Source organism: Falco punctatus (genome assembly GCF_963210335.1).
Source record: "Falco punctatus genome assembly, chromosome: 7".
In the NCBI taxonomy this organism is placed as follows: domain Eukaryota; kingdom Metazoa; phylum Chordata; class Aves; order Falconiformes; family Falconidae; genus Falco; species Falco punctatus.
Window position 1 is genome coordinate 17,900,039 of NC_137587.1, and position 1,041,712 is coordinate 18,941,750.

The window sequence follows — 1,041,712 nt, forward strand, 5'->3', positions numbered from 1 at the left end:
GAAAGGCATCTGAAGTCACTCGATACCTAGTCTGTCATGAGTGAAGCTATACTGTCTGTTGGACAGACATACAGATAAATCAAGTTGCAACCATATCAAACAGCTAGCTGCTGGGCAGCTCCGGAGCTCTGCCAGGATTCACAAAACAGAGGTTCCTCATCCTTTTTTACCCATGATTCTTGATTTACAACCTAAATCTGGAGTACAAATTCTCCAGTAGAACAGGCATGTGAGGTGGTTCCAATAGTTTGGCCTGCCAGAGTAACCCCTTGGGCTGTGGGTCCCAGGCTTGGTCCCCATCAGTGCTGCTAGCCGATTGCTGCATCCAGCAGGTACTCTGATAAATTTCTTTAGTGGAGTTTGCTTTCTACAAAACACATACTGGCTGTACCAAAAAGGTGCGTTTTCAAGGCATGCAGCTGGGCAGAGGAGAACTGGGTTCTAGAAATTTCTCTGTGAAACCAGTTTGTTTATAACTGATGATCTCCAGGAATAGGACTTGCCTGAGAAAGCCTCAGCCTATCGGCTACACAGTAGAGTCTTGAATTTGGATCTCCCAAAATACACAAAATGCTGGAATAGTGAGTTGAAATGTGCCACATCCAACCCTCCTTTCTTAGCTATTAAAAACCCAATTTGACTGTTGCTTAGAGAAGAACAGTGACACTTAAACCCTCGCCCGCCCCTTGATGTCTTTTACTGGATAACCAAGCTATCTCCTGCTCAGATCACTCCGTTTCATGAACCTCACCCTTTGACATCTAAGTCTTTTCATGCTTTATGGAGTATAGGCTGGGAATTTACATCAGGGCATTCATTACAGCTGGTAGCATGCAGAAGCTGAAGATTTGAGCACCTCCATTAACTTGACTGCAAGAAGACTGACCTGGAAACTCTGCTCCAGCATGTTGCCTTCGTTCCTCTCTTCTGTCTGCCGTATTTTTCTTCCTGAAATACATTTCAGTGGAATCACAAACTAAACCTTTTTTTTTTTTTTTTCAATCTAGAAATACTTTCTTACTACCTTTATTTTATCTTTATGTCTAGAAAGAGAGCAAGGAGCACCAACCCTGTGTGAGAAAGGAGTGGTTAAAAGATCCTCCGGTGCCCACATGATATACTCAATTTGTCTTAGATTAAAGGAGCTTTTCTGCTGACACTGTGGGACTAGAGGGGGCCATTGCCAACTTGTATACTTTATACATGCTGTGATCTGTAAACTGCTCCCAAACAAAGAGCTTCCTGTTTTGCAAGATGCTGAACTCTTCATCTTAGTAAAGCCAGTAGGAAGCAGCATGCCTCAAGGTTCAGTCATGTCTCAACACTACTCTTTTTAATTTGTATTTATGATTGGAAATTTTCTAGGTAGTCCGGTGTCTGAATGGATGTCTATATTGTAAAAAATAAAACAAGGATGAGCAAAAGTTCCTACAAGAGAACTCTTAAATAGTACTAACATATGTATAGAAGTCACCTAATGATGGGAACAAATAAGGGGAATGATAATTTGTGAAGATCGGCATCAAGAGCTAACATAAAATGTATTAAAAGTAAGTTTATTGCTAAAATGGGGGGCTTGAAAGACTATTAAGGAATATCGTTCTCGGATAAGCACCTAAATGTATCTACTACATGAGGAGCTACGTGTAGCTGTGTGTATGGGGGTTATGATGAAAATCAGTTAAGTTGTGAAGACAAAAAAGACAAACTTACTTGTCTATTTTTATTTATTATCTTACATGTTGATGCAGAAGCTAGAAGACCTACTGAAGCAAAAACCTAAGAACACACCTAAAGAGAAAGAGGAGTTAGAAAGAAAAAAAGGTCAAAAAGTATATTTTTAAGTTAATATAACTAAAGTTATAAATAACTTCAATTGAATATACTTCTTCTCCCCAGAAGTCCTTTCCATTTCACTAAGGCAAGGCTACATAATAATCATCGTCTATAAAACTACTCTGTGCATATATGTTGTGTATATAGACAGTATACAGAGCACCATCTACTGACATACGAAGAGCATGAAATATTCTTCCTTCCTAAATCACCTTCACTGCAGCTCATAACTATTAGTGATTTTAGTTTTGTTACATGCCACAATCTGTCCTTCATTTAGCTATGTCTTCCAACTCTAATCCACACTGTATCTATGAGGCAAATAAAAATATGTTGGGAAGTAATCAGGCTAAGGACTTGCTCTTCCTATGTCTACAGCCAGCATATGTCCTGAATGCAATGATTTCTGTGATCAATCACATCATGTATATAGTAATAAGAATGTGAATTAAAATAAAAAAAAAGTCTTCTTGATACGGCAGAGTAAAGCATACCTTTGCATAATCTCTCATTCATGTGCTCATTCTGCATTATTTACACCAAAACCCAGCTTGGATGAATTAATCTTTCATGACAGTACTCTTAACTTCGCTTGCTTGTGGGAAGAAACAGTAGAAAGTAATATATTACAGGTATCACCGTATCAGCCTCTCCTGTTAAGCCGAGTTTAAAAATTTTAGTAGATTTGAGAGCTGCTGATTAAGTGCAGCTGTCCTTACTTCCCTCAAACAAGAGGAAGCGGTGTATTTTGCCCTTCCTACTCCTCTGGCTTCCACCAGACGCACTGAAGTTCAAATTTCAAGACTGCCCATAGCAGTTTTACTGCTGTCACCCTCCAGATATGAGCCTGTGTCCCCGAAGCTCAGGTAACACAGTTTGCTGATACAAGACAGTGCAGCAATGTGAGAGCTGTACAGGGCTCTGCGGGCTAAATGTTTCTAATGTAATTTCCCACCCCCCACCCCCCCTCAGTTTTATAGAAATGAAATGCAGCTCCACAGAAAGAAGATATGAATGACAAAAGGTGTCTTAGAAATAAAAAGAAAGTTGAGTCTTCCTTACTTCTCTGTTCCATAGCATATTAATTTTTTAAAGTATATAAAAAGCCAATAAAGTAAGCAAGAAATCCAGATACTTTTCCCTGTGTAGTTTAGCCACTAGTTACTTGGTGTATGGATTAGCAATGCAAATAGTGAGAGGGAGAAGAGTATTTACAGAGTAGCTGGAGGATTTGTGGAAGCTGTCATGCACGCATGATGACAGTGTCTTGGTTTCACCCACATTACTCCTTCTCAGTTACAGAGCCCCCAATTCTTTGAGGAGCTACCATATGGTTAGGGAGAGGGGAACTGATGCTGCACAGACATGATCTGGGGTTTTTTACCGTGCTCTCAGAGAGAGATCTCCTTAGGGACAAGCTGGGCTTCGCTGGTTGCATAATTTTGCTCTATTTCCTAATATTTTTTTTGCAAAATCCTTTTCAAAGGCTTGCACAATTCTGCTTTTCTTAGTTTATAATCTTATCTTAGTTTATAATCTTATCTTTTGGTTTCTGTCTTAATAACTCATGTGGCTCTATGCTATTGGCAAAAATCTGTCATTTAACAAAGGCAGTCCTTCACAGCATAGCAAATATTTTAAATAAAGGACTACACTAATATTCAGAAGATGCACAAAAATCCTGCCAGATTCTTTCTGAAAGAATTGAAAAAATTCTCAGCTTCCTGAGTATTCCCCAAAGGTTTTTTTTTTAAAAAGTCATTTGTGGATGACCCTTCTGATTTCATCTTACCAACAGTATGTTGAGGTCATCTGAGATTTGTGCAATGCAGACATCTGGGGAAAGGGATACAATTCTTAAAGAGCTTCAAGTGTGCTAACAATTATTGTCGTTATATGTTACCAGTAAGGTCAGAAATGTATTAGAAGCCTTCTAAGAGCATCAGCCATGATGTTATCATTTGAAATTGGACCCCCCAAAAGGAAAGCATAAGCAATAAATATGCTGGAAGGTCAGAGGAAGAATTTGGCACTGCCAGAATGGACTGGGTCTAAGCGTTTTTCCTGATGGGGAAAAATAGCCATTAGAAAAATGATTGTTGCTATTTATGAACATCAGGTTGCTAAGTGACATCATGTGATGTTCACTGCTTCATTTGGCCACCCACAGTTCTCAAGGAATAGAAACAGAGGGGGTGAAAGGGGTGAAAGAAAGCCAAAAGGCTGAGTTACTATTAAAAAAAAAGCCTACAGTTCAAGGCAAAGCTAAATAAGCTTTCTAAAAATGTCTTCTTTCTTTTTCTTGGAGAATGTAATAGAATTAGGTTAAGAACTTTTCACAAAAGCAGTACATAGGTGAATCATTTGAAAGAGAGAGCCTAAGAACCAAAACCTACCCCCGACCTCAAATATAAGTTAGTCACCTGGCTTTATATATACATATGTATATGTATGTATGTGTGCACGTATGCATGTTTGTATTAAATTTTCCATGAAAGACTCTACACATTAAAGGCCACGTCATAGATTTTTTAATTGCTTCTAATGTTGTCAGACTTCAATCATTTGCACTCAAATGCTTCTTGCTCCTTTAATTTACTCAATTTTTTATTACTTTATCCATGTCGGCTCAGCTGCTTCATGTAGATTAGACTATTTGAGCAACCATTTCACTGAAGCTTTAGCACTTCCTGTGCTTTGCAATCTCTTGAAATTAGGAGCAGGAGGAGAAGAACAGGGATAAGGACAAGATTGAGATGGAGAGGAGAAAAAGCCTGGATCAAATACCCCAGGAAAGAATGCATGAGCAACTGATGAGCTTGGATGTAGAAACAGAGAAGATGGAAAAGAGACAACAGACTGGACAATATTTTTTTCTTTTCCTGTAGTCTTATAAGAAAACCTCTAATGGTATGGGTTGGAGGCCAGCATCCAAATCCTTACCACTTCCTATTTTGGATACTCCGCACACTCAGGACTTGAGAGGCACGAGGCATAAAGCAAGCATGCTCAGCCTTTCTAGCCAGTGTATCTTTTTAGCTGTTAATAATTAGTAACTTTCTTAATCACCTCTCCCATTATGATTTCTTTTTGATGGCTTTTTGAATACTTTACTCTGGACCACAAGCATTCATATTAACTTTATTGATGCTTTGCTTTAACCTTTAATACAAATATATAAAATGATCAAAAATATACACACACACCCTAGATGTCCCTTCTCCTACCCTCTCACAGCCTCTTGTTGCCTCTCTCCAGATTCTTTTAGTCGTGTTATCCACAGACTCTGGCAGTTTTCATTTTTAATGAGCATTAAGTACAACAGGTTATTAATTTGATGTCTGTTGTCCAGAGAAAACCGTTTAGAATATTGAATTAATTTTCTCTTTTCGCACACACAGTGATTAGAAAGGAAAGGCAATTTAGTGAGTGCTGGGATAAATGTGTTAGCCAGGTGAGTTAGGAGGAATGCTTGTTGTTTTTTCCCTCACAATGTGATCATCAGTAAGTACCCATTATTGATACATCATTATTAACTCTCTGAGTTAGAACACACAGAGGTGAGTAGCTTGTTTAAAGTTCCAGAATCACAAATTTATGGGATTTACATTCAGGTCACACTTTGATTTGGAGTTTAATTCCCTACCTAGAAGGGAATTTCTGTCAGAGAATGCAAAATGTCGGGTTCTAATCTTGCTTCTTGAAGCCTTTCTACTGCCAGGCTTCCTGAAAACTGCTTGTGTAGCTACTGAAGACTTCAAATTAGAAGTGTGTCTTCTTTTAGAGAAGGAAAAGCAAGAATTTCATTTTATGCACACTTCTTTGTTGACATTTTCATTTGTGCTTTAAAAAAAACAACCAACCAACCAACAAAAAGACCAATGTGCCCTCAGTTAATTTTCCCATGCTAACAAAGTAGCTCTTTTTCCTGTGGCAAACACACCTTCCAGACAGGGAGTTGCTTTCGGACTTTAGTGGTTCACTCCCTTCCTGTTTGAGACCAATTAAGTCTCATTTGCAAAACCATTAGTCAAGGAAGTGGCTATCCTGAGGTCACTTCTCAGCCCACCCTTCCTAAATGGCACTGGTATGCCTTTCTTCCAAGCCACCAGGCCGTGAGGTTGGGCCCTCTTTGTGGTGTAGGCTTCTCCAAACGTACAAGCAATGTAAACCTTTCAGGACTGGCCACAGCTAGTGCAAGTTGAAATCCTCCAAGCTAATTTGAAAGCTGTGGTTTGAAAAATGATGCTGGCTGTTTATTAAAACAGCAAGCATGATCAGACCAAGCCAACTTGCTGGTTTAACAGATGGAAGCTTGTTAAAAATCTTTATTCCAATATGTTAAGAATCCAGTTTTGCTACAAATTGTGAAGTATGACTTGTGAGTCAAGCCCCAGTGGAATGGATGTCTCATACTTTGAAAGTCTCAGCTTTACATTCAAGACCCAACATTTGCCACTTTATGATGTTTTGATTCAGGGTTGTTTTTTTTTCAGAAGTAAACTATTCCCATCATTTAATAATATTCCATGTTTCCCGTCTTTTATTTTAACTAGGACAGATATTCCGATACTTTAGTTGAGGAGAGTATGATGATGATTATTATTTATTAAATATATGAGGTTCTGGTCTACCATCTTTACTACCCGGATAACATTGGTTTTTACACCTGAGGCACATAGAGTTCTAAGTAATTTCCCAAGGTCACGCTGTGTACATGACTATCAGAGAAATAATTTTGTCTTACCCTTTGCAAAAGATCTTCCTTTCTCCAGTTTTTGTTCTCCTCCTCAGAAAGAATCTAATGGGGGAAACAAACCACAGAAAATTCACTTAACTGTGGCAAATCCATGGAATAAAGAAACAGGTGGTGATTAAAAAAAAAAAAAAAAAGAGTTGTAAGCTGAGAGAGCTTTGCAAATCTATATGCCTGGTTTCCCTATGGAGGCAGCACAGCACCTGTGGTGCCCTCGTGCACACACTCTTCTGGAGAACTCCTCTGCAGCCTTTCAGTGTTGCTGACATAGGTTATGGGCACTCAGCAGCAGGTTTCTGACCTCAGAGAATCCCTCTCAGGTAACTTATACACCTGGTCACTTACCTTCTTCACTATTTAAATACTCAGCATATCTTAATTAAACTGGTATTTGCATAAGAACTATCATAAGGCTTTTCTCTGTTGGACTTTCTTAAAACGTAAACAAGTTTCAAACAGGCACCTATGACTACATCATACATGAGTATAAAAGAGTAAAATTAAAGTTTTTGTTCATTTATGAGGACATTAATTTTCAACCAGAAAACCTAAAAGCAGGAGCAGTTTCTGCTTGGTTTTTTACTCCTGTAACTCTAGTTTTGAGCTGAGATGAATAAGGTTACCTTTCAGTGAAAGAAGTGAAAGAGAACAGAGGATGGCTGTAATACATGAAGCTCCTCACAGTGAAGCCCCAACACTTAACTTCTAAGAAATAATGTCAGTGTAAATCATGATGTGATGAATGCTTCACTGAAATGATTCATGCCATATGGTCTGAAGAGCAAAACGGGCACAGTTTATTTTTAAAAGAATGAGAAATATGAACTTGGAATATTCATTGCTTTGTCCTGCCAGGCTGAACATTTGCTGTAGCAGGGGCCAGACTTACTGCAGGTCTGTCTTTTTTTGCTCACTTAATATGTTGCACTAGTTTGAGGCTTCAGTCTCATTCATAATGGAATCATGTCTGCAAAATTATGACCAGTACTTAGCAGCCTCTTCTGCAAGCTAAATGTTCACTGGGGACCTACAGACTAAATCGTCTTCTCACTTTCTCTTTTAAAAAATCCATGAAAAATTTCAGAAACAAGTAGTCCTCACAGTGCAATGGCTATCTTGGTCATGAGAAGACAATCAAATTGAGTCCCCTTGACAGAGGTGAAAGGTTCTGGCAATTCCATGAGTCACTCAGCTTTTCCTTTTATAAAGCTGCTTATGGTCAGCACCTTTCTTGCTACATTGCTGTGTATTAATATATTCAATGTGAGACTCCACTTAAGCAGAAAGAAATCTAGGCTCTTTCAATAGTCATAACGTTTCTCTTGTAATGCACTAATAGAAAGAAATAGAAGCAAATAAATGTAGATGCCTGATCTGCAAGGAATTATTTATTTTTATTAGTGATGCTAAAAGGTGTGAGCACATCTCACTGAAATATTTAGGCCCCACACCTACTCCTTCTAAAATAAATGACAAAAATGTTAGTGTCTTCAACTACGTGCAGTTAAGTCTGTAACATTACAAAGCTAGACTGTGCCTTACTCATTTTATTCCAACTCAAGGACAATGAAGAGCCACTGTCTCCTTAGACCAGTACTAGAAAAAGAGGACTAGTCAGTATGCTGCAGTCATTGTGCAAGGTGTTGATGACTACCTGGTTCTGACCTCTCCCCCACCATCTGTGCAGAGACATGTGCCCCAAGAAAGCAGTTTGAGAGCAGTCCATTTTCAAGAAACTGAAATTTTCATTGCCCTGAATTTATCACTGTCCATAATTTCTAGAAAGAATTCTTTTTGGATTGAAAACTTTGATGTCACTACTTCAGGTGGCTTGGTTTAGTCCGGGAGATGTTAGAAGGGTAATTTCTAAACCAAATGTTTATGATGGGAGGTCAGCTTCAGTTTCAGTAAGCTGGTCTTTAAATTGGTGGGCAGGAATCTTGTAGCTAGTGTAAATCCATTCAGGTTCAGTGAAGTTAGTATACCCATCGTTCACACCTACTTTATTTGCAAGACTGATGTAATTTATATATAGATCAATTCTAACTTGCAGCTCAGTTCCACAATGTGTAATTAATTTGATACTGCCTGGGGTGGGTACCCAAATCATCCTTAAAGATAAGAAGGAGTTTATCGAAAGATTAAAAGCAATTTAACATTAGTTTTTAAACAAGCATGATACACTTGTTTAAATGTCAGCAAGTCTGAAGAACAGTACTTATTATTGTAATAGGTTAAAATAGCTAGTAAGTTTTTTTACACATGAAAGTTGAACAGGTTTAAGATCTATTAGTTTGATGAAAAAGATATGTGCAAAGAAGTTACTTCATTTTAACAATTAAACCTGTTATTGATCTGTTTTAAACTCAATTGATAAAAATTTCTTACCTTGCGTAAGCATGCAAGAAGTGCTGTCTTTTCTCGTTTGTAAACTATGCACATGCAGTACAACATCGCATGCAGGCAAGCTTGTGTTAGAAGAAAGCATTTGTTACGCAGTGTATTCCATTCCTTCTCCACTCCTACGATCCCCTCTAGTGGCCGGTAATTGTCTGCTAAATGTTTCTTAGTATTCTAAATTATTTGTACCTCTTTTGCATTAAAACAGAGTGTCTCCTCTCACTTGAATTCAAGCGATCTGTTGTTTATTCCTGTGCTGCACATGAGAAGGACAAAGCAAATGAATCTTTTGAAATGTGCAGCTAGCTTGTCTGCAGGCGGTTTTACTTTCCCTACTAGAAGCAGACAGATTGTACACAGCACATACAACTAAAAGCCTGCTTTGTTGGCAGTGTAGACCAGGAGGGGACCACTCTGTTGCAGCGGTAAGCAGGACCCTTCCATCTCGCCCTTGCCACTAAGCAGTATTAGAATGCCCAGTGCCCATTTGCAAGCCTGGCAGTAGGAACACTCCCTGAGCAGTTTTGAACAGCGTAACATGTAACTTGTTATATTCATAGTAGTTTGGTAAGTGGTTGAGATTTACCTTAGTTTAACATCTATAGAAAACTGAGTTACGTATTTTGGTTTTTTAGTAAGATTACAGGGAACTTGTAATTGTGGATATTTGGTATGAATTGGCAGAAGACCTGTCCCCCAAGTTCCTATCTTCACCTTGCTTTCAACTCAGGGTACTTCCCAATATATTTAAGAGAGATGGAGACAGCTGCAGCTGCATGCTCAGTTAAGATGCCATTTCATATCAATTGAAGTTGACTCAAGTCAGTGATCCAGTGCTATCTTCATTTTCTAACCTTGGCTGTGCATTTCTACTCAGCCCTTGTGCTAACACCAGGACTTATCTGACTGCTGAGGGAGATGACTAACTGGTAGACTAGTGAAGAAGAAATCCTGACAAAACCCAAAAAGCTCTAGGGTGCTGATGGCCTAGTTGAAGCCACATACACCTTTCATGTGAAAATAATAGCTGCATGCTGAGACCTCTTCCTTTGGTGGTGGTGTTTGTGTATTACAAACGCCATGAGGCAAAGGCAAAGTCCACTCCCATGGGAGCAGGCTGCTACAAAATATTTTTTAGCCAGCTTTATCATGATATTTTTTCCTCCCTCAGGGAAGAGAAACTCAGGAATGGACATGGAGAAAGTTGTGGACTGAATGACGAAGTTGTGAGAAGGTGTTAGGCAACCTAAGTAGATGATCACAACCAAAAATGTGTTTCACTTGTGGGTCTCAAGACACAATTTGTGAAATTCAAACTTGTATTTCCTCATATACATAAATATCTCTGCTATACAGAAAAGTTGGGATTTTTTAAAAAAATCTTGTGGAATTAAAACACTGATTGATGCATGTGCTTGTCTATCATATATGTGCAACATTATCAAAAGACAGTAGGAGAAATTACTAGTTTATGAATTGTCCTGTAACATAAATTAGCAAAATACATTTATGGCATGTAGGAAAATTTACAGGAAGACCCAGGAAATGATGCTGCCACCTATTTATACCACACAGTATCTCTTAAATTACGGGATTACTTTTTAGTTTTGATAGATTATGTTGTACTTGTTTCACTTCCAGTTGTTCCCAGTTATGGGAACATTCAGTGTTGGGCGGTATGAAAACTACCTGGTTTCTCAGAACGACCATACAGTGGTGATTCATGGCAGGTAGCATAAAGATACAACTTTAGAAAAGAAAGGGAAAGAAAACTGGCTGTTTCTGTCTGCGTATCTTGTTCTCTCTCTCTATTAATTGGACATTAATGTTGTTTAAACAGGAGTAAAGATTTCTTATTTTCAGAATCTCTGCTCTCAGATGTATGCACCTTCATTTAGAGAAATTGTGTTAACCCATTTGAAACAAAAGTCCTTTTAAAGCTCAGTCATATGCAGTGAGACACAGTTGAGAGTTGTCAAAGAGACCGCCGAGCTACTGGCACCAATGTACATCATACAGTCAACATAAGCCTATCAAACTTTAATATGCTCATCTTTCCACTGACTGCCATGAATAATGTTTTTAATTTCTAGATTTCTGTCTGTGTTTGTGGGAGGATGTCATGGCTATCCTCATCCCCATTTTTTAAAAAGCTTAGTACTAAATAAAACCACACCTCCTAAATGGAAATAATTCAAAATAGTTGCTTCAAAAACTGTGGAGATTTCACTCATTAAGAATATCTATGTTGTAATTACTTCAGTCTGATTGCACATCTTTATAGGTCTTTATCACAGATTCAGCCACTGGATTTTCTGAAGGTCCACATGAGACAACACTGGTAAAAAAAATTAAAAAAGAAAGCAGAACATTCCTGCTAGTTAATAGGAAAGATAGGAGTCTCCGGCTGAGCTAGATGAAATCAAAAACTCTGAGAAGCTAATGTTGCAATATTGTTTTAGAGGGAATTTGGGGGATGCTTCACCAGAAGCAGCTGTGCGTGAGGGATAAAACAGGGATAGTTTGGGATAAAACAGACAAAAAATGCTGATAATAGTCTATGCTTCTCTCTCAAAATTGCTGTCACTGAGGAGAGTTTGGAAATGAGAACCCAGACCTCTTAAAATAGAAGACAAAAGAACATCAAAGAAAGTCACTTGTTTTGGGAGACCTGCCTTCTACTTTTCCAAGTAATAGGTCTAATGGCACTGGATCTGGAAATCCCTGCAGGTCACAGGACTGGAGGGTGATGTGCTCAGAGATGTGCTCAGAGAGACACAGCAGGTCACACAGACACAGACACACACTACATGCAGTACGCAGTCCCACCCAGGCTACACAGCTCCCACGGCAATGGCCACATCCAGTGGGAAACTGCATTCCTGGGCAGCTGCTGGTCATGCTCATAGCAGGCACCATCACGTGTATCAGCACAGCACAACCCACCTATTCCACATTCCCTTTGTAATTTATTAAAAATACCATGAACAGCCTGGATTTTTGGCTCAACCAGGCTCCGGGAGCAGGTACCCTCCAGGCGCACACCCCTGGGGCAGGGCTGAGGGCTACCACTGTGCAAAATGAGGGCGACGGAGCCCTGCAGTCATGGCCTACGCCACCTCAGGTGGATTTTCACAGTCTGGAATACAGTGAGGTCCCAGAAACACTGCAGAGGTCCAGGCCTAAAAACCTGCTTTTTTAAACCGTGTCGCAGAGGAGGCGTGAGGCAGGCCGCAAGGGCGGGCGGCGGGGCTCGCTCCCCAGGCACAAGCTGTGTCTGGAGCCCCAGGGGCGGCCATGGGCTCTCCCGGCCCTGTATTTCTCCAGGCGGCCGGTACCTGACGGCGGGTGAGGCGCCTGCAGCGGACTGTGGTCTGGGGCCAAACGCGGGGCAGGGCAGCAGGGGCAGCCGCAGCGCCGGCACTCGAGCCCCGCCGGGGAGGGGTGAGGCAGCCTGGCCACCCCTGGCTAAGGGAGGAAAGCTGCCGGCCTGTGTGGCAGGTTACGGGTGGCGCAGGGCCGCCCCACAGCCCCTCCGAGCGGCGGAGGCAGCTGCCGGGAGTGGGCGGGGGCAGCCCAGGGCCTCCCGCGGGGCGCGGAGCCGGCGGCGGCGGAACGTAGCGGCGGGCGCAGGTTGCGGCGGGCCGGTTTGAGCAGGGCACAGCGCGGCGCGGCGGGCCGCGGTGCCAGCATGAGGGAGCTGGCGCCCGGCGCGAAGATGGAGTGCGACATCTTGGACGCGCTGGAGGCCTTGGGGTAATCGGGGAGCTGCAGTGGCTCCCCCTTGGCGGGCCGAGGGGCCGAGGGAAGCCCGCCGCCGCGCCACGCGGCCGTGCGCCGACAGGGGCCCCTTCGCTGCGGGCGTGAGGCCGGGCCGGAGGCGGCGGGGGGACGGGCCTCGCGTTCCGGCGGGTGCTGGGGGAGGCCCGGCGGCGGCCCTGGCTGGGCCTTCTGCCTCGCCCGGGAGGCCGGGTCGCCCGGGCTGTGATGGAGGGAGGCAAAGGACGCGCGGCTGCGTGGGCGTTGCTTGGGGTCCGCGGGGTGTGAGAGCGCTGGGGCGAGCGCTGGGGCCGGGGCTGCCACCGGCCGGACTGCCCGCCCCCTCCGTTCGTGCCTGCCTGCCTCCCGTGAGGGTGCTTCAGCTGCAACAGAGCAGAAAAAATGTAAAATTTGCTTTAATTTTCAGTTATCTTATTGCTAGTACTCTAGGGCAGTGAGTTGTTAATGTTGGAAGGAAATCTCTTTGACTAAACACTTGAATTAATACTTGAATTCTTGCTTGTTTGACACCTATTGAGGCGTGAAACTGTTTTCCTGTACATGTGATATGTGAAAATGCCAGCCTCCTATTTGCTGACAAATTTGCCTGCAAATTACCACTTTTTTTTTTGTTGTTGCGTTTAAAAAAGATCTGAATTATTTCTCGACAAAAGTAACTTACAAAGATTAATTTCTTTCAGAGTAGTTGCTTACCAGCTTATAGTAAAATTATTTTTAAAATGGGTACGTTTTATGTTAAACTTGCTTCTTATCATGATGTTTTTCTTTGCGCAGGTACACGGGTCCACTGTTGGAGGAGGAAGCCCTGAACAAAGCAGCAGAAAATGGATTATCTTCCCCAGAATTTTTTGAGCTTTGTGTTTGGTTAGGTTCCCAAATAAAGTCACTTTGTAATATGGAAGAAAGCATCACTTCAACAGATGGTATATGAATGTTAATTTATTAAAGCAATTTAGTATATGTTCAAGTGGATTTAGACCCATACTGTTCAACACTGTAGTCTCACTATTAGCTGAAATTTAGAAGATAGCTGGAAGATAGCCAAACTGAGACTGATAATATTTCTGTGCATGTGGCTCTTAGATTAAAGTCTTGTCCTTAAAGGCAAGAAAGAAAAGAGAGAAAAAAAAAATATGCTTTTGAGTTGGTTTTCTATCTACATAAATATAAAAAGTACATTCATACATCCCCTGAGTGGTAGTTATATATAATCGTATTTTGATGGCTTAAATTGCAGTGTCTGATATTTTCAGCTAGTTGATCCAGTGCAGTGTGCCATTCAGCACTGTGTGTAGATACGCAAGTTGCTTGTTAGTGCTACCTGATTTTTTCTGTTGAGTGTTGGAACTTCAGTGAGATTTTATATTGCTTGTGTTTTCACAAAAAAAGTAGTAAAACGAAAAATGACCATTGAAAATAATGGGCTCATGACTCCTGTAACTTGTTCATCAGAAAATTAATTACATTGATACGCTGTTTTGTGACATAAGCTGTTGAGCTCCTAGTGATGTTCATTTGCATTCATGTCTTCAAAGACTGCTGTAGCATCGCCGCCTTGTTCAAAGCATGGGTGCAGTATTGCTGTAGCTATTAAAAGGCTTGTCTGCTTGTATGTAGGACTTCCTTAAGCATAAGAAAATATTACTAGGGTGGTAAGTGGGAAATCTTTCTCTGGGCTATTGAAACCTGCAATTGAATTGTATAAATTAAGAAAATTACATTCGGATTTTATGTTTCTGTAAAAAGCCATTAGCTTTGCGTTTATTTATTCCCATAGGTGATAAAGATATAGAGAGCTTCCAGCTTGAGATTAGTGGCTTTCTGAGAGAAATGGCTTGTCCATATATGTCACTTACATCTGGAGACATCAAGGACAGATTAAGAGAGAAAGAAGATTGTCTTAAACTCCTTTGTAAGTTATAATTTACATTTTTCCCGTTTATAATACAGGTTTTTTATATACATCCTCCACTGTTACTGTATAATTTACATTGAATAGGTCTTTATGTATATTTGAGTATATATGTACAACCATTACAACCTAGTTGAGCATGCATCGGCTGCTCAGTGGTGCAGAAATGGAAAATAGAAAACTATTTTAGTAGAAACTAAAACTTCTTTGTGAAGTTTGGGTCAGCCTCCTGAGGCCTCCTGATCGCTTTCTTGATCTACTTCCAGCTCAGCTGAAACTGAGACCTTGCTTGCCATGTTTCTGAGAGATTTCTGAGCAGCTTAAAAGAAAATGCTACATGGTTTGAAGGTGCTGAAAGCAGGATTAAGAGAAGCAAAATCTGCGCTTAAGCTGGACTTGGTCAAAGGTGTAGCAGCAGGAACCAGTGTGATAATATGAAACTAGCCAAAGAACTAGGGGTCTGGTGGCAGAAGTGGGTTAAGCAGTTAAATATGATGTGTAGGCTAAAGGTAGGAAGTCAGGTGAGAATTAGTTCAGAGAGAGTGGGAAACTGATACTAACCTGTCCAGGAGAGAACTGAGAAAGAGTCTCCCTTTTATCATTGTTGTCTTATAAATGTGTATATTGTATTTGTATATAAGAAGGGATGCAGAAAGATTTGAGTGTCTCTAAATCTGCCATTATTACACTTTTCTCTCTAGTATTTCTAAGTACAGAACTTCAGGCTTTAAAGATACTGCACAGCAAGAAAATTAAAGGTTCTCATTTGGAAAAGCACAATGAAATTCATCAGGAAGTGCAAGCTATTTGCGATGCACTGGGCCTGCCAAACTCCTCGACTTCTGATATTCCTCCCTTGTTAACCAATGTGGAACAAAAGGTATGGGCTTTTATGTGTTCTCTCTGTTGTTAAACTGTAAGCATAATCTCTGTAAGCATATATCTTAGAGTTAAGGGGCCAACAGCCTGATCTATAAAAGCCCTATCTGACAAGTGCACAGAATTTTTTATTCTGAAAGCCAGCTTAGTGTTTGAATTGTTTCAGTTATGAGGTGAAGTATTTCAGGTATGTCACATCCGCAGGGAAATGCTGATGAGGCGTACTTTGCCATGCAAAAGGTATGAGTTGAAGTAACTTAGTTTTCCTGTTACCCATTCAGGTGTGCTGCAGCAAGGAGAAGACTTTGGGTAATAACTGATTGAGTGTTTATGTACCTGTAGTCATTTCTGGCATGTATTTAAATTTAATAGCCAAAACCTAAATTTTTGCTTTTCAGTTTATGAATTTCTAAATTGCAAGTATTGATTTGTTAGTGCCATTTCCTTAGTTGTAGAAGAGGATGAAAATGTCTGAATTACCAGTGAATAAGCCAATTTAAACCATACTCAACAGGATAGCTCTTTCAGTTGTGTCCCACCAGTTTCTAACTGATGTGATCTTTAGTCTGACTTCCTCACTGCAGAATGTAAATAGGCTCTTGGGGTGGAATTTATCTTCTGTCAGGCAGCTAGAAGTTCTGCTCTTTATTTCTCCCTAGTATTTGGAGAAAGAGTGGGTGACCAATCTCTAAGAATTACAGGAGATATGTGGAATGAATCTGTCTGCTGCTGAGTCTTTGAGTTTAGTAATTTTACGTGATTATGCTTCTTTATTTTTCTTCCTCCTCATCAGCCAGCAGGCAGTTGAACATTCAGTGGTTTCGGGGAGAGGGCTTGTTACTTGCATGTTTTTCTTACATCTGTATAACTTTAGCGTGACAAGATGAAACCTTTCAATACATTCATTTATAAAAAGCAGCATCCAGGTGGCTGAAGGCCTGTTCCTGCACCATTAACTGTGCTTGATCTATTTAATTCTAATGAAATCTTTATATCCAGTCTTTCCGTTAAATATTTTTGAAAGGATAAAGATACAATCCTAGCACTGTGTTCTCAGGATTAAAAAGTCAGTTTTACAAGTAATAACTAATTGATTGAAACTTGCCTAGTACTGTTGCTCTCCCTCTGGGTGTTAGCTGTGTTTATATTCATGGGGGTTTGTGGGCTGCAGCCATGGGTAGTGGCCTTCCTTGCTCACTTCCTTGCTTCAGTTGAGTACAGCTTAAGTTTCATCCTGTGTTAAAGGGGTAGGACTCTAGTTCTGCAGCTGCAAGGCAGCAAAACCAGATCTGATGGGCCAATTCCTTCACACACACATAGAGAGTCTAGAAAGTTTTCTTTGAGTTACTAGACTCCTGCCACCTTTTGCAAAGTCCAGGATTTCTTTTCATAAGGGATCAGCGTCTTGAGTTGGTGTGTAGGGTATTACTGTTACAGTTTATGTAAACTGTTACAGCTTTGTAAGTACTAAAATGAGCTGAATCTTTAAAGCATGTTATCTTTTTTCAGGTCTGTCAGTTCCACAGTAGTTATACAACTTGTACTCACTTCATACTGTAGAAAGGCGGCAAGACTAGTTTGTTCCTCTTCTGCAACTCCAGATTAATAGTGTAATCTGTTCTCTGCATGTTTCATCCCTTACAAACAGAGGATTTATTTTTTTCCTACTTCTCAAGAGATTTTTGTAGAATTTCTACCATATGTTTCCTTGGCCTTCATCCCTCCCTTTAATATCGGACAGGCTCAGAGTTACTCTGATAAAATACAGAGTTAGACACATTCGTAGCTGTAGCTGTGTTAGATCAGTGATACCACCAATTGGAATTCCTTTGCTTTGTAAACATTTTTTTCAGTGCTATTTGTTGCTCTTTTTAGATTCTCACAAAAATTCACTTGAAATTATTGATTTCCTTTTCTAAATATTTTGTTGCTTTTGATTTAATTAGGTTCCATGTGAAATTGCACTGTGGGTTTTTAGTATTATACTATATCATTTGTAATAGACACTTACATACCTATCTAGTATTTTTGTTGAATTTGCAAATGTATCTGCAGCATTTCAACATGTCTACTCTTTGTCTCTGTCTAGCATCTTCAACATTGTCAGTAGCTGTGGGAATAGTTCTGAGAATAGTTGGGCTGTGCAGCAGCAATCTACCAAAGGGACAGATCACACATTGTATTTTGGTATGGAACATTAGCACATTGATTGTTTTTAATAATTTGTCAGTTTATTTAAAAGACTAGTATAAAATCAGGATTTCTTTCTTCATTCAGACTATGAGTTTTATAGTAGCACTGACTTTCAATATGCAGTCACGGGAAGTACCTTTGGAATTTACATCTCCTGTAATAAACTGGGGTGGTGGTTGTCAACATACTTAAGAAAATGTGAGAGATGAAATGACAGTGTTACAGCCTCTTATCACTAAATATATTTTATTCTATAGCATTGAAAAACTAATAGTAATTTTGTAGTTATTTGGTGGGGTTTTTTTAATGTTGTTCCCTTGTAAAGTATGTTTACAAAGGGTAACTCTGGGAGGCATTCTGGAATTCAGTACCAAAATCCCCATAAATTCTAAATGACCATTCATCAGAGATTCAGAAAGGTTTATGCCGGTATTGTGCTCATGCTCACATCTGGCTTTTTTCCTGTCAAGATAGTGTGCATTTCACACCTAATTACAAAGTGACATTCTAATAGTGTTTATTTGAAAGACTTCTTAATGTATTTTTCAAAAGACCAACAAAAGGTGCATATTAGTTTTCTAGAACATTTTAATTTGTAGAGAATGAAAAGAAACTATAAAGGGCTAGCAAAGAAACTAAATCAGAACTAAGCTAAAAGAAAATTTAAGTGAAATACTTTAAAAATATTTGGGAATACTTCCTAGAATTTATTCATATTTGGTGTGTGCTTTTAACTGTTGGTGTTTAAAAATTTTGCAGACATAATTAGGCCTGTACGTGAAATATCAATGGAGTTACAGGGAGCAAGATGAAAGAGTTGTTCTGTTCACCAGGCGTAAAGGTCAAACAGAAATGTCTTTGAAGTTAGTTAAATATTGAAATTAAAATGATCTGCAGGTAAATGGAAGAGAGGTAGAGGGTGGCTTAAAAATATTTTGTGGTTAAGATTTTAGGTGATCTTTCTGCAGTTGTGCAGTATGCCTCATGACTAATCAAGACAGTGTTCCTTCCTTAAAGTGTTGATAGTTTAACTTAAATTAATAACATGCCACCTCTCTCCAGGTAAGGTTTTTTCAAAATCTTGGAAACCCTGGAGGTGCGTGCGTGTATGATGTTTATCTGTGCAAATGGTGTTAAGCATAAAATTACTACTCGCTTTTGACAGAGGGTAAAGATAATAAATATATGGAACGCAATAGTGAAACGTGAGCTATAATTTTTTTAAGTAGTATAGACTTATAAAACAGATGAGAAATTTCATGTTCAATACATAAAGATATGCTGTATTTGGTAACAACAGAATAACTATATTTTTATACAGCAGATTTTGAAGTCAATATTTTTGGCTCAAACAAATCCAATAACTGATTCATTCTCAAACTATTTTTAGAGGGTGTGTGAACTTCCAAAGCAGTCCTTTAAATGTTTAACGTTACCAAGGTCAGTGACACAGTATGTCCAGTAGTGAAGTATATTTATCTCCATCTAGCTTTTAATTAGTTGGTTTGCTTTTTACAGCTGAGGGTGTGAGAACTTTGTGATGATTTGGCTGTTGCAGTTTGTTTTACATTTCTATGAGTATGTTTTCACTGCTTTTTCTATCTGGGCACTGCTTTTAGTGTTGTTCACACTTACACATACGGACTTCTTTCTGGGTTTTGGTTGTAGTGGTGATTTTTCTTAAAACTCCTGCTTATCCTTTTTAACCTAGGGCAACTGTTATGTTTAAGAATGTGGGTTATAGCATAGATTCTTGCATCAGTTATTTTCTTGTCTTCTGGTGGAAGATGCTTATGTCAAAGCTCTTGTGCTCCTAGCTCTGTCATCAGTCAAGGCTGGACAATGTGTTCTGCAGCGGTAAGGCAGCTCAGCTCATGTCACCATTATAGCTGCAGGATATGCACTCGGAGCCCGGCTGATGGCAGTGAGGGAGTAAAGTGGAGATGCAGTCGTTTGGGCATGACTACAGTATGTCACAAACATGAACGTAGACCAGTTCTTCAGTGACAAGATTCTTCCTTAAGTGTTAACTTGATTAATAAACCTGTCACTGGATAAAATTACATAGGTATTCTCTAACCTGGAAATAAAAGGTTGCAGAAATTTGGGAGCAGTTTCCCAGTCAGTAAAGGATTGTTTCATTTAGCTGCTCTTGTTTCATCTAGTTCTGATTTTCACTGATTCTCTTAATTGTTCTCTCTAAACTTCCTTTCATTTTTCAGTTTATGGAAATCAGGAATATGTAGTGCTGGGTTAGGTCTTTTAATTGTGATTGACTTGTGGCAGAATGTGTGGCTTTTGTATGTGAAGCCCAGTGTTGTATTAACCACTTAGCTGCCCTTGCAGCTGCAAACTTGCTGTAATTCTAATCTCTAGATAGTATTTAGCATCACTGGTTTCCAGATTTTCTTCCACTCTGTAGCTATAAATGACATTGAGAATTTTTTTTGGTTTTCTTGTGTTTCAGCAGCCAGTCTCTTTTGATAGATTCTCTTCCTTTCAACTTGTTAGAACCTTTGAGGTTGTATTTCTGACCTTAGTGGTATACAGATAGACACCTCTTACCTAACAGAATTTTTAATTCATCTGCTGTTTATTCTTTCTTCTATACTAATTAGTGATTTCTCCATCTCTTGCTGTCATGCTGATTTTATTATATTTTTCATTGTTACCTTTATTTTTTCATTCTTCAGACATTTGTTTAAATTCAAGCGTACTTTGTGCTTAGGTACATCTGAATTGTGAAGTAGATTATGAGAAGCATTGTGTACATGCTTCACTAAAATCAGCACAAGTTGGCTATGTTTAGAAGACAGACAAATTGGACAGCCCTGGAGGGCTTTTTGGAAAGAAAATAAAGGTTCTAAAGAAGCAAGAACTAGCAAAGAGGAGCATAGAGATCAGTAGGCTACATGGAACTGAACTTCACCTCTTACTGTAAACTTTTTTTTTTTATATGGATGGAGTATAACAGCAGGGAATATTACAGCAACTAGATGGCCACTTTTCAGAAACTACTAGGCTGTCTTTTCTGCTGGAGTCAAAATACTGGTTTTGCGTAATTTGCTTACTGCACAGTATTTTTTACTTCAGACTTTTCCTGGGGGTTTTGCATTTTTAACTTGCCACAGTGCTGTCCAAAGGTGATGTAAAAAGAACAAAATATACACCCTGGCTTTCACACAAAATTTGAGATCAGATTTTTTCCTTAGTATATGCAAAAAAGGGAAAAAGAGATAAATATGAAATCCCTGAAATACGAGAGTTGATTTATCAAGTATTCCTTTTCAAGTAGCTTTCTTTAATCAATTAACTAAGTGCTCTAGAATTTTATTTCTGTCTCTGAGTTGTTTTTTTTCATAGCGATCACAGAAAATGATACTTCTATAATACGTGGAACTCAAAACTCTGACAAGATGAACTAAGATAATACTGGAAGAGTGAGCTTTGAACCATATCTTTATGATAAATTTATTGTAAACACCTGTGTGACTAATGAAATCTTATAATCCTTGCAAATGTATCTAATGGCTGTCCTCAGCTACAGGTTGTAATGTAGATTGTGCACTACCTTAATCCTTCTCTGTGATATGTAAAAGAAAATTAACTCTTGGTTTTAGTCGTTTGACTTGGTTCCCCATAATTATTTATAAAAGCAAATGAAGATTTAGGTCAGGGGTCCTCAAACTTTTTAAACAGGGGCCGGTGTGCGGATGAAGTGGCAAGCAGCCATCTGCGGGGCCGGGGGGGGGTGGGTGTCTGTAAGTACCGGGGGGCGGGGGGGCGTATCCAGCCCGCAGGCCATAGTTTGAGGACCCCTGATTTAGGTCTTCTGCGCATCAGAGTGTGTGCAAAGCTTGCAGGATCAGTGATACGCATGCATTCTACTCCAGCTGAAAAATCAGTTGGCTGGAAAGTTATGTACAGGTGTTGTGGGTATTCATGATGAGTTTTAGAAGAACTGTGCCAAAGGAGGTTCCTTCAAGAGGAGGAGGTGGAGGTTTCTTGTAGTGAGAGAAGAGAATGCAGTGGAGTCCAGAAAGCAGAGAGAGACCATAATGATCAGGGATGAAATTAGGGCAAAAACTAATGGAAGAAGTATAAGCAAGGCAGATTTGGAGTGAATGCAAGTGTTAGACATAATGTTAAATGCCAGCAATTACAGGAATAGAAGACAATTAGTGAAAGTGGTTGCATACCCATCATATCTCCTGCCTTTCTTACTAGGACCCATCATCAGATTTTTGTAGCCGAGTCTAGCATTTGGGAACAGAACTCATAGTAGCTTCCAATTTTTACACTTCCTTAGTTGTAGTTACAGCACTTAGTAATAAATAAAATGAGTAATTTAACTAGTCCTACTCCCTCTATGCACTTGATAAATTTGCTACATAGATAGTGTTCTGTTATAATTGGGAGGAGAAGTGGTGTACCGTAAAATATTTTTGTGTAGAGGTTGGTCACATAGTGAAAGTATTCAGGCAATCTTTGTAATGGATAAGTCAGATGTGTATCTGTGCTATACTTGTAAGATCAAATAGCAAATTGTGATTGCAGAAAATTGTGCTGAAATAAATGTAAATATAATTTGTATTCTGAGAAGTATGTGTTTTGTTTCAGATAAAGGACATTCTCTCAAAAGTTCAAAATAACCACGTGGGGAAATCACTGCTAACAAAACCTCTGAATTCCGACCAAGTGGTAAAAAAAGTCTCTCTTTTTCTTTTCTGCATTTAACAGGATGGTCAAAATTAATGCATACAGCTTCATCTAACTTTGTCCATTTCACAGTCACTGTTCTATTGCTACATATTAATACTAAAATTTAGTTGCTAAATATTAACAATGCTAATCAGATGCTTCCAGAATTAATGTTATAAAACAGACTTTGGGTTGATTCATCCACTTACTAATTTCACAAATATTTTGTATATACATACTACTGTAGCACTACACAGATGCACCCCTAATTCTATACAGTTTATAGTGGTGACCTGGGGATAGACATCTTATTTGCTGAATGCGGTTAGCTTTAAATTGACTTCTATAACTCTATAGATGTGAACATTTGGACTTTTTATTGTAACACTGCAGGAAAGATTGGAAAAAATCAATGATGCGCTTCGCAGTGAGTATGAATGCCGCCGACGTATGTTAATGAAGAGGCTAGATGTGACAGTACAGTCTTTTGGCTGGTCTGATAGAGCAAAGGTAAGCTTGATGCTTTTTTTTTTGCTTCCTGTAGTGGGAATCTGCTACAGTTCCATGGGTCTTGCTACCAAACATACATACTATGTAAATACACTTCAGTTTTGTTTATAACTTCTCCAAGAAGGTTTTGGGGATTGAAAATGTTTTGGCATTTATATAATTTAGATGAATTTTTTTTTTAAGCCAAGAGGCAAATTGTTGTCTTTTTTTAATTTATTTTTTAGCTTGCCTTTTTTCCCCACTGTTGAGTAGGTTTAGATACCTTTCTCTACTTCAGATGCTGTGGCATTTTTTTGTGGTTTTTTTTAACGTGTTCAGTCCCCAAGACAGGTAAGTGTGCAGACTGAAATGGATCCATAAATGGTGTAGTAACTGCCTAGCAAAACAGTCATGTAAAGAAACAATACCTGTTGTCTGGTCCATCCAAGATCAATTTTTTTTTTTTACTCTGAATGGCGATCATTCTTGATGTTCCCAGAAAGTATATTTGTTTTTCTTTTTTGTTAAAAAAATGAAACATCAAGGTGTGTTTGGAAAAAATCTTTTCTCTCCCTTTCATGACTTGCAGAAGTGTTTTGCTCCATCGATACATTTAAATTTTTTTCCACAAATTACTGTACTTTGAAGCTGCTCTGTTTTAATTACATTTAGAAGTAATTTGTTAAATACGGCTATGTAAAGTTTTTGAGAGAGCAGGCTGGACTCCTAAATTTAGATCTTTAAATATGCTGGAAAACATCAAAGAATCTGTTTGATGCCAGTGGATAGGAGAATTTCTTTTGTAATGGTGCTAAGTTTCAACATCAGTTAAAACATAATCAACATTTTTGTATAGTAGCTCCTCAGCATGAAGAGAATTGGTAACAGCTGGCATTGTATTTTGTAAGGTAACTTAAATTTTCAGACAGTGCGTGTTCAAATTGAAACTTACAGAGACCAATGCATGGCTTATGGTAAGTGTGTTTGTGTGTTTTATGCCTAGCAAATAAGTTGCATTTGATTTTTATCATTTAGGTAAAAACAGATGACATAGCACGAATCTATCAGCCCAAGCGCTACGCGTTATCTCCAAAGTCAACTATTACATTAGCTCACCTTCTTGCTGCTCGGGAAGATTTATCAAAGATCATAAGAACAAGTAGTGGATCAACACGGGAAAATACAGTCTGTGCAATCAACAAGGTATACCTTTTCTTTCTGGGATGCAATAAAAGGACATGGGGATTTACAGACCTATCAAAAGTAATTCTGGAATTATACTCCTTAATACTTTCATTTCTTTTTGCAAGATACCTGGTGCTTCAAGAAAGGAAGGTTTGCAGCATTCCAGTAGGCATTGCAGCAACTTCTTTTTTTATCTTATTACACAGTCATTCTTGCAACAGGATGAAACAGTAGTGGGGGCTGTATGTGTGCATGTGTGTATATGACCTCTTGAGTTCAGTGGAACTGCACGCCTCAAGTTGAGTCTTTCTGGTATCATTTCCTGGGCTACCTGTTTCCAGGATTATGTTGTTCAGTTTGTAAACGAGTGTCTTTAGTTAATCAGTATATTTAAAATTTATGTTTAAAAATTATAAAAGTTGTTTTGCTGCAAAGTAGATTTATTTGGTTTGGCTAGAGTAATTAATCAACATTGTACTGCTTTCTTGATGGTAAAAGCTGGAGTTACTAGTTTCACCACTGTAATGGTGACTAAGCCCATTTTATTTACAGATTTTTCTAAAGTTTTGTGCTTCATTTAGATACACTTTAATATGTTCTGATCCCAAAGATTCTGAAATTTCTTAATTATTGTAGGATCTCAGAGAAAGGGTTTTTTCTTTCTTGAGAGGACTTTTAATTGGAGTGCCTGGGACTGACCAGAGTATGTTAACATTCATCACACAGGGATTTTAGGAAATACAAAAGCAGTAGCAAAAAGACCTACTACATTTTTTTTTAAACTCAAAACAACCTATTTTTCCATACAGGTTCTGATGGGGAGAGTACCTGACCGTGGAGGCAGGCCAACAGAGATTGAACCACCTCCTCCCGAAATGCCTCCTTGGCAAAAAAGACAAGAAGGTGGTGGAAGGGGTGGCTGGGGAGGTGGTGGTGGTGGAAGGGGTGGCTGGGGGGGTGGAGGGGGTAGAGGAGGAGGAGGAGGAGGAGGAGGTGGTGGTGGTGGGTTTGGAGGTGGGGGTTTCAGAGGTGGTGGAAGAGGTGGAGGTGGCTTCCAGGGTGGCAGGGGAGGTTATGGGGGCAGGGGAGGTTATGGTGATAGGGGAGGTTATGGTGATCCATATGGTGGAAGAGGAGGGGGAGGATACCGAAGATACTAAAACACTGTAAATATTAAGAGAGTAATTGGCAAAATATAGTGGTGGTGTTTACTGGTATGAGAAATTTAGATATGTTAACTCGGGTTTAGGTTAGAATTAAGTATGACCGTATGAATCATTGCATTAGACCAACTGATGTGGTCATTGAATTCTTTTAGTTAACTGAACAGAACTTTTATACTAAAATGTGATGACTAAAGTCCTTGTTTTTCGTACTGCTCATAGGGTGGTTTTTATGTCATTTTATTTAAAATAAGCCTCAGAAAAATGAATAAAACCCTTTCTAAACAAACAAAAAATATATTATGTAACGTTCAAGCCTCTCCAATTATTGCATGTTGCATGTCCACTCCTCTGCTCCAAAATGCTGTGTAGAAAACAAAATAGGCCTAAGAACCAGATGGAAACACTTGCAGGAGACTAAAGTGCTGCTTTCAGGCTTTTTCTCTTCCACCTAGTTTTCATATGGGACGTGTAAACAAATTTTCATGTCAAATGTTAAAATCCTTAAGGCTTTCATCAAAATTATTCAATTGGATTTCTTATTCTTCCAGAATTTCACATAAAAGTAGCATTCTGAACTAATACTCTACAGAAACTAATAAAATTAAGGTTGTTTTGTGTGTTCGTAAATATATCGTAGACTACTTGAAAGTCAGAGCATATACCGTAAACTCACAATCCTGGTGAGTTTTGATAGCGTCTATTTTCATTTTACCTGTTCTCCATTTTATTTGTGTTTCATAGAAACATTTTAAGTAAGATCAGATTGGGCAGAAAACTTACGCAGCCATCGTGTCTCATAAGAGTTCATTTATGTATTTCTTCTGAGTCAGGCTTGAGACATAAAGGTTGAATAAGCTGAGCTTCTTAAGAAAGAACATACCAGTTCTTTCCCCCTGCGTGCCACCCTCCCTCCCTTTTTTTTTTTTTTGTCCCCGCCTGCTCTGTGTTCAAGAATGGCCAGCTGCCCAGCTAGTAAGGTGTCTCACACAGCAGTTGTCCTTCCTCCGTGACTTGTCTCTCTCTTACTCTGCTAACCCATTGGTCTGGTAACCTGAAAGCAGCCATCTTGTTATGGTGTGGGTGCCTTCTCCTTCATAAACAGTATTACTCTAGATGAAGGAGTTAGCTTTCGTACAATTGTGGCTGTAAATACATGTAGACAAGAATTTAATTTTAGAGCTGTCAATTAAAGACGGCAGTTTCTGTTGTCCAGCATCCTTTAGATCTCCCCTGTTGTGAGGCTGCTCGTGAGTACAGAGGTGGAACAGGAAGGTGATGCCCCAGTATATACTCATGACAGTATTTATCAGGGTCAGGTTACTGCAGAGAGACTTGGCGGTGTCTGTTGATTGCATAGCACAGAAGCCATGAAGCATTTTAATTGAGCATGTAACTGCAGGCTTAACTGTGTGTTGAACTTTAGGATTTGATTTTGGGTTTATGTTCCACAGTTAACGAGTTCTTTCTGCACAGATTTCCTATTGGTGTCCTTGTTTGGTATGCTTTAAAGGTGTTACTTTACCTTCAGGAACACATGCATCATGTGTTTCATAGGCAGCTTTATGCATGAGTGTAAAGCTGTTCGAAATCAGATTATTATCTCTTCCAAAAGCCTATGGCAGATTTTAATTAGCCATCACCAGCCTTCCTTCTCATTTGAAATTTTAATCCAGATAAACTTCAGAAGTTTCTCTTCTGTTGTTTCCTCTCTGATCATAGGGTGCTTGAGAATGCTGCTTGTGATGCGGTAGATACAGCCTTGTGCAAACTTTAAGGTCCCAGCAGCTGCCTAACAAAAAGGGGCAGAAGTTTTTCTTGTTTGAACGTGTTAGCTTGGATGTGAACTCATGAAATAACGGCTTAACTTCACCCAGCTGCTAGCAGTACAGTTCCTTTGCCAATTTTTTTTCTACATTCCATGCTGGCCTAAGCTGTTGCCAGCTTCTGCATTCAGTATGGAGAGCCCCTCATGGATCCTGTGGGAGCACAGTACTGGGTTTCTTGCTGTTGAGCTTGGGTTTTGCCTAATGCTCTGGAATAGTTGCAAATTGATGACGTAGCAAGTGAGACTGCTGGCCTTGGAGGTGAAGTGTTGGTCAGCAAAGCAATGGAGAGAGCAGTTTTTGACAACCAAAGCCTTGATATAAAATTCTGCTTGCTCATCCCAGTGTTGTGTTTTGGTAGAAGTAATTTACAAACAGCAGGCAAGGATTTAGCTTTACCAAGGAAATATGCTAGGAAAATCAAATGGCTTATCTATACTTAAAGATTTCATCAGTCTTAAGGTGTGCAGTTGTACTGGTTTAGTTGAACTGTTGTAACTGTGCGTTTACACTCATCAATTTATCCTGTGTGTAGCAGGCAGGATGGTTCTGAATGAAACCCTGACGTGAACTAGCTGTGTTGCCCACATGTAATTCTGACAGTTACATTATTTCAGTACCATACTTAAATTATATTTATGTAGACCATGTAAAAGATGAGACATCCAAATAGGTTGGAGGTTTGTTTTTTTTAATCTGGCCATTCCACTTTTTCTTGAATAATTCCAAAATGTGAAGCCAGTAGTGGAAAACTAAAGTAAGCACCACCACGTTTCAGAGGTATCCTTTTCTGTCCTGTTGTCATAATGTATGCTTTTAATTTATCAAAAGATGCAATAATACCATAGAAATAATTGATTTAAACCTTTTCTCAAATTTTGTATGTTCGTCTTGAAAAAGTATTTTCAAAAATTCTGTTGCAAGTAAAATATTTTCATATACATGTTTGTGAGATTTTTATGTTTATTCACACATAGTGAACATCTATCTGAATATTGTTTTGTTTGATTAAGAATTGGAAAGATAGGTTGGGTTTTTCTTTTTTCAGGATTTGAGAGTCACTTTTGTTAACAGCTGTAAACACTGAGGAATAAAGTACTGTATTTGAAGTTACTTGCATCACTTGTGTAGTGTGATTTGGCTCCACTATCACATGTTCCTCCTATGTTTGTAAGGAATAATTCCTGCTGGTGACTTACAATAGTGATGGAACTTAATGTTTTATGATAAGGAAAAAGAACAGATATATTTATACCAGCATTGAGAAAGCTGGAGATAACAATATAGGAAAAATTCAACAGGCAGGACATGTCACAAATATATCCCTATTACATTGTCTGTGATTACTAAGGAATCTCAATTAAATTTTTCTTAGTAAAAAACCCCAATGTTATAGATCTGTACAATAATTACTTTTGTCTCTCCATAAAGGAAATATCCTCTAATTACTTCTGAAGTTTCCTTTTCTTAATTTCTATAATTATGTTGTAAAACACAACTTCTTTTGTGTGTGCAAGACTGTAGGGTAGATCTGCCCATATAAATAGGAATTCTGGTTTTGGTGGTTAGTCAGCACTCTACGTCTTCATCCCTTGCCTCCCTCAGATGATTGAAGATAACTGAATAAATGTTCATTAGCCCATATAAGAACACATTTGAGGTGAGGTATTCTGAGGTTTACTACATGGACAAGAATAGCAAGTCTTTAGGGTTATATAGTGCTGCCTGTATAATAGCCAGCAGTGGCAGATGCTTACAGAAGCCCTGTTAAAACTTGGCTGTCAGGCTGTGAAATCTTTTCAGAATTAGAATTTTTAACAAAAGTGAGAGATTCTGCTAATGAAGCGTTGTGCTTTCTGCTAATGAAGAACTGTGCTTTGTAATACTTGGAATAGTGAGTAGCAAAACAGTGTACTGTGTCAACCATTAAAATAGCAAAAGAACAATGCGCAAATACCTAACTTCCCGAGTTTTCTCAAAGCAATGTTCCAAGGATTTCAGAAGGTGGAGCTAGACTGGGGACTCGGGTAACTAGGTTAATTCTGCAGCAGTGTCTCATATGACTGAGTCAAGGAAGATGAATACAGGTGGTTTAGATTTCTTTGAGATACAAACTCTGAGGCATGAACTGTGATTTTATTTTTTTTCTATTATAAATAGTTAACAGTAATCTTACAATTTATATAAAATCTTTACAATCTGTACACTTTTTCAATCTTCTCAAACAGCATCAGACCAAAAATTTTTCAAGTTGCCACAGAGATCAGTTACAACAAAATAACAGATTGCTACTGTAACAAAAATGTATTTCCAAAAACATATATGCTATTTAAAGGTAGTTGTGTTTAATCTGAATATGAACAGTAGCCCTGCCTTAATTAATTGTGATTGTTAATTGTGATTATGACTCCATCTATTTTTATCTTAAATTTAGAAATTAAAAAGAATTAAATATCTAATTATCAGAATTCACACTTGAAAATAAACTGTACTTGGTAGGGGGTAGGCACTTGGTTTTTCTTCCTTCCTGTATGTACATGAAACACAGCTGAGCCTGGAGAAGGAATACAGGTGAGTGCTTTTCATTTAAATTTCATTTATATGAAATTCATTTAAATTTCAGTATCAGTGTTTGCTAACATTACTTTTAAACAGCACTTAGTACTTTAATTGTATTTTTTTTCCTAGCATGAAGCAGCTTGGGAGATTAATACAGATATGATTTTTGTTCAGTAGCTCTGTCAGTATCCCTGTAGTCAGTTTCTGCTATTAGTCTTTCATGCAGCAAAAAGGAAGTCCCCAAAGAAAGAAGGGGCTCCCATCATAAACAAGCAAACAAAACCCCAACTGTAAGGAGCTTTGGGCAAACAGAGAACCTGAAGGTACTTTGAGAGCTCAGAGATTCCCCAGGTACCAACTGACTTCGAAGAAGGAAGTTTTCAGCTTATGTCAAGCACCACATACTTATTCTGTAAGGCATTCCTGCAAACAGATCCCTTCTAAGGCATTCAGATTGTAGGAGCAAGAAGAAAACACAGAGAAATGTTAAGTTAGCAGTTAAGGCTGTACAAATCTTTGATTGTAACTCAATTTTGAGTATTAAGTACTCAACCTAGTAACACAGTAGCCTATAGGCCAGCTATTGATGTTAAGAAAATTCCCTAAGTAACAGCTTTTGTTCATGATCTCCACCCCCCAGCACAAAGTGTATGCATACACACAAATTCTGTCAGAATCCAGAGTTTAGACCACAAGCAAACAGTTGTCTTAGCTGCACAAGATTCATAAGTCTTTGCTGCTCTTTTTGGGGTATTTTCGAAGTACATAAACAAGATAAAAGTTGAATGTTTTATTTCAATTGTTGCAGAAACAGACTTAATTGCTAAATGCCTATTAGGAATATGCCTTGCTGTAGTTCCTTGAGTAGAGGACGAAATCAAGAAGCTTGCAGAAAATGGGCAAAGCAGGTTTGCAGTCATGACCTGAAAGCCATTCTGACTGCTTCATTGATCAAAGTGCAATTCCATGTTAATTGTTAGTAATTCAGGTTTAGTGTATGAGGAAAAAAAGCTGCACAATCGTCACAGCTGCTGGTTTTTGTCCTATGCGTTTCAGTTATTTACAGTAAGGTAACAAAATCTATTATTACTACAGTTTCCCTCCATTTGTTTTTACTTATACATGGGGATGCAAGCACAAACAGAGTTCAAACCAAGAATTTAGAATCACTTAAACTTAGCTTCAAATGGACTTTGTTATAAATAAAGCATTCATATACTTGATAATGACTGTAAATTGCAGATGGAACATACATTTATACCACTTTCAACAAAGCACGCATGCTATTGTAATGGGTTGACTAAATTTCAGCCTATAACGGACTTGGAACTTACAAGTTTTGAAAAGCATTGAATGGACTTTGTAGATAAACATCAAAGTCATAAGGTTCTGATGTTTAAATGTGTGATGATGAATCCCTCTGAGAAATGCAAGCAAGTTTTATGCAGCTGTCAGTGTACAGACTGTCTTGCAATGCAAATGCAATTTTAAAGTTGGCTATTCTGATAAGCAGATTTACCAGGAACTTGAAAGACTGTTTTGTCGTCTTTTACAATATGTACACTTTGTAGCTTTAAGAGAATTAAGTTACCTCCCTAGGACCTTTTACTATACAAAATTTACACACATAAGAGCACACTCATCTTGACTCTTTACCTAAAGTGCATGTGAAATATAGAAGACAAACCCATGGAGAAACCCTAGTAGTTAGAATCATAAGTTAGGAGCTCTGGAATACAGTAACTGTGACACTGGGATTACTGTACAGATTCCCTCATCACATGGCCCTTGAGGTTCTACTCAACAACGCCATCCACTCTGACATGACAGAAAAATAATCAGCCTTGTCCTGCATCTACGGTATGTGGACAACAAGTTATCCTTTAAGCCAAATAAGTAGGGCTAAGTGTTCCAAGCTGTGGCGTGGAACACAAAAACAGGAGCAGTATTCAATGTAAACTCTCTCTAGTTTCATCTGTTTTACCTCAACAAAGGTAAGTGTTTGAGCAGCAGGACTTCTAAAGCTCTGAAAGAGGTTTAAAAAAATTGTCAGTTTATCTTAAAGTCTAAGAATCAAGTATCATTAGCTTAACCACTTACTTTAATATTCTTGCTAAACTTTGGAAAGATGACAGTTCGCTTCATAATTTTAATTGGTTTCAGCCACAATAAAGAACTGTTCCTCTTAATGGAATATTTCTACAGTTTTACTTAAATACTCTGATTTTTTGAACATTTGTTTCTACAAACCTGAATTTGGGGAAAATCTGAGACGACAGTGTCTTATGAATACCTACTTTGTAAGAACTTGTAGAGTAAGGTGTGCTGCTGCCAGACAAGTCACTGGGGAATCCACATGGTCTTCATCATTAACAGAAATTTAAGCAACAACGTCACTCCTTTTAAAAGCAATCCCAGAAGATAGTATTTTCATTGCACAGATAATGCTAAATGACCTTAAAAAGTCAGGAATGGATTTATACATTTGGGAGTGTATGTTTAATCTGGAAATGTGTTGAGTAAAGAGTATTTCTGTTTAACATCCTTCAGACTCTCTCTCATTCACTTGATAAATGTGCCTTACCACAGCTCCGCCTTCAGTCTTACGTTCTTCCGTAGGAGATTTCCTCTCTTGTCTGCTAGGAGCAGTCTCTGTATTGTAGGTTATTGACTACATGGTTTCTTCTCTGGATCGTGAGAGACTCGATTGTTTTATGTGCCTGTTCCAGCTGGATCTTTAAACCTTCATTGTCTGCCTTTAGAATATTTCTTTCCTAAACAAAACCAAACCACACACGCAAAAAAAAGAGAATGGTATTATATTTTGAATTTGCTTCAGGACTGTCTGATTGTATGTTTAGGTTGACTGGCATAAACGTTAAGTTGGTGTAGCTCTTATCAGAACAGAACCAGTAACTTGCTTGAATGTTTCCGTAGTCACTGGTCTGTCCTTTGTGTATACTCCCCAGCAGCTGGCGTCTGACACCCTGTCCACAACCTGCCTTTATCCACCCTCCACTGTTCCTCTCATAACAGCAGCAGTCTAGGGGAAACAAGAACACAGCTCACACTTTACTGCTCTACTAATGCAAAATTTGTTGTCCAATAATCTGAGACGTTAACTTACAACATCAGCTGCTGTTCAGTAATTGAGGTCAGGATCTGCTGAGGAAGCAAGGTAAACTATGGGACTCAGATGAATGGGACATTTTAAAGAACCAGTTCTTACTAGTACATCCATGCTTCACACCCTTGTCTATATTGAATGCATTGTGTTGACTGAAAGTGGTCTACACTGAAGATTCTTGCTAATTGTCTTAATCTCTGTCTTAATAAGCCAACCATCTTTCATTAACTTTATCAACAGCAAAGGATACTTCGAAAGTTATACTGATCATTCAAAGATCAGGCTGTGGTCTTGTTGTTGGACTGTTTCCATGTTGTTCTGTCTCAGAATAGCAACAGTAATTAAGGAAAGTAAGTTTGCCTTTGCTCCTCATAATCACATCTGGATCTACCCACCAGTTGCATTGTTGATACTATGACTGTCTCTTTAATCTGTCTCAAAAGGTGGTGTTTCTACAAACCTGAATGTGGGCCAAATCTGGGGTGACACTGTCTTACAAATAGCTTATTGTCAAAACATTCACAGAGTAAGGTGAGCCACAGTGGGGCTGATGCAGGTGAAATCTAGCAAGAGGCGTCATGTCTGTTCACAAAACAAAACTTCTTGGTGACTTAAAGTTATCCAGAAAAGAAAAAGGGACTGTCAGTTGAACAAAAGCAGAGCTCCCCACTCTGTGTGTTCTGTCACTTAGGGGAACAGAAGCCACCTGAAGAGTCCTGAATTTCTTCCTATGTTGCTTGTTTTATGGAGTAACATCCTGTCCTAAGATCATAACAAGGGCTTCAAAATTTGTGCCCTACACTAGTATTAAAATTTCTACTTAAAGCAAAGCATTGCTGGAGTTAAAGTGGCTAAGAATTTATGATGTCACTCATGGATTGTTCTGGCAATTAATGATACAGGAGTAAGGTGACACCTTCCCACCCAGCCACTCCTCCATACCCTACAACCACTTTATGGTACTGTTGTGTCAAACAGAAGTCGTGTCACCATGTATATACCTGCTCAAGTTCCTGATATGAAGGTTTACAGCTGTGATGCTCCTCCTTCGTTTTCTGGCTGGAGTCCTTGTTTTCCCATTTAACATACGCCTTTTTGCGGCCTAGAATTGGGCTTGGACATAGGGGTGGTGCAGCTGCCTGGAGATAAGGATTTTCTGGCATCCTGTGTTCTTTCTTCTCTGTCTGCCTACGAGATGCATCACCAGCCGGCGTGGCAGAATCAGTCTGTGTACCTTTATGAACCACAGCTGGTTTCAGTCTCACTGAGATTTTCTGAGCTGAGGAACCCATGAGCATAATGGTTCGGTCCTTGCTGTCTTCACTGTGTTCCACTAATTCTCCATTAGGAAACGTGAACAGCCCTTCCTCTTGTCCTGGAGAATATATGCAGTAAATTGACTCAAGATCTTATCCCAGGAAAGGAGAAACAGGAGGCAAGTGGAGGCAAGTGCAGGGTCCTGCACCTGGGGAGGAACAACCCCACACATCAGTACGGGCTGGGGGTGACCTGCTGGGGGGCAGCCCTGTGGAGAAGGACCTGGGAGTTCTGGTGGGCAGCAAGATGCCCACGAGCCAGCAGTGTGCCCTGTGGCCAAGATGGGGCATTAGGGGCAGTGTGGCCAGCAGGTCGAGGGAGGTGATCCTGCCGCTCTGCTCTGCCCTGGGGAGGTGCATCTGGAGTGCTGGGCCCAGTGCTGGGCTCCCAGTTCAAGAGGGACGGGGAACTGCTGCGGAGGGTCCAGCAGAGGGCTATGAAGACTATGAGGGGAGGGGAGCATCTCCCTGATGAGGGAAGGCTGAGGGAGCTGGGCCTGTGTGGCCTGGAGAAGGCTGAGAAGGGATCTTACCAATGGCTACAAATATCTTGAGGGCAAATGTCAAGGGGATGGGGCCAGGCTCTTTTTGGTGGCACCCAGCAACAGGACAAGGGGCAACAGGCACAAACTGCCACACAGGAACTTCCATCTGAATGTGAGGAAAAACTTCTTTACTTCGAGGGGGACAGAGCACTGGGACAGGCTGCCCAGAGAGGCTGTGGGGTCTCCTGCTCTGGGGACATTCAAAACCCGCCTGCACACAATCCTGTGCAACCAGCTCTAGGTGAACCTGCCTTAGCACAGGGGGTTGCACTAGATAATCTCCAGAGGTCCCTTCCAACCCTGACCAGCCTGTGAGTCTTTGAGAAAGTTAAGGGAACCTGTCAACTGTTCAGTTCATGGCAACTAGTTCTCAAGACAGTCCGGCAGATTTAGACAGGTTTTGTGGAATTTGTACACTGTACATTGTGTACTGTGCCAAGAGTCCTCCCAGAAAGGGTGTCCTTACTTATTCAAACTAGAACTGAAACAGTGTTACTTGGTACAGGCTCACTTACGCCTGGTTCTAGTTTATTTGTGGATAAAACACTGCAGTTAACTAACAAAACCTAAAACAATGCTGCACAACTCGGCTTTAGAAGAAAAAGGAGTAAATGAAAGATTAAAAAGATCAAAAGATCTAAATAATATAATCTTTTCTCACCATGGAATTGCTCTTTGACTCCTACTGGGCAGAGGCTGGAAGCAAGAGCAGATGTTGGGCTGCTGTCTGCAACTGAAGTTTTGGGTCTTCTCTTGCACTCTATCACAACCAGATCTTTGCATTGCTTGTGACAGTTCATTCCGCAGTCTGTAAACAAAACAAAGTTTACATGATTCAGTGGCTCTGTTATAGCATCTAAAATCAGCTCTAACACTGCACCTATAATAACATACATCTGGTAAACAGACCAACAACATCCCTTTGCTATATAAGTCTAAAACTCCTTTTCATTGTGAAAATGCAAAATAGCAACATGGCAACAGTGTTCTGATGGTAGGAGTTACAGAGAAAGACACCTGTACAAGCAAGAAAATTCTGTTAACATACATGTTGTGAATGTGCTGCACAGTTTTCACAGTGTTGGTGTTTGCACCCACTGGACTAGAAGGGTCTGTTCCCAAACACTCTGAATTCAGTGACGTTTTGCAGAGGGTTACAGCTGTCAGTTATGAGTTCCTTCATTGCATTTCTTCTGGACCATCTACCTGTCACACTATTCTGGCATCAGTCTTCTCCTCCCTGACAGGTCAGATTAATTAGGTCCATAGACACAGCAATGGATCTTAGGACGATCAGGGTTTTTTTGTCATTCACCATCAATTACAGAGTAAAATTAACGGTACCTTTGCATCTGTATCCTTGTTTAATGACTCCCCATAGCTGAAATTCAAACAAACAGAAAGACTATATATTAATACATTTCCCTGTACATGAGATACCTCCAGATATAAAAATCCATTAACAGCTCCACTCATTTCTAAGATCTGAGAACCTGAAGAACATCTTGGTTTTCTACCCTTTTAATTGAAAGGTCAAAATATGAACTATTTACCTCTTTAGCATACGGTAAACAGAACATTTTGTGTGTGACCTTCAATCACAAACAAAATACCTTAGAGCAGTCTCCAATGAATAATACATCACCAGATCTGACAGCCCCCAGAGCAGCTATGGAGCTGGAGTAGACTGAGAACTCCATCTCAGCATCCTTGTTTGATCTCAGGTAAACTGGGGACTGGTAGGACAGTCAGTTTTACTAAATCTTTCGATAACACAGGCAGGGGGCATGTTATGTCTGTACCAGAACATGAGTTCTAACAGCCTCACAGAGTGGAAGACTCTGGATTTGGAAGTCTTTCCTGTGAGATTGTGTTTGGTGACACAGCCAAACACCACAAGAAAGGAGCCATGTTTAAACAGGTAACAGTACTTCCCAGAGGGGTGTAAAGGCTACCTTAAACAGCTACACAGGCAGAAGCCTGATGTTCTGTATAGCTTCACTGCTGTTCTATATAGATCCATTTCTGTATATGACACATGGTGATTATGAGATAAAACCCAGTATTATTAAAAACAACATTAACATAATCTACTAAAAAGTAAGCTTACAAATCCAGCACAGTTGTCGCAGAAAGTAGGCCTTAAGTAAGTGGTCTCTTGGAAGTTGTGAGCAAAGCCAAGTCCTAATTTGGAATAGATTGAGCTAGCCCTCATAAAGTAAGCTGTTATTTCATCCCTGCTAATCAGACCTTCCCTGAAAATAAACAAGAAAGTTGTTTGTGAGGCACACATTTTCTTAAAAGCCTAAGAATTAAATATATCTTTCTTCCAGTTTATAATGGCAATAGTTTCATAGGCCAAAAACTACAGCGATCTCAGTAATCTTGTCAACTGCTCCCAAAGTCTACAGAAGCTTATCTAAACATTTAAAATGCAGCCTGTAAGGATAAATGAAGTATCTACCTATGTGATGCAACTTCAAAACTACTTCACATAACACCTCTGAATAACCACTACTGTATTTTTCCATGCTTTTAATAGGTTAAGAAAAAATGTTCTTAATTTGACTACAGTACACAATTGCCAATTTTCTATTTTTGAAGGACAAGTTCATCGTAGGGAAGTTCTTTAGTAGTATATACTGAATATAATTTGAAAAAATATTTTTCTTTTATCTGTTCTTCCTCCTACATCAGCCTGGTTACCAATGATAGAAGCTCATGAAGACATCATTCACAACAAATTTAGAAGATGCTTTTGTCTGTTATGTTTTCACTTCTATTTGTGGATGAAAAAGATGATTTTACCACCCTCATGATAGAAATAAAATCTAAACACAAAAAACCCAGACCCCCTCCCAAACAGATGCTATGAAGTTGATAAGCAGAATTAGGTACTCACCAGTCCTTAGCCATTACACAAAATGAGAATGGAAAACTGGCAGCTATCTTTTCAAATTCTTCCTGGGAAATGTATCCATCCTGATCATGGTCATAATTTTTGAAGACAGACTGTTCAAGGTAATAGTAGAGTAGTTTACAGTGAGGATGGGCTGAATTACCACTTTAAAAATTCTCCACAATATTTATGGATTTCCCCTCTCACTTTCTCCCAGTATCTATTACACAACAGTCTAACTGCTTCTTTTGCTTGAGACCAAAGAAGCATTATGATTTCTCGATTTGTGGCAAAGCGCGGATAAGTCAACATAGACTGGACTAAATACTTCACTACACAATGACAGCTCTTTTTTAGTTTCGTTTTAAGACCATCATGTCTGGGCATACATATACAACTTGTACTAATGCTCTCAATTAGTGCTCTCAGTGATTACCTCGGTAGCTAAATCAGTGTAGCTGCCTGGCTTGTTTCATCAGGTCAATGTTATGTGAAAAGTAGTTATGTGACAGAATTGTCATGTAGACACCTGTTTCCAGTTGTGGAATGACATTACTGTTTGTCTCTGGCCCTAAGGCAAGGAGCACATCTAGGCCAAATTTAGAAATATATTCCAAAACAGCATGTATCAAATGATACCTAGCAATAATAGAAGTGTTTAGAAGGAAAAGAGATGAAGCAGAGATGCAAAGACAAACTCTTTATCTCTCTCTCAGTTCTGGAACCAATCAACTGATAACTTGACGATTTCAAGTAAAGTGGGTGACCCAGAAGAGAGAGAAAAAGCAATGGCTGCTAGTAACAAAGCTGCTGAGAGGTCCACCTTCAGACTCCACCAATACCATGATGTTGGAGGCCCTGGCAGAAACGGGCTGCCTGGCTCCTTGGAAGAATGACTCTGGAAGCATACCGCCCAGCGTTCACACTCCCCACTGCCTCCATAGCCATTTAAGGCACTTGTTCCACACCTCACGGGCTGCTGCTGCTATTTACAGCTAGGCAGAAGTATATTTGTGAGGACAGAAGTGCTTATAAACTCAGCACAGCTTTGAACGTGTTCAGTGTCTTTCCCTTTCTTTTTATCTTCTCACACCTGGAGACTAAGAGACTGATGCACAAAGTAAATGGGCTTAACCATACTTACATCTACCATCCTCTGAACGTGTTTGCTAATGGTTTTTGGATCAGGTTTTGGGGCGACTCCTGAGGCCCAGTCTGCAACTACCGGTGGTCTGGAAGGTGTCAAAGGCTAGAATAAATTGAATGGAACTTTATTTTAATAAATTAGTACCACACGGAGATTTTCAGTATTACATTTCTTTCATTTGTGACAATGGGCTACGTGATACAGGACTGCAGAAACGGGCCAGTTGGACCCTACATCATACTTCTGATAATTACATGATACTTCAGGGAAGTTCTTCCCTGAACTGTCCAAAACAGTGGTTGTTCCTTAAATTGTCACCGTTCACTGACAGCCCTGTAAATTCACTGTCTTTTCCATATTTGTAAAACAGGAGCAAAAACTATAATGTAATACTCATGGGTTTCATCATTTGAATCACGTAAGAATTATTCTTTTAAAAGAATCAGTATCAATTGTCAAAATTGAGCCTGATGTCCTGTCTCTACACAAATAACTTTGCTTGTGGGCATATTATAAAACCTGATATGGTGTCAACTCTCCTATATATTCCAGCTTAGGCTTCATCATCAACCAATGTATGCTTCAACAGATTTTGCTCAGTGTATAAAGGTAAAATGTTTTCAATTAAGCATAAAATAAAATACAATGAATGCAAGGGATCAAAGTTACGTTACTAAAAAAATGCTTTTGTTAAGAATCTGTAAAGGCCCTTACAGCAGCTCGGTGACTTCGTGGCTCTCGTGCATATGAAAGCTCATAAATTTCATCTTCAGTGTAGTAAAGATCAAGGGAGAGCTGAAAAAAACACAACTTTAGTTTAATCTTGAAACAGCCTGTTTGATAAACTTGCTTCTGGTGTGCATTAGTATTTTTTCATGGATTAATTTTCAATTTAGGTTGCAGCTATAAAAATGCACTGGAGCTGCATAGGGATTCAGTGATTTGAAAGAGGTACATTTCTAAATTCCAGACTGTTATTGCCATTATCTGAGAATCTGTAACATTACACAGCTACAGTCATCAGCACAGCAAGTGACTGTAGGGATAATTAGCAGTCAATTAATAAGTAACCTGAAAAAAACTGTTACTCCCATAATATTAAAAAAAGTCTACCGTGCAACTAAGCATAAAAGCACCACTCCAATGAAACTGTCCAACAACTCAAATTCTCAGAAAATTCTTGTTTAAACATGTCATATTTATCCTATCCAGCTGTGACCATGATGAACTAAGAACTATATGATGAGGATAGAAGATGGACTTGCAGGTATTTACTGAGAACATTTAGCTGCCAACAGCAGTTATGTAAAGCAAGAAACTTTACACCTGGGTAAATAAAGGAATTTGAAAAAACAATCAGATTTATACCTTTGCTTTTGCATGTGTCTATGAAAATAGTACAGCAAATATTTTAATCACTGGAAAGAAATTTCAAGCTAAGATTGAAGACTGATAACATGAAACTTCTTGAATATTTATATGAAAATATTCACACTAGACATGCAATTGAATAGAAAAGCCAGGCTTAAATGTGTTATAAGCCTCAATCTATTGCAAGTCCAAAGAAAATATAAACTTGTTCGAGAGTCAAGACTGCTGCAGTCATATGCATATAAACTAGAAAACCAAAATATGCTATTTTATTCAATGAAAAATTTACTCAAATTGCAGATATGCATCAATTTTCTTGTGAACAACTGCAAGAATTACTGTTGTAGTCGTAATAATGAATAATGTTAGATTCTTGGCAAAATTTTAAAGGAGCCTCTGACACTCAAAAAGAAGTGCAAATGTTATGATACTTCTATGAATTATTGAGTTTTGTATGTAATTACAAATACCTCTTCAAACTGATTTGCCCGCTACTGGAAAAGTAAATGACTAAAGGAAACAGAAGGAGAAAGACTGTTGGAAAAATTGGGGAATAAACAGGAAAATTTATGTGCCCTGGAATTATAACAGATTAGAAGCTGCTGCTTTGAAATGAAGTACTTCTTTTAATTTATGTCTTGTCATATATAACGGCATGAAATTGTAGCCAAAGTTATATATATTTGTGATAGTAATTTTTATAAAACATTATTATTAAAAAAACAGGGAAAAAAAGGAACTTACAATAATTTGAGACAAAACATTTAAAACGTTTAGCAGAAAGAAATTCACCACCTCATGTTATCTCTATTCCAGGCCCTGGGCATATGTGCTTAATTTCACACATGAGTGCTCCCAGACAGAATAAATAATCTCAAGCACATAAGCACTTTTATCTATTAGCTTTTTGCTGAAACAGGGTTTGTAACCAGAAACTGGAAGCAGGCCATCTATTTTTTCCAAGCTGAGGTACTTGTTAAGGCTAAACAAAACTGAGAAAAGGTAGTTTTGCCATTTTAATAAAAGGTAGTATTTTAACTTACTAGAAGCTAAAATCATTGTTGTGACATATGTCCTATGTAGTATTAATCTAGTTAGTAACATGGCACTAACTAGATATGACTGGAAGAGTAATACTACAACTATATTTGATTAATGTTTGTGTCAAGACAGTTTTTTCAGTACCAGAAGAAACTTGGCTAGAAACATGGTATGTTTAACCCTACACATCGTGAGGGACTAACTTCTACGTGAAAGTTTGTGTGTTCAACACAAAGAAGTTTTTTAAGCAATCTGCCTCCAAGGTGCATCTAAGGAAGCTTTGTACCTTTCTGCCTATTTAAGCAGAAGATTCAGAGTGCTTCCTTAGTGAAAGTACAGAAAGAATGCATACTACTATAGTGAAGCAGAAATAAACATTTCCTTCCCTTGTAGGAATAACTGGAAGCATACTGCTGAACTGGCACCTCTACCCTTGCTGCCAGATAAATCAGTATCACTAACTTTTTGTCTTCTTCTGTTATTGTATGTTTCCTTAAGGAAAAAAAATCTTACAATATTATGTATTTATAATTAATGGAATTCTCTACTTAATTTCATATACCTTTTGAACAACTATTTTTTAAATGGAGGTATTTATCTCATCTAATGGACTTACTGTAAGCAAATGAACAAGGTCCATATTAGCCTCCAGGGGAAGTGGCATTTCCTGGAGTTGTACCAGCTCATTTATGTGGTTATACAGAGAGTACAGTTTGTATATGTTAATTTTTTTGTCCTCTAAGTAGTCCGGCATGCCCTCATAAAGTGATATCAAGTCTTTCAAGTGGACCCCAAGGATTGGGATCTTAAAGTTACTGCACTCGTTATAGGCACGTCGGTAACTATCATAATTTCTGTAAGATGAAAGCAGTTCTGTCATTTCATTAAACACCTAAAAATAAAAAGAGAACAAAAATCAAAATTGGTTACTGTTTTTGTTCTGGTCATCCAGCACATCAACTTCCCACTTTATTGTTAAGGAGTTTACTCACAATGACTCTTGAAAAGGATTTTAAAACTTTAGGCTTCAAATGAAATCTAGGTATTCACTTCACCTAATTTAACTATCTATAATACATAATTCTAGACAGTTAACCTATAGTCTAAACTACAATGCTGGTATTCCTACATTCCTATTTAGTCAATGACAAGAAATAGCATCCTCTCAAATCAAGAAGTCGTGCGTGCAATTAATGCATAAGCACAGCACAAGCTGTCTGGCCTTCATAAAACCAACCACCTCCACCTTAAAATGTGTAAGGCACTTATCTGGCTTCCAGGTCACCAGCTGGAATTGCTGGAACTGGAAAGTCCTGGCAGAGAAACCCTAGACTGTGCTACAGTCCCGTCACAGTGTGACCAGAACTCCTACTATAGTTGAAGGTGGCACATCTGTGTCTTTAAGAAAACTTTTGTTCCACAGAAATGAAGAAGAAACAATATATTGGACTTGTAAAGGCCAAATGAATCTCAAGTCTAGCAGTATAAGTATTTCCCTTGTTTAAAACAACACAGGTACAAAGTTGACTCAGTGTTACAAAATCAATGGACCAATGTTTTCATGTGGAAGTTCCTGTCTAACTCCTTGATTTTTAACCCTCACGAACTTGATGCAAAAAGTTATTCATATGATTGACACATATGCAGTTCACTTTTCATAATAACAAAATTTTTCAAAACCCCATGCTTATTCTAAAATAAGCTTGCTAACTGGTTTTGCAGATCATGAAAGCTGCAGCCATTGTCAGTGGGAGGTCATACTCCAGGTATGTACAGTTCATTCAAGCTGATCACACTGTGATCAAAACAGGTCCATTAGATACCTACATGAAATATTTATGGTCCCAAATAAGATAAAACAATAAAGCATATTAGTCTCTTAAGAAGCCACTTCACTGCTGAAAAGTATGCGTTTCTTCACAGATTTAGTAGCTGCAATCTCAGCAATATGAGCATCTGTATTTCACAAGAATTTAATCGGAAATTTTAACTGATTCCTAAACGTTCCACTGTATTCTAATGTGTGTGTATTATGGCTCAGTTTGTTCAAGACTGAACGAGACAAAATCTGTCATAAGGAAAGATCAGATGAACAAAACCAGTCCTTTCAGTTTTAAACTCGAAGTACAGAGCTCTGTGCTAGCATTTCATAAATTCAGTTTGGTCAGTGTTGCTATGGATGACAACAGCTTTGCTTTCAAATGTTCTAGGATCCCATTCTGTGCCACCATGTTTGAATGCTATTCTGTACTACTGCATGTAAATGAAAATGCAGCTTGTCACATCTGAATATTAAAGAGAAACTTCAGAGAAGCTATACAAATCTTGAAGAAAGGTGGGGTTGGAAGTGTAGGAGTTACTGGTGACGTAGAGATGAAATGACAAAGAAAACCCCTCCAAAACAAACGGAAGTCTTAGTTTTTCTCCCCCACCCCCACATCCCGTCTTTCTCTCCATCTTATCCAATGAAGTAAGCTTCTTTTTTGTGGGGGCAATTACAAAAAAGTTAAAGGTTATCTTATTTGTAAAACTTAGAGGAGAAATACCAACCTTAATTACATCATGAGGAACACATGAGCTTGTTTCCTTGAGTCTGGAAATGGAACTGTGACAGAGACCTCCTATCACTGCCATTAATGTATTGAAATTCTGCAGCTGGTGGAGCTTCTGTGTTGGCATACAAAAAAAAAAATCAGTATTTATTATTTAAAGGTTCAAATTCTGTATTTCCTCTAAAGTCTTAGAGGTTTTGTGCCACTATCCACTGGACTTCATTAATTTTGGTAATGAATTGTGATTTTACTGTGTGTAACACATACTTATTCTGCTGTTATTATATCAGATAACAATTCTGCAGATTCAGTAAATCTTCAAAGGACTTCCTCAGTCCTTCTCCCCCTTCCTACAGTCTGCCACAACTAGGAAATGCTGCCTATTATGTTGGTTACGACTGCAGTTGAATTAGCATGCAAAGAATACCAACAGGACCATAGCTCTGCTTCTATCCAGTAAGGTCTATCTGGTAGAAATGCTTTTAATTAGAGCCAAAGGCAGGACAGTGGTTCAAGCTTTGGAAAGGTATGAGGTCACAGCTTGGAATCTCACCAGCTGCTTCAAAAGCAAGTCTAGTTTCTCAGTGAAAACAGTTTCTTCAGAACGGATAGGAGAAAGTCATGGTGCCATGACACAGTAGTATCTAAATACTTGGTATGAAGCCACAGCACACACAAATATGCATGCTGTATGTACGAACCAGGAGGCCAGTGCCACCACTCCCAGCTGACCCTACAGTAGTAGCATGGGAATAGCAATTAAGGGGCTCTATCAGAGAAAGACAAAATAAATAGAACACATGTCAAAATTTAACTGACCTGTGCAACATGAATAAACTTGACGAACACTTCAGCCCGAAGCTGTGGCGTTGGTCTGCTGAGAACCATTAGCTGCACCCACTGAGAGATACCATTGCAAAGAGCAATTGATCGTTCCATTGTTGGATTCTCCTTCACACAACTATTCACAATGTAGTTCTGATAATCTGAGAACTTTAAAAAAAGTTAATTGTAAATGAAAACTCATCTACAGTTTTATATACCTCGTGATCTGTGTGCAGATACAGCTCTGCTGTTTAAATGAAATATACAAGATATATTTTACACCTTAAATATCTGTAAGACTGAAATCTCTCCTTTGTCAAAGCAGAAGGCTTTAACTAATTGGATCAACTGAAAGTATCTTTTTACTTTAATTTGTATCACATCATTTGCATCATGTGTATCTCAGTAGCCTTGGCTCTTATAAACCCTAGGACAAGTAGAACTGGGGCTTTCCTCCCAGCCTCAGTGGCTCCATCGATTCATTGAATGTAGGCTTCTACAGGGAAGGTTAAATGGAATTTAAAGTAACTAAGTAATCTAGTAACTAAGTGATAGTTTAAGGAAGTATAAGGAATTTCAGTGTTCGGATTACACAGTTAGGGCACACTTCTGAATTATACTACGCTAATACAGAAAGCAAGTTCAATAAAATTAATATACCTGAGACAAGACCTTCAAGAATGAGGGCTACAGATTCCTTAATATTTTTAATACAGCTTGTGAGATTCTCTTATTTAACCAAAGCAATCTAAAATTGTTCAGTTGACACCTGTACATGATAATGGGAAGAATGGCTTAAAAAAATCTGTTTAATATCAAAAAGAAGTAATCATTTGTTTTTGTTGATGCAATGTTTATCCATTCTTCTGATTTATCCATTAACAAGAACACACAAGAATTTGAATCATCAGAAAATGTGACATGGGATTTATACATCCATTCTTACTATGACCATCTATGAGCATCTTACCAAAAACATTCACTGCTCTATTAGACACCTAATCCTTTCTTAAGGCCACAGGAATATGCTGAATGGCATTGAAACTTAAGAAAAAGTTATAAATTGTGAGCTGCTGTTTGTTTCTTGCTCTCCCTCTCTAATTTTCTCTCCACTTTTTAACCTTTTTCAATCCACGTAATAACTACTGAAACTTTAAAAACAAGACATGACAGCAGACATCTCTGGATTTGTCCTCTTATTAAATAAAAAATGGAAGAAACATAAACATTAATAAGTAAAGCTGCCTCTGAGTTTACATAGTACTCACAATTATTCTTTGAATTTTGAACCCCAGCCAGATTCGGCAGGATCTTGACATTTAAGCAACTAGTCTAATACAGAGAGATAAGTTTTCAATTCTATATTTTGTTCTCAGCAGCTCTCTTCTTCAGAATTTTTTTTTTAAATGCTGAACAAATTTATATCTAACATACTACTGAAATTTTCAAAATAATTTTGGTAAAAGAATTTATTAACGAGGTTAGCTGTAACAGGATTGTTAGTTGCAGATAAGGTAAAGAAATCCAGGTACTTCAATAATGCAACAGTCTGATATTGCAATGACTAACATGAGCCTCAACAGAAAAGCAGAATCCAGATTCTTACAAAACAGTGTAGCCTCCATGTTTTTTATAACCATAAATTAAAATGGTTTCCAAACACCAGCATACCTGCAGTCATTACCCTGTGAACACCACTCTGCATTTCTCTTTGCTGTAAGATACATGGTATCTTGTGGAAGATTTTGCTAGTGCTCTATGTGTTCAGGGGATCAACTGTTCCTTTCTGACTTTCAAATGACTGAACCTATGAATAGTTATTCTAGTGACTAATAACACTGCAGGTCATTTGCAGCCTTCTCGCAGTATATTTTAACATGTTTCTATAACAAAAGGAATCTGTGGCTTAGCATATCATGAACACATTCTGCAAAGAGTTAACAAATATAGCTATTTATTAACATTATTTTCTGGTCTGAGTTCTCAGTAAACTCAATTTATCCCAAAACATATGCAGGGGACCCTGCATAAAAAAACGTATACAAGTATGTAACTGTTGGAATTCTATGACACATCTGATACTGTGACTGCAATCATCCTTGTTATGTTCATTAGTCATTAATTACTTTATGTCTGCACAGAGCTTGAAAATGTTAACTTATATAAGCTTTGCATATTATTACTGCCTACAGACAGCAATCTGTGCATGACTTTGGTTCTATGGCTTTTTGAATTTAACCCAAAACACGAAGAGTCATGTATCGTCAGCTCAAGATAAACTACACTAACACATGACTCTGAAACCTTCCACAATCTATTGAGAGCCTCTTTCCTTACAAGACTTCATCTGCAAATTGTAGTGTTTCAAAAAAACCCACTAAATAACCAAAACAAACAAAAAAACCTAAAAAAAAAACCACTTTGCTTTCACTGTTATCATCACACTGACTTCGCAACCATCTTAGATTTTAGCCTCTAATATTCGCTTTTCTTTTCCGTGTGTGAACTGTATCAGGTTTGAATAAAAGTAATGTTGTAGCACATAAGGATGCAAGTGAAGCCAAGGTGCACAGGGAAGTTAGCATCTTATTGGTTACCAACATAGCTAAGAAAACAAATCAAATGAAAGAAAACATAAATAAGAGAAATCCTTAAGAGCTGTTTGTGTACTTGAAAGCTTGCCTGTTAACATATTTTAAATCCTTTTTACATTAAAAAAGGCATTTTCTCAAGTGCTTTCCCAACCCTAGTCTTTGTTATGAACACTCAAAAATGGCAAGCGGAGTCCAGTGGACATCTTCTACACAGACAGTCCATTAGTCACTGCATAAGAATGTTGCAGTTTCCTACAATCACAGGAGGTTAGCACTCTAAGAGAATATTCCAAGTATCCTTCATCCCATTTCAGCCTGATTACTGATTTCAAAGACAGCTGTTTGTTCCTGTGCCCAATGACACCATTTGTTCTAACAAAAAGATTACTTGGAAGATCAAATGGTTTACTCCTCTTCCTTCCAACTGACCTTTCCCCAACTCTGTTCTACAGTTGCTTAAAAGGTTCACTCTCCCTCAAATGACTGCAGGAAAAGGGTAATGTATTCAGAATTTTTAAGTACCGCTGGCCACCTTCAACACTAATAAAACAAAGTGTCTGGACACAGACTCAGCTTGGCCAACGGCTTCCAATGCAAGGTTGATCTTTTAATAATATCCCTCTCCCATCTTTTCTACATCCTTTCCATCTTTGTTTAAGATAAATAAATAAATAAATGTCACTTACTGATATTCTTCTGAAAGACTTAAATTCAAGATATGTAAGGTGGTCTGACAGCTCCTCTGGCTCAAGATGATCAAAAAGAAGCGAGACTTTCCGTTTCTTACTGGTGTTGACCTTCACACGCTGTGTCAGCTTTCTAGACCAATCCCTAGAATTTCTTTTTGACAAATTTTAAAAGAGAGTTACCTTGAGTTAACTTCCGAAGAGCAAACTTTTCCTCTGTCCCTAATACAAAAGTAACACTGTTTTCATGCCTTACTGCAATAGAAAGTGAATTATTCTAATTTCTAAACAAGCTCCTTTCATGCATTAGAGATTATACAACAAAAACATTACTTTTAATCTTTATTATATTGATGTAGCACATAAGTACATAAACAGCATGAGATTATATATCACACTTCCAGAACCACTGTAACTTTGTCTTCATTGAACACACCCAGTGCTCCTCCATTTAATAATTCTTACAGATTTCCTTGACCAGCCTCTGAGTATGAACTGTCCCCCTATGCTATTTGCCCATGGAGTAATGAAATTTAATTCTGGATGTGAAAAACTAAATACCCTCTTTCATAATCAGATATAAAATCTATGCAAAATTCTGCTCTGCTTTTACCTGTACATTTCCAACCAAAGTACAATTTGACACTATTATAGAGTTCCACAGAACTATCATACTCTCATAGTACAAGGAAGGTTCTCTTCCCAAAAAAGAACTATGTGATGTACAGCTGTAGGATTTATTCTTGACAGGATAAGTAATTTTATAACTAAAATCACATAAAATAGTATCAAGAGTTTGACAACATAATAAACTGTATCTTCTCACTTACCTTTGGTGTTAAAAATACAAACACACTTTTTGTACCTCATCCGTTATCCAATCAAAATGTATTCTCCTTTCTCATTGACTTCAAGTGATCTTTCAAAATCATTAGACCTTTACAGATTTTCTAAGTTCCCTGGATGGAGTAAGTTATCTAGCATAGAAAATCAGCACAAAGCCTACACAGCAGTTAAATTATGTAGAGGAACAGAATGCCTTTCAAGAATGGCTTAGGTTGAATTTTAATCTATAACGATGTATAAACTCTTCTAAGGATAGATAACATGACTTATTAAAGCTAACACACTATAGGACCATTATCCTGCTACACTGGAGAGACATTATATTTGAATAAAGGAAATTCAGAGCACAGGTTTGTTTTCCGAGACTTTGGCACTCACATTTGAGTTGTGTCGATCAGACGACAGTGTAACTCCTCACCATTAGCTTTAACCAGTTCCTGAAATTCCTCCATAGTTGTGGATAGTTTAGAGTCCATTTTGAACATAACCCAGAACTCTGTAATCCAATACCTATTGCACATTGAAAATACAGAAAGACAAAAAATAAAGGTTTTGCTCTAACATCAGCAAGGTTGAAATTTATGCTCCTTTTTATGAGTTGTATTTCCTCTTGACCAACTTCAGGGAATAAATCTTGCTTTTAGGTGCTTTTGCTAGGCTACCTTGATTTTATCAGCAATCAGAATTGCAAGATTAAAAACAAATTAGGAACCACCTGGCTTAATGCCATATACTACATATATGTCTGCAATAAATTCAATATTAAAATTTTTAGTTTCACATTAAATCTGCAAAAAAAAATGCATGCTGGTTTTCTCTTCATGAACTTCCAGATAATTTTATATATTCCTTTAAAACTTGAACTTATTCGGTCTGGACATAAAAAAAACAAACAAAAAAAGCACAAACAATGCACTGTGCTAGTCAGAATTTTATCTATAAACTGAAAAAAATTTACTAATTAAATATATTTAATAGTATACAGTGATTCAGTCTCACATGCACAAAATATTTTCAGAGAACTACACTCTTCTACAAACTGTTTCAGCCACACATTTTGTATTTTAATTCCTCTACGTGACTTGTCACCCACTGTGGTGGGTTGACCCTGGCCAGCAACTGAGTACCCACCCAGGTGCTTGCTCACTCCTCCCCCCTGCAGTGGGATGGGGGAGCAAATAGGAACGGCAAAAGTGGTAAAAATACATGGGCCAAGATAAAGACAGTTTAATAACTGAATGAAAGAAAAAAGCCAATCAAACAAGTGATACAAAGGCAATCACCATCTCTCGCAAGATGCTCAGCCGGTATCCAACCAACAGCTGCTTTGGAATGACAAGCCCCCAAGTTTTTATTGCTAAGCATGATGCTGTATGGCATGGAACACCCCTTGGGTCAATTCAGGTCAGCTGCCCTTCCCAACCGCAAGCTCATCCCCAGCCTACAAGCTGGGGGCGGGGGGGGTGGGGCAGTGTAATCACTTTTCATCAACAGCTAAAACATTAATGTGTTTTACTCACAGATGCAAAGCGCAGCATCACAGGGGCTGCCCTGAAGAAAGTTAACTCCTTCTCAGCCAGACCCAGTACACCCATGCATGTAAAAGTCTGTGCTTGTTGGAAAAACGGAAATGCACATTCTCTTGGATGCATGTATATATGAATTTGCCAAGAAGCAAAATGTTCCCAGACCACATATAATACCAAAGCATTCTGACCTAACCAATAATTTACTTCGAGATAATAAAATCATCATTTAAAATAAATTTTACTTTCCTAACTGTTACTACTTATATCCCACTTTGTGTAAAAAAGAGATATTATATGCTAATCTATTACCAGAGTTGCATCTTTATTCCCCCTCTTCTGTTTTCTCTAAAGTGAGATATCAAACTTTACTAACCTTAATTAAAAAAAAAAAAAAAAAAAAAAAGCAATCCGGGATCATTGCAAGTGACTAAGTAGAATTACTAAGAATTACCTACCAAATACAACAGTTTTGCTTAATATTAGCTGCACCATCCCACTTCATTTTCTTAACAGACCAATATAATAAGAGACACTATGCTATCAATTCCTGAGCACTGTCAATTTTCACTGATGTTTAAGATACAGATTCATACAGACTGCTGTCCAAAATTGTGACGTGCACTGACTTCAATGGATCTGCACAAAGCCGGTTGGGCCTTTTTTTGTGTAAAGATGCTAAAGTGAACTTAGAAAAGCTGAAACAGTATAGCTGTTTCTCTTTTTAATGTCAGCTTAAGATGTAGAAGTGTTCTTATGTATGATACATGGATAGCTGCAGACTAATAGCTACCAAGAATATTCTTACCTCACAAAATAGCATATCTTTACACACAGCATTGAAGACTTATTTTCTAAAGCATTAAGATAGGTAGAAAACTGTTAAGGAAAACCACATCTATTCACATGATATGAAACATAACATGCTTGACACTTCCGTACCTGTAAGCAACAGGAATCATTCTAGTGATGGCATATAAGACAAGACCAGGGTTTTACACAAGTGTATACAAAGTATATCCCAAGATTGTTAGCAAAAGTTTATTGTAAATATGACTACTATGAGTAATACTGATGTGGCCGCCCAAGTGCTGAGTAGTGTTGAGTAGCAAAATGATTCTGCTTTCTGCATGTGTTTCTTTGCAACATGCCTCACAGTTTCTAATAAAAATCATGCACTAGCACATCTCACTAAAATTTGAAACCGTAATAGCAAATTTATCAACTACTACTTCTATGAAAAACTCCCATTCAGTTAATTACGATTCACTGGAGTTTTTTAAAAAAAGATGCTATTTTCTTTTAAACATAACTAGTGGCATACAATGGTAGAAAAAAATGTGAAACATGTCTCCTTGCTTGCTGAGAAAAACCTCACCTTTCTAACTACACAACAGTTTTCACTTGACTTGCTGTGACAACTGAAAAGAAACACCCATATTTTTAGTCTCTTAGCTCTATAAAACATGTTTTGATATTGTAGCCATTGTCTTTTAAAGACATGTAAAATCAATTTGGGAAAATTATTATGCATATCTTGATTCTTCTGCTGTAGATTACGTACGTATTATCAGTACTAAAAAATATAACTTAATGAAAAACCTTGTGGATCCTCCTACAATCTGACTGAAATTAACTGCAGCCTAAATCTACTGCAACTGAGGGGACACACCATCCACAATTTAAGCACTCACATTACGGTCAGCCTAATTTAAGCACTTAGAACTAGCGAGGTCTGAGTTAAGTTCCCAAATCCTTTGAAGGGTCCTGAACTGAATGTCTGAAGTTAGATGGCTTACAAATCATCCATAACCATCTAAAATCATTCACATAATTTAGGGCATGAAAAATAGTGAAACTGGGACATTTGCAAGGATTTTGGAAATACAAGAGCCCAGACTACCTGAAACATTCAAAACTGTCTTCACCTTTCAGTGTCTTTACAGGGAGCTATACACAGACTCAAAAACCAAGCTTGCAAAATATGCAAATTTGATAAAAGTTTGAATCACTTCTCTGACTGTAGAAAACACTACTTCTCAGAAACATGCAATTACTTTCTTCCATTTTCGAAGAGCATATGAGCCAAAGTTAAACGCAACGCTACACCATAGTTGTAGCTTAGCACACTTGGCTAACACTTGTGGTTAGATAAAGAGCAGGACAGTCAAAATACAACACTAGAGTAAAGCTCTGTTGTAAATGATGCTGCTTTTAAAAGCCAGTAAGATACAGAGTTTGGGAGAAGAAAGGAAAGGATTATCTAAATTAAATTTCACCAAAATTGGCTGGACATTCTTAGCATGTCAGGTCTGCTTCCTGTACTGCACTCATCTAATTAGGAGTAAACATTCCATAAAGCTAAGAAGTCAGGTAACATATTCCACAATCAAAAATTCCTAAGAAAGGCTGATATTGCCAATATGACCCAGTAGCTTTGTAGTGAAAAATCTAATGAGCCGGAAACACACATGTATGAGTCCAGGCAGTCACCTCAAAACAGGAACAAATAGGAAGGAAAAGCTTATGATTTATTTCAGTGCATTGGAATGTTGAGTATGTGAGTTAGAAATCATATCTGCTGAAAATTTCCTTTCTAGATGATACAATCAGAATATTTTCAAAAATTGCACTTTTGTTCTTTGCTCTGCTACTTGTACGGAGGACAGAAAGAAAGAAATCTGAAATGTAGGCCCAGGTTCACAGTACCTAACTGAGGAAATACATTTATCTAACACCTGCTAGATATTCCCTCCACAGCCAATGGAGGGTCATTCAATCTTACTTTAAATTGGAGTTTCATCACTTTCTCTGTGGATGATAAGCTAAACCAAAAAAAACAAAAAACCTCAACCCTAAACCAAACAAAACTGCACGATACAACCAAAAACTGTATTGAACAAGTATATTGTTTTAATCAGTGGAACAGTAATACACCCATAGATTAAATATTCTCTACTTACGCATTTCAAAGTTGTAAAGCTATCTAATATTACCTTAACAGCAGCTGAATATTACAAAGGATATAGATCAATGAGTTTCTGGAGCATGTCTGCAGAAGAGATGATAAGTTGATGCATGGCCAGAATTATCTTTAGCAGCTGGTTGTTCTGACAGGCATTTCCTTCTAAATCTGAAAAAAAGGAGCACTCATATTGAAATCTTGGTATACCTTGGTAAACAACTTGCAAGAGGCTTTTTCAGAATACTAATCAGGCCTGCTCACTTACGCTATTTCAAAGACAGCAGTAACTTACTAACTTAGGAGCGCATCATTTTTCTTATGAAAGCTATATAAGAACTGTATTTTACTACCAGGATTTTGAAGACCTTTACCCACCCCACCTCCACCCACCCCACCCCCCCAAAAAAAAAAAAAAAAAAAACCACAAAAAGGCAAGCAAAACAGTAGCTGTCTCAAAAGTACTCAAAATATGCAGGCAATTATACATAACGATACAGCAACGCACTTAAATGCTTAGCTTTACGCAGATAAGCATAACCTTTGAAACAAATTAATGAATTGCAGAGAAAAAGAATTCAGTTGCTGACCCATAGAGTCAGTCAGTGGCATGACTGAACTTACCAAACAGAATGGCAATATTCTTAAGTGTTCGAGAGGCTTTTTGTACTGCTGACACGCATAACACCAAAGTACATGCACAGATTAGGATCTACACCTAGATGTGCATGGAAGGAGCTACAATGTCTGCAGAAGTCCTGAGATTAATCTGTGCAGACTCCCAGTGGTGAACCTAAATGTCCTAACACATTTTCTTGAACTACGCATTACAAGGATTTCACTTGAAGACTGTTCTTAGACTACATCTATCTTCTGGGTCTTGTGAGGTTTTTTTCCATATTCAGAAAAGATCAAGGACATCAAATGTAGCAGAACGTTTCAAAGTTTCCATTTCTGTAACACAGTAGTGAAAGTGTGTCTAAGTATTAACAGATTATGTTTTTCTACAGCATGCTGCGAGAACCTAAGTAGCTTGAATTGGAATTAGACATCCTTTCAAACACAAAAGAAAATTCACCTTTTTGAATAATTTTAAATACACTGTCCTCTCTGAGGATAAATATAGTTATCACTTAAAATAGTAGTAACTAGAACAATATACAGAAGCAATGTGCAATAAGGAAAAAATGGAAGAGGTAGGTGAAACAGCAGATTTGCAGCGTATGAAATGGCATCTATTACTAGAGGGGAAAAAAAAACCCATTTTTAAATTGCACAAAGCCAAAAACGTTCGTTAAACTTAGATGACTTACAAAACAAGATAACTGATGTTAGCCATTGAGCAAAAGTTTCCATGCTTTTCTACAGCAAGGTACCAAATGTGAAGAAAGAAACCCAGAGCCTAGGTGGTTCCTTTTGAACAATACATTGGATCTTTGGTAGAATGAGTAAAAGCTGATTTCCTCTAGATCTGTCTTCTGTATTCTTCGCCCCCATGATAGTCCTATTCATGCCCTTTATTACTATACTCTCCCCTGAAAGTCTTTTCTTTCTCTTCCCAACAACAATGCCACAACTCCTTACTGACGCTTAAAGCGATCAGCTACGCCAAGCAATACATGCTGTGGCTGAATGCAGGCTGACTGGCCAGACAGCAGATCAAACCAAACCAATGCTGGGCTCACACAGCTGCCCCTACACCAATGTGAGCACTGATCTGGACGTCACTCTTCTACACAAGCAATTCTTTGAGATTCCTGTCTTTCCATCGAATTTAGTTTAAGCTGACAGCCTGCAGAGTAGATGTCATTTAGTAGGAAGGTGACTCAGAATGGCCTAGATCTGTAGTTTACAAGTGAAGCTATTGTTTCAGCTGACTGTTTGAAGCCCTGAAAGCAGAGTATGTGCAGGGTATCATATACCTGGTGTGGGTAACTTCATTCTTCTAGCAAAAGCACAGTCAGTTTGGAGGAAACTCAATACAATAAATAGTATTGAAATATCCTACTACAGCCAGCCTCTCAGGCAAGGCAAGCAGAGAAGTCCTGATCAGTAAATTCTGCCAGACCTATCGGAACATGCAGCAAGCCACTCAGCACTGTCAAACCCAGAATAAGAACTTTCTGCATCTGGCGATCTTCAACACAGAACATGAGGGACCATTTTCCGTACCTACAATTTAAGTTTAACTACAGAAGGTAAGTAGTAATTCTACCTACAGCAATATGGGCAGGGGGAAAGTCTGCCCATTCTACAGCCCCATAAATGGTAGCAGTATAGACCCCATGTAACTAAAAGTTCTTGATCTGCCTTTTGACTTACTACAGGTTCTCAGTTTTATAGCATGAATCAAAGTTTATGCATTCCTTGTTCATGTTCTCACATAATTTCATTCGTTACCTAAAAATAATCTTTCTGGGATGTAAACTGCCTAGGTATCACAGCAGGTGCACTGAGGGCAAAACAGCAAAGCATCCAGCCAGAGAAGTGGGAAATTTGCAGAGAAAGGCTGGGCCAACAGGGATCAATACTTATTCATGCCTTTAGTATTTGGCATTTTGTACTCTTCCGTTTCTTCAGGAAGAGTAAAATTGTTTTAGGCCTTGCATACAGACACCTGTATCAATTCTCATCCATTTTACAACACTTGGCTTTCTGCCAGAGCCTCCATCCAACAGCTCTTGTTTAACCAGAAAAGTTCAACATATGCTTAACTTGGAAGCCAAATTGTTACATGCACACATACTATTAAGTATATATAGCTGTAATTAAATCACCAGCTTTTCAGAAGTGCTCAGTATAGATATCTCCAGCTGCCAAAGACAGCAAATAACTCTCCTAGCAGTTTCTCCTCTGTACATTCCAAACTCCTCTGCGATGACACAACACAGGTACCATTTGGCACCAGGTTCCAGACTGAATACCTGTTCTCTAGAAAGTCTCTTTTCCATTTCACAAAGATGCAGAGAAAAACAGTATGCTCTCCTTACTATTAGTGATTAGGTCAACACATTTATGGTATTTTCTTGCATAATAAAAGTGCGTTTATGCTTCACAACATCCAGACCTCATTATCTCACAACAGAGACAGATAGACTTCATTGCGATGACATGCAATTATTTTGCACGCATCAAAGTAGTACTCAGTTTTGTGCTATCCATTATCTCGCCCAACTAAAAGGCTCATCTCCACAAAAAAAGCATTGTATTTGTGATAGCTTAAAGACCAAAATAAACCCTCTGCAGCAAAAACACCTTAAGGTCCCCAGTACACTTCAGCACTGAGCAGCAAGCCTGCATGGAATTGCAGCAGCACACAATTTTACAAACACACGCAGTATCAAACATTTAATGTCGTCTTCCTGCCCAGTTTTAAAATGAAGTACTTTTCAAGTGCATACACCATGATACAGCAAACGTTACTAAAAAGAAAAATACTGATTCTGACTCCTCGTCTATTTGTATTTCACAAATTTGCAATTCATAAAAAATCCATGGCGTCAAACAGGTAAAAAGGGGCCTTAGGTGAGAAGAGACTCCAGCTCAGGTTTGGTTTCAGAACTGTCATTGGGTCTTTCACATCTTGATGACCACCAGGTCACATCTTTTCAGAAAGCTAACCTGCCAAACGTAGTCATGTATAAGGAAGTAACAAAAGTTATGGTAAACTATCTTTGTGCAAACGGCGGAGCCAGTAAGAGGGCTTTCCTGACTGTGTTGCAAGAGTGTCTCTGAATGCCTCTGCAGCATTCTCTTGAACCTCCAGCAGCTTGTTTTAAAACTTTGAGACTCATTTTCATTTCCGTTCATATACCTGTTTCTAACCACACACTCTGCTGAGCAAAAACCACTAAGTGAATACTAAATAAAGTGGAAAGGGTGTGTTTCAGTTAGTCAATTTAAAGCAAGCTGCAAAAAATTGCATAAGCCTCTGCTTTGTTTCACTGCAGCAAAATACAAATAACCCACAGGTTACGGTTACAAGCTTATCCTCCTGTATATGCCCTTATTGTACTAAGATGTTTTAATATATATTATCTGAAACAAACAAGGAAGCAGGAGTTGAATATAATTTTCTAGTATTTAGAAATGCAGACATTTAGGGATAAATATTTTATTATCTAGGTAGTTACACTAAAAACTACAATTACAAAAGTTCCATTGCATATGTGACCCTCAGAACACACAGGGGAAAGAACATCCTAACCTAGGCCCATTAGTCACTCTATCGCTCAATCCAATCGGTGGCACCCTGTAATTCGTAATGTAGAAACAACTGAAGTATCACTTGTTCCTAGAACAGCTGAAAGAATCAAACTACTCAAAAGCCAATATGCAAGGCTTCAAGAGCAAACTGCCTGCTTTTCACCAGGTACTGATGGCCATGAAGCCTGTGGTAAATATACTTAGCAGAAAGAGTACATTCAATAGACAAGATTGTTGTACTGAGACTTTCCTACTCGGGTGCATTGGTAAGGCAACTGGAAGAATACCAAAGATGTCTTAACTGATCTGAATTTTGCAAGAATGAAAAGTTAGCTTTTCTAGGTCTAAAAGGCCTTTATTTTATAAGCATTGTTTTTATTTCATAAGCAGGTTCCAACTCTATCACCTAGTGCACAATTTGAAATGAATCAGAAGTGAATCACAGAGCACGGACATCACGTGATCAGTGACTAAGCTACTAAGAACATCTTGTAAACTCCCTGAAGTGTTCCAGTGGTTATCAAAAAGAAGCACAAAAAAACCAATGCAATGCAAGGAAGCATCAGAAATTGGCAGGTGGTCTTATTAAGTGCAAAGCTGAAACTTGTGGGTTGCTATACTGATAAGCTACATAGAATTCTTCAAGATTTCTACAAAGTTTCTTTCTGGTAGCTTAAAGAGGATGGTGTGGGGATGGTGTTATAAATCTTTGCAAAGATTACTAAAGCAGCATGGGATTTGAAAATCAGGGTAACTGATATTCTTGAGATCTCAAAGACTTTCACAAAACACAGATACATGTATGAAATATGGAGGTACATGTGGGAGTACACGGTAGGGTTTAGTGACTGAACAGAAACAGCCATAAGTCAATGTCTCTGCCCCACGTGCGAAGTGCAGTACTAACAAGAACTGTAGAATGGCCAGAAGCAATCAAAATTGAATGAAATATTTCATGAGTATTTCACTGATACTTCCTGGAACATACTTTCACAAACAGGAAACACTCTGTTCCCCTTCAGCTTAAAACTTATGCAACACATAGTAGTCTTCCTACTATAGGCTTATTATTGCCGCATTGGAATTTGGTACCCTGTAACAGAGAGGTAGTCATTTAACTCTCCTCATTAAATTGATCACACTTGGTCAGAATCAGATTCATAAATTATGACACCTGCTCATCAGTTATGACACCGTCATTGAGGGTCAGCAATCAAATTCAACTTAAACTAGGGCGTTCACTTACTGAGTTGGAAATAGCCTTTATTTTTTAATGACACCTGAAAGCTCAGTTGATGGCAGAAATCAGGGCTAGGAGCTAGTGGACTCTATTGCCTTGCCCCAGAGCAGAATCAGCTTTCTCAAAGCAGGTATGCTTCAGTGCCAGTATGCTTCACAGCCAGTTTAATTTGTTGTTAAAATTCTACAGTGATGAGGATTTCACAGCCTCTGTAGGTGACTTGTTCTAGTACTTGAGCATCTCTGTCATTAAAGCGTTCTCCTTACTGTCTAATCAAAGACTTCAGGCAACTTGGACAGCTTAAGCCTGTTTTGCCTGGCCCCCAGCAGACAGAAAAAACATTCTCTTTCTCTTATCAATATGTTTCTAGATCTCTGGTCAACACTGACATCCTTTTCTGAACCCTCTGCAGCTTCCACATTTATGAAGCAAACCTGAATGTAGTACTCCAGAGGAGGTCTTAGCATCAGAGTTAGATTATTTTTAATACCCTGTACATAATACCTTTATATACATATGCATTTTTATACATGCAAGTGTACTTAAATAATATGTATATATACTTTAAAAAAGACACACACACACATCCATGCATATACTCATCTCCTTGAAGTTTCTGCAGTGCTACATCAAACCATTTGCCATTTTAAAATCCATCTTCACATTAAGATTCTTCTCTGCAGAAATGCTGTGTATCAAAGACTTTACCATACTGTTTTTACAACCTGTTACCCTAAGCGTAGAACTTTGTACTTTTCCTTAATGAGCATTTCTGTTTCAGATCATTACTTTAAGTGCTTAATATCTTTCAGAAGTAACACCATTCAACATCCTTACAAAGATGATGTACTAATTAGGTAAAAGAATGATTGTTTTAATTTAGCTGCAGCAGAAAGCAGGTGGAGTCTTGAGCTCTCCCCCTTGCCTTTAATTCTAGACAGGATGGTGGTGTTCCCCCTCATGCAACAAGAATGTTTAGCAGACAGCACCAAAACACTTAGGGAATTGAGCTAAAGCTTTTCTTTCTGTCTTTTTTTTTTTTTTTTTTTTTAATTGGCTTATTGTCCATACATGCTTGCTTGCAACCATTGAGTCATACAGAAATTCATTTACACAAGTAATTGGTCTTAGGAGGAAAACCTCCAAAATTAAAATGAGAACAAATCAGTATTTTTCCAGAGAGGAAAGAATCATGCTATGTGATCAATCCTGCACCAACACAACTCTAAAGAAGCCAAGTAAATACAGATGTTGGAAGAAACCCTATAAACTTGACGTTTCTTCAAGTCTACTTCTCCCTTCAAACTCTCTACAGGAGTAGAGGCGGGGGGGCACTGCTGCTTCTCCAAATACTCATTAACAATACAGATATATCCAAGACACAAGTGAGTCAAATATGCTTCCAAAAAGGATAAGAAGACTGTTCTTTGTGAGGGTAAGGAACATTAGGGGTAAAAAACCTCAAGGGAAAGCCATTACCCTTTCTCAGAAACAGCTTTTGGAAAGCTACATCTTGCAAAAAGAGCTCTGGGTGGGTAATTCTTTGAAATGAAAACAAGATAAAAGCTCTTGTCAAGGGGAAATGGGATGATTTTGAGAAATTAAAATGTACTTTGAGAGAAACCAAATGAAATGTGGGTGGAAAGCATTCCATTAGCCTTGGAAATTCAGATCAAGTACACAGAACAAGTTAACATATACCCCATACACTATTCTACAGCATATTTAAAATACTGATTTTAGCAAATTTAGATGAGAACTTTTTAACCAAATAGTCTTTCTCTCTAAAGCCTGCAAAACATAATTTGTGCGTTCAAGACTTTTTTCAAAGGTCTAAATCATGATACCAGAGCCAAGTGCAGCTTCTGAGCTGCAGGCAGCTCTTGAATAGTTCAGGTGTAATGCCTGACAACACAACTGTCCTGGCATAAGCACTGATGGTCAGGACAACGGAGACTCCCAGAACAAAATCAAGAACTTCTGAAGCCAGTATCACTATTTGACCACTGAACCCAGACACATGCTTAGCACTTACCCATCCTACAACTGCAGTGTGCTATAATAAGCTTCTAACTGCATGATTGATCCTGGGGCAGCCAGTCGTCAGTCCATGGAAGCACAGAGGTTCAAATTTTAACAGACTAGCACAGACCAAGCTGCTTTCCTCCCAGGGACTTGAAGATGTTGCAGATCACTTAGATCCCAGTTCTGAGCCTTGATTTTCATTACTGATGCACACTCCAGCTCTACTCCTGCTCTAGTATATCTGACTGTTTCAGGTTTCCCTCCCTTATATACCTAAGCTTCCTAGTCTTTTCTCTAACTTGCAGGTATGTTTCTGGAACCAGTGTTTACAGACTCTCCGGAAAACTAGTTTCTAACCCAGCAGCTGGGGCATGCCTTCTCACACAGCCCCACCAGTGAGTAGGCTACAGGTGGACAAGAAGCTAGGAGGCGATACAGGCAGGGCAGCTGACTCCAACTGACCAAAGGGATATTCCATACTGCTCCATGCTGTGCTCAGCAACAGAAACTGGGTGGCAGTTTGCCAGGGCTGCCTTTGCTCAGGGACTGGATGGCCATCAGTTGACTCGTGATGGGCAATTAGATTTTTTCACATCACATGTTTTTCTTGGTTTTGTTTGGGTTTTTTTGGTTGTTGGGTTTGTGGGTTTTTTTAAACTTATTAAACTGTCTTCAACTCAACTCACATATTTTCTCACTTTTACCCTTCCAGTTCTCTCCCCCATTCCACTGAGGGGGCGGGTGGAGGGGTGTGTGTAAACAAACAGCTGTGTGATGGCTGATGGCTGGGGGTTAAACCACAACAGATCACCCTTAAACTGAAACATCTCTTGTTCACCATGGACCAAAAGAACCAGTTAAAAAAAAAAACAACCCGCAGCTTCACTCTAAATCTAAAACATACCTAATCCCAGGTAGCACTATCAAATATCTGCATACAGAAGAAACTGCCCAATTGCTGATTCAAGCTAGGGGCAGTATGGCAAATTTTCATCTGAGAAACATTTTTACATGTGTTTAAATGTAAGCTTTGTTGGCCCCACTGTATCACCTGGTCTAGCACTGAACAAGAGTATTATGCCTACTAAGTATTGCTGCAGGGCATTTCTTAACATCACTAACAAAGGTATCTGATCATTTTCTATGATATTCAACCTAAACAAGTACTCTTTTTTTTTTTAAAGTATACTTTTAAAAGAGTAACACTACGTAGTGGAGATTGTCTTCTTTCCTCCAGGAGAACCAGTTATGTTTAATGTCAATCTCACTCATACCCAATGTGAGTATTCTTTTAAAAAAATGTAAAGGTTAAAAAAGAAAAGAAGCTCTTGACATCTCACACTGGTTCTCTGTCAGAGAGGTTCCGTATTTTGTATTTTGAAAGAAGAATATTATGGCATACCTCTAAATGATCTTTCATCACAACATAGGTGGCACAAGGCACTGAATTTTGTTTAACATGACCTCTATGTACATTTGAGTATTAAAACTGCAGTGTCCCTAAAGTCATCTCCAATGCAAGTGTAATCTTAATATGTCCCAGCTGTAGCTCTCTCTTATCTTTGCCTTTTGCCTGTTGCATTTGCACCTTCTTACCTCAGTAATATGGGGAAAAAAAGTGGTATCATGTTTAAAAAGATATTTGAGCTTTTAATCTGCAGACTGTCCTGCATAAAAGAAAGATATATATAACAGCCTAAGGGAAGCCCTTTCTTTTTCAAACTTTTAAAAAAGCAATGCAAAAGTACGTCTTCACACTTGGTGATATGCAGCAAAACACTGAAAGACTTCACACTAAAGCACACACAAACCAAACCAAATAACATAAAGTAAAATGCAGAAGCCTGAAGAACAAGTGACTGACTTCTTGCTTTAACTTCATACACTGATTGAGGAGAAGAAAGAATTAAAGTCATACTACATTCTCAGAAGAATGAATTATTTTCTATTGCTGTGTAAGTTTTTTTGCATTGCTAAACAACAGTTTGGGTTTTTTTTTTCTGAAGTCATGTTTAGAGGCATGAAGGTAGAATTTTCTGTCATATCCCTTTAGTAACTATACGTAAATGGGAGACTCCTTTATAAAGCAAGAAGCCTGAGTTCTGTTCTTTTTTAAAAAAAAAAAAAAAAAAAACTTGTTTCTTGACTTTGGAAAATTATATTGAAAAGACTGGAGTCAAATTAGCTAAATAGAACTTTTAGTGTATATATATATATAAAGATATCTAAAGTTTCTTTTCTTTGGGAAAACTTTTTCCACAGACATCAAGTTACAAAAGAAATCTATTTTCGTTTTGGCACAATCACAATTAACTTTAATAGTTAGCTGAACAGCACTTAGTATTCTCCAGAGCAGTAACTACTCTTCTGTTCCCACAATGTCATGCATTCTACAGAGCAGTAATGACTCTTCTGTTCCCACAATGTCATTAATTAATCATTAACATAGTTTCTGTTGCCAAGCAATACTAAAGTTTCTGCACTGTATTTGACCAAGTTGTACCCAGATTACTTAACACACAATGATCAACAACATTTTAACACAGAACAATACCATGAACAAATTTTTAACTACTTTGGGGGGACTGGAGACCTCAACATTCAGCCTAGGCTTCAGTGGTGCGGGGTGGAACCCTGCAAGTTTGTGGAGCATGAGATTAAAACAAATGACTGCTCAGGCAAACCTAACAGAAAAATGTAAATGACCAAAGTTGCCTTCTGTGCGTATGCATATGCCTTGAAAACTGTAACTGCTTTTGAGTCGGTATTCTATGTTAGAATTTGGTATATGGTAAATGGTAAAAGGACAGAGATAAACTTGAAACTTGAACTGTGGTTCTTTTACTAGTTATTGTACGCTTTAACTAGACTGGAAGAATGTACTTTTGTTAAGAGTAGAGTGGGTTTTTCTTGATAACTGAAAAGTGAAAAACTGTATAAAACTTCCAAATTTTCTGTACTTTAGAGAAGATGGCTATGGCTCTCCTAATGACTGAACTCTAATTTGCCTGTTTCATTACTTGTAAACTGGATGCAATACTTCCCCAGCTCTCAAAGAATTCCTGAGACTCAATATATTTTTGCATGATGTTTATACAAAAGCGAAATATACAAGTATTATCAATTCACAGAAGTGTACAGTTCTGCTAATGCAGTTATTCTTTGTTCTACAAAATGTTAACTACAATTAACTTGTACAGTTTTAGGCAGCTAGCACCTAAGAGGCAACCAGCACCTTTGCCAGATTTCTGATTTCTATCAAAACAATTCCACGGCATCTTTCATTCAGATCAGTCTGGAAGTGGTTTCCAGAATTTCTAGGGTTTGTTTGACCTGAGGTTTGTTTGATCCCACTTGATCATACATTGGTGCAACAAGCTAGTTTACCACTGATCAGACACTGCAGAGCAATTTACATCAGAACCTACTCTTAGACCTAGCTGTCTATGAGTATTATGACCATTAGAAGCTGCAAATTGCACTAGGTTCACATAATTCTATTAAGAATATTGCTAATCCTTAAGATTATGATTTTAAACTTCTTTGGAAAATAGTAGCCATGGTTTAAATCTTTTTAATTTTTCATACTGAAGATCGACATACCAGTAAAAACAACTAACTCCACTGCAAACAATTTACCAAAGCTGAGCTTCCACGTAAAATTATGCTACATGCTCTAGGAAATACTTCAGTTGCTTTCCTGAAGACTTCTACTTACATTTCCCAAGAAACCAGACACAGGGACATTGCATGGTGACACGCATTCAAAGATGATGTTTTGTGATTTCTTTTTTCCATTGACACACTCATTGTGTCTAGCAGTAAATGGAGTGCCTGAATTGCAGGATAAGCCTATCTTTTGTGTGATACACTAAACCTGCTTCTAGTACTTAAAAATGTAAGAGACAAATGAGTTAGATCTCACACTCAAAGGTTAAGGAGACAAATACCTCCATAATACTAAAATTTTGAGATCTTAGGGATTTCTCATCTCTTAAATGACCCTCAGATGTTTCTAGGAAGACACAAGTGTTTGTATAAGTTATGATTTTCAAGCACTCCTGGAATTGTTTCTTAGCTAGTACTGCAGACAAAGCAGGGAGATAGGAAATTGACACTATACTGAAGATACATTTTGTCCCAGCTGCAACACAGTTTTTGAACACTTGCAAAAACAATGTAAACAAAAGTTTTGTGAAGGCAAGGAAAAGGCCTTCTGACCCTACATGGTCTATAAGCTTGAATGCGTGTTAAAATATTTCATTGACTCTTTGAAAGGTGTATTTGTTTTAGAAAATAAGGACATTTAAACCTTACTCAAAATTAAAAAAAAAAGTAAATTTATAAAGATAGATGCTTACAGTCAAAGGAAAGAAACAGGGACCTCTTACCATGCACAAACATATAGTGAAGATACAAATAGGAAAAAAAACATAATCTTCCAGAATAGAAGCTGACTTGATAACACATAGTCAGAACATTGAACTCACAGTAGCATGAAGATAGCCTAGAGTGAAAATTATTATGAACAATTATTATTTCATTTCTATAGTTAGCAGTTAACAAATTAAGATATCCAGTGAAGTGAACACTGCTAATATATTTCCTCTCTGACCTGTAACACTTTCTGGACTAAAAATATGTTAACGTGCATTTACACAGTCTCACAGAGATTACTATAAGAACTAGCAAAAAGTAGGGCTGTGCTACTAAACATATGCTTCCTGTGTTCTACTGAACTGTCAGCACGAAATAGTCAATATGGCCGTGGACCAGCAAACTAGACCCTACTCTGTCAGTTTCAACAACAAAGCTGATAGTGTGTCTTTACAACTAGCAATAAAGTAGGAGACAAAGCCATACTGGGTTTCAGAGAACTGTCTGCCAGTCAGAAGTACATTCTTTTCCAGGCATTTTATATACTACAAAATGGAAAAACATGGATGCAGGGGGTTAAAGTCACTGTTCTACTTACAATTCCACTCCAGAATCACAGTCACTAATGAAGATTTCCTCCAGAATAAATTATCTCCCTCCTGAAGCTGTCATATCCAAGCCAAGATCTATTAATTCTTTCTTTGCTTCCCTCAACTCACAGCCTCAGCCATCTTACTGCCAGCTGAACATCTACCTTTAATTTTCTCTTTATGACCTTTCTATCCAGAATTAACCTCTCTGATGGAGAGCTTTCACCGAATCTAACCTTGCTACAGCCTCTGTGTTTTCTCGCCTTTTCAATAATCTTACCCTACCTCCTGCTCCTCCTCTTCATGCACTCTCCTCCTTCGACTTCTCTTTTCCTCCACTTCCCTATTATGACTCTTCTTTCTTTCCACACAATCACTTTTTAATCTTTAAAAGATACTGTGAGTTCCAGTTATACACCACACTTCGCCTTCTTTTCTAAGGCAATCACGTGTGATGCATTCACCTGAGCTCTACAGCTTTTCTTGTCAATCCAGATCGTAGCAGTAACAGCACCTTGTAGCTACTTATAAAGTTGAGACACCTTCCAAGTCATATAGAACATGTTTTAAATCACTGTCTTGTACAACCACATCTCTTATTTTTAAACTGATGACAGCCAGTTTCAAGTCTCTACAAACCTCCTAATCTCAGGATCAATATTCCTTTCTAAGTCACTTCCTGCCTTCGATCTCTTATCATGCTATTTTTCCTGAACTCTTGCCCTAACTTACAACCTGGCTTTTCTGCCTTTACTTTTCACAATTCATTTGCAGGATGATTCATCTTACTTATTCTGATGCAACCTTTGATGAGACTTGAAGAAACCTCTACTTTCAGCATCTCCTACTCATCATGTTACTGAATAAACACTGATGTAATGTTGATCTCTCAAATGTAGTGATCGCCTACATGACTTCACCCTACCTCATATGGTCCTCGCTGTTTCTGTCTCTAAAGCATGTCTATCATTCATCAGTTCAAGCTAAAGATGACAAAATTTGAGAGGTGAAAGAGCACATACTAATTATCCCAAAGAAGGTATTGAAGTTAATTACACTGAATATGCTTTTGGTCTTTCCTGAAAGATGAAAAGCCTCCTACCTCTTTACTTTTTGAAATTAGCAAGTACACCACCACCATTGTAATTTACCCTATTCTGCCCACATTCTAGCATCACCTTCTGCCCAGCACTGTTGTAGACCCAGAGATAATATCACTAATGCCAAGATCCAATCTTTGCTCCTCGCCTCCTTTGCGTAAGTTTTGGATTAAGTTGGCTCTCTGGACAAAACCTGTCTGTCTACAAAACATCCTGGAATCAGTTTACAACACTGTGGCAAAGCTTAGCCTTTTCACCCCAACTTTAACTTTGCATACCCACCTTTCTCATTTTTCCCCCTTATCCATAATTAGGATAAGTAACTTACACTAGTGTTCTTCACAGCTGTGTGTATTAATTCTTAATACCTTCTTGTGATATTCAACTGCATATATGGCAAAAGGCTGCTAACTTCCCCTTATGCACCATTGTTGACAGCAGCCTCTCTTACACATTATTTGCTTTTTCCAAACTTACATATTGAGTCCAGGAACATAAGTTCAGCTGCATACTTTATATAGGAATTGTATTTGTAATTGTATACATAATATTAAACTGCTATTTGCTAATACTAACATGATACAGTATCTATTCTGAAATGTGACACACCATCATCTCTGTCTACTACCTATTGTTCTCCTTAACTCTAGACAGCAAATTAATCAAGAGGGTTTTTTTCCAGAAAGCAAACTTAGAATATACAAAGGAAATCTGTGCTTATGTCTTGAGGGTTTCTGTATTTTTAGTATTGAAATAAAACTTGCTCAGATCACATTAATGAATTCCTAGAATAATATACAAAATATTATAGGTCAGCATATCTGAGACTGAAGAGATAACCTCCGTCTGAATAGAACTATTAGAGTACAGGGTGATAGCTTTACTTGAGTACTGCGCACAGGAACAAACACATTCAGTCACTCAATTTACTTGTAATTATTCAGCAACTACACTCTTTTTCCACCATTTTTCTCTCTACCCCCACCCCTTCTCAAACTCCCTGATAAACACTTTGCTAGACCTACGCACCACTTGTCAAAGTTCAAGAAAACCCTATTTAGCAGACTATCGTATATTTTCTAACTGAAGTATGAAACTTTTTGCAAAGATTCACATGCATGTACAGCTGAACTGGACAGGTACAGTAGCTTTTCATTGTCACCTTAGTCCTTACAACATATGGATGCCCAGGAATCTGAGAACATGTGTATGCTGTTATATGCATGAAGTATTAAAATAATCAAGCTGACAATAATCCCCCATTCAGGGCTTCACCTATACTACTTGAGATTAATCACCATAATTTTTTCATGAAAATGTGGACACATTAATATTAGTCAAGTAGTCACAGTATTAAAACTGTATGAAGGTCTTACACATGCTTTAGATGTCTTATCTCATTCACAATGAACCAAAACTTATAAAAATATGAATCACCATTTGTTTAGGAATTAGGGCTTTATAGCTGTTCAGTGGATATGTTCTCCACAATAATTAAATGAAGGAGAAAAGAAACCAAAAAGAAACAAAGCATTACTGACACGTTTCATCAACTTTACTCAGACATGCATTTCACTGCATGTTCTGATTATAAAGCATTTCCAGTGAATGTGAAAGATTCCACTGTTTATACAGTATCTCCTGCGTAACTAGATCAGCACTATGTGTTACTATTTAACTATACAGATTAATTATTAGTGGGTGTTCAAGTACATTTATTTTCTAAGGACTACTCTGCAACTAAGACTTTACCACATAAGCTTTGGGAATATCTCATAACACTGGAAGACACAGCATTAACAAACAGATGCACTACTTACAAGCAAAGTATTCAGAATCATTTTGAGTGCCTTCAGTACCAATGTATTTTAAAAATATAAAAAATAAACATATTTACTAAAGAAAAAGTTGGAAAAGGAAACTACGGATGTAGGGCTTGGGCAACGGTCATGCTTGTCTGTATATTACAGTTCTTATTGTAAAAAGACAAATGGATAACTGACAGGCTCAAAAAGGTATACGGTTGTGATTTTTATTTGGATTCTTTCTCTTTTGTAGAGAAGCAACTTTAAGTCTATACTGATGATGCAAGAAGCAATCTAATGTTATTTCACTTAATTTAAAAATAGCCCTGCTCGTTTCAAAATGTTTAATATAAACACAATGTTTACACACATTATAAGAATATTCTGCAATATGCAAAATATAATTATTATTTGCTAAAGTTTACCAAACCAGTACTTGAAGGAATGACAAAAACCACACATAGTATAAATGATTGGCATTTGTCTTACTCTCAAGAAAAAGCAGTAGTCACACTAATATCTTGGAATGTATTACATACATATGCATAAACAGATCCACAAACCTATAAATATGCAGTCCCCTACAGCACAGAAAATTCTCAGTTACATCTTTCTACCCCACTGATAATTCAATGTCATTCACTAGTAAGCGACCTAAACAAAGCCAGGATAGAAATAAATTAGTATGATTATAAAAACCTCCAGACACTCACCAAAAGACTGAATGCAGGTTTCAAGAAGATCTTCCAAAGTGGCCCCTTTGGCTAAATGCCCCAATGGCACCATCGTGACCTGGGTAAGATTTGAGAGGCTGGGACAATGACTGATCTGCTTCAGCTCAAGTGCTGATTGAGGGGCAGTGCTGCATGCTTGGGCAGGTTGCCTAAAAGAAAGCACAATAGTGAAGTAAATACAAGAAGATCGAGTGGCAAATTCTACGCTGCATGGAAAAGGAGGAGAGATTTAAAAGGCAATTAATTCCTTGTAGCTACGGTGCCGAAAGACATAACCCTCCCACTTAATACGTACACCAGAGACTGCTCAGAAGTGACTTCTCTTTTTTCTGCTAAATGTGGATTGTAAAGCACACTGTTATAAAGCTCCTTGAACGATCTGTCAAAATTACCAGAAGCCTCGTTTCTTTTTTGGGGAGTTATGTTTACATTACTATTTCAGCACAAGCATTAAACCCCCTCGAACTACATAACAGTAATCAGCAGTAACCTACCACCACACATTTGTGTGCTCATCAAAAGTAAAGGAGAAAAAAAAAAAAAAAAACTATAATCAAATATTATGCACACTGAAAAATGCAAGACTAGCTTTATTAACTTAATTTGGAAAAACACTATTAAGTAAACAAAATATCAGTGCAAGCTTACAGTGAAGTATTTCACAATTTAAAAAACAGGCTAATATGCATCTGTTCTATACTATTATTTCCTACTAGGTTGTTTTAAAATTGCATACATGACTAAATTAATGTCTTTGATAATAAAGGTAAAAGAGCCCCAAATAAAGCACGTATCTAGTTTTAGGCTTGTGTTTTGATCATGTAATATCTCAGATTTCAAGAACATGTTTGTTTACAAATAGCATTAAAGGCAGCTCATTGTTTTCATACAAATTCATAATTCTGTATAAAATAGTAAACAGGCACAATATTATATCCATGAGAAGTGCTGAAACATTACTCCCTACAAATAACAATGATCACTTCAGACTCTGACTTGAGAGTATAACCATACAGTTCACAGAAGGGCAACAACCACTCCTGTATCCATAAAACTTGAGTTTATCTCAGGGACAATTTACACTCCACAGTCTTCCTAAAAAAGTGACTCCAGCATCTTTAAGGTACTATCTTAAGCTTTCATGCAACTTTTCTTGGAACACCATGCAAGACTTTATCAATAAACTGACAGTCCTGGGAAGAAAAGGCATAGAAATGTATCCAGTGTGTATATTACATACAGATGGGAAGGTAAAGACACAAACATCCTCGTATGGGCACTCCTGGATGAAGCTGGAGGTATGCACACCTTATGAGGACAGACTAGACCCTACATAATCCCAATGAATGTCAAGCCTTACATTAAATCTGCCTCATTTGAAGGCTGGGATAGCCACAAAACTGCACATGATGTCACTCACAGCCCAACGCTGACCCCAGGCCTTCCCGGTTCCCACGCTGACCCCAGGCCTCCCCGGTTCCCAGGTCAGGAGAGTGCAGGGCTGACCCCGCCGGGCCGGCCACCGCTCAGCCCCCCGCTCAGCCCCCGGCCGCTGTGCTGACAGTGGCTACGCCAAGAATGTTTTCTTCCCTTCCCCCTTTCTCTAAATTTCCCTCAGCTTTGTGATGTGACTTCCTGTTCCCATACAAAAAGCGCAAGGGCCTGATCAGCTTTCAGGGGTTTCTTTCCACAAGCTTAAACCCCTCTCCTAACTTCATGCCAGAGCCCCTCCAGCACAAGGCTGAGGAGCCGAAACAATGCAGTAGCAACTAAGTAGAAGTTACGGCAGAAGACGTTTTTGGTCTTCATAACTGAGCATAGAGAACCTTCAGTGTCCGTACCCCAAAAAAAGTCTACAGTAACGCTGTGGCCGACTAGGCAACGCTGGAGAGGCAACGCACCGCCGCCGCCACGTCTGAAACCGTTCTTCGAACCAAGCCCGCTGCAGCAGCTACTTGAGGCGAAGATCGGACTGAAGCTGCGCCGGGGCGGCGGCGAGGGGGGGACGCGCACCCCACGCTGCCAGGCACGCTGCGGGCCCGCGGGGAAGCAACCGCGAACCAACGCGAGCCGACACCCCAGCGGGGGGGGCAGGCCGGCACCCCGGCCCAGCGCCCCCCGGCACCCCGCTGCCGCGGGTAACCGGAGCCCGGCAGGGGCCGGGCCGCTCCCCCCCGGGCCGTAACGCGGGGCTCTTCCCAGCCCGTGCGGGCCGGCCCGGCGCCCACCTCCGCTCCCCAGGGTGACACGAAATCCTCCCCCTTACGCCCCCCGCCCGGCGCTCCTGGGCCCAGCTCTCTCCCACCGGGAGGGCCTCGGCCGGCCCCCGCGGAGCCTGTCCGCCCGCACCGCCGCCCCCGCGCCCCCCGGGAGCCCTCGCCAGCCCCAGCGCCCCGGGGGCGCGCCTCACGCTCTCGGGCGCGGCGCCGTGCGACCCACCGCAGCCTGCCCCGCGGCTGAGCACCGTCCCGCCGCGGCGGGAGAACACGACGGCAACGGCGGACTCACCGGTTCTCTCTCCGTTTCCCTAGAGTTCCCATGTCGGCGCCCGCAGCGGCTCCGCCGCCCGGCCGGCTCCGCCAGCAGCGCAGGGAGCGGGGCTGCGCGGGGCGGGGGAGGCCGGGGGGAGCGGCGCGGCCCCGCGCATCGCCTCCTCCCGCCTGGCCGCGCTCCCGCTCCCCGTCTCGCCTCGGGAGGAGCCTGAAACCTGCTCAAGTGGGGCAGCGGCAGCCGCCACCCGTGACGAGCGCAGGCGAAGATCTTATCGGCAGAAGGAAGTTCTGAGCAGCTGGGCTGCTCTTCTCTGAAGCCACCGGATTTACCAGGTACCGACACGCGCTCTCCTGCGCGCGCCGCCGGGCTCCAAAGCCGCCGAAACTTTTTTTTTTCACGGCACAACTGCAGCGCCACAGGGCCGGCCCTCCCCTCCGGCAGGCCCCCCGCGGCGGGCTGCGCTGCGGGGCTCGGCACGCCGCCGGGGCTCGCTACGCCGCCGGGACTCGGCCCTGCTGGCCGGGGACGGCCGCTGCGAGGGCACCTGGGAAGGCTGTGCCGGGGCGGGGCGGGGGTACGTGCGCAGCGGAGCCGCGGCCGCGCTGGCCTGTAACGGCACCGGCCGCTGCCGGACACCTGTGTGTGTGTCCCCCCGGGGTGACGATGTGACTGCCGGTGGGGTGGCCCCACGCGCGCGCTGACGGGCCGGCTGGCCAACGGCCGGCGCGGGGGGGCGGGCGCGGCCCTCCCACCGTACCTGCCGGCGGCTGCGGCGCGGGGCATGAGGGGCGGCCCGGGGCCCGGGCACCGCAGCGTCCGCGCCGGCTTGGGCCGGGGCACAGAGTCGGGGCGGTCGCACCGACGGGTGTTGTTTGAAAGCCTCTGGCCTTATTGGGCACCTTACGTTGTCCCTCCGGGTTGATCGCGGGGCAAGGCATGCGGACCGCGCCGTTTCATGGTCCCGGTATCATAATTCGGAGTCTCAGAGAGCTCTTCCAACGCAACGCTGGCAGCTCCTCCGCTCCGGAGAAGTGACCAGGCAGAAAATCTGAAAGGGCAAACTCACCCCACATCCTGCGACTTTCAGTTTAACCAAACGGCTCTTTGCCGAGAGGTACGCTCAAGGGGTCAGGACAAGAGGGGTGCGTCACGGGGCGCCGCTGCTGCGGTGTCAACAGCTTGTTTTGAGAGCTCAGTTTATGTTCTTAAAAATGACTTCGGCATCATAAAGCCATTGTGCCCCACACCAAGATCCAGGCAGTTTTGATAAACTGCTTTTTTGATATTAAGACTAGCTGGTAACGTTCAGGTACTCTGAGTAATTCTCTGCCGAGCGCCGCGGCACATTTCTCTTCAGGTCTCCAAAATGATCCAAGGACAGACACGGCTCACTGGCAGTTTCTCCAAGGCAGTGGAAACTACCATTATCACAACAGGAGCTGTTCAGACCTGGCTTTTTCTTTGCCAAAGACCTCCAGGTAAAAGGAAAAACCCCACATACTCCTGGAAATCACATTGGTGATTCAGCAGGTCACATTCTTATGAGTAAGTTTAAAGCTCATTCCTAGCATAGAAGTCACAGATACACAAATACATTAATATGTATCCAAGACCACAGGTCACACGGTCTGTAATACTGATCTGTAGCTATTATGTTAAGCCAGTCTCCTGGCTGAATTCTACTTCAGAGAAGTTCATCCCAGCTATCTTTGCTTTTTCTTTAACACATTTTCCTTGAGAAGTTCATGTGCATACATATAAACACAAATAACTCAAGGGTTGCCGGGAAGAATACTCTCTAACTTTGTGGTCAGAAGGTAATCCATATGTAAATCTTACAGTACACAGTCTCATAAAAAAACTTACATGCCTACACAGCAATCTGACATACTGATCCTTGAATGTGACATTCTTCAGATGAAATGGTCTCCTACTGTAAAGTAGATTCATGCCTGTTTTGTGTCCACAGAGGATCAGAGATTTGCTCTGTGGAAAGGCAAGATATTTCTACTGTTCTCAGAGCTTCAGTCAGTAGATGATTACTTTAAAATTATGATTCAAAGGAGCCATGCTATCAAAGTTGCAAGATGATGAAGGCAAGAATGGGCCATATTGCTCTTGAGGGAACATGACCAGCCAGATGTTTTTATACTGCTGTGCTCAGATTTCTGGAAGATCTTGCAACAATAGTAACTTATAAATTAGATTTTACTATAGGAACCAAGTGAAGACACCAACTGCCTCAGTGCAAGCTGGATCTTTGAAGTTCTGTTGTACTTCAGGATATGCCTTTCTCCCTACAAATTAGTGCAAGTCCACAAATGTAGCTTGGCCTTGAAGAGAGTGAAAATAATTTCTGTGCTTTTGTATCTACTTTAAGTTCATGTAATTTGCCATCTTTCCTGGGTCCATATTCGTGCCCCTTACAATGGGCCAACTAGAGGAGCTTGTACAACCACAGAGTGAATTGCATACAAAGATTAATCAAGGCAAAAAACTCCACCCAACTAAAAATACATGTTCTGCCATACAGTTTTAATTATTTATTTCACCACCCAATTATATAATCTCAACTGCTGCCACAATCAAACAATGGCAAGAGTGTAAGACCACACATTATTCCAGTAGCTTTCACTTAGATCTATTTTACATAGACTATGTAAAATCACAGCCTGATTCTGAAAACTTTATGGTGTCCTTGTGGAATCATGAATGAGAAGTTTCTTTGGCACTTACATGGTGGGGTCAGCAGACAACATTAGAAAGGCAAGCAAGACAATCTAGTGTAGGAAGCGATTCAGAAAAGGAGAAAAGCTTGCTAACATAATTGGAAAGAAGGAAAGCAAATTAAAAGCTATGAAGTCACGTATGAAAATTGAACTTACATTACAGCAAACTAGGTAGTAATCCGAATCATTTGGTTTAACAAGTTGACATCAGTGAGGGCCTGCTAGCCACTGCATATGAAAAAACTTCTTTCATCTGAGCTGTGATATTCCAAAGGTTATCCTGTCGGATCAGCTAGTAGGAACAGCAGCCCTATTTAAGACATCATCTAGATGTACTTCCCTGTTCTATTTAAAGTCCGTAACTATTAGAACAGTTTTTGTTGGTGTGAGTGTTAATTTCTATTACAGCTAGTAGAGCATTTCTGTTGTCTTGTTCCAAGCCTGGGTCATAAATTTTTGATCATAGGCTTTGGGTGCTTTCACTAATCTATGAAATATTTCTATCTTTAGGAAGTTGTAGTGATAATGAAGGTTTTGGTCTGATAACCCCATCAAACTTATCAGATCATGGTAATGCTCTTGCAGTTTTTCTCTTGACATACCTTTGCCATAGTGCCCAGGAATGGAATGTTCTACTTTCTGAAGCAATGTGACCTATAACTGTGTTAGTTTTTGTGACTTTATCACAAGTATCTTCCTTCAGTGTGCATGTTGTAAGGTGATTTTTTGGACAACTACAGCTTTCATTTGTAGGTGGGAAGCAATAAAACTCGATTACAGAATGAGACGTGAAAGTGTAAGACTGTAAGATTGAGAGAGTGGATAGTAAATTAGGTAAATCTCTTTTTAAACATGATTTTCAAGTCAGGTTGAAGAAGACTCGACTAATCTTGAGTGCTTTGGGTTGTCAGTAAGGTACCTCTGAGACTCCAGCTTTTCTGCAAGAATAGCAAGAATTGAGAGCACCCAGCACCAACTGCCTCCTTAACATTTAAGGATCAACATTAAGGATAAGTTATGTGCAAGACATCTTACGTAGTAGCTATGCTGCTAACAGGTCTACCTATCCAATCTACCTCTATACTAACGTTTCTTCTATAAAGGCTGTTTCTGTTAAACCTTTTAATGTCTGTCAGCCTTGAGCTTATAAAGGTAGAAAAGAAACAAGACTAGAATTCATGAAAGAGGAAAAGGAAAAGCTCAGGAAAATTGTCAAAACCTAGAGCAGAGCATGGAGTCTCACTGGTTTTAGATTTTGCCAGAGCATTTCTTAGGTTATTTGCCAGCCATGGGTTCCCCACCGCTCTCAGTGAACACTCAGGCAGAGCATTACAGCTACTGAGTCATTTTGTCAGTTCAAATGCCAAAGGTCTGTGGGATGGGTTGAATGAGTCCAGTCCTAGTAACGATCCATGTAGGTGTAAATGTGCTGCCACTTGATGGAACATCTGTGGGTTTTAGTCTTGGAAATTATAGGCAAAACATAGTTTGTAGGTAAAGGCAGTATCTTTTATCAGACCAACTGGCAGTTAGAAAAAGGCAAGGTTTTGAGTAGACTTGAAGAAGGTTTCTGCAGAGAATCACAGAATCAAAAAATGACCGAGTTTGGAAGGGACCTCTGGTCCAGGCTCCTGCTTAAAGCATGGCCAGCTGTGGGACTAGACCTGGTTGCTCAGGTCTTTATCCAGTCGGATCTTGAAAGCCTTCAAGTCTGAAGACTGCACAGCTTCTCTGAGCAACCTGTTGCAATGTTTGACTGCTGTCATGGATAAAAAAATATATTTCCTTATATCCAATCAGTATCTTCTCTTGTTTCAGTTTATTGTCTCTCGTACTCCTGTCATACGCTGCTGTGAAGAACCTGGCTCCTTCTCAATGACCTTCTCAGAAGCACAGTCAGCCTGCTATTACACCCCTGCTGAGACCATCTCTTCTCCAGGGTGAAAAGGCCCAGTTCCCTCAGTATCTCCTCACAGGGGAAGTGCTCCAGCCTGCAACAATCTCAGTGGCCCTCTGGTGAACTCACTCCAGTTTGTCAATGTTGTTCTTGTACCGGGAAGCACAGAACTGGACTCAGTCTGAAGTGCTGACTCAAGGTGGTAAAATAATTTCGCTCGATCTGCTGGCTCTGTGCCTGTAAATACAACCCAGGGTGCTGGTGGCCTTCTCTGCTGCCAGGGCGTGCTGCTGGCTCATGTGCTGCTTGCTGCCTTGCAAGACGTCCACATCCTTCTCCGCAGCACTGCTCCCCAGTTGGTCAGTCCCCAGACTACATTGGTACAAGGGTCTCTTCCTTCCCCGGTGCAGGACTGTGCATTTGTCCTTGCTGAATTTCATGGAAGTTCCTGTCAGCCCATTACTGCAGCCTGTCTAGGTCCCTCTGGATGGCAGCCCTGCTCTCAAGTGTACTGCATTGTTGTCCCAATTTGAGGCTGGGTGCAGCTTGAGGAGAGCACACTGCATCGCCTCCCCCAGACTGTTGGGAACTGTTAAAATGGGCAGGTCCCATGACAGACCCCTGCGCTACTGAGCCTAAGCATTCAAGCAGCTTTTTACTAGATGGGTATCTAGTTGTCCACCTATCCAGACCTCAATGTCCCAAACTGAATGCAATAATTTTGTAGGAAATTATGTTGAAATCTTTAGTGAACTTAAAAAAATAGCAACATCAGGAAATCTGTGTACTTTTACCTATATTATAGTAGTTGGTCTAATAAAAGGCATTATCTCTACCTACAGATCTTGTCTTGACAGTGTCTTTAAGCCATTGCAGTTATGACAGTGTTACCGTGTAGAGATGCCCCTTGAAGAATTGTTAGTCCAAAATTAGGGCATTCATGTCTCATTGTGTGTATGGATTGCCTTCAAGTATAAAACAAGATACAACTTCTTTCATAGCACCTCTGCTTCCATTCAGATCATAGTATGGATATGTAGTAGGGGCAAATAAGGAGGCATACTGATGGGAGTTGTCATTTCCAACTGCTTTGGTTACAAATGGTAGATGGCTTGTAGTCATTAAAGTAAGTGTACTGTATAAGTAAGATTGTGGTCTGATGGCTGAGATAACTGCAGAACTGCTTGTACATCTTCTATAGACTCTCCTAGAGTTCCTTGCCCTTCAAGTAATGATGCTGAAAAGAGCTTTCTACTATTGACTGTATTCCTTGGGTTTTAGTGCTTAGTGGGCATTCTTTTACCTGAAGAAATTGCAGAAATCAGAGCATCCACTAATGAAAACTAAATAAAAACATGTGCTTTGGTCATGCAAAGTAGTAAGTAATGCTGATCAGTATTTTGGAAAAAAGGTCTTCATTGTCTCATTTTGAATACTACAACTTCTGTGGCCTTTGCCTTGTGTGTCTGCTCTCCCTTTCTAAATTGGAAAAACAATCTCACTGTATTTCACAAAGTTGATTGATAGTCTTTTCTTGACTTACAGCTGTGTTGGTGAGAATTTATCCAATTGCTTAGTAATGCTCTGAAATAATTGCATTTATGCTTGTGAAAGTGCTCATATATTCCAATGATGCACAGTATACATGAGTGCATGATTTTACGACCCAAATTAGAAGTTTCACATTTGGTCCAGGAAATCTGACACTGATAGATGGATATAAGCATCAGGCAGTGCATACAGTGCACCAGTGCCTGAGTTTCACGATTGGGATTCTGAGCAGAGACAAATCCCCCCAAAATGGTCAAATTCCTCTTTTCTTTTCAGACAAATCTTACAAGATGAAGTGAGCCAGTCTGGGAAAAATTAGGTATTTCCTAGTTATTAATAGCATAATTTCTCCTTCTATTTTCACCCTGGAGTCCCTAAGGGACTCCCTAAAGTCATCAGAGAGTCCAAAATTTACTTTAAGTACTATGTCTAAGTTTATCATTAGTTGTTTGTACAGATAATTTGCAAGCTGCTGCTTGGCAACAGTCTTGCACTGTCAGCTATGTGTAACAGAAACTGTTAGATTTTTGTTGGGTTTAATCTGGAAGACTTTAAGTAACAGTAGAATAAAATTAATTGTTCCAGTAAGAAAAGCATGAACATATATCTTGATAGTATATGAAAATATCAAGTCTGGTAAGTCAGAAAATATTACTAGCTGGTGGCATTCTTCTAAGTATAGTACACTGATTTGTGTGGCTTCAAGGCTTGGTCCTACAATACCTCAGCCTTTCTATTGATTAAAGATTTTGATGTTTTCCTTTTTAGGTGAATGCTGAAATACAGTAAGCACTGGTCATCTGCCTATAAGCATCATCTGCCTACCTTGCACTGATGTCCAGCAGTTTCAGAAGTACCACACAGTGGGTCTATTATGATATTGCAATATGCAGTGAAAGGTAATGGTATTGCTAACTGAAATCTGTGTTCTGTATCTGTAAAACAAAAGCCACATTTAATTCTGGAATCATGGAAAGATAAAAACTTTTACTTACCATAACTGAGTTTAAGGGCATTGTCACCATAACTTCTATTTACCCCCAGTAGTCCATAGTGAAATAGTTTTTTTCCTTTATGGTCCAAGAAGAACAAGCATAAACAGAGCCACGCTGAGGATCCCATCCCCCCAGAAACCTGCTCAGAATCCAACCACAAGAAGAAAAAGAAGAAAAAAGAGGAGGATCCAGAACAGAAGAGGAAGAAGAAAGAAAAGAGTTAACATACTTGATCAGTTTTGATGCAGGTCATCAGTATGTTTATGTGTACATACAAATTACCAATGGATTTTTAAAAAAAATGCAAAAAAATTAATCTCCTTCCCTTCCTCCTCCCACTCTCCCCAAAACCCCAACCATGCTGCAACACCTTGTTTCTTAAAATGCATGTGTGTAAAGTATGGATAGATAAGGTGAAAAACAGCTGGTACCCTTGAAATAGCATAGCTACTGTCCAGAAACAGTGAGACTCAAGATACAGAAAGGAAAAGTGTAACAATGCTACTAAGAATGCTTCTTTTCAGTTCAGCATCTCATTTAAAACAACAAAACAGCTACTTAAACAGGATGTAGATAACATCATCCCAGACGTCCCTTTGTAAACATTTTCCAAGGAGGCAGTGATTAGCTACTTCCTCCACAGGATATCTGTTTGTCAGCAGCAAGAGGCAAGACACCACTCACTAGAAAATTAAGTGTATGGTTTAAACCTTTTAAAAGTAGTTTTGCAGATAAATTTTTGTAGATATAACAGTCCCTTTGAAGTATTGCAGGATGAAAGTTGGGCTCACAGAAGTGGTTTACTTTTTCTGTTTAATGTAATATTTACTTAGATTTTTTCTGTTTAGCACATAGCAGCTAAATATTACAGCGCTCCTTCGAGCTGGTAGGAAATGTAGATGTGATTTGGATGTGGTTTGTTTCTGACAGAGCTGCTTCAAAATTTCCAAACTGAGAGGGCAAAATTTAATTTTACTGCTGCAGTGTTCAAGGCCAGTATTAATGATTTTGCCCTTGTTATTTGCAGTGACTGTCAGTGGTAGGGATTGTGTGAAGGAGCAGGAGTGGCAGGTGAGGTGAGATGAGGAGTAATCACAGGGGTTTCACAGGAGGTGGGTGTGTAGGAAGTAGAGTTTCTCTGCCCTTTCTGATCTCATCTGCAGGAGAGGAAACTTTTCCAAGGGGATTTCACCCTGAATTGCAGGTTTGGGCTGATTTGAACTGAACACTGGATTGAGTGCTGAAAATGTAGGTGGACATGATGTGCCACAGAGAAAAGGCCTGTGCTCCTCCTCTGCTGAGGAGCTGTCCTTTTGCATTGTTTTAAGGGAAATGCTCTTTTCCCTTCTCAACAGGTTTTGCTTCCCCTCTCTCTGTTTCTTTCAGTATGCTCAGTATGTGAGTCAGCTGGGGAAGAGAGGAAGTGGGAGAAGAGGGGAGGAAGAGCATCTTCTCTCAAACCCATTCCAGCAACTCACTGGAGCCCTTGGTGCTGGGGGGTCAGAAAGAAGTAGAACAGGGCTGAGAATAAAGGCAGTGTAGCTGCAGATAATAGCAGTGCCTTCCAAGGGCTTTCTGCCTTCTGTTGTTATTGATACAAGAATTAACAGTAAGTCGATCAGTATTTAAAAGGAAAAAAAATAGTCTTAGTTGTGAGCTGAAAATGGTAAGTTTACCAGCCACACATACGTATGAAGGGAAATATTAATCTTTCTGGGATTCTGTTTGCCTCTCGTGTGCCCTCTCATTCTCAATTAGTCTGTAGACTTATGGCTTGACCTGGAGGCTATCTGCTCCACATGTACTGCAGAAGAAAGAGTGGTTGACTGAAGAATTTATCTGATGCCTTTTCAGTTGAACTGAACTGGTATTTCTTAACATATTTGGAGCTAGTTAGAAAAAAATCACTTTTTTACCAAGCTGTTTACAACAATTGTTACACACAACAGTCCTTTGTTGAATTTCTACTTTGTCCCTGAAAAATATCATCAGGATAGGTCAATGCACTGGTCAGTCTTCATAGTTCTTAGAGTTATTAAGAATGAATGCAGAAAATACCTTCAAAAGATGGGTGACCAAAGCACCAGCAAAACTATGCTCAGACTCTGTAGGAGAATACGTAATACTCCTGTGTTGATACCGTCGGGCTTCTACTTAGATGAAAGGAATGTAAAACCCGTTCCTCAGTCTGGTGGATTTGATAGACACTATGCAATAAATTGTGTTGGGAACAGGATCAGGCAGGTGAATGCAATCAAGAAAATTTTAAGTGAGACAATGGGCCATCTTCATCTGTGGTCCATTGTGACTAGGTGTCAGATGAATACAGGGAAGTGTCAATTACTCAGACCTAAAATGATGCAAGTTTTCCTGAACTTCTAAGATCTTTTCCTTCTCCTAGTTTTATACCTCCTTATCTTCCCAGCTTTAAAACAATGTGTATTGTTTCCTGTTTTAAAGGACCACTCAGAATAGCAATATTGTCAAGCATTACCATCCCTTTTCTGGATTAGAAGCATTATCTAATGCCAGCTTCAGTTTTAATCAGGGACAGTAGCTATAGCAGTACTGAACAGAATGTAATTGCTAATATATACCAAAACCAATGTTCAGTACCATATCAGCAATGACATCATTTGAAGGTATTTACGCACCAATTCAGCATCATTTAAACCCACTCTTATTTTAAAATGCCAAACAGGGACAGGCTGAAGATTGATGTGCTGAAAATTAATATGGTTTAAATTAGGAGCTCCTCAAGGGGCAGTGTTAAAGGGTTCTTGCAAAGCCCTAGCCCAAGTTCATTCAGTTAGGTTCAGTTACTTATTATAGGTGTCTCTGTGAACATCTAATTTAGAAAACAATGCACAGTTGTCAAGATATGCCGAGAGCCTTTAGTGCTAAGATTTCTTGTAGTCAGGCTACAAGAGGGTTAGGTAAAGTATCCAGACTTTTTGTAGCCTCAGTGGGAAGGTTCTTTTTCAATATTTTTAGTTTGCAGCTTTTTATTTTGCCCCTTCAATCATCTGTAAAAAAAACAGTCACAGTACTTTTCTTTAACACTTCTAAAAGCCTCTAAAATCCTGTGGTATAAACATGAACAGTGAAGTCTTATGGCAACCTGAAAATAATGCAGTAGTGAAAGTCAGAAATTCTATTTCTGTCTGAAAAGTGGTTGTTTTAGGTGTGTTTTGTCTCTCCTATCTACCTGTCCTATTTTATCACACCCATGGAATTTTGAAAGGAAGGGTAGTCAATGTTTGTTCAGGGTGACTCACAGGTTAAAAAACCCCAAACTGTTGAGTGCTATTTTTTTGTCAAATACAAACACATTTTAAAATTTGGGTTTAATCTTAGTGGTATCTATCTTAAAAAGGTCAGAAAGTGAAGAGGAGGAGGGAAAAATATTGTCAATGAATTGTGTGATTAATGAGTCAGAGTAACTTAACTAGTATTCTTAATGCAGATTGTTTTACATCGCTTTTAATAACATGCCAAATGCTATTATTCTCACCATCAGTTACAGAATATTATTTAATATCTGTTTTATTATTGTTTTGTTATGTATTAATCTGTTGTATTATGACAAAAAAGTTTAATGCTTGTTTCCATAGTAGAGAGAAATGACAATAAAGAAGGAAAACTGTGCTTAAATGGACATGTCAGATTCTACCAATATTCAATCACTATTTTAACAAGGTGCGAACTGTGTTCAAACAGACAAGTTGTTAAAAGTGCTTTTGTCCAGTCTGTAGTTGCAGCAATGAAAAAATAATTCAAACTCTTACAGAAAATAGGTTTGTAGATCCCTCAGCTTTTTGGCAGGATAGATGGCAAAAAACAGACAGTAGCACCCTGTAGAAGCAATTGCTGGTTGAGATTCAGAACCTTAAACCTCTTTTACTTAGCTTTCATGATTTCTCCAACAGCCAGTGTATTTATGCACTAGTTACTGAAGATTCAGTTTAACCCACCAGTGGGAAGCATTCCTGTGCTATGCTGACTACAACATTGTTCATTATCATTAGAAGCTGGGCAAGCATGTAGATGTGCTACGCTAATAGTTGTGGTGACGATGCTGTGATAAACAGATACAATTTTAATGTTTAACATGCCTCTGTAGGAAGTTGTTCCCTTGGAGCTGTGTATATTACAAAACATGCTTAGGTATACTGCACAGGACTGAAAGAGTTATTTCATTTATTTTTAATTCTGTTTTTCTCTGTTATTTTCACTGCCTGTATTTACGTAGATACAGTTCAAGTTAATAGGTAACCACCTTTTCAAGCATTGTTTGCCTCCCTCATCACTACTTCCATCATTTACCTCATTCTCCTGTTCCTTGAACTGTAATCTCAGTGTTTTTGGAAACATCAGGCGTAAGAGGAAATTCAGTAGGTCACCCCAGCTATTTAACAAGCCTCTCTCAATCACATGCCTTCTCTGTTTCTTTTTTCTGCCATTTATGTATAGACCAAAACATGCCGGTTTTGTAAAAAATTTCATTCTATCTGTTGTGTAGGTATCTACTTTTCCTTCTTTATTTCTTTGTATCTCATCTGTCTCTTTACTCTCACAAGGCAAATTATTTAACAAGACAGTTATTTAAAGTGTTCTGCAATTATTTTATGGAAAATGTTTTGAAAAGCAACAAAACCTTCCCACTATAAGAAGTCTTTGTGCTCTCTTTTAAATGCTTAAATACTATGCTTTTTGCAAGCTTAATTCTTTTAATCTTTTTGATACTTTGAAAAATTGCTTAAAGGAATCTTTTAATTTGAAGCTGTTTAACTTTGTTAAATATTTGTCTGTTGTGTTTTTTTCTTCTATAACCATATGGTGGTTATTTCTGATTTTCTCACAGTTTTGATGTAGTTAATCACACAGAACCTGGGGCACGTAGGGAACTACCAACATTGTCGTTTCACTAATGGACAACTGTTCAGCAAGATTGATATCTCAGTCCATAGAGTATTTTGTATTCCAAATTCTTTAGATCCAAGTTAAAATTCTTAATACCTCAACACAGCTGCTTCCTCAATCTGGTGGCATCTAAAGCTCTTTTTCAGGACAGGCTAGTAAGCCCCCAGCAATCAAAATCTGTAGGCTGTTTGCTCCTCTGTCTATGTTGCTTGAAAAGCTTGATCCAAGGACTACTTAGTATTAAATATAACAGAAACTGAACCTGATTTCTTCCCTTCCCAAGAAAGTGTTCTGGTAGTTGGCTGTGTTATTGTTTCTTGTGTGCATTTCCTGTATACATAAGGTTCTTTCATTATTGAACAGGAGAGAGTGAGAGCACCCTTCCCTTTTACATGTCCTACAGCCTGGCATTTAAGACATTTTTCCACTGAGATGTGGGGGGTAAGATGTTAATTTCCAGACAGTGGAAGGAATTGAACCTAGGTGTCTCATATAATGATATAACGAGTGAGAGCATGTCTATGAGGGCTCCTAGCATCTGAGCCATTGAATTTAAATACAATACAAAACCAGAGTGTTGACTTCCTTGCCCTTTGAAGGGAATATATCTTGAGGAGAGATTCCAGAACCTCAAGTAGAATAAGTGCCTCCTCTCAGCAAAGACCACTTATGCACCTCAGATGATATAATTTAAGATATGATCTCTCAGAAGCAATTACTGTTAACTGTGTTCAGCTACTCACAGTTCAGAATGCAGCCTGTTGTCAGTCTGAGTAACTTAAGGTTCTGGATTCTGCTCCATGGCCAAGAACCTAAAATTGCTTGTTACTGCTCATAACTTTTAGTTAACACTGTGTTTCACTGGATCTGAACTGCATGACATGGTCAAGGTCACAAAAGCAAGCTGTGGAAGAGCAAAATACTGAATTGAAATGTCAAAGATCTGATGCTAGCATCTTAACCAAGAGTCAACCTTCCTCTCTCAAATAGGTCATCATAATCCAATAAACATGTCATAAGCATGCTGTTGAGTTATGCTTCCTTCTTTCCTTGATAGCATCACTTTCTCGCATTGCAGTTGTATAGCTACCATTTGAAAGTACCAACCTCTTTATATGTGTGATTGCAGCGATTGCGCAATCAGCTGTATTCATTACTATAGCAACCAGAATAAAAACATTCTGTAGCACATCCCATGTAAAAAGATCTTAGAGTTTCAGCTGCTTTCCTTCCATTTTATGCTTACGCTGAGTAAGGTGTATGACGCAGTGGAAATTGTGTGCTTTGGTTTGGTTGAAGGCTGCTCACACTAGTGAGGGTGGAAAATTGAATGATACTGGAACCCTTGTTTTAAAAAGGGAAATAAAATTTCTGACCTGCTCAGCAGTACTCAAATGAAACATATATACCCTTTCTCCAGCTTCCTTTGCACACTCTTGGCAGGGTGTCTCACCAGCTAGGAAGAAGAACAGTTCTTGTAAAGGAGTAAATAACTTCCAACATGAGACAGATACTCAAACTGCATATCCTAATGTTAGAAGTTCAATCATTGCCTTCTCTGAGCCTCGATGAGGCCTTGCCAACACTTATGTTTTTTAATAGACCTTGCCTAATTATAATGTCTGAAATCAATAACATAAATATTCTCAATCTTGAACATAACTTCACCCCACTTTTCATCTCTGTTTCCTACTTCTTCCTTTAAATCCAGCAGCAGGGCTTTCTGCTGCTACCAGTTTTACCCTCTGAAGCACAGAGGAAATCTGGATGTGGCTCAAAAAGACATGATACCCGCAGGCTGAAATGAGAGATCCACGTGCCATCCATGCTTGAGCAGTTGTTCTAGTTCATTATTTTATTATGAATAGTACAGTATTTGGCTTTCACCCTTTAAGCTCCAGTTCCTAATATTGCATTGTTTCAGGAAATTGCATTTGTTGTTGGGTTTTTAATTAATAAATTTCCTAATATGGAGGAAAACTCTGAAACCTAATTAAAGAGGTCAGTGAGTGGTTCTGTTAACACCAAAACTAAAGTAGTATGATTTCTATCACATTAGTTTTCTTGCCGCCAGGCTACAGTCTGGTATCTACAGTTGTCCCCCTATTTTCACATTTGTGTTACGTTACCTTTGGGACCAATACCTTTGAATTACATTACCAGTACTTTGTGTCCAAGTTTGCTACAATTTGCCAGGAGGTTCAAAAGTGACATGTGAACACGCGGGCCAGGCGCCCCTACACACCCACGATTGCACAAGTTTCATTTCCTTAGGAAACCAGGCTGAAAATGAGAGGCAAACCCAGGGAACTTGAAACTGTCTCCTAATCCAATACGGTATCCACATTCTAGCAAGAGAAAAAGTGCAGTGTTTAGTTTTCCCTGTAAGTTTTACAGGGCAAAAAGCAGCCTGATCCACTGCTTACTGGGCTTAAATGCAGGAAATCTTGTTTCTTTTGTTTGCTATTAGTCAGTTGCGTAATTTTGGTCAAATTCTCTCTCATTTCCCTTTTTGCCTGTTTAGACACAGTTCAGTCAGGCAGGAGCAAGCACTTTGTCCCTGTCTTTACAGTGCTTAGCACGCTGATGCCCATGAAAGACTCTAAAAATCAATTAATACATAGTGCAGCATTCCTCTTGTTGATTACGGTATAATTAATCAGAGTAGGAATAACATCTGAGGACTTCAGTCACCAATACACCAGAAATAGAGCTGTTCACAGATAACTTTTTGAAAACTTCCTGCAGATTAGAGGGGATTTGTTTATTGACTCTAAACAATTTTAATCTGGTACATCTTTTTTCTGAATCCTTTAAAAGCAGAAAAAAAATTAAAATCAATTACTCATTATGAAGAATTAATCCAATTTACTAGTTTCTTTTACTCTTAAGCAATCTTCTGAAGGATTCTTCTCTAAAGTACTTGTTTCTTTGGCTATTCAGAAAATGCAAGGATCCCGAGAGTGAATAATGGTCTTTCTTACTGTCTCCTTTTTCTAAATTGACAATGAAAGCTACATTGAGAAATTCTGTCTAGTTTTGATGTTGCTGGTGGTGCAAGTGCTGATAACTGTAGCAGATTTTTTTAAGTGAGTTCAAAAGGCTGTGAAAGCCTGGCTTGCTCAGTACCTTACTGTAAACAGACCAAGGGATGGGTTCTACGATAAGATAGTAAGTGTGCACCACACCCTAGATTCAGTTACATCAGAAAAAGTGCCAGGTTTTCATTCACATCACCTCTCTTGCTGTTAACCTCTGCTTTTCTTTCAGCACAGACTAAAATAATGGATTTGTACCTCAAGTTTAATATCATAAATAAGGGTTCTGAACTATAAAAAAGCTATCCTTGGCTTAATTGTAACTGACGTCTCACTTTGAATGAACAAATGAGTGCTGTGCTTTGGGCTAATGCAAGTGATCCCACAAAGCCTGTGCAAATCATATGAAACACTGAGTGAAACTTGAGTTTAGTTTGGATTAGATGTCCATCATTATCAGTTTATGTTAAATCAGTAACAAGTTTTATATTGACAAAGCCACCTCCTTCCTCCAATTACTTTCAGGTTTCCTTCTTATGTACAGTGTGTTTACAAAGGCCTATTTCTCTTTCATGAACTTACAATGTTTAGAAACTTTTGATTAATTTTCCTACCTGATTGATAACTAGCCAGAATGTGTTCCTGATTCATCAAAGGAATTTGAACATAAAATCTTTGACAAGATATGACTAGTATACACATCATCAATTAACGGCCAATTACTAAAAAAAAACCTCTAAGCTGCCATTAACTGATGCTCTATGCAAATTAGCATGAAACAGTAGCAATGAGTACAGTTAAGCTGATGAGTAGAGGTCAGAATAGTAAGGAGAAGCAAATATATTGTCTGTGGTAGGAATGTAAGAACTATCATTCTAAAATACATCAATGCTCTTTCCTTTCAGCCTCAAACCTTGCATTTATATAATACATCGGGTACTTCAAGCAAGACTTAAAAAAAAAAAAGTGTGGTTTTACTTTTTACTTAAGCAAACATTTCCATCATGTGTTGCTGAAGACTATAATAGATTATTTTGTACTTAGACTGCTGCTTAGGAAAGAATCCCAAGTAGCTGGGATTCAACCTTGTAATGAATGCAACAGTACTATCATGAAATAGGACCTTTTCTGATCCCCCTAGGTGGAAAGAAATTTTACTTTCGGGCTTAATTCTATTTCCGGGGGGGGGGTCCCCAAATGCCTTGTGATGATCTTTGAAGCAGCACGTTGTGCAAACTGTGCTACAGAACACATATTTAAAAAAAACGGTAATGCCTCTGTATATGGAAGGCCAGAGCTGAAGCATCAGGAAACTAGTGTCAGGGAAGGTGTATAAAATATACTGCCTGCATCTTTTCTGTGACTTAGACGTGACACTTGAACCCACACAGCTGTATGTGGAGCAGAGAAGACTCTTTTTGTTTTGGGCAGGGTGAGAGAGATAGAACGTATGCTTTTAGAACAAATCCTTACAACTGAGGTAAGTGAATTTCCTGTGTAAAAAGCTTCAGATTATAAATATGGGAAATAACTTGAGAACAAAGAAAATGTTAATGTTGTTTAAAAAAAAATTGCACCGATATTCATCCTTTCAGCATCTTTATGAACAAAATTAACTTACCAAGCTTTGCACATCTATAAAATGTAGCTCATAGCTTACTGATTCTACCATTCATTAAACATCCATTATTAGACTTACTACATCTCTTAAAATGACTCATGCACTTGTATGTAGAATTTCAATAACATCCTGGTTGCTAGGGTACATGGGATCACTCTGACATATAAAGTATCTGTTAGAAACAGATTTTTTTTAAGTATATAATGAACAAATCTGTATGGTTTTTTGTTCAATAGATGTTTCTGCCAGCAGTTAATCATGCAAAACAACATGACATCTTATGCCTTCAAATAAATATTGATCTATATTGTACACAATCCATAACTGACACATACAACATGTATTTTTCCATTTCATTGAACAGCTTTTTATTCCTGACATATGTATGTGTTAGAATAGTTTCTGGGGTAATTTTCCTTGACTTATTTTTTTCCCCACTGGCCCACTCTGTCAGCATTGTTCCTTGCCTATAATCGGGTTTTATCTTTGTTTCAAGCTTCTCCCAGCTTTCTCTGGGGGTCAGTACAAAAGCATTAGCCATGGTATGGCTTTTGACATATGCTTCTGTGTCCTCATCTTAGAACTACAGGCTTGTTTATGCACATGGGACTGTGTTTGTTTCTACATTAAATGCATTCTTGCAGAGACTGGGGACATTTTAGGCATTATCACTCCTCCATTAGTCCAAGCTTTTCCAGAATTTATGCTTGTGCATAGTGTGACACAATCTGAACTTTAAGACCAGAGTTTTCTCTGCCACACCGGTATTTAATTTTAAATAGTGTCCTGAAAAAAACTGTGTTAAGAGAACAATAAACCTGCAAAGTGATGGGGCTGGCATATGAGGAGACCAGAATTCATGCTGCCTAAAAACTAGAGGTGGATTAAATAAATTATTTTTTTCAGTTCCATTGCAAAATCAAAACAATCAGAAAGTACATTAATTTTATGTCAATCCAAAAGACCTTTTCTTTTTTTATTATTTTTTTTATTTTTTACTCAAGATATGTTTTTCTTGGTTTGGATTCACCAAAAATCATTCATTGTGAGACACTAAGAATTTCATTCATTATTCTAGGTAACATTTGGGTCTTTTCAATTGTTTTTAATTTAGCTCAGTAATGAAACAGGGTATGATTTTTCAAAATGAAACATCAAAAATATTCCATCATGTATGAAACAAAACCTTTTGCCTTAATAATAGCAAAAATCTTGATTTTAATACTCCATACCTCTTAGTATTATGTATCAGATTCAACTAGTGTTTGCAAATAGTGTCAGTACAGTAGAAAAGGACATTTTTGATTATTAAAAAAAATCCCTAGATTTATATAAATCCTCACTTTAGTCTGTAGGTAAATATGCATCATTAGACAGTCCTTACCTAAATATGAACATATTATTTCTGCAGGACTCCTGCCTAATGACTGTGCATTCAGTGCACATGATAATCAATGCTTACTAATTACTGAAAACACTATTTTGCAAGAGAGGAAGATAACAAGTGTCATTGAAAGGGAAAGTGCTGTTGTAAGATTATGAATAGTGGAGCTTATCAAGGGTCAGTTTTAAACAGTTCTTACTTAATAACTTCATTAATAAGCTTATATGGAGATACGAGAGTGTGATGATTGAGTTTGCCAACATCAAAAAATACATCTACCATTAACGCAGAAGGCGGCTGCAATATCCAGGAAGACCCAGATGACTGTAAGGACTAGAATAATATACAAGGGATGAAATTTAATAGTATGAAGTACAAGACCTCTTTGGGACTAATACTGAGAGTTTCTGTTAATTTGTGAGCTCACTGACTGGAAACGGCTGTGGTGGGGACAACTGCAGTGAGTGGCTGATCACAGAATGATTTATGAGTCACCAGTGTGATATGGCTGTGAAAGAGGCAAGTGCACTAGATGACATTGGTTACAATAGTGTTGGAAAGCTGTTGTGTTATCTGATGTGCAGGAGCTATTTCATCTATGAAAGTTCTTGGCATCCAAGCTCAAGAAAGATTAATTTAGCATGAAACAAATGTTATGGAAGGAGATGCTCCATTTCTCTGCTGTGTTTCAATCTGTCATAAAATCTCTGTTCATTTAGATGACTATATGAAACTTCATTCTAAAGGAAAACATAAGCACAAGTACAGATAGAAACTTCGATGAATAAATCCAGATTCAGCATTAGAAGTTTCTGGCAAAATGGTCAGTAAAATCCAGAGGTGGCTGGGTTATGGCTTCTCCTATTATGGGCAAGTAATTCAATAATCCTTGAAACCAATTTGGAACATTCAGGAAAAGGATTAGATTATGTGGTTGCCTGCAATTGCAGGAAATTAGATTTAGTGATCCGTAGCATATAGTTGTATAGTCCTATGAAAAGTTTGCTATTTTCTGCAGTATACCTCTCCATGAATTAGTTTATTGCAGTCTGCACTGAATACATACTTAGCTTCCATTTTACAATTTCTGTTACTATTACTTCATTAATTTTTCTAGATTGAAAGAAAAACTGTTCATGTTGTATATATGGAATACCAAAGTACTAAGAGTAAAATCCAAACAATTACATCAAGTAATGTTTGGTGTCCCATCTAAGATACCTATAATCTGGTTTTCCAAGTATTTAGAAATTCGTATTGAAATCATACTTAGCACTCTAACTTCTGCTGAGGAGACTCAGCTCTGCTGCGAGTCAGACCACAGGTGCCTTTTTTTTTTTCAGTCTTGAATGATACTTAGATTGAGGAACCGTATGGAAAAGACAATTCAATAGAAAATCCTCCATCATGTTCTATAACACTAAGTTAAGATGTAGCAAAAGACTGTATTTCTTTTCACCTGATCTGTCCCTAACAAGTAGAGATGTTCATCCAAGCAATGTTTTATCTGAAGGTGACTTAACGTTTCAAACTGAAATGGTGCCAATATTGAACTTTGGCAAAGGACTTAACTAGACAACTTGGTTGAATTAGTATCATTTGTTAGCTGGTCCACCAGTCACTGTTATTAACCCCCTGAGTTTTGGTTTAGAGGATAGCCCCCACAGGCTCTAATTCCACTATACGGTGGTAATGCCAGCCTAAGGCATTGCCATCTTTCCCATGCCTGGACGTTCGTTACCCCAGCGCTGCAGTTCATGTCCCCTGCCTACCTTGTACCTGTGCAGCTGACTGTGGGACTATGTTGTGAACTGTCAGCCAACTGATCTGCCTTATGTGTGCGTGTTTTCTTTCTCACTTAAATCAGTTAAGCCCTCCAGTTCACAGGATGACTCACAAGCTGTTGCTCTGGCTTAACCTAGAAGGAGGACATGTACTACCACATGAGCCCAGGAACAATCAGCCTGAACAGCTCCTCAAGCCACAGTATCATAGAACAATGACTCTGGGTATGTCTGTGCTGGACACTAGGTGTGTGACCATTGCTTGGATAGACAAAAGAGTTCACCTGCGAATTGCTGTTTGCTAGAAGTGGCTGTAGTCATTACACAATTATCGGACGCAACAATTTTTAATCAGGGCAGGCAAATCCACACCATCATCTTGGTGAATTTAACAAAGCATGAAAAGATTGATTATATCCAGTGGTACTGTGCATAGGTTGATCCTATTACTTGATCTCTTGTCTACTGAAATCTAGAAGGTAATTTAACACAGACAATACAATGTTTTTTCTCTTGATTTTACTCTCAGAGCTGGTTCCATTGTGGTAGCTGAAACTTACAGAAATACCCAGCTAGTGGCAGTGGCATGAAGAATTTCAGCCCACATAGTTACAGTTTGCTAGTTAGAAACAAGAAAAACTAAGTTCTTATTATGGAAAATTATAGGCCTTATAACACTTAAAAAATGCTAATCCTGTAAGCCTTGCACTTTACTGCCCTACTTAAAAATGAAAGGCAGGAACATTGTTTTTAAGCTGTGGTTTTACTCTGTCCTTACGTGCTCTGCTTTGATTTTGACACTGCCTGTATAAGCGCTTCTAAAAACTGTGATATGATAGGTGTTTAATTTAAAGTGTGCTTCTGGGAAATCTTTGTGCCTGTCAGGTAGTGATTTTTTAAAATCTGACAAAAAAAGAGAGCATTAATCTCATGACCAGATACCAGTTTCTTCTTTAACTTTCTTTCTCAGTCTTAATGCAAGTACTTTCTCTTTAGTCAGAATTCCTGAACAGTCAGACCTAAACTTTTCTCACACTATAAGGTGCTGCAGGTTGCACAGGTGCATTTGAGAAGTGTTTTCTCTCAGATGGTTATTGAAGTCTCAGATTTAAGATAGAATCTGTATGTTCATGAACTTCTTATTACAGTGTTCTATCAAGCTCACCTGCCATAATGCTTTAACCAAGGGGGTCATTCTGCTTTTGGTACCATTTATTTCAAAGAGAAGCTAAACCCTGGAAATTTTAACAGATGAGTTAATTATAGTAAAGCAGTTATCTTCTTTTTTGCATATGCTTCTCATAGGTATCATGTAAGGCAAGTGTCCATGTTTTCATTTTACCTAGTGTTGAGCTGTGAGTGGTAAGTTGAAGGATAGCCTTTCAAGTTACTTTAATTATGGAAACTAGGAAAGACAGCTTAACAGTGAATCTGTGTTGCAAAATTTTTGTATTTTGTCTATTCAAATTTTGCTTACCAACTAACTTGCTACCTCAGCTGTGGTGTTACACTGAGTCTGAGAAAGGCACGTGACAGATTTCAAATGAGTTAATTAACTAAACTAACATAATTTGAATTTTGATCTCCTAACTTTGAATTTTGATCTACTTTCAGCCTGACAAGAAAAATGTAATGTATACATATGTCACAGAAAAAAGTCATTTTAGTGAGAGCCTAAGTTGCCTTGCATTCCATATGTAATTACATATTCAAGAGACAATCTCCATTACATACCTTTCAGCAGCAGTGCAAAGGAGCAATGACTTGGAAGAAACAGTTTTGAGAGATTACTGTAGATAAGTATGTCAAGTTTCAGAGGTTATCAGCAGTTTTTCTGAGTTTTGTAATTGTTGATTAAAGAAGCTGCTGTGTCAGTCAGCACTGACCCAAAGAAGAATACATATCCTAATACATACCCTTAGGCTCTGAAGAGATCTTATATACATGTTCCCTTTACAGCCTGAGTATGTGTTGGAACTAGAATGGAAAAAGAGGAAAAGAACAAAAGCTCTGTAAGGAAATATCAAAGGCCATTAGAGAAAGAGCTTTTAAAAAGGAGACAACGTAGCAAAATTATCAGGCACTGCTATATAGAGAAGAAGAATATTCAGCTGTTAAATGGAACTGACTGGCTATATTGTGAAAGCAAATAGAACATTCAAAATGTGTAAAACTTGCCTGTGAGGTGTTCTTTCCCTAGTTAAAAGTTGGTTTTAATTTTTTTAAAAGGTTTATCAACGGTTAAAAATTTATTACTTCTCTGAATTATTATTTTTAATGGAAATTAATATTTATTGTTCATATATTTCATATAGGTAATGTCTGGTTGTCCTATGCTGAAAAAATATATAGATAAAAATTGTTTAGCAGGTCTACCATTTTAATGCATTTGAATAAAGCCACCAGAAACTCCACATGGCTTAGAACATTTTAATTAAATGGAAACACTGGTTGACAAAAGAATGACCACTTCTAGCCATATCACTTTAATATGGTCATTTTACATTTCATAACTCAGACCATTTGACACTGAGATTGATAATTTTTTTTGTAAAGTTATTGCTAAACAATATTCTTCTCCATTGAACCTACTTAAATCTTTCAATATATATTATTGTATCTCTATGCTAAAAATGGCCTCTCTGAGAACATACTGACTACGTGGCAAATTTTTAAGTATTGAAAACTTAAAACTGGCCTAAAATGCAAAGTGTCATTCTGAACCTAGATTCAAACTCTTTAAAATTGTAACATTATTTGAAATCTGGACTCATTTTGAGATGTACATCCATTTTAGAAATGCTTTCTCTGGTAAGCAGGCAAGAGCACAATGTTATCCCGTCATCCAGTATTGCAATACAGTAAGAGAGAATTTGGCGTGCCAGTTCCTCTTAACTGAAATAATCTTAGCATTGCAAAAGGTAAACAGTGGGGCACATTTCAAAAGGAAGTAAAGGGCCCATTAGGCTTTTCATTCCTGTAGGGTGTTCAGAAAATTTAGTAACAAAGAATATCTAGTTAGGCATATGATGTTTTATATATAACATACCATAATTTGTTGGGTTTTGATCTAGTTCTTAATTTCCTATATCATGAGCCTGATGTGTTAAAATTAGGCTAACGTATAGCTACAATTAATTGCATTAGTAATTAAGGAATAAATTCAAATTTTGGACTTGGGAAGTGTGTAATCCCGAGTAGGTCTGGTTGTAAATCAGAAGATTAATAACTCAAATGTTGGTAGATACATTCTCAATTAACTGCTAGGAAAACAAAAACAAAAAACCACCCACAACCCAGCCTAAATGTCTAAGGAATACTTTTGGGGAAATGAAAGGAAAATCAATTGAGGAAAAAAATCAAGAAAAGAGATCTTCCCTAGCCTAGCTAACTAAAAAGCCCAAGTACAGCTACATGAGTTAGGAAATAATGGTAATGCCAACACTGAAGCTTTGTAGAAGCAACCCACCCTTTATCCTTAGTGCAATGCATGAGGGGTGAAGAAATGCGTAAAAACTTTCCAAGCTTTTGCCTGTGAGGAGCGACACACCCACAGCAGAATGATCCCTTGGCTAGAACAGAGGTTGCACTGTGCTGACACAGAATGATTAACTTTCAACTCAAAAAACAGGTAAGCTTTCTGGGTTAAGAGTTTGCAGAACAAGAACTCTCATACTGTAAATTTCTCAGATGTGACCTGAAATGAACATATTTCTGAGAGTAGGCTGGTTTACTTTGACAATGCTGGGTGGCATTATGCAATATGTAACAATATAAAGTAATAGAATATGCATGCAGAGTTTTTTTAAAGTTTATCATCTTCTACCCTTCCAGCCCTCAGACTGTAAAAATACTAGGAGGAACTCACAGCTACCTTGGGTACACATACTTGTGCTGCAGTTTTAGCTCCTGAACACACAGAGGGACATGATGTCTTTATTGCTGCCTCTCCAAGGAAGTATTCATGCCTTTGTATATTAGTTACACTGTGAAGCCCTGAGAAGAAAGAGGCTTGGTTACCTTGTTAGACATGTGGTCTAACTAGACAGTGGGAGGGGGTGGGGGAGGCAGTGAGGTAGAGGAGAGGGTTTCACGCTTAGTCATGAGCGGTGCTGGAGGCAACTCAAATCATTAGTATAGACTGGCTGTGTGTGGGATTCCATTACCAGCACAGAAAGAGAGATTCACAACCTGAGAGTGGTTTCAGAAAAATGCTGCAGAGTGGAAATTCCATTCCCTCCTGAGCTCCAGACCTAGGGGCTCATTTCCCATTAGGGAACAAGAAAGAAGAAGAAAAATAAAATTCCTGCTCAGAGAAAAACCACCCATGCATCAGGCGACACAACTAGACACAGATGTGAATGACATTTCTGGTGATGAGTGAAATTTGTTTTCATTTCAGTTATTTGGTATTTTGTAGTACCTAGCATGTAAACTTTGGCATGAAATGCTACTGAAGAGGCACATAAGCAAATTCAGCATAAACACTTACCTATATTTAAAGAAATAATTGAGTTAGTATCTAGATAGATTGAAAAACAAATTAGAAACAAAATTAGATTACTTACCTATCTTTTACTGTTATCTCTGTGGGTTTACCTCATGTAATTTTAAAATTTGTTTCTCCTTTGTTGTCATGTAAAGTACAACATAATTGGTAAGACCCACGTGACTAAATTGAGTCCAATCAGACTAGATACATCTGAATTTTCAGCAAGTAATAAACAGCAAAACAAAGAAAACCTTTTCATCTTACTGTTTCAGTGGTAGTTGGCTAAAAATAAAGACAAACAGCTATTTTTAATAGCATGCTATTTCTTAGGAAATGGAGCTTAAAAATCTTTTTTAATTAAAGAAGGAGTAAAGAATATTAATAACCTAGAGTTCTGGCCCTGTAACAGTAATGTGCATTAGTTGCTTTATTTGCATTATTTGACTACACACAGAATCGGCAATTGTAAGAGCACATAAAACTACATCTCCACCTCAAAAAATATGTGCGACTACATCTTCACTCCATCACAAGTATGTATGTAATGATGATACAAAGATACTTGCACAAAAGTGTTTTATTTTAATACTGTGCAGGTTTAATTGATTTGAAAAGGTGTAATGTGAGCCATGCTGGAAATGGCTAACTTCCCATAAAGTAGCAAAATGTTTGAAATGCTCTGCCTTGTCATAAGATCCTCAGGGCAGGGGCTTTCCTTATTCTTTCTTGTTTGTACTTATTTTATTTAGGAAAATGAAGCAGAATTATTTCCACTCTCAATTTTAAGCCCCCAGTTTGAAGACTAAACTAGTTTCCTACAGCCAATGACAGAAGGAAGGCACTTCTATGACCATCTGTGTCAGAAGTCAAACTGCAGCCCCATTTTCTGTGGTCTGAATCACCTTACAGAAAATTACTATCTTTCCCCATGAATACACAAAATTTAGGAAGCCTGCTCACCTGTACAGAAACCTAATGTGGCTGTATATATATTGGACAGTACTATCAAAATTTCTTTTTACAAGACCAGTATAGGTATTGCTGTGGTTTAACCCCAGCCGGCAACTAAGCCCCACGCAGCCACTTGCTCACTCCCACTGGGGGATGGGGGGAGAACAGGCAGCTTAAAAGTGAGAAAACTTGTGGGTTGAGATAAAGACAGTTCAATAGGTAAAGAAAAAGCCGCATATGTGAGCAAAGCAAAACAAGGAATTCATTCACCACTTCCCATCAGCAGGCTCAGCCATCTCCAGGAAGGCCGGGCTCCAGCACATGTAACGGTTACTTGGGCAGACAAACACCATCACTCCGAATGTCACCCACTTCTTCCCCCAGTTTATATACTCAGCATGACGTTCTGTGGTATGGAGCATCCCTTTGGCTAGTTTGAGTCAGCTGTCCTGGCTGTGTCCCATCCCAATTTCTTGTGCCCCTCCAGCCTTCTTGCTGGCAGGGCCCAAGAAACTGAGAAGTCCTTGACTTGGTATAAACATCACTCAGCAACAACTAACATCATCAGTGTGTTATCAACATGATTCTCACACGAAATCCAAAACAGAGCACTGCACCAGCTACTAAGAAGAAAATTAACTCCACCTCAGCTGAAACCAGGACAAGTATGCACTTCACAGGCATGAAATAATAAAGGCCACTGTATCATTTTTACTCTACTATATTTATTTGCAATTTAAACTAGTCTTGTACATTCTCTTACTGTTCTCCTCTGTATTTGTTTAGATGGATGAGAATATAGACACATCACCTTATTTCTCCTTTTAACAACTGACATGACATTAATGATGCACTTTTTCACATAAACCCTTCTCTGTCCCAACCCCCACCCAAACAAAGAAGTGGAATTTGGAACCATAGGATTAGAAGTTACTTTTTGAGTCACTCAGTCTAGTTCCCTTTTATAGGAAACCATGAAATCTCTTTTGTAAAGTAACAAGGTACCATCCTAAAGCCAGTGAGTTATTTACCCCATTACTCCTATTGTAGGGCTATTTTGGAACCTTACATTCATGATGGGTGGAAATTTTTGTATAATTTACAATCTAAATGTGTTCATATTACATATACCTACTTGTGTCTTTACTATCATTAGCCTTTATCTAAATAATATCTTACTTTACCTCTGAAGGGTTTCTCTAGCTAATGACTTTCCAGACAATTGAATTTGTTGTTTTTTTCCACACAAGCCTCTGTGCGTCTTTCAGTCTCCCCTTGCATACATGCTCTTTATTCCTTTCATCATCCTAGGAGCTCTTTGGATTGTCCTGTCAGCAAAGTATAAATAATTGCCAATGGTAGCGAGATTCAAAGGGTAAGAAGGGAAGCCAGGCTTTTTAATGTCTAAAAAAACCCCAACAAAATATTTACAGCAGTCAGGCTGCCGACCCTTAGTTTTGTAGAAGGATGGATTTTCACGAGAGTGGCACATGTCATTTGTGTGTTATTTTAAACTTTTAGAAGAAAAGCTGCTATGCAAACAGTATATTAAGGGATTTACTTATTATAGTGAAACGTCCATGATGAGAAAACATTTGCAATAGAACGGATTGAAGAACCTAATTTATCTCTGCTTATTTACAATGTCCAGATTGTACATCACTTGACAGAGAACTTCATCAAAAAGCTCTATTTTTCCAGGCCAATAAGGACTATAGTGAAGTTTTGCTCCTAGCTGGTTAATATAAACCAACTTCCTTGATTTTACTGATAACAGGTGTCTGTTGCAGATGCATGTGAACAAGCACATTAGTTCCATAGCAGAAGTTGTATAGGTATCAATAGTTATAACTTCTATAAAATTACGGTTGTACAATATTAATGTCTACAGTTATTTCATGAAGATTTTATGAGTTCTGTTCAGCTTAAATTGAAATGCTTATATGTGTGTATGCATATAAATATATATTTATATAAAATTAAAGAAATACATTTATACAGTATTTTGTTTTATCTTAGACCACTTAGAACGCTACAAAGCCAGAAGGATTTTAATGGAGTTGCTGTTGATTTACAATTAGGCTCATAATCAATAAGAACCAGGAAAAACGAGAGTGCTGATAATAAGGGATGAGAAGCGGTTTCATATCCATACCCTCCAGTCCCGAAAATCTTTAAATGGATGAAATCAGAGCATTTAAAACCTTAACTCTACGTCTGGAATTTGTTTTCAAAAGTGCAGTCACTCTGGATATTTCAGTTTTCTCTGCACTTGATTGGCAAATCCAGGTCTTTGGGGTGACTACCCCGGTTATTCTTAGTGCTGACTATTGCTGTGCATCAGGTCCTAGATATTTTAAGATAATCAGTCAAAATTGCATTTAAATTCAAACAGCTCCTAAAAATCTACGGCCCTTTAATTATTATTTACTATTCCAGCCAACTTTATGAAATCCATTTAACTCAAGGGCCCAGATCTTGGTGGTAGAGGTTAAACTGTAACATGCTGACGACGCTAACTGTTGGTGAGATGATTTTCAGCCCCTGAAGCCCCTGTAAACCCTTTTCTTCCCTCCTGCGTGCACCTTGTCTTTCTACCCTGCCCCTCGCCTGGCCGTGTAATACTGATACAGCTGCCCCATGAAGCAGTCATGTCCCTCCATCACGGAACTGTATTTCGAAGGTGCAGCCAGCGAAGCGCAGATGGATGGGAAGCCAGCACAGCAAGCCACGGAGTTGCTTCTACTTGGCTTCCTGTGCTTAAGCCCTTCACAGAGACAGGATTCAAACACCTCGTGGGGAGGAGAGAGGGGCAGCTTGGCAGAGCCACATGACTGCCTTCAGGCCCTGGAATGAAGCAAAATTCCTGGGGATTAGATTAAGAGACCTTTAATGTGGATGGTTAGAAGGTCTGGGTTTAAGTGCATCCTATCGTATTTCAGAAATTAAACTCATCAATGTCACACAGGCCTAGCAGCACTCATTGTAGTATTGCCTGAATAGTTTTAGAAGCTGAATACCTGAGACAATGAAACTGTTTTCTGAAAATGTAGTTTTTAAGATGTTAAAATCTAGAGCTATTTTCATTAATTAATCATAATAGTTTTAGTTATGGTAAAACTTGAGTTTAAATTGGACATTAAATGCACCAAACATTTGGCTTTGAAAAATGAGTAGAAAAGTAGGTGCCATCATCACCAGGCAATAAATAAATAATAAATATTGATGAATATATTTTAATTAAAAAACCCACCACCACACACAAAACCAGTCTTCTAAGTACCACAGGTGACCTGTTGCTCTCTTCCTGTTGTTCTTTTTATTGTCAGTCATGTAACAGACATTATCCTGGCACCATGGGTTTGAATCTTGGTAACTGACTTGAAGAGAGTGGGAAGGATTTTAATTTTTCAAAAAAGCAGCAGGTGGAAAGTGACTTGGTAAAGATGACAGTTGACTGAAAAAAACACAGCTGCCTACTCTTTACCCAAATACATGCTCTTTGGAGCAGCTGAAACTGAAAATTTTGAGACTAAAGGATGCAGCTTGCTTGGTTCATGCTATAGCATCACATCCAGCAGTATTAACAGTGTACATCAACAAGAATGTCTTCTTCATAGAACATGGAAAGCATCTACAAGCTATTCCACATCAGACACACTTTAACACAGTAACTGCTGAAAGTGGAGGAGCTCTCAAAATGTACCTTTTGTTCTGCAATTAGCTTATGGTTTCTTAAGCAGGAAATCAGCTTCAGCGGTGGTGGTTTTTCTGCAGCTAACATAACCAACATAGGAATTGTTTGATCTTTGCAGGTTTTTAAATAGATAGTTTTGTGCAGAGTCAATGGAGAGAATTAAGTATCTCTGTAGCTACCTGAAAATATCTCATAAAGCTATAAATAAATGGATGCAGAAATTACTGAAATGAGAATTTCTTCACATTAAGATTTTTTTTAGTTCTACATTTAGCTGTCTTGAGAGCTTGTATATTTATGAAAAATTGAAACCAAATGGAAGAAATAATAATGCTTATGCAGTAGTATACTAATTACTTTGTTTCCTCTAAAACATGAACAAAGGAAGTTTTGCTTGTTTGAGGATTACGTGATGCAGATCTGACTGGTGAAAGGAAAACTAACTGATTTGGAAAGGGGAAGAGCAGTCCTGCAGCTCTGACACTGGAACTGGTGGATACCACCAGTCTTCCACTCCTAGCAAAATTTCCTCCAAGACCATGTGCAATTCATAGTCTGTTTCTGTTGGAAATGTCTCATTTTCACTTTTCCTTCTGCCAAAACCAGTTACAAATACCACAATCTGAAAAGTGCAGTATTTCTTTATTTTGCTGTATTTCTGTATTTTTTTTTTTAGTTTCGAAAGAAACATGGATTATAAACATTCACTTGTTAGAATACAGTACTCACAAGACACTGTGGCAATTTAAGAGTAAATTAAAATTGGATGTAGCGTGGGAAGCTAGGATGACATGTAGCGTTTTCACCTTGACAGCCTTTCACTGGAAGTGGCACAGCAAAAGATCTTGACAGATCTTGATGCCAGTGTAAATGCCTTCAGCTGGAAGGCAGGTAATTTTTTTCAGATGCAATAAGAATCTAAACTTAAAGGTAATCACAAGACAAAAAAAAAAAAAAGACCAACTTCTGCATTTCCTAAATGAGTGCTGATCTTACATCTATTTTTGGGAGCAAAAGTAACTAAAAACAAAATAAATTTTAAAATAACATACAAATAACATATATGTAAAAAATAGCTATATATGCATAGTTAGAACTAGTTTGCCTAGTAGAGTAAAGCTATAGGAAAAGTCCGATATGGCAATTTAGAAAACGGAGATGTTTGGAAATGTCATGTTAAAACCAAAGCAAAATTCCAGAGATCACAAAGAACGGAGGAAATTTAAGTATACAGTGGTAGGTTCTTATTTGCCTCTTTTGTTTGCTGTCTCAAGAAACCTTCCTGTTTTTTCTTCTTAGTTGCTGCCTTCTTTAAATTCTCATTCTTGATGTATTTAGTGTCTTTCTATCATCTTTTTTCTTCTAAAATAATTGAAAATAATAGATAAGCAGACATTTAATTCTAATCCTGTATAATAAACAGTTGTACTACATGAAATTGAAGTTTGTTTTAATAGGATTGCTGATTATGTTAGCATTAAATAAGGTCAGTTTTTGTTTATCTAAGGTGATGAGGAATGAGATAACACAGTGAAACCACACATAATACAACACTTAGGTAATAAGGCTAGAAAAATATACAATGAGATGTAATAAAGAGATTAACCATTGAACAACGGTTCAAAAGCTGCAAAAAAAAAACTGGTTCGAAAGCTTGCAAGCTCACACAATGAGGCAAGCCACATCCATGTGTATCAGTGAGGGAAGCTGCGGAGCTCTGATCATGTGGTGCCACTCCCAAGTGACAAACCCCATCCCTCGAGGCTGGGTCACTGCACCAGATATACCTACACTGCAGAGATCCAGTTCCCAGTCATACACAGATAGCTGACCTGAGCTTCTCTGCACTCACAACATGCTGAGTCTGTGAAATGGATTAAGATCCACCCACAAATAATAGAAAGGTATCTATATGTGTAAGAGGTTTCAGGATTGTGGCTTTGTAGGTAACAAGGCTGTTTCTAACTACATTCACATATAAACCTTATAGCAGTGAGATGTCAGTGCTGTTTGTATAAGTAACTGTAATGAAAACAGTAATAAATTTGACCTTACTACTGCCACCTACAATAACGCTGCATGTTTGCATGTTTGTGTCTGGATTTCTCTATAAACATTTGTCAGTACACTATTCAGATCTGAAAAAGGGTAATAAAGTTATACTGTGGGCTCTTGAAACAGTCATCATTGTCTAAATCGAGGTCTGTTTGATTTTGCTGCATCATATTTACTAACCAGTCCCAACTTGTGAAAATGTAGTCAGTGCATTGGTTGAACTGTTTGCATAAGCCTATTTGAAGGCATGTTCCCTTCACTGAGTTGCTCTTCAATATGAGCTGGACTCAATAGCCATTAGAAGTATTTGTATTTAATACAAACAGCAGCAGGCTGTATAGGAGAAGTGTATAAGTCACACAGTACCACTGTTTCTACCCAGTTAGAATTATGCTTTATGAAAGAAGTTGAGTAGGTCAGTTGGTGGTTACTTGGACTGAACTTCAAGAGACCTGGACTCTGTATTTGGCTTAGCCATTGACCTTCCTAGACTAGCTGTATCATCGATCTGTGCCTCTCCTACCTAATAATATGTGCTGCCATGTTTATTTGTATTCCAAGCTTTTCCTAATAGGTCCTGTCTCTTACTGGACTTACGTAGCATCTAGCATAGGGAGACTAAAATGCTAGCTAAGTCCAGCAAGCACATCTGTAATATAAATGTGTAAAAAGAAAGGGAAGGGGGGGAAAAGAAGTAATAAAAGTAACAGTGAAAATTCTTGTTCATAAACAATTATCTTTTCTACTGGAGGAAAAAAAAAGTGAATTTGTATAAAGAAATTAGATTAAAGCAACTTCAAAGATTAAAAGAATGGAAGAAGAATTGAGGGAATATATTAAACAAACCCATAAAATAATTATCTACTCTCCTTTAAACGTTCAGTAGACAGAGAGCCTTTTATAGATGGAGGTTCAAGAGGAGTCTGGGACCGCACAGCAGGAGAAAGACGGAGTTAGAAACAGGGGCGAGATTTCCCATCCCAAGCACTGGGGTATCATAACAACTTCTCAACCTACAACTGTGTAACTGATGAGTATAGAATGACTAGTGGGAAAACTGAGGAAAGAAAGCCTGTGTGTGCTCCTCAAAATAAGTTTGCTTAAAACCACACATCAGGTTGTTGTTCCTAGGCCAAAGTGTGCTTTGATTACAGATATGCACAGCAGAGCCCTCCAGTGACGTGTACGTCACTATGTAGTCTATGAAACTAAACAACACCACCATCATGAATATTATCTACAGATTATATTTCTTCAAACACTCTCACTGTTCATGTGTTAAAACATCTTTTTTTTTTTTTTTTTTTTTTTTTGCCTCACTACACACAGGAAAAGCCCATTCTATAAAAGAAACAGAGAATGGAGTTAAAAAGGGGAATCTGTGGCTTCTGTTCTCTACTGAATTCCAGTAAAGTTCTCCTTTGAATTGGCAGATGAAATTGAGTTACTGCTTGTTTTTGTCCAGCCCCAACTCCAGCCCTAGATACAGCAGCACAACTCTCAAGCCTGCACTGAGCTCCTAAAACTACATACATTCCATTGCAAAATGATCTAGTGATCATCGTATCTAACAATGCATCACATTCATAAATTGTTTAACTTATAAGGCTATTGTGAAAGTAGTTTGAGACAGCTTATCTGTAGAAACGAAAATTACTTCTATAACATTCAAATCCTTTAGCACGCTTCAAACATTCCAAAAACCAAAGGACACTAATTGTGTTGGCATAGCTTTAAGCCTAAAAGCCTTTTTATGCAAGAAATTAAGTCTTCATCAAGAAAATAACTCTTGAAATCTTAATATCTTTCAATGACAGCCACATTTGAAGAGCAATTTTATATCATAATGATCCTTGTTGCATAATTTGGACAGGCTTTTATTCTCATTTTGATTTCCCAAACACAGCTTGCTTTTCCAGCTCTCCTTCCCACACTGATTGAAAAGGAGAGATCAAAAGTCAAGAGAGAAAACATCAAGATTTGGGTCTGGGGTTAAACTTCTAAAGATTTCAGAACAGCTCCTACTTCAGACATGCTATGGCATATCTGACTAAAGCCTTGGATGCCTCATATAAGACTTGGACAGGTGCATTCCACCCGGGATCCCACTGTAGGCACAAGTCCAAAACAGCAACTTTAAAACCCCCACTCTTGTGACCACTTGTGATATACAAGAGGTCAGACTAGACAACCTAAGAGTAATTACTGGCTTTAAATTCTATGATAATCTCTGAAAATTAACGTGCTGCCATAAATAAATAAGGCATTTTGCCTTTGAGTCATTACTTTCACAACATGGTAACAATATGCTAAAGCAACAGAGAAAAATTAAAACCCATAATATTTGTGACAAGTTCTGTGCCACAAGACATGATGCCTAGTGTCCCATCTAACTTTTGCCTTGGGGTCTGCCCAGCCTTTGCACTTCCAACGGACTGAGAGTTTCAGCCCGTGAGCTGAGTCCTATATATAGTTTGTGAAACTATTCTGTAAATGAGGAATAATATAAGAGGAATCTTAATTTCCTTTCCATGTGCAGAATTATACCAGTCTGAAGCTTCTACTTCCTTCCAAGGAAGTTTTATTAACCCTTACACCCTAGAAACATAGGTCTTCAGAATGAAGGCATTGTCTCAGTAATGGGTTCTCAGCATGATTTCTTCAGTGGATCAAAACTGTATCTCTTCAGAGAAGAAACCTGTACTGGGCTGGTGTGGCAAAGTTTTGGTAGCGGGGGGGAGAAGGGGTGGCTTCTGTGAGAAGCTTCCCCTGTGTCTGATGGAGCTGATGCCAGCCGGCCCCAAGATGGACCTGCTGATGGCCAAGGCCGAGCCCGTCAGCAACGGTGGTGGTGCTGCTGTCATAAGGGGGAAAAAGTGCTGCAGAGCAGCAGCTGGGGAGAGGGTGAGACTGTGAGAGCAGCAGCCCTGCCGGCACCCAGGGCAGGAGGAGGCCGGGGGGCTCCAGGCGCCGGAGCAGAGACCCCCCGGCAGCCCGAGGTGCAGCCCCCGGTGCGGCAGGCTGTGCCCCCAGCCCACGGAGCCCACGGGGGAGCAGACACCCCCCCGCAGCCCGCGGAGGGCCCCACGCCGGGGCAGGGGGTGCCCGAGGGAGGCTGTGACCCGTGGGCAGCCCACGCTGGGGCAGCTCCTGGCAGGGCCCGTGGCCCCGCGGGGAGAGGAGCCCGGGCTGGGGCCGGGCTGCGGGCAGGGCTGGGGACCCCGCGGGGACCCCCGGGGAGCAGCCTGGGCCTGAGGGGCTGCAAGCCGTGGGAGGGAGCCATGCTGACGCAGTACGTGAAGAAGTGTAGCCCGTGGGAAGGACTCACCCTGGAGAAGTTCACGGAGGACTTTCTCCTGTGGGGGGGACCCCACGCTGGAGCAGGGGAAGCGTGTGAGGAGGAAGGAGCGGCAGAGACAACTTGAGGAACTGACCACAACCCCCATTGCCTGTCTGCCTGCACCGCTCAGGGGGAGGAGATAGACAAAATCAGGCCTGACTTTGAGCCTGCCAAGAAGGGAGAGTGGGGGAAGGTGTTATAAGATTTGGTTTCATTTCTCATTACCCTACTCTTATTTGATTGGTAATAATTTAAATTAATTTTCCTGAGTTGAGCCTGTTTTGCCCATGACAGTGATCACAGAGTGATCTCCCTGTCCTTATCTCGACCCACGAGCCTTTTGTTATATTTTCTCTCCGGGCTGGTTGAGGAGGGGAGTGACAGAGTGGCTTTCGTGGGCACCCAGCATCCAGCCAGGGTCACCCACTGCAAAACTGTACTGCCCTTTCAAGCTAACTAGGCAATGCGTCCATATCTTTCCAACTGAAGTAGGAACCGGGAAGATAAATCTCTTGTATTATGGTTACATACAAAACAGATGTGAGACACTTGAAAGTCTTAGACAAGAGCAGAAAAATACACAACCCATCACTCATTCCTGAGAGTGGTTGGGAAATCATTTCTCCACATAGCAGATACCAACAATATTGTTCAGTGTCTTGACTCCATTGATAACCTCACAAAGCCTAGCATCTGCCTCCCTTACACCTTGGGTCAGTGTCACACAATTGTATTCTAAAATAGTGGTCGCCCAAATAAACTGTATCCTTGACACAGAGAATTTTTAAAAACTTAGATTTTGCCTTGGATATAAAATTTCCAATCCTTTAATGAATTTAACTATTTATTATTTCAAAATTAAAATGTCCTACCAAAAACATTTAATAATCCTCTAAATGCAGTCTCTACTTACATGGAGTTGAGAAAAGGAAATTGAAATTCCTATTACCTGAGTATTATCTCTAAGCTGTAGGATACGCAAGATATTCAGAGGAGCCGGTTGATGAAAAACATCAGTTTCTCCTTTACCCATCAGGGAGTTTATGAAAGGGATGTGCTGAAAAAAGAGCTCATATTAAGTAGAATTTTAAAAGAATATAGAGGGTGAGAAGTGAGAGGAAGAGATTTTTTTTTTCTTCTAAGATCCTTGATTCAAACTTGGTTAGAGGAAACTGTTATGGTTTGAGGGAGTTGTCTGATAGCAGCATGAAATCTATGGTACTGCAACTTTCTTCCACTTTTTCTTTTTTATTTTATTATTTTTTCTCTCTGAAAGAGAAATAATTATCATTTTGCTCTGCCCTGAAGACCTTGCTTGAGATTGAATAAGCTATTGCTGTCCCTGAATTCAGAGAACAAGCAGATTTGCAAGAGATGCCTTCAGAACTTGCTGGGGAAGTCTGCAATCTTTGCTGATGCGGGAAGAGGTGCAGCAGCAGCTAAGACCCAGATTTCCAAATAAGCTTGTATCTCTGCAATATATGAACAAACAAAAGCATTTTTCTACACTAGTGGCAGGGTAACTGTCATTATTCTATCTATATTCTTAGGTCAGGTTTGTAAATAATAGCTCTTGTAACACCAACTGGTGTAGGTGGCAAAAAAAACAGATAAGCCTTTAGGTATGCAGGATCTTTTTCAAGCCTAAAATAAAAATACTGGGTATAAAATCTACACCACCCCCACCTCCAAAAAATAAAACAAAACAACAAAGAAACAAAAAAACCCAACCCAACAAACCACAATCAAACCCAAATCAAAACCCCAATTCAAAACAAAAGTTAGAAACTACCTTAAGTTATTATTAAATAAATCTATCACACCAGAATTTTAAACTGGTTTTGCTTTGTATATCTTGAAAGTAAAAATCTAAACATAGACTTGCTATCCTGAATAGAAATGAAAGACTGCTTTGAGTATCTTCTCCGAGAAATGAAGCACTCTAGGAAAACTGAATGGGTGTAAAAGATTATTCACCCAGAGGCTACTTATCCTGAATTATCAATATTGCCTAAGACATCAACAAAGCACTGACTGTTTTTTCCATCTACTGTAGGCTACTATTCATGGAACTACTAAAACATTTAAGTTTCTTTTCTAGTATTGTTAAACAAAAGCATGCTTTCCAGGATAGTGGCTTGAATTCTGGGAAGTCTTTCCTGGGTTTTTGGATGTACTTAGCTACTTGGGTTCTCCTCCAGATTCCCAGTTGTCACACACATATGTTAAGGTGGAAATATACATCAACTTATGTGTTAGCTTTAGCCTCCTTTTACCTTTCAGGTTTATTGAATAAACCTTATTTAAACTGAAGAATGCAACTTTCCATTTTTACTCTTTTCTTTCTGGGTACCTCTGTTCTTTTTCATGTTACTACTAAGGTAGGATGCAAACCAATTGCTTCTTGTATCTTTAACTTCTAATGCAATATTTGCAAGCTGCTGAGGTGAATGTTAGTCTTCATTTCTTATTTCCATCTTGAGCAGACCATCAGTTGCTTAAGACCATCAGCCTTGCTTACATGTTGCTTAAACTGTCCCAGTCTATGATGTCAATAAAATATAAATCTATAACTATGCTAAGTATGGTATGGTTATATCAATCTGTATTTTAACTATGAAGTCAGCTGTGGTTTAAGCAGCAGATGTGAAAGTCTGTGTCTGTTAGATGGCTTGTTCAGCTCTGCTTTCATTTTAAAGGTACATCCTGCAGCATGATGCACAGATCAATGTTTTGATTTTACCAGAGAGCATTCTGCAGTGAGGAACATCTTAAAACATTTTTCTTGTTAGAAGTATCTTAACACCTTTTATTTTAAATTCTGTGCTTTAGGGTTAAAACATTGGGTGAAGATTGCACATCTAGCTGTTAAATCATTCTTTCTCAGGTAAATTGCCAGTTTCAGACCATTTAACCACTCAAGCACAAGAACTAAAAGTGAGAGAAAAACAGACAAGAGATAACTGTCTTCCTACTAGTGTTGATAAAATGAAGTGTATTATAAGTGCAAAATGTCATGCACAGTGTCAAGTATAAACTCTTAGCTTCAGCCATGCTTGCAAGCATCAAAACACAACAGAAAGTGTCTGCAAACTCAAACATTGAGTTGAGTTGACCAGTGTGGTATTATCAGTAGCTACACTGCTTTAAATCAGAATCACTCTAAATTTCACAGGCTGATTTCCAAGATAGTATGTGGCATCAAAAAATTTGACATTCTTAGTGTGGTAAAAGGAATTTTTCACATTTCTCAATGTACTCACAAATCCTGTTACTTTCAGTCATTTTCTGATTCTTTATTTTCTAGCAGAGTTCCAGGTGGTATGGTGAACTTGAAGCCGGCTCAGTCGATTGATTTATTCTAATTAGTATTTGAAGGTATCAGAAGTACATTATCCAGCCCAAACAACAATCGGTAAAATGCTTCCTCAGTGCACTAAGTATGGCAGTTTAGTCACTGATTGAAGATCCTAGCATTACATTTGTTAGAATCTGCCTATGAAATCTTTAGGCCTTTCCAAAGTTTCACCTACATAAATTAGAGATGCAGGTATCTTTTCCCTCACATGGTGATTCCTTTGTTCCTTCAAATGTGGTCTTGCAGAGTAAATGAAGGAAGGTACATTGTATACTGCTGTTCTCTGAGAGCTATCCTAAAACTTCATTAGAAAAATTTATTTGACTACAGCACTAGTGAATGTAAAAAACAAATTCAATTTCTACTTTTCACAAAATCACGTTTTAGAATATTTCATACAAAATACTGATGGTGTTTAGTGTGGAACATTCAGACTTGAATGAGTTAGCTTTGATAATCTGTCCTCAAGAAATGTGTATGTGGAGGAAGCTCAGACACAGAGTTAACAATTTATACAACTGATACTAAGGTTTTAAGATTGTTGTATCTAATTTTCTGCAATAGTGTCCTCAAAAACCTGAAGTGATAAGATGGTAAATCGAGACCAAACTCATAATCCAAATGAAAATTATTCTGTCCTCAAACCATGGTTCAGAGGAAATTAATGTTGAATGTCAGTTTGGAAGACGCTTTCTAACCTTATTTTCTTACTTCAAATACACTTTAAATCCTCTTGCTTATCATTTTCTTGATCTGGAGTTAGTTTTCATCAAGCTTATCACAGAGGTAGGGGATATATTTAACCTTAAATGTTGAAGGTATTCAGAGTATCCAGATTGTTTTGCTTCTGACATAATTCTGAATGGTTGCAAGTAGGAATACCATTGCATGAGACTGATCCTCCACATCACTTTCAGCCCTGGGCAAAATTGTTTATTGAAGACAAGACAAAGCAGCAGAGGGAGTGGGAGATGGAAAAGGGACATAACTAACATAAATGCAGGCTGAACAGCACAGAGAGATGACAACTGGCAACTGGAGTAAATAATTCCTCGCTGAGAGAAAGCCAGAAACAGACATGAATGAGTAAGGATGTTCAAAATAAACTGCACTACTAGTCAGACTTTAAGGACATCAATGGGTAAACATCCCCCATGCAGCTACTTTTCCCAGTGGTCTGGCTTTGTGCCCTCATGATCTTTCTTTTTTATGATCTATTCTTATGGTCTTTCTGTCTCCAGCTTGTTTGGTTGAAGAAGTAAGGCAAAACTAGCCCTTGCATTGCTAGAATGAGGAATGCTTACACTCTTTCCCAACAACTTCTGAGTTTGTTCAGGGAGGGGTACTTTGGAGTAAGGTCTGTTTTCCATATTCCTCGTGATGTTACTCTGCTTGTTGAAGTAGCTTGTTTCTTCCTCTGGCTGAGTTTCTGGTGGGTTTGACCACTGACTGTTCTGAGTGGTTACTGAAATGAGACTGCTGGTAAACATTTGACTCGTTTTTTAAAGCTCTCATTTCTGTAATAACTTCCAAAATTCACAAAATGCCACGGTAGATGGAGGTGCTCATGTTTTTTTTTTTTCCTCCCTAAATGTCAACATATACCTATATAGGAATAGTGCAAAAGAGCATCTGTGTGTGTGTGTATACAAATAAATACATTTGTGTATTACATGCTGGATGCAAAAGGAGTGTAAGCCTGGCCTTCCTGATGACAAAAGTTATGCCATTTACTTCATTCAGGACAGGATAGCTCTCTGAAACTTAGAATTATTTAAAATGCCAGAAGCTTGGGATGTCAATTCTTAGACTATTCTGTGGGGGAAAAAAAGGTAGCCAAATAGCTGTTTATTTTTTCTAACTCAGTTTTGAAAGAGTGTAATAGATTTGAGATGTGATGCTACAACTGTTTCCAAAATTAGATGCCTCGTTCTTATTTGCCAAGTAATTTTCCTGCTCCAGTCTCTACTATAAATAAAACAAAAAAATGTTAAAATAGTCACCTAAAGGATATTAAAGTATTTGACAAATGGTTTTGACAAAATTACAAGACACTACTGTGGCTTTAAATATCTTTTGTAAAATGTAAAGATTACTTCCATCACTTTTTTTGGAAAAAAACACAGCACATACTACATCGTCTGTTTTTTCTTATGTGACTGCTGAACGGAAAATCCTAGACACGAAAAGTTTCAATACATTTATCAGATCACAGCTCCCTCTTCTGTAATTCATCATTACTACAGAAAACTAAGTTGGACAGAGATTGCTTAAACTAAATTCTATGTTTGATTGATCTATGAATGATACCTATTCATTTTATTCCTTTATTTTCTCATCAGTGATACTTCAGGGTTTGAAATTTCATATTTTCCTGCAATTTCAATGCCAGGACAGATAATACAACTTACAGTACAGCTGCATTAAAGCTACTTTTAGAGGAATATTACTTTTGCTCAGTGACATGATTTTGATGTCCATAATCGAAATCCTGGGGTTTTACTGAAGAAAATTCATGTCTAATCTGCTATTTATTATTGCTGCTAGGTCTTCCTTCCACACAACTTTCTAGGGTTGGTTTTTTTTCTGTTTTTATTTTGGCAACTTTTGAAAAAATTTCAGCTATTCTCCTTTTCTTTTATTCTCTAATTTTTGTGTTCATGGGTGTTCAGAGCACCGCAACATGGTTATCACCATTCTGTGTCTAAACTTTGTGTCCTTCTCTTTCTCTCAGTGAAGTAAGACTCACTTTAGAACTAGTACCAGAGTATGTACAGGGGAAAGGCTGGAAAGTTCGTTTTTTCTACAGCACTTGTTTCCTGTGTTTCATTAATGTGGCGGTTAACACTTGAAGAGTTACCTTTGGAACAGAAATTTTGGAAAAATAAAAAAATTACAGTTTTTCCTGTAACAGCATAGTGCAAAGCCCCGAAGGAGCCTCCTGGAGGTCTGGAGCACAGCACGGGGCAGGTAAGCAAACCCAGAGTACACCCAACTCGGTGCTGATGGATTAACGGCCACTAAAACTGGGAAATTTGGTCCACAGAAAACGATGTATCATCTTGGACGGACCCGCACAGCCCAAAGCTAAGGCAGGCAAAGGCAGCATCACTGACTGAGGTAGATGCGAAGGGCCTTAACTTTTTCCCCACCCCAGCACACACCGCCATTACCACCAGGTAAGGCTGACAGCCTGTGCCCCGTTCCTCTGTTTAGTTCACAAAACCGCGGCGGGTTACTTCTTTAAATCGAAACTTCTTTCCAAAGAAACATGCAAGCGTTTATTCTCAGGTAAACAACCAACCAAACCAACCCCAAGCTTGGCAGCACTGCCCTGAAACTTGCTGGTGCGGGGAAGGAGAGGTGGCGGCTCACAGCGAGCGAGACCCCCCCTGCCGGCTGCCCCGGCGCTACGCCGGCCCCGGGCCGCAGACAGCCCCGGCGACTCGCGGTGCACCCCAGCCGCTGGCGCTGCCGGGGCCGCTACCGGGGCCGCTACCGGGGCCGCTACCGGGGCCGCTACCGGGGCCGCTACCGGGGCCGCTACCGGGGCCGCTGCCCGCCCCACGGCGAGGCCGGCGAGGCCCCCGAGGCACCCAGCGTGCTGCCCGCAGGCGGCGCGGCGAGCAGGCGGCGCGGGGCAGCCCCTGCCGGCCGTTGGGCGGCGGGGGCCTCATTTCGAACGGCGAGCGGGCCAATCAGCGGCGCGGGCGGGGTAGGGCGCTGGGTTTGAGCCAGGCGGTAACTGGCGGCGTGGGAGCAGGGGTCTGGCCAGGTGGCAGCAGCGATGGTGCAGAGCAGGGTCTGAGGGGCGGCGGGGGAGGCGGCGGGCGCTGGGATGGCGGAGCAGAGGCGAAGGCTGGTGCGGCTGGCCGTGCTGGAGGAGCTCCGGGCCTCTTACGGGATTAAGGTGAAGAGTGGGAGCTGTCTGGCAGCGGCCAAGCAGCCGGGAGCGGCGGCCGTGGCGGAGGTAAGCGGGGCGGTGACGCTGCGGCGCTCAGGGAGGGTGCCCGGCGCCCCGCCGCGGCGGGGTGGCCGAGCGCGGCGGCTGCTGTTACTGCCGGACCGCGACTCACGCAGGCCTGGGGGCTGCTCTGTCCCCGCTGCGGCCGCCGGGCCTGGCAGCAGCGATGCTGTTGCTCCTGCTGGCCCCTGGCCGGGCATAACCTCCTCCCGTGGGGAAACGGCTTCATCCCTGCAGGGGGAAAGTCTTCCTCGTTTTCCTCCCCTCTCCCTTTTCCTCAGCAAGTGCCCCCGGGCATCGTCAGGTGTGGTAGGGTAACGGTCTGGCGATGCCGAGCTCTCCCTGCCCGTTTAGGACGCGGGCTGCGGGGCAGACCGGGCGGTGAGCGAGCCGTGTCCCTCTCGGTAACGGCGCTGATGGTCTCAAGCACACACGCGCGCCTCTCGTCTGTGCTACATCTTTTTACGCTTTACTGTGCTTAATGTCGCTCACTATGGATCGTAAGTCTTAGTCACTGTATTATTTCTTGGAATACGTAGCTACTGTGTAGCTTCTGGAAGTTTTATGTCTTCTTATTTTGTTTGAATACTTAGACTTTTTGTTTGAACGGCTTTATTTGCTTGGTTTCTTAGTATAACACGTGACTATAGGTGTTTAGGTACAGACAGATCTGGCCTTGATTTGCCTGTGTTCTGCGGAATGAAATCCACCCTCTTGCCGTAAAATACCTACTTTGAATCTGCTGAAGGAAAAAAAAAGTGTTTTCTATCTCGGGACTCCTATTTAAAACTAAAGTATCAGAACAGATGCCAGTTTAGACGGCACTGAAGTCCATTTAAGAATACCGATCTTCTGGTAGATTGTAATTTATAAAGCATGGACCACTCTCATGTCCTAAATAAGACTGCCACACAACTGATATAGGGCAGACCTGATAGTTCTCAGAATGAGCTTTCTGTAAGGCTGAGAGGGTATTACAAAATGCAGCATCATTAACCCTTGCTCAACATAAGGCCAAAGAAGTTGTGAAAACACATGCTTGAGTTGGGTTGTTTGGAAAGGGAGAGGGCAACAGTAAAATTTCAGTTAGTTTCCTTCCCCCTTGTTGATATCAATGTTATGGTTGTACTTTTTTTCCCTGTTTGAAGGGAGAGTAATGGAAACCGTGAATAACATGTATGTTGTAATAAAAGCTGTCTATGTAGCTGTCTGTAGTGCTTAAATTTTATATGAGGAAGAAAATGTGTATTTAAATAACAACTGGGCAATGTAGGAAAAGGAAAAATAGAAGAACGTTTGTTTTGCCAGAGGCATTCCATTTCTATTATATGGGAACCGACATAACTTTAAGAACTTTAATCACAACTTTTGGTATTTCAAACAAGACCTAATAAAGTGGAGGATATCAGTTATTAATTTTAAATGTTGAATTACAAGCCACTGGAATTCTCTACTATATGATCTTGTAAATACAGAAAAACATTGTCTATTGGAGTTGGTTTTCTTCATGTACCTTTTGGAACCTGGAATACAATGACAAATGCTTCTTTCCTTATCATGTTATGCTTGTTTTCTGTAGTACAGATAGGCCCAGGGTGGCCTAATGGGTTAGTTATTGATTAACTATTTTCTCAACATAGTCAGCACTTTGAATTTCAGGTGTAAATGACCAAGAGTTTGCATTCATCCCTGATAGTAGGTTGGGCATGATCCCACTCTTCTGATTGAGGGAGGGGCTGGCTTGCATGCTCTGTAAATATAAATAGCACAGGTGGAGCGAAGCAATAAAAGTACAATTGTTACATTGAAATGCAGGTTTTCTATACCTGGAACAACTGTGTAGTGACCTTGGATAAACATTTTAAAAAAATGCTGTAGGTGAGCATCAGTAGTAATGACTGAAGAAATTGCTTGTTTTCTGAAATGCAACAGGTACTCTGATGCCTTGCTATAAGGCAGTAGAGTTGTAAGAGGTTTTTAAATACAAATACTAAACACAGGAGTTCAGAACAGTTTTCTAGACTATTCTGTTGAGTTTAATCCTTCCTAGGACAGCAATCTTGAGTACCTCAAATGCAGAAAAAATTACTTGAAAGTTATTTCAAATGTGTTTTGTTGATTTTTAAGAAAAATAGGATTTAGTCAATTTGAGATTGTCAAGGTGAGACTCCAGAACAGTCTGTTTAATATCCTTACCGATTTGGAGGCCTTATAGAAAAACTGACTCCTTGTAAAATAAAAAGTGCAAAACATAGTGTGGAAAACCATTCTATTCTTTCACAGTAATCTAGGGCATTACCTGTAACTAGAGTCAGCATAGGCTCAGATATCAGGAGATGATAGTGTTTTTCCTGACAATACCTCTTATCTGAAAACCTCGGGGTTCTGTTTTAACTGCCCTTCTGTTTGTACCCTGTGGAATACGTAGTTAATCCCATCAACTCTTGAATAACGTTAATTTAATTTTGTATTTTAGGGTAAAATCTTTGGAGTATCTTTTCATGCGTTACCGCAATCACTTGTGCCAGAATATGGTTATATTCCAAGGTAAATTAATACTATATTTAGATTTATGCTTACTTTGCTCTCTTTATAGTATTGAACTTTTGTCAGAGGGAACAAAATGTTTATTCCAGACCTGCTAAATCTTATGGGGAATATGAGAATAGTTTCAGTTTGGGAAGGGGAAGGATGCAGGAGTTAGATGGGGAATTCTGAGCCACAGCTATCATCAAGTTTTATTTCTTTATGCTTCTTTTCATTGAGGAAAACTAGCTTATGTATTAAGTTTTACCTATTTATCTTTAAATATTTTTTTCTGGGAAAAAAACAAGCTTTATTCTGAGTGACAGAAGTATGTTACTTTTTCCTCAGCTTTCTTGTTGATACTTGTGAATATTTGGAAGAACACGTTCACACTGAGGGACTCTTCAGAAAGTCTGGCTCTCTTGTTCGTTTAAAAGCTTTAAAGGTATTCTCTAAAGCCTTGGTTGGTTTGAGTTTTTTTTGTTTGAAGTGTTTGGGTTTTTTTTTAAATAAGCTGCATTTCACTTGATCATCTGCATGTTTCAGGTTTTGGACTCTTTCAGTAGTATTCAAGTTTTAACATTGGAAGTAGACTGGTAACACTACTCACTTTAGGAATGAGAGGCAATCTAGTCCAGAAACTGACAAACCTCACTTCCCTGCCCCCCCGCCCCTCACCTGCACCCTCTGGAATTTTCTGGCTTTCCAGATGGCAAGAATACAGTCATGACTGAACAAACTTGTTAGTAGTTAAGCACGCTGGATGCTGTGAGGATATTTCTTTAGCAGTGTTTTCCCAGAAGGATGCATACAAGGATGCATACATGGTGTAAAGCTATGAATTAACGCACGTGGTCTGACAATATCATCAGTGCTTTTGTAGATAATGTAGTTGGGTAAAATGTGACAAAGCTGAAAGTAAAAATGGGGAAGATGTAACTTTTCTGATATGGGCTAGAGCATTAATGCCTAAACTTAGAAATCTGACAGTATGTTGAAGACTTCAAATTGTGTTTCTGATAAACGATTTCAGAGTAAACTGGATCAAGGTGAAAACTGCCTCTCAGCTGCGCTGCCATGTGATGTTGCAGGGCTTCTTAAACAGTTCTTTAGAGAGTTGCCAGAACCCATCCTTCCACCTCACCTGCAGGAAGGGCTTTTCAAAGCTCAGCAGCTAGGAAATGAGAAGAAAACTGCGACTGTGTTGCTGTCATGTTTGATGGCTGATGGAACAATTGAAGCTTTGAGATACTTTTTCAACTTTCTGAGAACTGTGTCCCTAAGGTCAGTGTAAAGTCAGTGCTTTTAAACAGCTCCCAGTTCCTTTAAGGAATTCTCTTTCCAGCAACTGCTGTAACTTTCTGCGAGTGGTTTGTGACTTTAAACTTTCTTATCTGCAGTCATTCACTAGAATTCAGTCATGGTCTCTTCTCTCATAAATCCAAAGTGTTTTCTTTATGAAACTTTATTTTGCTGGAGACTTGACTTTATTCCATTCTTTCATAGTTGTATTCCTTATTCTTCTTTGGAAAGCAAAAGGAGAGACTGATAAAGTTAACATAATCTAACAGATACCTTGCATTCCTCAAAACTGACTGGGGTCTAACACCTCTTGATTTCAGTAGCATAGTCACACAGCCTGAGGTGCATAAGTCTATGCATTAATCTTAGTATGTAAGGACTCAGGTGAATGACTGTGTATTTATTTTTTTTCATCTATGTTTGTGTTATTTGGTCTTTTCTCTCTCTACTGTTTATGTCCTGATAATGTGTGAAAAAACAAACAAAACAAAAAAGCAAAAACAAACAACCAAAAAACCTTTTCTTTTTAAGATCCAATGAAAACAGAATGGATAGCAGTAATCTGGCAGTGATTTTTGCTCCCAATCTCTTGCACTCAAATGAAAATGAGAAGATGTCTGCCAGTACAGAAAAAAAAATTCGCTTGCAAGCAGCTGTTGTGCAAACACTTATTGACCATGCAGCAGAAATCGGTAAGATGATAATAAATGTTTATTGAAATGTACATACTGGTATACAGTTTTTCTCTTAATTTTTTAAATAACTAAAATATATATATTCGTCAACTATTTCAGGACAAGTACCAGATTTTATCTTGGAAAAAATTCCTGCAATGTTAGGTGTTGATGCCTTTCAGTCTACTCCCTCACTGTGGGGCCACGAAGACAGTGAGAATGAATCTCTCGGTGAATCTAAGAAGAGGAGGCACCGAAGTGTTGGGGGTAGGTATATTGTGTGAAAGTTTCAGCAACTAAAATAGAATTACTTTGAGACTTCAAGTATGTTGACCCTAAGCACTTCCTTCTTCCACAAGCAGAATAGATGCCTGTGAAATTTGTTGGATTTGACTTGCAAAATCTGTATAAGACTTCACTAATCACATCACTTTATTGTATATTTACTCTGAGTTTATTCTAGTGTCTGTTGACTATACCATATATGTGTTTGGATTTGTGAAGCCAGATTAATGTTCCACTTTTTGTTGAGTTAACTTCAGATCCTGTTGCAGAATGCTGATAAAGATTTTTTGTTTGGTTGGTTTTTGTTTGCTAGTTTTGAAGTTATACTTCAACACTCAAAGGTAGTACATAATTTAAATCAGGTCATCAGAAAGCAAGGATATAAATAGCATGTGTGTTTTGAATTATTTACTAATACTTGTTTTGAAGTGTAACTCTGAATTGGACTGTGTGCTCTGATATCGTGGTTTGTTTTCTCTTTTTTTTTTTTTCTTTCTGCATTTTAGCTATTCAGTAGGGTTTGGTTCTTCTTGTTTGTGGTTGTTTTGTTTTGCCAAGTATAGATAATCAAATGGTATCTTTTCTGTTCTGCATTCTCTTTGAGGAAATACCGTGGAATACATATGCTTGACTTGAGTCAAATCCACTATAACACTGATTGCTATAAAACTATCGTATGTGTTTAGCATATGTGCCTGGAATATTAAACCAGACAGCAATTAAATTAAGGTTTTATTATTGTGTATCTTCAGCCAAGGCATGGGGTTTTTGGGTTTGTTTTTTTGTTGTTTTTTTTTTTTTAGTAATATGCTTTTCCACTCTGAAGGATAGAGATAATCCTGTGCTTGTAAAGTGATAAATGTTTTGGAATGTTAACATTTTGAGAAGTAGTTAGCTAGAATTCGTTAATTCTGAGGAATGGGTTCTGGTAGTAGGCTGTTTCTACTCTTTCTCCAGATGTAGTAAAACATAGTATTACTAAACTTCATCTATTTTCAAAGATTTATTTTTTTAAAAAAAACTGCCTGATCTACCAAACACCATAAAAGTATTACCACAGGTGTGTAGTTTGCTAAACTTTGCTGTGAGCACATGGAAATACAACTGTAGGTTGCAACAGCATTTAAATACACTTCCATTTTACACATTTAAAAGCAGGAAAACCAGTAAAATTTCATGCATATATTCTTTTGGGTTTAATTTTGTATTTAAGAAAAAACAGTACACAGTACCCCAAAACAAACAAACAAAAAAAACATAGCTCACAGAAAAGTTGTACATTATTTCTTTGCAAGACCAAAAATTTCATGTTTCTGTTCGGGCCTGACTTCAAAGCTCTAAGAGCTTTTCAGCTTTGCGATGACTTCCAGTAAAGAGAGAAAGACTTCTTCCTGTGAGAAAGACTTCAATGGATGCCTTCTAGGTTTGCTAAGAAATTAGAAGGCATATGATTTTACAATGAACAGTAGAATTTTCTACAAGAAACTTCTGTTGTCTGTGCATGATTTTTTTTTTTTTTTTTTTTTTCCCTCAAGGAAAGTAGAACTTTTCAGCTGTTGTGGAAGCAACAAAAACTATGTTGGATGGTAGTTTTCTTTACATAAAGCAAATCAGTTTAAACAATTGTTTTATTTCTGTCTGAAAGAATCCAAGTTAAACTTGAGTTGAAAATAGAGCAAGACAAACTTCATATTTAAATTTGATTGCTCGGTGTGTCTTGCATTTCAGATATTGTTAGTGGAGCATTGAATAAATTTAAATCTAACAGAACACCCTCCACTACACCTCAGCAAGACAGAAGCGGTAGGTATTGGTGTATTTGTACTACATAAAGCCCATGCAGTATCTTCTGGATTTGTCAACTATATTCCCCAAACTTTTTTAACTGAAGAACTAAACTTAGTTGAAGATAACGTGACTATGTTTAAATTGTTTAAAACTTTGAATATAGCTACGTATTTACTGAAGATACTGCATTTACATTAGTTCTTTGAGCAGCTACGATCACTGCAGCAGTGGGCTGTGTGGTTCTAGGATTACACAACTGAACTTGTGCTTTTTTATCTAATGCACACTAAGGCTTCAGTGCAGTAGGTGCAGCATTTTATCATCTTGGGAATGAATTTCCAGGACTGAAATTCTTTTAATCTTATTCTGTCTCTTAAACCTCCAGAATATGACTATAGCTCTTTTGTTTTCTCTTCTAATACCTATATTATTTTATTCATGTGTGGTTTTGGATTTTCCTTTCTGGTACTCAAAATAAAGAAAACAAACCTTAAGCTGTACAAATTGCTTTGCCTGTTCAAAATGCATGCACTTTAGCTAAACTTTTACAACAATTTTCTTTTGGAGTTTAAAAAACCAAACTACTGTTTATATTCCAGTAAACTCTTAACCTTTTAAGCTGCTGATTTCAAATTTGTGTTTGGTTGTTTTGTTTGTTTTTTTTTTTAAATTTCAGTCCTTTCATCGATGACTCCAATTGTTCTTACTCCAAGTACCAAGCGTAAACTTCCAACTGATTGCTCTCAGGGCTTGTCCAGCAAGAAAAGACGATCTTTTAAGCATAGTTTTGCTTTTGAGTTGTTACCAAGTGCCATTTTTAACAGCAGCTCAACACCAGCTTCAGGTACAGTGCCTTCATTTTTTTCCCTGCTGCTTGAAGTTGTTGTTTATGGCTTTTCATTTATATGTGCAGTCTTTTGGTCTTGTTAGACAGTCATTGATAATCTTCACTTTGTAACAGTGTGTCTTGCACTACTTTCCCATCTTAGTAAATAGTCTGTGGTCATCAGTGACGATAATGTTACATGGATTGAGCAAAGGCAAAATTGTTTCTTGTTTTCTGTTATATTAACCTCTCAAATCTGCAGTCCTGACGTCCTTTTATCTTTTTCAGACCCTCTATATCACCTAGGTTATACTCACATTTCTGTCTTAGCACACAAATCCATGAAAACTACCTGTGCTTCCAATGTTTTGAAAGTTGTAGCCTCCTTCAGTCTCCTAAATACTTGAATGACTGGTCTTAACTCTGTGAAATGTAATTGTTGCTATTATAAAGGCTCTTTCTTGAGAAAACAAGAGGTGATTGGATTCTAGATGCTAAATAATCTCAAAATTCTATAGAAAAAGTTCTACTGTAGTTTGACAATACTTTAATACCACTTCATTCTGTTAGTGCTTCCAACTGTCAGGCTCTTTTGGAAATCCTGCTTGAGTTTTGTTTGGTTCCTTAATGTGCTGTCAACTGAAGTTAGAGTAAAAAGAAATTTCTAGATTGGCTATGTTTGTTTTGCCTGAAGATCAATTTTTTTTTCCCCCCTCAAAACTGAGTGGTGTAAAACTTCATGGATTTTTTTCTTAAATCATTTCATGCACACCATGAAATTCTTGTTCTACAGATAAACAAAGCAATGGCATTTTCTGAAGACGGTAGTAATGCATCTATTTTATAAAAAAATTTAGTAGAGTAGCAGCTCTTCATTTATTGTTGTTTTAACTGTTCTGGCTAGGTATGTAAAAAAGCACACTGCTAAAAATATTAAGATTGAATCTAATTTTTCTTATTAAGTTCTGAAATCTGAAGAACTGATCTGATGATAGCAGTGTGGAAACTTAATTGAGGTAGTGATACTGGTAGCATGCAATTAATTGCAATCCAGCCACTTCAATGGGTGCTACAAGCAATAGCTTCATATACTATTAAATAAAAGTGGAAGTCAAAGTGATTTCAAGCCAGCACTCCACAAAAAGAGCAAACAAACCTGTGCTGTTTAAAAAACTATTTTTTATTGTATTAACTGTGAACTCTTCATCTGAAAAAATGTGACTGTTTTAAGGTCATGTAAATGTTACGTTGTTCCTGTAGTTCAGTTTGAAGCAAGTCCTTGTGTGTCTCTCGAGTCATCACAGACTTCACTGTCTCCTTCAACTGGTGGTGAAAATCTTCTGTCTAGTACAGGGAACAGAAGAAGTAAAAGACATACAAGGAAAAAATTACACAGGTAATTTGCCTTAACTGTCAGAAACTACCTTTCCAATTTATCTTTAGGTCTCGACCCCTTGACTAACGATGTGTAAAATCTCAGTCTGTCTTTTAAAATCACCTTTTTTGGTGTTCAAAACATACCATATTTTTATAGTAAACTTCCAATGTGGAAAAAATGGAGCTCAAAATAAAATAAGATCTGGTATAGTAGCCTCCTGTGCCTATTAAAAAAGCTTGGCAAGAAGGCAATAGAAGAAGTAACCATGAATGAGTATCAGTATGTTCTCATTTCCCTCCTAAATAGTTTTTTGTGTGGCACTTCTTCCCCTGTGTTCTCCCAGGGCTGAATCAGGAAAGACAGGTTGTTTTTCTCCAAAGATTAGCCGAAAAGAAATGGTTCGTAGATCATTACGCTTGAAGTTTGGTTTGGGGAAAAGCAACAGAGAAATGGTAAGTATTCTGCTTCCAGTCTCCTTGTTACTGTGCAAAGTTTCGGGCACCACTTTTCAGTCGCAGGAGGGACTTCCTTGGTAATAGAGGGATCACAGCATAACTGGACCTGCTATCAAGTACAAGAAGCCCTAGGTTTATTTTCATAACAGTAACTGATCAGCTTGTACTGGGTTCAGCTGAGATTGGGCCAAGAGGCTGGAGGAGGGGACAGCTGACCTGAATTGACCAAGGAATTATTCCATGCCATTATATGGCATGCTCACCAGTAAAACTGTGTTGGGAGGACTTTTTGTAAAGTAGACACTGTTCAGGGGCTGGCTGGGCCTCTGCTCACTTGTCATGAGTGATTGCTTTGGCTTGCGGGTGATTCTTATGTCATCAGTCCTCATCCCCTCCCTACTCCTTTTGCCTTTCCCATTTTCTTCTTCATCCTGCTGGGGACTTGGGGGGAGTGAGCAAGCAGCTGGAGGGGAGCTTACCTGCCAGCTGGGGTCAACCCACTACACTTGTGATCTGTAGGTCTCTCAGCTCCTGAAATTTTGATATTACCAAGTCTATGCACAGAAGCCTTATGTTCAGTGTGGTTAAGCTACCTTATTGCAGGTGGGTTGTTCCCTACCTAGATCTACAGAGAATCAAGGGAAAATAATGTATGGTCAAGAAAAGGCTGCTGTGGCTGATTTGCATAGCCTTTTCCTGGAGGTTCCTTTGTAAATGAGATTCCATATCACAGGTCTAAATGAAAGTAACCTCTTTTGTTTGTTCAAGAATGTTGTATCAGGATGTACGGTTGGTAATAGATCTGAAAATATTGGAAGGCGTCTTGCAAGTCAACAAGGTTTGGAAAGCAGAACTGAATGTGCAAATAGAGATGTATTCTTCAGCCCATGTGTCAATGAAAAACTCAGCAAGAAAGGTAGGTATCTAACAGAATATATTAGATGGGGAAAACTTTTGCTTTTGTAAAGTAAAAGTAACTTTACGGATAAAGGTATAAAAGCAATCAGATTAAAAGTGCTCCTAGCTAGTAGGACAAAAGTTACTTGACTGTGACTTCTGGGGAAAAAAATTATTTAGGACAGGCTTGTGTTTCTAGTGTATTTTAGTCATTCTGTTAGTTACGCATGATGAGATACATGAATTCAGTTCTTAATATTACAACCTTTCCTCACATCTCTGAAACTTAAGGGAGTAATGGCATCTTTAAATTCAGTGCTGCTTCGGTAATTGGGGGTTTTTAGCAAGAATTTTGCCTAAATGATCATGAAAATTGCAAGACATTATTTCTAAACACTGTGTGGTATTTATTTTAAGGTTCAAAAAAAGTGAGCAAGTCAGAAGAAAACTTGCTAACACCAAAGTATCACAATAAAGTAGTTCACCGAATGTCATGGAATAGTCCTACTGTTAGAGATTCTCAGGTGATCAGCGGGAACGAGGGAATTCTGCCAGGACATCCTGAAACAGGAATAGCTTCTTCAGAGTCTGTTTTGGTATTTGGAAAGCCAACGAATGTTACAGATGAATTCAAATCCACAACTGTAAGCAAACAAGACAACAGCTTAGAACTTTTGCTTTGTGAAGAGGAAAATAATTCAACTGCAGAAACATTGCTGAAAGTTAAGCAAGCCTTCTCTGCATCTGGAAGTAATCTTCACAATTTGATAGGTGATACGGTATCTTCCTTCTCAGGCGTAGCAGGTAGAAGGTTAAATGAAACTCTGTGTCTCACAGGGCTTAGTCCAGAGAAAGAATTGTTAGCTGAAGAAGTTTCTGAAGATCTAGCAAATACAAAATCCAGAGAGCTGCTGTACCAATGTAATCAATCTTATGCTATTGATAAACAGCAATCAAAAAAAGATGAAATTAAAGTTTTAGAGAAAAACTTCAAAACTTCTATTGAGATTGAACTTCAGGTCTCAAAACCAGATATAAAAAATGTAACTGAACTTCATGTGCCTGAAGTACTGGCCAGGGAAGACAAGCTGACTGTTCAGAATGGTTCATCAACAGATGACTTCAACAAATTAGATTCCTTTGGAAGAAAAGAGGAAGTAGAACTAACACACTCACAAACAGCTGAAAACTGTATGGTAAAATGCTGTAATTTGGAAGAAGATGTGGCTAAACTTTCTGTGGCAGGACAGCTTTCTATTTTGCAGTTGCCTAAATCACAAAACGAAGGTGGCAACCAATACTTGCAAAGTGAAAATTCTCATGAAACTTTAACTAAAACATCAACTGTTTCAGACCATGGAAAGGTTTCTGACCACATACAGTGGTTCAACAAGCTTTCATTAAATGATCCAAGTTGTTCTGCAAGCAAAACTAAACCACCTCTTAAGTTTCAACGTACTCCTGTTAGACAGTCTGTAAAAAGAATGAATTCCTTACTGGAGGCTAACAGACGATGTGTAAAATCTCAGCTGCTTAAAGCAAGTGATGGTTCATCACTTGTTAAATCTTTGAGCTATGATTCTGCACTATTCTCCTGCACAGAAAAGCCCTCGAATAATTCTGTGGCTTTACTGCTAAGGAGTGAAAGTATGTATGACCAAGTTTCTGTATCTCATAAGCAGCTAGACATAACATCCAAATCATGCTGCAGGCCATTAAGTCCATCAGACAAGCCTGATGCTTCTGTTGGAACCGCTGGAATTCATGAGCAGAAAGTGACTGTTCATTCATCAAAATCTGTTCTAGAAGATCTAACCAATCATGAAATGGTGAAATCCAGTTTAAAAGTTAATGCAAACATAAATATTTTAGGGGCTGGCCTAGAAAAATCTACAATCACAAGAAATGCTCTGGGAAAAGAAAGAATTCGTTATAGAGGCTCTCCAAAGAATCCAATATCTAAAGTGAAACTGCTACCAGCTGCAAAACCAGTAGACTTGTAAGATTAAATATGATTGCTAAATGGGCTTATTGTAACTTGGTTAACATTTGGAAAATCTAAATTTGTATGATTATTTTTTTTAGCTCTAATTTGGTATTTTTGATTTATTTTTGTAACTGAGTCATGGACTTGTACAAATAACAATTTGTTTTATGTCGGTTGTCTTCATTTACTCTGAAACTCTTATAAATGATAGTTCATCCAAATTAATTTGACTTCTAAAACAAAAAAAACCCCTGTCTTTACAAATGTTGTGTTAGAGCTCATTTAGTTATCTCAGCTTCTAAAAACATGCTGAATTGCCCAAAATTTTTGCAGTATTTGGACTAAGTACCAAGTTTTTTTTAAAAAAATTCTCAGACGCTTAAAACAATTGTGAAAGAAATTTGTTTGGTTTTTTTTCTTTCACATTTGTGAAAGAAAATGTGTTGATGTGGAGTACTGGTAGTTAAATTTATTTACTTGTTAGTTTTAAGTGTATTGCAGGACTACTTTGATATTTAAATTGGACCTTACACCAGCTCTACTTCTGAGACAATTTTTTTTTTATTTCTGTTGAAGTAAGTTGGGAGCATATTTTTCTTGTTGAATAGGTAAATTTTGACGTATGTACACACACTGGAGAATTATTAGAACACATGGAAAATAAAATACGCAGTTCATTCAAGAAGTGAAAAGTCTTAAAAATTCATCCAGCAATGTGTTCTGCAATAGGTACAAAGTAATTTGTAAGCAGTAAATTGTTTTATCTTAATATGTAAGGAAGGTTTTAACTTATTTTAAAGCAATAGCATAGTGTTAACTAGGTGGTGCAGAAGCAGGTTTTAGATGTTGATAGTGTTGCAAGAGACATGTAAGAAGCCATAGTATGTTTAAAAGTTGATTTGCACAAGCAAATGTTTACATCTCTTGGAATTAAAACTGTCTGTCATCAGTTGTAAATTTATTTAAGAGTAAACACTTGAAACTGTTCTTTAGCTTTCTGTATGTGCAAATTGCTTGTTGGCAAAATGTAAGAGCTGAAAGCACTGGATACTTTTGGTTTTAATAAAACCATGGGTTTTCTCCTTTTTCTGAGCCTGTTCTTAGAAACTTAGATTGTTATGTGCAGACTATGCACATCAAAATGAGTAAGTGTGAAAATACTTAAGTCAGAAGAGATTCTATTCTGGCTCTCTTTTTTTGTTCATCTTAGGTAAGTGTTGGTGATGCTCACAACTAGCAAAAGGCAAGGTGCAACCTAATTTAGCAGAAGTAGGCTTCTGATTTTCTTGGATGATATGTTAACAAAAGAAGTAGTTCTGCTTGCTTTCTGTTCCCTGCCTCCTTCTCCACCTATAGAACAGTTTGGCTTGGAAAAGACCTTTAAAGATCATCTACTTCCACCCCCCCTGTCATGGGCAGGAACACCTACCACTAGTCCAGGTTGCTCACAGCCCCATCCAGCCTGGCCTTGAACACTGCCAGGGATGGGGCATCCACAGCTGCTCTGGGCAACCTGTGCCAGTGCCTCACAACTCTCATAGTGAAGAATTTCTCCCTAATACCAAATCTACCCTCTTTCAGTTTAAAGTCATTCCCCCTTGTCCTGTCACTACAGGCCCTTGTAAAAAGTCCCTCTCAAGCTTTCTTGTAGGCCCCTATAGGTACAGGAAGGCTGCTCTAAGGTCTTTCCAGAGCCTTCTCTTCTTCAGGCTGAACAACCCCAACTTTCTCAGCTTGTCTTCGTAGGAGAGATCCTCCAGCCCTCTGATCATCCTTCCCTTTCATGGTCCTCCTCTGGAGTTGGTCTAACATGTCCATGTCCTTCTTGGGTTGGGGGCTCTGGAAATGAACGCAGTGCTGCAGGTGGTGTCTTGCAAAAGCAGCGTAGATGGGAAAGTTGCCTCCCTTGGCCTGCTGGCCATGCTTCTTTTGATGCAGCCCAGGATTTGGTTGGCCTTCTGGGCTACAAATGCACATTGCTGGGTCCTGTTGAGCTTCTCATCAACCAATACCCTCAAGTCTTTCTTGTCAGGGCTGCTCTCAATCCATTCTCTGTCCAGCCTTTATTTGTGCTTGGGATTGCCCAAACTCATGTGCAGGGCCTTGCACCTGGTGGTGTTGAACTTCATGAGGTGTGCACAGGCCTGCCTCCTAAGGTTGTCCAGGACCACTGCACTAGTTCCACTCAGTGATTTGGCGGAAACCTCCCACCTGGGTCAGCCCAGCTGAGCTGCTTCACTGTTGCTACATTATTAAGATCTAGCACTAGGGACACAGCCAGGAGAGGGTCTTAACAGGATTGTTTGGTGTTGTGGTTAAATATGGGAAGCCTTGGTTCCATGAAATAAGGGAGCCAATGTGATGGGTCACTACCATCTGAAGAGGAAGCTGCTTCTCCCTGCTTAGCAACATGCTCCTACCCCCTGCCTTCAGCTGGTGCTGGCAGATGGCTGGATGTGGGCACCACAGCACCACGATTTGCATCACTTCACTAAGGTAAACAAGGCTCAGCAAAGTGCCAGCTGCTGCAGCTGGTACAAGGAGGTGGGAGATGGAAATAGGGCAGAAGAAAATAAAGGCAACGTCATGAGGAAGAAAAAGGGATCTGACTCTGTCTGTAATAGTGAGCTGTCACATCAGTTCCTCCTTGAAAGAGCAAGACTTGAGATTTTTTCTGTTAATGTGTACCTAGGTTTTGAACTCTAATGTAGCTTTGGCGATGTGTCACAGATATTTTTGATCGTCATTGTAAATTGCTCTTGAACCAGTGGGCTTCATCATCAGAAAGGGAGATTTTGGTAGAGGCCTGACAAACCAACCCTTAAACACTAGGAAAGGTGGTCAAAGAAAGCTGTAGGCTGTTGGTAGAGGCTTTACAGAACATTTAGGCACACATCTGTTTACATAAAGTCGATCGTATTTTGGAGAAAGATTAGAAGCACCAGATTCTCGATGGAGATCCCAATTGCTTAATCCTGCAAGGTACAGATGTGTAAAATGTACTAGAGGCCAGAAACATGAGGGACTACTCTAGACGTGAGAGTGTAGCTCAGGGATCTGTTGTAGTTTATGGGGTATAATCTCAAGAGCTTTTCTGGTGGTAGTTCTCCTAAAATGGAACATGTCACGTTCACCTCAGTAGCAGTGAAGATGTGTTACATAAAACAGCCTTTAGAAATTAGCGTTTTGCCAAGCGCTATTAAATGACAGGCTTCATTTGGCAAGATCCTTTTATGGTTGTCTTTTTGTTAACCTCTGCTACGGGTGATGTAGATAGATCTGCTTAACCTGCAGACCTTTACCTCCGAGCGCTTGGAGATGGTTGCCATGTTGTTACCCTGTAAACCTGCAGTCAGGTAACACAATCATACCGTAAGTAAATCATTGATGATGTTATTCTGGGGAAAGAAACTGCAGTGGGAAGCCGGACACAATCCTAGGGATACCTAATATTTCTGTAACCGTTAATCCATCAACGACGTTCCGTTTGTTTTTCAGCTGCTGTGTTCAGCTGAAAAGGGAGATCCTGACTATCCCCCCCCCCCCCCCTCCCCCCCCCCCCGCACCCCGCACAGGGAGCCGTGGCAGGTGCCCGGGCGGCGGGCGGGGCGCGGGGCCGTGGCTGCGCACGGCGGATGCGCACGGCGGATGCGCGGGCGCGGAGGGCCGCACCCGCAGAGCCGCGCCGGGAGCGGGAGGTGAGTGCGGCGCGGCGCGGCGCGGGGGCGGCCCGGCCCGGCGCTGGGGGGCTCCGTGCCGCCGCTGGGCTGCCCCGGGGGGAGGCGAGGGGTTACGGTCCGGCTTCCCACGGGCGCGGTGCGGGGGCAGCCCTGCTCGCCTGCACGCTGAGGGGGACTATTCTGTGGGAAGCGGGCTTGCGTGCCCCGCAGGCAGCGGGAGGCGGCTGCCCCCCCTGCAGCCCCCCTGCAGCCGGCCGGCGGCGGGGCCGGGGTGATTGCGGCGCGGAGGCAAAAATGGCTGAAGAACGCGGAGGGGCACGCACGTGCCTTGCGGGGGGCGGCCGGAGCTGGGGGGGGCGGCCTTGAACGTCTGGCGTGGAGAAACCGGGCGGCTGCGTGTGCAAGGGCGACAGCAGGGACTCGAGGGCTTTGTGTTCGGTTTTTTGTTTTGTTTTGTGGGGTTTTTTTGTTTGTTTGTTTTTGTTTTCCCAAGGGATTGGAAGCATTGTAATTATTCTCGGATGTGAGGGGAGAAGGAGCTTTAAGGCACAAGCATTCTGATTAACATTCATCCTCTCAAAGAGGGCAGTAAGTGGTGCTTGGTTGGTTTGATACCGGTTGGGTGGCTTTTTTATTTGTTGGTTTGGGGTGGTGGTTTTGTGTGTGTGTGTATGTGTGTGCCCCTAAACCATACTGTGCAGCCATTCAGTGAAAAAGATTCAAGGAAACACATTAAACTTACTTGCTTCAGGGGGGAAGATGGTGCATGTGAAGTGGGGAGCCTCTTGTCTTAATGTACAAATAAAATATAGTCCAGGACGTTCAGCAATTTCTGGGGATTCATTTTTCAGGCAATATAAGAACAGGGCTTGGAAAACATGTTTCCTGGCTTAAGACTTCTTTGCCTTGAGCCCAGAGGTCTATAAAACAGCATAATAAATGGCGGCGGGGGGGGTGGGGGGACGGGATATTGCCGTTATGTGAAACAGCGGACCCATTTTGTTTGCAGTGACCGTTAATGAATGTTATGGGCAAATGCAAATCAGAAAATTGATTTCTGCAGTTTGCTACTTAATGTTATGTTATAGGAGAAGAACCTATCCCCACTCTTTGCCCCACTCCTTCCTCCCGCCCCCTAGTTTCCAGCTGGCTAGATTCCTAGCTGCCCCTAGAAGCCGTAGTAGTAACCTGTGGCGTGCAGGAGTAAGATAGGAGTTACTTCCAGCATGTGTTAACTGGACTTTTTTCCTCACTGTCATTTATAATCAAATTCCTTTCTTTTTCACAGGATAAAAGTGGCTTCCACCATGACAACTGCTTTGCTTTGTAACATGATGTTTCTGCTGGTGTTTGGGTTGGCTTCAGCTTTTAGCCATAGCCCCAGGACCCCGGACAGGGTGTCTGAAGCAGATATACAGAGACTCCTCCATGGGGTTATGGAGCAACTGGGCATCGCCAGACCGCGGGTAGAATATCCAGCACACCAGGCTATGAATCTAGTTGGTCCACAGAGCATTGAAGGTAGCTAGTTTCTACTTTGAATTATGATTGATTTATTTATTAGTATCCTTTGGTAATAATCGTTGTTTTGCGTGTAGATGCAGAATATTCTGAGTTTAAAATCATGGATGACTTCACCATGTTGTTTCCTGATCTTTGTTTTAATATCATCATTCATCTTTTTACCTTCATTAATGTAACGATTTTGGCAGAAGAAGTAGTGGGTTTTTTTAATGTACAGACTTTGTGGAAAAAGTCATGTTGTTTTAGAAGTCTCTGGTCTGTAGTACCTCAGAACAATGGGTTTACTAAATTCTTCCTCAATAGTGCATATAAATACATCGCATACATGTTTCATGTGAAACAAATGTGAGCTGTAGAGCCCAAATCTCATGGATTTTTAGAAACATTTGCAGACCAGAAGAGATCAAATGTTTGTGGTGTCATGTGAGGTAAAGGGAGAAACCTTATACAGGGGGTTCTTCCTACATGCTGCAGAATGTTGTGCGGCCCTCTGCGGGACAGGACCCGTGCTGGAGCGTGCAGGGCTGCAGCTGCAAGAGGTGCAAGGACACAGGTGCTCCTCTCCGTGTCCACAAGTAGCACCTCCATACTGTGTCGCTGTGATGAATACTCTGGGCTCAGGTTCGTGGTTTTTTGGCCAGTGCTTCTGGTCGTTGGAATCAATCTTGGAACTATGCAAACAATCTGAAATATCTGGCTCAAATGTTAGGGGATTAGGATAATGCTGCAATGTATTGCTATCTGAATTGTAATAAACTGGCTTTTGTTTTGGGATTACAGCAAAAGGTTGAAGGTGTGCAACTTCAAATACTATAGTTTGTGTGCACATCAAAACAGAGCAGAAACTCTCAACCCTTCTCTCAGAATTAAACTGATTTGACACAGCATAGAACGTCTCCACAGCTGATAAGTCTGTGCCCTTTATTTTGTCTCCATTCAGATCAAGACTGCCCTAGCTAAAGAGACACAGTTGCCTTAATGGAGGCTAAGGAGAGGATTAAAGCTGAATAGGCATTTCTATGAAATAAGTGCAGGCCTAAGTTTATGTATTTTCTAAAGAAACTTCAATGGACATATGCTTTTCTGCAAACTTAGATGGCAGAGATTAGTTTTAAGGAGTAAAACTTGGTCTGTGCCCTTTTCTTCTCCTTCATGAGTGTCTGTGTGTAACGAAGTTGGGACAGACTGGCAGAAGTGAGTAATTTTACTCTCCACCTCCCCCCCCTTTTTTCCCCCAGACTTTTTTTTTTAAACTATAGAAAAGATAAGCAAATCTGGATCTCTGACAAATAGTTTTTCAGCTGTTTGCCATTACTTTCCAATTACAGCGTTAGCAAAACCAGATTAAGGATCTGTTCTTTTAAGTGTCAAAACTTTCTGGTGCTTGTGAGACTTGAAGAATACTCGTTTTCTAGTCATCCATGCAGTCTTCCACAAAAAGCAGGTTGGACAAACCTCTTTTTAATTATTTTACTCTGCCCCCCTTCCCCTTCTTTTTTTTTCTCCTGTTTTAAAAATAAAAATACCTTCTGTGTATGTAAGAGAGTAAAACTGAAAGGTGATAAATCTAGTTTATTTATCATATTTAACGTTTGCTTCTTGATCAGATGAGGACTCTTCTGTATTTTCAAGTCCATCTAGATTTTTAACAGCCTACTGAGAAATTTCTTCAAAAGCAAAAAAGCCTTGTGAGGTGAATGCTGTCAATCAGTGTAGAAATAGACATGCAAATCACAGCTTTACGTCAAACATTTAAGAAAGTGTTGGTTCCAGTTACAAGATGAATATGGTGTGACATCATTCTACACAATATTTTCCTCATACTGCTTTTTAAAAAAGTACAGATAATTCAGTAAATTTTCACCATGAGTTCATCTTTTAAGTATAGACCATGAATTACAGGATAGCTAATCCAAAAAATTTTGCATTTCACGCTGTACCAATGATTTTAATTATTACATTCTGAAAGACTTCAGAATTTAAAATATGAATTACTAATCAGTTAACAAGGCTCTGTTTTATCCTCTTTGGATATTTATTTGTGTGTGATTTGGGGAAAAAACCTGCATAATGGGTTTGATTTTCTATTAGATGTCTACTTTGGAAACCGAACTGCTAAAATGGCATAGTAAGATATTTATTAAAAACCATCTAGTTCTGTAAGAGGTTCCCATACATAATGCTTCCACAGATGGCATCCGCTTGAAAAACTGCAGGTTTTACCATTTTCCCCACAGTCTGCCCACTACTTGCTTATTGCCAGGGGACTGACACTCCTGACCTCCCAGTGGCTCTAGTCAAACTGTTTTCTGAGCAAGACATAGTAGAAACTGGATTCAGGCAAGGACCATGTCCTCTGGTGAGGAATGAGGACAGGAGGCATTTGCACGAGGCCAGTGAGGCTTTGACCCATTACAGGCAGATGAAGTGTCATGCTCAGTGTAGTAAAAAACACTGTGACCTTTCCGTACTGGTTTTTTTTTTTTTTGTGGTTTGGGGGAGGGGGCAGGCTGGCTCTTAGACACATATTTTGTGAAATTCTGTCACGTGATGTAGAAAGAGAATTTCCTCAGAGGAGAAAGCTCCAGTCTCTGCTCTGCTAAACAGACCTGCAGGACTTTCTGGAAGAATGTTTCTGGTGGTGGTGAGCTCTTACAGCTTGCTGGTGTCTCGGATACTTCTTGGCCAGTGCTCAAGGAGGTGAACCGAGCAGCACAAGAAATGGTGTTGTGGGTTGTGATGTTTAAGCAAACAACCCAGTGCCTGTAGTACAGATGGCTGACAGGACTGTTGAGAGGGATTGAGAGAGGACTTGTGACTGGTGTTCCCAGTGGTATCCATGTGGATTGTAAGTAATTTATGGTTGAGCTATAGAAAAACCAACTGCATGTGTTTTTAGAGTACATCAGTACAAGGTTTCGGATTCTGAAGGATTCAGCAATAGTTTTTCCACCACACAGCTACACTTATCACTGGCTAACAATTTTGTGTGCCAGTGCTTAAAAAGAATCTACAAGATAATAGAAAACTAAGGGGGAAAGGAAGAAAGAGGTTTAATGATAATTAGAATATGTCACAGCAAAACAGGGTTTTCATCCTAAATACCATCACAGCAAAGTGGTAATTCACTAAGTGCTCTCCTGAGGAACTGTCTTTGCTGGGAAATTTCGCCTGACAATAGCACAGGGTAGAATTGGGTATGGAACTTCTATTATTTATGAGAAGTTCTGAGCAGCCAGAGGGTTGACTTCCAGCCATTTTTCAGACTGTAGGTTGCAGTGACCAGTGCAGACAGTTGAAAGCCTGGTTCATCCCATGCCACCATCTTCATCATCAACCCCCTGACGGTTCTGGAGTGCGTCTGTTTCTCATTCTGACCAGATACTGCATCTCAGCAGAAAAAGCTTTATCAATTGGAGCTTAGTAACTTTAATATTTTCCTGCAGAAAATTGTCTGTCTTAACGAAATGTTTTTGTCAGAACTGCCCTAGCGGTGCAGACCTGCAGCAGTGTTGATAGCTGTGGATGCCATCAGCTTCAGCCGAGCCAGGATTCCAGAAGTACCCATGATTTTCAAAAGGCCAAGTTTTCACCCATTATATGTGTACACTTGCAAATGAGGTGTTGTCAGGAAAAATTAATTTCTGTGGTTTTGGAATTTGGAAAAAAAAATTAGACTGCCATAATATAGACAAGTTTATACTAGCAGTGTGATTGTAATGAAGTGTTTGCGAATTTGACTGATTATTATAATAAACTTTTCCAGCTGAATTAAGATCTCAATAATGTTATGTGTAACTGAAAGACTATTGAGGCTAGTTCATAAGTAGATTTCCTAATTATGCCCATTTTCCATCTCTGCTATCTACATTTTTTCTGGTGTTAATTGTCATATTTTGACTTAAAAATGCTAAAAACCAGAAGGTGGATGTGTCGCAAGGAACTATACGTGGTCTCTCCCCACCTGCTCCCCCGCCCCCCCCCCCCCCCCCCCCCCCCCCGGCCAAAAAAAGCAGCATGAAGCTGCCTTGGCTGTAGTACATGAACTCATAAACTTGCTCTGTACCAAAGACAACTAAGAGGTGGACACTTCAGAAAATACATTCAGCAACATGTTTTCTCTTTCTTAAGTGACCCAATGGTTTTCTTGTTGGTGGACAGAAAAAAAAGTATAGTTTGTTAATTCGAAGAAGTTAATGCCTTTTCTTATGTTGAAATCTATAAATGCATGGGTTGATTTTTTTGCTTTTCTTTGCATTTGTCAATTTACCTGTTACCTCAGATCAAGCTGCTAAAATAGGAGAAGAGTCTGGAAAATGCCTGATAAAGGGTTTAGTCTACCAAGAAATTACAATGGTGTTCATGCTGTGTGTAATCCAAGGACAGCTCAGGGATCCAGAGGACTGTGGGAGCTGTGGCTTTTCTCTCTCAGTGGCAGAGCTGCCTGGAGGGATGGCTTCCCTGCCCCAAGCCCGCAGGGAGGTGCAGAGGCAGTGTGAGTATGCTAGGGTTCTGTTAGCGGGGTGGAAGCAGTTCACAGGATAAATATGTCACAAAAATGGGAATTTGCTGGCTGATTCCCTGTACTTGTGTACCGCAGCTGGCAGATGGTGCATGGCATGTCAGCAAGGCAGAAGCCAAACAGATCCTATGTGATGAGTGTCAAGCAAAGATGTTTTTAACACCCAAGGTAGTATCTTAGGAGCAGCTGGTTTTTGCTGACCACTTAATAGATTTTCTTTCTGCACCCCCCACCCCGATTCCTAAAAGTAATAAACCCATATTAACTACTTTAATTCCTCTAATAATATTCACTCTCCTTTTTAATTTATCATTTCAGAAAACTATATTGAAGTCACTTAGCAGTATCTACATAAAGAGGGGAAAAAACCATATAAAAGCAAAAGAGGAATTTTTAATGAGTGGCTGTGTCTCAGTAGTTACTATTTAGGTTTATCACTAAAATACTGTACAAACACAACTGGGTTTTGTTCAGGTTTTCTTTAGACAAGAAGGAGGCTGTAGCTATGTTAATATAAAGCAAAAGAATAAAATAAATAAATACCTTTAACATTTCAAAAACATAGAAGTTATTTTTCCTGCCTGGCAGGGAGTTTACAAAGTAAGAGACCACATGTGGGATTTGGGTTGTTTTTTTTTTCTTTCCTTGCATGTTTATAGGTTTGTTCCAATATTTAAGTTTTTTTGGGGGGGAGGGGAAGGCAATATGTGTATAATGCAGATTTCAGGACTGTTGTACCATGCATCAGAGAACAGTAAAATCTCACTTAAACACACGGGGGCACCAGTAGCTCAGCTCGGGCCGTTTATAGCGATTCGTAATGGGAAGTGTGAAGTCCTTTTTTCGTTTTGCAAATACAATCTCCTTACATTTTCATTGCCTCCTGTGCAATTCAATACGAAAGAAAGCCTCTTGAGTGGTTGGTTTGTTTGTGTTTGATTTGGTTGGGTTTTTTTCATTTCTTAAAAACACTTCAGAAAAGATGATGGTTGATAAAGGTGCTGGCATGACAGCCCAGAGTCTGAAGTTTTCAAATTGCAAAAAAGCTGTAATGCTGTCAGCCTCAGTGACAACATTAAATGATGTCTCTTAAATCCTGATCGTTTGTAGGAATAAGAAAATACAATGCCTCTTTGGGAGGCTTTTGACTCTCCTGCAAGAGACTGCTTATAGCTACTGAGAAAAAGCTGGGTTGTTTTTTTTTTTATTATTTTGAAAGGAAATAAATACCTGGTTATTGTTTTGGAAAAAGGTATTTACTGTTTTCCTGATTGAGATGATGAAACTCAAAAGTCTTGAATATTATGCTAATATTTCTATCAACAACTGGTAGTTAATAACTTGTCAGCACAGACTGTACAAATAGCATTTTGCATGAAACCTGCTGTCTGTAAAATTATGCAGGTTACTCATGCATATTAACGATGTCTATTTTGTTCACATTTTCCTGATAAGAAAACCAAGACAGGCAGTGCTGGATTACCTTGCTGTCTGGCTTGTAACATACCTGCAAGACTACTACTTGTTTCCTACAAGGACAGTGAGATCTTCTTATTAGAAAGTTGCCAAAACTTTTGCTTCTGAACGCACTCAGTGAAACCAGGAATGACCTTTGCACTCGTTTGCTTTTGGGCTGGTGTGTGCTATGCTTATAGCTGAATATATTTGGACTTCCTTGGGTGATTAGAAGTAATAACCATTGACACGTTGGGGTATGGTATCTGGGGGTCAGCAAATGTGGCGATGTGATGGCTGTGTCCTCTTTGCTCTAGTTTCCATCCTCTGTGGCTGCATCCCGGGGCAGCAGTGCAGGAGTCCCTGGGCTGGCAGTGCGCTGCTGGGCTGGGGCAGACCTCCCGCGGCCAATTCTGGCGCTCTGTGGTGTCAATTTACTGCAGAGACCCCACAATCACCTGGGATTATTGTACCTGTTCCATTGAGAAAGTCCCGCTGCAGTTAAGACATGAAGTTGTATTCACATTAGGACTGCTTTTGCTGAAGCACACGTGACTTTAATCAAACACTGTGTTATGGGCCTGACATTTAACAAACCAAATCAAACCCTAGCATCACTGTACTAGTTTCTGCTTTCAGGGTGGGTTTTTTTTGCAAATTACTGAAATAGCCCAGGAAATAAGATTTCAAAATTTAATATAGACATCTCAAATTTGTAACATAAAATGAAAATGGTAAAGCTATGGGGTTTTTATGTATTAATATGGTAGGTATCTGGATTTGTAGGGATCGGACTAAAAATACCTGTCACTTTCTTTGTGTTTTATTCCCCAAATTTTAATGCCAAACGTAACTAGAACTTGAGTATCAGGCAGTGGTGCATGTCATAAGAGAGGCAATTTAGGATGTTAGTTTCTGAACTTAAAAGGTAATAACACTGCCAAATGACAGCAGTGGTTTACAGCAGATTTTCTGTATCTAAGTGATACGGCATAGTTCTGTGAAGAAATGTCATGTAAAATGACTATAATGAGGTGTGGTATGACTTTATTTGTTCTTTAATGAAGACAAGTGTTTGAAAATTTGGCCCATACTATCCTTGCTTCCACATGAATTCATAAGCCATGACAAGCAGTGAATAATAAGAAAGCAAAGTTGTTGTTTGCATTGCGATGTGGAGGTACTATCCCATTATCTCAATGTGTTTGACACCTTTCCCTCTTGAGAAGGAACGGCAGGATCCAGCGAGGCTGTGGGTGTTGTCACTGTAGGCTCTGCGACTTCGGAATTTCGGGAGCTGCCCTTCCTGGACGCCCCAGTGCAGCAGGAGGTGTGCAGGCACCATCCCTGTCTCCTCAGCGTGTCTGGGGAGAGGGGGGGAAAATTCTCAAGAGTGTGCTCCTCAAGAGAAGTCAGTCATTGGGGAACACAAGAAGAGAAGTGTATTAATCACTGTTTCGTTTCTCTCTAAGATCTGTGTTATTTGCATGTTGGTCTGACTATGGGACCTATTTAGATTTGCAGCTTTGAACCTTTTCTTGAAACAGTGGGCATATAGCAGTTGTCTTGTGGCTGTGGGAGGGAGTGCAGGTGGCACTTCTGTCTTCTGAGGAACCAAGAAGATAAAGTGACTGGTTCTTAAGACCTCCCAATCACCACTGTTATATGGTATAGACTACTACCGCTGTTCACAAAGTCATCTTTAAAAGATGCCACCAAAGGAGAAAGCAGTTTGAGATGGGACTCTTCCAGGGAAGAAGGGTGGCAGGCCTGTGGAGATCAAGAATTAAGTTGATTCTTATGTACCTAAAGGTAGGTAATTAATTAGAATGGAACTGATAACTACAACTATTTTTTGTACATGTTGTTAGAAGGGAGTAATTCAATAAGAGAAGTAAGAAACCTGAGGAGGAGAGGGAATATGATAGCTTCTGTATTTCTGGTGCTTTGTAGTACTTCTGTTTTATAGTGTTGGCAGATGGTATATAGTAATTTAATATGAAACTGTAGAATTTTATCTAGCAATGGAATATGGTCCATAAGTATTTAAAAATCTGTCAGTGAAGATCAGCCAAATTATGATGAGCTCTTGTTTTCAAAGATTTTTTTCCCCTGCTTCTTTCACATGCATAAAATAAATCCTTGGCCACATTAGTTAGGTTTTATACCTTTTTGTAATTGTTCTCAAAATCACGTGCATTTCTCCTGCTCCCATCTGAATTTTAAATTAACTGCAGTAAGAAAAGATTTTTTAATTTATTTGGTTCTATGAAAAGATATTTTTGAAGTCTAGACAAAGAGATTCTTGCTTCTCTTGATTGTGGTGTTGCGTGCAGGAGATGGGATCTCTGGCATGCTCCAGAGGTTTCCAGAGCTATGCTCTTCATGCTTTCCTTTGTGCATGCTCTCAACAGTGCCCTCACAACTGCTGCAGGGACGAATGAGAACAGCAATGTTCTCAGCTGCTGAACATGAGGGAAGAAGCAGCTGGTTTCTCCCCTGGAGATGCTTTAGTACATCAGGTTAGCTGGCCCGAGTCCCTCTTGCAGTGCCAGAGAGCAGCACCAGGCCTGGTCTTGCCTGGTAGGCTCTTCATCTCACTGCTGTCTTGCATCTTCATTATGTGCCAGCGCTTTCATTCAAGTGTAGAAGAAACCTCGTCTTGAATCGGGCCATGGCTGGCAAAAGTTTTGAATAGGAAGACCTCTGCTGTTGGACTTGTGAGGTTTTACCAGCTCACCAAAGCAGAGACTTGGGAGTCTTGTGGCCCCATGCTGGGATTGTTCACCAGGTCATTTGGGGAGTTAGAAAATCTGCCCTGGTGGCAGCTGTCAGACGGGCATGCGTCTGTTGAAGGACCAGATGGGACTTTGAGCCATCTGAGGGGGAAAATGGAGTTGAATGAATACAAACGGGGAAAGGAACATCAAAACTTTGTGAAGTTCAGTGAAGCAGTAGGCAGAAAACACGGTCCCATTCTGCACAATTCTGGTGCTTCCATGGTTTGCATTACAGGAGTATTTTACTATGAGTGTGTTGACACTGGTGGAGCACCTTGGCTCCTCATGCAGCTGGTGTCGCTGCCAGTAAATAAAGTGCTCCAGTCTTTCATTGGCACGTTTACATTTATAGGATTTATATAATGTTCCATCCCTTGTGGGATGAAGTAGGTCACTGTCAAAGGAGAAGACAAGTTGACTCTGGAATATAGGATGCTTGAGTATGTATCGATGTAGTTTTCTTGGGGTTCCTGAGGTATGCTCTTGAATGGTTAAGGAAGTTGGCTAGGTTTCAGTTTTTCTGTTTGTGGTTCTCCTATGCTCTTTCTCCTTCTCTGTTCTCTTATTTAGCAGCTTCTGTGGAATAGAAGCTCTTTTCCTGATACTACCCAGTCTCAGCAACCAGGATAAGACTCTCTAGGATGAAGCTAGCTGTAGATGCATGGGGGGAAATGGCATTGGGACTATGAAGCTTTTAGTGATCTGGGAGAAGGGGCAAGCAAAATGAAAATGCATTGTTTGCATTCTGGATTTTTCGGACAGTTTGAATTAATTGGATTACATGGTGAGGAGTCTTGCAGATAATAAAGGAAAGTAAAAAGGAAGTTGGTGGATGGTGTCCCGTTTTAAGATACAAGAACACCAAAAAGCATTCTGCCGAACTTGCCTTTGATTAGACATCACTTTTGATTATGACAATGACACAGCAAAGGTAGGTACGGCGAGATGACTGGGGATGGAAGTGCAGCATAGTGTGGAGAGCTGTCATGGTGAAAGGAAAAAGAGCTATGTCTGTATCAGAGAGGGCACGCTGGAAATGATTTTGAGGATTTTTCCCAGTGATAAAAACTAATAGTCTAGATTAACGAAAGATTTCACAAAATAGCAAAGATGGTGTTGCTTCTCTGCATAATATCTAATTACTCCCTTGGGAATCTTTCCACAAATGGGATAAGGTGTACCAGGCTTCTCTTGCAACTGATATTTGCTTGGAGTTTGTACAGATCCAAGATGGTAAGTAGTGCAATTCTTACCTAGGTGGAGTATTCCTCTGTGTGTCTGGGAAGGGCTGGGACACTTTAAGAATCTGCTTCATGATGTTAAGAATCTGCTTCATGTTGTTTAAGAGTAAAAATATGAAAGCTAGGGCATCTGGCATGACTCTCAAATAAAGGACTTTAATTTGGGATCTGGGATTTATTTACTCACAGCAGATACTCATGTTCAGTTCTATTTTGTATCTCCTTGCTAAGATTGGCCAAACCGCTTCTTTTTCTGGAAGTGGGGTAACCCTACCTGCACTGTGATGTGGGAAACTGTTCCAATGAGACTGAAAAGCAAATTTGTCCCCTTTTTTGTCTTTAAATGATCTGCAATCATTTTATACCTTTGAAAATCCATTCTCACTGACTTTTCTTGAAATGAATCTTCCATGGGGTAGCGTTGCCTCTTTGTAGTTGATGTGGAAGATTGCTTCTGAGAGCAGATTTGTTTCAGTTGTGCGTTACACTGCCAATAGCTGGGTAGCAGTGACTAGACTTCAGTGGGCTAATAGCATTTCCATTGGATGTGTTTGACCAGGGGAATATTCAATACTGGCAAGAAACTAGTTGCTCTTTGTGTTTTCCTTTCCTTTTCCTTTTTTTTTTGTTTTCCCTCCTCCAAGAATGGAGTCATCATGTTGTCCCCTCACCTGCAGAGATATTATTACTCGTACAAAGAAATGAGCTAAAATGTGTGTACTTAAAATTTTTAGTCATTCCAGGTGTCTCTAATTGAGATGTTACCAGCAGTTGGTGAGATGATTAAAGGACAGGCTGGACTCATGGGCCGAGGCCGGTTGTACCAGGTTCAACAAGGCTCAGTGCCGGGTCCTGCACGTGGGTCACAGCAGCCCCACACAGCGCTACGGGCTGGGGGCAGAGCGGCTGGAAAGTGCCTGGGGGAAAAGGGCCTGGGGGTGCTGGCTGACGGCCGGCTGAGCGTGGGCCAGCAGTGTGCCCAGGTGGTCCAGAAGACCAACAGCATCCTGGCTTGTATCCAAAACAGTGTGGCCAGCAGGAAAGTGCAGTGATCGTCCCCCTGTACTGGGCACTGGTGAGGCCGCACCTCGAATCCTGTGTTCAGTTCTGGGCCCCTCACTTCAGGAGGGACATTGAGGGGCTGGAGCTTGTCTGGAGGTAAGCAACGGAGCTGGTGAAGAGTCTGGAGTACAAGTCTTATGAGGAGCAACTAAGGGTTGTTTAGCCTGGAGAGGAGGGTCAGGGGGGACCTTACTGCTCTGTACAACTACCTGACAGGAGGCTGTAGGCAGCTGGGTGTCAGTCTCTTCTCCCAGATAACAAGCAACAGGACAAGAGGAAATGGCCTCAAGTTTAGTTTGGATAATAGGAAAAAATTCTTCACTGAAAAGGTGGTCAGGCAATGGAACAGGCTGACCAGGGAGGTGGTGGAATCACCATCCCTGCAGGTGTTTAAAAAACGCATAGATGTAGTGCTTAGGGACATGGTTTAGTGATGGACTTGGCAATGCTGGGTTCATGGTTAGATCTGGTGTTCTTAAAGGTCTTTTCCAACCTAAATGATTCAATGACTTTTCCAGAATTATAGGAAGGGTGAAAGGTATTGTTCCATTTTTGTTTTCCATCATGCAACAGTTCAAGACCAGTGCCAGAAGATGGTTACATATATGCATACTTTTAAAATGAAATCCAAAGCTTACTTATGACAATACTGACCTCAGTCCAAAAGACCTAAATTTCTAGTTTATCCTGTAGGGATGTAAAATAACTATATGCTTACACAGAAATTATGCACGTGAAGAGGGAGGTGATTGTTCTAGAGGTGGGTTTTTTTGCTAGTATGTGGCCCACAAACACCAGTTTATACAACAAATAAGGAGAGATGGGAAAAACAGATTTGTGTAGTCCATCCTTTCTCAGTACAAAGGTGTTCTCTGTACTATTCTTCTGGATTTTTGCTAGTCCAGTTACAAATACTTTTAACAGTGTTTCTCATGCTTCCCTTGGATAGGAAATTACAAAAAATTTCTTGATATTTAGTAGTCTCATCTTTTTTTTTTCTTTCAGTCTCTACCTCAAGGTTCAGGAGACCCATATTGTGCTATTTTTGTAGCTGACTGTATATGTTTGTATCAATATCCTGACTTGGTAGCTGCAGTGTATTTAATCCTAATATGTTTCTTCAAATCAGTAACGTTACAATAACAAAACTAACACAGCTTGTGAATTGCTGTACATAATACCTCTGTCTGGTATATTCATAGCATTTCATTTTTATTATTGCAGTCTTTACTGAGTGCACTGTTTATCAGAGTTTATAAGGAATGAGCTTTGCTGACATTATTAAATCACTCAAGTGTGCTAAATTATGGCACCAGAGCAGGTGCTATTGTCTCCAGCTATTTTGGAAAGAAAGGAAAAACCCTTAAATGATCCTGGACATTTATACTTAAAGGAAACAACCCTTTATATTAATATAAAAAGATGGTACTCAGTCAAGCAAATTCTTGGCAGTCAGTTTAAACTTACATGTATATATAGCACACTGGAGCCTGCTAAGTACCTCTGTTTTCTTTATGGATGGAGCTTTGGTGCCAAGTGGTCTGCACCACGTACAGGTGTAGATATGCTTCTATCTGATGGATTGTTCCATAGTGAGCCACACTGTATACAGGATGTTCAAACACGTATTGATTATATGGTTCTGTAGTTTACAGCAGCATCATAACCTGATGCTTTTAAATACATATATGCAATCAATCTTCATGTGATGGAGATCAGTACAAAAGAAGTATTTAATGCTATACATTAGATGTTAGATTAAGTGACATTAGATTAAATGTATGTTACATGTTTTTTAACCTCATCACCATAGCATTATTGTGAATCTGTACAGTTCTTACAAGCATCGTCCTTGCTTTGGCTATGGACTGTAAACGTATAATAGTGTATATAACACTATTCTGGTTTTAGTACCAGGTTTCGTGCTCAGCTGCAAGGGAAAACCTCATATAGCACAGATGCAAATTTTGTTGTAGGGCTACTTTTATGTTTGTTACATATCTGTAAAATTTTCCTTCAACATTGTATTACAGAATAAGAAACTTGTACTTAAGAGAGGAAATTGTCATATTGATTAGATTTTAGTCCATTGTGCAAATAAAATTGAAATATTTGTGCTTATAGACTACTTGTTTCTGGTACTATAACACCAGCTTCCAACTGATTATTTGCAAAATATAGACATTTGACTCAACTACCACTTCTAAATGTAGAAATGTATACAAAATTTGTCAAGACTGTCTTAAGTTAGCAATTTTTGAAAGTGATTGTGTTAGCTTACAATGCCTAGCTGTATAAAAGATTATTTAGGCTGGTAGTATTTATTGTAAGGTGGGACAGGAGTACTTGAATGATTCTTCTGGAGCAACTTTCATGTCAGAAGCTTTATTCCAATCTTTCGGATCTATGAAAATGATAGAAATGGAAAATAAGACCATTTGGTGATAATATGGTGCTATTTACCTGAACAGTCATATCTGCGTTCGCTTTTTAATCGGCATTTTCCAATCATTCAAATTCCTTTTCCTCTCATTCATTGTAAGTGGAATTCGTACACTGACTATATGTTGTTATCCCTTATTATATAGGTTTTTTAAAAAATATTGCTCTGCTGTTGCACAACCATCTTGGTACTCAATAACTACATAAGCTGTTGCTGCAGTGTGTGTGGTGGCTGTCTTATGGCAGTGAAAAAGAGCATGCTTGAAATTAAGATTTTATTTGTCTGAAATTCAGAAGTGTGCTGTACAATAGTATTTACAAAACTCCACAAGCAGCAGGATTTTATCCTGTAGATGCATTTGGCCAGTAACAGATGCAGAAAAGATCAGGAGCAGATAAATATTTGTAGAGAGGCATATAGAGAATGGCCTGAGCTTCATTCCCAAACTTTTAGCAGAAGACCCTACTTGTCAAAGGCAAGGCACACAAGCTGAGATGCTGTGGCACACCACTTCTCTGTGCATTTGCCCAAGAAGAGGAAGCCCATCATCGTGTCCTCCGCCACCGAGTTATAAAACCTGCTGCACACTGCTGTTGTAACCCTGTGGTGGTGGTGCTCCAGCCCACAGGGCAATATGAAAGCCTGCATCTAGAACTGATCTATTAAGTAAAAAGTCACTGAATGTGATGTTTCATACTCTGATGACTGCTGTGTAGGTGTACACGCACAGGAATTCCAATCAACAATATGGACTCCTCATCGCTTTTCACCATTACCGTAGGAAATTTTAAAATAATTTTCCTAGCTGTATACAACAAAATTTTCTATGATATCTTGGGTCCCTTCACATGATTTGATTTATTAATGTATTTCTGGGCTGTGCAGATAGTATTATTTCTTTGTATAGTGTCATTAACTTTGTCTTATTGCCATGATGCTGTCTTGGCATATCTTTTTCAATTATTAGTTGCTACAATGAACAGTAATAGTATCAGTGACTGAAGGCGATTGTGCAGTAAATGTGTTAAGTTCCATTACTGTATCATGCTTTTTCTTTGCATTTTCTTACCTATAATGTACATAGTTCAGGAAAAAAACAACCCTGAGGTTAATAATAAGTGGCTGATTTTGTTTCCTTTTTCGTTACCCAAGTTACCTGATTTAGGTCACAGGGTTATGTTCCTAAAGGAGATGTTTGGAATCTAAACTTGGATCTGTCTCTATAGCAATTATATATTTTTTAAAATCTGAGTCTGGATTACTTGAAGCAACAAAAGGACTTATACTTTTAGCCTTGTAAATAGACTGTGTGTGTAAATCGTCTTTGCTAGGTGGTGCGCATGAGGGTCTCCAGCACTTGGGTCCTTATGGCAATATCCCAAACATCGTGGCTGAGCTGACAGGAGATAACGTGCCAAAGGATTTCAGTGAAGATCAAGGATATCCTGACCCTCCAAATCCCTGCCCGATTGGAAAAACAGGTAATTCTGCTGTAGCCTTTGCACCTCTGTCTTCACTGTACATCTTTCAGTGCTGCAATGGGTGTGTTCTTGCATTCTGTACTCCAAGAGCAGAACTGTTGAGCAATCAGGTGGTTTAGATGAGCTTTTTTATTTTTAATATGTGTACCTTCTGTATTGCTGTATGACTGCTAGAGAAGGTCAGGTGGAAGAAATCATCCTGACCTCGGAGTAGAAGACAGTGAGATTTATGATAGCCTCTTGTTCCTGAGGGAGTTCATTTTTAGGCTGGCCCCTGAAAAAAGTTATCATTCTGTGCAGATGAGATTTACCCTTATTTTAGAGACTTTCATTGTGCCAAGAGGAATGAAACTGTCTGCCCTGATCTCCAACCCAGACCATGAGTCAATATTTAAGATACCTTGGCTCCAATCCATGTGGCTTTATAGCTCACTGAGGGTGCATCTGTGCCAAGAAATGGAGAACGATGTGGACGTACCCCAGCGCGCTGCATGCAGGCTCACGCCGGCTGAGGCACGGAGCAGCCGGAGTGGTGCAGCCCCCAGACAGCGGGTGCCCCCTCGGCTCGTGGCTGCCCGTGTACCAAGCTGGGGGACGGACGGATGGGGACACGACTGGTGCTGAGGGATCTCTAAAGCAGCGCTGCGTGCGGATGATGTAGACGTATCCTAAGAGAATTGATCTTTTTCCTGTTATTTGAGCCAAGGAATGGCTTCCAGTACTGAAAGTAGTAGTAAAACCCCCATTGGCTGCCTTGGGAGCTGGAACTAGGAATGAGCACTCTATTTTTCTCTCATTTTTCATTTGTGAGCTAAGAGATCTTTTCAAAAATCTTTTCTGTTTAGTCTTCTTTTATGTTATTTGGATAATGCAAAACAGTTGTCTGTATTCTTACTAAAAAATGTTCTAACTAGCTTAGAATTGATCAAAAAATAAATATTTGTCATGAGAAGTTTTGCAAACAGTGTTTTTACATTTCATTCAAGAATATGACAAAATTTCAAATAGTCCTCCCTTACTGTTTTCCATTATAGCTCATTTGGTGTTGATGCCTGCATCTCTTCTGAAATAATTTCTAATTTTCCATTTTGTTCAATATAGCTGTTGCCTGACAGGTTGCAAATCATGGATTTAGGTTTTCTCACACACACAGACTTCCTATCTTCTGTGCTTCCCCATTAGACTTCTGTTAGTGATTAGATTAATACATTTAAAACCTGGCATCCAGAGAAATGCCTTTGAAAATCTCTTCAATTTTTCTTTCTCAGGTGAAATAGAAGTTGTTAGCTAAGCTAATAATACAGTCAGATCTGAACACAGGGGGAATTCTTTGGGAAGCGCTGCCCGCTCAGATAAATGGCTCTTGTCGTAGGTACGCTGTGAGTGAAGATAGTATCTACTAGGATTAAAGTAAAATGTTTTTCAGAGCCTTAAATGGAAATTCAAGTGGTGACTGTATTATGCATACAAATTACCAGAGGCCTTCCTCAATCAGGTCTGTGGATTTGCTTAATGGAAAACAATTTTTCCAGTCACTGTCTACATATGCACATTCCACAGCAGGAATACATAAGCCTGGAGCACTTGAGCTTGAAGACTTCTGGATTAGCGGTTGCAGAGGGTACTCCTGTGTCCCAGCTGCCTTTTGTGTTTTCTGCCAAAAGCAGAGACATTTGGAGATGGTCTACCCCATTTCTGTTGTCACCTGCTTCTCTCTTGAGATGACCCTGTCCCTGCTGAGACTAAAATAATTTTTAAGTGCTTGTAGTTAACTTCAGTGGTTTCTGAGTTAGCCAGTATGGTTAGTTTTCCCCTGTTCCTTATTGGTAACTTTATTTTTTCCCTCGTTTGAAGGAGAAAAGCGAGAAAGCAGCATCTTTTCAACTTGGAATAACCTCTTCAGGTCACTGAATCTACTCATTTAAAGTCAAATCTTTACTGTTTCCTGCATGTTAGGGAAAAATATAATCCATCTGCAAATCTTTTTACATGATGATCAAACAAGGACAGAAGGGAGGGTCTACAGGTGTGTCCTCTGGAGTTGCCTGTGTTGTGGCAGAGGTGGCTGCTTGGATGCCCAGCATCACGTCCAGGGTGGTAGGGTCTCCTTGGGTATGTCTGAGAAGAACTTGCAAGCTCCCCATGCTGACAGAGCAGAGGGAGCTCCAGGAGCAGACTATCGAAAGAGCTACTCTGGCCTCAAGCTGCTGAATCTTTGTTTAATGTAAAGATGTCTTATTTTGGTAAAAAATCCATAACCTGATTTTTTAAAAGGGTATTATCCTTGATAACGACGCTGTCTGCAAAACCATCCATTGTGATTAGATGATGTTTCGGGACCTATCAGGACCCATCAGATTAGTTACCAATCTGCAGAAATGTCTTCAGCATAAAACTTCTGCCACATTGCATTTTTATGAGATCTGATGTGTAAATGATTTTTAGCCATTTTGAACAAAGTAGCAAACCAGAAATGGAGTTCCATGAATAGCTACTCAGTGAAGGAAATCCTGTCCTTGCTCACAGCATCATTTTACCATGAGCTTCAAAAGTATTGCCTAAACAACTTCTGCACTTTCCTGGGGGCATTTAAAAATGAAAGAGGATCCTTCTGAAACAGAGTAACATGCAGTTCTATGTAAAACCAAGCTCAATCACTAATCTAAAAGGAAAACGAAAAAGAGGGGGAGAGCTTGGAAAATAATTCTGTTTTGAAGTTTCATTAAGTTGTGTTTTGTTTTTTTTTTTTAAAAATTTAAATATATCCTGGCACACTCCTTTCAAACAAAAAAATACCTGATATTTTCCAGTCAGCCAGTTCTTTAAATGTCTTTTGGTTTTTTTTAAATGGCATAATTGCATTTAAGAAGTTTGCTGATTAATGTGGCACTGACTGTGTGTTTAAAAGCTACTAAGCACTCAGGACTTTCTGACATACTTTTGCAGTTGATGATGGGTGTCTAGAAAACACCCCAGACACAGCAGAATTCAGCAGGGAGTACCAGCTGCACCAACACCTTTTTGATCCAGAGCATGACTATCCCAACACAGGCAAGTGGGTGAGTACATGCTTCTTGCTTATTTTTGTTGCACGTGAAACTGGCTATTGTCTGCTGTGTGGGGTACTGTGAAACCACAAGGAGAATGTTGTGCTTGTTGCCAGAATAATTATCACCCGAAGGGAAACTTCTCAAAAAGGTGAAATTGCTCTTGAAAACATGGAAATAATGCCTGTGATTGATAAAAAGCACATAAAAACAGAAATTAGAAATCCTTGTCTTATTATCTGTCCCAAAGCATGACTATGTGCGCACTTGATAAATGCACACACCACATTTCAAACCACAATGAACATGTAACCACATATTAGTGCAGATTTTAGCACGACAGTTCAAAACGTAACAAGGCCCTAATCTGAAAGTTTATCCAGGTTTGGTGACTACTCATCTATATAGATGTTGAAAAAAAAAAATAATGGAGTGCAGCAGTGCCTAAATACCTTAAAAATCTGGGTACAGATAGCTTGCTCGAAGGAATTCTCTCTGGTTTAAGGATTTTGGAGGACTTGATGCTACTTCTTTCTCTGTTCAGGTTGTGCACTATATTACGTTGAAAACCTGTTTCAGACGTTGCATATAATAAACACAGTGAGCTACATTATGGGCAAAAATCTTGCTCTGAGTGTACAAGGACTTTAATAACTCCAGCTAGACGATTTCTGCAAGTTAGAGGCTCCAAAAAGAGCTCTGCTGCTTAATCTTAGATTACATCAGTTAAATGTCCAATCCCAAATCCATCTTCAGGCGCCAGGAAAACAATAACAATGATCGTAATTTATGCTTCTAGAGCAAATCATGAAATCTCCTTTTACATTGTTTTAACACTACTTAAGATTGCCCTAAACCAGTGATCTGTAAGTATATATCGATAAATGGACATGTCTGGCAGCCTCTTCTCCTGCTGTAATTGTGAGACAATGATTCATCGTTCATAATCAAACCAGTGTAAGATTTATAGTCTTAATTACTTATGTGAGTGCTAAATTTCTAGAGAGCGTCATGCCAAAAATCCGAATTTTGGGAACTCTTGTTGCATTCTAAGTAATTACCATCAAAGGTTTTAATTTTAAAACCACCAGATGGTGAACTTTCTTATTTATGCCAGATAATGCTGTTAGTTTTCTTATTATTCATAAGTAATTTAGTCCCATAATACCATTCTGAAGTCTATAAAAGCACTTCTGTAAATCTTTGGCCTATAGCAATATTTCAGAATCAAGCATACATACTGCATTGTCATCAGCAACATACGTACTTAACAAATGGTAGGTAATCATTAGTGAATACTGGCCTTTTTTCATTTCTCCATCCATCACCACTAATTCAGGGGAAAAAACTGCTCACACATGGATTAAAACAGACTGTTAGGTACTAAACAGTAATCATATCTAGCTGCAGCGTAGCCAACTCCAGATCTTTTTAATGAGAGATGAAACAGCTGGTAATGTGCATGAGCAAATGTTCTGCCGAGATCCAGGAGAAATGCCCCGATTGCCTCCTCATTGTCTATTACTACACATTAAAAAGATAAATACAATAGTATCTGATTTGATGGCTGGTTTTGTTATTTTTATCTCTCTGGAAAAATAAAGGCAGGAAAGCGCTCTAAAAATTAGCTATTTGAGATCTTGTAAAGCAGAGATAAAAGTAGAGCAGCTCTTTTAGGTCACTTGCTGTCATCTGGACTAGGTTGTAAATGACCAATGCAGCCAACTGTGGACTGCCCAGTGGGTGACTGTGCATCCTTATCCTGCCACTGCCCCCAGCTGCCAAAATCCCCGCTGCCCGCCAGCAGCCCATTCCTGCTTCTCCTGTGGAAGAGCCTAGGACCAAATGCCCCAGGAGCTGTAACGGCTGTCTATTTACAGATGGCGTTTCCACAGGCTCCTGCGTGCTGTGAAGACGCTAGGCTGTCACCACCGTCTGAAGCCCTCGGAGCCAGTGTGTCTCCTGGACCCGCGCAAGCTGGCGTGTGCTTGCAGCTCTCGGGGGAGCTTCCCCCCTGCCTTTTCCTGCCATGGAGCAGTTGAGGCGGTGTTACAGTTCCCACTGACTTGTCCTTCCAGGGAGCCAGCATGCATTCCTTAGCGTAACCACAGTAAAACCCAAATTGCATTAGCAGGTCAGGAAAAAAAAAAAAAGAGACCTGCCTGTTCATGAACAGTGGGAAAGAAACAGGTTGGTTGGTTTGGTGGCAGATCCTCGTGCTTGCAAAGCTGTGGAGCCTCTGCAGTACCCTGTGAGTATCAGACACGTTCTATACGGGTAGAACAAGTCTAGAAGCTGTCTCACACAGCAAAGTGTGTGATTCCATGTAGATGCTCAATATTATGTGTAAATACTAATACATATGAATATACAAATAGATAAATTATGATAAATGTATACTGGGTTACAGGAGAGGGAAGAAAGAGGAAAAATTTTCCTGTCTTTGGGACAGCTCTTCCTTATATCCGTACACTGAGCTGTGGGAGATCTCGGGAACAGACCCTGTTTATAGGGTGAGATGCCAGCTTATACTCCACTCCCCAGCCCCAAAGACTCTCTTTCTCCTCATATGTGTAAAACATAGAGGGGACAGTGGAAGTGTAAGATGAGGGACTTTCGGAAGTTTCTACCCTGGTGTGCAACTGTAGTTTCTAAGATGTCTGGGGGCTTTTTTCCCCTGTCAGTTTGGACTTTTCCTTGCAGGAGACTGGTACTTTCCATTTCAGTCTGCCTTTTCCACATCTTGCAACTTGACTCTAGATGGTCTGAAGAAGTGTTGTTGGCATCCAGAAAGACTTGCAAGAAGATGGTTTACAATATACAATTTTCAATACAAATCTGAAAACCACTCACATAGAAGTTATTTATTTAAACCCAAAGTGTTAACCACTACCATGTGTAGGGGTTAAAAGGAGGAGGGAAGTTCAGCTGTGTTTTCTGACACCAGTATCAATAAAAATAGAAAATTAAAAGCAACTATGTTTTTCAGCAACGCTTACTTTTACTGAGGCAATGGATAACATTTCACTCTAAGGGTAGAAGTAATGCCAGTTTTGCTTATCAGGTAGTGTGTGGATCCAAGACAGTACAAAGAAAGGATAGGAAGGAGGGGTAAAAAAAATATTTGATGAAATTGAAGTTTGTTAAAGAAGTCGCCATCTCTGCCTTCCTAATTTTAATGGAAATCTGAAACTAGTCACTCTGATTTTATTTTATTCCAACTCTAATTATAGTGAGCCACATGAAGCGAATCTTTCTTTACCAGCTGATGTTGTTAACTACTGGAATGGCACTGGTGATTATTAGATGGGTTATGGTAGGTCTGGTCCCCCTCTTCAATTTCAGACAGTGCAAATTGTTTAATTTAGTATAGTATGCTTGGTGTAATAGAAATTGTCATGCTTTGTAGTCCTGATAAGGCTGTAAATTGACTGGGGGAAAAAAGCCCTCCCGTGAAAGGGTGCAGCCTTGCTAATGTATTTGCCTTTTCAGTTTTGCTTAGTAATTGTGCAGGTCCAGATTACAGAGCTGCTGATTATTACTGACTTAAAGAAGTTTTAGTGAAGACTTGAAAGGTCTAAGGGTAAATCTCTCCGGCATTGGTTGTAAGCATTCTAACTTCTGTGTTTTTCCCACCCAAATCCCAACCTGTGGGTATCCTAATCCAGGTAGCTGAGAGGGTGCAAAGGAAGCTCCCGGAGTGGGAGGGAAATCACAAGTTATGTGCAGCACACCTCTATATGAGGTGTATCTTTAATTGGAGAAACTCTGTGCCTTCATTCCTAACAACTCCTAGGTGAGGGATGAGAATGGTAAGCACTTCACGGGCAAATTTTGGTGGCTGATGAGCTCAGCCCCTTACGCAGTACAACATATTTTCAGGATTGCTGTTACCATGCAAGAACACTCTTGGCTCATGCTCCATAACGTCACTTGCTTTGTACTCCACGTAACGCTGAAGTAGTAGTTACAGTCTTAAAACATTCCCAAACAAACTAAATAAAATATGATCTTCCTGAGCAGGAACAGTTCAATTGTGAGGATTTTTCCTGAGTGACAGAAATGTTAGCTTCAGTAGTCATGAAATTATTTTTATTTCAGAAATACCATTTTTCCTGTCATGAAAAGTATAAGGTCAAATAGTTCACCAATAGAGGCTTTGGTGATGCTTTGTTTCCTAAAGAGAGTAATTTGTGCATCTGTGGGTTTCTTTAAAATGTTAAATTTAAGTTTTCCCAAAGTGAGTTTGCATAAATGACTAGCCAAGAATGTCTCCCCTGGCCAGCTTCATCTCTGTTCCTTTTTGGCACAGCTCACACAAAATAACTGAGGTTGGGCAAGAGATAGGCCTTGTGAATTTGGGGTTTAATGAACATGAGAAGTGAAAAACAGACAATTTTGGCAGATTTCAGTGTAACACTTGAAAATGTTTGTTTTTTCTCATATCAAGGCTGCAGAGAGGGTAGAAGTGTTTGGTGAATTTGTCTTGCACTAGGATCACACTTTCTATTTATATAATCAATGTTAGGTCAGTTGTTTATAGCAGAATTAATGGCCTTGTTTATACAGTGTTCTGCTTTTTATACATGTAATTATTCTCTCCTTCCATTTTCAGGTTAGGGTTTGGTTTTGTTTTTCTTCATAATACACAATTGAAACAAAATGTGTTGAGCATGTGTGTGTTATTCCAGACTTTATTAGAATTCACTACTTGTATGAAATACAACAATATGTGGATGCACTTATGTAAACTATGGTCAGAGGGTTTTTTTTGTGTTGTTTTTTTTTTTCTTTTCTCATCATCATAACTTTCTCTTCTGCCAAGATGTTTTTGGCAGTTTTTAAAAGGTTTGCCATTAAAAAAATGTTATAGACCAAATGGTTTTTAGAAACTTTATTGAGGGCACTACTTAAACAAAGGAAGAGTTGGCGCTGAACTCCTTTCAACAGAACTTTGCACTGGGAAGTGTTGATATCTGGAAGGGAATAAGCAAAGACAACAAAACAGCAGGAATGACGCTGATTGCAGTTTTTAAAAGGAATTAGAAAATCCCTCATAAAGCAAGTATATTTTGCTCCTGTTCTTGTGTCACCTCAGACATATAGAAAGATGTACCAGAGGCAGGGTTTCTGTTCCTCTCCCTTCCACTCATTTTTCTTTTTTTCCTTCTCTTTATTTTTTTTAATATATATTTATTTATACTATGTATCACACGATGGGGAACATCCAGTCTACATCATTACACCAATGTACTTGAAGCGCTTATTGCCTGAACAGGGATGATAACATGGTACAACATAGTGGAAAATTACTGGCTTTTTAATTGCTGATAAGACTGTGGCTGCTCATGAAGAACTGCAAAATGTTAGCAGGAATATCCAAATACATGTTTGTGGTTTATCCTTCCCGTAAATCTACACACCCCTCTAAACTTGCTAATATTTAACAGCAAAAATAACATTTTAAAAGAAGAGTATAATTAATTTGATGGCTGCATTTTTTCCCCTTCCAGAGCAAGAATTTACTCTTTGAGAAGATTAATGGTGGTCCAAAAAGAAGGAAGAGGGTAACTATCAAAATACTTTAAAGCCCGTGTATCATCTAGAGAGCTAAGAAGAATTAAAATCATAGTGTTGAAATGAACAGTTAGTCTAACACATCTGCATTGTACCTTAGATAATGTGTCAAGTCAGGGAACCTCTGTGATAAACTACTACAGCAGGCTTCAAGACTCTCCGCCGAGTACAAGACATATTTCTCTAAATAGCCTGTTTCTTTCAGAAGATGCACTTCAATGTAGAGCATTAATTAAAAAACCCTTTATATTATCTGTCTTTTTAAATTGATCCTATTTGCATAAACCCATTTAAAATTATTGAAATGTCTTTAAAACACAATTTTAAAGTTTCCTACTAAAATACTGGCTACATTAATTACCACTATCCATGCATGTGAATATGTTTTTGAGTGTAAATGACAGAACTGTTTCTTTAGCTGATGTAATTTGATTCACTTACTTAGATTTACATCAGATTGCACTCCTATCTCTGTGTCCCGCCTGCTTGAAAGGCAAAGATGAATGGGTTTTCATTTTTCTGCCCCTGAAACGAGGCAGGCAGTCCACATATCACAGAGAACCTCTGCATAGCCCATCTCACTATTGCCTCTCTCTTTTTCAGTAGTGTCAGCCTTTCTTTTACCAAAAAATCACTTTCTGGCAGTTCAAAGTCTTTAGCTTTGGTGCTGGTGTATTTTTTTAGAAGAAGAAAAAGTCTAGCTGTCTGTCAGAAAGTAGATTTTCAAAATACGACAGGAGAGTTTATATTGAAAATGTGAAGTACATTTGGTTTAAAGTAACTGACGCGTAAGTGAAGATGATTATTTATTTACTTGACTCTCAAACCAGAAGTCTTTGCTGGAAGCAGAGGAGGTGAGTTAATTTCTTACGGATTCACACATCACTGGTGATAAACACTGTTCAACCATAAGTTAATAATCCGTCTTGAGCTTAGTATCTGCCTCCCCGCTTATGTTTGATTTTCGAGTTTGTTAGCAAAAGAGGAAAGAGGTTAGACACTTGATTTTAACTGTAAAATAAGTAGAATTTACTCTGGAAATAGTTATGTGGAATATTTATTAAGAGCTAGAACAGCATGTTAAAATAGGATTAGTGTAATATATACATGAGGGAAAAAAAAAGAAAAAAGAAATTAATTTTCTGTCCACGTGCTGATTGACTTAATTGGATACAAAAGGAGTGATGGCTGGAGAGATGTGACAGCCACATGGCCAGCAGTAGCTCAGAATTTTGGAGGTGAAGCTTCAGTTTTTTGGTTTGCAGCAGATCCATTTTTCTTAGCACAGGCATGTCACTTAATGATAAATTCATTATCATTTAAATTATTTTACTGTTTTGAGAGTAAGACTAATGATTACTATTCCTTTAACGAACAATTCAGGATTTTCACTTTATCAGCAGAAGGGTAACCTAGAGCTGTCAACAGCCGAGTGCATTTTTCCAGAAACCGAAAAGCCCACTGGATTCCCCTCCTGCCTTCTGCGGTCCCTGCCACTCCTCCATGCCCTTCTGCACAGACAGCGTGTTTAGGGAGGACAGCTTCTGGCAACAGATTCATCTTTTGGGTCAGAATGTCCCAATTTGAGTTTAAAGCAAGTCCTGCGTAACTGTGTGCATAGCAACTGTGTGGTGTCTATATGATGTTACAGTCACAGAGGCACTTACTGGAGTCTACCAAACTACATTTTAAGTATGTGTGTATATTAATATATTTTTATATATATATATGTATATAAACACACATATAAACATATATGCATATAATCAGTTTACATAGCAAAGGTGTGTATTTGCTATTTACTACTGTGTTATTCTTTTGCAGCATTTGCAGTGCAGGACAAGGAAGCCTACAGTGATCTCTAATTTAACTAGCAGTTCTCCCCTTTTTAAAATTTCTGTGCATGAGCATAGCCCTGTCCAGAATCTAATAACCTGAACGTGACAGGAGTGCATCTGTAATCACTGAGTCACGTTGCTGTGGGCTCAGAGCTGTGCACAAAGGTACTCGGGAACCGCATTACTTTGAATTCAGCACAGCTGTATAGGATTAAACATGTTTCAGTCAAATCAGCCAAAAATGTTGCATTATATTTTGTGTTTTCTTTTGTCAGTTGAGAAGGACTCAAATTTTTATGTATTCTCATTCTCTTCTACTTTATTTCAAAAAGTAGCAAGCAAGTACCATTCCAAAAAAAAGACCAATTAATCTTCCTAAGAATCTTCAAATAGTTCCTAGAAGTTTATGCAACAGCTGAATTTCACTAAATTAACATTAAACAGAACTTCTTTAAACAAACACAAACAAATCATTTACATTTGTCTTATTTTTAACAATTTAAAGCATTAAAATAGTTTAGTTTTATTTTCAAATATTTTTCCACATTCATTTCTGGTTCTTAGTATTTTTATGGTTTCACTTGCAGCAAGCAAAACACTCAAAAAACAGAAGCAAAAGGGCTGCTCTGTACTATGATTAAATATTAATGATAGCCTCTACAAATCTGGGGAAACCCAAGGGCTTAAACTTGAAGACAGACAAACCCCAAATCTTTTCCAGAGATCTGAAAAATACTTGAGTTATGTGAAAATAAGTATTTCATGTCTGTTTTAAAAGCTGGGGTTTTTTTTGCGTAGCTTTGAATTCCTACATTTTGGTGAAAGAAGGACATAAATATCTCCAGAAAACTAATTTCTGTGATACAGCCAGCCTGACAAGAATCAGGAGATAGCAGCAAATTTGCATTCCTCCAAAGTTTGTTCTTTAGGCAAACAATTTTAATTGGCATAAGAAACTGCCACACTAAAACTTTTGTCTCTGTCTGTGAAGGAGGAAGTATATACTTGAATTTTGTTTACACTGACACCGTTAACAGGTCAGAAAGTGGGTGTAAAAAATACTCAAGTTAATTCCAAAGCTCCACTTAACTGCTTGATACTTGCAAATACAGTAAATATGGTTTATTCCATTGGTATAGGAAAAATTCAAGCATAGGCTTTCTGCATTACTGTGATCTCTAGTTCTGAGACAGGATCTGTTCATCTTCAGTCTCACTTTGTGCTGCTCGCATGGCGCAAAGTGAAGTTAAACCCTCTCCAGAGATCTCCTCTCCAGCATTCCCTTGTTCTGGCAGTGGTATGAGAACCATTCCCTATGCCAAAACCTTGCTTGGCTCTGCTTCTGTGCCAGCAGTTTTTTATCTCAGCATCAGGAGAGGAAGCAAGGAGGGGTTTCCTGGAGAGGAGCTGGGCTGAAGAAGAGACTTTGGTCAAAAATGGTATTGTGATACCTAACTTGTCTCACAGCATAAGGTCCATCAAAGCCTACTGATTTAAGCTAAAGCTTACCTGTCTGTACTTCTCTGACAAGTTCTGTCCTGCCTCAGAAATTAGGGAGTTAGGTCTGCTGCTGCCTCTTTGTTGAACTGAGGAAAGGAGGAGTGGAGCAAAAAGACAAGTGTTTAATTCAGACTATCCTATATTCTTGATAGCCCTCCTTCACTTGTATTCTTTTTAGTGGATTAGATTAAACTCTTGCACATAAAAAAATATTAGAAAACAAAACACTGATTGACTTTTAGATTTACTCCCTAGGAGCATTTTCTTTTTTCTTCAGTCTGCAAATATTTGATAAATAAGAAATCATAAATATATATACTTATTCTAGTTACCTTTTATATGTTTCCCTGTTTCTAGTAGGTATAAATAATTTAAAACTTTTTCAGAGTGTGAACCCGTATCTGCAAGGACAGCGACTGGACAACGTTGTAGCAAAGAAGTCTGTTCCACAGTTCTCAGATGAAGACAAGGGTCCTGAATAAGTACAGTAAAAATTAATGATGAAAACTCATGCCATCCTCTGCTAGATCGTAATATTGCTTATGTATGATCATCTATTAAAATCCTTGTGAATGACAGCATGTTTATTATTTATATAATTGTAGATGAAAAACATCTGTATTTATAAACAGTATGTTCTCCTAGATAACAAAAATATGGTTCTGCTTTTTGTTAAGTTATGGTAAAAGGACATTTCTGTTGTTTTTATTTTAGTAATGGAGAAAACTTTAAAAATGTTAGTCATTTTAATAGCTAATATGAAGTAAATGGTCTTAATGAGCAGCTTGTAAATAGGAAGATGTTAAAAAAATGGCCAGTTTGAATCCAACATTTAATCTTAAATGTTACTATGTTTGACACATGAAAATTATAGTTTTATGTTTTGTTCACAAATACCGTTACTTAGCAAAGACAAAGTATTTATTTTACCCAGAGAATTTTGGCTTTTGGTCCATTTTAATAAACATTTAAGCAATCTAAAACGTTTGCAAAATTATGTTTTCCAAAATATTTCAGAGACTTATTTGTCTCTGTTATTGCTGTGCAAATTTTAAAATTAAAGACCTGCTTTTTGACTCTATCCACTGGAATATTTTTTTGTTAGTTTTAATCATTCCATGTCCACAGCTTTCCTGAACACTTGCACATCTTTCTTCTTTATCAGCGGTACTGTTGTGTGGAAATTAAATCTCCCCTGCTGCTCTTTGCTTTAGTAACAGCAGCATTTGTGCATTATTATAACGTTCTTAAATTATGTGTCCCTGGGATGTTGTAAGTGAAGATGGAGACATTTGTCTGTGTTAATAAGGTTGTGTCAACATCCTCTGAATCTAAATCCAGGATGTGAAGGTCATTACAGTTGATGATCTGAAAAACTATGATTCTGTAGTAACACTGGTAGCTGTCACTGCTCTTGAAGTTGCTTTGGGAAGCTTAAATTGCCTTTTTGTCCCCTAGGAGACTGAAGAACTTTTTATTCCAGAAAGCAGAGTTCTGCCTTTCTGAAAGATGAGAATATGAAATTACATAAAATTTTGTAATTGTCAGGGTGCATCTGAAATATTTCAAGCTATGTGCATGGGCTGTTGGAATTCCAGAAAACAGAATTAGCTTACAGCTTTGAACTTCAAATCTATGGGAGAAAAATGTTGCTTCCTTCCCCGCCCTATAGAAAGACACAGTAAAATAACGATGACCCCTTAGAAAAAGCAGAAACTAAAGGTTCTAGCTACTAGCTACGTAAGATTAAAGTTAACAGCATGGCACAAATACTGCTGCGTATGGCATTTGCTAGTTCTGTCCCAGCACTTAGTGATTTGTAATAAATTACGTATGCAGAGAGTCAGTCCTCTCACGTCATTCATCCCTAGGTTGCAAATCTCGGTAACATTCTAGGCTGAACTATCATGTGTTTCATCCTGTTTCCTCTAAAAAAATTCTGGAAGAGAAAACTAGTGTGTAATGCAGTGGGGTTTATGCGCACACATGACATGAAATGGAGTTTGTGTGAATTGCAGAGCTTCTTTCACTTCTGGCACCTGGAATGGGATGGGAGTGATCCAGCTGTTCATGCGAGACAACTTTTATTCTCTGCTTATTAAGCTTACTCTTTTTATCTGCACTCCTGCTTAGCCTTCACATGGGTATTGAGAGTTGGAGAGGTTGTCTCTAAAAGCAGGAAAAACTGCATATCACAGCATGAATCTGAGATCAGAACCCACTGATGCTCAGCAGCCCAGAGGATGTGAAATGGTTGTTCGTTCCACCTAACCCCACCGCCAGCCGCTGGCGCTGCCACAAGGCTTCCAGTTGGTCAGAGGCTAATTTCCATTCCTCAGAAACTGGTGTTTCTTCAGATTCTCAACTGTCTTATTGATGCTTTTAAAGTCATCTGAGATACATTCTGTCCTTGCTAGCTCCAGTAAAATTCATTTTAATCACAAAAATGAAGCAACCATGAAGGCAATTTATTTCATTTTTTAAGTTCTTAGTAAGAACCAGCACATAATAAAAAGTGGTGTGTACAGTAAATGGGGGGCTTAAAAAGGGATGGGCAAAGAAGTATTGCTTGCTTAATGGTATCAGAAATGCCACATCTGATTTCTTGAGGCATGTTAGGTTACTACCCCCCCTGAGTGGAGATACAATAATCTGGCACTGCAAACTGACCAGAAGAGGGATCTGGACAGAGCAGGCAAAGGAAAAATTACACAATTTAGAGATGTTTTGTCTTTAAATGCAAGCAAAAAATCCCCTTTACACTGCACAATACCATGATGTGTCTTACAGGAACTGTCTGCTGGAAGGAATCAAACGCGTGGTGGTGAGCAGCCATCTGCTGAGTCCATCAGGCAGCTTGAGTGTTTCACCAGGAAGACTCAAAAGCACTGTTGTGAAATATTAATAAAATATAGTTATTATGCTGTAATAATGACATTAATTATTCTAATTTCAATTCCATAGTAGAGCTGCCTTTCTGTACTGGGACTGGTAGCCCATATAAAAAAAACCCAAAGGCCAAGCAAGAAAAAGTTGTCCCTCCTACTGCTCCGACAACAGTCCTAACATAGATATCTAGGTTTTTTATAAAGAGTCATCACAGTGCTGGTCTTTCAGAATCGATGAACAAAGATACCAGCTGCCCCCCTCACTAAGAGCTCATTCCACCAAAACAGTATTTAGAAGAATGTCAATAGCTGCTCAGCTCTTACAAGTGTAGTCACCCTTTTACATTTACAACGCATGTGAATTAAGGAGCACGTATATTGCTATTGTTTAGAATTTTCATTATATTAAAACCTTTTTAGATTATTTTAAAATCTGCAAGTGTGTTAATTGCCTCTAACGTATCTGAGACACAATGTGCTTAAAAGAAGCTATACAGAATAAAGTATATTGCCATGCAACATTGGTTTTGTCTGGTAAAGAAATATTTATGACCCTAGTTCAAAAAAGCCCTGCGTAACCGAACAGATTATAGTATTTCATTTGCGATACAAAACTTCCTCTGGGAGTCCATCCCCGTGTGCACGCGCATGCATACACTAACATACACTTTTTAAAAGATGATTCAGTCATATAATAAACTCGGTAGTAAAGAATATAAAGATGTCAACCCACAGAAGAAAGTAATATAAAAGTGCTTAGTGAATTATTTAGAAGGGGAAATAGTGATACGCTTCTTTTTATTGGCACATTTGCATTCACCTAACAAAACCATGCTGCTAATCTATTCAGCAAGTCACGAGCAAACCAAAGAAACTTGGAACTAGTTCTGGGAACCTGATGTCAGAGTCCTGAGAGTCACCTACAGGACTGTAAGTAAAGCTGATCTGAAGCTTATTTTATCAAAATACGATGAAGCATATCTTCATCTGTTAAACTGATGAAGGACACAGGCAGAAAGATGACTACCAAGTCAGTTAAGTTTTTGGCTTCGTTAAGGGCAAAGTACACTCAAGACCCTCTGTTTCCAAATGTAAGAAGTTGGGGATGAAGACAAGTATTTTTTTGATGATGAAGAGGAGACTTGAGTCCATGCCCTCAAATCAGGCTTCTAAGCAGTAGCTGTGTGCAAGTGTTGAAAGTCTTCATTTTCATTTTCATGCTGTACAATAACTATTTTTTGAACACTTAAATTTGTTGGGAAAAGCCTACAAAAACACCAACCCAAAACAAACTTGGAATCTTCTGGCCTTTTTGCTGGTAAGCTCACTAAACCAATTCTAACCTCAGCTATAATGCTGTAATGCTTCTTCTGTGAAATAATTTTTATGCAAGTGCTTCTTTTTTTACATGCAAGTCTGGAATGCTGGATCTTTAGGCTAGAGAGTTCAAAGATACTTTTTCAGTCAAGGTTGTAAGACTTAGATTTATGGAAAGAGAAGGGGAAGGCAGGCAGATTCAGAAGATGCTACCATGACCGCAGAAAAACTTACAATATACAAGGAAAGTACAGTTTCACATGACCCATATGGGAGAAGAGTGTGTTCACTGTTTTATTAGCTAAGTACACTATAGGTAAGATTTGAGGTACCTGTCCGTGCAAGTCAGAAGCTATCAAGGCTATCAGGGAATCAGAAGACGTTATCTTCCAATTTTGAAACACCCGAATCCAAGGTTTCAGGCTACTGAAGCTGACAATTAAGATTGATTTACATTTCTTCTGTGCTTGATACAAATAGATTGGCAATCTGGTATGCCTTAAAGAAAAGACAGATGCAAAAAAACCAGAACATATCAAATCCATTGCCACATGTACACTTAAAAATTTGGGTTTGTCTGAAGTCATGCAATTACCTTCAATGCTCTTAAATAAGTATAATGTTCAAGAATTAACTCAAATAAGAAGTCTTCTTTTTATATAAAGAATGACTGTGTCCCTTAAAAGGTTTACTTATTTGTGGTACCTAGAGCCAAAGGCAGACTCCAACCAGGAGCAAAGACTACAAGCTCCCTTAAAGTGGGCAGCCACTGACAATAAGATACTTACACGCAAACTAAATAAAAGCTAAAAGGAAATGTAGAAGAAGAAAGGAATTGCCATCATGAAGAGCCCCATGAATCACAAATACGGCTGACTGGCACAGGATAGGGTCCCAAGACAAGATTTTCAAATATGAGACAACAATAGGGTCAAACAAATCGTTTTCCAAGTACTTGCATGTCCAAGTCTACCACGCTCAAGCCTTTTGCTGTTAGGTGAAGAATGGCATTGAACTCCAGTTCATCATCTTAATTCACCATGAGAAGGAAGTATGTAGTACCAGTTCGTATTTGCTTTATTTATGATGCTAACTGCTTTGCTGTGATTACAGGGATCCTGACGGCTGGAAGAGCTGCTAGCCATGTGTGCAACACATGGGCGCATAACAAACTTTAAATGATGTGAGTGTCATGACAGCAGCATTTCCAATTGGAACTAAAAGAGCTTAAAAAAATTTCCTGTTTGACTAACAAGGTCTATTTTTCTGTGTGGGGCAGAGGTGGAGAAGGGATCAGAAACGGTAGGAATTGAGAATGGCTTCAGACTTCAAAGATTAGGTAGACCTGAGTCACCTCTTTTTATTTTTTCCTATGGTTCTTGTTACCAAAACACGTGGAATCCAGCTCCTATTGCAATGCATGGGTGTCTTTTACATTTAATCACTGTGTTTCTTCATCCTGCTCTGCTCTCCAAGAAAAACAGTGGTGGGAGTTGGTGGCTAAATTTCATTGTAAACTGAGTGAGGCAAAGGAGAAAGCACAAAGAAAAATAATGTGCTATTTGCCACTAGCCTCAAACTCTCCCTCGTTCCCTAACCGGTGTCACTCATTTACAGACCATTAAACCCTGATTTTAAATGTATAAACACTGACTACTTTTATTGCAGATATTTGTTTTGAACCTAACCACAATATGACAGTTCTAACTTTCCTGGGAGCCACCAAAGATCTCCGTTATAGATGATAGGGGGTTTTAGGTCTAGGCATATGACTGTTTCGTAGATCACAGAACATCCATACAGCTTTGATGCTGAATTGAGTTTTAGCCTCTTTTAATTAATTCTTTATCCTGAGAAACAAAACAATATAACCCTAGCAGTTCTTCAGTGCATTATCTACATTTGAATGCCCCAAAGTCCTTTAAAAGTGGCTGAAATTCAAGTGGGATAGCCCCTATGGGGAAATGTGGGCCTGACTCCTCATCCTAACATAGAACACCTTTCTACATTGGGAAATAAAATACCACACTGTGGCATTTTATATTTCAAAATGGAGAAAACAGATTCATGAAAGAACAAGTCAGGTCATCCAGAGAAACAGTCATAATTCACCATTGGTTAATTTTTTTTTAACAATGCTGCAAACACTGACTAACTCAATTGCAAAACTTTAAGTGACTCCGATGGGTAGTGCAATGGCTGTAAGATTTATGGGCTTTAAAGCTGTGTTACTGCAATCCAAGTAAGAAACTTATTTTTAACGCTGCATAAACTATTTATCACTTTAAAAAATAGTCATAACTGATTTAAGTAAGTTTTTAAAAAGTTGTTGTTGTAACAGATAAGTTCTGCTGTCATAGTTTATGCGCAGACCTGGCTATTGGTTGAATTCCCAAACAACCCTAGGACTCAGGTGCCTCAGGGGTCTGCGCATGCACAGGTTACATTGTGTGCACACAGTTAAAAAAAGCAAGGTTTTTTATCAGTTATCTTCTGCTTTAGTAGTTTAGTAATTTCTAACTATATCAGCTATTTCCTGCTGTGCTTTCATGTTCCCGGAAGCAACCTATGAGCTGTTAAAAGGACAAGCATTATCCACATATTTGAAGATCAGGCCTTCATGGTCTGCCCCTAAAATACCGGTTGCTTGTTAAAAATCCTTCGTGTCTGTTTTGTTGTATGTCTGGACCAGGTTTTTAATCTGGCGGTTTACAAAGCTGGGACTTATTTCCAATTAATAGGTGGGCAAACAGTTGCAAACAGGTCGAGGACCAGCTCCGCTATGGCTTCAGCGCCCACAGCTGGATTTGTGTGCAATACAAACACCAAAGTCCAAGCACGTGATCCTCAAACCCTGCCTCCCTTGCCTGATCCTTAGGTAGCTCAACTCTATGCACAGCTACATTTTCTTATCAATGACATACCTCAGGCACCGAAACTTCTACTCCTGTGCACACCTAGGACTGTTTGAAACTTGGTGAATGCACGGCTCTGTATCTATCTCAGTCCTGAACACAACCTGAATCCACAAACTTGCCAATTCCTCCCCTATATTCCCTGGGGGAACGAGCCTGGTAAAGGACCGACCTCACAGATGCCTACAGGACCAGGCATTGCTCAAAATAGCACCACAGGAGTAGACGGTTTAAATAAAAAAAAAAAAAAAAAAAAGAAAAAAAAAAAGAGTCTGGATGAGGTATGGCAAAAGAATCAAGGCTCTAATGGCACCAGCGAAGGGGATCGAGAACAAACACAGATTTGTCATCTAGTGGTTAGTAGGGCAGGGTGAACATGAGGAATGTCAGGGTTACACCTGGGCTCTAGCTAACCCTCAAGGAGTGCCTGGGTACTAGCCAGCACTGGATCAAAACACAAAGTAGACTTAGAGCATGGCGAAAACAATCCAAGCACCCTCCCCCATCCTCCCTAGCAGATGGCTTGATTTGGCTGTGTGTCGATGCAATCGGTTCCGAGCTGTCACAGCCTCGGCGGGGAGGTGCAGAGTCCTCTCACACAGGCAGGCTCCTGCCTCGCGGCGGAGTGGCTGCACCTCTGGAGGTGCAGGAGACACAGGTTTGAACATCCCCAGTGAGCAGACAGGCACCACAACCTTTTCTTTTATGATTCCTGAAACAATGCAAGCTGCCTTTCACTCATTGTTAATGTATTATTCTTTCAAGAAAATTACATGTATCTGGCTGCTACCGAAATAATTGGAAGTATGTTGCATTTAGCAAGACTCGTAAATGAGCAATTAATTTATGTGACACTACATTCTTTCTTCTAATAATGTAAAGAATACCTTTAGATCATTTTGCATCAGTTGAAAAAGAAGCATTTAAAGCCCCCGCTTTCTTAGCACTTCGCTATTAGCACTACAGTGACAAATTTGATCTTGCAGTCATTGTCATGTGTAAGTTTGCTGACCAAGAGCTCCAGCGATCCTGAGGGATGCTGTCAGTGTTGCTAACACAGCATCTCCTTATAGCAAGACATGTCTCGTTATAAGCATTTTCAGCACTGAAGCCAAGACAGAGTCTTTGTCTCCACACCAGCAGGAATAATTCTCAAGGTGATTTCAGGTGGAGTTCTCCCTATTAAAAAATGCAGGGGCAAATACTGAAGGGGTTTTCAAGGCTTTTCGAGAACCTGGTGGTAGTATATGGAAAGCAAGAGGGATCTGGACCCCAGATAAAACAAACAATTTGATTTGAGATACTAAAACCTCAAAGTACTTGGTCTTACAAAGTACTTCTCTACATTAGAGACAAAGAAGTCACATTTGGTTATGGTGGTTTTCCTATATCTAGGAAGGTTTTGTTTTTTTTTTATATATATATATATATATATACACACACAAACAAATATAGTGTAACACCTGGTTATAGCTGTCACCTCCCCCTTAATGTGCAGAGGTTTCTAAACAAATTGTCCTGCCTCTGGTGGATAAAAAAGTGCCTTCTGCCTCCAGATAACTCATGCCCTTGTCTGGATTTCTCTCAACTAATTATATCAAGGTAAAACCACTGTAACTTGTCGCTAGTACATTTTTACATCACAATAACTGTCTCAATGTAAAAAATTCAGCCTGAAGGAGAGGCATAGCCAAAAGAAGTCAAACTCTGAATCCAAGAATTTACTACATTAATAAGGAGAATTTCTTCTTTGCCTCACATTGCAGGAAAATATCCTGTTAATTCCTTCTTGGTCAGAAATAGCTACAATGATTTTTTTTTTTTAATCTGTCTGATAGCTTTTGGTGATGCCAGCTCCCAAGGATTCTTTGCTCTAAGTGCTGTGAATTCACTGTGAATTTTTTACTGTGAATTCACTTTGAAACCCTGACAAGAAATAATAATACCTCCTTCACAAGGAGTCTAGTTCCATCTGGTTGAGAACCAAAAAGCCCTGCCACAGTCTGATCTGAAGTGTAATTGACTTGATCACTTGCAATTTAAGTTCTTCGCTTATGTCTTTAGTGCATTAAGACTTCCTGGGGAGGGAAAAGAAAACTGTTTACATTTTTAGAGTTTTTAAAAGTGCATCCAAATGCTCCAAGTGTTTGGTGCCTGATTAATTACAAACACCTAGAGGATTGCTCCGGAACCTATTTACAGAACCTCTCCTAACATCAAGTGATTTTACACTTTTCCAGGCACTTTGAATTGCATGTTATTTGTGTGGGTGGGTGGGAAATATATATAAAAGATTATTTTATCAAACTGTCAATGAAAGCGGCTAATGGAGAATTGCTGGGCAGTGTGGTTAGTCCCAGAACATACGATGACAGCTCTTCCATGACTCTGAACAGCTCTGCAGAGGGAAAGGGTGATGTCTGTTGTAGCTATGTTTGGAGAATAAAGTAAAAGGACTTGAGAAACACTAATTAGAATTCAAGATACTGTAAGAAAGGGAAAGATCAATGAATAAATATCCAGCTACCCTTAGCCAAACAGGCTAAACAGGATACTTTTGACAAGGAAACAGGAGAAGCAAAACAGAGCAGTTGGAAATATCAAGACAAGAGATTTGGCCCTAGGCTTGCCTGTGTAGTTTCCCAGAAGTGATTTTCTTTGGCAATTTTTGAAAGAGTAAATTTTTGGTAACCATACAGATAAAAAAATAGACTATTCTTGTATTTTATTATTATTGTATTGTACTTTTAATTCTTAAGTTCGTAGAGTTTAACATTCTAATATGCACATCAACTAGAATGCCCTTCAACAGGGGAAAGATGTATATATAAATTATTTTTGGGTCTTTTAGAAAGGGTCGCCTGACTCAAGCCTCTTGGATTGTTGTGCGTGCCTCATTTTATACACTCCAACAGCCCCACTGAAAACAAAGTCAAGCATCTGGCAAGTCCCTGCAGGATTCGGGACCGAATCAAAGTTTAGCAAAAAACTGAAGTATGAGCCCAAGTCCACCTCTCTTACCAAAGTACTTAACTGTCTGTTTGCACTTCTGTATATAGTTAAAATGCTATGCAAATGAGCAGACTGCTAAATTGGAGCCTTATTTTAGCAGTTCTTTTAGATAACCACAACTGGTCAAACACGTCTTCGTCTGCCTTTAGATTTTTTTTGTCCACAACAGTGAAAACTTGGCTTATTCACTGGAAACACCTTTTTTTCTTTTTTTATTGGGGAGAATTACAGAAATTGAAAGACCTTCTTCCCCATTAAAACCATTTAGACATTTCAAAACTGATGCATTCAAGCACACAGACATAAAACAGGTGAAAATTAAAAAAATATTACTTATTTTCCCAGATTAAGTCAAACTCTCACCTCTTATAAATAAATTACTTCGTGGGAAGTCTGATACCAAGCCAGCTTTAAGGATTTAGGCCAAAATTATTCTGTCTCCTTTGAACAGCCTGTTCCCTATGGCAGTTTTATAGGTGGGGAAATGGCGTCAAGAGAAAATCGGTGGGAATGAAAAGGGTAAAGGATGAAGGAGGGTGTACGGGGTGCACTCATGGCTCTTACACCTCTTCTTGACATGGAGACCACCTAAATAAAAAATGGCAGTGAGGAAGAGTTCTGTTTCTTCCCACCTGCATTAGTATGAACTCTGAGGAGCACTAACCAGTGCTGGAGCAGTACAACTTCACAGAGCAACTTCCTTCCCGTAACACAGCAGCTGCTTTTGGAACACTGGATTTCAGATACAAAATGCAGAAGTTCTGCACAATCTAAATAAGTTGTTGTCTAGGCAAAAAAAAAGGGCTTCAGCTCTTTCATTCCTGCAAAGCTACTTTTTTAATCTGGTATTCCATTTTCACCTGGATATTGCCAGGAAAAACAAACAGAACAGATAAGATTTCAATTTTGAAAAAAGGGCAATGGAATAAAAAAACCCAAAACAAACCAAACCAAAAGCCTTGCACATCTCCTTTCATAATAAAATAGTCACCTTGCCTCTCTTACTCCTTTTGCTACAAGCAGTCAGGAAACAAGCCTAGACTTCTTAGCTTCCAGCTACCTACCCGACCTGCTAGGCTGCCATGGTACGCCCTAGAGGTGCTGTGCAGAAGCCCCCACACCGCAAGGAGGAGAAAGCACTCCTCTTCCAGGGAGCATATCTATACATGCCTTAAAAGTGTATGTAATCTGCCCAAGATGTTGGGAAGCAGTAAGGTGTGGGAAGGGAGTATTTTAGTTTTGCAGCATAACTGGAAACAGTATTTCACAGCTGTCATATCCCTGGAGTGAAATATGTAAGCAAATAACACACTGAGCTCCTAAGATGCCTCCTTTCATAATTCCTGGTTAAGACTTCAGACTGTAAGGGCTTCTTATACTCACACAAACTCAGTTTGCTTAGCTGAGTCACTTCTTGTATCACATTGCTTCAGAGCTGCCCTGAAAGCAAAGCATGTCAGCGAACACCTCCGACAGCTTCACGAGACAGAAGGAAAAGAAAAGCAAATGCATGAGGGCAGCGGAATTTTTCATGGGTATTCTGTGGCTTTCATTTTCTTGGCAAATTCTTCTATAGTCATCAAATGCATAGAATGCATCAAAAAAAATTGTGAAAAGAGTTTTAAAAAGGTTAGCTTGACAAATGATATTTCCTCATTTGGCATGAAAGTTTGTATTTGTCCCGCAAACTTCATCCTATAAAATAAGCTTCTCTAAATCACTTTTGAAAAATAGTCACATATGGATTGTATTATATGTGTAGGTGTTTTGAGGCCAGAAAACATATTTTTTGTTCTATATCTGCAGCACATAGCAGAGTGGAATGCTGGTGGGTGACCACGGCTCCTAGGTGTGGAGATCATTACAAGTCCACAACCTGACTCTGCATGTAATATATGCTAAACAAGAAAGCTTTTCAGACATACCAGGACCCCATACTTTTCAGAGAGGGATCCCAGTCTTTTAAAGTATTAGATGCTTAAAGCTTTTATCTCAAACACATTTATTCTTTTGATTTCCAATGTCCTGTTTCTGAATGTTCGCAAATTATTCCTAGATGAAGCAATATTTTTAAATTAAAAAAATTAAATATATTCAATTTTCCAAAACACCCCAAACGCCCAAATAAACATTTTTCCTTACATAATTTCCTCTCATACAGCTAATGGAAATCTATATATTAAAATGTTGACATTCTGCCAACTTAAATCTAAAATACTGCTTTTCAATATGTACCACATTATCCAAATCTTCCTCTTCAGTCTGTGGGGTGGACCCTCCACCACGTGGACATTAATTCTACAATTCAAATAAAAGAAATATTTATATTCTTTAATTAAACCAAATTTTGGTAAAGTGAAACACAGTCTTAAGCTTGATTTTCTAGTAGATTTTATGAGAAATTTAACTCAATTCAGACTAACCTCAGCCTTTTCTGGTATCACTTTATACAGCTTGATATGAAGTGCAGTGCTATTTAAATGAGGGTGGGTTTTTTTCCATACAATCATCTGTAACAGAACAAGCTGTGGAGTACCTGAACAAGAACCTTAGGACTGGTGTATTAATAGAGTATCTCGAAACTAAAGCCCATAGTATCTCTTTCCCTCATCTTATCACATTTATTACTGTGTACTTACTTAGGTTTGGAACAAAAAGTGAAAAATCCTTTTCCCTGTTCATTTATCATAAGGCTTTTTGTCCATTAGTTTTGGATATATCTAAAACCCACAGGGAACTGGATTCTTTGAGTATCACTTCTTTTCTGTGAGAAAACATGGGGTTTTTTTCCCTGTAAAGCAAAGAAGCTCCCACATCTGGGCAAGAATGTAGCAATGGATCATTTCCACGCACAGCCCATCCAACACACACTACATATGCTCTTGCTTATGCTCCAAGTCGTGGATTACTTCTGTGACACTGCCCATCTTGCCCATCAAGTCAGGACGATCACCAGTGTGCACCACCTGAAGCTCGACAATCCCCGTAGCATGAAGACAGCCCTCATTTCTAAGAGCATGTCCTACAAAAGTCACTTCTGAGAGCAGACATCTCTGCAACACACACATCTTCTGTCACATCAGATAACAACCGTGCCAAACTTCATCGCCTCATGGCTCCACTGGACAGCTTCAAATCCCCCCTAGGATGGCAGGTGGCAAGCAGCAGACCGTAGTGAAGCCAGAACTTGCTTCCAGCCTTGTTACAAACTCAATAAGAAAAGTTACGGTTGCGTTGGTGAGACAAATTCTTAACACTTCACTCACTCCCTTATTTTCACAAGTTTTTCATGAGCACCACTAGAATTTTAAAAGGCAAAAAGCACAAAGCATCAGTACCTCTGTATTAACAAGACGTTGAGGCACGCTGGTAGGTAGGTATGTAGGTGTGTACATTCGTATTTTCTGCTTTAAAATACATGAATGAAGTGCTTTGCCGTTACGCTTCTTGAATGTTACCAACAGAAAGGCAACATCTCAAGCTGCTGCCGTACAAAAAGCACTGAAAACATTAGAGATTTTGTCATCAATGGCTGAATTTTATGTACCCTTTCAGTTTTTCCTCTGTAAATTAGTGCCAGATTCATAGCCCTGTAAACCAAGCTCCTTTCTCTCCTTAGCAGAACAGTTCAAAATACCAAGTAAAGCAGTTCAGATGTGCCCTGTCTCTCCTGGCCAGCTTGCCTTCTGATCTGGAGGAACATGTCCAGGAGTGAGAGATGTGGGGTTTCTAGGTATATTAGGGCCAGATTCTCAGCTGGCATAAATCAGTTACATCTCCCTGAAGTTATTATAAGCTATTTCAATTTACTCAAGAAGAGGATCTGGCCCCTGTGAGTCTTTGGCTTCTCTGCAAAGGCTTTTAACGAGGCGCCAACTGTCCTGGCAGTGAGGATATATTGAGTAGCGCTCAAAGTTAGCAGTAGCAGACAGGAGCTCAGCCCAATAATATTTTTCTCTGCAAGAATTAAGTACAGCACTTCTTTTAAGCTTAAAACAATTCTTACTGTTCCACTAAAACAAAGAACAACTCACACAGTGAATACCCGCAAGAAATGGGAGAGGAAATTTAAAAAAAAAACACCCCAAAATAAGAAAGCCGAACAACACAATAGCGAGTGGGTAGTTGAATCCAGCCAGGTTCATAGTACATGCCACTACCGCCCCATGACACTGAAGTTCTTCATCTCAAACCCATATGCCACAAAAACGTGCAGATTGCCATAGGCCTCTTTTATACTAAATTACACAAAATTTCCCCATCAGTATTCCATATACAATTTGCAGCATTAGTGAGCATCAACAGAATTTCAAGTCTGGGTAAGGTGGGAGGAAGGGGAGTATATTTCTTTTTAAGTAGTAGGAAGGTTTTTTTTAAGTCAGAAGGTAGCAGAACCTTGTCTTTGGTTGGAATCTGACCAGCACAGCTGAATCTTTGGAGTAAACTTGGGGAACGTCCTGTTAAAGAATCCAGCAGTAAAAGAAATACAAACTTCCAAGCTAGAAATCATCTGGATACCTGATATTAAAAGAACAAAGAGGAAAAAGACATCTTTTCCCCACCTCCCTCACCCACAAATAAACAAAAATAGACATGTTTCTTCCTTTTTGCCAAGCCTTTTTTATATACCTTTTTTATTTATTTATTTCTACCTTCATTCAGTCCAAGGAAGCAGATACAGCTACAATTATTTACCCTGTTGGTACCTGACTGGTTTATTTTTCTGAATGAACAGGCAAATGCTTGCAGGAATAATTCTACTTTCCAACCATCAGAGAAATCTGAAAAATTGTCTTGCTGCACCCAAGATTCTAGTGCCTACTTGAAACACTCTGTGAATTGAAGCGAGTGAAAGAAAACAGATGGGAAAATATGGTGCAAAACATTCAACTGCAAGAAATGAAGACAGATCTTGAAAGGGGAACATACCTTCCACACCAGGAAATGCTTCCTAAAGGGTTTCTTAGTTTGCTTTAAGTCAGAGTGAGATCTACTCCAGATTAGCCACTCTGGCTAGAGCACAGCAAGGCATTAAGTGGAGATACCTGCTCTGCAATAGATGCCCAAAAGTATCATCATCTAGGAGAGTCAGTGCCAGAGTGGCATGTAAGCTACATTCTAAAAAAATACAGCAGAGCAGCAGCTTGCCTGCAGCAATGCCTGGAAGAGCATGCGGTGCCAATGCCAGCACCAGGCACCACCAGGAAGGTGCACAGAGCCACCACAGAAAACGTTTCCCCCAGCACCAGTGAGATGGCTGGCCATGGCCCTGGGGAAGGGGCCGCGTGAGGCAGCGCCCAGCCCCCCAGCCCAGCTCTAGGGCAGGTAATCGGAGAGAGAGACAGAGAGCAGAAGAGAAGTGAACAGACCCCCTCCTCACACATCAGTACAACTATTTAAGAAAAAGAAAAGGAACATAAAAGTCTGTCAACATACTGATGGGTGGGAATTGTGACTTTTTCTTTGAATTCACAAAGGAAGGACCCCAATTAATGAAAAACTATTGATTTTAATAGCACTTTTAAAAATAAAATAACAAAAAATCCTAAAAATTCCCTAGGCCGCTCCTTCCATCCATCTAGATGTCATTTGCTGTGATTCTTTGCCAGTAATCCTTCCCCTTTTCATTGTATTCGAATTTCAGTGGCCCCTGAGCACCAACACATTTTCTCTCTCATGCTGCCACCTACCACTACAGTACAGTTGCTTGCCCTGTGATTGAAGTGATTATTTTTTAACAAGTTATTGCTAAATGTGTGCTTGAGTTACAGCAACCAGCCTAATTTACTACCTTGCTGAGCACTCACCTATGTCACCGGCACCAAGTGGAGCTGTGCTTTGACCTTAGCAAAGAGCAAGCTGCTGCCAAGTGATTGTGAAAAGTCAGCAGCCTGGCATCCTGCTTGGCCCCTGGCATCCCTAATGCAGCAGGGATTTCATTTTAATTCTTCTTGCCCATCTGCAAAACCAGGGACGATAAAAATCTCTGTTTTTCAGACAAGATGTGGGCCTCCCTGAGGCCCAGAGTGGGTGCTGACTGCCAGGGCTGGGCCACCGAGGTGCAGGGCTGGTTTGGTCCCCAGGCACTAATTCACACCGGACAGCGAGGAGAAAACAAGGCAGTGCTGGCAGCACCACCTGCACGGCCCGGGTCCCGTGCGGGGCGCTTCACTGTGCTTCGTGCTGGGCGATGCCCACTGCAGCTGACAAACATCTCGGTGTAATTAGCAAGCCCAAAGGTCAACGCTTACTGCAGAGCCTGCTCCCGCTCCCTGCGACTGCCGGTAGCGCTGCAGCCCTCCGCGGTGACGAGCCCGTGGGAGGCGAGCGCCGGGGCCGCAGCGCCGGGAGGTCGGGGCGGCCGGGTGGCACCGAGGGAGGGGCGGGCTGCGGCCCCTCGATGCCCCCGGCCCCACGCTGGCTGCAGACCCGGGGTAAGCTTCGGGCAGCCCCCGCGCGGAGCGGCGCCCCCGCTTACGGCTGCGAAGGGCTCGCTCCACAGAGACGCTCAGCCCCCGCTGGTTTTTGCCTAATTCCGAGCGACTCCTGGGACCCCGCGGGGGCCGCCCCGAGCATCGCGGCCCCCTCGCCGAGGGGCTCCGGCGAGGCAGCCTGCGGGGCGGCCACGGGTGCGGAGCGGCGCTGCCCCGGCAGCCGCCCCGACGGTCGGGCGGCCCCGGCCCTCCCCGCACTCAGCCCAGCGGGGCGCGCCGCTCCTTCGCCGCCCCAGCCCTTCGCGGGATGCCTGAGGAGCCCGCAGCCCCCTGAGAGCCGCTGTGACAGGAGGGGAGAGGCCACCCGAGGGGTCCCGCCTCTTGAGAGACAAATAAATAAAAAAATACCAATTTTAAAAAAATCTCATTCCTAAAGAGCTATGAGCGCAGCTGCGGACCGTAAGCCACGGTTTAATGGCCCCCTGCCCGCCCCCGCACGACTTACACACAGGGTGGGGTTGTTTTTTGCCAAAGCTGCCCAATTCCCGGCGTATTTGCAGAAGGCAAATCTCAGCGAAGGTAATTTGTAACGGGGAGGGCGGGGAAGGTGACTGCCGCCCTCCTGGCCGGGGCCGGCCGGGAAGGGGCTCCCCGCGGCGGCTGCGCTGGCCCGGCCGGCCCTCGGGCAGCGGAGCACCCCGGCAGCCCAGCCCGCGGCCCCGGGCAGCGTGCACGGAAGGGCGGGGGGGTTAACTCTTCTTAAATGTCGTACTTTAATGGGGATGGAAAATGTGAATTTTCTGTGCATTCCAGGAACAATTCCTTGGGGTGGTGACCTTTAGCACCGATTCTCTTAAGAGAGGAAAGTAGTCGAGTGTTTATCTGGATGACTGAAAGCTTTCCCTGGTGGAAGTTTATGGAAGTGTTAAAGGGGGCGGATAACACGGGCTTTGGAGGCGCTTGTCCAATGATCTGGAGGGGCTTGGAGAGCAGATCTCAGCTGGCAGACATTTAAATGGGAGACAGCTCGGCGCTGCTGCAATTTGTAGGCAGGATCCGAGACTCACTCTCTATGGCCTCCCGGGCAGCTCCGGGCTCCCACGCCACCCGCTCCGCCGAGTGACCCGCCGGGCAGCACCCCGCCGAGCCCCGCGCCCCGCCGAGGAGCCGCCGCCGCCGCCGCGCAGGTGAGCCGGGCCGCGCTGCGCGCACTCACGACAGGGGCGCAAACGGGTCCGGCAGCTGCCGAGTTCGGCAGGTCCCTGTGGGAGGCAAAATTTTAATCGCTCTATCCTACCTTCGGGGAGGGGGAAGGGGAGGAGTCGTTCATCGGTGTCTAGCAAAACTCCGGGGCGCCTCGGTTTTGCGGAGGGTGTCACGCGTCCCTCCCGTCGGCGGGAGCGAGGGGGACACCGACATTTCCGCTGCAGCGCTGCAGATCAGGGCACCGTTACATCTCTCTCCCCTGACAAGCGCGGAGACTGCAAAACCACCGTTAGCTCTGCCTCTCATCTCCGCCTACAGCATCACTCCCGACAAATTGGATTCGGCGCCCATCCGACACCCAGCAAAATCCCGGCCCGGCCTCTGCGCGGAGCGGGGCGGGGGCAGATCCCCAGGTGCCGGCTCCGTCCCCTCCCGTCCCGCTGAGCTGCCCTTTACGAGACCACTCAGCCCCCGGCTCTGCTCCCGGCCCGCCTTTGCGAACCTCTGCTGCCCCGTCGAACATGCGCCTCCTCCGCCCCCCCCCCCCCCCACCCCGGGGCGGGCACCGTCCTGCCCGGGACACCCGGTGTGTGCCGCCGGGGCCGGGGGTCTGCACCGGCAGCGCGCCCGGGGGCAGCGCCGCGCGTCCTCGGGCTCCCTCGGGGTGACGGGCCGCGGCTCCACCACTGCGCCCGGCGCCCCTCCGCCTTCCCCTGCGCCGCCTCCCCGCTCTGCCCTCCCACCTGATTCGGAGCCAGGGGCGTTTTGCCGGCCCGACGGCTCCGTGCATCTGTCGGCTAGCGCGGCCCCTCCCCGCGCCGCCAGCCCCCAGGCGCCCCGCGGCCCGGCCGGACTCCCCCAACCCCCCCTGCTGCGCGCCGGCGCGGGGCGACCCCGCGGGCGCGGCCTGTCCGCGCTCCTCTCGGCCCCGGGCGCGACCTGGCGCCGGGCTCTTCCCTCCGGGAGGGCGCTTGTTTGCTCGCCCCGTCCGTTTTAATGCTGTCTCCCGGGCGCTCGGGAGTCACTTCTAGGGAGCTCGTCTTCCGCGGGGTAAGCCTAGACGGCGGCCGCCCCCCGCAGGGGAGGCCCGGGCGGTGTCGCCAGTCGCCGCGAGGAGCGTCCGCGCCCGCGGGGAGCCGGGCCGGGCCGCGCCGCTCCCGGCCCCGCCGGCCGCCGGCCATCCCCGCGGCGCGCCCAGGCCGCGCTCGGCCGCAGCCCCGTCTTACCTCGGCGGGCTGGGCGGTGCGGCGGCAGCTCCTGGCCCGGGCGGGGCCGGCCTGGCCGGTGCGGGACCCCCGCATACCGCCGGCCTGCGCTGCGCGGCCCGCTGCTCTGAGCCGCAGCTTCCCTCCCCGAGCGCTCCTGGTGTCCCGCCCGTGGCTCCGCTCGGCGGCAGGATCGCGGGTGAAGCCCGTTTCTCTCCTCGGGGCCGAGATCCAGCGCTGGGGAAACCTCTTTTTGCGCAGACGGGGGCTGTGACACACCAGCCCGCCTTTGCCTCGGCTGCCCGCTGGAACGACGCGGGGTTTGGTCACGCGTTGCGTGAGATGCGCAGGGAGCCCTGGGCGCAGCGACAGTCACGTCCGAGCCACCGCCGCCTCTGAGCCAGGCCCGGTGGCTCCGGGCGGGGACAGCCCTGCGCCCCAGCGCCCCAGCCCCCTGCGCCTCCCTGCGCCGGAAGAGCCTGGGGGTAACGCGCCGGCGTGCGGCGGGGCTGTGCGTGACAACGGGGGCAGTGCCCGCAGCTTTCCGCTCCTCTTTAGGTTTCAGCCCCAATCGGAGCTGCACCATTTATTTTTTCCTCTCGGCGATGTCGCGCAGCAGCGCGCGGCTGCTCCCGCGGACGCTGCTCCCCGCTGTGCGCGGCTGCGCGCGAGAGCCGAGCCGTGCGGGTGGGCTGGGGGCTGCGGGGGCAAACCGGGTGCGGGGCTGCGGAGCTGTCCGGCTGCAGGGGCGGCTCCAGGCAAGGCCAGTTCGGGCTTGGACCAGCCGTGCCCACCATGATGTTCAGCTTCCCTGTCGTCCCGCACGATGCCCAGTGCTTTCTTACAGGGGGAATTCTCCAAGTGTCAAAAGTTCGGGTTTTTTTTTTTCTTTTTTTTTGGGTTTTTTTCCCCGTCATTATGTGTCTCAAAGCCATCTCCGTGACGTGCAAAAAGAATTACCTGAAATGTAAACCGTATCCAAATTCTACCACACAGAGATGTTAGTTTTGCTGTCTTCATCTCAGAAAAAAAATTTAAAAATAAAAAATTGTGGTTCTCTGGGAACTGCCATTGCTATGTCTTTTTGTATATTTAAAAATACAGACCTATGAACTATGAAAACATTACATAAGACTGTTTCTGTAATTCATATATAATAAGCCAGGCATAAAATTATTCTGATCCTTTGGGACATAAACCACTTCAGTTTTCTCAGTAGTCAAAGGGCTGTGTTTTGCCTCTTCCTTTGGCTGGTATTTGAAGCCCACCAAATGCATGTATTTTTTTTTTGTAGGTCTTCATCAGATTATTTTTCATGTTTTCTGTGAAGCACATGAGTTCATGGCTCATCATAATATTTTCCTAGTAAATATGGTTCACAGATGAAATTATGGGCCTGCTGAGGTCTGTGAGGATTCTGCTGTATGTTTCAACAGAATCAGGATCCCATCCAGTTCTTTTAAACAAGTTGCTTTGTGCTGAAAATTTCAGTAATAACTTTCTGACTCTGCTTGGGAACACATAGGGAAATTCTGTTTATGAACTGACATGTGGAGATCCTTAGTTTATAGCAGAAAATATATACACGAAAAAATTACAGCTTAATTGTATGAAATAATAAACCTGAAAGCATTTACAGTTCTCTGTGAATGGTTGCTAGTGTTAATCCACAAGATTTCTAATCTGTTTTAGATGATGAGATCCCGGGCTCTAGATAAACCACATATGAGGTGATATGAATGTTAGGGCCCAATTCTGCTCCTGTTTGAAGTCAGCAATAAAACTCTTGGCTTTAGGACTAAGAGCTTACAGATGATGAAAAGAAGAACTCAGCAATGAAATATGGAAATAACAGATTTTTGAAGTATTTTATCACTTTAAAAAAGAAATTATTAATTCCATCAGATCTCTCTAGATCTGAACAAAGTAAGTGGGAGATGACCATTTTTGTTATAGTAATCTGTTCAAAGGATTCTTGAAGGGATCTCAAAAGGATTTCTGGTTATGCCAGTGTAAGAGCCAATATCAACTACTGGAAATTTTGCAGAAATTTGGAATTTAAACTTTTAGACTCTGATTCCTCACAGCTCCTACCCAAGCTCTGGAGTTACTACTTCTGCAGAGTTATGCCTGTGACAAAGAAAACCACATTTACTTCAGGAGAGATTTCTGTTTGGTAAAACTTGGGTATGGTAACACTGATTTAGCTACTTGTACTCTTTTGTGTTCTGGGTTTTTTTCAGTAATAAACACTCCCACCCCCCCCACCCCCCCACCTGTTAAGGAAACATCCATGAAGAGTAATTCATAGACGGATGAACCACCCTAGTTCCTAAAGTAAGCAAACAGAGGTGTCCTCTGCTCTCATAAGCAGATGCGTTGCATTGAGACCAGAGGTGGTGCAGAGCGCCCGGACTGCATTTTGGCTGCAGAACTTCTGTACTGAGCCATACCGCTTAATTTTCCTTTGTGTTTTGCATTTTTAAAAGATAATTTATTTTTTTTATAAATGTTTAATGAGTTGCTATTAAAAGAAGGTCCTGCTAGAGCTGTTGCGGGGGTCATGAAGTTCACACAGCCTCTTCTGTGGGTCTGTGTTTAAATTGTATTTATGCCTAAATGATTGGATTGCTTTTACTTTTAGACGTGTGTTTTGGAAGTGACCGTAAAAATGTTTTTGCCGAGTTGCTGATTTTCATTTGAATCACAATTTCTTTTATGAGCATGTAATATAGCTTCCACTTTCAAGGCTGGAAACCAACTCAGTGAAAAATTACCTTTCCTCCCCCAGTTTAGGATTATATTGAGACACGTGCTTACATTTCCTTAGGGTTAAACACATACTTAACAAAGATGCATGAATCTGGGACACAGACCTTACAATAGTAAACATTACCATCAAATTTTCCCCAAATTCCCATCCCAAAGTACACCTCGTTTTTACATGACTATACCTTACTGTGTCATCAATCGCACATTTCTGGGAGGGGAAAAAAAAAAGAAAAGGTGAAGTAATGTGGAGGTCATCAATTTTAGAAATAAAAGTAGTCCAGGAATATGGTGGTGGAACTTCAACTCGGTTATGGGACACTAAACAAACACCTGAAGTTTCCTGGCACTGCTTATAAACTATCAATTTATTTTCAATTGCATGCAATGACTTTTTTTTTCCCCCCCCTTTTTTTTTTTTAAATTTCTTTTAAGGCTCTGGCACCATGTTGAGTAAATAAAGTGCATATTAAAGTACTGTCTAAATACAGCATGGGTATACAGTTGCGGGAGAAATAGAAATAGTTTTGGAAGAAGTCATTCTGGTCTCTTGAGGAAATAATCAGTGGTTTGTAACTCTTGTAAAAAAGATATTTTAAAAACAAATTTTAAAAGAAACATGTTTAAATAACATTCAGGTTGGAATAGAAATGGGGAAAAAAACAGCAAATGTCCAAGCTGACACCTGAAATTATGCTGCTGTAGTCTCCAATTAGAATTCCCAACTTTTTTTGTTTGTTCTGTGTCAGAGCCTTAAGTTATTAAAATTGCATGTTCTGTACTACGTTTCATTGAGATATTAAAAGCAGCCCTTCCAAGCTGTGCACTGGAGTTGGCAATAGCGTCATTCTTAACACCCCTTGCTTGAAGCCTGAAGCTTCTGCCAAACATAAGACATACTGGTACATAAACATAAATGAATAAAAGCGAATGCATATATTTATCATGCATATTATAAACTCTAGGTGTTCTAATTATCTGTAGACAAACCCTTAAAACACTGGATCGGCAAAGCAAATCCCTGAACTTTCCCACTCCAGTAATTTGTTTCCCAGTCTGTTCAGTGAGAAACACTTTTTGAACAGCATAATGTAACATTTATTTCCTTTGTGTGACTGAAAAGACCTAGTAACTGAGAAATTAACAGTTATCTTTTATAGCAAGTGGTACTTACCCTGAGCCTCTGCTGAGTCTCTAGGTGGCCCTTAAAGTGTTGGTGTTTGGCTGCTTTCCTCCTAGCTGTGTGGTCCCAGGCAGAAGGATTGAGCCGTCCAGGATTGTGCCCTTGGTTTCACATGTTTCTTGGGTAGTAACACAAGCAGGACTCTTCAGTTGAAACACAAATTTGTCCCTTACTGATGAAATGAGTCAAATAAGGGATACAACCGCAACCCTTCAAACAAGCAGAAGATGCTGGCTTCCTCAGGTGTTTAATGCACGTGCCTCTTCACAGTTCTCTTGTTTCACAGTTTTTTTGCAAGCAGTTGCTCATTTCTGGTGGCTTCTTCCAAGCTGCCACAGGGAGGGTCCCCTGAGGGCCTTGTTGCCGATCTGTCTGTCTTGCTGCCACTGCTACATCACTGGCTTTCCAGAACAGCATGGAGACCACAGTACTTCAGGGAGGGGGGAAAAGTGTAACAGCTGAGTTTCTTCCTGGCTGGTTGGTGTATTGATCTGACTGAGCAGCCAAAAGAACTCAGAGATTTGGGAAGCAGCAGAGATGGTGGAAAAAGGGAGGCAGCAAAGGCTGTTCCTACACTATGAATTAGGTTTGGAGCAGGGATGCAGTTCTGAAGAACCTGATGGTCTCCACTTACTGCACTTCTTGAAGTGGTTATTTTTTTTGTGTGTGCACAAACTACATGATACTTAATGTTGTATATGAAACGCTGCTGTCCTCATATGTCCTTTCAATATCATGCTGTATATAATGAATAAAATTCAGGGATCTGGAAAGTTCTGACCACTGTGACTGCATTTGTATAACCTCTGTCAAGGATTCAGAGTAATGTGTAAGAAAGTGTAATTTGAAATTACAGACACATCTCTTTTAATGTATACCTAAATATTCTTTTATGTTAGTTGCCTGTCTTTTGCGTCTCTTACCTTAAGTATCATTACATTGAGATGGGTTGGACCACTTTAGAGGTGCAGTGTGATAGAGCTTGGGATGCTGTAATTCAGACAACAGGTGGATATAGCATGTACATTATATTCTGGATGTATATTATGCAAGAAGCTGTACAGAGCTTCTGAATCTGAATAAGGAACACATAGCTAGACTACGGCTCCTGAGTCAAAATGTTTAGTGCTTTGGTATTGTAGGTAGCTATATCCTATAAATCCTTGTGCAGCATAAAATCTGTTCTTCTATAAGTGTAAGTCAGGAGCAACCTTCCTAATGTCAGTAAGCTATAAGAAAGGAATAAGAACTCTTAACTAGGGTAATATACATGGGGAAAGGAGCTGGAAAAAGATGTGTGCTACACAAAATAAAATTCTGTTTGGACTTACTTTAGCTGTATGTGAAAGCTTTTATCACCTGCTAATTTGGAAACGGCTTTCCAGCTGGTAAGGCTAAATGCTTATCTTTTTTAAGTGTGTGCGTGCACACACACACACATTTGTTTCATGGAACTGAATATTTACTGCATACCTGGCTTCTGTTGAGATTTGAAATCCACAACTGTGCTTTATTCCCTCAACTTTCTCCATATAGGATGGTCCGCACACTGTATGCCATTGGTGCTGTGTGTCTGCTGATGGGATTTCTGCTACCAACAGCAGAAGGGAGAAAGAGGAATCGTGGATCTCAAGGTGCTATCCCTCCTCCTGACAAAGATCAGCCCAATGATTCAGAGCAAATGCAAACACAGCAGCAGTCAGGCTCTAGGCATCGAGAACGGGGAAAAGGCACTTCAATGCCTGCTGAGGAGGTGCTGGAGTCTAGTCAGGAGGCATTGCACATCACTGAGCGCAAATACCTAAAGCGGGATTGGTGTAAAACTCAACCGCTCAAACAAACTATCCACGAAGAAGGCTGCAACAGTCGTACCATTATCAACAGGTTCTGCTACGGCCAGTGCAATTCCTTCTACATCCCCAGGCATGTCCGTAAAGAAGAAGGCTCCTTCCAGTCTTGTTCCTTCTGCAAGCCCAAGAAGTTCACCACCATGACTGTTACACTCAATTGCCCTGAGCTTCAGCCCCCAAGAAAGAAGAAAAGGATCACCCGGGTTAAGGAATGCCGGTGTATATCTATTGACTTGGACTAAACGGAGACAAACATAGTGATTGCACTCTGACTGTATGCAGCCATTGCCAGCATGAGAGTGAGTGGCATGAACTAGCATACCTTGGGGGCTGGACAAAACTGAAAGGAACCTAGTGAATTACCTAAAACAAGCAACATCCCCCCCCCCCCCAACACCCTCCCCCCCCCCCGGCCACCCAAGAAAAAAATCGATGTAAGGGAAGGCCACGCATGTGTGTGTTTGTGTGCAAGGGAGAAAACAGAAGTGTACAAGCAAATATATGAATGTTCACTACGACAAAAAAATTTAACAGGTATGAAATAAGAAAAAACTCTATTTACCTGCAGTCATGAATTAGGTTTCCTAGTGTATATTCACATTTTTGCTGCTTGCTGGGAAACTGGAGCTGTGGCTTCTGCTAATGTTCACCTGCTATGCTATTAGCTTTTACTGTATTAAGAGAAACATCAAAGTGAGAGGACAATATATTTGGAAGCATGAATGTATTCTTAAATATGAAGTAGGCAAAAAGCAGTTTAAAGCATAGCAAAACCATCACTGAAATAGCAGCTGTATCAAGAGTTTGTAACATGCTTCGTCAAAAAAAACCAACCATAACTGCAATCCAAAAGCCATGTCTGGAGAACAATGCGGGGACATGGGAGTGCTGAAAAGCCACTATAGGTGGATGGAAAACAGAGCTACAGCGAGTTAGAAAGCAAAAGGCTAAAGTACGTAGATGGAGAGTACAAAAGGAAGTAGAAAAAGGAAAGATACATAAATAGGAAGACACAGAGGAAGAGATACTGTCTTCTGTTTATGTTTTGCTTTAATTTATATACCTAGTCATATATTACATAAATTAAAGAGAAACTATATACAAGGCTATAAATATACTTCTGAATTCTAATGGCTCTCTCAGTCAGTCAAAACCCATTCTTGTGCCACTAGAACATTTCATGTCTTGTATTTCTGCTATCAGTTATTCTTCATATCCACATATATATGTATATGCAGTACCTTATAGTCATTGGTATCTATATGTGCATACAATGAGTATGCATACTTCATTGTGTGTATCTGAACTCTTTCCTCTTTTTCACACACATACATAAAAACCATACATAACCACAGCACAAAAATCTTGCTAACCAAGATCAAGTACAGAATGGCAGTAATTTAGTACATAAAGAGCAAAGCAAAAATTAAAACAAGCATCATGTGACTGCAAATGCAATAACCACACAAGAGACAAAAGACACGACATTCATGACTAGTAAACATTGCATTGTTATTGTTATTTTAGCTTTGCCACAGGCATGCAGTTTGTTGAAAAAGAGATGCAGAACTTTGCCAGCAATAATCCTCTTTTTATATCTTTTACCACAGACTTGCATTTAAAATGGATTTGGACTAAGTAAAGAGAATTTCCTGAAAATTAAGGGCTAACTGCCCCTCTCATCTGGGGGGAAAAAACATAAAAGGGGACATGCTACTTCCAACAGGTCGATGAATCTCACCTGTGAGGTTATCCTGCCTTCAGGATTAGGAGCTTAAACTTGGTCAGGGCTGTAGGGTTTGGCAGGAGCACGAGAGGTCCTGCCAAGGATTTGGTCTGTGGAGGGGGACCCTGGGCTGTGGGAGGCAGCCCTTCCATGCGTGTTGCCCGTGCTTTCCTGGGTTCTGGATGGGAAGCCTGGGGTTGTCTGGCTGGCAGCACCTTGTACCACATGGTGTGCAGCTTGCTCGTGCCGGTGCTGAAGAGCTCACCAGGTGCTGCGGACCTTCCCGCCTGTGCCTGTGGGACCCCAGCCCGCCCTGTTCGGGGGGTGTGGGTGGGTGCCAAAGGAAAGGCGTGTTCCTGTGCCAGAGTCAGTACCGGGCCTGAAAGCAACCCTGACATCACTGGTGTGAGTGAAATGGGAGTTAGGTCTGCATTAATTGTATGATGAAGCTTGGATAGTCCAGGACTCGGTTTCCCCATTCAGCAGCAATACCCTCTAGTACCTGCTCTCGGTGTAACTGTTCTCTCTAACACCAGATGCCTCTCTCAGCCACAAAGTGATTATCTTGACAGCACTTCTGCCCATTGAACGCCGAGGAAGACAATTGTGCTCTTACTAACACGTCCAAAGAGAAAAATACACAGTGAGCGGCATGTCACAGATGCATCCTGCGTGTCCTCATTATAGGAGATGCCCCAGCTGTTGCACAATGCACCACATAGTTATTGGTGATATCCTGCATCTCTGCAATTAATATATTTTTGCTGTAAAATCCACTGCTGTGAGGTCTGCATTTGTAAGATTAAGAGATCGCAACTCGTTGGTTGATATTATTAAAATGCGTTTCATCTGGGGTAGTCTGACTCAGCAGGTTTGACACATTTCTTCATGGATTTTAAAATCCAGTTTTAAAATCTGGAATTACAGGAGGTAGATTTCCACTGTGTGGAACATGAATAGTTAAACAGAAAGATAAGGATATTTAATGTTATTATTAATACAAATACACTTTCACTGGTCATAGGCAGGGGTTGTTTTCCTTTAAATTACTTTTCTGAGTTGGTTTGCAGGGGAAAGGGCCAATCTCAGCCATTGCTGAAAGTTTTGTACTAGCTAGGGTTTCTGCTCAAGAAATGGGAACACCTTAAGAATGATTTTTTTTTTCTTCATGTGAAGTTGACAGCAAAACTCCCTTTGTTTTTTACAGCGACTGCTATGTCCCCAAACCCTTAGCCATTAAGCAAACCTTCAAACATTACTGACTGCTTTATTTGAGATTAGGCTAGCATTCTGAAGGAAAATTGATAAAAGTTTTACAAATCTTTATGTTCCAAACCAGCCTGTGCACAGATCATGATGGAACTCCCCTTGAGGCAGATTGCCCCCCAATATGTAAATTTTATACAAAGAACTTTTATGAATTGCTAGTTATTGCCTGAGAGTAAGAAAGTTCTGCTAACTTACAATTATACGAGATATTTAATATCAACCACAATATGTATTTAAATGTCTGCTTTATTCTAAAAACAATGGACTATATAACCTAAGGCTGCAGTATTTTCATGCTCGGTCTCACAAAGCAAAACTTGGTTTAAAATGAAGTTTTAATTATTTTGTAGCTGAATAGAATTGGAGTTTCTTCTTCCCAGCATTTTGTACGTCATTTTAACTACTAGTAACAAATAAATAAAATATTTTCTCCAGCCCATGTCTATTGTTGGATTTTTTTTTAATTTCTTCCTTAAGTTTCCAGCTCTTTCTGGATCTGTTGTACTTTACTCTGACTTCTGTGGTTTCTTCTAATTATAAAAGGGCTTACATTATGACAGTGAGACACAGAGACAAGCAATGGCACCATCATTCAACACGGCTACTTCAATAAGGTTTTTAAATGAGATCTGTCACTTCCCCCTCACCCTTCCACAATTTATAGAAGGAAAAATCTCAATCTTTACTCACACTTTTCCCCTTGTAAACCATATAGTGACAGTTCAAAATATAAATCAGCCTTGAATTGTTGTACAGTTAAAGCTGGAGCCAGCGTGCCTGCCTTACACCTTCTCTCAGTTTTGTGTCTAGTCAGCAGTTCGCTCCCACTTTTAGAAAAAAAGAGTAAGGAACACCTTTACAATACAGCATGTCACAAGCTGTAAATAGGGGCAGAGGAGGTGACAAATAATTAGAAAAGAGGACAGGAGGATTTGACCCCGCTGGCAGCACTTGGGCATGGCCAGGGTTGAGGAAGGATGGCAACCACGTTGAGAACGGGTTCCCTCAGGCTTCCCTCCCTGCCAGTGGGAGATAGGCAAGGGGTGATGCAAATTTTACCTTTCCAACCTGCCACCTTGTCCCATGTGTGAGGGAGTGGGTCAGTCGTTACAGACCCCTGTACAGCCCTGCTGTCCGCAGCAGCGGTGGCATTGCCGGCCTTGGTGCAGAAAGCTGCTAGGCCAGGGACCGCCACCTCACTGAGCCGCTCCGAGAACAGCCTCTGATCCACGTAAACCTCTCGGCAATGACAGAAGCCCAGCAATTTCCAGATGTACACCTCTTAGTTCCAAGAACTGAATGACACACGTCAGATATACAGTCGTATGAGGGACCACCATGTGGTGTTTTCCTCTGGCATACACAGATAACCAGAGAAAAGGGTCAGGTGTCCCGCTTCCAGCCCTGAGAAGCTGGGTGCTGGTAAGATCTGGTGTGTTCTTCCTTCACAGAATCATAGAACGGTTTAGGATGGAAAAGATCTCTAAGGTCATCAAGTCCAGCACAGTAATGGAGCTGAACAGTCTAGTAGCCCTGGTTGTTTGAGGTCTTTTAAAGCTGTTTTGGTTTAGTTTTCTTTCTCTTCTAGCTTTTTTGTGCTTCTGAAACTTACTGAAAGGCTAACAACATTAAAATCACTGTTTTTAGAAGGTAATTGACTTTTTCCGGTCTGAGATATGGGCACAGCTGGGCGGAATAAATTTCCTTGAAAAAGATGTGCATATATATCTTCATTTGAATATTTAAAACAGAAAGAAAAAACTCCTGGGCTTACCTTTCTAGTACTCTGTAGTACCATGGTCTTACTATTTATATGCTAAGAAGCTCAGACATTCATTATAATTTGCATTTGGCCTACATACCAGCTTTGAACTGGAGATACGTTCACTGCAAAGTCCTGTGTACTTTATAGAGAATTACACTGATCAAAAGAAGATAACAGGGAGGGAATTCACACACCTTAATCAGCTTTTGGTCGGGGCCACAGAGAATAAGACTTCTTTTTTCTCGCTCCCCAGTGATGCAGGCTAGATTTCTGTTTGGGGTTTCTCTGTGTGCTCTGCCACCCATGTGCTGCGCAGTTGATTCACACACACGTTATAGGACCGAGGCATCAAGAGCATGTCAGATTTGCCGAGCATGTGCAAGACATCTGAGCAACACATGCGCACAGTAGGTACGGTGCGCCTTGGATGGGTCAGTGGAACAGACAGCGCCATGGCTCCGCTCCAGCTGCCTGTCAGCGGCGGTGCCTGGCTGGGAAAGGGGACCCACCAAAAGGGTCCCAAAGGGACTCCATCAAAAATGAGGCGGTGGTTTAACCTTGTAGTTTACCTTCTCCTGAGGTGGGGGGGGGCGGGGGGGGGGCGGGGGAGTGGGGGACGGGACAGGACAAAAAAACCCAAAACAAAACAAAAAAAAAAAGGAGCAGTAGATAACTGTACTGTAGGGGACTGGTGTTTCTTTGTGCTATCCAGTGTACAGGAATAAACCTAAAACTGTTAGTTCCAAAAGGTTTCTTAAAGGAGAAGCACTGAGACACTAGTAGAAGACTGAGACAAGAATGCTGATTTGCTTAACCCAATGATCCCCTTACACACTCTGCCTTTGCTTTTTAAAAAGCATGCATCTTATTTGCTCCAAATAACTCAAACCTGCCTTAGAAACCACTTTCTTAATTAGTGAAATACAACAGTCAGTATCAGCAGAAGAAGGTCCAAAATTTTTTTCTGAGTCATTCTGCTTGGTTGGATGATTGCACTAAACAACAGCTTCTGAAGGGAAGAGCTGCATAATTTAAAATTTCAGGGAGAAGAAAAATCTGTATTTGGATTTAGTCAAAACACTGGAGGTATCACTGGTACATATTTTTAATAATCATCAGATCTTGGCCTTAAGGTATCAAAAAGATTAACTGTAATAAGATTCAGACACCTTGCTTTATTTTTTTCTTTTTTTTATCAGCTGAGACTGAAACCAGAAATACACAGCAATGCACAGGTATCATAACGAATCCCAGTGCAGATTTTTGGTGCTACCTTGTAACGCAGCTTCATAAAAACATCTGAAGCCTGTCTGCACTGCCTGCCTGGGAATGTAGCTGATGACTTTAAGGTGCCCTTTGACAATGTGTGGCTTCTGGCTGCCTGAATTTCTCCTCTAGCTTTTATGGGTCTGGGGGAAGAAATTTTAACTGTCACTTTCTCCCTTTCTTATTATTTTCTAAAAATATTGAAAATAAAATTCACGATCTGCCTTTTTTGAATGATCAAGGAGCAAGATATGAGGATCAAATTATATACTGACATAAAAGAAGAACGTTTGGGTTTGCATTAAAAAAACCCCAAACTTCTAAGTTGTGATAAGCAATAACTCCTACTTGCTGTGATACAGATGTAAATCACATAGCTTGGGCATGAATCAAATGGAGGAGTTACATTGACTCCCAGTAAAAGTTCTGCAAATAAAATTTGAAATCGCCATGTTTGCCTTTCTTTTTTAAAGAATGCCTTATGGAAACAGCCATATTCCAATTCATATTACAAGAGATCAAAAGAAAAAAGGTTAAAATAACATCTCCATCTCTCTCTAGAATAATTGAGAGCTATATCTTATCCTTCTGTCTAGTATATCAGTATGGATTCCAGCAAGAAAGCAATTGGAAAGAATTAATGTGTGTCAGTTACAGCTCATCTGGGACAGCAACACTCAAATTCATTCATCATATTTTTATAGTTATTGCATGGCACCACTACAGAGCACTGTTAAGTTTGTTTGATTTATTTAATGACGAATTTGCAGACCTTGATATTGTTTTTCCTTTAAATTAAACTTTACTGATTCTCTATGTTTTGTAATTAGTTTCTTGAGATATAAAGGCACAGTCTTTTCTGTAGGTAAGAAAAGAGACTTATTGTCAATCCCAGTTCTGTATTAGTGTATTCTTTTATTCCGATAATTAAAAAATTATGCTCTATAGATGTAACATACATGTATTTATTTCTCTAAACAAAGGTACCAAAAGCCTAGGAATGCATCAGTATATTTAGACATCTGAAAAATGTACATTTGATATGTTTACCCATAAAAGTTTAGGCCAGTGTGCCAAGCTTCTTAACAACACACTTTATGAGTGATTAGTATAGAATAAAGCCAACAATGACAATAATTGCAACAGTAGGCATGAAGAACTTATTTTTTGGGGGGACACACACACCCGGTTGTGCGTACTCAGTAAAGTTTGTTTCTAGACAATTACACTTCATGGCAAAGTTGAAGGCTAGCTGAACCTCTCTCCTTAGGATCTGAAGGACCTTGAATGCTCCTTAGGAAACAGATGTTCATGAGGAACATAGATTTGTATTTTTGTTGTTAATTTATTTCAACTCCAAATGAGTGAAGAGCTAGCATTTGGGCGTTAAGTTAGGTCTAGCAAATAAAAAGGAGAAGAAAACTATGTGTACAATGGAAAGAACTTACTGAATGGATCTAAATCCTATGGTAGGTAATTTGATCTAATTTTTGCAGAAAGGCAAATGCCAGATGTTTGCTCCACTTTGATCTTAATAACACTTTAGGCTGCAGACAATAAGATTGGTTTAAAATTTATTGTCTCTTTGATTTCTCCATTCTAATGCTTTTTAAATTCTTTACACAAGACAGATCTATATATAGGCAACCGGGGTGGCATCAGAAGCGTTGTATACTTAAGACATTCTTGAAAACCTCAGTGTGGAACAGTGTTTGCTGTTTTATGCATCAAAACAAAGCCAGATTTTATACAAGCAACATTCAATTTTCTTTTTATTATAATGTCTCTTTTTATTTTGCATATGAAGTTCTGACTGTCGCATCTGTGGCACAGCTCCTTATATGCTTTTATCTTTCAATAACCTTATTAAAAGTCAAGACAATATATTAAATCAAAATTAAGCAGCAGGAGTTGAAAGTTAAGTTAATCCATTCCCTTGCATTGAGAGTGTAATATACGTAGATCTTCGATTTCACCATTAAGTTGCTTTTAGGATACTTTTTGTGCAGAATATGCCTTAAAAGGAGACCTGCCACTGAACGGACACCAGTGATAGCCTCTGAGAAACCGTAACATCCAAGAGGCATCCAGCTTGCCTGCAGTTTCAGTCTTCACATTCAAGGAGGCTATTGCTCTGCAAATGTGTGTTGAACTCAGCTTATGGCTGCTTATTAAGCGGCCTCAGGTTTTTAGCAGAATATCTCATATATTCACTGTTACTGAGAAACAATGAAAAGCAAGTGAAACTGAGAACAAACTGTAGAGCAAGATCAATGATTAAAAAGAAACAAACAGAAAAAAATCCTGGTATGCAGCCTGAATGTCTTATCATAATTCTTTGGCATAGTTCACAGCCATCTGTCCCTTAGATCCATGCATGATGTCTCTCAACAATTGTTTTCACTCTGCTCAGCCCAGTAGTCTGAAAGTTCAAAAAGTCGGAGTCAGCTTTCCTCGGAAAGACATTTGCAACTTTGCTGATGAAACTGCCACTGCTCAGCCAGCTGAGACAACTGCCACCCTGCCAGGTCTTCTTAAACTGGCAGTGTCCGTGGGCTATCAGGAGTCGGCCGCCTCCCTACTCCCCTACCACCCAGTTTAATCCTTGCAAGAAACTCCTTTGTAAAGCAGAACAAAAATTCTTCCTTCAGAACCAAATATTTCGGTTCATTACCGAGAACAAAATGTTATACACAGATACATGGTAACAAATACTCTTCCTGCCACATAACCATGACAAGTGAGAAGAATTCCCATGACCTCACCCCAAGACAGGAGCTGGGTAAAGCAAAAAACTCTTCCAATGAGAATTGCCTTAAGTTCAAATGCATCTTTGTGTCTTTTCTTCCTTATCTTTGCTACATTTCCAGAGCTAAAACATCTTTAATGTAGTCTACTATATTTATCACATTGACATTGAAATACTGTTTGCATCATTCCAGGGCGTGTTTTGCCAATCCTCTCCTTGACATAATATACCACCTGTACCATTAGAGAAAGGTCTGATTGAAAAGACAGGACAACCAAGTCACAAAACATAGGGAGGTTTAAATGCCATTTGATTTCAATTAAAAGGCGTGCAGAAGCACTGGTTTCCTAAAAAGGCATGGTGTTATGAGACTCCAAAAATCTTTTGCAACACTAGCCCTTGTGCATCATGGTTAAAAGGTGTGCAAATGCTACCCAATGAAATTTAATGGAAGCCACACAAGGAAAGATTTTAGCCTCGACATTTATCTTTACCAACACATGGAACCACCTTGATCTGTTTTACTGTTGGTGAAAAAAGAAGGTAGTGTCTATTTCACAGGAGAGGATAGGAAGTAAGAGTCAGTGTGATGGATGGTGGAAAGAAACAGAGGGCAAGAGGGAAGAAATACGAGCGTCAGGTACTACTCTCAAAGATGAGGTCTAGGCTGCTGTCAGAACGTGTATAAATAGCTTATTAATAACAGGAGAGATGTATTGGCGTTAGTGTGAAAGGAGGAGCATACTCAGTTTGTATTGTGTTGTCAGAAATAAGCCGTCTAGGTAGAGTACAGTTATATTTGTTAGGTATGAATAGACTACGCCAGTACAAGTCAAGTACTGATCAATTTCTGTGAAAATATTCACTCACCTCAAGGCATTTATCCAGCAGATTACACTGCAGTAACCTCTGCCACCTCTATCAAATCTGTCACATTCACTTGCTGGGGGCATAGCTGCACTTCAGGGTAGCACAGAAATCCCAGATAAGTTTTAACCTCATGAACATGGTTACCAGCAATAATTTAATTGCAAAAGCATGAGGTTTATTTAATTAGCATCATTCAATGGGTGAGACAAACCCTGCTTTCTGTCCCAGCATAGGGAAAAAAAAAAGGGTTATCAGGGAAATGTTCTTTTAATCTTCTATAATGATTACATCAGATCGTTGCTGAGCACACTGACATTTAGGAATGACACCCTGGTTCTCTTCCCACTTAACCCGCCTGTCCCAAACGCAGCTTGGCTTCCACCTGGGGCTGACACATGGGGAAAAGAAAGACCAGAATCACCTGGTGAGGTGACGCTGAGGAGGGGGTTCATGCTGAGGGGAAACCCTGCAAAGTGGGGTTTGGTGCTATTTCCATCTTGTCCTTGCTGGCAAAGGAATGAATTCAGGGAGGAGTGCACTATACACCTGCAGGGCACCCTTGACACAAGCTCAGCAGCTTGCTGCTGCAGTTTCACTGGCAGTGCTGGTACAACTAACATCGCCTGGGAAGCAATCTGGTTTATTGCTCTACGCCCAGATTTTTTGAGATATTTAGGAAATGCTCCATTTGGTGTTGTTGCAGGTCTTGCTTGATTTAGGCACCTAGGTCTCATTTCCAGTGACCTGCAATACGGTAAGTTGTTCTTTGATCTATTATTTCTTTTCCAAATAAAATTACTATTGGGCAATATGTTTTGGTTCTGGGTTTTTAAGATTTCAGAGGCTTAATTAATTCAGTTTCCTGCTGAACAATGTACTGCCTGATAGCTGTGGAAATAGGTTCTCCAGACTCTGGATTGTGCTTCTAAGCATAAACTAAGCGTAGAGGCTATTCACGTGAAACATTACAAAGGAGCTACAGACTGTAGCCTTTCCTCAGGGCTCATTGTTGGTACAACAACGTGAAATATATACATAGTTTTCATTCGGGTCAAAAGAAGCTGGAAGCTGGGGTGGCAGCTCCGTTTTTTCCAGCTTCAGCCTCAGTCTGTTTGGCTTTGCATAAAACCCTAACCTTACACACAGCCTTGGACAGGACTTGTTTTAGGCAGATGGTGCAAGCTCCCAAAGCTTCTATGTAGGGCTGTGTTTGGGGAAGGACCTCGGCAATGTAAGGCCTGGAGTGCTTATTACCCTCCGAGCTGGAATCGGATGTTGCTCCCTGAGGCACAGGTCAGCACGGCTGTCATGCATAGATGAGACCGTCTGCTCCTCTCAGTCGGAGAGGGATGTTATTTTCTTAAAGAGCAGGATGTTATTCCTAGAGGTCTGCCCCTTGGTAGGGTCAAGGGTAATATTTTATGGTTAATGTTTATGATTAATTTTGTCTGTGGCCTTTCCTTTCAGAATTTGTATGGTGTCGGTTCAAGCTGGTAAGGGGGAAGCTTGACAAGGTTGAGGCGTGAACCGTATGCTCACTTTTCCTTCCTAAGTAAATACTACAACAACAATGCACATGGGAACCAAGCAGCACATTCCTAAATCAAACCAGAAGATTCACACAAGGAACTTAAACAGTAGGGTCCAAGAGGGTGGGTTTTGCCTTTTTTTTTTCCCCTCTTCCAAAGGATATATTTTCAGAAGGATGCCTTGGGAATTGGCTCAACACAATCCCAGGAGCAAAAAAGGGCAGTTGGGCATCAGATTTCTTGTGCTCACATCGCTTAAAAATTAATATCGCCTTTGCCCCTTTTCTCTCAGAAAATGTCTGTTTAAAGTAAGGTGAATGATTCTCAGCTGTTCAGTGCTGCTCAAAGGAAAGGACATGCTAACATCACAGTGTGCAGCGAGTTTATATTGAATCTTGCTTTTGGAACATATCCAGATTTTTTGCCTGGCTTTGAATAGGATCTTTAGATTCATATGCAAGTTATTCTCTTTGTAAGAATCTTAACTCTTCTCTCAGCTTCTGGAAACTGTGATTTCCCTTCACATTTTTTATTAATGTAATAGTTTCACAATAGGCTTGCAGATGGATTTGGTTTGATATTCTAGAAGACGCTTAAGACTAAAAGAGGTGAGAAACTTATTTTAAAATCACAAGGCATTCTTTTTGTTGTCAGGACATGGTGTACGGTCCTGTAACTTGCTTTCTGTGGCAGTATCACCAGAGAGCAACGAGTAGAAAGAAGACATATTCTTGTGGTATTGTGAAAATTTCAAAAATATGCTATTGTCTGCAAGCAATAAAGATGGCAGCTTCAGAAGTGGGTGCATGAAGCAGTCTCAGAAACCCATCTTGGATCTACATTGTCATTTTGGAGTTTTGGAATGCATCATCCGATGGGGGTGGGGGAGACCATTATATAAGGGCTTCTGATGATGATTTTAAATCAGGAAAAAAGAGAGCAAAATTCACATGGTGAAACACCTTCTCTCTCTCTTTCTTTCGACTCTTGTCTCTTATTCATCCTCTAGGAACTAATTTCTGTAGTCAGAGAATACACCTCACATTGTGCTTTCCTTTCGAATTCTCAGATCTTTAAAAATCTTTCAAATCTTTAAAATTGCTGAACTTCAGACCCTAAGGGTAACAAAGTTTTGGTAATGTATACACCTCAAACATCTGAAAGCATTTTGTGATCTATAATTAAATCCCTATTATCCCACATCATGAAGGCACAGCCTCCTCGGGACATTTGCATCGTACCTTACGCGTCTCAAAGACAGGGTCATTACAACTGCTCTGAATCACATATAAAACTAGCACAGTCAGTCCTCATCAATACTTCAGTCGAAATCAAAGTTGCTCAAGGTTAAAAAAAAATAAAATGGGCACAGCACACTTCTGTCTGATTCATAACCAGTCACCAGCCCAACATACTGCTACAGATGCTGCAAGTGAGATTGGCAAAGAGCACTTTCAAACATCATCGTTGCCATTTTTTGAGATTAGTAAGAGAAGGGAAAGATAAAAAATATAGACATCAAAACTTAAAAATGTTTCCCTGAACTATCATATGTGGTCCTTTGGAGATCACTTTATGTGGCCATTTGTGGGGTCAAGCTTTTCATAACAAGTTAATTTAAAATTTTACTGCTCAGCTAATTACATAATTGTAAAATTCTCAATGGTTGATTGGCACTATCTTGATTAGCTATGAATTGTGTGATAGGTTTTTATGCCTGACTGCAACTAATAGAGTCTGAAATAAAAATTTGTAAGTATTAGTACAAATACTTACAAGTATGACCAATAATCTGGCTGAGAAATTTGGAGATCAATTAATGGAGCCATTTCAAACGGCTTAATCGTTACAGTCTTGGAATTTACAGTTTGAATAAATTTCATTATTAGCAATGAACAAATGTTGGAGCTGGATAAATGCACATGAAACTAGCAATGGTTTCTTAAATGGAGGGAGAAAGAGGAGGACAGAAAAATTTACAAAGAGGAAACAATGCAGAAGAAAAAAAAAGCAAGAAGTCTTATAACACACTGTGACTGAAAAAATTATTCCTCACTCACCCCTCACATTCTTTTTCAGAAGCTGCAGAGGGTTTTCATGAAGGCCCAGCATGCCTAAACAAGTTTCACTCAGAAAGAATAAGTTGTAAAAGTTAAATCACCACTCATTTCTTTTGAGCCTGTCTTCAGCTGTGATCTGTGGAGCTTCGGTTTCTCTTGTCAAGGATAGATAAAACAGTACTGTAAGCCCCAATTAAAAAAAACCCCAACTTTTCTTAAGTGTCTGGGAATTACCTGTATAAGAGCAGTACTTCTTCCATCAGTAGCCAATACAGTAGATTGCCTATATGGAAGCCAGAAACTTCTGAAGCCCATACACCTGTTCATCTACCATCTTACAGAAGGCATTTGGTACATACATGAATGTGTCAATGTCAAAGATTGTAAGATGCCAAACCCCTACAGCAAATAGACACAATGAAATGCAATGATTATGTAGAAGGCAAAACCAAGGCTTGCAAACTCTTTTGAACATTTTTTCATCCTTCCTAAAAAGACAGCACAGAGCGAAAGGCAGATACTCTATTTGGCTGGCTTTGTGGCTTATGCTATTTTTTGCACCTGGAATCCCTTGGTTTGTTGACTTATGGTAGTGGCACTCTCAAGACCAAGGACTGCTTTGTTTGACCTAGTGTATTCATCAATATTTGCATTGTTAATTTAATTATTTTGCAAAGCACCTTGGGATGTGCCTTTATGAAAGAGGTTACACATAGAAATCCCCTGTCTGCTTTGATTAAAGTTTTGTGACAAGCACATCTCAAATGCTAGTCATAAGCTCATTAGCTTTTAAATTATTTTAATAACTACAGTATTCCAGCTTTTAATATTGATTTTGTGCTAACTGTATTTTCCTGAACTAATGGATGTATGAAAATTTAATTATATAATACTGAAATATAGATATTAGATCTATGAATGGATCAATTTCTTTTGCCTTATAAGTAGCATAGCCTGTATTAGAGATGTGTGTATAATATAATATAAATATACATATTAAACCCATTATACATATGCATAGAAATGTATCTGCATATTCATAAATAAAATAACTGGTATTTCCTGCTTTTATCTCCAACTTTAACCCTTGTAATATTTACAGATATGAAACAATGCATCTCTGAAATTATTGAATTGTATGAATCTAAATTAGAAGCAATTTGTATTCTAGTACTTAACAGCAATCTATCATAGATCAACTTTGTGCTTATGAAGTAACACTTTTAAATAACCCTAGAGCTGAAATACACTAACAATTAAATAATGAATTCTACAGCATAGAAAACATGGTTTATGTCTGATGAGAGCTTTGTACTTTCAGAAAAGTAGCATTTATTTTAGAACTTTAGGATTGGTCTCACTAATTTGGATTTCTGTTCATCTTTGGTTCAACTTTTATTATGTAGGTTTATTCTTGAAAATAAATTCACTTTATCTGATGTATTTGCTTCCCTGCATGTGGCATTTCTCCCCCGGAATAACTGGCACAGCACTATGGCAAATACTGCGCCTTGGCTAGAGCTTGGGAGTTGTTGAAAAAATCCTGTGTTCCAAGAAGCACAAAGACAGTTCAAGAACTTCAGGACTCCAACACTTCTTTCCGACCCGAGGGTCAAATTTAGGTCTTTAATGAACACTAAATCACTTGTTCATGTGGATAAAGAAAAATAATGTCATCTGACATCTTGGCATGTCAGCAGGATTCCAAGCAAAAAAGCTTATAACATCCGTCTCTTCAGCAGTACACCATCTTATTGTCTTAAAGGATCAAGAAACTAGGCAATACATAGTAAGAGGAGGAAAAGACAGCAACTGTCTCTAACTTGGATTGCTTTGGCTTAGCTAATTGTAATTAGGATGACCTAACCCGTTACATACTTAACTGTTCAGTACCTATATTGATATTTCTTACATGCTCATTGTGTGGTATGTAAGCATCTAGCATGGTCTTCCCAGTACCTGTGTCCCCCCTTCTCTTCTATAGAAAATCGACTGCAAACAGTTCTTCATATTTGGTTAATGTCTACACCTTGGTGATTATTTCTAATCTGGCTTCTCAAATTCATCTATGCAGCTGAAATCCTTGCTCAGGTTCTTGTCTTCTCCAGTCTCAGTGTGGTAGTCTCTTCTGTGATGAGAAATGCAACTTTTCAAACCAAAACCCACTGGTTTGACCCTGCTGCTGTAGATCTGTTGAGTATCTCCACTGGCTCTGTCTTTTAACCCGAGTAGTTTGATAGGATTTTCAAGGTCCTTTGTAGCATATCTCTGCTCTTACTCTCTGTTGACACGATCACTCCAACCTCTGATAGGCTAAGGATAATGATTTTCAAACAAACACAGTAAGCTATTCTCAGAAACATCTAAAACCAAATCACATTTTTTCTATTTTAAACTTGTGTGATGTGTGCTGCGAAAAAAAAACCACCTCAAAACTGGCTAAAATAACCAGTCTTTGGAGAATTGCTGAGCATCCTGGTGAAGATGCTTCCAATTTCTGTACTCCCTCAATGGTCAGCTGCTGGATGAAATTACTGCATCATTTTATACTTAAATTGTAATTGTTTTCTATTCTGTCTGTTGAGAAACTGGAATCTCTGATGATCTATAGTAAGGTTTCCTATGCTAACAGTCTAGAGAAATACAAGTAACAGTAAAATATAGATAAAACTGTAATTTATACTTTTTTCCCTTTAGATAATGGATCTCAAATATTAGTGTCTGGAGACATGAATGATACATACCTTTGAGACACTATTTTAATATAATTTTGTGAGCAGTGTGCTCTGAGTTACTGAAAAGCATTAAAGAGCTTTTCAATATTATATATTTGGAAATGTGACAAGTTGTCAGAAGTGGCATGAGAACTAAAGGAAATCCACATCCCCAGATGTGTGTGCAACCCTTCCCAACATTTATTAAAATACCTTCACAAAATTTATATCAGTAAGCTACATATTTGAATTCTTTGCAGATCCCCAAAATATTGTGTATCTTTTTAACAAGCACACTGAACCTGGAATATTAACTGGATCAGTAAAGTAAACAATAGCAAGTTATTTAGACTTAGAATTATTCCAACAGAGAAACCTACAGTATCTCAACAATATATTTTGCATACAAAAATACAATTGATAAAATGAACAAAAATACTGAGAAGGAAAATACAGTCTTTTATTTACAGTCAAGGGTTCCTTAAGAATTTAGTTTAAAAATAAATACTCCATTCCACTACAATAACTTTTACAAAGTTAATCATGTGCACATCTTGTTTTTTGAGAAAATTAAACTTTCAGATACATAGTAGAAACACACACACACATATAATTACAATGCAAAGGAGAAGCACCTGAATCTATTTAGCTTTTTTTTTAAAGATGTTTATAACATATTTAGTTAAGAACTACCCAAAATAGTTTGATTCCTGAAAAATAAAAAAAACCTAAACTGTACTAATATTCCATTATTTTTGCTGTATATTTTGTGGGATGAAAAATACAAAGTTGAGATCAACTCAAATGACAACAAATATATGACTGCTGAGTTTATGTGTGAACATGCAAGCAAAACTATGATTTTACTAAAGAAAATCCCATATGGACACGAGAGACTTAAACCCTGTTACATCTGTGAAGCTTGCTAGGTACACAGAGAACATTAATAGCATTGCGAGAGAACTTGCCCTTTTGCTACATCTTCAGAGAGAAGTTAACCTGCCAAAGAGACCTGTATTTTGATGGCTTTGAGTCATATGGAGAGAAGAGGGGGAACAGTACCAACAACAACATTCAGAAGTGCAAGTATTCAACTCAAAATGATTGCAAAAGAAACCAAAAAAATTTTCAAAATAATTAAAGTTGAAAATCATACTATAATCCTACTAAAAACAGTTTCCAGAAGCCAGCTCTGATTCTTCCCCAGATTTTTCCTTCTATAACTTCTGAATATGGCAAAGCTTTCAGCTTGTACAGAGAGTTTAGCTTGTACAGCTGAGTGCAATGACAGGGGCAGCTTTTCTTTTTGAGGGTGATATGCCCCAAAAATTAAAGTGTCATTAAAATAAATGCATATTATTTTTTTTTTTAAATCTGTTTCTCCTGGGCAACCTATTGTCAGTCATCAGATGGGCATTCAGAACTTTGCTGAGAGCTCCTACAAGTATATTTACCAACTCTCCATAATGTCTTTATGCAATCCCATCTGACATGGAACATGAGTTTTCTCTTCCTTTGCAACAGGTATCATTGATATTTCAAAACCAGTGCAATATGACAAGAACGCGTTTCATTTGATGTAGCTTTTCTGAACTTGGCACCTAAAAATCCATTAAATTTCCCTCTCAGGTCTCTCCCTTTTCTGAGCTATATGCAGGCGAAACAGTGTTGTTCAGGCTACAGTAGTGGTAAGTGGAGCTGTTGTGCATGCACAGATTATTTGACTTGACTAATGCTCCAGCCCCTACAGAAGGTTGCCCAAAACAAGCTGAATTGATCATCTAATATAATATAATATAATCTTTTAATTAAAACCAACAAACAAACCCAAACACATTGATAGAAAGTTACATGAGGATGGACTTAATCAAATGAAAATCCACTAGAAAGAAACAGTGAACTTTATATTTCAATGGCACTTTTAACCAACATCTTCATTTTAGGTACATTACTGAGTCTTTTTACTTGGCCTCTGGATAAGTGATGGAAAAGATGTATAAAACATAATGCCAGAACACTCGGATACATCTCCCGTATCACACATAATTCTGGTCTGGAATCGAGCAGAAGTTGATTATGGAACTAAATGCTCAAGTTCTGCCTCCTACTCAGAGACACAGGTTTTCTTGACATAAAATAAGAGAAATGCATGAAAGCACTGTATTGATTGTCTAACTCTTTGAAAGGGAGTTGTGTTCAGCTTAGGTGAATTGTGAAGGTTCAACTCGCGTGCAGTAAAGCCATGTAAGTCTCTATTGTGGTTTAGAAGTTAATCGACCTCTCTGCACCTGATAGTTGAGTTTTCCTTGGATCTTTAGCAGCCAGTTTGGTAACTACATGACCGCTTTTAATAAAAGAAGGAGAGTGGGGAATTATATGAATTGCTGAGGAAAACCGGTGATAGAGGAGAAGTTCCCCATGCCAGTTTGCTAAATTTGAACACTACAGGGAAACTTTAAGGAGTGAGATTCATATGTCTGAACCTTCTAATTTCTTCACAGCCCTTCTGAAACACACTGGACTGTAACACAAAATGAATAACTGAATGAAAAAGAATCAGAAAAAAAGTATCATTTTTATGTGAAATTTAAAGACATCAGTTTTATTCCTTCAACTTTCTGTCAGATATGAAAGAAGTCTAGACTAGAGCTGTGACCTTGTTTCATTTTGATTCGTTACAGAACGGTATCTTCCCCCCTAAAATCTAGAAGATACCCACACCACAAAAACCCATTCTAATAAAGAGAAAGAAACAAGAATTATAAGACGATGACCATGGCTTTTATCCAGGTTATAGTCATTAGCTGCTAATGGCAATATATTCCTTAAACTACTTTACAACTAAGAAATAAGCACCAGGTGCTATACTATATATATATATATATACACATATATATATATATCTATATGTTAATTTCCTGACTATTGATGCTCCAAGCAGTAGGAAATAGTGCTGTATTCTTTAATCTCTACACAGTTTCTGCAGTTTCTGTAACATACTGTCTGTGGATAGTTGCTCAGGATGAACATTTGCCCAGCTACAATGGGATGTATTTACAGCATGCCACATGAGAAAGTAAAAATACTGAACTACAAGCTCGGTCCCCCTGGGAGAAGCCAGAGAGAAAATGTACCATTTAAAGTTTTTGAATGCATAATTCACAGACTGACAAAAATCAGCTTGTTGAAGATTCAGAAAAAGATCAACCAGTGAACAGATAGTACAGCTCCCCTTTCTAAAGCCACTTGAGCGTAACCTATGAGGATGCTGTGTGTTAGAGTCAATATAGTGCATGTATCTCAGACTGTGTCAGTACTCTTTAGAACCTGGAGCTTACCAGATACATTACAGTTGAATAGGTATCACAAGAACATCCCACCTGCCATCTTGAGGATTATTTTATGCCCCAGTTAACTTCTAATTGTGGTGAAGACAATAGTTATCAGTGATGACAGAATTTGGCCCCATTATTTAGCCCCAGGCTACAACTGCTAGTTTCTGATTAGGAAAGCCTGAGAACTCGGATGGCACGGCAGCTAAACTCTTCTTACCTCTGGGAAAACGTGAAGGTTCCTGGCAGGACAGCACTAGGAAACCTGGAATTCAACTGCCTGTTGGGACTCTCTTAATGGACCTCTCGTTCAACAGTGTTTGTAGTCAACATTTTAGTAGTTGCAGCACAATAAAAGAGTAAGAATGTATAAGTGATTCTGTTCATATTAAATAAATACAAGAACACAGGCGCAGAATGAAGTTCACATATGAATGCAGAATTTCTGAAATCTGTAGAACCTAATTAAAGAATACATAAAACTATATAAATTTTCTGCTATTTTGGAAGAGTCTACCAGCTTTTACTTTAATCTGGAAATATAAAGATGATCTCTTTCCCTTTTGAAAATGTATGGCTGTTGCCAGTATTTTCCAGTCTCCCTTCCAGGAGTCCCTGGGGCAATGGTGGCTCAGGCAACTCAACTGCAGTGTAACTCCAGAGAATCCGTACTTTTAGGAATTGATGGCTAAAGCAAAGGTGCTGTGCCAACAGCCTCATTCTCCATCCTCCAAAAGCTCCCAGAGTTCCAAAACCTTTTGAGGCTGCTCCTACCACAGAAAAGAAATCCATGTCCCATACTGGGATATTTCAGGAGAATTTTCATAACAGGATTCTAAAAGAGATTTTATTCAGTCCCATGACCTCATAATGTCCTCTACAGGTATTTTTTACTGTGTGAGCCAGAGGAATACTTACCTAAATAAAACTACTTGCATATATAAGCACTATTAGCCTCTATAAAAAGCTTTGTATTACCTCAAGACTGTTGAAGACAAAATTGAGGTGACAAAGTATGAAATGAAATTTACAAGACATATCTAATGAAAATAAAATAAAATTGGTGCCTTTAATTTACTCTAAGATGACAACTGGCAAAAACAAACCACAGGAAACACAATGCTGTTCTACATTATGGGAAAACTTACGCTACTTGATAACGTACTCCCAGGAAGGTGGTGCATTCTGGGTTTAAGTTATCAGTTCAGCTTTTTCACTTCATTGCTTCTTAAAACAAATGTTCTCTTTTACCCAGTGCTTACAGTTTACACAGAGGCCCTAATTTAAAGCTTGAATTCTATGAGGTATCGCATTAAGATCATTTAAAGCCAGTTGAAGCTTGCCAAATTTACTGAAAACATAGAGTTTAGGTGTACATTTTCAAGTGGAAAAAAACTAACATCCATTTTAGTAATGTTTCTAAGAATATTTTTTGAATTGAAAATAATTGTAAAAAAAACCAAACCAACAAACCAAGAAAGGAAAGTTCTTGCAGGCATTTTGAAAAAAAATAATTTGCAAACCCAACTATTATTGAAAAGTTACACCAATTTTGCTTGCACAACTTTTGAACTTTAGATCTCTAAAAAAATTGCATAAAATTGTTACGGTTCAAACACCAAAACATCAAAAGCAGTGGAAATATTTCGTAATAATATTAACAGGTCATATCTAATATTTCACTAAAAGGAGAGACCATTATTTAAATTTTGCATCACATTACCTGGACCCAAGAGAAATTCCCTTGCATATGCTCAAACCTTTGACAAATACTAAGGAACTTGGATTTCTGTGATTCTGTGACTTCACATTGTGCAATCTAAAACACCAATTTTCTCAGACCTAGCTTAGGAATCTCTAAAACAATGTTGAATTTCACAGCATATAAATTTGCTACCTTTTAAATACCACAAAATGCATCAGACAGATACTAATTACTTAATCATTTGTAATACAAGTGTTTATAATTTGACAATGGTTTCCTGCATTATGTTGTTCTACACCACACTGTTTGTGATATTTTAAATTTAAAACCACAACAAAGAGCTCTTCTAGCTTGGATAAGAATATTCCAATAGAGCTGAAGAAAAAAATACTTTATTAGGTCTTTTGACATTCCTACATTTTTCTGTCTAGAGGAACTATTTGAACTGGTGAGCCAATGGATACAGGACACCACTTAGGTACATCTGAACTGAATCCAATAAGCTGTATTAGACTACACAAACCTTCCAGAAAGATGTTGCATCCCGACTTGAATGTGTCAGAAAATGAAGAAACCACAACTATCTTTGCTAACGTCTTCCAGTGGTTAACTAACCTCATTACTAACAGTTTGGAATTTATTGCTAATTTTAATTTATCTGGTTCTAATTTTTATACTGTATTTATTATATTTTCTTATGCTGGCTCAAGGAATCATTTAGTTCCTAGTATTTTCTCTCTTTGGAAGAACTTATTGAATATAATCAAGTTACCTCTTAACTTTCTTTTTTATTTTCTTTACATTTATGTGCAAACACATAGGCTTATCTTCAAAAGAAGAATGCCAAAGAGAACTCTCCAGACTGCAAATCCTGAAATTCACTAACTGGCATTGATAAATTCTAAAGGTGTTGAAAAAGGAAAGGGGAAAAGGGAAAGGAGTGAGATCCATAACAATATTGAACAAGATTAGACAAGGCCAAGAATGAGCAAAACCTGGGTGGATATGATTTTCTGAAGTTATAAACTTAGACTGGTGCCTAAACACATATTAAGGAGGTAGATTTTCAAATCTATGTCAATGCTGTAATGAGATGAATATTTCTAACTTGTCTGGGTCTTTCTGAAATTCCACATCCACACAAGATTAAGGCATCCATTCTTAAGATATTGACCTGAAGCAATGAAGAAATAGTATTACTAAATAAATAAAGACAGTCTTCCACTGTGCCATATTCATATGCTAAGAAAGAAATTGTTAACAATTAACAGGAAAATAAGGGCAATAAGTACCCTGTACATCATATGGAAAATGAAATATTTTATCATGTGTCATGTAGTAAAAAATTAGACTGGTCAGAGATAACCTGGCTGTTTGTATCTGGTTGGAGGAAATATCCTCAGTAATTCAGAAAGGTTGAAATCCTGTGTAAACTTTATCCTTCCTAGAACCGCTTAATGTATTAAATTATTTTTTTCTTTGCTTTCTGAATATTCCATCCATTCTACTTTGTTTTTCTATATGTACAGAAACTGAATATCATACAGTTTCTATTTTTCTACAAAAAAATTCCTAAGTTAAATATGAAAGAATAATATTAAATCATACATTTACAATCCTATAATAAAACACATAATAAAACATTTACATGGGTTAGTCATGGCAAAACACCTGGGTAGTTTTCATAGATTAATAAAAACACAATGAAAATATAATTTATATTGTCAAAATATCTCAAAGACACTAAAAGGTCTTCCATTTTAAAATCATTAAGTGGTAACATAAATAAGGTAAAGAGCACTTCACAAATTATTGATATTTACTAATCTAAACTGAATTTTTCCTAATAATTTGATTTATAAATCAGTAATGTATATTATTTTCCTGGGTAATAAGCACCTACTGAGTAATACACATTTTAATAGTGCTTTACTTTACAGACTTTGAGAAGCTTGGCAATAAAATTGTTGAAAACAAAATGAAAACCATGAAAAAAACCTCTTACGCCACATCTACTTTGTGGTCACAGAAGTGATTTCTGTGTGGCGTAGAAGCATTTTAAATTATATATCCCAGAAAGTTTTAACTGTCTAGCTATTGCTGCTTGGCTTAATTTAGTCCACTCTTTACTTTTACTTCCTTGACAGCAATATAGACATGTACCAGAGACTTCTCTCCATTTCATCTTTTTATTTTTTTTCTTTTCTCTTCTCCTATTTTTCCCCCCAAACTAGAAAGCTCAGGGTAAAGTCAGGCACCAAAGTTAACGTAAGCTTAAAAGATAATTTTTGTTGACACTTGGTGACCCCAAGATGAATGCTGGTTGATGCCCACTTGTTAGGTCTGTAGTGTCTAAACACTTCATAACTAAACAGCTTACATAGATATGTTGTATCTGTTAATATAACATTTTAGTGAAGGTCAGCAGGTGCACAATTGCCACTTCAATTACTGTCTGAAGACATTTCTGGGTATTACTATGGGTGTAAGTGTGATATTTAGCTGGTGAAATCCATCTAAGAGTCTTAAAGTCTTGATTAAGAGAGTGAATCAAATAGTCTGGGTGAATTTTTTTTTTTTTTTAACTTAAAAATAGTTTAACTAGTAGTAGAGGATTTAAGTCACGGGTGAAGCTGGAATCAGAATCTCTGTCTTGAGAGGAAGATCACTACAACTGAAAGTGAGGAAGAAACAATGTCTCTGTGCTATATAAGTTTTTGAATCTTCTGAAAAAATAGCCCAAATTCTTAAAACTTTGGCAAATTGATAATCTGAAAAAAGAATTACAAATCTGATGAAGGAATGGTTTACATTATTAATTTTAATTTTAATCCCTTTTTATATACATTTTTCATCATGTGAAAATGAAAAGTGAACTTGAACTGAAAACTCAAAACTTCACATTTAGAAAATTTGAAACAGGGTATTTCAATAATGGAAAAACTTTTTTCCATAATAGGTTTCTAATGAGAATTTTCAAGACTAATCCTTTTTCACAAACAGTGCTACTCTTGTTGATTAATATTTCAAGTAAAACATTTCATTGAAAAACTCCTGATCAAGTCAAATGGCAATATACACTATCTTCATGAAAATCGTATCAAAACTCAACACTTGTTTGCTTAAACACTCATCAGAATTGCCCTGCTTGCTGTTGTTCTTTGGCTTTTATAAACATTATTGCTCCTTTTGTTCATCACTAATAATATTGGAAACAAATGTACTTTACCTATTTGGTGGAAGACAGAAAACTTACATCTTTGGAATTTACTTCTCTGCAATGGGAATAGTCAAACAACAAATCAGATTATTTTTGCTGGTATATTACTGACTGTTTTCATAAGAATTATGCTTACAAATCTTCAGTGAATCTGCAGCAGCTAGAAACTAAAACATACAAGGGAGTCTTGATTCCCTTGTTTTTATCTATGAGAGAATGAGAGAGAGATTCGTTTAAGAAACCTACAATATATGAAATCTTCAAGTAAATTCATGAATGGGGGTCTCCACAACCGCTGTTTTCCTTAATAAGTGTACATTTCCAGGGGTGACCTTGCCTTAGGTTTCATCACAATTTCTCTATCTAAGTTGCTGTATGGATGTCTGTCTCACATATTCTTTCCAGCTTCTAAGCAAAGCACTAATACCTTGCCCCTATTACCTTTTCCTACTTTTTTGCTTCACCTAATTTCTATTATTTCTGAATTTCCTGCACCTAATTTCTCTTTGTAACCAACTTCAGACACTGTTGGCAGAAAGAAGGGGATTTCTCTCTTACAGACAGCAAGCAGAAGCGTATTTTCTTGTTTGTTGTTCCTATTTATAGGCTGTTACCTACTTGTATTTAAAAATCACTTTTCTGTTTTACCTTATATTAACTTCTGCTTCAAGATCTCTTCTTCTCAGAATCTAAATCCCTAAAATGCAGCAAGGTAATGGTGGGTATTCTGTAGTTTTTTTTCAAGCTCTGCTACTTTACGGGCAATGGTTATAATGTTACAGGAGGACAGTGAGACTCTCTTATTTCTTCCTCAAGTTTTACTTATTAGATTTTATATCTACCTATACCTATATCGATACTGATATAGATATGTAAGTTAGACATTCTTCATACAAATATAGGGGGACAAGAGCAGATTGCATAATGTATTTTAGAGTGAGATATTCACTCTTAAAAGAAAGTTTTCAATAGAATTGAAAGCCAGAGATTTAATGGCAAATGTTTAAGTTCATGGGAACATATTGTATTTCAGTTCAATGAATAATGACTAATAATACCATCATTTCATGGAATTGATATTTTCAATATATACTGAAATAAAAATATACATTTTTATAATTTTTTTTTAAGCTCAAAATTTAGGAAATGTTAGGTTAAAACCATAAAAATAATGAATCAGTTATGCCATCAATCACAAAACTAAAGAATTAGAAGCTATTAATTTTCATGTGCAAAATATTGTTTCCATTTCAATGTATGGCATAAGCTGAAGCTTCTATAAAAATATTTATAGTAAAATACAGCATAAATCTATACTTACATTTAATCAGTTTTAGAAAGATGCATCCAATAGTTAGACACTGTAAAATTATGTAGAATCAGTCAATTTTGCCTCAGTTACTGCTGGAGTAACAAAAATTACGATGTAGTAAGTCTTTTATGAGCTGAATAGCATATTTGCTCTCATCTACACAAAGCCCTGTAAATAACCTACAGGTTGTTAGTCATTACTTAACTCAGCATCCTAAATGCTCATTTTAGCTCTTCCGTATTAATGCGTTACGCACAGAGTACTTTGAAGAACCATTAACAACCAGATGCATTTTAAGCAATGTAAGGAAGAGTTACAGAAAATAACTTTGACTTCCCATGTAAAAACCTTCTTAGAATTCCCTCCAATAAATGTACAAACCCCTCTGAAGGAACTCAGAAGTCTTTAGTGGATTGTCTTGGAACACATCAGCAAAGCAGAATTCAGTATCTAACATAAGGTGCTCCCTGGGCCATGTCTGTAGTAAAGCATCATGCAAGGTACAAAGTCACACTATCATTTTCGTTTTTTTTTTTCTTTCAGTTGGTAGTCACATTGGCTTCCTTCTGACGCAGTCTTTCTTTCTGTTAAGGAAAAAGAAAGAGTTTCACTATCATTCTTGTGTATAATTTTCCATCTCCTCTCAAGTTGCTCTAAGCATTTGGTCTAGAAGACTGAGAAGTACTAAACAAGTCACAGTAGAGTTTTCTTTAATTAAAAAAAAAAATAATCATGTCTGGAGCCCTCAAGGAAGGCTCAAAACCAGTTCATTACTTACTGTGTAAAAACTGAGCTTGCTTTAGCTATGCACTTGCCAAATACTGTGTATCTTTAAAAATACGCAGCTCTGTGAAGACCAGTACAGCTAGAGAAAACCAGATACATTTCAAATTCATGTGAATCTGATACCTTCTCTTGCCTGGAATGGTTTCTGCTGACTTAAAGGCTCTAATTTAGCATTAGCTAAACTATGTTGTTTAAAGACCTCTTCCCAAGCAAGTGTAGTCATTCATACCTCTGCCGCCTGTCCTGCAACTGATATGCTCTGCTGGGAATGGAAATAATATACTGATTCCTTCATGTACACTTCCTTCCTTAGTCTCTTGCTTCCTACAGTTTGAGAAATGCTGATCTAACCTACGTGCCTTGCACACAGACAAAAAAGGTTTTATCTATAGTGTAAATTATTAGTCCTCTTTTTGTGTTGTTATCACAATACCTGGGAAACAGCAAGGAACAAAATGGGGATTTAATCCCTTTTACCATTATTCCACAGAGCAAAAAAGATTTTGTAAGGTTTTGAAAAAAACGACACTCAGCCGTTGGACAAATATATATGCAGTAAGCCTCAATGCACTATGGAGCATGGAAGAAAAGACAAGAAACTTCAGTGGAAGGGGGAAGAAACCAGAAAAGCAGCTCTTATCACATTTTGTTATCTAAAATAGTGCTTAGGTACAAGTAAACAAAGTTTTAAACTTAACTGTTGGACTACCATAGGGCACAAGATTAAAGATTTCTCCTTGAGAAGAAAATCACTCCGCTACATTCAAACTAAGCATATACTATGTCACCCTTCAACAGCAGCACAAACCCACCATCATTCTGAGCAAAAACAGTGTCACAGAAACTCTTCTGAATGTCACACTGAGAAATACTCATACCAGGCTAGCTGTAGGATTGATTTTCTTTGTTTCAACTTTCTTCTCTGCTGTTAACTTGCTTACTGATTGCTGAGCCACTTTAATTCTGAAACAAAATACACAGAAAATACATTGTTAAATTCAAAGAAATTAAACATGTTCTGATCCTGCTTGGTATATACTCTATCTTTGAGAACCATCACCACTAACTTTTTAGGCATATTAGCCCAACAAACTGCTATTACTATTCAAAGACACTTAATAAAATATCAAAAGCAGATCAAAGTACATTTTATATAGAGAAAATCAAAAGCAAAAGGACAGACTGCCTGTATTGTTCACTGAAATTGTCACCAGGCAAACAATTTCTCTGCTCTTGCAGGATCTGGGTTTTATGGAGTATCAGGGTTTTACGGTGTCTCCTTCCCACCAAAAAAGCTGCAGTATCAAGGCAAGAAGATACTCTTCTGAAAAAAACAAAAGCTAGCTGGCTCACTCTGTTGTATATACAGAACGTGCTATTTTATTAGGCCATCTGCCAGTCTACACTTGATATTTCCTCAGAAAACCTTGAGATGAAAGCACCTGCCAGTTATTCCTTAATGTTTTCCCTGTTGCTTTACATGGAATTGACTGACCAACCTGACTGATGTGGTAATAGCTGGAGAGGCAAACTAGAAGGGGTTCTTGTCTAGGGGTAGTTAAACCTGTCTTGTCTGCAGCTACAGACCAGTCTACTGAAAGCACTATTGAGATAAGGAGAAAGAAGAACACAGATCTGATTCCCCTGTTTCTTGCCTTTTGCTCTTAGGATTGTGCATAGGGAACCCCAGTTTCTGAGGGAGGAGTTCAACACAAAGAACCCAATCAAGAAGTTTAATCAGGAGAAAAATCAGAAACAGAATTTAATGAAAAGGACTTGATTCTCCTCTTCCAGAGAGAGGAAAGGGCAGGGGAAATTATGTGCTAAACAGCGATGAAAAGGAAAGAATTTTTTGGCACTCCTAAGAAAGGATCTGCCCAGCTATCAGTGCCTTTAAAATGCTGATGCTATAAACACCTACTTTACAATACTATATGAAAAATGCAGAGGGAAAGAAGTTGCGAGTGACTTTTTACAAGCAAGGAGAACTCAGCAAACCAATTTTCACTAATGCACACCAAATCAGTCTTTTACTAGAAACAACACATTTCTTGGCACTCTTCAACTGAAAAATTCTATTTTCTTCTCTTATTTAATTTTTTCAGCTGCCAGATATAAGTGCTATGGCTAGTCAAGAAGTATTTAAAATACCATGTCCAGTTCAAACCACTTTAGACACACTCAATTTTTGAGGAATTCTGGAAGAAAAGCAAAAAGGAAAGTGGATTATAGCTGCACTTACTGATGTGTACTTCCTTACTCAACACTATCAGCAAAATAGATTCTTTTAAAAATATAGAACATGTTATTGTGTTTATCAACGCTCAGTGTTGGAAACTAAAATTCCTTCTGTGAGCTATGCATTTTAGAAGCATCTACTGGGTAGTTATTGGTGGTGCTTAAGAAACTCACTTTCTAGTGCTTAAGAACAGGAGGAAACTGTTACAGTACTTTCAACTGAACTTACTTTCAACACAGTTTAGCTACAACATTGATGGAAAGTGTAAGTATACCCTCAAATACATAAATATAGAATTATTATTCTGTACATTTTAAAATATATCTGAAGTCTTTTAAAAACTTAATTAGTATTCTACATTTCTGCAGGTAAACTAAGAGGCAACGTACTATTCTATCTTTTTACAATTTTGTTAATCAGTACTTTAATACTTAATGATGGATGATAGCACGCACTGGACAGCAAGCTATTCCTCACAGCTACAAAGTTCATGCAAAGATGATGATGTATTTCAACTGATGGTATTCAGGTTCAGCAGAAACACACCAAGGTATCAGCTTCTAAATTCTTCCCTATTTTGAGCACATTTTCATCCCACTCACATTCTCTTTGGCCTTAGGAGTATTTCCCAAACACTTGAAAAATGTTTTTATTATTAAAAATCATGGCATGTAAATATATATATATATAAATAGTTATAAATATAAATAATTGTAAATTATGGGATTATAAATGTTTAGACTTAAAAAGAAAATTATGCCTGTAACTGGTTTAGGCCTAGTTCTGTGTATTTTATTCTATATTTGCACAATTTCCAGGAAACCTGGATTTTTAAAAATAGAATGCATAATTTGGAAAACAAAATAAAAATAAACCAACTCACTAACATTATTTGAATTGTGATATTTGGCTCATAAAAATGACAGACTAATTACATGTCACACTTTGGTCTCCTAGGGAAAAAAAATCATCACTCTGCTAACATATGAGTGGTAAGATTAGCAGACATTACCAGAAAATCAAGTGCATAATTTAAAAGGAATGTAATTCTTTGGGATTTTTAAAAATCAGATGGCTCAATTTTAAGAAAGCAGTTAGCTCAATAATTACATCAGTAAAGCACCCATGCTGTAAAGGTGCCTTACAAACAAAAATAATTAGTTGTTAAACATGGTCAGGATACGAGAACTGGCTATTGCGTTTGGAAGCACTATCCTTGAAACTGAGAAAAATGAAATAGCATGAAAGCTATCATATTCAAAATAATAAAATTGGCTAACAGCAGAAGTCTAATCCTCATATTTCCATTATTTTACTCTCACTAAAAAAACCCTAGATACGAACACATAACTTTAACTGTCCATTAAAAGCTATAACAACCTTCCATCAAAAGCTGCAAACACACACAATATTCTTTATTCATGTCCAGCTCTGGAGTCATCAGCACAGGAAAGCCATGGACCTGTTGGAGCAAGTCCAGAGGAAACCACAAAAATGATCAGAGGGCTGCAGCACCTCTCCTGTGGGGACAGGCTGATAGACTTGGGGTTGTCCAGCCTGGAGAAGACTCCAGGGAAGACCTTATTGCGATCCTCCAATACTTAGGGAGGCTTATAAGAAAGAAGGGGACAACATTTTCGTAGGGCCTGTTGTGAAAGGACAAAGGGTAATGGTTTTAAACTAAAAGAAGATAGATTCAGACTAGATATAAGGAAGAAATTTTTTACAATGACTGAAACAGGCTGCCCAGAGAGGTGGTAGATGCCCCATTCCTGGAAACATTCAAGGTCAGGCTGGATGGGGTTCTGAGCAACCTGATCTAGTGAAGATGTCCCTGCTCATTGCAAGGTTGGAACAGATGACCTTTAAAGGTCCATTCCAACCCAAACTATTCTATGATTGTATGTTCTAAAGTTGAATGTATGCACAACATTTGACCAAGTCTGTAATTGAAATGGTAAGTAAAAACAAACACAATACATACTCAAAGAATGATTAGCTAGTGACTAGACAAACTCAGTTAACTCAACTTAGTTGAGTTCTCTGTTCACTCTATTTTTTTCTACCACCCTTCCTTAGCACAAATAGAAATAATTTCTCATTTGTATAAACCATATAATAGCATAACTTAATTTGAAAAGCTTTTCATTAAAATACCAAATATTAGAAGTAAAATTAGACATGAATAAGGTACAGAAAGAACAAAATTACGAAGTATATTCAAAAGGACAGAACTAAATGAATAATTTTCTGATCTTTTCTTAGACCCATATGCTACGTTATTAATCAATTTGCAGATACACCACACAACATCCTATTATTTTTAGTTAACTTAAACTATCAAACATATTATAAAGTTGTTTAAGGCATTACTTGTAGTTTATGATAATTTATATAGATGTAAATTGTTTAACTTTTTGTAAAAGTATAAACTTGCTTAACTATCAATTGTTTGGCAATTATGTGTTCAAAATCTATTTGAAGTAAAACAAAAGCTATGTCAAAATGCACGGGAAATAAATATTCTCTTAAATCTCTCTTCTTCCTTGTGAGTAACAGCACTTCTATTAAATGGTAACAAAGGTGGCCAATTTTAACATTTATACCTTACAGAAACGAGGTGGAATAGAAAATAAGTTGAGGGAATATGGGAAATCCACTGAAGTCTTGTGTTCAGCGTAAGGGCCAACAAAACTCTGAAGAGGACTTTGAAATACATTGCTAAAACATATACTGTAGATGTGCTAGAGTAAGTAGTGTCTTAGTGACACTGATTAGGGGGCAAGATTTAAAAAGTAGGAGCTTAAAATACTTACTCACTTCATCTTGTTATGTAAACTTGTTCATTCCTTAAGTGTTACACGAGACACCAAACAGAAGTCTACGTGTCTTTTAAACACCTCCAGGGATGGTGACAGCCACTTCCCTGGGCAGCTTGTTCCAATGCTTGACCACCCTTGCAGTGAACAATTTTTCTCAATATCTAACCTAAACCTCCCCTGGGACAACTTGATGCCATTTCCTCTCATCCTAACACTGGTTCCTTTGGAAAAGAGACTAACACCCACGTGCCTACAACCCCCTTTCAGGCAGCTGTAGAGTGATAAGGTCTCCCCTCAGCCTCCTTTTCTCCAGGCTAAACAACCCCAGTTCCCAGCTGGAAAGATAATAGGGACTGATAAGTTCAGTTTAGGGAAGTTCAATTAATATGTATTCTGAAAAGAATCTCCTCAGGACCCTTATCCTGGAGAAACAGTGGCAGAAATCCAGCCCTGAGGTAGAGCTCCATGATTGCAACTCACAGGCGCAGGCTTAACAACATGAACGAAGCATCCCATCAACCACTCTATACCCCTTCTGAGGTTTTGTCACGTGAATTAATGTACAGGGAAGCAGCTCACATGAACTGGACATTAGAGAGGCATGACCATGAAGGGGAGTTTGGAGATGTGCAAAGGAATGGACTCAGTTAAAAGATTTGTTTTTTTCTTCCTGTATCAGTATAAAATAGCATGGATGGGCACACTAGTCTAGCTATGTTTTAGAGATTTAATGGAAGAGAAATTGGGACTGAATCTAATAGATGTGAAATCAAGGAGAAAGAAAGGGAAATAGAAAAGTCAGCAGAGGTATATCTAAAAAAGAAAAGCAAGAGGGGATAGAAGCGTGTGGTAAAACACGCTAGAAAAATAGTGACAAGAACACTTTTGAACAGAGAGCACTGCAGAGGACAAAGAGATCATAAAGGACGGTGGAACAGGTGGATCAAAACACAGAGACAAAACGTGTGCAGGTGCTAATTTAGCAAGCAGTAACATGAGGCCAAAAAATTAAGGAATGGGATTGCAGGTTGGTTACACCTTGAAACCTGACCAGCTGCAACATAGGTGTGTTCAAAAGAAAAGTTACTCTCCTTCAACAGCGTGAGCAAAAGAGGGTTTTAGTTTTAGTGAATTATTTAGTGAATAAAGGTGTGGTGTCAGCTGTAATAGTGAGCAGTATTGCACGTTACCACACAACATGGAAAACAAAATTGAATGAAATTATCAGAACAATGTGTTTTTAAATAGGAGACTCATGACTCTCATATTGCATATGGATCTTTACTATAAGCAACAGGAATACAGCTGGCTTTTTCCTGCCTTTATGTGGCAGGTGTTGTCTTCCCCTGTAAATTGGATGTAAGCCACAACTCTTACATTAGAAGTTATTAGTGAAAAATAAAGACATTATTTTTATTCAAAATTATTATTTTTATTTTGTAACTAGGGGAACTAAATCTAAACATAAGCCTGTATTTATTAAAAGGTTCCTTCATAAGCTTGGGAAAATACTTTTCCTCCTTACAGGAAAAGATACTATCCAGCCAGGGACTAACCAGATAAACTCATAATTTTCACCCCTGCTTCCCATTCAAGTCAGACAGAAGAGGGTGTGAGTTTAGAATCCCTTCTAAACAACTCAGTTGCTACTCATATATGTTCAGGCTCTGCTACTGTGCAAATACAGAGACCAAATTATCTGGTTCTCTCAACCTCTTGATATTCTGGAATAATCCATTCTCTTTGCTTCTGCAGCTCCTTCTGTGCAGCTGATGGGTTATGTGGATAGTTGTGGGTTATGAAAATAGCTTGGAATGACAATTCTGTGCCACCTGAGCTTTCCATGACTTGAAGTTCAAACTTCTCCCATAAGACTGTGCTGGCATAGGAATTGTGCAACCCAAATTTTCAGATGTGGGTGGAGATGAACAAGCAGAGGTAGCTACAGTCAATATCAACGGTTTAACCTAGAGCTATGCTACATACCCAGCCTAGATCCTTAATGACTCCCCTTGAGAGATTAAGACATATCCCCATAGCTCAAATTCCTTTCATGTGTTACATGCCTTACTGCTCTCAGCCATATGATAATTTCTGTATGCAGCCCATACAGAAATTACTTAATCCTTAAGTAACAGCACCATTTCCTGAAAACACTGTTAGACCACGCAATACAACAGGCTACATTTCAATCTCAAAATTTTAGAAAACAGATGCCTATGTACTACCTGGACTGGCAGATGATTTTACAGAGTTCTTGGTTAGCCTCACAGTTAGGAGCCATATCCATCTGAATAGGAGAATAACTTAACTTTGAGGGTGACAGAGCGCTGGGACAGGCTGCTCAGAGAGGCTGTGGGGTCTCCTGCTCTGGGGACATTCAAAACCCGCCTGAATGTGATTCTGTGCAACCTGCTGGAGGTGACCCTGCTTTAGCAGGGGCTTGGACTAGATGCTCTCCAGAGGCCCCTACCACCCCTGACCAGTCTGTGAGTCTGATTCTGTGATAACAAATTACGAAGTTTGAACATTGTCCACTTCTACTACCGTGTTGTACAATACAATAGCCTGACCAAACCTTCAGGCTTAAATCTTCTGGAGAGAACTAGGTCATTATTGATCAACTCCTTAAATTGCATTTAGAATAAATGCCTGCTAACTAAAGTGGTACAAATACAGTAAAAGTTTTTGTCAGCGGAATTTGTCTCCAAACCTCAAATTGCTAATATGCTTGATATGTTTGTATTTTTTCTGGATCTACTGACAGTGTTTTGATTATAAAGTGGGTGAGAAATTTTAACTCTGTATTCACAAGAAAAAAACCCCTATTTTTATGTCTTTAGGAACGCTGGTGTTTAAGAAAAAATAGGAAGAAAAAGGCTACACAAATTCAGATTAAAAATATGCTTCAGTATGCCTGAAATGGCTGCTAGCAGATACCTAGGAGCGTATAAGGACGGCCAAAGCACACAGTGATAATCCCCAGAATACTTTCACAGCTGGAAGCTGTCTTCATGTATCACAGGCCTTCATGGATTTTGCTAATATGAATTTGTACTGTCACCATTTGGAAGCAATGGAAGCTTTTGGCACCTGTGACATCTTGTGGCAGAGCGTTCAACAGATTAAGTATGGCTACTGTAAAGAGGCATTGCTGTGTTTGGCTTGTACCAGCCACTTGCTGACTTCATTTGATGCTCTTCAGCTGCTGTATTAGATGAGGTATGTAATGACTATTTCCCATTTACTCTTCAGGCTTGTAGAGATTCCTACCGTATCCTTTTCAGTAGGGTCCTTTCCAAGCCAAAGAATTCCCCTTTATTTAAATGGTTCCTTATGCAGAAGCTGTTCTGTACCCAGTTGTTCTCATTCTTACCTCTCCTAGCTCTACCAGACCCTGCTGGAGAGAAAGGGAGAACCACCGCATCTGGATAACTGTAGATTCATATAATGATTCAGTGATGTTTTCTGTTCTGCTGTATAGTACTTTCCTAATAACACCTAAAAAACACTGTTTTTCTTTCCAAGAGCAAGAGCCTTGATGCAGCACTTTGCCAGATCTGTTGTATGCTCTATGGAAAATGCCCATTTCTGATTTGCAGCACAGGCCTGTTATTTGTAATTATCTCCTCAATTTGTCCCATAGCTACATCTTAACCTCAGAAACATATAAAAACCCTCCCCTTTTTCTTTGTCTTCATTGCTCAACAATCTGATACAATTCTTCATTAATTCATGTACCAGCTACTTCAAACCTTTCTGGTATAGATAAAGGCTACACTGGCCATCTAAAATCTACTCAAAATGCATGTGGAGTGTAGAAATGTAGAATGTCACCTTATTCTCTTTCTTCACTCAAGCACAATTAACTTCAACTCACTCCAAAAGCTTTTATATGACAACGAGCCATTAGCCTCCAGCCTGGCAATGCTGTAGGACCCTTTGATCAAATTTCCTCACAAATATGTTGTCTTTTCCTGATGCTGCAACTATGTGTACAAGGAACTTCCAGCATAAATCAATAAAGTTACCTAATGATCCTAATGATCATATCTGAAATATTTTCTTGTTCTTTCCTTATTTCTCTTCCATGAAAACTCATTTACGTTATGATGTCAATTTGCCTTAACAGACCATTAGTTTAATATTAAGTGAAACAAACAACATCTGTTGGTTTTTTTCATACAGACAGATTATCTGATACCTGGATGATGTCCTATTTTGGAGTGTTGACTAATGCTCAGGACAGAGTGTTCTACCATAGTACAAATTGATTAAAATGGCTGTGAATCTAGACCCTCATGGACTCTCCTTGTCTTAAGTTACATATACATGACATACATTAGATGAAAGATAAATGAATTTTTAAAATAAAACTATAAAATAAATCTGGTCTTCTAAAATAGATACAATGTCTTGAACCAAAGCATATTTATCTTCATTGCTCACTGTGATATTGCAAATGAAAATATAATCCACTAGTTCCTCTGTGGCAAGTGTTTCTGTCAAATGTCAGTCATTTGTTAGGTATAAGATAGTGTCATAATTAGCTTAATCAATGGTTAAAAATATTATATATTGTATTGGCCAGCACTGCTGAGAGATTTTGCAATTTACATGTTATCTCTTACGACCATGTGGTCTTACAAAGACTCCCCAGACTTACTTTTCCTGTGCAGAAATAGAGGGCAATGAATATAATTTATTCTGTATTTAATAAATAGAAGAATTGGGTAGAAAGCTATAGCCAACTCTAATTTACTATAATAAACAAAAATTACATGGGCACTGCTGAGTGCTTTTTGTTTTGTTAGGACATTTTCATCTTTACTATTAGCTATTTACACTGGTACATTCAAAGCTTATGCTTTTGAAAGCTGTTACAGCCTTTGTGGCAAAAAAACCACTGTGTTTTTTTTCACAAGATGAAGCTGAAACCATCAACATGCTTTGGGCTAGAGATGAAATTCAAGAACAAAGAAAGCATTATAAAAGGTACCATTAAAAATAGGACTTTCCCCGCTATTTTTAAGATGAAGTACACAGTTCTGTTCACTAAATAATGATTATCTTCTCCAGCTATTGAAACACACTTAGATTCTCTTTTTCTTGTCTACATTTTGACCTATACAATTTGCATGTATGCTCAATCTGAAAGAGATGGCTTAATCCAGTTTAGTAACAACTGTAGCAATCTTAACTTTGCAGTTTAAGCAGTGGGTCGAATTAACAGCAATAATTCCTTTCATATCTAATTATTTCATATTTAAAGTGTAACACCCATAATTACATAATGATAATCCTTGTCATATTTCTTTTGCAAAACATACAATCACAGTTTGTGATGAAAACACTCACTAAAAACTATTAGTATTTTTTCTATTTTTACTTTTTCCCCATATTCAGACTTGGCTAGGATATCCTCTTGAAATATACTTTACAGATCCTAAATGCTTTAGTAGACTTAGAGGTAGGCATTCATATATATGTATAATGTATTTCAGTTGTTATAAACCAATATTTGTTTTGATTCTGAATTCATAGACATGCCCAATACAAATAAAATTAGTAGTCTAAGAAAAGGAAGTGAGAGTGGAATTATATGCAATCTACCATGGTGTAAGTGCCTTGTTGCCAAAACCCCCTGACCTTTGTTTTAGTCTTCAATTCAGTTATCATTAAAAATTTTATAAACAGAAGAAAGCATAAAAGCATTTGATGTACCTGGATGCACTGACATAGCAAATTAGAAAGCTGTCAGCAACAAAACTAGGTTTTGATGCAAAACAAAACAAAAACAAGTCTCCAACATTTGGTGAGTATTATGGTGCATTCAAATTAAACTGTCAGAGATGAAAAGGTGATCGTCAAAGCAATTCTTATAGTAATTGCATTCTGGTATTGACCCTACTGTCTGAAAGAAAACTGCCATCATATTCCTATCAGAAATATGGTTTTGAAAATTTTCTTCATTTTGTCATTTATTTAACATATCATATCACATCACATCATACCAAATCATAATCTATCTAGGCTCGTTATCTATCTGTAACTCTGTCTTGCATTCCTAAATGCTGTGCAAATTTTGCCCAGGAAAGAGACAATGATTCAACTATATTTTGCAGGCAGCTAATTTGTTTTCACGGTAGGTTAAAAACAGGGCAGCTCAGTCAAAGTGTTTCCTTTACTTTAAGAAAAAGTCTCATAGAAATCTAATTAGATTTCTACAGTTGTGTTACATTTGGGAGCCAAGTAGTTTTTAGACAAAACAGGCTCTTGCAGCTGAGGCTGTCATTTAGTTCAAGGCAGTATTCTTTTTTTTCCTGAAATTCTGAGCTTTTAAGGTTGTCTTGTTATACAACACAAATTAGTTCTGAGTATAAACTTTAATTTTGGAATCTTAGATCTTTTGACCTATTTTTACTTCTGTCAATTTTAACCTAATATGTTTTTTGTTATACCTTTGCATAATGATATTTCTGCATATTATAATTAAATTTTGACTTTTCTGAGCTATAGTAATTGAGAGAAAAACTATAATTCAATATTAACATTCCTATATAAATGTAAACAATGAAATCCATTTTTAGGTATCTGTGTGACTACCTAATTCAGACACATTTTACACTGAGTTTTTGCAGCTCCTCCTGAACTTTGAAGGGTAATCCAATTGTAAATGTTTTCACATAAAGATATCAATGCCTCAGTTTAAGAATCCAGGTTTGAAAATGTTGATTTACACTGCCAATTCTTCCTCTTTAAAATTTTCTTCAAAACAAAATAATTGGTTTGCGATAAACAGATTTTTTTTAATTAAATTACAATCTCTAAAAATGCAAAACAAATAGTGCATCCAATTAATTAGGCAGTTAAGGAAGACAGCTGTCCATTCCTGTCATACTCAGGATTTTAGTTACCGATATGCACAATGACCCTTAGCTTGCCTGCAAACTTTTTTGGACAGCAGCTCATCAACTGTTAGTCTCATACTTTGTAAAACAGAAACCTTAAATGGTCATGACTTTATGGGACATTTTCAGGTAATGAAAACAGCTTTTCCATCATTCTAATCTACCAATTTCATGACTTCTTCTCAATAGCACATTACAAAACAATTTAGGATGATGAAAAAAGTTCTTCTGTTATTCTAGTTTACTTATTACACAAGGATCCTCATTTCATCAACTCATTGTCTTGAAGAATCATCTAAATTTTGAATGTAAAGAACAATGTATTGTCCTTTTTAGATTAATGAAACTGTAAAAACAACTTGAAGTGAACCCTGAAAAACATTCTGTATAATCCAGAAAGTGTCAGCACTTTTAAGTATTGTAGCAACTGGTGGTCTCCATCCTGCTAGCATTAGTTTACATTTACGAATAGGAATAAAGGTATCCATCAAAGAAGCTGATGACATATTTGCACTGTGGTTTTATTTTTAGATTTTATTTATATAATTATTAAACCCTAACAAATTCTTATGTCATCCCAGTAGGAAAGCACAGAATTTAGCAGTTTACTTGCAAACAAAGATTTCTTGAATATTGTGTTAAGAAAGTTAAGAAGTTATGTAGTGTTAAAACATTTACAAGGCATTTTAAATCAATTTCTTTGAAGGGATCATTGTATGCCATCAGCAAGGTGCTAATTACATAAAATGGAATGGATGTATGGTCTGGTGTTTTTTTTTTTTTTTTTGTTTGTTTGTTTGTGGTTTTTTTTGGTAGTTAATTCCTATTCCTCTGCCTGCTTTTGGAACAAAAACAAGTAATGATTCAGCAGAAAATATATTCCCGAGAAAAGCCTTATCATGATTATAGCAATCTGCTAGCGACTGTTTATTTTACACAGTTTTTAACATGTAAAACAAATAAGCATATTGATTTGGACACAAGGAAATAAAAGATTCTTTGTAAATGTTTGCAGTTGTCAGCTTCCAAAATCCATCTAATCATTACATAGACAATACAGAAAACAACTTTCAAGTGTGTAAAACGTATAGTATCTGTAAAACAATGCTGATAAGGTTGATAATCAGGAACTTATAATTTCTATATCTTGTCCTTTAAAAATCTACGTGAACTGAACCTAAAAGCCCCACTGATTTTGAGCAAACTGGGAAATGTAACTGTAAATGAGTTTACTACTTTTGCTGATACTTTTAAAGACATTTTTCTCTAAATCTGTGTCAGTTTGGAATAAGCACCTGGGTTTATATTTCATGCTGAAAGTGATTAATCCATTCTTTTCCAAAGCATGACCGCATTATCACTTTGTGGGCCTATGTAAATGAATTGAGATATGGTAAGCATGGTGAGCTTGTAGTGGAACTGTTTTTTCTTTGTAAAAGATTATAAGCTTCTTTAAGAAAATCAAGAAAATAATTGAAGGTTTTCTCCTTTTTTTTTTTTTTTTTTTTTTTTACTCTAACTAATAAAATCAGGAGACTGCGGTGAGATCTAGCGGCAAGTAGTTTGATGTCCTCAGCAGGACACCAAAAGTCAGAAGTAGTGCTGTAAATTCAGTGTGGGGCTTCGACACTGTGCTAAGTGTGGCCTGAATCTCTGGGGCTTCCCTTTGATGCAAGTGCAGTATATTAACTGGAAAAGCATTCACTTTTATTTGTCTGTACTGTCTGCGACAGCAATATCGCCTCATTTAGGCTAGTTCAACATGAAAATGCACAGAGAAGCAATCTGTTACAAATTAGCACAGCTCCCCTTTCATTTTACTAGCTAGTAATTGGAAGGGGTTACAAAAGTGTAATTTATCAGATTATATGTGTTTATCTTTTTGTGGGGACAGCATGCCTTTGGTGAATTTTCCTACGCACCCTGAGGGAATAATCTTTCCTTGATGTCCATTAGATCTGAAAGAAAACAATGACGCCTGTGAAATATAGGAGTATAATTTGTTGGGTTTGAGAAGGAACAGTTTCCCAGACATCTAAAATGGTATTAATGACTTTATTAGAACCTTACCGTTCCTTGGAAATGCTTTTGCTCTCTCGTTTCCAAATGGTCTTGAAGTCACTGCAGAATTCGTACCACACCGTGAAAACGTAGTTTGGTGTAATCTCCTTCTCGCCAGGCTTTGGCTTTATCCCAAAGTATCCCACTGTTTCTTCAAAGCTACGAGGGAGGGGGGAAAATAACTGTCAACACATAAGCCCACTGGGGAAACAGTTTCTCTGAGGGCTAGTTCCAGATTCAGTAGTCAAGGCTGGTAATTACCATAACTTCTCCTTGGAAATCATAGCAGCAGTTCATGCCAAGTATATCTAACCTTCCAACACCTACCTCATTCCCAGGAGGATAACTTAGATGCACAAGCCATCATAGAGACATGTCACACAAGCAAATCATGGGCATTCAATTTTAATAAGAAAAACTTAACTTCTTGCTTTTCAGGAAATCTATATTATATCTATTTATTTTATTTTTTTTCTGCAACACTCCATGAAGATATTTTTTATCTTTATTGAAGGACTGTGGAAGAGTAGTCATCAAAAATCTCCAGGCTTGTTTAAAAATAATCTCAAGTACCCAGGGAGAATTGGGAGTAGCAACAAAAAAGCCACACAAAGTGCCAATAGTCAGTTTGCAAAGTTTTTACTGAAAATAAATCATCTTCCAGATGTGTCAATAAGCCAATAATTTATTTTATGAAAATACACTGCCAATATTTTTTCATTTTATAATGTGGCTACTGAATTCCTATAGAGCTCATTATTTTCAATGCAGTCTTTTATTACGGATGATATTTGTGATTGCATTTTAACTGATTGTGCATTTTAAACCTTTGTAATACTGCTTTGTATAGATATAATGGAATGATTCACATGACTAGGTACTTATCTAAACAAAATAAAATAAAACTATATTCACTTTTCTAAAGCTTGAATCAGTTTTCTCTGCAAAGTAGATGTAACAATTCTGAAAGATTTGGTGATACTTACTAAAAAGAATGCTATAATTTAGAAAGAAAGGTAACAACTTATTTGAAAATAACTCATTTTTCTTGGAATACTGGTCTTATTTAAGCAAAAGTTAAATTCTTCTTTACAGTTGCCAATAGGTCCTAAATCTAGAAGACAGGAAGTATAAATCCAGAAAATAACATAAATAAGAGGTATGTTAAAGACTTGCAAGGACTCCCCAACTATTCAACAGATGTTACTTGAGCAACAGATGCAGCTTCAGCAAATATTTCTGTCTTAATTTATACTTGCACTTGTATAGTTTACATTGCAAGTCTTCACATGGAATTGCCAAGGTTAGGGTCTGGGTTTTTTGCCTTATGTTGAGATTCAAGCTTCTAGCTAGGCTTGAAGAATTTAAAGCAACCATCAAAAAATACAGAGGTTACCCCCCAAAATAAAGGAACATTGTACTCCAGCTGATTCACAAAGTAAAGAAGTTTGGATTTTAGCCACACAAACCAATATGTGCTGGGTTTTTTTGATACTTTAAAGATGGATACAGCTTTTAGGACATGCTGAAGAGTATCACATATTGCTCAAGGTGAGTTATTAAAGATTTTTAAATCCTTATATATGATAACTGTAAGCTTTATGATATGATATGATAACTTTAAATTCCTTACATCGGTTTTGTATGAAACGTAACTATTTCAAGTTAATTGGTGATCCATGGTAAAGGAATCACAATGAAGTAAATATGAATAAGCACATAATAACTCAGAGTTTAAGGGTCCTACAGTGACACTACAAGGAGAAAATATTAAATAAAAAAATTAAAAACTAATACAGCTTTAAATATTCGTGTAAACCATTCTGGGATTTAAACCCCTAAAAATACCAATATACCTTAGTCATAATCACGTGGTTAAAACAGTTTACATTTATTGGGCAATGTCATTTCCATTACGTTTGCTTGGGCCGAATCTTCCTCAGCTGCTCATACCCCTTGACGAGGACAGCCAGGCTAAGCCAGGAACAGTAGGACCAGAAACTCTCTGCTCAGATTTGCTTCGTGTAACAGCAGCCCTGGTAAAATCGTGTTCTCTTCCTAACAGGAGCCTTCTCCATCCCAGCTGTAGCTGATAACAGTTGTCTCTGCACACCTCAGGATTCTGAATTCCTGCAAACTCGCTCTGCCTCCATCCTGACACTTACTCCTCACCCGCTCTTTGTGCTTCAGCCTCAGCCCTTCCCCCAGCACTGTTTTGCTTTCACCCAGCTTGATCTACCTTCCTGGGCTGCTTTCTGACTTTCAAAAGTAACAGATCTTTTTAGCAGTAATTTAAAATACTGAATGATTAGTTAGCAATTGAAAAACCCAAATTCTGCATCACACAACTAATTCCTGAAGTCAACTGCAAGGGTACCCCCGTACCCCAGAGAGTCTACCCTGCTCCAGAAAGGCTACAAAACAGGTAGAATATGAAAGAGCCCTGGCCACAAGAGGTAGGATTGTAGCCAGGTGGAGAGGAAACAAGCCAGCCAGCCACCCTTGACAAATGAAATGGAGAGGTGAAGCCCCAGCTGATGTCAGCCAACAGTTCAGCTAATTCAGGCACCTTCTGCAAGCAAATGGGAACAGCTCACCTAAGACCTGAACCACATTTGGAAGGTGGCCCTCTCTCTTTTCCTGTCTAGGAAGACTAACCTAGGTGCCTCAGTCAGGTGGAGTGACTCGGGGCTCAGAAAAGTAACATAAAAATGCAAATTACCACAGATCTGCCTTTAGTGACCGCGAAGAAAAAATATTGAACAAAATGTTAAAGATTAATTCACCCCAGCTGATTTATAGCAGTTCCACAGTTAAACCAAACAAGGTTAAACGCAGATCCTTCACTCTCACCAAACTGCAATTTGCTAAACAAAGTTTATCAGAAATACCCACTTATTAAATGTTTTACTGGCTATAAATCAATTTATCTCCCTTTTCTCCCTGTTTTGCCTTCTTTGGCCTAAGTAAGGCACAGATACTCAGGCAATAAAAACATTAGGATATCACTGGTTTCGTAGCAAACTGCATTCAATAGCCTAAGTGCTGAAAATGTTCAGTGACGATGAAACACATTTTAACTACACTAAGTAGTTAATCAGTTATTACAATATTCTGTACAACTCTTGATTCAGTTCAATGTTGACAGTAGTTAAAACCTCAAACACAGTACACTGTTTGGCTAAAAAAATCAACTGAACTTTTTCCTGGAAGACTACATAAGAATTTTTCAGAAAGCATATTACTACTTTGAAGTACAGATCTTTTTTCCTTTTTAATGTAATTCCTAAGATCAATAACATCTTTGACCAAAGTAAACTGTTACAAAACACTAGCAAAACCCTTACCATTTTTGTGCATTTTCCAAACTGCTCTCTTCTTTTTTACGTTCTTCTTTAGCTGCCAATTAAAAACATTTCAAAGATATAAATTACTGCCTTACTTTTTTAGGGATCCCACAGATGAAACATCTCTTACATTCAAAATTCGATAGGTTGCATGCTAAAGATAATAAAAGTGATAAACATTTGCTAACTTTCAATTTTTATTTATGTCTGGTACCTAAATGAATGCTTCTAATGTACCAATAAAGTGTATTGGGTTTAAAAAGTCATTTAAAATCCTTACTATAAGATAGGGGGGTAGACATTAAGCTGAATAAAAAGCAAATAATTAAACCTGACTTTCAGATTATAAAAAAGAACATTAAGTTGTGTACATTTCTTTATTGTTGCAGACCAGAACTTACAAATTTAAACCTGTTTTTGCAGTAGAAATAATTGGAAGTTCAATTGGATTTGAACAGGTACCAAACATAGTTAACACCAACTGTTCCATATAGCTATCACATTTTGTTCAGGAAGCTGGAAAGTGAAAACATATGTACTAAGTTTTAAATGTATGGTATGTACATGATTTTTTTGAAAAAGCAGCCAAGAGTTTGAAATATGGTTAGTGAATCTGAGCCCCTCTGTTACAGAATGCTCACATGAACTACTTAAAAGGATTTGATTTTCAAAGGATGGGCATTTGCTACTTTTGAAAGTGTTTCCTGAGCTGGATACTCAAGCAAAAGCACTAGCTTTTTCCACAAAATTTTGACCTATGCTTTTAATACAGTGGAGCAACTTTAGCTGTGCAGAACACCACATATGTAAAACAATACTTATGTGGAAAAGTTATTCCTACTCCACCCTAGAGTAATCGTGTAAGTGCAAATGTTATTATAGACAGAATTCAGGCACTTTATACAAAGATAAAGAACTGTATCTTTTTGCTGCTTGGTCTATAGGAGTGCATTGGATGCCTGAAACACTGTTCCAAACTTGAGTTCACAGACCAGCCCACTGAGAAATTGATCCTAAATGATTCCATTTTATTATAAGCCTAATGACACACATGTTTGTACTAAGACAGTTAAAACAATTTAACAACCTGATTACTTCAGAACATTTAATGTTAACATAACAGATCAATTTTAACTCATATGTTTACCTATATTGGCCAAGTGTGTGGGAGATACCTACTCAGATTATTTCAGTATGGCAAAAGCCAGAAACAATGTTGTGTGCCCTTTGCAAGGAAAAAATTAATTCTGTACCATCAAATACTCCACCTCAAACCTTGGTGGCAAGACAGCTGCAATTGAAAGAGGTAGGGCATCTCAGATTTATTGTGTTCATCTCAAGCTCCTGAGAAATTCAGCTAAAGTTAACCTACTATACTTAATTCATTATTTCCACAGCTTTTCTGTTTTATATTATTAAAAGCAGAAAACATAGGCTGGAATTCTGATGGCTCATCATGATACAAAATTAACTACATATAGAGAACCAAAGATGGTTAAAAGCTGAACTGTGTATAAAATTATATGCTTTATGATTACATTAATAATTTTTTTCTGGTTGTTAAAGAGATAAAAAATTGTGAAGTAAGGAAAATTTCCCAACATTGCTACATTCACAGCTACCACAGAAACGGAATGTCCTCAGGTCCGTCCCTGCAGGTGAACAAGAACACGATAATTTAACAAGGACAACACACTTAGATGTTTATAGTTTGGTGGTAAGACTTGATGTAGTGATTTCTAACCTTGTAAGAACAGAATAAGGGAAGATAGAGGAAAGAATTTTTAATTTTTTATAGAAAGCAGAAAAAAAGGTGTGACTTCTAGGAGGGAACGCACAAAGTTTACATTAATAGAACATTGTGTGTGTTTGTGTACCAATGTAAGGGAAAAGAGGAAGGAAGAAAATAATTGTATTATATGACAAACAGTATTTGTCATATTTTAAACTATAAGCATGTCTATCAAGGAACTATTTAAAAGCATTTATTTGAAATTTAGACGTTTAGACTTGTTAAGAAAACAAATGAACAATTCCATGCAACAAATTCTAAGTAAACAGGAGTCACAAATACTACATAATGTTAAGACAAGACACCAGATCAATTTGCAAATTTTCCATACAATTTCTAAGTAATCTTCTACTCAGAGTTTGTAATATCCTACTCTTTCACCCCCTCCACAGCCTGCAATAACTAACACTATCAATGCTGTCAGTAAAGGTTTTCACAAAACATTGTATTTTACTCAGCAGGGTCCTCAGAGCCCCATAAGTCAAGATATCAATCCTCATCTTAATTCATGGAATTACTGAAGGCAATGAAAATGAATTATATAAATGAAAGAACTTCTTTCTTTTTATTTATCTGGCAACACCACATTTGCTTGCATGGAATGTCCTTTTTGCTGAAGTGGTATCATGTGATTCTTTCACCCTCAGACCACATGCTTGATTTCAGTTTCCTCAGTTTGCTTCAGTTAAGAATGTAGTAAAAGCCACATCAAACTGGCACAGAGATTCATCCAGCTTAACAGCCTGCCTCTGGCAGGCACTGAAACAGGTGCTCAGAGTTAAGGATCAGGACAAAGACACGATCCTTCCCCTGAGTGCTCTCTGCCTCTGAGGTTCTGTAGCTCCTGCACTGGATGTAATTTCAATGTATTTTCAGATTTCTCAGTGGATTCTCTCCCAAGAACTCGCCCATTCTCTGCTTAAGCTTTTAGAAACTTTTTAGCTTCCACAGACTGCTGTGGCAAGTGTTCTACAGTCTAACTACATGTAGCACATTTTGTTTTGAAATGGACTCCTGATGTCACACTCTATTTCTTGCATTGGAGAAAAGCATGGCTGCAGTGAACACTGAAATACAGTGACTATTGGCATTAGCATTTTGATTAGGATGCTTTTGAAGTGAATTTCCTCGCTGTCCCCATTTATTGAGCATGGATTTGGTTTGCAGATAACTTTAGGTGCTTGTGAAGTAATTTCCATTAGGAGGAAACTAATAGGAAGCTCCCCAGCAAATATGCTCCAACACTTAATAGGGACAAAAGGACAAAAATAATGCTTGAGCCTTCAGACACCTTTGAAAAACATGAGGTAGAGATGTTCACCTCAGATGAAATCTAACTCAGAGCTTAAATCTCTGCTGTAAACACACTGGTATTAGCCACTGCTGCTTCAATCTGCTGTTTCAATCCTACTGCACCAAACTGATCCATAATGTGGCCATAGATGGTTCTACATTACATGTATACAGACTACATAGACGTCCGTCAGAAAGATTTCCCATAAGCTGCATTTGGTATGGAGACATGCTTCTGACTGGTCTTGGAGTCATTACGCTTGACCAGCTTTGAAAATGACAGAGCACTGTCAAACGTAAAGTTTGCTGTCTGGTCTCACACCTAAATGCAAGTTCTTAATATGCTGTACTGTTTGGATTACTCCATATCTTGAATAAAATATCAGATCCTGTCTTATGACAAGCAGACAATCTTCATCAATGTATCTTCTTTGAATATAGATATGAAAGCTAGGATCAATTAAGAATTTCTGTGTTTTTCTACAGACAAGATATCTTGGAAAGGGAAGCAGGTATTTACAAAACATGCAGTTCCAGTTTGCTGTAAGAACAGTCTTCTGTAACACAGACAGCTACAGACTCTGAAGACCAGCCATCAGTCTTATTCATCTTGCTATCTGTATCTAGCTCAAAAAATGAGAGAATAAATGGACTATGATCTTATTAATTTGCCTTATGAACCTGAGGTATCTCTGGTGACTTCCTTTTACTGAAATGCAGAAGGAAGCAAGCATGAACCTTTAACAGTCCTAAGTTCACTGTAAGAGTCAAACAGTAATAGAGTGAAATGGTACACAACAACATACATAGCTTATTGCTTCTATATATTCTACTTGCTGAGGATGAAACAGCATGCCAAAGACTAGTCTGGGAATGAGAAATTACCAGAAAATACATATTTTTTAGATGAGTCTAATACACGCATAGCAGCTTCCAGTTACAACAGAACCAAGAGCTCTTCATGTATCAGGCCACTATGAAATAGTTCCCCAAGGAACAAAGGACAGAAAATATTGCATAATGGCACAGACTGGAAGTTGCTCAGTAACTAACAGAGGCAAGCACAGAATGATGAAACTACTTACTCCAAGAGGGGAGTACAAAGAAAAACAGGCAGACACAACTGCACAAAAATCTCAAAGTTACTTCTTCCCCTCTAGTGAAAATTTTTAAGTTACTGAGTCTGACTGGATGAATTTTCTGGTATTTCTCTCTGACCTTAAATATATGAATGCATGTAAGAAAGATAATTCACACAAGTCTACTGATCTAGTTGTACCCATTACAGCTTTTTTATTTTTCAGTATCTTACTATTTTCAGAAATGAAAGGTTTGATGCATAATTTTTTATAACTTTTTTAAGCATTCTGGAGCAATGACAATCTTCAAAATTATGCAGATTCTCAGACAACTAGCAGTTAGGATAGACACATCAGAACTCTTAGTTTTATATTCCAAGGCTGAGTTCATGTGGTTTAAAAATGTATGCTTCATGAACTTTTAGGGACCAGTAAATTATAAGTTTTTCTGCAGAGGAAAAAAAACCCACCCTAAAACAAGGTATTTGATTTTTTTTTCTCTAAGGAAAGAAATATGTCTTTTCTGACTCATGTCTTCCAACCAACCAGTTAAGATTAAGACAGACTCGAGGATAAGACACACACACACACAAACAAACCCTAAAACCAAACCACAAAACCAACAAACAAACCAAAAACCTAAACTGAAATAAAACATGCAAAACCAGAACAAAACCCCTAATGACATTACTCTGAACTTTTTAGAGCCTGGGCAGAGGCAGTTGACCCCGACCAGTAGCTGTGCACCACAGAGCCACTCGCTCACTTGTCCCCCTTCCCTCGCAGTGTGATGGGGGAGAGAACAGGAAGAGCATCCTGTAAGTAAGACAATCCTATAGATCAAGATAAAGACAGTTCAGTAAGTGAAGAAAAGAGGAAGCAAATTACGACGTTTCAGAAATTCTAGAGGAGGTGTGTATTGTATCCTGTTCTAGGAAGAGATATACTGAGGAAAAATCTGTCTCTCTAGAGCTGTACATAAACCCTGAATTCTGTGCTATTTTTACATTATTATATCAAGTTATTTGTAATACAAGTCTATCTTTTGAGAAATACAACTTTTAAGTTAGTTCTATACAAAATGGTTCTTACTACTTAAGAATTGACTTCATAGCAGAGAAGACAATAGGAGAGTGTACAATATCTTCCATTTTATTTTGGTTTTTACTGTATTGTATTTAATTTCAATTTAATTTCAAATGTGAAAAATACATATTTAATATGACTGCAAATTATTTCATGTGGCTACAGTCCACCATTCTCATGCAAGAGATTTTTTTATCTTATAAAAATGTTATATTTCAGAAATAATAAAAAATCTTGTGTTCTATGCACAGATTCCTAGCAACTAACCCTTCTAATATGTATTACTTGATTAACTTTCTTTAGCTAGTTACTAACTTCTAATTGGTAGGCTTTATGAGCTCATGGAATTCAAGAGAGCCTGGAAATTACATGTAAATGTTTCATTATATGCCTAACGTAGTTTTCTATTCCAGTATATTAGAATGCAAAAAGTCCCCAAAACAAATGATCCTGTGCCCACCAAGAGATCTTTCTTCTATGGTATCAGTTAAGCAAGGAGGTCTGGGAGCAATGGAATCAATGAAACCTGGCCTGCTGCTGATCTGTATTTTAGGGGTAGTTCCCAGATGGATTCGTTAATGTTCAATTAAGGGCTGAGTTCATGATACAGCCTTTCTCTCCCTGGAAGGCTAATAAGGTCACTCTTGTCTATTTAGCCACATATTTTTATTGAGATTTTAGGAGCTTATATCTTAGGATCTCTAACTGTCACATTTAGTCAAAATTGGCCAACGCATTAAAAATTATTGGCAGGGGAACAATCAGCAGGCACTATGATCACATAAGCCTTGTTTCCTTTACCTCTTCTCTAAATTAGAAAATACCACATTTTTAACATGGGATTTGGCTATGCAATTTTTTTTAGATGGTTTAAATACTGGTATAGACATCTTAACTCTTTTCAAAACAATCTTCAGAACACTTGCTGCCATGAGGTCTTAATCATGCTTCCCTGAAACAGTCCTTACAAGTTTATTTTCCTTTGCAGTGGTACAAAAATTGTTTTTAACTAAGAAACCCACATCCAATGATGAGAATGTACAAATGTTTCCATCATACAAAGAGTCTCTGTGAGTCTTGGAAAGCTGCTTAACAAACAAATTTCCCCACAAGTAATCTGGAACATTAGTTACCAACTTGTATGTTAGGTGCTGGGCAAGGACTACTTAATCAACATTTCCCATCCAGAAATAGTTAAAACATTGTAAAAGACTCAGGATTTTTTAATGTTACCAAATCATAACAATTTGTAGACATTTCTACACACACAGAGGCACGCAACACCAGCAGAACACACTCAAACAACACATTCAAGAAAGTGTTTATTATCATAGGTAATAAAAAACCTAGGAAACTATGTTTTCCTTTAAAAGTGATAATGCTGTCTATAAACGTGCCACAAAGTGTTGAAGGTAATTATACCAGAACGTTAGAACTAACTAGGAAGAAAAAAAAAATATTTGTTTTCACAAAGTCTTGTATGTCTTAAAATGTATGTTTCTTAGTATGATGCTTCTATTGTATTTTCTATTGTACTGTATATTCTTAAATTAAAGCTTCTTTTTCAGTTAGCTTCTACACAAAAAAGTAATTGTTTCATTAAAATTAGCACTAACATTGGTCTTACTTGCCTGTGTTCTTGAATTATTAATTAAAAAACAAGAATGATCATTACTTTTTTCAGTTTATTCCAATGAAATTATTTGAAACTGCATTCTGTTAAAATGCAATCAAGCCATTAATGTCTCATTCTCCCACACTTGTGGCTCCAGAGAATAAATATTTTTTAAAGCCTATTAGTACTTATACCCTATAGAAATATATTCTAATCCTAATTTTTTTTTCAATAAACTCTTATAATGTCGTGGTCTAATTGCAAGGTTAATCTTTGAGATGCTAAATGTATCTAAACAGTTTATGGAAATGAGAAATTAGTTCTAATCCTTTCAAACAGAACAAGGTTAAAGCCAATCTGTTCTGTGTTTGGGAAAACTAACTAGCCAGATTATCTGTAACTACAATCTCCTCTTGTAAGCAGAAGTAAAAATTTTAAGGATCAGCACATTTTTATACCAAGGACAATACTTTTAAATAGTTGAATGATTATTAAAACCAGTAAGAAGCGGGAGGTCTTCTCAAAAGCATTAAGATATATTAAAAAAAGTCAATTCAATGGTGAACCAACAGCTAATCTGGTGGGTAAAGAATGAATAATTATACAAATACAATTAAATTACACTAATTTCAGAAAAGCTTGTGAAATTTGTGGCCTGAAAACTTTTAGGAGGCAAAAGCCATAGTATTGCCTCCTCCTGTGGAATGATAACAATGATTTATGAAGCTACAGTCATTTCTGCTGATTGAGCTCACTCAAGATTGGTTTCACATGATCAGCCCAAGTACAGCAATACGTGACATGTAGTGGCCCCACATGTCTGAACACACTAGGACATGCTCTTCTAGGTGATCCAAAGGATGGGGGTGGGGGCTTAAAAGCTGCTGCTTTGTTTTCCATACGTTTTCCCCTCATTAGGATACACTCCTCCTGCAAAGTAAGCCACTTCTGGTGGTCGGGAGCAAAGTCTCATTGTAAATGCACAGCAGGATAGTGGCAAAGCTGAGATTAATTCTCCATAGATTTATATAGACCTTTCTCACTGTTGATTGCTTGTACTGTTTCAAAGGTGTGTATGTTGCCTTTTTTTATTGCTGGTTACTGACTTTATTCCAGCATATGGTGGTTGGCGCCATGACACAAAGTGAACATTTTATACTAGAATTAAAGTGGATATTTGACAGTTTCTGTCAGAAAGTTCAGAGCAAAGAATTTGTGAGACAAGATTTATTGCATATTTTATATGGGACACATCTGTTTCTTTGCTACGTTTCTGTTTAAATAAAAAAAGCAATGAAGGTTCTTTAAGAAACAAAGACTGTCAATAAAAAGCATGAACAGAAGAACTACATTATTGAGAATGAATTTAATCATTCTGACCTTCTAAAAATGTGCTGCTTGGAAGTATGACAGTCACCTTCCCCTTATTGTTCGCCTGTATAGACAGGATGGGGGAGGAGAATTTCAAGCCCAAACTGATTCTCAAATACACAGCTAACCATATTTAAGTGTAAATCAAATACAAATAAAATTAAATATAAGTATTGATATAAGATTTTCACATTTAAAAGTAAGGTGAAATATTAAGGTAGCTTTTGCCTACTTTGTTTTTTTAGTATCCATAACTGCATTTTAGTGATGTGAAATGTGCCAGAGGAACAGTCCTTGATCTGAAATTTTCTTATAAAACTACAGTTGAAGTATATCAAGGCATACAGCAAACTTCTCCACATTTATCTATTAACATCACTGAACCTGAATGATCTATTAACATCACTGAACTGAATATAGTTTGGCTTCTAAAGTTCAATGTTTTAGTCTTCATCATAACAGAATCAAGCTCAATTTGGAGAACACCTAGCATGGTCTTGTTTAAGAAAAAAAAAGTATGCCCTATACAAGAGAGAAAAAATCTTTCAATAAAACTCTGAATTTTTAACCACAACCTTCCTGTTTACATAAGATTCATTTTTAATATGAAAACCTAAGATTCAGCTTCAGAAATAAGAAATTTAAATAGACAGAATTAAACAAGAAGGAACAAGTACAAAATAAAATTATATTGCTCAAAAATCACATCTTTACGAAAAAGCCAGCGTGTTATATTTAACTTCTAATTAAAGAACACATCAATAGAAAAATCACCTCTGTTGGACTACATACATTCTACACAAACAGTTACAAAAGGTTGTTAAAAAAATAAATATGACAATTTCCCAAACAAAAATGCAGCAATTTCCTCTACAAAACCACAAATATTTCTCAAATGATTTCATACTACCAATGTATTTAATTCTCGTTTTTAACTTAAAAGTTCTTCTACAACTTGGCTTTATGCAGGAAAAATCATCTAGCTACTAGTTTGAGAGGTCTGTAATTTGAAACAAAATGTAAACAAGAGGCAAACTTGGACATGCAATATTTCTCCTTCTTGCCACAAATAAAATACAGGACGTTATCTTTAAAAAGGATTTTATTAGGATTCTTTTAATCAATGGTTTTATAAGAAACACCAAACTGCATTCAATTACAAGGCATACATTTTTTTCTAAGCTTGTCATCTTTGTGATAAACTCAGAGAAAAATGTATTTTTAAAAAGCATCTCTCAATTTCTAAATTAAAAACCTACTATTCTTATGGGGAAAGGATGATACGAAAAGTAAAGCATGTGTGACACATTAGTCAGGCCATTTAATTCACTCCTAGAAAGCACTCTGTTACTACCATGATGAGAGAAATGAGTGTATTAAAAAAAAAAAAAAAAAGTCTCATCTTAGCTTAATTTAAGACAGGCAAAATAACAAGAATTATTACTGTATCTACCTAATCTATTGTTTTTTACAGCTTGCTTATTTTCTGTTGAACTCTGTGCTGGGAGTATCCAGATAATTTTTTCCCCCACAGTGAATATAAACATTTTTACATGTTTATATTCATCCTCATGTAAGAGTATGATTGTTACATAACAGGACCAGGGAAGGTGAGTGCAGCAGCCAAGGCCATGACTGCAGACTTTCTGCTCACTGTACCTCTGTGCCTTAATTATTACCATTATTTTTTTTTTATGAGGTTTATTTATGTTTATGAGGTAACTCCTATCTTTTGGAAATGGTTTTTACTCAGTAGCAACAGCAGGTCCACGCCAAAGGCAGAGAGAAGAACAGAAATACACGATAATGATAATTTAAATGAAATCCTAAAAAACGGAGGCAATTCCAACTGACCTATTTGTAGAAGATTTAAATATAATTATAGTCATAGTGAAAGTTTTGACTACCATTTTGATTTTATCTTATGTATTAAAAACCACAAAACCTATTTCTCAGAATGATAATTAACCCAAACCATAGCAATACCATTTGTATCTAAATTCATTCTGCTTTAATGACCCAGTCATAATGAGCTTAATTCCTCTCCATTTTTTTCTCCATTAGAACAAGTAAATCTTGAATAGTCTTAAAAAATCCTATGCAGAGTAAAAGTAATAATATGCTTCAGAATGTGATGCGCCTGCATCTACAATGGTAGAATATTCTTTAAATAAAATATTTAATAGGACAACTTGCTTTACAGCATTTTTGGAAATGTTATAAAATATTTGGCATTATTTTTTAAAATTTGAAAGGAAATTTTAAATCTTGGGGCAATTTACTTTATTCAGATCAAAACGAAACCACTATCAAATTACACTGAAATGAAAAAAAGACTGTAATTTAAAACGCAGGAAAGCCAAAGTTCCCCCACCATTATTTAAAACAGAAATGCAGAATCATTGCTCCTAATTAAGCTTGGGGATTCTCTGTCCTAGAAACTGCCCAACTACATGGAAGGAAAGAGTCCCTGATGTGGAAACCTTAAATAATCTTAAACATAAATATGCCTTATCCAACTTCCATTCAATTCTAAGTCAATGCTGGGTCATCGTGTGCAAAACTTTGTGCAAACTTTTGCCCTTTGTGCAAAACTCAATGTCAGGAAACACATTACAAACATCTACTGACAAAAATGTACCAATAACTCTACAGAGAATCAAACAAAATACATTTTATAGAGCAGCTTTTCCTTTTAGCATTATATTCTTTAATATTCAAAGTTTTCTGCTTGGCCACAGATGCTACACTGTTGTGCCTAGTGAGGTATCCCTGCCTGTTCTAGGGCACCAGGACCCTTTCTGATACCACATGCCATTCCCAAGATGGCAACAGTTTGTGGAGGGAATTTTCAGATTGTAAGACGTTCTCAAGATGCAAGACTTCGTACACATGCTTTGTACAAATAATTACACCCTAAAATACGCTATACAGTAGCTGAAAAGAAGTAGTTTAAGAAATATTTTTATACACTTTGAAAATAGCTGAATTGGGACAAAGTTTTGATGGCTGAAAAATCCTGACACTAAGAAGTTGAATTGATTTACATGCCATGAAAGAAATATTGTTCCAATCAATTCTGTACATAAATCTCTAAAGAGAAATAAACCTACTGATTTCTCCACCTCTGTCAAGGTGCTCACTAAGCAGGACTATAAGGACTCTTCGCAGCCCAAAGGTGCATTTTTAAATATCTTGCTCTGGCATCGGACATATTTAGGGGCAAAGATATCACAGAAGTTGCAGGAGAGGTTGACTGATGACCAGAAATCAGACTTTTCTTACGTTTACAAGTCTGTCCTTTATCACAGCTGTAATCTTACAACACTGTATCATCCATATGTTTTTACTCTGTCATTCTCCAATTTTGAGAGCTTAGTAGCAAGCTGGTGATTTGTCTTTTAACTAGCTTCAAATTTCTGAGAATCGCTATATGAACATTGTGATTGTTCTTTTTGTTCTCAGAACAAATGATCCTGCTACGTCCTCTTTGACAAGTCTGGGTGTCAAACTTTTTTTTTTCTTAGAAAGAAGCTTCCTTCTGATGGCTGTTTCCTGCCTGGCCTACAGGTTTTACCTATCATTGCTTAAGGAAAACAACAGCAGAACCTAATCCAGATTGCTCCAATTTCATGCTGAAATTTTCAGCATCTAGTATTTTAATCAATCATGCTCAAAAGCATTAGAAGAGGATATTCATCTGTTTGCACGGGTACAAAATATAATTAAAAATTATCAACATACCAAAATTATGGAAGCCTGCAGAGAAACTCTACATAAATGCCTATCAGATTAAGCATGTTATTGTCATAATCAGTTTGTATTATGGTAGCAGTGAAGAATATTTCCAAGATTAATCTGAAGAGCGTGGTGTGAAATTACAGAGTACAGGGGACAAACATAAGGTCAGAGTGACCACTGTAATGGTAGGTATAAAGTCTTTTGATAAAAAATGCATTTGGGCCTTTCATTATTTATGAAGTGCATTAATCTTTCTACCCAATCCTTTCCAATCCTTGACTCTGCTCTTTCCTTGCAGTAGTATCTTCCATGTAATGTAACCACTTGCACACAGGATATATCATTTAAAGTAAACAAACAGTGAGCATCCTGATTTCTTGCCAAGGAAAGCTTTGACAGGGATTTAAATTGTATTAGTTCACTGACCCCAAATATCAGCACAAATAGGGTAAGACAAGGATGCCAACAGCAGAGCAGATCCAGATAAACTGCCCGCTAGTGCAGTTGACTGCAGTACACAGAATAATGACACAAGAAGATAAGTAGGCAAATAGGAAATCATGCAGGAAATTCATGAGGATACAGTAAAGAAGAAAGCAGCTGGACTGAAAGAATAGCCTAACAGGATCCCTGTGAAAAACCAAAACATATAATCTATGGTTCTGCTTACCTATAAGGCTATGATATAGGCACTGGAAGAAATCTAGTGGAATGGAACAGAAAATAAAGGTTTCAATGAGAATTTAGAGACTGTTAGACTCCAGACAGCAGATAGTGGTTATACTAAAGGTATCAGTAATTCTATGTATAGATTTTATAACTATTATATATATCAGATGTTTACTCAGTTGTTATTAATAGGAAACCCTTCTCAATCATGCATTGCCAGTGACTTTGCAGAAGCAAATTCCGTATAACACAAATTGAAAAGAAGCTGGAAGGAACTGGTATCTCTAATAAGATTCTACCCTTGTCTTCTAAGGGAGAACATTGTATTTTTAATTACAAGCCCTTCTAAATTACATTCATATTACACATTCTAATGGAGTATAACCCTCCAATTTTTTATATTAAGTCACAATACAGTGGAACTGATTACAGTAATTTGATGCATATATGTTTCAAAAATAATAAATGGAAAGTTTCCCAAAAAGTCATAGTTCTAATCAGCATCAATTTTCAGGACTTTGATGCTGGTAATTCTTTTGGTAGTGTAGGAGGAAACATTCATTTCAGAGCAAATTCTTGTTCTTGGAATCAGATCACTGTCAATACTGCATTAGTTAGAGGCATATGGATGCAATCACATTCTAGGACACCTTATTTGGTGTCTTATGGACTTAGGCTATCGTCTAACTACAGAATCTCAGAGTACCAAAGCAACAAGGTTCTGTGCTTTGCAGACTCATGCCAATTTATGTAAATCACTCCTTCATCTGTTTAAATACAACAATCTTTGAGTGATGAAAACAGTTATGACTGTCACAAACAGTTTGAAAGATTAAAGTAATTCTGCTGCTGGCATATAAAACAGCGTTCCAGATCTAAACACAAACTTTCCCTGGTCTGTAATGTCATTGCTGGGAAGGATAAAAAGTTTTAAGCAAACATTATCACTGCAAGGAAGTATGACATATTTTTCATGTTTGACACTGGACATAAATATCCTCCCACACTGTTTAATGTGAGAACTGCATATGTGTGGCAGAGATAATAAAACATTTCAGCAGAAACAAATGAAGGGAGGAAAAAAAAAAGAGTTATGATAAGTAGACCAGAAAATAAAGCTTTGAAGTTAAAAGTCTTCATATTTGTACAGTTTATTCAGAAAAAGAAGAATCGGTATTTGTTAAGCAGACTGGATAGTCACAGAATCTGTAAGAAAGTCTGGTGCTTTGTAGAACCAGTTATCTTTACAGAGAGATGTTTTTTGGTCGACAGAAGCAGCTTCATAATTGCAGGTAACAAAATCAGGACAACTGCAAGATCCTTGTAAGTGCCATTGCTCTCCTGCTGTTGTTTACACACCATTTTTTAAAGGGCAGCTGGTAGTGAAATTTGATGCCCTTAAAAATTATTCTTGATTTTCTTGCTTTACTTATTCAGCAATAAAATGTTCAAGAGCTTTACAAATAAAATGGAATACAAGTACCATAATCTGACATGTAGATTAAGGTAGAGAAGTACTTACTGGGAAGACAAGTATGGGACTTAGTTTCACATACAGTTTTAGAATATTTTTCTTTTTCCTCTTAATATCTTCTTGTGGAGAAAAGCTATATTTTTATTGTAGAGAAGCAAGAATTTTAAATATTTCTGAGGGGTTTCTGGTATTTTGGGAAGTCATTACAGGCAAGCTCTACCGAACTGCTATGAATGAAGACTTAAAACATAATCTCTGTATCTGTTTCAAAAAAACCCAATAGAATATTCTCCAAGTATTAAAGGCAATAAGTGCTGGTTTAAATTTCTTCCTGATCTGTGACTGTATTAAAATTTATAAAGGTATGTCCTGTTGACAGTAAGAGAGAACTATTGTTGTATTGTGAAAATGGTGCTGATAATAGTGTCTTGGGAGTATGCTTGACATCTGATTCACTACTACTAAATGACATTAGCATTTTGCTTTATACTTCATAGACTGCTTTGACTGAAAAGCAGTACAGTTTTGAGTGGAAAGACTCTTTTTGCTGTAATGTAAGACATACTGTCAGCCTCCTATACTCAAAATGTGTACAGGGCTATAAATTAAGAAAGGAAGGTTATTTTCCCTGGGTTAATACAACAGGTGCTACTAGATGAGGAGAAGAAATCACCAAGTATGAGCACATAGCACAAGAACAACATTCTAAGATGGAATACTTATATACCCAGGAACAAGTAGAAAATAACAGGAAATGGAAAGTCTGCCAGCTGAAGTATACTACAGTGGAGTTAAAGAAAAGTTAGTGGCATAAATTTCTTACATGAAAGCTATTATAAGATGGTATTTTACGTACTGTCAATGAAGAAAATAGAAAGAAAGTTAGGTGCATATAAATTTAAGATAGTAACAAGTAATGTGCTAATAACATTATTTGAGTAGGTATATTAGGAATGAAAACCAACAGTAATAAAAATATCCTCCTGGATGCTAGCGTGGAATCAAGACCTAAATGATTTATGGTTTCAATTATTTGGTTAAAAGTCGTCAAATAAAATTCAACAAGGTTTCATTTTAAGCTCTGTGACCTAAAAAACAGTGATTCCCAATAAAGAATCAGTATTTAATTTTCTTACTGCTGAACAAATTTGTAAGAAAATACAGAATCGCAGTATTCAATGAGAATTTGTTAAACAGAAGAAAACATTTTTTCTGGAAATCAAAGGTGGAACTGATAGAGAAGCATGAAGGCATGCAGACATGCATGAGAAAGGAAGCAATAATTCTCTATGTAGTTACAGTAATCTAGATCAAACAATTCATGTGAAATTGCTTCACACATTTGAAAAGGCCAGGAGCTTGCTCTCTGCTTTTTTAGGCAGCCAGGTATGTTACAGAATCACACAAGTCTCCCTGTTTATCCCCCCCGTTCTCATGTTAGAGAGTGCAGCAGTTTGATCACAGTTTCTGGCCAGTACACCTGGATGTTATTTTATCATGGCATTTCTTAGTTTCTTGGTATAGTGTCCGTCCCCCCCCCCCCCCAATAATATAATACAGAAAGTAGTTAATTACCAAGTGAAGGGGCCTAGCCTTAATAGAATTTTTTTCTTATTTTCATTCCCACTGGGCTACCTCAATAATCCTCCATGGTGCATTCCAACAGGCAAATGAAGAAATGTGGATCAAAGCTCCTGTTCTGCACCAGAAATACATTAGAAAAGGCAACAGACTGGACACATGCCCAGGTAGCTACTGCAGCTCAGCAAAAATGATTAATCACTCAGCAGTAAAAATCAGATTTACTGACATTTTCCATGTGGTTGCCAACCTTGTCTGAAAAATGCACTACCTCCTGACATAATGCTGTGCTTAGTAGCTTGGTCTAGGACTTTTTCTCTATTGTACAGTCCCATGACTGCACAGTGTTAATCTTTTATGTAGTATAAGACATATAGCAGTTATATCAAGGCAATGACTTAACCAAGTGCTAGGTGAGAATTCTAAACACAGGACAATTTCTTCTACTATGGGATTAATCTGGATTATTCTCAACATATCTATTCTATTTGACAAATCTCTCCCTCTACATTTTGCTTTTTTACCTTGGACACCTCACTGTATCATGGGCCTTTCCCAAATAACGTGGCTTTCCACTATTAATGATTTTCAAAAACCGTTGTGTCTTGACATCAGACTACTTGCTTCCCAGACTCTGCTGTAAACTGAATGAATTTCTTTAATAGCACAATCTTCATCATCAAGATGATTTATTCTTAGACATGAAAAGGCAGCTATGCTCTTACTATGCTATCTGCTATGGAGCATACAGACTTTTTGATTTGCACATTCCAGTATATGAGGGAGGAAATTGGGCTCAGATTTAAAGTTTTTACATACTTTCTGACCTGGAAGCAATGAAGGGGAATTTGGGACCAGATTTTGCAAGATCCTGCATGAATCTGTGTCATGCATTTCCGTATTTATTAAAATGGACAAACAATAAGAAATAGTCAAGTGGCAAAATAAGAAATGAATTTTAGTAGGCTAGTTGCATACTCTGTCATTTACTATCTGGTTTGTATTATTCTTGAAAGAATGCACAAGGAGAATAAAAAATGTTATGAAAAACTAACACCAATGGCCACTGGCCAGCACCCCTTCCAGTGAGCTTCACAGCTGCAGCAAAAAAATACTTTCTTTTCTCCTTTTCAAAATAGAGTATTTTGCATCTTTCTCATATTCATCTAAGTATTTTGATTTTTTTGTGTGAGATAGTTTCATACTAAAAGAGGAGTTTTCTTCAAAGCAATTCTAAGCGAGAATTTCATAAATTAAGGAGCATTCCAAACCAACCAATAATTTCATGATTTCAAAGTATTTTTTAATATCATGGAAATTTAAATGGAAAATGTTATGAACATATTTCTGAAAAAAAAACCCCATACAGTAATTCCACTGGAAATACAGTAGGTGTATATTAATTTATAGCAATTCTTAGGTCTCCATATTACAATAAAACTACTATAGTTTGTTGCATATAATGTAATTAAATCTACTAAAGATTATTTCCACCTTGAGATTGATCTAAACCCTTTTAAAAAAGCATGGACATATCAAATACAGTGAATGAAGTATTAACATGGTTTATACATGATGTCTTTCATGTGGGAATCGCAAAGTACTTGACAAAGATTATCTTTCACTACAAAAATAGCAAGAATCATTATTTAACATTCTGTGTATCAGAAAAGTGAAGTGCTCTCTTCAAAAGAGAAAAAGAATAAAAATAAGAAAAAGAGCTTAAGCAACTATTCTAGCATCACATGTCAAGTAGCTAAACTGGGAATAGAACCTAAAGGTTTTGGCACCTAATTCCCCGTTGAAGGCACTAGGATACATTACATTCAGCTACACAAAACAGCACTGACATCAGCAGAAGTACAGTTTATCCCCTCTAGCATTTTAGAATGTCAGTCTCCACAACACTCTCAGTGTTTTTTGCTACAACAGAGCAAGTATTAGATTTTAATTGGTATTAATTGTAATTAGGAAATGTAAACAGTTCAGTTTAAGCAAATCAGTATGGTTTTTTTCTTACAGTATTTCCAATTTAGCATTGACTAGAAATGATGGGAAATTGTGTGTGTGAGAAAAACCTGAATTTCTATGAGTTCCAGCCCTATTTTCAAGCCAGAAGTTTCAGAAAAGCCTCTCAGCTTTGGATACTTGCTGTGAGCTGGCAGAAAGATAACAGACAAATTTTTCTTACATTTGCTTAAACCAGCCACAACTCTTCTTTCAAACAAACAAAACTGAAAGCACATGCTTAACGGGTGCTCAGTATTATCAGTTAACTCTTAATTTCAGAGAAGCAGCTGAGTTTGCAGACACTTATCTAAAGTGAACCTCTGAGTTTGACATTTGTTCAATGCTTATTCTAGTACCATAAATCAAAATGGGTTTCTGCGTTATTTTTACCAATCTTTGATCTTCAGTGTAGAATTTTGTAAGATTTCTGTTCTAACGCCACAGAAAGTATCACCCACCAATTATAAAGATTCAAATAAATCAGGTGACTGAAAGAGAAATATGGTTAATAATTGTAGGCTCTGACAACCTACTGACATCTCAAAAAAAGGTAGAGGACAGAAGTGTCAAAAGACGAGAAGTTAAATTAGTAAAAATTAAATGTGTATAACTAGATACCATCAAACATAATATTATAAAGCAAAAGGAGCAAAAGCGGACAAGTAATCCATGTGTTTTTTCTCCTTCTAGAATACAAAAAGCCTGAAACACTAAAAAGTGTCCAATAAATTTAATAATTTATATGAAGAACTCATTGTCCCAGGACACTGTGCAAAAATGTATCCTCTTTTTTTTTTTTTTTTTTTTTTTAAATATATACATTATTTACAGACATAAGGGCAAAATTTTCTGTTAGGCTGACAGATATCTCAATTTCAACATCAACAGGCATAAACAGGTCAAAAATATGGAAGAATATGTTTTTCTATTTGAAATGATAACATGCAATTAAATTGCAATTTCTCTAAAGCAGAACTGATCTTCTTCCAAGATCAACTGGGTATTTTTATCATATTCTACTCATCAGAAATTAGGTAGCTCAGCTTTGCAGGAGAAACTAGGGTACTGTGTTGCCTTTATTTTTTGGGACTGTGGTGGTATGCATTTGCTAATCCTGCTGCCGCTTTTAGTCGGGGTGGAGTTTTTTCATAGCAGCTTGTATGGTACTGTGTATTGGATTTGTGACCAAAACAGTAAATTGTTAAACTGTTCACAGTTTCTGTGACAAATACTAGTTCTTTGGTAATATTTAATTCTTAACAGTTCTTAATATAGTCATCAGAAATGCAACACTCTACTCTGATTACCCAAGTAGTCTGTACTCCTACAATTTGGCAGAGGGCGGGGAAATAATCTATTCCCTCATTTATTTTTGCACAGCTCCAGAGATACGCTTCTGGCAGAAGCAGGTAACAGGGAACACATAATCTGGGAAACAGGAGGGAGCAGGACTGTCTTTTCAACAGAAACCTGTGTTTACATTGTCTTGAACTGATGATCAAATGGGACCTTGGATCTCACCCCTGTTGTCTCTGTACTCTGTCCTGGTAAATCACTTCCTTATGCCTATTTCTGTTGCACACAAGACAAAAATCTTTAAATCTGAATTAGTTACTTCATAAGACCACACTATGACAAAAGATACCATTACTTCACGTATATATGCGGGCTTTCTCTAGAAGGGTATTTTTCGTTCTAGTCTTTTATAAACCTGTGGGTTTATATTCTCTCTGATAAATTTGGTCTATGATGAATATCTTTTTCATTTTGATTACAAAAAATGATAAAGAAAAAAGCAGAAAATAACAAATAGGAATTGAGTGAGATTAATTATATTTGACAAGTGATGTCCAAGATCTACATAAATATTATTCATATTCTTAGTATATATTAGGCACATCAGGAACATAATCCATAACAGATGATAGATATTTTCAGCGGCAACAGATATTTAATGCAGCTTATGTTATGCACAACCTTCAAACCACTACATTATTTAGCAATATTTTTTTCTTTCAACTGTGATTACCTTTCTGGAAGAACTCCTCTAATTTCTCCTTGAAGGGCTGGAGATGCTCTTCAGAAGACTCTTTGCAAACTAACTTCATCTGCTTTTCAGAGGCTACAAAAAGAAGTTGAAAGATGTTTGTGACATAATTTGCCTACCACAAGTAGATATCAACACTGTAGAAGCCTACACCTAAATTAGTCACCAAGACTTTAAAGGAAATGGAAATAAATAAGCATTAAGGAACCCAGCAATTATGTTAAAATAAAAAATACCACACTAGTCTAGCATACCAAATAGAAAATTCTATACGTGTTTAAAGAGTGGAATTCGTCTTTAGTAATGACTTTGTCCTAAAAGTCCAGGTATTTGCTGAGACTTGCCACTAACACAGACTGCCTCACACACAAACTCTAGCTCAGGGGTCCTCCAACTACGGCCCGCTGGCTGGATACGTCCTCCCAGGGTCCTCAATCCGGCCCCCGGTATTTACAGACCCCCCCTGCCGGGGGGTGGGGGGGGAAACCAAGCAGCCGCAGATGGCTGCCTGCCACTTCATCTGCGTGCCAGCCCCCTGGTTAAAATGTTTGAGGACCCCCTGCTCTAGATGGTATTTAAAAGACTAAACTTTGTTTCTGTGGTGAGTAGAGGATGCCTTCTATCTGGACTGATTTCAGTCAGTCAGTGCCAGGCATCCTATCCTCAACCATGTTTCCTAACACAGATGCAGGAATTCAGCTTTACTTAGGTATTCAAATTCCAGGCCGTGATATGAAATAGTAGAAGTCTGTAAAAAAGTTAACTTACATCTAACTGCAATTTGTTTACTATTTAAGCTATCTGTTATTTTAAGACCTGATGCCATGTCACTTTCTAAAACCTCCTGGTTAGTTACCAATGAATTTTGACATTCCTAGAACTTCTAGTAAACTTTGCAGATTCCAGCATTCCACATTAAAGATGAACTGAGACTGTTAGAAATCAAAATGCAATTGCCTTCCATTTAGCAACTGAATTTATGAACTACTGTAAGATTTTTATTTTTTCCGTAACTCTTCATTCCCAAGAAGCTAAATTTAGATGGAAATTTAATTTGGAGTTAAACCTGAGAGTTACAGTTTGGCTGCATGAACCATATTTTACATCATATTGCTACCACCATTATATAATTCAATTTATTGCAGCAAAAATTAATGCACAACCATGAAAACAGAAGTTGAGGATTTGTAATTAAAATGTCATGTTAGTTTGCAGCACCATGAAAAAAGTCAATGGGATGCATACAATTTATTGTACGACTAGTAGTGTACCTAAAATATCCTTAGACCACCAGGACTTACTAAAAAAGACAGCTTTTCAACTAATTGAGACCAGAAATATTTTTGGGCAGTTGTTACAGAAAAATGCTGAAAAGATACTTGTTCCCATCTAAGTGTTTATTTTAATTTAGCATCCCTCCACAACTCATGTAGGTTGTGGACCATGACATTATTGTGGAGCTCCAGAGCTTAAGTAAAATGACTCGGGCTACGCTATAAAGTTTATCTTTAATCTCTAGTCTTTCAACCTGTAGCATAACATGGACCTTTGAAACTGTTCAGAGAAAAGTTAATGGATATTTATTTGTATGCCAGACAGTAGGCAGAATGGAGCATTGACTTGAACGTACCAGATGGAGAAACGAAGTCTTTTACAAGCTGCTCAGTTCTGTGTCATTAATAAATTAAATAAAGCAAAACAAATCAGGGAGTTCATGCAACTTTTAAAGATTATTTTTTCATGATACATGCCTCTTCACCAGTAAAAATTTGAACTTTCCATGACTGTTATGATACACTGAATGAAATGAATGTATACTTAACATTTATGTTTGTAGAGTTAGAAGATTTCTACAGCTATTCAAGCAAATTGTAACACTTTATTTTCGAAGAAGACAGACATATTAGAATTGTATAGGGGAAAAAATCTAACAAAATAACCGAGACAGTATTGTCAAGTTTCTGACTGGAAGTTTTAACAAAGCAGAAGCTACAGATTTGTGCATTTTCTTTGTGTTTAAACAAATCTACAGAAAATCATATAAGGCAATACCTAGAAATTATTTTAGATAAGTATAAAATGACTAAAGCGTAAAAGTGTTAGTACACATAATGTTCAGGCAATTGGCACACTGTAACTATAGAATGCACATGATTATTACAATCATTTAAGGTTGCAGCAATTGCAAGCCAATAATTATTTTATAATGATTTTATATAACTAGATTTTTATAAATCCATATAAATGTAGATTTCTGTGAATATGTATCATAATATGATGAGTTGTAGCTACAGTAGTATCTAAACATACTCTTAACATATTCTAGAAAGGCATTTTCCCAAACATATAGTGTTGCTAATACATGGTCTGGAGTATTGAAATCTTCCTAGATGCTTCCTACAAGCTGTAATAACGCAAGATTTGGAAAGGTTACTCACGTAAATCCCATGTAAATATTTAAATGACCAAGATTAAAATGAATTGCTTCTAAATTAAAAAGAAATTTAATAGACTTTTTTATTAATAAAGATGACTAACATTAACCTCAATCAGATGACAAAAGCTACAGGAAAATATGGACAAGAAGTACCAGTGTATAGAGAAAAAGCTGTTTTGGATAGTGAATTCTTAAGAAGAATCCTAACATCCTTAACAAGAAGATCAACATTTGGCATGAGAGAAGAGGAAGAGCAAGAAGGCAGGTACAGAAGAGCAAATGAGGTAGAAGGAACAGAATAAGTGAATCAAGGGTCTTGATTAAAACTCTAGAAGTTTGAAATGAGATGAGATGAGGTAAAATGTGACAGCAGTTTACATTGCTTAAGTCATCTTGAAACAATGAAACTGAAAGAGACAAAAGAAGTCAAATAAATGCTGGCAGACTCTGGAAAGCCTTAAAAAGAGACCTTTGTACGATTCTGTCTGCTGATGATGTTTATCCAGATGATATTTATCTAAAACTAAAATCTATCCCCTTACTTCCTGAAGTTCTTTCAGGTAAGTGTCACACTAGACTGAAGAGCTCCGAGAAAGTTTTAGCTTTGAGCTAAAGGAATCAAGGACAAGGGTTATGATGTGAAAATCTGTTAATCACAAAAGCAACATGTTTGCCCTACAGCGCTTAATCCTTTAACTTGTTATACTTCACTCAATAACCTTTACTTTTGGTCTACAAACAAACAAAAAATTATCTGGGCAACTGGAGGTTAACTAATTCCATTTAAAGTTAACTGCAGTGAAATATCTGAATAAAACTTGAATTTATTTACTTGCTAATGTTAAAAATAAGACACATCACATAGGTATGGAGTCACTGGCAGAAGGCAGTCATGAACTTCAGCTTGAACTGCAGTGTCAAAAATTTTGCATTCCTGCTGAAATCTCGCCAGTCTCAGTATTCCCTTCAATAATGAAATGTCCGATGCAGAATAATGATTCCTTGTCCAATACCTATAAGAAAACGAAGGCTAGGACCACCAACTAAATGTAGCTTTTAGGCTGAAGAAATCTGGAACATCACCACATTTGCCTGGGGATAGATATAGCAAAGAATGCTGGAAGTCTGTTCAAAGGAATCACAAATCAGATACAAATAAAGACACATATGACAAAAGAGAAAGATTTTCATGACAGGGCTAAATCAAAGGTTTTGATTAAAATGGCAGTTGTAATTTGTAATACTGGTGAAAGGCTATCATACAACTGTATGACCTGACTCAGTTCTGCACAACGTAATATAAAGGTTTCTGATAACAAACATTCACTGAATTTCCTGTTATGTAAGTTATTTTTTGTTTGTTTGTTTACTCAGAAATTTACCTGAAAAATTTTCATTTAAAAAAACATAAAGTTATCAAGTCATGCCAAAAATTACATAAAAAATTACAACTGAGAAGTCCTGTTCCATCAGTTGCCCTGATCATCTTTGCTAAAAATGCTATATAACACGTGTGAGGGACCATTGCATGATTTTTTTATATTTTGTTCTCATATTCACTACAATATAAACCCTTTCTTTTTTTAAAAAGAAAATTATTTTAGCAAGGCTTTTATTAGAATGATTCTGTGGTAAAGCATCCTATTATGCATTCCTTCTTCAAAATAAATTCTGAAAAAATTTCTGAAAAAAATTCTTTCTGAAGTTCTGAGGAATCTGAAGGAATTCTGAGGAATCTGACAGCACATGCACACTTCTTCTCTCACCATCTCATTCCAAATTAATAATTTGAGAAAACAAACAGCCTGTTTCAGCATTACCGGGTTTAAAAAGAGGCAAATTCTCCATTAATGTAATAAACTTTTGGTTCATTTTCTTGGTATGCATTTTATATTAGTGAAATTAAATGTAATAAGCTACTTCAAACATTGTTTATTTCTAAATGAGCTACTGCAAAAAAAAAAAAAAAGAAAAAAAGAAAAAAGAAAAAGCAAGTGTGCAATAGTACTTGAAAAGCCCTTAGAAATTGTTGGATGTACATCATGCTTCACCGACGGCAAATCTTGGCCACAGAAATGGAAACCATTAGCAAAACATTAAAACAAAGCTGGAAACTGCTGATTATCAGTTTGCCACTGTCTTCAGTTTTAATGCAGTACTTGGCTCAAAAGTTCTTTAAAAATCCCCAATATAAGTGAAAATATTTACAAAATAGAATGTCTCTCACTTAATGCCTATTGGGCAATAGTCTTTTAAAACTCCACAGACACTTGTAAATCTGTCAAAAGAATCACTGCCCATAAACAAACTTCCACGTAAAGGGTATTTCAGTGTCAATCAGACAGGACTTGGAATTTTTTAAGCACCATTTTTAAAGCAAATGCAAAACCAGAAATAGTTTAACGTTGATAACAGTAAATTACTAACTACTTACTCACCAGAACATACCAGTAGCATTTAAAGGAATCATCCTGACAGTGAAACCAAGTATCAACACCATGAATTCCTATAAACCTGTCACTGACACTATCCCCCATGAGTTATGCCACTGTGCAAGCTGCTGAGCATGCCCCCACCCCTCGCCTGCTCCCAGCCTGGCAGGTTACACTGCCAAGCTTGCTATTTCATTTTCCTGTTATAATGCAGGCTTTGACAGGAGGGTTACTATTTGAGCAGGTTTTTTTAGAACCCTTATCTTTTCCATTTCAAAGAGGATTTGAACCCATACCACAAATGAATTCGATGTAGCACTAAATAACCACAAATTTCTGTATGAGAGGATCCATTTTTTTTACAGCGCAGAAGTCTGCTACACTCCTTGGGCCTATATACTGCAATAAAATCTAATAAACTTCAGATAAAAAGCATAAATTTAAATCACTCAGCAAGTGCTACATAAGTTCCTCATTATTTAGTTAGTTTGGTTTTGCTTTATTACATTTTCTTACTCACAAACAACTTGGCAAGTTAAGAAGTTAGAGGAGATGCTTCCGTGTCCCCGTTAGACACTGTTGCAGGACTTGGTTATACTCTCTTGTTATTACATGCAACTTAGTTACGTATTTACTGCAGGTACCTTTACCACCTTCATTATATCAGTGCCGTCTACAGCTATTGTGCTTATTACAACCTTGCAAGTAAATGGATCTTTTCAATGACAGCAACACAATAAAGGTTCAAGCCCTAAAACCCTAGACAAAGCTGGGTTGACTCATACAAAAGCCTTTGCATCAAGTAGAGAGGGAAATGCCACGAAATGGGGTGGGAGGCTTTTTGAGACAAAAGTATCTCAGAAAAATGTAGAAGAGGATCAAATTGTGGTGGTACTCTATTCTCCAGCTTTGTTTTTATTGTCTTAAATAAAGGTCAAGAATTTAATGCAAAAGAAGCGCTAGCACATATAATACTAACTGCAACATTCTAACCTAGTAATCACTTGCATAGTTACTGTTCTGTAACGTTTTCAGCTAATTTAGAAAAAGAAATGTGCTTCTATGTACAATTATTCGCTCATTAGTATTTTGTTTTTCTTAAAAAAAACATTTCAGAGGATAGACACCAATAAGTGCAACTTCAAACAGTCTGATCCTTCCCTGTTTGAAATATATTTCCCTGCTACCACAGAGAAACATGTATCTGTTTAGGTGCTCAAGCTCTCACATATAAATGAGACAGAAAAACATTTCCATAGTAAGTCCTAAGCTGTGTAACGTGAAATAATAGAATTGGTGGCATACAAAACACCCTCTAAAGCTCACCTGTTCTAATGGAGTTTTAACGGAAGCGGGGAGTCAGACATCTTGACAATTTTCCCAAGTTTGATCAGGTATTCTGGCTTTGTCTTTCAGGTTTAAGATTTGTGAGGGGTTTTTGCCTGTTTCTTTTAAGTTCATTTTGAACTTTTCCAGTATGTGATGGCACGCAGAGGAACTGTCAGGCCTCTATTAGTTTCAACTAATCTAAAAGAAAATTTTTTGCTCCTTGGTTTGTCAAAGGGTATCAACATTTTATACAAATAATTTAAAAACCTTTCTGTTAAGATTGTTTCCTAAGAACACATTTAACAAAATGAACAAAGATTGCTAGTAAAACTAAATATTTTTCACACCATAGCAACATATCTGAGTCTCTGGTTAATGTATTCCCTCTGACATAGTAGTTTACATTCAGCGCGCCCTTCAGTGGATAAGCATACTGCAAGGGACTGAACAGCACATATAAATGAATATATGACTAAACCCTCAAAATTTTCTAGTCAAGTCTTTGTAAGATCTCTTAAGTGATTCCAGCACATGTTATGAGTAGAAAGTTTTGGTTAGCATCAAGATCCAAATATACAGACGTCCGCACATCATTAAGATCTGCTGTGAGTGCAGAAATGTGTGCTAGCAGAACCTGCTGAGAAACCCGAACATTTACCTTCTGTGTGAACAGAAGAAACAAATGAGTATTTTGAAATTGAAGAGTCTTGTCTGGCTTATTTAGAGGAAGTAAAAATTTTTAAGCAGTAATAATAATATTTTTAATTGGATGACCCAAGATTTTTACAGTGCTAGGGAAAAAAAAGACCTTTCAAACACACAAACATGTTACTTAGCGTACTGAACAAGGGGTCAGATAGAAAAGAATTGCTGGGCAATGGTTGAAAGACTATGTTTATAAGCTGAAATTGTGGAGGCCAGAGAAGTGATCTCCTGTTTCCCTCTGGATCTCTGGATCTCTGATTTTCTGTGCAAGACAGATTATAAAGTTCCACCTAATGAATTCTTCTACTGAGTTTGTGGCTTTGGTTTAGCTAAAGCATGGTGCTTGGATTTAAAATCATGCAAATTCATAAATTAACTCTACCCTAGTCAAAACCAGCACAAATAGTAGCAGGAACACTTCCTGAAGTGCTAATTAGCCTCACTACACCAATTTGTATCCCACTGTCTGAATTAATGTACTTTCAGTGTTTGATCATTGGCAGTAAATATGTGACTGCCTCAATTCTAGCAGAAATCTGCCTTGCCTTTTACTGCATACTCCCTCGAAGAGCAAAAGCTGATGAGGTCCCTACATATGAAGCCACTGTTCCTCCCAGTGCTAGCATTACCATTCAATACCATTCAGTATCCATCACACACATTGACAGGGGCAATATTCCTTCTGTTCCCAGACGTATGCTACCTGCTCCCAGATGTATGCCACATAGTTATATACCTAATGCTCAGCACGCGCACACATTTATTTACATGGAAGGGCACAGAGAAAAGTGCACAGAAACTCATAACTATGGTATTTCCAAGATTTGTTTGAGAATCTTAACATTTGCAGAACGATTTTTAACAAGAAGTTTCCTAGGATTCTTCAGTCAAAGAAAAAAAAAAAAAAAGAAAAAATTAACAGCATGCCATTGTTTAACCAACAGAGAGCTTTCTCCCTCGCCTTTGTGTACACATGCAGACATCTGCTCCCAGGGATAAACTCTACTTTCCTCTATTATATTTCTAAATCTTATTACAGCCATTTTGTATTATTCTCTATTATCACAAACTAGAAAATCTAATGGAATTTTAAGAAATGGTGTACTTAGGAAAATTTCCACTTAATGTATCCGCATATGAACATTACCAGTGGAACACTGGCAAAATGTTAGTTTCATTGTAAAATAGGATCCAATGCGCACATACAAAAAGTTTTTTTTAATGCCTGTGTTGTATCTTTGCCAAATCAAAACAAACTGAAATATATCTCACCCTGCTGAGGCAAGAGACTATTCAAAAAGTAGTCAGAAAAATCTGAGAAGGAAGAAAGTATAATTTTGTCAACTCTTTTAAACAAAATAACTTTTCCTGTACGAAGCTGTCCTTTGATCTTTTCCTTACATCATTCTGCATTGCCTCAAAATACACCACGTAAATGCTGGACAGTGCAAAAATATAGCGATACTCACCAGGTACAAAACAACAGGCTCCATTTATGCTAATGTCTAAAGACATAACACATGCACCTATTTGGCTCCTCATGTTCCAACACAGTTCAAATTTCTATTTGCTTGCACTTCCAAAATTTTAAGTTTAATTTTAAAATGTAAAAGTATAATTAATATGAAGAAAATTAAAGTGACTAGTTCCTGGAAAGTTATCATACAACTTCTCTGCTCCTGCTGGGAAAATTTTTCTAGAACATTTAATGTGACTCAGATGTCTAAACCCTACTTACAAGTTGACTTAAAACATTTCATTTAAATTTGACTAAGGCTTCAACTCGTTGAAAATATTTTAGAAAAAGACCTTTGATACTTTTTTGAATACTGTACTCCTGTAATGAATAATCGATCACCTTCTACTGGGAAATATCTATTGATTCAACAAACTATTTAGAAAGTTAACACTCAAACAGATAGGTTTAAATTGTCATGATGTGATCCGGTAGCCTTACTGTCTACAAAGCAAATCACACAACGGTTAAAACCTCTCAACATCACAATTGTTGCCCTATTGATAATTATTGTATCATGATTATGCTAAAACTCTATTCCATATAACAGACTTTATCTAAGGCTGTATTATATATGAACTAAGCATAGAATTCCATCTGTATAAATAATAACACATTCAATTAAGTTCTCCATCTGTGCTTACATAGAAATCCAACAAAAGCTGAAAATGAGTCCATTAATTGACAACATCAATTAATCTCTGTAACAAAAATGGTTTACAGTTAATTAGTGGGCATTTTGTTGCAAAAACCTTTAACTCCGTTTAAGGACTCTGATAGGAACACACATTTAAGAAATTTAAATTAACTTCTTTAATCAATAATATTGATTAAACTTTTTCTGGTGTTGTATATTTTCCTATTGGTAAATATATTACCTTATAATCCTTGTTTAAAACAAATGTTGTTCAGTATTTTAAATCTGGAAAATCAGAGAGTTTTAGTCTTAAATGAGCATGAATCAATTATTTCTTCTTTTTGCAGCTTCCTCCTTGTCTCTATTTACAGTGATAGTGGTTGCAAGAATAGCGAATGAGTGACGCTTTTCAATTGCCACCTATTTATCATTTCTAAAATCTCTTCCATTCTTGTCTAAATTTTGTAACACACATCCACTTTGCAATATAACATGGTACCGAGCTCCCTGAAGAGGCACTCAATGAAAGCAATGTCTGGTCTAGTCAGCAATGCAAAGAGACAGGGTTAATTAGCTATGATGCTGATATCGGTATGGCAACACCATGCTAGTCACATCCAGCGCACTGGATCTGTTTCTATGAAAAAGAATATCTATATACACACATAGACACACACACATATTCATATCTGAAAAAGAATATACATATTGTCATGCCATTTGAGAATGAAAATAAAATGAAACACTTGAAGAAGAGGCAGAGGAAGCCAGGCATTTTCAGCCTGGTGAAGAGAAAGCTAACTGGGGATCTAGTTTTTCATTTCAACTATCTAGCGAATAGCTATAGAGAAGATGAAGCCACACTTTTCTCAGAAATGCACATCTAAAGAAAAAGAAGCCATAGTCACCAGTTGCAGCACAGGAAATTCTCACACAGGATAAGGAAAAAACAGTGATTCAGCACTGGAACAGGTGGCCAGAGAGGTATTGGAATGTCTATCCTTAGATTCAAAATTGAGCTGGCTAAGGCACTGCACAACCCAATCTAAATATGAAATTAGTCCTGCTCAAAGGCTTTGGACCACAGGACCTCCAGAGGCTCCTTCCAACCAACCAGCCTGCATTTCTGTATGATTTTAAAATACTTGTAATGCTTCTGTATGAAAACAGCCAATGTAACATTGTCATTGCTCAGCTTTTCACACATAGCTTTTACCTGCTTCCCTTTAAATATTTTTTATAAGGATTACACAACTTTATAAGATGGGGTTGCCATAAACTAAAGTTTTGATGAAGTTCCACTACTTAAATGTGGGAAAGTTGGGGGTAACATTTATGCGAGATACAGATCTGTCAACAACTAGGTTAAGAGGCCCTCAGTTTGAGAACGTGTCTCCTGGAATACTGAAATCCAGCTGACTATTACAGGTAGCTGATCCATGAAGTCTTGTTTCTATTTTAGATTAAATTATTTCCTTTCAGTCGTGTGTGTGTAAACACTTACATATACAGTCACTCACACTCAGTTAGTAAAAATTTAAAACATATACAGTACTGAAAAAATACCAGTAAGCAAATGGCAACTAGTATTTCTACTGGTAGCCATGGAAAAAGGTGAAAGCAAAAGGATGTGGATTTTCAACGGAATTTGAACATTACAGTCTCGTAGGAAATGTAATTAATTATGAGAAATAAAGGTGTGACTCTTGAAAGTATTCGGAGTGGACCTACCTTGGTTTCCATCTTTAACCATTCAATAAATATCTTTGCTCTTTCAGTTGTTAAGGTCAAGAATACTAAAAAGTTATAATGAACATTACAGTAAATGATACAATGAATCTAATATTGCTTTCTTTTGACCAATGGAACAGCATTTTAAAATTTCACAAATTTGCTCTTGTATTGCAGTAAAGAACAATGTGTATTTTGTATGTACAGAAACAATCTATAGTGCAACTGATTTTGAATAATTAAGATGGTTCAACTTTGGAGAGAGATGAATAAAAGGTTCACAGTAAAACTCATACAAGTCTATTATACTTTGGTAAAGTGGCTTTCTTTCTAAAGATCTTCTTATGATTACACACTTCAAGTGTTATATACTTACTGCACAAGAACAGCAATCAAGTGGTATTGTCCAGACTAAAAAGGAGATAATTTTTCATCATAGGGAAAGGAAAAAGTGGAAATCATTGCTCTAGACAAGGAATAAGATATCTTACAATCTTAAAATACTGATGCAAAGCAAACCCTTTTTTTAAAAAAATAAATATAAATATTAACTGGAAAGCTAACACTTGTTAAATGAATCAATGTATCTGCTTATGCTACTATGTAGAATTTGAAAACCTTGGAAATATACAGGCTATACAGACCTGGAATGAAAAAATGAGTTTACAGAAAAAAAATTCTTTTTCCTGTGACTTCAAAGTGGAACCAGCTTTCACTCTAAAATTTTTATCTAGCTATTTAATATTACATTCATTTGCATGTCTTTTCCCTTAAAAACCTATATTAAATGCAAGCATTATTTTTAATGTAAGAATGCTCACTATTATAAAGTTTGTTCAGGAATATGTTTTAAAAAACTGTTGAATTAAGGTTGTCCAGAAATTTGCTTGAATTTTTTGAGCAAAACTTTAGCTTAATCCCTTTTGACTGAAGTTAGCCTGTCCCTTCAAAGTCTAATCTAAAAGACTTCAAAATACCAAGTTGTATGGAACTCAATCTGTTTATCTGAAAAGGATGAAAGGGTTTGTGCTCCATCTAGATTTGAACTTTTGGTTCCACAGCGTCTAGGTATTTAAAACCAGAGGTTTACACCATTAAGACATGCCATTCATGATAACTCAATCTTTCCTATGTTAATAACCATGACAGAAAGATAATTAATGCCTTGGTAAACTAGTCAAAAAATGTTTTAAATACTAATGACAGCTATTATGAAAAGTGTCTATGAAAATTGCCATTTCGGGTGCAAGAGGTGATTTTTTGTTTTTTTTAATTATTCTGTACAAATCTCAGAAAAAAAGTAAATCACTAACAGAAACATTAGTTCGCTCCCTAATGACACAGAAGAAAACCCCTCTTTGGTTTATTACCTTTGTCTCATCCAACTTCCAAGGTAATCTGCTTAAGACTACCTTAGCCAACCAAACTGTGAAATAAATCCAATGTACCCTATAACACTGGCAGCCCCAGTTAATATTGTTCAAATTATTTACATCTGAAGGGCCGCGCCTGTCTGGATAGCTGGGCCCGACGCTTCTCTGGACTTGGTTTCTGCTACTCACATCTGTTTCAGCTTTAGACTTTCACTGGTATTCTGCCAGCACCCACAACTTTTTAATGGCTACAATAAACTACAGAGACTCATCAAATCTTTGTTGTACGTGTTAAAATTATAACCTCTTCAATTAAAATTTTGATTTAAAAATAAACTTCAGCATTATCTGAAGAAAAAAAAATTTGAAAGGGAATGTTTGAAAGAGATACAATATTTTTATATGAGTTATTATTTCTTTGTTTAAACATAAGAGAATAATCACAGGAATGCTTGTTAGAATTCTGCTGCATATTTCTGAGTGATAAAGTACCAACACTGGAAAACATTTCCACAACCTTCTTTGTTTCAAACCTTTGCTGTCATTAACTTTATATGTTAATTGGCTTGGCTGGGTTTCAAATACATCTTTACACAGAAGAATTATGAAAAAAACCTCAACATAATGATTTTTCAAATTTCCTATAAATAAACAAGAAAATTTGTTTTAGAAACTAGAAGTCAGTGATTACAAGAAAGCTGAAGTTTTTATTTTAAGAGTTAAAGTGTTTAGCTTTTCCTGCTTGCTGTCTGTGCCTTTGCAATGTAGAACAAATATGATGTGAATGTCACAGCCTCAACGCAGATCCTGCAAGCCCAAGACACATGACAGCAGGACTACATGCCGAAAAAGTACACGATCAAACACAGATCAAGTTTCTGCACAAATGAGCCCAAAAGAGGGCAGGGCAAGGGGTTTACAGGGCCAAGCGATGAGAGGAGATAGAGCACTCACTTATGCCCGGGTCGAACAAACAACAACTGATACTTTCCTACCACTGTTAACCTTTGAAACTATCCTAAAGATGGCAGTGACCTAATCCAGCAATTTCTAACTGTAAGGATAAATTATTTTGCAATGGTTTTCATTGCCTTATATTGAAAAAAATCTAAAACAATCATCTTGTCCAACTCTGATTCTAAAACAACTCGTCCATTTTGATGCAGCTATATAAATGTAAACAGAAGTTTTTATAGAAAGGGTTTTATGCAGACTCTCTCCCTGAACTCCACTTTCTACACCAAACTGCTTCAGCAAAAGTAGCAACTTTTCCTTAAGAAACAAGACAGGCTTAAAATATTCAGTCATCATTTGCTGGACTTATTTTAGAAAGTTAAATGAAGCACAAAATAAAAATGAAACTGCTTGGAATATTTAGAGAGCAACCCTTCCTACTTTATTTCCACTCAGTACCTTGATTGATAGATGAGTTGGGTTTCCGAGCCCCTCTTTATAATAAACATTTTAAAATGTTTATTTTATGTCCCAGGGTGAAAATATTTTGAACTGGAGCTTTCCATTTCCCTTTGCTGTGCCTTGGCAAGCTGTGTTTTATTTCTACATTAATAGTATTCAACTCTTTCTTGTAGCTGTTAAATTGTTGTTAGACAAGTACTGAAGAAAGTATTTATGTTATGGAACTAACAGATATCTACAGTTAAACACACAGTTCTGGAGAAGCCAGAGGAAAATTCACACATAACTAAAGAAAATTTCAGAAAAATTTCTTTAGGGACCTCTTGATTGTAAAAGGGAAAATTACTTTTCAGTATCTTTACTTTCATTTTTATTAAGTCATGAGTTTGATTTTTTCTTTCTAATTTATGTGAGTAATTTGTGCCACAGTGTAAAAACTCTAAATGAATCAACACTATAAACCTAATTAGCAATAAGAAAACCTCATAAAGGTCACATTTTAAATGGCACTTTGTTGTTAGCAGAAAAAATGTGAAAGTTCCCAGTTACCTTCTAGATCTCTCTTCAGTTTCCTTAAGTCTTTTATTAGGTCTTCAAACTTAACTTGGGAGGCCTGGAAAAAATCCTGTGGTTCTGGTAAAGGAAAAATACTCTTGTCTGTTCCTGCTTCCTAAACAAACAAACAAACAAACAGGCCACTATGAAAGCTGAATGCATTTGCAGTGATATAAATTACTTTTTTTGAAACGTCATCTATGAAACGCTACTATAGAAATGCAAAAAGAATATATTTTTAATCATTCTTGATAAAACAACATATATATCATTCATGATGAAATCCTGACCATTCTGAGTGTTGAAACTTCCTTTTCGATTTTGTTAAGCAAACTGTGCTCACTTTAAATTACAAAGCAACACTTAGCTCAAGAAATTTCAGTTCATTTTATATCAATAAAGGTTTAGATAAAGGATTAGAAATTTCTTAAAAACAGACAACATGCCAAAAGTTTGTGATTTCATTCTCTCTTAACTCATTAAATGACACACACTGTGTAAGAATAAATTGAAAACAATATTTATATATTGCTTGAAGTATTTTGTACTGATTAAAAATACACAGTTGAAGGTTTATGTGGCTAAATACATTACATGGGTTAATGTCTGTATGGAATTCCTAAGTATATACCTTATTTTTAGCATAGTAAGAAAAAAATATCAGAAGTAAACCAAACCAACCAAAAAACCCCTTACAATGTTTAAAGCAGTACCTCCAGTGAAAATTTAACCAGTATATAAACGGTATTAATATGACATCGCTGTGCATAACCATATCCTAGTGAGTTTAAAATATTACCTGTGCACAAAATTCAATGTATAATAAAGGAAAACTCATAGGTTAGAGAACTAATTGTTTTGTGAGCAGGGAAAAAATATTTTTATAAAGATATGAACATTCAGGGGAAAAAAGTACAATGGATGACATTTGTACTGTGTCCATTTCCTCCCAAGGAAGATAAACTGTTTTGTTTTACAAAACTCCCTGAAGTAAAATTATAGTGCAGTAGAAAGTTTGCAGAAAAAATTAAATATTTAAATAAATTAATCAGAAAGCATTAGCTTCAGCAGTATTAAAAAAGGAGAGAAGAATACATATGCCAATACCCAGAGAATTGAGACACACTACAGGTAAGACAAAGTTGCTTTCGTTATAAGGCTTTTTACAAGACGGATACTTAAGTTAAGGTAATAACACTTTATTTACTTCCCTGCCCTCCCCATCCCCCTAGCACCAGCCTCCACCCCCATTAAAAAAAAAAAAAAAAAAAAAAAAAAAAAAAAAAAAGGAAAATGAATACAAGCACAGATCTATGTATTTGCTACTGCTTTTTATCCTCTGCAGCTCAGCCCCAGGAGCTGTTCCACAGGCTCTTGACACACAGACCCTCCAGCATCAGAGATCATTAAATCATTGAATTGTTTGTATTGGAAAGGGACCTTTAAAAATCACCTAGTCCAACCCCCCCTTCCATGGGCAGGGAAATGTCTTCACTTACTTTAGTCCTACTCTGGGAAAAATACTTATGGTTACTAACTCATCAGTTCAACATCCTTATGTAAGAGTTAAAAAGAAAAAGACAAAAATGAAAAAGAAAAAAATATTTGTATTCAACCAGACATAGGGCCATGAAAAATTACACTAGTCTTAGATTCAAAGATTAGATAAAGCCATCTTCTTAATCTCAAAAATAAGCAACTACATACTTTAAATCAATTAAAAGTGACATTTTCATTTGAAAGACAATAATTCAAATTTTCCACTCAAAAACTCTGGGCACTGCTGATACCTATCAAAAAGCCTCATAAATGTAACTCACTTAAAGCAGCAGCCACACCTCTTCCCACATTAACTTCATCCCCATCAACTGACTCACCCATATTAAAATACCAACCTGTCCTTGCTTTCTGTCATGAGAGAGAGAAATCATGCTCCTGTCTTCCATTATTACCACATCAGAACAAGATTTACAACACCACAGTAACCAGGATGTAAGAAAACAGGAGCGGAACGACCACCTGCCCAGTCCCCAACAGTCGCAGGCAACTGCCTGCAGTGGTTAGTTCAACTGTTAATGTGTAAAATTTTCTAAAGCCTCATCTTAAAACCTATAGCAAATTTCAGACCTATTGAGGTCCACAACTATTATAGGAGAGCAAAAGAAATGGATTTTATTTTTCTGTCAAAGCTACTGTGTTCAGATTTTTAAAAGGCTAATAGCAACCCTTTGTCAGGCTCTTACAGAAACTAACTTTTGGAGAGGCTGATACAACAAATAAATCTTTTACCTTATCACAGTGGCGTAGGTAATATATGACGACATAATCCACGAGATTAATACCACTATCCTAGGAAAAATAAACACATTATTAAAAATGTGTGAGATTAAGACTGTTTCAGGTGACGGAAAACTTACTCTATTTCAAAATAAATGTATTATTATTTCATATAGCTGTGAGAAATAGGACTCACAATATCTTCAGTCCTAGTATTATTGATGAAAAAAATCAATCTTTTGTAACATAGGTTTGAATGTACCACCACACGACCTAGAGCTGCCTTTGGTTCTAAATACCAGGTAAGAAACCATGCACTGGGAGAAGCTGTCCCCATATATTTTTTTAGTAATACAAGGAATTACTGAATAACAATATTAATTTAAATAAAAATATTAAGAAATAATATTATTCTTGACTATAACATTAACTAAATATTACAGTCACCTAAGATATATTAAGGTGAATTGAATTAATTTCTTGACTCCTCTAGTCTCAATTCATCTACAATGAAGATCTGAAAGAGGCATGGATATTTTTCATATTTGATTCCAAATATAAAACCAGACAGCATTTACCTAACAATTAGTGTATTTCATGCCCTTTTGCCTTATAAATATGAATTTTAATACACTCTTTGTGGAATCACCATTTCCACGGTCCTCCATACAACTGTACACAACATCATTCTATGTTGTTACATGTTATTGGGTTAGCATAGGCCAGACAAACTAAAGGAAAAGTGTAAAACTGCGCCTTATACATTAGAGGGTATTGTTTAACAACATAAAGAATCATAACATAGGGAATTAGATCTGGAATGTCTTTGAAGGTTTTCTGGATGTGTTTTCATATTGTATATTGACAGGTATCAGGACTAGTATTTGTATGTGAACAATGTCTGACTTCCTGTACAGAGCTGCCTCGCTTGTAGTAGCAGCACATTATATTTTATTAAGATCATATACCAGCAAAATTCTTAACTAAGCAAGTCACTGCTGTCATGCAGACAAAGCCACTCTACTGGTGTAATGGTTTTAGAAGACATTGCTGGCAGGTCATGTGACAAAAAAAACCCTGAAGTGACTCATGAACATTTGATTGCCCTTTTAGAATAAAATATACCCGTTACTTTATTTTCTACATGTTAAACTATCAAACCTATTAATTTGGTTTAAAGAGCATTTGCAGATGACAAAACACAGATTTTGAAGTAGTGAGCTACCTTTAAAAAAAAAAAATCTCTATACCGAGTAACATACTAGGCTCATGTGACAAAAAATAACTTTCATGTGAAATAAGAGATATTTAACATTGACACTTTACCTTTGCTCCTGGAATACAGCTTACCTAGATGTAATAGTGCTTGCTGGCAATTCCCAAGAACGGAAAAATGGGACACAGGAAGAATACCTCAGTGTTCAAAAATACAAGACCCTGCATTCATCTTCCTTGCAGATACAGTCTAACAATTATCTCTGGGGTTCCACGTCTGCCTGTAGCAGCTGGTCCCTTTGAGTTTTTCTGCATTTTGGAGACTAGTCCAAACTAATAATATATTTATTTTGGCTACCAGGAAACTGTAAATAATGTAATTTTTTAGCTTGTTTTGCTGAGGAACAAGTCTTATGCAATTACACTGTGCAACTGCCACTCCTTTTCATAACCTGTTATTTTGGAACGTGCTGGCTAAATTCGGCCAAATTATCCCAGGGATTATTACATTCTTACAAGTTTATGGCTAGATAGAAGGCTAAAATTAGTGCTTCTGCTGAGAAAAGTCAGGCAAAGCTGAGCTGGTTTACATTTTTCTCCATGGCAGCTGGCCAACCAGTGAACACCTGAGTACTGGGAAACTTGGCCTAGTTCTAGTTTAGCTGCAGCTTGTACCGTGCTTTGTCCATAGAGTAGGATTGGAAGAAAAGTGGTCATAGGGATCAGCTGAACTCATTGCAGTGAAGAGGAAAGTAAGAACTAGAATCACAGAATCATTTAGGTTGGGAAAGACCTTTAAGACCATAGAGTCCGACTGTAAACCTAACACTGTCAAGTCCACCACCAAACCATGTCCTTAAGTACCACATCTACACCTCTTCTAAACACCTCCAGGGATGGTGACTCAACGACCTCCCTAGGCAGCCTGTTCCAATGCTTGGCCACCCTTTCAGTGAAGAATTTTTCTTAATATTCAATCTAAACCTCCCCTGGCACAACCTGAGCCTGTTTCCTCTCATCCTAACACTGGTTCCTTGGGAGAAGAGACCGACACCTCCCTCGCTACAGCCTCCTTTCAGGTAGTTGTAGAGAGTGACAAGGTCCCCCCTGAGCCTCCTTTTCTCCAGGCTAGACAACCCCAGTTCCCCCAGCTGTTCCTCATACAACTTGTTCTCTAGACCCTCCACTATCCTTGTTGCTCTTTGGACACACTCCAGCATCTTAATGTCTTTAGGAGACAAAGGACTCAAATCCATCGGAAAAACTCTATTAATAGAGTTGCTCACTGAACAATTCAACAAACATGTTTTTACATTTCATTAATGATGGTATTCACAAGTAAAATAAAAAGCTCCCTAGACATACTGCTTCCCTGACATTGCCTGTCTCACAAGCATGTTCCTACATACATGAAGCATATACAGGAACAAAAGCTTTAAATCTACCATACTAGTTCAAGACAGCACTTCATGCAGGAAAAGAGGAAGAACATGAAAGAGCAGGTTTTTTTCTCACCCTTCAAATCTGTACCAGCATCAGCAGAAAATACCTCCTATTCCTTGCTGCTTCATATATCCATGTGATGTCTAGGTATGTTCTTTGGCAAAGAATGACTCTGAGCAGTGTTTCCATTGCCTACATTATTTAGCACCTCCTCCTCCACCCTACTGAAATAAGGAACAAAGTAACCTCATCTCAAAAGGTGCCAAGAGTTTGTTTGAGCCTGACTTTGATCCCAGCATGACTAACCAAAAACGTGCAAGTGGTTCTCAGTTTTTGACAAAATAATTTACTGCCATCTATGAGCATTTTCTTGTCCATGCTGTTCATAACTCATGCCTCACATCCGTTACACTGCCAATTCAAAAAGACTGAAAATATCTTGTTGGATCTGACAAACCTCTTTGAAGAGGATTAAAACCTGTATATTATATATTTATATCCATTACATATAATTCCTTAGTGTATATGGTACACTGAACCGTTAGTGATACTTTGGTCCTAAACCTGATTTTTAAAATGTTTTTACTCACACAGAACTACCTTAAGTTAAGAGCAAGAAAAAAGAATGAGGACATTCGCTGGAGAAGACTTCATCCATGCTCTCTCACTTCTCTGTCCCCTACTGTAATTAAGTCCCTTCTAGCAGAGACACACAGAAGTTCTCACGTAAGACAACTAATTTAGTAGTACTGAATGAGAAATTGGAGATTAAGGAAATATGCACGTGTATAGGAGGAGGTGAAAAGTTGGGAGAAAATAAGCAAGAAAATGGTACAAAGTGCCTTGCTAATAGCAAGAAGAAAATACTAATTTTTGACAAACGATGGAACAAAAAAAGAACACTTAAGAAAAATTATCTTTAATTAAAGATGAGTACTTACCCTGCTTTTGACATCCTTTAGTTTGGGGAGTATTTCCAAACCAAATCCATCAGCTTGACCTCGTGTCCTATTCCCACCATTCATGTAATTTCCAAAAGCCAGAATCAAACCTAAAATTTCCTTTACACTTGTCATGTTCAGCAAAGCCTGGAAAATGGATACTAGTCTGTAACTTCTATTGCACAAAAATTATGATAGCTAAAAAGTTTTTTTAAAAATTCTATTTTTGCTAGGGTTTTTGTTTCTTGTATGTTTTTACCCCTGTAGGGAAAGGAAGCTGAAATTGGTACAACAATCAAATATTTAGGAGAAGCATTTATTAAGACTGCATCTGCCTAAGATACTATGTTTAACTCAATCCATATGAAGCAAATTATGTGGCACCATATACTATGTACATGACAAAAAGTTTAATGGAAGATTACTAAACATTCTTAATAGGCTTTAAAAGTCTTACAGATGAGGCGATTATCATGAGTTTGCATAATGCACAGCCAAATGGAGATGTGGGGGTTTTGCTGCCACTAAGTTCAACTGGGACTGTCACCTTCAGTCTGCTTCTCGATGGTCCTGGACTTTGGAAATTCACATTTCTGGATCTATACTTAACACAGATATACCAGGGCTAAGGACTAAAGTACTATGCCTCAAAACAGAAATCTGGAAACAGTGGAGAATTAATAAATTATTTTAATTTACATATAAAGATATCTATATTGTCAATCAAGAATCTGAGGCCACAGGCCTAATTCTTAACTGTGTAGCCTTATACTACACATTAGGTAAATCAATTGCAGTGTGAGCTCCTCATGAGTAAACAGAGGGAAATACCAATTTCCCTATCTTATACAAAACTGATTTCCTTTGGAAAGGAAACATTAAGTAACTATTTTTGTTGTTAGAACATGCAAAGAAATGCAAGGGGTAGAGTATGGGTACTTTGTGGCAGTAAAGCTAATCAAAAGCTAATCTTCAAATTGGAAAAAAAATTAAATACCCTTAGGTCACTATTTAATTTCTCTTTTAATTCTCACCTCATTCTACTTTTCATGTTTTATTTATTATAATTTAGAAAAACTTGTCTTTAGTCACTCATAATATAGAAGTCTTAGGTAAAGCTTTGTCAGGTACTAAAAAATCTGCTGTATTAGTATAGATACCAGAGGAAAGTAATAAGTTAATGAACATGATAGGCATCTATTGCTGATGGCATGAACAGTGATATGCCAAAAAAAGTAAGTTTGCAAGGCCCTGTACTAAGCTACTCTGATATTTCTATTTTATGGAGAGTATTACTCTACTTACTGTGCAAAGTAATAAAAATCTGCCATTCAAATAAAAATACATTTTCTATGTAGAGCATAGGCCATGAGGCACAACTCGCCTTCCCTCTTTCATCCTCTTTTCATTCTTAAAAAGCAGCTAAAAAAATCAATATATTTATTTTCTTGAAAAGCCAATAACCAGGCTTATGTTTCATCACTTATGGTTAAAAAACAAACAAACAAAAAACCCAAAACAAACAAAAAAAACCACAAAAGAAAGAAGCATGAATACTCTAAAATAAATTTATGTTTTTATTTAGCTTTCATTATCACTTACCTTGGAAACACGAGTTATGATGTCAACTTTCCGGTGCACTGATGTTATCCCTTCAGAAAAAACTGACTGGAAGATAATACACTGAGCTCGTTCTGTGAAGTTTGGGATCTGAGATAACTCATATAAAAATCTGAGGAAAATAAAGAGTATTAATGAATCTCTGTATTTCTTACCTGTGGGATACATAATGGATCAAAGCTGTAGTATCATGAAATATACATGCAGTCTTTCCTATTCTAATCAAATCTGACAGAATCTATAATTGTTATATTCTTTATTTTCAAGAAAATAAATGTTAAGAAATCGTATTGGTATCAAGAAAAAGGCAAGGCATTAATCAGTATCACATTAATCCATTAACCCACTATCACAGCTGCATACTAGTAAACAGAAGAATCATAAACCTAGACCATAGGTTAAAAAAAAAAAGCAAGAAAAAGAAATGGCAAGAGCTAGAGAAACACTATCTATTTACTGTTTTCACTCATGTGTTTTTGCTTCCCTTAAAAATGTGCCCGGCAATACAGAACTCAACATATTCCTACAGGGTTATTTCATAATATAAAACGTCTGTCAAGAAATTTCTTCTGATGTTTACCCTCAGTTTTCTTTTACTAATTTGCATCACACTTCCAATTATACAGCAGCATGGCTTATGGTAATGCACCTAGCCATGTATTTAGTTCTAAAATACTTGCAGATTATATCCCTCTTCAGTCACTGGTCAGCAAAGTTACTGATTCTTTATCTGCCCTTGTATATACACTTCCCTCATGAGTCTATTAAAGCTTTCTTCCTTTAACTCTTCGGTAAATAAAAATAAATAGAAGCATATTCAACAACTCCAGTTTGGATATCACAAAATGAAAGCATCCCAAAGGCATGAGTAATTCCTCGCTTTTCTTCAATTTAAAATTTAAGAGCTTGGCTGAATAATACAAGAAGCTTTTACATTTCTTCTAATAACAGGGTTTGCATAATTTGCTTTGTGCATTTTGAGTCTAGGATTTCAGTGATACAAATGCTTTCTTAAAAACCAGAAACAAGCTGTATTCTGCTCCAATATCACTCAGAAACATTCTTCTTCTAATCTCCTGTCTACAGATTCCTTAGATCCCCCTTAACGCAACACCATAAAGATATTTCTACCTCACTGAATTATGGGAAATTCTGTGAACAATTATTAGCTTGAATTCTTATTAAATTCATTTTAATTATTTAATGCCAATACATCTGATTTCTCCAAATTATTTTTTTCATAATAAATATCAGCATCTTCAAATTAGCTTTATAAATTTCTCATGCATGCAATGCTTTGCTGAATACATAGTGACTGTCTAAAAAAATCAGCTAAATCCACCTGTGGCTGGTGTTAAATACTACATTTTAATTGGAATATCATTTTTTTCCTTCTTTTGCTTTCTTTCCTGATGAAAAAAACTTACTGTGAGAGAAAGATTGGGAAGGCCTGGTTTGGCTCTTACACTTAAGCAGTGGGAAAAAAAGAAATGCCAAGCTGGTATTAATAAAAATGCTTCCTATTGGGAATGAATGGTATTGCCAGGAAAAAAAAGAGGATACTTTGCACTTTGTGTGAGAGAAACAAAAGAAAGAAAATCCCAAACTTCTTCACTACAGTTCTAACATACATGTGTTTTAAAAGTTTAAATTTACAAAGTCAAATAATACATATTCTTGCTCTCTGAGAAGGGAACTATCTCCTACACTGCTGGTCATTGTATTACAGTATAATTGTGCGAGAGTTAAAAAAGCATCAGCATAAAAAGAAAATGTATCTCCAAATTTTTTAATTCAAAGTATTCAATGTAAATATCCAGACAGAACATTTATAACTGAAATCTGTCACAAAAAGGATTCTTAGTGACTACAAATGTAGTTACTAAACACAATGTCATGACATGAATCTGTAGCTATCAAAGATAAACCACCAATTGAAGTGGACAAAACTTATGCAGACAACAGAATATTCCTACTTCCGTCATTTTTGCAATTTTAGTCTGAGAAAAGTATGATTTTGACCTAAAGTAATAATGACATGACTGTGGCATAGCTTTTTGATGGGTTTCTCACTACTACACTTCTTATGGCCTAAAGTAAACATAGAAAATTTCATCTCTGTGAGGTCCATTTTACTTCTCTCCTGCAGAAACTGTAAATAAAAAAAATGCTTTTACTTGAGAACTCCTTTATCATACCAGAATTTTGTAGTAAAGGGCTTGAAAGTACTTTCAAGGCATATACCATGTTAGTGTAACAGAACATTCTTCTAGAAGATAGACAAAGAAGGCTGGTTCTATGGAGATAAACTATTTAACATTTCACCTCTATCCACACTCGAGGAATATAAAATTTAGAAATAATTTTTTGCGGAAAAAGGTGTATCCAATCCTGCAACCTTCTGAGTAAACCAGCAAGATTTAAATTGGAGTCAAAGGAAAGCAGTCTTCAAAGAAAAGCAAATGGCATTACTTGGACAGCAATTATCAATAGCTTACTACTTCCTGAATTCAAACTACATACAAACCAGGAAGGCTCGGTACCATATTTTGCTACTATTTCCTTCGTTAGTATTTCTTTCACAGTAGAGAGGGCTTCACAGAGATTATATTCCAGCTAAAGCATCTGTATCCTGCTAGCAAAGCCCCAAATTGTGGCCAATTGTGCATATAAATCCTTATCATGTTAATTAATATTAGCATTTTAACACCTATTATCATGAAGCATAATTTAGGGGAGTGCTGTCATACTTACAGTTTGTGCCAGCAATAGCAAATTTAACATGCTAAATCAAAATCACATGTGCAGGAGAGCATCAGTGATACCACTTAAAGCCTTCTATTTGTCTGGCAAAAGTTTTAAAAGGTTTTAAAGGTTTTAAAGATGGCAAAGGTTTCCTTTAGACTTCAGTGAATTCATGCCAGTGATTTCATTATATGAATGCCTACTGCTAGTATCTGCACTTGATAAATGGTTTGGTTTGCACTTTTGTTCTGATCTTCACTGAAGAAAATACATAAGGCTTATGGCCTGTAACAAATACTTTCATTTGCACATACAAATTCAGTACTTTTCTGTCTTTAACCTTTTATGGAATTAATATGCATGGTACAGTACCAGCAGATCTCCAGTTCTGCATTCAGGTTGACTTAGAGGCTGACAGACAACAAAACCAGCAGCACCTGATCTACTGAGTTTTCAGTAAGGATGTTATTTTGAAGGTCCCATAAAATTTACATAACTGCATCATCAGCAAATTGTTTCCCCCTAGAGGCAACATTTTAAAAAGCTAGTTTTCTTAACCTATATAGTTTAATAATAGGGGAAAATTAGGATAATTAAGACTTGCAGAGAGAACACAAAGAGTAATAATTGATAAAAAGTAGCTTTTGCCTTTGCCACTACTATTCCACTCTGAATGATCAGGCGTGACTGCTTAATTCACAGTTCTTTACTTATAATTATGGAACAATGATAGCATGAATCCAACTTCGTGTTTAATTTAGATCAACCTCTCTCCATTATAATTTACAAAACCAGACAACCTTTCATAACTCCAGTGGCTCTACAAGATTCATATTCCCCAGAACACAAAACACATTAATATTTATTTCACTCAGACATACAGCAAGCAGATTGCCAAAGATTCAAGCTCTGGAAAACATCAACTACTCACAATGTATTCTTATGCCTCAAGCCAATGCAATGAAAGCCATGGATATGGGATGCAAGAACAGACTAGTATATACACTTTAGAGATATTTGTCTTCTTAATCTTATTGAAGAATGATAGCCACTCTTAATCAAGAACAAGCATGATAGTCTCATCTCCCAACACTAACCTATTCCCTAGTGGACAGTCAGAAATGAGTATTTTGCTGTCTTGTGTTAGAAGAAAGAGAAAAAAAAATAATCCTGCCCTTCACCAATAACATTTTAATGGAAAAAAAAAAAGGCAAGAAAAATTTAATACTTCTGACATCAATCAATTACATATTATCTCTGGTGTTTCAGCTCTCCCTCACCATACCCTTTCTTACGTGAAAGAGAGCAGAAAAAAAAACAAAAAAAAGAGAAGACGGAAAAGGAAGCAAGATGGCAGAGAGGCCTCAGGGCAGGAAACTATGCTATGATTAGAAGAGGATGGAAGTACAAAGAGAAAAGTAGCGTAAGACAAACACCACTGGTAGGCTAAAATCTGAAATCAAATGTATACACTGAAACGAATTTCAGAATTTCAGGATCAGACTAAGAAATCTGATCTTGTGATTTTCACATTGGTCTAAGGTTCTTCTGCAGCAGAAGGAGCAACACTTTTTAATCCTTACATTTGTTGCTGCCCACAACAGTTGCAGGATATGAACTGTGGAATCAGCCTTGTAGGGCTTCAAACAGCATGACCAGAGTGTGCAGGTCACAGGACTCACCAAAAGCCTCTGTGCAGCTCTTTCAAATAATCAACAACCAAAATCAGTCTGGCCCTGCTTTATGTCACATTAATTTAGCCCTAAAAGCTCCAAGGGAAGGGTAAGTGTTTTACAAATGTGAGAATGGAAACAGAAATTTTTATTGATTCAAGGCTATGTATTTTACCAGTTCTGGTGGTCCAAGTTGATGCAGTAAAATCTGTCATGTCTGAAAAAAGTTATGTGATAAAGGCAAACTACATCATCCCTTGAAATACACAGAAACTCTAAAAATTAGCAACCAAAAATTATGTCTCAAGATACCTTTAATATATCAGCAAAGGACCATACCATATAATGATAAAATATTACAAAACCATAATCTTACTGTTCTGGTTTATCCAGAAGCTTCAGTTCCTCTTCTTTTGAAGTCTGATAATATTGCTTGATTTTCTCCAGTTCATCCTGTTGTGCTCTCTAAGTGAATTATGAAGTAATTAATAACAAATTAATAAATTATAAATTTACCTGTTTGTCTGCAAGTAACAATTATATTTTTTATTGAGAAACATTTAGACTATGCAAAAGACTAAGGCTTAAAAATCCAGGATACATTTCTTCAGTACCTTGCAGTGCGATTTACTGCCAATGGCCACAAAGCAGAGCATCCTTGTAGAACACAGCACTGCAAAACTTGATATAGGATCCTTCACAGTTTAGGTCTGAGAGGTAGCTCTGATATCTCTACAGCCAAGTGTAAATGCATTCTTTCATGCAACTTCAGAGTTACACAGTTCATGAATGCTACATACTTAGGCTGCAGAACAATTTGGGTAATGACAGCAAAGCACTAGCCATACTTAACTGTTTCAGCCACATACAACTTGAATGAGAAAACATTCAGCATGTTAGCACAAACCAGGCCTTAAGTAAGAACAGTTATTTTTTAGGTAGTCCAGGAGAGAACACTGCTAGATGTTATGCTTTTTGTTACACTTTAACCTGATTCCAAAGGCACTCCACCGATTTATAATTTCTGACATTTAAGCCAGTAAGAGAAATAAGCATGTCAGAAGATATTTTTTTGTTACCTGTTTTATTGTATTTACATTCCCTAAAGACTTTTTCTATATAATGTCTCTTGTATAAAATGACAACAGAAAATAAAACTTCACTTATTCTGTGTCTGAAAGACTACAGTGATTAACTACAGCTTTGCCCCAGCCTACTTACATTTTCATATAGTGCTTCCAGTGTCTCCAGATCTACTACGGAGTCATCAACACACAGGATAGCTGTATAGAATACAATCACAAATTAGATGCTAAAAAACATACTTCAGAATTCAATTCTGTTTCCTGAGAAATGTACTAAAGAGAGCTGACCTAGCTAAAGGACATATTTGTATACAGTTAGTATTTTCTTATTGTCAGCATCTTATTTTTGTTCTGACTTCAAGTCACAGCACTCACACAAGAATTTACTATAAATGCAGAAGAACAGAGCTTTACTTTTCCCCTTCACTATATTCAGCAGACAAAGCTATGACCTGCCAGGTACCCAGCTGATTGCGTAGCTGGCCAGGCAGGAGAATGTGACAACAATTGATAAAAGGCAATGAGCAGCACAGATTTCATGGTAGTTCATAAGGCTGGATAGGAAGGAATTGAGAGTTAGGGTGTTCAGGTCTCCCTATGTGCATGGGAGATCAGGGAGGTACAAACCCAGGGAGATCTGCTTGTCTTGGGGCTAGCAATCTTGGGAAGTAGACAGATAGACACACTTGTAAGATTTGCAAGTTGCAAATTTGCAAGCACAAAAGACTGTGCTATAGATTTTTAAGGTATTTTCACAGAGCACTCACGTTTGAGTTATCTTTATCCACTAGAAGACTACTCACATGACAATTTCCAGGTAAATACTTTTAACGTCACACAGAGACGCCTAAAGTATACTCTTCAATGATTAATTATGCCTCATTACCAAAAATGAAAAGTCTCAAAATGTTTCCTACCTTAGTTCCAAATGTTACTACATATGGAATATATGGCATTAGGTGTTTCCAACATTTGCAAATCTGTTAAAATTTAGGCAATTACAATTACAATTTAGGCAATGTATTTTTCTTTTGAAAACTAAATAGGATTGGTCCACAGCCCGCTCTAATTGCTCTCCAACGTTAAATTCCAGCAAGCTGAGATGCGCAAAGGAATATAAATAACTTTGGATGCCTAATTTTTCTGAAACTACTTTTTCATCAAGATTCATAATAGGACTGAGCACAATTTCTGAAATCTTGACTTCTGTTTAAATGTTACTGGGAACATTAAACCCAAAAATGTTACTGGGAACATTAAACCCAAAAGAATCAAGCTTAAGGTCTGTACCAATTTTCCACATAATCAGTGACTCATCATTATTTCATACCTGATAACTTTTGATTTCAACTGTATTATATTTCTTCAAAGGAAACTTGACTGCTTGTGAATTTAGAAGATTGTAAAAGCTCTTGCTGCATTTTCAATCCATGTTTGAAAGGGGCAAGGTACACATCTTTAAATAATTATTTAAAAGTAATAAGCTTTCGCCTGCTCTTCCACCTACCCCATGATTTTACATTGTGAAACTAACCAGCAGTCTAGTAAATTTTCTCTGTGGCAAGCTAATTAATTTTATTAAAAGGTCCAATGACATCTAGAAAGCTTTAACATTTTTCCTGTCAATTATGATTCCATCTGTTGACATTACCTTGGTTAGAAGTAAAGAATTATACAGAAGAAGACAGTATCAGTGAAAAAAGGCAGTTTCTCCAACTATTAATCTTTACAGTAGGACAAAAATAAAAAGCTCAAGAGTGTAACCAAATATAAAGCCCCAACAACAGAGCTTGAAAAAAAACTTTGTTTAAGGAAAAATCATCAGGGATGGAACCTATGAGATCATCTGGTGGATCTTACAAGATGGTTCCATGAGTTGCATTATAGTCTGTATTATGCAATGAAATTTCAAAAGAACCTAAGAGATTGGAAAATCTATTGGAAAATTTGTTTTACAGTCCAATAGATTTAACTGTTAAGATTTTAAAGTATGCATATCGAGGTAAAAAGCTTCCTTTTGTGGTTTCATTTTCATCCTATTTTGAAATATTCCAAAATCTGCTTAGAAGGAGAAATCTTTTTTCGGAGTTGTCTAGAAAAGCAACTTATTTGAGGTAATTTGAAGTTGTAATAGAAATGTAAAACATGTAAATAATTGTACATTTTTAAAGATACAGAACTATTACAATGAGAGGAAACAGTTTGCAAAAAAGAACACTTTAATAAGAATATCAAGATTTGTACATCTAACTAATTATCAGGCAGAGATTCATCACAAAACCTGCTCCAAAATCACAAAGTGGATTTTAATCCTTTATTTCCTTATCCATGTTTCTGTACTCAACACCAGCTCTAAGTAGTCAGCATTGTTTTGAAGTGACATGATAAAGGAAAAAAAAATCGAGTTTAAACTAATAAAATACAATCTGATAAATGAATACATTTTTAACAGAATAAATAATAACCAGTGTTAGAAGACATTAACATGGATTAGTTTCTCTTTCAGACAAGTACATGATTGTATAAAAGTACCAAGAAAATATTTTCTGATTTATTTGTTATACAACCTGTCCTGCTGTCATTGGCAATGTCCATGCAGACAGGCTGCAGTTAAAAATCCAGCCATACTACTCAATTCAATGATAGCTGGACATCTTAGGATGTAGAGACACACTCTGAAAAAGCCAGAAGTACGGCCAAAATCCACACAGGCTCTTTTACATGTAATTTAATATCTTTATCTTTGCCCTTATATCTTTTTTTGATTCAAACTGATAAAACTTAATGCCATACACATTTGGTACAGAAGACAAAAACCCAAAACATGTAAAAATATGAAGATCGGTCCATTTCATGAAAAAAAGAAGCATTGATTTTGAAAAGCTGGAAGAAATCGCCAAATTCACAGGTGTCTTAGTATTCTTCATATTCTTAAAATACAGCATGTGAAATACCTTCACAGTATGTTGTGTAAATTGAATTGGGGCAGCTGAAAAAACCCATTACACTAGATCAAAGAAACTAATTATTTTCCTTTTCACTTAAAGAGTTACAAAGAACTAAAGCTTCTTAATTTTTCTGTGAAAAACAAACTCCAGTTTCAAATGTATGTATATTAATGTTATTAAAATGAATAAAACCTTGGCATGTTTTTCAAAATGCTCTTCCTGATACAGTGAATCTAACCGTGACACTTTACTGCATTAAATCTTACTATATTAAGACTCACATAAGTGTAAGTAATAATGGTGAAGTATCATAAATCTACAAAAGAGGCTCCAAAACAATTAATAGCTATTACAATATCAATCATCATTGGTGGTTTTTACTTTTATCTTGCTTTCTGGTTAGCTGTCTTCCTTACACTGTCAGTTCAGTTAGAATATTTCACCTACACCTCACAATATGTCGAAAGGAAGTAGACCCATGCTGTGAAAAGCTGGTAATTTTATTGGGTTCCTCTACCTTTAAAAAAATCTGTTACTTGGCCAAGTCTGGTTTCTGAGATCCTTTTTTGCAGGGAAATTGAGGCAAACATTTTTATGTGGCCTATGGTGTCTGCTCACAACAAGAAGAATTTATATACACAAGGATCATTAGTGCAGGGTTGCACCCATTAGGATATAATAACCGTCAGCTAGGACAAAAAACAGATCAGCATCATGCATTCAAACTAACAGGCACACATAAAAATACTTGCCAACTACATTTCACATAGTAAGAGGATTTCTTGGAATATAAACTTGTACCAAAGGTTTTTAATAGACTCACGTTTTAAAAATTAATCTAACTGTAAAAAACAGATTCCCTACTGCACAGATTTTTCACATACTCTGTTTTATCACTTCAAAAAAAACCAAAACAAACAACCCAAAGAAAAGCTGAGAATTTAAAGCATACTGTGTGCAGTCTACATACGACTATAGAACTTACATGTTAAATACGAAAGAGATACTTCTCTTGTCTTGACCAGCTTAAATACCAACAGTCTTAAGGCTGACTGATATACAGCCTCCCTCCTACTAAACACATTTTGGTTAAATCAGGATTTAAGTCCTGCTGACAGAGCTTACATATACTCAGCGTATCAAACCACTTAATGTGACAATTAAACTATGAAATACGAAGAAATCACCTTAACTGCTCCCTAATGATAAAACAGAAATTTGTTATTTAAATAAAAAGAGCTTGCCAAAGGTACATTTATTTGACCTGGAAGTACTTCATTGTTTTATGTAGTACATTCTGCTGAGTAAGGCTTGATTTCATGGGAACATGAAGCCCGTCACTGGGAAGTTTAAATTAAATTGTGACTGATCTAGTCAATTAGAAGCAATTGTTAAATACAAATCCCTACTTGACAAAACTGCCTAAATTATCCAAATCACTCTGGTTTACTTCTGACAAATTGATACGTAAACTTATTTAAAGGTTTTCTCCAGTATTTAACTATCACACAACACAAAAAACCATAAAAAATACATTACAAATATGCACCACAGGCAAAATGTATGTTTAGAAGACTAAGCTCGCTCAACTCCTGCAAGAAGTCATGAGCAAAAGACTCTGGCACTAATGTTAACCTACCCACATCAGGCTGGATGCCCAAGACAGATTCATAAAAACATATGTTGTGAATTTTCCAGAACAAAGAAAGTATTTTTTTTAAGAAAATTGTTTCCCAACTTCTGAGATGGGTATGCAGCTATCTCTACAATTCATGCATAGCATACAGTATATATAGAATGCATACATGTAATAGTCTGTGTAGGTGGAAAAGTCACACAGCTTTGGAATGACAGTTTTTAAACCTTTATGATATACACATATATCCTGCAAAATAGTTTAGTTGAAACCCCAATAAACATCTTTTCACATAGTGCAAGTAAGAAATATTCCAAAGCATCTATCTTTATCCAGAAGTATTTCCAAATTATAACAGAGAAAGGAACTGTGAAACTATTTGTGCTGCATGATATGGTTAAAACCCAAACTGGGATTCAGAAATTCTGAGCACACTAAGGTCTGCAGCTTAGAGTTGCTTTAGAATAGTTTGCCTTCTACATATAAAACTTAATCTGTCAGATGCTAAGGAAAGTGCCTGGTTAACAACGATATGTTCTCTAAAGTTTAGATGTGCCATAAACCACAACCTGCACTAAGAGAATGCAACCTATTTATAGAACTTCTATGGCCTCTCCTTAGAGGAAGACCACACAGAAATCCCAGGATGATTAGAAACATAATACAGAATTAGAATGATTATTGGACTGATCATCAGTCTGGGTGAGTTGACCTGCTGCTCACATTTTTCCATTTACTCCAAGGTGCTGATAATGGAGGGTATATCACAAAGTTGGAGAAGACTGGGCAAGCACTTTCCAACTGGTTGACTGACATCGTACAATAGTATAACTGTGTTCTTTCTAGAAAGTTGGTTGGTCTGCTCCTACAGTGTCATGCAAAAAAATTGACGCAGAGCGGCATGATAGTTATTTGCGTTGCTCACCATCAGAATATCATTATTGTGACATTATAATAAAAATATATTCCACATTTGAGGAACAACCAAAAGAACTCCCCAGTAATGACGGCGAATCTACAAAAGCAGATAGCATGACCTAGGCTTTTTAACAAAATCCGTTCTAACTCAGCCCCGTCTAAGTGTGATCAAATACATTTCTCTAATATTTTCAAAGCTTAATGTGCCTCTGCATAGATAATTTACATTGTTGGTGAACACAAGAATGTTCAAAATGCATAACATACCAGGTCCCCATATGTGCTATTACGGGTTGGCCAGTGCTACTCTGATTTAATAAATGGAGTCTCAGACATTATATTTAATTGCTTAAAATCTAGGAAAGAAAAAAAACCACCAAATTAGCATTAGAAATAGTCTCAATGCCAAGGATCAGCATTAAATTCTCCCCTTTGCCATATAGGCTAAGCTCTGTCAGCATTGCAGCGTTACAGCATTAAAACTCTTGCCAGGGTAAATGTACTAGAAAAGCCTGCAGCTGTTCTGCATGGAGTAATACGGTACTTTATTGACATAAAGAGGGCAATAAGCTATACAGTGTGCAGCTAGTGTGATCTACCATGCCTCATAGACTGGGACCCGCCAGCATGTGGGACCATCTAGTTAATACATCCTGATGGAAACTGGGATATTAATACAGTGAACTGTTTCCAGAAACCTACAGCAGCAGAGCATCTGATGCCCCACAATTTTAAGTGAGAAAATGCACATACTATGGAGGTAGGGAAGGATTTGGAAGACTCACTCTTTTGGGCACAGGCACCTACATTTTATCTACATCCCTTTTTATGTATTTCATCTGGGCTGCCCCATAGTTTTGCCAGTTTACTCTTGAACAAAGATCTCTGTAGCTCATGGGAAGCCGACACGGAAGACATATGGTGCAGGAAAGAGTATTACTATGTGTTTTCCAGTATACGGTTATTGCTAGCTACTATATTGGGAACTGCCTGAGTGACTGGAATGTAGCCCTGTAAAAAGCTGGGACCACTGCCCACAGAGGGTCTTCACATATAGTTATAATCAGCATTTCCCACTAGAAACAGAACTGATACACCTCATTGTGGAGAGTTGTAATATTTCAACAGCAAAGCCACACAAGTAGTCTTGAGCCACAAGTTTTTCTCTGGAGCTGTAATATTTCAGCTGAGAAATGATAGGAAAAGTAAGACAGAAGTGCACTGAGAAGAAATGGAGATTACTTCTCTAAGTGTGTAGTGTTAAAGCATGTTCCTTACCTAACAGCTGATCTCCACTATTCCTCATCTCTACTTTATAAAGGCTTTAAAAAAACGCAGAGAGGCAGCTTTGAACATAATCTCAAACCTATGTACAATTTGATTATTGCTATTTGATTTTTAAATATAAATAAAGATCCTATATAACACACTGTGACAGATTTTCTGGCTGCTTCTTCTGCTTAGGAAGTGAGTATTATTAATAGTGGTCTAATCAGAAACTATAATACTCTCTTCAGTACCAGATTCACAATAAAACTTGTTAGTGTTCTCAGAACATTACAGCACCAAGGATCTCCTCCTCGCTCACCTATCACAAATCTGACTCTTAGGACAGGTGCAGCATGACAACGTTAACTCTCCCTCTGCCAACATTAGCCAAAATAATTATTCAATTTTACATTGTCTTCTTCCTAGACTGTACTCAGATATAACAAGAATTTAAACTTATCTGTGAAGGATGAACTTCTTTCTCTCAAACAAACATGTGTGGGAGATTCCCTTCCTGAAGTGTGGCAGCTGACTCATTATCAAATGTAAACTGAAACATCTGGGTGCCAGATATGGTCACTTGCTTGTTTTGCACTGCTGAGCTATCTACGGAATATGTTATGAAGCTCTTTAATTTGAGAAAGTAATCCTATAGATGCAGAAATCTCACAGTATTTCGAAGGATGATTTATTTTTTCTTGTGATAACTCTTGCTTTGTCTTCTTTACAATTTTGCATGCATTTGGATGCATAGGGGAGTTCATCTGAGGACAGTTTTTGTTTATATGTATTTCCATAACTGCTACTTATGGCAGAGTAACCAGTACGCTATACATAGACAGTGAATTCATTTGTACATTGCTTTTCAACAAGCCTGGCCAGAAAAACTTGAAATAAAATTAGATAGCCTTTTTTTTTTTATTATTTCAACTTTATTTTGCTTCAAGTTTCTTCATTCTCTGTTGCAAGCTCCAAAGACTGTTAACTTTTCTCTTCCCTGTCTTTTACATACTGAATTATGCAATGGAAATTGGCTTGAAAAATGGATGAGTGCTTAATTTTCGTGTTTCTTACAGGTAACTTTGTAACTTCACTGTGTAAAAAGAACTTTTGACATTCATCACCCAATGATCCTATGCGCTTTTGATTAGGTGTTGTCATGAGCTACTTAGCCTATTATGGTCTCTTTTCATCCAGTACGTTGACTACAGCAGTCTTCAAAGAATTTGTCTGCTGATAGGCAGGACTGCACACAGGTTTCAATTAAACAAAATACTAGGGGATAAACACACACTAGAAGAGAAACAAGCATAATTCTACTTGTATCTTCATTGTAGTATGTATTACTAAAGGTTCTCTCTACAGAAGTTTTCTCCGAATCTGATGAACTGTTTTTTTTTCCCTCCCCTAGATAGCCTTTGCACATAGACCTTGATTACAGTCACTCATCCTGCTTTGTTAATATATTTTTTTTTAAAAGTTCCACTAACTATTCCTAAATCCCATTGGTATCTCCTAGCTGTTTCCATAAGCAAGAGGCAGCACACCCCACTGCTGCCTTGAGCAATGCATGTGGTGACAGGCCAGCTATTTGCTACCTCAGAACAGAGAGGGTGATGAGTTATAAACTTCCCTTCAGTGACACCATTTGTTTTGGTGTCTCTCTTCTACCAACCCTTAAATTTTCATTAAATTTGTAGGACTACATTAGCTTTGTCTACAACTGCAAATAATGTAGTCTTTAAAAATGGATTTGTGGACAGCAACAGCTGGCACTGAGGATCCAGTGTTCACACTACACATGTTTCAGGGAGTTTTAACTATCTCTCATGTGTTTCTGTGGAATTTAAAGCCTGCCATAGGTGGAGACTGCTGGCGTACTCCTAGAGCACATCTCATTTAATTCTGAAGGATGTTTCTGCACTTTGAGACTGCTCTGCCTTGCTCTGCAATGCAAACGCTGCAAAAGGGACAACTGGTAGATTTGATGCAAAAGTGCACAGCCCATTCAAGCTCAAATGCTAGTGTATAAATACCTAAATGTTTGACTTACTATTTTCTCTTAAATTAGGTATAAACAGGCCAGAGAGTTTCAAAAGCTACAGAAGTACAGCAAATGACTGATAGATAGAGAGATGGGTAGACAGACAGAGAGATGTTCTATTTTAGTAGAACATCATGGCAAGGAAAATAAGAAGTCATGAAAACGTCTCTGAAGATACTTAAGAATACTACCCAGTTCTTTTAACACAGCTGCTATCCTATCCTACGCTGCTGCAATTTCTGCCAGCAAATTATTCAGACTTTTAGTAACAGCAGTTTTTTCCATCTCATTCTGATACCTTTCACACAATACTGGCAGGCACAAAGTTATTCCCTCTTCTCGTTGTTCCCTCCATCCCAAGAGACATGTGTAAGCCCTTGTGCTTTTAAAGTGCTAGATGCTCAAAGGCTCTTCTGAAATTAATAATAATCAATGCCAGCAGCATCTCAACACCCTACCCAGTATTTGCATGTGATGGAATGGAAAACAATAGCAAAAAGGAGACATCAACTTAAATTCTTCCAGCAGTTGTTTTAAATGGTGAATATTTTCCTTTTTCTAATGTGAAAAAGAAATAAACAATATTCTTAAACAATATCTTTTTAAATCCGGAACATAAGCAGAATCTGAATTACCCCAGAAAAATCTGTATTTCTCTACAGTTGTATTGGCAAACTCAGAGAATTTCTACCAGTACTGGAATTTATACACTGAGTAGCCTTATGCTTTGAAAAATGCCATCCAGTGATCATCTTTGTGATTGCTAAGTGGTAGCTGTATCAGTTTGGGATGTGCTTTTTATACTGCTAATGAAGCAAAATTTAAACATTCAACAAATACCGACTGCATGTTTCAAGCTCAAAAGATGTCTATATAAGCTCTCCGTTTATTTTTTTTTCAGTGGAGGACTTGCTTAAAAAAAAAAAGGAGGGAACTGTAGGGGAGGAATATGAAGCGGTTTTGAGAAAACACTGTACTGAAAGTGATAATACACTGAAACAGTACAGAAGGAGTTGTACCTAAACTGATTTCTGATTATTTAGGTGAAACTTTTACATATACTGGAATATAGTGGAAGAATGATTCTTCTGGCATCTTAAAGATGACTATATTCAAGGCACATTCTGTAATCTAAGACATTATCTGAAGGCTGAAGGGGGCTATGAGAAAATATCCATGAAAATATGATTGATTAAGTGTAAGATACACTTACCTTGTTGAATGTCCTTCATCTCCAGGTGCAAACTGGATATTAGAATTCCTACAGTTTGAGACCGTTTTCCATCCAACAATTTGATAATCTAGAAAGATGATCTGAGATCAAATAACCACTCTACAAGGGATTAATTCACATTAATGACAAGCTAATTAGTGAATTGAATTCAGCGTCTCTCTAAACATCAAACATTTTTATAAACTACATGCAGTATTAAGACCTTCATCTTATCTCTGTGCTCTGCACCCTAACAAATAGCTGATAAATATCAGCTTGAATTCTCACCAGGTCTAATAAAGAACATCACCTCTTACTTGTAGGATGCTATTAAGAAGCAAAAAAAGGCACATCAAATATTCTGCAACATACATTTCTTCCCTTCTCCTTAAGGTGATCAGGGCAGAACTATTTAGGGCACTCTGAGGACATCACAAGTCCCTTAGTTTGTCTGCTAGTTTATAGTTCAGTGTGAACACATTTAAGTCTCTTTTGACAAAGGATCAATTCCTACCAAAAGGAACTGAAGAACAGTCTTATTATGCCCTGTCAAAGCTACTTCTGGAACACTAGGGGCTACTGAATGGATTCTTTCACTCTTGTCTGAACGTGCTTCTCCCACACTCTTGACACTTCACAAGGATTTGAGGATTTTGTTCACATTTTGGGTAACAGACACTTGTTGGTAAAATATACTGACATTCAGACTGCAATCTTTTAAGATGTCATGTCGAGGTGGGGTATAAGAAAAAGGGGGAAGGAAGAAAACCTTGGGGAAGCTGTTCTGGCTGGTTGAATCTAGTGATATTGATGTGGATAAATAAGTAAATTAAGTAATTAAAAGTAAGCAATCACAACTATAGAAGTGTTGTTCAGATGTTAGAAATGTCAAATCCAAACTTCCCACAATGTTTGGACTGTTTGTATTTGTGATTTTGATCTATGTCATAAGGAAGATATGACAGCAGCACATCTCAAAATGCAATACAGACATAAGTTCTTCAAAATAAGAAATATTCAGATCCAAGCAGCTGGCTTACTTCATAGTGTTGATGAAAAAATACTATTACTAATACCAACTCATATGTAAAATTAAAACTACTAGCTAAATTTCCCCTACATTTATATTCCTAGTATCTGAACAATGTTTAATTGGGTGATACTATTATTTGGATTTTTAATACTATTAAAAACTTCAAGTAATTGTTATTCCTTATCCCTGTAATATTCTCAATCTCATCTGTAAGAGATGCTCAAACTAGAGACAGTTACCTGACAAAATTTATACTAACTCATACAAATGTTTCTTACCTAAGTTTTATGGGATTTAGGAATATTTAACCATGCAACTACTTAGTCATTCATCTATATATCAAGGATATTTGAAGTTGAAAAATACACGAAAAGGAGAAATGATAGTGACATTTTCACCTGAAAATGCAAAGTTAGTTGTTACTTGTAGAGTACTGAAAACAGACAATAGATGAACAAGTTGGAATACATGCTGCCTTCAACAAAGATCTGACAGATTTTATGTCCTGGTTGTAGGGACTCAGCATTTAATAAACTTATGTTAAAGTAGATGTTGCATATTTTCTGCCAAAATTGGAAATGAAATCTATCCTGAGAGTTTTTTTCAGCCTGTATGTACAGTACGTATGCTCAAAAGTAAGAAAGTAATACTACTGAAAGTGGTTTCTTTAAATGAGAAGGAATTCAGGCTCTTTATCTCCTGATTACATAAGCAGACAAGATGATTTGGCTCCAGGTTACCATAAATGAATACTCTGTAAGCATCACATCCTGTTGACTTTGATTTTTTAGAGCAAATGTAAATAACTGCCCAGTTTATCCTGGCCATTTCTAAAGCTTTACGTGAAATTTGCTGAACTCCGCAGCACATTAACTTCTTACAGGGATAATTACAGGTTGAGTAGTATGCAATTTGTATAGCATTCACTGACCTCCAAGTTGACCTTGTTCAGGGGCAAATTCATAGGTTGTCATAAACCCCATTAGACATGCCTAGTTTGAGGCAAAACCTTTCCAGACTATAGCCGTTGTAGACAATATGACATTTGAAATCATTCTAATTTTAAGTGCTAATATATTCTCTAGATATGACCAGACTAGCTCCCATTGCTAAGCAAGACTTCCTCCTTAAAAGATTAATGAAAAGAAAAATTAAAGACGACCCTCTATAATTTTAACAGCTAAAACAGAGATTCATGTTTTAAAATGGCCAACTAACTGTATGTTCACATGCATTCTAGACAAATGTACACATGGTCACAATTACCAGGCATCAAACTAGACCCAGACTACCTGAAATAGCTTCAACCAACTGAAATCTGTAACTGAAGGCTAATACTTTATTCATTAGGGAGCAAACACAGAGCAACAAGACAACGGAATAGCTTAAATTGGGCATAAAACTATTCCAAAAACAAAGTCATAATGCTAAGATTTTTGTCATAGATTTTTAGAACCAATGTGTAACTTGAAAGATTTTGCAACAAAAACATAATCAGTAGTAAAACAGAGAACATATTTTGCCCCAAAGTACGGTTATTCTGGGGAAGTCACTGTCAGGGAATTAAATATGTGTGTGAATTCCAAAGGAGTTGAATGAAAGGAGACACGAAAAAATCAGCACTTTTCCAGGTCACAAAAACCATAAGGCAAATAAAATGAAAGTTTGTAAAGACTGCACTGAACTATTTAGTCTATGCTTTTAAAAGAAAAATCACTGATCGCCTCTCAGCGTGTTGAGACTTGCTTGTAGCTGGCAGTGACAGGTAAGCAGCTAAAACCCAGTGCCGCCAGCTGACATTGCTATGCCAGCTGCCAGGGCTCGCCAGCTGCCTGCCACCCCTCCAGACTGTGAGCGTATCGTAATTGCAGCATCTCCTGGCTCACTGACAAAACTGCGACTGGTGGTGCCAATTCATTTAATTCACTGATCCATAACTTTATTTGCTCTATGTGGTGTTCCCCAACTATTTTTTAATGTTGTTAGTTGACTTGCTGTACACAAGTGCCCCTTCTACATCTTTCAAATATTTATCATCCAATTTAAAAGTGGAGACATACTGAATCTTGAGTACATCCATCAATTATTCTGCCCTTCCTATTAAAAGGTGTTTCTCTAATGTAGCCAGAAATATATTTCACTAAATATTATATGACAGACTTCACTGTTTTGTCTAACTGTAATGTCTACATTTCATCCAGGACACTTACTGGTGCTGAAATCTGAACAGATTCAGTTTACTTTAGCGATTAAAAGCTAAATCCTTCCTCCTGCTGGTGCATGGATTATTTCCATAATATTTAAATTTATTGAGAGAAACCATAAGCTAAAAAAGCTGTTCTGCATATCACAGTGTTTCCCTCCATTCCCACTCATTAACTTTTATGGTGAAGTCGACAGCCTGGACCCGTAAGTAGTCTGCTGAAACCCTGTTCAAATAGAGGAAGAATATCCTGCACAAGACATCAGTAGTGGATGCCCCTGAAGCCACTCCACATAAACACCCGAAGAAGTTACCAATGACATTTCAGAAGCTTAACACTAGACATTATCTCTTCTATTTCTACTCAGAGGAAAGAAAAGTTGAACTATTTTTTGTTTAACATGGATGAACCATAGATTGATATTTTTTTAATATTTAAAAAATATTTTAGGAGGCATGTAATTCTATTGGATGAAAAAAACCCCACTATTTGTAGCCTTTTGCTAAAGTACAAGCAAATGGCAACTACTCAGGATAAAGCAGGAGGTAAGAAACTTATGTTAATATCTTTATTCCTATCCAAACTCTAAAAACAAGACAAAGCCACAAAATATTTACCCTTTATAGATATTTCCAAATCCTACATGACTGCAGAGCTTTGTGATAAACAAGCAAATGCCATATTCATTCTTCCTAGTACAGCACAAAAAATAAAAAGAAAGTGAGAGTGCCTCGGAAGAACACGCACTAGCATTTTACTACTTCTACTCAAGTTTGAACACTGTTTATTATCTTATGCAGACAGCTGAAGACAGTCATTGTGTTTCAACCCTGCAAAGCTTCCAACGTTTTTTGCAAAATCTGCCCTTCTTGCGGAAACACAAAATTCATTAATTGTAATTCCTCATTTAGTTAGATGGACAAAAAACTTGCTGACAGACATATCCCTTTCAGTAAAAAAAATGCCATTCACTCAAAATATTGACACTCTTCTTAAATGAGAACACATGTTAATAATTATGTGAAGTCTGTTAGAGATAATAGACAACAGAAAAGCCATTATCTTTAATGTCCTCCTGTGTCTTTGAAATGATAATCATTGCACTAAAGGGCCAAAAATGATTGATGGACTTTCATTTGGAGCATACACCTGACACAAATTACTTGACATTTACTCTTTTTTTTTTTTTCTAAGATGAAGACAGAGTGGCATCACAAACATTCAACTATCCTGTTTCTTGAAAAAGTATAGAAATTTCTTGAGTTTTTGAGGGTAAGTTACTAACAAGTGCTCAAATATATTGGAAAAACTAATGCAACTTCAAAATATGTGCAAGTCCAGCAATAAGCTACAGAATGCACACAGAATAAATCCCAGCAAAGGAATGTTCTTTTCTGAACTACCTCTTTTTCAGGCTTACAGGGTATCATAGCTTAACACATAATGAATGATGTTTTTGATTTCATTCCAAAATATACGTCCTAATTCTGCCTTTCTTCTACTTGGCACTAAAAGAACAATTTTCGTTCTTGAAATTTAACAGGAAAGGGAGAACTTATGGCTTGAAAACATATTACGTGTGCCTACCAGCTATAAAATCTGCATGAATATGTACAGACAAGAAATGTTAACAGTTTAGAATAAATGAAAGCAAAACTGTTTGCATGTAAAACTTCAGTCCTTCATCTGACATGAAAACTTCTATGGAAGACTTTCAGGGTCCGAGAAAGATGTTAGATCCTTCAAATTATATTCAAATCTATTCAAAGCCGAGTTCTTTCAAAAACAACCAATGGTGAGGGTTTCTTTTGTTGTTTTTTTTTTTTTGTTTGTTTGGTTGGTTGGTTGGTTTGGTGGTTGTTTTTTTTTCCAGAAAAATAAGTTAAGAGTTTTAATATGCTAATTGTTTTCAATTTTCGTTGTTTTCATGAATAGCTATGGCCCGTACGGTACTGAATCTACTTACAGTTGAACATTTTTTAGTTGAAGTCCATTTATGATTTCAAAAATTTTTTATACATAAATCATACATTCATAAAGAAATGCTTTAACGTGAATGTTAGTGGATAATACAGTAGGTGCAGAAATCATATGTCCACAATGCTACAACTGAAATCTAAGCATAAGAAAACAGTCTAGATTAACAGTTCACAAGCGTATCAATGATACTTCAAATGTAGGAGTTAAAAATAGGAGTCATATTCCAAAGGCGTTTAAAGTCTAAATGTCCATTAGAATCAATACCTAAATTGACATTATGTACTAAAATAACCTGGTGGATCTAGCCCCTTCTCTTCTTGATTTTAAGAAGCTGTAACTTCTAAGTAATTTTGAAAGTGGGACCAACTATATACATTTGAAAAAGCTTAATTAAAGACCACAACACCTCACCTGGTGTAAATACATTTAGATCCAATATATATCGCAGAGCTGCATCATACCAGTAACTTATGTATTTAGATTAAACTGAATCAAGCAAAACCAGAGAGAAATTTGATTCATATTCAAGTGCAAATAAACTTATTTTTCTCCAGTAACTTCAACTTCCCTGCTGCAATTAAACTACTTCAGGACTATTCTAGGAAATAAATCCCACTCCTGTACATTGCTTACCCATCTACAGTTTCTGGGAAAGTCAGGATACAAGCAATAGTCTTTTTCCCATTTCATAGATAACACATCCAAAAAATGTCATTACCTACATAATACTGTAGAACTTTTATTTACAAGATTGCACATATGCAGACCAGATAAGTGCACATGAGTAAGGGTTTCCTAAAATATTTCAGAGGTTGTAGAGTTGGAAAAAAGAAGAGGTTCCTCCAAAGCTGCTAGATTTTCCAAAGGAGTGCATGATTGAAGAAGCATGAGCAGCCACACACTTTGCAGTTTCTAAGTCCAGATAAGCACTACCATAACAAACATCAAGAATACATAAGTGTACCAAAAAAGGTACATCTGACCTTCATTTAAACTATATTATTTTTACATTGTATTACTATCAAGTGAATGTAGTACATTTTTCCAAACTAAGTTAATATATGCCTAAAAATCAATAAAATCACCCTCTATGTAGTCCTTTAAGAAGTTGTATTGCCATTGTTGCTGGAAGGTTAACTTCCCTTCCTTTTTTCCCCCACATACCTGTTAGGATACCTTATTTCTCAATGACCGCATTTTAAATTCTGCTAATTTCATCCTCACGTCAGGATGACAGCCTCCAGAAACTAGTGTAAATTAATAAGCCATTTTATGACAGGCACGAAAGCAACGCATTTGGGAATCATTAAAGTGGTTCCACTCTGGAAAAAGGGGATAGCCAGCTGTTTCCATCCATAGGACAACGGACAGAAAGTGGACTTTATGCCTTTTAAGTAACAGAATCATCATGTTGGAAAGGCACTCAAAATGTCATCCAAAGCATTTCTGCATACAGAAATACAAAGCATTTCCCAATACAGAAACACAATTTTCCAACACAAAATTTTCTCGATTCCTTTGTTATCCTTCCTCTTAGAAAGCTTTTCATATTTTTAATTCGCAGCAGCTGCATGCACTTGACACTTACTGTGTGTCCCAATCAACCTTCTCTTTCCTAGACTACACAGTCATAATAATTCAATTCTTTCTCAGAAACTGCTTTTACACTTTTTATCATTCTCACTCTTCTTGACTCTTTGCAGTTAGTAAACATTTTTCATGACGGGTTATAGTGCCTAAATCTAGATGCAGTTCTTCAACTGTGACATGGCTGAGTAGGTTGTCTTGCAAGTAATACTTCTATTGATCTATCAGAATTCTGTTTTCCCTTTTTAGTAGTACCACAATTTGTCAGTTCATGTTCTTCTGAGTTGTTATAATCCCAATATCCTGTCTGCTAAACAATTACCTAGGTCAGCCAGTTGTACCCCATCTTATTTTTAGATAGCTGAATATCCTTAACTGTATTAACCTTGTGGTTAACTGTACTAGCTTTTTGTTTATCCCTGTCTTTCAGACCATCTCTCTTGACACATGAAAGCTTTCTAAAGTGTCTACTCCAGTACATTTGGAGCCTCTCACAACTAGGCTGAAGAGTAATATTTCATTATCAAGCTCGTAAGTGAAAATACCAAGCTAGCCACACCCAGCATAGATGTCCACAGAATCCTCAGTGTAGTCTCCTTTTACAACACTGAGTGTATGTATGAGTATAAACATAGTCTATATTATAAATATTTTATAATCGACATATTCTATTGTAAGTACATTATATATATGAGTATAAATATATATATATAAATAAATATATACTCAGAAATTTCCCTTCTGAGCATAACTTGCCAAATGGTACTGGAAAACAGACCACCCATTCCATTTATGTATGAAAAGATTTAGATATTTCTGGCTGAAAATGGTAGACGTCTATCAGCTGTAAGTAACAGAAGGACAGCATACAGTGAATATTTTAATTTGCGTTGCCATAATGCATCTACTATGTGGACAAATGGGTAAGAACAGAACAAAATGAAATTTCTAGAGGCTTAATGTGATGCTTTCCACAGCAGTCATTTCACAGACTAAGCATACAGACTATTCTGACTAGTTTCACAAAAATAAAAATTCTGAGAATAAATTGAATAACATTATTTTATTTGGAACTGCAAAAGAAATGTAAATAGATGGTAAAGAAATCAGAATTCAACAGACCACTAATTGTTAAAGTCTCCTTCGTTTCATAAAGATCCAGTTAAATGAGAAATAATTCCCCTCTTATCTGAAAGATAGAATCTTACTTCCAGCTGCATAAGGAACTTGATTGTGAGGCACTGATGTAATTCTCATTCGAGGAGAAAAGTATTAAGCAATCATGTTTTAATAAGCAATCCTGCACCACCTATTGGTCTGTCATTTAAATACTAAGAAGGCTGAACTTTGTGTAAGATGGTAAGAAATAGGATAAAGTTTGTGCAGAGGAGAAGAGATTTAATGCAGTAAGTCAGCACTAACATGTATTATTAAATAAAATAGCTTACCTATTCCAAACACAAACTACTACTCCAGATTCTATCACTGTACCTATATCTTGCCTTGGAAGGCTTTTCTACAGAACATGAGAAAGGAATTTACAAAGAAATACAAAATGACACATCATCAGCTAAAAAACATAAGATGAACCTCATAAAATTTGTATGTTTTTCTTAAAGTTTGGAGAAAGCATCTTTAACCAGACTATACAATTCCATACACCATGACACTTGCAGCATTCTTAAGACCAGACCAAGCACACATTTCTGTACTAAAGCAAAGAAAAAGATTGTTAAAACCCTACTAGATAGCTGTAATTGATAGAAAAAAGGCATGAAAAGTTGAGTGCCAAGAAGCATGAGAAAGCACAAATGAAGTCAGCAGAACTGATAGTTTTACATTGATCTACAAGAGCTTTCTGTTACTATCTACTAATAAACCCTCCTGTAACTTAATAAAATGCCTCTCTACCACTGTATCACTTGCATCCCACCAAGGCTGATCCATTTGAGCCAGCCTGCAGACATCTGGGCTTTCAGAGAGATGAAGAAAAACACAGGATCATCTAAGAGGACCAACTGTCTGTAAAAATATTCAGCTGCTACTGTGAGTCATTTTAGAGAAAGGTGGAAAGACAGGATATACAATAAGAAAATGTTTCTATATTCAGTTAAATTCAAATTTCATTTGAATTCTAAAAGCTGATTAATCTTTAATTCTTAAATTGACCAAATGAGGGAAAGTTTAATATAGTTGACCAAAAATTTTTGAAATTTTCACAGAAAGCGCTACAGTTCCTATGGTTTGTTACACCATGATCAAAATCCCATGAATTTTACCAAAGTAAAGACATAGAAATAGATATGACTCTTAATTTATCTCTTAGGGGATTTATTTTGGTATTTTCCCACAGTACTTTAACGGTACTTTATTGATTTCATTAATTTCAGTAAATATATCCCTAGACAAAAAAAATATTATATTTAATAACAAAACAAAGTAATTCAAACAATGGTATAAATAAAGAAGATACCTTTGTAAGAACATACATTCATTTCTCACAAGAAATAGTACTTGTTATTATACCATTATTTCCTATATTGTACAGAACAACCATTATCCAATTTGATTTTGGGTCAAGAGAGATCATTGAAGACTTGTGCTGCTGTAGCACAAAGCAGCAAGGAAAGAGAATAATGCAATTTCATCTTTCAGAATAGTGGCCTAATTCTCTGCCTGGTTTGCTGTCATACACCTGGAGAAATAGGTACATTCACTGAATTGCTGAGATTTTGAAATACAAAGGTAACTATTCGCACATATTATTTTTTCATTCAAGTTACACTGGTTACATTCTCCTTCAAAGTACTTTAGAAACCTATACTTCCTATTAAATAATTATTTCTGAAAGAGTAAATTAGTGAAACATAAAAATAAATTGTAGAAAGAGGGCATCAGAAATAAATTTACAGATACAGCTGAGTACTGCATGCCATATGCACTTGAAGCATTTCTCAAGTAAAATATGTCAAAATGTTTTTCACAGAGATATTCATCTCCAACTTTAATCTAACATTTGAAGGACTACAACAATTAATAATTTCTTTAGGGTGTATTTACAAAAGCCAGCATGCCCCCATCCTGGACCCCTTTTTCATTTTTACCATTTTGCATCACATTAGTTTGAATTTTATAAATTCTCTAGCCTTATTTACACTTCTCATTAACTACTGTGCTAAGAGACAATACAGGAAGTTTACGATCAAAGCTGTTTTGAAAGATCTGACTGCACTGATATGTATCTATATAGGTATAGTTCACATTATATGTATTATAAAACTGCATGTAGATAACACAGCTTACATGCAAAGTGCCCTCTTGTGGTTCCAAGCAGGTAAGTTTAAAGGGATTTACGATATAGTATACATTTAAGTGGCTTTCTAATATATAACCACATTGTTTTAGGAAAAGAGTATCCATTATTATTCAGCCTAGAACTTTTCCAGCAACAAATACTACTAATTTAATTTCTTTGTCCTACCTGTGCACAGTAATTGACAAGTACAAGCTCTCTCTGTAACGGATCATGTCTGAGGCAGACAATATCTGCACTATGGTAATGACATAGCTACTGCATTTTTTGGCCATTAAATTAATTTTTAATTTTGGCCATTAAAGACATGATTGTCCTCTCCCTTCCTGACACAGCTCTTTAGCTGTACTGAAAAAAGCTTTTTGGCATTCCGTATTTAAAATGTCTAACAGTCTTACCTTGCTTTATGCTTTATTTTTCCAATAAAATGAGTATTAATGGAAGAGAGGTTTGCTATAGTAACTTAATGACAGTCTTTAATTATAAATCAGTTCAAGAGCAGACATGGCCTGAAATATTGGCACTTTTAGATATGCATTAGAACTTTCATTCAGTTCTTCTACACAGTATTTTTTCTACCTCACTGGGATGCGGATAATTTTCAAAGGCAAGAAATCTTCCAAGGTAAAGAATAAACCTGCATTCTCAAGCAAGAGTTGAATCGGCAATCCATCTATTTTGCTTTAAAATCAGATTTACAAACCCATCCATTATCTGTTCATTCAAAAATAAATAAAAAGTGAGTTATCTTATAATGTAAAACTAAGTGGTGACACAAAAAAAAAGCAAATAAAAAGAAACAATAAATACCTTTTTGGCCTTGGTTTTTTTTTCATAAGTCTCTGATAATGGTTTTCTTTTTTCCTGAGCAGTGTCTTTGGAGAATAAATATTCAAACTCAGTAGTATCAAGTATATCAGGTTCTTCTAGTGATTCCCATAATGTTGGTATAGCAGTTTTCCTATAAAGGGAAAGGTAATAATAAAATTTACGATAAACATTTATGAAAAACCATAACAGACCAAGTCATAATAGATGAAAATGCATATTGGATTTAAAACTCAAAGCAACATGCACTGCTGCTATACAAACAGCATTACTTCCCTAAACCTTGCTCTTGTAAGGAGTCAAAATGTTTCGCAGAAGGCTGTACCAAAAGTTTAGCTATTTTCTATTCATGCCTGCTAGATTGTCAAAATGCATTATCTGTATTGTACAACCACCAAATACTACAATACTACATCTCGAGAGATTTCTGGCACTTTAACTAGGATAGGGAGTATTTCAGCAGCAGCTTTTTTGAGAAAGTCCCTGTAATTTATTTAGACCTATAAAAATAAAAAATATCAACGAAGAGTGATTCAAACACATTTTAAGAACATTTGGGGTCATTTGTATAGTACTTGATTCGCTTCATGTTAGCTGCAGATGTTGTGTGCTCATATTTTTTGTTGCAGTTCTCAGAAAGTAATTATGTGGCCTGTATTGTGGGAGACTAACCAGTATTCTGCTCCCTTCAACCAACTCTAAGTTTTAAATGTGGATTATCTTTCCTTGGTTATTTTGTCTTCTAAGACCAGATTTAGTTTTGGAACACTTTGGAACCTGTTTACACGATGCTCTAGTTTTATCTGGATTTGGGGAAAATACTATGTAGTGCTACTAACACACCACTGCAATCCTAGAAGAGCTTTGCTTCAATATTTCATTACTTCAGCAAAGTATGTGGGACATGACTTTTAAGTGCTTTTCTTGTCTGTTCATCACAAGTTGGCTCACTCCTTCCAGCAGATGTCACTAAAAGGCAGTGAAATTATTCCCAATTAAAAAAAAAAAAAAGTGATGAAACCCCCCATAAAATACAAATGGACTTTTATTAGATGTAATATACAATAAAATGCAATACCTAACAATTTAAGTGGATCTAAAATTATTATTTTTTTAATTTAGGGTTTTTTTCTAATTTATATTCAACTGTGCATCTGCTAACATGAATGTTTAAGGAACTCTAAATTTTCCATTAGCATCCACTGATGTAGCCTATTCTGTGTCATAGGACATGCTTACAGTTCCACAGCTTCACTCTCCCTGATATTAGCCACAGTATTGGCCACACTGAAGAATGAAGGATTCTTTCTGGCTCTGTAACAAGAACTTCGAAGTCCTGGAGAACTGCTGATTTGAGCAGCAGACCCTTAGAGAAATTTCCAGTTCTAGTGCATGCCATGAAAATGCTGGACCACTACAGCTGGTGACCAGAAAGCTATGACTTAGACCTAGTCTTGCATTCAGGAAAAGGAACAAGCAATATTTCAGAACAAACATTTTGATTTCAGTGAATCAACAGGAATAATTACAATAATGTTTATTTATAGACCAACTATTTATTCACTATGACAAATTTTTCACTAGTAATTTTGGGAAAGTAAAACCAAAATGCTCAAACTTCCTGCTTCGAAATATTTCAAAGCCTTTAATTCTGAATACTTGAAAGAACAGAACTGAGATTTCATTAACTGTTTGTTCCTGTCAAACATTTTATATAAAAGATTTTTCACAATACTTTATAATACCAAAATATTTTTTCTCATCAAAATAAATTCAGACAAAAGATTCTAAAATAAAAATCCTATCTAAAAACATTTAAATGCAGATATTTAAGTGTTTAAATATAACTCTAAAAATAACTTAAAGATTAAGAATAATTGTAATTGTAAATAATTTATATAAATTTATAGTGCCTTATTATAACATAACTAATATATAATAATCTTTAATATAATTCATAATATATATAATATAGTCACAGTATATAATATATAGTGTGCAATATATAGTATACTATATTATGTTATGGCTATAGGTCATATATATAGAATCATAGAATCATTTAGGTTGGAAAAGACCTTTGAGATCATCAAGTCCAACTTATATAATGTAATTTATTTCAATTTTTAAAATTAACTCAGCATCTTTGTAACTGTACTTAACGCTAAAATAATTCTGAACACGGATAATAATGATGTGAATGTTAAGACCTGAATAATCATGTCATTTCATTACTTGGATAACACAGGACCTGAATTTTATTTCATGATTCTAGGAACTTCGTTAAACTAGAAATAGTCTGTGTTGCTTAAGCATCCCGAAGAAACACTTTCTTATATTAATAAACAGCTGAAGCAAAATTAGAATCAGCCAAAGTCCAAAAGAGTAGCTGAGCGGCACTGAAACCACATACTGCTCTGTCAGTAAGTTACAAGCTGGCCCAGAAAGTGTAAAAGGGAGTACTTTCGTTCAGCCAGCTGAATAAATGGATTGCATAAACAAAAGTCATGTTATCATTTCAAAAAGGCTGTCCAAAAATTGTTTATTTATGCCTGTTCAGAAAATGATCCCTTACAAGCAAATCAATAAAACAATATGTTTAACAGTAACTTTAGATTCACAATGGTATATACTATTAGATTACTTTCATAGAACCACAGAATGGTTTGGGTCAGAAGGGACATTTGAAGATCATCCAGTCCTGCCCCGCGCCCCACCGCCCCCCCCCCCCCCCCCCCCCCCCCCCCGCCATGAGCAGGGACATCTTTCACTTGATCAGGTTGCTCAACATCCCATCCAACCTATCTTGAAGACTTTCAATGATGAGCCATCCACAGCTTCTCTGGGTAACGTGTTCCAGTGTCTCACCAGCCTTGCTTGAAAAGTTTCTTCCATATACGCAATCTAAAGCTACCTCCTTTCAGTTTAAATCCAATGCCCTTTGTCCTTTCACTACAGGCATCAATAAAATGTTTCTCCATCTGTATGATAAGCCCCCTTTATACGCTGAAAGGCCACAATAAGGTGTTCCCCCTAAGCCTCCTCTTCTCCAAGCTGAATAACCCCAACTCTCTCAGTCTTTCTTCATAGAAGAGGTGCTCCAGCCCTCTGATCATTTTCATGGCCCTCCTCTGGACCCACTCTACGAGTCCATGTCTGTCTTGTACTGGGAGCCCCAGAAGTGGATGCAGTATTCCAAGTGAGGTCTCACAAGAGCAGAGTAGAGGGGCAGAATCACCTCCCTCAACCTGCTGGCCATGCTTCTTTTAGCGCAGGCCAAGATATGCTTGGCGTTTTGGTCTTCAAGCTCACTTTGCCAGCTCATGTTCAATTTTTTATCCACAGGTATCCCCGAGTTCTTCTCTGCAGGGCTGCTCTAAATCCATTCATACCTTAGTCTGCCTCAACTCAGGTGCTTGACCTGGCACTTGGCCTTGTTGAACTTCATGAGATTTGCACTCCACATGAGGGCCCACTCCTCAAGCCTGTCAGGGTTCCCTCTGGATGGCATATCCTCTCTCAAGTGTATTTAGCGGTTTATCCCAGCACTAAATCACAGTAAGATTAGTAATTTTAATTTTTTTTAATATTTATTTTATTACACCATAGAGGTCTCTATCAGTACTGAAACTCCTCCATAACGGATGCTTCATGCTACAGGTTCCTAAGCTGCATATATTTTTATATATGCTTTACTTTTCCTGCTCTGACAGAATTATACAGAGAGGTTAGGTTCCAGTTTAACTGTTTCTAGAGCTGGAATCATAGAGGATGACAGAACATAGTACTCTGAAGATGGCATCACCTGAAGTGACGGGAAAGCAAAAATGAAACTCTACATTCTCACCTGAACAAATTTTAACAATTCAATTCTAATTGAGATTTTTTTAAAATAAATCTTTCTAATCTCTTGGCTACCTTTTTACTCTTTAGGGCTACACCTAGGAACCACCATGTTGCTATAGTTGTCTATGGAGTACTTGGATTTTTGGGAAAAAAACAACAAAATTTCTTTTTGTTATAATGCAAAATAATTTTCATTTATAATGCATATAGTTGTCATTTATATTTAATATTTTAAAATAATTTTTGATCTTTTTAAGATTTTTTTTAGATTTTTTTTCTTAAAACTTGTAAATTCCATGCATCTACACTCATTTTGTTATACATTCCTAGACCATTAACTTTTTGTTATTAAGTCTTAAATAGTATACGTACCCATGTATCACGGTCTATGAATAACAACACTAAGTTCAATTAAATATATTTTACCTGCTACCTTGTAATTGTATCCGTGTCCAATACAAAGGCTTCATAGGACGACTAGGTTCAATGGCAGGTTTTCGAGGACCTTGGTTTGAAGATAAAGTGCTATTAAAAAAGAACCCAGGCCCAGGAGGTGGAGGGGGTGGAGGTAACCCAGGTCCAGGCAGTGGAGGAGGAACAGGAGGTCCCAACCCTGGAAGCGGTGGTGGTGGTGGTAGCGCTTGAAAATTCCTACAGCCTTCAGAAAGTGGAGGTGGCAATGGTGGACCAGATCCAAACTGAGGTGTCAGTGAGGTCAGACCCATTGGCAAAGGTGGTGGTGGAGGAACTACACCCGGTAGTGAAGATTCAGGAAGGGGAGGAGGAGGAGGAGGTGGTGGTGGCGGAGGCAGCATTTGTTTTGGTTGACAACATAAGACACTTTCTGAAGACTGCACATTGTAATTGTCCTTATTTTCACTTTGGGCAGAAATACTATGTGACAAAGAAGAAATATTAAGCTTTTTGGGTATTATTTGGTTATTTTTGACAGCTCTGTTTTCTTCTTCACTAGGCTTTATGAAAGTTTCTCTGTCAGTCTGTATACATACATTTCGGTATGTCTTTGGTGGGTTATCTTCAGTAGAAACACCAATATCCTTTGCTTTTTCATTTCTCCTGTTTAATTTATTATCAAGTTCATTCTTCAGATGTGCAATGGTTTCCTCAAGCTGAGCAGTTGATACAGCATGTTCTCCACGAATATGGAATACCCTGAGTTCAAACTGAGACTGCAGAACAACAACAAAAAATCCCTTAGTGCAAATATTTTCTGAAGAGTTTATTTTCACATGTTTTAACTTTAAACAAGGACAGAAATACTTCACTTTCCCAGTTCTAAATGGCTTTATTGTAAGTTATTATGTAACTGGACAATTACTAATCTTTAAAGTCATGTAAGCAGCGTGTGTTTCAAGAAAACATATTTCATGAGTAAATATACAGAACATCAATTTAGCACATTCTAATTTGTACCTTGTCTTTAAGCAGACTTACTGTTTTTTAAATGCTGAACACAATAATTAATAGTTCATTATGGAAAAAAGGTACCTCTTTGGAATGGCGTTGTACTTAACGACATGATTTTACTGACTATTCCATTTCATAAATATGCCATGTATATAGCGAATACGTTAGGAACTAAAATATAGATTAAACACAACAGTAGCTGAGATTCCTCCCAGCTAAAACATTAAATAGACAAATTAAAAGACTTTATCAATCTATTAAAAGTGTTGTCATCAATGAAATTCACAGAGGTACACATAAATTCTTCTTCAAATTTATCTTTACTATTAGATAAAAATGACATTTCTACCAGATCTATTTTAAACTACGACTCAGGAAAATAAATCTTAGAACAAAGATAATCAACAGGCTTTAACTGAGGTGGAAGGAAATAACAATCTCTCAAGAATATATGTAATTATGGAAAAAAACCCAACATTTTTCTTACCATATATCAGAGACATACAAAACATTTGACACTGAAATATCTCCTTTAAATAATCCAGTCCAATACTGCTATTCCAGATGATTCAAGTCCCTACAAGCTATTTTCTGTCACGCCATGATCCTATCAGGCAGCTGACCAGTGTTACCTTGTTTCTTTGCAAGGCAATGCTTCCTGAAAGAGCATTTTCCATGATTCTTTCAGGATCTCTGTACGAAGGAAAGCCAACATTTCAACAGAAGCAGCTAATGAGCTGTGATTTTCCCAAATTCCTGCAAGCACAGCAATTTACACTTAAAATATTCCCACACAGTGCTGGTACACAGTGTTGGTCAGAAGTGGCAACATAGCACACCGTACCTATCATTACAACTTGAGTATTAGGTCAGAGTTAATAGCTTATGGCATTAATTAATATGCATCCAAGTCATGCATGTGTAGCTTAGTATGGCAAATACAGTAGTGTAATATACTGTAATTTTATATTGTGCAAAGAAGCTTGAATAGATATGAAAACAATACATGTTATTCCTTACAGCAGTATGATCAGCTTCTAATCAATTTGTTAAGATAAAGTCCAAAGTAAACAATCTGAAAATATTGCACACAAAATGTTCCTTTTCTTAACTGGCAAGTGAAGGTGGGAAATCAAGTTTAAAGCCTTGCAAAGATAAACAAACTGAGATTTGAACGGGAAACCACCCAATTTCTATTAGTTTTATAGAAGAACTAGGACTAATACATACAACAAATAGAAGATTTTTACTTAGAGATTTTTATTTTCCTACTGTTACTCTATCAAAGTTTGTTGTTGTTGCTCAGCCTAATTATTAGTTCAGTTCAACTATCACAAGATTTTCTGCCATCTGAATTGCTCCAGAGCAACCACCTTTCTTTTTAAACTCTGCATACTAATCCATAAATGAAGTAATGAAGTAAGTTTGCCTTAGGGAATTTAGCTATTTTGTTTATCATAGTATTTTGCCCCTACTGGACATCAAAAACTCCCTGATAGAACAATTTACTTTGAATGCTAAAAATTTTCCCAGCAGTAAATCTGAAGTCACCTTAAAAACACACTGTAAAACAAGCACAGTATTTAACAGAACTACTTATTACATTTAACTGGGCATGAAAGCAACGGTGTTAGCACCATGTACCTTTTCAACTACAGATCTTCAGTCCTTAATTTACAATATAAAAATTGGTGGTTTAAACTCAAGATTATATTTGAGGTGATTGTTTTGTTCTTTGTTTTCTTTTTTACTTTTTCACATTTTCAAAATTATTTTCTGTTAATAAAAATAATAAAATTTTGAATATAAACAAGAATTAAAGCTAAAATTACTAAGCACATAAAAGGAAAGCAGGCTTAGCAAAAATGACACATTGGGAATAACCTGTGTTGAACATGTCATCAATGGCAAAGACCATCTTTAATTGGATAAGATGCAATCTTATCCCACTGACTGCAATACAAAAGAGCAGTAAGTAATAAAACAAGTTTTTTAATCACTTTACATCTCAAGTTAAAACACTGTTTTCAACTAAATGGGAACCAAATCTTTTTTTAGTACAGTATGTATCTCTCTAAGCTTACAGTTTTATTTTCAGGCATCTGTCAACATTGATCTAAAATATTTATGATGGCTAGCTAAATTCAGATCTACAGGGATTTGAACAGATACTGTTCAAATTATTCAGTTGGATAGCTAGAGTTCAAATTATTCAGTATGTCGGTATGTTGTTACTGAACCATGTCAGCAATTATTACTATCAATATTGGCAATATACTGAGTCTGTTTCCATGGCACATCATGCACCAGGCTCCTAGAGTCTCTGGGAACTGCTGTTAAGATGAACAATGACCAAAGGCCATCATCGGAATATAATAGTTTGGTCAGAGCTATTTTATGCAAAATGAGACAAAAAATTTCAGCATGATACAAGATGTCCGAGGCAGGGAATGTGTGGGAAGAATGCTGGAGGGACAGAAGATACGGGAAGAAGGCTGGAAACTAAAGCTTAGAAAGCCACCTTATGCAGCGTGAATTAACATGATTTATTCCTGAAGAAGGTTAGATGACTTAGAAACCTATTAGAGTAAAATGTCTGTATAAATTTCTGTGTAAAAGGAAAGCAATACATTATGAATAACAATTTGGGAGATGTTCATCAGCATGTTTTAGCTATAACAATATATAATAAATATATTATATGATTATATAACTATATTTATGTATCTATATAAGCTTTTTTTCCACTTGAAAAATGCATTTGCAACTCTGCTGACTTGTTTAGAAGCCTGGTTGCCTGTTTCTCAACAACATTCATATAAGAAATCGGGATTGCATATGTAGATTTAACACCCAACAAACTAGCACAAGGAACACATTTTTCTGCTCCCTTTACCTTTTCGCGTTCTTGCGGCATTAATCCACTCTTTCAGGAATTAAGCCCTCAGGCCTTGGCATGTAGGGGATTTCTGGCTTCTCACTACAGCAATGGCTCTTGCCAGTCAGTGAGTGACATTATCCAGTTTTTGTTACCTATTCTTCCCCCCTGCCCCTCCCCCCCTCAAAAAAAAACCCCAAAACCCACCAAAAAGCCCAACAAACACATGGATACTTGTGGCTGCCTAGGTTTCCATGAAAGCAGGGGTATATTTTCCCCAGATTACTTTTACAAATGCCAGATTAGAGACAAGTACACTTCAATAAAACCTTATTGCTATTTCCTCTTCATATTGCCAGCTCAAAAGAAAATGTAAGTATATAAATAAATGTACTCTAAAAGCCTTAATATCTAAAATATCTAAAAGCCTGAAATCAGATTTCAATCATAAATTAGAAAGCATATCCTCAGTATCTTAAGCCTAATCCACACAGCAATATGCTACTGAAAAATTGCCTTAGCTTGGTACAGTCTTTCTTGCATTCAATGTCAATATTAAATATTCAAACAACGCTGTGCTAGTATGCTGGAGAGCCTGTTAAGAATTCAGAAATTCAGAATCCTTAATAGCTTTATCAGATAAGGAAGCGGTCTGAAAATACATGCTACAATTCAAAAAAGAGAACCACTGAACGGACCCATCAGTAGTACAGCAGCTCTAGGGGAAAAGGACCTGTGAAAGACATAGATCACAAACTGATCGCAAGTCAACAACTCTGTATTACAATATATAAATAGAAACGTCACATGCAAAAAAAGATCCAGCTACAAAAAGCCATCTGTACATTCAGTTTAAGAAAAATGCCACCCCTGTGTTCCTGATCACTGCTATTGAAATCTGGGCAGCTCATTTGATACTAATTTTCTAGGTTCAATCTGCATTGCCTTTTATCTCCACCTCACCTTTACTGGATAATGCCTCCCCCTTGATTCCTTAGTTTCTTTCCGTTTCTGAAGAATACTTCTACTGTACCCTTAAATTTGCTTTGGAAGATGTAATTCAGCTTGAGTGTTGCCAACTGTCTTTTTAAGCCTATGCTTTTCTGACTTCTAAAACTAGCCTTCCTGGCTGATGTACCTGTTCTTCCATTCTCCCATAGGCTCTCTGCTTCCACATAATATCCATTTTGAGGAGGCTGAAGAGATGGTTTGGTCTATCCCTCTCCTTGAGAAGTCTTTTTTTGCTTCCAAAAGTATTTTTTTCAGAGTTTCTGCACCTCTGATTCTGACTAAATAAGGTCCATGCCTATTTGCAATTCAAGCTCACCAGTACAGCTGTAAACAGAAAATAGTTTCTTTAATTTCTCAGTGTTTGTCTGATACCTGCCACTGGAATGGGCTGAGTCCTTGAACAGGACATATTCCTTGAGCAAAATCACCTCACAGGAGCAAATGATTCCAGCTGATTCTCAGTTCCCTTAAACACAAATATTTATATATAAGCTTAGAAGACCTGTACTACCTGCTTTGTAAAAACACTGAAACACTACTCTTACTGGGTGAAATAAAAAAACTTATTAAAAAAAAAAAAAAGAAAGAAAGAAAGCAAGAAAGATCACCCCTGTTACTAAAATGCATGATATTGCCACAATACAAAGATGACTATGCAAATATCCCAAATACTGATGCACAGTAACCTGGAAAACAAGAAGCTTTTGGTATGGCTTTCCAATGTCTTCCTCTTTTTCCCCCTTACACCCAGCCCTCTGCCATATGACTACAGTCACTGCCTTTTTGTGCCTGCTAGGTGACTTGACACAACACAGAGAAAAAAGGCAAGATATATTTTCTGAAATAATGCAGACAGCTCAGCCTTGGTCCCGTGGCACTCAGGAACATAGGAAGCATATGGTCAAATGAAGAAAAAGCCCCAAAATTGAATCAGGGTACCACACTTCCATTAACCGTCACAGTCTCAGATGGTAAAACATGTAATTAATCAGAAAAGGACTAATTCCTCTCGTTCAGAATGTAACCTAAAGGTTGTCTAAATGTCTTTGAAAAAACAACGTGGATGGACACAGACACATCTCAATACCAACGCGGCAGCTTTCCCCTCTGCTCTGAGAGGATTACAGTCTCATTTAATACAGTCAATTACAGTCTGTATAGTCAATGAAATGCAATGAACAAGTATAGTTGTTGTGTTACTGATTTATATAATTTGATTTTATAGGGACAAAGACTTTCTAACCATCACTTCGAATTTCTCTGATATGAAATTTCTAGAACAATTTGTATGTATGAATATGAGGAAATCATAAATCTCTACAGCAATCTACCTGCAAAAATTAGTTGTTAGCTTCTTATTAGTCAAGACTTATTTGCACTATGTTTTAAAAACTTCTGAGAACTGTGAGACATAAAAAAAAGTTCTCTAAAACACTCTAAAGCAAGAAATATGCAGAACTTTTGCTTTGAAACTAGCAAGTTAATGCTTCACTGTTAATGCAAAAATATTTTTTCACTAGCGTTTACAGTGCAATTCTACTCTGAAAAGCAACTGTGTAAAAATGGCACGTCTTTAATGAACAAAGCTCTTCTATGTATGTCAGAGACAGACCTCTTCTTTAACTGAGAAACACACACTTTTAATAGTTTTTAGTCTAATTAGCCTAGAAAAACAACATAGTAGAAAGTGAGCTCCATTTTATTCCTTTCTCTAACTTTATACACTGATTGTTACATCTAATTAGTTACTTATGCCAAGCCATGAAAATTAAAAAAAAAAAAGTGAACAAAGGCAACACAAAGTATCTAAGGAGTTTAAAAGAAAAGGAGAAAGGAAAAAAAAATTTAAACAAATTATAGATGTTACAGCTTTTTTTTTTTTTTTCTCCCCTGTAACAGTATTTTGGCCATCAAAGTCCTGTGCATAGAAAAGAGAGGAAACCTAAATTTTTCACAGCTTCTGACTTCTTGGTTTTGTTCATTCTAAGTAATTTCATCTTCAGTTTTTGGAAGAGCTCACTTTTTATTCTTGTATTGTGTTGACAAGAAAAGAAAAGAAGTCCTTTTTTGTTAAACCTCCGTCTTTGAAAAAACATACATTTGTTTTAAATTTTAACAACAAATGAGATTTGAGAAAGGATTTCTCAATGAAAAAAGTATTAAGCCTGTGCCAGTTTGAATAAAAATGAGAACTCCTCTCTAACATATATAGTCAGTTGCATAGGGTACACCACCATTTTTAAGAGCACAAAGTAAGAATTATTCTTACACCTCATAGTAAAAAAGTAAGCTAAATGATTGACCATTATAAAACATTCCCAGAACTCTAAACATTTGCATAGGCTATGTATACAGGGCCCAATCATCTTTCTAATCTAAAAATATTAAATACATAGTTTTATAGAGTAAATGTAGCAGAAATATTTAGGAGGAAATCTGACAATAGGGGGTATACAGGTCATTGTTTTTCTATCTATTTTTGGATATTTAGTTATTTAACAATTAGTAGCACAGCACATCATTAAAACATATCCAGTTATGCTGCAACATACAGTTGTTTTTTTTTTTCTAAATATCACATGCATGGTTAGTTGCATATAGGACCACAGACGGCTTAAAATTCACATAACATTTTAAGCACTAATTCACTTCAAGTTTGATAATTTAAATATTTACTGTGGAAATATATATCATGTATGATGTGTTAGGAGATACAACTTCTGATTTAACAACACCTACAATTACTTGTAAGGATTGATTTGTGATTCTTTGGACAATTATCATTTCTACAAGGACATATATAAAGAGGTCCTCAATCTCAGGTTACTACACTTAAGTAAAAGCTACAAATAGGAACCAAGCACGTAGCTAGTTGATTACACATTAAAAAAAAATAAGATATTATTCTTCCAATAGCTAAGTTGCACTGTAATTAAATTGAATTTTGAGATGTGAAATATCATGAAACATCCAAAAACCAAAGCAGATCTTTAAGAGCTTTACTATTTCAAATAGAGTAGTAAAACCCTTTACTTATGAAAATGAAACCTAGATAATCAAGTTGTATATCCTATATGAAGGCTCTTAATATTTAAGTATTTTAGTATATCAGTTACACATTTAGAATGGCTCAGAATGCATCTTCCATAACTTCTTCCTTACTTAGTATTTTATCACCATATGTAACAGATGGATTACTATATTTAAACAATGCATACTCACACAACAAATGAGGTTGTTAAAAGCTCTGTTTCATTATAAAAAGCGTATTTCTGTGAGCTTAAGGGAGTTGTTACAGAAAGTATAACAGAATACAGAAAGCTTGACACAGTTAACATGTCTAGCCTTTATAAGACTTGTATTTATACTGTCTGAAGGTCTGACTAATGTAAAAAAGAACGGTCAGTACAACTTCACAAGTTGTGTGTATTACCTAACAGAAAGTAAAAAGCAATGACATTAACCTGGAATTTTGAATTCACTCATTAATTTATCCTTCCTATGCCACCAATCTAGATGAGTACAAAGAAAATAGATGGTAAAGAATTTTTACTACTACTTCCTTCTCTTTTTCCTTGTCCTGTCTGGATGAAACACAATCTAACCAAGATCAGCTTCAAAAAAACAAGGAGGTAAACAAACAGCTGAACAAATACATGAGAAAGTAATACAGGCAATGCAAGTAGGTATTTAAAGGCAACCTAAGGAAAAATATTTTGAGAAATTAATTATGTTTTGAACTCCATCTGTTGTTATTTCTGGTAGTTTATTATTCTTTGTTAGAAATACTTCAAAACAAACAATCTGCACTTCTCAGAATACAGAAAATCAATGAGAAACTGAAGTTATTAACATAATATCTACTCTCTCTACTGCAGAAACATTCAAATCAAGCATGCCATTTTTATAGTATTTAAATTAACATATTCTTACATTTTCTTGTGTGCTTGTGTTTCTAATAGCCTTCCAATTCATTGTCCCAGTTTCAGTCAGAACTATTCTTGATGTAGCCAGTAACATGTTCTTCATGACACTTCAGAATTAGTTTGCATTTATAGCACATTTTGAATCTTTATTTTCTATAGATTTAGTTATGCATACAAAATTAAGGAACATTTATTAACATCTATACTTACTCTTCGCTCTCCTCCCTCTATATAGTATGTCAGCTGTATTACTCCTTTGCTTTCCTCCCTGAACTAATTTCCTAGCAATTCCCACTGCTGGTTTTCTCTGTTTTTCCTATTTCACCTTCTATGCATATTCAACTGTATACTACATCGGAAATGTGTCACTGAAATTACTGTAATCGTTATAGGCTTATTGTCACCCTTCACTTTTATTATATCACTGTAAAAAGATTCTTATAAGTTAAATTTCATTCTTCAGCAATTTGATTCTTTATAGATGCTTTCTGTCTTCTCTTCCTCCCCTTTACCATTTTCCAGGACCCAGAATCACTGACAGCCAGGCTACCACCCTTCCAATTGCAAAGCCTGTGTGCCTGTTTCCAACAACAAATGTCCAGCAAAAGACACGCATGCTTTTGGCCAGTGCGTTTGTGCACACTGAGTCTAGTGGCTCTACAAAGACAATAAATAAGAAATAGTTGGGTTTTTTTAAAAAATATATACATACTATAAGTTTTAAAAATAGACATACTGTAAGTAAAAAAAAAAAAAAAAAAAAAAAAAAGAAAAATCCTGAACTGGAACTTACTAAGTCTGCTGACAATGGAATATAGTGGGAGTGGGAAGCTTTCACTGACCCTGTAAGTCTAAGGTAACAAACACACCTCCATTTTTGTCACTGTAGAAAGGGTATGAACAGCCATGCAAAACAGATCTACACACAAGGACCCTGTAGCTGTTTGCTGACCAGGACCACATATTTCAAGGGACTATTTCATACAAGGTACAAACCACCCCTGGCATTATGGACTGCATGCAGTCCTGGTTTCTTCTACACTTCATCGTTTCCTCTTCCAGCTGTTTGTGGACCTTTCATTCTGTCTTAATATTTTGTTCTCTTTTCCATGCTCTTCACAGAGTGATTTCCAGGTTGCCTTAAAGTCTGCTTTCCTCATCCCAATTGCCTTGTGTCTGCTCTGTAAATGTTTCTGTAAAATTACATTCATCTAGGTTTTGTTTTCTGCACATATACATATGCTCCCCTCAGCCCTTTCCCTGTTAATAACTACCATCCAACCATTTTACAGTACACAAATTAACTTGCTTGGAGAATTTTGTTATACAAGACATAGCTCACAACAGCTCATCTCCAGTCCTTGCTTTTCTATGTGAAACTTTACTCAGATGAACCTTCTTATTAAGGGTAAATCCCTCGCCCTTCTCCATAACTTCTAATCAAACACCCAGATAGAACCCTTGATGTGTGTCCTTGAAATTTTTTGGTAATCATCAAAATCCTGCAAACGTTATGAATTCACTATATAGAAAAACATCTCTGATAATGTTCATTGTACTCCACAGCATACTCCACATTTATGGATCCTATTATGTCAACTTTAGCACCTGGGAAGCTATGTACTCTACTGTGGCATCTCTGTGCCCACAGAGAAATCCCACTGGAATCTAAATCCTTCTTGAATCTGATACATATGAGGAGCAGAAAACTATTCATGCCTTGGATTCATGAACTTCCTGCCACAGGCGCATTTGTTAAACAATGTCATCCCTTGAGATAAATGATAGCACCTCTAAAAAACTAGACTAAATATCACTTAATAATGCCAACTGTCAATAATGTGCTTAAAGGGGTAAATTTCAGGTTATTAACAGAGAAATATTAACAGTAGATAATTTAGCATTTTATGAAATTTTATATGGTTTATAACATAAAATTAATGTTACTAGATGTAATACTAAAGTTTCTGTTCATTTGAATGTTTGTTTTTAAAAAGAATAAAACCATAAAAATATTCAAATGACTAAACCCAATATAAGTCTGCATGTATCTCAGGTAGCAGTGAGAAGGAATACCACACCCACTAGAATTCTGCAAATTAATTGTGTACAGCAGCTACAAGAGGCCATGTAACATCCAATACATGTAATGCCATGCAGAAAGGGAGTCATTCTTGCAGGAAGTGACCATATGTTGATTTTTCCTAAATATGTTGGCTTATGCTAGGAAAGATGAATCTTACATATTTTCTAAAAAAGGGGTAGCCAGCTAAATTGAGACCGACCTTTAAATTTCAAGGAAAACTGGTATTTTCTTGGATGATTTCACTGGTAATATCTCTACATAATGTTAAACTCTTAAAGATTTAAATTCTACAGAATGGAATGAGGCAATTCAGCATGCAACACATTAATAAATGTAAATGATACATTGCACGCAACTTCTCTGAGACCAAGGTAATTAAAGAATGAAACCACACTTACATGTTAAAATTTCATTTCAAAGTTTCATTGAACTAAGACCATGAACAATTAACATGCAGATACCAACAGCCCTTCCTAACACAAAAAACATGGTTACTTCCCTATTTGTTACTCACTTGCAGCTACTACCTTAGTTTTAGGACAGCCTAGGTTACTACATCTGTATTGATACAGAAAATACGAATAACTATGCTTTGCAGTAGTGTTCAAAAGATTATATCCAAGGAGAAAAAAATATTATTGCTATTCAAATATTTTAAAATACAATAGATAAAAATATAGACCTGTATTCAAAAATCTATTTTAGTTAATCACGTGTTTTGATGACAATTTACTTTAAAGAAGTTTTTCTCATTTGCCAGGGAAATTACATGAATCATTACTTTTACTGATACATATAATGATTTGGCATGTAAAATGTGAAAATAGTGCAAAAAATGGTTGAAAACCAGTTGGAAGGTGAAGTTTCAGTGACAAAAACTACAGAGGCAGTATGGATCCAATAAGAAAACTGATTGTAGTAGAGAGCAAGTTGTCTCTGATCTTGGGAGAATGTTTTTGGACACCTAACAGCTTTTTTATTACTGTGGCTGATTAAAATGAAAAGCCTTACTACTAAAATGTTCTTTTTGATGAGTTTTTTTGCCATGAACTATAGACCTTGCAGTCCAGTGGGATACAAATCCTTTGATCCTGTGCAGTCACATAAATTCAAAGTCGTAAAACAACATTGAATTTGATTTTATTAGTGTGGCTGATGTTGCCAGAATTGTAATGCAACCTTGTTTTTCTTCTCTTTTCTTCCTTTTCTTTTGGGGAGGGGGTGGAGAGGAAAGGAGCGTTTACTGTCAACATTGCTTCACAGTATAAAGAACTAATTTCTTTGGCAACCAGACTCCAAGATTAAGCCATTATAACAGAGCTTTGTAACTACATAGGAAAGTAATGATATATATCACATTCCAATCACAACCAACGATCTGGTTGAAGAAAAAGTCAAAGCAAAAAGCAGTGTAAGTATAGCACATAGAAAACAGTAACCAAGGATAAAATTAGAGATCTATAGAAGGATAATGGGCGGTAACGAATACTACTTTTCAAAAGGAAATATTCAACCAAATAGTGCTATGAGTTTGCTATGACAAAAAAATAAAGTAACTACACTTTCAGAAATTGAAGATGTTCATTGTGTATTAACATATTTTTTTGTCTAGAAATTCTAAGAATATCTACACTGAGGAGGTGACTAGCCTCTCCACCAATATATAGAGAGTTCACATGTGCAATGAAAACAACTAGAAGACTTTGAGGTGTAACAAGCCATTGAGTTCCTAGCTATGGAGGGAAATTAATTTTCTAGGGCCTTTTTGACACCAGTTATCAAAGTAACACCAGAGGTTCAATTTTTCTTTCAGGAACTTAGTCACCTAAAAGAGTAATTTTCTGATGCTTACAATTAACACATTTCTCACATGTTAGAGGGACCTCAATAAGTCAAAACAAACGGATTGCTTGGTGAAACAGCCTACCTCTTTCTCTATAGCAAAGGAAATGAATGCAGAGGTTCATTTCACATTCAGCTTCACATTCAGAAAACAACAGTTTTCATTAAATTACACACTTTCTGTAAGAAAAAAATATATCTCCTTTCCTCACAACTTCATTATAGAAAAGATCTTTTCATGTTGACAGTACAATACTCGCCTCAATTACAATGATTAAAGAGGAAATTCAAGCTGCAGATATCCTTGTCAAGACAAAAGTATATGAGATCCTACACACTCAAGGTTAATCTTTCATGACTTCTATCTTAGTTTAACTATGAAGCTTCCAATTCTGCAGATACTATCATAAACTTTAGCGGTAAAACCAGAAGACGGTCTTTAAATATTCACCAATTATGTAACATTTACAAGAAAACCCAACAGTGTGTTTGAAATTGGTCTTTTTTAACACTGGAGAGATGTTTACGCTACACTTAGCGGATAAAGGTGCCAGTACTCTTAGCTAAGATACAGCTTATGTACTTCTGAGATTCTACGTGGATAAGCAGAAGTATAACATCAGTTACAACAGTTACTCTGTAAATGTGTAAAAGGCATATCTACTTTGAAGTAATGTATTCTACATGCTAATTATGCATCATCACATTATTCTAGATGTTCCCATTACGGACAAGCGTGGTTGCCAGAGCAACCTTCATTTCCTCCCTCTCCTTCAATGTTTCCATGTAGCACAGCTATGCAGAAACTTCTTCTCTGACAGAGCCAGTATCTCATTCAGTGAACACGATGGGAGTTATTCCAGACAATAATTGAAAACTGTATTATCAAAAAGCTGCAAGCTTTTAAGACTTCTGCATTATGTGTGCTGCAGTTGAAAAGTATATAATGAACAAAGAATGGAACCTCACGAAGAGGCACAACAGTATTACAGTACAGGCATGATAATGTTGACCTGGAAAAGCAGATTCTATACTCGCTCAAACTGAAAGTCCCTGCAAGATGAGCCACAAGTCACTTGGGTCAGTGTTTCTCAGGTGGTACCCAATGATACAACTTATTTTCTATGCAACTATCTTGAGATTCTGGGATCCAATGTATAATTGCAAGGTAAGTTAAAATTGAACTGTAATGTGTCTCTGTGCATAAAATACAAATAATAATACATGTCTATCTGAATACATATTGTGAAATGCAACTTATAAGCATGAAACATCCTGAAAATCAAAACTTGTAACACCAGAAAGTCCATAATGAAACTATATTTAGATCACACTTTGATTAACAAACAAGGGAGGGTATTATGCACAGACCAACAAAAATAAAATCAAACATTGAATAGACTGCATTCATTCTAGGATACATATTCCGGGAGAAACTGTCCACTTACAAGCAAAGGCTTTATCGTAACGCCCAGATCCAATTCTCTTACCTATCACCTACGATTTTCTGTCTTAACTTCCAGGCAGCCTCTTTACCCTTCCAGCTTGTCAGTCTCATCCTAGCATCTCTAGTCACCATTTTCTGCCTAAAGCTCCACCTCTCACATCTCCGTATATGTTTCCAGATCTTTCACGTTGCCTCATCATCAAAACAGGTGTCAGGAGACAGACTCCTAGCTTTCAGTTTCAAAGCATCCTTGGAAGGGTGATCCCCACCTAACTAACAGTAACTTGAGGCACCCATCAATCAGTGTAACTTAGTTTTGCCACAGTGTTATAACAACTTTGGTGGCTTCGTTATCTTTGGCAGCTTTGTGGAAAAGGCGTATTAAAAATTTGGTGAGCACCAGAAGATACAATAAGCACAATGGACATTGGATTTGCAAAGTCAGAAGCTGCTAAAATCTGACGTCCTTACTAAATGTGAGAAAGAATTTTTTTTTTCAAAAGTTTTAACAGGTTTTCACTTTAGCAGCAAAATGCCCATCCTTGCCAAATTTGACCTTGTTCTAAAACCCAGGAATATTAGAGCCAGAATTTTTAAACAACATAAAATTACATATTTCATTCAGAGAAATGGCTTACAATTATTCAATTCAAACAAAATCTGGTGTAGTAAATTTCAAAAAGCAGGTGATTTCGACAATGAGGCATGGGGTACATGTTTTCAAAATCAAAATGGTAAGATAACATTGTTACTACTTAATTTTTAGTGGGTTTTACACTCCTATGATCACATTTCACTTCATTTCTCTTGTTGACAATTGTTTCCTATGTTACAGGGGTCTTCCAAATCTGTCAAAATAAAACGTCATCACGTTCACAGTATGTGTTCTACTTTATTCTCCTGAGTCTGTGGTAACTTCTTAAATAAACAGGAGAATTCTTGGATCAACATGTGGAATTAACAGCATTCTGCAGCCGACATGAAGTTTAAACAATCCAAGTTCTTACAGTGAAATTGTATCGATGAAAATAATAGAGTGGCAATATAAGACATAGCAAGTTGCAGTGAAAAACCCAACACAATAAAAGAAGTCTTCCTGGATATTCAAGCTATCTGATAAGAAAACGATCGCAACATAAACATATGATTAAAGGAACATAAGGATGCAAAACACCCATTGCATCAAAAATATGGAAAATATGAAGTCAATGGAGGAGAAGAAGGGGGGGGGGTGAGATTTTGTTCAATGTAAGTATCAGAGCATAGCAGAGATACTTAAAATTTCATCAAGATTTTTATTATAGAGTTGCATTATACAGTGCAAGTTTTTAAAACTTCATTAAGCACTGAACTGGGGAATATCTACATATACCATGGAGAACTGTTCCAAGCTTCTGTTCTTGAATGAAGATGCAATTGTCAACAAGTAGTTCCAAAGAGATTCAAGTACTTCTTGCTAGCTTTTTTGTGTGCTTCTATGCACCCTGTAGGAAGTTATTGTTTTATTTCTCGTGTCCTTTGCTATCATTCCCCAGTCTGCTATGCCACCTTCTCTAGCACTGGCCATGCAAATTTTTCATTACAGGGTGATTTTCTCCTGCTGGGATTTTTCTATTTCAGGACATACATACTTAGAAGATAATCTTGCTCCTGTTGTCTGGTAATCTTAGGAGACTGAAATTGATAGTTTAATACTATTTTCATAGGATTTCAGTCTCTTTCTCATAGTATCTATGCTTTTCGCAATCTTTATATTTTCACTGTCTTGCACTGCAGAGACGTTCCATGCTGAACAGGGAGAACTCCTTCATAGGACAGAGTATCCAAGAAGAAGATTTATAAAGACACACAGTACACACACAGTGGTGAAACCATAAATTCAGCAGCTCAGCACAAAAGAGTGAAACATTTCAAGTTAGGCAAGAGTTGTATCAATAATTAACCACAAGCTGGGAGACCTTCATCAGTAACACCACATGGAAATGCTGAAAAACCTGAACAGCTCATTAGGAAAGATTGACTAATAAACCCTTGCTGACCTTGGCTGCTCCTTTGAGCTGCAATTCCACTTCCCCAGACAAAAGCATACATGACATAGATTTTCTTCTATTTGTGTAAGCTGGGACGTGAAAATCCAGTGAGGAACACCAAAGCAGCTAGCCACCTTACAGATGCATTTCATCTTGTAAAGGTTAAAAACAATCTCAGCATCCTGAAGACAAATTTTATTACCAGAAGTCTGCATATTATCCAGTTCTTAAATGTTGTTTTGTTAAGTACTATGGCATATCAAAGCTTTCAACACTATTTGTCATTAGCTCCCGTATTTTAATAGATTTCAAAACGTTGAGACTTCTGACAAATTGTGAAATCCCTATCCTATGCAAAAATTCACATATGCACACACAAAACTGAAGGAAAACAAAAATTAAAATTTCTTTTTTCCAGAATGGAATGATAAAGATCCCTACCTAAAAGCAGACAGGTCAATTAAATCTGTTACACAAAACTCCACTTTGTTGTAGCAGACTATCTATAAAAGAGGAGATTTAGACAAGTTGAAATATTTTAAAATGTTTTGATTTGGTGTTAAAGCATATAATTTCTAATGTTCTTTCTGAAGCTGAAATGAAATTTCACTTTTACACATAAATAAAAGGCATTTTGAATTGTTAAAACAGAAATGAAATCTCCCACTTGTATAAAAGAGTTTTTTTGATAAGTATTCTAGCATACAGCAGCTTTCAACACTATCCAACACTGCCTCTCACAGTCAAATTACAAATTTCAAAATGCAGCTCAGAGAAGCCATACCTTTTGTTATCCACATTATAATTAAAGAGCAATGGATGCATCCATAAATGGAAGCACACTGACCATGATGGAAAATGAATGGAAGGAAAGTGAAAAGGCAAAGGTCCAGGGAAGGACTTGTGAAGCACAAGAGATGTAAACACAGATTTGCAAAAGAATGAAAAGGTCATCACATAGGTAAAGTTTTATAACTTCACTCAGTAACTCAGAAAATTTTGATATGCCTTTCTGGTCTCAGTACAAAATAAAAATGAATCATTTTGAAATTATCAGACAATTCTGACTTTCCCTTTCATGTTCTTTTTTCTCCCACATCTTTCAACCTTTTTCTGTGGCACTTTGGGGCACTGGTCTTTAATCTCAGTTTATGATATAAAATTGTTTTGAAAGTTAAGCAAGTTCTTCTGTCAAAAGGAAATTACTTTCTACCCACTTCTACATTTCAGGTCTTGAAACCTTCACGAAAATGCAAAAATTACTAAGGAGACCACAAAGGTCACTATGAACACCCCATGATACATTCTTCTCTAAATGAGGCCAGCCTGTTCTTTAATATCATGGGCAGTCATACAAACTGCATTACCACTTATTATTTCTTAAGTTTCAATAATATGTTCATAACTGTGTTAGATGCAACTGCAGGTATTTCCTTCTAAAATTTGCAATTAAATACTTTGAGAGATGTAGAAATATTATTTTATCATATAATAATTATTGTGTCATTTACAACCGATCCATAGTTTATATTTTATTGTTACCAAAATCTGTTATTATTTCTTACAGAGTATATTATATAATGTGCATCATATAATATATATTAATATGATTAGAAAAACCTGTGATTAATGGTTAAAGACATTATTATTCTCAATTTGGGAAAAGATGTAGTGAGTTGGTGGAAGCCTAATAACCCATATTAGAGAGAAAGATCCATGCATAGGGTAGAGTCATTGAACAGCTTAGGACTTTGATTCCATCTTCCAAAAGCAATATTAAACTTCCACGTAACTGAAGATGTAGGAATATTTGGTACCCTTATGTTAAAGGAAAGAAGGAGAAATTAGGGTAAAAGCTTAACTTTTTTACTCATTTTGTCAAACGAACTTACAGAAACAAGAAGAAAAAAAAAAGTATATTGCAACCCTGTGCAGCTGTGTGTTGGATTAGCCATTAAGCACTGCAATCAGAATATTCCCTTCAAGTTAATTCCTCCCTTTTGGAAGTCACTAGTCTATTTACAATATTTTGATTCAATGTTAAGTCGTTGTCATCTACTTGGTTATTAGATACTGTAGACTTGGTTATATAGGGAAAATACTACTACTACGGTGATGACAGCAACTACTTATTTATTGAGCAACTTCAATTCTACTCCCGCGATGTGCAAGCTAATTTCTGACCTAAAACTAAGACTATGCCAAATCCACAAATAGTAGGCAGGATGTCACCACCACACACATTCTCACAGTTCAGAGGGAACTATGAAATTTGCACCCACACCGAGAAGCCGTGACAGGCCTTGGGAACTTATTCTGAAAGACTTCGCTGACATCTAGTGGTAGGAGCAGGGAAAGCAAAAAATTCAACGGAGAATAGAAACAAGTTTAATGTCTTAAAAATATGTAATTCGATTGTTGGTAAATAATAGGTGCAAAATTCAAGAAATGCTTTGAACGCAGCAACTAGTAAATGTACCCTAAAGGTGAATGGGTAAAAAAAAAGTATTTCTCTACTATATTATCCTTTCTAAAGATTATATTCATGTGGATGGTTCAGTTGAATTATGTATGTTAATGAGCACATTAAGAGATGTTATGAGTTATTCTAATGGTTATGCAATATAATATGGTACAGATTTATCAATAGTTGGTGTAATAGATGTTGTAATCTTAATTAATATGCATGCTACATGACTGGAATTAATTTCAAGTGACATCAAAAAACAGAACAAAGCTTCAAGTTACTGTGATAGCATAAAGCTGGCAATATCAAAACACAAAATACCAGCATTTACCCTCCCTACGCAGTGACTGCTTTACATCCTTCAAGACTGCTACATCTGCTGCAACTTCAACTGTTCGCTGCTGAATCAGCACCAACCCTTTTAAACTGGTGTTAAGGGTAAAGCTCTGGTGGTACTCAGGGTATCCCATATGAAGTTTATAGGAAATGAACACAGTAATAACAAATCTTAAAGAATAAAAATCCATTAGGAATTTCATTCACATAGTCAAGGAAAAAAATAACTTCCAAAAGTAAAAGTACACAAGTATAGGACACTTTCTGTTGCTAAAGAGTAAAAAATCTCTCACTTATAAGCCATGATATACCAGTTTCAAAGGACAGACTGTGGATAACTTACTTTATTTCACCTTCAGAGAACAGTTTAATAATTTTTTGAGAACTTTACCCTACACATACCTTTAAGGGCTCCCTAAGATTTTTCTAGGCATCTTAGGAATAACAAAAAGGATCTCCTAATCTTTTACAGAGAAGATATGATGGATCAACCTTCTCCATAAATATAAGATATGGGATTTGGATCAGTTTGAAAAAAAGCTGGTTCAGAGAAATTTCTGTCTGTAGGTGCCTTCAGTGCATAGTACAAAATCACATTTAACTCAAGCATTTCCAATAGTCAAGATACCTACCACCATATTTTTCTGTTATATCCTTAAAGAATAAAATGCAAGAAGTTATTACATTGTATCATGACACAATTTTACTTCTCTGTATTTTCCAATATGGAATTTTATAACAAAGTTCCATACATACAGCAGTATGTAGAAATTAATTCTTTTTACATCTTAAAATATATCTTTCCCTTTCTTCAAATACTGAAAAGCCACAAGAAAGATAGAAAGCATACGAAGTTTGGCCTTCTCTAATGCATTCCATTTAGATGCTCTTTATATTCCATATAGATGATCTTTAAGGTCCCTTCTCTGAAACCATTCTATGATTTTATGATTCTATGATATAGAAATTTTCACATGGCATTCTACACATTCCAGAGAAATAAAAAGCTCCAAAACAACTGTACAAACAAAAAGCATTCATCTATGATGGGTCACATTCTAGTACAAGGAACTAATCGCCAAGGACACGCAGAAAAAGAATGGGAACACTACTCAGATGGTGTAGCATTCAGAAGTCACGGAAGTATGTGATACTATAATTTATTCATCAGTACTGTATACCATAACCTGTGTGCAGACTCTGTTTCAGGAAATCCTTAAAACACTAATTGCTGAGAATGGTACACTAAGGCAACATTTCTCAGTAATTTAGTCACTATGCATCTTTTATGAACCTGATACTTCATACCAGGCTGGGCTGAGGTCCAAAAATGAAGGAGCACACTGTTAAGGAAGGGGCACAGAGGCAGTGGTAGTAGAAGCAACAAGAAAGAGATAATGAAGACACTCAGACTTGCAAAAAAAAAAAAAAAAAAAAAAAAAAAAAAACCCAGATCAAAACAAAAAGCACCACACAGGAAGAAGGCATCACTCTTACACTCTATTTACGTGTTTTCTAAGCACCCACTGCTGGTCACTGCTGCAGACAGGATACTTGTTTCAACTGGCCTTTGGTATAGTAAGTTTTTATGTCCTTCAGTATCATAAAATGAAAAATCATATTATATCTCAGGAATCATCAGTCTTACAAATGGAACTGCAAGGTCTCCAGTGACTTAACTCCAAAATGGAAAGCCAAAAATCCTGTGTGAATTATGCCTTGCATACAATAAACACAGGTGTTATTTTTCTGAATCACCGTGATGCAGACATTACACCTCACTGCCATTACCTGAAAGGCCTACAAAATATTCATATCACCTTTTGTGGTTTGCCTTTGGAACTACAGGGTGTAAGATAAAACAGTAACAAACATGAAAATAATCACCAAATGCATGCAATATAAGAAAACATGATCTTTAGGACATTGCTGCTAAGAGTGCAAAAGTCTTCTACTAATCATGGACAACAAATATTTGCATTTTAGCTCATTCTCATTATATTTACATACATATATAAAATGGTGAGATTTTATGATGCTGAAAGTTACATCACAATGTCACTTTTCTGGAAATAAACCAATTCACAATTTCCTTACAACTAAACAAGATAACATACAAACACAACTAATCATTAAGAAGTGATGATATTTGAGGAAAACCCAAATAACCCATACAAAAGCACTAAGCTGATTTAAAACAGAATGTTTCTATTATTCAAAGTTATGAGCAGCAAATAAATTAATCTCAGATGTACTCTTATGGGAAAAAAATGTGCAAGACGAACATTCTTTTAATGAAAAATTAGATCGGAGAGATGCGTGATTTTTCATGGATGCTTGCCAGTACCTGTGTGTCCTCTGCCTCTACTGTTTCCAGGGTTGCTAGAGATGCACACACACATTGTTCTCTCACTGAGACTACGTATTCTCTGAAATACCCTCTCAATATTAATAGATCCCCCTTGCATCCATCTACTGTTCTTGTGTGGGAGAGTTATGCTATTCTTCGTACGAGTAATGTACATTACTGTTGTATTTAGTGCTAGCTTGCATTTCCCTGTGCTGAATTTTAAGAGATGCTGCACACACCAGACACTCTGCCCATCCTGTCCACTCCACAAGCTGCTAACATCATTCCAACCTGTCTACTCAAAGACCTCGCTAAGTTTTTTCAAATACATAGGTTTTATGTCCATTATGTCCATGCATTTGTGCAGACACAAAGACATAAATACTCTTGTGTAATACAAATACTGTACTTGTACTAGTCTGATGATTGCTGTACGTGATCTGCCTAATCACATGGTCAATGTATTAATATACTGGATTATCAGAATCCCTTTGTTAGTAGATTTGTTTTTTCCATTCTATTTGCTTTAATGATGACAAAGAAAATACGGAACATTTTGTACTTGATGACTTTTATACTAAAGACTTAGCATACGGATCTGTATTACAACACAGTGCAGCTATGGTTAAGAATGTATCACAATTGGTGAGAAAATGAAGATGCTGTTAATTTTTCCTTAAACTAGGACTGCTCAACAAATTAAAAGTTATGCTACCATTTAAGTTCCTGCTTTTACGATAAAAACACTTCCTTGTAATATTCCACTGTGCTTAGCAGTCAATCATGCCAAGGGAAAGTGAGTTCTAATATTAAACTTTGTTATTTCTGATTTTGATGATTAGACGGTTGGTCAAGTTTACACTTACAAAACCAGACATCAATAAAGAGTGTTCAATATAATATTTCACTCTCACAAATGGAATTTCCACACTTATTTTTCCATTTAAAATTACAGAAAACTTCTGTAAAAAGCTACAGAAAAGCTATAGAAGTATATTTCACTGAGAAAGAGTGAGTAGTTAAAAGCCAGTGCCTTAATATAATAAGCAAATTTAAAAGTACTCCACTGCTGAGTTAAAGGGAAGAATTTAAAAGTACAACAATAAGCAAAACTACAAAGAGGAAACATGCAAAACTGCTTTTTGCCATCATATATGACTACATGTATATGGGTTTTAACTAGATTAATTTTAACTGAGTTGGCAGTGAATGGAAAACTACTTTTAGGAGAAAAAATTCTTAACATTTGATGGAAAGTATATGCTTGCACTTCTTTAATCTGTAAAACGCACTAGAGTCAGGGAAAGAAAGAACATTACAAAAGTATACCTTTAATGTTTCAATTTCTTCTTTATGTTCCCTCTTTAAATGCAAAATGGCAGCTTGGTACTCTGTAAAAATAAAAAAAGTACATTCCATTAGAGTCAGAAAACAACGTGCCATCTTCAGCATAGTATATTTCATACAATACCAATGGGTCCAGGATACAGACGTAGGCTCTCAAATAACACCTTTTACATTGCAATGGAAAAGAAAATCTGAACACACTAATTAGCTTATTTTCTAAGACCACATGATCAGGTTTTCTGTGATGTTTCTGAGAGCAGAGGATAAAGCAAAGAGGTCTTCCATGCTGAGAGGGGAAAATAGAAGGAAGATACATCAGACTGAAATAACAAAAGGAAACCAGTTTTGCAGATAAATGTAGAGCTGACAGGATGTTATGACATGCACACACACACACCTGAATTCTAAAAAAAAACATGCATTAAATGCAACGATTTAGACTGAACTGTAAACATACAATCACTATACATAGGCAAATTGGATAAAAGAGCAATCACAAGTATAAATGAAGACCTGGAGAAGTACCCACCAGGATGAAATAGAAAGAATTCATTCTTTGTCTTAATTCTATCAGATAAAGATTAATTACAGGGTTTAAATACCTTCACAGGGTACTATATAGTTCTGCTGTTTAGCAGGAACACAACAAAATCCAAAGGTATAACAAAATTGAAAGCATGAGACTTAAAGCCAGAGAAATTTAAAATAGCAATGAAAAAATGAGGAGGTTGGGCATCAGTTACACAGGTTTAGTGATGGCTGTAATGTCAAGGTATAGATTTACCAAATAGACCTCTAAAACCTGGGTCTCATACTATGGTTTCTCTCAATCCACACCATGGCTACATTTGGCCAGATGAAGAAAGAGAAGACCTTTCATTACAGCTGTGTAATGATTTAAGAGAATCCTGTCTTCTGTAAGACATTGGCCCAGAAGCTACAGCCCTCCTCAACAAGCAACGGGAATTCATTCCTAGACCATCAAAGCCCCACTTCTATCTGCTTCCAAACCAAAAGTCATCCAAAAGCACTTAGTTCCTTGGTTTGGCTTCTGCTTCCTTGACTAAAAGAAGGAATTAAATCCTAATTTAAACAAGGACTGAAAATAGTCCAAAGACTTCAAATTTTACTACCAATGTTCTCTAACACTAAGGGATTTCTATGGTCCCTGAAACAGTATAATCAATAAAACAGCACCAGAACGCCAAAGCATGAACCAAAGCACCAGATCAGTAAAATATTCCAGTCCTTAGGTGCTTTTTTCTTTTTTTTTTTTTAATTCTTTTTTTCTTTTTTCTCTTGAGAGCACGTGGAAGAAAGAGCAAAGGAAAAATAACCTGGTCATCAAACGTCTGTATGACATGGAAGCTTTTAATGCAATGTTATTTTCTTCAAAGGCAGGTGAAGCTATACGCAAGCAGCTGAACGGATATACAAAATCCAAAGGAAAAGGGCTTGATATTTTACAAGCCACAAATAAAAAACTCCGGTGATTCCAACTAGTAACAGTATCTATCTAAACTCTTCCTTCCTGTCTAATGGGCCTCTACTTAGACCATTCCAGTACAGGAAAATTGCCTGACTGCTCTGCTGGAATCACAACCAGTTTGTTCTATGGACTTTTAAATTTTCTGCTGTTAATTCCTTTGACTGGTTGATATTCCCCCTGGACACAGACTCTGCTTACTCATTCACCTAAACAGGACTTAACAAAACAGCTGCCTCAGGTCCCCGGAAAAAATAGTGACCCTTCTGGCACCTCAGCTGGTTAAGCACTGGCTGTTTGCAGGGCATGAACTTTATGAACATCCTGACTTGAAGTTTAGCTACTTAAGGTCACACAACAACTGAAGCAAACAACAGGCTTTGAAAATGCTGCTAACAATCAGTTCTTAGTTTGGCTAAAAGAAGGATACAGATCTACCTTAACAAAAGATTTACTTTCTACGTGGGATTACTCAATGCTTAACATTCTTTGGGGTTTGGGTAAGACAGTCATAGTTCACATATGCTGACATAGTTCACATATGCGCTGGCACCAAAGCCAAATTTTTCACTTTGTCTACCCATTCCCAACCTTCTGTTGCAAAATTTGTGCAGAGAATAATGAAAGAACACCCATGGATGAAACCTAACACAACATAATAAGTTAAAATTTTTTTTCAAGACACCATCTTTTTAAGTTATTTAAGTTGGCACATTTTTCATTAGTTCTCCTAGCTGAAAGCTCCAAAGTTTTAGAGATTCTTTGTTTAATCTTTGTTCTAAAACAGAGGTAAAATAGAGAGTAACAATTTTATGGTTTACTTATTCCTTAAGAATATGCTTAGAAAGTACTAGGTTTTAAGAACTAATAAACCTAATTATTTACTTAAAACACTGCTACTGCATAAAAGCAAGTTTATTATAAATTGATATATTGTCTACTATACAATAAACTGACGTTCTACAGCATAAGCTTCTTCCTACCATTATATTTCTTTTTTAACTAGAAGAAACTTATCTATTGGATAGAAGCTGATACTGGCAAAGTACCTTTTAAATTCTTAAGCAAAACAAAACAAACAAAAAAATCACATCACAATTACAGTTTTGTATAATATAAAGTAACTCGTGTTCATTCCTTTCATGTTTTTTGTGAAATCACAATAATTTAGTATAATTCTACATGGATAGTTAACATCCCAAGAAAATACCCTGCACACAGATACAGCAATCTGAATCATTAAAACAGTGAAGAATTTGACTAGAAAGAATAATCACATCCATGTAATTCCAAAAATCAGTTTCTGAACACATTGGCAACAGAATAATAAAGTTTAATTATGCAGTGATGTTGGGATGCTGCTTAGAATGGTAAAATCACAACAGCAAAGTAAACAATAATGACATGTTAATGGAAGGAACTGGTATTGCAAACAAAATATAGGTCAGGCTTTATAAACTCCTGAGTTCTTAAATTCCATTTAACTTAAAAATAGATTCACCTAGACTACAGAAACAAACCAGAAATACTATAAACCCTAAACTATCAATGAGTGATTTGTCTAGTTACAAATTAACTATGCTAGAATTCAAGAAACCTGATACAGCTCTGTGTGTAGCCATCCTGATTCTCACATAATCACTGTAACTCACCCAGCCTTATTAATTAAGGCACACAAACATACGTATATAGTCCTCAGAACCAGCTAAGATATAAGGTTGCAATTGAACTGTATGACCTCCAACTTCTTCGGGCTGCAATACCTTAAGGACCTTTGAGACCCACCCAGAAACAAAGCTCCTAATCACAGAACCACAGAACAGCTGAGGTTGGGAGGGACCTCTGGAGGTCATCTGGTCTAACCCCAGCCACAGCTGGTTACTTAGGGCCATGTCCAGGCAGCTTTTGGATGCTTCCTCAAATCTCCATCCTCCTCATCCTCTCTGGGCAACCTGTGCCAGTGCTCAGTCACCCTGGCAGTGAGAAAGTGTTTCCTGACACTTAGCTAGACCCTTCTGCATTTCAATGTGTGCTCACACTGGTCCTGTCACTGGCCACCACTGAAAAGTGCCTGGCTCCCTCTTTGTTACACCCTAATTTATATATGTAACCTGATCTTGTGTCACAAGGTGACTGTATTCCATGCCAGCACATCCTCTAGTTTATGTGATGTCACGGGGGCTGTATTTTTGGCGGTTTTAAGTCTTTCATTACACTGGATAGCAGAAGGCTGACTGTGTGAACATCCTGTTGTACTTGCCTGGTCTCCAAACAGCCTGGGAAGACGGTGGCTGAAGAGCATGAATAAGTTAGCTAAACCTAATGCAGATACTACTCTGAAGGGCTTTTGAAACAAACAAAAAATCAGATACAAATTAGATAGCAAATGCTCCTATCCTGAAAAATGACCACAAGCAAATTAGGATTTCATTACTGAGAAAATTAAAAATGTTAGTCCTTTACACAAGGCAAAGAAGCAAAAAAAAGTAAACAGTCTCACTGCATAGATTCAGCTCCAGCCAGCTCTAATTCTTAATTTGCATTTACTAGTACTAATTTACTAATTTTCCCTTTGTTTTGAGAGGACTCCCTCCCAAGAAAAATTTCAGAAATGATGGAATTTGTTGCCCATTCGGGCATACTCTTTACTTAGGCAACTTGATGCTTTCTTCAGTCAATAATTATAATCCACTGCAGCTAAAGCTTTCATAAAACTCGATGTTTTTTCTAAGACACTGAGATAAAGCAGATATACATTATAAAGTCTGAAATAAATACAAATATTTGTTACATCTGCTGGCAGTCAGCAATGTATTTTAAAATACTAGTTTAATGAAATACGTTTAATTGAAATACTTTTTTTAAAGTAACACGAAAGTTGGCAAAGTAAATGGGAAGCTGGATAGAGGCCTTGATAAAACCTAAAGAGATAAAGTGACACAACAGTGCAAGTTTTCCCTTTCTATGGTGTTGTTGGAAAAATAAATCAGTAACTGTAAAAAAAAAATCCTTACTGTGAAACTTAAATTTCCATTTACTCCCATGTTTTGCCATACTTGGTAAATAAGAGTGGTATCTAACGCAGTCTTGCTAATCATATGGGTTTATCAGCTAGAGCAAAACTCTACTTGGACCTCATTATCATGACAAAATGAACCTTCCCTTCACCACCACTATCACTTTTCTGCACTTTCATCCTCTAGGACTTGCCATACATATTTTGTATCCAACGTGCAACTTATGCCAACATTAAACTGCAAGGATCCTCTCTTCACATAGAAACAGCACAAAGAGATGCCTGTCATCTAGATCAAATCACTTTTACACGTTTTGAGTTCTAGCCAGATCTTTTGAGGGGAACAGTTTTTACCCAATGAAGGTACCTGGGGGTAATTAATTCGATCACATTTTACAGTGAAGCTGCACTAATCCATAATAGGGGGAAAAACAGCTACGTAAGTAAAGGAAAATATCTAGTTTTGGAAGATAAGCTCATTGTAGACCATTAAAGCAACAGAATGATGGAAAAATGCTTGGAAAGAGTAGCTGGAAAGCTAGCTGGTGGAAAAGGGAATGGGGGTGCTAGCTGACAGCCAGCTGAACATGAGCCAGCAGTGTGCCCAGGTGGTCTTTTTGGCTTCCTGGCTTTTATTGAAAACAGTGTGGCCAGCAGGACAAGAGCAGTGATTGTCCTCCTGTACTGGGTGCTGGTGAGGCTGCACCTTGAATCCTGGGTATAGTTTTGGACCCCTCACTTCAGGAGACATTGAGGTGTTGGACACTGTCCAGCAAAGGGCAGTGAGGCTGGTAAAGGGTCTGGAGAAGTCATCTTATGAGGAGCAGCTGAGGGAACTGGGGTTGTTTAGCCTGAAGAAAAGGAGGCTGAGGGGAGACCTTATCACTCTACAGCTGCCTGAAATGAGGTGGTAGTGAGGTGGGGGTCGGTCTCTTTTCCCAGGTAACAAGCGATGAGAAGAAATGGCCTCAAATTGCACCAGGGAAGGTTTAGTGTAGATATTAGGAAAAATTTCTTCACCAAAAGTGTTGCCAAGCATTGGAACAGGCTGCCCAGGGAAGTGGTTGAGTCAATGTGTTTAAGAGATGTGTAGATGTGGTACTTAGTGATGGACTTGTCAGTAATAGGTTAACAGTTGGACTCGATGACCCTAAAGGTCTTTTCCAACTAAACAATTCCATCATTTCATGATTCTAAAAATTTTTGAAAACTGAAAAGATTCAGTTTCCAGAAGATACTCTGAATTACAGTTAATTAAGGAAAAACATCTTATTTTGGGATTACTCATGTCATATATTCCCATTTTACAAAGGTTTGGGGGCACAAGTCAAAGGCTATTTTTTTTTAGTATTTCTATAGGCCCCTGAAGAGGTAAACTGAGGACTGCCACAACACAGAAAATAAAAATCATTCAGTTTCATAGTAAACAAAATTGTATCTGTATTGAGACAAGCAAAAAGTCTATTTTGCCTAGTATCCTGTCTGAGTGGCTAAAAAACAAGTGATGTAAAAAACTTAAAAACTGGCAAAAAGGTAGTAGTACTTTTCCAGTACACCCTTCCAGCAACCTGATTTGCAATTCAGGAACTTTCTAAACAAGAGCTGTTTGCATATTTAATAATTTGCAAATGGATTTCTCTTCAATGAATGTGCATTGCTGATTTTAAAGCTCCTGCAAGCAGACAAGAATTAATTGCACATGAGGTAGAGACCCTTTTGTTTATTTTGAATCTGCACCTGTTAAGTTGATTTGATGCCTGCAGTCCCTGTGCTGGAAGAAACAGTGCACAACTGTTCACCATTTAGCCATTTGCTGTTTCTTATGATTTTAGAGATCTCCATCATATGTCCCCTGGACTGATTTTTCTTCAGTTGAAAGAATATTACACTACATAGGCTTTCCTCATAAGGAACATGTTCCATACCGTTGATCAGAGTTGCCATCTTTCCCTGAACCTTTTACAGTTGTACTGCACTCTCTCTGAGCTGACAAAACTACAGTTTCCCATGAAAATCAAAATGTGGACATTCATATAGTGGCATTATGATGATCTAGAAGATTTTATCTTCTATTTCTTTCCTAATTCCTAAAACTTCAGCTGCTTTTTGATCACTAATGAGCACTGAACTAACATTTCCAAAGACCTACTTTAACATCAAGGTCTCATTTTCAAAGAGTAATGATCAGATCAGAGTTAATTATTCTCTGTATGGATTTAGGATTTTTTTTCCTCAAGCATACCTCTTAATAGTTCTGTATTTTGGATTTCCTTTGCCATTTTACTGCATAGTCCCTCAATCTTAGATATTTTTTTTTTTTGCTTTTTTTCATCTTTTTTTTCCCCTAATTCTCATGAAAAAAATTTGCATACTGATGAGAGAATGCTAAATTTGCATTCAGGTCTTACCTTCACTATTCTTACAAACTTCATATCAGCTGCAAGCTTCCCCTTCTCATGTCTCACTTTTCCAGTTCATTAATGAATATGTGCAGAGTGGCAGAGCGTTTGCACCTGCAGCAAGCTTGTTGACAACACAAAACTGGGAGGAGTGGCTCATAAGCTGGAGTGTTGCTGCCCTCCAGAAGGACCTCAACAGGCTGGAGAAATGGGCTGACAGGAACTTCATGTTCAACAAGGGGAAGTGCAAAGTCCTGCACCTGAGGAGGAACAACCCCAGGCACAAGTACGTGCTGGGGGCCAACCGGCTGGAGAGCAGCTTTTCAGAAAAGGACCTGGGGGACACCTAGCTGAATATGAGCCAGCAATTTGTCCTTGCAGCCAAGGTGGCCAGCAGCACCCTGGGTTGTTAGGAGTCTTGCCAGCAGCTTGAAGGAGGTAATCCTTCCCCTCTACCCAGCACTGGTAAGGTAACACCTGGAGTGCTGTGTTCAGTGCTGGGCTCTCCAGTACAAGAAAGACAAGGACCTTTTAAAATCTATCTGCATATATGCATTCCAATATTCCCTGTGCACTGTAAAACTGTGCTCTTGTAAAATCATAATTTTCCTATTTTGTATTGTTTGTTTGAAACATTATTCTCTACTGTAGATAAATATAATTATGATCAAAAAAACCGGGAATAATTTCCATAAGTTAATGTATTATATGTTCCAGTGACACAAAAATAGATCTCTGATTTCTTGAAAATCTGGAGATTGAGAAAATGTAAAATTAGCAACTTCCACTAGGTGGCAGTTTTGTACTCCATTAATAACCTTTTCAGGTTTTTTTCTGATGTCAGACTATAAATTCACCAATTTATGGATGTAGATATACTGTTCTTTTATTCTGGGTGTGAACTTGTTATATCATTAGTTTTTCATCTAGATTTTTATTTTAATACAGGAGGGTTTTTTTGTCTTATTTTTTCCCTAATGATTAGCTTGTTAAATCTTATTTGATAGTAACATATACATTTGAAATTTCCTTGTTCAACTGTATATTTTCAGAAGGTGCTTGGGAAAAAACCCACCATGATTTCTGGAGCGATCAACTAGCCTAATGTCATGATCCTGTTCTGCCATTCATAGTCAATATTAGAAAGTATCATAACTTTATTTCCAGTTATACTATATTTGGTTCTGCCTACACACAACTGCAGGAAAAATGAATTATAATTAGTGTTTTATCTGATTTTAAACAAATATTTTAGCAGTGAACACTGCAAGGACAGAACCAGTGCAAATCTGATAACATTCTTCCTCAGCTAATTTCCAGTTTTGGTATCAGTCTGCTTCATGGTTTAAAGTATGTTGGCAATATGGATCATATAAAGATAACATTGACAAAAAAAGCTATCAGTGTATCAGGAAAAGAAATCTAGATCTAAAAGCAAAGATTTTTCAATAACATTTTCTTTATCATAAGGTACTACAGTATTTTAAATGCTTCAATTAAAAGCATGGAATAAAAACCTACAACAAAGTAAAGGGTTGCAAAAAGGGTAGGAGATTGTGTTTTAACTGAATACCCACTGCAAGGAGGAAGCAACCCTGTCCTGTAATTGCATCAAACATAGTATATAAACAGATTAGAGAATTATTGTGGAAGCATGATGGAAAAGCTGAAGCAGCAAAGCCAAACAATTAAAAAAGAGTGAATAATTAAGATGGACAAGAGGTCAACAAAGGGCTTTACTCTAAAGGCAGCAGAAACTGAACTTGTTATAGAATCACAGACATTAATTGTGTGAAAACAACAGAGTATCACGTATTGTGAAACAGTAGAAAAATGCCTACAAGCATTTATACATCACATCTGCCAGAGCAAAGAGTCTAAAATACATTAAAGGATGTTAGGGGTGTACAGGTGTGACAGCAGAAGATTTTATTTGTGTTCTTTTGAGCAGCAGTTCAAAAAAGGAAGTACCTGGAACCCAAGAAGTTGACAGATTCAAAAAGTTACAGATGGGGAAAAAAGGTAAGGCAATAAAGGCTGCTTATCCTGATGTAAGTTATACAAAAACTATATACTTTTTAATAGTTTTTGCATTTTATAACCACAGATTTTAAACTTAACACAGAATAATCTGAAACGAAGACATATTCAATATATTAGACTGATTTTTACAGCACTGTGTTTTCTAAAATTTGTCCCTCAAAGCTAATCTTGCAAATAAAATGTGCAACACAGACTGCTCAAATCAACCATTAAGATTCAGAAAACCCAAGTATCTAAAATAGGAGCATATTCTAGTATTACTAGGCCTTTATCTGAATATGAATGAGTCCATCCATATTTACTGCCCCAACTGTTCAGCTTTAGCATTTATCTGCACCTTCTAGGATCAACATGATCTCCAGGCAATAGACCCATAACTTCTGTGGGACTGACTGGGTCTATGGTTTCTACGGAGAAAGTTGAGCTTTGATATCAAGGTGTTATAGGTACTGAATGGAAGGTTCAGTTTGAGCTGGCTTCTTTAAAACACACAGAATTCCCAAATAATTACACCCCTAGTCTTTTTAGTTACAAATTCAGAAGACCTTCAAAATCTGAACTGCGTATCTATATGACCAGTAAATATTGTTTAGTGTGTCCAAGAAGATGCGTAGGCCAGAATTCCTTCACCTCAGAACCCCAGCTTTTAGGGTAGAGATGAGTGGTAGGATTTTCTTTTTCTGTTCCACAAACAATTCTAAGATGTTTTTACACTGTTCGTTACATTGGAAAGGAAGGAAAAAGTAAGAGATTTTTATGGGATCAGTAAACATAGTATGTTGCTCGTTTGCCCAGTCTCCAAGCAAGCAGTAAACCATGAGTGGCCTGTAATTCTTAATACCTAAGTGTTTCTAGGACCTCCACACCATCACCACTCTTGTAAGGTCAGGCCTGCTTTGAGTGAGGGAAATGGGAAATGCTAGCAATGGAATTGTCAGGGAGAGATGAGTGTGTCAGACCAGCCTTTTCAGAAGTCCACTTAATGACCATTTGTATAGACAACATAACTTCCCTACCCTAAGATCATTTGCAGGAAAGTTCTAACAAATTCCAAAATAAGCTACTTTAATTAATGCAAATATCTGAACACTGTCTTATTTCCTAAGTAGTATTCAGCAGCTGTAACAAGCGTGAATGAACTTCTATTATGAAACTTCAAAGGGAATAGAACAGGCCTTCAAAGTCTTTTGGAGGTATTTCTTCTAATATGATGTCCACTTGCATCATCATCTAAATGGTGTTTCATGGTAGAATTAAGGACTAACTTGTTCTTCAGTGATATAATACATTAAGAGTTTATCCTGGTCATCAGGGTTGTTTTCAAGTCTTGTAAAATAATCAGGATTGAATATTCAACAACAACTAGTATTCCGAACTCAACTACAAAAAAAGATTTTAATAAAAGTTCAAACTCAGCAGATTGCTATACTGTAATTGCTTGAAAAGCATGAGAACTTTTCAAAAAAATCTTGAAAAGCAGGAAACTGCTTAATGAATAAACAAATAATGATCATCCATACACAGTATAATGAAAGTTTCGTAACTTAAGAAATAAAGAAGACAGGCTAGAGATACTGAGGCAAAACATTACACTAAAAGGAAGACTCAGAAACAACATCTTCCTCTTCAGAAAGGGTGTTTTAATCACTAGAGAGTTGGTATTTCATAATCTGAGAATGTCTTTAGGAAGCTTTTATTCAAATATTTACTTTAGAAAAAAAGGCAGACCAAAATTTCATAGTACTTTATGTTATGGATTATATAAATTCAATATCAACAGAAGTAGCACCTTTACAAAAAGTACACAGGTTCACCACCTTCGTGACACCAGAATGAAACTAGTGTTCACCTAAAATACTACAAAAAAACCCCTGCAATCTCAGTTGCCACAGAAGGATCCTCCAAAAGATGTTGTTTTCTCTCATTTCCACATTCATGGAAAAATATAAATGCATTGAAACATGCCTTATTCAGTTATGTCAGTTACTTCAACAAGCAACTGCAGAAGTGACATCTCATTGTAGAAAAAAGAACAATACTATCAGAAAATCCTCTTTTAAAATAAAATTAATTCCAGCTCAGCGTCAGCTAGTTATCACAAAATCAATAATAATTCAATAATTGGAAAGAGCTGCTTAAAAGGAGTTTCCAGGCCACAAGAGTTTGTACAATGTAAGTGCCTTAAACTCCATTTGAAATCAAACAATGGCTAGGGCTGTACGTGTCCTGCTCTTGGTGAGATAGAAAACTTAGCTAGAAAATGCAGAAAGACACAGCAGGGGCTATATCTGAAATAAACTTCTATAAATCAGGTTAATATCATTCACTCCCTTTCTCAAAGCACAATTAAAGCTCCTTTTCCTTCAAAAGACATCCCTACTAATTCACTGCTAATGGTGTTATCAGTTAGTATCTAATTAGCCCTCACACAGTTTCAGTGGGATTTTATTGTATTTCTTTGGCAGTGTTAAAAATGCTCTTGTTTTAAATAAAGACCAGGGTGTGTCCAAATACACCAAGGTTAGGGAAAAATAAAAAGCTATCATCCCTTTAAACCTTTCAAACTGACTAGTACTAAATGAGTAAACAGGGTAAACTTAGTTCTTGTACAAAAAGCTTCACTTCCCATCTTTAATAGGCAATATTTATCCAAATCAGTAAAAGTATGCTGCTACAATATTTCTGATCATTTATTAATTCAATTCACCTTGTCTTTTTGCTTAAAAATTCAGCTGTTGCCTCAGTTTTAGGTAAGATACACCTCACGATGGTGGACCATAGCCCACCAGCTCAGAAAGCATTTTCACTATACTGAAGTCTTTGCTTCAAAGATTTTTAAAACAAGCACTACCATATTATAACAAGCACAATTATTAGGCGTATTAGATTGTCTCTAAAATGGGTTACATTCACCTGGAGTTTGCTCACAGACAAAAGAAATGGGGGTGGGGGGTGGGGGTGGGGCGGGCGGGGAGAAGAAGGAGAAGAGAAGGAAATACACCAGTTCTCAATTGTGAAGTTATTCCAATCAGATTTCAAATCTTTGCAAGATTTCACACTCTACATTGTGGGATGGATCTGAAAGTCAAAGAAATCAACCTAAGTTCCACTCAGTGGGATGGTGCCCACTGAAACCGAAGTATCACGGGCTTGAATTCTGGAAACAGTGCCTCATCTATATTAAAGAACTTTTGTAGTCTTTTTCAAGTTTTTAGTGCTAAATAGTGGTAGGTACTGCAGGCTCTGCCCTTACCATTTTTATTCCATCAGGGAAAGGTAAATACTGCCTTTACAGTAGTAGAAGAGACCAAAGACTAGACACAGACGGACAACATTACAACTGTTCCACCCACCTGGTGGTCCCTCCTTGCAAAGCTTTAGGTGAGCTAGAGACAAAAGCATAAGTAAGATTGTATTTAAGCGTCACACAGGGAATTTATGTTTTTACACGCATTAAATACACATCCTAGCAGGGAGTCTGCCAGAAACCCTGCTTTTTATTCATTACTGCAAACATATACCTCAATCGGTGTTTTCAGCTTCCATTTATGTAATTTTGTCTTGCAAAAAATTATCAAGTGTTTATGAATTGCTTAATTTTTAAGTGTTCCTAGATATTAGCGCTGTCCATCGAATCGAATCAAATCAAAATCAAATAGTAAGCATTTAAATTTCTACCATGTAAAAAAATCCCATGGACATTCCTTAGTTAATCATAGGTCACATATAATAACACTTACATGAAAACAAACTTGCAAATATCTCTATAAAGCTCTTGGCTCAATACATACACAGAATTGTGTACCACACACTGTAGAATGATTAAATTGCTTATTTTATTCATGCCTTAAGACTTTAAATTCAAAATAACAGTGGTGCTCACTCATACTGTCTTTTCGCGTGGCTTGGTAAGGCAAGGAAAGTAATGCAGGTGAGAAAGCTTAGCCTTCTCTGACAGATTCATTCCACACAATCCAATTAGAAGACAGAAGTCTGGCATGGGAACACTTTCAAGAATTCCTTCACTTGCTTTTTAAGTTATTTCTAAAACATGCACTTAAAAAAAAATTAAAATTATAGACTGTGCAATGGCAGTGGCCAATGTATGACATATGCCACAAGGTGGTAGAAATAGAACATGTAAGATATTACTATTAGTAAAGTATAAGGCATGCTTCATTGTTTTGCAAAGAAAATACACACTATAGCATGCATGTTTTTCTTCAATGCATAGAAAACCAAACATCAAATAAAATCTGGATGTTTTGGCCAACCTATGTAATTTATGCAAATGCTTAATGTATGTCCAGCTGTATAATCACACAGAAATTAATCTGAATACAGAGCAGCAATACACAATACATCCTCATGTAAATCTTTGCAAATCTGAGCAAGCTTCACTGTTCAATCACCCATTTCTTAAAGAAAAGATATAAGCTCTCACTGGTAAACCTTGTGACCCGAAAATTTAACCTACAACTTTGTGACCTACCGTACCCAGTATTCCCAGTGTTTCAAATGGCAACTTTGATTCTCCAAAACTGTTGCAAAAAGCAACTATACATACTCAAATATTATTCAGTATTATGCTAATTGTGTTCAAAACTGTACTGTGCAAAAACTACCTTTTCTTCTTTGATAATAAAACAAATTACCTACTTGAATAATTCTAAATAAAATCTTGTATGAAAACCTTTCCCACAGAAATCTCCATAACTTGCATTTCAAACAGATGTGTTACTCCTCAAACTTTACATAAGCAATTTAGGAATCTTCTCTGCCATGATCTCAAAATTTAAGTAGAAGGTAGAAGCTTTGAAGATAAATGAACTATATAGTCACTTCTGATCAGAACATTCATTTTTTAAAAAAAATCTTACATATTAAACTCAGTATGTGGAAATAATATTAACACAATTTAAAAGCAATTAAAGAACAAAAGCTGGGAAACTTGAGTGCAATCTCCTTCTCTTGAGATGTACCACACCGTGTAGCATAGAGGAAATAATTAACTTTTAATTGAGCCGTTTCATTAAATTTCAGAATAGTGAAGGTTTCTTAATCTTTCCTCCCTCCCTAGTAACCTTGGTCCCACAATTTTCAGTATTCCCTTTTACTAAATAGTTCCTCCTCCATTACTTCCCCGCGTAGTTTCCCCTCTAACCACCAGGCGTCAGAAGGGAAGGCATTCACCACAGTTCCACCTTTTCTATTATTTGTTTATGTATTTTTACAGAAGCATTGATGCAACCTTCCAGGCTTTTCCCAGGCTACAGTCCTAAAAAGCAGCAAATGTTCAGGCTTTTCTTCCAATAAACAGAGTCATGAACAACTTCCAAAATATGTTGTTTGTTCAGTCTTGGAATGGTACTTACAAAGCATAATTTTCACACTTGTATGGGTATTACACCAGATGTAATACTGGGAGAAATACAGACATTTATTTGAAACACTACATGAATGCAACATTTTAAGAGGGAAAATTGCATTTTTTACATGATGACTGGTCAGTTGAAGCCCAAAGCTTAGGTTTATAAAAAGCTGACAGACAGACTTCCCCAAACTTTCTGAACACCAATTTGAAAAAGTTTTGTACTTATGCATCCTTTCAGAACTAGGAAGTTAAAATTGATTGTACTTAAAGAAATTCTTAGAATTACCCCTTTTTTAGGGATAGGGGATTTGCTAAAACAATACTGAATGTGGTTTCGACACATAATTATAATCCTCCTTCCCTCACCCCATTCCACCTACTCCTATCTGTCCTCCTTTCTTTACTTCCCATGGAACCCGAACTCTTTTACAGCCCTGTAATTCAATACATATAAGGATGTCAGTTCCCCAGCCTGCAAAATGAAGAGACATCCTTCACTGCAACTTAATTTTTATTATTTAAGACTTTTAAGGGAAGGAAAAATCCCCCAGGCTTAAAGTTTTAGCACCTTAAAGATTCTGGTACAATGAAAATACGGAAGATGTGAGGAAAGGAAACAGATGAACAAGGACATGTGGAAAATAAACAGTCCTAAACAAGCCATCAGTGCAGTATCTAAATACTATCTGAGATAACACCAAAGATACGAGTTAACTTACTACAGAAAATTAAATAAAATCACAATACTCATTGGATTCCCTGAGAACAACATAACAAGGCCCACAGAAAAGCAGCCTCCTGAAGGAAAAAACAGCAACCCCTTGATTGTCTGATACAGAAATGAAGAAAATAGTTCTTACTCTTTCCGACTGCAAAGCAGTATAAAGCACTATTCAGAAGCAGTCACCTGAGTACCTTACCTACTTGATTGTTTGTTCGCTGTGAGAGGTTACAGCTACAGTTCATTTACCTGATAGCAGAAATGAATAGTTTTGCTTGTCATTTTCACTCACCCAGGCAGGCAATGTTATATGTACTGCTGCTGGGGACATTAAACATGACTTCTTTCTCAATAAATGTCCTACTTCAGACTTACAAAGTCAATCTATTACAGAATCACATTCACCAACGCAATACGGTAAACAAATAACACCTTTTTAGCAAACATGAGGAAGAAATTTATTACAGAATTTCTTTGATGAGTTACAGACTACCTACTTCATCTAGCACAAATTTAAAATACAAAGGACTTATTCTAAATCTATAACACCTTCGCAATCACTAATATAGTAAGCATACGTTGAGAATGCATGTATACTATACATGCAGTCTAAGCACACAATTATTCAAAAGTGGGCGGATATGTGGTTGAGTGTTGGCTTACTACATATCCATACGCACAGGCACACCACCTCCCCCAATATATTCTCAGCAATTCTCAATAGAACTGTTGACAAACTTAAAACTTGGATTATACAAAACTAAGAAATGTACAATCAGTAGGGTTGGGTTTTTTACAGGTACGAGTACGTGTCTGTGCTGTAGCAGAGGGGGCAAACTTGGCAGAGATGATATCAAATTTAACTAAAAAGAAACACAAAAAGCAGTTCTAAATCTAGGTGCAAATTTTCAGAAAGTGTCAGGGTTTCATTTAGACTATTATCTAAATATCTCATGTTCAAATGCTGGGCCAAACAGAACTTCACATCACATGAACAGTGCGGCTGGAGAACAGGAAAGTGAACTCAATGAAACTCAGAAGCATTCCTGTTGTATAAAGGGCCTTATGTATTTTGAAATAGAACCATGGAAATAAAATACAAAATCATTCTTCTTGTGCTGTACACAATTGCCTTTTCACTGTGTTTCAACTATTTAACAAGAATCATCTCACAAAACCCTGTGACTGTTTTGGGCCTCTGCAACATCACTTTGGTAGGACCCATAGTGGTGCCGGTATTTCAAACTAAAAACTACAGTAAAAGAAATAATTCACAGAACTTGCCTTCATTATATTTGGATAATAGATTAACCTTCTCACTAGGAAAAATGTAGTTTAAAAATCAAGTTTCTACTTTGAGTTGACCAAAGCTGTTCTGTATGTGAATTGTTCAGCACAGCGGTATCTATGGCTACACAGATGCATGCATCCAGATATGGCTTTGTATACTGCAAAACATTCAGGCATCTACTGCAACAGATTTATCCAAACTAAAAAACAATAGGTCTCCTAAAATGACTACATTTCTATAAAGTTATGGACAATGGAAATAAAGCAGGGATTCTTCAAAAAGTGGAGCACAACTCTTCTTCCCCCTTATTTTATAATAATATAATCCTCAGTGTATAGGAAGGCATGAACATGTTATGACATGACCTTAGGCACAGTTACCATACTCTAAATGCTAATTTTTTTTTTTTTTTTTTTTTTGCAGATTTAAGTTTAGGAAGTCAGTATTCTTTTCCATTCTGCATCTCTAGCTAATGCTAATGGCCTACAAACAGAAAAGGAATTGAAATACGCTTGACAAATACGTCAGGATTCTTATTCCAATTTTACGGATGGGTAAACTAAAGCTTGGAAAAGTCTCACAACTTTCCTGAAGTCATTCCAGGAGGTAGCAGAAGGGCTGGAAACAGAACACAAGTATCACAACAAATTTTCAGCATTAACATGTGTTTATCTTTTTCCTCCTGTCTCAAGAGTCACAGTATGAATGACAATATCAGCTCAGGTGGGGAGAGAAAAGCAAAGGAAATGTTTGTTACTTGGTTTGAGTTGTTTTGGTTTTTTTTTTAATATTTTCAAAGTAAATCTTAGCAGACAGGGCTGCAAGATATCTGGAAAAGTGGCTGCTGCATTGATCAGCACATGCACAACCCATTTGTCTGAGAAAGTAGAGATTTCCAAGCAGCACTATGTCCAATACTTTAAAAATCCATAAAATTATAGCTTTAGTTGCCACAAGTAAGAGGAGAAAATGTCATTGTTACTCTAGAGAAATATAATACGGTTACAACAATCTGGCTTGTAGTAAGAAACTCAGTTTCTCAATAACGAGCTAGTGTATTTGTCAGAATATGAAACGCTGACATAACATGGCCAAATATGCTTGTCATGCTGCAAAATACGTAATAAAATAATTTAAAAAACCTTCATGCAGCCCACCTGAACTCTGAGGTCACATTAAATTGATCAGTGACCATTAAATCACAGAAACACTACCTTCAACCAGTGAGCAATACCCTGTTTGCTGTAGTCCTGCTTTATCTAATTCATTACAATAACATTTATAATAGAATCCCAGAACTAAACCCCAAATACCACATTGAAATCAAATGAATTGAAATTATGGAAAAAAAAAAGTCAACTTTTTTATTTTAACATGAAACCAACTGTTAGCAGCCACTGTTACAACAGCTTCCTTCAGGGCACTAACAACATGAAGCATTATGTCTTTTTTTGGAGACAAACACAAATTGTTCAAGGCCACAAAGGAAGTTTATGTTAAAGAAAGATAAGAAATCATGTTCTTATCCCTCATCTCTTTGTTCAGACCATTATGCCTCTCTTTCTCTCACATAAGCTGGTTGTTCTCTGCATTTACATCATGACCATAAAAACATTTTCTTGCTGGGAACCCAGAGGATAGGGGACTAAGGCTTTAATATATTTAAGACTTTGCAATAAATATCTGCCATTATTTTGTGTTTCATTCGCCACTTACATAGACACTCTTTAATAAGAGCTTTCTCAGTCACCTTCTGATTTTCTTATTTACCCTGAACATTGTGCTTACAGCATCACAGTCTGTTGTTATAGAAATTGTGGCACCATAGAGACAGCATTACCTCACTGCGGATTTAAGGATGATGAATAGACAGGCTATATGAGAACAGGATTTTTTAATGTTGAATACAGAAATTTGAGTTAACAAGAAAACATATAATGAAAAAAAGCCCTAAATTTATTTATGTTAGAACTTGGGTTTTGGTTTTGTTTTTTTGGTTTTTGTTTTTTTTTTAATTTTCTCTAGCAGGAATGTCAAATACTTCTCTCATATCTTTTTTTATTTGTTTTGCTTTAGCAAAAGACTAAACTCTGTTTTAATACAAGATAACTACTTTGATCCTAAAGGCTAAAAATTAATTTTTAATAGGAAACACAGGATCTGTGTATGTATACCACCTTAATGTGGAAACTGTTCTTCAAACGTAAGTAGGTTTATGAGCAGCAAAAAGCATGTTTAAACTCTCAAGTCTTCTTGGACATGAGAGGCTGCAGGTGCTGATCTAGTCACATGCAGCAGCTGAGACATTCATTATATGTGGATTCTATGTGATCTAGTATCACAGATGAGTTCACTCAGTACAGACATGGATTTGTCTCCTCTACCTCGTTAGACACTTTCACCATATGTAACAGCTGACACATCTACCTTTCCATCAGATTTCATGTTTAAAAAATGGGAGAAATCTCTCCAAGAATTATGCAGGAAACAAAACTTTATAATGAAAACAGAATAGAACTTTAGGACCAGAGAAATATACACAGAAATGTCTTTGATTACACAGGAAAGATTTCCATGGAATAAATCTATAACTATAAATTAATATACCCTTTTTCTAGTCTTCCACGATATAAATCGTGTAATGTAGTACAGACTTTCTGGACTTCAGACTTTAGACTGACACACTTCAAAGAAGTTCCAGTTTCTCTAGACAACCGTGTAAGCAGCTTGTGCTAATTATAGAGCACCAGTTGACAACACAGTCACTTGCTCTATGGAAACAGAAGAATTAAAGGATTAAGAAAACATAAAATATGCCAAAATATCATACATCATCCTTTTAATTCAAAATTTACAACTCAAGATTCAGGTGCTGGGGGTGACCACACTATGACTATGCAAGACGTTATCAAAGGCATGAAAAAAACCCCATTGCAGAGTTATACTTGTTCACTAACTTCTTTCACTTCTAATATCCTAACAGGCCTAGTCAGCCCCACACACGTGTTCCTTGTTATGTCCATTTGCTTTGCAGTTGGTTTCCCACACATCAAGCCAGACTACAAGCCTCAGGAGGGAGTTAGCTACTCCTCCAAGCTGCTATGAGTCACTGTGATGTCTGCTGCGTAGGCCAAATTAAGCCTGAATTTCTTGCTTCCACTAAGCAACACGAACAATGAGAAAAAACATGGCAAGGAGGTGAGAAAAGATCAAAAAGCCAGGAATCCTCTCCCTCAATATCCCTACCTTCCTGTCATAGTTGCCATTGTGCATAGTAATGAAGGAAGTAAATCAAAGACTTGGTGCAGAATTGTAAGAAAGATTACAGTATTCCAACTTCCAAATTTGCAGTGTTACTTTAAATACTGATTTCTCATGACAAATGAAAAGAAGTATCTATGCTACTTCATAAAATAAATACATATACTTCTACCCTGTTAGAAGTACAAAGACATGTCCACATATTTATCCTTAGATGTAACCAATTTGTGACAGATGTATTTTGTTTAAACCTAAAATAAAGCTCTGCTAAATGGATATTTACCTAATTATTCAGCCTATTATTATTGTTTTGTATATAGCTTCCTATTGTTTTGGTAGATAAAACTCAATCACAGAAATTAAAATACTAACATAATCACTTCAGCATTTTTTATGTTACAGATAATCACCTACTCAGGAACATCACTGAGGAAGATTGGACTCACAGGCATCCCTACCACATAATTTTTGAACTCTATTCTGAAATCAAGGATTTTTCATTCATCCTGACTTAGCTGTCAGGGCAAGACACTGGGGTAAGAAATAGGGTTTCAGGCTGAGACCAGTCAGTCTAGTGGTGATCATTAACCTGTTCTACATCATAATTTTAAGAAGTCCAATTTGTGGACACTAAGTTCCTATGGTACAGGTGGCTGGGAGTGAATTTTGGATGGGAAGGGGCACAAAGGCAAATGCCAGTATACACATGCATTTTGAAGGTACCAATCACTGTCAGCAACAAGATACTGAGTTTAGAAGTAATGCTGTATTGCCACTTCCATGTTCATTTAAAAAACCACAAACCTGCCCCCCCAGCAATAAGACCGGCATTGAATTTTTAAAAATTCTATTAGCACTACGCATGAAAGGTACCTTCCTTCACTTGCAGAAGACTGCATAACTTCATTCCTGTATATAGTGCTTTAAAACAGTCACCCCAGTACTCAGAAAAGCAGATGTAACTAATCCATCCCCGGCAACTTACAATGCTCAGAGTGTCATTGCTGCCACAACTGCTTTCTGGGTATCCGTGACCAGCTGAAAGAAACACAAACCTGCTAATCACTGAGGCACACCTGCAACTCTACTGCAGTCTCAACATATGTTGCAAGTACATCCTTTGCCTATTTCCTTTAAAAGCGCCGCTTCCGTCTCATCCTAGCTGAATCACCAGCAGTTTGCTTTCATTCAAATCCCTCCCTCTGCCAGACACTGGAGTGACTAATGAACTGCAGAATCTGGTCCGTATAAAAATTTGACTTAGTAAACTAACCATCAGCATGTTGATGACACTGCCACACAAAATATCACAGTAACAAAAGAGCAACAATTTACATGGGCTCTAAGCCAGTCTGTCCTTCTTATTGACATTTCAGGAAAACATGACCTAATTTCTTCACAAGTAGTAGAATCTGGAGCTTTTGTTAATTCAGTTTCCTTTCCTTTATTTCAGCATATGCTTTTGCCACAGATGATTACAGTCATAAGGAAAAAAAAATATTTGAGTAAAATTAAAAACTGCAAGCATATAGCCTATAATAACAATCTAAGAGTAACAGAAAGCCTGTAGCACTCCTTTTCAACAACTGAATACCTGTCCTGGTCAACTAGTAATAGACTCCACACCTCAGACTGATCAGATGCGCTGTAAATTCAATAATGTCTGTACTGGAAACATGTTGTTCCTGTCAAAACCAAGTTTTCTGAATCCTCCAGCAGCTTTTACACTTCCAGTATCATGCCCACTTTAAAAAAAAAGATTAAGGCAGAGAAAACTAAGGAAAGAAGGAGAAAGGAGTAATACACTAAGCAATACAAAGCAGTAGACCCGCCTATTTATCCTTTCTTATATACAAAGCCAAACAGATATCCACTGGAGTTTGAAAGAACCGTACAGCACTACCCTCTACAATTTCTCACAGCAAGGTAGTATAAAAGCTTGGTTTGTAATTCCACCACACATGGCTACCTATAAAAGTGATCTCAGCAGGTATGAGTATTCCTCTGTTTATACACAAGTTGTAATAATGGTATTTGTTACTTTTATTCTGGACACCACCTGAAGAACATCTGCAGCCAGACTAGAGTCCAGCAGGTCACTGCCCCCCCCCCCCCGCCCCGCGTTCTAAGGCAATTGAAAAGGCATTCAGGTTTCCATTTGTTCACTATTCTGTTGCTCATTTGAACAGAATCCCATTGGAAATGAATAGCCTAATTTAGCAAAAAACCACTCCTTTCCTCATGAATTTGTACAGGCAAACATTTAGACTTCCACACAGACTTCGCCATTTACATTTAAAAATCAGATGCTTAACAGGTAGCAGGTATCCAAAATATAAGATCTATTTTTCCAGAAAAGAAAATACTGTGACTTATCACCATTTCTGTATTAAACAAGATTAAAAATGTCAGAAACTAATTTCTGCAAATGCTTCACCTCTTTGTTTTACCTGCTTCTGTGTACTTTAATCCTACTTTTACTTCTTCGTGCTTTGCTTTTGGTGGTGGCCAGACAGTCTGGAGTCTCCCTGGAGTCTTGTCATCTTGCTCTGAGGGACTCAGGTCAGGCTGTCAAAATTACGCAAGAAAAAATTAAAGTCTGCATTATCAACTGATTCCAAAACAGCAACTACCATGCCTCATTCTACTGATTGAGACATTGCTTGGCTGGCTGAAAGGGATAGAAAGAAATCAGTGTACAAAAATAATTTTGAGGAGGAAGATGACATAATGCATGCAACATAACAATGATTTGTGGAAACTGTTCACATCAACGTGGAAAGCTGTCTATCCTTTGGTGTTCTTGACCACTGTGGTTCACTAGGGTTTTTTCCCCTGTATCTTTTCTCCAGAGTGCAAAGACCCATCTGTGCTCCTCTTACAAGTAAACATTAGTGCAATTCACCGAAGACATCATTTGACAATATAATTTTGTGGAAGCAGAGCTAGTTTATGAAATTCCTGCCCCACCTCCAGCAGCTTGCTCAGTCCACACACCACATAATACTGCCACATCAAAGTGGCTGTTAATGGAACTGCACTGTCAACTGGAATGCTAAAATAACCCTTTAAATGTGGGGAAAAAAACCCACTAAACAAGCATTCTTTTAGAGGATTACATTTTGGGTTTTTTTTATATCTCTAACATTTCTGCAATCTGATTGACAACTTGCTACTACGAGTAACTGCATAGACAGAACTGCAGCAACAGCAAAACCCTATATGAAAGTGGCCCCATAAATGGCCCAGATGAGCAAGGAAAAAGGAAAGTCCAGACCTTTTTACTCTGCCTTTGCCCTGAGAAAATGCACATTTGCACTAGACCGAACGTTAAGCAGACATTTATAAAGCCACTCCTGCTGACTCGTGTGCTTCCTCCCTTGCTGCTGTGATGACAGCTTCCCAGATAGGTTTGCTGTGAGCCACACAAATGCTTATGCCAGCACAGCGCAGGGAATGGTGTAACCAGGAAGAATCAAGCCAGGAATGGGAAGGGCACACACAGACTGCAATTGTCATACATGCCATGGCCAATGAGTATCTCCTCTCTCCTCCCCACAGGTAATTTGCTACAAACCGGTATTATCGGTCTGCCCAGGTGTCAGTCAAGACTTTTTAAAAAAGTTTAAATTTTATGTAAGAATAAGAATTTGAAACAGAGTACAACTGACACAGCAAATTAACTTAAGTAGCTTCATGTTTAGGGTCTAGTCTTGCAAATTTCATCATTCAGATAATTCCCCCTTCATAAGAACAATCTTCCGGACCGATTATATCTGCCGTAGACGTAGCTGTAAGAATTTCGGGTTGGGGTTTCCCCAACCCAAGGGCTGCTCATTTAATTAGAGTTCATTTGTCATTATGGTTCTATGAAAACAGCGTAGATTTTAATTTCTTAAAAATATACTAAGTAAATCTCCATATGCCTAAGAATATTAACCTTGCAAATGGTTAATTAATCCATAACTTGTCTAATTGAAATCACTAAGGTATACTTGGATAAGGTTAAATGCTTATCAATATTTGCAAAGCCAGACTTACACACATAAATAGGAGAAAAAATTGCTTTAAATTATATGTCTTGGACAAATCAAGATGAAAATAATCCATAAATTCATGTATCAGTTTTATCATTGAATTATTCCTAAGGGTAAAATGAAATTTTACTTTTAAAGATAAAAAACTAAATGAAAGAAAAGAGTGAGATTGAGAAACTATTAAATAATACAACAGTAAATATTTGCACCACCAAACTGATTTAAAGCCATATGTAACACATGGGCAACTGTTTTGTAGTGGTCTTTTAAAACCAGAAACTGATTTTTTAGTTCTTACTTGTAACAGTAAGGCTGTGACCATCATCAGTTCTCACTGAATTCTGCAGATGATCATGAATTTTGACAAATTAGCCTCACGATTTCTTCAGTTGGGAATCCAAACTGGAGATTGCCAAAAGAAGAGGACAATGCTGACATTTCGACCTAAAATCCCCACCAATAATATTTAAACAAGAAATTATTTTTTCTCCATCTATTTCCAGATATTAGGAATAAAAAGTAATTCAACCTACAGATTTGTCTGATGATCCATCCCCAGGTTTTGATTTTGACCTTTCAAATACAGCTTTTAAGAACTCTTTTTCAGTTCTCATTTTGCGCTTTATGGCTTCCAGCTCTGAAGGATCTGCAGTTGTTTCTTTTTTGGGAGGCCGCGTGAATAAAGCTTTGAAGACATCAAGTGCAGATTCAGCAGGGCTTGATTTTATTTCCTCAGAGGAAAATCGTGGTTCTGTTTTGCTGGAGGCCTTGTTCTCTTGAGCTTCATCACTGTCCTCGGTCTCCCCAGATCCGTCACCAGAGTCCTCAGCTCTATCTTCATTCTTGGAGACATCTATGTTTAACAAGTGCGAGAGCTGTTCCAGGAAAGTAGGGCTTGCTTTAGGTTCAGCTGATTTTTTTTTAGTGGTCAAACCTGACGTAATGCTGGATTTCTTAACAGGCTGTCGTAATTTAAGCAGAGCTAAATCATTCTCCCTCGGTTTAATTTCTGTAACAGTTTCCCCATCCTCTGTGGTTAGTCCCTTTTTCCTCACACGTAGTCCACTAAAGAAAGCAGGCAGCTGGAAAGTCTTTTCAGCCAGTGTTGTTTTTTGGAGCGATACATTATCAGTTGAAGGTCTTTGTTCTTCATCTGGAAGTTCTTGAGGGCATTCCCCTGTAGCAAGCAAGCCACTGAACTGCTCATCCATTAAGATTTTGTCTTTTCCATTGGAGTCGTGCTCCAGAAAACCACCCAGCTTTTTGGGGAGCCGCTTAGAAATTGGTGGGTGTAACTCAATGTCATCTGTATCCACAGTGTCATCACTGTTGCTGTGCCCTTCTGATTCTGACTCTTCCTTACTTTGATTGTTATTGTCCAAAGCCTCAGCAGACAAAGCAGCATTATTTAGCCCAGATTCCCTTGTATTGTTTTCATTGGCATCTAGGTCCTTACTCTCTGTGTCCGACTCTGTATCACTTGTTGTATGAACCAAAGTGCCTTGCACGAGAATAGCATCCTTGTCATCATTGTCAGATTCAGACAAAGAAGTCTGTACAAACCTTAAACGGTGAAGAAGTAATTTGTTTTGTTCTGCTAACGCCAGATCCAGGTCAGTTTCCCTGCCAGACACTGGGTCAGCTTGGCCACTGGTACTATTCATGCCGTGCTGATTTTCTGAGTCGTCATTACAATCATTATCATTCCTCTCATGCCGGGTGTTAGCATGAGTATTTATATTGGTGTGCAAAGGTTGAAATGTTTTAAGCCCTGTTGCTTCTTTGGAAGCCGTAGATTCAAGTTTAGTTGTAAATCCCAGAAGTGTTTTCGCAGAAGACGCAGTGAAAAGATCAGGTTCGCTTTCTGCTGCGTTCTCCAGGTCTGAAAGCTCACTACAATCAGGCACTGCATTTCCTTCTTCCATGTCGCGTGAAGTACAGAACAGGTTTGCTTCCAGCAGCGCTACTCACCGCCGGACGAGTAGTTACTACGTGCAGCAGGCAGGCGGGAGGCGCCCCGGCCCCGCAGCAGGCAGCGCTCCTGCCCCGCCGCGGCGGCCAGCCCGAGCCTGGCTCCCCGGCCCCGCCCGCCGCCCCGGGGCCGCCCGGCCCCCGAACTACCTCGGGAGCAGCAAAAACACCCACCGTCAAAAATTGTGAAGAAATGAAAAAGTTGGCAGCAGCGCCGGTAACTTCCTCCGGTGCACAAAGCGCTGTTTGTCACGGCCGATCTGCCCGCGCACTAATCTCGGTCGGAACTTCGGGCAATGGCCGGGGCCGGGGAGGCCGCGACCCAGCGGCTACGGGGCCCTGGCGCCGGGCCGGGGCCACTTCCTCGTCCCCGCGCGCCGCGGGGCTGGGCACAGCGTTCCCGACGGGCCCTTCCGCACAGTCCTTCCACTTCGGTAAAGGCCGTTTCTAAATCCATAACCAACAAAACGTATCAGCTCCCTAAGTGACGAATCCGAAGCTTCCCGTGCCACCGCCCGCAGCCTGGGACGCGCCCCCAGCTCCCGGCCGGCCCGAGCCGACTCGGGTGAGCGCCCTTGAAAGTTGGTGGAGGGGGGTGGAACGGCGAAAAAAAGTAACGAGGCTCTCTTCCGATTTGCTGCAGGTTTCATCTGGAATGCAGATTTCAGCCTGCGGGGCCATGCACAAAACCCAACAGGCCTGGTTTCGCGTTACCAGTGCCCTAACCCCGCACAGCTGCTCCTGCGGGCGGCGCCCAGGTACTTACCGCAGCCCCCGGGCGCGGCCGGCGCTGGGGAGCGCAGCCCACCCCCCCTTCCCCCAGGACCCCCCCTTCCCCCGGCCGTCTGGGCTGCACCAAGCCTGGGTTGTTTCAAACCAGAACAATCTCTGCTGAGTGTATCCTTTGATAATTATCTTCAATAGGTAGGTATTGCCACAGTAATGCTGTATGTGCAAGATTTGTTTTAGTTAATGCTGGCAAAAGCCCATGGAGAAAATCTTCAAGACTGTATGGCTCAGTATTAACAGAAGCTGTCAGGGATGATTTTTTTTTTTTTTGTAACATATAAAGGAAGTACAAAATACTCAAGCACCTTTGATATTCAGAAAGTCAGCAACATTTAGGTCAGGTTCCTATCAAGTGTCTTCACTTTTATTCCTTTTCTTATTTTTGGAACTATAGAGACTGTGCATCTGCAGGAATTTATATCCTTCTTATTCCCTGGCCTATAAGAAGTTTGTTTAGTCAAATTTCCACATTGGTACCTTTGAAAGTCAAAGATACTGGGTTTTTTTTGCACCTGAGTTCAGGGCCATTCTTCAGTCAGCCATTTACCTGCGGTGAGTAATCTTAAACAAGCATACATGGGGAAAGCCGTCCTTCACATGGAATGCGGCGGCACACCACACCATGTGTCAAATTACTGAAAAGCTGAGTATTACTGACAACAAGCAGCAACAAAGTATCCCAACTTTAAAAATGTAGGGTACAAAAAGCATATGTTTACCTTTTCAATACATCATAAAAGATTGTGAAGTCCACAACAGAAGCCATTGGTATCTACTGTAGGAAGAAAGTTTCCTGAAAATCAGATTGCAATATCAAGGGCTTAGATGAAGTTTACAGACACCTTTTGAATTACAGGGCTGCATGTATGCCCATAGACAAGGGAACTGGAACCTGGAATCATTCCCATCTTTATCTGTGATCTAACATCGAGCAATGTCTCCTGCCTTACTGCCTTGCTGTTTCCTGTAGCAAACTCCGGTCTTGCTTGTCCACTAAACTTCATCACCAGGTGCTAAGGGCAGAAACGACTGACAGGTCCCCTGATTTTCTAGGTTTAATACAGATTATTATCACAAAAGGAAGCTCTAAATAAGGAAAGCGATACAGAGCCTTTATCACTCCCTGGGCCAATACACTCTTATAATCCCAGTGTTAATAAACCAAGTGGAAGGCAGCGACCTTAGCACTAGCGATTTCCACTATGATAAGATTTCTTGAAGGCAAATCTACAGCAATTCTAAATTTCATTCTATGACAAAAAAACTGGGGCAAAGTGACCACAGTGAATTGACCACACTGAATCAGTTTTCTATATTTAAATTTACAACTGTTTTCATGTTTGACCACAGGACTAATTGTTCATTGTCCTTATAATTTATACAGTTATGCTTTTCTTATTTGTTTATGTACGTATTTATCTGGGGTTTAGTTAACTTCTGATGGATAAATATTAAATCGTACTTTTCAAGAACAGTTTTGTTGGTCAGTAACAAAAAATATACCTATATGAACAACTTCACGGTACCTTTTAAACTAAACACACTTACGTAAAAATATTTATTTATCTGTTTATATCAATGACAACCCACTCTTGGAATAAAACTTCTCTGTAATAATCTAGGGTCACCAAGCTGTAACAGTCCTATGAATATTGTACATAGGCAGGTTACTGAAAATAGCCGCTATCTAGTTCAGATTTTATTAGTATGTATGAAAAGTTTAGTTTATAAGTGGACTTAAAAGCAGGAAAACTGTATTTTACATCTAAACAACATCCCCCAAAAAACTTATGAGACAATGAAGAAATTAGTAGTGAGAAGGATGGCACTTTTGAGTGTCAGGCCATAGTTATGCCATGTATTGAGATGCTAGAAAACCCAGAGTTGAAATATACCTTCTAAACTCCAGAAGCAGAAATATACCTTCTAAAACCAGAGGTAATCTCACAAGCCTGCAGAAACTGATGCTGTCTTATATATACCTCTAGAGTAACAAACTCTAGGAAGCGAGACGATACTTTCAGGCTTTTTGAGCACTAGGATGAACAAAGGAACTTGTCTCTATATCTACCTCTGCAGAAATGACCAAAATCTGGAAGCCAGCCAGTCTTTTAAATTCACCACGCGGTCTGTAAACCCTCAGCCTCATATAGCACTTTTGTAAGGACTTGTTTCTCACAGTCTGATAATCATCCCAGTGCACAGTCCCCTGTTGAGAGACTGGATAACTGATAATGATTGGTACCTACTCAATAGAGAGTTTCTGGGTAAAATACATACATCAATATGTGCTCTTAATATTTCTACACAAGAAGGAGATCATCATGTTGTGATGCGCAAATGACATGGAGGCAATTTGTTGGCAGAGATGTTTTAATGCTGGGTGGATCTATCTCATAAGGAAAGTCGCCCTGAACAGGCTGTAATACTGCATCTGAGGGAAGAAACATCTTGTAGAAACAATCTCTAGAAAAATCAGTTACGATAAGGTTACAAGTCTATTTACTTAATAAAACTGACAGCTCTCTGGTGACTCAGAGAAGCCCCTAAAACCTGTCATAGCAACTTTCAGGGCAGTCAATGCACTAATTATACAAAAGCACAATCATTCCTTACAGTTTAAAGCACATTGGATAATCCACACCCTTTCTGACCTACATTTCATCACAGACAGAAGTCACACCTACAACTCACTCTAGTTCTATTCTTGAGGTGTCTAAGAGCTTCCCTGAAGTAGCTTTTAAAACTAGCTTTGAAGAAAACGCAGAATAAGCCAGAATAAAGTAATCTAATTTCTATCACAATCATACCACTGGGCTTGAGGCTTCCTGGCCCCGTATCTATTCAGATTGCCTTTTTAGATCACTGTAACAGCAAAATAGAGAAACATGAACAGTGCATGATGACACATTCTGCCAAAGAAGTCAACTGGCTAAACTGTATAGAAAACAAACTTTCTACTGTTTTTTCAACATGAAGAGCCTCAAACCAAGAATTTTTTGCATAAGTTCTTGAAAATAATCATAGAATCAAATACGCACAAATTGTGTCAGGCTTCAGAAGAGCCACGTGAAGCAGTGGGCTGTAGTTGTGGCTCAGGCTGTTTGAACTGATCTGAAGCTCAGCTGACACAGCCCTGCCCTCTGCTCTGTCCCCAGCCCAGCACTTACTGTACTGACTGATAATGATCTTAACATTCTCCTGCCCTCCTGTCTCTCTCTCCTGCTGTTTATTTCATTTTACAATTAGTATTTTAACTCTTTAAATGCTTTAAAATAGAAAAGGCAGAGAAGATGGAAGAAAACCTGTAAGTCCTGGATTTTCATCATTATTCTCAGCCTTGTTACCTCACTATGGAACATTACATGAGCAATTTTCCTGAGGTTTGAGGATCTGGGTATCACCAACATAATCACTTTAAATGTAAGTAATTAAATTTAGATGTAGCAACAGAAACATAGATATGATAATTCTTATCAAAATGAAGAATTACATGATGTTAACAGCATAAGTGGACATGGACACCAGATACATTTGGTGTAGGGGGCTGTAGAAATGCAATGTGGTTTTTCATGTCTTCATCAAAATTCAGCTTGACACTGAGATATGAACTATTTCAGAGAATTTGACAAAAGGTCATAATAGTTACTGGTTATAAAACCAGAAAGCACATTAAGACAGCCAGTTTACTATTTTGAAGGAGTGCCTATTATAACAATAAATGTATGGAACAGTTTGCCTGTAAAACCCAACATATTAAAAAAACCAATGGTAATTCTGAGGCAGAACTTGTAGAAGAAAAGTGTCGGCTGATCTCCTGGTTAAAACAAGCAGACATACAAGTTACAAAGACAGGATACAGAAGACCACTGTACACTGTGTAAGTAAACTGAGTAAGATCTTTGTGCATTAAGGCACAAAGGCTGGCACTTAGTGTAACAAAGAATGGAGAGGAATTTTTAATCTTTTCCCCTTTGTGCTTTCTTTTTCTACTTGCTCTCTTTTCACCTTCTTTTAATTTCAACAGGCCTTTTGACCCCATCTACAGTATGATATCAGTTTAAATATTTAAGAAAACACTTCATAAAATAAAACTCAGGCAGTCACGTCAGTTTGCCAGAATATCTTACTAGCTATTAATAGTTATTTTTGCTGCATTCTCACATCTTGTTTATGTGGGGTTTTTTATATGAGATGAAATGCTATATAAAGAATAGGGTGGAGTTGCATTTCTATTTTGCTTCATTATCTTCCATATCTCTGTATCTTCTCCATGCTGGATTGTGAATAAGAATGCAGCATGCTTCAACTAAGTTTTAGAATCTAATACATGATTTTTTCCAGGCTTCTGATATAGATCGTGCATTTGAAATTCCTGTCAGAGCAGAATTCATTCACTCTCCCTCATCTACTTTATCTACCTCATTCCAACTAATAGACACATAGAAACATCTTTTCAATAACATAAGCAAACACTAGTGTATCTATAGATGCACATATAGAAATATAATTTAGATAAGGATTTACAGAAAGCAGAGCTATTCAGTAAGAAGCTTTGTTTTTCATAATTGCTATTACGAATATAACTGCATTTTAAAATGTTAGTGCCTAACTTTTTGATCAGTTAGGCTCAAGTTTTCTTCCAACAGCAGGAAAGCGCCATAGATCACATGACTGGATCTAATGTGACTATAAGTAAATTGCTCCACTTCAGTTGCTATTTCCTGGAAACACCATCTTTGTTTCGGAGTTGCTCTTCAGACACAGGCACAAACTTTTACCAGAGTTGTCTTGCTGTCCAGTTGGAGTGCACAGGGAAGGAACCCTGTATCTGGAAATAGGTGGTTGTCACCAAAATAACTCATGCAGCCTATTTTTGGCCATTATCTTTCTTATAGGCTGCTTATAGTAGTGCTGCAGTCCAAACAGATTCTGATGGCAGCACCAGCAGTAGCCTTCTCACTACCATTCTTTTGGCAGCTCCTCCTCCAAAACCTCATCACACAACTGGACATGGACTCACCTTGAAGCAGAAAAATGGCCTTTGAGATGCAAGGGCACAGCAAGTAATTCAGCCCAGAGTTCTGTTCTGAAAGACTTTCAAGAAAGAGTCACAGGGAGTGAGCTGCAGGATACAGCGTCCTGGTGGGTCACTAACAGCCCATTAGCGCATGCTGAGCACCCCTTTTTTATAGAAATTGAGACTTTTGTTCTGAATCTCTTACAAATCGTGGAATAAATATTCTTCCTTGTTAACTACAAGAAACTGAAATAATTCCTTTTTTCATAATGTGATTAATTAGATTTTAGACAGAAAATGCTGCTTAAAAAAAAGAGTAAGAAAAATGGAAACAAAGTGCTTACTAATCTTAGATGTGGGGTTTTTTTACTCAGATTTTTGTTCTTAAATGTTTCTTTTTTTTTTTTTTTTAATTTGGAACTCCTCTTGCTCTGTACAAGGACTTTGAAAATCCAGACAAAACATCCTCATGGACTGGATACTTCCTGTTGTAGCATATATATGTAGCAATTATAAGAATTACATCATAGTTCTTTTCAGTCCAGTTATTTGTTTTAATCTCAACATTTTATTAAAAGAATAGCCCTGCACCTTCACAGTACTACAACTTTCTAATGAATTATTTTAAGAAAAGGAGGTTAGGAGAAGAAATCAATTTTATAACAAGCTCAAGAGAATAGCAACAGCGAGTGTAAGTATCATTAAAAGCATATAAAATGTACTTCTAAGTCAATCCTGGTATTTCTACCAAAAGATGTCACTGTTACACAAATTCATGTTAGTGTTTCTTTGCACAGACTGTATTAAGTAGTCATTTTATTTAAAGCATTTTTTTCAACCATTCCATCCTTTTCTCTTCTACTATATTCTGTTCCCTTCTCCCTCCAATTTGAAAACTACTGTTAAAATGTGTCTATCTGTAGGCTGGTTACTGCTCATCCCAGGAGCATATGAGTATTTCCAGCTAGATTAGGCTGGGCCACGTTGAGCAAGAGTCTCACACTGTGATTAACTCGGGTTGCCATCTGGAGCTTCAGTGTTTTGTATCCTAGGAAGTTTAAAAACTTCCTGTGACATTCATGGCCAGTCTGACTCCAGTGCCAGTTCAGCTGCTCCAAAACTCTGAGAAGCACAGCATGGCTCCCAGCAGTCTTGAGCTGTGCGCATGTGTGCGGGCATGCACACATACACATGTGCATGGGCACACACACTCACACACATGCGCACATACACTGCTTGCTGACTTGAATCCTCCTGGTAACTGTTCTTGTCCTTGTTGTCTCCTGGTTGCTAGCTCTTGTAATCCATTTCCAAGAAACACTCATCATGATTTTAGAAATGACACATCATGTATCTTAACCTATTTAAATAGTTATAAATATTTTCTGTATGTATCGCTCTCAGGCTTAGCCACCTATAGGCATATAGACTCACAGACCATCTGGGAAACTGTATACTGTCTGATGCTTTGCAGCTTGTCAGATATTTTGGAACATGGTTTTAGACATAACCAGAAATAAATGCATACCAGAAACGTAATTGTATATAATAAATGCTTGTCCAAACCCAACATAGCAGAATAGAGTCCTACTCACATTCAGTTCCAGGCTCAAATGCAACACATTTCTGCTGATCTTCTCTTTGTCACTTGAATGAGCAAATGGGCTTGAGTGCCCCAATCTGCAATCCAAAACCCAGGTATCTTCATCTTTGTTTCCCACATCCAAATTAGTCAGCCGTTCAGTGAAGTCATCCTTTAAGGCAGACTCTGCTGAAATGCCGAAGTAAAATGAAATGAAATGAAATGAAGTGAAATGAAGTGAAATAAAATAACTGTATGCAACTGCAGATAATCTCTGAGTATAGCAAGTTCTATATCTTTTTAAACTTCTGATACATGCTACCAACGCATACGCTTACAATCCTCCTGTTTGTTTAAAGCAAAACAGGATGGCATAAATGGGGTACATACTTCATCTTCACTAAGAAAAACAATGTTTTTGTACTTAAATTTTGTGGGACAGATCTAGCAAAAAAAGTGGGCTGCTTGTCTTTCCCCCATACACAGACACACACTGTATGTAAGGTGCTTGAGTTTTCACCTCCTTTGCCAAGGCACTCTTATTTGCCCACCCTTACTTGCTTACACAAATATTTCAGAGGTGGCTGTGAAGTATAAAGCTAAGCTAAGGAAGCTCAGCAGACTGATAAAACAAACTTCTTGACACTGACTAAACACAGCCTTAGTGGGGACTATGCCAATCCACATTAGTCCCTTACAATGACTGCATAAAAAGCAGTTTTTCCATCAGAAGTAATACTTAACACTTCACATTGCTCTAGTATCAACCTAGTTTTGGAACGGTTTAGTTATAAACAAACGGGTGTGAATTTACCGGGAGAAGTAAGAGCAAAACCTGACAGCCAAAAGTGCACACCTCTGTCATGCACGACAACCACCCAGCACTTTCCCTCCCGATTGCAGCATTGCTGGTTTATTGGTCCCCCAAAAGAGTAATGTCTTTTTTCTGAATGATAGCCTTTAACTTAGCAATGAGAAAACCAATGAATTCCGCTAAGTCAGTGTGTTCTCTGAAGTGTAATGTCTGATGTGATATAGGATATATACACATCTGTTTATGCTCCATAGGATATATACCCTCTTTCATATACACAGACACATCCATCTTGGAACATTCTAGTGAAAAATTCAGATACTAGCACAATTCCTGGCTGCTACATATCGTAGCTTAGCATTATACAAGCAACCACACTTACAATTTTGTAATTAATTTTTTACTTTTTGCATTTTCCCTGATTTTAAAAGACCATATTAAAAAAGAGGCATTAGGATCAGAACCTGTAAGCCTGTTCACTTAAATACAGGCTAATACACTCTATCAATAAGCATAGTAAAGTGAAATACTTGGTAAAATGGCCAAAAATCCAAAGTACAAATCAGTTATGAAACTGATGTTTTATAACTGAGTATGAGTAAACTTGTCTTTCTTCTTATTCACATGAAATCTCAAAAAGAGATCCTATCAAGACACAGCATTCCTGCACAAAGAGTATTACACATCCTTACACTTTTTGAAATTACACACTGCACATGATATAGAACTATATCAAGGTATTCAAACACAAGACAGCATATATTAGGACACTTTCAAGTCCAGATGTGACATATTTAAGATCAGGTATCTAATGAAAGAATTGCTTTCTGACTTTCTGAATCACTGCTTTTCCGTGTATTTTTACACATTTGCTAGACTTTTTCTTGTTGGCCCTTACATCATTATATAAGTCATTCTGATATTTAGAAAACTTTAAGTTCAGGGATACAAACATTATGCTTTGTAGTATAATAAGCTGAATACAATTTATCAGTTGAACTTTGACCTCATCTTTATTGTTCTATACAATTAGCCCAGTTGCCTCTGGTCACTCTACTTACATGATTAAAACATGTGGAAAATATAGAGAAAGCTCCAGGTGACTGGAGAATAAAAAGTACAAATCACCATTTTTAAAGTAATTGGACATATGTGCACAATGCCAGCAAATCTATCATGCCCGTTTTTAGCATTTATCCCAATTTTGGTGACATACCAGTGCTACAGTTTTTGTGGGTATTTACTGACTTTACATTGCAAAAAACCTGGAATCTTGTCATATAACCTATAAAAACCACACCTGCTTCATAAAGTATGTATCTACTTTATATGATACTACATAAAGTGTAATATCAAAACAGCATTAAAATGCAAATATACATATTAAAGCCCAGTAAATACTATCATCTTTCATTCAGAGCTCTTTGTGAATTCATTTTGGTGTTGTAATTACCTATTCACTGGTTGCTCACCCCGCTCAGCATTACTACCAATACTTCAAAGCCTTACTACAGTTGCATTCTGCAGTCCATTTGAATTGATTATTTTTATCTATGTTCCCCTCTGTTTCGAGATGTCTATTCTAGGTCAGCTACTGCTGAAGAGAAAATTCCTATGTGGCAGTGAATTTTACCCATAATGTATTAGTCTAATAGTTTTCATTGATTCATAAGCAATACAGAGCTGTAGCAAGAGGCCACATTTGGAATTCCTTCTTGTAGCAGCTGGTATTTCCCATAATTAACTATGGCATAGCTAAGAATACTCAGCCCAGCAAATGTTTTTTTGGTTACCAGAAAAATTAGTACCTCCCTCAGCTACAGAGATTCAGTTTTGTCCAAATTTAATTTTATGCAACACCATATTGATTTATGGTATTTTTGCTGTTGGCAGACAGCTCCCAAGTCTGTTACCAAGCCTCTATTCTCCACCCTTTATTCCAATAATTACTTAATGTTCTGTTATCTATGGGTTTACCCTGCTGGCTGATGACCCCATTCTTCCCTGCAACAGTTCTCACCTGTACACACCATTAGCATACAACCACTTCTGTGCTGAGACCCATCCACCAACAGCAGACAGTGGAATATGAAAGGAGAACTTTAACCATCTCTCTAACTATTCTGTTTTAAGCTAATTCTTAAATACTTGGCCATATTCTTCCCTCAGGTTCACCATTCTGTCAGCTCCAACAGATGGATTTTACTTCTACATACCATTATCCAGGAAACAATTATTTCTTTATTGAATCGGCAACCCACTCTAATCCACAAAGAGGAAATGTAGATTGTTTCTATAATTTCAGACTGTGGTTGAATTAGGTTTATTTGATACATAAATTTGTTAAGAATGTTTTAAAATATCTGAGTGTGTGTTTAAAAAAAAGTCACATATTTTATGCCTGTATATACAAACACATGTATATATCTATTCAATCATAGGCTAAATTTAGGAAGTTTTAAAATGCATATGTTTATACTTTAGCCAAATTAACTGATTTGAAAACATCTATTATATTTTTTTGCTTCTGAAAAAAAGGCTTCCAAGGCAGTCCAATTGCTACTCAAACTGTCTTCCAGGTTTTACAGTTATACCGGTTAGTTACTGCCTCCTATGAACACTGAATGTAGAAGGAAGACTGCCCAAACAGAGATTTGCTGCCATCTATTGTCCCAAGGGAATGGAAGACAGAGCAAAGTAAATGAAGGAAGGCAGAGTAATTAATGCTTCCTTGGCAACTTTTACCACACAGCCTTTGTGAGTTTAGTAAAGAACTCCTTTACCTTGTCAAATTTACAGGTAAGACAAATGAGGCACTAAAACCTCAGGGATACGGACATGGTCATATCATCAGACTGAAAATAAATAGTATATCCAAAATTACAGATTCATAAAATCATTTAGGCTGGAAATAACCTTTAAGAACAACAACTCCAACTATCAACCCAGGACTGCCAAGCCCACCGCTAAACCATGTCCCTAAGCACCACATCAACACGTTTTTTAAACACCTCCAGGGATGGTGATTCCACCACCTCCCTGGGAAGCCTGTTCCAGTGCTTGACCACCCCTTCGTTGAAGAAATTTTTCCTAACATCCAATCTAAACCTCCCCTGGTGCAACATGAGGCCATTCCCTCTTCTCCTCTTGCTATTATCTGGGAGAAGAGACCAACAGCCTCCTCGCTACAGCCTCCTTTCAGGTAGTTGTAGAGAGCAGTAAGGTCCCCGCTGAGTCTCCCTGTTTCCAGACAATGCCACCCCAGTTCCCTCAGCTGCTCCACATAAGAGTTGCTCTACAGACCCTTCACCAGCCTCGCTGCCCTTCTCTGGACACGCTTCAGCATGAACTGAGGGGCCCAAAACCGAATACGGTATTTGAGGTGCGGCCTCACCAGTGCCCAGTACAGGGGGACGATCACTGCCCTTGCCCTGCTGGCCACACTGTTTTGGACACAAGCCAGGATGCTGTTGGCTTTCCTGGGCACCTGGGCACGCTGCTGGCCCACGTTCAGCTGGCCATCAACCAGCACCCCCAGGGCCTTTCCCACCAGACACTTTCCAGCCGCTCTGCCCCCAGCCTGTAGCGTCACGTGAGGCTGTTGTGACCCAGGTGCAGGGCCCGGCACTTCTCCTTGCTGAACCTCATACAGTTGCCCTTGTCCCATCAGTACAGCCTGTCCAGATCCCTCTGTAGACACTTACTACCCTCCAGCAGATCAAAACTCTGCCCCCCCAACTTGGTGTTGCCTGCAAACTGACTGAGGGTGCACTCAATCCCCTCGTCCAGACCATCGATAAAGATACTAAACGGGACTGGCCCCAATACTGAGCCCTGGGGAACACCACTTGTGACTGGGTGCCAGTTGCGTGTATCTCCATTTAGTGCCACTCTTTGGGCTCAGCTGTCCAGCCAGCTCTTAACCCAGCGCAGAGTGCACCCATCCAGGCCATGAGCAGCCAGTGTCTCCAGGAGAATGCTCTGGGAGATGGTGCCAAAGGCTTTACTAAGGTCTGGGTAGACAACATCCACAGCCTTTCCCTAATCCACTCGGTGGGTCATATTGTGGTAGAAGGAGATCAGGTTATCAGGCAGGACCTGCCTTTCCTAATCCCACGCTGGCCGGGCCTGATCCCCTGGTTGTCTTGCACATGCTGTGTGATGGTGCTCAGGCTGATCTGCTCCATAACCTTCCCCAGCACTGAGGTCAGGCTGAAGGCCTGTAGCTCCCCAGATCCTCCTTCCTGCCCTTCTTGTAGATGGGCATCACATTGGGTGACCTCCAGTCTGCTGGGACCTCCCCAGTTTGCCAGGACTGTTGATAAATGATGGAAAGTGGCTTGGCAAGCTCATCCGCCAGCTCCCTCAGTACCTTCAGTGTATCCCACCTGGCCCCAGAGACCTGTGTGTGTCTAAGTGAAGCAGCAGGTCCCCAGCTGTTTCCTCCTGGCTGTGGGGACTTCATTGTGCTCCTTGTCCCCGTTTATATCTCCTAAATTCTCTAGTCCTATGCTGAACCTACCTAATTATAAGGTAATCATACCTGTCTTTTTCTGTACAGATGACACATTTTTGTCATACAAAGTGTTTTAAACACAATCTCTTACATTAACAAACAGACGTATTAGATACCATGTAATAATACATTTCTATTAAGTTACCATTGTAGAATCCAGAGTTCTACAGTTTTCACAGGACACTGTTTTCTCTGGGAAGTCTCTCTCTATAGACAGCCTGTGTGTACTTTCTCAACTATCTTGGATAAAGAACTTGTGGAAAAAAAATCAGCTTCTCAAACATTATTTTTTTTGTTAGTCCAAGGAATTAGGATGAGTCATAATATCCATTCCCTGTGGAAACATGGTTTGCTTAACCACGACACATTTAGGTCTGAGACTAATGTTTACACTGTCTTTTTAGCTTTTGTTTCCTGATCATTGTTCATCCTATGTATTACTCACTTAATCACACTTTATTCTTTCTAGATTGCATTATATGACACATGATAAAAATATGGTTACTCTTTTTGTATAGTGATTCCTATGTAATGTACAATTCTACTGCTTATGTGAGTAAATGTTATAAACACTCTTATTTGTGAAGCATGAATAAAATGCTCTTATGTTAATTAGATACTTGCATTCACTGCTTGCCTCTTGGAAGGAGTGAAAAGAAGGTAAATAAAATAAAATTTAAGGTTTTGTACATCATTTGAGAATGAGTCTTCGAATGCCAAGTTCTGTGGACCTTTTAGGTTTTGGGGGTCTTAAAATAAAAAAAATCACCAAGTAGATTTATTCAGCAAATGGACCACAAAATGAAACAGTCTAAGTGGCAAAGTTGCTTATTTAAAGGCAGTTGCTTATTTTGACAGCAGAGCTGAACACTGAACCTGAGAACTACAATTAGAGCACTTAGGTATTACTAACTGACGACAATGATACTACTGTAGGGATTTAGCTGTTGCAAGATCTTACATCAGCAAGTCACAACATGTTAAACAATCTTTGGTGTATTTCCTTACTTAAATAGAGTAAGCTTGACCAATGTTATTGAGATCATTGGTGGAATGTCAGGGTAACCTTAGCTGAAAAGTCAACATATTTTTTAAAAATATGGCAATCTAAAATATGCAGGTCCTACCAAAACTATTTTTTTTGCTTTGTGCACCTCAAATGTCATGATCCATCCCTCTTGCCTGACCTTGTTCTTTCTAAATCAGGCAGTAAATGGTTCCTGATTTTTCCTGTTTAAAATTTCTCTCTTCTCTTTGTTGCTACAGACACCAATTTAATAAATCTCAAATTAAAAATAGCATTGGAAGTAGTCTCAGCAGTTTCAGATTCTGTAGGTAGGTGATACTGCACAGTTCCATGCACATGCCATCTGTGGTATGTTAGTACATAAAAACAGAAATTCAGTATAAACATATAAATTCTGCACCAAATGTTCCCAGGTATGTAGCTGACACAGAGGTCAAGAAGATTTCCTCTTCTGGAGCTAAACACTGCTTTGAAGTTAGAGAAATATGAATAACTAGGGAGAAAAATAAGAAAAGCTAAAAGGGAATTAAAAAATCCAGATGGAGCTCTCCTTTCCTTTTAATTTTCCAGATTTCCTTTATGGGAAGGAAGCACATAGTAGGAAGCTGTTTGCTGTGCTACAGACTTGAGAATAAACTGAAAAGAATTCTTAGTATCAATAGAGTTCTTTGTATTGTATTTGATAGAATATATAGCAGTATGTACCTTTCTATGCAGAAAAGTGAACATTGCACACTAGGTAGACTAATAAATTAAGAAAATCTGTGGTTAAGTACAAGACTAGAGAAACTGGGAAAAGAAGCTAAATGCTGTCTTTGGGAATGAAGACATATATGACTTTTTGTCATCTTTCTCCCTATTTCCTGTATTTCTATTTAATCTGTAGTGGAGGATGAGGTGTTTTGTACTATAAGCAGTTTAGCAAAATCCTTGCTGAAGATTGCGTGTGTTTCCACAGTACATTTAAGGAACCATTCTTGCATGATGACTATGAAAAGCAAATGTTAGGCCTGCTGCTTGCTAGACTGCTCTAACAAAGGAGCCTGCATGGCACAGTACTGAGTACAAATTTTAAATCAACCCCCTGAATGCAGTGAGTGTAGGAACAAAGCCCTGGAGCAGCAACACCCTGCAGTGGTGGCAGTTGAGGATTGGTGTCCCCATAATAAAGCTAGAAGCTAGAAGCTCCTGAAGTATCAATATCCAAAACAATCATCAATTTACTGTCTTTTGTGTTCTTTTTCTCCCAGCAGTTAATACAATTTAAAACTGCAAATAATGGAGAAAATGTTTAAGTGGCTTCAAATCCATCCAATTGTTAACAGAGAAATCTATTAGCAAGTAAAATAAAGTTAAACCTCCCTCTCCAGCTAGCAAATAAAGATGAATGTGTTCTGAAGTGCAAACTCAAAGTAGGCTATCCACCCACAGGAGGAGATAAATTGTACATAGCCTTGACATGAACCTCTAACATTAAAACAAGAACAACAAAGAACAGTGAAGATAAAGCTCTCTGGCCTAGAAAATTGGAGTGTGCAACTACTAAACATAAGAATGTGGAGGAAATCCAAAGTATTTTCTTGTGAAAGACACTTGTGCAACTTCTTAATGCAGAATGTATCAACTGCAAGAGTATGTGATACAACTCAAAGCTTTTAAAAAAATTCTTTGGAATGGTCCCAAACCTAGCAACATCTATCAAATCCTATCAAATCCTTGTATAAATTTCATGGGTTTGTATTAAAATAACTTTCCATTTAGACTGTTGACATTTAATTTGATTTATTTTTTTGTATTAAGGGTTTACATTTACAGTAATTTATATACTTTATACCGCTTTTTTCTTCCACCTCAATCTATACTAGACAAAAAAACCCCTATCTCTAATAGAGCAAACCCTAATAGCTACAAGAATAAAAGAACTAGTACAATTTGGATGAGGAAAAAGAACAAGAAAAAGAACAAGAAAAAGAACAAGAAAAAGAACAAGAAAAAGAACAAGAACAAGAACAAGAACAAGAAAAAGAAAAAGAAAAAGAGAAAAAGAAAGATCATGAGCAGAAAGATGACAGAACCATACTGAAGTTTCAATGCTGTGTAAACCATCCAACAGGTGCTCAAGAATCCTGAGGAACAGAAACTCTAGTTACAAGTACAGAACGTATTTGCTGAATTAGGATACAGTCCTGCAAGTTACTGTTTGACCCCATTCAGTACAGTGCTTTATCATGTACTCAAATTTAACAAATTTAGTTACACTGAGCAAATAATAAGCAGGACCTGCCTTGCCACTTTCCAGCCAAATCTTGTTTTCAGATGCAGGCGGGGATGCTCTCCAAGTGTTCACAACTGGCATTTTAAGCAAAGTAACAAAAATACAAAAAACCCAAAGATGACATAACACAGGAAACAGTTGGCACTTTGGTGCAAATTCTGAATCTCTTACTATTCCCAAAGGTGTTTCACGTGTCCTCGGCCAAATCCCACAATCAGTGTTCAGGCCAAGGTTCTGAGCTGCAATGCCAGGAACTTTTAGTAAAAGACTCATTTTTAACGCCAAAGAATTTCAGTGCTCACAGTAACTTCCAGATTTGAATAATACCCAAATTGATCTAGTTAAATATCCAATCAACATATATTAATTATACAATATTTCCCAAGTTAGCAGTTTATAGACATACAAAAATTCCATACAAGGTTTTGAAATATCTGACAATTCACATATGCTTTTGGCATTAAGCATATATTAAATGTCTTGTGGTATTCTAAACAGATAATGATAATTTCACAAACCCAGTTTACAACTGCTTGTTTCATTACTTGAAGTCACTTCTATACAATCATAGTACATACCATATTTGTTACAGACTACACTCAAAGCCACTACCAAAACCTGAAGCATTCGTAATACCATCATTACTGTCTACTACCTGGGGAGTGTTTCACTGTGGTTTTTTACAATTGGTTTTCTGATTTGGGGCCTCAGCCAGTGAGATAAAATAATGTGGAGGTGGAGACTGATGTTTAAATTCTTTACGCCTTATTTTGTTTAGCGAGATTTGACCTTGCAAGCAGTAGTCGGAAATTCAAGATTACAAAGCTGTGCCTAGTGCAATAAGGAGAATAAAGAGGTATATAGAAAATCCAAACAGAAAGCTATACATTTGGAAGCTAACAGTTTTTAGGCAGCAAGCTAGGAATGGAGGCTACAAGAGTCCTTGACCATAATGTCAGCAGGTTAAGTAAATTTCATAAGCTATTTAATGAATTAAAATGTTTACATTACTTTTGTCATGTGCTTTTTAGACTATTTCTCCTTACTTGCTGGCTCTCACTCTTCTGTTGACTACCAGAAAGTCAAAGTCACCACCAGCAAGACTTAGTTTGGGCATTATGTAAATGAAAAAACATGACATATGTAATAAGATCGATTGTAAATGGTCTACATCTTTTACAATACACTTTAAAATGTTGAAAACTGCTAGAATAAGCTCTAACACTGCTGAACCTATTTGCAAAGGTCACTTAGGTCACCACTACATTGCACAAATGTTATATTAAAATATTTAGTACAAGTATTAAGATTTGTATTAATGAAGTACAGGCAGAAATGTGCAAAAGCACCAGAAGCAACAACAGAAAGAATAGCCTGTATAGATAACCAGGGACACTACTGACAGCAACAAAACTGATTAACACTGTGTTATTTATATCTAGACCATGGTGCATATGATTCATCAGTGAAAAACTGCACTCTGATATCAGTTGGAGGATGGCAAGAGAGTTACACCACATGGCCTGTGCTGTTCCTCCTCCTCATTCTGGAATAACACTGCATTGGATGTGACATTCTTTTGCCTGTTACCCAACAGGAAGAAACATGACTGTCTGAAAGACACTGAAAAACAGGAAACAATGGGCAGCAACATGGCTTAATATCCATGACAGACAAAATACACAAGATTCTGTGGAAAAAGGATCATACCATACTAACTGTTGATTCTTAGGGGTAAAAGAAAAACTTTTTTTTTATGTTTAGGTTATCTTTTCTATCCTTACAGGGTAAAAAACCTGTTTTGGCACCAGTCTAGAAGAACCCAAGAGATGCAGTAAGGTTTTGACAGCTGGTGTCTCTTGTTCTCTATAACCTTGTTAGCAATGCTGGCCAGATTCCTCTAACATACGCATAATCTTGAGTGAGAGTGACTACAACATGTTGTGAATGAGCAGAATCAACTTGAGAATCCACTTAACATAGAGATCTGCCAGATCATTTTCTTCTGTAAGGTCCCACAAAAAGCTTTGTTACACTAATTTTCTACATCCAACTGGAAGGACGTCTGAAGCAGTGGCATCAAAGATACTAACCTAATAGCTAATAGTACTACTAGTACAGCCCTACATTCTTTTTAATGAGCCCTGCAGAGCTCTGCTATTGTACATAGCTATAGAGTACATATATGAATATATATATATGTGTGAAACTATACGAGTTTCAGACATAAATTAGTATCTCTTCCTGATTCTGAGCTACGTCATGCAGACATACCAGTTGAACTCCACATCAGCTGGATATTTCTGCAGTTACATGGTGTCAATCTATCCTCTGGGAGTTAACCGCCAAGCTGTTAATTCAAGAATGACCTTAAGCACTGGCTCCTTTTCTTGGTTGCCTTTCCTTCCTTCTATTCCAGCTCTTGTCTTTCATTTAAAGAAAGGTCACAACTTCTTGTACACTGCCTAGGGCTCTGGTAGTGGGAAGAAACAGCACAGGCTGGATGGAGCATGGCCCCTGCAGATGTAATATTTTTCAAAAAATGCTAAGAATAAGACTCAACGACATGTGCAAATGATTTTTCTTTTTTGAGGTTGTGTTACTTAGCCACTTTGACAGAAAGATAAAAATATATTCCTGACAAAAAATATCCTCCAGAAAAATTTAATAGCTTCCTTCAAATATTTTAATATAAGGTTCTTTTTGTTGCAAAACAAAATTTTTCTCCAGCCTGTTTTTCACAAGCCGGTAAGTAATTTCAGCTGACATTTTAAAAACCTCAATTTAAGCTAAGCACACAAGATGTATAATTTTATCAGAAATTATTGAAATTTGATGAATTCATATGAACTGAAAGCACAAGTGACAGGCAGCAGTAACAGCTCCAACTGTAATTCGTAACAATACACTAACACCTATTAAATAACAAAATACCATCTTACATGCCTTCACCCCAATATGAAATCTGTCCTATCCCTACTACAGACAGTCCCAAATTCCTATCTGCAGGAATGCTATCTATTAAGTTACAGATGCAGCCCTTGGTACATATATCCATACGCAATGATTAATATATAATAATCTAGAAGAAATGAAAACACATTTTAGCTTGATATTTTCCTGGAAAGTGGTTACAGATACTGTCCAATGAAGAAAGATATAGAATTAATTAAAATAATTAAATGCTTCTGTTCAATATTTTTGCAGGATTTAAGCATTGTTGTTTTTCTGTGGGGTTTTATTTTATACATCCATCATTTATCAACAGTCCTGGCAAACTGGGGAGGTCCCAGCAGACTGGAGGTCACCCAATGTGATGCCCATCTACAAGAAGGGCAGGAAGGAGGATCTGGGGAGCTACAGGCCTGTCAGCCTGACCTCAGTGCTGGGGAAGGTTATGGAGCAGATCAGCCTGAGCACCATCACACAGCATGTGCAAGACAACCAGGGGATCAGGCCCGGCCAGCGTGGGATTAGGAAAGGCAGGTCCTGCCTGATAACCTGATCTCCTTCTACCACAATATGACCCACCGAGTGGATTAGGGAAAGGCTGTGGATGTTGTCTGCCCAGACCTTAGTAAAGCCTTTGGCACCATCTCCCAGAGCATTCTCCTGGAGACACTGGCTGCTCATGGCCTGGATGGGTGCACTCTGCGCTGGGTTAAGAGCTGGCTGGACAGCTGAGCCCAAAGAGTGGCACTAAATGGAGATACACGCAACTGGCACCCAGTCACAAGTGGTGTTCCCCAGGGCTCAGTATTGGGGCCAGTCCCGTTTAGTATCTTTATCGATGGTCTGGACGAGGGGATTGAGTGCACCCTCAGTCAGTTTGCAGGCAACACCAAGTTGGGGGGGCAGAGTTTTGATCTGCTGGAGGGTAGTAAGTGTCTACAGAGGGATCTGGACAGGCTGTACTGATGGGACAAGGGCAACTGTATGAGGTTCAGCAAGGAGAAGTGCCGGGCCCTGCACCTGGGTCACAACAGCCTCACGTGACGCTACAGGCTGGGGGCAGAGCGGCTGGAAAGTGTCTGGTGGGAAAGGCCCTGGGGGTGCTGGTTGATGGCCAGCTGAACGTGGGCCAGCAGCGTGCCCAGGTGCCCAGGAAAGCCAACAGCATCCTGGCTTGTGTCCAAAACAGTGTGGCCAGCAGGGCAAGGGCAGTGATCGTCCCCCTGTACTGGGCACTGGTGAGGCCGCACCTCAAATACCGTATTCGGTTTTGGGCCCCTCAGTTCATGCTGAAGCGTGTCCAGAGAAGGGCAGCGAGGCTGGTGAAGGGTCTGTAGAGCAACTCTTATGTGGAGCAGCTGAGGGAACTGGGGTGGCATTGTCTGGAAACAGGGAGACTCAGCGGGGACCTTACTGCTCTCTACAACTACCTGAAAGGAGGCTGTAGCGAGGAGGCTGTTGGTCTCTTCTCCCAGATAATAGCAAGAGGAGAAGAGGGAATGGCCTCATGTTGCACCAGGGGAGGTTTAGATTGGATGTTAGGAAAAATTTCTTCAACGAAGGGGTGGTCAAGCACTGGAATAGGCTTCCCAGGGAGGTGGTGGAATCACCATCCCTGGAGGTGTTTAAAAAGCGTGTTGATGTGGTGCTTAGGGACATGGTTTAGCGGTGGGCTTGGCAGTCCTGGGTTAACAATTGGACTTGATGAATCCAAAGGTCTTTTGCAACCTAAATGATCCTATGATTCTATGATTCTGTGTTGTAATCCTCTAACTTAGCACATACAGCTGTGCCAGACTCTTACAGCTGGAAGGACTTAACGTATAGTATCAACTACAATTTTATGCTTAACTCTGCACTTAATACTAAACAAACAAAATATCACAGGACACGATATTTGACAGCTTAAAAAAAGAAAGGCAACATATTTCAAACAACGTAACACAGGGTAGGTTCAGCTATTGACTGAAAGAGATGGAGAACAATAATCTATTTTTAATGGAAAAGGACCTACATTATTTGTCTTCAAACAAATACTGAAATTTCTCAAAATATCTGAGGTATAAGGAGTGAGAGATTTTAGTGAACAGAAGGCAGAAAAAATGGGGCAGTGACAGTGTTTGAGCCAGTCAAAATGCCAAACAGAGAGACAAAGCAGAGGAAGTAATAAATGGAGGAGTTGGCTGAAAGTTGCCCAGGGTCAAGGATTAAGATGAGAGGAAGAAAGAGAGGGAGAGCTACAAGACAAAAGATAGTGAGAGAAAGGTGATGGAGATTTGCAAGAAACAGACCGTGAAAGGATTCCAATTAAGATTTTAGTATACTGTAACCACTGTTACAGGAGCAGCTGAGGGAACTGGGGTTGTTTAGCCTGGTAAAAAGGAGGAGGGAAGACCTTATTGCTCTCTGCAACTGCCTGAAAGGAGGCTGAGGGGAGGAGGGTTTTGTTCTCTTCTCCCAGGTAACAAGCAATAAGACAAAAGGGAATGCCCTCAAGTTACACCAGGGGAGGTTTAGATAGGATATTAGGAAAAATTTCTTCACTGAAAGAGTGGTCAAGCATTGGAACAGGCTTCCCAGGGAAGTGACTGAGTCACCATCCCTGGAGGTATTTAAAAGACACACAGATGTGGTACTTAGGGACATGGTTTAGTGGTGGAATTGGCAGTGCTAGGTGAATGGCTGGATTCATTGATCTTAAAGGTCTTTTCCATGATTCTATTATTCTAAATTAATAAGTAAAAATTCATGCTCAAAACTAGTAAAAATGCATTCCTGTAGCTGTAGGATCACTCTGTTCAGAGTCATTAAGGAATCTCCATCCTCTCCTGCAAAACCAGCCACATTAATATTTACATCTAATTATAACAGAAGCAAACATGCCAGTCTGACACCTTAAATTATTTACTTCACCTCCTAAAGACCTACAGCTATGCTATGTCACATATCCAGTGACAACTGATACTTACTTTTTCTGCTTAACCAAGGCAGGAACAGAAAGCAAGCACTGAACACCTCTCTGCAATGGTCAGATATTCAGTAGTGACATCTCAGCATGAGGGCTGCAGCTAGTAGAAAGAGATTACTTTGGTTCACACTCTTGTAAGACTGGCATCAGTACACTCAGTGTCACTACTGAGTCATGAGGAACCTAAGTTGCTCTGCATCACACAACCTTTCAAAAGATGCAGCTGACTTTTTTTTTTTTAATGCAGGTATCTATGAATGACTGTTCAGTGCATCATGAGCCTAGAGAAACTCCAAAGCCATGTTATGCTTTTATCAATTAAATGTTAAACGTTATCATTGTGATCTTTGAAACACTACCATATAAACTTAGAGGCACAGACAGACCTACATTGACTTTTGCAGTCTTAGGAAAATTGGATAACTAGGCAAAGGGAATTGATCACCAAATCCTGCAAATCCTCTGAACTAAGTTTTCACATATGTTCAAGTCCCACCACCAATGAAAAAGATTCTCCAAAGGATGCAATTTTTAGATATGCTTGCAGTCAAGTCTCAATTAAACACATGGATTACCTTTACTTTGGCACATGATGATTCACAAATGGGCTTTTATTTATCAAAAATGTCAGCAAAGCAGTATTGTCATATTTACGGAGCACTGAGATGTGTTTTTCTCAGTTCCTGTCAGCACTTGTATGAGAATCTGAGCTGTGTCACTGACACTGCCTTGCATTCTTTTTTCCACTAAACTTAAACGGTAATACTGAATGGCCTATTTTACAGTATTTTATTATTATCCATGCTTCTATTTCATCTAAGGTGTTCCAAAGCCCCACTTGCCTCAGCTAATCATGAGCTGGCTGTATTAAACATGGGACAATGAAGCAGTTAAAAAACAGTCTGTAGGCTGTCTTCTTTCTCTATTAATTTCCTGAAAAATAATTTATTTTATTTCTTTTCTTTGGTACAATTTCTGACTTAATCATTACATACAACCACTGGACACTTTTTCCCATTTTCATAGCTGTTGAATATTCCCCCTGCTTTCATAGATTTCTCAAGAAGCTAGAGGTGAACAGTACTTCGGAAAATAAATTATGCCGCGTATTTAGATACCTTCCTTTGTGAAAATGCAGGTGTGTGGAAGTGATAATAGATTGCTAAAATCTTTTAGCTTTCTTTGAGTAAAGATTCAAACTATTTCCTTTACATTTAAGCTTCTCCTGGCATCCTGTTTTTTTTTTTTAATAACGTGTAATGACATATATGCTACATGAATAACATCTGTGACCTAAAGATTAATTTATAGTGGCATCCATGAGTGGCTTCTCCTCAACTGTTAAAAATGGTTGCCAACTGAAACTACTGCATTCAGACAAGATGCTGTTCAGTTACCACATTCATTCTACCGTCAACATTTTGATGCATATGAGTGACCTATCAGGTTGATTCAGTGCCAGGATACAGCAGTCATATATATTTAGCCAAAGTAAACATACATTTTACTACAACCTTTCAAGAGTTTTAATCCTGGTTTAACATATACCTTTGTAGTCCCATTCTTCACAATTTCCTGTTAGAACTGGAGGAGTGGTGAAGTTCTACATTAAATATTCAGAAAATACTGTTAATTATATTTTCCTCCTGCAAACTACATAATATTTGTACAGAACTCAGGAAGTAGGTGGGTGTAATAGGATATCACATATCACAGCTGAAACAAAAATTAACAAAATTATGTAAAATATGGTTATTCCAGTCCAAAGCACAATGTAGGAAAGCCAGTGGTTCCTTCCTTTACTTCTACCTGATCTAGGATCTGCCATAGGATTGAAATTCTTACATGCTTGTATATCAGACCTTTTCTAGACTCAAATCTCAAGTCCCTGGTAGCTGAAACATGATCAGCTAGCCAGGCATTAAAAAAAAGAGATCATCTTCTCATTAGTATGAAGAAAAACTTTAGAAAGCAGTTATAAACTACTTCTGATCTATATGATAAGAAACATATACATAGTTCCTTAAAAATAAGTGTTGTATCTCAGCAAGTGAAAATTTTTGGTTCTGTATATTGACTGATACTAGAACTGTCCAACATAAAACAACTTGAAGTGAGTAAAAAGTTCAGCAGGGTAAACTACAGTCTCAGCTTTTCCTTCTCTCCAGGATCAATCGTAAAACCATGAAATGAAGTAACTTCATGGAATTAAGTATTTCCCCAAAATAATTTGTCTAGCAATATTTATTTTATCCCTAACAGCATTTCTGGGAATTGACTGCCTTTCTGAGAAACAGAATTCTTTTCAGATTAACGGCAGACTGCAAAACATTCCTAAACAGTACTAGATCACTGCAACAAGACAGTGGATAACATCAGTGTAGGCAGTGTTATTAACTGGGAATACAATATGGGGCGGGGGGAAGAGATAAAGAATATAAGAGTCAAATGCCTGACTAGCTCAGTATCCTACATCTAACAGAGCCCTACGCCTAAGGAAGTGTGTAAGAACATCTAAGCACATATGATACTGCCTCCATGTACCCTTCTGTCCTCCCACCATGTACAATTCGGATGCCTCAGTTTTGCACAAGCTGCACAAGTAATTCACAGCAGACTTCTACTCCTAGTGTCCCCTGTGCTGATGTAAATGTTAGGCTCTGCAGCATCCTTTGACAAAGTGTTCCACAGCTCAGCTACACGCTGCATGAAGGAGTACATCCTTTTGTTTCTTCTGAATTGGCTCCTACAAACATGCTTTGGTGCACTTCAGTTAGTGTACTGAACACTGTTGGTGTTCAGTTGGAGAGAGTGAAAAACCCAGCCCTATACAACCTCTCCAGCCACTCACAGTTCTAAAGTCTCTATCATACATCTTGTCAGTCTTCCTTTTTTTTTTTTTCCCCAGGCTGAAGAGGTTTTTTTGTTACTCCTTACATGACAATTTTTTGTGTGCTTTAAAACATCCCGTTGTCCTTTCCTGAACATGGTCCAATTTTACCATATAGTTTTTGAGATGAAGAAGTGAGAACTACAAGATATTTGAAGCGTGGAAGCACTAGATCTTGTAAAGTGGCATAATGTTTTGGGGGTTTATTTCTTTTCTAAAAATTCCTAGCATTCAATTTGCTTTTTTGAAAGCTATTGATTTTTCAACAAATATTCACATGAAACTATCTGTCATGACTTGAAGACTTCATTCCTGAAAGGTAATGGTCTGCTTCATTTTACATATGAAGTGAAATTGGGTGTGTGTGTGCATATTTATTTCCTTGAATTTCACCTGCCTTTTTACTGCTCAGTGAGTGCTTTCCCCAGTTGTTCATGGCACTTCTCCCCAGACAGTACGATATGATATGCGTTGGCTAGAGCTGTATTCCTGCCCCTCGGAAAGCTCAGGTCAGGTATCAGGACATGCATTCTCAGGCACAGCAACACTGATTTTATAGTTAGTGATGAAGACTGACCAGGACTGGAGGAACTGTTGGGATAGTGAAAAAGAGTAGAATGAAAGAACAGTGCAAGGGGGGAGGTTTCAGAAGTCATGACAGAATGTGCTTCTCTCAAATAGCTACCTCTCAACACCACTCATTTCTTTTGTTTTACAGGAAGATTAAATAAAGAACTGGCTAATTACAGCAATCTTAAAACTACTGATCAGAAACAATGCAAAAAAGAGCTAGAAATCTACAGCTACAGTTACTGACTAAATTTCTTTCTAAGACAGTCTGTATTTATTCATGTTTTAACAAGTATCTGCTGAAATGACAAGCTACATTTTACAGTCTCAGTTCTGACACATCTACACCTTAAACCAGTCAAGTTTGGGGACATTTTTTATTTTTTTTTTAAAGTGCTTCTTTTCAGGCTTAGTGTATGGCTGATTGTATAACATCTGCAAGATACTACATGCATGCTCATTAACACTTGCATGTCAAAATAACTGTATAAACCACCAGAAGAAGCCATAAGTATCTTGGCTTTATCAAGGCTTTCTCAAACCCAAAGTTTCTATTATGAAACAGAAGAAAACACCCTTCATTATGTAACCTGGCCCTTTTTATTGGCTTCAGTCCAGTCTGGCAGAGTTAAACAAAGCCTTAGACATCTAAGCACCTAACAAGTAGTCTGCTTAATTCACTTGAAAATATTTTTGTCATTCAATTCATTTTTGCAACTGTTCCATGCAGTTATATTACATTACTGAGGAAAAAAACCAAGCTGTATTCTTTTGAAAATTCAAGATCTAATTAAAAGGTGGTTCATTAGCCAAATGGATTTTTGTCACATAAAATTTTTCACTGGCATGCTAATGAATCTGATATAAATACCAGTCATTACTGCAATCCAGCAACCTCAAGGCTGCCAGTATTACATTTACTTTAAAAATAAAATTATAACTCGGCAATTGGTGGCCATCTAGCATATAATTTTGTTTGGGGAAGCATTCCTAGTTAAATTGATCATAAGGACATACTTGCTCTCAGTCTTGCTTTAAGTTAAGCATGCACTCAGTAATGTTCTTGAAAAGGGTTGTTTTCTCTTTCAAGGTCTGGCGGTAACATACGCCATGCTAAAGCACAGCACTATACGAATGTGACAGTGAAACGCTATTGGTCATATTTCTGATTCATGCAAAAGGTATACTTTGTATTTTAAAATTCTTTCATCTTCAATATGCAGATGCCAAAGGAACCAAAGGAGACGCACAACTTCCTTTTATTTCTGTTGCTCACAGTTCTAACAGTAAGCCTGTTATGCAAATTCTGCACATTGGCCGAAGACCTCTAAGGTTTGACCTCTTGAGCCCTACACTTGTGTCACCAAGAAGTACAATTAGTTTTGCTTCATCAAATTCCCTACTGGGATTAAAAAAAAAGGATGCCATTTCAGTAGGCTGAGGACCATAAAATAATTTTCCAGAAAATCCAACATAGTCAAGTTTTATGGTAAAAAGTCAAATTATGTGCCTCACTACACTGACACTGAAACAATGACAAAATTATACTTAACTAGAAATGTAATACGGAAATACCAGTAGTTCCCAGAAGAAAGCATGCAGAATTAAATAGAGTTCAATTTTTAGAACAATGAAAACATTTAGACTAAAATTCAGATTCTTTTTTTTTTTAAAGGAATAAATCCAATTTTGATTAATTTTGATTGATGGAAGTTAACAACATTGATGCAATAAAAAGCTGTCACATCATTTACAATACAGTTATTGGGATTCAGTTGCCTAAGTAATGTTAGATGCTAAAATTAATTTACCCCAGTCCACATAAGTGTAGATATCCCCAGTCAGATTTACCAGCTCTGTGCCTGTGCCTCAGATACTCTAGCGCACCTAAAACTGTGCTTTTTCTGTTCTGCAATTTTACATCCATCTCAAAGATCTTGTAAAGTAAGAAAGTAATAGTAATTCAGAATTCCTTTCTTTCATTTGTGAAATGATCTTACAGGTAATTGCCCAGGGTATTGAAATGGGTGGCAGAGATCTTTCTTGTGAACAAGCAAAGTATGAGCTTTCTACTTTCAAAAGGTACAGGTAGGAAAGCATAAGTCATATGAAGAAGAAAAGTAATAGGAATAAAGCAGAAGTGATGAAGGGGCTGTAGGAGTGTAGTAAGAATGATTGCTGGGTAAGAAAGAGGAGCAGTACTCTATACAGCGGGCTCATGAACACATCACCAAGACGATGGGTGGAAATATTTCCATGACTATTCAAAGCCATGACTGTTTAAATATTAGTATAATTAGATGTTGGTTTTAGCAGCCAAAGCTGCTAAAGCAGACCTGAATTCCAAGAAACCTTTCATTTGTTCCGCTGGAACACCCAGCTGTCACCCCAGTTTGCACATTTAACATCAATTTCAATGAGAGTTACACATAAGAGAACTCAACCCTCTGATGACAGAGCTGCAACTTACTTTACAAAGTTAATTGAACCTGCTTTTATGCTCTGTCTCATTGACCATCCACATTATTAATGCCTCAAGCCCAGGCTACGTCACAGCCTTGTTTGTAGCCTGAAATCCCCTTTGAGCCTATAGTCACACCTAACCCACATGAAGAAAGGTCCTTGCTCTGCGCCACAAGAGTGGAATGACTGTAACTCGCTGGGGTGGGAGAAGGTGTGTAATGCCAGCCTTGCCTTGAAGATTTTGATAGATGCATGAGATCTGTGCAGACATACCATAGCAACTGTAACTATGCAAGAATTGTTCAAGCTAAAGATACTCTTTGAACTGCATGAGTATCCATCCAGCGAGCCTCATACACCAAACTGGGAAAGCAGTGGGTTGCTAACGTGGACCAGACGTGAAATGCAAACATACCCTACGTGACTGCTCTCATACAAAGCATCTACATTACTCTAACCGAAATACCATTACACAGAGGGGAAGTAAGAAGGACTTGAAAGTAAATTAGTACGGTCAGAAACACCATGGAAGACAGGAAAGAAACGCTATTTAATTTAATTTAAAAAAACCAGACTGTGGCCTGTTTTGGATATAAAACTTCATTTTGGAGCTGTTACAGAAGAAAGTAATCTCACTGGATTTAACTATCACAAAGGTAGCTCTTTAACAAAAAGAGATACCTCTCGCTACGCTCATGTCATCCTGGAAATCTGAAATAGCTTCAAACCGTAGCCCATTTTCTGCTAACCTTTGAATAAAGCCTTTAAACCTGAGGTTCTTACTGGCTACCAGTAAATCCAGCGACAAAACCTGAATAGAATGGAAACAAATCTTTTGTCTAGGTTTCAAGGTGAAATAGTTTACATGTTATTCAAACATCTTGATGAAAAGGACTGGGCAAACATTCAATACCTGATGAGGTGAAAAATATGGCTCTTTGGGCTATATAGATTTGACCTCTTTTGCTAATCCAGACTGGAGAAAGAACCCTCAGGATGGATTAAGACTGTCAAACTATGCAGCAATACTAGGAATATATTTTTTTTCCGTGACTTGGAAAAATATAAGAAATATATTGTGATTGAACACTGCCTGTAAGATTACAAATTGATTACAAGATAGATGACTGAAGGCTAGAAAGTAAGAGGGTTGTGAAAAACTGAAGTATGTGCTAACATTTTTCTTCCCAGTTTTGGATTACAAACATATTTCATTTTTGCACAATTAATTATAACTTGCATAAATAAGTATAAAAGTAGAATACAAATTAATCACAAGAAAGAAAGGTGCAAACTGTTCCTGGGAATTTATGTGGTGGTATTTCTCTTATTCATAATATGTAAAACTGTAGCTTCACTGTGTGTCAGATTTAAGAATAATCTGTTACAGTAAACTAGTACAAAAATTATTAGGTCCATGTCCCATGAAAGAAGCATATGAGAGGAAATTAGGAATAAAACCACTATAAATAGGTTTATAAATAGGCTGCTTAGGTCTTATACAAGACTATTCCGTTTATGCAAAAAGATGTATTACCAGCCAAAGCTGGCCTTTTGTTCTTGATATATTAGCTGGGCTTTATTATCCACCTAGAAAATAAATTTCACAAGGCTGCTGTCTCTGAGTAGTTAAAAAAACCCAAAAAAACCAAAACAGGGATTTTCCAAAAAGTATTAAAATCTTGACTGGCATGAAAAAGTATAGCTATCAAATATATGCTCAAGTTTAAACTGTAATGGCTATTTAAAATGTATACATAACTGTAACTTTATTTTAATATAATTTATTTAAAAATATATACTCTCCAAAACTGAAGAGCTTTTATTTTAAGAACATGTTTTCAATACATTTTTGTTACTTTAATTTCTTAAGACAAAACAAATCTCATTTTGAAGAATAAGAAATTAGTGAATATTTGCTCAAGTTTACAACATATTGACAACTACATTACTGACAGGAATATATACTCTAGAAGAAACTCAGAGATAACCTCTGGATTTTAATTACTATGAGAGGAAATGGGAGGAAATGGCTCAATGGCAGCAGCTTTACAGGTTATATACGTGTCTTAAATTACATAAAATTAACACATGAAAGAAAAAAGCCCAAAACTTTTACCCTCTCCAAAGCTTTAGATTTAATTTTTAAAACAACATTAACTATCAGAGTAAAGTATCCATTAATCAAATGTTAGTCTAGAGGCGTCACAAACACTGGCTTCAGTGCTGCATAAAATAAAAGAAGCCATTTTTTGGTAATTGTCCCAAAGAACTTGGAATGACTCCTGCTGACTAATACTCCTAATTTACCATAATATGCTCAAGAAAATTCTGCAGCTTTTAAGTAATTCTGCCTTTGTGGCTCTACTGTTCAGTTTCTCTGGACATGGAAATCAAGCTATTTGTTATAAATACACTAATAATATGAACCATATCCCACAAACCAATCTGTATATGGGGTAAGCATGTTTAACATCTTAGGTCACACAGAAGCACCTAGTATTTTTGCAGATAATAACAGCTGAAGCTGTTGGGGAGCAGGTTGGGAACCTAGGGTGTGCCCTCCAGCTGGCAGGGCCTCCCGTGGCTGTCCGCGCTGCTAGGCTAGCTGCCAAAAAATGTGAAGCATTCAGAGGTAAAAGGAATGGAAACCACCACTTATAGCCTTTCTGCAACTTCTCCCTCAAAAATATTTAATAAGTTCATATATACATAGAAGTAAAAACTCGTTATTGGCCAGACTCCCCTGTACTACAGTTTTGTTATTTTTACATTGAAATTTCTGTAACAGAAACAGTGAAGGTCAGAGAACGAGAACCAAACTACTTCAGTTCATACACATAATAAAAAATATTTTCTCTTCTATTCAATAAACATTTAGTGGGTTTGGTGAGGTAAGTGGTTCCAGTTTACAGGGGATGACAATCAGGAAATATTTGCTACTCACTAGGCACACATACAAATAAAGAAATCACTGAAGAAGTTACAGAATAGAAACTCAGAACACCTTTTGCCATAAAGTCAGTCTTTTTAGTACACTTGAAGTTTTTCCAGCTTAATTTTCCAGCATGCTAAAGAGATGTGAGAGTAAACATGGTCACACATTAGCTAAACCATTCATCAGTTATACTCTTAATCTTTGTAGTTTCGAAAAATCCAAGCTAACACCATTAAATTGTGTACTGACAGCAAAGAAATGCTAAGTGGTCGCCTAGGACATTTCAAAGAACCTCACTGTATCCAGAATACAAAAGTATCCCGTATGTTCCTTCACTGTAATAGCAAACCTTATGAAAAAAACAGCACTTGTCATTTTAACACTTCCAAAACATAAATGTAAAAAAAAAGGTAGAATATTACAAAGCAGCAAAATCTTTATCACACAGGATGCTGCAAGTGGCAGTATACAGAGAACATCACTCAGGTGAGGGACTGTGAATTATTTATATTTCCTTACTTACTCATCCCTTGTTCTGATAAAGTCTTTAAAATTCCTCCAGTAAAACACATTCCACACTTCTTGACTTTTTTCTGTCCTATTTTTACCTCACTGATCCCAGCAATATAACACACAGCCCTGAAGAGATCTTTCACTATGTTCTGGAAAATACGAAACGCTTGAGAGGGAATGAGAGGCTGCCATAACCTAAATGTAAGGGTAGTCACAATCTAACCCCAAACTCCTCTGACACAAACAATTAAAGACATCATTAAACCACGAGGTGCTGTATTTTAATGATATGACTCCTAAATAATATTAACTACTTGTAAGTATTATTTAAATTTATTATTACAGATTTAATGTCTTATCTAAATCATTAAAGACTATCCAAAATTATTTACTGATTTGAGATATACCACAAACACGTAAATTGCATCTTTATTCATTTTAATCGCATATATTTTAAAGTACATTTTTTGCAGGGAATACGCAGAATTTTTACACCACTTTTACAAGTTGGATTTGGTGCAATGTCACTTTTTCAGAGACAAAATGCCGAAAAGTAGGTACTATAGCTTTTAAAAATGCCTATATACATTATTAATTTATACTTACAGAGGTAAGTACTTGAGTTTGCTCTTGGTTTATATATCATCCCGATTCACCAAGAAAAATGTCAGCTGCACCATTTCTATCGACTTGCTTTAAATGGCCAACAGAATACATACAGATTTAATAAATGACAGCTTCCACATTATGCCGGTATTTTACTTCAAGAAATTCTTTCTATACTGATGAAGAAAGAAGTCCATTTCATTATGGTAAGTCTCTTAAACTGAGTGCACAAACTGTAAAGCAGTGTGAATGTTTTGGCCTTTTCTCCCTCACATTAAACACAAAAATGTTAATCTATGACCAGCATAAAACATTAAGCTGTCTCTGTTATTTCATTCCAATTTAATTCACTTGGTTTCCCCTCACTGATTGCCTTTGACTGAAAAGTCACATGTTACACAGATGAAAATATAACTGTTGTTTAAGTGTGCCATGCTGGGAAGTCATTCAACTAAAACAGGAGCTATTTGTTCACAGCATCTATCAAGGTCAGTCTTCAGAGGGTCTTTTTAACTCAGAGACTTCGTCTTGAACTTCCAGTCCTGTCTACATGCATTTCAAACTGCCATAAATCCACAGTTTTAATGCAGCATTGCCTTACACTGTTTACACCACTATAAAAAGATTTTAGCTTCACAAAGAAGAGGTAGTAATGATCTTTTATCGTTACCATGTGTCATAAGACTCAACAGAGAACACACAATGATGTCCTTGAAGGAAATCATAATAGACTGTATGACGAGCAACTGCACTGAGTATCACAGGAAAACAAAGATCCATTAGAGAGCTATATATTGACTGTGATTTTAGTCGAACATACTACTAGTGAACTTCGCAAGATTACATGTCTGGAAAGGACATACAGACTTAACTAGAAAATTTTTGATACAGCCTGCAAATGCCTGCAGAAGGAGCAACAGAAATCCGTATCAAAGAGACTAAATATCTTACAGACCCAAGTGGCAGTCAGGATGGTTGTGTTACTCACTGTGATTCAGAAAGCTAGTATCTGGAAAGATCTCAGAAATAATCACCTACATTTTAGCCACACTGAATCTTTAGGTAACACAGTTCCCCATAAGATATTAGAGACAGATCAAGGTTTTAGATTGGGCAAAAAGAAACAAGTTTGGACCAGAAGATAATGATACTGACAACACTGAGATGGTAATTTAATTTTGCAGAGTTGATAATCCACAGGAAAAACAGTAAGGGAAAATAGAACTCATGACTGCTACCCCAGAAGTGTGTATAGTACTGAATTATATTGGTTCTATTAAGACACTAATAGATTTAACATAAAATTACTGTTGATCCAGTCATCATTTCATAGTCAGAAAAATAACTTTAAACAATCAAAACTGATTGACAGGATTTATATAATCCAATTTTTTATTCCAAACTTCTGAACATCACTGTCATAATTTATCTCATAAACGTGATGTGTTTATGAGCTCGCTCTTTGTTTAGAAAAACGGTGATAGGACTGTTCAAGTTTGGAAAACCATTAAAAATTATCAAATAAATAAATAAATGGAGGAGGGGAACTAGTGACAAACGACATGGAGAAGACTGAAGTACTCAATGCCTTCTTCACTTTGGTCTTTACCAGTAAAACCTGCGTTCAGGAATCCCAGGCTCCTGAGATCAGAGTGATCTCTGAAACAAAGAAGATTTGCTCTCAGCGGGGTAGGACGATGTTAGGGGGCATTTGAACAAACTGGACGCACACAAATCCATGGAGGCAAACAGGCTGCACCCACAAGTGCCGTGGAAGCAGGCCATTGTCTTTATGAGGCTACTCTATGCTCTTTGAATGATCATGGCAATTGGCAGAGATTCCTGAAGACTGGAAGAAAGTAAATATCGCTCTTCAAGAAGGCTGATCCAAGGAACTACAGGCCAGTCATTCTCACCTCAGGCCCTGGGAAGATAATGGAGAAAATCCTCCTGGGAAGCATTTTCAAACACATGAAGGACAGGAAGGTGACTGGGAGCAGTCAGTATGGGGTTACAAAGGGAAAATCATCCTTGATCAACCTTATTTCCTTCTACAATGAGACAATTAACTTGGTGAGCGTGGTGAGAATAGTGTATGTTTACCTTTACTTTAGTCAAGCCTTTGACAGTCTTTCCTATAACATCGTAAATAAACTGACAAAGTATAGGTGAGACAAGTGGACACTGAGATGGATTAAAAACTGGCTAACCAACCAGGCCCAGAGGGCTGTGATCAGTGGCACTAATTCCTGAAGAAACTAGTGGTTGAAACTACAACAAACTAGTGCTGTATCCCAGCACTCAATGCTGCAGCCAATACTGTTCAGCATCTTCATTATCTACTCAGGCAATGGGACAAAGTGCATCCTTAGCAGGTCTGCTGATGAGACAAAACTGGGAGAAGTGGCTGATACAGCAGAGGGTTGTCCTCCCATCCAGAGGGACCTCTACAGGCTGGAGAAATGGGCTTACAGGAACCTCAGCAAATTCAGCACAGGGAAGAGCAAATTCCTGCACCTTCAGAGTAACCCCAGACATCAGTACAAGCTGGGGGCCAATCAGCTGGCAAGTAGCTTCACAGAAAGGGACCTTGGGGTCCTGCTGGACAGCAAGTTGAACATAAACCAGCAAGGTACCCTTGCAGCAAAAAAAAAAAAAGGCCAACAGTATCATGGGCATAAATTAAAATGTATGTAATTCCACCTGAATGTAAGAAAACATTCTTTTACTGTAAGAGTGACCAAGCACTGGCACAGGCTGCCTATAGAGGTTGTTCAGTCACCATCTTTGGAGAACTTCAGAACCCTACCAGACATGGGCCCAGGCAACCTGCTGTAGGTAACAACTTGAGCAGAAGGCTGGACTAGATGATCTCAAGAGGTCCCTTCCAACCTAAATGACCCTGAGATTTTACAATTAATTCTGTTTTCTTTTTTTACGTAATTCTGTTCTTACCCATCTCTTAATTCTTAACTCCTTTATAGCATCTTCAAAGAACATGCACTCTGAATAAGCTGGTTTTAGTGAAGCAACACACTCATGTATGCTACTTTCATGTGAATTACCTGTGAGAAACTATGCATCATGTTTCCATGTGATCTATATGCAAGCTTACCTCAAGAAGTGCATACTTGTTATGGACAACGCTATAGTGCTTTTAAAATGCTAATTAGCAATTCCCTGAACCACTTCAATTAGAGAAGGTATTTATAAACCTTTCCCTTCCTTATAAAAGGAACATCAAAACCTGCATAATATCATCTGTCTCCTGTTACAAGAGCCTTCAAACAGAGTTTTGTTTATATGAAACTTCATTTTCCAAAACCATGGCTCAGGAACATATCATAAGGTCTTGGTATTGAATTTCTGTTAATTGACTTTATTTGTCCCTTTTGAGCTTAAAGAGTTAAGTTAGGAAAAGACAAAATAAAATTCAGAGAGTAACTTTATATTGGTATTTTGGCTACCTTCATGAAATATCTAGGATAAAACATTGCCTGTATCCTGTTTTTCTGTTACAAGTTTTCTAGCACTGGCACTGCAATAGATTAGGTTTTTTGTGTTTAACGATAATACACCCCAAAAAATTCAAAACTAAGGCTTACTCACATGAATACTTTAACCTGATAGTTTAATGCTGGAAATTTAAACACACGTGTAGAACTAAGGCTATACAACTGCTAAATTTTTAGAATCAGAGTATTCTTGTCCATGTAGAAGTAAGCTATGTTTACACTGCAAACACAAAGGAACCCAGGAAAACTGAGAAAACCCAGTTTTAACTGTCAGTTAAAAGCCCTAAGGAGTAGGGCAGCCCTCAGAGCACAGTTATAAAAACTTCCTCCAGCCACCAGCAAGTGAAGTACCAAAATAAAAATATAATTTTGTGCTTTTCATTGCCTTCAAAACCTTTGAGCACTAAAGTATGAGTATTCACGATCTTAGACCAATTTAAGAATAATACTTGTTCAAGTATTTATCCATATTACAGTAAACAGTCCTTTATAAGTTAAAGTACTTTTATTATATTTCAAGACTGTAAAATGGATCTCCCAGAGAAAGCCATTATCAGCTGGCATGTTTTCAAACAGCAGTGCATAATTTTTTGACAACCACACAAAATTGCCAGAATGCTTGTTTTCTATTCTTTTCTAATGGCAAGTGAACTACTGCTGTAAAATCCTCACTGGCAGTAACAAGCAAACACAACATTCTCCATTTAATAATCAGCAGGGATAGGTGCAGCTACAATTACATACAGAATATATTACAAGAAACTCTTGGGTATATATCTTTCTAGTCAATTAAACAAAATTATTTGAGAAATAATCTGAAAAACTGTACTCACCAACTTATTCCAGCAGTTAAGATGCCTGCTCTACACCACAATATGCATTACCACTTCTAAGACTTTAAAACCAAAATCCTTTACCACATTTTTCTTTTTCTTCCTCCTTTCTCTTCCCTCCACCTCCAAAATTTCATATGATACTGTACACTGACTTCATGGATCACCATCAAGACTGTTAGGTTTACATTCATGATGTACATTCTAATGATTACAGATCCTTTTGCACATTTTTCCACAAAAAAAAAATAATAAAAAAAATCAACTTCCTCATCTCTATCTGCCATGCTCCATTTGTTTTGCGATACTCCATTCCTATTCTCCATCCTAGCCATGGCCACACTCACTACCCTGTCCACTGACGTTCCCTTGCTCGATTAACCACCGTTCTTCCTGCTTCACTATTATTATCACCCATTATTAAAAGATCACAGTCTCTGCATCTCCATCCAACTTCATTCACCTCTTATCTCCCACTCCCAACACCTTCTGGTTTAGCCAGTCTCAGCCAGCCTCCTGGCTTCCAGTTTTGGGATGCAACTGAGGTTTTGGAGATCTAATGAATCCCTGCTGGTAGCAGGGGTGTTCTTGCTCACTTGTCCTTTCTGCCCCCCAGCAGCACACTTTCATGTCCTCCCTCACCCTAGCTTTGGTTTTCATCAGACCACTAGTGAACAGTTCAGCTCACTAAACCAGCAAAAGCTTCTCTCCTTGCTGGCTCAGTTTTCAACTTGCTTAGTGATCTGACACAAATTACCAAAAAGCAAGAAAAACACCAAAGATGTTCCAAAGAAGGAGAGGGATGGTGAGAGAGGAGGCCTTTGCTGGGAGCGGGGAAGATAATGAGAGAATGGACCTGTCCATTTCAGTGCCACTTCACCTGGCACAAACCTTCATCATTGAGTTCTATCCCGCGTTAGTTTCATTTTCCCTAGTCCTACTAACTTTGGATTCCTGTGTTTGTTGCATATACTCTTATTTCATAACTACTAAACATCAAAAAAGGAGCAATATTCATTGAGGAGTGGGGGGCTGGGGGTGTGGAGGGAGGGTAACACCATTCATCTCATTTGTTCTGTTTCTTGCTTTCACCATTCCCCCTTGCCAGCGCTTTACTCTTTCTCCACATCAGCACTAACATATAAACCAGAAGGTGTTACAGATCATGGTGAATGACCCATCTCAGTCTCATCCTGACTCAAAGCACAGTCACCAGGCACTGTCCTGGAATAATGTGATGTCTTGGCTGACTTGACCTAAGTCATAGAGGCTACAGCATAACCAGAGATTTTTAGGTTTGTTTCCTGCTCTGAATCAAATTCACTTCAATAACTACTAAGAATATCACTAATCTTCCTCCTCTTTCAGATAATACTTAGTAAAACAGCATATTGGTGTCATTCCATACTAATTAAATAAAACAGCTTTGAAAATTTTCTCCCTCCTTTTTTTTTTTTCTTACCACTGTGAACAACTTCAGAAAGCAGCAGTGTCATGAACTAAAAGGTCATATTAAAATCTTACCCTGAGACAGATAATCGGATATATCAAGGATGGTTACAAAAGCAAGCTTGGCTTCTCCAGGGCTATAAAAGAATATTGTATTTTATGTTAGAGTAGAAACAACTTCCTACAGAAATGCAGGAAGTACGTTTCTGAGGATTTTATAAATGTCTTTTTATGAGAAATTTTAGTTTGTACTTTTGTTCTTGCTGCTTGAAGCTGAACAGTTTATTTCTTGAAAGCCTTAATTTATTCTAAAGCTTTTACTTAGAATCTTGATAATTCAGATGGAACTATTACATGCAAATATAGGAATGTTAATTCCCAGTCCCACTTACAGAGAAAATTGCTAAGTAATTATCGCTGAACTATAAATTCTTCCCAGTTAACTATTAACTTGCACAGATAAAAGCTGTGGCCTGTTCCCATGGCCAGCAGTTGTACTTCAACAGGAAGATTCAGAAAACTTTCTTTTATTTCAGGTGAATTAGATAGAACTTTTTGTAATGAAACTATGAGATTTGTGCCATAAATCCTTGCTGTAAAGAAACTGAACTTGCAGAAAAAGTGGAAATGCAGAAATAAAGGTACTCTGCCTTAGCTAAATGTTTCAGTTTTGACTGAAGGAGTATTCTCCAATTATCCAGAAAGAGAGTGAAGAATCATAATATAAAACAATCAGAAAAGAGAATTAAAATTATGTGTAAACCTGTACGGTAAGTCCAATTCATTATTTAAACTAAGAAAGTGTTTTAACTCATTAACGAAATTTTCCAAATAAAAAGTTACACAGGTAATAAAAGGCTCCAGATATTTTGCAGTATATAGTGTGAACTGTGACAATAATGTAACTTTGAAAAGCCATTCATAAAACCTTCATTTTTGACATGAAATAAATCCTTCAACCAACCTGACTGATAAATAGTCAATCAAAAGTCCCCATAATTCTTGGATTCCTTGCAGATATTTACACAATTTAATAACAGACTAGATTTGAAAGAAATTATTTCACAATAGCACCCCATTAAAGACAAATCTGAACAATAGTCTTGAACTTTGCTCTTTGGTCATGGGAGTAATCTGATAAGGATCAAACCAGGACTGAAGATTTACAGCAGTAAATCTTAACGTCACTTATGTTGCCTAAATTTGGAGATAGCTCATTTGTCCCTCTGCAGTACAGTCAGTCAGTTATTACTCATGTCAGTTTACAGAAGAGTGGTACTCCCAGTGCTCTGTCATTAAGAATGATTCCACCCTGATTCAGAGCAAAATTGAAAGTCATCTTATCCCAGATTCAGAGACATACCTTTGGTGTTATATATGCTGCTAGAATAAGAAAATTTTCCTTGAAGTTACAGATTTTCTGACACACCAGATGATTGCTGCCATGCAATCATACATGAAAATGAAAAAAACCAACAAACAACCAAACAACAAAACCCCAGAGAATATTACATTTTTCAGAAAGCTGTAGTGATATTTTCTATCTGTATTAATGTTGTAAGGTAGCTGTAAACAAGAACTAAGGTCTTGTTTTGTCTGCACTTTGTTCTCTGCACAAAGGTGTTTCTGCTTAATTGCCAGGATTTTCAGCCAACCAATGCTATTTGTGTGTATGTGTTTTGTTTTTTCTCTTACAGAGCTGTTGTGGATTAACCCCAGTGGGCAGATAAGCACCACACAGTTGCTCGCTCACTCACACACACCCCTGCACACACATGCACCCCCAAAGTGGGGCAGGCAGGGGGGAGACAAAAGGAAAAATAAAAATGAGAAAAAACCTGGGGGTCAAGATGAAACAAACAAATGAACAAATAAAATTTGTTTAATAAGTGAAGCATATTCGGAAGAGGAAAGAAAAAAACAAAACAAGTGATGCAAAAGCAATCACTCTCTGCCTCTTGTGGGTAGACCTGCCATTTCCCAAGCAAAAGATGGCTAAGCCCCCTGAAACCCCATCTTTCTGCTTTTATTGCAGAGCATGCTTTGTTATGGCAGAGAACGTCTCTTTACTTAGTTTGGGTCATCTGCCTGGTTCTGTCCATTTTTTGCACGCCCCCTAGTCTATTCACTGGGGGGCAGAGTAAGAAAGACGAGAAGGGGCTGATGCTGTACAAACACTGCTCAGCACAAGCTAGAACACCAGTGTGTTAACACCGCTTGCATCGTGAATAACACCATAGAAGCTACTAAGAAGAAAATTAACTCTATAAAAGGCAAAACCAGTCCAAGAGTGCAGCACAATAGGTATAGTTCCACATCCAATGATCCTAGATGATAAACCAATTAAAAAAATACTAATGCTAAGTGAGGAGAAAAAGATTGGTGGTGCCACTTTAGTCTTATAAGGGGGTGAAATTTTCTGCTGGTTTTGTGAGCTAAATGAGCTCACCAAAAGGTATGATGAGTACAAGAAGTAATAAGAGGGGTAGGACAACACGGCATAACAGGAACCAAGAAAGGAATGAAGGAACAAGAGCATAGCACCCATCTTTTTTGCTGCTAATGAGAATTTGCATCATCTTGGTCAATTCATCAAACAACAGTCTAAATCTGATTTATTCTTGAGTGGAACTAAAGCAGCTTCTAGGAGTAGCAGGCATAAATGCAAGCCTCGTAGACAATATTCAACACCCTTCTAAGGTAATGGCTTCACACTCCTACACACCTCCCCTTTTGGAAACCCTCTTTCCTTATGCCCCTCTCTTCCTCCCTGGTTTAGACTACAGAATCTTGTACCAAGTTTGGCAGCTACTCATTGTGCCACCTTGTGAGGCAATTTTGCCACCCCTCCCATCCACCCTCGCTCCAAAAAAAACAGAGAGAGAGAAAAAAATATATACTTTTTTTGTTCCACTTTAGTGAGCTAAATCAGCCAAAGGTAAGGCGAAGGACCCAAACACATTTTAAAGGGAAGCAGGGGTAGAAGTGGGAAGATTTATCACACAAGAGGTTCAAGACTAGGTGAATACTAAGAAATACAAACATCATCATGTTTTTTCCATATTTTTTCTAGTTTCCCTTTTAATTTGAGACTATAGAACATTATCCTATTTTCCATGAAAAGTGATAAGGCTGGAAATTTAGTATCTCTTTCCTTTTATAGTGAAATCGTGTCACTTTGCACTGTCAGCTCTCCCTACAACACACAGGGGCCAGTCTAAGCCACACCTAGACCACTGTAGAATTAGGTCCTTGAGCCTTCCCATTCCATAGAGGAAAAAATGAAAGGTATAGATGATGTTGTTCTAGCTAACAGTGACAGCATTCAGTATGCCATATATTTATGCATTTTTATATTCACAGTATATATTTATAAATGTAACCCACACACTATATTCAAATACATTGTAACGTGACTCCTGCATGCAATCCTTGTAAAAGCAAGCCTTTTGTTGTTACAGAATTTACATCAACCTCTTGCAGCTAAACGGTCAAAGCACCAGTCCTACACTTAAACCAATGTAAATTAGCTTGCCCAGACAATATTCTATAAATGAAGCCAAACAAACTAAAAAGAACTTTTTAGATAATAAGTGTTACCATAACATTTTGACAGACTAGAACACAGCACAGGAAAAGCCAGAAAATAAGCATGTACACTTTTTTACATTTTATATAAAAATTAACTTTGGTTAAGAGGTCATTCAGTAACAACAGAACTGAATATAAGCTAACATTAAAAAATGCATCTGAAAGGAAACCTTATTATAAACTTTTGTTTAAAAAATTCAACAACTTTTTACTCAGTCCTTAAGTAGTGAAAAATACTTTCATAGCAAACATACTATTTATTATTAAAGGCTAGTATTAAAAAACCACTCCAATACTCTCATGTTTGGTTAATTCTGTTAGTTTAAAGATGTATGAAATAAGACTGACCTGGACAGAAATTCTGCTGTGTCTGAGTAGTTAATTTTTCTTGCACAGCACGCTTTTCAAAATGCCCTCCAGTTGCATTCTGATGTAGGCCTGGTTGTCTGGTGGCAAATCCCATTTCTCCAGGTTCGGAAAACTTCAGATAAAACTGCGGGTCCAAATCACTGAAAGAGAGGTTTATAGCACCATGTCTTCCACGGCCGTAGTCACTGAACATAGATTCATCCTCGGTGTTCTGTGTTGGTAATGGGAGAATCCGATGATGCAGCTGTGGGCTTGGCAGTCTTGAAGATAACGGAGAAGGAATAGGTGACATTTGTTTGTGTGTATTAGATAGCGGATATGAATTACTAAAAACATTACTCACTGCTACTAACGAGGGTGAATGCAGCCTTTTCTCTTCCAGTTTAGGATTATTATTTGTCTGAGAAATATCAGGACTTTCATTTACAGGCAGGTTCAAAAATAAATGCTTGCTGCTTCCTCGGGATACCGTGGCTCTTTTCTCATGTACTGAGCCTGGCAGGTTTCTGTCTACTCTTGCAATTTGTTGCAGTCTCTTCCATTCTGCAGCTTCATCTAAACTGTCACTCTGTATAACTTTCAGAAGAGCTTTATTGACTGCTCCCACAAGGTTGCATGACTCATCAGTAATGTGCACTCTCTCTGCTTTGTACTGCAAACCAGAGCTGTCTTGCTCCTTTTCCTGCAGCACAGTGGTTTTAGAGTCTGCAGCAGCTTCATCTACAGAGCGTACATCAGTTCTTGATATAAATTCATTATGTATTGTTGTAAGAACAGGAGAAACGGTTTCTTTATCTCTGTGAAAATCAGGTAAATACTCTGCAGGGGGGTTGGCAACTTTTTTAATACAAGCTTCTGAATCCTGTACCTCAGGAACAACTGTGACTCCTGGTTTCTCCTTGCATACCGGCCCAGTATACTTGCCATTTTTCAAGTTTTTAGCAGCTGCAGACTCACTTAATGTCTCAGGTTTGTTAGATAGACTGTCCTGAGATGACTTTACCGAAGTGATACTCTGTTGTACCTTTGTAACTTCAGAAAGGCATTCACCACTATCTACTAGTTCAACTGTGATCATGTCATTGTCTTTTGAGCTACCACTTTTTAAGTCAGCATCCAGTTTCACAGCTTTGTTGCTCTCAAGAAAATACCCCTCTTCTATCCACCTTTCTGGTCGTACACTATTGTCTACTGGTAAATCATTCTTACCTTTTACTGTTAGCCAACTGGAGACAGAAAAAGAGCTGGGAAAACTCCTGGTAGGAAATCTTGTGGGGAGCATCTTCTTATTTTCCAGTTGCTTATCTTGCACACTCAGTAAAGAAAGATGTTCATGTATCTTTTTTCCCCCTTTCCGGTGTCTAAACTCCTCAAAGCTCTCTTTCCTTCTGTATTTCCTCATTTTTTTATGATTCAAATTGTCTCTCTTCGTGGAATCCTGAAAGAACTCCTGCTGATGTGTAAAACTGGAGTAATCATCACCTTTAATTTTCAAGACTCCGGAAACATCCTGTCGCTTTCCTTCCTGATGTCCTGTGTTGAGGCCCAGAATATGATGTGACCTCAGAAAACTGGATAACAGTTTTTCCTTTTCAGCAGTTAGTTTGTACAGTTCAGTGAGAATGTCTTTTGTGGTAGTTTGCTTGAAAATAATATCTCCAAAGTTTTCATATGGCTGTTCTCTCAGCTCCATCTCCATTCTCTCCCTTACTTGGTAGCAGCTACAGAAACGTTTACTGGTTCTATCCAGAGTTACACAGCCCTTGTATGTAAATCCTCTGACTTTTCCCTCTGGATGATAGAAGCTGATGTAACAAAGCTCCATTATGGGTTTGTGCAATTGAAGGATAGTATGCGTGCCTTCCATTATGCTTGCCAAATTAGTCATTCATTTAAATTATGTGCTAAGTGTTTCAAAGCTTGCATGACATAGCATGTGAGGCAGAGAATGGACGGAAGGCATCTGACTAATCTTCAACAATAATATTGTCTGCTGGAAAAGAACAGAGAGAAGCCTGTCAAACTTGATTATGGCAAATTTAATATGACAAATAACAAGCCTGCTGAAGCACAATCTTCCCTCAGTATTTTCTGATACAAATCTTTTACCTTGAAAAATCTGACACAAAAAGATGACATTGCTAACACCCATAGCTGGAGACATAATCCTTCTCTCATACATCATCCCTCTGTCTCCAGGGACCTCAATCAATGCTGTTCTATAAGGTCACAAAATGTTCACTAAAGCAGTCATTTCAAACGGATTTTACTTTTAATGCTGAAACTTGTTGCCATCTCTCTGTTAAAAGTTAACTTAATGTTGAACATTTAGTCAAAAGAACCATTCAAGCATGTATGACGCCTTTTTACTCAGTCAGCACAACCAGCAACATAACACAATCACAATGTAATTAGCTCTCGCTGCTTTTTTTACTAAGAAAACATTTAAAAAATAAAAAAGGCTGAGCATTTTCTTCTCATATTTATCTCTGAAACCACCATGACATCGAGAAAACTTGCAAGGAAAAAAAAAAAAAGGTTCTGTTTACTTGGCTAGCATATAGACAGTGTATAGATCTATTTTTATTCAACATGCAATAGTGTAATCATACTACTACAGACAGGTTTATTGACCTTTGTTATTTCCTTTTCTTTGCATCACATTTTATTTTCCTGCTACAGATTGGATATATTTACATTCTTTTGATACATCATGATAAAAGTTAGCATACTCCATTTGAGCACTAAATTGGCTTTTTATCCAAAAGGAACTCCACATTTGAAGTGAAGAAGTCTGCAGTCACTAGGAAATGCATAAGCATCAGGGAAAGACCTAATTTTGCTCAGCAGCAAATTCAGCAGCGAGCAAAGCAGGAAAGCACCTGCTCCAAAGCTTCTCTTTCTTAAAAAAAGCAAAAATTTCCGTTTTCAACTTTCAAAGCATAAATACAGTAGAACTTTCCATTATTCCAAAATAGTCAAACTTAGCCTCAGTCAACAACAATTAAAAGGAAGCTGTCACATTACTATGTTACACATTTCAGTTTTACATATTTTTTTCAATACACAAGTACTGTATCAGGTTTTATTATACAGGGAGTCAGATATAAAATGATGCCAATAACTTATCATAAGTAATTAGGCAATCCTAACTCTAAGAAGCAAGCAGCATTTACCCCAAACATCCTATCATAACAGCAAGTAGGCTTTTTGCAGTGATTTTGATGCACATTTTGTTAAAGCATTGCATATGCCTGTAATGTTCTTTAAATAGTTTCAAACTTCCCATTTACTTTAAGCTGTATCACTTTTCATGCCAGCAAAATTCTTTATATGCACACATAAACCTCGAAGACAGAGGAGAGATTCCCAAGGAGAGTGACTAATGGTAAAAACTGTCTTCCATCAGAGCCAGATCAGCTTGTTAATTCTGCTCATCAGCTGCCAATAGTTATGTGCCATCATTCAGAATCCCATACAAGTATAGGAAGGGGTAGGAAACATGCAAAACCTTTAGTCAGCGTTGAAGACGTGTCGTTTCACAGACCTATAAGAGTTTCTCAGAAAATTATGCCATACTGTTTCTTCCTGTATTCTTATTTTAACTCATTGTCTGAGTCTGGAGTTGGAAATACGGACAAGGCTGAGGACTGCCAAAAAGAGCAGCCTCACTTCTAGACTTCTTTGTCTCCAGCTGTGCACGCCTGCTGCTTTTCTAGTGTAGAACTGAGTGATTGCCCGGCCACAGGGTGTGTCACTGGCAGATGCAACCAACAGTGGTTCTCCATACGAAGTAATAACCATCAAAGAACACTTTTTCATCACAGGAGCAGTCTTAAATCTCGTCACTCTTCACCCAAGTAGTGAGGAACACCAGTTACAGTAGCAATTTGCTTACGCATAGCACCAAATTGACCCTCAAGTAACCTACTGTTGTTAGCTCCATCCAATATGAGCTAGTTAACTTGCGGACATTTCCATAAACAAATACTCAGCAGTCCCAGCTAATGCATGCTGAGTCAGTTTTTACTTACAGGAAAACTTTACTGAGGAGCAGAATTTCATGGGAGTTACTAGGCAGTCAAATGAATGGCACAGTCTATGTTTTAGTCCACTGGCAACATACAGCTGTTAAACTAGGAAGAAGAAAGAATATCTAACAGGGAAAAACCTAGCTAAATGAGAGTGGATATCCCAAGGAGACCAAATCTGTGCTTAGTATTGACTTAAGGAAGAGGATGCATCACATCAAAGTATTTGTCAATCCATGTGATTTAGAAAATAATAAAAGGAAAGGAGCAATAGGAAGAAAGGGAATTGTTTTTTAATACACAGAATAAGACAATCTGTATTATGTGTATTTCATGGTCTTATCTAGGAAAAAACCCACAGTGTTAAATTAGTCCAAATTATTTCACGTTTTCCTCTGCTTCACCTCAACTGGCACGGCATTTTCTCATGGAAATATGATCAAGTGACTACAAGGAAATAGCATCATGGAAACTATAAACCCAGTAGTTACAGACCCAGACAAAATGATCAAATTTAATATCCTCAGATGACATCTATGGTATCATCAGGTGCAACAGCTCAGTTCTGAAGAGTACATGGAAACACGCATATATACTGGGTTTTTTGACAAACAAATATATGTGTAAAGGAGAGAACTAGTGAGCCCTTGGCTCTGCCACACATTTGCTGAACTATATGCCCCTCCCAAAACACAAGCAACTTCCCTCATCTAATCTGAAGCATTACATTACTGGAATGAGATCTACAGCTCTATCTTAAATCATATCGCAACTAAAAGGTCTTTTTGAGTTAGAAACAAATAAATCTACTGAAGATACTATTTTTTTTTTTAATCTTACCATCTTTGACAACACTTTGTTATGCCAACTTAGGCCTGTTTTAAAGGCTACATCCTAGTAGATCTCTTCTTAGTTACACCAAACTAAACACTGGGTTTGGTGCACACATATTGACACGTTAAAATGTAGAATCACCTTAAAAAGAATGAACACCATTCCTTACGATGAAAAAATTTACACATACCTCAAAATTAAATCATATTAAAAGTGAGTTTTAGAGAAAATCAGTAATAATAATAATAGCAATAGCAGAAAGGACACTTTGTTACTATTAGGCCAATAAAATAGTCTGTGTCAAAGTTTTCATTGATTTAAAATATAATGTGATACCAATGCACTGCTGCAATGTTTAGTGGTATTTTGAAGCTTATTTCTATTAATAGATACATTCTCTACTAAGAAAATATTTTTCTCTTCAGTGCCTTCAGTATCTTATTCAGCCTTTATTTTATAATCTTCCATCAGAAAACAAAGACTTGAACTCCCTGCTCTATAAGCAGAAATATTACAAGAAACTATCAGGAGAATCATGTTAAGGAAGAAAACTGATTAAGGACTTTCAAACTTAATTACAACACTAGCTCCCCAACTTTTCTGTTCACTTTGCAATCGGTTTATAATCCTACTTCCGTTTGCAAAGTTTACCAAGAGAAGTGAATTTTTTGTAAATTAAAGCCACACTCAGGCAAAGTTTACAGCTTAAGCAAAATGCACATTAATCCAAGACAACTGAAAATTTTAACCACATAATGTATAGTGTGGAGCAATGAAAGCCATCTTCAGCATCATTGCTGTTTCTCCCATGCAGCTTTCAAATGCATAGTAGCAGAGCACTGGGATTCATGTTGTGAGAAATAGTACTTTAAGGAGAAAAACAGCTATTCAGAGATAACCAGCTAAGAACTGGAAAGAACAACTGAGATCGTTAAATAGGCAGCTGAGAAGCAAACTTGCTCTGCTTTGTTTAACAACAAGAAATGTCACAGATTTAGTGCCCCTTGAGTTCTAGGGTGAACGCATTCATCCACTTCGCCTTTCAAAATACACTCTTAGAAAGCCACATCTCCATTGCTGCAGTTCCTTCTCTTTAGCAGGACACATAATTCACTGCTCAGCATGACAGATGGTCTTCCTCCTTTCCCTGATCTTTAAGTAAGTAAGAATTGGAACTCCTTACTTTCCCAGCTCTCTCCAATATCTGATTGTTACTAGGTGGCAATCTGTTCCTGAGTAGCTATGGCTAACTTTTTGTGCTGTGTTATGTATCTAATTAACACATCAAACAGAAAAAGCATGGTAGAGGAAATGTAGTAAAAATGTGGACAGAGGAGGGTTCCACATCACAAGTTAGAACAAACTGCATTAATATTTCTTTATGGAGCACAACTTGTTTGATAGAGACAAACTCCCTCATTTTCTTCTCTTGATTAAACTCTCACATTCCTCCAAGGTTCTTTCAAACTATCATTTCACTGACACAAATGTTATCACTAGATAGATAAAAAGTTATTACTTCTTTATGAAGACAAAATATTACAGCTCCTTGCAGCAACTTATATATAAATGATTTTGTAATAAGAACTTTCCAAGTATAAGTCTCCATTGTTTTTACTGGATTGTGACCAAAAAAAAATCAAAATTAGGATACTTAATTATTTGTGTAATACCTTGAACAATACTGCATATAGCTACCGATGGTAGTTTAAAACACCACTCTTCTCAACTTCACGAGTACTGAACTCCACTAGCAAAGAGGTGTCAAGGAATAAGAAACAAAGCCTATGCCAGACAGAGAACTGCTTTATTAAATTTCAGATCTCATGCAATGACACAAGGGAAGTATTAAAGCACGTTAAGAGTCTTGCCAACAAAGGGATAACACAGAACATAAGGTTGAAAGTCATTAAGTTAATCCACAACAAAGAGCTTTGTAAACCAAGAACAATTTTAAAGCACAAATGCAAAATGTAGTTAACTATACAAACAAACAGATAAATAAAATGGAAATAACTAGAAAAGCATGTTAAAATGCCTTGGATCTTTTACAGTCTTTGACTATGTCATTCTCTTCAAATTAATCCAACACAGAACTGAGCCCATGAAACAAAGTAATCTGAAACCCAGCTCTCAGAATACACTATTATCTTGGTCATCTGAAGATGAGGAAATCTAAATGACTGGAAATCCAAAACCATAACTTAACAAAAAGGTAATCTACCCATGGCATATAAAGTTAATCAAAATTGTTCTTAAGAGTTTCTGGATAGACTGAAAAATATGATGATGCCTCACTAGAAACAAATACATTCTCAGAAGCCAAACCGCCCCGTACTTGTTCCTGGTCCTTTCTAGACCACTGTCCTATTTGAAATAGTTGTGAGGAAGTGTATTACCTTTACAGTGCACAAAACATGGGAAAAAGCAATGATGATACTTCGGAGTTCAGAACTAATGCTCACCATTTATACTTAAAATTTATATTACACATTTAACTAGTCAGGTTGGGAAACACAAACCCCACATATTGCTCACACCACTTGGTTTCAAAAATTGTTAAAAAACCCCTAGATTGCAAAACAAGAATTATATGGAAATTACTGACTTCATAATAGTTTAGTTTCTGAAAGGATACAAATATTTTTACAACAGTGACCTTCTTCATTACAAAACATCACAATTCCTGACAAATATTTTCATTTTTACCAAGAAAGTCCCTTTATTCAGATTTTTGCTCCTACAATTTGAGCCAAGTGACCTCCAATACAATTTATCTAAGTAAATACCAGACCTAAATTATGTTTTTGCCTATTACAACCATGTAGTTCTAGTTCCAACTAGTTCCACCCGCCTGCGCTAAATCATCAGTGATCCTTTTCCAAAAGCCACATGGTGAGGAGAACCTATATAAACCTTTCAACCAAGGAACAGGGATTTTTTTAAAATTGCTATTATAAAAGCAGAAAAAATGTTAAAAAGATAACTTAAAGGTTAATGAACATTCTAAGGGTATCTTTAGAGACCTGTATTATCAAAGACTTCAGAACAGATGTATATAATGTCAATGATATCCTTGAAACTGATTGTTTCTCTTCAGTGCATTTCTTAATAATGATGGCTTATGCAACAGCTCAGCTGTCCATAATATTCCTTCAATAAAAATGCTGACATGCCCCCGTGTTAATAGCTTCCATTTTATAGTAGATACATGATCCTAAATAAGAAAAAGATGTTTCCAGCACTATGCTTCCCGTAAAAATGTTTCTCCTGATATTTTGTATTGCAATCTTTATCTAAAATCAACTATCTGCTATAGATTAAAACCCAATATTTAAAATATACTCCTTAAATACAGATAAAAAGTTCTCCAAGCTGTTTTTACATTCTAATTGTTCCAAATAATCCCAACTTAAAAGTTTTACAGAATTTCACTGAATTATGTTTTTGCCACTGGATTTTTCAACACTAGAAAAGAATTATACAGATGGAAAAGATGGAAAATAAGTAACTAAAGAAATAAAAAATAAAAATCCTGTATTACACTCCTGTCTTTTACAGTAAAAACAGAAGGGGAAAGAAAGAGCATGTAACAATTAAAACTTCTATTTTAAAATATCCAGGTAAGAGTTTTATCATTATACTTCAGGTTGAGCAAGAAATCTAATGTATCATTTCTTTCATCACTTTCAAAAGAAAATAATTTCCTGTCAGATCTAGTTTTGAACTTGGAGTACAAAAAAAAGGAAATAACTGCATGGAACTACCAGTGATTCAAGGAAGACAAATAATTCTGCTTTTAAAGAGCTTAGCGTATGAGTTGATTCTTGGAGAAGGAAACAGTATTATGACTAAGCAAAATTAAAAGAGATTAAGCACAGGCAGATGCTAATGGAAACAGATAGCAAGTAATATGTTTGTTTCTTCTACCTCCAGTATTTTCTGAATGTAATCTGCCATAATTTGGAAATACACAATTTATTTTGTACAAGTGGATTTTTTTTTCTCCCCCTCAAAAGAAACTGACATGAAAGTTCTCATCCTTTTGTAGCCTACTTCAATTTAGCAAAGCAATATGTTGTTTTTTCTAAGGTTAGCAAGTTAAAAACAGAAAAAAGATGACACACAACAGATCCTTATTACTACTGAATCTGTTGGCAGAGTTCAACCACACCACAGGACATATTTGTCCAAAATCTGTTTGAGAAAGGTGACTAATTAGGAACAAGTTACTAAATGGAATTTCCAACACAAACTTTTCCATTTTACTGTTCCAAGAGTCTGCTAATAAAAAATTCTGTAATGGATATTATAACCATAAAAAGTCTTAATGCAATAAGTAGTAAAGTAGCAGATATTAAATGAGAGGAAGACCTAAGGCAATCTGTATACACATCCTGAAGAAGCCATTCTTAACACAGTAACAGTCTGTTTGAAAAAGAATATTTCAAGAAGTAAGCATTTAAATAAACAAAATCCCTCTGCACTTCAGCCAGGTATTTACATCTCCATCTTGCTCCTGGGCACTCAGCAGGGGAAAAAAACAAAAGAACAGATGAGTCCATCATCTTGCTTCCAGTTTTTTTGGACTGGAACAGAGTTTTCTGTCTGCGGAAGAGGCAAACTGCAAGGAAAGTATCACTAAAACCATTGCACTCCAGTTAAAAATATAATCAGCATATAGGATTTGAAGCAAAATGTCATTCACAAGATTTATAGCCTTATAAATAAGGGAGTTTTTTCTAAGTGATGGCAACAGCAACTCATAGAATTTAAAGATATTAAATGGGTTTAACAGATTATAACATGATCAGAATCATATTTGTCATTTCTTGCGAGAAACAACTGCCTTAGTGTTTTACTGAGATTTTGCTAAGGAAAAACATTTCAGGAGGCAATATTTGGCATGAGGAACTGCAGCTGAGATAATGAGCATCACAAAATATAACTGAAAAGGGATTCTTATAATGAAAAATGGCTGAACAACTTCAGTATAGATGGTAGTAATCAGTCTTGCTGATTTTTTAAATTGAGTATCAGAAAAACAAGTTTATTTTCTATGACAGATGAAACAAGAATTTCCATTTTGTATGATAAATGAAACACCAGCCAGACTTTGTTTCAAGCACCGACACTGACCCTCAGATTTCTTCTAAAGGTAAACCTTGGAGCTAATAGATATTACAGTACCTCCGAGAATGACACTGCCCTCCTGGCCTAGGTCTGCCAGTACAACCCAGCAACAGCAGTTTATTTCTGCCTTCCTCAACAAAGACCAAAGACATCTTCACCATACTCCAGAAGACATTTTCTTCACTTCTTAACACATAAGGAAAGTGAAAATCCGTTGAGTATATCTATCCAAAATTCTGAAGGGCTAAGGTAGCAACTCGACTTACGCTTTCACAGTATCTAGAGGATACACACACAAACTGTTATGGTTCAAAGGGATTTAAAAGATATTTGCAAACACGCAAACAACACCTCCAACTCTCCTTGCTGGTAAGAAAAGAGTATTTTGCCAAATCTGGAAATTAAAATGAATGTTAGAATGATTTCATCTATCTTAAAAATAAAGACAGGGTTTATTCCTCAACAACAGCATTACACTGTATTCTGTGCTTTATTAATTATGCCTTAATGTAATATATATCTTATTCAAACAAATAACCCTCCCCTAAAACTTTCTATACCTAAGATGAATACTCACAATTAAATCTTAAAATTGAAAATTGTTCCTGGATATATGTACAGGGCATGTGGCTAATACTCAGCTGAACTCATAGTGATGTAAAAATTAATTACAGGCAAGAAAAAAGATCTTTTGCCGCAGGATAAAGGGGTCTTAATGAAAAGCTGTACTACTAAATAATCAGCCGATTTTTCAAGTAGTAAACAAAAAAAAAAGCGCTACATTAGACCAAAACAGCTTGTACAGACCTCTATTCAGATGTCTAAAATGTAATCTTTACATATTTCTACACAAACATACTATATCATCAGGAAAAGTAAAACAAAAAAAATTTGCATTGATAATGAACAAAATAATATAAACTTTCAATATCATACCTGTACATGTTAGACTTGGGTCATAAACTGCACACATGACTTTTTCCCAGATTTAACCTAGATAAGTAATCCCTCATAAAACATTTTTATTTAATACTTTATCAACAGGTAAGTTTTACAGGATACACAGTAGCTTGTTTCTACTTCTGTCAGCAGGTACAGGATATTTTTAAAGAAAACCAATGTGAATTAAATATATTTTAAATAAAAGAATTGTCTTCTTGTTAATCTTTGTCTAAAAGATTTAATTTCGCTTATCTGGACAGCAAACTCTTCAGGCAAGAGCTGCCTCTTATTCTATTTTGTATAGTTTAGCATCTTTAGTTTCATTAAACCAAGACATCAGATTTTATTTATTTAATTATTGCACGTCCATAGTCTCATGATGATATTTAAATGAAGCATTTAGTACACAGCCTTTCAGATCAACGGTCTTTCACCAAACATCTGGCATACCCATGTATTCTAAACTTTAAACCCAATACAGTGTTTAAGGAAAGCAAAGGAGAAGAAAACTAAAAGGCCATGTTACAGCAAATCTTTCAGCTATTTCATGAACAAGGAAAGTAATTCCAAGAGCAAAAAGTTTGGAACAACTGCAAATGGAAGCGTAAATGCTAAGGAAGCTTCAGTAGTGAAGACAGAACAGAAATGAAATTTAAAAAAATAATGAGGAGCAACTAAAAAACCTTCTTATAACAACATTTTATAACTTTAGAAGAACCCCTCCATAAAATTCAGCAAGCTTTGAATATATCCTTCTGCAATGAAAGGTCAAAGAAGCTGTCCCTTATTAAGTTCTTAGGAATCAAGAACAATTTCTGAAATAATGTATTTGACAAGTTAGCAAACAAACATATTTTAAAATATTTTAAAAAATTATGCAAACTTTGAGAATAAACTCAGAAAGTTTTTTAACTTCCTCCCCTTCCCAAACTTCAGTGAACTTGGAATTACTTTACCCTTAAGGAATTTTGGGTTGCTTCAAAAATTGTATTTATCATCCAAGTTTTGAAAACCTTGGTTGTACTGGATGAAATGGGATTTAATGACTTGTGATGATCACGTTAACACTTCAAAGAAGTAAGTGTTAAAGCAGAGAACTATGGTTGCATTTGTTTTCTTCAGTGCAACTTTCTCGCTAGCAGCATTTAATGCATCGCTAAATGGTTTTGACATAGGACTACAATTTATAAACCCAATTGCTATCCATCTGAGAGGAGAGATTACAGGTTTTCCAAAGGCCTGTTAAACAAATAAGTATATTAAGTATCAGCTTTTATATACACACCATTTAGTTTGTTTTATCTGTCCTAAGTGCAAATCAGTTAACATTAAAAAAAACCTTGAAAATGGTTAGTTGCTTATATGTTACTGTGATTTTCTTGGTCTGTGCCCTATCGTGGAAGATCATACATGGAATTTTTACGAAATTGAGCAAGTCTGCCAACAGGCAGATACACTTCTACAAATAATAGTATTTAAAAATATTTATAAAACTCAAATTGTTTTAAGATTAAACAGGTTGCATAGATCCTCCAAGGGGATTTTAACTTTTTAGCAACCAGACAACCCTCAGAGTAAAAAAAGCAAGAAGATTAAAACATGAAGACACAGTATTTCAGTGTATTAAGCTTAAAGTACTGCAGAATAAAAAGAACGGTTTTGAGAAAAAAAGTCAACTTAAATCCGGACATGATAAATACTGATTTTACTTCAAGATTTCAGAAATACCATTTAAAATAATTTATAAGATTTAATGGCTCTTTAAATGGAGGACAGAAGCAACTCATTATTAAGAATTTACAGGTCTTATGTAATTTTCTAAGGGCCCAACTCAACAAAATATATATGGTCTTTTGAAGAGACTAAGCCCTCCATTATCACCACATAGAACTGCATTTGAAATCAAACGGAATGTCCAAACTAATGATTAGATTAGTGAGGTTCAACCTTCCATGGAAAGGGAAGAAACAGCAGTAACTGCATGACTTAGATAAGAATTCATGCAGCACATTTTGTGTGCTTTTTTTCCCTGTTCTCAGGCAGAAGTGCCAAGACTTCCTATACATACTGTATCTCTACTCTGGCAGCACTTATAGGGAAGCACAACCACAAACATTAATCTCGAAAGATGTTATGAAATTGCATAAGGCTTTAAATGATCATGGCAAAAAGAAAAAATACCTCCCTCAGATTGCCTGTTGCAGGCAGGTCTAGGCTGTACAGGCTCTACTGTCACAGAGGAAGGCTGAATTAAACAGATCATTAGGCACACAATCAGATCAAAAAAAATCAACAAAAATCACAAGCACCAAGTTGTTGTGCTTGGTCATTGAAATACTAATGCAGTCTACACTCCTACTATCTCCAAGTATCTGCAAATAAACCTGGATGGTCACAACTACCAATGGCAGCAGTGAGATATAATTATAAATAATAAAAGGAGGGGTTGGGTGTAAAGGAATAATGTATAAATATATAAAACATGCCAAAACAGTAGAAACAATTTATACTCAGTTAAGGTTCAGATTGCACTGAGTTCTATCTATTTTATCACTCCATGATGGACATGATTCCTGCCTTTTTGGTGCTCTTAAGGATATCTGAAATCTAATGGAATATACATTCAGATTACATATTTTAAAAGTCATATGAGATCAAAGATAGGTGAAGAATTTATTTCCTGCCAAAATAGCTAAAGCAAAATTAAAAGCTGACAAATGTTCTCAGATGCCAGGAAGACTGGGTGGAGAAAGGGATGCAAACTAATTTTTGAAAACAGCAACACAGAGGCACATGGAAATTTTTTTCTCATCTGGTTTTTAAATATTATAGTAAAGAGCAGAAAGCTGTCCCACCCTACAGCCTTAATGAAGACCTCTATGACTGCTCTTGCTTTCATTTTCCTACTCTTGACCACTCTCTGGAAGAATCATTTTGGGTCATTTACAAAGGCTTCTTTTGACTTTTGGTTCCACTTTCAAACATCCTATTTGTGCAAGTTAAAGCAGCATCAAACCTTCATAAAGCGTCACCTCGCTAATTGATATTGTAAAGGGCTAAGATTACATGCTTCTTTACACAGACAAAGCATCAAGAGTTTTTCTTAAACAAAGCAGAAAAAATATCTTTTTTTTTCTGCCAAGGTGGGATATTAGTCTTTTCCTAGCTAAAAAAACAACCAAACAAAAAAACACACAACCCCCCCAGTAGTTCTTTGTATCCCAGAGAGAACTGGCTCTTCACCGTATTTTTATATCCTGACTAACGTCAATATAAAGTTGATATTCATTACCCTGGCATTTATTTTGAAGAGCAGCCATTTCTCAATTTTCTATTTGATACTGGCCTAGCTTCCACAAAAGGAAAAGGTCTTTGGTTTCTAGTTGCTAAGCTTTCTCAGAGTGAGATTTTATCCAATTTGTCATCATCTTATAGTAGCACATTATTTTCTTCTTCGAAAAGTATTAACAGTTTATTTTAAGTGAACAAGGATTGATAGATGGAACTGTGCACTCTACAGATATGAAAAGCTGAAAACAGAAATTGAAAGAAAAAATTGCAAATATTTTGGAAATACCTGTCTATGTAAGAAATCCTCTACAGAAATAATATACTTTTACCCATGCCTCTACTTCAGTCTTATGCTAACGAGCTGGGAAATATTTGGGAAACATTCACCTCTTGTTCACTACTTGCTATATGATTAAGTCACCTATGCCCATGTAGTTCTACACCTTACACATACATCTGTGAAAAACCCCAAGTGAACATGCATGCTCATGGCACTTGACTTTTAATGAGACAGGTTGCACTCAAGTCAAAACTAATTTCCATTGTTAAAAAGACACTTCACAAGATGGTTTGATTTCATACCAAACTCCATCTCTCTATCCCTAGACATTCTGTCAACAGTCCTTCAAATTAAGCTAATGACGTTATGAGTTGACAGTTTCTTTTTTTAGTAACACAGAAAGCATTTCTTCTTTCTCTTGTCCACTCTCCATTTAATCCAAAGTGGCTGAATTGTTTCTGCTGAAGCTTACCGAAACAAGCCAATTCACCTGCAAGCACAGGCCAAGCTACCTGAAAGGTGAAAGTTTCAGAACATTATGTGTAAGTAATTTTCATGAACTTCCAGGATTACTACTGATATAGTGGTATAACTATCTTTACAAATGTGTACATAATGGTTTAATAATAACACTAGCACTAGACATTTCTACAAGTAAAATGATCATTATACCATCATGAACAATTCAAAGGATGGATGGAAATAAGTAACTAAAACTGGGAATGTAATCAAAGCTTCTCTATAATACGTCAGCAATTTTTTAGTATTAATTTTCTGTAAAGCCCGAAGAAAGCAAGGACCCATCATGATTCCTGTGACATCGCTGGGAAAACAAATATCACAAGACAAGACAGTGGGACAGCTGGAAGGACTAAGCATACACTGTTCGCAGACCAACTCTCTGTCAGTTGCATCATCATGTGATTTAATACTGCAGCTGAAGAAAGGAAACTATGCAAGAAGGCTTTCTTCAGAATGTTAGTATGTGTCCTTTTCCTACACATAGAAGGCACTGGCAAATGTCATCATACAAATACGTTCTAATTCAGGGTAACAGTCCAGTAGCCTAATCTGCAATGGTGACTGCCGTAAGCTGTACAATATAGAGAAACAGACTGTTTGAACGCTGTAAATATTAATCGTGTTTTCCCATAAGCTTTACAATATAGAGAAACAGATTGTCTGCACGCTGTAAATACTAATCACGTGTTTTCCGCTCATCAGCCCTCCTGCGTGCATGACGATACCTGCATCCATCAGACGCGACGGAACGCTAGCAATCTGCATTCCCCGCTTCACCGGACCTTGCCCATGCATCGCAAAAAGCGCCTACAGTTTAAGGGTAACGATGGGGCGGGGGGCGGCAAAGCAGGCACAGCTCACACCAGCAGCGCTGACACGAAGGGGGGAAGGAGGGAAGCTACGGGCTGGCTTCGGACTGCGAGCGAAACTAAGAGATCCCGGCTTCTGTGACCCCGCAGAAGCTGTTTATAAATAGACAGCGAGGAGCAGACAAGATGTTAAGGCGGACTAAACAGACCTCTTCTCTGCAGCCCTGACTTCGTGATTTTGGTTTTTTAATCCACTCGATGGCGCCCGGGGCAGGGAGCGGAGCGAGCGGACGGGCAGCGCGGTGGGCGAGCGAGCGGAGGCTGGTTATTACCTTGCGAGACGCGGACCCTGCGTTCAGCTGCTCCCGCTGCCGCTCCAAGTGCAGGAGGACGCGCTGCTCAGCGGCTGCGGCTGCCCCGCGCTATTCCCGGCCGCCGCCGCCCCCGGGTGACCGCCGGTGCCGCCTCCCCGCCGCCCGCCCTCGCCTCACGGACCGTGCCCGCCGTGGGAGCCCCCAGCCGCGCGCGCCTCACCGGGCCCTCCCGGCGGGGGAGGCGACACGAGCGGACGGACAGGGCAAGTGACCAATCCGCGGGCAGCGCGGCTTCCGCGCGGAGGCGGGCGCGCGGCCGCCCGGCATCCAGGCAGGCTGCGGGGGGGGCGCGGGGGAGCGGGCGGCGGGGTCTGCGGCCGCGGCGGGCTGCGGGCGTGCCGGGGGCTGTCCCCGTCGCTCGCCGGAAGGGCGCCCGAGTGCTTTCTGGCTCTCTGGAAGAGCTGTCGCTGCGCCGTTTGTTCCTGCCGGCCGGCGTATCGGGAAGCCGATTCTCCAGCGAGTGGGGGATCCCGGGGAGCTAACGCATCGAGGCGTCAGCCCGCTGCTTTTTGTCATAAACTGTCTTTGCATAATCCATCACATCTCTTCTTCTCCTGGGAGGGCATCGCTGCCAATCGTGTAGCTACCGCTTACCGCAGTAATTGCAGTACGGCCCTTGAGCAGCTCCAAACTGCAACCTTAGAGGACAAGGAATCCCACCCTTTGCTCCTAACGCTGCGTGAAGAGGTAAATCACAACACAAGCTGGTTCCTAAGCTGCCTCATAAAATACCTAGCTACTTCAAGGGACGGAAATTAGGTGGAACAAGAAAAGGACCTGATTTTTTGGTCTGAACTTCGTTCTGCAAGTAATCTTCCTGCTACTCTGCACTGAAAGTACTCCATTCTGCAAGGCACCACCATAAGGGAAGGAAAAGGCCTTTGGAACTACGTACTTAGGTGAAAAGAATAGAGACAATTCCGAAGTAACAGTTAAGGTTAAAATATTTCTAGGTACAGGCACAATTGGGAGAAAGAAATAGTCTGAATCCCACTGGTTTTTAAGACCCTTCTCAATATTGAAACATTGCAATGAAACACTTTTACTCGCTGTAACATACAGCCTTCTGAAATGCCACATTTGGTTCTGCTGAGCTTCATTAATATGTGGTACATTTATTAAATATTAGCTCACTCTGCAGATTTTTCATAAACAAATGTGATCTTAAACAGAAAACATCCACCTCTGTTTGAAACACTAGGGACTGTCAAATTCCCATCACTTTAGGCCACTCACAGCATCGTTTCCTTTTGAATTCTTAACAAATTGAGTTTTCTCCTTTTTACCTGAAATTTTATGACCATCAACCCATCAACTCCTATACAGAAATACTAGCTCATACTCTGCATATTAAAACAATGTCTGCAGACTAGGGAATGGAAAAAACCCTGGCTGAAAGTAAGGCTTTCTCTTCTGATGTTTGGTATTTTCAAAGTTTAACAATTACTTTGTTAGTAACTTCCCTTTTTGCAAGCCCATGGTTTATATGGAGTTCTCAGAAAGCAACCAACATGAAATGATTATGTCAGGCTGCAATGTAGGGCACACAGAGAGTAAAACCTAATCTCCAAGAGGTTTCCACTTCATCTGCACTCATCTGCGTAATCAGCTTTTCATCTTGTCATAGGATAAATGCAACCTGCCTTCTGCTTCATTTACCCTATATAGAACAGTAGTATAGATTTGTATGAAGCAAGTGGTAGGAGCTCATGTAGGAATGTATTCAGAAAGGAACTTGAAACCATTCAGTTTTTAAGGGAACATTAAAGGTTCGAAGTCATATATTTGCTAAATTGATACACTAATTAGTGTTGAAAGCAATTCACTCCATCTAGTATGCAAACTGACCCTGCTTTAGATGAAACAATCCTTACTTTCAGCTACCATTTAATTTCTTAATCTGTGACTTTGTGGATGGTAAACAACGATAGCTGTTGCTTAAAACTTTCAGGAGCTTTTATAAACTGTTTAATTCCAGTGAATAACTCAGGCTGTTAAGTGGGACTAGTATGATTATCACTTGTTTCAATCTCAGTTCAGTTGAGTGTGGAAGGCTCATACAAGTGAAGACCTTCATGAAACAAAGGAATGAGTAACAACCTCCTGTTCAGACAGCTCCTTTATTTGAAACACTTTAACAAAAATGTACTCAGAAGCAATGTCTGAATTGGAAAGGTACTGACGGACTTTGTTGCTTGGAAAACAAGGTAAAAACTAAGCTTTAATGGCTAACAATAAGGATACAGGCTGGCCAACTGAATGTTTATGATTCTTTGTGCTCTTGTCTCAAAGGATGAATATTTTTCTATACTACCGTCAGAAAAATGTTCATAAAGATGTATGGGTAATCTCCTAGAAGTACCTGAGGAAAACATGAACTGTATGATGGAAAAAGGAGAGTAGGAAACATCTTGCAGCTTTCTGCCAAAGCACTTGTTACTAGTCTGAACCTGAAGATCTAAAAAGCAAAAAGCCATTCCGTATAAGCCAGCTCCATTTTCCCTTTTTTTCATGCCTGCAGCAAAATCTCATCCCTGAACAGGTGTTTCCTTCTTTTAATATGTTTATTTTCTTGTCTTAATATTGCATATCAGAGCTGACACTTCAGCATAACGGGGATATCAGATTTCATATTTTCAACTTAAAATTAATACTTTGAATTCTCAATAAATTCACATCCATAATTCAACATTGCATTGTCTACTCACATGGCCAGTTTTGAACCCAAAATGATTTATTTTTTTCCTAACTTGCTTAGATACATGAATTGAATGTGTTTATGGCATAGTATATATGCCCAGAACCCTGTATTCTTCAGTTCCTCCTCCTGCAGCTCCTTACATCTCCCTTGTGTCATCATTCCATATTCTTTAATCCACACCATCCTGTGCCTTGGAACAGCAGAATGAGCTGTGCTCATTTGCTTCATCATTCCAGGGATCCCATTCCACTAACAACTGCTCTAGATTATGATCCCTTTTCTCTCCCCCCTGCCAGTTTTCTTTTCATGTCTAAAACTCAGTAGAGATTCTGCTCAATAATACTGAGAACAAATCGTGAAATTTTATGGAGTCCTTAACAGGATCAATAACATTTCTGGCATAACCGATTGACAAAAAAAAAAAAAAAAAAAACATCTAAGTGTAAGATACCATCTGCTTTCTTAAAAAATTATTAAAATAAATAAAATTTGGCTTTTAGGACCTAGATTACTCTGTATCTCCATACAGAAGAAAAAAGGCAACAGCACTGTTTATATGAACAACATAAATACAAATATACTGGAATAATTTATATAATGGATTGGAAGGATTTTTTTTTGAGCAGAGTGGTTTTTTTTTTTTGTATCTGCAACATATATTATACTGCACTGTGTTACTTTGGATTATTCATAAATTCTTGACCCCCAAACCAGCTAATAAAGAAATATTAGTTTACATTAGCAATCCATTTGTCATTCATCAATACCAAAGATTTTATCCTAATGAGAAATACAGATTTGCCCATTTCAATTTATATCAAATCTAATTTTTCAATTCACCCAAGTGATGGAGTAACTGGCCAAAATGGCTTTCTGTCTGATTAATAAATACAGAAATTCAAAAGACAGCAGAGGAGAATCTGTAATTTTCAAAATTCTGAATGTGTAAGATTTGGAAGTGCTGCCAACTCTTGTTGTTACATCACCTGATTTTGGACAGGAGGGAAACCCGTTTTACAACAAAATCAAGTGTATGTTTGCAAGTTTCTGAAAAATTGCTTATCTTTAGGAGAAAGGAACATGGTCAGGACTGCTACAGAAAGCAGACAAGATGTTACAGAAAACTTAATGCAGAAGATCTCTGTGGAAATGAACATGTGTTTAAGTGACTAAAACATTGCTAATGGTAGGGGTGTTAGTGGGACAAGTTTCATTAGCACATTGATACTGAGGTACTCTCTGCCTGACTTGAGTACAAGAAGGAAATTAAAGACACTATGGCAATTAAAAATTGAAAATAAAGGGATAATATCAAGAAATATCACTTGGTTTACATACTGTAGTCTGAAAACACATGCGTGGAAATATCAAACATTCTCTAATATTACGAATACAGACTATTTGTCTGTTATTATATTTTAAAAAGGAAGAGTTTACTGTTTGGCATATACTACATACTACCAGATTTACGTGAAGCTATTAAACCATCAAATCCTTATGAAATCATTAAATCGGTATAACTAACTCTCATGCAAACTAAACACTCAGATTGTGAGAAAAGTGTGTGTGTGTGTGGTATGAAATATTTTCTGGGAAAGACTAACAGCAGCTGTACATACAGCTATTTATTTAAGTGAGGCTAGTAGTGGAGTGCTGTGCTGAAAAATGAAAGAGAAAGTAGGTAGTACATAACAACATGATACGCATATTGGTTATATTAGCTGAAAGACCGGAGACAAACCGGCCTCAGAAATGGTCTTAACGAAAAAAAGTCTTAGGACAGCAGAAACTCATGACCACTCCTACCTCTGTCCCCTTCTCCTTCTCTGTTCCATATACATGTTTTTTTATAGCCACTACTGAATCAAGAATCAAACATAACATTACAGGTACATTTCTAGAAGCAGAAATAGATTCAAGTTGCATAGAGATGTTAAAAAAAAAGATACAACTATAAAGCCCAATTAATGTATACTGAAAGGTTACATTCAAAATAAAAGCTAAATGAAAAACAGTGCTGAGCACTGATGGAGAACGTCTGGTTTCCATGTCACTCTTGGCACACTATATACCAACAAAAGCAGCTATAAAGCAGGTCAGACGTCTGTCTTCAGTATGCCACTATAGCATTTTTGTACTTGGTTATGCTAAAGTTTAATATTAATATTTAAAATCCCAGGAGAGAAAATAAAGAGACTAAAATAATAACAAAAGCTTCCTCAACAGATACAGTATCTCTTACAAATGCTTACTTAAGAAAAAACCCCAAACTCAAAGAACCAATGTTTTTAATTAAAAAAAAAAAAAAAAAAGCTGGTTCTGCATAATAAATAAAAATATGGGAAAACAAGCCATATTCTTTCTACCTATATCAAAGACTTTAAACATATTTTAACCAAATGCAGTTTAGCAACAGTAACAATTAAGTAGAAGTAATTAGATGCAAAATTAGAAATTCTCAGGACTAGTAGTCTGAAAGAAAAAGTGAGGGAGAAGAAGAAAAGTTATATATGAACAAACAAAAAAGAGTAGCACCTTTTCTAAAATGTGTATTTTAGAAATATAGTAAAATTTCTAAAATGCAGAGCTGTATGCAAATAATGGGGAAATAAATTCAGAACCATATAATGGCTCTTACAACCCCTCTGAAAATAACAACTTAATTCAAACTATTTTTGGTAATCTGAAGTTGCTTTACAAAATTTTTAATTAAATTATTACCTTGTGAGAATCTGTTTCATACTTTAGAGTTACACACTTCTCCACCATCATCACAAGTAAGAGGCTGAGATGAAAAACATGCAATTCTATGCATATTTTGCAAAAATGGACTGTTACTTCTTCCTACATGATGCAGAAAAAAAAAAAAAAAGTTAGTCCAAACTGTGACAGGAGTAGATCACAATATAATACTTCCAGACCGCAATTAACTACTAAGTCTAGAAATTATATTCTTTATGAAAAATCGTTATTCCAAACAAATTTCTTCTTATGTCTCTGTTTTGTTTTTTTTTGTCTCAATTTAGTCAGATTAAAAAAAACAAACCACACATTCAGCTGCTCTGCAAACACTATAAATATTTGGAAGGAGAAAACCTTGCTCCTTGCATGATTTAATCACATGAGCTGCTTCATAAATTGGTCATGTGAGTTTGACATATTTCCCATAAGTACATTTAGCTTAGAAGAAAAGTAGTTTTATTTACTGAAAGTTACTAAGAAATATTTTATTTACAACAAACATTCATGTAGCCTCACCAAAACAAAATCCCAGTTCAAATGCTTCAGGCATTTAACAACTCTCTTTCTTAAAAATCTGTCTCTATCTAATTTGGGCTCCTTGAACTGTCTGATGCTGGCCAGACTTGGCATGCACACTGTCTACAAAAAAGCAGAGCATGCCAAGTCTAAGGCAACAAGAGAAGAAAGCAGCTAATACTCCCAGTTATTCCAGGAAGAGGACTGAAATGTAGCAGTAGTACTAGAATCAGAAATACTACTTCTTTTACCCTCAGATTCTAAGCAGTTGGAAGCTTTGCAATCCTAACATTGATCCTAACAGATTTGGACCCAGTGGTCACAATATAGGATAATCAGCTGATCAGTCGTCAGACTGACTTTGTTAAAAATCTAAAGTTAACTTCAGCTTGTTGATTATTTTGGGTTTGCATATGAAAAATATGAATGAATACAGAAAATAACACTCAATCATAACTGACTGATTTTGCTTGCTAGTACTTCTGTGAGATATGGTGAGCCCCAGACCTCTGTAAATAGTAAAATCACCAACTGTACATTTCCTTTTAGATATACGGAGATTAATTGATGCTTTTCTTCTTAATCGAATAACTGCTGTAATTCTCACTTGGTGGTGAGAGAGAATTTTATTCTACATTTCTGAAAAGACTATATTGGAGGAAGTTTGTTATGGTTTCACCAGTAAAATAACATTCACATTTGCACCAACACTTACTGCTAGATTTTTAGCATAAACAAAAGCAGAAGATAAGTTTATTCCTTTGCTTCATGAAATTGTTAGCATCAAGGAAGAAAAAATGGGAAAAAGAAGGCAGGGAAGAAGAACAGGAAATGAAAAGAAAGCAAGTGACATCAAAACACTTATTAATAACAAAAAAAATTGTTTCTGTGCTGGGGAAAAAAACATACATACAGCAGTAAGATGAGTGGCCTTAGAATCTGATTTCTCACTGCTGAAGAGAAGTAATGTCCAAAAGAAGAAATATGAATAAACTCAGCATTTTAAAGGTGCAGAGATAAGAAGCTGCACTTAAAAATTCCCATCAGGAGTTCTTCCATTAAACTGAAGTAAAGCAACAATATATAAAGCTTTCACTGCAGATGCATTGGTCATGTCACGCATAACTCTTCATCTGTTTACGCTTACTGAGTTTTTAAAAGAAAAATCTTTGTACTTCTCTGAATTCACAGTTCACTGCCTATTCATCAGCACTGAAAACTTCAAGCTTATACATATTTTATATATATATATATATATATATATATATATATATATATATATAACATATAGAACTAAGAGACACCATTTTTTACTACAGCCATTTTGCTGTCATATGGGCTGACACCATATGATTGCTTTTCTACTGATCATGGTAAACCTAGCTTGATTTTTACCATTTAACCATTGTAAATCTAGCTCTATTTTAAACCTAGCTCATTTTTAGTTTCCCTCAAGGGAAGCTATTCAAGACCATCACTGACGTTAAGGGTCTAATTATTCTTGACTATGTCATATCACTTTGTTCTGGAGTGCACGCAAAAATTTACACATCCCAAGAAGAGATAGCTTCATTTCTATTTTCAAGAAGAAATGTGATACTTTATAGTCACTTCTATAGGAACAGGATTGCTCCTGGTTTCAAAACATGCTGATTTTGTGAAGTGCTAAATATACTCAGTTTTCTGAGAGACTGCAAAGCAGCTGATTCTGAATCAGCTAATGTTCCAGACTTTTATCCAGATACCTAAAAGATGTTGGATGTTTTCCAATAACATTAACTTAAAAGTTACCTAAATTTTTCACTGGACAGGAAACCTAAGTCTGAATTAATCAGTTTACAAGAACAAAAGAAGAATATAGCATCTCAATAAGCTGCAAAATTTCAGTGTAAATATTCATTACAGTTCATACTTTGCTATAGTGTTTTCTTCCTTTTCAGCTTTGTATAAATTACTCTTATTATAAAGAAGTGGAAAAACTGGGAATTTTTTAAAGTCAAGGAAATTCTTTCCAAAATACAAACTCTTAACTAGAGTCTAACTTACATTAGATCAGATATGTCTGCAATTCCTTCATTTGTATGTCAAGATGGATGCCAACAGCAGAGCATTCCGATGCAAATGAACATTTCTAATGAAATCTGAATTTAATGATATTAGTACTTTCCTGATTACTACATGGAAGTATCCAACATGTTTAAATCTGAGTAATATACAGGTCTAGTGCATCTTTCCTAGATGTTTTATAAACTGAAAAAAGACAGCAAGCATATATCTTCACAGTTATTATTTCATTATTTTACTGTCAAATAAATTGATCAAGAAAAGACTAGTAGTTTCTTTTAGCATGTTCTTTGTATGTGTTGGACTTTTCAGTTTAGAAAAATAGCAAAACTGGATCATTGGCTAACAATAACGCACTAACTGCATGAAGGTTAAAAGACTGGATGTACAAAACAAATTGTCTAAATTATTAATATTCTTCTTCCAGAACATCTTCAGATTTTACCAAAGTAGACTGACTTTTCAAACAGTGTCACTAGCTCTTTAGGGTCAAACCCATGAGAATTTAATATCAAAATCTTAGTCTGCCCTCTCCAGCCATGTGAGGTACTTGTATGCAGATGCAGCAAGAGAATTCTCCATTGACTTGTGTTTGGAACACTACTTTCAAAATATTATCATTATCCTGTGAAAGAAAGTTCTACAGAGAGAAAGTGGTCTAGCCTCTCCACTCACTGGAAAGCTTTCTATTCCTCAATGGAGACTAACAAAGTGGATTATCTCACACTCCCTGCACTCTTTCATGCTGGACAATCCTGGAAAACTTTTCCCCTTTATTATTTTCCATAGTCTTAATTATTCCTTTCAATGTCTCTTTGATGTTTTTCTTAGCAGCTTGTGCTATTTCTCACCCCATTTTAAATCTCACTTAGTATCTGCAACTACTAAGCTGCATCTGCTGTTATTATTTCAGCTGAAATAGCTATTTCAGAATTCTCTTTGTGTAAATAAATTGGTTTTCTCATCTTAAACACAGCCATAGGAGTTCCTATGGTTTCCTCAGGGAAAATAATTTAAAATTTGAAATTCAGTGTAATGTTAGTATATTTCTGTTAATACCATACAAGATGCCATGCTTTGATGTTTTATCATTATAAGGAGTTAGGAACTGAACTATGTATCATAATCAGATTTATAGAATTCACCTGCTGCTTCTGTTGCTTGATTACTGTTGATTCTGTGGTTTACGTTCCAACTAAGAGTGAATAAATGATATAATTGAGTGGAAAAAAGAAATGATCCAACATCCAGTCACTATTAATCGCTTTAAGTAGTAACAAATAAGCTTTGTTTTACTGTTTATAGTAATAAATATATAATGCCAGTTTACAAATGCTTCTTCCCACCCCAAATAACCATATGGGAGAGCTCTATCCAAGGTACCGGAAACTCTACATGCTTTTTAGTGTATATGGGACACTGGAGGTAACAGACACTTACAAGCACATTTCACAAACTACTCCAGAGCTAGTTCCAAGGTTCAGCATACTCTCTGTAGCTCTTTTAAGTAGCTGGTAACAAACTGCATCTGCTTGGTTTCTAGAGATTACACACTGTGTTCCTCCCTTCTCTGTCTCCTCTCTTCCTCTGTCCTACTTAAAAAAAAAAAAAAAAAAAGGCACCCCCTCCCCCCCGCACTTGTACTACAAAGTAAGTGAAACAAGCTAACTTTGGTAAAATTTCAGCTGATGTGTGACAAACATGAAATTTAAATTTGATTTTGATCACAGGCTTCTTCCATTACTTCTCTGCAAAGTACTCTGGACTCTTCAATGTCAAGCTGACAGTATTCCTATTCTTATATATCGCATATAAAAGACAGTATCTATAACTGACCTCAGAAGTGTTTGTGTCACATATTAAGTTCCTAATAACACTAATTACAGCAGTCTTATAGCAGGCCTCTGAGTTAAATGATTCAAATTAAATGATTCCACTTTTAGAATATGAGAAGTCAAAAGTCATAGCCAAAAGTACAATTCTTTTTTTTAAAAAAAAACAGTCTTAAAAAATATTTAATAGAGAAGTGGAAAGTAAGCTCCCCGCCCCCTGCCCCAGCTATTAATTTAAAGACTTACAAATTTCTCTCCTGTTTGCATAACAGGTAAAATAACTGTGTATCATGAAAGAGAAAGAGCATCTGAACACTTAAATTTCTAAATATGCCATCTGAGTACAGAGCAAGAAGCATCAGTGAGTCTCAACGTATAGCTGCATAGCCACTGTTGTAAAGGAGTGCAAATCACAACATAAGAGAGGGTAGTTTAAAAATGCATATAATTACGATTTTGCCCATTTGAAATGGAAGTTCAAGACTAAGATTTTATTCTTGAAAGCTGCAAATGCATCTGAAGTATCTCTTCACCTTGTTGCCTCTGTTACGTTGGAGTACCAATACCTGTAACGAAGCAGAATAGATAAAACTTCGAAATCTAAAATGACATTGTAAAAGAATCGGCAACTTATTAAAAATAAAGAGCTGGAAAAGCCAGGCTCCCTATACACTTTCAGAAAAGAGTAGGGTAATTCAAACTTGTGTGGTGTAATTCATCAGAAGTACAGCTGAGTCAATCTAAGTGGAAGAATTTAATCCTAAACTTCTCATGCTCCAAGAATCAGTTCTCAACAAGTAGCTGGATTACCGAAACAAAAATTCGTCTTCTGCAAAGAGATGTGTGCAAAACTGACAGGTATTCAGGACCAAAAATTTTGGAGCAGAAGGTGTGATTGAATATTTGAACTTGAATTGTGGCTTAAGGAAACACATTTCAAGGGTCAATTGACACAACGTTCTGGAAGCAACACTTACCAATGGTAAGCAAATACAGATAAGAAATAAGAAAAATACACTTAGAACTTCTTAAATAATTCCATGATGTGGGTCATGGTCATGAAGCTTCTGATCAAGCTGTTTTGTAACCACACTGAGCTACAAATTACTATTAAGTTTTAACATTATAAATTCCCAAGTCACTTTTCTATTCAAACCACAAAGAATGTGTTTACACTCTTCCAAAATCAAATGCTACACTGACCCTCTTTCTGACAGTCTTTTTCCTTCATATTCATCCTAATTTGGTATGATTTGTGAATATTAATATGAAATTTAATCTCAATTCCAGAATTAATAAAGTTAAACAAATGTGCAACACCAGTTTTCATGCTTTCCTAGTAGAAACCACTTCCAGTCTACTTCATATTTTACCAAACCCTTTTAAATGACAGCTCTTTTAAAGATCCATAATGTATATAAAGATTTCTGGGGTTATGGTGAAGGGGAAATAAGTGTTTTTAATGTGACATTTCATCCAGAAAAACATTGGCAGGATAATTTAAATACAGTTTTAATAATACTTGTATGTGTTAAGACAGAGAAATGCATCCAGAAAACAAAGTGCTGGGGAGCAGGCGGGGGTGGTCTGTGTGAAGCAGCAGTATTTTATGACAATAAAGTTTGAAACCATCAAATTATTTATGGAATAAATATAAATTAGTACAAATTAAGGTAACATAAGACATCCAAAAATGCTGTCTAAATGGCTGTAAGAGTATATACAACAACTTTATGTAATTTAAAATTTGTATATGTTCATTCAAACTTGCACATAATTTTATTTTGTTACTCATATATTAGAAGTATAACTTCATCTGATATTTTCTTTTAATATTTGTTAGTGTAGCAGAATATGTGGGGAATTAATTTTATGCAATATGATAAGACAAGTTGAGTACTCCTTTACATTAATTAGAGGAAGGTAAAAATGCTTTCAGCTGCTCTGTTGGGCTTCTAAGATACGTTATCTACCTGTTCACTCTTGTAAGTCTCAGTGTCTATGCCTGCTGGGCTTTTCACCTACTTACCTGTTCCTTTTTCTTCACATCGTTGACCCTTTTAATCTCTTGGTGTTTCCATTTCTCTACCTTTGTATAATGTACAGGTTGTTATTTGTAATCTGTGTAGCAAAAATGGTGTTCCTCATTGTGTGTACAGCTTGTTCTGAATTTTAGGCATTATCAGCAATTGGTAAAAATGGCAAAGAGAGGATTACAGTGCATTTCATATAGCACACTATGGATAGATCTTATTGATGGACATTGAATAATACTGAGAAGATAATGTCATTTATTTCAGTTTGAGATATTAGGTAATTATTATTTTTCATATGACATGCAAATCTGGACGTTAGACATTTTATAGCATTGTCCCATATATTAAAAGTTAAACAGGGAAAGTACAGAATGTTTAAGAACCTTCCAGTAGCCTTCTATTATATAAAATACGATGGATCTAATTCTAGTAGCACTGTTAATACTATTGAACAAGACCCATCACAAATATCTAGGTCTTCAGTCATTTAGGATTTTATGGATTAAAACTAACTGCATAAGCTCAACAATTACCAAAGCAGGAAACAAGTGCAGATGGTGTACTACTCAGGCTATAAACCTGTTAGAAAGCTGGCATTCTAGTGCAGAATCTCTTACTCAAATGATCTGCTGAAGGGTATATGTAAAGGAACCAGATCTACAGAGAGATAAATATTATTTAAGCCTTTCATTTTCCGTGGGACAGATTTGTTAATAAATTGTATGTGTAGGTAGGAGTGAGGTATCCTATTCATTTAAATATTTCTGATGATTCATGACCTTGGAAGAACTTAAACATGTGACAAAAGCAATACTAGTCAGGTGGTGTTATCACTGTCTGAAAAGAAAATTACAAATGGTCAGCTTCTCACGTTATCTCCTGCATTCTCTGGAACTTAAAGAGAAGCGATTCTACTCTAATAATATTTTGCCAATTACCACTATAAATCGGCATTCTAGGGTCAAAGTTAACAAATGCCAGAATGTGAGGTGGTGTAGAATATGACAGAAAGCAAAAGAGAGAAATAGAGAAACAACCATGACAGATTCATACGTAGTAGCTCATGCATCTAACTACATTTTCCCAAGATGTTAATGTAGTATGGAATTTCTTAATAGTTAACTGTGGCATGCAGATATGTTAAAATAATAATATTAATCTGTTAAAATAATCACTCAGTAAGTCTTCATGTTCCTCTAACCTATAAATGTTTCAGTGCAAGTGGGTACTGAGATATAAATCCTTCAAGTAAAGATGGACTGTAACAAAAATCTAAAAGACAAAATTGTAATTGGGATTGAAACATTTTCAAATAACACTTGTTCACATATCCTTGAGAAACACAGGATGTTAACCCTGAGAATTTTCAAGTAATTTATAATATTAAAAACGTATTGCAGTTTAAAAAGGTTATTTGATGGGGCCACAGCAGATTTTTTCAGTTGTTTTTAAATTGGTGGGAAGAACATTTTTAATGTAAAAAGTGCGAAAAATGTCAGTCTTCTGTAAATAAATTTGATACTCTCAGACAATATGAATCTAGAAACAGGGATATCAATCTAGAAATTGGGAAGTGAAAGCAAATCAATCTCAGCCCCTTGAATAAAAACCCCGAGATAATGCTAAAACTGAAATAGGTTTAAATCTAGCATCAGTGGAATCAAGAAAAACAGCAAATATCAACATTAAGATATATTAGACAAAGACAAAATAGAAATATAAATGTTGTAGAGACCTTAATGTCCAAATTCACAGGGTTAAGTGCACATAACCTTGCATATGTAACTATGAAAACACACCAAAAGTTCCCAGCTGGTTTGTAAATTTAAAGAGATATGCATATTCAGGTCAAGAAGCAAAAAGATTATGTCCATATATTTGCAAATTCAAGTCTCTTGAACATATATTATTGAAAAAGGAATAATTAAAAACATTAGGACCAACAATGTGTGGCTCTTTCTTTGACTGATGACTTAAGTAGATTCAACATGACAGTTTACAGTATTTGGCCATGGTTTTATTAAACTCAAGAATGCAATTAGTGTTTCATGTCTAGGTGAGACATTACCCTTCTTTACAATTTTTTTTACACTCATGAACAAATCTGCTACTGATTGTCCTTTCTCAACTTTTACTCTTCTTTCACAGCATGTTTTTAAACACTCACCATATGGTATCACAAAAAATATCCAATTTGATTGGACTGACATCTTTCTTCTTCATTTATAATTAGGTGTGTGTGGGTGAAGGCAGTAATACTAGAAAATCTTTTCCTAATATTTATAAAATAAGTAATTTTTAAAAAATAGATCTAACTATGCATGCTATCAATTGACAACCATCAGTTTCCTATTTGTTTGGTCTTTGTTGTTAACTTCCCTTTGACCAGAAAACAGGATTCTTGTTTGTTACTGCTTCATGAAGCATTAAAGTGCTAATTGATTTGGCACTGAATCGCAGTTGTAATGAATTATTATTATTATTTTTTTTTTAGAACTTGCAATGACAGCTGGAAACAATAGATTTTTTCAAAAAGCACTGATAACATTAATCAAACGTTTCATGAATTTCATTGTAACTCCCTTCCCTTATGAAGCCATACTTTGTTTACCCTCAGGATACTTTTTTGATATTTTTATTAGAAGTTTGTTGGAAACACTTCTAGAGAAGAAAATAAATTTGTTATAATGTTCTACCCACATTATACAGCATCATGAGTCACATACAATTCATGAAAACCCACAAAATTAACTCAGTATCAATTTTCAGATCTCCATGGAACTTCAGTACCTGCTAGTTAAGGTGCTGAGGAGCTATAAAGGTAAAGAGCTGTAAAATTAATTCCTCAATCCAAGTTATTCAATCACTCAAATACTTTCTTTATTTTATGTATGAAGGAGAGTAGTCCATAATAACTTTAAAAAATGGAAACCAAGTTCAATCAAAATTTAGAATCATATTTTTATCCCTCAAACTGGGGTAAGCATTACCACATTTTCAGCAAATGAAGTTACAAAATGTATTTTTGTTAATGACTGCTGTTATCTGCTATGTGTATCTTTCACAAAGACTCTGCTTTGAAGACATACCAATAGCCTTACTGATACTCACAGCTTCACAGAGGTTTTCTCAAAAGTAATATTTACCTTTAATTTGCTCTTTCTTCTTGAGGTCCTCCTCTCTAAATGGGTTATTTAGGAATGGAAAATGCATTCCTGTGCCTCCATCGTCCTCCTGTTTTATTTTCATCTAATAACAATAAATATTTATTGTCAGTGTTTAGTGGAACGTTGAATATCCAAGACAGGTCAGCAAGAACTTGTAATCTTTGGGTCTGGGATTTTTTCACTTTCCTAGCAAGAAGACTCTCTCTGTACTAAGGTTTAATTCCTACAGTGACACCTTACAGTCACGACTTTCTGGACATGAAGGTCTATATGAATAGTGGACATGAAGTTTTTTTGCCAGCAGAAGGAAACAGTATTTTTGCTAGTGCAGAGTACAAATATGTTCAGGTTTCACAGTGACTGGATGCCTTCTACATATAATTAAGGACCTCACAACAGAAATATGTATTTATTTCCTATGATATATTCACAGAGAAAATTATTATGTATTTCTCAGTAGCAGCATGTTTTATAACAGGTTCTTGGCAGGGCAATTCTGAATGAAAACGATTAGGTAGGAAGACCCTTTTAAAAACAGTTCATATACAATTACTTATTAAATAGAAGGTTTCAAACCCAGCTGGCTGAGAATTTGTTTTGATCGTAGACAAAGCAAAGGGCAATTTGGCAAATGAAAAGGGCTATTTAAAAAAAAAAAACAACCAACATTAATTTTTTGGGGGAAAAAAGCCAAACCAGCCCACAAAACATAAAAAGCTCCTGCATGATAAAAAGAAAATAAATCAGAATTATAATTGTTGACAATGATCAATAACATGTTTTCCAAGATCTCCAACTTATTATAAATGTTTCTGAGAAAACCAGCAATAATGTATACTGCCTCTCGGTTTAAACTGGCTGGATCGGGACCTTAATATTGGTAATATTTATAATCAGCTTCTCTTTTGCAATAAGTTTTTCTATTTCTCCTCTTATTATACTAGCTAATGGAAGTATTTTACAGAGGCACAATTATCCTAGGCATTATTTTAAATAAAGAAATCCTCTTGATGGATTGTATAATGTATACTTCCTGCCCTGTAAACATTTATATGTTTATTTACTGTGGGTGATCCCACTGTATGAATCTCTGAATGGCTGCCTCCTTTAAGTCATATGACCATTATACTAATAAGAATTCCATTTTATTTTGAGATCTCCATTGAATTATCTGGAAGTCTGAGACAGAAATTACTAGCAGAGACTAATCCTCCAAGTACCAGAGAGAAATAAATTCACATCAAATATTTGGAAATTCACACATTTTTTAACAATTGCTGAATCACACTTTTTAATTTTTTGAATTAAAAAATCCAGTTTCAAGAACTCCATATTTACTGAGAATTGTTTACATTTTAGTTTTGAATAGCACTTTAACTTGGAGACATTATTTTAAACACTTGTCAACACTAAACTTTCTGTGAGAAGATATCTAAGGCCTCTGAGCCTCGGACTGGAGGATCCCTCCAGGAAGCTACTGCCCTGGTAGTAGTTATGAATTAAGGTATTTTAACTCTTCATTGTTATACCCAGTGTGTTAACAGAAAAAGAATACATATGGTTCATTGCCAAGGGGAGATAAAGACAAGTCCTGCACCCGTAGCACATGGTCAGCTTCACCTTTACCATCTTTCACGGGTAACAGCAGTCATCTTTATTTCATCCGCAAAAGCCATAACCTTTGTTTGGCTGCAGAGCTGATTGATGAGAGTCTGGGCCAAAGTCTGTGACATTTGGAATACTCTCTCTTATTTCCCAACAACCCCTCTTATTTCAGCTTGCAGTGGTTTGGGACCGTACTACTGAGGGTTCAGATGGAGACCGAACCAAATCTGAGAAGTCTGTGGTGGTGTGCTCTCCCCCGCCAGTCATGACCTTTGTTTTCATGACAATGCTCAAGTGATAATCACCTGGGGCAGTCAAAATGTATGCGTCTGGTCGCCTTGGCTGTATCACACTCAGAGTGGATTCAGGGGAGACAAATAAACCCACCTAACAGTGCTGATTAAGGTCCAACTCAAGCCAAGTCTGAAAGAAACTAACTTCAGTCGTTAGCATCAAATTTTGTTAAATCGCTGTTTTATACCAAGAAACATGTTGCTACTTCTCTCTTACAAGTGAAGTGCATCACTCCGTGTACAGCAGGTCTCCTGTCCACTGAGGCAGCATGGCATCAGCTGCCCCAGATTTGTTCCCTCGGTTCCCTTAGGCAGCTTGCCAGGGAAGGTGGCATTTAACTATGCTCATAAAAGTCAGGTAACCAAGAATTTAATTTATTATTAAACACTTGTAGATGGCAAGTCAAGTTACCACCCGTGAAGCCACAGTGCCTGGATCATCCTGGCCTGGTGGTCTTTGCCTCAGCAAATCGGGGGCTGCTTGGGTGCATGGCTGGGAGTTCATCCACAGAACAGCTGCCCCGGCACCACTGCGGGACCTCCGTCAGGCTGGAACACCATGATTTTGAACATAAGAGCAAGGTCTCTTGGTGCAAGTAGGACCAAGTTGCCAAGACCAACGCTGCCTAATAGCACAGAGACTTCACAAACTGAAGTAAATCTAAGAAAGCATATGCTGCTAAAGCGTTTCTTCAGGTACCCGCTCAGACCTGCCTGTAGACCCTTGCAGCCTTGCCCTGTGGCAGGTAGGCCGAGGCGGCGCTGTGCCTCCAGAACCCCCTCCAGGCGGGTCGGGGTGCCCTGTGGGCTGCAGCCGCCATTTCCCTGCGGGTGGTGGGGTCGGGAGAGCCACACAGCGGGGTTCTCAGTGCCCCCCACTCAGTCCCTGCCCTGGGGAAGCTCCCGAGTCCTTCCCTCAAAACCCTTTCTGTTTGAGGGTGTGGGGTGAGATTATATGCTTGCTCTAGGAACTGAAGTGATTCTGCTTTCCTGGAAAGACAGGGAGGAAAGGGGGAAAAGGGCTGTTTCTTTCACCGGTGCCCCAAGTCTCGTTACTCTCTTCAGATCAGGGGAGGACCTGGGTTCCATCTGCACTGCTGCTGCTAAACCAGTGAGTTACATCTGCGTGTAACTCATCACAGCATCTGCTGAAGCTGAGGGGACCTTAGAAAAGCAGAACGAGGTTCAGCTGTTGAAGCTGGGGCAGCTGAGGGGTAGGTAGCTTTTGGGAAAGGTGGGGCCTGCACTTTTTAATGACTTCAAACAGGCTTGCTCAAGGGTCATGTGAGAGCACTATGTGGTTTTATGAAGAGAAAGACAAATAGACTAGAAAATGTAGCAGAGAAAAGGCATGTGCAGTCCTAAAACAGCAGCTGCAGTCTTGAGCAGAGCTTGGTCACCAGCAATGTAGTAAGTAAAAGGGGAGGGAAGCAAAGTTTGCCTGTACTATTTAAAAAATAGCTTCTTGGTTGTTGTTTTTTGTTTGTTTGTTTGTTTTTGTTTGTTGGGGTTTTTTTCCTCTGAGTAAAAGTTGGGGGGGAAAGCAAACAAATTTTGCCTGTACTATTTAGAAAATAGCTTCTTGGTTGTTGGAGGTTTTTCCTTCCCCCCCCCCCCCCGCCCCCCCCGTGTCACTAGATTTAGCTAATAATATTGTAAAGTTACATAGGAAGCTCTCACTTCTAAATAACTATAAAATTTAAAAACAATTTTGAGGTGTATCAACTCAAACTAAGATTAAGAAATAGGAATAAACTTTGAAAACACTTCAAACATTTTGAATGTTTGAGGTAATCATGGACTTCTGGAATTTTGTAGAATCCTATACCAGACTGGATTGTAATGGGAGTGTGACCTAAAACAAGAGTATTAGAACACCCTGTTTTAAAATTAAAAAATGCAGACCAGACTGCAGATTTTGCCAGGGTTGATGATGATGATAGGTGTCCCTCTGAGAAAATAGACTAATTTGGTTCTAGCTGTTAAGTAATAAAGGAATTTGGAGATCTCTCGCTTTACTTTGCCTTTATGTTGTTTAATCTGTTAGAAAAGAAAAAAAATATATCTCTGACTTTATTTTATAACTTTTGACATTATTTTTAACTGTTGTCCAGTATAATGGATCTCAAAACATTCTGTGATCAAGTTGAGATACACTGAACCTAAGGGATTAACTTGACCAAGTAGAATACCAAACTAATTGAAACAGGTCACATTTCCTTGTCCTATTTTTTTTTTCTTTTGTGTCTTTACTGCATGCTATAACATAAATTTTGAAAATGTTCTTTGTTGGAGATAGACAGATAATCTAATAATCTGAGTGATAGCAGTCTTCTATACCTGGGCGAATACCTGTTCTTAACTAAACTCTGGCTTTAGCTAGACATGCTTTATCTAGAGGGCAAGGTCTCTTTAACTGATTAAAGTTAACATATTCCTTTTCTCATACCTAATATATGAATGCAAATTGTTGAATTACACATTTCTAAAAGAGCTCCTGAGCCTAAATTAATCCAAAGTAGTAGATGAAAGTAGAAATTTTTTTAATTATTTTTTTTTTTTTTTACATTTTTGACTCCTGTATCTTGGGAATATTTGGAAGAGTTAATTGCATAATTGGTTTCTACATTTTCCCAAGAGGTCATATCTAATACTTTCAGAATCTTGTTACAAAAGTTAATTAAAGGATCTCCATCACGTTTTCATTTGCTGCAATACAAGTAAGATTAATAAATTTTAAATGTCTAAACTACAGTTGAGAAAAACCACTGATTAACAACTTATGACAAAACCTTATATTGGGCTATTAAATAACTTATTTAAAGCTGTAGAAAATTAACAGCAAAACTTGAAAGTAAAAGCAGGTAAACAAAAGAGGTGACATAAATTGGAATATGCATAAAGGAGACTTGAGAAGGATTACTTCTTTATAAAGTACACAGCAATTACTTATCCATAAGCTTGTGCTGCACCAAAAAGCACCTGGTACAGCACATGTCGCTTTCTCTATGGGAAAAATGTTTTAGGTTTCATGGGTTTTAATCATTAAGAAGTGAGGGAGCACTATTATGAACTCTTTGCAGGTAATATAACATTTACAACTGAATCAAAAGAAAGTATGAAAGAAGCACAGCAATTTTGGATGAAAATAGGGAATTCTATTACGGTGATTGTTAATTTTTAAGAATAAGGAATGGGAGAAAGTAGAGAGAAGTATTAATTTGATCTGGACTTCTAATGGTTCATTAGAGGGAGTTTAATAGCTTACATCAGGGGTCCTCAAACTATGGCCCGCAGGCTGGATACGGCCCCGCAGGGTCCTCAATCCAGCCCCCGGTATTTATAGAACCCCCCCTCCCAACCAATCCCCGGGGAGGAGGGGGGGGGGGAAACCAAGCAGCTGCAGATGAATGCCTGCCACTTCATCCACGTGCCGGCCTCCTGTTTAAAAAGTTTGAGGACCCCTGGCTTAGATAAATTGTTGAAAAACTACCAGTTGGTAGAAATCTAACTCAGTATATTCATATGATGAATATACTGAAGAAAAAAAGGGCCATTAGCAATTCTTAGTCAAGCAAAAACTTCTTAGGCATTTTCTCACAATATTTTTGCATTCATTAGCAAATTGTTTCCCTACCACATATTTCCATGTTTTGTATTTACTGAGCAGAATCTATGCAACTTGCGCAGATCAAATAGTGTAACTGGGCTGGGTTTTTTTATACAACTGAAGGAAGAAGACAACTGCAGAGACAGTTCAAGACTTGCACACACTTGTTGAGCAAATGTTGCCAGCAGACAGATCCTTTGATATGTAATTATGGAAACACAATTAAAGACAGGGAGAGGAGGAGACCTCTGGTGGAGGAAAAATACTGAATAACAGGTTTGTAGCACTGGAAAAGTAGGACATGAAAAACAGCAATGCAGAAGAAGCTGTATATTTTACAAGCCCTAAATATGGCTCATCTCAAAATACAGCTGTAAATGTGAGCTCCCGTTAGTATTCCTTGGACAACCATTAAGCTTACCCCATTTTTGTTGCTCTCTTGAAATAAGGCTGTTAAGATTTCTGATACTGGAAGCCCAGAACAAGTTGAAACATGGAATCAACAACATGCCTAGGAGACTTCTGAGACCCAAATATGAATTGCCTTAAATTTCTGTGCCAGTATCATATTATTTGCAATTCTTTTTTTCTCAAATGCCAGGTCAAGTAGTTTGTTACACGAACAGCTGGCAATTTGATCAGTATGTGGAGATGTATAACAGAAATAAATGAAAATGTTAGTGGAGGCACCAGAAAAAAATGGAAAAATAACGGTTAAAAGAATGGCCTGAAAATAATAATAATAAGGAATACTGTTCCCAGTGGTCCACTGATTTCAGAATAAAATTTTATAGCAAGACCAGAAAGCCTGCTCTTACATAAGAGGATGGCACTTGTCAGCAGACTGCAGTCTAACAAGAGGGGCACAGTGTAGAGGAATGAAGGCAGTGGGTTGATTAGCATTGATAACATGCAGCTGTGGCCTTGCCTCAGCGGCAGTGGGTTGATTGACATGGATGATGTGCAGCTGTAGCTCATTCCCGCTAAGTGCTTAAATAGCCCTGAGGATTGTGGGAGAGGGGGTCAGGTGGGGGAGGAGTGGTGTGGTCTGACATCTGGAGGAAGGAGATACAGCACAGACAGTAGAATCTGATCAAAGGTAAAGCCTTGTTGCAGCAGCACAGTAACAAAGTTGCAGAATATGACATATGCTGTTCCTTGTCCTTTGCCTACCAGGAAAATAGACATTCAAACTTACTTTTCAGGCAAACAGAAGAAAACACACAATGATTAGCAATCTTGCCTAAAAGGTCTGTTCATAGCCTGCTGCATTGTTGCTGATAAAGAACTTCAGGGATGTGACATGACTTCATAGCTGGCATCCCTTGTACTCAGCAATGCACAAGTGATTCTGGACAGACTGCTGGGGCACCCTTCTGTTGGAGCTTGTACGTGTATGGATGAAATCTATGAGAGCATAAATGTGAGTTTGTAAAAAACTTCAGAAATTTCTGTAAATAAATAATGTTAAGTAACAACTTGAACTGAGTATTGCTACACAAATTTTTCTATGAGGAAAACAACCCTTTAGCAGAAACATGGAAAGAGCAGGCAATGATTCAAAACTTATGTGTGGAATAACTAAATTTATTGTGAAAATTTAATGAAATATCACCTTTAGAAACATTGAAGTTACTAGGACTGCTGAACGATAGTTTGTTAAGATTAATTCACACACAGTCATCTTCATCCTTATACCTGAAAGGTGACCTCATTCAGATACTTCAATTAAGATCTTTGTGGTTAAGTTGCAAATAAAAACAATTTTGCTGTTTAACAGAGATGGAAGGAGTGTTGTGCAGAATGCTTGATATTTCTAACTCCCTTTCCAGTCTCCGCTACTCCCTCACAAATGCACAGCGTGCATTCTCAGTGTTTGAAAATGACTTGGAGAAGGAAACAATTCTGTTCAATGATCATGACAACTGATGGTTGCAAACAGTATTCTACTCCGTGACTATACTTTCAGAATTTATTACGGACACTTTATCTGATAAGCAAGGCCAGCAGGGTGTAATTTCTTTCATGGAAATCAGTCTCTAACTTGTAAAAATAACTAAGCTAGATGTTTCTGCAAAGCTTTATAAAGAACACAAAGGTATATGTAAAAATGCCCATTGTTTCTAAATGTAACATCTTTTCAAACAAACATTCTAGGAGTTATTCTGTAACCTTTGCACATACTTCCCACTCAGAATAAGCAGACTGTAAGTGGGTCTGCAAGTACCTGGAGAATTTGAACATAGCTCCTGTAGATACTACTGGATCTGTGCATCCAGACCTGCTGCAGCTGGAGACAGGCATTCCTGCAGCTGGAGTGGGTTTGTAACTGAGTTTTCAGCTACACTAGTTTGAAAACAGTGGCTTTACTTAAGGCATCGCACTTCTCTACGCACCTGGGTGCAAACCTGAGAATGTTCATAGAAACAAATGCAGGAGGAGGCATACCAAAAGTAAATGTTTCTGCAAGAGGTTGGAAACTCAGCTGCATATTGGAGTCAGCTAAAACCCCCAAATCTACTTGTGCACATGGAAATTACAATCTGTAACCACACTTATGCATGAAGTTTCTCTTTTCCACCTAGTTTCAGAGATTTAAGTCATATGTACTTTTTTTGTGAACAGAGAATAATGTATCAAAATATAAATATATTTCTTTAAAGTCTAACAGATCTATTTCATTATTGGCATCTCCTGTGCTAAGCATGTTCCCAAGCATGCAAATTCCCCCACTTAGTTTGTAAACTTTTGTAATCTGACATTTTCAGTGTTATACAATAGAATAGTAAAAATGACAATTGAGAGATGGTAGAAATAATAGTAGTGATCTATCTGCTTTCATGAATTATTCACAGCCATCTCGGTTGTCACAGCTTGTCAAATTGTACACCATAATGTCATGTTATCTACTATGACATATAAAACTCATGGTTGGCTTTTGGTGAGAAGGTGTTCAGAGAAACTTGAAACTAGGCAAGCCAACAAACCTAACAAGGGTTGGATCTGAAGCAAGTTGCCAGGGCAGCAAAAGTATGTTTTCATCATTTCATCATACTAGTAAGGTTTATATAGCAAGGATGTGATTGGCGTGTAATTTTAGTTATTAGGAGCAACTAACCTAGCGTAGTGCTGCTTGGTTCTTAATTAATAATTGAAATACTTCAGGATTGTTAAAAGATATTAAGTTGCAGTATTTGTAAGTGGAACTTAAAACAAGTTCTCTGAGGCTCCTTGGAAAAGCAAAACAGAAATGTATACAATAGGCAGCAGGAGCCTCAGAAGTATAAGGGGTTAGAACTCAGGCCACAAAACAGAACACTACAGTTAATCATTAGTGTTGGGAAGTAGAATATTGTTAACTTGCATTGTAAGTTTCTCTTGGTTCTTTTCCTAGTCACAGTTGTCCTTTCTTCTGGGCGTTTTTCTGGAAGTGGTATTTGACTAGGATTAATTCTTGATACACTAAAATTTACTTGCAATAGAAACTATGCATTTCTTTGATTCTTTCTACACTACTGTGAGATCTCAAGCTGAACTGGCTTTATGTGGAGTCATTTCAGTGGAAAATATGAAACTATTAAAGATGTTCAATATTTTCAATAAACGACCATAAGTCATTTTCTCTAAATCAGAGTGTGTATTAACACACTGTTAATTCTCTTTAGAGGAGGAGTGAATATGAAAATATTCCAGGGAGTTTAATAATGTACATTAATTTTTATATAATCATTTTATATACAGTAATTATGTAGAAAAGCTCTGAGAGAAGGAAGGTAAATCAGAAAACACAGTGAATCCAATAGAGAATGTTTGCACAATTTTCTTGGAGGAGGTCCACAAACAGTATTGGGAGACTTCTTTTACCAGGCACAACTGAACAACACAGCTGAATACAAAGCACTGTTAACATTTAACTGTTCATATCAGAAGAATTATAGTAAATGTATTGACAGCAATTGCAGTGGTCTTGCAGGTAGTTAGGAGCTACAAAGCACTGAGATTTGTAGAGAAATTAAAGTTATTTTTATAGTTGCAGCTCTATAAATAGCAGATATGGTCTTGGCGTTTTATGGTGGTAATTCTTTAACTACATGGTAGATGCAAGAGAAACTCTGTATGCTAACCCTTAATTCAGTCATGTTATATTTTGATGTAATTTATCATTTGACTTATGTCAGTACTTTAAGACAGTCAGCTATTCAACATTGTTACCTCGGAACTTTTTTCTGTCTCAGTTCTTTGGAAATTTTTAATTGTGCTTTTATTGCAACTAAACTGAATTAGTGCACTTATCTGTTGGCTGATGGGCTGAATTTTTTTTACGTAAACTCCAAGTTGTTCATAATATATTGTCACAGGTACTTCTTTAAAATCATAATTTAGCTTCAGTGAACTCTGTTCAAAACATTGAAAATCCCTCATTAAAATTTCCTAATTGATCATTAAAACAGTTTATATTCATATGCTTACGGAAGATTAATACTGAAACTGTCAAGCTTGATCTATGCCAGATGCATAAGATTTTGGGAATATATGACAGGAAAATATAGACATGTCAAGACTGAAGTGAGCTTAGAACTACAGGTTTGTCCATATTATATATGCAAGAGACTTGTTAGTTTGGAGCAGAAACATGAAATTTGGTATTGGTGTCATTTTGAGATCAGAAACGCTTTTTGTTTTCCCACAGAAAATCTCATCGTATCTTGTAACTTTATATGAGGTATAAGGGAAAAAAGCAGCATTCATACTTACTGTAATGAATTAAATTCTTATTCTGTTTAGACTAAATTCACAATCCTAATGTTTTACACCATGTAAGATCTAATTTATTTGCTATTCCAACTGTTGACTTTAAGGACCTAGTCTGAATTAAATCCGTCTCTAATGCTCAACAGAAATGAATTTTCCTGTTCGCTCCTTGAGCCCTAGTTTCAAGGGGGACTACACTGTGCTGAATGAGTATTTTAAAGTCTTGCTACTTGGTATGGGAATAGTGCCTTCTATACAAGAAGATATCATTGTTGTATTGTGAATGGGGAACTGAGGTAGAAATTATGGCCAAACAGTGAAATATGCTGGTGTGTTTGAGCTCTGCTTGGGCCATCTAGAACTGGAGATTTTGGAGAGATGTAGAAAATCTTTGTTTTGGAACACTAAAATCACCTGGGATTAGAGTAACTGTGGTTTTGGAAACAAAGAGAAATTCCTACTCATTTATTGGCCTTTTATGTTTAGGAAGAAACTTGTGAGTGTATTTTTTCTAATTTTTTCCTTCTTTTGAACTAAAATGAAGAAGATGCAATGTATCATAGACTATAGATTATGCAACTCGTTTTTTACTATAATACAATTGGAAATAAGAATCCCAATGTCTTAGGTTAAAGTACTGTGAATAGTTATGCTTACCAACTTGTCACAGACTCCTTTTTTTTTAACTTATACCACAAGATGGCAATCTAACATAAACTTTTGATCGCTGGTGAACGAATGAGTTTTGAGCATCTGTTCTCAGTTACTGTCCTTTCCTCATTTTTGTTTCAGTAGTGTTGAAGTTGCTTGGAAAGTCACTGGATTGGGCCTTACAAGCAGAACCGATACTACACTATGGATTCTGTAACACTAGAATACATTTTATTCTTTCTGTATTCCTAAAGAATTGCATCAAGGTCACCTCAACTTTTAAAAACAAAATGAAACTTTGGGCTGTATAACAAAGCATTGACACAGGATATGCGTAGAGCCCCAACAAAAGTAATTTTTAGGACAGGAAAAAATGTTGATGGAGTTTGGAAATGTGTAAATTAATAAAACCATTCTTTCTTTAAATTGCTCAAACTAGTAATCTTCTGATGAAGGCTTTCCTTGATTTGACAAAGATCCTACATTTTCTACTGTAAATTATAATGTAATTCCTCTAGAATAAATTAAAGAAAACCTAAACAGACTAAAACTTGTTAAGTGCAAATTCACAGGATTATTTTTCCCTTCTGTGAATGGACTGTTAACTTCTATTAAGTTCCTAGTGTTTATGAACTGGGCAAGTAGTTGACTACCTTAATGAATGGGCTGCAAATAGCAAACAAGGAATTTGCATATTTTTGTGTAGTTTTTGTAAAGCAAAAAAATGGGTTTCTTTTAAAGACTTTTTAAAAACTACATTTATACATATTTTTTATACTTAAGTGGAGCATAAAGAATACAGACACATGTTAGTCTTTTAAGTAGCATCTCAATTTTAACACTTAGACCTGTAATTATTGATGGAGAATACCATTTTCACTCCTCACCCAACAGACAATTAGGTAACTGATATTACCCATGCAGGTACCTACCATTTTGTAAATACCTTCTGCTAGATATTTGATTCATCTTTATTGGTGGTGTAAGTTAATCTTCAGAAGGGAAGAACAAACCCCCAAAAAAGTGGTTTAGATTCGGATATTATTTTGTTATAGCAGGATGGTTGTTTACTTCCTTTTGTAAAATTCACGTTTCTACTTTATTACCAGGCTGCTGCCACTATAAAAATTCTGAGTTACTGTTTGGTGGTAGCAGCAGTGAAGCCTGACAAAAAGCTAACCTAGAATCAAGAACTCACACAAAGAGTCAGACAGCCTGAATTCCTTAGAGTAAGAAGGAAATGCTTACATCAGAGAATAAGCAGGTAGTGTGTTTGTGCTGAAAATGGAGAGGAAGTTTTCCTTAAATTTTTATAGACAAGTTTTTTTGATAGCTTTGAAATACCAGAGAGTCTGTCCAGAATGTATTCAGCAGCAAAAGCACTAAATCTTAGTTTTTAAATTGATTGGCATGAATAGGATATCATAAAATACAGTCGTCCCAATTTAGATCATTTGATCTGTGTGGCTTTTGAAGTGGAATGCTGCACCTTGCAATCATCTCCAGTAAAGCAGATTCACTGTATATATATACACACTATGTGTGATATGCGATCATTCTGGCTTGATGTACTGCAGTGGCCTGATGTCATTTTCTTTCAAGCATAGCTACAGTACATTTAAAAAAAAAAGGTGGGGGTGGGGATGAAAAAGGTTTTTTGAGACAAGGTAATATTAAGAAATCAGAAATGTAAGGCATTATAATTTTTTTTTGTAAGGCATTTGTGTAAATGAGACTTCTGATTAAGTGCAGTTCCATAAACAGCCAGATCTCAGTGTCAGAGCAATGGGGAATTTCTGGGGGAAAAATAGCTATGTCTTGAAGAGATGTGTATTTCATTATGCTGTAGCAGCTGAATATTTTTCTCATTAAACATACAGGCATAATACCAAGCAGAACAAAACTAAGGAATAGAAGTGTTATGAAATGGTTTTGCAGTTCACTTGACACCTTTAAAAAGATGAAATCTAACCAGAATATTTTGCTTATTGGGGCAGGAAATTGTTTTCCAAAACAATGCACAGGCTACTTTGTAAAGCTGAGTATCAAACAAAGAAAAATAGAGGGACTTGCAAAGAGAAAAACAAAGCTCCTGGTGAAATGTGACATGAGTCAGAATTTTAGATGTCTTGTGCTCTCTGTTACAATGCCAGAGGTATTATTACAAAGCATACTGAAAAAGGAATACTGGTCTTTTGTTTAAAAATGAAAAGTGAGATCCTGGCATGTTGACATCCATTTAAAAAAAAAAAAAAAGTGGTAACCTCTGGAGCTATCTTATCAGAAGTTGCAGGCATAGGTATCTAAATCTATATTAACTGATGTAAATATAACATTTTAGTCAAGAAGTACCTCAAAGTTTCATAGGAAGTATTTTGATGGAACACACCAATACACAAGGGACAGTTGAAAAGTTACATTTCCCCCCCCCCCCCCCCCCCCCCCTTTCCATTTGATTCAGATGGATTAATCTCAGCTCTGCATGTTCAGAACTTGCTGTTTGGAAATCTTCCTGCAGTAACTGAAATAAAACTTGACCAGCAGATGTACTGCATGACACTGATTGTTATTTGTGAAGGAAGCACTTTTACTTTTTATGTCTTCTGATTTGCACTTATTTTCTCAGGTTTTTAGATATGTATTGTTTATAATCATTCAAAGTAAGGTAGTATTCCTGAAAGGTTGTTTCTTAGAAGACATCACAAAAAAGCTATCCCTACATGTGTAGATCTTGCCATGCAATACATAGATTAAATCTATTCTAAATATAAAGGTATGAATAAGCATTTATCATCAGTAGGCCCCTCTACCTGGTCTGTTTTTCAGGAAAAAACCTTGTGTGACATGCTTTGACTGTAGGCAAGTTTTTCCCACTCCTATGATTATTTTTTTTCTTTTTCCTCCCCTGGAATAAGATCTGTAAAATTTTGTTCCCTGTATTGGTAAGGAAAGAGATAAAATATGCATTCAAAGATGAGAGTAAAAAACACTGCAAAACCCAAACACCTAACTGAATGTTCAGAACACCAACCAAATCAGTTTTCTGGCACTTCAGAGAAATATTTTTCTGTCACCTTGACTTTGTCTTGCACAAAGCTATCTTTTCTTAGCTTACAGCAACCAACAAAATCTACAGGACGGGAAGGGGAGTGGATGGACTGGCAGGGCCAGCTTGTGTGACTGTCAGCTTAGAGGCTTCTGAGTTGCTTTTGGCTTAAAATTGCCTGTTGCTGAGTAACGGGATTGTCATTATTTTTTGGACAGAGTTTCTCTGGGTAGTAAAAGGGAGTGAAATAAAACAGTTTTTGAAGCAGTTTTCCCTTCAAGGAGAGAAACTATTGGGCATCTCATTGTTTGGCTTGTGTCTATGTTTACTTTAAGTAGTGAAAAATCAGAATAGTATTATTTGGGGGTGGGTGGGGGCACTGAGTTCTGTGTCCAGAGGACAGTTGTCTATTAACATGTTAGTTTGTGGACATAGCGAATCTGGTTTCAGTTTTCACTGTTGCACTTGTCCTTGTCACCCCAAGAAAGCTATTCTTCCCTTACCCTCGTGCCGACGTTTCTCATTTGTAAAAGAAGACCATGTTTTTATTGAGAAAAAGACTATACATATGGTAGTCTGTGAGGGTTTGTATCCATGTATGTATGGACAGCATAAAGTTTGCGTAATGCTTTTCAGGGGTGAAATGTATGGGTAGGCTGTGGTTGCAACCTTACCACAACATGCAGGATTGTACAGTGACTTGGCTGGCTAGAGCCGCCTCAGTGCTCTCTGTTTCCTTGTGTCCTTTCTCTTTTCTTCCCTTTGCTTTAAGTAAATTTTGTTCTGCGGTTATCTATTTGTATCCTTGCTTGTTTGCTATATTAAAATAATAACTAGCAATTTTCACTAATTTTTATTCATTATTTAACTAGAATATGGAGTTATTTTAAGTTTTACTTTAACATAACTGTGATTTATAGGTTTTGAAGTAAATTTCTACCATCCCCTAAGCATATTCAGGGGCAGTTCTGAAAACGTACAAATAAAAACCTTGCAGTCCTTAGGATATATGTATAAATACCATTTATAAGGATAGCACAAAAAACTACATATAGTAGGTTGAGATCATTAAGTCATCTTGGAAATCAGATTTGCAGCTGCTTATGCAGAGAAGCAAGAAACGGAAGTTATTGTAAGCAAGCTGAAAATATCTGCTGTCAAAATCAGCTTGTCCTGTGATCATCTGATTTACATCCTTCTGCTGCACAAAACAGTAGGTTCAGAGTTGCTGAATTTGATACAATTCAATGCAAAATTGGGTACCCTGATCTGTGAAAATGGAAGGGCAAGCTCTGCTTTCATTAACACTTCACCATTACTGCTCTTTTGACTAGACAATATGTGGTGGAAAAATAATCAACACCTAGTGATGCACCTAATGCTTTCTGCAATACCTTACCAGTAGGGTTTTTTTGCCTCTAGGGTAGAGAGAAAAGGAAGAGAATTGCTTGCTATGAGCTGGAAAAGCAGCGCAGTTGGCTCTGGCAGTGAGGGGGTTGACTGACAGTCTGCAGTGCAGTGGAGTTAGCTGAGCTCCCTATATGGCTGTGGATTAGCTATATGCTAATACTGATAGGAGAAGAGGAGCTCTACGGGGCTGAGCGCAGTGAGCTGACGGTGGAGGCGATCAGAGAGTCTCAGCAGAGCTGACTCCTCAAGAGCCATGGCTGAAGGGGGTGAAGGAGGGGAAGATGAAATACAATTCCTACGAACTGTAAGTATCTGCTTTTTATAGGTCATGCAGTACATGGTTTTATGTCTCATTTCTATTCCTTTTCTGTTGTATTAAAAATAAAGTGTTATTTCTGTGCTGCACTTTGCCAAGTGGGAGAATTGATTTTGTCAGTGGAAAAAAAAAAAAGCAAGAATATGAGCTTTAATAGCATCAGGCAGTCTCAGTGTGTTCTTCCTTGAATCTGCTCAATAGCCAGTTTGGTATAAGGAGACCTATTTCCGCTGTAATCCCCTGTGTTTGAAGTGTCCTCATCAACTTTGTACTTGGGTTTCTAAATGTAGCATGCCAAATATCTGCCCTCTGAAACTTCTGTCTAGGTTAGATTTCACTGACATTAACAGAAGCTTTGCAAATAGGAGAGCCTTAAAATGATGAATAAACCAAGCAAGCCCTTGATGACCTCTTCAGATAAACATGTATGCAGACGCACACTTGTGTATAGGGAATACCAACAGATGTTGAAGTCGGGGCTCTGCAAGTGTTTGGGTTCTTTATCTGCTTAAAAGAAGTTTATTTTAGAAGGAGATAAGGATTTCTTTGGGAAGGGGTGTTAATTAGTGAAATAGCCTTCACTTGGTATAATTTCTTATAAAAAGCCCTCACACCATTCTTTCCTAAGGCTTTACACAAACCTAGTATGACAATCAATTTAGACTTTTAAGCAATTAGTGTTCATGCATTAATTTTTGGGAAGAGGATAAGATCCTTTTCATGTGTCATCTTGTGTATCTCATTATTTTTACTTTACATGACTAAGAGTGTGTTGTTGTGTAACTAGCATGAAAAAACTGCTGTTGATGTGTGTATTGCCTCCTCTTTCCATACTATCTTTACTTCACCTTTATCACAAATAATGTTCCAGAAACTGTCTCCTCTAGAGCTGATACAACTTTAAAAGGATGTCTCTAAAATAAAACATGTTAAGTGCCCAAAGCAGGAAATTACAAGTCTGATTTCTGGGATGCTGGGAATATTTATTTCTGGGAATTAAAGGTTGGAGAGTGGTGATGGCTGCTGCTGCTTATGTAAATTGTTTAGGTGTGATGAAGTGTCATGAGCATTTTCAAGCTTGGAAGAATTTCACAGGGGTAGGGAAATGGCTAATCACAGTGAAATATCCTTTCCAAAATCCCCTCCACTTTTTTGAGGTATCTCTAATACATAGTTTTATATTACTCTGCCTTTAGGAGAAGGTGTTTTTATTCAAGACTGGGGCTTTAAACGAATGTCCTTCATCCTTTTCCCTTGATTAAACAGTCTATATCAGTGATGAAGTGAGAAGCTTTGCCTATTCATGGATAGTCTGTGTGTGCTACATGAGATGGCAATTTCTGCTGCTGTGACCCATTCTCATGCTAGAAGAACTCCACTGCACCTCTTTCCAACGGGTAAAAAAAAGTGCTAAATAGAGATGGGGGCCAAAAATGGAAACAGCAAAAGTGAAACTATGCAGAAGCATTCCTTCTACTTGGCGTTAGGAAATCTTATACAGTGAAGAAATGGACTAGATTTGTCATGGCTATCAGTTACTGTTGTCTCCGCTCCATTATAACTTCCTTCACCTTTGTGGAGAAGGGATGGATCAATTGTTGTCAATATCTCAATATAATGAGAAAGGAACCATTTATTAGGTACCAAGTGCTATGGTGGCGTAAGCCTTCGGTACTAATTACTTACAGCTTTTATTGCTGCCTAAACGCTGTTTGTACATAGAACCACGAAGTACAGTAGCCCTTTAGAACTCTTCCAGTGAAATTGTTGATCAATCAGGATCTTCTCGAGATTAAAATGTTTTCTGGGAATTTGGATTGCTAGTGAATGTTTCCCAGGTTTGTGTAGGTGAATCTTCCTTTGAAATTGTTGATCTCTGTATTCTTATTTTTGAGGCTCTAGACAGAAGTGCTCTAGGATATTTTAGGCTCTCGGAGATAAATTTCTTAATGTATAAATTAAGATTAGACCTCTTTTGATCCAAAAGTATGCTACAGTATTTTTTGAAAGAGCAAGCAAGTGAATTAAAGCTTAAAAGTATTGTAAAATTAGGTTTTGCTTCCTTAAAGAGAAAACTTCCTTTTGTCCCTCATTTTTTGTTGGTTGTGATGATTTTTTTTTTCCTGGATCTAAGTTTTTGTATAGTTTTGTGCATAATTCATTAACACATAAAAATGATACCTGTATTTCTTTCTAGGGAGCAGCAAACTTGTGGACATATTTATAAACTTTCATGGAAAGCTTTTCACTATCGCTTTCTGTTACAAGACAATGCTCATGCTTGATTGATTTGGCATCAGTGGGAATGACAAAAGCCTTAAGAACAAATTTCAGAGAGGAGAGGACAGTAACACTTTCATTGTCATCATTGCTGTAGTAGTAGTAGGTCTTAAGTACTTATTTCAAGTAAGTCCCAGTTCTTGTGTGAAGTTTTTATGTGCAATGATAGCATTTAAAGGAAGATGTTACTTATACAGTTGTGAAAATTTTCATAAGCAGTAATCAATTTAATAAAAGTCTTTGTCTTTAATTAGGAATTGTTTAACTTGGACGGGGAGCTCAAGGACAACTTTAATGAGCAGGTGGTGTTTGTCCTGAGCCCCCAGAACGAGCAAGATATGAGCAGGACCATCCAGACAATGTACTGTGCACAGCTGTGGCATTACAGTAACTACCACACTCAGGTGTCTGGCCAACATCCCTGGTGTGTGTGAACCTTACAAATAATGAGATAGTGCATGCCTGCACTTAGCCTAAACTTAAAAGTTTACATATGCTTGGTATGTAAACTATTCTTGTTTTTCACTGAGTATAAAGGTGGGCGAGCTCCTGGGACTGGGCCAGAAGCCTCACCTATGGGTTAATACATTGAGTAGGAATTTTCCCAATTACCAAGAGACTCCTGGTGCCAGCTGCAATGGGCTTCCCAGCTGAAGTGTGGGCCTGGATGATGTTAAGGTGGTAACTGGTCATGTATCCTTTTCTTAGTCTCTGTAATGCTTTGCAGTAATGATTTGATGCTTTGCTCCTATTGCTCTTTTATTATATTGTGCATAATAACTAGTACTGTTTCATTTTATCATATTGCATGCTATTTTCCTTTATTAAATTGTAATATATTAAACTGCATTTATTCTTATATTTGGTTTGGAATTAATTTTTGCTTGGTATCCGGTCAATCAGCAAAACTGTAATTTAATTTCTTATTTTTTCCCTGACTTGTAAGTTCAGTATGAATATAAATAAATATATAAATACACATTTATTTTTTTTCTCAACCTACTACCTTGCTGCTGTGTCTTTGTTATGAAATATTTGATATTTTGTTTCTGTAATAATGCTTGGAATTGTTTCTTTAGTTTTCTTGTTAGTGGCCTTCATCCGCATTTGACTTGGATATTCAGTGTATGTGTGCTTACTTGCATGACATGCATGGAAGGCAGAAGGAAAGTGCTTGTCACGTGTAATATGCAATACTGCTATCTCTTTGTTTCCTGTTCTGGTAAAATTTGTTCTTTAGATGACTTCTCCCCTATTTGTTTGTTATGCCTGCTCAAGGTATGATTATATGAGAAATTAATGAAAGTAACATTTATGCAGCATTAGGTGAGAACACGTAAGTTAACCTGTGCTGTTTTGAGGTGACATGCTGAGGGATATCCAGGGAACCCTGTTGCCCTTGGCAATGAGGATGAGTGTAAAGCATTGTTATTCGAGCCTTTCCTAGCTACTGGGACTTTAGTAGTGTGACAAACTGACAAAGTCCTTTCCTCTCTGGAAATTATTCCCATGTTCTCTGTCATTCCCACTGCTGCTGAATTAATCAAATAGGAGGTGATGCCATAGAGCAGATAGCAAGTGACTACATAGGTATTTCTGATGGAAGGAACCAAAAGCTAACAGAGCATATGACTGGGGAGAGGTGTATGTGCTGGGGGAAGTCGCAACCCTGCCCAAAAAAAGGGAGCAGTTTAAATGTACTTGTAATGAAGCATATAAAAGTTGTTTACTGTTTTAGAGTCCAAATTATGGTGGTAACATTACTTAATAGGAATATTGCTTTGTTATTTTTTGTGGAAATTCATCATATTAATGGAAAGCGTTTCCACTTATTTTAATACAAATAAACTATTTTTTTTTTTGGAGACAGCTCATAACACATTAGTCAAGAAAGTTTGGCCTTGTTTTCTATGGATCTGAACAGAGTGTGTGTTTGTGTGTATGGGTATTAGTGTGTGTATGCCTTTGTGCATGTGTCTGTGTATGCGTGCTTCTTTCCCCGACTGCTTACAAATTAATTTCTCTGAGTGACAATTGATTAGCAATTGATTCTTCTTTGACTTTTGCTGCTTTAACAGCTTGTCTCAGTGACCTAATTTTAAGTATTCCGATAAACCCCTTTAATTACTGTCTAAAAATTTACACATAGGAGTGGGAAATTGTTTTCTGTCACAGACTGAGTGTAATTATCTGTTACACTTAAATAGCAAAGTACTGTTGTTACAAAGTCCTAGATTAGAATATTTGGATTTAATTTTTTCAAGACCTAGTCCATGTACATAGTTTTATACAATGAGTGCACAGATACTTTTTCAGGTATGGTTTTGAGCGTTTGTGTGTTAAATTGCTGCCCAGAGGCAAGACAGTTGGGTGGCTCATACACATGTATATGTAGGTACACTTTCCTATCTATATTGCTTGAAAAATAGCTTTTCTACTATCCAGATGTTACAGATGAGATGGGAATTTATCTCAGTTTTACAATATGAACTGTTGGATATAGCATGAGTTAGATTTTCTTTCTTTCCAATCATTATCAATCTGTTGCCAAATATAAAAAGTAATTATATCATGCCTTTCAAAATTATTTTAGGAGTTGTACTCCCCAGGATTAGCATGGAATAAAACCAGTTCTTCTTTAGATGCTCTTAATAAATGGTGTTTTATCAAATCTGTGTCCCTAGTGGTGTAAGCCTAGTGATAACAAAGAATGTGTGAAGTGGGAACATTAAAATAATTAATCCTTAATCCAACTTAATATCTAATAGTTATGCTACTAACTGCATGCTGATATTCTGTAGCACACACCTGTGTGGCTTGATTCCATAAAGTACAAATATCTGCTATATAATGCTCACTGGATAAATACCTGCAATATAGAAAATTTTATGTAGTAAAAGTCAAGTAAAACCCAAGGAACACCTTAAGATTAAATTGGTGGAATTTTCCTGAAGCCCCTTTTAAGGCAGCTGGCACAGCTTCTGCATGCTTCTTGAATAGCTGAGTGTGTTCCATGGTATTGTTTTCAAATTAATTAGGACATTTTGTCTGTTGTCGCTGAAATGTACTGCAACTCATGATACAACAGCTGTCCGCTAGTCAGTCAATTCCTTTCAGCATAAAGAAAGAAAGAATAATGTTACATAAAACTTGAGTTGCTTCTGAGATCTGGTGTGTACGAGGAGCTTCAGTGATTTTTGAATTAAATTGTTATGTATCTGTGTATCTATTTATCTCTGTGCATTAAATCTCCCCCTTCTGATCCTATTGGCACAATTTTTAACAATTGTATAGCAGTCTGTACTTTTAAGTCCTCTAAGAAGAAGAACAAAAACTGCACAACAAACTAAACCAAATGCTCTGTGTCTTCCACTCCATTAAAAAAAAAAAAAAAAGTCTTTCAAATAGTTTTTTTTTCTTTTTAAAACTCAGGCTATCGCCAGTATAGCTACTTGCAATCACTTTTCTTGACTTCTTTTCCTTGTTTCTACCATGGAAATCATACTTAACTTTATGAATTTACAAGCTCTAAGAAACTTAACCCAGGATAATGTCTTTCTTCGTAAGTAATGTTGCTCTCTTTGTTTTCACCTATTGAACTGCCGCTTTTACTCCCTGCATGTGTTTCCAACTTTATGAATAGGTTTTCCCTGTTTGTCACTATATGCAAAACTATAAGTTTGTTCTTTGCCTAGGACTATTCCTTGCTGAAGATTTAGGTAATATTATAAGATTTACAATATGACAAATTTTCTAGTGCGTCATATGCTGTAGTATGCTGTGGTTTTTTTTGATGAAATAAAGATAAGATCTTCTGCAATTAATTGCAACTTCTTTTCAAGGCAGAATTTTAAGTAAATGCTCTACTGTCCTATAAACACAACAGCCATGCCTTCAGACTGTATAGTGTGTCTGTTTTTTAGCTATGGACACACTGGTGTAGTGGTTTGATCTCTATATCAGAGTCATTCAATTAATTTGTAGCAATTTCTCTTTTGGAGTGAAATAATCTCATTTAAGTGGGTATTTCAGGCTCCTGGTAAGGAAGAGTTCTTTAGGAAAATTGCACTATGCTTAGGTGAAAAGGGGAAACACTTAAGTGGTTTGGTATGTTTAATACAATGAAAGTAGTTTGAAGTTTATTTATTGGTTGGAATTGTATAGCTGCTGTGGAGAAGAGGGGAAAGCCTCCTATAAGCCTGATAGAGCCACAAATGCATTATAATTTCATAGAACTTAACATAATTTTTCTTGATATAATTGAGTCTTATCTCTGAGTTAAGATCTTGAGGTCTGTTCCCAGTTTGTGGTACATATACAGAATGAATTGAATGTTTATGCTGCCAAAAGCTTGCAATTAAAATAACAGGAAAGATAATAGAGGAAAGCAAAAAGGGAATATGAGAAGGCAGTGAAATGATATCCAACATGTTAGGTAGTAATTTTTCTGTTCTAGTTACAGAAACAATTATAACGTAGATTGAATGGTGTCATGAGGAAAAAAACACTTGCTTTAATAAATATTCTGGAAAAATGCATTTTCTAGGTGATAGTGTATTGAAAGACTATATCCAGTAAAGGGAGGCAGAAAGGAGAAAAGGTAAATAGAATTTTTGAAGATACAACAGGTGGACAATGAAGACTTGCATCTTGATTACTCAGAGGTGTAGTTGAGTTAGGGACACACTTCTAAAGGTCCTGATGTTACAGGCTGCTGTTGGAGATGGTACATTGCTTGATCTGTTTCCCTGAATCTATAGAACAGCCTGTAAACCTAGATTTTCCAACAAGGATGTAGAGCAATAATGTTCAGAGATGTATTGTACACTGCATGTTGTATTATATGTAATTATAGTACATGCATGTATGATACATGTATGTATACATATGTCATATGATATATGTATATATCCCACAAATAAGTATGGGATTTATGTAATGAGTTGTACTTCTGCCAGCTGATTCATATTGGCCCAGTCTACACCAGTTAAAAACAAAGCAACATTGCACTACATGAACTCAGCAGTGTGCTTTGCAACTGTTTGTTTCTACAGCTTAAATTAAAAAAATTGCTATTTCAAAAATAATCAGTTTATGTATTAAAATATATTATAAATACAATGTATTGTTACAAAATGCTTGTAAGATTGAATACAGTCGTGATAGATTTAACTCCTAGGATAGAACTAACTCCTTGTCAGTTTTTTTCTTTTTTTTTTTTACAATCAAACAAAACTCCTCAATCTCATCTTAGAATGTTAGTGAATTAAAAGCCTTTTTGATAGGATTTGTGACCATGCAATAATCCTAAACAAATACTCCAAGCATACATTTCCCTATTTCCCCCTAGCCCCACCAGTGGCTGTTGGGGGATTTGTCTTGTGCTCAAGCTCTGCTGTTTGGTGTCTGAAGGGGGATTAATATCTTTGGTAATAAACAGTGAGTTTGCTAGTGATGTTCCCACATTTTTATAGAATGCAGCAAGTGGATTGCCTGATCTGTGTGCCTCTTTACTAATCCCCTGCCATGCTAACTGGATGTGATTCATATTGAAATCCAGCTGTGCATATTGCTTCTTTCTCAGTTCCCATGGCAGTGCTGTGACCACACATCTAAATGCTGCCAGGTGCATTAGATACAGATTCCAAAAATTACAACAGGGTTGTGGGCAGGGAGGAGAAGAAAAATAAATTTGGCACACAGTTATTTAGAATATATTGAGGTCAATCACAGGACACTATTTTCAAGTCATGTATTTCTTGACTTTGTTCATGAAACACATATTTTCCCAAATGGCACATAATAACAGTGCAGATACATAATAAGCACAGACTTAGACAGTAAAATTTTCATCTCCATTTAAGAAAACAATAGCTATCGTAAACACACTTTAAAAGATTCTGAAATAAACTGAAATATTCATTGATGCATACATTTATGCCTCATGTTTTATTTGCTCAATTTAGAAACTTTAACATTCTGTTTAATATCATTAGAAGTCACCAGACCATTCCATATGTAGTGATTTTGGTGCTGAAAGATTTAAAATTGTGCACCAGGCACTACTTTAAAAGTATGTGTGTTGTTCTAATTGCAGAAGATGTTTTGCTCCTAAAAACATACTTGTGTAACTTTTGGAATCTTATTTTTTGGAAAGTTACAGTAATTTTCTGAAGCACAACCGGCAAATAAGTGACATCCTCGGAGTGTGTCTAAAGTAGTTCAAGATCAGGATATGCATAGGGATTATAAAAATCTACAGGAGAGTTCTGCCCCCCTACCCTGATCTGCTTCTGGTAGTGTCTCACGTGCAGTATGATGTATACATACATGTGTTGGTCAGCCATTGCACACCTGCTGTCAGTCAACTCTTGGTCTTAACAGATGTGGATAAGCTGTAAATAGGAGCTGCTGGCTAGTCTGTTGATCAGGTAACCTCTCTTTTCCTGTTCCCTCTTTTGGCATGTCATGTCTATAGTGAGAAGTGGCAGCTTCAATCAGTAGAAGCAATGGCAGAGGCAACAGCAACATAAGGTGAAAGATTCAATAGTAACATCAGGTTTGCTCCTTCTACTGGGCTTTTATCCAAATAAGCAAGTGCTAGTTCCTCAGTAAGACGAGTAGTCAGCACATGTCTCGGCTATTTTCAGCCCACAACAAACATGTCTGTCAATCTTGAGCATTTCAGCTACTTCAGCACTCAACCAGGTTCTCCAACGCCTTGTATCAGAAATCCAATTTTCCTTGACCCAATTGCAACAACTTGAATTCTCTTCAATAACAATATGGTACAAAAGAACTGCAACTTAAATAAAATCCTTTACAAATTAATTGTATGAACAATAGAATTTCAACTCAGAAACTTGAAACAGCTGCTTAGCAGAAGATGCAGAACTAATTTAAAACACTGAAGTTTTAACATGCTTTCAAACTGCATCAGCAATACTATGTACAAACAGGAGTACAAGGATCATCAAGCTTAGAATATATAATAAAGTGCCTCGGATGATTTACTAAATTGTTTAAAGCCAAATGACTTCCATCTCCCAAGGCTCCCTCTGAAGTTCATTGACTGCACTGTCTCAACTTTTCCGTATATGGAAAATGCCCAGAGGACCTAGTACATATTAAAGACACAATGTCAGTAGTTTGTCGAACTCAGAAGCTCTTTGATAATGTATAGAAATGTTGATACAGTCAGTTAACATTTTGGTTAAAGAAAAATAAAAAATACTAACACACCCACACCACACACCCCCACCCCACCCCACCCCAAACTGTCAGTATTATATTCCAAGTTACTAATGTAACCTTCTAAAATGCATATCTATTTCTGTTGCACTTCCCAAAAGATCAGAATCAACAGTTTATAGTTCCTATGTTGCCAAAGCTGGGAAAGGTAGACTTCAGAATTTTGAAGACCTCAGTCTGAGCTTGTATGCCATGCCTGCCTTTGTTGTTACCAGGTAAACTTTTCATGAAGAACATTGATAGGACAAAAGATTCCTTGCTGCATACGTGTTGACAATCACAGGAAAAAGTGCTAATAACGGATAAATAAGATTTGATTTCCTGATCAGTCACTATCTGTGGGACTTAAATAGTGATTGTGTTAATAATGTGCACCAAACCTTCATCTAAGGCTGCATATTTTCCTTTATGTGCTGTTTACACACCTTAGAATTAATAAGGAGTGAGGTTTTTAAAATGTATGGAACAATATTAGCTTTTTAATTTGCAGACCCTAAACTTTTTCTGTGAGTTGTGAGTTGCTGTAGAGTGAATTTAAGACTCCTTACTTACTTTCTTAGTAAGTTTATGTAGAACTTTTGGAAATAGTCCTGCCTGAATAATATGGGATTTGGCCTTCATTGTCTTCATTTATTTCAGTTACTTTGTTACTATGCCTGGAAATAGTTGTAGGTAATCTGGTGTAGGTGAAGTTGCAGGGAGTGGCTGATGCTGACTAGCACTTTTGATGGCTGAATCACCCAGGTGTTTCAATCGGTATGTTAGAAGCATTGTTTTCAACTATTTTTTTTGGCACAATGTAACTAATGTGTGAGTGCAAAGCTTTCAAAATATCAAGAGTTTTTTCTGCTTGCTAGACTGGATCTTAGGTGACTGTCTTGGGTAAGATTAAATTGGCCCCATCTTAAATGTAACTCTATGCTGTGAGTGGGAAAAGTAGTTGTGTGCTTGAATACATAGTACCTCAATACTAATACTTAAACAGAACCTTGATTCTCATAGATAGGTATTCTCACTGGAATCAGTGATCATTGATGGATGATTATTAAAGTTCCAACTGAGTCTCATGAAACTGAAATTTAGCAGTTTTAGTGACCCTTCTGCTGTTACAACCCTTAAAGAAATTCTATCAATCAATGTAAATCTCTTCCATTAGTCACTGGGAATGTCGATTATTGGTGTTTGGTTTTACATGATTTATTTATTGTGTGTATTGTGATTTTGCTCAAGATATCCATGACCTTTTAAAAATTTCTTCCGCATATATATATACGTGGTAAAATTTTTGATCTTGTACAGATCCAAAAACTTTCTCCCTGTACAATTAAGTAACATTGATATTACCTGGTCCAATATAAGATGCAATGTAGCATATTTGGATTATAGGGTTATCTTCAAATTTGTATCTAATCAGACCCATAATTTTTTTTCTTATGTTCATCTTTGTACAGATGTTGATGTATTTTTTTTTTGTATAATAATGATCTTGATGTATTTCTTGGAGTGTTTAAAACTGGTTTTGATATCAGATATTTATAAAGATAGAAAAAAATGGTTGCTTTATATGCACCTAATAAAATCAACTATGATAGCATTTAGGAAAAAAACCTTCAATAATAGAAGTGTATTAATATAAATTGGTGTTTTAAAAGAGAAGGAAAATTGAGGAGATATTATAGGACTTTTTTGCACCTTTGTGGTTTTAAGGCAATGATTTTATGCAGTACTGAAAAGATAAACTTAAGGGACAAAGCTTGTTTTATAGAAGTGAATATAATGGTGTTCCTGAAGGGTATAGGATGTGGGATTTTATTCTTCACCAGTGATGTGAACATTCTCCCATTGTTACTTCAGTTTAATGTGTGAAATGGTAAGAGTATTTCAAACTTGGCTTGACAAAGAACTGTTTTGCTTTACTCATGCTAATCCACCTGAGTTTCAGAATTTTGTTACACATTTTGCACCTGATCTTCTTTATGCACAAAATTAACTATGCTGTATGGTATGCTTGTATGATTGTGAATGTTAAAAGCAGCATATAGCAGCTACTAAACCAGCCAGATGTAAACAAATGGTGAGGTTTAAAAGAAGAACCTGGTATGATACGTCATTCATTGTAAATGTTGTTTAAACAGCTAGTTTGTTCTTCTAATATAGAATACATTCTAATCTCTAGGTTGTTACGCAATAATGAGTCTCCTCAAGGAGGAAAAAAGTAGGTTATCACCTGCATTTAAAACTTCCACTGCTCAAAGTATATTGATAATGTTAAATAATTTACTTTATTAGGGAAGGGCATTTTATCAGAAGAGAAAATGTTTCTCACAGACTTTTGAACGTTCTTGCTTTGAAATGACACTGTTTGATGACTCATCGTGAAAGCCCTAGCTAGCCCAAGTGCAGATAATTTACAGAAGCTGTCATTAATGACCTTTTACTGCTAACCAGAGTATAGCTCCTACTTCTTGTCACACCATTGCACAAACAATAAGCTATAAAACCGTATCCACTCCTGCCTTGTTATTGAAAAAAACACAAACTTTGAGGGAAGCTGAGTCAGGAAGTACAGTCCCTCCATGATTAAGCTGAAATTCAGGAATCTTGATGGTATGGAAGATTCCAGATTCACTCTGAGCATGTAACTTCCATTTCATGACAGAGGTTTATTTTTGTTAGTAAGTCTTATTAATTTTTATTTTCCAGGGATCTTCCTACATCAGCTTCTCTCAAGCTTGACTTTAGGCTTAAAAACCAACATTGACTAAATAAGGGTCTGTATATAAGGCTTATGTTACCACTCTAACTGGCAAATTGACCTTTCTTATCCTTGCCAATATGAAGACCATTTAGAATCATAAACCACAACATTCTAAAGGGTGAAATGCATTCACCACAACATAGAAAATGGGGGGACAAAATCTTCAAGGAAAAAATAATGATGGCCAAAAGGTGATAGTTGTGATATTCTGTTATAGGTAATCTGTGACATCAGCAGAATGTTTCTAGAGCTGTTTAGAAAATTAAACACATAATTGCACAGCTCTATCCTGTATTCATGCAATCTAACTTTATCCTAATCAATTTACTACTTTTATTTTTCACATCTGTGTTTCTTTTCTTTGTTTATCTATAAAACCAGAAAGCAGCAGTAATAACAGAAGTCAGTAATAACATGGGAGCTGATGGAAGATTATCCTGACCTCAGGCTACTTCCAGGCAACATCAGTTAACTATATCCAGTCTCTTTATTTTTGTGCATCTCTTAAATCTCCAGCACCCATTGCTGTAGGGAAACGCTCTATCAGATGTCTGTGTAATTTAGCTATCTCAGAACACCAGATTCAGACACCAACTTCTGTGTACTCTGTTTTTTCTTCCTATCATTTCTTGAGACAGGTGTTTTCACAGTAAGTAAACTGGAGCTTGCAGTTACAATAGAAGTTGCTGAGCTATTCCTTTCAAGTGCAGCTGCAGAGGACAGAGGCAAAGACATGGCTATTATTTACTGAAAAGCAGGTACACTGTATAAACCTGGCAAAAGTAGTGAGCTTTTCGCAGTGCTGAGAGTTAGCTCACATCAGATCATGTCACTGTCCAGGTGTTGCTTTCTTTGGTAGTTGAGGTAACTTCTATCTCCTTTTGTTCAAGCGGAGATTTACGTAGTCAGGGTTCTTGGCATATATGACCTTTGCTTGGTTTCTTTAAATGGTGGTCAGTTCTGTACCTTTTTCATACTGGTCAGATACAAGGTTAGTGGTTTGATTGTAGGATAACTGCACATTGATCAGGTGAGCACTTCTGGGGTGATACACAAAGCGGAGTTACAATGTATGCAGAAATACTGCCTTAGACAATATTGGGCAATGTGCTGCTGTCCTAAAATAGTGGTCTGAAGCAATGGCAACACCTGCTTCTTCCCAAGTACTACTTCTCCTGTTACAATATTATATATGTATAGCAATTGCTGTTCACTCTGGCTTCTTTCTGTCTAGTACATGCATAGTTTGCATGCTTCTTGACTGCTGGTTGTGCTTGGATCTCTCGTTGCAGGCCTTGGCTTCAGTTATTTGCAAGTTAGTGTAATGTTCATATGTAGAACTCCATACAATGTTAGAGCTATGTGTAAGGATCAGTCCTTGGTAGTTACAAGTGATGAAACTGTACTGTTGCTAAATAGTAATTTGTTGGAAGGCAAATGTGCTTCACGTGAAAGCTTGCAGATTCAAAAAGGGAGATCTAATGCATAGCTGAACAGCCAAAACTAATCAGAAACTTAATTTCTATGTTTATATAAAGATTTGCTGGTGAAAAAATGATTCAACTTTAAACAAGAAGACCAACTACTTCTTGTATTACATTGAGCAAAGGTAATTTCAGTGCAGTGATCTAACAATGGTCAAACTTGACAGAATTACCTTAAACTATCTCAAGTGAACCATGATTAAAATCTGAGGTTTAGCTTAATTAATATGCTCTGAAGGACTATTAATATTTGCAGCTGGTCTTCTTTAAGTTATGGTGTTAATGTAAGTAAACAAAATAATGTCTAGTACTTATGATGGAATATGAATCATAGAAGGGTTTGGGTTAGAAGGGACCCTAAGGACCATCTAGTTCCAGCCCCCATGCCATGGGCAGGGACACCTTCCACTAGACCAGGCTGCTCAAACTCCCAACCAGCCTTGCCTTGAACACTTCCAGGGATGGGGCACCCACAGCTTCTCTGGGCAACCTGGTCCAGTGCCTCACCACTCTCATAGTGAAGAAATTCTTCCTAAAATCTAATTTAAACCTACCCTCTTTTCGTTTAAAAGTGTAATGATATGGTTTTAATATATAGACTATCTTGAAAAGAATTTTTTGTAAAAAATATTTGAGTGGTTTTGACTTAAAAACTGGTAATACTGTTGCATCCAGTTGAAGGCTAGGGTCTACTAGGTGCTTTATAAACAGAAGAAAACGGCACATTCTCTGATAAAAAGAATTTACTTTAATCTGTGGTTGGACAGGCTGTAGATGAGCACACAAGGAAAACGAGACTTTTGTCAGTACGAAAAGGAGTAAATCATAACGCAATTGAAATGTTACACTGCAAGATGAAGGTGTTAAAATAAACTAAACCCCAAAAAAACAGAAAAGAGGAAAAAGGTTGTGTGTTATGTCTGCAGGGAACTTTCAACTGTGGGAGGTGGTAATGTCCCCAAATCAAAACAAAAAAAAAAAAAACCCAAACTTGAATATTTTGTAGATGGACATTTGTGGTTAGTACCACAAATTTATCAGAAATGGGATTTTGCTTGATTGAAGGGATGGCAGCTAAAGAAGGGATAAGTTGTAAAAGATTTATTTAATGCGATAGGAAGGAGAAGGGAAAAGGCTAAGGTGCAATTATCCCACAGAGATGGAATATGGGTGTGACAAGAAAGATAGTAATACCATAATGATGATTAAAAAAAAAAAAAGTATGGGGGTAAACTTGGCTAAGGAGACCAAGAATCTTTGTATTCATTATGAAGTACACATTAACAGCAAATATTCACAAGGAGAGATTGGAAAAAGAGGCTGAGACACTATCTCATACACATTTCCCCTTTAGCTCTACCTGAGGCTGTAAAAGCCAGTGTGAGAACAACTGTCCTAAAGTCTGTTGTTGCTTGAGGTCGTAATAAATTCAATAAATTATAAGAAATGGCAGGCTTTTTATTCATTTTGACATGCATGGCTTGCCAAAATAGGGAATCTTAAAAGGAATTTGCTTGCTCTTGATGAGAAAAATGACAAAAAAGTAGGTATTTTTTGTGGAAAAGAAAAATTTCAAAGTGGAGTCTACATTCAAAAAATGAGCAAGGCCCCATATTCTTGAACACAGAAGGAATGCAACAGATCAGAACTTTGTTCTCAGCAAAGTATCTTTATGTCATTACTTGTCAAAGTTCATCTTCATAGGTTCTTTTTCAGACTTGAAAAGTCATTGAGACTTTCCAGTCTTTCTGTTTACTGTCTCTGCCTTATTTTTACTACACAGCATCCATCTGAAGTATCTTTGCATAGTCTGGCATTTGCTTTCATTCATGTGGAAATATTTATTTGCGTGTCACAGGAACATAGAAATGGAAAGAACTTTTTGAGTCACTGAATCCATTTTGAACTGAAGTACAATTTTTAAGCTAATTATATCTCTTCCCCTGCTGCTTTTGTCAAGGTACCAATCCATTGATACAGTAATCTTCCTTCAGTTTTTCAACTTAAATGTATTTATATATTTCTAGATCTTTTTCATGTGACAGTGTCATCTGTCAATATATTTATAAAGAATTCTATTCCCTCTCTAGTTTGACTTTTCTGGAATAAGTAACCTGAGTTTGTTTAGCTTAATTCCATATGACTGGATCTTTGGTTTCTTCACAATTCTGTTTATACTTCTGCCTGCTGAGTCCCTCTTAAACATAGGTGACAACCATTTCTTGGACAGTGACATAATACTTTCCTATTTACTTGACAAGAACTTGCTCACCCTTCATAACAAGGCCATATTGACATATTTTAAAGAATATAAATTCAACCCAGAGACCAACCTAAGAGGAGACAAGCTATACTTTTAACTCTCTTCTGAAGGCTGCAAAGTCTCTGACTATGCTAGCAAATAGAAATAGCCTCAGTCAATTCTCTAGTCTTGAGGTGAAGTGGAAGTGAGCGACTTACATGCATACAGCAAAACTAATTCCCCAGGGTGACCGTAACTGTACTGCTTATTGGGAACAATCCCTGGCCTATTTGGTACCCCAAGTTATGCTAAGGTATTTTCTGGCAAGGTTCTGGTAGGTACAATGCACCACACGTCCAAGGTTCCTGCAGAGTTAAATGTGTGGTCTTCTGTCAGTACAGTCACTGTACTGTTTTCAAGAAAGTAGTGGATGTCAGGTACTCCAGTGGTCATTAGTCTATACACTGCTGTTGGTTAAAGAGGAGCTTCATACTGCTTCTGATGCTCTAAAGGGTATTCTTTTTTGATAGTCACATTTCTGTTCAGTATCACATTCTAGTTTTGAAGGAATTTTAATTCAGAAAGAAGTAATTCTGGGAATATCCTTTCTTTTTACACATCATAGGGAAGAACCATAAAATCATTTAGGTTGGAAAAAACCCTTTCAGATCATCTAGTCCAACTGTAAACCTAACACTGTCAAGTCCTTAGGGACTACTCAACCATGTCCCTAAGTGCCACATCTACACCTCTTTTAAATACCTCCAGGGATGGTGACTCAACACTTCTCTGGGCAGCCTGTTCCAGTGCTTGACCACGCTTCCAGTAAAGAAATTTTTCCCATTAGCCAAATGAAACCTCTCCTGGCACAATTTAAGGCAGTTTTCTCTTGTCCTGTTACTTATTATCTGGGAGAGGAGACCAACAAGTGCCTTGCTATAGCCTCCTTTCAGGTAGTTGTAGAAAGCAATAAGGTCTCCCCTCAGCCTCCTCATTTCCAGACTAAAACAACCCCAGTTCCCTCTACTGCTCCTCATAAGACTTATGCTCCAGACCCTTCACTAGCTCTGTTGCCCTTCCCTGGACACGCTCCAGCACCTCTACGGCCCTCCTGAAGTGAAGGGCCTAAAAACTGAACATAGTACTTGAGGTGCGGCCTCATCAGTGCCGAGTACAGGGGGACAATCACTGCCCTTGTCCTGCTGGCCACACTGTTTCAGATACAGGCCAGGATGCTGTTGGCCTTCTTAGCCACCTGGACACGCTGCTGGCTCATGTTCACCCGGCCACCAGCCAGCACCTCCAGGTCCTTTTCTGCTAGGCAGCTTCCCAGCTGCTCTGCCCCATCAGTCGATGCCTCAGCCCATGGGTCCAGCCTGTCCAGATCCCCCTGCAAAGCCTGCCTGCCCTCCAGCAGATCAGCACTCCCCCACCCAACATGGTGTCGTCTGCAAACTGAGGGTGCACTCGATCCCCTTGTCCAGATTGTTAATATAGATATTAAACTTAGCTGGCCCCAGTACCGAGCCCTGGCGAACACCACTTGTGACCAGGCACCAGCTAACCTTAACTCCGTTCACCGCCACTCTTTGGGCTCAGCTGTCCAGCCAGCTCTTAACCCAGCGCAGAGTGCACCCATCCAGGCCATGAGCAGCCAGTGTCTCCAGGAGAATGCTGTGGGAATGTGTCAAAGGCTTTGCTGAAGTCCAGGTAAACAACATCCACAGCCTTTCCCTCATTCACTAAGCAGGTCACCTTGCCAGAAGATTTCTGTGGATTAAAATCTCTGATGTTTCTTAGGCTGTTTTATAGGAATTCATGTTAGGATAATCACTTCTGTAATTCTGTTGAGAAATATCTGAAATCACATTATTGAAATGTATAGCCATTTTTCTCCATCAGTTACGAATGATTTTTTTATTATTTTTTTTAATCTGGATAGCACCGCAGACCTTCAGATTCTGAAATACTTTGAGGTGAGGTATGCTCTGCTGCTTCTGGCTGTCTTTAATACACCCTGTTCAGAGACTTTTCTAATGAAACCCTATTACAACAGGTAGAAAGTTTAAAATGTTTGTAATTTTTCCTTAGTTTGAGAAAGTTTTTGTTTCATCGTTGACATTTTTCTAATTCTTTATAGAACCAATCCTGGTTCCTGATACTGGAGGTGTAAGGGGTTTTACTTAAGATAAATATGACAGCTCTGGCTTTGGCAAATTCTTCTTTGGAACTCTGATATGTATTTCAGTATGAAATATAGATTATTCTAAAATCTCACATTTTCAGTATAGCATCTTACCATTTGCCTTTCCATTTCGTTGGTAACAGATGAGATGAATAACATGAGGCAAAGATGAATGAACTTGAATGGATGAATGGAGCAGTCTGTTAACAGGTTATCTGGTGCCACTTACTGATGTAGTTCTTCTAACAGTGTTTACTCACCCATCTTTTTACTATTGTCACAAGGCACGGGACTTTTCAGGAAGTATACTCTCTGAGGCAGAATCAGCCAGCAAAAAAGGCTTTAGTGCCAAATTAGAAGGAAGAATTTAGGAGTAGCGCTGTAGCTTGTCCATAGGCCAGAACTCTCCTGATCAGTTTTACAGTCTTAGCTGGATTTCTGTCACTGAGAGAACCATCCTTAAGCAGCAGGAAGGGCATTCCTGACCATTGAGGGTTTATGAAGATTTTGGTGTTGTAAGAAAATGTAAGCAAGTTGCTGACTTAGAGGGATGTCAGCCTTTTAATGTGCTTATCCTTGGTATCTGAGGTAGTGAAATGTGTTTGCTCATGTATAATGGATATCAAGGGCAGCCCTAAGGTTAAATAACTTGTGCTTATTATGCACATGGTGAACACTTGAATCCAAGGCAATCAGTGGCCATTAGGGCAGAACTAAAGCTAACTGCTATACTATCCTTCTCCATCACTGCATGATACAGTTTATTTCTGCAGATTATAAAATAGTTTATGCTAAAAATTTCCCAGAAAACTTGACTGTTCCCTTATCACTATGGCTTTAGAGCTGGAAAATCCTTTTCTTGGAGTATACATTAATTAGGTCTGAGGTAAAAGACAAACATATCGCAGAAAAGACAAGTTTCTTGCTCAGCTAGCAAGAGGGAATTTTTATAGCTGTGATTCTTTTAAGCATGGGACACCTATGATATTATCAAATTCAACAGTAGAAATGCAGTTCCTAACAAAGACAAGGAAAGATTTAAGTCAGCAGTCTTTTTTTTTTTTTTTTTTTTTTTTTTTTTACATTCACAGTTAAGCCATGCCCCTCAGTTTACTTGGAGCCATTGTTGCTAATAAGTAATTATATTAATATGATGAAGTCTTGCATTGCACAAGAAACTTCTCTGCAGTTCTCTGGCAAAGATTTCTAAATTAGAAAACTATGGCTGAAATATTCTGTAAAAGCCTGTAAAAATCCCTCCCCTGAGCTTCCACTTGCAGGTAGAATTTAAGTGACCTAATAAAGCCTGAAAGTGGTGCATTGCCATTTATTTGGCTGCCTGTGTGCTTCCAGCAAATGTTTCAAAATGCTGTAATTTTTTTTTCTGTGGGAGTGAGCTCCATGGAAACCATATCCAGTTTAACTCTTAAGGAATCTTTTCACTGTAGAGAAACCCATTTATCTAATGATTAAATCTACTCTGGTCTCCTTTTAACAGTCTTCCTTTCCTTCCTACCTCTTCCCCTAAGCAAGGTTTTGTCAAGTGTGAATGCAATTGATCCTTTGGTTTAGGATGTCATCACTTCAGAATAATTCTTCATGTTTTCCTCTTGAACAAGCACAGAAAAACAGGGTAAGGACAAAGGAAAGCTAAGATGATGAGTCAGACTGTAGTCTCACAATCTGCAGGAGCAGTATCATAGCCACCTTTGAAGTTCAGGGCATGGGAAACAAAGTATGATGAGTATGGAAATATGCTTGTGTGAAATGATGCTGAAATAATTGTGACCTTTAGAAAAGAAACAGTGCTGTGACAGACCTAATCTATAAGTTACATAGGAATGCCTTTCATTCTGCTTCATGGCCTAAGGTAAATTTTGAAGGTGAAAGGTGAAAAATTCTTTTCTAAAGAACCATATTGAAGTAAAAGTCTCATCTTCACAAAGAATTAAACACACTGGAGGATGGATGTAGGTTTTATAATAAGAAATGTACAAGGGTTTTGCAAGGAGTTCTGCATCCTACCACATGAGAAATCAGGTAACATCTGTACGTTTGAAAATTTAGGAGGAAGTTTCCAGAAAATGTTATAAGATAACTGACGCTTTCAGATTTGCATGGTAATTTGTGGAGTGTACGAGAAAGGAGAAGGTTGGTGGTGAATATTTTCTACTTTCCTCAAAACAACAGTGTTTGCTATAAACCACAATGACATGTCCATAGCTAGACCACTGATTTGACTGCTTCTGAAATTATTTGAGCCAAAACCGAATGAAATATATTTTTGTAGATTTTAGTTGTTTTCAGTCAGCTGTCTGTCTCATCTTGAAGCCTGATGCCTGGTGCATACTCAATACAGATTCCCCCTGCCTTCTACCTACCTGTTCTCTCTTAACCAGGTGCCATGTCGGGAATCTACAAGGGCATTAAATTCAACTGATGTTAGCTGTTCTGCCTACACTTCCATTGTACTGCCGTTGCACTATTGCTTAGCCATTATAATGAGGCCGTACAGAAATACTGATGATTTGCCTGAGACCATCACATCACGTTGTGTTGAAATGAATCTGTATGTTACTATTGTGAGTCCTACCAGAATAGATGGTATTGTTTACTTTTTTTAATTGTTATTCCAAATTACTGTTTTTTCTACTTGGTAGAAGACATAGCTATAAAAATTTAGCACAGCTTGAAAACTATATGCATTTTATTATAGCTGAAATTATTTTGTTATGTGCTGGTATCACCAGAGGCTTTAATGGTACTACATGTAGTAGTGTGGACAGAGCATTTTTAAAGAATGTCCCACTTCTTTGGACCTGAATTTTACTAAAACAAAAAAAAACTTACTTGAATTATTGGTTTGTTTTGTGCCACATTGCTTACAAAATACTGTCAGAGAGTATGGACCTTCTTCCTAGCTGAAACTCTAGTCTAGGAAAAAAATATTAAATGCCTTCTAGAATGGTAGCACCAACCATCGTTTTGGTGAAGTCAAATCTATTTCAAGTTCTACCACACAACCTGCATTAACTGATGAGCAGGATAGGAGTCTCCTCTCACTTCTGTTTGCCAGGAATAACACATCTAAAGGAAGTTGTTGTTACAGCCCCAGGACCATGCATGTAACATTTGACATGTAAATTCAATTTAATTTACACTCTCTGTGGACATCACTGACCAAAAATGTGCAGGTTAACTTCACAGAATAAAGCTATAGTTCTATTTTTTTTTTTTTTAATCTTTTAGGATCTTGCCTTTCAGTCATGCCACGTTACATTAACTAAAATATTTTTTTGCTAAATACTCAGAGTATCCTTTTCTCTCTCAAACAGGAAAAAGCACAGTTCTAAAGCCTGGTAGCAACTGGAAAGGGTCTGTCATCAGGTGATCCAAGAGAGTGTTTTCTAATTTTTAATACACAGTTATATGATAAGTGCTCTTTGCTTTTCAAACCAATATACAAATGACAGTTTCATAGCTATGTTCTTCATATTTTTTGGTATGCAATTTTTTTTTTTTCCAAGCCATCCTTTCAGATCTTTTAAAAAACTTGTTCTCTGGATTAAAATTTCAGTGTGACATGGAAAATCAAATGATAAATATTTCCCTTTAGCCACACTTACTGTTATTTCTACTGATTATATCTACTGTTTTGAATATTATTTTTTTATTTCCTTTATATTTTTGATGTGAACTTTTGCTAAGCAGAGCTCATTAGTTAAAAAATGAATATATTCAGAAATTGCTTCTGTGCCACTGTGATTAGTCTTTATTCAGTCTTTTAATTGAGTGTGATGAGTTCTTCATATCTTAATATGTGTGGCAACACATAACTACGACTGTTCAGTAAGACAAATTATCTTTTGTAAATATTTTCAGGCATACAGGGAGAAAATTGAGACTGGTAGGTTTATTACCTCTGTTTTTTGGGGTACGAACAAGTTGACTTGTTCTTTGTATCCCCTAATTGGTATCTGTTATGCTAGCATAGTACAATAAACAATAAATGAGCGTTTGATTTATTGCAGTATTTTCTTAATTTTGGTGAACAAAGAAGTTTACTTAAAATTAAGATTATTAGAGCCCCAAAGAAGAGGAGGGAATAAAAGAGGAATATTAAGTCCTCTGAATAATAATTTTTGAATTCTCTTTAAAAGAAACAAACAAAATGCCTTTAAGAGATTCTGCTTAAATAAGACAGCTTTTCTCATTTTTTTTCTTTTACAATAATTGAAGCACTAAGTAAATATTCCATCTAGACACATCTCTATTTCTATAGAAAGGGGTAGAATTAGGTGGTTTCTTCTTCTATCTCAGATGACCATAATCCACAATAGATTTGCAAGTCATATCGGTATAAGAATTTTTTAATTAAAAAAAAAAAAAGAGGGGGACACACATGTAAATATGTATCTTGAAAAATAGGGAAGAATTTGAAAAACAGATTATGTTACTTAAATCCTTACAGTTAACAAAACATGGACTGGGGAGAGGGAATAGAAGCCATAAATACATCAAGCTGGGACACAAGATAAATTCAGAGAACCAAATAGTTAATGAGACTAAATGGAAAATTACTGGAACGATGTGAACTATCCTAAGTGGCATACTAAAAAATCCAGCCTGGAATGAAGAGAGCCCCCTACTTAGAAAGCCTCTTCCCCACAGAACATGCTCCATGAAAAAAAAGAAGATTGTACCTTTAAATGGAGACAGGGCTTGTAAAAACCAGTTAAGTGTGACTAAAAGTAATTGTAATCAATTGTTCAAAGTGTATATAAAATTTGACTATGTGTTAAGAAGGGCGATAGCTTTGTGGATTAGCACCTAGCACCCATCTCTGCTCAGACATGCAATACACAAGTATCTCAATTATGTGTGTGGATCAGCTCTTGCACACCCAGATTTGGGATAACAATATCACTCCCTGTCTCAACCTTAGTTCACCAATTTCCTAATGCAGAACAGAAAATTCATTTCTCCATATGTATTTTGTCAGCTGCTTATTTTTTTTAATTTTTGTTATTCCATGTAATAATATCAAAGACTTATAGCCTTGGACCAACATTTAATTATGTTTGGTGTGCTAGAATCTCAGACCACAGAAGTGGTCTTAATTCAAAAAGTCAATAATCTTTCACATCTGTCTGTTAAACAGCTCTTGTAACTTCAATCAAACATCACATGATAAGATTTAATATAATGCAAGTACCATTATTATTTTGGTCATGAAATTGATTGTCTTGAATATTTATTATCAGCCAAGAGAAAACTGAGGTCTAGGAAATATGTTACTTGGACGGTAGGAAGCAGAAAAGAGTAGAACATTAGCATGCTTGACCAGTTCCAATATAAAAAAGAGCTTTAATAATAAAAAGCATTGAATAAAATAAAATTGTTACTCAAGTAAAAGCATTGGAACTAAAACATGAGATAAGCACTTAAACTGTGGAGTCACACAAAAGTATATACTTTCTGTACAAAAAGCAGAAAAGTGCCAATTGAGTCACTGAATTTGTACTCTCAGACAAATAAAAGAAATTTAAGTAAGATGTATTGGGAGGTTTGTCTGCAAGGAAGAAGATAAACAGAGGCTTGTAGGAACAAGGGAAGCAGGAGGCTCTTCAAATGCAAACTGGTACAAGCTGCTGTTATTGCCAAGTTTGTTGGTCATGTTAAGAACAGCCAGCTCAGTTCTGAGATGCTGAGGTTGAGATGTTTAAACAAAATTCTGAGGGGAAGCACTTTATTTGGGAGATGGGTTTTATTTTAATTTCTCAGCATATGTTATCCAATGCAGGCTGAAATCTGTCTTGGGACAAAGTGTTTTATACATTTTTTTAAAAATGAGGATAGATTAACATGAAGGTTATCCCATGAAGGCTGCTGAAGTCATGAAGAACTGATTGATCTGAATGTGTTAAGATTTATGGATACATGTTTTTCCCAGATGCGGGGTTTAGAATAAGCTTATGTGAACAAATCAGCTGTGAATGTTTATCTTTCTAATCATATGATTTTCAAGAGAGATACATATAGAATACTTGGACTGTAGATTGTACTTTTACTAATGGTGTAATCTCCCAAAAGCATGCTACGTTATTCCAGGTGTTTAAATAAAAACTTAGTACGATCTCTTAAGCAATTTCAGGTTTGGCAAACCTAAATGACAGGTTTTCATTACAGTCCTAAACCATCTCCAGTTAATGCAGTATATTTAAAAATAAAACCTATTTTAGAAATTTGAGTCAGTTGTTTATATAAATGACATACAATCACCATGAAATTATATTGCTAGCTGGAACAGATGACTGTAGTTACTTAAATATTTTTTGTCTTTTACCAATTAAGAGTTACTCCTTTATTTCAAAATTAGTTTTGTTTGGAGTTATTAAATAATTCTGAATTTATTAAGAAAATTTTCTCTCACAACTCTTCTAGCATGCAGTAGAACCATCAACGAGTTTTTTACTCTTGATGTTAAATAAGTGACAAGCCAGTCATGTGAAAAGCAATCTGATGTCCCAGCTACCATGACATGCAATTGGAAAGTTCAGCAAGTCTCTGTCAGAGGCTGTTCTCAGACCTGTGTTAGAATATTAGTCTAGATCTTTCCAATATTCACAGATGCATTTGTTTATGCTGATTTTACTTGTTAATCCATGTCCAGCAATAATGGACTTTACAGAAGTGTTTACATATTCTTATTGCCCTGGTGACCGTGCAACATTTTTCATATTTTTCTGTGTATAAAGAATAGTTTATTTAATTCACTTGGTATCCTGCATTTTGAATTGTAGTGGGCTGAAAAGTTTTAGCAGCAATTTTGTGTTAACAATGCTTATTTTCTGCAGTAAAAAACTTATTCATGCTTACTTTTGTTTGATGACATTGTGCTTTGCTGCATGTCAGGTTCTGTTATCTGGTTTTCTGTTTCTTTTTTATTTCTGATAAACTGAGCCAGAGCTTAATCTTTTTCTTAAATTTTCTTTAGATGGAAGAAAGTAGAATTACAGAGTGTATTGAAGCAGGAGCTAATATCTTGGTAAAGAAGGAGAAACAGTAGCAGGCGAGAAGTGACTTGATGAGGAGGGAGATACGTAGCTTTTGAGATACAAAAGTGAAGGGTGCTGCTCTCTTGCAAATAGATCATATTCACCCATTTGTGCTTACCATGCAGAACTGGGGAGATAAAATGGGTAGAAATAAAGATCCTGCTAAGCAGTAAGGGACTATATAATAAGGCAGAAGGAAGCACAGTGACAGAGAAGTAAAGTGGGACATTTTGTTCCTTTTAGCATTTGGGCTGGAGAAGGAGGCATGGAAGAGGTAGTAAAAGCCACTGTCCTTGACCTTCTTTATCACTGGTGATCATGAGAATACACAGGCTGTTTGTGTTTGGTGTTTGCCTCTTAAACAGATGCTCCCAGACTCTTGTAGACAAGCTGAGACAATACTTTAAAGCAACATGTTCACATTTTTTTTTTTTTGTAGCTGGGAATAAAATTATTTCACAAGATGTGTCTATTTGCATTGTAAAAGACAATTTAGGCTTTAAAAACAGTAGCTGGGCAGTTCTTATGGCCAAGCATGTCAGAAGTAGCCAGAACTCTCCTTTAACTGAAGTAGAAACATCAGGTGTGGGGTGGAAAAGGCAGACAGAATACAGAAACAGAGAGAAGCAGTTATAAGATTGATGTGGTAAATGAAGAGTGAAGAAAATCAATATATGACAAAGACTGAGGTGAGAAATGATGCAAGGAATGGACAGGAGAGATGTGTAAAACTGAAAGAGAGGAAGTTATAGCTAGGCTAGGTAGGTTCAACTTTTTAAAAGCTTTCTTTTAGGATCTTCTAGAAGAGCAATTGTTAAAAACACATCTAAATTAAGATGTTGATTCTCTATAGAGTGTAATTTATGATAATCTAGTGTCAGGTAGGCTGCCACAAATCTTTGGAGGCACCTTTTGAGTTCCCATTAAAACAAAGACTATGAAAAAATGATTAGTATAGGCCTTAAGTTGGTGTTCCATGAACTTTGTAACTAGTGATGCAACCTTCTGAAAGAGAATGAATGGCTGAAGGTAGTAGTGATGCAGAAAACTTCATCTAGAAATAGAAGGATACTTCAGAAGTTTTATTGTTCACATAAGCATATTTTACTTCAATGGACATGGTTGAAAATACAAGAACAAAATAATTGTACTGGAGCTTAAGACATCTTTAGGCCCTGTACTAATGAATAGATAGAGAAGCAAGAATATAGAACTGAAGATTTTGCTAAGTTTGAGTGTAGTGGGTCATAAATTATCTATTATCCTAGGCAATTTTACTCTGAACTTATAAAACTCTGCTCTGTTGACAATGGAGGAGAGAGTGTAAGAAAACTCGAACGTGGCAGACAGCTCTTTTCCACTCTGCAGTATAAAACACTTGATAGTGAACATTGTTATTTTCATACGTGTCTTTCTGCAAGTATATAACTCTTTTCATACTTTATTATATCGCATTTGTAGAGGACAATTAAGATTCAGTAAGGATGTGGGACAGTCTTATTTGAAATAGCTTTTTCTCTCTTACTATAATTAAAATATCAGCAGTCTCCTCTGAACATTTTAAAAATAGATAGTGAGTGGTGTCTTTGCAATGCAGTTGCTTTTCCTGCAGTATAAGTGTATATAATTTGTTTACAGTATGTCTACAAATAATACATTATTTGACTGCATTAATAAACTGTAGATGCCCATGAAGTATGAGGAATGAAATCTTGTCATTCCTGTCTTGCTTAGAACTGTTAGCAGGAGACGTGAGTGATTCCAGTCATGTCTCATTAAATCTTGCAGTAGATTTGAAAACTGCCTTGTGGTGAAATCTGATTTTATATGTAAGCACTTGGAATACTTTTGAAAAAAAAAAAAATTATCAGATGCAGCTTTGCTTAAAGTCTCTTCTTTTTTGAGTTCTATAAAACCGCAGAGATGTAATTGTTATGGCTGGTTAGTATGTCTGTAATCTTTTTCATGAAGGAAAATGCAGAAAGGCTAATTTGTTTCCTTCAGTTAATTGTCAAAAGTGTCTGTCTTCTAATTTGGGTTTTCATGATTTTAAAATTCAGCCTTATATACTTACTATGCATTTGTCTTCTGTGTTTATGATTCAATTATTTGGCTTCTTCCTGTGAAGGAAATATTCCTAGCAATTAACTCAAGCTTATCCTTAGAGTTTATTCGTAACAAGCACACTCAAAGGATTTCATGCTGCTGAAGGGGCTATGAAGCCTACTATGGTGATCTGAAACTTCAGTTTTATTGGCAGTTTTTTCTATCTGAAATCTACCAGCTGGCAGCACGAACAGTCAGCATTTAGTAAATAACTGCAGAGTGAAAAGACTTCTTGTTACTGTATGCTGAATCTGAACATGCTTAGGCACCGTGTACTTACTTAATGAAAGGTGCATATGTGGGATCAGAACAGCTTGGTGCCTGAAACTATCTTGGTGCAGTCATTTAAAGAAAACATCTCTCACATGTTCATTTTATCACTAAACAGTCAAACAAGGTTGCAGGCTTTCATATGTCCAGTTATCTCAATGTTCTCTATTTCTGCTTAAACATCTTTTCTGAGGAGAAAGAGGTATTCTGAAAGATCACCAATGTACAGCCAGTTTTCACCACCATGTATACGCATCCACATATAAAACTTATCTAAATTTACATGAAGACAAATAGGTTCAATTGTGTCCTTTTATTGTGCCTTTAAAACAGTTTATGGTGGATATTGAAAAAGTATTTTGTACAGCAGAGTGCATCATTGACCACAGTAGATGGAAGAATAACGTAAGGGTAATGTAGCTTGCTGGCATTATGTCAAATAATTCCTACCTTACTCATGTCACTCTAATATCTTCTGTGACTGTAGGCAAAGTATGCTCTAACATAATTTTGTGGTGTGCGTGGTTTTCTGGGGTTTGGGGGGTTTTTTGTTTGGGTTTTTTTGTTGTTGGTGTTTTTTTTTTTTTTTTTTTTTTACATTTTAAATACCCAGCCATTGTTGAGTCATGGTTATAATTTGAACTGCCAAGAATGACAGGGATATTGTCAATTGCCAAATATTTTCTGCCTGTTGCTAGTGATACTGTAAATCTTTTGTAATGTCCTCTGCATTGCAAGTAATATTGGAATAAACTAATGCAAATCTTGTCAAATATGAATGAGCTGTGCTTTTCTGAAGGTACTGTTGATATTTAGCGACTTCACTCTGACTAACTTTTTGGGTATCAGCCAAAACTTTCACCATGAGAAAGAATTTATACAGAGCAGTTCTCTGAAGCGCTTGTGTTAGGTGCAGTAGATGTTTACCTTTTGTTTTCCATGGGATATGATATTGCATAATTTGTTTGACCTGTAATGAATTTGGTAATTACAGGAGTCTCCCTTTGCATTTGCTCCAGGGGACAGTCAGAAGTGACGATTCATATTTCTTACTGCAGGCCACCTGACTGAAAGTCAAGAAATAACAGTCTGAAAATATTTGGATTCTCTACGGTAGTTTAAATTGGTATTTCATCTTTTACTGTGATATTTCAATCGAATATGAATACAATGTTAACCAACTAACATGAAATTCTGAATCTGGTTCAATATCAACTCAGAACTCCCTGGGGCCGCAGATTATATTGAAGACAAATAATCAACTAAGCTCATTCTTAGTTTAAAAGGCATTTTACAGATTTTACTAAGTGAACAAAAAATTTACATACATCTCCAAGTGTTTTCTGTCCAGAATATTTCCCACCCGCCCTGAAATAATAATACTATAAGGTATAATGGCTCTGTTTTCCCTGCAAGTGGGCCAGAGGTGGGAAATTTAGATCCAGATTCAGATTTTCAGGATCTTTATCTCCGGGATAGAAGTCAGAGTGGACCTAAGAAAGAGAGTTCAGGCAAGAATCTGTCTTTGCTTCCTAATATTTGTATCTGACATGGGCTTGAAGATACAAACTATGATGTATTTTATATGGAATCATTAAGGTTGAAAAAGACCTGTCAGATCATGAGGTCCAATTGTTAATGCAGGACTGCCATTTCCACCACTAAACCATCCCTAAGCACCACATCTACACGGTTTTTAAAATATCTCCAGGGATGGTGATTCCACCATCTCCCTGGGCAGCCTGTTCCAATGCTTGACCACCTTTTCAGTGAAGAAACTTTTCCTAGTAGCCAAATGAAACCTCCCCTGGCACAACTTGAGGCCATTTCCTCTTGTCCTGTTGCTTGTTATCTGGGAGAGGAGACTGACACCCAGCTGCCTGCAGCCTCCTGTCAGGCAGTTGCAGAGAGCAGTAAGGTCCCCCCTGACCCTCCTCTCCAAGCTAAACAACCCCTTAGCTGCTCCTCATAACACTTGTGCTCCAGACCCTTCACCAGCTTTGCTGCTTTTCTCTGGACACGCTCCAGCACCTCATTGTCCCTCCTGAAGTGAGGGGCCCAGAACTTAACACAGTGTTGAAGGGGCAGCCTCACCAGTGCCCAGTACAGGGGGACAATCACTGCCCTTGTCCTGCTGGCCACACTGTTTTGGATACAAGCCAGGATGCTGTTGGCCTTCTGAGCCACCTGGCACAGTTTCCTCTCCACTGTGTTGTATTTCCAGCAGACATCCAGTAGGCTGAAGTCCCCCATGACAACAAGGGCTAATGATCTTGATGCTTCTCCCAGCTGCTTTAGAATGTTTCATCTGCCTCTTCATCCTGGTTGGGTGGTCTGTAACAGGCTCCCACCAGGACATCGGCCTTGTTGGCCCTTCCCCTGGTTCTTACCCATGAGCACTCAACCCTGCTGTCAGCATCATTCAGCTCTAGGCAGTCAGAACACCCACCGACATACAGGGCTATGCCACTGCCTCTCCCTCCTTGCCTATCCCTTCTGAGGAGTTTGTAGCCATCCATTGCAGCACTCCAGTCATGCGAGTTATCCCACCGTGTTTCTGGGATGGTGACTATGTCATAGTCTTCCTGCTGCAGGTTTCGAGACTTGAATGAATGAAATGAAATCCAGTAAGATGTTTGTCTGTACAATATCCAAATTTTTGGAAGATGATTATGACTGTTCAATAAGTGAGAGTTTTCTGGAATTTTATTGTGACCTCTAGGTCAAACTATCTGTTTTTGCCAGCGAACATGTCAGAAAAAACTATTGAAATATCTCTGTATTACTTAAGCAGTTGAGTTTTTGTGTCTTAGCACCAAAGAAAAAAGCTGTCTACTAATTTGGTCTTAAGATAGACCAGTTTATTCATGTATTTATTTCAGACACCACACTATATTGTTTATTGAATCATGAATGAGAATCTATAAAAACCTTAGAAAATTCTATGGTTCCAAAAATTTGTTGATGGTGAAGTGCAGGCCAGCATTGAGTCAGTAGAAGTGATAACAGAAGGTAGACATGCAGATAGTGTTTTTTTTTTTTTTTTTTTTTTTTTTTTTTAAAAAAAACAAACTGATCACCTAATTTTAAAGATCTATGCTTTGTACTTCATTCTAATAATTACTGGACTTTTACTGGAATTAAATTTTCTTTTCAGCTATATTCTGAGATACTATTTGTAATCACCTTCAACATCCTGGGTTGTTTATTGGTCCAAAGTGGTAATTTGAGATGATGTTTGTATGGAAATAAGAATGTTGTAGCAGAGCCAGAGTATTTATTAATCCAGGGTAAGGTAGGAAAGGAAGAGAGTTCCAGATTTTACAGGAGGGAGAAGGTGGTGCCAGGTGTGATAGTTCGAAAAGATTTTTCTCTGTACTACTGTTGTATAACTTTGTATTCATTGTTTAAGCCAGTGGCTTGAATTCCCACTAACTTGAGTTTAGGAAATCACTGTTTTGTTATTTCCATATAACTTCTCAACAAATAAATGATTTGTTTGTACTCAAGTTTTTGCCCTCAGTTCACTCCCCTTGAATAACCTCTGTGACTGATATTTTATAGCACGCTAGTCTCTACATGAAATAGAAGGCATAGAAATAGAAAAATATATTATCTGAGTATGTATAGAAAAACTGAGGCTATAGTGGCTGTGATTTTTGCAGATTTCTGATCCTAGATTTAGTAACAACTCAGTGTTACAAAGACGAGTCACAAATGACAGAGAGCTCACAAGAGTGACATTAGTTGTTCTAGTAGTTTATTTCCAAGCTTCTGGTCCTGTCTGGACTCAGCTATACAGAAGCTGGTTCTCATCCATTCTCTAATTTCAGACACTTGATGTGTAATTGAATTAATTTTCAATCTGATCTGAGCAAAATGATCATAATAAATGTTCTGCTGCATGTTTCTTCACTAGCTTCCCCTGACGTGAGTCTTAAACAAGACTAGTACCAAAACTGACTGCTAGCCTAGCTTCTTAGAACATATAGTTATTTCCTGAAAACCGTCTTTGATAGGCAACATATGTTCGCAGTTATTTTCTCTTAGGAATGGCTGAGCTGGGATGGGACTGGACTGGACAGACTGGGAAGGGAGGGACGGCTCCTTTCCTTCTACTGAAGCTGGGAGCAGTGAGGGGTGGGAAGATTCTACTCTGGTGTAGCAATAACTTGGAAATAACAGGCAAGTGGGAGACTACAGCTCAGGTAGCAGCTTCTGAAAGGAACCTGGCGCATCCATTGATGCCCCAGTGAAGACAGAAAGAACTTTTGAGTGCTTAGGTTTGCAATCAGTCAAAAAGTAATTGACCTTTGTAAACCCAAACTTTGAAGCAAGGATCTGTACGCAGGGGCAAAATGGGCAGGAAAAAGTTGTTTGTACTCCTCTGTTTATATTGTTGGGTATTGCTACTAACTTTATTTCTTTCTATTTAGAATAAAATAGAATAGAATAATTCAGTTGGAAGGGGCCTACAACGATTAAAGGCATTGTCCAAATGCTTCTTAAACTCTGACAGGCATGGGGCATCAGCCGCCTCTGTAGGAAGCCTGTTCCAGTGTTTGACCACCCTCTCAGTAAAGCCATGTTTCCCACGTCAAGTCTGAACCTCCCCTGGTGCAGCTTTGAACCATTCTCACATGTCCTATCGCTGGATGCCAGAGAGAAGAGACCAGTATCTCCCTCTCCCCACACAGGAAACTGTAGAGAGCAATGAGGTTGCCCCTTGGTCTCCCTCCAAAGTAGACAAACCCAGAGTCCTTAGTTGCTCCTCACGGGACATGCCTTCCAGCCCTTTCATCAGTTTTGTTGCTCTCGCCTGGATGCATTCAAGTACCTTAACATCCTTTTTATTTTGTGGGGTCCACACGTTTTTTACAATTTAAAATTATTCTATTAAAATTATTTCTATTACAATCTGAAATTTTACATATGTCTAAATATGACTATAATAATAATAAATATATAAACCTTTATCTAGATGTTTAAAGCCTCTCTGTTTTTCTTGTGAAAGTCACTGTAAAGAAAAGGTCTAGCAGATACACTGCAAATGTCTGGTTATCTCACTGCTACTTCTGTTTGAAGTGTGAGTGGAACTGTTAAAGTAACTTCATTCACTATCTATCCAGTTATAATAAAAATAGAACAAGAGCTTTAGATGGAGTTACAGATTCCATACGAATCTGTACACAAAACGTGGATCTAGACTTGAAACAAAAATAGTCATGGAATACTTGGAGATTCATAACTAAGCAATTTTCTTACCCCAGATGAGTTTTGTATATGTTAATATTTTGAAATCATGGATGTCAAAGTAGTAATTTCTGTGGCAGAAACCCACAGTGGGAATATAACAGTTCCCTTGCAAGACAGCTTGAAGTGGTGAAAGATTTTGAAATTTCCTTTTTCTTCATATGTCAAAAAAGATATGAATCGAGCTTAGCACATGTAACAATAAAATCATCCTCAGTATTCCTGATGAGAAAATCTAATTTAGCTCTCCAGTGATAACTAAGCCTTCATGGAAGCAAGGGAGTAGGATTGTGAATTTTCAAAGTTCAGGCACACATTAACTCGTAAACTTGAGGAACAAAATTTGTAACTTTCTGAAATTAAAGAAATTTCTATATTTGAAATAGGATATCAAAAGTAAAACTTTCTTCTGTTTTATTATTTACAACTGTGTACTGCATTATATCTGCATCAGTAACCATTTGAAGTAATGGTGTTTATGGTGGTCTAGCACTAAAACTCCACTAGTGTTCTACACACCTTGGGTCATGTATTTTGATCATATGCAAAGATTTCACCTCACATGCTGTGAAGGCTTTAGCCTTTTCTGCTGTGCTATCAAGGAGTGCACCTGTTGTAGCCAGTTTTGAAAGGGCAGATTTTGAGCATTCTGTGAGGTCTTTCCTAACCATTTCCTTCCCCAGGTAGCATTAAAATCTTTACTGAAACTTCTTTCTTTCATTCTTAAAACAAGGTCTAAGTGGAGAATAAGGGCTGAAGGAGGGGACTGGTAGAGAAACAAAACCACAGAGAGATACAAACCTAGTGGATATTGGAAAATTGAGACAATGGAGAAAAAGACCAAAGCTCTTCAGCGATTAATTGATGGTCAGTTGAGAAACTATAGCCAGCACTTTGGAGAGGCCAATCTAGACTTTGTAACTGCCAAGAAGGCAAACAAAGATTGTGAATATTTAAGGGGGTCTGTAGGACTCTGAAAAACTTGGGAAGAGATGTTTAGGGGAAGGGAATTGGGGAAGAGCAATGTGATGCAAAGGAATAGACAGGAGGGGACAGGTTGTGTATAAACCATGTCCAGCCAGTATGCTTGCCTGACAGCCCTGTGCCTGATCACTGTTTATCTTCCTCTTAAATACTTTAACTATCTTTCATGTATTGTTGCTCTCTACCCTGTGCATGAGTGCTGTAAAGAATGAGTGCTAGCAAATGGGGAGACTAGCGAGAGTGAATTTGGGGCCAGTATCTGGAATCAGACCTCAGGTGAAGTGGCCCCTGTGTCTGTGGTGCTCGCAATTGGAGCAAGTAAGAGTATCTCCATCAGTAGCTAGAGGGGCCATGGATCTTAGGAGGACTGAGAGCTACTGAACGGACTGGGGTGGGTTAATTTAAGCCAGCAGCTGGAATCAGACTTTGGTGAAGGGACACTTGTGTCTGTACCAGCAACTGGAGCAAGCAAGGGTTTCAGTGTCAGCTGCTGGTGTGGGTCCATGGGTCATGGGTCCTTTGTGTCTTAGTCACCAGCTGTGGAGGTCTGAGGTGACTGAAATGAATTGGGGGTCCTGGCACGAGCAGCAGGAGTGGGAACTGTGGCTCATAGGACCTTATGAGCCTAAGTACTGTTGTCTGTCGGGGACTCGAGTTTATATTTTCCCCTAACCTGGGGTGCACGGGCACGCGTGTAATTTGCTTAGCAAACTCCTAACTGGACTAGCTGGAAAGTATGAGGCTGTATGAGACAGACACAGGGCCTGTGCTTGTAGTTGAGGGAACTGCAATTTTTTGTGTGTCTGTGAGTCCAGAGTTACACCAACAAAATTCAGTCCTGGTCCTGAAAATAAAATGATTTATTTTATGGTGGGGATGGTCAGACTCTGGAGCAGGTTGTCCAGAAAGATTGTGGAGTCTTTATCTCAGGAGATGTTCAAAACAAAATGACTGGATGTGGGCCTGAGCACCTTGCTGCTGTTGACTCAACTTAGAGCACAGGGGTAGAACGAGACACTCTCTAAAGGTCACTCCCAATTCAACATCATTTGATGTGTTTCTGTGTGGTTAAAATTTGTAAAGTGCAAAGGATGTGACTGTTAAATAGTACTAAAATTTTGTGAACTCTGCTGAAAACTTATCAAGGTTTGGCTCTTTAATTTGCTAGTGAATGTGATGACTGATTTTTGGTATAACAGATACTACAGATCTCGTAAGTGAACCCTATGCAGCAATTTGTAAGTAAGCAAGTGTTAACATCTTATCTAGGACAGAGGCATTGGGAAACACAGTGATAGTGACCTTTCTATAGAAATCAACTTAACTGCAAATTTAAGTGCACTTTCCTTTGGCAGCGTTCACCATTTAATTTATGAAATAACCCAGAGCAAGTTAACATATCTTTATTGTGCTTTGTAACACCAACTAGGTAGACACTGATAAATATTTCTCTTAATTTTATGGCAAATCATTTTGTTTCCATGAATTGTAGTTGTTTTCATTTGTAGAGCCAATCTGATGAGAGCATGGTTGATGTAAGACATCTGCGGCTGAATGTGTAGTTAGCTCACATATTTCCACTCAATTTGCTTGAGGGTACTGATTGATTTGCCACTTTTTCTGAACACTGCTACTGCTTGCAGATTTGTAGGTATCTCCTACTGCAGTAGCAATAACTAAGACATCTGTAAAATCACTATGCAGAGGAAACTGCCATGCAGCTGTTCGGTGGTTTGAATTTTTTATTTTTAAGGATATATATGATGGATATGATTCATTTATGCTCTTTCAATATCCTGTCCCTGCCAGTTCTCATCTAAACCTTGAGTATTTAACTTTATATAGTCTAGCTTGAGCAATATGTGTAAATACTTGACAAGGGATGGACAGCAGCTTGAATGTTCTTCAGTTTTTGCGTTTTATGTCTGTGCAATCTTTTCTACTTTATTCTGTCCTTTTTCATATATTTTGTATGAAGGCTGTTAAAATATCTGCTGTGTTTTTCAAATACTGTTTGATAGATTTCTGTGTGAATTTTCCATGCATCTGATGCCTTTTCTCTTTTAAAGAGTGACAGATGTGGGTGATTACTGAGTATACTGAGGTTTTTGTTTTAAAGAATTGCCAACTGTATCAGAGAGCTCACTTCTGAAATAAATTTTAAGCAAGTCATAATTCAGGATTGTAGCAGTTTAAAGTTTAAATATATATGATAGTAATTAATGGCTTTCAGAATTTTTTATTGAAATAGGAGTGTAATTCATCTTAGCAGATTTGTTTGAAAAGTTTTACTGATAGAAAACATGGTAAACTAACAAGGATGTGCATATATGTAGTGTAGTATCAGCATACTGGAGTATGGACTAAGAAATGGAAGATGTGGCTGGATTTCAAAGGCATTATACCCTTCATATTAAGCATATTTTAAAATAATTTGTAGGTGCTATAGTTCACTTCAAAAAGATTCTTTTAACTCTGCAGTTTAACATTGTAACATTGAGGAAGTTATGGTTGACAATGAATCACACGTATATTACCTCTAGGTCCACTGAATGGAATGTGCCATTGAAATGTATTAATTTCCTAGTAAATTTTAAAAGCTTTGCCCAGAATTTAATTTTTTTGGGGTAGGTAACATGTACATAATGCCACTATATATATGGTAGTATCATTCTGACATTCACTTAATAAGGATATTATCAGTGAAGTTTAATTAACTGTTTGGAGCACTGTGTGTAAAAGGTCTGTAATGTTCTCTACATACATTAATATATCCTTACATTAACTGACTATACTCATGTATGCCTGTACCTTAATACATCTGTATATTCACTAGTATAGAATAACCATAGGTATTGCAGTTCCTTTAGAATTGTTCCTCTGTATAATTTAGGATCTTTCCTGTGTACACGTAAACGTTTGAAGCAGATTCATACCTATTCTGTTCTTACTAACCCATGCAAACCTGGCAGCTCATTTGCTATATATTCACAGCCATATTTCAGTCTTGTCTATAAAAAGTCTGGGGAAGAAGCCTGGGATTTAGTTTAAATATCTGCTTTCATGATTGAAAACTCCTTTAAAATATCTCATTGTTTTTCCCTAGATATGAAATCGTTACAGCTAGCAAGGCAACCATCAAGTAATTCTAGAGGCTATGATCCCCCGTGTTTCTGTTTCAGGCTTATGTTGCTTCATTGATGTCATTCCATCTTTGGGTCCTTGGCAAAAGCTTTTTATACAGTGACATTCCATTTCATATGTCTTGGGTTTTTTTCTTGCTCCTGAAACCTGGATAAGTAGTATTTAACTATTTATTGGTTATTCACACTGACATTCCATCTCATATGTCTTGGTTTTTTTCTTGCTCCTAAAAACTAGACAAGTAGTATTTAACTATTTATTAGCTATTCACAGCTCGCTTTGGTTCTGAGACCTGGTACAAAGACCTGAGCCTTACAAACACTCTGTATGGGTTTAAATCCTACTACCCATTTTTCTTTTGTTCTGCTGCCTACACTTGACAAGGACAGGACTTAAATTCAGGTAACTGTGACACTGTAAAGTCTCCTCTCAGAATACTATTAAAAAAACCCCAACATTTAAAAAGGTTTCCCCTATCTGCATGTAGAAAGCAGCTAGCCTATAACTTCATATAGTGACTGCACAGATGTCTGCTGTTTCATCTTTTTGTAGAACCGTTTCTAATTTGTTTTGAGATCCTAAAATTTAAGACAGGTAAAAGTTTGTCCCATTATAGGTCCATAATTTTCAAAGCTGTACCCTAAGTATCCCTCTTGCCAACAGCTGGTATAGACAATGCATAAAACCTTGACTAGTATTTGGTGCTTTAAAAAGATCAATAGGATTTTTGCCTCAAAGTCAGTATTTAAGTTTCCTAGCAAAAACTGTTAGTCCAAAAGGGGAAATCTTACATTCTTTTACAAACTGTGATATTAAATAAACATCTGAGATATTTATAGTTCATAGTTTAGAGATAACAGTGATCTTATGTACAGAATACATGACTTAAAGAATATGCTAAATACTGTGCACGCCCATTCTCATTTGAAATAGATATGACCTAAATGTCTGCTGCTATTGGTATCTTTACTAATCTGGTAGTGGTCACACTAAGATTCCTAAAGGCTGACAGCTTCTATTTGGATTCCTTCTTGCTTTTAGGTGCCAGGTTTTTTTAATTGGTTCATCTGTAATAGAGACAAGACACTGGCTATTCCATTAATATTTCTGATCATCTGTTAAACAGTAAAATTTTAAAAGTTAAACCCTGCAGGCTGAGTTCTATTATGTGATTTTTTTCCTCATATTTTCAAACTCAGTTACTAGTGAACTGCTGAAATGAAAATAAATTTGTTGTTGTGGATGTCCTGTGTCCTATCCTTCTGTTGCTAACTGGTTGGTCTGCCAGTATATCACTTACACTGTGTGTAAAAGAAATGGGGAAAACAAAATATATGCAAATATATTTGAGGCTGGAGGGCTGGAACACCTCTCCTGTGAAGACAGGCTAAGAGTTGGGATTGTTCAGCCTGGAGAAGAGAAGGCTCTGGGCAGATTTTAGAGCAGCCTTCCCGTACCTAAAGGGTGGTCTATGTGAAAGCTGGAGAGGGACTTTTTACAAGGGTGTGTAGTGACAGGACAAGGGGTAATGGCTTTAAACTGAAGGCACATAGATTTAGATTAGCTGTTAGGAAGAAGTTCTTTACTATTGTAAAGAGGTTGGTGAGGCACAGGTTGCCCAGAGAAGCTGTGGATGCCCCATCCCTGAAGTGGTCAAGGCCACGTTGGATGGGGCTGTGAGCAACCTGGTCTGGTGAAAGGTGTCCTTGCCTGTGGCAGGGGGGCTGGAACCAGATAATCTTTAGAGTCCCTTCCAACCCAAACCATTCTATGATTTTAAGTATGTGCATATACAATAATGTTTCTTGCATCATTTCTCTCTCCAAAAGGATGTGCCTTTAAAGTGAACTATAATACCCTCCTTTCCTAATAAATCTTGTCATTTCAATTGCTCATATAATATTATGCCAGAAGTCACAAATGTCAGAGGTGCAAAGCATGCCAGTACTGACACCACAATTCATTGAATCATAGAATAGTTTAGGTCAGAAGGGACCTTTAAAGATCACAGTCCAACCCCATGACACAGGCAGGGACATGTTTCACTGGATCAAGTTGCTCAGAGCCCCGCCCAACCTGACTTTGAACAGTCCCAATGATGGGGGCATCCACAACTTCTCTGGACATGTTCCAGTGTCTTACCAACCTTATCTTAAGAAAATACTTCCTGGTGTCCAATCTAAATCTACCCTCTTTCAATTTAAAACTGTTACCTCTTATCCTGTCAGACCCTGATAAAACATCTCTCTCCATCTTTCTTATAAGCCCTCTTTAAGTATTGAAAGGCCCCAATAAGGTCTCTTAGGAACCTTCTCTTCTCCAGTCTGATAACCCCAACCTCTCAGCCTTTCTTGACAGGAGAGGTGTTCCAGCCTTCTGACCATTTCCATGGCCATCCTTGAGACCCACTCTACCAGGTCCACTCAGTAGGCAATGCACGATACACTTTTCTTAGCTGATTCCACTTCCTTGATCAGCACAGAATATATTTTGATGCTTTTAGTCAATCTGCCATTCTGAGAATTAATGTGTGTACTTAAAGTCACTTCATTTCTTAAAACAATACAGGACTCAGCCTGATAGGAGAGGACATACTTATCTTGCCACTAATTTGCATCAAGCTGGTCTGCATGGCTAATTCACCCCAACTCTGTTAAGAAGGCTTCTATTTATCCTGCCTTACAGTTTGAAATCACAGGAAGTGATTTTAAAGAGTATTTAGTACTCAGCTTTTATGACAGATAGTAAATAAATATTTTTGATGTTACATTTGATCTTAGTGTTTGGTGCGATTGTTCGTTTGTAGTCACTGCCTTGTGCTATCTCATTTCCATGAAGAACCGGTGAGGGGAGAGGTAGGGAAAGCTGTGATACAAAAGACAGCAAACTATGTAAATGTTTCAAAGCCAGTCTAAAACCTGGAAGTTGTATTGAAAAAAGCAGCAAAATCCTTTCCTTTCTGAAGCAATTCTTCATTTGGAAATATTAATTTTTGTGGAAAGGACTGACTACATTTTATTGCTGTCTAATGATATGCTTATTCTGTGTTGCTGATGACCTGATATAAGATATGGGAGTATGTTCCAGAGATGAGATTAGGCTTTGATCCAACCACTGCTGAAGGAGTAGACTGACAACGGAAACCCCAACTCTATTTTTAAAATCTTCTGAGAACTGTCAGATGGTGGTGTGTGAATATCCATCAAATAACTCTGCTGTCATCGTAAGGATCCATTTTGCAGCGAACTGGCTGTGTTCATTGGGAGAAATCCATATACTTACTGAGGGAAGAAAGGCCTTGGTATGTTACTACTGAACAAATAAAGGCTTTTAATTTTTAAAAAGATGTTAAAAACAACTGATAACATTTCATGGAAGTAAAGTAAATGAGCTGAGAATCTACCTCCTCTCCACCACCACTGATTTAAGATCTTCTCTGGATATTGGCTTCCTTCATTTGTTCGTGGTTTTTGTGATGATTTATAACATGACAGTTGTGTCTAAGTGCACTTTTGTTTTAGAAATTAACACATACTCCTTGCCAGAAGATTTATTTATAGACATTGAAAGCAAAGGAAAGCCTAAGATGATATATTCATGTGACTTCCTCCTAATTCAATTGCATGACTGATGCCTGTATTTTGGGACCAAAATATTTGTGTAGTATGCACTCATATGTGGAAGTCATAAAATAAACTTTATCATATTGCAGAAGAGCTGTACAAACTTTTTTAATTACAGGAATGAAAAACCTAACTTGAATCAGTTATGAACATTTCTTGGTTCATAAGCTTACTCTGACATCAAACTTTGGTGCTTGGATGCATGCTTTAGTAAACAATATCCTAATATTAATTTATGCAGTCAGTAAATTAGATTTTCTTGACAAATTGGATCTTCAATATTGTAAGAGGATTGTGTGGGGAAAAAAGTGCTCTCGAGATGTACAGCAGAGTCATGTCCTTTTTACAGAATGGCAGAATGCAACTTCTGTGAGACAAAATTGGGAGTTTTGTAAACAGGAAACATCTGCTTTACTGGCATGTATGTGAGACAAAACCCAATATAAATGTTTCATGTTTTGCAATGTAGAATTTTTTTTGTTTAAATTGGTAATCAATTTAATATATCTTGATAATTTGATTATCTTTCTTTGCAGTTTAGAGGTGGTTTTGATTTTTTTCCGTTATTGTTGATTATGTATTTTTTGATAAGCAGTTTGGATTTTTGCCCCTACCGCCTGGCAATATGACTAAAACTCTTACACACGGAAATACTGAATAAAATATGGCAGTATGAGTACCTGTTATAAAGCCTTTGAAGTTGAATAGAAATACAAAATTACCTGTAAGAACACTTAAATTAGGACAATTAAGTATGTCCAAACATAAGGTTAAAAAACAGTTATTCAAATTTCAGAACTTTTTAAATGTTCACACAGCTTCAGTAAGGATCATATGTATTACATATTGTTTCCTTGTTCTGTTTCTTTCTATTTTTATGAATAAGTAAGGGATTAAAGTTCATGTTACTTGAATTAATTTACTTAAAATAGTGTTTTGTTTTAGCAATACGAATGAGGCAGGAAAGGGTCAGCTAGTGACTGAGACAAGGAGGACACTTTACATTCATCTTCTTCATTATTTGTCTTATTTCATGTTCCGTTTTCCTGAGGAGTTACTTAGTGTTTTAATATTAATTGAACTGAGATTCCTTTATGTAGTTTGTCTCTTAATTTTCATAGGAAACAGAGTTCATACAAAATCTCTTTCTCCCCATCTTTTTTTACTGTACTGTCTTGAACTTGTAAATGTTTCTATTCAGTTTAAATTCGGCCTATATAAGCTGTATTAAGGCACAAAAAAGTGGCAACCCTGATTTAAAAGCTAGGTATCAGGTCAAGTGATATTATCGCTTCAAAACACAAACAACCCACCCCCAAGTACACACACACAAGAAGACAAATTTAGAGTAAACTTGGTCTTCCATTACTTGACAATGTATCTGTAAATCACATTGGAGTTTGGAAGTTTAGTATTCCTCTCTGAGGAGGAAAGAGGCAAGAGAAAAAAAGAAGAGACTTGACTTGTCAATGAACCAGAGGACTTATCTTCATTTTGACCTGAAGAAGGAAAGAGAATAGAAGAATATACAAAAGAATCTGTCCTGGAAGACATAATGAACTTTCTTTCCCTATGTACATTCTTAGATTATTTCCAAGGAGAAGGTTCAGATCACCTACTCCATTTCCAAGTGGGCAGACCTGCTCCTTAACATAACTGTTTCACTAACGTACCTTTTCCCATGTGCTTGGTAAAGGAAAGCTTCTTTTAGTAGCTAATCACCATTCAGTGAATCTCAGGATACCAGGGGCATCTGTAGTCTTTTTTGGAGACTGCTGATCAATGTGGAGTCATTGGTAAGGAAACACTGTACTTCATCAATATGTTGCATTTACAGTAACTACGGCTAAGTCTGTAAGCTTAGTTAGTAGGGTGTGGTTATTTTATTGTTTGTTTTGTGTGTCTGTTTTGGGTTTGGGTTTTGAGGCTTAAAAACCTTTTTTGAGGTTTGACTTGGTTTCCTGTTTTTTTTTTTTATGATTACTCAAAAAAAAGAAGATTATTTTAAGTTGATAAAAACTAGGCAAAGCAAAAAAATTCTATCGTACATTAGTTTTGTAACTATAATACACAATTGTTTTTCAAGTAATCTGCTCTTTCAGCAGAAACAATATCCAAAACTTCAATTAGTTGACTGTATACTGCATATCATTCATAATGTTACAATGCACAATGTTTTTGTTTATTAAGAATGGAATTTCCCTTTGCATAATAAATAAATATATAGATAAATAAACACAGCAGAGATTTTGTATATTTCCTCCAAGGAATTTTTTGTTGAGAGTCACACCTCAGGCAGATTTGGCAAAGGAAAAGTGATGTGACCTTGCAGTAAGATTTCTGATACAGACATATACTTTTCTTTGAATATAACTTCTGCATGGACATGGGGTACATAATTGCCAAGGTATTGTTATTAATTACAGGAAAATTACACAGTTTTCTTGGTACAGGAACCAAAACAAACTGAACTGCTTTTGCTAGATGGCAAGCAAATACATTGTTATTTTTCTGGATTGTAGCCTCAAAACCAAAACAATGAAGGTAAAATTTGATCAAAGAAGCCTTTCACTTTTATGAACTAATTAATCAGGAATCCTAAACAGTTAGGACTGTGTTGTCTTGGTAAATAATAAATTCAACAGCCGGAATTTTCCACATCCTTCATCTGAAGCAGAAAAGTAAAAAGCCATACCAGAACTGTTTTCTGTAGCAGTTTTATGGAAATTAATTTTTCACAATGTACAAGAGAGAAAGTATACAAATCTGGGTTTATCAAGTGTTGCAATAATAATTGCTGAAGTAAGAAATTCTAATAGAAATGTATGAGAATCTAGGTTTGAAAAGTTATGTTCTTTTCAAATGTGGAAGTAGTGGAAATTTTTCAAGTACCATTGTATGAATCTTCTGTTTTAGAATGAGTGGAATGATTGACTATTCATTAAGAAGTTGGAAGCTATGTAAATTATGGACTTTTTAATTTTAAAAAATGGATCATTTATTCAACAGAAACACATAAGTAACTAATTTTTTTTAATATACTAGTATTTAGGAAGTCTTGGTATATGCTTCATCAACTTGCTAACTTGAGTCATCTTTCTTCATTTTTCTTCTTTAAAGTAGCAACCCCAGGATATGTGTGTCAGAGTTTCATAGACGTTGCTAGCCTTATTTCAGAACATGCAAAATTCAACTATGGCAAAGTGAAAGTACTTTGACTACTCAATTTAATTCTATGCTTTTCACTGTTGTCTGGTCATTTAAGAGTTGCTCCCTGTGAAACACTATTTAGAAGTTCGAGGTCTAACCTACAATTTTTATTAAAGCTGGTGTATTATCCATGATGATGATATATACTGACTGTATCTGTTAAGCTATATGATCTTCCTTTTATATAATTATAAGGGCATTGTTCATATATTTTTTTAACAATTATTTCCTATATTCAAGTGAATTTGCCATATGGGTTCTAGAAGAAAAAAATCTGATCGCTTACATGAATTTAGCGTTTGTTGCTCTACTGATTTAAGAGTTTTACATAGTTTACAGTACCATACATGAGAATAGAATTAGACTCAATTTCTGTTTTCCCAACTTTTTAGGGTCATACTAAACCTTTTTGGAAGTATGTGTTATTTTTAGTCATAGTTATACCTTGTTAGATAGCCTTTTAGTATAGGTGAAATGTGCTGGGCAAAAAGTATATATTTTGCCTGACAGATCTTGAAATCTATAATCAGAAATGGAATTGCAAAAGAGGAAGTACAAAATATTTGCACGTGGATCAGCAAATGTTTTGTCACGGAATTTCTCTATAAACACCCATTGTTCTTCAATGTATATTGATTTTACTTTAATTGTGGTGTTGTATCTCATTCCCTGGTTGAAATGAAAGCTTGTCTTGATTTATTTTCCCGGTCTTTGTCTCGTTTTTTTCTTTTCAAAGAAAAGTCGCTATCAGATTAGGGCTGTTTTGCTGGGAGAACTACACTATGAGTAATAAATAAAGACTAAAAAAGGGCTTCTGTTATCCAGATTATTCAAACATCAGCATGCACAAAGTTTCAAAGTCAAAACTTTAGTTCTGTATGCATGTTTTATGATAAAGTAAATAAAATCAGGATGTATGTTCTCCAGAATTCAGCAGTGTGAAATCAGGGTCATTTCTGCTTTGTTAGCATCCTGACTGGCAGTACATTTGGTAGAGAAGCTAACTGTGAGATGTAGTGGTAATCTTTTTGAGAATATTTATTGTAATTTGATTTATAATACAGTTGTCAAATGTTGGTGGATAGAGAACATGAGCACCAATCAGGAAATAAAGCAGGAAATTTAGTGCCTCATTTCTTGTGTGCTCAAGTATTGTGGGAATAAAATCATAAATAAAACATATTCCAAATAAGCTAGGGAGAAGAGAGAATAATAAAGTATATTTCCTATTCTAATGTCTTCCTTCAGGTTCTGCAGTCTTTCTCATGAGACAAGATAAAAATGGTGATATGTAAATAAAATACATATGTAGAAAGGGGGGCCACATGAGTCAGGATCAACCCAGCATGAGGGTCTGTTGCAGAGTTAAGCTGTGGATACTCTATATTATAAATTACGTTCTAGCATACAGCAGCTATGAAAGATTATGTGTCAATTATGGGCTCTTGAAAAAACAGAGCTTTAAGAGATCACATGGCACATATATTCCCTTGCCAAAGAAAAGACTGACTATACCCATGCAACAGCATACCCACAGATGTTAACGTGAACTGTTTTTAAAAGACAGTTGATACAGGTTCTGCAACCTAACCGATTTTGGTGCCTTATTATCCTTATCAATGGGAAAGAAGGAATTTTTATTCTGATACCCAGTCTGAATCTTGCTGCAGTTTAAGTTTTATATTACCAGTTCTGTCTGTTACTCGTGGGAAACATAATATTATCTTCCATTTTGGAGCAGCCTCTTATGTAGTTTTAAACAGTGTTTATTATGGCCCTAATTAGTTGTGGGGTTTAAGTTATTTAGAGTCACTAATGTTGGAAGGGATCTCTGGAACAGGTTACTTATGACATTGTCAAGTTGGGTTTTGAGGTCTCCAAAGATGAATACTCCACAACAAATAAATGTGTTTGATGCTGCTTGTGGGGCAAGGGTGGGGGGTGAGGAAGAGAGAGGGAGAGGACGTAGGAAAAGGAGTAAGTAGGTAGAGCACTCATGGTAGGAAGTTATTAAGGGTAGGAAGTTATTACGGGTAGCAAGGATGTAAGCAAGCTGTGAAGCACTCTAGAAGGACCTTCTGAAATTAACTGCAGTAAAATGGTAGATGAAATTCAGGCTAAATGTGAAATTACAGACATGAGGGAAAAAAATAGCAATCCAGCTTTACGTTTAAAATGATTGGCTCAGACATGATAAGTCAGATCCTGGTATTATAATAGGATAACAACACCATAAAACTCATTTCTATTAGTGTCTTCAGGCCAGAAAAGCAATTTCAGACCTGAGCTGGAATGATGTTACTTCAGTGTATGCTATAATACTGAGTCATTTTAACAGCAAGTCATTGTCTTATTTGCAGATTATATAGATTCCACTAATTCCTTATGCTCAGGCCACCTGCACCTGAACTCTTTAAAACTCTGCTCCAAAACATTCTGAAATGCACTATTATTGCCACTTTTTAGACACTCTGTGTTGTTCATTCTATGTAGCAAATACATGGTTTGTTAAATGTTGTAGCACAAATGAAAGGATACATTGAAAATCTAGAGGAATAATGTAAAATATCGATGTTGGGTGCTGCCTACAGTCCTTACTTAAGACATCAGTATTCATGTTTTGTTGCACTGTTTAATGATTCATACTTTGTGACATCAGTGTAAATTCTAAAAAGAAATGCTTATTTTTTGAATTCTAGAAAAATATTAATTTCATTATGCTAGAAACTCTCACCCTTTTATGCATATGTATTTAAAGAGAGAATAGTGCATTTATTAGAGTAATTCTCATTTTAAGTGAGGTTTTATGTATGTTGTCTGAAGGCATAATTTTATTATCTAGAAAACGACAAATTACAATAGATACTATGGATATGCCTCTGTGGAATGATGAATACTTTAATGTAGTAGGGAGAATAAATATAGTTTCAGCTATGTAGAAGTAATTTAATGTAATCCATTGATAAGTGTAAACTAAGTGGCAAATTTCAATTTTGTTCTAAATCTTGATATTTATAAATCCATGTTTTAATATTTTATTCTTTTCAAATCTCCAATATATCTGTTCAAAGACTGATACAGGAACTGGATGATGAAAAATGTTTTAAATATCTTATGTTTATCTTATACATGTTCTGATTTCCCACCCCCCCACCCCCCCAAACAGATAAGCTTCTGATGCCAATTTTTAAGAATTCATGAACAGAGGGACATAGTAATGAGTGCTTAATTTTATTGGTTATATTTTGTAACTTATTAAATTGAAGTTTAAAAAACAGAAATGTTCTTACTAATGAGTTTGCAAGCTAAGAATTTCAGAGCACATTTTACAGAAATGGAAGCAGAGGCAGCTGGGGTAAAAAAGTTGGGGGTTTTGCAGCATTATTTAGCTAATTTTGTCTATCTTCTACTTGACTATACTTCCTAGAATTGTTTATAAAAATTTCTTGGATTCCCATTCGGTACTGTTAAAAATGCTAGATAAGGAAAACATTGTCTGTAACTGATGACTAGTCTGAAATACAATAGTTGTCCATTTTAGTAGTAGTAAGTAGGCATTGAAGTATAACCTAAAAGCCAGCCATATAACTTGCACACACTTGCAAAATCACAAAAGTGAAAAATCTGCTTTAGAATTCCCATTTTAAAGTGTGTGTCACTTAATTCCTTTGAAAATCACTTTGTCACTCCCAGCTTCAAGTGCCAGTAGCTGTGCTACTCTCATAGTATTGCAGTTGCATAAGGGGATTGGAAAAAGCAGTGCTGCTTTTAGAACATAATTGTTCAAGTGATCTCTTGAGTTCAGTACAGGCGGCTGTTGTGTATCTGCTTTGACAATAATAATTGACACCAGTATAATTTCATAGCTGGATGGGACACTGACATATCATATCGCTCTTGTTTAATCAGCTTCCACCCCCCTAAAAACTTCTAAGGCAGTGTCTTTTGGTGAACAGTTACACGCCTGCATAAAAAGAAGTTCTTCAGTGTGCTAGTCTGCAAGTTGTGTTTTTCTTGGTTAGTGGATAAGTTGTGGAAAATAAAATCATATTTAGTTCTGTTTATAGCTTTTTCACAGTGAAACACTAAAAATAATCTGTTTTGGCTTGCTGATATCAGCTTTAGTAGCACATGTTAAGAGGTGAATAATGGCTTGGCACTTCATAAGTAAGTGTGTCTTTGGCATTGTGGTATGTAACAAATTTTAAAAGAGCTTTTAGAATAATGAGAGTAAATAAACTAGGGCTGTTTCATGTAATTTTCCAGAGTGTTCTTATTCTTGTAATATGTCTTTTGAAGTGCAAGTGCTTGTGACTTATTTGAACTGTCACTTGAAAAATGCCTCTTGGATCTTTGGTTGTGCTTAGAGGTTTTTAAATTAAACAAGAGCTTAAAAGTTAAGATAGCGCATTAAGAGGACTTACTGTGCTAACAAAATAAATTTGTTTAAATTTAGGTCACTGTTGTTTACAAAATCACACTAACAGGTTTTCGTTGTAAACATCAGACATGTCTGAGTAAAACCAAGCTACAGCGTACTTAGAGGTTTTAATGGCACCATAGCAATCCACTGCTAAAGCAACAGGACACAATATTTGTGAAAGCCCTGGAGACAGTATGTAGTCATTGCCACTTTGATATAGTCTTGAATGTAAATCTATACATAAACATCTGTTCATGTACACATCAAAAGAATCTGTGTGTATGTACATGATATCAGTTATAGGCATAGAACCTGTTCATTTTAAACATTCCATGTTTCAGGATTTCTTAGCGTTATAATCTGTAGGCAACTTCCAGATATTTACTTTTTTTTCTCGTACTTTGTTTTGTGACAGGATGATGAAGTAGTACTTCAGTGTGTTGCCAGTATTCACAAAGAACAAAGGAAGTTTTGCTTGGCAGCTGAGGGACTTGGGAATCGCCTGTGCTTTTTGGAACCAACATCAGAAGCTAAAGTAAGAAGTCGATACTCTCAACTGGCCTGGCTGATCAATGAATGTTAACCCACTTATCCACAAATACATTTAATTACAGTTTCTTTTATGTGATGCTAAATGCACTTCCGTATGCTCTTCTTTCTGTGACTGGAACATGAGGTTTCTTACAGATTCTAAATATACTTTGAGGCATACCTGATAACAGTAAAAACCCACTATTCTTTAACTATCTAAAATAATTCCTGTAACTGAAATACTTTGTATCTTCAGGTCTCTAGACTGTTATTAAGGTTTAAGTTCACTGAAAAACTTATTCCTAATACTGCTGTAGACTCAAATACCTTGATATACTTGACAACTTTAGAAGGAATGTCACCTGTTAGTTACTAGCATTAAGTGTTGCTTCTAACTGTGTTGATTAATCAGAAAGTTGAGAGCGGGGGTTCATTCAATCCCCTCGTCCAGGTCATTTATAAAGATGTTAAACAGATCTGGCCCCAATACTGAGCCCTGGGGAACACCACTTGTGACTGGGTGCCAGTTGCGTGTATCTCCATTTAGTGCCACTCTTTGGGCTCAGCTGTCCAGCCAGCTCTTAACCCAGCGCAGAGTGCACCCATCCAGGCCATGAGCAGCCAGTGTCTCCAGGAGAATGCTGTGGGAATGTGTCAAAGGCTTTACTGATGTCCAGGTACACAACATGCACAGCCTTTCCCTAACCCACTAGGTGGGTCACCTTGTTGTAGAGGGAGATCAGGTTTGTTGAGCAGGACCTGTCTGTCATAAACCCACACTGGCTGGGCCTGATCCCATGGTTGTCCTGCATGTGCTGTTTGACAGTGCTCAGGCTGATCTGCTCCATAGCCTTCCCCAGCACTGAGGTCAGGCTGACAGGCCTGTAGCTCCCCAGATCCTCCTTTCCGCCCTTCTTGTAGATGGGTGTTACACTGGGTGACCTCCAGTCTGCTGGGACCTCCCCAGTTTGCCAGGACTGTTGATAAATGATGGAAAGTGGCTTGGCAAGCTCATCCGCCAGCTCCTTCAGTACCTTCGGTGGATCCCACCTGGCCCCAGAGACCTGTGTGTGTGTCTGAGTGGAGCAGCAGGTCCCCAACTGTTTCCTCCTGGCTGTGGGGACTTCATTCTGCTCCTCCTCATCCCTGCCTGCCAGTTCAGGGTCTGAGCACCCAGAGGGACCGGTCTTGCTATTAAAGGCTGAGGCAAAGAAAGCATTAAGTACCTCAGCCTTTTCCTCATCCTTTGTGGCAACATTCCCTGCCGCATCCAATGAAGTATGAAGATTATCCTTGGCCCTCCTTTTCTTTCTATTGGATTTGTAAAACACTTTTTGTGGTCTTTTACGGTACTGGCCAGCCCCAGTTCCAGCTGGGCTTTTGCTTCTCTAGTCTTCTCCCTGCTTAACCTCATGACATTCTCATAGTCCTCCAGCGTTGCCTGCCCCTTCTTCCAGAGGTTGTAAACTCTACTTTTTCCCTGCCGCGTTCCAGCCAAAACTCTCTGTTCATCCAGGCTCATCTCCTCCCCAGTGGCTCACCTTTCAGCACATGGAGCCAGCTTTCTCCTGCGCCTTCAAGACTTCCTTCTTGTAGAATGTCCAGCCTTCCTGGACCCCTTGGCCCTTCAGAATCATCTCCCAAGACACTCTGTCAACCAGGCTCTTAAACAGTTGGCCCTCTGGAAGTCCAGGGTTCTGTTGACCTCCTTCCTTGCTTCTCTGAGAAACAAAAACTCTGACATCTCATGATTGCCATGCCCCAAATGCCCTCCAACTACCACATTGCCCACCAGTCCTTCCCTGTGTGTAAACAGCAGCTCCAGCGGGGCATCTCCCCTGGGTCAGAACATTATCTTCCACACGCTCCAGGAACCTCCTGGACAGTTTCCTCTCCACTGTGTTGTATTTCCAGCAGACATCCAGTAGGCTGAAGTCCCCCATGAGAACAAGGGCTAGTGATCTTGACGCTTCTCCCAGCTGCTTTAGAATGTTTCATCTGCCTCTTCATCCTGGTTGGGTGGTCTGTAACAGGCTCCCACCAGGACATCGGCCTTGTTGGCCCTTCCCCTGGTTCTTACCCATGAGCACTCAACCCTGCTGTCAGCATCATTCAGCTCTAGGCAGTCAGAACACCCACCGACATACAGGGCTATGCCACTGCCTCTCCCTCCTTGCCTATCCCTTCTGAGGAGTTTGTAGCCATCCATTGCAGCACTCCAGTCATGCGAGTTATCCCACCGTGTTTCTGGGATGGTGGCTATGTCATAGTCTTTCTGCTGCATGCTGGCTTCCAGCTCCTCCTGCTTGTTGCCCATGCTTTGGGCACTGGCACAGATGCACTTCAGCTGTGCTATCAATCTCACCTCCAACCCCGGCATGCCACCCCCATCCTCATCTCTAACGAAATTGGTTTTATTCCCTTCCCCCTTTTAATCTAGTTCAAAGCTCTCTCGATGAGCACTGTGAACTCCTGACCTAAGATCCTTCCCCCCTTTGAGACAGGTGAATCCCATCTGTTGTTAGCAGGCCTGCTGCTGTGTAAACTGACCCCTGATCAAAAAAAATTAAATTCAGCTGTTGACACCAGACCCAGAGCCCGGTATTGATCTGTGTGATCTTCTGGTTACATGCCCCATCATTCCCTCAACCAGCAGGACAGACCACTTGTGTTCCTGATCCCTCAACCAGCCCCCCCAAGGCTCTGAGGTCTCTCTTGATTTCCCTCAGATGACTTGTCGTTTGGGCTTCGTCATTGCCCACTCTGAAGACCAGTATTGGGCAGCACTCAGAGGGCCGTACCAGACAGGCAAGTTTTATGATGTGTCTGTGTGGTGCGTTTGCCTCAGTGGTGGCAGAGAGTGGCTCCAGCAGCCTGTGTCCCTCTCACACTCCCTGACACTCCTTAACCTTTCTGCTTCCCCTTGCAGCTCTCGGCAGATCGTCCCTGGTCACTCCTCACACAGGTGCTCTCTCTGCCACCCTCCGGTAGCCAGGACAGGCTCAGGCCCCTGCGGCCGTGACCTGGACAGCTGCTGTTTAAGGGGAGCTCTTTCAAGGCTGCCACAGGCTGTCTGGCACTGGCGTTTGGCAGAGTGGGAACCGTGGCTCGGTTTCCTCTGGGGGAATAATGACCGCAGCTGCAGCCCGCCTCCTCGAGCCCTGAGGGGGGCTGCATCCGCCTCCTGGCGCCCTGCGGGGTTCTCGCCGGGGTCTGCTTTTGTACGTGGGGGGGCTCGCCCGCCTGCACCGCGGGCAGCGCGGGGCCGCTCCCGCCCTCCGCGCGCGCCGCTGCGTTTTGGCGGTTCCCAGAGAGCTCGCGGTGCCTCGCGCCGCACCAGCGCCCTGCAGCCCCTCAGCCCCAGCAGCGCGCCGCGCACACTGCCACCGAAAAACACACCTCGAAAGTAATTGCAATATACTAGCATCTCTTCCAGTAGCAAAATTGTCGAGTAAACTTAAATGCCTGAAGGAAACTGTAACTAATTAAGGTACGCTTTCTGTCCTAATGACAGAATGTAATAGCTTACAGGTCCGGTAAAAGTAAACCTTGTAGATCAGTGACCTGTGCCAGTGGGTTTTACAGTGCAGACCAGAAGCTGTGGGCAAAGCTCTGGTCAATAAGCATATCACCTGCAAGAATTTAATGTTATGATAGTGCTGGAGGAAACCAGAAGACTGGATTTAGAGAAATTAGGTATATTAAGTGTGATGAGCGTGCTGATGGAAAACTGATAACTGCGTGAAAGACCTGCTTGGAAATAATCTCAGAAATAAGGATTTATTTTTTTTCTTATAAAAAGAGCAGCTGTCAGGGTGGAACTGTCAATTGTTTCTTTGGATTTACTTTGCAAATTTGTGTAGGTTTCCCATATCAAATTTGTCTTTTAGTTTAACTTTCTGTATGCATGGACAAAGCTCTGCAGAGATGTGCTGGGAGAACTCCTAAAAGCTCTCACTGACTTGGAAGAGCTATTTATTCTAAATTCCTTCTTTATTTTATGATATATTTTATCAGTCTACTTAGCTACACAAATTCACTTACAGTAATGTTTGTTTGGCATATCTTTAAATGCCTATAAAATGAAATACTTTTTTTCATTAAAATGAAATATTTGAATTTTTTTCCTTTATTGATGATTCTTGAAATTGATGATGTCTTACTTATGCATGTTTATTTCAGCTTCCCATAGCCAGAAGGGGGATAAATACCTATGCATATTGTTACTTTACAGCAGGTATCTAAATCCTTATCTTAGTGCCTAAGCACATTTTGGTTTTCATTTCAGCATAAAGATTCCTGACATGAATATTTCCCCATCCTCTACCTGTAGCTTTCACCTCACAGTATTCTTGTTTTACTGAACATCCCTTACTGGCACTTTTTTTGGTGGGATTCCATTAAAATACAATATTGCTTAGAGCTGGGGGGGAAAACACATATATTGGCAGATGGTCAAGGTTTTATTAAACCTTTTTTATCTGTGTAATTATTAAAAGTGTAAAATAGTCTGTCACACACAGTATCATTTGCAAAAAGACCAGAAAACAAATGAGGTTTGACAGAAGACTCAAAAGTTAATTTTTAAACTTTGCTTCCTTTTTTTTTTTTTAAAAAAAAAATCTAGATCAATTAAGGAGGTCAGTTGCTACTTTGGTCATGTACCCTCCACATAAATTACCTTTGTCAGGTCAGTGGAATTTAAAAAATAATTTGCTGCCATCCAACCGCAGAAATGAGGTATGTGATAGCATGCATATGTTAGCTTATTGTGTAACACTGAAAGTTTGAAAGAGGACTTAGCTGCTCTAAATCAGGGGTGGAAAAATCATTAATTTCATAATTCTCAGTGTCAGTGTTCTTAAATGAAGCTGAATGCTCCATAGGCTATGAAAAAGAATAAGAAGTGAAAAATTACTTGTGTTAACCTCAGATGTATGTTTTATAAAAACTGTGACTAGGACTACATTGGTTTAGGGTGTGTCTTTCATTAATACAGCACCAAAGTAAGGGCTGCAGCAAATTTCAACTAAAAATGCAGCCTGTGTGGCACAAGACCAGTGATCAGTGAAACAGATGGGAGTTCTTTTGTTCAGTTTATAGGTGTTGGATCACACTTTTTATTTTATGATTATACCATATTCAGTTTGGAGTGGGATTAAGTGCCAGTAGTCTGGTGCTGGTTAAAACTGTATTGCTAGCTGTGTTATGTTTTCCCAGATAAAATTCCAGTTTAATTTCTGTATTTAATTCCATATTGAAAGCAGAAAGATGTTATAAAGATTGTTTCTGTTTTGTGTTCTTTTTTGAATTCAAATGTACTTCAAGAACTGCCTGGTTTAATGCATACTTAAAATGTCTTAATAAAATGCATGCTGCATAATCTGAAAGTGCCACAGGATGACAACAGAAAAATATCTGGGTTTTTTTCTTTGTTTGAATTTTGGTGGTTTTTTCAATAATGATGTGGCTTTTTTGCCACTGCTAGGTGCAATTAAAGGCAGTAAAGTAATGGATGAAGTATTACTCAGAGGTTTTGTTTACCTGTCTGGTCCATTGGGAAGTAGAGACTACTTAACATTATATAGATTTTTATGTTCATAGCAATAAAATATTCTAAATAAGTCTTTCTAGACTTTACTAACAAATATGAGAAACAAATTCTAACGTAGTTTCATCTGTAATTCATTTCACTGAGAAATTATATTTTCTGTGTCTGATTATATGAGAAGCCTTGGATGTAACCAATTAAAAGACTAAACTTCCAGTTACAATCTGCGTGCATGTATATGAATGCTACCTACATACATGCACACACAAACATATATATGTATGGTATGAGTTTATAACAGTTTTCTGTGTGTGTACGCAGATGCAGTTGATGAATGCTAAAAAAAATAGTATCCCTTTGTGAAGATGAGTGATGACAAGTTTTAGTTTATTTCTGTTGCAGTTAATGAAATTATGAACTGCATACTATTTACAATTATTATTTATAATTATTTTATAGTAATGTACAATATATTAGCAATATACAGTAAAATACTATTTATAATTATTATTACAATTAGTCATGTAAGAAAGATGCAAGAATTCACTTTACCTCAATAATATATGTAACATACATCTCTAATGTGTGCTATTTCCATGTCAAGTCTTTGGCCTAAAAGTCTTTTCCAAAATGTATTTAAAAACACACACACAAAAAATACTTAAAGTCTGTAGTACAGAGTGGGATTTCCAAGACTACTTGATTAGCTTGCTATAAAGACTTCAGAGCAAGTTTAGAAATCTCTTTAATTGTATCGTTTCCCTTTTCACCACCTTAAAATTCATCAGCATCAATAATTTTATTCCCTCCTTTAACACTGCTTTAAAAAAGCAAAAAAAGGGTATATCCACTTTAAAGCTCATACCTAGCCACAATCTGTATTGTAAATCACAGACTCGCTGAGGTTGGAAAGGACCTATGGAGACCAAGTCCAACCCCTCTGCTCAGAGCAGGTTCAGCCAGAGCAGATTGCTCAGGATGCTGTCCAGTCAGGGTTTGAATATCTCCAAGGATGGAGACTCCACAACCTCTCTGGGGAAGCTGTTCCAGTGTTTATCATGCTCGAGAGTAAAAAAGGGTTTTTTTCTTCATGTTTAAATAGACTTTCCTGTATTACAAGTTGTATCAGTTTCCTCTTGTCCTTTCACTGGGTGCCATTGCATGGAGGCTCTGTCTTCATACTTTCCAGTCACATACTTCTATACATTGATGATTCCCCTTGAGACTTTTTTCTTGGACGCATCTTTCTTTGGACGCATCAATGCCCATAAACTGAAAAAGCAGTCTGCTGTTCTTGAAGTGAATGTTAAGTTTCATGTTTCAAAACTAGCAGACATATTGATAAAACAATTGAGAAGATATTCTAAAATAGTTAATATTTTTATATTGTAAGATTCAGAATCTTTGCCATTTGATGACAGCTATAAATATGTTCAGACCATCAACCTTATATGTCAAGTAAGATTATACACCTCCTCATCTGTTTTGTCAGTTACATTAGAGAACAAATACAATGTTCACAGTGTAATTCTAAAAGATAGGAAAGCAATAATACGTAGATAAAACCTTTTTGCTTTTGAACCTATGTTTTCTTTTACTGTGAGGAATAGAGTTCTAGGAAAAGTAAAGTTACTGCACTGGCAAGTTATGAAGAATAGATTTATATTATTTTCATACAGGAAAGTAGCATATATCTGAAAAACAAATGAGTAAATGTTAAGAATGGATTTTAAAATTAAAATACATGTGTGTTCAAACACGCTTTTCATCCTGTTTCACCTGCTCTGATCTGTTCTTACACCATTTAATTTATTTTTATAGTATGTTCCTCCAGACCTTTGCATCTGTAATTTCGTCCTTGAACAGTCCTTATCTGTCAGAGCCCTTCAAGAAATGCTGGCCAACACAGGGGATAATGCTAGTGAAGGGGTAAGTAAATTGACATCAAAGAATATTAAATTTCTGAATATGGATTGTTCTCATTTCTCTCCTTGCTTCAGGATTTTCTAGGGGAGGCCTCATGTCATTGCAGATTCTTCAGTTTTCCTGTTTTCTTGGGACGTTATTGCTCCACTACTGTAATCATACTCGTTTCTCTTTAGCATTGTGGAGCACCTGTAGTTAGTCTTTTGAAATATTTACAAAACCCGGAACATCAGCTTCAGAGATCATTTTTTACTATTAATCCAGAAGTGGATACTGAAAAAGGAGCAAGAGAACCCTCCAACTGAGTCTGACTTTTATGAACCTGAGAAGAGTGTATGAGATAGGTTTTGTCTGAAATGTAAATCATTGCCATAAAACCATTACTGTATTATAGTGATATTTGCTAATGGGGAAAGCAAAATCGTTTTCTCATCATGTAAATATTTTATCTCCTTCTAACTGAGCAAAGAAGGTATTTCGGGTATTCAGATTTAATTTGATATATCCTCACATGAAATTAACAGCTAGAAATTAAGTCCTATCAATGAAAAAAGTGACAAATTTAAATCTATTTTAGTTCAGATAGAAAAATAAAATATATTGCTTTGTAGTTTTGTAACTAAACTGTTTAGGTATAATTTAAAGTTATTTAATCTCTGGTAATGAGCAAGAACTGTTGGATAGTAATAATTTCAAAATTCTCTTCTTTGGATTCTTGGTTTTTGACTATATTAGAAAAAGCTTACTTACTGGAATGCTTACAGTATAAAGTGATTTTGCAGTAAAGTGACATGTTGAAATTATGCTTGCATTTCACATAACTATAGTTTCAATTGAATTATCACTTAAAATCTAAGATACACTAAGAATGACTGAAAGAGGACTTCTACACTGGAGCAATCAGGACACCAAAAAAAACCCTGTGCACTTTGTTATACAGTATTCATCATTGACAAAGAACTGTATTTTTCAGACAACTTCTAAGCTATTTGTTTGGTAAAGGTGATGGTGTTATAAGTAAAAATTAAGCCCAATCCAAACCCTAGAGACAGATTTGCCTGTATTTTCAATGATCTTATAAACAATGATCACTTTTCAATGATAAGCTGAACCTTATTGCTAGTTGTTGAGATGGGGCAGATCTACCTCTCGTCTACACACTAACACTTCTGCAAGTTTTAGAAGTTACACTTGCTGTTGCATCTGTGAATCATTTGTAAGTAATTTAGGTAATCTGTCTAGTTCTATATACTTAGGCAGAGTTCGTGTTGTAAATGAAATTGACCTATGGTCTCCATTCAGTTGGCCACTGCTCTGTTATCTTCATGTGTATAAGGTTTAGGAATTTTAAAATAAAAGGTGACATCACCATCAATGTTTTCCTTTATTCAGTGAACAACTGATATCTGGAAAAATAAAATGGAAATTACTTTTTAATGTATGGGATGAAGTATTATTAACAAATTAATATTAAGACAAAACTTTGTAAATAAAAATCTTCTGCATTGCACTCTCACTTAGAGTTAAATTTGGTAGTAGTCACATGTATGTCTCCTAAAGCTGACTAAACTCTTGAATTTGTGGCATGCAACCTTAGTGAATTGATGCTTACCATACCTCTGAGATTTTTGCTGCCTGATCAGATCATCTCACTATTATCTTTTATGATGCTGTGCTTTAATTGATTTCCCAGCATAGTCCAAAAGCCTGGGTGGGCTTAATTTGTTTCCTTTGAGTCTAAATCTCCAATTGCAGGTGAATTGAATTGAATTGAACTTTTATTCTCTTACAAACAGAACATGGTAGAACTCTATAGCTTTGCTTATTTCATAAGACTAAATGGCAACTAATTATGATGCAAATAATCTGCAGAGCTAGGTATTCTGTCACTTTTCATTATTATTTTTTGTAGAAATGGAAAACTCATATTTAGAGTTGTAATTTTTCTTTTATTGTACTTACACACAGAGTTAAGACTGTCACATTAAGTAAAAGGAAAAATGAGGAAGAAACCAAATATAAAAATGCAAGTAACCTCAGTATTATATAAACAAATTTACTTAAAGATAATGTTTCACTATAATTTATTTTTTTGGACAAATATAAATTTATGCTGGATTTTTTTCATTATGAGATATCTTTTAATTTCTTTCTGGGATTCATATACTGTGCATGCATTTTAGTGTTTTCTTCCTTTTTTAGTACAATCCTAGAAAATTAAATAGAATAATATGTGGGAGGAGGGGAATTTTATGATTTAAGAAAATATCCTAGAAAGGAGAATCAAAAGGGTGTTTTATTTGCTTGAGACTATTTTTTTTGGATGTCATATCCATCTATGCAGAAGTAATACCTTTAAAATCAGAATTTCTCTAAAGATAGTAATGGCTACAGTATAATTTTTAAATATTTTTCTCTTGAAGTATAAATTGCTATTCATTCTGCAGTCTTTTCATTATTGAGCAACAGTTCACCATATTGAAAGGTTTTTCAATTTTATCTATTTGTAAATCAGATGCATCAAAGCATTACTTAAGCATTTGTTACCCAACAGTGAATCTGGTTTTTTTCAGGAAATCTACGTGTAACTCTATCTGTGACTGGCTGTGCAATGATTGCTTACTGAAACTTTTAATAGACTGTATGCTCTAGGTAATAACCTGTTATCTATAAATAACTAGGAAATAATATGGTACATGCAGAAAAAAGGCTGACCAGAGAGAGAGGCAGACCTGGAAACTATAAAGCTTATTGTCTGTTATTCCATAGGTAACTTTCTTGTTAAGATTCTCCCCTTGGAATTTATTTTTTTTCTGGTCACCAAAAGGAGCTCAAAAGATGTGCGTTACATTCTTTAAAGGAAAAATATGGAAAATCCAGGTTTGCTTCTCCCTGGTCTTGTCATAAATTTTCATATTCAAAATTACTAGCTGCTTTGTTGAAATTTGAATGCAGTTGCTTTAATGAATCTGGTAAATGCTTAAGATAACGTTAATCCTAGAAAGTAGATATCCTTAGTACATGCTTAAACTATTCTGGGCAATAGGTGTGCTTTTCCTCTTTCAGATTTCTCTTGGTGTATATAAATTGTTATAATGTATTGTTATATTATAACACATAATATTACATATTTACATAATTATGTTTATATAATAATGCATTATTTTGTTATTACTTTTTTAATGCCTCTGAGAAGTTTATAAGAAAGGTAAGCAGTATCTTACTTAATTTAAAACAATATTTGAAAATGTTGTGGTTTTACTTAATTGTAATAAAAATTAGGTCACAATAAGAGTCTCTGTCCAAGACCAACATTTGTTCCCTTGACAGATATTTGGCTATTGCTGTAGCTACTTCATTATTATGATTTTTGCCCAGCATATACATTTCATAATTTGCTTGAATATTTGCACTTATTACTTGAACTGTAGTAGCTCTTCATGTTGGTATATAATTGTGGTCATAGTCCACATAGTGCAGTAGAGTTCTGACTTTCTCTGTCATGTTCTGTAGGCAGCGCAAGGGGGTGGTCACAGAACCCTGCTGTACGGCCATGCTATACTACTTCGACATTCGTTCAGTGAAATGGTAAGTGAAAGAGTGTTTGCAGAGATTGAGTAAAACAAAACTCAAATAATCATCTTTTTATCAAAATAAAAAAAAATAGATGTTTGGAAGAATGTTCTTTCTAAGTTCTCTCCTGCACTAGATTAAAAAAAAAATATAAAATTGAATAATTTATGGTGTCTCAACACAATGGAAGTGGCCCTTACGTTTTAAACTAAGATTTTTCAATCTATTTCACTCAGAAATGTAGCTGATAAGCTCCCTTAGCCATAGATGATTTCTGTGATATTAAGGAAGACGTTTTAATGGTAATTCCATTAGCAAGTTGCTGCTATTGTAAATGCATTTGTTGTGATACACGTTGTTTTTCCCATCATATTTTAAAGATAAGGTTTTCCTTTTAGCATCCCATAGTTCCCAGAGACTATGCCCACGAACATGCTATCTTCAGGCTACCTTGTATAAATTTTGTTTAACTACATTGTGCAACTGTAAAATTTTAACTCTTCTGGATCTTTGACATATTAGGGACCATGTAAGTATACCTAATAGAAGGCCGATGAAATGAGAAGTCAAGAAAACATCTTCCCTCCTTTTTCCTGTACTAGAAGATTCTACATTAGTCTTTAAACTCTTGTTACTTATGTTTATGAACCATATTAATTGCAGTTGCCTTGATATACCAGAGTTGCAAGTATGATTACTGCCTTTTGATGTGTTTGCTATGCTTTCATGAAGCAAGTTTATTACGGTAATGCAGTAATAAGATGTTTGCCTGTTTCTATCTGATGAACTATTTGAAACTTTGGAAGGTAGGAGCTAAATTACAGAGAAATATGTACTATAGTGGAAAAGGATTTTGATTTTTTTAAAGTCAGGAAGAGCTTGTATAAAAATAGCACCATGCTTAACTAATTTAAAACAATTAAGCACAGGTTGATTTGAAGATGGAGTAATGTGAATGTATTAATTTGGCATGTGTAATAATGGATACTGTTGGGTTTTTGTTTTCAATAACTTCACTGTTTTGCAGTATTTGACATGTTTAACATCCTCAAGATCCCAGACAGATAAACTTGCATTTGATGTGGGACTACGAGAAAATGCAGCAGGTATGGCAAGTTATTTTTGATGGAAAATGTATCACACCTTTTATAAGAGGCATTAAGATTAATGGCACTGTAGGCCATTAATGTCATGCTTATATGTTCATTATAAATAAGATGACAGAAAGTAAATTATGATTGTCAATACTGATGACTTTCAGTAAATTAACAGACTTTGTGTAAGAGTGTGAGAGTGCCTTGCAAATGATCAGTTACCACAACTGCAGTAACGTTGGTGATAATGGACAAAGTAAAAAAATGCTATTGAATAAAACAAATTTGATGCGTTTGTTTTCTATTTGTGTGATTTGGCACTTTCAGTAGAATTACATTATGGAAAAGCCATATATCGGTGCATTCACAATGTACATTGTAACAATGACACAAAAGAGGTATGTAACTTCTAATGCAGGACAACAGAAGAAATGTGATGAGCCCATTGATAAAAGAACTGAAGAAAAATAAAAGTATGAAATGAAGCAAAATAATAACAGAATCTTTGTGTTTTGTTATACTACCAATTTTGTCTTTGTTTCATTTTCTCCCACTTTGCATTGCCCAGTGAGAAAGCTGCATTTAACTTTTCTTCAGGGTCTGAAGTAAACCCTGAAGGGTGTGAAATTTTGGAATGAATTAGGTAATCTTCCCAGAATTGGGCTCTGTGTGTGTGTGCAAAGTAATCTGGTATTTTATATTTAATGTGTAGTAAATGTTCTGTGGTTATCACGCTTAGGTTTAGCTATCCTGTATTCATATGTAGTGCTAATGGAACTGCTCCCGGAACTGACATTTTAGTGTAGCAAATTTATGGAGTGTAAATTTATGGAGTATTTGTTTCAAAATTCTCCATTCTACAACATAAATGTAGCTTAGAGTGGAAATGATACAGAATATTGTGAATTAAATATGAACATTAAACAAAAGAAAACACAAAAGTTGATAAGACTGAGGTAGCTGTCAGCTATTTGCTGGCAGTGGGAGCCTTGAAGGGAGAGCAGTTCTGAGCAGTGTTTTGTAAGTGGTTAGTTGCCTTAGAAAAACCCAGAGAAAAAACAGCTTCAGTGTTGGCAAAGACTGGTTGACAAAAGTTTTGAGGGAAAAGATTCAAATTAAAAGATTAAAAAGAGGAATGACATTGTTTTAGAAGATGAATGTCTTATAAGACACAATTCTTTATTATGATATTTAAATGTTGTATAAAGATATCCTTAAATTTCTTGGGAATTGCCTGTTTTGTATACCTTTGATAAGTGGCTCTGTCCTTTAGGTGAGGCATGCTGGTGGACAATACACCCTGCTTCTAAACAAAGGTCAGAAGGAGAAAAAGTTCGAATAGGTGATGATCTTATCCTGGTCAGTGTGTCCTCTGAAAGATACCTGGTAGGTTTGTGTTAGTAAGTGGACACATGGTGGGAAAACACAAAGTACTATGGGGAGTGAGGGAAAACGCTTGGGATTCATATGAATTCAATCTTTCCTAATCTGGGAAATAATGCACTTTTTCCCCTCAGTGAAAGGCTCCTGCCACCTAGAACAAGACTGTTTCCATGCCTTTATCCTGAGGTGTACTTCAGCATTCTTCATCTTGGGAAGTTTTTATTTATGTAACTGTGGAAGATTTCGAAGCTGCAGCTGGAGTCTGCTGATTAGATCTAGAAAAAAGTACATTGTAAAAGCTAGTGACTACCAATTTTTAAAGAATATTTGTATACTTGTGTTTTTTTGAGTAATTAATATACTAAATATTTTTCAGTGCATAAATTTCACTGTTTCCTCTTACTGTCATCATATTTCAGCATCTCTCAATGTCAAATGGAAGTATTCAGGTGGATGCCTCCTTTATGCAGACACTCTGGAACGTACATCCTACATGCTCAGGAAGCAATATTACAGAAGGTTTGTAATTTTATTTATTTAGAAATGTATATACTTTAGATTACTTTGTATTGTTTTTCATAAAGAGTGAAAATGAAAAAAAAAACCCTCACCCTTAAAGCATGAAACCAAATAGCTGAATGAAAATAAAGAAAATGAGCACAGGAGAGAATAATAATGAAAGGGAAAACAGGGAAATACAGATATATCAACTGGTTTACCTGAGAGAAAGCTAAGTGCTGTAACTTTAGAGTAGCAAATCATAAAAAACTTCATGAGAAATGAAAACTGATAGAACAACAAATAAATTTATTGTCTTCAGTTTAATTTTGGGGAGTAGGAGCTGCAGAATAAAGCCAGTAAACAAATTTTGCATAGGATTTTCAATCACCCTGTAACAGAAATAACAGAAGAGAGACAAAGGTACATGCAAAATGGAAAGCAAGTTTCTCATAGTTCCTATTTCAGTCTCTTAGTTGTTTTCTTTAAGGCTATGTGCCCAATATCCTTTCTGGATCTCACAGCCATGCTCCCTTACTGTGTCTCTGTAATAGTCCATGAAAATGAGCTCTCTAAATGCATCCTCTTAATCATCCTAAATCTCACACCACAGGGTTAGGATTTCCTTCTAGGTACTTGACTGCACTTTGCAACCATGTTTGAGAAACGTCACCTTATTCCATTTGAGAAATATCTTGTTCTGTAATGAAAGGCTCATCCACTCAATATTGCTCCTTATTTCAGTGCCATACTCTGCCATTAACACTGTCATCACAGACATTGTACTTCACCTTTGCTGTTCTCTATTCAAAGTATCAGCCCTCCACATTCATGAATGATAAATTTTCTTTAAATCAGGATCATTTTGTACCACTTGGCCCTAAAACTAATCACTTATGATGTAATAATGTACAGGATCATAGGAAAAAAATGAAGCTGTAAGGGACCTGAAAGAGATATTGAATTTCCCTGGGATCAGCTATGCTGAGTCTTGATAGAAGTAGACTACCCTGATGCTAGAGACTAGTAGTCACTAGACTGATATGAACTACGTTTGGGTCCTCCTAATCCCAAGTGATTTAGATCAGCATCCCACAGTGTTTCTGTGCACTGGCCCATAAGAAGCTTATCTGAGTGTGTGTAGGTTTTCATTTTAAGAGCATATGGAATATGGATTTTCCTTGTAATACTTATTGCTTCTGCAAGAAGCAAGCACAAAAGCCATCCTATAGTAAAATTAAAATCTTGTAACAGATGACAAACATAATGAGCTACGCAGAGACATCATGGAAGGTCAGTGGTATATTTTAGATTTCTGTAACAGCAGGAATTTGACAGCTAAATTTCCTAAATACTTCCAGAATCACAGAGTGGATGATGTTGGAAGGGATCTGGTCCAATCACCTGCTCAAGCAGGGCCACCTAGAACAGGTTGCCAAGGCCTATGTCAAGACAGATTTTTAATATCTCCAAGGATGGAGACTCCACAGCTTCTCTGGGCAACCTGTGCCAGTGCTCAGGCACCCTCACTGTGAAAGTGTTTCCTGATATTCAGACAGACCATCCTGTATGTCAGTTTGTGCCCATTGCTTCTGGTCCTGACACTGGGCACCACTAAGGGGACCCTTACTTCATACTCTTTACACTGATAAGATTCTGCCAGAGCCTTCTCTTCTCTAGGTCAAGCAGTCCCAGTTCTCTCAGCCTTTCCTCATGTAAGATGCACCAGTCTCTTAATCATCTTAGTAACCCTTTGCTGTAGTTGGAACCCTAGTACTGTGTAGCTCAGAATTGGACACATAATCCAAAATTCTGTAATTAAAAGAAAAAAATAAAAGTAAAAAGAAAAGGATAAAGTGGGGCAAGCAGAGAAGTAGGTTTTATGTGTGTCAGTTTTTTCCCAGCTACTTAGGCTTAGGTTTATCTGTATATATGCTTTTCAGAATGGTTTATATGAGGGATGATCATATGTCAAAGGACTTAAAAGCCTAGCACAAGTTGAATGGACAAGCTGAGAAAGTGGGATTTCCCAAGTCTAAAATTAGTCTGGAAGTCAGACAACATTCTTTTTGTGACGTATGAAGTGCTTTTGACAGAACATAAATACCAGAAAAGTATTTTTTTTTTTTTTTGCATTCCTTCTTTCCTTTGACCTTTGTATTACATGGCAACAGGATAATTGCCAGTTACTGTTTTCCTTATTTACAAATTTATATTTAATTGGCTGTACAGTATGAAAGTTTCCTTCTACACTTCCTCCCCTATGTGTGTGTGTTCTTTTAAAAGGAATTAAGTTCACTTACAAGGTCAGAACAGTTTGGACTGAGGGTATGATGAATCATTCTACTCCTACACCATTTTTCCTTGTCTTTTTTTTTCTGTGAGGCAAAGTGCCTGGTTTTGACCTGTAGTCTTTGTGTTAAATGGGTTGGAAAGTTAGCTTCCATTAAACTTAATCTGCAGAACCGCTAAGTGTTTTTCTGTCCTCTGTCTCCTGCTGTTGCTGTGTAGTTTTGATTTTGACACAAATTATAAATGTCAGAACAAACTGATGAATTCACCAAATCATTTTGTATTGAGAACATTTCAATTGCATTAAGAGGGAGGAAACTCTGGTATTATATATTTGATTTGGCTTTTACCTAAAACATTCAGTTTTCAAAACAGTAATTGTTGCAGAAGTTTATGTTTTCCTTTTCTGCCCCAGAATCCTAGTTTGGTTTTTAAATGTTAAGAGATTGGTTTCTTTTTGTCTTCATTTTCAGAAAAAAAATATTCTTAACTGAAAAAGACCCTAAAAAATAATATGTTGTCATACTAAATTTGTTCTTGTTTAATTTCAGTTAGTGAAAATTTTGGAAAGTAGATTTCACCTAGATCTTTTGAATTTTTAATATTATTTTTGAGAGTGTCATTTCATATTGTTTATGTTTAAGCTAATGAGTAGGTGTGCTATTCTACAGGATATCTTCTTGGTGGGCATGTAGTACGTTTTTTCCATGGCCATGATGAGTGCTTAACAATTCCATCTACAAATCAGAGTGATTCACAGCATAAGTAAGTTGTGGTGCATTTTTATATATTTTTGTTTATACTTAAGACCATTAGTAATTTAGATCGATCTCTTGAGAATTGTATGGATTACATATTTATACGACTGAAAAAGTTTCTCAGCTACTTTGAAGGCAAAGTATTTTTATCAAGTCCTTAGAGAGAATAGCTTAATGGAAATAGCCTAACTTACCAGGGATGCTTGGATTGTGTATAGTGCTCTCACTAATAAGCAGGAAACTTCTGTCCATTCAATTCCATCTATGTAGCTGGGGAGAAGTGAGTCCTACACAGTTTAAAGAGAAGTGAGTGATAAATAATATGTAGCACAAATAAACATAAGAGAATGACCTTCTGAATCTTTTCTGTAGGAAAGTACTTTATGAAACTGGAGGAGCTGGTGTTCGAGCAAGGTCTTTGTGGAGAGTAGAACCCCTTCGAATAAGGTACTGATATTTTTTGAACTTTTTTGTTAGCAGCTCTTGTTATGTTAAAACCAATTCCATTGTTACAGACCCTTAAGGCAGACCATGGGTAATATATTTGTCCTGCTATATGATGTACATTAATAAGTTCATTATCAAAAATATAATCTACCATAGTATAATCATATGGGGGATGACAGTATTTTAAGACTTTTTTTGGTCTGTGTTCCATATCAAAAGCAGTATTCTATGAGATATGTCTGCTTGAGACATTGCTTCTGTCCAAAAGTAAAATGCTTTCCTAGCTTTCACTATGAATTTTAGAAGCATGAGTGGAAATCAGAACAGTACTATCCTTCATGATTTTATGGTGATTAGCTAGGTGTTTAGATATCTTAATTTGTGGCAAGTGAAATTTCAATACATACTGTAAAGGTATATACGTTTTAACTTTGATGGCCTTCTGAACAGTATGTTTGTTTTACTCTTGGTGTGTTTGTGATTACAAATGAAATACTCTCATAACTATCAGAGATGTAGTTCTTTGGAACGTTGAGTCCTCACTTAGTTTTAATTCTTTTGTTTAAGCCGTCAATTTACACTTTAGTATTTTATAGAAACGTGTAGGATTTTTTTATGGATGCTGTATGTAACACCGTAATAAAACTAAAATCAAAAGCACAAAGGATTACATGTAGCACATTATATTTTCTGAACATCCTTAAATCCCGAAATAGAAATATTTGCTTACTTCCTAAATTATTTTTTGATGTCTCATGTGTTCAGCTGGAGTGGAAGTCACATCAGATGGGGACAGCCTTTCCGTCTTCGACATATTACAACAGGAAAGTACTTGGCTCTGAATGAAGATGAAGGACTTGCAATGTTGGAAAGAGAAAAGTCGGACACAACATCTACTGCTTTTTGTTTTAGAGCATCAAAGGTAAATAACATCAGTACAAATTTGTCTTAAATGTGAAGCACTCAAATACCAGATCTGAGTTGGTTCAATGACTTCATAAGCTATTTGTGATTTCTAAACTGAAGCAATTGATAGGGATTATGCTTTTAAATACAAAGGTAAATAACCTGTGTCAAGAGTAACAAAGGTTTCTTTGAGGAAAAATACAGATTTTATGAACAAATTTTAGAGTAGACTAAACTGTTAACAGGTTAAAAAAACAAGATTGAAAACTAATACTATGTGGGATACACTGGTTTACCATGAATGCTTTAATCATTATAGAAACATTTTAGTTGGACAGAATCTCATTAGGATTTTATTTGTTCCAGCTCTGTTTGTTACAATTGAATTCAATTGAGTTCAGTTCAGTTGAGCAAAATTTTGCCCTTCCTATTCTTTGTGCAGTGTGTTCATAGGTGAACTGCAAGGAAACTGTAGTCAGCAATTTCTAAACCATAAGTTTTCAAGCTGTGCTCTTTAGTGAGATGCTAATGGCATGTTAGTAGCCTTTTCATAATTTCCAGCTGAGAAAAAAAGTACCAGTGACAGAGAATGAGGAAAGATTATGGAGACAGGCAAAATCAACGATTTTTTCTGGAAAAGTGAAAGGTTTTCACACCAAAGATGATGAAAAGTTTTTATGTGCTTTCATGATATTACTTTAGATAGTTGCCATAGCTGGTAAAATACAGTTTTTTAAGTATGAGAAGTTACATGTACCATGTAATTCTGAACTCTGTATGGTCCCTGAAGGGCAGTGAAAATGAATCTTTAAAACTAGATATAGGGTGTTGCCAGATGCCAGACTTCTGTTAGTATAATAAAGCAAATTTCAGCATGTTTAAAGTAACAATGTTTATTTTATTAGTGTGACTGCATACAGTATGCTGAGAATTTTTATTTTAACCAACCAAAATAATTAAAAAAACTATAAGGAAATATTCTTAGATTGCTAGATGCTCACCAAATAGTTTCTGGTTCTTTCTTCAGTGTAAAGGCTATGCAGTGTAGATCATATGTATGATGTTGTGCAGGGGCATTTATTACAGCTGTAATTTTTTTCCTGGTTTTGGTAAACCATGGCACACTGGTAAGGATGGTAAGTATGCCAGGAATGCCGCAGTTACTGGTTTAAAATTGTGATCCAGTTCCTATAATGTACTCACTGCCTAATTGGACATCAACTGTCCTGTAATTTCTTGATATTTTAATCTATGAATAGAAATGTATAAATTTTAATATATAAATTTTATGCTTATGTTTGCATACTCATAAATATTTTGTTACATTGAATAAACGTACCCTATTGTCTTACTCTTTTTGTTGAGGTGTGCCTCAATGGCACATTACTGAAATTTGTTACAATCCCCCTAATGATTAAGGTGAAGTACAGTAGTAAATAATTATGCAAAAGTCAATAATGGCTGTGTAATGCATTTATCCCTTCTTTTGCGTTTGTACATACTGTGGTTGTTAATGTATATTTTTATATGACATACAAGTTCAGTGTCTCATCATCCTAGGATTTGTACTGTCCTATATAGAAAAGAATATTTTTATCTCACAATAGGTTATAAATTTGCTTTTGCCTGTGCCAAGATTAAGAATAGTTGTTTATTGTCTGGGCAGGTGAGAGCTGCACTGGCCCATGGGTAGAGACATTAGTGTTTCCAAAGGTGAGGGGAACAAGCAGTGATAACTCTTCATGAAGAAAGAAAGGTGAGGTTTTTGGAAGTGAATAAACCCCAGAGATTGATCTGGACTGTAATAAGGAAAGGACTCAAAGCCAAGTGCTGATCGCGTACAGATTGAGGGGAAAAAGAACTGTAGAACTAATAGACATATTAGATATATGCAAGTGTGATTATCTTAATTTCTGCACATATATGTATTTGTAAACCTTTTTTTTTCCTCTTGTTCATTTTCTCAATGAAGAAATATTTTCATTTGCCTGGACATTATTGTGGCATGAATTAAGGAAATTTCAAGGAAACAGTCTGATACCTTCCTATCCAGATGTGTACAGATCCTTAAAAATAGGGTGCCGGAATACCTGGCTGTTTATGGCCTCCATTCCTTTAGAATCATAGAATAATTCTGATTGGAAAGGACCTTGGGAAGTCCAGTCCAGCCTTTACATTGCTGTGGAGTATCCAAAAGGAAATAAAACATTTCTCCATTGAGGTATTCTTTCCAGTTTGAAGCCAGCAAAAGGGATTTTGTGGAAACAAGAGTTTATCTTTGCCAGTAAGCAGAGCTATGTGGAGTATACCAAATCCCCGAGGCTTCCCAGAAGCCTGTAACACATGACTTCAAGTCTTATTTTTCCAATAGTTGTTACAGAGACCCTCTTGTTGGAAAAGCACACCTTCATCCTCAGTATTGTTACATACCACCTCAGCAGTCTTGTGTGTTCCTTCCTTTCCAGAACCTGTGATTGCATTCATAATGTATTTACTTTCACTGTTCTGGTGCCTTTTCCTAGGTGACACTGGAAATCAAAACATTTATTTAAAAATATAAAATTCAAATTAGAGTTTTCATTAATATGTCCTTACACAAATAAGAATAGAAGGGAGCTTTTGAAAAAGTGAACAAAAATGCTAAAGAACATTATGGTACTGATATCAATGAAAACAGCATAAGCAATATATGTATTTACTGCAAAATACTGCAAACTAAGCTTATAAGCATCAGAAATAGGTGGAAAACCCCCAAAGTTGTGCCTTTTGTTGAGTTTAATATGAGGCTTACTTTTAAGAAAGCTTTAAAATGTCATCCTTTATATTTTAAGGCAACAGTTCTGTAATGCCTTGTGACCACAGAGACCGCAGTTTCCCTACAGCAGATGGAATCCTGTTTTGAAATGGGATGTTCTCATTCCAGCACAGTACTTGGCTCAGTATACTCTGCTGAGCAGAACCTTGAATCTGCTTATGAATTTCTTGGAGAATAAACAAAGTGAAGAGCAAGAGCATATTTAAAAATATTTGTTTATTTAAAAACTGTTGTAGCCCAGAATTAGTATATGAGATTTTATTTTCATAATGGTATATACAATTGACAATGAAGAAGTTATTGGTGTAGTCTGAATAGGTAACATTCTGACACATTCAAAAGTCACAGATGACTCATGCAGAGGGATTTGATATAGTTTTAATACTACTGCCAGCATGTAGCTATCTTAGGGGCTCAACGTGGCATTAGGATGTCGTAATAGTTTAGTAGTAATCATACAGTTTAATTCTTTTTTGAAATAAGATGATAGGTATTACAAAGTCCTTTACCTACAATTATCTCTAAAAGTTCAAGTATTTATTTGTAAGTTCATATTTTACAATTATTGTTTCCCAGTAGGCACTGCATTTCAAATACAGTATTAAGCAATATTTTCTACTTATTTTACATGGCAGGAGAAAGTAGAAGGTAGAATTAAAATAACTCCTTTTTTTTTTTCTTGCCTGCTGGGGTGCAGAAATGTATACAGCAAAGTGTACAGAGTACAGTAAGCCCACTAGCAAGATAGATAAGCTCAATGTATCAGTCCTCTGGTCTTATATTTGTAGACCTTTTATCTTTTTCTTTTGTTAAATTAGGGTAGCTACGGCAGTACTTTTAATGCATTAATAGTGTGCAACACCGAAAGATACAATTTTAATTACCTCACATAGGTTAGATTTAATAAGAGTACAGCAATTAAGTTGTCTTACCATTCTTAGACATCTTAAGAGCTTTACATACCCCTAAGAGGTTTTTTCTCTACTATGCTTTTTCAAGATGACTTGTCAAGATGAAAAATCATTGTAAAGACAGTTGGGTTTATTTGTCCCGTTCACATTGCCATTCCTTACCTTCCCTCTATCACGTAGGAATCTATGACTCTGAATTCTCTCATTTTCTAAATCTTGCCCTTCTATTATATTAAATATCTTGTGAAAATTGTTTTTTTTGACAGATTTGCCCCAAGTTCCTTTGTTCATTCCTTTTTTTTTTAATTATTTTTTTGTTACTGTTATTTTTTTTTTCTTTGCCATCTTCCAGACTCATGATGTGATTTGTTTTCTTTGACTTGATTCATTCATGACCTGAGGGTGTTAAACTAAGAATAGGTTGTGAACAGAGGATTTTGAAGGAGAAAGTGTTTGGATATTTTGCTGCTAACATATGTACGAATATCTAGATAAGAGATTTCCGCCCCTCCCTTGCCCTGATAATCTTCATCTGACTATACTTTTCAGCTGTTAGAAAATACACCCTCTCTTTGCACACTGCTATCAAATGACTTGGCTGAAATCCTAGAGAAACTGGACAGAGCACAAAGTGCAAAACATCACGAAGAGGAATTTATGCTGTATTGCTTAAAGTGAGAACAGCCTTTAGTCCCCCAAAATCATTCTAAGGCTTTATTTCTGCAACTTGAAAATTCTTGGTTTTTCTTTACACTTAGTGTTGTTAAAAAGGATGTTTCACACTTTTTTTTTTTTCTCAAAAATAGTAACCTAATTTGTATAACTTGTTACCACATTATGATTTCTTTCATTGAAATATTCATTGATGCTTGATTCTTGATGCAGACATAATAACTGAGAAAAATTTTTTATTCTTCAGGTTCCTCTGTAAAACAAAATAATTGCTGATGGTTAATGCAATGGTGCTGTTTTACTGTATTTTTCATTTAATAGCCTCACTGTAAATGTGTATTGAAAGAGTTCATCTTTATCTGTACAGGATAGTGCAGTCCACATCAATATGATGTGACATGATTTCCCTAGTCTTGATATTGTAATGTTATCCCCAAGGAATGCCTTGTAATTTCATTCTGCTTCATCTTGACATTATAATGCTATCTGTTTCAACTAAAATTATTGTTGAAATGTGACAGCTAAATTCCATATAAATGAAAATAGATTAGCATAGTTAAAACAGAACTCCTCTTTACTCCACAGATGTTGAACATTCAGTAAACTGAAATGAAATAAGAAAACCTGATATGCATATAATAATTTAAACCGCGTATCAATGTTTAATGTATTTTTTTTACTTAGCAACAAATGAACAAATATCTACGCTTAAGTCCATCAACACTTGAAATCATACAAAAATGATATAATTGAATTAGTGTAATCACACAATGCACATGCATCCATAATTTGCTATTACAGAATTCATTGCATAATTCTGTTCTTATTCCTGAATTCAATTTTGAAAGGGAAACTATTTTATTTTAAAGAAAAAAATACTGGCTTTTGTGCTGGAGACTTAAAATCCTCTGCTTATGAATGAAGGCTAAAGGAGAAAAAGGTTGGGCTTAAAAATTGTACTGGGTGTTCAAGCCAAGCATCGAGCAATGCCTTTAAAATAAATTTGAAAGGATCCAATTCCTCTTACAAAGACGATAAATAGAAAATTAAAATTAATGTAAAAAAAACCCTTAGAAATGTAAAAGTAAAATAAATGTAAACCCCAAATTGTACTTGTTTTAAAAATTAGTATTTTCTTCTTTGCTGGTTGTTGCAATACAGAAGCAGTATTCCAAGTAAAGTTTTTAACTGTATATACTATTTATAAGCAAAAAATTCTCTAGCATGAAAGTATTTTAAGTAAACTTCAAAACTTCTGTTTTCTTTTTTGTACTTAAGATAAAATTTGAAAATTTTAGTAATTTTGAGTTCTCCATACTTTAATAAACTGAACCTTCAATTACATCAGTGACTCAACTACTGATTAGGTTAGGTTGAATATTTAAGACTTTTTTTGTTATATATCTTTACATGGTAATGCATTTTGCTTGTTTTTTCTGAAATCATGCTTCAGATTTAAAATTATTTTTAATCGGAATCTGACTAATTAATTGGATAGAACAGAAATTACGTGAAATGAAATTTAGCTGCATCTTAACAACATAAGTAGCATAAACATTGTTCAGTGTTAGAATGTGTTTCAATACAGAATGCAATGGTTTATCCTGATCTAGTACAGAGGTTAAATGACAGCTTTTATTTTATCTTCTTAGGAGCTAAAAGAAAAGCAGGATTCCAGTCTTAAACGTGACATTGATGGAATGGGAGTCCCAGAAATAAAGTATGGTGATTCAATCTGTTTTGTCCAACATGTGGCCAGTGCCTTATGGCTGACTTACAAGGCACAAGATGCTAAATCAGCACGTTTAGGTCCCTTGAAAAGAAAGGTAATGTTTGAGGGTTTTTTTGAATACTTGTAAAATGAATGTTAGTTGCATAACAGTTTTTGTCTGTCCTGTTTTTTACCATTCTACCAATGTGGCAATTGTGAGTTCAATTGGTTTGTGCTGTTTCATTGAAAATTGTATGAATGATTCATTCTAAAAATGGTAACAACTGTGGATATTAACATAACTATTTAACTGAAGAAAAATTTTGCCACTATAAAATGTATTTAGCTGTTTTTCTTGCCTGAAGAAAATAATAATTTGGGCTCAGTTTTTATTTTTGGCACTCCAGTAAAATATGGAAATACCTGATCTGAATGGTCAAATCACTTTTTTAAAAATCTAAATTTAAATGTTTAAGGGTATAAACTTGTAAGTTATCTTACATCACTGGTGTTTTAGGTTTTTGTAATTGAGTGTATTGTATGAAATAGCAATTAAATTTGTTACTTAAGAAGGCCCTAAGAACTTCTCAAGTTTCATAAGGGATATTAACAAAAAATTTCCGGTCAAAATGTTAGATGTAATTGTGGTGCGGCATGAAGATCTTTCAGCCTTTTGATTATAGGGTACGAGTATATTCTTCATTAGGGGCATATGACCTGTTATCTCTTCAAATTATGTTTATATTTCATTCAGAATTAAGGGGTTTAGCACTAGATTCGCATAACTGCATCATTACCAAATAATTCTTTGATTTTGTATTTATAGATTTTTTTACAACTTGAATCTATCATTAGAACAAAAAAAAAGGAAAAAAATGTGTACTCAACCCCTTCACTTCTCAGCAACCTGGCTGGTCAGAGAAATTCTTCTTTGTATGCTAGTCATTCAGTATTTTCTTGATAAGGGTTTTAATCACACAATGATGGCCTCTTCCTTTCCCATGCCAGCATTGGCTATGGGACTCTGTTTACTCAGAGGGTCCAGTTTTACTTCTTGAAGAGTCAATATGCAGATTCTTCCTCTGTATTCAATAAAGAATTTTGCAATAGCTTCCTGTGAAAAGTAGGTTGGTTTTTTTCCGAGTCTTTTGCTCAGCTGCAAGGGACTAAAGGAACTTCCATGACTGCCTGTCAGATTTATTCTCCTTTCAAACTGTATCATTCACATTCAGAGAGTCCAGATCTGTTGTTGTCCCCTTAACCTGGGGAATTCTCTCCTGTTAAGTGCCTTCAAACAAACCCAAACATTCTCACTTCCTGTAATTGATATTCCTCTGGAGGCAAGAAACACATCCTCTGCAAAATGCAGTATTAGACTATAGTTTTGTAAGCAAGTTTAGATATATACATCGCTTTAAATTTCATATCAAATTTATTTTGTAAAGTGAAAGTGAATTTATAGCTTTATATGCATCCTCCACCATCATTTTCTCAGGAGACTTTTCCCTTTTAGTCACTGTAATCCTTCTTGAGCACTTTTTGTAACATGCTTCAGTAGCTTTAGGAGGCTTGAGAAATAGCTTATGTTTGCAAGAGGCAAAGGGTGGTTTTTTCACATCACCTAGCTTTTATCACTGATAGTTGCTGCAAACCTGTAGAAAGGAGAAGACAACTATGGAATTAGTTCTGTTAAAAAATTCTAAATGCCAAGTAAAAATTTCCATTGTTTGGCTTTGGTGTAGTTTCTAGTATCTAGTTATCATGCTGTCTTTGCAAGAGACAAAACACAAAAAGGCATAATTTATGAGGCTTCTGTTGCATGATTTCTGCCAGAATTTTTATCTGTTGTATCTCTCTCTGATATCTTGGTAAGCAAGAGTTCAAGACTTTGCCAGGTAGTGATGGTGTTTACATCAAAATTCTATTCAGCATCCCTGCACCATCCCACATGAATGATGGATGCCTGTCTTTTCAGTTTGAGAGCTTGCTTCTTTGCCATCTATGCCAGCTATGAACTGCAGAGTTCCAGAATGCTAGAGCTCAGTGAAACGTATACTACATGTGGATTCACGTTCTGGGAACCATTGCTCAGGGTGTTCATCAAAACCAACGCTCTGTTGTACCTCAACATGCAAGGCAGTGCCAAATTCCCCTTTATACACAGGGAAGTGGTTTATCTGAGGAGCTGGAGTAGGCAGTGCTGGATGCTTCTGGCCATGATCTGCTTAGTGGAGTTCTAAATAGCACTTTCCTGTTGTTGAGTGTTTTTGGATGATTTTAGTTGAGGTTTTGAGGTGAGGTTTTTTTGGTCAGAGAAAACAGGGAAGATTAGATCCTTCTAAAAGACTTCTCTCTTCCCTCATCTTTTCCATACTTAGGGAGAAGAGTGCATATCTACCTCACAGAGGTGAAGGTGCAATTACGTTGCAAGGAATGGCAGCATTAATATCCTATTTATCAATTTTTTTTATTTCCTGTAGCATTCCTGTAGCTCCAAAATCTGGAGCTACATGCAGTGACCTGAGGAAATATTATCTGATCGTCAAATGTTTTCTTACTAGTTTTGTGATGGGAAGAACAGTTCTTTAGTTATTGTTTGGTTAAGAGACCCCAGGACTCTTCTTTATGGAAGCAGTGATATTTAAGCTAACAGTCACCCACAGTGTGACTCTACATAAAGAAGTACTTGAACAAAGAGGAATGACCAATATCTAAACTAGTCTGCTTTAAGATAATATTATCAATATTCTCATTCAAAAATATCTTTCTAGTTTTCTTCAACACCTTTCCATGGATTCTGGGGTCTAGATAAACTCATAAGGTGATGTTTGACTTTTCTAAAAACACTTCCTCAGCACTCTGGAACAGAGTGCATGTGTACTTTGGAGCCTGCCAAATATAAAAACCCATCACTTTCCGGTGTAACTATATACCAGTTATGTACAAAAAGGTGTTAGTAAATAACCTTCCCATTTGTGGCAGTAACCCCTTGTATAACATTATTAGTTTCTTTGTTAATTCTGAAGGCACTGAATAGTTACCCAGCTAACTGGAAAGTTAGGGAGCAAATTTTTACTATCTCAGAGCTAAAAAATTACATTTTTCAGTGGAGCATTTGGTAAGTTACTCGTGAGCAAAGAAGCAGGATAACTAGCATTTAATTCTTACACAAGTGCTGGAGGATTTTACTATCTCAAACTGATCAAGACTTGTTTTTGTTGTACCCAAAAATTATGCTTGCTTTTTGAGAAATTGGGTACTTATTTAAAGGGGAAAATTAAAAATCTACCAAGGGATCTCTGTTATTGCTTGAAGTTCATATGATGTTCACATCTGTTTCTGTTAATAATCCAACATAATGTGTAAAAAATAGTTAAATGAGTCAGAATTTACTCACAAATGTTGTTACCCCTTTAGCTGCATTGTCATTTTTTTTGTTTTGTAACTCATCCTGATACTTGTCAGTAGTCTTTTCATGTGTGAGTGCGTAGTAAATGATACTTAAGAAAGTGAATATCCTCCTTCCCTGACAGCCAGAATACAGAAAGAATGACATTTTTTGTTTCAGTTGGAAAATATTTGATAAGTGTATATGTTTCATGAACTGCAGGAGAATAAAGGTACATTAAAATGTCTTCTTTAAATAACTTTTGTGTGAGACTGAAAAATTTGTAATTAATTAGTAAACAGGTGTTCAGATAAAGTGATTAACAAATAGTAGCTCAGTATATGCAATTACTGTTTTCAATGCAATAATGAAACAAGTTACAAAATATTGAAAAGCACAAAGGCTTTTAAAGTAATCATTGTGATATTTACATTACTGACTTTCAATAGGTTATATTACACCAAGAAGGCCATATGGATGATGGTCTGACCATACAAAGATGTCAGCATGAGGAATCCCAGGCTGCTCGGATCATTCGCAATACTACAAGCTTATTCAGCCAGTTTATAAGGTAGTTGTTACCACCTTACATACAATCATTTTTTGTTTGCTTGATTTTTGAACTGTTCTGAAATGAGAAGAATTTCTCTAACAGAATCCTTATTCCCTGCTTTCTAGTATTTGTATTTAGAAGCTATTAGCAATATATTTTTACTGACTTCATTTTGTAATTTTGGTAAGTAATGCTATTAAAAGATGAAGTAATGCTATAAATAGATGAAATAAAAAGATTATTTATGTGAAATCTAGTACCTTGAAGCCAGAAGCAAATAGGATTATAATTCAGGTTGAAGAAAATATGCTAAATGATCTTAGTGTAACTCCATTAGTAACTATTCTACAGTAGCTAGAACTTCATTATATTCATAAAAGGATTCTTATTTTTCTATTTTTCTTGGTAGACCAAATATTATCCCTAACTCTATTCAAGTTTCAGACTGACTGAAAGGAATATTGATGCCTAAGACTGTTCAGATCAAAGCTATGATGGGAAACCATAGTAGCCCCGTCCATGCAAATAAACAGTAGAAGGAAGTAAAAAGATGTCTGGGAGGAGAATGGAAATTTATTGCCTTCAAAATCTGGGCTGAAACATTTTGCCTGTACCTTTTAATCACCCATCCTGTTGATCCTCCTGCTTCTGTCTTACCCCTCTGATCATATCTGGAAGATTTAAAGATCAGAGGAGAGGCAGATTTTTCTGGTGAACTGTGTGCTGTGTAACAGATTATATGCAGTCATGATTATTGTAGAAGGCTAACTGTCAGCTGAGAAGGCAAAAGGAATAACTTCTTAACCTCTCTCTCTTGGTTAAATTTTATGTGAGATTCCTAAATCTCCTCTTTAAACCAACATGTTTATTTGCAGTGGAATGGGTTTATGGGTATTCAGTAACATCATATCAGCAGAGACACAGTGACTATGTCTGATTTTAAGTAATAATTCAAGTTGTGATTCTAAGATTTTAGACTAGAATCAATAGAATTACCTTCTGAGTAGTATTTATCTTCCGAATCTTTGTTGTACTAGAGGGCAACACAGTTAGCAATTATATCTCAGTAAGAATTATCCACTAACTGTATAATAGAACTCAAAAACTGATGTGGAAACAGTGATGGCTATATCCGCAGATCCAGACACCAAAGCCCTTGGACACCTGGGCATTGTGAAGCATCCAATATATGAGTACCCTTAGCATGGAGTCAGTACTACAAAAGCTAGTAGAAAAACTCAGGGAATTTAAACAATTTAATATGACACCAGATTTGCTCTGTCATAATCTTGATTTATGGAGACAGTTATCTAGAGAGCTGTACTTATTAAGTACTTGCCTAATATCCTTGCTACACGTGTCAACACAATACCTTTCTTTTAATGGAAAAATAGTCTAGGGCAATAGCAGAACAAATGTGTTGGACATGAATATAATTTAAAGCGGTTTATCTAAATTTGTGTGTTGATGACTGAAGAGCCTTTGCATCCTCAGGACATGTTGAATCTTAATGAACCATTGACAAAACGAGCATGAAAAGATACCATAGTTATCACATTTCATCCCTAGTTTTCTTTTGTGGAATCATGCCTGTATGTAAACAATGTTTTATGGAATAGATTTTCTGAATTAAAAATTGGCTTGCTTTCATCATATTAGTGCACTCACTCCAGCTTAAATTTTTACTGTCATCTTGAAGTATATGTTGTGCTTAAAAAGGCTTAATTTACTGCATTATCATCTGGCTTGTCAATTTGTACAAAACTGTTCAGAATGTTTTCTGTCACTTACTGGTGTAGCTTAATTTTGACAGACCTTAGTTACCAATAAGTTTGAGACTACACAGAAATAGTTGGAAACGGATTGTTCTGATGAGGGCTTTAGTATTCGGATAGTGAAGAAAAGTATGAAAACTGTCTTACATATGTGGTTGTACTTGACTTTTTGGATAATACCTTAACTAAAATATTTTAAAGTATAATTTTATTATACTATTTCTTTTGTTACTTTTGTTCCCCTTCCCTCATTCTTTAGAGTAAATTGTTCATGACATTTATCTTGCATTACTAAACTTACATGTTAATAGCTCTTTAACAAGCAGCAAGACAAAGATCTTCAGTTCAGTGAAAGTTCCATGTTTCCTTCAGTATAGCTCTTCCATACAATATGTTTTTGTCTGAAGGTTTTTAGGGTAAAATATAATCCTGGGTCAATGCATATTCATTTATAATTGCTGAGATCAATGTGTAAGTACACAATTAGATTGGTAAGAATGAATGTAGTACTGAAGAAACTATTTTTCATAGTGCTTGGCAGAAGTTTTAATTATGATGATAAAGTGCTCATCCTCATATTAATGCCTAATAGATGAAAAAATGAAGAAAAATGAGTTTAGAATTAAGTTTATTTCCACAGAAACCACCATATGAGACTGTATTTAAAACATTACTTCTTCAATATCACAAGGGAATCATAGAATGGTTTGGATTGGAAGGGGCCTTAAAGATCATCCAGTTCCAAGGTTGCTCAAAGCTCCATCCAGCCTGGCTTTGAACACTTCAGGGATGGGACATCTACAGCTTCTCTGGGCAACCTGTGCCAGTGCCTCACCACCCTCACAGTGAAGAATTTCTTTCTTACATCTAATGTAAAGCTACCCGCAGTTTAAAGCCATTCCCCCTTGTCCCATCGCTACATGCCCTTTTAAAACGTCCCTCTCCAGCTTTCTTGTAGGCCTTTTTAGGTACTGGAAGGCTGCTCTAAGGTCTCACCAGAGCCTTCTCTTCTCCAGGCTGAACAACCCCTTGTATTTCTTGTGCTGAGGATAGAAAAAACAGAGCCACCTCTGCTAGCAGTCGGCTACTCATAGATTATACTATGTTTATAAAAGTGAGTCAGACCTGGAAAAATTAGGTTGTCACCCAAGATTGAGCAAATGCTGGAACAGGAAAGAGACACTATTATACTGACAACTGAGATTCCTTGTTTGTATTTTTAAATCCCACCCTTCTTTATTTCCTATATAAAGTTGATACAGAAGACCTAATTAATGGTTAGGATTCCTGATATTTTTGTGGCCTTTACCTTGAAGACTGAGGGTGTACAACCTCAATAATTACTACTGTTTTAGTCCATCTGCACATTATGGCTGTATCATTAACAGGATTTAAAGTATCTGAACAAAATCATTTACTGTAAGAAAGGACTTCAGTACATCTTTCATCTCAGTTTCAACTTTTTGCTGACTTATACTGTTTCTTCTGATCATTTTTTAAGTGTTTTTAATCACTCTCCCTCTTTACATCAGCACAGAAAGGGGAACATGATTCCGCTTCAGGAAGCCCTGACATCTGGACTTCCAAACAATATGTTTGAATGATTTATAATTCACATTAGCTGTTGCTCATATACATATACCATATGTATAGCACAACTTGATTTAGATACCAACAGAAAATAGGCTGCTACGTAATACTGTAAATTTCAGCGGAGAAAATGAATAATGCTGCCAGACTTTCTTGTTGTTTTCTGTAGTGGAAACAACAGAACACTGTCACCCACTGCCCTGCCTATTGAGGAGATGGCTCAGACTCTGCAAGACCTTATTATTTACTTCCAGCTTCCTGAAGAAGACTTGGAACATGAAGATAAGCAAAGCAAGCTTCGGTCACTCAAAAACAGACAAAATCTATTCAAAGAAGAGGTACAGAGAGAGGAATTGTTGCACTACTTAAATTTTAGGTGTATTGTGTCACAAACATTGAGAACATAAATATTGGCATATAGATGCATGCATATGATTTATAATGTAAAGTTCTGTACCTGATATATATGGATATAGATATAGGCTGTAATGCCACATGATAAATTGCTCTTAGGTATTTTTCACTTCCACACTTAATCACAGGCCACAAGCTCTTTCTTATAAAATTCAGTCCTAATACTTCTCAGCATCTTTAAACAGACGTCATTTTTTAAAAGAAATTATTCTTTTTTTAAAGAAACAAATCTGTTTTCTCTCTATGAAGTTATACATTCTGGATACCCCAAATGAATAACAAAACTTGGATCAATGTTAATGTTATTTCTGATATCTTTCCTGTCACCAGGGTGTGAAACAGGACCTTTTTATCTCTAGAAACTGGAAGAATGCTAGTTTTAGAGAAGGATATGTATTACATGACTGTAGAATTGTTCTTTTCTGAAAATGGAATTAATACACTTCTGTATAAATAGGAAATATATTTCACTATGTTTTTAGACAAGTTTGGACTGCTTACAGGTTTTCAATACAATTTTAGTCTCCAATCAAACTGAAGATAAGCATCTATTCCGGTATTTGAACTTGTTTGTTTTACAGATATTACTGGATAGTAAAATTTCCACCTTTTTCTATTCAACAGAAGTTCATTTGTATATAAATTTGAAGTGTGGGGCTTTTTTCTATGCAAGGAAGATTTTATGTAAAAAAAGAGTATTAACAAAAATTATAAATGCCTTTATTGTCAGCTTTGTTTATTCCTTATGTTTTATATACTTAATGAGTAAGAAACAGTGGAGAATCATTCTCTTAAATGGATGCTTCTGATACAGAAAAATACATATTCAGATCTAGTAAGCATAATAGTTTGGGTTTTTTTTTATTCAAAGATGTTGCAACTTTTGAATGTGTACAAGAAATAATCTTTTAAAAGGAAAACAACAAATGCTTTTTCATGTACAGTTTGCTTTCCTCTCTGTCTTATGCATTTAGGGAATGCTGGCACTGGTTTTGAATTGCATTGATCGCTTGAATGACTACAACAGCGCAGCTCATTTTGCAGGAATTGCAAGAGAAGAACTTGGCTCAGCATGGAAAGAAATTTTGAATCTCCTTTATAAATTATTAGGTAAGTTCTTCAATGATCTACTTATGTAAAAATACAGGATGTGTATTCTTTATATTCTGCTTGCTGCTTCACCACCAAAGAATACTTTGTGTGTTATTCATTCTATCATGTAAATTACATGATTTCTTCAATATACTTACTGATATTTATTATAGAGGACAGTGTACGGAGCAACGAAGCAGCAGAAAAAGAAATCTCAGCTAGGAAAAAGACTGGTGCAGCATGCCAAATGCATTTTTTATTATTATTTAAATGTACCTGTGGTATGCAAATAGGTGTGAATTATTATTTTAAAAATTAAAAAACTAGAAAACAGTCTTTATATATGAAGTTGAAGAGAAGCCCAAAAGCAATAGTCAGAACTTGTAGGTCTACTGAGTCCATGTTTGTAATTTGAGACTTAGAGTTAAATGTTAATTAAAATAATATATAAAACAGAAATTAATTTTTTTTTTTTCAATTTCAGTGCAATGCTTTGCTTCTGCATTGTAAGGCCAAAATATATATATGTGTATTTCTTTAAGTCACTAATATGTTGCCTGAGTTCTGTAATTCCTTTTATAGGAGAACTTTGTCTTCTGGTGGAGTTAAAATACATTCTACTTCCATAACAAAGAAAGTTAGTCCCAAACCATAGTAAAATACGCAAGTCATGAGTTAGGACAAGTATAAAACCAATGAGGGGGAGTGCTTTGAAGCATGATGTTATTCACATATCAAAGACAGGCAGGTATTTCCAGTGAAGCCTTCTCATTCCTTTAAAAAGTAATGAGATACCGTTGCCTGTATTTTACCACAATCTTATGAGTTTAAACAAAAGTAGGATGAAAGAAACTTCTTCAGTGCTATGTAGACTTTCTCAGATTTTGTCATGATTTTCTTCTGCAGGTATATCTTGAATGCAATTATTGTGATATAATAAATATTAAGTTAATACTTCATAATAAAAAATCCTTGACAATTGTATAAAAAAGGCTGCTTGTTTGTTTTTCTATGGTCAGTAATAACTTCAAGAAGGAAAAAAAGCAGTATGGCTTGAAATGCTTGAATGCTGATTAAATTTCAAAGTGTGGTCAAATAACATTGTGTTCTGCACTGCTGAAGACTAAAAACTATCCAATCTATAACATGTTTTAATCAGAGATCAAAAAAAATGCATATAAGTAAAGTTTAATGAAGAGCAGTACACCCAGCCTGCACTTGAGCTTAAACTTCTGCATATGATCCTCCCACTCATTGGTAGGATCAGATAGAAGAAGAGGCATTATAGCCTCTTGATCATGGCAGTGCTTGACATTTGCATCAAACAAGTGATAGATAATTTCTAATTAAATTTAACAATAAAATAAAACATAAATAAAACCTATTTTCTGCTGAAATTCTTGATTATCCATTAGACCCCTGTCAACTTCAAAAACTACATGCCCTTTAGAAATTGTCCGTTGCTGATACTCAAATTAATGAAAATCTTAATTCTTTATTACTGTAACATATGTGTATTTAGGATTTGTTTATTTATTATGTTGGGAAGTTGTTATAACAACTGTATTAAAATATGTATGATTAACATTGGTGATTTAAAACAGAAATCTCCTATTACAAAATTATACCTTCTGCGTTTTTTTCCAGCTGCTCTCATTCGTGGCAACAGAAATAATTGTACCCAGTTTTCCAGTAATCTTGATTGGCTAATAAGTAAATTGGACAGATTAGAATCTTCCTCAGGTGAGACTCACTTTCATAAATGTAAATTAGCTATCAATACACTACACACAGCTGTCTCAAATTATAAATGTCAGAGCAGTTTTCCTTGAAAACAGCATGAATTAGAAAACAAATACACTGTTTTTTTGTGGGTTTTTTTTTTTTTTAATTGAGCAAAGTATTACATTTAAACAATCATTTTTTTGGCATTTTTTGTTTCCATACACTTGGTATGTGCAATACCAGGTCCAATGAATGTTGAATGTGACTTCAGTGAATTAATGGATTTGGTCAAACAGTATCAAGACTGCTGTCCGATTGCTATTGAGTAACACCAGAGTTATTTGTGGGCACAAGTACAAATAACATGTGTGTGTATATATATACTTTTTTTTCATTATGGTATGTTCAACACTCCTTGCCAAAACCTTTATATCTCTCTCCCTGAAAAGGAGCTAAACTTGCATTTTTCTGAAATGGTTTTAAAATTGTGGCCATTTTCAAAAGCAAATAGAAATTAACAGCTTAGTAATGCATTTATGTATAGTGTAGTTCAAATCGTAGTCGTATCAATACTCTTTAAAAGTGTTCTCATTCTCTTTTTATACTGGAAAAAATATTGCATCTCTAAAATATTTTGTTATTTACTGAGCTTTTAGATTGTGTTCAGTTGTGCAGGTGATTTAATGACAGCATTATTTCTGTGGCCTTCATACAGGTATTTTGGAAGTGTTGCACTGCATCTTGATTGAAAGCCCAGAAGCTTTAAATTTAATAGCTGAGGAGCATATCAAATCCATTATTTCATTGTTGGATAAACATGGACGCAATTACAAGGTATGTTTTGGAAATCTAAGGATATATTGATAATCTTACAGTAATTTTGAAAGAAAAACGGAGAAATGCTTACATGGAAATATGGGATTCTAGTGCCTTTTAATGAATAAAATAACCTTGAAGTACATTTGCAAAATTGCTTTGTTGAGATAAAAGAAGTGTGACATATAGTTGCTGTTCAGTTTCAAATACAGAAAATATGTATGAAAAGCAAATAGTCAAAAAATATTGATAACCAGTCAGAACTTTGGTTGTGTTGAGAAAACGAAGCATTCTGATCATAGTAAGCACATGGACAGAGTAGCTTGCTTGTGAGGCAGGGCTCTGCAGAAGCAGTGAACTACCATTGTTGTATCCGCAGAAAGAAAGAATTAAATTCTTCAAAGTTATTCCTAACTTGAGTTATTATTATTATCAGTAGCAGAAAAGAGCAAAGTAAAATGAGAAGTCAGAAAAATAATCCAAATATCTGAAAACACAGGTGTTCAGAAGAAAGAAAAAAACCCTGAGTTATACCAGAAGAAGTAATGGTGGAAATTAATTTAGACATCAATGTGCAATTTATTATGACAGAAGAAGGTGAAAACAGTTTCTGGCTGCGATCAGGATGACATCACAACACAGAGGAGAATATAGTTTTATGTGTGATTTTCTGATGTGAGTTTCCTTACTCAATTAAATTTTTATTTGAAAGACTGATAACCTGGAGGAAGATCAAAGAAAGTTTTAATAAGCTGAAATTACTGATTTACAGAAGGTAATATGGACAACCTAAACAACTGCAGTTATGGAGAAGGAGAGAACTATTTTTAAGCATGGTTAAGGAGTATGAGCTGATAAAAGCAGGCATAAGAAAAAGGTTGAAATTACAGTTGTAAGTTTAGTTTACTATTTTTAGCTGCTAGCAAGATTATTGTGGTGGTTACCTGCAAAGAGAGATTTTCAGCCAGGGCATCTTAATCTCACCTCATAGTGAGAATTTAAAGCAGTAAAGGAAAGTATTTATTGTATACAGGAGAAGAATTACTGTGTAACAGCTTTATGGATTTCCATTTGTAATGTTTTTGACTAAATATCAGTAATTAATGAAATAATGTGAAGTAATGAATTTATTTGATGCTCTGGAAACAGTATGCCTTGTTCTCCCACTAAATTAAAAATTCTGTTGTGATTTAGGAAATGAGAAACAGTAATATTATCAATGAAAATTGTCCTGGAAATTATGATTTGAATGATTTTTTTTAAAAAATGAAAAACATTGTGTCAGAAATATGGTCAGTGAGTACACAGAGATTATGTAAACAGTTTATATGTAAATCCTGAGTTATTGTTAATCGTTAATCATTAATGTTATTAAGACACTTTACAGCTGAGTACTGGTCAGAGTTTCTGTGGTTATTTAAGTTACTACCTCTATTCTTCTGCTGTGTTTTCTGCCCAGTAACAGAGGTGGTGGAAAGGAAAATGCATGGGGTGGGACACAGCAAAGTTCACAGTATATTAAACTGCTGTTGAGGGTGGATTTGTGCTAATCCATTAGGCAGAGAACTTGGTGGCTAGAATAGATGTTCCGTTCTGCTGCTCCTTGCATTGTACAATAGTTTCCAAAATGTTAATCAACTGTGAAGATGGTTCTTTGTTTTGGACATGGTGTGTAAGAGTCTACGCCATTTGGGCTCATTGCTCAATGATTGCTTGTCAAAGCTCCAGTGCATCTTTAAGCTTTTATGGTTTTTTGCAAAAGTGTGCAGCTCTGTCCCTCAGCATTAAACAACACCATGTTACTGTGGTCTCTCTTCCAAAATCTTTTGCTCTGGTAATCCATGGGAGAATTATGTCAATCTCTTTCACTTTTCAGACCGTTACCAAAAAAAAAAAAAAAAAAAAAAAAAAAAGGCAAGCTGAAATTTTAGAATAAAATCTTCCTGAAACTCTCTTTCGCTTTATAATGAGTTCTTGTTTTTCATTTAAAAAATAAATGGATTACTTCTTATATTGAAAACATGCTTTCAGAACAGATTCATAAGCAGTCTGAGAATTACAGCTGAGAATTGTCCACTAATTTTGTTCAGAATGGTATTTGAGCTGCAGTAATTTCTCAAATAATTTTATTTTACATTTCAGATTTTTATTAAGATTTAATGTAAAAAAAATTAAAGAGTTGCCATATAGCTGTTGTAGCTTTGCTTTTTTCTAATCAAAATGAGAATAAGATCTCAAAGGAAGATTTTTTGGATGCATTTTGCAAACCCAGTGTTCTGAACTTGTGTTCCATGTTTGATACCCTCTATCAGTAGTACAGACTACACGTGGTCCATATATGTGAAAAGTATTTAGAAAACAGTAATCGTAATGTGTATTACATTCCTTCCATTAGGTCTATTCTGAATGTAATTTAAGCTAACAACTGAATAATAGTATATGCAGCTGCCTTTACCCAAATTTCTTCTGATTTTTTTTTTTCTTTTTTAAGGTACTCGATGTGCTTTGCTCTCTCTGTGTCTGTAACGGAGTTGCAGTTCGTGCCAATCAAAATTTGATCTGTGACAATCTACTGCCTAGAAGAGACTTACTCTTGCAAACACGTTTGATTAATGATGTGACAAGGTATAGTGACATGTGTTATTGATATATTAGAAGAAATGGAACTTGCATGTCTTTAATAATTGATTGGCGAGAGTACTGTAACCTAAGAGATGTTCCACAGCTTTCAATATTGAAACACACACTTTAGGAAGTGTTTCTGTGTTAAATTCTGAAAAACCCATTTTTGTTAACAATACAGCATTTGTAACAGAAACTGTGCAGAAACAGAAATTACTAATTAATAGTAAGATCTGTTCTGAAATGAAAAGATGGAAGTTGCTTGTTCCTCATTCAAAACAGAGCATGGCTTTCCCTAATAATTATTATGGAGTATGTAAAACATACTGGGAAGTACTTGTGTGTTTTAAGAGGGATTTGACTTCCTGGAAGCCTCACTCCTGTTTGTTTGGTTTTTTTTTTTTATTTTAAGAAATGATCTTGTTATTCCTCTTTTGACTATTAAGTTTTTCAAAGCATGGAACCTATACCATGGAAGATGATTCTACAGCAGCTTTATAAAGTCATAAAATGAGTTGCTATTTTAAATATTATAAATGAAATGTGGACATCTACACTCTTACCATACTTGCAAAGAAAATTTGATTATTGTAGAGCAATATAATTCATATGTCGCATTTTATGTTTATACTAACTGGCTTACATTTTCTTTCTTAGCATAAGGCCAAACATATTCCTAGGTGTTGCCGAGGGTTCTGCACAATACAAGAAGTGGTACTTTGAGTTAATAATTGATCAGGTTGATCCATTCTTGACGGCAGAACCCACCCATTTACGAGTTGGGTGGGCCTCTACTTCAGGTTATGCCCCCTATCCTGGAGGTGGAGAAGGATGGGGAGGCAATGGTGTTGGTGATGACCTGTACTCTTATGGTTTTGATGGCCTTCATCTGTGGTCTGGTAAGTACTCTGTTCATTTTCACTTTTTCTTACCTACCTTTAGGAGTTACCTGCCTTTACTTTGAGTAACTGTGTGTATATAGCATGCTATTTTATAATAAGCTACATTCAGAACTCCAGGATACCATGAAGTTGTTTGGAATTTCAGGTCAGACTTCTTGTCTGAGATTTTAGTCAATATTGAATTATACCAGTTAGGCTTTTTAGCAGATAGCGTCTATTTTCATGTTTTTGATCAAAAAATGGCATTTTCCAGATTTAGACCAATAGTGACTTGTCTGTCTGTTCAAAATCAATGGATGTATTGATCTCAGACAAATTAATTGTACATGGATCTACATTTGCATTATTCTTTCACTTTGTATCTACAGTTGAAGCAAAATGACATTATTATCCTCACATCTATTGATAGATTTAATAAATTGAATTTAAATTTTGATAAATACTTTCATGAAAGGTAATTTTGGCAATTAGAAATAAGAATTGCTACACTTCTACCAACTTTGGTTATTTTTAAACACAAATGTCTGCGCTGGAATCTCAAACTGAAAACCTGTAGTTGCTATGCTGTTTGAAAAAATAGTTTTCATATTAGTATTTAAAGTAGACTTAGTGGAAAAAAATAGTTTTTCTAGGAGTGCCACTTAAGTGTGTAGCAATTTATGAGACTCAGTACTGCAGTGAAGTGGTACTGCATGTGTATGTGAATGGGAGTTAATGGATGCCAGCAAATGCATATTTTGTGGTAACTTAAGGATCAGTGATGGTAAACTTGTGGGTTTATTAGCCATTCTTTGTTCAAGAGAATTGAAGATATTAGTGGGCTGAGTGGAAGTGGAAGTCACTGCCTATGCAGTTGGGAAGATTTGAGTAAGAGCTCTAGAAGAGTAAAAGGAGTTCACAGGAGGACTCAGCTGAAATGTTGCAGTTCAAATAATTTTTCTAATAATGAGTGTGTTGTAAATAACCCCCTGAGGAAAAAGGAGACAACAGAAGAATCTGATTAGGATGCTTTGGAGGGATTAGTGAGAGCCCTCTGGGGCATGTAGTTAGCTGGAAAGTGGTGTTGGAGCTATGAGCAAGGCTCCTGGGTTTTTGTGTGATTATCCCTTCCCCAATATATCCAGGGAAAGGGAACTAGGATAAACTTTATGTAAACCAACAGGTTTGTCATAGCAGAGTACTTTTTGACCATGTCAGTGTAAGTTCCTATAGAAACAACCAGCAAAGTGCTGCTGCCTATTTGTAAGATTCAAATGGCAGCACAGGAAATCCTGATGGCTGTTTTTTGCTTTCTTGAAGTTTCTGCATGCTCTTTAAATAAGGAACGTTTCAGAGAGGAAGTAATGCACAAGGCTATAAAATAAGAAAATACTTATGTAATTAAGGACATACAACTAATTCCTTCATCTGCTATCTTCGTAACGTCGTTAATCAAATTATCAATAAGTAATGGAAGGAGAAAGAAAAACAGTAGGAAGCAAAACAGTTGCTAAAATTTCTAGAAGATTTTTACATATGTATTCTGTTTACGTAAATATTTAACACAGAGCTCTGGCAATTAGGTTTTCTACCTAAAATGTGTATCAGTCTATCTTAATTGGTAAAGGTCTTTCATCCATATAGAAGATTTTGTTAAGAATATAGATGAAACTGGAAGATCACCTTTTATTAATGTCATTTTAATATGGTCCAACATTGTATTTTCTCTGCCTTATACCTTTGTTAATCATAAAGTATTTGAGAACTAATGTTATTGACTAGGTCTCAAGATAGAATTGACTAGGCTTCAAGGTAGAATTGAATTGAAAACGGAGTTTCTTTTCTGGAATCAGATGTGGATATTTTTTTCCAACGTTAGACAATTCCTGCCACCTTTTCTCTGAAGTGTTCAAACCTTGAGTTGCGAATGTAACATTTTGTTGTAAAGGATATTGTGTAACAATATGTCTCGCCAGGAATTTAGCTTTTACATTTGTTCAAAAGACTTAGAAAAAAAATCATTATCAGCACACTCTATAGATCTTTCTTAATTTAACTGTTTTGTTTCTTGAGTATGTAGCTGTCCATGATCATTCAGAAGTTTGAGGAAAAAAACGGACTCTATTTCAGTCCTTGTGTGTACAGTCTTTAATTATGAAGTAGCATGTTATTTTTCCTTCCAGATCTCCTTGCATACATAGTAAACAATGGATATTTTCTATTTTGTTCAGTTTGTGCCTTGTGCTTTATTTACTGTACACTATTGAAGGCATGTAGGCAAAATCATTAATTTCCCCATAATTCTTAGTGCCTTGAAATGCCATATACAGCTAAGTTCTCTAACTGCTCAGAAAAGGATACTGTGGGGCCATGCAATTAAAAGATGTGTTGCAAATACAATGTACATAAATGTACTGAATTTGATTTTACAGCCTTAATTCTAACATTTCCTAATATGGGTATATTTGACTTTTCAATTATATTAGCATTGTTCTGGCATAGGATTTTGTATATAAAATATCTGTGTGTGCTCGCACATAATTCAATATTTTTTTTTCAGCACTACTGAACAATTTTCAAATGACAAATAGTTATTCTTTTGAGTAGGCTAGGCACATCTGTAACATACTCCATTAGAAATGGCTGAATAAATCATTAATACTAAAGCAAACACTAATAGAACCTTAGAAATACAGTGCTGGAAAATCTCTTAAATCTCTTCTCCTGCAGTAAGGGAAAATTCAGGGTACTTAAGTTGCCCTGAACAGTTGACTTGACTTGTTCTTAAGAAATTCCAAACACAAAAATTTGGGATAGTGCTTAGCTGCTTAATTAGTTTTGCTTTACAGTTCAAATAAAATGTTTTCAAGGGAATTGTTTTGAAAGGAATTCTGAAGAGAGATTCCTTGGCTGAAAATGTACTCAAAATATTCAAGTGTGATTGAAAAACTGCAGTTATCTGTAAATATGTGTAGTTAGATTACATCATATATATTATTTCTAGTTAACTGTTATTATAATTGCTGAGCCATGTGCATGGCCGTAAGTTTCCACCTTCCTGGGTAGGGAAAACTAAGCTCCCACTGTTTACTGTATGTTTGTAGTTGATAAAGTAAACCTGGCCTGTTAAATTCTTTGTCCATTTTTTGATAACTCGGTATACCATTCTGCCTCTTGATACTGTAAACCTGGATATTGGTCATAATCACAGATACAGTAGAATTATAGAATCATAGGATGGTTTGGGTTGGAAGCGACCTTTAAAGATCATCTTGTCCAACCCCCTGCCATGGACAGGGACACCTTCCACGAGACCAGGATGCACAAAGCCCCATGCAGCCTGGCCTCGAACAGTTCCAATGATGGGGCATCCACAGCTTTGCTGGGGAAACTTCCAGTGTCTTACCACTGAATATTCACAGATATGTGAATCTAGTATTTTGCAAATAACTAAAGAAAAAAAAATGATATATCAATGTTAGCTTTATAAAAAGGATATCATTTACTGTGCCTCAGCACTCCTGCATCAGGCTACAGTGTGAACTTGGGTGATTTCAGCTGAACATGTTCTGTCTTGCACACAGCGTCAGAGGTCTCAAGTCATTTGCTCAGTTAGTGTGCTTTTCTGCCACGTGTCAGTTTGAATAGTGTTGACTCAGTGTCTTTCTCTAAAAGCAGAACCATTCATAAAAATGATGAAGGCAAGATCATGTCTTCATGACTATGAACAAAAAACTTGATGGTGTTTTTGAGGAAATAATTTCATTGTTGAACCTGTGAAAATCTCCTTAAAGCTTCTAATTACTTCTGAATATTTTTATCCTAGGTCGAGTACCCAGAGCTGTAGCCTCTGTCAATCAGCATTTATTAGCATCTGATGATGTGGTCAGCTGCTGCTTGGATTTAGGTGTACCCAGCATTTCATTCCGCATTAATGGACAGCCTGTGCAAGGGATGTTTGAGAACTTCAGTACAGAAGGGTTTTTCTTCCCTGTTGTAAGCTTATCAGCAGGTGTAAAGTAAGTAAAACTTAATTTTAATTGTCATCTTTGCTGTCATGTCACACAACATTTTGTACAAATTCATGTATGATTTGTTCTGTTTTGTTGTTTCAGTTCTGTGCAACCAGCAGCTGGGAGGTAGGGGGGCAGGAAAGTACTGATTTAGTTTAGTGATGATTTCACTTGAGGGTGAAATGTGAGCCTGTTAACAATTTAACCAAGTCACAGTGCCTGAAAATTGTTATTTTATGGATATTCGGTGACTTAGAGGAAATTAATTTTGTCTCATTCCAATTATCAGTGAAAAAAAGCACGTTAGAAACACAGCAACACATTTGGCACTAATTAAAATTCTCACTGGCTTTCTCAGCAGGAAGTAAAAAACCTAAATCAGCATGAAAACTGATACTATATTCACAGTAGGAAATACAAAGAACTGATGAGAAGCAGTTTTAGAACCTCATTACTAATATTGCCTATTTCTTACCTGTTTTGTAGCTAAAATACTGAGATTTGGACATTTTCAGGCTTCTTGTGTTATCTTACCTTTAAATTATTCATAAAACCTGCAAATGTCAGTCTACATAAGTGGCCAAAAACCTTGTGTTAACATTACAAAGCCAATGCAACCACAAAAGACTAACTCTTGCACTGTTGACATAACATGACTAATTTCTATTCAGATCATTTTAGAGCATTTTTTTTTGCTGGTATTGACGGGCAACAATTTTATGAAGGAAAGACAAAAAGACAATTAAGGAGAATTCTTCAATAAGAAAGGTTAGGATTTTTCTGTCTGTTGTAGACCAAGCATGATTTATGCATAAAATATAGATAAATTATGAACATTTTTCACTATGAAAACAATACTAACAGTCTAGATGTCAATAGCTGCCGGAAACTGCTGAATTTAGAAGAGATAATCAGGAATGGAGAAAGAGATTGTGGTGGAGGAGTGAAAAGATGCAAAGGGCTGGCTGTTATTTAAAGGAGGGTGTCTCTTATACATGGTAATTTTTGAGAACTGAAGGTTCAGTTTGGCCAGAATAGGAAGTATATAGCTTTCATAAGTAAAAGAAGGCTCAGATTATAAACAGTTCATACATTTAGCAATTTAAGGAAAAAGAAATCTTTGTTTCTGTGAAGTAAATCAGATAAGTAGTTCTCTATGGGCTTTTCCTTCTGTGATCAATAGATAAATACTTTGAGCATCTCATGTTTGAGAGAACCTCTCAGGTAAGAATACTAACAGAGACCAAACAGAATAAAGCAGGGCTGGGAAGGGTTTAATAAATCAACTTTCATTTGTTCTCAGGGAGTGACCCTACTATGTAGCTGCACTAGTACAAGAGCTTTTGAAACTGTTCATTAATTTTTCTGTAAGAAATCTGCCTAAACTGGTGTAATCAATTTTCTTCATTCTTATTTGATGCTGTTTGTGTATTTTGTGAGAGAATTTTCCCTTGTAGTTAACAGTAGTTGATGGCAGTAACAGATTATATGTAATCTGTGTTTGTTAATATCAGATTATTAGATGGGAATCCCGAGTTCATAAGTGGAGGACAGTGTTCTGCACCAGGCACAAACTCCTATGTTTCTGCTTCTGTTGTGGCTTACCTGCTTTTCCTCTGCTTTCTGTGTCTTTCTCAGTCTCTGGTTCTGGGTATGCTTTATCATTCTATCATCATTTTTTCCTCTCTAAATCCTTGTCAGGACCTGCTTACCTACAATCTCTTTTTCTGTGTTTTACTGTAGGCATTTTCTCCCTATCTGTCCTTTTTTTCCTCCTTCTACCAATGGTGCTATAAACTGCTTATAGTACCACAATACGGCCATTCAAATAAACAAGGAATTTAAACAGCAGCTCTGTATTGAGAATTCATTTTATTTTCTTCTTTTTTTCTTTTCTTTTATTCAGATTTATTTAACCTCTTCTCAAAAAGTATGTAAATGCAGAGGTAAAGAAATGAAACACAAGATTAACTTTAAATGAGCCCTCCAACATGTTTTTAGGGAAGCTGGAGGTCTGTATTAGTTGACATGAAAAGTCAACATCTTAAAAGCAAATGCCAGCTGCTTTTAGTAATTAAACAAGGTACATTAAATACGGTTATCATGGGGATCTTGTCTTTCACAGACAGCCTTCGTAGTAAGCAAAAGACTATTTAGCATAGTCTTGTCATTCAGGCTACAAAAACAAAGTATAGCTACTAACAAATTGCTAGAATGGCAGTCACAGTTTCTGATGTACAGCCCAACTCCAAAATGAAGCAAAAGGAGTAGTCATTAAACTAAATCAATCTGTTTAATTATTTCTGGCTGCCTTTTGTATCTTTTACATTTATATGAAAATTACGTGTCTGAGGAGAAACAGAAAACTATAGGAGTTTAATAGGAATTTTAGGTACACTTCCGCAACTCATTCCCAGTTTTAGTATTTAGTATTTTTTTGTATACTTGATTTATATGTTATGATTATAGTGAACTTTTTTCACCATATCCTCTGGGTTTTTTTCCTCATGTGCCAACTGCCTGCATGAATGCACTGAGAAGTTCATTTAAACCTTTTAAGTGGTATATAAATAGTCCTTATGGGATTTTTTTTAGAGTAACAGTCCAGTTTAAATTAGATTTGTGTTTCCAGATCATTCAAATGCATTAAAAAATTCACAATTTACACCACTTGATTTAAAGTAAAAAACTTTTATTTTTTGGAAAGTATGCGCTACTGTATTGAATATTTAGTTTTGCTTTGACCAAAAGAGTTTTCAAAAAATAGTTGGTAGGCGATAGTGTTATCGATAGTATGTATGCTTGGTTACTCTGGTATTTGTCAAAGCATGAAATAAATACACCTGCATTTTTGTAAATGCTATTTGAATAAATGATTGAGTTTCTAAATGATTTATTTATACTATTAATATATGCTGACTATTTGAGAGTATAATTTCTTCATTGAAAATTGCACAGAGTTCGTTTTTTATTGGGTGGACGTCATGGAGAGTTTAAATTTCTGCCTCCTGCTGGCTATGCTCCCTGTTATGAAGCATTACTTCCAAAAGAGAAGATGAAACTGGAACCAGTGAAAGAATATAAGAGAGATTCAGATGGAGTGAGGGATTTGTTGGGTACAACACAATTCCTCTCCCAAGCTTCCTTTATCCCTTGTCCAATAGACACCAGTCAGGTATGTTAAGTGTGCAATGATGGGATTATAAAAGGTGTCTTAACAAAATTTAAATTCACAATATAAAATCTAAGATAGCTTGCCCCCTTTCTTAGCAATTTGTCATATGTGTGTTGGGGTGTATTTGACTGAACGACATGATCTTGATTCTACAAGGTGTGGTAACTGGAACCCTTTCTTATTTTCTTTTCTTAGATTGCTCTTCCTTTTCATCTCGAAAAGATCAGGGACAAACTAGCTGAAAATATTCATGAGCTGTGGGGAATGAACAAAATAGAACTGGGCTGGACATATGGCAAGGTATGTTTTGAATGAGCTGTCTGGGTACAGTCACCTACAGTAGGTTAAGTCTTCTACCAGAAAACCTGGACTTAGAAGCTGAACAGAGTATTTAATGGTTGTCTGTACCTGTTTGTTTATTGCTGGTATCGTAAGCTGGCAGGAGACAGTGATATTAACCAGGGGTTAGGAGGCAAATTTGGAATATAAATAAGGTATATATATTTTAGCACTGTAAGTAGTTAACTATTTGAAAAAATATCTTAATTGAGAAAGATGGAATTCCTCTGAAAATCATGCCAATACGTGCCCTCAACTATGGTTACTCTAACATTAGGGATCAAAGAGATAACAAGGAAAAAGTCCAGTGTAGAAATTAGTTTCTGTTGATAATGGAGAAAGGCTTTTGGTGATTTTTGTAAAAGTTCAAATTCCTCAGAGTTCAGGGGTTTTATTTAATTATTTACAGTTAAAACTTATCTTTATAATGATCCCATATAATGCGGTACAACCCAACAGCTTGAAGAGTGTAAGACCATCTGGTCAATATTATTTAAATGTGTATGACAAGGCATTCCCTGCCCAACGGATGTCACCAAATGAAAAACAGTTAAAAGTGTAGGCCAAAAATATTGTATTCAGAATATTGTATTAAATTAAACAATTATATTAAAATTGGTACCTTCCCCTAATAATAAAAAATTCTAAAGACCGTTCTGTCTTAAATTTAGATTATTTCATCTTGCTTCCTTTCAAATTCAGCTTTACTGGAATAGTCCTGTATGTGCCCATCACAACTGTATCCTATCTTAGAAGAATCTTTTTCCTTGTCTTATCTTCTGATGGTTTTACTTACAGATCTGATTTACCTTTTTCTTCAATAACTCTATCATACTATCTGCTAAAATGTTATTGCTATTAAAATTCTGAGCTTTACTAGCCTTTTTAATGTTTCTGAGCTTTGGCAATTGGAAAATGTTTTTGTATGTGAAATGTCATGGCTTAGTTACCATCAGGATAGAAGCGCTTGAGTGAAAGAACTTGTTTAAGAGTCAGATAAATATTCAGACTTATGTCAATATCAGAAAAAGAATGCTCTGCTTCATTATTCCAGTGGAATTTGGAAAACATTGCCAAATGATTCATTAAGGCTTTTGTATCAGAACATGTACAATAGATCAGATTGTGCTCTATTGAGCATGTATTACTCAAGCATTCAGCAGAAATGTTCATTGAGTTTACAGGCCTGCTTTCTTGTGTTTAATGTATTTATGCAGAACACATGAAATCGCTGTATTTTTTTCTGATTTTGTTGGTTATGGAGGAGTACTTACAGTGTCTATTATAAATGAATCATGGAGAAGTTCATTTATGTAATGATGTGTAACTGTCATTGAGAGAAGATAAATGATATTGTTTACAATGTCTTTATTATTGCAAGGAATTAACTGCTTTTTTACTCTTGATTCTGGCCTGAATCTGGTACCAGGGAAGTACTCTTTTCTGTTGCTTTGTTACAGATACGGGATGATAATAAAAGGCATCATCCTTGTCTTGTGGAATTCTCAAGATTACCTGAGACAGAGAAGAATTATAATCTACAAATGTCAACTGAAACCCTCAAGTGAGCTTTAAATTTAAAAGAAAATAAAGTGGGATTTTTTTATTATTTTTATTCAAGCACTTTGTACTGCTGTAAGATATAAAAACATTAGACTATCTCATTCGAAGTGTGTTCTGCTAACTTTGCTAGGAGTTCCAGGAACACATTCAGAGCAATTTAGAAATATCTTGTGTCTACAGAGATATGAAGATAAAAACGCCACCAAGTGCTGTTGGTTTTAATAAAGTGGCACAATTTTAAATCCACAGGTTTTAATTTTTTAGACTTTGAAGGTTTTATTTATTATTTCTGATAAGTTATACAGTTGAGTTTTGAAATTCCATTGTTTTGAATTTCCCCTTTGTTTTTAAATATTATTAGTTCTGTGTATTTATTCTAAAACCAAAATAAATTTATAAAATGGGTGGGCACTATAAGGTCTCACTACTGCCTTTTTTTTATATTGACAGAACGCTTTTGGCCCTTGGATGTCACATTGTTCATGCTCATCCAGCAGCTGAGGAAGATCTTAAAAAAGTCAAACTTCCTAAAAAGTATGTACCTTATGATAGCTATTATATATTACTAGTAACGACAGGGTATTAATTACACAAAACCATCATAAGGTAATTTTAAAAAATTCTTGATATGAACCCGATACTTGATACAGACTTACAGAGCACATGGTTGGTCCTTTACCTTGCCTGTGATGATGCTTGACTGAATACTGCTGCATTAAATCATCTTGTGGAGTGATTCACAGAGACACAAATGGTCACATACTTAAACCACAAACAGTTATATCTGCATTACATGATCTTAGAATAGATACTTCAAAGTTAAAAGCAACATCTCGGTGCTTTTCTACCACTTAGCAAAGAATAAGATATGTATATGATGGTAAATTGATCTACTTGAAAGGGGGTATACTATTTTCCCATAACTCCTGTTTCGATTTACACCCTCTCCTTCCCTCCCCTCCAAACAAAGGTTTGTTCAATGTGCAGACATTTCCAGAGACATTTTTAATGCATTTCTTTAAAGAAGAGGAAAAAAGTGAAAATTGCTGTTTTCACAATGTTGCACATTTCTAGGAAATGTAAATATGCAGATTATTGCATAAAATACTGTCAGGTTTTTCCTTTATTTTTTATTCGGTAGCTAAACTGTAGTAGTCAGAGATAAAACAGTTGAATGATCATTTTTATTTAGACATCTTTAAATCATCAGTAGTAATCACCCCAATAGTGGCAAAGATTAATCAGGCATTACATCTGTGTTTTAGCATTGTCTGTGGGAATTCTGTAGTCCTCCTGGAATAGATTAAAGCTCTGTCTTGTAACAAAACTTGAAGACAGAAACAGTGATTTGGATAGTTGCCATTTCGCATCAGTTTATCAACCCACAGATGTCTTTTTTCCTGAAACAACTTTATCCATGAGAAGCAGTGAGGTTTTTAAAAAAGAGCAGTAAAATGAATAGTTTTATTATATGAGAGATGGTAATCTTGATCCAGTTGATGGCATTAATTAAAAAACCCCAACTTTTCCCAAGATTCACACTGCAGACAGTATATCATAGTTCTGTTTTGATACTATTGTCTTCAATAACAGAACAAATAACTCTTAGTTTCTGGCTCTTCTTAAAATATCTATTGCCTACATAAATCATCCTAACAAATGGAAACTCTCTCATTTGAGCAAGACATTATCTGCATGTGTCTAAAACAACAGCCTTTATACTATGTGGAAGGTTTGGAGAGGGTAATATCTGCTACTAAAAAACTACTGAACTTATTATTCAATGAAAAATTGGGAAGAACAATAGTTAAAGTATGTTTTCTTCTGTTGGAAAAATGGTAACGCAATCTTTACAGACTAGTTTATAAAAAATACCATACTTAATAATGCATAAAAAATAATTTCATAAGGAGTCATCATGGAGATCTTTAAAATAGGAAGTACTTGAAAGATTTGAATAACAAATATAAAAAAATAGGAGTACTCATTTAATAACAATTTGGTTTTTTCATAGAAACTATTTAGATGGATGAACATACGGATCTGGGTCACATTTAATTTTACATAAGGTGTAAGTAGCTGGAAAATGAGACTACTAGTATACAATTTATATCCTAGTCAATGACAAAATGTAATGCAGGGATTTTGCAAAGAAATGGAAGAGCAGGAGATTGAAAAGTGGAGAAAGTGAACCCCACCCTATGAATGCCACATAGAAAACTTTAAATACCATTAGTGAGTTATCTTGACTCTGTTTTCCTTTGTTGGCTTACAGTTATATGATGTCAAATGGTTATAAACCTGCTCCTCTTGATCTTTCTGAAGTGAAATTATTACCTTCTCAAGAATTTCTAGTTGACAAGCTAGCAGAAAATGCACATAATGTCTGGGCAAAAGACAGAATAAAGCAAGGATGGACCTATGGCATTCAGCAGGTAAGGACTTTAGATGCATTTGGAATAAGTAAGGGACATGACATTTTGTTTTCTAGAACATCAGTTGGGAATATTAAATAAAAGGATAACTATTGAATGTCATGTCATGTCTGGAAAAGTTAGAGGGGGTGGGGAGTAGGAAAAGAAGCCTTGCCCATGCAAGTCTGAATAGATTGTCAGAACTGTATGGTTATAGCTGCAGGATGTATGAGAACATATTTTCATACGTCTTTTTTCATTCTTGTCTTTAGGTTTTTAATATTATTAACATTTGGCCTTGCATTTGTAGAACTGTTCTTCCTCAATATTTTTTCTCTTCTGTAAAGTTAACATTATTTCAGAATACACTGTCTCGTTATATAAAATCTTTGTGATGTTATAACAGTTTTCTTGTTCGTTTTTTATAACCCCTTTTTAGGATCTTAAGAACAAACGTAATCCTCGGCTAGTGCCATATGCATTATTAGATGAACGTACTAAAAAATCAAACAGAGATAGCCTCCGTGAAGCTGTTAGAACATTTGCGGGCTATGGTTATAGTATCGAGCCACCTGACCAAGAGATAGGTATGTACTTTCAATGAGAGTCATGGCCTTTTTTTCCCCTCAGTGCTGGGAAAAAAACATAAAATACTGAAACAGATAGGGAAAACATAAAATATGAATTAAGTAGTAGTGTATTTTTGCAGTGAACTTTAATGAAAGGTGCAAATATACTTTGTAAATTATTTATGTATTATATATATATTTTTTTTTTTAAAGATTGGTTTTAGTTAATGATATGATAATTCTAATCTCCATGATTTTAGATTGGAGAAAATCTGGATTGTGAGTGGACATGGTTTTCATTTGGAAATGAAAGAAAGAAAATAATATGGGATTAATTTAAAAGAATTTATTACATGGTATGTAGATTAGGTTTGACTGCTTCAAGTCAAACTCTGTTCTTAAAAGGCAGTACAAGAAGTGCACCAAGTTCAGATTTTTTTAAATTAAAATCAAAAGCATAAACTCTAGAAGTTTTCATTCATATTTGCTATACCACTGTAATTTTTTTTGATAAAACCCAAACCAAAATAGAACTTATTTGATAACAGCTTTAAAATGTTCTAAATGTGTTGACTTGTATAGGAAAGTATTTTGTTGTATTGTAATACTGCGTTACTGCATTGGATTGCATTACATGTAGTAATCTTACATTCCTGAGACTTCCTTGAGTCAGTTTTGTATTTGGGGCTCTGCACTGAGTGATACTTTGAGATATTCTGATTCTCAATAGCAGATAATCACTCATCCTGTATAGAATTAGAATGTGTTAGCCTCTGTAGGCTGATTACTGTTCCTCCTTTTTTAACATTTACATGAAGGTTCTTAAACATGCAATGGTAGATAATGGCTATTTCCAGAGATAGAAAATACTGGGGACAGATGAAAAGCTAAACAGTGGCATTAATAGTTTAATCTAATTATAAAAGGTGGATTTTTTTCTCTATTTTTACAGCTGACCAAACAGTGGAAAAAGTCAGCATTGACAAGATACGGTTTTTCAGAGCAGAACGGTCTTATGCAGTGAAGTCTGGAAAGTGGTACTTTGAATTTGAGGCTGTGACAGGTGGAGATATGCGTGTTGGCTGGGCTAGGCCAGGCTGTCGACCTGACGTAGAGTTGGGAGCTGATGACCAAGCATTTGTATTTGAAGGAAGCAAAGTCAGTACATCTTTATCTTTCTTGACCTATGAACGGGCTAGGCAGAGAGCTACAGTATAGATTTCTTCTGTATACTCCAGATCCACTACTGGAATATTTTTGGTTCATATAAAGATATCTCTGAGCTCTGTTTCATGCTGGATAGTATCTGCATTTTGGTTCTGGTCATGGAAATTATGCTAACAAAGGCGTGTTAGTTGATATCAATCTTCCTAGGATATACCCAAATGAGTAAAGTTGTCTGCCATAAGCACAAACGAAATAGAGCATTCACTTTTTTTTTTCTTTTTTTTTTTTTTTACAAGTGGTGTTATACAAAAATAAAAAACTTTCTTCAATGACTGGAAGAGAGAACCACAGTTTTGTTTTCCGTTTTCTCTTTTCTGCTTTCTGCACATTCTTTGTTCCCATACTTGACTCCTAAAGGACAGGAAGGATGATAATGACACAACATGTGAAAACTGGAATCCAGTGAACAGTATCATCCAGGTTCTGAATTGCTGTTTGTATGTTACTGAAATTAGGATGCCTTATTTTCACTAAATGAAATAACTAAGATAATAGTTACATTAATTATATGAAAGCCATGATCGGTACTGTTTGCAAATTACTTTGAGATCCTGGAAGATGAAATAATTTGTTTGGTTTTTTTTATTTTGTGTTTAATTTTTTAATTTTAGCACAGTGGGGTTTTGTTTACTTGTTTTTTTTGTTTAGGGCCAGCGTTGGCATCAAGGCAGTGGATTCTTTGGACGAACCTGGCAACCAGGAGACGTGGTTGGTTGTATGATAAACTTGGATGACAAATCCATTATCTTTACTTTGAATGGAGAGTTGCTTATAACCAGTAAAGGTTCAGAACTTGCGTTTGCTGACTTTGGAATAGAAAGTGGTAATTTTCTTTTTATAGTTATATGGTTTTAAGAAGACAAAACCCAGAAAAAAACTAGTCTGTCATAATGGTTTAGTAAGCTGAGAATTCCTATTTCAGTGATGTGAGCCTTCAGATGTGCTATATGCTACCATCATAAAAAATTATTTTAAGAGTGCTTATATGGCACAGATTAATTTTTTTTTCCTTTAACCACAAATGGTTATCAATGGGATTTCAACAATCAGAATGAGTAATTTTTTTCAAGCTTACTTACTCACAGCACTAAACTTCAGCGTTAAGAAGTGGTAATAATAAGCACCTTGAAAAATTCCTGAAAGCTGATAATGTAGTCTCTGATTATCTCACTGGAGCACACGCGTATTATGTTCTTGTCTGTAAGGGTTATAGTGAGCACTATGTGGTAAGAGGCTGCACCAAAAGAACAAATCTTTGCAACATAAATTGAGTCTGATTTGTAATTTTTTTTTCCTCCCTCCTATTCATAGCTAATCTGCATTTCACCTATCCCTGAGCTATTTTTCCTCTTCTGCTTCTGGCCTTCGTTTTTTTTGAGCAGTAGTATCTACATGACTATATTGAAGGAGGCAGGGAATATTTTCAAACTGTTTTGGTTTATTTTTTAGTTGACATTTTCTTTGGAAGCATATCTCCTGCAATCAGTAGTAGCTTCATACCTGTTAGTAATTGCCAGAAGACTTTGCAATTGCTCACTGTCCCTTTTTGGTCTGACCATTGATACAGTTTTTCTAATGGTAGAGAACGCAGGACTGCCTTAAGAAAGCTTTTCTGAAGGTTTAAAGTTGAAGTGTAGGAGAGAAAATTTCTCCTTTAGAGGTTGAACTGTTGGCTTTTCCCTGAAGGTACTGCAAGTTCTGTTTATTGAGGGATGGAGAAATAATAATTCAACAGCCTTTCATCCCTGTCTATTGGCTGCTACGGGTATATGGAGACCAAAAAAAATTTATGACCAAAAGATCATAAAAATTGCCAGCATTAAAGAAGTGTGTATTTTTCCATCATGAATGATGGAGGGATGAAAGTTGGCAACAAATTTACAGCTACTGATGGCGAACTAAATTTCAAACAGATGTACTGAAATACTGGAATCTCATCTCAAAGTCCTTTTGAACCTTCGGTTCCCTCAGAGGGCATACTTTGCATTTGTAAATAACTTAGTCTAGCCAAGATTGTCTTTCAGTGTCCAACTCATTTTATAAAGGCATGTTTATTAGTCTAAAAATGATGAAGATAACTGATTCTTCTAGTAAATGAATTACTGACTTGAGCAAATCTTGTTTTTTTCAAATTAGTCCACAAACTACCTCTTGACTTGACTTTGTTTTGTTTTTCACACAAATCTACTAATACTTACTAATAACAATTGTTAAATTTTTTTATACACAGTATCCCATTCATTTAAATATTAATGTCCATTCATTGCCTAAGTCCTGAGGGGCTTTAGTAGCATTTATATTGAACTTAGACATTAGTATTTAAGATGGCTTTAAAACTTTGCTACTGTTGTCACTTTATGTGCATTACTTGTAGGAGCTAAAGTTTAGTTCTCATTAGATGGATCCAAAATAGAATGCTTGTGTTCTCCAAATAAATTACTGTTGGTGTTTTTTTTTCTTTTCTTGTCATTGTTGTATCATTTTCTTAGGTTTTGTTCCCATTTGTGCACTGGGTCTATCTCAGATCGGTCGTATGAACTTTGGAATGGATGCCAGTACATTCAAGTATTATACAATGTGTGGCCTTCAAGAAGGTTTTGAACCTTTTGCTGTCAACATGAACCGAGAGGTTGCTATGTGGTTTAGTAAACGCTTACCAACATTTGTCAATGTGCCAAAAAATCATCCTCACGTTGAGGTAACATTACATGTTAGGGAGACACCTGTTTATCAACTGTTTGTTTAGCAAGCTGAGACATTAAACCCTTACTAATACTTACTGTCATCAGATAATTTGTCATATAAATCTAGTAAGTCACACTTAGATAATTCCAGATGATCTTGTCTATCTCCAGCTTCATTTATGATAGTATTACCATTCATATGGATATACCTATCTGTTCTATTATATGTCCTACTAATTTATGTTGTTGTGGTTAGCTTCTTAAAACATGTCAATTGTGATTTCTTAAAACCATTTTAATATTCTATCTTACGTGAGCTTGCATTTTTTAGACCTCTACTATGCATTTTTCTTAAATATATAAAAATTGTTCAGCTGAATTCAGCATCACTTAAGGTAACACAAGTGTGAGCTAAAGAGATTGACTTAGTCTACTTTGCTAATCTGGGGGACGTTTAAGTGTAAATGTGTTGGCACTGAGTGGTATCTGTTTTATTCATTTTTACAGTGCACCAGTGATAGGAATTCCACAACTACCTAACTAATCTACTTGAAAGCAGAATAATATATCCTGTGGTTTTTATAAATTATTCCGTATTAATATATTCCACAAATATGTGTTTGAATTCCTGATCAGCTTTTTTGCTATAAACCCTAGGCCATTTACTTTAATTTAGGTCTTTAGTCAATTATTCCCTAGTACTTGTCTTTGAATATTTCCTTCTTAAACAAAATAGACTTCAGTGCATTCAAACTAAATGATCTAAGCATTTTTTTCAGTTTATCAGGATAATTTGAATTGAATTCCTGTCTTTAAATTTTTTTGAAATGTTCCTAACACTGAGTTTAAAAGAATACACACTTTTTCAGCACAAGGGAAAATAATAATAACAGACTCAGACTTTGTAACAATAATCTGAAGATTTCTCATTGTGGTAGAAAGCTTATGAAGCAATATTTCGATGACTTGTGCACTCAAAGTGAATTAATTTAAGAAAATTATACTTTTTTTTTTTGAAAACGCTATGTGGAACAATTTGAAAATATGTACTGTAAGCAGGACATACTGAATCTGTTGCTTCTCTTGCTCTTCAGGCTTGATTCCCTGTCAAAGAAGAAAGCTGCATAGATTTGAAATTAATTAATCTTGAAAAATTTAAGTTTACTGTTTCATTTATCTCATCTTCTAGTTGTTTGATGACAGTTTGCAGTGTTTTCCTTGTATTAATTTAAAATTATTTCTGTTGGTTTTAGATATGGAGAATTGATGGAACCATTGAGAGTCCACCTCGGTTAAAAGTTACTCACAAAACATTTGGCACACAAAACAGCAACTCAGACATGATATATTGCCGTTTGAGTATGCCCATTGAGTTCCGCTCATCATTCAACTTCAGCATGGTTGTGGAAAATGCTTCATCTGATGTTTTCCAAAAACGGTTAGGCTTGGTTTCAGTTGTCATATTTCATGCTCTCAATGTAAATGTAATATGTTCTATTGTTATTTATTATTATTGTACACTCAAGTTTTCATACTTTTTTTGCACTAAACACACACTAGCATGGGATGCATGTTACTGAGATTTTTTTGTTCTTGATGGTTTCAATAAATTTATAACACAACTTTGGTGCAGAATGCTATATCCAAACAAGAGAGCTGTTTCTGAAGAGGTGCATCACATGGTTTATAGTTATTCGTTCCTAAGCAGCTGCCATCCTTTCAAAATCACTGGAATTTGCAGAGCTCTTCAGCCAAGCTGGAAAACCAGCTCAGAATCTTTTGTCCACTGGTTTAATGTTCATCTACATGTTCAGTATCTCATTGTTATTGGAAAAGTGACTAATCCGTTCAAAGGAAAAGGATTGTGGGACAGATTTTTTAAAGGTACCATATACTACTAAGTTCAGCACCTTCCAGCATTGCCTTAATCTTTAGTTAACTGCTGTATATTTATCACTTCCTCCCCCTCCACCTTAACTGCAATAACTTTTGAGTGTATATTTGTATCCTGTACAGTCTTTGCATACTTAGTTTACTCATGCATACTCAGTAACCAGCAAATATGAATTAGCTTGTAAGTACACTTAATTTAATAATGAGTACGCTTTTACATCTTTTTTTTAAAAAAAACCAAACCTGATTTATTGATGTTTCTTTGTCTTTAGAAAGCACAGTCAAGAAATTGCTGCTCCTTCTACTACAGTAAGTAAATATGTTGAGATGTTTAGTTCTTTCTTTAAGTAGATTGAGTCGTGGCAACATGTTTATTAGAAACTGATCTGTTGAAAGAAGTCTTTTTAATCATTTGCTATAACACTGTATAAATAACAATGCCCACAGTTGTATGACTTGAGATATAAACCTCACTATCTTAAACCACTTGTCTGTGGTTTTTTTTTTTTATTTCTAAGCATTTCAGATTACTTACTAATAGAATATGAATTAATATTATTAAAGTTTGATATATAGGAGGCTTTTTAAACACCATTTGAGTATTATTTAATAAAATAATTTAGATTTCTATTGCTAATATGTTCTTTTCCTCTTTTCAGTATTTTTATTCATTACGGATATTTGCTGGCCAGGACCCATCCTCTGTCTGGGTTGGCTGGGTAACACCAGACTATCATTTTTACAGTGAGAATTTTGACCTAAATAAAAACTGTACAGTGACAGTTACTTTAGGTGATGAGAGAGGCAGGGTTCATGAAAGGTATGGATTTATTTATCACTTATTAAAGATTATATTTTAATGCCATTTTCAAAAGTGATTTGCAAGCTAGATGATACTGTGTGTTCTGTGCTTATTTATGCATGAATGTATTTCACATAGACTTGTTAAAGTGAGTATATTTGTCATTAATGTTCTGTTTGAAAGAATGTTTTTGATGCTTCTTTTTTTTAACATCCTTATTTGGTCACTGTGGGTGAATCTGTTATTTGTTTTAATATGTCTTACATAAGCACATGGGAGCATGTGAATTTCTTTCATAATTAGAAAAAAAGGGGAAAAGATAAAGGTACACTTAGTTTGATCCCTTACTCATGATGTTTACATTATTTTAAAAAAGGAGTGTTGTTAATAGAAAACAAAACTAATAGCAGCACGAGCACCTTTGTGGATCTCTAACTCTTACTGCATTTAAAGGTATATCTTCTCTGAATACTTAGTCAACTTCAGTGTGACCTGTTTTGTTTTCTTTGTTCTTGCTGTTCTTTCAGTGTGAAGCGCAGCAACTGCTATATGGTTTGGGGAGGAGATGTAATTGCTAATTCCCAGAGATCAGGTCGCAGTAATGTTGATTTAGAAATTGGATGCTTTGTTGACCTGGCTACTGGAATGTTGTCATTCACAGCCAACGGAAAAGAGCTTGGCACTTGTTATCAGGTATTATCAGATTATCAGGAAGCTTTCTAGTAAGCTGGTCATTTTGATGAAAATTTTAAAATTGTTTTTTCTGGTTCAGAAATCTAAGTGAACACTATTCATGTGACAATAACATGTTTCCCCATATTATTCTGTTTTATCCTTCTTTCCCTCTCTTTCTCTTATGTAAGGCTACGTTTTCCCAAACTCTTAGTTTTTTTTCAAATGTTGAGGAAGGACTATTGGTAGATATGTTCAGAAAAAATATTTTTTTACCTCCTAATTCTCATGGTTCAGAATCTTGATTTATAACATTATTCTTTTAAATATTTTTTGTCAACTAATTCTGATATATGATACAGGGAAAATAATTATTTAAATTAGAATGAAATCAAAATTAGACTTCAGATATAGTGATTTTTGGAAATAAGTTTAGTATATTATTACCAGGGTTTATGCCTTCTGCAGGTAGCTATGATTTGGAGATCTTGTGATTTGATAAGTTTCAAACCCCAAAATTCAAATATGCGTTAATATGTAAACCAAAATAAATGGTGTGACTCCTAAATGCAATTAATGTTCTTAGAACCTGGAGTCATCACACAAATGGATCAGTAGTTGACAGAAGTTTTCAGCACCAGATTGATGACATTTGCTCTTAGTTAGATCAGTTGTCCATGGCAGAGCATCCACTGTGGAAGAGATTCTCCATTGTTAGGAACCATACATCACTTTATTTTGTGTCAACAAAAACCCCACAGATTTGTAATATAGATAAAACTTAGATGTTATTCAACTAAATTTCATGAATCTTTGTGTACTGACTCCATTGGAAATGAATGCAGCAGAGTTGCACGCAGCCTGTAAAATGGGGGTGGGAGATGATCTGGCAGGTGTGATTTTGGTATATTTTATGAGTGGTCAGACTTCCATATTATGCTAAGAGGTTATTAAATGTCAACCACCTGGGGAAAGAGCACAGGAGATGAAAGCGCTTAAGCCCCATGCTTTGCTGTTTTTTAGTTAGATACAAATTAATATGACAGCTTCTGAACAAAACCATGGAAGCTTGTTGGGTTGTTTTTTTTCCACAGAACAACCTTTATCTGTTTTTCTAATTTTGCAAAGAAATCTAGGAAAATACAGATGTAGAAGATGCCTGTTATTGCTTTTAGTGTAAAACACACTTTCAGGTTTTTCCTCTTATGACTTGTAATTAATGTAACTGCATCCTTTGTACTAAATTTAAAATTTAAAATAATCTCAGAAAATACAATTATTTCTCTTCTGTTGCTTGTCTTTTCGATGGAAAAAATACCTGGATTTGCTTTTGGAATTGTTTTTCAGTAAACCTATTAGAACCTGGTCTGTTGAAAAATGAGAACACCCAGTGCTTGCTGTAAGATACAGTGGTATATTCCAACAGGAGTGTTATATGTGAGGGTGAAATATTTCTCAACTTTTGTTTATTTCAAGTAATTTCTTTTCTCTATTTTTTAAAGTAGTGCAAATAGTTTTATGTAGTTTTCATTTTCATTTCTTGAATATTTTTACCATAAAATAAAGTCTTTAAAATATTATAATACATCTTAGACCTCTTACCCAAAGTGCAGCAAATGATTGATATTTGTCTGGTCTAGAGGCTACAGGATAATTACTCTAATCTTGTAACCATTTTCACTTTTCAGTTTTCTTAACTGAAGTAGAGGGACAATATTTGTATGCTGTTTTCATTCTAAATGGCCTACAGGTCAACATATCAAAGAGAAGAAATGAATTTTGCTGTAGTTCTTGATCTAACTATTGAATGTAATGGTGATATTTAGAAAAAACCACTTTCTATATTAGCAAAATAAACAAAAGATAGTGTATACATATATATTTGAGATTATGCCATTAATTTTCAGGCAAATCTTCAATATTGGTTTACAAAGTGTTTTATTTTATTCTGAGTTAGTAATGGTTTTCTGACCTTCAAGCAAGATTAGAATTTACAAATTCAGTTACTTTTACTAGGAAATGTCTATCTTTGGTTGGAGACTAAGAGTTATATTGTCTTGGTCAGTTACTTCCAGGATTTAATGAAATAAAAGACACATTTTATGGGTAGTGTCTTTCAGTCCAGGATACCTTTTGTTTCTGGATTTGGGGTTGTGTTTTTTTTTTCTTATAAAAAAGATTAAAATGTACACTCCTGGCCCTGCATTATTTTGTCTATCCCAATAGTTATAGTCCTGAAAAAACTTTATTTTGTATACATATTTTTTTGTATATGGTATTATTTTACATTTTGTTTAAGTTATGTTGTGTTTTGGAGCTGTTTTCTCATCTAAAAGAATATAATTTTTTAAAATTTTTTTGTGACTCTGTTTATTGTTTTGCAATTTTTGATAATATGCTATCCTCAAAGTTAGGAGTTATACTCCATAACAGCATAAACATTGTAATTGTACTTAGTGTGTATAATGTATAGGCATAATACACAAAGTACATAATAATGTGATTAAAATATTTAATTGAACTCCTAAAACCTTGAATTGATTGCATAGAGTGTACCTTTTGTCAGCTACCCTGGAGCACTGAAATCCTTCAAATAATATGCTGTCCTATAAGTATGTTTTAACTTTTTTTTTTTTTTTTTTTCATGGCAGTAGGGGCGGCTGATCTTGTAGAGAATTCTTCAGAATAAACTAGTGTTACCTGATGTGTACTTTGAGTGCAGCTGTAATGGGGAAATAAGGATAATGTAGCTGTCGAAGAAATCCCAAACCCAACCAGACACTTTAAAATTGCAGCACTGTCATTTAGTGATTCACTGTAATTTTGTAAGACTGGAGACAAATGCTGAGCCTGGAAATAAAGAGATCTTTGAGATCTTTAAAAAAATACATTCTTCTTGGAATATGAATCAGAAATTTACTCAATACAGAAATTTACCTTAATAGGAAATAAAGATTTGCCCTATCCAGATCAAATGCACTTTCACCCTCTTATTATCCCCTCTGGTTACCTCTTTTTTAGAAATATTTTTTGAGCTTTTTTGGTAGTGAATTATTTTGCCCAGCATAAAGTGTGAAAAAACTCTAAAAGATTTGTGGTGGTCTAAAAAGCTGTATTCTACCTTTGGTCTGTGTTGTAGATGCTTTTCCTAGAACAAGAGCATACTTATGTAGCTGCAAAGTGGCTGGATTTTTAAGGAGCTGCTCTAGAATGAGGTGTTGGGTTTGGATATGTGTAAGAAGGATCAGCACATAGTGTTACCAAAATTCTTGTTATGGGTGTTGAGAGCACATAAGGCAGCAGACATACCTGCCTGAAAGTTAGGTTGACCTATAAAGATAACTCAGCAAATGATTTACTGTGTTAGAGGTAAACTACAGGTAGTCAACACTTTAATACAATGACTGCAGCTATTTGATGTGTATATGAAGTGTAAGGTATATAGTATTTATTTTATATCATGTCATGTTCTGGCAGGAGATCCTTGTTGCTTTGTTAATTTTTAATTTTTTTAATCTTATTTCTCTTCTAGGTTGAACCAAACACAAAGCTTTTTCCAGCAACTTTTGTACAGCCTACGAGCACTAACTTGGTTCAGTTTGAACTTGGTAAATTAAAGGTACAATACAATTTTCTACAATGGTGCTCTTTTAAATCTGTTTATTTCCATGGAAATTCCTGCTCAGTTGAATTCGTTTAGGAAGACTGAATTAATGGCATGACTTCTTATTTGATATGTAAATGTAAATATTAAATGAAGTTAATTGTTCAACAAATCTGAACTGCATTTGTCAAAACAAACTAAAGTTATTTGGGGAGAACACCTTTAAAGTTGGGGGAGTTTTAATGGATTTTGTTTATTGCAATAACATATATTTCTGTGAGTTCTTTGCTATCAGTTAGTTATACTTCCTTTTGGTATTATAAGTTTATTCATAATTAGATGTTAGAAAAATAATTTGACTATGCCTATTTGTTTCAGAATACCATGCCTTTATCAGCAGCAATTTTTAAAAGTGAAGAAAGAAATCCTGTTCCTCAGTGTCCCCCTCGTCTTGATGTGCAAACAATTACACCTGTGTTATGGAGCAGGATGCCAAACAGCTTTCTAAAAGTAGAAACTGAGCGTGTCAGTGAACGTCATGGCTGGATTGTGCAGTGTTTGGAACCTTTGCAGATGATGGCACTTCATATCCCAGAAGAAAATAGGTACATTTGGGAGGAACTACAGTGACTTGGTGTGGACAAAATGTCTATTGGAAAGCTGCTATCTGGGTATTGGATAAACCTGCCTTGGAGAATATTTGCACTAGAGTTGTTTAGAATTTCTGATCTTATCTGCTATAATATCATATTCATTAAATTTAAGTAGGTGCAAGAGGCTGAATAATTTTAATGCCATGTGATGACATTTCCATACATAGAGAAAAAATGACTTTGATTTTATTTAAATTACAAAATAATATCTCTTAAATCTCTAGATCTTTAAACATAGAGATTTTTCAGCTTCCAGAAAACCAATATAAAGAACATGCAAGTACTATTTTGCTGATTTTTTTCTGTAATAAAAACATGTAATCAGTTCCTGTTTCATCTGCTCTGAATTTACATGAATTAAGTTTTTATGTTCTTATTGACTTTCTTAGATTTTCTTTGGGTTTTATCTTCAGAATGAGGATAATAAAGATGTATCTAAATACAAAATAATGTAACCAGTGACAAAGCAAACTGTAAGCAAAAGCATAGCAGAAAGATAAATTAACTGCTGTACTTTTATCAGTTATTTTGCAGCTTCTTTTAATAATTCAGTAAGCATTTTTATTTCTTGTTAATAAAGCTGAATTCAAGAAAAGAGTAAAAAATACTGTCTTTTGTGGAAAAAATGAAATGGAGATCCTCAACTATAAAGGCACTGTTCAGTGACAGTATTACTGCAGAGTTTCAGCATTCCAAATATATTTCTTTTAAAAACAAGCTCTACTTTACTATAGCTTGCAAAGAACCTTCTCTATATTACAATTTTCCTTTTTTTTTTTTCTTTTTTTTCCCCTATGGAGGAGTACTTGTAAATAATCTCATCAAATTATTGCCACCGTTTACTGTGGTTTAATGATGCACATGTTAAGATTAGTCAGTACCAATCTTAATATTAATGGTTTAAAATGGAGCTGACCAAAATCTGCAGAGATTATAAAACTTTTCTTTTACAAAATAATTATTCATGAAATTGACTGGTGTTCTGTTTCTTTATTTCATGACAGATGCGTTGATATTTTGGAACTATGTGAACAAGAAGATTTGATGAAGTTTCACTACCACACTTTAAAACTCTATAGCTCAGTTAGTGCTCTAGGTAACACTAGAGTTGCCTATGCACTTTGTAGCCATGTGGACATATCTCAGCTATTTTTTACTATAGATAATCAATACTTACCTGGACTCCTGCGTTCTGGATTCTATGACTTGCTCATTAGTATTCATTTGGAGCATGCCAAGCAAGCCAAACTCATGATGAACAATGAATTTATCATTCCAGTTACAGATGAAACTCGAACTATTAAATTATATCCTGATGAAACAAAGAAGCACGGTTTACCTGGAGTAGGGCTTAGCACTTGTCTGAAACCAGGCTTTAATTTTTCTACTCCATGCTTTATTGCGACCAGTGAAGAACGTCAGACATCCAGCCCAGAGATACCCCTTGACACACTTAAATCCAAGGCCATAAGTATGCTAACAGAGGCAGTACAGTGTAGTGGTAGTCATATACGAGATCCTGTTGGAGGACAGGTTGCATTCCAGTTTGTTCCTGTTCTTAAACTGATAGCAACATTACTCATAATGGGGGTTTTTGATGATGATGATGTGAAGCAGGTGTTACTCCTCATTGATCCTAGTGTGTTTGGAGATCACAAGGAAGAAACAGAAGAGAGGACAGAGAAGGAAGAAGTTACGCAAGTTGAAGAAAAAGCTGTAGAAGCTGGGGAGAAAGCAATAAAAGAAACAAAAGCACCTGCAAAGGGCTTATTGCAGACAAGATTACCAGAATCTGTTAAACTTCAGGTGACCATTTAATATGAATGTATTACATATGTTCTGCTATTGATGAAAGAAAGGTAGTGCTTTTTGTCTGTTCTGTAGTTTGTAAAATTTGAAATGCTAAAGACCTTTATTCCAATTCACCCTATAACCTCACATTAATAACCAAATCTGATGATGATGCAATTCTTTCTACATGTTATTGACACTCAAAATAGATATGCAAATACCTACCTATTTCATAGGAGGGAAGGTTGGACCAGGTGATCTTTAAAGGACGCTTCTAATCCAAACTGTTCTATGATTCTGTGATTTCTACATGTTTTGAGTTCATGGAGTGAAAGACTGTGAATGCAATATAATATTATCAATCAGATAATAAAATGTATAGATTTGTCAACTTTACAGTGTTAAAAGAAAATATGGGGGGAAAAAAAAGCCTCTCATTTTTACAGTCTGTTTCAGTCTATAGTGTCCACTGCAGTTCTTCCCCGGTCAGTCTGTTAAACTGTTGAACTTGTCTGTTTTTCTATCATAGATGTGTCATTTACTCAATTATTTCTGTGACTGTGAGCTACAACATAGAGTGGAAGCAATTGTATCATTTGCGGACCGTTATGTATCAAAATTACAATATAATCAGAAATATAGGTACAATGAACTCATGCAAGCCTTGAACATGTCTGCTGCTTTGACTGCCAAGAAGACAAAAGAATTTCGGTCTCCTCCTCAAGAACAGGTAATATTAAACAAATGGTTGAATCTAAAGGTAAAAAAAGTCTTCGTGATGATAGAGTTCTGACTTCTAAACTACCATTGGAACTGCTAGAGAAGCAAAGTTGAATTTGAAATAAAATTTATTAAGATGCCACAAAATATTGAATGTCAGAATCCTTATACCTTTACTCCAGAATTCAAGCTCTAAACCAGTTGACTTAGGACTTCTTAACAGTGTAGAAAAATTGAACATTACTGCCCAATACTGAGGAGCCGAGATTCATCCGGTACTGCAAGATGATGATAATTTGACAATTTTACTTGCCAGCAGTTAGCATGAAGTTATTGTTGTGCTGAAATCTATATGGTGGAAATAGTCTTTTATACCTCCAGGTAACAGCTTTGTTACGTGTAACTGTATTTTGATGTTAATTGTAAAGGTTACAAAGTACCACCGCTTTGTTATTTCCTTTAAGCTGTATTAGAAATCTATGTTTTATGTCAATTTGATTATAAACAGGTAAAGTATGGCTATATATTAGAATATGTATTTGGCTATCTGAGCTTTTTAACTCTGTTTTATTCCCTTTAAAGATTAATATGTTGCTGAATTTTCAACTTGGAGAGGATTGTCCCTGTCCAGAGGAGATTCGGGATGAGTTATATGAATTTCATGATGATCTTCTAATTCACTGTGGTGAGTGGCAAGGTTTTGTTATGTTTTTTGTTTGTCTTTTTGACACTTTAAGTGAAAAAAGAACAAATGAGTTAAAAAAAAATAGGATGAGGTCTTTTTGTTAGATGTATTACTGTTTACGTGGTGACTTTTCTGACAAACTGATGCATTTACAAACATATGGGAAACCTGTGCATGGTTTTAGTTTTTCATTGTTATATATCTACTAAATTAATACCGGGTAGTATTCTATTTGTATAGCAATTTTAGAATTAATGGGGATAATAAAAATTATCCAGACAAGAAGGCTGAATTACCTTAAAAGATTTATATAGACATGTGTATGTGTACAAGAAGATAAAAGATATTGAAAGAGCATTATTGCTGTGAAGTTGAGAACGAGAAAATTTAATAAAAAACACTGTATGAGGGCTGCTGCTACTACTGCTTTAGCTTAGTTTCCTGGTGTATACACAGCTGTGATGGTCAATCATTATAAAACACTATTACACTGCAGATTACAGCTTGAATTGCCCCAGTCATTGAATTTTAATTTCCTTAGGGTATCCTCAAGGGTGAGCTATGTCAGATAGCCTGTGCAATTTGTGTGGGCTAAGAAATCACGTTTTATGTATGATGCCAAAATTCTTTTGTTAGTCTATTAAGATATTAATCTAATCAAGAGAAAAATGGAATTTTTAGTCCATTTATAATGATACTTACATTTATAGGCTGAGTCATCTAGTTATTACTGCTCATTCTTAATAACTATGCAGTTAAAACTAGTATACAAAGCATTTTCATATCTACCTACTTGGTAGATATACTGGTAGTTACTCTTCCAGTGCATTTCTTGGTCCTATGGTTGATGGCATCCATCTTGTCCAAGATGAAGGAGACTGAGTCATTACAGTGAATTGGCAGACCTCGAGTTCATCCCCAGGAAGAGCATGGTAATCTTAATAGTTTCTTCCTCCTTCTGTTTGCTTGAGGTCACTTTTAAATATTAAGTAATACAGCCTGCTAGTTCTTTCTTCACTGATTATCCCTAAACCCAGTTTTACCCAGTTCATGCAATTGGATTCTTTTAGTGACCTGTAATTAACAGTTTGTGATTTCTGTTGTTAGCTGTGATGCCTCCCATACCATTCTGTGCAGATATCGTTAGGGCTTCTGCTGTCATCTTGTGCTGCTGTTTCTGAGTATCCTATTAGAATTTCCAGCAACCATCAAGCTGTGATTTTGTGATAAGCCAATTACCATTTTTCAAGTACCTCAGCTTTAGCCTCAGCCAAAGATGAGTAAGTGGGTATCTAGGTTGTGTTTCATCAGCTTATTGCTGAGGATATTGTATAAGATGGTTTTAGTTCTTAAAATCAAGATTTGTATCTGTAAGGTTACCTATATCATAGGTGGAAATTTACTTGGGTTAACCTAATTAGGTTTTGACAACGCTGTGTTGATCGTTATTCATCCTTGCTTCTAAGTGCTTACCAAAACCTATTTCTTTCATTCCAGCATTTTTCTTTAGGGGTTAAAGCGAGTACTTAATACCCTTGTAGCTGCTACTCTTTCTCCCCATCTTTATTAAGGTAGATACTGTCATCTCCATTATTCAGTCACTTAGTGCTTTATTTGACCTCTGGTTTTCAAAGATAATGCCTATTTGGCATTAGACAGTTCTCTGAGACTCCAGGATGAAGATTATGGAAGACTCCCAACTTAGAAATATCTTAATTCTGCAATATATTTATTTTACCCTGACATCTTGTTGCTGGTATTCACTTAGCTTATTTCCTGATCACTCTACATCTTTTCATGAGGTGAAACCCTACTGATTGTGGGGTGGTTTTTTTTCTTTATAGGGGTACACTTTTATTATTGTTTACTGCAATATACATGTGTATGTTGAATGAAAGAGAGACTGAAGACAGAGAAAGCACAGTCTCATGATTAAAATAGTTTAATGATCCTCTGGATTCTAAACAAAACCATATTCATTGCCTTTTACAGATTTATCATCATAGGTGGTCGCTGTGGATAAATGGTTCTCATTATCTGTGTCCTGACTTAGTTCTGAAAATCAGTACTAAGCAATCACAGCTGCTGATAAAATGAATAGGAATTGTGCTTGGAATATTTAATCAGCTTTTTAATACTAAGTATACTTTTCAGTCTAAGTGGAAAAATATGTATGCAATCAAGTAATTAAAGGCTGCTTCATAATGAATATACACAAATAGTCTGAATTAAAGTTACTCAGGCAGTCTTAATCCTAGCATGTCCTAACTCTGAGTGGTTAATTTTTTCAGCAAAATAATAGTCCTCTATCATAATTTTTGGGTGTAATTTCTTGGTTATAAACAAAACAAACAAATTTACAACAGATTTTATTGCATAATATCAAATTGATGCTTATCTGGGTTGGAACCATCTGTTCCAGTGCACAGACCTCTGCCACTTGAATTAAGTGGTTAGCCAGTAGCAGCACGAGATGGTCGGCTTCCAAATACATTGCAGTTCTAAGAGGATGCAAAATGAATGAAGAATTATATGCAGCAGTGAGTGAGACCCCATCTGGAGCAGTCACAGACTCCATCTCCTCCGGTCCAACACTCTTGCCTCATTATTCCAGTGCATTTCTTCTTGTCTGCCCATTTCTACTTCTAAGAGTTCTCCCAGTGTCTGTCTCTTGCTTCCAGGGCCTAGCTTTTTTTTCAATGCCAGAGTTTCTTGCATTCTTTATCAGCCTTGTCTACTCTCTCTTTCCTCTCCTTATTGGCTGTGTTTCCTGTTCTTACCGTTTCCAGACTGACTGTAGCCTTCCTTCATTCTTCATTTTGCTTTTTTTTAATTTGCCCCGCCAGTCTCATTTACCCTATCCTTAAATTCCATACATAGTCTCCAATTTCAATTTCTAGTTCTTTCATTCTTTCCCGCCACCTCTGAATGTCCTTCTTAGTCACTCCTAGTCATAACTTTAACTCCTTGCCCTTGGTAGCTGGCAGTGGCAAAGTTTCTCCAACCTAATACCACGTTTCAGATTTCCGTTCCTTTCTTTAGTTTCTTTTTTTAATACCAGTTTTAACCTCTGCAGATTATCCTATTTCCTCTGCTGCAGCTTGTATCTCTTCAGTATTCTATCTGGAAATCTTTTCCTTTTCCCAATTTCATTTTGACCAGCAGCCAAACAGCAAAAGCTTACATTTCAGTTCAGCACAATTAGCTCTGGTCTGAAGGGAACCTGCTTAGATGTTCTGTGCTTCTGCACATAACACATGTGGTATGTGATCATCACTAAGATGTGTGATAGATTTTTAAATGCTTTGAATGGTTGTGAAGCAATGCAGTGAACTGAACTGTATTAAACTATCTTGTAAAATGACATCCCATCTCATCGTACACATTTTCTTGAAAAACATCTATTACTGGTGTAATCTTTGGACATCTGTCTTATTACAGATTTAAATTCAGTTAATATATTTGTTTATGAGTGCTATATACCTTGACTGAAAAATTGTGTTACACTGTGACATACAGCCATATGTTTCCTTCTTTAGCTTACATTCTGCAATATGAAATAAAGGCTCACATATTTAATCGGATATGACGCTGAGTCAAAATGAATTGCCATAGTAGAATCTTCCAAGAATACCACCTCTTTGGTCATAATACTGAAAAATATTACTATAAATATGGATATAAGGAGTATGTGTACTGAAATAAACTTAATTTGATGGGTGTTACTGTAGCTAACTTATTAACGCTACTGGCCTTACTACCTTGCTTTTCCTGTATGAAATTTGATGGTTTAAAAAAAAGTCCTGTAGGTATTTTGGTATTGTTTAAATACTGAAAGAGTTAATTTTCAAAAGTTGAGTTTTGTTTCTAACCAGTTTTATTATTTGCTAAGGTATTCCACTAGAAGAGGAGGAAGAGGAAGAGGAAGATTCCTCCTTGACTGGAAAACTCCGTTCATTAATGTACAAAATCAAAGGTCCACCAAAAACTGTGAAAGTAGAACCTAAGGAGGAAGAAGAGAAATCTCCTAGTAAGTTTTCTTTCCACATAAATACTTCTGTGATGCAAGTGCTAAAGGTGTATGCAGTCAACAAGAGTATATTTTCTAATAAAACTTTATAGTGGACTTAAGGAGGAGGCTACCTGTTTAAGTTCCTTCTGCCTCTTAGAACAGTTATCCTACATACTAAACAACTTACATGCATTGTTAAACAAGAAGTTAAAATGGTGGAAGTTTTCAATCCAGATCATTAATTTTGAGGTTGAAAATTTGCATATTATTTACAAAGAAATGTAAAAAGTTAATTATGGCACCATAATCTAGACTCAAGAATTCCAAACTTGAGAAGTTTCCATGTATATGGCTTGATTTTTTTTAAAATGCAAAAATGTCTTTACAGATTAGCTTCATTTTTGTTGGCTGCATGAGAAGCTGTATGCATCTCAGTACTAAGATATATGTGACAAAATGGTTTTACAGTTCTTGTTTTTTGTATAAGAAGGGTAGGCTTTCACTTGTTTCACTTGATGATGGTGAATATATATATTAGTTAAAAACTAATAACTTGTTCTGATTTATCTCAAGTATCACATACAGGCACATTTCATACATATTTTCACATATCATACACATATCCACACCATACTCACTCTTACCATACCCTTTCTGAATTTAAGAATTTCTGAATTCAACATATTTGACTAATTAAACAGAAGAAACATCTTTATTATCTTAAGTACAAGTGCAAATGCTGCATTTATAAATGCTTAAGTTAACAGAACTTTCCAGAATTTAATATTGCTGTTTTTTATCCTGCTCTTTGCTTCTATAGATCTTTAATTGTCTCTAAAACCATAGGGCAGAGAATAATACCGCCTAGATATCATGAGTTTGCCTGGAAAGTTTTCTCTATATTTATAAATCTCATTGCCCTTTACAGTGAGATTTGATGTTGCTTAAACATACATGAAAAGAGCAGACACCATAGGAGAATATTATAGTGAAAGAAGACTGGGATATCCCTGTGTGTTTGCTGAGTAATAGTAAGCTATTAACATTTCGTTAAAATATAAATATTTCACTCAAAACACTTGAAAAGTCTGCGTATATGTTTTGAAACTAATAAGATAGGAGAGACAATTTAAGCCACAGACCTAGAAACAATATGTATGGGAGAATATATATTACATCACTGAAAACAGTCCTTCCGCCTAGTACAGCTGAATAAGCACACAGAGAACTGAGAGTAACTGTTGAAACAATACAATAATTTACTTAATGTTAATTAGCGTAATTTAAGAGTAAGACACTGTTTTCAGATCTGTAATGCTCTGTGGCAAGTGATTCATAGAACCACAGTATGGCTGAGGCTGGAAGGGACCTTTGGAGGTCATGTGGTCCAACCCTGCTGCTCAAGCAAAGCAACTTAGAAAAGGTTGCCCAGGACCACATCGAGATGGCTTGTGAATATCTCCAAATATGAAGGCTCCACAGCCTCCTTGGTCAATGTGTGCCAGTGCTCAGTCACCCTCAAAGTAAAAGTTTCTCCTTCTGCTCAGATGGACCCTCCTGTGTTTCAGTGTGTGCCCATTGCGTCTTGTCCCATCACTGGGCTCTGAAAAGAGCCTGCCTCTGTTTCCTTTACATCCTTCCCTCAGGTATTTATATACATTGACAAGGTGCCCCTGAGCCTTCTCTTCACTCAGCCAAACAGTCCAGGCTCTTTCTTGGCTAATGCTGAGCAGGTAGGCTGATGAGCTTTCTTAAAAAGGCCTGATACTACATGTTGCAAAGCACTGTGGAGGTTTGTTGGGCTTGATTCATAAGATATATGTATCAGCTGACAACATATATAGCCATGTTGTATATTGCATTTAGAGAAAGCTGTGCAAAGCTTGACAGATGTTAATCAATGGAAGTTTTACCTAAATTACAGTTACTTCTTGTAAGAAACATAAATGTAGTTGAATCAAGGTTTTTCCACTTAGAGGAATGATGGATAAATACAGCACTGTAAGTCATAGTTTTTGTAATACAAAAAGATGGGAAGTTTGTCTTTTCTGTAGAAAAGTGAATTAAAATAACATTTATTGTTATTTATACGCAAATGCCATATACTTGCTGTATTTCATATCTGTCATCTTGTTACCATGCCTAATGTCATAAATCAGGAAGAAAAGGAGACTAAGAATTTGTTTCAGCAAGTTTTCTTCACATTCTAACAACCAGATTCAGAAGCATTATCCAGCAAGTATTTGAATACTTACAGCGTATATGTTTTGTTATATACCTTTATACAGAGAAATAAGAGTGGGTTTTTTTTTGTTGGTTAGGTTTTTTTTACTGCATACAATCAATTTTAACTTGTGATTACTGCCAGAACTTACGAATAAGTGCTATACTGTATGTGAACCATTTTTGGTTCTTTGAAATGCTGGATTTTCAGAGAAAGCAAGCATGTTCATAACTACAGAGAGATGCTATGTATAGCCGCTTGTCATTTCTTATAATGCTTTGAAGAATATTATTTAGTTAGTTAATGAATTTATGAAAAAAATGCACGTGCATTAAGTAATTGATAATTGCACAGAGTCATTTTAGCAATGGAAAGCTGAAAATAGACTATTGCATGTGTTATTGGTGTCTCAAAGATACACTACTTATAATTAAAGGAAGGACTGAAATAACAAATGTTACAGATACCTCCCTGTGGCATTTGTTACAGAGGTTAGTTCAATGTCTTTGCTACTTGAGAGCAAAATTGAGCTTATTTGTAAATGGAAGACAGGAAAGCCTACATATATCCTGAAGTTATCTCAAGTTCTGTCTGCTTCAGTTGAGTAGCAATTTGTCATTATTATTTCATCTCTGCAATATTGCATGTTGCGTTTTGCAGGTATATTGTTCTTTTGGTTCTAATTCCTCTAATAAATTATTGTAGCTGTTTCTGTTACCAGCAGGGAAAGACTAGTAGCCAAAGTGTTCACATTCCTTTTTAATACTACCTTTTCTTAGGGTATGTGTACACACAAATGTACATACATGCATGCAAACACCCCAAAACACTTGAAATCATAGATGTTTTATTCTGAGCAGTATTCCTGTACATGTAGATTCTCTTACCCTATACCCCAACACAGGAGGAGTGATCTTATTCTAAATAGGCAAGATGGGTTCTGTGCTTGCAGTTCCTCTGCCATCTGCATGACTATTTTGTTGAGCCTCTGAGCAGCAAACCTGCCTTTCACTGCCGTGTGTTATCCCCAGTGAGATTAATCTATAGTGTGAATCTCGGAAATTTTGTCTTTGCTGTCATGTGTTTATGAGCTTTCAGTCCTTAGTAGTGACTGTGGATGGTGAGGAATAAGGCAGGAAAAAAGTCTTATTTCCTCCAGGTGTTCCTTTAGAAGATAAAGTTTTGCTGAGGTTTCTTGTTGCCTTTGTGAATCAAGATTGGCTTTTGCCAGCTCTGAGTTTCTATAACACCATACAAATACCACTTGCAAAATTGTACAAGTGACCTGAAGTTGGTCTTCCAACCAACAATGGTAGTAAATGCTCCTCTTCTAATTCCCGTTTGCTCAGTTTGGCAATCAGTCCTTGTGCAGACCTAGAATAGTTAATTTCATTTCCGACTTAATAATTTCATCAGGATTTGTGTGACATTAGACAGCAATGCTATTTTATAACTCAGGACACCTCTTACATGATCTGCCTGTTCTGTAAAACACCAGAGAGGGTTTATCCTGTCCTAAAAGCATCTTTGGATCTGTTAAGCTTGATACTAGGTTGTAAATACATTAAATCTTATAATAATTTCATGTGCTGCACAAAGATAGGTCTGCTGACTGGGCTTTATTCTCCAGTGACTCATCTGTCAGCATCTGCTTTCTAAAGAGAAATGGTAGTAGGACCTACTCAATATCTGGGAAGTATCATTTCTTCTTCAGGCTTCATGTGAATTCTGTTGTCATGAATCAGGAAGCATTCACTCCTAAAGCCCCAGGGCACATAGTATCTGGCCCTTGGAACAGAGCAGGTTATTTATTTCATGTACTGGAGTTTTTGGTCACAAATGCAGGTTGGACAAATGATTCTAGAAATTTCAGATAATCTCTTCAGGTTTGGGCTTCCCCTTGGAGTGATGCATAGTACTAATATGTATATGAACTCATTCAAATTACAATGAAAAGATATATAATATTTACATTATATTAAATTATATTTATTATATTATGTTCTTGAATGTAGCTGGAGACTGTGAGGTATGCAGTCCATGTGTAAAATTCTCTTGTACGCCCCAGGAAATTGGGAATTCAGAGAGTGAAACAAATGGGTGCCTGAGGTACCCCCATCCTCTTGTATGCATGAAGATGGGTTGTGGTTAGCATGGTGTGTACGTGTTGCCAAGGCTAAAAGTCTCTGGCCTTGAGCATCTGGTTATACATACTCAGCGTTTGAATATTCATAGGAAGGAACTAGTGTCTATAAAAAAGTCTTCCTTTCCTCTAAGCATGCATTCATATCTACTCACAAATGGACTTTTATGTTAGGAGAGGAATGCCAGAAATTTAAACTAGTGTTAATAATGAATTAGTAAAATTTGTTTTTAAAACAAGCTATAACTCAGAGAGTAAACACATTGAGGCAATAAATTAACGTTAGTTATGATAATGTGACTTTTGTAACTGTCAAGTCATAATTTATATAAGGCATATATATGGGGTACTCATCATACAGTCTTGAAAGATTGTTAAGGCACTGCAATTTCTTGTTAAAACTTAAAAATTGGAAAAACATTAGCAACTATTTTAGCTGGTTATCAATGTCACCATGCCCAATATTCACGTTGCTCCCAGCTTCTGTTACAGGTTAAATTTACTGGCCTGCCCATCACCTCTCTCCACATGCCAGAGGCTTGTAGTGTGATAAAAGTAGTAGTACCCTTACACACAAGAAATGGCAAAGAAAGACTTTTTATTTAAGTTAGTGAGTGACATGTATACTCTAGTTTTCCTGCAGGTAGAAATGAAAGGAGATCAATGATTTTGTGCATGCGTTTTGGGAATAGAAACTATGGCTGTCAGGCTCACTTAACTAGGGCTTTTCAGGTGCTTCTGACTTAGGGAAGATATCTGCTATTGTAATACAAATCTTTCATGTAGAACCATATATTTGGAAGGTATATACTTGATTATTGGTCCTAGAACAGAAATCAGGAAGTAGAATTTACTGGCTTGAACAAATACCCTAATTCAGTTCCCATGTTTAAACAGTAAACCATGGGTCTTTCAAAGTGAACTTAGTGTGTATATATGAGAATGCTTATGTGAAAAGGTTAAGTCTCTGTTGGATAATAACCACTACATGTTCAAGGGGAAGTAAAAAAAAAAGATGTGATTGTAACGTTAAGTTGAAAAATCTTTGCTTGTGTCCTTTGAGACTTTGTTCCTTAGAGTGCTACTTATACTGAAACCACAGAATGTAACTTAGTAGTTGTTACTTACAATAGACTTCACGCTGGCTGTGGGCTCCATTTCTTTTGTTGCTTGTTTTTTAAATTTTGGTTACAGAATGTTTGGTTGCAGTACAGTACATTTGTTACTTATTAGCAGTCAAAAAGAATAGCAGATTTTTCTATCTATTGTTGAGATCATGCTGGAGTCATCGCATTTGATTGTTTCTCATCTGTTATCTTTTGGGTGAGTTGCAAGGAGATCTTTTTTTCTCAGGTGAAACAAACACAGGAGCTTCTCAGTTTCAGTACAGGGCAAAAGAGGTAGAAAGGATTAGAGGGAAGGAAACAGCAGATCCCTGTGACAATATATCTGAATACAAAAAGAGACTCTAAGCAGACTGCTAAACCTAAATTAAGACGTACAGGTGTTAGAGCAGCCTAGAAGGAATTATTCTCTTATTTCCTAATTTTTTTAACTCTAATGCCTCTTAAAGTTTATTAATAAAGTGGTTGTCAAATTTCGCAAGTGTTTTTGGCTTTCCTCTTTGCAGGAGTTCAGTTAGAAGTCCTCAGAGTGTACTGCTGTGCTTAGATGTGGGCAAGTATGTGGAAGCGGCTGAGAGTGGCAACTTGAGAAGCCTTTAGTGTTAAGTAGTAGAAACCAGACTGCAAAGTTCTGTATTTAAAAAAAAAAAAATCAGATAAGAAATTAATACTGAGCATAAGCTTTATATGCTCGGAGGTAGAAACACTAAGCAGCCCCTAAAGTTTTGGAATATTATGGGTAAGACAGGTGTAATGATTCAGATCCATCCATCCCAATACCTGGTTTCAAACAGTGACCACAAATGGTTATCTAGGGACAAGTAAGAATGAAACAATCAGATATGATACTTACCACTTTAATACTGTCCCAGTCTCCATTTATCTTTGGCTCTGGAGATTTCCTGACTCTGAAGAGGTTTATCTTTGTATATCCCCATTGTACCTTTCTGGCAGATACTTGTGTAGTCTCCATTTGAGCAAATGTGAACTTTTAGCGTCTGCTACATTTTTGGCAGGGAGTTTCAGGATTCTGTCATCCATTACATGAAGACACACCTTTCTTTTTGGCTTAGCTCCTGCCTTGTGAATGTGCTTCATTTGAAGGCCTCTTCTTGTGTGGGATGAAAAGGTGTGACTGAACTGTGGATTAACATAATGGCATAATGTATTCTGCTTTAAACATTGCTTTCTGAATATCATGGCTTTTGATTTGATCTTTTTGACTGTCAGTGGATTTTAGTTGATACTGATAATTGAACTAGTTTTATAAGATAAGGGACCTCTCCCTCTTAGAGATATTCAAAAACCATCTAGAACACAGTCCTAGACAACTGGCTGAAGGTGGCCCTGCTTGACCATGGGCATTGGACCATATGACCTCCAAAGGTCCCTTCTAAACTCAACTATTCTGTGATTCTGTGATTTTCTTGGATCTATCTGCCAGATCTTATCTTTGTTAACATCTCATTGTTATATTTATAAATGAAGACTGTATTTTCCTACCCTATTTTATTTATAGTTACTTTTTTTAACATGAATTTCATCACCATTTTATTACCCAGTTCTGTCCATGTAAGTTCTAATTATTTTTGGTTTTTTTTCAGTTACACCCATTCATAACTTTCTATCATCAAACTTGTTTGCATCTGTTTATCCCCTTTTCAGGTCTTTTAGGGAAGGAAGATTCTTAACATCACAGAACACAGCATGGATATATGCAGAACTTCACCTCTGTTTCTCCCTCTTTGTGACCACTACCATTTAGTTCTGCCCTCCATTTCTTATCTTCCGACCAAAAATTCATTCATGCAAGAACATGGCTAATTGATTTCCCAAGGCTATTTGCCTTACTACCTAAAAGTAATTACATATAGCAATATGATACTTAAAAGTTTATCAGAAGAAAAAAAATCAAAACCTTCAAAGGTATTAAAACCTAAGAAACACTAACACTTTTTGTGGAGAAACATTTTCAAAACTCCAGAGAGAAGCTCTAAAATACACAAGACCATTTTGTTGCACTTACACATAGAAAACTCTGCACAGGCAATTCAATATCAGGGAAACAATTTGGTTTTCACTTCTTTATTTTATGAGAATGTGTTTCTTGTGCAATATTATGTTTGTACTAAAACTTGTAATACGTTTTTAGTTACATGTATAAATATCTGACAGTTAAATGTATAAAATTGCCCTCATAATTTAGTAAGTTCAAATAATATTTTGTAGCCAATGTGGAAAATACTATTTGGAGTGAATCATATGGTATTTTCCCTCATTGAACCAAAAAAAAAAATTCAAAAATATGACATTATTTTGAAAGTAATAGTCCTTTCAATCCAACAAAAAATATTTATTTCTGGCACTACTAAGGAAATGAGGAACTAGATTTGTAGAGCAAAAAGACAAAAATTTGTCACAGTCTGTCCTTTAGCCTTGTGAGAGCAGCCATCACTTGAGATATCAAAGACCTAATGTCATTTCACAGGAGGAAACCTTAACTCCTTCTGGAGTTTACCACTTCAGGTTGCTCTTTAGCCTATGTTTATCCCTTTCACCCCTATCAGAAAGCCAGAGTAAGTAATTGTGTTCTTTAATAAGATCATTGAGTTTCTGACGTAAGAAGTGTGTTATATTTTTGGAACCAGAAATCAGTGACACTTGATGAGTTGGAAGGTTATAGGAAATTATTAGTTATTCTAGGAAAGAAGAGTTTAGTGCAAGAATCAAAGAAAAGGAGAGTGCCTTGTTGCACTGAAAGAAGAAATTGTAGAAAGTTATATGGTGTTTTGGAACTAAGCTTATTTATGTTATCAGTTATAACATGCCTCTAAGAATAGGGCTGTCTTAATGAAATACAGAATCTGCCCCACAGAAAAGAACCTGTTTATTGAACAAAATCTGAGTATTAATGATGGTTTTCTTTAAATACATCAAGTAAACTGTAAGGGAGGAGAGTTAGCAAGTGAAAGGATAGTGTAGACACAAAAATAAATAGATATACACTAGCTATAAACACTTTTGCTCTGGAAATTGGGAGGGGGCAGTTCTTACAATTGGAAGAACTTTGGGAAAGTCAGAAGGTGACATTGCTGGAAATAGAGAAAAGAAACTTGTAGTATTGTTTTAAGACAGAAGGTGATTATTCATGTTCTACTTGTTATCAACCAACAACGTTTGTTGGAACAACGACTGGAATATGTGTTTAGTTTTCAGGTGAATTTCCTAAACTCTGAGCTCAGAAAAATTGTTTTCAGGGTCATTGAATGTGAAACGTGTACAACAGAACTGCTTCAAGCAATATGCACTGTGTAGTTCCAAACAGTATTATTTTTTTAGAAAATGTATTTCCAAGTGACAATGACTTTCCCCAAACAGATGGGAAATACAGAGTAAATTCTATTCTAACTCAGTTTGCATATCCTACTCCTTAGTGTGTTTTCATCATCATATGTTTCTGAGATGTTTCTAAGTAGATCATCACTTTGAAGACAGTGTAGGTCCTTTATTTGAACAACAATATAGCTAAATATTCTTCAAGTGAATAAGCAGCAAAAGTGGCTTAAGCCATCCTGGGTAAGTCCTGAATTGGGTATTTGATTTAAAAAGGTGGCTATCTCATCCCCCTTTCTGGCAGTTTTGTAAATTTAGAACATACTTCATCCTTGTGCCCCCCACAACAAAATTGATTGGCAAGCTGAGCACACATTCATGAATATTTCTGCTGTAATTTGAACTCATACTTGCCAGTCAGTAAACTGTTTACTGAAATTTTAATTACCAATTTCTGCATTCAAAACCTTAGGCTGACGATCATCAAAATATGATGTTTCTTTGGCATTATAAAATTAGATTTCAGTCATTCCTAATGAAAAGGTGTTTTTGCTGCACTTAGTGCTATTTTATAATCTTGATCTAGAAATTAAGGATAAATCAAAAGTTTAAATATAACATCTAACTTACAAGTCATGATCAACTAAGTTTTCATTGCTGATATTGACTTGAACACTAAGTAGGTGTTTCTTATCTTGAAAGACCTAAAAATTATTTTTCCAGTTGAAAAATCTTTTTAACTCTGCTTGTGTTCTTTTGCCTCATTGTCTACTGTTATCTAATATTCTACTTTTATACATATTTTTGACATTTTTTTTTTTGTTGTAATAGCTAGTAACTTCTGTATTTTATCTTTTAGCTACACTGAAAGAACTTATATCCCAGACTATGGTGCGCTGGTCCCAGGAAGATCAGATTCAAGATCCAGAATTAGTTCGGATTATGTACACCCTCCTTCGTAGGCAATATGACAGCATTGGTGAGCTACTGCAAGCCCTGAGGAAAGCATACACTATTAGTGCTGCCTCTGTCAAAGACACCATTAATCTGCTTGCAGCACTGGGCCAGATTCGCTCACTTCTTAGTGTCAGGATGGGAAAAGAGGAGGAATTGCTAATGATTAATGGATTAGGGTATGTAATTCACATAATTTTATTTTTAAGTTTGTATAGAGCTTTTTTGTTATATTATTAAATCTTTTCATTTTAGATCCTCAATGAAATTACTACTGTACTAAAATGCAGATATGTTTTAGAAATTTTGATTTGCCTAGATATTTCCCAGATGACTCCAATTGATCTCTAGCAGTATCAAATGTGTCAAAGTTTCTGGGAACTAAAGTATTTTCTTATCTAAAGAAAATTGACTCCTTTTGCTATAGTTAAGCCTAATGCTTAAAGCTTCATCAATGTACATGTTTTGGCAGCTCTGGAGAAAACAAGTAAATTAAATCTTTATTGGTGTCAATACCACATCTTTCCCAAACTCAAAGCTCACATTATATTTCATGCATGAGTAAATAAACTTGCTGGTGTCTTTTTAATTGGAAAGTTTGTGCAAGCAGTTAAGATTGCAGTTAAGCTAAGAACCAGCAAAGTGTTGTGATCTGAAAATTTTCAGATTGGTTAGTAATTATTATGTCATCATCAGTGCCAACTTAAAGTATTTGAACATGGAAGACTGATTATTTTATCCTTAATTACATTAGATTTATAAGAAATCGTCTTTATGTAATGCCTACTGACGTGAGAATATTTTTTTCTGTCTTTGCTATGAAATTACCACTGTTAAGCAGCAGTATTATGGTACATGCCTGCATGTCTGTCGCACCTCCTAGGTGAATAATTGCTGGATTAGGCTATTTAATGTTGGAAGGGGAAAAAAAATCACAGAAAATTAATTACTTCAATTAAAATCATGTATTTAAAAAGAGAGAAAATGATAGTATGATTACCTAAAAACTGTATTTATTTGTCCTTCGTCAAGAACATTGAACAGTTTCTCTCTTTTACAATAGTTGCAAGGAACTTCCATTACTCTAACTTCCATTACTCTATTTCTTTTTAAAAATTGTATTGCTTTTGTAAAAATTGCAAAGAATAATCTCTTTGGTTGAACTGAGCAAGTCATGTAACAATTCATTAGTATGCAACGGTATTACCTTTGTCCCTGATGCTGTTTGTAAAGTTGCTGAGAATTCTAGGAAGGATAAAGAGTAAGTTTTGTCTAAACTTGGCATGCGTGTAGGCCCTTCCCAGAGGTGCTGTATTATGAGTCATTCCATTCCCAGTTTTCTTTATTTCTTTAAAGCATGCATGATGTCTATTATTTGCCATTTGTTTTTAACAGGCTGACCTAAAATGTTAGAAATCCTTGGATTCAAGTTGAAACACATAAATTGTGTTCTGGATTATGAAACCAATACAGGAAATTCTAGAACATGTTGAGAGGATGGTGGGCAGAGTGAAAATGTTAAAATATTCATGTTTAAGGGGATTGCATGCCATTTTACATCTTCTGACAGATGGTCTTGATTTTGGAAATATTGATGAAACACATTTAACAGCTAACCTAGAATATTAAGTCTATTTACTGTCTTCTACTTTGTGAACTGAGAAAATTAATTAAGAGGCGTTACTGCAGGGGCAATATTAGATTTAGATTTGATCACCATTCTCTACTTAAAACATAACAGAATATATCCTTTCTCACTTAGATCACCACGGAATATATTTTTTCTTTAAACAGAACAGATGGTAAGAGCAATTGAAAGAGGAAGAAATGTGATTTTGAAATAATTTAAAAGTTTGGATTTTTATTATATAGAATTCATGAAAATTAGAGGAATGACAGCATATTGAAATGTAAAGCATTTAGTTGTCAGGTGTTTTTGTATTATTCTGAAATCTAAGAATTTAATATTATGTTATAGTGAATGCTTATTTCTGAAATCTATAATAATGTGTCATTGCTTTAAATTAAAATGGTGTTTCTTAAAAACACATTATTCCCTTTTTTTCCATTTTAGGGATATAATGAACAACAAGGTGTTTTATCAGCATCCTAACTTAATGAGAGTCTTGGGCATGCATGAGACTGTTATGGATGTGATGGTGAATGTGCTTGGAGGAGATAAATCTCAGGTAATTTCACCATAATTTTATTGAGTGTTTTGCATTTTGAACGTTTCCAAAAGTATGCTAGGATGTTTAAGAGGAAGTATGTGAAGAAAATTAAATCCCCTTCATGTAAGACAAATTTTGCTTGTCCAAATTGAAATATCGATTACTGTTAAAAGTAGAACAGCTTTTACATTACTAGAGGGAGAAGCCCAGCATTCTAGAACTTGATTTTTAAAAAGTGACTGGGAGGTTATATGTGTATCACTTGTCTTTTAATAGGACTTAAAAAGATTTTTTTCTTATTTTAAATTAAATATATACATTAGTGCATTTATGGAAGGCATAGCTCTGCTAGGAAAATATAGCTTTTCATCTTAGATGAGATGTTATTAGCAATAAACTATAATAAGAGACTAAATCTACTTTAATTTTGAATGCTCAAATTTAAATACTTGATAATTTTCTTGCAGTGTTGTATTTTCCAATTTCTTAGTGTTATGTTGAATATATATGTATTAGTTGAAAAGCAGAGTGGTGCACATTTTGAAAAGCCTAACTTTAGGCTACTGTATTTAGGCTGCTGAAAAAAGTCAGAAGTGAAGTGGGCTTGTCTTCATTCCTCGCTTTGTTTATGCCTGATATTTTTATCTTGTTGACTCCCTCCCAAAAATAAGGGTCTTCTCTGATCCCAGTACTGCTTATCTTGTTTTGTTTTGCCTGGCCACTCATTCTTACATATTGGGAACAATTTTCAGCCCATTTTACCACCCAGTGCTTACCCTTGTCTCTGTCTGGCAGCTTTTCATAACTTGAATGCCTTCTATGTGCAGCTACACCCCTCTTTCTTTGCTTCTTTGGTCACATAGCTATATACTTCTATAAAACACTTATCCATCATGTTTGGCTATACTGTCACACTGTTATAAGTATTCACTGCTTTTAGTTATTCTGTTTTAATATGCTCACATTTGAGTTCAAGGCAAGTCTAAATTATTTATAAGAGGATTAATACTTTAGTAATGTATAGGTGTCACAACCCTCTGTTTTTACTACAATGTGTACATATAGTCAAAGGTGACAAAAAAACCACCCAACAAACAACCAAAAAAACAAATCCAAACCCAAAACAACCCCACAATGCCTTCTAATTCTAATGAAAAAGTTTTCATAGAAAATTTTACTAACACAGCTCTACAAAAATAATTTACAGACTTACCATGGTACTCTTCAAAGGGAATGCAGACCTAGAAAATTACTTGGTAACCTGATGTTGCAGCATTTAATGTGTCTGGCCACCCAAAATGTCTATTTTATGTCTCTTTCTTTATGAAATGCCTGGGGAGAGTTAAAGTTCTCAGAAGGAATCCAAAACTTCGCCTATTGGACTGGAACTGGCGTAGGAATAGAAATCTTATGAAGAAATATGGACAAGAAATAGGGTGTGTTTGGGATTTGATCTATTCCATACCGCTGCTTCACTTCACCTGGTGTGGAAACTTCCAGATAGTCATGATTCAGAACCCATAATTTTCTTATGGAGTCACAGGGCTACAGTCATGTTATGAAATAACATAGCAAGGCTTATTAACAAAGAGTTTTGCACACCGTTAGCACAAACTTTAGATGTTGCAGTGGGGAGATTTCACAGAACAAAGCATTTGGCAGGGAGCTGTACAGGCAGAGAAGTGTTGCTTCTGAGTTCCAAGCCTTAAGGTTTCCTTCATAAGAACGGCAGTCTTGCAGGGAGAGAAAATACTGCTATTAAACCTATTGTTATCTGCTGTCTGTTGATCTTCTGCTAGTGTACTTAACTTCTAATCTGGCAGAGAAATCTCCTTGAAAGGCTGTTGACCCTAGGTGGAACCACTGGTCTGTAATCTGGTAAAGGTATATGTTTGTGCATGCTGTGGATCTTTCACTCTGCCAGGTAAGGTATTCTTTTGAATGAAGACTAGGGCCAGAAATGGTGAGCATGATTTGGCCAGCTATGGGTTTGTACGCTCTTTTGAAATTCTCTGTGGGTTTGTCCAGTGAGTTGCTGGTATACAGTTCAAGTATTGTGGTGGCATCAGGCACCAGAACACTGCTTTTCCTGCTTTCAGGGAAGTTCCTCACAGCTAGATTATTAGTATGTTCCCTTTTGTTTTCCCTTTCCAGCTTCATGGACATTTTCTGTTTGGTGTTGTAGCTTCAAGAGATGGAATGAGCAACCATGCAATGTAGTCTCTGGTTTTGGTTTAGGGATTGGGCATTTTCCCTGGTTGTGGCAGCAGATGGTTTAACCTAGATCTCCAGATTCTTGGTTAAGTCATTTTATCATGAGGCTGTACTGAGATATGTACTGAGTGTTACAGCTCACACCTCTCTGAAGGAATGGTAAGAAGGTAAAAAATTGTCAGTTCAAACTGAAGAAAATCTATGTCAGGCTTCTTTCCAGCTGTGCTATTAATAAATGAGTCAGAAAGAGATGAGATCTGTGGAATATGGTGTGACTGAATGTAACTCTGTACCTTAGAAGTACTTTGCTGGTACTGACTAACAAAACACTGGAAAGATACTTCATTGCTGAATCGTATATCCCAGAAAATGGTTGGGCAAGCTTTCAGCATTTCCATCACAATTAGGTTTTAGTGTGTATCTTAATGCCAAAAATAGTTACTTTAAAAACTGTGTCTTCAGGTCTTATAGTTTTGGAATCATAATGTCATGTTGATTTCTATTGTTGGTGGTTCATTCATCTTCAGAGAATCCTGAGCAACACCCTTTTTGGCTATCAGAAGTGAATCATTTTACTTCAAAATTATTTCTTACTGATTTAAAATTTTAAAATTCCATATTCTTATGTATTCCTGTCAATAACGAGGAATTTCTAAAAATGACAACTTTTAACAGTATTGCTGTTACTGTAATTCTTTAAACAAAGTTATGTCACGCATTCTGTTAAAATCCCTGTAAATATGGGGAGTGGAAACTTTGTTGAATGTTTTCATGAATGAATGAATGAATGTTTTTCATTCATTTCCTGCATTTAGGAGCAGAAATCATATGTAATGCTGCTTGTACATAATAGTTCCTTCACGACTGAAATAGACAAATGAGCCACATATATTATAAAAAAAATGTGATGATGTAAAACTACAGTTAATCAAGTCTCTGGAAGTTAGGAAGTGCACCTGACGTCTTGAAACGATAATACATATATAGCTTTTAGTTACATAATTACCTTTTGCAAGATTGTTGTCTCATTAAGTGAAAAGGTTACACTTATATATATTTTTTTTTGTTTTATACACTTTGTTATAATAAAGTATAAGCAATATTATTTAGAATTGAAAAGTATGAAGTGAAAGAGGCAGGATGTCACAGGAAGAAAAAAAGTCCATGATTAAAATGCTCAGATATCACCTTGGATATTATGGAATATATATATGTAATGTATAGAATATATTCCTGCTTATGCCTAAGGGGTGCTAGTCAGATTATATAAAAAAGATGACTCCTTGATGGTAATTAATTTTCTCATTAATTTTGTGAGTATCCTTAGGACATAGCTCTGCAACTGAACTTAACACTTATAAAAAAGTGCTATATAATGATAAATTTAGTAAAAACTTTTAAACAAGCATCAGAAATCATCCAATGATTTTTGATCTTGTTCTTTCATCTCCTTTCAGTAAAATGTGAGAATGGCATAACTTATGAATCTCAGAAGATGTTATGACTAGTTGTGAAACATTCTTTCAGGAGTACTACAGATGAAATTATTTTCAGAGAAATTCTTGCACATAATGTTCTTCAAGTAGTGTTGGGGGAGTTTTGTTTGGTTTTGGTTTTAAAAGCATTAGATAGTTAATGGAATTTAATGTTTTGTTTTATTTTATCAGGCCTATGCATTGAAAAACATAGGAATATTGTAGAAATGTTTTATATGAAAACGGTATGTTCTTATTGTAATATGGGAGAACAAACTAAGGTTCTTGAATATTCTTTATTCTGCTGTGACTTAATACTGGTGGTTGAGCTTGTTACTGTAATGCTGCTAAGATAGAGGTTTTGTATAACTGCATTTGCTAGCCTGCAAATTGCTTTGATGAGAATTATATCTCCATTTTTTCCTCTGATACGTCCCCCATAGTCCTCTGCAAAATGTTTTTTTCAATATTTTAAAGCTAATGGCCTAATGAATACAAAAGTTAAAAGGAAACATGGGTCCTTTCTTAGAGCTAGAAGCAAAAGAACTGTCAGCTGCTTATCAGCCTGGTAACTTCACTATACTTTCCTTGTTAGGAGTGCAGGAAGAAGAATTGGAACAGATTGGTAATTAACATATTTCACTGCTTTGTCAAATTTCTTCTTCAGCAGATCATTTTTCCTAAGATGGTGGCAAGCTGTTGTCGATTCCTGTGCTACTTCTGTCGAATCAGTCGTCAAAACCAAAAGGCCATGTTTGAGCATCTTAGTTACTTGCTGGAAAACAGCAGTGTTGGACTGGGTATGTCATGTAGCTGTAACAGCTAAAAGCAAGATCAGGAGGAACTGTGATATTGCAAGACTAGTATCTAATTTCTATAGGAAGTTGAAGCATGTAAATAAGCCTCTCTGAAGCTTTGTGGTTTCACATTTAACTCCTATTTTTTCCCATTTTTCTTTCATCCTTATGTGTCTGTGAATATTAGAAACAGAATAGATTAAATCTGCATTTTAAAATACCTTGAAAAATTTAGGATTAAATCCATACAGTTTGAATTTTTTTCCATTCAAAATAGTTGTGATTGGAAATTGTAAGATTAAGTTAGCCCTTTATGGTGCTTGCCTATTTCCTCTGGTTTCATTTCCCTTCCCTCTGAGGTTGAGGCCACTGATGTGAATTTCATATTTTTTTCTTTGGAACACTGAATGTATGTTTTTTAATGTGTGTGTATTAGATTTTGTAACACAAGGAAAATTTTCTTGGCTAGATAGATGGCTTTATTAATAAGATATAGTAAGACAAGATAGCATGTGATTTCACAGTGCTTTAGCTGTTCATGGTGACCATTTCAATGCCTGAGTTTGCCTGTATTAAACACAGAAAATGGGATAAGAGTAAAAGAAAGAAAACAGGTAACACTGAATCTTGAAAATGTCTCTTTTAGTTGAATATAGGCATATTTTTAAATCTTGAATTGATAAGGTTATACAGAATTATGTAGATAACACATTGCTCTGCTGAAGAAATAGTATAACATTCCTCTGATTTGCTGCTGTTAATACAGATTTTTTTGTCTGCAATTAAAACCAGTGCGGTTGAGTATGTTTGTAGATACGGATGTCAAGTTAGAAAAAAAAATCAGCATTTATTTTAATGTTATTGAAAAACATTAACCATGTTCTTAATTGAGGAACAGCCATACAAGGTACCGTTAATTCTTATGTTCTAGATTCCAGTGTGATTGCTGCCCTCTGCTGCATGACTGTGGTTACTGCAAAGTGCATTTAATTACTGTATGTTAACCTTCTGCAGCATTTCCTTCAATGAGAGGTTCGACACCATTAGATGTTGCAGCAGCTTCTGTAATGGACAACAATGAGCTTGCACTAGCATTGGAGGAGCCAGATCTCGATAAGGTAAGTGATCATTCTGACCTGTTTACCTATATATTAAATAGTATACTTGTGCTACAAGGGAAGATGATCATCGTAATTTTGGGGTATGATGTCCTCAGAAATACTTGCTCTAGCTATGTGCTGTCTCAAGGTAAGATTGACTGAGCAGTATTTTCCCTGATTTTTCTTTATGCTTAAGTGGGAATCACAGCAAAAGAGCTTTGTTTCTATCTTCTGCATCCTTTCACTATTGTTATCAGGTAGAAAGGATGAGAAGAAAAAGGGTATGAAACAGGAGAAAGACATATCAAGAAACATTGTTTGGGGAGGAGGAAATTTGAGAATGAAGAGGAAAATGTGAAGAAAGGAAGCAGGTCTTTTGACTTAAATCATAGAGATTGATGGGGATGCACGTAAAAGCTAAGAATAAAAGGGCAAGTATTTGAAGAAGGGAAACTGGAACAGGATTTTAAGGGTAGTTGCAGTAGGAAACTGAATCCAGCACTCAGGTCATTGGCAATGGTTAGAAATAAAGAAGAATGTGAGGAGAGGCATGGTGAATTAGAAATGGTGGGTAAAAGGATGCAAAAATGGTGTGAAAGTTCTTTGTATGTTCTGGAAGGAAAACAGATTAAGAGATGGAAGTTGGTGCACAGTCAGAAAAGGAGGAAAGCAACAAAAGGAGTGATATGTGCTAGCACAGCATTGTGGAACAGAAAACAGAAGGCAGTGTTTAATATAAGTGGAGGAAAATAGTTAAGCAGCTAAGTGATAGCTTAGTACAGGGACAGCCTCTGTGCAATGTGGGAGAATGCTGTGATGACACTAGAACTGATTGTGGGCGTGTTTGTGAGCAGCAGATATTGTGGGAGAGGAAAAGCTGGGAAATGGAACTAAATGGACGTATCATGGGGATAGCTAGGAGAAGACAGAGACAAGAACATGAATGGGAAAGGTGTGATAGAGCATAAAAATATACTAATTATATAAATGTAGTGTTAAGAACAATTATCAATTTTGTATCACCTGCAAAATTGCTGAGAGTGCAATCTATCCTGTCATTAAGAAAGTTATGACACAGTATTGGCCCCAATATCGACCTTTGGGATACACCACTAGCATCTGGAATGCCACCAGTGACTGTCTTCTATTTTCATGGAAAGTACTGCAGGGCATGTCACTTAAACTGAGTTTCACTGTAGATCATTAACTGTGTTTTCCTCATTTACTGATTGCTTACCTTCAAACGCTAGGCACTGTACAACTGCTGCATGTTCAAAAAGTAACAGATATCAGCTGTAACATGCACAGTATTCTATGCTGAAAAATCAGGCTGTGTGTGTCTCAGGTTGAGCTTCCCAGTCATTTTAGCTGTAAGAATGGTAATGTACTGGCTGTACTATATTAATTTTGGTGAGTCAATAACTTTATCTAGAGCAGTATATGGATGTTATTCAATAAATAAATCTATATACTTAATAAAAAGAAAAAAAATACTGTATAGTTATCAGATTGATGGATGTGGTATATACACCCTACTCACAGAATGATACACTGTTCTGTGTGACTGAAGTTTGTACCATAAAGCCTGTGTTCAAAACAAATAAATTACACAGACAACTTCTGAACTTTTGTCATTGCAGATTTGATATCTTTTTACTGCAAATGTGTGAATGTGTGGCAGGTAAAGGACTGCACAACAAAAGCATCCCATGGCCTGATGATACACTGTAGTAAACTGAATAGGTTAAAATTACGGGATTTGGTGGTAGCGTTATAAAATCTGAAGAGACAGAGAAGATGTTCTGCTGGTTTTCTCATATTCTATATGAGCTGCATCTCTAGACTTCTAAAAGTGTGTATTCACTTATATCTTCTGAATGGAAGCTACCGTGTCCTGTTAGGAATTGCATATTTTTTTCCACTGAGTGCACCGAGTAAATTCGTGACTGCATACAATAATAAGCAAATTTTTCATATCAGCCCATTTTTCCTCTGTTACCACCTTTTGGAGGCAACTTGTTTACTGTATCAGCATAGGTATAATTCCTCTTCCTGAATTCATAACTACTGTCTCTCTTACAGCATTAGATAATGACTAAATATGATCTCATGGATGGTAGAATTTCTATAGGGTGCTTAAGCAGAATAACATACCTCCCTTTTCCAAATAGAAAAACTTATCTCCCTTTTGCCACCTGTTTTTGGCTGCCTTCCATTCCAAGAAATGTTAATTTGTATATCTTTTTACAGGTTCATGAAAGGTTCTTGAAGTTTATTACCTATTTCAAAATATATTTAAGTACTATAATCATGTTCATATATTGTCCTTTGTGTATTTTAAATAAAAACAAAAATCATGTTTGTGCAGTTATCTGCGAATTTCCTTTTAAATGATTGAGAATCATTCTGTATGTCTCTCAGTAATTCAGTTTGTTATAATTAATAAAAACTGTCATAATTTCTCAACAATGTCTCTTAGTTAATGATATTTCTCTTGATAAGAAATGCTGTGTTAGGAATTTGCATATTACCAAATATTGTAATCTTTCTGGTTTCAGTCTCTTAAAACTGTATAGTGATATTTATCAGTCTTCCGGCAAATGTAGTTGTCCACGTATCTATTAAAATTGGAATTACAGTAAATAAACTTTTGATGCATTATTTATTTTTCTGTTGTAGCAAATTAGCCATACATGGTTATTGATGTGATTTTTAAAGTTGTTATATAGTATTTAAACTTTTCTTTGCGTACTCTAAAAAAAAATATGAGTTCCACAATATTTTATTTTACTTTTCACATTCCACATTTTTCATGTTGTTGCATTGTTGTGTCATCATATAATTAGGTAACTTCAGAAATAAAGTGCTTGACTTTTTTATCATCAAAAGCAAGAACTAGAAACTAAGACTGATGTAATAATTAGCAATTGGTAGTTTTTCAGGTGAAACGCCTAGTATAGAAAAACCTTCTTATTAAAAAAAGAGACTATGCTCATTTTGGTTTATACTAATTTTTAGAAATTATTCCTAGACACATTAATAATTGATTGCATCTATATTGCAGGTTGTTACCTACCTGGCAGGTTGTGGCCTGCAGAGCTGTCCAGTATTGCTGGCTAAAGGATATCCAGACATTGGGTGGAATCCAATCGAGGGTGAACGTTACCTGTCATTCTTAAGATTTGCAGTTTTTGTTAACAGTAAGCACAATTTCTTGACATCCAAATTCCATAAAGGGTTTCCTTAAAATTACTTTTCTAACAATAAAAACATACTAAGGCATGAAGAGAGATTAACACATACTGTTCTCATTATAAACACAAGATTATCGGTATGCATTGCTTATTGTAATTTTTAAAATCTTCGTAGTTAGATGCATTATTTCCTTACTGGTTTTGCAACTTGCATGATTTAATAGAGCAACTTGTTAAGATAGCAAGGAATGTTAGTAATTCTTTCAGTAAGCAAGCTGTGGTATTTATATATACACCACATAAGCTGGTTTATAAATATAACTTGGGAGCACTGGTTTTAGACCTTTCTTGGCCACTATACCACTGGAGATTTAGAGGTTTTTAATTAAGCCATTTTGCATTACAAAAAGCAGATTTCCAATAGACATGTGTTCACATAGTTCTGAGGAATCAGTGTTTGTAAAACACCCTGTGTACCTTAAATCTGATTCTTAAAAAAAAAAAATCTTCTCCTTTGATAACTGTCTTATACTTGCTTCTGTGGGAAATTTCCTTTGGAAATTCATGACAAAAATATGCTAAAATTAAATTTAGATTATCTGAATGCCACTAAACAAAAAGGATCCTCCAGTTCATGTGGATTTTTTTCATCAAGCTAGTAATCTATATCAGAGATTAGATGAGATCGAAAGATCTGTCTGTTCACCCGCTATCTGATCTGCCAATACGGAAAGTGTTTTAAAGGACAGCTAGGGACAGCCAGAAGGGAAATAATTTTAAATAGTCTAAATTTTAGATTTTGACTGTTCTATTCACATACTATTGGTCTGAAATTAGCACATAATACCTGAAAGAGAAACAATAAACGTATTAACTATTCAGTTCAATAAACATACCCGAAGTATGTTCATTAGCTGATAAGCCTGTAGCTATTGACTGAGCTGCTAAACTAACTTGACAAACTGCTATGACAGAAGAAATGTAGAAGAGGTAGTTGTTGAGTTAATGAAGTGTGTGGTTTTCAGTATTTATTTTATAAATAAATGTTAACAGTACTCTGTATAATTAGATGAAGATACATTTGATCTTATCTATGATTATTATGAAGAGTAAACTTTGCTGGATGGGTTGCTAGTTAGTAGAATTAAGTTTTAGTTTCAAGTGTCTCAGCTGCTTTTTTTCTGAAAAATAGTTGTAATTGGGGTTTTGAACCTTCTCATTATAACAGTTTTGGAGATAACACTCTTTATCTTTGCCCTCTGCTTGAGAGGACAATTAGAAATATAAATTAGTAAAATATTTGGGTTGTTGAGATTAAAGCAACAAACACATACTTGCAAACACATGAATGAATTTGGATTCTGACCAGTGAATCCTTGGAACAATCAAAACTTTTTTCTTCAAACAAAATTCTTCATTAACTTGACCTGTGAGATATATTAGAGCAGGCTACAAGATATTAAATCTACTTTCAGCAGTTTGGTATCCCATCAGAAGATATATGGAAAATATGTATCTATATCTATAGATATATATACACACAGAGAAGGTGAGAATAAGATTATACTAGTAAATGCAGTATACAAGAAATTGTAAATTGGAACTATAGACTAATTAATCTAAAAAATTTATTATTTTTAGTAGAGCAATGATAAAGATTAATTTGACCTCTGTTCTTAAAGTAAGTTTCTTTCCTGCAAGTTCTAGATTAAAATTACTTGCAAGGTTCTTTTGCTGACATGTGCTTCCATTTACTCCAAATTGCATTCCTTGCAAAGCATATCACTGGTGTGTCAAAACCTGCCCTAATTAAGATGAATTTTTAACATGTAGATCTAAACTATTGGAAATGAGCCACTCAAAACAATGCTGGTAGTGATTTTATTAAACTAAAAATTAATTATAAAATGTAATTGTATTTGTATTTACTATCCGATTTGCAACATGGATTCAAACAACCCCTTAGAGTTTTTAAGGGGGTTTTGTATTTGCCTCCTCGAAAGATACATGAAACATGCAAGGATTCAGGAGTACCTGACTGTAGCTGAACAGTGTGTGTTTTGATGATTCTTTGTCTCTCTGTAGAGAGGTATGAACTGATTCTTTTTGAGATTAGATTTTACTTCATTCATTATATTAAAAATCTTCACTTAGAAGGATTTAACCAAGTGATACTAAAATTGTTGACTAAGATTTTAAAACCTGCTTTTTCCCTGCAGTATGAAAAGAAAGGGAATTAAAAGGAGCAAGAAAAAGATAAAATCCATGCAAAGTCAGTACTTAAGGTATAGAATCATAGAATTGTTTAGGTTAGAAAAGACACTTAAGGTCATCTAGTGCAACCATAAACCTAACACTGCCAAGTCCATCAGTAAACCATGTCCCTAAGCACCACATTGATATCTCTTTTTAAATACCTTCAGCAATGGTGACTCAACCACTTCCCTGGGCAGCCTGTTCCCATGCTTAACCACCCTTTCAGTAATGTTTCCTAATATCCAATTTAAACCTCCCCTGGTGCAACTTGAGGCCATTTCCTTTCATCCTACATTCCATATCAAGATCATACTGGTGTTTTAAGTGGGAAAAGTACAAGGCTGTTGTGTTTAAAGTGTTTAGCTGCTCATTCTAGAGTCAGCCCGTCCCAGTTATCTCACCTACTGTTAACTTCCACTGACTCTGAATTCCTGATAACACCGCTGCTGCTCTCAGCTAAATCACAGTTTCTAATCCTACTTTTTTGGTGGCTGCTGAAGCTTCAGCATTCAGTTTAATATAAACTTGCTTGTGTTTATGTACTGGTTTAGTATTGTAGCTTGCATGTAAAATATAGATACTGATGATCCAAGATACTAGCATCACAAGTTCAGTGACTATGAACCGTTTCTTTTCCTGTAATTTTTTTTCTTCCTACATGTTCCACTAATTTCATATCTTCCTACAGATTATCAGTATTCTTACAAGCTAGCCACTGTGAATTTCTAAACGCTTGCATATAGCCATAAGATGCTTTTGACCCAATTATTATCCCTATCATGCTTCCACATGCCACTAACTGCAGTCCATGAAGCAGTTACATACAAAGAGTTAATTTATGTGAAGGTTCATTTTCCTAAGGACTTTTATCCAGCAAACATCTAGATCACAACCTGTCTGCCTGTACTGAATTTATACAATAGTTAAACTCATTCCTTTGCCTTTTCAAATATACAATCATTTTTCCACACAAAGCTGTTATAAATGATGCTGTTTCAGGCAAGCCATGACCTTTAAAACTGATTTTAATGTGATTTTTGTATGTAGAAAAGATGAAGTATTCAATTTCAGGCTCTAAAGAGCAAGCAGAAGTTTTAATGGATATTCAAACATGCAATAGAAAGAATCAGATGTTAGTCTAGTTATATTTAACCTACGTACAGTTTTGTTATTTTTATCTATATTGAGAACCGTAAACTCCTAGATGAGTTTTCCACTGATGAAGTACTAAGGACATAATGTTAAGCAACATTCCTTGCTTCAGGTGGCCCATTAAAAATCGAGTAACTCCTATGACTGGTACTAGGTCTGGCTGGGATGAATTTAACTTTCTTCATAGCAACCTGTATAGTGCTGTGCTTTTTATTTATGGCTAAACCAGTGTTGATAACATATCAGTGTTCTTAATGTTGCTGAGCAGTCCTTGTGCAGCATGAAGGCTTTCTTACTTTTTTTCCCCACTTTTCCCCTTCCCAGCTGCAGTGAATAGGTTCAGGGTGGGCAGGAGGTTGGAGGGGACACATCTGGAACAGCTGACCCAGACTGACCAAAGGCATTTTCCGTACCATGACATTGCACTCAGCAATAAAATCCCAGGGAAAGGAGGAGGAAGAAGAGGACACCTGTGGTTATGGCGCTTGTCTTCCCAAACAAACATTATGCGTGCTGAGGCCCTGCTTTCTGGAACTGGCTAAACACCTGCCTGGGAAGCAGTGAATTAATGTTTTTTGCTTTGCTTGCATGCATAGCTTTTGCTTTCTCTGTTAGGCAGTGGTTATCTCAATCTGTGATTCATCACACTTTCCATTTTCTCCTGGTCCTGCAGGACAGGGGAGAGAGCAAGAGGCTGAAGAAGGATTAACTGGAACCAAAACTTCCCAACAGCAAACTTCTTGCCACTTGGGACTATTAGCCTTTATACTACAGAGAGTAGTCTTTGCGATAAGAAGCAAATCAGCCTTCTAAAGTAAACCATTCTAGACAAGTGTAGTAAAATGTTTGCAAGGCAAGTCTACACTGTCACACTTAAACCTCAGTATATTTTTGATAAAGCATGTCCGATGCTGCCAATTTCAGCTATTTTTGCTTTCAAAAATAAGAGTGAGGATTTGGTTTATATTTTGTAAAATTCAGGGGAAATGTGGTTGTCTTCTGACTTAAGGATACTTTTCAGGAGAAAGTATGTATAGGTTTTTTTGGTCCTCAGGTGAAAGTGTTGAGGAAAATGCAAGTGTTGTTGTCAAGCTCCTTATTCGACGGCCAGAATGCTTTGGACCAGACCTTAGGGGAGAAGGAGGAAATGGTTTGCTGGCAGCTATGCAGGAAGCTATCAGGATCTCGGAGAATCCTACTCGCGACCTTCCCTCCCAGGCATATAAAAGAGAAGGGTAAGTAAATGTGAATGCTTCTGTGGCAAATGATGATTTAATAACTGGTTTAATCATGCTTGCGATATGTGGATGATAGGTCCTGTTGTATAAGGTCTTATACAAACATAGAGCATTAGAGATTAGCATCCCACAAGCAGTTGTCATATTGAATTCATAAAGCGTGAGCTAGATAAAAGTGGAATAAGAGTTACAGAAGAGAAGAAGCCTGAAGAACAAAGCAAAGGAGAAGGCTGTTGTGGAATGAAGCTAAGGTGAAGTAAGAGGAAGATAGAAGGTTCATGTGAAGTCAGTTATTACTGTTCAATTGCATGCTTACTCTAGGGATAAAAATCCTGTAATCCAGAGGCAGAGGAAGTTAGTATACCTGATAAATAGTCTCTGGATCGTGGATCTAGCTCCATAAAGCTCTAACTTACATTAGCAAAAATGCTCACTGGTATTGTTTACCTTTTAGTGAAGAGGAGGAGGAGGAAGAGGAGGAGGAGATTGTGCACATGGGCAATGCAATCATGTCATTTTACTCAGCTCTCATAGATTTACTTGGACGCTGTGCACCAGAAATGCATGTAAGTTCATTTTGTCACTTGCTTAGAAAATGTAGGATATTTGTAAACAGAACTGTACATGTCTAACTAGACTGTTCTCTATTTAAAACCTTCTTCCCTGCAGAAGGTGGACTTTACTGCATTTCTTGCTGTATCTAGGCAGATGTGTTCCCTGCAAGATGTTTATAAAATTCATGGTCTTTTGATTCCTGATGCTTTTTTATTCATCTAAAATTTTGAGAATTTTTACATGACTATGGAATCAAAGCAAGGATCAAATACTAGTTTGCACATTTACATTGTCAGTGAAATTTCTGAAACTGGCCCTTTAATCTTCTTTAGAAAGCCATAAAAAACATTTTCATAAGAAAGTGATACAGAGCTACTTTTGTGTGCATTGATGAAATATGGCATCTATACCACGTTGAATACATGGAAAAATATGTAAAATAATTGTTTTGACTGTCATGCCACATGCAAGACTTGGTTTTAGTTAGATTGACATTTGCTTGTCAGTATTTAAAATTCTTTATAGCATAAATCCAGCTGAAGATGCATTATGTATCTGAATATAAAAAGAGGCAAGAAATTTGGCATGTAGCCTCCTTACTTACTATCACCAGAACTATTAACTTTATTAGTTGTATGTAGCTGTCTGTTGCCAGAGATAGTAGCTTCATGTTACAAAAATCACTGGAAGAGATTTTCAGACAAACAGGTTGTAAATACTTAATTTCTGCTAGAAGTTGAAAGGAATTGGTCACCTCATTGTTAATGCCTTTTGAGATATTTACTGCATAGAAATAATAGAAAAATGTGTAGATACATCAGACAGGTTTGCATCTGTTCATAGTATAAAGAGGCAAGGTCAAACCCTGGCACTGTAGGTTCTGTAAGTAACATGAGTCTTTCAGAAATTTTCAGTTTCATCACTTTATCCAATTGGTTTAGGAATCTTATTCATGTGGAGAATTTTTGCGCTATTGGGAATTTATAGTACTGTGAAATTATTGATATGATATCAAAATTAGGACAGATTCAAAAGTAGGATCAGCTAAAAATCAGCAACTCCATTAAAGTGCTGGGATAAATTGAATTTCTGTGCATTTTTCCCAGAGTTTGAAAAAATCGTATTAATATCAGTATTTTGAGGAATTATTTTTTTTGTTTCTCAGTAGTACATTTCTTAATTGATAAACTTTTTCTAACAGCTTATTCAAAGTGGAAAAGGGGAAGCTATTCGGATCAGGTCAATCCTTCGATCTTTAGTGCCGACTGAAGATTTGGTTGGGATTATAAGTATACCACTAAAGCTGTCAACAGTTAACAAAGGTAACTTCAGTACTTTTACTATACCAGTTCATCTTTTTATAAAAATCTTTTGGCACATAAACCTTCAGGTGTTAAACAGGGCTGTTTTGTCAGAGTTGAATACAAGCAGAGAACTGATCTCCAGGTTTTAATTAGATACATCAGTTAGAGCTGCTCCAGTAGAACAGTTACTCCTGTGGAACAGAGAATGTAAGAACTAAGAAATACTTTACAGGATCACACTAATCGGCCATCCATCCCCGTACTTCATCTCCAGCAGTGGCTGTAGAGATGCTGCCTCCTTAGGTAATAAGTGTAAGCTTAGGCTTGGGCCCTTGGTACTTCCATATCATCCCATCAATTGTTTAGAAAAATTAGAGTGTTACCTCCCTGTTCATTAAAAGCTGTTTCTGGACTTGGTGTCCAAGAATGTATCTAATCACTTTGGAATAATGGCTGTACCCATAAACTCCTGTGGCAGTAATTTCTTAATTTTCAGATTTTCACTATTTGATACATAAAGAAGTATTTTAAGTGTATCTTTTCTTTTTTTCCTCTTTTTTTAAAAAATAAAAAAACACAACACCTTATACTCTACCAATTTTAATTAACACTCTTGAATTGTAGTATTTTGGGATTTGGTGTATAGCAGCTCTTCAGTCGCCTTGTCAGCTACATTAATAATTTCCTAAAATTCAGTTATATCCTTTCTCACTCCTCATTTTTCAAAATGGAAAAATCTCAACTTTTCTGTCTCTCATCATAACCGCTCCATCGCTTGGATCATTTTAGCTGCCCTTTTAGTTGCCCTTCTGTATACCTTTACTATCTCTGTTCTGTAGTCCTGGGATATGGAAAACATCTGTGTGATGTACACAAGATACGAGCAGGCTGTACTAATAACATGGGCACACAATAGTTTGGTTTATGTGTTAATTTTCTATTTTATATAGCAGCAAAATGATGCCCTTGCATACTCTGAATGCCCCTTTCTGATGGTGCCCAATGTCGTGTTGACTTATTTGGTTGCTGCTATACGTTGAGCTGATGGTTTCATAGAATTTCAGTGATGACCTCAGGATCATTTTGTAGTGTCATATCCAAGCTCAGCATCATGTAGACATGTCTTATTTTTCTGCATATATATTAGCTTAGAGATGCCTGCATTGAAGTGCAGCTGTCTCTACTTTGCCCACTCAGTTATGTTAATGATTTAACCATACAGAAGAATTTGGTGTTTTATATAGACTTTTAGGTTCATTTGCTTCCTTCTCCAGGTCACTAATGACTCAGTATAAAGTCCTGTTCGTCCTTGCTTAAAACGCTGAACAGGCGTATCGTATTTTAATTGTCTTTCCTGTTTCTTGGAACTGTGCTGTTTATTTCTTCCCTGGCCTTTTCAGAGGAAGTGAAAACCAGACATACTCACTTGGGGATTGTCCTTATCTGAAGAACATGCTCCTCTACCCCAATTTTTAGGCATAATGTTCCATTCTGACTTCCAATGTTCAATCCTAGAAGCCTGATTATTTCTTTTTTATTAAGGTGCAGTCTATTTCTGTACTTGTTCATCTTGTCCCAGAAGAATTCCCCCTTTTATAATCAAACTAACTAAATCACATTTCTCTACACTACTATTTTGCTTATCCTTTGAGACTATAGATCTCTGCCTGGCTCCCACAAGGGCCTCCCATAAGGCACAGACAAGTTGTCATGGAATCCTCTTACACAGCATGAAGCCACCCAGCTTAGTGCCTAATACAATGATCTCCCGCTTCCACTGCCTGCTTATTCGTATCCTTGGAGAATCCTGTGTGCAGTGGGACATACTGACATAGGGTGGGGGAGTAGTTCTTCTCTCAAGAGATTAGATGCTGCTTTCCCAGGTAGTTACACTCCTTCCCCAAGACTTATCTCCTTCTCAGTACCTCAGGGGTTGCCCCTGTGGAGTTGAGGCTATCCTGCTGTGTTGCTGTAGGATGTATCTGTTTCTTTTACTACTCTGATTCATCCATTCTGACCTCTGAGGAGTAAGACTACTCTGAAGACCCAGATATTGTGTATGGTGTGTACACATAAACAATCTGAACCCAGGTCATGGCATGGACCTGCTGCTGTGTCTGCATCAAAATGCATAACTCCCTATCTGTACCTGGAACCCTACCTGTCACTGAGGTTGAAATTGAGGTTTTTTTGGTCAGTAGAACTAATAGCCTTCTTAACACTACCTGTTAAAGAGAAGTCAGTGAAGACTCTTGAGCTTTCAGCCTCTTCACTCTGGAACTCAAAAATAACTCAAAATCAAGTTCAGAGTGCAGAGGTGTATTGATGATGGTGTTCTCACTTGTTATGCTGCTGTTGATTCTTTCCTAGAACATTCACCATGGTTATCCAGCATGGATTTATTTCTACAAAATAACTTCCAAGATAGTCATACAAACTGAAACTTTCTATAAAGCATAAGCTTAGTAGAGGATGAGGTTTTTATGGCACATGATCTCCATGTTTCCTATTAATTTCTCCATCTTCCATGGGCTATAAACTACCAGCCTGTCGTTTTCTTCTAGGGTAAAATTAACTTTATCCTCCTTCCCCTATTTCTGTTGTCCTTTCTGTTTCACAAAAATTATCTTTTCCCCTTTACAGTCAGAGGTGGTTTATCTGATACACAGTTAGCTTCTGTGTTATTGTTGTCTTCCCCTTGTATTCCATGTTCTTTCTAGTCTAGATTATGTGAGACAAAAATTACTTTGACTTGAAAGTTACTATGTATTTTTTAATATTTGCTCTATTATTTATCTTTAATTTTACCATATAAACATTCTCTGTAATAGTAATGAAACAAGTACATACTTTACCATTTATTCTTAAGATTTCATTTAAGAGTGAAAGATTACTAAATTGCAAAATAATAGGGGGTTGAAATAATAAAAACTTAGTATTCTTTTTCAGCATAAAAGAAAACTGAACAAGAATATAGTTTTCATTCAACATTACACATTAAATGTAATGATAGTATCTTTCATGGTCTTGATGGGTTTTGTTTTATCAGTTATCTACTATTAAAAATTGCATTATACATTTGTTCAGATGGCACAGTAAATGAGCCAGACATGTCTGCAAATTTCTGTCCTGATCATAAAGCACCTATGGTACTCTTCTTGGACCGGGTCTATGGTATTAACGACCAAAGCTTCCTCCTTCACCTACTGGAAGTTGGATTTTTACCAGATTTAAGAGCCTGTGCCTCTTTGGATACAGTAAGTATTTCACTATGGAGTTTAGGTACAGTGACTGGATATAGTGGCTCTCTAAGTGTAAAGAAACAGAATTTCAAGTCAAAACAGCTTTTTTTTAAAAAAAAACAAAACCAAAGTGGTAATATAAGCTTGCTATAAGCACACACCATAATAATTCAGTTACTATTAATTTATAGTGCTTAAGTCTGATCATAAGCATTCAGTACCACCTTATGAAGCAACAGTGTAATACAGTTTAAAAACTTTTAATACAGGCTTACATTAATTATACAGTAAGTACATTAGATATACTGTAATAGGCCTAATGATTACTTTTATTTCATATGTGCTTCCAAGAATTACACTGAAAATTCATATATATGTAAGTATGAAGAAATCGAGATTAAAAGCGCTACTTAATGCTCTGTAGTTTTTGCTAACCTATTTAAAGAAAAAAGCTGCATATTGTTTTTTGCTCCTGTTTGGTCAGAGTGTAGCGGGGCAAGAGATAGGAGATAAGTGGATGACTTGGGTTTTCTCAATTTAAACAAATCTAACAGCTTTTGCCCTCATGTATATGTTGGAATACCATGTTACCACCCAGCTGCTAGGGGGACTTAAGGACTATTTCATTATTATGCTTTATAGACTTCATATTTAGTAACCTTTATTCCACGTGATACTAACAATCATTTACTACCCTATACAGGTTTCTCTAAGTACCACAGAGGCAGCTCTCGCACTAAATAGATATATTTGCTCAGCTGTGTTTCCATTGCTCAAAAGATGTGCTCCCCTCTTTTCTGGAACAGAGCATCACGCCTCCCTGATTGACTCCATGCTTCACACAATATATAGATTATCCAAGGGACGTTCCCTTACAAAAGCACAAAGAGACACTATTGAAGAATGCCTGCTTGCAATTTGCCAGTATGTATGATACCTGTGTACAAGTTGATTTCTTTTGTGCAGTATATGTATTTTGATAATTTCTTTCTTTGTGTATAATATAGAACTAAGATTTTTTTATTCTTGCATGAAATACAGGATTTTTTTTTCCTAGACAAAACCCCCAAATTTAATTCTTTCTGTTACGAGTACTTCATGTTAAGGTGTCATGCTGATATGAGCTTTATGGTGATACAGGATAAATTATTATTTGTAAAAACAGACAGTAATTAGCAAAAATGTCCTGGCAAGCCTGATGGGGTGTGTGTGTGTGTTGGGTATTTAAGGAATCTACGTGTTTGTATTTCTGATTGTGGTTTGAAGAACCTTGGCCAATGTTTAAAAAAGAAAACCTAATCCCCACTCTCTGAATCCTAAAACTCCTAAAACTGAACTGACCACTGGAGTTATACTGGGAATTGAAATGTAGATTTTCCAACTGAATCGTAATTCTTGATCTTTGTCATAAACTGTAGTGCTACTTGTATGTGCAGTGGACTGTGAAATTACTAATGCAGTGTGCATTTTCAGTTTGTGCATAGCACTGGACCCCTGCCCAAAAGAGGATATAGTAGAAACGTAAAAGTTTTGGAAAAGCCTAACGAGGGATCAACATAAGAAATAATTTTTCTGCTTTGGAACAGCTTAGTAGACCAGGAATCTTCAGCCTGAAAAAGTGGTGACTGAGAGGGAGATATGAAAGGAGCATTTTTACATTGATTTTGAGTCCATAGATCACTGAAATTAAATAGCTATAAAAGAAATAAATGATGGGTAACTTATTCAGTCTTCCAACTGAGATATATTTCTTATAAGAATAATCATAATGTATTTCCCAGATCAGTTTCAGTTAGGACTGTTTTGTTGCTTTTTAGTGTCATATCAGAAACATTCTGTTAGGATAATATTCTGTTTCTAGCACCCTTCCATCTGCTTTCATGTGGTACAACCATACATATTGTCTGTTCACTTAGGAGTCCAGAAGTAGCACATCTTTCCGTGATATGTCCTTCCATATGTAGATGAGGCATGGTGAAATTCATTAAGCACCTATGATTGTTTTTGCAAAATACTTCTAATGAGTGATTTGAATTCCAATATGCAAATTGATTTTAATTTTTATTTCATTTTCACTGGACTCTATGAATTTTACTAGGAATTTATATTGTTTTTAATTTACAGCCATTTACGTCCCTCTATGCTACAACAACTGTTGAGAAGGCTAGTTTTTGATGTGCCCCTACTCAACGAATACTGTAAAATGCCTCTCAAGGTAAATACTTTACTGTCCATACATGCATTCAATGTCAAACTCACTTAACCATAATCTCTCACTGTCATGTGTTTGACATGTTTTTGACCCCTCACCATGGGGCAGGGTGAAGCAATGTGAAATGACTTCTGAATTGAAAAGAATGTTACTGTTTTATAAAGTTTTTTGCATTTAATATAATGATTAATGGCTTTGTGAAATCTTGCCTAATGCAAACAGTATATAGTAAGTTGATTACATGATTTTGTTCGGTGAATTGTTGACTTTTTCACTGCTTCAGTGAAAGAGCATTTGAAAGTATCAAATGAAATGTTAGTGTTATCTTGATATTTCTTCCTCTGCTACATGAACTTAATAATTCTTGTTAGGACGCATAGTCCAGGAATAAATCCTAAGTCTAAAGAGAATATGATACAGAGAACAGAATTCACCTTTTATTTTTGAGCAAACTTTAACTGAAGTCTTAGCCATCTGCTTGTTCTGTAGAGAATTACAGTTGTGAGATGAAAGATAACTTTTATTTTGAATTTTTCTGTCAGGTTTCCCTCCTGCTCCCATTGCGATGAAAGAGTCTAATCTTAGGTCTGCAGGTCATCTTATGGCAGAATTGAAATTCTGTCATACTCTAAAGCAGACCTGCCAGATTCACAGACATATTTTGGAACATCAGTAATTTTGGGAAATTATAGAGTGAAAGCATGGTTAAGAGGAGTGTTTTCTTTTTTTATATTACTATTTCCCCTTCCTAAACAAAATTGCAGTAAAAATAAAAATGTCAAGATTTTAGTCTGATGCTAAAAGAAATTTTAGAATTTTCCATGGGATTGGAATTTTTAGTTCTAAAGAAGAAAAAATGAGTAGAATTTTGAAAATATGTGGGAAGTGCACCAATAATTGTATACACTGACTCTTTAACTGGCGTGTTACAGATTGTCTGTAAAATAGCTCTTTCCATAGGTTTTTCCAGAGATGAGCAGACATGGTTAAAAGGGTGTACTGCAGGCATCTTTTGCAGTGTTTCAAATAATACTGAGGCCATCAACTACAACTGACAGACATAAAATCAATTTGAATTTGTAAAACTTCTCCAGAATCTGACATGTCCTGGTTTATACCCATTTCATTGTCTCTGTTTGTATCCTGTGAGCTAATCTGTACTCAAATGGTGACAATCATGAAATTTTGTAATTTCACTACTCTGTCATCACTGAGAAACCCTCAACAGCAACTGGGGATAATACAGGCTTTATACTTTCACAGCATGGACTCTGCTGCTCTCCCAAAAAGAAAAAGAAGAAGAAGAAGAAAAAAAAGGCATTTTTATGAGCCATTAGAAATGGAGAGACAGAAATAAACAGTAATACTCATGTAACTGTTTAAACAGATACTGACAATTCAGACTTCACTAACCAGTATGTTGTTTTGTTAAATACCAATGTTTGACATGCATTTTTATTTTCTTGAAAATCTAGCTTCTGACAAATCACTATGAGCAGTGCTGGAAATATTATTGTCTGCCTTCAGGAATGGGAAGCTATGGAATTGCAGCAGAAGAAGAATTACATTTAACTGAAAAACTTTTCTGGGGAATATTTGATTCCTTGTCTCATAAGGTAATGACTGTAATTCATATTACAGTATGGGATGTCTATAAAAGGATTACAATGACAATTTGCCAAGCCAAATGCAGAAAGTTTTTATTTTAACAATTCTTTACCTAATATGCTGCTAATGAAGTAACTTTCTAATGAATAATTGAATGCTGAATCTTGAAATATTTTCTCCAAACTAATGAAATGTCAAATCCTTGTCTTGATATACCTATATAGCCTTACAATGGTAATGAGGCAAATTGCTTGCTGCACTAACAAGGCAGCGTTGTCTCCTTTTGTATCTTAGATCTACTAAACTTTTTAGAATACTTTTTACTGCCATAACAATTGTGAGAAATGTCTCTATATGCTTGTCAAATTGTTTATGTATGCACAGTAAATTTACATTGTCTATTTTCCAACATACACTTGTAATTTGTTAGTTTTCTGGTTGTTGCCCAGCTTAAGAAAAAAGTGATTATTCTTAAAAATAAATATTTTTTGCATTTTCTTGTTCCAAATGTAATAGAATTTTTTCACTTACTCATTTTTTTTCTCCAAGTAAGAAAATGTTACGTTTCTGATAGGAGAAACGCGTTATTGAGTAAACACTTTTTGTACTTGATTTGGCTCAAAAATCAGGTTCTCACTATGGGACAATAACAGATGTTTTCATTGCATCTCACTGAATTTATGTTCCAGTTCTAATCAACAGATGTAGATGATTGCTTCTCTAGGCATTCTGATTTATAGTATGGAAAGGAATGTGGTCTCTGCATTATTTTAAAATGGCTTTTTAAGCCTTATTTGTATTTGATTTTAGTGACATTTACCTCTGTCATTACTGCTGTCACAAGTGCAAAGATTGTCAAGAGTGCCTGACACAATGAAATATTTCCAATTAGTGCATCTTAGTTTTTTAAAGACAAATGAAGATGATATGTTTCTGCAAATATTGGTGGCCCTCTATAATAACATTTTCATTTTTCTGTAAAAGTTTGTTAGTCCAATGAAAGAAGAGTTCTGTAAATCTGCTGAGATATAGTATTCTCCATTGTTCATTTGTACTGAGGTATTTATAGGTTTGTTATTTCCATGGTTTCCAGCTGTTTAATGGAAGCATTACTCTGTGATCTCACTTCTTTTGTTTGTGCCATACACACTAAAGAATGTTGAAATGAAACTAGAGGAAGTTAAATCCTCAAAATTGTAAGCATTCCGCTTGCAGTGATATAAACATATAATTTTGTCAGCAAGTATTTTCAATGGACCTAACAATTGTTATTCAGCATTTTCTTGACAAAAAGTTGTCATTCAGATTTATAGAAGCATACAGTCTTTCTATTTCTAATTATGAAGCAAAAGAAATATTTTTGCAGATATTTTTTTTCTATAGATGTTTGATTGGTGCCTGTGTTGTAACATTAAGGTCTGTGCTATCTGAGAAGAAATCTATTAAATAATTATCATAGCATCAAACTCTTTCACTGTAGTGTTTATTAGTAGACCTTAAAGCCTTCAAAAGCCATTATTATTATGCCCATTTTACAGATGGGGAATCTAAAAGATAGATCAGTGGGTTTTGTTTTGTTTTTTTTTTTTTCCCTAAGCATAATAAGAATGTTGTTTCAGAGCTGAAAGAAGGACGGTGGCCTACAGTGGTCTACTGCTACTTCCTCTAGCACATGTTTTTTGTAATCTAGTATGTAACAATTGACCTTGAATATGTTTCACGGCAAGTTACTTAGATTCCTCAAATGTAGCTCCACCTTATATTTTTATGTATCAAATACTGCAATGTTCTTTCCAGAGTTAACGTTACTGTTTAGAAGAGCTGCTGTGCTAGTTCCCCTCTTAGCAGGACAATTTTGAAAAATAGTGAACTGACTTTGCTACAGTAAAACATGGTTTCCATTAACTAGAATGATTTAAACTGAAATAGATAAGGGGAAAAGAGGAAGAAATTACAATGGCTTCTGCAGTTAAGATAGGAATTAGTCTTTTTAGAGCTAATAACTAAGTTAGAACTTTATTATATGTTATAGATGTTATTACTTTGTAACTAGGCAAACAACCCCTGACGCTTCCTGTGTGGGCCTTAATGACCCAAAGAAAGCTTGAGTCATACTTGTATTGTATGTACTTATACAAGTGTCAGCATACTCTTCTGTTAATTTGAGTAGCCTTAAAAATGTGTCAAGTTGATATCAAGAAAAATAGATGCCATGTAGCAATACTTTTTGCTCTATACCTAATTTTTAAATGTGCTTTACTGTTTGTTTGCATCTTCTAATATTTGTATGTATGGCTGTTTGGTTTTCACTAACATTTTGCATGTTTTTTTCTGTTGGATTTTCCAACCAGTTCCTATCTCTCCTGCAGAAGTATGATCCAGAGCTCTTTCGAATGGCTTTGCCTTGTCTAAGTGCTATAGCTGGTGCCTTACCCCCTGATTATTTAGATACACGTAGTAGGTCAACTTTGGAAAAGCAGACTTCAGTGGATCCAGAAGGAAATTTTGATCCCAAACCTGTCAGCACAGCAAAGTGAGTCATATAAATCATATTGATTTCCTTTCCTTAAATATTTTTATGCTATTTCTTATTAACATTATTTTGCTGCTCTGTAGGGAGAGTTGGCTGTTGACTGACTTGTTAATGATATTAGTTCCTTTCAGAAGTAGTGTAGGGATTTTTGCTTCCACCTGCTTTCCTCTTTCACTGCAACATATCCTGTTTGCCAGATATAAAACGTATTCTTCTCATATTCTCAGCAATGCACAGAAGTAGATTAATTCCATGTTGTATCTGCAGAGTACATAGTAAATTCTATACTTATTATGTACCCTATCACCTAATACTTCAAATGTTTGGAATATATACACCTGTAATATGTTTGATACTGTCATTATTTATACTTTGCTTAGGACAAATGGTACAAGAACATAAAAATCTATTCAATTTGTCTGTTGCCCGATTTTATAAAATATTCACTTAGTTTTGAGAATTGATCTGTAGCAACTTGATATGGCAAAATAAGCAGATCGTGTGTGGTCATTTAATAAAGATTTTGTCTTCCCAGTAATCTTCTGCTTTTAAAATACAGATTTCTAATACTTTTATATTCAAAACTTAAGGATGACTAGTTGATTCTTGCCATTGAAGTGTTACCCCTCCGTTATTATGCAATGAGAAACATCCATAGTAACATTATCCTATATTAAGAATTACCAAGAAAAACCCATAGGTTATGGTGAAGCAGGTTTTGGTTTTTGTGATTTCAGTGGCTAATAAGTGCAACTGTTATGTATCTGAAGATTCCCTGTAAATGCCATAATAACTCTGCTTTGTTTTGAGGCATTTCTTCTAACGAAAATGAAAATGCAAAGCCATATGTCTTGCCTTCATCTGGAGGTGATGTGTTTTGATTAGTGCTGTTTTATACTGACATATTTTTCATAAATAAGACTGCAGAAATTTATGACTGAATGACCTTACTTCACTTTGTTTACAGCCTTGTACTTCCTGAAAAGTTGGAGTATATTGTCAGCAAGTATGCTGAACACTCCCATGACAAATGGGCCTTTGATAAGGTAGGAATTATTTTAAGACTGGCAACTGTCAGAAAAGAACTAGAAAATAATACCTGGAGTGAATATTGAAACAAAAAATGGACGATTTCACTGATAGGCCCTTGTTCAGAGTGTATTAATTTCTGCATATTCCTTTAGGTATATGTGGAAGAAACTTTTGCTCAAGAAAATGCATTAACTTTTGTCACTTTTTCTAAGTGGCCAGAATTTATTAGTAAAAAGATTTGAGGTGAATACAAAAGGGGCATTTGGGTTGGGTTGGGTTTTCTTTTCTTTAATAAAGTAAGAATATATAGATCTTAGCTTCATTTTTCCTGGTAATGATGTTTTTTGGCTGGGAGTCAGAGATTCAATTTTAGTGCAGCAGCTTTGTGATCTAAGAGAGTACCTGGGAAGTCTAATGCCCTTTTTTCTTATTTCAGAACATGTAGTTATAGCTTTTCTTTCTTTTTAGCTTTAAGAAGGCTGTTATGTATTGATTTTCTCTATAATTTTCCAAGTGTTCCATCACTGTGTTGTGTTTCTGTTTCACGTCTTCAAAATAGCTATGACAATATATACTAACTTTGCTGCACCAGGGAGACCCCAGGGGAGCATTGAGACCCACTTGTGACATGCAAGATGGAAGCTCACAAGAGAGCAACTGAGGTGGTGTGAGCAGGGCCAGGAGTAAGGGCAACAAGCCCCGCTTCCACAAAGTGCAGCCCTGGGGCGCACCGGTGGCCAGGGTGCAGTGTGGCAGTTCACACGGGAGAGCGTGCAGGCAGGGCACCGCTTTGAAGAAGGGATGTTCCACTGGCCAAGCACAGACTTGAAGTCTACAGAACCCAACAACCACCGCTCTGTGTCTATTGCACAGGTCAAGGGTGCTCATCCTACCTGACCCTCATGGCAGAATGGTGGGCACTCACCTGAGAGCCAAGACTGCAGCTGCAGGGTCTGCATGATCTACCCCAGTGGTGGCTGATGCCTCCACCCTGACAGAGCTGCTGAAGGGAGAGGCTGTGGTACAGACCTCAGGCTGCAGGCAGTGCCTAGACCTTTCTGCTGGGGCAGGGACAGGCAGCAGACCTGCCTGCAAAGGGTGTGCCCATGTGGAAGACAGCCTGCAGCAGGTAGTTGAGCTGCAGGAGGCCATGAGAAGGCTGCATAACATCAGTGAGGCTGAGAAGGTGTTAGATAGCTGGTTCTGAGTACATTCTGCAGTGGACCCACTGCAAACAGCGAAAAACTCCCTCACCAGTGCACACAAAAGAGAGGGGAACCAATAATGCAGAAGAATGGAAGACCATAATGGCAAGGACCTGCAGGAGGAAGAGACTTCCCCCAAGGTGCCCTTGCAGAACCTCTTTGCTGCTCTGCCAGATGAGGAGGAGAGACCCATCACATCAGGAGAGATACCGGAGCTGAGTGAAGCAGCCCAATCCACCTGTTATATAACAACTAGCACAATTATGAAAAGACAACAGGTGATAGTGGTAGGCAACTGTCTTCTGAGAGGTACAGAGGCCCTCATTAGCCAGCCTGATGTGCTCTTTAGGGTGGTGTACTGCTTACTGGGGGCTCGTATCAGAGACGTTACCAAAAGACTACCTAGCCTCATACAGTCCACTGACTATTATCCACTGCTGTTGTTTCATGTGGGCACCAATATACAGCCAGAAGCAGCCTGAGGAGCTTCAAGAAGGATTGCAGAGCCCTGGAGGTGGTGATGAAGTTCCCACAGCCTGTAAAATGGGAAACATAATCCCCATTTTTAAAAAGGGGAAATAAGGAAGACCTGGGAAACCACAGGCTGGTCAGTCTCACCTCAGTGCCCGGCAAGATCATGGAGCAGATCCTCCTGGAAACTATGTTAAGGCACATGGAAAATAAGGAGGTGATTGGTGACAGCCAACATGGCTTCACTAAGGGCAAATCATGCCTGACAAATACGGTGGCCTTCTGCAACAGGGTTACAGCATTGGTGGGTAAGGGAAGAGCAACTGATGTCATCTGTTCCTCATGACATACTTGTCTCTAAATAGGAGATACATGGATTTGATGGGTGGACCACTTGTTGGATAAGGAATTGGCTGGATGGTCACAATCAAATGGATGGCTGTGGTCAGTGGCTCAATGTCCCACTTGGAGACCAGTGATAAATGGCATTCCTCAGGGGTTGGTATTGGGACCAGCACTATTTAACATCTTTGTTGGCAGCATGGACAGTGGGATTGTGTGTGCACCCTAAGTAGGTTTGCTGATGACAGCAAGCTGTGTGGTGCGGTCTACATACTGGAGGGAAGGGATGCCATCCAGAGGGACCTTGACAGGCTTAAGAAATGGGCCCATGCAAATGTCATAAAGTTCAACAAAGTCAAGTATAAAGTCCTGCACATGAGCTGAGGCAATTCCAAGCACAAATACAGGCTGGACAGAGAATGGATTGAGAGCAGCCCTGACGAGAAAGAGTTGGGGGTGTTGGTTGATGAGAAGCTCAACAGGACCCCGCAATGTGCACTTGCAGCCCAGAAGGCCAACCGAATCCTGGGCTGCATCAAAAGAAGCATGGCCAGCAGGTCGAGGGAGGTGATTCTCCCCCTCTGCTCTCATGAGACCCCACCTGCAGTACTGCGATCAGCTCTGGGGCTCCCAACATAAGAAAAACATGGACCTGCTGGAGCAAGTATACAGGAGGGCCATGAAGATGATCAGAGGGCTGGAGCACCTATCCTATGGAGGCAGGCTAAGAGTTGGGATTGTTTGTCCTGAAGAAGAGAAGACTCTGGGAAGACCTTAGAGCAGCCTTTCAGTACCTAAAGGGTCCTACAAGAAAGCTGGAGAGGGACTTTTTAAAAGGGCATGCGGTAATAAGACAAGGGGGAATGGCTTTAAACTGAAAGAGGGTAGATTTAGATTAGATATAAGGAAGAAATTCTTCACTATGAGGGTGGTGAGGCACTGGACCAGGTTGCCCAGAGAAGCTGTGGATGCCCCATCCCTGGCAGTGTTCAAGGCCAGGCTGGATGGGGCTGTGAGCAACCTGGTCTAGTGGAAGGTGTCCCTGCCCATGGCAGGGGGCTTGGAACTAGATGATCTTTAAAGGTCCCTTCCAACTATTCTGTGATTTTATGATTTTTTTAATAGCTTCTTAGTGTTACAGTGAAACATTTAATAAAGGCCTTTTTAGCATTACATTTTGCAGATAGATCTTAATGCTAATAAACATAACTTTTAGAGTTAAGTTTGATGGAGTTGTTGCAATTTTTTATAACTGTGTTGGAAGTGTTTAGCTGTAACTCATTCAACACAAGTATGAATTTTTAACCTGTCATTCAAGGAAAAGATAGAGCTAGGGTTAAGTAATTTATTATTAAAAATAATAAAAAATTGTTAGAAATTTTATAGAACATTTATATAGAAATAACAATTATGTTGTTGTGTGGGGCTATGCATGCAAATTTGTAAAGAAATATATATGTATATATGGATATGTAAATATACACACATTAAAACCATCAGTTTCAATTAATATCGTTTAAGGCAAAGGATTAATTAAAGTTATGTTCTTTAGTGCTTGATCTGTTACACTCTCTTCTCTGTGTGGCAGACTTTATCCTCCCACAGAACAGAGCCACATTTTTTATATTAGCCAGTGTGGCTCATGCATGACTCCATTTGAAAGGGGCCCATGTATATGAGGCGCAGAACTGGTTGTGTGAGACTTACTGCTCATAGATGGTGTGTAGTCTGTTTGGGCCATGTTTTGTTCTGTTGTATCCACAGATGGGTGCATGCCTTTTTAACAGAAATTTCTGTGGCACTGAGTAGCTGTTGGGGTAGATTAGCAGTTCAATATGAACTAAACTGGCCAATTTGCTGTTACTCATCTATGTTGTTCTCATCTCAGTTTTTTGGTTTTTTTTTCAGACTAATAGTGGGTGGAAATATGGTGTTTCACTGGATGAAAATATGAAGACTCATCCATTAATAAGACCTTTCAAAACTTTAACTGAAAAGGTAATAGACGAGATTTCAGCTGCATTAATATGAAGTAGATTGATTTGTGAACTTTTAAAAATCCATTTCAAATATATGCTATAAAAGGAATAGAGACAAACTAGAATTCTTACAGTTAGGAATAGCACATCTAAATGCTGAAGTGGTTGGTTTACTTAATCTTACACAGTGTTGTATAATTTGCTTCCATTAGGCAGTCTTCATAGACTTGGGCCAATTTGTATTCAAAGTATCAATACACAATCACAGGGGTTTCAGGCCTTCATGGATGAGTAATGGCTGGCAGCAACTCCTGGGTTTTAGATGAGTGTATTTTAACATATCTGAAGGTAATTTTGTCTTCAAGAAAGATGGTAGAAAAATTTAAAGAAAGGGTAGGAGTTGCTTCAGTTGAAAATGGGGAAAAACATATTTTATTTTAATTTCTTGCCTAGGCATGAATGTCTTCTAGTTGTCAGAATAGTTGAAAATTTGAATTCTGTGACATATTTTTGCAGTGATTCATAGGGTGACTCAAATAAGTCAATTACATTTGTCGTCCTTTACCACACTTTTCCTGCTCAGAAAACGGAGATAACAAAAAATAAGAGGAATTCAAAAAGTTTAATTTCTCAAGCTTTGTAAATTGCTTTGATATCTTTGGAGAGGAGCTGAAGTATTGTTGGTTGAGTTGTTATTAAAGTAGTTCAAAGATAATTTTCAGAATTGTCTCGGATTAGAACTTTTGAACCTGGAAATGAGATCTCTCCATAACAACTGTCTTGTGAAGTAACTCTCATAAAAATTCTTATTTATGTTAAGAACTAAAATACTTTTATTTGGCTGATTTGAGAAGTCTTGATATGACTTACTCAGAATTTCCTTTGCCACAACTTTGAAGATTTTCTATAACACTTTTACTTTTCAAAGAAGTGTTGGAAAGCAGGCCATTCCCTAATTTTTTATTGATACCTGTATTTATATGGAGAGATGTATAGATCAGTAATGTTATGTATCCATGAATGGATCAAAATATAGGAAGACTAAAAAAAGCCATGTGGGCTGATGCATTCCGATGTATATACTTGCCTAATTAATTTCATAGCACTTGTAGTGCCAGCAATTTTGTATTATTTTGGGCTGGAGGAATCAGTAAGTTTCCAGATACAAACTACATTATTACTCCAGAGCTCACTTGAGTGATGTTAGTTTGTAACACATATCCTAGCAATAAATGCCACTAAGAATAAAACAAACAAAAAAAATGTTAAAAGAACTATAAAGTGTATTCAGATATAGTGTACAAATTTTGTTTACTTCTGTGGCATGTGGCAAATCATAGGGAAGGACAGGATATTTTTATTGAGTTTTGCTACTTGCTAAATACAGATAAATTTTACATTATTTTCTTCAAAGGAAAAGGAAATTTATCGTTGGCCTGCCAGAGAATCACTGAAAACTATGTTGGCCATGGGGTGGAGCCTAGAAAGGACCAAGGAAGGAGGAGAAGCAATAATACATCAGCGTGAAAATGAAAAGCTCCGCAGCATATCTCAGTCTAGCCAGGTAAGGTGCAATTGTTTGAATTTGGAAAGCAACAGGCTTATTTGTTAGTTTACTAAGAAATCATTGCAAATTATGTTAATTTAGGTTCCTTTTAATGAACTTTCAATGTTACAGTTTTGAGATTGGAAGTCATGTCACTAATAAGAATTGTGCAGTAACACCAAAGAAGGGACTGCAAAAAGACAACTTTTAAGACAATAAGGCTGTCATAGACCGTATCTCTTCGTTTTCTCAGAAGACTTGAAGAGAGTTTACATACAGTCATTCAAAGATGAAATAGAAGAGCATTTATAGCCTTTTATTTTATAATAAATAAATCTAGTATTTATTTTTTTGTGTGTTGCAAAGGAGTGATTTAGGGTCGGTCAAAGAATCACTGTTAAAGATATTAGCAAAAGTAGTTTGAATATGAATATAAAGTAGAAGTGTGACTTAACAAAGTTCAATGGCAAGATTCACTCTATCACTTGCTATGTGGATGAAACATATAAAATAAATAGAGCTAGAATGATTTACACAGAGACCAGAGACACAAAGACTAAGGGACGTCCTCCCGCTGAGTCATAAGGTTCAGAGTACACCCCCTTGCTTTTTAAAATCCAGCTAGGTCCAACCTCAGACTTGGTTGGACCAAAAAATAAAGAGTATGGAAATCCTTCCATTGTGTCATGAGGTTCAGAGTAGACCCTTGTGCTTTCTAAACTCCTGATCAAGCTTAGGTGTGGCTAGGTCCAGTCTTAGTCTCAGGTGGACAATGGTTTATGTCTAAAGGAATTAACTACATGGATTTCGTTAGTATTAATTTAGCATGCTGTCAGTCACTTACCAAGGAGCTGTTGCAAATCCACCTTGGGTAAGGAAGGGTGTCTTGGTGTCAGGTAAGGAATCTCAAACCTTGAGAGATGTCCCTACTCAAAGGGAGAGTCACTGGTGTGGTGTCCAATTGTAATTTAGTGAAAGCTTGAATTGGACTCATCCAAAGGTCTGTTGCTGGTAAAATGTTTCTGCCTTGAGGAGCAACCTTAAGGGGTGTCCCAGCTCAGGGGGAGATCACCACCGTTCAGCCACTTGGTGGCTCACTTAAGCTGTCATATTTATGAGGTTGGCTTGTAGTCAAATTGCCCACAATAGGAAGGTATGCATGAGACTCCTTGTAGCCACACCTTTCTTTGTTCCTTGATAAATAAGTCTTGGAAAGATCAATTTCTATTCACGTGTTAATTTTACGATCCTGTTCCAAGCTCAGGTGCATTGAGGCTTACTGGGTCACTCTGCTCCTTTGTGGATTTTCTGGAGGAGTTCTTGGCCTGACTATTGTGCCTCTACAAAACTACTGCTAGTTCGGTTAAGGGAGTCGAGATCTATCAGCTTTTGTCAAGATTATAATTACGACTGACAAATAAGATTGTGCATTTCATACTTTTTGTTAAATCAACAGGCAAAATTTGCAGGTAATTATATAGCACCTAGCATTTTGATGTGATATAGACTATTTTTTTCATTTCTAGTTTTTTGTAATAACACGTTGAGTCTGCTGCTCAGTATCTCTGTGTCTTGGAGCGGGGAAAGCTGTTTAAAACTATGGCAAGTGTTGGGGAACTTTTATTATACCCCTTGAGGTGAATTAAATTTGTGCTTAAATATAGTGAGTTTTAATGAGCAATGCATTGGGCAGAGTCCTACCACCATAAGCAGTTCTGCAAGGAGTGCCCAAAGATGTGCCACAAGCTGGTTCCTTACATACAAATTGCACCAGTACTGATCTTGTGAACATCAGGCACCTTAAACCTGTGTTGGGTTCATTCCCCAGCACCAGTTTTGCTTACCAAAAGTAGCCCCTGAGCACTCTGTTACCAGATGGTACTTTAGCATTTCTTACCTCTTCAGCAAACTTCATTCCCTTACAGGGAGTCCTTCTGTCTGGCATCTCTGCTTTCAGCCAGTTGAACCTATTCTGCAGCGGGGCCTTCCTGCCCAAGAACATGCATAATAAAGACATGATTTCAGTAGAGGACATCAATACATGTTTAACTTCAGTACATGATTGAAATCACTGATTTGTATGTCACTGTTCATGTTCAACATATGCCTAGTATGTTTGTTGCACTGGAGCTTTCACACTTTAAACATTTAAATACATGCATAAATACATTGTACTCCTCCTTTTCCTTAATCTGTAAGTTCCTCAAGACAATAACCTATTTAACTTTTTGTTGTGATGTCTTGTTTTTAGTATATAGTTCATTCGGGCTGTTGCCACATTCTTCTGTCGTGTTTTCAAGGCACATCTTGTATGCCTAATGATTGGTCTCCTTTTGTAGGCTGAAAAGCATAGTTCTTAGCAGTTCACCATCTGTTATGAATAGAGAGATCTAAGTGTCTGCAGCAGCCTTCTTATTTCCACATCATCAGGTGCATTCTGTTAATCATCTGGTGTGTCTTCAGTGCATTGCAAAACAAAATGTGAACACAGTTTCTCCAAGAAAATTTAAAAATGTTACTCTAATCAACAACTTGATTATGGTGTAACTCTGCTCAACAACAGAGATGTAGTTGAATATTTGATTCTTTTATCTGACAATAATTCTCTTTTTTTTTCCCCCACAGGGAAATGGGTATAGCCCAGCGCCACTTGATCTCTCTAATGTGGTGCTTTCTAGGGAGCTTCAGGTTTGTATTTGTGTTTTGCATATACTGTGCTGAAAAGAATTAATAGATTTGGGGCTTTATTATTACTGAGTTGAGTTTTGTCAGGTTTTTTGAATGTATTTGTGACTGTGGTTGTGTTCTGCTGTTGTAGAAAGGTACGTGCCATACTATTTACATATTTAAATAAGAGGTTTCTCTTGTTTATTTCACTGCTGCTTCCTGAGTTCCTAGAAAAATTTACCATGAAGCTAGGGAAGGGGCTGTGAACAGCACGTGATACTTGTGTATCCTGTGCCTGTGCTGACCTCGAAGAACAGCTGAATGCAGAAATGACACTTAACCGTGATGTTGCTTTACCACAAGAATGTAGACTTTACTCAAGACTGTAAAATTATGCGGAATTACAGAATTTTTGTCACCTTTTAATTTTGCGTCTTGTTTTTTCTGATGGTAATGTAGGGAATGGTTGAGGTAATGGCAGAAAACTACCATAATATATGGGCCAAAAAGAAGAAAATGGAGTTGGAAAGCAAAGGTAAGCCAGAACCCTTTAACCACACAAAAAAGACAAGGAAAATGGGAGAGAAGGAACAGGCTGTAATAAGGCAGTGTAAGACAATCAAAATTGAATAGTTTCTTTTTGTACTTGAAGCAAAATAAATCTTACAGTAGAATAACTTACAGTTCTTTCAATTTACTAAAGGTGGAGGTAGTCATCCTTTATTGGTACCTTACGACACATTGACAGCAAAGGAGAAATCACGGGACCGTGAAAAGGCACAAGAGCTGTTTAAGTTCCTTCAAGTCAATGGTATAGTCATATCTCGGTAAGTTCCACATTTTTTTGAGATACTTGCTTACATTCGATGCATAAACCATGATGATTCTCCTTATCTCACTGCAGTCTGTTATTTATTAACATAATTACCATTTGGTGTCTCTTCTGTAAATCAGAATCCTTGTCATTTTTTCTGTTCAAGTCCCTTCTGAAATAGTGTAGACAGGTAACATTTTAAATAAGTATGTGATCATAGTAAATACAAAGTGCAACAATAGTGTAACAAACAGATGATTCAAAATTTCTAAAATAGCAGCCAGCAGTGCCAGTAATGTTCACGGGAAAATAAATCTGATACTGAAACACATCTATATAAAAGTGCTTTTTAATCCAGTTTTTTAGAAGAATGTTAGTTTGAGCTCTGTGAAGCAGTAAGGCAAAGTGGCAATTTTGTAGGCATTTCACCCTTAACTTCTGCTCAAGCAGAAGCTCACACTTCATTGGGTATACCCTAACTTGAATTGCTGTGTATGGAAGTAAGCTGGCCTGTGGGGACCTAAACTGTCAATGAAATTAAAATAACTTATTATACTGTATTTTTGCCTTTACACGATGGAATTGTGAGTTACTATACTATGTCATCTTCTTTTGTGTGTGAGATGTCTGAGCACATAGGAAACTGCAGGTTTGCTGGCATTAAGCATTTTTGTAAACTAAACTGTATTCATGGGAAAATTTTTGTGTACCTGCATAGAATCAGATCTCACTTATTTTCATTTATTTCTGCTTTTCATGTCTGTGTCTCTGATGAAAATATACACTCAGAAATTTATACAAATCAATTATTAGAGTCTGCCAAAGGTAACTTCCTTGGCTTCAATAATTAATAACATTTCTTGAGATATTAGAAGGCGGCTCTAAATATACATTTCTGCATTACTACAGAGAAGAATTCCTCCCTGCCCCCTATGTAAGCTCTCAGCCTGAAACCAAAATGTAGGTATGCCACCAAACATTTTTATATCCTCCACAATTGTATTAGAGCTGTTGAATAAGGAAAGCAAGTTTAGTTCCTGCAAATGAATGGTCCTTTGAAACACCAATGGAATTGCTCAAGTACTAGTTTTAATATCTCTTTGCAGCTGCATCTGTTCAGGTTGTGAAGGCAATGTTTTCAGTGTTAACTGATGGGACAAATCAACTTGAAAAAGCCTGTTCAAACTCTTTATGGGGTATGGGCAAAGGGTTTGCAGTAGTCGTCTGTATCAGGGTGAATCAAGATTACCTCTTTTCAGTGTTTTCTTCAGATGAGTATGTGTGTATTTTAAGTATATATATATAAAATCATTGGAAGTACTGCTTGCAATTATCACATCTCCAGAATGTAATTCTTAAAAATGTTGCACTGATCATTAAAACACAGAAATTCTTTATAATTGGAAATGTACAGGTGGCACAGTGTGTGTACTTTACATATACCATCTGCTTCTGTTTTGATTTTTGCTCCTCTTTCTCTGTTGTGAACACTTTTGAAGAAGTTTTGGGTTTTCATGACATACAGATAAATCTCAGGCCTTACTCAAGTATATGTTAGAAACGACATGGTATTTTGTTAAGCATCTTTAAACCTCTACAAATTTTTTTGATGTCATCTTTGTTATTTAACACAACTACCAATGTCTTTGAATATTTAGAAAAGTAACTAATGTCTTACAACGATGACTTATTATAAACACAAAAAGACAATATTTACAATGATCTCACGGAAAATAGAGATAAATAGTTGCATTTTCCCTATGAGGGTGAGGCAGCAGGAAATGTCTGTCAACCATACATAGCTGTTAATACACACCAAATTATCAGGAGGGTGTTGTCCAGTTTTTGGTTCACCAATGTTAAGGAAGACATTGACTGAAGAGTTAATCAAGTGGAGGGCCACCAAGATGCTTCAAGGATTGGCTTGCATGTCGTACCAGGAGAGGCTCTGAGGAGAGGCTAGATTTTTTCAGTATTAAACCAGCAGGCTACAATGGGATTTTACCACTGTCTTCAGCTACTTAATGCAAGATTATAGAGATGATGAGGTAAACACTGTCTCCTCAAATGTAACAAGCTGTTACAAAGGAAATCCCAGTTAGATATATGAAAATATGTCACCCTTATTTTTTCACAGTGAGGGTGGTCAATCATTATAGTTGGCTCTCCAGAGTCATTATGAAATTTCAGTCCTTGAAGATACTCAGTACATTATTGGACGAGGTTCTGAGCAACCTGATCTAACTTTGGATTTGGCTTTGCTTTGAGATGGGTCTTGGATCACATGTCATTTGGAGGTTCCTTGCAATCTACATTTTCCTGTGATCCTAAAGACTTTTAGAATTTCAGTGAGGTAGGTTTCATTAATCCAGTGCCTTAGAGAAACTTGAACTGATTTTAACATTTCTTGGAGGTAGTTGGTAAGTAGGAGTTGCTATGGAAGGTCATTTTCTCCTTTTTATGAGAATTTACCATAATTAAAAGGTAATAAGGAATGGAATACTTCATAGTACTGTCATCCTTTGTATTACTCTCATCATCAATGCTATTTATCTTAATGCTTTCTGAAACAGGGGTGTGAATGACATGGAGTTGGATGCTTCATCCATGGAAAAGAGGTTTGCCTTTAAGTTTCTGAAGAAAATTTTAAAATATGTTGATTCTGCTCAAGAGTTCATTGCGCATTTGGGTAAGCTCAGATTGAATTTTGAAAATAGTTAAAATTGTTTATATTTAAATATTCAGACTGATATGTTTAAATTTGTAGCAATGAATATTTTTATTGCATTTAAGAAACAAATCCTGTGTTTTAGTTTGCAGGTTGAATTCTTTGACATCTGTAACTAGCTAAACTGTTTCTGCTGCTTATTTGCATTTCAGTAAGGCTAAGTTTACAAGGCTATATCAAAGAGCTGTTGTGTTATTTATTATTAGAAGACTTCTTATTCATGTCTGCCTTGATTGTATCCTTGCAGAAGCCATTGTAACCAGTGGAAAAACTGAAAAATCTCCACATGACCAAGAAATAAAATTCTTTGCCAAAGTGAGTGATTTAGTATTTCAAGTAATGTACATATGCATTCATTTATAAAGAACATGGAAATTTGTAATGGTAGGCTGCTTTTCAGGTAAAAGAAATATATCTTTCCCATTTTTTTTCATGGTAAGTAATCAATTAAATGTTGCTAACAGATATTTGAAAATACCTTCCAAAATATTTCAATATATGTGATGGATTCAAACATTTTAAAATATTTCAATGTATCTGCTCCTACATGAGAAGGAACATAGAAATTAAAAGGCAGCTTATTTATACGTGAAATTAAATACTCTTGATGAGCATATAAATTATTGCTGAAAAATTTTGCCTCAGTATATCACTGAAGTGCATAGTATCATCTAATTAAGAGGAAGTATTCCTATGTATAGTAATGTCATACACATCTGTGTATAATAAGAAAAATGTCAATAATCAGATTTGAAGTAAGAAACATTTAGGTTTTAATTTAGGATCTTAAAAAAACCCAAAAGTCCTCTCCCTTTATATCTGTACCAAACAGTTATGTAAATAGTGGAGAGGAAGGGTCCTCTTAGTTCAGTGACATTTATCACTGTTGAATGTGAGAAGAGTAAGGCTGCAATATGAGATCCAAAATAGATAATCTGTGTAACTGTTTATTATTTATGTAACTTTTAAGTAAAATTGTAACATTTAAGTTTTTAATTTATATGACTTTGTGTCTTAAATGAGAAAATACAACAGTTACAGAACTTCTAAAATTCTTTGAATGAACTATGACCAATCAGAGCGATGTTGCTACGTTTACCATTATGCTCTGTGAAAAATACATTTTGTATCTGTATTTCTTAGGTTCTTTTACCATTAGTTGATCAGTACTTTACAAATCACTGCCTCTACTTCCTGTCTTCTCCAACAAAATCACTCAGTAGCAGTGGATATGCATCAAATAAGGAAAAGGAAATGGTAGCAAGGTAAGTAGAAAATTAAGATATACACAGGACGGTACTATATAGATAATTAAAGGTCTTTTCTTAGCATAAAGAGAGAGATAGGTCAAAAGATCAGTTTCCTCAGATAGAAAGTGAATAGTGTATTCTGTATCAAAATGGCAGTGAATGAATAAATTCCTCATTTTAGTACTCTTTAATATATAATTAAAGAATGAAGTACATATATTAATTATATATATTACAATAGACAATTTTGGATGATAACATCAGAAACATTAATAAATGATTCTGCAAGGAATGGAACTAATAATTGTTTCTGATGAGTTTGTGTTTCATTGTTGATGGCGGTTTCTGCCTAGAGTTTATCCCACTGTTCAGTCATATAAATAGTCTCACATTTAAATTTTCAGGTATCAAAAATGTGAAAATACCATGATGCAGCTTTTTAGGGGTAATTATGGATTCTCCCTTCTATATAAAGTTACTTCTACCCCGCACAAAAATTGCTGGAATTTAATAGTTCTTAGATGTCTGTACTGTTTCAGATTTGGTTGGAATTAGCCATATGACTTCAAGTTATTCTAGAAAACTCAATTAAAAAGAGACAGTTGCCTTTTAATTTATAATGTGTTGCCTTTACAAAAGAATTTCATTTTTCTACAATTAAAATTTTAAAATTAATATTTAGTATACTTTAACTATGACTGTCATCTATCATATTTGTTGCCACTTTTTTCTCCCCCTTAAAGGTGTACTGCCAGTTATTTGGGAAATTTTGTATCCTAATCTTTCAAAACTGTATTTTACTCTCAAGCTTTCTTACTTTAACTGTCAGGTTTTCAAATTTCTTTTGCTTTCCTTCACAATGTTGACCAAAGTTGATTACTTTTTCCAACAGAATAGTAGATACAAAATTTGAAATTAAAGGTTACTTATTGTTACATAAAATCAAGCCTAGCACTGAACTTCCTAGATTCCATTCTTCAGTTTATCTTCCAATGATTTTTGCAGTTCTCTAAATCATTATTGGCCTTCTTTTTCCATCTTCTATGTGGGTGGTAGTCCTTATATAGCAGTTGCCTCTAAGAGTGAGTGTTAAATCACTAAGATTCTGTTTTACTGAGCTTTCAGATATATTATATACAAATGTGTAAGGTTGTCCTCCAATAGCTGAAGGAAGTCAGCTTAGGTTAAGGAGGATGGAGTTTCATTTCATTTCAATTTCGTGCTTCCTCTCTGCATACTCCTATTACTTCCCTGAAGTCAGTCAGATCAACTTAGTAAAGCCAGAAAGATGCTTACTAGGGTTGTACAAAATGCCTTTACAAAGGCACATGAAGGAAGTTAGACGTCTAGCCTGCATATCTGCTTTCATACATTCAGAAATACCTTATAATTCTTTGCCCATTCTTCATTAAGAAACATGACTATCAGTTATTTTCATCTTATAGGAGGTATATTATTTCCCTACTACTGTGAAGATAGCAATGACAATCTGTTCTTAGTAAGAGACCATACCATTTCCTAAGGTATATTTTCTTCATTTTGTTATGTCCAAATTCCATTTGTAAAGTATAGTATAGATGATAAACAAGTCTGCCTAGCTGTCTTTGGTTTTAGAAGTTAAAAGTAGTCCCTTTAATCTTTACAGAGTTGGTAATTTTTCCTTTCTCTTAGTTGTCTTATTATTTTGACAGATAGGTTAGATACGCAAGTTTCTGACATACTTGCGAGAAGCTCTTGTAGTCTGAGTATGTTTCAAGATTCATCTTATTAGCAGTGGCTAAACAAATTTATTTATTTACAAAGGGTATCTTTGAAAATTGTTTTAAATAGTTTGTAAATTTGTAACTTTTATTTCCTGCAGAATGCCAAGTAAACCACTAAAATTTTACTCAGTTTTTCTTGTTCTTACAAAAAAAGTTCTTATGCAGAAATAATAGCCATAAAGAATGACTCAACCATATAAGATGCAATTGTTGGAAACCACTGTAATGAAAAAAAAGTTTCACATTTCAAGTTATCTCTGAAGTAGTGAAGCTCAGAAAATGAGAGACTTCGAAACCTTCAAAAAGTTATTCTGCTTAATGCAGCTACTTGACTGACTGTTATCATCATGTATGATTCAAAATACACTTTCCAGGAACTATGTTGTGGTTTGTCTTTCCTATTCCTACTACTCTTTACCTCATTCTAAATAAATCTTTAATCTTTGTCTTGTCTTGCTCTTTCTGTTCTTTTCTACTTTAGCCTGTTCTGCAAACTAGCTGCTCTTGTTAGACATAGGATCTCACTTTTTGGTAAGTTGTTAAGAAAGATCTTCGTAAAGTTAAAAATATAAAGAATGTATAACCATTGCTTCTGTCTTACCTGAAGCATTTCACAAGCTATAGCCAAAATTCTATAAAATGATGCATAAACTTCCAGTACAATGAGTGAGTGCCTTGAATATGGCTCTGAAGCGAACAGTTAATAGAATATGTAAAGTGTTGAAGCAGGAAAATTAGCAGCTTCTAGGATCTTTAGACTCCTTTTAAAAAAAATTTCATGCCTCTGCAGTTACTTTTAGTTTTTCAAAAGTCGGCTTACACTAATTGTTTTGATTTCTGTCATCCAGCTGTTGAATTCAGTAGTTTAATTTCTCAGTAAGTAAGGGCCATGTAGGGAAAAACAACATGCCTCTGAGAAAAAGGTATTGGTAAAAAAATTATAAAAGAAATGTAGGTACTACAAGGTACAAAGTTCAGAATGTTGCAGGGTCAAGTGATGACAATGAGCCGTAAGTAGACACTAGTTATTCTTTTTAGTTCTTGTATAGACTCAAGAAATTGAAAGTTATTCTAGAACCAGACCTAACTCTCTCTCCAGTGACCGAAGGTAGGAGACACATCATGACTTGTTTAACCTGTGCATCTCCAATAATGATGTTTTAGATCATTAGATTATCCTACATTTTCAATACTATTGTGCTCTCATGATATCTCTTTCTAACCAGGTAGTGATTCTGCTACAATGGTGAACTGCCTGCACATCTTAGCTCAGTCTCTTGACACACGGTAAGTTTGCAACATTTGTACCAGCTGCAAACCACATGTGTTTCACAGAGCTTTTCAGGAGCAGTTGGATTGTTTCTGGTTTTTTTTATTCTTTATTCCTAATTGATGATATTAGTTGTATTAATAATTCAGATCTTGACCTCCATATTAGCAAATTTCATCTAAAGGGTTTCATCTACGTTTTTCTGTTCAATATCTGCCATTAAAACACTGAAAACTTGTCACCCTTTCCAAGCGCATTTGAAGATATTGGGAGATATAAATGACACAAACTTTGGAACTGCAGATATCGATACCTATAGATATTGAGACACTTTAGTGCATATTAGAAAAAATGTCATTAGAAGTATGCAGAATGTATTAATATATGGGCATAGTTACATTTACTAACTTTTGCTCTTTGCCATTTAAATGCTTATGTAATTCGAAACAGGCCAAGATCGTTTTCTCATTTGAGCTGTTTTCTGGCCTGATTATGTTATACAGCAGCCTGACAGTTGTGAGTAACGACACTGAAAAGCTTCACTAAGGGGTTGGAGAAGAGCGCGAAAAAAAATAAGGAATGGGACTGTGATGCTGGTATTGCAGTCACATTTTCTAGATTTAGGGTGCTTTGAAAAATAGGTAAGCGTGTATCCTGACTTGCATACCTAGTTCTTGTGGCTCCCATAAACATTTAGGGATTAATAGGTATTTTTCTTGAGCATATTATATGGAGGAGCTTTCTTACCACCTATGATGTTTGCTAAGAAGGCATTATGTTACTTGGAAGAACATCACAAAAACTAGGGAGCACAAGACTGAAGGATGCAAGTTCTTTGTTGTTATTTTGTATAAAATACTCCAAGCTAATTGTTGCTTCTACTACTGAGTAGATATAACTGTCCTTTCAATTCATAATGTGAAGTTCACTAATATGTGTGTGTATATTCAAAGACTGATAGAATGTAACTAGCATGTACATATATATCTATGCAACTACTAATGATCAGGACAAAGTTAATTTTTTTCCTTTATTATTTTTCAGAACCGTTATGAAATCAGGATCTGAGCTTGTCAAAGCTGGACTGCGTGCCTTTTTTGAAAACGCAGCTGAAGACCTTGAAAAAACTTCAGAAAATCTTAAACTTGGAAAATTTACCCATTCACGAACACAAATCAAGGGTGTTTCACAGAATATTAATTATACTACAGTAGCATTGTTACCGATTCTGACATCCATTTTTGAACATATTTCACAATATCAGTTTGGAATTGATTTACTTTGTAAGTCTTTTATTTTATTTTTGAAGTTCCTTGTGTTATAATAATGCAAATGCTTTTTAGTAATGATTACATGAATTCAAAGAATGAAATTCTGTTTTCAGTAACACACATTTCCAACATGAAATCTGAAATGAGCCGCATAGTACCTTATTTCTATTGTGTGTTTAAAAATAATACTCGGTAAGTTTCAAGTTTATTATGTACAATATTTCTGCAAACACTGACAGAGGGAAATTAAAATTTCCCCTTAAGTGCTCTCTTACCAGCTGTGTGGGTAAGACTAATTTCCTATAGAAAATTAAATTATGCTTATTTTTGTTACATGTTTTTAATTCATTAGATCAAAGAAGGCAACTCATTATTACTTGTGTTTTTTTCTCACATTTGAAAACCGCTGTATTTCTTTTAATATAATTTTTCTTTATTTTTAGCATCATTTAGTTTAAAATTCATGAAATGCCTCCTTGAGATTCAGCAATATGCTGTTCAAAAATTGTGTATATATTTGGGTGATCACATTTGCAAAACAGAAGATAATTAAAAGATTGATAGCCATAAAAATACTTTATTTAAAAAGTTGGGGAGCCTTTATACCATATTCCTAGAGGTTAGACACACAGACTGATTTGGTTTATCTTAAAATGGTGCTCTGCAAGTGTGATAAACTGCAATATCTTGCTAGCAAGTATCTGCTGACCTCTTGAAATGTCTCATGATCTGTTAGGTTTTGGAATAAATGTAGATGACAGATGGGGTATCAGAGAAATAGAAGATAAATAACACGTGTGGAGTATTGACAGCCTAGAATGTTCAGTGATACACATGCTAAAAGTTTTAGTAGGCACCATTTTTTGAGATTGCATAAAACAGATGTTTAATATTTGGAAAGTAGTTTTTAGTTGAACAAATACTGATCATCTACTTCTTATTTTCCTCCAGTGGGTGATGTACAAGTTTCGTGTTACAGAATTCTTTGTAGCCTTTATTCCCTTGGGACTGGGAAGAACATCTATGTTGAAAGGTATTGAGTGAAAAACTCAGCATGTAAAATTTTCTCTTCTTTATAAGTGTGTTGTTTAGGTAATATAGCAGTTTGAATGGAAGGTGAATCTGAAAGAGCATGAACATGTATAAAATACACTATAGCTGGAATGTGGTTGCCTGTACCTGAGAGTTCAATTCCACACACAAAAAAACCCAAACTACTCATCCTGGATATGGCAGTGTATCTGCAGGGAGTTTATTTTTCTCATAGGGAAAACTAATTTTTTCCATGGGTTGCCATTAAGGTTCCTGAAGTTTGGCTACTGTTGCTGTGGTAAGTAGGCGGAGTACCACAAGTAGGCTGTGTCTGTCTCACACCTAAGTCTGTAAAGAGGTCTCAAAATAGTTGTCCTGAGCATACATAGAGCATTCTGACAGCCTTTACAAAGGAAACCACTTTACCAGTTACTTACACTTAAAAAAGAGCAGGGTCTACGATTCCTTACAGCATCTAGTTGCTATGATATGTTCCAAGTCCTGGATTTTTAGATCCTCTTCCACTGAAAGAGACTCAAATCCCTATCTGCTACTTCCAAAAAGAGGACCCTAATTGTTGGTCTATCACAAGACAGGAGCTGAGGTAATCATAACCCTTCCGTATGCTTCTGAAGGCTTTAGGTTAGGCACTTTTCATGATTTTTCTTATAATGAAAAGTTTAAGATCCACAGGGCTTAATAGAGAGACTAAACTGGAGGAAATAGAGCTCTCTAGTCTGGTTAGAAGAGGGTTTGCATAGTATAAGGAACACTGGTTTCCACTTCCTTCCAGAGTTTATTCAGGAATTCATGCAAAATCTGGTGAACAGAGTGTCTTTGCTCCCACTCTGCATGCATGTACATGTGTGCACAAGCTCGTTCTTGTGTATGTCCACATTCAGTCATTTAGTCATTAGTCCATCACTAAATTACAAAGCTATACTCTTTCTTTCTTCTTTTTCTGTGTTTGAAAGTTTTAAGTACTCTTTGACACAGATTGATAGGAAAAGCCTTGCCCCTACTCTAACTAGAAGTCAGGATCTTTTCACAGGAAATAAAATGTGATTGTTTTTGAGCTGCCTTTCAATGAGAAGAGCTCACAGCACACTCTCTGCTTGATTGGCAAAAGCTATAAGCACTGGACTGTTAATTACATTAAACGCTGACGTTAGCAGCGTTCCCTTTTCCAATGCAGTTGTCTTCTTGAAGGAAAGCATGATCAGATCAGATATAGCCAAAGAAATTAATTAGTCTCCTAAGGCTGTGTGAGAGGTTTCCAACTGTGGATTTCATTTAGTTTGGTTTTCACTAGTCTCACTAAGAGACTGAGTAGGCGGACATCAGTGTCTAGGTGAGAGGTAGGGCTTCAAACGTACTGCTCAATGTTTCAGCAAAACTTAGAAGTGAATGATTGAGCTGACTTGAACAGTTACTCAAATTTAAAAATCCTGAGATTTAGGATCAAAGTGCAGGGGCTTTCCTAGTGAATTTGGCAGGGACATTTTTACCTTCCGTTGCAGGATGAGTCACAGTTCACTTTTCATAGATGAATATCACTTTTCATGGCTGAAATAGTTCAGCTGATTCTACAAGACTTCTGGCTGCTGTGGTTCAGGACTAATGCTAAACTGGATTCTTGCTGCTGCCTTGTTGTGACAAACTTCAATTGTCAAAGGTTTTATCTTTGTACAAAGAGTATTTAGCTTGTTTAGTATGTTGAAAATGTTTCTGATTCCTCTGTGGACCTTTCTTTTCTAAATGCCTATGTGGTTTATAAATGTTGAGGACTGGATGCAAAACACAGTAGTCCTTGACTACTTCCAGCCACCATGCTCTACTAGCTATATATATATATTTATATAAAATATATAGAATTAGATATATATGTGTGTGTATGTGTATATATATATATATATAAACTTGTAGTATTGTTGCAGTATTATTGCTATAGGCATTCTGACTATGAATTCTATACCAAGGTACCTATTCCTTTTTTATTAACTGCATCAGAAATTTAGGTCCTAAATTTGCGGTTGAAAACTCCCTTTCATACCTGGTACCCAAAAGTTGTATGTCCATTTATGGTGTCTTGGTCTTTTCCTGGTTTTTTTTGTAGAAACACATTTCCAAAGGATTTTTAGCACAAATTATGAAATATCTGTATCAATAATATGAAATACAGATTTCTGCATGTTAAGAAATTATAGAACTTTTTATGTATATACATAAATATGACAAAATTAATTTCTGTATTGTCATACATTACATATCCAGATGTTCAAAGACTTCGATTTGACCTCTTTGAGGGTTCTCAAAATGAAGCCTGCCAAAGATGCAAGAAAGTCCATTATAAAAAATTTTCAAAGTATAGATTGATTTGATTATATTTCAAGTGTTTTCCACTTCCTCCAAGACTTGCACATCCGCTCTGACATTTACTCATTTTTTGGAGTGAATGTTTTTATTTAGTTGTCTTCTTAACATATATTGTCTGAAGGGTTAATCTGGCTTTTCTTTAAGTGCCATTTACTCCATTAATTCTATTGAATCACTCAGGGACCTGAGTGATTTATTTTATATTACTTGCTTTTTATGTCAGTGACTATCTGCTCTGATAGTCTTTTTATCTTTTCTAATTAGAAAACTTGGGCTTTCCCTTGGTTTCTTATATTTAGTACTTCCATATGACAGAAAATATCTGTATAGTTACAGTAATTTCCTTAGCCTTGTTGTATAATTGTTCATCTTCACTTCTTTGGGCTCCTTGGTATCCTCCTTTCATATAGAAAGATGGATATGCATTATGACATTCTCATGCATGGGAATAGCCTCAGTACATTTGATGTTGTCTTTTCAAATTACTTTTTAATATGTGTTTGTGTATATATGAATATATATATGTACACCAAGTTTTTCCCTCTTGATCCAACAGATGGCAAAGACCTTATAAAGTTTCCCTTTTATGAAAATTTATAAAATCTCCCATATATATAATGATGCATCTTAATTACAATTTAAATTGGAAGAGAAAATTGCTGTTCTCTAATTTAGTAGGAATTCTAACATTATCAATTTTTTTTTAATTAGATGTTCTGTGGTTGCTACCTGTGATATCAATGTATCATGTATTCTGTTGCAAAATGTACACTATATGTATGGTCAGAATGTAAGGAAAATGACATAGAACTATAGGTGGAACACATAGTTTCTTTTTAATTTTGTGATAATTGATTTCTGCATTTTCCATTTCTGTGGATGGCTGTAAACTGTCGTAATTCTGTACAGAGAACTAATGAACATTCACCCTTGAAACAGAGTAATATGTGAATTTCTTTTTGCTGGTAAATAGCATATCTGCAGCCAGATGATGAGCATGTTTTGTTGCTGTTGATTTGGCTTGGTTAGTTTTGTTTTTATGGTGAAGTTTGATTTCAGCTGTACCAGTTCCTTCATCCAGCTTATCAAGATGCTATCTGAGTTTTAGTGCTAGCACAGAACAGACAAATAGGAACATGGGAAGGTTGTATGGAGGAATGCAAATTTGCCCTTCAGAACATGCCACACAGAATGCCATAAAGTCATTAAATCAATTTTTGATAAGTAGCAGTAGTATTTCTCATAATTTTACTACGTAAATAAGTATTAATATATGAAGCAAAAGAAATATATATATACACAGAAAATAAGTGAAATCTTTAAAAAGGTATGACTGCCTAAACGATTTCCTGTTGATCATATGCATTTACTTGTTTAAGCAAACCAAAGGTATAATAAGAATTATATAGATTAATTAAGAATTATAAGTTACTGAATTATTCTTTGTGCATATTCTAGACGTGTTCTATAGTCTGTAGTTGCACTGTGGAGCACTTTACCTTTAATATACAATACTTGGTGGAGGTTGTTTTTTTAAAAAAATTGTTTCTTTATACTACTGTTATTTCCAGTAATTCTGTTTATGTGAGTAATATTCTAATTTTCAAGTCATTCCTAATGCATTAAAAAGATAAACTAATAAATGTTAATGCTGCTTTATAATGCATGCTAGATATTGAAAGCCCTTTGCTCTCAGGTAACTTTTTGTGTGTCTTATATACAGGCAGCGTCCTGCACTTGGTGAATGCTTAGCATCCCTTGCAGCAGCCATTCCAGTAGCATTCCTTGAACCTTCTCTCAACCATTATAACCCATTGTCTGTCTTCAACACAAAAAGTGCAAGAGAAAGAGCAAGTAAGTACTGTTCCTCATGCAAAAAATAACCCACAAACAAAAAAGTGTTTGTTTTTTCCAACTAATAGTAATAGAAAGAAATTGCAATAATGAAAAAACCACAAATGTGTACCTCTGTAGAGAACTCTTAATATTGCTCTTTCATTACTTGTCATTTTAGCCTTGCTCTGCTTTGTTAAGACTATGTAACATTGTTCCCTTTCTCCTAGCATATTTGGGTGTTTTTTCTGAACATGATGTTGGAATTCTTTTCTGAGGCTGCAAACTGTAGTATTTGAAGCTTAGTTGAAGACCACATCTGCGTTACAAATTTTTTTAGCAAATTGTGCAGCTGTGTTCTTAATCTCATTTATATGAACAGGAAAATTATCTACATTGTTTTTTGCTTTCTTACCAGTACTCCAACGCAATTTGGTATAGGGAGCTCCTGACAGAATATGATCTTGATTCCATGCAACCTTAATCAAAGGAGCATGAGTCCTTCTAGACAATTTTCTTTGTTTGCTTCTTTCCCAACTTAATGTTGATGGACTCATATCTTAAAGTATTTCAGTATTTTCCTCACTGATCTGTGTAAGAGTCATTACCTGCCAAAATCATTGTTCCTTTAAACAAACAAACAAACAAAAATGTAGGCAGATCAATTCCATATGCTTCATAAGTATTTCCATATGAAAGCAGTTATGGAAAAGCTTGTGCTAGCCCTTTCTACCTGTCAGCTGTGCTTTATAGAGGCAGCACTGGTGGAAGAAAAATTTTGCTAGAGTGACTGGCATTAGATTATGATGGGTTGTTAATTGCTGAATAAGCATCCTTCAGTTTCTAGTACAAGAATCTGACAACTGGAATTCTTTCCTGGCATTTTTTGTAGGAGATAGATGTGTAGACTTCATGAACTAGGTGCAGTTTAATTTTAATCTCACTCATAATTTTGACCTGTTTTCCCCGAGATGAATTTCATCTTTTGTAAATCAATGTGAAATTGGTGAGTGATATGGAAACAATGGTCAGAGTTTATCCAATATTGATACAAGCTTTCAGTTCTGCACTTTTACGTAGCTGGGCTGCTGACCAGATAGCTGCAGGGCATGTTATGGTAAAGCCATAGCTTTAATGCAGCTATTGTCTACATTCTAGCTATATGCATATCATCAGAAAGATATAATTTATGAGATGAGATGAGATATATACCTGTGCATACTCCAAAGCCTTAGTATAGTTATGTCTGCCCAAGATGGTGACAGAAAAAAACCCTGAGTGACAGTGTTATTTGCATTTAGGGTTTTAACATAGATGAACCTGGACATCCTCTTTTATTTCGTTAACAAATCTTTTGCTTTCTGCACTTGCAGTTTTAGGTATGCCTGATACAGTAGAAGAGATGTGTCCAGAGATCCCTCAGCTGGATGGACTAATAAAGGAAATTAATGATTTAGCAGAGTCTGGAGCACGATACACTGAAATGCCTCATGTAATCGAGGTTATCTTACCCATGCTATGCAACTATTTATCCTACTGGTGGGAAAGAGGGTCTGAGAGTGTTCCTCAGAGTGCTGGGCCTTGTTGTACAATGATAACATCTGAGCATCTGAGCATCATTCTTGGAAATATTCTGAAAATCATTAACAACAATCTGGGAATAGATGAAGCATCTTGGATGAAAAGAATTGCAGGTGCGGTAAATATTTTAAAGAGTACCTTATAATATTTAATTACTTTGAAACACTTCACCATATTACCCAGTGATATTATAATAATAAATTGTAACAAAAAGAAACCAAAAGGAAAGAATGATAAAGAGTAGATAAGTAACAATAATAGATTTTTTTTTTTAAAAAAATATTTTTATACATGCATTGTAGCATCACTTAAGCAGAGAGCTTTCTGTACAACACAATGGATTTTAAAAATCTTAATGTCTTTATGTGCTGTATAAGAGCCTTAGTGTTTAATTTGGAGTGATGAATTCCGTTGATTTTCAAAACACCTAAGAACTGTGTATTATAGCAGAGGGTGTAAATGCTGTGAATTCTGTTTATGAAATATTGGGACAAAAGGGAAAAAAGTGTATACAGTGAAATAATTCCAGGAGTAACACAAATTCAGGATCAGTCACTTTGCTGGAGTAACTGTACCAGCTATTAAATGAGCAGGAAAATTTCTCAAAATGTCCTGTAATATTTAGTAGCTAGCTATCTGAAATTCTCAGTTTTAAAATTTTACCATCCCTTTTAAACCGTGTAAGAGTATAATATGCAATAAGGTGATTCAAGAAAATCTGTGTAAAGGTAATAATTCCCTGCTAAATTTTAATCCCCCTTTGGTACTGGGTTTTCAGTGTTATTTTAAATACAGCAAAGTCTTTAATAATAATAATAAGGATTGCATTTTAAATTAGTAAGAGCTCTGTTACTTAATTGTAGAGACCACTGCTTGCAGTTTTGTAGTTATTGCTTATCTGAGTAAGGAGATAATGTACTAGTGTGGTTCTTCAAAGGATTTTTGACTCAGGTGTTCTGCATTTTATTACTAATGCTTGTACAAAATAGATCTACGATCTTGAATTAGTCATCCATTCTCTGCATTTTAGCTTGCCCAAGGCAAAAAGAGGTAAAGGAATTCTTCCAGAACTATTCTTCTGACTATTTTCTGAAATTGTATATATATAAAAAAAACAAACAAACAAACAATCAAAAAAAAAAAACAACCTCACACACAAAAAAAACCCAAGAGCATTTTTGTAAGGATTTTAGTGTCTCTATCCCTACTTTAAGTTCTAAGAGACACGCGACTCGCCAAAACCACGGTAGTTTAATTGACGTGACTGAAATACTTATCTGAATTCCCAGTAACTAGCTTTTAATCTCTCAATACACACAGTTGTACAAAGCTATATTCATAGTTTTATTAATACATTCACAATGCTCCAGACATAAGTGAAGCAGTATGACCTTTATGTTTTCTAGAACTGCATAGTTCATATTAATACCATGAAAAACATCAATTGTGCTTAAATCATAGGATTATTTGTATTTTATGTATAGTTTATGCTCAACCCATCATCAGCAAAGCCAGGCCTGATCTGCTGAAAACTCACTTTATTCCAACACTGGAGAAACTGAAGAAGAAAGCTATAAAGATCGTGATGGAGGAGGAACAACTGAAAGCAGATAGTAAAAGTGACACCCAGGAAGCTGAGCTACTGATTCTTGATGAGTTTGCTGTTCTTTGTAGAGATCTTTATGCTTTCTATCCAATGTTGATACGTTATGTAGACAACAACAGGTAAATAAAAACTAATAATTAAATTCATATGTATTAGTTAATGTACTAGAGTCCATGATCACATAATCAGAAAGAACACAATGCATTTAATGTTACGCTGAGCATCAGATCCTAAGTATTTTAGATTCTTAACTTATAGAATGATGTACCTTGAATTCACACCTTTTTCTCACACGTATTTGACCTATTTAGTTGTATTGTAACTGCACTAATTATCATTGAGAAGCCATATACTGACCAAATTTGTTATATATGCTACTGCAGCCCAATGATGTTACAAATGGATATGCCTTTCAAAAATTAAAAAATGCCTAAACCCCTTAACCGTTAATGAAGGAATGAAAACCTGTTTTGCCTCAATTGAATCATTCTATTTGTAGATAATACCACAAAGATGTTAATCTTTTGCGTTATTTTTTTCAAGAGGGAAACAAAAAGTGTTCGCACAACATTGTATTGCCTTTGGAATTACCAGTTTTTTCTCAACCATTTATTGAAGGATTATTCTGTGCCTACACTTCCCCTTTCCTTTGCCTCATAGCATGACCCCAAGACGCTCTTCAGAAGAGCATCTGAAGTATCTATAGTACCTCAGTAGCTATAGTATCTTAATCCTATCCTTAACAATATTGTTCTTCTGTACATAATCATTGTCCACTTATATTTCTAGGTGTTAGTACATATTGGGCTAGTTAGGATAATTTTCAATGGATACATGAACATTTATGCTGTGAACCAATTTACATCAAGAATTATTTGCTTCTTCTAAATGAATTCAAGTTTTTGCTATTTCAGACCTTGTTGGCAAGGGAACACTTCAATTTTTTAAAAAACACAGATTTAACTGGGATATGGAGAAATCCAACTAGGAAGAGTTCATGAGTATAAATTATAATGTAATAATTCCTTCCATGTCTGCTGTCAGATGTCCACTTCATGTATGGTCATATTAATGCATTTTAGAGACATTTAAGAGGTCTGCATCTAATTAGTTAATTTGCCCAAGTTTTCTGAGCACCCTTGTGCAGACAGACCCAGACTGAAGTTGTGTTGGTTCCTGGGCTGCAATAATAAACCAATTGAAGCAGTCAGTCAGTCCTTACAGCTCTATCCACTGATTCCTTTCCTTATACTATTCCTCTGCTCCTCATTATAGCATTCTCTTTTGGATCAACACAACTCTTTGATAACAGAGGGTTTTTTTGGGGGGGCAAGAAATAGACAAATACTCAGAGAAAGAGTTTTCCTTTTCAACCAGGTCTGTCTTCTAGTCACATTCACAGAATAGGCACAAAAAACATGTGTTGGCATGGTGCAGAGGAGGAGCAGGCAGAAACGAGTAGCCAAAAATTCAAAGTTTTGTTGGAGATGAGTAAAATTGCCATTACAATGGTTTTTCTAACCATGGTCATGTAAAATTGAAGTGATTCTCAATAAATTCCATGATTAACTATACAAATTTAACCTGATCTATTAAATAGAGCTTCTTATATTTGGTTGTCCTATTTTAAATGTCTTATCTTAAATTTCTCTTCATTTTGAATTTAGAGCAAATTGGCTGAAGAAACCAGATGCAGATTCTGATGAACTCTTTCGAATGGTAGCTGAAGTTTTTATCCTGTGGTGTAAATCACATGTAAGACAAGAAGTATACTTTTTCTTCCATTTCATTCTGTCTTTAAACATAAATGTGGTACATGCAGGTGAAGTAAACTTCTGGTGATTTTTTTTCCCCCCACACTTTTTAGAATTTCAAAAGAGAAGAACAAAATTTTGTGATTCAGAATGAAATCAACAATTTGGCATTTTTAACAGGAGACACCAAGAGCAAAATGTCTAAAGTAAGTTAATAAAAATATCTGGATCAGTCAGTTAAATCTTCAGCATGTGTTTTGTATGTTGTAAGAAGGCTCTAAAAATCTACTCAGATTGCAACTGCTGTGGTGGTAGAAGAAAGAAAATACAGTTTTGCTTCTTAATTATAGACATGACAACTACTATGCAAAATATAGGCTACATACCTGAGAGTTACGTGGTAAACAGTCAAAGACACAAGATTAAAATAAAGGTCTTGATTTGAAAAAGTTACACGTACAAGAGTTGGGTTGTAATATACAATATGGGTTGTTGCTTTTTCAGAAGAAAAAAAAAAGGTAAAAAAGGTAGGCTTTTATAAAAGCAAGTGAAGAAACTTTGGTTGCCTTATCTTTTTCTTGTGAACATCAATCAATATTGTTCTCTCAACTTTGATGGAGGAACGCTGCCTTTGCGTATACCTCTTTATTCATACATATAGCATGCCATGTGCACTGTTTTGCTTGGTTCTTATTAATGATCACATTAATTTCTTCTTTGCTTATTTTCAAATATGACAAGATACCGACATGGTGGCTGGAAAGTATATTTGTTACCTGTAAATAGAGAAAATGCATGTTGTCAAGGTAAAAAAATGCCGCTTTGACATTAGCTGAGGAAGCTTGCCTTCAGGATAGTTGAAGTCTAATACCAAATAGGCATTGCTAAATGCAGCAAAGAACCCTTTATTTTATTCATATTTGTAACGTGTTTGGAGTAATCCTATTTTGAAAGTGTTCTAGAGAAGTGGTGGGGTTTATTGTTTTGTATTTCACTACATTTTGACTCTGTAACGTAGCTGCTGTAAATCCAACTTTAGACAATAGAGAATCAGATAAAATGTGCCATTACATTTCTTAATTCTCTTTTAAGAAAAATTGCTTCTTTTCTGTTATTTATTCTTTTTTTTTTTAAGCTCTGAGATCTGGTTAAGCCGAATCCTGATATTGGAAAGTTTACAAGCAACAATAACATATTTTCTGCTCATCATGAGTTTATAACTGGCACTAAGCAGCAATTCAAACTATATAGAGCCTCTCCTATTTGGAGAAAAGGAAATTTTTTTATATGTTTTCTTGCCTTCAAGATGCAGCTCCTTGAGATTGTATGACAGAATTGAGCTGTTTGTTTTATCCTCCTTAGTGAGATGAGTAGTGAACATAGTCCAGGCTATTTGATGATCAATTGCACAAAACCAGTCTAACATAGATCTGTACTTTCATCATACGGCAATCACTACACAGACATTTAATACATATACTTCAACATTTATACATTAGAATTGGCCTGAGTAGCCAAGAATTAGATGTACTTTTTTAAAAACATGATAGATTAGAATCAGGTGACTCATATTTAATCTAAATTGTGTCTGGCTGCAGTACTGGTAATAGGATAATATGATGTAAACTGATAGTGTCATATTTAAGTCAGTCTGGCATGGCAGGAATGACAAAACAAATCTTTGCAAAATAAAGAATAGTTTTCCTCATACTGCTCTGATTTGGATAGACTCACCGGAATTTAAAATCAAGAATCTATATGACCCAAATGTGAAAGAATTCCATTTTGAGATTACATTTTCAAATGACTGTTGTGTATATTTGAATATAAAGATACATGATGTATAAATACTTTTATAAATATATTTATACATAACAGAGATGTAGATGCATATGCAAATGCATGTTTCTTCATATGGGTATGCAGTACAGGGATGTTATAAATTATTTTATATGCACATTATTTTTTAAAAACTTTAACATCAAATCTTAAAAGACACTGTGCATGGTTATTGCTAATATAGGAAGAAATAAAAGATTGTATTTTTCATTACTGAATATTTTATTAATATTTTCATATCTGCAGGAGTAGATAGTAATTTGTTTTATTATGACTTAAACACCATGACACAATACATGAGGCATCTTTTAGAAGTATTGTATTGGTTTTCTATATATGATTTCTAAGCATGAAATTGATACAATTTCACAATATATAATGTGAAATAAAACTAATGCATTCATTAAAGCAGACATTTAAATCTGAATAATTTTTTTTAAGACTGCATAGTTTAGAATAAACAAGAAATTCTCTAAGTAACTGAATGTCAGGGTTTCTTACCAGGTTTGATATATATTTATATCCTCAGAGAATAATCAGTAGAGGATATTAGGGAACATTATTTTTATAATTTCTTGCTTTAATATTAACATTCAGCTCAGAAAGTAATATGCTAACAGAATAATTAACACTTTCCTCTTTATGTTTACATGCCATATGCAGAAAAAAAAATATGCAGAGGATGAAGGATTATGATTACATTATTTATCAGTAGCTAATAGCAATGGTAACAAATGATTCATCATTCCAATCAATAAATTGATTAGGTACCCATTGTATTTTGATTATACAACATTAACTTTGTTAATATTTTCTCAAATAAATGTATTTACAGCTGAGCAAGTTTTTTAATTTTTCTTTTCTAAAAAAATGGCAGCAGATTGCTCGGAGGGGAATGGTAAGTTAGAGAACTTTCAGTCTGAGAGAGACTGGTAACATAGATTGCATTGAAATAACAGATTTGTGATAGAAGCGTTGAAATGGAGAATTTAAACACATTCAACTCCACTAATCTGTTATTTTTGAACCCTTCATAGGTTTGTTGATAAAATAGTGTTTTATTTAAGATGCAATGATGTCCTATTGTGTTTTACAGTTAATTGATATAAATTAAATGTATACATTCACATGTACATAATAAATGTGTAATACATATGCGGGCAATTTTTCTGTGTAAGTTTTGTAACCTAAATGAATGTGTGGCTGAATATATGACCTCAGGTGGTAAACACTTGCATATCTTACTGCAGTTTTCATTGGCTGGTCCTCATTATTAATTTTTTGTGTCTGTTTTTAAAAATCATTTGGACAGAACTATTATGGAAGTTTGAGGCAGTCGTAAAATCCAAGTTTGTATTATGAAACAACATTGTGTTTTGTGCCCAATTGTAATATGTAATACATATTATTTGCATTTTTACCATTACTTAGAGGATGTCATGTTAGTATTTTCTGCAGTCATTTTTAATCTCATCTTTCAAACTATTTCAATTGCAGAGAATATGTTTCTTTTAGATATAATATGGTAAATCATTACTGGATTACTTTTATGGTCAAGTTTAATAAACGAAATATCTTGTCTTTACATACCCTCAGTGTATATCTGTTGAGCCATGTCTGTGCAGCATCTACATATATCACACAATTGAAAATTTCAATTAAAATTTGCTATTTGTCTCATTAAGGTATTGAAGACTCTAAGATGTTAATGATGGTTAGTCTTTCAGTCTTTCTTGACTTGTAGCTGGTTTTCTTCACTATGTGATATAAATACAATAGGGTATAAAAGATTTTGATAATAGCTTGGCTTCAACATTTTGAGGCTATTTCAAGTATCACAAGAAAACAAAGTTGCTATTAGAGCTATCACAGGAGGAGGAGATTGTTTTTGTTTATGATTTTTCTGTTTGTTTTTAACCAATGTTTTTTCTATAGTATTTTCCCATGCCTGGTCAAGGATTCTTCTGAGTAACAGTTGAATTTCTTTGCCATTTTACCATAACTACATGTTTTTTTGTTATCTTCTTAAGATTGCCTGACACAATGATAATATAGTATTGACTATGGAATACCTGTTTATTTAAGTGTTTTATGGTATTAATATAGCAAACAGGAAAAAACCCGTATGTATGAGAGTTATAGTTGAGTTTATAATAGTGTTTTCAAAATGGGTACTGCTGAGAGATATAAGTTTAAGTTCTCTCAGGCTGTCTTCAAAACAGTAATGAGCTATGCAATGGGAAAATACATCTATTTTGTATAGATGTATAGAAAATTCATCTATAAATGAAATGCTGCATCTTCACGGTGATAGTTTAATTTCTGTTTTTAAACATAATTTTTCTCAGTCATATTTTGGTGGAGAAAAGAGGTAGAAAGAACTGTTTTGGTTTCACATATATGGAAAAATATATGAATATTTTTCATTATTAGACTATCCAGGGTTCCAGACAACTTCCTCCTTTCAAAAATATTGGGAAAAGGTGCAGTAATTAGTATATTGATGTGTGTGCCTACTAGATGTACTTCCTTATGTGCTGAAGCAACAAATGGTAGTGCTGAATAGTGACAGATAAATTCTGAAGTTCAATCACTTAATAAGGATTAAAGTGAATAAAAATTTTACGAAGATCTTATTTGATTATACACTTGCAGTCTGTTGGTTTAGCTACAAACTTATATTTTTATTGTCCTGATAAAGCTGTAAGTTTATTACTAACTTGTGAAATTGTCATCTTTTCATCACTTTTACTTATGTTTTCTTTCCTTTATTTTTCTTTCATACAGGCCATGCAAGTAAAGGTACAGGTCAAAGTGCATGATGTGTCTTTGTTTTAGATTTAGAGATGATCAGGCTCCAAGCATTCTTTCCATTGATCATAGCAGTGGCGTCACAAAGTGAAGGCCTGGGTTCCACCTACTATAAATTTTCTCCAAGCTAAAGTGGCAGTATTTGACCAGAGCAGCTGAAATTCCCTTTGGCACTCCCACATGTTGCTTAATGTGAAAATGTAGTAAAGTTACCTTTTGTAATTACTTTACATGTACATTCTGCCTCTGCTGTCTTTCTGTATTCTGATTATTTTTTTTTGTTAATATATTGAAGCAGATGTTGTGAAAGCAATGCCTAAGTAGAGTTATCAGAAACATGTGTTTGTCTTATGATATACAAGAAAAATATAGGGGAGAAATGTGCTGTAACCTATATATTGTCTGTAGATGAATAGTAGCTTATATTAGAACGAATAAGTTTAAATAGATATAGAGTTCAAATCCTACTTTTTTCCAAAATCAAAATGATCTTTACTAAAAATGTGAGGTGTGAAAAAGCTTTTGAATAATCCCTGTTTCTTTTATGTAATGCATTCAAAGCTTCCTTTGTCTCCAGTGAACCACAGTTCACCTTCCTTTGCATCATTATCTTTTTTTAAATATGGATTTCTAATATATATATGAGTACTTTTCAAGACATGGTGTGCTCTTCATTGGTGAAGCAGAATGAATAGCAAAATGGAGCATAAAATGCTTTCATCTTTGCCCTCACCCTGTGTGCTAAGAAGCACACATGATGCTGTGAAGAGTTTTAATCAATTAAATTGGAGGCATAAGTTAAAAAGTGAACAGTTGCATTAAACTAGCAGACCTGATTTCACATTTTGCTATTGTCAAACTTCCCCAGGTATATAGAGTAGGATTTAATGAATGGTGTCATGGTAATCTCAGAGAATTTAAGGTTTTAAGAGGGCTGGAAATACTAGAAACATTAATTCCATCACCTTAACAAGTTTTAGCTGATTTTTTTTTTTTTTTTTTTAGTATAAATAAATTCTTTCCTCTTTTCAATTGTACATTATTACAAAACCTACTGGAGAATCTGTAATTCTTTTTCTGTGTATGTTTGTTTAAGAAATGTCCATTTGTGTGTTTAAATCCTCAGACAAGTAAGGTCATTATACTGTTAGGCAACCAGATTATATCATTCTTCCTGTTAAGGTCCTTTTAGCACAGTTAATTATTTAGGCAAAATATATTCAATTTTAATGCTCCTTACATTGAAGGACAAAACATTGGAATGAAGTTATTGTATGTACTCATATAGGTGCATATTAGCACTGAAAGAGACATAATTTTATTGTCATTTTGGTGTCTGTGACTCTACTTACACATTTATCAGCACGAGTTGTGAATTCAGACAACAGAATTTGAAGGCAAAGGCAGAATGGGTCTTCTTTTCATGTTTTAAAAATGTTCAGGTTTTAAGGTTCACCTATCTTGTTCCTACCTAGTTATTAATCTGAAATGAAATTAAAGAAAATTGGATGTGTAAAACATCCTCAAGCATAAAGATGCAGAAAAGTAAACCAGTATGCCTCCTTCTTCCCCACCACCACCTTTTTTTTTTAGTATATATATATTATATCTTGTTATTCCTTATTTAAGTTGCATAGTGACGCCACTGGAATACAGTGATACATTGTGGGATTTGTTTGTCTGTTGTCAATGTAGAGTACAAATAATGTCATTATTATAGCCATTACATCACTGCTATTTCTAAGGCACTTCCAAAAGCAAAGCTTTGAGGCAAAGTACTCTCTTGCAATTGTTAGTTCCTTAAGAAAGGAAGCCACATCCACTGTGTGTTCCCTCTGACCTGCAAAATGCTCAACACCAGCTACGTACACAGAGATTCACCATCCAGAAGACAGAATTTGCCAAAATTTACCACTGAGTAGAATGTGTATGGCTGTCTTTTTTTCTTCCAGTGATTACTGTGATAATAGTGTAGTAATAATTGGTTAATAATGAATTGCAATGGATTCTGCTGTATCCTTATGTGGAACTGCACAAGTAATGAAGAAAACTTAACTGACAGAGGGAAAAGGATGTGGAGGGTTAAATGCAAGCATTTGCTATTTTGTATTGTTGTATAAGCCTGGTGGCCTAGTCCTGAAATCTTATCTTAGGCAAAACTCCCCTTGAATGTAGTAGGAGTTTAATCTAGGTACAGAATTCAGAACTGGGCTATTTTTATGTTGTTCTTGTTTACCATATGTTCATTAAATATATGGATCCATTCTAAAGATTTTGGTTCATTGTCTCATAAATGAAAACTTTTGTGTGAAATACTGTTGTACAGTGTGTGTTGTAAGATAGGGCAGATGTTGTTCTGTTGTGATGTTTACTTCTCTGTCTTTTTTGTTTTCCTTTTCCTATTACTCACGATCTCCAAAGATGCAAAAGACTTAATTTTTCATCCCAGAATTACTTATATTAGCCGAAGCCAGAGAGCAGTGCTTTTATCAGGGGCACTAATTCATTAGCATTTTATTGCATTGAATTAAAGCCTTTTAGATACTGGTATTTTTCAGTTGAGACAAATCAGATAATATTCTTTCATTCAGATCCTGGATAACTTTTTTTATGTTTCTAACAAAAATGTAAACATCCTGAATTTGCCTCTGTAACATTGAGGACTAATAGCATCCCCTGAGACTGACTCAGCTTTTAATTTTAAGTTTGATTCTGATTTGAGAGGTAAGATCCACAAAATATAGTTAGATTTGTATGTACGAATGCACATAAAAGTATGTTACTGCTACTGAAGTATTACTGTTATTGTAATTTCTGCATTGGTGCACATCTAAAATATTCTTTTACATTTCCTGCTCAAGACTGTACATCCTTCCTCTAATGTAGCATTTTTAATTAATTGTACTACATCAGGAACATGGTTTCCTTGGACCATTAGGGGAAAAGCATGTTGGAAAAGTGTGTGATCAGAGAATTACAGTCATTTACTTTTCTATTTTTTAATTATAGTCTGGAGGACAAGATCAAGAGAGAAAGAAATCAAAACGTAGAGGTGATTTGTACTCCATACAAACGTCCTTGATTGTAGCTGCACTTAAAAAGATGCTTCCTATTGGTTTGAATATGTGTACTCCTGGAGATCAAGAGCTCATCTCTTTGGCTAAGACTAGATACAGCCATGTAAGTGTATACTTTGTAGTATTTCTTAATGCAAAAGCAGAACTTTATAAACTGAACTTTGAGACAAGTTATCTAAGCAATCAATATAATTAAATATATCAATGTACTGTAAGCAATTGTAGCTGCTAATTGTGCTTTCACAAGAAAAAGTGGTGTGTGTATAGACAGCTGCCATCATTTCCATGTCATTTCCTATTTGTATACAATGTACAATTTTACATATACATATTAATTTGAACCAAATACTGAAATATCATCAGTTAGCTTTAATTATCTTCAAAGTGTAATCCTTGTTTTGTGGTCAAAATTAAAGAAAGCCTTTATCCCATGCCCTTCTGGTAATTTACGTATTTTGAAAACAAAAGAGGTTAAGTTTCAATATTAAAATAATAGCTGTTCAATGTTGTACATATTCTTATGAGATGAATCACAATCTGAATTGAAATATACTTCTACCTTTCTACAGAGGGACACTGATGATGAAGTCAAAGAACATTTACGTAACAACTTACATTTGCAGGAAAAGGTAATATAAAAACTGTCTTAAAAATGCTGCTGTTCACTTTTAAAACACAGAAGTCACAATTTTTTATCACATGTAAAAAAAAAAACAAAAGAGAATCTGAAAAGCTATTAGAAAAACTGCCTTTTTAACATTTTTCTTCATAATTTTTTCTTGACAATAATTGGTTTATTTGTAGCTTTGCCTGGTATTTTGAAATTTCAGGAAGTCCTATAGAATGAGGCAGTTGTAAAGAGTTGAGATATTGGTAGTTTTAAAGCTGTAATTACTTAAAATCAACTCAATTCAAGATGAAAGTAAAACAAACTAGTATTTCAGCTTCTTTTCTTGAACTTAACTTTCACTAATGACTAAATAGTATTTCTAAGCATATATGCATTCTGAAGTAGCTATGATAAAATAATAAAAACTTGTGTCATCTTAATGTTTAAGACCTTTACAAGCACATTTATGTTACTACTATTTATACGCTGAATATACTGTCAAAAATGATACCAAAATGAAGTCCTCATCATCCTTTAAATAATAAATAATTTAGATCATTGCCTACGGTCTTTGAACCTAATAGGAGAAATTCATTTATCTGTCACAGGAGATGACTATCTGATTGCTATAAATTTGTGCTTACATAAATTTAGATTCGACACACTAAGTAATTCTAATGTGTTTTTTCTATTTCTGTCTTGCAAAAAAAAACCCCAAAAAACTTTGGCTGCAACTCTTCACCTACTGAAATTCCAGCTGATTTTTTAGACTTCATAAAAAAGCTTTCCACCATCAGTACAGAAGTCCTGCGAGGAGTTAATCTCAGTCCCAGTACTAAATGTCCTTCCTTATTTTTAATTCAGATAAATGGGATACAAAAGTCCCAATGGCCTTTATTTGGTTTCACAAAATAAAAGTACAAGACCTTGCTTAAGAATTGAGTTCAGTTACCCAACAGTATATACAGAATCTAATGCCATTTTTCTGAGCAGCTGGCAGATGTTGATTTTGACAAAAAGATGACAGATGAAGTGGGAGTATCTAGAACATTCTTTATTTTATTATGAAAATTATAGTGATGGTAGTCAAATTCAGTATCTTCATACAGCATCTTACATACAAAATATGTTGTTTTTTAGTCTGATGATCCAGCCGTGAAATGGCAGTTAAATCTCTACAAAGACATTTTGAAGAGTGATGAACCTACTGACCCTGAGAGAAATGTGGAACGTGTGCAGAGGATATCAGCTGCTCTCTATCATCTGGAACAGGTAAAAAGCTAAATGTCTTGTAAAGTGTAAAACACACTGTGTTTGCTTTAGAGTAGTATAAGGGATTTTTTTGCTGTACAGATTATTTTGACTTCAATAAGTGTCATTATTAAAGTTTTCACATAAAAATTACTTTTGCACATGCATGCATGTGCACACACATGTGCATACAGATGTCTATATATGCAAAGTTTTTAATGTAATCTATTGAAGAGCATCAATTTAGCTTCAGGGAAAATTCAGGTTGTATTTGCCTCTGCAAATCTTTGTGAACAGTTGCAAGAAATGTAGTATACAAATCATCACCATTTAGTAGCTGAAAATTCCATAAATTTAAGAAGAGGTATTTGCATGTACACTTATTTTTAATATACTGGGTTTAACCTGTCTCCTATTTCTGCACCTGAGGATGCTGTAACAATATTTGAATTGGTTGCCTGTTCATAGAAATGATACAAGTACAAAAAGGCATTTGTAGTCTTTCCACGTAAAGTGAATGCATTTCGTTCCAAAGTGATATAGCACAGAAATTTGTTCACATGGACAATTGAATATGTATAGTTAGATAAAATAACTATTGTGGAATTTTACCAAGGAGTCCTACACATGAGATACTCTGGTATCTTGAGCTTTTCTGTATAAACTGAGAAGTACTACATGTAAGCCCCCTCCAGTATTTTTTCTTACTTAAAACAAAACAAACAAAAAACAAACAAACAAAACCCCAAAGAACATTTTTTTCAGATGATGGGGAGCATTTGTAATGTTTTCTAATTTGCTAACTACATTAACCACTAGCTAAAAAGAAATTTTATTTAAAAAAGTTGAAGATTTTCCATTGTTTGTATTAGAAGATATTTTCTCCTAGGTTGAACAACCACTGAGATCAAAGAAAGCTGTTTGGCACAAACTCCTGTCAAAACAACGCAAAAGGGCCGTTGTTGCTTGTTTCAGAATGGCACCATTATACAACCTGCCAAGGTAAATGGCTTAAAGATTTATTTTTTTTGTAACTTTTGTTTCCATTTCTGAGTGCATATATTGATTATGTGTACCTATAAGTTGATTGTTAGGCCTATGTAATTTTAAGAGACAAAAGAGTTTGTTAGTTAACAGCTAATTCCTCACAGAAGCAAAATACTTGTCTCCTGACAAATAACCAGAGGGGGAAAAGACCATAGGAATTACACTACTTCAAAACCGAAATGCTTCATTATTGTCAGCTGTTACTCTGTATAGTTAGTTCCTCAAGTTATCTGTGAAAATTGATGTTGCTGTTTCTGTCCCTTTTTTGCCTCTGATTGGTTGCTGGTTTTACTCTTTATTCTCCTGTGTTTGTATTCTTTTATCTTTTTTTTTTTTAAACTTTGTATGGCTATTCCTCTTTTATTGCATGAATGCTTCATGCCTTTTAGCTTGTCTGTGGCCATCTTTAGCTACTACATCAGAATGTTATGCACATTAAAGCAGCTCTTGGGGAAGAGCAGTGCAGAATGATATTTTGGACTTCTGTGTTGTTCTGCTTCTTTCTCCAGTTGAATGTAGATAGCACAAAGTCCAAGATAAAGTACATCCTGTGCCTGGATCCATCCACTGCTTTAAACAGAGTATTAAGACCATGCAGCATTTGAGTCATTTCCTTTCCCCTGTTCCTTCTCAACAAATCTGCATTTTATTCAGATACAGCCTAAGCACATCTTTAGGTTTGCTTCTCACCTTTTTTCATGTTTTTGTTAAAGATTGTTTGCAATGTATTTAACAGAGGAGTTGGATTACATTTTTAAATGCTTTTATTAAAGCCAATCTACATGCTAATCTACATGTCAGCTAAATGTCTGTAGCTGTGCTGCTAACATATTGGAAGGATATTAGGTTTGCACAAGACAAATAAAAAGCCAGTTATACTGTAAAAAGCACACATCCTTCCTGTATAAAAATTAGTCGTTCTAGACTATAATAACTTCTGTAAGTTGTTACACAACCACAAGGCAATCTTTAAAGAACCAGAGGAATGAAAAGGTTTCAGTACAACATAAGAACAAACTAGCTAACGTCAACCATTGCATCTTCAAGAACTGTGTTTGGAAAAACAAGAGGAAGTGCCATGAAGAGTACCCATTTCAGTACAACATTTTTATGAGCATTTTTTATTTACAACCATATTCTGGATTTAGTACTTTATAAAATATTTGGAATATATACGAGCACTCAAATGATAGAAATGGTTCATCTTATTTTTGCCTTAAGAAATTCCACTCTTATTTATCTTTGAGGTTGATGGAACACTTGCCAAGGGGCAAAATGGGTTATGAATCTGTATTTTCATTTCAAGAAAATATGGAGTAGTATTTATTGAAGCAGAACATTTACATTACCTGTATTTTCATTAAAAATATTTTTGTGTTAAAAAGATTGAGGTTGATTCTTCTTAAACTTTATGGAAGATTTTGTGGTGGTTTACTCCTAATTTAAATATGAATGTGAGGTGAATCTGTCCAATTTTGTCTTGCAGATTCTAAAAGTGGACTGTCATAAATCTATTTTAGCCAATTAATTGTGGTGTCTGCTCTTGAAAACAGGCAAGAGTGAAAAAACACTTTGGACTTGGAATCATAAAATTATAGAATGGTTTGGGCTGGAAAGGTCATCCAGTCCAACCCCCCTGCAGTGAGCAGGGGCTTCTAGCTATATTGCTCAGCTTATTAGTGCAGAACAGAGTATTAAAATACACTAGTTTATAGACACATTTTTTTTTAGATATGTCATAGGATTCTGACAGGAAAATACGGCTATGACACTATTATGTGCTATTTCCATCATTTAAAATCATGGTGGTGTTAAGACAACTCTGAACCCTAGGGAGATTATTTCAAGTGGGGTATGATTAATTCTGGGAGTTATATAAGTCCCTTTGAACCATAGTTTCAAATGCAACTCTTCCTATCTTGTCTATTTTCTCATTTTAGTTGCAGCTTTCTATTGGGAGTGTTAGTTCTAAATTTGACACTAAAATCAATTAGTTTAGAGGGCAGTATGCAGGCATGATGGTGGAACTCTTTAATTTATCCTAGAGAAGATTAAAACCTTCCATGGATAACGAGTTTTTTCTTTTGAAAATTGTCTGGAGATTTAGGTGGCTTTCAATGCAGTCTAATGTTAATCTTACATTTTAATCTAATTTTCTTCAAAATACTTTCTTATATGTATCCGGTTTTAGGAATTTCAAGAAGATATTTCAGAAATTGAAATGTCTATTGATGTGCAAGCATTTGTTAACTCACAGGAAAATTACTTTAACTTCTACCGTAAATATTACAAATATTCCCTTTTGTGAGAAGTGCCTGGAGATACAAAGGAAATAGTTGTATTTTTAAATATTTCTATTTTTCAAGGAAAGAAACATTCGTTAAGTTAGGAAATACTAATTCTTCATGTTCTGTGTTTAATGAATGTTCATGGCTTTGAAAAAGTGTCTTATATGATAAATGTTTTCTCTGAGATGTGTGTATTTGTTTTAAGGAAATTAATTTGTAAAAAACTTTGTCTTATTGTCTGTCATTGTATATGCACATAGATACAGCAAAGTTGTACATGGCAATTTTTCATACACAGTTTACGAATACATTCTGACTGCTATTGAATTTAACTTGTTCCTTTCTTCAATGAAAACCTATATGCTTTTCTTCAGACACAAAATTAGCAATTTCTTCCTGAGCACCTTTCAACGTGTTTGGCTGGAAAAAGTACATGAAAAAACTCAGTATGACAGGCTTATACTCAAGTTAACGGTAATGTAACTTGTGGAGAGCCTCTTGCTTATGCGCACTATTCCTTCCCAGCCATGATTTGATGTTATCATAAAACATGAATTTGTACAATTTTCAGAGGAGATTCTGATTGGTCAGTTTTTGAAATCTGGCAATAAAATGGCACCAGTGCCAGCAGGAGAGCCTCAATAACTATTCTATTATAAAATAATCATGTGTGCAGTATATTTAAACAAGTTGTAGTATGTACAGCCAATTTGTTTAGCTTTTTTAAGTGTTGCAGGATTCAAGTAAATGAAAAGGCTCTGTGGAACAGTCTTTGTAAACTCATGTACTGCACCTCAAACCAAAATTTCCCCCCAAATGTAATGTAAATTTGGAATGGTTTGGCCATTATTATGTGTAGTCTTATTGCCATGAGCTGTATTTTCTGTGGAAACCTAAATTAATGAACACTGCATAATAGTAATTAATATGCCTAAGAGTTTTATAAAAGTGGATGTTTTTATAGAGCCAGGTTTTGTGTATTTCTAATCCAGCCTCTTTGAGGACACATTAATACTACCCTGATTCGGAGTGGAAAGAAAGGAAGCTGAGGTTAGGCATTTCTATGTGGAAGAAGGCAATGATTGCAGATAATGTGCTGGAAAGCACTTGATAATTATTTTGATGTTGACAGCCAACTTCTGCTGTCTCAATGTCCTAAATCTGGTAAACTAGATTTACATCTCTTAGGTGTAAATCCCATCCGCTCATTCTCAGTCTGTTCAAGTGTGTATTTTTTCCATGCCTGCATTAAAGTTCCAGTCCTGCAGTTTCATATATAATGTATGTTAATACTCCCAAAGCCTTCAAAACAAAAAATAATATATACACATGCGTATAAAAAACCCAGTAAGAATATTCAAAAGCACGTGCAGATTCGTCACTGAATGTTAGCTGTCTTTGCATTTTGTTTCACTGACCAATCAGAGGATCAGAATTGTACAAATATGTATCCTTACTAATCATTAACCACCTGAGCTGTTATACTATGTTTCGTTACCCCTCTTGATCTCACTTTCACAACCCCCCCAGGCACCGTTCTATTAACCTCTTCCTCCATGGCTATCAGAACTATTGGATAGAAACAGAGGAATATTCATTTGAGGAGAAACTAGTTCAGGATTTGGCTGTAAGTACTGACATAATTGGGCATATTTTTCAGTGCCCACTTTAGTGTATATTTTATGTATCTATTATAACCTAGATTTAATTTTTGTGTACTGTATGCATATGCATAAACTTATAAAATATTAATCCTTATGCTTCAGGGCATAAGGTCATTTTCTGCTGTGGTCAAAAAGACATTCATCCTGTGATGCACACTGAAGGGCATTAGGGTGGTTTATGCCTTCAGAGAAACCATGTGATACTCATTCCTGAGAAGAGAAATGGATTAGATGAACTGTCAGACTATTTTTGTCACTATGGTAATTCCTATGTTCCTATATTTTATTTACTGGTTTTGTAAAGCTTGACACAATTGATCCTTTTCCCCTTTTAAAAATTTTTGTTGATACATAATATTTAATTTTAACATTTTCAGCTTTGATACAAATTAATTTTGCTGTTTTCTTGTTGATACATCATAAGAAATAAATATATGCAGCCATATTCAACAAAAATTTAGTTTACATGATGTGTACTTGTTAAAAGTTATTGGTAAACCTCAGCATTTTATTAACCGAATATAGATTCAGAAAGCCTATTGCTCTTTCTCTTCCCTCTCCATATTTTGTCTAAAATACTTCCAAGGGGCCTATTTTCATAGTATCTAAACACCATGAAAATGAACATATAGCTTCATGGATCACATGAAGATGTATTGGGAGATGATTCATTGTGAGCAAAAGCACTCATATTGTGCTTTTTAAAGACCCGCTAGTATAGAAGGTTGTATGGCTTTTCAAAATTACAGCTAATATATTCTTCTCATACTCTGGACAGTTATGTGGTCACAGTCTTTGACTTTGTTGCTTCTTTCTAAAGGAAGGAATGAGGCTATTAGTCAAAACAGTGATTAGAATTCTTTCAGATTTATTAGAGAAGTAAATTGAATTTCTTTAATTACAATTATTACTATAATTACAGTAAATCTACAATAATTGTAAACCCTACAAAGGAGTGATAACACAAGGTAAAGGTGATACGCTGCTCTTCTGCCAGTGCTGGCTATGATATAGTTCAAAATACCAGAAAATGTTTGAACTTGAAGTAAAAGTAGTCCTTATATTTGCTGAATCAAGGTTACCTAGAATGATACATGAAAGTGTTGTAGCAAACAGTAGTCTGAACAGGGTGTATTTGATGATGTTATTAAAAATAGTTTCATTTGCCAATAGTTCTGCTAAATAACTGAGCTGGGACTTTCTTTCAGTTCTGGTCCACTGGAAACACATAATTTTTGCTGAATAAGGCTTCCCTAAGATTTTCAGTCTCAGTATCTTGCAGAAGAGAAACTTATAGTGTTACTATCAAATAAGAATAATCATCAGATATTCTTCCTAACTCCTTCTGAGTCATACAGGCACATAATGCTGCGGGTTATGCTGTAAGCTGCTGAATAAGATAAATACTGGAAGTTAATACAAATTAGACAGAATAAAATTACTGAAATCCTTTTCTAAGCTTAATTACTCAATTTTGTTCTTACTCGTGAAGCTTAATTTGTAAATTCTGATATAAATCTTGAGACAGACACCTCCAAAAAAAGATGAAGAGGAAGAGGAAGAGACTGAGAAAAAACAGCCTGACCCACTTCATCAGATTATCCTCTATTTCAGTCGCAGTGCTCTGACAGAGAGAAGGTAAAAGGAGCTGTGTTGAAAAGCATATTAAATAAAAGCACACCATAACTGAACTTCTAGTGACATTACAGAACTGATTTAACATGGCTGCAGTTCAGTATCGCGCATGGTGAATATTTTTTGCCTCAGTTTCATTAGAATTTTCATGTATTTAAACTTGGTATAACCTTTATATTGAGACAAATACTGATTATTTTTGACGTTTTAAAAACTTCGTAAATACTCAATACAGAAATAACGGAACATGAATTCTCATAGAAACATACATAAACATAAAATACAGGAACTGATGGTTCATTCAGAGTACCCTCCCCTGGTCTCTGCTGCTAATAGATGTGTGTTCTTGTTATTCAGTATGTCAGAAAAGGTTTCGTTGATGATTGGCATGAATCTCTTTTAGTGCCAGTTTCTGTTTTGAATTCTGACTATTTATTAGAATATGTATTTTGTATGAGTAGAGTACTCCAGTGCTTTATAGACTTTTTCTGTATGACTAACATAATCTTGCCATCTGGCAGTTACAACTATTCTAATGTATATCTCCATAATACTTTTCTGCACATGCAACAATCAGTGATCCTTATTTATCCAATATGACTAAGTTGGTTGTCCAAATATACCTCTAAATTGTTTAATTAAAATGTTACAGAGACTTGGTTTGAGATAAGAAAATACATTTATAATACAGTTTTCAACTGTAATAGCATTTCAAGTAGACTTGTATCTACTTTAATAAAACACTCTTTAATAAAAATGGTATTAAATTTTAGCAGGAGTATGACATCTTTTAATTACTACATCGTAAAATAATTTAAAATATTTTTTACTTTTTATAGCAAACTAGAAGATGATCCTTTATATATTGCCTATTCCGCCATGATGGCAAAGGTAAATATACCATTTCAAGCTCTGTCCCTCACTCTATTCAGGTACTTCCCATTAATATTAGATGCTTTTTAAACCTTCTCCTTCTGTTTCTTATGTGGACTGGTTGATACTTGTAATTTCTGTATTTTTAATGAAGCAAATGCTTTTCAGAGACATTTCCTACATTAAAATAATATTATAGAATTCCAGTAGGTGCAATTCTGTTGGTATCACTTGGGGCACTTTTTTTTGTACAGGATTAACTAATGAGCAGTCTTAACATGTTAGTTATCTTTGTTCTTTGGGTAATTATTTTGGAGTTAATATTTGAAGTTTGTAAAAAATAAGTTCACCGTCGGTTTTTGCAACATATTGATTACAGCTGACGTGAGGAGAGTTTGACTGAAGATAACTATTATGGATGTAAATAGAGATATGAAACAGGAACACATAGCCTGTATACAGGCTACATACAGGGTGTATATGTAGTTGGATGAATACCCTGAAGTATTAGGAATAGCAGCTTCTTAGGTGGATGAGCACAGCTATTTACAATTACAGGGATTTAAAATCTTCTTAATGCCTTTAATAGCTGATTGAAAAAAAATCCTTTGGTCATTTTTGCAGAAACACTATAATAAAATTAGGCATTGTTTCATAAGCAAAATCTTCTGATTTCTCTTTCTAACATTGAAGAGTTGTCAAGAAGAAGAAGAAGAAGAAGAAAAGGAAAAGACATTTGAGGTGAGAATTTAGATAACATTTATTTCTCATCACCTAATGATGTAATGAACGAGTGGTTTAGGTTAAGTTGCTTAAAGAATCACCATCAAAAGTATTAGTGAAATAGTTTTAATAGGAAATTTTGGGAGTGTGACTTCACAAAGTTTGATGGCAAGATTCACTCTATTATTTACCACATAGATAAATCACACAAAGAAGAATCAGACTAAAATTAAGCCAAAATTATTTACACAGAGACTAAAAATATAAAAGGGTAAGAGAGACCCTCCCATTGAGTCACAAGGTTCAGAATGAAGCCCCTTGCTTTCTAAACTCTTAATAGAGTTTAGGTGCATCTAGATCAAATCCTAGTCTCAGACTTGGTCAATGGTTTATGTTTACAGGATATAAAGAATATTCACAGTTTAAGGTTGATCATAGGATTTTAGCAGCACCTACTCATCAACTAATTTATCATTTACAAAGTGAATCAAACAGGATATACTTAAATTAAAAATGTGGCTTAACTATGGAATCAAAATAGTAATATTTATACTAATTATGAAGTTACTAAATCAATTCATCCACACATGCACACAGACACAAAGAATAGAAGTATAGACACTTATGTACAAATAGGTCTAGCTATTAAAAGTTCCTCTTGAGTTCAGTGAAATAGTTACATCAAATACCTTTGCATTTCTCAACGGGCAAAGGGCTGAGCCTCAAGAAGCAGGAAAATCATCCCAGGCCTTGCCATCATTTTTTGGTGACAGTCCCCCAGTATTAAAAACTTGTGAGTTCACAAGCTCTGAGAGGTGTCCTGCTCAGAGGGAGATGCTGTTCACAGCCCTCTGTGGCCCAGGAGAGTTCAGAGGGCCTCACTTAGGACTGCTTTTTATAGGTTCAGAGATGATTGGCTTTAATCACCACTGATTTTCCATCCTGGCCACAATACGAGTCAATAATTAATGGAATTTTTCTCAAAATTCCATCGATGGTGGTATTGTACCATTCTGAGTCATAATAAGGAGTGTTCCTAGACTTGTTAGGGATGTTACTGTCCAGATAAGGAATGCTCCAAGATGTTGTCATTCAGATAAGGGATGTTTCTGGTACAGCCAGTGCAGTTTCCCACCTCAGCAGTGCAAGTTGCTAGTATGGTCAAAGGATGCCTAACCACCCAACTCACTACACAGAGGCTAAGGCCTAATGTATAAAGGCCTAATTCCTGACATCATAGACCAGGCTGGGGGGGGGTGTGAGATGCACCACCACAAATGTGCAAGTATTTTAAATATGCCCACTAGAATAAATGCAAGATTAACAGTGTACTAGAATAAATGCAAGAATAAGTGTGTATTGAGCCAGTTTACTAGGTTATTCATTTAAAAGAAAGATGATATGTTTTGAACTTTTGGAATCAAACAACCCATGGATTATGGAGGCAGATGGCCTTCAACAACTTCAGATTTCTCATCTTCCTATTTTTCCTCAATCAGTTCCAGTCTGTATTCTGTTCTCATTTTTGTTCCCAGGAGAAAGAAATGGAAAAACAGAGAACTCTCTATCAGCAAGCTCGCTTACATGATCGTGGAGCTGCTGAAATGGTTCTTCAGATGATTAGTGCAAGCAAAGGTAATGTTCTGTGAAGTATTAAAAGTATACATGATATACATATCATACATAAAGCTATACACAGCTATACACATATATAGCGTATTATATCATTACACCTATGATATGTATACCATATCCAACTCATATAGGATATATAACAAGGCGAAATAAATGTCAGTTACAATGATACTAAGTAAAATTTCCAGACTGCTTCTCTTATTGAATAGATCATAATTGCAAGTTTTGATGACTGTACTCTTGTTTTGACAGGTCATCCAGGACCCATGGTTGTTGAAACACTAAAACTTGGTATTGCTATTCTGAATGGTGGGAATACCATAGTTCAACAGGTAATGCTTTTATAAACTATTGCAAGTCTTGCTTTTATAAAGGAGGCAAGTAGTTTTAAGAATTTAGTGTTCTGTCATGTTTCTATTTTAGTGCATTTAATTTTAAGCTAAACAGTGAAGAAATAGCAAGGTATTTTTTGTACAATAACAATATTATTGCTTGCCAGTGATTTGCATTTCAAATGGTAATTCAATAAGTTGTTAATTCAAATAATTTTAATACAGATTTATTTATTCATTTATTTATTAAAATGTCCTCTAGAAAATGCTAGACTACCTGAAGGAGAAAAAGGATGCTGGATTTTTTCAAAGTCTCTCTGGCTTGATGCAGTCCTGCAGGTAAAAGCGTAAATCATGTTATTACAGTTCCAGTTTTATTCAGATTGGTGGCTTATTGCTCAGTGCAGGTGGGTTTGTTAGATTTAAATTACAGGAGCCACAGATTGTAGAACTCTTGTGGGAAATTTTTGTGAATCAGAGGAATAGTATGTTAATCTTTTAGAGTATTCTTCCCAAGGAGAAAAAAAGCAAAGTATGTATGCCTTTGAAGGCTTAGTTTGGAGAGGCAGAAAAGTGAAATGTAATAGCTTCTTTACTAGTCCCAGATTCCTCAAGTTTTCTGTCTGGGTGTTCTAAGGATGGAGAAGAGCCATCACTGAAGAAGAGACAGGCCAGTGGAGCTTTACTAGGCTTTCAGTTTCTGCACATCTCTGATGAGTTGCATAATCTCTGTCTCTGCATCTGAATTCTATGGATATGTATCAGGTTTGTTAGAGATGGCATGCGGCTCGTGAGACTACAGTAGTCCATTCACCTGATAAAACAGAAGTTCAAATCAGTTAAGGTAAAAGACTTCCATAAAGATCATGGAAAAAAGATCATGTTGGTGTTTCTGATTACTCCAGTAAACAATCACCATTTCTCAGCCTTTATAAAGCAGCAGACAGGTTCTGAAGGAGTAGACTTGGAATTAGAAATGGAGAAGCTATATGAAGGCAGGAGAAAACGTGGAAGGAATGGAGGCCTGCACTGCAGAAATTATGGCTGAGTTGTTTCAACCTAATTAAAATACATCTGTCTTGTAATTTTTCCATTTATGTAAAACAATTTAGGAAGGACTTGCTCAAACAGGACCTGCAGTGATGACAGTACCAGTTGTGTATACATATCATTCGGGACTTCATTAAAAAAGTTTTTGATAAAATGACTTGAACACTGAAAAGAGAATGAAAATGATGTTTTAAAATTTGCTTTTGGTTTTAATGATGTCACTAGATAGTAGAATATGTGACTGCGCTGCTGTTTAACTGAAAAAAAAAATCAGATAATTGTAGAATTATATTTGGAATGCTATTCCACGTGCTGGGCTATGCCAAATTAGCAAAAGAAAATTCAGATATCAGTATATTTTGACCTTGGAAGAGAAGAATCAATACCATGTATGTCTTCTGAATATGGAAACAGATTCTGTAAGTCTTCTGAATAGCATTATAGTGCATAATATATACAGTACAATGTAATAGAAATAATAGTAATAATTCAGTGGCAAACAGTGTGACTGAGAAATAACTGCAGTAATGTCCTTTTGGTAGGCAGGTTTAAGTCAATATAAAGAGCAGTATTCCAGGTTCCTTTTCCAATTTTCATTTATGCATGCAACCATGAATGACGTTACTGGAAGTAAAGTTAGCTAAGTTAGGTAAGAGGCCTGATCTGAGACTCATTTCTGCTCAGAAATGGGCACTGGACCCTTATTGATACCAAACTCTGTTATTTAACATTCATGTTAAACAAAATATGAGGCAGTGCATGTCACAGTGGGTCAAAACCAGTTGTTGAAGCCCTCCAGAGATTTCCTAGAAGAAAATAATTTTCCATGGTGTACTACAGTACTTTTTCCTGGTGTTTTTTTGTTTGTTTGTGTTTGTTTTTTTTCTCCCAATATAAGTGTTCTTGACTTGAATGCGTTTGAGAGACAAAATAAAGCAGAAGGCCTGGGAATGGTTACTGAAGAAGGAACTCGTAAGTACAATTAAATTGATTCCAGTAGTACTTAAAACATTATATGTGCTTCCTTCTTTAACTAGAACTATTATTTACTATGGCTTAGGGTTTCTGTTGATAAATTTACTACGAGTAATTATAGCCTTTGAGTTCTGAATATGCTTTATATTTGCAAAATCTTTAGCAATAATTTTTAAGAAAAACATTGTAATTTCCAATATTCTTATCTTGTATTCTTGTTATTTTTCTTTGATTCACAGTCATCGTTCGTGAGCGTGGTATGTTTGGGTTTACAGTTTTTGATACTATTGTTGCAAAAATGTGTTGCAAATACAGAGAGAAGTCTTTCATTGCATCTTCCCAGATATCTTTAGGTTTAGCTTTCTGGTCTGCAGCAGGTTGTGTGTTTAGTTTGGATAAACAGTTTGATGCTTACTAAAGAAGTGTTATTCATATTTAAGGCATGATTTTAGTTGTGACTAACCATTTACTTAGTAGATATATATACCCTGTTGCTTTCTTTTTTTTTTCTCCCCCCCTTATTATTTTCTTTTTTAACCATGGATGCATTGGAGTGCTAAATATTTTGGCATTGCTTTTTCTGTCTCAGTTTTTCTTTTCATTATTAGTCTATTTCTTTAAATCGCTTTAATGCTTTTATAATACTGGGTTTTATTAGCATTCCAGTTTTAAAGGTTGTTGTAAGATTATGTGTTTAGCATATTTATTCATAACGGTTGTCACATAATCATTGTATTTATATATTTTAAAGGTGAAAAAGTGTTGCAACATGATGAATTTACTCGAGATCTATTTAGATTTTTACAACTGCTCTGCGAAGGGCATAACAATGGTAAGTGAACTGATTTAACTTTGGGGAAAATGTGTGATCAGTCTGTTCTTAGAGTTGAATAGAACCAATTCTAATAATTTTTTTTTCCTCTAATTAATTTTGTTTTCTGAGGGGAAACTGGCATGCTAACAATTTGAGTTGCAGAGTTCTATTTCAATTTTTGTCTTAATTTAATTTCATTTTTTATGCCAATCATTAATAGTAAAGCCTACTGCAAGTCATGTGGATAATAATTCTTCAACTGTATTTACATTGTAATCTATTGTAGCTCAATTTCCACCAAATAAGCATCTGTACTCAACAAGGTACTTAAAAAAATGTATTCTCCATGTCTCCATGAAAATAACTTTGTATTTTTTCTTCCTTTATACACTAACCAAGTACAAATAATTTATTATTTCAGATTTTCAAAATTACCTACGTACTCAGATGGGCAACACCACAACAGTGAATATTATCATTAGTACAGTTGACTATCTCTTGCGTCTTCAGGTGAGAAGAAACAGGAAAATGGAGTATAACATAGTTGCCTTTCCTTCATTTCTATAAATTCACAGTTTATTGCAACCAAATGTAAAAATCCTCTCTTCAGGGATACCTACAACAAAAAATGCTGATATAATTTATTTCACCTTTCCTTTTAAAATAGGCAACCTTTCAGAAATCTGTGTGAAACCAGATGGTGGTTAATTTATTTCAGTTTGCTTCTGCAGGGAGCATAGTTAGATAAAAATGCAAAAAGTTCTTGTCATGAGAAATAGACTGACACAGAAATACTAAATTTCATCCACTGATGATTCAATTTTTGGTGATACAAATGGAAGCAGTAAGTAACTGCATACAGAATCCAAAATTAGAAAATATAATGTTGTTTTTTTCTTAGGAATCAATCAGTGACTTCTATTGGTACTATTCAGGAAAGGATGTCATTGATGAATCAGGACAACGTAACTTTTCTAAAGCTTTGGCTGTCACCAAACAAATATTCAATTCCCTTACAGAATATATCCAGGTAAAGAAAATGTTTTGCATAAGGTACTAACAGTGAAGTTCTATGATTACATGGCCTGATCATGTTCTATAATAAATTTATAAATACTTTGGCTTTATTTCTCTTTATTTTACTAAAGTTACACTCGGTCAGTGATTCTATGTAAAGTTAATACTAAAATATGTGGATGGCTGCATATTTAACATGATATGATCTAGTATTTATGCACTAGATACCAAAGGGACCTTGTGAAGCTTTCTCAGGTAGCTTCATGGAAGCCTGAAGTTTCTTTTTTTTGTTTTTTTTCAGAGAGTAATCTTAGGAAAACAAGCTGGTTTACTTATTTTGGTTTATTTTATTTTATATAAATAAAACCTGTGGGTTTCTTTATTTTTTAGGGCCCTTGCATAGGTAATCAACAGAGCCTGGCTCATAGTAGGCTGTGGGATGCAGTTGTTGGCTTTCTTCATGTCTTTGCCAATATGCAGATGAAACTTTCACAGGTACGTTCAGTAGTCAAGTAATCCGTCTTTGCATATGTTTTTAAATTACAGTCAAGTGAATATTGAAAGCTGTAGAGCAGTTAATGTGCTGATATTAATTTGGTTGTGCATGGGCCTATTGTAATGTAGAAGTCCAAGACTGGATCTGAAGACCAGCATCTTCATATCACTCCTTTTAGCATTAATCATCACTGTACACTCACCTTTTCTAATATCAACATCACTGCTTCCGACTCAATTATACCTTTCTGATAATGAAGCTGGCAATTTGGTCCCTTCCTCCCTGTTGCCAAAACCTGATGATCTGTCAGAGTGCAAGCACCATTAAAATAATGGTTCCCATGCTACAGCTAAGTAAGGCAAGAGAAAAGTTGGGGAATATTTAAAGAGGGAAGGAATGTGACGGTTGGTCAACTTGCAGGGCATTGTGGAGTCCTACCCCTCTTCACAGTTTCAGGCTTCTATGTTCGTTTGCAGCTTCTGCTTAATGTACCATACACTCAAGCTACTAGTCACTGCATGCAACAGTGCATAGTCATTTCCGCACTTTTATTCAGCATCTCTGCTACTCTCTGACTTACTCATAAGATTTCTTCCCACCTTATGGAAGTATATCAAAATTTTGAGGATACTTAACAGGTTTTAGGTCCTTAATGTTAGTCACAAATCCATGTTAGACTAACTATGTTCTGTAGTTAAACCTAACAGTTTAAGCTAGTTCTGTTTGAGCTGTAATGGATTATGCCATTAAATATTCCCCGTGAGATGAGAAAGGATGGTTTCTTTCTGAGATCAATACTGCCAGATCTGTGGAGTAACCAATTTTGTGAGTTACTGTTGTCCCTTATTTGCACTTTGATACTTCTTAATACTTCATTATAGCTTATCTTTACTTTATGGTATTAATATTCAGCTGTAGCAAGTTACCCTCGTATTATAGAAAACTTCTGATAGTAATCATAATAAAATGACAATGAAATGTGCTGCATTTAGATGACCATCCTGAATACTGTTTTTCTTCCCAATTTATTTAGTTTTCCAGATAAATACAAATTAAAAACAACCTTATACTCCATTTTTTTCAGGACTCTGCTCAGATTGAATTGCTTAAAGAACTGCTAGATCTGCTAAAGGATATGGTAGTGATGCTTTTGTCACTGCTTGAAGGTTGGACCTGTTTTTCTTTATGGTCAAATATGATTATCTCAGCTTGATAATGTAAAGTACAATAATTATGTTAAGCTTTCTAAACTGTTTTTAATTGCCTTTATCTAATGCCAGAAAAAAAAAACTATTTCATATTTATTTAACAATTATTCTGGAATATACATAGTCATGAAGAAGAGAAAAACAGAAAAGAATTTATTTTTTTTTATAGAAAAGCATGTTGAAAGAAAAATTACAAAGCTTTAAGAACATTTTTCCTCTGTTCTCAGCATAAATGTGTAATGTATTTATTTATAATGTGGCAATGCCAGATAACTTCCTGTTTTATCACACTACTTAGGTAACATTGTAAATGGAACTATTGGAAAACAAATGGTAGACACGCTTGTAGAATCATCTAGCAATGTAGAAATGATTTTGAAGTTCTTTGATATGTTCCTCAAGTTAAAAGATCTGACTAACTCAGATGCTTTCAAAGAGCATGACCCAGATGGTAAAGGCATCATTTCTAAGAAGGAATTTCAGAAATCAATGGAGGCTCAAAAACAGTACATACAGTCAGAGATTGAATTCCTGTTGTCCTGTGCAGAAGCTGATGAAAACGATATGTTTAACTATGTTGATTTTGTGGAAAGATTCCACGAACCTGCCAAAGACATTGGATTTAATGTAGCAGTATTGCTAACAAACCTTTCAGAGCACATGCCTAATGATTCACGCCTTCAGAGCTTACTTGAACCTGCAGAAAGTGTGCTTAATTACTTTGAACCATACCTTGGCCGCATTGAAATAATGGGTGGAGCCAAGAAAATAGAAAGAGTTTACTTTGAAATCAGTGAATCCAGTAGAATGCAGTGGGAGAAGCCACAGGTGAAGGAATCCAAAAGGCAGTTCATATTTGATGTTGTAAATGAAGGTGGAGAGCAAGAAAAAATGGAACTCTTTGTGAATTTCTGTGAAGACACGATATTTGAAATGCAGTTAGCATCTCAGATCTCTGAAACAGATTCATCTGAGAGGCCTGAGGAAGAGGAAGAGGCAGAGCCTTCTTACATAGTGGATATTGGAGATGATGAGGAAGAAAAGTCCCTGGAATCTGCTTCGGCTTTTGCAATGGCCTGTGTTGCAGTGAAGAAGAATGTTGCCAACTTTTTTAAAATGGTCACTGTGAAGAACCTAAGGAAACAATACAGGAAAATTAGAAAGATGACAGTAAAAGAGATGGTGAAAGTGTTTTTCTCCTTTTTCTGGTTCCTATTTGTAGGAATGTTCCAGCTGTTCTTTACTATAGTGTGGGGAATTTTCCAGATTCTTTGGAGTACTGTATTTGGGGGTGGCCTGGTTGAAGGAGCCAAAAACATTAAAGTTACTAAAATATTAGGGGACATGCCTGACCCAACGCAGTTTGGAATCCATGATGATGTTATGGAAGCAGAAAAAGCTGAAGGTGCTGAGCATGGCATCAGAGCTGAACTCGTGCAGTTTGTGAAGGGTGAAAAGGGAGAAACTGACATAATCTCAGACATTTTTGGCATTCATACAAAGAAAGAAGGTGGCTCAAAGCATGGTCATGATGCTGGACTTGGAGATATTGCAGAAATCCTTGGCACTGATATCCAGTCATCTTTGGAAAACACAGTTCGTAAGAAAAAAGGATTACAGGTATGTTAAAGAGAATTTGTATTTCTTTGCAGAAAATAATAGTATTACAGTACAAATATATTATTGAATTTTCTATTAGTAATTGAATTATTTGCCAGTTACCTGATTAATAAATGTTCTCGATGAGAACATACATTTTAATCTCTTAAAACAAACAGGAGAGTTTATGTGGTAGAAAAATTCAGCCCAGTGTGTTTAGATTTCTCTGCAGTAAATTGTTGTTATTGTTCATTTGGACTTTAATTAAAAACAAAAATTGCTAGCAGCTTTCTAGGCACAGTTCTTGCTTTAAATGGTTTACAGTCCTGTTTATTCTGCATACCCCATTTTTTCACAGTGTATTTCAATTACTTTTACAATCTACCTTCTCCATAATAAAGCCTTAGCATTGTAGTCTTTATTCTACATGCTTTACTGATCACATACAATAAAATACGTTTTTTCCTATTGTTTGAAATAATTTTGCCTGAATTTATTTGTACTTTAAAGGTTATCATATAATCATTCTTTACTTTTATACTGTTTTATGAATGATATATTGTTCCACTCAGCTCAGTGAAATGTGATTTATCATTCTGTTTAAAAACTGATGGAACTAAATGTCAAAACCCAAATGTATTTGTCATATTTGGAAGGCATCACGTTTCACTCTACACTTCAGGTCTGTTTCTGCTTGTTATTCAAATACATCTTTCCTCTCCTCATTAATCCACATCTTTATGGTATCTTTTCCAGATACTTTCAAGATAAACCTCCATTGTACATCTTCTTAATTAATTATTTCCTCTTCATTCAATGTTTTTCTCCAATATTTTTTTATTGCCTAGATGAAATTATATTTTTCCTTTTATTTATTTTATTTATTAATTCATTTTTATGTGCATACTTTAAAATGACAGTCTTTTAAAATCCTGTCTCATTTAGCGTAAGCATAAAGGTATTATGGTTGGCATTTAAAAGTTCTATTTTAATTTAAGGATCTGAGCAGATATGCGTAAATATTTTAGAATTTTCCTTGCTTCACTTTGATTTATAAATTTCTCAAATTTGTAACTATTGATAAGAATGCAGATACTTTGAGTCATTACTGTAAGGTCAGCTATGCAATTTATCCATCTTTTACCTTTAATATGATATCTAGTGAAATTTGCTAAAATAGTGTTTAATTCTATATTACATAAATTAATATTCACATTATTTATATGAATGGCTCAAGTAAACCAGTTGGAGTACTGGATGTAACTATTCAGTAGAGCTCAAAGCAGAAACAACAATGTAAGAAACAAAATTCCCTTCAGGAAGTTACTATCAAAACTCAATATAGAACAAATTTTGCATATGGAATTAAGTAGGTTAAGGCTCATCAGCCTGGAAAGGACACAACTGAAACTTATGATAGAGGGATGGAGAGGGTGGGGATTTACTCATTCTTCCCCCACCCTACCCCTTAGAAGAACTAGGCAGAGAACAAATGATCTCTGAATTACTCTCCACCAGCTTGAGCTCTTAGGGGAAGCTTTTTGTGGAAGAGTTACACAAGCTTCCATCATGTGTACTAGATGAAGCTCCTTCCATCACCTGTACTAGACGAGGTTCCACAGATAAGAGGTGAGATAAGTAAGACAAGATCAATTTAGTAAATTCTGTCATAAATTCTTTCACTACTTACATGTGAGAGAGAGGCATCCAGGTGAGTATTAGGGGAAAATTTAGATACCTGTGAATATTCACCAGAAAGGTAGGAGAATACATTGACAGACAATTTGGGTCTGAAGTACTTGAGAGAATACAGAAGAGGGTAAAGAGCTAACACAGGATTTTGCAAAAGTGAATGGTAACAAATTTATGCACTATAGATTCCTTTGTGAATCTAGGACTTCAGAGCCTGCATCTCTGATTTCCAGTGAAGTTTAGATACTGAAACTGCATTTGAAAAGAATTTAATTTGGTCTTGCAACACTGAGCCTAAAGGTGTTTGAAATCCCAGCGCTTGCTTTTTTGCTGCAGTTAGCCATCTGTAAAATTGTATATTCTTTCTTCCTTACCTCAAGGGAATGCTGTAAACACATACTTAGATGGTTGTGAGGTATGCCAGTGGAGGTTTAATGAACCATCAACCCACCTATGATAAATAGTTTGAAGAAAACTTTGCATAAGTAAAAGTTATTTAAATATTTGCCTGTTTTCAATTGCATCAGTTGATCTTGACAAAGTAATTGGGTTTTATAATGTCTGATAATTACATAGAACTTTTTCAGATTTTTGATGCTATTATTGGTATATTATTCCTCGTTTCATATTTAGCATGAGGCAAACTGATGCTCATTTTCCACATAATCAGTAACTGCACTGAGTCTTTGTGAGTGACTTTTGTATTAGGGTATGAACTGGATGTAGTTACCTTCATCCTCAACTGGTCACATTATCTGTCTGATGTATAATTACTTAAGTTTTTTTAGGTAGCTGGGCTAATTAATGTGTTGATAACATTATACTGACAAAGGCTAGCAGAAGAATTTATGCAGTTTTCACTGCTGAAATCTAGTCTGAGCTGTCTATTTTAAAAAATCTAACACTTTAAAAGTGCAAAGTGGTATAAAAAATACACTGTGGTAATTATGTTATTTGTTTCTCAGAAAGCAGTAACTAATGTTACCAAAATTTTATTTGAATAGATCCATTTTGAGAGTTAAAATACTTTTTGCAGATATCTGAAATTGCAAAAGAAGCTGAAACAGAAAGAAAAGCAGAAGCTGAGAAGGCTGAGTAAGTTATTTTTACATGGTTCCTGTTTAATTCCTTGCTACTTTCTATTGCTAGATAATTGGCCAGAAAGAATCCAAGCAATGCTCAGTATGCAAAGCACTTTATGTACGCTGTGTCGCATTGGTATTTTGAAGAGCAATGCAGTCCCTAGGAGGTGGCAAACAATCTCAGTGGGCAACGTAATGTCAATATGATTTTTGTGGCCCTTGACAATTCTGCATATATAAATCTGTGGGTATTATCTTTTTACAAATTCCCTTAACTACTTTTACAAATGAGCATCAGTTTTGAAAAAAACTCTGCAACTTGTCGTTACTGCTATTTACACTTTCCCTACCTACCCACTATAATTTTCAGGCAACAACAGTTCAATGAAACACAAGATTTGACTAACCCAGCAATTATATTATTGCTGTTTTATCTGTTCTCAAGTTGCGAACGTGACAGAAGATATATGCCTTTGTCCATTCATCCTACATACGACTGCCTTATAAATAACTTCTAAAATGCTTATCATGCTTTAACAGTATGCTGCTTTTAAGAGGTATGCTGTCTTTCTGGACCTGCAGCCACATTGTAGGCTTGCAGCCTGATGAATGCTCTTAAAATATTTGTAGACATACACAAAAGATCTCCTACCTATCCTTATATATTCAAAAGCTATACATCATTTTTCTCTTTCTTTTCTATTTTTCTTCATGTTTAAAATGTTTACTTTAGCCTTGTTAATCTTTCTCCTCTTATCTGCCAAAGTTGATCTTTTTTAAGTGTGCCACTGAGGGCAGTATTTTAGGATCAGATACACTTTCCATAGCTTGTCTGAAAAGCATCCTTCTTTCCCCCATCTGTAGATATATATGTTTATATGTGTATATGTGTGCATACATGTATATATGTATGTCTTACATGGACAAGAATGTGTACACATACATATGCTTACACATGTGTGCATTTAAATGTGGTTTTTTTGGGGGGTGGGGTATCTTACCTGATTAAAGTATGCCATCAATGCTATGATGGTTCAATATATTTTCTTTTACTATCTGTTACCTTACAGGCTGTATCTAACATATTTCTTCAGTTAAAAAGTCCCCTTCTTGCATTTAATTGCCACAGAATTGTTTCAATATGATTTCTCTCTCTTTACAATCCCTGCAGGGATGTTGAGCATGTTATTTTCATTGTTTAGAGCACTTCTGGTAATTAAAAATATATGGGGGTTTTATTGGCACCATGTATCCAAAGAACTTGTTGATGAGTGTTACTCAGTATGAAGACAGTGACTCCAAAATAAGCAGTTTCAGAAATTGTTGTTCTATCTAGACCATGTTGCAGTGTTTATTATTATATACATGTTATATACATTATATATACATGTTACTATTTAGTTGGTTAACATAGTGATTAGTCAAATGGCCTCTTAAAAATTTTGCTAAATCTTGTCACTGCTGGGCTTTTTTCTTTGTTGACTGATTTTGGTCCTCTGATTTCGACACTAGTAGCATATCACCAGTGCTTCAGAGGCAATTTACACATACCCAGGAGTTTGCCCAAAATCTCCCGTGCCAGTCTTTTTTTATTTTAGGCTTTTTCACCTTTTATTTTCCATTAAAATGAGCTCTTTCTACCTATATTATTTTATTGGACTTATTTTCCCTATTCCCTGTTGTCTTTTGTCTACCACGCGTAATTTTTCTCTCAAGTACTTTAGCAGCATATTCAAACTGCCCTCAGTTTAAAAATTTGAGTTCAAATGGCTTACGTTTCTGAGGCTGACACTTGGACATTTTTTATGTAGAAGATAAACACATTCTTAGACACCCATCATATGATTCCTACTGCAGTAGTAGAGTGACAGTGAACCACATACTGTGTTTCTTTATCCTCATACCTAAAGCTTTCAGCCATCTCAGTGCCTGAACATTCTTTTACATATATGCAAATTCAGCTTTTCTTTTTTAGTTTAGTAACTAGATTCCCCTATTACTACATACAGTCTTGATACTTAATTTTCATAATGGCAGTTCAGGGGTGCAGAAGGAATGATTTGTCATCTTCTACATACGTTGTAAGTTGCGACCCTCTGAAGCAAACTTCCTTGTTATCACTTATTCATCCCTGTAACCACAGTGATTGCCTTGACAAAAATGAATTCATTTTATCATACTGTTATTCAAGAATGGTACTGTGTACCAAATCCCAAAAGCTTTATTTCTCTTCTTCAACCCCCGGCTTAAGTAAGTACATGTAAACTCTTAAAATTTTTATTTTGCCTGTACTGAGTATATATGTACATCACTGGTTTTGGCAAACTATCAACTTCACGCTTGGTGCAGTAACTTCTGCCTGGGTTTTTTTTGCTTTTTATCCTTTTGATCTCCCCTCAACAACCCTATTCTCACATAACATTTGAAACTAAGGTCACTTTTTTCACTCTGGGTTTACTGTTTACCTCAAGTCTACTTACAGTTATTTTTCTCCCCGTGTCAAAACTAACTTTCAAAGCCAAACTTTCTGAATTAGAATTCCTTTTAAATTAATGCATTTACAATACAGAAGTTTGGGTAGGTATTTTTGTTTAGATAACCTTTCTTCTAGCATGGAAGATGGTGAGAAACAAGATAAAGCAAAGGAAGTACAATCTGAGCAGCTAGAAGAGGGAAAAATGAAGAAAAAGAAGCGAAGGCATGGACAAAAAATTGAGAAACCGGAGGCCGTTATGGCTAACTTCTTCAAAGCTTTGGAAATTTATCAAACAAAAATGCTTGTAAGTTTTTCATAAATTCTTTTAGTCACTAATTTTTTATTTATGTAATATAGAACACTTGATATCGAAGGGAGAAATGTCATCATAAAAGGAATATTGGCATGAGTTTTCAAATGACTAGCTGTATTCAGTCTTTTGTGATTTTTATAATACTTCAGAGTCATACAAATAGTGTTTTGTATTTGTAATTTCTCCTGGTTTGGTCTAAGAGGACAGAAAATAACCACTTGAATTCCTTGTTAGGAGCTCCCTATCTTCCATAATCTAAATTCTAGAACCTGCAATTCTATTGTATGTAATATTTTTCTTTGTTCTTAAAAATAGCAAATTATGAACTCTCGGAAACAGTTTATTTCCAAAGCAGTTTATTCCACTATTCGAGCATTTCTTTTCCAGAATTCCTTCTAGAAAGTTTTTCTTAATATTCTGTTTCAGTCTTCCCTGTTGCAGTTTTAAGCCCATCATTTCTAATCCCGGTTATCGTGAAATGGGGGAATAGGATGCCAAGAAATGCCTATGCTTATTATAAATATGAAGGCAATACAATTGTGTATTTACTTAGAAAATTTGCTGGCTACTAGTCTTACGTTGATATTAGCTACAAGCCACCTCTAACTTTTTTTTATATATATTTTTTTTTACTTTCAGCATTACTTGGCAAGAAATTTTTATAACTTAAGGTTTCTTGCTCTATTTGTTGCATTTGCCATCAACTTTATTCTTCTATTTTACAAGGTAAGATTATGCATTGTTCTTTAAATATTTTTTGTTATTTTCAGAGGAATAGTTGATGATGGTTGCAAGGGTTGTTTAATAAAGCCTGTATATTACAAGCCCTTCAAACATGAATTAAAGCATTTAGATATGAAGTAGTTAAAATAGTATTTTAGAATTTGTTACTAAAATTTGGATATTAAACCTATTCTGTTTTTATTTTACTCAGGCTGAATGAAAAAACATTTGTTTCATTCATGCTTTATAGTTCAGCTTTTGTTTCCAGACATTTTTTCATTTACTCAGGTTATTCTGTTATTGTTTGGATTGTTAATCTCCTCATGGCAAATATCTCTGACTAAACTCAAATGTCAAAACTGTTGCTTTTTTGTCTCTCATTTGTTTTAAAGATACTCAGAGACTTAAGTTCATCTGATTATTCTCAATTATTGTATTTCTTCTTTTTCTAAAGTACCCTACTAACTACATTCAGTTTTGACTGGGAAAAAATTTATACATAATTTCAGAATTAGATTAATGTCTCAATTTAACTAGATGAGCTCGTATGTTTTAGTTGTACTTATTTTGTTGTTTGGTTGGGTTTTTTTAATGCCCTTGAGGTCTGGGGTTTGGCATTTTGGGCATGTGTGCTTGCTTTATTTGATTTCTTTTTTTGTATCTTTTCATTAATTTAGTAATCCCCAATGAACATCAAATGCATATTTCTTCCCATTCTATGCTTTCATGTAAGAGTGTAATTCAGTTTTCATACTTTTTTGCTCCATTTTCTTTGTTGTCATTGCCAATATGGTTGTTAGTGGCTGTTGTGATGAAGGTATTTCTATACTGGGATTGGGACTTTTAGTGATTCATATAAGCAGGCAGAAGAAAAACAAGGAAGAGAAGCCTTTTCATAGTAGGCTAGAGTTCTTTTTTTTGTATGAAGGTTATACATCCATACTTCAAACTTAATCTTAAGATTTTACCTGCATCTAATGAGTTGTTTCAGGTTCTGGTGTATAACAAAGTAGAACATCTTGAGCAGCCTTCACTAATCTTACTCCTGAATCTTCACAACCTCTATCTGTGAAAGGTAGAATTCACTGATGAGAACTCCCATCCATACAAGCCTGATTTGTTTTCCTTTCCTTACAGATTTGAAGTCCATAAGAAAAGTCCTTATTTATCTTTATCCTGGAATCCAGCCCTTTTGATTTTCTCCTTCTAGATATAGGGTGCAAGCTGCAATAAGCTGATGAATCTTGTGTTTTCCAGTATTACATTTTCTAGTTTTGTTTTTTGCAAACAAAAACTTCATAGAAGACAAAAGCAGCTGGCTGAACATTCAGTCTAGAAGTAACTAAATCCTGATTTCAGGTATCTTGAAAAGCAACACCTACAACACGGTTATAGTCTTGGAGACAGGGCAGGTAAAGATGCAAAAGGCTCTTGAAAACTGGGTAGAATGTATGTGCACCATTCCAGGAGAAATACCATCAGGACTATTTAAGGCTCCCTTCTTGCCTCTTTCTTTCCATCCCATATGGTTAGAGAAGACAGACTTCAAAGGTATATGCAATACGTATTTGTGTATGCCAGTCCTTTTCTCCCCTCTCTCTTGTGTTTATCAGTACAAGTCCATCTGTCATAGATAGGAAAAGGTCAGTGGGAGCCAAACAGGAGGCTGTTCAGGGAGACTGAACAGGACTTCACCTTTCAGAGGAAGTAGTAAAAAGAAGGGCATTTATGGCTTTTATTTTAAAGTCACTGGAAGAATTTAGGGTAGTGTGTCAGCTTTATGGCTTGGGGTATTTCTGAAATACTGATTAAATACTGTATTAATTTATAAGCTGTAAACTAAGTCATGAAAAAAAATTATGGACAATGTACAAGTTGGTATCTTAAGAATATTGTTTCTTTCTAGACTCTAGTAATCAGGAACAACATAGATTACAAAACAAACCCTAAATTCAGGCATATTATTAGATAACCCTGTCATTGCTTGGATCTTCCAAGAAATCATTTCTGCATAACTTCTTCATTGTTTGTTTTGGTTTTGTTATGGCACTGTTAAAGGAGATACTTGTAAACTGTCATATGCGTGCACTTGCTTTTTCTAGATTCCCTCTTCAGTGACATGAGATGATGTGGAGACTTTTGCTGTGAAAAAGGACATTACTGTTCAAAGCTAATGCTGTATCATCTTCCCATGAGCAGGCTTTGTCATTTGTCATTATAGTAAAGAAAAAGCTTTTAAGTTTATTGTGTGTTTTCAATGTGCTTGCATTTTCTTAGGTGACAGAAGAGCCACTTGATGAAGCAGAAGACGACTCTAATCTCTGGAACTCTTTTGATGAAGAGGAAGAGGAGGAGGGCATGGTATTTTTTGTTTTAGAAGAAGGCACAGGTTACATGGCACCTGCTCTCAGAGCACTGGCAGTTATTCATACTATCATCTCCTTTGTCTGTGTGATTGGATACTATTGCCTAAAGGCAAGTTCTGCATCTTATTACTAATCTATTACTTGTTAACGAACATCAGCTATGTCCCAGAGTGATTTTTGGAGGCAATACTGAAATACCTATTTGTACCTAGTTGCTTACAAATTCTCACTATTCAATATGTAGATGTTTTCCTCATGTTTCCTCTTGCAGAGATGGAGTTAACATTCTTCTTTGTGTGTGTTTTGGATTTGTGGTTAAAACAGTATTGGTATACACCCACTTTTGGTTATTGCTGAACAGTTCTTGCAAAGTGTGGAGGCTTTTTCTTTGCTCTGCCTACTCTGCATCTCCCAGAGAGTACGTTGGGAGGGGGCATGGCTATGACAGCTGACCTGAACAGACCAAAGGGGTATTCCATACTGTTTAATGTCATGCTCAGCAATAAAAACTGGGGCAGGGAGGGGGCAGGGCTTGACTTCCAGGGAGGTCATTGCTGACATTCGCTAGGCATTGATCTGCTTGGGGGTGGTGCTAGTGTGATGATTGGTCTTATATATTATAAAGAGCACTTAACACTGCAGGTGGATATCATGGTTTCTAAAAATATATAAACTATGACAAAGATGTCCATGGTCATTTTCATAGGTCCCTCTGGTTGTATTCAAGAGAGAAAAGGAGGTAGCTAGAAAGCTAGAATTTGACGGACTATACATAACTGAACAGCCATCTGAAGATGATATTAAAGGACAATGGGATCGCCTGGTTATAAATACTCCGTATGTAAAATTAAATGATTATATGTAAACTGTTCATAAATATTATAGTTCATTAAGCCACTGATCTAGAGCCTTCCCTGCCCACCTGCCACCTAGTTTGTCTAAAACAAAGGCATTTTTCACCTTATGTTGGATGCTACAGTATTAGATTCTAATGTGAAATCCTGTATAATCTATTTTCTAAAAACGATCATAACATGTATATTCCACCTCCTTTTTGTTTTTCTAGGCTTTGCAAGGATTGTGCGTGTTACCTCACAAGCTCTCTCCAAGACATTTCACATATTAGTCACTATTGAGAAAGTTTTAGAAAGATAACTTCCATCCTTTTCAGTGACTGTTTCACATTCATATTGTATAGCAGTATTCTCCTGCTTTTCTATCCTACTCCTAACAAAATTTGTATATGACACGAGAAGCAAACCCAGTGTAAAATAGCAATCCCAGAATTTGAGTAAATCTGACACGAATTGCTGTCAGGTTGTATGCATTAGCAAAAACTGCAGGAGTCATACACTGATTCTAGGGGACTCACCTGCTGTTCTGTGAGTGAATGACACAAGTGTAGGCAAGAAACAGAAAAAAACATCAGTAGGCTGTGGCAGTCTGTAAGAGTGACACTAAGAAATACAGCAAATCAACTCTCTTCTCTTGAAAAAAATGGTTTGTCTACAGGCTATTTTTCAGAATTTACTCTTTCAAAACTACTAGAATCACGTTTTGGTACTAGTATGCCTAGGCTTAGATTCCTGTCTTTCCCTAATGGTATCACTACAAAGCCACAAAGTAATTGTGGCTAGTATGCAGGTGTAAATAAGTATTTGATAAAAACAAGACAGAAAAAGTAATCAACTAAATGCATCAGAGTAACAATGCAAAATACTCACATTTCTATCTTATCAGTGATACTCAATTTTTGTACGTTATAAATAGTACCCTTAGTAATTTTCACTGAAATTAGAATGTCTAAAATATTGGAAATTCTTGAATGCTTTTTTTCCTACGCTTGAAATCTAAGGATTTTCCTTAATTTCAGTAAGAAATACAGACTAGCAACTTGTTGAAGTTAGAAGAGAGGGTAACTGGGAAACTGGAGACCTTGTTTGATTTCCAACCTGTTTCTTTAACTGTTCGTAGCAGATAGTAAGCTATCTAGATATCAAGTAAGTTTATGGTCAGCAAAAACAAGCATGAATTAATGAGATACATTGTTAGCTTTTCCCATATGACATGCTGTACAGCCTGTTCTCAGCATGTTGCACTATCTACTGAGGTTGAATAAAAGATTAAAGCTAATTTAAGCAGACTGCTCCTTCCCTCTGATGTGAACTGACTTTTGAGGTTTAGTGCAGGTATTGTACCATCAGGATAACCACTGCTGGAGGATATCCAGCACTGTTTATATACAGAAGTGCTTTCTATAAGTGGGGAGGAGGGGTGGGGGGAAGTAATTGAAAAGGCAAAAGAGGTACCCTGATAAATGTAGCACCATTAGATGTTTGTAGTAAAAGAGATAGACACAAACTGGCTACATTAGAGACATACTTTGCTTAAAAGTCTGAGAAATCCAGGAAAGAAATAATACACAGCATTGGACCAGTATGTACCAGCTGAGTTACTGGAACTATTTGCTTTTATCTGGAGTAATTTCATTCAGAACTTCAATTCAGAAAAATAAAAATGTCAAGCACTTACTTAATAGTAGTTGGAAAGTTTGCCTCGTATTCCAGGAGAAGAGTGTTCTGGAATCTCATTCTTCTGATGTTAACACTTGCTTTATTTTACCAATACTGTCCTGTAGTTCAAGCAGTTCTTTTTCTTTTTTACCTTCCTGTGTATTTGCTCAACTCCATGTTACATCCAAGAAATGGGGAGAGAAAAACCTTAAATTTTGTAGTGTTTCCTGCTAATTGGCATTCTTCAAAACTGATATAATATACAGTAAGACCATCAGAACCAGGAATTCCTGGGCACTGCTGTTTATAAGACAGTTCAAGAACCATATTTCTTATGATCAAGTTGAAGATCAGGGAAACATCACTGATAAGAGAGAACACTTTTTTTTTTTTTCCTTGCAGGTCAAAGCTGATGTATTTCCTAGTGTCTGTTCTAAGATCTCCCTTGGATAAAACCAGCTGCTTAATAAAATATCATGGTTGCTCACAACTCTCAAGAAAAGCAGGGAAATTTCTATAAAAGATACCCTGAGACCTCTTCAATATTTAAGATTACTGCTCAGAGACAGATGATGCAAAATGCTTTTTAGTGGAACTGTCTTGCAGCTTTAGAATTATTTACCTTGTTCTGGGCTTTCAGATCTAGTAACAACAATATTACACACCTGAGGACAAGACTACCACTAACCTCTGTTTTTGTTGAATTATCTTTGCAATTTTCTGGTGGTATTATTATTATTTTATTTTATTATTATTGTATTTTTTTAAAAAAATTATATTTGGCAAACTGTGCACTCGTTCCCAAGAGTTCAGTCTCTATTTGAAATGTAATCCAGTGAACTTAGAAATTATTTATGCTACAAGACTCCTGTTTTCCTCTGAAGATCATTGTCCATATTGATTTTATGGTTAGGAGCAATACAATATTTAGGAGATGAATGATATTACAGTAACTACCCTGCTATTATTGAGTTGTTAGGGTCATTATGTGATAATATTTAGCCTGCTGTCCTTTTGTAGCCAGTCATGTTTGTGGATGTGAAAAGAAAAGGCGGGGGGGGGGGGAAGATGATATTGCAGCAAATGATGATTAATAACATGAAAAGAAACTGTTGTCATAATTCAAAGTTCAGTGTGTGAGTGAATAAAAATGTATACCAGAATCTGCAGTGCTCAAGGAGCATGGTGTTTTCTTTTTGGGGGGTTGTTTTTTTTTCTTTCTACTAACAAGTTAAATAACTTGAAATATCTTTGCCTTACCTATGTAGGTCCTTCCCTAACAATTACTGGGACAAATTTGTAAAACGGAAGGTAGGCTTTTTATATTTCTATTATGTTAGTCATAGCAATAATCTGTTCTTCAGTTAATTTGGGTATCTACGTGTAATACATATTTCTGTACACAAGAATATACAAACAGTTGAGAATTGAATTTTCTTTTATGGAAGTCATTGTTGTGGTAAGTGTCTCGGTGAACAGGCAGCTGCAGTGTAGGCGGGAGGAGGGAGGAAGACAGAAGGCTGTGGTTTACTTCCTAGACTCAGGCATTCGAAATAACTTTGTGCTGTCAATCAGCCCTGCAGGTCTAATTTACAGTCATTGTCATCTTTAGGATACAAAGCCCCCTCATCCCCCTAAAAAAAGAAAAACATGCCAACTTAAATGATGGCAAATTATACATAAGCTTTCAGATAATAGCCTTTAATGCTTCTATTTTCTTTTTTATGCTCCCCCTGCCTGGCTTCCTGGGCGTTCTGACTGTTCTAGTAGTGTTAATAGTGACAGACTTTTTCGGGGGGGTTGGGTTTTGTTGTTTTTTAAATTTCTGACAACTACTGGCTGAAAGTAGAATGAATGTCACAGAGGTCCTTCTCTGAACAAAAGCTTCTTCCATTTTCAGGTTATTAACAAGTATGGAGACTTATATGGAGCAGAGCGTATAGCAGAACTGTTGGGTTTGGACAAAAGTGCCCTCGATTTTAGTCCAGTGGAAGAGAGCGAACCAGAAGAGGCATCTCTTGTATCATGGTATGACTTCTGAACTTCACAGACAAATTATGTTTTGGCATAACTTCACTGTCAAAGACAAAACCAGTTTCTATATTGAAATTGTAGTAATGTTTTCTTCTATATGGAAAATTCAAATGGAGAAGTCTTCCTAGTGTGGAAGTAAAATTAAAAAGCTTTTTGTTTGTTCTAAAACATACTTGTGTTACAAAAGCAAGAAAAAAAATCAAGTTGATGTCGAGTGATACAGTTAGGCACTATCTTATTTAAACAATAATCAATGCAGCATTTAAAAGTTCTTTAGGTGAGACAACAGAGCTAGTTTACAAACCAAAAGACTGAAAAAGTATAATAAATATCTAGGTGCCAGGTATCTATAAAAAATTCAGAGATGATTTCCTGACTTAATCCATCAGTGACGATGACAGTTTGAAAGTATCCAAGTCCCAAATGATCTACGCTCCTACAAGAGTGGTTTCCTTGATACCTGAGGCACACAAGAATAAGGATTTCCATTTGCATGCCATCTAATGGCTAATTTAGAATCTTGCAGAAGGCATTACCTTTTCTGGTGGTAATTTTGGCAACACTGTACACCAGCCAGGACATCTATTTCTTTAATTCAAACAATTTGGGTTCCACATTTTATCACTTTTAAATGCACGCTTTCATTTTTGTAAGTCTGGAATATATCAGTATCACTCCTACTGAAATTGTTCCACCAGTTTCAATGGTTTAGAAACTGTGCATGGGTCCTCAAAGTTAATGAATACTCTCTGAAAAATGAATCATCTCCATCACTCAAAATATAAACAGCTAATGTATATCACCACCTTCAGCAAACAAATGTGAAGTGCCACACCTAGTTTGTTGTTTAGACTTACAAAATTCAATACCTGATTTTGACATTGATGCATTTCAAAAATTCTGTATTTCCTAGGCTAAGTTCCATTGATACAAAGTACCACATTTGGAAGCTTGGAGTCGTTTTCACCGATAACGTGAGTATGTTAGCCTAGAAGAATGTGTTTTGATTTATTCCAAGCATGATTGTATGTCTTCCAGCATCTGCTTTTATTTTAAACAAGTATACACAAATAATACTGCATTACAAAAGCCATTTTAAAATAGGGTTTTTTTCTGTCTTGTGCTGTAGCAAATTGCTTAAATTTATGTTAGAATTTTCTTTTTGATTCTAAAGGGTGATATGCACCTCCTAACCATCAAAACAATGTCAGCATTTTGGAAGTTAATGGTACCTTCATTTAATTTTGTAGAAATCAATCTCTCAACCAAAGGTGCCTTTTCTGAAATCAAGTACAGTCTACAGAAAGTTATCCTTTTTTATTCTCAAATCATCTGTTTGATATGGTTGGTTAATTCTCTTCTTTTTTACCTTCTCCTTTGAAAGGACCACGCTTGTATTAAAATTCCTTTTTTGTGAATTCTCTTTTTGCATCCTCTTATGCATTCCCAAATGAACAAGGCGGCCAAGGTGAATCAAGTGAAGATGTATAAATTCGTTGTGCACTAAAAGCACACTGAGCAATTGTTCTTCAATAAGGGTTTTCAGGTCAAAGTGGCTTCAGGTTCACTGCTTGTTAAAAGAATAAGCTGTATTATGTGCCTTAGCTTTTCTGGGTGTCCTGGTTGATGTTGTCTGAGACTTAAACAGAGTAAAGTGTCTCAAGAGTAATGCAATGCATTTTCTCTCCTCCAGAATCAGTATTAAAATTTAAAGTACTGTCTAACAAGCTCCCCAACCAAAACAATTTTAAGGTAGGGGATTTTGATGTTAATAATATATATGCTAAAGGCTGCATTTAAATATGTAAAGATAGATAGAGGTTTCATTAGCATAACTAAGCAATAAACACATGAACAGTGGTGACAATAAGAGGCAGATTAAGATAGTCCTTTTGAACATGTAAAATACATGTATTACATTCAGATTGTCATTCAAATCAGATCATGATATTTTATTTCATAACCTGACTAAACCAAAGCTATATTCTGGATCCAATAATGCACATTAACACCTGCTAACATTCTGCCACTTTTCACTTTCTCTGCAGTCATTTTTATACTTAGCTTGGTACACAACTATGTCTATCCTTGGGCACTACAACAACTTCTTCTTTGCTGCTCATCTGCTGGATATCGCTATGGGTTTCAAGACATTGAGAACCATTTTGTCTTCAGTCACTCACAACGGCAAACAGGTTAGTGCTACATGCAAAGCTTTGAAAATTAATGTGTTTTGTAGCAGTACTGGGAAAAAATCTTTTGGTGCCTAGAACATATTGAAATGCAATCAGTTTTGATCATGATTGGATTAAAGAATAGATCCCATTGGTTACTCTAAAGCACATTTATGACATGTTAAATCCTATGAAATGCTAATAATCTATATGCACAGAGTGCCAATAGCTAAATATTTTGCACACAACAGAAAAATATGTAATTCTAGAAAAATACAGAAGTATGAATTATGACCTAACCAGCTCCTTCTCTATGCTCAATGATGAACTGATTGGTGATAACTAATAAGAATTCACAATCTTTCCTTAGCTACAGCAGTAATAATGATCTGGGCACTGAGATTTCAATACTTACTTTGTAAAAATGGGCTTATTAAGAACATGCTTACAGGTGGGGGCATTCTGCACTGTGGAATATATTTATGTGTCATCTTTTCATACAGTGATCAGATTAATAAAATCTACTTCCAAAACTAATTTTTTGAAACTTATGCAGGGAATAATTCTCTGATCTCTAAAGGCTCTCTGTTCCTAGCTAGTATACCAAGAAAACCAAGCTTTTCACTAACATGCTTTTTAACTTACATATAAGAAATCTAAATGAACTTTTAATTTCAAACATACACATTCCATTACCTCTTAAATGTAGTAACACACATTCTAAGCCCACTCTTACACACTTTAAACCACATGTTTCAGAAAAGGCATAAGAATATCCCCCTAGCTTAACTCTGAAAGATCCTTTGTGTTTGCTTAATCCTTTCTTTCAGCAGAAATCCACCAATGGAAGTTTCTTCCCTTATCAGGAAAGGAAGTTTCTAAAATAGTACATATGACAATGTATTCAGTATCATTGCACAAACAAATGAAATCTCTCTTTCCACCCCCTTTATTTTCCTCCAGGATGACCAAAGTCATATTAATTTAAATGTAATGACTGATACATTTTCTTTATGAGACATTTCTAAATTTAATACTCAAAACTGAGCATAATTGACAAGACTGTTTTAACTCAAGACTGCAGCTTTTAGCATACATTCATAAAAAGTGAAAATTAGTTTTTCTAATCCTGTTGTTTTTCTTGCTAGTAGACAGGAACACTGAAAAACAGCTGCAGATTTTTCAGTTGAAACGTTCACCTTGCAAGTATCCTTACAGATCTGCAGAAAGTGATAAATTGACAATCAGCTCATTGTTTAATACTCTTACATTTCTTTTAAAAAGAGTAATACCAATTGTTGCACTTATAAAAATATGTAGCCTTCAGTAACTCCTCTCCAGGGCTGCATCTTCCAATGTCAACTCCAACAAACAATATAATCTAGTCTCATTAACTGCTAAACTTTTTCACCTAAGGATTTTATTTGCTTAAAAGCCGGACTTGGAAATAACCTACTCTTAGGTTATCTAAAAAATTTTCTATTTACTTTATCGATGGCTTTGCTAACCAGCTTTATAACAGAAAATAGACTATGCTAAGTCATAGTAAGTGTGAGCTGAAATTATTTATCAAATTAACTAAAGGTGTTTATTTTTATCATTTAATTTTCACTGTATATCCAGTTTTTCAAGTTACTAGAGTTTAAATTTTAAATTAAATAGTGGAAACATCGTTTCAGTGATATATAGTTTGTATGCACATAGCTCATAAGGATGGAAACAACTTCATTTTCTTTGTACTGTTTTTCCCTTGATTTTCACATGACAGCAGGATAAAGTAACACCTCTATGCTGATCCGAGCAATAGGGAGACTTCAAAGCTATCATAACTGCTATCTGTAGTTTCGTTGTTAGAAAATGTACGATAAGATACATTTTTCAACACTTAAGGCTATGCATTGAGCTATAGTGTATCTCTTCTGACAGAATGAAATTGAAACCTACTTTCATGTCTCCATACACAGCTTGTGCTTACTGTAGGACTCCTTGCTGTAGTAGTTTATCTTTACACTGTTGTGGCGTTCAACTTCTTCCGCAAATTCTACAACAAAAGTGAAGATGAAGATGAACCAGACATGAAATGTGATGACATGATGACGGTAAATAAAACATCATTAGCATGCTTCAAATTTCATCCTGAATTTTCAAATGAATACTTGAGATAAAATGATAAGCAAGGAGGGATGGATTTTTGTTAAATCCATGGCTGTTGTCTTGTTGCTATATGTCATTTCAAAAATGGGAACGGTCTTGAAATTCCCTCTGCATACTCCAGTGGTCTAAACTCAACAGTAGATAGACAACACACACCAGTATAGGAATATAGTCTGGATTTTTCTCCAGAATACTGTGGTGTATCATTTGCTGCAATACTTTAAAACAATGGCTCGGCTTAGAGATTTCTGTTATTTTTAACCCACATTGTGTGCCTGAAGGTGGTTTACCAAATTTTGTAGCTGATTCATACAGAAACATCAGTAGTATATTGCTCCAGCAGAAGATTCCTTTCAAATATACTTACATAACTTAAATATCCAGATTTTTGAAGATTTTTCCATGAAGATTTGTACATTCAAAAACTATGACACACAGCAACATTTTTGTAAAGTGATCTCTTATGCATTGAATGCAGGCTGTTTCCCAGATCATAAATAATTTACAGTATACTAAACCAGACATCTAGTAGTGCAAGATGAAACTATCCAGAAACCACTTAAACACAGATAGATCTACCCACTGTGAATATGTCACTAATTATTTTATGGCAATATTTGCCAATGTATCTAAACTGTTTTACAAGGATTTTCATCCTCTGCTTACTAAGAGCAAGCTAGAACCTTAGGAATTCATATAAGGGGTAGAATACAGTTGTACAGTAATAAATACAATAAGAATGCCCCCCCAAATGGTCTTAGTCTACAAGACCTAGGGAGTGGGGGTAGGGTGATGCTGATGCTGACTCCCTATCTGTAAGTGTACTTGAAGATGTAATCATGTTATTTAAGACAATAGCAGATTTTTGGTGCAGTGTGTGTGATATATGAGGAATGACATTATGTGCTCTGTGTTACTATAACTTGTGAAGAGAATTAGCAGAGCAGAATCACATAAAACAAAATAAAGACAGAATCATTCATGGTAAATATATCTGAAATTTTCCTCTTTTTTTTAGTGTTACCTGTTCCACATGTATGTGGGTGTAAGAGCTGGTGGTGGCATTGGAGATGAAATTGAGGATCCTGCTGGAGACCCTTATGAAATGTACAGAATTGTCTTTGACATCACATTTTTCTTCTTTGTCATTGTTATCCTACTGGCCATTATTCAAGGTACCATCACTTACCTTAGTAGAGACTTCTAGAATTTAGTTTACCTATGTTCTGCAATGTATTTAAACCATACTTGTGTTTGAGGTGAATTTAGCAGTATTGCTGTAAAGACTTCCTTCTGAGCTGATAAAATAATTAATTCTGAAAGTAATAATTTTATACTTAATTCATAAACAATGTATTGTCTCAAGTACTAAGCAAAGACAAAGCACAGGAAACATAACTTACCTAGGTTACAGTGTTCATAACACTTTGACAATTGTCCAGCAATGATGCAGCTTGTGCAGGATCACTGTTCTTCCTATAATGAACATTTAAACATGGAAAGCCTTGCTGTAGACGCTCTTTACACATTTAGTCTGGAACCACCACAGCTGGCTGGGGAATGGAGACTTTTCCCCTTGGAAAGGGGAAACAGAGAATGTTGCCGTGGCCAGACACCCATTTCCTCCTTTCTTTAGAAGAGGATTTGCAGTTTTAATTAGTTTGCAGTTGTGATTTACAAAGAAGGAGACCCCTCTTCAAGGACTGTCAGTATTCGACGCATGGTATGAACTGACCTGAGGCTGTTAGGAAAAAACACCTTTTTAAAGCAGTCTGGTAGCAAAGCAAAAAATCTAATACTGAGGAAAAAGTTATGAATGTCACAGTTCCCAAATGATCCAACTCTATTTCAGTATGTTGGAAGTGAAGGAATAATGCTTCAAATGTGAAGCAGCATCACAAACTGTCTGAGGGGCTGTGGGAGCAGCGTCATCTTGTTGAGCAAAAGCTGGGATACCAGAATTCCACCAGATGAAAAATGAAAATTAAATTCTTTCCTGGGAATAAAAGAAATGAGATTATTGAAGCTTGACTTGACCATAAGTATGGAAAACCCTTTCCCCACTCTCAAGATTGTACTTCTGTGTAAGAGAAATTCTTATTGCTAGGAGTGCAGTGTAAACAAATGTTAGATGTCTGGAAATAGACAGATTGTGACTTGAATTGTTCAACCTAGACCTAAGTATGCTAAACTCCAAAGACAGTGGAGGATGTCTGACAGACATTACTTATTGCTTAGTACTAAAGTGTTGCTGCTTTTCCATTTGGAATAGGTCTGATTATTGATGCTTTTGGTGAATTAAGAGACCAGCAAGAACAAGTGAGAGAAGACATGGAGGTATGAGTAAGCACACTACATTTTTCATTACTTATTCATCTAGATTGTTACCAGTTACAATAGTGTCTTTGAGCTTATTTGTAACCATAACTTGTGTTTCCAGACCAAATGTTTTATTTGTGGAATTGGCAATGACTATTTTGACACAACCCCACATGGCTTTGAAACACATACTTTGCAAGAACACAACTTGGCAAACTATCTGTAAGTATATTTTACTATTGGAACTACAATAGAGAGACTTTCAGCTCTAGAGTAATTTAGGTGCACACATTGCTGATAATCCTAAGATAGAATTCTGTAGAACTATAATATTTAATTTCCTCTCTGGTCTCCCCTCCTCTAGTCCACACTGCTGGTTATTTTTAAAGTGCTTACCTTACACATGAGCTGCCTTAGTGGAATGAGACCTGGAGGCACACTGACTCCTTATTCCTCTGGAAGAAAACCCACATATGTGGAATGACAGGGAACAACAGTTTAATAAGTTGGTTTAGTTTGGAAGTTTTGATTATGACTTCTGGGAGCTTGTTAACATTGATGAGACCATGGAAAATTACCCTTAATTTGAAAAAAGAAAACCCAAAACAAAAAAACTCCAACCAACCAACAAGGCGTTTCTGGAAGATTCCTGAAAGATAAGCTACAATGAATAATGTACAAGTCTGATCCTATAGTTCTTTAATGATAGCGCATCTTTCTGAAACCTCAAAGAAATTGGGAGTTGTATGTGTTTAGACTATTGTTCAGACTCCCAAGGCAGTGATCAAAGAGAATATTTAAAAAGTTAATTTGGTGGCATTAGTTACTCATAGAACAATGATAATTATATAAGCATTGTGCCAACAGAACCAAAGGAGCCAAACTGGTGGTATATTATAGAGGTCTGGCTTTGGAATACTGCATCTGGATTTTTTTATTTTTTTTTTAATTTAAAGAGTAGTGCCTCCTGGAACAGAGGCTGCATTATTCCTTGCATAGCAAGTGACACTGCAAAAATCAATGCACGTTTCTTTGTGAGGCAAATTTCCATTAACATCCAAGATTTTCTTACTATATTGAACTGCTTACCTGGTATATGGGGACCTGTCATTCACAGTAAATTGAAAATGGCCCTTTCCTTAATATTAGAACATATAGTGAACAATCTAACCAAAGTCAGTAGATATTACTTTCTTTACCGTGAGAGCACATACCAAGTTTAATTCCAAATGCACTGCATCAGAAGTGGCTAACCAAGAGCTGTGTGACATACAGACAGTTGTTAGTACTCTACAGCCTTCCTAATTAGTTCAAGCTCTTTACATTTGAGTGAGCACACCTCTCTGAGATAGATAGGCTCAGCCTAGGAGCTGTATGGCATGAGTGTTTGGAAAGCCACGCTTTTAACTTCTTGTATCATAGCCATGGTAACTTCTACCAAGGTGAGACGTTGGAGCATACGTGTATAGGAGGTGACACATACCTAATTTGGGTATTGCTCCTAGCACTGAAATGAAGAAAATGCTAAAGCACATATCTCCACCTTTACAGATTTTATATGTTAGCACTTCCGTGAGAGATGTGCTGGAGGGTAGAATTTTCTCCTTTAACATAAGCACTTTAGATGCCTAGCAATGTCATTACTTTGCTGGTTGGTATAATCTCCCTCACATGTCCCAGCCTAGGAAAGGTTAGGCAGACATGTTAAGTTTTCTGCATTAATACCTGCTTCATGTGCTTTTTTCAGGTTCTTTTTAATGTATCTCATTAACAAGGATGAAACTGAGCATACTGGCCAGGTGAGTAGAAAATAAATGGTTTTTTTCTTAAGATAATTTTTCAATGTTTTCATCTTCTCCAGCCTTGTAGCTGTGTACCACCAGGTGGAACTGATGTACCACCAAGGAGAAGATATGATGCCACCCTCCCTGAGAGTCTTCTGCAAGTGAAAGGAAGGGTTAGAAAAAAGGGAGAAGGTGGGCTGCAGCAGTGTGCTACCCTACCCAGCACGGAATGCTATCAGAAGTCAGTTACTAGTCATCTTATCTCTGAAATTAAACCCTGAAATAGACGAGCTGTAGTTTATTCCCAGAAGATTAAACAGTTAAGCTACTATATTTATAGTCCAAACCCATATATATATATATATATATATATACCCATATCATATATATATATGTTTAGTGTGGTTAGGCCCTAAATGTAAATAGATTAGAAAATAAATAGGATTTATTAATATCTCAAATAAGCAGCTGTTATGCAAACACTACAAAAGTACCTTACACTTCCGTGTTTTCCATGCAAACTAAAACACATTATATATACACAGGTTTGCTCTGATCAGCTAGACTGATCAATTTACACTTACACTTTTTTTTTATAATACGGCTTAAATTCCGGTAGTACTGAATCAAGAAAAGTGCAGAACAATACTTTTACAGATGTTCTTGTTGAGTTTCAAGGTCTTCACAGTTCTACTCCATGGTAATAGGCCCAGTGCCTGGCTATTGTTAAAAGTTTATATAGAGAACTAACTGCAAGGTGTCTGTTAAAATAAATACTCTTTCTCATTTTCAGGAATCATTTGTGTGGAAGATGTACCAAGAAAGATGCTGGGATTTTTTCCCTGCAGGGGACTGCTTCCGGAAACAGTATGAGGATCAACTTGGCTGATATCACAAAAGAAATTAGTTATTCATGAACTGTTAAAATCCAGTATACAAAAAACCTTTTTTTTTCCACGATGTAATTTCACAGCTTATATTTGCTCTATATGACTTTAAACTCCAAGACATACATAATATTTGACACTATTTCATAGGCTTTTTGTACCTACCACATATGAAAGAGGTCTTTTGTTGGAATTTTTATTAGAAAAAACTACGACACATTAATTTAAGCCTTCCAGTTCAAATATGGTCTGAGATTATAACTTCTTAACTACATCATTAACCTAGTGTTTGGCAGTACAGTTGAAAGGGCTAAAAGGTGTCTTAATTGCACAGCATTTGACATTTAAGAACTTGAACATCAGAGGCCAAGCCTCAGAAAAAATACTTTTAACTGCTGTCCGATTCCCCACCCCCAGTATTTGCTAGCGAATGTATTACAATACAGCTTGAAAAGCTTTAAGCAGTTAAAAAGAAAACATTTTCGAACACTTTGTCAACCTTGAAACATTAAGTGCCTTAAAACCTCTGTAGACATAGCTATGCAAACTTTTTATTTATGTTAGTGTTCTAGATGAACAGATCCATTAACTGTATTGCTTTTCTGTCTTTCTGTATGAAATGGCACTTGAAATTGGTTTATATACTACCTTCAGTAACAGCTCATTAGACACTGCTGTTCAAAGACGTACACTGTATCAAAATGAATACAATTTACATCTTAGGCCAAAATATAACAATGCTCTATGGTCACCTGCAATTAGAAACTGCTAGGACTATGCTTTTTTTTTTTTTCTTCTTGTAATAAAAAGTACCCCACTGCAATAAAGTGTTATAAACCAATATTACCTTTGCCGTCGTCTTTCTACAATATGGAGATGGAGCATGACAAAAGAGGGACTAAACCCACATGTATTCATTGGTCATCCACAGCTTTATTTTAAGGACTACACAGAGCAAGTACAAGCTGAAATAACTGTTGTCTTAGTGTGCTGTAGCCTGTATCTTTAGCAAAGAAAATCCTAATTTCATCACAAATTTTAGACCTTTTTAAGAATATTACTCTTAGACAATTTTCAATCACATCTAAATGAATTTTGGTTGCACAGAATTTTAGGTGCCAGCAAAGGAAACCAGGCATTTGGCATACTGAGCAAAGTGAAACAGCTAAAGGTTAAGATTCAACTTGCTCCTTATGTGAATAAGTGAATATAGCAAACATTAAGTAAATGTGAGCTTCAGGAAATCATGCTGTCCAGCCATTCTTCCAGCTCTTCCTCAGTAAGAGTTTTAGAAGTACTTTGAATTTGCTGTGATGGTGTACTCTTCTCTTCAGGCATATCTAGTTTTAAAGGGTCTAGAAAAGTGAAAAGAACAGATTTGAAAATCTGGAAACAATTCCATACCAGCTCTTTGTTGATCGTTTTGCTTTTTAACGCACAAATGACTGTTTAACCAAAATCTTTCTTTCTTAAAGAATAGCGAGTTGTATTCCAAAAATAGTAGCAACATTTGGAGGGGGGGAAAAGACAACAAAAGAGGCTGCTTAATAAACTCAACTAGGGCAGCATGGCTTCCTCCTGATTCAAGGAGGCCAGGGCCTGATCCAACAGTAAGTGAACTCCCTCCTGCAATCCTGTCTGCTGCAGAGTTTGCTTTAATGTAGGAGGAGCAGGAGGCCACAACAGCAAATCACCCTGCACAATTATTACAACATGTTAAGATTCCATGTTCTGATGGCACTGTTTTCTTAAGGGATTTACACTGTTCTTTGGAGTGAAAAGCATGACATACCATGAAATGAAAGAGCATTTCAGGATTGCCTTCAGTAACAAGGCTTACCGTATCACTTGTGGTAACGTCTTATAAAAATTAAGTCCAAGATGGTTGAACATATGATAGCAAGAAAATCATACACAAAAAAATCAGAGATGTTAAAAACTTTTACAGCACTGTGGACTGGGAAGGAGTAGCAAACAGTCTCCATCAAAACTAACAGCCAGCAGTATAACTTCCAGGAATGCAAACAAAATGAAAGGTTTGCCAATTTTTCTAAAATACGAAAAATTTTGAATGAAATGTTTTGTTTCCATACTAAATTTAATTTTTTAAAATCAATGCTAGTGAAGTTTGAAAATAACAAGTCACCAGAATGAGCTGACAGTTCTTCTGTACACTGTTAGCACACTGATCGAAGGGCTGATAATGCTACATGAAAAGTTTGTTTTACCTTCTTCTCACTAAAATTCTCTAGCAGTACATTAATATTTTTTTTGTTTAAAATTTTGCTGTATTGCAAGACAAATTCTGTTCCACAGAAGAATTTCTCTTAATTCCTAAAATGAACTAACAATGGTGAAACTGTAGTTCAGTGTGGAGTTAAAACTGAAAAGGAAAAAAATGGGTCATAACACAGCCCCAGATAAACAAAATGCAGTATGACAGAGATGATGACAGCAGTACCGTTGACTGGCTAAACGAGAACTCAAAAGGGTCACCAAAACAGAGTAAAAGGAAATTAAATAAGGGCATGCTGGGGAGAAAAGAAATCTTACCTTTTTCCTTACAATCCATTTTCAAGTCTTTCTCAGTCGATACGCTGTAGGATAATGCCCCTGACGCAGGTCTGTTTTCTGTACCAACGGGAGCATCTAGATTTAGGAGAAAATCTAGTTCCTCATCCAAATGGTCAGTCACTTGCTTTGACAGTGGATGGGCTCTCTGAAATGGTTCTGCCGCACTTGCCCTAGGACCATTTCTACTTCCAGACTCTGATGGAGCAACAGAACCACCAGTGGGACGGGAGACCAGCACTCTCTCACTCTGAGCCGGAGACTGTCGGAACAGCAGCTCTCTCCTCTTGCTGTCTTCAATAATTTTAGATCTCATCTGTGGGAGCTCTGCAGGTGTTGATGCCTAAGAGTACAAAACAGAACCTGAGTCTTTCTAACAATTAACTCAACTTTTGCTATTCCATCTAATTTGGACTGTAATTCAAGCTTCCTACATTTGATCACTTAAGACGGTACAGTGAATTTCAGTAGAATTTAATTCAGAAGTAAAAGTGTACTGAAGTTATCTTGATGATACCTTTAGAGAAGCAGCTACAAAATACAAACTCCTTTTATCCCTTATTCCAGAGTATGAGATTGTATGCTAGATCAGCAAGTTTCCATTGTTTCAATGTTTCCAACAATCCATTGTTTCACAAATAATTCCTGTAGAGTTATTTTTCTTTAATTCTTCTGTAATTAAATCCCATCAATACTCTGAATTTTGGCATGACTGAATTTGGCTAGAAACGTTATCCCATGTTAGGCCTCCCCTTCAAAATTCCAGTCCTAAAAACAAACCATACTAACAGGTTGCTGAAAATCATTTAGCAAAAGTCATAGTATATAGCTGTATATTTTGAAAAATTAAATCAAATTACAAAACATTATCAAATATTGGAGCAAGAAATGACAATTCATTATATAATCATGAAACACAGATTCTGCTTTTACCAGGAAGCCCCGGCATTAATAACACTGCAGTGTATCTGATGGCCGCATCACTGGTCAGAATGGAAAGACAAAGATTAAATGTCTTAACACACGCTTTATAACCCTGATAAAAATTAAAGATTGTGACTAGAACTCTTAAAAAGAAAATTGTATTTGAAAGTAACATTTATGTGCAGATTTCCTTAGACACCACATCTGCAGACGTATTTGAGCTCCCTTAAGAAAGAGCACGTTTCTGTCTGTCACAGAAGCACTTCACACATCTCCAAACAGAAGTAAAACTTTTTCTGAAGGGTCATTTTTTTTTCCTTGCTTGCGCAGATGGATTTTTTGGTAAGAATTTTGGGTTTATATTTATCTCATTCATTCTTTTGCCCTTACATGAATATTTTATTTTTCACAGTCTGAAGAAACATTTTTTCCTATTATTGTTGCTTTTTTTTTCCACCAGAGCATGACATTTTCTTCACCTGTTTGACTGACAGTTCTACTTGTTCTAACACAGATTAAGTTTGATTCATGGAATAAGCACGCATGTTGATAATAGCTATGTAGAAGAGCAAATCACAATTAAAATAATTCACAGAAAATAATGTGAAAGCACTTTCAAAAATTTGGTGCAAGCTTTTAACAGCTGCTAACCAGAGAAGCAAGTACAAAATGAGTGCAAGCATTCCATGTCAAACATTCCGATACCTGCTTCAAATCTACTGTGCTGCACATCAAAGCATTTTGTTTTAAGTCAATAAAGCATAAGAAGTCTGATAGAGGGGTATCCTGCATTACACGCCATTTGACATGCCAGGCTCAAGAAATGTATTTACTTATAAAATACATTTTACTTACGTTTGAAGACCACGTTTACAGCAATCATTCTGGCATAATTGTTTCACTTACGATATATGCATTTTCTTGTGAAAACTCTCAGCATTACCTGCACCAGTTCAGCAGCTACATTCAACCTCAGATGTAGAGGCAATTCCTGAAGGGCCTGGGCCAGAGACTGGCAGTCAACAGAAAACACAGATAGCTGAAATATAATTCAACACACAGTACACTTGTATTAAAAAAAAAATAAATGTAAACTATTAATGACTTTAGTCTATTACAGTCCCCTGTTCCACACATTCAAGGAACATAAAGAACAATCTAACACAATACAGGAATTCATAGTTTTACTTTACAAACCTACAAAGCAGTTTAGTAAAAGGACTATAACAAAACTAGCCAAACTATTTTCTCTTGAAAACTTGAATGCAGCTGAAAAAGAAAGGCTGACTTGATAAGTCAGTAAAGCAAAGTGACAGTCCCATATTTGGCCTTCAATGGATGGATTTCCTTGTTCTTTTCTTCCAAAGTTCCTTAAAAACCTAGCCTGCTGCTTTGATTAGTCTAACTGGGGGGAGGGGGGAGGAAAAAGCCTCCAGCACCAGGGACAAATTAATAAAAATATACAGAATAAAGAATGTTATTATTGTCTTAAGCAATTTGTTGCTGAAAGCACAACTGCCAAGGCATTCTGTGCCAGGCAATAATCCACACAAGCTCATTGAAATGGTAATTCTGTTACCTGCTCATGGCATATGCTTTCTCTATCCCATTCTTTCTCATCAGCAAGTCGGAACTGTGAAAAGGAATCTCCTACAGAAAAGAAAGAAAAAAAAATACATTTTTAGAAAAATAACAAGCTCTCTCCAAAGTTCCCAACCCTACAGAGTAAATTCAATCAATAAACATCACATCTTCAACAAATTTGCATTTTATTTTAATCCTGCTTGCATTCACAACATCAAATTTTTAAAGACAAAGTTCTATAGAAAGATTTTTTTAATCTCAAGACACAACAAAATCAAAACCGAATAAGGAGGTGCTAGGTGCCATATCAACAAGCAAGATTTTCGTTGAAAAGTCTGATTTGGACAACATACTAGGAATATGTACAGTATTCACTGAGTGCATTTTTTTAATGAACAGCTTTGAAAGTGCTGTTGAGAGACCTTCTTTTATCAACACACAAGTCTCTCTTAAAATGGATTATAAATGTCTTAAAAATCAGGCCAGGTAAAGATGACTTCTTGTCTGGTAGCTAAATTCTCCAAACTCTCTCTTTTGAACTAGTCCCTACTTTAGTATGCCATCAAAAAAAGGCACTGAACCCCAGACTTTAATTCATATGCATAAGGGCCTGAATTAAAAAAAAAAAAAAAAAAAAAAAAAACTTAAATAGGGCTAATTAAGCTATATACGTAACCTTAGATATAGGATCTTCTAACCCTCTACCACACTCCTCCAAGACAGTAGGAGCTTCCTCTTATTACAGGGGGCTTGGGTTATTATTTTGGTTTAGATGTAGTATTTCTATTGCAGTGCCATGCTGCATTCTGAAAAGACAGTCCTATAAATTTATTCACTGCAAAAAAACCACAAGAATTCCAGGAACTCAGAAAAATCTATAAGGTCTGTGACAGAGGAGACGTGAAAGATTAGGGCTGCAAGACGATGGCCAAAGGTCTATAGTAACGGAAAGCAAAGATGCTGCTAATGCAGAGCGTGGGACCTTCTTAGACCATGCAGTGTGACAACAAATAGCTGTTTCAGGAGCTCTATTGGAAAAAACCCAAACCTGTTGAATTATTGAGTGAAGGAGATGAAATTTGATCCTGAGAATTGCAGATAACCTTTAAGTCACTAGTATTTAGTCCAGCACTTAGTTGAGAAGCAACGGCTCATTCTTTCCCAACCTCTAATAGCAAATGAATGTGCTACAGGAAGTTTTCAATGGCATTACCAACAACTGAGCATCTAATTTGCATTTGGCTCTCAATATCCTAACTGCCATTCATACCTCTGACAATTCCCAAACCAAGACCTTAATCCTGTATACAAAATCCAAACATATAATGTGCTGACCCCAAAACTGGCTTCTTTTCCGCTATCTGCCTGTCCCAAACCATAGGGGAGTTCAGCCTTTCAGCAATTTTACTCAATAGTGCAACCATCAGCCAGCTTCTGTTTTGCAAACAGAATGAATAGACAACAAAATGGCATAGTAATTGGCATATTTCTTTGCCAAACAATAAAAAAAAAAAGGGAAACCTAACCATCTCCCAGATGGAATGTAAAATTTATTGCCTGTGGCTTTTTTTTTCCCTCCTAAAAAAAAAAAAAAAAGTATCTAAATTGTATTTCTAATTCGTTACATTTCAAGTATGCTCACGACGTGTGTACTCATTAGTGTATACTCATAGACTAATCACACTGTGTACCTGGCATGTCCTTCATCATCATCTTGAAAACCATGCCAGCAAGAAAGTCACCTTCTCAGCTGAGTATTTACATAGATATTTACGACCATTGCCATGTCCAGCTTGATTCTGCATCTCCCTGTTTTCATTAGGTTTATCCAACATCATTCAGCATTACCGGGCTGACACACAACCCTGCCTGATCAGCTCGGCTCCGGTTTACATTCAATACCTCCAGATATTACTGTTTTAAAAACCAATGTGACACCGGTACAGGCGCAAATAATTAAAATTAAGCATTGAAATTAACATTTAGATATCTAAGACGAAAGTTAATTTTACACGTTTAGTTCATATAATTCACAAACACCAGGTTCCATGACAGCTACGTGTGCTCAGCAGTATGGAAAAATAAGATCCTGTCTTTATGTAACTACGTGCAGATACAAATACTTAACTTGAGCACTTACAGTTGACTCACTGCTGACAAAGGTGTCTTCCTCTCCATTGATTAAACTAAGTGATTAGTCGAATGCTTTCAGTATCTGGGAATGGCCAGATGTAAAGCAGCTAAACAAACCTACTTCATCAGAAAAATCCACTGGGATTAAGGAGTGGTTTATGATTCTCCACACTCACAAAGCTGGTAATAATAAATTCTCAGTTTGATATTGTATTGCTGAATTAAAGGGTATGACTTAAACTCTAGTTTAACTAGGCTCTTTAAATAAGTTAACAAAGCATGCCTTTCAAATGGAAAAGCAGTAACTACAATTCACAGTAGCACATTTAATGCAAATTAGGTTAATGAGAATGTTGGTCTAACCAATTATCTTTTCACAAATTCCTTTACCCTGAAAATAACTTCCTTTTATGCCATGAATACTAATCAAATGTCTTGCAATGACTCTGAGTTCCTTCCAACACAAAAAAAACCCCACCACTTTTCTTCATGTGAATAGTTTTTATGTTACTTACAAATATGACTTGGCCTTCCAATACAGAGTAGCTAAAAATAATGCATTCAAGTAAACCTCATACACTGTCTTTGGTAATGTTCATAATAAGCCTCTAGTATGTTTTATTGTATAAATTTTATTATGAAAGAATAGCAGATCTAAACCACTGTGCTTTCCTACCATTTTAATATATTTTAAAGCTAAATCAATTGATTTAAATAGAACGCATGTTTCATAGTCTCATTAGCCCAATTATCTCTTCATACAAATATTCACTGAATAACAGAATCAAACAAATCCTACTTGTAGTCTGTAATAAATATTTTCCAATCTGTGAAATTATGAGTCTAAAAATTGAAAAAATGGAAGAAAAACAGTTTTCAGTAGAGAAACTGACACATCAGTGGAATGATTTTGCTCATTTTAACGAATTCATTCAAAACAAAAGACACAAAACATTATTGAAGACAGAGAAAAATATTCTATAGTATTAGAGAGTTTCAGAGTGGAGGGAGGGGGCAAACTAAGTAACAGGATCCTTCTAAGACTGCCATGACTGTAAAGAAGCACTGCAAAGGCAAATATAAGACTCTAAACCCATTTTTTTAAAATCAGAATTTACCTTCTAAACAAGCACCAATGATTTTGAAAACCTTATTTGGGGTTTTCCAACCTGGGTTCATCTCCCATTTGTTTTGTTTTGGGAAGTCAAGCCTCTGTCTACAAGTCTGCTTAGTGAGCTAAATAACATGCGATAAATTTATGATGGCAGTATGCAGCTGAACCACACAAACCACAACAGAAAACTACAACTTAGCTACATTTGGGAAATTAACAATGAGTCTTAAAGTATCTGGAAAAGCAGCCTCTATCTACTACACTAGTCAAAGGTTTTCCTTAGTTACCAAATTGAGAATATTTTCTCCAAAGAAAACCCATCTCCAGATTAGATTTTAGGCATTTTACAAGTTTAACTTGTAAGAGATCCCTTTCTCTCTCTATTGATCCCCGGTTCATCACTATGAATGATATAACATTAAAACAAGCTACTGTCCTGTTCCACCAGTTTTCTTCATCGGTTGCAATAATGCAGGAGGGAACAGATGGTATCTTTAAGGTGAAAAAAGGAACCAGATCCTCCAATCTAACACTTTTCTGCATGGGAAAAACAATCTGAATTGCAGACTTTAGGCATAAATGATGCTTGAAATCTTTTCCAGCATCAACGGTTCATATAAGACTGATCAACTCTCTTGAGGAGTCAGGGGGAATATAAGCAACATATTATTTCCCTTTTAATAGTGCAAGACTTAATGTAGAAGGTCCCAGAGAAGCCAGAAATCTATAGGTCAAATAAAAGGTGGGCAACTACCAAGTCACAAATTTTGAGCTAACTTACACTTAGAAACACGAACAGAAAACTAAAGCTTACCAGTCTTTTGGGATAAACTAGGTGTGAGTGAATCTTTCTCAAACTGGAAGAAATAGCATGAGGAACAACTCTCATCCATCCCTGCCACAGTGTGCTCTAACCAGAAGATTTTGAAAATGGTATGGAAAGAGCAAGAACCACACGCTGAGTGCTTTGGAACATCACTGGAATTAAAAGGTGTCTCTTCTCGTTACACAGTTTTTCCACATACTGCTATATATATATATATTTATATAGATATATGAAATAGAGATATATTTTAGATATAGATAGATAGATATTTTATATTATATATATGATATAGAAATATAGCTAATTTTTAATATATTACATATATTAATTGCCTATTTATAATCAATGCTCATTTTATATAAAAATCTCTTTGGATAAAAACTACTGAAGATTTCTTTTTATAGGACAGCTAATAGTTTTCTTTTTTTCCCCCTACAAAAGGAGAATAACATATAGACAAATCCATAATAAATATTCTTCCAACACTATGAAACGTATATTCTGCAAAGGTGTTATATGAATAGTTTTATAGATACCATAGACAGTTAATCATCCAGATACAATAATTTTCCCACAATGAGGTAGCATATAATACTGAGAAACAGACTTCTGGAAGACACAGAGCTTCCAGATTCTTCATGGTAGTTTTAAAACCATCACTAATTTCTATTTCTGCTTTTTTAATTTCTCTGCTTTGGTAGAGTACACACTGTAACTATTATCTTTCACTATGACTAAGGCTGCAATGTGCTAGTAATGCAATTTGCCAGGAGCATAGATGGAGCAATAGCAATTTTCAGTATGTGAGAATATAATACAACAGGTGAAGACCCTGTAAGAACTTGACATCTATTAGTCTCCTTCAGATACCGTTAAGACCAGCAATATTGGAAGTCACTGCCAAGCCTACCTTTTATCCAGAACACGACAGGTATTTCCAAACAACATGCCTTCACTGCAAATACTTCAGCACAACCTACATTTTTCCCTGGTTCTGTGGCTCACCAGTAGGTTGCACAGCTGTGTATTACAGACTTCAGAAGGCTTATGCAACAGCTTAGTGTAAAAATTCTAACTACCAGCAGAACACATATCTCAAAGAAAATATTTTAAATATCATTCTTCTACTGTTACCAGTAGAAGTTCTTGAGCTCTGTGCAAACATATTGACATCAAGGATATTTGTAGCCAGCACTACAAACTATAACACATATTTATAACCAGATTAAAAAAGAACAACATTCTAAATTAATTCCCTGGCACAACTACACAGTACTACTCGTCACAATTTAAAAAATAATATGTGAATTTGATCAAACAGCAGGATCATCTGACCAAGGCTGAATGATGTCCTCAGAATTTAAAATGTGTCACATACAAAGGAATAAGAAGGAAGTATCTTCAGAAACAAGTGCTGCTTCTGGAACAAAGAGTGTCTGCTCAGGAAGAACAAAACTAATTTAATATACAGAGGAACTGCAGCCTATTGAAAGCAAGGTCAGATGCCAGTTTTTCAAATGAGGAGCAGGGTTAAGCCAACAAATGCCAAAGAACACAATGGTTAAAAAAAGTAATTCACTTTTACTATTTAAAATAGAGGTTAACAAAAGTCAAAACAGGAAAACAGAACAAATGAAATTATATTCAAAGAGTTAAGAAAAAAACCCAGTAGTACACATGCTTCTGCATGAACACCAGGTGACTAAGAAATAAAAAGAAATTGGAATGCCTTCAAGCCTTCAAAGCTTCAAAAAGCTAAATGACAACATGGGAATACTGGGAGCAGTGAAAGGAAGACTAAGGAGAACAGTGCAATAGCAGCTCCATGTGTTTGATGGACAAATTAGTAGAAACTACAAGAAATTTAATGGATATGTGGAGAAACATAATATTTGAGGGAAGAGCCAACACGGCATTCAAAAAGGAAAATTCTGCTGCTCAGTCTAAGACAATTTCCTCAAAGTAGTAAAAATCATGCACATAAGCAGGATCTAGTTCATATAATTTAGATGTGTTTCCAAAAGCTTTCACTGACGTCCCACTCCCTTTCCCACCCAAGACTTCAAAGCAGTAAAAAGAGGAGGCTTGTATGAATAAATAATTTCCTGCAAGTAGGAAGAAAAATATTAAACTGTCAATTTTCACATTATATAGAAACCGCCAGTACAGTTCTCTGGGGTCATACCTGTTTAACCTCTTAACTCAAAAAAGAAGAGAAAAAAAGGGGAGAAAAATTAAGTAGCAAAGTCTGCTGATGATACTACCCTTCTCACGGTAGTGCGGGTCAGGGTAGGGTGTGGAGAATGACGTCAATACTTCACAAGATTGAGAAAGTAGATTTTTAAATGGGAGATTAAACACAATACCAGTAATGCAAAATGCTGCAATTTAACTTCACACACAAAGTTCACAGCTGACCAACATCATTTGGAATAACAATCTCAGTGCTCTGCAGTGCTCAAAGAAACAAACCCTCTGAATTATTAAAAATGCAAAAGTGAAAAACAGAATATCATTACACACCTATCATGTGTCACATATCTTGAATACTGTGCAGTGTCTTGGTTTTCCCAATAAATATAATAGCATTAGAAAAGGCATGGAACCATTCCTGTATGAGAAACAATTTAGTAACTTAAGCCAAGGATGGGAACCAAGAGAACATAAGAAGAGATCTAAAAACCATGAAAGGCAAAAATAGGGCAGACAGGGACTCACCACTCACTGTCTCTTCTCACAGAAGACCTACAGGCATCAAATGAAGCCAGCAGGGAACGCACTCAAAACAAACAAAAAGTGGCAAATCTTTGTAAGTTGAAGCTAGGTCAGGGACTCCATGCCATCAGATAACGCAGATGTCACAGGTTCCCACAGATACAAGGAGGGATAGAAGGTAACTATTTTTAAATAAAAAGATTTCACATCTGCCTTAGGAAGTCCCTGGGACATAAATTGTTGCAGGTTAAGAAAGTAGTCTCCAGATGGACCTTGGGTCTAATTCATAGATTCTTATTATCATTCAGGTTGGAAAAGACCTTTAAGATCATCAAGTCCAACTGTTAACCCAGGACTGCCAAGTCCACCTCTAAATTATATCCCCAAGCAGTGCATCGACATGTATAATTCAACAGAATCAACCTTAAATTAAGGCAAATGCTTGGGGTTTTTTTACCTGTAGAGCTCTGCCTTTCCCTTAATTAATTATCTTTCTGCAGGAAAAAGAGAAAGGAAAAGTAGCTGATCCACAAATCTATTTTTAATCTGTAGTTAAGAGTTCTTTCAAGGCAACATACATTTTACATCTACAGGGTGTATAAAGAGGCAGCAGACAACACTACCATACGGGAACTTGTATAAACAGCATCAAGCAGACTCCCTCCGCTTTCTAATTAATTTTTTCACATTTTATTAAATGTCTCACTATTTTTCCATATGTAGTTTTTATTAAATGTTTAATTATTATGTCTTAAAATGCAGCAAAAATGCAAAACATTTAAAAAATGTATTGAACAAAGAAGTATACTTAACATTTCACCCAAATACAGTAGCCTGACATGGTTATTTGTATCTATCCCACATTTCCATTATTCACTTTTTTACTGAATAAACAACAGAATGATATTTAAGTGTGAAGTTACCGAATTCCCCATAGGTTAAGCTCAAACCTTTCATTAAGTTTAAGCTAGTCACCTTAAATATTTACATTTTTCCTGATGCTTTATGACATTTTCCAGTGTCATTTTTTTCAGGTCACTAATTTATAACATACTTAGTGATTTTTAAATGTCACTGCAACCACCTTGCTAGATTAGACAAAGTATAAAAATCCATAGAGCATACTGGGGTTTGAGCCATAAAGAGAAGGCTGGGGGTGGAAAAAAGGCAAAAATCAACATAATTCAATCCATAAATACTCAAAACCAATTTTTTTTTTTTTTTTTTTGGTAGCACCAGTATGACATAGCAGGACATGAAATTTGTGATTCTTCCTAAGGACAGCAGAAGATTACTCTCCTTTGGGTGAAAGGGGGAGGACTCATGTATTTTCAGAAGCCTGGACGCAACAGAGGAAAAAGTAGCTTAACAGTAGGCTTTGGTCCCTGCAGACCAACAGGCTAAGGAACCCAGTGACCTGGCCCCCCGTGAACTCCGTTCTCTCCAAAACTATGTAAGCAGTTAATATCAGGATAGCACGTGTCCACAGCAGAAAACACAGCTGAAATTCAGCACTGGAAGAAATTAAGAAATGGCAAGGTTCCCACCCGCAAAGGAAGATTGGAAGATTTGCATAACGCCAAACTGCAGGACTCAAAAGAGTGATCTGTTTGCATGTGCTGGCACAAGGCACTCCTGTCAGATTGTAGCTTGTAAGTGAGGAAGGAAGAGACAGAATGAAAAGAAGAGAATCCAAAACAAGAGGAATGAGGTTCAAGCAGAATGGAAGCCAGTCATCCAAAAAGATCCCCGATTTGCCTTGCCTATTGACAGGATCCACTGGGCAACAGCCACAGTGAATGGGCATCAGAGGATGAGGGAGAGGGGAGAAGGACGCATCCCTGTGGATTGCATTAAGCAAAAAAACTGCCTTGAGACCTCGGGGCAGATGGTACCTCTAAGTTTACACAACTACTTTGAAGAAGAAATGAAAGCTTTGATGGACAGTTTAGTTTTAAACAGAAAAGAGACAAATATCTCTGAGGTTAAAGCTGAAACGGCACCCTTCATTCATACCTTAGACAGTACAGCTTGTGAGTAATTCAACATCCGACACTTCTGAGCTCTGATTTTGTGAGAAGTTTAAAAAATAACGGATGACAGAACTTCTGCACTTTATTCAGGATTTTTTCTTTTTTTCCAAATTACACAAAGACCAACTTCTACGATGTTTCCAAATCCAAATATAATGAACATCCTACTGTAAGAAACTAAATGAGATTTCAAACTTTGCCAAATGCTAGCTAGATTACTCGTTAGAAAGCTCAGATTCAGAGCTCAGTTGCTGGTCTAAACTTGGCAGAGTGCTCTACCAGTAAAGTACTGCTTTTTTGTAGATGGCTCTTTCTCAGTTCTGTTAGGAACCTGAATGTTCTTCCCAATTAAAGTTTAAGTAAAACATACGTATTTCAAAAATGCAATAAAACTTCTACTGTCATTTAGATACTTCATGTCATGCTAGCGGCAAGAAAGAACATCAGAAATGGTATGTTAGTAGATTTAGGTAAGTCACAGAACAGCACGGACTGGCCTGTGCTCTTTTCCTTGTCCTATTTAAGCAAAGTTGCTCCTAATTATTCTTCATCGGGATTATTTTTTATTCTACCTCCTGTGTAAACAGTGCATGCAATACAGCCATATATTTGCATATCTAAGGAATTGTGTGACATTCTCGCCTCTGAGATCAGGTTTATTCTTGCACCATTCCAAGAAAACTTTTTATCTAACTGGCATGCTTAACCAAGCAGTTGCACTACATGAATTTTTACTAGGATAACCACTGTTTGCTGTAAGCCAGCCAACCAGGGAGTCACAATATTTGGTCTGAAAACTTCAAAATTCATAAAATATCTTACTTGTGCTTGAACAGCAAGAGTATACAAAATAAGCCTCCTTCATTCCAATTGCACCTCCACCCAAAAGATCTCCACTTAAAAAATACCCATAAAGACAGTAATATTAGAGCAAACAAATGAACAAACTTAAGAAATAGTTTAAGCAGCTTGCTATTTTTAATCCAATAACAGCCACTAACTTAACACAATTAGAGAAGCTCTACTATCTGTAGTTCTTACATGCCACACAAACACTAGAAAACTTCCCTTTTTCACTCCCCCTTCCTCCCAATTTTTATAGGAGACAAGTAATGAAAGTTTACAATAGTTTTGACAGTTGACTATTCAAGCTTCCATTTTAAGCATTTAAAGCCAGTCTTAATTTTTTATGATGACACACACATTATTTGACAGCCCTTGCATTATTAGAATTTCATAACCCCAAAAAACTATTCTAAATTTTTCTTATTGCAAGTTTCATTCCTTACTCTATATTTGATAGAACACTTATAGCAAAGAATACAATTATATAATCAGTAAATATTATTTATGCTACTGTGCTGGATAATTTTAGTATCATCACATCCAAATTAGTACCATTCTTCCCTAAAGCAGAATTCACTATTCATGCAAATGGTGCTGTGTTAATGGGACTATCTTTCAAAAGTATTCACAAACAACACTTAATGGTGCAGACCTAAAAATACTCAAGTGGTTTGATATAGTAAGCATGAGGCTTGGTTTTCTTGCATTTAAGAAGGTTTCTGGAAGATACAACAAGTCATAGTATGGACACAAGCTTGCAGAATTTTTTTTGTTTAATTGAATGAAACAGGAAAAGAGAAGTAGCTTCAGAAAGCAAGACAGGAGGATTTTCTTCTGATATGTTAATGACAAGGATTACAACTAGCAAAGAGTAAATCTAATAAAACTCCAGTTCTATAAGCATGCAAAAGCTTGATAAGCATATCTTTGCATATGCAAGTTACTCATAACTCCCCAAAGGCAGTAGTGTAATGGCTTATCAGAGAGTTCTGAACATCAACTTAAAATTAGCAGTTGATTGGTAAGTATTCGCTTTAGATCAAAAACACAAGAAAGCAGCATACTGGATTTGTCTTACCAGAGGTTCGGAAAGCCACTACATTCTTGGTCCAATTTACATTTGTAAGAAATATAATCCATGAGCTAGAAGCTCATCTTTATTTTTCAGGAAATTAAAATATTATGATCTGCAGTGGAGTTTTCCCATTGCTACAGATGAACCGGCCAATGCAAAGTTTCAAAACTTGTATTAACAGAAATCAAGAGTTCTTCTGTGAAGTCAAAAGAAGAAAAATAATTACTTACTATCTACAATTCTTTGGATCATATTAAAAAGCAAGTTGTAACCACATGCAAGCTTCTCCTCATCTTTTGTATCAGGTAACTTGAGGGCTTTTCTAGTACATTTATCATAAATTAGTAAAGCTTGGGTTAGCTTAAGTGAAAACACCAGTATCCCCTGTGCTGACCCCTGTGCTTGCTCCTTTGTGCTGAACACACTTCAGCATTCCACGTTCTATAGCTTACAATACCTTTAGCAACACATCCTGCAGCCTTCTTACGCAAGTTCTCCTTGTATGCTAAGAACTACGGCTCTCCCACAAACTAAAAAATGTGAAGAGATGACACAGAATGCAGAGTTATAGTTTTCTGGATGACAAACACCATCTGGGCTACGTATTTACTGTTGATACACAGGGTTTTGCAGGTCTGAACAAAGCAAAGTATTGATTTTTATTTAATTATCTTCTGTATTCCAACAGCACAAAACTGAAATGTGCACTCTAGTGCTCAGTTTTAAATATTTATTTGGAGAACTTATTCTCCATCACAGTATTGGCACACCACTAAATAGCACCATAGCAATATCAAAATTCTGGTCTTAAGATATTTGTCACCAAAACTGGGAATAAGAAAACTCCTTAACACCAATGTAGCATTAAAAAGCAGGCGTTCCCTTATTGCAGTGCTGGATGCACAGTGTCACTCGTGCATGCCATATGTTTTCTTCAAACAAAATTATATAGTCCACACTTACGAGTACACATTAAATTTCCCAGGAAAAAAACATACATATTCATTCAAGAGACAGTATTATGTTAATCAAGCACTATGCACGCTCCTTACAGGTACCTCTGAGTCTTCTAAGGGGTCTCAAACGATAGCCGACCAGTCACTGAACCAAGTTTGTTTCATTACTTAGGTCTATACAACAGTCTCCTCAGCGATCTTAAGGTTTAAATGACTCCTATATAAGCAGGGTGGGTTAGCAATCTCTCGATAGTGACTACACTGAAACAAACAATATAGCTGCAGAGCTAAAACAGAATATATAAGAAAAACAGCTGCAATGCTAAAACAGACTAAACTACACGGTAACATATTGAAGACGGTGACATATCTGGTAATAAGTATAAGGCTAAAATAAAAAATCATCTGTATCATAGCTATTAACCAGACAGTTACTTTCTGTTGTCTACTTGTACATTTTTCTATGATCTAGTTCTATACAGTCCAAAACAAAAAAAAATGTAGCTCGCACAACTTTGCCCTGCAAGGACATTACTTCATGATGCATTTTAATGTTGTGCTAAAGCTTTGCCCGCCTATTCATTCATCATCACCCTGCTTTTCTAGCCCTGTTTATTAGGTTTCCTTTAGCTTTTCACCTTGTTTAAATAAATTCTTCCACATTTATGACCAGGATTATGGTACTTTAAGTCTCTCTAGCCTACCTGGATTGTAGTAAGGTAGGTGCTGATCAATGAATTCTTTACTTTAGCAGGACATGACCTGTGAATCATGTAGAAAGTACTAAGTACTCTCCCTGCTCTGCCTTTTCAAATTGCATTGCTTTGTGGTAAACATTTCACTGTGCAGAGAAATAAGCAAGGCAACTATCAAACATTATTCTCATTGCTTGCTTTCATTCTGAATGTGGCGAGAAAACAACAGTATTTCAAACCTAAAAGTTACGACTTTTTTCCTTTCTACACAGAAATCTCAAAATGTTTCTCTTTATCTTAGAAAAAGATTAGTACTGAACATGTATTTTTACTATCAAGTAGAAATATTGTTATTTTATTTTATAATCTTAAGGAAATGCTTTCAGTCAGCCTTGCCTTATTGGGCATGTTAATTTTGATTCTTGTTTAGCATGTCAGCAGAGAAGTCCCTGTGTAATATATAACAAGTCAGTACAGAACTTGAATACGGTTTAGCATTTAAGATATGAAGGCACAGTACTCCGTGAAAAACTTCAATTTTTCAGAACATGAATTCCTCATTGGAAAAAGTAATTTGGGCAGAATTTTCCTGAGCAGCTTAAATTGTCTGATTCTTAATCTAATCAAAAATTATTTTAAAAAGCAGTATCAGGGACACAGATTTGCAGCAAGTGTTTGGATTATCATGACTTTCTTCTACAAAATAATCAGCTGACTCACTTTCCTTCAGCAATCACATCAGGAAAGGTTTCACAACACATCTTTCCCACCGAATCAACACAAACCTACAATAACACAGAATCAAAGCTCATTCAGTAATCCGAAAACAAGAATTAGCAGACAATGAAAATGTGCTTAGAACAAATAAAAGATGCTTGAGCTAACAGTTATAAATCTTAACCATATATATCTGTAAAAAGCAAAAAATAACAGTCTTCATAGCATAAGAAAAAAAAGCTTTCACCAAGATGTTGCTCTCGTGCATTTCCCCAAAGATGACCTTTTTTCTCTAAACAAATTTGGGGTTTTTTCATACCTTTTCTGGTTTTGGTCAGCACTTTTTTTATTTTTTTTAATTAACATTTGTAAAAGTACCTTTCTTCATTTTGGTTTTAAGCATCAGAGACTAGACAAGGATCAGAGTTCTACGAAGAGTTTTAGGATGACAAGGTGGTCACTCATGATTCCACTGACAGTCTAATATACAACCTCAGAGATATTATCTCTATTTCTGGGCCAGAGAATTTTTTCCACAGGCTCCAGTTAGCACATCTGAAGATCAACCCAAAAATGGAAGCAACCTTCTCAACTGGGAAGGAATGTACTGGGAGAGGATGCAAGGGAAAAAAACCTCTTTCCACGGTTACCAAGAAAACAATACATGGTACTACAGTGCCAGTTCTCAGACTTGGAAAATACAGCCCATTTACAGACTGAAACCCTTCTTTGTAAAGCACTGTAATATCTCCACACAATGCCAAGATCTAACACCGGTATTTGTTGCCAGTCTACTGCCACCAAAAGAGCATCTTCCTGCTGAAGCCTGATACTTCAGTAACAATTTCAAAATCACTTAAAAATAAAGATTACGGCTACCACAGAAGTAAAAAGGAGATAAAATGCTCAGATGAATGACAGTCAGGTTAATGAACTACCCAAATTCTAACAAATCAGGCAACTGAGCTCAACTTTAAAAACATCTCTGCTTTACTACAATCCACAGCTCTCTATGGAAGCCAGTTGTACTTGTGTTTCTCACATCACGCAGCTTGCTTTTTTTAAGTACAAATACACAATGCAGGCATTCTACTAACAGTTCCTAATTTTTCCAAAACTGAGCCTGAACAGCAAAGCTAGGCTTTTAACTCTTTCAGAAGTGAATTAAGAGATTGATCATATCCTCAAATGAATGACAAAACAGAAATTCTTCCAGAGCATTACATACCCATTGAGTACCTTTCAGTTTTCAAGGGACAGGCTTCAAAGTATTTGTAGATTCAACACAACCAGTAATACCATGCAGAGGTTTACGGGCTAACCAGTCCCCGACGTGTATTTTGCTTCCACAATACTTTTTTTAGCATGTATTTTCAAAGTCACAAAAGTGATAGCAAAATAAGCACTTCCCATACAAACTCTTCTACAGATACTTTAGTTTGAGACTACAAAACAGCGCACACAGGAAAACTTCTCAGGAGCAAGGACTTCATCACACTCACTAGAAAATACTTGGAATACAGCATAAGTTCCATTCATTAATAAAAATTGACAAAACAAAGGTTAGAATGACATGTCAATCAAAGTGTATATGTATACATAAAAAATAAGATTTAAGCTTAAGAAAACAAAAATGAAATTTCAAGGTCGTGTTTCAATTCAACTAAGTATGTTAGTATCCATTTTGAATTCCTCTACTCAGAGAACACTGTATCAGTGGTTTTCAATCATAGGTCCTATGGACTACCACTCAGGATACCTATAAAAAGTGACCAAAGGAACATGAGACTGATATTTCCACCACAAGGATTCCAGATCCAACTGGGGAAAAAAAAAAAAAAAAAAGAGAGAGGGGAAAAAAAAAAAAGAACCACTAATGGTCTGCAAGAAAAGAAGAGTAAAGTTTATTCAGGTCAGTTTAACTACTGCAATAATTCCGTTTTATATTACACATGGAGGCATCTACGGATCTCTGAAAGTCAAATTAAAAACATAATTTAACTGTGAAAGCTCACTTGCACTTTATTCATATAGTTTTGAGAAAAGAACTGCTCTAACCTGCCAGCTGCAGTCTCCTTACCTACATCAAATCCATAACGAGTCACTGCAGAAGCGAAACATACTGCAAGACCAGTTTTGACAGATGACTCAGAACTAGGAATTAGCAACCATTGGAGGGAAAAACAAAACCAAGGAGAATTCCGGAAGATCACCTATTTCTAGTCAAATACACATTTCAAACTAAAACTTATCTATCTCTATACCCTCAAAGGTCATGGTAGGGAACTCATCACAGGACCCCTGGATTAATGTCAGGAGGCAATAAGGTAGAATCAGTTGTTAGTGATCAAAAAATAGATAGCTGTGCTTTTAGAAATGGTTTTTTATTACATTGTACAGTAGCACAACATCTAAGATCAGTAATTTATCAGTACCTCACCTAAACCCAAGGTAAATAAATGCAAACATTAACACCAAAAAGCCATGCATCTCTGGTTCTACAAAAATGAAGACACAACAGCAGAAAATGACTGATTTTTAAGTATACTTATGAAAAACACTGCAGCCTAAATTGAATTTAAGTTCAGAAGAATAAAAAACAGTTTGGCAGTTGATAATCTTAGAAACAAGCTCCTTCTATGATTGTCAAAATGCACACACCAGGAAATTTTGGAAAATGCCACCTACTGAATTCATGAGCAATCTTTCTGTTTATCATGTCTGCATTTCACAATGAGACTTTCCAAGCAGGGTAATAAGAAGAATGCAGAAGTCATCCAGACTTACCCTCACTGTTGGTTGAACCTGCAAATGGGAAAGTAGCAGCCAAATCCATCAGCCTGAGCTGGAGACCTCAGGGTCTTTGGGCTGAGCAGAAGGAATCCTCAGGAGCTACTGGAGGCGGTGGCTGCTTATAATGGCCCTTATCAAAAAAATGTCTTTGTAATCATCACAGAATGTATGGAAAAAATCTAATGCTATAGCCCAATAATTCCATTAACACCAATTTCTTTCCATAGGTGAGTTCACTGTGGTTGAGACAACTTTTTTCCTCATGGCTATAAGGAAAGTATCTTTCATGAAAAGGTGCAGAAGTGAACATGGCTTCCAGATGAATGAGATGTCATTAGAGAGGAGCCAGATTCATCACTCATATCACTTGGTATAATGAGAAATGTAATAACCTCTGTACAGTGCTGCTGTAAGAGAACATGAAAATGTCTAGAGACTGCCAACCAGAGAGTACTGTAGAAACATGCTAGATGCAGACAAACTGTGGAAAAGGTTCACTGACAACAAGGAGAAAACATTATCAAATACATTGGATTATGCTAAGTACAGAGAGAAATGTGACACTGATTACACTATCATTGAAATCTTTTCATTTGAAAACATGTCTTGTATGATTTCTTTCTATAATTACAGAAGATGAGTTTAAAAGGTATAATAAAATCTTTCTAATTAACATATTGTTGGGTATAGTAAATTACTTCCTCCAGTTTTTGTCATCAGGTGTGTCCTGCAAGTCAAGCATAGATTGTACATGTTTCAGATAATCTGGAAAGACAAAACTGTTGGGCCTACTTTGAGTTATAAAGTAATTCTAGGTTACTTGACAGTAACAGCTCAAGGTAAAAAAGCATGTGTAAGCTGATTCAATCATAAAAACCATGACTCCATACTGAGCTTATCTTCTGAAACGCCATGAAGTTTTTGCTCTCTCAAAAAAACCCTCTATGCAGTTTCTCTACAATGCACTTATCTGGACTGTAGATTCATGTCGCTGCTTCCATGTCTATAAATAAATAACGAAAAAAAGCTACTGCACGAGGTGCTACATGTCTTTAAGATGTCACATGACCTAAAAGGTGACCAAGTTCATACTGGAAATTGCAAACTTGATTTCACAGTGCAGCCCAGCATCCATTAAATGTGCATTTACTCATGCTTCTGTGAGCCCAGAACTGTGGCCATATATTTTACAGGGCAGACACAGTAAAAAGGTCTACTGTCTACTTTTTCAGGGGTACCTTTCATAACAATCTACTCAAAATAAAAAAAGAAGCCGTCTTCTTTAGCTACATAACATGTGCAGGCTTCCTCTGATACATTTTATATTCATCTACCAGACCGATGGCTGCATTTGGTAGTCCTTGAATTTGTTCAATGGAAACGTCTTTCATGAGCCAGACATCTTCATATACGAACAACCGCCCAGCCTGGCAGCATACTACCGAAAGGTCAAAGCAGCACCCTGTACATGTGCTTAGTACAAGAATATAGTATATTCCAAGTGGGGCTCTCTGAAGCTTTATACTGGATGCATGTATACTTATGATGTAGGAATTTTTGCTATTGCTTTTAATCTGGTAAATAAATGGAAATAAAAAAGTGATCAATGTGAATACAACACAGCAGCTGAAATCATTCAACACCCTCAACTGCCTTCACCTCCTTTCTTCTTTGGAAGCAGGAAGTAATAAAGACTCCTCCTCTGAGATAAGAAGGTACAAATCCCACACCTCCAGTGATGATAAGAGATTACTGTCTCTTTGAATAGTTTTTCAATGAGACACTTTCCTGAGGATAGAAAAAGGACAGCTGGAAACAGACAGCATGTGCATTTCATGGACTGTTTACCTCTTTGATCTACATTGGTGCCCTCTACAAGAAAAATTAATAGAGGCACTTTTCTTATGACTAAAGGATTATGAAGAACAGATACGGTCAAGATCAAACATGCAGTCAGAAAGTGTGCTTACTTACTAAACAGTGTCAATTGATCTGCTGCCATCTTCACGGGTTTCTCTGTAGGTTTTGAACACTGACGGAACCCAGTTCCAAAAATCTGATAATGAATATCCATGTAGTAAAAGTTCATCAGATAAGCAAATTTAAAATTTATCAGTATAAAATTATCTAGACAGATACTGATAAATTTATGCAAGAGCAAGACATACCGCGGTTTTATAAAATTTCCTACAAATTTCATGTTTAAGGCTTTAATAAAAGTAGCCAATATTCTATTCCATAAGCAGCCCAAATAAGACTGCTAAATGTACAGATGTGATAGCTACCCAGAAAGAGAAAGAGCAATGGGTTACGTAAAAATTCTCAAAGCATTTTTCATTCAATTAGTCAGTGCTTGTAATATTTGTGGCGGCTTCTTTACTGAAAAAACCATAGTAGAGACTGTTTTACTGAAAAAAAATATTTCTGGTTGTTAAATAGATCCTAGTGGAATCGAAGTTTTAACAGCATCTATTTTTATTTCTGAAGCACATGGCACCTAAGTATTGGTAATTTTTTATCTAAAATCTAGACATAACATAGAGAACGCGTACCTGGTAAAATGGGGGTTTTGATCTCAGGGTACTATGTCCTCAGAGAGGAACATGAAAAATGAATGAGGGATCAGAGATTCATATGTTGTTGTCACTGAAGTGACAGCCAAAGAGAAGTTAATTTTCAGAATAGAAATCTGAACTTCACAGTGTGAGAACATGACAAAAAACGTTATTGTGACACTTGATTTCTTCTCACTGTGGGCCAGCAGTTCTTAGCTCCTAAGGTCAGACCCTCTAAGCAGCTCTAAAGGTTTTTTTGTGTATGGAGAACATCATAGGTTATTTTCAAAAATCTTGTAAGAAAGACCTAGAATATCATAAGACAAAATGCAAATACAATTTTTTTAAAGCCTGACCAAAAAAAAAAATGGCTGTATACTGCATTCTCATTTTAAAACACCTTATACCCAAATCTACCATCAATAAGTACACATTACACTACTTGGCAATATGTTTCTTCTTTGCATTTTTCTGCTGTAACCTACAACACTCCTCAGAAAATAGCATTAAAAAAAAAAAAGTGTCCTTTTGTAAATAGTCTGATGAAAGATTACATTAACTAGTCTTAATGAAAAACCCAAAGATCCTGAAACAGAAGCTGTTGTGCTCTGATATTTACAAAACAGAAGCTGTTGTGATCTGATGTTTACTCTCAGAAAAAGTACGTACTTTCCCTTGCAAGTTTTCAGAGAAAAGGAAAGTAATGGTCGTAATATAGTACACGTATGAAAAAATTACAGGGTTTAAGATTTAGCTTTAAAGGAACTTTAGATAAGAAGTTCCTTTAAAACAAGATTCAGTTATAACCGTAGACCTATGAAGTACTGACAAAGCAAAAATATTTCCTGTAGCCAGAACTTAAGGATGGGAGCAAAACTGTCAAATATGGGCCAGAATTTGTCATTCCTCCCCTCTGTTTTCAGCTGCATATTTTGCAATACTTGGCTCAAGTTACTATAAAAATGACAACTTATTAGTAAAAGGTTTTTACATTTTTTTGAAACACCCACTTAGCTGCAGAAACACAATGGAAGTTTAAAAAAGGTTAAAATACAAACAAAACCAGATGGGCAAACATATGTGAAAAGAAACACAAAAGAAAAGCTGGAATTAAAAGAGTAACATTCCAAATTAACACACTAGTTAAAAGTGAAAACTGACTGTTTCAGAAATTGCAATTAAGGAACAGTATAAAACAATTTCCAAATCTTAATTTTAAATTAGTGAGATGTTTCTGCAAGACAGGTGAATTTAGAAGTGCACAAGAATGCACGAGGTTCTACTTCCACTGAAAGTGTGTTCAATCAGTCCAGAAATTTCATTTCCACAACTAAACAAATCCCCAGTAAGTGTACTCTGACCAACCTGTACACCTCAGCTCCATTATCTTTAGATAACACTCTTAGGCAGATATACTGGAAATAACATTTGGTTTAGCAAAATATAAAGGAAGAAATCTGACAACACAAAATATTTAGGCAATTTTTTACTTCAAGCTACGAGCAAAAAATCAGACTTCAATCTAGGAAGTACAAAGTCGTACCTATGATCCTACTTCTCCATTCTAAAAAAAATACCAGGTAACTTCCCATATCACAGATATTTACTGTGTGAAGTTTGTGGCAGAGGGCTTTTTATGCTAATCAGTGCTGTCACTCTTAACAACTTAAGTATATAAATTACAGTGTTCAGCACAGCAGTGGCTAACATACAGGTAGTACTTGTAAGCACTGGGCTTCTGGCACAGAACCTATCGCTCAGTCATGTCAGGAAGATGACTGCCCCACTCACCCCTTCTTCCACCCACACCCTAGCTATATAATCATATACCTTCTCCCCTCCCCTGGCTGTGGGGGCTCTTCCACTCACACCTCCTCTTGCTCGGGTCCTAGCTGTGTAGCTGCACAACCTCCCTCGTGCTGAATCCTTACCGAGCTGACTCACCTTGCTAAACCATCATAAAAGCAATGCTTTTTTGTTTGTCAATTAAACTTTTGTCATTTTAGCAAGCAGATTGCAAGAGGCATCAGAGGTGGCGCAACAGAAAAAAACGGATCCGTGCTGTCAGGAGCAGCGGAGAGAAATGATAAACGAGGGTAAAGCAGGACTCTTGCTCCATTCAAGATCAGAGCATTACATGTGTCCCTACAATTATGTGTCTAAAATTGAAGAAATAAAACTGCAACAAGCTCAATTACTTAGAAATGAATGTCTGAAAATAACATTAATGGTTAATATTAAGAAAACCATTCACTTTGAAACTGAGCATATTATTCAGAATGAAAATATTTTTCCAAGTAGGTACAATGTTTACAAAGTTGAAGATGTAATATAAAAGTACAAGTAAGAAATGGGTTTGCACATATTCTGCACGTGATGAAGTCAGCAGAACTATTGGCAATCACTCCTTTCTTTACTAAACACTTTCTCCTCAGCCTTAGAGAAGAGCATTCATTTGTGAATCCTCAGTGAGAGAGATATAAATATTTCAGAACATATCATTCTGACAAAATTGGGGCAGAGTAGCCATGAACTGGAATTTGTGTCATTAAATAAAACTCCTTGATATATGTTCAGGGATGAAAGGGAGGAAGAAGGAAACAAAAAACACTGCAAGGAGAGTACAGTAACTGTTACAGAAAGTTTTACCAAGAATAGCTACTGAGCTTAAAGAAAATGCACCATTTTCATCAGCAAAGCATTATACAAACCGTATTTTACTACAAACTATAAATATTGGTATTTTTTTCTTCTATAATCAGAACAAAAATATCAGATAGGTCACATTAGTTTTAAAGATATTAAAGGCAATTAAATGAAAAATCCAGCCCAGTAATTTTAACAAAAACAACTTATCAGATTTTAGTTACAGAAAAGTTAAACAATGCAAAGTCTTCAGATGACACATTTGGTTTGTTTAAAGGACACTCAAGCATTTTAGCATGAAAATGTAGCATGTCTTTACAAACAGAACTCTCGGAAAATGTCACCCTGGGTAGAGCCATTTAATTTCTTTGCAAACTAGGATTTTATATAGTCACAATATTCAAAAAGATATATGTACATATCTGTGGTATCAGTTTGCTACTGGAAAGATTTATCCCACAGGAAGGTAACAACAATAACAAAATCTCTATCTTGGTCTCACTAATGCTAATTTTCAACTTAAAGGATAAAAAAAAAAAACCACTTTAATCTGTGCAAAATTTGCTTTGCACCAAATTGCTATCCTGGAAAATTTTGGATAAATGCACACAAAACTTTTGATTTCAGCACATACAGAACTGTTATGTAAATGGAGTTAATGTCTGGAATGCTATCTAACTTGTTTTGCTTGTTAATCCTCCATTCTGCAAAAACCGTTTTCCTTTTTCAATTAAACTTGTTTCTCAACAGCTTTCTGCCCCGACAATGAACTTCAGAAGCTCCATGGCTCAACCAAACCAATGAATTATTAAAAAAACAATTCTCTCATACTTTTTCTAAATTAACCTAAAACTCACTTTATTATTATCATTATCCTATTAAAAATGAACATTGCTGCAGTATTCCTTATCTTTTCATTTCAAAACACAATAAATATCATCATATCAAAATGGGGAGAACCTGCACAGAAAGTTGGCAACATCACTAATACACAGTTTAAAATTAAAATGAAAGAGAAAACAACCACCTAAACCCACCATTTATTAAGAAGCTTGAAAATTTATGATAGCAAGTAAATAATTTCAAATATCCTCCATCAATCAGTCTGTATTCTTGCAATTACTTTATGATGCCTCATACATTTCTGTGATGCCAAACTGTTTAATTTTTGTTTCATTTTATTTATAAGAATTTTCCAGCATAAAATACACCAATGAACTACCAATCAGTCACCCTGAAATTAAATAAAATTATACAAGCAGATGTCCTATTATAGTCAGGAGAGTCTTTTAAAGAGAATCTTTTTTAAAAAGACAGCTTGAGATGTCAACTAAGGTGAAAGTCCACTCTTAGAAAAATAATAGATTTTAGCAGATTGTCTACATGTGGAAGAGGCAAGCAGCTTTGGTTTAAAAATGAGGCAGCTGTAGAAAGTAAACATATCTCTGCATAAGACACAACTAGGTAACTAACAAAAGTCACATAAGTATAAGTAAGTTTCATATAAAACCAAAACAAAGGACAAACTTCTTGAGATATGTAGACAAATACAGTAAACCTGCTGAAATTAGTACATCCTGAAACATAAAAGCAAGTAGATCAGATTTGGGAACAGCGGGCCTACACCAATTTTCCTCACAAAATAAGTTTTATCCGTTAAGCTAAACACACTGGAAATAAAAGCTTGATAACTTTCAAAACAACTTTCCTAGGTTTTCTTCAGAAGTCTACAGTGAAAGGCTCTCTGTGAGCAGGGGAGTATTTCTAAAGGGTAAATAAAATCTGTATTAACCAAATGATCATGTGTGGTATGAACCAAACCACAGTAAGGTGGGATGACTGTGAGAGTCACTTCAAAACTGTGTTTCTTTACTCAGAGTAAAATACGAGCATAGATGCATCCAGAGCATGCAAATACGACAGCTCAGACATCTTTTTCTATACATATCTGCAGTAAGATAGTGCGATCATATGAATCCTGTCCACAGAATCAAAAAGCAGGTTTATCCTGTAAATTGAAACCACAATAAGTAAAACTCATCACTAAACATTCGTTTCATTTAGTTTACTGTTAGCATTTTTTATTTCTCACTCCTCTGATTTAAGCCTCAGATTAAAATAAAGAATCAATTAGATTCAGTGTTATTTAAAATAAAAATTCAGATGAAGCAGTCAACTGACAAAAAACTTGACAACAAAGCAATAATGACACTTAGACTGAACACGGGGTCAACGTATTTCATTTGGTCACATGGCTTCTGGAGTGCAAGCTGGTTCATACCTGAACCACTTGGAGCCTGTCTATGGGCAACTACATGCACAGATGTAAACATCTCCAACACTGGCTTTTCTTCTTGTTTTACTGAGATGCCTACAGTTTACATGTTTCCTACTTTGCATAAATAATGAAGTAGACTGCACTTCTATTTCACAAGAAGCACTGCTCATGAAGGTACAAGACAGACTAATGAAAGCACTAACCATTATTTTTGAGTCCTTTACAGAGAAAGTATTTTCATTTTCAAAGCTTATGGGTCAAATTTAAGATTTAAACTGACATCCAACAATAAGATGAAAGCTTAGATAGTTTGAGAAATAAGGTGAATCATTTTTGTATCAAGAAAAAAACATGGCATTTCATACAATTTAATGAAAACCAGTCTTTCTAGTCCATTAAATTACAGCAGCCTTTTAATAATTGAACATTTTTCCAAATAGCATGAAGCTGAACGACTAAAAAGAGGTCTTTCATTTTAGTAAGAAATTAATCTATTTTGTTTTAATGAGGGTTAACCATGCTGGTTCTTATTTCAGTGCCAAGGAGCCTCATGGGAGAAAGCAATTATTAAACAGCTCTAAGTATCTGTGTGTAGGCTGGCACAGATACTTGTTCTAAAAGAAAAGCACATTCTAACAACACTTTACCCCGAAGTTTTCCACTTCCATAGTACAAATACTCCACACCTGGAAAATCAAAGGCCTTATAAAATATTACGTTCTTTAGTAGGTAAATTAAATTGCATAATATCAGCTATGGTGCTGCAGAAGTTACAAGCCTATGCATGGATAAAACTGTAACTGGAAGTACCGTAAAATGCTTTTGCTGTCACGCAGTAGTCTTGCCCTAATACTTACAAAGCCTATTAAAAGGCCTACCAACTCTCAAAATTCCAGAAGCTCTATAAAATACTTGCTAAGGACAGCAGAGTTTCTGGACCTGTGGCAGGACTCTCCCTTAAAATTAACTTTTACCCTAAATTTTACCCTGAATGTAATTCTTCTCAAAATACATGTGATGTGCATATACATATACAATTTAAAGACAGTTATATGGATTTGTATCCTTTTTCTAGCTTGTTCCATGTCTAAAGGACCTGTTGCCTCATTGACCATAGTCAGAAATTCTGAGACATTATTTCATTAATTAAACAGGTGTTCACTGACTGACATCCAAAACAAAACCTCTGGAGAGATTTAGTATCTCTATTCAACTGCAGTAGCAAGGGAATCAGTCATAACTGGCAACACAGCACTGGATTAATTTTGAGTTCTAATCCATACAAAACAAAGGTTGGAGGTGAGTAATCATCTCTGAAGTCAAATTCATCAAAAAAATGCAAAACAAGGATTTAAAGCTTGTTTCCTCCAGTGAGGGTTAGATATCACAAACATTCCTGTTTGATCACTTAAAAAAAAGTGAAAAATGTGCGGTCCATTTCTAAATAAACCTGTTAATTCAGCTTTTTAGATTTCGCTCTCTTTTAAACTCCTAGATAGCACATCTCACTTTTGCTACAGTAACATGGATTTCTTCTGCAGTTCCCTTACCACTATAATTGCATTCTCAAACACCAATTGTCAACACTGTGCTCACCCTGGAATAGCTTTCTTCATTTTCAACCACGGGAATAATTTTGTGTTTTCCTCTGCACTGATGTAGGTGCTAGCCTGGCCTCCCAAAGAAATGAAGTATGTGTGTGTCTATTTGTCGATACATAACAACTGGACACAAAGTCTAATATCAACTTAATTTGAAAGGCAGATAGCAGTCTATGCTCCTCTCCAATATGTCTGCTTAAAAAACCCCAAACACCCACTGTCAATGCATCAGTGTATCTATAAATATACTTTTTAAAAAAAACCCTACAAAATCTAAGTAGGAGAAAAGGATTAAAATTCTATGCCTAACAAAAAACCAAAACAAAACAAAACAAGCCTTTGGGGTTTTTACTATATAGTGGCAAACATGATCATTTCTGCATTTGAACCGAAGAGCCCTCAGCCTTGCTATTTCTTGCACAGCTAATCAGAAATCAAGCTCAACAGAACTCTATCAAAAACGAGGTCAGCAATTAGTGAAAGTAACTAAGTGCTTCTGTTTTTGTAAATGATATAATGACTGACTTGGAAGGACAGTTAACAAGCGAATTATAACTGAACATGACAAGAACATTGCTCTATATTGAAAACAAATCAGGATCAAGATATTTACATTTTCATTTGCACTACTGTGCTAGCCTTATTAGATACCAGCATTCTGTATCTTTATACTAGGTACCAATGATCTAGTTTATTATCCAATGGCAGAGGAAAACGTAGGGAAAACAAACCTTTTTACTCTTTAATTTCAGTTGTACTTACAACAGCCTCAAAACAGAGTATTAAAAATCTAGAATTAACTATTTCAGTATTTATTAATATATAACGGTATTTTTTCAGTTATTTTACAGTAATACAGGATTAGAGCTGGAAAAAATGTTTGTATTTTTAAATAGAAATATACTGAGCAATCCCTTTTTCATATTCCACCAGCTTATTGTATCATGCCTATCCTCTACCAAAATTCAAGTCCTATTAAGTCGTTTATTCAAAGCTGGTAAGAATCTAGCATTTTCAGTTGCTGGTGCTATCAAAGAAAATAATTATAGCATACCTCAGTGCTGTATACTCACCCTTCTCCAGTAACAAAACAAAAGCTTTCAGCAATTTATAAATGCTATTCTATTACACCATAAAAGATGACCCTTCAAAATGGCATTTTAATTCAGACAGAAAAATTCCAACACAACCATTATTTTGGGGTCTTTTGAAATATTTTGTTTTCTTCCCTTCCTGCCCCTAAGCGCCACGTCTTCATTGGATGAATCAAGATCAGTCAAAAATGAATGAAAAAAAAAAAATCTAACTAAGCACTTGGAGGACAAACTAACTACACAATATATTTAATAACATTTTCTTGATGTTAGTACTACATTTGGACAGAACAAGACTATGGCATGCAGCTGCCTCACATAACATGGAGTTCTCAGTAACTACATCTTTGCAGAGAAATGACAACAGGTGGGTTCTTTTCTCTCAGACTCACAAGACTCTGTATGATTTTTAGGATAACATTAGCTAAAGAGTGTGAAAAATACATGTCCATAAATATGACTGACATTCTCCTAAGTTTATCCTCATACAAAAGAACAAAAACAATTTGGAATTTAAAAAGAAACAGAAGAGTTGAAATTATGACAGGACTGAAATAAAACGTGAAAGAAAGGGGGAGTACTTTCTACCAAACCCAGATAAAATGAAAGTATCTTTTGCTCTAATTAACTGCATCCATGGCTAGAAAAGCCTGCTGTACAAATTATATTATTAGGACCATACTCTCTTACTATTCCCAAAATACTTGTGAGCATTTCCTTCCTTACAACCTTTGGAACGGTTTTAGTTACTTAAAGTATTTACACTGCTTTCAATAAGCAGTAACCAATTTATACAAAGTCTTTTTTTCAGAGGATGTTGATCTTTCAGCAAGAAATTGTTTTAAAGGAAAATGACAAACACATTAAAAATGTGCATGCAACATGTTTAAAACAAAAAAGTAACAACAGAAACCCCAGCATATTTATATTTTGGGACATATTTAGTTACTTAGCAGAATAATTCTTAAGGAATCACAGTTTATGACCTATACCGTTTGTCTGCCTACCCGTAATTTTTGATCTGTTTGGCAAACTTCAATTAAATGTAACAGCAGGTGAAGCTTCGGAATATATGAAGGTCCAAGTTTTGTGATCAACACTCATCAGATAAAAAAGTGCCCTTGGATATGTTTATCAAAGGAATGACATTTAAAACTCATCCTCTTACTCATTCAAAAAGAAAAGGCAGGAACCAGCAGGGCAACCAGCAGATATGTAAGTCTAACCAGTAACAGCATGGACTGACAATTGTCTGGGAAAAAAAATAAACTAGGAACACAGAAAAGAGCATGTACAAACAAACTATAAAGAAAATAAACTAGTTCTATTGCCCATGTGAAAACCTGATTTTTAAGAAGAGCTTTCAGAGAAGACCCTTTTTCTTATCAGGGTATTATCTCATGACTTTATTAAAAAATTTCCTTGTCACTGTCAAATCTTGGGTTGACTACAGAGTCTTCCACTTACTCTGATTCATGTTAATGACTTTCCAAAATGAAATAATATATGACAGACGGAAGGCTATAACCTTCACAAAAATTTTAAATCACAGAAAACCAATTGAGTATTTCTGATACTTTAATGCCCATTTACTTTCTAATGTAACTGTTATACATTGTGTTTCCTGGTTACTGAGGAGCTGAGTTTGGTAGGAACTTTAAGATGCTACATTTCTGAATACCTAGTTTATAAGGTCTTCGGGAAAGGAATTTATCTTCCAGTGAATCTTACTGTGAAGTATATAGATGTTGTTATAAAACAAATAATGAATAAAATATGTGGAGGAGGGCTAGAAAATGTGCTATTATTGCCTTACTTGACTGATTTATGGTTCATACCTGACTGTTTAATAACCCTCTTTTACCTCTTTCAGATTATTTTACTGTCAAGGCTTTTTGACACACATATTCTACTCCTCTACATGTAAATGAAGAAACAGAGTATCTACTGGGGAGAAAGACGACGGAAGCAAGCTGAAAGGCAATCTCAGAACATGAGATTATTATATTTTCTAAGAAACTCACAGATTCATTAATTATACAAAGCTACTTATATGAGAGAACATAAAATGGTACAATTAATTTAAAACTATATAACTAAATCCCAAGAGAAACAAACAGGTTCTTCTTCGGAGGAATTCAGCCCTTATGGTGGTCCTATTAAAATCAAAAGCATTGCTTGCAACATAGGGCATAACTTAATATGAATAAAAGTGGCAAAATCTGTCCTTTAATCTATATTATTATTTAAAGAATTATTTTTACTACTGCATCTAGTAAATTATAATGCATTTTGCAAACTATAAACAAATTAGTGACATAGATTTTTCTTAAGCTTATAAAGGGGACAGAGGAAATTACACTGATTATTTCCTCTATTACCATCATTAACATTGAAATTCAGGACTGCAGAAGGGAGCATTTAATTTTAAAACTCCCTACTTCAGTCTTTAAAGTGAGCCTCTAATATATAATCCATCTTAGAAAAAGAAAAATAAACCTATACCATGGGAATTTCATTAATATCCAGTTAGACATGTACAAAACATCAAGTGTGGGTAATACAAACAGACTGAGCAGGAAACATTTTTAAAATAACAGAGCAGCATAGGCAAGGCTTGTTTTATGTGTATCTTTAGGATACAGTCACTCATAAGCATGACTAGCCATGCAAACATGTTCAAAAACTTCAAGATAAAGCTATCGTTAAAAATTCATACCAGAACCTCAATGTGAATTTCTTGTTTCTCCAATGTCATTAAGATGAGAATTTCAGTCAACTGTTTACCTGAACACAGATGACAATACTGAAACTTCGTATCCACTTCAGCCTCTCCCCTGCCTTCAGGCTAACTGCTCTTCACCCTGCTGAGCTGGCATTTTTTAAAGCAACATTCTGCCTTTCACTGTTGAAAACCACTGGAGACAGCATTTTGAGACCTTTTAGAACTGCAAAGTAAGGAACTAAATAAAAGCTTAATTCATTCTCAAGCTACTACTTCTGAGGGGTTTTTAGCTTATTGCTCTTGTCAAATAGGCTTAACTTAGTTCATTTGGAAAATCGCCACCATTTTCTTGAGCAAATTCCCCTCAAAATTCAATAGGATACCAATGGTATATTGGGATACGATTAGTCATAAGCAATCATTTTGTTTGTAATTGAATAAACAGCAGCAATTAAAGAACAGCAGATGTCCATACGCATATAGATAGCCATAAAGCTCCAAATCAATACCTGCCTCCAGGTCTATTAGCGAAGACATATTTCCATTCCCTAATGGCTACTGAAAGTGATGTAAGAAGAAACATTTGCAATTTTTGTAGAATATTTTGACTATTTGACTTTTTAGTACCAGAATACTTGAAGGAAAGGATTTTAAAAGAATAATGAAAGATTATTCATGTTTTAAGATTAAAAGTTACATAGCTTTTTGGGTACAATTTTTAAGTGGCCCATGCTCCTGGGGAAAGAAGATGCTTCCCCACTGCTGCTTCTCCTGCTGGGGTGACCTGCAGTGGCAGCCTGGGGCTTCTCTTCAGCCCTGCACAGAATGGGACAGGGCACATACTACCTGAACTGCTTCCACGCAGCTTCCATTCCAACTGCAAAATACATGCAAGTTTGAATTTTTTTAATTTTTAAACAACATCTTAAAGCTGTTGCTGTGTCACTTAACATGTGTACAAACACATGTCATGGTTTGGAAACTTCTTATTTAGACTACTGGAGAAACCACCAGAAGCTAGTAAGGATGCTGGAACCCTCTGGTGTGGAAAGACCCAGCAGATTAGAGGATTAAAACTTGAAAGTGAGGGTTTCACCTCCAGATTTTCTTTATGACTCTATATGCAAGACCAGATACTTTGCAACTGTCACCATCTAATTTGTATGAGAACACATACTTAAAAAAGTCAAAGGGTCTTGGTGCAATCCACAAAAAGACAAATAACTCCAACATACAGACCACCAAGCAGCAGCTGCCATAGTCTTAATTGCCAGATCCTGAGCAAAGATGCTTACCCAAACTGAACAGTGTTAGGAAGAGGCTGAATAACCTAACAAACAGTACTCTTATATACCCTCCCAATCTTCAATACACTTCATTTAATATTTCATTTTATTGCAAATTGTTTTCTCCCACTGGACAGTCATCTTTGTTTTTACATGTTAGAAAAAGAATGCAGCAGAATTTTTTCTGAGCCCTTCATTTTCACACATCAGAAAACAACTCACAGTATTTGACACTATGGACAGCTTCTTAAGAAACAGTAAGTAGACACATTCCACGTGTATACAGTTTGTTTACAGTATATAGTTTAGATTGCATGATATACAAGAAGCTTCCTATGTGAATTAAGTCATTTCAGCGTTTTACTACTTCTGTTATCTTCACAATGGAGAGTTTAAACTGGATTTACTGAAACACAGACATAATGTCATTTAAAAAGTAAATAATTATGTAGTTCAATTTAGGATTTTTTTTTCTCCCTTAAGGCAGTTAATTGCAATAGTCCAAAAATCAGAATGATGCTGGCAGCTCCTAAAGAAGTTACCAGATTACACATAGTTCATCTATTACACACATAATGTTCTAGAAAGGAAAATAAGTCACTTTACAAAATAATTAACTACCTCACAAAGAAGCATTTCAAACTTTAACCTGTAAGTTTATCTACATTAGATTTTTTCAGTGCTAACATTTTCAGTGGTAACTTTAAAGCGGATGCCTAAAAATATGCGGGAAAAAATACAGAAGGAACCAGAATCAGACTTGACCTGCACTGAGTATGTAAACTCACTTACTACATTTACTCTCTTTTTCTGAAAATATTATCTCCATCTAAAAATGTTGAAGAGGTAGTAATACAATGAATATTATTGCTACCTCACAAGTAATGGGAAAAGTATTTTTATTCAATTTAAACTTTTAAAACAATGTAGTAGGAATTCACAGTATGATTACTATTTTCCACACTTATACAGAAGCCATCTTTCCTTTTCTCCAAAACCCACCCTACATTACTTTATCATGCAAAGAACCTAGAAGCGAGTTCAAGCACTATTTTATTTTAGAGAATTTCCTAACTTTCCTGATCCACTTTAAGAAGAAAAGGTAACCTGTTATGTTGCGATGAAACCTTTATGGCAATGAAACTTTGTAATTCTAATCCAGTTGTGCTTTCTGCAAAGCTTTGGGTTCTTAAAAGCACACCATTTTTCACTGAATGTTAACTAGAAAACCCCAGAATGTAAGTTTGTCCACTGTGCAAGTATTTCTTCATACTTGTGATAAACTGTCTTCCACTATGGAAGGCCTAAGCAGGGATTCTTTTTTATGGTTCTAGGCTAATGCATGTAACTTTAAGTAAAACAGTAACAGTATAAAGTTTAGGCTAAGAAAAGTTCAAATTGTTTTAGCTCTTGAAGAAACATTTTTTTTAAGAGAGAAAGAAGATGAAAATGAAGGAAAAGTGAAGAAAATGCACTTAATAGAATTTATCATATCCTGTTTCTCCTAAGACTGTTAGTGACCTTTTGCATGCATTTTTTTTAAAGCACTTTACAAATGCAGAGTTTTTTACTATGTAGTAGATATTAAAGCACCTGGCAGATTTAGCAAGAGGTGTACCTTTTAAAAAGATATTTTGAGTCTGAAAAGTTGTTTTTCCTGCATTCACTTTTCTACTGCCATTAATTCAGTATATAAGTATTTAGGGGATGAAAGATGAGGGGGAGCACACCTTTGAAAATGAGATTTGGAAAAGAACAGTAAATTACTGGCTTTTTTGAAAGTCTCAAGATGTGACTAATTTTTGAAAGCAATGTCATAAACACATCTGCATTAAAACCTTGAAAAGAAGATAGCTATGAAATAAGTGAGCTCAAAGTTTATAATTTGGAAAAAAATCACAAGCCTAATAACTTGGCAAGTAAAATGTTGTTTAACTTTTTTTTATATATATGACTATGTGCATGTATAAAATTTAACCATATAAGGCAGATAAAATATTTACAGATTTCTATACACTTTTACAAGAGATGTACTAATACTCTTGTATTACTTGTCAAAAACAGGTTGGTATATTAAGATCTTCTACTTTTTCCTTTATACGAAAATACACATTGACATTGCCTTTTTTAAATGACCTTAAGAAGTCTGTACTATGAGGAGTTAAATATGTGATCTTATCTGACTGTAACTTTTGTTAGTAAACATCTACTTCAGAAAACATCACTAGGGTATTTCTCTTCCAACATCTGATACCCCAAGCCATACTCACTACAACAATTACAGGAAAATGGCATATTTGTAACATGTATCAGTTAACAGTCATGACATTATAAAATGGCTACCAATATTAAAATGTACAGAAAAAATATTTTAACAAAGCACAATTCAATGGATTAATGCATTGAAGACTGATTTAAGAGGTCTGGACTTCTCAAGTTACAATCATTCTATCAATATGCCTTCAAATGACATCAAAGGATTTTCTCAATTTGTTTATACTTTTGCCTGTTTCACTCAGAAACACTATTTACAAATCAAATGTTAATCCTTTTCATTGGGGGGGGGGGGAGCAGGTAGGCAGGATGGGAGGGAGACAAGATGGGAGGACATGACTATGCTTGTCTTCATTTCATACTTCCACTGCTATCCATGGAAAATACAAGGGAAGAAATTAAAACAGGCAGTTAAATAAATATAATAACATATATTAACCTGCATTCCTTAACTCTTACTCAACTTAGTTGAAAGCTAGAAAGGTACTAGGTACCATGGTGACAGTTATGACAGAAATCCCTAAATTACTATATGTCATTCTGTAGTGATCCTGACACATATACTGTGTATAAATCAGAAGAGAAATGGCAAAGGCCACACCATCCCTGGGGAAGGTAATAGTGACAGTTTACTGTAAAGTCATTCGGTTATTTCATTGTAACTTTTAAGGAATGGCTATAGGTGAAAAAAAAGTAGATGGGTGCATAGGCTGCATAAGGAGTTACAAGAAACAAAGTTAACACTTTACAAAGAATAGAACTCCCAAAAGCACAAAATTTCAATGTAGCTCAAGATAGTTTTTGAAGTCTCTAGCACATGAGAAATTAGTCCAATAAAGATGCACACCCTCTGGGAATGACCTGTCACACCAACAAAAATTCCTAATTGGGAAAGTAACACAGGGTCTAGCCATCTTGTATGGATACAACTGAACCTGGAAATATCTTTTCAAACAAGCACACAAACATGAATAAACCATTCATATTTCAGAAGATAGGGCCAATTTCCTTCAGCTATTTAACCACATGCAGAACAAAGACACACACTCTGTGTGAGATTAAAATCAGAAAGAACAGAATTCTCTTTTGACTGTCCAAGTGTGGGGAAAAATAAATATTAGTAGTTTTAAGACTTTTTCTAGTTTCACTCTTTCATCATCCCCAGTGTATTTTATTATTTTTATGAACCACTGAAAAACACAAATGCTAGAAGTGATAGTATGCAAAAGCCCTCACCTCTAAGATTTTCTCCGAATTTTTTTTATATTTAAAAAAAAAAAACAAACAAAACCAAAACAAACAAAAAAAAAACCCCAAAACCAAAAATCCCCAACCACTCCCGAAAGACTCATACATATATGACGGAACATCCTATTCTTTCACATGAAGTCAATAAATTATGCATATTTAGTTTTGAATCTTCTAGGACAATAAGCCATTTAACCCTTAATAGGTAGACATGAGAAATAAAATCATGAACTTGGATTATGTATCTTCTCATTAAAGCTCAACATGTGAAGACAGAAGAATAAGCTAGTATCTTGCATGTATGCATGGCAAAGTACTGGTAACCAAGCAACCAGCAGGAAACATGTCAGGGAAAAAGCATATTTACAGTCCTAGGTGTCTCTCATTTATACATCGCTATAGATACCAGAGGAGAGGATCAGAAAGCAGCAGAAAGCAGTCATTGCATCCTTTTTTTTTTTTTTTTCTCTCTCTTCATTTTGCTTTACTACAAATATTCTCTGGCTTTTATTGGATTAATACCACACCACAATAGCTGCCTTAATTCCACATTTTACCCTAATAAGATAAGTAATATGCCTAAATTCTGCATCAATGGATGCACAAATACAAAATGCATCCTGAACTTACTTCCTACTGGTTCGGTTTTGTATTTTAATAAGATTCTGTATTAGTATTGGATGTGAATTAATCACTTTTTCTGTAACATGAATGCAAGAACACTCACGTAAACACATATATAATACTAAAAATCATAAATACGTAGTATATATATTCAGCAAGATTATTCATGTAAAGACAATTATTCAAATACATAGCATACGTACAAAGTTATACCTTTAGCATTTAAGTTTTTAAGATTCAGTGTGAAGTACAAAAGTTTATTAAATTCCCAAAAGCAGAAATGTCATTTTTGATTAACTTATTTGTCCCTGTTAAATATACAAATGAAAAATAGGAAGACTCAGATATATTCATGCTGAAGCATTTCTAAGAACCGAGGTATAGCAAAAGCAATGTCTATCAATGTTTCTTCAAACTAGAAGATTCTCAAGATGTTGATATCTTGTATTGATTAACTTGATTTATTTATTTGAGGAGCATAGGAAGGAATTAAGTGTTAAATACATTTTTATTATTATGTTCCATTTTTATTATTTTGATATTGCTGTCTAATATTTACCAAAACACAAAAACTAATGCATGTATGTTGACCAAGCACTGAAAGCAGTAGCAAGCCTGGTCCTCACTACTCAGAACACATCCTTAGCAAACACACCAGAACACATATACACATGGGACGATGCTCTTAAGAGTTGGGTTTTGCTTGGGGCTACGTGGGGGAAGAAAAGCCTTTCCAGAGCAGATTTCTGCTTCCTCAGAGACGAACACCATGTTGAAGTATTATTCCTAAATAGCATACATAATTTCTATTTTTAATACAAATATTGGTGCTAAATAATCTGAAGTCTAACAATTCAATGGACACAAATGACAAGAGGGATTGCTCCTAATTTCTAATAAATATTTCTAAAAAAAGTTATTGCTTTGTAATCAAAATTAAAAACCACAGTAATTACGTCATCTAGAAGCCCAGTATATAATTTAATTTCATTTGATCACCATGATACTAGTACTCTTTATTATAAACATGCGTACAATTTAAATCACGCTCACTGGATTACAGGTTATTAACTCAAAGAAGATTTAATAAGATGACAATATAAGCAATCTGATTCTGAAATAAATCTTTAAAAGGCAGACCATGAAGAGAAACAGGGAAGAAGTGGTAATTTCTGGACTGCCAGTGGCACCAGCTGTTTCTTTCAACTGTCAGCGATATGGTAACGCTTTATATACGATAATCAAAGAATATATAAGAACAATGTAACAATAATCAAAGAAAAGACAGAAACAATATCACTAACTGTGACAAATACAAAAGGGTACTGCTAAACGTGCCTTGCATGAGAACTGAACTTACCAGTTTAAGGTACACATTGAAATGGAATGCAGAAGAGAAATGGTGACACATTTTCATGTATTCTCCTCTGGTTTCATTTCTACAGCTTATGGTACATAGGGCTATGTTCGCTCATATAAATATAATTATTTCAATGTTAACTTAAACAGCTACTAATATTTAGAAAGAAAATGGGTGTGGGTGTGTGTGTGTTCCTGTTCAGCCTATTGTGAACTCACCGGACTTTAACAGGCTTCACGTGATCATCTAGACCTTTCTCCTTCCCAAGCAGTCTCACCTATTCCTATGTCATTCCTAGAAGATGTTTTTTCTAGAAGATGAAGACAACCTTCAGTGACAAATACTGCCCAGTGTCTTTAGGGAGTTTACTCAAAATGTTTTGCTGTTCTCACATAAGAATTGTTTTTTTCCCCCATGTTTAACCTAAAACCTATCTCACTGTAATGTACCTGCTATGTTACTTTTGGTCTACACCATGAAGATGTGTCCAGGCTGCAACTGACTGGCTGCAACTGGAACCTCACCAGACAACTGGGACCTCGCCAGACAGCAAGCTGCTCAGGAGCCAGCAGTGCTCCCCCAGAGCTTGTCAGATCACACTGGGAGTACTGCACTCCGCTTTAGGACCCCAGTACAGCCACCAATAAACTGCAGCGAGTTCAGGCAGAGAGCCACCAAGATGGCTCGGGGGTAGCACTTGCCCTATGAGGAGAGGCTGAGGGAACAAGGCTTGTTCAGCCTGCACAAGAGATGGCTTTGGGGAGGACCTGAGAGCAGCCTGCCGGTACCGACAGGGAGGTTATCAGGATGATGGAGTCAAGCTTTCCAGTGGGCATAGGAGAAGGACAAGAAAAAACAGGGATAAAAATTGAAACTAGGTATAAGAGAAAACCTTTTCATCATCACAACAGTGGAGCAGGTTGTGCCATTGCCAATCTTTGAGTTTCCTACTGGATAAAGCCCTGAGCAACCGCACCTGACCACAGCTGACCTTGCTTTGTGTAAGAGGCTGGACTAGAGACCTCCTGAGGACTCTGCCAACCTGAATTATAAGATGATCCTATAACATCCATACAGCTTCTACCATCAAACATACAAAGACTAAATCCCCCAATTCATCTTCCTTTCCTTGACGAAATAAGAACGACTGTACTTACTCAGACTGATGGTCCATCACACAGTATCTCACCACCACGAATGGTCACAAGTACTTGCCAAGAGCAAAGCAAAAAACAGAACAAGGATACTCACTCCTCCCTAATACTTCAACAAAGTGGACTTCTGAACATGACAACATTACCAGAATACTCTGCTTGACTGGGCTTCCAAGTGCTGTCACAGATGTTATTTATGCAGTCAGAGGGGATCTACTTAGTGTGGATTTGTTAAAAAAAAAAACAAACAAACAAACAAAAAAAACATTCAGAGTTTTGACTTTCCTGCTTTCACCTGTTGACAACTTTCCTCTCTGCTCAGCAGCTGGACAGTTCCTTCTGTATTTTCTTTGCTCATATTTGTTCAAAAACCTACTGCACAACTAGTAGCAGACATAATTAGAAAAGAATGTAATCTTTAATTACTCTCATGCTAGAGCCTTTGCATGCTTCCACTCTACTTTTTTGCCACAGCAGACACTTGCTCTGTTCCTTGATGACTCCAGCGTAACCTCCTTTCTTCTACCCCTATCAAAAGTATCAAACCCCTATGTACATGGTTTACAAACTGCTGCATAATCACATTCTACCAAGCCAAATTCAGAGTTTCTGAAGTTTGTTTTTTTGGTCTTTAAAGTATTCATTTTCATTTTCTATTTTTCTCCACTTTTCACTCTCTCAAATTATTTTCCCGGATTTTCCACTGAAGTGACAGTTATAGATCAGTAGTGCAAAAATGGGAAGATCAACATAATTATAGCAAAACCATCATCTGATTTTTTTATCATGATAAATAAAATTATAAGTGCCTACCTGGATAATAAATTAATACATCCCACTTTTTAAAGGCACAACCACAGTGAAATAATGTTTTACATTCTAATACATACATTCTACAATAGCCCACTTTTGTGTTGAGTGCTAAAGTTTCTAATATATTTATTATTTAATCATAAATGTTGAGAAAACTCAGCACCAAATTCACAGAAAAAGAATAAATACATATTATACCTAGTTACAGTTTGTTAGAACAGTGTGTTCCAATATAGGCTTCAGTAAACTGAAATGATACAACTTGCCATATCATTTGAAGCACTTATAACTTTTAGTGCACTGAAGTTGCCAAGAAACCCTGAGAAGCAGATGGGCATTACTGCTGTTAAAATGCAACCAATTACACCAGAAAAGAATTAGGCCAGTCATAGTTACACAAGAAAATTTCAATATTGCAGCATCCTATTATTTAATTCCTTATTTTTATTAACAAAAAGCATAAATTAACTTTATCTTAAAAAAACAAATTTCCTTAGAAGATTCCACTAGTGGCATCACTATATATTTTCTATTTAAGAATATGAGCATAAAAAGAAATAAATAATCACTGTCTGGTTAACAGTCACATTCACAGAATTCTCACCAGCAACCTTCCTGAACCTCTGCCTCTACCTAAAGCTTTTCTTACTGAATGCCACAAAAAAAATAAAAAAAAAAGCAAAAAAGCCCAAAACACCAACTTAATTAAAAACTTAAGTTTAAAAAAAAAAACAAACCGCAGCTTCAAGACAAGAGCTAAATGCTAGAATTTACTTTCAACTTTCAAGACATTTCTTATTTATATTCCATTGCAAACATAGCATCACTCATCATTATTCACTAAAGAAGCAGCCATCACATCCCTACAAGGTTATAGTTCTTATACAAGTATAAATTATAAAATTTATGAGAAACTCCTGTTTCAGATGAAAAAATATTTCAAAGTTACTGTAAGTACTATAAAATTAAGGCTCACTTGAGACAAGCCTTCTATGTTTGATTACTCCAGTGTCATTTTTCTGAACATCATTCTCACCAAAGAAGGTGCCTGTTTACTCCCAGAACATCAAATAAAGGGCTCCTAAATGGCCATATGTTGTTTCCACTCTTTAACTGAGGTTTAATTTAACATTTTTGAATGTATGTCCTATGGATTATCTCAAAATACTACAATAAATATTGAAGTTGTCCTATCAGCATGGTCTACAGAGAAGATGACAGTGATTTGACACACACATAGAAAATCAAATGTCTAAATAACATGCTCAACATACATTTTTAGTGACTCTCATTCCAATTATACAACTATATTCTGTTATACCAATAGTACATTCATCATCTCCTGATCAAAAGAAACTTTGCTTTATAACAGAAGGTATGTTTTATACTCAGCCATCCTCATTTGGACTACCTTCAAAGCTGAGATTGTTCACCAAGGTGTTTCTACAGATAGCAAAATCTCTTAGGCTGTTGGAGGTAAATGTCATCTTTAATTAGTTCAGCAAACAGCACTTCTTTTCTCCTAGGCAGAAAATACCGTCAGCCATAAAATACTTAAGATATTATTAATATACTTAAGTTATTTTTGCAGGTTTTGTTACTGAGGTAACAGGAAGGTGGATGATGGAGAGGGAGATCTCTGAAGCATGAATATCTCTCCATAGATCCAATGAATGATATTAACAAAAGAAAAAAAGACGACGACTCAAACGTCTGTTAATTGTCTCAACTAATACCAAACTAGTCTCAAAATATTCTTAGGATCTCACCAGCTGATAAAAGTGTATGAAATTGCTCTCATTCCTTTGATCTGCCCCTAAAGGTACTGCAAAAGCATGGAGCTGCTTCATAGGTCCCATTTGCTTCTAGAAGGTGGTTCTTTTACATTTCCTGGGCCAGCCAATAAAAGCTGAAGTACACATATAACAGTTAACTTCTATATTCTAAGATTTAATTTCTTATTTTTATGTCTCTTTTAAACTGGGCTTCACAATACTGTAATAGTCCTCCCAGCCCCGCACCCCCCCCCCCCCCCCCCCCCCCCCCCCAGGGTTGGAGGCAGGGGGGAGCCTCTTGGCTACGCCAAAAATATTAATTTAAGTTGTAAAAAACATGGGAATGGGAATGGACGTACCATCCTGAAAAGGCAGGTCAAAGAAACCTGCTAGAGAGGTAAAGGACAGAACACAATGGCCACCCACATACACAGCCAATTCCATCAGAGGGTAGACTAGATCATCATGGAACCCTTCTCCATTCAAACACCCAGCAGGAAGCAAAGCCTGACAACCCTGCAGGTACTTGAAGGATCAGGATGAAAAGAATCACAGCTTAACTTCCTGCTTTTTCTCATCGCACAATCAGTCATGTCTCCATCAGACACATTTTAACTGATTAGATGTATTATTTTGCAAATGTTGAATTTCTGTGTTTGGCTCTATTTTCAAGTGGCAACCTAGACAACAGGCTTTCCCAAAAAGCAGTTCTCTGAAGCACACTAGAATAAAACGTAGAAAGTGCATGCATCAGGCAAAACAATGGAACTGGACAATCCAGTCCAGTGATAATGCAGGCATACATCTCTATCAGCTCGTTTAAGAGGCATGTCCCTTGTCCTATAGGTACCACAAAATGTGGCCTGAGGCTTTCTCTGTGTTTCTGCACAGCCCTATTGCCTGTCACTCAGCTCGTGATGCCCATGCTCCTGTAGTCTGCAAATCTTTAATTTTCTACCCAAGTACACTTCACACATGGGCTAACAGAAGGGTACTGAAATAGTGGTCTTTTGCTGCCAGTATGCAGGATGCAAAGAGATCATGCAATGAATAAAAGAAGCATGAGTCTTGCACTCCCCTCTGATACTTGACACTTGTGTAGATGAAAGAAAATACAAAGATTCCTTAAAAATAAGGCTGAGATAAGGCATAAAGCACGATAAGGCATAATCCAACTGACAAATGCATTCATACATTGAGTCAATCAAAACAGCACATAATGAAAAAGAAAGTCTAACATTTTCATAATTCCCCAGTTGAACGGAAATGGAAGAGAATTACACTCAAGTACCATTTAAATAACTAGATAATTATTAAAAGTTATTTGGTCTTTCCTACTGTACATTCTCAGTCCAGATGTAGAAAGGAGCACTGGCCACTAATCAACAGTTAAGGGTACCAGGAACACTTTTTGACCTGTAGTTACAATGACAAAACCAGACTTGCATGCCCAAATAGGTGTTTGAAGATGCTATTTGCATTACACCAACATCACTTACCAAGAGACTATTTCTCCCCTAGGACAACCTTATTGACAAACTTTTTAAAATACACTTCAAAAAATTGTAACTGAGCATAATTAAAATACCCAGCATGTAAGCAGGTAAGTAATGCATTATATATAAGCTAGTTTGTCCTCCTTTTGATGACTCAAATGTCGAAGCATAGACAGTTACTTGATGGACTATGTTGCAAACAATATCCGTTATAACCTGTTTTTCCCTCCTTCCCTTAGTTCCCACAAACACAGCATCCTTAAAATCATAAAGATACATGTGGTACCGAAATACAATCTTTCTCAAAATTCTGAAGTAATTTTAGAACAGTTCATAAATTGAGAGTTACAATGTGGAATCTGTCATAACTGGTTATAAAGGAGTTCTAGTGAGTTTTTCTCCAGTTCCCAACTCTGCAACAATAAATCTCCAGGACAGAGGGAAGGGGGGGGATGGGGCGAGAAAAAAAACCAACCAAAACCCTATTTTCATGGATTACCTTAGAATAGGCATCTCTTCTCTGTGATTTTCCTTTTCTTCTCCTGTGAAAGAATCCTGGTCCCTCCTCCACAAGAGGGCAAAGATGATAAAGATCAACTCCCAGGATCCCTTGATCAAATACTAAAGTGTTGACTAAAATGCGATAGAACCAAGCTATCAACAAAGAACACCTCTTCACCCATATAAAACTGCAAGCCAACGTACATCATGATGTAGGGACATATGACAGTTTCTCATCTTTTCCAATTTTGTGGTCTTTCATTATGCACTCTCAATGGTCCCTTATTCATTGATATTCCCCTTCCAAATGACAGCAATACTGGATTCCTTTCTCCTTTAGATTTTTATCATCTGTTGTTAGAACTGTTTTTTAACTAGTCTGTGAAAGCAAATTCATTACTTCACTTTTTCTTCTTACTTCTTGCGAAGGCTCCAACAGATGTTTTTAAACTGGCAAAATTATAGGATTAAAATTTATAAACCAGAAAAAGTTACTTAACAGACTGTACAGTAACATAAATAATTAGCAAGAATTAAAATTTCAGTATTTTAATACTATTTTATGAATTGCATAATGAGCTAGATTCTAAACTATACAGTAGTCCTTTAATTGTTTCTGTCCTAATTATCAGGCAGCCCAAACTGTCTTTTTTGTGTACTGATTTTACTGTAAGATTGCCAAGCTTATAAAATGAGTCTTTAGAAAATTCTGCACAGAGTCTGAAAGCAGAAAGAAAGGATTCATTTTCCCACACAATACTCATATGAAAACAGACATACAACAGGAAGATTATAGAGGTTCTTGAATAAGACCTGTTTTTCTGCCTCTCATGGAAAACTTCAAGAAATCATTCATCATTCACTGGGAAACTGGCAAATTTTATTTGTGTCCTTTGCAGGATAACCCAGCTCATTTGCAGAATTTGTTGCATCACAAAGACAGAGAATGAGGACCACACAACACCACTATAAAACCACCTGAGTTATGGGTATGTGTTTTCAGATGTGTATCTGCTGCATCAGACCTACACACATGGCTCACACAGAACATTCATGACACTAGAAAAAAAAATGCAGGAAACCTTTCCAATAAGGCTGAAACATAAAGTTTGAACCTAAGCTGAACAATATAATTTCAGTGAAATGAATGTTTATCTATTAGAAATCAAAGGCATAAAATGTATGTACTACATACAATGATGTAGTATTTAAGGGAATTGTTTTCAAAATTAGGTAAAACATGAAGTAAGAAGAGAAGGAATCTAATAGCTGATTGCTTTCTAGAAACAAGCTGTACCAAGGTATTTATGAATAATTGGGTTTATGATTTGTGAAGCATGGGCTTTAAAAAAAACACAAATAAACTGATTTCTGTAATTCCATTTAATCCTTCCCTTCATAAATATATGATACTTCCACTGACTAATCTCTACTACATTAGAGACCAACACAGCATGTACCCTCAAAAAAATGTAAGATCTTTCAGAACAACTTAGCCCAATAACGCAGACTTTATTAGTTCTGTTAGTTCTATACCGCTTTTCCAAAATGTAATTGACACCAAACCTCATGTTTTACCCCATTTTTCATTGACAGAAGAGAAAGATCTTTGGTACACAGAATTTCTAGCAACCCCTTATAACTAATGTAATAGCTCCACACAGTTGCATAACAAATTTCCAAATAAATGCAGACAGACTATAGTCTATCCACAGCTTGCAACATTAAACTATTCCTTTCAAGATTCCCTCTCACCTGAAGTGTACTATGAAGAACAGTACCAAGCTAATATTAAGCTAGGATTCTCTTCAGATATTTACACAAAATAAGGAAGTTGCAGAGATGAGATGCTATTATTTCTGATAGCTGTGAAATCTGCAAAAGACGCAGATGTTTCCATGTTACTTACCAGAGAGAGGCCAAAATCTTCTAAAATGAAAATCAGACCAGAACACAGAACCTAGAAAACAACTACGGTGAATAAACTACTCATGCTAAGGTTTTAAATTAATCCTCTGGGAACAAGAACTCTCTGAAATCCAAAGCTCCGTAAATTCAGGAGGTGGGGTGGGGAGGGAATAAAAGTAGAAACTAACAGAAGATGATAGGAGAACAACCACAAACTTCTGTAAAACCTAGGAGAAGAGATGCAATTTGCAACTACCATTATGATGTATCTTTTTAAAAGTACTTCCTTTATTCAGCAGTTAAGTGTTTTTTCTTGGGACATTTATAGGTTTTACCTCTGAAACTCTCCAAAATCAATTTTGTGAATATGATTTCCAAAATATATTAGAAAATGGCTAAATATTAACCAGATCCTGGAGGGAAAGGGGAAAACATTAAAAAGCAAAGCAATAAAAGAATGGTAAAGCATCTGGACATCGGAAATCCAAGCAGAATATTTCATCTGTCTAGATTCAAACAGAAAGTCTGTGCCAAAGACATCAACGAGCTTTTAAAAAACTGTATTTTTCAGTTGAGAAGTACGCACAATCTTTCTTCAGGTAGGATACACTTCAACAAATACCTTCTAAATAGGACAATTTAATTAGATTTAGTATATTCAAAATTTAAACTAGATATTCTTTTAAAAATAAAAGCAAAGATACTGGCCTTTGAAACTAATAGCTACGCTTACTACGGACTATTAAAATCAAAACAAATGAGTCTTTCTTTTAAAGTTACATGTTGCCGATTCTTTTTTAAACATCAGTCAACTGAAGTGATACAAACAAATGTTTAAATACCTGCAATTAGATGTTATTACAGTGAATAAGTGACATAGATGAACTAAAAAAAGAACATACTTGCTTCACATTTAAGTGTTTTTATGCAAATGATGACTTTAATTTGAAGTAAAATAAAAACAATAAGGGATTAAGAACAGAAGTTTGTTCCCTTTAAATTTATGAGTAATGATACTACATAGCAGTTTCTAAAATTGTGTAACATACTGTCATAGTGTATAACTATGACATTATGTCATGATGTCATACATCAAAAAGGCATAATTTTATTTTAGGGGCAAGTGTCTTGCAGTACATTTGGCAATATAGGATTTTTTTAAGGGGGGGGGGGGGGGGCGGGGAACCCCCCACAAATCCTCATAAGTATCCAATCCATAAACATTCAGAGCAGCAAGTTGGTGTTGTGCCTTGTAAATTTGCCTGAAACTATTATGTTTAAACAAAAAAACAAAACCAAAACACAACAACAAACCATAATCCATTTGGGTGAAGGGAAGTCCTTGAACAACTCCTTTATCACACTCCTAGTGGAATCGCTTGTTTGAGAGCACGGAGCAGATCTAAATCAGCAAATTATGTAACTGCTTAGATGGGTCTTCCAGTTTAAACAATCTCCAGATTTCAGAAAGCTGCATTGAAGTTATGCACAATTCCTTGCTAAAACTATACAACAGGAACTGTATCTACAATGAATAACTTTTTTCAATACTAGCTTTTGTTCATAGACTCCCCCTCTATTCTTGCATTTCAAAAATCACCCACCATATAATATAGCTAGTTGTAATTTAACATAAAATTAATTATAAATCTATTGAAGATGTCAAACTCTTATTTCTTAAAGGGATATGAAATTCTCTTATTGAAAAGGTTATAGTTTTTTTACTTCCCAGAAAAGCATCATGTTCACAGTAACCTTTTAACTAACAGGAACAGATGGGTATAACTGGATACAGGCGTGACGGAGCATTGTGGTAGAGCAAAAGAACATGTTGATTCTCATACCTCTGGCAGATGGGAACCAGTCAAAATTAGTTTTAGACTAAAAATATTTTGCTACTTCTTGGTAAAAAAAAAAAATCCACACACCACACACTGGAAAGAACATGCTATTTTATACATGCCATCAGAGATCAGACAGCAGCAGCTTTCAAAAAGTTGGTACCGTACATAAAAGCCAATTACATAGGTTTACTGAATGACATTTTTAAGCCTGTGAATAAATTACAAATTCCTGAAAACAGTAGCTTATAATGGAAGTGCTAACACAACCTTAACTAGAGCAGCAAACGCACTGCTATTATGAAGTTGTTATGGCAACTAGAATGATCAAGTTGGGAGAGAAACAGGAAGAGTGTGCATAAGCAAAACTTCAAAATCTTTGACAGCACCCCCCACAAACTTTTCTAAAATTGTGGTCACAGCGTTATCACTCCTTACCTTTACAACAAAAAACTGAACTGCAAAACTTCCCATTAACAAAGATGGGGGGGGGGCGGGGAGAGGTTCCATATTAGTTTAGTATCTAAAACAAGTTAATCTCAAGGTCATAATCCACCTGGAGCATGCACGTATTAATAGTCTTCAAAAATAACGTCAATTGAAAGATATCTGGACAGCATCTGCTGAGCACATATTCATCAGATATCACAAGTTAACAAATCACAGTTATGCAAAACTGTTCAATCTTTGATACAGTTTCATAATTTGTAACCAATCTGAATAGTTTAGTAACAGCACCCTACTGTCATTTGACTAAATTAGACAGCACGTTCACAAATACTGATCCGTTAATTAAAACGTGATTGCAAATATAATTGAAGCTCATATATTTGTGAAACAGTCATTACTTATCCATCCTAATACTGTGTTAGACAAAAGCAGAAATCTTTGGGTGTTTCCAATATTAAAATAATGGGAAAAAAACACAGCAAGGCAGTCATGTTCTAATACACAAAAATGCACAAAGTATAATTTATAAAACAGTTTAATTAAAATCTGTACCAGCAAGTTGGTTACCTTTCCCAAAAAAAAATCTAGTTTAATTGCAAGTATTACTCCAGTAAAGTATCACTGAATAAAATTTCCAACAAAATGTTAGTAGCAACTAACAGTCCTACAAATAATGTTAAATCATTATCATGCATTTTTATTAAAGCGTTCTGTCAAAAATACATCTACTCGCAACAGTTCCACTAGAAAAGCGGAAAACAAATTATCTGTCTGTCTTCTCAAAGGATTTCGTATTAAAGTCACTTTGTCTCATCTAAACTTGACTTCCATAACTAAAATCTAGGAAACACAAAAGCCCTTCAATGTCTGACATGATAAGAGTTGTGCTAAGTACTTACACTCACTTATTTCCTAGGTAACAAAACCTCCTTTTCTTCTAAGCTATCTCAATCCATTTCTCTTTTGAGTTTGTTGTTCTACACCAGTTTTCAGACTAAAGGGAAAAACCATTTTATGAGTAAGTCTGATTTTATAAATAGTCTCATTTTAAGTAATGAGAAAGAATTTTCACCGAGAGCTACCAGATATGCCTATTTTAAGATTCAGGTTGTCATATTTTTAAGTTTAAGTCAAACATTACTCAGTGTTAATTATCTGATTGCAAAATTTTAAAGCTTTAAAGACTGTTTTCATTTATACAGGCATTTATTGATATTATTTTTTTTAAGAAACACACAATGTATTCTGTATTGATCACTGACAACTACAGTTTTGCAGATTAATTTAATTTAGCTGGAAGATAATCACATATTCCACTGACAGAACATAATTATTTAGTCTGCAATAAGAAATAATTATTCATATTATTCATATAGGCCACAACACCCCACGCCACCCCCCAAAGAAAAAGTTAATAACAAATAAGGTTGAAGAATAAGTAGGAGAGTAATTTTGTTCACAAAAGCAAGAACTACTTCCAGGCAACAAAAGAAGCAGCAATAACGATGACATTTTCTTCAGAACATTAGCTCTTCAGCAATTTACAAATTCTGATAAACACACCACTTTTCTCTGAAAAGCGACCACTACAGTTATCAAGTCGCTTGAAAAAGGTAATCATACAGATCTATAAAAGGTGAATGACAACATTCAGGAAAAAAGGTAAAAATGGGATTTCCAAATGCATAGCTGTTTGTTAGATAAATGATAAATACTTGATAAAATTCTCAAAAAGGAAAATGCTTAGAAGTGTTCTCTAACACATTATCTTATTTTTTTTTCAAATTTATTTGCAGTACTAACATTAGTGGTTACCACAGAAATTTATAATTTGTAAAAACTTTTCATTGAGGTATGGCTTTACTGATCACTCAGCTTTATTAGAAAAATGTTTTCCCTAATCTATTTGACAAATTACTTCCACAGAGTAGTGGTAACACTTGGCCTTTTAGACTTGAAGAATCTATAATTATTAATCATAAATGGACTAACACAGACAGCAGTACATGGTTTAATATTATTTGCAAAGCTATCAGTTTTGATACTGTAAATATCAAATCTCACTGAGATTGCAATAAAATTTCAGCAAGCTTTCACCTCAAATACTCACACACTTAAAATGTAGAACATTCTAAAAGAAAACTGACTTCTGTGCTTACTTCTTATGCAACTTCTAAAAAGCAATCTTCTTAAAACAGGTAAGTGCATTATTGCCCCTAGATCTGATTTTCAGGTGCAGAGCTGCAATACATTGTTAACCAAAACTACACAGTAGTTATTTTGAGGGGTTTGGATCTAACATGTACAGACATAACACCACTCACAAAAACCAAAGGGAACTGAACAGAAATCTGTCCAAGAAATACAGGACTTTTTCCTCACTACAAATCAACTTTTTGCAGTTGCAATGCAGAAAACAACATGCTTGTGAACCAAATGAAATGAAGCAGAGGGGTGTAGCCAGTCCCCTGTGATTCCTTGCTATTGGTTTAGAGGTATGAGATACTCATGTCAACTGATGTTATTTATGGACATGGAATCTCTCATCATGCCACTTTGTGAGTGCAAGATAACCACATCCTGCAAGAATTAATCACATACTATAGCACTAACTGTGACAAAGTAGACATCCAGACATAAGAATGACTATATGGAGCCTTTGGAGTTTATAGTTGGGCATGCTTTAAGCTTTTGCTACTTCAGACACACCAGCAACCCTCTCCACTGGATACATTATTTACGTCCTTTATTTATGCATGTTATATAAATATAGCTTATTCCTGTTGTAGCCTGACCAAACAGAAAAGATTTTCAGAACACTATGCTAAAACCAGAATTTTTTCTCTTCTTTGTAATATATTCAAGGCTGAAAATTTTAACCAGCTTTGTCTTCAGCATTAAAATTCTCAACACCAATCATCTCCTTATCTTAGACTCAGATTGCACATCACAATGTCAGATCACTGTCATCCCCTAAACTTTAACATGCCACTTTGTCCAAGCTTATCCTCAACTCCAGGCTAGAGACAGCAGAATACTTTTGATATTAATATACAAATAGCTCATTTATGTAGTTTTGAAGGCGGGAGGGGGAGGGAGTGGGTTTTATACATATATATGCATGTGTGCACTCACGCACATATATGTATTAAAAAAGACTCAATTATTTTGCACTTCAGGACTTCTTTTGGAGATAATCACAGAGTAGATACTCAAGTGCTCTGTTTTAGGATTTGCAAGGGGGAAGCAGACCGGGACTAGTGTTTGTTCTTTGTCTCCTGAAAGATTATCTGAGAATACGAACTGTAAAATGTTGTATTATTGTCACACACACGAAGATTGTGCCTTGTCAGATTACAGCTACTTGGAAGGGTTTCACGAGAATCAGCACCTTTGGAAATACCCTAATAAATTTAGGACCCTTCCAGTTCAGGTTAGGCTACAAACTCCAGATGTTCATTTTTGAAGACAGAAAGACAGAAATCATGAGACAGAAAGTGTTAATATTATTTCAGGAAGTATGCCTCATTCCAGTACTTTCAGCATGGACTTTACATCATGTACCCATTGTATCCTTGGCAACTCAACTCCTTATCTAAAGAGATAAGATTGACAGCTTACATTTAAAGTTACAGCCATTGTATGCTACTGGGCTTGGACCTTGCTACTACATCTGGAGCTAGATAGGATACAAGTTAGAGACCAAAGGTATTCCAAAAGTTACTTGATGTGATGTAAGGGCATAACTGTGCTCATCATTACTGACTGGATACACCAAAAAAGCTTTAACCAGATGCTCTCCATCAATTCATTGCAAGGAAGATGAAGATAATTTTGCTGTTTCAATGGAACAAGACTAGGGCAAATTATGAGAGGTTCTTCATACTCATAATCAACAAGTACAAACCCATAGAAGTAGTGCCTTCTCCCACCATCTTTTTGGTATGCTTCATGTTTCACCTTGATTATAAAGTAAATAGCCTATTTTCTTTCTCTTATTTTATCATTTTATCTCTTCTTCACCTTCAACGAACAGAAGGCAAAAAAAGAAACAAACTGATTGTAAACATTTTCTTGTCAAGAAACTAAAAAGAAAAGTTACAGTAAATAATGTTCCAAGGGGAGAAAAAAATGAAACCATATTCTAAGGAAAAATTCCAAATGTTGCATTATTTTCCCCACAATCAGCATACGTTGCCCCTAACAACATAAGTACAGTGAATGAAGATTTCACCAATTGTATTTTAGGACAGATTTATAAAGGGCTTATGCCACATTAAAGTGCATTTTCCAATATATATTATTTCCTACATATTAACCTCAAGAGAGTAGTTATTTAACATTAAATGAGAGAATTTAAATTCCTAAATTAATTAGAAATGGATTTGTGAGTCAGAAAGTCTTTGTTTAATACAAAGTGTGTAACAAGTTTGAACATCACCTTCGCAAATGAAAAACATTTTTTTAAAACCATTCAGGTTTCTTTTTGCAGTGGAAAAAAAGAAAGCAAACAAAAAAGAGAAGACAAAACCCTCATCAATGTGTAGACTTAATCTGCACATTAAGTTATAATGAAAAACCACAAGACTACAGCCAGGTTCCCCAATTGAAAGGCTACATGAAGCAGAACACAAACCACGATTTTTAAAGCAAATCTTTTAGAATATCTTTTTGATGAAAAGCTAGCTATGAATACACCTTAACCTGAATGGAGTTTTTAACCCTATGCATGACATCTACCATGTCAAAACAACTCTGGTTCATTTTACTTGATTATATTCCAAAATAGCAGTTTTTTCCTGGATGCATTTCTTGATGGCAAGCTGTTCAAACACAGAGCACCTATCAAACCTAATATTATCATCTGCTGCTTTTTTTCCTAGTAGACACTGCTGTCCATCAGAAGAAATAATTAATGGGTCTATTATGTATGAAAGCGTCATCCTGTCAGTTCAGTGACTGGATTGAATAGCTCATATCTGCTACTCATTGATGCCACGCGTGCTCACTGTCCTGAGAGATGACAAAACACTACCCCCTTTGGGATTTTTTTTCACCCTCTGTTCTAAAGCAGCATTTCACATCTGTGTCTGACAGAAGCATAAGGAGCTGAGAGGCGTAGACCATCATCCTTCACAGAATAATATCGCATGGGTTAAAAGTTAAGACCTGATGTCTGCTGATCCTGCCTATTTCCTGCAAAAATCTAAAACATGAATGCTACCAAAATGTGTAGGGAAATAACTTTTCAGTGTTGGAATAGCTGCAGAAAACAGATGGAAATTACTAGATACTAAATCTTTAAATGTTTTTTTAAATGGGTGAATATTTCAGTTAACTGGGGTCAGTGCATGTGCCTTTTTTGGGGGTGGGGGGGAAGATGCAAAGTTCACAGGTTCTTTTCCGTTACAAGATCAGGGCAGAATAAACAAAAATGCTGAATGTGGAAGAAATCTGATATTGGAGATACCTGGAGATAAACTGGAAACAACCAATACCACAAGACGAAGCAGCAATGAACAACAAGATGCTGTGGAAAAAGAAATCACAAGACGAGAGTGCACAATGCATTTCAAACAGAAAAAGCTTCCTATCTGCTGAGTGAGTCTCAGTATGTTCTGACAAGAGCACAGATAAAGCTTCAATCAAGTATCTCCTAGGTAAGTTTTTATTTTATATACTGCTTTAATGCTTTATCACATCAATATATACTTTAATGTATGGACAATAACTCAATGAATTTGAAATATTTTATACTGATACTTAAGTTCGAATTCTTCTATGACAAATAGCTGATGCTCTTAGATTTCCTATACTGGTCAAACATCAGCTGTCTTTTGATATTAAGGTTATTCAAAGGAAAACTATTAAATGCTTTCTCTCTTGACTTATACTAGACTGAAATATTTCCTAAGATTTAAATCCTGCAAAATATTTTAATACATATTTCCATGCATGGCTGTTTAAGAAAAAAAGAAATTAATAAAAAGCCATGCTTCTGTTAATATCACCAAAAAACATGTGCTGTACTTCATTATCTGTTTCATCTAGCAAAGCAAACATCTTGCACCACAGCAATAAATTTAAAAGGGTATCTTTTATTATAGGATTAATCTTTTTTTATATAAAAGGATATTAAAAGAAGCTAGAACTGTTGGTTAGTTATTTATGAAAGGTAAACTACAGCACAGTAAGGAAACAGCACTATGTTAATACACCCCAAGGTACTGTGTACAGAGTTTCAATAAGCAGATTGGAAATCAGTGCCCCCGTAAAACTATGAAAAAAGAAGATGCAGGTCACCAGTTATTTCACTTACTTGGAGCATCCACTACATAAGCCACAGACATGAATTCCACATGGAAATAATATGCAAAACATTTTAGAAAGAGATTCTAACATCTAATAGGTCTTGAAAAATTAACACAGCATCTGTTAGTCAAAAAACTACACTTACAAGTCATGGACAAAGGTAAAACTGCTCATACACAAAAAAAAACCCACACCCCTTGAAAGCGAAAAAGCATAGTCACATACCATTTAACACTCCATTTTATAGTATCACATTTGTCAATTTTGTACATAATACTAGCTTTGAGATCCTGTATCTTTGTTCCTAGTGTCTTTTACTGGTTTCACACCATTCTTTCTATTTACTAAAGATGTAATATTTCTTTTTCCAGCATTGTTTAAAATATCTTTCCTTTGCTTCTCTCTGTATCACTTCCCTCATTTCTTTTTAACACGTCTTTCTTATTTAAACCTTAATTCTTAATCCATCAACTCTTTTCCTTTTTTTTTTTCATGTTTTTCTAACTTACTAAAACAATCTCTCTCTCGCCTGATGCTTGCTGAAGGCAGACTAATTTGCCATTCACAAACACCTCTTTGAATCCTTTGCTTATGCACAAAGGGTTTATGAATTCTACCAAGTGCTAGGAGACTAAACTTACTTGCCAAAGATAGAATATGAAATTAAAAACCTTAAGTTCATACTATGCTGAGCCTTGACTCATATCAAGAGTCAACAACATACTCCCAAAATAATGGAAATCCTACCAGGAGAGATATGTGAAACAACTTCTGCAGGAGAGGGGTCATCATCTCATGTTTATTACTGTAGACTATTTGAAATTCCTCCTATAAGATCCCACCCTTGATTGTCGGGGCGGGGGGGGGGGGGGGGGGGGCGGGGGGAGAACATTTCCTATTCTCTAAGTCTTCTGCTTAATATAGGCAAAAAAGTTTCCATTATTCTAACCCTCTTCCACTTTCCGACTTGCTGTATTTGACGAGAACTTGACGGGAATTTTTGCACCTATTATTCAGCCATTTTGTTGCCAACAGGTTCCAGCTTCTCTACAACATCCCCAATTTCTCTCCTTTTGTAAGCCTTTTGTAAATAGCTCCAACTGCTCTCTTCACAACTGCTCCATCAAACATAGCTCAATCTTTTTTTCCTATGCCTCACTTCACATATTACATCAATTCAGTAAGAATTCTTCCTGCCTCATCACTGCTCCTATACAACACGCACTGATACTTTTGTCTCTAATATACCAGGAAAAAAAATCATCAGCTAAGCAGTAGGTTCTGTACAATACAAACCAAAACAATATAGCTATAAGTTCCAATGGCACCAGTTCAAGATTTCCATAACTTGAACCATCAAAGCCTACTACAATTCAGTAACACTTGCAACCAGCAGCTGATGTAATAAAGCTTCTGTCAGCTGTTCTCAGAAGACAGCTATCTGTTGAATCTGGTTCAGAGTCAGAATTAAAAGAGAGAGAAAAATAAGAATTGTAATTCAAGTTTTGATTCTCCAGTTACCGCTCTCGCACTGGAAAAGTCTTCTTACCTTGGATGTTGTGTGTGAGTTTTTGCCTCTTTTTTAAAAGGAATTGTTTATCTCACCCAAAACTCCAAACATAACTGCTAGCCAGCATGCTTATTTAAGAAAAATCAGTTTATTTTTCAATGAAGCTCCCAGAAAGCTTATTCAAAACTTAGTGTTTCAGAAACTTCTAAACTTGGAGTTGCAGGTAAGACTTTTTAAGCTCTCTGTTGAAAATATAAGAAGGCTAAGAACAAGTAGAAAGCTTGCTTGTAGGAAGGAAAATTGTCAAAACTAGTATTTTTTAAAAGACTGTATATAACTATGTAATTTTTTAAAAGAAAAGGTAGATCTTTATTTTTTCACATGTATTCATTAACTATTTTTAAGTCATCAAATGTTATTTTTAATTTTAAGTGCCTTATCCCTCACACTTATCTTCAAAGAATTCAGATGCATTAATATAAGTGAACAGTTAATCAAGTTCCATAACCTAAATCTCTATGCAACCAGAAATAAATACATCACAGAATGTTTTCCAAAATGTGTAATTATGTAAAATCACCTCACCTGAAAGCAGTGACTCGATATTTATCTTCCACCTTTATCATAATCAGTTGTTCAAGGATCACTAAGCATCTGACAAGGGTATCTTTTTCATTTCCTCTCTGCATTAAGTTGCTTGTCTACATGAAATGAGTAAACCACATCACAAAATAACTACAGTCAATTGCCTAAAGAGAGTACATCTGCTCAGCAAAACAGCACGCATCATACATACAAATGGGACCCCCTTCCCAACTGATTTAGCAGATAACAAACATTGAAGTGGCCTAGCATGGTTTAAGGAGCCTTTTAGAAATTATGTGAATGAGACACAGACCTAAGGTCTAAACTGCCCCTTCTGGGTAGTTATCAGCTAAAAGAAATCAACAAACAGCAGTAGACTTGTAGGTATATGCATTCCTAAACTGTTGGCATATCTTCTCCATTCACTTCCATATCTACTCAAGACTATTATGTCACAGGTAAAACATGAGATACTTTTACACGTCCATATTTTTGTCAAGAGATATAACTTATATAACCTAATAGAAAGCAAGGACTGAAATACAAAACTTCTGCTCCTATAGTTAAGTCCGTGGTTAAATATAGCCATTTCACCTTGAATTATGAATCAACAAAAAAATTCACCATGCCCATCTGCACCTCTCTTAAGTCCCTTCATTAAATAAGCTCTCATCTCCAACAGTTACTGCAATGAGAAAAAAGGCACTACAACATTTTAGGACCATTTACACTGTAAATACATGCAGGTAGTATCATGCAGTATTTCCAACCACATGTAAAGAGACATCTTCCAGAACGCCAAATTGATCAGTATTAGTTAAATTCATACCGTTTTGTCATGGAACAAATGGGCAGAACTGGGTCAGGTAAAAACAGTTTACAACTACAAGAGAGAACGCACAGTGACAGAAGTTTAGCCCTCTATCAATACGAACTCTGACTTAAAGCGAGAGCACCAGGGCTTATATGTATTTATGGCAGATAGGAACTGCTTTGTCAAGGGGCCTGACATGGCAAAGCAGCATCTGCATCGGGAAGCTTTGTTACAGCAGGTACAACTGTGTGCTCCTAGTACACAAAACCTGCAGCCCTACAGCCTTGACTTACACCTGTTGAGCTCATCCCCCTCTTGCTTGTGATGTTGCTGGTCCTTGACCAGCTTTTAGGTCCAGCAAGGCCTACCTCCACACTTTGAATCTTAATTAACCAGCTTTTCCATTCTTTTTTTCCAGGACTGATGTCAAGCATGCGGGCCCACACATACCTAACTCATTCCATTTGATAACATTTTTTCAGTACTCAAGACAGACATTCTTTGGTCTTCTTCAATATTGCTGCAATTATGAGATATTTAAATACCCACGTGTATAGTCTGCCCCATTAAGTGGTATTGATGCTTTATCAGGAATTCAACTTGTTACCTCCCTATCAAACAGTGGTGAAGTCAGCAAACTCACTGAAAATATTAAAATTAGAGAAAAATTAATCCTTTACAGGACCTCAGTACCTTCCAACAGTCTCTAACTGACACCACCTCAAACTTCAATTATTAATTTATTGATTCTGCACATTAAGAACAGGGAAGAAAGAGAAAGGTCACACCAGATTGAATCAAGAGGCTCCATATAGCCCCAAATCCTGCACAGCAGTGCCCAACAGCCTAAGTCTACGGAAACCTGAGAACTGAGCACACACACAGGGACACTTCCTCAGAAATATTCTGCCAGCCTCTAGCTATTTGTAGTTCAGGGATTTCTTCAGCCAGAGATGATGTCTTATTTATAAGATAACCTTCGAAGTTACTTTTCCTGTAGTTTTTTAAAGCTGCACAAAATCTAAGCTTCCACAAGATCCTGTGACAATCTTCCATATTTAATTATGAGTTAGATCAAAAAAATCCTTCTTTCTTTGTTCTGATTTTGCTGCCAGCCCGCTTCATTCAATATTCCCTACTTCTTGCACTAGAAGAGACAAGAATAATTTCTTATTCACAATATCCATCTTTCCATGATTTTACAGACAGCTACACCACACTGTTCTCAGTCATCTTTTTTTGAGGCTGAAGACCTCTGGTTCTACTCTACTGGTACCTTCCTCAGCCATGCCTCACGTGTAAATTCTTCCATAGTGTGAGTCATCCTGCAGCCCTTTGCTGTACCTTTTCAGCACTACTGTTTCCTCGTGAAGCCTCTGGGACCTGAATCTGAAGGAGTTACACAATATACTTCTGTCAATGATTTATATAGTGACACCATCATGTGTTTTCTGATTTGTTCTCTGTTTGTTTTCTAATTTCTAGGGTTCATTTGCTTTCAACTATTGAGTTGTAACAATCACTTCAGATGTCTTTAAATGTGACGGAGGACTGTTTCCACACACACGCACACACCATATATGTCACAATCTTCATCTGCACTGAGTTTAATCTGTCATTTGTGTGTTTTTTTCTGCAACTCTCTGAAGTCCTCAGGCTATACAGAATTAGAGGGGAATTAAGATGCATACCTTTAACAGTGAAGGTAAAAGCACATCAGATCAATCCAAAAGCCCAGCGGGCACAACCTTCCAAGAGCTCTGGGGGATTCTGTCACTGAAATTGTTCAAGTCAAGACTGACAATAGTTTTTGACAGTTGCTATACTAAAAGACATGCCCTAATTCAACCAATAACTAGTTCATAACTTTCTCTGTTGTGACTGCTCATGTTACCCAGAGAAGTTCACCCAGTCATAAATGACTTCCTTGGCTTTGTAATCTGTGAATTTTACTGGCTATGTTGGAGTTAGACTTCCATGCACTTTCTAGAAAGAACCTGGTCCACCGCTCCTCAAGTCAGCAGGGGATTTGAGTTAGGGAAAGAAACAACAGTAAGTGTCACTTCCTCAAATTTGCCCCAAACCTTACTGAAACTGATTTTTTTAATTACGTTTGCTAATTCACATATTTTGCAAGTTAAAAAATGAAGGAACTGTAATTCAAAGATGTTTGTTGGTAGTGTTTTACCTCTAACATCTAGAAGCAAACGATGGCAAATATTGTGCCACCTAACTATATACATTTTAAAAAGTTGCAAGGAGAGGATGAAATAGCACCATTTCTAAGTTTAACAGTTCCAAGCTGTCAGAATTCAGACACAGAAAAACAGTCTAGAAAAAGTAATTTTCTTAAACACCTATACATACTTTCCTTAATAGGCTGTTCAAGAATTCTTTTACCCATTGTAATGTAAATTAGATAAATCATCCCTAATGCCATTATGTGGACGTCATCTCTTACTGACTGATATTGTAGGTGTATGTTATCACTGTCAACAAAATATACCTTGTCCATGTTACATACTCCCTGGATTAACCTACTGTGCTTTCCTTTCACGATTAAATGAATTCTAGTCACATGAAATTACACTGTCAGTGTAGCTGTTCATTACTTCAGTTTTCAAAAACGCATTACAGCAGCTTTTTACCATATAGCATAGCTTGCTCAGTGAGCTATTTTTGTAACAGAACAAACTTATTTCACTAGTCCTTTTTGAATGAAATAATTTCAATTTACAACCAGTCTGGGAGATTGACAGATTTCAGGAATGTAGCTCAATATATTTTATTCTGGAGACCTAGGAAAAAAACATTGTCTATAGCATCTGTCAACCATGAAGCATTTGCAACTGTGAGGTAAGAATTATTTTATCTCCCTGCAATTTTTTAGCACGAAATTTTTTAATGTAAAAATTTAGACCATACTCTTTTCCCTCCACCAAGTAAGTTTGCAAACACAGGTCTTTAATTCATACTCCAATTTTCCTTTCCAAAGGGGTTCCACTGTTCACTTCCTCAGTTTCCTATAATCAATGCAGCAGTAGAAAATGGTAGCATGTTAAAATACTTTAAAATAGAAAGGTTTGCAAAAGGAAAACTCCCAAGAACTATTATAGGACTCTACTATTAATAAATGAATAGCCAAAAGAAAATTGTTAGTGTTCAGACGAACAGACACAGATAAACTATTTTGAAGTACAAGCACTAAAATAATCACTAGGAGTTTTTTGTTGTTGGGGTTTTATTTTAACACAAAGATAACATGGCCAAATCAAACACTTTGGAGACTTTAAAATGCATTGTCTCTATTTGAGTATTACTTTACAGATGGATATTTATAAAGATCAATTTTCTTTGACAAGCTAAAATGTGCTTGTAAGTTACAGGTACAAGATCTGATGCATTCAGATTACATTTCTACAAGTTAATTTAGTCATCTCATACTTGTAGGCAATTTTCCTCTAAGTGACTAGATTGTTCTCAGAGATTTCTACTCCTTCTTTCTCTCCCTCCTCCTCTTTTTTCATATTCAAATACAATTCCGAGAAATAAAGGTGTCTGTGGGATAGAAAGAGGATGTATAAAAATAAGAGTAAGCGAACACTTAATAAGGCATTGTGAATTGAACAACAGAAAAAAGGTAAAAGAAGGGGCAGACAGAATCATGTGGAGTTACAGAATAGAAAATTTAAAGCAAGAAAGATTATAATCTCTTATATGCATGAAAAAATTTACTTGCTGTCAATATTCGTACTGAAAATGTATATCAAGATAAATCAGAAGTAGGCATCTGGATTTAAACCAATACATATGCACCCTACCACTGAAAAAGAAGCTCTTGCTTCTTCCCTACCAATACCAATTCTGGTATTTCCCCGATTCCCCAAGATCCTTCACTGCTCACCAGCTGTTGCATGACATGTTCCTGCCAACTCTTTTGCACCATCCAGGCAGTCAAATTGGGCAACTAGATCCATATCTGGTGATGGGCCAAATCCATAATATCACTGAAGTGATTTTAAAACTCATTTCTTCAGAACAGGGGAGGTGATTTTAATTTATTGTCAAGAGCAGAAGCAAAAGATAAAGCAACTTCAAATTCATTACATTTTTACTGATAAGAACTGCACAGCTGCAGAACAAACAAAACAACGAAACCAAGCACTCCTTAAAAGCAAGAGAAGAGGCATATGAGAAACAGAACACCGATATCCACTAGGTTCCTTCTGAGAATGTACAAAAGGAAGAAAAAATCCAAAATAAATTATAGCCACTTTCATTAGAATTCATGTTTTAGTAGTGACTGACATGATGACTAAAGCAATTAATAATTACATATACAAATACTTCAACACCAAAAAGTCATAAAATGAAGCCAATTCACAAATATAACTGGTAACAGCTACAGACTTTCTTCTCTGCTTTTAATGTGCAGGAGCAGGGGAAGCCCATAAGAGTCCACTCTTTCCAGATGGAATAAGCAGTGTTAGCCAGCCCATTTTTGGGCACATTAAAGTATTTTGTTACTTGGGGTAAAAGTCAGTTTCTCTACTTATACAGAAGTTATTTTTTGCACCAAGCCCCATCCGAAGTGACAGATAACACCTTAAGATGAAAAGGAACATGCACACACCTTACAGTCTCACTGTTGTGCCAGTGAAATCATGTCCCTTTCAAACACAGGTTAAACAAAACCACTGGTAAGTGCTGGATATAATGCCTTGTAAGCTTTTGTCCTAGGGGTAAAGTAGCCCTGAACAGGGCGCCTGAAAGGTATAGCAAATATATTGCTGTTTTTCTTAAAAGAAAAAGTTATTTCAAGATAAGAAAGTAAAAGGAAAGTGTGCAAAAATTAACCATGTCCTGAGGTGGGGCAGAGGTGAAGGGAAAGAGAGAGAGAGAATGAATGCTCCAGGCCTGAAGAAAGACTTCTAGAGTAAGTAACCAGCACCTACAACTTACTCCCTGCATACAAAATAAGGTGACAGAGAGCAGGGCTTGTTGGGTGGTGGGGTGGGGGGTGTTGGAGGGTCTTTATCGATTTTAAATACATAGTTTTCCAATAACTCCATTCTGCCAGCATTTTCCCGGCAGAAAGTTAACCAAGTCTCTCAAATAAAAATTTCTTTGCTATAAATATCTGCAATTACAGCCTCTAGCCTTTATGACACAAAAAATTTATGATACAAAAATCAGTGGAACGATATCATCCTATTAAAGCACTCCCATCTTGAATTAGTTCTTCCACATTGCCCCCTTACATTTTGTAGCTAACTGATACATACTTCTCAGTGACACATTTTCTGCATGTTGAAGCACACACACATACTCAAGAAAATACCACATTATCACTGGCCGGTTTCAATCAAGAGCTTAAAAAGAAATAGAGAGAGTATGATCAGTTTCACAATCCAAATTATCTGCAGCAGATTCAGAAATACCACGCTTTATAAACTGAGATGATGAGTGTGTACTGTCAAAGGAAGGTCATCTGATTCACATTCCAGTAAAGGTTGAAAATGAGTCAGAGTCAATGAAAACATAATTCCTCCCCACTCGCACCCTATTCTGTCCCTGAAATGTGCTTTTCATTAAAAGAGTTTCTAGTTCACAATTTTACACACGCAGAGGGTTTACTTTGCATGAAAGGACAACAAGAGTTCCCTCGAGGGTGGAACAGACAGTTAACAGAACTCTGGTTTTGAAACAAAGACTCTGACAAGGCTCAATAAACCTTTGACATTCTTCCAAGAAAATTACCCCAATCTAGGCAAAAAATTTAGCCCTTTGGGTAAAAAACAACAAATCTTTTAAGTGCTCAGAAGAGCCATCTTCCTATACAACAGCTAGAAATGCCAAAGATGCCACTCCCAGGAGAGCCAGGAGTGAACAACAGGCAAGAGAACACAGAACAGATGAGAAGCCAACGTCTGATTTGGACAGGTATGAAAACATGGAACAGGGGAAGGATCAAGAGAAAGTGCAAACTAGAAGTTGGATGTAGGAACTGGGAACTCCTGAGCAACAGGATGAGATCAGGGAAAGAACAATGGCAAAATAAATAGGTATGACTCTGAAAGTATTAAAAGGGGAAGAGAAGGACTAGGAGAGCCCATGCGATCAGCAGCAGACATGAGGAGGAATTTCAGGACCAAAATGGGGTAAGAAGAAAAGAGGAGCCACAACTGAGCTTAAGGAAGACATAGGCACTCTGTGTCTTTTAGAGCACTGCCTGCTCCGCAGACCTTCTTTCACTCCAAAACCAAAGTTTATCAACAGCAGTACTCCCTGCAAACAAGTTTCTGAGAATCCTGCTAGAAGTATAGTTCTGTCAGTCTCTTCTGATGGTGGTTCACATGTAGTCTGATCACAACACTGCTTTGGAGCATCCGTCAATGAACAAGGAAACATTCCTATCACAGTTATCTTGTTTGTAAACTGATATTAGGAATCAATCTATCCTTATGAGAAACAGAACAGTAAATGAAATCTGGCTTCTGCAATTAAACCGATCTGATACTCTTATCATCCTTACCATAAACAAAAAATTCTGGGTTTATAGAATTCTATAAAATTTCTATTTCTATTTTTGATTTCTTTCTCTAATGTAGGCTGCTGAGAGATGGAACAAAATTATTACAATTAAAACAAACACAGCTCCTCCAAATCAATCAACATCATCTAATATTACCATAGAAGTAATATCTGCTAACATCATTATTGAAAAAGAACCAATACTTTACAGGCAAGCAAAGAAAGTCCCTGCTCTAAAAAGCTTACAGTCTAATTCAGGTGATTTAACAGTGGTTCAGAATCACAAGTGTAAAAAGGAATCCAAACAAAAAGGCTAAAATCAATCAAAAGTAATATATGGCAACAAGGAAAATCGCAGTTCATAGAGTAAAAGGAAAATGCAAAGGAAGGAGGAAAGGCAGAAAATAAGTAAAAAAGTAAAAATAGGAGAAAGAGAACAGGAGCATAGTAGCAATAAGATACCGAATTTTGAAAATGAAGACCGGAAGACTAAATTTATGTCTTGAGTGCAAGAGTCAAAGTAATTCATTTTTGTTTAGAGGATTTCACTGGCAGAAAAGTCCAAGACAATGATGTGGCAGAAACGATGATAACCAACAGGAGGCCTAGTCAGACAGAACTGGGTTTAGATCAGGGGTCCTCAAACTACGGCCCGTGGGCTGGATACGGCCCCCCAGGGTCCTCAATCCGGCCCCCGGTATTTACAGAACCCCCCCCGCCGGGGGTTGAGGGGGGGAAACCAAGCAGCCGCAGATGGCTGCCTGCCACTTCATTCGCGCACCGGACCCTGTTTAAAAAGTTTGAGGATCCCTGGTTTAGAGGTATTATTTAAAAAAAAAAAAAAAAAAAAGACATGACTAAACACAAGAAACAGTGAATCAGGTGAATAGATATTTTTAGCTAGCTCTCAAACCCACAAATTCAAGTAGTGGACATGAAAGAAGCAAGACAGGAATAAGGACAAATTGTTCCATATTTAAACTTACAGATTTGTGATTTCATAACCAAAACATACCTAAATATATGGTATAAATATACAGTAAAGATACCATCAATAATATACAGTAGCAGCAAAAGATTAAGGCCCAATATTAGAGAAGGATGTCGGTCAGAAAACTTTAGATTTAGAAATCTGGAACTTAACAAATAAATGCATGACAACAAGGCGTGAAAAATTAAAAGAATGGAACAAAGCTTACCACACTGATTCTAATGAGAACAAAATTTAACCTCTTTAGTATCAAGTCTTATTCTATCCGATTCTAAATCACAAAGCATACAAATCTCTCTGAAAAACTGAAACCTTTCAGATTTTTCTTTCATTACCATTAGTTTTGCAGTACTATCACTGACACATATTGTCACATGTGATATATGGTCACATAGTTTTAAGATATCAGAATGTTAAAATGAAAATAAGAAATGTTATCCTACATTTATATGCATTCAAGTCATTGAATCACATTATACTTCTATACTTCAATCACACAGTTTTGGTTACATTTTAGATAAAACTTGGGGGGGGGGAAGGGAACAGATATGAAAGCATATATAATGAGCACGAATTACCTATTACAAGAAAATTAATTTATTGAGAAAGTGTAATTAATATTTAAAATCTGGCACTTCCTATTTTTAGTTCACAAAAAAAAAAAAAAAGGGACAGCTCATTTGATTAGAACAAAAAAAGATGAATTTCTGTAACATTAGGAACAGTTCAGGAGGAAGCACAGAGCAGATGGAGAGCCAGCTTCCACCGATGCCAAGTCCTGTGATTTTACTGCAAATCTTTATTGTGGAAGGGTTTTTCTGTTTGTTTGAGAAAGTTACTTTGGCTAGGGAGGAAAGAGGGAGAGGCTGAACTTCCGTTGATTTCAGATATCAACAGGTATATAAAACAGCATCATCTCTCGTGGTCTGTCAACAAGTCCAAAGTTGCAGATTGCCCAGGGTGTAACTCACAACTAAAACCTTTGCATGTGGAAATGAAACCACTTGGTAAAGAGCCTCCACAGCTGTGAAATGTTATCTGCCACATCACCATCAAAAAAGAAAGGAAATTTCTGATGTGCTGGAATGAGGCTACAAGCAGAAGCAGGAGAATACAGCACATCAGGGAGGCTCAGAGAACATTCATGGAATCAGGTAGCAAGGAAAGAAGCAGGAGGAGCACATACCCTTACCTGTTTATTTCAGGAGCGCATATACTAGGAATATTGAGGTGTCCTATTACCAATCCTTAGTTGCAACATTGTAATATTCTTTCAAGACCGGTAACTTGGTACTAATATCTTAAAGCTGTTGGTGTGTAATAAGGAGTAACCAATACCTCTATGTTCTAACAGAGCTCACATCACCTCGTGAACAGCAAGGACATGAAGTTTTGCATCTGTTGAATAAGTTGTACTAGTTGAAAACATCTGTTCATCATGCAGTTATAAAGACACGCAAAGAAGAATTTAAAAATACTTTCCACTACTTTTTGCAGAGCTTTCAGAGCTGATAAAAACCAGTTCTTCACTAGGCTAGATCTCTCAATGGTATAAGAAACAGAGATGCAGAAACAAGAGTTCTGTGGAGACATATGGAGACAAATAATTTCACAGAACAAACATAAACCATAAGTAGTAGAAGTCGGCAATCAAATACCCCTGATGTATACAATAATCCAAGTAAAAATGATAGGCAATTCTGTAAAGAAACCTGATTTTCAGCTATTCTCTAGAATTTTAAAACTCAAAGTATTCTTTTTTAGCATCTGAACCATGCCCTGCCATTGCCATTCTTTTTCTTTGAGCAGAATTAGCATTGAAAAGAAGAAAACTCATTTATTCTTCACTCACTCTGCCTTTTTTTTTTTCTTCCCCAAATCTCTGTCAGTATATACTTAAGATAGAAAAGTTGAAGGAAAACCTATCTTTAACATAAGCCTTGCTCCACAAGTTTATCTATTCAGTATTTTGAAGACAGCCAATAGTTTCCCTGTGTTGCTAATTCTCATGTATGTACTGGCCACAAAAATGCAGCAATATATTGCAATAGACACATCATAATTAAACAGAGAAGTCCAAAAGCAGGAGGTTATAAAACCCAAAACAACAGTTTATTAGGAAACAGAAAGTAACTGCTACCTCACAATTCCTGTACTTACTGTTCATTACTATTATGCTCCAGTGACTGTTCTTTTGACTTTTATTCCACATTTCCTATTGTATTTAAGTGTTAGATATCTACAGAATGCGTATGTATTCTTACAATATCAAAACCATTGAGACAGTTTTGTTTGAACTACACAGCATTACTCTCTTACCCTTTAAGGCCATCAGAATTATTCAGCCATTGCCAAAAAAACAAAAGAGGAAAAATTTATATCCATAAATATGTTTTTTAATCTTGATAATCATCACATCCTGCAACATGATAGCACAGTCATTTAGGTGTGCATGCTGGCAGCTTTTGGCTGCTGTACTGGTAACGCCTACCACATTTAAAGGAAATTGATCAGGTCCCTGGATACATTTTGATCAGCTCTGTAATGACATTTTAAAAGCATATTTTTAAACCTAAAGATCTATTCACAACAAAAAACCTAATATAGGACTTAAATCTATTTTGAAACAATTAACCTTCACCTGCCAAAAAATGAGGACAGTTCTTCAAACCTCACAAGATTCTTCTAGCAAAGTAAGGTTATCCTATCACTTCCACTTCTCTTGATCTTTACGCTTCAACAGCATTTTTACTAAATTGATTCAAGATGTATTCCCTGAAGGGTTTGCAATGGACTTGTAGTTTACATCAGCTAAACATCAAAAGCAATACAGAAAAGTTTGCTTTGCTATATTCAAGGTTAATTAAAAAAAAAAATAAAATCCTAAAAAAAAAAAAGGAAAGAAACAGACTTAAGAACTAAAGTTTTCACCCTGCTTTACACACAAATATAATAAGCCTTGACAAAGAAGCTCTGTCAGGCTAGTGACATCAGCTGTTATCAAAGCCACCTGGCAGTTCTTTCTTAAGACTATTTTCAGCTGCTTTTTTAACTATTCAGTCTGAAATTTTCCATGTCAATTGACTGCTTCAGGTAGTTTTTCCTCACCACCACCTTTTTTTAAAAGTCAGAGAATGGCTGGAACATTTTTCTACCATGAAAGGATCTAGGAAAAAAGCCCTTGTAAGCTCTTCCTTTGAAAAACTGTAAGTACTTCCTTGCCCTGAATCAGTAACTTGAAATCAGGCTGGACAATGTTGTTGTACGAGAGAAGTACATTCTGCTCATTTTGTGAAAAATCTGGCCTGATTTAGCCAAGCTCCAAGCTTCTAGAAATCAAAGTTTATACACATATTTTTTGCAAGACTTGCTGCCACTTAACAAACAATCACCAAACAGTCCATTCTCAGTGACCTTCCATATGTCACTTCAACATCCAAGGCAACTGACTTAAGTTTCCTCTAACCTCTGGTTATGAGTGAAGAGCCAGGTTATCACTGTAAGAGAACTCTGCATTTAACAGGCATTAGGTACAACACTTCATAAAAAGTGTCATCTTGCATATTTCCGCAACCTCACTATGCAATATCCCTGCCATAGCTGAAAACAGTAACCCGTCACTTCATGTTGTTGGGTAACTGAGTAGGATTTAGGGTATACTGACAAAAGCATGTAAAGGGAAGATTGAGAAAACTGTAGTGGAGCCTAGAACTGGAAGGTTAAAAGAAAAGAATAAACTGGGATTGACTAGTCAAGGAAAGAAACAAAGAGGAATGTAAAAAGATGTGGTAGTGGATGAGAGAAAAAGTAAGCCAAATGAGCAATCCCAGGCAGAACAACTCAGAACTGGAAACGACCAGGACTGGACAGAGTGAGGGACAGAATGTATATGACGGAGCTGGATTTTAGTGAATATATGCGGAAGGGAGCTGGCTTATAATAAACAACTGAGAAAAGACCCATCACCGGAAATCAGAAACCTAGACAAGAAGAAAAATTAACGGAAGCAAGGGACAGTGAGAAGAATTAGTAGGCAGGCAAAGGCTGACAGTAGAAAGACAAGATGCAGTCAGAGACAGGTTGGGACTAGTCAAGCCCAAATATTTGCTTGAAAAGACAAATCAGTGCTGAACTGGAGATTGGCTTGAGGCAGGGACAAGTTGGAAGTATAGGCAAAAAAGTTAAAAAAGTATGTATCTTCAGAAGCTATTTCAAAACATAAAATAAAAAAATCAGAAGTTTTAAATTGTGATATCTACTTTGCTCCTCAAGCTATGTTGCCTATCCAGCTCTGAGGTACATACCAGGCATCTTGACCCCAACACTGTCTACCATGCAACACACCATTCAGAGAAGTCATCACACATCTCATGATCCTATGATTAAAACTGGCAATTTAAGCCCAATTCTGCAATGGTCATGCAAAACAGCTTCAGAAATTCATTCTGGCACAGAGAAAGCAAGCTCTGGTTCTTTTTTCTTTATCACAGATAATGGCTAACTTACCCCTCCAAGCTGTGGCTGAAAAATCCAATTATTTAGATTCAAGAGATTTCAGAACTTCCAGGTTGCTCAAAAAAGCCCCATAATACATAGTTTGCAACTTTTTACTGAAACATGCCAACACAATAGCATCAAGAGTTTCTAAAACAATTTTGGGCAACTGTTTTTTGTGCAACTGCCCATAATATAGGTTAAAAAAAAAAAAAAAAAAACAGGATCTAGTACAGCCTGTCTCTCCACCTCCTCATTCTATTATCTCCTTTGAAGACTGGAAAACCACTGATCTTTATTCTCAAGGAGAGTAATGCTATTCATGCACACATCCCTACAGTGCTGATTACAAATCTGTCAAAACAAACAACAGCAAGCAGCTGCTTAACTGCTTTGCTGTTTAGTCACACTAGCAACTTTGTTTCTTTTCTGGAAAGCAACTCAATGACCAAGATTGGTAAGAAATTGACAGCAAGAATAGGCTCAAAGTAACTGCACACACTCAGACCCATGGAGTTTCACAAGAAGGCTGTAAATGCAGCAGCCCTCTTTTACTCCCCAGCCACCCTGGCTCAGTGCAGCTTGTATGCTGATAAGACTGCTCCCATGGAGACTTCGAACACTCCCAAATACATCAATGGCAGACTTACTGAGGCAGATAGGAATGATATTCTAGTGTCCTGTTTCACCATCAAGGACAACAGTCAGAAAAGTAGCAACATTTAAAAATGCAAAACTAAAAATAAATAAACCCCCCCACAACGAAACAAAACAAAGAACACACACACACACACACACAAAACCCCTATCTGTAAAGTAGAAATGCTTACCTGCTGAGCTAAGCAATACATGGAAGTCTGTTCCTCTCTGTGACTCTCCATGTTCACTCTGTCCCTCTTTTTCTGTATCCTCATAGCGGCTCCAGTTGGAAAAAATCTTTCTTCTTGAATAGCCTTTCAGTTTTTCCTTCTCTTCTTCCTCTTGTGATTCAGTATCATCATCATCCTCTACCTGTGATATTTAAATAGACAGTTAAGCCATTGCAATTCAACAGTATTTTGTTCTGTATTTAGACAGTCATTCATACAACTCCTCCAACCATGGAATCAAAACCCAGAATGATAAATCAGCCTGGATCCCCCATCAATTTTAGGTGCTACCATCTTCCTGAACTGTATGTAACTCATCAATTGTCTAATTAAAAGCACCTAGTGAAGCCTCAGTTCTTACAGGGGTCACGCGGTGACACTGACGCAAGTTCCACGGGTTTCCCTTCTGTTCTGAAAGCCCATAATGAACAGCTCCCTTCCTGAAACTAAGCACAACATGCAGGGAGCAGAACTAAGAATTTAATCACAGTACCTCTGTCCAAATGTTGCAGTGATACTGCAGAAAGAACTGATGTTTGTAGAGCACAAGAGGAAAATGACAACATAAAGAATACTGGAGAAAAACATATGGAAAGGGTGATCTATGTAAGAATTTCCATTATAACCAGCTACAGGGTGTTGACTCAAGTAACATGGAATAATTAACCAAATTAATTTCCTTCATTAAAGCCATTTGACAGAAATGTTACTGTGTTTCTGAAACTACATTAAGGTTTCTTTAAGCACATACATGTACGTGCTGGTACAACGTTGGACAACCTGGTAAAGAACAACTGCGCAAGGCAACTATCAGGCACAAACCACCACCACTTCATTAACCTGTTTTATAATTGATGAGTTACTTTCATAGATCAAGAAAGGACATAGAGCAATGCAGCACATGTTCCAGATTGATTTCTATTATGAAGCAGGCTTAACTACCCTGTAGAAAATTTTGTAGTTACATTTTGGCTCAGCTAGACAAGTATGAACTGTTTGAGATTTTCACGTTCCTTTAGTGTCCAGTTATGCAATAGAAAAACCTCTATCAATGCCAAATAAGTCCCTGTTGCACACCAAATACCATATTTATATACAAGTACATCATCATAAAAAGAAGACTGACACAAACGAAAAAATAGGAAGCAGTAGTTTGTGGACAGTGGAGTATTACTACTCCTTAGTTCTGAAAATATAATAAAGATGACCAAAAGTAGCAGTGAAGCCTGTTACATGGCTTTTACACAGATGTCCACTGAAAGCATCCTCAAACACAACTGTGAAAGTTTAGATTCTCCCATGTTTGATGTCTTAAAAATGACTGCCCAGCATATCATACAAGTAGCAAAACAGAACTAGAATAATGACCTCCCAAGAAAAATTCATAAACAAGCTTCTTTCAGCATTGTCCGAGAGATCTGGCTAGGAACAGCATGAAGGAACGGTAAATTCATCAGAGCATAAAAACAGATTCAAACCTGTAAAAATTATACAAATACACTCCCAGCTGGCAAACAGCTGACAAAAAGGAAAATATTCTGTGCATTCTTACTGGTTCTGTGCAATTTTTAGTTAAATTCGTTTGTCTTTCTATTAATCAGATAAATACAGTAAAATGGTTGTTGTGGACAAACAATTATTTGCATGAGCAAGGGGATGAAGTCACAACACTCTATTACCAGGGCCTGATCTAGAGCTATAGTTTCAACAGAACAAAAGGCCAAAAGGCAAAATAAGTTGGAGTTCATACAATTCATAAGTCAAAGCAAGTATAGTGCTACAAAGAGATAGATCTGTGTTGTACTTTGTTTTTGTTTTTAAGAAAACATCAGAATCACCTTAGGCAACTATGACATTATAAATAAGTAAAACAGGAGTATCACCTTCTTATTTTAACAAGCTTCCAATAAACTAATACAGATTTAAATATTTTCTCTTAAACTGACCTAAATTATTTTTCACATTCTGTTATTAGCTATGTTATACAGCACACCTCAAGGAAATTTAATGTCTTAGAAGTAAAATTGTTAACTTGAACTTTAATAAACAAACCACAAATCCTCCAGTGTTAATAGGAGTTGTGCAGTCTGGTTCCCCAAGTACTGTCCTGAGGTTTACTTTTGCAATAAGTAAACTTCAAATACAAACCTGCTTACATTTCCAATAAATATTTAATAGAAAATTTTGCATGATGCACTGCTATGCTACAAGATAAAACTATGAATGCCCACATTTGAATAGTCAACATTCAAACAACTTAAAGATGCATCTTCACCACTAAAATCATCACATACATTTAAAAAAAATTGATCAGAGAAGCTTCAGAAAATAGTTTGCTTCTATCATCTCACGAGACAGCTACCACCTAAAGTAACAACAGAAATACATAAGCATAAATTTTCATTACTTTCCTCTTAGCTAACTATTCAGCTAGACTATATACTGCTACCAGTGCCATCATAACTTACTGAAAACAAATCTCAATGAGTACAGAACAAACATCACTCCCATGTGTAGTGCAATAAAATAACTTCCCCCCTGCCCCATCCTCAAATAACAAATGATACAAGCTGAAACAAATTCTAGAAGCCAACTCAAATATAACCTTTAAAACAGTATTACTTAGGTAAGGAGAAAAACTTAAGCTTTTAAACAGTACTGAACTACATCTACACATTCTCACTCAGTGCTATAATGCACCACGATACCACAGGAGGTATAATCTTTATCTGCTGTGCCTCTGTTTCAGATAGTATTACATCCATTACCATCTGCACATTTCATTGAAATTTTGGAAGTGGGGAAAGCATGCAAAAGCCCAACTGAATAAAACCAGGAAACCTTCAGACTGTTTTGCGTATCAGAAGAGCAAAAAAATTTACACAGTGTTCTGCCTAAACACTAAGTTCATCAAAGTCCAAACCACTGTGAAAGAGCCAAGCCCCTCTGCAGAGGAGCTTGCACAATTTGGGGTCTTCCACCAAGGAATGTATTTTCATCCTCTAGCAGAGCTGATGATTCCACTTTCCTTCTGAAGGAAAGCAAAATGCATAGCATATGTGACCCCAATCTACAGTCTCTACCACAGCAGAAGGATATTTTAGTACATCCTCCTTTATACAGTAATTTTGCATACAGGGTTGGGGATGGATGGTATTGAGAAAAAAATAGGAAAGCAGGCTTTCTGTTTGACTTTTACAGACAAGAACATGTTGATGCACACAGTACTGGAATGAAGGTGTCAAAATGACGTAAACATTGTTCTGAATAGGCCATTTCCCCTGGGGTCATCCTTCTGCACTTCCCTGGAACCCAGTGGTTTGGATCAAACCAAGGCTAAGTACACAATGGAGAAAATGCAGGTGACCTCTTACATCCTGCTTCAATTACTCAGCTGCTCTTCACTGTAAGTGCAGTCAGTCCTAGCATGTCAAGCACACGTGTGCAAACACTCAACAAGAACTGTTGAACTCACAGCCCTTAAAAAGAAAAAACCCCGAAAAGTGCATTAAACTCAGAGCTTCCATTAAGACTTTCTAAAACTGTATTTATTACCCTTAGGAAGCCACAGCAGTTAAAGCTTATAGCCCTCTTTCTGTCGAGTTCTATTAACTGTAAGAAAAGTCTAAAACATTTAATCTTGGTCAGCACTTAGAATATTCTACAGTTACTGGGAGGACTATAGAAACAACATAGGTTGTTTACCTTTCTTTGGGCTGCCTGCCCTTCCCCGTTATGCATTATTAGACTTCCATTCTTACTTATTTTGTAGTACTTCTCCCAATTCTCTTCCTGAGGATGTTACTTTACAGAATGTAGGAAAACATAGTTTGAGCTTCTTTGTTGATCTGTTAGAAAAAGCATAGCTATTTCTCTCCTTCGCCGTCTTCCCAAATTTATACAATAACCTTTTCATTTTATCTTCAAAAACTCTTCACAATTATATAGATCAAGCACTACTTTTGCCCTTTGTTATTGTAACTTCTGTATTACTGTTTTGAATGTCACACCTCTCAAAAATACACACATTTCCTTAATCTTCCCCATTCTTTATTAGGGACGTTTACCTACAATACCTCAGACATCTTAAATATCCACACAGGAGTCCACAATAAACAGCCACTGTCATGCACGGATACTTGCATGTTCACTGACAGTGATAATCACTGTCTGCTCCCTACATTTCCTGCTCTCCCAACAGCACATACTAATTCCTTGACTATTCCATCTCCCCTTCTTGGAAACTGCTGTAAGGCTGTGGCCAAGTGCAATGGCATTCAGGCTTATCTGTCTCAATCCCAATTTCTCTTCTCATCAGGGGAACAGGCTAGCAATGAAAATGAAAATATCCTGTGGGTTGAACCTGACCTTGACTATCAGCTGCATCATGAAAGGGCATATATCTTTTCCTCATTTGTGTTTAAGATAGTAAGGTGTCTACGCACAGACAACTTCTCCTCCCCTCTTCATGCCAATTTCAGGAGCATCTGTTGTTACAGTCAAATTCTCACAGGCGGAACTCTAAGTCATAGGGTCAAAAAAACATCTAATGAAGCAACAAAGCAGTTCACAACCTCTACACTTCAAATGTTTTGCAGAATAGAAGTCTGTACACAGGGGCTTGTATGAGTGACAAGAAGTAAGGTAGCTTGGCTGATATTAACTACTGAGTGGTTCCTCTAGGCAGATGTAAGTGGAAATGTGAAAGACTTACAGTTACACTTTAATGACTTAAATTACTCTTGGAAAGACATACCTGCTTTTAATTTCATGGTTCAAAATTATCACTGGTGTAGCCAAACAGGAGCAATGAGATTACACCAGGAATTATCTTAGCACAATATGAATACAACACAATCTCAAAAAGATTTCAGTTTTTTGTTGCAGTGCTCATTAAATGCACTTTTTTTCACCTTATATCCAGAAAGATACAGAAGAATCCCCTGACAGCTTAATTTTCTCTATCACAATGATTGATAGGCTTATACCTTATGATAGTTATATATAGTATAACAATCTTCAAAAAAGTTAAGTTGTTCTGATTTTTCCACATTTACCTAATTACAACCCCTAGATATATGTCCCTCTGTCTCGTAAGTAGACTTTTATTAACATTAAATCTGAAGTTGGCAAAGGAATACATTTTCTGATTTATTGTGGTGGAAGTGTAATGGGCTTTTTAAAATATGAACTGTAAAGTATATTAAGAAAATCAGAATATATATTCAGAATTATGGCAAACAAAAGCAGACCTACATATTTAAACACATTTCTTAGATTAATGTGATTTTTAACAAAAGACAAAGTACAACTGCAATTTTATTGATACTCATTCAAGTTTGTATGTGTTTAGAATCAAGATGTCCTTACCTACAACAAACAATACAGAACATTATCTTCGTGAACTTACTTAGACAGATGGCTGAAATTCAATGACAGAATTTGAAATGCAATTCACAATGATATAGACAAACAGGAATTGAGTTTTAAAAATAAAAACAAAATAAAAATACCAATAGTGAATTGACAAGGTAAACATGTCTGTCAGTATATTATATACATACTCCACTATCTAGGAAAATCCCATGAAGCATGCGAACACATTGTTCTACCTACCTAGGAATATTAATGATAAATCTCTGTACAGAGAAAAAAAAAGCAAGTTTGAACAATATAAAAAGGTCAGTATGAAGTAAGAGTGGAATACAATCCCCCAAACTATTCTTATTTAGCGCTCTTAATCCAAATTTTAGAAAAGTAAATGAAAGATAAGACTTGTGAATTTCCCTAATAAATAAGATTTTCTTAATGCAGTGATACAATAAGATACCATAGCCTCTTTCAGAGACAGAAAAGAATATTTGATGATAATACTCAGCAACACCTGCCAAAAACTGAGCTTTTAGCTTACCTATACTGAATTGTTTTCAATAGACACCATATTCACAAGTCTGACCACAGTAACAGTGAAAAAGTAAATACAACCACCTTGTCCACCAAATTACTTTGCTTCAAAGTTCCTGCTTGTTTTATCTATGCAATGCAAATAACTGGAACTGATTAAAACTTTGAATGAAAGAGACTATTTTCTCATTACTGTTTAACTGGAAAAAAAAACACCTCAAAATATTCTTTGCACTCAGTAAAGTTCTAACATGATCAAGTGCCAGGAGGCTATAAGCCATATTTATCTTTCTCACAGATCATTATTAATATTTCCACAAGCTATAGCCATATTTTGCATGAATCTTACACCTCACTGAATTGGAACAGCTTCTGTTAGGAGCTAAACCTCTCCTTTAGACTCACTGAGCCGGGGAGGGGGAGGAAGCCCCACAGGCAAACAACTTGGTTCTTTCGTTTGTAACTACTGATTTAAATGGCAGACTACCTTCCCTTTCAACGACTCCATAAATTCTGATGTATGTTTTCCACTACTCTCTCAGAAACACCCCTGTAACCTGCTGGCACATGATTAGCTGCAGGTCCTTCAAATGGGTGGCTTACAGGGGCAAAATGAATGAACCACCACTACGCACTTCTACAGACCCAGTTTTAAAACCGTTGACTCATAGATAAAACTAAACTTAATATCCATGCAATGTATGTTCACAGGAAGAAAGTCTCAAAAGCTCTATTCTCTAACATTAGAAGTAAAGTTGGAAACTTGGTAAAGCCTGTCAAGGAAGTATTTATTTTGGAAACTACCTATTTCAAGACTTCACTCAATAGATACAGGATTTTCCAAACTACAAAACCACCATCTAAAATTTAGCCCTACTCATTTAGATTAAAACTCCAAACTGAAGGATATTTGATGGGGTATGTTGTTAGAATGGTACCATTAAAAATTCAGCACTCACTCTGCACTAATTGGGTAACGCAGTACAGAATCAACAATCTGCGTTAACTGTAGAAGCAGTCCTTTACCTCCCTTCCCCAAGGATGAGCCATGCTGCGAGCAAAGAGCCTGTAAAAAGCTTGTCCAGCTGCTGGCTATAGATAAAGAGACTTCTGATTTTTTAAACTTGTTGAGCCAATACATTTCCACCAACAGAAAAACAGTATTTTTTCTTTAATTCAGTGGAAATGATGACATGAAAGTTACTGGCAACTACACAGACTCATCAAGCAATTTATACAAAATTGTCACGTGGACCTGAACAAAACCTGGCAGGCTCTATTACCTTCAAATTGACAGTAACTTAAGAAAGCTGAATGTTTTTCTTACAAACATTCAGTCAAAAATATGAGTTTAAAAATAAAAGAGAGGCCTCTGTCTTGACGGAAATAACAAGTTTCAAGAAAACCTTGCAAAGTAAGTGTATTGCCACAATGTTTGTTTGTGGCATTCCTTCCTATGTATTTGCTATGTGTAGCAAAGTCAGGGGTTTATATATTGCATACATATGGATCCACATATGTGAATGTTGTAGGTCATATACTAAACCCAAATTATACTTATTCTGGTTAGGTTAAGGAAAATTTCTACAAAAAGATATTTCTTCTTACCAAATCTGCCGTTCCTAAATAGAAGTATCTTGACCTGCATTACAGATTGACTTTATTCAGAAATGGATTCAATTCTTGTTTTAATGTCACAGTATTATAGACTAATCCAAGCTAAAAGGGATTGCAAGAGGTCATCTTGTTCAACCACCTACTCAAAAGAAGGTCAAAATTGAAACAAGACCAAGCAGGTTTGGGCTTTGTCCACTCAGGGTTTGAAAACTTCCAATAGCATACCTAATTCTTAGTGTTTCATTTTGTTGTTTTATTCTAGCACTCCTAAAACTGCAAAAGCAATTGTATTAATGACTTCAACAACCATCTGTCAAGAACATGCACGAGGAGTTCCGTAACATCACGGAGTCAAAGTTTATTGAGGGTATATATTCGCCTCAACAGTTTAATAACAGACTTTTCAAAGAATATTGCTATTTTGCTAGTCTTAATGAGTCAGTGGGTAAGACAGTCTCTTTCAATAAACCTATCAGTTATAAATTTGTATGTGTTGAAAAGCTCTGTACTTCTGCAACCATACCAATGATGAAGTAAAAGTATGACAAATTATGCAAAAAGCTCACTCAAAGCAGCATCTGTCTGCAGAACAGAAAAATTTGACTCTTGATCCTAACCCACAAAGGTTATTTCATAACCTTAATAAAGTCTGCTCAAAAGAGTAAAGTTTAGAGAAAATCTCAGTTATACAGACAAGTTAATGTTTATTTAACACCCCTACATGCACACAGTTTTAGAACAAAACCAGCAACTCTCTACCAAGATCAAAACTAACATGCTGAAGAAGCTTCAGGGTTTCTCATGCAAGAAAAAACATGTGACAAAGTTTCTCCATAGAGCAATTTTTTTTTGCCACAAAAAAGGAAAAACACCACCAAAAACCCCCAACTTTCTGGAAGATTTCAGCTGTGCTATAAGAATGTTCTCCAAAACTTATGTTCCATATGAATAACAACATAACTCTTTCTTAGCTTTAAATTCAAAAATATTTGATAACATTTAGTACCAAGTTAAAAGTTAAGGGTTTTTTGAATGCATCTAATTCTGTAAAAAAGAAAGCACGCAAGAGTAAGACTTTTTTCTATGGATTTCACAACATGAAAATAACGAGTGATATTCACCCACACTAACATTTTCAGTTGGCACAGCATTAAAGAAGAAAACATTCTGAAAGACACCAAACAGAACAGGATTCTTTGAAATTGTACACCTAAACTGGCAGAAAAATAATCAATAGTTTTCCTCTCTTTCCTACTGTTAACCTTCTGCCAGCTTAAGTTCCTTGCATCAGTTCACAGCAGAATCAGATAAGCACAAATAATGGTTAGATAGGCTGGAAGTGTGCCATAAACATGGGATCTGGGAAGCAGGTCCTTCCTTCATTATCTGGCAGCAGTTATCCGCTACATTGGCTAAGTGTACTGGTAAGCCATATCCTTGGCTTTAACTTCCTGCAATGTTAAACTTGCTTTTCTAAAGCCAATTTTGTTTTCTCTTTCATTAAAGACTTTCAGATTCTCCATTAGTGTTCCTGTTCCATATAAAACACATGGACACACAGGTGTCCTTTGTCAAATTCACATATTTTTAAAATAAAAATTAAAAAAAAAGATACTGTGCTACAAATATATCGATTGGTCAAACTTTAAACATGAGCTTTATTTGAGACTGGTTTTAGTCAGTATACAAGTATTGATGTTTTGCTTACAGTGGGAAATTCCGTCTTGAATTTAAATGTAAACACGCAACATCTGTCACTTTTTCAGATCAACTATCACATATTAACAGCACACTGCAAACACAGAAATATTCACATAATAAAAATTGAAGCTGTAAAAGGAGACACTCTACTAATTTGAAACCTTAAAATGGTACTGTACGTAAGAAATTCAAGAGGACAGCATTCTGCTTTCCTCCCTTCTTTCACTACATCTGCAACACTGTCAGTAGCATAGTCCCTAAATTTTTAATCTTACATTACTAATATACTGCCATTTCCTAATTGTAATTTCACATCCTACTGAAAAACCTCACGTCTACTACTCTTCTATCAACAAACTGGCATATCCAGCTACCAAGCATTTTTGAAATTAAGTTGCATTATTATATTTATGGTATGGCACAACAAAGCAGCAAGACTTCAGTTACAAAAAGCCTCATTCAATGATATTTTCAGAAAGGGGGGTCAAAAAGGGACAATTTTTAGGACTAATACACAGCCATATAGTAAACCAATAAAAAATAAATTATATAAAAGATACCATGGATAAAAAGCAGACTGCCTAACATGCAAACAAAATACACAACTATAAAGCTGAATGCAAAACCATATATCAAGGAACAAGCAAGCAGGATATATAATATATATTGAATGACACTGATTAAAAGAAGAGTCGAGTCACACTAGACAAAACCACATACGACAGCAACGCTACATCAAAAAGATACTATTCTCAACTCCCAGGGGTTTAAACAGCATTTCTGAGACCAATACTAAAATTAATTTCTTTCTTTAGACAGTGGAAAAACAGAAGAGGTACAAGAGAGTACTAACTGCCCACTTGATAAACAAACACCAAAATCCTTCTTCTTCCTTGTTTTTTCAATGTCATGAGAAAGGTATGGCCTGGTCAGCGAGGAAGCCAAATTTTTCTCCTTTCCATTTCCACAGATGGCTGTAAAACACACGGTCAACATAGTGATACAAGGAAAGGGGAAATGAGCAAAAAAAGTAATTCACCAATGATATGCTTCCAAGTTTAGAGATTGCAATCCTGCCTCATAATCAAGGCAGGATTTCCCTGACAGTATACCCAACTGGTGCAAAAAAAGCAGCCACTCATACCCTGCATTACCAGCTTTCCTCACGCAAGTCAGTAGCCCCCTTCCTAGCACAAATTCATCAAGAGAGCAACTAATCAGCTGGAGTTCCCTCAGGCACCATGCAACGTGCTGTCCCATAACGCAGCACGTTACTGCCAAACATCTGATTTGTGGTAGGTTTGTCTCCAAGAGAGGTAGGCTTGTGTTGAATCCACATGCACTGTAATTCAAAATATAGCTGTATGATGGATAATATGTCTCTGCCATGCTCCTCCAAAAGACAAGCCAGCAACACACCACACACCCCATTTTCAAGCTCTTTTAGTAGTATAGCTCAAAGATAGTAATAGCTGTCAGAGCACTGTATCCTCCAACTGCTACACTTTAGTTCAAGAATTAATGATTAATGTGTTTGGGGAGTCTATGTATATATCAAAATATAAACATAACATGGATAAAAAAAGGTGTAGAGACATCACACTGTCCTGACTCAGGTAAGTCAGAAGCAGAATTTTATACAACCAGTGTGTGGCATGCACTTGGTCTCAAAGCTGTTGCCTGCTCCAGGCAACAGAAATACAAGAATTTATCAAAAACCTCTAACTACATTACCACTGTACACTTTTGACAGAAACATAAAACCTCCAGCAAAAATAGTTCTGTTTCACCTGAAATGACCTGAGAATAGATGGAGACTGGGGCATAAGAGAGGGGGAAGCCGCAAAACATTTCAAAGAGAATGTAAATACATACAATTATGTTTATTCAGCTACTGCAGAACTACAGTATTTTATCCAGAAAGTGTAAATAAATTCAGTTCCCTTCTCTGCACAAAGGCATTTCTAGTGGCATCTCCTACATCCCTCAAGAATACAGTGACTCTACATGCTCTGAAATGGGTTATCTAGCCTGTTTTCTCAGCCAGACCTATTCTACTTTGTACAGCAAATGGACACTCCTAACAGCAGAACTCAAGAAGCTGGTGGCCTATGCACCATGCAGATGCCCAACCACCACCCACAAACACACAAGAAAAAAAAAAAACAAAGAAAAAAATGCATAACACTTCACATGATTCTTTCTTTCATTCCCTGCTCTACCTTTATGACAGTATCATGTTTTTACATAAAATACAAAAGGGACTGAAAACAAGGAATTGAGGGAAATTCAGTTCAAAAAGTATTTAAAGTCTGATGGCAGGTCACTTATCTGAGAAGTGAAAAAAACTTGACTGCACTTTGTATTTGAAATTGGGAAGAAAACAGACCACAGTTTGAACTTGTTCCTTTTCTCCACATTCTCCAGATCCTTCATTACCCATTGCAGACTGAAACCTTTTCATTATGCACCCTCTGTATCTAAAACAGGCTCTGTGTCCACTGACTGCCTTTTTACAAAGAAGCATCAGTGCTAATGGCTCTGTAACCTTATGCACAAGCTGATTCTAATGTAAACTGGCAGACACAAGGATGATTTTGCTATATATTTTGAGAAAGCCAAAAATAATACATTACTTCATTTTTTTCTGCATCATAAGCAGCATTCTTCAGTGGCTAACAAAGGATACAATAAGGCATGAAAATAAACAATTATTACGGATAAGCACATCAATCTGCTTTCCTGTCTCACTGAAAATAATTAAACCACTTTTAATTATATATCCTCCTTCAGGGTTTCACATAATTTAGATAAGATTTTTTCCCCTTCCAATTATTCAACAGAAAACAAGCTTTTGTAAAAGTCACTTAATCGCAGTTCTTGGCAGCCAGATTCAACAAGTCAGTACAGGTATTTGAAAATCCTTTTGCTTTAATGCTTTGGGTTTTTTTCCAGACTACTCCTAATAAAATGCAAAGACAAAAAAAAAAAAAAAGATATTTAATATTATGTGCACTGTACTGCATGATTTTTCAACAGTACTAATGAGTAAATAGTATTGTCAATGTTAAATCTGTTCCATCATTACAGTTACACCCATTACAGAGTAAGTTTTAAATTATTTCTTCAAAAGTATTAATAGGGATGAGGTCATACACACGTTTCTATGTTCACAGACTTCCCATAATGGATGAGGGACAATGGCTTTATGCTGAAAGAGGGCAGATTTTGATTAGATACTAGGAAGAAATTCTTCACTAAGAGTGGCAAGGCACTGGAACAGGCTGCCCAGCGAAGCTGTGGATTCCCCACCTTTGCAAGCATTCAAGGCTAGGTTGGATGGAGCTTTCAGCAAACCAATCTAGTGGAAGGTGTCCCTGCCTGTAGCAGCAGGGGTTGGAACTAGATGATCTTCAAAGTCCCTTCCAACTCAAACCATTCTACGATTCTATGATATTAGCGTATTTACCTATTAATTTGTAGTGACCCTCCAATGATTTTTAAGCATTCCTTGTCATTAACAGAAACAATTTACTTCCTTATCACTCACCTAGACATCACAACTTTTCCAGTACAAGTTCAAGTTTCTATTATAAACAGGTTTTTCTCAACTTGAGGCAAAAAGGAAAAGGCTAATGTGCTTTTTCCCCCCACCACCCTTTAGAATAAGGGAGGAAAAGCCTCAAGAGAGGTTCTTTCATGAAAAGAGAAAAAATATCCCTGTAATCCTCTTCACTAGTTTGCTCTATTGATGACCTTTAGAGAGATCTACCAAAGCTAAAGAGATGCTTAATTAGCAGAGAGGGCAGCTGAGAGAACAGGTAGCATGAAGAAAAAAGCTTTTAGTCTTTATTGTACAGGATGAGAATTTTTGAAAGAGGGATGAAATCCTAAGACTGCTTCATAAATGTTGGATACTGGAACTCATCACTTTGGGTTAGCTAAAGATAGAATTAGCCAAGAGAGACATCCTATTCTGAAACCTGTGCATAACAGGAATGATGCTCCAGTCAAAGCGAAAAACAGCTCATGCAGCTAGAAAGAGACTTGTGCTTGAAGTTTTTACATAAAACTGTTACTTTTCCAATGCTTGCAAAGTACAGTTCTAGAAGATGTCGTACTAACCTCAATAGCAAATGATATTTCTCACCATTGATTTTTGAAATGTTTTATGGGTAATTCAAACATTAGTATGTGACTATGACCTCTTGTGAACTATAGTCCTCTACAATATGTAGATAAAGAATCTAACCAAAGTTTCCTCCCTCAAAAGCATCATTGCAGTTGCAGAAACCTAACCTGAAATAACAGAAGTAGTCTAGATCCTGACAAGTTCTTATGTTCAAACTTACTTAGATATGAAGAAAAAAACATGACTCCTATCTAGACAGAACATCTGTAAAGTCTGTCATTAAACAAGGCTCAAATAATTCTACACAAACAGATGTAAACCTATCAAGTGCAGACATTTTAGAGATCAGCACTCAAACCTCAGACACCCCCTCCTCATTCATCACCAACTTTCTTTTGGAGGGAGGTAGCAGGGGAATCCTCTGAAAGATACTTTCCTAAATAGTCTTAAAGGATGTGCTTCCCTAAACCCAACATGCAACATAAGATAAAGTAGTGAAGAATCATTGTCTGAGATCCTCGACACCCTAATGCCATAATTAAAAAACCCAAGATGTTTTATTTTGCCATTGGTCTAGAGTATAATTCTAAAAAGTAAAAGCTACTGCACAATGATGGACTGATCCTACAGTTAACTACTGTGAACAAGCTCTAAGAACCATTTAGAACTTGCTGGAAGTACAAACACATCCAAATTACCAACAACATAAAGGAAGGGTGGGTTGTAGTTGTTGGGATGCTCTGTGATCCCAGGATTTCATGTGCACATCACATCTTTACTTGCAACAGTCTGTACTGGTTGCCAGCTCTAGGTGCATACAGAACACTAACTGCAGGAGAACTTTGCACCCATTTTTCAGTGGTGAGCTCCAGACAATGCTCAACTGTCTGGACAACAGGTGGACAACTTCAACTCTGGTTCCATCAGGAGGGAAACCACTTTGAGTCCACCAATATTACACTCAAGTGTATCCCACAAAGCAAATTTGCACCAAAATCCCCATTCTTGACAGGAACTCAAACTGAGCCATGCCAAAAATACTCAAGGAACTAACTTCTCTCATTGGCACAATTCATTTTTTAAGTTATCTCTATAAATAAATTTTACTCTGAGACAATAATCTTTCAACACCCTTGCTAAGAATTACGGGGAAGCGGAAGGAAAAGAAATAAGGAGTATGGGATCACCTGAGCTTCTGTTGCTGTTACAAAGTAAAGTAACAGGAACATAGTAAGCCAGTGACCTTAGCAAAGCAGCATTACCTGAGTAGTACAGCCTGAAACAGAATACAGAAAGTCAAAAAATAAAAATTAAGAAAGTTAACGACCAAAACCCAAACCCATAGTTTGTCAAGCAATCAGAAAAAGCTGAAGGCCTCACAACATGCCAGTGACAGAGCAGTAGCCTAGGAAGAGCTCTGGCCCAGAATCATCACTATTCTCTACAAGACAAAGATGCTGACTATTCCAGGGTTAAAGAGAAAGTCTGTAAAGCCTATAATTGTACGGTTATCCTCTGGGAAAAGTGAAGCAGGAATAGAAACAGGACCTTGAGGCAAGATTCTCACATACTCCAGTAGATGTACAGGTCTTACCAGCAGGATGTATTAGTAAGTCTACGTGCAGAAAAGTTAAAGCCTTATTAAAAAAAAAAAAAAAAAAAGAAAAAAAAAGAAAAAGAAAAAGAAAGAAAAAGAAAAATCACATGCACATAAAAAAACAGAGAAATCACATATCTGAAAGAGAACAGTGGGAAATGGACCCCCTGCTATGTCTTACCATAGAACACTGAATCACACAGGCTTGAAATCCTTTGATTATGCAAACCTGTAAGAAATATTCCTCTTACTTATTATAAGGCCCTAAATCACCACTGAATCAATAATCAGCAATTTTTCGTTTCTTTAAAATACAGTGAAACCTGATAGCTACAAAAGGCTGTGCAGCACCATTAGACTGGCTGGAAATCCATAACAGGGCTCCCGAAACTACCCAGTTTCTTTTGTGAGGAAACCAGAAGCAGTACTGTGTGGAATAATTTTTTGATCAAATTTCATCACTTCTACAAATTTTGTCCTTCAACATAAATACCTACTATCTCTCACTTGATGTACCCATATAAAACCCTATACGATGTTCTCTGGGCCCAGCCACACATCCCTGTAGCACAACATGATTCTTTTAGCTGAGGATTACTAACTTCCTACAAATAACTGCCCCAGGAGCGAGTCCTAATGAATTATATATGTGTGTGCGAATCACAGATGTATGATTTTCCAACGTTCCGCTATACGTTCAGAAAACAGACGAGAAAAACATTCCCTTGCCACGACGTGCAGGCACCCCGACCCTCCATCCCCCAACGCGGGCTCCCCCTCGCCCGAGGGCGGCCGGCCGTGCCAGAGCAGCCCGGGAGCCGCCGGCGCGGGCCGACGGGCCACCTGCGCCACCTGCTGGTCACCACCAGCACTGCACCGTGGCCAAAACGCATTTTAAGATGGATGGACGGCTTCTTAAAACCGTCGGTTTTACTTCTTCCCTAAATTCTAACATGTTCAGTTAAATAAGATGGGAAGTCCTTTGGAAAGCCTCCCCAATATTCAAGGTATTACACAATTTACATTTCCTCTGGGCAAAATCCACTCCATTTTATGGGATAATTATATCTAAATAAGGTAACAATTGAAAGATGTGATTTCATACAATTAACAAAATACAGAGCTGATAAAAAAAGCTGTTTGAAAGTTACCAAATTACTGCCCCAGAGACCAGAGGGGGAAAATAGAGGTACAAAAGCGTTTTAAGTGCTCTTTCCAAAGAAGTTACCAAAAAAAACCACCCAAAGTCAGACATGAAGCTGTTATGCAGCAATGATGCTGCACGTTCACCTGTGTAATGGAATGCTTTCACTAAAAGTGTTTCAAGTTGAATTAGCAGGGAAGTTGGTAAAATATGATAAACGAATAATAATAAATATCACTAAACCATTCCACACTAAAGAGTCAGGGATTATTATGAAACATTGCAGTCCCCAGAGCTGCGAAAAGTGGATTTCTCTAATGTCTAGAAACTTAAAAGAATAAATTCACTTTGGCTGGATAAAAAACATTTATTATTTTCCATTGCTAAGACAGCCTTGAAAAAACAGAAGAAAAAAATAGGGCTGTGACAAGTGGTTACACAGCAGCTCTACTGAGTAGGCTCAGTAACCTTCACCATGTTCTTAAAACCTTTAACATCATTTTTCTGTACTGATCTCCATGTACTTCCTACACAATGCATTACACAATCTATCCACCATTTCAGCCTCATTTTATCCTTAATGCCCAAATTAAGCCTCCTCCTTCTGAATGTTTTTCTTCTTGTCCTGCCTAAAACGCATCTGTTTGCAGCTACCTTTCTGCTTAACGAAACATTGCTATCCAGGCTGTACCAGTGTCCCCTTCACCAGACAAAAAAAGAAAAGAGGCAGGGGGGACCGGAAGAGAGAGAGAAAAGAGAACCAGGTCCTTCAACTTCTCTTCCTAGGTCATATCTTCTAGACTTCACATCTTTCTTCATTCCCTCCCTCTGAACTTTCCCCAGCTGGTCCAAACCTTGAAGAAGCAGAACCAGTTCTTCAGTGTGACTGCATTGCTAATTGATACCTTCTCATCCATTAAAGTGCCAGCTCCCTTCTATAAAATTGCAGCTTAACCAGTCACACACCTCTGCATTTTTCCCACATAAATGTAGTAGTGTTATATCTGACCTTGAATTACACCTTACTGCAGGCTTTTTCTCCCATTTGTTGAGACTGTTCTGTGCTCCACCCTCCTGCCCACCCTTCCAGTTTAGCACTGTCTGCAAATTTTAACACTGTATATTTTAGTCCTTCATCAGAATTATTAATAGAAACACTTAACATAGGCACATACAGAATGAAACCTTGCAGAATCCCATTTAACAAACACCAGTTTGACACTGAACCAACCCTAAAAAAGTTGTTCACACTTGTTCACATACTTTTCAAGATGCTTAATCTAAATCAATACACTCAAAATAAAATAATCCACACTTCATTCACAATCAGTTTGTGCCTCTTCACACCTTATGACAGTAGTGAAACTCCTGAGAAAGGAAGCTCTTCACTCCTCACTAGTAATTAAGTGCAGTTCATAAATTGATGTACAATAATTTAATAAGTTTTTTCCTAATTCCTTTTGAGAACATTAACATAAAACATCAAAGGGTTTATTGTGTTCAAGATCCAGAAATCTATTCCTCTATCTGCACAAGCTCTGTTAGTGTTCTAAAGGAAATCAAATGTATCTGTGTCTGAAAAATCCAAGCTTTTGTTACCATGCCTGTGAACAGGTTGCTTTTTACAGTTGTTTAGACTGTAAAGCTTTAACTCACACTGATTAGGAAAATTTTATCTGATGCTAACAGCATTAGATGGTCTCTTAGATCAGGGACCACAAGAATGAAGATATAATAAACACTAAGTAAGTGTGATGTCACCATGAAACTAACCAGAAGTATGAAAGACTGCACTAGAAACAGTCTGTTAACCTCCATTCATTAACAGTAAAGTGTTTACTGCAACCAGTGCGCAAAGCCAGGAAAGGACCATTGAAACTGACTTCCTAATTCCAGCTGCACTGAAGTAACAGCAGCATCACATGTACACTCAGTGTATCACTGAAAAGGAAGTTAAAAGGATACTTTGTAAATTTCAACTGTAATAAACAGAAAAGACAAAAGAAAGTTTCCTTAAGCTACTCATAAAAGGACGTGGACAAGGACAATGAAAATAAAACCCAGTATCATGTCCAATGATAAACTGGAACAATTTTAAAACTCTGACAGTACATAAAATTCTGAGTAAGTTAGAGGCGTTAGAATAAAAGCAGGAGATAGCATTGGGCCAAGGTCAATCGGACCTTTAAGCATTGTAATTCCACATTACTTTACTAAAAATTAATAATTGCAAATGTGTTCTATTTAGCATAGAATAGATGACTTAAAGCAGACAGAAACAACAGAAAATTATTCAAGATGACAGATCTACAAAGAAATCTGCCATTTGGTAAACCAGCTGGTCATAATTAGACACAGATTCATTTCTGAAGGGAGGACCAAAACCTTCAGTAAACATGGCAGTGAAATCAACATGCACACTAGTTACAAAAAAGACGTAACGAGTGCAAGATCCTTTTTCCTCTGAACAAGGAATAAGAACACTTTTCCCACAGTTTCTAAAACAATTCCATGTTTGAAAGAGCCTGCATCTTCTTTCAAGAGCAGAGCTGGGGAGTTCCTTAGAGAGCTATTTCCTCAAAAGAAATCATGAAATCTCATCTTTAAGACTGATCCACAGCTGGATCTACCATGCAGGGTATGACTTAAGTAATTTATAATTATTTTTTAAGAAATAGCACCCTGATCTCCTTCTACATAAGCACCCAGTAGAGGAGGGGAGAACTGACTCAGCAAGTACTAAGTCTTGACAGGCTTTGCAAGCAGCACAGCTGATCACCTATTACCAAAAACAAAGGATTACAGTGCACTTACAGTAGTGTAAAACACAAAGTGGTGTCCAGCCTTCACTGGACCACAAAAGACCAAGAAGCGAACATGCCACCACTACACTTTTCCCTGTTGTACAGGTCAGAAATAATGTCCTCCTGTAGCTTCAAACACAAGCTTAGGAACCACTAAATTAAAACATCCAAAACACAAATACTGAAGATGAATAGCCGTTTTAAATGAATGCAATTGACTAAGAAATACTCTGAAATATTATGCAATTTAATGCCAACTGCTACTTCACTGTAAAAAATTGTTAGGCATTCCCAAGAGGTTTTAATGAAGTTTGGTTTTATTTACAACCTTATTACACTGTACTGAATCTATTCGCCTATAATTTTACTTGCATTTTACTGCTCTGTCCATAACAGGCTCAACAAATGCAAACTCGGTTACTTTAATACAATTTGACGTAGATTTTGTCATAAAGCTTTTCATAGTTGAAGACACAATAAAGAAGAAACTTCTCAAGCAACAACAAAAGCTCCAGAAATAATTACCTAAATATCAAGCTTAGCAGCAACAGTTTTATAAACAAATGGGGTATAAACAAATAAAACTATAAATTTAGCATAGCTTTAAAACTATAGAAGAAACTAGACTTAAAATAATTTTCAAGAAAGAATACCAGGTCATCTACATCCTGATTATACAATGCTAGAATGATCCAAATCTAGTAGGAAAATCCCTCCAAAATGCCAAGTTTACACCAGCAGCGTAGAAACGCAGAGTGTAATCCTCCACAATTTTTACCCTAGAAAGCAAAAGAGCTAGAATCACCCTTGGAAATCCTATATATTGCAAAACAATATAACAGTGTCCTTAGCCTCCCTTCACAGAATTTTAAGGCCCATTTCAGAAAGACAGGGAAAAAAACCCAACAAAACCAAAAAAAACCCTCACCAGATATTTTCAGAGAAGACTCTAGCTTCTCAGCACACGATATGGAAAGTGATGTAGAAAGGCCACCCACATTCCCTGTATTATTTCATGATTCGCCAGGTCTGCAATTCACACATCACCACTTGAGAAGATCTGACCTCTGTTGCTGAAAGACAGCAGGGTCTCCTCTCACCCAAACCACTTACTCTGAGCCAAACACCCTCTCACTGAGTGGGTGCACTTGTGTTAAACAAGTCACTTGGCTGAACAGAGTGAACACCAAGGAAATGAGAATAAAAGTGGGCAATTTCTTGCCACGTAAGACCTGAATCTGTTCAGAAAATATGGTCTAGCACACATCAGACAGTACAGGAAACCATGCCTGACCATGCAGATGGAAGAAAGGAAAGGCAAAAGGAGATCCTCCCTGTTTCAGAAGGGGTAAATTGTGAGATTGGCTCAGATTTAACACTAGACATCAGCAGCTGCAGGCTGGCACAGCTGTTGATGCTATGTGGATGGATTGCTGGAAGCCAGTCCTGTCCAAGCTGCTAAACACAAGATTTGTGGCAGGTGTGCTAAGAGACCATGAGGTACTTAATACCAGAAGCCTCCAGTACAGGAAAAACATTAGGCTTAAACACTCTTTAGTGGCGTTCTGGGAAAATCTTAGCTATTACTTCTCATTTAAAGACCCAACTCATATTAGCCTTGGCCAAAAATAAATCACTGTGGTAGACTACGATGAAGAGCATATCAGTCAATAACACAGCGATCAGGCAAAACATACTGTTAATTGTCCCAGAAGATATTTTTTCAACTGCTTCCTGAAATACTTCAAACAACAATCCAGACAAAAAATGCATGCAACGTGATTCCCTTCCTGAGTACACCTGCTAAATTATGAAGTGGGTCCTGCTGGGTCAAAAGTACCAGAGAGAACACAGATATAAATGTATTTCAACTTAGTAGGAAGTGGTTGAATGACTTGGGAAAACAAACAAACAAACAAAAAAACCAAAACAAAAAACAGTTTGGGATATGTTTCCTTCTGAAAACCCTGCTGAATTCCCTCCCCCCACACACCTCCATTGTTTCACATACAGAATCCAAACCTGTCTGCACACATCAGTATGAACTGGCAATTTATATCCCTTACAAATGAAATTACCGACCAGTGTTCTAGGTAACAGTACCAATCCAGCTGCATCTTCTACCTCCCAATCCAGGAGTGCAAAAATGTATCTAAATACAACGACAAGAGGGATGAATATTTTACATTTTTTAAATCCACCAGCAACCATGGGAGTTCTAATATAGATAAAACACTGGCTGGGTCAAATGAAAGCCATGGCATCATAAAAGTCAAAGTGAATCTAATCAACATGATGCCGAAAACAGGGGAGCAGCTGGTTCATCTCCATTAGGACTCCCAGTGCTGCCAACACCAATCAGCATTGGGTTGTGATCTTTTGCCAGTCCAGGGACAACCATGGTTTCCATGTTGCAACAACCCTAACGAAAGCAAGACAGTCTGAATGTAGGCCTGTCAAAGCATTTATAAATGGTAACTGTTTTTAAAGGCACAGTATTGATCTCACACCACAGTGTGTTGCAGAAAGCATTTTAACATCTCCACAGGAAACTGAAGGTGTAGTTGTGGTACTCTTAGGCATGTCTGTGCTACTTTTAGTCTGCTAAAACACTTTATAATTGGTCGAAGCACAACCATCAAGTTGCATGAATGACAAATACGCGTTCCAGTGAATCAGATACCAATGCTTCACCGCTAACACCACAGGCTGGACAAGACAAGCTCATTTCCACTTCTCATCAGCTGTGCCAAAAAATATTCAGCAATTCTTCATCTCCGTTGGCACAGAGAGATGTATTTTTCAGATGCGTTTTTCAAACGAGACTTCTAGTTTTCAGCACAGAATTATAAAAATGTATTTCGGTCAGAAAACCCCCATCTGTTTCTCCACTAGAGCACGCAGGTGCCGGCTGCTGCTGTTTCGGGGTGGAAGCGGCGGGCAGAGGGCTGGTGCAGGTGCCGAGGCGACCCGGGGAGGTCACGCTGGCAGCCCCGGCCCCCCCCCCCCGCTGCACCCCGCGGCCTCGCCGCCTGCACCCCGTCACCTCCAGCTCCCGGCCGCGGGGCGCAGCCGCCGGCCCGGCCCGGCCTCGGAGGGGAGGAGCAGGGGAGAGGGAAGAGCTGCGCCCCCACCGCGGCGGCCGCCCGGCGCCCCGCCTCCCCCCGCCGCCGCGCAGGGCGGGCGCTCCTCCCGCTTACCCGCCGGTGCTGGTGGGCGGCGGGCGGCGGCGCAGCCCCGCGACCTCGAGGCTCTCGCCTGCCCCGGCCCCCGCCTCTCCGCTGCCCGTGAGCGCCGCCTCTTCCCCGGCCCCCGCCTCCTCCGCGCCCGTGGCCGTCCCTGCAGCTTCCTTCAGTCGCCGCTTCGGCCGCCCTCTCAGCGCCGCCTGGCCGCCGCCGGCCGTGCCGGCCGCCTTCCCTGCGGGGCCGGCTGCCACCCCGCTCACACTGCATGGCCGGGCCGGCCCGTGCCCACCGGTCCCCGCCTACTCCGGAAAGAGGCCGCCCGCGGAGGGCGACTGAGGGAAATGGCGGCGCCCGCACCCTCAGCAGCTCCCCCTACCTGCGGCGCCGGCGGCAGAGCGCGGCGGCGGGTCTCGGCAGCGGGCCCGGCCTCCCCGGCGGCGGCCCGTGCTCTGCCCGGCTCCTCCCGGCGGGGCCGCGGCGGCGGCGGCACTGTGCGCTCCGCAGATCTCAGCGGGCAAAGGGGGGTAACAAACAGCTTTCCACATGTACTCAAAGCAAACCGAAATGCGTTTAATGGTTAGAAAACAGCGCTCTTAGCTGCAGCCATATAGATCACAGAATCAGTTGGGTTGGAAAAGACCTGTGAGATCGAGTCCAACTGTTAGCTCAGCACTGCTGAGTCCACCACTAAACCATGTCCCTAAGCACCACATCTATGAGTCTTTAAACACCTCCAGGGATGGTGACACAGCCACCTTGCTGGTCAGCCTGTTGCAATGCTTGACAAACCCTTTCAGTGAAGAAATTTTTCCTAATATCCAATCTAAACCTCCCCTGCAGCAACTTGAGACCGTTTTCTCTTGTCCTAGCACTCATTACCTGGGAGCAGACACTGATACCCCCCTTGCTACAGCCTCCTGTCAGGTAGTTCTAGGGAGCAATAAGGTTTCCCCTGAGGCTCCTTTTCTCTGGACTAAACAACCCCAGTTCCCTCAGATGCTCCTCATAAGACTTATGCTCCAGACCCTTCACCAGCTCCATTTTCCATCTCTGGACACGTTCCAGCCCCTCAATGTCCCTCCTGAAGTGAGAGGCCCAAAACTGAACACAGGATTCGAGGTGCGGCCTCACCAGTGCCCAGTACAGGGGGACGATCACTGCCCTGGTCCTGCTGGCCACAGTTTTGGCTACAAGTTAGGATGCTGTTGGCCTGGGTTACCTGGGCACACTGTTGGCTCATGTTCAGCCGACCAGCACCCCCAGGTCCTTTCTCCCCAGGCAGCTTTCCAGCTGCTCTTCCCCAAGCCTGTAGCGCTGCGTGGGGCTGTTGTGGCCCAAGTGCAGGACCCAAAGTTCGCTTTCTGTAGCAAAGGAGGGAGAAAGCAACCCAGCCCCGGCTGATAGGGTGTTGCACCATGTAAAGTGCATGAAGTGACTCTGCAGCCTCTTGAGCACCCTGCTCTGAGGACTCAAAGCCACAGGAACAGCCCTGTGCCATACGGCTAGGCTGGTTTGTCCTGCTCTGCGTGAACTAGGTGGGCATCCATGCTGTCCTCAGGGAAGTTCACCAGTTTCCTCAGAGCAGCTTGCCCAATTTCTCTGGAGCATGCAGGCTGTCATTTGACAACATGCGTTAAAATATCAGTCTGGTTTTTAAACCTAGTAGTCCTTAAAGCAAAACATGACCAAAACTCCTGTCCTGTGAAATCATGGGCCGTAGTGTCTCTGCGCTACTACCTGTGGTGAAGGCTGCTTAGCTCTGGGGCATAGCGTGCAGTGAATCAGTAAATTAGCTTAGCATGACTCCAGTGCAACACAAGCAAATAAATCAAGTGGCAGGGAGCAGCACTGGCAAGCACATTGCAAAGGCATCTAAACGATTCCTTGTGCAGCCAGCACAGGTCTGGCAGACTCAGTGCTGAGCGAGAGCTAATAAAATCTGGTGAACCCAAGCTGTGCCTGCATCTGTGGTGCAATTAATCTGTGACATGAACAATCTGCCTGCAGATAACTGTAAGCTGACTATATGTACAAATTTAACAAGTCACATTAATTAATACTTACTGATAGATTGAAAAAATATCACTAATATGTGGCAACAAATAGCAAATATCATTACAGCTCACAGGCGTGAAGTTCATGCATCAATAATTATGAGACAGATAGCAAAGTCATGATACTGTACATGTGCATTCTGATTTTGTAATTTAATTTTGATCTTCCTATTATTATCATCTCTTATGATAGACAATTAACATAAACTATGTTACCATAGCACATGGAAGTCCCACTCGCAGGCACTATTGCTCTGAATGCTACACAAATAGAGAACAAAACGTAACACTGCAAAGTGTTAACACAGACCTGTGAGACAAAAGATGATAGAGTACGAAGAGATGATGACAATGGTCAACATGCCAAGAAGAGATCTTTGCACACTAGCAGCTTAGCTACCATCACAGTTTTTATAGGCATCACAGTAAATTAGTCCATGAGGGAGGGAAGGCTTTGCACGATGAGAATGAAAGTGCTTTTTATTTAGAAACTAATAATAGTTTCTATACCTTATTACCAGCATTCCTCATGCCCATTAGTTCAAACCAAGAACAATTCTGTCAGGACAACAGTTTCTCCTTCTGCTCTTGCTCTGAAGTCTGCAGACCACATGGGGTAGCTTCAGCAGTCTTTCCTCCTAAACCGTAATGTTAGGGAAGGTAAGTGACCAAAAGACAAAGCATCACAAGCCACAGTGTCTGGGCAACCTCTAGTCCTTTCTTCTGAGAAAAAGTGTCATCTTCTGGCAAAAAAAGGCAGAAAGTCCAGACAATCTCCTATAATCATCCTAAGCAGCTGCTCAGCCCCAGGTGTCAGGCAAATGTGGAAGTTAGTAGAGGTTTTATCCATGTGCCCAACATTCATAGCTGGTGCCTTTTTAAGACCATCTCTAGCCTTTGCTGAAATCTTGCAACTTGCAAAAAGGCTGTGAACCTTGGCACTGTTTCAGGTACATTAGCTGTCAAGGCCCAGAGCACAAGCCCCTTCTAGGAGCACTGTTGGCTGTTAGTTTACCTGGCTGAGCCCAACATCAGCTGCTCTGCTGATCAGGCCTGTTGTGAAGAATGCTAAAAGCAAGAGCCTCCCTCTCCTTTCCCTTGCAACTGCTTTTAAGCTGAGACTGTACTGCTGGCCCTCACCTGTGCTACATCCCAGCTGGGCAGTGGCTACGTCTACACCTGGTCTCCTACCACCTCAATCCTGACTCAGATTGTAATAACTAACTAAGGGTAATTTGCTGATCAAAGGGGTTTTTAACAAAAGGAATGATCTTGCTGTAACAGGTTTGAGAATGTTTTGTCTGGTGAGAAAAGAGTTAACTGTTAACCATGAGGTTGGAGATGTACCTCCTCAAGGCCAATGTTAAACCATAATCTCATGTTACTATGACAACTTTATCTTCGTCTAGACTTTAGTGTAAAAATAGTTTAGTTTGTAATGTACAGCTTCTTGCTAGGGGACTGAGAGCATAACTGTTTAAACTGGCCTTGAAGTTGAGAATAAAAGGGCTGCGTTACTTGTCTGAATTTGCGAGCCTGGATGGAGCTGCGACTCCCCGTCCGCCCAGCGCTGTTTTTGCTTTCCTGCCTTAATAAATACTTAGTGAATTTATTTCGGACTCTAGCTATTTCAATTTCAACTATAACAAGATCCTGACTTGGACCTTCTGACTGGACTGTCTGGCTTGGTCTCAGACCTGCCTCATCACTATGGACATGCTGTGCAATTGCTGGACTCTGCATGACCCTGACCACTGTCTCTGGCCCTGATCATGAACCAAATGTGCTGCTCCACATCCTGCTTCTTGGTGGGGTCTCTGCTCCCACCTGCCTTAGTATCATGATCCACCCATGACTCACCTTCCCTTGCAGAGCAGCCAGTCCTCACTGCCCCCTGACATTGCCACACTAAACCCATTACCACACTGCCATGCTTAAAAATTTAATCACATGGAGCTGTTGGCATGCAGAACAACTGCACTGACTGTCTGCAGGAAAAAAAAAGCATAAGCCACGTGAGGTAGCAGAGACACACAAATTCATCTCTTATGGCTCAGCTACCTATCATGGCCTTGCAGCTGCTCCACACCTTTGTTTCACATTAAAAGAATTCTTGCTCTTCAAGGCTGTGTAAAGATTTGTAAAGGCAGCACGCCCAGCCATCAGGACAGCTCTGACTTGGCAGAAGTCTTTGCAGAATGCAGGATGAAATGTCTTTCCTTGCATGGGGCTCATTAGAACGCTGTGGCAGCACTTTAGCTATTCTTGGCTGCTAGACTGGCTCTGGAGGCTGTAGGGCGCCAAGCATACAGATGGTCAGTATGCATATATTACGATTATTACTAGGCTGCAAGGCCTATAGCTGAACTAGAATCCTGTTGTTAGGCTCAGTGTATGCTGTGTATAAGCAGAATACAGATGCACAAACATCTAAATATAAGACAGAAGATGACAGACACACACAGATGGAGGAGAACCATTTTAGGCAGTATGATAGGCAGTGGTCTCAGTACGCCAGGAGATGTACCATTATTGAATTTCATCACAAGAGGTAATCATTAGGGAGGGCTTGAATAAGAAAGATGATATACTTCTGTGAATGTTTAGGAGACCTGAGACAAAAGGGGAGGGAACAATGAAAGCAAATAAGATGCTTTTCTGAAAATTCAACTAGTGGCTATAAAATATTGATGTATTCAGCTGAAAGACAGGACCCAACTACTTCACACAAAAGATAGATGTTGGCACGTGGGAAAAGGATAAGCTGTGAAAGCTTGCAGTTAATAAAAGACACTTGCCAAGCCCAAAGAAAATAATGTTCTGAGAGTTAGGATGGAAGACGAAAACACAGAGAAGTGGCGTGGATGGATAGGGAGGACCGTATAATAGAGATTTGATGCAGAGAAAATCCTAAAGCCTTAAGAGTTGGATTTTAATAGGTGATTTATGTGATAATTTTAGCTGAACCTGTGTCTGCTTTGAAAAAAAAGGGGATTGTCTTACCGGTTTTATACTGGCTAGATGCCCAGTAAACAAACTGTTAATAATTTGTCTTTCATTTCTGACTTTAAAAACTAACCACTATCCAAAATTACACAGTCTAGCAAGATTAAGCATCAAACAACTGATTAGCATCATCTGATGTGATGGAATAACTAAAAAAAAACCAACAGTGGATATCTGTGAAAGAACCAAATTGCCTAATTCAGGCATGCATTCATTGGGACAAGAAAACAGCAGTGAAGAATGTAGGAAAAGATGGACATCAGAGGCATGCATGAATTAATAGAGTGACAGCAGTGACATTTCCACCTTTCACTGCTTATGCGAGTATTAAATTGTTTGTTGCATTGTCACTGTGGTCATCCATTGCTGCTGCTTCTTCAGTTTACTCTTTTCAATCCTCAGCCCTCCCATTCACTCACCTAAACTACCCAAACTGCACTTCCTTGCCTCACTCAGTCTTCTTTGTCCTGAGACTCCTAATAGGGAAAAGTCTTTCCTGCCTAACTTATTTTTTCAAAAGCATCTTCTTGGCTTTGCCTGCTTCCTTAACTCAGACTCCCCTTCTATTGCTTCAAGCACTTCTAACACCTAATTGTTTCCTGCTGCCACCATACCAGCTTGGTTCCTAACTCCCTATGCATCCTCAGTTTCCTCTTACTTTCTTTCTGCTGTTGATGACTTCTCCAAATTCTCCAAAGATAATTTCTGAAATCCTGACACGTCTTCTACATAGTACTGTAGGAAACAACACAGTGACTCGCTGTCTTATTGCACTGCAAAACTTTGAATATCTGTCTTTAAGAATATGTGAAGTGTCTCCTCAGGTATTCAAAATACATGAGCTGGCATGACTGTCTTAAGAAACAATACCTGTTTTGATTACATTTAGAAAGGTCATAAGAAGCCAGAATACCTTGTCCTAAATAGTACATTTGTGTGTTTTAGTTATGTTCAATGGTGGAAACAATAATCAAAATGCAAAAAGAGAGCACAAATAATTTGATAGTTTTACAAGTGTTTCTTGGTAACTCTAATGGAAGTCTGTGCTATTTAATAAGCTACTTTCATTTTCTTTCTTTTCCCCTTGATCTTTACAGTTGTCTCCAAAAGAATATTTTTGAGTACAGAAAGCAATATGCAACAGTGCTAAGATCCTGATGACTATACACCAAGAACAAGAATGGAAGTAAATTTATTCAGCAATTCTACTTTTGTAAACAGTTCATCCATCAACCATAAGCAGTTAGAAGGGCATAGCCTCTGGGAAGTCATTACTATTGCCACTGTGACTGCAATTGTAAGCTTGATAACCATAGTGGGAAATATTCTTGTAATGATATCCTTCAAGGTTAACAGTCAGCTCAAAACTGTCAACAATTATTACTTGCTGAGCCTTGCCTGTGCAGATCTCATCATTGGAATATTTTCTATGAACCTTTATACGTCCTATATACTCATAGGCCATTGGTCTCTTGGAAGCCTTGCCTGTGACCTGTGGCTAGCACTGGACTATGTAGCTAGCAACGCCTCAGTGATGAACCTCCTAGTCATCAGTTTTGACAGATATTTTTCCATCACAAGGCCTTTAACTTACAGGGCAAAACGCACACCCAAAAGAGCTGGCATCATGATTGGTCTGGCTTGGCTAATTTCCTTCGTGTTGTGGGCCCCTGTAATCTTGTGCTGGCAGTATTTTGTGGGTGAACGAACAGTACCACCTGATGAGTGCCAGATCCAGTTTTTATATGAGCCCATTATCACCTTTGGTACTGCAATTGCTGCTTTTTACATTCCAGTGTCCATGATGACCATTCTGTATTGCCGAATCTATAAAGAGACAGAGAAACGTACCAAGGACCTTGCTGAACTGCAAGGTTCAGAATCTGTGGCAGAGTTTGAGATGATAAAGCCCCAGAAAGCTCTCCTGAAGTCTTGCTTCAGTTGCAAGCAACAAAACTTAGTCAAAAGAGAGAGGTGTCAGGCTTCCTGGTCTTCATCTAGTCGAAGTACATCAGCTACGGTGAAAGCCTCTCAGGCAGCAAGTACTTGTAACGACTGGGCTAAGGCTGACCAGTTAACCACCTGCAGCAGCTATGCATCTTCAGAAGAGGAGGATAAACTTGCCACTGATTCAGTTTTCCAAGTAACTTACAAAAGTCCATCTAAAGGTAAGACAGAAGAGTTTCATGAAAGTACAGATGTTGTAAAAGACCAACCTGAAGAAAATGATTTTGAGAACCAGAAATACTTTTTGTCACCTGCCAAAGGCCACATACAAAAAAATAAAAAATGTGTGGCCTATAAATTCCGGTTGGTGGTTAAGGCTGATGGCACCCAGCAAGCCAACAATGGTTGCCGTAAAGTAAAAATAACTCCTTGTTCTGCTGCTCTGTCAAAGGATCCTTCCATCAAAAGCATGGATCCAAATGTAAATAACCAAATCACCAAAAGGAAACGGATGGTTCTTATAAAGGAACGCAAAGCAGCACAAACTTTAAGTGCCATTCTTTTGGCTTTTATCATCACATGGACTCCCTACAATATCATGGTTTTGATCTCCACATTCTGCTCTGACTGCATTCCCTTGACACTGTGGCACCTTGGATATTGGCTATGCTATGTGAACAGCACTGTTAACCCCATTTGTTATGCTCTCTGTAACAAAACTTTCAGGAAAACTTTTAAGATGCTGCTTTTCTGCCAGTGGAAAAAGAAAAAAGTGGAAGAGAAACTATACTGGCAGGGCAATACCAAACTGCCATAATTACTCTTGTATAAGGGAAAAGGGGGAAAACAGATATTTATGTAACCTAGTAAATTGACTGTAATTCTGTCTTTTCAAAGCTGTTGCTTTATATGTCTAGGGGCTAAAATATTCTGCAGAAAAGTAAAATTTTGCATGAAGGTAGTGTGCTTGGGATAAAGAAGTCAGTGGTTTCTGTGAGGAACACAGGGAATTTTTGATTATGCAGTAGATCTGCATTAAAGTTATTATGTTTGGGGTCTTCTGTCTTTTCTTTCATCTTGAGAATATGTAGAGTAAATTACAAAGTACTGGAAATTAGGGTGAGATGGTCATCCAGTTATCAGGTCAGGTCATCCAGTTATCAGGTCAGGTCATCCAATCTATCTCCTGGTAGTGCAGAACTGTTTCTTCCTATAGTTCCTTTCTAGTGTATTGTCTATTTAGTTTTCAGTGTGCCAAGCAATGGAGCTCATACTACTTCTGTTTTGAGGCTTTTCCACCTGCTGTTGGAATGAAACAAGAACTGTTGAAAGGGGGAAATGCTGTCATCCCCAATACTAAATGGTTAGGGATGAACACACATGTTATAAGAAAATGTAATAGTGATAAAAATTCCACTTTAAAGATGACTTTCATGGAGACATGGGAAAGGCTTACAGTGAAGGAAACAGATAATGTATTTTATATAGGAAAATGCCAGTCCCAGTCTCAGTTCTATCATGCAAGTCACTTTCATGGTTAGCAGGTACCTCCAAATTTTTCCATTTCTCAATGCCTCTGAAGGAAATTTCAAAATTTTATGCAATAGTGACAGTGGTACAAATCAGAACTCACTGTAAAGCATAATGGACATGGACTATATACTTTACAACACCAGTAAAGTATATTTTTAATCTTCTTTTTTGTGCTTTCCCTTGCCCCAAAAGTTTCCATGACTGATGGAATGATACAAAACAAGAGAAAAAATACGTATTCATGCCCTATGCATTTACCTATATATTATGAAATTATTATAAACAGTGACAGAAATGGCACCTCTGAAAAAAAAATATTTTTATAAGTAATTTTTGAATATTTCTATAAAATTATGAAGGACACTTTACACTTTCATACCATTTTTACCTTTAAATAGCTTTACAAACTAGTCGACATTAGGTGTTCAGAAACATGTTATCTCCAGTCACTGTCTTTTGGTCCAGCAGAACCATATCTGCTGCAGTACTGGGGGCTGGAGTCAACCCCTTTGACAGCTGTGGCTTCTGGGACTAAGCTGCACTGGCCCAGTTACACTGAGCTGAGACTCTGGCCACCAGGTGAGGTTTGCCGGGGCTTTGGGTTTCTGCTGAGGACACTTCTGTGGCAGAGTTGAACTGCATGTGCCTGTCTGATGTCTGTGTTGGCTTAGCAGGAGTCCTGCAGCACTGGCCAAATGAGTGCGTGAGTGAGGGGCTGCCTTCAGCAGAAGGACACTGGAATGCAGCTGGTGACCTGGCTGTTTGTGGTGGGAACAAACATGAAGCCTCAGAAAAGGCCATGAGAAAACAAAGTTAATGGCGAAAGTGGTCATAAGGAATGAAGGCCTAAAATAAACAAATGTTTATGAATAAATGAGAAAGATCTCTATGTACACAAAGTTCAGATTCAGTTCTAGCCTTTCTATCAAAATTCAGGGTAAGATGCTCTGGAATATTAGTTTGGGCCAATCTTCGTATTATATCTACTATGTGCTTTAGTGGGACATTGCAGGGGTGACATGACCCAGTTGCACGTTATAAGGATTGTGTTAGTCATCCTGAAGGTACCATTGCTCTCAGTGAGGTTGTTCTTCTAATTTATTCAATTATCATACCATCAAAATGTTTCCCTACAGGTAAATAATTCCTCCATGTCAAAAACCACAGTACAAGTAGTTAATATTTTTTATCCCAAATCTCCAGAAGGGAAAATTGTGTCAGTGAAAGATTAGCAGTGTAGTAATGTAAAAATATTCTCTAAACTCATGATCAGTTTTGCAACACACCATATTGTGCCTATTATTTTTTGTGCGTTAGCATATGATTGCCTATTAAAGGAAAGTATGGGTCTTTATAAAGAGCCTTTCATCAGCTTTCCTCTGTCACTACCCAGAGCTTTTCCTGTGTACAGTAACTATGTAAAAGTTGGTTATTATGGTGGGTTTATTTTATATAACATTGGATCAGAAATTCAATAAACTGTGTTTGATTTATAGTGAATGAATGTGTCCCTCTGTGGCACAAGCTGTAGTTAAAGGCAAAATTTATGAGGTAGTAATAGTTCCTGCTAGCTGCAGTGTTGTTACTCAAGTAAAGCATTGGCTTCTACTGAAATTAAATGGGACTTTTTTGTTGGTTTTGGCTTCTGTTGAACAAGAGTATTCTGTAAATGTTTATGGACTCTGTGCTCAGTAAATGTATTAGAATACATGGTGATGGATTCAGCAATGTTGGTTCAATGTAATTGTGAAATATGTGCTCAAATTATGCTGCTAGTGCTTCACCATGTGAGACATTACATGGCCAAACATGGGTACATTGTAAATACCTAGAATTATATAGAGAGGTGTGTGTTATTTTATTGTTATGTGGAATGTTTATTCTTTAAAAAAATCAAAATCACAAAAAGAAAAAAATGATTTTTATCAGAGTATCTGTTAGTACATAATTATATTTTGTACCTTTAAAAAGTGTTGTGGGACTTTTACAATGTAGAACAATCTTGTTGTCTGTATTTCTGTCCTTTCAATGAACTTTTTACTGATCCTATAATCAATTATTGTCATGGTCATGGACTGGTGAAAAGATCTTTTTTTGTAAAATTACACTTTATTTATACATAATTACATACATATACATATATAGAGATACGTATGTATGTATTGGTTTGGGGCTGGGATAGAGTTAATTTTCTTCCTAATAGCTGGTACAGTTCTGTGTTTTGGATTTAGTATATCCAATATAGGTGCGTAAATATATATCCTTAACTAAACTTTTCAGAGACCCTGCACCTTTAATATCTTTGAATACTGAATTTTCCCACAAACTAGGGGTATCATTTTTGTCTCTCCCTTTTCAAGTATACTGGCCTCCCTATATCTTCCATATCCCCATAAGTTATCAAGTAACATTCATTTGCTGTAAATATCATTCATGTTTGCAGATAAATACTTGGAAGAGTTCCCAGAATTTTTAAATGGGTATAGAATACCTAGTTACAGTTGTGCACTTTCTGTGACTACTTAGCACAGAGTCAAGAGCTTTGCAAAGGACAGAAAGTCAAGACAGAACATAAATGCCTTTATAGAAAAAATCCTCTTGCACTGAGGAAGGATGAAATCAGAGGGTTACAGAGAAAATACTGTAAGAATCTGTAAAATATGATAGAGCATACTTTGCAATTAATTATATAATTTGATTGCTAATCATGCTTATCCTACTCAACTATGCATGCCAATTAGTAACTGCTATTAACTGCTGAAAGTTATTTTTATATGTGGATTTTTGTTCCTTATCTCTGTTGCACCCATAATGAGACTTGAACTGGGATATATAGAGTTGAGGAGTCTAGATCCAGAGACAGTGATGCACTTCAAGGCAAATTCCTTAATTATCCTTCTTTATGATCCTTTATATATTATTCCAGTTTTAGAGCTGAGCCTCATGAAAATTCCCCATCTCTAATTTAATTATTCTGATCATTTTATCTCCCTCATAAGGCTTTTCTCAGAAATCTGTGACATTGCCATCCTATTTGATAGTTGACCTGAACATGTCAAACTAATTTAACTGATAAATCTTAATGCAAACGTAGCTAAGGATAGTCACATATCTGAAGGAATAAAAATGTCACTGGGATGTGGTAAGTATGTACAAATGAGGAGTCAATACAACAATTAAAGAATCCCATATCAATGTGGAAGATGCCATTTTCTCATAGAATGCAGTTGTTATGAAACTGGATACCCAGATTGCAACTGAATCGAATATCTATGGACTTTTTTCAGATTCTGGATTTTGCAAAGAATTTTTTAAGATGCTTATTTAGTTGTGGTAGGAAACACAGTTTGAAAACACCCCTTCATAGTTTGGGATTCCCAAAATATTCATACTGAGGGAGAATTTTTAGGTGCTTCTTTTTTAAAGTTACTCTAAAATTCTTATGGGACATATGTACCTCTGTCTTATCTGGATTCCTTGCTCTAGGAAAATAAACAAACAAATGGATACATTTTCTTTCCCTTCTATAGAGATAGAAATAATATGAAGGAATGACTGGGGCATAGTGAGAAACAATTATCTGTTTCCTCAGTTGTACATAACAATCAAGATGGAGTTACCATTTACTGTGACCTGTACATCTAGGTGCCCCTCTGTTGGAAAGGACTCTGCTCAAAAAAATCCATGCTGCTTACTCCTTTTTGATATTACAGAAGGGTTTTTCTTTTTTTAAAAAAAACAACAATCAAACCAACAACCCACATTCATTACTTTTATGAGCTACAGACCATCACAGGTCAGAACTTCGCTATGAAAGGCTCGCCCACAGCGTTTACCCTGGGGACTCCAAGGGCTCCATCAGCTCCTGAAATGCTTCCGCAGCTGCTGGGTAGTCAGTGGTTCTGCATTTTTAAACAACCTTCCGAACATGAACTCCAAAAATGGATGCTCTGTCTTTTCACTTAAATACTTGGCTTTCCTTCTAACAAACAAGAAAGAGGCCATTTTTTTCTTATGTGGTCATCCTAAATCTCCATTTCTGCCTTTTGTGCCCACTGAGAAGTTTTCCTCCACATACAGTTGACAGCTGGGTATCATAAAACCTTAAATTCTGATCATTCAAATAAACTTGTTTATGATTTTATTCACAGTTACCCCATATCTATATCTAGTTAAAAAAAAAAATGATAGCATTGTGTTGTACAACTATAGAGAAAATCAATGACTAATAGTGGTTTTGGAAAGTGATGGTGTTGCAGTTGTTTTTCCATCTTGATAACTGTATTTCTTCAGGTTCAATAGCACTTCTGGGCTCTGTTAGCCTATGATCCTTATTAATAGCTCACAGATAATAGTTTTCATTGCACTCAGTAGAACTGCTGCCTTTTACTCAATACATGTGCTATTAGCTACTAAATGCCATTAGTTTCTCCATGTATCTGCTGATGTATCAAACAAGTCAGTCTTCCTCAAATAATTTGACATTTTAAATCTTTCAAAAATTTTCTTCTCAACAAATACTTCTCCAAACCCTGGTTGCTGGTGGCTCCTGTTTCAATAGACCTGTGAAATTTGGGGATTTTTGCTGAATTCCTGGATTACAATGCCAAGATATAAACTGGAATATCTTTTACTACTTACATGAAGCAGCCATCTAGACATAGTGGAGGTCAGACAGTTGCTTTTACTGTATGTCATACATAAGGCCTCCTTAGATGTGCAATACATCAGGTAGTGGTAAAGGAAGAGTGGAGAGAGGGTATGGTGGAGAATACCAGCTGCAAAATGTGACTGGATCCAGCTCTGCACCCCACCACTCTGCCTGGGTCCTGATGCCTTCTGAAGTGCAGAAAACATGAGAGTGACTAAAGGACTGTTTTGATAATAGAAGAAAAAATGAGCCCAGGCAGGTAATGTTTATTTATTGATGCACAATATTCAATGCTTGGTCCTAAAAACATTTGTCATACTTTTAACTCTATGGTTAACATGTAAAAAAAAAGGTTATGTGGAAGTCTAGGAATTTATTGTTTAGGTTACACATATGAAAATCAGAAACAAAAGCATGCACTTTCTTATATGAAAGCTGAATGGTTTTGAAAGACAAATAATAAATGAGCACTTTTGCTAGAAAGAGGTCATCAGGCTCTCTTATTTTGTCAGTTGATACTTTTTTAGGAAGAATTTTTCCTTCTGCTAAATTCTGAGTTGATTAATGTGATACTGTATGTGAGAATACGCTTACCTTTCCTGCAGCTCAGAAAACAATACGGGGAGAAATGCAAAGCAGTGAAGAGGTGAAGAAACCTGTTGTCCTGGCTTCGGCTGGGATGGGGTTAATTTTATTCCTAGTAGCTGGTAGTGCTGTGTTTTGGGTTTTTTATAAGAACAATGTTAATAACACACTGATGATTTAGTTGTTGCAAAGTAGTGCTTACCCTAAATCAAGGACTTTTCAGTCTCCCATGCCCTGCCAGTAAGCAGGTGCACAGGAAGCCAAGAGGGAGTAGAGCCAGGACAGTTGACAGTTGACATCATGCTCAGTATATAAACTGGGAGGAGTTGGCTGGGAGCCACCAATTGCTGCTCGGGGACTGGCTGGGCATCGATCAGCGAGTGGCGAGCAGTTGTATGGCACATCTCTTGCTTTCTTTTGTTTGTTTTTCCCCCTTGAATTTTATTCCTCTCTCACCCTCTTATCTTCATTATAATTATAGTTGTTGTTATTATTATTGCTACTACTAGTTTATTACAATCATTAAACCACGTGTATCTCAACCCACACGTTTTCCCCTTTTTCCGATTCTCCTCCCCATCCCACCAGGGGGAGGGGGGGCAGGGGAGCGAGCAAGCAGCTGTGAGGTACTTAGTTGCCGGCTGAGGTTAGACCACAAAAGGACCCATCTCCTTTCTTCAAGTCTGTGCAGGAGGCAGTATAATCAGGAAAGGCTAAGAGAGAGAGAGAGGGGATAGGAGAAATGTGAGAGGGAAAAGAAAACACAAGACAGAATAGAAAACCCCGTGTTTCAGACTGTGATTTTCTGATTCAGTGTTGATGACCAGCTGCTCTCAGTTCTGAGTATCTGATGACTGAGGTTCAGCGATGCAGAAAAAAAAATCTGTTCTGTCAAGGCAGTCCTTTGCTAAGGAAGAATTTAGTGCACTATTCAAGGCTCCATGTCCTTCTTTTTAAGAGCTCTAGAAAGAAGTGCTGGTGGGTGTACTGGAATATTCTTATTTTCATCTACTACTTCATCCCAAATCCTGCTCCAGTAGCCATTTCTATCCATACTTTGGTTAGAAGTGTGGAACCTACCTCAGTCCCTGACTTCCTTTAAATGTCTTTCTTTGAACTGGATTAATTTTTCCATCTTGTTTTTGCTTGAAGACTTGTTGTTTGTAGAGGAATTGTAGAGGAATGAAGGCAGGTTAATTAACATTGATAATACACAGCTGTGGGCTGGCTTCAGGGGCGGTGGGTTGGCTGATGTTGATAATGTGGAGCTCTAAGTCGTTAAATAACTCTAAGGGGTATGGAAGAGGAACACTGGATGAAGAGAGACTTGGAAGAAGCAGGGGGAGGAGAGAGCGTGCCCCAGATGTAGGAGAGACAAGGAGAGGCCCTGGGAGAAGAAGGGGGCTTGGATGAGGAGAGGCTGGCTGGGAGAGGAGCCCAGTGAAGGAAGGCTCTGGATGCAGCAGAGGCAAGAAGCAGGGTGGACTGGGCTGAAGAGGATGAAGAAACAGCACGGACAGTAGATGAACTGTTGAAACCTTGTGGGAGATTGGTGGCTGTGCTAGGGCAAGGTGCGGGAACTACTTATTGAAGTTAACCTGGAATTTGCTGATAAAAGCCTTGTTGCAGCCGGCTGGTTTTGCTAGTGCTGTGACAGTTGTTATGAGCTATTATTACATTTTAATCTAATTCCCATCCTGGAATTCAGTATCAGCATAGATTTGCAGGGTTCTAGTTAATACTAGAGAATGCCTCCAAAACTGGGCCGTTGGGTTTGGGCTTGCTGGTGCCTCAGTTATTCATACACCTTATTTGCACAGTCTTTTCCTCCAAAACAGTCCAAGAGTGGGCTGCAGAGCAGGTTACTTGCGTTTGAGGATCAGATGGACCCTGCTGGCTTCCATGTCAAGATTATTCAAAACACATTTTTGGAAGGTGTGTGAGAATCTGGCCATATGGCCAAGAATTTGAATAAAAGCTATGGGAGACTGGCAGCACTCAGGTGATTTTCTTGTATCCTCATTACAACTTTGGAGGCGTCCTGAGAATTACAGCAGAAACCACATTAAATTGACTCAATGACAAATTCAATTCAGCTACTATCCATTTCTTCCCCTACCACACTTCAGTCTTTGAATACAATTTCAGGGAGAAAAAAGAGCAGATGGTGCTAGATAGATAAGTATGGTATATTGGCCTCACCCACATAACATATCTGTATCTCTTTCTGAAAATGCTGCACTGCATTGTAAAAAATAAAAATAATTTTCCTGGCTTTTCCACTCCCCAATTAATTTCTCTTCTTAAGTAATCCTGGCAGGTTTGCTCTTCTGAAAATTAATACAATTTATTTTCTGTGAAGTAATTTTCATGGAAATTATGAGATTCTATTTTTAGATTAAAAAGCAGGATTTTGCCAGTATCTGTTCGTTGAGTTTCTGTAACTGAAATATCTAAGAAAACATACACTATATTCTAATTATTATCGTGACATTTTGTATAATGCAACAATAAAAACTCTTCAGTTGTCATTCAGCTGTTCCAATGATACAGAAATGTGTGAAGTAACTCAAACAGCTGTAAAGAAAACAAGGTCTTCAAGGTTATCAAAACAGAAATCCTTTTATTATTTTAAAACAGATGAATTTGTCATGAAATTTAAAGCTTCTCCTTTTATTTTATAATCAGAAAAAAGGCACTGTTTAAATAGTGTCAGGGTTGAGTGCCAAAACAATTGAAGGCAGCAAATGTGAAATAAAGCCAACGTGCTCTTCTTTTCTCACAGTGGCATTAAAAAAAGAGAACATATCATGGAACAGGGAGAAGCAACAGTCAAAACATGGTAAACAAAGTAGAGTAATATTCAGAAAAGACATGAAGCAATAAGTAAACAATTGCAAAATTGATTTGATCTTTTAAAAAATGTGTTCACTGAATTCCTTGGGGAAAAATTCAGAGGACTTGTAAGGTTTGGATTAGTAGCTTTAAATGGGAAAGCTGATGAGCCCATTAGCTCTGGGCACTCTAGAAAGAAAGAAGAAAAGAAAACTATACTGAATACTTCATTGTGTATAGGATCATTAAAAAGTAGAGATAAAAAGAAGAGTCAATGAAAGGGAAAAGAATCCATGGGCAATGAGGTTAATTCCAATTTTATGTATTAAAATATTTTTCACTAAAGGTAAAAAGGAAAGGCCTGATGCTGCCCTATGGTACACAACACTCTCCAATATGCATTTTATAAATGTAGGTACTTCACTGGAAATTTTCTTCCTGCATGATATATGAAGATATGCAATTATAGGAGATCAACCGTGAACATTTATAGTAGAGCAAGACCTTCTGAAATCCACGTATATGCATGTATATCTCATATAAGACAGACAAGACATCATATCCTGACTCCTCTTATGGCTAAAATACTGTAAAATTAATTTTCTGATAGACACCTCAGTTTCTGACAGTGACTTCTCACTTGTGTAGTTGGTAGCTGGACAATATGCTACGATAAAGCCCTTGCAGAGGCGCAAATTAAATTTTCAATCATGATTACTTAGTATGATTATCCAGTCAGTGTGAGTTCACTTCAGTCACTGGACAAAGAATCCATGTTCCTTTCAAAGTATGCATAACCTACCTACAGTTCAACTTTCTGGCATGGACAGGACTTGGTTGGGTATGGCAGCCTGTGATCAATAGGTTTGATCATCATCCACGCAAACTTGCACACACGTTGCTTGTTGCAGTCCTTTTGCCAGTATATCATGTTCCTACGATTTAAATTTGCTCCAGCACACGCATCATACCACCAGCCTCCCCCAGGAACACCATTGTGTTCCAGTTTAGCACAATTCTGAAAGTAATTGTCATTGTCTCTGTCCTTGGTGGTGAACTTCTGGTTGTCATGGAGATAAGCTTCTGTGTCCAGGGTCAGAGCATCAGTGGCGTTGCCTTTGTATAGGCCAACCCTGATTCGGTATTGAGACTCTTCATCTTCAATAAGGAATGGTTCGTACTGTCCCCATTTGATTTCAGCATTTAGGTTTACAAGTTTAACTCCAAGTATATATTGCACGGAGTTGCTAGTTAACTGATGCATATATTCATTTCCTAACCAGTGGCTGTCATGAACAGAGCCAAATCCATATTTGTAATCCTGCCAGGTCCTATCAAAGTCAACAGTAGTATTGGCTGTAATGTGCTGGATTACTGTCCAGCCACCATCCTGCATGTTACAAGAGACAACAATTGGCTCCTCCTTGGGTTGGATGATGTAAAGACCATCTCTGCAATTTCCTTTGGAGCGCTGAAAAATCTCAAAACAATCCCTTGGATAGTCTGAGTAGGAAAAAAAGAAGTTTTAAAGTAACTTTCTGTTCAAATCTTAATTTTAGATAATGAACTCTGTCCTTTAGAATAAGTGAATGATTGCCTTGTGACTGGAAGCTGACTGACTTACCCCAGGTAATGGGTGCCTACTTAGTTAAAGGAGGAAGGAAGATTTCAGGGCAGAACATGCAGGAAATGTTCAGAAATTCAAAAAAGGTTTTGTTACTCTACCATCCAACAGAGTGTGATTATGCCTTTATGACAGAAGTATGGTTGAAAAGCTGAAAGTTATGTACAGACCATTCCTTTTCCTCCTGTGTTCTTCCAGTTTAAGTAGTCAGCAACTTTGCAGTTCTCGGTGCCATGTCTTGGAGCATTGTGTTTTATTACTAGAGCTAGCCTTATCCTCAACAAATAAATCTAATTTCTCTTTAACCAATTTATACTTCAGGCATCTGCAACATCCTTGCATTAAATTCTGATAAGTATGTCATGTGATCATTGATCAAAGGGAGATATTAAAGAACATTTCTTGCTAATACAAAACTTAAAAACATCTAGACTTTTTTAGGAACAGTTCTTGTCACTCAAACTCCAGGCTAAATCTTACCACTGATTTGCAGGTAGAACTACAGTGCTGTGCTGCCAATATCAGAAAAATAGGTGAAAGTGCTTTTCCACTTTATTGCTTATCCAGTAGACTCAGAGGTTGATAAAAATAGCATATAAGGCTTGGGATGGCCCTCTATATTGGGCTGAAATATATATATACACACACTGTGGTTTTTAAATTTAACTTGCTTATAAGGTAATTTCTTGCTATAGTATAGTATCAAGCATCTCTCAGACTAAGGCACAATGCTCTGTTTTTTACAATTGATTGTGAGGCTTCCAAGAGCCAGAATATAATTTATTTAAATATACAGTTATGTATGTATGAATTCATATATAGATAATTCCTTTTGTAGAGAAGGATGTTATTCAATGTTCTGTTACTCAAAAATATGTTTATGAATTGAAATAACTTCTCAATAGAGTTGAAAGACTTGTCATTATGTCATTGTACTATGTAATATTTGTCATTTATATTTAATAAAAACTTGACAATTTTAATATCTCTATGAGGACAATTCCTACAGAAAATTCAACCACCTGTGATGTAAAATGACAGTTCTTCAGACCTAAGAAATCTGATGTTCTTTCCTGACAATGACTGACAGGAATTTAGATACTGTACTTAGAACTTATTTTTTTCTTCTGGGAAAAAGGGATAATTCAGGAAAAGTATGGCTAGATGTCCTCATTTAAAAAAAAAAAAAAAAAAGGTCAAAAAACAAGGAAAAATATTTCCAAAGATAAAAGTTGAAAGCAAAAGCTCATAAAAAAAGCTCTTCACTGCCCAAATCACTGACCAGAGAGACCCTACTGATCCTTTTTACTGAACACATTGGTTTTCTTTTTCTGAACAGAAGAACAGAATCTGAAAAGAGTCACTCTCATTGTATGGTCTCGTGACCAACAGATCAAAAGTACACTGAATAGTTTGGTTAGTGTAAAAACAAACAAAAAAAGCCCCTCAACTTTCTGGAAAGAGAAAGGGACCATGAGTGACTGTTTTAGCTATTAGTGATCCTGTAAGGAATTAGATCATCCAGTCTTCTTTACAGATTCATTAAATTCCTTCTCTTCCAACTGGAAAGCATTGTAGACCAATAACTGTCACTACTCTGTTAGAAATACTCATCTGATTCTCAGTCTAATTTTATTAATATCCACTGCCCATCTTTTCCTTTCTTGTGTCATGTTGTCCTTTAGTTAAATAGTGCTTCTTCCTGGGTAATAAGCCCCAATGTACCATGAGGACAGCTATATTTTTAGTCAGCCTTTGTTTTGTTATGGTAAATTCTGTAGGATACGGAAGTTCTTTAATTATTTAGTGTAAGATAAATCTCTTGTTCCTTAATTATCTTAGTAGCTTTTCTGAACCTCTTCACTGCAAATTAATTTCCTAGAACATGGGTAAAATTTGCACAGTATTGCAGATGGCCTTATATAGTGCCACTGATCCTTCCCAAGTCTTATTAAAAACATACCTGTTGATATATTCTAGGATTGCATTTGTATTGCTTAGTTTCCTTTTAAACTACAGGTTAGTCTTTGGATCATTCTAACTAGTAAAGTCCTCACCTTGCAATAAAACCTAGAACTTTGTACTTTATTTTTCATCCCAAACATATTACTTAAGAACATACAATTTTTTTTCTGTATAATATTCTGACTTTTGTATTGGCATTTGTTTGCTTCATGTCAGCATTAAATTTTATCAGCATATTCCTATTTTTGCACTTAATAAGGTGGGGTTTTTTCCTATTTTGTACTTAATAAGAATACTGAAAAGATCATTTATAAGCAAATACTTCTATTCTCCCCTTGACTTTATGGTTTACTTTTCTACTTGAGTCATTGCCATTTTCTTCTCAATCTCTACTGAAATTATAAAGTAACCCAACCTTCTCTGATTTAAAATTGTATTAAGTATTTTATCATAGGCTTTTTTAAGATATCCAGATAGACTAAACAGGTTAAATAGTATTATTCATATTATCAGCATTGTGTTAAATATAGTCTTTTATATTTGGTATTCAGAAGTTTACTGTTATTTTTAAGAAACTCTGGACAGATTTACAGGAGTATATAGGTTTTTGAAGGTCTTACTTTTATTCCTGTCATTGGCTAATAGAATCCACAGCCAATATTAGAATACTTTAAATCTCAATACTATCTGCATTACATTATTAAATATCCTGAAAGAGCAAAACTGTGTACACAACTCTGTACCACAGTTAGAACATTCACCTGGCAGACACAGCTTGACTCCAGATGTGATCCCATGATTTTATAGAATGATTAAGTGATTTATACAGTAATGTCCAAGCCAGCAATATATACACTGACACTTGTATTTGCCCTTCTCAGTGAATATTATTCATGCAAAATAGAAGAACTTCTATAGACAGATAATGAGAACATAATTTAGGCTAATTGTTACAGGATTCATTTGGAAAGTAAATTTTATAAACCCTCAAGTGCCATCAGTCAGAGGAGGAAAATTAATCAATCCCACTATTCCTTATGTGTACATTTTATGTGGGATCTGCTCTGGTAAATGTATTGGAAAACATACCAAGCTGGACCTTGCAAACCAGAAAGGCTCAGGGATGCCTCAGTTATAGGTACCAATGGGATTTAGGTACTGAGGTGTCAGATGTAATCTAGATATGACTGTCCTAAGAATAAGTCTTCAAATGCTACAAAACATTTTTTTTACAAAAAACCTGTTAATTTCTCTTGAATTAGATGGCAGCTGAGCAAGGGTTTCAAAGATTCTGGACTTTAGGGCAGGACATGTTCATATTGCAAAATATTTTTGCAGGGCTAACTGTCAAATACATTGGCTGAAAATGTTACAGCAAAGCAATAAAGTAAAACACAGCATGCATCCAAATCACTCACTCTCTTCATGAGTACCTTTTTCATTGGTGTTACCCAGCCTCTCATAGCCTCTTTGGGGGAGAAGGTGGGCATTAGCCAAGACCACTGCCTCTTTGGTGCTCACTGACACAATGCAGTGAGACAGCAAGAACAGAATAAAACCCGCTGAACTTGTCAACAGCATCTTCTGATTCAGTCCTCCTGCAGCAATACGGAACTGTAACACAGACTGAAATTGAAAATGGAAAGACTTATGACCTTTAGTATGAAAGTTCTGAAGGAGAAAGGTATTGAAATACTTAGCTTCAATATAATGAGCCTCTGCCAAAACTGGCTTCTCCCATTTTTCAAGGGCCTCTCCTTTCCCTGATGTCTCACTCCCTATTTCTGACTAGTCATTCCTCTGACACTGAGCACCGTGCTGCAACACTTAGAATGTCTCATGCTTCTGTCACCTTTTACCATGCCAGGCAATGAAACATAATGTAATTTTATATGTGACAAAAAGCCATAGAAAGTGATGTAATGACAAAAGAAAAAGCACACCTTATATTTATCAGAATTGAATTTCAGTTATTCCCTGAGTCCAAACTGTAGTAAAATAGAGGCACCAACAGTCAGACTGGTAGAAACAGTTAACACTATCTCTGCTAACTGTCTGTAATTCAACAATACTGAAAGACAAGGCTTTCCAAGTGCTGGGAATATTTCCACGTACTGGAGAACTCTGGTAGAAACAGTTAACACTATCTCTGCTAACTGTCTGTAATTCAACAATACTGAAAGACAAGGCTTTCCAAGTGCTGGGAATATTTCCACGTACTGGAGAACTCACTTCAGCACATCTGGACTATGCCTTTTCTGAATTTCCATCTACAGCTTTAAGTTTAAGGTCACAGGTTTAAATCAGATTTTTTTTAAAAAAAAAAGCTCAATAAACACAGCAAAAAGAACTTTTCTTCAGCCTCTTCAAAACCCACAAGGGTTCAATATGTTGAATCAAAACAGTTTTGAGCCCCATTTTGTCCTCCTTTGGGGGTTACAAATCTAGTAAGCCTCCATCCAACATGGCAAGAAGCCTTACGACTATTACTGTTTTTAATTAATGAATAATACTATTATTACTGGACTAAATCCTGGGGTCCTCACTTAGGCAAATCCTAGGTTGACTGAAGAGGCATTTCTGTATCAATGATAGCATCGACTGAATCAGGATAACAAATGCTTCCTATACTCTCAAAGGACACATTTACGTAGACTCTAGCCAAACTCTTTTTATTTTTTTTATTTTTTTTTTAACGACTGAGCTCCCCACAGTGTCTTTGACAAAGGCAGAAAATACATCTAGCAAGCAGCAATACGGTCAGAGATTATTTCCTGCCAGCGTCAGCACAGAGTCTAGAGAGATCCATATCCTTCTCCACAGTGGTTTATGCTGGAACAAAGCCACATTCCTTATAAATCTAATGACATAGCAGCAGATTCAGCAAACAGTTTTCCAGAGTGGAAAAATATTCAGCACATGTTTTTTAAAATGTCCAAGATAAATCACTGTAATAAAGTTCAGATTTGAGAATTAATTTTTATATCCACCATAAAGAAAACCAGCAAAAGAGTTTTCTACTCTACCTAAAACCATTCAGTAATAGTTCTGATTTACTATTAACATACAATTTGCTATTTTATGCAAAGTTGATCATTTGACATTGGGATCATAATAAACCGGAAAATTACTGGTTGGACTTGATGAAAGTTTTCCTGTTTCCTGAAAGCTTCCATTATTGTTGCTATTATTAATTATTATATTATAAATTACTTAAAATCAAAATATAATCCACAAGCATCACTAAACTTCAGGAAATCTGTACTTGGATCTGGAGTTATTTTAAAGGCTGTTTTGTTTTTCTTTAGCATTTTTGAGTGAATAAGGCTTTTTTCTTCCCTTATATTACACATTGAAATGATTTACAGATCCATTTAATTCTAGAATTTCAGAAGTTGGAATTATAAATTATTAAGAAAGCAACTATGGAAAACAACACTAGACAGGCACCTTACCTCTTTCAAGTGAAGCCTGGCAAAGAAAACCACTCACAAATGAATGAGCTTGTTCCTTACAGTTGTACTTTGCCTGTTTCTTAAGTCCAAGTGAATAAATCAGCTCCAACACACACTATCTCAGATGAAGCAAAATTGCATCTTCATTATTTCACAGCGTGTACTTACTCTAGTGGACTTTGCTCTCGCTTACTACACTTGCAAGTAAGTATGTATGAATTATAAAGTACAAAGTTCTTCCATAAGGATTAAAACAATGTAGTAACTAAATTAAATTTCCTTGATTAATAAATAAGCACAGTGATGGAGACCCATGAAGAGGTTTTAGTTCAGAAAATTACTTACATTGCTTAAATATACAGGGGGATGCTCAAACTGACTGTGTCATTTTGCATAGGTAAATTAACTAGCTGCTATACTGCTAGTCACATTTAAAACTGCCTAGAGACAACTTGATTCATAGGTACTGGGAACAAACCAACCATAAACCTTGTTGTTACTTCATGGTTTAATGTGAACGAATGAGAAACGGTGTCTCTGAGATATAAAAATGGGAAAAAAACAAAAGTAGAACAGGCTGGTCAATAAGTTTCTGTTTCAGTTTATTCAGATTAACAATTAACATTAAGTCAGGTCAAAACTGTAATGAATTAATTAATTGTTGCTATATATCTGAAGACTGTACTGCCTATCTGCACGGCCTTTATAGGATGTCTAATCTAGCATTTACACTTTTCAAGAGGAGCGAACACTTAAGTTTTTGTGCTCCTTGATCCAGCCTACAACCCTACAATCAGATTCTATCCCTGAAACAAGCCACAATTAAAACTAATGGAGCATTTAAGACCTGTGCAAGCTCTACTTGAAGATTTATACCATGCTTCAGTAATTCATCCTCAGTAAAAGCACAATTTGAGGATTTGTATTTCATGCATAATTAAATAAATACACATAATGAATGTTTTAAGGAAGATTTGCTTGTAAAATTTAAAACTCAGTGATATTTATCTTCATTTTCAAAGTACAAGCAACACTCTATTATAGATAAGAATGGCCACAGGGAGTCAGAAAGTTATCTTTTCCCTGACACTGGTCAGTAGCAGAGCTACAGGGAAAAGTTTAAGAACACATTCTCTTTGCTTGTAGTGTTATGCAGCTCAGGAAATTTCTGATATCTGTATGTCTGACATACCTAATTTCTGGCTGGTACCAAGCTTTATAAACATTGGCTAAAGCATGAAAATACTGTATTGTAGTTTATGAAATACTACAAGTGCTTTGGACAGATAGGAATCTTGTTGAAATAGTATGCTGAGAAAGGGCAGAAGGTACCTTTCCACTCTGTCCATATTGATATGCTCTAGAAAACACCACTGACTTTAGTGTTAGTTATTGATAGGTCTCATGTTACCCTGATATAAATTGGGGTATATCTTTGGTTTGTGCCTTTGATTCCTACGTTTTCCATCACTGTTTATCTCTTCCCCTACCTTTCAATTTTTCTTTACTTTCTTGCTTTTTGCTTCTCTTTGTTGAATTCCAAACTTCAATCTGAGCTGGCACAGCAGAAGTGAAGTCGGAAGTGTTAAATTAGAAGAGAGAAGAAAGGGCAACAGCATTCATTCACTTGTGCTCTGAAAGGTGTCTCTTTCTGTAGGTGAACACTTTGAAAAACAATGAAAATCATTACATCTCTCTCTCTCTCTCTGTTCTTGATCAAGTATTTTGAGAATAATTTTTCAGCCCTAAAAATCATATAATGATCTTAAGGTAGAACTACTTTATACTGGTATGGTTTGGTAATTTACAGATTTCAAAATAATGCATCACTATAATGACATTGTTAGCCATGTTAATGAAGTTACTCAAGTTTCTCAGCCTAATGACCACATATTCCTTCCCCACGATATGCTGGTTTTACTTATCCCTTTGATGCTGCTCAGCTTTAACTGGCAAGCATTCATTTGGATTTTTCCGGTGCAGCCTGTCCTATGTGGAAAGTTTCTTCACAAGTTTTCTGTATTTTAACAAGTCATGGTCTTGTTAAGACACCCTTGCAAAGGAAGAATTTGACTGATATTGATTAACTTACTATTTCATCAAGCTCTGAAGTTAGTTGCGATGGCAACCTGGCTACTACATTGCAACTAACCAGACTTTCTGTGTAAGGGATATGAAAAATGCCCATAGATAAACCCATATAATGAAGCCATCAGTTCTAGCAAGATCAAAGTTGTGTTAATTTAACCTTAGTAGTCTGGATAATGATGTCAATAAGTGCTGGTAAATATTACAGAATCATAGAATCATTTAGGTTGGAAAAGACCTTTAAGATTGAATCCAACCGTTAACCTAGCACTGCCAAGTCCACCACTAAACCATATCCCTAAAGTGCCACATCTACACATCTTTTAAATATCACCAAGGATGGTGACTCAACCACTTCCCTGAGCAGCCTGTTCCAGTGCTTGACAACCCTTTTGGTGAAGAAATTTTCCCTCATGTCCAATCTAAACCTCCCCTGGTGTAACTTGAGACTGTTTTCTCTTGTCCTATCACTTGTTACCTGGGAGCAGACACTGACACCTCCCTCGCTACAGCCTCCTGTCAGGTAGCTGTAGAGTGATGTCTTCCCTGAGCCTCCTCTTCACCAGGCTAAGCAAGCCCAGTTCCCTCAGATGCTCCTCATAAGACTTATGCTCCAGACCCTTCACCAGCTCCATTTTCCATCTCTGGACACGTTCCAGCACCTCAATGTCCCTCCTGCAGTGAGGGGCCCAAAACTGAACATAGTGTTCAAGGTGCAGCCTCACCAGTGCCGAGTACAGGGGGACACACTGTTTCAGATACAAGCCAGGATGCAGTTGGCCTTCTGGACCACCTGGGCACGCTGCTGGCCCACGCTCAGCCGGCCGTCAGCCAGCACCCCCAGGGCCTTTTCCCCCAGGCACTTTCCAGCCGCTCTGGCCCCAGCCCGTAGCGCTGTGTGGGGCTGCTGTGACCCACGTGCAGGACCCGGCACTGAGCCTTGTTGAACCTGGTACAACCGGCCTCGGCCCACGGGTCCAGCCTGTCCGGATCCCCCTGCAGAGCCTGCCTGCCCTCCAGCAGGTCAACACTCCCCCCACAACTTGGTGTTGTCTTCAGACTTACTGAGGGTGCACCCAGTCCCCTCGTCCAGGTCACTGATAAAGATGTTAAACAGAGCTGGCCCCAGCACTGAGCCCTGGGGAACACCACTTGTGACTAGCTGTCAACTGGCTTTTAACTCCATCCACCACCACTCTTTGGGCCCGGCCGTCCAGCAGCTTTTTACCCAGCACAGAGTGCACCCGCCCAAGCCGTGAGCAGCCAGTTTCCCCAGAGAATGCTGTGGGAGACTGTCAAAGGCTTTAATAAAGTCCAGGTACACAACATGCACAGCCTTTCCCTAACCCACTAGGTGGGTCACCTTGTTGTAGAGGCAGATCAGGTTTGTTGAGCAGGACCTGTCTGTCATAAACCCACACTGGCTGGGCCTGATCCCATGGTTGTCCTGCATGTGCTGTGTGATGGCGCTCAGGCTGATCTGCTCCATAGCCTTCCCCAGCACCGAGGTCAGGCTGACAGGCCTGCAGCTCCCCATATCCTCCTTCTGGCCATTCTTGTAGATGGGCATCACATTTGCTAACTCCCACTCAACTGGGACTTCCCTGTTAGCCAGGACTGCTGATAAATGATGGAAAGTGGCTTGGTGAGCACTTCTGCCAGCTCCCTCAGTACCCTTGGGTGGATTCCATCTGGCCTCATGGACTTGCGTGTGTCTAAGTGGTGTAGCAGGTCACTAACCGTTCCCTCTTGGATTCATTCTGCTCCCTGTCCAAGTCTTCCAGCTCAGGGGGCTGGGTACCCAGAGAAAAAATGGACTTACTATTAAAGACTGAGGCAAAGAAGGCATTAAGTACTTCAGCCTTTGCCAGTATGTTTCCTTCCCCCTGTGTCCAATAAAGGATGGAGATTCTCTGCAGCTCTCCTTTTGTTGCTAATATATTTACAGAAACATGTTTTATGGTCTTTTATGGCAGTAGCCGTATTAAGTTCTAGTTGTGCTTCAGTCCTAATTTTCTTCCTGCAAAACCTCATGCCATACTTGTAGCCCTCCTGAGTTGCCTGCCCCTTCTTCCAAAGATTGTAAGATGTCTTTTCTTCCAAGTTCCAGCCAAAGCTCTTTGTTCAGCCAGGCTGGTGGTCTCTTTTGCCAGCTTGTCTTTTGGCACATGGGGATGGCCTGCTCTTGTGCCTTTAGGATTTCCTTCTCGAGGAATGCCCAGCCTTCCTGGACTCCCTGGCCCTTCAGGACTGCCTGCCTAGGGACTCTGTCAACCAGGCTCCTAAACAGGACAAAGTCTGCTCTCCAGAAGTCAAAGGCGGCAGTTCTTCTAACCCCCCTCCTTACTTCTCCGAGAGTTAAAAACTCTATCATCTTGTGCTCTCTGTGCCCAAAATGGCCTCCATCATTATGGGAAAGGCTTTGACACAAGCTAGCAACTTGCATACCCAGGGTCTTCAAAAGGCTTGACATGGGTGATTTATGGCTTTGTGTTTTTGCCAGAAACATGTAAAATGCTACATTTCATGCAATAATCTTGTTCAGCATACAAAGGAACTCAAGCAACAAAGTTCCAGCCAGGCAAAACACATAAAACATAGAAAACGGCTCACTGAGTATCTTTCCTGAAAGAGGTTTTATGAGTGCACAGCACAAGTCATTGCTTTGGGGAAAAAAACCCGAGAAAAACCAAACCACCAAACAACAAAACCAGGCCATAGAAATATTTCTGCAACTTTGGGTGACTTTGAATTGCTTTGCAACCTTGGCTAAATGCACTTCAGTATCTTTGTATAGGATCAGTAACAAAAAAATGTTTGTAACAGTTTTCACTTGTTCTTGAACTTCTGAGCTGGCAATGGCACATGAAGTGTGTGTTTTGTCTGACAATGCAGAAAGCAGTTATTAACTGCTGAAACACATTGCACATAAGACTATTTTCAATACAGTTTTTAAATCTCCTTTTACACATTCATTATTTGTGAGATGAACCATTATTTAGGAAATGAACCAAGGTATATATTTTGGACTGAAAGTAAAACAGAACAAATGCTTCCCTCTTGGAAATACCTTACTTTTCAGATGTTCAGAACTTTTTTTCTTTCCGATTTTTAAATAAATATATTCCAAGGTCTGAAGTAAACACTAAACCCACATTTATTATGTCTTCCTCTTGAAGCATAGACCAAATTCTAAAGGGATAGAAACTTAACTAAATTGAAAAGAGCACACTTTCAAAAAACACACTGAAGCAGGACCTAATTTGAAAAATGCATCCAAATCCATCATCATAGGACACACTGGAAAAATAATTGTTTAGTTAGCTGATAGGACTAGTGGCAATGAAAAACTGAAATTACTCTGGTAGCTTTGGAAAAGATTATGATAGGACACGTCTTGTAAGTTACTTTTTATTTTAAAGGTGGCCAAAATTGCCAGATACAATTATTGCAGGTGAAAACTGTTGGAAAGTATTTGTGTGGAATGCAATTTAGGTGACACATAACTTAATATGGTAGAATTTGTGATTCTGAGGAAAGAAATATGCAGTATTGTAAGGACGATATATTTTAATTAAAAAAAAAAAGAAAAGAAAAAGAAAAAGCAGACCAAGAAACTTAGGCAACCATTTTCTAACCCCTCTTGCTAAGATTCTGAGAGAAAAAGTCTCTTCAAGGAGGGTGGCAGTTAATAAAAGGTACTATAATAAAGGAGAAATGACAAACTATTTCTCATGAAGAAAAACAGGAACCATATTAACAGCTTAAAAGTTCTGGTTCAAGAGTTCTGTAAAAATTTGAAAGTCAAAATGGAGATGTGCAAACAAATGGTGGAATAAAACAACAAATTCCTAAGAGTGACTATATGAGAATAACACAACAAAAGACTAGGAAAAAATTAGAGGTTAAGATTAAAAAGATTGCCGTTAGGAAGGGGCATAAAAATTAGAGAAATATTCTGTAAATTAATTGGAAATAAAAAGCAGTCAAAACTAAAAATCCATTATTTAATGAGGAAGGAGGGCAAATGCCACAGATTCAATGTCTTTTTTTGTTGCAGACTTCATAAACAGTGATCAGATACTTAATGAAATTGATTTTAATGAGTAGGATTAGAGGCCAGATTAGGTGAAAAACATCTCAAAGACACTGAAGAAGTTAGGTATTTTCAAATGGCAAAGGCAGATTAAATCCGACAGGCACCTTGTGAACTAGCAGGAGTTCTCTCTGAACCATTTACACTTACCTTTTAGAAGTCATGGAGGTCCCAGAGGACTTCAGTGGGCATAGTAAAGGCCAGTCTTTTAAAAAGAGAAATAAAGAACAGTGAGCTACATTTAAAAACTCAGAAAATGAGAACTGAAAAAACCCAGGGGTTGATAAGGTGATGAAAAGCAGCCAGCATAGACAGGTCAAAAAATAAATCAGATCAGGCTTGTTCCTCCCTGCTACACAGATCCCACCTTTCCCCATCCTTTGGTCCTTCCTCTAACCATTCCATAAAGCTTCACACGTTCCCACAGTCCTGCTAAAAGCATCGAATAATAACCTTTAAGCAATTCCAAAGTGCCCTTCCCCCGCATCCCATAGTGAGTCCCCTGCAGGCAATACCTCATTCTGCAATGACTTCCCGGAGAGTTTCTTTGGGTTTCACACCTGCAAAATTGGTCTAATCGTTCTCCTTTGGTAGTCTTAGGAGCTGTCAAGTCTGTGTCTTCCAGTTTTCATTGACTAGGTTTGCTAGGGTTCCTCTATCTGTCAATATTCATCTGAACCTCACCAGGCTTTTGATTTCACCATGATTAATCACATAGTCTAACAACAACATGGTGCAATGACCACAACCTGTGACTTGGGAGGTTCAAATTGGACATTTGGGAAAGCTTGTTCACTGAGAGTAGTGAAGCACTGGAACAGCTTTCCCAGACGGGTTGTGAAACCTCCATGCTTGGAGGTTTTTAACACTGGCCAGACACAGCATGACTAAACTGATCTAGTGTTGGTGATAACCCTGCTCCATGTGAAGTTGACAAGAGACCACCAAAACAACCAACACTTCCATAATCAACTGTCTGGACTTCAGAGATAATGAAACTTAAAAGTATCTAGCACTTCAGGTTTGATCCAGATTTGGCATATTGCAAAACATGATTCAGAATCACATTTTAAACACTACTTATCTAAATATCAGTCAGCTTTCAGGAGAATTTCTACTACAAAAAAAGACATTTAGTAAAATCAGTAAGATGAAAATATTTTCCATCTCCATGCACCAGTTCTACCTCAAGCATTTGATCAAAAACAAATAAAAATATTTGATAGTACCTGCATAAATATTTGATTCAACAATTTTAGCTGATTATCAGCCCAAAGATTTTTAACATGCAATATGTTGATCTTTGATTTGAATCAATCAGCTGTACTTTTTAGTTTAAAAATTGTAGCCTAAGCTTATAATATAGGAGTCTAAAAATGATTTTATCATCTGGGACAAGAAGCAGCTGGGAGCATTGTCATGGCAACCATCTCATTTCCAAAGAGAGATTCTGTGATTTCTGTTGCTCTCTAGCAACCTCACAGCTGAAGTAGCAGTGCTAAAAAGAAAAAAAAAAAAACAAACCACAAAAAAACACCAAGAAAAAAAGAGGGGCTTTTCATGTAGAGCAATATTTCATCACAAGAAATGCTTAGAAGGATCACAGAGAATGCTTCAGAACATAAAGCAGGCTTTAAATAAGCAAATTAAATTCTCAATTTGCTGATGAGCCTAGGGAAAAAACAAACCAAAAAACCAAACCCAAAACACACATATCTCACCACACTATGTGTGTCCGTGCAGCTGGCTGTGGAGTCAATCCCTCCAGGAAACGATGGTTATCACATCACAGATCTCACCGTCTCACACTAACTACATGACTTAGTTTCTTGATCCTGCTGATGTTTAAGGAAAATGGACAGCAACGTGAATAATACACAGGGGTTGAATAGGGTGGGAGCAGAAAAATATCTACCAAACAAGACATTTCACGGCCCATAGTTCTCCCCGGGAGAGAGGCTGAGATCACATCATAAGAATTAATCACATTGCTCAATGACTACTGAAAGGTGTTTGTTTTAAGGAACTGTGGTTGTTAAGAACTTATAGGCTAAGAACCTATACAGACTAGAAAACCTGTAATACCTCTTTAACACACTGATTCTGAAACTTAACCTATAGAATTTAGAAATTAGAGGAGGTTCATGCACAGGTTATGGTTTAAACTCTCATTTATTTACGCTTGCTTCAGTTTGGTTAGCTCAATAACCTTTCTCGCCTACTGCATTTTAAGCATTCCTGGTTATGGCATACTTGGGCACAATGGTCACTCAGAAGAGACTATCTGGAAGTGCTACAGCAGTACATAAACATGCAAAAAGTACATTCCTACAGTGTAGGCTAGGACTTCTTCATCATCTACTACTGCAGCCATATGTGGAATAACCATAATGCTGTGTTCAACAGCTGAGACAAATACCCCTTGCATTGGCTGGAGAAAGAATATTAAACTTCCCTTTAGAAGTAACAGTGTATAGCAGAGCAAGGTCTTTAGATGCATTTACATATTTTTCCACAGGTATTCATATAACCTGGCTGCACTGGTAATTTTGGTCCATATTTGTTCATAAAAGAGCTAACTGAAGCAAGTTTCATTTCGTGGTTTGGACTTCCGTTGATGAAGTGTATTAATATTCTCAGTAACATGTTATTGCAGAAATACCTTATTCAAATTCCTAACTTGCAATCCAAAAGAATTTTTAGGCAGTAAAAATACATAAAAACAAACTATATGTAAAGTATTAAAAATACATGAAGAGTAGGAAATATGAGCACTGTTTAAAGAGAAAAAAAAACCAACAGTGCTTAAATCAAGTTAGAAATTTAAGTCGTTATAGCCCTAATCACTTCTTACAAAGAAGCACATTTGAGAAAGTGGAAGTTTTTCTAGTTAAAAAGAGACTATCAAATTTGAACCATGTACAAAATATTATAAAAAGGCTAACAAGGTACTGCAAAGCTATGAAGGCACTTAATGAGCTTCAGAGGGCAAGTTTAGTCCATTCATATATACAAAGTCCATAAACAGCTACAATGTATGAAGGAGAGCACGCAGGTTTTTTGTTATATGGACTTAAGATTGAAAGAGGCAGAATTCAAGGGTGCTTCTTTCCTATGTGATACTAATGAAGTGGGCTGAAAGCAGCAGGTGTCTTCCACTGTTAGGTACTGGGATTTAAGTTGACATTTTTCACAAGGAGCTACCCAAGCCCTCTGGACATTTTCTTCAATTCTCCACCCACACCTCCTTCCTCCATGAAAAAACTGTAAACGGTGCATTTTGTTAAACACTTTTATTTCCAGTGAACTCTGGCTGACTCTGTACAATCTTTCTATATTCTTCTCAGGGTACAGTACTTAAAGGGTTTGAAAAGAAATCTGCAATACAATAGGCCTCAAACATATTCCAAAGAAAGCACAGAGTTTAATTAGATCTTTCCAGGACAAATGACATCTCCACCATTAGCTAGCTACCTGGTGATAGAAATAATTGGTTGCTACCACTGAAACACCTGAAAGCATAAGTGATGTATACAATTATTTCTGCCGGCTGAATAGATTTTGCTGCAGCAATTTCAACAAGAGCCTTGTAGTCTTCATAAAAACGAAGGGCAGAGTGAAAAATGCTCTGTGTAAATATCATGTGAATAGAACTAGCAGGAAAACAAACCAAAACAAAAGAGGAAGCGTAACACTACAGTTCAAATGCAGAAATGAAAGGATTACAAAAATAATCTCAAGGAATCTCTACCAACTGTCTATAGAGTCACGTGCCTAACATGCAGGGGACCCTTACAAAGCAATTATTTTTATGAAAGGACCATCTGGATCCTTTAATCACATACCTGGTAACAACACAATTCTCATCACTTTTGGTAAATATGATGATGGATGCTGGACTTACTCCACTATAAGCTTGTCTTTCAGTAACTACTCCACCTCTCATCTGAGCGCCTCCTCTTTTTAAGAGAATGTTTAGCACTGCAAAATTACAGCCTCATCAGAAGGCTTAATCTTGATCTCCAGTTTCTTTAGGTACACTTTTCCTTCAGGGTGTTCTACTACCACAGTCAAGAAATTAAATCATTACTAATACAGCTTATACATTTCCCATCTGCCAAGTTCAAGCAATCTGGATCACATCTATGGAGAAGATGAACTGGTAGGAAAAGAAACACTATTCTCCCCTCCCAAAGATTAGTTCGAAGTCTTATTCTGTTCTGATCCCAGGAATGGGAACGATTATTCAAGTATTTAACTGGATTCTTCTCACATCTGCATGGTAAACAGCAGCCCAGTGCCCTGCACACCAGACCATGAGCTCAGGTGTCTTATTCTCCATTCTGAAACAAAGGGAAATGGTACACCTGTGTGTACCAGACAGCAAGAAGATCCTTAAAGAATCCAGAGAGCTTCTGAGGAGAACATTCTACTATTTCAAACAGAAAATATTCCTTTGAAAACCTTTTTACTTTTCTACTTGCTCTGTTTTTAAATGAGTTTCACCATGTGTAATATTACTTTTTGATGTTTGTATTCAGCTATAAAGAATCAGTTCAAAACCCAGTGCTGGTCACAAAATGCCATGAAAGATTTTCTTTCTGGCGTATATTCACTACCATTTGCCCTTGACTGAATGACAGTCATTAATTAATTTTTATTCCTGTCAGCCATGCAGAACCAAATACATAATAAAAATGAGCTCAACTGTAATCTGTTTTTGTGCATCGTCAATAGAAGCCCTAACTAACTAAGCTCCACTTGCACAGAAAATCACATTGTCATTAAATCTTCGTAACCTTATCGGAAACAAAGTATTAGACAAGGGTCACTGCCAGCATAATTTGAAGGAATAACCTTGTAACTTCAAAAGTAGGATTTACTGAAGAATCAATATTTATTATAACAGAGGGTTCATAATTCTTTATGGATTTTGAAACAGAAATAAAATTAAGAAAAAAAACCAAATCTATTTGTGACCTCAAGAAGCTTTCACTAGCTTAACCTGAAAATAGATCAAAACTCAGTATTACTCCTACAAGAAATTTTGTGTCTAAAAGCTCCCTGAATGTTGTACTATTTTATGGTCTGAATCACCAGATTTTACAAACAGTATCAAGTTCAAAATAGTCATTAAGATCTAAAGGTCTTGCTGTTAAAAAAAATGAAAGCAGTAAGACTTGAAATTCTATTTTTTTTAACAATTGATAGATACTGCTTGCTTTTTGGCACTTAAAGTGCAATAATGTGTTTTGTGTTTAGTCAGTCCGCTGGCAGACTGCCACGGAGAATGAAGCCTACACCAATAGTGGGGGAAAACTGGGTTGGGTGGCTAGAGTATACCATTTAGTGAGGAGCCTTAAATGGGTGTCCGGTTTTTACGTAGTGACCAAGGAAAAGACTGATGACATCAATTTCTTGAATGGTATAGCAATCTTACCCAGCCGGAAAGAAACACGGGATCGCTTCTTTTTCTTCACTCAAATGGGTAACAGACAAATAAAGAAATCCGTACTCTTCTAAAAGCTGTGACTGCAGTTATGACACACAAACACATATATGCATCATGAAATGGCCAGACATCTTCATTTGCTCCCTTATAATCATTTGCCCACATATGCTAGCACTACTGCCAATGTTACAATCACCTAGAAAAGAACATCTATAGAACATCACGAAAACATCTTTAGTCTACAAATTTTTTTAAGTTATTTTTTGTAAATCTTAATACTTGGGTCAAATCTGCCACGACAGCAATCTTTAAATTACCTTGGGGTTCTTTATCTAAGTTTTTCTCCTTTCAATCACGTATAGCTTCAAGAATCTTAATAAATGAAACACTGCCAGGGAACTTCCTCAGACATGGGAATCTGCCAATTCACAGTATTAAGCTTGTGCTACAGTTGTCAGCACACTTTTGGACATGCCAAATAACGACACTCTCCCTCTACTCCCAATAATTCCTGGATATGGTAGGGAAGTTAGCATGGGCAAGAAACAACTCCCGAGATACAGCATCCATGTGCTCTGTTTCGGCACACAGCATGCACAGTTGTTCCAGGCAAGCTGGCCTCAGTGCCGGTTACCTGTTCAGTAACTAGCCCTAGGAGATACGTATCACAGGTAAGCCTATTAAATAGGATCTTCCCAATGCCCCTTGCACCACAGATGGATCTTGTGCTTTTCCTGCCCAAGAATGTACAAAATGTGCGTATGTAGTTTTTTAACCCTTCAACATACTTTCTTTAGTAAACCTGCTTTTCCACTGATTTGAAGTCCAGAATTTTAAAGTCTGTATTCCTTATAGCCCATCAACATTGGATGTAAACACTTCTACAGTTCATTAAATAAGCATAATATATAGCCATACATATCCATATTTCATTCTGAGACATCAGAATGAAAAACATGCATTGCCACTAAGGATTTACTATTATTTATATTTCATAATTGGTTATTTTCAGAATCAGACTGGTCAGGGTTGGAAGGGACCTCTGAAAATCATCAGGACCAACCCCTTGCTAAAGCAGGCTTACCTGCAGGTTGCACAGTCGCATCTAGGTGGGTTTTGAATGTCCCCAGAGAATAAGACCCCACAGCCTCTCTGACAGCCTGTCCCAGGACTCTTTCACCCTCAGAGTAAAGAATTCTTTCCTCACATTCAGGTAGAAGTTCCTGTGTTGCAGTTTGTGCCTGTTGCCCCTTGTCCTATTGCCAAGGAGCACTGAAAAGAGCCTGGCCCCATCCTCTTGACAAAGGCAGCATCAGTAACTCTGCCTTCTCTGCATCCTTTGTCACCAGGGCACCCACCTTGTTCAGCAGCAGGCCGATGTTTTCCATAGTCATCCTTTTGTTACTGATGTACTTGAAGGTCATCTTGTCGTCCTTGACATTCTTTGCTAGATTTAATTACAGCCAGACCTTAGCCTTCCTCATCGCCTCCCTGCATGTTCTGACAATGTTTCTATGTTCCTCCCAAGTAGCCTGTCCCTTTTTCCACATTCTGTAACTTCCTTCTTCCGAGTTTTGACAGAAGCTCCTTTCTCATGCGTGCAGGCCTCCTGCCTGCTTTGCTTGATTTCTTACTCATAGGGATGCATCTATCTTTGATGAGCTTGGAGGAAGCAATGCCTGAATGCTATTGGACTCCCTACCTCCCAGAGCTCTAACACATGGGATTCCTCCAAGCAGGTCCTTGAAGAGGCCAAAGGTAGCTCTCCTGAAGTCCAGGGTTGCAATCCTGCTTACTGCCCTGCCTCCTCCATGCAGGATCCTGAACTCCACCATCTCATGGTCACTGCAGCCAAGGCTGCCCCCAACCTTCACATCCCCAACCACCCCTTCTTTGTTTGTTAGCACAAGGTCCAGCAGCACACCCCATGTCACTGGCTCCTCCACCACCTGCATCAAAAAGTTATCATCAGTGCTCTGCAGGAACCTCCTGGACTGTGTGTGCCTAGCTGTGTTGTCTTTCCAGCAGATACCAGGGTGAAGTCCATGAGAACCAGGGCCTGTGATTGTGTGGCTACCTCCAGCTGTCTGTGCAGGCCTCATTGGCTTCCTCTGCCTGGTCAGGTGGCCTGTAGCAAACACCCACAAGTGTCACCCGTCTTGGCCTGCCCCTTAATCTTTACCCATAAGCTCTCGACTCATTCTGCATCCACCCAAAGGGACAGCTCGATACATTCTCATTGCTCCCTCACATAAAGAGCAACTCCACCACCTCTCCTTGCTGGTTTGTCTTTCCTAACAAGTACAGAGCCATCCATGACAGCACTCCAGCCGTGCAAGCTATCCCACAATGACTCTGTAATTGCAATGACTGTAAATTCCTAAAAGCCGTAATTTTCAAATGAAAGAAATAAATCATAGGAATACAAAATCACTGTCTACTATCAATAGCAGCAGGATTAAGGTCATGATGTCTTAAAAATGGAAGTGAAATCCTTTTAGTACCTTAAGGTACCGCTATCACTGTAACCCTGTAAAAACAGGGCCCTTTTATCAAAATATAAAACAAAGTTTGCCCTCTAAGCTACTTATCACACACCACCTTTATGCAATGAAAGGTCCATTAACACCCATGTGGAGATGTTTAAATGGATCTTAGTGATTTGATACACTTTTCATTAAATTGGAAAAGAATATGTATTTAAATTGCCTGACTGCTTTGGAAATCTTGAAATGTGGTTACTTAAAAAGGTTGCTTTAATATATATATGTATAAAGAACTACATATAAATGCTTAATACACATGCTCTTTAAGATTACTTACTAGATTTTCTTCAGTAAGCTCATACCCATACTGGATGTGGCGGTGTGCCCTCCCACCCACTGCCCCCCTTTTCTGCTTAAGCCATAGCCACAAGTGGTGGTCACGATGGCCGCATCTGGCTCAACTTGGAATTTGGGAAACAAATAACACAATACATAAAGGGCATAGATCTTGCTCAGCAACTGAGGGCTAGGTGAGCATGTGACAACTAAAATACAGCCAGTATGCATATATGACTATAAGTCAATCACCTTATTCCAGAAATAGTGGACAGCCCAGGGCCTGTTGAGCTCTCCTCTATGGCAGCAGGCTCACACCAGGATCCCCCCTTGAGCAGGGACGCCTCTCCAGGTTACTACTCAAGGCTGGGAGATTCCTTGCTGCAATAGATGTCTGGTAAGCAATTAATAGCATCCTAAACTTCAACATGTTAACCAAGTGATACAAAGCAATGATTGCACACGTATAATCCTAGAGATACAAACAACTGACCAAGTCTGGATCCAGCCACACCCTCTGAGGGGTTCAGAAAGCAAGGGGCTCTTTTCTGAACAACAGGATGGTCTCCCTGACAGTTTTGTCTGACCCTGTCCTCTATGCAGTAAATAATTAAGCATACCTTGCCATCAAATCTTGTTGAACTGTTGCATTTGCTATCAACTTCTTTACATCGCTCTTTTATGTCAGTAAACATGCCACTTCTCTCTTAGGAGTGAAGTGCATCACTCTTTCCACAACACTATTTGAGTACCCAATATTCATTACTAAATTTATGCTTCCAAATACTTCTGAGACAAGCTTCTCGTACTTCATACACAAGAAATTGAAACAGAAACCATGAACAATTTACATGAAGCCTGACAGTTGCATCAGAACCCAAGGGCACTTGTCTATAGAGTTTACAAATACAAAATCGTTAACCACAAGCCAGCCTTTCTCTTTGAAGCAATACACACCTCATTTACAGAGCCATTATCATCCCTACTTCATCAAAAAGATACGCACCAACAAATACTTTGTTCAAAACAGTGAGGTGAGGCATCTATGCACTAAAATTCTTCCTTACATGTGAAGAATGGAAGCATCTTTGATGAAGTAATTGATGAAATTATTTCAAACTGTTCTAAACAGCTTCCACGCCATCTTAAATAATAGTTGAAACAGGCTTCAGCAAAACGTCTTCCTTCCCTTCTACACAGCCTGTCATAAACTGAGAGGTGCCCATTCATTCAAAACGTGGCTAAATGAGCTCTCAGGCTACAAATCCTTAAGATATAGTGAGCTGTCTGTATTACTCACACTCACTGCCAGAAACAGAGAAGAGGTCTTGCTTCTGACTGCATGCCTCTGGTGCTTACTTTCTGCTGGCTCTGGTTTTCTTTGACCCTTCTGCAAGCTAATTTAACTCTCTAGAACGTAACAGAAATTCAGCAGAAAGATGGACAAATTTCTCTTAAGTCAGCAAACGGCAAAGCCCAAGAAGTACCAGAACTTGTAGGCAGAAGGCAGCAGGATTACCTAGGCCAAGCTGAAGGAGCAAGTTTCCCTCCTTTTGGCAATGAGGAAATTGGCTTGTCTACAGTCCAAGCAGATTCTGTACATCTTCAATTTCCGTTCTGAGTTATCAGCTGCTTCAATGTACCGTCTGCCTTGTTATCTCAAGCAGCCTCACTAAAAGGCAGCTATGTTTTTTTGGGAAAACAAACATATCAGACCTAACATAGAAGACAGATTACTAAAAATCTGTAAATAAGGAATTAAAACTGAAGTACAGCAAACATTTACTTCCTGCAGAAAGACAACCTTGCGTTACACCTATACATAGTCGCTATCAAGTAAGCTTTGTACAATGGTGTTTATGATAGCCCAAGACCATGTTAAAACTTCTAAGTGACCAACTGACTTTAAAAAGTTGTATCAGTTCTAAGAAAAAGAGAAATGTTGAATATTCCATATGCTCCTTCCAAAGTTTTGTTAAGATCCTTACAATTTCTGTCAATTTTTTTACTTTGAACACTTAACAAAGCCTTTCATCTTTTCATGGCCTGAATTCTCCACTCTTTCTTGAAGACGGATCAAGACTGTGAACAGAGACAATGAAAGAAGGCAGAAATATTGCTGCTGTTACCTTTGTAACAAGGAAAAATGCATCAGCATGATTAATTACGGAACAAATTGTGATTAGAACAAATTAATCCAATTTAATTGTCATTGCAATCACTGTTAAATAAAAGTGTACATTGGCTTGTATGTTCCAGGAGAGCATCGTAACATAGCTAATTGTTTCATCTTCAAAGAACTGCTCCCTGGTTTTTTCCATTAATTTTTCAGGAAGACACTACTGAAAAAGAAGGGGGGGGTTGTTTAATTTTTTTGTTATGTTTTTGAGGAGTTTTTTGGGTGTTTGTTTTTTTCTGGGTTTGGTTGGTTTTCTTTCTTTTTTACAAAGGCAACATGACACCCATTTCAGTAAATACTTCCAGCAAGAGCATCCAAATAGGCTCTTGTCTCTATTGGATATATTTTACTTAGGATACAAAACAAAAACCAGACCAAAAATGTGCAGCTTACTTTGCAAAGACTGAAATCTTTCACTGTCCAAAAAAAAAAATTGGTTTATTTCTCCTGCAACATCTTACCAGTTGACTTAATCGTATGAATGAATATTTTCTCTTCTGCAGCTTTTATGCTTCACAGTATACTTCTAAGTATGTATTCTAAGACAATTTATAGCCCTCCTAAGTATTTGGCAGAACAAATAAATGCATTAGAATTTATTTTGCTTCAGATCCACTTTAGCTGAATGTTAAATACCATTTTTGGAATGAGATATACATTACCCATACTGCATGGATACTGTTACCTAAGAATTCAGGAATTGTAGAAACGGGAAAGAACAGCATTTACGCTACAAAAACCATAATCAAATATTAATTTACAGGCAGTTGCTAATGGGGTTTGGCAGGTACTGCTTTAAGTTTTATTTGCAAATGTTCATCTAGTGGAAAACCATCGATTTTCTCAACTTTTCTCTAAAGTTACTGGGTAGCTTGAAAAGATACTGAAATACAGACACAGGCACACTCAAATAACAAAGTTTTGCCCGTGACTTAGCATACCTAGAGACAGCCATATCCTTTGAGACATACTTTAAAAGATGAGTGGGATTTACCCTCCTCCTATACATTCAGGGTTTTTTCTTTCATTTTAAAAATTTCATTCTGTATTTTTTTCAAATCAAACCACTGGTAAGATGAACACACAGCAGAGAGATAACAGTAAGAACCAAAAGTGTAAGATCCAAGATAAACATCATGTTACATAAATACTTTGGATTCAAAATTAACTTTAAAGAGCTTAAAAGACTTTCTGATGCAGGATACTTTGCTTTCCCCCTGTACCCCCAAAAGTAGATCAGAATAGAACTCGGCAATAAAAAGTGGAAAGTCCTTGAACTAAAGTGTATAGGCAGCAAAAAAATGTAAAATAAAATTATATGTAACACATGACAAGCTGATACAGTAAATTACTTAGTAAAACCACAACTCAGTTTCGAAAGGACGATTTGTTCACTTCAGAACTCAACAGCAAGTATAAAACATATAGCCATCTTAAGACTGAATTCCACTTCTATTATCTTTGAAATTTTTTTTTACACATTGTCTTATGATTAAGACATTCATTACTGTTTAGGACATCATATAATTTATAACAATTCTCTACAGAACAATATAGTTAATTCAGTATCATCAGTAACTTTATACAGATAGAGTATCGAAGACATGTCATCTTTTGCTTACCGTCAAGTACAAAACAGCTTATACAGACTAAAAAAAGCTACACACCACAGTTGTAGCATACTGTATTTTGTGCCTGATTGAAGTTTACAGTAGTGGCTTTTTGATCTTTCAAGACAAAGAAACATGCTACCACATAACAAACAGTTGTGCAAACCCAGGGTTAGGAGGAAGACTTAACTACCTCCTTTTTCCAGAACTACTTTTCCCTGCTTTACTGCTGCTACTACCAGACTTGCTGGAAGATTTTGAAGAGAAAAGTCTTGTCATGAATTCAGAGACATCTGGCAGCTCATGGTTGGAGTTCAGCATGTTCATTGACTGCTCCATTTCCTGCATGCAAAGATTAGATAACCTTAATAGGTCATAAAAATTCTGGCTGCTTCTATGGCATCAGTTAAAAGATTGTATCAGAAAGATGTCAAATTTTCCCAAATATTGTTTTACTATTTGTAGTCTTCCAGGGTACGTACATATTGCTACATATTTTTATGCAACCACAGCCAAATGCCCAGCTACACACAGAAACATAAAACCCCAGAACTAAAAGCATTGGCATATGGAAAAAGGTAACCATGTCTTAAGCAGTCTTACAGGGCAACCACCTGATAAAAAAAGAATATAATAATTTTCAAAAAAAATCCCAAAAAAACATTACTTATTTTCAGCATTCTTTCCTCCATTTTAAAATTTAAGCTTTTGTTTAGGTTTTCAGGTCTGTGTTCTCATAGATTTCACATACTTTGTATTTTCAAATTATTTTTGTTAAACCTCTCAAATTTTTGAAGTTTTTTGAAGGGATTAGACATTTTTATTGACCTACTTTGTAACATCAAGCTATTAGCGTACAACAGCTAAGTTTTCTTTGTTTCATGAAAGGAAGGATTTTAATGACAGCATATATCCAGCTAAGCTTCATGTAACTTCAGAGTTTAGTGTAATGGCTCTATGAGATGAATTAGTATGGTTTAAAACAAACCAACCCTGAAGTACTTTTAATGCAAACAGCTGAACTGCACATCCACAATGTGTTAATACTTATAGCAATTGCCAATTTATTGTGGGATTGTCAGCTTGTTCTTCCAGTAACCATTCAGAATGATACAGCTTTACCTATTTTCAAGGTACAAATGAAGCAACAGCTGTTATGGTAGCCTTTGTTACTACTGAATCTATACTACATCTGTACTTAATGCTTCTACATCAAGCACATTAACTTTTATACAAACCTGTACTGTGCTGATTCTGTAAAGAAAAAACAAGCTAACTTGAAAAATGTAACACAAGCTACATAACCTCCACAGGCAAACTGCAGTTGGATATACACTTAAGAATTTAATACGTGGCCAGCTAGAGAACACCATTGCAATAGAGTTCTTAAAAACTACTTTCCCCTACTCTTTAATTTAAATTACAAGCAATTCTTTCAGCTTAGAATTCCTCCTTAAGAAGTTGTATCAGTCAGCCAATAAGAACTAAATCACCAGAACAGCCTGTCTGTAAGCAGTCAGATCAGTGAAAAAAGGAAGGATTTTTTAAAAATTCAACTTTCAAAGTTCAGCTCAGTTTGAAGAACACACCATAGATATCTAGCACATCTTCGTATTCAGTTTTAATGAAAATTAAAGCCAAAAGAGCATTACAGAGCTCTGATATGCTTTTCGTAAGTATTACTTAAAAAAAAAAAATTAAAAATACTCAGACACCTATAAAGTACTACTGAAGACAGTGGTCATTTAGAGGAAAAGGAGCTTAAGTTAACAAAACCCTCAAAAAGCAGCCACCCATGACAAGACAAGGAATGCTTCTAAAAATAAGAAAAGATTTAGCAAACACCTTGAGTCTCCATTTTGTCCTAGCCTTCTGTTATTCGGCATTTTGCATGATGGAAGGACAATAAATCAGATAATTTAATGACTACATTAAGACTCAGTATCATATACACTATCGTGATATCTGGATTTAACAGTCTTGCAAAGTACATCGTTTAGGTTGATGGGCAAGAGAACCCCACATCACACAACACAATTGACATATAAAATGATGTCTAAAAACAAACTATAAGTTTTAAACACAGTACAGAAATACACTGGAAATCTATAGAAAAGCCAGAAATTGTGTTTATCGCTCTAAAGAAATTCTGGAAAACACTACTGATGCTGTATTACTTTCAAAGCTGTGACAAACAAATTCATTCTGTGTTGTGCTGTTTAATAGCAAATTCATGACTCGAGAATCTTAGAATTCATTGTTAGAACAGCAACGCTCTATTAACTGAATAAATGATGCCCATTAAGACTTCTTTTAGAAGTCCAGCTTTGTTTTTACTCCTTTTTTATACCTTAAAATCTCATCATCTTTGCTCTGTCTGTCTGTATCAATTGAATGTACTTACCCGTCTCATATCAGGATCACTGGTGTTGACAACTTTAGGCAAAAGCACAAATATCAGTAATGGAAGAACCATCATCATCACCTACACAGAAAACAGCAAATACTTCTTCAGTTACTTATAATTTTACATATATAATTATATATATAATTAATATATGAATAAAAACTGTTACAGTTCTTATTTGTTAGTACAGGCATTTTTAGACAGACATAGAGCTTTTAGCCAAACAGCCAAATTCTACAACTCCTGCATTGTGAGTCAGTAACCCAGTAACAGTAATCCACTTGACAGGAAAGAAATGTGATTATGTTTTAAATAACAGATTTCAAAGCTGGACCATTAAAGATAATGCTTGATATCTCTTTCACTATTATAATTACAATTATGTATTATATTTATATTATAATTACAATCTTGCAACACGTTGATCTCTATACTACTAGAACAACATCATGTTGTCAAAGGAAGCAGACTATGGGTTATCTCCAGAGGGCACAGCAGAGGTCATAGGAAAACACAGTGAAAAACAAAGAAATAAAACAATCCTCTCAGAATAAGCAGTGTGTGCACATCCGTTCTCAATTATTTAATTCTTGGTATTCTGAAGAATAGCTACATTTCAATCCTTAGCATACTTTTAACCTTTGTGTGTTGCCTGTACATACCATAGGGTTCATGAGGAAATCTGTCCACCCCCAAGATTCTCTCTTTATAAAGTATGAAGGAGGTCCAGAAGACTTCATCTGGAGTGGATATGGCAGCCTGACAACTTCAGAAGGTTTGATGTAATTCACGTATCTTGCTCTAATGAGCAATATATAAGTAATTAAAAATACAAATACAATCTTTAACAAAAAATAAAGATTATTTAATAATATTCCACACAAAGTTTCAATAATAGACTACCAACAAAACTATCTGCTGGGCAGTGTCAGCCTGGCTTCACTTATCAAAAGCTTATTTCTCTCAGCAGCATACTTTCTGGAATTAGATGATACTTCACCTTTTTTCCAAGCTAACTATTAAGCAGGTTGAAAAACTTGGTACAAAGAACAGACCTGCAGATCAGAAATATCATAACTATTTGTTCAAATGTGACTTCTGCAAAACATTTTTTCCCATCTTGATAACAAGCAAGCTACAATGTTTAAAAAGGTACAGCTTTAAATAGCATAGTGTAGCTTAAACACTTTGCTCAGGGCAGCATTTATTTATATATCAGAAGTTACTACTACCTTTTCACTAAGTGCATTACTTTGCATGTATCAATGCTCAATCTCGGTCTTTATTACTCTATAAGGTCTCTTCATAGTTCTTCACTAGTATTCCTCACTTGGGCCTAGTATTTAGATAGTTAATTGGTACTATCATCTAACTTCGTCACTCACTTTTTCATTATTTATGAATACCTTGTGCAATGCCAGGGACAACTTCCAGCCATTACAAGAGAAAACATTTAATACTTCAGAATTTTTCACTGAATATTCATTCAGAAAATGTCTTTCTCTCCTATGATTACCTACTTTCTTCAAAACTTGAGATAAGTAGATCTTACCAAATGCATCTGTTATCAACATGCTGTTTCCTCAAGAATTACAGTGGTTTTTTTAAGGCAGAACATCCCTTAGGAAAGCCCAGTTGAAATTTTCCCTGTGTATCACACACACACACACTCATGCATCTCCCAGCTGTATTCCTCATAGCTTCTACCCATTTGACTGGCAGAAATATCCAGCCTAATAGTACTTTGCTCGGTAGACATATCCCAGCAAGTTACCTAAAGTCAAATTCGTTACCTCTAGTCCTCAGATACCAAGCTAACAATGCTACAGAAATACTGCAGGCTGGCAACTAGTAGTGTTTGCCAGTAATTGTAAGGAGTATCTTATAGAGGTGTAACAGAAACACTTTAGAATTTAGAATCAGCATGAATTAGAGTTTCATTGTACCACGTCTTGACAGAACATTTACCAAAAAAGAAAATAAAAAGGAGGTGGGGGAGGAAGTACTGGTAAAAGAGCAGTTAACCTATTTATTTATGTCTAATTTTAACTCAGGATAGCTACATAAGAAAACAACAAAATAAACGAATAGAAGGGCTCTTTTTATCCATTTGTTCTTCTTTAACATCATAAATATGAAAAGAAGGTATCAGACTTTGGATTTGCAGGAATGTGGCCCTAGAAGTGGTGTTAAAAGAAGCTCAAACATGGTCTGAAATAGAACTTCAGCTCTACAGTTCCGTTCAAATGCTTCTTATACTGTGCTGCCAGGCATACTTAATTGATCAATACAGAAGCAAATCAGGAAAGGCTCACCTCATTTTGCCTTTTGAAGTTATGTCAACTCGCACAGGCTCAAATTTATGAGCAGGAGATATAACTTCCACTACATAAGATCCTGAAGGTACATCATGAACCACAAAACTTCCATCGGTCCTGAAAAAACAGAAAGTTCCACTATATTTCAATATGCTCCACAACACAAGAGGGAGCGGCATATTTTTTTAAATTAGAAACTGTAATGGTATCATTTTCTATTATAAATCTTAATATAACAACGATGATCAAAAGCACTCATAGTATCAAGCCCCTTAAGGCCATCAACGTGTGCCACCACAGTAGCAAAACCTACCAGTTACATTAAAGATTTTCGCATGCCTTCAAGCTATTGTCTTGCTGGAGGAATAATTTAACAGCCTAAGAAAGACTTAAAATTATTAGATTTCATGGATTTGAATGACAACAGTATCAGCAAGGAAGGTGTACCTTCCTTCTCCCTTCCAAAATACATACAATGAAGTTTGCTTCAGTACTTCCACTGGAAGTGAAGAAACCCAAAATGAGCATCTTGCATAGTGCGGGTAGATACTGGAGACAACTTGTAACGCGCAAAAATTGTGGTTTGCGCCTTCATTGTAAACAAGAGATTTTTACTTTTATGTGCTCCACTGAGGACTAGCCCAGGCTGCAAAGCTCTATCACAACAATAAGGAAACCAAAGCTCTAAACACATACGCTGAAGGGATTTTAGAGAGATTGCTTGTATTTTAAAATATGAAACTTCAATATTTGATGAAGATATTTGTAAAAGGGTACTTGAAAGATTCAGCTCCATTTGCCACTAAATTACAGTACAGAAGAAGCTTGTAGTTTTCCTGCTATAAGCTTCCAGAAGTTTCCAAGAAGAAAAACTTCAGTGTTCTCTACTCTTTCAAAATTAATACAAAAGACAATCTCTCCTAAAAATAAGACTCAAAAGTTAAAACAAAAAAGGTGTTCAAAGCAGGGGGAGGGGAAATACTAAACCTGATGTATCAGAAACTTGAATCAGGAAAACAAATAAATGAACCCTCTTAAAAGTAAATCCTCAAACCAGATTTTGTCCTTATGCCCTCTACACAAGTTCTCTCTCTCTCAGAGACATAGATCACTTAAGGACCTTTCTATCATGAGGACAGAAGCATATAAGCAGCGCTGCATAGGGGGTTTCACCAATACTTTATGTGATGATTTGCACCCAGAAGAATGCTTACACTGTCTTATGTCAGAACTACTATAAAGATGTTTCCCTAGGAACTTCCTTTTAATTTTTCATTCTTTACAGTATTATTTTGATAAATACAACTATAATTTTTTTCTAAGGAATTTTTAATATGACAAAGCACATCCTCACTTCATATACCGGTATCCAATACTGCCTTTTTAGAAGAAAAAAAAGAGTTCCATTTTTATTACAGTGGGGAAAATAATAGTTTATAAAAATTCTTGTACAAGAGAATGACACTTGAGATACTCAAAAAGCAACTTTGCTATGTCAAGTAACTATTCTCTTTTTGATAACTGGAATGATATCCATGTAATATATAATCAAACCCTGCCTGAGAGATGGGTGACAAATATTTCTTCTGATATACCAGACACACTTAAATCTGACACTGAAAGGATCTTTCTACTGAGCCTGAAATCCCACTATTAATTTAAGAAAGCTGTTTTTTTTTTAAGTTATTACCAAAAATATACTGCCATTCAGTACAATGCTCATTACAAATGATCCCCCCCAAAATTCCCAACCAACATGAAAGTATTTTTGCTAATATATACGACGCTTATAGTAGCGCAACATCTACAAATAAGTTTATCAAACTATAAATAGATGTATCAAATTATGTAATCAACAGAGCCTGATATCTAGGTTATACTGTCATAAATACAGTATGCTCTTAGCTAAGACTATTTGCTCGTATTTCAGACAACTTGAATTCCAAGCAAGCATTTGGAAACTTATCAACTTCATGGTATTTATTAAATCAGCTCCTAAATGTGAAGTCAGGCTCCCACAACTTGGTTATACTGGTTTATCAGGTGCTACACTAACAAGATTCTGCAAGTTTTGCAGAGTAAAATCTATTGTGTTAACCTATTGACAGTTCCCAGAGCCAAAGTTCAGTTCAACTTTTACTGCAGAGGGAATAATTAAAAATGATTGGTACTCGTGAGATAGATTATCTTAATTCTATATAAACTTTCTCGTTTTAGTACATGATTTTAAAAGCAATGCTTTTAAAAATGCTGTATTGAGAGCATTTTAGAATTGGCTTCTACTCCTGAAACTATGAGATTAGTTCAATTCTTAATTCTAAGCACATTTTTTATGTCTTAACATGGCTAGATCCTTCGCTGATTGGAATGCACCCACCACCCCCGGAGACCGAACAAGCTGAAGTGATTCTCTACAGCTGCAGGATGCAGATGCACGATCTTGTGTGATGCAGTAAGGCCATATCCCTGAAATGGCTTGCACTGGTAGAGTGGAGTTTTTCACAGGTACTGCAATAGAGAGCTGCAGCTTTCTGCCACACACAAACACCCCTCCAGAACACGTAAACTCCTTGCTAAGAAGAGGGTCTTAAAGAAGTGACAGAATTTGCGCCCACAAACACCATCCTCCAGAATTTACCGCAAACCTGCCTGACTTCTATAATTAATACTCAGCTCCGATTTTTTGATTGCTAAAAAGCCAGCCGCCCTATTCCTCACTACGGTTACGGCAGCAGGCGGCTGGGCACGGCCGTGCCTACCGCACCGCAGCCCCATGCCGGGCCCGGCCCTACAAGGCGGGATGCCGGGGCACCCGTAAAGCCGGAGCCGCCCGTGAGGTGCCCGGCTCCACCAGGGCGCGGCGCCGGCTGGGGCAGGGCCGCCACCCCGCCGGCGGCAGCTCCGCTCGGCCGCTGCCGGCCGCCATCTTACAGCCGCCGAGGGCCGCCAAGCGCGGCAGCGGCGGGGTCCCCGAGCGGCACCCGCGGCACAGGGCGACAGCGGCCCCTGCCCGCCGGGACCGAGCCCCCCGCCCCGCCCGCCGCTCACTTCAGGAAACCGACGTGCTCCTCCCCGTCCACCAGCACCCGGGCCCCCGCGATCCAGTCTTGCGGCTTCACCCCGGGCACCACGGCCCGGCCCTCGATCTTAAACCGCTCCCCGGCGCCCGCGCCGCCCGGCGACTCGGCTGCCCCGACCGCCTCCGAGCCGCGGGCGCCACCGAGCAGCGGCGCGGCGAACAGCCACAGCAGCGCCAGGGGGGCAGCCCCGCGCCGCGCCGCCATCGCGAACCGCCGCCGCCGCCGCCGCCGCCTCCGCGCACGCGTCGAGCGCGCGCCGCGCTCTGAGTGGCGGCGGCGCGCGCGGAGAGCGGGGCCACGGGACTGCCGCGCGTGCGCGCCGGGCGGGCGGAGGGGGCGCGGGCGCCGGGCGCACGCGCAGCTCCGTCCGGTGTCCTACCGCGCCGCGGGCGGGGCCGGGCGGGGCGGGGGTGCTGGGGCCGCTGCCCCGGCGGGAGGCAGCGCCCGGAGGCGGGGGGCTCGGTGGGCGCGCTGCGGCGCTGGGCTGGCGGCCGGGCGCTCGTGGCCTCCGAGGCAGCGCGGAGACGGGGCGCGGTGTGCGGGCGCCAGCGGGAGCGTCTGTCCCCGCGCACGAGCTGCCGCGTCCCCAGACGAGGGACGCGCGGGAGCCGGCTGCGCTGCTCGGCTTGTGAGCGCGGGTAACGCGCGAGGCGGTTGCTGCGCCAACGCGGACCGGCGGGGCAGGGAACGCGTTAGGAGCCGCTGCGTCTGCCTCGGCGGCGGGTGGATCCGTTTGTAGTTGGGACATTGTGGGTGAAACCTCCATGGTTACCACACGAAGAGTAGCCGAGCTCTTCCTAGGAAAAAGCGACAAGAAGAGCTTACAGAAGGAAAAGAGCTGGTCATTAGAGCGAGGCCTGCAGCGCCACCTTCGGGCCGGTGGTTCATAGCACCGCGGTTCGCTTCTGGCGGGCAAGGCGGGCGCGCTGGCAGCACCGGGCGCGGGAAGCTGCCCCCCCGCGGGGGCACGGGGGGAGCCGAGCGGCCCGTTGTGCCCCCCCGCCCTGTCCCTCCTTCCCCTGTGTGCAGCACGCTCTGTCACCTCGCACGTGTCCCTTGGCACATTGTGGCTACACCTGCTTCCTTGTTGCCTCTCTAACTTATGTCGAAGTTAATTACGGAACACGTTGAAAGCATCAATTATTAAGCACGATTCTATTAGAGGTGATGAACCCGGTCATCAGCTGATAATGAAAACATTATATCGTACTAGGCACGATTTTGAAAGCATGTGCCACACCGTGAGTGGGGTACTGTGAATTACGTGTCTGGCAGTATTTTTGAGCCATCTCTGGAGACAGCCAGGGAGACATGATTGATGAGGTTCTTCTGTCACATAAACTCATAAAAGCAAGAAACTCCAGCAGATTTTGGGGGTGGAAACCTAAGAATGCTAGAACTGAATAGTGATAGAAAGTAGCTTCTCCGAATTGAGTAACTTTGAGCACTGCTTTTTTCAGGTTTTGTTGATGAAGCGAGTACTTACCAATAGAATCACCAAGCAGTAGGATTTATATTAAAAGCCAGAGACACGGTACTGTTTCCTGTACCACACTACAGAAAGACATCATCTTCATAGTGACACACCATGTTACTAGTTTTTATATACAGTTAGTGTAAAAATGCTCCTATTTTTTAAATATCCTCAAGGAACTGTATTAGGGTGCTGTCAGACCACATAGAATGGTCATGCTTCCCAGTTCCAAGGATTTCCTCAAAGAAAGAATTTATAACCTAGGCAATACAGTTATTTGGTTTAAATCCTCATGAACCCAAAGAGAAGAAAACCCCATTTGTTCTTTTACTTTAAACCAAGAAGCTTCTCTCTCTGTATCATCCTCTAACAAACTGGGAAGTTACTTAAATAGCCTCTTGGCGAGAATCCCATCGTGTAGAAATCCTGATGGTGGGTGCAGCTTTCATTGCAGAAGCATATACTGAGAGAGAAAAAGAGAGAGAGAGAAAAAGAGAAAGAGAGAGAAAGAGAGAGAGAAAAAAAGAGAAAGAGAGAGAGATATGCAAAGTTTCTATTAACTGTTTTGGCATGCAACCTTTGTAAACAGTCTCTTTTCCTCTCACCGTGTAACTTCTTTACATAGTAATAGTTCTATTGCGTACAGACACATTGGTTACCATATTTTTAAGTGTACACATCTGAGAAAATAATTAATTTGGCTGATTACTGCCTTTGCCTTCTTTGATTAAGACTAACTGTAACAGCATCTCATCCGAGTGAATTGCACAATGCTATTTGTGTGTTTTGGTATCATGCTGTGGGCGTTTGCCTTCTAGGTAAAAAGAACAAGTCCCTGAACAAAAGTTGTGCAAATGGAAACAAAGAAATAAAAATGTCCAGGTATAAATTTATCAAAATATAACCAACTACTCATTTTCTTAGTACATCATCTGGGAGATGCTACCTGTTTTTTTCTGGAAGGAATTTTGCTGTTAGCAAAGTTGTGACTGCAGCTTGGTGTCAAGTGAATACCTGATCAGAAGACACATAAAACTGCCAAGCAACAGTTTTAGTTCAATTGAAACCACCAAACAATTCCATCAACCTCCTGAAAGTGCAATCAAGGATGATCTCCATGTTTTCTAGCTGTCTTTTCACTGATGGATTCACTCCCTGAGTAACAGCTACGTAGAAACTGGCAAGTTTCTTAAAAGTCCTACCCTGCTCACAGGCAAATTCTCATTTTTGAGTTAACTTCATGAGCTGTCACTAATGCTACAGAACTGTCAGCCAGATGGATAACAGCTGACAGTCCCTAATGGGTTGAACAAAGAGGAGGTCTAGACTAATGTAATGCCATCACTGATAACACTGAAATCCGTATCTCCAGATTCTTGTCACTTGTAGTTTCACGTACAAACCGAAAAAGCAGTTGAGACCCATTAAACCCTTGTGAGCTCTTCAAATGCAACATCTAAATCCATGAGCATCATAGCAGTTTACAGAGAATTGTGTGGTCTGGGATACTGGTGGACGCTCTTAAGTAGCAAGGGAGTTTTTTTGTCCCCTGGGGGTAAAAGGAGGTTACAGAAAATGCGGCAGAACTTTTGTGCTGAATCCTTTCCACAGTTGAAATGTTAGCAAAACTTGCTATATACATTTTTTGCTTATAAGTTCACAACTAGCAAAACATTTAATTCACCTTTGAACATTTCAGTTCAATTGCTCTGAAAACTTCTCTTTCTATAAATCTGATATCACCTTGGCTAGTATTTAAATATTTGCTTTTGAAAATGGACATGATCCTTTTGTAGATACTGGTTTACTTTAGTACACTGGACCACAGACAGCAGCAGCCCACAATGTGTTTTGTGTGTGATTCAGACAGCAATATGCAGAGCTGTTGATTTTCAGCCGACTCGCAGGGAGCAGCTTCAGCCATCTGCCTCTGATCTTACTGTAGTCTCTGAGTCAGTTCCCACTATAGGTAACGGCGCCAGATGAGCAACGGTGGTTCACAATGTTCAGTGGAAGCAAAGACACAGACCTGGCTGATACAAAGAATAAAAAGAATTAGATGTGCATCAGAATACTCATACCTACATCCTTTTTTTTAAAAAAAAAAAGATAAATTAATTAGAGACAAGAAGAAATCAAAATGCCCACCCAAGCAAGCAGATCTATGAGAATACATAAACTGAAGGTAGATGGAAGACTTCAGCATAAAGGTACTGTGAAAGGCCATAGCCAAGTAACTCCTTTACTGAGCTCCCTCCTTCACAAGCAGCTTTACTGTAATTAAACAGAATGACAACAATTTTGCAGGTGTTTGTTTTTTTTTTTTTTTTTTTTTTTAATAAATTTGTTGTAGCGTGGAATCATTATGCCATCTACTGGTAATTTATAGTGCTACACTAGACATGTTCACTTGGTTTAACATAAAAACATGTACAGAACAAATCAGGATCACGCCCTGGATTCAGTGACAGTCTTTGTGCTGTCCTGAATATAAGATGCTCTGAGAGTGCTCTACTTCTGACTTGGGGCAGAAGGATCCGCAGGCTGCCATCTTGACTTGCTCCAGAATACCAGTCTGCTTCAAAAAGATTGCCCATCAGTGCTCTGGATATTATCCTACACTCCCATCTCTGACAGACTGTTGGGGCAGAAAATTCCCTAATCCCCTGTAAACTCAGTAGCTGTCAGAATAATCTCTGCATCTCCAACACATCCATCCCCACAGTGTGGAGTCAGCATGTACAGTTGAAGGCCCTTCTGTCTCGGAGAGCTAACCCCCACCTACCCCCACGTTTGCTTTCACCTCAAGTTGACTGGATAAACTTCATTAGAAATCATAGAGATTCAGATGCCTTCCCTAAGGTTTTGCAGTATGTTGAAGAGCATCTAACAAAAGCTAAGTCATGCAACAGGTTTCTTGTACCCTGACACTCTGCATTACCAGTTCCTATGCTGTACAGCTTTATGAATTAACCTCTTTGCCTTTTCCTTGAAGATGTTGGCGGGTGGGTGGGCGGGCACTGGAAGGTCTAGTGTTCAGGGCTATCCTGCCTTCCTTTTCCAACAGCAATCATACTTGAAACTTCTCTTTCAGGCTTACCTTACCTCCATTTTCCACCTCCAACTTCAGGACTTCCTCCCCCCCTTTCCCCCACCAGATGAATTGTTTCCACCTTTCTCACAATATATGTTCACAAACATAAACAGGATACTGCTTTAGTACACTCTTTACAGGAGTTAGCAAATGCTGACATTGAGATTGTCAGATTGTCTGGTTGCAATTGACTGAACTGATCTTTACTAAACTCAAATTTCATTCTTTGGTGGAAGACATTTTAATGATTAGTTTAGGTGCATGGAAAAGGAGTGTAACTTCCCTGCTGTAATGATTTCCCTCTCTTGCAAGCAGAACAAAAATGGGTGTAACATGATGGTAACCTGGAAGTTGGTTTTACAGTACTTTGAGTGCAGTCCTCATCTGCTCCTGCCCACTGTAAAATTTGTCCCTACGTCTGTGTTAAACAGCAATCGTGCATAAACCATGCAAGCAGCATGTTTAAGAACTACAGCATCCATTAAACTGACTGTGTAAGAAGCAGTGACACATAGGTGGTGCTACACACGACCTCAGGTTCCTGTGTTGTTACCTGTAAGGACACCACCTGTAATCATTCACGTCAGGCTAGAATGACACATCACTGTGACATTAGGTTTCCAAAAATAGAAGCTGTTTTAAAATCCTCATTTGTTGGCACACATTCTAAATCCTGTGTTTCTTCACGTCGGGATCCTGCTTTCATAATGCCACAAGGTAGCCTCCACATAATACACCATTATTGCATCCTTTACAGAATGACACGTGAGAGTATTGTTTGCCGTACTGCAAGTAAAGTGGTGACAGACCACCACAAAATGAGATTCCTTTCTTTGTATTTCAAGCTCAAGAGTAAGTTCACATGTTGTGTAGAATTGGTTCACAACAGATGGGAGGTCAGAGCAACACAAAGCAGCTGCAGGCGCTTCGGTAGGACTTTCTACCCAGAGAATCCTGTTCAAGAAGCAAGTGACACAGAGTCAGAGCAGGTCCGCAAGTTGTCTGCCCTGCAGAGACCAGTAATTCCCCTGTCCAACATGCTGTCTAAATTCCAGCAGACCTTTGCCTTAAGCAGTTGCTTAAATTACGCTACAGTTGCTTCTCTACTAGGAAAAACTTCAGAAAGTAAGGCCAAAAGCTGCACAGAGCCTCCTTCTGGCATTTCTGCCCTGTCATGAAACTTTATGCTGGTTATCAAGGGGGTGAGTGACCAAAGGGTACCAAAGATTGATTTGAACCATTTCAAAGCCCACCTTTACTTACTTTTTGGGGTGTGTCTTTATTTTACACAATCTATAGTGAGACTTAAAGTATAACAATGCGATTGTAATTGGAGCAGCATTTTCTTCACATCCTTCACATCACAAAGAGGATGACTAAACATCCTCTTTGGCGTATTGAATATGTTTTTACAAAAAAACATTACAGCACGTACTTTTAGCAAATCTGGATTCCAGCTAAATACAGAAGTAGTAAGACCTGTGCACTTGTATTATTTGACAAAGCAAAAGAAACAAAGCTGTGCCTTCAACTCATTCATTTATTTATAGAAAATGACAGTGGCTCTGAATTCAGTTGGCTATTTCTTTATCTCAGAAATGAAGGAATGTTTCTGCAGTGCTTTTTTTCCCCTGAAGCTTTAGCTACTCCTACTGCTTGTCATCCTCAGCAGTAGCTGTAGAAAAAAAAAGAAATTTAAAACAGTTCTTGAGAAACTGAGAACTGTTAAGCTCCTCTGTACATACCTTTCTTGTACAAGACTGGCATTTGATATATATAACCTTGCATGTGCACAGCTGATACCTGAAGGAGTTTACCAGCTGATGCTTCTTTGAAATTTAACACTTTGAAGAAAAACTGCTGATAGCTTTTTCATATTGGCTTGTTTCACTGCATTGGCCTGAGATTCTTCTGTAACTATTTTTCAAGCTATTATTGAAATAAACAAGTTCTGTTCTTCCACCCTTAAATCTTTGCCTTGTTTATCTGAATGAAATGATCTCGAGGTGCATTACACCTCTATTATGCTGTAAGAAAGTTAAATGTGAATCCTGTTTTTAAGTTTAAAGTGCATTCCTATTTATGTGGACTTTTCTGCTGAATCAGACTGTGCAAGTAAAGACATGCCTTGATGAGCCTGAGTTAGTACATCACTGAGAACTGCTGAAATGAACCACTGTGGCAAACTGCACACATTGTCATTAATCAATGGCAAACAAGCTAATTTTCTATGCGTTGTTACATTGCTATTCAGTGTGTTAAACAGCTTCATTAAAGCAACATGATTAGCAGCTTTGCAATAAGTAGTAGTATTTCCTGTTTGACTCAAAATATATCTATGTCAACCTTAGACTAGAGGTGAGAAAGAATCCTATGGGATTCTTTCATACAGCGATTATTTCAATATTACATTTGTCTTTTTTATTTTTTTAACTTTAATAGTTTAGCCTGAATCAGGATCTGCCATTTCTCAGATCAACACTGTAGGGTTAAATTAAGCAATTTTCAGATTCATAATACAAGCTTTATCATGTAAAGTCTGTCCAGTTGCAGCATGAAATCTTGTACTTGTCATTTAATTCATGGGTTTGACCCACATTTCTTTTCCTCCTTAATTTTTTGGTCTAAGTAGGAATGGGCAGAACTTATTTCTCATATCAATTTTTTTTAAAAATAGTAGCATAAGTCACCTTCAAATGCCTCTTCCTCCAGCTACTTGCTTTCATTATTTATAAATGTATTTGACAGCAGGCTCCTCTAGGAATCCCTGTATAATGTCTGGTGAAATCAAGTGCCCACTGGAAGCAGCAGCCTTGACACACATAGCAGGAGTCCTGGATTTAATTTTGTATTCTGCTTTTAGAACTTTTATTTTAGGTAAATAAAACAATGATCCACAGGAAAATTACAGCAGAATTTAATTTATAAGCTTTTACTGTCTCCTTCAAGCCTAAAGAATTCAGCAAGGCATCTTAAAAGTGGTTTTCACTCTAGGCGACAGGGACTCTAGTGTCTAGAATTATTTTTTGCAAAGGTAAAGATACGCTTTTAAATATTGACATGTCAAAATAAGAAGTATTGGAAAGGGGAAGCAAGATTAAACAACTGTCAGGGCTACTTTGTATTCATGCAAGAGTTGGGGGAAGAAATAAAGTACATAATGTATATTTTTGTAAAGAGTTTAATGAACAGAGCATCCAGGTAATACCGGCTTAGGAAAGAAGAAAAAACACAACAACAAACCAAACCACACAACAAACTAAATAAAACCCACCAACCTGCTTCTCTCTGAAACTGATAATCTGTTATACACAGTATCTCTTTCTCCATAAAATACTCTGATGCTCCAGGAAAAAGCAACTGGACCTATTAATGGAACAGAAAGATTCTTCAGCAAGGCCACACAGAGCGCCCAAGCTCACATGGACCACCAGCAAGTCCCACTGCAGGCTTTTACACAGCTGGTTATCTGGCTGGACAGTCTCTGTGGCAGACAGAACACAGGGAAGTTAACAAGCCTGAGCTTGTACATTTAAAATGGGAAGATTCTCCTGGCACACAAAGCACGCATTGGCATTTTGACCAGAAAAGGCACAAGCAGGAAAGGAAAACAGGTACTTTTATAACAATCATGGACACAACTAGATATGAGTTTGAAACATCTCTTAAGGGAGGTTCTGCTAGGAGATAACCCTACTGTGGGTTCAGCAAGGATCTCTTACTTTCTTAGCAGAGGTGATGCTGTGTCTGAAGCTCACCCAGAGCAGCAGATCAGGGAGCAGTGCTGCTGCTGCTCCACACGTGCCACAACTCTGCATGACTGGTGCCATAAGGAGAAAAGTAATATATATGGGAGTAGCTGTGGGTGGAGTAGGGTTCAAATACTCCCTAAAGGAGTAATTACTTCTTATCTTCCTTTTATCTCACTTCTGGATATGGGAGAAAAACTTAGGGCTTGCTTTAGCCATCTGACTCAAATTTGTTCTTCCTCTCACTCAAATCTCATTGTTGAGACGGTCAAGTTGAATTATGCCACAAAGCCACCACAAACGATGCTTTCATCAAACAATGCGATGATGCTACACACCTGTGAAGATACTATTCCAGACCATTACAATCAGTTCAAGCTCTGAATAAGTTTCCTGGCCGAAAGACAACTTTAAGTAACTACCTGAAAAATCCAACTATTATGCTGAACACCAGGAAACGTGGGCAGCAGTGTCTGATAGATATACCTCAGAGCTAAAAGATAAAACCAGCTTTATAAGGTAAGAAAAATAGTATAAGGTTAATGATAATCAAATACTACAAAGGAACCACAGACCAATCCATTTTGTCAGAAAAAAAAGTGTTAAGGATACCAAGAACTGTAGATAAACCGATTTTGCAATACAGAAGCCTGTTATGATCAGGGTTTAGATTTGGTGAGTTTATGGAGGAAGAGAAGGTCTTGCAGTTCCTTTTGCATAAGCAGAATTCCTGCTATAAGAACTTTCATCCAAACCAGACTTGAGTGAGCCACCAGAGGCTAAATTCACATTTTCCAGAGCTCACACAAAACTATTAAACGAGGAAGCACATATCAGAAATATGTACACCAAATCATGCATACAGAAACGCTGAAATACGCCTCACTAGTCCCCAAGGCAAAGGCTGCTATTAGCAAGCTGTCAGGGGTGAAGACAGCTCCAAGGGCATTCACTATTTACAGCCCTTCACAATCAGGTGGCTGAGGTCACGTACCAGATAGTCAGACAATCTAGAAAGTAAACTAATTCACAATGCACTAATCCTAAATAAATAAATAAATAAGACTGTAATGTCAGAGACTCATAGCTCAGAAAGGCATTCTTATGTCCCTTTTTTAGTGAAAAACAGGTGGCACTGTTTGTTGTCATCTGGCCACAATACTTCTTCATGCTGGACACAAGCAAATTCTAGGTTTTTTGCTTGTTTGGGTGGATTTGTTGTGGGTTTTTTTGTTTGTTTGTTTGTTTTTTTTTTTGGGTGGGGGTTTGTTGGTTAGTTGATTTTGTTTTTTGAGGATTTTTAATTTCTTTTCATTTTTGGAGGGATTGGGCTTTTTTTTTCCCCTTTTTTTAGCTTTAGTAGCAAGCTTCTTTGCTCAGCTAGAAAGCAAATTTGCTTTTTGAATCAAGAATTATGAGATGGAATGAATCCCTTCACAGATGTTAAGAGACATGCCACCAACGTAAGTGTAAATGCACTGGAGTGCAGAAGGAAGCATAAAAATGATACTTATGCACAGCAGTGAGTGCATACACGTTTACACAGCATTGTGCTAACAAGACATCCACACTTGGCTCAACTCCCTGATAGTTTTCTGTGGGGTCAGAAAACCCTAAAAGGCATAAGCTTGCAATAATGACAATTCAAGGAGGCACCAACAAGTTTAAGACCCTTGTACTCAGAGGGGCAGGCAAGATGGGTAAAGAATAGGGAAAACAAAACCAAATCAAAACTACTCACCTCTAAGCAGCAGGATTTCTCCCTAACTATCACAAGGCCACCATTTGTAAATGTTCAGAACTGTGGGCATTTTAAATACTAGGTAAAATATTTATGTTTAAAACCCTTTTATATACATACACACAATCCTAATACAACTTCATCTTAAACCTGGTGACTGAACTAGCCACTGCATTGGCATGCAGCATTCTGCTTCATTGTTAAGAGGTGCACTAAGTGGGAGCATCCATAGTTGCCATATGTTACTCTTTAGAGGTGTAAGCTTCCAAGTTTTCACAGTTCAACAGCACTAAGCTGATCACTTGGTCTGTAGTGAGAACCTGGAAGACTTGAAGTGCAAGACATCACTTGGGAAACCAGGTGTGCCAAATACTAAGGCATTTTATTCTCACTTGGATAAGCAAGAAGGTTGATGTGGAGCTGGGAACTCAGCCAAGCAGATGTGCTCCAACGTGTCAGAGGGGTGGGAAAGCAGCAACTGGGAGGAAACGTGACTGTTCTGCAAGCACCAAGTCTCCAACCTTCTTTTGCGAAGTGCTTCACTGTTGTGGAATCAGACACGTGGGACTGGAAAGACTTCCTGTATGATCAAACCTGAACCTCCAGCTACCGCAGGCACCCTTCTTAGGTGATGGGAATTTTTGTACTGTATCTAAAACACATGCTTCCCCTTCCCTAGCTTTCATTTTATACAAATCAATTTCCTACATCAACAGCCAGCCAGAGGGGCGCACATCAGCCACAGTGCTGATGAGAGTTTGCCTGTGTTGAAGATTCAACCCCCTTAAAGATTATTGATAGCACCAGTATGTGTTTTCAGAAGGACCTCTTGCAGCACTACCCCATCATCCAAATAGCAGATCTAGGAATCTTAATCTTCCCAATTCCCTCCCTAGCAGAAAGCACCCTAACTGTAGCATCTTTCAAAAAAAAAAAAAAAAAAAGCCAATTCAGTTTAACTTGAAGTGCCAAAAAGCTCTTCCTAAGAAAATTTATTTCAGAAGACAGCTGTCTGGTGGGCAGGGTTCACTTCACAACCACCTATCCATCTTATTCTTCTTATACTAGTGCTGGCTGTTGGCATGGAATTACTCCAGAATTACTGCTTCTGTCATTCATCACTCATTGTGGTTGATCAAAAAAGTCACACTGACTTACCAGAACACAAGACTGAGAAGCAGAACTGAAGGGTAACTGGCAGGTTCTGTTTGCTGTACTGCTTCACCAGTAATAGCCAGAACCTCACGCTGTCGGAAATAATTGTTAATTATGTTTTTTCACATATTTATAATTTTATTTATTTTTCTCCAGCTGGAACACGGGGTGGCACAGTCATCCCAAAATTGACTAATGCAGCAAGGTTTTGTTTTTTTTTTTTTTTTTTTCCTTTTCAGTCAGGAACTTTGTTATTTTAAGCAAACACAGTCAACACCTTTTAGCTTCAAGACAAAGCAGTACTAGCAGACACAAAGTATTAAGAGATTTCTGCTCTCCAAAACAAACACACCTCAAATAGTTCCTTTCTGCCTTCCTTGTAGCAGTTTCATCAGCATGAAATACGCATTCTTTTAAGAGCTGACTGTATTTGTGCAGCTTCTCCTCTATTTAGAACTAAAGATGGCACAAGCTTCCTAGATGTGGCAATCCTCCTCTCACAGTGTGTCTAAAATTAACTCTTGCAGAAAACAAGTTTGTCTCATGCAGAAGAAGAGATTTAATGAAAGCCTGTTGTTACAGAAGACAAAAAAAGGCCGGCTATTTTCTGAAGTATTCTGGAATACTTATTGTGCTATCTCACCAAGTCTTTCAGTCCAGGGAATACCTGAAACAAGTGAGTGGCAACTGCAAGATCCAAACATAGTTCACACTTTTTGAAAGCAAAGATGAGTAGATTAAATATCACTTGAAAAAGAGTCATCAACCTAAACTACTAGAACTATTTGAAATTGTCTGCAGGTCCCTTTAAAGGATGATGCTAGGGTGTGTACGTATTCCTACACTTACACCCACAAGAGCAGGCAGTCTTGGAATGCAACATTATCTTGATATTTAGATTTGTTTTAGTTGTTTCACAATACACAGAGTACTTACCGTAAAAAAAAATCAATCAAGAAAATAGTTGCAATCTCAGTTAAATCCACCAGTTCTTTCAAGCCTGTACAGAAAACATCCTCCTTCTCAAATACACAGAAACTACTCACAGAACTGTATTAAAGCAAGTCACAAACATATTTATAAAAGCATTTTTATCACATTTTAGCAGCTATCACTTCCCAAAGGGAATTCAAATGCCTTTAAGTACTGAAATTAAGGAGGGGGTGGGGGGAGCGGGGTAGTGGCAGTGGAAAAGGCGAACATGACATCTTTGTATTTTGTTACAGCAAAGCACACGTTTGAGACACCAATAGTTAGTGCTCCAAGCAATGAGTGACTGAATCGAAGCAGTGATCTGTAGGAATCAGAAACTAACTACCACATTCAACCTGGAAGTAGCAGATATTATTGTATAGTAATATAATCAGCAGCTACAATCTACATAAAGAGTATACTACAAAACTCATCAGTATGAGAACAAAAATATTCTAGGTCTGCAACAGTTGAAGTCTGTGTGATTATTTCTATTCTATCCCGTTAAGGGACAGTGCTACTGTACCTCCTGCCTCCCATACAGCAGCAGGTCAGTATCAGAGTCCAGCTCAGCACTCAGTGGGGGAAGAAAAAAAAAAAAAAAAAAAAAAAAAAAAGTAAAATACTGCAGCTATGGTTATTTAGAGTGAAAACACTTTATTTTTTCCAACCAAGTTCAAACTTAAATTTGCAGTATAAGTGCCCACTTTAATTAGCGGGTATCAACAACATTTTTGTGAAGTTTTAAGACAGAAATTTTTCACAATTGCTTCAAAATGAATAGTGTTGAATAGCTAGCCCTGTGTCTTATCTAGACTTTCCATCCTCCCTTCCCCACTTACAATAGATACTCACAGTATATATGGACCAGAAGAAGAAGAAATATCATTATTAAGTGTTGAAGAATGAATGCGTGTGTGGGGAATACCTGCATTCAGTCTTATTCTAAGATATAAACCAAGCTGTTTAACTACTATGGAATAAACATGAATTGTTTGAAGTATACAAGCACGCTCAATTATTCTCTCAGTGAATCTTTACCTGTAGCCTACAATGATTACTGTGTGTAGGAAGGCAGACTGAAAACAAAAATTAAAACTATGCTGTCTGGCTTTCACCAAGGCTATTAAGAACTGCTTCATCTTTTTTTCCTCCTCTAATGCAGCATCAGTTCAATATAAAGTTCCTCACAAAAGAACCAACTGCTTTATAAAGAATTTGCATTGTACAGAAGTTGGAATAACTTCACACCAGTCACATGATTTGCATGGTTTTGTATTCAGAAATAGTTGACTACGAACGACCTGTTTCCCCTTGTACCAAAGAACTGGGCACAAAACATAGCGGCAAATCTCCACACTGAGACAGACATTCAGTCTTCTGCAAAACTGGAAGATCTGGCAAGATGAACTAGCAAAAGCAATTGCTAGTTTCAAAAGGTGAGCTTTGCACAAGATCCTTTCAAGTGTCTACACACAAAAATGTTCACCCTTTTGGAAAAAAAAAAAAACCCACACACGAACATACCACAAATCAGCACTGTAGCATCTGTCTCCAACACTTATCTCTTCAGTGCAAAATGCACTGAGGACCTGTAACTCCAAACTTGCCTATTCAGATAGGAGAAAATGAAATTACAGCCTGCTTTTACGATACATATGGTATAATACAGTGGGGCTGATGTCACTCAACATAGGGCATTTTTTGTCCCTTCCTATTCTCCCATCCCTCCTACACGCCAAGTGTTAAACCTGCAGCCTCTGATAACAATAAGGCAACCTACAGGAAGGCAAAGATCATTCCAATTTTATCTCACTGCAGGAGATAAGCTCCTGGAGGGCTGATGCTACTTTATTTTTTAAAAAACCAGTAACAATTTGTAAGCACTATTAAGTAGCCTGGAACTATAGTATCTGTGTGATATAAAGATGTTTCACTGCAGAGTACTCTTCGTAATAAACAGGTGCAACTCCTTCAAAAATGGAGCTACAGAGAAAATCATTACGACATGCTATCTTCTTTGTACCCAGCTAATTAACAGAGTAGCTTTTCCTGCCTCCACTCTTTAGCGAGCTATCAGCAATACCTAAACTTCAGTTCTTATGTTAACAGAATACTGGGGTTCTTTTAGCTCTACGGAAAGAAGCAGTTTGCCAGAAGGCTTCTCTAATTTCAGTTTAGGGGATGGGTAAGTTCTTGTTCACACTTCAAATAAAAACCCTTTCAGCAAAACAGCCTCAAGTATTCTCAGGGAACATTGAGGCAAAAGACGTACTGTTTTTTAAATACATTAATTTCGTATCAAGTGGTATAACATGAACAGCAGCTTTGCTGAGGCATCCTTCATCCTCAAGTACATACATGCTTCTGCATCACAAGAACATAGAGGACAAAGCATTAATTAGGCCTAGATTTTCTGACATCCTAGAAACAGCATTTTCAGGAATTATCACAAGGATTAGCATTTGTGCATAAGCTTAATTCTTAGATTCAATGAGACAGCTACATGGATTTCATGGAGTTACACAGCTATTGAGACATTTTACTCATGTCACCTCTGAGCAAATACCATACACATACATTCTACTACAGCAAAACTGATTCCTAATCATTTGAGAACTAAAGAGCAAACAACAAGCTGAGCCTCAATGTCAGCATGAACAGTTTAAGTGAGTTCTTTAAGATCATGACAGAAAAATCTTTTCATAATGCAGACTAAAATCCTGTTCTGACAGTCTAGTAGCTGCCTGAAAACAGTACAAACACTTATTGAAAATAAGGCACAGATACTAATGGCTTAATATTTAATACCATATTATCAATGCTGTCAAAATACAACTTTTGGCTGTTAAAAATAATGCATTATTTTATTAGATATTTCTCAGTAACAATCCTCAAGTCAATCTTACCTTGCCACTAGAACAAAAGCACCATCCACAGTTAATTTTCTAAGTCTATGGCCACATGCAGAATTCATTACAAGCCAATGTATTTACATCTACAGTCAAGCTAGATTTTTAACTACTAGAGTATTTAACTTTCTCCAGTTAGAATAATCACTTCTGGTATTATCAGAAATAAATGGCCATGAGTTACTTCATTTTGTCTATAAAAAAAAAAAGAGGGAAAAAAAAAATCCGAGTTTCTAATCGCCTTTACAGTATTCTCCTTGAGGAATAGCCTAAGAGTTTCAGCAACTGCTACCCAAATGATGAAGCTAGTCTTTATATCACTTTTACATTTAAGTGCTGAACAGAACAGGGAAGTAATACAAGAACATTATCATACTGTAGTTCCTTTAAATTTTTAATTGACAGCAAAAACATGTGGAAAGCAGTAAGTTCTATCACAAACTCTTTTGAGTGTGAAATACCTGTAACGGTACCTAACAATTCTAGCAAAAACAATCTGGCTATGTGCCTGTCTCTAGATTATCCAACAGAGCGCTCAGTTTTGGGATGTCCCAGAAACCCTTCCCTGTAGCTGTTTGCCCTGGAAAGTATGAAACCTTTGGTGGTTTATAGAATACTCAAAATAATGAAAAGCACCAAGTTCTGGTAACAGATTTCTAGTTGGCCTTCAGAAGTCAGCAATAATATGTAAATTGAATTTAAAATGAAGCAACACGAGGCCTAAAGCTGTTGACCACTACCAGAATTCAAAATTCGTTTACCTCACCTGTAAAGCAAAAACCACTTGGGGCTATCAAAGTTTTCTCCTGCACATCAATAAAAGTGCATATGCTTAATGCTAGATAAGTATGAAAACAACCCTTGTAAGTACTTAGTTTAAGGAAGTAGAATATTTGGTAATACATGCTGTGCATGTATATTTGTTTTAAGTGAACAGCTGGCACTTCTTAAGTTTTACCTGGAAACACATGCTTTCTAATCACAAAATAAAAAAGGCAATTGTAATCCTAAAAGCAAAACTCAGAGCTATTAAGCTATAGCTTTTAAATTAAAATCGTTCAGGATAGCAATAGGACAGTAAAAGAGTGTATAGCTGTATGTTCAATACTATTGTTGGTATGAATTTGCCATCACTGATCAGGCTAGAACCCTACTAATTTTGCAAAAGCTCTTTGTCAGTTTAACAGAGGTAGTATAAAAAGAGTGTGATTTGATTAACATGGCCTCATCTGGCTGTAAACATTTCAAACAATAGACATAAATATCTATGATAAAAAGTACCATGGAAGAGATTACTCTAGAAATTTTTTATGAACTTGAAAAGAAAAACAGTAGATACATTTTATATGTTTACTTATTTGCATGTAGTTTAAATGATACAGAACAAGATTACTGTGTTAGAAATCCACATACAATATAAAAACATTTGTTAGACATAAATTCACCATTCTGCTGACATTTGCAATAACTGTTTATCCAAGCTTAACTTCAGGTATTTATAATATTTTTCATACATGAATCTTTGTATATGTGCAATGTTTCATTAACTACACAATGTGAAACCCTGATTTTTGTAGCTTCTCATTACAATCTGAACATAATAGCTATTTGCATCTTAACACATTGGCTTTTTGAAACACTAGTAATTAAGGCAACTTTAATGTACAGTTTCTCAATAGTGCAAACAAAAATTGTCTTTAATAATTTGATTAAAACATTGAATTCAATATTCCAAAGTTGTTGTGGTTTTTTTTAAATGCAATTGGAAGATATCGGTGCATTCTGGAGTTCTCTTGTGAAAGAAAGATTTAAAAGCTCTAAATGCTGATTGCTTTTGTTGGCTCCTTCTAACTGGTTCTGCTGTCTTTGTCTTCATGACAGTAATTCATCTTCTTTTATGCGATGTTGTGGTAAAATACAGTAGCATTTAAATGAATACCTAGTAACTCAGTGAATCCCAAATGCAGCAAAGGCATACAGTTTTCATAGTGCACTTTCACCTCATTGAAGTAAAAGTTGCTCCTACTAGATGTTTTTCCACTTCAATGTGAAGTAGATTGTTAGGATTTTATTAGTGGTTTTGTTAAACAGCTTGACAGTTCAGTTCTCTTCTGCCAGTATTTCTCAAAAGGCTTTCAGAAACAGTATGTATTTCAGGGGTACTTTGCGGGGTTCTTTCACCACATAAGCATACATAGTTTCCCAATCATGTCAGTGTAGCTGTAATAAATAAGCATTTACATCCTAGAAACGAGAAACAAAAGTGTCACATTACTTACGGCTGTAACATCAACTGTATGTCTAAGGCAGGGTAATCAATCAGGACCATAATACAAGAATCATTATGTTTAGGCCAAATTTCAGAACAAGCTATCTTCAAGATTACTTTCAATGGCGTTACTTTATGTACTAGAAAGCCTGCAAGAACAGTGGGACTAGCTTCTCAAGTCATCAATTTAGTCTATTTTTCCTCTGTTCCCTGCATGCACAGGAAACAAAATCATCATCATGAGATCATGTATTTGAAACATGTTTATTAAGAGTGACATTCCTTCAGCCCGTCCCTCCAACATTCTTGTACTACACTTTTTGCTCCTGACTTGTTCAGGTGGCCTTGGTCACAATCTATCCTGATATACGTTAAGAATTAGGCGCATGAACAGAAAGAGAACCCGAATCCTAGAGAAACAAGCTGACACTAGCTGTAACTGCTATGTTGGCACACCAAAAGAACTAGGTAGTCTGTATTGCAAGCTTCCATTGCTCTACAAGTTGGGAGTTTAGAACACTGTTCTACACCCCTACTGACTGAAACTCTGCAAGAAGTTTGTAATATTCTTGTAGAAATAAAAAAAGTCATAAGTGCACAGCAATCCCAGAAGAACAAGAAAACTTATTTCATACAAAGTGACAAATTCTGCAGCCATCAAATTAATAGATTCCACAAAGCTCTTTCAGATGCTAGTAAAGCATGCAATCTCCAAGTTCTTTTGAAGTTCGCTTGAATTCTGCACATAACCAAGTATCTGCTTTAAGTCCTCTCTTACTGTCTACCTTCATCAGGTCCCTCCATGTGGAGAGGTTTCTCACTCAATGTAACTCTTTGTGCCACACCTCAAGAAAGCCCTGTTTACACAGACGAGTGTCATGAGCAGCAACTCATGCATTTACCAGACACCCTCATCGTATTACTGATACCACAACGTACCGAGAAAGGCAAACCGGGATTTGCTTCAGATGGAAACACTTTTCTGCTCTCCACAAACTCGTAACTTTCCAAGCATTAAGCCAGCCATAAGCTTTAGAATTTAACATGTTGTCACTTGCCCCAGTCACCTGATGTGCAAATGCCAACAACATTGCCGGGCTAAGATTCTCCATGCTGCATTATGCTTACAGTAATGGGTACAGCAGATTTTAGAGAAAACATCTATCCTTTTACAGTCTACCTACTCATCTGGGCCCTTTTTTACATCAATTTTAAGGCTTATTACTAGTAGCCATTTCACTATTAAGGAGATGCTTTCTCTGTGAAAAAAGGATAAAAAATTCATTGTTAGCATTCTAAATCACATTATTATCATAGGGACTCCACTCCAAACTTCTGTGTAAGTTGTGCGATATACTTGAGCATCAGTGGAAAATAAGAGTGTTCCTATCCATCAATAGTTTTGCATAAAAAAAAAAAACATCAAATGAGAGGAATACTGCAAGTGATACAATTATATTCACGACTAAACACAACTGGAACTGTATTACCTTAGCTATATTACCAGTATATCCTGGAACCAGAGTAAGATGATTCTCCTGTTCCCACAAACCACTTAATTGTCGTTTTAAAATATGAATATTTCTGAAAAAGAATGAGCAACACTTTATAACATACATATACCACACTTCAGGAGACTGACTGAAACATTATCAATACTATATATAGACTTAGTCTACATGTTATTGTCACTATTGGAAAAAAATTGATCCAACTTCCTCAATATTTGTATAACCTCTGATATTATGTTCTACATGTATTAAAACTCCAGTAAAAAACCACAAAAACACGAAAACAAAGACATGACAATCCTTAAGTCTGTTTCAAAACACCACCTGTGTATTAACAGAACAACTTATTTTAAGTACTTTCAAATTATAACTTTTTATTTTGTAGATAACGTATGCTCCTAGTGATCAAAGTTAAAACAGACCGAGATGGAATAAGCTACAGAAATGTATTTAAGTATTTCCCAACACTATACTCACCCATCCTCTGCCTTTTCTGAATGTGCAGACAGTTCTGACCACCATCTTTTAACGACAGCCTGAAGCCAGTTTAAACCAACTATCACGTATCTGCAACAACATATTTTACACATAATGCTTTTTCTCACCCCACTCCAATATCTACAGGTCAGCTAAAGTGTCAAGACAAACTAGTAAGCAATTTAGAGCAGCATGTTTTCTATTCTGTAATTAAAAATCTAGACAAATTGGCAAGTTTAAATACTTGCCTATGTTTTCAATTTCAAAGTGGTTAACTGAAGCTCTTATTGAAAAACTAGAAATTCTTCAAGTATTTTGCCTGAAAACTGCCCTGATTTCATGTAAAGCATACTAAAACCTCAGTGCTATTCTGTTTTACTGTTCAGGATAAATCAATCTGCATAAGCAGTAAAGCCAGTCCCCACCAGTCCTTAACCTTGCAGAAACGAGTTGAGCCACTGATTTGCTAGAGGAGAAAGGTCCAGAGGGAAGCTCCTCTTCAGGTTTGTTGTTGCCTCTGCCCCTTCACCCAATGCTGAATTTGAGGGAACGCCGTCAGAGGACTAAACACCATTAACTTCTAGGGCACTGCATAGCCAGGAAGTAATAACGTTTTGAAAACATCCTAAACTCATACTTACTCTTCGTATTTGCTTTTAAGCAATGATTTCACTAAAGGCAAAAGATCTACGCAGCAGCCAACTGAAATATGTGGTTTTTCTTCCTGTAAACTTAAAAAACAAGATGTTTCAGAAGTGTTTCAACTTCATCATGGCTATAGCAGATTCTTATCCCTCCACTTCTTTTTGTCTGTACCTGTTTGTAAGCACAGGAAGGCAGTCTACTACTACTCCAAGATCTTGTATCCTAGAAACATTAAGAATAAAAACAGAAGTGTTACTAGTAGAGCATAGGTTGAAGTATGTGCTTCCACCATGACTTAAAGAATAAGCGTAACGAAGTTACAACATTTAGGGAACCCCTAAAAATGCTGCAGCATATTTGAATTTGCTACCACTTTAAGAATAGAAAAGAGACACTCAGGTTTACCTCACTAAGTAGGCTACCAGTTCACTTATACTTCTCCTTCTCCAAAAGGTTAAAGCTACATTCAGCCTCAGATTCCTGCTGAAAAGAACTTGAGCCATAGTTTCATGGTCCTGAGAAACCTGTGTATTTTTGAAAATATAGAAATTTACCACAAGTAGCCAGCAACAACACAATAAGCTGCTCTAATATAGCAATTTGTTAACGTACAATCCTACCTGTATGCTGATGAGTTTTAGAAATTTAGCTCACAGTAGCCTTAAAACCACAAATTTCCCTTAGAAGGGGGCACAAATAGATTAAGACTACTTTACCCAAGAGCTACAAGAATAAGGTCTGTAGACACCTAAAGAGGTATCTAAAAGTTAAATACAGCATTCATGAGAAACCTGTAATTCAACCAACTCTTGAGAATTTTTTACTTAGATGCTTATTAATTTTGACACAATTTAGACCCAAGTAATTACATGTATTATTCTGAACTTTGACAGAAAAGATTAATTTCTGAAAATAGCTTGTTCTTGGAATGAAGTTTAGGTATTTTAATAAAAATAGACCTTGCATTGGTGAACACTGCAGAGCCACCCACATCTCTCAAAACAGTTAAACAGGCATCTGTGGCCAGTGATCTAGTCTTCAGTTTCTCACAGGATGAATCCTCCCCCACTCTTCATTTCTTTACTCTTCTTCCCACAGCATCTTTATTCTAGCTATTCTGCTGCTCCTTCCTTGAAACGATCAAACTCAATGGAGTGCAAGAGCGCCACAGACTTGTACCTCCAGCCCACTGGACTCTCAGGGCTCTGTCTTCACAAGAACAGTACCATAAAAAGACAGCATGGTAAGAATCTTCAATCTTATCTTCCCTGCTATGCCTCACTTAAAACAACTGCAGGCCTCAAAGGGTAACAAACATCTATGGTGACAGAAATGGAAACTTCAACATTAAGGGACTTAAATGGCCTTCACTGTCATAAAACCCATTTCATTTAAATATCTGACCTTTGTCCAGTTTTGGAAGCCCTACAAGCAGTCACTGTGTTTCATCAAGCAATCTTAACAAGAAATAGCCTTACACAAGCACTTAAGTTCATTTCACACACATGAAGCTGATACTGCTATTGAAAATGGTCCTGTCCTACCTCACCAGCTTACTTCCATCCATACACTAAACACTTTCACACATAAGCACGCATGTGGCTATACATCATGCCAGATCATGAAACTCAACCAGGTCAAAACATTTTCCTTTAGTGCTGGTACAATTTTAACCCAGAGTAGCCTGGCAGATCTGAGCTTCTGTGCTGACAAACATGTGGAAAACTGGCAGAACTACTATTGTTGGCAACTGTATCCCCAGTAAACTGACAGATTGTAAATCACAAGACTGGAGCCAATCTGTATGTTAAGAAAATGAATCTCTGAAAACTTTCACAGCTAACTACACAAAGAAACTATCAGAAATACTCCTATTTTAAACTAAAGTTTCTTTAAACTCTACTTACCTCTGAAAAAAATCCACTATATTTGGATGATGGGCCTTCTGTTTGAGATGAGCCAGAGTCACTAGAATTCAACAAGTGCGTACGACTGTCGTTGTGTAGTTTTGCTGGCAGATTCCCTGCACAAGCCAGTTCATTTTCTTTATTTGCCATGTCACAGCCCCTAGATTTAGGGAACTGTTTCTTTCTATAACAAGGCTTTGGAGTATAACAACGAACTTTTCTTTTACAATATACTACTTTGAAAAGAGAGAGGGGACTGGTCACCGTTTTTCCAACTGTTATTCTGCAATAATAAAACAGTATTTTAGTGAAAGTTGCTCTAAATCTAAGCAATTCTTCATGTTAGTAAGCGAAAATACATCATTATAAATTCAGCAGTCAACTTGCAGGTTAGCGAAGACACTTTATCCCCAAAATATATCTTCACAACATTTGGGTTATCAGAAGTAAGAGCTACCACCAATATTTTTCTGCTGCTTTTATAAATGCAGACTCATTATTATGGAAGTGGACACAAGAACCAAGTATTGTCAGTACAGAATTAAGTAATCAAGAGCTATCTTCCATTTGTGTCTGCTTGAGTGTTGTAAAAAGATTTAAACAGCTTCTTCCTCCCTGCCTCCCTCTCACTTCAAACTCAAGCGTCTGCACAGCCCTCGTACCTGTTTGTGTATGAAGCCAGCTGTTTTGGAGATTTCTTACCCTGGGAGAAAGGGAACAGAGAAGAAAACAAGTTTTTTTTACTAAAAAGGCTCAAACACTCCCACAGTTTGTCAAAAGGAAGTTCTGCTTTACCACTGCCTAAGCTTAACATGGATTCCCTCCTTTCCACCCCCTCTTCCTATTCTGTAGCTAAAGCACAGCTATGTTAACCTTCCTATAATCTTCAGGTATTTTATGGTGACCTATAGATGGACTAGCTCTGTCATCGCTATCCTTGGAGCACCACAGTCAGCTGTAGGCTTGGGGTATCTTTGGCCAGAGGCAGGACTGTGACATCACAGGGAGAGAGTTTTTACTTACTAGCAACTCTGACGAACATAAAAAGGCTACTGGAATCTGATGGCAAAACTGCATTGCTTGTCTCACACATGCATTTAAAAAAAATAAATCAAGACCACTGATTATCTTGAATTCATTCATATGAAATAGATTAGCACCCTTTTGCACCATTAGGCTGCATAGAAGAGTGATATCCAAGAGGAATCACAAAATTCATTCAAGGTTGTGCCAAACAGATTAGCAAAACCTTTGAAAATTAAGCAACAGAACCTGAAGATTAATTTCTAAATGATTTTTTATACAGTAGTCTTCAATGTTTTAGAGCTTCATGTAATGAAGATGAGTTGAATTGTGACATTCTAGTCTACTTTTTTCATTAGTAAACAGATTAATAATAAAAAAGCACTAAGATGCTAAAGTTAGAAATACATTTTCATACAAACAGATACTATACCCATATACCGCAGGCATCTGAACTTGAAAATTTATACTACTATTAACATTTACATTGCATACATCAGCAAAACAATGTTATGATTGTTTTTTGTTAACACCAAGTCATAAAATCATGTAGGTTTTAATACATAAGTTTCAATAAGCAAACAGACATAGAGCATATTGGCATCTTGACTGCTGTTTGAAGTGATCTTACAGGAAGTTTACCTCCATACTCCACCGCCTTCCTCTTCTACCAGTAACACATGTAAGAGGTTATGAGAAAATGTTTCTGACTAGCAAGAATCTAGTGAAAGTACATGTTACTCAATGGGGTAGATCAACCTGCATGATATTAAGACAACAGGTCCTTTTCAATGCAAGTATTTCACCTACCCCACCTCTCAATTGTGCCATGTAGCTCTCTTGGCAAGAGAGAATTTTTTGATGATACAATTTCTCTACTGAAACAGTTCTTGGCTGTACTGCAGCAAAGCAGGCCTAAGTAAAACCATCGTTAACTACTGCTCATGTGGATGATATGATACATATATCTGTGCAGTCACTGCCTATGTCTATTATAATGCAGAGTTTTCATGATATAATTGTGTATGTAATAGCTAAAGTTCTTGCACATCTAAACATGAAATGCCCAATAGGGCACTCCAGTTTTAGACTGATTAGAACTATGAACTTGTTTGAATGTTTGCTTCAGCTTCATCAAAGAATAAAAAAACCCCCAAAATCCCACAGCTTACCTCCTTCATGATCTTTTTAGTGGAAGAAGAGATTCTTTTTCTAGGGAGATCAATGGGATGACCTTCAATATGCAATACTTTCTGTTTTCTAACATTGTGGGCTTCAGATGCCATAATCTCTCAAATCCCTGTTTTCAAGGGAAATATATTTAATATAAAATAAGAATAACCAAGTATCTTTTCTATAACAGTTAACTTTCTTCAAATGCAGCCAGCAAAACCAGTTAAGAAGAGTTAAACTATACACAAGATCTTCCATCATATAAATAATCCATATAAATAAAGACATCCTTCAGCAGCAAATGTTAGCTGGAGACCCTATCATTAAGTGCTCATCAGCATGCTACTAAAAATTCCTATTTATTTAAAAAAAAAAAAAAGAAATAAGACCAAGACACCCCCCTCCACCCCCTCTGCAAGAAACAGAAGCAGAGATCTTGTTTTCAGACCAGCTTAGTACACCTGCACTGAAAGGTGCCATACAGACAAGAATTCAAGTAAAGGTGGCAGCAATTTATGAGACTTTCCACCACATCTCACACTAGGAATTTCATCTGCCACCTAGAAAAAAAATAATTGGTCCCACAACCATTTTCAAGTGAGGAAAAGCAGGAAAATAAAAATAATCCCTGTTTTTCAGGAAGGAGGCAAATTTCATCGAACAGCAAAGGTTAAAAAAAATGGAAGTCAAAGACCACCCTTAGATCACTGGCAAATCCACCTCCCACCCATTTTTCTCAGAACATAAATTTGGCTATTCTTCATATTAAAAAAAAATATTTATACCAGTTAACCAGCAAGAAAATGCCTGAAGTACTTTGTCTTGAAGTATGCAAATACTTCTATAAGAATCAAAACCAAGATTGAGACAGTTGTACACGTGGTTTTGCATTTTTTCTGAGTGATTCAGAAAATTCATTGCTTGAGACTGGATTCAAGAATTACATCATCATGGTGCACTATTCTTAAGATGTTTCATCAAGACATCCCACCTTTTAAAAACCAACTATTTGCTTTAATTTTATTCGTTTTCCTCTAAACAGTAAAACTCTGGTCCCAGCATGAGTGTCCTAATCTCTCCCCTCCACTTTCAGTACCAACAGTCCTATCCCTTTTCCTCCATGCAGCAGATTTATCTCACATTAAGAACTTCAGTATTTAAAACACTAAGACACTGAGCACTGAAAAAGCCAGATGGGGAAACAGCTTGTTAGCCACAGAAGATTTTCCAATGCAGTAGCTAAAGGCCATCAAATAAAACAAACAGGTGGCAGGCTCAAAACCAAGGATAAGGTGTACTCTTCACATAATGCATATTACATTCAATATTTTAGGATACAGCGGAAGCAAAAAAAAATCAAGTGCTTCAGTTTTCTTTAGAACAGGATCAGTACTAAAGAATCAGATTGGAGAACTCTCTCTCAGAAAAAGGAAGTTTTACTGACAGAAACCCTTACTCCTAGATGGGAATATAGAGCTCTCAGACCAATGACTTCAGCAAGCACTGCAAATGGCAGCATTATTTATGGCAAGATCTTTTAACAGTTGGTGGCCCATACTTTTCCACATACAAGACTGGCTTAAAACTGGTTCATTAAGTTAACTTTTCCTGCATATTATGGAATGCTGATAGAATAGTTGTCACCCTACAAGTTCTCCACACTTTCAAGGCTTCCATCCACCAGGCTTATAAGTAGTAAAAAATATTTTTTCCTCTGAAGTTTAGAAGAAACAACTTTGCTGCACACCAGACTGGTTCAAGTCACTACTTGGCCTCAAATGGGCTGTACATTAAAATTTGAACTTGGAGCACAACACAAAAGCAAACAACAGAACTTTTGACAAATAGTCTAACCCAACAACCCTGAAATCCCAACAAATCCAACCTTCTGTTGAGGCTAATGATGAAGGCAGAAAGCTAGGAGGATTTTTTTTTTTTTTTTTTTTTTCATCCCCTGTTTGAGAATGTTCCTGAGGGGGCAGCAGTAATGAAGGACAACCTGCAGCCACCAGAGCTAGACCCCATAGAATCATCCTGTCAAATGCTAAAAAAAAAATATATCCATAAATTCTGTTTCTGAAGAATCATTTATTGCAACTACTGCCATGACACACTGACAGCTTACAATTCTTCATGCAGAAGAGCTACCTGTCCTTACTTGCTTGTTTAGTAAGTGATCCCAAAGCATCCTCCTCTTTCATGCTACATGCTAAGCAAGAATCTGATCTTCAATACCCAAGACAGCAGCACCGTTAAACTAGAAGGCTAGAAAGAAATGTCTTGCCAAGGGAAGTCAGTTAGTGCATCAGAGTCTAAGATAACTTCTCTAAATACCTAACTAGAAAGAGGTTATCCTGGAGGGAAGGAAGTTCCCCCCAAAAAAGACTGAATGTGTCCAAGAGAAAAACAAAAAGAATTACACACACTAGCAATTTGATGCAAGAACATAACGCCCCTCTAGCCTCACAGCTGAAACAAGAAAAGACAAAACTGCCAATTCTTTCTTTAAAGACTGGGAACAGAAACCCAAAAGGCTAACAGATGATCAGACATAAAGGAACATCTGATGAAATGAAGTAAAATTGAGTGTTCGCTGTCCTACAGTTTAGAAAGGTTTCCATAGTTTAACCTGGTCTGTGAGGGTCTCTGAGGATGCAGAAGCAGCAGCGAACATACACACAGTAATGGAATAGCTGCATTGTTAACCACCGTGCAGAACCTCTCCCTTAGAGCTGACAAAGCACCTAAAGAAATCATGTGTGGAAAACACAGTCAGTATTTAAAGATAGCCTCAAGAAAGATCCAGACTGACACCTCTGTTGTGCAAATCAGTAAATAATGTAATCAAGAACAGAATTACTGGACACAAACAATAATATACTGTGAAAGATCCAACCTGGTTCTTGTGAAGGCAAGTCCTGCCCTGCACATTAATGGAATTCTTTGAGACTACGAAGTAGTACAATATGGATAAAGGACAGCTAAATGATAAGATTCTAGCTGAATATTCCAAAAAGTTTCCAGAAGTCCCTCACTTTAACTTCTTGAGGAAATTAAGCAACCAAGTGATAAGAGTGAAAGTTTTTGCATGGAGAAACAGCTAAGTCCTAAACTGTTCAAGTGGTTCCCTCACTGAAGGCAGCCACCACAGGAATCCTGCATAAAAATCTGCATTTGTTTATGCTGTTTGATACATTCATGGATTACCTCACAAAGGGGATGAATAATTAAATGACAAAGACCATTGACAACACAAAGTTAAACCAGACACTGAAGAGGAGGGCTAACTGATGAATTAGAGAAGGACCTTCACGTAAAATAAACAGAAGCAATGACTATAGGTTAATAAAAAGCAAAGCCTGTGTGTCTGCAGGCATGAGGAAATTCTGGGCTCCCATATAGAATCACAGGCTCCGCATTACTAATTGCCACCCACAACATGATCTGCATATATGACAGTTTACTTTAGATCATTCCGATTGCTCAGCGTTCCATATGGATCGATAAACAGGAAAATAAACAGAACACTGTTGTGGCAGTCTATAGTGACTGTTTCAAATATTGAAGCCAGGTTTAGACTCTTCCCCTCAAAAAACTCAGAAGACTCCTAAGTAAAAAAAGGTCAGACAAGTTAAAAAACCAGAATACCTTCAACACAATCAGTAACTGAACAGATGAGCCCTTTTCAGTTTGAGAAGGAGGCCACTTACACGAGAGAGGGGAAATAAAACAGAGGCCTACAAAATGAATGGCTTGGAGAAGTTACACTGAGATTATTCACTGTCTTGCCTAATATAAGAATGGTCAAAAAGCACTAGCTGAAGGTAGGTTCAAAACTAACGAAAGGGGGTGGCTCTTTGTGCAAATTATAATCAAGCTGAACTTGTCACAGGATGCTGTGACCCAAATGTTTACATGGGTTCCAGTGCAGACTTCATATGTAAATTCATAAAAAAATGAATACATTTAAAGTGATTAAGTCCAGAGAAAGCAGAAGAATCTGGTACATCCAAACCCAATGCTGCTATAATAAACTTAGTCCACATCAAGAAACCTTCTTCTAAAGGCTTAGTAACACGTGATAAAATGCTAGCTGGCCAGTAATTAAAAAGATGAATGCTAGAGGATAAAAACACTTTATAGGGCTCTTTACAACTTTCATTTTATCTGCTATCAGATACCATCATGTAGGGATAGCTAATTAGACACTACCACACACTTATTTTGGAATATATACAGAGGATTTTAAAACTGGCATTAGATACCAATTTGTACAGGATCAAACAGACACCTTTACGTCTTGAATTTTTGACTATCCCCTTGTGAGGGGCACAGCTAGTGGTATTTGTTCAGAACAGTCTGTTATACCATCTCATTAAGTCCAATGCAACTATTTTGCTTTACAAAACTTAAAAAATAAACTAAGGTTAGAATGGAAGTCTCTTCATCTCTACCTTAGCCCTTCACCACACAAGCCTAAACCGTTTTACAACTGTAACAAAATAGACTGCAAATCTGAACAGAGATGCACAATTTCATTCAGATGATAGGCTCACATTCCAGCAGTTTCCCCCATCCCATGCATGACTTCTCACAGAAGATGCCAACCCTTCCTTTCTCCTCCTTTTAGTCTCCTAAATTTTCAGGAAACAAGACTAGAGTAACAGCAGCCCTACATCCTAGTAAGCAAGCACATTTGACCCTGCAGTCAATAGACAGTATCCATGCAAAGTTTTCTTGATGGCCTTACTGCTATTTTCTAACTCTGATCTCTCCCCCTTCAACTCTTCAAGTCATACCAGTATCAAAGCAACGAAAGTCAGCACGAAAAGGCTTTCAAGTGCACATCTATCAAAGGCAAGTATCAACAGCTCTGCCACTCCCTCCCATCGTTCTATGTTCTGGGCACAGCCCCCAGAGAGGGACAAACTTTTCTTCGCATGTTATGTAATCTACACATGTATTAACATAACATTAATTTCTTGCAGAACACAGACTGGAGTACTTCGCGTGACAGCAAAGCCAACGTAAAATAGCTCGATACCTTAAGTCATCAGCAATACCCTTTAAAACAAACATTCTTCCTGTCCTACTCTTTGCCCAAATTCTTAACAGCTATTTTTTCCTGTAGCATTCCATGTATCCTAGCAATTGCAGATGTTTCTGTGACTCTCCCCCACCCCATATTAAATCAAGTGCAAGTTCAAGGATGGCAATATTAAACTCAGATGAAAGGGTTAATTGTTACTCCCCAAGGAGGGGAGTTCATACTGTGAAAGCATTCAACATAGGTATGCATCAGGGAACCAGTAACAGTCAATTTCTGTAGTCATTATCAGATTTTAAATGATCCTAAGAAACTTCCAAAAATGGTTATTCCAAGTTAACTTCCGCAAGGGTAATCCATCTACAAAAATAAATCAGCACTATCTTGTGATGTAGAAGTGATTCTGTAAGCTTGGCATAATTTCCTTCCATTTTAACTCTGACAAATGTTACAGAATCCATCTGTCTCTCAGTTTTAGATGGCTTCCACATGCTTAGAATATGAAACGGAGTGGGGGTTTTATTAAAAAAAAAACACTCCTTTTAGTAGTTTATGCCCTGACAGTGTTAAATACTGAATCCTCTTTTAAAAAAAAAGTGGAGCTCAAGATTCCAAGAAATATGTTAATGCAAAATTTTTCTGCAACTCTATAGAAAGTTTTTTAATATGCCAGCAGGACACATTTTTTCAAATGTGCTATACCTGTCAGGCCATTTGTTTCAATATAAAGTTTCATGCGTGGACAGAAGTTACAGGAATTTCATTAAGTTTGCAGTAAAGGCAAATATATTTGAGTAACTAGTTATGGTAAGTTAGCTTATTCCTACAGTTTAAGCTCATTTTCCTATTACTCTTACATATGGAATTTGTATATGGCCCACTGGCACAAGCAGTCATAATTAACCTCCAAAAATGACCACAAGTCAGCACTTGGTTAAGTTTATTGAGGATGAAGCCAGGTGTGAGTTACCTCTCCTTGTGGAGCTAGCTTAAGAGTCTAATAACTGAACCTTACTCACATTCTGGAAAAAATATTTTCTAGAAAAAAGTCAAACAAATATCCAGTTTTCTGCATCTGGGGATACCATTTACAGATATGTTAAGCTGCCATAACATAGTATTGTCAGTGTTTTAGACCTTTCTAAAATCATCCTTCACTAATGCAAAGATGCTTTTACCGGTTCATTTTCACTTATGAACACCCTAAGAAGAGTAAGGTTAGAAAAGTGCTGTCAGTGACATTATCTGAGAGTTCTACATAGGAAATCAAGTTCCAATACACCGACACTCCCACATTAATATTTTACACAAGATTTAAGAAACTACTCAAAATGAAATACAGTGTATTTTTCTACTCATTGCTGAACCCCAAAAGCTTCAAAAAAACTGCAACAAGAACTTTAAAGTCAAACCTAGAGAAAGACTTACTGGAAAACTCCTCAATCTCCAAACTTGGTGGAAGCATGAGTACACAACTCATCCCTACTTAGCTGAACACAGTCTGACTACACTTCGCATAGCTTGGGATCACATGACTTTTTATGTTACCCTCGAACACACTTCCATTATTGACTGTGGTCTGTTTATAGTACTTAAAAAGCCTTCTTAATTCATACTTAAGCTCCTTACCCCGAGACCAACATACAACACTGTTACAATAAATTAAAAAAAGCTTATTAAAATGATTCCAATAGAAATATATTGAAAAGAAGCATTTCGAAACTGGGTGAGAGACAGAATACATATACACTAATGTAACACCACACACATATCACTATACTCACATTTTTACAAAATATATACATATGAAATACTTTAATGATATAATTTCTAAGACGTTATAATGAAATTCGGAGTTATAAAGTTTAGGAATTCAAGCCAATGGTACCTTGAGTTCAGTAAAATCATATTACATAAGTTTTAATCAAAATTACATGCACCGATAATATGAAACTGACAGCTTTTGACTAGGACAATTTATTTCTAATCAGCAAGGCCAGAGGCACTAACCTGTCTTCTGTCATGCTTTAGTTCTAGTAAACTTGGGTAACTTATCTTCCCCTCCCCCCCCCCTTCCCTGACTACCGGAACAAAAAACCAGGGGAGTGGGAAAAGCAGCATACATATTCCAAGAAGAGAAAGAATAAAGCTGCTTTTAAGCAAACTGACTTAACCTTGCCCTATAGCACATCATATCACAAAAAAAGAGCAACAAAGGTTTCTAAAACTTCCTCCCAGTCTCTCTCATCAACAGATGTCACTATTCAGAATATCTTTATTTTGTATCTATGTTCAACAACACGCCAAACTACTCCAGCATAACAGCGGACAAAAAAACCTTTGAAGGTTAACAAAGTAATTAATACAGAAACTGATCTTCAGGCTTCTGAAGATCTGCCTCACACCCCCGTCCTTTTTTTCCCCACTGGAATCTGTCACACCCAGCGAATAAATCCCGTCAGCAGGCCTCACACCCGGCTGGTTATCCTCCCTCTCGGCAGCACCGAAGCCTCCCCTGCCCTCCCTCCACTTACCTGCCAGTGCACACGCTCGCTGCGAGCCGCGGCTGGTACCGCCGCTCCCCCGAACAGCGCAACCGCCAGAGCTCGCCCGCCACGGGCCGCCAGCACCGCGGGCAGCCGTGCCGCAGGCCGGCGGGGCTGCCCCGCACTGGCGCGCCCCACGCGCAGGGGCGCCGGCCGGGGGAGGCCTGGCGGGGGCCACCGCGGGAGCGGGGAGGCGGCAGCCCCGCTCCCCCACCGCCCGCCCGCCGAGAGGGGCGCCTCGGAGTCGCACCCGGCCCCGGCGAGCCAAAGCACGGCCCGGGGCGCGCCACGCACCGCGCGCCTCCAGAGCGGGCGGCGAGCGGGGTGGGGGTAGGCCCCGCCGAGGGCTCCCGCGGCCCCGGTTCCTCAGCGGCCGGAGACGAGTCCTGGGCCAGGAAAGCTCCCACCCCGGCCGCTAGGAACCCCGCCCGCCGCCGGCTCGAAGCGCCAGCTCCTCGGCCACGGCCCCGGGAGCCTTCATCCCCGCTCACTCACCCGCTGCTCATGGTACCGGGCAGGGCCACGCCGAGGGGGGAGGAGGAGCCACGGGCACCTACCGCCGGGGCCCGGCGCCCGGAGCCTGCGCCATTCAAACGGCGCCGCGCTGCATGCTGGGCCGCGCCGCGCCACGCCCCACCGGCCGCGCCGCGCGGCGCAGGCACGCGGCGCCCTCTGACGGCCGCGCTGCCACCTCCCGGCGGCCGGGGGCGTGTCCGCCACGGCGGCGGCTGCTTCTCGCCCCGCCCGGCCCGGCCCCGCCCCGCCCCGCCCCGCCGGCCTCCAGGCTGCCCCGGTGCGCCCCGCCCGGCGGGCCCGCGGCCGTCAGCTGCGGGAGCCTCTGCCGGTACGGCGGTGCTGTGCGTGCGGAGCTGCGGGTCAGCGCGGTGTTGCTCGGCGTAAGGAAGCCTTGCTGATGGGCAGTTATCCTCGAGTCTTTGCATTTACCGGGAGCCTCGCAGCCCGCGCGGAGTCATGTGCGCCGGCTGCTGCTGCTGACACGCGGGTGCGGACATGCCGTGTTCGAACTGGCCGAGAAATCCATGCCAGCGCCGGGCTGCAGCGGAGCCTAAAAACCTTTAGTATTCCTGAGGCTTGGGCGTTACTAACGTTCTCTTTTTGATCGGGTGTAACAATCTCAGAACGTACCTACAGTCGGTGAGAAAAGCGGCTTGTTTTAGTGATAAACGGAGGGAAAGGCGAGACCTATTCCATGTCTCGCCTCACCCTGCTGCTCCTTCCCATTGCAAATTCTGACCCAAAGTGTGCTTTTTGTTATGCAACTTCACAGCGTCCCTGTAAAACAAGAGACTTCATCTGTCCCCGTTATAGGTGTGTAAGTTTTGGCTTGGCTGAAATGTTTGGTTTTGGGGGGCGAGTGGGCAGCCTTTGACAAATCGCAGCCTTTCTCCAGTAAGTTAACTGTACATGGCAATTTAAATTGTAACTTGGTTATTAAAGCATTTCCTCAGTATCTGAACAATTCCAAGACTAACTGGATTTAATCAGAGGCTCCGTTACTACTTTTTCTGACCTGCTTTCCATTTTACAGTATCATCCGACTTTAAAACAAGGTGGTCCGTAAGATAACAGCTTACGACACAAACCTGCTATACAAAGAAGGCATTTGATAGCATTAAAAAGGAGCTGCAAATATATAATCAAGTCCTTAGATCAGGCAATGTTCCATCTCAAAAGCTTCGTAACGGTATTGATCTTAAAAGTCATTGGAGTTGTTCTCCTTTTGACCCAAAATGCCCTGATGCTATGGAATTCATTCTGATTTCCAGTCTAAATTTATTCATGTCCTGTTTATTCTTCTAGCACCAATATTACCCTATAGTGTAAACAGGTCTCATCTTCCATCATTTCTGTTTGCCGTAAGAGAATCATTTTATTCTCTCATCAATTTCTTTTTGCTAGCCTAACACTCTTAGTCTCTTATTGCAGGACAGTGTTTCTGTTTGTTTGATCTTGCCAATGTCACTTTTAGCTTCATTCTTGCAGCTGTTGCAGTTTCAGTTCAAGCTGTGCTGTGTGCGTAGTATTTAAGCTATACATGGTTCTCTTACTCATAGGAGCACTTCAGCCATGGATATCAAGGTGCATATGGTCAATAAGGGTTTTTAAAAATTTTTTTATTTGAGCTGCGTGTGGTGACAAAAATTATATCAAAGGAAACAGATGATATGTTATTTTAGAGAATGTGACAAATATCAGATGGTGGACACTTAAAAATGCTTGGGCTTTCCGAAACAGACCTTTCTTGTGAAGTCTGTCAGGAGCACACAGTTGTCAAATGGTTTTGCCAGCTGAATGTGGCTAAGCTGAACGCTGACACTAGACAGTGGCAGAAATGGCAGAATTGCTTCTTATATGATGTGAGCTGATGTTGAGCTTTTAAAGGGGAGAACAACTGGTTTGTTCAGTCAAGGCTGCCAAACAGAATAATATTTTTTTTACTGGGCCTGGTTATTAAATACCTCTTCTGAAAAGAAGCTGTTCTGTAAATCCACATAAGGGTCAAATTTTGTAATAGTAATATCATTTCTGTCAAGGGCCCAGTTCTGTTTTCAGTAGCACACAAGCTGTACCCTGGCTACTTAGCAAATACCACGGCCCATCTAGCTGCTGATATTAAGAGGTTAACCATGCTGGGGCTCAGCTGCAGTCATTTCCAGTAGGATCTCCCACTTCTTTTATGTATCTTCCTTTGATTCTGTTTTTGAGATGCATACTGTCAGCTGCTTTACATTGCTATCTGGGCCTTGAAAAAGTCCTCTTAGCTAAGCATACTTATAAATATGCTTTTCTAAATATCTTCCTCAGCCTATTTTCTTTCAACTTGCTTTTTGCTGCTGTCTTCGCTAAATTAAATAAAACCCCAGAGTTTCTTTTGTTAACTCCAAGGTACTGCAAATTCTTATTCTTTTTTGAAACTTTCCTTTCCAATTCCACATTCCTTTTCATGGTTTTTTAATTTGTGTAAATTTGACTGGTAAAGGAAAGATCTAATGTTGCTGCTTCTGCACAGTGCTAATAGAGGAGTGCCAGTGTACCACACTTACAGGATACTTTTAACACGTTTAAAGTTTGCATTGAGAAAATGGTCGTTCTCTAACATTGCTTATTTTAATCCTCTTGAGCCAAATTTGCTACACTGGTATGAACAGGGGATTTGAGCAGAAGAGCTACATTAATCTTATTATGGAAGCTGAGGAAAGATGTCATGCTTTTTAAATAATTATTTGCCATAAACTCAAACCTCAAATAATTTTAGCTACCGTTCTAATACAGGAAAGTGTATACTTGAGGAATTTTTAATATGTTAACATTTTTGGCAAGACCTAATTATGTATTTTCAAGGACAAGAATTATGTGTGAGAGATTCCAGTGTTATGTAATCTACCTTAAAACAATGTTTTTTACTACTATTACTTTGACACATAGTGTGACATGATAGGAGGGCTTTATGGGCAAAAGATGGGCTATTTTCAGTCCTTAGAAACATCATAGTTGTAAACGAACTGAACGGGTTATCATAAATAAAACTGAAGAAGCACTTATATACACTGCACGACTTTCTGTACCTGCCATAAGTGAAGCTGTACGAAACATGAAGTGAGGAATGAACACAAAGGCATCTAAGACAGCACCAAGAAGTTACGCTTACCTTTTCCCCTCTGTCAAGGGCAGATTTTTTACAGTACCTTTCATGGTTCCCTTTTAAATGAGTTCTTTGTGCACTGCTTGGCATGTTTGAACAGTCATATCTTCCAGATGGGTAAAAAAAGTTTAATTAGATAAGATAATTACACTATAATAGGATTTTATAAGATCATGATATGTAATCTGAATCATGTTTTTCTGCAGGAATAAAAAGACATAGATCCAAATATATGCAGATGTAACATACAGAAATTTAAACATATCTACATATAAAAAATAACCTACTAGCTCCTTCCTCTTATATTTTCAAAATTTGTATTGATATTAAACATATTTGGATTTTTAAAGAATTTCACTGATTGAGTCTGGGTATAGAGAAGCTCAGGAATTCTTTGAATTGTTTCCTTCACAGTTATCTTGAACTTCAAATTATGTGTTTGGTGCCATCTTTACAAATGTAACGGTAGTTCCTCCAGCAATTTATGGTGGAAAATAGAAATTTTGGTAGTGATTTTGTATGCAACACAATTCTAATGTATAAAAATTAAAAGTTTGAAAGTGCAGCAAAGCAAATTACTTGTGCAGAAGAAAAGAGACTTGTAAGGATAGGATGGATGAGTTTACTAAAAAAATTTTCTAATTCTACTGTTTGGAACTGATTGAGATGTTATGACTGTGTAGTATTATATTGATACTGTGACTTTTTCCTGAAACCTGCAAAAAGAAGTTGCATCAATATTTTCTGCCTTTTTTTTTGTGTTTGTGTTTCCTCATTATGATGCTTCCTCTCTTTTTTCCAGATTGCACTTCTCACAAGCAGCTTACTTCTATTTTTTCTGATATTTCATCTGCAGTAAACTTTTCCCTCCAGCTGTTGTAGTACTATCCCAAATGATGATGTTATTTTACCAGCCTGGCTTCTTTTTTTATTCCTCTTCAGGTAGAATTTAAATTCAATTAATTGTACCAACATTTATGGATCTCCTCCTAGATATACCCAGTAGATGTCTGGGATGTGTAGTAGATGGGGTATTTGAGGGGGTGGTAGTTGCTTCAAGGCTATTAACTGTTTTAATCTTTAGCCTGCAGGTTGGAGACAGGATGGCTCAAGCAGTTGGTAATGGGATAAAGCTTTTCACCTCTGAATTGCCAACTCCGGGCCAGATTAGTAGGAACAGAATATTTCCACCATCTGGTGTCTGGTCAGTGACCCACATGAGAGAAATCAGTAGCCATCCCTGCTACTGGTGAACAGCTTTACAATTAAAAATACCCAACAAACCCACTGTGAGAATGATTGTACCACAAACAGCTGCAAATGAACATGAGGGCTGAATACCCCATTAAACACGTAATGGTCAGGCTTCAGCATGCTGAAGGGAGCATAGGAGAATTTGTCAGTGTGGGCTGTCGGGAGGTGTTGTTTCAGTGGGAATATTCAATTTATAGAAAGCTCGTTTTTTTAAAAACAAACAACTGATAATTCTTGGCTGAAAATGACAGCAGAAAGACTTTGTAAGAAAAGTGACTTGATTTTTCTGTGATACAGAAAAGCAGATGTCAACATCCTCCAGAATCCTACTGGTCTTCAAAATGCAAATATCCATCAATAATATTTCTGGTTTGTATATGATGGCAATACTCAAATAGGACATGTCTCAGCTGAAAAAGATGCTCTATTCAAACGTATAAAGTTTTTGCCTTATTGCAAACTGAGACAGGTTAGCTCAGGCTGACAATGAATAGTAAGTTATGAATCAGTATGCCAAGTTGGAATTTTTTGTACTTAGCATACATAGCACTTCTGAACACTGCATCCATTTCCTGTTTTAGAAATAATGTCAGATGTAATTACAGAATCTCTGAATTGGGCTGGTATCTGAATTTCCATAATCTTCTGAAGAAATTTGCTATCTGAACCAAAAAAACCAGTTAGCCACTTAAGAAAGAAAAAAAAACAAACCAAAAACCAACCCTACTGAATATCCAAAAAAAGTTACGTCAAAACCTATTATTTGTAACTATAATATTTGATTTTAATGTGGAAATCAGAAACCGATACTAACCACTTCAGGGATTTATTCAATGTTCCTGAAGCAAAACTCTGCTTTTAGGGTGATAATTTTAAGAGAAGCTAAACACCTAGGCCTTAATAAAGAGATGTAAGAAAATGTATGAAGAATTTTGGATCTGGTTTTCCAGGTTGCTAACACTATGTGTTTTTGTTTGAAGTCAGGCATCTGAATCACAGTTATCATAGTTTCAGATCCGTAATTAATAATAGGGTGAGATAGTAATACAGTATGCATTCGTCTTCGCCTAAACGTGATGCTGTTGCGTGCCGTGCCCGGTGCAAGTGGGTTAAGAATTCGTTTCCACCGGCAGTTTTTCCAGCTTTCCAGCCGCTGGCCAGGAGGTGGCGCCAGCGCACCGTCCGCCCCCGCACCGGCCCGCCCGGCCCGGCGCGACGGGCGCGGCTGGGGGTCGGCACGCAGCGGGGTCCCCCCGCAACCCGGTCCCCCCGCAACCGGGGTCTCCCCCGCAGCCAGGGCCCCCCCGCAGCCGGTCTCCCCAGCCGCAGCTCGGCTCAGCGCATCACACACCGGACCGTGTGTGCGGTTCAGCAGGCTTGCGTTAGGCCAAGCACAAGGTTCTGTCCAGCGCAGGGGTTGTTTTAATTGAGGTTGTGTAAGTCTTTAAACACACGGACTAGCGAGAAACATACGTTCAGAAAATACGTATTTTGTGCATTTGTTCTCTCATCTTAGCTTTGTGCTTGGAATCCTTTGTCTGGTTTCTCCATGTATCTACATACTTTCCTCTTCTTTCGTTTCATTCTTTCTTAGTAACTGATTCTTTCCTCTGCCTGCTCCCCTGTATCATTTCAGCCTTTTTCTCAGTCTTTTGAACTTCTCTCAGATATCCTTACTGAGATGCCCAGATGCTGTTTATTTTAAAAGATGATAAAAAAAAAAAAAAGAAAAGAGATGTCATTAAGATATGCTGAAATAACTCCAAATAAAACCTAGTATCTATTTTTCAAACCTTATTCTCTTTGCACAGATATGCTGAAATTTCTCTTGCAATTGTGACTGTTTCATTAAAAAAAATAATAATCACCTGTATTCATTTATGTTTAATGTTGTATACCTATGGTTATCTTGTGCTTGTTTTAGCTTCAGCGACTTCCTACCCCATGAGCTATGGATCACCCAGGGATCATATCCCCTGAATAATTTTTTCTCATCCACCATATTCAAGAAACAAAGCCTGTAGGTTTTCTTTAGAACAAATGTAGGGAGTTAATTCTCACTATTAATAGCTTACAAGGGCAGTAGGCTTTTGAAACAAATAAGCTGGGTGAGCTTTGTAAAATGGTGTAACTCGGGGTGGTGTAAGGTGAAGGCTGGAATTCTCTTTGGATGTGTATGGCAAGAACCTTCAGGTTTCTGGGATAGGCTGCGGTGGGTGTCACCTCACCCAGGGTTTGTGTGCTGGGTTTTCACTTTCATAGCAGTTACAGAGTATGTACTAAATTTGCATTCTGGGATACAGAGAAGTTGGCTAAGATGTTTCACCTCAAATAGGTGCTTGTTTTGTTAGGTCTTTCATCTCAGAAACATACAGATGTTTTTTAGAAAATACCTGTCTCTGCAGATTCAGTTACTGAAGAGCAAACAAATACAGCAAAATCATGTTGCCTTCAATTGCAACTATTTAACAATCTTGTTTCAAAAACCTTACTGGATGTAATATTATCTTTTTGTGCTGCCTTCTATACCTTCATTCTTTTCAATTGTATTTATTTATTTCTCCCTTTAATCCTTCCATGTCCTTAAATCTCTTGGTGCAGCCTAATCCTTCAAATCCTATAATTACTCAAACAAAGCATTTTAACCTTGTGGCCTTCCTGGACTCTTGCCTATTGCTCATGACGTGTAGGTCTCGCTTGACTAATGATGTTTACTGCTGCGTTTTCTTTCCTAGGATACTCATGGAAAATTTCATGCCACATAGCTCCTGTTTATAGGAGGGCTCAATGTCACAGTATTACTATGAGCATTGTAAAAATTGTAGTGACTGCTTTCTACTATTAGAACAATTGCTTCCTTTAGTCAGAATTTATAGCTGACCTTGACGTAATCCCGAATAACAGAAGTCCAAAGCTTAGATTTTTATTTCAAGTAATGATTCCCAAGTTCTCTGTGTCTCTTCAACAAGTATTTTTTTAAATACTGTGCAAGGCATACAACCAGTTTAATTCAGGCATTTAAGGATGACAGCACTTTATGATACTATGTTGGGTTGCCTGAATGTTTTTCTAAACACTTCATAAACACATTGTATTAATTTCCCTTGGAAATTCTGAACACTAGGGTGAGGACACTGGTTTATGGTACTTACATTTTTTCATGTAAGGTATATTTAGAAAGAAGCAGTCAAATTTTTACTTTTTTTTTTTAAAAAAAAAAAAAAGAATAATGAGTAGGCCAGGCTCCGACTAAAATTAATCAGTGATGTTGTTAGTAGAAGTGATATTTCAAAATATGATCAAGAACAATTTTATTTAAGGGGAAAAAGGAACTAAAGATATGGCCAGAATTTTAGAAAAAAGTTAAAATTTTAATGACGTGGTACTGGAAGAAAATGACTTATTGACAATGGTGAAAGCAGATGTTAATATCTTAAGGGGTTAGGTAATAGTAGGGTCTAAAAAGTACAGAGGAGAAAAGAATATAGAAACAGCAGGAGACTAGAAAGATATCAGAGAGATATGAAGAAGAGGGGTATCAAATTAAGCGTGTGAAAGTACAGGAAAACAAATGCCTGGAATGTAACAGAAACAAATTGGCCTGAAGGAATAAAGGAAGTATATATGTGTGTTTATACATTTTGTATGTAGTTGAAAATGCTGTAATAAATTTCATGATTCTAACTGAAGAAAAAATAGTCTGATTTTCAACTTTAATCATCTATGTTAGGGAAAAATTTGAAACTGTTCTGAATATCTTGTGTAGTGAGAAAGAGATATTTCTTTTGGGGGGTAATGATAAATAAAAAAACCCATGAAATCTGCACTGTATTTAGTGTTCAGCTGCTGTCATTGAGGGTATGTACACATGGTTATACAGAGATGTACATAGACAGCTTGAATCCTATAAGCTCAAATAGCAGGAGACTGTGCTTGTTACTGTTTTTACGACCTGTGAGCAAAATTCTCTAACAAATGTTTGAGCCACAGCTTCTGGTCCTCAACTCGGTGCCTTTTATGTACAGTTAATACATCACATATTTACCAGATACATGTTGAGTGATTTTCTTCTAATGTATATCCATCACTTTAAACTGCCTAAACAAACCATGGAAGCATTTATAAAAATAAACTGACTTTTAGGCACCAGAGTCTTGCACATCTGGACCTGACACAGATTTATGGCCTTACCTTTTCCAACATGTCTTTGAGAGAGGTTCTGCCTAAGAAAATATGAGTTCTCCTTATAAGGCACAAAAAGCCCAGCTGGAAACAACAGAATGCCTGGAACTATTTTGTCAATACGATTTCTTGGGATAATATTTTTTCTGTGCTTGGGTAACCAAACCTAAGGTACTGAAAATGAAAGGTTTGTAAAGCAGCTGTTCTCTCTTTCTCTTTACTTTTTGTTGTATTTAGAATAACCAGACTCCTAAATTCTCTTACCCATCCCATCCCATCCCAAAAAGGACCCAACTGTAGGTACCAGAAGGGGGAGCAAACAGGGTAAAAGACAGGATGTGGGAGAAAAGGCATTTCCAGGGAAGAGGCATTAAAAAGACCCACACCATACAATTTGCAAAGATGTGTGAGCTCACATTTCCTCCCAGTGAAGACAATGAGAGCAGAGCTGTCCCATGAAAAAGCTTACTAATTAATGAAGAGTATTGAGAAAGTCACAGTACCCAGCATACATTTCTTGTATTCCTAAATACGGTGAGAAGATCAAAGAAACTATGAAGCAATTAAAAAGCAGATGCTGTGCCAAAATGTGTAGGTAGAGATAATATATTTTTTTAGACCAAAATAATGCTGTTGGAAAAATGGAGAGCTTTTGGGACACACACAACTTTTGTGCATGTGAACAAAGCAAACAAATGTCTATATCAGCACAGAAAACTAAGCAGTTGAGTTCAACTCTGCAGGATGTTGCTTAGACATACAGCACAATACAATTGTGATATAATATAAATGAGAACAGGATTTCAGTTAGACTAAAGTTAGAATGTTACAAATACTGATAATTTAAGGGATAAGATTATAATTGGTGGGAACATGAAAAAAGTGGCATCATTTTAATACTGATATTTATTACATTTAATACTGATAAAATAATGCCAGACCCATTATTTTCCTTTTTCCTTTAACATTTGTAACTGTTGATAAAAATACTCTAGATTTACTGAAAATACCCCAGATGAGTGCCTTGCTTGACTGTGTAAGAGAACTCACAGAGACTGCAATATTTTTGAGCTTGCCATTGCTTGCATGATTACAGCTATGAAGAGAAGCTCTAAGTGAATTAAATCAATTTAAGGACCAGCCGCACTTGTTCACAGTAAGCATTATTGAATCCCTGCAGCCTTTTTAGTAACAATCATAATAGGCATTAAGCACAATGACTATCAGAAGTCTACCATAATTAGACCAACAAAGCATTGTCCTAGTTTCTTCATTTTAGGCCTGCTTCTTGCTGTTAATCAGGAGTAACTCGTTAAGTGTGCAACAAGTTCTGGGATATTTTCCTCTTTTCACTAAATGTTAGCTACAGTAACCTTAACATGCAAAATCCTTTGTGTTTATTCTACAGCTTAATCTTGTACAGATCCTAGCCCTGTCTTCATAGCTCTTTCTTGCTGGTTAGTTACCATCTCCTTATTATCTTTTTTTGAAGCCTGTCAAGACAAAAAGAAATGGTATTTCTGCAGGGAGTTTTGATTTGTCCAGTTTTGAAACTTTTACTTGTTTCTGCAAGTGTTGGCTATGACATGATGAACATTTTGCCACTTTTCTAAATGGTAAGGAGATACTAAGTTCTATTTTTATCCTTTTATATATGACTCTATTTTTATCCTTTCTGTGGCTTTTTACTGTTCTGTATCTGTATTTTGCAATAGTTCCTTTTTAGGCTACAGTTTTTCCAATTTGGGTTTTAAAAAATTTGTATAGATAACTTGCAGGCTTAGCTTTTTTCTTTAAGTAAGGGAAATAAGTCTTCAAGCAATCTGATTTAGTATTTTCACATTGTAAGCTACATATTCTTTCTTTACATGGTTCACTTCCATGATTTATAGATTTGGAACATCCATGAAGAAAATTATTCTTCTTCCTGTCTCATTTGTTATCTTCCCCCCCCCCCCCCCTCCCCCCCGTACTTGCTCTTACGTATCTGCCACCCAGATTGTCCCCGCAAAAAGGGGAGGGAGAGCTGTGAAGGAGCTGTGTGCCAACTTCCAGATGTTGTCTGCATCTTGTAGAACCCATCTATTTTGGTCTGTTGCTGTGGGATTCTTCGCATCTTTCTGCACTCAATACGGAGAGTTGACTCCTCCTCATTCACATTTTAATATTGTGTCTTATGGTGTATTTAATGGCAATAGCACTCTTACACTGTCACATTACTGGATCTGAGATGATACCTCCATTTTTATTTTTGATAGCATTTTGCAATGCTGTCATTCTTAGAGAGTTTTTTAAACATAAATTCTGTGGCAATTGATTGAATAGAAGTTTTGTGGAGACTTCTATTTCTGTTATTTGCTGCTTTATTTAAAAACAGAAGGAACCGAAGCAGATAGTTTCTGCCAATCTTTGGTAAAGATACCAGGCTTGTCTCCATTCAGGGTTATCTACTTGATGCCCTGGGCTCCATAGGAGACAATTTGTCATAACTTAAGTAAAACAGTTGTTCTCAAAATCAGATGCAAATAGATTACATAAGCTGTATTTAAGCTGCAGTGGAATTAAAATGTGAAATACAACCTAAAATTCTGTGGTTGAGACAGTCCCCATCCAACAGTGAGAAAAAATAGCATGCAGCTGTTAGGCTACAAATGTGTATCCAGGCCCGCAAAGAAAGAACGAGGTGAGCAAATGTCATTTTATCTGCAGTACTGTATCCTGACAATCTCCTGACTCTGTTCTCCTGTGAGGTACTGTTTGTTTCTCTCTTTCTTCAAAGTGTAGAAAGTTTAATTCTGAGGCCAAATGATCACAGATATGTCAAAAAGAAGCTGGTTATAACTATAGTTTTTATCATACTTTACTTCTAAGCCTGTTATTCTGCATCACTCCACATGGTGTCTTCATGGACTGTAAATCCTTAAAAATTATTCGGAAGCCAATTCTCTTCGAATCCAGCCTTTCATTCTTCTTTCCTTCTCTGCTGTGCACATATGTATTAACACACATCACGTGTCTGACCCACTTGTGCACTTTACAGGATTTAAAGCTGTTTACTTCGAAGGATAGATTTTTTTCTGAAGGAAAGTGACCTAGTAAATGAATAAATTTAAATTGCTTTAGAGCGTTAAGGCTGTTAGGAGAAGCTGATTTTATTTTTGAAGGCACTGAAGGCATTCTTCTTTACTTTCCAAATACATTCAGAAGCAGTGCTGTTCAATGTGCTGCTGTAGATGAGCTTCCTGAGTAAGGTCATGGAAGGCAGTGGGTGAAGAATTCCCCTAGAAGAAAGGTCAGACGAGTGGAGTTTGTTCAGCCTGGAGAGGAGAAGGCTTGGCGGTATCCAGTTGTGGTCTTCCAATACCTGAAAGGGTAGCTATAGTGGAGAAGGAGGTGGTCTCTTGTCAGGCATGCACAAGGACAAGACAAGAGGCAAAAGGTACAAGCTGCTTCAGGGGAAATTCCCTCTGGATATAGGAAAGATTTTCTTCACTATGGAAAAACTAAACCCTGGAGTGGGTTGCTCAGAGAAGTGGTGAAATTCCTTACCGGAATTACTCAAGACTTGGTTTGGCAGAGCCCTGGATAACCTAATCTGAATCACTGCTTCTAGAAGTTTAGACCAGATAATCTCAAGAGTCACCTTTCAACTTGAACTCTTTGGTGATTGCATGGTTCATCTTGTAACCTAACTTGTAAATCCAAAGGTCTTACTTTTAGCGTGCTGGTGAATTATTGTGGTAAGGACCCAAAACATGGTGCTATATGATACACAGAAAGACAAAGAGACACAAAGACATGCAGAAAGAGGTAAGACATATAAAAATAATATGATATATGAAAAGTCATCCAGTCAGGCAGAGTCCTTCACAGGCTCCTCCCGTTTTGTGACGACATCAGGTGCAGTGAATGTCTTAGTTACTGAGACTGTGGTAGGATGGAAATGAGCTTCTCGGACACTTCTCAGACTTTAGAAAGCCAGAGTAGCCACTGTTTTCATTGGTACTGGAGGAAGTGTCAGAGTGCATGGGTCATCTCTTCTACTGAGAAAGCTGTGTCTTTGCACCTAATATTATAATTCAAATATTTTCTGTTTATAAAGCAGTGAGATCTTTTAGTTTTTCTTTATCAAGAACAAAATGATGATTTTCATAGATAAGAAGAGACTGGAGACCTGGGTCAGCCATTATACAAGCTAAAAATTACTTGGTAGTTTTGTATTTTTGGGTTTTTTTTTCTGTTCTTTTTTGTTTGTTTGTTTGTTTTGGTTTTTTTGTTTGTTTTTTTCCCCAGAAGAGGAAATTTTGGATAGAAACAAAAAAAGGAGAAGAGTTTTAAAAAATAGGTAGCTAAAAGCATGACAGCTACTATATTTAATTCTTTGTGTACATTGATATTAGAGAAAGGGTATGAGAAAGCCTGGAAGTTCTCAAAAAATTAGGGTATAAAGGCATTTTCAAAAGATCAAGGTGAATGTAAATGAGAGGTTTCCCTGAATTAGTATTCATTAATAGTAAATAAAGAGATATGCCTGCATTGCCTTTATTTGGTGTATAGAAAGATCTATGAAGCATGAAGTAGAAAGCATAAAATTGTAAGTTAAAGGGAAATTAATACATTTAAGAAATTACATTACAGCAAATTGCCAAGGACAATTTAAAAGACTTGGAAGCCACAAAAAGCAGGTGTCACTATGCCTTATATGTAGCCAGTTGCTGGCATTCCAGATCCAGAACTGTGTGTTATATATCCTGGTCCCTCTCCAGTGCGCGGGAACACTAGAACCATCAAAAGATAATTTGAACATTTTTAACTCTGAATAGGGAGCCGACTCAGAAACAGTAAGTAGATGAATGTGCCTAAAATCCTCTGCCTTGGATGGCAAGAGTGGAGCAAGTGGAGCAAGAACACTTCACGTGGCAGGCAAGTTCTTCATATATACACACCTCTGTTTTGTGTCTGCTGCTGTGAGTGAGTTCTGTGACCATAGTGGCGATAGTGGTAGTGGGCTGATACTACGCAGTCTTCCCTGCTGCGATAGGGCTGTATGTCCCGACAGGTAGGCTGGGTAGGGGCTAAAGCTCTGTTAGCTGTCTCTGCATTTCCCCAGTGTTTGCCCTGCTTGCATCTAGATATTAAAATAATAGAGCATCCTACACTATTTTATTTCAAATCCCTTCTGAAAGAAGTCCCTATAATAGCTGCTGGTTCAGAGCATTTTTTTCACCCAGAAAGTGGCAGATTTGGTGCACTTCTCAACTGAACGCAGTTGAAACCCACTTTACTGCTTTCCCAGAAAATGTCTTAGTCACCAAATTATTGGCTACGCTGGTTGGAGGGCACTTTCTTGCTCTTTTGAAACTATCTGACTGTAAAGAAAAAAAAGAAATTCCAGGCTTTGTTATAGAATAAGAAAGCCCAGAAGGAAATATGATTATTTAGGGAGTATTCTGACACTTGCAAGGTGTCACTCCCTGTTTACATCAATGTTTCTGCTATTTCTAGTAAGCATGCATTAACATTTAAAATGAAAATCAAAAGATTATGGGAGCAAAGAATAGAATGCCCCCTTCAAGATGAACTCCCACTTTCCTGATAGTTTTCCTACCCTGAAAGCCTTACATTCCTTCCTGCATGGAATCATGCCATAGCTCCAGCTGGAAGGGAGGACATGGTAGTGTCTAACAGAAAAGACAAAACTCTGAGTCAAAGGTTGTAAATATTCATATCAAGCATGTAAATAGTTTTATTATAATAAAGCATAAACTAACTTACATGCAAGACAGGAACATTCAAGGAGGGAGAGAGTTCCCTCTCAAGGTCTTTGTCAGGATGCAAAGCTAGCTCTTGCTGCTTACAATGAAAGTGTTCCAGTTTCTTTAGGAAAGAAATCTACAGTCATGCAAGATCCTTCCCCATGCTTCCTTCTTTCCAGGTACTTGTAGGATAAACTCACAGCAAATTAAATAGTAATTTTGTCCATCAAGTTATTACATCCCACTGGGAGCTTGAATAAACACTACACAGTGAAATAAATGACAGATCTTTCACTGTTATTGTTCAATAGTAGGTTAGGATTTCATACTTGGTGTCTTTCATATTATGTTTTTGAAGTTTGGTCACCAGCTGCTGCAAAGTGCAAAAGTCTATGTACAGACATCTTTCATTGCTCTTTTTTCATAAATTTAGATATTCTATGTCAATGTAAAGTCCTATTAAAATCTTGTTTGGTAATTTATCGTTGTTTCTTCTCATCACTTTATCACATAAACAGACTCATAAACAACTGCATCAAGTTCATGAGGATCTATATGAAATTAAATCACGAGGATTTAAATGGAAGAAGATTTGAGGGTGAGATTCCCTTTTCCTCTGTGGTTTTAAGAATTCTGAGGTCAGCCTTGGTATTATAGCAATAAGGTGTAAAGGCTATGAGCCATTAATACGTGCCACTGTGTGACACCATTATGTTTAAGTTTAACATTAAGTTTACATTAAAATAGCCATTATGTTTAAGTTAAAACAGGTTTGCAGGTTCTCAAAGAACAACCATTGCAGGACCTCAGCCTCCCAAACAAGTTATTCTTAAAAAGCTCCACTTTAGCAAGATCAGAAAAAAGAGAAGCTAATCCCAAATTCTGTAAAATGAGTAAGTAAGTAGATGAGTGATGGGTAAGAGTTTAATTACTATAGTGGTCAATTTATATTTTAGTAAATTGCAAATGTGGCCAGTTTTTAAGAGAATTTTCACATAAGACAAGTTCTTGTAAAGCATAGCATGAAATAGTGCCCACTTCATTACAATCCCTGATAAAAAACAATAATTCTCATTCAGTGAGAATAAAACAGTCCAGCACTACATATATTTCACATTATTCAAATCCTGCTTTTCAGAAAAAGTGATTAATTCCATCATCCACCTTTTTATTTCATCCATCAGTAATATCTCAGAAGTGTACAGAAAATACTCATTTTCACCACAACTCTGCAAAAGACAGAGACATTATTAGCCTTATTTAACAAAAGGGAAACAAATATTTAAAGAACTGTGTTCACACTATCTACTGCAACCTCAATTCAAGATAACACTAGTGGTTTAAGCCAATCGCTCTTCAAGGCTTCCAGTTTTGCCAGCAAAAGGAGGCTAAGACTGTCTATTTGGTATTATGAATTGCACAGCAGCCTGGTGAATTTACACTGATTTAAGAAGTTTGAATACCATTCAGAAAAATCAGGTAAAAATAAACAAAAAATTTGAGTATCTAGTTTGGGATATTCATGGTGATTTCTTCAGTGAACTCGGCATTAAATATTTCATGTGTTTGGATATGACTTCTGATATATTTTAGGTGCATTTGTGACTGATTAATATTTTTGCATACCAGGCTAAAGGTAATACGGTTGTCATCTAGAAGCACGCTCTACTGGCAGTCTGTGAAACATTCAATTTAAATGATTTGTCAGCATTGCACATGAATTCATAATATATGTGATCTGGATGAGGAGGAGCTGTGGAAAAAACACTGTATAATTAAAGGCTATATCATAATGCAGTCAGAAAAAAAGATAATTTAAGCAGTTCCTAACTTTTAAGCCATTGATTCTACACTCAAATGATATTTGCTTAATGTATTTTTGTGTGGATAATTTCTTAGCTTAAAAAAACTCAGAGGCCCCAGAAACTCCCTGGTGCAGCATCACAGTGAAGCACAGATTCAAACAATAGAAACCCTGCAAACTGCTGTGCAAATGCGTTGAACCAACAGAATAATCAATAGAAAGTTGCGATTCTCTCTGTGGAGCAACACTGGAAAAGAATGTGACGTGTAACCAGTGGGTTTCACAGATACTGGTCACAGATGCATAGACAAATTTGGGCACTTGAAAGTAATTCCAGGTTCTGGAGAGCATTCTTTTTGTGGACACAGACACTTTTGTTTGATTTTCTCAAACTGGTTTATTTTTAAGAGTGGCCAAATTGAGGTGCATTTTCCCAGAATGGTGAAGTTATCTTCGCAACAGAAAGACCAGTGTTTTTGCTTCTTTCTGTTTCATAAAGCACGGGAGCATAAAGGTGACAAGCATTTACAACTGAAAGCCATGCATTTCTGCTTAGCTTTTTCTGAGAACTGATGAAATGCAATGGTTGAAATGTAAAGAGACATATGGAAAAATTGAGCTTAAGTGTCCAAAACTGGCAAAAATTTAAGTAAACATAAATATGTTTCTAAACCCCAGAAATATTCATTAACCTCAAGAGCAGCACAATCAGCCCTACATAAATCAGAATGCAGAAATGTAGATTTTTACAAAAGAATTTACACCTCCAGTTTTTCTAAATCAGCAGATTTGATTTTATAGAAAATACTGGCTGTCTGTGTTCAGTTTGCAGGACTAGGAAAGGTATGGGTTTGTCCTGTAAGTCCCTTTTCATGTATTTCTCCAAGTAATATTTGAACTTATTGGTAAATTTCAGGACTGTTTCCCACAGGTGTAGAAGTGTTAAATACCAAAAGTTTTTCAAGTATTGTGAAAATTCATAATAGAACAGAGAAAAATTACTCATAACTACAGTGCTACTGTAGTTATGATAATGGAGAGATGTATAGTTATGATGAAGGAGAGATAATGGTAAAGCAGAAACTCTTCTTGGCTTGCCATGTGTCCCACATGCATATCAGAATGAAGTAAGTCTGCCAGATAATAAAAATAAATCCAAACAATTGCTGGATAGAAGAAGTTGTTACTTTTAACAATTCCTTCATCTATGCAATCACATTTGCTAATCCTATTTTTTTTTTACTGATTGAATTTTATACATACTAATCTCATCTTTACCAACCCACTAACTAGCATTTCTACATCTGTAATTGTTGCAAACCTTACATATAGCCATTTGTATTTTCTCTGTAATGATGTATCTGGTTGACTATGAATGCCATTTTCTCAGAACACCAGCATAAATCGACGACTTACAGGAAAATGTTTTGTGGCATGTCCGATAGTAATAGAAACATGAGACTGATCATTGCATTTACACTACCTCCGTCCCCCAGTAGTTTAGCTTTCTGCTGGCTTTAAGTAAGCAGAACATACTGGGGAAGATCTCTCTTTTGAGCGACAGGAGGAATAAGCATTCCTAATGATTAGTAGAGATGAAAGATTGTTCAAACAATATAAAACATCACAAGGCTATAGTCTTTTAGGTCTGCTGCTTGTTCTTTTCTTTTTGATTCATTGGTTGGAAAATTCCCAAGACTGAAATACTTGTGGTCAGTTGGGCGTTTCCTTATAATTTTTGTTTTATATATTACCTGTCCAACCCATATGACACGTACGCCTTTGAATTACAATAGATAACTGTGTAACACTGTATTGTCGGAAGTCAACTGAAACTTAAAAAAATATAAAGTATATTATATTGATTTATAACAATGTGCAAGTAAACTCATTCATCTTTTCTTCCCAATAGTTCTTCATACAGCTTAACACAAAGCTGAAGTGGACATAACCACATGTGCTGTGGAAAAATTTAAGAATCAGCACAGAGCTTTTCATATAGTGGTCAGAGAAGTAATATTTACACAGTCTTTCTGCGTACTTAAGTCTGCCCTTTCTTCCCTATTTCCCAATGCATATACACACACATTCTCAAGAAACAGTATGGTTTACAGAATAGAGAGATGAAGGTTTTTTACGTAATCTTTAATATTTTTGGTGTTGTGAAATGGGTTTGAGTTTACAAAGAATATACTGCAGTTTCAGCCTGCACAACCTCTCAGCATAACTTGTCTTACATGGCTAGCTCTTTGGAATAAAGCTTTAATTACCATTTTCCTTTTATAAATAAATATTGAGATTAAGATACCACCGATCCATTGATTTTTTGAATGCTTAGTTAGGAACGCATCTATTTGAGGAGGATGTTATGCATTATATGCATCCAATCCACTTTATGAGAGAAGAATTTAATATCTAATTTAGAGATTTCTAGTTTTTCCCTTTCTCTCTTCCATCTGCTTTACTTCTCTATTGTTTCTTTTGTGCTGACTTATTCTAACTTGCCTTTTAAATTAACAAATGTTTTAAGGTGGGTTATTGGGGTGTTCGGCCAAGCAATTGCACTTTGACGCCTCCACTTATAACTTGTTATGATGTTTCTGCAAAGTAGAATGCATATCTATGATACAATGAAGTGCACACAACATTTTAAAATTTGTTTAAACTTTGTACTTTTTCTCATCTTTAAGTCTGCAAAATCCTTAAGGAGCTTTTCTGTTTCACACAGAAATCAAAGCAATGATAAAGTTTGTTTTGATGACATTTCCTTTGGAAATGAAATCATAAACACTGTTGTTAAACTTGGCTATTTTAACACATTAATTCGCATGGGATTTCATTTGGATTTCATGTGGCCAAAATAATTTTGTTTTCGTAACAATTCAATTTGATTATAAGTTTGTTGTGTATATCAAGTAGTTGGCTATTTTCAGTGATGTTTTGTAGTTTGAATAAACTCTAGTGACTTGCCTCAATTTTCAAACACCTCATTTAAGGCTAAATTTGTAGCAAAGCCCCTGAAATAGTCTTTGATGTAAGTCATTTTTCAAGCAGTGACAGGTCAAAGTGACAAAAGGGTACTTTCTTCAGAAAAGTTAACGAGTCTTTTCCCATTCTGCTCTCATTTACACTCTGCCTGAAATTCTAGGAATCTTACCTGTCCAGCTACTGCTTTTTCTGTGAGAAAGCCCCCATGGCTATAATCAGCATGGGTTTTATAAATCCCTTTCATAATGAGGTGTGTTGTGAAGTAGCAAACATTTCTATTATGAACTTAATGAACTTCTCTGTCAAACCCATAGAGAAAAGACAGCAAACAAAGGGAAAGAGCCAACACTTCTGACCCCATTCAGTTTCTTAAAAATGATATTCTACACAAGTTTATGGGGATACATGTATTGCTACTCATTAAATAATTCTTAATGAAAATAGGAGACTGTGATGACTATCCATTCAAACTTTCCACTCTAATTTTCATTTTCCTAATTTGTACCTTTATGTAGGTCCCTATATATATTTATACAGTGAGGAATGGAAGTACCATTTTAAAGCTCCTGGGTACACTGACTTTTGATTTTTAGAAAGGTAAGGACTGTTCTCCTTCCCTATGTGTTTTCCTCTTGTTGTGTGAAACATAGCAAAATGAGAGGACCTTTAAAATCTTCAGAGGGCTTTCACACAGATCTAGGTTAGATTTTCATTCATACTAAATGGCTTTCACGGTGGGCCTGGTATGATCATTTAGTTAGGTCTTCATTTATGTGGAAATTTAGGGTCAATACAGAAACCACTGGTAAAATTGCTGTGAATGCTTTTGTCTGTGTATTTTGTGGCGTGCTTTGATACTTGATTTTGATGTGGAGGAATATTGTTCTTTAAAAATCCTTGTTGCTCTGTCCCTTTGTGATGTTCAAAGAAAGTCAAAAGCCCTCTTCTCCTATGCTGGTATTCTCCTCTACCACAAAACATAAATATTCTTTCCTGGAACATTTCCTTCTAAGTAGCCAAGAGGGCTTGACATCTTTCCTTTCTAATAGCTCACTTTATGGAGAATACTTACAGGAAGGAAAGTGTCTTCTTTCCATTTGATTTTCATTCCTGAAACAAAGATTGTAGCCTCTTTATCTACTTCACTGCATTTTCAGACTACCGGAGTGGTTCATTCTTTGTCTAAGACCCCTTAACCTCATTTTTTTCAAGTGAAGTCAGCTTGTGTTTTGGCACTGAGGCTGAAGAATAGATTAAATCCTTCATGGTGTATGTACATCTTTTGTAATTCATATTGGATTTTGTGTTTGTGTATTGGATACATTATTCTCCAATTGATTTGATAACTTATTGAAATACATGGTAGTTTTTAAAGGGAAGAGAAAAGCAAAACTTTTTTATCAGACTTAGAATAGATGTATTCTTTATATAGACATTCTAATAGTCACCAAAATAGCTGTAATTTGAGCAGAATTACACTTTAAAATTAATTTTTGGATTAATTTTCAATCACAAAGTGCTTGTCTTATTCTACTGCCTCTGAAATTATCACTAAACTGTCATAGACATGGTTAGTATAGGAAACTTTTGAAAACTATATCTTTAGAGTTTATATTTTAATATAGGAGCCGTCTATATTTATTAAGTGTATAAGGAAAAACTCGTGATATAAAGAGTTCTTAACATTTTCCAAAATGCTACATATAATTTTTATAACTCTGGAAATGGTTCTATTTTAGAAATTCCAGAGGGACAAGTATTGCAATGGTCTTAATTTAGTTTTATAACACCTGCCCTTTGAACAGTTAAGAAGCAAAACAGATGTTGTCCCCGGCTTATCAGCCTGAAACAGAATTCTAAGAAACTGTGTATCTTTTCACATTCTTCTAGGCACCATGATTTTCGAATTTATATTCAAAGAAACTGCATATATCATTTTGACATTCTAATTTATTGAAACTTTTAAGATAGTACCAAAACATTTTTTGTGAGCACACAGTTCTCATTTTGTACAGAATGATGAGTCATTTTAGCCTACTGCAATTGTAAACAAGAAGAAATTGTTCTAAGAGCACAGATGCCTTCCTGCTACTGTTCATTTTAACATTTATGTAGGACAGGGTAGAGCAGCCACAGAATTTTCACTGTGAAATCTTTTCAATTCTTGGACTTCTATCTTATTTTACCTGATTTTAATCCAAAATTTACACCTATGAGATAAACATTTTTTCCAAAAATATTTTCTAAATATTTTTTGTTCCAAATATTTTGGTCATTTTCTTTCTTTTATTTAAAGAAATCAAGGCACACCTTAGGAAGGAAAGTGTATCTGAGTCTACACCAGCTGATTTAAGTAATAATTAATAAAGCTGGATTTCTCTGCTTCCAATATCTCAATAATTTGCCTTTGATGTTTTTATTTGGTAATGAGAAAAAAAAAGAAATCCAAGACTAGATTCAGTAAAGTTAACACTTAGGTTTTCAGGCACTTTACCCCTGGATTAAACTTCAAAACCCAGTTTTTATTATTACCGTCCCTCAACAGTGGTCTGAAGTGATAGAAAAGAAGGAATTTGCTAAGAAGAAATCTAGGCCAATAGCTAAAGTGGGATGAGGGGCAACCGGGAATCCCAATTCTCAGGCTGTTTCCTTCAGTCTACAGGGATACACCCACTTACACAGGATCTGCAGCACTAAATTACCTCGTGGAGGTAGTTGCTGATGTCTTTTTTTTTCCTCAAAGTGCAAGTTAGACTTATTCTTTCTTCTGTGAATAGAGTGCTAGCTAGGGCATATTCTGAATTGAATTCTCAACTTTTCTGGAAGGTATTCACACCCACATCCAACAGAATTTCCTGATCAGTAGGCCTGATTTCTGCCTGGCACTCACTACCTTTCCTAAAGAAGCTGTGCAAAAAATTAGCTGAGATTATTCAGAGCCACTCAGCTGAGAGATGGGTGATTGCAGAATTCCTGATTCAAAGCATGCTTTCTGTTGTATCTTGAAAGAGAATACAAAACCAAACAAGACTGAGAGTAACACAAAGAGCTACTTACTGCAATTTGGCCACCCAGCACTAGTCACACAACACATTGCCACTTTGAAGGAACACAAATGTCACTATTTTTTCTACAAAAATTCAGAATAAAGTGGTAAGGCAGAGTTCCTCCAGAAATTTAGGGTAACGGCAATCTTTGCTTATGCTTGACTGGATTCAGTGCATTAGGCTGTAATTTTTTCTGTGGTGCAGAAGAGGCAGAGCTGTAGTAGGACAAAGACAAATGGAGTGTGAAGGCATATTTTTTCTTACTGCCTTCTAAAGAATCTCTCAAAAATATATCATGGTTCCAATTGACATTGTCTTTCTTGGAAAACCTCATTCTGAGAATTTTTAGAGAAGCATTGCCCAAGAAAAAGTCCTGCTGCAAAGTCAGTGCTTGCTGTCAGGAGCCAGAGCTGTTGCGATGATTCAGTCTCTGCTCAGATGCAGTGTGATGGAGGGGACAGTCTCTTTTAGATGATCTATGGATGTTTCTTGCTAGAAGCTCTTCCTGGAAATTTCACAGGTGCATATCTGCTTCTGTTCCCTGGCTTCAGGAAAGGCTGGATTTTCACTGCTGTTATTAAGAACAAAGTTTGACCTTGTGACTATAGCTATAGTTACTTAGTAAGTAAGACCAAGTGTTGTAGTGATAATAACAATGAAATGTTAGCGCAGCCTTGGATCTGTGATAAACCCAAGGTTGTTTTCATACTTTATGTAAGTCAAGGTCACAACTTAGTCAGTCTTCACTTGAAGTAAAAAATAAGATACCCATTGCCTGGAACTGATGACAGTGCCTGGAAAATGCTAAATAATTTAATATACACATTTCTTGCTGTAAGCCTAGTTTTCACTGCAGCTGATTTAGTCAGGACCTATTACAGTAACATGTATTCCAGTATCTGCCCACCCAAAAGTCAAGACAAGTGATCAGTCATTTCAGGAGCAGCTGGTTTTGGGTACACTCTTTTTTCATGAGGTGTTCTTAACCTTGGGGTATTTGTTTCATTCTCATTCATTCAAGAACAGAAGTCAGTTTATGTAACTGACTGATTTTCCATAGCTTCCTATGTGCTTCTGGAATAAAAGTTAGGTTATTTAATTTACAGCTGAAAGTACCCAAATTCATATTCAAATGCCCCTGTTAAGATGTGTGAGGAAGCTGTTTTAGTTCCTTCTTCAAAATACTTTTGTTTCAGCATTTCCCACTCTAATAATGAAATGTGCAAACTTAGTTCTTTTCAAGTATTTTGCTTTACAGTGTCCGTGAGTTGTGTACAATTCAAAGAAAACAGTTACGAGTTTGAGAAGCACTACATATATATTAGATATTTGATAGTAATTTTTTTTTCTCAAGGAACATAGACTAAATCTCACTATTTGAAAAAGTCATGAATTTTGAAAACACTACTCATTTTAATAAGGAAGAATAAGCCAAATCTTACTAAATGTGAAGTTTGAAGTAGTTGTATTGGTTTTTTAAATTATTGTTATAATTACTTCTGAATTACAAGCAGCAATACTAAACAGTTACCACTCTGTTGGAACATTTTTTTTATATACTATTTTTTGTAGTATTATGTGAGTTGGGAAAGACTTCTGGAGGTCATCTAACCCAGTCTCCTGCTCAAAACCTCTCTAGGGTCCCCAGCTTTACCTCTCTTATTGCTTGTGGTATGACAAGTGGTGACAGTTCTTGTGTGCAAAGTGCTACTTGTGAGCCACAGTTAGGATACCACTGGCTTGGCAATAAGAAGAGCACATTTGTTCTTTAATTAGTCTTTGCTTCTCTAGTTTCCATGGTCCTTTGAAGCTCTAGTGAGTGTATATCTGTGATCTTGACCAAAGTCATGCAGAAATTAACCAGTTGAGCTGCATATAAAATTCAGAAAGCTGACTCAACCCTTTGCTCAAACCCTACTCTCTCCAGAGTGCTTTGAGATTCTTATTTGAGAAGATCCATATGGAAATGAGCCTAAGACTTATGCTGAGGCATCAAACAGGAAAAACTGTGTGTCATGGAAATAATTGACACATCATAGCGCAGCACCATATGCGGCAGCATATTCAGCTCTGTACGTACCTGTAACATTCATAAAACATGAAGAAGAGGTATTTTCTGTTGTCATATTATCATTGTTGATGTTCTGGAAAAAAATGAAGAAAAAATAGATGATCATGATTAGATACTGTTTTTGAATTTTGTTCCCCACACAGGCCCCACAGTATTAATAATCGTTAATCTGAGCACATTTTTACATTGGCAGATGATCAAAATGGAGGATTAACACTGCTCACTCAACAGGCCTTAGAATTAGTTTTATCATGTAGTAATTGGATAAAACATAATTTTCTGATAGACTGAGGAAAGTTCACGTTTAACACTTTCATTATATATATATAAAAATAACTTCCTAACTGCTGCACTTAACAGTTTGTTAGCTAATTTTTAGTTCAGCAATTTCATTGCTAGTTGCAATGTTTGGTCACAAAGCACCTCTGAAAGAATGTTTTGGGTTTTTTTTTCTGTTAACTGCAGAATATGAGAGATGAGGTGCAGGTACAGATTAAGGGAGCAGCAGCTTTCTGGAAAGACTTTTCATAGGGTTGTGGGACCTGCAGCTTACAGGGTTCTGTTCCAGCTCCTGAATGGTACTGGAGGAGGTGGCATCCAGTGTAGGCTGCATACTCCTCAGGAATAATGCATACTGTCACACTGCAGGGTACTGTATTTCAAGTGCTGTCCTTACTGGCTTTTTTTGTGAGAGGACATTTGATAGCAAAAGCAAAGCTAAGATTCTAAGGTACAAATTACTATTTTTACATAATGTTTATGCAGGACAAAACTTTAGTGTTTATAAACAGGGATGACAATACAAGCTCCATGCAGGCAAAGGTTGGATTGAATGTGTTCCTCATCTTACTGTTTAATACATAGTAGCAGGATTCAGGATAAAAGAAGATGCATTGCAGCTTTTGATTGCTGCCTCCTTTTAATGTGAATGGCATCCCAGTAATGGCTGAAAAGCGGTATGGTGCTATTCTTGTTGGGAGGAACAACTAATGATGCAGTCTATACTGTTAAAAGAAGGTTGAAATACAGTAAGAATTTTTATTTCCCTCACTCAGAAAGAAATAGATAAAGGGAAGACATAATGAATAAAAGTTGTCCAAAACTGTATAACCTTTTTAACAACCCTGAGCCACAAAAATCTTTCCATCCTGTTTCCTGGTACCTTACGCTTGTTCCTGGGCTACTTTGCTGTTTCTACTTTCAAGGCCATCTGCTTTGCTTTGTGAGGTGCTTAAGCCTTCACACTATAGTAACCATCTACTTAAATGTAGCTGTGTTTGAATTGGAGGCTTTACTTCTTTTGGCTATCTAGTTCCTTCCATAAAGGGATTTTGCTTTCTCTATGTTTATTTCAAAGGATGTGTGCTAAAAGAGAGGAGCTGGTGAAGAGCTGAGTTTTGAATAGCTTCAAAAAAATGAGCGGAATTAATTTTTGTTAGTTGGTGTTACAGTGATAATGCAGGTAGTCTTTGGTTGAGTAGGAAGAGGAAATCAGTCTGCTTGTGTAAGTGAACGTGTACTTAGTTTGGTGGAACATGTAGGGTGTCCAGCTGGAGGCTGTTAAAAGCCATCCCAAAACAAACTTCTCTCACATATGAACCAGTGGAGCCAGAAAAATGCAAGTAGTCCCTTTCCTTTATGAATATATGCATCCTAGTAATCTTTACCAGGAAGGTCTGTTCTTCTATTAGAATGTTTACCCAAATTATCTTTTCAAATTAGAATGTTTACCCAAATTATCTTTTCAAGGTATTTCTCCCTTAGAATAACATGTTGTCCTTTTTTTTTTTTTTTTTTTTTTTTTTTTTTTAACCCCAATTGAGGAAGTGGGCAAAAACTTTCACTATCAGGTTTCTTCGCAAAATAGATCTAGACACCTGATACTAAATGTGTATTTTTAAACTATTGTTTCCTTTGAGGAGATCCTCATGTGAGATACTGCACTGAAGAAAATTGTGAGAGCTCTACTTGATACAGAGAGCGTAGTGAGCCCTTCACATTTCCACACTTCATGTTTTTAGAGTCTTTCATCTTCAGCCAAAGCCTGAAAATTCTACTCACATCTCTCTTAAAAATCCTGGGAGGAGAGGTGGGCACAATTCCAGCATCCCTTCTAATCATACCTCAATGTAATCTCTAGTAACATCAAAGCACTTGGAGGATGATGACAGGGAAAAAAAAAAAGTCAGCTGAAGTTCAGTCTCTGAATAGGCTGTGTTTTCCTTTAGATTGGTGTGTGAGGAGTGAGGGGTGTGTGTGGTGTCAAACTACTCACATTCAAAAGTTAGCTCTTCCTGAAATTAAGTCCATGTATGTCTGGATAATAAACTTTTCAATACCTGTTTGCCTCCATTAATATGAAGGGAAACAGTTCATGCAGGAATTCAAACTAGTGATTTTTATCCTTTCAATATCATGCACCTGAGTTTCATTTCTAGAAGCAATGACTGACATGCTATGTGGCAATTTTAGACAAATTTACAGTTGATTAATCACTTGAATTGCATTTCTAGTTAGAGAACTTCCCTGCTTCTCTATGGAGATAGGTATAGGCCGTATATATTTAATTGATTTGCAGAACTTGAAAGAAACTGATGTAGATGCCACTTGCACTAACATTTTGAAAAACAGTCACAAACCATTTACTATTGTATTATTTACTATTTACATTATCTGCTGCATAAAAGCAGTAAGCAATAATAGAAGTCCTTTTCAAGAAACAGCCAATGAATGCTGAGACCATAAGAATATAGACTTCTCCTCACATCTGTTTTAACTCCTGGTGAATTATTTACACAAATTCTGCTTGTTTTTTGCAGAAGACTTAACAAAATTATCACTTCTAACTCTTCCACTCCAGCAAAATATTTTCTGCTGATCGTTTCTTGGGGTTTTGCTGCTTTCTTGTAAGGAACATACCTATTAAAACATCATCAATCATAGCCCAACAAACAGCTTTCTAGCTTAGACTTTTCTCTTGTCAGCTATCTTTTTCTTATTATGTCACATGGTCTTCCTCCACTGAGGGATCTCGACCAATATCACAGTTAGTGTTCCCAGACATCTGGTTACTTAAAGAAATGTTATTATCACAGGACAGGGCTCGATTTCAAAAGAAAGATATGTGAGGTGTCTTACTGTTGTGTTTTCTTCCTACTGTGATACTTGCCAAATTCTGATCCCCCTGATGATAGTTAAACTTATGAAAACATTTTGCCCTTTTCTGTGTACAAATCTTGGACAGTGGAAAATATCAGGAACATTTGAGCAAGAATTACTTTGGATGCACTAAGAACAACATATTTTGCTCTGTATAAGGCTATTACTGTAGCAATTTACAGAAAGATACAGTTTTCCACTACAGCCACTTAATTGAAAATTATGGAAAAAAATTGTGGCTGAACACCTTCACCATCTTTTTGTTTCTCTCTTGAATGTAGTATATGTGACTGAGAAAAAGCTATTAATTTCCTATTTATTGTCTGCAGATTCATTTGCATGTACCCAGGTACCAGCTATGTAGGAATAAACCAGTCTGGATCACAGACATAAGCTGAACACAGTATGTTTTGTTTCTTCCCTAATTGCTTCTTATTCCCTGAAAGTGCAGTAACTTATCTGTTTATGTCAACTAAAATAGCTGTGATGGATGGAGACTAAATAGAATTTAACTTTAGGTCAAATGGAAGGTCTTGGAAATCTGAGCAAATCAAATAGACTTGCACCTTGTCTAATACATTCCTGATTTTACAGACCTCATTGTAGTTCAGCATATGGCTCCTTTTGCTCTTCCTCATCTCACTCTTATACAAATCAAACATCTCATCCAACTTGCTAATAAATGCAGAAGTGCATACAAACATGGGGTAGCTCCAAGTGCAGTGTAAGCTTTTCACAGGGTACAAGTAGGATTTGGTGAGGAAGCAGGTAGTGAAAAGTGACCAAATGTTTTCAGAGCATAGATTTTAACTTGTGCAGAAAAAGGCCAAAAGCAAATGACCCATGACATGCAAAGATTTTTACATAGAGAGATATGTAAAGGATTAGTGTTTAAAAACAGATGAATAAGGAGTGTTGTACAAATCTGAAATTAGAACTATGCAGTAAACCCATTGACCTCTTCTTACTACAATTTTTTAAAAACAGAACAAATCCACTAGAATTTAGCTGATTAGAAAATGACAAAGTAAATACATATGTAGCATCAGAAACTTACTGCCAGAGTTTGTTATCAACACTGAGAGATTAATAGGATGGCTACAAAACTAACAAGAACATGGAGTTTAACAGAAAGTGTGGAAAAATACAAGGAAAAATATACTGATGTTATAAAGCTATTGAATGCTGAGATCTGGAAGGAATTTCCTTTTTGGTGATTCTAAATATTTGATTTTTATTTTATTATAATATTTAATTCAATTTATTAGAAATTGTAGGGGTTTGTAACTTCCTAGCTATTATTAGAGAGAAGTCACTGCTTTGTGTATTGTTTGTCTAATACCATGTGCCATTTCACATATCGATATATATATGCATCATACTGAATTGTCTACATAGCTTAAGAAATTGTGTTACAAGATGTTTTCAGATGGTCTTTAAAATTTATTTACGTATTCAATTCTAAGCTTGCAAAGGTGTAACCTTAAGTAGAGAAGATCTGAGAAAGAAAACAAAACTTCTGTTTATTGCAATTTGAAAACATTTCAGCAAGCTGGATTATTCTTAAGTGGTATGGATCGAATGGTGAGCAAACCTGTGATAACTGGTAGCTTACATTTGGTACCGTAATGGCTGCAAGAATGTGAATCAAGTCCTAACAAACAAACAGATTCAACTCCTACTTGAAATATTGGTCTATTTGATTTAGGTCCGTAACAGTGAATTTCTATGACAGTCTTTTAAGCAAGGCACATAACAATGCATTCCCATAGTATTCTTTTAAGCAAACACTTGTCCAATCAATAATCATGTATGTTTCATGTTCTAAGTGTTCAGGGCCACTTGAAATAGATATTAGTGAGGCAATTCTGTACTTTCCTTTTGCAAATAGCTTTTCTATGTAGTTGACCACAAGGAAATCAAGGTCTTCTGGAGCATTTGCTTATGGAACCTTTCAAGGGTACAAAGTACACAAAGGATAGACTCTGAACCTACAACTTCCATTACTGGAAGTCAGTGCACTGGGTAGAAAAGCATATTAAGAGATTGTATCCCAGTTTTACACGTTGTTTAATAAGGCTTAGTGTGCATTCATAAATATTTACGCTTGGTCACATACATGTAGACAATGTTAACAAAGTTAGATGTGGCCATTTTAATCTTATTTTCAATACTCTAAGTAGCTTGAACTAAAATTCATAGGTCTTGTCAGTGAACATCAACCAATATTGGAATTGCTGTTATTTGTCCTGGCATGTGTAAGGAAAGTATATTTCAGAGTGGGAAATATCTTTCTGAACTAAAAAATTAAAAATAATACCTTTATTTTTTTTTTAATTGTGCAGTTTGTCTTAGGAAAGTGCAAACTTCCAGGGCCAGCTGTTACAACATTTCTTGAGTGTTAGGTAAGTTGTGAACTTCTTGTATATACACCTGTATTTCTGGTTTTGTCAAATCTCTATGTTTGATTTGTCCTGAAAATTGCAGATTTATTCTTAGGATAGTGGAATATTGCATTATATATATCCCATTCCTCAACTATATAAAACATTATGCTTCCTCATAATTTATAAATATTTTATATAGTATGACTATAAAAGCCTTCATAGACAATACGAAACTGAGAGTAAAGACAATACAATCTTTTCTTCTTAATAATATAGGGGGCCATGTCATTCTTAAGGAAATCAACAGTACTTCACCACTATTCCCTATCATCTGCTAACAACACAGAGTAATAAAAACTTCAGAATTAAATAACTGAAGTGAGATTCATATGAGACTATGTGGATTTTTGGAGAGGAAGAGAGAATTCAATGTCTGACCTCTTCATTGCAGCCTCAAAAAAGTGATTTCCAGTATTCTCAGGCTAGTAAGGAGGAGTGTTGATAATCCAGGCTAGACAGGTAGTTTTTACCCTGGCTGTGGGTATTATCTGTAGTCACTTAGAAAATATACCAAGTAGGCAACCTCAGGAATGAGGCATAATGTCAACCCCACTATTCATTCCAAACTTAAATGATGGTTGAAAAATAATGGAGACATACTACATTTTGTAATTTTCTTTATATAAAACACTTGATTTCTTTTAGCAGTGTAAATCTATTGTTATTTTAATATCAACTCATATGAACAGTAATTTGAAGTAAACCTTGAAATTGAAGAAACCCAGCAAGAGAACTAAAATTCAGAATGCATGTAATAAAGTATTTATGAATGTGTAGTAGATTTGCATAGTCCTCACTCAGTTGAGACAGGAAGAAATAAAAAAATGTTTCTGAGGAACAGGTGAGTAAGTCCTTTTCACTCTGACTAGCTGTAAAAATCTGAGATCCTTTTGAAGGTTTGACACCATTTTAAAATGTGAACTCACTTGTATGTCTAAAAATTGCCTTTTGTAGATGGAAATTGTTGTTAGGTAATCCTGTAGTTTTCACAGCTTGTACAAAATTTGGAGGTTCACTTGGACTCAAAAGACCTCAGGGTTTGGTGAACTGTATGCGATTGCCAGCCATTCCACTTCAGCAAAGGAAAGCGAAATACTAGGTTAAGATGATGTTTTGAGCAATAATGGTTGTAAATATAAAAGCACTCTTTGATATTAGATTTTAAGAGGCAACAGAGTTGCAAGCTTGCAATCCAAGTTTCTGGATTTCAAGGTTTTAAAATGAATAGAGGATTGGGGAATAGATAAACATTATTTGTTTACTACTCTGTATTTGTCATTGTGGGAATATGATTAACTTCTAATACTATGAGTTTATTTCCTATAATAATTAAATTCTGTAAAATAAGCTTGATATTCCAGACTTGTTAGACTTCAAAACTAAATTGTGTCCTTCCTTGTTGTTAAATTTTTAAATGGACTTTTCCCAAATAAAGAGCCATTTGCTCGCTTATATTTCAGTACTTTCTAGCAAAGATGCACTGAATCAAAAAATCCCATCATGGCACAAGGAAATGGTGTGAAAGTTTGGAAATACCTTAATAGAACTCACAGGCCTAGTTTAAAAGTATAACTTTTTTTTTTCCTACTAGTCCTATTTAAATCAGTGAGGAAAAAGTCTAACTCCTGAAAGCTGAACTTACATCTCAACAGATGTAATTTGTACACTACGATTTCTTAGTTCCTTTCCTCCTTAATATACAACTAGATGATCATACAAGTTTATTACAATGTTCATAGAACCTTGTTGATCTGGACTTTCTAGGACATAGCACACTCTTATTCATCCTCATGGGTAAATACGTAATGCTTGATAAAGCAGCATGCTCAAAGATATGGATTTATGAGGGAAGAATTCTTCTCATGTTAGGCAGTTGAACCAAAACAAACTCAGAGCCAATCTGGACAGTTATCAAGCTCAACCAGCATAGCGGCACATTATCCTCAGTATCAAGAAGAGAGGCTCTGTGGCTTGGGCAACAACTTATTTCAGGGCTGTGAGGGTGCTTTGAGTGTGAAAGCAAGTCTGCGGCTTTCACTCTGTATGCATAGCTGCTGGGCATCTGTCCAGCCATTTAATTCATGAAGTGGCCTTTCCTCTGCATCAGGTGAGGAGCTCTAACACCTTGGTTGGCACAGGATGCATGCATTCCCAACCAAAATGTTCCAGTTCTCTGCACTTGATTTTTTGCCTTTGAATAGCAATTGAAACACATCTATTAAACAACCTTCTGTTCATTCTTCTTACTGCAGTGATGTGTTATTGAATAAAGTAAACCGATGACATCACTTGGTGAGTTAAGGGTACTCAGCACCAAACCATTCAGGAAATACTCAGACTATTGCAGAATTAGGCCCCTAATTAGAAACTTATGTGCAGTGTTCTGGTTCTTTTCTGCTACTGATCTCCCATTTCAGTGGCAAGTATTTTTTTCCTCAGCAGCTCACCTCTGTGATGCTAAATGTGCTCCAAGGATGAATAAGGCTCCTGCAGAATGTGGGCCATAGTTGAATTTGAGGCACAAATTGTATAAAAGTGTGACAGAAGCAATGTCTGTCTTGTAAAATGCTATTGTTGTCTCTATCTATTAGGATCAATAGTTTAAAAGCTCATTTTTATGCTAGCCTGCATAGTAATGGGCCAGACAGCCTAGAGATCAGCGAGCAGCCTCCTGAGAATTATTACACAGAAAACAAACTTTTTGACAGTTAGACACAATATTCTTTTCTTGGCTAAAATTCTCAATAAATACTCGCCATGTTGTTAGTACTCTTACAGGACAGTTTCTAAGAAGCATATAAGACTGCCACAATCTGATTTGCAACTGTACCTCTAGAATATCTACCCCATAAATTAGAAATGTTGTGTAACTAAATAATACAATTTTTAAAATAGGTGACTAATGCATTATAATTTTGACATAGGGAGATAAGGAGTTGGTCAGCTATTACTATATTATTTTCAACTTCCCAAACACATTTTCTCTAGGACCAGCCAGCCACAGGGCTGTGACTTTTCTTTTGGCTTCCTTCAGAATTGTACTGGCCCTATCTCTTACAGACTATGATTTCTGGTATAACTCTGGTTGTCTATGCACTGAGGCAAGGAACAAGCAAAGGCTCTGTTCATTCTCCATACAATGCTGCTCCTGTTTACTGACCACACAGAGTTCCCTCTAAAAGTGGGTGACATGGCTAGAGACAGAGAACTGTGGCCTGGTGTAACGTCTGCAGAAGTGAGGAAGAAAGAGGCTTGTCATTGAATGCTGTGTGGGCCTTTTACAGACCTGGCATTTACATACCTCTTAGAGCTTAATTAAGCAGCTGAAATCTCTAGGTATCACTGTAGAAAACTGTACACATGGATAGTCCATGCATCTATAATATTGTACTCCAATACCTCTTAAACACCACTGAATTCTTTGTTATATGCTTTTTAAAGAGTTGTCATTTATTTATTTATTTTTCAAGGCCTTGCCTAGTGTGGGCTTGATTCATGTTGAGGTTGCACTGGATTCTGTTAATGTGAATAACAGAAACTGAGGCTTCTGGCAGTTGAAAGTAGTATTTGAAAACTACATATCTTCCGCTCTTTTTCACTCTTCCAGCTCTTATGCAAACACATACTTAGAAGCAGAAGTCCTAATAATGTCAATGTATATTCCTGATACCCATTTTCAACTTACAATCAGAAGCCAGGAAGTACTTCAGCTAAAGACTTCAACAAAGATGGTGCAAATATTAATAGCTTGGTTCCCATTACATGCTATGAGGTACTGATAGCTCTGCATATATACTGAAGTACAGATGGCTCTGCTTACAGCAGCTGTGGAACAGTATGGCTTCAGGAGTGCTTTTAGCTGTATTGCCCCTAGTATGTTCTCTGACATGATTCTTGACGGATGCACACAGCAAATTTTGAAAAGAGTATGAGATACAAAATACTGCATGAAAATTTTGTCCTGAATCCTTTCCTTTACACTGATTCTTCAAGCTCCTGTTACAAGCTGTTAGAAGGTCCAAAGTTTTATATTCTGCCTTCTGTGATGACATGTTGATACATTTCTGTACGCAAAGATCAGAACACAGCTCTTCCTCTGGTTCAGTCTATCCCATGCTGCCTCTTTTGGGGAATGAACACTTGCAGTTGACAGTGTTGTATATTTTTATCATGTTATTGCTTTAGTAGGAACTTTTTATGAATATCTTAAACCTAATTATGTTTCTAAATCCAAGGAATTATTGTGCAGATGGGAAAATAGGTGGCAGAAACAAATAACTTTTATGAAGCAGGCATCCTATTTTCATTCCAAAGTTCAACAGACTAAAACTGTCAAGGAATAAAAATACAGGGAATACGTGATATATAAAACCTGCTTCTGAGCAGAATGTTTTTTAGGAGAGTTCATCTGTTTTTTGAAATGATTGAGCAAGGACAGCTGTAGACATTTAAGGGAAACACGAAAAATATCTCTGAAAGTAATTAAAAACATGTTTTGACAACCTTTTCTTTAGAAAAATAGAAAATATTTCAAAGGAACCTTCTGATTCATGAAGCAGATCCATCCTTTTTTGCTTTGTAGCTGTGAGTCTTGTTGGTTCCTACTACTGAAAGTAAACAGAGTAACTCGTAACAGCTTTGTTGTCTTCTGTTAGTTTTCCCAGCTGGCTTCTGCCTCTTCATTCTCTGACTTGTTTATCTGTCAGAGTGAAATGACTTCATTTAGCTATATGATATTTCAAATCAAAAATTCTGTCCAATTGCCTAGCAAATATTAGATCATTTATTTTCTAGTATGCAATGCTTACTTGATATGGATCTGTCCATTATCCTAGAAAAAGCTTTAATTTTAATTTGGGAACTCTGTATCTAAAAATGTTACCCTGACCACTGACTTTCATTAAAATTGCCTATCACCAGGGGCATAGAATGGCCTGTTTTCTTCCATGATAGTTGCATTTCAGTGGTGAACAATTAGTAGGTATCACTTTGTGTCTCTCACCTAAACATTAAAGTTTTTCAAAGTAAACCATATTTTTCAAATAATTTTTTTTTAAATAAAACCATAATGGGATTATGCAACAAGATCACACTTATACATAATTGAAGCTAAGCTTCCAGAGCTACCTGTCTGCCTGAACAAATATTCCACCTAACTTCCATATCGGGCTCTTGTTGTTACCCAGCTGCTTACAAGCTACGTTCCAAAATTACCTCTTTTTTATTGCCACAGAAGCCTTGCATTTTAAGTGCCAGTAAAATGCCAGTCTGTCTGTGATAGAGGCTTCAGGTTTATTCACATTGCTTATAAGCCTATAGGTTATTCTAATTAAACTTTCAGTTAAAAACATTGAAAATATATTGTTGACTGATAGGCCATTATTAGATAATTATAACTATATTACTATATAGTATGACTGTAATTTAATACCATTGGGTCTTGTTCCAGTTGCATATCTCTGCTTTCTCCTATGAGCACATAAAAAATCTTAATCTAAATTTTAGATTTTCTGGTATTTCTCTCTTATAAAAGGCAGAGAAAAAATAAACCAGAAATTTTTATTTAACCTACTTAGATCTTTTTACACATAGACTGGCAAGTTAAAGATAACTTCTTGAGTTATGCAGTCACATGTTAGCTCAAAACAAACCAGGAGAAAATGGTATCATTGTCAAATTTAAACTTTGTATAAGTCTTACTAGCCTTTCTGGCTTGGTATTAAATAAATAGTGATAGGATTTTGCATTTCTGCAGTGCCTTTCATCCTAGAGACCTTAACAAAGTTGAGTGAATACACAGAGCAAGCTCTTGAATTTAGCAGCTGCTACTGTGAGCTTTGATAGCAGAGTGTGAGTGCTGTTAAAGGACTAGGATTAGCTCTTACATCAAATACAGCATCCCTTTACAGACTGAGTGTACAAAGATCCTGATGCATAAAGTATAATTAAAAATGCTGAAAGCCATAAGTTTAAAGGACTGAATTTACTTAGTATCCTTTGACGTGACTCCCCAGGTTTTATACATTTCATCATGGATTGTATCCAGTGTCAAAGTATGCTTACTTGGAGCAGTGTATCTTATAACTGAGCTAAAATTCTTGATGTCCAAAATACAAACCAACAGTACACAATTTTGGAAAAAGCACAGATAGACTAAGAAGAGGTGTTTGAAAAAGGAACAAACTAGAACACAGGAATAAACTGATTCAGCAAAACCAACGAGAACATTCAGCATTTTCTGAAGTGCTCATGCTGAAGGTCCAATGACCTCCCAAGCATCTAACTGAACTGAACGTTATGTGCTCATATGTATGGTCCAGGTTCACCTAAATGCAGATCTGGCTTGGAATTCTCTATTATGAATCTTGTCTGGTTTCCTCACATATGAAAATAAGCAGACCTTTACTATGTAGGACTCTGTCTAGGAAGCTCCTAGGAACACTTTAGAGCATAAATAATATATTTATCTGAAAATGATTCAAGTTCAGAAAGCTGTGTGTTGAGATTCCCAGCCTATTCCTGAGAGAGGAATAAAAGTGAGAGAAGTTCCTTGTAAATTATTGCATACGATAAATTCCAGGCCACAGCAATGACAGATAATAAATATTTTAGCAGTTATGGGCTAGGGCACATGAATAAGAAAACCATGTTCAGAGTGCAATAGTAAACGGCTTTACTACAGCCTTTAATCTCATTCAATGATAGCTGATGTATGGCCACATAAGTTGTTTTTAAGAGAGAGAGTGCTGGACAGGAGCTAGGAATGTGTCTCAGCTATTTTCAAGAAATTCCATGACTGTTTGATTTCCATGTAAACAACTCATTAAAGATAAATTGCAAGACCATAGCTTCTATTCTACCCTCAAGACTGACAAAATTCAAAGCTTTTGATGTCTACAGTGCAGTTCTACTGGGACTAGCAATGGCAGAAACAGGATTGCAAACATGGTATAGAATTAGATGAAGTAAAATGCCTTAGCTTTAGAGCAGTGTATCCTTTCCTGTAACTGCTGCAGAAGATGGTATCTATTTTCTGCTGTTACCCTTGCCTGACAGAGCAGAAACATCTAGCTTAGCACTGCAGGACAATCCAAAATGGTGCAAGGCTTCGTTTTGAGCTTTGGAAATGAGCCTGTAGGTCTTGATTGTAAGAGAAAAATTGTGCTGATACAAGCAAACATTTTAGAAGAAATTCTACTAGTCTTTTTACTTTATCTTCTAAATCTGATAGAGGTGTCACAGACAAGTGGAAGGACCATTTCCCACATTGCCTGGCCAGCACATCTGTAAATGACTTGGAAATAGAACCTTTGAATGTATTTTAGTATTCCTTGTTTTCTCTGCAGAGGCTGCCAGCCAGTCTATGACTAATGCCAGATGAGGATACTACGTTTCTGATATTTTTTTGCTTGTCTCTACAAAAAAAAGGAATTGTGCATTGATTTGTTTATATTTCGCTATGTCAAATTTGTAACGAGCCATGCCATCGAATTGGGGTGGAGATCTCACCTTCATTTTTCACCTACAAGCAGTTGCTGCCTTAGATAAACAAGACTTTCTGTTCCTTCTGTTTTGTCTTAGATGGTCTTAGGATGGAAGGTTGTAATACAGGATGAAACCACAGAACCCTTGTTTTCTGTTAAGAAAACATTTCCATGAATAGATGAGACTCAGGGCCTCAAGGTCACTATTTTGGCAAAGAATGTTTTAAAGGAAATATGTGAGAAATTGTGCTTATGCTAGAACAAATGACAGGAAATTTGTATCTTCATTATATTTCTTAAATATTGATGTTTTTAAACCATAGTATTTTAAAACTGAACTTTAGGAATATCCTAGACTGGAGGAGAACTTAGATGAAGATTTGGAAGAAATAAAAAGCAAAGAGATTTGAACCACTAAAGTAGCAAGACACAAAAGAAGGCAAAACTAAGAATAGCCCTGGCAGCACTCCTTGTGCGGATTTTGCAGGGCATAAGGCCTTCTGAACACACCTTTTGGAAGGCAGCTGAAGCTCTTGTCACTTTCCAGCATTTGTCCTTTTGCTCAGAGATACTACAGAGCAGTCAAGAATTTCCTTCAACAGCTGCTGAGCCAATTGTCCTCTTTGTCTAGTGCTGAAAATGTTATATCTAGTCTGTACTGCCTGGTTTGGTATTACATTTTTGACTTCTGAACTAGATTTTTCAGTCTGTAGTCTGATCACTTTAGCAGAGTTTATTTTGTGAAACTGGCATTTTTATGCCTGTTCTGGGCAGCAGAATTTTTCACTTCCTAGAGTCTGAAACTGTTCTCAAAGCTTCCTTCAAGTGTTCCCAGCAGTGAAAGAATAAGGATTAATTTATACAGTTTTGACTAATATTAAATACTCAACTGTATAGGAAGTGTTTCAAGTAAGTGAAAATATTTCCTCTGACAGACTATATGAAAAAAATATTTATATCCTTTTCCTAATCTTTGTGTACTTGTCAGTTTGCCACGTGGTCACCTAAGGACATGGACTGGCCATTTGTGAATTTCTGGAAAGAGTGTAACATATCACAGTTGTTGATGAAAACAAATCACTGTAGAGCACTTATATTGCTGCCTTAATTTTTAAATAGTATGTTAGTCTCATATTCAAATTATTCAGTCATTACTAATCTGGATAATTTATTATATAATCTTTGATAGCTTTATATATAGTGTATGTTTTTATATACACGTGTGCTTGTGTATGTGGGTGTGTGCAAACGTGTATTTTTATCTTTGTATAAATAATGCAAATATATTTACCATCTCTCCTTATGGTAAATCTCAAAATGCATTACAAATTATAGATCCTCTCCTTGTCTGCTGAAATTGCTGCCTCACTAACATGTTTAACAACTCAATTGTTTAACAATGTTTAGAGAAGTAGAGTAAGGCAGAGCAGACAGTTTTGAGAACACCACAAGGTTATACTTAGAAAACTGTCACATAACATATATTTCTTAACCAGCATATGAAGGCATATGCACTTCACATTTTACTGCAATGCAAATCATTTGGCAATACTATGTTTGTGGAGCAGATATGTCTGTGGAAGATCTTGGAGGTTCTTCTTTATTTGGGACAACATTATTTATTATCTGTGGTTCATGTAGATTTACTTTCAAGATTCTGCTTTTTAATTCCTTCAGAGATGATAGTGCTTCTGTCGGATGTTGAGATCAATTCTGTGCATAATGGGGAGGAAAGATGTTGGAACTGCTATCTACTGTTGTCCCTGAAAGGAAAATTTTGCCCCAACTGAAGAACTTGTCAGTGCCACTGAAGGAGAACAGTTATTGTGAAATAATATAATTTTCACCTATAGCTATTCTATTCATAGAATGTAATTTAAGCTGAAAGCTTAAATCAGAAGCTCTTCTCTGCATCCATCAGCCAGGGGACAGACTCATTCTCTGTAGGCAGCTTTCTCTGTTTTGTTGGCTTTATCTAGGTGTGTACAAAAGAGGTATTCTTTAACCTTTCCCAGGTTGCATCTTGTAGCCTGATTTATGAATTGGGTAAGTTTTCTCCAAGTCATTTCACTTGTACAAGGGCAGCGCATCCACAAAATCAGTGGAACTACTGTTATACATGGCCCTCTACTGTGGCTGCTTGCAACAGAGAAAAGATAGGTCAGGTCCAAGTCATCCTTGAGAGAAAGCTTAACGCTACCCCAGGCCCTTGTGTTATGTCTTCACTGAGTGCAAATAAGATTTACCAGATGATCTTGGCTAAAACGCAAGAGAAATTCTTTTACAGAATACACGAACTGTAAAACTTTGCTGAAGTGACTGTCTGAAAATAATGACAGATAATTTTCTAATTAGAAGCATTTTAAAATATTTTATGTGTATAAAATTTTAAAAAATCAAGCTTCTTGGTCCCACTATACAGTTTACTTGTGTCTACCAAGGTACAATAACACAAGATACATAGACTTATCTGTGTGCATCTGTGCAAATTCAAGCACACAAATCCAAAACCAGTTCTTGTAACACTTCTTCTCTGATAAGCCATGCACAATCTTCTCTAGACCATTTCTTGCCCACAATAGATATGCATTCAGCTTTCATTCTGCTTGCAAGTTTATTGCATGCTTTATTGGCCAGACTTGGGTACCTAGGTGATTCTGCTCTCCCTAGGTGAGTCTGTAAAAATCGATCTCCACCATGACACTTTAGCTGTGTAGTAAAAAGCACCCACTGGGAAACCATTTATTTCCTTACTGCTTCCTTGAGAATTCACCATTGTTGTGAATCCATCTGAGAAGCTGTGGCAATGGAAATGTTAACAGAAACCAGACAGCAGTGTTTAGAGAGCTATTATGAAATTTAGCTTCTGTTCACACAGTTCTCAGAAAAACAAAACTTCCAGTTGCTGAAACTGCAGTCTGAAGGGGCTGAATGTTTACCAGATTCATTGTTGCCAGCCAAAGAATCCATAGAAAGCATATCCCATCATATGATTACATAGCAAATCACATCGGCATACAAATGCTGCTTTCATCAGTTCAACTCCACTGGAGAGTCTCAGCTGAAAAATCTTGAACTATAGCATATTGAAGTCACTGGCAATTTTCACAGGGACTGGAACAGACTTACTTTTGAACAATGTTCTAGCTCCAGCTTTACCAGTTAAATTAAAGAAGTCCCTAACCTATAAGCTTGTAGCAGTTTGCAAGCTGTGCTAGACTCAGCCTTGTGACATGGCTATCCATTATCATGCTGCAGTAAAACCAGGGTGAATATTGTACATTTTCTGTTGATAAAATCTTATGACTGCATTCACAGTAAAATAAGACTATGCATATTTAAAATATTCCATAGAGATGAAGGGTCCTCTTAATATGCACCAATTGTCCTGCTTAGAAAGGATGGTTTGATTTGGCTTCAAAGGACATATGGATTATTAACTGGGCCTGTGGCAATTTCTTTCACAAAGATGTATTTTTTGGAGCTCTGCTATACAAGGGTAGGCAATGTAAATGGTTACGGTATGGCCTGCAGTTCAGCTTCTATGTCTCTTCTGTATTTTTTTGGAGTCTGGTTTGGGATGGCAATTTGAACAAGGAAATTACTTCAGCTGATAATGAAGAGCCGTCTCTGAACAGTCTTGTGTTGGGTTCCTGTGACAAATATTTCTTGCATTTCTCTGTAGTGATCCTGGAAGGCTGGGGTTTTTTCAGTTTAAGCCATGAGTATTTTACTGCATGAAGATGACAAAAGCCAAGTTTCCAGTAGTGAGTTCTTTATTATTAGATGGGATTGCAGAGGACTGACATTGTAAATCAACGAATCATGGAATCATATAATGGTTTGGGTTGAAAAAGACCTTTAAAGATTATCCAGTCTGATCCCCCTACCATAGGCAGGAACATCTTTCGTTAGACCAAGTTACTCAAAGCTCCATTGAACCTGGCCTTGAATACTTCCAGGGATGGGGAATCCACAACTTTGCTGGGCAACCTATTCCAGTGTACATAATACATATCCCCTGTGATGACTAAATGGGTAAACAGAGATTGCTTGGATACTAAGATCAATGAATCTGTGGCAGTGCAGACAGGTGAAGTCAATAAAAAGTGGTGAGAGCTGTTGGCTGCCCAAGCAGTTAGTGGTGGTACTGGGCTACCATTTATTCAGTGACCCTGTTATGCAAGCTTTGTCACTGTGTGTCCCCACAGGAAATTCTCATCTCCAAGCATGTACCAAGTGACATGTCAGGGCCATGCATAGAGAAATGTAGGTTCATATCCAAAGGACTGCATCTTGGAAGACTGAGGAGGGCAATGGAAAATGTTTCTCTTTTCCTAAGAAACTGTGAGATTTTAGAAGACTTTTTTCGTCTGTAAGGGTTAGCAAAATTCTGTTGTGAGAACTTTTGAAAATAAAAAATTGTATCCTTTTTCAGCTAGCTCAAGTCAAAGGATGTTTCATTTTAACAGCTTATCTTTTGAATATATAAGTAATCCAAATTCAGGCAAAGTATAACATAGAGAGTGTTTCTGTCTATAAAATTGTTCTAAATCCTTGTAGGTACAAAAGACAGACATAGAACATGACTTCAGAAAAACAGTCTGCTGACGGGCTACTTGAGGCTGAACTTTGCCCGCAGCATGCTCTAGGGAACATGATGACACACAGTAACCTTAGTCACAGAAAAACATAGAATAAATTTTTTCAAAACAAGAAATAGTGGTAGCTTTTGCTGTCAGTTTCTATAAATCTGGGAACAGAAACTGTGAACCAGCCTTCTGTCAAGACAATCTCCTAATAAGCCACAAGTGCATGTTTTTTTATTATTCCATTCTAAATATTCACTTAACTTCTTAGCCTACCAAACTTGACACAGTACTTGGACTTTCTGTAACCCTTCATTTTCTGTGTCGTATCACTTTTCTTCAAAGCATGAACACTAAATTATAAATCTAAGCTTAGGTAAAATTAAGGGTAGAATTGAATCCAAAACCTGGGATCATACTCCCCTGAAACTGAAATCTTAAAGTAAAACCAGAATCAATTTTATAAGATGGCTTTCTTTTTCCATAAATTAGTCTTGCTTTGAAAATCTGCTTTTTATTTCGGTATTTTTATTTGAAGTCAGAAGTAAGGTTGAGTGCTGAATTGAAAAAAATCTTAGTCCACTTCTGAGTTTTGCCACTGACCCCACACAGGATGGAACGTCAGTTCAGATATTTCAGTAAGGTTCCCCTAGTTAGGTACAGAGAGTCTTAAAATCTCTAATTCATGTCTTTTGCACCCAGAGGACAGTTTAGATAGGAGATCGCTCCCTAAAAATGTTGTTGGGGAAACAAAACACCTTATACAACAGGATTAGGTTTGCTTTGAAAGTATGAGCTGTTAGTTAGTGGCTACTTAAAAATAACCTTGTGGACTGGTAATTGACAATTCCAGTTTTATTTTTAACAGTAGGGGTTGCTGTAGGAAAAGAGAACAAAGCACACAAAGTAAACTGAATTCACAGGACCAGCACACTAGTGAAGCAAAAGGGCAGCCAGCATGCTTTACTTAGAACCACTTAAAAAAGGACTGATTGCACTTTTTGTGAGTTAGATCTGATATTATGACCTTTCCCAGTTAGTTCTGATTAACTGCTTGTTAAAAATAATTAGAAAATTTTGCATTCTCATTTTTTTGTCTGATTATAAAATTACTAGTAAGAATGAAATCTTCCTCCTCTCACTAAAATTTACATTGATACTCTGCATGACAACTGAATCACAGACATATACGACTTCTCCTGCTGAACTGGCACGAATTGCAACCTGATGATGTAGGCAGATCAGAACAAAGGATAGTGTTTATATTAAATATTTATTGTGTGCTGCTTACCCTTGTGTCTAGATAGGGAATACTGCTGGCAAAGCTCAGAAAGTCCCTTTAGGTACCTATTTGTCACGTTCACTTAGTAGCTAGAGATAGCTTTCCGATATGCTGATATTTATTCATCTGTGTTGGAGTGGGTCCAGACCCTGGTCAGAGGAAACTCAGTATATATTGTGTAAATATATGGTATGTGCAGCAAAAAGTGATGTCTATTTTGTAAGCCTCTGCCCTAGATACTGAGGTACTGAGATAAACGCTGCAGTGCCTGAGAAGCAGCACAGCATGGGATAAAAATAAGCATGTTTATTAAATTTGGGATCTAAAAGCAAGTGGCTGGAGGGATTGCTAGGAGGCTGTTGTGGAAGTAGGTTTGGTTGGACAGGGAAGGGAGAGAAGGCACAGCCATGGTAGTGCCAAGTGTCACCTGGTGCGAAAGCATGCTCTGCTCCAGCTGGTGCTAATGGTGGGAGGACAGCCCCTCTTTTAATCTGGGCTTTTTCTTTCAAGTTTTTCCCCTCCCTTACTTAGATAATAGTTCAGAACTTCAGAAGAGAAAAACTGTTGCCTTGTGATGTTTGGCAGGTTTGGGTGAAGGATATGTGGTGTCAAATAGGTCTGTGGAGGAGTGCTGTGAGAGTGAGCACAAGCTGACAACCTGCTGAAAGCCCAGTACAGTTTCCTTGTGAATTGTGCTCAGTTTATAGTGTCATTAGGGTTCCAGCCATGTGCTAATGGGGAAGCACAGAGAGCTTCTTCATTTCTCACTTTGTGGAGATATATAGAAGTCAGGATACCAGCTATTATTTCTTACCTAACAACATTGTGATACTATCAGCAATGAGAGGTCTCAGTTTGCTGAGCATAAATAATTCACTGCAAAATGAAAGCTGTATAGAAAAAGCAATGATTTAAAGTGAACCAAGATGCCTTATAAGGACATAATTGTCCAGAGCTTCAGCCTGCTCCCAGATCAGAGTACTAGATCCATCTGACTCTGCCAAACTGGAGCAATGACTCAGTAAAGTTACACATTCCAAGGATTTCATCAAGCTAATAAGAAGTTAGGAATACAGTGGAAAGATGCCTTCTTTGATATATCTAACTGAAGATTTAAGCAGTGATATCTGCTGAGGAGTAGTCAGAGGTGATGAAGTGAAAATTGCATCATAGAAGTCATTTGAAAGCTCTTATAGCATGAGAGCTTTTACTATGCTGAGAAGTTACTCATGGAAGGTCATTTTGTACCATTCCTAAGAGAGGCAACAGGGTTTGAGCTATGCTTAAAACTGTATAAAGTTTATGTATGTGTTGTTCACGTTAGTGCGATACTGACAAATATCTTGGCCAAGGGTTAGAGATGTGATAGGGGCTTGTGAATGGGATTGATATTCTTACTCTAACCTTTCATGGTTCTGTTCTTTCAGGGGTATCTTGGCCCCCATACGGTAGACAAAATGAGATTTTTTTCTGCTTTATAACCTTAGGGTATGCAACCCCCACGTATCTTGTGCTCCTCACAGTACACACAGATTGCTGCTAGTTCCATGCATGCAGCAGCATTGTCCTGCCTTGCACTCTGCTGTGGAAAGGAGCACCTCTAGCTGAGGCGCAGAGCAAAGCTGCCTCTTGCTTCTCATCCCTTTTGTTGAGGCAGCACTAGGAGACCTGATGAAGTAGAAACATAATACAGGAAACTAGCATCACAGGTCAATTGTTAACATTAGCACATCATCGTTTCAATTTGGTTTTGCACACCTTCAGATACTACTTCTATATTATCTGTAGGTTATACTCTACAACATCTGCAACTGTAACAAGTACATAGAATAACAGTGATCTATGTGAGCTGAGACACGTAAGAATTGTTTTCAAATGAAGGAACAGGATTATTTTTTTTTCTGATTATTGAAGTCATGCAGCCCTGATATAATTATTACATAGTTTGGCTATGTGTAAAAGAATGTATTATGGCATAAAGTCTGACAGAGCTGAGATACTGACTGCCAGCCTCCGGTTAAGTTCATTGCTCCAGTGAGTTTCTCCTGGCATATTTTGCATACAGAAAGCAAAGATTTGTACTTATTAAATATATATATATATATATATATATATACTTTTACACATCAGCCTTTGCTTTTGTCTTGATTTTTTCAACAATGCAGTGAGACTGTGCCTCTATTGATAGGGTCACACTTCAGGTCATTCCTAAGCTCAGTTAAATTATTTATATGATATCCACCTTGGTTTAGATCTAAGAAATACCGCTGGATGCTGTAGTATGAGGTGCCTTCTGCCACAATTGGCTGTCCTAAGCCAGGTTCTTCTGCAGTAAGTTTGGAACTCAGCCATGAGCCATTAGATTTGATCACAGGCAATTTACCACAAAAGTCACAAAGTCACAAATCTGAAAACAGACCATGCTTGCAAGGGAACACAAGACAGAAGTGTGTATCAGAAAGACTTGCTTTTGCATAATGTAGGATAAATTATAGTATGTTCTAATTCCTACATTCCAACTATGATTGATTTTAGAAACATAATGTGGATATCTGTGCTATGGGCTGCAAGATATATTTGAACAGGTTGCTCAAGTTTTTACTCCAGTATCTGCTATGATCTTTTGAGTAAGTCTTATAATTCTCATGTAAAATCATACACAAGTATGTACATAACACGTTGTATTCACTATCTTGAAAGATGTAACTCCCTGTGAGGAGTAGGGAGTTGAAGTTGGTGATCCTTATGGGCCCCTTCCGACCTAAGATATTCTATGATTCTAATTTTCTGGAGTCCAAAGGAGCTATGTTTGAAAATAATTCCAAGGTCCAGATTGTGAAGAGTGTTTGTTTGCCTTGGGAGAAGCAATATATTTATATATTCAAATAGACTTAAAAGTTGAAGGTGCACTGCTCTTTGGCAAAGTGTAGTATATCTTGCTGGCTTCCCTGGAAGGTACTGAAAATTTTCTGGCATGGTGATACACCATGGAAGAGTCTTGAGTGGGTGGGAGGAGCGTGGAGTGTGCTTGGGGAGTGTAAGTGATGAATTGAAGTGGCTAGATTGTATTAAGAAAATAGGGAGCAAATCAGTGGGGAGACCAGGAACTGCAACAAGTCATACTATTCTTGTAAAGAGAAGATGAAGGAAGCAGAGATAATACCAGACCTCAGCAGATTCAGAGTCAGCTCTGTGTCAGAGAAGGTCTGCATGAGACTGTAAGGAAAAAAGTCTATCAGGACTGTGGTTTCTTCTGTGTTCCTCCTTGCCCCCTCAAGAGTTTTCACTGCAGCTGTGCTGGTAGGCAGTACCGAGTTGCTGTTTCTGCCACTGCAGGTCCCCAAGACAAATATTTAAGCAGGAAGAACTGAAAGAAAATGGATAACCTCCTCCTTGCTATGCATCACTTCTCATGAGCTCTCCCTTCCATCAAGACAGATGTCACTGTTTGGGAGTTCCTATTGCTGCTGCTGCCCCTACATATTGTTACAGAAACCCTTCTCCCTTTCCAAAACTAGCAGTGGAAGTTAAAAAGGAAGTGAGAAAAGAGGAAGAGTAAAAAGATTCCCACAACAGATCAAAGACAAAGCAGAGAATATCTTGCTTTTTCCAAGGCTCTATATAGTGTTGACTCACAAATTCAAATGCCTCCTTTCAAGCAGTAGTAAAACCTAAAAAGAAGTAAAACTGCTGAAAGATTGAAAGATTACCTTTACAATAGTGCTTAGGTCCCATTACAAAAGGTACTATATAAGAATATAAGAGGCCTAGACCTTTTTCGCACATTGATAATAGCAAATCATGAATTTGAAAGAACTGGTTTTTGTTAATATACTTACTTGACTCTGTACCCAGTAATAAAAATTCACAAGTATTTAAAGTTCTTCCATAAAAGGATTGAATTCCTTTGAAATTAAATGATACAAAAATATGAAAATAGTCTGCAGTTGAATCATTCTTATTTTAATATAGGTTTATTTGGCAAATTGGCTACCACTTGAGAGCAATGGTTTCCATACTATGATTTGTGGTGTATTTAAAACAGATGGAAGCATCTCAAAGCCTACTTCGTCCAAAGCCAAGAACATTTTTTCAGCAAGAAGTCTGAACTTGTTGCCACATAAACAAAATGAGTGATTTAACTTAGTGTCTACATATTTTGTATTGGCAAAAACTGCTGTAAAAAAGCAAAGCCAGAGAGCAGACTCCTTGAAAATAGGAAAAGAGAAAGCAAGACATAGCGGGCGATACACACAGAGCATGCACCACATACACAAACACACACATCCTGACAGTGGTTCAACCTGAAGTGTTTGTGTTGTGAGACTCTAAGCAAGTAGTAGGGTATTTTGGTCCACCTGGAAAATTTCTTACACTTTCATTCCATGAGTTTAGGCACCAGTTCTAAACATTGAATGTTTTCTATTGACTAGCACTAATAAAATTAAGCCTTACATTTTCTTCAAGTGTGTTTACAATATACAGATTCAGTGAGATGCTTGCCAAAATTTCAAATGTGTTCTAGAACTGTAAAATGCAGAAGGGTAAAGAGGGTAGATAATAACCTGAACAGCTGTATAGGTGTGTATTTGTGTTGAAGAGGCCAAATTCACTTAAATAAAAGTATCTTTATGGTAAATTTATTATTAAGCTCTTACTATGTATGCCATAGAGGTGAATTTCATTTTGGACTGGATAAGACTCATACACTGAGCCATTTGGTCCTGAACTTTACCCATGTGATTTTGCTGTAAAGAATATCGTTGGGTATTTTCAAATCTGCAATTGTTTCTGGAGACACTGAAGTTCTGTCCTGGAGGTGCTCATGGATGTGGACTGAGCACAGGAGTAGACACAGGAAGTTGTGCCTAAGTCTGACTCTGCAATTTATGTCCTTTGGTGTTCTTGGTGTTGCTAAGATGAATAGGTGCAATTGTCTACGTTTGTTTCCTTACCTGGGGTAGAATGGCTAGTTAAAGTGAATGTTGGTCTGTTTGCTTAAATGTCTTCTAACTTTACTTAATTGCTTCTCCAGCAAAATTGGTGATGATGACATTAAATGAGGAATTATTTATGAAAAAAGTCAGGTATGGCATCAAGAACAAAATGATGCATTTTGTGAGATTTCAAAGCCTATATGTGAGCAATACAAGATGCAAGCGCAGACTGGACAGGCAAGTGAGTTCCAAATGTCATTGACAAACACATAATAAATTTCTAATAATAAAAAAAAAAAAGCTAGGACATTCCAGGAGTGCTGCTGTTTGGTTGTACTATATTCTTAACTGCAGACTATTTTTTACTATGTATCTCAGAATCTGGGAGCTATGGGGCACAGAATGAAATTGTCAGTACATTTGTGAACAAGCCAAAATGTTTTTTTTTAATAACTAAGTTATGGAAGCTATTAATACTTTGGAAGCTTAAATATTCTAGATCCAGAAAAAGGATGACAAATTCATTTCTGATAGAAGATATTAAACACCGCAAAAATTCTAGTCAAGTCAGCAAAGTCCAATTTAGGTATCTTAATCAGACATGGAATAGCATTTGTCTGCAGTGAGAACATGGTAGAAGATGATTCAGAACTGATTTACTCTTGAGCATTGTTCAATGGCCAAGACTAACTATCAGAGAGAAAGCTCAATGCTTGGTTTTGATAAGAAACAGAACCATTAATGGCACCATGAATGGTAATAGAATTTGTATTGCTTATGAGATTTTAGAGGAAGGTGACAAATGGTCTCCAGCACAGGATCTGACATGATCTGGCTGACCTCTGTAAGAGGCATCCATAAGAGACAGCAGTTACAGAGGTGCTATGAAAGAGATCTGGGACTTCCTGCCACACATTAAGCTGGTCATGGACGCGTGCCCAAGCAGCATTTTGAATCTGTGTTGGGGTCAGATGCAGGTGCACATCCCATCATTCACAGCCCTGGCTTTCCTTCAGAATTAAATCTAGAAGTGCAACAGAGAAAAGCTTAATGTCAGTCTGGAGAGATACTTGATTTGGACAGATGGGGAAGTGATATCCTGAGACACATGGCAGAGTGCCATTGCTCTGCATTTTAGATAGCCTATGAGAGGCAGAAATTGGAAGAAATAAAGCCGTTATCTGGGCAATGAAATCTTGCAACTGAGAAAACCTCTGCTTAAGAAAAAACTAAATGGGGTGTGTATCTGGCACAACACCAATGATATATTTAATTTTTTTAATCACAATTATCAAGACTCCCTGTCAGAACAATTTGTGCTTGTTATATACATAAAATTCTACATCTAGATATCTTCATGGATCTCATATATTACTGAGATGCATTTTCTGAAGGGATGGGGCTTTTGAGATGTAGTCATGATTGTCCCACAGGTCTTTCACTATTCCATACTTTATTCATTGGCCCAGTTGCTCAGGAAATCCACACAAATACAGAAGACAAGCTCTGACTGTGGGGTACAGTTTGAATCAGTGATTTTTTTGTCTTTATATGACACCTCCTTTTCTCTGCTAGCATTTTATTAGCAAAAATAGGCCAAAGTTTTCTTTTGTGTAGCTCTGTTAAAGTCAGTGAACTCAGAAATATGAACTTGTGTGACTGTGCACTTTTTTTGAAATATGTCATATTATTAGAAAACAATCTTTGAATGTCATGGAATGAAAAAATGTTATCAAAACTCATGGGATTTTAATTTGGTTTGCCGATAAGCATTCAGCAAACACATTTATAGAAAACATTGTGTCTTTCTTTATAGTGTATTTTCTTCTAAAGTATAATGTAATGAAACATATGCCACATGAACATAATCAAGCACAAGGGCAATTTAAATGTGACTTCATGATTAGAAAAACGTGGCAGTTCATATCCAAAATAAACAGCTGAGGAAGCACCACATGAGCTCTAAACACATATTTAAAAACTACTGTGTAGTGGTTTTATATTTTAATTCTGCATAAATTTCAATAAAATGTATAATATATACTTAGAAGGATATTAATTTTATTTTATTGAAATCAAATATTTTATTAAAGGCATTAGCTCAAAACTGTAGTAAAATTCACAGCTCGTTTAATGGATATGAAGGTAATAAATTTTTCAGAATACACCAAAGCTTTGAAGAGTTACACTAGCACTTTTTGCAGAGAGGAGATGAAACGGAATGGGGACATAGCACAACTTTTTTCCTCATCCCTGTATTTCTGATGTTCAAAATTATACTTTTAACGTAGCTGCATATGAAGGCTTGTAATTTCAGGCTGCATTCAGTTTACATTAGATGCTCTGCATGTAGATTTCTGCCATATCTGATTTTAAAAGTGCTTTACTAATACTGTCTTTAAAATCAAAACCAAAACCAGGAGCCTTTTAGGGATTCTGTTGCTTTGTGCTCCTTGTTGGATTTTTTGTGGTTAGAGAACCACACTTTTGTTTCAAATCCAGCAGCTCTGTTATGAGAAAAAAAGTAATGATGGGGGAAAAGCTTGCTCAAGTGAGGATTCCTGGTGTACATAAAATGGAAGAAATATTGCTTAGAGTGAAAAATGGCTTCCCTGATTCCAAGTTTTACATGCAAAGTAAAATTTCCAATCTGGAAGAAGCTAAACCATACTAACAGTAAGGATTTTACTACAGCATCTTAGAAGAAGTACAGAATTTTCAAATGGTTTAACTCTGTGTGGGTGGTCCAGGTTCATAAATCGTCTCTTTTGACGTAGGTCTCAAAGATGTGTCAGAGATCCCTGAATAGCAGTAAAGCCAGGGTCTAAGATTGCAGCTGACTTTGTGGAAGGTGGAGGAAGGCAGTGAAGGAGATTAGTTTATTAGCTACTGAGCCTTGGAAGCTGGTGGTTTTCCTTGTGTTGGTGCCAGTCCATCTTTAGGATTGAAAACATAGGCCTTTTGTAAGAGTAATTATTTTTTAACTAAGCACTTACTGGTCATTAAAAACTGTGATACTGAACCAGAGCTTGCCCCATGCTTCTCAGCAATGTAGGAAAACATTAATTTTGCTGCCACAGGGGAGGGTCCTACCACAGGGAAATGTGGGGACAGACATCCAGGAAGCCAGGTATAGAGAAGGACGTTGTAGAGCAGGGATTAGTGCTCTCACTGCCATGGGAAGGATGATCTGACAACTGCTGTTTGAAGGGACCTGTCCACACCACAGAATGAGCCTATGCCAAACCCATGCTTGTTCAGAAGCAGCCAAACTGGTTTTCCAGACCTCAGGTGTGGGCAAAGGAAGCAGCCAGGACAAGGTTATCGCTAACACTCCATAATCTGCTGCCTTAGAAAACCTTCTGCTTTGCCTGAGCCTACAGCAAGCCTGTATTGACCTGATACAGTCAGTTATCAAGTGGATGAAATCTGCATTATTTCTTTAACAGCTTCTGAGGTCTCCACTGGCTGATTACACAGGATTTCCTGTAGTAAGCTTACTTTCGTATCAGATTCTTCTTGAACATACCTATATGTCAGAATTTTACCTGTTTTCAGAAATGAATAAGTTTATGCAGGCCAAAAATGATCAAAGAGCAGATTCTCTGACAGGTAACATATATTCTTAAACTTGCTCCTGCAGATACAGGATTTCATCTGCATGAACAGTGGTCTGAATTTTTACTAACACGGAAAATCACCCTGTGAAAAATTGAAACTTACAGATGCCCAATGCATTGGATACATTAATAATAATGCACATTTTGTAAAGTTTACATTTGCCTGTGTATTCTGGTTGTATGTGTGCAAAGAGAATCTGTGGTTGATTATGCAGTTGAGATCCAGGAATTTGTGCTTCTTATTTTAAGCTTGAAACACTGTCTCTGTGGTCTGGATAAGCAATTTTTGAATTTTTCTGCACCTTTTTCTGGTTTCATAATATGTCAATCACAGACAAGACTGTGGCTACGATTTGCCAATGTTTGTAAAGGGTTTTAAAAACAAAACCTGATATAATCGCTAAATTTTAGTGTCACAGAGTGTACCATAAAGAGACTTGGTTTGTATTTTGTGCTGGATGGCACTGTTTATGTTCATGGGTGATTATCTCTTTCTTCTCTCGTAATACCATTTTTACCAGATTATTCACCAAACAGCAGCTCTTTTGAAACAGGAAAAGTCCACCAGCTCAGCTGAAATGGCAGTATTGGAACCATCATAAAGAATGTCAGGCAACAGAGAATCCTTGAAGGAGGACTTCTCACCAAGGTCTAAGGTCTACAAAGCTTTATATTGAAATTTATATTATTTATATTGACCTCCAGGCCAGAAGATGCATGTTTTATGGGGAAGGCCATGGACAGCCATTGGGTTGACACAGAAGGCATCTCTAAGGCAAATGGCCAATACTCAGCTGGGACCAGCAAGCGTTCTGTGCTCCTCCTACACCACATTTTGGGCTATGTGTCTGTGCCTAACAGTGCAGTTATTAGGGTCTGAGGGTAACACACTGGTAGACCCTATTTTGAGAGGGTTATAAGAAGTCCTGCTAACACCAGGATGCCTGGAAAAGTAAGTGGCTATATTAGAAAATGGAGTATTCTGGTTTGAACAGTCATAACTGTGCTGAAAACTAGGAGAGTAAGATACACAGAATTATTCTTTCTTCACAAATTCCTTCCTCATGTGTGTGCTAGTTTTGCAGATTGTATTTTCAGAATTGCAAATTGCTTGGAGAGAGACAAATACTTGATAGAAGTTTATCTTTTAAATACACATTGAAATTTATGTTTTTCAAGTGCTGAGAAATATATCTTTTTCTGAAAGTATACCTACTGTACTTTATTGAACACAGATTTCAAAAACAGAGATTGCACAGTTATATTTTTGACTAATTGAGATTTCCAGGTGAATGAAGAGAGCTCAGCTGAGTCTTAAAAGATGTCTAGGATCCTTAACTTTAATAAGTACTAACTGAAAAATACTCTCTTGATTATACTTCTGGGGATTTTTGTGTCTGGTCTAGAATGTTAACTCTGAAAAATGTCTGGTTTATTTTTAGACCTTTAGAATGAGAAAGCTAGATAATTTAACTGTAATATTTCAACTCAGCACAAGTTTGAGAGGTCATGATTTTTCTTCCATCCCCTATGTTGCCTCCAGTTATGAAAGCACAAAGGGAAGTAGCATCAGATGATCTATGCATTTTCTTTGAATCTTAGCAGTTCATATTGGCAATCATCAGACAGTATGTGGCAAGCACCAAATCACCAAATCTAAAGCTTTCAAGCAGGTAAACTGAATCAGTTTTATTGGGCAGAGAAGCATGCTGTGCAAACCCATTTTGAATTACAGATTTTTGTATCTAAGACACTTGTCTTCCAACACTTTAGAGATGAGCCTGGTTGGCTATACTGTCTATTAGCCTTGGTGGTCTGTAGTATAACTTTGTAAACACAAAGTCAGAGTGTGCACAGTCTCTGAAAAGTGGTCCTTTCCATCTACCAGGTTTCTAAACACTAGGGCTCAGAAAAGAACCCCAGGACAAAAGAAGTCACCCTGTGTTCAAGGAGAGATGTATATAATTTGGAAGTCATTTGCTCACTGAAGAGATAAGAGGGTGAAAACATCTGCTGACTGTTGGGAGGCTTGCCAAACAAAACAGGAGTTGTGGTTGATCGTTAGGACATGCTAACAAATCCAAGGAAAGTAATAATTGTGTATAGAAGCATACAAGACACATAATACACATAGCTTTCAAAAGATGACCTTCAAACTAACACAGCTGGAATTTTTCTGTGATCAAAATTATACTTGAAGGCTGGTTATCTACCTTTGCTTTGCATGAAGAAAGAAAACAGGCTAAATTAGTTTTTCTTAATTATTGTATATATGCACAGAAGAAAACTGTCAGCTGTTCCTCAGCCTTCCACATAATTTGGAAGACATATTTGTACTGGAACTAGGAGAGAAAAACCTGAGACAGAAAAAAATATAGATTGTATTTTAGATATTAAAATTTAACTTTATGACAATCTGTGAAGTCTCTTCTAACCTGTTAGTTTTCTTTTCCTGAACTTTCAGAGTAAACATCCTGGCATACATTAATTTAGAAATTTTATTCTGGGGTGCTCCTGTACCTCCTCTGTCAAAAGTGACACTTAACTCTGGTGCCCTCATGCAGGTCTTGGTGACTATGTTCTGTGGGTGTACAACTGTTAACTCATTTGGTCCTTTTTGAATTTGCTGTGATAGATTCCAGTTTAGGCCCTGCTTTTATTTACCTCATTCATTTTCAGAAGATGCATTTGCTTGTGGAGCAAGAAAAAGCATATGGTAAGATTTTCTGTAGCTGGTGATATTGTTATGAAGGAGTTGTGCTAGGAAATCTGATATTTTTATTTTATTATTTTTTTCCAGGTGAATAAAGTATCCTAAAATATCAGAAGCCTTTCCTCTCCATCATCATAGCATAGGTAACCAAGTAACCATCCATAGGTGGGACTTTGTGGCAGCTGCGCAGATTTAATTTCCATATTTTTAGGCTGCCCAGAAGGAAAACATTCTGAAATGGACCAATGAACCTCCTGTGTCAGTCTATGAACAGTTCTGAATATAGATCCTGGCATAGATGAGATGTGGCATAGCAGAAGCAGTTCTTTCACAATTAAGCAAAGCTGCAAAACATGTATGTCAGGGTATTGCCCCCTCCCTGTCTAGTGAACAGGCCTCCCTGTTTGCCATGATGAATACAGCCTTTCCACTGCAATTGTGGGTTGTTGCCCTTGAATCCATAATATTTTGCCTGCAATAGTCTCAATTTTGAGAAAGATTCTTAACTATTGCCAGCTATAAGGTTGGACTTTTGCTGCTTTGACTGCCAATTCAGTTTAGTCAAAAAAAATGATCAGCTCTTAAAAGCCTTTCCTGGGGTAAATTCTTCACCAGCAGTCACAACAGAAAGGAATATTTCCAGGAACTAATGACATTGCAATATCACAGCCAATTCATTTTCCTTATGACTTAGGAAAAGACAGAAGCAATGGGAACTGAGAGAAAGAAGGGTAAAGTCAAGGAACAGACTCTTCATCTACCGAGAGGTGAAACTGGGCAGGTTTTTCTGAGATAAGGTGAAATCAAGATTATTTGTGTATATAGTGTCTATATATATACTCCTCCTACTCATTCACTGTTATGTGCATGAATGTCTGAAGAACGGAAGAAATGCTTCAACTATCCCTAAGGATATCTTAACAATCGCCAGAAGTGTGGTAAGTTCCTTTGTCTTTCAGGAAATGACTCAGGACTGGGGTTTTAATACTTGGAATGATCTTTTGATCATAGAAGGCTAGATGACCTATTCCTTCACCCTGTTGTTCCACACTTTTATGGGGAATTACCACAGAAGATCACAAAGTGGCTACTATTACTGTTAGCTGCTTAGTTAAATGGAGTTAATTTAAAATAGACAGTGCTTGATGTCCAAAAAGTTAAAGGAAAAGGAATGTTGGTGAGGTATTGTGAAACAATTTAGAACTTGTTTCTCAAATTCTTTGGGGTCTTTTTTTCTTTCTTTATAGAATATTACTGAGTACTCAAAAAAAGGATTTTTGTCTCTTAAAATTTTTCCCAGGTCACAATATACGGAGGTGAGGAAAATAATCAGCATGAAATGTAAGTGTCAAAATGAGGTAAACTGGATGGAATCCCCAGTGATGGGTATTGGAACAATGGAACTTCAAAGCTAGGAAATGGGCAGCTGGCACATGTCTTTAACCATATCTGTCTGGCCATCTCATCAGTAAAAGTTCTTGCTTTATTTCAACACTCCACCTGTGGTATCAGACAGTATCAGGAAATGCAGAAGCACAAGAAAAATGAAAGCAGTGGAGTACATTAAATAGACCAGTGTGCCTGTTTATGGATTTATGATAGACTGGGTCTCCAAAAGGCAGAATGAGTCTCACATAGCCTTCCATGAAATCTTAAGGAAAAGGCTAGTGAACAAAAGAAAACGAAATATAATTTCCCAGAAGATTTACTATTGTTAAGATTTATTACAAATCAGCAAGAGCTGAGAAATACGGCTTTAGCTCCTCGATGGTGTTCCTTAATTTTTGTATCTTCTGGAGCTCTCTAGGATTGGTAATGCTAAAGTCTGTATAAGAAATAAACTTCCTAACTAACTGGAAAGAAGTTTGGTAAGTCTTCCTACTTTCACTTCAAAGGTCTTCTGAAGGTCTTCAGCTCTTTATACAAAAGATATAAAAACGCTTTTAATGGACCCACTGCTATTTAATTTCTTGTGAAGATGGTGGCCAAACAGAAAATTTAGGGAAAGTCCACATTTTACAAAATCCCACAGATACTTTAATTTTGGGATTACTTTTCCATCCTGGTAAAAGGGTATGTAAATCTCCTACAAATCAGGGTCCATGGAAGACCTAATTATGTCCCTAGCTTTACTCAAGGTGGTTGCTAAAAACAGGTGCTATGAAAGAATACTGCCCACAGAAATAAATGGACAGGCTGGGAACTGCTTCAAAGAGGCTTTACATGTGAGATCAAAGGGACGAGGTGGGGATTCAGGCCAGCAAGCATTACAGGGATGGAAGTGGATCTAATTTTCCCTGTTTCTGCAGAAGAGAAGTGATCATCCCAAAGACAAGAGGCCAAGAACAAATGAATCCCAGATTGGACAGAGACCTAAGACTCATTCTATAATCCTCTGGATTTCAAGGAATGACTGTGAATGTGAACTTTTTGTTACCCCTGGAGAAAGGTGAGAACGTGAATCACCCCTAGTCCTTTGAGTAGTCTCTCATTCCCACTTGGTATCAATTAGAATGATTTTTTTAAGAAAAAAGCCCATCACAATGTTTATATATGTTTCTTCAGACATATATGACTTTACATAAACTACTAAGTTTTATGGTTGTTATTTTCATTATTTCATGACGAAACCTTTACCAAATGGTTTGCTTACAAAACTTGCTATTAAACATAGCAGCATAAATAGCTATGGATAAGAGACCTTCATGGTGTTTTGGATTTGCAGATCCTCTAAAACTTTTTCTGCATTTCATAATCCTTTAAACTGGTAAAATGTGCCAAGTCTTTTCCCCGCTAATTTAATTTTCTTGCTCAGCCAGTGTATTTGTAACTGGGTGGAATCCTGTTATTTAAATAATGACTTCTGTCTGAAAGTAATTTCTGCCCTGTTTGTGGAAGAACTGTGCACACGAAAACAAAACCTGTGGCACCTTAGGATTTCTATTTGAAATCCTGAATGGAATGAAGTGAGTGGAAATAAAGCCTCCAAAATACTGTGTGTTGTAACTCCTTGTTCTGTTCTAAACATAGAGCTCTGAATTATTAAGGGGTCCAAGTTCTGGCACAAATAGTTTTCTCCATTTTAATTGCCTGTGTTAGCCAGACATGGTGACAACGAACTCTGATCCTTACAGTGGTATTTATAAATCTCCAAGTTGCATCTGGGTTGATACCAGCCAAATAATTTCAGTACTGGTTAAAATAAGTTGTTGCTTGCTAGATCTACACAGATCTATTATAAAAATATAAAAATTTGAATGCATTTTCTGTTGTCTTGTGAAGGAGACTTGGAGTGTTAGAAACCTGGAAGATCAACTTTATGGTTGCCTTTGTATCTATAGTATAATAGAAAAGTGCCAATATTAGTTTGATAATGAGAACAATATATACCAAATAGAACGCAATCCCTGGCTCAACCATGCTTTATTTAAGTATTTGTAGTAAACCATTTCTTCATAATAGATTTTGTGTTATATACACATGTAAACTATGTAGGAATATATGTATACATATATCAGAATGTTGGAAAAGTCACGTTTATATAGACTTCTGTAATTTTCCCTGGATGTTTTTTTCTTTCTTCCTGTCTATGTTTAGAACTATCTCTGAAGTATTATCAAAGTAATAAAGGAAATGGCTAAAATTCCACTAAAGCAAGGTAAATATTATTTTTAAACATTGGATTAGTGTAAATCTAATCCAGCCTGCACAATTACAGATTCAGTGCTCTCCACAGCACTGCCTCAATTCCCAGAAAGAATGATTGCAAGCAGAAATACAATATTCTGCCAGGAAATCACTGGTTCCGAGTTATTAGATTCCAGCCTGGTTGAGACTGAGGCAAGGAGACGGCACAGGAAGCGTTCAGAGTTCTTTATAAGTGTGGCTCAACATTTTTTAAATATTCTGCTTCCAAAGGTAATGGAGATGGACTGCAGCAACTGAACTGCAGGTGCAGAGAGACCCTCCTGTAAACTGATTATTTCTTCTTTTCCTGTTGAAAGGATAAACTCAAGTGTGAGCACAAGTATTTCATTCTGTTTTCCAACGCTCAGACTGGAAGTATTTGTACCTTTTGAAGTCTAAAATAACCTTATGTATTTTTGCATGAATCCCTGTGTGTGGGATGCAAAATGTCTGTTCTCTTTGTGCAAAGCCCACAAAGTTTTAATCTTCACTAAACAACTTCAGCCTCAGTCAGAATCTTGGACCAAAAAGCCTGTAAGGTTACTGAAGTTGCTATTTGATGCCATACTCTCCTGTGCTAAGGAGCTTTACAATACCCATTAAGAGGATCCTATTGTCTACATGCATGAGGTAGAGAATTCAAACCTGAAAACAGATAGTCTGCACTGTATTAATTATGAAAATTGGTTGGTTGGTTTGTTAATCAAGGGAATACTGGTATTTTATATTTAATTCTTCTGATTAGGGAACACCTTTTGGAAAAAAGCATCTGTTTAGTGAGGGCCAAGAAAAACATCCTGTGATGTTGCTCTTTTGTCACATGGGACCTGTAGTTCAGGTATTTCCTCTTACCTTCTCTCAGTTGTGTTTCCCAGCCAGACAACACCTACCCCTTTTATTTTTCAGCATAAATCCTTACTGATTATCCTTGGGAAAGCACTGCTAGTTACATTTAACTCTTCTAGTTAACAGATCAAATTCTGTACTAGCCAGCCTTATAACTAGAATATTGAATAACACTTAAAGGCTGTCTACATGGATTGCAATAAATTTATTTCAGCCCATTTAGAAGTGGACAGCTATTGTCTAGAATAAATCCCTGTAACATGTTTCCTATCATAGCAAACATTTGTAATGCTAGTTTTAGTAGGTGTAAAGGACCACACCAGTTTAAGGTCCTTTCCATGTTATAAATATATAGGAAAGAAAAAAACTTTGTCCATGACAATCAAGTTATTGATACAACCACGCTCTGGTGTTTACGTAACTCCAGGCAATGCTATCAGGGGGCGAGGAGGATCCTTTTAATGTTCACTCTTCCCTCTCGAATAACTATCCCTGAAACTGCTCTAATGATCATTACCTTTACACAAATCAGGAGGATCTTAAATAGTACTTACTTTGTCTTACAGGCTTGTCAAGAGATTTGCTATCTTTGATGGCAACCTTCAGGCAAGTCTGTGCCACTGGTTAGATCTGATTAGTATCTTAAAAAGGGTCATTGAAAGGTTTTGACTAAATTTGCAATTCACTCCTTCTGGTAGAAAGAAATGTAACACTTGGAGTGTAAAATAACAAGTGTGTGAATTCATACAGTAAATTATTGAAGAAGATATTTTCAAAAACCCAAGTAAACCAGAAACACATTTCCATAATTTCCTTTTCTCTTCAGTGTTCAGTTCATGGAGTCCAATCATATTTCAGGTCACAGTAACCATCAATGGGGAAAATGATAAAATAGTCACACAGATATAGTAGAAGTAGAATACCTTTCTGACTGATATCCACTCTGCATTTTTCACTGGAATCTTTATCAAAAATTGTAGATTTAGCAAAGGTAAAATATTTTGCAGAAATGCTAATTTCTGTGAATGTTAATTTCAAAAAACACTGGAAAAAAGCAAAGCTATACTTGTCATGTTGATCTACTGAGTTGTTAGTAAGAGGAACAGCTGGACAAACATTTTTTCTAAAGTTAATAATATGCTATTAGAGGTAAGAGATGCATCTCCAATGCAATCTTCATGAAATAATCATGTTTTTTTCCTCAGTAATAAAATTCATGCTAAAATATTCGGGCTTGCCAGTCAAAGCAACAGAAAATAAAATAAGGAGCCTACAGAAAAACACAAGACTATTTCGTTTTTCTTGGATCTTGTGGAAGGATATTACTTTTAAAATGGCAGCTCTGCTACCTCATCTGTCAGGTTAATTTCACCAATGTTTTCCATTTCCTTCTGTTGAAAACCATTAAAATTATGATATTTAATATGAAGCCTCATCTCAGTGCACTGTTTATTTAAGACAATTGATGCGAATGAAAGAATTTGGGTCTTTTTCTAAGGTTCCAGTATTTTCGCTATCCAGATATTTAGCCTTCCTAAAGTGACCTGTTAGTTTATTTTGCTTAATGTCATAAATCCTTTTAAAAATTTGCTTTAAGACTTATTCATAAGACTGGATTAAGCACCATGGGCTGATACTGTCTGTTTATTTTCATTCCATACTCATTTAGTGTTGGATGCCTGTCCACTATCTCCGCCTTACAGAACTGGCTAATGTTACAAACAGGAATACATTTCCCATAATCATTCTGTTTGCGTGGTCCCTTTATCAAGATTAAGATGACAACAACAATATACACCAATCTGAGTGCTGGCAGTTGCGCCGGATGTTTTGCTAAACCAATGAAAAAGTGGAAAAACAGTGCCTTTCTGACAGTTTTTGGAGAGCGAGTGTTTCGGTTTTTACTAGATCGGATCAGGTTTGTTCTGATTAATATGAAATAGCCCACCTTGTATCCTGTTAGGCAGATTTGATGGTGTAGAAGAAGCAGAAGGTCTAGAGCGTGTGGCTGCTTGAGTATTTTTACTACTTGAATTTCATTTTTTGGGGCTGATGCACTTACCTACAAGGTAAGAGACCGGAGACCAAACCCTGCCCTTGGCTCCACATTGGTGTGATGCCAGCCTGGCCACTTCGGCTTCTGTGGAGGCCCTGTTGCTGAACTGGGAGCAACGCCTCACTGGCCAGTTTTCGCTGTGCTTACAAAGCCAGTACAGCTGTGTGGTTTGAGGCGCAGCTCCCATGGTACTGATTAGGTATCGGAACGAAGGCAGCACACATCGGTGCACCCATGAATGCTTTTAATACTGCGGTGGCGTTCTCACCCCTCACTTCCATAGCGTTATCCTTTCTTTGAAGCGAAAATTGCGTACTCTTATCTTTTAACGCACCGGTAACTTCTGGTAGCCCGTGTTCACAACCCCCCGCCCGGCTCCCCTGAGGCGCCGCAGAGGTGCCCTCCCTGGCTCGCGCCGCCCGCGTGTTCCCGCCCCCGGCCCGCCTCCTCCCGCGCCGCCGGAGGAATTTTGCGACGGCGGAAGAGGGCGCCCGCGCACCGCCGCCGCACACGCTGGCCCGCCAGCCCGGGGACCCCCGCTGCCCCTCCGGCGAGCTTCGGCCGCTGACGGGCTGCGCGGGCGGTGGGTTCCGGTCGCACAACGGCCTGAAGCCGTCCTCGGGTATTCCGCCAGTGAAAACCCATCAGCGGTAATTTACAGTGTCCATAAGCCAAAGACGAATTATATAACGCAGGTTTCGAGACGCCTTTCCTTTCACTTTGCCGCCCAAGTAGCAAATGGGGAACACCTGAAGGGAACTGGTTGCTGGCGGCGCGCCCGCGGCGGTAGCCCGCGTTCCGCCCGAGCCCGGCCGGCCGCCCTCCGCTCCAGCGCGGCTTCCCGCCCTCCGCCCGAGCCCGGCAGCCCGCGCTCCCGGGGGCAGAGTCCTCGCGCCCGCCTCCCTCAGGCGGTGCTGCTGCTCGCACGTCGCCTCTTCAAACTCTGACCTGAATCTGCCACCTCAATAGCTTTAAAATCTTTCAAGTGTAAATTTCAAAATGTAGGAGAAAAAAGATGTGTGCTTAAGGAAGATCCAGGCGCAGTAATGTTTCTGCGTGGATCCATGTATTTATTTCAAGCGTACATCAGACCACTGAAGATGGTATTCACTTATGCCCAGTAAATGAACAACATTCTATTGGTGTTGAGAGCTTTTCCAACATATTTTCTATCGCTGCAGGTTTTTAAATACTATTTTATTTAGAAGGGTCGCTAGCTTTTAATGTAGAGCAAGTCACAATGTGGCATTCCCAGTACCTTGGATGTGAAGTGAAAGAATCTCAGGGGCATTATTAGCAAACATTCTGTCAAATGCGAGAACTTGGCTTTCCAGTACTACACTTTTCCTTTCAAATGCCGTTTTCTTTAGCAATATGCCAGATAATTGATATGCAGTCATGGGAGGCTTTGGAGGAAAAAGCCTTGTTTTTTAAGTTTTAAAAATATTTATTTCCATCTGGGCAGGGTTAGTTCTGACTGGGAATACCATCTTCCGTTTTGGAAATAGAGATATGAGAGGTTTGTTATTGAGACATTAGAGAGAGAGGGAGATCTTGTGGTCTGAAACAAGTTTCAGGGCTCTAATTCCACATCCTCCGCAATATTTACAAGGCAATTCACTTAGATGTAATCTGGCTTTACTCAGTGGAGTTCCTCCTGATCTACACACTGCAGTAGAAATCAGAAACAGATACTCCACATCTGTTTCTGGTTATCCACATGGGAAAAATAGCTTGGAACCAATACCTAACTTCTAAACTTAAGTCCATACGTTTTAATATTTTAATTGAGACATATCACCAGTAGGACGGACTTGCCTGCTGTGGAGGTGACACAGGCTAATTAATTAACAGCCTTTGCAGACACTTTAAAATACACAGCACCAGAAGCATAGAGCTGTCAGTTACTTCAATGCACCTCCAATTGGCAGCGCTTTCCTGACTTACCTTGGTGATCAGCTTTAAAAACCATGGGTTTTCTGTGATTCTGTCTCAGATGCAGCAAAGCTGCATCACTGGCATTGAGTCCTACCATAGCAGGGTTTGTGGCCTTTCCCAATGACTAGGTTACACCATGGTTATAGTTATAGATGTTAATATATAGAATAAATTATAGGCCCTGAAGTAAAGCCCTATAAACATTGTGCATTGAAGGGATGATAACATCATAATTAACCAGAAGAGCAAGGCTCCAGACCTTGTTGTTACAAGAACCCTCTGTATTGCAGCTGTGTCTGTGGTATCTTCCTGTTTCACTTTTTTCCCCTTACAATTCAGAGAACCAGCTAGCATTTTTAGTAGAAAACAGGTTGCTAGTAGAGGAGTATAATGTGACAGCTAAAAATTGTAACTATCAGCACCGATATTTTACAGAGCCTAAATAATTATCAACACGGAATGTACTTGACTGAATATGACAGTTCTGTCAATGGGGGATTAATGTTCATCAGAGGGTTTTTTTGTCAAACTTACTTCTTACATAGAAGTCAGGGGTGGGCAGAGAAGGTAATTCAGGGTGTTTCAGTTGTCTCAGAAGTTGAATGGTTCTCTTTGCAAAGAGGTGATGACTATTTGGATGATAATTTGGGATGTAGTATGCTCCCTACCATATACACAGTAAGACCTGGGTACATTTGCTGCATAAAATGGAAAACAAGGATGGGCCATAGCCAGATTGGTGGATGTGCTGAGGTGAAAGAGTCATTTGGGGACTATCGGCCTCTCAGAGCAGTTTTGTTGCTGGCTGCTGTCTCCCTGCATCTGGCCTTTAAGAAGCATGTCAAAATAGCTGTACTTGTGATGATTTCTAGCTGTTTTCTGCCTTGTTATAGTCTGTTGATCTGTGCTTCAAACTATTTTTTTTTGTTTCTCAATTTTTGTCCTTATTCTATCCTGTCAAACTACAAGATACATATGAAATGCTCTGCATTGGTATTATTAATTCATTATAAATTTTTAAAAACTTCCAGCAACAGAATTTGTGAGCAAGTGCTGCACTGCATCTTCTCAGGAAACTTGTGTTTAGTACCTGATCGTGGTTTAACCGTCTGGCAACTAAACACTACGGGCAACCAACTACCACGCAGCCACTTGCTCACTGCCCCCCATCTGAAGGGGTGGGTAGGAGAATCAGAAAGGAATGTAAAACTCGAGGGTTGAGATAAGAACAATTTAATAATTTAAACAGAATGAAGAGATAAGAACAACAGTAATAATAATAATAATAACAATTAGGATGGAAAGGTGGGGAAAAAGGGTAAAATCCAAAGGAAGGGAAAAGGAAAAAAAACAAGTGATGCACAGTACAACTGCTCACCACCCGCTGACTGATGCCATTGGCTGTAATATTGGTGCTTCTGGCAGGAAGCAGGGGTTATGTCGTGACTGCATGGGGTGTGCTGATGGCTTCCTTCTGCAAGGCACTACCCGTGGCACTGCACAAAGACATGGCTGAGAGCTGTAACAGAATTTGTTTGCATGCAGTTGTTCTGAGCTCTTATGGGTGGCAAGAGATGCAGGGCAAGCAATTGAAAGTCCTGTGAAGATACTGAACTAAGTATGAGAAACTGGCTACAATTTAGTGAAGGTCATAAAGGTTGCGTGTTTGGTTAATTACAAACAATTAAACAATAACCCTTTTCTTTGAGGATACCTGCTGGCATTGTGTGTGACAATTTAACAGGGCTAAAAAAACAATGCAAGAGCCATAGTGCTTGCTAAATATGAACTTTATCTTAAATCTTATATGAGATAGTGTAGCATTTTCACAAGCTGTTTCATGAAATTACAGCCTCATGCTTTAAATTATAATACCCATGACTGTAATGTATATATGATGCTTAACACATAGGCTAGGCTATCACTGTAGGTGTCTATGCAGCAATGAGAAGAACCATGCAATATGCTAGGCTAAATGCTCTTGAGCAGAGGGATCACCTGGGGATTTGCCCCTAACTTGCCATTTGTCTGTATCTTGCTATTTGCTGTGTGCTGTAAAGACCGGATTCAAACAATGATCACTTACCTGATTCCATTATCACAGCCATTGAGATATAAACCCTGAATATGGTATATTTTTCTCTCCTGTTTTTGGAAAAAAAAGATTGCCAATTTAGTTTTTGTTTTAGGAAAACACATATTCCTTGTGCGTTATTCAAATGGCAAGCACTGAGCCAAAACCAGGGCCATCCTGAGGAGCTCCTCCTCTCCTCAGGCTTTAGTGGTTTGCGTTAAATAAAATCTTGATTCACAGCTGTCCCGCTGAGGTTTTTAAAAACTTTTCTTAAAATCATCTTTTGCCATTTTTGCATTTGCTGACCTGATGCTCTAGAATTATATAGCTTGCCATGGTTTTTACTACTTAAGTAATCTGTAGATTATCACAGTACCATGCCTTTTTAAAGTATAGTACTGTAATTACAGTGCTGCAGTTACATTCATCCATGATTTATGACAAGCTTTCAGTGAAGAAATAGTAAACACTGTATCACTTTGATGTATGTGTGTGTAACTGTACGTTTCTCTGTTCTGCAAAATACCGCTCCATTGTTACTGGCATTTTCTATAGCGCATAGAAAATTAACTTGTACTTCATTCATTCATTTAATCCCTTCACTGTAATTTGACACAGAAGTCCCAAACTAAAAACAAAACTGGTGTTGCAAAAAGTTATTTTAACATGAGGTTTCATTCCCAGATGCTTGACTGCATGTGAAAAAAAAAAAAAAAAAAAAGAAGTAGTAGTATGAAGATGAAATACATGATGTGTGCTTTTGGTTCCTAAATACCTGCTGCTGATTTACCCCAATCGTAGTTTTGTGGGTTTGGCATAATAAAGGTGATATTGAATTATTACAAAATGCATTGAGAAGTAAGCCACAAACTCTTGCGGCAATAACCTTATTTCTTTATATGGTCATTGAAATAGAAAGGCTGGGTGTGACCAGAAGAGATGAGAGTTTCAAGGAAATCTTCGAGGTGCAAATGAATCACTGATATAAAACTCCTGTTTATTTTAGTCCCATTGTATAAATAGGAAGAACTGAGTTGCTATGGAATGCCACTCTCAAAACTCTGAATCAGCTGTCACAGAGCTCCTTCCTGTGACTGATATTTTGCAGTATTTTGTTATCAAGCAACAGATTTGGTGAAATGTGGATACTTTCTTCTCTTATTAGTAGTGACATCTGGCGTGAAGGTGTTTCTCCCTTGTAAAGAAGTCATAATGGACGGCAGCATAATCCTCCTAAACCAGTGAGGGCTGTGCCTTCCCCTGTGTTACTCCTATGTATTTATACAGGATGAGGCATTACAATTTATTTTTTCTAAGAAAGCACTAAAATGAAGCTAAAATTTTGTTTCATTAATGCATCACAGACATATTTTAACCTACAAAAATGAGTACAAGACTATCTCATTACTGATCTCCAATAGTATTACATTATGAAAGTTACTTTATTTATCATTACAAGCGTACCTGGCAATTTAGCATGACTAGCCTTTTTTTTTTTTTTCATTTTACAGATTGATAAAGCAAAAGTTTTAGGTGATTTTGCAGAAATTAAACACAAGCTCTGACTTCTATGATTCCTTATTAAAATGCATACCTATAGACCTGTCTTTGTAAAAATACTAATAAATTACATATTGTGTTTCATATTCTCTGCTCTGGGAGAATGAGAGTAGAATTTTGTGATAACCAGATAGATGAAATTTGTGAAGTGATTCACCAAGTTTGCCTGGGATTGAAGGGGACAGCTGTCTTAATCCAATAGTGCTTATGATATTTAAAATGATGGGGGCTTCCAAGGTTAATGTTCACCAGACAACAGAGTATCCTCTCTGTTGAGGAGGTTTGCACAGAACCCTCAGATTTTTCTGGTTGGAAGGGAGGTGTCTAGTCCAACCTGGAGGTGTCAGCCTCAAATTCACTAAATTTACTTCTAAAATAGTAAATAAATCAGGGACTAGACTGTTTCCCTACTGATTAGTAAGTACTTCCTCCACCTCCCCAACTAAATGAATATGTAAATACTTTTTTCAGGGAGAACAGTGTCAGCATAAGAAAAAATACATCCAACAGTAAAAAAACACATTTATAGTGCCTTTGTTAAAGTCAGACCCCTGGGGACTAGGAAAATGGCACAAGATATGTGTTTAATGAATTCTGAGCGAGTACTTCAAATGCACAGTAGGTAAAAAAGAATTTTTGCCTATTTCTTCTTTCAAAGCTTTTTTTGCCTTGCTTTTTTTACTAGTATTTGGAAATACATTTTGGAAGGATTGAATCAGTTTGGTTTCCTAATCTTCAATATTTTTTCTCCTTAAATTTTTTTTCAACTTTCATTTCAGATCAAACTAAGTTTGGGTGTTTCTGTTCAGTTCCATAGCCATATTGCTAAGGTTTGTAGGGGATTGGTGAGCTTACGGGTGTACTTGTAATGATTCTTTACTTGTACCCTTGCCTTGAGATTCTTTAATCTTGACTTTTACAAAATCAGCAAAATTACAATTTGATTATTAATTTGCCTTCATGTTTAATAACACAGTGTTCTATTCGTGCCTCTGGACGTATCATAACTCACTATCTCCAACTGTAAATACATATCAATTCCATCTCACAGAGCATTTACAAGCTTATTAGTAAGACCAACTCTAAACACCAGAAACCTCCCTGCAACTTACAGGGACTTGCCTTGTTTCCTGCCCAAGGGGCAGCCTTTTATTTCTGTGAGGGCCCCTTTGCCCTTTTGGAGTTAGGCTATGGCTTTGCACATTAGACAGTAATCTTAGTTAGGAATTCTGGCAAGTGTTTTCTGAAAATCCAGGTGCACAGTATCCACAGCATTCCCTGTGTTTGTGTTGGCAGCCAAAGGCTTAAACAATTCCAGCAAGTAAGTGAGGCATGCCCTTCCCTTCCACGCTGGCTATCCTTGATTCAAGATGTGGTTTACAGACTGTTCTTCCATTTGCTTTTTAACAAGCATTTCCAAGGCTTTCCTCACAACTGATGCAAAGCTGCAGAAACAAGCTTATCATTTCCTGATCAATAGGTCCTAAAAATGGTCTTATTTTGGTGACTTGCCACACTTTCAGTTCTTTCCAGTCTCTGTTCTTTGAGTTTTTTTCCTTTGAGTTGAAAAAGCCATCATTTCCTATCAAACTTTCTGTAGGGTTAACTTTTATCAGGATTTGCTACCTGTAGCTGACAAATCGTAAGAGCTTCAAGGCAATAATATGGGCCTATGAAATGGCAAGGGGAAGACAAAGAAATTAAACAAGTGTTTTTTCTTTGGATGGTGAAGAAATTGTGCCTGGTAGGACTTGACAAATTTCTAGATCTTATAATGAAAAGTGATAGGAGCCTTCATGTCCCATATCATACAACCTGTCAGTTTCTTGTTCTGTTGAAATCCATGGGCTTTTTTCTTTCATAATTGAGTAATCCTTGCAGCTGAAAATAAGTCTTTTAAATAAAAGACCATTCAGAATAAACAGAGGCAGAAATAGTGTCTTTGAACTATCCCTCTTCCACATCTGTTCATTATAAAAAAAATCAGAAGCCTTGTAAAGCTTATTTGCCTAAACTAAAAACTAATTGAAATGCGTATTTTGGAGAAATAAATGTGGCAAAAAAGGAGGTAGAGATTTGCTCAGCAACTAATGAAGAAAGCTTTTGGGCTTGTTATTTTCTTCTCTGTTAATCTCTCAAATAATTATCTTTTTTACCTTTTACAGACTTTTTCTTTTACTAGAAGAGGCCCAAACAAAGAAGAGATTGCATATTACTGAGTTGCTTTTTGGTGGAAACTAATGTATTTCCTTAAAAACGTGCTTTAAAGTTTCTATATTAATACTAACCTTTTTCCTTTACTAAGTTGTTTTTTTTTTTTTACATTAAATTATGAACTTCATGTAATAAAGGAAAAAAATAGCATGATATACTCTTTCTGCAGAAAACATAACTTTGCCATGACTGTTCACAGTAATGGCATAAGCTTATTGATTTTGTGTAAAATCTAGTTCATATTACAGAGGATGAAATGGCAAAATAATAATTTATAAAGGCAAAATAAAGAACATTCAGATAAAATATGGCTAAATGGTGCAATTATATTCTAGTACTAGGCTCTGCCCACTGCTCAAAGAGAAAATGCTTTGATTTACCCTGCCTTTGAAATTGTATTTATAATAGAAGAACTACAATATTTTAAAATCAAAATTAGATTCTACAGCATAAAATTATTAGAAAATACCTGAAAAGGGAAGAAGTAACTCTTGTTTTAGGGTAGAGGTAATCTATGTGTCCCAAAACCTAGTCTTCTCCTGCCTCAGGTCCACCGTGAAGCTGTTCGGATTCTCTGCTGAGGCTTGACCATTCCCTCTGCATTGGGGGCAACCTACACTGTCTTCTCTTCTGAAAAACTTGGTTTGACAGGACTTTGTTCTTTGTTCTTGCAAGTCATTTGTAAAACATTGGCATCACTAAGAGTAAATAAACTAAGTAGTTGTTTGAAGGTCTAAATCATTACTGACAGCTCACAACAAGCTAGGAAGCTAAGCATTGCTAAGGTCCAGGGTAGGATTAGTCTCAGGATAGGCAATGTCAAACACAGGATCTGTGTCATGGATTTGATCTGTTCCACCTAGAATTCTTCCCCACAATTTCCAGACATGGTTTTGTTTATTAGGTGAGTTATCCCAGTTTCTATTGATCTGATTCAGTGCTTAGTCAGTTGTAGCTTTGCTGATTGTCTATCAACCTGAGAATGTTTTCTCTTATTAGCAGTGGCATTAAGGCAGACCGATTTCTAATCTAATGTTCTATTTCATGGTATTTCAAGCTAGAGCAAAACCTGTGGGTACATGCAATAATGTCGTGTCACTGCTCAAAATCTTTAGTGTTTTGGCCTTAGAATGATGTATTCTCTAGGAAAAAGGATCATAGCTTGAATTCATAGAAAAGCGGCACAAATAAAGAATCTTTTTCTTTAGTAGGGAATTATCTCCAAAGCTGGTGGTGAGCTAGTGCATTCTGAGCAAATTTCTTGATCAGGAAAAAAGTGCATGATAACCTGAGTGGACTGATAAAAAGTAATATCATTTGGATGAACTTTGCCTGTGTGACAAGGAATGTGCATATTTATTGGTAATAATGGATGGATAGACTACTTTCTCCAAGTCTTGCTGTTCCAGGGCTGTCTCGCTATCAGTAAATTTCCTTCTAACAAAATTAATAACAGATATTTGGGAACATTTTCCAAATTGTGCTATCAATTCTATGTCACTTGAATAATATTTTGTAATAGAAAAATAATTGTTAGTGCTTGATTTGTAATATTTATTAAAGTTAAAAGGACTTTACTTCAGTAACAAAAAAAAGGAAAAAAAAACAGATGGGAAAAATAGTTTTAAATTTGGCAAAGTAGAAAATCTCTCATTTAATAATTTTTGTGATACACTGGATTAAAACTCAAAATTGCTTTACATATTATTCACACAGGACCTTTTTTGGCCATCTGCTGTTGCCAAGTGCTAGAGAAACACATTTCATTTTTTAGCACTGGCCTGCCAAATTATATAAAGGAAATGTTTGCCCTCAATGTTGTTTTTCCCTAAATTATTTGGAATGCTGTTTCAGTCTCCTTTGGGTCTATTCATTTTACAGAGGTTCTGTATTCTGTCCCTTCTGTTCATCTTCCAATAATAGCAAATGTCTTATACTCAGAAATCCTTTCTTCTGTCAATGCAGATAGATTGCTCAATTCTTTGATCCCCAATATCCTTCATACAACCTATGCCTGTCTTTCCTGTTAGGGAAAAACCTTTCAGGAATCTTTTTTTCCCCATGCTATTTACCTTCATCCTTCATTGGTTTTCCCCCCCTGACACACTCTTTCTGTGTCCCCCTCTATTACAGTGATATAATACATATCTAACCAACAAAAAAGGCTATAAGAATTTATAGTAACAGAGAATCAACTGACTTAAGAAAGGGGTCTGGACTGGGAGATTTAAAAATACCCTTTGTCTGTCAAGACAGAGGTGATAACTTCCCATGGAGCCTTTTAGAAGTGTGTGCAAAGTTCCTGATATGTTGTAGCTAGTGAAATGTGGTTATGAAATATTGTCTGTCTTTAAATGAAGAAGCAGAGTGATTGGCCTGACAGCTCATCATTTTCAGAAGTGAAATGCTGTGTAAATTATGGGAATGTTGGGTTTAATATACCTTGTCTAAATTAGATCTTTGCTGCACACACCTAGCTAAATGTCCTGCTGTTGCTAGGTGGCTGCATATATATATACTGAATGGGAGAGATCACAAGATTAGGTTACACAGAGACATCACACATGGTGACACAGGACATATTATTAATTTCTTTTCTCTGAGAAAAATGAATTTCGCTAAATAATAATTTGTGGTTCTTTCAGTGAATTTAAGACTTCCACCAGTACTGATGTGTTTGTTTTTTCATAAAACCAACCATGTCTCCACTCCTACTGTGGCTTCATTTGGCAGCTGAAAAAAGAGTCAAAATTCCTGAGCTACACTTAGTGACTGAGAAAAGAATTTGCCTATTGTGTGTAAAGGGCTTATTTCATAGCTTTTTTCACTTAATGATCCCAGTTTCCAAAAGAAACCCATGTGGCTCTGGGACTTCAGCACATATGGGATCTGCATCTTTGTTGCTGACTCTCTGTTTTAGAAGGCTGCAAAATAAACGGATGTGTGACAGGAGGTTGACTTATGTCATGCCATAAATGTGCACAAATGTACTTAAGGTACGGTTATATCTCTGTTAACCTAAGCATCACAACAATGTAAACAATAGTATGTGTGACTAACAGTGGAGCACTGTTGAGAGCATTTGTGCCTATTATATTATTAATGATGGAATTTCAGGCACGTGTTTGGATTACCTATTCATTTCAGTCCTTTCCTGTTGTTGATTCTTTCTAGCTGTAATTTTTTCCAATTACAGGAATCGTTAGTTTTTTTTCCTGGAGACACTAGGCCTTTAGTATAGGTAGGAAAAGAGTCTGTAAGATGGTTTACATAGCCATATCCTCAAAGGGGCTACTGCATAGTGTATCGTTCAAAGCTTAGCAGAGTGCATACCACAGCTAGAGGATGTAGAACATCTCAAGGGTCCCTGCGGCTGTTTAACTCTTTGAAATAAACTGTTCCTTCCAGCATGAGAAGGAAAAACTACACATTTGCTTGCCAAAGCTGTGCAAACACATTCATCCAAATAACTCTGATCAATTACATAAAAAAAATGAGACATTTTAGGAGCAAGAGGCCAATGAAGGGAAAGAGGTACAGTTTATTTATGTGATCATTTTTGCTCAGAGGCACCCTATACAAAGAAAGAACAGCTGCTAAAAGAGACGTTATGCTTATGCAAATACAGGAGACTGGCTTTTTCTTTATTGTTTTGAGAAGCAGAAAGTGCAATGTTGAAAATTCTGACCTATTTCCAGGAGCACACACTTCCTTCTTTTGGGAAAAGGTAGAAATACAGTGTTTTCTTAGTTAGAAATGTTGGCGGATCTAGGTATCCATTTGCCAATGCTGCCAAAACCATTTGATACTTACCCTAAACATGAAATAAATTCCAGGTATCAGTGAAAATTCTCAGCAACCATAGCAGTTTGTATAAATACTATTCTATTCTCAGTGCATTATAGTCAGAGCAGACTCAGCTTGCATGAAGATGGGGCAAAGGCAGCCTTCCCTATAAGCAGAGATGAAATCCAGCTTGCTATGTTTAGCTGTAAACACTAAAGTGATTCCATCAGCAGTTCTGTGTGTGTGAAGTCTCTTCTGCTAGAAGACTCTGTACATCTTGGTGAATTACTTTCCCCCTTTAGGTAGATATGGCTTCATAATGCAATTTGAGCTCACCAAATATCTATCTTGTCTTTCTCCTGATGTAAAGGAACTATAAATTAGGGGAAACAAGCAGATTAAAAGCAATTGTCTTACATGTTATTAATTTCTTCTTGGTTTTCTCAAGCATTTGTCATCCCTCATTTTTCTAATGAAAAACATCTACATACATGCATCTGGTTCCAATATTAAAATGACATTTATGTAACATACAGTGACTTTATTACTCAATGGAAGATAACTGTGATACAGAAATAAGGAGTATTAAAATGCTATTTTTGAGGATTAATAAAGAGAAACATTTTGTTTAAAAAAATGGGTCTGCTATTCTGGGTAAATCTGGAAAAAGGGCTGGTACCATTAATTCCTAATGATGTGTGATCCTCCAGGCATTCCACAGCGCCCAGTACTGGGGCCAGCTCTGTTTAATATCTTTATCAATGACCTGGATTGAGTGCACCCTCAGTCAGTTTGGAGATGACACCGAGCTGAGGGGAGTGTTGACCTGCTGGAGGGCAGGCAGGCTCTGCAGGGGCATCTGGACAGGCTGGACCCATGGGCCGAGGCCGGTTGTACCAGGTTCAACAAGGCTCAGTGCCGGGTCCTGCACATGGGTCACAACAGCCCCACGCAGTGCTACGGGCTGGGGGCAGAGCGGCTGGAAAGTGCCTGGGGGAAAAGGAGCTGGGGTGTTGGTCCACAGCTGGTTGAACATGAGCCAGCAGTGTGCCCAGGTGGCCCAGAAGGCCAACTGCATCCTGGCTTGTATCAGAAATATTGTGGCCAGCAGGACAAGGGCAGTGATCGTCCCCCAGTACCGGTCACTGGTGAGGCCACACCTTGAATCCTGGGTTCAGTTTCGGGCCCCTCACTTCAGGAGGGATGTTGAGCTGCTGGAGTATCTCCAGAGAAGGGCAATGGAGCTGGTGAAGGGTCTGGAGCACAAGTCTTATGAGGGAGTGGCTGAGGGAACTGGGGTTGTTCAGCCTGGAGAGGAGGAGGCTCAGGGGAGACCTTACTGCTTTCTACAGCTGCCTGACAGGAGGCTGTAGGCAGCTGGGTGTCAGTCGCTGCTCTCAAGTAACAAGCAACAGGACAAGAGGAAAAGGCATCAAGTTGTGCCAGGGGAGGTTTAGTTTGGATGTTAGGAAAAAAATCTTCATTGAAAGGATGGTCAAGCATTGGAACAGGCTGCCCAGGGAGGTGGTGGAATCACCATCCCTGAAGGTGTTTAAAAAACACATAGATGCAGTGCTTAGGGACAAGGTTTAGTGGTGAACTTGTCAGTCCTGGGTTAATGGTTGGCCTTGATGATCTCAAAGGCCTTTTCTAACCTAAATTATTCCATGATTCTATGATTCTGTGTCTTGGAAGATGGAGAACGTAGGTATAGCTGAGACTGTGGATGTTGATTCTTGTTCCCAGCTGCACATGGGAACCTCCTTTGTTATCCTGTAAGTTCTGTGGACCAAACTCCTCCATACTAGTGAAGTTCTCTTACAGTAGAATTTCAGGAGACACGGACTTTTACTCTTCCCTCTTCTTAAATAAAATTGAGATTGTAAACTTTGGTTTAAACAAGGCGTTAAGCATTTAATGGTTTTGGGGTCAGAACAATGCGCTCCCGTGCTGTTTCTATGGGCTGGTTTGTTTTCCATGCTTCCTTTAATGAAAGGTGTTACAGTAGTGGTCTGTAGTAGGTGGTAAATACATTGGAAGCATAGAAGGCATTGTTTAAGTGGAATGAAGGGATTTGATCCTGAAGGCTGTCCTCTCTACTAAGTGATAGTTTAGAATTACAATAATATACACAATTCCCATCGGCTCCATCCTGTTCCCATGGCATGTCATTAATAATTAGCTTGTGTCTATAGAAATTGTATTTCTTGTATTTTTTATACTTAATGTCGCAAAATACAAATATGCATTAAAAGTTTTGATTTTTGAGTAACCTCTGTGAGGTGATGAAAGTATGCTGATGCAAATCACTTTCAAAATTATTTAACTGAATATGAAAGATTTGCGGTGCCCTAAAATGTCCCCTCATCATGAATGAGAGCTCAATATGGGTAAACTGAAGTAGGAATTACTATGTAACCCAGTCTTTAAGACTTCTGAATATCAGAATTGAAAAATAAAAAACATTGTAAGATTGGGTAAGTAATTTGGCTGGAAGGGGGAATCTGAATCTATGCAAATCAGCTAGACTGAAGTCTACTGAATGCAAGATAAAGAGACATAGAGAGCCAGTTAGTATTTTAAGTAAGATGTCAATTGAATAATTCCTCATATAGTAGTTCCAGAAAAAAAAAAAAAGAACAAAACCTCTTTACCCAGGACCTCATCTAGCAATCTTCTGTCAGGAGAAAAGTTTAGGATTGCTGAAAACAAGTTTACAGCCTTCTCAGTGTTTGCTGTCATGTGCAATAGATATAGTGCTGTTCACTGGTCACCTGGTGAATGATTTCCTTACCTCTACTCATTTTTGTGTCTCTCTCTCACTTATTTTTATAAACTGCTTCTATAAATTGACAGATGCTTGTAGTGTCCCTGTGTAGGAAAAAATAACCATAGAAAGTATAATGTATACTCAAATCCAATTGAAAGCAGATTTATTTTCAGGAACTGTCATAGGAAGTGAGGGATTTATGTTCTCCATAGATCAAGAATAAAGGCATGACAAGGAAGAGGCTAAACAGTCTTTTAATTGATACATACTAACTTATATGAGGCAGTATGATTTAAAAGCAATAAGGCTTTCTGAAGATCTGCAGGCATACTGAAAATGAAATTGCTACCTCTATTTGACCATGAAATGGTCAAGTTCAGAGAAAGGCAGCTTTAAGAGAAGGCTTTTGTGATTGTCTGATGAGCAAAATATTATGAATTGACAAGTTGTTTAATGTTTAAACCTGTTTGCCTTTATTCTTATGTAAACTCTTAAAAATTATGATTATCTTCTTGCTTAGCATTCAGCAGCCACCCGCCTTTTTCTGGACTTAAGATTCCATTTCTAGTAGTTCTTTAACCTTTATCATCTGAAATGTTCCTCTACCTTGCAGAAAAGACAACATGAGCATTTCTGAAATTATGAGCTAACACTGCTCACCCTCAGGTTTAATGCATTGAAATAGAAAGCAGAAAATGGAGTGTTCAGAACACAAGGATTTGACGAACCAGACAAAAATAGTGCAAATATTTGCAGATCTACTTTGTTAATTAAAGGGTTTTTTTTAATCAGAATTCCCTCAATGTACATGAAAATAATCTATCCATGGAGTACTTACAGGAATCTGTCACTGAATTGCAATTCTGTCACTGAATTACTAAAACTCATTCATTAACATAACAAAGTTAATTTGTAGCCTTCTCTGATAAGTGGGTTTTTCTCCCTGTTGGGTGGCAAAAATCTTATTTTCCTAACCTGGCTTTTCCCCTAGGATGCTTTTATTTAATTTTCTACCATGTGTAAGTCCTCTCCAAGTACCTATCAATGCAGTCTATGAATGAGTGGCTCCTTGGACTTTCACCTCATCTGCTTATCCTGTCATATGATGTTATTGTTCCTTAAATGTCTAAAAATACAAAGAGCATGCCATGCATATGGAAAATATAATACAAGGAATTATTTGCTATAGAAATTTTATGAAAGGCTGGGGCTTCCCAGGCCATTATAACAAGCTTGTGAAGGGTTCTTAGCAACTTAATGACTTACACTAAGATTTCAGCTGAAAGTATATTTTGCCTTTTAAAAATTGACAAAAAATAGAGACATGCTATTATAGAAGAAAACCCACATAGAGACCTATCATCTGGATGTTGTTTAATGTGTCTGCATGGAGCAAGTCAGTGTCTAGGACTTTGTCTTGACAGGAGACAAATCACTTGGACTGTGACGTGGATATAATCTCCTACATGAACACTTTTATTAAAGTGCTTGCTTTAGCTTAAACTCTTTCCATGTGATGCAATTAAACTTTAAAAAGTTTTGTGGTATTGGAATCAGAACATCCTCATGTAAGATTGTAACTCTATTACTTCAAATTTACAACAAAACGGCACCAAAACAATTCTCTTGTGAGGACAAGACTGAGTTTGCAACCTCATATGCATGGTCAGCAAAAAGGAGTGATTGAAAAAGCTTGCTGTGCTCCACCAAATGAGTGGTTGGGAACGATGTATTTGAAAGAGAATAATCTGTGGCTATGAAAGAAAATCACTACCTAGTGGGCAGGAGGAAAAAAGGTGTAAAATATGACTGTTTTCAACAGACACAGCCCTATAATTGTATCTTATATTTACATGTCTATAGAAAAAGGAAGATCCATTTAATGAAACATAAACATTGCTTTCATAAAACAAAGAAATATGAGGAGATGCCATCGTTTAACCGTAGTTTTAACTATATCCATGTTAATCTAATACACAGTAAATGTGGACTGTAATCGCTTGTATAGGTTTATAAACAAATTAAAATAGCAAATTCCAGAAATATTGCCACCAAGAATACTTTGCACCATTCTGATACCTGATATTTTCCTAAAATGTGGGTGAGATGCCTTCTAGCAAAGAGCCAGAAAAAGCTGTATTCTGTCTCAGTTCCAGTGTCAGCATGGAGTCATGACTGATGCTTTCCTGATGCACATGGTCAGCTACAGCCACAAAAATGACTCCTTTGGAACCCTGCCAACCGGTACAAATTAGAGCTGCTTTCAGGATGTTAAAATTTGTACTGAAAAATTAGCCAGACACAGGTTTGTTCTCGGACAAAGGAAGCAGAGACGTGGCTTGATAATCTCCCCCTGAGCCTTTTAGTATATGTTGGTGTAAGAGGACTCATCTTCAGACTTCAGTAAACCTGCACATTGCAAAAACATAAACAAAGATATCCATAGTTATGGATAAAATCACTTGGGTCATTTTGAATGCTTAGTCACAAAGTTCAGAAGGTTTTGTGTGATGTTTCTTTTAGAGTGGACTTATTCCCATGACAATTTCTAAATACGTCATTTTAGCAGCATTATTTTCCCCAAAGGGATATAAGGAATGATCCTATACTGAAATAGTGTTTGATAGCAATAGCTTTTACATGACTGCATTCCTGTTATTTATGAATTAAAGGATGTCTATTCCCCCCTACCCCAGTTTTTGATATTTTGGTCTTTTGCTTCTGGCAAGTATTGTATGAAGTCACTGAATATGCCAGTGTGACACAAAATTGCAGTGATGACTGGAGTCCTAAAGGAGAAATGTAGCTGTAGCACACATCCTGCAGTTTCTGTCTGAGCAGCAGATGGGAGAGAGCAGTTATTAGCTCCTCCATGTCGCTAAGTAAAAGAGTTTTGTGTTCTTAGGTTATTATCTAGCTAATGGATGGGATTTTGGTTTTGTTAATTTTAAATATCCAGTTTGTGGAGAAAATGCTTGAGAAAAGTGACAGATGGGTTATACTGAACAGTATAATACACTTTAATGAGTCCTGGAATATGAAACCATCTCATGCAATATCTCAATTTCACATTAGATGTTACATTATTTTTATTTTAACTGAGTAGCTAAGTCAGCTTGCTCCTGCATTTCTTATGGCACTGAGTTGAATGTGACTGTACACTCCTGAGCAGCCATAGAAGTTTACAAATGAGCAGTGCTCCAGTACAGACATAACACTTTTTCCTTGGAAAATAGAGCTGAATTTCATGTCTTCATCTAACATTTGCTCTTTACAGGTGGTGCCTCCTTACAACGCTTCCCTTTTCGGAGGGCACCTTGGTTCAGCACAGGCTGCCGCTGACCAGCACCACCACAGGATGCTATTTAAGCATCTAAATAACAGTGACTCTGTCACACCATAACTAACTGCTGGTTTATTTTCTCCTCAAGTTTCAGAATTTTCAGCCATACAAAGAAACCAAAATGCCTTGTTTGCTTAAAAATACAACCATGTGATGTTTTCTCTTTAAGATGGACTGAGAACCCAGAGGACTGTTTGTATGCAAATTGTCCCTCAAACTAAAATAAATATGACTGGGGACTGGCAAAATCTAGTGCGCCACTGTGTTGTCTAATTTGCCAGTATGAGTATCAGGTGTCCTGAGATTGTTTTAAGTCAATTCTGCATGAGGATTAGTTTATACACTTGCTAAAAATGTATTACAAGGGGTTTTACTTTATTTCTTCTCTGTTGTTTTCCTGTATCAAAACCATAAGTTCTTGTCCTGGTTTGAGCTGGGATAGAGTTAATTTTCATCTCAGTAGCTAGTGCAATGCTGTGTTTCAGATTTAGTATGAGAACAATGTTGATAGCACAGTGATGGTTTTAGTTGTTGCTAAGTATATTTATACAAAATCAAGGACTTTTCAGTTTCTTAGGCTATGCCAGCAAGAAGGCTGGAGGGGCACAAGAAATTGGGAGGGGACACAGACAGGACAGGTGACCTGAACTAGCTAAAGGGATATTCCATACCATACTGCCACACTGAGTATATAAACTGGGGGGAGTTGGCTGGAGCCTGCCGATGGCTGCTCAGGGACTGACTGGGCATTAGTCAGCAGGTGGTGAGCAGTTGTATTGTGGATCACTTGGTTTTGTTTTTTTCCCTTTGGGATTTTATTCCTTTCTCTCTCCGTCTCATGATAAGTGTTTTTGTTGTTATTATTAGAAATTATTGTTATATTTTATTTTAATTATAAAGTTGTTCTTATCTCAGCCCACAAGTTTTACTTTTTTCCTGAATCTCCTCCCTATTCCTCAGGGGAAAGGGGTGGTGGTGGTGGAGTGAGCGAGTGACTGAGCTGTACTTAGTTGCCAGCTGGGGTTAAACCATAGCAATTTTGAAGTATTTTTTCAGTAGCCAAGCTTTCATCTTTGCCTTGTATACTCAAGCAACTGACTTCAGAGTTTCTCTGTGATACTTGTTAACATGTGCAAGACATAAAGAAAATCTTTTAAGATTCTTACAAAACACAGATATCTTCAAGGCCCAAATTTAAAGAAACATAGAGATTCAGCAATGCTGAACATAAACTATCATTTTATTTATTCTCCAGGAAGAGTGTACAAATATTTATGTTGAACTTGCAGCGATGTAGACTAGGATTTTATTTAGTGTGTATGTGTGTTTGTATGCTAACTTGAGCCTTCATGTCTATATATTTTCTAATACAATCTTTCTAGTTCTACTCAGCTTTCTTAAATCATTGTGGAGTGACAACTGTAATTTGCTAAAAGAAAAAATTATAAAAGGATGAAACCTTCATAAATGATCTCAGTTAATAACATTTTTGAATTTTTAATTCATACATGTATGTATGTTCTTACATATTATTTTTTAATAGTAAAGAGGAAAAGGTTCATGGCATAGAAGAGAGGGAAAAAAAGAAAATGAGAAGTGGATGATCAAATCAAAGTAGAAAAGAAAGAGAAAGAGGAAAAAGAAAAGGAAAAAGAAAAGGAAAAAGAAAAAAGGCAAAGAGGAAGTGAAAAAGAAGAAAGGAAGGGGTAAGCAAGGAAGGCAAGAAGGAAGGGAGGGAGGGAAGGAAAAAGGAAAACTTCTACTTTGACATATTGACAAATATTGAAAAACAACTGATTATCTGTAAAGTAATATATTAGGTGAAGGAAGTCAAGGGAGGGTGAGAAGATAAAAGAGAGATGACCAGGCAGGAAAAAGGAATAAAAAGAACAGGCAGAAATTCAGTTTGATTCTACTGATGGTGGCTTTCAATTGAGGAATAATACACCACAATTATGAATATGAACTTAATGCTTTATTTCAGTCAAAATATTGATCAGAAGAATGTTCCATTAAGAAAGCCAAGACATGGATGAGATTAGTTACTGTAAAAGGCATAACCAGTTTCCCCTGCATGAAACCCCAGTATTTGTAGTCGCTGGTGAAACTGGGTGTAGAAGGATGGTGGTATAGCCCATCCTGAGTGACCTGTGTGCTTCTTTTGATGTATTCAGCACTACTGACTTTTTCTGGATGGTCTCCATTTTCATGTTTTATCTCTGGTTATCCAGGACATAAGGGGAACCATTCCTGCAACATGATGGATATCTGTTCAAGCTGCTCCGCTACTGGTTCCCAACAATGCCTACATTAAATTGCGGCAATACATGTACTTTGTCTCTTTTCAAAATAGTTTTACATTACCTTACTGCAGGGGAAAGACTCCATCAGAGAGAAATGATGGCAGCCTCATTTAGACTGTGATTGAGAAGACTTCTAATGTGCATGCATTTAAACATGTTCTTAAGTGCTTTTCTGGATGAGGATATCAGTTAACATCTCTTCAAACAGAAAATTTATTAAACATGAGAAGAGGGAATATTTTCTATGGGAACATATGGAAGCAATTTTTTATTTATATTAATAGATCTGGTTTTAATGTATGAAAATATGTAATGCTATAATTGTTGGAAAGCCAGGTAGTGAAGTCTTTCAGCCAGGCCTCTATCAAACATGAGATATTCTTACTCTTATTTAGATTGTGTTTTTTTCTGTATAGGTGAGATTTAAAAAAAAAATTATGGCAAAAATATTCTATAAAATTTAATAGCACGTTGTAATATTTCTTTTCCTATTTTTATAAAAGTGTAGTGATGAAAACGGATAAAAAACAAAACCAAAACCAAAAGTGCTGAAAGATCTTTTTCTACTCAGGCCAATAGATTGTTAGAGTACATCTAGGACTATAGCACCCAGCAAGCATTTGTGTGTACTGATGTCTAAAACCTTATAGGAGTATTAAAAATTAGTGTGACACATTCACCTATGGAACTTACTTCAGCTTTTTTTGGAGAGTCACATGCCCTTTCACTGCAGTACATGGCCACAGGTGGGACAGGATACTGCCACAGTGGATCTTTCTTCTGGGGCAGGTCCAGCATCCTCTGCAGCTGAGGAAGGTACATGAGAACTCGTTGAAGCACTGTTTCTTCATGACAGAGGGCAATGGTCTGTCCTGCCTGTGTCTCTGGGCTAAGGTGGGATTAAGACATCTTCTGTCTCCTTTGGGCAACACCAGCTGCCTGCTGTATTCTTTTTCTGCTCTTGTATGATTTCTCAGAATAAATCAGAATTCAAATTAATTCCATAACTGGAAATGAAATATGACAGAATCTGCCTGTTTTTGAAGGGACAAAGATGCAAAGGGCAAGGCAGAAGTGGAGCTCTCTCTTTGCATACCAACCACAGGAACAGATTTATGCAACCCAATTTTATATATTACTGTAATAATGCCTTGGAAATTTTGTTGTATGCAATCATCTTGAAGTGAAAGAACTGTTTGTTTATTCAAATTTCCAGATACTGCTACATTTTCTGTTTTGCTTGAAGAGTGTGTTTTTTGTTTGTTTTTTCAAATGCTGAAGTTTTTAAACTGAAATGCACTTGTTTTCATCTGGTCAACAAAACAAGTGCTGTTTGATATCTTTGCTGAGCTGGCAGGCTGGCAGTCTTATATAGTATCAGGAAAAAGAAAACACCACTTATAATAACAGATTTAGTATGATCACCCTTACTTTAAAGTGAAAAGGAGGAACCATACTTCAGCTTAAAACAACCATCCATGTAATTATCATTCCAGCTGTAAATAAATATATCCCAACAGTGGTTAGGAGAGGGTGTCTCATTGTACAGCCTTTATGTCCTCAAATGAAAATAGACAGTAATGATGCTGAACATTCTTCCTGTTGACTGTCACCTCTCCAGAGAACCATCTAAGCGGCAGACAGAAGTTGCCCTTAGAAGACAGTAATACTCTGCGTTTGATGTCATGAAATTGCATAGTTATCTCTTAAAGCTTCCAGAACTGTTGCTCTGATTACAGGTCAGATAGGCAACACAAAATATTAAAGGTGCAGAATTAAAGTGATAATTAATTGGGATTTATTTATTTTAAAAATATCTTGAAAAACTGTCATGGGATTTCATGGTAGGAAATTGGCTCACATTCCTTAGGGAAATAGTGTCTAGGTCACTGCCTATCATTTCAGTGGCATTGTGTGGTCTCAGGGAAGATTTTTATCATTATAGTACTACCAGTGGATGTTACATTGTGATGCCAAAGGGAGTGAACACAAGATTTCATGCAAACAAGTACTGCTTTTGTTTTAAATGCAAATTACATCAAAATACCTGGCTGCAAAAATTTTAGTGTTTTTTTTGTGAAAGGATTAAAAAGAAAAACTTGTTCAGATTGTTATGTAATGACTGAAACAAATCTTCAAAACATAACATTCCCCAAATCTTTGATTCAAAAATCTCAGATACTGGAACTTTACAGATCCTCACCTGAATTTGGATTCAGTAGCTTAGCTTTGATTCTAGGGCTAACTGGGCGCTATCAGAGTTCTCTAACTTACGTTTCAAATCCATGATTTGTGTTGTCTTTACTTTGCAATTTTTGCTAATTGAAACATCACCAATAATAATTTCAACTAAATTAAATTTAAAGCAAATCTTCATTAATGTGGAATTATGAATTTTTAATACACTTACTAGCAATCTTGCATTCAGTCAGTCAAAGAATCCTATGATGTACATATCCAGTGGTGTCCAAGGAGCATAGCTTACATTTAATAATATTTGGTTATTATTCCTCAGGATTGGTTCATAATCAATTCATATTTCCATGATTATTATCTAAGAAATATTTTTTTATTTGAATTTATGACAATTCACAGCAGGAATAAAACTGTCAAACATACTTTGTAAATTTTTCTGCCCAGCAGCATTTGTATCCACACATTGCCCAGTGGCCATTTTTCCAGATGACAAAACTTACACCTATAACAAAGATCTTAGAAAGCTGTTGTCAGAGAAGGACCAGGAGAGAATGTTCTCCCTCTTTTCAGCTCTTCAGAGCAAGTCTGGAGTCTGAAGGGCAGAAAGGGACTCCTTTTTTTGTTTTTTGGGCTTTGGACAAATTGATATCTCTTTGCATTTTTGAAAAGAAATATTCATGCTTAATCCCCATGCTTATCCAGTGAACACAAGATGTAGTTGTGGGATGGATGCTACTTGACTCAGCATCCTCTGTTTTACAGCAGATCTGACTTCAATTCTGCATCCAAGATCGCCTTACATTCATTTTATATTGAAGAACTGATGATGGCACTGTGGAGAAGCTGGTGGAACAGACCAACATTTTTTTATTTACTGCGTTTAAACTGCTTTAAGCTAAGTCTGATTGAAAGCTCGTACTGTGCTCTGAAAAGAGCTGCCTGGGAAAGGTTCTTCTGTGTAATGAAGTTCCTGATTTTTTTCCAAATCTTTCTACTCTTTATGGAACAAGTCTTTTGCATTTTTTCTTTTATTTAGTCATACCTGTATGTATTTTGAGTGAAGGAAATTCAGTGAAGGAGTATAATTGCTCCAAGGAGAGCTGTATCTTACCTGCAATAGTCAATAACTCAACAGACAATACCAGGAAATGGGAAATACAAGCGGAGTCCTTGTTTGCCTCCTTTAATGCAAGGACAGAACACTTTAGTGTCAGATGAATGTTGCAGCCGCAGGACAACTGGAGTTTCTAGCATAAGGACTCTGTCTGATTTACATCCTGCATCTAAGAAACATTTCCTGTTGAAGTTGAGTTTCCACAGAAAGTTTCCATTTGGTCAAGCATAGGCCCGCATATGGCTTGCAAATGCTTCTCACTGATCATGGTAAAAGAGTTATTAAAAAGAAAATTGTTGTATGGAGACAAATCTCATTCACCTCCTTAAAACTATGACATTTTTCACAACACGGATAGGGTTGTGTAGTGAGTTCTAGATAGGATGCAACTGTTCTGAAAGCTTCTTATTAGGAAGCTACCTGATCTCAGGTCAGTCCCATGACATACATCCCTTTTCTGAACCAGCTATGGTATCCATCTGATTCTCCTGGAAAACAATTATTCTTTACAGGACACAAATTTTTCTTTTTCAAGAGACCAACAAGCTGAGCTTTGTAAGTGTCCATGAGATAATGCATGAGGATAGGTGTTTACTATCTTGATACTTGCACACAGACTGCTGCAGTAAGGCCAAATCCACATAATAAGCACAGTTGCCACAAATCTGAAGTAGCTACATTGGTGCTTTGGGTTTAGCCAAATGCCTGGTGGTTATCTAAATGCAAGAATTTGGTCCTGTGTTTCCCTCTGAATAATATTGCAGCTCAGGTAGGGAAAATTCCAAACCCGATGTACTGCTGAGAGTAGGGCTTCCAAGGGAGCAAACACACTGTGGATCTCTTAAAAACACACTGAAATAATTACACTAATTTATCAGCAAAGGACTATGTAACTGAAGCTGACTGCTGTTGTGGTGCCAAGGGTGTCTGAAGTCTAATATTCTATATTTTGAGACACCTTGTATCTAGGGGTTGCTTTGATGAGCATGCCCCCTGCTAATATATCACTCAACAAGATGGGTCCTAAGGCAGCGAGGCTTTGACTTCAGCATTCTTGCTTCTTGTCTCCGCTCTAGAAATACTTCCCCACATTAAGTCTCCTGGAAATGTGACAGATCTATCATTTGGATGTCAGTGATTGAAAACAGGTTGATAAACTCTGCTTATGAAACTTAATGAATCTTTCTTCATGAGAAAACAATGCAGACATCTGCTGAATTTAGGATTTAAGTGTGATTTCTCTTAGAGATCATATGACAGGTTCTGAAAGAAACATGTGGTGCTCTTAATATTATTTAAAAAAGAATTATATCAGATCAAAGTGCCAAGCCTATGAAAAAAACCATTATTTTTTAAAAATTATTTTGGTAGCCATTTTGTCTCCTATAAGTTATTAATTTTTACAAATTTTATATTTACTTTTCTTAAAACATTGAATTTGCAAAGGAATGTCTTTGAATATTGTCCATTTACAAAAGAACACGTGGGCTAGAGTTTCGATGCATTCCTAAACAAGGGATGTGGGACACTCAAGAAACAGGGAAAATTGTTGCCAGACTATCAGCACTGTATTGTGATGAAGTCTAGCAGCCTCAATCATAAATCAGGTACTCAGCAAATAAAGAGGAAAAGCTAACACATGCCAGTGTAAGGACTGAATCAGAGGAAAGAACAACTTCAGTAAATAAACAAATATTAGAAAATGTATTTTCCTCTGGGCTGGTTGTCAAGGAATGGGAGATTCAGTGCTTTCCTCAAATGCATGTTGAAACTGCCTGATGTCAGACACCAGACATCAGCCAAAGTAGACTGCTAGAAAATGGTTTGCTTCTAAAACTTTCCTTTATCCCCAGTCTCTTGAGAAGGCTGTAAGGTAAAAGAAGGGCATTAACATCTCTTCTGTAGGAAATCCATATCCATACCTACGCTCTTCACAGGATGAAAGGCAATGGAATCATGAAAGCAAGCAGAATGTAAAGGCAAACACATGGATAAAGGAAGAGCATTTAAATACAGAATTAAAAAATAATTTCATGATTTCACCTCTGTCAAAGAGAAAGAACAACAGGAAGAGCAGAGTAATATGGACTTTAAATACAGAATTAAAAAGTAAATTAATAATTTCAGCTCCATCAAACAAAAAGAGCAATAGGAAGTGACAAGTCTGCAAAGGAGCTATCCTTACTTTTACCTCTTCTTTTACTTTAATAGTTTTTCTTTCTTTCAGTGGAAAGTGTTGGCTTCTTTTTCCACCTTGTTTATTTTTTCCCTTTTCTTTTGGTGAAAACATATTCCATTCCAGAAATCCACTCTGCCTTCATCCTGGCAGAAAATTCCTACTGTCCTTAATATCCCCTCACATTTAGGAAAAGAAGAGGCAAAGAATGATTTTCTAGTCTGAGGCAAGACTATTCTCTAACTTTAGTGTGCCCATATACTTCTTGTAGGTTATCCAAATTGCTGCAGACCACTCCATCCAGGTCCACAAAGATCTGATAGAATTATCTGGCTGAGTGTCAGTCTTTAAAGGAAATAGTTATTTTGGATGATTCACAGTGACTGCTTTTTTTTGCTACTGCTTCAGTAATAAACACACTATTTTGATGACTCTTAGAAACAAATCCTGCAGTCCTCACTCAGTGAAACTCCTGTTGACTTCAATAAGCTTTACTGAGCAAGTTTTGAAAAATGGCTTCAATATTTGGCTGAAAATAAGCTACCTGAAATGTGTGTCTTTTTCAAAACATTAATAAAATGTGTTGATTTTATTTACTTTTAAAATGACATCTTTCAATAACTTTTCCAACAGGCCCCCAAACCAAGAAAAAAATCTCACCATTGCTGGAACTAAGTGTCCTTCAGGCATTTGATTTTTCCTGAGAATGCCAGGACCAAAATTCCTTTCTGAAGTGTTTGTGAACTGGAAAAAATGTGTATTCTGGTTTTTGGCATATGCCAGAAGCATAAGTTGGCTACTTTTCCTCTGCATACTTTAATGATCGTAATAGTTTTCCATTACTTGTTGATTCCTGTTAATAATGTAGCATCAAGGAATCACGGTAAAAGAAAGGCTGATAAAATTCTGACTCACGTGTAGCAAATGGAAATTTGGACGGGCAGAATTCTATGGCTTAGCACAATGAAAGGCTCCTCTTGGTGCATCAAGACATGTTACTGTAATAAACTCGGTCAATAGTGGGGTGTGGCATTTTTACTACAAAGAATATGAACCCGAAGGGGAAGATAAAATTTGACACTTACATTCTTCTTCGGTTCTGGATGCACCTGTTTCTTGTGAATGGCAGAATGATGTGTGACAGCTGCTTATCTACTCATTCAGAACTGGAGATAGCTTCTGGCTATCTGGAAGTGTTGCAGAAAAGCAGAGAAGGAGATGGGCTAAATTTAGGGACAAGGTTACTTTTCTGAGTCTGATACTAAAGTTCTTCCTTAGTGTTAAACAAAAGTAATTTTTTAGGGACTCCTTGCCATTGTGGCAGGGCACAAGATGTGCACAGTCTTTCTGTCACACCACACATACTGTGGTAGTGTGAAGGAAGAAGGTTTAGATAGAATAGCACATGATCTGGGATTGAAGATGAAAGATTCTGGCTGCGTGGATCATGCCTTTTTCACCAACACAGATGCCTGATAAAGAGTTGCTTATCCACAACTGATGTATTTGTCCCTGTTATCTGGAAAACAAAAATTGCTAAAAATAAGTGCAATGGTAGCTTTTTTGGCTAGCTTGCAGAATCACTTCAGAAGTTCAGGTTTCCACTGGCTAAACATAACACCTCAGCAGCCAAGCCCAGAAAGGGACTTTTAATACATGCCGATCACTGGATCATACAAGAACTGTCAGGCAGGACAGGCTGTGGTGAATGCAGCAAGACTTCTTTGAACTACTTTTTTCAGTTCTGTTCCACATGCCTCTGCTTTTGCTGAACTTGTTCCTCTTGTTTTCCTGAGCATGTAGCCTGTCTTTCAGATCAGAGGAAGTTGATCCATCACCATTCAACCTTCCTCTTCCCTTCCTCCTTTTAAAAAGCATTGCTCTATTCCTGAATTGTTTCTTCTAACTGAGATACAATTTTGCACTGGAATAGCCATATTGCATTAAACTGCCTTCTTAAGTTCTTGTTTCCATAAAGGGATTGACAAATGGAAATGCTACCTTCATATTTTTTCCTCCATGGCAATTCTCATGTAGTTAGGAATGAGGAGCTGAGGTGAGAGGAAACAATTATTTAGGTGACAATTGCTTGTTGCTGCTGGAAAACCCGAAGTAAATTCCTTCATTTTGAAGGTAGCACAGGCATCGACATTCTGTGGTGGGAAGAATTAATCTTCTGTCCTCAGTGATTTCTCCACTGGATATGCAAATGCACTGTAGGCGAGTTTCCATGTAAAGGTAAATTAATTGAGAAACCCAGGGGATTTTAAGGCAATTCAAAACTTCTAGTCAAGTCGATGAGTCAATGAAAAAGATCAACAGATATATTCATAAGTCTATTGGTCTTGCTGTTAGATGTCTTATGTAATACATCTAAGTTACTTATATCTTATTAAAAAACTTCTATAAGCAAATTTCAACTAAATGTAAGTTAATAATTTGTCCTTTTGTATATTTTATATGCATATTTAAAACACTATGTGCTTGGAAAGTATTCTGAGGAACTTATGTTTGATAAAACAAGCTAATTGTGGGAACATGGCATGCATCACTTGTGTTTTGGTCAAGAAACAGCTTTTCAATAACTTTGTTCTGAAGCTTTCTTCAGGAAAGGAACTGGGTTCAGTTTTTCCATTTGATACATACTGTGAGGGCATTGTGCAAGCAACACCTGTTTTAGAGGGCTGAATTGTGATTTTGTTCTCCATCCTGAATATTTACTTTCAGTTACGTTGCCTAGTTGAGTTTTCAATGTTAGACATGTTTGAGTGTTTGTTTTACTTCTTTAGAGCAATGCGTGTCCCTCAAACTGTGTGCTGAAATCCTGCATTGGGAATCAACATCAATGGCATTTTAGTGTATTTGAAACTGTATTCTACTAGTATCTGAATCGTGGATGTGCATGCTTATTCTTCTTTAAACAAACCAATCATGATTTTGAAAAGTTTCATAGGAAATTGATTTTTACTGGCTAGTGTCATTCCAACAATATTAGGGTCACAAGGATGCTTTCGGGGGGGTGGGGGGTGGGGCGGGGGGGGGGGGGGGTGTACAATGCAGTTGTTATCCTAGAAATCTGTTTCACTGAGCTACATGTTGAGGTGTGGTTAATCACTTTTTTTTTTTTTTTTTTTTTTTTTTTGTTGTTGTTGTTTTATAAACACAGCAGGTTTTGGAAAACACATGGAGAAAATATATCTCAATTCTGCATGCTATAAAACTATATAATGCTCAATATATTAATTTGCCTTAGAAGTTTTGAAACCAGTAGTAATTTTGTACTAATCTCTGGTGCAGGGACCTGCTACCAAACCCAGTTTTCACATTGTCTTAAGATTGTTTCTGGGGTTTTCTTGCAATCCTGTTACTGAATTTTGTTTTGTACTTAATTTTTCTATTAAGAGGAATAGCACCTTTCGTGAAAGTGACTGCAGTCATTGCCAAAGTAGTGGGAGATAATTTACTAGGCAGGTCCTTGCACAAAATGTGACCTATGAATAGGTTGCTAATTTCAGCACCCGGCAGTTGCTTTATCATCCCAGGTCATGATTTAATTACAGATGGAATTTCGGTCTCCCAGGACTCTGATTTGATGTCACTGACATGCATCCTTGCCTTATATTGCTATTGTATCTTGTAGGGGATGGTGTTGATATATTGTGCTGAAAAGATTGTAGTGGGTGAGTTTCACTTTGATTAAAAAAAAAAAAAAAACAACAAAACAGAAAACAAACAAAAAAACAAACAAAAATGAAGAAAACTTCCATTTATTTTTTGTAGTTTAGTTGGAGGGATTGCATAAAGTAGATACCCAATTAATTATGTTGCTTTAGAAACTGTTAAATTGAACAGCATCTTTAACAGAAACCCAGCTATTGTAAGTATCTATTGCTCTAGTAACTTGTATCACCATAAGCCAACCCACTTAGCACAATTCCTTTGGAGGTAACATAGAAAGAATCTGTTCTTACTGCAGACCAAATGTTTCTCATTGAAATTGGCATTGTTGACTTGTTTGTGACATATGTCAGGCAACTAATAAAACAAGGAAAAAATTCTCTTACTACATGCCAACTCTTTTTCATTGGGTATGGCATTGTAGAGGTATTTCTGATGTTTCTCAAGCAACTAACAAAACAGAGAAATAAACACGGTGACTAACTACAAAACAGACATGTCTCCATATTTTGGAGCTTTATCACTCATCCTGGCTGTCTCCAAGGTTGCCTGACAACTCAAATAGTTAAGTCTTTGAAGTATAAACCTGACAAATTATTCTTCTAAAAAAGGAATTGTGCTACAATTAGAATTGCTTTGAAGTCTGCAAGTTTTTAATAGGTGAGAGTAGATGGTGCTCAAGAACATGTAACATTGTTATTTAATAATAACAGTTCTTGCTATTGTGCACGGTAAGTGGTTAACATTGGGCAGTATTATAAAAGTTTTTAACAAAGCATACTATTGGCTTTGTAATAATAGCAATACTGCCTCGTCAATTAATATTCATATCCTTTGAAGCAAATATTCAACTTATATAAAAATAATTGAAATTAAATTTTTAAAGTTTAGAAAATGAAGTCCATTTAAAAAGTTAATTTGCAATGCATTTATATGTATAAAAGTGTGATAAAAGTACTTCTGTGTATGACCATATAATATGATGAACTTATGTTTTAAAGGAATTATTCTCAAGGGCCTTGGTCAAGATGGTGGCTTGGGGGAATAAACTGTTTGGATTTATTGCTTTGCTGCAAAATAACAAGTTTGCCTAAGTAATGCAAAAGTATCTTTAATTTTGCAGCTATGATGATTAGTACATTGATTAGTTTTGTGCTGGAAGTTTTGCTTAGATATTTGTATATCAGTTTACAATTATACTGACCATTTTGTAAATTATTTTTTTTTAAAAAATTGCTGTATTCAATGGAAACATCAGAAGTTCCCCATTCTTCAAAGGTCTAGTGATGCCATTCCCAGTCATCCTTTCCAGGGATCTGTAGTTCAGATACATAGGTTACATGCTTAAAATTTCTGTGTTCTCCCATAAATGTCACAATTAGACTTGAAGACTGAAACAATCCTGCATGAGTCTTCAACTGCATATCTGGAATATGGATGATTTGTTCCATACTTTCACCATGAAATCTAGAATTGCAACTATTTAGTATATTTAGATAACTATTTCCTAGACTGCTTATTAAGTATTACAAACAAATTCACATATTTAGCCTCCTTTGAGAGCTACAGAAGTATCATGAACATTGTGTTATACAAACTGGATATCAGGACATGAAAGTAAATGAAACTTTGCTTTATTTTCTGAATTCATTCTGTAAATTTTCTAGGCAAGGGACACTGTCTGCTGGAACCTTTTTCTGTCCAGTGTATCTAGCGTGTTAAATTTAGCTCTCCTCACTTAGAATTTAAAATTGGATTCACAGTTGTTTACTTTCACAAGTAGATAAAGTAATGTATTTAAAAAATAAGTAAAATAGGTAATGGAAAGAGTGCATCCATGGCCATGCTCATGACAGGGGGTTTGGGCAAGATGATCTTTAAAGATCCCTTTCAACCCAAACTGTTCTATGATTCTGTGATTCTAAAATAAAATAAAAAAAAATCCTTCTTTCAAATCCAAATAGGACTGAGGACTGAAATTACTCAGCACTAGATTGTGTCTACCGAAATATTCAAGGCATCTGGAGAGGCAGCAGAAAATAAGATGCACTTTATATTAGAGAAGAGAATTGGTCAGTTCTTCAGACATTCTCAGTGTACTTGGTAGTAACTATAAGCTTGGTCACAGTCATTCAGAGCTGTGGTAAGATATGTCAGGATTCCCCATGGCTCACAGATTCTATTTTTTCCCCTGCTGCATGCCACACGGTCCCCTGTTATGAATATATCCAGAAAGCTGCATCCTTTGCCTCTGCAGTGGTAGCTAGAGATTACTTAAGGGCACATTTTATTCTGTCTTGTGCAAGTATTTCAGGAGACATGAGGTTTCATTTTGGAATAATTGCAGTTACATAAGCGTAAAACTGAAGTTAGAGTAATTGAAAATTAATGTTAGGTCTTTAAAACTGAAAGTGGAAACTGATTAAAAGTTTAAAAGCAATTTTTAATGTATGCTTATCTAACAGGTTTAAATAAAAAGAAATTTTAGTTCTGAACCTCTTCTGTTCATTGCCTACCATTAATTCTCTGCTTTTTCTGCTGTGTCTAAATGACTGCAACATATAATAAGTAACAATATCTTCTGTATAGATTGTCATATATAATGACAGTATTCTACATTAAAGTCTTGTAAGCAACCTGTTTATAAAATATTCATGTGGCTTATTGAGACCTCAACAGAAGGTGCCACTCATTCACATGCACTATCCTTTATATATATACATATATATATATATATATGCATCATTGCAACTTTTGCCATCTTCTCCCATGCTTTTTGTTGCCTTTTATGAAAGGTGTTGCTTTTAATGCCTGAAAATTGGGTAAGAATGTTGTGTACCATGTAAAGTAATTTTCAAGATATAGTGATCTCTAGTGTGTGCTTTTGTTAGTTCTTAACTCAGGCTATAGTCTTGAGTTCTAGCTATTCTTGATGTGCCCCCAGCTAGACATGATTACGAAGCAATTGCATTTTCCCTTTTGCATATTGTGGCCAGTATGGAAGGTTTCTCCTCTGCCGTATGATCAGACAAGCTGTGTTTTGTTAAATCACGATCGTGATTCTTGATGTAGCTACTATTTTCCAAACAAACTACAGATTAACTTCCTCTGGAGATAAGAAGGCCACTGCCACCTTTCTTTCAATAAGGAACAAGGATCCAAAAACATATTTAGGACATGGGACAGACACCTGCCAGGTTGGCTGAGAGCCTGGCCAGTTCCTTCTATCAGGTCCTCCAGCTCTTTCTCAGTTCACCATAGATAAAATATTGACTTTATTAAAGCCAGTAGGAGTTATGCCTTTAATTTGAGCAGGTCCAGGATTTCAGCTCATAAATCTTAAACTAATTTTATAGCTATAAATCTCTTCCAGACAGCACCATGGCAAGAAGGAAGTATTGTTTTGCTTCCACAGTGATTGATCTGAGCTTTTCCTTCTCCTTTACATGATCTAGGAAGCAGTATGTCTGAGAGCACATCCAGAGACCAGACATTCATCTTCATAATGCTACTGAGAAACTATTTGCCTTCTGTGTTTTAGGTAGAAATATATGAACCTTTTTAATCAAGACTGGGGAACTGGATTGAAGTGACTTGAATTAAAAAAGGTTTGCAAGCCTTTGGAAGTTTGTTCTTTGACTTTCATATTTCATTTTGCTGTGATATTTCCTGTTTCTGTCTAGAAGCAGAGGCACTGATACATTACATGAAACATGGCTGCTATGCAGTTCTTAGTCTCAGTAGAAATTTTTCAAGAAAGCTATGATGTTTTGTAATGGTGTCTAGCATTGAGCAATTTAGAGAGTGCATTTGCAGATTACATCAGCATCTCAGCTTTTGGATACTGATTATTTGAAGCAAATCTTTGCATCTCTGAAGACTTGCCTACCACCTTTTTATTTGAGCTATGATGCTTGCCAGAGGCTTTGTAGGAACTGAAATTTTAGTCTGGACTGAAAATATTCACTGTGCCTTTTAAGCTGTGTCTCAGTGTAGCAATACATAAGAAAATAACAATCTGAAAGGGCTTTCATATAAAACGAAATAGAATTAGCTATTGTGGCTCAGCATCTGTCAGATGTCCTATGCCTGAGGTCATTGGCTTAGGCCTTGACAACACTGATGAGATTAGCTTGTCATTCCTGGTGTTGAGTTGCAAATGTCTGGGTTTGGCTTCTACTGGCAGTAGCTCCAAGGATAGGAGGAAAAACAGCTTATAAATTCTTCAGAGTTCTTTGGAGCCAAGAGCCACTTTTTCATCTGGCTTTGCAAGCAATATTATTTAAAGGGCACTTGGAGACATGAGGGTAAGTGAAGAATGAAATAAGGAGTGAAAAGTACTAAAAAAAGTTATTTCTCTTATAGAATAACTGATAAAACCTGTATACATAATTATCTCCAGTGATGTTTCTTATCACTTATAACCATTCTTTCTTTGCTTCGAGGGTAAGCATTCTTCAGGCACATGACCCGTTGCCTCAGCTATGTTTACCACTCTGTTTATTGCTCATTTTCTTGGAATATGTTCATGAAAACTGGGCAATTGTATTTTACTAAGATTTATTGGGGTTTGGCCAATAAATTCCATTGACTCGTTTTCTTTCAAAATGTCCAGACTGAAGCTGGCTAGGAAAGGCAGAGAAAGAATGATAGGGTTTAGTTCACTAGGAAAGAAAACACAACAGTAAGTCAAATCATGAAACTTTTATTTGGTAGGGGGGAGTCAGCACTTACTGTTCCTTGGTGAACGGAAACATGTGAAGTTACTGAGACTTTGCAGAACCATCATGGAAGAGTCCCTCAGACCTTGATTGACTCTCAGCTGATAAGCATCTAATGAATGTGATGAGGTTCTGAGAAGATACTTCACAAGCTATGGAGACCCTTCAATTTTAATTTATTTGTTTTATCATCCATCTGATAGAATCCAATAGAATCCCAAACCAGGGATTGTCCTGTCTTTTGAGATCATGAAACAAAGTATGACAAAAACCTTTCTGTTTTGACTTTGGTAGATTCCTTCATAAGTAACTAGTGCCTGCTGGTCTAGTGGATTGTTTTTTTGAAATGTCTGGTTGGATGTTAATGGACTTGAGGGCAAATATATTCACTGGAGCTTACAGAAATGATCCCCTAAAATCTGTGCAAGCAAGCAATTGAGCTAGATGAATGAAGGTATTGACAGTGCAAAGCCACAAAGCTTGTAAATACAAATGTTAATTGCAGGCTTTATATACTTCATCTGCATATTCATTTGTCAGAGTTAAATACATTGGCAAAATAAATAAATATATTTACAATGAGATAAGCTAGTATTTAAGGTCTCCTGCATAACAGATGCCATTATACTTCACCTGATTATCAAATAATCTATGTTACACACGAAGGAGGTTGGGTTTGGTACACAAAATCAGTGATTTTGGCTGCACTGCACTGTGGGTGGCTAGTCTATAACCCGTGGTGTTCACTCCACCGATTGAGGGTACTTAGGACCAGCTCTCTGCAAGAATCACATGTAATTTTGTACTTATCCAGGGAAACCTGGTAATAATTCTTTTGCTGTCTTTGAAGTTAGTTTCTATTTTTTTTAGCTGGTAGCTAACTTTCAGATATTTAACATGCCTTAAGAAATTAGTGGAGTTTTCTCCATTTGCTGCATATTACCACAGGTGAAATTTAAATGAGGAATGCTGCGGTTGGAAGACATCGACACCTACACAATGAACCTCAGAATGACTAGTAGCAGGGAGCTGTCTTTGAAAAATGTGGTTATAACTCAGATTCTCTGAAGGTTTAGCTAGTCAGGAAAAAGGAGCTGATGAAAAACAGCAGCCATGAAGTTTAATTCTTCCTGTGATCTTTTCAGGTCACAGGCCAAATTCAACTACAGGCATAAGTAAGACTCAGCATAATCAGTTAAAATCACAATATTTTAGTCTGAAAAAAAAGAAAAATAGAGTAATGCGGAAGAGTTATTTATTTTTTTCCTATCATTTTCATAAGGCTAGAGAAGATTTAATGAGAGTCTTGACCAAAGACTCAAGGATGGGTGAGCCGGGAAAACACTGTTTTGGAATTACGACCAAATAGCAACATTTCACTCTGCACGCACTGATGTGCAGAGCTGGAGCTGTGGGGAGCCGGAGCCAGGAAGTGCAGTAGCTAGCAATGAAGCCAGACACCGGCTGCAGCTGAGCAGTTCACAGCAGAGCTGAGGGCTACAGGATTTAAAAATTAACTGTAGTCAAACTTTTGCGTAAATGAGACTAGCTGGGGATAAATGGCAATGATAACATCTTCCTCTGCTCTCACTGTAGTTACAGCAGAGTTGCACTGATGCAATTGTGACAAAAATTAGTCTCATGAATTTGATATTTGCAGGTGGGATGTCTGATACAGACCTTGGAAAATCTGTGCCATGTCCTGCTGAAAATAACTCGGTATACATGCTTGGATACCAGTGAAGAGCGTTAAGAAGTCTGAACCATGCTGTTGTCCCTTTCTTTGAAACTTGCTGGTATTTTTCCTGGAAGCAGAAATAAATTGAATCTTTGAACTGTTGCAGAAGTCTGCAGTAGAGCAAAAGATTTATCAGTAGACCTTTCTGCAAAAGTAACTTTAAAATGTTAGATTTATTTTTTTTTTAAATATTTTGTCTTTTAAGATGAATGGTGGGAAATATACGGAGTAAGTAAATGATTCTATACATTCTTTTTTTTTCTTATTCACTTCCTTTAATTTCTGCTTCAGACCTTTGGAAGAGACAGGACTAGGCAGACTTCTAATCTTACACAAAATGGCTAGTTAATGCCCTTGTCTTCCTCAGTGCTTCCTTTTGCCATTGTTTGGGATACTTTTGGCTAGGATTCTTTTAATGTCCATAAGCCTTTCTTTAGAAAAGGTTTTCAGTTACACATGACGTCTTACTTTCAGTGGAGCAGCAGTTAGGGAATTGGGCTGGAATGATGACAGATCTTGTTTGAGGTTGTCTTCCACCTGTTTCAGAATACTCTGGGATGACAAATTTTATTCTGACTCCCAGGCCCATAGTTTCAACACCCAGTCGCCAGGATTCCTAATGTTTGGCTCTTGACACCCAATTCCTTTCTGGCAATATTTCCAACAAAAAATAAAAATGTTGAAAGCTTGAAAATTGCTATGAAAACAAAATACATGTCCTGCAGACAGCTCTGCCATCTGTGCTTCAGGTTCCCTAAATAAGTATTTTTAAAAGCTCCCACAGTTTTTAAGCTGTGTCAGAGTAGATTTAGAAGGTTTTTGTAGTCCATGTAATTATTACTTATTTATTTTTATCAGGCGTGCCTAGAGAGTAAGAATAAGTATTGCTTTTAAGTGTGTCTGTGGGTACATGTGTACACAGAATTTAAAAGAAGTGGTAAAAAATAAGCAAAGTTTCATGTGTTGTGGAGCCAGCAGATATGTAACTTTGGCTCAAAAGGATCCAGTTTCATCCCTCAGTGGGAATTTTTGATATTTTTCTAAAAACCTTAATTGGAGACTGCTGTTCGAAACATGGGACACAGGAACCGCCGGTGACATTGGAATTCAGAGCCACTCTGTGTGCCAGCAGTACCTGCTTCAGTCTTTAAAAATATTAAATCACCATAATCTGAATTTGACCTATTGTGAGAGCTAAGAGGAAGTTGGTAAAGAGATAGTTATGATTTTACGTAAACGGAAGACTCTCTAGACAGAACTTTGAGCCTGCAGGAAACTGCAATAGTTATGAGAATAATTTTCTCACAGGAATTAGACTAAAGATGTTTATAGTCGCTTTGTCATGTGTTATGACATTTTTACCCCATAACAAAGCTATTTTTGCTGAAATTTTTTAGACGCACTTAAAGATAAGTAATGAATTACATTCCTTTTGGAATGCCTGTTTGTGTAATTTAAGCATTATCTTGAGTTTATTTTAGTAAAAATAGAGAGCAGAGGATAATTTATTAGCAACATGCTAATAGAGGGAAATATGGATACAATAATAACAAAAGTGGAGGATATCTTAGACAAAACAATTTGTACACCATGTCCAACTAAAGAATACCAAAGGCTTGCTCAGAGCCTTTATTCTATGTTAAAAAATTGTTGTATGTAATGCTGATGGATGGCCACTATCAAATTAGTGGGTGATTGCAGTCCAATTTCTTTTCACATATCTACGCTCACAAGGTCACTATTATATTTGAACAAATTTGGTGGTTCTGCAGCAATGGGAGCAGAGGATGAATTCTGAAAGAATGTCGAATAGGGCAAGGCTTGGCTAAAATAAAGGATTTCTGGACAAGAAGATGTAGAAAATCTGCTCCTGCTAATAATTCAAATCAACCAGGACTTAGTGGATTTTTCTTTTATTTACGTTTCTTTGTTTACTGTTTCTTGTAGTTGTGTGCTACATAGATCCTATTTGCAACTCCTCCAGTGGTATCTAGATTATTTCAGAAAATGGACTTAATGGACATGTTCATTTCCTCTTGGTAAAGGGAGGAATAGCTGGATACAGTAACAGGAATCATGATACATCCCGAGTTTAGACAAACATCTATGAAACGGTAGAATGAATGGCAAGGTAACTTAATACACTAAGAAGAAGAAATAAAAAAAAAAAAAAAAGAAAATACATTTTATGAACTGAGAGCTAACCAGAAATTGGCAATATATAGAAACTATGATCTTTTTAAGGATTAGGTAGTAGGGTGTTGCTTAGCTCATTTGCTGTTGAGCTCAGTAAATATTGTATTGTCCTGATTGTTTAACAGATGGATTGGTAAATGTTTCTCTGTGCTTGGGTAGAGCTTGAATTCAAAGAACTCAATGAATGCTGTTTCTGAAAGCCCATTTTTGAACCTGCTGTACTGCATTATCTCCAGTTGCTTTGCCATTTGTCATTAGTTATTCTACATTACCACTTAGTGGAGAAATTGCTATGGAATCTTACAGTGTAATGTAGTCAGCACTGGTGCCAATAATAAAGTGAAGTTGCTATTATAAATTGGCTTGAATTTAGGGTGGCTTTTTTTGTCTAATGTAATTCCAATACACGTGGTAAATTTTGTTACTTTAGCTTCAACATCTGCAACATGAAATGACTGTTAGTGGCTATTGTATGTGATCCATTCTCATCATCGTGAAGATCTCTTTCTCAGACTCTTTGACTCACATTTCTGTAAGACACTGTATTTTCTGCTGCCAGAAATATGTTTTATATGCTGCTTGTATATCCAATTGCAAATTTTTGCTTAAATATACATCAAAGGGACCTATGTCACCGGTGACTTGTGGGACTCTTCTGTACTGCATGGAAAGAAAAAACTGGAAAAATTCCTTCCTTTAGAGTGCTGTTTTCTGAACATAAATTTCACCAAATAAGCACACTATTGCCAAGGTGGCTTTAAAAATGCCAAACTTATATCGAGGCAACTTACAGGGAGTTCTGTGTTAATTGAGATCTTCCCTTTCAATTACATTATTGAATGCATTTTATTAAACATGCGGGTATTCACAAACATGGCCTTCTCCCCTGACCCTCTTGATTTCTTTTATTTCCTTATGCATGGATAAACTTCAGAGTATCCTATTCCAAATAGACCTCTGTAACTTAGTGTCCCATTGCTATTGGTAATCTAAGAGGAAACGCTACTTTTTTAGCTTTTAGAACATTGAAAGCTGAAGTATCAGAAAGCTTTAGGAAATAAACATTTTTGGTTGTTCACAATATTTTTATTCCTGTGTTACTGCTGGAAATATGAGCAGTTAAATCTTTTTCATCTAATATTCATGATGAGAAAGCTAATAAAACTTGGAATGGTCTTGGGTAATTCAGAATGGCAGATTTTCAGGATAAAGAAGCAAGCTTCTCCCTTGTGAGGTCTCCAGAGTGAGCACAACTGACCTCCACTTGCCTGACCATGATTCATAAATCTCCTCTTTAGTTTGCTGTGATAGAAAACTGTCCTGGTCCTTACTTGAATGAGGATTGCAGGGAGTGAGATCTGGCCCTGCACTGAACGTGAAGTCAGATGAGTCTAATATTGGGACTTAATTTTTTACCCTCACAAAATTTTGTTGCCATAAGAAAAAATAGTTACTTATTCTTGGTTGTGAAACTTGTCTGTGTCAGTCTAAGCCAGAACAGCCCTAGCCCTGTGTCTGTATTTTGGTCTGACTTGCTCAAGAAGCCTCAGCACACAACACAAAGCTTCTCTGTCTCCAAGTTGAGTAACAGCTATATGATACTCCCAGACATACCTTTCCTAGCCACATGACATATTGCCATTCCAAGTACTGAAAGACTGTATATTTCTCTTTCCTGTTATTATAAGTTCCATGTAAAACCTAAACTTCAGAAATACAGTGAGGTATTTGCCAGAGACTTGAACCCAGGAGAGAGTTTTTTGGGATCTCTTCTGGCAGTTTGGACCTCTCCACACACTCAGGTGGCCCTCAAGGGATGTGTGGAGACCTACACTCAAGATGGGGGTGCAAGAAAGAGAAATGTTTTTATGGGCATAAAAGGTAGTAACCTGAGGTGGCCCCTGTAAATCAAGAAAATGCAAAAGGTTTCGGTTGCATGAGCAGAGAGAGCGCTTGAGTCATCTAGAAAGGGAAGGGGGAAAAGGAACGTGTCAGATGGAAGATAGCAGGGACAGTGTGAGAAGAATGGGAGAGGAAAAACACAAAATGGGCACTGGGTTCATTGGGCTCCAAGAATAAGAGATGCCAGGGAAAGAAGAAAAGGATGTGATTGTAAAATTCATGGCAGAATCTCCATTAGGATTTCTGTTTAGGGAAAGCAAGGCAGCAAAATTCTTGACATGGGTAAGGATAGAAGTGTACTGAAAAAAACCACTAAAGAGTCCCTCAGCCAGACCTGCTTTTGCTGTAAGAAAAACAATGAGATTATGGAGGCAGGAGTAATCGTGCCTTCCAGATGAGAAGGCAAAATCTGTAGAAGATTGCAGGACAAAATAATCATGTAAGAAGTATCAAGAATTGCCCCAAAGCTGATAGGGATATGGGAGCTGCTGCCGATCTGAAAGAGAAGGAATTATCCAAGGCAGTCTGTGTGCTTCTGGTGTGAGGCCAGAGAATGGGATTTCTGTGTCACAGAGCAGCCTCACCAGTGTAATTAGTTTCACAGGCAACTCTTACAGCTCCACCAGTTATGGATGCCCTCCCCTGGGGCTCTTTGTAACTGACATTGCTTCCTGTGCGTGCCCCGACCCCTTGCCCCTGCTGGGATGGTAGCCCATCCCTCTGAGTGGAGGCAGTACCAGCTGCAGCCCTTAGAACTAGGAAGAACCTCTTTCTGTTTGTGCTGCTCTTGTTGTGGCGGTACAGTTCCTATCAAAAGTTTGGCACTGAAAGCAATATTCTGTGTAAGTGGTGGAGTTTCAAAGAACATAACAAACCCCCAATTGTATAGCAGGGTAGGAATCTGCAGCTATTTCAAACAACCTCTGAACTGTCATCCTTACATCCCTCTTGAGGAAGGCTTGGAAGGTGCTCATCTCCAGAGACAGTCTACTTGCCCGTCATTCTTCATGAGGACTGGGAATAGTTTTTTGATTGGTACCCATAGATTTTGTCTTTCAGAGCTAAAATGCCTTCTGCTTTCATCCTTTTAGTTTAACACGTGATACTTTTTGGAATTCACATTCATCATTGCTGTGTCAGGTTGTGGTAGCCTAACTGCAGTCCCATTATTTGCATATTTTAATCTCATTCAGTTAGGTTCCAGATTCAGATGCTATCCTTTTTTTGGTGGTTGAGAAAAATTAGGTCTGTTTTTTTGTTGAAGAGTTGCTGCTATGAGATAAACAACCTGCAGTATTTAAAAACGTGTGTCTAAAAGGCAAATTCTGTTCTTCTTTATCTTATAGATCAATATTTAAAGTCTGAGTAAATAATATCTGGAGTGAACAATTCTCTTCTTTGATCTGACTCCCGTAGGGTGAAATTCTCCATTTGGTTGACTTGAAGGAAGGAAGATTGACTTCAAGGAAGCAATGGCCACTGTCCATTCAAATTTGCTTTGTTTCTACTTAAATGTATCTGAGGGAAAAGAAACTTTGAGATGTTATATAGGAGAGATGAGAAAAGGTGAGACTATAGTATACAAAGTCCTTAATACTGCTTATGCTTGCCTGGGGAGAGTCACTGTTAATTTATACCAATATACACCTGCTGAACTGGGGGCACAAGTTGGCCTGTAGAAGAATAAGACCTAATTACACCAACAGAAGCAGAACATATAGCCATCTAGGCTTACAGTTAGATATTTGGCTGCAAATTAAAAGAGGATTTACAATATCTAAAATTCCCAACCATCATTTTGGCTTAGCCTGTGTCTACAATGCATGGCTGGTCTGAAACTGTAACTGAACTCCAAACTGTCAGTCCTGTACCACAGCCATCCCTTTTTAGGACTGAAAATCCTCTAAAGAATTTGGATTAGAAGAAAGATGACTGTGTGAGAGCTTCCTTTTGTAATGCAGCTGAAACAATTGTCCATCATACTTAAGACTGGGATGAGAGGTGGAAACTGACAGCAGAGAGAGTAAAGAACTTCTTCCAAAACATCTGAAGTGTATCTGACAGTATGAAGATGTCTCTCATGAGTTGCAAAGGTAAAAAGTTTAGCTTAAATCACTGTAGATTAAACAATCTGGTCCTTTCAGATCCTGCTCAGTCCATGTAGTTGTGCGGAAAAAAAAAATTATTCATTTTTCTTTTCTATGACAGCAGTATTGACAAGAAAGCTTTTCTCTATTAAGAGAAGTTAAACCTAGAGCTAGGGACAAGAGAAAATGGATGTACCTTGTGGAGAGTCTTGCTTCCTTTGTTAATAGGAAAAAGTTACATTTCTTTAACTGCAGCTGCTAGCATAACTATTCAGACCAGATGTTTTTTACTTTCAGAAGAATGTTACCAGTTTCTTAGCCACACAATATTTTGAGTAGATTGCATGCGGATGCGAACTTTGATATATGGTATGGCAACTGGAAATTTGATAACAGGAAATTATATTCCAAATAGTAGCATTAAATGTTGCCAAGACTGATTGCATAGTTTGTTTATGAAATTTGCTCTTCAACAGCACAGAAGCAACCCCACTGAGAGTGGGGTAGAATATTGATGTACAAGTGCACACATTCCTATGGGAAACATACGCATTTCCTGTCTGTTCTTTGTCTCTTCTATTGTCTCTGAGAACAGAATTATTGCACACAATTTCTTCATAAGCTGGGTTCACTAGACACCGTTGAACTTATATATTTGTGTAGGCACATACTGAGTGCATACAACTACACTGACAGGTGTGCAAAATTAGCAAAATAGTGTTTGTAGAGCCTGTTCTTTTTTGGGGGTTTTGAGGTATGAGAAGTTTTAGGGAATGGATATTGTTGTTTCTCTCATCTTAGAAAGGGATGTAGGAAATTAATATCAGTTTCAAAATTCGGTAGGCTTCAAATGTATTTAATTAGGATGTGGGCATTTAATTTCATTCCCTTGGAGTCCAGTTACAAGCCAACTTTTTTTTTCTTCCCTGAAAGCACCAGAAAATGTTTTTGAAGTAACAGTCACGTCTTTAAATTTATGCTAAGGGTGAGTTGTGCTGTGATGTATGATTTATAAGTGACCCTCATTTCTGACAGACCAAGCAACACACATGTTTATTTGCATGGACACCAGACTGTCTTGTGTTGAGACATCTATCTGAAGATGAGTCTCTTGTCACACTCTGTGCTATTTTTTCCCCTGTTCTTGGCTTCAGGTGGGGACATTTTTAATTTCCCCAAGCAGGTCTTCATAAATATTTTGGTGGACCAGTCAGATCTTTTCTGGCTGTCTTCAAGAGATGTGATGATTTCAACAGCTACTTCCCTTCATCTGATGGGCATTCCTGTTGCCTTAGATGCTGTAAGGACATGCAGTAAAAGTCCCAGAATTTGGCCCTACTTTTTCTCTAAGGCCAACTCCATTGACTGACTCAAGGCTAGAAAAGTTTCTGTTGCTGTAGGAGATGTTCAATGGACTCATAGGAAGGAACACAAGGCCACTGACAATGTGGGCACTGATGCAGTGTCATAGCACCTTCTAGCACGCTATGGAGTCAGGATCTAGATCAGTCAGCTTCAATCACTTTACTGCAGGAGTACACTTACACCTGCAGAGAAAGAGGATCATGGATCACTGTACTCTCTTTGGAGTGACATGTGCTACTGTATCATGTGTCACCAGAGCAGTATCATTGCACAAAACCTCATCACTGAATTATTATCATGGGGACGCTCTGACTGAGCCTCTTCCTGCACACAACAGACCACCAGATAATTACAGCACTCTAATGGCATGTGATCATACATGCAGACAGCACACCCAACTGAAAATTGGGGGTGGCAAGTTGTAGAGGAATGAAGGCAGTGGGTTGATTAGCATTGATAACATGCAGCTGTGGCCTCACCTCGAAGGCAGTGGGTTGATTGACATGTACGATGTGCAGCTAAAATAGCACGGAGGAGGGTGGGAGAGAAGGCTAGATGGAGGAGGATCCCAGAGAAGGAAGAGCCTGGACATAGCAGAGACCTGGAGCAGTGTGGTCTGGCCTCTGGAGGAAGGAAAAACTGCATGGACAGTAGAATCTGACCAACAGTAAAGCCTTGTTGCAGCTTGCTAGTTTTTGCTTGTGCTGTGAAAGCAAGTTATCTTTTTTCAGCTGCTTATTCCATGCAATAACAATCTGGTCTTTAATTAAGAAATGTCCCAGAAAGAAACAGATGGTTTATACAAAGGATCAGTGAAACTTACTGCACGCAAAGCTCTCTCCAATGCCCCACACAAGGAAACTGAAAATATTTTTATTGTTGTTACTAACTTCTGTCTGAATCATTCTTAATGCAGGAGGTACAACAATCTCTGTAAGAGCACAGCTTTTCAAGGTGATGGTTTCTACTAAAGATGGCTCTGAGCCTGGGCCTGACTATCCCAAGCTCTATGGGGAAAGGAAGTGGGTGGAGACCATGATCTAAAACAGATCCATGGCCACATTTTGTAAATGACCTCTCTCTGAAAAAAAGACCTGAATGCCTCTAAACTTTGAAACGTTGGTGCTGGGAAATCTAGAACTGCCTTCTGTTTTTGTGGCTGGGATGTTTTCCTCTTACTCTTCAGTCCTTACTCTTGGTTATACTGTCTTTGAAATGTAAAAGAGACTTCAATTTATGTTACTTAATTTCAATGTTGCTGATGATTGCTCATCCTTCCCTAAATGCATAGATCATCATGTAAGCAAAATAGAGCAAAAGTCTTCTTCAAAAAGATAAGTTCATATGGCAGGTACAACATGTGTACTTCACAATCCTCTAGCTTTAGTAAGCAGATTGCAATCGCAAGACCTGAAGTGCTATAACTGGGGATAGTTCCAAAGATTTAAGTGGTGCTGCTTGGATTTATAGCAACAGAGACCTGGTCCTTATTGCTTTGCTTGAGAAGAATAACATATCTCCTGCATATACTATATTTTCCTGCATATAACATTTTTGATTAGTCTATGTTCATTATTACTGAAAAGGGGTGGTAATCCAAAATCATAGCTAAGGAGGTTGGAGATATTTTGCCAAGAACAACACCATATACCAACTTTTACTTCTGGATGAAGTCTGTTAAGTATCTAACAGATTTGTTTTTCATCAAAATAGTTAATAGATTATATGTAGCCCTTTAAAGGCTACATGGTTTCTGAAAAAAGCTCTTTTGGGATCAAAAGGCATTCATTGCAGAACTTGATATGGAGATGGTGAAGCTCATTAAAAAGCTTTATGGCATGTAGTCAATGCCACTACTACCACAAGTCTACAAAATTTTTCCAAAGTACAATTCCAGGCATATTTTGGTTTCTTCTGAGCAAAAACAAGTGACACTGTAGGAAACTATAGGCTAAGAAAAGAAGGAGATGGGATGTATTTCTCCATTTGAGTAAGTCCTGCTAACTTGTAATAATATATTGCGTATCACTGTAAAAATCATTGACATGGCACACCAAAACACAAAAGACAGTACAAGGCATAGGCCACCCAGTTTTAGATTCCAGTAACCTAACTCTGTAGCTGATTGACAACTTCTTTTGATAAATTTCTTCTTTAAGAATGGTCAAGTTTTCTTGTGATTTTTTTTTCCTTATGGTACTTTATTACATTTAATCTGACATTCTTGATGGTTTACTTAATCAGAGTACATTTTGGTAAATACTAAAGCTTAGGGATTGGAATTGGAATTTAAGAAGAATTCAAGAATCAATTTCTAAACAGTGGTTTCCAAGTTTTCACTTAGTCACTGCTTGTACAGTTCTTCAGTATCCATGTAATTTCCTATGTCCCCAGGAATCTAAAACTTTGCTTCTGGACACGGACAGAAGCATTTAAGTTTTGATTTGTCTGAGCATTTCAGTATCTATCACAAACATATTGACAGACTAGTAATTCCATACTTAAGTTGCTATAACAAGATGATTTTTGGTTTACCTGCCAGGAAGGACTTAGCTGCAAAATGAAGGTTATAAGATTAACAAAAGCACTCTTGGTAACCTCACCTGCATTTTCACAGCCCCCTAAATGTTTTGGAAGAAGCTGCCAATGTTGAGAATTATCATCTTACAACTCTTCTGCAACTTCTGAGGTTTCTTAGAGCTATCATGTTAATTCTTCTAGGAGCTCCTAAATCTGGTAACATAATAGAGGTGAGGCTGCCACAGCTCCATGTTCCCAGGTCCAGCCAGTAATGAAACTGAATGTGTATTCACAATAGAAACACAAACACATGTACAAGTATACAGATATATGCAGCTGGTCACATACATCAACAAAGACAGAAAACAGCACTCACACAAAAATGAACTGCACCAATGGCCTCCTCCTCTTCCTGTGGCTGCTCAGGGTGAAAGCCCATTAGTATAAAATATGTGGTGCATAGTATATAGTATAAAAAATAAGCCAATATGGATCCCTCTGTAGTAGCTAGCCTTAGACACTCAGTCTACCCCGTAGCTGGTCCAGGATCCTGGGAAACCCCCAGATGCCTCACACACAGACACATGCATGCAGATAGGTCTTTCGAGCAGCTGGCCCAGAATTTACCAGCAGCTGACCTCCAAATCCCAAGGTCTCCTCAGTAGTTGGCTTGGGTGTCCTGGCCCTCCACAAGCCAGCTTTCAGACCCCTCTTGTTCCCCTGGTTATCTGGCCCAGACATATGGCTGCACCAATACTTGCCTCCTAAGCATCTTATCCTCCTTGCTGGCTAGTCTGGTTTGATGTTCAGTAGTGATTACACACCAACATACACACCCACACAAATGCACCCTCTCCAGTGTCTCCAGTTGTTGCCACCCTGACGCATGGCTCCTGATGTCCCATGGTCTGACTCCAGTTACTGCACTTAGACATCTGTATATACACAGACCCACGGAGTAGGGAGCCTCTCACCCATGAGAAGAGTTGCAAGTGGAGCTTAATGAGAAAGACGGGATAGACTGTCCATGGCCAGACAAGTGTACTGACCAAGTGCTGGTTTACAGATGGCTTTTATCCTTGTTTTCCTTTCGCTTCCCACACTTGTTTCTCCTTGAACTCTCCCTATCTTTGCTACTTTAAAGACCTCTTAAATCTTGTACAATGCCACAATGTTCATTATGGGCATGCCAGAGTGACACCCTTACGCCCAGGCTAAACCCCCTCATTCTGACAGGAGACCCAGAGAGCCTCTCCCACAGACTCACAGATGAGGGTCACCTCTGGCCCATGGGGCTGAGTCTCCCCTGTGATAGCTGCCTTCTCTGAGTAGGTTACTGGAGATCCCCCATCTACCGTTATGTCTCTCTGCTCCTTCGTGTTCGTGGAAACAAGCATGTAATCACATTACCTAACAAATTGCTCTGTGTCTGAAGGTCTCTGGAAGATTTTTCTGACAGTCTGCTACAGATAATTGGAATGAAAGTGCAACAGGATACTAACAGATGGAGGAAGCAAAATACAGTTGCAGATTACTTAATGCATTTTAGTTCCATTTGGTGTACAAATTAGAGCAATATTTTCTTAACCTAAAAAACACTTATAGAAAAGTAATGCTTTTAAAGCAAAAATCACCGTTTTGTTTATTCAGCCTGGAAAGAACTGATGAGTCAAGACAGATGACAAGGATAAATCAGGAAATCTGAGAAAATTGCAGGAAAAGAGAAGAAACAGATTTGGAAATTGTTTGTTTGTTTGCTTTGTATTGTTTTACCAGTGCAGTGAAATGGTGATGAAAAGCTGCAGAGGGGTGGCTTGCTGTGGATGATGTATATTACAGCTGCCATTAGTTCAGAGAGGATATCTAGAACTAGAATATGATACCAAGAAATGCAATATAATACTAAGAATTATGTTTTTCTATGCATGTAAATTTGGATTTTATGTGCAGAATTCTGAACAGTGAAGTGTAACCTTATTTTTACCCTGGTCCTGCCGTTACAGTATGGGAGTAAGAGATGATGACTTCATTAAGTGTCTGCTGCAAGCTATGAAAACTGAATGCCCAGCCCATGGGTTACAACAGTAGCTCCCACTATCTGAAAGCATTGTTTAGATTTCAAGTCGTTTGGTTTGCTTGAGAATATATTTGCAGTGATAATGTTGGCACACATTGCTGAGAGTAAGAAGGTAAGGAGCACAGTTTGTTTTATTTTATCAGCAATGGGAACCTGGATGTTGAAGGAAGTTGTTAGAAATAACCTATGGGCATGGCTCAGCCAGGACTCTTAGATTTGAATCCCAGCTCTGCCATCGAGTCACTGTGGCTGCAGACATGGCATGGTTACCTTGGGACGGACACTGCTTTGATGGGCTCAAGCTACTAGAAATCCAGAACCCTAAAACCAGACATGGCAGTAGTCCAGGCACCATCTGCCTGAGTTAGCCTGCTGTTGGGCCCAGGCTAACACGTCCGAGCTCTCAGGCAGGGTTATTAAAGTGATTGCAGTTCAGGACCAGCCCGGTTCAAAGGCCTGGCTTGTGGTGGCTCTTATCCTGTAGAAGTAGGTGTCTTGTCACTGTGATCCTCTGCCTTCCAGTCCTGGGCTCAGTGCAGGCTGAAATGCTCAGGTCTGCCTACATGCAAGCGGTGCGAAATGGCTCTTCATACCTTTACGATTTCATTATCCTACTGACACCGCTTTTTGAAACCTGTGGATTTAAATAGTGAGAGTTATTATATATAGGTGCAGTGCCAACATATGTAATGCATATACAATGGTTAACTAAACCCTAAGTCTGACCAGCCTTTACAGGTTTAAATATAGCTAGGAACCTGGGTCTAAATTTTGCAGCTAGAAGCCATATCTGTTCTTCACATTATTACTGTAGCATCTCATAAATACATTAAATATACAAAGACAGAAACTTAATTTTTGAAAACAGTGAGATCAGTGACCATAATTTCAGTATTTTGGCTTTCCTGTTGGATGGTCTAGGACATGAAGCTGAACTTCTGTGCAGGAAGCAGGTAAATGAAATACACAAATAATCTTGGTACACAGGTCATATGCTAAGCAAAAGAACAAGATGCCTCCTGAAATAATTATGCTGCGTGTTATGCTGTTGTTGGTATTGCTAATTATGAAAATGGCAAGAAGGTTCTAACCTGACTTTGAGTCCAGTTCTGTTAGGAGCCATACAAACATGGTAAGAGACAGCCCTTCCGTCAAAGACTTTACAGTCTTCAGTCAGCAGTTTTATTAAGACCCACTTCTTCACACTGTTTTTGAGACAGAGAGGCAGCCAGCACTGTGACTGCAAATCTAAACACAGAATGTTTTATGAATAACTTCATTGAAAGCAGTGCTTCTAAAGGTGCAACACGATATTGAAAATACAAACAAAACAAAACAAAAAAATTATGAAATACATATATGTTCTAACCAAGATCCCAGTCCAAATTCAAGGAGGAATAAAAGGTGAGGGTGAAAGGTTAAAGACATGAAAAGCTTTAGAGTAACAAGTAAGGTGATAAGAAATGAATGAGAAAGTACATAAGAGGGGTGAGGATGGAAGGAGAAAATTAAGTAAGAGGCAAGGGTAAGAGTGACTACATACTCTAAGTTGTATACAAATTTTCTGTGGCATTTAGCAGGCAGGAAATTTTTTGCATCATTCAAATTAGAAAAGAAATCTCTGTTCTTTTAAATATGAAAGTTTATAATCTCATCAGCATGCCAACTTCAGAGTTAGAGAGACATGAGAAATACATCCATCAGTAAGGTGAATGTGGAGATTTCTAACTAATTCAAGGATTTTCCTTGTTTTGCAGCATAATGAATGATTGCTAACTCCAGTCCTGTAAATGGATAAGATAAATGGGACTATATAGGGAAGCAGAATTAGAACAGAAGTTTTGGTTTTCAGTTTTTTCTTTTGAAATTTATTGCCATTTTCCAGTGATTTTCTGAATGAAATACTGATTTACTTTCCCGTGAAAAATATTCTTCCATCATGATATTTTTAACATATTTTTTTCAGATAGCATTTTAAATATTTGAACATACTATCATATCAGTATATATTTTATTCATATTTTTAATTTTTTTTCTCCACAACTATGTGGGGAAGAAGGATTACTCAGAGAAGAAGAGAGAAAGACTGTGAGCATGCATGTGGTACATATGTAAGAACTTACTTTTTGGAGCTGGACTTCGTGGCAAGAAGGTAGTTTTCTGACAAACCATAATCACAGAATCCCCACATGTGCTTGAGCTCTTCTGTGGCTGACAGTTATCCAAGAGCAAGACAACCATAACTGTTGTGTATTCAAAAGGCAATCGGGTGGACAGGCAGCGTGGATGAGAGCTGAAGAAGTTGAGGTAGTTGGCTAAGGGGTGGGCAGAGGGATAGCCTGGCACTCCTCCTGCTTCTTCCTTGCTGATCATGTTAAATGTACTTTTCCCTTAAATTAGACACTCAGTTTTTCCTTTCCTTCCTCTTTTTAGCTTTAAAAGCCACCTCATCTCTCCTTCAGTGCTCCATTTTCCCAGCCCTAGTATTCCTCCAAAGCAAAGCAGTGTAAAGCAGAAGAGGCTGGTGGTAGTTACCTCACAGTAAAGTGGGTAAGAAGGAAAAGAGAATCAGGATCATCCAGATTTTCAGGATCAGTATAATTAATACACAGCTTCTTCAAAATGCCTCCTTCAACATGCCCAGGCCAGACTCTTTGAGCAGGAGAATGCATTATTCTTAATTGATGATGGAGCCTTAAATTATTCCTTTATTACTGGCAGCAAAATATTTCCAACTCTCTCCTTCCCTTAACTTTTAAAAAAAGGAAAAATAAAGTCGTATGCATTTAGAAAGTCTTTAACAAAATGCTTCACTCCTAGATGTTGGACTAGCCAACAAAATTACATTTGTAAAATCTGACTGTGTGCAGAGTTCTTTATTTAGAATGCTATTGTGCAAGTCTATCATGAGGTGTGGGAAACTGATAAGTCACACACTGATATTCACTACAGGACAACAAACAAAGTTAATGAGATATCTGGACTTCTTTTTCAACTTGCATGAATATTTAGATAGACATCAGGTAAGATATGGGGGGACGACATGGAAAAAAACTAACTTTGCAAATACATTAAAATTCAGAATAATAGACTTCATATTCTTCACATTTAGATAGAATTGTACCAATTGTTATTCTCTGGATTTACCCCAGACTGAATTACAACAGAGAAAGTCCTGGTATCTCCTCTTGAAGGAATACCCAACCTCCTCTACGCTAGAGAAATGCCAGAGATTCCCTGTTTGCAGATCTCTTTTGTCAGATGCTGAGAAACAGAAGGCTGGTTTGGCCAGTGCCCGTCCTCAAAAACCAAGAATTGGCCTTTCCAAACAATGTAAGACATTAACTGAGGGCTTCTGCAATGCCATGGGAGATGTCAGAGAGACTCTGTAGCAAATGCACATGCAATACAGGGATCCTCTTACACACCTGGAGAGTATGTCTCCCATGCACATACAGTAGTTCTCATCCATGTGATAATAGACCTATAGCACCGACAGGGGCCCTTCTCCAAAATTACAGAAATAGAAAATTCAGTCCACATTTTCTTTTCAGATAGAGCACATTATTAACAGCTAGTAAAAGGAACTTTACCGGTTAACCTGTCATAGTGGAATATTACCAGTAAAGTTATCACAGCTAGTAAAATCTAGGTAGGAAAAAGAACTTTTAATTCTCAGAGGAATATGCACTACAACAGAGCTAATACTGCTTCTACAGTTCCCTCCCTGCCCTTTGCTCACCTTAAATGCTATGAAGTGTACTCAGGGCTCTTTGCTATTGCACTTACTACTGGCATAATAATCACTGTAAGCTGAGTAAAGAAGTTATTTTTGGCTTTACCTTAAGGATGTCAAGTACAAAAAATGACTTGTGAAGGTTCCATACTACATTGAAACAGGTCAGCAAATCATGTGCTTATAAACTTAAGCTGGAGTGTGAAGATGAAGACATGGGTATTTTTTACTACTGCCTGGCACAAGTAACTAGCAGCAAGATCAATCACCTTATGATATATATTGACTTATTTTTCTGAAATCAAGCAATGTATCTATATAGGTTAGACCCTGATAAAATGTCACCCAGAAATGAAAGAGCATCCACTGTGATTAGAGACACAGCACAGTTACTATGTAGGAGCACTGGAAAATGACATTTCCTTTCTTGGAATTTGATAATATAAAACTCTTCAGCTGAGCATCCAGGACTGGAAGAGTATTTGTCAGGGAAAAGCATATGGTTTCTCGCACAGGACTGCACAGTAGCCTATTATGACCATCTGACCACTGGTTAAATGCAGTCAATATAAAATCTGAAAAGTAGTTATAAGGTTACAGTTGAATTGCCAGTCTGGGAATTGAAATCTAGGGTCTAAAGTGTTTTTTACTTGGGCATCTTATTCTCCTGCCACTGGAAATTAATAACTGACATTGACATTTTTAAAATTGCTTGTCTCTAAAGTGGGAAAACAAGGCCTTTGGGTATACAGTGCTTACCACAAATCATAGACATGCTCTGTTCTTTGTTTTCTCAAGCTTGCCATCTCCTTTAACCACCTACCCATTCTGATTCTTGGTTTTTTAATGCTGGATATTCATAGACAGAAATTCTTCTGCAAGTGATTAATTTTCCACATGAAATTCTAATTCCCTGCCCAGCTTTATAGGAGAATGAGCCTATCAGGATCTCCAGACAGAAGCAGAAGCCACTGAATTTAGTCCATGGTTCTAACTAAATGTACTTAAACATGCATATACACATACCATTCACATTGCCCTTTTCACTTTGTTTCTTGTTCACTGTATTGTCTTCTAAATCAATAAAAGGATAGTGGTGGGAAAAATTGGTTTACAAATCTAAGATAAAGATAATACCAATCTAGGAGACAGGGAGAGTAAAGAAAAAAAAAAGGACAAAAAGGAGAGGAAGAAAGGTGGGTATTTCCAGTGTCCAAATGTACGAGACAAGTATTAGAAAAGTAGGAAAATCTCAAAAAGAATATGAAAATATAAGTAAAAGTAAAGTGATGAGTGAGGCATTCTGTTATAATAGTGAAAATTTCATGCTCTACGTATGCTTAACTGAAGATCAAATTCTATGAGCTATTGCAATAGGAATAAAAGACCCTCAGATTCCACATAGATTATATAAGCAAAGTAGCTGAATTAATGAACTGAGGAAAACCAGACTGATTAATCTTTAGCTGTTATGACTGTAGTGAGGATTTAATAACAAGCCAAGAAAAGCAACCGTAGTAGGGAACTCCTATTAAGCTTTCTAGCTGAGAAACATGCTGAGGTGTAATTTTAATTAAGATTGTGAGTGAAAGACAGCAGAAAGTAGCTTTCACATTTAAGAAGTGATGAGTATGGAACATTTTCCATATGATTTAGGAACAGAGTCTAGTATTACATTCATTAAAGTTTTTTGTTGCTGAATATTTTTTTTGTTGTACTGTGAATACCTTTTTTGAATATTCATTAGACTATTATTTTAAACCTTCTTGCTCAAGGAAAGAACAGTGTTTGAAAAGCAACTGAGCAGGAAGAATTCTTTTTCTAGTGATCAGAGAAATCCAGCTTATCTGAGTTTGATGTTTGAAAGACTAGAGAAGATGCTATCGTTATACAAACAATTAGGCATAAATTTACTTGTACCTTAAAAATCTAAAGAACTTCAAGAAAGTCTGGATTTCTTAGGGAGCAGCATGTGAATGCCAAGCCCTCTGTTTACCCCTTGGTCATATTAAATTATTACTTCTGTGAAATATGGTTATAGTGCAGTCCTGTATGCAGTGCATAGTGGAATCCTATATATTAACTGCTAAGATTTGGTTATATTAATTTAACTTCTTTGACCTAAGTAGCCCTGATGTAAATCTTTTCAACAGCTTGCTCTCCTTTAACTGCTGGGGGATTCTGCAAAACCTTATCACTGCTGTCTTTGTACTCTCACCTGAGGAAAGCTGCAGCAACATTAATATCAAGTAGCTAGGAAAACATCTGCATGTGCATTGCATTTACTTCTTTGGGTTCAGCTCAGCTAATGAGCTGGCTGCTTCCATGTAAATCAAGTCAACCAAAACCAGTTAATGCTTTCATCAGGTGAGCAGCGCTCTGGAGTCTCTTTGAAGGTGGGGCCACATTCACTGTAGTGGCTGAATGTTGCCCATATAAACACCCCATTTCAAAGATGTTGTTCTGTTTTTCAGACAGGCTTACAGTTGTTGAGAGGAAGCATGCCACTGTGCCAGGTACCAGAAGCCAGACCCATTTACTTTGAATTTGTGGAAAGAGGGGGAAGAAAGAAAACACCCAACAAAAATCCTATGAGTGGTTTCAGAGACATTAACAAAATAGAAAGCATGAAAAGCTAAGATCACATCTGGGATTTATCACTGTGTTTTGATAAACCTTTGGGTTTAGCTAGCACTCTGTCTTCCGCTAGGGATTCAGGAAAACTACAGCACACATGTTCTCAACAGAGTTTGTCAGATCAACTTTATACTTGAGTGTTTTTGACTGATTAATTACCTGAATAGCAAGAGAGGAGTTCAGAGAAAGGTGAGTTTTTCTTCTTAGGAAAGTTAAGCATGAGAAGTTTTACTAAGGAGTGTGTAATTGGATGGGAATTGTTAATTTGTTTCAATCCTAATTTAAATGTAGCTTCTGAATCTTATAGAGTAATAGATTCAGTCTATTCAATATCAAATTGATGTGTTGACATATTGCCAGTGAAGTAGAGGTCCATAAAAAAGATGGACCTTTTATTTAAAAAAAAATAATTAAAATTGCTTAGTCTCAGGTTAGTTGTCCAAGGCCTTTCACAGTTCATAAGCTCAGAGGTGCCTAAGCATCAGAAGCCAGCTCAGTTATCTGCTTGGAAAAGCCAGGGAGGGAGTCCTAATTAACAAGCTTTAGAGTCATATTTCTATTGCTATATATTTCACTATTCATGCAAAAATATGACAGCTTTGACTTGAGAGCTGCTATAAGAGCTGCTATAATATTCTATCCCTAGAATATTCTGTAGTTGAGGGTCCCACCTGAATGTCTAAGCATGCTAAGTTCATGCCCCTTTTCAATCTAGGCAGAGGAATGTACATTAAAAGTTGTGTCCTACCATATCTCTAAAGACAGGCTGCTGGGCAACATGGAATTCATGCCTCCCTCGCCTGTTTTTCCTTCTAGACTACTTCAGAAGAAAGCTGGCTGGGTCCAGGTATTTGGGGAAGCTTAATTCAGAATGCCTGATGGAGGAATTGCGCAGTGATCCTACTGCCGGGCAGTTTGGGCAAATCTTGGTCAAAATAATCGAATGAAAAGCTATTGAAGGTTATACAGAGACACTACGTCAAGCTGGGGGGACAGGATTTGGCACATTGGTTATGCCTGTGTGCATTTGATGGCTATCTAACCCAGTCAGTGGGAAACAATGAAGAAGCTGCCTTTCTATAGATTTGATCCTGTGTTAGGCACCTCTTGAACCTGGTGTTTGTAGCCCAAATCCTTCTTCTTGACTCATAACTTCTACTGTCCTTTGGAAATGCATGATGGACTTTAGTTGAGATTTCACAGGTAAGAAGTCAGAGACTTAAGAAAGAGACTTCACAATAAAAACCTAGTAAATAAATGTTTATACTCAGCTTTTCAAAACCTCCCTAGTCCCTTAAGCAGGTGAAGCTACTGTCCTTACATAAAAGTACTCTGCAGAAGTTAAATTCAAACTCTGCATGGCTAGAGAATGATCCCATCTCAAACTTTTGAGAACATGTGTCTAAGTACTGGACTGCATTCACAGTGCTGTCTGTAGCCTGTGAAAATTTAACAAAAAATGGATAGATAAGAAGTCCCTCTGGTTTTGTCAGAGATGGTCTGGGACAACATCACCCTGTCTTTACTCCAGACAATGAAGGGTGGTTATTGGTCTCATGAGAGGATACAGATGTGTCTATCAAAACTAAGCACACAGAAATTGAAATTGTTGCTTTGTTGCTCTTTTGAATGTATTTTTTATGTTTCTGTTATTGGATAGTCTTTGCCTCTGTGTTTGTTTAAAGAATGCTCCAATTCTCTGCTTCCTGTTGTCATATAAATACCTGAATTTGCTTTAATCTTCCCTTGTTTAATTTAAAGAAGTAACTTCTTAAGTCTTATTTAATCATACTTAGTCTTTTGAAAGTGCTTTTTTTCTTCCATCATACATTTTGAAACGTGAAAAGAACAAGTGCATGTCTATGGTCATTTAACTATCTACCATGACCATTTCAGCATATGTTCTAGCTCACAGTTCCTGTCTTCTGAAACTACATTCCTTCTTTACTATTGCTGCATGTTCCCATTTGCCTGTGTTTTTGGACACCCAATTCCTATAAAGCAGGTTGAGAAAACCATGCAGATTACCCACGTAAGTGGCTTATTATCTTCTGCAGATATCAGTTATTTAGTCTTTGTATCTTTCTTTCTTAAACTTCACTGGATATAATTTTGTCTTTTGTTCAGATATTTTATGAAAGTTATCCAATAGTATTTGACAACGATCTATTCCCATTCAAAACCTTCTTAGAAATATCTGCACTGGAGGATGAATACAACCCGAGGACTATCAGTTCAATAGTTTTCAACTGATTTTGCATGTGCCTTCTTGATTCTGAATTCCTTTCAGAAGATTTAAATATTGTATCAAACTAAGGGTCTGTAACACTGTGTAGTTGTGGGTTCTGTCTTATGTAGAGTTATAGTAACTGGCATTAACAGTGTTATTATCTTTACACTTTTTACCTATATGGCTTCGATGACATATTAAAATGCACTTTTAAGAACATCATCTGTATCAAGCATATATTTCCTTCTAGAGCTTCAGTTCAGTTTTTTTGCCAAATCTGGGTTTTCTGCTTGCTTAGATAAGTACAGCTGAGAGAAAAAAAAAAAGGTAATATAAAACATGGTAATACAGCCAGTTAAAATGCAGTTTTGGTGACAAGTGTGTGATATCCTCTATATTTAACTACAGTCTTGTTAGTGATGCACATGCCATTATGTGCTATTTTAGTTTAGTAAGTAAAAGAGCATTTATGAATAAATCAGAAAGGTGCAAGTCAACCCTGTGTTTGGAAAGAAGTGAAATACAGTGTATGTAAACATAAGCTCTTTGTAACTCCAGATACTGTATTATCAGCTGCCTTGTGTGTGTCTGGCACTCCAAGGGAAAGTGACAGAGTACAATCAAATGTTAAATTAGCCTGTAAGGGGTTCCTAAGGACAGAGGATACATTTTATTTAAAGAAAGTAACATTGTACCTTATGCCAAACTGAGGTAATTTCCTTCCCCTTTCTATACTTCCTAAGCTTCCAGATTTATAATTTTTTTATGGCATTTGCCAGAGCTCACCTGAAGAAAGCATTACTCAAATAAAGTCTAAAGGAAATATTTTTGTTCAGAATCCAGACCCATAAAGAATAACTACTGTATGTTAAAGAAAAAAACTGTAATTTTACTACTAATTATGCACATAAGCTGAATAAATAGACCACTGTTGCTCCGTTGAATAGAAAATTCACACATTACTGCTTACAGCAACGTACTGGGGTTGCTTTCTCTATCAGCAACCTAATTAAGGGATTTCTTACCATGTAAAGTTTGTCCTTTTTTGGAAGCCAAAGTAGATTGTGTTAAACAGAATATACACATGATCCCACTGACTGGGAGAATTATTATTCTCAGTGTCTGCTTCAGTCAGTTATTTCTTGTTAGGAATAAAGGGGCTTTAGTTTAATTGAGTTTACTTAAAATGCATAATCCAGTGGTTCCAAGAGGATTGTGTTGGCAAACCTGATAGTAAAATATTTCAAGGCCAAAAGGCCCAAAATTTAACCAGTGGGAGCTGGACTCACAAGGACATGTATGAGTGTAAATTTAGTAGTAAGGTACCTCTTTTTGTCACAAAACTCCTGCAGCTGCTGCTTAAAAATGTAGGAGCATAAATTCCCCTGACACTTAAATTTCCACCAAGGAAGTTTTTCAGTGGCTACATCTGTGGCAGACCCCTGTAAGCCCTGGCAGCACTGGCACACATTAGCTAGATGGCTCAGGGACTTCGGTCCCTTTGCGGGGTGCAACTGGTTATCTCTCCATGAGCCCTTCCTAGCGCTCTGGCTTCCCACAGGCACCCGTTTCTCCCACAGCTCCACGCAGGTGTGCAGCTTGGATATATGAATCCTGCCAAGTAGTAAGACAAATGTTGGTGAGTGAATTGAGTCCTCCATTTCGTATGTCGTGCATTACCAAGGAGTAGAAAACTTTTGCAGCGCTACACTGTTCAGACTCTCTCTCTCAGTAAGCATAAATCCATACAAGGAAAATCGAAGAACCCAAGAAAGAAGGCTGAGACTTCACGAAGTCCTCCATCCGTCTCTGCAAAAGATGCAGGACACGAATGGAGTCTGATATTCTTGGGAACGCGTTAGGATAATGCAACTGCTATATGACAATAATCACAGAATTACTTTTCCCTAATACTAGACAAATATATATATATTTTTTTACCAAGGAAAAAAAGCATGACCTCTGTCTTTCCTTCACTTTCAATTTGGACTTACTAGCCAACAAATTCCTCAACTATGTCCTGGTTTCCTGATTCATATTTACAGAAAAGTACACATGTTCCCATCTATCACCTCTTTTCTGAGCATGCGTTATTATCCAAGAATATTTCACAGCAAATTTGAAATCCAGATGAGTCGCTGATTTCAACAGTGGCACAGGTCTGCCTGTTTTATGTGTAAGAATGTTTTGTACAAAATTTTTACTTGGTTTCATTAATTCTTGAGCTGTGGGTTCCTCCTATTCAATGCGTTAAGGACTCTGAGCAGGTGGATTGCCTGCTGCCTTTGTCTGGGGCTATGAGGTGGATGTCAGTGATACCATGGTCACAGGCAAATCACGTCATTGTCAACCAGTTAACGCTGCTAATGCCTGACCTACTGAGTATTTTGAGTGGTCTACACAGCACATAAGGTCTGAAATTGCAATTATAACCAACAGGAAATGCTGGAGTTAGTGTTTTCCTTATGCCGTTTTATGAGTATTGAGTTGTAATTACATTTTGTTAAAGGTTTTGCAAGCTATGGATAAATATAAATGCCTGAGATATATCAGGCTGGCCTCTCTCTGTTCTGTATCTTTAATGATGTGCGGTCTGAGACAACTGTTCACCCCAAATTTGTCGGTGTTTTGCTGGTCCGCTCATTCATGTACAGCTGATTTGCATGAATATTAATGTTTACATCAGCAGAACAGGCATCATGATTTTATTGCAGAATCCTCCTAGCAATTTATACTAATTTCTTCCCAGAAAATTTCTTCCGCATGCAAAAATGTTGATCATTTTCAAAAAAGATGGCCTAATCACCAGGCAAAGCTTATAAAGTATGTTCCATGATGAATCAGAGAAATACATTCATTTGTTTAATTAGATGTTAATTTCTTTTAAATAAACCTTGTGCCCTTATTTTAAACTCGTAATCAAACTGGTGCTGTAACCATGAGGGCCTATTAATGCAAATGAATCCCTATCTGTAGGGAGATGTCATAGCTTTTGTTGGCCTAGTTAATATAGCAAAAAGGTGAATTTTTTATGCTTTTCCAGCCATGCTAGTTTCTCTGAAAATAAATGCATCACCTTGTCTTACAAATCCTAATAAGGTAAATACAGAAAGTATCAAAACCACAGATGAAATATGCAAAATAATCTGAAATATAAATGAAAAATTTGGATTCTGTTACTTCTTTTTTCTTTTTTTTCAGATAATGCAGGCTTTTACCTGTACATTGTCCTGCAGCCCCCCTGCCAGAGTATAAAGAATGAATCAAGGAGGGTGATTTCTCAAGGAAAAGAATAAATGTGGATAGACTGACAAGAAGAGAGGCCATAGCAATACTTCCAGATACTTTGAAGTACCAGCTGAAAATAGAGTCCACCTTACAGGAAAAGATTTGCCTGTTCCCAGGAAATAGGTGATCCCATCACTTGCACCACTGGTACAGCTCTGCTGACTTTTGGGCTTTTTTATATAACACATGTTAGTGTTAACACATTTTGTGTTTTCCCATTTATATTTTGGACTTCTGTATCAGATAAGTGTGGTTGTTGGACTGCACACTTAGTTTGAACTGCTGGGGTAACTGCTGTTTTCTTTTATATAAACTTTGTTTTATAAAATTTAATATATACACATCTCTATTGCTACAGTGAAACTCCTGCTACAAATAATAAAACTAAAGCATTTATGACATTAAAAGCATTAGAAATTATATACAGGTTATAAACTATATGAATTGCACAAATCACTAATAAAAGAGTCCTGTGAAGTATGTTTTGTCTCATGAGAGTCTCACTAAATCAGGGATAGTCCACAGCACAGAGATGATGTCTCCTGTGAACAGTCCTTTGTAACCATTACAATAAACATGTACCAGTTTGGTTTCACAGGATCTACAGGTCCTGGGGTTGTGAGTTCTGTAGGTGGATTTCCTAGTTTTCCAAGGTGCAAGTTTGTGGTGCCTAGCCAGTTCCCACAAAGTAATGATTCGAAGAAAAAGCCTGCAAGCTGAGGTTTGACCCCTTTTGTATATTTAAAAACACCGTTGTAATGAGAATCTAGCAGATATACAAATTATTCCTTAAGTGGACATTTCAATATATCTTGTTTGATTTCTCACTCGTTCCTTTTACTACTGAAAGAACTCTTCATTTCAGAAACCAAAATGAAAACTTTTACCTTTTTGGATGGCTTACTGGTATATGTTCTAGAGAATGAATTTATTTCTCATTACTAACAATGCTCTATATCAGGCTAGGACTGAAACCTTCCGTTGGCACTGTGAAGACAATTCAGCATTGTTGCTTATACTATCTATACTTATGTTCTGAGCAGGTGGAGTATTTAAACAAGGTATGATACTACTTAAGACTATACATACTGGATATGAATATACAGGCAACTTCACCCATTCATTGAAATAAAAGAATGGATCAAGCAATTTTAAAATTCACCGCTGTTTCAAATCATATGGCTTGGAAAATATAGTAAGAGATGGCACTCTGCATCGCATAAAGCAATAACTAAAACCAGATTGCCAGAGTTCACACCACAGCTCATGGAAGACAGAGATTGAATACTTTAAGTTCAGTCTTTCCTTTGCTTCATATATTTATTTCTTTTAAAAAAGCAAGATGATTATTTCCAGTTACTTTGAGCCAAATTTTCTGTTTTCACTTTTTTTCACCCAGTAAAAAAAGCTGTTATACAGTAAGTAAATGAAGCTATATTTTCTATATATGTTTAAGACTCAAAAAGCTATTTTTAGGTCAGGTCCTTCTTATTCCTAGAAAGACATCCTTCCAGTCCTTCTGGTTGACAGGAAATCAAATCCAGATCTAAACTACAAGATTTTTTCCTCATGTTCTGTGATCGGCAGTAATCACTTATGAAGTGAAGATTGTTAGAGTTGGCACAGGCAGGCACCCCCTGTGTTCTGTTTATTTCAGAAAAGTGTACAAGTAGATTTGGCTGACATCAAACTTTAAATTACCTGGGAAACCAAGTGTTGCACCATGTTTCAACCTGCTTGTACCACCACTGTGAGGATTTTTGCTGGTTTGGTACCCACATCTGAGCTACAGTGAAGTTCAGTAAATTTTGCATTCTTGACAGATTCAGTGAAGTTGTAAAAGTTTTTAAAAGCATATGCCTATTGACTAGTCAATTCCATGGAATGATTCCATGCCTTTGTATTGGGTTTGCATGGCAAGGTTTTGGTAGTGGGGGAGGTACAGCGGTGGCTCCTGTGAGAAGCTGCCAGAAGCTTCCCCCATGTCCAACAGAGCCAATGCCAGCTGGCTCCAAGACAGACCCGCTGCTGGCCAAGACCATCAGCAACAGTAGTAGCACCTCCATGGTAGTGTATTAAGAAGAGGGGAAAAAATAATATCTGTGCCAGTGGAAGAGAGGAGTGAGACTATGTGAGGCAAACAACTCCGCAGACACCAAGGTCAGGGCAGAAGGAAGGGAGTAGGTGCTACAGGTGTTGGAGCAGAGATTCCCCAGCATCCGGTGGTGAAGACAATGGTGAGGCAGGCTGTGCCTCTGAGACCATGGAGGTTAACAGGGGAGCAGACACCCACCTGCAGCCCATGGAGGACCCCATGCTGGAGCAAGTGGATGCCAAAAGGAGGTTGTGACCCTGTGAGAAACCTGTGCTGAAGAAGGTTTTCTGGCAGGGCTTGTGAACCAACAAGGGACCCAGGCTGGAGCAGTCTGTGCCTGAGGGACTGCACCCCATGGGAGGGACCCATGCTGGAGCAGTGTGTGAAGAACTGCAGCCGTGGGAAGGAGTCCCATTGGAGAAGTTTGTGGAGGACTGTCTCCTGTGGGAAGCATCCCACGCTGGAGAAGGGGAAGAGTGTGAGGAGGAAGGAGCAGCAGAAGCAACATCATGAACTGACTGTAATCCCCTGTATTGGCTCTGGCTGAGCCCCACAGCAGCCCTCACAGCGCTGCGCTTGTATTGGTAGGTAGAAGGGTGGTGGTAACACACCAGTGGCTCGGCAGCTGCTGAGCAGCACTCACAGCAACCTGGCTGTCTCTCCAACTGTCACCCCCCTGCCCAGTAGGCTAGGGGTGGCCAAGATCTTGGGAGGGGACAGAGCCAGGACAGCTGACCCAAAGTGACGAATCGGATATTCCATACCATATGACGTCTGCTGAGGTACAAAATCTAAGGGAGAGGAGGAGGAGGGTGGGAACATTTGTTATTTATGACATTTGTCTTCTGGAGCAACTGCTACACTTACTGAAGCCCTGCTTCCTGGAAAGTGGCTGAACATCACCTGCTGATGGGAAGTAGAGAATAACATCTTTTGTTTTCCTTTGCTTTCACACGCGCAACTTTTGCTGTTGCTTCATTAAACTGCCTTTATCTTGAGCCACAGGTGGTTTTTTTTCCCCACCTTATTTTCTCCCCCTGGTTCTGCTGAGGGAAGTGATAGAGCAGCTTGGTGAGCACCTGGTGTTCAGCCAAGGTCAGCCCACCACACTTCCATTGCCCATTCCCCTGGCTGCTTAGGGGGAAGGGGTAAAGAAATTGGGAATTAAGTTAAGCCCAGGAAGAAGAGAGGGGTGGCAGGAAGGTGTTGGTTGTTTGTTTGGTTTTTTTTCTATTTTAATTGTAACAAATTAAACTAATTTTCCCAGGTTGAATCTGTTTTGCCTGTGATGGCAATTGCTGAACAATCTCAACCCATAAGCCTTTTATTATATTTTGTCTCCACTGTCTGTTTGAGATGGGGAGTGATAGAGTGGCTTTGGTGGGCCCCCGCCATCCAGCCAGGGTCAACCCACCACAGCCTTCATTAAAGAATTCATCTTTTTCAAGTCAAATTTCACTTTGAATGCATTCCCAGTGACAGTTTTAGTCAGTGAAAAAGATGCTGACTTGTCCTTAGAAGGACCTGAGTTTTCACTGGAACTTTTCTATAGAGGAATTATAAAGGAATGAAGGCAGGTTAATAACATTGGTAACATACAGCTGTGGTGGGTTGGCTGATGTGGGTAATGTGCAGCTGTGGCTGGTTCCTGCTAAGTAGTTAAATAGCTCTAAGGGGTATGGGGGATAAAGATCTGGAAGGGGTGAAGGAAGCAGAGAGAAGAAGAGAGCCATGGATGTAGGAGAGAGGGGGGAGGCTGGCTGGAGGAGAAGTCAGGAGAAGGATGAATCTGGACGCAGCAGAGGCAAGAAGCAGGGTCGACTGGCCTGAAGAGGATGAAGAAAGAACACAGGCACCAGATGAACCTTTGAAACCTTGTGTGAGACTGATGGTGGTGTCAAGGCATGAGAGGGCTGGTATGGGGTGGTAAAAGCCTCATTGCAGGCTGGTAGTTTTGTTAGTGCTGCGACACTTCCTTGAGTGGAGATAGTGCTGTGAATTCTGAGGGGTTTAGATTTCAAAGAGTCATTGGTTGTTGTTTCTTAGGGGAATATGGAGCCTCCACTCTCCATGTGACAGTCCAAATTAGCACAGCATGGAAACAATAAAAACTTCTGATGATACACAAGCTCAGTCAAGTTCCTATGTCAATTCAGATAACTGTAATGCAAGAAGGACAGTCACTACTGGAACAAATCGGCATCCTTGTTTCTTGTCTCAGGAGAGGTCAAAGACAGGCCAAATCTGAAGTTCTTGTACAGTCCATAGGTAGTGTTCTATATTTATCTATATATCTAATTATGAACCTGCCTGTTGTCAATGGATGTCAGATGGAAACAAAGGGAAATGGTTAGAGGCTTCAGTGAACAACCTTTACATTTCTGCACAATGCCTTTGCTAAATCTGCTTCAGACTTATGCTTGAATCACGTTAGTTTAGCTGCAGGCAACCCTAATGAAAGGGACTTTTATAGTACATGGAAGACATTTAGATTATGTGTAAAATACATTTACTTTCAAAATCAATTACAAAAAAACACCCTTATTTTGCCATCACTAAAACTGTTCTTTCCTAGAGAAGTAGGAGCTCCACCCATTCTTCTAAACACATTCCCATTGAATTTAGAGGTTTGCAATAACACTTCTAAACCTTACCATGTTTGCTCAAAGATATATTTTGCTTTGATACTGAAGTTCATCCTTTACCTAGCATTTATTTCATTTCTATATTAACTTAAACAGCTTCAAGGCCATGGGGGGGGGGGGGGGGGGGGGGGGGGGGGGAAATCAGTGGAACACCTTGTATGAGTCCAGAGTCAGTTTCTAGATATACCACACACAGGCTTGGGTTATTATGAAATGGAAGAGAAGCATGTTTTCTTATTACCCACGCTCTATATATTCAAGTTACATGTAATGGAATATCCTGCAGGGTAAAATACACATCTTAATGCTCAGATGAATCAAAATTATTAAAGTTGTATTTATCATAAATCAGAAAAATTATTACATGGAAATAAAATAGCAAAAGGTATGTTGACTCTATTACGTATTGCTCGCATTTTTCTGAGGCTGAACTTAACCCAGTATCTCACATAGCTGTGAGGAAGCAATAGAAAATTCTGGATAACGAGGCATTTTGAAAATGCAAATCTAATAAATGAATGCATTGACTTCAAGTAGTTAGTTCTTTGTTGACCCCAGCTCTGCTGTTTTAAAGCCTTGCCAAGTTTATGTTGGTGTGCTGTGAACTGGGGACCTCCTTCCACCTCAGCTTCATTCTTGCACACTATTTCAACCAGTGGAAAGGATGCTGCATGGGTTACACAGATGAAAAGGAGGAGAAATTTTTGACCTCCTAAAGAGGAAGATACCTGAATTCAACTTTAAAATGCCCTGATGACCAGGAAGTTAATTCTAGCACTTCAGAGTCTCAATAGCTTCCACTGGTAAAATAGTTACGATGGATAAAACCACTATGAATACTACAGATTGCAGGCATCAGTGGGTGTAACTTTTCTGACTTTAATGCAGATGCGCCTTACATGTCAGCAGTAGGCATCTGGGTTTATTGGACCAACATTTTAAACATTAACTGTGAGCAGTGACAATTTTAGTCTTCCATTTCACTTTGATTTTGCAGAAGAAAATAAATATTAAATGATTGTGAAATATTTAAATTAAAAACATAATGGGAAAAATAATGTGTCACTAAACATTGTTCATGCAGCTCGAAAGATACTAAGTAGTCTCTTCCTTGAAAAACCTGGGGAAAAAACCAGGTCTGACTACCTGTATGTTAACATGAATGTATTATGCACATGTTCAAGAATGATCATAAGTTCTTAAAACTATTGCAGGAACTGCAAAGAAGTCTGGACAAATGCAAAGCAACTGAGGAAGTGATTTATTCTGGGGACTTTGCTTAAAAGGGAATTTCAGTAAAGTGGGAGGATGGGAATTCAATAAACACACAGGCTGCATACACAGATGCATCCACAAATGTATGTCATTGAAGGGAAAATTATGAAATACTGAGAACTCATGTGTGTTTTTAACCTTCTCTCATTCCATTCCAGTGGTTTTACTTTCTAAGAGGCATGTTTGCACATCTGGTTGGAGGAGAGAGATCAGGCTGAAAGGACACCTCTCTAACCATGACTGAGGGAAGAAAAGCCAGAACACATTTCAAAAACATACTGAATAGATTAGCCATATGGTTTCAGTGTATTTCATCCATTTTTACAGACAGAAAACAAAAAACTTCTTTTACAGGCCAACATTCAGCTCCAGGATTTAGAGACTGTAAGTGCAGAAATATCAAGACATGACAAAACCCAGACTATGTGAGCTGGGTAGAATAGTCAGAACGTGCTTGCTCACTGCAGAACTCCTGACATTTAGACTCAGTATTCATTTCTCTTCTCTGGTCTTCCTTATCATAATAGTTCTTTTCTAAAATATCAAACTCTGTCCCTGTTACGTTTGACACTGTATGCATGTATATAGCAGTGCTACAGTGGGACTGTGACTCTTTCAACATAATCTGTTATTGCCTTTACCACACTGACCCTAAATAGTATTTTGGAATGTCTTTAGACTGCCAAAGCATAAAATGGTAATTTGATTTTTTTTACTGATCCTGTCAAGAGATAATATTTGGTTAATATATGGTCAAAATATGAATACTGTTATGAACTTTGTTTTGCACAAAATCCTAGGGAAAGGGGATAGGGAACAGGGAGACAGCAGCACAAATGGGCAGAAGGCTACTGAGATATGATTATCAAGGAACTCAAGGGAAGTCAAGGACCATTCTGAGCAGCGAATAGGTGTTTTATACTCTTGAGTACATTCTTACACTCCAGTCCTTTCCTTTGTGTTTCTTTTTATGTGAGCTTAATGCATCTTTTGTAAAGGTTTCCTGTAAACTCTTCAGGGTATTGAATGTGTCTTCCCATGTCAATTACAATACTTCGTGTTAAAAAAAAAAAAAAAAAAAAAAAGAAAGAGCATACAGAAAAAAGCATGTAGCTATATGGGAAGGGCCAGAATGAAACAATGAAGCTATACCTATTCAGATTCTGTGCAGGTTCTCTCTCGGATCTAGATCTAAACTCCATGATTCACAGCTTGATCTGTGGGTCAGCTGGTGGCAGCCAGCAGCCTAAAAGGCAGTGTAAAGTTAAAGAGAGGATCCTCCTAGGAAAACCAATAAAGCAACCCTGCCGCTGCCACCTTCCCACCTTGTTATGGGAAGGAATAGGTAATGTAGATGTGGCTTCCCCATTGCCGTAGTGGTTGAAGGCACACTATCCATCATCCTAAGGTCTGTCATGACATTTCAGGTTTACTGTTTTGGCTTAAGAATACCAAGTGATGGTGTTTGTTTTTGGAAAAGTCAGCATAGTTTTCAATGCATGTCAGAAATTCTTACTTTCTAAAATCACTTCCAATATTTAAACCAACTACTACCTCTTGGAAGCTAAATCCTACCCAGGATCATGTGGCCTCCTGTGAGTTAAGGTTTTGAAAGAACCACATACTGGTCAGGGTGGTGCTAAAAGTGCAGCCTGAATTTAGGCTGTGGTTTTCATTTGTGTCCCTGAACCATGAGGACATTGTTTTCTTTAAACATCAAGAAAAAAAAAAAAGTTGGTTGCTGCAATTTTACTGTTAGCTTGAGGAGAAGTTGCATCCCAGGCATTGTGAGGCCCAGCACCACAGCATGCATTGGAATTTTTCTAGGGACTGTAAATGGACTTCTTCCTAAACATTGTAGGCAGAAATCTATTTGGAAGCAAAATATTTAGCATTATTGTAATTTCAATTGTATTGCAGCCCATTAAACTTCAGGGTAGTTGTCACCTATTTCCTAATTGACACAGGCATCCTTATTAATATTTTTGGAAGCATCTGCTGAATTTAATAGCAACTGGCAGTCTCAGAAGATGCCAGGGAAGAAATTATGATAGAAATGTAACTGTAATTCCAACTTTAGATCATACCTATTTGAAATCTGGAGTTATAGTCGGGTTTTTTTCAAATTATTTAATGTCATGGTTTAAATAACTTATAGATGAGCTTTGATATTTGCTATTTTTATGTTGTCTGTGAACATTTTCGGTTTTTATGAAGCATATGATCAACTACAATTTTGGATTAATACTTGACTTTAGCCTGTTTTCTAGTAGTCTATTGTGTTTGATATTTAAAATTTAGACTGCTTTGATTGCATATGCATGAAGTTAGGCATATTTTAGTTCCCATCCACAGATGTTAGCAAAATAGTACTGACAGGCTTTCTTAACCTCCTGTCTCCTAGATAATCTGAATAGGACTTAAACAATTGAGCCAAGCAGTTACTTAGGGACTTTTCACCCCCAGAAAAGCAAGGCTTATACAATACTCTTCACAGAAATCAGATGCTTCATGTGTCTTGCCTGGTAATTTCTGACCTGTATCAGAATTAGCTCTGATACTTTTCATTTCTGTTTAAAGATATGCATGAGCTTGTCGTTGAAAAGTTTTGGGTGGTTTGTAAATTTCTTCTTTTAAACAGATCTGTGAAATGATCAATCAGCCACTGTATATTGCCAAAAGTCTTGCAATCCAGCACTCAAACCACATTTTATTCATACAGAGCCCTTCTGTGCTCTATAGGTGACAGTGCCTGAGGAGGTACAGCAAGGGAAACAGAAGGCTCCCTTCCTCATCTCTAACGTGTTTGGCTGCAGACACTGCTAGGTAAGATGCCTTAAAATGGTGTAAGACACAGTGTGGCAGTTGTGTATTTTTATGTAAGACTGTTTATTTTTAAAGCCTAAAGGAAAGGAGGTATAGGTTTCCTGTATTCCATAAATACAGCTAGGACTCTGGATAGTATAACCTTGTGGCTGTCCAAGAGGAAATTCCATGTAACTTTATGTGATTATTAGACTCTGTCTCTCAGCTTGTTTTCATCATCTCCTGAAAGGCTGTTAGGAGAAAAGTGAAAGGTTAAAGAGAAGTTAGGGCTCGGCGCTGGGGTGTGCTGAATGCTTTATGTATCACCCCTTCCTCCCCAGAGAAGTTAATGGAAAGTTCAGCTTTTCATAGCAGGTGCTGTGCACCTCTGAAGATCAGCAATGTCTTCATGAAATGGTGAAAAGAAGTTAAGAGATACAGTCTAATGATCACTGGAGATACACTAAGATATCGATGAAAGGCCTCCATTAAACACTAAGGTGCTAAGGGAAATGGTTTGGGTGATTCAGCTTTAAGCACTCTCTCTTCTAAATAAATATAAGCCAATATCCCAGCAGAGCATATCAGGACAAAGATCTACAAGCAGGACTGCATTTTAGGCAGAAATATATCCTTATCAGTGGGAATAAATAAAGATCTGGTGGTTAGTTTTTGAAAATAAACGTCTTAAGCTCAACACACTGATTGAAAGCTAATGTAGGAAAAGTAATTCCGTGTTCATAAAATGTCTCTCCGGGACTCGGAATAGACACAATATTCTTCATGCCTCATTCTGCCCATGATTGGGACTGCAGGTTTTAGCTTGTTAGTTTTATTTTGGAGCAGGTGTCATGGTGCTACCTGTAGATTATATTTAGACATTGGGGGAAATTTTCATCCAACTGAAGTCAAGGGAAGTTCGCCATAAAAATGTAGTTGGTCCAGATTTTACTCTAAATGTTTTGAACATCTTAATGTTGGCTCAGATTCTTTTTATAAGAGTGAATGGAAAACATGAAGCCTGTGGCTACTCTGCATTCAGAGAACAGACACTCAACCCGTTCCACCTGTCAGATATTTCAATGTGTATCTATAACAATTTTTTGGTAGTGTTAAGCATTGTGTTTTTATCAAAACAGCAAATAAATGATCATATCTGAGAGGAATTGCAAGCACTGTTTTCCAATGAAATATGCAGATTATGGAGTTCTGTACATATGATGAATTTGAATTTATCCAGCTGTCCACTGCCAAGGTCCTGACATTCCTGCTAATGCCATCCTTGAAATTCGTTTAAACTCAATAATGTTGGCTTCACAACAAGATGATTTTCAACAAGGGGTTTCAGCCTTCCTTGGTCCCTTCAGAATACCAAACTGACAGAGCACATGGATGTTCTGTCCTTTCTGATGGAAGGCTCAGATAGGTTCACTACTATCTCTAACAAACACAAGTTGTTTTAGACAGCAGGATGGGAACACCAAGAAGGCACCATCACTCTGGGTTGAATGAACAAATCTTTAGGGAGGTGATTTGAAATTTAATGAGGGGAGGTAATCATACTTCTTTCTTTTTTTTCTTCTGTATTAAGGACTGTAGTCTATTCCTTGCTTTTAAAGATCTTAGATTCAGTATATAGCAGGGGAAAATATAAAATTGTTTAGTATTAGACTTCCATTTAATCCATAAACTTTGTATTACTACTGTGTTCCAAGGGAGGCGAAAATAGAGAACAATTGCCCTGACTTTTCAAAGACGAGAAAACACAGGACAGGTCAATTGAACCCATTAGGACAAGAACAGCTTTTCATTTTACAAGTGAATAACTGGGCATATTCAAAACTGTGATCTATCACAGAACCCAAAGAAACCTCAACAATTAATTATATGAGATATTTTTTTTACCAGATCTTTTAAAAACCAGGAGTGTGAATTCAGGGAGGATTTCTCTGAGGAATTTAACTCCTATATATTATTTAAACATGGAAAATATCTTTAGCTTGTCTGTTAGGTTCTGTAACACTAGCCAAAAAATACCTAAAAATGTACATAACATAAAAAATAAGATTGTAACACAGGAAGATGATCATTGTCTCTGCTTACAAGGCGAAAAAAGTCTTTGTTGGAAATACATTTAAATTATATACTAAAAGAGGTTTTAGCTGGGATTTCACTTCAAAACTTGTCTGTACAGAGCACAATATACTTAGGGAAGTGATCTGAAATAAGTATACTGTGGTTACCGTGAAATGTTCCCATTCGCGAACAGTTACCACATGAAACACCAGAGATCACAACTGTTTCCCCTGCAATTAGAATAGGATATGTATTTGTGGTAATTTTGTGGAAACCAATGAGAATGTTCTTTATGTGTGATTTCCACAGTACTTTGACGCACAGACTGGAGAAACAAAACAAAACAGGAACAATGCTTAAGATTTGATTGGAATGAAAATCATCATCCCAAAAATCTAACCTGTGAATTTAGCAGATCACTAACAAAAATACAGAGATGAAGACAATTTTCATTTTTATCTATTTAATTTAACTTCTACTTTGCAAAAATAGAGATGGATATATCCAAGCAACACAAAATGAGAAGGCAAATTTTTAAAAACACTGGTGGACAAGTTACACATCCTGTAACCCCAAGAGATACATGCAGGTTTCATATGCACTATAATAATAAGTCCCCTCATCAGTAGAAATGTGTCAAGTAGGCCCAGTAAAGAAATAGTACCTGCAGAACGTGTCCACCCCTACCTCACCATTAGGGAAGTGACTCTGTCCTATGGTATTTAACCATAGGTTTCATGGGCTGTCAGCAAAGATTTGTGTTCATAGTGGCTGTGTTGATCATGAGAAACAGCTCTTCTCTCTGCATTAATTTATTTGACTCAAAATATTGCTTTAGGCAGCAAGCTGCTCTTTCCAGGTTACACTGTTGTAAGGAAATGAAAAACAGCTCATGTTGTAATGACAACAGGTTTCTGATGTTTTCGTATTCTGATGTCCCAGAAATACCAGGAAATCAGCCTCTTCAAAGGTAGGTACAGATGAAAAATCAGGAAAAAATGTTTAGTCCAAGGGGTGAGTAAAGCTTCATTCAGTCTTAACCAGTTCACCAGTTCCTCAGTCTTTCTTCTTATCTCCCATGATTCCCCCGTGGTTTCAGATGACTTTAAAATTTGTTTCCCATCAGTACAAGCTTAACAGATGAGCTGCACCAGTTCTCAGTGCAAGTCATACTGATTACAAGAAATTGTTTTCATTCACAATTTTGCTCTGAATTGAACCTAAATATCAAATAAAAAATTATAAAAGAACAATGCATATAATTACATGACAAGCAATTGCTCCATTGTATGTAAATGACACAAAATATATTTTGGGCAAAATGTATTGAATGAAAAAATTATGTACATCTACCAGATTCTCCTCTGAGTCTAAAGGACCTGACCACCACAGAACTTGGTATTATAGTCCTGAATTTTTCACTTTTATATATATAATTTTCCTTCCCTTACACAAAACTCTGTCAGATGCTGTGTTAATTTTGCTCCTGTTGAGGCAATGACATGGTTAAATATATAAAGTGATGCCAGTCACACTAGATGCTCCTGTTATTACCGTGATGTGTTCTGAAGAGCCTGTATACTTCTGCTGAAGCATAACAAGGTGGGGAGCTGAAGCTGTACCAAGTACACACTTCCAGCACTGCACTTTGGTTAGGAATGCTGCCTTACACTGAACTGTTCTGTCAGACATTTTTAAGATCTCACTAAAGGATTTCAAAAAGACGTGTCACTCCAGGAAAGCTTTATGGCTGGAATAACTTTGGAAGAAATCTGACAATTTTACTAGCTTATGTTGTGAAGTGTTGGCTCTTTCTAAAATTCAGTCACTTTTGGTAGGAGTACAAGAATATGTGAACAAACTCTATAGAGGAAGGACTAATACTCAATTATGATTATCTCCTAGTGATTTCTTTTTGTCATATCCTGGAGATGTGCACCAGAGTCTTACTCTACATGGTTTCAGAATATTATATAAACATAAATGAAAATAGCCTGGAAGCCATATGAGTTGGGTTTCATTATTCATATTATTTGGCAGATCTTCACTGGATGTAAGACCTCCAGACAGCTTTTGTTCAAACCAATAACAGAACTATAACTGCTGTAAAATATATTTATTTTCACCAATATATTTATTATTCTTGCATACTGAAGTTATCTTTTTATCTCCTAGCAAGAGAAAATACATAGGAATGAAATAAACACTCCCTTAACTCTAGTGCCAAGGAATATAATCTATATGCCCAACAAAGTGTCATCCTACATAGATGTCCCACCACTATTCAGGATTTGTACTCCTTTTAGGAAATTCAACCTAAAGGGGAAATCTTTGGTTTAAATCTTGGTTTAACCCTAAAAAACATCTTTGTAATAACTACGTCATATAATCTGAATCTGTGTTTCAACAGTTTGTGTACAGCGTTTTATTGCATACATATATATGTAAGAATCATCATCCCTGAGGCAAAGCGGATATGGCTAAACTTTCCTTTGTTGATTTTTAGCAGGCCATATTCCAGATCAGATTCCTTGCACACCTTACACTTACATCAGACCAAATACATTTAACCAGGCCTTTGAATACATTTGAAATAGCATGAAATTAGCCTCTGATAATATTGTTGAGAGACATCATAACAATGAGATGTATAAAAACACATACCAGACTTTTCATGAAGCTCTCTGTCTTTAAAACCCACAGCAAAACACCTCTGTTTCATTTGACATGTCTTTTCAGTGTTTTCTTCTGGAAATTTCAAACCAGGTACAAGGAATGTTAAAAAGAAGATGGGCTCCTCCTTAAAGTAATAAACATGAATGAATAAAAACATGTCTGCTCTCTGAATAACCTGTGGAACGTGATTTACTCTCTAGTGTAGCAGCTGTGAGCCCTGTCAAGAAGTAAACACAAAAAAAAGTTAAAAAAGAATAAAAAGTGCTCCACTTTTTTCTCATCCCAATATGGTATTGGATTTATTCATTTCTGTGGACATGAATTACAAATTTAACCAAAAACCCTCCAGCAATCCTGACCTAAATTGATCTATTGCTTGATTTCAGGTGGATAGATACATTTCCTTTAAGACACATGACTGCAAAATAGATGTTTCCTAGTAAAACAGTTTGGAGATATGAGTAGAATGTAAAAGCATGTTGAATTAAAAAAAAAGTTTGGATGGGCCTGTTAAGTACAAATCTAATTATGACATCAATGCAATGATGGTTAACAAGCTAATGATTAAAGAAGCAGACTGATCTGTAAAAGTATCTTTATTCTTTCTATTATTTTAAAAATATTTCAAATAATTTCTTGAATGTGAAAGAGCAAATCTTGATAGTTAGCCCAGGAAAGAGCTCAGAGCTCAAAGCCCTTTAGGGCCTTAGTAATGGTTGTCTACAATAGGCTGAGATCCCTCTCAGAGCAGTCCAGTGCATCAGAGATTGATACTATGAAGAGAAATTCACATATATGCCAGGAGCTTCTGTATGGTTCTTGCTGTAGACAGAAACCAAGATTCTAAATTACCACTGCAGTCCCTGTAAGGCAGAATAATGTCGATCCCTTTTGGCTAGACATTTCACATATCTACTTTCCAGAAGAGTCCCCACTAGAATTGTTTTGGAGCATGGTATTCATCTGACAGGTTGTGTTCTGTATTCTTTGCATTTTGTGGGCGTCTAACACAGTTGGCTTTGCCGTCTAATCATCTTCCATAAAAAACATTTCAATCACATTTTACAAAGCCTTTATAAAATGGTAGTTTGAAGAAAATGCAAACATACCTTCCAAAAGTAAAAATGCCATAATCAAAACTTTGAGTAATTTTTTTACTGTCTGCTTTTCCTTTAAAACTTATTTAAAACATTACTACCAAGGTTTGGTCAGAAAAAATAGCTAACTGCAAACCTATCTTTTTATTTTCAAGGAAGTCTGGTTTTATATGAAGTTGATAAACATACATCTGGGCCTTCACTTATGAGTAATTTAATGTAACCAGAATGAATGCTGCCTTGAAAGGCAGTCTGAGAAAGACATTGTGTCAAAAATCGTGGTTTGTCTCATGAAGAATACATTACCTTCTTGTTTAAATTCAGACCCACATTTTGAGTCTTTTTCTACTCTCATGTTCTGCCTGACATTCTGAATATTTCTTTACACATCTTAAATCAGTATGGTTCAGTTGGTGTGAAGCTAAAACTACAGCCTGCTGCCTGTAGGCTCTGCAATACTACTGGGTATAACCTGGCAAGTTTGGTTGGAGTTACGTCCCACCTTTTGCTGTTCAAGGAAAATTTCTGCATTCAGTTATGCTCTCCTTATCTTCCTGCACATTATTATCAGCCACTGGAAGAGACTTCTGACCTGTAAGTGCTGAATCTGTCTCATACAGTTCTATGGGGTACAGGTTTTTTGGGTCCTCTGAGGCTTTCCTGGGAAGACAGTGGTTATGTTGCCATCTGTTGTTTGCCTTCATGATCAAAGAATGCTGGTCGAACCATGTTTGCAGATAAAAGTAGAATCTTCCATTAAACCAGCTGTTGTAGCTGGGTACAGGAAACAGCTTTCAAGCAGATAAAATCTTCTTCAGGCTAGAGACAAATTGGTCCATCTTTTCCAGCTATCTATCAAAAGATATTACTTCTAACTGCAAACTGGATGCAGAGCACTTGTAAAGATTTCAGTCACCGCACTTGGAATAACTTGGTTTACCAGCTACCTTAAATCACAGTGAACTCAAGTCAAGTAAAATGTAAATAAAAGCATTCATTTATAATATCCAAAATGCACAGTGAAGTTCTAATTTTTTATAAAAAAGATGACAAACCAGAAGAAAAGCTATATTTAACCCACTTCTATGAAGTTAAAATTTTAAGATGTCACTCTCTCCTTCACTCTCTTTGTAAGGCATTAGACTTGTCATTGTTTGGCAAACTTTATTCTCCAAGTGGAAATCTTGATAGAGACCCTCCTTAGGTAGAACATGTTACAACTATGGATTTTTAAATCCTGGTAAAGATCTAGTTAGACCTAATGTTTTTCTTGATACTCATTTTCTCCAAAAGCCCACTTGTTTCTAGTATTAGCTTATTTGAAGATAATAATCTCATTCCTATAGCTGAAATAATACAACACAAAATAGCTGTCAAGCTACCCCTTTTTTCTTAGTCCTGTTTTTGTACAAAGATCTGGGAACAAGCAATAAATCAGCTTCTAAAATTGATACTAGTCAGAGTGGTCATAAATTATTGGTGACTGAATCTTGATCAATGTATCACCAGAACATTACAGTAAAAACCTCAGGGAATGCAATCAATTTGCCTGTGTTGCCAAGGCATAATCTTCAGGCCAGTGTATTTCCTGCAACGTCTTGACTGGCTGACCACTTTGGTCCAGATTCTGGGCCAAACTTGAAAGCCAACAAAAAGGGACTTTCATAATGTGGTCAAGGAAGAAAAAACCAAACACTAAAACCCAACAAACAAACAAAAATAAAAGCAGAATGTACAAACCTGCTAGAAAACAGAAAATGCTCAACTTCTTATCTTTTGTCCCTCAACTCATGATACTTGTAAATGTTAAAGAAAAGGTATTATCTTATAGAAATATCTGAACTCTCCTACCATAGCCACTGTTTTGTTCTTGCACTCTTCTTGATCTCACATATGCCAGTCTGTGCAGCCCAGAGCAAATTAGCAGGGATGTGTGCAGTAGAGGACCAGTGCACAATTTTCAAGGATTCCACCACTGACAATTCACTGAATGTAATGCTGAAAGGGGATTTAATTCATTCAACCTACTGGACTAATAAAAACATTTATATAGAGAGCATATTAAATGAGAATATTTTCTGTCCATTGCAGCTGTGAATACCTTTACCCTTTACCAAACCCTAGACAGCATGATTCAGTAGAGGGTAAACAGCTAATTGCTGCTGGTTTTCTAATTATTGCCCAGTCTCCATGGTCTACATAATGACTCTGAAAGCAAAGCCAAACCCAGCTCTAGGCTTGAAATTCCCGAAAACTTGGTAGTGTCAAACCTGATTTTTTTGTCAGACTTATCTGTGGTTTTGTTTTCATATACCTGTATTTGAAACATACTTTTTTTAGCATAACCAGACACGTACCTTAAGAGGCGCTTTACAGGCAATGCCAGAAAATGCAAACCACAGTGTTCATTTGTTCTGTTCAGTTGTGTAAACCTTCCATTAGAGACTAATAAGCTGTTACTTTATATAGGGCATCTTTAAATACTTGGTGTTTACAACATAGTACTTGTATATATTTATGTAAATAGGGTTTTATTAGGGAGCTCGATGCACCTTGTGGCAGGCACTGTCATAGACTAATATGGTAGAAGTAAAAAGGAACAGAACAGTGTGTCCTTGTTTCAAATGACAATAAAAGCTTCAGATTTCAGGAGTATGGACTTCATTCTGAGAAATACTGAGAATCATCCTAAGCAAAAATCTTGCTAAAATGTGTGGCTAATCAACACTTATTAGCTTGAAGCCAATTATGAGAAGCTGGAATTATTCCTGACGTTTTTACATTCAGTCAAGTGAAAAGTCATAAGTCACTATAGCTTTTGGACTTATTTTAGCTTAGAATTTCCATTTCTCACTTCCCATCAGCATCCCTGAGAGTACATTGAGGCAGCAAGACCTGGGTTGTATGGGCCACCATGATACTCCTGGGTATCCATAGATATTGTTCTTTGTTCTGTAGCTTGATTAAAAAGAGGACAAACGTGATTTCATTGTAGGTGAACAGGTACTGTCTATGCTAAAATTGTTTTGTTTAATCCAGGCACGGAAGGACTCAGAGGAATTATGTACTTCAGGGCTCAAAGTGCTTTAACAGTGTGTGCTGTAAATTGATAGAAAACTTTCCTAAGTGAGTGTTCTCCTTTCTTGTTTTTACTAACTGCATTTTTTAAATTGTGGTGGTGGGATTCACTAATGTACCTTCTGCAACCATGGGCATCTATTGGCATTTTGAGAGGCTGAGATTTTTTTTAAACAATTGCCATTCAAAAATCACTTGAAAGGTTAGGTTCCTGCAAAAAGCTTCATCTTAAAAAGAGTTTTAAAGCAAGAAAAATAATATCACCTCATAGCAATAATTCATGATTTAAAATACAAGCCATTTCAAGTTATTGAGCACACAAGAAAATTATAATCTTTAACTGTTTTAACTAGTCATTCCTTCCTACCTTCTCTCCTTCCCTTCTCATATTTTGGAAACCAACTAACATTCTTCCTTTAAAAATTACCTAAAAACTGTTCTTGGCTAGCCATTGTGTGCCGAGGTTTCAATACTGAGAGCATGTTAATGGCCAAACTATAAACCCTTGAGAATTAGAATTCAGAAGACAAACATTAACAGACCCTTAACTGCAGTAGCACAAACCAAGATGCTATAAATTATGGGGCGGTGGTGTTAAAAGCACTGGCTTCCTGGTGTCTGGCACCCAAAACCTTTTCATTTGGGTATATATCAGGCTGCAGAGAGGTTGCCACTTGGCACCTGGCCAGTATTCAGCTGGCAGAGATGTTTGTTTAAGGTTCAGGCCAATCGATGGCTCAGGCCTGCAACTGAATATTTTGCTGTTATGCCATGAGAAATATTTATCCTTCTCTGTTTTTTCTCCTTCCTTCAGTCATTCACTTTTCTACCTAGGGCTTCTATGTGAGACAATACTTGCCAGGTTTTGCAGCTATATGTATGAACAATTCTGGCACAGTATTTTAATGAGTTAATTTCTGTCTTTATAAATGTACATGCAGTCAGGATAGTTTTGTGGATTTCTCGTGGCTCGTGGGCATGTACTTGTGGTACACCTTCCTTTGTGTGAGCCCATGTTGTGTTTGATGCCAAGGTCAAAAGGAAGCTTTGAACACAGACTTCTGAAAAAGCTTGCAGTAGCAGATTTCATTAAGCTGAAATTGTCAGTAAAATAAATGTTTATGTCCTCTGTCAAGCAATAGCTACATTGTGACACAACGCTCTCTGTTTATGCCTGGTGCAACTGTGACACAGTGCAGGAAATTTAGCATCACTGTTCCCACTGGAACTGCTGGCTATGGGAGCAAGAAAGGTTTTGGATACAGTCAAGCACATGGCTTTTATAGCTTGTTCTTTCCCAAAAAGCAAACAAGGGGCCTACCCTCTATGCTTAGCGCTCCCTCAGGTGAACTTACACATACATGAAATGATTGTCTGCATACTGAACTGGAATGCTTCACATTTAGCATTGTGGTTTACTGGACTGATATAATTTTGCTGCTTATCACTAAGGGGCACACTCTTCAAATTCATTAAACTGAAGCAGACTAAAGCTGGGATATCTAGAATGGGTCATAAACAATTCTAAACATTGCTCTTGCACCTCTTTATTTCTTCCATTGTATTTAACATGTAAGAAAACAATTGTGAAATGTATTGCCCCTTTCTAGTAAAGAAAAACAGCCCAATTCTCGTCATTTCTAGAATGCTGAAGTCCCTTTCCTGAAGAAACATCTCACGTCCTCTGAGTTGCTACTTGCAGGTACCATTCTGCCCCATTAGAGAATTTTTAGGTGAATATTTATTTAGATGAAATATATTTAGATGAAAATATCCACCAGACAGAGATCTTGTCTAAGGTAAGTCTCCACACAGGGTTTGAGAGTGATGCCTTAATATTTCTGTTTCAGGAAATCTCCAGGATCAAGAGTTAAGCAGACAGAACTTGTCATGAACAATGTGCTGTGATTTATCAGCAGTTCCTTCCTCGCCACTGCTTTTTGTTGCTCTGGTGGTTGCCTAGGTCTGACTCTGAAACCATTCATAAGTAAGAGCGAAATATATCCAATGCAAAATGAAGTCTCTTTTGGAGACTTCAAAAGAGATAAAGTGAGAATCACTTTTTTACTTTGCAACTGACCATAGACCTTCACTCACTGTTTTTTGTTTGCAAGTGTGCTGGGTGAAATAGATTGGACTATGGGAGAAAATTCCCTGTTTCTTAAGATAGGTGTATTTATTGTCTCACTGCACTAATAAGGTACTTAATAACTTGCTTGAGGCCAGATACCTCTCAGTGAAGACTGTTTCACTAGATTAGGTTTCACTATGCTTCCTAGGCTTTAGTTGTGTTCATACAACTGCGCCTTTGCCCTGTGAAAGGACAAAAATGTCTACCATAGAAATAACACAGAACATGGTTAGAAAAAGCCAATGAACAAGCTGCATGACTACTCTGCAAAATTCTGTTAATTTGAGGGGCAACAGTAAGTACTAATAGAGTTAATAAATCTGAACAGTCAAGAACGTTAAGACCTGAGACATTCTGTGTTCAATCCTAGGATGCATCTCCAACAGGACATTACTTACCCCCAAATGGTGAGAGATTATTTGTTTGTAGTCCACTGTTTGTGTGCATAAAACCTTTATCCAGCCAAAGTCTTATTTGTAAAACCACCTTGTTGACCAGAATGTAATCATCTGTGTTGTCAGATAGCAGTTCTTTAAATAAGGATGCACTGAAATGGATTAAAAAGTCAGTTGCTGAAAGCACAAGTTGCACAGTAGAGTAACACTGAAGAACTGAGGACAGTAAATTCTTAAAGTGCTCAAATGTCATCTTCTGGAGTGCATATGGACTCCATCCATATAAACAGTAGTCTGATGAAAAGCCCTGTTCCAGGAATAGCCTGCGTCCTTAATTTGAGGGCTAGTAAAGGCCACAGAGAATTAAGTGTGATAAGCAGCTGCAGTCTACAGAGTCCCATGGGAAGCTGTAAAAGTAGGTCAGATTTAATTCCTCACTCCAACACATAATAGATTGCCTGTTATTGGGTTTTATTTGTTTGTTTGTTTTGTTTTGTTTTCAAAATTAGTGAGGTGCAGATCTAAACTAATTGTCTTCCATAAGGAAAAGATTAAAGCTAAAACTTTTTATGAGAGTAACGTGGGAACATATGGGGAGAGCCTTAAATGTAGGCAATATCAGCTATTGTTCTGTTCATTATTTGCAGTATGTGGTATTCTTGGTATGTTGACATAAAACATGTTGAACAGGCAGGTAGAATGGTAACATTTAATCATGACCCTTGTATGCGATATATTCATGTGTATATTCACAGGGCAAGTAACCAGTGCTACTTGATGAAGTAAAGCAAGACAATTTTAGACTGCTTATAAGGAAAGCATGACTTAATTGCAGTAATCTATTAAACTATGGAATAGATTCCCAAGGGGAAAACAGGAAGCTTATTGTCTGAGTCATTTAAAAAGAACTTCCATAAAGCTCTGGAAAATACAGTGTAGAAACAATATCATTTTGGCAGAAGATGGAGCATATTGCTTAACACGTCTCCCTCTTCTCTCATATCCATGCTTTTATAACTTTTAGTCAGATTCTAAGACAGAATGTTAATATCCTCAGTCACAAAGACCTGCAAATTTCATCTCAGTCCAATTCCAGGTTAGACCTAGACTGTTAAATTAGGAAGCCCAGCAGAGAGTAGGGTGCTCCTAAGGCCAAGGTTATGTCTTAATTTGAAAAAATGGATTAAGTTCTTCTCTGGTATAGGCATATTTTGCAAACTTTCAAGAACCCAAATTGAGTCAAAAGTGGGTTGGGGGTAAAGTTGAAGTTTTATGAATTTAGGTGAAAATTTGCAAAACTAAAATAAAACCTGATTTGATAGTACTGGATAAATTCCACTTTTACCCTTCAATTTTGCTAAAAGTCAGGCCAAGGGGATAGAAATGTAGATGGACCAAAACTAGAACATACACAAAAAGTCTTGGAAAGAAAATGTATTACATTTGTTCAGGTGCACCCAATACTTACTACAAACAGTGGTATGGTTCCTTATCACCAGTAATTACAGATACAGTGGTAAGAAGAAATTGAGAGAATTGAAATGTAAAGTAAAACTCAGAGTTCATAAAAAGTCCTGGCAGTCTGGTTACTTTTGCTTTCTACAGCATTTTCATTCATCTGTTTTTTTTCTGGTGATATCAGTAGCAAAAAGAACTACACTTGAGCAAAGTAACTGTCACTTGTTAAAACTGTGAATTTCAGAAATATCAGAAATAATTATTTCTATCAAATATCCAGACAAAATTTTAGAAAACAAGTTATCCAATGTTTTATTATTTTTGCAGGATTACAGATAATTCTGGAAACTTCAGCAGTGAGCTAAAAATTTAACTTCTTCCAAACAGTTACATTCTAATTTAAGGTATTGATTGAAGGAAAGTCAACAGAAAAATAAGGATAGGGATGGGGCAGAAGAAATTTATTAGAAAAACCTGTTTGCCTTGTTTCTTGTGATAGATTTGGTACATAATATGATTTCTTTTTAGCTCTACATTTTTTAGATAGCCATAATTATGGAGGGATTTATTTTCATTATTTCTTAGCTAAAACTACAGAAAAGCCCAGATAAATTCTGTGGAGATGTTTTGGTTTTGTTTAAAAAATGCAGAAGGTATTTTCTCCCTAAATTTGCAAACAACCTTATGTTTAGGTTCAGTTTTTTCAGATTTTTCTGAAAGATTGGATGTTTTAGAAAGATATATTCCGAAATTAACTGTTCTCTACAATTCCTTTGAACTTTTCTGTTTTAATGCTGAAGCTCTGAACTGTCCATCATTATGTACTGTTAATATCTGCAATAGAGGATAGGTGCATTTTTAAATTAAAAAGGACTTACTTTGTTTTTCTGTCTCTCCTTCATTTTCATCAAAGTATATAAAATTAACATAAGCTAATTTGATGAGTACTTTGCTATAAAGATGGAACATTTTGGTATGAGCAAGAAAACCCTTGTAGTATAAGGAAGTCAACATATGAAAGGAGTAGACAGCGTCTAGGGAAAACAGAAGAAAGGTTTTGCAATGAGAATTCTATTGTGGTCCTCAGTTTTAATTTACACTTGGAAATAAAGAGCACCATCTCAAAATAGAAGTGTTAACATGCATTTCATGTTGTTGACTAACAGAAACTAAAATTTCAGGAAATCTCAAGTTAAGAGACTGCTTCCTTTCTGATCCATTCTTTCTGCCACTCACAATTCACTCACATAAGAGTAACATCTATTAAAAACAAGAATGAGTGAAAACAAAATGCAAAAAGTAACTTTATCTTTGAACTAAAGGCAGGAACATACACAGCTATGGAGAGCACACTTGAAAAGCTAAACAGAACATTATTGGAATAAGATTGAAAACAAACGCTTTCAGCAACTTTTCCTGGGCAGGGCTGTCTTTTCGCCACAGATTTCTTTAATTTTCCCTTTGCTATTTGGCTTCTTTTTACTGTCCAACAACTTACCTAATAATGAGAAAACAAATACCAGCCCTTAAAAAATATGACCACATGCTTCCACATGGCTGTATATGAATTCACAAAACCAAACTAACTCAGCCTTTCTCATGCATGCAAATAAAGCATTGTTTCCCGTGATTAGTTAATCTAGGAAACTGTGGTTATCAGCTCTGCCTCTTTTACTGCATGTAGACTAGAGTCTGAGTTGCTCCAGCTAGTCTTGCAGCAGCAGTTTCTGAACCAGATATTAGCTTGACTTCCAATCTGTGATGCTAGATTTCAAATAGAAAATTAAAAAAAATTATTGCTGCTGATATGGAAGACTATATTCAAAGACTGAGAGTAGTCTGCAGCCTTTTTCTATTTAAACATTAAAAACTGTCTGTTGATGTGTGAGGCTTGTACTGGTAATGCGTAAGTATCCTTTGGTGCTGGGAGGGGAAGTTCCTGCTATGGGATTACAAGAGACCAAGAAAATGTGCATTAAACAGCATGGAAGTTCACCAGGCAGTAAAACTGGATTTTCAACAGCATGAGAATAATTTTTGTTGCATGTGGTTTGTCATCTCCCTTTCAGATCTCGGCAGGAAATTTCAAGAAAAGCCTTGTTAATTTTAATTGTATTCTTTCAATTTCCATCAGAATCAGGTCTGAAGGGAGCCTAAGTACAGGAAAGATAAAAGATAACTTAAAATTTTTGAAACCTGAAGAAAAAAAATATGCATTCAGAATATATGAAGGTAAGTGTTATTGGGGAACATTTCAGAGCCTATTTATCAAAACTTAAAGCTCATACATGCTCAAATGTGGTCTCTACTGGACATATTCTGATAGCATATTTATGAAAAGTGGGAGAATGGTTGTTCATAATTATGATAATCTATTTTTAGAGCACTAGAAATGTTTTAAGTTCTTAACAGATTTATATAGGAAAGAGATCCTCTGTCACAAATGATTTACAGTCCCAATGGGAATTAATGACAATAACTTTATTTTATACCAGCTGGATTGACCATTCTGAGATATTGCTCAGAAAGCAAAGCATTTTTCTTTAACCATGGGGTCTAAGCACCTGGCTAACTCTAAACCTCACCTAAAGTTAGTCATGTCTTTAATTATACTGCTGAATATAAGCACTTAAATACTTTACTGAAGTAGGCCTTCAGATTCAGCCATTGTTTGTGTTAATACCTCATGGTCCTTGCAAAAGAAATTAAAGGAAGAATCTTAATTTTGTGAATATGATGGCTTAGGGACTGGATTTTGAAATGGAAATTAAAGTACTTTGACAGCTTTGTGGAACTCTCTGAAATCTAGATTTTAAAGCAAGCTATTTACATTTTAAAAATGTTTATTTAGCTATTTAACATAAATCTCCCAAGAGCTTAATATGTGTTTAGAAATTATATTTAAAATATATACATATTTATATGTATGATTTGTATTTGAGAGGAGAGCAGCATTAGGAATAGTATGCACTTCCTGCCAAAAGCTAAGTCTGCTAGAGCAATCATTTGGTCCACTAGAATTGCTCTACTGCAAACAGGGCTATTTTGTGTCTGTGGAAAAGGAAGTGGCCATATTGAAAAAAGCAGCAACTACTGAACAACCTCATCTCTGTATACTTTTGCCTAAACAAGGAAAATACCCAACAACATGTACAGCAAAGAGACTTTGGAGAAAAGTAACAGAGGCTAGTCCAAACCTGGCACAAAAAGGAACAGACAGTAGACAGTTTCTAATATGTTATTTCCAGATGGTCAGGTAGACTGACAGATTAAGTAATTGCTTTGCAATTGTGAGTATCTTACTTGAACTTTGGTCAGTTAATTATTGGATGAAAATAGTCAATATATTAGCTATTTGTTCATTGAGTGGACAGTATAAGGAGAATGACAATTATTTATATGTTGTAGCCAGAGGCTCCACCAGACAGGTCCAGTTCCTGCTCTGCCTTACTACAAAATGAAAAGATTTTACACTCAAGCAGGAAGATCAGAGATGACAAGTGCATACAGATAGATGGGACAGAAAGATAAGTAGTGCATAAATATGGTAGTCAGCATTGTAGAAGCATCTCCAATATCTGCTTTAGGATATAAAGTGTCATTGTAATTAGTCTGTGAGACACAGGATGGAAACAGGTTGTTATTCCAAGGGTAGTCTGTAGAGGAACATATAAAAACATGATCTCGCTACTTGAACAAATCCTAGTCACAGATGTTCTTGAATGCGTTGTTGGCTGAAAGTAGCTAAAAGTTTCCGAAGTATAACTGCTTAGAGGGACATTCATTTGCTGAATGAGAGTGGATCTAGAGGTCACTAAGTGTTTAAATTGCTTCCCATAGTGGTCTGTGCATCCTTCTAACAGTGAACTGGCACCAGGGAAACACTTTTCAAACCTTACCTTTACAGACATATTTATCATGCCAATGTTATAAACAGTGTAGGGTTTGGAAAGAAGTGAAAAAACCCCCTATGATATAGATGCTGTGTTATAACACTGAGTTTCTAAACCACGACACAATGTTTTTAATGTGGTGCAGCTAGCGAAGCATCTAGCTACCAGGTTTCCGTGATCTCCTAGGGAAAAATGAAAATCATTGAAGAGTTTGAGTTCTTGATACTGTAACTAATAAGGAGCCACAGAACACAGCGGGAGGGTAGACCCACAAAATTCACCTGTGGACGAAAATGGGGAAGCTTCTGTACACTCTAGCTTATAGAGCAGAACTACTAAACTAGCTCTTTGTTTGGTCTCGACACAGTGCCTACTAGCATAGCAGTACAGCCTTAAGGAATGTTTTTGCTATCACATGCATAAAAGCATCCAACCAAAAATATAATGAATGCTTGCAATTTATACATAATTCACACATTTGTATATATATGAGAGTATACCCTATTTTTGTGACTAATTCACAAGCATGAATGCATACATGTGTGCAAGCATATGTGCAGTTTTGATTTTCTGTTTATGAAAAAGGCACTGTGTGAGAATTTTATTAACAGATACTAAAATGTGGGCCTCTCAGATGCTTCGTACAAGTGTTTCACTTCATTTGTACTCAATGGTACATTCAGAATATAGGAATCTGACATAGCTCTTCACCACATATACACATTGATATGTTGCACTTTCAAGGACAATATTCCTTTTCTTATTTGAAAATTTAATTCTGCCTACTGATTTCATTCAGTTTAGTGTCACAAAACTGTGTGATAATTATCAGGAGTTCTGAGCATTAGGATCTTTCTTCTAACATCCATGAAACTCTTGCTTTGTTCCTTTCTTTTTCCTTAACTGACAATTTTAGTTGTTCAGTTGTGGAAGCAGAAGGAGAAACAGTAGCACTTTGATAAAAAGTTCCAAATAATTTGCTCCATGATTGAGAGAAGCCAGCACCAGCAGAGGCAATGGGAGCCTCTACTGGAGGTTAATATACATAAAATATCAAGAAAAAGATTGATGGAGCATTGTTTCTGTTAATCATACCTGATTTCCCACATTTGTTCTTGTGAGTTGTTTTACTAATTAATTTTATAATGAGGAGTAAAATCTTGAACTGGCATCAAAAACTGATAACTATATGAGCAGTTCGGATATAACCAAGCTACACAGAAAATAGACATTTTCATCTATGAACCACTGCAACTGGTGAGCTACTGTGAACAGTACAGATAAAAATCCCAAGACAAGAGAGTGAGAGCCACTAATAAAATCATAGTTTAGCAATCTGGCAGTGCAACAGAGAAGAGTATCATACTTTTCAATATAGCTTAATGGAAGAACATATCTGACCTGATCAGCTGATGGGCAACTCCTCCTCCTTACCAGTTTTCCATTGCTACACAATCCATACAACTGGCCCACTCTCTTATGATGCAAATTTTAGTATGTTTATAATTTTCAGTTGCACCCTATGGCATTCTCTATTATGTTCTTACAATAGTTTTCTTAGAGACTGTAATATTCTGGCCTAAGAATGTTTGACTTTTCTTAACACCAAATGAATAGATTTAAAAAAAAAGGATTTTAGTCCAGATGCATTGTCCACAATCAGGAAACAGTCTTCCACTTTTGTTGGTATGAGTGAAGTCAAAAGTAATCTCACTTTTATGTGAATTAGTCTAAATCTATTCACAAGAAGTGAAGAACTAACTCAAGATAAGAAATCCTTGTATTTCAAATAGAGTGGGTAAAAAGCATGAAACTGGTGACAACTCTTAAAGTTTGAGACATACTACCAGAGTGGGTCATTGACAATGACGGAGAGGAGTTATCCAGGAAAACATGGGTTCCACAGGAAGAAATGCTGGCAAATAATCATAGAATCATAGAATAATTTAAGTTGGCGAAGACCTTTGAGATCATCATCAAGTCCAACCATTAACTCAGGACTGACAAGTCCATCACTAAACCATGACCCTAAGCATGGCATCTATGCATTTTTTAACACCTCCAGGGACAGTGACTCCAGCACCTCCTTGGGCAGCCTGTTCCAATGCTTGTCCATCCTTTCAATGAAGATTTTTTTCCTAATATCCAACCTAAACCTCCCCTGGTGTAACTTGAAGCCATTTCCTCTTGTCCTGTTGCTTGTTATCTGGGAGAAGAGACTGGCACCCAGCTGCCTACAGCCTCCTGTCAGGTAGCTGCAGAAAGCAATAAGGTCTCCCCTGAGCCTTCTCTCCAGGCTAGACAACCCCAGTTCCCTCAGATGCTCCTCATAAGACTTGTGCTCCAGACCCTTCACCAGCTTCATTGCCCTTCTCAGGCCATGCTCCAGCACCTCTACATCCCTCCTGAACTGAGGGGCCCAAAACTGAACACAGTGTTCGAGATGCGGCCTCATCAGTGCTGAGTCCAGGGGTACAACCACTTCCCTAGTCCTGCTGGCCACACTGTTTCAGATGCAAGCCAGGATGCTGTTGGCCTTCTGGGCCACCTGGGCACACTGCTGGCTCATGTTCAACCAGCTGTGGACCAACACCCCAGCTCAGCTCCTTTTCCTCCAGGCAGCTTTCCAGCTGTTCTGCCCCCAGCCTGTAGCACCACATGGGGCTGTTGTGACCCAAGTGCAGGACCCGACACTTCTCCTTGTTGAACCTCATACAATTGGCCCCAGCCCATTGATCCAGCCTGTCCAGATCCCTTTGCAGAGCCTCCCTACCCTCAAGCAGATCAACACTCCCCCCTGCCAACTTGGTGTCATTTGAAAACTGACTGAGAATGCATTCAATCCCCTTGTCCAGATCATCGATAAAAGTTGTTAAACAGAGCTGGCCCCAGCACTGAGCCCTGGGGAGCACCACTTGTGACCAGGCACCAGCTGGATGTATCTCCATTCACCACCACTCGTTGGACTCAGCCAGCCAGCTCTTAACCCAGAGAAGAGTTTGCCCATCCAAGCCATGAGCAGCCAGTTTCTCCAGGAGAATGCTGTGGGAGACTGTGTCAAAGGCTTTACTAAGGTCTGGGTAAACAACATCCACAGCCTTTCCCTAATCCACTAGGGAGGTCATCTTGTCATAGAAGGAGATCAGGTTCATCAAGTAGGACCTGTGTTTCCTAAACCCATGCTGACTGGGCCTGATTCCAGGTGAGAACCAAAGTAAGAACCAAACCACTGTATTTGATAGCTGAAAAAAGTGGATGGACTTTGGGGTCCTGTTAGTCTGACGTGGAGGCAACATGTCCCCTTGTAGATGTGGCCCAATCAAACACAGGAGATACAAAAATGGCAATCTATCCCTTGTGGCCTCAATGGAATCCAAGGAATGTTTGGTAACAGCACAGTGTTTAATCCTTGTTTGCCTTATAAATTCCAGCTCTGGTCATTGCATTTATCCTACCTAAATTAGTTACATGTTTTCAATTGGAGAAAAATTTTCTTCACTTCCTTCTCTTAATTGAATTAAAGAATTACTCTGTTGTAGAAACCCTTCTTAGATGGGGTTTTTAACCAAAAGTAGCAGTATTTTAGGTGAAAGTTAATTGCTTCACTTCAAAATACTTTTGAATCTTTGTGAATTACAGCTCCACATAGACACAGTAATAATAGAAAAATAGACCAACTTAAAACTAATGCTAACTGCCCTTTGAGTGCTCCAAACAGGCACAGATTCAGCTGCCTTTTTATTATTTAGCAATTTATGAGGAACCTATTACATATTTGATTCTAATATATGGTTGTTTTTTGCATTATGTTCATTGCTGTTGCTGCCTCGATCATATACCTCAGAATTTTGTGGTGATTTTATTTCCTTCCTTTGGCCATTCATTTTCAGAGTCACATTTCCAGCTATTTCCATGGTTGCCACACCTCAGATATTGATATCCAACTTCTCAGTATGACTTTGACAGAATGGCATTTTTAAATTTATGTATGTGATCTGGAAAATGTATGCACTGATGATGTCTAGTAGTACAGACAAAAGCCTGATTTAAATCTGAAGGTGGGCTTATTCTACTAGGGATGAGCAGATGGTTTGGAAGGAATCCAGAACCACCCAAAGGGATTGTCTCCTACCCTGCTACACTAACACCAGGTATTTGAAAGCAGACACCCAGAAACCTCTTTATGTGGTATCATGCTGACAGCTCCATTGACAATTGTCAGGACAGAGGTTTTAGATTCACTACACAGACCTCCACCACTCAAATTCAGGAATGCCTGATTAAAGTAGTAGAGCATCGCTGTATTTGTCCAGTAGCACTTCAGGTATGAATTTTACAGCTGTTTATTGAGAGCAGGAATGTATTTTGGTTCAGCAATTTTTTATTTCCATGTTTTGCAAAGAAAAGTGAACTAGCTGAGCAAAACCTTTCTTCCTCTTATGTCCTAGGTTTTCCACCAGGTTGTGTTGCAGACTCATTTGTCTCCATCTTACTATCCCATTACCCCATTTTTCTCACTCTGACTCCATGCTTTTCCTCATGCTTATCCTTCCCACCCTCATTCTTCACAGTTTCCAGATGTGTTTTCCATTTCAGTTCTCTCCCCTGTCAGCTCTTACCTAGCCCTACCCCCCCCACCGCCCCAACCCCAGACTGGGTGTACCAAAGAGGCTGCCTTCCTTTTCACTGTGTCAGGTCCTTGGGACGCTAGGCTAGCTGGCCTTCCTGTGCCTGACCGCCCCCTGGGGCTCCCCCCACCGCCATGGCCCAGGATCCCATGTCAGTGCCTGGGGCCAGCAGGCACTGTCCCAGCGATGCCACAGCAGGGCTGGCTTCCTGCTCCCCACTGCCCTGTGCTGCGGGGTCGCGAGGCCTGAGCCAGGCCCACCTGCAGGCCTGTGATCTGGCCCAGCACCATGGCGGTGCCTGATGACCGGGGCTGCAGCCACCCCAGCACCTCCCACAGGCCCTGGCTGCCAGGCCCTGTCCTCAGCCCCACCATGGAGAGCCCCTGGCACTCTCAGCTCCCATCCCAGGGAGCCACCAGACCCCATGGCACCCCAGCAGCATTGATAGTCCCCACAGGAGCTGGGAACCCCACTTAAAACATTAAGCTCAGCGCAGGGCTACTGCGTGTTCAATGTTGGCAGCCATTTTAGGAAACCTTTGCTAATCAGCAAATATCTACTACAGCTTCCTGTAGAAAATGTGCCTTCTGAAATGTTTGTTGTTTGGACAAGGTATGGGGGAATTTGCACAGAATTAGGAATGGAACATCCTGCACCAAAGCATAGGACCCCTTCATCATCTTAAAGAGCAAAGGAATGTATTACCCTGGACATAGAAAGCTTTTTCTTCTTTCTCCCCTCACTTGCCCTCAGAAATCGCTGAGCTGTTTTGACTGAAGATTCCCCAAATAGCTCAAATAGCAGATAACTGCATGGAAGGTTTCTAGCTAAATTTAGAAAAAAAAATCTGAACTGGAAGTTAGAATTTGGCAAAGTTATAATAAGTTACAACAAACTGGAAAGGGTCAAAGCAACTTGAAGAATATAGGTGGTGCTCGCTGCCACACCTATAATTCATGTAGCTTATTTTTCTTAAGCTAAATTCATCCATTGACAAATTTATGAGCTGCTGAGTGTTGTGTTGTGTCTGGGTTTCAGGGTGCTTAGAATTAATACAGGAAAGCCTCTTTTACACTGAGCATGAGACATGTTTGAAATTCTGGCTATAACACATTTTCCAAAAATTATTTAAAACAATGTAGCCCCATAAACGATGACTGACCATACTGAGACTTGCCTCACTCCTCTTATAGAAAACATCTCAAATGGTTTGCTAGTATAACCTTAAAGTATACTTATGATGTTTAGGAGTAAAAAAAAATTAGATTATATTTTTTTTCTCTGCTGGTAAAACAAACAGGGGGTCGAGGCCTGAAACTCCACATTTGGTTAGAATTACTTATGCTCTGGTGGTTCACCAGTGTCACAGGACCAGCAGGATGGAAATTAATTTTTCCACCTTCCCTCATTTTCCTCTCTTATCCCTGGGTAGCATGACTACATATTTCCCTTTCTTCTCCAACCTATGGATCTTTCTCACCTGAAATGCTTCTTTTACAGCTTCCTTTTTTGTGAATTAGGATAATCTGAATTTCAGTAGGCCGATCATCCATATCTCCTGTGAAGAAGGGAGAACATTCTTGGCATTTGGCTGATTGGTCCAAATGAATATTTGTTCAGGGACAGTATGCATGGCCAGGTTGATTACAGTTAAGTTTCATAACTTTTTAGGCAGAAGAACACATACCTGTTTAAAACTGACACAGACTCACCAAGTTCTGCATCAGCCTATCTCAAATTCCTTCAAAACCTGGATATAGACCCAACAGCTGTTTTTCTGTGGAATCAGGTATGTTGTGTGTTGCAGTCTGGTACAGGACCACAAATGCAAAGAGATTCTGTTGCACTGTGAACTCATTTAACTAGAAAAATGTCCACATACTGGTGTTTTTAGGCATAGGTGGTAGACTAGCACTTTTGTAGATCTGTTTTCTCTGGGAAATCTTGCCTGCAAAGCAATGTACCCAAATTGTGCATTTTCCCAGTTGACTCTGTTTTCAAAAGCACTCTTACTCAGTTAATGGTGTCCAAAATCTGGCCCATTACATCTAAATGACTGAGATCTGTAAACAGTGAAAGGGAAAGCAAGTGTGCTGAAGTTAAAGGCTAATGAAAGCAGTGTGAGAGGGCATTATGGCCTTCCACAAACACTGAGCAACTGAAGAGGCAATGGAAGGGATTAGTTTGTGCAGCAGAGCAGTTTCGCCTGAGGTATGCCAGATGTCTGAACTGCAGCAGAGGACAAAGAACAACATTCAGAACTCACTGGGTTACTGAGAGTATCCTTCAGACTTTGCTGCCTCCCATGTTACTTTGTGGCCTGAAGAGTAAATCTGATGACTTATGCACTTAGTGTCATTCTCAGTATAAACCCAAATCAAAGTGTATCATTATTATTGCTATTCTTATCCGAGACTAAAATCCTTCCTCTAGGAAATATTTTAATGACTCTTTTCCTTATAAGTAATGCAGTTGATTACCGTGGTAGAAGCATACTCTTTGGGTGCAGTGGTTTGGGAAAAAAAAAAATAATATCTCCCAAAGTCTTGACTCTGGTAGTCTCAGTCTTCTCTCTGTCCTCATCCAATGTGACAAATTATATTAGCCTTGGTTAGGAGTATGTTACACAGGAATAATACTGTACCAGGGATTCAAGCAAGATCTTCAGAAAAATTGCTTGAATGGTATAGCTGACATATCTGAGCAAAGAACTGGGACCACTGACCGGTAAGAACAGCAGCACATTTTCAGATGAACTGGATTTAGTTGAGAATCGCTGTTTTAGACTATTTCCCTTTTTTCTAGTAACACATATAAATTTGCTCCTGTATTTTGAGAGTAGTAGGCTACTTCACAAAACAAATACCAAAAAAAGCATATCCAGAAATGGAAGACAGGCTTGGCTTTTTAGTTGTCATTCACACTGTGTCTTTAAAAATGAGCTGTTAAATGCTACAGGAAAAAAAAAAAAAAAAAGATAATGTGCATTTGTTGCATAAAGCAGAATAAAGCAGGTGCAGCTTTTAACTGTCTATAAAAGGCCAAAACTAACTCTGACTTAAAACGGGAAGCATTTGTAATGAACAAAGCAATATGCAGAGTAATTTTTATTTGTATCTTAGGAATGCATAACTGGAAATATTATGAGCAATTCCTTGACAGTTCATAGTCTACTTAGAAAATATGCTAATAATTTGTACAGTCTCTTTAACCTGGCTCTTTTTAAAATCTTCCTGGATGTTTTAAACAGAAATACTTTCAGGACCAAATATTTGTTCTGTTGTATTTCTCATGCAGACCAGTTTACTATCATCATTTTAGTCATGAGTTTTACATTGCTGAATTCTATTTATATTTTTAGCCCAAAATTTTTGAAGAGAACTAAAGAACTCAGAGAACTAAAACAAAGTAAAAAGTCTGCAAATGGATTTCAGTAATGGAATGTAAAGGAAATGGCTTCCATTACACATTTATTCTCTAATATCTCTAACCACTACAGATTCATTAAGAATAAAATTAAAAGCAACAAGTTAGTCTGCCCTGTATTTTCATTAACAAAGAACATTCAGGTATTTAACATATGTGAATTTTGCAGGATTCCAAGCTTTCTTTTAAGATCTCTCACCCTTCCTTACAGAAGAGCTCATCTGAAAGGTTGTATCATTTCTCCCATCAGAACAACAGAGTAAGCACTCCCACTTCATTGGGTGCAAATTTACCAACATCAGGAAAACTTAGGAGCTTGCACTGCAATGTCTGATGTCTTAACCTGAAAACCATTTCTTATCAGTGTCATAGCTACTCTGGATTTTGTTCAGTTTCAGTATCCAACACAGAAAACCATTTTATTCTGTTTGTTCAAATAAATCATACTCAGAGAAAGGATGCTCCAATAGTGAACACTGTACGCAGTCCTGTCCTTAAAGCTACAAATTGTGCTGCACTATAGTGTGACCTTCCTTGATTCCTTAAGCATTGGTTGGCAAACCCACATGAAGCAACTATAGTCCCTTCCCTTCATGGGAAATTAATTCCTAATCTTTCTCCCCACCGTCTTTTTTTGTGGAGGCCCTGCTATTATCATTCTTATTGTGTCAAAACTATTTTCTCTGATTGATTACTGAAGATATTTCTGGATTTCTTGCCAAGACTTGCTAATTAAAGATATGTGTTTCTTTTTAATTTCTCCTTCTTGCTCTTATATCAAAGATACTTTCTAGAAATACCAGAAACCACGCTATGTTCATTTTCCTTCTGAAATCCATCTCTGATGGTTTTAAGCTAGGCTATCTATATGCTGTCCCTTGATCTCAGTAAAAAAAAAAGGGATGCAGTGGTTTGACCCTGATTGAATGCCAGGTGCCCACCAAAGCTGCTCTATTATTCCCTTCCTCAGCTGGACAAGGGAGAGAAAATGTAGCAAAAGGCTCGTGGGTCGAGATAAGGCCAGGGAGGTCACTCACCAGTTAGCATCGTGGGTAAAACAGGCTTAACGCAGCAAAATTAATTTAATTTATTCCCAATAAAATCAGAGTACGGTAATGAGATAGTAAAACTTAAATGTTAAAACACTTTCCTTCCACCCCTCGCTTCTTCCCAGGCTCAACTTCACTCCCAATTTCTCTGTTCTCCTCCCACAACCAGCAGAGGTGGATGGGGAATGGAGATTACAGTCAGTTCATCACATGTTGTCTCTGCCACTCATTTTTCCTCATACTCTTCCCCTGCTCCAGTGTGGGGTCCCCCATGGGCTGCAGCTGGATATCTGCTCCCCTGTTAACCTCCATGGGCTGCAGGGGCACAGCCTGCCTCACCGTGGTCTTCACCACAGGCTGCAGGGGAATCTGCTCCAACACCTGGAGCACCTACTCCCTTCCTTCTGCACTGACCTTGGTGTCTGTAGAGTTGTTGCTCTCACATAGTCTCACTCTTCTATCTGTCTGATGCTTTGCAACACTTTTAGCCCCCCTTCTTAAATATGTTATGACAGAGGCACTACCACTATCACTGACAGGTTCTGCCTTGGCCAGCAGTGGGTCTGTCTTGGAGCCAGCTGGCATTGACTCCATCAAACATGGGGGAAGCTTCTGGCAGCTTCTCACAAAAGCCACCCCTGTACTCCCCAACTACCAAAACCTTGCCACACCAATCCAATGTAGGGAAATAAAGTAACTGTGAAATTCTCTCTCCTTACAATAGCCCACACTAAAAGGAAGCAAATATTTCTTTTCATGATCTCCTCACTTAGACTCACAGAAAACCTTCCAGAAAGAAGCAGATGGCTAGTATGACTGTAACAGTAGTTCCACATACCATTCTTTTGACATTTTCTGGTTCAAGGATAAGATGATTTTGAGGAACCACTATTTTTGAATCTTAATAATGGTTGTCATACCATCATAGTTATATTGCTAGTGTTTTCACTGAGAGTGGAGTCAAGTCAGTTGATAACTTTGGCTGCTGCACATCTCTGATGGATGGAGGAAGAGGTCATGCATAAAATCTTAATGGACAACTGTTTTAACAGAAGTATATGGGGACAATGCAATGACTAAAGATGAGAGGAACAGACACATAATTTATCTGCAGGTGGAAAATCTCAAAGAGCAGAAAAGCAATATGTTGATCCTTGTCTTTAAAACCCTAGGAGGATATGTGGGTGCATAGGTCTCTTAGAATATAAGGTAGTTTGGGCACAGGAAGAGATTAATTCTAATGGCAGGAGGAAGGAAACATTTTAACTATAGATTCAAGGAAGGTAAATGAAAGCAAGTAAGCTGTGGATGGAATAGTCATAATTAAAAACAGAAGTAAGGGACAGAGGAATCCTAGGCATGTTAGCTCTGATTGGAGCCTAAATATATCTGTGGAATGGTGGGAAAACAGATGAAGAGAAAAGGATGTGGATGTGTACATCTATTTTAGATAGTTTTTTCTCTGTCTTTTCAGATTCTTTTAAAGTCTTCCTCTGCCTTTTTCTGTCTATGTCATTGCATGTCTTGAAGAGTTAAAATCCCAAGGAGAAGTACTGTGTGTCTGGAGGTCTAAGAGAAAGTGCATTTCACCTTTGTTGCACAAATCCATGGGCAGGATGGGACCTTGGCCCTCACAAATAAAGATTCCATATTTCAGTTTGAAATTACCCAGAAACCCTCTAGCTGAATGAGAAATAGATGACTTTTTAGGGCTGTGGACAGTCTGAAGTCATGGACACTGTTTCCCACTGAAAATCAAGGATATTTCTGGGAAACTACACGTGTCGGGTAAACCTTCTCAGAAGAGCTTGAAAACTGGAACTGCTTGCTCTCCAAGTGTATGTTCAGAGGTCCCTGCCAGAGTCCTGTATCTGGATGTTGTTCAAACTTTGCAGGCTTTAATGATCCTGACTCAGTAAAGCAGACTCCAAACACAGGAGGCTGAGTAATGTCTCTTTCTATCATAAACTTTCTACCATGGATGTCTGTGTAGGTCTGTAATCGACCCAGTTATAGTGACTTACACTTACACTTCAACAGAATCATCACTTGCTGTTTGTTACTGATATTGCCTGATGTCCGCTTTCTTGTATGTTGTCTTTTTTCTAGAGGCAACAAATCTGGTTTTATGCCTAACCACATCAAGCTGGGTGGGCTTTATTCATGTAGCAGGGAAAGCTCTCTTGACCTTGCTTTCCATTATCATCAGGAGTTCGCCTCTGAGTGTGTTGAACAGAAGAGTTAGAAACAAGCTTGTTGGAAAATGCAGGATTATTTAAATTTATGTTTGAATGGGTCAATAACAGCTTTAATTGGAAACTTCTTAGGCTTGCTTTCACCTATCATGCTATTAAACATTGCCAAAACCCCATTCAATGGAAGTGCAAGATGATTAACAAGAAGAGCTTTGTGAAAACAAGGACTTTGTATGATCCCTTATCAGCCATAACATTTCTTTCAACAAGTCCACACATATTTACATGCTTTATTTCAGGATTCAGTCATCAACATCTCAAATGTGTTTGATTTGCGTTGATCTTGCTAGGGAATGGACAGAGTGTCATCACAATGTGTCATCCAGGCCTAGAGTTGTATTTTTCTGTTAAGCTGTTGTGGTTGAGCTGGTAGAAGTCCATGCAGTGCATGTTATTCCCTTGATAGGTTATCTATTATTTGGCTTTGTAATAAAGTCAGAACATAATTATGAAAACATTTACAGATACACTGGGAAAGTTACTTAGAATAGGAGAGGTTTTATGGCAATTTGCTACCAATTATTCATCATAATAATTTTTCATGAATAGCCTATTAAACTTTATTCTGAAATCCTTTTATGTATTAAGCCAGTTTATATTTGTTGACATTACTTCTGATTTGTGCTAAGCAAGATCAGGATCAGATCCAGAATCACATCACTATCTTTTTCACCCACTCAGATATTGTGAAACTTCCCTTCAGTAAGTAAGGTAAGAACAAGTCTTTACTGTTTGCACATCAGAAATGAAAAAGGGATTGATATGATATAGTCAGTTTCAAAGTTCACAAGATAAGGCTGGTACCATCTCTTTCATGCAAGTGCTAGTACAACCAACCTTTTCTTAAATTGTATAGTTTGTTCGGCTGTGCTTCTTGCCCAGAGTGGTTTGAGTGGCCTATTGAAATCATTTACAAGACTTGTGCTGTATTTATTTCAAGCTAGAAAGTAGTACTTTTGTGGTGTTCCTGAACTAAACTCACAAAGTAGCTCAGTCAAATCCAAAATAATTGTCAATTGCCTGTGTGCATTAAAACAACTTGGCCAAATTCACTGCTGAGTTACAATGAAGCAAGGCAGCCTGGGGCTTCTTGCTGATAAAGATGCACAAATATAACTGAAGGGAGAATTTGTCTCATGTTCAGTAACATTACTACATGAACAAGTGAAGCAAAATGGAAATGAAAGATAGCCTTACCCAAAAATAAATTTCTTCCAAACAAAATGATGCAACTTCTCAAGAGAAGCCTCTCAGTCTATCCTTTCAGAATTCTGGTTTTCTAGATCAAGTCAAGATCTGACTCTGGGCTCAGCCAGGTAGTAGCTGGGATGCATGCACTGCAGGGTACGGTGCATGGGAGCTCAGCTTTAGATGTCTATACCTCTAAGAAAATCTGTTATATATAAATCTACATCATTGTTTAATACACAAGAATACAAAATGGTACCCAGACAGAGTGAGGCAGAAAACCAGCTGTCATGACTTTTAATGCGGTCAGGCACAGTGAAGGGCTTTGTATAATACAGTGAATGATCTGGCAGGGGTTGCAGATATGACTCCAGCTGTAATGCATCTCGGTTTGTTGAGCTGAGCCAGACTGAACTTCATCTCTCTCAGCCCCCAGCAGCATTTCAGTAAATGGTATTTTTCAATAGTTATTGAGATTTTGCCAACTATTCTGATGCAGATTGACTCACAACCCATGTAAAAGGCACATTGGTTGGACTCATTCTGGATTTCTATGGCATGGAACGGTTCCACTCATTGCTGGGTCTGACTGTAACTATTTGTCTGGCCCTGCAGAGGAATGTGAAACCCTCTTATACAAACAACTAAGAGTTACATTTTAGGGCTTGTGTCTCTAAAGTAGGAGGCTTGCTTGGGAATGGAATTAAAGGATGAAGAAAGTCTGGTTTGGACTAGAAGAAAGGAAAAAAAATAGTTGGGTTGTTGGTTTTTTTTTAATTCTAAGTTTTTGGAACTTCTGAGGTTTTCCATTACAAGGATGTCTATTTGTTGATAATAAATCTAATTTTAAAAATGGAACCCTGTTGCTTGATTGATTTTAGTTAAATAATAATGAATGGTAAAGCATGCAACATTGTAAAGTTTTATTAATTATATATGTTACATGCAAAGCATAGGGTAGTGTGGAAGTTTGAGCAGTCTCTGGTTTTGAGCAGAGGCATAGCTGTCATACGTTAGCCAGCACGTATCAGTAAGACTGGTTATATTATTTGAGTGGTATTCCAGTACAACTGATAGAGATAGCAGAAGACCTATCTGTGCTCATATATAGGATCAGCTGAACAAAATATGTTCTTGATTTTGCAGGTACTGGGAAATCCCAGGCATTCCTTAGAATTGGTTGGAAGTAAATAAAAAATGGTTAGTGTTGCCAGAAAATTGTTTGGTGTGTTAAATCAGATCTCTAATAATGTAAAGAAGGATTAACTAATCTTTTTCTAAATGTATAATATAGCAGTGTTTCTTTTGTCTTAGGGAGGTATTTGTAGACCTGTTAGTGTTAAACAGAAATAATTTTCTTCTGAATTTTGAAAAGCTATGCCATACTAGCACTGTTTCAGATATATCTGAAATCTAAATATTGCAGGATATTTTTGTCACAGAAATAAGCAGAATATGTCAAAAGATTAACATTCCCAAACAAATGAATTAATTTTAGCATTTTAAAAAAAAATTAACATTTGTTTTATCAGATTTTGAAATTTCTTGCGTAATGCAAAACATCGATCACTCTTCATTCTATATCCTGCTCTTGAAAGTCATCTGCTACCAGCAGTACATGTAGCAACTCTGGGTTAGACATAAGGTTTCTGCCACTTTGCTGCAGAATTACTGTAGCCTGTCACAAGGAGAGCTGCACTTTTTTCCTGTTGAAGACTCTGCTTTTTTTGTTGCTTTCCACAGCTAAATGTTATACAGTCACTTAAGTCTTAAAGGTTATGGTTAAGGCTTTGTTTTTGTACACACATATTTATAGAACAAGTAGGTTAACATACCACATCAGAAGAACAAATGCTATGCCTTTCATGTTGTTGATAGAAATGTCACAATACAGAGTAACACCTAGTTTTGAAAACAAATCTCTTGATGACAGTAAGAATAACTTGGTGTAGGATCTAGCACAGAAGCTGCATGATCTTTGGACATTTTGTGGTATGTGACAATTACAGAACATATTGCCAAGGAAGTTCCGTTGTAGAATAATTTCTGAATTTTCTCTCATGTTTCTGACCCTCAGCTCTGTACATGCTTCAGATAAACACAAACCCATTTAGGACAGTGAAAATACTTCAGCCAGCACTTCATATCTGCATAGTGTTATGCAAACCTATTAAGCTTTAGTCTACAACATATATAGATGATATGAGCTAATAGATCGCACTATGGTCTTATCTGAATAATCCATGTGGCTGAGGAAAAAGAAAATGAGGCCTATTAAGTAATCTTAATATTAATACTGTTGAATACAGCTCCGCCTGATACAGCTGGGAAATGTTCACAAAGTTACTAGTGTTGCCCAGGGCTGAATATTCCTTTAGTGGTAAATTGAGAATGAGTTCTTGTTTTTCCATTCTTTGTAAAGTCTGTTAGGCTGTACTGCCTCTAAATGATTGATCATACAAGGAAAATATTGTGAAGGCATTCAAATAAGAATAGAAATAAGATACTTGCTTTCTGTTTCTCAGGAAGGACAAGAGACAATGCAATGTGCAGGCACACCACACAGGCACTTAACTGCTGTTACGATAGGTATTGTACCAAACCCATCTAATTGGAACACGTTAATAAAATAAACAGAAGTTACTCATCTAAATCTAATCCTAAATCAGCAGGACAATTCTGGAAGTTCCTTCTGTGGTGACAGCCATACACTGAAAGAGCTGAACTGCAGCCTATATTACGTCTCTTCCTTGCATACATAAACTTGCTGAAAAACTGGAGAGACAACCTCTCTCTCCATTACATATACATACTAATAAACAACATTAGATGTGGATCTAATGGCACCTTTATCATGTTTCCTAACGGATGGAGGTAAAGCAGTGTATAGCTGAAATGCCTTTATTCTGGTAGTTAATCCTTTCTCTTCACATGTCCATACTTGGGAGAAAGGCAATGAGTCATTTTGAGCTTCTTCAGGCAAAAGGTTAGAATTTGACACTCCTTGCTGTTCAAAAATAAAAAAGAAAAATAAAAGAGAGAAAAAAAGATTTATTATGTTTTGAATCTGCTACTGGGTGTATTATTGCTGTGTTGTTTTTTTCTTTCCAATCAAAGTCCAACAGATTTTTATTTTTGTGTGGCTTACCACAAAAAGTAATACTTTTTTATTTTCTTTACTGAGCGGGAACACAAAAGTGATTCAATTTTAGAAACTTTTTGGTTAAAAATAGATATGTCCCAACCCTTTCCCTCTTCACGGTATGTGAAGTCTGGTCAAAGTATAATATTTTTGCCCGCTGTTAGTTAGATTAAATTTCCCAAGGCAGACAGAGTGCTGGAAGCCAGAAAATTAGTATCCTCCTGCCGCTTCATAAACAATATCACACCTAGCTGGGAAAGACAGAGCTTTATAGGAATCTTGCTTTTAATGATGTGTCCTTATTTCCCCTGTTTTCTTGCTTTCAGTACTATTACTGAAAAGTTGTACGGGCTTTTAAAATGACCATGTTATAATGCACTTATGGCCATAGTGTGTATGCATAAGGATATGGTTAAGCAAAACACCAGGACAAGGGAAGAATTAATGTAAGAAAAAAAACCACAAAATGGAGGCTTATCCTTGGGAACAAATCAAGGAGCTATCCCTAAAAAAACATTGTTTGGATTTAGATAGAAAATAATGTAGGCCTTCTGTCTCTAAGCTCTCTCTTTCAAAATACTGTACTAAAACTGCAGTTTCTGATTTTTAGACCAGTTCCCTAGGTCAGAAGGCAGCTTGAAAAGAGGAGTTCAGATTGATTCCATCTTTTGAGTTGGTGCCCAAAGGATTTGTCTACTCCCAAGTATCTCTTGTGGAGAAACATAGCCCTTCAACCAAAGTGGACATTTCTTTGTGCACAGTGACACGGGACATGGGGTAGGAAACTATTTTCACACCTATCCCATGTTGACTTGTTCCTGAATGACAACAACCAGCCTAGTACAGTGCAAATTGCTGACACCACTACATTAACAACTGGCATTTCCACAAAACTCTTTGGGTTTAAATATATTTTTCTTTAGGTTTTCTGAATAATAGCTACCATATCGTGTGCTTAATGTAGTCACACTATCAAGTACACAAAGACGTGATAAAATTAAGGGCTCTGATTGATTTCTGAAACAACTGCTTTATGAATTTACTTAACATGAATTATTCATGCCCTTGCCATATCTAACTGATGAACAGAATGTAAAACTAGGGGACTGTTGTGAATATAGTTTTCCAGTGAAAAAAACAAGCAAAATTACTACCTTGACTAATTCTCATTTGAATTGCAGCATTTATTTTAGAAACAGACAAACAGACAGATATTTGCAGTGATAGTAAACCTGCTAGAACCTTAGTTAATACACTAGGTATTTATCCTCATTGCTTAATAAAAAGTGAATTGTGTTTCTAATCTAAATTTTCTAGCTCTGTTTCAAGCATCTGGATAGCTTTTGCATCTTTATTGTACATATTTCACCCTGAAGAACCTCCATTCACAATTTTACTCAAGTACAGATAATCACACTCAACGTCCAAGTACCTTTTTGACAGGATATCTCAGTATAGCTCTCAGTCTCTATGTTTTTCTCTGGCATTTGTTTATTTTTTCCCTAACCTTTAATTTTATTGTAACTTGGTTTTTTTGGGGGTGGGGGTGGGGAGATGGGGAGGGTGGGGGGATGGGGGATGGGACACAGGGCAGGCTAGGGGCACATGACTTAGTAATTTACCTAGATTAATGCATATATTTTTATATATATATATATATATATATATATATATTCTAGCAATCCATACAGCCTTGTTTTAGGTATTCTTTGAAATTTTTGAATAGATGAATGTAAAACTGAACACTCTGCAGCTCCCCCTGCAACAGCCAGCATAACAAACTGTGCTAAATCCAACAACAGAAGACATTTATGATCATTATGCCACATTCTCAGAGCCTCCCTATCCCATTAGGGTTAAGGAAAGAACCCAGGACTTGTAAGGCAGTAAGGCACTATGCAGTCATTCTCAGTTTTTCTTTCTCTACCTCAGACAACTTCATAATAAGGCATAATGGCTATAACCAAAGAGCTCATTTCCTTATCCTGGTTAAAACATGCACATGGGGTGAGAAGAAATAGGCTCAAGGAACTGATTCAGTTCATACAAAGAGAGGATCAAGTGTACCTTTCTAAACTCCAGATGAACAGTCTGAGCTATTTAACTAGGTGACAGGGTTGAGAACACCACACTAAAAAATAGCTGAACAGGTTTTAATATCTCAGACAGAGATCAGGCATCTGCCTTTTTATGAGGTTAACAACTTGTGACTTGCTAACGATGTATCAGATGACATTCTGAGGGTGTTAATAAACCTGTTTAAGGACATGATTTAGACTGATAATCCATTTCTATTGCTGTGATGTGCTTTTTTTAACCATTGTACCTATCTGTTAATTTCTTGCATGCAGACTATAAAATAAAACATAAGCCACCTTATGTCTAGTCTACAAAACTGAGGTACCTAATGATGAACATCATAAAGAGCTTCATATAAGCACAGTTTCATTATATACTCATTTATTTAGGTTGGATGCTGACAGGACCTGACAGAAAAACAGGAGCAATGGTGCTGATCATGGCACCTATTTCAACAGATTGCTAGAAGCAAAATGCTTAATTCAAAGCAGTTTTGAACTGATTCAGAGCTTGACTTCTCTAGAGCTGCTCTAATGAAAATTCATCACTTACTATTATGATCACTTTACAGCATGGGAGCTGATTTGTGAAATTCAAGTGATGCCAGTCCCCTCGTGCCTTATCAGAATCACTTGTTTTCCTAGCAAGAAGAGAACTGTCATTTTCTGGGCAGGAGTACATTAAGTAGCTCCATTTCTTATCATTCAAATGATCCTGGGGTATGTTCTACTATGCCTAATGTTGCACGTGTTTGGGACTCAGCCCAAACTTTCTGCTAGTGTTCCCCTTAACCATGCCTGTTCTATTCTTGGTACTCTGCACCATGCGAGCATGAGCACATCTTTTTCATGGCTTAAGAAAACTCATACTGGCTTATTTCTCAGTTTCTACAGCTGGGTAGCATCACCTGGACTACAATAGGGTCTTCTGAATCTATGGGAGGAATGAGGTACAAGTTCCTTCTTGACTGTCTGACAATACGCCAAAATGGCACCATTTTAACTCACTTTCTGCAGGTTCCTCCTATCCCCAAAACTACATTCAATTGAATAGACCCTTTTTGCTAGAATGCTGTGATAGAGATTGTTGTTGAGTGCAACTGCAGGAGAGCACAGCTGTTCTGCATTTGACTGAAAACTTTTTCCAGAAAGTCACAGAAAGCTTTGTGCTGAGCTGAATTCCAGTCTTAATAAACAAGTTAAATAAAACCTCCCAGAAGCTCCTTCATATCTTGATGCACTCTCCCTCGTCTCCAAATATTTCCTTCGTCACGCTCTTCTTGATACAAAACAATAACATTATGTTCTTTTTTATTAGGGCTGCCTATGCTTGGAATTGTTCAACAGTCATTGAAAGCATATTAGTTATGAACTTTGAGGTAGTGGCACCTGAAAAAAACATTATTTATTTAGTTATCACTTATTGAGAGGTTTGACATATTAAAAATTTATTGCTGGGAAACACTACTGTGTGTCAGCTGTTCCACTTGTTTGCAGTCTTATTCCACAGTAAATACGACTTTACTCTCTAGTGGAAGACAAATAAATAACTGCATGTTTATGCTTCAGTGTCACATGGGGAAATAGCGTGGAGAGTGTTACCATGCTTTATCTGCCCCAGGGTAAATTATCTGTTTTTCAGAGCACTGAGATACCAAATCCTAAAAAATTCTGGCCAATAACCTTTTATTTTTAAACAGTGCAGAAGAATAATTACACAACAAAGTTTATGGTTTTTGGACTTCATTGATTTATGTAAGCACATTTAGAATTTTTCCTTCTTTCACAAACCTAGTTGCCAATAAGTACCTTTTGTGTCAGAGGCGATAGCCTCAATAACCCTTGCTTACTTGAATGAAGTATTTCCTTGAAAAAGAAACACTTGTTTTCTAGACTTGATACAAATTGGGATGTTCACCCAGCAGGAAACTTCAGCATTTCATTGTTTGATTTCAATCCCTATCAGATCAAGTAACTGAAATACGATTTTTCTTTTTGCTTGTGATGAAACATTCCAAATGGGTACACAGAAAAAACCACATCTTGTCATGTTTTTTTTTGTTTTTAAATTGAAATGACATATTTCAATATTGAAGAATGAAAATGTTTTGATTTGGTTTGCTGAACTGACCAGAAATATTCATTTTTATTTTCACACTGAACTGTGCTTTCCTAGAGTTGTAAATTATCTCCTGGGTATACAAATTACCTCTTGAGAATGGGAACATTCGCATTCTACCCTGTGAGGTGTTTTTTTTTCCAGATGAAATTTCCCATGAAGCATTAATTCACTCAGTTGAATGACTGCACTGTATTTTGCAAGGGCTTGGTCAGAGCCATGCTTCACATATGTGAATTAGGTTTCTGAGCCTAAACTGTCAGGAAACAATGTGTCATGACATGATGAAGTTATGCCTTAGTTTTTTAAGCTTCTCTTATTTTGACTTTTTTTGTTTGTTTGTTTAGTGTTTTCTTGTCAGTAAATTCAGAACTATTTCCAAAGTGGTGGCTCCTTCCCTCTTTCATTCCTCCCTTCCTTCCTTCCTCCCTCCCTTCATTGTCCCTCCCTCCCTCCCTTCCTTCCTTCCTTCCTTCCTTCCTTCCTTCCTTCCCTCTCTTTTCTGTCCTTCCTTTACTGTGTATAACTTTAGTATTGCTGGTGAATATAACTGGCTGCCTTTGTTGCTAAATGCCTGAGCTGTTAAAGCTCTCACTTAGTCTGGCATTCTGTGATAATATATCATGACAATTGTTTCAACATTCACTGTTAACTTGGCATTGTCTGCCAGGTTCTGTCCAGATACCCTCTTCCCTCAGTACCACGGCATACTGCGTTGTAACTGCTTTCAGTGCCGTTGTCAGTTAACATGGGGGTATGGTGGAAGATATAGCAAGGAGTCTCCCCAGATCTTGCAACTCCCTTTTGCCAGTCCATAGACATCTGCCTAGATTGTCCATAGCCTTGCCTCTAGATAACACAGTATCCAGTAGTTAATTTACTGATCTGCCACACTACTTTTCTTTGTGCAATCATGATGGTTGCATATAATGTGACACTCAAAATTAGTAAAATACTGCCTGTTGCCTAGACTTACAGTCTCAATATTAATGTGCAATGCTGCAGTAACCATTAGATTTATTAGATTCTGCCATGCACATTTGTAATGTGGAAACACACACGCATATTTGGAATATAGGAACCACACAGATGCAAAACATTTTACAACATGTATTTGAAGCAGTTTAGAATTAGTGCTGAAATGTTCCAGCATGTGGAGAAAGACAGACTGTCTAATTTTGAACAACACTTATGAATAAAGTCATACAAAACTTGGTTACATGGACTGAAGAAAATCTTAGCCGTGGTCTCCCAAGGACTAGTCACAACGGAAATGTGATTAAATCTGACCAGCATGGGCTTCTATTTGACATTATATTAAAGAACCAGGCAACTAAGGTCCATTGCATTAGGAATTAGTTCTACAGTAAAATTATAGTTTTTAAAGACTGTCAACTGTGTGGCATGTTGAAGAAGCATTATTATTTTACTGTAAAGCAATTCAAACGAAAGACTTCTATGCACAAGTATAGTGCTAGGGATGAGACAATCCAATGGATAAATCTTTTTTTACCATTACTTCTTCTGTAACTAATATCACATTAGGTTATTTCCTGTGCTTCTTTCTTTGGTTAAAAAGACCCACTGGGTATCTTTTTTGCTGATGGCAAATATTCTGATTAGTCACTAAATCTGACATCTCAAGTATACACCGCTGAAAGAAAGAGTATAGTGATGAGTGGTTGGAGAAACTGCCTGGTAAGCAAGCTTGAAAACACAAACAAAACATTATCCAAGTTTTGAAGCCAAAGGAGAAATTAAACAAAAGTCAGAACTCAGATCAGCTTAACTAGAGGAGGAAATGCTCTTTCAGATTGCTGGTTTAACAATCAGATGGAGAATTTAGCTGGGCTTTGTTTTTCTTATTATTAAATCAAGAGCCTAAAAATATCAGTCCACTGTCACAAATAGAGTTGGACAGGCTATTTTTAAGGAAAATTTATTTAACAAATCCTTTATACAGTGTGAATGACCCTTTAAGTCCAGTGACCGCTCTGCTGCCTTTGGCAGGATCACAGAAAGGGAAGGAGGACTAAGGGGGTGATAGAAAATGTCTGGAGCTCCCAGAAGTACTCTTTCAGATATAGCAATCAGTAGGAGAAAGAATTGGGAAGGGCTATCTTAGAGCCCAGTCAGGGCAACCTGAGAGCAAGAACAAAAAACTGATGGAAAAAAACAATGAAAGGACCTCTGAGATGGAGAAATTTTTTACAAAATAAAGGCACTGAGGAAAAATTGGCAGAAGTATGGTAAGTAGGTGAAATCTGAGGAACCAAAAAGATAATAGTCAATTTTCTCAATGGGTGACATGTAAAATGGGAAACTGGGATAAAACTGCAAATGGATGGTAGGCTGTAAGACCCTCAAAAGCTCTTCCCCAGGAAGGACTCCACAGGTCTTCAGCCTGGCTTTGTGCACTTGCAACCAGTGCACTGGCAGCCAGGGTTGTGTTCATATGGGTCCTTCACCTTGTGCTTTTCCAGGTGACCTGTGCCTGGTACCAAGCTTCCTGTCAGATGACTTCCTCAGCTTGTAGCAGCTAAGCTGGACAAGGATCCTATTTGCAGACTGCCTTTGGGATTGTATCTGCTCTCTGGCCAGACAGGTAGCTGCATATGATGGCCCTGGTCCAAGACATGGCAGAACATGACCTAACATCTGAGCAGGCCATCCGTACAGAGTCTTTGCCTGCTGCTGTGGGCTCTCAACTGCTGTGGAGACTGCTCTGAAGGTGCAGGGCAGCTCCAGCTAGAGGCCCCAGCAGTCCCCATTGCCATCCTTGGCTTTCATATGATGCCTATGCAGGCTGAGTGCAGGCTGGTCTCTTTTTGTCAGTTGTGTGACATTAAAATGTGTTTGAGTGGCCCTGGGATAGTTTGCTGATGTTTTGTTTACACTTCAAAAAACTGCTGTTTGTAACTGTGTATGTTGGAACTGTATTCACATAGGCACCTTATCTGCTCCTTGGCTGTGGGAATGGCAGGTTGACTATGCTTAGATGACGTTGAATGTTTCTTGTGAATATATGTGAAAAACACCTACTGTCTATGAACTGTCATCTGGACAAATTGTTTGCCGCATGCATGTTTGGGATCATTTGACTATCTCATCTGATCTTATACATAACACACGCCACAGCATTTCACATAGAAATTTTCAGAAAAGAAAAGCAAAAATCCTAGGTGCTTCATAAAGATGCACACATAAAGTGACTTTAAAAAATATTTTTCATGATAACTGTGGGTAGGTGATTTTGTTAAAGCACACACACTGACAGTTCATGTCTCATTTTACACTATACCTTGAGAACAGATAGGCTGGTTTTTAAAAGGAAGCCGGGCTCCCTGTGAGAATTTGGAATATGATTAATGAGTTCTTTACATGTTGAGATCACATCTTCATGCATCACCACCACCCCCAAAAAAAAAACCAAAACCAAAACCAACACCCTCCCCCCCAAAACCAGCACCAAAACCCAAAAAGAAAACACACACAAAAAAAATACTCAGGAAGACTGACAGTGAGAAGTATGTGTATTTAATTTCAGTAGTGTTTGTTTGTATGTCTCCAGAAACTGTATTTCTCCTACCCAAAAGAAAAAAGGGAGGGAAAAAAACCAAGGTCATCATGAAACGTAAAAGGAAAGGCTGCTCCAGAAAAAATATTAGTTCTGAAGAATATTAGAGTTGTCATAACGCTGCAACATTCTTATTAAATTTGAATGTGATGATGTTTTAGACCACAGACAGATTGTTCTGCAAGTTATAGTGCCCTGCATTTGAATGTCCTCTGGAATGAAGGGCAGAAGAGGTATCCGGTGGTGTGTAGTGAATACACATTCTTAACCACTTCAGTGCAAAATGCAGAATCTGAGCTAACCCTGTCAAAGAGGAGCATCCATCTAAGCTCACAGAGAAGCAGAGAAGGAACGCCTACCAGTCCTGCTTTGCTGAAAGGGTGATAACTTGTGTCAGCAGAATGGAGCAGGCAGCTAGGGGAGCAGCTAGATTTGTCATAGTCTGATATTGAACTATGTCTAACCATGCCTTAATAGTACTGTACACTACTTTCACATCAGAAAACCTTTTCACATACTTAAATTCTTTTAATTTGTTCTTTTTGTAAAGGAATGCAGACTATAGTAAGTCCACACAAATCTCTCAAAATCTGAAATCATGGATGATTTCAAATCCTACTTTGTTTGGGAACGTCTGTTCATAAAATGAACAATGTAATCTAAATCTGATTTGTAAAGCTATCTCATTGTTCAAATAAAAAAAAAAAAAAAAAAAAAAAAAAAAGAAAAAGGAAAACCCCAAACCAAACAGCAAACACTGGAAAGTCCCATAGAATACGGAGGAAAACATTTATAATTTAGAATTTGGAGATTTCTATCACATCATCAGAATTGTTGTGTTCACAATCCTTCAGTATTTTAACCTTGGAAATACCTTGGGCAGGTACACCAGATACATAGCAAGGGTACTGCTGCCCTATGGCCCAAAATCATGAAGCTGCTGCTGACCTCTTCCCTCCTCACAGTGAGGGGCTGACTTTACATCACAGCCTTCCCTACAGGGCAACCTTATATCAGTCTTTAGCACTTCTGCCCCATGACCCTGCAGTCCTGGGAGTGATGCTGTCCTAGTCATGGTCCTAGAAATCCTAGTCCTTTGCTGTCACCTTTGCCATTTTCCAGTGCCTTGAAAGTTACTGCCCTTGTAATCCAGTGCCAGCCTCTAGGACCTCAGAACTTCTTGTGTACTGGCCTCTTTACAGTGTATAAATGCGAAACATACTGAACATGTATTTTCTGTGTAAGAACATTATTTCAGATGACTGTCTGGCAAAGAAAATGTTTCTGGATTGGAAAAAACAGACTAGCTTGCAAATGCTGCCAAAAGCACTGAATCTTTTTTTGAGGGCAGACACTTTGGATGCTTCAGCTGGCAGAAAATCACTAAGGATATTTTTCAAAATATAAAGTACTGTCATTCTGAAAATGCCTAGTTCTTTAGAAGAATGTAAAGTATATTCACAGGATACTGGAACCCAGCCACCTGACACTGCTAGAGTAGGAATAGTTCTTGTGGATCGAAATTGTACTTTGTGTTTTAATAGTACTAATAAAACGGACTGAGGGAAACTTGCATTTGAGTAGGAGTTTATTTTTAGGTAACTCAGTAGCTGAAAATAGAATTTCCTATACATAGGAACCAAGTTTTGCCTCTGGTGTGGGTGTTTCTGTCTGGGCAGGCTTGGATGTGACTACTGGTGACGTATGAATTATCAGTTCTGTATTCATGGCAAGCAACGCTTGCATTGCTTTGGAAGCTTAACAATGAGCTGCTGAAATGCTGAACCCAGAGTCCTAGGCATACACTCAGAAAAAATAGACATCTATCTGTTATGGGCACCAGTTCCGTAGGCATTCTCTGAAGTGCATGTGGAACGCAGCATCCTTGCTGACTGCTACCTCTTGAGGCTTTTAATAATGTTTTTTAATTATTTATATAGACGTTTGCCCTTTCTCCCCTTTGTTCCATATTTTTGTTCATGTGTTTCTTTTCATCACGCATCTCTGTGAGAAAAGTTCAAATAGTCTCAGGGAGATGAGAGTCAATATGTTGGATTTGTGGACCGGAACAGTAAGGATCATGCAAAGTATTGTGTGCCTGGTTTGGTTGAGCTGACCTATAAATTATCATTACACAACTTCATAACATGAGCTATAAAAATAAGTATTGAGAAATTAATAGGTCAGAGAATGAGAGTGAGTTCATTCCATTGTGACTTCAAAACCACAATAGTTTCCCCCTTTTCTCCCCCTAGAAGCAGAAATGAAATTACATCATTTTACCTAGATTTATGTCTCAGATTTTCCATAATGCATTTGTAAATTCAAAAGTTCAAGCAGTTCAAGAGTAGCTTATCCCTCTATTTTTAACTGGTTCTTTTTTTTTCTTTTTCTAATTTATTGAAAAACGGCCATTCACAGTATATTGGATTCTAGCTATTTTTGTTAACTACAACAAAATGATGTTTTGGGGTTTTTGGTGGGTTTTTTTACATGTCTTTGAAAGAGGCTGCATTGAGAGGTTTCTGGACTGTAGTCTAACTGGGCAGAAGATACAGTATGTACATATCAACATCATTGCTGCTATACTGGTATCAACAGTTTTTCACAATCTGGAAGGACTTGTTTTGTCTCTGTAACTCAATCTTAAACTGTTAGCAGATAATGAAAAAAATCACTTGTACAGCTATGGTGCATAAAAATTTGAAAACAAGAAAAGATGATTTCATACATGGAAACCAAAAGATTTTTAAATGTTGAGATCCATAAGATTATGAATAGTTTCTTCTAGAAACCAAAATATGTGACTTAAGCCCCTCTGATACATTACAGCACTGAAAAATATCTTGGATGCAAGTCAGTGTAGCCTTTGAAAATGAATGAAGTGGCAACACAAAACATACTTCTTTATATTCAGATATAGAGAGTGTTTGCATACAAAGCAAGACAGTGCAGGAGTAGAGGCCCTTAAGCCAGCACCCAGATGGCATGGTGCAGCTTGGGCAGCACAGCTCATGGGGCAGTACAAGTGAGTACCGCTTGGTCCGTGTTGATGCAACTGTAGTGATTCTGCTTTAGAAGCCCCCTTATAAGGCAGTAGTTGAGAGACTGAAGTGCATAGTTTACACAAGACATAGGAAGTGGAAATCCTTATTCCAGAATATTTGCATCTTCAGGACACTAGCTCAGAGGGAAGGAAGAAGTATAATTGCCTAGAAAAGTGATTCTGAATCAGAAGGAATCTAGATGATTAAACCCACAGTTTAGAAGCACGGGATCTGCTGAAATGGTAGCTTCATCTCAAAAGAAAATAATGTCTATTAATTCTGATATTTAAGTGTTCTTTTACATTAGGTCCTGATGTGTATTCAGTGATTTTTTTCAAAAACTAGTGACCACCTGGAAATACGAATATCAGTACAAAAGAGAGACCCATCCCAGTACACCTCCAGGTAACTCCTAGGACACTTTAGTTATAACAAGTCACGATCTAGTCTTGAAATGCTTGCTTCTGTTCTTGGGATCAGTTTTCTAAAAACATATTCATGTCAGAAACTTGGTTCTGTTACCCGTGGTAACAGAGGTTTCCTCCCCTCTTACTCCTGAACGCCATACTAACTGAGCTTGAGAGTTATGTTTCCTCTGGCTTATTCTTTATGTTCCCATGATTCTTGCCTGCACAGTTCTGGGCACCTGGGCTTGAATGGGACTGTCAAGGTCAGTTGTTTTGGGTCAGGCCCACTCCTGTCAGGCGTAGAGATGTAACTGAGATCCAGAATGGTGTCATGTTTCTTTCCTCGGTGGCCCTGTGAGCAGAGACAGGTGCCTCTTTCAATGCTTCCATCAGCCTCAGCCAGAAGAGAGGCCACCTCAGCGATCAGGACAGCTGGGGCTCAAGTGGGAGAACAGTCCTGCAGCTGATGTGACAATGTCCTTGGCTAGCTGAGCTTCCCTGTGAGACAGGGAGGGATCGGCTCTCCTGAGACTGAGCCAAGGCCAAGCAACTCCATGGTGCTTTCTTATACACTTTTTCTCTAATGGACACTGAGTGATGGGCTTCTCCAGAATGCAATTACAGGAGTTACTGTCTGATGCTTTTGCTCTGACTCATTCTTAAAAGCAGCCTATCAGTCTCCATTGACTATTTTGGGAGCCTGGCAATAGAGATATTCCAAAAAAAGCCCTCTTTGCTGAATGGCTAAGGAGGCAGGTTCCTAACTGGCACTCTGAATCATCTTACTGTGGCTAAGCATCTTTTAGCTGTTGAAACATTTAACCTGGATGCATCTTAAGCCAGTTTCTGATAAGATCAGGAATCAAACCCAAGAATCATAGTTCACAGATTTTTTCCCTATAACCATTAGATAACAAATTTTACTTTTCTACCTCTAAATATTTTCCATTATTTCAACTTTCTTCTGAAACTCAGATGTAAAGCTGCTTGCCGTGTTTGACTTTCAGGCATACAGGGGAAGTTCTGATATACATATAGAACCAAAGACGGTTTGTCAATTTAGTTTTATTAATTGCATAAGGTATAAATTTTAATGAGCTAAGAAGAGGTAGTAATTCCTTGTCTTTGATTTGGTGTATTTGTGTCTGCAATCTATTCACTTGCTGCAGCTCTCTGAGAATTTACTTTTTAAAAAAAAAAAATTATATGCAGATTTTTATAACTTATCTGAAATGTGACATCCCTGAGCAGTTATATAATCATTTTAGCCAGTAAGTGAGGTTTTTTTAAGATTTAACTAAAGGGAACACATTTGTTTGAACATCTGGATTCAGTGAAAGACTGTTTTCTGTGCTTGGTAATTAGACACCTTAAGGCATACCAGAGGGAGCACATGCATTACACTGGGAGCTGTGCTAGGAGCCCTGTCTTCAGCTTCTCTTCTGGAGCCTTCCAGTGCAAACACAGAACACTTGAATTTTTATAACTCTAACATGATTTAGCACCCTCTGATTTCCACTGTAACTTTTAATGATTTTTCTCATTGTGTTCAGACTTTCTAAGGTGACTAGTATACGCAGTCCCTTCCTGGTCTTCACTGAACTGAGGGATGGTGGTTTGATATGGAAATATTAGCTCTCCAGAGAAGAAATACAGAAGCAATTCTTCAGGATGCTTGTATTTTTAATCTGCTTCCTTTTCCCAGGCCTTATCTTCAATTGATAAGGCATGTGGTACCAGCCTAGAGAGCTTCTGCATCATTGCCTATCATTTTCTCATAGGAATAGTTGTGAACCTCCTGGCTTTATCTTTCATTGCCTGGCTGGTTCCTCAGCTTTTTCCAGGGAAGCACAGTGATTCTTAATTTCATTGATAAGCTAGATGAAGTGGTTCAGGTGCCACTTGTTCAGGTATGCAGCTTGCAGCTCATTTTCTCCTTGTGGAACACCATGCTCATCGTTTTTGGCAGGTAATGCTCATGTTTTATCTATGTGTCCAGGCTTCCCATCCCTGGCAGTGTTTATGCACACCCTTTACATTTCTTCATGTTTGTCAGTTTAACGACCACCTTCTGTTATAAATGGTATTACTCCACATGGAATTGAACATTATTTTTTTTATGGTGGAAGTCTTATGAATATTACTAGTAGTGAGCTACAATAAGGTCAAGGCGAGAAAGGGGGGGCGTGGCGTGTGGTCCCTTTAATGTAGTCCTTTTGTCCTGGTGTTGCTGCTCCAGTCAGAAAAAAGGATTGAAAATGCGCCTGTTGTGCAGATGCTTTTGTATGCTGATACATTTAACAAAGCAGGTTTTTTGTCTTCTATTCCTTACAGTATGTATATTGTCAGTTTGTGTCTAATTGTGGTTTCCTGGTTAGTTTTTAGAATTGTTTTCTATTTTCTCATGAATTCTAAAGGGCAACTTCCCTGAGAATTCATCTGGCTCACAGGAGACACTGATGGCTTGATCTGTGCTAAGTCTCACTACGTGTTCTCACCCCTTTGTGTCTGAGACTCTTGCTCCAGGACAAAACAGCAATGGTGTCCAAAAGGAGAAGGCAAGTGTAGTACATGCTCTGGCAGAGAATGACAGGTGCTATATGTAATCTAGAAAAAAGCATAACAACTTTTAGCATAGTATTTTGAAAAATGAGGTGTCTAATGACACCATGTAATTCCTGCTTGGGCAGACACAATATTTGACAAGGCCATCTTTGAAAGAAACCGGTTAACTTTCTGAAAGAAATCCTAGATGGGATCTACCCTAGGAAGTAATTTCTGGAGAACTCAAATTTATTTAGTAAATAAATTTCTAAGTATGAAACAACTTTTTAGGAAAGGTAAAAGGTACCTACTTCAGATACCACTCCTATGACACCTGTCCTCACTTAAACTTTTGCCTGCATATAATTCATCTAGCATGAATTTGAATGTGATAAACATGTATTGAGAGTTTTAGTCCCAGCCAGTCACATATAATAGGACACCTCATATATGAAAAGATTATTGTCATAAATATGCTTCAACTACATTTTAAAAAAAATAAATTGTAGAGCTGAATTTTTGCTCCCGTATATATGTGATATTACATATGCATCTGTAATAAAAAAAAAATGCTGAGAAATGTTCTGCGATAAGAATAAATTGAAACAGTAGCAACAAAAATAGTAGCTGGATCTATGGAGAACAGAATGGTAAGCCTGAGAGCCTAACAGGACTTATGGACTGTTTGTTTCTCAGGACCTGAGTATGCAAGATCTGTACTTGGGTACAAGCCCAGCAATGTGAACCTTTTTAATGGTATCAAATGTTTCTGTGGTTCAGATTCAACTTCTGGTGAAGCTGATGTTACTTAAATAAGATCCATAGTTGCATGTAGTAAACAAAGCTTGTGTAATCCACTGACAGTAACTGAAGAGGTGAAATACTGAGGGGTGTAAAAGAGAAACCTTACCTTAGACATGAGATCTGATCTGGATATGAGGATGTAAAGGCATTTCTGTAAAGCTAGCTCATAACTGAGATTGTGTTGAAACATATTCAGCACTGGAACAGGCAGTGTTCCTGAGTCGGACAGATAATCTCTTTCCCTTATGAGTTTCCCCCCTATCTGGCTAATATACTTGCCTTACTAATAGAGTTGCATACCCATTCTAAAGTCCAGTCTGCACTGATCTTTGCTCCTCATTCTGTCAGTGGGAGAAATCTGAATTGTTACTCTCTGCAAACATAATTTATAACATCTAAGGATCCCTACATACTTTTGAAGAATCTAATATGAAGAAGTGTTTTGACCCATAATACATTTTATTAAGTAATTCAGTTACTGTCTAGAAAGAAGAAAAGCTAGCCCAAAACCTCAGAGGAAAAAATAAAGGTGTTATTGAAGACCACTTTTATTAGTTGGCACTCTTTCCCATTGTCTTGGACCCGTTTGCACTAGAAGAGCATGAGTTTGTCACTAGTCCATTATTATTTGCTGATATTTCACCCCATGTGTGAAGCTAGCTGCTTCTGTCCACCTTCCCTGCTGAGGACCTTTTGATTATGCCTTCTTGCATACCAAAACAGAGAGGTTATATTTCCTACTTGTACAACACTTATTTAACTGTGGTGGCAACCTGTTCTCAGGGAAGAGACCACCCATTTCCATACCATCCTGTGATTATTTTAGTGATGTTTGCAGAAAGCCAGGCAAAATCAAGCCCCATAAAACCACCCTAATACAGATCCAGAACAGTGCTAAATTAGCATATGTTCGTTAATATGGTAAATTAGTAGGTTAGAATGAGAATTTCTGCATTTTTTTATTAGTAACTGTATAATTCTTCTTATAGTCTATGTATGTTATTAGAAAATGAAGAAATATTAGTACTGAACTGAAAAATTCATGCATTTTAATAAATCATGCAGACTTTCAATCATTTAGTTAATTTATTTGCATGAGTTGAGTATGAAACATTTTGGATTTGGAAAACTGCTATTCACTTAAATATTAGGGCACTCTGAGGAGTGTTGGTATATAGTTTGTCTGTATATGGTGCATTCAAGAAGGCTGGAGCCGCATATAAGAACAGCTCTTTGAAAGAACAGCTATCAGGGGCTGCAAAGTGCACAGGACCGTTGGAGTGTGGGTGAGAACCTGCATTGTTCTGTCACTTTGAATGGGTAAAGCGACCTTTCAGCTCTGTTTCAGCAAAGTACTGAAACTAGCACTTGACTTGAAGCTGAAATTGGCAAGATCATGGTTGAGACAGAAATTAAGTGCATACTGACGTGTTTTGTCAGACTGGTGCTTTGTTGATTTTGACTATTCTGATGAAGCTGCAGAATATGCAAATTGACAGCTCCTCCACTTCCAAGCCTCTAAGGTTTCTACGATAAACACAAAGGTTTAGATGCTGAAAACCATCTAAATAGCAAAAGCAGTTTTGAAAATGTACCCCAAAGTTGCAAGAACAGAAATTTCAAATCTGTGAGCAAAAATTCAAGCTCAGAAATCTTTAGATTATGGCTTCAGATATGTGTTGGATCTTGATAGCATTTCTAAAAACCAGGCCCTTTTACATCTTTGCAATGATGTCTTTTGTGCTTGATTTCTGCCACTAATACTAAAAAAACCTATATTAGAAAAGGCATATAAGCTTGAATAATTATCTGGATATTTTAATGAGATTAATTTACATTTAATAACATCCTGCTCTTCCTGGAAGCATCTCTGTTTGGGTTTAAATGCACAAATTTGGTACAACCTTCCTTTAATGTGAATAGTTATTATAGGCAATGCGCACTCTTGGGTATGTATATATGTTTGTGTTTCAGTTCAGAACAGTCATCATTGTCAATTTTGGGGTTTTCTTTACTCATTCCTGTATGCAGAATCCTTTCTAAATCAACACCCTGTGTATCACTTTGCACCATAAAATCTGGGCTTTCTTTGGAAGCTTACACTTACAGCTTCTCCTACTAACATGGGTATTCTTGCATATTGCAAATGCATATGTGATCTTTTCTCTGTGTATTGATCGTCTTTTCCTTCATCACTCCCATTCCTTTTACCAACGAGACAAAACAACAGGCTAACAAATTAGCTTCCATCTCTCTAATCACTGGATTCATCAGCTAAAATGTGAGAGACGCCTGGGAAAAAAAACACGTCTTCAGTTAATTAAGGATGTGTTTTCTGTAATTAATGCAAATTATTACTTAAACAACTTTAAGAAAAGGAAGCAAGGACAATTTCTTGGCCATGAATATCAGAGCTCTGCCAATGCATTTAAGGAGGTCAAATGACCTGACAACATGCCTGAACCCTCATCTGGTAAAATAATAAAAAGGCATAAGAATTCCTGTATAGCCTTCCAATTTAACTGTGCTAAGGGATTTCTTAAAAAGAAATGGGGTGGTGGTGGTGGGGTAAAAATATAAAAAGGCAACGATGAAATTATTTTATTTGTGCCTTTAAAAATGAACAGATATATTATGTTACTGCATGTTGTCCTCAATTATATTTCTTCTTGGAATAGATAAGTTTCTGACTAATTGAAGACTAATTAAAGAGATTTTTCATCTTCCGCTTTTCCTTGCTACAGTTTCTTATGGACAGGGACATTCTGTGCAGCAATGCTGTATTACATAAGCAATTGTTTAAAAATAAAAAAAGACATGGCATCCCAATTGGTTTTGAAAATACCCTGCATAAAGATACCATTAGCATTTTTCAGACCTTCACAACAAGCCTGATCTGGTGAAGTCAGTGCAAGTCTTTCCACTGACATCAATGGGCAGTGGATCAGGGCTCATTTAAGTGCTACTTCTAGCTGTGTTTTCTCCATTCTTTAATTCTGCAGTGTTTTCATGCTGAGATTTGGTGAAGTTGATAGAGACAATTCTTGCAATTTTTTTGTAATTCTACACAAGTGGCAAATTTTGCGTTTATAAGCACCTTTCAGTCCAGTGAGTTTTACCAGTTGTTTAAAGATCCCATAGAAACCAACAGAAAGAACTGTATTTGTGCTGAGAGGACATAGCTGGACAGAACAACTGTGTAGGAGCAGTATTGGCTAGAGATCACCAAACCCGAGAAACTTCTAATGTAAAAGCTGCCATAGGACTTCAAGGTTTCAGTTTCATCTATATGTGCAGAAGACTGCTGTGTGTCCTTACCTGTCTTCAGCACACCCACACCCATACACCTTGGACTTAATATTAACCCTAATAGGCACTGTTTTATTTTACTTTTGCCAAACTAAAACTGAAAAAAGGAAAAAGATGTGTTTTTCTTAAGAGATTTTTAGTTCATAGAAAAGCACCCTTATCTCAGTGTGAGTGTTCTGCCATTTTAAAAATTAAAATGGTCTACAACTGGCCAAAGCTACTCATCCTAATTGTGTATTCTGGAGTAATTTTGGATTTAAGCAAGGAAGAGCCTGGAAACTGCTGATTTCTGAAGGGGAGAACGGTCAGGTTGTTCCTTTGGAGGATAACTCATCTGCAGAACTCAAAAAGAGGAGGTGGGGGAAAGGAAGCAGCAAGATACAGGACAGTTACGGCATCCAGAGTGGGGTTAAGCCTACCTCCTCTGCCAAATTTGCAAAAATCTTGATAATTGAGTGATAAGAAGAGCCTTAGGAATGACAGAACGAGGAACTGAGGCAGACTTGCTGCTTCTTCCCTAATAGGAGTGATAGGAGAGTGATAAGCAAAGGTCAGTATGGGTCATTCGGTCTTCCTGTAAACAACAGCAGCCTTTTTCACAGTGAAGGGCTGCTGTGCACCACATTTTGGTTGCCTCTATAAAAAGAACAAAATACCTCCCCCCGTCAATTCCCCATCAGAGTACAGTAATGAAATGCCCAGCTGCAGATGCAGCAAAATCCATTCCAGTTCTGCTCAGTTATTGTCTGTCTCATCTTTAGCAGATGGCTGGACGATGATGTCTGCAGTAATAAAAATATTAAAAACAAAAACTGCCAGCTGAATTGGAAAACTGACTAATTTCTATTTTTATAATGTGGTACATGAAGCCAGTAACAGCCATATTCAGCAACAGCCATGTGAGAATGTTTAGTAGAGAGAAGAAGCAGTGCTGAACTGCTCCATCCCTAGTGTTCTGGAAAGAGAGGACACCTCACAGCGTATTCAGAACAGGCAGGAAAAATCAGCCCTGTACTGCTTCCATATGTCATATCATGCCATGTCATTCGAAAGAACAGTGTTAGCTGTAACACACTGGGAGCAGTAAGACACATTCCCCCTCGGGGAAGCAGAATATCTCTGAGGCTTGCTTCAGCACTGCTTGCATGAAGGCACATACATTGTATAGCCAAGCGCTGCATGGCACCACCACGCCGACAGAGGGTGAGATGTCTTTTGGAGCAATCAGTACCATGGCCATACCTTTGAAAAAATATGGCCTTCACTTGCCTTCCAGGTTCTCCCTTTGCTTCTTGGTATATTCTACTTCTTCAGCCAGTGACATAGTAACATAATGTTAAATGTAAGCACAGCTTTTTACAGTTAAACTGTGAAGAAAAATTGCTCAGGTAGACTTTTTTTTGTACTACAGCTTCTGTGTTCAGGTATTAGTCAAAAACAGAGGCTAAACTAGGTATGACCTGATTGCTGACAGAAAGTGATGAACAGATGATACTGTAAGAATACTCACTGGATAATGGTCTTAATTCTCTTCATACTGCATGGATCTTTAAATGCCAGAAGATCATATGGCACTAATTCATTCAGTTATGTGAGTGGTATTTCACTCCTAGAGAGTGAGATTCTATCACTCTGTCCTTGAGGTGCATTAGCTGTATTGCATTGGCAACTTTTATGAATTTTTAACTTACTCAAAACATAGATTAAGGCTTTTGAAAAGAACAGGTGATTTTCAGAGCTTGGGTTAATAGCCCATTGTTTGAAATACAGTAAAGGATGCTGATTTTCAGGAATTACTAAGCATCCTTCTTGAACTCAAGATTCCGCAATGATATCTTTATTATCTCAGATAATCTTATTGACATTTAGAGCATCCTAACAGTTCCATCACATATATTCTAGCAGCAATATCCTTAGTTATACGGCTGTCCTAAGATTATACTGAGATTTGGGGGGTTGCTATGTTTATTAAAGAAATCCACTGGGTTATGAAAACACCAGTTTTGTTTTCTTTATGGAAAGAAACTACTTTTTTTTTTATGGAAAGATACTTACTTCTAGGATCTTAGATCTTAAGTTTAATCTTCATTAACATTACTTAAGTTATTAAAGAGAACAACCTCTGAACTTGTTTCATCTTTCCATTCCAAGTTCCATTCAGCAAGGGGACATGAATAAATGAAGGAATGTGAAATGTTGTCCTGCTGCAGTACATTAGGCTCTTAAAAGCTGTAGTGAAGAATTAATGTTAGTTTATTCCAGCTTCTATCACCAGGAAATTAATTAGTGTATTGTTTGAGTGGAGGAAGAGGCACAAAGTAATTTATACGCGTCTTATCACTTGTATTTGAAAGAAAAAAGAAAGAAAAAAAGCTTTCCTGAGTATTTGGGAGAAAAGCGAATTATATTTTTTTTCTTGGGACTGTGCACACATTTTTTATTTGTTTATATTCAGATGTATGTACTGAGTAAGACTCAGTCTCTCCTTGACATCCGTTGCAATCTGACCACTACAGTGACAGTTTTCCCTTTCAGTGAAAGATAGCGATGGACCAAACCTTTGAAAACTAGGGCATACCAGTCATTCCTTATCTCATTTAGCCACTTGAAAAACAAATGCAAAATGCTACTGGGCCACCTCATAACACTGTGAGAAATAGAGTATGTGAGCAGAAGGTTTTTAGAGCTGCTAATGCAAAGACTGATGGAAGGGCAATTGTTCTTAACTTTCATTTGCTGCTTTCCAGGTGATGCTTACCATTTTGTAATCTCTAAGAGAATATAAAATTTCTGTGTGTGTGTGTTTTTCTATTAAGGATTATGTTTAAATCTGAAATTCCTTTAGACATAAAAAAAAGCACTTGGACCTTGCTTTATCTACAGAGTAATAAACTTTTAAAATAAAATACTCTAACTCCTACAATTTGTCACTAAAAGATTTCCTGAGCCAGACATGGAATCTACACATTTAGCAGCCATTTATTTAATGGAATTCTCTGGTCTCCTCTTTATCTCACTGAAGCTTCACACAACGTGCATGCAGTTACACACCTTAGCAACGTGTTCAGTGAAGATGTGCCTGCTGCTGCTTGCTTTGAACCTGCCATCCATTAGGTTTCATTCATGATCTATACTTCTTCTATTTGCAGAGATGATAAGCAATCAGACCCTATGCACCTTTTATTTGCTTCTCATGATTTTATAAAGCCTTGTCATCCTTCTGCCCTTTCCAGGGACAAGATCCCTAGTTACTTGGCTGGTACACACACTGTTGTTTACTGCTGCCCTTCTCTGTACCTTTCTCAACTTAATTGTATCCGTTCTTGAGACCAAGCACTCATCTGCACGTAGGATTCAAGAAGAAGAATGGGTTTACACTGTGGTGAAGCTCAGTGCTTTTTCTAAACTATCTTCTCTACCTAAAAATTCCTACAATTTTATTTGCTATGTCAACTGCTACTGAGCGGTGAGCTGATGTTTTCCTAGTTCTTACACCAGTTATAACTTCCAGACTTTTTCTGTGGTGATGATGGTCATCTCAAAAACTCTCATTTTATATACTTTTTTCACCTCATTTGTGAAGAACCACTTACTCTTGGCTATTTTGAATCTACCACATGCTAGTTTAATCTGATACCCTCTATTTCTTGTATTGAAGAAATCTGAAGAACCAGTAAACCTCAAAAAATATGTTCCATTTATTAAATTATCTTTTTTTTTCTATTGTCTTGTTTAAGAAACAAGTTCAAACTAATACATTCCACAATGATCTGATGGTCAAACTGTGAGTAACTTTTAGAAATCTTTTAGGATATTTATTAAAAAGAGAGTTTAAGAGCATTTTTATGCACCTCATAAATGTGGCAGGAGATAATATTGGAAAAAGTCATCTCCACACTCCTTAATAGAATCCCTCAGGCAGGTATAGGATAGAGTACATGCTAATGTGTTGTCCTAAATTAACAGTTTTGAGGCAAGAGAATTCACTTGTAAGCTATAAAGGACTGAATGGGAGACTAATGAGAGAGAATTCTCCCAGACGTAGCCGAGCCTGGCACAGAGACACTCAAAACATCTGGTTGGACAAATGTCTAAATTTCTAGCGTGTAAGTAATTGACTTTTAAATCAATAGACACCTTTTATTCAGTGTTTTGCCTTTATTTTAGTTTTGTGAAGCTGAAGTATCAGAACGTAGCCAGGTAAGCGTTTCTTTTGCATGCTTCTAATACACCTCAAAACCGGTTATATTTTGTAAAATGAGCTTAATCCTTAATACCAATTTTTCATTTCTAGATTCCTAAACATTCTTCCATTATTAATTATAACAGATTGAATTCATTAGCTACAGTTACCTCCTATAAGCGAAATGAACTAAACTGGCAATGTCTAATGCATTGCAGGATGGAGTTTGCAGTGCATTTTCAACTACCACACATCATGCACAACCTCTTTCTTCATGATATCTTGTAGCGAGGAGACATACTGGGCCGGTGCATGCTTCCTATACTACCTCTGAGGGGAGCCATTATCCAACTGTTCTGATTAATGCCAAGGAAACCATATATCTGTAATCCTGGCAGGATTACATGGTTTGATTCTACTCCTGTTTAAGTGACATGAATAAGAAACAAGTCTGCAGCCACATAGTCTGCATGTCACTTTTCAATAGAAAAGACATAAAATAAGATTAAAATCTTAGCCATATATTCTGTTGTTAGTATGGTACAAGGATGAGAAAGAGTAAAATGAAACTGCAGAAAAGAGTTTTCAGTTCTTTTTCATTTTAATAGCTGGTTGTGTATGACTTGATAAAGTTTATTCAGGAAAGGAGACATTCTCAATTACTCCAAAGTTTGATCATACATAACTATATAAACATAGATTATTATTATTTATTGAAACATCTGCTTTAATGGTACTTTACCCACTTATCTGAAGTTGAGGCCATGTTCTGCCGTTTGAAAATTTGTTTTCAGCTGAAACCCTGAGTGACAAGCATAATTTTTAAGAGCATAATTTAATTTGGAAAGGTGGAGGGGAGGTGTAGTAGGAGGTGGAGGAAGAGAGATGAAAAATTCAATGAACAGATGGGGAAATAATGTATAGTCATTATTGTTGTGTTACGGCTAGTGTTGGCAAAGAAAATATCCAATGACCATGCATTTTGCATTACTCCCTAGCCTACTGGAGTTTGATGTGCAAGTGTTCTTAAGTGCTGAATTGTCCTGATATACTCTTAGGAATATAGTTTATTTTTTGAGGAGGCCAGCAGCAATAAGACTGAAAAAATGTCATTTTTAATTAATTCTCTGTGAAGTACTGTCTAAAAAATTCTACAAGGAGTGAGCAAATGATGTAGTTCAAGGCTGCATTGTGGGTGAGAGATCAGTGGAAGCTTTTCCTTTACTTTGAACATGTGCTATTCCACGGAATATTTACTTTAACTACAGGCTAATTATGTTTCATTGGTTGCAGTGAAATCTAGAGTGTATAAGACATAAAAAAACATTCCTTAAACTGAAATACACCAATGTTTTTCATTATATTTTCCACTTAATCTATGTATTTGTTGATACTTTTATTTTACATGTCCTAGAAAGCAAATGATTGAAAAGTTCACGTGGAGAAAATTTTAGGGTACATGTCTTCAAGTGGCTCAAAAATAAGACAAAGTAAGTTGTTTCATCTTCACTGCGTAAGATCCTGCTGACTCTTAACCAGGCTTAATAACACTGTGACAATGCCAAGAAGTGCTTGCTGAGATCCTACTGTCATCTTTAGCTTATGCTAAAATTAAGAAAAAAAGACAAGACAAGGACAAAACCATGAATGGAATAGTTGGTGTAGTTAGTACTTCTTTTTTTCCTCAGCAATGTTTTTTTCTTCTTAATGGAGGGTTGTCAAAAGGGCAAAGGTAATAATGACATTTCATGTCTCCCATCTCCTTATTTCAGATGTGCAGAGTAGAACTCAGGCAGACTGCAGGTTCTAGCTCTTGCCTTCTATTCTGAGACTTAGCAATGGTGCAAATAGTGGGGTTTTGTAAGGAGCAGAGGCACTTATCGATTGGAATTTGGACTGACACCACCACTAGATCATTTCAAACAGACTTCCAAAAAACAGAATCCCCAAAACCCAATCATATGATAACTTCTGGCTGAACTCCTGCCCAGCTTGAATTAGTCAAATATTACTTGAGCTAAACTAAACCTCCCTTGGTGCTGGCTTTCATATAAAGCAGTTGTTATTTTTGTTTTGTTTTTTTCCCTATTAAATGAACAAATCTTCTTGGGATGCCCTTAAACCTCTGTGCACTCATTCACTCCAAAGTAATAGTAGATGACTTAGACGAATGATCTGAGTTACTGATTTCATGGCTGGAGAGAGTGAGTAAGAAGTGCACTCTGTCCCTCGGCTGTCATACACTGCTTTACCATATCCCCATTAACATCCCAGTGAATGTGTTGATTACTGCTCTGGATTCTCTATTTAATAAACTGTATGAAACTCTCCCTGGAAAAACAAATTAGTAGTTTGGCTAATCTGCTTTTGATCTTGGCACAATAAGCTTTTTTTTTCTAATCAGCTGATTTGAAGTGAAATGGGGGGACAAGTTTCACTTGAATAGCATTGAAGAGCCTCCTGCTTACAACTATACAGCTCTTTGCTGACAGCTCATGCACTCAAAATTTGGGCACGATTTGCATGGCCCAGAACCAAAATAACATATTACAGTAGTTTTTTTAAGTGCATGAAAGGCATGGTGATGACCTAAGACTAGCATTGCGTCCAAACCTAGAGATGTGTTCCAATATATTCCAGTCAATCTTTACCTTGGGAGTTAGGACTAAAGGCAGGGATTCAAAATCTTTTATTTATGAACATTGTGTGGGAGACCTGCAGAGTCTAGAGCAGAATAACTGAATTCTATAGGGATAAACATGCCATGTGGTTCTGGGACAATGCTGATGGTTTTCTCAGATAACTGTTTCTATACCAAGAAATCCGTAAGTTTCTTCACAGCCACCTTGCCTTGTGACCTATCAGGGGGAGAGGTTAAACATCAGAAGACCTAAAAATTTAACCTGTAATAAAATAGATATATGTCAGCACTAAATTCCAGCCAAAACATATTGGCATTTACTAAATTTGGAGAGGAGGACACTACACTACAGATTGCAAATGACTTTTTTGGGGAATCATGAGGATTTTACTGTAATTGCGAGTCACATGTCTGCAAATTGCCTAACAAAGCTCTTATTGTTTCTGTTATGGTTTGTTGTTTTTTTGGTGTGGTTTTTTTTTCATGGCATGGAAATTAGGCTGATATGCTCTTTTAATTCTTAAATGTTGAGATAGCTAACAGAAAGATTTGGCCTCCAATTCAGAGTGGGACAGGTGGTATGGATTTATTTAGTTCCTATTGAAGAGTGCTTCCAGCAGCTGCTGAAATGGAAAGCAAACAAATGAAGCTTGAAATGGAGAATAGCTTAAGCTCAAATATGTAACCATTAAATTTTTGTTTCTTTTCCTTGCTACCTTGAAGATGTACCTTGCCAACTTTTCAAAAGTGTTATACATATGAACGAAACATATGCATCTAGTGATTCAGGCCATAAATTGTGAACACCCCAAGCTATGAAGCAAAATGAGGCAGTCACTTCTACAGTGTTGCCTAACAAAGCACTGCTCCATTTTTAAAAGGGCAAAAAGATGAGGGCAAAACTCACAGCCAGCTGAATGGACGTGGCCTGAGCAAGTCAAATAGCTTTCTATCAAATTGGGCATATCTAAACTATCTTGAATACTGTTGATCTTTACCTACTGGCACATTTATTACCTTAGTACAGGTATACAAAGGCCTCTCTATTAAAGTAACCTGCTAAAAGTGTTACAGTCTCCCAGGTATTGTTTCCTCCTCCCTCTCCTTCCTTCTGTTCCTTTATTTTCATTCTCCTACTTCATCATTACAAAGGCCAAGAAATGAAAATAGCAAAAGAAAATGGGAGGAGGAAGGAAGGCAAGAAGAAGAAAATGCAATAATTGTTATATCAAAACCTGAAAAGTGTTTGGTTTCCATGCCTTCAGTTTTTTTTAATTTCTCATTGAGATGTTAAAAAATGTATAATAAACATGAAGGTTTTTGAATTTTTCTTGAAACATACTTGCCATTTTTCACCCAGCACTGCTGCCAACTTTCTGACTGTGCAGTACAAACAGCTTTTCAGCTACTCCTACAATGGTGCATTCAGAAAAAGATGCATGTGCTAATGGCACCTGCACAGCCACTCATTTATGGCAGTCAAGGAGCAAGTGAACATGCCAATCAGATAATATATGCAGGTTGGATAACTATATATCTAACTGCCTGCCTGTGTGTGGTACTGTAGCTAAGTGATGGCCATGGGGTGACGTGGAGGCTGATATGTTCTCCAGGGTACATCCATTTTGCCCATAGTAGGAAATTCTTTTTGTAATAATAATGTATAATTTACATTATCAGTATAGTATAAAGTAAGTTGTTAACCTTCTGAATTACAGATTCAAAAAATGAAAAAAATACTTGAATCAGTATGTCCCTCAGCATTAAGTGTATCTCACACTCCTTGTAATATATATGAAAATATTTTAATATATAATGCCCATAATATATATAGTTATCTGCTTGCATTAAAGAAATATGGGGTGGGGGTGGGGTGTATACATATATGCATAACATATCTACATGTATGTATGGTAAGTATATTTCTTTAATGCAAGCAGATTACTATGAAGAGAATGTTCATCTCTGATACTGAAAATATAAAGGCCTAAGGGATATTGGCCAGACACACTATTAGAGCTGTGAAATAATTCTTGCCACCAGTGTTTCTAATGAAGACCATCTGCAAATAGCTTTATTTTTGGTTCCAAAAAAAGAATTCAAATAGCTTTTAATCCAGCTGAACTTTTGAGAGATTAGTATTATGTTCTCATTACTCCTTTCACTGACAAATGAGTTTTGGGAGCAACTCCATCATTGAATCAGTTCACCAAGCAGAATATTCCACTTCATAAATGAAAAAAACCAAACACCAAAACCTTCCAAACAACCACAAAAACAACGCAAAACACAAAACTCCCAAAATCAAACCAACCTTCTACATCACTATAAATTCAGCTTTAAACTATCTGATTTTATTTGGTGTGATGATTTAACTAATAATCATTTACACAGTGTAGTCTTCTGGATAGAATATTTTACCACTTTTTTCACACTCATCTGAAAAAATAACTGATAGAATAAAAAATATATATTTTTGGTGTTTCTGACTGATTCATTATTACCTTTTAAGAATTTACATAATTATTTTCATTTTGTTTTGAGAAAATGTAATTAAAATTAGAAAAAGAGTGTATGATGCATATGGAAAAAACAACAAAAAGTCTATACACATTTTCATTCAGACTTTGGGGTAACTTAACTTACTCTCTGACTAAAGTGCTTTCTGGATTCTCCAGAACTGTGTTCTTTACAGCAGATTATATGCTTGTATTGATTCACTGTAAGCAAAGGAAATGTGGCACTGCAATAGAGTGCATATGAAATGCAAGAGTATCAACTGATGGCACATTTGGCTTTTGCTGCACAACTAACCTCCCATGTTCTCAATTCTGTGTCATTGAAATAAGAAATACAGAAATATACGCACAGAGGTACAATGCTCCTTCATTCAGCCTGTGCCCATTTTCAGGCAGGAAGTCTGACTAAATGGTTATTATAGTGCCTTTTGGGTTAAGAACCAGGGATTTTAGCTGCTAGCACTAAAATATTATTTATAGTCTTACAGTGAGTTTCTAATTCATTCAGCATTAAAAAAACAAACAAACAAACAAACAAACAAAAAAACCCACACACACAAAAAAAAAAAAAACAGCCACCAAAACCCAAACAACCCAACCAAACAGCCTCGGTATTGCTGTAGGTAGGGCAACGTTGTCATCTAATGGAAAATAAATACCCCAATGAAGTCAAAATGAAGTTACAATGGTGTACCTAAGCTGAAGATTCTTCCACAAGATTGAACATTCAAAATCAATATTTCTGTTACTCATTATTGCAATGCCCTGGTAGAGTGTTCCTGATTATCCCAGTAAGCACAATAGAGAATGGAAGAACAGCCTGTTTCAATCTATCTTACAGATCCATAAACCATCTCTGCAGTTTTCAGAGGTGTCTATTTTGCATTTGGCCTGGTGTGTCTTCGGACAGTATCTGCTCTACATTTCTCTTTTATCTGCCCCCTTCTTATTCACTCAGCAACATATTTCCAGTAGAAGCCCTGCCTGACTTGACCGCATCATTCACGCCATGCCACTCACCATGGTCTCTTCTTGGAGGGAGCTATGGACTTGGTCCAGAAACCCTGGGGATTAACAAAGTGGTGCAGCACAGTTCAGCCTGCTGGAAACCTGGGAGGAGAGAGCCCTGCAGTGTGCATGCGTGTGTGAGAATGTGGGAGCCAAGATCCTCCCCAGGGCACTGTGCACAAGTCAAGAACAAACACACATTTCTTGTAAGAGTCAGAAAAAAAAAATGCTGCAACAGGTGAAGTACCTTTGCTTCCCTCATTTGTGTGCAAAGAGCAAACACTTAATGCCAGCCCCCAAAGACCAGCATTTGCAGGTCCACATTTCCCATGGCTGCCTATGAAGCTCCCATCACATCAGACCAAGGAAACGCTCAACAGCCCTGGGATATTTGGGTACAGAAACCAAACTATGCTATTCTACAACAGCTGAGCTATGTGTGTCTGAATCACTTCCCCTGGCTTTGTCAGCCATTTCCTGGCCTGGGAGAGAGACATATCTGTGGGTTTGTGTGGGGTTATTCGCCGTGGAGCTCCCCTACCACATTGCAGCTTGGTGCTGCAGGGGGCAAGAGGAGACATGGGGCCATGTAGTGCTGGGAATCCTCCGTACCTTGCAGGGACTAGCCCTGCCACACAGTAACTGACACCATTGCCCAGGTTAGCCTCTGTATTTCACTGGGCTGTGTGCAAGCTGGTGTATGGTGGCTGTGTAGAATAACTATTGGCAAAGAACCACTGGGTGAATGTGTGTGCTAGGGGCAGGCCAGCAAGTCCTAGGGTGATTGGTGCTTGCTGCGCTGGGTTTTGCATGTGATTGCTAGGCAGATGTAGTTCATCTGACAACCTTGAAGTGGGTATTTCATTGGCAGTGATGGAGCAGAGTCTTCAAGTAAGGGTGAGAATTCAGAGATCAGAGGGAAGCAAGAAGGGATATATTGCTTTTTTAACACAAAGAGCAGGCTTGTTGCTGCTCCGGAGCTTTCCACTCTCTTTGTAGGTTAAGGGAGGCTCGTTCCCTCAGGGCTCTCCCCAGACACTGGGCTAGTGTGGGAGCTTGTGTCCCAGCAGGAAGGATGGATGTTGTGCCCACTGAGGATAAGGCATGCATGTGCCATGGCGTATTTAACAGTATTGAAGAGCATGGAAATTATTGCACACAGTGGTGCAGGCGCTGTCTCCTGTCTTATTGGATATATCCTGACAGACCAGGAAAATTCCTGGGGATCTTCCACACTGGTGAGCATACAGAAAAAGAAGTTTCTTGCCTGGGATTTCAGCTAGGGTACAGCACCGTGTGCAGAAAGAACTGGACACTGTGTGCATTGTCAGAGAATTTGGCCTCAGGGAAGCTAACAGGGGTGCTGTGACAGGACACTGTAGACACAATGATTTATATTTCCAATCAGGATTAATAATGGTTCAGGCCATCAAACATAAATAGCTGCTGTTTAGACAAATGAATTTTATATCAAGCTTTCGGTCGTATGTATTCACGCACTGCCACATCGGTTGAAAGCAGGATGAGAGCCATCAAAGGAGCAATAGGTTATGGGCAATCTGACCTGATGGGTCCTGGGAAAAGTGTAGGTTTCAGTGCTGAGTATACAAATCAGCCATGCTAAGCCTGCATGGGAAAGAAACAGCCACAATATGTTGCTCATCAGTATGGCATGAGGAGTCAGTTTAAAGTTTGTGCGCACACACTCTGAGCACACGCATACTCTTCTGTGTTTTGGGATTCACTTGCTTATTGGCATGCTTACTGGTTATGTTTGCAACACCACGCCTCAAAGCTTCTGGATCAGTTGCTATGACCAAACCAATGATAACAAGGTATCAATTTTTGTTACTATGGGGAGATCTATACCATGTAAGGACAGAAATCACAGATCTACAATCCATTGAATAAGGCAGTGGAGAGTTCACTGGCTCTTATAGCCCTCCTCCCTGGCAAGAGGTCTGACATTTACTGTCCTTTCCCTGCCTCTGAGTCACACAGATTCTTTCCCACCATGAATAGGTGGAAAGTACACTGCCTGGGCTGGCATGACACTAGTACAGGTGGCACCTCTTACTTCCTGTTGTTCATACGCACATTGGCTCTAGAAAAATATTTGTCTTAAGTCATCAAATAGTTACCTTAGTAGAGAGAAATGGGTGAAAAATGCAGCTATGAGATAATCTAAAATGCATATAGTAAATGAGAGAAGCATCTGTTACATCAGCATAACTCACAGGTACAAAACTACCTATTGGATATGCTTGTGAGGTCATTGGAGTTGCATGTACGGCACAAACAATGTGAAAATTTGATCAGGCATGTATATCACATCTCTAACTTTCAGAATCAGTACTTCTGTTAATAAGTAAAATTAACATCTTTGTTAGTCACAGTTCTGAGCAAATTACAGATGGTTCTCATGAGATTTTTCAAACTCCTGATTTGTAGAGTAAAAAATCCATGAGCAGCATGAAAAATGGATTGTCCCCTCCATTCTCTATCTCATTTAGTAAAAAGTTTTCCAGAGCTCAGGCAGGCTGACAATATTGGAAAAGCTAAACAATTCACAAATGTGGACACAACACCTGTGCGTCTGCAGTCCAGGCAAGGCACTGTCATCCCACTTGGAGGGAAAGCAAGAGGAAACTATTACTGACTCACAGAGACAGGTGGAAGAACAAAGCAGTGGCTTTGGCTTAATCATGGAATTGACTGCAAAGGAAAATTTTTATTGCCAAAGGATACAATCCATTTGTGATCAGCTCCACAGTTCTCTGCTAAAAAAATAAATATTTCTTGATGTTCTATTGACTTATCAGCATATGAGTGAAGCCTTCTGGTATTGGCACAGTTAAGAGAACCTTCTTACTAGGTGTAACCCGATCCAAATGCTGCTGCAGTCAACCAGATAGGAAAAAAGAGTTAGTCACCAAAGAACCGCTGCACTGAAACACGTAGCAATTGTTACCGATCTGAGCTATGACTCAGACTAATGGCTAAGAAAAGGCTCCATTTCCCATTGTACCTTAATTACTATTTTTTATAAGAAACATTAAAAATAATCCTGTTTCAAGCTTCTTGAATCAGAAAGCTTTTGTTTCCTTTAAGCTGGAACTTTTTACAAAAGTAAAATCTTTGAAATCATAGCAAATGTAGACATAAAATGATTAAAGACAGATCAGCATTGTAACAAGATATTACGAAATCATTGACATGAAATGCTTCATCTGCACCCAGCTCACACATTTTTCAGATTTTCAATGGGTGGAAATTATTGAGATTTTTGCCTTTCATCCTGATCACAGAGAAAAAAATGCTAGCAGCTCTGAACTGTCTGCAGTAGCAGAAGGGAGTTTCCTATTCTGCTCCAGTCCCATTTGGTTGCTTTCTGTTGTGAAGTTATTTGCTAAGGGCCACTTATTCCTGTAATTTATAAAGGCCTTCTAATGGAAGAGATGGGATGAGGCAATGGAAGTTGCTAAGTACTTCCTGAGGATGAAGACCAAAGCAGCTCATAACTTTTGCCCCCCCTCCACCCCCCCTTGTGCTCTATTCATTCCCCAAACTGGCATTATTCCTTGTGTTTTTATTGGGCAGAGACAAGCAAAGCACCTTGCTAATACACAAGTCCCAGCCACACTCAGAGACCTTAATGAAGGGCTGGTTAGACCTCCTGTAGACTGGGTCTCAAAACATAAGAATATTTTTGAATGCAATTAAAAATCTTAATAGATTTCCCAAAGCCAATACAGAATAAAGAACATTCTTCTTTGGCAGCTTGCAAATAATGGAGAAAATTCTGACCACAATGTCTCTGAAGCTATCCCTAGAGTCCAACTGGAATTTTTATTGCTGCATTGCCTTTTTAGTCATGCCACTTTTTAGCACTTTTAGTTCTAGAAGTAAAGGATAAAGCTATGAGCAAAAGCTTCTGAAGCAGTTAGAAGCAACTTACTCAGCCTGTTGTTTATGAACTGCAGGCCACTCCATTTCTTTCAGACCTCTGCATTGCTAAGGTTTCCAGGAAGCTGTTCAATACTATGCCATACATTACCAAGTAATTTTACGTGCTGCACCAAGGGTGACTGTCATTCCATGCTGGTGGAACTCATCCATTTTCATGTTTAAGGGCCTCTGTCAGTGACTACATAGTCACATAAGTATAACGATGCAGGTGGAATCACTCCAAATTAAAGACATGGCCAGCCAAAACCCCATCGTAGCTCAGATACCACAAACTTACCTCATCAGCAAAAGAATTCTGATATGACAAGATTAAATTTTTAACAATTTGCATCTAATGGTGTATAGATGCACCGATCAGACTTAGGACCTCCAAACTGGGGTTCATCTAGCGTGTTGTTAAAATAGATTAATTGTTACCTCCCTTCCAGAGAAGAGTCTGGGCAAAATTCTTAGTTTTCTATCAGATTACTTCTCTGAAGAGAAGAATAAGAAATATAAGCTGTTATAATTGCTAGTATGAGCATAGTAAGTATGGAAGACCCACTCACAACCACACCACTCCATACCTACATCCTGCACAGGCAGTGAGGTGCCTGTTCTCAAATAACTTAGGGTCTGATGGGACAGCCAAAACAAGCCAAGGGAAGCAGGGAGAAGGAGTGGTGAAGGACTACCATCACTGGCATGGTAAGTCATGGCTGAGCTAGAAACAGGAGGCATGAGTCCTTGCAACCAGCCCAGAAACCTCATTATTTCTATGCCATATGGCTGCTGAAACCAATTAGCCCTGTATACATACATTTCAGCTGCTAGTCCTTAAATCTGGACAGATAAAACAGAAAACTGTGTTATTGAATACATGCAACTCTGATCAGGGATTTGTAAGACCTGCCAGGCTCAGAAAGTGTAGTGTGGTTCAAATAAGCCTCCTTAAAGTCTATATGTTTATAAGCTGAAAAAGATTAAACACAGATACAGAAATATTAGAAAGTAAAAAATTATTCTTTGGTTGGTTAGCACCATTAAATTTGCAAACACTGTCATTTCTGGCTAAGAATAGTAGTAGCAACTACCACCTTCTCCTTCCTGCTCCTCATAAATCTGAATCCTAGGTCGTGTAAGTGAGCATGTACAGACTGTATAGATAAAGAGGACATAAATTTCACAAGTTCTCTACACAAAATCAATAATAGCCATCAAAAAAAAAATCACTTGATTTCACCTTTATGCTAAGAAATGCCCTTTCAGGTTATCAGAATCTAAACACAGTATTTAAAACCTTGTATCAGAGTAAAGAAAGTCTAAGGGTAAAAAAAAAGTGACTTCTGCTTTATGTCCTGCTAATCAGTATCAACATTTTGAATTACACCTGGACAAGACTGGTTCCCTGAGCTTACATGTATTTAGTTCCTAGAAGTATACATGGACATTTATTAAACACTCCCCCAAAGATACCAAGAGAAAAAGCACTTGCAGGAAAAGTCTTAGATGATTAACCTCAGTTTCAAAATTACATATGCTTACTATTATCCCCTGGGATCTGATGGTAAAATATTAAACAGCAAAACTAATCTGCTCTGTCTCTGACCAAGACTGGCACTTCAGTGTGGTTCAGGAGGATGTTTGCCTGTGTGTATGCATATTACA

The 1,041,712-nt window shown here is 37.2% G+C and overlaps 14 protein-coding genes and 4 long non-coding RNA genes across 43 annotated transcripts; 8 read left to right on the forward strand and 10 right to left on the reverse strand.

Moving 5' to 3' along the window:
• Positions 1-12,272: 12,272 nt before the first annotated feature.
• Positions 12,273-28,233, forward strand: FAM98B (family with sequence similarity 98 member B). The gene is made up of 8 exons (XM_080395895.1): positions 12,273-12,748; positions 13,547-13,695; positions 14,550-14,684; positions 15,386-15,564; positions 22,377-22,457; positions 22,851-22,967; positions 23,982-24,149; positions 24,941-28,233. Exons 1-8 carry the CDS (start codon positions 12,684-12,686, stop codon positions 25,289-25,291), a joined length of 1,245 nt encoding a protein of 414 aa, XP_080252021.1. The 5' UTR covers positions 12,273-12,683; the 3' UTR covers positions 25,292-28,233.
• A 1,004-nt stretch (positions 28,234-29,237) lies between these two features.
• Positions 29,238-71,836, reverse strand: RASGRP1 (RAS guanyl releasing protein 1). Its single transcript, XM_080395885.1, has 17 exons — positions 71,702-71,836; positions 69,173-69,342; positions 53,182-53,287; positions 50,963-51,025; positions 49,007-49,138; positions 47,783-47,936; positions 44,497-44,670; positions 43,676-43,792; positions 41,742-42,017; positions 39,428-39,508; positions 38,711-38,815; positions 37,570-37,679; positions 36,778-36,922; positions 36,012-36,048; positions 35,329-35,475; positions 33,808-34,181; positions 29,238-32,453 (listed from the first exon to the last, which is right to left on the reverse strand). Exons 1-17 carry the CDS (start codon positions 71,731-71,733, stop codon positions 32,319-32,321), a joined length of 2,358 nt encoding a protein of 785 aa, XP_080252011.1. The 5' UTR covers positions 71,734-71,836; the 3' UTR covers positions 29,238-32,318.
• Positions 71,837-71,878: 42 nt separating this feature from the next.
• On the forward strand, positions 71,879-111,782 carry LOC308067288. 2 transcript variants are annotated; one of them, XR_013929511.1, is made up of 4 exons: positions 71,879-72,018; positions 76,234-76,671; positions 78,632-93,672; positions 93,703-111,782. It is a non-coding gene; the product is annotated as an uncharacterized lncRNA (long non-coding RNA). The 2 variants fall into 2 exon arrangements; XR_013929512.1 differs by lacking the exons at positions 78,632-93,672; positions 93,703-111,782 and having other exon boundaries at positions 76,234-77,153.
• Positions 111,783-113,065: 1,283 nt separating this feature from the next.
• ARHGAP11A (Rho GTPase activating protein 11A) lies at positions 113,066-126,670 on the forward strand. 2 transcript variants are annotated; one of them, XM_080394278.1, is made up of 12 exons: positions 113,066-113,471; positions 115,942-116,012; positions 116,340-116,436; positions 117,025-117,275; positions 117,825-117,985; positions 118,088-118,234; positions 119,981-120,055; positions 120,717-120,884; positions 122,127-122,262; positions 122,588-122,696; positions 123,468-123,615; positions 124,014-126,670. In XM_080394278.1, exons 1-12 carry the CDS (start codon positions 113,340-113,342, stop codon positions 125,597-125,599), a joined length of 3,081 nt encoding a protein of 1,026 aa, XP_080250404.1. In that variant the 5' UTR covers positions 113,066-113,339; the 3' UTR covers positions 125,600-126,670. The 2 variants fall into 2 exon arrangements, with proteins under 2 accessions (XP_080250404.1, XP_080250405.1); XM_080394279.1 differs by lacking the exon at positions 119,981-120,055 and having other exon boundaries at positions 113,069-113,471.
• Positions 126,671-129,150: 2,480 nt separating this feature from the next.
• On the forward strand, positions 129,151-158,955 carry SCG5 (secretogranin V). 3 transcript variants are annotated; one of them, XM_080394285.1, is made up of 7 exons: positions 129,165-129,281; positions 129,757-129,851; positions 130,552-130,784; positions 145,622-145,771; positions 148,718-148,830; positions 154,332-154,385; positions 158,120-158,955. In XM_080394285.1, the coding sequence occupies exons 3-7, from the start codon at positions 130,571-130,573 to the stop codon at positions 158,213-158,215; spliced, it is 627 nt and encodes a 208-aa protein (XP_080250411.1). In that variant the 5' UTR covers positions 129,165-129,281; positions 129,757-129,851; positions 130,552-130,570; the 3' UTR covers positions 158,216-158,955. The 3 variants fall into 3 exon arrangements, with proteins under 3 accessions (XP_080250409.1, XP_080250411.1, XP_080250410.1); XM_080394283.1 differs by lacking the exon at positions 129,757-129,851 and having other exon boundaries at positions 129,151-129,281; XM_080394284.1 differs by lacking the exon at positions 129,165-129,281 and having other exon boundaries at positions 129,299-129,851.
• Positions 154,392-182,197, reverse strand: LOC308066690 (uncharacterized protein). 6 transcript variants are annotated; one of them, XM_080394282.1, is made up of 5 exons: positions 176,732-182,197; positions 160,522-160,621; positions 159,718-159,902; positions 157,743-157,819; positions 154,392-157,645 (listed from the first exon to the last, which is right to left on the reverse strand). In XM_080394282.1, exons 1-3 carry the CDS (start codon positions 177,294-177,296, stop codon positions 159,863-159,865), a joined length of 705 nt encoding a protein of 234 aa, XP_080250408.1. In that variant the 5' UTR covers positions 177,297-182,197; the 3' UTR covers positions 154,392-157,645; positions 157,743-157,819; positions 159,718-159,862. The 6 variants fall into 6 exon arrangements, 3 of the variants coding, with proteins under 3 accessions (XP_080250408.1, XP_080250407.1, XP_080250406.1); XM_080394281.1 differs by having other exon boundaries at positions 154,392-157,819; XR_013929261.1 differs by lacking the exons at positions 154,392-157,645; positions 157,743-157,819; positions 176,732-182,197 and adding exons at positions 158,072-158,207; positions 174,809-175,134.
• Positions 174,857-185,941, forward strand: GREM1 (gremlin 1, DAN family BMP antagonist). Of its 3 annotated transcripts, none has more exons than XM_080394288.1 (2): positions 174,857-174,878; positions 182,199-185,941. In XM_080394288.1, exon 2 carries the CDS (start codon positions 182,200-182,202, stop codon positions 182,752-182,754), a length of 555 nt encoding a protein of 184 aa, XP_080250414.1. In that variant the 5' UTR covers positions 174,857-174,878; position 182,199; the 3' UTR covers positions 182,755-185,941. The 3 variants fall into 3 exon arrangements, with proteins under 3 accessions (XP_080250414.1, XP_080250412.1, XP_080250413.1); XM_080394286.1 differs by lacking the exon at positions 174,857-174,878 and adding an exon at positions 175,320-175,486; XM_080394287.1 differs by lacking the exon at positions 174,857-174,878 and adding an exon at positions 176,416-176,555.
• Positions 185,942-198,065: 12,124 nt separating this feature from the next.
• Positions 198,066-347,298, reverse strand: FMN1 (formin 1). The gene is made up of 17 exons (XM_080395884.1): positions 345,212-347,298; positions 343,092-343,209; positions 321,033-321,094; positions 298,329-299,092; positions 294,039-294,189; positions 283,112-283,199; positions 273,220-273,281; positions 272,375-272,463; positions 267,563-267,692; positions 265,961-266,107; positions 262,374-262,433; positions 260,079-260,199; positions 245,936-246,028; positions 226,196-226,247; positions 222,858-223,007; positions 209,694-209,778; positions 198,066-208,613 (listed from the first exon to the last, which is right to left on the reverse strand). The coding sequence occupies exons 1-17, from the start codon at positions 346,601-346,603 to the stop codon at positions 208,569-208,571; spliced, it is 3,609 nt and encodes a 1,202-aa protein (XP_080252010.1). The 5' UTR covers positions 346,604-347,298; the 3' UTR covers positions 198,066-208,568.
• A 7,002-nt stretch (positions 347,299-354,300) lies between these two features.
• LOC308067281 (formin-1-like) lies at positions 354,301-404,619 on the reverse strand. Of its 2 annotated transcripts, XM_080395887.1 has the most exons (3): positions 404,504-404,619; positions 388,673-390,322; positions 388,400-388,589 (listed from the first exon to the last, which is right to left on the reverse strand). In XM_080395887.1, the coding sequence occupies exons 2-3, from the start codon at positions 390,215-390,217 to the stop codon at positions 388,527-388,529; spliced, it is 1,608 nt and encodes a 535-aa protein (XP_080252013.1). In that variant the 5' UTR covers positions 390,218-390,322; positions 404,504-404,619; the 3' UTR covers positions 388,400-388,526. The 2 variants fall into 2 exon arrangements, with proteins under 2 accessions (XP_080252012.1, XP_080252013.1); XM_080395886.1 differs by having other exon boundaries at positions 354,301-390,322.
• Positions 404,620-421,590: 16,971 nt separating this feature from the next.
• On the forward strand, positions 421,591-669,948 carry RYR3 (ryanodine receptor 3). Of its 9 annotated transcripts, none has more exons than XM_080395875.1 (103): positions 421,591-435,274; positions 483,973-484,092; positions 491,461-491,568; positions 495,079-495,153; positions 496,166-496,244; positions 497,506-497,618; positions 498,035-498,134; positions 501,077-501,170; positions 501,536-501,610; positions 502,376-502,532; positions 508,567-508,740; positions 512,463-512,584; positions 516,101-516,269; positions 517,320-517,455; positions 519,085-519,180; positions 519,878-519,996; positions 522,470-522,603; positions 523,258-523,499; positions 527,308-527,500; positions 530,453-530,669; positions 530,865-530,969; positions 532,469-532,572; positions 533,022-533,105; positions 534,847-535,006; positions 535,425-535,572; positions 536,507-536,712; positions 537,430-537,604; positions 539,271-539,479; positions 540,719-540,903; positions 541,631-541,667; positions 542,018-542,178; positions 542,688-542,853; positions 546,365-546,451; positions 546,815-547,041; positions 548,094-548,895; positions 549,410-549,610; positions 550,183-550,285; positions 554,178-554,315; positions 563,981-564,254; positions 566,150-566,264; positions 570,603-570,735; positions 571,747-571,850; positions 574,897-575,032; positions 579,489-579,669; positions 580,127-580,238; positions 581,429-581,549; positions 584,619-584,788; positions 585,477-585,697; positions 586,898-586,988; positions 588,461-588,601; positions 590,945-591,126; positions 592,094-592,172; positions 596,085-596,174; positions 597,570-597,719; positions 600,327-600,389; positions 600,828-600,903; positions 601,072-601,195; positions 603,756-603,871; positions 604,158-604,225; positions 605,054-605,175; positions 607,405-607,454; positions 608,150-608,210; positions 609,238-609,476; positions 610,416-610,497; positions 614,596-614,726; positions 616,079-616,399; positions 617,771-618,011; positions 619,560-619,647; positions 619,760-619,852; positions 627,306-627,476; positions 627,943-628,002; positions 629,124-629,255; positions 630,124-630,236; positions 634,100-634,196; positions 635,762-635,871; positions 636,708-636,759; positions 637,435-637,482; positions 639,000-639,099; positions 639,352-639,431; positions 639,694-639,770; positions 641,380-641,453; positions 641,696-641,713; positions 642,208-642,288; positions 642,692-642,780; positions 643,172-643,300; positions 643,678-643,782; positions 644,868-644,949; positions 645,290-646,611; positions 649,319-649,377; positions 651,976-652,144; positions 652,793-652,879; positions 655,154-655,351; positions 655,949-656,079; positions 659,024-659,066; positions 659,656-659,783; positions 660,703-660,763; positions 661,838-661,984; positions 663,928-664,062; positions 665,136-665,292; positions 666,390-666,454; positions 666,558-666,658; positions 668,184-668,235; positions 669,014-669,948. In XM_080395875.1, the coding sequence occupies exons 1-103, from the start codon at positions 435,224-435,226 to the stop codon at positions 669,107-669,109; spliced, it is 14,616 nt and encodes a 4,871-aa protein (XP_080252001.1). In that variant the 5' UTR covers positions 421,591-435,223; the 3' UTR covers positions 669,110-669,948. The 9 variants fall into 9 exon arrangements, with proteins under 9 accessions (XP_080252001.1, XP_080252003.1, XP_080252006.1 ...); XM_080395877.1 differs by lacking the exon at positions 634,100-634,196 and adding an exon at positions 632,944-633,043 and having other exon boundaries at positions 590,963-591,126; XM_080395880.1 differs by lacking the exon at positions 634,100-634,196 and adding an exon at positions 632,944-633,043 and having other exon boundaries at positions 584,673-584,788.
• On the reverse strand, positions 661,992-666,454 carry LOC308067289. Its single transcript, XR_013929513.1, has 3 exons — positions 665,521-666,454; positions 663,908-664,004; positions 661,992-663,183 (listed from the first exon to the last, which is right to left on the reverse strand). It is a non-coding gene; the product is annotated as an uncharacterized lncRNA (long non-coding RNA).
• A 72-nt stretch (positions 669,949-670,020) lies between the features above and the next one.
• On the reverse strand, positions 670,021-764,311 carry AVEN (apoptosis and caspase activation inhibitor). The gene is made up of 6 exons (XM_080395896.1): positions 763,927-764,311; positions 741,789-741,969; positions 674,182-674,252; positions 673,546-673,641; positions 671,661-672,021; positions 670,021-670,462 (listed from the first exon to the last, which is right to left on the reverse strand). The coding sequence occupies exons 1-6, from the start codon at positions 764,176-764,178 to the stop codon at positions 670,344-670,346; spliced, it is 1,080 nt and encodes a 359-aa protein (XP_080252022.1). The 5' UTR covers positions 764,179-764,311; the 3' UTR covers positions 670,021-670,343.
• Positions 764,312-764,413: 102 nt separating this feature from the next.
• CHRM5 (cholinergic receptor muscarinic 5) lies at positions 764,414-772,068 on the forward strand. The gene has a single exon (XM_080395888.1). The coding sequence runs from the start codon at positions 770,152-770,154 to the stop codon at positions 771,733-771,735; it is 1,584 nt and encodes a 527-aa protein (XP_080252014.1). The 5' UTR covers positions 764,414-770,151; the 3' UTR covers positions 771,736-772,068.
• Positions 772,069-780,290: 8,222 nt separating this feature from the next.
• On the reverse strand, positions 780,291-804,252 carry LOC308067286 (fibrinogen-like protein 1-like protein). Of its 6 annotated transcripts, XM_080395902.1 has the most exons (5): positions 795,472-804,252; positions 793,901-793,955; positions 789,057-789,230; positions 785,545-785,737; positions 780,291-782,025 (listed from the first exon to the last, which is right to left on the reverse strand). In XM_080395902.1, the coding sequence occupies exons 4-5, from the start codon at positions 785,690-785,692 to the stop codon at positions 781,325-781,327; spliced, it is 849 nt and encodes a 282-aa protein (XP_080252028.1). In that variant the 5' UTR covers positions 785,693-785,737; positions 789,057-789,230; positions 793,901-793,955; positions 795,472-804,252; the 3' UTR covers positions 780,291-781,324. The 6 variants fall into 6 exon arrangements, with proteins under 6 accessions (XP_080252028.1, XP_080252027.1, XP_080252024.1 ...); XM_080395901.1 differs by lacking the exon at positions 789,057-789,230; XM_080395898.1 differs by having other exon boundaries at positions 789,057-793,955.
• A 136-nt stretch (positions 804,253-804,388) lies between these two features.
• On the reverse strand, positions 804,389-813,895 carry EMC7 (ER membrane protein complex subunit 7). The gene is made up of 5 exons (XM_080395903.1): positions 813,587-813,895; positions 810,536-810,655; positions 808,883-809,021; positions 808,218-808,298; positions 804,389-806,155 (listed from the first exon to the last, which is right to left on the reverse strand). Exons 1-5 carry the CDS (start codon positions 813,820-813,822, stop codon positions 806,003-806,005), a joined length of 729 nt encoding a protein of 242 aa, XP_080252029.1. The 5' UTR covers positions 813,823-813,895; the 3' UTR covers positions 804,389-806,002.
• Positions 813,896-830,007: 16,112 nt separating this feature from the next.
• KATNBL1 (katanin regulatory subunit B1 like 1) lies at positions 830,008-846,052 on the reverse strand. The gene is made up of 10 exons (XM_080395968.1): positions 845,809-846,052; positions 837,720-837,847; positions 836,187-836,227; positions 835,525-835,807; positions 834,023-834,141; positions 833,789-833,839; positions 833,614-833,703; positions 832,973-833,062; positions 832,475-832,568; positions 830,008-830,959 (listed from the first exon to the last, which is right to left on the reverse strand). Exons 2-10 carry the CDS (start codon positions 837,831-837,833, stop codon positions 830,927-830,929), a joined length of 915 nt encoding a protein of 304 aa, XP_080252094.1. The 5' UTR covers positions 837,834-837,847; positions 845,809-846,052; the 3' UTR covers positions 830,008-830,926.
• A 12,574-nt stretch (positions 846,053-858,626) lies between these two features.
• Positions 858,627-870,507, reverse strand: LOC308067046. The gene is made up of 2 exons (XR_013929423.1): positions 870,089-870,507; positions 858,627-868,579 (listed from the first exon to the last, which is right to left on the reverse strand). It is a non-coding gene; the product is annotated as an uncharacterized lncRNA (long non-coding RNA).
• A 94,300-nt stretch (positions 870,508-964,807) lies between these two features.
• LOC308067047 lies at positions 964,808-971,404 on the forward strand. Its single transcript, XR_013929424.1, has 2 exons — positions 964,808-964,899; positions 966,462-971,404. It is a non-coding gene; the product is annotated as an uncharacterized lncRNA (long non-coding RNA).
• Positions 971,405-1,041,712: the final 70,308 nt, after the last annotated feature.

Bases quoted from the DNA above. Each gene is read 5' to 3' on its own strand.
- FAM98B (XM_080395895.1), top strand. From the start codon at position 12,684: ATGAGGGAGCTGGCGCCCGGCGCGAAGATGGAGTGCGACATCTTGGAC. The intron at 12,749-13,546 runs GTAATCGGGGAG...TTCTTTGCGCAG, and splicing joins GACGCGCTGGAGGCCTTGGG to GTACACGGGTCCACTGTTGG. The intron at 13,696-14,549 runs GTATATGAATGT...TTATTCCCATAG, and splicing joins AAGCATCACTTCAACAGATG to GTGATAAAGATATAGAGAGC.
- RASGRP1 (XM_080395885.1), bottom strand. From the start codon at position 71,733: ATGGGAACTCTAGGGAAACGGAGAGAGAACCG. The intron at 44,671-47,782 runs GTAAGTGACATT...CTTTTTTTAAAG, and splicing joins AGTCTTTCAGAAGAATATCA to TTCTCAGATTATCAGAACTA. The intron at 36,923-37,569 runs GTGAGTACCTAA...GTTTATTTTCAG, and splicing joins TGTGTAATGGCTAAGGACTG to GGAAGGTCTGATTAGCAGGG.
- ARHGAP11A (XM_080394278.1), top strand. From the start codon at position 113,340: ATGGCGGAGCAGAGGCGAAGGCTGGTGCGGCTGGCCGTGCTGGAGGAG. The intron at 113,472-115,941 runs GTAAGCGGGGCG...TTTGTATTTTAG, and splicing joins GAGCGGCGGCCGTGGCGGAG to GGTAAAATCTTTGGAGTATC. The intron at 116,013-116,339 runs GTAAATTAATAC...CTTTTTCCTCAG, and splicing joins GAATATGGTTATATTCCAAG to CTTTCTTGTTGATACTTGTG.
- SCG5 (XM_080394283.1), top strand. From the start codon at position 129,232: ATGCGCGGGCGCGGAGGGCCGCACCCGCAGAGCCGCGCCGGGAGCGGG. The intron at 130,785-145,621 runs GTAGCTAGTTTC...CGTCTTTGCTAG, and splicing joins TGGTCCACAGAGCATTGAAG to GTGGTGCGCATGAGGGTCTC. The intron at 154,386-158,119 runs GTAACTATCAAA...AAACTTTTTCAG, and splicing joins GTCCAAAAAGAAGGAAGAGG to AGTGTGAACCCGTATCTGCA.
- LOC308066690 (XM_080394282.1), bottom strand. From the start codon at position 177,296: ATGGTGCAGCTCCGATTGGGGCTGAAACCTAAAGAGGAGCGGAAAGCT. The intron at 160,622-176,731 runs GTAAGACGGGGC...ATTTCACAACAG, and splicing joins GCACCGCCCAGCCCGCCGAG to TGCTTTTGAGTCTTCCTGGT. The intron at 159,903-160,521 runs GTAAGACACATC...TCCTGCTTTTAG, and splicing joins CCTTCCAGCAGACAGTTCCT to AGACAACCTCTCCAACTCTC.
- GREM1 (XM_080394288.1), top strand. From the start codon at position 182,200: ATGGTCCGCACACTGTATGCCATTGGTGCTGTGTGTCTGCTGATGGGA.
- FMN1 (XM_080395884.1), bottom strand. From the start codon at position 346,603: ATGGAAGAAGGAAATGCAGTGCCTGATTGTAGTGAGCTTTCAGACCTG. The intron at 299,093-321,032 runs GTATACTTTTGT...GTTGTTCTGCAG, and splicing joins AAGAAATTGAAACATTAAAG to TCTCAGTTTGAACTCAGGGT. The intron at 208,614-209,693 runs GTATGAGTATTT...TTTCCTTAACAG, and splicing joins TCAATCCTACAGCTAGCCTG to AAAGAAAGACTGCGTCAGAA.
- LOC308067281 (XM_080395886.1), bottom strand. From the start codon at position 390,217: ATGACTAATTTGGCAAGCATAATGGAAGGCACGCATACTATCCTTCAA.
- RYR3 (XM_080395875.1), top strand. From the start codon at position 435,224: ATGGCTGAAGGGGGTGAAGGAGGGGAAGATGAAATACAATTCCTACGA. The intron at 495,154-496,165 runs GTAAGTGAAAGA...ACTGTTTTGCAG, and splicing joins GACATTCGTTCAGTGAAATG to TATTTGACATGTTTAACATC. The intron at 600,904-601,071 runs GTAAGCCAGAAC...AATTTACTAAAG, and splicing joins AATGGAGTTGGAAAGCAAAG to GTGGAGGTAGTCATCCTTTA.
- AVEN (XM_080395896.1), bottom strand. From the start codon at position 764,178: ATGCAGTGTGAGCGGGGTGGCAGCCGGCCCCGCAGGGAAGGCGGCCGG. The intron at 673,642-674,181 runs GTAACAGAATTA...ATTATATTTCAG, and splicing joins AAAGCATATGCCATGAGCAG to CTATCTGTGTTTTCTGTTGA. The intron at 670,463-671,660 runs GTAAGATTTCTT...TCACTTTTCTAG, and splicing joins AATGGATTGTAAGGAAAAAG to ACCCTTTAAAACTAGATATG.
- CHRM5 (XM_080395888.1), top strand. From the start codon at position 770,152: ATGGAAGTAAATTTATTCAGCAATTCTACTTTTGTAAACAGTTCATCC.
- LOC308067286 (XM_080395901.1), bottom strand. From the start codon at position 785,692: ATGCTGTTGACAAGTTCAGCGGGTTTTATTCTGTTCTTGCTGTCTCAC. The intron at 782,026-785,544 runs GTACTCATGAAG...TTTCCTACTCAG, and splicing joins GGGTAACACCAATGAAAAAG to ACTATCCAAGGGATTGTTTT.
- EMC7 (XM_080395903.1), bottom strand. From the start codon at position 813,822: ATGGCGGCGCGGCGCGGGGCTGCCCCCCTGGCGCTGCTGTGGCTGTTC. The intron at 809,022-810,535 runs GTGAGCCTTTCC...ATTGCTCATTAG, and splicing joins ACTTCAAAAGGCAAAATGAG to AGCAAGATACGTGAATTACA. The intron at 808,299-808,882 runs GTATGTACAGGC...TTTTCTGTGTAG, and splicing joins ATTTCCTCATGAACCCTATG to GTGATGATGATGGTTCTTCC.
- KATNBL1 (XM_080395968.1), bottom strand. From the start codon at position 837,833: ATGGCATCTGAAGCCCACAATGTTAGAAAACAGAAAGTATTGCATATT. The intron at 836,228-837,719 runs GTAAGCTGTGGG...CCTTTCTCCCAG, and splicing joins CTAAAAAGATCATGAAGGAG to GGTAAGAAATCTCCAAAACA. The intron at 833,063-833,613 runs GTAAGTATGAGT...ATGTTGTTGCAG, and splicing joins CTTAAAAGCAAATACGAAGA to ATACGTGATAGTTGGTTTAA.